Source organism: Balaenoptera borealis (assembly GCF_965194805.1).
Source record: "Balaenoptera borealis genome assembly, chromosome: 1".
In the NCBI taxonomy this organism is placed as follows: domain Eukaryota; kingdom Metazoa; phylum Chordata; class Mammalia; order Artiodactyla; family Balaenopteridae; genus Balaenoptera; species Balaenoptera borealis.
The window spans coordinates 134,666,442-135,819,874 of record NC_138860.1 but is presented as its reverse complement, the minus strand read 5'-3'; the positions used below and the strand labels follow the sequence as shown (position 1 = coordinate 135,819,874).

At 38.5% G+C, this 1,153,433-nt stretch overlaps 5 protein-coding genes and 5 long non-coding RNA genes across 25 annotated transcripts; 3 read left to right on the top strand and 7 right to left on the bottom strand.

Moving 5' to 3' along the window:
• Positions 1–197,518: 197,518 nt before the first annotated feature.
• DIRAS3 (DIRAS family GTPase 3) lies at positions 197,519–230,081 on the bottom strand. 3 transcript variants are annotated; one of them, XM_082359269.1, is made up of 5 exons: positions 229,244–230,081; positions 224,865–225,045; positions 223,424–223,726; positions 204,768–204,855; positions 197,519–198,955 (listed from the first exon to the last, which is right to left on the bottom strand). In XM_082359269.1, the coding sequence occupies exon 5, from the start codon at positions 198,888–198,890 to the stop codon at positions 198,189–198,191; it is 702 nt and encodes a 233-aa protein (XP_082215395.1). In that variant the 5' UTR covers positions 198,891–198,955; positions 204,768–204,855; positions 223,424–223,726; positions 224,865–225,045; positions 229,244–230,081; the 3' UTR covers positions 197,519–198,188. The 3 variants fall into 3 exon arrangements, with proteins under 3 accessions (XP_082215395.1, XP_082215396.1, XP_082215394.1); XM_082359270.1 differs by lacking the exon at positions 204,768–204,855; XM_082359268.1 differs by lacking the exons at positions 204,768–204,855; positions 223,424–223,726; positions 224,865–225,045; positions 229,244–230,081 and adding an exon at positions 199,714–200,049.
• Positions 230,082–252,953: 22,872 nt separating this feature from the next.
• WLS (Wnt ligand secretion mediator) lies at positions 252,954–359,306 on the bottom strand. Of its 6 annotated transcripts, none has more exons than XM_082358027.1 (13): positions 358,944–359,305; positions 322,075–322,347; positions 293,745–293,869; positions 287,813–287,974; positions 285,952–286,088; positions 282,830–282,998; positions 280,592–280,689; positions 280,164–280,227; positions 278,118–278,261; positions 276,822–276,905; positions 270,178–270,331; positions 254,078–254,242; positions 252,954–253,801 (listed from the first exon to the last, which is right to left on the bottom strand). In XM_082358027.1, exons 1-12 carry the CDS (start codon positions 359,047–359,049, stop codon positions 254,091–254,093), a joined length of 1,668 nt encoding a protein of 555 aa, XP_082214153.1. In that variant the 5' UTR covers positions 359,050–359,305; the 3' UTR covers positions 252,954–253,801; positions 254,078–254,090. The 6 variants fall into 6 exon arrangements, with proteins under 6 accessions (XP_082214153.1, XP_082214158.1, XP_082214156.1 ...); XM_082358032.1 differs by lacking the exon at positions 358,944–359,305 and adding an exon at positions 358,163–358,303; XM_082358030.1 differs by lacking the exon at positions 322,075–322,347 and having other exon boundaries at positions 358,944–359,306.
• On the bottom strand, positions 323,597–356,080 carry LOC309613435. Its single transcript, XR_014235723.1, has 3 exons — positions 355,942–356,080; positions 333,197–333,229; positions 323,597–331,847 (listed from the first exon to the last, which is right to left on the bottom strand). It is a non-coding gene; the product is annotated as an uncharacterized lncRNA (long non-coding RNA).
• Positions 359,307–364,213: 4,907 nt separating the features above from the next.
• Positions 364,214–412,345, bottom strand: LOC309613405. The gene is made up of 6 exons (XR_014235706.1): positions 412,265–412,345; positions 400,110–400,273; positions 399,111–399,260; positions 381,291–384,939; positions 374,591–379,118; positions 364,214–374,353 (listed from the first exon to the last, which is right to left on the bottom strand). It is a non-coding gene; the product is annotated as an uncharacterized lncRNA (long non-coding RNA).
• Positions 399,251–599,256, top strand: LOC309613562. Its single transcript, XR_014235788.1, has 2 exons — positions 399,251–399,571; positions 599,222–599,256. It is a non-coding gene; the product is annotated as an uncharacterized lncRNA (long non-coding RNA).
• Positions 412,985–518,501, top strand: LOC309613273 (uncharacterized protein). Of its 4 annotated transcripts, XM_082359908.1 has the most exons (8): positions 412,985–413,085; positions 413,454–413,507; positions 431,711–431,832; positions 482,298–482,416; positions 488,101–488,197; positions 507,738–507,933; positions 515,482–515,524; positions 516,836–518,501. In XM_082359908.1, the coding sequence occupies exons 5-8, from the start codon at positions 488,139–488,141 to the stop codon at positions 516,838–516,840; spliced, it is 303 nt and encodes a 100-aa protein (XP_082216034.1). In that variant the 5' UTR covers positions 412,985–413,085; positions 413,454–413,507; positions 431,711–431,832; positions 482,298–482,416; positions 488,101–488,138; the 3' UTR covers positions 516,841–518,501. The 4 variants fall into 4 exon arrangements, 3 of the variants coding, with proteins under 3 accessions (XP_082216034.1, XP_082216032.1, XP_082216033.1); XR_014235620.1 differs by lacking the exons at positions 412,985–413,085; positions 413,454–413,507; positions 515,482–515,524; positions 516,836–518,501 and adding exons at positions 424,491–425,701; positions 428,395–428,517 and having other exon boundaries at positions 507,738–507,910; XM_082359906.1 differs by lacking the exons at positions 412,985–413,085; positions 413,454–413,507; positions 488,101–488,197; positions 515,482–515,524; positions 516,836–518,501 and adding exons at positions 424,491–425,701; positions 428,395–428,517 and having other exon boundaries at positions 507,738–507,910.
• RPE65 (retinoid isomerohydrolase RPE65) lies at positions 535,898–562,463 on the bottom strand. Its single transcript, XM_082360036.1, has 15 exons — positions 562,371–562,463; positions 557,324–557,404; positions 555,696–555,778; positions 553,877–554,027; positions 552,279–552,386; positions 552,034–552,175; positions 547,968–548,115; positions 546,671–546,752; positions 546,300–546,432; positions 546,050–546,189; positions 544,959–545,088; positions 538,111–538,225; positions 537,919–538,013; positions 537,693–537,804; positions 535,898–536,397 (listed from the first exon to the last, which is right to left on the bottom strand). Exons 2-15 carry the CDS (start codon positions 557,377–557,379, stop codon positions 536,246–536,248), a joined length of 1,647 nt encoding a protein of 548 aa, XP_082216162.1. The 5' UTR covers positions 557,380–557,404; positions 562,371–562,463; the 3' UTR covers positions 535,898–536,245.
• DEPDC1 (DEP domain containing 1) lies at positions 556,239–616,276 on the bottom strand. Of its 6 annotated transcripts, none has more exons than XR_014234763.1 (16): positions 615,985–616,276; positions 613,945–614,210; positions 610,755–610,911; positions 610,206–610,324; positions 609,657–609,787; positions 608,359–608,406; positions 605,646–605,786; positions 603,476–604,327; positions 602,858–603,030; positions 600,805–600,981; positions 593,177–593,362; positions 592,310–592,486; positions 589,359–589,468; positions 562,371–562,463; positions 557,324–557,404; positions 556,239–556,983 (listed from the first exon to the last, which is right to left on the bottom strand). XR_014234763.1 is itself a non-coding variant. In XM_082356720.1 (13 exons), exons 1-12 carry the CDS (start codon positions 616,150–616,152, stop codon positions 592,346–592,348), a joined length of 2,559 nt encoding a protein of 852 aa, XP_082212846.1. In that variant the 5' UTR covers positions 616,153–616,276; the 3' UTR covers positions 588,603–589,468; positions 592,310–592,345. The 6 variants fall into 6 exon arrangements, 3 of the variants coding, with proteins under 3 accessions (XP_082212846.1, XP_082212845.1, XP_082212847.1); XR_014234764.1 differs by lacking the exon at positions 589,359–589,468 and adding an exon at positions 582,158–582,276; XR_014234765.1 differs by lacking the exons at positions 556,239–556,983; positions 557,324–557,404; positions 562,371–562,463 and adding an exon at positions 588,603–588,981.
• A 38-nt stretch (positions 616,277–616,314) lies between these two features.
• Positions 616,315–976,851, top strand: LOC309613441. The gene is made up of 3 exons (XR_014235724.1): positions 616,315–616,409; positions 617,793–621,823; positions 976,717–976,851. It is a non-coding gene; the product is annotated as an uncharacterized lncRNA (long non-coding RNA).
• Positions 637,715–648,262, bottom strand: LOC309613506. Its single transcript, XR_014235765.1, has 2 exons — positions 639,960–648,262; positions 637,715–639,635 (listed from the first exon to the last, which is right to left on the bottom strand). It is a non-coding gene; the product is annotated as an uncharacterized lncRNA (long non-coding RNA).
• Positions 976,852–1,153,433: the final 176,582 nt, after the last annotated feature.

The window sequence follows — 1,153,433 nt, the reverse complement described above, 5'->3', positions numbered from 1 at the left end:
TACTATGTCTGTTTGGTTTACTGTTGTGTCCTCAGCTATAGTAACTTTGCCTGATGTATTCTAATGCTCATTAAATACTGAATGAATGAATGAATGAAAGCTAGACCAGAGCCAGATCATGGGAGGCTTTGAATGCCCAGCAAGGAAACTGAACAAGTTTTGCTGAGAGCAGAGGCTCTACTCCAAGACTAGAATGACATAAGTAAAATTCTATTCATTTGCAATTTGAGGGCATTGTGGGGTGCAATGCTGGTGACTTCACTCAAGTTCCTCTCCGTGTAAATCTGCCCAAGCTCTTGGTAGATTAGGTCACATTTTTTGGAATCTGCTTGGAACTTAGGAACCTGGCAGTCATAATGAATCTTGCCTTTGACCCTGCCTCTTAATCTGATTGGTTCTAAGCCCTTTACAAATATTAATTATGTCTCACAATAGAGTTGCCACCCTGACCTTTTTTCTTAGGCTGCTATCACTGAGACCAGTATTCAGCACTTCTGTCCCATAATAGCATGCTTATTCCTCCTTCCTAAAAGAGAAAGGTTAGGGTACTATCTTTACCAACATCCTTAAATTAATTAGTTAGTGTCCTAACGATAAGCTTGACAAGTAACTTTCTTAAACTTCACATGATAATCGTAAAAGCCTCTCCACTGGTCTTTCTGACTTGTCTTTAAGACAGTCCGCTGGAGGCAGGATAAAAATATTAGAAATTATAGCTACACTTATTTTGTGTTTTTTCCTTTTGTTAGTACAATAGTTCAGGGATAAATATATAAATAAAAACACATATATTGGGCTGCATACTCAAAATCTTTACTGATGAAGTGCACAATAAAAATGTTTAGAGATCACAGATCTAGTCTCTCTCCCAATCCACCCTAAGTGAGGCCAGATTACTCTTCCTAGAAGGCACCTCTAATTGTGCTCCTTTCCTCTGCCAATACAAACAAATAAACAACAGCAAAACCCAAAACCCCCAAACCTTCTATGGCTTCAATATAAGAAAACAATTTTTATAGTAGGTGACAGTTGAAAAGAACGAAGCTTTTCTATGCAGAGACGCATTCAGTCCACAACTGTTAATAAGCCCTCACATCTGTACAACACATTGTAATTTTAAATGCACTGAATTTTGCCTACAGGCCTTCTGATTTCAGAAGAACATGGGTCTGCTCTCAGCCAAGATTTGTGTATATTTAGTTCTACTCTATGAAGCCTGTTAGGCCCAGTTAGAGACTGGAACCAGAACAATAACTGCAAGGCCATGACTATTTCCTGAGACTCCATCAGTGAGTGTTAACAGACTGAATTACTGAAGAGATGATGGAAATAATGAACTTTAGACATGCTAAGTATACAGAAATAGCAACTGAGTAAAAACCAAGCCCAGCACACTGTGTGTGTGTGTGTGTGTGTGTGTGTGTGTGTGTGCACGTGTGTGCGAGTGCATAGGAGGGGGGACAAGGATTACCAACACACCAGATGTGTGAATGAAGAAGGCTATTGTAGAAGAGGAACTTCTGGCCCTGGCTAGATACCACCTGACACCAAGTGGATTAGAAATGAACTGTCCAGTTGAGCCTTTCCTGAATTCCTAACATACAAGCTCATGAACAGAGTAAAATGGTTCAGTTGTTAAGTTAGGGCACAGGAGAGCTGAGAGTTGTAGACATCATTTGAGTACCTGGATCCAACTCTGCCTGAAGCAGAACTACCCCTGAATTTTGCAGTGAGCCAGTACATTCCTTTTAGTTTGTTTATGCTAGTACATGTTGAGTTTCTGTCATTTCCAGTCAGGAGAATTGTGAATAATACAGTGACACTCTGGCTTTTAACTCAGGTGCAGAAGCTTCAGGTAATCGTAATTCTCAGTTCTTGACTTACTCTCATCATTAATCGTTCAAGGGCCTTCTCTTACTTGACTGATTGATTGAATTTTCATTCATACCCTTTTTACCCTACTCCTATTCCCATTCCCTTCCTATTCACAGGCAAACATTCTAATTCTGTTGTGTATCTTTTTATTTGTATGTGTCCTTATAAAATATATATTATTTTTTGTACTTGTATTTTACTGTGGTATATTAATGGTATTGTATACTCTTTTATATATGAATAATACTTATGAGTTTTTCCAATTAAATGTTATGATGGGCCATAGTTTTCTCCAAAAATGCATCTCCTGTTATAAATTTCCCCTCTAAGAATTATACATTCTAATTATGTCCATTGTTACTGACAGTTATTTTTGTCTTCTTGGAATTAAAAAAAAAACTCTTTTATTCTCTGTCTTCTTTCTCAACCCTGTCCCCTTCCATACACACTTATTTTTTAATAATAAATGTTTTGGTTATAAGGATGCAATATCTGCTCATCTCTTTGAGAGTATTAATGATTTGTTTTGAGTTTTTTCTATTATTTTCATTGTCTCTGTTGTTTCTTTTCTCTTTAAAACAATTTCTATTTCCTTTTTAAAATCTGTGTCTTTCGTGTTGGCAGCCTTCCTCAAATGACTACTGATCCTTGGCTGATTCTGATTGGAACATCTGTGTGTGTGTGTGTGTGTGTGTGTGTGTGTGTGTGTGTGTGTGTGTGTGCAGGGCTTGTTGCATAGGGGGAGTAGGTAATGTAGTGTAGATCTGGCTCTTTTGTCTGCCTACAACCTCTATTGGTTTCTGTAGGCCCCTTTTCTTGGGCTAGTCAGATACACCAGAAAGGATCAGACACTGCACTTGTGGGTGGGGAAGGTTTAAGCCTGGCTGCCATCATTCTAGGAGCCTGGAAGTTTCATCATGTTTTTTTTTTGTTTTTTTGTTTTGTTTTATTTTTTAAATCTAGATTTTCAGTTGACCTTGTTTTTTGAGTACCCTGTCCTCAACTGTGACTCATGTCATACTTTCTGGATGCCTGATCATTTATTCATTCAACAAATCTTTATCCAGTACCCCCTTAGCACTTTGTGCCAGGCATAATCCTAGGTGTCTGGGATCCACCAGTAATCAAATCAGATGAAAATCCTGCCCTCATGGAGCTTACATTCTAATAGAAATAACATCTCCAGTCTTCTGTCAGAGTAGGGGTGGGGATGGGGCGGCTGCAAAAGGAAGTGGGGGGATTTGGAGGTCTAAGTGCTCCTTATAAAGACTTTCAGCCAGTCCTCCTATTTTCAGTCCCATTTTTACATCCCTATCTTCGAAAGTGCTCAGTGACTCCAATTCTGAGCCTTTCTGGGTTTTGGTGGAATGGACCAGCTTTATGTTCACATCCTCCACCCTTCACAGACATTCAGATTTCCACTTTCTTGGTTCTGCTAAGCCGGTTGCCTTGTCACTTGTTCATCTACTTTCTATTTCTTGTCTGCTTTAGTCTTCTCTCCCATTTTCCTTTTTCTTGTGACTTGTACCTTTTTGTTTTTCATTGAATATTATTTTAGAGGGGATTTTGGGAAGGAATAGAGATAATTCTGTGTTTGACTAACTTTGTTTAGTCACATACTAGCAACTCTTCTCAGCTCTTCTCTACAGGCACAAAATTGCTTGCTTGACAGGTAAAAATGGTGCTACCCTGGATGGTGGCAGTATCAGGTTTAGATTTTCTGATAGTCACATCTCTGTGAAGCTGTATTGCTTGAATTTAGAATGAGATCACACACTGTTTCTAGGCCTCTATTATCATGGCTCATTTTCTTTCTCTTTTTCTCTTGGCCCTTAGAACATGTCTCATTTAACTTTCTTATTCCTTGAATCATATTTTTCTTTTCTTTTATTTCTAATTTTTTTTAAAGATTTTTTTTGATGTGGACCATTTTTTTAAAAAGTCTTTATTGAATTTGTTACAATATTCCTTCTGTTTTATGTTTTGTTTTTTTTGTTTTGTTTTGGCCGTGAGGCATGTGGGATCTTAGCTCCTGGACCAGGGATCGAACCTGCAACCCCTGCATTGGAAGGTGAAGTCTTAACCACTGGACCACCAGGGAAGTCCCTTATCTTTGACTATCACCTTTTCCTTGCTTTGATACCCATGGTGAGGAAGTACTTCAGACTACATTCCTAGTTATCACATATATGTATTGTTATACAGTAAAATAGTATTTTTTTAAAGTTGGAAGGAAGTAATAGGAAGACTAGTAGCTAACATTTATGAAGTTCTTACTGTGTGCAAGACACTGTCCTAAGAGTTTTACGTGCATTATCTTATGAAATTCTACTATTCTCCTATGAGATAGATATTACTATCAGCTCCACTTTATGGATGAGATACTGGATTCTATCACCTTATTTTATAAATGCAACACTAAGAGATTCCGCAACATTGTAAATCAACAATACTCCAATTAAAATTAATTAAAAAGAAGACTAAGAGAGATTAAAAACTTGCCTCAAGTCTTAACAGCAAATGAGTGAAGTTTTTAAATATTCATGAAATGAATCTGGTTTCTTTATAATCAAAGTCACAGGTACTCCTTATTAGGAATTTGAAGTGGGGTTTTGGTGCCCCAAACCTCTAAGGCTCCCTGCTGAGGGAACTACATATCAATAACCAATTAGAAAACAAAGAACCAGATTTATCTAATAAAAGAGCAGGGATGTCTGGTTAGCTGTGATGGAGGGTTGGGTATAGAAACCAACAAGGGGTTTCCTGGTCCCGCAAGTGGAGACTGGCTGAGTCTAGAAGGGCGAGGCCAGTGCAGCAGGTTCTAATTCACTCACCTAACCCGCTGTGCAGGAGAGAAAGGCTGGCTGCCTCACCCTCACATTGTGGACCAAAAACCTGGGCAGAGAGCACAAGTATTGCTCGGCCTACCTCCAATGGGGACAGCTGTGTCCAGGGTGTGATTGCCGCCGTGCAAGGGCACACGACGTAGACGAGAATGCTGGTAACAGATCAGGCAGCCATTTAGAAGTGGCCTGATGTGAATTAGCCTCCAACCTTTTGCATTAGCACCTGCTGGTTTCCTCCTTTGGGACAACTGTGAAATGGCCTGGAAGTGTGGGTGGGGATGTTCTTTCTTCTGAGCCAGGAAAAAGCATTCTCTTTGCTGTGGGTTGAGGTGGAAATGTGGGAAGAAGAAAAAAATAGTTTCTCTTCTCAATGTTTCTGTTTAGTGGAGATAAAAATGCCGCTATTTTAAACATCACTTGTAGCTAGTTTTTCTGTTTTATCCTTTATATCAGTGCTAGCTGCAACCCAATGGGTTTCTTGACCCACTAATGGGTTGGGACCCTCAAATTGAAAACATTGTTTCGGGAGGTTTGTTAACACAATTTTGGAAGAAAGAACGACTTTTATTTGTCGAACACTTCAGTGAGCCCTTTGGTTACGCATAAAACAGGAATTAGAGACTAGAATGGAAATGAGTGGCTGACAAAGACGTAGTTTGGTACAACTGTGAAAGATAATTCAATTAAGATATGAGTAGATATGGTTAGAGAGATTATTAACACCTAATGTCAAACGTCTTTTCTTGTGCTGATTTGCCATTTGTCTTAGTCCAGGCTGCTATACTAGAATAACATGTACTGGGTGGCGTAAACAACAAACATTTATTTCTCACAGTTCTAGAGGCTGAAAGTCTGAGATTAGGGTGCCAGCATGGTTGGGTTCTTGGTAAAGTCCCTCTTCCTGGTTTACAGAGAGCCATCTTCTCTTTGTATCCTCACATGACAGAGAGAGAAAGGACTGTCTTCCTCTTCCTATAAGGGCACTAATCCTATCATGGGGGCTCCATCCTATGACCTAATTATCTTCTAAAGGCCCACTTCCTAATACCATCACATTGGGTGTTAGGATTTAACATATAAATTTTGGAAAGACAAAAATATTCAGTCCAGAGCACCATCTGTATATCCTCTTCGGTGAAGTGGCAACAGCATTTTAAATAAAACAGGTGCTAAAGGAAAGTGGGATATTTTTATTAACAATGGTAGTAATATTGGTCACAATAAGTTTCAATCTTTCTTTTTTTTTTTTAAAACTCCTGTGCATAAAACTCTGTGCTAGGCACCAGAGATACAAAGGTTAACCAAACAGATCTGGCTCTTTCTCTCATGGAACTTATACTCATGAGGTGGGTGAGGAATTGGAAAATTTTTTTTTAAAAACAAATACACAAATGTGTGATTACAAAAATGATGTGCCCTAAAAGAAAAAAGAAAAAAACCAAGATGTCATAAAAAAGAATACTGGAGACTTAATTTACATTGAGAGTCAAGTCAAGTATTTCCAATTTGTAGTTGAAAAATGAATGGGTGATATTCAAGTACATTGGGGCCAAGAGCAACTAAGCCCATGAGAACAGCATGTGGGAAAGTCCTGAGGCAAGGAAAGAGCTGAGGATGTTGTATAACTCCAAAAGCAGGCAAGTGCAGCAGGGATACAGAACAACAGCAGAAGAGTAATGTGAGATGAGTTTAGCAACGTAGGCAGGACCCAGATAAGAAGCACGAAAATCAGTTAGGAGGCTACTATATAGTTCAAGCAAGAGATGGTGGTTTGAATCAGCATTGTAACCAAGGGAATGGAGAGAGAAGTAGATAGTTTGAAGTATATTTTGGAGATAGGATTGATGAGACATGGTGAGGGACTGTATGTTGGGGGGCAGAGAGGACAGGTAAGGAGGAAGGAGGTGTCAAAAATAACTTGCAGGTTGATGGAGGTGACTTTACCAAGACGGTGAAAACAAGAGGAGGACTTGATTTGCATGGGGGGGTGGTAGGCAGTGGATGGTGGTCATGTTCCTTTTAGATGCATGTGAATTCTGAAGACTGGTGTGTGTCTACAAAAAGAATAAGCCTATTTAATAGCATAGCACATGCAAGAAACCTACAACTGAGTCTGAAAGAGTTGAGGCTAAAAGAGAACAACTCAAGTTCAAAACACATCCTCACCCTTCCCCTTGCTTTTGAGATTTTTTCATGGAGATTTTTAAAAAGTGTGGGCAGGTGTCCACCAGATGGCAATATTTCTTTATAAAAGCCCAGATTTAGAAACCATACCTTCGCCACCACTACATCAAGGTAGATTCTTGGTGGGGCACAGAGCCAGAGTCTAGTCCAAATCATTGAAAGTGGAGCCCCGCCTGCTGACTTCTAGTAATGTGCACAGGCAGTGGCAGTTTTATGAGCAAGATCCTTCTGAGGCCTCTTAAAAGGAGACAAAGACGTGTGTGTGTGTGTGTGTGTGTGTGTGTGTGTGTGTGTGTGTGTGTGTGTGTGCGCGCGCGCGCCCGTCTGGGCTAACTGGGACCAGGTGCTTCGTATCATAAACAGTCCCTTAATCCGAAGTGCTAGCACATGAGTAACATTGGAAGCCTCACATCACCTCTCCCAGCCTCTTTCTTCATCTGTAGAATGATGAACATATTAGTACCAACCTCACTAGGTTAGGGCGAGTATGAGATTAGATAATGCATGCCTACAAGGTGCCTAGCACAGTCCTGGTACAAATAATTATCATATTATCCCCACAGTGACCCTTACCCCCTCTCTCCCTCCCTCGAGGCTCTACCCTTTGCCAGCCTCGGTCATGGGCAGGCTTCCAGGCATGAACTCACAAGGGAAGCACGTGAGTCCCAGCAAGATGGTAGACTCCCTTCCAGGTCCTCTTAAGCTTTGCCTCATGGCAGGTGCTCCTCTTTGATAATCCTTCCTCCCCACTGCATTTACAGGAAGATAGAGTCCTTCTGTAATTGACTTGTCTGATTGGACAGGCAAGCCACAAAGATGGAGAGGGAGGAAGCGCCTGAATGGAACACAAATGCCAGAAAATCAGCCCTTTCCTAACACGCTGCATTGAATTCAATTACTCTCTGTTTAGCTGCTTTTCCTAATCTACTGAAACATGTACAATTGCTATCAGAGGACTTATAATTATATATTCCCAGCCTGCCAGGTGGGATAGGTCCAAGCACTCGTTTTGTTTGGAGGCTGACACAATATGAATGCAGCTCCGATTTGTCTTGGGAGGAAGCCAGCACGATGCTAGTGCCTGTGGTTCTGCTACAGGGAATATTTCTTCGGCAGGGGTCAGCCGGCACCCACCCCCCACTCCCCCACTGTATTTATCTTCCTCCTTCTCTTCTAGCTCAGCCTGCCAGATGCTTCACTTTCCCTTAGAAAAGCCTAAAATATTTGTGTGCTTTAAAAACATGTTTTCAGACATGCTACCAATTATTATTATTATTATCCAGTAACATTGCTTTATAGGTGTTTGTCAGCTTCTTTTGATTTCTTGTGGGGTTTTTGAGGGACAGGTAATGACGGTGTAGTGAGAAGAGGATAGGAAATATACCTTTGTGGAGGGAAGGAAGAGATTTTTTTGGTCTCTAACTTGTATTGCAGGTAGCAAAACCAATTTTTATGTTTTCAGTCCATGTAAAAGGCTGCTAAATGAGCAGAGTGTCAAAGCGTGGCCACGTGGAACTCAGGTGCTCCTACTTCCTTACACTTATACAGCATAGCTCAGTTTACAAGGCACAGTATTTCACTGGCCTCTTAGGTTAATCTTATATTGTAGGCATGGGTTATTTCTAACGTTTATTCAACTGATATTCAGAAAGATTAGGCAACTTGATTCATTAAATGAATATTTATTGAGAGCGTACTATATGCCAGGCAATGTTGTAAGCAGTGAGCAAAAGGCCCCACCCTCACACAGTTTTCATTCTAATGGGGAACATACATGTAGATAAAATATATAATATGCCAGATAGTGATGAGTGGCATGGAGGAAATCCAGTGGGGAATCAGGCAGGGAGTTGTGTGTGGGTGTGTGTTTGGGGGTGGTGGTGTTGCAATTTTAAATTTGGTAGTGAGATGGTGTTTTGTTAAAGACCTGAAATGGTGAGGGAGGAAACCATGTGAAAACCTAGAGGAAAGAACCTTCTGGAAGGAGACGAGCAATTGCAAAACTTGGAGGAAGAAATCCTGCTAGAGCAGAGTGGATAAATGAGATAGAGCCAGGGGATAAGGTTTGGAGAGGTTAGAAGGAAGATTGTGTGAGGACTTATGGACCATCACAAGATTTTGAGGAGGGGTGCATGATCTGATCTCGATTTTTAAAGGATTACTCAATGCATTGTGCTGAAATTAGAATGTAGGGGGGCAAGAGTAGAAATGAGCCAGCCAATTAGGGGGCTATTACAATAGTTCAGAGACGAGGTTGGCTCGGACCAGGGTGGTGGTGGAGGTATCAGAAGTGGTCAGCTCTGGAGCCAATAGGGTTTGCCAATGGATTAGCTGTGGGGTATAAGAGAAAGACAGGAGTCCAAGGCGACACCACGGTTTGTGGGAGGATGGCGTTTCCACTGCCTGAAATGGAGAAGACTATGGGCAGGCTTGGCAGAGGGAAGATGAGGAATTAGATTTAGACCTGATAGATTTGAACCTGTAATTAGACATCTCAATGGAGATATTGAGACATCAGTTAGATATATAAGTCTGGGGTCCAATGTAGAGGTTCTGGCTGGAGAAATAAATATATCAGTCTTCAGTGTACAGATATTATTTAAAATCTTGAGATTAGATGGACTCACCAAGGGAATGAGTGTAGACAGAGTAGGAGTCTGAGGACTGAACCCTGGGGCTTGCCAGCATTTGAGGGCTGGGGTGATGAAGGATCTAGCAAAGGAGAAGGAACAGCTAGTGAGGAAGGACAAAAACCACAAGGACATGATCTTCTCGAAGCCAAGTGAAGAAAATGCTTCACAGAGAGGGAGTGATCAATTGTGTCAAAAGCTGCTGACAGTTCATGTGAAATGAGGACTAAGAATGGGCCATTGGATTTAGCCAAGCAGTAGGTCTCCCGAGTTATCCTCTCTCATAGCAGTCTCTTTTCTCCATTGAAAAAAAAAAATATATATGGTAATGCCTGCCTGTTTCACTGGATAGTAACTCCTGTGAAAGCTGGCACATATTAAGAACTCATCGTGAAATTTATCTTTCTTTGGGTTTTTGTTTTGCCACAAAGCATCCATTCCTCCTTTCTTGCCTTCCTAATAGCGTCCCAAATCTCTTTGGGTAATTCTCTCTCTCCTGTTGTGTGTAGCCTTGATAGGATGGCAAATTCAGGCACTTGTCTCCTACTTTGGAGGCCAAAATGGGCAGAAGCTGGCCAGGACCCCTACACCAGGGGGCAGGCTCCGTCCATCAGAGGCTCCTAAGTTTACCCAATGCAAGAGAAAGTGTTAAGTACCAGTATCTCTGTCCTAACCAGGCCCCTCCTGGTGGGAGACTGTTGCTATGGTTCCTGTTTCGTAGGCCTCATGCTCCTCTGGGTCCTGCTTCTCCAGACTCTCTTTAGTGCTCTGAGCTCCCAATACCCTCCCTTAAGTAAATCTCCAATTGTTTAAGTTAACCAGAGCCAGTTCCTGTTCCTTTTAATAAAAAGTTGTAACATTTAAGCACAAATAAATATTTGTTGAATAAATGAAAAAGCCTGGTTTTCATTTCACAAATGGAAAGTCTGAAGTTCAAAGAAGTTTAGCCTCTTGTTTAAGACCTCACAGCTTCCATCTGTCACCGATTCTTTGATGCACCCTTTTCACATTCTCAGATCTCTGCAATCAGGATGCATTTTACAATTGATGGTGTCTTGTAGTTAATGCGCAGTATTTTTGTTTCTATTGATATATAAAATAATGCTGTGTCTTACATCAGTTTTGAGTCAATGAAATATAGTACTAAGTTTTGGAGTTAGGATTCAAACATATCTCAAAAGTCTATACACCTTTGCTTCCCGAGAAGTTTACTATCTAGTTGGAAGAAAAAAAGTGGAAAAAGAAATATCTCCCTAAAGCTGGAGAGAGGATCTAACCAAGGTTTCCGGGCTATATGAACTCTGAGGGGTTGGGCAGGGGAGTCTCTGGGTGGGCATCTAAATTGATCCTGAAAGAATAAGGAAGATCTTGGGAGTTTGGGACTAGCAGATGCAAACTATTATATATAGAATGGATAAACAACAAGGTCCTGCTGTATAGCACAGGGAACTATATTCAGTATCCTGTAATAAACTATAATGGAAAAGAATATGAAAAAGCACATATATATGTATATATACATATATATGAATCACTGTATATATTCATATATATATATATATATATGAATCACTTTGCTGTACATCAGAAACTAACACAACATTGTAAATCAACTATACTTCAATAAAAAATAAATTTAAAAAAAAGAAAGATCTTGGTCGATGGAAAGGTGGGAAGAGAGGAGAGATGAGAGGCTATACTCTAGATGCTGGCGACAAAGCAGACACTTAAACGCATGTCTGAGGCACGAGGCTGAGGTTAGTGAGGATGGCTGCTCAGTGTCTCCTCCTCACTGCCTTCTCTTTCTCTAGAGTAAATGATTCTTCCAATTCTCCCTGCGTTTCCTATCACAATTCTTTTCTGCTGCAATCTTTTTCTGGCAGGCTTCTCCTTCCCACCTTCTGTCCTTTCCTCCCACTCAGTTCCACTCGTATCTGGTAGACAGAATCCCCCTGGGAACCATGAACAGGGGAGATGGTATCCTACGAGGAAGGGCAACAGTGCATGAGGGCATATATATATATATATATATATATATATATATATATATATATATATATATATGTGTGTGTGTGTGTGTGTGTGTGTGTGTATATATATACATATATACATATGTATATATACATGCACATATGACAAAATGTCAGATGGTATAAGAGCAATGAAGAAAAAACATTAAAAGGGTTAGAGAACCGAGGATGTTGGGGTGGGAATTGCTAATTCAAATAGAATGGCCAGGGAAGTCCTCTTTGATAAGGTGACACATCAACAGGGACCTGAAAGGAGGAAGGTGGAAAGTGTACCAGGGTGAGGGCACAGCACATGCAAACATGTGGAGGGGGGATCACTGTTTACAGAATAGCACGTCTACAGCAGAGTAGGTGCGGGGCAATGCAGCAGCAGATGCAGGTAGGGAGGTGATGCCTGGCCAGATTCTGCAGGCTTTATCAGTGTTGTTAAGGGTTTGGGGTTTTATTCCACGTGGATGGAAAGCCTTTGGGAAGATCTGAACAGAGGAGAGAGAATGGGAGATAGATGGGGCACGATCATGGAGAAGCTGGAATGCTGCTTTAAGAAGTTTGAATGTGATTCTCTAATATCCCTGCGATGTTCATTTCTGAATCTTTAAAAAGAGTATGAAATCTACTCTAATGAATAAATATGATTTTTTTCTGTGGAACCCAGAGAGGCCCCCCCACCTAGAACAGGTGTAATGATGTGATAGTTTGTTTTGACAGAAACAGGCTACAGAAGGTTACACTCCCTCCACTCTGCCTTTGGTTGTCAAGGAGATACCTCTGGAAACCTCTTCTCTTATATCTAAATGTCACCATGTAGCACTTAGATTTTTCATGTTCTCCTTTTATTATGTTATTGTAAAGTTCACCATGTAATTTTGTGCAGGAGTTAACAATTTCATCACCGATGCATCTATTCATTGCAAATTCCCTATTCTTCTTGTTAGTCCTTCTCCATCCTTCTGAGGCTGGTTTCCCAGAGGGGGCTGTGCCTGAAAGATAATCATGTCTCCAGGAGGTCCTGAGATCAGACAGGCTAAAAGAGGCAGGTTCATTCTGAGACGTTGATGGTAAAGTGGCAAATTGATGGATTCAGCTACAAAAAAATGGTGCTGGGTTGTTTTCAGCAGAGTGCGTTATTTCAACTGCTTATTAATCAGGGTAGATGCCGCTGTGTTCATCTTATAGAGAAGGAAATTGAGACTCAGTGGTAAAGAGACTTAACCAGGTAGCTGGTAGCCTTGCAACTAACATCTCCTAGTTCAGTGTGATTTCTACAACCCTGCACTTTTTCAAAGACAGGAGCCGGAGGTGATAGATTAATTAGTTCATCCGTTATTCATTCACACATTGTGATTGAGCGCCTTCTGTGAGCCGCGCACTGTTCGAGGCCCTGGGAGCACGGAGGTGAATGAGTCAGACCACAGCCTACGCACGTCCCTCCTGTGCCTACGCAGACATTACTCCTGGCCGTCGGCTGGATGTAGATGCAGAATCCGTTATTGATCAGAGTTGGCCCTTTAGATGAAAATCTGTTTGCTCTCCCTGGCTCAGGCGGACGTGATTCAGAGTCTGAGAGAGCTGACTCCTAATCAGTTCTCCCTATGAGAGGAAATTGAGGTTTTTCAATAAGTTCCAGACTAAAAGACATGCAGAGACGGATCTGGAGATTAAGACGGCCACGGATATTGTTGGCCAGGGATCAGACTCTCCCAAAGTGTTGTTTCATAAACTGTTTAACAATTCTGCTGAGTGGAATGTGTTTCTCCCAGCTTATTCAAATTGCACATCTTAAAGCATTACATCTCTGTGCTGTGATGCTCAATCAAGAGTAATGACGCATCCTGCTATCGCTTCCTTTCAGCACAGAGAGGAAACAGGTTGATGTCTTTGGACCTAGCACATCATTTACCCACAGTAGCAATGCTTTCCTCTTGCTTCAGGAGGTCTTGAGGGCTTCCATCTGCTAGCAATTGGCTTTTAACAAATCTTTTTAACCAAGGAGAGTTTAGAGTTTCTATATCAAAATATCTTCCTGAAAGCTCTGTCAGTAACCAACATATTTAAAGAAGAGTTACACTATCTATATTACTATCTGCACATCTTAATTATTCAAGCCTTCTAGAGCACACCCAAATTGGACAAAAGAGGAGATTAATGAAATGTATTATGATGTTTAGACAGATCAAATAAAAATGTGTCAGATACAAATAGCTCACAATGCATTATCTGATTTTGTCCTCAGCCTTTGCTTTTTCATCTGAAACGTCTGGATATATGTATTATCAAGCGAGGCTTGTCTGTCTGCTGTGCTGTTTCTTGAGTGGCCCCTTTAGTGGTTTAATATAGAGCTAAGAAGCAGCCATTGTTCTGGGTTTTGGGCATATCTGAATTTTGTCAATCCAGCAAACCTGCTACTTGGGGAAATTGATTTGGGGTGAAGGTGACAATTGATTTGCATAAGAGCCCAAGGTGTTTGGAAGACAAGAGGCCAAGGTTCCAAATTCTGCTCCCTGAGGTCTGGTTGGGTAGAGCTGCTGAAGAAGGGTGGGTAGAGGGCTCCCATTAACCCAGGACAGGGAAGGGCTATGAGATTCCTAAAATAAAATCAACATTATGGAGAGGAGACGTCTAGGCTGATGACCTGGGACCAAGACCTTAAAGTTTGTGACATAGGGCTAGGTCTTACACAGTGCATCAAATGGCTCTTCTGGACCAACTATCCTAGCACAGTGAAAAGAATATAGGAGAGAATTCCTGAGAGCAAGGGTGTCATTGGAAAGACCCGTAACTTCAGAGTTAAAATAAGGGGGCAGGCATGGGAAGGAATGGGCAGAACCAGCCCCCATGGAGACACTGGGTAGAAGACATGGCAGCTCTGGACACATCTGTCCACTTGTTTCAACTTGGTATGGAGGGGCAGGTCTGAATGTTGTTGCTTTGTCTAAGCTCCTGGGAGATCACTGGACTAGTCAGAGTTGAGAATATCCCTAGATATCACTTCTTGCTAATAGGGCATGAGGGTGTATTCAAGTAAAAAAGACAGGTGATGTGACCATATCTGTACTCTGAATTTGTGGGATAGGACATACTAGTTGCAGTGTGTGTGTGTGTGTGTGTGTGTGTGTGTGTGTGTGTGTTTTGGGGGATTCAACTGGGATTTCACAACTCTTTGGACACCCCGTATCTGCATCACAAACTGATCACCCTCCCCTAGAAATGGAGCCGCCTAGTGACTGAGATAAGGGCCACCACTCTTATCATGGAAAAGGCGCTGCTGACCAGGAGGATTCCAGGAGACTGCGCTGAGCACAGCCTAGAAGGAGCCCTAGGGAAAGCTCTAAAACCCCTGGGTAAATAGAGAGTGGTGGGCAGGATATTTAGGGAAGAAGAAAAGACAAGAACAGCAAACTAGACTGGTAGAAGATGTAGCTGTAACTTCAATCTCCAAGACAATATGTGGAGGGTGATTATTGAGGATTCCCGCTCAAACTCAATTTCTAAATATCATGAAATCTCTCCTTGGTGGAAGAGCACGCAAAATCTGATGTTGTAGGTCCTGGGTGTGAAAGGATCCCTGCCACTCCAAGTCTGGACATCTCCAGAGATACAGGCTAAAGCCGAGGCCATGCAGGAATGAGGACACGCAGGTCACGATGGAACCCTGAGGTACTGAAACACCCCAAGAGGGTGTCTGAAGGAATGGACTTAGAGCCCTGGGAGGAAAACATTTGAACTTTGTTCAATGGGACATACTTCTGAAATAATGGTAAAAATAATAGGTTTTTAAATATATATATATAATTTAGAACTTTTCATAAGCCAGTCCTTGCTCTAAGGGTTAAGGTTAGGGTCATTCAATTAATTAATTAAATGTAATTCATTTAATCCTCATAATTATCCTCTGAGGCAGGTCTTAGTGTTATGTTTTCTCATCTCCCTTCGCTCCAGGCTCACTTATGCTCCACGTGGCGCCCAGGCCGGGCCAGACCTGCTCCTCACTGAAAGTCTTTGCTCTTCTCTTCCTCCCTACGTGCCCACATGCCCCGTTCCCTGACTTTCCTCAGGTCTTTTCTCCCATGTCTCCTTCTCAGTGAGTCTTCTCTTGCTACATTTTAAACTTGACATTCTCTCTCCTCTTCCCTGCTAGAATTCTCTCCACAGCACTTATTACCCTGCAAGATATATATATGATAAACACACACTTATATGCCTTACTTATAAACACACACTTATATGCCTTACTTATTTTCTGTCTTCTCCATCAGGATCCTAAAGGCATTTTTGGCTGCTCCTTTTTCACTGTTGAATCTAGAGGCCATATTAAAACACAATTAACGATTTCTTCTGCACAGGTACCCACAGATGCAGGCAGGAGCACTGGGGCAGGCTTCTGGAGGGTCCATGCTCTGCCATGCTCATCCTTTTAGTCACTAGATTCTGGGAAGTCCAGAGGGTCTTGGGGTAGAGGTTGAGGCAGACACGAAGTTGGGGCTGAGGGTGGGTGAATTTCTTAATAACAAGTGACACTGTACATGTGTATTCTGGCTGAATCCCCAGTGCCTAGAATTACGCTGGCATATAGTAAGTGCTCAATAAATACTGGTTAAATGAATGAACTCCCATTTTATGGATGAGGAAGCTAAGTCACAGAGAATTGGGGAACATGTGCTAAGGCACAGCTATTAGATCAATGGAATAGGATAGAAAGCCCAGAGATAAACCCATGCATCTATGGTCACCTTATTTTTGATAAAGGAGGTAAGAATATACAACGGAGAAAAGACAGTCTCTTCAATAACTGGTGCTGGGAAAACTGGACAGCTACTTGTAAAAGAATGAAATTAGAACACTCCCTAACACCATACACAAAAATAAACTAAAAATGGATTAAAGACCTAAATGTAAGATCAGACACTGTAAAACTCTTAGAGGAAGACATAGGCAGAACACTCTATGACATAAATCACAGCAAGATCCTTTTTGACCGACCTCCTAGAGAAATGGAAATAAAAACAAAAATAAACAAATGGGACCTAATGAAACTTAAAAACTTTGCACAGCAAAGGAAACCATAAACAAGACAAAAAGACAACCCTCAGAATGGGAGAAAATATTTGCAAGTGAAGAAACTGACAAAGGATTAATCTCCAAAATTTACAAGCAGCTTATGCAGCTCAATATCAAAAAAACAAACAACCCAATCCAAAAATGGGCAGAAGACCTAAATATACATTTCTCTAAAGAAGATACACAGATTGCCAACAAACACATGAAAGGATGCTCAACATCACTAATTATTAGAGAAATGCAAATCAAAACTAAAATGAGGTATCACCTCACACCAGTCAGAATGGCCATCATCAAAAAATCTACAAATAATAAATGCTGGAGAGGGTGTGGAGAAAAGGGAACCCTGTTGCACTGTTGATGGGAATGTAAATTGATACAGCCACTATGGAGAACAGTATGGAGGTTCCTTAAAAAACTAAAATTAGAACTTCCATACAGCCCAGCAAACGTACTACTGGGCATAGACCCTGAGAAAACCATAATTCAAAAAGAGTCATGTACCACAGTGTTCATTGCAACACTATTTACAATAGCCAGGACATGGAAGTAACCTAAGTGTCCATCGACAGATGAATGGATAAAGAAGATGTGGCACATATATACAATGGAATATTACTCAGCCATAAAAAGAAACGAAATTGAGTTATTTGTAGTGAGGTGGATGGACCTAGAGTTTGTCATACAGAGTGAAGTAAGTCAGAAACAGAAAAACAAATACCGTATGTTAACACATATATATGGAATCTAAAAAAAAAAAAATGGTCATGAAGAACCTAGGGGCAGGACAGGAATAAAGACACAGACCTACTAGAGAATGGACTTGAGGACATGGGGAGGGGGAAGGGTAAGCTGGGACAAAGTGAGAGAGTGGCATAGACTTATATATACTACCACATGTAAAATAGATAGCTAGTGGGAAGCAGCCACATAGCACAGGGAGATCAGCTCGGTGCTTTGTGACCACCTAGAGGGGTGGGATAGGGAAGGTGGGAGGGAGACACAAGAGGGAGGAGATATGGGTATATAAGTATATGTACAGCTGATTCACTTTGTTATAAAGCAGAAACTAACACAGCATTGTAAAGCAATTATACTCCAATAAAGATGTTAAAAAAAAAAAAAAGACGCAGCTATTAGGTGACAGAGCTGGGCATGGGTCCAGTCCCTGCCCCAGTCTGGCCCCAGAGTGTATGCTCTGAACTGTTAGGCTCTACCTTTGCAGGACGGTTTCTGTGAAAAGAGGGAAAGACACGAGGCTACCATTCCTGTACCTGACACATCATCCTTATCATATTCTTAAGGACCCTTAAGGGTCCTTAAATTCCTCTTAGAACAAGTTGGGGATATGCATAAATGCCATAAAATACATTTCTAAAAAATTGAAAATAAAATTAAGTCAAGTTTTTGATTTTTCTCTTCCTCCCATGACTGAGTAGCTACTAGGAGAATCCAGCTACAAAACAGGGAGTAGGCATCATTTTAAAACATTACTTCTAATAGATAATATCTATGGGATATCTCATGTAGCTGTCAGAATAACAGCCCTCCAAAAATGTCCATACTCTGACCACCAGAACCTGTGAATATTACCTTACATGGCAAAAGAGACTTTGCATATGTACTTAATTAAGCTAAGGACCTTGCGATGGGGAGTTATCCTGGTTGCTCTGGGTGGGCCCAATCTAACTGCAAGTGTCCTTAGAAGTGGAGAACCTTCTCCAATTGTGGTCAGAGAGAGACATTCAATGATGGAAATAGGGTTAGGGAGACACAACACTGCTGGCTTTGAAGATGGAAGAAGGGGCCACAAGTCACGGAATGTGGACAGCCTCTAGAAGCTGCAGAAAGCAAGGAAATGTATTCTCCCCTAGAGCTTACAGAAAGGAAAGTAGCCCTGCCTGGACCTTGGTTTTAGCCCAGAGAGACCTGTGCAGGACTTCTGACTTACAGGACGGTGTGGGGTTTTTTTTTTTCAGTTTTACATATATATTTTTTATTTTTCAGATTCTTTCCCATTACAGTTTATTACAAGATATTGAATGTAGTTCCCTGTGCTATACAGTAGGTCCTTGTTGTTTATCTATTTTATTTTATTTTATTTTTTTAGTCCTAATCTTATTTTTTAAATTTTATTTATTTTTTTATACAGTAGGTTCTTATTAGTCATCAATTTTATACACATCAGTGTATACATGTCAATCCCAATTGCACAATTCATCACACCATCACCCCCAGCCCCCCGCTGCTTTCCTCCCTTGGTGTCCATACGTTTGTTCTCTACATCTGTGTCTCAATTTCTGCCCTGCAAACTGGTTCATCTGTACCATTTTTCTAGGTTCCACATATATGCGTTAATATACGATATTTGTTTTTCTCTTTCTGACTTACTTCACTCTGTATGACAGTCTCTAGATCCATCCACATCTCAACAAATGACCCAATTTCGTTCCTTTTTATGGCTGAGTAATATTCCATTGTATATATGTACCACATCTTCTTTATCCATTTGTCTGTCGATGGGCATTTAGGTTGCTTCCATGACCTGGCTACTGTAAACAGAGCCATTGCTACGGTCCAGGCAAGAGACTGTGGTGGCTTAGACTAGGGTGGTGAAAGTAGAAGTAAAGAGAGGTGTGTAAAAAAAAAAAAAAAAAAAAAAAGAGAGGTGTGTGAACAAATCCAGAACACATTTTGAACTTATGACTGATAAGACTTGCTGGTGGATTGGATTTATAGAATTAGGCAAAGAAAGTGACTTTTGGTTTTTTGGCTTGATCCACTGGGTGTTGGTGATACCATTTATTTTGATGAGGGCACTCAAAATTATCCACTGTGCTTTCTTAGTTTATGAGGTATCTGGGGTAATTTGCACTGGTATGAATAGTGCAAGACTGCTATGCTTTATAAGACTATTCCTAAGCTAAAATAGAAAATTAAAAAAAAGAATAAAACAGTATTTAGTCAAAATACTCTAAGTGGGACAAATTTAAAGTTTTTAAACTATAAATAAACTATAAAACAAAATTTAAAAATAAGGCTATTTCTAGTTTGCATAATTTTATAGTACTTTTTTTGGATAGGATTCCCACCAAAGAAATTTCCCCTTTCTCCCGAAACCTGTCATGGGCTAGGAAACCAAACACAAATGTTCATTAAAATCGCATGTAAAGGGACTTCCCTGGTGGCGCAGTGGTTAAAAATCCACCTGCCAATGCAGGGGACACGGGTTCGAGCCCTGGTCCGGGAAGATCCCACATGCCGTGGAGCAAATAAGCCCGTGCGCCACAACTACTGAGTCTGCGCTCTAGAGCCCATGAGCCACAACCACTGAGCCCACGTGCCACAACTACTGAAGCCTGCGTGCCTAGAGCCCGTGTTCCACAACAAGAGAAGCCACCGCTCGCCACTAGAGAAAGCCTGCGCACAGCAACGAAGACCCAATGCAGCCAAAAATAAATAAATAAATAAAATTTATTCTTAAAAAAAAAATTGCATGTAAAATAAGAGTAAACAGGGTCTGTTATACATCACTTTGCTCTACACCAGAAACTAACACAATATAGAAAATCAACTATACTTCAGTTTAAGAAGTTTCAAAAAGAGTAAACAGGGTCTGAATGAGGAGATGAAAAGTTTCCTATGAGTAAAAGATAAGCATTTTTTCCACGGGCTTTATGACAATGATTAAGATTGCTCAGAAGCCTTGTTTGCTTACTTATGGAGCCAAAGAGACTACTGAATAAGACTACTCTGGATAGATAAGGAGTTACTGACTTCAGTTTTGATATGTTTATAAGTTGCCTGTCTGCCTTTCCCAGATGTCTTCTCTACCACCAGCTGAAAACTTGATCTCTGTGAGTAGGTTTGGTCCAACCATTGTGTCACACTTGCTGCTAGTTCAAAGCTGCTTATCTGGCCCAGTTTTAGTTACTGCATTTCTACCCTGTTATTATGACCTGATCTCCCACATGTACCTTGTTTCTGTATCTGTGCCTTTGCCTTATTTCCCTGAGTGCATGCCTTGATAACACGGTCTACGTAGAACTGTGACTGTAATTTTTCCTTTTCAGTTCTCATTCATGTTGGAGCAGGCATTCTATTCCTGAACCAAGGAAACAGACTCTACTACATCTCTTACTACTAGCTAGCATGTTCTGAACATTTATTATGCGCCAAGCATTGTGATAAACACATTACACACATGATCACACAAATCTGACAGCTATCCAATGAGTTACATTATTTTTTTTTAATGATGAAGCTGAAGCACAGAGAGAATATATAACTTTTTCTACTTCACACAGCTAGTTAGTGGACGATGGAGTGAGGATTAGGACCCAGAGTAACTGAAAAGTCCCTGACCCTCATCACTATCCTGTAACTGCCCACTGTAGACCGATACACAAACTCAAGCCCCCTAGCTTGCTTGATCTGGGAATAACTTCCCTTCCTGTGTCCCTTCTGCCCCTTAGTTGCTGTCTCTCTAAGGGGACGTTAGATGGCCAGAAGCCAATTCTATGGGGGAAATTTGTATTTTTATTTAGCTCCAGACTTTATTGATACTGAGACAGCAGTTAATAGAGAAACAGCTCACTGGTTAGCTGGCCCTATAAAGTAGGTGCTATTGTTATGTTAGATGGCCAGAAGCCAATTCTATGGGGGAAATTTGTATTTTTATTCAGCTCCAGACTTTATAGATACTGAGACAGCAGTTAATAGAGAGACAGCTCACTGGTTAGCCGGCCCTATAAAGTAGGTGCTATTGTTACTATTTTTGAAAAGATAAAGGTACAGATCTTGTAATTTGCTCAAGATCATGTAGGTATTTTATGCTGTGTCCTAGATTTCAACCCATGTCTGACTGATTTCAGTGTGTCCTCTTACTTAATTTCTGGGAACTGTCTCCTAAGTGAATCTAGTTTGGTGCTCACAGGTTTCCTATTATATATGCAGCATTGTGTTTCTATTTTATTTCCTTGTAAATAAATGTCCCTATTTGAGTTTTTATGGTAATGGAAATTTTTTTAATGCAGTTTTCATCCTCTTGTCCACTCCCTTGAAATAGTAAAATTGATAAGTTGTTTTTGTTCATCTCATTTTGGAACACAGTTAATCTTTTTCTTATTTTGGATTTGTGCTTTTGAATGCTTATTTTGTCTGATTCTTGCCTTGGAATATTTTTTAATCTGAATATATTACTGTCTTAGGAAAGGGAAGCTTTTTCTTAATAAAACTGAGTAATGTAATTTCTATGATAACAATTGCTTAATTATTCCAAAATAAACACAATATATCATGTGTAATGCATCACTGAACAAATTTACCACATGAGTGTTTGAAACCAAGAGAAAAATTTATAAAGGCCAATTTTATGGAAAACCTGAAAGGGTTTTGGAAATTTAAAGAAAAAAAGAAATCCTTTGGCCACATTCCGAGTTGACCTGTAGCTGAAAGAGCCAGCTTCAGAGACGTTAGAGGCTAAGGGGAAGCTTTAGATTCTGAACTTAACTCTACATGCATTTTTCAGACCCCTCCTGTGTAATTAGCCAGGTTTTGTGCTGGGTGTGCAGAAAGTAGTAAGACACAACCCTTCAACTCAGAGTCTAGTAGAGGGTAGGTGGCCATGACAAACAATACAACAACAATAACAACAACAACAACAATAATAGCAATATAGTATGATAAGTGTGCCAACAAAAGCATCTACAATTTGTATCCTGCTCCCTGGTGCTACCTCAGGCTTTTATGGATATATTTTCTAGTATCCTTTGACTTTGATTACTTTTTTGTAAAATGAAAATCAAAGACTTACTTTTAAGCCGTTAAACTTAGATTAACTGGAAAGGACCATTTTTGTTAATTGATTTTTTGGATTGGCAAGAAATCGAATTTTCATCTTGTTACCTATTCCGTTCACTTTAATTTTTTTACATCTCCAAAACATTTTTGTTGAGTCACTTCTACAGTAGTTCCCAAATTTAGTTATGTATAAGAACCTCTTCAGAGACCTGTTAAAAATAGACTCCTGGGACCCCAACCTCATCAGTGAGGTTTGGATTCATCAGGCCAAGACTAGGGCCCAGGAATCTGCCTTTTAAACAAACTGCCCAGGTAATTGTGACTCTGGTGGTTTGGGGGAGGACACAGCTCTGTATGTCACAGTGTCACGGTAGTCTGCCAGTCCTGGGGCCAGTTTGCTCTTACTCTGATCCACTCTGCTCTGCATCCTGGAGAGCAGGCTGGTTTCCCAAGCTCCTGTCAAGTGGTTTCCAGCTGGTTCTGGCCAAGGGAGGCACTGGTGGGGACTGCAGGACAGGAGGAAGGAAGAAGCCTCTGAGTGCCTCCTGTGGAGTCTTTGGGAGAGGCTAAATGACCTCTATGGCTCTAGTGTCTGCCAAACAAGAACAAGCCCACAATGAGCATTCCAGCTTCTACATGTATTCCTGGCTTCCAGGACCCAGTACTCCAGCCCCAGACTCTGGACGTCAAGGTCAGCTATCGATTCTGTTAACTTCTGAGTTGCCTCACTATAGCTGATGCTGTCAATGCTCTGTCTACATCTCTGAGAATCCACTTACCATTTTAGTCAGCCAGGCTGACTTCCAAAGGTAAGCTCCTGCCTGTATCTTTGTTGGAGAGCTACCCCCAAGCAGCTGACACCCACTTGGTGTGTAGAGCAGGCTGTAAGTGCCTAAGAATTAACATTTCCTCAGGAGATAGCCCTTAACCAAGGACTGACTAGTGTAAATACCCCAGCTCCCTTACCCCTTCGTGAGGATAATTCTGAGATGTGTATTTTGTGCTATTTTCTGGAGTGTCCATGTGGAATTAAGCTCCAGCTGCCCACTTTGGTATCTGGCTAAATAGATGCCCTTGTGGGCAAGTTGCCTTGCCTTCCTTTCCTGTAGCACTTCTCCCCATCTACCCATATTCCTTGCATTTGCTGATAAATTGCCTGCATTTTAATCTTGTCTCAGAGTCTGCTTCTTGGAAACCCAAACTAAGATGCTCACTGTCTCTGGTTGGCTTCTCAGCTTCTTCTGTCACTCATGCATCGAATTCCTGGCATTACAGTCTTTTTGTCTGAAACTGCTAGAGGGACTTTTCTTATCCTGGTTAGATGAAACTAGGTACTAGTTACCACAACTATTCAGATGAACAAGCATGATCTTTATCCCCAAGTGGCTCACCTGCTAAAAGGGAAGACAAACAAGCTTATAGAACAGCAACGTGTGAAGAGAGGTTGGAGACAAGATGGCAGAACAGAAGGACATGAGCTCGCCTTATCTCACAAAAACATCAAAATCACAACTAACTGCTGAACAACGATCAACAAAAAAGACTGGAACCTACCTAAAAAGATATTCTACATTCAAAGACAAAGAAGAAGCCACAATGAGTCAGTAGGAGGAGTGCATTCATGATATATTCAAATCCCATAACCACCAAGTGGGTGATCCACACACTGGAAAATAATTATATTGCAGACATTCTCCCACAGGAGTGAGAGTTCTAGCCCCACATCAGGCTCCCTAGTCTGGGGGTCTGGAATCAGGAGCAGGAGCCCCCAGAGCATTTGGCTTTGAAGGCCAGTGGGGCTTGATTGCAAGAACTCCACAGGACTGGGGGAAACAGAAACTCCACTCTTGGAGAGCACATACAGGTCTCGTGCACACCAGGACCCAGGGAAAAAGCAGTGACTTTGTAGAAGCCTGGACCAGACCCACCTGCTGGTCTTAGAGGGTCTCCTGCGGAGGTGGGGAGAGGCTATGGCTCACTGTTGGGACAAGGACACTGGTGGTGGAGGTACCAGGGAGTACTCATTGGCATGAGCTCTCCTGGAGGCTGCCATTTTGACACCAAGACCTGGCCCCACCAAACAGCCTGTAGGCTCCAGTGCTAAGATGCCTCAGGCCAGTACCAATCAGGAACACAGCCCCACCAATCAGCAGGCAGGCTGCCTAAAGTCTTCCTAAACCCACAGCTGCCTCTAAACACACCACTTGACACAGCCCTGCCCACCAGAGGGACAAGACCCAGCTCCACCCATCAGAGGGCAGGCACCAGTCCCTCCCACAAGGAAGCCTGCACAAGCCTCTGAACCAGCCTCACCCACCAGGGGGGCAGACACCAGAAGCAAGAGGAACTACAATCCTACAGCCTGCGAAGTGGAGACCGCAACAGAAAGTTAGACAAACTGAGACAGCAGAGGAATATGTTCCAGATGAAGGAACAAGATAAAACCCCGGAAGAACAACTAAGTGAAGTGGAGATAGGGGATCTACCCAAAAAAGAATTCAGAGTAATGACAGTAAAGATGATCCAAGATCTCAGAAAAAGAATAGGGGGCTTCCCTGGTGGTGCAGTGGTTGAGAATCTGCCTGCTAATGCAGGGGACATGGGTTCGAGCCCTGGTCTGGGAAGATCCCACATGCCACGTAGCAACTAGGCCTGTGAGCCACAACTACTGAGCCTGCGCGTCTGGAGCCTGTGCTCCGCAACAAGAGAGGCCACGATAGTGAGAGGCCCGCACACCGTGATGAAGAGTGGCCCCCGCTTGCCGCAACTAGAGAAAGCCCTAGCACAGAAACGAAGACCCAACATAGCAATCAATCAATCAATCAATCAATCAATAAATCTTTAAAAAAAAAAAGAAAAAGAAAAAGAATAGAGGCACAGACCAAGAAGACCCAAGAAATGTTTAACAAAGAGCTAGAGGATATAAAGAACAAAAACACAGAGTTGAACAATAAGTAAACTGAAATGAAAAATACACTCGAAGGAGTCAATAGCAGAAAAAATGAGGCAGAAAAATGCATAAGTGAGCTGGAAGGCAGAGTGGTGGAAATCACTGCTGTGAAACAGGGTAAAGAAAAAAGAATGAAAAGAAATGAGGACAGTCTTAGAGACCTCTGGGACAACAGTCAATGCACCAACATTCACATTATAGGGGTCCCAGAAAGAGAAGAAAGAGAGAAAAAGGGCCTGAGAAAATATTTGAAGAGATAATAGCTGAAAACTTCCCTAACATGGGAAGGGAAATAGTAACCCAAGTTCAGGAAGTGCAGAGAATCCTATACAGGATAAAACCAAGGAGGAACATGCCAAGACACATATTAATCAAATTGATAAAAATTAAAGGCAAAGAGAAAATATTAAAAGCAACAAGGGAAAAGCAACAAATAACATACAAGGGAATCCCCATAAGGTTATCAGCTTATTTTTCATCAGAAACTCTGCAGGTCAGAAGGGAGTGGCACAATATATTTAAAGTGCTGGAAGGGAAAAACCTACAACCAAGAATACTCTACCCAGCAAGGCTCGCATTCAGATTTGACAGAGAAATCAAAAGCTTTACAGACAAGCAAAAGCTAAGAGAATTCAGCACCACCAAACCAGCTTTACAACAAATTCTAAAGGAACTTCTCTAGGTGGACAAGAAAAGGTCCCAACTAGAAAGAAGAAAATTACAAATGGGAAAGCTCATCGGTAGAGGCAAACATACAGTAAAGGTAGGAAATAATCTACATACAAATATGATATCAAAACCAGCAATCATGAGAAGAGGAGAGTACAAATGAAGGATATTGGAAATGCATTTGAAATTAAGAGACCAGCAACTTAAAACAATCTTTTTTATATATAGACTGCTATATCAAAACCACATGGTAACTGTGAAACAAAAATCTACCCTAGATATACATACAAAAAAGAAAAATCCAAACACAACACTAAAAATAGTGATCAAATTATAAGAGAAGAGAATAAAAGAGGAAGGGAAGAATAAAGTCCTACAAAAACAAATCCAAAGCAATTAACAAAATGGCAATAAGAACATACATATTGGTAATTACCTTAAACAGAATAAATGCTCCAACCAAAAGACACAGACTGGCTGAATGGATACAAAAACAAGACCCGTACATATGCTGTCTACAACAAGCCCACTTTGGATCTAGGGACACATACAGACTGAAAGTGAGGGGATGGAAAAATGTATTCCATGCAAATGCAAATCAAAAGAAGCTAGAGTAGCAATAGTCATATCATACAAAATAGACTTTAAAATAAAGACTGTTACAAGAGGCAAAGAAGGACACTACATAATGATCAAGGGATCAATCCAAGAAGAAGATATAACCATTGTAATTATATATGCACCCAACATAGGAGCACCTCAATATATAAGGCAAATACTAACAGCCATAAAAGGAGAAATCAACAATAACACAATAATAGTGGGGGCACCCACAATGGAATATTAGTCAGCCATAAAAAAAGAATGAAATAATGCCATTTGCAGCAACATGAAAGGACCTAGAGATTATCAAACTAAGTGAAGTAAGTCAGACAAAGACAAATATCATATGATATCACTTATACGTGGAATCTAAAAAAAATGATAAAAATGAATTTACTTACAAAACAGAAACAGACTCACAGACTTAGAAAACAAACTTATGGGTACCAAAAGAGAAAGGTGTGGGGGGGATAAATTAGGAGTTTGGGATTAACATATACACACTACTGTATAAAACAGATAATCAAAAAGGACCTACTGCATAGCACAGGGAGCTCTACTCAATATTCTGTAATAACCTATATGGGGAAAGAATCTGAAAAAGAATGGATATATGTATATGTATAACTGAATCACTTTGCTCTACACCTGAAACTAACACAACATTGTAAGTCAGCTATACTCCAAAGAAAAAAAGTAAAGAAAAGAAGAGCAGCATGTGATGAATGCAGCAACTCACAAATGTGCACAGTTCAGAGGAGAGAGATTATTTGGAGGACTGGGCTAGCAGCTGGGTGAGATCAGGGAAAACTTCACAGGGGAGTTGACAGTTAAGCTGGATTTTGAAGATGAAGTTTTTAAGTGGCTAAGGGGAGGAGCAAGTGGCATTTCAGACATAGGAACAGTGCTTGCAAAGTTACAGAGGAGTAAAACATCCTCCACATTTAGGGACTCATAAGCCATTTTCCTGGAACCTAATGTGAGGGCTGGGGAGATGCAGGATATGTGATCAGAAGGGGCACAGTGGCACAGGAAAGCTGTGTGTATCATGCTCCAGAGTTTATGCTTGTAGGCCTGAGACAAGTATTAGAGAGTTTAAGGTGTAGGAGGGACATGTAGGGTTTTCCCTTTAGCGATATGACTCTGGGGCTCTGTAGAGGATGAACAGTTTGCTCAGGCCTTATTGAGCACAATATAATTAACCTAACTAGATTTCCCTTTGATGAGCATGGTTCTTGCAATGCCTCATGCATTTCAGACTTTCAGGGATGAAATACACAGATAATATAAACATATTCCTTCAGTGCCTCCATTTATTGAATGCTTTCTCTGTGCCAGGACTATTCTAGGCATAGGAGATTGAATGGTAAATAAGACAGGCAATTTCCTGCCCTCAGGGGCTACAATACATATGGGCACAGAGGTGACGTGGTCTAATTCCCCTAAAGCTGTTTTTGGGACACTTAATACTCTCTCTCTCTCTTTTTTTTTTCTTTTTTTTTGAGATTTAATAAAGTCATTATTTTTTAATTGAAATACAATTGACATAAAATATTATGTTAGTTTCAGGTATACAAAACAGTGATTCAACATTTAAATACATTACAAAATGACCACCATGATAAGTCTAGTAACCATCTGTCCCCATACAAAGTTACTACAATACTGTTGACTATATTACCTGTGATGTGCAATATATCCCCTTGACTTATTTACAGGCATACCTCAAAGATATTGCAGGTTTGGTTATATACCACTACAATAAAGCAAATATTGCAATAGAGCAAGTCACACAAATTTTTTGGTTTCCCAGGACATATAAAAGTTATGTTTACACTATGCTGTAGTTAAGGGTGCAACATATCTTAATCAAAAAATACTTTATCACTAAAAAATGCTAACCATCAACTGACAACGCAGGGTTGCCACATACCTTCAAGTTGTAAAAATGCAGTATCTGCAAAGCACAATAAAATGAAGCACAGTAAAACAAGGTATGCCTGTATTGCATGACTGGAAGTTTGTACCTCTTAACCCCCTTTACCTATTTCAAGCATTTTTCCCAGGACCCTCCCCTCTGGCAACCACCAGTTTATTCTCTGTATCTATAGGTCTGCTTATATTTTGCTTTGTTTATTCATTTATTTTGTTTTTTAGACTCCACATATGAGTGAAATAGCATGGCATTTGTCTGACATACTTCACTTAGCATAATACCCTCTAGATCCATCCATGTTATTGCAAATGGCAAGACTTCACTTTTTTTAATGGCTGGGTCACATTCCATTATATATAGAGGTATGTAGTATATACACCACACCTTTATCCATTTATCTATTGACAGACACTTAGGCTGCTTCCATATCTTGACTATTGTAAATAATGCTATGATGAACACAGTGCTTATATCTCTCCAAATTAATGTTTTAGTTTTCTTTAGATAGATACCCAGAAGTGGAATTGCTGGATCATTTGGTAGTACTATTTTTAATTTTTTGAGGAACCTCCATACAGTTTTTCATAGTGGCTGTAACAATTTACATTCCTACTAACAGTGTACAAGGGCTCCTTTTCTTCTACGGCCTTGCCAACACTTGCTATTTGTTGTCTTTTTGATAAGAGCCATTCTGATAGGTGTGAGGTGATATCTTACTATGGTTTTGATTTGCATTACCCTGATAATTAGTGAGATGGAACATTTTTTCATGTGTCTGTTGGTCATCTGAATGTCTTCTTTGGAAAAATGTCTATTCAAGCTCTCTGCCAATTTTTTAATCAGATTGTTTTTGACACTGAATTGGGTGAGTTCTTCATATATTTTTAATATTAACCCCTTATCAGATATATTATTTGCAAATATCTTCTCCTGTTAAGTAGGCTGCCTTTTCATTTTGTTGATGGTTTCCTTCACTGTGCAAGAGCTTTTGGTTTGATGTAGTTCCATTTTTTAATTTTTGCTTTTGTTTCCCTTGCCTGGGGAGACAGATTGAAAAAGCATGTTGCTGAGACTGAAGTTAAAGAGTTTACTGCCTATGTTTTCTTCCGTGAGTATTGTGGTTTCAGATCTTACATTTAAGTCTTTAATCCATTTTGAGTTTATTTTTGAATATGGGGTGAGAAAGTGGTCCAGTTTCCTTCTTTTACATGTAGCATTCCAGTTTTTCCAACACAGTTTATTGAAGAGGCTGTCTTTTCCCCATAGTTTATTCTTGCCTATTTTGTCATAGATTAATTAACCATATAAGCTTGGGTTTATTTCTGGGCTTCTATCCTATTCCATTGATCTATGTGTCTGTTTTGTGCCAGTACCATCCTGTTTCGATAATTATAGCTCTGTACTACAGTTTGGAATTAGGGCATGTGATACCTCCAACTTTATTTTCTTTCTCAAGATTGCTTTGGCTATTTGAGGTCTTTTGTGGTGGTTCCATCCTAATTTTAGGATTATTTCTTCTAATTTTATGAAAAATGCAATTGGTATTTTGACAGGGATTCCACTGAATCTGTAGATTGCCTTAAGTAGCATGTACATTTAAAAAATACCAATTCTTCCAATCCATGAGCATAGTATACCTTTCCATTTGTTTGTGTCATCTTCAATTTCTTTCATGAATGTCTTATAGTTTTCAGAGTACAGGTCTTTCATACTTCCTTGGTTAGATTTATTCTTAGGTATTTTATTCTTCTTCATGCAATTGTAAATGGGATTGTTTCCCTGATTTCTCTTTCTGATAGTTTGTTATTAGTGTATAGAAACGCAGTAGATTTCTGTATGTTAATTTCCATATGTGCAACTTTACTGAATTCATTTATTAGTTCTAATAGACTTTGGTGGAGACTTTAGCATTTTCTATATATAGTATCATTTCATCTGCAAACAGTGACAATTTTACCTCTTCCCTTCCAATTTGGATGCCTTTTCTTGTCAGATTGCTGTGGCTAGGATTTCCAATATCATGTTGAATAAAACCTGCAAGAGTTGGCATCCTTGTCTTGTTACTGATCTCAGAGGAAATGCTTTCAGCTTTTCGCTATGAGTATGATATTGGCTGTGTATTTGTCATATACAGCTTTTATTACATTGAGGTATGTTCTCTCCATACCCACTTTGTTGAGTTTTTTTTTTTTTATCATAAATGGATGTTGAATTTTGTCAAAAGCTTTTTCTACATCTATTGAGATGATCATAGGGTTTGTATTCTTCATTTTGTTAATGTGGTGTATCACATTGATTAAATTGTGAATACTGAACCATCCTTGAATCCCTGGGATAAATCTCACTTGATCATGGTGTATAATCCTTTCAATGTATTGTTGAATTTGGTTTGCTAATATTTTGTTGAAGATTTTTGCCTCTATGTTCACCAATGATTTTGGCCTGTAGTTTTTTTCATGTGGTTTCTTTGTTTGGTATTGATATCAGGTGATGCTGGCCTCATAGAATGAGTTTGGAAGCATTCCTTCCTTTTCAATTTTTTGGAATAGGTTGAGAAGAATAGGTGTTAATTCTTCTTTAAATACTTGGTAAAATTCACCTGTGAAGCCATCTGTCCTGAACTTTTGTTTGAAGGGAGTTTTGTGATTACTGATTTAATTTCATTACGGGTAATTGATCTTTTCATATTTTCTATTTCTTTCTTCCTGATTTCTTCTTCAGTCTTGGAAGATTGTATGTTTCTAGAAATTCATCCATTTCTTCTAGGTTGTCTAATTTTTGGTACAAAATAGTTCATGGTAATCTTTTACGATCCTTTGATTTCTGTGGTGCTGGTTGTAACTTCTGTTTCATTTCTGATTTTATTTATTTGGGTCCTTTCTTTTTTTTTGATGAGTCTGGTTAAAAGTTTGTCAGTTTTGTTTATCTTTTCAAAGCAGCAGCTCTTCGTTTCATTAATCTTTTCTATTGTTTTTTGGCCTGTATTTTATTTATTTATGCTCTGATCTTTATTTCCCTCCTTCTACTAATGCTTTTTCCCCTAGTTCCTTTAGGTGTAAGGTTAGATTGTTTGAGATTTTCTTATTTCCTGAGCTATCCCTGTATTGCTATAAACTTCTTTTTAGAACTTCTTTTGTTACATCTCATAGATTTTGGAACATTGTGTTTCCATTTTCATTTGTCTCAAAATATTTTTTTAATTTCTTCTTTTATTTCTTCTATGACTCATTGGTTGTTTAGTATCATATTGTTTAGACTTCGTATGTTTGTGTTTTTTCCAGTTTTTTCTTGTAGTTTATTTTTACTTTCATACCCTTGTGGTCAGAAAAGATGCTTGCAAGGAGCTTCAAGATGGTGGAAGAGTAAGACCTGGAGATCACCATCCTCCCCACAAATACATCAAAAAGTATCTACACGTGGAATAACTCCTACAAAACACCTACTGAACACTGGCAGAAGACCTCAGACCTCCCAAAAGGCAAGAAACTCCCCACGTACCTGGGTAGGGCAAAAGAAAAAAAGAAAAAACAGAGACAAAGAATAGGGACGGGACCTGCACCAGTGGGAGGGAGCTGTGAAGGAGGAAAGGTTTCCACACACTAGGGGCCCCTTTGCGGGCGGAGACTGCAGGTGGCGGAGGCAGGAAGCTTCGGAGCCACAGAGAAGAGCGCAGCAACAGGGGTGCGGAGGGCAAAGTGGAGAGATTCCTGCACAGAGGATCGGTGCCAACCAGCACTCACCAGCCTGAAAGGCTTGTCTGCTCACCCGCTGGGGTGGGCGGGGGCTGGGAGCTGAGGCTCGGGCTTCGGAGGTCAGATCGCAGGGAGAGGACTGGGGTTGGCGGCGTGAACACAGCCTGAAGGGGCTAGTGCGCCACAGCTAGCCGGGAGGGAGTCTGGGAAAAAGTCTGGAGCTGCCAAAGAGACAAGAGACTTTTTCTTGCCTCTTTGTTTCCTGGTGCGCGAGGAGAGGGGATTCAGAGTGCCTCTTAAAGGAGCTCCAGAGAAGGGCACGAGCAGTGGCTATCAGCGCGGACCCCAGAGACGGGCATGGGATGCTAAGGCAGCTGCTGCCACCACCAAGAAGCCTGTGTGCAAGCACAGGTCACTCTCCACACCGCCCCTCCCAGGAGCCTGTGCAGCCCACCACTGCCAGGGTCCCGTGATCCAGGGACAACTTCCCCGGGAGAATGCATGGCACGCCTCAGGCTGTCGCAACGTCATGCCAGCCTGTGCCGCTGTAGGCTCACCCCGCATCCATACCCTTCCCTCCCCCTGGCCTGCATGAGCCAGAGCCCCCGAATCAGCTGCTCCTTGAACCCCGTCCTGTCTGAGTGAAGAAGAGACGCCCTCAGGCAACCTACAGGCAGAGGCGGGTCCATATCCAAAGCTGAAACCCAGGAGCTGTGCGAACAAAGAAAAGAAAGGGAAATCTCTCCCAGCAGCCTCAGGAGCAGTGGATTAAATCTCCACAATCAACTTGATGTACCTGCATCTGTGGAATAACTGAATAGACAACGAATCATCCCAAATTGAGGAGGTGGACTTTGGGAGCAACGATAAATATATTTTTTCCCCTTTTTCTCTTTTTGTGAGTGTGTATGTGTATGCTTCTGTGTGATTTTGTCTGTATAGCTTTGCTTTTACCATTTGTCCTAGGGTTCTGTCTGTCCGGTTTTTTTGTTTTTTTTTACTTAAAAATTTTTTTTCTTAATAATTATTTTTTATTTTAATAACTTTATTTTATTTCATCTTCTTCTTTCTTTCTTTCTTTCTTTTTTTTCCCCCTTTTTTTCTGAGCGGTGTGGAGGACAGGCTCTTGGTGCTCCAGCCAGGCATCAGGGCTGTGCCACTGAGGTGGGAGAGCCAAGTTCAGGACACTGGTCCACAGGAGACCTCCCAGCTCCACGTAATTTCAAACGGCAAATATCTCCCAGAGATCTCCATCTCAACGCCAAGACCCAGCTCCACTCAGCGACCAGCAAGCTAGAGTGCAGGACACCCTATGCCAAACAACTAGCAAGACAGGAACACAACCCCATCCATTAGCACAGAGGCTGCCTAAAATCATAATAAGGCCACAGACACCCCAAAACACACCACCAGACGTGGACCTGCCCACCAGAAAGACAAGATCCAGCCTCATCCACCAGAACACAGGCCCTAGTCCCTTCCACCAGGAAGCCTACACAGCCCACTGAACCAATCTTAGCCACTGGGGACAGATACCAAAAACAACAGAAACTACGAACCTGTAGCCTGCAAAAAGGAGACCCCAAACACAGTAAGTTAAGCAAAATGAGAAGACAGAGAAACACACAGCAGATGAAGGGGCAAGGCAAAAACCCACCAGACCTAACAAATGAAGAGGAAATAGGCAGTCTACCTGAAAAAGAATTCAGAATAATGATAGTAAAGATGATCCAAAATCTTGGAAATAGAATGGAGAAAATACAAGAAATGTTTAACAAGGACCTAGAAGAACTAAAGAGCAAACAAACAGAGATGAACAACACAATAAATGAAATTAAAAATTCGCTAGAAGGGATCAATACCAGAATAACTGAGGCAGAAGAACAGATAAGTAACCTGGAAGATAAAATAGTGGAAATAACTACTGCAGAGCTGAATAAAGAAAAAAGAATGAAAAGAACTGAGGACAGTCTCAGAGACTTCTGGGACAACATTGAATGCACCAACATTCTAATTATAGGGGTCCCAGAAGAAGAAGAGAAAAAGAAAGGGACTGAGAAAATATTTGAAGAGATTATAGTTGAAAACTTCCCTAATATGGGAAATGAAATAGTTAATCAAGTCCAGGAAGCACAGAGAGTCCCATATAGGATAAATCCAAGGAGAAACACACCAAGACACATATTAATCAAACTGTAAAAAATTAAATATAAAGAAAACATATTAAAAGCAGCAAGGGAAAAAAAACAAATAACACACTAGGGAATCCCCATCAGGTTAACAGCTAATCTTTCAGCAGAAACTCTGCAAGCCAGAAGGGAGTGGCAGGACATATTTAAAGTGATGAAAGAGAAAAACCTACAACCAAGATTACTCTACCCAGCAAGGATCTCATTCAGATTTGACGGAGAAATTAAAAGCTTTACAGACAAGCAAAAGCTAAGAAAATTCAGCACCACCAAACCAGCTTTACAACAAATGCTAAAGGAACTTCTCTAGGCAGGAAACACAAGAGAAGGAAAAGACCTACAATAATAAACACAAAACAATTAAGAAAATGGTAATAGGTACATACATATCAATAATTACCTTAAATGTAAATGGATTAAATGCTCCAACCAAAAGACACAGGCTTGCTGAATGGATACAAAAACAAGACCCATCTATATGCTGTCTACAAGAGACCCACTTCAGACCTAGGGACACATACAGACTGAAAGTGAGGGGATGGAAAAAGATATTCCATGCAAATGGAAGTCAAAAGAAAGCTGGAGGAGCAATTCTCATATCAGACAAAATAGACTTTAAAACAAAGACTATTACAAGAGACAAAGAAGAACACTACATAATGATCAAGGGATCAATCCAAGAAGAAGATATAACAATTGTAAATATTTATGCACCCCACATAGGAGCACCTCAATACATAAGGCAAATACTAACAGCCATAAAAGGGGAAATCGACAGTAACACAATCATAGTAGGGGACTTTAACACCCTACTTTGACCAATGGACAGATCATCCAAAATGAAAATAAATAAGGAAACACAAGCTTTAAATGATACATTAAGCAAGATGGACTTAATTGATATTTATAGGACATTCCATCCAAAAACAACAGAATACACATTCTTCCCAAGTGCTCATGGAACATTCTCCAGGATAGATCATATCTTGGGTCACAAATCAAGCCTTGGTAAATTTAAGAAAATTGAAATCATATCAAGTATCTTTTCTGACCACAACACTATGAGACTAGATATCAATTACAAGAAAAGATCTGTAAGAAATACAAACACATGGAGGCTAAAGAACACACTACTTAATAACCAAGAAATCACTGAAGAAATCAAAGAGGAAAGCAAAAAATACCTAGAAACAAATGACAATGAAAACACGACGACCCAAAACTTATGGGATGCATCAAAAGCAGTTCTAAGAGGGAATTATATAGCAATACAATCCTACCTTAAGAAACAAGAAACATCTCAAATAAACAACCTAACCTTACACCTAAAGCAATTAGAGAAAGAAGAACAAAAAAACCCCAAAGTTAGTAGAAGGAAAGGAATCATAAAGATCAGAGCAGAAATAAATGAAAAAGAAATGAAGGAAATGATAGCAAGGATCAATAAAACTAAAAGCTGGTTCTTTGAGAAGATAAACCATTAACCAGACTCATCAAGAAAAAAAGGGAGAAGACTCAAATCAATAGATTTAGAAATGAAAAAGGAGACGTAACAACTGACACTGAAGAAATACAAAGGATCATGAGAGATTACTACAAGCAACTCTATGCCAGTAAAATGGACAACCTGGAAGAAATGGACAAATTCTTAGAAATGCACAACCTTCCGAGACTGAACCAGGAAGAAATAGAAAATATGAACAGACCAGTCACAAGCACTGAAATTGAAACTGTGATTAAAAATCTTCCAAGAAACAAAAGCCCAGGACCAGATGGCTTCATAGGCGAATTCTATCAAACATTTAGAGAAGAGCTAACACCTAACCTTCTCAAACTCTTCCAAAATATAGCAGAAGGAGGAACACTCCCAAACTCATTCTACGAGGCCACCATCACTCTGGTACCAAAACCAGACAAAGATGTCACAAAGAAAGAAAACTACAGGCCAATATCACTGATGAACATAGATGCAAAAATCCTCAACAGAATACTAGCAAAGAGAATCCAACAGCACATTAAAAGGATCATACACCGTGATCAAGTGGGGTTTATCCCAGGAATGCAAGGATTCTTCAATATACGCAAATCAATCAACGTGATACACCATATTAACAAACTGAAGGAGAAAAACCATATGATCATCTCAACAGATGCAGAGAAAGCTTTTGGCAAAATTCAACACCCATTTATGATAAAATCCCTCCAGAAAGTAGGCATAGAGAGAACTTTCCTCAACATAATAAAGGCCATATATGACAAACGCACAGCCAACATCGTCCTCAATGGTGAAAAACTGAAACCATTTCCACTAAGATCAGGAACAAGACAAGGTTGCCCACTCTCACCACTATTATTCAACATAGTTTTGGAAGTGTTAGCCACAGCAATCAGAGAAGAAAAAGAAATAAAAGGAATCCAAATGGGAAAAGAAGAAGGAAAGCTGTCACTGTTTGCAGATGACATGATACTATACATAGAGAATCCTAAAGATGCTACCAGAAAACTACTAGAGCTAATCAATGAATTTGGTAAAGTAGCAGGATACAAAATTAATGCACAGAAATCTCGTGCATTCCTATACACTAGTGATGAAAAATCTGAAAGTGAAATTAAGAAAACACTCCCATTTACCACTGCAACATAAAGAATAAAATATCTAGGAATAAACCTACCTAAGGAAACAAAAGACCTGTATGCAGAAAATTATAAGACACTGATGAAAGAAATTAAAGATGATACAAATAGATGGAGAGATATACCATGTTCTTGGATTGGAAGAATCAACATTGTGAAAATGACTCGACTACCCAAAGCAATCTACAGATTCAATGCAATCCCTATCAAACTACCAATGGCATTTTTCACAGAACTAGAACAAAAAATTTCACAATTTGTATGGAAACACAAAAGACCCCAAATAGCCAAAGCAATCTTGAGAAAGAAAAACGGAGCTGGAGGAATCAGGCTCCCTGACTTCAAACTATACTACAAAACTACAGTAATCAAGACAGTATGGTACTGGCACAAAAACAGAAATATAGATCAATGGAACAGGATAGAAAGCCCAGAGATAAACCCACACACATATGGTCACCTTATCTTTGATAAAGGAGGCAAGAATATACAGTGGAGAAAAGACAGCCTCTTCAATAAGTGGTGCTGGGAAAACTGGACAGCTACATGTAAAAGAATGAAGTTAGAACACTCCCTAACACCATACACAAAAATAAACTCAAAACGGATTAAAGACCTAAATGTAAGGCCAGACACCATCAAACTCTTTGAGGAAAACATAGGCAGAATACTCTATGACATAAATCACAGCAAGATCCTTTTTGACCCACCTCCTAGAGTAATGGAAATAAAAACAAATATAAACAAACGGGACCTAGTGAAACTTAAAAGCTTTTGCACAGCAAAGGAAACCATAAACAAGATGAAAAGCCAACCCTCAGAATGGGAGAAAATATTTGCAAATGAAGCAACTGACAAAGGATTAATCTCCAAAACATACAAGCAACTCATGCAGGTCAATATCAAAAAACAAACAACCCAATCCAAAAATGGGCAGAAGACCTAAATAGACATTTCTCCAAAGAAGATATACAGATTGCCAACAAACACATGAAAGAATGCTCAACATCATTAATCATTAGAGAAGTGCAAATCAAAACTACAATGAGATATTATCTCACACTGGTCAGAATGGCCATCATCAAAAAATCTACAAACAATAAATGCTGCAGAGGGTGTAGAGAAAAGGGAACCCTGTTGCACTGTTGTTGGGAATGTAAATTGATAGCCAATATGGAGAACAGTATGGAGGTTCCTTAAAAAACTACAAATAGAACTACCATACGACCCAGCAATCCCACTACTGGGCATATACCCTGAGAAAACAATAATTCAAAAAAAGTCATGTAACAAAATGTTTATTGCAGCTCTACTTACAGTAGCCAGGAAATGGAAGCAACCTAAGTGTCCGTCAACAGATGAATGGATAAAGAAGATATGGCACATATATACAATGGAATATTACTCAGCCATAAAAAAGAATGAAACTGACTTATTTGTAGTGAGGTGGATGGACCTAGAGACTGTCATACGGTGTGAAGTAAGTCAGAAAGAGAAAAACAAATACCATATGCTAACACATATATATGGAATCTAAAAAAAAAAAAAAAAGGTTCTGAAGAACCTAGGGGCAGGACAGGAATAAAGATGCAGATGTAGAGAATGGACTTGAGGACACGGGGAGGGGGAAGGGTAAGCTGGGATGAAGTGAGAGAGTGGCATGGACATATATATACACTACCAAATGTAAAATAGCTAGCTAGTGGGAAGCAGCCGCATAGCCCAGGGAGATCAGCTCGGTGCTTTGTGACCACCTAGAGGGGTGCGATAGGGAGAGTGGGAGGGAGGAGGATGCAAAAGGGAAGAGATATGGGGACATATGTATAACTGATTCTCTTTGTTATAAAGCAGAAACTGACACACCATTGTAAACAATTATACTCTAATAAAGATGTTAAAAAATAAAAAAAAAGAAAAGAAAAGATGCTTGGTATGATGTTAATCTTCTTGAATTTACTGAGACTTGTTTTGTGGCCTAGCATGTGGTCTATTCTGGAGAATGTTCCTTGTGCATTTGAATATATATATATATATATATATATATATATATATATATACTGCTATTTTTTAATGAAATGTTCTGTATATATCTAATTTCATTTGGTCTAATGTGTCATCTGAGGCCAGAGTTTCCTTATTGATTTTCTGTCTGGATGATCTGTCCATTGATGTAAATGGGGTGTTAAAGCCCCCTACTGTTATTGTATTACTGTCAATTTCTCCCTTTATGTTTATAATATTTTTTTTATGTATTTAGGTGCGCCTATGTTGTGTACATATAAATTTACAAGTGTTATACCTTCATGTTGGATTGATTCATTTATCATTATGTAATGCTCACCTTTGTCTCCTGTTAAACTCTTTGTTCTATGGTCTATTTTGTCCCATATAAGTATTGCTATCCCAGACTTTTTGTTTGTTTACATTTGCATGGAAAATCTTTTAAAAACCCCTCATTTTCAGTCTGTGTGTCTTTAGAACTGAACTGAGTCTTTCATAGGCAGCATGTATATGGGTCTTGTTTTTTTTTTTTTATCCATTTGGCTATCCTATGTCTTTTGATTGGAGCATTTAGTCCATTTACATTTAAAGTAATTATTGATAGATATGTACTTATTACCATTTTGTTAATTGTTTTCTGGTTGTTTTCGTAGTTCTTCTCTGTTCCTTTCTTCTTCTCTTGCTCTCTTCCCTTGTGATTTGATGCTTATCTTTAGTGTTATGTTTGGATTCCTTTCTCTTGATTTTTGTGTATCTTTTATAGGTTTTTGGTTTGTGGAGTCCATGGGGTTCATATACAACAATCTATATCTATATCTATGTTTTTTAAGTTGATTATTCTTAAGTTACAACTCATTCTAACAGCCCTACATTTTTACTCTCTCCACCTGCATTTTACTTTTTTCACATTATATATCTTTTTATTTTGTGTATCCCTTAACTACTTATTGTAGACATAGATGATTTTATTACTTGTCTCTCTTAACATTCCTACTAGCTTTATATGTAGTGATCTACTACATTTACTCTATGTTTGCCTTTACCTTTACCTAGACTTTTCCTTTCATAATTTTCTTATTTCTAGTTGTGGTCTTTTCTTTTCTGGTTAGAGATGTACCTTTAATATTTCTGGTAAGGCTGGTTTGGTAGTGATGAACTCTTTAGCTTTTGCTTGTCTGTAACACTCTTTATCTTTCCTTCAAATCTGAATGATAACCTTGCCAGGTAGAGTATTCTTGGTTGTAGGTTTTTTCCTTTCATCCCTTTGACTATATCATGCCACTCCTTTTTTGCTGAAAAGTCAGCTGATCATCTTTTGGGAGTTCCCTTTTATGTAACTAGTTGCTTTTCTCTTGCTGCTTTTAAGATTCTCTCTTTATTTTTAGTTTTTGACGTTTTAATTATGTCTTTTTGTGGACCTTTTTGGGTTCATCTTGTTTGGGACTTTGTGCTTCCTGGACATGGACATCTATTTCCTTCCCCAGGGGTGAGAAAAGTTTTCAGCTATTATTTATTTCTTTTTAATAAGTCCTCTACCCCTTTCTTTCTCTCTTCTCCTTCTGGGACCCATCACTATAATGTGAATGTTATTATGCTTTATGTTGTCCCAGAGTTCTCTTAAACTATCCTCTTTTTTCTTAATTCTTTTTTCTTTTTTCTGTTCAGCTTGGGTGGTTTCCAGTACTCTGTGTTCTAGAGTGCTTATTTGTTCTCCTGTATCATCTAATCTATTGTTGATTCTCTCTGAAATAGTATTTTTCATTTCAATTATTACATTCTTCAGCTTTGGTTGTTTCTTTTTAATATTTTCTCTTTGTTGAAATTCTCACTGTATTTGTCCATTCTTCTCCTGAGTTTGCTGTGCATTTTTATGATCATCATGTTAAACTCTTTATTGGGTAGATTGCTTACCTCTGTTTCATTTAGTTTTTTTCTGAGGTTTTGTCTTGTTCCTTCATTTGGAACATATTTTCCTGTGTCCTCATTTTGCTTAATTCTCTATGCTCATTTCTATGCATTGGGGAAGTTGGTTACGTTTCCCAGTCTTGGAGAAGTGGCCTTATGTAGGGGACATCCTATGGAGCCCAGCAACATGCTCCTTCTGTTGTAGTGCAGTCAACTATTGTGGGCATGCTGGTAGGTGGGGCTGGCTCCTGGCCCAGTAGCTTAGAGGCTGTGCCTTGGCTTGGTGGTTTGCAATGCCTGGTGACGTGCAACTGCTGTGGGCCTGGCTGTGTGTGGGGTAGGTCCCTGGCTCTAATAGCTTAGAAGGAGGATTCCAAAATGGCTCTTGCCAGTGCCAGTGTCAGCATGGTAAGATGAGATCCCCAAAATGGCTGCTGCCTGCATTTCTGTTCTCAGGGTGAGTCCCATCTGCCTCTTGCCTCCTGGTGGATCTCTAAGATCAGCAAGTGGGTCTATCCAGGAATGTTTCAAAGCACTGCCTCTGTGCTGGGACTCAGAGCTTGTGAAATTTTGCATGTGCCCTTTAAGAGTGGACTCTGTTTCCTATAGCCCTCTGGTTCTCCTGAACATAAGCCTTGCTGGTTTTCTAAGCCAGACATTCTGGTTGCTCATCTTCCTAATGCAGGACCCCTAGCCTGGGGAGTCTGACGTGGGGTTCAAGGCCTTTGCTCCTTGGGGAGGACCTCCGTGATTATATAACAATATCCCTCCTCTTGTTCGTAGGTCACCAACCTGGAGATATGGGTCCTGACTAGTCCACATCTCCACCCCCCTACCCATCTCATTATGGCTCCTTCTTTATATCTTTTGTTGTGGAAATTTTTTTCTGCTAGTCTTCAGGTCATTCTCATAGATAGTTGCTCTGTAAGTAGTTGTAATTTTGGTGTGCCTGTGGGAAGAGGTAAGTTCGGGGTCTTCCTATTCTGCTGTCTTAATCACTTATTAGTCTCCTGAAATATTCTGTTGAGAAAAAAAAAGTTCTTTGGTAAAATAATTGAGAAATGTTCCATATTTTATCTCCTATTAAAAATTAGTAAAAATAAAATTTGCTAATTAAAGGCTCTGAGAAGTCTTACAGTAAAGAATCTGATCCCTAATTAATTGTTCTGAGTTAGCCATCTGTTATTTTTACCTGTTCAGTATGTGTTCTCATTTCTGGGAACAGTACCCTAATTTTGTTCTGGGGAACTATTCCTCTTGCTTGGATACAGTGCTGGAGTGCTATTAATCAGATTGTTCTGCCCTGGCCAATGTATGGACATATGGCCCAAGAAAAGCCAATCAGATGCTTTCTCTCTGGAATTTGTATCTTGAGTAGAGCAATGCAGTAATTAAATATAGTTGAAGTTCATTTATCCCAGTGGCGGTGTCCTGCTTCCTGGATCTTTCAAATTGCTGTTTTTCTTGTGCTTTTAATATTTGGTTATTCAGCTTTCCCTTGTATGATTGTTCATGTTGTGCACTGTATAAGGGCACTATGTCTAAGAGAAGGAAAGCATTCACCTTATGGATTTATTTTAACTCCTGTGAGAATGGGGGTGGATTATGGAGAGTCTGGGACTTCTGGCTGCATCTTGAAGCACAGGAAAGCTCTCAATATAACAAACTTGCACTGGCATCCAGGAATGTACATTCACTTTGGAGACCTGTATGTCCATTTGTTGATGCCTGCACATGCACAACAGGTCTTATTCCTATGCAACTCTGGGTATTCCCTGAGATTGCTTCTCTCATTCCCCTACTGCCTTCAGATGCACTGACACATCTGAGAGACTACCCATCTAAATGCAGTCCCCTTGGCTGGGGAGTAGTCCTGAGGGCATAGAGTGTGCCTACTGCCAGGGTGTGTATGCTCCGGCATCAGGATGTGGCTGAGCAGCTAGAAATATGAGCACATACATGTGTGCATGCCATTACCACTTCTGCTTGCCAGGGCCCTTGCAAACTTCCTTTAGAAGGGTCTGGAAAACCAATGGTATGTGTCTGTATTAGTCTGTTTGAGCTGATAGAACAAAATACCACAGACTGGGTAGCTTATAAACAACATAAATATATTTATCACAGTTCTGGAGGATTGAAGTCCAAGGTCAGGGTGCTAGCATGGCTGGGTCCTGGTGAAAGTCCTCTTCCAAGTTGCAGACTGCCAACTTTTCTCTGTGCCCTCACATGGTAGAAGAAATGAGGGATTTCTGTGAGGCCTTTTTAATAAGGGCACAAATACCATTTATGAGAACTCCATCCTTATGACCTAATCATCTCCCAGAGGACTCACTTCCTAATAGCATTAGGATTTCAATATGTGAATTTTGTGGGGCACAAGCATTCAGACTATAGCAGTGTCCAAGCAAGAGGCTTTAATTTTACTTTATTTTGAGTGGACATATATATTTGGGCCAATTTGAAAAATAAGTTTGATTGATAGAATCCTCTCCTTCCTTTTACCTACTCACTCCTTTCCCTTCCCCTACTCTTCTCCTTCCTTTACCGATGAGACAGTTACATGCCTGGTTTCTACTTTCCCTGGGTGGTATGGTGTTTATTTGTACAATAATAAACTAACAGCAATTTTTTTTATTGGAAGCAGCATCTTTTTTCATTTGTACTAATTGCAGCCTTGTCTCTGAGCTGCCCCATATCCTTCTAAAATACGTCAGCCAGAGTCAGGCAAGGTTGCTCATATCTGAACCTTAGGTAATACATCCCATGCCATATTTTAATACTCCTCTAGTTCCTCAAAACCTTTGCTTTCCTGGTCCCTAGCACAAGGCTAGGAAGGAAGAGACCTAATTTTATTGATGAGAAACTGAAGGCTCATTAAAATGAATAAGAGGCAGGATTTCCAGAAATGCAGAGTAAAGAAGATGACAAATTTCATCCCTCAAAAACAACTGGAAACAATGATCCCCAACAACCACTGCAGGGCTCTGAAAGTTGACAAAAGCAAATAGCAAATTGATAAACATTTATTCATGAGACGCTGCTGAACTTTGGGTAAGAATAACGGGAGTCTGTAGCTTGCTTGCCTGGGACTGATCCATACCCCTGCCCCGGATCTGTTGGAACAAAAGTGTTGCTACGGCTGGGCTGCCTGTGAAAACCTGCAGCTTAGCTGCCAGAGGGGACTGACTTGATTTGGGGTGGAGGACACTGTCCGTAAAATTAGAAAACTCATTGGAAAACAAATAGGAAACACCTATAGCCTTGCCTGCCTGAGGTTGTGGCCAGAAATCCAACAGAGAGACCTTGGAAATTAGACAAGCCCTCTACATATCACTGGGTGACTGAGAGGATATGCACACACAAGAAGTCCTGGGGGTGCCTAGTGGAAAGTGAAAGCTGGGACAGCCTTGAAACCAACCTGCATACACATAATGACAATAATAGCACCAAGAACGAAGAAGGCACTGGAGCTATACTGGAACAAAGCTGCTATATTTTACCAGGATTAAGCCAGCATTAACATGACATAAATTGTAATAAGATGTACATTGTAATCCCTAGAGCAATCATTAAGAAAATAATTCAAAAACTAGAGTTAAGAAGTGAATTGATTTGAACAGCATCGCCTAACCAGCTAGTGGGAGTGACGAGACACTTCACCTATCTGCCTTAGCTTCTTCATATGTCAGTTCAGGATATTAATACCAGCCACACATCCTCACTGTTAGGCTCTGACCTCCCATCTTACATCTGACTTAGTTCTTTGGAGCACCCAGTATACTGCAGGCTACTTGTGTAATGAGCAGGACAGACCCCGCCCCATATCCTCTGCTTTAGCTCCTCTCTGAAGTACCTAGTTAATAGTACCTGATGTACATTTCCTGAGTCGTTTTACAGATACTAAAACCCCCACCAAATGGGAGCTGTAAACTCCTTAATGACCATGAGCACGTAGCCCCCAGGCCTCCTGGAGCCCAAGGATTGATAGTGTTAACCCCTGTGACACCGCCCTGTTATCTCACCATCAACCAATCAGAGAACTGTGCATGAGCTACTCACATACCCTGTGACTCCTCTCCCTCACCTGGCCTTTAAAATTGCTTTCATGAAACCCATCGGGAGTTCAGGTTTTTTGAGCATTAGCTGTCCCGGACTCCTTGTCTGGTGCCTTACAATAAACGCCGCACTTTCCATCACCATAAGCCGGTGTCAGTAGATGACTTTACTGCATGCCAGCCAGCAGACCTAAGTTTGGTTCAGTAACACTTGGCCTCTAGCCAAAATTAGAAAATCTGCTGTGGCTGGGCTGTTCATTCTCAATTGTCCCCCTCCCCAAGCAGGCCATGGACTTGGCTGTCCCTCCCTGAGGCTGAAGGGCTCAGCAGTGACGTCAGAGAAGTCAGGGTGCTTTGGGGCAACTTGAATACCATAGGATTTTCCATCCTCTTTTAGTGCAGTACAACCTAAGGGAGGCCTTGCATTGTATTTCAGTGCATTGACTGTTGCCTCCTGCATTTCCTGTGGTTCCTGTTATTCCAGGAGATGAATTTTACTACTGTTCCCTCCACCCCATACACATACACACTGTCCCCCCTCCCCACATCCTCCATTCTCCACCTCCAAAGCTCACATTTTATGTTCCACCATATCAAACTCTCTTCCGCAGCACCTTTCTTCTCCACTAGCAGGACAGTACTTGGGATTTATCATACTTTGCTTGCACTAAGTCTCTGATGCCAAAAACCCTGGCTTTTCATTCATTATTATCTTGAATCTAGACCAGTGTTTCTAAGATTTTATCATGTATAGGAATCATCCGGGGTACTTGTTAAGATGCAGATTTTGGCTTAGTGGGTCTAGGGAGGAGCCCGAGATTCTGCATTTCTAATGTCTACTGAAGAAAAACACACAATCTAAAAGCTGTGAGTTAAGTTTTATTCTGGGACCTTATTGAGGACTTTAGCCTGGGAGCATAGCCTCTCAGATAGCTTTGAAGAACTGTTCTGAAGAGGTAAGGGAGGAACCAAGATTTACAGAAGTTTTTTTGCTGGGGAAAAAAAACCAAACATGTGGTCAAACATCAAAAGATTAAAGCTAATCATAAAAACCAGACATCTCAAGTTAATGATTTTAGTGCTCTTCTATGTACAGAAAGATGCAAGAATCCAGGCTCATTGAAATTATTCCTTAGATATGCATCTTAACTGTCTAGGGCCAGTATCCACAGCACATAACATTTCCTGTGTTTCTCTACCCTGAATTCCCCTCTGGGTGCACCATGGTGGAGGAGGGCAGCTGCAGTGGCTGATGGCTTGATTCTTGTTTTCTGGAATGGTAGGCAACATTCCCTGTCCACATGAACATGGTGCCAGGACATGGGGATCCTGCTGTTCAGTGGACCATACTTTGAGTAGCTGAGTTCCAGACTAGAGCACAGCTGTATTCAAACACCCTCCTTAGAGCACATATTGACGTGGTATTATTTAAGGGTACTGAAAAATAAGAAATGAAAAATAAAATTTAAAAGTATTACAAGAAAAACTTTAGGGCTTCCCTGGTGGCGCAGTGGTTAAGCACTGCGCCTGCATTGGCAGGCAGACATGGGTTCGAGTCCTGGTCCGGGAAGATCCCACATGCCGCAGAGCAACTAAGCTCGTGTGCCACAACTACTGAGCCTGCACTTTAGAGCCCGCAAGCCACAACTACTGAGCCCATGTGCCACAACTACTGAAGCCCACGTGCCTAGAGCCCATGCACCACAACAAGAGAAGCCACCGCACTGAGAAGCCCGTGCACCACAACAAAGAGTAGTCCCCGCTCGCCGCAACTAGGGAAAGCCTGCACGCAGCAACGAAGACCCAATGCAGCCAAAAATAAATAAATTAAATAAAATAAATAAATTTATATAAAAAAAAAGAAAAACTTTGAATCAGGGTTATTGACTTCAGAATGTAAATTTTAAAAAAACTTTCAATACTAGTATGTTTTGTCGTGTTTTGTCTGGGTTCTACTATCATCCCTGGCTCCTCCTGTCTCTCTTTCAACAGAGTTTAATATTAGACAGATTTCTCTTGAAGCCCTTCCAAAGGAGTGTATTGATTGAGATAACAAAAATAACTTACCGTATTCATCCACCCAGCCATCTGCGCAACCATCTGTTTAATCCTCCACCCCACCATCTCTTCATTCATCCAATGGTTCCTAGAATCTACTATGGCACGCAGATGCTGTGAAGGATGTAGGTGTTAATGAGACAGTTTTTGCCCCCAAGAAATTTCATCTCTGGTGGAGATGACACAATTCTTGAGGTGAATTCTCAAAGATAGAATTGAAGTAAAGCCTTAAATATTGTCAGAGTGATAGTTAAGGGCTTGGCTGTAAACTTGAGTCATTCATGATCAGACCATTCAACAATATAAACAGTATTTTCTACAATATAGACAAAATAGAATTTTATTTTCTGGTAAATATAACTTTTCTGATTTTCTCCTGCCTCTTTTCACAAAGGATCAATTTGAATTAAAAAAGAAATTCCGAAGTCTACCTTCTTTGTTTTCAGAAAGATGTATCCTTTTCTTTAGCACAGGCAAAAATGAGGGGAATCAGCAGGGGTGTCTTTAAGGAGGTAGTTATTACCTGTATAGAGGGTAGTGTTTGTTGATTTATTTGACTCAGGAAGCTTTTTAGAGACTGCAAAAACTCTGAGGTGCTTCCACTTTGGAGTACAGAGTAGAAGTGCAAAACTTTAGAAGGGACGTTTTAAAGTTCATATTACCCTCCTGGATAGGTTAAGTCAAACATCCTATTATAGGTACATCCAAGATTTCTCCTTTTAGTCTCTCCCTCCCAGAAAAATCAGTATATGTTAGCAGTGCCTCTACTAGTATTTCCACTAAGGCCAATGAATCTTAAAAATTCATACACATTTGATGATGATGACCAATACCTCCTGTTTTATTAATACCACTACCCACAGGTCAGCTTCCCCACCACTCTTATCTTCCTTTCCTTCACACACACTCTCTCATTTGTTACAAGCTCATGAAAACTGAAGGACTTAGCTCTGCAAGTGACTTTGCAGGGACAGAGCAGATGTAAACCTACTTTAGAGCATTCACATGGGGCAGAAGAGGAGACCATACACTCATTGAGGGAGATTCACTAGACCTTGCCCCTCTGCTCTGCCTGGCCAGTCCCTTTTCGTGCATCCCCCGCTTTTCCCACTGCTGACCCAGTTCTCTCAGTGCCTTGCCTAATTCCTCCATGGGGAGAGCTGTTTGTTTGCGTGGTCAGGGTCCAGGACATCTGACTGGGCCATGGTGACTAGTGGGTGAGGTTACTATACCTTAAAATGCATGAACCTCTTCTCTTACTCTCCTACTTCTCACAGCTCTAGATGAGTAAGTGAATTCTAGATAATTCGGTTGGCTCACTCTCTCTTCAACTTCTTTCCTGCCCGTGTTCAGCCAAAATGATATCAAGATGGAAATGTAGGGCAGGAGGTCCCAGGTCCCACTGTAACCTTTATTAAGGCCTTGCACTTGGGTTTTAAGCTTGGGAACAACAATTAATAAAGTGGTACTTTGGTTTTTACTTATTATTCCTTTTTTAGATGGCTCCCTCAGGAACTCTAGTGGAAGGGGGGAGATGTGTGGAGCAGGATTTGGGCATTCCTGAGTCGCTGGCCATAAAATCATTAATATCTCACTTTAACTCCCTGCTGCTACTGGGGCTAGAAAGTAGTATAGTGTATTGGTTAGGGTTCAGTGCAGGAAAGAGAAGCCACTTCAGCTATTTATTCAAGAAGGGATTTAATGAAGGAAATTAGGTGCTAGTAAAAGTCACTGGGAGGATAGGGGGAGCAAAATTCTTCTTACAGAACAGCAGGACCAATCCCTGGATACTTACCACCTCTGAGGCCACCCCCAGAAATTTTGAGTGGAAAATCTCCCCACCCTGGAGCCAGGACCCTGCATTGCATGATCTGAGAGGCACTTCCAAGGATCAGGAAGCCAAAGTCAAGCGACTACCCACCCCCCTGCCTCTCATACAGACACTGGGACCCTGCTATAGCAAAATCTCCCGTCTCTGAGATAGTGTTTGCCAGAAGAAAAGCAGTCTGAAAGGGGCGAGGAGAAGGCCTTTGCCCCATTTCTGCCTTCTATATTTTGCACAAGTGCCTCTAATTGGTGAGGCATAATTTGTGTCCACACCCTAGCTGCAAAGGAGTCTGGAAATGCAGGCTTCCAACTTCTGCAGTACAGACAGGCCTGGCAGCAGGAGGGAGGAAAGCAGGCTGAACAGGGAGTCAGTCCATCAGTTCATCACAGGGAGCAAATGAAGTGTAGTGTGGTGTTACGGACTGAACGTTGGTGGCCCCCCCAAATTCATGTGTTGAAATCCTAACCCCCGAAATGATGGCATTAGGAGGTAGGGCCTTTGGGAGGTGATTTGGTCATGAGGGTGGCGCTCTCATGAATAGGACGAGTGCCCTTATAAGAAGATACGAGACAGCTTCCTTCCTCTCTCTGCTTTCTGCCATGTGAAGATATGAGAAGACAACAGTCTGCCATCCAGAAGAGACTTCTCACCCGAACCCAACCGTGCAGGTGCTCTGATCTTGGACTTCCAGTCTCCAGAACTGTGAGAAATAAATTTCTTTTGTTTATAAGCCACCCAGTCTATGGTATTTTGTTACAGCAACCCAAACAGATTAAGATATGGGGGTGTGTTACTTAAAAACATGCTTTAAGTATTACATGCTCAAGGTTCTCCTGGAAAAAAAATGAAAAGTATAAGGAACATAATAAACATCAGATATTGGTTGCAAGTAGGAGAAACCCTTTAGAGGGTTTCTAACTGAAAGTAACAGAAAAACGCTTGTGAAAAGAACACTGCAGTAGCTCCTGGAATAATGAGAAGGTTTTTAAAAGGACAAGGTCAGCTGTCTTGGTTCTTAATGGTTTCCCGATTCCTGTTTCAGGCTCCTGTGAGATTTTGCCATTCATCTTCTCTTCTTGAGATTGGGTGGATGCTGGGCCATTTTTCAAGATCAAGAATATGGAAAAAATGACTCCTTAGATCCTGCCACCCTTGATTCTTCAGTTTTGTATCATCAATTATATAATGCTCTGATGTTTAATAATTTTGATCCTTCAGAGGGTTGTATACTTTGCAACTTCAAAAATTATGCTTAAACAAGGTTAAAGGTTTAAAAGCCAACCAAACTAAAATAATATAGAAGTCTGGGATGGGTGGGGAAGATGGTCAGGTGGTTGGTTGAAAATAAGAGTCAGGGGCAGAGTGATATGCTTGGGAACAATTAGCACTGATGTTGTGGTTGGAGTCTGTTGAGGCTGAAGGGGATGTTAGCTCATATTCCTCTTCCTTTGAATTAAGAACTAAGAGAGAAATAAATAAAGATGTCAGTAGATGGCGAGCAATGTTCTGTTTCATTACTAACAAGACTGGCCTGGTGAACACGGTGAACGCGGCTTAGATCTGCTGCCGCAATTGGGTTTCCTAAAACTCTCCCATCTGATTTGAAATGACTAAGTCCGTACAGTTAAGCTTAGCATATGGAGGAAAGCAAGGCTTTTGCTTTCCACACAGAGGCTGGTACAAAAAGAGAGAGGACAGGCCACATGGGAACCATGGGCTTCAACATCTTAACCTCTCCCTAATAAAGGACTGTATAAAAATGGGTGTCAGATTTTTGTCACTCTTCAATTACATACATCAATTCTCCTTCCATGGGAAGAAAAGGTTCCTTTCACAAGGGGTTTTCCAATACTGTTTCTTCCCTGAATAGAAAGATGTTTATCCAGAAACATGAGGCTAGGGGAGTAAAGTTTTCTCTAATAGAACTGAAATAATGGATGTGAGAAACTTGGGAGAACAAGAATAAAAGAGGACCAAAATAAAGAGTCTAGAGAATTCTCCAAAATCACATGATTTAAAAAAAAAGTTAGACCAGCCTAAGAAACAGTGAGAATGGTCAGAGGAACAGGTGAAAAAACAGAAAAAACTGATGCTCAAGAAATCAAGGGAAGGAAGAATTTGGGAAGTAGATGGTTGGTCACTGGTGGAAAATATGAGTAAGTTGAGGACTGAAATGGATTTTTAAAAATTGAAGTATAGTTGATTTACAATGTTGTGTAATTTCTGCTGTACAGCAAAGTGACTCAGTTATATACATATACACATTCTTTTTTACATTCTTTTCCATTACGGTTTATCCCAGGATATTGAACATAGTTCCCTGTGCTATACAGTAGGACTTTGTTGTTTATCCATTCTACATGTAATAGTTTGCATCTACTAACCCCAAACTCCCAGTCCATCCCTCCCCCACCCCCCCGAAATGGATTTTTTTAACGTAATTTATTGAGGTGAAATTCACATAACATAAAATTAACTATTTTACAGTGAATAATTCAGTGGCATTTAGTACATTCACAGTGTTGTGAGACCATCATCTCTATCTAGTTCTGAAACACTTCCATTACTTTAAAGTAAAACCCTGTATGCATTAAGTGGCTTCTCCCCATCCCCCTTCCCCATGCCCTGGTGACCACCAATCTGTATTCTATTTCTGTAGATTTAACTATTCTGAATATTTCATATAAATGGAATCATACAACACGTGCCCTTTTATATCAGCCTTCTTTCACTTAGCATAATGTTTTCAAGGTTCATCAACATTGTAGCATTTATCAGTACTTCATTCTTTTTATATGGCTGAATAATATTCCCTATGATTTTTTATCCATTCATCCATTGATGGAGGTTTGGGCTGTTTCTATCTATTGGCTATTGTGAATAGTGTTGCTATGGATATGCACGTATATGTACTTTTTTAGAGTATACCTGTAGGAGTGGAATAGTGGGGTTACATGACAATTCTATGTCTAATTTTTTGAGGAACTACCAAATTGTTTTCTGAAAACTTACTTCCGATTTAGCAATTTGATATTAATTGTTGATCCTAGCTAGAAGAGTTTCAGGAGAATAATGACTGGAAAACAGATGGTAAGGGATTAAGAAATAAATGAGTTTAAAAAATTTAAAATTTTTAACAGCTTTATTGATGTATACTTGACATATGCTAAACTGCACGTATTAAAAGCACAGGTTTTATTTAGCCTTGGGGAAGAGTATAGGCACTTCTTCCTCTGAGATAGAAGTAGACTAAGGGTGGTTTCTATAAACAGATAAGTTAGAAGTGGAGGGGAGAGGTAGTAAGGGTTTTGACATCTGATGGTCTCATTTCTCAGTAAGAGTTATCTGATTGAAATGAGAATGGTAGTGTGGGAGTTGAGGTGTTAAGGAGATGTGACAGAGTCAATTAGATGCTTACCCCAAATCCATTCTCCTCTTCCTCCTTAGTAATAGAGTCTTGATTTTGTTTAGGTAAGTGACATAGATAGCTAAAAGACTTCATTTCCCAGTTTCTCTTACAAATAAATGTGATTGTGTGACTATAGTGTTTACATATATATGTATGTGTGTGTATACATATATTATATGGAACTTCTAGGAAGACTTCTTAAAGGGAGATAACTCAGCTTTGAGGGGAACCCTTTTGCTCTTCTGGCCTTTCACTTTCCGGCTGTTTAGGACATGATGACTGGTGCTCCAGCAGCCATTTTTGTCATGAGGTGATCTTCAGGATAGAGCCATCTGCTGAGGATGGCAGAGCAGAAAGATAGATAGCTAGGTTCTGATGACTTTGTGGTGGTGTCTCCATAGATAGAGATTGCCAATCTCTGATTTTCTTTTACCTAGTTAAGAAATAAACTTAGATCTAGTTTAGGCCACTGTTATTTTGTGTTTCAGTTATATGTACCTAAATACAATCCTAACTGAAACAGGAGCTTATTAAAGCTTTAGTACATTCTCTATGGTGAGTGGGAAAGGGATTCATGAGCTGAGGCCTCAGTGGAGGGAGTCATCAATCTTTTCTCTACTATAGGCAGCCTGGAAGCAGAAGCGGAGGCACAGACTTGATGAATTCTCCAAGACTTGGGAGCCATTCTAGCAGAGGCAGCTAAACAATAGTCCAGTGAAGAACTGATGGTGCAGTTATTGGGTGTGCAGCCTTTGACCTTGGGATCCAGGTTGAAAAGGAAAGTGAAGGCAGATGAGGACTGACGACTTGAGGGTGCTGGATTCTTGAAGAGGACTTTGGGATGGTTTTATGGCTCTACAGGTAGAGGCTCAAGAAGCTGTGACCAGACAGTGGGCTTTCTAAATCTTGTATTTCTGAGGTGGGAATCAAGAGAATGGTAATGCTAAGGCCTGGGTGTGGCCATGGGAGCGAGGAGATTACTGTAATAGGATGGAAATGAAATTATTGGCACGAAGAAGGGCCAGAAAATGTAGGCTTTGTTTGAAAGGGGGTGGGAGTGACTCTGATCATGGAAGTGACCCAGTAGGATATCAATTTGAAGTCTGCTAAGATAACTGAAACCAAGAGGAACAGCAGTTTTAGCTCCTGTCTTAAAACAGGCAGGTCACATTGAAAATTTCTGGAAAGAACTCCAGGTGGGCTGATGGGTGCTTTAAACAGGGCAGCTAGAGACACGAGAAGAATGCAGGAACAACCAGCGCAACCAAAATACATTGCAAACATCTCCAGTTAAGTGAAAGGAGCTGAGGGATGTCTGGCCAAAGATCCCTGAGGTGGGCAGTGACTTCTGGAAAGGCATCAACAAATTAGACATATTTTCTGTTCAGACATCTTCTGAACATGAACAACACTTCAATCAGTGGCATTCAGGGAGGATCATTTCTGTTAAAATAAGTGATTCTTCTCTAGCTCTCAGGGATATGATGTTGAAGGAAAGAACAGACCAGGGACAGGAATGTTGTGTATGATTTTAGAGAAATCATTGTGATTTTGTATTGATTTGTACCAGAGAAATAAAGTGTAGTTTAATGAAACACATAATGTTCTCAGCCAGGGTAGCACATCAGCCTGGAAATGAGGGGGAAATGGTTGGTAGATTGAATTCTACAGATGATGGCAGTGCTTTTAGAGCAGAGGCTATTAACCTTTCCAACATGGAGTTACCCTCTCCTCAGGACAGCAGGAGGCAGCGGGGCATGGTGGTAAGGCTGAGTTCCATGATTAGACTCCCTAATTCTGAATCCCTGCTTTTTGAGATAGTCACCAGGTGTCCTCGGGCAAGTTATTTAACCTCTGCGTGTTTCAATTCCCCTATTTTAAAAATTCGCCTTCTTGTCATTTTAACCATCCACACTGTAACCCTCCCCAGAGGTCAGCAATATCACTGTTTTTGGTGTATACCTCTGAAGATATTCTATGTACTTAACAGTCCACAGGTGTATTCATTTTCTCTCTTTTTTACAAAAATGGAAAAGCACTTTTCTGTACCCTTTTCCAAAAAAAAACTAACAATACTTTCTTAGAGCTCATTCCAAGCGTTACACAAAGAGCCTCCTCAACTGTATTAAAACAGCTTTCACATTCGTTATCGTATTTGGAAATGACTGGTTTACTCTTTCCTTGTTGTGCGACAAGAAGCAGGGTTAATAAACTTGCCTGCTGACACACAGTGCGAAAGTTTCGGAGCTTGAGCCAGGACACAAGACTTCCAACACCACGTCCATTGTTCATTTCTTAGATCAGCCTACCTGTGAAATTGATCTGAGACGCAATGCTTTCTCTATAACAAGTCCATCTGGATGTTTGCGTTTAGTGGCACCGTTACCCTAGCCCAGTGTCTAACTAAATATAGTTGTTCTATAAATGTTTGCTGAGTGGAATAGGATTGGTTAATTCCTAACCCTGGATGATGATTCACATTTTTATCATTAGTCCCTCATGTTTCCTAGGAGATATATCCTTAGCATATGTGCTAACGGAAATACTGGGCATGGGTGCAAATACAAAATGTCCTGGTCCCAGCCAAGTGCAAATTGTTTAGCAAGTTGGAAACATATGCACTATCCTACAGCTATCACACCAGTGAATCAGCTAGCACCCCTCCTGGCCCACAAGGCCTCCATTCTATGAGTTCTACTTCTCAGAAACAGTGTCTTTAATCTCCAGTTCTGTCTTCCTGTGCTTCCTGTATTTATTGAGCAGAAAGATGAACTGGGTAAATTGTGCACTGCTTAGAAAAATGTGCTTGTTTCCTTGGAAAATGATTACAGAAATTCACCTAGCTGTGTGTTTGTGCAAATGTGTGTATTAAGAAGGGGTGACACTCCCCTGTTTAGCGTGAACATATGCTCCCACGTGAAGACGGAAGCAAAAGCCCACGATTCTGAGAGTCCTACATCGCCCAGTTGTCTACGTGGGATGGCTGAGGGAGGCATCCATTAGGCAGCACTTAGTTAGGCTCTCTGCTTAGGCAGCTTTTATTTATTTTTACTGATAATTGAGGTATACAGTGCACATAGGAAAACCAGGTAGACGAAGCTTGAGTACCCTATTTGAGCCATGGGTTGCCTAATTTCCAATCAGTTGGGGATTTTCTAGTAGTCTTTTTTTTTTTTTTTTTGATAAATTTATGTATTTATTTTTGGCTGCATTGGGTCCTCGTTTCTGCACGTGGGCTTTCTCTAGTTGTGGTCAGCGGGGGCTACTCTTCGTTGTGGTGCGTGGGCTTCTCATTGTGCTGGCTTCTCTTGTTGCGGAGCACAGGCTCTAGGTCGTGGGCTTCAGTAGTTGTGGCACGTGGGCTCAGTAGTTGTGGCTCACGGGCTTAGTTGCTCTGCGGCATGTGGGATCTTCCTGGACCAGGGCTCAAACCCGTGTCCCCTGCATTGGCAGGCAGATTCTTAACCACTGCACCGCCAGGGAAGTCCTCTAGTAGTCTTTTTATTATTAATTTCTAACTTAATTCCAGGGGACATACTTTGAATAATTTCAATACTTCAAAATTAGTTGAGGTTTGGTTTATGATCTAGCTTATGAACAATTTTGATAATCCTCACAGCCACACTATGAGAGAGGTATTGTCATCCCTCCATTTTACAGATAAGGAAACTGGCACTGGAGAGGCTAAAAAAACTTACTCAAGGTTGACTTGAAATTTGAATGCAGGCATCCTGGCTCTTAAGTCCATCCTCTTAACCACCATGTTATAATGCCTCCACCCACAAGAGGAAAAAAAGGCAGACTCTATAAAATGTCCAATATCTGATATCTTATGATATTTGTTCCAGATGACAGCCTGTACTTAGCACAGGTGAAACACAATGAACTTGTTTTCAGGGTCTTATGATGGGAGCTGGTTATGCAAACTTATCAGTGGGAGGGATGGGTCCATTGGTCCAAGGATCCTCATGGGAAGGAATTCAGTATAAGAGGAGAGGCTACTGAAAGAGGCATGCTTGGGTTGTGGACAAAGGATCATTACTGGGTGTGAAATATGATAGGAGTTATCCTACTCACACTTCCTTCCGTTGGTTCTACCCTTTGCACCAGGTCTTTTTGCCCAAGACCTGGAAAGGGGAGTGGAAACAAGAATAGAATTACTTTGTAGGTGAGAAGTATTTCCCCATTTGGCCACATCACAAAGGGTGAGAACCATGGAAGACTGGTCAGGGAGCCACACCTCCCAGATCACCTCCCATGAGCCACAACATAGGCCCCAGGGTTCCTCAAGGTCACTGGTAGCCATGTGAAGGAGACATCAATCTAGATTCCATTTGCACACCCCACAAGAACAAGGGTGCCCAAGCAGCAGTGGAGGAGAATCACAGTGACCCAGAGACCTGGGGTCTGAGCAGGCAGAGGTGTCTGCTGGAGTTTTCTCAGCTCAGAAATCACAGGCAGAGCCAGAGGCCTACAGCTTGGTTACATGCCCCGACCTCCCCTCTAGGCTGCGAAGGCCTGAGAAATATGGTGTGTATGTTGCATTTCTATGGCAAGCAGAGCACCCAACTGTCCCCAAAGGTAGAAGGATAAAAGCAACATTGTGTTTGTAAAACACATGGAAGATTTTTTATGCTTTTCAACACAAATTTATAATATATTGTAACTGAATTGTAATATAAGATAACAGTGCTGTAAACTCACCTAATTATCAAAATTCACTCCTACTTGCTACTGGAAGGACAACTTAGAGGGTGATTGATACTAATGTACTTAACTGTTTTTATGTTTTTAGTCTTTGACCTAGCTCACTGAGCATGAGAGTGTTCTTGTCATGGTACCAGATAAAGAAATTCTTTGAATGCTTTTAAATACAATTTACATGGAAAGCTTTCAAGTCACCATTTGATTCCTTCTATTTTTTTTTTTTTTAGGTTCTTTACTCTAAAGAGAGTTCATAAAGCACTCTCACATAAAATATCTCAACTGATCTTCAGAACAACCTTAGGTAAGGCAGCTTCTATTATCCTCACTTTTCTTTTGGAGAAATTGAGACCCAAAGAGGCATAATGGCATGTCCAGGGTCACAAGTAGGAGAAGTAGAAGAACTGGATCTGAGCTCCATTCTTTGGAATTTAAGTCCACAGTTTTTTCACTTCATCTCATGTTCTCTACCTGACCATCCATCCATCCATCCACCCACCCACCCACCAATTAATCATTAATTCATTCAATGAAAATATCTGAGTGCCTCTCACGAGCCGGGCGTTGTACTAGGTGCTATGGCAAATAGAAATATGAGGCAGCCACAGATCCTGTTCTCAAGGAATTTCTAATACACTAGAGATACCAGCTATGGAGCTGAGTAATTCCAAACTGAGGCAGAAAGTGGTAAGTACAAGAGAATCAAAATGTTCTACAGGAGTTCTGATGCAGGAGGGATAACTTAGAGCTGGTAGACAGAGGAATAAGAGATGGAACATGACATGACATATTTGGAAGGAGGCCATAGTATGGGAATGCTATGTGTAGAGAAAAACCTTTTGAAATTGATTGGCTATGAGAACAGTCCAAGGAGAACCTGAAATCACTTAGGGGAGCAAATACAGAGAAAAGAGAGAGAGAACATATCTAAGAGGGAACAGAAGTGGAAGAGTTCCAACCAGTGAAATGATCTTTTATTTATTTGTTTGTTTGTTTATTTATTTATTTATGGCTGTGTTGGGTCTTTTTTGCTATGCATGAGCTTTCTCTAGTTGCAGTGAGCAGGGGCTACTCTTCATTGCGGTGCACGGGCTTCTCATTGCGGTGGCTTCTCTTGTTGTGGAGCACAGGCTCTAGGCGCGCGGGCTTCAGGAGTTGTGGCACGCAGGCTCAGTAGTTGTGGCTCACAGGCTTAGCTGCTCTGCAGCATGTGGGATCTTCCTGGACCAGGACTTGAACCCGTGTCCCCTGCACTGGCAGGCGGATTCCTAACCACTGTGCCACCAGGGAAGCCCTGAAATGATCTTTTTAAAAGAATGTATATAGTATGGAAGCAACCTAATTGTCCATCAACAGATGAATGGATAAAGAAGATGTGAGATATACATATATACACACACATACACACAATGGAATACTACTCAACCACAAAAAAGAAGGAAATGTTGCCATTTGCAGCAACATGGATGGACTTGGAGGGTATTTTGCCAAATGAAATAGGTCAGACAGAGAAAAACAAATACTGCATGATATCACTTATATGTGGAATCTAAAAAATACAACAAACTAGTGAATATAACAAAAAAGAAACAGACTTACAGATATGGAGAACAAACTAGTGGTTACCAGTGGGGAGAGAGAAGGGAGGAGGGGCAATACAAGGGTAGGGGATTGAGTGGTACAAACTATTAGATATAAAATAAGCTCCAAGGCTATATTGTACAACATGGGGAATATAGCCAATATTTTATAATAACTGTAAATGGAGTATAACATTTAAAAAGTGTGAATCACAATATTGTACACCTGTAACTTATATAATGTTGTACAGCAACTATACTTCAACTAAAAAACAAATAAAAATTTAAAAGGGATAAGAAAAAGAATGTGTATAGATTTGAAAGTTCTGAGCCAAAGAAAAAGAGCCTGAAAAGTGGCCACTAACATCTAGGTGGTATAGAGAAATAGTACTTCTAAACTCAGGGAGCATTTTCTGCTCAGTCTGCATATTTGGAGTATCTCATGGGCAAGGGCAACATAAAAATCTGATATAGGTGCTTCCAGAGCAGGTTTGGATAGAATCTAAATCAACAAATATAGCAGTTAGGACAGCTAAGAAAATTGGAAATCTGAGATTTTGGAAATGAGTCTATTAGGAGTGTTAGGGGTAGCAGTTTGGTAGGCAAAGTGAATGAGGTTTAGAAGTTGGGATCACGAAGGGATTCTCAGTGTCTAGATGTGATCTGCATATTTAATATGAAATGTGTACGTTATATAGCATTTTCTCTTAAATATACATTTTAGTATGATTTTGTGACAGCTATTTGCCCTGTATATCTAATATTTCCTATAGTGGTAAGAAAAGAAATTAGGGAAATATACCAATGAGAAATTATTATTAGGCCAGGAAACTAACTGCCTCGAGGAATTAATCTAAAAATTGTCTGGATAAAGGTATTATGTACATGTTATCTCATCAAAGGGCCTGAGTTATACTGACTAGTTCAGGCATTAGGTGCAAGTGACCCCAAAAGGACCAAATGATAATACTTCCAACCATTCAATTCACCCAAGGGAGAAAATGTGGCTAAATTTGTGTTTTCCTAGACTATAAAGAACCCATGAAAGGAGGGACCCTTTTCGATCATCTCTGCATTCCCTATGCCGAGCACTACACCTAGAAGGTAGAGCTGTTTCCCTGAACACATGCACACAACTTCATCTGTCAGCACCTCATATATTCCTTGTAGTTCTTCAAAGACTACATAGATGGTGGGGTGTTTAAGAGATATAGACATTAAGTGCCATAGGAATTCAGACTAGGAGAAATCCCTTCTGTGGGGAGGCCCCGAAAGGCTTCTTAGACAAGGTAGGACCTAGTGAGATTTACATTGGCAAGGAGAAACAAGGGGGATATTCCTTAACACTTCAGTGCCCAGAGGACAGCTGGGACTTTGGCAGGAACCCAGAGAGATGGAGCTAGAGAAACAGAGCTTTGGACGGAATAGCCTTGCGTCAGAATTGTATTGATAGTCTGCAAGGAATCTGAGACCACTTGCCTCCGAATAGAAATGAAAATTTGAGCATGGAGAGATTCCCTAATGGAGAGGAAGAGAAGAAAGGCAGGGAGTAGGCACAGATCTCTGGGTAAAACCTCCCTCAGGGGATGAGAAGTCCACTAAGTCAAATTCAGCAAAAGGTGAATGGGATAAAGCCCTCATACAGGTCAGAGCAGCTCCTGGTAAAGGAGGTAAAAAGGAAGCAGGGTTTCAAGCGAGCAGGGAGGAAAAGTTGATAGGCTTGATTTGGAATGTCTGGTCTTCCTACTTGCAAAGCTGAAGTTAAAAAAAAAAAAAAAAGTATGTTAGAGGAAGCAACTGGAGATAAAAAGAAATAAACAGATCTCCAGTAAGGCGCTGCACACTTCTAGAGCCTGCGGCTCTTCGCTTTCCTCCCCGTTTCCCTGAGCAACGATTCACCGCGGGAGTCCTCAGTGTAATTTCCTTGTCGGGGCGGCGCCAATTTACCAAGCTCTAACATCAGCCCTTCCCCCATCCTCGGCCCTTGCCTCATTAGTGCTGTGAGAAAAATTAATTTATTGAGCGGCATTTTCTTTGTGGTTGCCGGTTAAATTCTTCCAGGGCTAAAATGTCCATGCGTTTCGGAGAAGAAGCTGAGAAAGACCGTCTCTGAAGTCGCACTAAACACTTGTCTGAAACAAAAATGTGACTCTCCTTCACTCTTTGCCTTCCCCACTTCTGGCCCCCATCCCACATTCAGCAGGGCCTGGGGATCTTCCCTGAAGAAGAGGAAAACAGGTTTTCTGGAAGAAGCGACCTGCTAGTCGGCAAAGCACCATTACTAAGCTTGAAGACCGAGGTTTGCAGATTTCCCACGATGCTGCGCCTCAGAGGCTTGAGAAAGCACGTGTGCTGTGTCATGTTGACCCAGGAAGCCGACTGCAGTGATCACTGCATGAATGGAAAAGGAAGGGACTTTTAAAGGACTTCCCAGAAGCCAGGGTAGGTAACATAGGCCTTCCACAGCAACGCCAGAGCTGACGCAAGAAGACATGCCTGGGTAACAGGCAGTTATTAAATCTCTGTGGCTAGAGATGACAAAAATACTACCAGTGACATGTGTTTGAATACTTACTGTGGGACAGGCACTGAATGCTTTACGTATATTCACTCATCTAAAACTTACAACTGTATGAGTTGGGCACTGTCATTAAGACAATTTTATGCAAAAAGAGGAAAAAAAAAAAGGAAATAATGCAGATAAAGCAGTCCACTTTTTTTTGGTCATGGCCACGTGGGATCTCAGTTCCCCGACCAGGGATCGAACTCTTGACCCCTGCAGTGGAAGCCCGGAGCCCTAACCACTGGACCTCCAGGGAACTCCCAAAGTAGTCCACTTTGACCACCACATACCAGTGCCCTTGGAGTTCCAGATGTTTCTCTATGAATTTACATATAGGCATTTGATGGCTATTTAGAATTTGCCCATTTTTTTTCCTTTGTAAACAGCATGGCATTGCAAATCGTTCTTCAAGGTAGAGACCAGGAAGTGGAATTGCTGGTGGGAGGGAACGTAAATTAAAAACAAATTTATTAGCTACTCCAAATTGTCCTCCAAGAAGGCTTTTTCAATTTATTTCCTCACCAATCGTGTGCAAGAATACACCTTTTGCTATTCCTCAGAAAGACCTGCTGTTATCAATCTTTTTACATTTTGTGCCAATCTTGTGTGAAAAATGATGCCTTGTTATTATTTAATTTGTTTTCCCTTGATTAGTAGTGAGGCTGTGCATCTTTTCTCATTGGCTATTTGTCTTTCTTCTACAAATTAGCTCCTCATGTCTTCATTTGCTTTTATTTGGGGCTATTTGTCTTTGTTTTGTTGATTTATTAGACTTCTTTACATAGTCCACATTTCTGTTTCTTATATATATGATAGATATTTCCTCCCAGTCTATACTTTCTTATATTTGTAGTCTGTGGGATCTTCTGCCACTTAAAAGTCGGATGTATTCAAAGGTATTTGCCTTTCTTGCTTTGGCATGTTGTGCCTTTGTGTATTCTGCTGTGTTTTATACTTTTATGCTTTTACTTTCATGGTCAGCTCTTTAAAACATCTGAAACATATTAAACACAGGTGGAAGGTTCTCTCTTCTTTACCCTAGACGCAGAACATCTGAAGAGAATTCTAATTATATAGCTACACCCAAACCCAGGAGAGGTAAGCAGCAGTGTCCATCATCTCATCTGGGGATGTGCTGGCAGGTGCTGGAACTTTGCAAGAGAGTGTTACCGAAGGCATAAATCGACATCCCCAAACAGCTTAGGGAATCAAATTCTTCAAAATTGTTTTTTTCAACGTGGACTCTGAATGGAGTGTTTTCCAGAATACATCAGTACTCTGGGTTATTAATAGGATCTTCATAACTATCACAGGAGGAGAGGTTTTTGTGGTCACACCTGATTGGGAGAGGCTTGGTTAAACAGTGTTAAATGGGTTTCTTTGGGGACGGCTCACTTAGTAAACATTTATATTGATCAGAGGCTGCAAGTTGTCATCAGATGGAAGTTTACAGTGTTTTGAAAAATCTAAGGGATCATTTAGTTCAGAGCCAATATTCTCAATCTTGGCTACATTTTCGAATAGCCAAGGGAGCATTAAACAAACATGGGTGGATCTGAATCTTGCAGGCCCAGAGATTGGATTTGACTGGTGCAGGGTGCAGTTTGGGCACGGGAATTTTTAAAAGCTCCCTTGGGGATTCTAATGTGCAGCCCAGGCGGTGAACCACTGATTCGTCCAATGGCTTCATTTAATAGTCAGGGGAACAAACATTTGAAGGGTGGTGAAGTTTCACAAGCTAGTTTGGGGAATAGCTGGGACCAGACACAGATGTTTGGAACCCTAGGCCTGGCCTTTCCCTCTACACTACACTACCAACACAGCATTAGGTGTGTAGGGTCCAACGTGGAGCACACATTACAGGCATCAGCTTTGGTGTATATCATATGCTTCCTTAGAGTGCCGTTGCTTCTGAACGTCCTCAGTTTCCTTATCTATAAAAGGGGCGTAATAATACCCCTTCTTCCTCACCTCAGACTTAGTCTGAGAATTGAATGAGCTAATGCATACTACCTCATTCCAAAGTGTTTTGAAACATGTACATTGTACAAATGAGAGTGATGCAAGTAGGCAGGTAAAGGCAGATAGTAGTGCCTGACGCAGTACCCAGTTCATGAAAGGGATTCGGGAGCTGTTGGTTAACAGTGATTGATGGTAGAAATAAAAAGCAGCTGCTTACAGAACAGTTCCTTCACAAACACACCTGGAATCCCTCAGGTCTCAGGCAAGTTGTCAGCATTACCTCCCTCAGGGAACCCTTGATTAAAGTTACCATATTTCCAGCCCCAGGCTGTCAGAACATAAATTTCATATAATTAACATTCACATGCATATGCATGAACATTTGTATAATTTTGCATGCTGTGTTCAATAATCTCTGACTTAATAAAGTAGTGTACCCTGTGGTGGTCATGCTGGGGGTGTCTTTTTCCCTGGGCTCTCCCCTAATATAGAGGATAATTGTCAGGGTCCAGAGAGACAGGACAAATGGAGGGAGCTAAAGAGAAGTTGCAGGCAAAGGAGGAGGCATCCAGGTGCCTGAAAGAGAGACCTCACTCTTGCTACAACGAAGCAGTTGCTCTGTGGCTTGCCTAGAGCATCATGAAACTGTCATGCTTTCCTGAAGAGGCTTTGGAAACATTTAAGGTTCGGCAGGAATCTGGAAAACCAGCCTGCAGGAGGCCATGTGCCTGGGAGACCCGCTACCTGCTTAGCCACAGAAGGAACTAGAGATGGAGGAGTCTGATGGTGGCATAAACATCACCACAGGCTTTCCCTTCAGCTGTAGCCCCTGACTCACAACCGCAGTTTGTGCCATTCATAATTAATTCAAAATATTACACAGTAGATGCTGGAACACAAGGGTGAACATACAGACCCCACCCCTGTATTTGTGGAGAATACACTGCATAGAGGATATGGACAAAAAGCAAGTTAATGAAAAAAGAATCTAATTTTGCAGCATTATGAAGGAAGGGCTGGAAAGGGATGGATGGATGGGGTGGGGGTAGGCATCTGTTTTACTGAGGATGGTCAGAGGCTGATGGGTGAGAAAGGAGCATTTCAAACAGAGGGAACAGCATGCATAAAGGACACAGGGGTGACAAACTTGGCATGTTCAAGGAAGTCGAGGAAGACCAGCGTGGCTGGAGGATAGAGTGAGGAGGAACATGGCAGATGAACAGATGCAGATGGGGATACAGGCAGGGGCCAGATCACGCTAGCCATGGATAGGTGTGATACATCTGTTCTCCCAGTGAGGGATTCTGCTGCTGGTATTAGAATCACAAACAGATGCTACCTCAGTTGTTTGCGGCTTGGCTAAAATCTATAATTAGTTATATAGGTTCATACTTGTCCTTTCCTTGGGGGTGAGTGCCTTTCAAATGGTCACAATCTGTATAGACAAGTTTATATCAAAAAGGAAAAAAATAGTAGCAATAGGAATCATATAACGTATAACAGTTTTTGGTTTGCAGATGCCTTTTACATTTGTTTCCTTATTAAATCTTCAGACCAAACCCATAAAATGTTGAGTATATCCCCGTACAAGAGAGGAAGAAATAGTGTCAGAGAAGTAACTTCCCCCAATCACACAGCTGCAGCTTGTAATACTTATTTATAAGTTATTATTATATTATAAATAGCAGGGCTGAGGCTGAATCCACATGTTGTGCCCCCCAGGCCAGTGCTCTTTCTACCATGTATATCGTGGTTCCTTCCCTCATATCTTTTCTGAAAGTGATTGTGATATTGAGCTAGATTTCTTCCAAGATGCTTGTTGACCCTGTAAGTTTGCAATAATAACAATATTTATTGATGGCCAGGCTTTTTGCATGTTTTTCCTTATTTAATCCTCATAACAGTTATACAAAGTATGTATTATTTTCTGCTTTTGATGTGCCACTGAGGTAGGAGAGTGTTAACTAACTTGTCTAATATGATACAGAAAATGATAGAATCCAGGACAGTTTTCATTCCAACATCCATGCCAAATAGCTCCACTAGCTACTTCCCTGTGATTCTAGGAGTCGTGAAACTTGAGCTTTGGCCTGGCATGTTCTTAAGTTTGTCCAAATAATTTAATTTCTCTGCATCTTGGACTCCTAGTCTGTAAATAGGATGGTGAGCAGATTTCGTCTCAACTGGCAAACTCCAGTCCATCGGTTGTGGCTGCCAAGAGCTCTGTTTTGACAAGGATTTTTCTATTGTATCTGAGCTCAGCAGGAAGAGTGCAGTGATTATTTTGTGACGGCTTCCAGGGACAAGAGATAGGGTCAGTGTCTTTAATGACCATGACCTAGACTATTTGTAAAAGAGTCCTACTCTAAGCTCTGATGATCAAGAGCTCTTCTTAACTTACTTCACCTGGCACTGAGTTTAATGTTACCCAGGAATTCTACATGACCTGAACCAGGCTACCCTTTACTTTTCTACATGATTTATTCTGTACATCTTGTATTCTTAACAAGACTAAAGGATGTGAAACACAGTCATTTACTTCTTTTGCATACTACACAGTGGGCCTAGGACAGGGCTAAGCACATGGTAGTTGTTTTCTAAATGCAGATTTTTATCTTGCATAATTAATTATGCCTCAATTATGAAGAGGCAAAGCAATGCAGCTGTATGTTTACATTTGTCTTCAATACCTTAGTAACTCCTGGAACCCCTTTGCAGAGTAGAAAGATACATTTTAAAGATAAGGAAATAGCTCACTGACATGTAGGTATAAGGAACTAAAATATAAATTGTTTAACAATAGATAAAAGGGGCAAATGAGAGAGAATTCAGTCTGAGGCTTCAGACCAATGGGATATTTGCTTCCCCTAGACTGGAGTTTGCTTCTGAATGGATTATGCTGGTATGAAGGATCAAAATAATTTATAAGCTGTTGGTGATCATCGTTAATGGGGATAAATAGTAGTTGTGGCAATTTCTAATTTACCACTTTTATTTATGAGGGCTTGTGCACATGTGAGGACACATATACACCCCAGGCAGCCCTCTATACCAAACACTCCCCATGCTGTCTTTCTTCTGTTCATTTGTGCACATAAATCCTGTCATCTGCAATGCCTTTCATGTTGTCACTGCATGTCTTACTCAACCTCATGTCCCAGCTTAAATACCTAACTCTTTGAAGCACTCTTGATTTTTCCAGCTAGGTGCAAACTTTTCCTCTTGTGAACTCCCTATCACTGTAGTTGGACTTCACTGTGGTACTTTCTTTTTGAATTAGTGGGAATTGCAAAACAATCAGTCTTTCCTACTAGACTGTGAAAACAGTACCTTAAGGCCAGATAACATGTGTTATTTATCTTCGTGTATCTCCCAGTGTAACCTGTCTCACACTCTGATGTAAACAAGCCTTGTTAATAGTCTGCAAAGAGGGACTATTTATCAGGCCTGCCAGTCTGCACACCCAATATTGATGTGAGGCTCCAGGAGAGTTGAATATAGGGGTTTGGGGCTCCTGAGAGGTTCTAAGATAAAGATGGATGAATCGCAGTCACAGAGACGGGAGGTGACGTCAATAGAGCGAATGCAGTCACTTGCTCACGGAGAGACTGTGAGGATTAGTAAGAAGTGAAGCAGGCTAAGGACCAAACCTTGGGCAAACAACACTTAAAGAGAGCAAAGAAAAAGAGGAGCCTCTGAGAGGGAATAACTGAGATGCAGAAGGAGAATCAGGATAGAGTGGAGCCATAGGAGCCGCAGGATGTGGTGAACGGTGTCAAAATTCAGAAAGCTCGAATAAGATGATGTTTAAAAAGTGTCCATTGGATTTAAAAATGGAGAAGATATGATGACCTTTGCAAAAAAAGATCCTGTGAAGGTGTGACTAAGTCGACCAACTGTTCCCATTGCTTGGGACTGAGGGGGCTCCCAGGACGTGGGACGTGCAGTGCTAAAGCCAGGAGGGTTCTAGGCAAACCAGGATGAGTTAGTCACTGTAGGTGAGGCAAAAAAAAAAAAAAAAAAAAAAAATCAAACTCCGGGACTGACGGGTGACTGTGAGTGCAGTAGTAGCCACAGAAGTGGAGTTGGTTCTTTTAACTGCATGTGAAAGGGTGGAAAGAGATCTAGGCTGGATATGTGAAATAAGACAGAGATAGACAAATACTTTATGATCTGACTTATACATGAAATATAAATATAAAAATTAAAATTAAAAAAACCCACATAAGACCTTACACCTGTTAGAATGTCTGTCATCAAAAGCAAGAGATAACATGATGGAGAGGCTATGGAGAAAAGGGAACCCTCATGCATTGTGGGTGGGAACGTAAATTGGTGCAGCCACTACGGAAAACAGTATGGAGATTCCGCAAAATATTAGAAGTAGAACTACCATATGATCCAGCAATCTCACTTTGGGGTACATATCTGAAGGAGATGAAATCACTGTCTTGAAGAGATATTTGCACTCTCATGTTCACTGAAACATTATTCACAATAGCCAACATATGGAAACAATCTAAGTGTCCATCTAGGAGTGAATGGATAAAGAAGATGTGATACATATACATACACACACAATGGGATATTATTCAGCCCTAAGAAAGAAGGAATTCCTGTCATTTGAGACAACATGGATGGACCTTGAGGGCATTATGTTAAGTGAAATAAGTCAGATAGAGAAAGACAAATAGTGTATGATCTCACTTATATGTGGTATCTAAAAACACTAGCCTCATAGAAACAGAGAATGATGATTTCCAGGGCCTCAAGAGTGGAGTAAAAGGGGAGATGTTGTCAAAGGGTATAAACTTTCATCTATAAGATGAATAAGTTCTGGAGATCTAATGTACAGCATGGTAACTACAGTTAACAATACTATATTGTATACTTAAAAGCTGCCAAAAAAGTAGAGCTTTAATGGTCTCACTGTAACAAAAATAATTGTAATTTTGAGAGGTGAAGGATGTGTTAACTAACCTTATGTGGTAAATATTTCTCAATACATACATGTATAAAATCATAACATTGTACACCTTAAACTTACAAAATGTTATATGTCAATTATATTGCAATAAAACTGGGGAAAAAAAACACAAAGGCAAAAAATTGAAAATTAAGAAAATTAAAAAATCCAAACTCTTAGAAGAGATCAGATTTGTGCACATTTGTGGTTACCAGAGGTGGGGGATGGGAAAGGGGGAATTGCAGGAAGGCGCTCAAAATGTACAAAATAAGTACGAGGAATGTAATGTACAGCATGGTGATTGCTGTACGGTATATATGAAAGTTGTTAAAAGTGTAGTTCCTAGGAGTTCTCATCATGAAAAAAAATTTTTTTTTCCTTTTCTGTCTTTTTTTGTATCTATATGAGATGATAGTTGTTAATTAAACTTATTGTGGTAATCATTTCACAACATATGTAAGTCAAATCATTACACTATACACGTTAAACTTATAAAGTGCTGTATGTCAACTATATTTCAATAAAACTGGACAAACATCTAGGTTGGAGAATAGAGACTTAGAGGTTTTCAGAGCCCAGGAGAGAGCGGAAGCCCAAGCGAGGCTGAGGTCAGGGGAAGAACAATGCCTAAAGAGGGAAATGTGAGGGCTGAAGGCCAAGGAGAGGATCCTCGATAAAGCAACATTTAAGTGATAGGAGAAAGGAAAAACGTTCCACCTGGTTAATCCTTTCACTCCTCAAATCATGGGGCCACGACAGCACGTGGCACGGATACATATTTGTCCGATGAATATACCTATGCAGTTGCACACATGGTTCTACGGGACCACATGTAAGTATGGGTGCACCAGGCATGTGTCATACACACTTTATATGTGAGAACGGTCAGAGCATGGGTAGAGAAATGCGCATTGGAGGTGGCTTGGGTAGGTGCTGGCAATCAGGGGAGGCACAGTGTTGCCTGAGAATGGTCTCCCCTTAAGTGCTCTATGATTCTGCCCTCTGGGGACCTTTAAAAAAATCAGAGTGTCAGAGTCTTCTTGGGAACAAGAACAGTGACTCCACAGGGTCAGTGACTCATCTCGGCTTCCTTAGTCATGGAGGGGATCTTGGGAAGACAGTGTGGCCCAGTGGGCGTTGTCCTGAGTGCCAATGACCACACAGGAGGCTGGCTTGTGCCCTGGCTTTCCCCAGCCACTGGCCCTTCCTTTCCTCTCACTCTGGGACATTTATATTCATATTAATTAGCATTATTTGTATTCATTAGCCTTATATTAATCAGTGTGTTTTGGTTGCAAGTTACAGAAGATCCCAACAGGCTTAAACTATAGGGAAATTTAGGGTGGCACTAGGGTTGGTTAATGGAGAAATGTAACAATCTAAGTTTCTATTCGTCCATCCTCGCCTGGCTGTCTTTGTGTTTTCCAAGATAGCTTGCTACCACAGCATGGCTTAATGGAGGAAGAGGTACTATTTCTGTTCATGTGTCTCTCCCTCTCTACGTTTTTATTTTCAATAGACTTTTTTAGAGCAATTTTAGGTTCACAGCAAAGTTGAATGGAAAGTAGAAAGTTCCCGTATACCTCCTTCCCCCATAAAGGCACAGCCTCCCTCTCCATCAACATCCCACTCCACAGGGGTACATTTGTTACAACTGATGAACCTACACTGACACATCATAATCATCCAGAGTCTGGAGTTTACATTAGGGTTCACTCTTGGCGTTGTACTTTCTATAGGTTTGGAAGGATGAATAATGGCATGCATCCACCACTGTAGTATCGAAAGGAGTAGCTTGACTGGCCTAAAAATTCTCTGTGCTCCACTTATTCATCCTTGACTCCCCTCTGACCTCTGGCAATAACTTTTTACTGTCTCCATAATTTTGCCTTTTCTAGAATGTCATGATTGGAATGTCGTACAGTATGTAAACTTTTCAGATATGTGTCTTTTTTTTTAATACCTCTTTGCTGGAGTATAATTGCTTCACAATGCGGTGTTACTTTCTGTTGTACGACAAAGTGAATCAGCCATATGCATACATATGTCCCCATATCCCCTCCCTCTTGAGCCTCCCTCCCATCCTCCCTATCCCACCCCTCTAGGTGGTTGCAAAGCACCGAGCTGATCTCCCTGTGCTATGCTGCTGCTTCCCACTAGGTAGCTATTTTACATTTGGTAGTGTATATATGTCGATGCTACTCTCACTTCACCCCAGCTTCCCCCTTCCCAACATGACCGGATACCTCCTGCAGACTCCGGCGCATATCTCACTGGGCAGAACCAAGTCAGATGGCTGCCTGTAACAAATCCACTGGGGGATGGTCAGACGAATCACGTAATCACAATTTTGGTGATGATGAAATGGTGGATTGGCCTCCCCTACTGCCTCACAAGTAATATCTGTGAAGACTGCCCTTGGTATGTTCTTCCTTTATTTAAAAAAAATTTTGAAATAATAAACTCTGAATACTGAAAGACTAGTATTAATAAAAAGTGTAAATAGAAGGCACACCTATTCCAGAAGTGCTTTAGGCACTGCTGTACCAAGGTGTGTTTATAATTATTTTTTAACCTGTCTTTATTTAAGTCTCTGCTGAAGTGTTACCTTCTCTGAAAATCGTACTCTGACTACTTAAAAATCATACCCTCTATGACTCTTTGAACACTTATTCTCCTTCATTTTTGTTTAAAGCACTTCTTTCCATATGATACAACATTATGTATTTTTATTTGTTATCTATCTACCCTCTAGTCTGAGGGAAGGGAATGTGTTTTGTTGCTGCTGATTCTCCAGAACCTCAAGCAGTGTCTGACACATACTAGATGCTCAATAAATATATGTTGAGAGGGAAATGGGGATCAGGAATGACAAACTAATTAGGATTTTCCTTCTGATGCAAGGAAGGGATTAAACACCAGAATAAAATGTAACCCCTGTTTGCCAGGAGAATGGGAAAATAACTGTTGAGTGGAAAATTATCTTTGTGAGTCAGAATGAGATAGTTGCCTATGTTTGGAGCTTCCTGGCTCTAAATAGCCTGTGACCCTCCACCTTAAAGGGGATTAAAATAACTCGGCATCAAGGGAACCATCTCCTTCATGCTCCAATCCATGCAAACTCTCCTTCAAAGTATCTGGCCCATGAGGCTGCCATTTAATTTTATTTTTTTTTTGTCTTATCTAATTTGAGGTCTTTTCCAATCTGTCATAAAGTTGGCAAGAAGGAGCCAAGGCCATGACTCAGACATACCTTATCAATGAGTATGTTCTGGCAAAAGCAACAGATAGATTTTCCTGCCTGTGTTTCCTATGCTAAAGCACCCATTCAAATGAGAGAGTATATTGAGTGCTTAGTACTATTATCAGCAGCAAAAATAATAATTATTATTCCTTACACTGATTTACCACCATATACTTTTCAAAGAGATTCCATCTCTATTCTCTCACTTGTTGATTGTAACAATTGGCAAAGTAATAAGGTAATCAGGGCAGATTTTTTTTTTTTTTTAATTTAAAGATGAAGAATCAAATACTTCTTCCCTCCCTCCAAAGTGACTTGTCTACACAGTTAATAAGTGACAGAGCTTGGATATGAACTCAGGTTTTCTGACACCATGTCCATTCTTTCCACAATACCCATATTGACAATTTCTTCTTCTCTGACCCATGCTAAACAATGAAATTATTTATTTTGCATTTGGATTGAATTCGGCAAACATTTGCAAACAAGTCTATAACTCAACCATAAGGAAGGAGATCTCTCCAGTGCTTGAAGTATTTATCCCTAAATAAGTCACCAAATTTGATTCTTTCTTAAGCATTTGCTGTATGCCAAGACTAGGGCTTGGCTCTGTGGATACACAAAGAGCAGAAGAAAGTTGACATAGGATGACTTTTGACTTCTTTTCCCACCTCTGGGCTGCCATAGTGCTTCATTTTAACCTTATTTTATCTGCTTAAACCTGTGGGGTGTTGATGGAGCTATAGAGTATGGGATAAATTCCAGGTCTGCTGTCCCTTAGGAATGCCCCTGTTTATAGCCATTCTGTTGCCTTGGAGCTACTCACTGCCTTCTGGCATTTCTGAGACCCCTCCTGGGATGTCCTTAACTTGTTTAGTGTCTTGGATCCTGCCTGTTGGCACAATACACACTGATTGAAAAAAAATGTTCCCATAACTTTCCCCTACATACTACTGTAATTCAGAGGGTTAATGTGGGAAGAAATTGTGAGGGGTAATCAAATTGGAAGGCAAAGGATACATGGCAAACTTCATTTACCTAGAACTTTACATAAGATTGAAAAAATACCAATTGTCCCTGCAAAGTGTAAAGGGCTGATGGAGATTTGGGGGGAAGATAAAGACCGCCTCAAACTACCTGTAACTCTCTAAATAAAGCCCTGTGCTTTCTGCAACCTAAATGAAACTGAGATGCCAGAAATGCATTGGTATAATATAGCAAAAGAAATGAAATACTTAGGGGAGATAGGAATCCTGGAGTGGATCTGTTATGCATGCCTCATTCATTTCCCCCACAATGGCCATCAAAAGATCTCAGAAGATACTTCTTTCCACAGGACATTAAGATGAAATTTCTGTGTCTGGAAGTATGGCAAACTAGATGTTCTGGCTGACCCTCCTACCAAAACTAATTGAAACATCTGAATAAAATATTAAAAAAAAAAGTGAATAGAGAATACTTGGAGTCCAAGACCAAAGTGAATAAAAAGGAGCAGACTATTGATACATACGAAATAGATTAATCTCAGCACCTTTATGCTGAGTGAAAGAAGCCAGGCAAAAAACAGTACATACGGCACGATTTCATTTCTATAAAAGTCTCGGAACTTCAAATGAATGTACAGTGATAGAAAGTAAGCCTATAGTGATAGTTGACAGTGCAGCGATAGAAAGTGGTTGCCTGGGGATGAGGGTAGATGGAGGGATGTGCTACAAAGGGGCAGGAGGAAACTTTTGGGGGGGATGGAGATGTCCATTATCTTGATTATAGGGATGGCTTCATGAGTGTAAACTGCTAAAATTGATCAAATACGTGCAGTTTATGGTACTTCAATTATGCAGCAATAAGGTTGTAAAAACAAAACAAAACAGAAACAACTAACTGACAAAAAACAAAGTGATACCAGGAACTCAAACTTAAACTTCAGCTGTGAGGTGGGTCTTTACTCTGAGGACATACACTCAACTCTAGTGATCTTGATTTTCCCTTTCACGGTTTCACAGGGTGATGGGAAATGGAGAAAAAGCTCAAACTGGTGAGTAGAGTAGGAGAGCACCTGTACAAAGCTGAACTGCAAAGTCCTACACCTTTAATGTAGGGGTGACCAAAAAAGAAACCAGCCTCTCACTGTCTGGCCACTCAGGGGATAATGGTTTTTTATGTCTCCGTATAGTTATTTTATCTTGATAGCAAACACCAGTTTTCTGGATCAGGGATCAGACCAATATTTACGTATAGCCAATAAAGTGCTGGCTTCCCAGCCTCCATTTTCCCTCTTGGGGGGATGTGATAAGAGCAGGTGTTCACCCTGCATGTACAAAGGGGTCTATCCTACAGGAGAGGAGCCCTGAAATTATGACTCTCCAAGTTTATATAGGAATTGCTGCACAGTGGCCATCCTCCCCCCTGTAGAGAGGGAGGGAAATATTTGCTCTCTGATGTAAACAGATCCTCTCTGGAAAGAAAGGGGGAAGTCCCTAGTTCTTCAAAACCCTTTGAAATTTGGACAAATAGCTCCACGGGAGATAAACTTGCAGATTTCTCCAGGGTTATACACCATCTTTAACTAATGCTTGCCATTCACTTATTCTTTGCCAAACATATTTGCTCATATACAAACATGAAAATAGTCACCTGCTTCCTGACCAAGGACAGATGAGGAAACTGCCTAGTGTGAGCTTAGATGCATATTAGAAGGGGGGAAATATCTGCTTGAACATTCAAGCACAATATGGCCTCATTTAGACTGAGTTCCCATCACCTGGATGGTAATACTAAATTAAATTAGATATGTAATTGATGATTTAACACTGATGAGGTATAGCTGAAGACAGAACTGGAAAATAAATCTAAAGAAATCAACCAGTATGCAGCAAGGAAAGACAAAAAGATGAAAAATACAAAAAAAAAGTTAATAGATATGGAAAGGAGAGTGAAACAATTTATCATGAGTCTAACTGGAGTCCCAAAGGGAGAAAAGAGAGATAATGGAGAGACAATTTTTGAAGAATAATGGCTCCAGAATTGATGAAAAACTCTAATCCTCCAGTTTCAAAAGGCCAATGAATTCCAAGCAGGTTAAGTTAAAAGACATACACTCCTAGGTACATCATAGTGTGTATTAAATCAACAAGTGAGAAAGACATATTATCCTCAAAAAAACACTTAGAGTACTAGACCAAGGAGTCAAATGATTTTGAAAAATTGAGATATATTTCACATGCCATAAAATTCACCCCTTTAAAGTGTACAATTCAGTGATTTTAAGTATCTTCACAAAGTTGTATAACCATTAGCAGTTCCTAGTTCCAGAACATTTTCATCAGCCCCAGAAGAAATCTCATACCCATTAACAGTCACTCTTCCTTCCACTCCCTTCCTCAGCTCCTGGCATCCGACAATCTAATTTCTGTCTCTATGGATTTACTTTTTTTTGACATTTTACATAAATGGAACCATACAATATGTGGCCTTTCATGTCTGGCTTCTTTCACTTAGCATCATGTTTTCAAGGTTCATCTATGTTGTAGCATGTATCAGTACTGGTTTTTTTTTTTTTTTGGTCTCTGAATAATATTCCACTGAATGGATACACCATATTTTGTTTATCCATTCATCAGTTGATGAACATTTGGGTTGTTTCCACTTTTTGGCTGTTATAAATAATACTGATATGAACACTCATGTACAAGTTTTTGTGTGAACATGTTTTCACTTCTCTTGGTACATACATAGGAGTAGCATTGCTGGGCCATATGGTAGCTATGTTTAGCTTTTTAATGCACTGCCAAACTTCTTTCCAAAAGTGGCTGCACCATTTTACATTCCCCCAGCGCTGTACGAGGTTTCCAATTTTTCTACATCCTCACCAACACTTGTTATGGTCCATGTTTTTGATTATAGCTGTTGTAATGAGTGTGAAGGGGTATTCCATTGTTATTGTGATTAGCATCTCCCTAATGAGTAACGACACTGAGTATGTTTTTATATGTTTACTGTCCATTTATATATCTCCTTTGGAGAAATGGCTATTAAATTCTTTGCTCATTTTCAAAACTGGATTGTCTTTGTATCATTGAGTTATGAGAGTTCTTTATATATTCTTGATACTAGATTCTTATTAGATACATGGTTTGCAAATATTTTCTCCCATTCCTTGGGATGTCTTTTCACTTCCTTGATAGTATCCAGATATTTTTTTTTGGAACCATGGAATACCAAGTTCAAAAAGAATTTTTTTAACTGTTTCTGTGTTGTCCTGGTTTGCTTGTGCCCTCTTTTCTTCAGCCTTCAGTTGGTATATTTGGCAAATTTAAGCCAAAGCTTACCTTGGTGCATAGTGACATACCACAGTGTTGGTAATCCTGAGCTGGTCCTTTCTTCCTCAACTCATTGCCTTATATAGACACATAAGGAATACAGAATGACTGCCCCTAGCTGACGGCAATTTAAGAGTGGTTAGTGAGAGAAAACAAGTAGAAGTTTGGGTATATTTGTGTAGCACATGTGCACATTGCATGTTGCACATGTATGCATGTGTGCACATGTATGTGCCCATACGTTTAGATGCAGAGTTATTGGGACATGTTGGTGTAATGACTGGTGGTCTTCCCTGGGATGGTGATCAGTACTGGGTGTATGTGGATGATTGCCTTGTGGTTCAATTTATTATTATATTTTAATTCACTTCACTGGGTAAATGGGAGAGAGAATAGAGTTGATCCTTTCATTTCTCTCCAAACAAACAGATTGAGAAATTCTCCTATTTCCTCATACAGCCTCTCCTTTCGATCCCTTCCCCCACCCCCCATCCTATGGACCACTGAGTCTTGGCCAGCTGGGTATCTCCCACCCAACCATGTCTTCCTGCTGTTTCCATCACCACTCCCCACTCATTTTCTTGCTGCAGTCACTTAATATTCCATTTCCACCTCTGCATTCATTGCTGCCCCAGCGTCCTTCCCAAAAAGCCTGCATCTTGTCATTTATGCCCTGAGAACCCAACAAAAGGGTTTAAGTCTTTTTCCTCTTTATGAATATTTGTCCTCAGTAAAGTCTGTTAAAAGAAAACGTTAGTGAACATGTCACTTATTTGCACAAAAATCTTCATTGGCTCCCTTTGCTGATGTCTGAAAATCCTGGCACGGCATCCAAAGTGCCTTCTGAATTTTGCGTAATCAACACTTCCTGCTCCATTCCCCACCATTGTCTTTTCCTCTCATATCCTGTAGTCGTCTACAACACAGCCACCCTGCATTACTCTGTCCCTTGTCACCCATGGCACCTCCATGTCTCTGGGCCTTTATTCATTTAATCTCTCTTCTAAGAATGTTTTTGATTTATTTTTTAAGCTAATTGGAATTCTTCTTATCCTTCCAGGAACACTCCAGCATCTTTCTTCTCTGCAGACCTCCCTGAACACCTATTGGGGCCCCTCTCTCTTTGTTCCTGCTGTGTTTTGTTTACTTCTCTCTGACAACTGTTACTCTCCTCCTGGCTCCTTCCTAGAAGGCTGGGATTTTGCCTAATTTGAATGTCTCCTTCGGGGCCTGGTTCAACTGATATTCAATAAATATTTGTTGAATTGAGCTAAACTTTTCTGTGCAAGCTCAATAGTTGGTTATATCACCAAGGGAGAAAAATTAGGAGAGGAAGTGGGTATAATAATTCCATAGAATTATGTTCTCTTGATTCCCCAGAATTTTAAAATATTTCAGATCCCACCAAGCTGAAACCCCTTCCACATGTGGCCCTTGCTCTGTCCGTTTCTTTCTTCCCTTTCCTCCCAGTCTCTGGCTTGCTGCCACCTAATCTACATGACCAAGTGGGTGTGGGATCAGCCTCCTTCCCCCTCTGGTTTGTTTGATAGGCCCACAAAGAAGGAGGGAAGAAGGTGAGCCTCCCTGGGACTGTCTCCGTGGTGACCTGGAATGTCTTAGATGGTCATCCAGCTGCAGGCAGGTGAAGGAATGGGAGAGTGAAGCAGGTTTTCCAGCCCCCTTTTCCCTCTTTTTCTGTAGTGAAATTCACATGTGATACTGTGAGAGGAGATAACTCAGAGCAAGGGGTTCCTCCTCTGGAATTCAGGATACTACTCTAGCATTTCATCTGTCCCTGCAGTCTCTGACAGTTGCTCACTGCTCTCCAGAACTGATTGCCTTTGGGGTAAAATCTAAGGTTCAGCCAAAGGTTGTGAAGCAAGATCATAAAACTCTTATGCATCAAACCGTCCATCCTGCTGAGGTAGTTCATTTGCAAGGACACCAAAAGGATGTTATACTAGATAACCTAGATAGGGCCTGCACTTAGCACAGGCTTCTGGGGATGGTTTTCCCTTCCTTGCACATAGTAATGATCATCTCCATCCTTATGCTGGGGTGTGGTATCTGCCCTCCTTAGCCTCTATTCTCTTGCTGTCTGGCCACTTGGCCCTTCCTTATTATAACTTCTTATAACCGCTGTATGAAGACTCAACCTTTCTGGACAGCTTTGAAAACAGATCTCCCCGTCCATTCCGCCTGCCCCTGTACATACTCCCCAAGCTCCTCCCCATCACACAGGCTTAGAGAATGTAGCATCTACCTGCACTGTCCAACATGGTACCCACACGCCAGAGGTCATTATTTAAACTTAAATTCACTAAAGTTAAAAATTCATACTAGCCACATTCCAAGTGCTCAGGTGCCACATGTGGCTAGTGGCTACATGTTGGTCAGTGCAGATTTAGAGCATTTCCATCATCACAGAAAATTCTATTTGAATATACTGTCACTATGAGAAGCTTGTCTTTCTAGGACTTGTTTATGACCTTTTATCTTAGTAAAATGATTTTTCATTTTAGTTTTTTTCAATAGCTTTTAAAAATAGAAGTATAGTTAATTACACTGCTGTGTTAGCTTCAGGTATAGAGCAAAATGATTCAGTTTTATATATATATATATATATATATATATATATATATATATATATATATTCTTTTTCAGATTCTTTTCCATTATAGGTTATTACAAGACATTGAATATAGTTCCCTGTGCTATGCAGTAAGTCCTTGTTAGTTTTCTGTTTTATACATAGTAGTTAGTCCCAAACTCCTAATTTATCTCGCCTGATTGTAGCTTTTCCTGCTCATCTACTAGTTTCTTCAGAGTGTCATTTCCTAAATTGGGACTTGGTTTCTCCAGGATGGGTATAAAAATGGAGACGATAGCCACTACTGTGCAGGGCCAGCTACCATGTCTGGCACTTTCTATATGTACTCTTGATCCTCACAACAACCTCATAGGTTAAGTATTTTTGTTTCTATTCACAGATGCAGAAATTGAAGCTCAGAGAGGTAAAATGTGCTTAAGACTACACATCCAGTAGGGAGCTGGGATTCAAACCCAGGTCTGTCTGGCTTCAAAGTGATCTCTGATATATATCTCAGTGCCTCTTCAGCATGAAAGACTCTTTGAAATAAGGACTTGCTCCAGCAAGGACTTGGGAGATTTAGTACACAATCACTGTTCTCAGAGGTCTTTCAGTCTAGCTGAGAAGACAAACAACCTCATTGCTACTGTCATCACACTGCAAACATTTGTCCAACACTTTGTAATTTACAAAGGGCATTCTCAGGATTTCAATATCCCAAGAGGTGTTGTAGAGCTGGGCTTATTAAGGGAAACATAGGCATACTCAACCGGATGATGGAAATGCTGAAGAAGGAGCAATTAATTGTGATTGACCGGCAGACACAGAGAGGGTGTCCCAGGAGCTGAGTCCTGATGGATGAGGTGGATTTCTACAGGTGGAAGGCAGCACTGGCAGGGACAGCCACATGATGAATGGTAGGCACCCAAGCTGCAGCCTCATCCCCCTCTGATCTGTCCTCCTCCTGGCAGCCACAGTGAGCTTTCTAAAACACGAGGCTGTCATTTCGTAGCTTAAAGGTTTCAGTGGCTCCCACGGCCCTGGGATATAGTCCCAAGGCCCTGGGACGGTTTGGGAGGCTGCGCAGTCTGGACACAGCCTTGTGCCCACTATTCTCACCTCACACCTACCAAGCCCTCTCTCACCTTGGGGCTTTTATTTCCACTGTTCTCCTTAACGTTGAGTATCCTTCCCTTTACTGCCCTCCTGCTTTTCTGGCCGATGCTTCTTTATTCCTTCAGGATCCAGTTAGCTGCCTCCTTGGTGTTCTGTGGGTGTCCCGTGCTTGCCTCTGTCTTAACTGCTTCCCCCTCCATTGGAATTGCCTCATTTGTGTGACTCCCTGCATCACCCCAGACGATAAACAACTCAAGGGCAAGGGCTGTGTCTTGTTCATTATGTACAGAGCATTTAGCATATAGTAAGTGATCAATAAATATTTGATGGGTGAATAAATGAAGCAGTTCCCACTTAGTAAGGACACTTAGCTGCCTTTAGGATAACACTGTTCCCTGGTGAGTGTATAAGAAAGACCCTAAAGTAACCAGGATGCTGATGGTTCATGACTCATGGGATTTAACTACAAATCAGTTTTATTTATGTCTCCCAATGTCTCCATACATTTATTCATTAGGCCTTGTTCTTTCCCTGCCTCTGGATAAAAATGTGGGCAGACTCATGATTTTTCTAGTTATCCTTAGGTTAAACAATCCATCTCCATTTAGTAGTTAGGAAATCAGCAGCCAAGTCCTAGCTTCCCCAGTGACTTGCTAATCTGGTCCCCTCCATTTAATTCTATTACCTTCTATGATAAACCCCCATTATCTTTCACCTGGAGTGCTGCAGTAACCTCTAACTGCTCTGACTTTCTAAAGGACAGGTGAAGTTCTTTCCACAAAAGTTTTCGATGGCTTCCAGTTGTTTTCTGAATCAAATCCAAATTCTTAAACTGGTATTCAGATCTCCATGACCAAGCTCCAGCCCATTCTTCCAGTTTATTTCCCATCAACTTCATACAAACTGTGCTGTCACCACTGTCTCAGTGCTTCCTGAACATACCTTTACTCATGCTATTCCATCGACCTGGATGCCTTGACCCCCCTTTTTGCCTAAGAAGACTAACTCTATCTTCCAGGATATGGTTCTAATGCCCCCTTCTCTCAGAGGCCTTCCTCAGTTCCTCATAGAAATTACTAAATTATTCTTCAGTAATCCTGTAGCTGCAGTAGGGCTTTAAACGAGTCCAATGCATGTCACTTCGATTTAACATATAATTGTTAAAAGCCTGATTTTATAGGATGCATCAGCTGTTGGATATTGCAATGCAGGGGTTTTATGGGGTGTGGGTTGGACAGGAAATGAAGATCTGTGGATTGGTGAATTGTGAAGGCCTGCAAAAGAGATGGGAAGTGATCCTCCCTTTTTGTGGGGTGGTGAAGAGTATTCTGGGTAGAGATAGTTGGGGGACAAATACAGGGGACAGAAGATGATAATTGGCTAAGAAAGCCTCTATTTCCTTTTCTTGAAGTCCACAGATAGTCTGGACCCCTGGGTTCCAATAACACACTCAGTTGAGGACGTGTCCCTGACAGCATGATGGTTTGCTAGCTGAAAACTGGGAATTCAACTCCAGGCCTGTATCTCATAGGTGAAGTGAAGGGCACTCTGAAGATCAGAAATTTGGCAGCCTGGGGAAGGGGCTTGCCAAGTGTCTTAATCTGTTTCCTGACAATGTCTTTAGATTATTTTAGGGTGATAACATTTTATAACAAAACTGTGTGCCAAGATTGCTTCCAAGATGTACTGCAGGGGGAGGGGGAGTGGGGAGTGTAAAGGAGCCCTGCCTGGCTCAGTGTAATAGATGGTCCCAGCCACCTTACAAAACTAGCAAAATGGGGCTTGCACTAGTGTCTTTATGGGGTTCCAGAAGAAGTAAGTGCAATTTATCACCAGGTTGCACAGCACTTACTTCATCCCATGTTGTGCTTTATAATATTAGTTCTGTGTAGATTTGATGCCCCATTAGACTCTATGCTCTTCAAGGACAAGCACCCTGTAAGATCCACTGTGGTGTTGTAAAAAAAAAAAAAAAAAAAAAAAAACAGAAACCTTAATTAAACAGAGTCAGGTGACCAGAAGGGGGCGCTCTCAGGCTCTGTGACAATAGCAGAGCCCAACAAGAAGATTAAAGACCCCTCTTCTCTCCTGCCAAGGACTCAGCTAGTGAAAATCCATGGACTCTTTTTTTCCTATAGCCTTCCCAGTTTCCTTCCTCTATAATAGCATTCTCCTTCCCTTGCCTGTGGGGACTTGCACATGACTACCCAAGGTTGCAGACTCCAAATTGTAATTCTCTGCTGATCCTGAATCAACCTATCTTTGATGGAGAAATATCTGGTAGTCTATTTGTTTTAGGTCAATTTTGGTGGCCTGTACAGCGACCAGAGAAGACCCCTGATGGCTCTGGGGCTGGTGAGCAAACAGGTGCAGTACCCACAATTGAGCCCATTGTCACTCACTGCTTTTCTCTCCCACCCTGGAATTTGAAGATACATCTTTCTCCTGGATCCAAGCTCATGCCCTCTTTGCATTTGAAGCTCTCCAGGGTTTATTCAGAATCTATTTTAAGGTTTCATCTTTCTGGTTAAGACCGTGTTTTGTATGTGAGTATTCACTTGACACGTTGGTCTGATTCTGAGATCAAACTAATTCAACTGAAGCTGGATGAGAAGCCATTGGCCCATTCCTTTGGGAACAGGAGCCACTTCATTGAAACTGTGCCAGTTCAGCTGGCAGCCCATTCCTCTGGAAAATGGGTTACTCTCTGGAAATTGGCTGAAAAGCATTTGGCCTGGCTCCTCTGAGACCTAGCTGTTTCCTTAGAACTGGCTTGTACTAGCTTGCAAGCTGTTTAAATTGAGCTGTTTGAACGGTTTGAAAATTATTCTTTTACGCTAGAGAACACCCACTGGGAAATGGAATCCTAGTTATCTAAATATTTTGAGGGCAACCCCCCAACAGGGACTCCAGCTGATTTTATGTTTAAAAACCACAGTCCTTCCTCATGTGCATTTCTAACTAAATGAACCAACCTGACCAAAGGCAATTTAGAATATCAATGGCCATTGTGGGGAACTTTTAAAATCCCCAAACTCAATTTTCTTAAAACTAAGTTGGATTACAATAGCTCAGAAATTTCCAGAACTGAGTGGAATGCCTATTCTGATTAGTATTTTGAAGCTTCTAAATGTTATCAGGAGGCTAAAGCTACCTACCTGAAAAATAAGATTTTAAGATTAACTGAGGCAAACAAATGATTAAAGAAAGGTAAGATGGCTCTCAAAGCCTCAGGCTCTTCTTCCCTGGCTTCTTTGCCACAGGCTTCACCTACAGCACCATCTTGTCTCTGTCTCCTTTGGCTTCTAATGGCCAGACTCTGCCTTCAGCATTATCTTCCTCCTTTGCTTCTGTACCACCTACACTTCTTCTGTACCCTCATCTCTCATACTAATTCTCCCATCAAACTTTCCCTTTTCTCTTAAACTCTCCCCACCCCCTTTTCCTGTGAACGTGTCAGAACCTGTCCCTTTAAGCATTCTGAGGATCAGAGGCTATACCCTTAATTTCTTATATTCTCTGGACTAAACCTGAACTGCAAGCTGTAATCAAAAGTTTTCCCAAAGTTAGCTAAAGATCCTCACGGATTTGCTGAGGAATTTAATGTAGTAATTCAAACTTATCAACCTGGTTTCTCTGCATTTTATCAGCTAGTTCATATGCTTGTTGGTAAAGGCCAGGCCAGTATTGGATGAAAACCGCTAATTGGGAAAATCCTGAAGGATCTCTAGAATTCCAACCGGGAGACAAGCCTGCTAACTTATATGATCAGACTCAAGCAATTGCTAGGTGACTTCATCACGCAATACCTAGGGCTTTTCCGAAGCCTAATGACTGGAACAAAATTCAAGCTTGCACACAAAAATCTGATGAACGTGTTCATGACTATTACAGATGACTTCAGATTATTTCTAAAGAAAATTCTTGTCTTCCTTTAGATGCTGATTCTACCTGGGCAGCTTTTAACTCTATGTTTATTAATGGGCTGTACTGGGACCTTTCCCTTCTCGTATAAAGGACCAGGATGGAATGGGAAACTATGTCTCCTTCAGATTTAGTTAATCTGGAAAACCAGCTCTCTCACACTCTAGATTAGTCACCAGAAAGGAAGACCGCCAAAATTCTTAATCTTCACCTCCAGCAAATGAAGGCTTCAAAACCAAAAACAAAACCCTCCTAGTTTCTGCTATTATTGCAAAGAGCCAAGACATTGGAAAATAGATTGTTACAAATTTAAGCACTTTAAGTGCCTTCAGCCTCTAACCAGCCTTTCCAGTGTCCTCCCAATGCTCAATGATGGAGCTCTAAGAAACTGCAGGGGCTCTGCCCAATCCTCCCTCTTAATCAGCTTGGAGAAACATTTCTCCAGATTGGGTATGAATCTATTCCAGTCCTAATTAATACTGGAGACACACTCTTGGTGCTCAATCCCACTACTATAAAGCAGCAAGCCCCTGCCTTGGATTACTAAAAGAGTGTAAATAGTGGGGATCTCCAGTGAACCCCAAAAGGTTCCTGTTTCTCAATATATTCCATTTTGATTAGGCCCTTTGAAAGATACATACTCTTTTCACCTTAGTTCCTCTGCTCCTACCCAGTTGTTAGGTTGAGACTTCTTAGTGAACTATCGTGTCAGAATTTCTTCCTCTCAAAAGGGGGAAATAATTCTAGAATTTGACAGTAGTCATCAGAGTAACCAACCAGCTCACTTAAATGACCCTTTGACATCTTTTATTTGTTCTGTCTCTGATAGTGCTAGAGGTGATTCTGGAAACACTGATCATCTGTCCCTATTGATTCAATTGCCATCTTCCTTATGGGCAAAATCTCCAACGGATATTGGCAAAACTCACAGCACACCTCCCATCAAAATTCAAATAGATGTCTCAAGATCTCTTCCCAGAATTAATGAATACCCTATAAGTAAAGAACCCCTTCAAGGCATAAAGCCCATAATGGAAAATGACAAGGCTCAAGGCCTCATTATTTCTTGTACTAGCTCCTGTAACACTCCCATTTTACTGGTGAGAAAACCTAAGGACTGAGGGTGGAGGTTTGTTCATGACCCCTGAGCAATAAACACATTGTTATTCCTCAACACCCTGTTGTTTCTAACCCTTATGTAATACATTACTAACCTCCAGTCCCACTGGAAGCAAATTCTTTACTGTAATTGATTCATGCAGGGAATTCTTTAGTTCCAGTTGATGAAGTTAGCCAAATACCTTCTTGCCTTCTCTTGGGAAGAAAAACAATTCACCTGGACGGTAAGGCCTCAGGATTTTACTGAGAGTCCTTCTTATTTCTCGCAAATCCTAAAGGCTCATCTGAATGATATAAAGTTCTCTGAAGGTTCTACTTTGTTGCAATATGTGGATGATTTGCTTCTTTACTCTCCTTAAGCTTCCTCAAAGGAAGAAAACATCCATTTGCTAAAGCTCTTAGCCTTAAAGGGACATAAGATTGTCAAAGAAAAATTATAGTTTGCCCAAACCCAAGTTTGATATTTAGGGCATCTGATATCAAAACAAGGGCTACACCTAGATCCAGATGGTCTTCATGGTGTTCTAAGTTTCCCAAAACCCAACACTAAGTGCTGACTGCAAAGTTTTCTCCAGCTAGCTGGTTATTGCCAAAATTGGATCCAAAATTTCTCTCTGATGGCCAAACCTCTGTATGTTTTACCAAACAATAATAACCCTGACCCAATTTTATGGGAAGAACATAGCTTTTAAGGCCTAAAAGGACAGTTTGATGAACCCACTTATTCTTAAGCATCCCAATTATCAGATTCCCTTTTTCCTTTTTCTATATAAAAAAGAAGGAAATGCTCTTGTAGTAGTCACCCCAAATCACAGGACCACCATCAACCCACAGGGTATTATAGCCAGAAACTGAGGCACAGAGATTCCCTCCTTGCCTTAGAGCCATTGTCCTTTTGGTTAAGGCCACTAAGAAAATTGTTGTGGTATCCCAGTTAACCATTTTTGTACCTCATGCGGTAGAAGCTTTCCTGAATTCTTATCACACTCAACATTTCTTAGTCAGCTGCCTTACCTCCTATGAAGTCCTTTTGCTAACTGCTCCTCACATAACTCTTTTATGTTATAATAACCTTAACCCTGCTACTCTTCTTCCCTCCATCACGACGAAGTCCTTCATGACTGCTTGATGCTGGTGGATCACCTCTTACTCCTTGTGACGATCTATAAGAAATTCCTCCATGTAATACTGAGTTCTCATGGTTCATCGATGGTTCTTTTTTAAAAGGTGCCAGTGGCAAATATTGTTCTGGGTTTGCTATTGCTACTCCTTTTGAGGTTATTGAGGCAACATCTTTACCTAAGGCTAATACAGGCTGAATTATATGCTCTTACATAATCTTATACTTTAGCCAAGGATAAAACTGCCATTATTTTTACTGATAGCAGATATGCTTTCAAAGTATCTCATGATTTTGGAATGTTGTAGAAGCAAAGTGGGTTCCTTACTTCTAGCAGAAATAAAATTTAAAATGGCCCCTATATTCAGAAATTATTGGATGTGATACTCTTACTTGCTGCTTTAGCTTTTATTAAGATTCTGGGGCATTATAAACTTGACTCTATGGAAGCTAAGGGAAATTGCCTTGTGGACATTGCTGCAAGGAATGCTGCCCTTAAAGAGACCAACAGCAGCCAAACCTCTGTCATGGTTCAAAGGGATATTTCCCCAAATGATAACTTGGAAAAATTAGCTAGAGAAGCCCAACAATTGGCGTCAGAAAAGGAAAAACAAAATTGGAAATTCAACAATTGTTGGTTTGATAAAAAGAGAAAGCTGTGATTTGGACCAAATAACAACACAGTCCTGTCTGAGATTCTAAAAGTCCCTCTCCTCACCACTGTATATGCATTAAACCATTGGTCTACTGACAAAATGATAGTATTCATGATCAATATTGGTTTGGAAACATTAGCAAGGCTGCAAAAAGTGCCTACATCATTTGTCCCGTTTGCTTGAAGTACAACCAGGGAAGCCTGTTTTACTGCCTCTGGACATTTTTAACTGTCTAATGGATCATTTAAGGTCTGGCAAGTAGATTTCATACAACTTCCTTTGTCTCATGTATATAAATGCTTTAGTCATGGTCTGTATGTTTTCACACTGGACTGAAGTCTTTTCTTGTAGACAGGCTACTGCCTCTTCTGAGGCTAAAGCTCTTTTGGAAAAGATTATTCCTACCCGGGGAACTCCTCTCAAACTTCATAATGATCAAGGGACCCATTTTACTAGCCAGGCACTTTGACAAGTCCGTGATGTTTGGATGGTTTTACAACACTTTCACTGTGCTTACCATCCTCAATCCTCTGGTTTAGTTAAATGTACTAATAGCATTATTAGGACTCAACTGGCAAACTTTGTAGAGGTCCTCCAAATACCTCGGCCAAAAGGATTGCCAGCAGTCCATTTAAATCTCAGAGTCACCTCTTTCAGAACTCATAAACTCTCACCCTTTAGATGGTCACAGGAAGCCCAATGCACTTGACTTCTGTGTCTTTTGACCCACAACTGATAAAAGGAGTTACTCCAATATTGCAAAGGCCTAATCGCTTCTATTAAAAATAACTGTGTTTTGGTAGAGCAATATTTTCACTGTGTGCTCCTAGAAGACAAAGGTCTTAAGCATCACACCTTGTAATCTGGAGATTTCATCTATGGGAAAGAGACACCTCCCAAAGAATTCTCTTCCACCTCACTGAAGAGGCCCCTATCAGGCACTGCTAACCAACGTTTGTGCTGCCAAACTCCAAGGATGAGACTCTTGGATTCACACGACACACATAAGAAAGCACCAAACACTGACTGGATCCTTCATATCATCTGGTGACCTGAAAATAAAGATTTCCCAGAATGGAAGCAGGTGACATCTGATGAGACAGCTTTCCCAAGATATCTGAATCAGGCCTGTTGGAAGGTTGTTGCCAAACCTTTGATGATGATATAATGTTTCAGATGATCTCCGGTGTCTATGATCTTGATAACATATGGACTTCAGATAAAAAGTGCCCGAGAGTTCTCACTCCTACTTCGCCTTGTTACTCAAATGTGACCTCAATAGGTTTCCAATCTGTGAAATTTCCCTCTGAAGTGAGACACTAGTCCCAGGAAAGGTCCTTCCTGGCACTGGGGGACAAAAGCCACTGAAACTAGAAAACCCAACTCTTGATCAGTAATGCTTTCAGAGAAAGATCTTGATCAAAAGAGGGAAATGTAAAAAAAATAATAAACAGAAACCTCAATTAAATAGAGTTGGGAGACACAAAGGGGGAGCTCTCAGGTCCTGGAATGATAGCAGAGCCCAACAAGAAGATCAAAGACCCCTCTTCGTTCCCGGCAGCAAGTCATCCAATGAAAAGCCATGGTCTCTTTGTTTTCTTCCCTTGCCTCGGGGACTTGCATGTGGTTTGCCGTGATTGCAGACTCTGAATTGTATTTCCCTGCTGATCCCAAGTCAACCCATCATTGCTGAAGCAATATCTAGCAGTCTATTTGTTTTAGGTCAACAGTGTTCACAAAAAGAATGCTTTTTACACTCCCTTGTGGTGTTTGTTTATTGAATGGTGGCTGCTTTGTTCTGGCTTCCCTGCTGTTCAAGGTTGGTTCACTCAGTTGCCTGAAGCTGAGGTCTATTTATGACAAGGCTACAAGTTCAAATCACGTTTGGGTAGATTGGCATCATGCTGTTACTTGACCCTTCAGGAAAAAGCTTAGTCAGCAATCAGTGATCAAATAGTGTGATAGGGACAGGGATGTTGAGTTATATCAAGAAAAGTTTTGGGCTTCCCTGGTGGCACAGTGGTTAAGAATCCGCCTGCCAATGCAGGGGACATGGGTTCGGGCCCTGGTCCGGGAAGAACCCACATGCCTGGAAGCAACTGAGCCAGCGCGCCACAGCTGCTGAGCCTGCGCTCTGGATCCCGCGTGCCACAACTACTGAGCCCGTATGCCACAACTACTGAGCCCGCACGCTGAGAGCCTGTGCTCCGCAACAAGAGAGGCCACTGCGGTGAGAAGCCCGTGCACCACAACAAAGAGTGGCCCCCACTTGCCGCAACTAGAGAAAGCCCATATTGCAGCCAAAAATAAATAAATAAAATAAATAAATAAATAAATAAAAAAAGAAAAGTTTTACATTCAGGGACTGGATAGTCAAGTGTAAAATATGCAATGAGTGTATAAATAGAATTTTCTATGCTTCAATGTGTGTTTTTATAATACCACATAGCTCACACACGATTGATTTAAAAAAAGAGAGAGGGGCTTCCCTGGTGGCGCAGTGGTTGAGAGTCTGCCTGCCGATGCAGGGGACGCGGGTTCGAGCCCTGGTCTGGGAGGATCCCGCGTGCCGCGGAGCGGCTGGGCCCGTGAGCCACGATTGCTGAGTCTGCGCGTCTGGAGCCTGTGCTCCACGGCAAGACAGACCGCGACAGTGAGAGGCCTGCGCACCGCGATGAAGAGTGGCCCCCGCTTGCCGCGACTAGAGGAAGCCCTCGCACGGTAGCGGGGACCCAGCACAGCCATAAATAAATAAATTAATTAAAAAAATAATAATAAATAAATAAATTAAAAAAAAAATAAAAAAAGAGAGAGAGAATGTGTCTATGTAATGTTCAAATTGTGCTGATTCTTATGTAATTTTCCTAGTCAATGGGAGCTGGATTAGTGGTAGTAGAATTATAACTACAGTAGGAAAGAAAAAGCCCTCAGCTTGGCTGCTGATCTGAAGAAGCCCTCTCAGCATATTTTGGGAAAATTAAATATGAGCATCTGCACCTGGGACTTGCTTCCTGGAGTACGCACCGCAGCCTTGCACATTTCCGGGCAGGTTACCTGTCCTCCTGTACCCACTTTAATGGCAGTGTAACTGCATTGTTTTTGTGCCTGAAAGCTAGCATTTTCATTCTTGTTCTGTGCATTTTTAATACCCCTTTAGTCAGTACAATGCTTTGCACATGTGATATACTTGATGAATAAATGGAAAATGAGAGACTGGACTCTGAACTTGACATCTCTATTGTATTCCAGGTAAAAGATCCTCACCAGAATAGTCATTATTTGAATACATTATCAGTAACATCATGCTCAATTCTTTTGATATGCTAAACAAGGAGGCCACTTGTTAGAAAAGACAAGTTTGTTCTTATATGCCAAGGAAAGACACGGAAGGATCTGAATTTAGTCCACTTGTGCTCTGTCAGCTCTATTTTTCCAGGCCCCTGGAGACTGGTCTTTCTTGACCACTTCTCTAAAACCTAGTACTCCCACAATCTCTACCTGCTACTCTACTTCACTGCTACACACTTTATACCAAAATTATAACATTTATTTATTTACCTGTTTATTGTCTCCACTGGAATGTGAGCTTAGTGTTACAGCCCAGCTCTTAGAATAATGCTGATGCATAGTAGGTGTTCAGTAAATACTTGTTTAATGAATGAATATATTCAGATTTTACCCTCTGGTACAAACACTTGGGAGAATGATTTGGCATTGCCTTGCACAAATGAACACATGCACAGCTTGTCAATCAACAGTCTTACTCCTAGGTATATACCTGTGGTAAAGCCTTTCATTTCTTTCCCAATATTCATTCTCTTCTTACACCATGGAAGTAGAATTTCTAGCTGGTCGTATGCCTTCCCAGAATAAAGACTTTATTTCTCACCCTCCATTGCAGCTAGGCATGGCCACATAATTTCTTTCCAGTGGGATATAAGTAGAAATATTTGTGACATTTTCCAGGAAACTTCCTTAATGTGTGATTTGTGTGCTTCGTACCTGCTTTTTCATTCTTCCTTCATCTCACTGGCTGAAATACAGAATGCCATCATCTTGGACTGTGGGAATGAGAGCCACACGCTAGGAATGGCAGCACTATGAGCTAGAAGGAACCTGGGTCTCTGCGGACTTAGGAGAGCAGAACTACAATACTAGTCATGCACCACATCCACCCAGACTTCACTTAAGTAAGAAATACGTTTCTGGGCTTCCCTGGTGGCGCAGTGGTTGAGAATCTGCCTGCTAATGCAGGGGACACGGGTTCGAGCCCTGGTCTGGGAGGATCCCACATGCCGCGGGGCAGCTGGGTCCGTGAGCCACAATTACTGAGCCTGCGCGTCTGGAGCCTGTGCTCCGCAACAAGAGAGGCCGCGATAGTGAAGAGGCCCACGCAGCGCGATGAAGAGTGGCCCCCGCTCGCCGCAACTAGAGAAAGCCCTCGCACAGAAACGAAGACCCAACATAGCAATCAATCAATCAATCAATCAATCAATAAATCTTTAAAAAAAAAAAAAAGAAATACGTTTCTATCTGGTTTAATCCATTGCTATTTTGGGTTTCTATCACTCATGGCTGAAACCAAGCCTAACTGAAACAATACTTGGAGAAAATCTTGCACGTGTACAAGAACATCCATAGCACAATTTTTCAGTATAGAAAGAAGCAGGTAAATGCCTAAATCCATCAAAAATTGTATGGATAAATTTTTTTTCTGTAAAGCCATAAAATATACTTTGCAGTAATGAAAGTGATTAAACAACTATACAGCGTCAATACTGAATCTCCAAAACACATTATTAAGCATAATAAAATGACTCAGAAGAATGCATACAGTATGACATGAAGTATAATATAAAGTTTAAAAATATATGCTTTAGGGATACTGTATACACATAGAAAGTACAAGCTTAAGAGAAAAAGGGAATGATTAACACAAAGTTCAGGAGGGTGACCATCTGCATGGAGAAGGGGAAGTCCATCAGGCTGGGGCACACAGAGGACTTAAGAGGTACTGGAATTTCTTTGAAACTCTGGGAGGGTACATGGCATGTGTGTTTTCTTACTAAACTAGACAAATACACATATGTACTCTTGTGAATGTAGGATATATTTCTTAATAATTATAAAAAAGATTCTACTCTGTCCTCCAATGATGCCTATTGTCTTTTGCTTGTTCACCTTACCTCTGTTATAACAGTCTTAAAACACCTAGGAAAACTATTAAAGATTTAAGCAGATATATTCATAGCAAACATTCAATTCACTGGTTGATGATGACAGTAGTAAAGAGGAAAGTCTGAAAAGCAAATGAATGCCTACATGCAGTGAGTTAACTTTTTCATTTAACATGAGTATCTATCAATTACAACTTAATCAAACTCTAGCTTTCTTTAACTTAATGCTAAAATCTCTTCCTAATAGAAAACAGAAATTTACTAGTTCAGCAAATATTTATTAAGTGTCCACTGTGTGTTTTTACACTGTAATTGGCACTGCAGATACCACTATGAGCAATATGGACATATATGTACAACGAATCTAAAGTGCTTGACATGGTGCCTTCAGTGTCATCAGCAACAGTAACAATGATATTACTATTAACGTTACTACTACTTATTAACCTGAAAGCCTTAAAGCTCTGAGGCAGTTTAGCATCAAAATCTCATTGAAGCAGCCTCTCCCACCTTCAAAGATTTATCTCTGTAACACTGTGTTAGCCAGATTAAGCTTGTTTAATTATACAAAATCACCCCCGACCAAGAACTTTAGTGGCTTTAAGCAAGAGTCTATTTCTTGTTCATATCTATCTTGCTTGAGTCTGGGCTGCTTTTCAGTGCAATTTTCCTCCATGTGCAGGCTCAGAATTTCAGGTGTTTTGTGTATGTGATACTGGATGTCAAGACTTGCTCTCACAATCACTGCTGCAGAGGAAGTGTAGCTTGAGAGTCTTCAATCATCTTTGTTGGCTAAAGCAAATTATATGACTCCTTCTAACTTCAAGAAGGACAATTTTCCTGTGGGTTTGGAAGGAGTGGGTACCAAATACCTGAAAATGGTGGCATGGCCATAGGTAGTCGAACGAAAGTAAACACTACAAGGTGTTCTCATGTACCACCTCCTCCACCTCTGTGTAAGTTCCAAGCAACCCTACAAAGAACTTATTATTATTTCAATTCTCTAGATGAGAAAGCACATCTCGCTTGCCTAAGATGGCTTTTGCTATAAGGGGCAGAGAAAGAAATCAAGTCCTGCGCTTGACAATAGCAGTGTTTTATTGTCCCTTTCACAACTCACATAGAAGAGTGAATCGTGAACATAATTCATGCTCTGCTTTTAAGCTCCCAAACATTAACATAATAAGAGTCATACATCTTATGCCTGGAGATGTTCATTATTCAGAGAAATCATCATCAGCTACAATTGGCTACACCATACATATTGCGTACTTCAATATATAGAGGAACATTATTCAACTGATTTATCAGTGCTACTCTCCTCCCAAATTCTTCTTTTAAAAGTTTTTAAATGCTGACATTGCAACCTGCTTTAATAACATCCATGGTACTGTCCCTCCTGGTTCAACTATTCACTAATGGACAACTATTAGTAGGGGTAGCAGGCTGAATAATGGCCCCCACAAAGATGTCCATGTTCTAATACCCAGGAACCTACGAAAAACGGATTCTGCAGATGTGATTAAGCATCTTAACTTGGGGAGATTATTCTGGATTATCTGGGTAGGTCCAATGTAATTACAATGGTCCCTATAAGAGAGAGGAAGGAGGGCCACAGTGAGAAAAAGGAGATGTAATGACAGAATACATTTTAGAGATGGAGGAAGGGCCCATGAGTCAAGGAGTAGAGGCAGCCTTTCAAAGATGGAAAAGTCAAGGAAATTGATTCTCCCCTGGAGCCTCCAAAAGGAATACAGTCCTACCACCACCTTGATTTAGATCCATAAGACTTATTTCAAACTACAAACCTCCAGAACTCTCAGAAATTCGTGGTGTTTTTAGCCACTAAGTTTGTGGTAATTTGATATAGCAGCAATAGGAAACTAATACGGTAGGCAAACAGAAATGCAGCATCCCGGAGTTACGCTTCATTCATGGCTCTCCTTAGGAGATCACTTATTTCTTCTCCCCATACTGGTCTCCTTTAAAACTTTCTTATTTGTTCCCTTTCATGACTGATGAATTCTCCTCTATACTTCATATTACCTATTAAAACACAGAACTTGGGGATTAAAAAATACTTTCAACTCATGTTAGAAGTAACAGTAGGATGCCTCCTCTAACCTGGTTTGGAAGAAGATAGGGTATAAAATTTAAGTTAGAGGAAGAAACAAGGTAAAAAAAAAGTCACACGGGCTTGGGAATCAGATCTGAGCTTGATTACAAGCACTACCAGGCAAGGGCAGTGTGTGCTCAGGTGCTGTGGACTGAATGCATTCCTCCCAAATTCATATGTTGAAGCCCTAATCCCCTTTGTGATGGTATTTGAAGGTGGTGCCATCGGGAGGTAATTTGGGTTAGATGAGGGTCATGATGGTGGGCTCTCATGGCAGTATAAATGTCCTTATAAAAAAGGAAGAAAAATGAGATCTCTCTCTCTCTGCCATGTGAGGACAAAGCAAGAAGATGGCCATCTGCAAACCAGAAAGAAGGCTCTCACTGACACTGAATCGCCAGGCACCTGGATCTTGGACTTTCCAGGCCTCCAGAACTGTGAGAAATAAATTTTGTTTAAGCCCCCAGTCTATAGTATTTAGTTATAGCAGCCCAAACTGAATAAGACATTGATTGGGCAAGTTACTTAACCTGAGTACATATTAGTTTTTTTATATGTAAAATTGAAAATAGTGCCTTTGTTCTCAAAAGGCTGTGTGAGAATTAAATGTTGCATAGAGTAACATAGCACTCATATATAGAAAAAAATAGCACATTGCCTGGGGGTTATGGGCAAAATTGTGTCCCACTCCCTGCCCCACGCCACATTCACATGTTGAAGTGCCAACCCCCAATACCTCAAAATATGACTGTGTTTGGAGATAGGGTCTTAAAGAAGTAATTAAGGTAAAATGAGATCAGCAGTGTGGGACCTAACCCAATATGATTGGTGTCCTTATTAATAGAGAAGATTAGGACACAGAGGTACAGAAGGAAGGCCATGTAAAGACACAGGGAGAAGACAAATACCTATAAGCCAAGGAGAGAGGCTTCAGAAGAGACTGAACCTGCTGACACTATGATCTTGGACTTCTGGCCTCCAGAATTGTAAAATAAATTTCTGTTGTTTAAGCCACCCACACTGTGATACTTTGTTATAGCAGCCTTAACAATATTTCCAGTATATCTGGAATCTGAAAAGGACTGAGATAAAATGTTGACTATTAATTTTAATTATTCTGATGGTAGACTTCACTTCCACTCCATCGCAACCATTCACTTTTGTATTGGGTTGGCCAAAAAAGTTCGTTTGGGATTCTCCATAAGATGTTACGGAAAATCCCAAAAGAACTTTTTTGGCCAACCAATACTTGTCACTGTTTGAAACCATTTTACCTCCAAAATCTTAAATTATGGGAATTCCTTTCTCTAATCACAAAATGTAGCCCTCTATCCCCTTTTAACTACTAGTCGTATAGTTTGTCCTCATTGAGGACTCAACCTCTCCACAAGATGGGAAGATCCAAGATGTCAGCATCCACCTGGATCCATCTTCTTCCCTACCCAGTTTGGACCCAATGGTCAAGGAAAACTTGTATTTTTACCAATTCTTCTGTATAACTCATTCTCTTTACCCCTTGCAATTGGTCCCCAACTTAAGAGATATCCAACCATTTGCTTTTTTTTGACAATCTGTTCCCAAATTGTCAGATAATGCTTAAGAAAATCTTACTACCATGTATCTTGATGCCACATCTGTTTATGGAGTGTTGAATACACAACACTGTTCTAGGTTTAGCTGTCACAAAGGACAGTTGTGAAAGGACAACCATCCTTTGTGACAGCTATTCTCACTTTATAACTAAGAATAATCTCTATGTTTAATAACTACCTACTAAGAAAAGTCCATAAAACTGGAACAAATAAACCTAAAATTTGTACAGATTCACAAAAGACCCCAAATAGCCAAAGCAATCTTAAGAAAGAACTATATTACAAACTAGAGTAATCAAAATAGTATGGTACTGGCACAAAAACAGACACATTGATCAATGGAACAGCATAGAGGACCCAGAAGTAAACCCATGCTTAGATGGTCAATTAATTTACAACAAAGGAGCCAAGAATATATGGGAAAAGACAGATTCTTCGATAAATAGTGTTGGGAAAACTGGACAGCTACATTCAAAAGAATGAAACTGGACCACATTCTTACACTATGTACAAAAATAAACTCAAAATGGATTAAAGACGTTAAGTATAAGACCGGAAACCATAAAACTTCCAGAAGATAACATAGGCATTAAGCTCTTTGTCATCAGTCTTAGCAATATTTTTTTGAACATGTCTCCTCAGGCAAGGGAAACAAAAGAAAAAAAATGGGAGTATATCAAAATTATAAAGCTTTTGCACAGTGAAGAAAATCATCAACAAAACAAAAAGTCAACCTACTGAATGGGAGAAGATATTTGCAAATGATATATCCAATAAGGGGTTAATATCCAAAATACATAAAGAACTCACACAATTCAACATCAAAAATACAAACAATCTGATTTAAAAAATGGCAGAGGAGGGCTTCCCTGGTGGCGCAGTGGTTGAGAATCTGCCTGCCAATGCAGGGGACACGGGTTCGAGCCTTGGTCTGGGAAGATCCCACATGCCACGGAGCAACTGGGCCCGTGAGCCACAGTTACTGAGCCTGCGCGTCTGGAGCCTGTGCTCTGCAACAAGAAAGGCCGCAATAGTGAGAGGCCCGCGCACCGTGATGAAGAGTGGCCCCCGCTTGCCACAACTAGAAGAAAGCCCTGGCACAGAAACGAAGACCCAACGCAGCCATAAATAAATAAATAAATAAATAAATAAATTTTAAAAAAAATAAAAAATAAATAAAATGGGAGGAGTCATTGTATGCATTTCATAGAGTTATTAAAAAAAAACATGGCAGAGGACCTGAATAGACATATTTCCAAAGAAGACAAATAGATGACCAACAGATACATGAAAAATGCTCGACATCACTAATCATCGAGGAAATGCAAATCAAAACCACAATGAGATATCACTTCACAGCTGTCAGAATGGCTATTATCAAAAAGACAAAAAATTACAAGTGTTGGCGAGGATGTGACGGAAAAGGAACCCTTGTACACTGTTGGTGGGAATGTAAATTTGTGCAGCCACTATGGAAAATGGTATGGAGGTTCCTCAAAAAACTGAAAGTAGAAGTACCATATGAATCCCACTACTGGGCATATAACCTGAGAAAACCATAATTCAAAAAGAGTCATGTACCACAATGTTCACTGCAGCACTATTTACAATAGCCAGGACATGGAAACAACCGAAATATCCATCGATAGATGAATGGATAAAGAAGATGTGACACATATATACAATGGAATATTACTCAACCATACAAAGGAACGAAACTGAGTTATTTGTAGCATGGTGGATGGACACAGAGTCTGTCATACAGAGTGAAGTAAGTCAGAAAGAGAAAAACAAATACCGTATGCTAACATATATATATGGAATCTTGAAAAATGGTACTGATGAACCTAGTGGTAGGGCAGGAATAAAGATGCAGACGTTGAGAACGGACTTGAGGACACGGGGGGAATGGGAGGCTGGGATGTAGTGAGAGAGTAGCACTGACATATATACACTACTAAATGTAAAATAGATAGCTAGTGGGAAGCTGCTACATAGCACAGGGAGATCAGGTCAGTGCTTTGTGACGACCTAGAGGGGTGTGGTAGGGAGGGTGGGAGGGAGGCTCAAGAAGGAGTGGATATGGGGATATATGTATATGTATAGCTGATTCATTTTGTTGTACAGCAGAAACTAACACAACATTGTAAAGCAATTATACTCCAATAAAGATGTATTTTTTAAAAAAAGAAGTACGATATGATCCAGCAATTCTACCTCTGAGTATTTGTCTGAAGCAAACAAAAACACTAGTTTGAAAAGATATGTACACCCCTATATCCATTGCAGCATTATTTACAATACAAGTAATGGAAGCAACCTAACTGTCCTTTGATAGATGAATGGACAAAGAAGATGTGTTTTACACACACACACACACACACACACACACACACACACAAAATGGAATGGAATATTACTCAGCCATTAAAAAAGAATGAAGTCTTGCCATTTGTGACAACACTGATGGACTTAGGAGATATTATGCTAAGTGAAATAAGTCAGAGAAAGTACTGATGACTTCACTTACATGTGGAATCTAACAAATGAAACAAACAAACAAACAAAACAAAATACAGACAGACATAGATACAGAGAACAAGCAAGTGGTTGCCAAAAGGGAGGGGGGTGGGAGTGTGGGGGAAATAGGTGAAAGGGATTAAGAGTTTCAAGCCTCCGGTTATATGATAAACAAATCATGGGAATGTAATGTACAGCACAGGGAATATAGTCAGTAACATTGTAATAACTTTATATGGTTTTAGATGGTTATTAGAATTATCGTGGCGATCAATTTATAGTGTATATAAATGTCAAACCACTATGTTGTATACCTGAAACTAATATCGTATTGCATGTCAACAAAACTTCAATTAAAAAGGAAAGAAAAGTCTGTAGAAGGCCAAATACTAGTGTGAATTGGTAACCTAACTATGTTAGGATCAATATATCTGTGATTCTCTTGATCTTTCCCTCCTCTTGTTACCTCATGGTTATAAGATGGCTGCTGATGTTGCAGAATTTATTTCCATGTTCACAGCAATAAGAAGGGGAAATCTTTTACCTGACACCATCTCTTTTATTGTCTCACCAACTCAGTCTACCCTTAAATGTTAGGGTTTCTCCTGGCTCCATTCTTGGTTCTCTTCTATTCTTGCCACACACATCACTCCATGTATGATCTCATCCCATGTCTTCTATGACCTGCCACACCATGCTGATGACAGAGCAATCTCTATATCTGGCCTTATCCTCTTTCCTGAGCTCCAGCTCCTAAACTGCAATTGGATACCCACCAACTGTTTTTTCATATTTTCGATTAATGGCATTGCCATCCTCCTATCCTCCTATGCTAGACCCTTCCATGGTCCCTCATCAGCTCCCTGGTTCTCTCTGCCTCCCCTCCACCTCTCACCAATATCTAATAAGCAACAAATCCTGTCAGATCGCCCTCAGATAACACAGTCTCTTCTCTACTCCTATTGCTCTGCTTTAGCAGAGGTCCATATCATTTCGTCTCCCCGGAAGCCTTCCCTTGTGCCCACATGTGGTCAGGTGCTCCCTGGAGGCAGCCTCACCAGAGTGGCTGAGAGTACAGAGTTAGAGCCCAAGTTCACATCCTGGCTGTGCCACTCACCAGCCACATGACCTTGGGCAAGCTGTTTAACCTCTCTGGGCCTGAGTTTTCTCATCTGAGAAATGGAGATAATAATATTACTTACCTTTTAGGGCTATCATCATACAAATAAATAAATTAATGCATGCAAAGTATTTTGAAGATTGCCTGGCTCAAACCCTATAAGTGTTGTTACTATCATTAAAAATCAGATATATGTATAAAGTGCTTAGCAGTGCTGAGCTCATGGGGAGAGCTCCGTAAATGTTAAGTGCCATTATTTTTGTCTGTGCTCTGTCTTTCTAACGCTGAGTTCAGGGTCCGGTTGAAGCACTTCTCACTGTGTTTTATAATTTCTCTCTTAACATCTGTCTCCTTCACTAGACTGTGTACGTCCCCTAAGCAAAACACAGATAGTGTTTTAGTTATCTGTGTGTGCAGCATTTAGCACAGTGCCTGGTACAAAGAAGAACACCAAAGTGTGTTTTCAAGTGGGTAAGAAAGAAAGGCAACAAACAGTCCAGTAGTTCCCAATGGTGTACAGGTTCCTTTGATCTAATTCTGCCCTTCCTTCAGGCCTCGGATACTCCCCACCTGGAACTCCTCCTAAAGTCCTGCCCTGACAGAGCTGGACGCTCCTCCCCTGTGTTTCCACACACACAGTGCCTAAGTCCTCCTATTGTTTTTTTAATTATCTGTTTACTCATTGACACCCTTGATAGATCGTCACCTCCTGCAGGGCATGAAAAGAGTCTTATTCAACACTAAAAGCCCAGCCAGCGCACAGCATATTAACTGACACCTGGTACTCAATATATTATCTGTTGAATAATGCATGCATGAATTAATTCTTGCAACAATGCTATGAGAGAGATACTAATATCATTCCTTTTAATATTTGAGGAAACTCAGAATTAGTGAGATGAAATACCTTCCCAAAGGCATAGAAACAGAAAATTACGTTGAAGACATACGAAATATGGATATTAAATTTGTAAGCAAATATGTGTAGCTGCATTAGACAAAGTCCCAAAGTTAACAGTGGCTTAAGCAAGGTAGACGTTTATCTCTGATGTAAGTCTGAGCTGGAATGGCAGCTCTGCCCCACAAAATCAGCAGGGAGCTTGCTACCTTCCATTCCATGGCTCTGCCATTCCTGGGATGCTGTCCTGTTTGCGTGGTCCAAGATGGCTCACGCTGTGCCTGCAGTTCAGGCAATGGGGAGAACTAGGACGGGGAGAGCCTCTGTCCTTAAAGGATACCATCTTGAACTTGCAAAGTTCACCGTCACTTTTGCAGACATGGCCATATCTAACTACTAAGGTGCCTGGGCTATGTGGTCTTTCTACTGAGCAGTCAAGGGCCCAACTTAAAACTCCATTCCTTTGAAGGACAGAAATGATGTTGGTAACCATGGATATTCAAGCTCCCCTTTTCCGGGGTAGGGAGGAGATGATGGAAGAGAAAGGGAATGATACTAGAGATCTACTTCTTCTTTAAGGTAGCATAACTTATTTTCAACATGTCAATGGCATGAAAAAAATAGAGGAGAGGGTACTGCTCTAGATTAAAAGAAAGTCAAGAGACATACAACTAAACGATATGTGTGGCCCTTTTTATAGAGTCTCATTTGAATAAAACAACCATAAAAAGAACAATTGGGGAATTTGAAAATAGCCTGATACTATAAATATGATAACCAACTATGCGTTATGATGTCATACTTTGAGTAGTACAATAGTATTTTGGTTATTTTTTTTTTTTTAGAGATGTATATTCAAGCAGGTAGGCACGAAATGACATGATGTCTGGGGTTTGCTTTAAACTACTTCAGCCAGAGAAGGGGGGGGGGGAGATGAAACCATGTGACAAAGCCTTGATAATTACTTAATTATCTTACTTTGGGGTATATTAGAAATTTTTCAGAGTGAGAAAATTAAAACAAAAACAAAAAATAACCCCCTTGCCCACTAGCACAGCCCCATCACTGGAGATATTTCAGTCCAAAAATGGAGGTAATAAACAAAGGCGCTGTTTCTTTGAAAGTTCCAGGTCCTTGCAGAGCTCAGGGCATGGCAGGTAACATCAATACGTGTGTCCTTATGACTAAGCCTCTCTCCAAATGCTCCCCTGGGGACTCAGGTTCTTCTTGCAGATTACACCAGCATTGACGTTTTAGAAAAGAAAAATAGCACCACGAAGTACTTAGTATGCTGGACCTGCCACTGACTCACACGGAGAGAGAATTAGGAACATGCTGCTGCAGCCTGGGCCTCTCTCTGGGAGCTGCTCCCTCCCTTCCTCCTTAGAATATGGAAATTATCTAAAATCCGGAAGAAAAATCATATCATCTGAGGGAAAATTTGACCCACAGCAGGTCACAACTGCTGAGTTTATTCTTTCCAAAAGGATAGGTAGAAGTAATACTTATTTGTCTCTGTGCTGTGCCACAATCAGCCAGGGTGTAAAGATGACATTTGTTGCCACTCTGTTTTGTGGGACCAGTGCTGGGAAACTTCAGGGCAGGCAGGGCAAAGAGGGTAACAATTTACATGCTGAAAAGGTCACCTGTAAGTGGCTCTCAGCCTCAGCAGCAGGGCTGATTTTCTCCTCATCACAGTGTTATTGGCTTTCAGAAAAAATTAGAACAAAGCAGCACTCTATCCTCTGTGTTGGTGATAAAAAGTTCCTTATACAGGCAGTGTCAGAGATACACTAGGACAGAATGCTTATGATGAATTAAGTGAATGCAGTTGCTCACGCATAGCAACCTATATACACCCATGTGAAGCCTGCAATATGTGTGCAAATCCGTGCATTAAATTTATTTCAACAGGCATGTCTTGAATACTAACTTGTGTGGGATACTGCCCCAAACACTGAGAAGGTAGAGCTGACCCTTACCCTCCGGGAACTGAATATCATTATTCTTTGAAGGTCAATGTCACAGAATACCATAAAATTCAAGTTTACTTTTTCCCTAAGGGACACACTGTGCCCTGCCCCCCACCCAGTTCTGCTTGCTGCCATATACTACATCCCCTACTAATATACACATATTAACAGGTGATCCTGGCCAAGGTCAAAGGATCATCTGGAAGATTTCCCAAAACGGCTTTAACAGAAGACCAGGTCTATGATCTGCTTCCTAAAAACTGTGTTCTGTTGATCTAATATAACACACTATTCCTTCTCTTAGAGACACACACTTCTCATTAGCACATCCATCTCTCCCAGACTTTGCGATAAAGAAACCTATTTGACCTAGTGTTTCCCAGACTTACTTAACCTCAGAAACTGTTCATCAAATAACTCTTCTATACGTGTTTCATGGAACACACTTGGGGAAATGTCAATCCAGAGGCATCTTAAGCAGTTAGAATTGTTGACACTGGTCTGAAACTAAACAGAATAAGAACGTGCCCAAGTGGGAACTTCTGTTTCAGCTTTGACTTTTGACTTATTTAAAGCTAAAATCTAAGAGACTGAAACTCTTCTAGGACCTTTTTTTTTTAAATTTAATTAATTAATTAATTAATTTTATACAGTGGGTTCTTATTAGTTATCTATTTTATACATATTAGAGTATACATGTCAATCCCAATCTCCCAGTTCATCCCACCACTCCCCCCCACCCCCCCTTTCCCCCCTTGTTGTCCATACGTTTGTTCTCTACATCTGTGTCTCTATTTCTGCCCTGCAAACCAGTTCATCTGTACCATTTTTCTAGATTCCACATATATGCATTAATATACGATATTTTTCTCTTTCTGACTTACTTCACTCTGTATGACAGTCTCTATGTCCATCCATATCTCTACAAATGACCCAATTTCATTCCTTTTTATGGCTGAGTAATATGCCTTTGTATATATGTAGCAGATCTTCTTTATCCATTCATCTGTCAGTGGGCATTTAGGTCGTGTCCATGACCTGGCTATTGTAAATAGTGCTGCAATGAACACTGGGGTGCACGTGCCTTTTTGAATTATGGTTTTCTCTGGGTATATGCCCAGTAGTGGGATTGCTGGGTCATATGGTAATTGTATTTTTAGCTGTTTAAGAAACCTCCATACTGTTCTCCATAGTGGCTGTATCAATTTACATTCCCACCAACAGTGCAAGAGGGTTCCCTTTTCTCCACACCCTCTCCAGCATCTGTTGTTTGTAAATATTTGGTGATGCCCATTCTAACTGGTGTGAGGTGATACCTCATTGTAGTTTTGATTTGCATTTCTCTAATAATTAGTGATGTTGAGCAGCTTTTCATGTGCCTCTTGGCCATCTTTATGTCTTCTTTGGAGAAATGTCTATTTAGGTCTTCTGCCCATTTTTGGATTGGGTTTCTTTGATATTGAGCTCCATGAGCTGTTTATATATTTTGGAGATTAATCCTTTGTCCGTTGATTCGTTTGCAAATATTTTCTCCCATTCTGAGGGTTGTCTTTTTGTCTTGCTTATAGTTTCCTTTGCTGTGCAAAAGCTTTTAAGTTTCATTAGGTCCCATTTGTTTATTTTTGTTTTTATTTCCATTACTCTAGGAGGTGGGTCAAAAAAGATCTTTCTGTGATTTATGTCAAAGAGTATTCTTCCTATGTTTTCCTCTAAGAGTTTGATGGTGTCTGGCCTTACATTTACGTCTTTAATCCATTTTGAGTTTATTTTTGTGTATGGTGTTAGGGAGGGTTCTAATTTCATTTTTTACATGTAGCTGTCAGTTTTCCCAGCACCGCTTACTGAAGAGACTGCCTTTTCTCCATTGTATATCCCTGCCTCCTTTGTCATAGGTTACTTGACCATAGGTGCACGGGTTTATCTCTGGGCTTTCTATCCTATTCCATTGATCTGTATTTCTGTTTTTGTGCCAGTACCATATTGTCTTGATTACTGTAGCTTTGTAGTATAGTCTGAAGTCAGGGAGTCTGATTCCTCCAGCTCCGTTTTTTTCCCCTCAAGATTGTTTTGGCTATTTGGGGTCTTCTGTATCTCCATACAAATTTTAAGATTTTTTTGTGCTACTTCTGTAAAAAATGCCATTGGTAATTTGATAGGGAGTGCATTGAATCTGTAGATTTCTTTGGGTAGTATAGTCATTTTCACAATATTTATTCTTCCAATCCAAGAACATGGCATATCTCTCCATCTGTTGGTATCATCTTTAATTTCTTTCATCAGTGTCTTATAGTTTTCTGCATACATGTCTTTTGTCTCTCTAGGTATGTTTATTCCTAGGTATTTTATTCTTTTTGTTGCAATGGTAAATGGAAGTGTTTCCTTAAGTTCTCTTTCAGAGTTTTCATCATTAGTGTATAGGAATGCAAGAGATTTCTGTGCATTAATTTTGTATTCTGCTACTTTACCAAATTCATTGATTAGCTCTAGTAGTTTTCTGGTGGCATCTTTAGGATTTTCTATGTATAGTATCATGTCATCTGCAAACAGTGACAGTTTTACTTCTTCTTTTCCAATTTGTATTCCTTTTATTACTTTTTCTTCTCTGATTGCCGGGGCTAGGACTTCCAAAACTATGTTGAATAATAGTGGTGAGAATGGACATCCTTGTCTTGTTCCTGATCTTAGAGGAAATGCTTTCAGTTTTTCACCATTGAGAATGATGTTTGCTGTGGGTTTGTCATATATGGTCTTTATTATGTTGAAGTAAGTTCCCTCTATGCCCACTTTCTGGAGAGTTTTTATCATAAATGGGTGTTGAATTTTGTCAAAAGCTTTTTCTGCATCTATTGAGATGATCATGTGGTTTTTACTCTTCAATTTGTTAATATGGTGTATCACATTGACTGATTTGCATGTATTGAAGAATCCTTGCATCCCTGGGATAAATCCCACTTGATCATGGTGTATGATCCTTTTAATGTGTTGTTGGATTCTGTTTGCTAGTATTTTGTTGAGGATTTTTGCATCTGTATTCATCAGTGATATTGGTCTGTAATTTTCTTTTTTTGTAGTATCTCTGTCTGGTTTTGGTAACAGTGTGATGGGGGCCTCGTAGAATGAGTTTGAGAGTGTTCCTTCCTCTGCAAATTTCTGGAAGAGTTTGAGAAGGATGAGTGTTAGCTCTTCTCTAAATGTTTGATAGAATTCACCTGTGAAGCCATCTGGCCCTGGACTTTTGTTTGTTGGAAGATTTTTAATCACAGTTTCAATTTCATTACTTGTGACTGGTCTGTTCATATTTTCTATTTCTTCCTGGTTCAGCCTTGGAAGGTTGCATTTTTTTAAGAATTTGTCCATTTCTTCCAGGTTGTCCACTTTATTGGCATAGAGTTGCTTGCAGTAGTCTCTTAGGATGCTTTGTATTTCTGCAGTGTCCATTCTCCTTTTTCATTTCTGAGTTTATTGATTTGAGTCCTCTCCCTCATTTTCTTGATGAGCCTGGCTAATGGTTTATCAGTTTTGTTTATATTCTCAAAGAATCAGCTTTTAGTTTTATTGATCTTTGTTATTGTTTCCTTTGTTTCTACTTCATTTATTTCTGCTCTGATCTTTATGATTTCTTTCCTTCTACTAACTTTGGATTTTGTTCTTCTTTCTCTAGTTCCTTTAGGTGTAAGGTTAGATTGTTTATTTGAGATTTTTCTTGTTTCTTGAGGTAGGATTGTATTGCTATAAACTTCCCTCTTGGAACTGCTTTTGCTGCTACCCATTGGTTTTGGATCGTCATGATTTTGTTGTCATTTGTCTGTAGGTATTTTTTGATTTCCTCTTTGATTTCTTCAGTGATCTCTTGGTTATTTAGTAACGTATTGTTTAGTCTCCATGTGTTTGCGTTTTTTTATGTTTTTTTTCCCCTGTAATTGATTTCTAATCTCATAGCGTTGTGATCGGAAAAGGTGCTTGATATGATTTCAATTTTCTTAAATTTACCAAGGCTTGATTTGTGATCCAAGATGTGATCTCTCCTGGAGAATGTTCCATGTGCTCTTGAGAAGAAAGTGTAATCTGCTGTAGGAAAGAATGTCTTACAAATATCAATTGAATCTATCTGGTCTATTTTGTCATTTAAAGCTTGTGTTTCTTTATTAATTTTCTGTCTGGATGATCTGTCCATTGGTGTAAGTGAGGTGTTAAAGTCCCCCACTATTATTGTGTTGCTGTCGATTTCCTCTTTTATGGCTGTTAGCATTTGCCTTGTGTATTGAGGTGCTCCTGTGTTGGGTGCATATATATTTATAATTGTTATATGTCTTCTTGGATTGACCCCTTGATCAGTATGTAGTATCGTTCCTTGTCTCTTATAACATTCTTTATTTTAACATCATTTTGTCTGATATGAGTATTGCTACTCCAGGTTTCTTTTGATTTCCGTTTGCATGGGATCTCTTTTTCCATCCCCTCACTTTCAGTCTGTATGTGTCCCTAGGTCTGAAGTGGGTCTTTTGTAGACAGCATATATATGGATCTTGTTTTTGTATCCATTCAGTGAGCCTGTGTCCTTTGGCTGGAGCGTTTAATCCATTCACATTTAAGTTAACTATCGATATGTATGTTCCTATTACAATTTTCTTAATTATTTTGGGTTTGTTTTTGTAGGTTCTTTTCTTCCCTTGTGTTTCCCACTTAGAGAAGTTCCTTTAGCATTTGTTGTAGAGCTGGTTTGGTGGTGCTGAATTCTCTTAGCTTTTGCTTGTCTGTAAAGCTTTTGGTTTCTCCGTCAAATCTGAATGAGGCCCTTGCTGGGTAGAGTAATCTTGGTTGTAGGTTTTTCCCTTTCATCACTTTAAATATATCATGCCACTCCCTTCTGGCTTATAGAGTTTCTGCTGAGAAATCAGCTGTTAAGCTTATGCGGATTCCCTTGTATGTTATTTGTCATTTTTCCCTTGTTGCTTTTAATAATTTTTCTTTGCCTTTAATTTTTGTCAGTTTGATTACTATGTGTCTTGGTGTGTTTCTCCTTGGGTTTATCCTGCCTGGGACTCTGTGCTTCTTGGACTTGGGTGGCTATTTCCTTTCCCATGTTAGGAAAGTTTTCAACTATAACCTCTTCAAATATTTTCTTGGGTCCTTTCTCTCTCTCTTCTCCTTCTGGGACCCCCTATAATGTGCATATTGGTGCGTTTAATGTTGTCCCAGAGGTCTCTTAGGCTGTCTTCATTTCTTTTCATTCTTTTTTCTTTAATCTGTTCTGTGGCAGTGAATCCCACCATTCTGTCTTCCAGGTCACTTATCCGTTCTTCTGCCTCAGTTATTCTGCTATTGATTCCTTCTAGTATATATTTTCATTTCAGTTACTGTATTGTTCATCTCTGTTTGTTGGTTCTTTAATTCTTCTAGGTCTTTGTTAAAAATTTCTTGCATCTTCTCGATCTTTGCCTCCATTCTTTTTCCAAGGTCCTGGATCATCTTCACTATCATTATTCTGAACTCTTTTCCTGGATGGTTGCTTATCTCCACTTCATTTAGTTGTTTTTCTGGAGTTTTATCTTGTTCCTTTGTCTGGTACATAGTCCTCTGCCTTTTCATTTTGTCTATCTTTCTGTGAATGTGGTTTTCATTCCACAGCAGCAGGATTGTAGTTCTGTAGCTGTTCTGTAGACAGCTTCTGCTGTCTGCCCTCTCTTCTAAGACCTTTTTAACAGGCTTCTTGTTAATTACATATTTTCAAGTTAAAGACAATCTTATTCTTGGCTTACCTGAAGCACTCTTTCAAACTGAACTGAATGTTATTGAAAGCTGAGAAACATGCCAAGCGGGACCACTGCATAGCACCATTCCTTGGTGGTGGGGGAGGCAGTGCAGTGGTTGTGCTCACTCTTCACGTGGTCACAATGTGAATGTGCTCCCTGGGTTTGTGTGACACAGACCACCTGAAGAAGTCCTGCATTTGGGAAGACTGTGATTGTGAGTGCAGGGAATCTGATTTATTCACCTTTGCACCCCTGGTGTGTAATGCAGTGTCTGGTAAATAGTAGGTACTTGATAAATGAATGAATAGATGAATGACTCGTCTAACTTCAGGTACCAGGTTCACTCAGTATTTGTTCTTCAGGGAAACCAAGAGGCAAACTTAAGTAAAGACAGGCTATAGTTGACAACCAGCAATCACAGTAGTCATCACTTGCAATGCAGGCCTGAGGCAGGAATCGAGCTCCCAACAGAAACGTACAAGCCAAGTGTACTCCTCTAGCCTAATCCTAAAGTTAATCTTAACTTTTCAGATGAAGGGGTTCAGTCAAGGAGGATATGCAGAGCTGGTTCCATGGAACAAAGCTCATGACCAGTGCAGGGATGACATTCCAGCTAACTCTAACTAAGAAATTAAGAGAATGGGGATGGGGCAGAGGAAGGAGGGGAGATCAAAAGCTGCAGAGACCCTGAGAGGAAACTTCTGACCATTTGAACATGGGTCTCTCTTCAGAGTAATATTTCCTGCAAGGTTCAGAGGGGTAGAAAGAGAAACACAAATTGTTTTTATCTTTGAACATCCAACCAAGGTACTGAGGCATCATGCTGGTTAGTGACTTGAAAAACTAAACTTGATTCTGCTAGAGTCACAATATCACAGTTGAGGTGTACCAGTGATGTATGATGTGTACTTTAGAGACCATTTATTACAATCTTCTTTTTATGATGAAGAAGTTGAGACCAAATAAATGAAGTGGGTTTTTTAGACCTCTGTCTAACAGTTCATGGCCTCACTAGGACTAGAAAACTTCTCCTAGTTTCACTTTTTCCTTAGCTTTCTGCTCATATGACATCACCTCATCATATAGGGATGTCAAAAATTCCAGCTACAAAGCCCTGATGGTGATGATGCTAGGAAGATTGCAGTCAGATAATACATTTATACAAGGCTGAGGGATTTAGACAGTGGGTTGAGAGTGGGAAACCACTGAAACTTCTAAGCATGGAAATAACATGATTCATTTTTCTAAAAAGTTTAAGAGTGGGAAAAGCTATATAATGCAAACACTAACCACAAGAAAGCAGAGTGGCTATAGCAACATAAGGGAATTGTAAGTGGAGTAGATTTACCAGATTCAAACCCAGAGCGTCTGGTATGCCACTCCAGTATTGGAGTTGTTAAGGGAAATAATTCAATATAAAATTTCGTGCCAACCCAGTGAATCCTAAGCATTAAACCAGACTGTGATGCATATCACAGGCAATCTGTTAAGGAAATTGCCAAGAGAAAGAAATCTCACTCTTTTATATAGCCAAGCAGATACAATTCACTACATACATGTTTAATTGTCTTTACCAAAAGGAAAAATAAAACTTCCATAATTATGAGAAACAAAAAGTTACATCATGGCGCCAAGCATACGCTTAAACTCCCAAAGATGCAGACACCACCCTCCTTGATGTTCAGAGATGGCCCTGAGGCCTCCAAGGAAGACATTCTTGGGATGCAAAACTGGCAAGTGACTTATTTAACTTTTAGAAAGATTTGCATACATCTCAAAGAAACAGAGAAAGCGTTTACAATAGTATCAAATTTTTCTAAAGAAAATGTTAAATTGAGAGGAAGGGGGAAACTTCTCTTTTTCTGTTGCCTAGAGGGAAATTTTTTAAATTTAAGTAGTTTTTGAAATTTTGTTTACTCTTACAGAGTTTCTTCTCTTGGATTTTATCACAGTTCCAAGATCTTTTATGGTGCTGTATTAGTTTCTTAAGGCTGCCTTCACAAAGTGCCACAAACTGGGTGGCTTAAAACAATAAAAATCTATTCAGTCACAGTAACTCTGGAGGCTAGAAGTCCAAAATCAAGGTGTTGTCAGGGCCATACTCCCTTTGAAGTTTCTAGGGGAGGATCCTTCCTGGCCTCTTCTAGCTCTGAGTAGCCCTAGGCTTTCTTTAGCTTGTGGCAGAGTAACTCCAGTCTCCACTTCTGTCTTCTTGTGACCGTCTTCCCTCTGTGTCTATGTCTTCTTCTCTCTTAGAAGGACGCCAGACATACTGTATTAGGGCCCACTGTAATCCAGTATGACCTCATTTTAACTTGATCACTTCTGCAAAAATGCTATTTCCTAATAACATCACATCCACACGTACTAAAGATTAGGACTTCGATGTACCTTTGTAGGGGACACAGTTCAGCCCATAACGGGGGCCAATATGTTCGTGCCTAATGAGGCCCGGGGAATGTAGAATGGTGTCTTGTTCTCCCCGCAAGCCACTGAAACTTCATCACCCCCTTCAGATTCAGCAACACTCTTCCATGCCATGCTTGGGACACAGGGATTTTTCTGGGAAAATCTAGGGTCCAGAAGGCACCACTCATTTTGCAGGTGTCTCCTCTTCACCTCTGTAGCATTCCAAGCAGCACAGGCAGTGGCCCTCTCCTCTGTGGCTCTGACACATCGTCTGGGACTCCCTTTATTCTAAGATCCACAGACTTCTCTTCCCTCATCCTCCTCTTCTGTTCAGCCTGGCATGTCTCTGGAGGATAGACTTCTCCCTCCGTGACCCCCCATGACAAATGGACTATCCTAGGGAGACATTTTGAGGGTTGTCTTGCCTTCGGTCCTGCCAGAATCCTCCCCCTTCCCCAGAGGCAACTGTCACAGAGTTTGCTACCTGCTTCAACATCAGGATACAGAGGGAGTTATCCACGATAGATTAAGACATCAAAACTGCACCCCAGTTGCAAAAGAATTGAGGTATTGAGTAAAAAGAGACTGCCCTCTGTTAACAAAAAGTTAAAAAAAAAAACAATAGCAAAAGGGTAATTGATCTCTCTCACATAGAGATACACTCTTTTCTTCTTGCCCCTAATCACTATGAGTTGATATTGCCTTTGGATATACAGTATGGAGAACTGGTTAATTCACCATTTCTCCCCCACCACTTCCTTTCTTCCTCTTCATGAGGAACATTATTTCTGTGTTTTTTCTGCCATTTGCTGCTTACAAACCAGTTTCCTTCATCACCAGCCACCTCCTTCTCACACAAACACGTACATCTCCTTTACAAGATCCTTTTCTGTCTCTTACCTCATTATATCATGAAATGCTCTCTCTCCGGACTTGTCATGAGTGCAAAAATGGCCCTAATTACAAATGATGGGCATAAGGATACTCTAATGATACACTTATAACTAAAGAGAAAAGAGAGCCATAAGTGTTCCGGGAAAATGAAGACATTATAATAACGGTGCCATCACTTGCAAAGTCCTTCAAAGTCCTCAGAAGTCTCCTTCAGAATCTCCCAGAAAGTTTCTGTCTACCTCTCTATCCTTCTCTAATCATGCCTGTCCCACTTCAAGTAGCATTGTACAAGATAAGTAAATTCAAGTATTCCTCCATACCATTTGATCTCTGGGAAGGACTTCAGAGATATTTTGTACTGAGGAAATTAAGACTTAGAGAAGAAAAGTTACTTGCTGAAGAACACGTGGCTTGCAGATGAAGGGTAATAGGAATATGCCACCCCAAAATATACCACCTTGGCATAAGGATTATTCTGAGCTGAAGGCAATTGAGGAGAAGCAGAAACAAGAAAAGCTCTCTGCCTTTCCCCTATCTGCCTAAAAGCAGGACATAAATTTACAAGGTATCCCTCCTCCCCTCTAAATCAGAGGGACAAAGGTTAATTCCCAGAGCTGACCTAAGATCCTTAATAAGAGAAAAGGCACCGATACAACAAATCTTACTCTTTTTTAATGCCTTTCCTAATGGCCTTCCCGTAACTGGCATTCCCTACACATTTCTTTCTTTTGTCTTTAGCTGAAGACGGTATTTAAGCTGAGGTTGTAAGCTATCTCAGAGAGTTTATTCATTTCCCCCTGGGTATCTCCTATGTAGACATGAGAGATACAGACAAAGTACATATGTCAATAAACTTCTGTTTGATTTTCTCCTGTTAATCTATCTTTTATTACAGGGGTCTCAACCAAGAACTCAGAAGGGTAGAGAGAAAATTATTTTTCCTCCTCTACACCAATGATAGGAGATTTGAACTGGACCTTCTTCCTCTCCTCAGACTGCTCATTCTAGCACCTCATGTTGCCTTCTCATACCCCAGTGCTTAAGTTTTATGTCTGATTTACTAACACTGGTGGCCAATAGGGTCCATTCATTCATTCAGTTAATATTCACTGAGTCCCTACTGTGTGCCAGACACACAGTGCTTAACGTAGTTAAGCACTGGCAAAGCAGAGGTGAACAAGGCAGGCACAGTGCCTGTTCTTGCTGAGCTTACAGTCTTTTGAGAAAGGCACGCACACAAAAAAGCAAATAACTAATTAAATACAATGTCTCCTATGAGAGTTGATAGGTTTATAATGGGAGCACTCAGTAGTGCTTACTGGGGACAAGGCCTCCCAAAATGAAATTTAATATTTTTAGTAAGGCAGCATTTTAGCCAGACTCAGAGTTAAATGATATTTGTTGGCTACTCTACAAACAATGCAAAACTGTATTCTGAGTTGCAAAGAAGTAACTTAGAAAATGTTGGAACACAGTTTATCTTACAAGGTAAAAATGAGACTTGTTTCCTAATATGTTCCCTACAAGGATTTGACCACAGGCATGACACAAAAGAAGAGCTACAATGCTGATGATGACCTGAAATTCTCAAGAGAATAAGCCATCTACATGTCCTCAAGCATTTATACACACAAACACAGATTAGCAACAGAGCAGGCATTCAAAAAGTATTTTTAAATCAATGAATGGAGAAATTTCCATAAAATTTTAAATCTCAATAGGCAGAAAGAACAATGAGAGAAATTCCTATCCTATCCTAACTTAATTCTCACTGAAAAGGAAAAACCAATTGTTACAGTGCATCATTTTCAGATTATACATTGCAAATGTATAGAAATACAATTGATTTTTGTACATTATCTTTTATGCTGCACTCTTGGTGAACTTGCTAATTAGTTCTAACAGTTTTAGTCATTCTGTAAAATTTTCTATACACAAAATCTCATCATCTGCAAAGAGAGATTATTTTACTTCTTCCTTTTCAATAAGCATGCTTACATTTTTTTCCCTTGCCTATGGTGTGGTTAGAACCTCCAGTACAATGTTGGATAGAAGTGATGAGAGCACGCGTCTTTGTCCTATTCCTGATCTTAGGGAGAAAGCACCCAGTCTTTCACTATTAAGTGTGTTATTAGGTGTGAGGTTTTGTAGCTGCTCTTTATCAGGTTGAAGAAATTACCATCTATACCCAGATTGTTCAGTATATCTTTGAATCTAAGATGTGTTTCCTGTGGCAACATATAATTGGAGCATTTTTTTTTTAAATTCAGTCTGACAATCTCTGTCTTTTGATTGGAATGCTTATCCATTCACACAATGCTATTGATATGGTTAGATTTACGTATGCCATTTTACTTTTTGTTTTGTCTATGTCTCATATCTTTTGTATCACTGTTCTTCCTTTGCTTCTTTCTTTTGAAAGAACTGAGTGAATATTTTCTAATATAGCATTTAAATTTCTAATATATCATTTAAATTTTTTTAATGACATTTTTTACTGTATTTTTTTAAATTTATTTCCTTAGTGGTTGCTCTAGAGCTTATCATACATGTCTTAACTTATCAGAATCAGCTTTATATTTATACTAAATTAATTTTGTGAGATACAGAATGTTACTCCTATATAGCTCTATTCCCTTTTCCCCCTTTTTGTGGAATTATTTTTATACCTATTACATCTATTAATGCTGTAAGCCCAATAATACATTGTTATAATTATTTACATAACTTTATGTCTTTTTTTTTTTTAAGTGAGAGAACAAAGGAGAACAAGTATACCATTGACCCTTGAACAACATGGGTTTGAACTGCACAGGCCCACTTATATGTGGGTTTTTTTCAATAAAAAAACCTACTACAGGACTACATGATACAGTACTACATGATATAGTTGGTTGGATCTGCTGATACAGAGGGCCAACTGTAAAGTTGTATGCAGATTTTCAACTGTTACCCAATGCTAGAGCTGGATGAATCTTAGGAACTAGGAAGCAGTCTCTAAGAGAAAGATGAGCCACTTGTCCTGATGGCTTCCTCCTTCCTTCCCCTCCTCCTTCTCCTCATCTTCCTCTCCCTTCCTTTCCTCCTTCCTTCTCTCCCGACCATGTGAAAACAGAGGCGGAGATTGGAATTCTGCTGCCATAAACCCAGGAATGCCACGGAACGCCTACAACCACCAGAAGCTAGAAGGGGCAAGAAAAGATTCTTTCCTAGTACCTTCAGAGAGAGCACAGCCCTGCTGACACCTTGGGTTTGTACTTCTAGTTCCAAAACTGTGAAAGAATAAATTCCTGTTGTTTTCACAGCCACCCAGTTTGTAGTAATTGTTTTACAGTAATTTTTGTACTGAAATGAGCACAGGCTGGGTGCTTAAAACTTCTCTGAGCCTCAGTTTCTTCCTCTATGAAATGGGGATAAAAGCAGACACATATAACAGAGTTCCCTGAAGCCCCTCTTTCAATCAACGTGAGTTCACTTTCAGAAGATTCAGAGGGAAGAGGTGCTCACGGCTACCCTGCCCACGTCTCTCAGCTACAGTCAGGGCCCTGGGAACAGCCAGCAACTCCCAAGAAAATTAGCGCTGGTCTGTTGGTGTGAGCATTTTCCTCTTTTCACTGCCTTGGCTCCCTCTGGCTCTTTCTTTCCAGACAGAGAAAATCATCTGGGGGCACCGATTGCTCCTGGAAGCCAGACCAGTTTGAGCTGGTGATAAATGGATTTGCTGTCCACAGGAGCGCTGCTGCCTGACGTCAGAGACGGTGGGCACTAATTAAGGGGCTACTGTGTTTACAGGAAGATGGGGAAATAAATGTCAAGACTGCAGTACTCCAGCTGCTGTTTCACAGGGTCGAGGCCAACTCTAGCACCTTTCATCTGAGAAGGTGGCGGGTCCCAAGGCTCAGGGCCACCCAGGTTCCTCACGTGGCCATGGCAAGCAAGATCTGGTACCCGAGGGGTCTCTCTCGCGCTCTCAGCCCCTCATCTTTTCCCGGCTGGGACTCTCTTGAAGGAGGGGGAGAAAAAGAAGGAGAAAAATTCTGTCCAGTTAATTGAAACATTTATAAAGAAACCACGTTTCCAGTCTCTAGCCCGGCTGCTCATGATCTCCCGCAATCCTGCTGTTGGTATTTGGAACTGATAAATCAGTCTTTCTAAACAGGTCCTAAGAGGCTGCTTGGATTTGGAAGGACAGGAAATTAAAGAGCCTTGGGAGGGGGGCTGACAGCCTGTGCTCCCACACACGGCCCCCATGCCAGACAGTGGCTATGGCAGGAGAAAGCAAATGAAGGAGCAGAGCGGGGGAGTGAGGGGGAGGTTTGGCATTCACATCACCGCCCAAGATCCAGAAAGACCCCCAGGCCAGGACTGACAGCTGCGGCAAGGCATTGATTGCCCAGAGTGCCTAGTCTACAGTTGGCTGCAAATCAAAACCTCATGCCTTCTGCCAGACACTCAGCCAGGAGTTTAATTAGTGAGAAAGGGTGAAAGGACTGAAACCCCACCCTGTCATCCTGACCTATAGTTCCTAACTCTGGAAGCCTTTTGTAGCATGGAGCCCCCAGATATCCCACACAGAGCCCCAGGTTCAAAGGAAAATGGGAAAGGGGGAAGTGGAAAGGGTGCCAGCAGCAGTATGGGAGGTGGTACCCCCGGCCAAAAGCAGTTCCCAACAGGGCACGGTCCTGGGAAAGGGGTTCTGATTAAGAAAACAGTCTGGTAGCCTATTTGGATTCAGCTGAATTAAACTAAAAAATTGCAGAAATGCTTCCAAAAATGTTTCCGTTTTTCCACGTAGGAGGACTAACAGCTCAGCAAGAACTAAAATGATAACCGTTATAGGTGCCATTTATTAAGTGCCACTACTTGCCTGCAAGTCTGCATACATTTGGTATATTTCTTACAATAACCCTGCAATGTAGGTGGGATCATTCCCTCCGGATAGATGAGGAAACTGAGGCTCAGAGATACTAATTAAGGTGCCCAAGATCACACAATGCGGAAGGACATGGGAGAGCCAGGAATCAAATTTGGCCCGATTCCATGGTCCATGATGGTTCTCCTCTCCTGGGGTTCTAGTTATCTACTACTGCATAACAAGCCACCCCCAAAGTCAATGGAGTGAAACAACAACAGTTTTATCATGTTCATGATTCTGTGTGTAGGGATTTAGGCTGGACACAGTTAGGGATGGCTCATCTCTGCTCCACAATGACTGGGGTCTCAGCTGGAGTAGCCCCAAGAGCTGGAGGTAGCTCTACTGGGGCCATCTATCTGGGGTCTCAATTCTAACTTTCCACTAGTTTCCTTGTTTTTTTCCTCCATATCACATCCACTGATGTCCAAAATAGTTTCTTTCCTCTCACATCTAGTGCTTGGATTTGGATGGCTGGAACAGCATCTCCGTCCCTCCACCCAGCCTCCCTCTGTGGCTGGCTTGGGCTTCCGCAAAGCAGGGTGGTCTCAGGATAGTCAGAGTTCTTACATGGTGACTGGTTTCTCCAAGACCGACAGGAAGAGACAGAAATCAGAAGTTGCTGGTGTTATAGGTATTAAGCCCAGAAACTGGAGCAGTATGACTTTTGCCGTATTACATCGGCCACGTGAATCACAGAGCCTGTCCGGATTCACGACTAGCTCATTAGATCCTCTGCTCCTTACCAGCCACCGTGCCACAGAGAAGCTCCTTCCTTTAAATTACACTGTTTTGGATGATAATGATAATGCCTCAATTCTGTTTAGCCTTTTAGATTTACAAAGAGCTTCCAACTGGATCTTATTTGAGCCTCATAAAGGCAGAGCAGGTTGTACCATCCTGATTTGAAGAAAACCAAGATTTCAAAAAGCAAAAAACCTCACCCAAAGTATACGGTGGGTAAACTCCCAGCCCACCCTACCCCATGCAGCCTCCCAGATTACAGCTGAGACCTTTTTCTGCCATGCCCTCTGCACTGTTAATGCACGCTAATTTGTCATGTATTATTATTCTGCAGCTCAAAAAATTTCTAGAGGGCTTTCAAAATAATAGGTCTATTAATATAATATCAGGCTAGAAATAGTAACTCCCTTTTACCGAATTTAATGATGAAGAAAGGTATGTGTTTTACCTTAAATGAAGTTAAATGTTTCTTTCTTTCTTTGTTTTTTATTGAGGTGAAATTCACAAAACATAAAATTAACCATTTTAAAGTCTACAGTTCAGTAGCATTTAGTACATTCATAATGTTGTACAACCTCTATCTAGCTCCAAAACATTTTCATCACTCCCAAAGGCCCTGTGTTTTATAATATAAAATTTATATGATAATTTCACCTTACACTTGGAATCAAAATGCTTTGTAGGTAATTATATGTAGGTAATGCTAGGTTTTATTAAAGTGAAAAATGCTCTGTCTTTGGACACAGAGTGACCTGGATTTAAATCACAGCGCTTCAATATTCTAGCCATGTGGGTTTCAGAAAGGTGTTTAGCGGAGCCTGTTTCCTCATTCCTCATAAAAGGGAATAATGATATCTACTTAGAAGGGAAATTGTGAGGACCGGTGAGATAATGGATTTCAAGCACCTCTTACAGGGCATGGTTCTTAGTGGTTGCCTAAATGATGGTAGTTGTTATTCACAGTATTAATAACCAGAAAAGAGTTACAGGACCTTAGGAAAACCATCACAACTCTCTGGGTCTCAGACTCCAGGATGGAAACTGAAAGTGAGTTTATGTGATTCCTAAGCTCTGATATTTAAGATGGTAAAATAAAAGATCTATCCTCCTTCCCCCTCTTTAAAAGGTCTCCTACCACTTTCCTTCTCCCCCCTCCTCTTACACACACACACACATCAAATTTCTCATCTTCTTTATCAGAAAAACTTAACTTTTAGCAGCTGTATTGAGATATACTTGCTGTGCAATAAACTGCACATATTTTAAGTGTACGATTTGATGTTTTGACATAGGCGTACACGCATGAAATCTTCATTATGACCAAGATGCTGATGTATTATCACCCCAAAAGTTTCCTGTTGCTCCTTTGTAGTCATCTCTCCCATCTTCCCCAACCCCCTAACTATGTGGTATTTGAGATGTCCCTGTATTTGGCAATCTTGTTATCCCCCATGTGTAGACACACAGATTCCCTTGGGGCACAGACTATGGATGCTTTGCTCATTATTATATCCCCCGCAAACTGGTGGAATACAGGAAAACAGGAGCTGCTCAACAAATATTTGTTATATGAATGAATAACCTCTTTGTCCCTTTACTCCTGATGCAGTGATACTGAAGCTTTTATTCTCTGAGCGCTGTTGTGATTGATGCCAAGACAGAAGAGAGCTCTGGGGGCTGGAGTGTCTGGGAGCATTTCACAGAGGAAGAAAATTGCTTTGAGCCTCTGATGATGAAAAGGGCTTGTTGAGGAAGGCAGAGCTAATGGCTTGAGCACAGGCCAGGAAGCAATCTGGGAAAGATGAGAGAGTATGGAATGGATCGGAGGCAATGTGGCAACTGACATGACTGACAAGTGACAAGGATTAGGCTCCCTGGAGCTGTAGGAAACCTGAGACTTTGTGAAATAGGAAAACAAAAGTAAAGGCAAAGCAGGAGCTGCTAGTACCTTGGCTGAGAATCATGCAAAGTTAGAACTGGCATAGATATTCAAGGTTAGACAAATACCGTCATAATGCAGATGAAAAAGATGAATTACAAAGAAGTGAAATAAATTTCTCCAGCTCTCATAGTAGAATAGTGGGAGAACCAGGCATAATCCAAGTTTCTTAGTCTTTGCCTGCTTTGTCCATTCATCTTTTAATGTTTATAATTTTTAATAATAAATTAATAAATAATTAATTTATTGAGCTCCTACAATATGCAAGCAAGCACTGTGCTAGGCACTGGGATCATAGAGGGGTGAAAAATATCAGTGGCCTCATAGCCTAGTGGAAAAGACAAAACAGGTCAGAGAGATGCAGTGTAAGAAGCATTTGACCTACCGGTTATGGCTTTGTAGATGGAGGAAGGGTCTGAGAGCTAAGGAATGTGGGCAGCTTCTAAAAGTTGGAAAAGACAAGAAAACATTCTCTCCTAGATCCTCCAGAAGAGAATGCAGACTGCTGACACTTTGATTCAGCCCAATGAGACCCACTTCTAACTTCTGAACTACACAACTGTAAGATGAAGTCCAAGATCAAGGTATCTGGCAGGTTTGGTTTCCCCTGGCCTCTCGCCTTGGCTTTCAGATGGCCACCTTCTTGTCGTGTGCTCACATTGCCCTGCCCCTGTGCGTACATCTCTGGTGTTTGTGTGTCCAAATTTGTTCTTCTTATAAGGACATCTGTCAGATTGGATTAGGGCCCATCCCATTGGCCTTATTTTAATTTAATCACCTGTGTAGTTTTAAGCCACCAAGTTTGTGGTAATTTGTTATAGCAGCAATAGGAAACGAATACAACCTTTTTCTAGCTAGAAAGCTTTAGAGTTAGTTAAATCCTCTGGACAAGTTTCTTTATCTAATAATCATGGTACTTAACCCTTTGCTTATTGTGAGGAACAGGTAAAGAAGCAGAAATAAAGTCACTAGAGCAACGTCTGGTGTTATGGACAGGACTGTTTCCCTCCACCCCCAGTGCCTCCAAATTCATATGTTGAAGCCATAATTCCCTACCTCAGAATGTCACTGTATTTGGAGATAGAGCCTTTAAAGAGGTGATTAAGGCCAGGAGAAACCAAACCTGCCAGATACCTTGATCTTGGACTTCCAGCCTCCAGAACTGTGAGAAAATAAATGGTGGTTTAAGCCATCCGTCTGTGGTACTTTGTTACGCAGCCCAAGCAAACTAATACACCACCCAGGTCTGCCCCCGGGCTGGGATACTTGGGCTTTGATCTGCACCTGTTTCAGATGTCCATCTTCTGATACACAGATTTCTCAAGATGTGCTGCTTATAAGGGGACTCATTTTGAGAGACACATTTGGGGTTGCTGGGCTGCAGAGAGACTGAGGGTACTTCAGCCATCCATTCATCCATCTTCTCCTCTCTGGCTACATCCAGAGCATATAAAAAAAAACCATCTGGCAGATGAGGGCCCCCGGCAGGCGGTTACCATGGTGAGGCAGAGTGGAGCCGGGAGACTGGGGAGTGTGTGTTGCTGTCTGACACTTGAGCCCAGGGAAATGTCAGCCTGGCTCGTGTTCATTTTGGACAATATTTTTATCTACCTTTTTTTCCCGGCGAAGTTGTTTAAAAAACTTTTGTAGGTCCAGTTCTGATCACTTGGTGTTTTCACCTACAGATAAAAAGCTCTTTGAGAACAAGGACTGAGTGTTTTCCCATTTTATTCCCTCTTTCTGGCCTTTCCCCTTTCCTCCCACACCCCTCACATTCCCTATAGCATTTAAACCTGTGTCTGTCACTGACTTGATACTCAAAAAGTATTTGTCGAGTTGAGTTGAATTAATTAAACTTTGGAGAAACTCTATTTTCCTGTTTGCTTCTGATTTTAAAAAGCACTGACAATATCATAGGGAGTTCATTCAAGTGGCAGGCTCTGATATTCGGTTTATAGCTGCAGCAGGATTGAGACATGTGAGCAGAGGGGCTGGTGCCAGGAATTTGGTGCAGAGACACGGCTTGAGAGCAAGGGTTCTGGACTTGGTTGGACCTGGGTTTGCAGCCAACTCCTTGTGTGACTTGGGATCAGAGACTTCACTTCTCTGGACTTTTTCACTGTCCTCAAATTGGGAGACCTAATCATACCTGCTTCATGGGGTTCTTCTGAGGCTTAACAGAGAGTGCACAGGTAGAGCCCTGCATCTGGCACTCAGCTAACAGCTGTTATTCTAACACAGTTGCAGGTTTGCACTGGGGCTTTGTCCTCAACTCCGTAAGTTTGGGCTCTATTTTTTTCCTGATCTCTAACATTCCAGGAAATGTTCTCTCTCACTAAGGTCATGTCTGGGGGCAGGTTTGGACGGACCACAGACCTGCATCTCCTCCCAAGCCATCCATAGGTTCCCTTCAATAGTCACAGGGTGTCTGAGGCTTCCAGAGGCAGAGGCGTCTGGGGAGTGTGCAAGACTGAGCCTGGACAGGTTTCCAAGGGCAGGGACCTGACAGCCAGGGGGGAACTGGCTCAGACCAGCCTCGTTCAGACTCAGGAGGCTACAGACCCCAGTGTTCAAGGGTGTGGAAGGTAGCTTCATTGACATGCAGTGCCAGGTTCTGGAAGGAACCACCCAGAGAGCCAACAGCAGTTAGAGTTGTGGAGATAGCTGGCTTTGTCCCTCTGCGAGCTCAGTCTGGTTTCTCTCTCCTTCCTTCCCTTCCAAATCAAGCACCCCCTTTTTGGTTTACGCAGAAGCTGAGAGGTGGGGTCTGCTGGACTCTTTCATCCTCTGGCAGCTCACCAGCTCCAAGCCTCAGAGCCCCAAGTGGAAGCTTCCTTCTCCCTCCCACCCCTGCACCACCCCCCCCCCCCACCTAGTCATGCTCCAGGTCACAGATGGGCTCTTGAGGTGGCTCTACACACCACAGGAGGGAGCCATCTGTTAAGGGGTTTACTGGGTGCTTAAATCCATCCAATGGCAAAATCTGCCAGCATTTATTGCGTACTTACTACGTGTCAGGCATCTTGCCAGGTGACTCACATTCTTTAGTCATTTAATGTCCCAACAACCCTAGGAAGCACGTTTTTCATCCTTGTTACTGTGATTGAGGACACAAGTCCTCAAACTTAAGGGACATGCTTAAGGTTTCATAGCAAAGCCAGGATTTGAATCTGATATATCAATGTAGCTTCAAAGTGTGTGCTCCTGGGCGTGGAGAGGCGGAACTAGGGGAGCAGGGGTACAGAGACAGAGTGCCACAGTCTGAAACCTGATCCACCACTCAACACCTCGACAAACTTGGGAAAGTTCATTGATCTCTCTGTACCTCAGCTTCCCCAACTGTAAACTTGGGGATAATCATGGTACCCCCCTCACAGAGTTAAAGGATCGAATGGGTTCCTATGTGTAAAGAGCTTAGGTCAATGCCCGCACACAGTAAGCCCACTATGTATGTTTGCTATTATAATTAAGCATGGCATCAGGGTGGCCTCTGTGTCTTGGTGACCTCTCTGGAAATCTGCCTGAAATCTCTACATCAGAGAGAGGCGGGAGCATCCTCAGATGTACCTGCCCCAATAATCCTGGCCAGGACCCCACAAACCTTCAGAAAGGGGATAAATTGGCTAGGGTATGGGGAGACCTGCCATTTCCCCGCTCCCCGTGTTGGCCTTTTCCCTCATGCATGCTTAATTTTGGCAAAATTAATGATGAGAAGGAGCTGAATTCCACAGACCTGGATTTGCATTCTGGCCCCACCTCTTACTAGTTGTGTGACTTTAGACAAATTAAAAAACCCTATCATGCCTCAGTTTCTTCATCTATAAAGTAGAAACTGGTTGAATGGAGGGAAACAAGAGGGAAAAGGACCTGATGGGGGAAAGCCCCAAGCCCAGAGTCACTGCCTTCCTAGTGGATCTGCCCACTGTTCCTTAAGAGAACAACTCCTTAGTACCTGCAAGGATTGAACATCTTTGAGTGATTCCTCAACTTCCTTGGGTTCTAAACATTCTGGTCAAATTCAAGGTTCAGTGTTCGGCATCACTAGTTATAAAGGATATGGAAATCAAAGCCACAATGAGATATCACCACATACCTGTCAGAATGGCTATTACAAAAAAGATAAGAAATAACAAGTGTTGGCGAGGATGTGGAGAAAAGGAAACCCTTGTGCACTGTTGGTGGGAATGTAAATTGGTGCAGCCACTGTGGAAAATAGTATGAAGGTTCCTCAAAAAATTAAAAATAAAACTGCTGCATGATCCAGCAAATTTGATTCTGGGTATATATCTGAAGGAAAGAAAAACACTAACGTAAAAAATATATATTCCCCCATGTTCACTGCAGCATTATTTATAATAGCCAACACATGGAAATGACTTAAGTGTCCAGTGATGGATGAACGGATAAAGAAAATATGAGACACAGATACATAATATTATTCAGCCATAAAAAAAAAGAAGGAAATCCTGCCGTTTGTGACAACATGGGTGGACCTTGAAGGCATTATGCTAAGTGAAATAAGTCAGACAGAGAAAGACAAGTACTGTATGATCTCACTTTTATGTGGAATATAAAGAAAGAAAAACAGAACAAAACCAAACTCACAGATACAGAGAACAGACTAGTGGTTGCCTGGGGCATGGAGTCTGGGGTGGGTAAAATGGGTGAAGACTGTCAAAAGGTACAAACTTTCAGATATAAAGTAAATTAGTCCTGGGGATGTAATGTACAAAATGGTGACTATAGTTAATATCACTATATTGTATATTTGAAAGCTGCTAAGAGTGTAAATCTTTAAAACACGAAAAATTCAAGGTTCAGAAGAATTGGTGGTTCTAGCTTTAGATTTGTCATAGGTGCTAAACCAGAAAGTTGCTTATTAGATGTGTGGTGATGGGGCATTCCTGGCCCCTGTGGCTCAATCCTCTTTAATTAATTAATTAATTAGTTTTATTGAAGTACAGCTGACATATAATATTGGTTTCAGGTGTACAACATAGTGTACAATTCAATTATATACATTATGAAATGATCTTCATAAGCCATCTGTCACCATACAAAGTTATTACAATATTGTTGACCATATTCCCAATGAGGTACATTATATACCCTTGACTTATTTACAGGCATACTCAAAGATATTGCAGGTTATGACTACAGACCACTACAATAAAGCAAATATTGCAATAAAACAAGTCACACAAATTTTTTGGTTTTCCCAGTGCATATAAAAATTATGTTTACACTATGCCTTAATCTATTAAGTGTACAATAGCATTACGTCTAAAAAAACAATCTACATACCTTAATTTAAAAATACTTCATAGCTAAAACATGCTAAACATCAACTAACAATGCAGGGTTGCCACATACCTTCAATTTGTAAAAACACAATATCTACAAAGTGCAATAAAATGAAGTAAAATAAAATGGGGTATGCTTGAATTATATAACTGGAGGTTTGTACCTCTTAATCCCCTTTATCTGTTTCATACATTTTCCCATGGCCCTCACCTTGGTCACCAGTTTGTTCTTTGTACCTATAAGTCTGTTTCTGTTTTGTTGTGATTGTTAATTTGCTTTTTTTGATTCCACATATATAAGTGAAATAGCATGGTATTTGTCTGACATACTTCACTTAGTATAACACCCTCTAGATTCATGCATGTTATTGCAAATGGCAAGATTTCATTGCAAATGGCAAGCTATTATTCCACTGTGTGGAATGGAATATTTATTTTCTTTATCCACTCATCTATTGATGGACACTTAGGTTGCTTCCATATTTTGACTATTGGCTATTGTTAATAATGCTGTAATGAACATAAGGGTGCATATATCATTATGAATTAATGTTTGGATTTTCTTTGGTTAGATACTCAGGAGTGGACTTGCTGGACTGTGTGGTAGTTCTAATTTTTCAAGGAAACTCCATATTGTTTTTTTTTTTTTAATCTTGACTTCTTGATTTATTAGATTATTATATGGTAGAAACAACTTTTTTTTTAACCTCTTTATTGAAGTATAACTGCTTTACAATGCTTTGTTAGTTTCTGCTTTATAACAAAGTGAATCAGCTATATGTATACATATATCCCCATATCCTCTCCCTCTTGCGCCTCCCTCCCACCCTCCCTATCCCACCCCTCTAGGTGGTCACAAAGCACCGAGATGATCTCCCTGTGCTATGCGGCTGCTTCCCACTAGCTATCTAGTTTACATTTGGTAGTGTATATATGTCCATGCCACTCTCTCACTTCGTCCCAGCTTACCCTTCCCCCTCCCCATATCCTCAAGTCCATTCTCTACGTCTGCATCTTTATTCCTGTTCTGCCCCTAGGTTCTTCAGAACTTTTTTTTTTTTTTAGATTCCATATATATGTGTTAGCATATGGTATTTGTTTTTCTCTTTCTGACTTACTTCACTCTGTATGACAGTCTCTAGGTGCATCCACCTCACTACAAAGAACTCAATTTCGTTTCTTTTTATGGCTGAGTAATATTCCATTGTATATATGTGTCACATCTTCTTTATCCACTTATCCGTCAATGGACACTTAGGTTGCTTCTATGTCCTGGCTATTGTAAATAGTGTTGTAATGAACACTGTGGTACATGACTCTTTTTGAATTATGGTTTTCTTAGGGTATATGCCCAGTAATGGGATTGCTGGGTCATATGGTAATTCTATTTTTAGTTTTTTAAGGAACCTCCATACTATTCTCCATAGTGGCTGTATCAATTTACATTCTCACCAACAGTGCAAGAGGGTTCCCTTTTCTCCACACCCTCTCCAGCATTTATTATTTGTAGATTTTTTGATGATGGCCATCCTGACCGGTGTGAGATGATACCTCATTGTAGTTTTGATTTGCATGTCTCTAATGATTAGTGATGTTGAGCATCCTTTCATGTGTTTATTGGCAATCTGTATATCTTCTTTGGAGAAATGTCTATTTAGGTCTTCTGCCCATTTTTGGATTGGGTTGTTTGTTTTTTGATATTGAGCTGCATAAGCTGCTTGTATATTTTGGAGATTAATCCTTTGTCAGTTGCTTCGTTTGCAAATATTTTCTCCATATTGTTTTAATAGTAGCTGCAACAATTAAAATTCCTACTAACAGTGTACAAGGGCTCCTTTTCCTCCACAACCTCACCAACACTTGTTACTTACTGTGTTTCGATAATAGCCATTCTGACAGGTGTGAAGTGATATTACGGTTTTGATTTTCATTTCCCTGATAACTGAGCATTTTTTTCATGTATCTGTTGGCCATCTGTATGTCTTCTTTGGAAAAATGTTTACTTAGCTCCCCTGCCCATTTTTTAATCAGATTGCTTGTTTTTTTATATTGAGTTGTATGAGTTCTTCATGTATTTTGGATATTAACCCCTTACTGGATATATCATTTGTAAATATCCCATTTAGTAGGTTATCTTTTCATTTTGTTGATAGTTTCCTTCACTGTGCAAAAGCTTTTTAGTTTGATGTGGTCCCATTTGCTTATTTTTGCTTTGGGTGCGCTTGCTTGAGCAGACAAATCCAAAAAGATATTGCTAAGACTGATGTCAAAGAGTTTACTGCCTATGTTTGCTTCTAGGAGTTTTTATGGTTTTAGGTCTATATTTAAGTATTTAATCCATTTGGAGTTTATTTTTGAATATGGTGTAAGAAAGTGGACCAGCTTCATTTTTTTTTTTTTTTTTTTGCATGTAGCTGTCCAGTTTTCCCAATACCATTTATTGAAAAGGCTGTCTTTGCCCCACTTATATTCTTGCCTCCTTTGTCATAGATTAATTGATCATAGAAGCATGGGTTTATTTCTGGACTCTATATTCTGTTCCATTGATCAACGTGTCTATTTTTGTGCCAGTACCGTACTATTTTAATTATTATATCTTTGTAGTATAGTTTGAAATCAGGGCGCATGATACCTCCAGCTTTGTTCTTTCTCAAGATAGTTTTGGCTATTGGGGTCTTTTGCGAGTCCATACAAATTTTGAGATCATTTGTTCTGGGTCTGTGAAAAATGCCATTGGTGTTTTGATAGGGATTGCATTGAATCAGATTGTTTTGGGTTGTGTCAACATTTTAACAACATTAATTCTACCAATCCATAAACACAGTATATCTTTCCATTTGTTTGTGTTGTCTTCTATTTCTTTTATCAACATATTAATAATTTTCAGAGTACAGGTCTTTCACCTCCTTGGCTAGATTTACTCCTAGGTATTTTATTCTTTTTGATGCAATTGTAAATGGGATTATTTTCTTAATTTCTCTGATAGTTCATTATTAATGTATAGAAAAGCAACAGATTTTTATAGTAATTTTGTATCTGTCAACTTTATTGAATTCACTTATTAGTTCTAAATTTATTTATTTTATTTATTTATTTTTGGCTGTGTTGGGTCTTCGTTGCTGTGTGCGGGCTTTCTCTAGTTGCGGCGAGCGGGGGCTACTCTTCATTGCGGTGCGCAGGCTTCTCATTGTGGTGGCTTCTCTTGTTGTGGAGCACGGGCTCTAGGCGCATGGGCTTCAGTAGTTGTGGCACTTGGGCTCAGTAGTTGTGGCTCACGGGCTCTAGAGCGCAGGCTCAGTAGCTGTGGCGCACGAGCTTAGTTGCTCTGCGGCATGTGGGATCTTCCCGGACCAGGGCTCGAACCCGTGTCCCCTGCATTGGCAGGCGGATTCTTAACCACTGCGCCACCAGGGAAGCCCCACTTATTAGTTCTAATCATTGTTTTTTCAGTGAAGTCTTTAGGGTTTTCTACACATGATACCATGTCATCTGCAATTAGTTTTACTTTTTATTTTCCAATTTAGATGCCTTTTATTTCTTTTTCTTGTCTGATGGCTGTGGCTAGGACTTCCAATACTATGTTGAATAACAGTGACAAGAGTGGCCATCCTTGTCTTCTTCCTGATTTTAGAGGAAAAGCTTTCAGCTTTTCATCATCAAGCATAATGTTAGTTGTGGATTTGTCATATATAGCCTTTATTATGTTAAGGTATGTTCCCTATATACCGACTTTGTTGAGCATTTTATAAAAAATGGATGTTGGACTTTATGATCATGTAATTTTTATCTCTCATCTTGTTAGTGTGGTGTATCATGTTAATTGATTTGTGGATATTGAATCATCCTTGCATCCCTGAGATAAATCTTTCTTGATCATGGTGTATGACCCTTTTTAATGTATTGTTGAATTCGGTTTGTTGGTATTTTGTTGAGGATTTTTGCATCTATGTTTGTCAGGGATACTGGCCTGTAATTTTCTTTTTTTCTAGTGTTTTTGTCTGGTTTTGGTATCAGGGTAATCCTGGACGTATAGAACTATAAAATTTATTGGAATAGTTTCAGGGGGATAGGTATTAACTCTTCTTTAAATGTGTGGTAGAATTCACCATTGAAACCATCTGCTTCTAGACTTTAGTTTTTTGGGAGTATTTTTGATTAATGATTCAATTTCACTACTAGTAATAGGTCTGTTCATATTTTCTATTTCTTCCTGCCTCACTTTTGGAAGATTGTATATTTCTAGGAATTTATTCATTTCTTCTAGGTTGTCCAATTTTTGGTATATAATTGTTCATAGTAATCTCTTATGATCCTTTGACTTCTGTACGTTGGTTGTAACTTTTCCTCTTTCATTTCTGATTTTATTTGGGTCCTCGTTTTTTCTTGGTGAGTCTGGCTAAAGGTTTATCAATTTCATTTATCTTTTCAAAGAACCAACTTTTAGTTTCATTGATCTTTTCTGATTTTTTTGTCTCTATTTCATTTATTTTCACTTTGATCTTTATTATTTCCTTCCTTCTACTAACCTTGGACTTTGTTCTTTTAGGAGTAATGTTAGATTATTTATTTGAGATTATTCTTGTTTCTTGAGATAGGCCTGTATCACTATAAACTTCCCTCTTAGAACTGCTTTTGCTGTGTCCCATAGATTTTTGGTACATTGTGTTTCCATTTTTATTTGTCTCAAAGTATTTTTTAAAAATTTCTTCTTTGATTTCTTCAATGACCCACTTGGTGTTTAGTACCATATTGTTTAGCCTCCACGTGTTTGTGTTTTTTCCATTTTTCTTCTTGCAATTGATTTCTAGTCTCATACCATTGTGGTCAGAAAAGATGCCTGCTATGATTTTAGTCTTCTTAAATTTATTAAGACTTGTTTTGTGGCCTAGCATGTGATCTATCCTGGAGAATGTTCCATATGTACTTGAAAATAATGTGTATCCTGCTATCTTGGGATGGAATGTCCTTAGATATCTATTAAGTCTATCTGGTCTAAATGTTAAGGATAATGTTTCCTTACTGATTTTTTGTCTGGTTGATTTATCCATTGATGTAAGTAGGGTATTAATGTCCCCTATTATTATTGTTACTATTTCTCCCTTTATGTCTGTTAATAGTTTCTTTATGTACTGAGGAGCTTCTATGTTGGGCACATATTTATAAGTGTTATGTTCTCTTGTTAGATTGATCCCTTTATCATTATGTAGTGTCCTTCTTTCCTCTTGTTACAGTCTTTGTTTTAAAGTCTATTTTGTCTGATGTAAGTATTGCTACTCCAGCTCTTTTTATTCCACTTGCATGGCATATCTTTTTCCATCCCTTCATTTTCAGTCTGTGAGTGTCTTTAGATCTGAACTGAGTCTTTTTTAGAGGGCATATATATGTGCCTCGTTTTTTTAAATATCCATTCAGCCATCCTCTATCTTTTGATTGGAGCATTTAGTCCACTTAAAGTAATTATTGATAGGTATGTACTTATTGCCATTTTGTTAATTGTTTTCTGGTTGTTTTGTAGCTCTATGCTTCTTTCTCTTTTCTCTTATGATTTAATGCTTATCTTTAGTGTTATGGTTGGCTTACTTTATTTTTTGTGTATCCATTATAGGTTTGTGGCTTGTGGTTACCATGGAATTCATATAATGACCTGTGTAAAAGCTATTTTAAGTTGATGATCTCTGAATTTGAACACATTCTAAAAGCCCCATGTTTTTACTACTTCCTTTTTATACTTTTTATATTTTTACTTTTTATATTTTTGATGTCATATTTTACATTTTAAAAATTTGCATATCCCTTAAAGTACTTATTGTAGATATAGATGATTTTACCACTATTGTTTCTTAAGCTTCATACTAGCTTTAAAGGGGTTGATCCACTCCCTTTACTATATATTTGCCTTTACAATGATATATTTTTCTTTCATATTTTCTTAATTCTGGTTGTGACCCTTCCTTTTCTGCTTAGAGAAGTCCCTTTAACATTTCTTATAAGGACTGTTTAGTGGTGATGAACTCCTTTAGATTTTGCTTTTCCATAAAACTCTCTATCTCCCCTTCAGTTATGAATAATAACCTTGCCAGGTAGAGTATTCTTGATTATAGTTTTTTTCCTTTCACTTTGAATATATTGTCCTACTTTCTTTCGGCCTGCAATGTTTTCACTGAAAAGTCAGCTGATAGTTTTGTGGAGTTCCTTTGTATGTAACTAGTTTTCCTCCTGCTGCTTTTAAGATTCTCTCTTTAATTTTTGCCATTTTAATTATAAGGTGCCTTGGTGTAGCTCTCTTTGGGTTCATCTAGTTTGGTACTCTCTATGCTTCCTGGAGTAGGATGTCTGTTTCATTTCCCAGGTTAGGAAAGTTTTTCACCTATTATTTCTTCAAATAAGTTTTGCCCCTTTGTCTCTCTATTCTCTTTCTGTGACCCCTAAAATGTGAATGTTAGTATGCTTCATGTTGTCCCAGAAGTCTCTTAAAACTGTCTTCATTTCTTTTTATTCTTTGTTCTTTTTTCTGTTCATCTTCAGTGATTTCCACTACACCATCTTACAGTTTGCTGATCCATTCTTCTACATCATCGAATCTACCATTGATTCCCTCTAGGGTATTTTTTATTTCAGTTATTATATTCTTTTAGCTCTAATTGTTTTTTTAATATTTTTCTAAATCTTTGTTAAAGTTCTTATTTGTTCTTCCATTCTTTACCTGAGTTCTGTGAGCATCTTTGTGATCATTACCTTGAACTCTTTATTCAGTAGATTGCTTATGCCCACTTCATTTAGTTCTTTTTCCAAGGTTTTGTCTTGTTCTTTCATTTGGAACATATTCCTCTGTCTCCTCATTTTGCCTAATTCTCTGTGTTTACTTCTTTGTATAAGGTAGGTCCATTATACATCCTGATCTTGGAGAAGTGATCTTATGTAGATGTTTTATGGTGCCCAGCAGCATGGTCCCCTCTGGCTCCCAGAGCTAGAAGCTTCAGGGGTGTTCCCTTTGTGGGTTAGGTGTGCCTTTGTATTGTGGCAGGGTTGGCTACTGTGGGTATGCTTGTGGGTGGGGCAGGCCTGGGTGCTAATAGGCTAGAGGGAGGATTACTAAGTGACTTTCATTAGTGACAGTGTCAGCACGGTAGAACAAGATCACAGAAATTTCTGCCATCAGTGTCTCAATCCCCACAGGGAGTCCCAGCTGCCTCCTGCTTCTCCAGGAGGATCTCCAAGATCAGCAGGTGGGTCTGATCCCAGCATTTTCAAACTGCTGTCTCTGTGCTGGGATTGGGGTGACTGAATTTTTTGCTCATGCCCTTTAAGAGCAGAGTCTTGGTTTCCTACAGCCATCTGGCTCTCCTAAACAGAAACCCCACTGGTTTTCAAAGCCAGACACTTTGAAGGCTCATCTTCCTGGTGCAGGACCCCCAGGATGGGGAGACCCATGTGGGGATCAGACTCCTCACTCCTCAGGGAGGACTTCCATGGCTATGATTTTTCTCAGGCTTGTGGGTCTCCAAGCAAGGGGTGTGCATCCAGACTAGATTGCATCTCTGCCCCTTCTACTCATTTTGTTGTGGCTCCTTCTTTATATCTTTAGTTGTGGAAAGTCTTTTCTGCTAGTCTTTGGGTCATTCTCAGAGATAGTTGCTCTGTAATTAGTTGTAATTTTGGTGTGCCCATGGGAGGAGGTGAGCTCAGTATCATCCTACTCTGCCATCTTGATCCAGACGTCTTTAATTCTCCTTAAGTCTTAACTAAGCAAAGAAAGAAAAGTGTCAAAGGGCCCCAAGCTAAATGACAGGGTCCTGATCCCCTGGGCTCCATGCTCCCCTGTGGCAGTTGTGGGAAAGGCCTCTGCCTTCATCCAAGTCAACCATGAGCAGCCCTTCAGAAGAGCTCAGCAGCTGACATGGATATAGAGAAGAATGGGGGAGAGGGCTGGGGAGGGCTGGTGCCTGCCCGCTCACAGCCGCTGCTAGCTGCACTCATCCAGACTGAGTTTTAACATCATCTTTTCACTGGACTCTAGGTTCCCTGGAAGGATACTAGCCTTGTCTGGCTTCTTGTGACTTATGTCCCTAGTTCTTGGCACAGTGCCTGGCACATGACTGAGGCTCAACTGATATTTGTAGAATGATAACTGAGTGAATGTTAGCTACTGTTTTTGTTGTTGTTATTACTGATATAAAGAGTCCTTTACTGTGGTATAAATTTATGCTTACAGAGCTTGTGATCTGTTCAAGAGATAGCTTCACATATGGAAGCCTCAGGTTCCCATATTTCCAACTGGATAAAGTTGTCCCAAACTCTGTTCTATGAAGCACAAGTATGTTATAATGTTACAAGACAAAGATCTGCCAAATAAAGATTATTAGGTCAAATAAGCTTAGAAAGTGCTATAACCATATTTCTTTCCTCTCAGTTCTCACAAAATATGTTAGTTGATAAAAGGCTCTCTCTTTAACTGATTGCCCATGGAACCATATTCTCATATAACACTCACAGATATCTCTTGGTATATAATAATTTGGAAACTGCTGAATTACACTATGAGCTTTTTGAAGGCAGGAGCCATGTCTTGAAAATATTGGCATTACCTAGCAACGCCATACGCATAAACATTGGTCAGTAAGTGCACATTGATAAACTGTTCTAGCAATCTTCTCCCTATTTTTGTTCTTATTTTTTTTACATTTATTTTTGAAAGAGCAAAGGCTTAATTGCAGCTTAATGTAATTGCCTATAAATCATAATGAATTTATTTCCCTCTTTGCCAAGATTAAACCATGGCAATTTGTAATGATTTATTTACAAGTATAATGGAATCACAGGATCGATTCTAATTCAGGTTCTGTCACTCTCTAGCTCTGTGGTCTCAAGCAAGTTACTAATTTTTAGATGGTCTAAGAGCCCTTGATGACTACCTATCAAACCTCATTCTTCCACAGTCTTCTACATGTACAAAATGGCATCACCATCAACCTTTCCGCTCAAGCCAGAAACCTAGGTGCCATTTTGAATTCCTTATTCACATTTCCATCCAATCCACTAGCAATTCCTATTGATTCTACCATTGAAATACATTATATCTCAAGGTTATCCAAGTTCTTCCACCTCCACTGTCACCTGGATGGGACCATCAACCATTCTCTCTTACCATAACTCATAACCAACTCAATGGTTGCTTGCTACTTTTTTATTCCCTGTGCCTATAATCTATCACAGTATCAGCCAGAGTGATCTTCTTAGAATGTAAATTAGATTATGGTACTCCTCTGCTTAAAACCTTTCAACCTTTCCATTGCATTCAGAAAATAATCCAAACTCCTTATCATGGTCAATGTATCTTTGCTAACCTTTGCTGCTACTTCTTATCTTTCTTCCCTTTGCTCTCTGAAATCCTGATATGAGTTGCCTTTCATTTTCCCAGACAATCTAAGCTTCTGTCACCTCAGAATGCTTACATATAATAGTTATTCAACCTACAAAAGAGGTCTGTCCACTTCACATACAGGGTTCTTTCTTACACTTTCAGTTTCAGGTTATAAATGGTACCCAGCAAGACCTAGCCCAACTCCCACCACCTATCCATGGTAGGTCACTTCTCCCCTACTTTTTCTCTTTCTGTGCCTTGTTCATTTCCTTTAGAGGAGCACTTGTCACCATTTGGCATTGTTTTTTGTGGGGTGTGTGTGTGTGTTTGTGTGTCCCCAGTGGAATATAACCTCAATGATCCAAAGACCACGTCTATTCTTTGTATCCCCAATGCCCGGCAGAATGACTGCAAATACACAAGAGGTGCCCAGTTTAAAATAAAAAAGCCTTCATTTCCTCAACTTGACAAACATGAATATTACTTACCTTTGATTGAGCCTTACCACATACATTTAAACTTGCTCTAAGGAATGTATTCATACAAAAAAAATTTTTTTGTTGCGTCTCTACCACGTGCAAAGCATTGTGCTAATAAGTGTGACACATCTAGAAGGAGAAGCCAGTCCTACAGTGGAGAGAGGGGCTTGAGCTTTGGGGTCAGGAAGATCTGGATACTAACAACTTCTCTTAATCCTCACATTTCTGGTTGAATGTGAGGGTTAGGAGGAGGGTTTTGTTTTGTTAAAACAAAAACTAAACCATTATCCTAGCTGCCCTACTTACCTGCCTCAACAGTCCCCGACTCTCATATCTTAGCATTTATCACTACAGGCAATGGTCTGTGTACCCTTCTTTGTTTTCCTCTAGACTCCTGGGGACCATTTCTGTCACGCTCACTTTTATCATCTCATCTCCCCCCACCCCTGCGACAGTATTGCAAAGCCTAAAACGTCATGTGCTGCCTTGAAATCTTCGAGCCCCGTAGCACCCCAAAGGCCTAACTGTGAGTTCCACTGCTTTCACCAGGCCTATCTCTTATCAGCGGAGTCAGCTGCACCCCACCCAGTCCTCAACCTGACGGGTCTCAGCTTCCTGACAGCCCACAGGATTATTCGAACAGTCCAATCACATCCTCCCACAGGAACCAGCAGTCACCTCACCCTTTTCTTGTTTGTTACAAATACAAAACTTGCCCCCCCCCACAGTCCCTGCTGGTTCACTCTGCTCCCCTGGGGGCATTCTGCACCCTCCGTGTGGTCCTGCAGGGCTACAGTGTCCTCCTTCCCTGGGCTGTTGAGCTTACTTGTCTAATAAACTCCTATAGATCTCAGCTTCCGGTGCTGTATGTTTGGATACCCTCCAAACCCTAGGCCAAGATTCCCTCCCTCATTGATGGGGTGAAGAAAGGTTATAAAACACCCCCCCACACACACCAAGAGGTATGATCATGCCCTACACAAAATGGGCTATACATTTTTCTCTATCTTAAATGGGCATCAAAATATACTTTGGAGTTTTAAAAAATATTGCCTCTGGGCTCCACTCCAGGTCCAAGGAATGAGAATAATAGGGGTGAGGCCCAAATGTGTATATTTGTGTAAAGTGCCATTACTGAATCCGGTGGCTAGCCAAGACTGAGCGCCACTGTGATGGTTGTGCAGTAGCCACCTGTTGACTCTCTGACGGATGGGACCGTTGTGCCCTTCCTGGTGACACGGCTCAAAGGACAACCCTATCATTCTGGAGGGAGCGTCTGACAGAGACTCCTGCTCAGGGATAACAAACACTTAGCAACAGCTTTCAAAACCCTCCCGAGCCCTTGGTGACACTGCAAATTGACCATGGCACTCTTCCTGTTGAGCCTGTCCTCCAGCTCAGAATCCTTATCAGCTTCCACCATTTGATGAATGCTATCAAGAGAGATGAAACCTATAGTTTTTCCTCTGCCCAGCCATCCCCGATTTGTGCTCTGTGATGACAGGAACTCTGTCACCTGTGACTATTCCTGCAGCCCTCACCTCTGCAATTCCACTCCTAGTACCAGGGCATCTCACTGGAGTAGAAGCCTTCTCTCAGCTCTTACTGCTAGCCTGCCCAAGAGACAACTCTCCAGGGCATTTTTTGATTGGCTCAGGCCATTGGCCAAACCTCTACCTTACCCTTAATGTCTTCTTTTATGGGGTCTTAACATGTCATACTATCTTTATATTCCTCTGTGCTGGCTCAGATCTCTGGGTTTGATCCACATGGAAATAAGAAAAAAAAAAAAAAAGAATTATCTGGTACAGTAGAGAGGACTCAGGATTTGAAATCAAGATGGGATTTGGTAACTCATCCTTATTGAGCTGTGTGACTGTAGGCAAATCATCTCTGTACTTCAGTTTTCTCATCTGCAAAGTGAGAATAACAATAATATCTGTCCTTCCACCACTGTATAATGTTACATATTAATGTAACATATAATGTTATAAGGTAGCATAAACGAACAACATTTGAAAAGTTATAACTCCAAGGTGTTTAATAGCAGCTTGTGGCTATTTCTTGCCTCTGCAAGAAAAATCTCTCTCTTTTCTCCAGGGTGGCTGAATAAATAGGGCAGCTTTTCCAGGGAAGCAGTCACAGCACACATTCCATTATGCGAATGTACATTCAATCAGAATGTAAAACGCGAGCCATCAGTCTTGAGGTGTTAATGAGCTGCCACTTAAAAAGACCAGGGAAGCAAATTAAGTGTATGTGCATAAAGCATCAGAATTGCCAACTCTCTACCTGACCAAAGGCTGAGCTGCTAAGATCCTTGTCCTCTGCTTCTCCTCCATCAATTTCTAGAAGCTCCAGCTGGTGCATTGGGTCCATATGAATAAGACCGCTGGACTTCCTCCATCCCCTCCTGGACCCATCTCTCCAGACCCTGGCTAAGCAAAGGGAGTTGCATACATCCTGAACTTTATTTCATCAGCAGTGGGACGGGTGGGCTGGTCACAAAGAAGGCAGGATGCCTACTCCATTCTCACTGGAAAACATGCCTTAAAAACTTCCTGATAAGTGTCTCTGTTGCTATACAAAATAAAGTTTTGAAAAAAAAAAAGAATGCTCCCTGGAATATTATAAACAACATTCGAAGAGTCAAAATAACAAGAATGAATCATAAAATAATAAAATTAGAAAACAGATGATGTTATATAGAATATCTACTATGTGCCAGACACTGTGCCAACCGCTATGTCTATTTAGTCTTTTTAAAATTTAATTTCAAATTAAAAAATATGTAGACGGTTTTCAAAGTTAATTATTTCTACAAGGCTTATTAAAGGTAAATCAGCCAGCCTGCCATACTCATCACACTCCAACAATCGTTCCCACTACCCAGAGATGACTGCTGTGAACCCTTCTAGCAGTTTCTTTGCTTATTTATCTCTGCATTTCTTAATAACATGCTTCCATGACTACTTCTCCATTTTAGGCATTATGTCTTCACTTCTTGCTATGGAAGACAAGGATTCAGTTCTCTTATCCCTCCTAAAAAACACACACAAACACACATACACACACATCCCCCATAAACTTCATTTCCCCCATCCTCTTAAGATATTTGTATCATAATATCTGGTGGCATCAAAATGACCAGGTGAATTTTATTCATAGTTGAACAATGAACTAGTTGAACAAAGGTATTCACTCTTCTTGCACACTTTTTTTTTTTTTTTTTTTTGGTTTGTTATCTGCAAGTTCTTCTTCTGAGCTTTTCTCTTTTGCTACCATATTTTTAGATTTCCAAAAGCTCTGTTTCATGAATATTCCTTGTAATAATAAGAAGCTGTTCTTATGCTGTGGTTGCAATAGAGTCTCCCCTCTGTCTGAGGATATTAATGATAGCTATTTTTCTCTTTTAAGTTCCTTGTCCCTACATTGTTTCTCTTTCCTACAAATTCCCTTTTTATTGGTATTTGTGAGTTTGAGTCTCCAATATTCAGGTTAGAGGTTTTCTTCAAGTGTCTTCAGCCAACTCTGAGCTGTCAGCACATTTTTAAGAGCAGGATACTAAGAAAGCGATATGGAGACTGGAAGGTGCACGAGCAGAGCTGGTGGATGGATAGAATTCATGGCAGGCGGGTCTGAATAAAAAATGGCAGTACCTCCATCTCTTCTCTCGTGGTGTGGGCAGGTTACTTAAAGAAGGCTCTTCTAATCTCTAGCCTGGAGACTACAAGCCTGACGGCCAGCCTTCTCAGAACCTAAGGGGGAAGGTGGTAAGGGGGTCTTGGAATTCAATATGTGGATTTTCATTAAAATCCCCCATTTTCAGTACCTTATACCTGCCCACCATCTAGATGTCCCCCAATCCAGAATCCCTTTGGCTCACTCTTGCCAGAAAGTCAATTTCTGTCTTCTACTTCTAGGGCAGGGGCAGCTATCAGCTTAGAGAAGTAAGAGAGGGGGTCTAAGGGTTTAACTGTGTTAAGGAGATTTTCAACCAGTCTTCTGGTTTTTAGCCACTACGCACACCCCTCAACTCCTAAGCCCCCCGCCCCGTCACACACACACCACCACAGCACACACACACAAACACAGCACACACACACCACCACAGCACACACACACTTTCATGGATCCCTGATGTTGCTGATTCTCAAGTCACTCTGCAGCTCTGCGTGCCTGTCGGCTTGCTTCTGCACTCTCCCGTGGACAGGTTAGGGTTCAATGTCTGAGGTCATCTGCTCATTCAGTTTTCCTCGATCCTTTTGTTTTCCAGCTTCCAAGTTTTTTGTTGCTTTTTTTCCTCTCCTGTTTTCTTTATACCTTTAAAAGAAAATCCCCTTATTATCTTTTGAATGCGGCTGAGGGATCCAGGGAAAGCCACATGTGTTCAATCTACCATCGTCAACCAGAAGAGAGGAAACATCAATGCAAAAAGATGGAGAGCACGTAGGACTTGTATGTCCTGACAAGCTGATGCTGCCACAGATTCAGAGCCAAAAGTAGAACTCGGGTTTCTTATATCGTCTTAGTCCTAAATGCAATTCCACAAAATAGTCCTAGTATCCAAATTTATTAATAAAGAACAAGTAATAGTAAGAATCAACATTTTTAACTACCTAGTAGGGCCACAGGTCTGTTAGGGCTGCCATAATGAAATACCACAGCCTGTGAGGCTTAAGCAACAGAAATTTTCTCACAGTTCTGGAGGCTGGGAGTCCAAAATGGAGGCATTAGCAAGTTCAGTTTCTCCCGAGGACTCTCTCCTTGACTTGCAGGTGGCCGCCTTCTAGCTGTTTCCTCACATGGCCTTTCCTCTGTGTGTGTGTGTACCCTGGTGTCTTTCCTCCTTTTTATATACACCAGTCATATTGGATTAGGGTCCCACCCATATGAACTTGTTTAATCTGAATCACCTCTTTAAAGACTCTATTTCCAAATACAGTCACATTCTGAGGTAGAGACTTATTCACGTCAACATATGAATTGGGGGGAGGGGTGTAATTCTGTCCATAATACCAGACATTGCTCTAATAACTTATTTCTATTCCTTCACTTATTCCTCACAATAGCCAAGGGTTACATATTATTCTTATTATTATTACATATTGAAAAACTGTTGTTCAGAGAATTTAAGTAACTAACGCTAAGGTTCTATAGCTAAAAAGGGGTTGTATTAATTTCTTATTGCTGCTATAACAAATTACCACAAACTTGGTGGCTTAAAGCTACACAGGTTTACTATTTTACAGTTGTGTATTTCAGAAATTTGAAACGGGTGCCACTGGGTTGAAATCTGGGTGTAGGCAGGCTGCATTCTTTTCTGGAGGATCTAGGAGAGAATGTTTCCTCGACAAGTTGCTATAATGACCTTCTGGGTCAGTGTAGGTGCAGTTTACTGAAATGGAGACTTCTAGAGGAATAATAATAGGTAATACTTAAATAGATCTTATTTTATACCAATTTCACCCTAAGTATATAAACTCATTCAATCTTCACAACAACCCAGTGAGGCAAGTAGTATTAACATCCCCTTTTTATCAGTAGAAATGGGGAGGTACAAAAAGGTCAAATAACTTGCCCAAGATCTCCCAGCCAGTAGTAAGTGGATTTTGAATGCATAATGTCCAATTCCAGAGTCTGTGCTCTTAACCACTGCACAATACCACCTATGGAAGAGCAGACCTGGGGAGAAAGATCAAATCTCTTCCCATATCTTCAGGTCCTTCAGAGTACATGCTTGACGACTTTTTTTTTTGTTTTTTTTTGGCTGCATTGGGTCTTAGTTGCAGCATGTGGGATCTTTCATCACGGCGCATGGGCTGCTCTCTAGTTGTGGCGCACAGGCTCTAGGGTGATTGGGCTCAGTAGTTGTGGTTCACGGGCTCCAGAGCACGTGCGCTCAGTAGTTGCGGTGCGGGCTTAGTTGCCCCGCAGCATGTGGGATCTTAGTTCCCTGACCAGGGATCGAACCTGCGTCCCCTGCATTGGAAGGCAGATTCTTAACCACTGGACCACCAGGGAAGTCCCAGGCTTGATGACTTTAACACTCCCCTGAAGATAGCCTCAAGTCCCATTTCCTATGATACTTCCATTGTATTCACAGGGCACCCCCCCCCCACCGCCCCCCCCACCCCATCCTTGAATCAATCAACTGTATGCTTTATATGCTCTTGGACCCAAGGTGCTAGACACTGCTGGAGAAGTCCACAGAGCTTGTGGAATTGCTAATTACAGTCATGGCACCTTGGTCCACAGACCCCTCAACAGCAAGTCATCCCTTTGTGTTTCTGGAGCGAGTTTTCTGTCCCACTTCCCACATGACCCTCTCTAATTTCACTCTGCTCAAGTTCCTCTGCTCTGTCTCTTACTCTGGACACTCAGTAGAGAACCCTGGACCCTATTTAACCAAGAAAATACAAGCATTAGGTTGACATGTCCTCATCCTTTGGAACCCCTGCCTATAAACTGATCCATATTCCCACCTATCCTAGCCTCTTTCATTCTCAAATTTTTGGAAAATACATCTTTCTTCCCAATTAAGGTCAATCCATCCCTCATGTTGTGCTCAGGATCCGGCCTCCTCAGGGACCACCTTCTGGGATCATCCTAACACTCTCCTAACCTTTCCACTTCTCTGACTTGTCCTGCACCTTACCAGCATTTAAAGGTGCTCGATGTTATGTTAAACATGCATTGTGTCACTCCTATCACAGCTCGTGCTTAGCTGGTATCATATATAGGAGAACAGTGCACTATGGTAAACTTGAACCACAAACATTTCAGTTCTTTGGGGTATGAGGCAGTTTTAAACTATATCTTTACGATCATTTCTACCATAATTAAAAGTTGCTGATTTCTTGTCCGGTGCCAGAACAATTATTCAAGTCAAATCTTTTAGACAATATCCAACCATATTTCTTTCTAAGAATAAATTTCATAAGCATAAGGAGGAAAAAGCCAGAGGCACACCTGCCTTTGAGCTTCGATCTACTCTGATGTTGTACTCCACCCCCCACCCGCCTGCAGTGTCTAGTCAAATGGACGTGTGCCGGGGATGAAACACAGAGGAAGAACAAAGCTAATTCTATCTGGGAGTGATGGAGGGAAAGGGCCGCTCTCATGTTTCTTAAGGAGTACACATCCGTTCCTTCATTTGCTTAGTCACTCAGAAAGGGTTATTGAATTTCTGCTCTGAGTCAGGCATGAAGCAAAACAAAAGCTAACCCTGTTTTTAATACCTGCTGGGGATGTTATGTCTTTAACAATAATCATTACGCAGGTCCACAGTCCCTTAGTCACAGTTCCAAAGTCCAAAGAACTTCAAAAATAGAAATTTTTTTGGAAGTTTGCAATGCTTGTTTGATAGCAAACCTGTTGAGACTGATCTGAAGCCATTTATAGACTTTTTTCCAATTATTTAAATGTATGCCATGTATTCAGATATATCACTGGAGAATATTAATATGTTTAATTTATAATGTGCTGCCTCAGACCTGATGGGGGCATTATGAATACGAAAATTCTCAATTCTGAAATGCTTCTGGCTGCAAGAGTTTCTATATTTGGATTACACGCCTGTATAAAGAGAGGGGCTGGTGTGGAAACAAAACATTTACTGAGTACCTCACTGAGTATCAAATACCATGCAGACCACTTTATAGGCGTCATCTCACTTAAACCTCAGGACAGCTCAGGAGACAAGCATTGCAACCTCCATCTTACCGATCAGGACCCTGGGCCTCCACTGGGTTAACTGACTTGCACGAAGAAGGGGCTTAGCCAGGATTCAAGCTCTTATCTGTTGATATATGCCTGCTTATATATGTATCAAACCACCCAGGAGCGACTGAGAGTTAAAATTTGTATCTGAACCTGGTTGATCACTAACTCACACTGTGTCATAAAAGACACATGAAAAAAGAGCCACAAAGCCATATAGGCTCATATGTTTAAAAAATGTTCTAGAGGGGTGTGTGGAGGAGGCAGACATGTGTTGTTTCAGGGGTTTAGGAATCTGAGGAGGTGGAATTTGAGCTGATGCTTAAGGAGTCGGCAACCGTTTTGCTCGTAAGCTAGTAAGCATGTTTTGTCTTCTCTGCTTGATGGAAAACAGACTCCTGGAATGGGTTCTGGCATCTGTTTTGGCATGAGCTTTCTCCCCCAGGATTCCTCCCTACTGTGCTCCGGGAGAGGAGACCGAGCTGGGGCTCACGGCTATGCACAGGCCTCTCCCTTTGGGGTCAGGAGCGGGCCTCCGGGCTTAGGGCCTGCACGTCAGCCCGGTGGCACAGGATTTGAAGCTCAGCATCCAGGCCGCCTGCCAAAGAGGTGATCCTGGTGATCTCGTAAAATATATTTTACTTGAGCAAGCAGCTTACTTTTGTCCTGAGCGGTTGTACATCAAACTCCTTTCATATGTCTTGAACAATGAAAAGGGTTTGTCTTAGCTTTTCGGGGCTTTTAAGGGCCTAGTTTTCTTTTCTTTTCTTTTTTTTTTTAAACATCTTTATTGGAGTGTAATTGCTTTACAATGGTGTGTTAGTTTCTGCTGTATAACAAAGTGAATCAGCTATACATATACATATATACCCATATCCCTTCCCTCTTGCATCTCCCTCCCTCCCACCCTCCCTATCCCACCCCTCTAGGTGGACACAAAGCACCGAGCTGATCTCCCTGTGCTTTGCGGCTGCTTCCCACTAGCTATCTATTTTACGTTTGGTAGTGTATATATGTCCATGCCACTCTCTCACTTCGTCCCAGCTTCCCCTTCCCCCTCCCCGTGTCCTCAAGTCCATTCTCTATGTCTGCGTCTTTATTCCTGTCCTGCCCCTAGGTTCTTCAGAATCTTTTTTTTTTTTTTTTTAGATTCCATATATATGTGTTAGCATAAGGTATTTGTTTTTCTCTTTCTGACTTACTTCACTCTGTATGACAGACTCTAAGTCCATCCACCTCACTACAAATAACTCAATTTCGTTTCTTTTTATGGGCCTAGTTTTCTATGGGACTTCCAGAATGCTGCTGGCCTTTGCCTCCCTGGGGCATCAAACAAGCGTCCATTGCAAGCTTCTCTGGTGGCACATCAGTTTTTCACCTGGAAGGAGCCTGCAGATGTGAAGGTTAGGCTCAGAATCTGGTCTGGCGGAATCCTGTCAGCACATCTGTGTTGGGGTGGAGGCGGTGGAGACTCAGAGAAAGGAAATTGTCTTCCTACCAGGCCTGAGGTGCTTAATGAGAAACGGAACAAACAGAAAAACTACGACCAGGTAGGACTCAGGCCATAATCACAGTGGAGAATTGGAAAAGGGTCTTCTAGCAGTGCAGTTCTACACTGGGGACATTCCCAACCAGGGCTGAACAGGCTAAAGTGGGGGATGCTGGGCTATTCTATTCTGTGACCGTTTTATCCTCTCTGTCCGATGAGGGTAAGGACGATGAACTAGATAATCATTGAAGTCCCTTCTAAACCCATAATTCTTCGTGTCTGTAATTCTGTTTTTAATTTCACACTTAAAATATTTAAGTTATAAAGTCAAGCCAGCATACATATATATTCAGATAATATACATTCAGACACAAATTTTAACTCTCAGTCACTCCTGGGCGGTTTGATACATATATCATCAAGCGTATATCAACAGATAAGAGCTTAAATCCTGGGTAAGTCCCTTCCTTATGCAAGCTATTTAACACAGTGGAGGCCCAGGGCCCTGGTCTGTAAGATGGGGATTGCAATGCCTGTCTCCCTGAGCTGTCCTGAGGTTTAAGTGAGATGATGCCTATAAAGTGGTTTGCATGGAACATATATATAATATTATAATATATATATATATATATATATATATATATTTTTTTTTTTTTTTTTTTTTTTTTTTTTTTAAAGTGAGAGGAGGCAGAGAGAGGTAACTGGGGAGAGGGTTTTATCAGAGGATCACCAAGTACTGTGCTGTGACAGGAGAATCAGAGTGTGAGGGGTTAAAGTGAGTCATGAGCCCTGCTCTGAACTGACCACTCCGGGCAGCAGCCTAATCTCTAATGAATCTAATAAGCCCACCCTGCGACAGCAGGTGCATCTGCCAGGCTAGGGCAGAGTCAGCCTTAGGTTTTGGCTGCCAGTCTAAGGATAATTATCACCTAGCCAATGAGAGACGGGCTCACTGTGTGCACCTGTAATGGGAAAAGCACCAGGCCGTCTAGCTTCAGAGCCGACACGGAGTGGAGACTCATTCCACCTCTGGCTTCTCCTTGTCTCACTCCAGGTGTGTTCTGTCCAGCAGTACATGCTGGTTAATAACGACGTCTCAGAGCCACCATGGTGACTTCGTGGTTTAGCACTCTCTCTTTGGGCCCGAGGCTTTGTCAATAGACCATGCGCTTTCAAAACTGGGGGTAGCATGGATGGGATATCAAATTGGAAGGTGACTCTAAAAGCATGAGAGTCTGTATTACTGCATTAAAATTTCTTTGAAAAATCATAAAACTATGTAAAATACAGCATGTTAATTTAACTGCAGGGTCTGAGTAACGTTTGATCTGATCACTGAAGCAGCCTGTGTATAAGGAAGCTTTTAAGATGCATCTACTCCTTTCCCAAACATATAGGGATCACCTCCATGTGCCAGGGCAGTGCTAGAAGCAGGGATTGCCAAACTGAGCTGGATTTGCCCTCTGTCTCCCCTTAATGCTATAAGCCCCTTGAGGGCAGACATGTAAAGAGATAATTGTAATATAATGTGATACAATGTGGTGGGTCCTTTGACAGGTAGGGACAAAGGGTGCTGGAAACACATCAAAGAAACAATAGATATATTTAGTGAAACGTGTATATATATGTGTACGTGTACATAACACACAAGCCTTCCCATAGTGAAGGTAAGGATGCATCTAAGACTTGAAGGATAAGTACATACTTACTAGATGACAAGTGTGGGAATGAAATTCTATAATTTCAGGGGAAGGTGCAGAATTGCCAAGTCACAGGATAGTTGTGGTGGTGGCATGTACAGAGGAGAGGTTCCTTTATTCGGCAAATGGTTATTCATCACTGCTATATACCGGGAGCTGTGAGAAGGCTGATTCCCAGGAGTGGGGAACAAGAAATAGTCCTAATTCGAAAAGATACATGCACTCCAACATTCAGAGTACATTATTTACAATTGCCAAGATATGGAAACAACCTAAGTGTCCATCAACAGATACATGGATAAAGAAGATGTTGTGTATATGTGTGTGTGTGTGTGTGTGTGTGTGTGTGTATATATGTACTTATATATACATAGATATATGTGTGTGTATATATATATACACACACAGAATACTACTCAGCCATAAAAAGAACAAAATTTTGTCACTTGCAGCAACATGGATGGACTTGGAGGGCATTATGCTAAGTGAAATAAGTCAGACAGAGAAAGACAAATATTGCATGATATCACGTATATGTGGGCTCTAAAAAATACAACAAACTAGTGAATATAACAAAAAAAGAAGCAGACTCACAGACACAGAGAACAAACCAGTGGTTAAGAGTGGGCGGGGGGGCAATATAGGGGTGGGGAAGTGGAAGGTACAAACTATTGGGTGTAAGATAGGATCAAGGATGTATTGTACAACACAGGGAACATAGCCAATATTTTGTAATAGCTGTAAATGGAAAGTAACCTTTCAAAATTGTACAAAAATTAAAAAAAAAGAGAAGACATAGTCCTGGCCCTGACAGATTCTACATTTTGGTTGGGGAGCTAGACCAAAAATAAGTAAACACATTTTTTAAAATGCAAAGTGTAGTCAAGTAAGTAAACAAACAGATAATATGGATATCAATCAATGCCATGAAGGAAACTTAAAAAGAGCTGAGATAGAATCGTGGGGGAGATACATGGGACAGGATGTCAGCTCCTAGAGTAGGTGAAGTTTAAGTGGAGACCAGAAAGTTGAGGGGACTCCACCATGAGAAGCATGGTCAGACAACATCCAGGCAGAAAGCACAGCATGAATGAGGGCTCCAGGGAGGAAAGACGTCTTTGAAGACCTGGGAGATGACTACTATGACCAAGGCAACGAACGAGGTCAAGAGAGAGGAGGAGAGTGGCACCAGCGAGGCTGAAGGGAAGAATTCCAGCACTGCTACCCTCCGCCCACCACCTGATCTTGTCTCTTCCAGCTCTCAACGCTTCTCCAGTGCTTTCCACACACTTACAACAAATCCAGAGTCCAATCAGGCCCCCTTGACCTCTCCTGACCTCACTTTCTACTACTCTCCTCCTTGCTTGCTGCCCTCCTGGCGCACTGTCCCTCTTGGTTTTGCTTGAACTCTCCAAGCATGTTCCCATAGCAGGGATTGGGCGCCCGCTTCTCCTTCTGCTGGAGGTGCTCTGCCCCCAGTCATTACCGAGATTCACTCTCTCGGTTCATTCTTGTCTCTCCTCAAATATCACCTCATCAGAGAGACCTGACCTGACCACCCTAGACAGAGTATAGATACACCCCATCCCCTGACACTGACTCCTTTGCTCTGCTTTGTTTTCTATAATACTTCACTATCACCACCAGGTATCTTAGCATGTATTTCCTTGTTTATATGTTCATTTTCAGTGTCTTCTACTGAAGATAAATTTCATGAACTGTACATGTTAGACCAGGGCTGACTTAGGAGCATTGGACCTATGCAGTTGAACAGGGCTGCATGCCCAGAGGGACACGGTGCTTGGTTTATGTCCCTGCTGCTGCTGCCTTGAAATTCTTCACAATTTTACCTTTGAACTTGTGTGCAGTACATACAGTCTAAAGTTACAGTGGGGTATGCACAGAGGAGAGGATGAGCAGAGGAGATACTCTGGGCAATAGCATGCACACACACAGCTGTGATCCAGCAGCCACGCCCACATGCACAGTCGGCCTGGCCGTTTGATGTGCACGCACACACCGCGGGGCTGTCCAGGGTGCTTTGCGGCCTTGGGTCTAGGGCCAGGATGAGGCTCAGATCACCAACAGTCACAGCGACAACAGCAGCAAAAGTAGCAATAGCCATGGATGTAGGAGGGAGCAACTCCAGAACCCCTGGTGGGAGGCGGGCTTGCCCATCCATCCCGGGAGCTTGTTCTTAAGGCTTTGCACAAATATTAACTTTCCATTCTAAGTGCTGGACAAAAATTGCTTGTGCTCAGACAGTAAACTTTGTCAGCAAATAATTACAAAACAAAAGCACATACATTGAAATTGCAATAAAGCATATCAGGGAGTCATTACAATTCTTCACAGTTTGGAATCCCTGATTTTTGAAAGCTGCTGCAGTATTACAAAGTAAATATTCACAAACTTAGAAATAGAAATTAAATGTAAAGACGTTGCTTTCAATAGAAAAGGACACCATTTTCAAACGAAATTTCAGATGAACTAATTATTAACAAGGAAGATAATTTTTAAATGAATGTTTCTAACTGAAGAAACAGTGATAGAATGCAGAAACAGGCATTTAGAATTATATACAAATCATGAAGTCACTTTCATTTCCTTAAGCAATATCCATGAACTAAAGAAAGTCAAAGGAAACATTAAAATACTATTGTATAAATTTGTATTTAAAATTAAATGTAGACTTACCTGAAACTCATTTGTATGAAGTTAAATCTTTTCAGAAAAATTATCCCACAAAAATCATCAGCTCTAAATGCAATACAATTTATATTTTAAAATAATTTGCCTGAAATTTATCCCTATTTGTCACAGCCTATGAAATACTCTTAACAGCTTATTAATAGGTGCATCAGCAGAAAGACCCTTCTCAAAATTAAACTTTTTCAAACATTATTTGCAATCTTGCATTTGCCGAGAGTGATTGATGTTTCTTTAATTTTATTTATTGAAATGAAGTTGCTCAAAGTATTACATTCTGATGACCTAATAAATTAATTTGCAGAAAAAGTGATCCAGAATAAATCTTATGATCAAACTATTATATTAATGTTATTTATTGTATTATATAAATTTATGACACCAGAAATACTTTTTTCAATATATATGTTTTTACTCATATATCAACATTACTGCAGTTACATTTTATAAACAATAAAATATTTTTAAAGGAAAAAGTTTTAAAATTTACCTTTAACATTTTTTTTTCCTGCTTTTTGAATAAGGGCCCACCATTCTTATTTTGCATTGGGCTTCACAAGTTATGTAGCCAGCTTTGAATCTGGATCCTAGCAGAAAGCAGAATGCAACTGCAGTGGTTCAAGGGACTTTAATTAAGGGAATACTTACAGAATGAGAAGAGTTAACCAGAAAAGAATACTGAAGCATCCATAGACCAGCAATGGTAGGAAGATGTTACCACACTTAGAGCTGTAGGAACAAGAAGAGAGAAAAGCATTACAGATTCCAGTGAGAGCTGGGGCCATGGAGGAGTGATTACCTAGTAGGAGCTCATGGCCCAGAAGGATGAAGTCATTCCTAGAATCCATGGACCAAAGTCCTGGGAGTGAGCGGAAGAAATATCTTGACTTCTCTCACCTCTCAACTTCCAATTTCCTGCTATACCTTCCATTGGCCAAACCCTTACCAAAAGCTAGAAAGCCAGGCAGCCTGGGTTGTGAGGTCTGTAAGGAAGCAGACTCCTGGAACACAGAGGAGGGCAGAGAAAGCACTGCTCTGTGTCTGTATATGTGTGTTTTGCATACAGAGGATGAGGATTTAGTCTGTTAAATCCACTGCTATATCCCAAACACCTAAAATAGTGCGTGGCACACAGTGAGTGTTCAAAAAATACCTGTTGAATGAACAGAAGAACAGACAACTTAACATCTGCTTTTAGCGCTAAATAGTAGTAGCTTCCCGTAGATCATCATTCCTTTTTTTTCTCGTGAATGCTTTCCCCAAGAAAGTGCCTCATTCTATGAGGCAGGATTCTCAGGAAGAACCTCTGAAAACTCAGCTGTCAGGAGCCCACTGGGTACGCAGCTACCTCATAGGGAAAGAAGCCCAGTGGGCCCAGCTCTCCTCTATATGGACTCCTATGGCCAAGGCAATGCCCTTACAGTGAACCCAGCGCTGATATCTCAACCATGGCTGATTGGGCCAGATCTGTATGTGACCATGTAGCAAGGAATCCTCTGCCTCCGAGGGTCCTGGCAGGATATCTGCCCAACAAGGGCACTCCATACTGAGAGACGTCAGTCAAACCCTCCTTTTGGGGAAGTATGCCTGCTGAGTGAGCAAAGAGAAGGCAAATCTTTTCTTACTCTTGCAGGCCCTACACGAAGGACTAGAAATTGGGCAGAAAAAGACACCAGCATTTGTGAGAACCTACAACGTGCCAGACATTTTGCGTGAGAAGCTACAACTGCCATGTTGTATCCATGATGTGGCCAGTGTGAGGACCAAAAGCCAACAGGATATGCACAGCTGAGTAAAAGGATGAGAAGAACCGTGCTGATGTTATTATTGAGCTGCTGAACCAATACTAGCAATCAACTAGCTGAACACATTTATTGTCATATGAAAAAAAAAAACCCCTATATTTGTTTCAACTAATGTTAGTTGGGTATTCTGTTAATAGCAGCATTCCTAATGGATATGCTGGTAACTGTCCCAAGATATGACCCTTTTCTCTCCTCTTCTTTTTCTTCTGCTTTTATCTACCATTGGCATTCATGGGCGCTTACTCACTTCATTGGGAGTTCTCTCAGCTGATGAATTTGTGGGACTCTTGGATGGAATTCCATCTTCTCTAATATTGTAGGGTTGGAGGACACATGTATTAAATGTTTAAGGCTATTTTACATTTGGTGGGAAGCAGCCGCATAACACCGGGAGATCAGCTCGGTGCTTTGTGACCACCTAGAGGGGTGGGATAAGGAGGGTGGGAGGGAGACGCAAGAGGGAGGAGACATGGGGATATATGTATATGTATAGCTGATTCACTTTGTTATAAAGCAGAAACTAACACACCATTGTAAAGCAATTATACTCCAATAAAGATGTTAAAAAAAATGTTTAAGGCTATGTGAAAGTTTTATGACTCTATTTTGCTGCATTGAAATCATCTTTGTGTTATAATTCTTGAATCAGTAACACAGTTTTAGGGGTGTGTGTGTGTGTGTGCTAATTCCTGGAACAGATGGTATTTAGCCTACTGTTTTACCTCTGGATTTATGAGGCACAATGCAGTGGGAAATGTGCAGACTAAATTTTAACAGCAGGGCAAGTTGAGATGGGAATATAAAGCACATAAGCAATCAACATGACACTTTTAAACGGGTTTTGTGAATGTGCGGTTGTTTTAAATTATCCTCGGAAGCAGGAGATAAAGTGAGAGAGTAGACAAGCAATGAAGGCTGAGGAATGAGGAAGCTGTCTCCTGATGAAAGAAGCTGATGGCCATGCTTTGTCTCCGCTGGGCAAAGAAGGTTAGCTATAACATCGAACCATATGAAATTGCTGATATTTGACTTTTTTTTTTACTTATTTTATCTAAGATTATTACAGCCTCAATTACCAACAACCTAATTTTCAAAAAAAAGTAAAGAGGAATAATTTTTTACAACTACTTACATACTATTACATAAGAAACACGTTTTCTGAAGAAAAAAGAAAATGCACATATACATGATATATTCATACTTGCTCTTTTTGATTCTTAAAATTTTCATCTCTCTGCTTACATTATCCACCTATTCTTACATGCTGTCTATTTTATCCATTAGACACCTTACCGTGTAAATCATAGTTGTTTTAAATTCCCAGTCTGATAACTCCAACATCCTTGCCATATCTGAGCCTGGTTCTAATGTTTGCTTTGTCTCTTCAAACTGTGTTTTCTGACTTTTAGTGTGCCTTGTAATTTTTTTCTTGATAGCTGGCCATGATACATTGGGTAAAAGGAACTGCTGTAATAGACCTTTAGTAATGTGATGGAAAGGTGTGGTTGGAGGGGAAGTGTTGTATAATCCTATGCTGAGGTCTCAGTCTTTTAGTGAGACTGTGCCTCTAGATTGTGAGCTTAGCATTTGCTTCTCAGTGCCCCTTGCCCCATACTTTAGGTGAGACAGGGTGGCTAGAGCGGGCTGGAGTTGGGTATTTCCTTTCCCCCAGGTCGGTTTGGCTTTGAAAAAAAACTGAATAGTTTAGGCTCTGGTAAAATGGTTTCTCTTGAGGGCAAGCCTTATTAAGAACAGAATTCTTTGACATATTTCAAAATGGTTCCTTTTCCCCTCCCCTTGCTGGAAGCACAGAGGGATTTTTCTCCAGTCTTCAATGTGAAAACCTGGTTGAGATCCTGGAGGTAAAACTCACAAAAGTTTGGGGACCTCCTATGACTGGGTTTCCCTGGGGGTTCTCTCTCTCAGGCTTGTCTACACTGAACCTCCAGTGATTCATCAATTACAGTTTCAGTTTCCCTACCCTGGCACTGGTTCCCACAGAGGATTCTTCCACGAAGTTTCTGCTCCAGTAAATTATGATTCTCTGTATCTGCCTATTTCTCCAGTTTGGGGGGCAGCGGTTTGCCCTGTGACCTCACATCTCTGATGGATCCAAGAAGAGTGGAGTTTTCAGTCTGTTTAGCTTTTTACTTGTTGGGTTGGAGTGGCAATTTCTAAGCTCATTTTATGCTGAATTGGAAACTGGAAATCTACATGCTCTTTCATAACCTAATTTTTTCCTTTACTATATATTATGAATATATTTGATATCAGTAAATATGTTTTCAACAGTTTGATATATATTTCATTATATGGATAGATTACAATTGATTTGAGAACTGGTAAACCTAATGGTTAAAAGCATAGTTTCTGGAGTTATTCAGCCTACATTCATATTCACCTCTACTACTATAAGTGGGTGACTGTGAGCTAGTTAGTTCACCTCCCTATGTCTCACTTTCTTCATCTGCAAAATAGAGATAATACTAGTACCTATGCCATAGGGTTCTTGGGAGGATTGGATGAGTTACTATATACATAGAGCTCCTGGAACAGTGCCTGGCACGTAGTACCTCTGTGAAGATGTTAGACATTAACTCCTCTTCTGCTGTTGGATATTTTAGTTATTTTCAATTTTTCACTATGATAAATAATTCTGAAATGTCTCTACTTAGATCAAAATCTTCTTATACATCCTTAATTATATTCTCAGCAAATGTATCAATTAAGACTGTTTTGACTGCAACTGACAAAAAAAAAAAAATCCAACCTGAGCTAATTTAAGCAAAATAGATAATAAATGGACAGTTAGATAATTTAATAAATAAAAGTAGCAGCTCGTATAACTGTAAAATCCAGGGCTAGAGCTGGTGCTGCTTGATTCGGGTACTGAATCATTTCTAGCAGGACCCGGTGCATTTCCACTTCTCTAACTTGCTTCTTCCATACTAGACTTACTCTCAGGCTTCACATGGTGACAAAACAGCCCCAAGCCAATTCTTCCTGTATTCCAGTCCAGCGAAAAGGGGGAAAGTTTCTTTCTCAGAACTGGATAAAAATCCTAGGCTCATAAGGACCATACTGAGTCGTGAGTCCACCCTTGAATCTGTGACTGGGGCTGGATGGGTGGAAAGCACTGAATGGCTTAGCCCTGGAGCTAGAGAGATACCAGCTCAACCCAAGTTGTGTGAAATGATAATGGAAAAAGAGTGGCTTCATAAAGGAATTTAACATACTAAAGACAACAACAACAAACAAAGAAAGGGGAAAGCATGCTGGGTGGCCAAAAATTTAAAAGATGCCTTTTTCTGTTTAGTTTCTTAGATGAGTATTTCCCTGTGAAAGAGATAGGATATTTTAAAGACTTTTGATACATTTTGCCTATTTCTTCAAAAAGTTTATACTAATCTGCTCCTTTGCTAACAGTATAAAAGATGAACCATTTTCTGGCACTATAGCTAACACTGGTGTTATCATAAGAAAATTATATTTCTCAATCTGACAGGCCAAAATTAAGTATATCATTTCAATTTGCATTTCTCTGCAAACTGAATTACATATGATTAGTGTGTTATATTTTTATGTTTATTGACAATGTACATTTATTCTGCTGTAAAGTATGGCATTTCATTAACCCTGAGACACTACTGATTGTAAAACATAACTTTATTTTATGTACCACCAAGAAAATTTTCAAATATACCCTCTGCTGCTAAACTATATCACAAATACTTCTTGTTATCATTTGAAATAGCTACTCTGACTTCAGAGGTGTTAAAATATAGAAAACGTGCATCCTAGAATCAGTGAAATATGGTACCTACTAACATTCTCCTCTTTTTCTATTACATAGTCTTCTTCTACTTATTGAATTTGTTGGTGATTTATTGTAGCTATTTTTTCCTGTTTATCATTCCAATTATAATTTTAATTATAGTGTTTTAAAAAATATATTTAAGTTACTATTATTATGAATAGAATCTATCAACCTGGGCCTGGCTCAGGTCTCAGGTGAGGGCCTGCAAGACACATCATCTTTTTAGAGTTACATTTTCTCACCTGTAAAATGATGACTTCAGACCAAATTATTCTAAAATTTCTTGCTGTGTCAACATTCTCGGGGGCTACTGATGAGTAATAAAATTAACTGATAGAGTTTATCTCCTTTTTTGGTCTTGCCTATCCTTAGTCAGTAGAAAGAAACATTAAAAGGCAAGGACCAAGCGAAGGAGCCAGAGAAACATGTTGCTCATATAATCTTTAAACTCAGTAGTTAACCCTTGAGGGCATGAACATCGTGAAATAATACTGGACACAGTAACAGAGCCGGCAGCTGTTCTCAGGCAACAGGAAAAATCTAATTTAAGGAGCCAGAGAAACATGTTGCTCATATAATCTTTAAACTCAGTAGTTAACCCTTGAGGGCATGAACATCGTGAAATAATACTGGACACAGTAACAGAGCCGGCAGCTGTTCTCAGGCAACAGGAAAAATCTAATTTAATGTTGGCCTCTCATTAGCAGCTCTTTTTACCCCAGATATTCAATTTGGTCCTGAGTAGGCACCTAAATGTAACTACTGCCTTGTAAGAAAAGAATCTGAAAGAAGGAACAGGGAACACCGTAGCAGCACAATAACTGTTGTTTATTCACCAAATGAATATTTATCAATCACATATTTTTTCAGCACTCAGTGTTCCAGACATTAGAATTGGACCTGTGTATAGCTCAGGCATCTACTTCCTTTCCAGGAGGGTGATATAGAAACAAACATTCATGCAATGGATTATTTAGGTACTGTGATAGTAATCTTAATTAGATATTGCGGGGATACGGGAGAACGCATTTAATTCTGCAAGGATACCCAAGAGAGGCATAGAATCGCTCAGCCTGGTTCCATATTGAAAGCAGAAGGTGGAAGAATATGCCCACAGAGGGAAGAGCAAGAACAGAGGTACAGAGGCTTGACACAGCCTGGAGGGGCTGCGGGCCAAAAATGTTGGTGTGAGGGGGCAAGATGCAGGTCACAGAGGTGGTAGGCACAGGAAAAATATGAAAGGTACTTTAAACCATCTTAAAAAATAGGTTGGAATTTACCCTGTGGTGAGGGCTGTGGGAAGGTTGAAAGCAGTGGGGTGGTGTGGGCAGATTTACATTTTAGTACGTTCATTCTATCAACTGTGTGCAACCTGGATGATGTGAGAGGCTTTGAGAGTGGATGCAAGGAGACCAGTCAGGAGACAGCTGCGGTGGTCCAGGGGAGAACTAAGTCAAAGTAGCCATAGGAAAGTGAAGAAAGTGGCGCGTCTGTGAGATGGTGACTTTGTTTTCTATTGCTGTGGTACAAAATAGCACAACCTTAGCAGCTGGAAAAAAAAAGCACCGTTTTACTAGCTCACAATTCTGCCGGTCAGAAGTCTGGGAGTGATGTGGGCGTGTTCACTGGACAGGGTCACACGAAGCTGAAATCACATGTCAGCCAGGGCTGCAGTTCTCACCTGGGCCTCAGGGTCCATCTCCATCCTCATTCAGGTTGTTGGCAGAATTTATTTCCTTTCATTTGTACGACTGAGGTTCTAGTTTTCCCGCTAGCTGTCCGATGGTAGCTACTGTTAGCTCCCCGAGAACATCCTTCTCCATCTGCAGCTCACAACACAGATGTTTGTTTTCTTTAAGTCATCCAGATTGCGTCTCTGACTTCCCTTTCTATGACCATCCTGAATAAATTCTGTTTTCAAATGACTTATGTGTTTGGATTGGGTAAACGCAGACAACCTGCTCTTCTTAATTGATTTTAGTTATTTATTTATTTTTGGCTGTGTTGGGTCTTCGTTTCTGTGCGAGGGCTTTCTCCAGCTGCGGCAAGCGGGGGCCACTCTTCATCGCGGTGCGCAGGCCTCTCACTGTCGCGGCCTCTCTTGTTGCGGAGCACAGGCTCCAGACGCGCAGGCTCAGTAGTTGTGGCTCACGGGCCCAGCCGCTCCGCGGCATGTGGGATCCTCCCAGACCAGGGCTCGAACCCATGTCCCCTGCACCAGCAGGCAAACTCTCAACCACTGCGCCACCAGGGAAGCCCCAACCTGATCTTCTTAGTCAACTGTGCCATATTACTAACCATCGCCATTACTAACGGCAAGAGTAAAATTCATCATATTCACAGCCCCAGGGATTATGCATGATGCGTACATGGCAGGAAATCTTGGGACCGTCTTAGAATTCTGCCTACCACAGATTATACAAAACAACAACAGCAAAACCTAGACTAGGTACAAATTGCTTCCCAATTGCCTGGGGGAACTGGGAAGAGGAAAAGACTACGTGGTTTGTGTGACTGGGTGGTGTAGTTCACGAAGGTGGGGAGCACAAAAGGACAAAAGGCCTAGGGTTCCACTTTGGACTTGCTGAGGTTGACGTGTCTGTAGGCTTTGCAGGTGGTGCAGGAGACTGTAGCGTATGAATTATGGGAGAGTAGTTGGAAGGAAATATAAGATTTTTAGTCATTAATAGAAGATGCCAGGAAAGACGTGAAACTGGATGAACTTGGTTTTATTTTAATTGTGTCAACTTCTATGAACTCCTAGATTATAAATTCTTGGAGGGCCGAGCCCATGTGTTTTCATTTCCGTATATTGGGTTCCTTCCATACAGTGTGTACTCAAAAATGTAATGGATGGATGAGACTACGCAGCATACCAAGCACTATAGAGTTTATTGAATCCTCAAAACAATCCCACAGAATTAAGTATTTTTCTTATATAGAAGAGGAAATTGGGGAGCAGAGAAACTTTTAAAAATCCTTGATCACACAAATGGTCAACAGGAGAGATGAACTATAAATCCTGGACATCTGACTTCAGAGTCTAAGGTCTTAAACACTAAAGGATACAGCTCTCTCCTTAACCTCCCCCCCCCCCCCACACCCCATCTTGCTGAAGAGAAAGATCTCCTAACTGGCAGAAATAAAAAACCTAGTGGAAGAAAATGGCATTTGACCCTTTACACGTGAGCTGGACTTTGGCAGCAGAAATGGGGGAACCTGGGCAGGGTTGCCAGATTTATCAAATGACAGTATAGGATGCACAATTACATTTGAATTTCAGGTAAAGAGCAACAATATTTTTTTAGTCTTCACTGTATAATTTGCTCCAATTAGGCCAGGATTTTCACTCTCCCATGTAACTTTTTGCCTACATACTTCATAGCTCATGCTATTCATCTCTATGGGACACACTACCCTTTCTTTTTGCCAACTTTAAAGGAAAAACCCATCCTTCAAGGTTTATCCATATTAACCATCACTTGTTCAGCATTCTCCCACCTACAAAATGCATTTACATAGAGGACCTTGTTCGATTTACGAATTAGCCTTGCAAATAAGCAGGGTATGTGTTAGTATTAACCCCTTTGTGCAAATGAGAAAAGTGGGCTTAGACCCAAGTTACACACATCATTCAACCACATAACTGGGACTTCAGGGTCTCGTGACAGAAATTTTTATTCTTTTTTCACTAATGCCTACCGAGTCCAATCAGGCCTTCCATTTTGACTCTCTTTCTTCTTGGCCTCTCAATTTGGCTCCTGACTTAAAGTTTACTCTTATTGTTCAAAATGTGTAAGGCTCATTTTTCCAACAATGTTTAAATTCTCTTAAGACAGGAGTCTGCCTTGTATAACTTTTGCCTCTTCCCCTCTTCATAGATACCCCAGACACACTGATGAACTTTCCAAAAAGCCTGTGGAATGGTCTTAAAAAATGTCTGAGCAATCTGCAAACTTCTGTGAATTCTTGGCAGGGTGAGTTGCCAGTACTCGTGACTAAAATTATTTTTTGTTTTTCGTAGAAAGTCAGAAATTGCCTGCTTCCAAAATGTAGTCGAATATTCTTCCTTGATATCTCCAGGTTAATGGTTTCTTCCGGGTAGACATTCCCATTCACTAAAGTATGTCCAGGGCAAATAGCCAAGGACTAGACTGATTTATCTAATAGTAATTCATCCTTCCATCGTTATTCAACAACACAGCACTTAATGACACCAGCAATGTGCTAGGCATTGTGTCAGGCAGTGGGGATGAAAGATGAGAGAGATATGGTCCTCCTGCTCAAGGAATTCAGTCTATTAGAGGTGATTCAACTTCACACAAATGCCAGAATACAAAGCATAACAGATAAATGTTGTGGGAGTTCAGAGATGGGAGATATTTACCTCCAGCTTGAAAGAATAAGAAAGTATAACTTCAAGTTTTAACCTTGATTCTGCTTTAAAATTCATAGAGCCAGTCGTGATATATTAATTATGCGGATTGTAGCCTCAGAATAATTACTGTGATTATCTCAAGAATTTTAAAAAGGACTAAATGTTAATGTGAAAAAAATGACAAACTCAAGAAGAGGCATTAGAGGAAGCTGTTAAGTACAACGGGAAAGGTTAAGAGCACCCACTCCCTCCCATCTTTAGCTCCTTCTCTGCTCCTGTAAGAAGCAGCATGACTCACTTGCTCCCTTTTGTAATCATTATTCTTTTGCTCGTGGCAATCTTATGGAATTAATCTCTCTCCTTTTTCCTCTTCTCCCCCCCCCTCCTCTCCTCCTAACCTTACAGGCATGTCTGTCTTCCGTGCCTTATTTATCCTAGTATCCTTTAGCAACCACCTTTCCTATTTTCTGGAACTTTTCCTTTGTATCATTCATTCACCATTCACAGCTGCCAGGACAAACTGGTATTTGTAATTATAATTTGGTAATTGGTGTTCAATGAATGAGTTTTGGATTGAATACGTAAGCTATACAATAATACGACTACCTTGCTTTGGAATATCACTTTCTTTTTTAATGGTTTCTTGTGTCTCATTTTTTCTAGTTTTGAGAAGTAATTGACATACAGCAAGTACTGTATAAGTTTAAGGTGTACAGCAAAATGATTTGACTTACATATACTGTGAAATGATTAGCACAACAATTTAGTTACTATCCATCATCTCATACAGATACAAAAAAGAAAGAAAAAATATTTTCCCTTATGATGAGAACTTTTAAGATTTACTCTTTTAACAACTTTCCTGTATACCATACAGCAGTGTTAACTGTAGTCATTATGTTGTACATTACATTCCTAGTACTTATTTATCTTACAACTGCCAGTCTATTGATTATCTCTTTTTAATACAGACTTAGAACTCAACCACCTCAAAATTAAACAGATGTCCAGTGTTTCTCAAGATCCTTAAATTAAATCTATTGAGATCCCTGACCTAGCTCCTCAAGTAGCCAGCTCAAACCTTCCCATGCCTGGCAGGCAGACATAACCCTGACCTCCCCCCTCCTCCAATGGGTGTTGATGACATGGAGGATAGCCCATCCAACTGCCACTGTTCTTAATACACGTATTGTCAGTAATCAGACTGTTTCAGAGGAGAGTTGCCAATTATTTTGGAAAATAGGCATTGTCCTACTTGGTCTTATTACAGATCTATTACTATTCCAAATACCCTGAAGGAGGAGATGCTCTAGCCATTCCTGAACAGGTTCCTTTACACTTAGACATCCTCCAACTGTTCTTACAAGGACCTTCTTGCATTTATTTTGCCTCATTATTGCACTAAATAGGCCAGGCCACCAGGCTCTAGACATATTAGAACTATTAACTGAACATAAATCTCTCCCGGATAACAAAGTGTACCCAACACAAGCAAAGAGTAGCCTCAGTAAAATTTATAATTATTACAATGATAATAAAAATAAAATAGGGGTCTCTCAAACAAGCCCCCATTAAGACCCCATTCCAAATGTTTGGTACAGGAGACTGAGGGATTTAGGATTCTCTAATCATCTGATTTGGGGAAAGTCCACCAGGGTCAAGCCTTACTCCAACAAGTCATTAAATCATTATTTGTTCCTAATGCCATTTCCAATATTGCTACTGCTCTTCCAGATACCATGCCAACCATTGCTTCACTTAAGGCCTTCTCTCCCCTCCATCAATGGAAGCCCTTTACCCCATTAGGGACCTCACAGTTCTTGGATACCATGACCATCCCCTGTGGACACATCCCATATACTTCACTGGAGTTATATTGGTCTCCACGTAATTTTCAATTTTTATAGCCCTCTTTGATATTGGACCCCAGGTCACCTTACTGCTCGTTAACCCTTCAAATTTTAAAAAGGGGAAATCCTTAAGTATCAGCAGTGTCACTGGGCATTGAGTCCATGGAGTTCAAATATCTCTCACCTTTACCACAGGCACCATTAAACTTGAAAACTCTGCAAAGTGGTTACCCCAATGAAATCACCCAATCCTACCATAGGTATAGATTCTCTAACTAAAAGAGATTCACATTGGTTTAGGCCCAAATCCATTGCCCTTACAATTGACCATACTAAGTGGACCCCAGTGGATCTACCACACTCTATTAAAATTGTAAACACCTTACAATATTACATTAAATAACATATGAAGGAATTAAGACCCATTGTTCATAATTTGGTTGCAGAAGGAGTCCTTATTCTCACCATTTCTCCCTTTACTAGCTCTATTTGGCCTGTCTGTAAGCCAAGTAAAAATGAATGGTTGGCATGATATATCCAACGTCCTTAAAGGAAAAAACCTACAACTTAAAGTAATCTACTAGATCATTTAGAATAGGAGAAATAAAGAATTTCTCAGACAAGCAAAAACTAAAAGAGTTCAGCAACATTAAACCTACCCTAAAAGAAATACTGAAAGATCTTCTCTAAATAGAAAAGAAGCAAGAATCTATAGGAAAGGGAAAATCACAATAGGAAAGGCAAATATATAAGAGGATTCAAGATCACTTAAATAAGCCAGTACATAGATTAAAAGACAAAAAAATTTTGTAAAAGCAATTAAAACTACAATTAATAGCAAAATGATATGCATGAAGATGTAACTAGAGCATCAAAAATCACAAGATGTAGGGGAGGGAAGTATGAAAATGTAGATCTTTTAGAATGTGTTTGAACTTGTATGACTATCCACTTAAAGCAAGTAGGTATAGTTATGGGTCAACATACTTGAAATCCTGGTAGCCACAAAAGGAAAACCACAAAAGAAAAAACAAAAAGTAGAAGAAATGAACGAAGAACTATGAAAACAACTAGAAAACAAGGTTTAATATGGCAGTAAGTATTGATACAAACATATCAATAATTACTTTAAATGTCAATGGACTAAATGCTCCAATCAAAAGATACAGAGTGGCAGATAGGATAAAAAAAACAAGAACCTACAACATGCCACCTAAAAGAGACTCGCTTCAGGGCAAAAGACACACACAGACTAAAAGTAAGGGAATGAAAAAATGTATTTCATGCAGATGGGACTGACAAGAAAGTGAGGATAGCAATACTCATATCAGACAAAATAGACTTTAAAACCAAGCTCATAAAGACAGACAAAGATGGACATTATATAATGATAAAGGGATAAGTATAAGAAAAGGATATCACACTTGTTAACATATATGCATCCAATACAGGAACACCTAAATATATAAAACAAATACTAACAGACATAAAGGGAGAAATTGACAGGAATACAATAATAGCAGGAGACTTTAGCACCCCACTGAGATCATCCCAATAGAAAAATCAATGAGGCAACAGAGGTCCTAAATGACACAATAAACCGGTTGGACTTAACTGATATCTATAGAACACTACATCCAAAAAACAAAAAACAAAACCGAGAATACACATTCTTTTCAAGTGTGCATGGAACACTCTGTAGGATAGACCACATACTAGGTCATAAACCAAGCCTCAACAAGTTTAAGAGGATAGAAATTATTTCAAGCATCTTTTCTGACCACAATGGTATGAAACTAGAAATCAACCACAGAAAGAAAAACAGGAAAAGAATGAACACATGGAGACTCAACAACGTGCTACTAAAAAAACAATGGGTCAACAATGAAATCAAAGAAGAAATCAGAAAATACCTTGAGACAAATGAAAATAAAAAACACAACCTTACAAAATCTATGGGATGCAGCAAAAGCAGTTCTAAGAGCGAAGTTCACAGTGATACAGGCCTTCCACAAGAAACAAAAACAATCTCAAATGAACAACCTAACCTATCACCTAAAAGAATTAGAAAAAGAAGAACAAACAAAACCCAAAGTCAGCAGAAGGGAGGAAATAATAAATATCAGAGAGGAAATAAAATAGAGATTAAAAAAAAGACTAGAAAAGATCAATAAAACCAAGAGCTGGTGTTTTGAAAAGGTAAACAAAATCTACAAACCTCTAGCTGGGCTCACCAAGAGGAAAAGAAAAAGGACCCAAATAAACAAGGTAAGAAATGAAAGAAGAGAAATAACAACTGACACCACAGAAACACAAAAAATCATAAGAGAATACTATAAACAGTTTTATGCTAATAAATTGGACAATGTAGAAGAAATGGACAAGTTTCTAGAAACACAGCCTGCCAAAACTGAGTCAAGAAGAAACAGATAATTTGGACAGCCCATCACTAGAAGTGAAATAGAATCTGTAATTTTAAAAACTCCCTAATATTTGCAAATGATGTGACTGACAAGGGATTAATTTCCAAAATATATGAACAGCTCATACAACTCAATAACAAAAAAAACCCAAACAAACAACCCAATCAAAAAATGGGCAGAAGACCTAAACATACACTTTTCAAAGAAGACATACAAATGGCCAAGAGGCACATGAAAAGATGTTCAACATCGCTAATTATTAGAGAAATGCAAATCAAAACCACAAGGAGGTATCACCTCACATCAGTCAGAATGGCCATCATCAAAAAGTCTACAAATAATAAATGCTAAAGATGGTGTGGAGAAAAGGGAACCCACCTACACTGTTGGTGGGAATGTATACTGGTGCAGCCACTATGGAGAACAGTATGGAGGTTCCTTAAAAAACTAAAAATAGAGCTACCACATGATTCAGCAATCCCTCTCCCAAGCATGTATCTGGAAGACAAAAACTGTAATCCAAAAAGATACATGCACCCTACTGTTCACAGCAGCACTATTTACAATAGTTAAGACATGGAAGCAACCTAAATGTCCATCGACAGATGATTGGCTTAAGAAGATGTGATTTTTGGGGAGGGGGAAGGGTAAACTGAGATGAAGTGAGAGAGTGGCATGGACTTATATATATTACCAAATGTAAAATAGATAGCTAGTGGGAAGCAGCTCCATAGCATAGGGAGATCAGCTCGGTGCTTTGTGACCACCTAGAGGGGTGGGATAGGGAGGGTGAGAGGGAGACGCAAGAGGGAGGAGATATGGGGATATATGTATATGTATAGCTGATTCACTTTGTTATAAAGCAGAAACTAACATACCATTGTAAAGCAATTATACTCCAATAAAGATGTTTAAAAAAAAGATGTTATTTATATATATATATATAATGCAATATTACTCAGCCATAAAAAAGAATGAAATAATGCCATTTGCAGCAACATGGATGGACTTAGAGATTATCATACTAAGTGAAGTTAAGTCAGAGAAAGACAAATATCATATGATATCACTTATATGTGGAATCTAAAAAATGATACAAATTAACTTATTTAGAAACAAGAAATAGACTCACAGACATAGAAAACAAACTTATGGTTACCAAGGGGGAAGGGGCGGGGAGGGATAAATTAGAAGTTTGGGATTAATAGATACACACTACTATTTATGAAATAGATAAGCAGCAAGGACCTACTATATAGCACAGGGAACTATATTCAATATCTTGTAATAACTTATAATGGAAAAGAATCTGAAAATATATACATATATATATATATAACTGAATCACTTTGCTGTACACCTGAAACTAACACAACATTGTAAATCAACTCTACAGCAATAAAAAAAAAAAACTCCTTCCAGAAAAAAGAAGTCAAAATGGCTTAACAACTTAAATATAATACATGACACTATAAATCTCCTAGAAGAGAACATAGGCAAAACATTCTCTGACATAAATCGTAGTAATATTTTCTTAGGTCAGTCTCCCAAGGCAAAAGAAATAAAAGCAAAAATAGACAAATGAGATCTAATGAAACTTATAAGCTTTGCACAGCAAAGGAAACCATCAACAAAATGAAAAGACAACCTACAGAATGGGAGAAAATATTTGCAAACAATGCAACCGACAGGGGGTTAATATCCAAAATACCTAAACAGCTCACACAACTCAATATCGAAAAAAACGACCCAATCAAAAAATGGGCAGAAGACCTTAATAGACATTTCTCCAAAGAAGACATACAAATGGCCAACAGGCACATGAAAGATGCTCAACATCGCTAATTATTAGAGAAATGCAAATCAAAACCACAATGAGGTATCACCTCACACCAGTCAGAATGGCCACCATCAAAATGTCTACAAATAATAAATGCTGGAGTGAGTGTGGAGAAAAGGGAGCCTTCCTACAGTGTTGGTGGGAATGTAAATTGGTGCAGCCACTGTGGGAAACAGTGTGGAGGTTCCTTAAAAAACTAAAAATAGAGCTACCATATGATCCAGTAATCCCCTCCTGGGTATGTCTGGAAAAGATGAAAACTCTAATTTGAAAATATACACGCACCCCAATGTTAACAGCAGCACTATTTACAGTAGCCAGGACATGGAAACAATCCAAGTGCCCATTAACAGAAGATTGGCTTAAGAAGATATGTATGTATGTATATGTATGTATATACATGTATGTACACACACACACACACACACACACACACACACACACACACACACATATACACTGGAATATTACTCAGCCATAAAAAAAGAATGAAATAGTGCCATTTACAGCAACATGGATGGACTTAGAGAATATTATACCTACTGAAGTAAGTCAGACAGAAAGATAAATATTATGTGCTATCACTTATATGTGGAATATTAAAAATAATACAAATGAATCTATATACAAAACTGAAAGAGACTCACAGACATAGAAAACAAACTTATGGTTACCAAAGGGAAAAGGGAAGAGGGGAGGAATAAATCAGGAGTATGAGATTAACAGATATGAGCTATGATGCATAAAATAGATAAGCAACAAGGATTTACTATATAGCACAGGGAGCTATTTTCAATATCTTGTAATAACTTGTAATGGAAAATAATCTGGAAAAATATGTATACATATAACTGAATCACTATGCTGTATACCTGAAACTAATACAATATTGTAAATCAACTATACTTGAAAAAAACGAATGGTGCTCGCAGTCAACTATTGCCATCTACGTGATGGTACCCCCTAATTAAGCACACTTTGCTAAATATTATTAAAATTACTGATTCCATTCACTCTGTCACAGTAAAGTTCTTCGTAGCTGTTGATCTAGATAATATTTTATTTTGTCCCCATTTCTCCAACACCACAGCCACAATTTATAGTTACTTTTGAGGAGTCCCAATATACATTCACTAGTTTACCTATGGGATATGTTAATAGACCACCATTGCTCATAATTTATGCAGACAGAATCTTTAAGGTTTACTTTGTCCTCAGGCACTCTGCTATGGAATTACACTGACAAGTTCTACAGAGGGAAGAAATTCATGAAGTTATTACAAAAGACATTAGAACTGTTGTCTAGACTTTAACTACAACTGGATCATTGCACCTAAAAATGTCCAGGGGGGACTTCCCTGGTGGTCCAGTGGTAAAGAATCTGCCTTACAATGGAGGGAACACGGGTTCAATCCCTGGTCAGGGAACTAAGATCCCACATGCCGCGGGGCAACAAAGCCTGCGTGCTGCAAACTACAGAGCCCACGCGCTCTGGAGCCTATGTGCCACAACTAGAGAAGAGAAAACCCGCACACCACAGCTATATAGAAGCCCGCGCACCACAATGAAGAGCCCGTGCGCCGCAACGAAAGATCCCGCAACTAAGACCCGGCGCAGCCAAAAATAAATAAAATAAATAAGTAAATAATAAATAAATCTTTAAAAAAAAGATCCAGGGGTCCACCACCTCAAATTTCGGGGTATAACTTGGTCTGCAGAAGGTCAATTCATATTGCAAAATTGCATATTTGCAAACGATTTTTGGTGCTCTCCACTCCACTACTCTGAGGCCCAACACCTATTTGACATAATTGGCCTCTGGTAACAACATATTTCCCATTTACAAATTTTATTAAAACCTATTTATGCTCACTAGAAAATTAGTTCAATTCAAATGGGGCCACTGCAACAATAGGACCTTGAGGCTACCCAAAATGTCATCTGTGATATGTGGAATAATGGTCCCCCAAGGATGTCCATGTCCTAATCCCAAGAACCTGTGAATGTATTAGGTTATATGATAAAAGGGAATTATTGTTCGCAGATGTAATCAAGGTAGCAATTCAGCTGTCTTTAAAATAGGGAGATTAACTTTAATTACTCAAGTGGGCCCAATATAATCACAGAGGTCCTTAAAAGTGGAAGAGGGAGTCAGAAGATAGGGTCAGAAAAAGATGGCAAAAACAGTACTATGTTGCTGGATTTGAAGATGTAGGATAGGAAGGAGGAAATAAACCAAACCACAAATTCTATTCTATTTCTACAGTCTCTGGACCACACATGATGTCACACGACTCCCTATGGACTTCTGGAGCAAATAGGTCCCCTCAACAGCCAAAAGATATTCCTCTTGAAATACAACTCTTAGTGGCCTATTGGGTCCTTCTTGGTCCAGAGCTACCATGGTCCTTGACTCTGTGATCCTTTGGAATCAACTGCTCATTCTACCTGGGGCCATGGAAATGACATCCCACAAGCTTAGTACAGCCCATCATAGCCTCCTTTTCACAATAGAAATGGCACTTGTAGGACAGGCCCTCAGACATACCCAAACTACAAGAGGATGTGGCTTCCCTTGCCACAGTCCATAGATCTAGGAGAGGGCACCCCTCTTCCAGCCCTGTTGACAACTTGGGGGCCCTCTAGGATAAACTGAGTTCAGCAAAAAGGGAGTCCATTAATTCATGAATGGCAGCACCACCATCACACGTAATAGAGCCAACATGATAGCTGCCATTTCCCATCCCCTTACTGGGACATTCCTGTTATAGGATGGGGTCCAACTGTTGGCCCAACTCACAGATCTGATTATAATTACCTTGGATACTGGAGGATGCCCTCAATAAATATAAGCCCATTGTTCACATTTTTAAGGATTCCTGTGTAGTAATTAATGGTCTTGTTTTTTGGTTTAGTCAATAGGCTCAAACAGACTTGATATTCAGGATCCTGGAACTGGGATTCTATTACTCCAGCTCAGTGCCAAATGCCTTAGGCTCCTTTCTGCCCTTGCTGTCACCCCTACTTGTTTGGGGCAGTCAATCAGTCCACAGCTTCCCAATAACAAGTTACTCCATAACTCCTAGAGGGAAAGGAATACTGATCCTCAGTCATATTTGTAATAATTTCTCAAGCGTAAAACTTTGCCTCAAGACTTTGGGGCTAGTCCAGGACCCACCCCAGGAGCCTCCACACCAGCCACACTAGGGTTCTTACAGCCACTATCCACAATCAATCCCAGTCAACAGCACAATCACCTCGGGAACGACCACCTCAGCCCAGCAGACAATGCATCCTAGATGGTGACCTCGGCACAACCAATAATCCCAGGCTCAACACTGGTACTCCAGGGTATCCTGCTAACACAATTTCATGCTGAAACCTGCCAAATAAAGATTCTGCTCCCTGATCCTCTCTCTTGTCCCAAATCTAACCGTGGCTCTTCCACACACCTGTATCCCCTATAACTTCCCAACTTCCTTTCCTTTCTTGCTTTCTGACTGGCTCCTCAAATTTCAATCTATGCAATGCAGTCCTACCTAGATTAATCCTGTTCCCAACCTGACGGCCACCTCACCAGGCCTATTATGGACTGTTTAATATAGATCACATCCACCCAAATTATGTAAGTCTCTACAACTCCATATCCTCTCCTGTACAATGTAAGGACACCCTGCAAGAAGCTAATGATTACTGCCAGGCCCTGCCCTGCCTAGACATACCCAAGCCCTGATGAATGGCACTATATAGGGACCTACCTTTGCCCTAACCCACTGCAACAAGGAACTCCCACTAGATTATTTAGATTTTGCTTGACGCACTCTTTTCCCTCTTTATGGAGTTGCTTCTTGGTGGAAGCTAGCACCCTGTAAATTAGCTGACCTACTGCACTGGTGCCCTACAATGTATCTCTCCCCTGAGATACTTAACACCTGAATTGGGATCCCAATCTCCACTATCCCTACACAAAAGCCTAAAACTCTACTCCCTACCATGCTTAACAGTTGAGACCTGGCTACAATAACTACTCCTATGACCGCCCGCACATCATTTCCCACCATGACCCCTACAACCACATAACAGCTCTGATTTCCTCTCATTCAACCACCTTCATTTCACTCTTCACTATTCCCTTGTCATCAGCTCCACTCCCTACTTTCCTGGACCTGATGGACAATATATAGGTAACACTATCAGAGCATGTCACCTGGAGCTAAACCTCCATCAATGTGAGGCCTGCTTTCAGGCACCCGAGCCTAGACAACCACTATACAACTAATTGCTGCCCTTTTATAGACCTGCAGTATTCATCTTAGCTGCCTGTCATCCTCTCCAGTCACCCTCCAGCTCAGGACTCCCTCAGCCTCATCAGGTGCTTCTGTATTAACCTTCCCTCCATGGACTCCTTACCTTTCTGCCTCCTTGACCAATCAGGATTACATACGGCTGTGTCTCCCCAACCCCCTGTTGGGATTATTTGGTCCTCACATGTCTGCTTTGATACAAATTTGCCCACCAGAATCTCCACCCGGTAAGACCCCTGGGCTACTAGTTCTCCTGTGGCACTATTCCTCCTCCACGGGGTCCTATACTCTACTCTTCCACCCCACCCCTTCCCAGCTAGGTGACTTGGCCTGTGTCCTACCCAGGTCACTCTATTTCCAACTAGAGAATTCACTTCTCTCATGGAGCCTTCCCTCAAAGGGGCCACCTTTTAGCTATTATATTGGACCTCATCCCAATCTTTGGTGCAACAGGCATAAATTTAGGTATTTTCAATTTTGTAACACAGTCAAAACTCAGAGAGGACACACAAATGCTACAACTCCTGGAAGACCACATATATCAAACAGCCCCAGCCCTAGATGCCATTAATGAGGGACAAAGCTCTCTGGTTGCTATGGTAGTTGGTAATAGATTGGCATTAGACTACCTACTGGCATCTCAAGGAGAGTGTGCCTTGAAGGGACGCTCCTATTTCATGTGGGTCAATAACACAGGAAAGAGCTACAGGAGAGTTCAACAAATAAAACAGCAAACCAAAATAGACAATATTATTACTAAAATACTCGAAGAGATTCCCTGTACTCCACTGATTTCTTCTCCTGGCTATCTCCTTTTGCTGACTCCCCACTATCATTCAAGGAGCTATCATAACAATTGCTGGCCTTAATATTTTGTGTTGGCTTTGTAAATTTAGTCTCTGCTGAGTACACGTTTATTTACAGGAAAACTAGGAGGCTGCTGTATTAATCCAAATATCTCAGTTGAATTACAAAGAACATAGGAAAGAAACTTGGTCCCCCAATTGACATTTGATTTAGTGCCAGTAAACTCTAAGTCTCATCTCCTGTCTGTGTCTGTCAACTCCTGTCCAGTAAGGTTCACACTGTTCCACTCCCGTCCCTAAAGCTTATGTGTGCTCTTACTGCCTCTTTCAAACTTCATGGCAGTGAGTGGGCTCTCCTCCCACTGGCAGGACTTTCCTCTCTATAAAATGCTCATGCGCTCTACTTAATGCACTGTGGTGTCCTAAATGGGAAGGAAATCCAAAAGGGAGGGGATATATGTATAAGTATGGCTGATTCATTTTGCTGTGCAGTAGAAGCTAACTCAACATTGTAAAGCAACTATACTCCAATAAAAATTAATTTTAAAAAATGCTCATGTGCTCTCTACACTCTCACTTCTGGATCTTTTCCACCAGACCCATCCCCCTTGCTCCTCACCTTGGGGCTTTCCTATCTGTGTGAGTCATAACTCTTTCTTTCTCCGAACATACTCTTAAGGGATTTGACATCTGAAGCTGACCTTGGGAGGGGGGGCTTCCCCATTCTATGATAGAGTTGCTATGACATATATTATTGCAATTATTTTGCTGATGAGCAAACCGAGGAACTTTGAAGTCATTCTACATGATTAGACTCTACCCAAGAGTTAACACTAATATGATCATGTCATTGAAGCCAAATGGTTTACCATAAACTTGAACCTACAAATCTTTTTTAAAAATGTATTTTATTGAAGTGTAGTTGATTTACAATGTGTGTCAGTTTCTGCTGTACAGCAAAGTGATTCACTTATACATACATATATTTTCACATTCTTTTCTATTATGGTTTATTATAGGATATTGAATATAGTTCCCTGTGCTATACACTAGGACCTTGTTGTTTATCCATTCTATATACAATAGTTTGCATCTGCTAATCCAAAGCTCCCAATCCATCCCTCCCCCCACTCCCCCTCAAGCCTACAAATCTTTTGGTGTGTGGTAGGATGGCAGCCAGAAGATTTCTCTACCTGAAAATGATATCTTATATTTGTGACAAAAATTAAGAGGGAAGCTTCTAAGCCACCTAGAAGTGGAGTGGATAGGGCTGGGGCTCCTATGCTAGGAAGGAGAGGGCCTCCCAGGAAGTCATTCCCGTTCCTGCTTACTGTGTGGCCAGATTCTTGTGAGCAATTTGTGTGACCATGTACCTCATGGGAGAAAATGCTTCGGCTTTCTTAATCCCCACCAATGATTTCTTGGGTGATCACAGTAAGACCACAGGCTCAGAAAACTCAGGCCATAATGATATCCTGGAATATATGGGTTACCAGACTTAGCAGAAGAACCATAGTGCTTAATATCTGTTGATGCAATATTCCCTAAAATGCATTAATCTGCTTTTCTTCCAAGAGAAGGTCAGTATGCTGAACATGATTGATAGTCTCTCTGTACAAAGAAACCATGGTACAGTTTTTGCTTCAACTGTGATCTTAGAGGAGCCTAAGATGATAAATGGGGTGTATATGGGCCAGTATATACCATGAAATAGTAAAATAATAATGGATCTCCTGTCTTGAGTATGTGCCAGGTAATCTATACACATTATCTCATAATCCTTACAACATGTGTGTGAGGTAGTCACTATCGCCATCCCCATTTTACAGAAAAGGAAAGGGGCACATTTCAAGGTCACTTAGCTAGCAAAAGACAGAGCTAGTTTTCAAGTCCATGTCACTCTCTGTATCTAAAATCATAACCACTGTCTCTCCTTCTTAAGATAGGCAAAATGATGCTCTCCCAGCCCCCCACCCCTGGCAAAAGGTGTCCACATCTTAACCTTTAGAACCTGTGAATATGTTACCTTACAAGGCAAAAGGGGTTTTGCAGATGTGGTCAAGGAAAGAATCTTGGGATGGGGAGATTGTTTTCAGGATTATCTGAATGTACCTAATGTAATCACAGGGGTCTTTATAGGACGGAGGCAGAGGATCAGAGTCAGAGAAGATGCGACTATGGAAGCAGAAGTTGGAGAGATAAGGCCATGAGCCAAGGAATTAGGGCAGCCTCTAGAGGCTGGAAGAGTCAAAGAATTGATTCTCCCCTAGAGCCTCCAGAAGAAACACAGCCCTGCTGACACCTTGATCTTAGCCCTGTAGACCCATTTCAAACTTCTGACCTCCAGAACTGTAAATAATAAATTTGTGTTGTTTTAAGCTTTTAGATTTCTGGTAATTTGTTACAGCAGCAATAGGAAACTAATACAAAGTCCCATTGTACTTTAACTATACTCTCTGATATCACTATTTACCATGTATTATATAAATATATATATATTCCCTACCAAAATAGTTCCTCTATACCTAACAAATCTTAAGTTTTTTCAGTGCCTATATTATACTAGGCACTTTAAAAATAAAGACATTTAATTTTCCTAACAACCTGTGGTAGCGATAGCTTTCTATACAAAATGTGTTTTCCTGCCATAGTGCAGAGTTGTTTCTAGAAATTGGTTGTCCAACCAGAGACTACATTTCCTATAATATTTCATATATCTAGGTATGGCCACATGACTAGTTTTTGCCAGTGAAATCTGAGCAGAGGTGATGTGGTTAGGAAGCATGTATACCTTCCTCACTCTTCCTTTCCCTGCTACAGAGACCTGGAAAACTGTGTGTTAATAGGGGGACCATAAAGTAGAAGCAGCCTTGGTCCCTTTTCACCATTGCAATCTTTTAAGAGGAGGAAATAAACAGCTAGTGTGTAATCCACTGAGAATTGGGGATTTATCTTTTATATCAGTTAGTGTTCCTTAAACCATACTGCACCCCTATTAAGTGTACATAATTAACCTCATGCTTAATGGCAGTGAAATTAGAGCTCAGAATGATGAAATAATTTGACCAAGGTAACAAGTTTGAAAGTGGCAGAGGAATAATTCTGACTCCAAAGACCATTGTATTTCCACAACGCTACAAAGTGTCATATATAAAACTGTTGTTCAATTGTCCGTTGAACAAATCCGTTTTTTAAAAAAGTCTCTGAATCACAGATTTTAGGTCTAGAGGCACTTTAGAGATTATCTTCCTTAAGTCTCTTACAGTACTTCAAAGACGAGAAAAAGGGGCCTAAAGATGCAAGTGACTGGCCCATGTGAGGGACCAGAACCCAAGCCTCCTTTTCTTCACCCAAATGGTCCTGTATGTCAACTTGCTTTTTAGTTAGAAATGGTTTTCAAACATTTTTATATAATATCACCCATGATCACTGAAGGTAGAGTTTCCTCTTTGGGATTAAAAAATATATTTTTTTTTCAAAAAACCTCTAAAGCTGTTGCACAGCATGATATATATTTTTAGAACGTATATAGAATACTTTACATATGTGTATATATACATACACACACACACATTGTTGTAATTTTAGTCTCTTATTCTATTGAGACTAAGTTATCCTCATGCTATAAAAATAAAAGTGGCAGAGCACTGAACAGATGGAGAGTTAAAAGAATGAGTTGAGGATTCCACATCTTGGCAGTCTGAAAATATGTTCTACTATAGTAAACATATTTTTAGCAAACAAATAATGGCAACCCACATGTTGATCTCTCACTAAAACTCTCTAGTTTGGCTTATTTGTTCTCTAAGTATAGCTGAACTTCTTTGCAATAAATGATGACTTCCCCCACTTTTCAAGCCTGGGAATGAATTTAAGATTGCCAGAGAACAGGGTAAAATTGTAAAACTACAATTATGATTTTGCACTGGGTGAAATTTTTCTCGTGAGATCAAAACATGCGTACGAGATGGACCACTTTGATTTCTGCTACTGAAATGATTTTTAAATTTAACATGGAAATTCTAGTATGGAGTGATTTCTCCAAAAAGTCATAATTTCTTTCATAATGACAGCTCTAGGAAAGGGAGGTCTGAAAACCTAAATATACAATATGTCATGAGATAACAGCAGACCCACTGTATTTGTGGTTCTCCATGATAAATTTTGATTTCAACTCAGCATATTAGCATCAAGGAATCTCAGTGCTGGAATAGAACCGAGCATAGAACTATTCCATAGTTCTACGGCATAGAACAAAGGGTCTCTCCAACTTCTATTACCTGAAAATTACCTTAAAGCTATATCTGCACACTAAATATGCTGTTCGTTTCTTAGTAGCTTTTCTGTAATTAAACTTTCAAACTAAAAGTCAATTTAAAAAAATTATTAGCTTTCTTGAGGTGTAACCTACATAAAATTCACTCATGTAAATTCAATAATTTTTAGTGAATTTACTGAGTTGTACAACCATAACCATGATGAACTTTTAGAACACTTTCATAACCTCAAAAGGATCCCTCCTGCCCACTCTCACTCCTGGCTCCCATTCTCAGCCCTAAACAAACAATAGTCTACTTTCTGTCTCTTACAGGTTTGCCTTTTCAGAACGTGATATATAAATGGAATTCCACAATATGTGGTCTTCTGTATCTGGCTTCTTATGTTCCCTTGGAAGTCAGTCAGTCTGTCCAACTAAAACTTTGGCGCAGGTCACTCCTGGGACTCCCCGAGGGAGCTGGAAGGGCAAGCCACAGGTGACACCTCGGCACAACTTGATTCTTGATTGTGATCAGCTCGCCACACTGCATCAGATCCTTCTGCATAGTGCAGAGAAAGAAACAACAGATCTTGATCCTTCCCCATGTTCATTTATAGAAGCCTTGTTATGACTTCTTTTACAAAGTCAAATTCGACCATGTTCTCAGCGCTCCACCAGGGCCATGGCCATTGCAGAGGGGCTGATCCCCAGTGCTTTAACACCATATGGTCAGTAAGAGGGACTGACTGAATGTATGAAGGGCAGGGACTCAATGAAAGTTTATGACCTGCACTTACTGGGGACTCCTCCTTCAGGAGGAATAATTGCAGTTATGGATTGGGAACTGAGTTCAATGCATTACCCACACCTCTGACATGTGTTAGGCGCACTCAGAGCTGGTCACTATAGTTGCGGCATCCCTGGCCATCCAAAGGCATCACAGAGTTGATAATGGTCAGTGTGAGGTGGCTGACCACCACTTGTCCCTGTAAGAAGCTGGGACACACTGGCTGCTCAGGGTCACGGAACTAGCTAACGTGCCAGAATCCCCTTCCTTATCAGAATTAACCAGATGAATCGCTCCATCAACTTAGAATGTTCAGTGGGGAGCCATCAATCTTGTCTGTCTGGGCTGGCCAAGGATCCCCCTGTTGAATCAAATTAAGTCACAGGTGCCACTGCTGGGGGTGCCCTTCTTCAATTCCCTTACGTTTAAGCTTTGCAACCATACTGCCCCTAGAACTCAGAGACTGGTTTCCCAGAAGCTGCCCTAAGTGTCGTGGGAATTACATTGTCACATAGCCTAATTTGCATTGCTTTATCTCTACCTTGATCAAGGATGAAAGTTAAAACATTCTTGATAAATAATTCTGTTTCTTCTGTCTGTACATGAATTTCACCTCTAGCAGTGCAATACAAATATCCCCCAGCTGTCCCTCGAACCATGGCTTCGGTTCTGAAGACCAACAAAACAGAACTCTGGAAACTGTGCCGCAACGAACACTGGGGTGCATAGAAGCAACCTAAATGTCCATTGACAGATGAATGGATAAAGAAGATGTAGTACATCTATACAACAGAATGTTGCTCAGCCATTAAAAAGTGAAATAATGCCATTTGCAGCCACATGGATGGACATGGAGATTATCATACTAAGTGAAGTGAGACAGAGAAAGACAAATATCATACAATATCGCTTATATGTGGAATCTAAACAAGAAAAATGATACAAATGAACTTATTTACAAAACAGAAACAGACTCAGTCTTAGAACAAACTTATGGGTACCAGGGGGGAAGGGTGGGGGGATAGACTGGGAGTTTGGGATTGACATGTACACACATCTATTCATAATAGATAACCAACAAGGACCTACTGTAAAAAAAAAAAAAAAAAAAAAAGAAAACACACACACACACACACACACACACACACACACACACACACACAGAGGGACGTCCCTGGTGGTCCAGTGGTTAAGACTCTGCGCTTCAAATGCAGGGGGCGCAGGATTCGATCCCTGATCAGGGAACTAGAATCCCACATGCTGTGTGCTGTGACCAAAAAAACCCCAAAAAACCAAACAAACAAAACCCCACATAGAACTGTGGTCCTATTTCCTTATTCATGGCTGTGGTCTCCAAGCGGCTTGGAATGGCTTTGAATACTTTGCTTTTTTTTTTTAAAACAATAAACACTCTAGGCCCGTGGGACACTCAGCTGAGCACATCAAGGGTGTTCCAAGAGGCAAGCGGCAGGGACAAGCAGCGTGATGTTTCTGAGGTTCATCCATGGTGCAGCATGTATCAGTACTTCATTTTCATTGTATGTATGTACACAGTTTGATTATCCATTCACCAACAGGCATCTTGCTTATTCCTTCACTATTTGATGGGCATCAGGATTGTTCCCTCATTTTGGCTACTATGAATAAAGCTGCTATGAACATTCACGTGCAAGTCTGTATGTATGTTTCATTTTTCTTGGATATATACCTGGAAGTGGAATTGCTGGGTCATATGGTAAATTTATGTTTAACATTTTAAAAAACTGCCAAACTTTTTTCCAGAGTGGTTGTGCCATTTAAAATTCCCACCATCAACGTACGCCAGTTTCTCCACATCTTCCCCCAGCATTTGGTGTTATCACCTTTTTAAATTTAGCAATTTTGGTAGGAGTGTGTGATATCTCATTATGGCTTCAATTTGTATTTCCCCGATGGCTAATGACGCAGAACATCTTTTCATGTGATTATTTGCCATCTGTAGATCTTCTTTGATAAATGTCTGTTCGTGTCTTTTGCCCATTTTCTAATTGGAATTTTTTACATGTTGAGTTTTCAGAGTTTCTTATATATTCTTCATAGGAATACTTTGTCCAATAGGTGATTTACAATTACTTTCTTCCAGCCTGTATATCTGTCTCTTCATCTTTTTAATAGAGTTGTTCACAAAGCAAAAATTTTTAATTTTCATTTTCATGGTGATGAAAATATTTTAATTGTTCCTGTTATAGATCATGCATTTACTGTGAAGCCTAAGAACTCTTCACCTGGTCCTAGGTTCCAAAGATTTTCTCCTATGTTTCTTTCTGAATGTTTTGTAGTTTTGTATTTTCCATTCAAGTCCATTATTCATTTTGCATTAATTTTTGCATGAGGTATGGGGTTTAGGTTGTTTTTTTGCCTGTAGATGTATGTTAATCAGCTCAGGTTGCCATAACAAAATATCATAGACTGGGAGGCTTCAACAACAGAAGTTTCTTTTCTCACGGTTCTGGAGGCTGGAAGCATGAGATCAGGATTGGGTTCTTGGTGAAGGCCCTCTCTCCCTGGCTTGCGGAGAGCTCCTTTCTTGCTGTGTTCTCACATAGAGGAAGGAGCGGGAAGAGAGGAAGAGACCCTAGATCTCTCCCTCTTCCTCTTCTAATATGGATTAGGACCCTATCCTTATGATCTCATTTAACCTTAAATACCTCCTAAAAGCCCTATCTTCCAAATATAGTCACCTTTGGGTTAGAGCTTCAACATATGAATTTGTGGGAGAGTGGGACAGACACTATTCATTCACAACATCCTATCTCTCCAGCACCATTTGTTGAAAAGGCTATTCTTGAATTGCTTGTGCACCTTTGTCAAAAATCAGTTGGGCGTTATGTTACAGGTCAGTTTCTGTGCTCTCTGTTCTGCCCCCTTGATCTGTGTGCCTCTCTCTGCCAATACCATACTGCCTTGATTACTGTAACTATGTATTAAGCCTTAACATTGAAAAGTCTTTATTCTTTATTCCTACTTTATTCCTCTTTTAAAAAATTATTTTGGCCATTCTAGCACATTTCCTTTTCCATATAAATTCTGGAATAATCTTGTCTATGTCTACCAAACCATGCTAGTGTTTTTTATAGAAATTGCACTAAGTCTATAGATCAATTGACTCTTATGGACTGGCTAAATACATACACAGGCCTAGAGAGAACATGGAAGGGTGTGCAGAAGCAGTGCCAAAGGGGCAGGTGGCCTAGGATGGGTTAGTGTGCATTTATCAGTGGCAATTCTGCTTTTGGCTGAAGGCAATTGGAGCTCTGTGCCCACCCTTGTTTCTAGATCCTACTGTGGGTTCCTGCCAGAGTCCCCGACAAACCAATCACAAGGCTAGACAACTACCATTGACCTTAGGCTGCCAAGTTTCATGAAAGCAACACACAGAGAACAAGCCTGGGGAAACGGACCCTCTCTATTATTAGCCATGATTTAGACCTAGTCCCTCTGTGGAACCCTTGGTCCCAATGAACAGAGCTGGGAAAATGTTCAGGACTCTTTGCCCCTTTAGCTTTAAGTCTAGGCTAGGAACTGCTTCAGAGACAGAGGAAGCCTCCCTTTTCCCTGAGCCCCTCTATTGGTGCCCTTGTGGCATCTACTTGACCTTCCCAGGGCACCGATACCCCTTCCTTAGCCCCACAGGAGAAGAGAGTTCCAAAGCCAAATCTAGAAGGCAAAAAGGGAAAAGTCAGAGACACCATGGCATTTGGATTCCAGCATTGTTTCTTGTTTTGTTTTTTAATCGTTTTCCTTATCACCCTGGAAGCTCTGCCCCAGCCCTGTGGCTTTATGTCCCAGGGCCTTGACCCCAATCAGTGCTCCAGGGTTCCATGGAGGTGGAGCTGGGGCCATGGCGGGAGGGTAGCCTCGGTCTCTCCTCAGAGGCTGCCTTTCCCCAGGCTCTTCCTAACTGCACAGCTAAATCTGTTTGCCCGTATTGGTGGAGAAATTGAGTTTCATAAATCATCATGCAGTTCACGTGGGCGCTAACATCAGATAAACTGCCTGACAGCCTAGCTGTAACAAATCATTGCTTGTTGCTATGCTGCTCCTTAGAGCTCAGAGAGAAAGATACCATGGTGCAATAACAACCGGTTATGTGTCCCAGGGGCAGCCAGAGCCGTGGCTTTCGCCTTTCAGTGCCTTTGCTCATGTTGCTGCCTTCGTTTCAGGGAGACCCCTCTATCCATCACCAAACCCAGCTCAGCCGCCTTCTGTGGGGTCTCCCTGCCCCCCCCCCCGCCACTGCTCCCGCAGCAAAAGCGTATGAATCATCCCCCTCCCGTTGCACTAACAGTCCTCTTCTATTATTGTTCTTCTAGCATGATTGGTTTTGTTCCTTATGATAGTAAGCTGTGGGCAGTGGGGAGCCAGGGAATGTTTCTGAGCCGGGCAGAACCCTAACCAGATTTGTGCTTCAATCAGATGACTGCTGGTAATGGAGCATGAGATAGCTGGGAGAAAAATCCGAGGCTGAGTCACTGGGGAGGTAGTTCTGACAATGTGAGGGATGATGGGGGTGGATCCAGCGTGGGGGGCAGTCAGAATAGAGAACATTGACTTTAATTCCAATGTGTTGGTACGTTTTACCTGAAACATGTGATTTAGATCTCTCAATCAGCAAAACCTGGCAGGGACTGCTGCAGATAGATTACGGGAGATCAGGCATGTACCGCACCTCGTCCGAAGCCTGGCACTTGATCAGTAGCTGTTGCCCCCCTCCTCCCACTGCAGCAGTCACTTCTGGGCTCTCATCTTTGGGGGGTGGGGGGGGGGTGAAGTGTGATGTGGAAGCAAACCAGGGCAGAGGACTCATCGGTTACAGGTGAAAAAGACTGACCTAAATGGAGGCGGATGGATGGCCTACTCACTCTTGCAGCTCAGTGTTGTAATACATCTACTCATCCAAGATTTGAGTTTCAAACATGAACAAGAGTCCGAGTGTCTACACTAAAGAAGGTTGTTGAAATTCACAGAGCAGAGAAGCTCTTTAAGAGACAAGATTCATGATGGTCTTTTCACAAGGAAGCAGAAGATTTATTACAAGCACAGGTTCTAATGTACGTTGTGCCCGATACCCTCCCTCCTTAGCACAGGGAAGAGGAGAGACGCCAAGGGCGTTCATCTGGGTGCTCCCCATAAGCACCTCCCGTGTCCCTTGTTCATGGCTGCTTGAAGACAGGAAAGGCTGGAATTAAGTCACACTGACCACCAGCCACTGGTTTATGCTCTCAGAATCTTTGCTTTTTTACATCTTATAGTTTGGAAGTCACCACACTTTTTCTTGTCTACCCTACAGGGTTTTGTTAAGATTGAGGCAAGGGAAAGGGAGCTACGACCTGGTGTCACGTATCTACCCTAAGCCCACGCGTCGGCTACAGAGTTCTTTTAGAAACACTAACCTGAGTCTGTGGCTTAAGCCTTAAAACAGCCTCCTACTGCCCTTACAAAAGTCCACAGTCTTTAGCAGGTCCCAGGATGCTCTGGCCCTACTCACCTGTCACCTTCGGCTTGTACCGTGCCCACCTCTGTTCTTGGTACTCAGCTGCATTGGCCTTTTCAGTTCCCTTAAAGATACCACACTCTTCCCAAAGTTCTAGGCCTTTGAACATACTGTCCCCCTGCCTGGAAAATTCTTGCTCCACATCTTCACTTGGTTAACTCTCATCCTTCTTTTAGGATTCATATTAAATGAACTTCAGTCATTCAAATCACAAATACACCCTTACATACGAACCTTCAATATGCAAACTTTCAAAGATACGAACTCGCATCCCAACAGCGTCAGGCATGAGTGAACTTGCAGCTTGCCCTCCGTCTCCTATTGCTGACGATCCTTCAGCTCTACCATCTCCCACCCCCTCTCCCTCCTCCAGTCAGTAACTCTTCTTGCCTGTTCACTTGATGCCAGCCCCTGTATGCCAGCTGTTGTACTGTACTACTGTACTTACTGTACTGTAAGATAAAAAACAAACACAAAAAATAAAACATTTTTAATGTATTGTTTGTGTGAAAAGTATTATTAGCTTATTACAGTACAGTACTATATAGCTGATTGTGTTAGTTGGGTACCTAGGCTAACTTTGTTGGACTTATGAACAAATTGGGCTTATAAGCACTCTCTTAGAATGGAACTCGTTCTTATGTAGGGGACTTACTGTATTTGAGTACCTACTGTGTGCCAGGCCCTGTTTTAGATGATGGGGACAGTAGTGAATAGAAAGGCAGAGCCCTGGGTCCCATGAATCATATTCTAGCACTGGGGAGACAGAGTAAACAAGCAAACAATGAATGAACAGGATGATTTTGATGGTTGCTAAAAGACAATAAAGGGATGGAGGAACTCCAGGTTCTCTGTATACACTGATTGGTTCACCTCTTAGTGACCTGAGCTGTGACACGGATAAGAAGGATACACGAGAGAGGCAGCAGCAAGTGCAAAGGTCCTGAGGCAGGACAAGCTTTATAAAGTCAAGAGGCAGGGGGGAAGGCTTGTTCCTAGGGCCAGTGATGGAGATTGAAAAGTATACCATAGGTCATAGAGGTAGGTGGGGCAGATCATCTAGGGCATTATGGGTACAGGGCTCAGATTTTAAGTATAAATGGAAGTCACTGGGGCATTTTAAATTATGTTTACATTTTTAAAAGATTACCCTGGATGCTATGGAGAATGAGTAGTAGAGATGACAGAGAGAAGGCATGGAAGGAGAACCTTTGGAGAACCCTGCAGGAGGCAAGGTGGACATGTCAGTGGTTCAGACAAGGGTAGTATTGGTGGAATTCAATAAAATTGGGGTTTATTTTAGAATAAGAGCCTGTAGATCTTGTTCATGGACTAGATGGTGGGGGTGAAGAAAACAGAAGTGACGATACAGAAAGTAAGGAGAAATACCCCTGGGGAGAAATGAAGATTTCAGTGTCTGCTACACTCAGTTACCTTCATACAGAAGACTTCCCTGATCTCCAGTCCTGGTTTGAGCCTTTTATTGGTTGCTCCTAGAGCAATGTATAGTTCTCATCGGTAACACTCCTAACTTTTATCATTTGTATTTGTTCAAAAAATTCCTCCACTAGACCTGAGGGGAGGAACCCACCTGTCTTATTTAACCTTGTTTCTCCAATGCTTTGCACAGTGCCTGGTAGTTTATAATGTAATGTATTGATATTAACAACACTTAAAGAGCAGTTTCACTGTGCCAGATACTATTCTGAGTACTTCACATGTATTAACTCATTTGATTTTCACAACAATCCCCTGAAATGGATACTATCACATCCATTTGACAGATAGGTAAACTGAGGCACAGAGAGAGTAAACTTGCCTAGGTCACACAGCTAGCAAATGCCAATAAATGAATAAAGTTATTATAAACAACACAGGATTTATGCTGCATGCCAGCACAGTGAGGTATGCTTGTGTTCCCTTCATCAGTTTGAGGCCAGTGAGACATACAGACCTGTTTACTGGGCCAATCATGGGAAGCAGAGTCAGCAGGGTTTGGACCATCTGGAGGCTAACTGAGGAAGGCTCTATTGTGGAGACAGCATAGTACAGTGGTTGAGAGCACTCACTTCGGGGCCAGGCCAGCTTGGTTTGAAACACACCTCTGCAACTTACTGTGTGACACCTGCGCTGAATTACTTACAGCCTCTGTGCCTCAATTCCCCCATCTGTAGACCCTGGCACCCTTAATAGTACCTGTCGTCATTTGGACCAGATGTGATAATATTTATAGAGCACTTAGCATAGTGTAGCTGTTATGGGAAGGAACTATAGTTTGCCTATAGGAAATGTCAAAACACGAGGGTTCTCTGCTCCCCCAATCTTCCCCAATAGGGCATTCATCCTGGATTAAGATGTTAGGATCAAAGAATCATTGGGGTTAACGTTGACAATAACCTAATTAATCCCCTCTTTCTCATCATACAGATAAACAAACTGGGGCATGCTATGAGGATAAGTGGGATGAAATATGACAAAACCCTGGGAGTCCCTTGGAGAAATACGAGGCCTTCTGTATGTTAGAGGTTTAAAGAAGATTAGACATGTAATATACAGAGCTAGAAATATCCGGCATCATTATGATTGAAAAAAAGTTCTTCCCAATCATTTCTAAGACAACTTCTCAATTTTCTGTGATTTGAGGGTCAAAGAGCAGGGATTATTAGAGTGTTCACTTACGTTCTAAGTTTATTCTCCCATCAATCAAAAAAAAAAAGCTTGGGCATCTTTGATTTTCTTTTCCTTTTACTCCTTCATTCAGTCCTCTGGTGGAGGTGTTAATGAAAAGTGAAATGGTCAAATCCCATCTCATCAGAAGGAGACAGAACAGGGCTAAAAATTCACAGTAATCAGGCCCTAAATCATCAGGACTGCCTACGTTAAAGCTGACTTAAAAGTAAGGTGTCTGTTTCATTAGGTCCCATTTGTTTATTTGTGTTCTTATTTCCATTTCTCTAGGAGCTGGGTCAAAAAGGATTTTGCTGTGATTTATGTCATAGAGTGTTCTGCCTATGTTTTCCCCTAAGAGTTTTATAGTGTCTGGCCTTACACTTAGGTCTTTAATCTGGCCATCATCAAAAAATCTACAAACAATAAATGCTGGAGAGGGTGTGGAGAAAAGGGAACACTCTTGCACTGTTGGTGGGAATGTAAATTGATACAGCCACTATGGAGAACAGTATGGAGGTTCCTTAAAAAACTACAAATAGAACTACCATATGACCCAGCAATCCCACTACTGGGCATATACCCTGAGAAAACCATAATTCAAAAAGAGTCATGTACCAAAATGTTCATTGCAGCTCTATTTACAATAGCCAGGACATGGAAGCAACCTAAGTGTCCATCATCGGATGAATGGATAAAGAAGATGTGGCACATATATACAATGGAATATTACTCAGCCATAAAAAGAAATGAAATGGAGGTATTTGTAATGAGGTGGATGGAGTTAGAGTCTGTCATACAGAGTGAAGTAAGTCAGAAAGAGAAAAACAAATACAGTATGCTAACACATATATATGGAATCTAAGGAAAAAAAAAAAAAAAGGCCATGAAGAACCTAGTGGCAAGATGGGAATAAAGACACAGACCTACTAAAGAATGGACTTGAGGATATGGGGAGGGGGAGGGGGTGAGATGTGACAGGATGAGAGAGTGTCATGGACATATATACACTACCAAATGTAAAATAGATAGCTAGTGGGAAGCAGCCGCATAGCACAGGGAGATCAGCACGGTGCTTTGTGACTGCCTGGGGGGGTGGGATAGGGAGGGTGGGAGGGAGGGAGATGCGGGAGGGAGGAGATATGGGAACGTGTGTATATCTGTAGCTGATTCACTTTGTTATAAAGCAGAAACTAACACACCATTGTGAAGCAATTATACTTCAATAAAGATGTTCTAAAAAAAAAAATCCATTGGAGGAAAAAAAAAAAAAAAGTAAGGTGTCTGAAAAGCCAATCCTCCCATTTCTTTAAAGAGCTTTATCCAAGTTGCATTCCTTTCTGTCAGGCAATGAGCTCAATGACGTCAATTTCATTTCTACTCCCATGACATAAACAGTTCCTTGTCAAATGCCCCGGCCACTGCACAAACCTGGCTTCAAGAAAGAACTCTCCTGATCTGACACATGATCCAAGTCAAAATATTTGAAATCCAATTTAAAACTGTGGTCTGGCATAATTGACACAATTCAGGGCCAGATATTTTAAAAGCTGATGCAGAATGTACAATCCACTGGCAGAACATTTGCCCAGGGCTGGTGGATATGCAAATTGTTGCAGTCTTTCCAAAAAGCAATTTAGAAATACAGATCAAGAACCTTAAAAATGCTCAGACCCCTTAACCCAGTAATTTCACTCGTAGGAATTAAACCTGAGGAAATATTCAGAGACAAGGGGTAAGGTTAACGTACAAGGTTGTTCCCTGCAGTACTATTTGCAAGTACAAAAGCAAAATAGGAATCAAAGAAAATATCCAACAATAGCAAATTACTTAAATTATGCCATATTTCAATCAACCAAATACATGGTTGTTTAAAGAAATGTTTAATAGAAGGGGAAAAACATTCGCAATTTGACCATGGAGGTGGGGTGGGGGAAGGGAACCCCGGGATTCAAAACGACAAGCAATACAATTCCAATTTTGTCAATCAATTCTATCTATTTATCCATCCATCCATCATCTCTCAATCTACCTAGAGGATATATGCCTAGAAAAATCCCTGGAAGTAAATAAATATGTTAATGGTAATTACCTTGGAATACTAGTCTCATGGGTGTTTTTCATCTTTACACTTTTCTGTATGTTCTAAATTTCCTATAGTGAGCACGTGTTACTTTAAATGTGAAAGGGAGTTATAAGGAATATCAACTGCAGAAACAAGCTAACCCTATGTCTTCTTTCAAAGAAGAGGATCAAAGAATCACTGGGAATCACTGGGGTCCTAATTCTATATTCCCCTGCCTTCATTCTCCCTCCTTCAACTCTTCTGCTATACCTTCTGCCATGTCACTTTTTCTAAACCATTCTTTTTATTACATAATCCCTTGCTTTAAAGATTCTCTGGCTCTTCACTGCAAATATATATATATATTATGTGTGTGTATATATACACAATAGCTCCTAAACTTGGCCTTCCAGGTCTTCGGAAATCTTGTAACAGTATACGATCTGTGTACTTTTACTAGCACTTTTCCTCCCTCAAATCCTCATCCAACAGATGTTTATGAAGCGCCAACTCTGTGCCAGGTTGGCTCCATGCCTCCCCCCTTCACCTCCCATTACGCTCCATATATTGCCTCTGCCCCGGACCAGTCTCGTATGCGCCCACCTGCAAGTTTCTGCTCCTTGGCACACTCCACTGTGGAAGACCCAGTGCACTTGCAAACATCCTCTTCTTATTGAACCAGGTTCGTTTCTCATTTCCCCGACGTGCAGCAAGTCAAACGCTGAGACTCTGAGGTTTGCAGCAGAGGAAGGGTTTATTCACGAGACAGCCAAACAAGAGAACAACTCTCAAACCAACCTCCCCTAAAAATGCGAGGCTGGGGGTATTTATGGGATAAAGCTGAGGCGTGCAGAGCGTGGGGAAAGGTGATTGGAGATAAAAAGGTGACGTAATCATCCTTCTGCGCAGGCGTAACTAAGCTACAACCTTCTTCATAGGATGCACGTTCATGAAATGGAGGCATTAGCACGTTCTGAAGGTGGAGTTTTGGGCCCTATGACGTCAAAAGGCCACGAGCAAACACCCGTGCAAGCCCAAGTTGGAGGGTTGGTGGTCCTAACAGTCTTAATTGGCTTGAGCTTAAATTGGACACAGCTGACTCCAAGTTCCTGAAAACAACTTGGGCAAACTTCTTTATTTTTTAGGCTACGTGACACTTGGAGGACATGCAAGTTTTTTTGTAGCAACAATTAAAGTGAGCTTGCTCAGTGAAGACAGGTTACAAGTTTAATGGACCTAAGTGATGATTACCCTTGGTTTCACTCTCAGAGACTTTAACTGATCCCCCCCCCAACGGGAGCACATGTTCTAGGGATTTAGGCAAGTGCCTTAATTCCGGCTTGCTTCAGCTTTCCCATTTGAATAACGAGAACTGTAGTAATAACATGTGCCCTATACATTTATTGTGAAGATCAAAAGACCTAATACGTGTCAAAGGCTTAGAACAGTGCCGAGCATAATGTAAGAGCTAAGAAATGTTCCTTATTCGTGTTAGAGGCTGTAAATTCCTTAAAAGTAGGATCCTAATTTCATTCCACTTAGTAACTCCCACAGGACCTGCCATCTTGTTTTTGACTCCTATTGGATACTCAATGAATATTTGTTGAGTGAATGTATGACTGAATGACAGTTATGTGAGCCTTTACTGACCATACCCCTCACCCTCTGGGCACCCTGTGACTATAAATCGTATCCACATCATTCATGTGGTCAGTATCAATGCCAACACAGGCAGAGCCTATGCAGTAGCTGTTTAACTCGGCACCGTGTTTCTTCCGCTCCTAAAGCATTGAGGTGGGGTAAATGCCTTATACTCTACTCCCAGGTTTCTACACTACTCAGATTTTTCCATGGCAAGTTGCAGAATAGCTACCTAATATTTTCCAATCTTACTAATTTTCCTGGCCACAGCTGAAGAAAATTGCATTAAGACTTTCGCTTTAAGCCCACACATTGTACTGTCGCAAATGAACGTCAGGAACTGTGAGTGGACTGCACGGGGACCACCTACACAATTCATGTCCAAGTTAGAGAAAAATAAACAAATGCAGGCAAAATATAACCAATTCATTTGCATAACCACCATCGTGTACTAGGTCCTGCGATAACATTTTCATGCAGTATCCTGCTGAAAAATTTTAAAGGTACTTAGAAGCTGTATGACCACAGTCAAATCAATTTGTCCCTCTAAACCTTGGCTACTTTCCCCAGGCCACCTCTTTTCTGCCCAGATACCTCTCCTATCCTCTGACCCACCTGTCATCTGTCTACTAGAAAACTCTACTTTGCATGTGCAAAATGGAGTTAATTATTTCCTGCACCAAATCCACTCTTCCTCCCCACCACCCACTCAGCTGCCTAAGGCAGAAACCTGGGGGACACCCTCCCTACCTTCTTCTCCCCTCACACATAACTCATCACAAAATTGTTGCAACTCTACCATGCTGCCCTTGTTCTCCAGATTTACTGCCACGACTTCAGTTCAGCCCACTTTCATGTCTCATCTGCTTTATGGCAACAACCTCCTGGCTGGGCCCTCACACCATCCCCTCTCAGCCTTTCTAATCTAGTTTCCTCATTAGAGCCCATGATCTTTCCAAAATAAAAGTGACCTTGTCACTCTCCGGCTTTTAAGCCCTCAGTGGCTCTCCATGAACTCCATCAGATGCCATCTGGCCCCTGCTTCTCTCCCAAGCTTTATCTCCAATCCATCAGTTCCTCTACTGCATACTTTGGACTTTGTACATGACACAAGAGGTTCTCAAAATAAGATTTGAGGACCCATGGGGTGCCCAAGGCCCTTTCAAGGGGTCTGAGGTCAAAGCTATTTTCATAATAATGCTAAGACAATATTTGCTTTATTCACTTTCATTCTCTCATGAGTATTCAGTGACGTTTTCCCAACACTACATAATGGGCCATACTCCAACAGACTGAATGCAAAAGCAGGTACAAGGAGCCAGCTGTCTTCTATCAAGCCCAACAAGAGATTTGTAAAAATGTCATTATGTTAGCTTCTCGCTAAATTTTTTTTCTTATCAAAATACTTTATTTCTACTGACCTTTTCACATATAAGGTATCTACTTCTTTTTTTTTTTGAATTTTTGAATTTTAGTTTATTTTTTTATACAGCATGTTCTTATTAGTTATCCATTGTATACATATTAGTGTATATATGTCAATCCCAATCTCCCAATTCATCACTAAATTTTTTGTTTTGGAAAATGCATTTAATATTCATAAAAGATAGGTTATTGATGTTAGTACCTAATCGGCTTATTATTATTTTAAGTTAATAAACACATTTAAAAATTTTTAGTTTTAACTCAGTGTTTTACAGTAAATATCCATAGATATGGCCCACATAAGAAAAATCTTTTGAGGGTCCTGAATAGTTTTTAACACTATAAAGGGGTCCCAACACCAGAAAGTTTGAGAACTACTGCGCTAGCCCAGTGGAACCACACAGAGTATTCCAAAGTGTCATGTTCTCTCTCTCCTTCTCCTTCAGGTTTCTTTTAATGACTCTCTTTGGCAGGGATACCTTCCCCAGTCACATAACTCTCCCCTGCCCCCCCTTGGCCTTCCAATACTTCTGCACATTTTAGTCCTCAGCTTGAGAGCCATACCTCAGGGAAAGACTCCTTTCAGCTCCCCAGAGCAGCTCCAGGGCTAACTTTTACTGAAGGCTTCTTATATGCCAAGCATAGTAATCATTGCTTTACCTGCATTTTCTCTTCCTCAGAGTTAGGCTGGGGCAGGGAAAAGAAAGCTCAGGGAGGGGGAAAATATAATCAGTTCCAGTCTAGAGCTAAGGAAAGTTAGGCTCAGAGAGGTTTAGAAACCACTCGGGTCACACAGCGAGTGAATGGCACGGTTGATTTGAATCCACTCTCTTTCCACTCTGTCAGTCGTTCTTGTACTTGAGGGTGGTAAATCTTCAACAGCTGGTTCTCCAGAGGGACCAAGCCCTGATCTGTAGTGTTTGGCAATTTCCAGGGTGTAAATACACCTATGGTAGCCAATTTCCAGCTACCAACGTGACATCACTGAACCCAGGGTTGGGAAGGGCCATGCAGTAGCTCATGTCATAGAGTATTCCCACCGTACAAATATAGTCAACGTAAAAAACCCAAGAGCACAGATAATAGTAACCTGTAGTAAAATAATTAGGAATGATGATGTTGAATTTGGGGTATTTTGAGTTTGAGTATATTTGTTTTAAATATGATTAAACATAATTTATTTAATTGTGGCTTTATATAATCTAATTTTTCACAATGGCCGTATTTAGCAACCAGCTCACAAAATTCCTGAATATTTAACGATTGGCTCTGGTACCTTAGAATTAACTGTTCAGCGTTTGACAATTTCAGATGCTCAGGCTCTACTCCACAATTACTAATTCCCCAGGGTGGGACCAGGCTTTTGCATTTTTACCAAGCCCCCCAGCTATCACCAAGCCCAGAGAGAGTCATTTGTACAATCTTCCTTTCATTCAAGTATTCAACCCACACATTGAATGCTGAAGGGCCTGTGTTGTGCCAGACACTGTTTCAAGGTGCCAGGAAGATCACACTGAATAAAACAAAATCTCTGCTACTGATGTTTAAGTGGAGGAGACTGCGCATAAATGCAGAAGCAGATGGACTACTCTGGTGGTCCAGTGGTTAGGACTCGGCGCTTCCACTGCAGCGGGCACGGGTTCGATCCCTGGTCGGGGAACTGAGATCCTGCATGCTGCATGGCGCGGCCAAAAATAAAGTGAAATAAAATAACACAGAAGCAGAAATTATACACTATATGTGAGGATAGCAATAACTCTTTGAAGAAAATAGGGTAGGAAATGGAAAGCAGTGCAAGTGCAGTGAGTGGTGAAAGGTCTGAGGCAAGAGCAAGCGGGGTGGGCTTGAGGAACAGCAAGGGGGGCAGGCTGGGTGGCACATCTGAGCAAGAGGTGCGTGAAAGGAAGTGAGATCCAAGGAAGGCAGGGCTGAGCACGGAGGGCCTCGGGTTGGGGGGTCAGGCTGAGGGGCTCCAGCCTTCACTAGAGCTCCCATCCCAGCACTTGCACCAGCCCTTTCAGCAGACCTAGTGTTCTCTCTGCTGTATTCTAAGTGCCTGCCCAGTTGTCCACATTCCTACCAGACTGCGTCCTCCTTTAGAGCATGGACAGTCTATTTCCCAGAGTTTGGTGCAGCGTCTCATACATCATGCAAACTTCACAGATATTTGTGCTAGAGAAAAAATAATAGCAACAAACCAGCATTTATCTGACTCAACTTTGACCAGCCCAAATCCCTGGGATTGAAAAACATCAGTGGCAAGACTGTAGGCTTTGGCATCAGAGGGGCTTGAGTTTGACTCTAACTCTTGGACACAAGTTAATTTACTACTGTCCAGTTTCCTCCTCTGTAGGAAAACTGGTATGTACTGCAGAGGAGAAGCACGTGCAATCATGTTTTTTGTCCCATGCTTAACAAAGTGTCCTGGCCATGTTATCTAAAAAACTCCTCTGACAGTCTTGAAATCCTCATCCTGTGTTATTTTTCTTCATAACATTTATCACTGAGGTTATATTATATAATATTTATGTATCTGTTCATTGTCTCCTCCCTCTACTCTCCACCCCACTAGAATGTATGTTCCATCTGGGCAAGGGCTCAGTCTGCTGCATTCATCTCTATATCCTCAGCATCTAAAAAAGTCCCTAGTACCTAATAGGCCCCAAGTAAATATTTGATGGGTGGGGATTGATGGATGGATGGATAGGGATGGATGGAGATGGATGGGATGGATGGATGGATGAAGTTTGATGATTCGATAAATGGATGGATGGTTAGATGGATGGAGAGCTCAATAAAAGTTGGTTGTTATTAATAACTTAATATTTTTTCAAATATCTCCCTTTGGATTAGGGGCCCCATTGGGTGGCTCACTTGTACCTGCTTGGGTCTTGAACTTGCTTCCTTTTCATCCGTGGCACCTGCCATGGCCTCCTCAAGCTCCTGGCCTCTCATCATGTTATCAGTTCCAAGACATTGTGGTGACACCATCCTCCCCAATGTGTTCTGGGGAGGTAAGAAGTCTACTTGAGAATTTTATTTCTTATTCTGCCAGGAAATCTTTCGGTCTGTTACTAGGATCTGACATCCCAGAAGCTTCCCTACTTCATACCTGATGAAGCCAACCTCAGAATGACAAGTTTCCCGGCAACAATGGGGTAATTGCACTTCAAAGCATATATTTAGCTCTTGTTTTCGATCTGCACAGAAAAGTTGGTTGATGACTCTGACTTAAGAACAAAATCCTACCTTCAGATTTGTTTGACTTGTGCTCTCCCTTGGGAGAGTGAACTTGGGAATAGAACATGAGGCTATGCTCTTGGTTATGGTGGTTAGGAGATCAGGGCTTTTGGAATCGGGCAAATCTAGGCTTGAATCCTGGTTCTGCCCCTTACTAGCTCTGTGCCTTGGGAAGATACTTAACCTCTCTAAGCCTCAATTTCCTTTATAAAATGTGACTTCCTCCATTAATATGTATTTATTCAGCACCTATTAAGTTCCAGGCATTGTGCTAGACTTTAGAGGTACACCAGTGAGCAAAAGCCACTCATGGCCTCATGCTCATAGTCTTATCCTCTATCTGCTTGCAAAACCATTAAACGAGTAACAATGCAAAGGGGAAAGACGAGGTGTGATGGGAACTTACAATGGGGAAATAACCCAGTCTGGACAATCAGAGAAGGTTTAACTGAGGCAGTGAGGGTTAAACTGAGTTAGGCGAAGAAGGGATGTGGGTGAGTGGGCTGCAAGGAAAGAGGAAAAAGTTTGATGTTGAGCTACGGTTTAGGATTAGAGATGAAGATTCTGTTTCCATAAGAGGTTTGGTAAGATTCTAGGAATAGGTCATGCTACTTTGGGGACCAGGTGACAAAGTACACAGTATCTGAGACAAGGCAATTATCCCAACTTCTGCATGAAATTCTGACATTTTCGAGCATTGGGAACAGCATCACGTGAACTTGGCTTTGGACCTTGCTATTGGGAGACTGAGTAGCTCTGGAAGAACATGGTAGATGCCAAGTGGGACTGCAGTTAGTTGAACAATTTGTATATAATTGTAACTCAAGGGGCTCTCAGAAATTCTTGGTGGGAATGGAGGTGGTGAACGCTATATAACCAAGTGAGGGTGAGAATACAATCTTTTATATGAGGTGTTTTCTCATGAGTTTGAGATAATTAAAGAGGGAACACATGTCACTAGTACAGTCATAAACAGAAGCAAAAATTCTAGCACCTCAACTAGTATTTGATAATAAACTGGTCATCCAGAATATGAATATGTTAACACTTTTATTTATTTATTTAAATTTCATTGAAGTAGAGTTGATGTACAGTAGTATATAAATTACAGGTATACAATATTATGATTCACAGTTTTTAAAGGTTATACTCCATTTATAGTTATTACAAAATATTGGCAATATTCCCCATGTTGTACAATATATCCTTGTACCTTATTTTATACCTAATAGTTTGTACCTCTTAACCCCCTACCCCTATACTGCCCCTTCCCCCTTCCCTCTCCCTGCTGGCAATCACTAATTTGTTCTCTGTATCTGTGAGTCTGCTTCTTTTTTTGTTATATTCACTAATTTGTTGATTTTTTAGATTCCATATATAAGTGATATCATACAGTATATGTCGTTCTCTGTCTTACTTATTTCACTTAGCATAATGCCCTCCAAGCCCATCCATGTTGCTGCAAATGGCAAAATTTCTTTTCTTTTTTTGGCCATGCCAAGCAGCTTGCGGGATCTTAGTTTCCTGACGAGGGACTGAACCCGGGCCATGGCAGTGAAAGTGCTGAGTCCTAACCACTGGACTGCCAGGGAACTCCCCAAATTTTCATTCTTTTTATATCTGAGTAATATTCCATTATGTTTATATGTATATATATCACCTCTTCTTTATCCATTCATCTGTTGATGGACACTTAGGTTGCTTCCATACCTTGGCTATTGTAAATAATAATGCTATTAATATTGGGGTGCATATTTCTTTTCCAATTAGTGTTTTCATTTTCTTCAGATATATACCCAGGAATAGAATTGCTGGATCATATGGTAGTTCTATTTTTAGTACTTTGAGGAACCTCCATACTGTTCTTCATAGTGGCTGCACCAATTTACATTCCTACCAACAGTGTATTAGGGTCCCCTTTTCTCCACATCCACTCCAACATTTGTTATTTGCAGATTTTTTCTTTTTTGATGATAGCCATTCTGACAGAAGTGAGGTGATATCTCATTATGCTTTGGACTTGCATTTCTCTGATGATTAGTGATGCTGAGCATCTTTTCATGTGCCTGTTGGCTATCTGCATGCCTTCTTTGGAAAAATGTCTTATTCAGTTCTTCTGCCCATTTTTACTTGGATTTTTTTTTGATATTGAGGTGTATGAGCTGTTTACATATTTTGGATATTAACCCCTTATTGGACATATCATTTGCAAGTACTTTCTTCCATTCAGTAGGTGGTCTTTTTGTTTTATCGATGGTTTGCTTTGCTGTGCAAGAACTTTAAGTTTAATTAGTTCTCATTTGTTTGTTTTTGCTTTTGTTTCCTTTACCTAAGGAGACAGAGCCAAAAAAATATTGCTGTGATTTATATTAAAGAGTGTTCAGCCTATCTTTTCTTCTAGGAGTTTTATGGTTTCTGGTCTTACATTTAGGTCTTTAATCAATTTTGAGTTTATTTTTTATATAGTATGAAAAAATGTTCTAATTTCATTCTTTTACATGTAGCTGTCCAGTTTTCCCAGCACCACTTATTAAAGAGACAGCCTTTTCTCCCTTGTATATTCTTGCCTCCTTTGTCATAGATTAATTGACCATAGTGCATGAGTTTATTTCTGGGCTCTCTATAGATTTGTTCCATTGATCTATGTGTCTGTATTTGTGCCAACAATTTCTAATTAATTGTCATTGTTTAAAAATTGTGAGATTCCCCAAAGGATCGGAAAAAATTTGTAACACTGGGTCCACATCTCCCAATAGAACTGAGTAGAGGTAGCTCCCTATGGATGGGCATAATCTTCCTGCATACCATCAACTAGACTCCCTACTTGCCCGCTGTGGACCTTGAGTATGAGATCCTCTCATTTCCAAGATGAAAAGAACTGCAGTCCGCAGAAGTTTCCAAAGGCTGCCAGCTAGTTAAGAATAGCAGAGCTGATATCATAGTTAGTATCTTAAGGAGTCCTTCTACCAGCAGGATAGGAGGCATTTTTCACTCAGGTGGGCATTTTCAAGCAATAATTCCAAACGTGTGATAAACTGCCTTGTCCTCAAACAGCCTGGCCTGATAGCACTGCTTAATTCACATTTAAATTACACTGGGAACAAATACATTTCACAATGTTCAGCTCCAGGTTGCAGAGAAAAACACACTAATAGAGCTCTGCAATTACGAGTAATTTTTCTCTGAATCCCTCTCTTTCTCTCCCACTCTGGATTAATGACTGCCTTCACAAAGAGTCCACATGAGCTTTCAGAGCCAAAGGAGTAAACAGGAGGACATGCATTAACGTGGAGGGCCGGTTACCTCCCACGCCTGAGTATAGAGCTTTTAGAAATGGAATTTTTTAGATGATGTGCGTCTCCTACAAATATCAGGTGAACATAATCTCTGAGGCAGTGGATGTTGGGTAGAACAACATTCGCATTAGTCATGGAATAAATATCCAGAAGTAAAGAGGGAAAGAAACAACAATCCAATTCAACCGAGCAGTGGAGCACTTACTATGTGCCTGGCATTTGTGTACAATGCTTTCACAGGTTTTAGTTTATTCCCTTTGCACAACTCACAAGGCTGTGAGCAGCAAAAAATAAAAAATAAAAAATAAAATAATAAGGAAGGAAAGACAGTATTGAACCCACATTTTTTGATTCTGGGTTCATCTTAGTGATGTCAGGAGGATCTGGGGAAGAATTCCAGCTCCAGTGATCCCAGTGTGTGACCTTAGGTTAATTATTTAACCGTTCTGAGCTTCATCTGTTCCTTGTCTGTTAAATGCCATATGCTATGTGCACAATACACATAGTTTTTTTTTTTTTCTTTCAATTAGACTGTGTGGTTCCTCACTGGGGTTACTAATATTGAATATAATTTAAAAAGCACTGGGAGCTGGTGTTAGAAAATTTGGATTCTAGTTCCCACTCTTTCCTTTCCTGCTGAGACTCATAAGGAAATTATCTGGATTTTTCAATAATTAGAAAAACAACATTGCATATGGCAATATAATTCAAACTGTATTAAAGGTTATAAAATGAAAAGTGGGTCTTCCCTCCCCATTAAACAGCCAGTGCCTTCCTCAGAGGCGATGCCTATTAACAGTTACTTGAATATCCTTCTAGAAGAGTTTTCTATTATGCATATACAACCACATACACACACACTCTAACCCTCAAATGGGAGCAAATTTAAAACGAGACTTGGAGATATGGTGTGTTGGCCCATATCACCTCATTATTTTAATGTAGCTAGGCCCATACTGATAGTCAGGTAGGTAATTTCCAGTCTTCTGTTGATAATAGCGATAGCTAATATTTATGGATTGCTTGGAATGTGCCAGGCACTATTCTAAGTACTTTATATGTATTAACTCATTTAATACAACCATCCTGGATAGAAACTATTATTATCATCCATTTCACATCTGAGGAAAACGATGCCCAGAGGACTTGCCCCACAGACACACAGCAAGTGGGAGAGGTAGAATGAACAATGCTGTAACACATCTTTGCATAGTTTTGTGGACATTTGTCAGCATATCTGGCAAATGATGGCTCTTAAGAACAGCAGCAGTGTAATCAATTTGCATTTTTGAAAGATCAATATAATAGCAGGGTGGAGAATGGACTCGTCTTATAACACCTGTCACACTCTGCTGTGCATTTTTTCCCGTCTCCCTTGTTAGAATATGAGCTTCTTGAAGGCGGGGACTCTGAACCCCAGGGCTTAGCACTGGGCCAGGATATTGCTGACCCTTAATAACATTTGTGAATAATTAGTATTGAAAAATAAGGAAGGCTTCAATGGGACTGGTATTTGGTATTTGGGCTGGGTTTTGAAGGGTGAATAAAATTTTGATAGGCAGAAAATGAAAGAAAATGTTTCTTCTTTGTGTGAAGAAACAACAAAGGAATGACTACATAGGATGTTTGAGGGAACAGAAAACTGTCCAGGCTGTTTGGGGAAAGGGTACGTGGTGTGATGTGCTCACAGAGGTGACTGGAAAGGAAATTTGGAGGCAGACATGGGGGATTCTAATGCTATGCTAAGTTTCTGAGATCTTTTCTAGGCCACGTCCATTACCCTGAAGGACAAAACAGATGAACATCTATGAATGCACCCACATAGACCCGCAATACTGGTGTCAAATAGTTACATTTTTTGAATCTCAGTTTATAAAATTGTATTTATGTCCATACCAGGTTTCTTTCCTCCACGTTTTCACTTCGCGACATCAAACGGATGGCAGGTTTTTCAGCATCAGTAGCCTGAAAAAACATCATATCAGTGCAGTGGGCATATTGTCAGTTTTCATTTATTTTAATCCTCACCAACTCCCTGAATTCACTCTCTTACGTATTTATTTTTCCAAGTTCTGGGCCTGTGGGTCCAGGTTTATAGATGTAGCTTATAGATGTACTATTCACATTCATTTATATGCAGACATACCTCGCAGTGGATTTTGTTACATTTCTGTTAATCTTGAATTTCATGAAGTTACATAGACATCTGACAACATATATTATTCTAACTACATGCTAACGTTTTTCGGCACTTGATTGTTGATCCTAGCAAGTGTATGTAATAAAATTCAAATTAGAAATGAGTTCTGCTAGCCACTCTTACTACGTATCAGCACTGCCCGACAGGAATATAATGTGAGCCAAAGATCAGCCACAAATACAATTTGAAAATTTCCAGTAGCCACATTTAAAAAAGTAAAAAGAAATACCAAATTAGTATGTTTCATTTAACCCACTATATCTAAAATATTATCTCAACATGTAATAAATATTAAAAATTATGAGATACTCTACCTTCGTTCTTTTTGTAATAATGTGTGATATATTTACCATACATCTCACTTTGGTCTAGCCATAGTTCAAGTGCAGAAGTTACGTAAGGCTAGAGGCTACTGTACTGTATAGTGCAAAAATAGAAGCTATAGGTTCCAGCTCCTTTGAATAACACTATTAGCTCGAAGAATGGTTAGAATGGCTTATATCTTCCCTGCTCCAAGCAGTAATAATGTAAAGCTTCTTTCTTGCTTGTAATTATTTTTGGGAGAGCCCTACTAAGTCTCTAGGCATAAAAGATTCCAACCATGTAATCCCTTCAGGGAAAAGTTTTCTAACACCTCGCATAAAATGCTCTCTTCCCTGTTTCTAAACCACCCTGAGCATTTTGTAATTGTCAATTTGCTTCTTTGCCTACCTTCTGGATTCTAGGGAGGCTCTCAGAAAGCTTCCTTTTCCACATCTGTATAGCACAAATAGAGAACAGAAAAGTCAATGCACTTGTCCTTGGACTAGTCATCTTAGAAAGGAAGTACATCATGGTGGTTAAGAGCACCGACTCTGGAGCAGAACACCTGGCTTTAAATGTTGGCTCTGTCACTTACTGGTTTTGTAACATTTATCTGTCTTCAAAATGGGCATAACAGTATCTACTTCACTGAATTGTTGTGAGGATTAAATAATATAATGTAGAAAGATTATATAAATATTTGCTCTAATGTAATCTAGAAACATTGGCATGTAGATAGACTGTACATATATTTGCTATAATTTAAAATATTTTTTACTAAGCATTACCTGCAACATTAAATCTCCTCCTTCCCCTTTCTAAAGGGTAGTATTTGCCACTTAGTAATCCCTTTGCTCATCTACAAAGAACAATGAATGCATATATTTTTTCAAGGAAAATTCACCTGGAAAATAGCCAAGATAGAGTGTTTTCTTTTAGAAATGGAATTACTCCATTTGGGATGTTAGCTAAGAAATATTTTTTAAAAATAGACTACATTAAAAAGCAATATGGAAGAACTACTTAGGTATTTTCTAGTGGTTGAGAATAACTGCTTTGAAAGTGAATAGGAAAAATTTTAAATAACTATTTAAAAGGATCCACTGAATGAATTTTCTGAGCTCAAAACTCTGACTCTACTACTATGAGATAGATGTTTATGATTCCTTCTCAATGATGTACTTCTCCCCTAAAAATCAAGTTATAAGAAGCCATTTTAAAAAAACACATTTAAATTGTTCAATAAATACTTATCCAATAAGGGATATTTTATGGGGAAAACCCCCACCAGACTAAAAGCCTCCCCCCTTCCCCTTAACTGAAAAAAAAACCCAAAAACTTGAAAACAAGAACATGTATAGATATGGATTCCCTCACTCAAAAAATTATGTTCAAATATAAAATGAGTCTTTAAAAAAACTCTCTTAAGGAGAAGTTTCTCAGATTTCAAATCCCACCTGTTTCTCCCCTTACCTTCCATCCCACTCCCCATTCCCTGTATCCAATACTTGTTGAGGAAAGACTTTTGAGGCAGCCAAAGGCTGAGGTTTGCTTTTCACCACCCCACCTACCTCCAAGACAGCAGCAGAATGAACAAGCAACCTCTTCAAAGATGCCTGGAGTTCTGGATGTCAGTCCAGGAGTGGTGATGGATACAGACCAGCTCTGCATTGCGGGGACCCATGAACCAGCACCCCCGCTCCCCCGCCACTGGCTAATTTCAAGAGGGCAGGGGCATCAGTGTGAAAAATTCTTATTAGAAATCTTCTCCAGATGTGACTGGCAATGGGTAATGGATAATGCAATGGGTGATTTTTGTTGTTGTTCAGTGAAAAAGAAATTATTACAGCTGATTGCATGCAGGAAAAGCTTTATTAAGTCACGGAACTGTTACAATTTTTTTAAACTGAAGTGTAGAATACTCAAACATTTTTAAATGACTTAGGAAACAATTGGCATATATTTAGTAAGCAAGTTCCACTATCACAATTTTCTCTGCTCCCACACTCAATGCTCAACTATAGAACATTCATTTATTTATCATGTTTAGTATCTCTGTCTCACAGTCATCTGTCAGAGATTTTGTTGCAAAAACATCTCTCTTAACAATTAAATACACAATGGGAAGATATGATCAGACATTTACAGGACTTGAAATGTTTAAGAGTAATACACAATAATAGGATTACAAGAAGGGCAGTGACATCTTTCAATTCATTTTGCTATTTCCATTCTCTTTCTTAAACATTAATCTCTAAAGTCCGTCCAAGTCCCATCCTTTAAAATGCATCCTGTTCCTTTTTCCTCTCCTCCTCCAATGTCCATATTTTAACAATTCGAGTTCTCTTGCCTGGGGAAAAGAAAAGTTACTAACTCACAAGGGACATTTATTGACATTTAATTGTTACAACCCAAACCACAGCACAAAAGTCAGTCATGTACAGGTGACAGAGCACAATGGGGTCGGTCCATGTTTTCAGCACACTGAAGGAGAAGAGGGTCGGGCTCCTTAAGGCTCAGGGTTCACATGATGATGCACTTGCCCAGCAGCTTCTCGGCGGTCTTGGGGATCTGGGATTTCTTCTGGGGAGGCTGGGCGCCGGCGGCGGCGGCGGCGGCGGCGGGCTTCTTCTCGAAGTTGATCAGCATCTGGAACAGCTCCTGCACATTGATATTCATCTTGGCGGAGGTCTCCAAGAAGGCGCAATTCCACTCCGACGCGTAGGCGGCACCTTCCTTCTCGCTCACCTCCCGGTGGCTCTCATCGCACTTGTTGCCCACCAGGATGATGGGGCACTTTTGCGGGTTGTTGCCTTTGAGTTGGCGGATCAGCTCATAGAGGGGCTTCAGCTCCTCCAGGGTTTGCTTCTTGGTGACGGAGTAGACCAGGATGAAGGCGTGACCCCTGGCAATGGCGAGGCGCTGCAGGCCCCGGTAGCGGCGGCCGCCGGTGGTGTCGGTGATGTGCAGCGCGCCCGCCTTGTGGCTGCAGCCCAGCGCCTGGCGGTAGGTATCTTCGATGGTCGGCAGATACGCCTCACGGAAGTTGCCGCGCACCCACCTCTGCACCAGCGCGCTCTTGCCCACGCCGGCCGAGCCGAGCACCACCACGCGGAAATCTCTGCTCCTCCTCTGGGGCAGGCAGGTACGGATGACGATCACGGTAGGCAGAGGCCGCAGCCGCTTCATCAGCCGTTCCTTGAGGCCAAAGCAGGAGTTGCCCATGGTTGGGTATTGGCGGGGAGATGCGTGCACACCTTCTCTGGCACTCGGCCAGCAGTGAGGGAAGCCTAGGCAGGAAGAGAGAAAGAGAGGAAGAGTGAGCGATGGGAGTCTAACCCGGAATGGTGTCTTGTCGCAGCGCCTGCCTGGCCCGCCGCTCCCTGGGGACTGGGGGCGGGGGAGGTGGGAGGGGTGTCTGCCTCATCTCGCTCCCTAACCCCACCCTCCTCCCCCCCTTCCCTCCTCCCTCCTCTGCGGCGAGCCCGCCACCCACCCCACGCACCTACGGAAGGCAATGCTGGCGGGGAGGAGGGCAGGCTCGCCCCGCACCTCTTCCAATGATACCTTACTGTTACTTTCGCGGTGGCTACGCACCCATTTTTATTTCATTTTTATTTTTCACGCCACATTACTCCACTCTAGAGAATGCCGCAGTAATGGACAGCTTGCCAACCCTTAAAACACGCACGTCTGAGCGATGTTACCAAACATATTTTCCCCAAATAAGCCCTTGTTGTCTTCCCTCCTTCGGTATGAAAAACTGTGCGCGTCTCTGACATGGATCGATCACTGCGGGCAAGGTTAGGTTGCTGCAGACATCGCGATCCAGGGTGTGGTCACGGGGGCAGCGAGGGGCGCCCAGGGAGCCCACAGAGTCCAGGATTCGTGGCGCTAACAGAGACCCCTTACCTGCAGCAACTGTCCCCAGGTACCCGCTTCCCTGACAACGCACCCACCGGTTTCCACCCCACGATAACCCAGGCTGGTTCGCCCGCTACGCCGCGCGTTCATGTGCCCGAAAAAAAAGGCGGAAGATAGCTTTTACCTCTTTCCGAGGCGGGAACCTCGCGGCAAATTCACTCCTTGCCGGGGTGGGCTTTGGCCGCGGTCGCAGCCGCGGCAAGTAATTGCGTAACCAAGCTCCGAGCTGCAGCTGGCAACCAGCGCGCTCGGAGGCTCGGGGCGAAATGCTCCAACGGGGGGACTGAGGCTGGTTAGCCAGAGCCAGGGGGCGCAGGCTGGGAGACTCCACTTGCATGGCTCACGGAGGGGGGATTGGGCTATGAGGGGCTGACCGAGCCCAGACGCGCCCCCCACGCAGTCCCCCCGGCGTCCCCCACACGGGTACCCACAGCCCGGGCGGGGGCGGGGGTGGGAGGCGGTCCTGCGTTCACAGGCGCCCGCCCATTGAGGGGGCTCTGCTTACAGCGCTGGCGATGCAGGCATTTCTCACCTACTGCATTCCTCACCACTTCTGTGCTTTTGCCCCCTGCGGGGTTAGCCTTTCCCAAGCCTCGCCACCTTCTTTTCACTGCGGAATGGCCAGTTAGAATTCTTCCCACTACTGGTGCCAGACACTTCACCGCATCTCGTCCACTTCACTTAGTAAACATTTGTCCAGCGCAAAACCCAGTTTCTGTCTTTGTAGGGGAAGACCAACAGAAGTCTCTTCTGTTACACGAGACTTCGGAACGTGCCCCCTGATAGGATTTCCTGTTGTATAGACATGTGCTGTGTTTAAGGGTTGAGGGGTATCCTCTGCACCCAGCGACATTAAGCAGCTATCACATCCATCATCACTATGTGTACAATACGTCTCATTTAGTCATCATCACAAAAACCTCATAAGAGAATCGAGACTGGTATGTGGGCAGCCTTCTAGGAGCAGAGAGCGACCCCTGGCTGACAGCCAATAAGAAAACATGGACCGCAGCGCTAGCAACCGGATTTTCCCAACAACCTAAATGAACTTGAAAGCAGATTCTTCTCTACAAACTGCGCATAAGATCAGACCGCCAACACTTTGATTTTAGGCTTAATTAAGCAGAGAATCCAGTTGAGCCCATCCAGACTTCCTACTTACAGAATTGTGGGTTCTGCGGTTGGGAGTCGTTTTAAGCCACAAAATTTGTGGTAGTTTGTTACACAGCAAAAGAAAACTAATGCAGCAGGTAAAGTTACTTGTTCAAGGCTACAGGGCTCATAAATGATGAACCTAGGCCCAAACCTAGTTCTCTTCACTCCAAGTCTTTTTTTTCTGGTATTATCATTCTGTGTCTTTAAGCTGATACACTATATTTTACTCACTAGTGAAAACATGTTTATAGCTTTTCTTTCTTACCCAAAAGCTCATGCGTGTTAGGTAGAGATCAAGAGCACACGTTTTAGAGGCAGAAAACTAGGTTTAGAATGTTTGTGGGTTTTTTCCCTTTTCCTTCTTTTGAGTACATCTTAATATGCCTTTGAGCTGTGGGGTCCTGGAGAAATTACTTTTCTGTAGAAGGGGAACTGATACCTGTGAGAAAGAATTGTGGGGAGGATTCAAGGAGCTACTGCCTGAAGACTAATTAGAAGGCATATAGAATGCAATAGGTAACATAAATGACAGCTATTGACCTTCACATAGTAATACAGAAGTCTGTATACACATAATCCTGTAGTCTTTGAGCATTGTAAGAGTGACTTTTTTGGAAGTGGCAATGATCTTTTTAGTTAATCCAAAGAAGAGCAGATTTCAGTCTGGAAAACATAGCAGGTTTGGGGGTAAATAAGTTGATAGAAGAACCTGGGTCAGGGAGGAAGTAGGGTGAGAATTCTAAGCATTAATGAAATCTTTGCACATTCCTCCTAAACCACAAGAATCACTCTGTCTGTTGAAATTAGGGCAACTAAAAAGTCTTTAGAAATGAGAAAAACTAGAAAAGAGGCTCCAGAAACTGAAACTGACAGGCATCGGTTTACCCCAGAGCAGGCTACTTGGTGCTTGACAAGTTGTCCTCTATATTGGGGGGTAGTTTTAATTATTAGTGAAGTTTTCTTAGTTTACCTGTCACTCCACCCACTGATTCTAGTTTCATCTTCTGGAGTCTGGAACTGCATTGATCAATCTGCTCCCTTGGATAACTTTATATCCTTTCAGCCATTTGAAGACAGTCATGTCCCATCACTAAGTCATTCATAACATTGGAAGTGGCCTGAGGACCATCTAGCCAAGCCCTTCGTTTTGGTGATGAGGAAACTGAACCTCAGAGGCCACGTCATGCCCCGACTCCTGACCAAGCTTACTCTTCTCTCCCTCAACCTCATCTTCTGTTTGAAAACAACTGTTCCTTGTGGGGTATGGGTGTCTTTTTCTCCACTGCTTTTTAGATTTTTCCAATTTTTATAATGCACATTTGTTTTTTACAGTAAAAAAACACACAAAAAACTAAAAATACATGTTTTAAACATAAAAAAGCAAAAGAAAAGAGGCTCCTGAAAACACTGATATGGAAGATGAATGAAGGTGCCTCTGGAGGCAAGACATTTAAAACAAAGAAACACCCAAAAAGAAGATGAGAAGCAGAAGGTGGAGGTGGAGGAGGAGGAGGAGAGGAGGAGGAAGAAGAAGAAGGAAAAAAGCTAGGGGGTGTGGAAATATATATTCCAAAGCTAAAGCCTTCACATGCCAGAGAGATGAAATTAAGAGATTATAAATAGAACTCACAAGGAATGATGAAAATTTGAAACCATAGCTTCTACATCCAAACTGAGTCTTGCACCTCAAAAGCCAGTATAAAATATCTCACCTTAAGAGCCCTAGCCCAGGAAACCAGCACTGTGGTGGGCCAGAAGTGTCAAAGGAATGGGCCATTGAGTAGAGTTCCCTGTGCTTTACAGTAGGTTCTCGTTAGTTATCTATTTTATATATAGTAGTGGATATATGTCAATCTCAATCTTCCAATACATCCCACCCCCTCTTCCCCCTTGCTACATGTATAACTGATGCACTTTGCCATACAGCAGAAAGTAACACTACATTGTAAAGCAACTGTACTCCAATAAAAATAAATTAAAAAAAAAAAAAGGAATGGGCCAGACCAGAGTTCTGGAGCAAATATTGGCTAGTTAGGATCCACAGTTTGGAGATATATCAGGGAGAAAAGACAATTAATTGAAACTAACACTGAGATGAAACAGATGTTGGAATTATCTGACAAAGACTTTAAAGCAGCCATCATAAGAATACTTCAACAGGCACTTACAAATTTTCTTGAAACAAATAAAAAAATAAAAACATTCAGCAAAGACCTAAATAGACATTTCTCCAAAGAAGACTTACAGATGGCCAAGGGGCACATGAAAAGATGCTCAACATCGCTAATTATTAGAGAAATGCAAATCAAAACTACAATGAGATATCACCTCACACCAGTCAGATTGGCCATCATCAAAAAGTCTACAAACAGTAAATGCTGGAGAGGGTGTGGAGAATAGGGCACCCTCCTACACTGTTGGTGGGAATGTAAATTGGTACAGCCACTGTGGAGAACAGTATGGAGGTTCCTTAAGAAACTAAAAATAGAGCTAGCGTATGATCCAGCAATGCCACTCCTGGGCTTATATCTGGAGAAAAACATAGTTTGAAAGGATACATGCACTCCAGTGTTCATTGCAGCACTGTTTACAGTAGCCAAGACATGGAAGTAACCTAAATGTCCATCAACAGATGAATGGATAAGGAAGATATGCTACATATATACAATGGAATATTACTCAGCCATTAAAAAGAAAGAAAGAATGCCATTTGCAGCAACGTGGATGTACCTGGAGATTATCATACTAAGTGAAGTAAGTCAGACAGAGAAAGACAAATAACATATGATATCGCTTATATGTGGAATCTTAAAAAAAAATGATACTAAATGAACTTATTTACAAAACAGAAACAGACTCACAGACTTAGAGAATGAACTTATGGTTACCGAGGGGAAGGGTGGGGTGGGGAGGGATAGACTGGGAGTTTGGGATTGACATGTACACACTGCTATATTTAAAACAGACAACCAGGGACTTCCCTGGTGGCACAGTGGTTAAGAATCCGTCTGCCAACGCAGGGGACACGGGTTCGATCCCTGGTCCGGGAAGATCCCACTTACGTGGAACAACTAAGCCTGTGTGCCACAACTACTGAGCCTGCACTCTAGAGCCCATGAGCCACAACTACTGAGCCTGCATGCCACAACTACTGAAGCCCATGCACCTTGTGCCTGCACTCCACAACAAGAGAAGCCACTGCAATGAGAAGCCCGCACACCACAACAAAGAGTAGCCCCCGCTTTCTGCAACTAGAGAAAGCCCGCATGCAGCAATTGAGACCCAACACAGCCTAAAACAAATAAATAAATAAATATTTTTAAAAATAAAAAATAAAATAGATAACCAATAAGGACCTACTGTATAGCATAGGGAACTCTGCTCAATACTCTGTAATAACCTAAATGGGAAAAGAATTTGAAAAAGAATAGATACATGTATATGTATAATTGAGTCACTTTGCTGTAAACCTGAAACTATCACAACATTGTTAATCAACTATACTCCAATATAAAATAAAATTTAAAAAAACGTTCAGCAAAGAAATAAAATGTATAAAAAGGATCTAAATGGAAATTATGGAACTGAAAAATACAATAATAGAAATTTTTAAAATTTTCTGAATGGTCTTGATAGTATCATGGAGATGACATTGGATGAATCAGTGAACTTGAGGGAGGATAAAGAAATAAAATTTACTCAATATAAACAATAGAGAGAAAATAGACTGGGGAAAAAAATGAACAGAGTCTCAAGGACCTGTGGTACAGTAACCAAAATCCCAACATTTGTATCATCAGAGTCCCAGAAGGAGAGGAAAAGAAATCTAAATGAGTATGGGAAGAAATTATGGCTGAAAATCTCCCAAATTTGGTGAAAGACATAAACTTACAGTTCCAAGAAGCTGAGCAAACCCCACCAGGATAATTCCAAGGAAATCCATGCCAAGACACATAATTGAATTCTGAAAACTGAACACAAAGAAAAATTCTTGAAAGCAGCTAGAAATAAACAATGTATTACCTGTCAGAGGAACATTATTTCAGACGATGGCAGATATCTCATCTGAAACCGCAGATGCCAAAGGAAATGGCATGACATTTTTCAAGTGCTGAAAGAAAAGAACTGTCAACTGCAAATTCTATATTCAACAAAATGGTCCTTCATGAAAAAAGACATGTTCAGATGAAGAAACACTAAGAGAATTGGTTGCTAACAAACCTACCCTTAAAGAGTGGCTAAAGGAAGTTTTATAAACAGAAAAGAAAAGATAATTTGGAACTTCATAAAGGAAAGTAGAATATCAAGATAGGTAAAAGAAAAAGTAGAGGTAAATATGATAGACAATCCTTCTTCTCATAAGTTTTTACAATCACGATGATCAAAACAAAAATTATAACACCTGATACTCAAGGCAATGATATTAAAAATTGGGGAAGGCAAAGGGACCTGAATAGAAGTAAGGTTTTCATACTTCACTCAAATGGTAATAGATTATGATGTCATATGTGCATATTATAATACCCAAAGCAATAACTTTCTATACAAAGAGATATACTCAAACACACTAAAAATAAATCAAAATAGAATCCTATAAAACATTACAGTAACCCACAGGAAGGTGATAAAAGAGAAACAGAGGAAAACCAGGAAACAAATAATAAAATTGCATACTTAAGTTCATATATATCAAGAATCACCTTAAATGTAAATGGTGTAAATACACCAATTAAAAAGGCAGATTGGCAGGGTGGATAAAACAAACAAACAAACAAACAAAAGAAACACAAGCCAACTGTATGGTGTTTGAAGTAAGAAGAAATTCACTTCACATTCAATGACATAGGTAGGTTGAAAATAGAAGGATGATTTTATATAGTAAAACAGAATATATGGAAACCAGAATAAAAAAACACAGTATTATTTACAATCACTCTATAGAAAAGTTAATACTTTGTGTATAATTTACAAAACACATAAATAGTCTGAATGCTGAAAATTATAAAACGCTAATAAAAGAAATCAAAGAAGACCCAAATAGATGGAGAGACACAGTGTGTTCATGGATTAGGAGACAACTTAGTAAAGATGTCAATTCTCTCCAAACTGATCTATAGGTTTAATGAAATTCTTGTCAAAATCCCAGCAAGGATTTTGTAGGCATAAACAAGTTTATCCTAAAATTTATATGAAAAGGCATAGTATCTAGAATAGCTAAAACACTCTTGAGAAAGAGGAATAAAGTGAAAAGAATCACTCTTCTTGATATTAAGGCTTACGATATGGCTACAATAATCATGGAAGTGTCATATTGGTGGAGGGATAGACATATAGATCAATGGAACAGAACAGAGAACCCAGGAGTAGGCCTACACAAATACAACCAACTGATTTTCGATAAAGGTGCAAAAGCAATTCAATGCAGGAAGGATTGTTGTTGTCCTTTCAACAAATGGTGCTAGAGCAATTGGATATCCATAGACAAGAACAAACAAGCAAACAAAAAAGTCAACTTAAATCTCACACCTTATATAAAAATTATCTTAAAATGGATAATGGACTTAAACATAACATGTAAAAATACAAAATTGTGTTTTTGAAAAGAATATCTTCAGGATTTAAGTCTAAGGAAAGAGTTCTTAGACTTGATGCCATTAGCACAGTCCATAAAAGGAAAATTTGATGAATAAAAGGAAAATTAAAAACCTTTATTCTGTGAAAGACCTTGTAAAACTAATGGAAAGGGAAGGAATACACTGGGAGCTATATTTGCAGGCCACATTTCTGGCAAACGACTAGTATGCCAGAAATATAGAACTCTCAAAACTCAATAATACAAAGTCCAATTAGAAAATGGGCAAAAGACATGAATAGACATTTCACTGAAGAAGACATACAAAGAACAAAAAACCATATGAAAAGTTTTTTAACATCATAAGCCACTAGAGGAATGCAAATTAAAAGCACAATGAGACAGTGGAATATTATTCAGCCATTAAAAAGAATGAAATAATGCCATTTGCAGCAACCTGGATGGACCTGGAGATTATCATACTAAGTGAAGTAAGTCAGACAGAGAAAGACAAATATCATATGATATCGCTTATACATGGAATCTTAAAAAAAATGATACAGATGTATTTATTTACAAAACAGAAATAGACTCACAGACATAGAAAACAAACTTATGGCTTCCAAAGGGGAAAGGGGAGGGACGGATAAATTGGGAATTTTGAATTAACAGGTACACACTACTACATATAAAGTAGATAAACAACAAGGACATACTGTATAGCACAGGGATCTATATTCAATATCTTGTAATAACCTATAATAGAAGAGAATTTGAAAAAGAATATATATGATATATATACATTAGTTATATATATATATTCATTTGTTATAAAATTAATGATGCAACTAAACATACAACCCAGCGTACATACCTACTACTACTAAACATACATACCCAGAGCTCTGGGTATTTATCCCAGAGAAATGAACTTATGTTCACACAAAGTGCACACAACTTTATGTGTGAATTTTGTACACAAATATTTACAGCAGCTTAAATCATAGTAGTAAAATACTGAAAACAACCCAGCCATCCTTTAGCAGGTGAATGGTTAACCTATGGTACATCCATATCATGGAATACTACTCCAAAAAAAAAAAGAGAGAGCAAGAGAGAGAGAATTATTGATACAGGCTACAATTTGAATGAATCTCAAGAGAATTATGGTGAGTGAAAAACAAACCAGTCACCAAAGGTTGTATACACTATGATTCCATTTATGAAACATTCTTGAAATAAAATTACAGAAACGGTGCTAGTAATAGGGCTTAGAGATGAGGGAAGGGGTATGGAAGGAAGGTGGGTATGCTTGTAAAAGGGCAACAGGAGAGATTCTCATGGTGATGGAACTGTACTGTATCTTGACTGTTGTAGATATGCAAACCTATACATTTGATAAAATTCCATAGCATTAACTGCATACACAGATGAGTACAAGTAAAACGGGAAATCTGAATAAGAGCAGTGGATTGTATCAATGTTAACATCCTGGTTGTGATATTGACTACAGTTTTGCAAGATATTACCATCGAGGGAGACTAAGTTACTCAGGCTCTCTCTGTATTATTGCTTACAATTGCATGTCAGTCTTCAGTTATCTCAAAGTAAAATCATTAATTTTAAAAAATGAGGCATTTGTTACAGTGGAGGATTACTGGACTGAATGTCAATATTATGACATAGTATGAGTGTGTTTCGTGTTTGGTAATTGCAATCATTGTTGCTTTTTTTGTGGTCATCCATGAACAATGCTTGGTGTCAGTCTATTTATCTCTTGTAAAAATAAAATACAGTGTGTGTGTGTGAAAAAAAAAAAAAAAACAAAAAAAACCTGAAGTCCAGCTAAATTTAGTAACTTACCTAAAAGAAAACTTAACTTTACATTAGTGTGATTTTATTACAAATCATTAAATTACAAATATACAAAAAAAAAAAAAAAGAGGCATTTGCAAAAAAGCCAAAAACAACACATCTCTTGTGGCTCCCTGTTGCCTACAGAATTAAAGTTCAAACTATTTATCTTCAGATTTCCAGCTCCCTGCAAACAGATCCCAGATTCCCTTTCAAATCTTACCTTCCACAAGTCTGCACACACTGGCTTAATAACTGGATATTCCTGGGAGTTCCTGCGTCTGCTTCTCCATTCAGTTCATCCTCCAACCCCATTCCCTCATCCACATGCCCCAATCCTGCCCTCCTTCTAGGTTCACCTCCAAATGGCACATCCAGCTGGAGGGAATCCCTCCCTCTGAGTTCCCACGCACCTTTTCACCTTGTATTATAGCTTTGTATAAACTTGTTTTATACTCCACAAAGCTATGAGCTTTTCTCAGATGGAACTGAGATTCATTTATCTCTGATTCCCTCACAGATGTTAGTAAGCACCGGCATGTAGCTCTCAGAGGTGACCAGGATGGTGTGGGGTAATGTAGCTTCCATCAAGAGGGGTAGAAGTCACTGTAGGAGTTCCCAGCTCTGGAGCCAGCTGGCTTCTCTCCAGCTGTGGTTCCACCACCTGTTTATAATTTGGCCTTTAATTCTATCCTTAATATCCTCAACTGATAATAAAGAAATACATGGCAAGTGCTGACATGTTAAAAGCACCTTCCTCAATACCTGGCAACAAGTAGACACTCAAAATGCAGCTGGAGTTTGGAGACCTGGTCTCCAGTTCCTGTTTGCTCACATACCGCTTTTTTGGACTTAGACAAATAACTTGTTTTCCTTTTATATTCAGTTTCTTCATCTGTAAAAAGGGGTCAAAAGTACCCCTGTTTGAAGTAAGATTGACTTATGTGTGTAAAATTCAAGCAGGGTATTGCTTGTGGAATGTGAATAAGCTAACATCCATTTGAGTCTTTGCTATGAGCCTAATATATTACATGTGTTTATTCATTTGGAACTTTATTATGAGTCCATGAAGTGGAACTAATACTGTCTCCATTTTACAAATGAGGAGACTAGGCATAGAGAGATTAACTGCATGGTAGAGGCTAGGAATTCTGGCTACCTCTCGGACTTGTGTATTTCACACCATGCTGCCTCTCTAGCAGAGACAGGTGGTGATGTTTAGGACCCTCACAATCATAATTTGGGGAATCTGTTTTCTTTCCATTTCTTTCTGAGTTCTTCCCCTCTTTTAAGCTCTGTAGACAACTAATGGCAGTTGTGTTCCCCATCCTTCACCAGAAAATAGTATCTTCTTTACAGTTTTGATTTCCAAGATCAGTGTTGCTTCAGACTCTCTTCCTTTATCCCTGCAAGGATCTTCTCCCATTCCTATGACTTCTATTCCCAGCCTGACTGCTTTCTCCTAGCACCCTGATGCTATAAACAGCTCCTTGTTCATAGAGACATTAGCTCCTACCTCATAAAGAAAGGAGGACATCAGATAAAACTCCAGCAGCCCCTAGCCCACACATACCCTGCAGCATTTTCTCTTTTCTCCATCCAAGGCTGATGCCTTCTTCTGAGCCCTGGAGTGCTTTTCAACCTGAGGTCCTAGGATCACCTGAATTGGCATCAACTGGGATGCTTGTTAAAAATACTCAACCCAACTTACAAGATGCTACATGTCAAATTTTTTCAATTAAAAAAAAATACACAACCCACATCTACAGAATGAGAATCTATGGGTGATACCTGGGGGTCTGCATTTTAACAAGGCCCTCAGGTGATTCTGATACAGAAGAAAGCTTGAAATTACTTCTTTAGCACCTTGCTTGATCCATCATCCCATCTCTAATCTAACAGAATGAGTGAAGGGGGGTCAAAAGGTAAAAAGGAAGAAGAGATAACAACAAGAAAAAAGAAACACAGAGGAAAAGCAAAACTGGAGGGGAAAATTTTGAGTATGATTTTGAATATGTTGAATTAGAGATGCCTGTGGGACACACAGGAGACTATTTCTAGTACTCAGTTGGAACTATTGAATAGAACTCCAGGGAAAGATGGATATAAATCCACTATATTTAAAATGGATTTCCTGTAAATACATACATACATATATATATATATATATATATATATATATATATATATATATATATATATGGTTGGATCTTCTTTATCTACTCTGTCTCTGTATTTTAATTGGTATATTTAGACAATTCATATTTAATATGATTATCAGTGGTTAGACAGATATCATGATTATATTTCCTGAAACAAGAACTGGAAACCATGGTTTGCAATGGATTTCTGTGCTTCTCCCAGATTCAAGAGAGAACATTTTAATACCAAAGTGTTGACATTCTTGGGATATTTCAGTATTTTAGGCAATTTTCTTAACTTCTCTATCCTCAGTCTCCTCATCTGTAACATTGGGATAATAGTAGTATCCTACTCTATAGAGTTCTTGTGAGTAAATAATGAGTATTTCATGAGTAGATAAATACAAAATGCTTGGGACAGTGTCTGGACATAGTAATAACTCAGTAAATGTTAGCTATTCCCACTTATGGGGACAATAGGGCTAAATATTTAAAAAAATAAAAGGTGTACAGGTTGGAAAGGAAGAAATAAAACTGTCTTTGTTTGAGGGTTACATGATTGTCTATGTACAAAATCCCAAAGAACTGACAAAATAAAAAACCCACCTGAAATGGGTAAATGACTACAGCAAGGTCACAAGATACAAGGTAAATGTACAAATTCAACTGCTTTCCTTCATACCAACAATGAACACTGGAATTTGAAATTATTGACACAGTACCATTTACATTAGCATCAAAAACCTTGAAATACTTAGGTATAAATCTATCTAAATATATATAAGATCTATATGCATAGAAATAAAAAACTCTAATGAAAAAAGTCAAAAAAGATCTAAATAAATGAAGAGATATTCTGTGTTCGTGGATTAGAAGACTCAATATTGTTAAGTTGTCAGTTCTGCCCAACTTGATTTATAGATGCAATATGATCCAAATTAAAATCTGAGCAGCAATTTTTTGGATATCAAACAAACTAAAGATTATATGGAAAGGCAAAAAAAACAAACAAACAAAAAACAAAACTAAATAGCCAACACAATACTGAAGAAGATAAACAAAGTTGAAGGACTGCAATTACCCAACTTCAAGACTTACTGTAAAGCTATAGTGATCAACATGGCATGGTATCTGTGTATTCTGCTATTGTTGGATAAAGTATTTTATAAATGTCAATTAAGTCTAGTTGATTAATGGTGCTGTGTCAGTTCAACTGTGTTATTACTCAGTTTTTGCCTGCTGGATCTATTAATTACTGAAGGGGTATTCAAGTCTCCAAATCCATAATAATGGATTTGTCTATTTCTCCTTGCTGTTCTATTAGTTTTTGTGTCGTGTGTTTTGATGTTCTGTTGTTAGGTACATACACATTAAGGATTGCTATGTTTTCTTGGAGAATTGACTCCTTTATCATTATGTAATGACCCTCTTTATCCCTGATGATTTCCCTTGTTCTGCAGTCTAATTTGTCTGAAATTAATAGAGTTATTTCAGCTTTCTCTTGATTAGTGTTACTATAGAATATCTTTCTCCATCCCTTTACTTTTTTTTTTTCATCCCTTTACTTTTAACCTATCTGTGTCTTTATATTTAAAATGGATTTCTTGTAAATATATATATAGAGAGAGAGAGAGAGTTGGATCTTCTTCTTTATCTACTCTAACAGTCTCTGTATTTTAATTGGTATATTTAGACAATTCATATTTAATGTGATTATTGGTATATTTGGTTTAATATCTACCATGTTTGTAGCTGTTTTATATTCATTGTACTTGTTCTTTGTTTATTTTTTCCCTCTTTTTCTGCCTTCTCTGGTTTTAACTGAGCATTTTATATAATTCCATTTTCTTTCCTCTTAGCATATCAATTTATAATATACATTTATAACAAATTTAAGTCCACTTTCAAATAACACTTCAGATGAAAGGCAGGTGACCTATAATATTCCCAATGAATCCCTCTCATCCGTTATAAATTTATTTCATTCATTTCACTCATCCATATGCTATAATCACCTAATGCATTGTTACTATTATCACTTTGAAGTTATCTATTAGATCAATTAATAAAAAAAAATTTTATTTTACTTTTATTTATTCCATATCTAATGCTCTTCTAGTCTTTATTTAAAACTGAAATCTGAGGAAAAGCTTTAGAGAACATGCTGTCTGGAGAGAACCTTGAAGGGAGAAGAGGCTATTGGGGAAAAGACGGACAGAAGAATGATGCCAAAAGGGCACAGAGCCAAGAAAGCATCTATGGATGAAATAGTAGTTGAATTGGAATCCCTCCTAGAAATCATCTGTGGTTTAATTACCTCATTTCCTAGGTGAGTAATCTGCCCAAGTTTACACAGCTAGAAAGTTGCAGAACTGGGATTCAAACCCAGGAAGAGTGACTTCAGCACCTATTCTAACCACAGAAGGACGTAAGGACCTGCTCAAGGTGTCTCAGCAAATCAGACACAGCCAGGACAAGATCTTAGTCCCTGTCTCCCAGACCCTCACCTTCCATTCTCCCACAGGTACGCATCCTGAAACACAATTAATACTCAGAAATACTATGGGGATTTTAGAGAGTTAACATAGTTTTCTGGGGTTAACATAGTTTTCTGGGGTCAAGGTTAACACAGTTTTCTGGGGTCAAGGTTAAAAAAGGAATCAGAAATGACATATCCTCAGGAGGCAGAGAGGATTTGTAGAGTTTCACTCATTACAGATTTGAATAAGCTGCCAGCATAGTCTTCTTTTTTTTTTTTACTTTCTTTTTTTATTTTTTAACATCTTTATTGGAGTATAATTGCTTTACATTGTTGTGTTAGTTTCTACTGTATAACAAAGTGAATCAGCTATACGTATACATATATCCCCATATCCCCTCCCTCTAGCATCTCCCTCCCACCCTCCCTATCCCACTCCTTCAGGTGGTCACAAAGCAGTCTTCTTAATGAAACGAGCCAGAATCCTTTGGAAACTTTCCTAGACAATCAGGTCTATGTAAGTGAATACCTATACCCTAGACCCAAGGGCATGCCACCAACCAAATGAAGTCTCCTTGAGGAGGGGGTTGGTGGGAAGAGAGTGTCAGACACCACAATGGGACTGGTAGAGGAGGTCTTTCCTTCTTTCTTGGAGTATTACAGGTAAAAGATTATGTATTCACATAACAACAAGGATAGGTGTTAAAAACATAGTGCTCACTGTAAAAAAGTAAGAAAGTGGGATTACATAATTACATAATTATATAAATTAAAGATATATGCCCACAAAACAATATTATACATTTTGCAGGAACACACACATACAAGATACATATTAACACATTAGAATAGCTGCATATGGGAGGCAAGGAAAGACAGTGAGCTATACAGGACATATACATATATACATACACATATATATATTACATATTTACATTTCTTATACATACTTGATTTATATAAGGATATATATAATTTTATCTCCTATATAAATCGTGTGTGCACGTGTATATTACAACCCTGAACAATGATAAGGTGCTTGAGGGCAGCATCTGTAAATGACTCATTTTAGAAACTCTCACACTTCCTGGTTTATAGTAGGCAAACAAATATTTCTGAATGAATGGCTTCATTTTCAACTTCCCCAATGTTCTGAGCAGTACCTGCCAGACAGAGCAAAGACCTTTCTTCCCAACACCTCCCTTGCCCCTGCTCCCCGTTCTCTCTGAGCCACTAAGTTCTATTAAAGTAGCAGGAAAGAGCTGCCTACAAAGAGAGGACTAATTATTAAAGAATGAAAATAATTATCCCCATTAAAGACAAGAAGCACATTTTATGCCCCTTTTAAGTAAAAAAGTTTAGTTTTTCAGCGTATTCCCCTTTGATTTTTTCCACATGCACAGTATTTCCACTGTAAAATACTCATTGCCTAAACAAAAGCATTCTTTGTACAAGTCAATAAAGAGAAATAAGTTTTCACCCCATTGTGTTATTTCAGCAGGACTCTGAATGTTATTTTTTTTGTGGAACACAATGGTATATACTCCTTGTTTCACTGTTTTCAAACAAAATCATATTTCTGCCAGTTAAATTGAATTTGGCAAGACTGAATTTTTAAAAGGATTTTAAAATATTATAACAGTTTTAGATTCCCAGAATTATCACAAAGATAGTAAAGAGAGTTCCCATATACCCCACAGCCAGTTTCCCCTATTATTAACATCTTACATTTGTATGGTACATTTGTCTCAATAAATGAACTGATATTGATACATGATTATTAACTCAAGTTCATTTGTTATTAAGATAGCCTCATTTTCTTTCCTAATGTCCTTTCTGTGTCTCAGGATCCCAGCCAGTTTACCACATTATATTTAGTTATCTCCTTAGTTTCCTCTTGGTTGTGAGTTTCTCAGACTTACCCTGTTTTTGATGACCTTGATAGTTTTGAGGATTATCGGTCAGATATTTTGAAGAAAGTCTCCCAAGTGGGGCTTGTCTGATGTTTTTCTCATAATTAGACTGGGGTAATGTTTTGGGAGGAGGACCACAGAGGTACAGTATCATTCCCATCATACCACATCAAGGGATACACCATCAACATGACTCATCACTGTTGATATTATCCTTGATCACCTGGTTGAGGTGGTGTTTGTCAGGTTTATTCACTGTAAAGTTATTCTTTTTCTTCCTTTCCATCCTATACTTACAAGCCTGCTTTTAAATGTTAAGACTAATTAATGAAATTCCAGAGGCTGGTCTTAAAAATGAAGTCTTTACAATTAGCAAAAGGATTCTTAGAAAAGAGCGAGAAGAGGTTTCCCTTCCACTGTACCAGCTGTGGGAGAGCTGTTTCCTTCTGACACATGAAGAGTGCATGAAGAATCTGATTTGATAAAGCTTTAAATTGACAAGACTCACAAGAATGTTACTTTTGTTTTCCTGCACAATATGGAGATGTGAATATGTGTAACTTTCCAATTGGTTCTGCTCTTTGCTAATGTACATTTGCCCTTGGCAACATAATGTGAGAATACTGTAACATATCATAGAAATAACGTAGGAATCAAATGCAGAGATTAACAAAGGACTATGAGAATATTGGAAAAAAGAACAATTTCAACCAGGCAACTTGAGGACAGTTTCATGAAGGGTAGGACATGTGAGTATGATTTTAAGAGATAGAGGAGGCTGAAGGAACATCACATGCACTAACACAGAAAAGGAAAGGACGAGGCACAGGAAATGGAGAGCTCTAATATGTGAGCACACAGGATGAGCAGAACTTTTATACTAGGCTAAAGAGTTTGCACTTTATTCTATGAGAATAGGTGTGGGGGACATTGAGATTTTGGGGTAAGGACAGTAATATGATCATGTCTGAGTTTTAGAAAAGTAACTGGCAACTGTCTAAAGGAAATTGGAAGGATAAAAACTTAGAGAAAAACAGGAGTTATAAGGGCTTCCCTGGTGGCGCAGTGGTTAAGAATCCACCTGCCAATGCAGGGGACACGGGTTCGAGCCCTGGTCCGGGAAGATCCCGCATGCCATGGAGCAACTAAGCCCGTGAGCCACAACTACTGAGCCCGTGCTCTAGAGCCTGTGAGCCACAACTATTGAGCCCACATGTCACAACTACTGAAACCTGCACACCTAGAGCCCGTGCTCCACAACAAGAGAAGCCATCACAATGAGAAGCCCACGTACTGCAACGAAGAGTAGCCCCCGCTCGCCGCAACTAGAGAAAGCTCATGCACAGCAGCAAAGACCCAATGCAGACAAAAATAAATTAATTAATTAATTTTTTTTTTAAAAAGGAGAGGAGCTTCAAGATGGCGGAAGAGTAAGACGTGGAGATCACCTTCCTCCCCACAAATACATCAGAAATACATCTACATGTGGAACAACTCCTACAGAACACCTACTGAACGCTGGCAGAAGACCTCAGACTTCCCAAAAGGCAAGAAACTCCTCACGTACCTGGGTAGGGCAAAAGAAAAAAGAAATAACAGAGACAAAAGAATAGGGATGGGACCTGCACCAGTGGGAGGGAGCTGTGAAGGAGGAAAGGTTTCCACACACAAGGAAGGCCCTTCGCGGGCGGAGACTGCGGGTGGCGGAGGGGGGAAGCTTCAGAGCCACGGAGGAGAGCGCAGCCACAGGGGTGCGGAGGGCAAAGCAGAGAGATTCCCGCACAGAAGATCAGTGCCAACCAGCACTCACCAGCCCGAGAGGCTTGTCTGCTCACCCGCCGGGGCAGGCGGGGGCTGGGAGCTGAGGCTTCGGAGGTCGGATCCCAGGGAGAGGACTGGGGTTGTCGGCGTGAACACAGCCTGAAGGGGCTAGTGCACCACAGCTGGCTGGGAGGGAGTTCGGGAAAAAGTCTGGACCTGCCTAAGAGGCAAGAGACTTTCTCTTGCCTCTTTGTTTCCTGGTGCGCGAGGACAGGGGATTCAGAGCGCCGCTTAAACGAGCTCCAGAGACGGGCGCGAGCCGCGGCTATCAGCGCGGACCCCAGAGACAGGCATGAGACGCTAAGGCTGCTGTTGCAGCCACCAAGAAGCCTGTGTGCGAGCACAGGTCACTCTCCACACCGCCCCTCCCGGGAGCCTGAGCAGCCCGCCACTGCCAGGGTCCCGTGATCCAGTGACAACTTCCCCGGGAGAACGCACGGCGCGCCTCAGGCTGGTGCAATGTCACACCGGCCTCTGCCGCCGCAGGCTCGCCCCGCATCCGTACCCCTTCCTCCCTCCAGCCTGAGTGAGCCAGAGCCCCTGAATCAGCTGCTCCTTTAACCCCGTCCTGTGTGAGTGAAGAACAGATGCCCTCAGGCAACCTACACGCAGAGGCGGGGCCACATCCAAAGCTGAACCCCGGGAGCTGTGCGAACAAAGAAGAGAAAGGGAAATTTTTCCCAGCAGCCTCAGGAGCAGTGGATTAAAGTCCACAATCAACTTGATGTACCCTGCATCCGTGGAATACCTGAAAAGACAACAAATCATCCCAAATTGAGGAGGTGGACTTTGGGAGCAAAGATATATATATATTTTTCCCTTTTTCTCTTTTTGTGAGTGTGTATGTGTATGCTTCTGTGTGTGATTTTGTCTGTATAGCTTTGCTTTAATCATTTGTCCTAGGGTTCTGTCTGTCTGTTTTTTGGGGTTTTTTTTAATTACTTTTTAAAAAATTTTTCTTAATAATTATTTTTTATTTTAATAACTTTATTTTATTTTATTTTATTTTATCTTCTTCTTTCTTTCTTTCTTTCTTTCTTTCTTTCTTTCTTTCTTTCTTTCTTTCTTTCTTTTTTTCCTCCCTTTTATTCTAAGCCATGTGGATGAAAGGGTCTTGGTGCTCCAGCCAGGCATCAGGACTGTGCCTCTGAGGTGGGAGAGCCAAGTTCAGGACACTGGTCCACAGGAGACCTCCCAGCTCCACGTAATTTCAAATGGCGAAAATCTCCCACAGATCTCCAGCTCAAGACCCAGCTCCACTCAAGGACCAGCAAGCTACAGTGCAGGACACCCTACGCCAAACAACTAGCAAGACAAGAACACAACCCCACCCATTAGCACAGAGGCTGCCTAAAATCATAATAAGGCCACAGACACCCCAAAACACACCACCAGACGTGGACCTGCCCACCAGAAAGACAAGATCCAGCCTCATCCACCAGAACACAGGCACTAGTCCCTTCCACCAGGAAGCCTACACAGCCCACTGAACCAATCTTAGCCACTGGGGACAGATACCAAAAACAACAGAAACTACGAACCTGTAGCCTGCAAAAAGGAGACCCCAAACACAGTAAGTTAAGCAAAATGAGAAGACAGAGAAACACACAGCAGATGAAGGGGCAAGGCAAAAACCCACCAGACCTAACAAATGAAGAGGAAATAGGCAGTCTACCTGAAAAAGAATTCAGAATAATGATAGTAAAGATGATCCAAAATCTTGGAAATAGAATGGAGAAAATACAAGAAATGTTTAACAAGGACCTAGAAGAACTAAAGAGCAAACAAACAGAGATGAACAACACAATAAATGAAATTAAAAATTCGCTAGAAGGGATCAATACCAGAATAACTGAGGCAGAAGAACAGATAAGTGACCTGGAAGATAAAATAGTGGAAATAACTACTGCAGAGCTGAATAAAGAAAAAAAGAATGAAAAGAATTGAGGAGACTCTCAGAGACTTCTGGGACAACATTAAACACACCAACATTTGAATTATAGGGGTCCCAGAAGAAGAAGAGAAAAAGAAAGGGACTGAGAAAATATTTGAAGAGATTATAGTTGAAAACTTCCCTAATATGGGAAAGGAAATAGTTAATCAAGTCCAGGAAGCACAGAGAGTCCCATACAGGATAAACCCAAGGAGAAAAACGCCAAGACACATATTAATCAAACTTTCAAAAATTAAATACAAAGAATAAATATTAAAAGCAGCAAGGGAAAAACAACAAGTAACACATAAGGGAATCCCCATCAGGTTAACAGCTGATCTTTCAGCAGAAACTCTGCAAGCCAGAAGGGAGTGGCAGGACATATTTAAAGTGATGAAAGAGAAAAACCTACAACCAAGATTACTCTACCCAGCAAGGATCTCATTCAGATTTGGTGGAGAAATTAAAAGCTTTACAGACAAGCAAAAGCTAAGAGAATTCAGCACCACCAAACCAGCTTTACAACAAATGCTAAAGGAACTTCTCTAGGCAGGAAACACAAGAGAAGGAAAAGACCTACAATAATAAACACAAAACAATTAAGAAAATGGTAATAGGAACATACATATCGATAATTACCTTAAATGTAAATGGATTAAATGCTCCCACCAAAAGACATAGACTGGCTGAATAGATACAAAAACAAGACCCATATATATGCTGTCTACAAGAGACCCACTTCAGACCTAGGGACACATACAGAATGAAAGTGAAGGGATGGAAAAAGATATTCCATGCAAATGGAAATCAAAAGAAAGCTGGAGTAGCAATTCTCATATCAGACAAAATAGACTGTAAAATAAAGACTATTACAAGAGACAAAGAAGGACACTACATAATGATCAAGGGATTGATCCAAGAAGAAGATATAAGAATTGTAAATATTTATGCACCCAACATAGGAGCACCTCAGTACGTAAGGCAAATACTAACAACCATAAAAGGGGAAATTGACAGTAACACAATCATAGTAGGGGACTTTAACACCCCACTTTCACCAATGGACAGATCATCCACAACGAAAAGAAATAAGGAAATACAAGCTTTAAATGATACATTAAACAAGATGGACTTAATTGATATTTATAGGACATTCCATCCAAAAACAACGAATACACATTCTTCTCAAGTGCTCATGGAACATTCTGCTGGATAGATCATATCTTGGGTCACAAATCAAGGCTTGGTAAATTTAAGAAAACTGAAATCATATCAAGTATCCTTTCTGACCACAATGCTATGAGACTAGATATCAATTACAGGAAAAATTCTGTAAAAAATACAAACACATGGAGGCTAAACAATACACTACTTAATAACCAAGAGATCACTGAAGATATCAAAGAGGAAATCAAAAAATACCTAGAAACAAATGACAATGAAAACACGATGACCCAAAACTTATGGGATGCAGCAAAAGCAGTTCTAAGAGGGAAGTTTATAGCAATACAATCCTACATTAAGAAACAAGAAACATCTCAAATAAACAACCTAACCTTACACCTAAAGCAATTAGAGAAAGAAGAACAAAAAATCCACAAAGTTAGCAGAAGGAAAGAAATCATAAAGATCAGATCAGAAATAAATGAAAAAGAAATGAAGGAAATGATAGCAAAGATCAATAAAACTAAAAGCTGGTTCTTTGAGAACATAAACAAATAGAAAAACCATTAACCAGACTCATCAAGAAAAAAAGGGAGAAGACTCAAATCAATAGATTTAGAAATGAAAAAGGAGAAGTAACAACTGACACTGCAGAAATACAAAGGATCATGAGAGATTACTACAAGCAACTCTATGCCAATAAAATGGACAACCTGGAAGAAATGGACAAATTCTTAGAAATGCACAACCTTCCGAGACTGAACCAGGAAGAAATAGAAAATATGAACAGACCAATCACAAGCACTGAAATTGAAACTGTAATTAAAAATCTTCCAACAAACAAAAGCCCAGGACAAATGGCTTCACAGGCGAATTCTATCAAACATTTAGAGAAGTGCTAACACCTATCCTTCTCAAACTCTTCCAAAATATAGCAGAGAGAGGAACACTCCCAAACTCATTCTACGAGGCCACCATCACCCTGATACCAAAACCAGACAAAGATGTCACAAAGAAAGAAAACTACAGGCCAATATCACTGATGAACATAGATGCAAAAATCCTCAACAAAATACTAGCAAAGAGAATCCAACAGCACATTAAAAGGATCATACACCATGATCAAGTTGGGTTTATCCCAGGAATGCAAGGATTCTTCAATATACGCAAATCAATCAATGTGATACACCATATTAACAAAATGAAGGAGAAAAACCATATGATCATCTCAATAGATGCAGAGAAAGCTTTTGACAAAATTCAACACCCATTTATGATAAAAACCCTCCAGAAAGTAGGCACAGAGGGAACTTTCCTCAACATAATAAAGGCCATATATGACAAACCCACAGCCAACATTGTCCTCAATGGTGAAAAACTGAAACCATTTCCACTAAGATCAGGAACAAGACAAGGTTGCCCACTCTCACCACTATTATTCAACATAGTTTTGGAAGTATTAGCCACAGCAATCAGAGAAGAAAAAGAAATAAAAGGAATCCAAATGGGAAAAGAAGAAGTAAAGCTGTCACTGTTTGCAGATGACATGATACTATACATAGAGAATCCTAAAGATGCTACCAGAAAACTACTAGAGCTAATCAATGAATCTGGTAAAGTAGCAGGATACAAAATTAATGCACAGAAATCTCTTGCATTCCTATACACTAATGATGAAAAATCTGAAAGTGAAATTAAGAAAACACTCCCATTTACCATTGCAACAAAAAGAATAAAATACCTAGGAATAAACCTATTTAAGGAGACAAAAGACCTGTATGCAGAAAATTATAAGACACTGATGAAAGAAATTAAAGATGATACAAGTAGATGGAGAGATATACCATGTTCTTGGATTGGAAGAATCAACATTGTGAAAATGACTCTACTACCCAAAGCAATCTACAGATTCAATGCAATCCCTATCAAACTACCACTGGCATTTTTCACAGAACTAGAACAAAAAATTTCACAATTTGTATGGAAACACAAAAGACCCCGAATAGCCAAAGCAATCTTGAGAAAGAAAAACGGAGCTGGAGGAATCAGGCTCCCTGACTTCAGACTATACTACAAAGCTACAGTAATCAAGACAATATGGTACTGGCACAAAAACAGAAATATAGATCAATGGAACAGGATAGAAAGCCCAGAAATAAACCCACACACATATGGTCACCTTATCTTTGATAAAGGAGGCAAGCATATACAGTGGAGAAAAGACAGCCTCTTCAATAAGTGGTGCTGGGAAAAACTGGACAGCTACATGTAAAAGAATGAAATTAGAACACTCCCTAACACCATACACAAAAATAAACTCAAAATGGATTAGACCTAAATGAAAGGCCAGACACTATCAAACTCTTAAAGGAAAATATAGGCAGAACACTCTATGACATAAATCACAGCAAGATCCTTTTTGACCCACCTCCTAGAGAAATGGAAATAAAAACAAAAATAAACAAACGGGACCTAATGAAACTTAAAAGCTTTTGCACAGCAAAGGAAACCATAAACAAGACCAAAAGACAACCCTCAGAATGGGAGAAAATATTTGCAAATGAAGCAACTGACAAAGGATTAATCTCCAAAATTTACAAGCAGCTCGTGCAGCTCAATATCAAAAAACAGACAACCCAATCGAAAAATGGGCAGAAGACCTAAATAGTCATTTCTCCAAAGAAGATATACAGATTGCCAACAAACACATGAAAGAATGCTCAACATTACTAATTATTAGAGAAATGCAAATCAAAACTACAATGAGATATCATCTTACACTGGTCAGAATGGCCATCATCAAAAAAATCTATAAACAATAAATGCTGGAGAAGGTGTGGAGAAAAGAGAACCCTCTTGCACTGTTGGTGGGAATGTAAATTGATACAGCCACTATGGAGAACAGTATAGAGGTTCCTTAAAAAACTAAAAATAGAACTACCATACGACCCAGCAATCCCACTACTGGGCATATACCCGAGAAAACCATAATTCAAAAAGAGTCATGTACCAAAATGTTCATTGCAGCTCTATTTACAATAGCCAGGACATGGAAGCAACCTAAGTGTCCATCAACAGATGAATGGATAAAGAAGATGTCACACATATATACAGTGGAATATTACTCAGCCATAAAAAGAAACGAAATTGAGTTATTTGTAGTGAGGTGGATGGACCTAGAGGCTGTCATACAGAGTGAAGTAAGTCAGAAAGAGAAAAACAAATACCGTATGCTAGCACATATATTTGGAATCTAAAAAAAAAAAAAAAATGGTCATGAAGAACCTAGGCGCAAGATGGGAATAAAGATACAGACCTACTAGAGAGTGGACTTGAGGACACGGTGAGGGGGAAGGGTAAGCTGGAACAAAGTGAGAGAGTGGCATGGACATATATACACTACCAAACGTAAAATAGATAGCTAGTGGGAAGCAGCTGCATAGCACAGGGAGATCAGCTCTGTGCTTTGTGACCACCTAGAGGGGTGGGATAGGGAGGGTGGGAGGGAGGGAGACGCAAGAGGGAAGAGATATGAGGACATATGTATATGTATAACTTATTCACTTGGTTATAAAGCAGAAACTAACACACCACTGTAAAGCAATTATACTCCAATAAAGATGTTAAAAAAAAATAGTAGGTGGAAAAAATTTTTTTAAAAAAAGGAGTTATAAGATTTAGGATAGAAATTTTTAAATGTGATACTGTAAATAGAGAAAAGTGGAAATCTTTTGGAGGCAGAATAGACAAGATTTGGACCAATACTGTAGTTAACAGTAGCAGAGACCGGCAGGATGCTTACCAAAGCCATCTCTTCTTCCTAGGCACACAGCTGGACTCCATCCCCGGCCTCCATTCTATTAGCTGGCACCACGTGACTGAGTTCCAGGTGGACAGAAGGTTACGGATGAAAGTCAGGGATGACACTTCCAGGCCCATCTCACTCTCTCTCTTTCTCTTTTTCCTTCCCCATCATACTGGAATGGAGTAAACTCCCAAGTTCCCAACTCTGAGAGCCATGCATTGTAGCTGGTAGAACCACTGGGTAGACGGAGCTGTGTTTCCTGAATCACTGCTTCGAAAAGAATGATCCAACCTGCTAGACCTTGAGACAAGTGAGAAGTAAACTGCTTTCTTGTTGAGCAGTTTGACATGACAGTTTGACATGACATGCTTGGGCCTGTCTGCAATCACAGCATTGCTTAGACTACCCTAACCAAATTAGAAATTGGTACTTTGAAGTGCGTGCTTCCGTAACAGAAGACTAAAGCATGTGACACTGACTGTGTGAGGAAACAGGTATTGGAGACGGGCAGGCTGGGGAGTCCTGTTTTGCTATGGCAAAATATTTGATAAAACTGTTGCCTGAGTCACCGTGCAAGGGATTGCGGTGTGCACTGGTGAACCTTCACAGGAAGCCTGAAGGCATCAGTGGCTCCTGAACCCCTGATTTAAGGGGCTGAGGGGCAGTCCTTGGGCTGGAGTGAAGCCTGAACTGCATACATACAGTACTTTATATCAGATGTTGAAAATGCCAATTGTCTTCACCCAAGAATGGGGTGCAGAAGGCGGCAGAATTATGAGGGCCTAAAGCCCTCCCTGCTGCCCACACGCCTGTGGAGGCGGTCTTCTCGGCTTTCCCCCCTCACAGAGCTAACCTCAGAAATGCCTCACCTGGACCTTACCTTCAAGGGCAACTTGCCCACGAGTTGGGAGGTGGCAGATGGGTGCTGAAAGAGGAAAACAGTCCCGCTTCTAACACTCCACAGGTCTGGGGGACCCAGAAACACTTTCAGCTAGGAGGTGTGCACTATTCTGTTTGGGGTCCTAGAATAGTTAAGCAGGAGTGATGGCTGGAGACACCAAGTAACCTATTCAGGGTCATTTAGCTGCTTCTCCATTTAAATGGTTTGCCAGCATGATGCACCAAATTAGAAGCAGAATTTAGACTTTCCTAGAACTCATGAAATCTAAGAGGAGAGCAGAAACGGATGTTACGGTGGCCGTACTGTGGACGATCTGATCCAACTCTCATTTACAGGGGCCCAAACAGAGAAGAAGAGGAAGAGCCCGCTCTCCCACAGGACCTACTGTGTGCCTGGCACCCTGCAGAAAGCTTCCCACATATTAACTCATTTCATCCTCACAACAGCACTACAAGATAAGTACTATCATCTCCATTTTGCAGATAAAAAAACAGGCGCAGAGTGGACAAGTGACTTCAGAGAGGGCGAGTAACTTACCTAAAGTCGTACATCTAATAAGTGACGGAGCCAGGATTCAAATCCATGCAGTCCGGCTCTAGAGTCTGTGCTTGCAGCCGCTGTACTACACCAGCTCTGAAACTAGTGAGGATCTACCGGATCTGCATTTCCAGGCAGCTCGCTGAAGCCTTCGTGCTCACATGCACTGTCTTCCTGCTGCCTGTTGGACAGAGCTCCAGATCATGCACTGATCTGACATGGACCAAACATGGTCAGGCCCAGCCTCATCTCTCCCAGCTTCTCTCCATAACGGTGCCTCAGCCTCCTACACCCTGCACCCCTGCCCTCTCCACATCTGTGAACAGCTCTGTGGCAGAGTGGGGAGCATATCCTGACGAGTCAGTTCTGGGTTTGAGTTCTGGCTCTGCAGTTTATTGTCTCTAGAATAACCTTGGGCAGATATATAATAGTATCTACCAACTAGGATTATCATGAGGATTCAATGAAATAATGTAGATGAAGTGTTTCCTATAGTGCCTGGCACATGATATATACTTTAACAGCAGGAAAAAAATTATTGATGTGAAATTCCATTATTCCCAGCTTCAAACGTCTCATAGATGGCTGTTCATACCCATAAATGGTTGACAAGTCCCTTGCAGACTGTGCATTCTGATTTAAGGTATGGAAAATAGGGTCAGTTAAATAGCCGTTAGAGTGAGCAGGAAAGAGCACGCACAGGGGCTGGGAATGGTCAGTGAACCCTTCTGGTGGAAGCTGCATTGAATTCAGCCTTGAAGGCGGAATTGATTCATCTAAGTAGAAATGAGTGGGGAAAGTATGCAACAATGCTTAAAAGCAAGAAGCACACAGTATTTTGCAGTAGTGACTTTTGTTCGGTTAATATAGGCACCACCCAGGGGATCAGTGGGAGATATGTTTGAAAAGGTAGCTTGGGGAACCATTATAAGGGTCTTGAAATCCAGGCAAGAGAATATGAGATTTCTCACTCCCTCCTTCCCTTTCTCGTATGACAACAATGGCAACAGCAAAGACAAAACCTCACAGAGGAAAACAGCCCAGACACCAATCCGTGCTCTCCGATTAAAATTTAAAACCCAAATCTCAGCATCCCACGTGTAGACGAGGGAGGTTGTGGCCATACAGAAGGGTTTTGGCAAGTGTGTTCCTCTTACAATAAAGCCCTCCGAGGGCTGCATGCACTCAGGATGAATCATAGCAATTTGCAGCTTTGTGTTGTTGGAAACATTTCAGTTCTATGAACCAGTCAGTGCTCAAAGAGTTCTGTCCTCATCTGGTCCAAGATTAAGACAAAAGACTCACTGGGACCAGAGGAGGTGTAAGTTAGATATGAACCAGCAAGAGCCTCATAGGCCAGGACAGAGTGTGCTTGAATGCCAGCAGGGCCCAAAGTCTTGAGTCAGGCAAGAAGCCTTCTTCTAAGGTGTTTGATCTTTGTTGAACTTCCTTCTTCAAAATCTTCAGGTTACATTGTGTGTGTAGCTTTCCTTCCATGAGTTCAACTTTATTTTTTATTAGCAGTTATTAACCATAGATAATTTCTCACTTTTGTTTCATCAATGTCACTTATAAATTGTCACATCAACTATTATGTTATTGTAACTGATAGTATAAACAAATAATTCCGTAAGATTAGTCTGATTAGGGCATTGCTGAATTTTTTTTTAAATTATTGAAATGTACCTCACTAAATAAGAATGTACAAATCATAAGCATACAACTTGATATAATCCATCATCATAACCAATAGGACATTTTTAGCACTTCCAGAAGCCAAGCTCAGGTCCCCTTTCCAAAACTACTTTCTCCCTATTTAGTTACTACACAGACTTCCAAAGCTATAGTTAAGTTTTGCTTGTTTTTGACCTTATATAAGTGGAGTCATACAGTATATATTCTTCTGTGTTGGATTTCTGTTCTCAAAATAATGTTCATGAGATTTGCTCATGTTTTATGTTTCCATGGTTTTTTTCATCATAATTGCTGAAGAGTATTTCACTGAATGAGTACACCACAATTTCTATTATGAATGGGCTTTTGGGTTGCTTCCAGTTTGGGACTGTTTCAAATAATGCTGCAATGAACATTCTCGTAAATGTCTTGGTACACATATGCTTGCACTTCTGTTGGGTATATGCCTAGTAGTGGAGTTGCTGGTCACAGGGTAGGTGTGTTTCAGTTTGTATTTCCTTGATTACTAATAAGGTTGAGCACCTTTTGTAGATATATCAGCTATTTGGATATCCTCTTTTGTAAAGAAGATATATTGAATTATCTGTATTACTTACTGATTTATAAAAAGTTTTTCACGTATTTTGGACATAAGTCCTTTGTCAATCATGTGTCACAAGTATCTTCTCCTACTTAGTGGCTTACTTTTTCACTCGTTTAGTGATGTCATCCGATAAACAAAAGTTCTTAATTTAATGTAGTACAATTTATCAATATTTCCTTTATTGTTGGTATGTGTGTCATTTAATAAATACTTTTCTCTATCTTCACATCATGAAGATATTTTCTTATTTTATCTTAAAGAAATTTCACATTTAGAGCTACCATCAATTGAGAATTGATTTTTATGTATGCTGTGACATAATAATCAAGTTTCTTTTCTTTTTTCCATACAGTTACCCAATAGACAAAACATTGACTGAACTGTCCTTTCCCCAACTTATATGATCAAATGTCCAAATATGTGTGGACCTGTTTGAGGACTTTTTTCTTAGTCTGTTTGTCTACCTTTACACAAATACCACACGGTCTTAATTACTATAGCATTATAATAAGTATTGATATCTTGTGTATAAGTTCTTTGACCTTACTCTTTCATAGTATCCCTTTTTATTTCCATATATATCTTAGAAGCAGCTCGTAAGTTTTTTTTCTTTTTTTTAATTGGAGTATAATTGCTGTACAATGCTGTGTTAGTTTCTGCTGTACAGTGAAGTGGATCAGCTATATATATACGTATATTCCCTCCCTCTTGTACCTCCCTCCCCCCATCCCACCCACCTAGGTCATCACAGAGCACCGAGCTGAGCACCCTGTGATTTTTATCAGGATTATAAACCATGGAGTTTATGTCTTACAGGGTTTTCCAATCCATAAACATGAGATATTTCTCTACTTATATAGGTCTTCATTAATTTCTCTCAATATTGTGTTATTTTTGTGCAGAAATCTTGCACATATTTTGTAAGATTTATTCATAGGTATTTGGTGTTTTGTTGCTACTATAAATGGTATCTGCTTAAAATTTGTATTTTCTAATTTTTGTGCTTTAATTGATTTTGTACCTTGACCTTGTATCCACAAACTTTGCTAAACTCACTTATTTCCGATAATTTAATTGTAAATGAATTTTTTCTGCATACAACACTATTTGTAAACAATAATAATTTTTTTAAACAATAATAGTTTTATTTCTCACTTTACATTCATTATATCTTTTGTTTATTTTCTGTTCTTGTTGTATTGCTAGGATTTTCTGTAAAATGCTGCATGGAAGTGGTGATGCTGGGTATACTTGTCTTATCCTTAGTCGCAGAGAGAATGCTTTCAACATTGCACCATTTAGTATAACATTGTGTTTTTTTTAGCAACCCATTATGAAACTAAGGAAATTCTTTCCTATTTCTAATTTTTAAGAAGTTTTTTTCTCATGAATAGATGTTGAATTTAATTAAATATTTCTTCATCTATTGAAATGTCCAAAAGATTTATAGCTTTCTTAATGTTAATATGGTGAATTACACTGCCTGTTTTTTTCCAATGTTAAACTAGTCTTGCATTCCTAGAAAATATCCAACTTGATTTTGATGAATTGCTGGATTGAGTTTGCTAATATTTTCTTGAGGGTATTCGCACCTAAGTTCATGAATAATATTGGCCTATGATTTTTGATATCAAGGTTATGGTTTCAAGGTTATAGGACCTCATAAAACAAATTGGAAGCTTTTCCTCTTTATCCTCTGAGATAGTTTTTGTGAAATTAGAATTATTCTTTCTTAAATGTTTGGTACAATTCACCAGTGAAGCCCAACTTTTCTTTCTGGGAAAGAAACTTGGAATTAAATTTTAAAAAATATTTATAGGACTAATTCATATATTCTATATCTTCTTGGGTCAGTTTCAGTAAGTAATGACTTTTAAGGAATTTATCCATGTCATGTAAAATTTCAAGTTGATTGGCAAAAATTATTTATATTATTCTCTTGTTAATTTTGTAGCATCCGTTGAGTTTAAGCAAACTGCCCTTCTAGCACATAGCACAGTGTCTATCAGCTGGTAGCATTCAATAAATTACTTGAGGAATGAATTAATAAATTTGAGTGAAACAGAAACACATGAAGACACAATGACCAAATACTACTTACTGTCACATTAAGCTGGGAAGCACACAGTTGAAGAAGACCCTTGTGCATGCCGGGAGGCTGTATATTTGAGGCCTTAGTCAGTGGTTCCCAAACCTATCAGACACAACACCATCATTGTAAATATACATTTGTAACTCCCCCCTTTGATATCTTGAAAAGAAATTCACAAATAGTCTAAATTTTTAGAAAATAATACAATATCCTCTTGAATAGAAAATCAATAAATGAAAAGTAATTTATAATAAAAGGAGTGTGTATTTCAACCTGGAGATGTTTAGGCGTGATTACACTAGAGACATGTTGAAGTTGGCAGATGCTTGCTCCTAGTTATAATGAGCAAATTTGGATGTATGAGAAGTAAGACAATACTCAAATAATGTTTATTGTTGACACTTTTTCTTTATATTGAACATTTTGAGATAAACACTAAATGAGCATATTTGTATGTGTATATATATAAGTAGTATCAATATGAATGTGACAGCTACAAGTGTAAACTGATATAGTATATTGCATTGTTGACTCAGATACCAGAAGTGCTGTTGTTGATGATGGAATATTTCCAAGTGGTGAACAATTCTTGGTAAAGTTCCGAAACAAAGTTCAATCTTCTCTTGATTTACATGGGAGTTGCATCCCTGGAAAATTCAGTATATGTCAAAACCATGTAAAATATCCTTTTAAACATATGTAAAATGGAGTTAGGTGTTAGGCTCTGGTAACCATAGAGATTTTTACCTACATATATTTCCAATGGGGCATTTGTCATTTGTGTGGGGCTGTCTCCCTCACTGTAGGACTTTAGTGGATTTGTCCCTCACCCAGTTTATCCCAATAGCAACCCCCCCAATTATTGCAATAATCAATCCCCTCCCACAATAAATTTTCCGACAACCCCTGCCCCCGCCAGGAAGTACTGTCATCCTTGCTGAGGACCTGAACCTTGTTCCCCTGAAGTAGAGCTGCCTCCTCGCCCCAACTCTCCCTCCCAAACTCTGTGAAAGCACCACACAGACACTGGAGGATACAGCAAGCCCCTTAGAAGGATTCCAAACTTGCATCACTGAATCATCTTTATATTTATCTTTATTATTATTCTTAAAATTTCTTACCATCTTCCCAAAAGGATGTTTTGGTGAGTGGCAAAGAGGTATACTCATAAACAGGGGGAAAAAATTTGGTGGGGTGAAGAATGAGAGGAAAACAGGCAGGCAGAATGAAGCTGGGGGTGAACCTAGTGCCTAAAGCACACACTCTCAGGGCTTGTACATTTGCTAAACGTAAGAGGTAGCCTGGGTTGTCAAGTTAAAGAGGGGCACTGGATCAGTTACACAATTCCACTGTCCAGGAGATAAAAACAAGGTAAGAACATGGACTCTGGAGCTGGACTGCTTCGATTCAACTTGGCTCCATGCTTACTAGTTTTGGGACCTCGAGTAAATCTCTGTGTGCTTCAGTCCCCTTGCCCATCAACAGGATAATAATAATGCCTGGAATACCTACCACATGGACTATTGGGAGGATGAGATAAGTTGATATTCATAAAGTACCTAAAACAGTACACAGTAGTTACTTGTACATGTTATACAAGCATTTGCCAAACAAACAAGCTAAAACAGTTGCTCAGAGAAAACACAGCTTTTCCTAGCAGTTTCTCTCACTGAGTGATGTGAGATTGAATTACTTAGCTCGGATGCTCAGGGGAAACTCAACATTCATCAATCCCAACCTGCTTGTGCTACAGTGCAGGAAACTGTTAGCAGAGAGTGGAAATCTAGTGGCCGAACTCATGTAGCTAAGGTAGTGGAAGAGCCAGGTCACCGGCTCCAGTCTGCTGCTCTTCCCAACACTCCATGGCTGCAGCTGGCCCAGGGAGAGGATGCAGAGAATGGGCCTGTGATCTCTGCACCCAGCGTGTCTGCAGGTTCCAAAATCCCGCCTTCCCCCAACTGTCCTCTTAGTCTCCAGACTCCCACTTGTCCCTAAGTACAGAGAGCAAAGAATGAAACAAATCAAGTGTGAGTGACCCATAAACTCAAACACTCAAGGCACATGCACGTTCAAAGTGGATTTCCTTTGAATAAATCTCCAACTTTGGGGAGGAGGAGGAATGGATAGGTAGAGGGTAAAGGTTCTGGCAAGAATTTAAAATGAAATTGTCTAAGTTGGCAAAGTTCCACCACTTTCCACCGAGACTGCACAGAAAGTTACCTAAGGGTCTCCAAGCCTCCTTTTCCTCATCTGTAACGTGAGGATGATAATCACTGCTCATGGGATTGCTGTGAAGATTAAATGAAATAACGTAAATTGCCCAGCACCATGCCTGGCACAGGGTCAGGAGCCGATAAATATTATCAGGCATCAGCAACCTACCGGAAGAGAGAGATTTTTCCTTCACGCTCCGAAGAAAGGAGGCCACATGTTATTCCACCCCAGAAAGATTTTATTTCGGTGTTTTCCTCCTCCATGAACCCAGTTATCTCGTGGAGGGGAATGGGGGGCGGGGCGGTGTCTGGAAAGAAAGCACCTGAAAGCCCAGTCCCTCTAGGCGCATGAGAAGCAATGCAAGGCAGCACGGATGTGGGCTGGAACCCAACTCGATCACTCACTGCAGTGAGTTCCTGAGCATGTTCTCTTCCCCCTCTGACCCTTAGACGAACATTTGTTCATTGCCCAGAATACAACACACGTCAGCGTTTGCCATTACTAAAGTGCTTGTTCCTAAATGAGGAACTTTGAAAAATCGTACAAGAGATCTAGAAAGGCAGTGAATTGGGGATGAATCTCCCACTGGTGACAGTTCAGAAAGACTGGCAACAAGGGACTTTGCAAAATGCATGCTGACACGCTCTCCTTCTTTGCCAAGGAACGTTATGAAACTCTACAGTTCAGTCATAGTGAGAAATACTGGAAAACTAAAAAAAAAAATGTTATACCCTTAAAAATTCAATAACTCAATAGCGCCACTCTACTCAAACCTGTCATTGGACGGAAATGACGTGTCTTATTGCAGATTTTAATTTTCAAAGGGACTTTGACTTGTCCGTGTATGGGTGGCAGCTGCTGGGAGCTGCAGGCTCTCCGTGCACACACAAGGGTGCAGGTGGCCAGACGTCTTTTGTCTGGGAAGCAAGAAGAGGCGAAGTGCGTCCACCAGGAGCCAGCTACGTGCCTCTAGTATTTCACTCAACACCCCCCGGCCCTGTGTTAGGGCATCCTTTTCTCCCCTCTGGCATTCTTGCCAGTCCGCAAAACAGGAATCTCTGCCCTCTTTGGGGTACTGGAGAGCTAGCTCACACCCATCTTTCTCCCTCTCCTTCATTTCTTCCCAGGGGAGGGAAAGACTTCTCTTTCTGGTGAGATTGGAGAAGCGTCCTGAAACGTGGGCTCTCTTTGTTAGGCTGGCTGTGTGCTGGATGGAGAGTGTTCTCACTGCTTCTGCTTTCCTGTAGGAACAACAGTTGGATCCCAGTCCCCAGTCTAGGGGGCCACGTCTTTCTCCAGAATTCATGGGTTCGAGGCAAGCTGCACGCTCTCGTGTCTGAGCTGTAGCCCCAACTCTGCCCACGTGCAGGTCCAGACTTGGTCAGGGTTGTGCCACTTTGAAGGTCATTTGGTTGTAGGTCCAGTTGAAGTGCTCCAACATGACCACCAATAAAGCTGCTATTTTCATCTCTATCTGACTATAAGTATGACTATTTTTTTTAATTGTTCCAGTACCAGATAAGTCCTACTACCCAGAAGAGCTAGAAGGGGGCTTGAAAGGGATATGGCTCAAGTCTCTATCGTACAGGTAAGAAGCTGCGAACTGAATGCCCTCCTGCTGGCTGGCCCTCCGAGACCCCACCGAGGCTAGCAGCGTAATGAAGTATGTTGCCCAAGACTGCTGGGTTGCCTGGCCTGGCCCTGCTGCATTAAGCACCGCCTGAGCCCTGCGGCACTGCGTACGCCTGCTCTGCACCGGACCCTACTACACCTCATCATCGTTCACATAGACTCCTCGCCTCAAACTGTTCTGTGCTCGTTTCCACTCACTCAGAAGCACCTGAGTCTTCGTTCTCCTCGCCCTGCTCAGACCCCTCTGCTTTGCTGGGGCGCTGTCACCAGGGTCTCGGGATGTCTTCCTGTTCTGGATCTGACCCCCGTGGACTGGAGCCTGCATATAGGTCTCCTGCCCCCTCGCCCAGTGTTGTTTCTGCCCACACCAGGTGGGTACACGTTGTGAATTATAGCTGGACTTCTCTTAACAGTGGACTCTATTAAATAGAACAATAGTTTTATCTCATTGTGTGATTCAGAGATGGTTGCCAGGGAAACCACTGGGAATATGTTTAATTTGTAAATCCTATAATTGCCCTAAATTAGAGAAATTCATGCTCTCGCTTCAAAGGCATTTGGACTGAGCTGGCTGGGAAGCAGGTGAGGAGAGAATGATCACAGGTTGGCTCCCATGGCAATCTGTTCACACTCCTTATGAAGTGTTTTTTCCATCGCTTTGCCAAAAAGGCTATGGGGATTAGAGAGGAGGCCAGAGGGAACACCATGGTGTCCTTCTACTGGACCCGGAAATCCAGAAAACCCAAGAGGGCAGTCTCTCCCTTCTTATGAATTCAGGTGGTCATAGCAGAGGGACTGAGGGTTACACCGATAGTGATGGAGAGAGGTTAAGGAACGTCTGCAAAGACTTTTTATTTTAAAATGGATTCAGAATCCTAACACTGTAATTCAGAGGGGACTGCTAACTCCAAACGGGGAGGATCAAGCTACTTGGAAAATTTTATCACCAGCAAAAAGCAGGGTGGTCTAAATGTAAGATCATGGTGTTAGTTTGGAGGAGGGCCCAGCATCAGCTCTGCCAAGCCTTTTCTCGATCCACGTTCATTTTCAGAGGGTCACCCACACTCTGCTCTTGCACATTTGCAATGATGAGGAACTCACTCTTTCCCAAGACAGCCGATTTTACTTTTAAACAGCCCCGATTGTTAGGAAATCTGCCTTCTAGTGTGTCAAAAAATGGGATGCGGGGTGGGTGGCACTTTCCCTGATTGATGCAGTCGACTGGCTAAGTTCCCAGAGGCTTGTTTATAAGTTGAGACATATCCTTCCTCTGTCCTATATGCTCATCATCAACAAGCCACACTGGCTCTGGGGCCCAGGCCCATCCATTCAGTTGGGGACGCCTACCTTCAGATGGAGGGGAGCAGCAGTGGCGAAAAAACAGAATGTTCCTTGATACAACGCTTGATTAAGATCAAAGAGAAGAGCCACTGTCTCTAGGGCCCCGGGATGTTTATTTCATTGCGATAAAAAACCAAAATCAAAGCACAGACCCTGTTGCCCAGCGTAAATGTCATATGAAACTCTTCTTTATACAATATCAGCATCAACAGAGGATGACTCGGTGGTTCAGATGTCGCTAAGTCTGGGGGCGGGTGTGGGGAGTCGCTGTGCTCTCTTTTGGAAACACCATAGTTCCGTGGATGCGGCTGAAGGTCACATTAGCTCATGGCTGCTACATCCCAGTGGTGATTCATGTTGGAGTCTGCAATCAGTGAGAACCCCCAGACTGCTTCTCCTTTCCTGGTGCAACATTACATGGCCCCCAAATGAAGCTCCACTGGGACCGTGGATGTCCAGGGCTCCTAGCTCCTTGTCTGCTTCTGTTGTCAAGTTTATGAGCTCATCTTCAGCATTGGAAAATTCAGGATCGTAGGGGTGGCAGCCTCCTGTCTCTGGCTCTTTGGCACCTCTCCTGGTCTTTAAGGTCCCAGGAGGTCACTGCCTGTGGATAATTGATCTCACTGGCATGGTCCCGTTCTCCTCAGCTCTAACTTATCCAGACCAGTATGTTTAATGAAACTAAATGTCTAATGCACCCTTTATCAATGTCTAGTCTCTCTTTCCAATTCCTTGACAGAAAAGTTGGAGGAAAGGCAGGGGCTGAGGAGTCCTGCTCCTTCTCTGATCTACTGAAGCATCATAATTAGTTTATCTGATAATATATATATATATATATATATTATCCATGTGAGAGGTAATAGTTTAGGATTTTGGAAAAAGACTTCCAACCTGAATGTTTATATTTTGTGTAGCCCTTTCACATTGTTTAGTATTGCTTGTTTTTGTGCTACTTAATTGTTTTAACGAAGAGTTCCCGGGTCTATACAAATGGACACATTCAGTTCAGTCACTTTTATGGAGAATCTAGTCTTATGTGCCACAAAGCCATAATCAAGGTCTGCCTCATTGGAGAGAAAGATTCCAGGAAGAAATAAATGGTCATGAGTGGCAACTTTGCAAATTTCAAGCTATGAAACGATGGCAGACTTCACTGTCAAAGGGGCCCTGGGCTCTCCAGAAAGTCCAAATCCCAGACAAGAAAGGATCCTAGTTTTCTCTCTGAATTCTGCTCAAGAATTACTAAGAAACTAGCTACCATATAAAACTGGAAAATTATACTTATTAGAATGTGGAGGGTGTGGGTAACCTCAGTCTTAGAGCAAGGAGTCTGACTTAGGAAGCAGGGGTGGGAAGGCAGGACTGGATTCTGAGGCTACATCTACGGGAAACCTTTTAGTACTATACACTGAAAGTCAGAGGAACACACAAAGACGTTCAGTAGGAAAGTGGGAAAAGGATTATTCTATAAATCGTGTGTGTGTGTGTGTGTGTGTGTGTGTGTGTGTGTAGCTTTACACTTCATAGCTCTGCATCTTTGGTCAACTCACTTTACTTCTCAGATTCTCAGTTTCTTCATCTTTTAAAAGGGGGCTTAAACAGGGGTCATAATGTACCAGGATTTTCTTGAGAACCAAATGAAGTCATGGAGGATATTAGAAATGCCCACCACTGTCTCCCTGCTCCCTCTAAGGCAGTACACTCACCTCTCCTGCCCTGCTTTGTGTTCTGTGATCTACCCCCAGCCCCCAACTCCCTTCTCTACTGGGGTTGATTAGAATGAGGTGAGCAGCTACACCAAAGAGTGGTGAGCTGGCCTCAAAGAAATCCATCAACATGCTGAACGGAGTCACTTGGAACACCTTTCTCTTTTGAGATTTTTCACTGAGAACTGAATTTTTAATTTCATTTAATTTTGATTAATTTAAATTCAAATAGCCACATGGAGCTAGTGGCTATCATACTGAACAGTGCAGGCTTATAGATTTATTCTCTGGAGAGGGTAAAACAGAAACCAAAGAGCTGAAAAAAAAATTGAAGAGATTTTCTTATCATGGGAAAAATTCGCACACCAAAGATGCTGCAGATTCAGAGAAAGGCCAAAGAAATACAAAGGAAACAAATGGTATTGCCTAAAGGTGTTTGGGAGGTAGAGATGACTGTGAAGACCAGATAGTTTCTATCCTGACCATCTACACCAAAATTCCCTGTTAATAGAATCCAACAGTGAAGTGTTCAAAAGCATTTCTGGCACTATGGAGAACTACATGCTATGTAGTCTCCACTGCTATGAAATGAACACAACCTGATAAAACATACCTTTTATTTCATTCCCAGGCTTGCGAGAAGGGATGTATGACTCTTCCACACCCACACTCACCCTTTCCCAAAGATCTGAACTCACAGTGATAAGTGATAAGTATGGGAGAAAGGTAGTGCTGCCCTGCTGGCAAATGCTGATATTAAAACCAAAAATCAAAGCTAAGTAACAAGGTGAAGAGATTAAGTCTGGGATTCTATAGGGGGGCTAAAGTATAAGCTGGGTAACACTGACTCTCTGACTCTCAGCAAATGCCAATACAATTCTGCTATGGAGAAAAGCTTCCTCGTTTAGGGTTTCTAGGATTTCCACAGATTAAGATCAACAAAATATAAGCTCTTAATAAAATTTAAGAAACCAAAACATAAGAAGTCAAACCACTTTGGGCCAGAGGCAGCAGAAACAAAGTACACCAGATTTAGATCTTCAAGGACTTTAAATATTAAAATAATCATATATAAATATGAAATAACTATGTATGAAATCCACAATCATTTTGCAAAATGATTTGGTACTGCATAGTGAAGTTGAAAATTTGCTAACTCTATGACCTATCAATTCCATTCCTAAATACATACCTGGAGAGACTCTTGCACACGTGCACTGGGAGACCTGTAACGAGAATGTGAAAATGAATGAACTACAGCTATTTGCATCAACTCAAAAGAATCTCACAAACATAGCTTTGAATTTTAAAAAAATGTAGCTCACCTAGGGTATGATCTTTTTCTAACATTCCAAAACGAGCAAGATGAAACAATACATCGTATAAACATTCATAAGAATGTGATAGGGACTTCCTTGGTGGTGCAGTGGTTAAGAATCTGCCTGCCAGTGCAGGGGACACGGGTTTGAGCCCTGGTCAGGGAAGATCCCACATGCCGTGGAGCAACTAAGCCCGTGCGCCACAACTACTGAGCCTGCGCACCCTAGAGCCTGTGCTCCGTAACAAGAGAAGCCACCACAACGAGAAGCCCACGCACCGCAACGAAGAGTAGCCCCCGCTCGCCGCAACTAGAGAAAGCCTGCGTGCAGCAACGAAGACCCAACGCAGCCAAAAATAAACAAAAATTAAAATTAAAAAAAAAAAGAATGTGATAAAATGTGAAAATAAGGCAATGGAACAGTAAACAACCAAAGCCACACATGACCTTCTCTATCTAAGTGGTGATTTGCCATTGGGTTCACCTCCCTGAAAATAACTGGGGGAACCCCCTCCTTGCTGGGGGTTGTGTCCCAGTGAGTAAACTCACTCTTCTGAGGAGGCCAGCCGAGGACCTGGTGGGAGGTAGTGGCGTTGCCCACGCAGCAGCCTTTGACTGAGGCTGGGACCCTTGCCTCTATCCACATGATGCTAGCTCAGTTCTCATTTGGGGGTGATTCAACCCTCCTTAGAGAGCCTTTGAATCATGCAGGGGAAAGTTCCTGGTTGTCACAGGGACTTGGGAACCAAAAGGCCAGCAGTGGCCCTGGTGAGACATACCAGTTCTCCCATCTTCGGAGCCCTCTGCGTCTCTCTGTTTCGTCTGTATATGTGATGTTCACTCCTGCCCAGCTGGTAACTGCTGGCCTCTGGGAAGCAAGCAAGTCTCCGCCCAGACCCCTCAGGACAGAGGGCTGCTGGTCCTAACTTCAGAATCTTTAGGGCTGCAGATGCTCTGTCCTCACTCCTTTCCTGCTTGGGAGCAGTAAGTCGTCCTCGCAGTAAGATTTGGTTAAATTCGGTTGAAGGGGACAATTACAGACCACTTGCTCGCTGGTCTGTCTGCCCAGGAGCAGAAAACTGGCTTGCTCCAGTTCTAGCTGCATTCTCAGAACAGCTCTGTGTTCTGGGCTCTGTCGTCCTGTGCAAAGCTGAGCAGCGCCCTCCCTGGGACACCCTGGGAACGTACACGACTGGCTGCTCTGAGAAAATGCCTTGCCGTGAGGAGAAAACACCCATGGCTGTGGCTTTAGAGGATCAGACCACTGCCAGCTTGTAGGAGTGACTTTATGAACACTGGATGGAGGGCCCCTCTAGAAGAAGGCAGCCCCATGCCAGGGTGCATAGCTTGATGAGTGAGAACCTGCTCCCTTGCCCAGGTGCTCTTGTGCAGTGCACATGCTGTACCACTGTACCTAGTGGTCAAACCCTCTTGCTCCCTATTAGTCTGGTGACCCAGACTTGGCTTCATTCAGGAGGAGCCTGCCTTTCTGTGACTGCTTCGTGGCTGCCTGAACTGGACTCCAGTTCTAAAGAGATGGGTCCAGGTGTCCAGCCCCCATGGCCTGACAATCAAGGCCTTCTACACTCTGCTTCCAATTTGCTTTTCCATCCACAACACATCAGACTTTCTTCTAGGCAGGCTACTCCAGTCACTGTCTTCCAAAAAATGCTTGTGAAATTTCATCTTCACACTCTCACACTCTTCCTTTATCCTGCCCTGTTATCCACCCACTTGAAGACTCAGCTCATTTTCGCTTCTCTGATAAGCCGTCCCGAATTGCCCCAGCTCAGAAACCACTGAAAAGCACCCACTGTACTTCCCTTCCCATTGGTCACTGACTGCACAGTTCATGTACTGAGAGCCTAGCTCCCCAAAAAAGATCATAAGTTTTTCAAAGGTAGGAAGTTTTGATGAGACTTATGCTCCCCAACTTAAGAAACTTGCTGGAGGGTATTATGCTTAGTGAAATAAGTCAGACAGAGAAAGACAGTACTGTATATTTTCAATTCCATGTAGAATCCAAAAAAAAAAATAAAACAAATGAACAAATATAACAAAACAGAAACAGACTCACAGTGGTTACCAGTAGGAAAAGGGATGGAAGGAGGGGTGAGATGAGAGTAGGGGTTTAAGAGGCACAAACTACTATGTCTAAAATAAGCTACAAGGATATATTGTACAGCACAGGGAATATAGCCAATATTTTATAATAACTAAAAATGGAGTATAATCTATAAAAATACTGAATCACTCTGTGGTACACCTGAAACTAATATAATAAGTCAACTATACTTCAATAAAAAAAATAAATTAAATAAATAAGAATCTCACTGAGCAGTTACCATGGTAACAAATAGCTTCTCCTATTCTCTCAGATCAAAACAAACAAACAAACAAACCATTGAAGAGCAAGGAATTCGGCTCCCTGCCTGGACCCGTAATGAGAACATCAGAACAAGATTGAGGCCAAATCCGTGAACCTGGTTTAATAAGTTGCCCATGAGCTCGGCCTGGGCTACTTTGGTCCCATCTCACAGAAAGTGCTTCGTTCTGGAGATACTGGCCCGCCTGTAGCTCACACCCCTGAATGCCAGAGCGGGAAGCACTCACTCTTCATGAGTTCTTGGAGGCCACATGGGCTGAAGCTCCCATAACAAGAAAAGCAACTGTGCATCACAGGTGGAGGACTCACCTAGATGTTGGCCCAGTCAGATGTATGAGCTTAAGAAAGAGATGCTTTGGATGGTTTTCAAACTCTTTGGTGAGTTTGCAGCAATCTCAGACCACTTAAAAACTCAAATCCACCACAACTCAGCACAGCATGTTTCAGAAAATCCCTGGAAACGGGCATCTTTGCTGAGTTTCCCTAGTAACACCATCATTCCGCAGGTATGACTGAGCCCCTCTGCGATCCAGGCACAGCTCTAGGTTCTGGACATACAGCTGGGAACAAAACAGATGGAACTCTCTGCTCTCACGAGCTTCCACTCCAGCTCAGGGCCCAGCTCACTTTTCACAGGATCCGAGCCCTTGAGCAGGTGTTAAGGCTGTGACGGGGAGGTCACAGGAGCCCCTGGGGTAGGGACCACAGCACACACCTTTCAGAAATATCTTCTCAAACCCCACTGTTCAAAGTGTGGTCTGTGGACCAGCAGCATCCCCGCGACCTGGGAGCCTGGTAGAAACGCAGGATCTCAGGCTCCTCCCGAGATCTTCTGAGTGGGAAACTGCACCTGACTAAGCTCCCAGGTGAACCATGTGCAGGTGAAGGTTTGGAAAGCACTGCGATAGAACATGCCCCACACAGAAAAGAGTAGATGGTCAAATAAGTTTGAGGAAGAGCCTACCCGTCCCTCCCTCACAGACTCAGAAAGCTGGCATGCGAAAGGTGCAGATGTCCTCAGAAAAGGAACTTGTTTAAAATGCCAATGTTCCTCAAACTCACTTGACAGCCCAACAATGATTCAGCACCTGTAAACATTCGACGGAACTAGTGTCCTGTGAAACCTACCTTGGGAAAAACCGTGATGGCTCTCTGACAGTCACAGTTTCAACTTACTTGGTTTAAACAATTCCAGATGGAATGAGCCCATAGCACGATAACTGGCAGCTCTGCTGAGGCACAGATTTGAATCATGCCTACTGCTGGGGCTCTGGGCAAAAGTCTCAGCTCTGGGGAGCTTTTAGGAGGGTTGTGGGGGGGGACCCGGGGATTGCTCCTTCACGTGGCTGGGTTGGTCTCTGCTTATGACTGAGTCCGTGACAAAGCTCATGGGGTAATAAAAACACTGCATCTCAATGAATACCACCACTGCATGAGAGGTAAGCCTTCGAGATAATTTAAATTGCTGGTTAACATGCATTGTGAGGATGTACGTAGGAAACACTGCATTCTAGATGGAACATGTCATTTGGAGAAACCCAGGAGCCAATATAAGCATTCCTTATTTGTCATTTAGGGAACTGGAAAAGGGTCTGGGCTACACATACTCACAGGTGTCAAGAATCCGTAGCGATGACGATGATGATAACAGCTAACATTTATGGAGAGTTTCTGGCACGCCAAGCACTGTCCTAACCCACGTTTCCTTACAACGCAATGAGATACACAGTGTGAATCATTTTACACACTAGGAAACTGAGGCGCAGAGCTGGTTCCTCACTTCAACCCCTTTTACTCTGAATGCAACTTCTGAGATCTAGGTGACAGGACCAAACCAGCCAGAGAATGAAGTGGTCCCTGGGTCCCCTCTATCCTCCTAGCCAGCCCCCAAGAGCTGAGAGCCTTGCCCAGAGCACCAGCCTGGCAGTGGCCATGACTCAAATTTGTGCCTCAGCAAAACTTCCAGTTACCACGCTATGGTCTCCTTCCTACTGAAATAGTGTAAACCAAGAAAGTCGAATCCCCTTTGGGAGAATGTCTCTCCTGTCTGCAGTTTGGGGGTGCCACTTCAGGTGTGAGGTAGCCCTAAGTGGGCAGGTGCAGACCGGAGCAGCCTCAGTAGCGGGCCAGGGCTGGGATTCTGCGTTCCTATCATGCCCCAGGTGGTGCCAGTGCTGCTGGGGCAGACCTGGAAGGCAGGACAGAAGGTGGGACTCAGCCTGCGTCTGTAAGGCCTGGGCTCTACCCGCTCTGGCCCCCAGCTGCTGCGGGGCCTCTGGCACGCCTCTTCCCCTGGGCCTTAGTCCCTTCTCTTTAGTGTTCAGAATAATGACACCCCTCCTCCCCGTCCCCACATGAAGCTGCTGAAAGTTTCTCACCGAGTGTGTGTGACAGTCCCCGGCACCTCCTGTTTCAACTCACTGACTGCTTCTCACGAGGTCCTCTCCGGGGCTCCCTTGGGCTTGTGGTTGCTCCAGGCTGGCAGATCTGGATCACATGAGAGCTGGCTCAATCACCCCTCTCCCACGGACATGCAGATCTGCTGCTTCCAAATCACACGAGAGAACCCCAGAGATGAGGATAAAACCCCTATTGTGTGTTCAGACAAAACCCATGGATAAATCATCTTTGCTTCTTGGGGTGACACTTAGAAGTCCCTGGGACCTAGAAGTCAGTCGCTCAGTTTATGGTGTTTTCCTCACTTTGGGACATAGTATAGGGTGGTGGTAATGGAGTCATCCAGGCACAGCCTTGAGAGTTGGCTGTGTGACCCAGAACAAATGACTTAACCTCTCTGAGTTTTAGCTTGCTCATCTGTAAGTGACGTGAATAAAGTACCTATGTCATGGGGCTGCTGTGAGGTGTTGGCACATCTTCAGTGCTTCCTAAAGAGTAGCTCTCATAATGTTGTTATTTAGACATTGGTTACAAGAGGGGATTCTGGGGTATACAATAACAGAATACTTCTTAAATTTGCCTTTTAAAAACATCAAATTTCTGAAGAGATTTTTTTAAAAATAAAATTTAAAAATATGTCCTCTCCCTATAAGAGAGACATTTTATATGAGGTTGGGCACACATGACAAAAAAATTAACAAGTAGAAATCTAGGGTTTGCAAAATTTGAGGACTTCCTCGCTCCTCCTGTGCCCCACTGCTCTGGACCCTTTCCCTCCTGGCAGCAGCCGCTGGCATTTTAGTGCAGCTCTCCCTGGAGACTGGGGGAGCTCCACCTCCCAGGTCAGTAGGTGCCAGCTCTCCCCTGGAGCTGACCTGAAGCCCTCTTGCTGTATGCTGTCCCTTTGCCCCAGAAATCTAGGCCAAGCAGGAAAGAACTCTGAGTTTCATCACTAACTTCCAGGTTGCCTCCTGCCCTTAGTGCTGAACTGGAGAAGGACTCACTGGGACCTCAAGACAGAAGCCTGGAGCAGCAGGTTAGAGATTCCACCCCTCCAGTGGCTTCCCTGACCCTCCCATCTGAGGGTCCGCTTAGGGGATGGAGGAAGACAGGGAGAACACTTGGCAGGACCCTGCTGTGAGCATGCCCTCGCCATGTGTTAATCTGCCCACAGTTGCATGGGCTAAGGGACTGGCCCGAGGCCACACAGGGGCTGAGATGGATGAGTGGCTGAGCCAAAGGAGCAGGTGGGTGTTTGCCTTTCCACCTCGTAATGCCGACGCCTGCACAGTATTTGGGACAGGAGGAGAAGCGTATCTGCCAGAAATGTCAGTAAAGGCAGTGAATGGAGGGGTTAAGAACAGGCTCTAGAAGCAGAATGAATTAAACCTGGCTCAGTTATTTCCCAGCTGTCTGACCTCAGGGAAATCATTTAACCTCCATGTGCACCAGTTTCTTCAGCTTTAAAACGATGGAAATAGTCATACCTACCTCTTAGGACTGACTTGAGGATGGAAATGAATTGATAAATATCAAGGAATTAAAATGCTACCTGGCACATGCGTAGCATGGGATCTATAAATGTTAGATATTATCATTGTTGTTATTGAATTAAATCCCATGAAGGTAGGGATATTTGTCTGTTTTGGTTACTGGTCTGCTTTGGAACAGTGCCTGGCACTTCATAGGTGCTTCGTATATACTTTGGGGGTAAATAAATATCATTATTACAATCAGTTAAAACTCTTTTGTAATGCAGACATTATTTATTTTGACCAGCAGAGGGCAGCAAGTAGCTATGACTGACAGTCATTCTGGACAAGGGGGTTTTTAAATGTTCATTTTGAAGGCTAACAGGACTGCCCCCTCCTGAGCCAGCTGGTGGGTTGAAAGGATGCTGTTGCACCTGTATGAGTGGCCCCACCCCTCCCACTTACCTTTATGCAGTTAGATGATTGGCAGAAATTCCAACTCATGACAAACCTTGGCTCGATATTCTCACAGGGTCAACTTATTTTCAACTTCTTTCTTCCTGTCCTTCCTCCTTCCCTCTCTCCCTCCCTTCTTTCCCTCCTCCCTTCTCTTTCTCTAATTATGTCTCTCTCTCTCTCTCTCTCTCTCTGTCTCACACACACACACACACACACACTCACTCCAATGCATCAAGCTAGTATACTGTACACATTCCCAAATTCTATCTGAACTACTGCACCTTGTACTCCAAACCATTAAGTCTAGAGTGGATATTCTTCCCAATCAATTAGTGTTGCTAGATATAGTATAATAGAAAGAACATCTGATAGATTAAAAACTAGACCCAGAGAGGTACTGTAACTTGGCCAAAGACACACAGCAATTAGTTGCAAAGTTAGAGTATAAACCAGGGCATTCTGCTCTGTCCATCCCACCAGGTCATCCCTCACCTCCCCTTCTACCCACAGAGAAGACTCAAGCGGTCCCCATTTATTGATCCAATCAATGTGGTCATCAACTTCTGACCCCAGATGCTATTCCCGAGCTCTGCAATGGAGGAGCTGACTGCTTCCCAGGGCACCCCCCCGGGAGGTCCAGGCACAGGGGGCAGTCAGCAACCACTGCCTACTTGTCCCTCAACAAACTCGGCCCCTGCCCACAGCTCTCAAGTTTCCTCCATGATCCAGTGCAAGTCCATCTTCCCCAGTGACAGGGCCCACACCGGCAAAGTCAAGGTGAGGACCTGGGTGGCACCTGGGTAGCGGAGCACAGAGAGCTCTACTTCTCACAGGCAGCTTCTAGCGTGCCTGGCGGCTGGAACAGTTCCCACACTTCAGCCTCAAGGCTGTCCCAGAGTCTCAGCTCACGGGTGGCCCACTGCTACAGCCTCCCCAGTTTGCTTAAGATAGTGCCTTTCCCAATCATTATCCAAAAAAACTTTAGAAAAAAGTATTTGAGATTCCTACTGAAAAACAAATTCCATACGAATTAATGAATTAAAGAAAGAAAACTTAAAAAGAAAATTGAGAAAACTAGAAAAAAATATGGTTGACCTGTTCTATTATCTCAGATTAGAGAGATTTCCTTCAGCATTACAGCAAAGGTAGAAAACATAAAGGAAAAGATTTACAGAATTGATTATATACAATTAAAAAGCTCCATGCCCCCAAGAAACATCAAAAACAAAATCAAAAGCAAGTAACAATTGGGAAAAGCTTGGCTACATGTATGAGAGACAAAGGATGAATATCCTAAACCAGAATATCAGAGGAAAACGGATGAAGAATCTGAACTGACAACCTAAAAATATAAACTCACAGGAATACAGAACATGTTCAATTCTCACTGGTCATGAAATATATGTAAAATGCAACTTTTTTTGCATCTTAAAGTGGCAAATGTCAAAATTGCATAGTGTCAGTGAAGATGTGAAGCCACAGGCCCCCATTCTGCTGGTGGCACATTTCTGAGGGCCACGGTAAGCTTACAGGTGTCCATCATGAACGTTTTTTTCCATAGTCTTTATCACCATCACTGTGTTTATTTATTACTTATTCTCCCTCACCGCTTCCCCCTACCAGGTCAATATGCACCTTGGTGACAGGGACACTGCTTACTTGTCTGTCCCAAGTACTTAGAACAGCACTAGCCCATAACTAGGGTGCTCAACATACACCTAATGAATGAATGATTGAACTTTTGCCCCAGTAATTCTACTCTTAGGAACTGATCCTAAGGCAACCATCAGAGATCTACAACAAGATTTATATCCAAGGATGTTCATTTCAGCATATAATAGTCAAATTTTGCAAATCATTTAAATGTCCAAAATGGGGGCTTAATAAACAAATGACACATCCTTATTAGAGACTACAATAATAAAAGTCATTAAAATCATGTTGTAGATGATATAATGATATGGAGTTTCTAGATATAGTGTATTGTGAAGAAGGCAGGTTACATAATACTGTTTTCTAGAGAATTTCTGGAGAAATTCTCCAGAAATCTTTTGTATATAATACCATTGTAATATATATATAATACATATGTTATATATATACACATATATTTGATATATACACACATACATGATATATGCACGCATATATAAACATAGGAAATATGATCTATGCATATATATACACACATGCATACATGCATATAAAAACTTGTGTAAGAACACTGACATTTTAAGTATTTATGTCTAATACTTGATGTGATCAATGAAAAGTTTGCCTTTTTTTCTTGACTCATGCATCTTTCCAAGGGCCTGTTTTGCTTCGGGGAATCAGGTAAGAACACACCGTAGCACCCGTATTACTCAAGCTGACTCTGGTTCCAGGTAGCTAACAGCTCAGGGGTGACCCTGCACCAACAGGGGGCGGGTGCTGGCTAGGCCCCGCCTCCTTGCTCAGCGGGGCTGCCGCTCACCCTTCTAGGGAGCAGGAAGCCCGAAGCCCGAAGAAGCCTGAGTGAACAGCGCAGTGGTGACCGCTCCGAGCTTTCCCTTTTCTCAGCATAAGTTCCGCGCTCCCTCTCAGTGTCTCCTCGGACCGCCTTACGAACCTGCACACGAATCCTTGTCTCAGCAGTTGCCTTTCGGGGGACCAGGCTAAGCCACACAAATGTGATTTAACACTCCTGCCCATTCCTAGGAACAGCTCCCTTTGTGAAGCATTTCACAAACAAAGGAAGAGTCTCTTTAAAACGGATTCGCAGTTCGCAGTGAGTCTTGACCGGCTTCTGGCCTTTTCGTGCTGGCCGTGCAGTTTCCATCCGGTCAGCATATGAGGAACGTCCGCCAAGCACGTGCTATGGAAAGATCTCATGTATTGGCCGCTCCTGTCTTTGGCTCACTTTCAGTCTCTCAGTGTCCCTGAACTGAGAAGAGTTCATCATGGGAGTGAAGACCATCCTGACCTTGACTCATCCCCCTGGAAAGAGTTGCTGGGTAGAGCAGCCACCTGAGGGAGCTCAGAGCTTCAGAGGAGCTCAGAAGAACAGTGAGAAGGATCGGAGGGGCCTCCGAATCAATAAATGCAGGGGATCTATTTACACTAGCACCCCCCCAGGCTGCGATGCCAGCGCATCTGCCCACAGCGGATCTGGATCAAGTGCCCTGCGTTGCTGTAAGATGTCATTAACACATAGCCTCCTTTACCGTTCTTAGAATCAGGGCTGGTGAGGACTTCAGAGATCACCTAGTTCAAGGGGGATGGGGTGTAGGCAACTGCCCTAAGGGTCCCAGAGCAAAGTCATATGCAAAGCTATGACAAGAACTCACTAAAAAGCAATAATTATCATGGAGCAGCTGCATATTCCCCCATTCCAAGGTCTGACTTTTGTTCTAAGAATTTGCTCAGTGGTATCTGTCATCCTCCCTTTGGCCGGAAGAGGGCAGACACTTGCCATCGATGGAAGTGGAGAGGAAGCAGATTATTTTTTTAGGCTGGAATAACATCTCCCAATAAGGTCATTCTGCTCTAATGAGAGTTGCAGCTCAAAACAAAATTCTTGACTCTTCTGCTGCAAATATGCCACTGAAGAGGCAGGTTCAGAGACTGAAGATCTCTTCTTAGTTCCAACTTTGTCATTTCACTTCTCTGAACCTCACTCCTTTATTATGTAGTCACTATGTGACTATGAAGAGGAGATATTAAAGGAAAAATACATAAATTATAAAGTTCCATATTACAAAACACATGCACATGAAAAAAGGAGTTTAACAGTAATGGTGGGTGTGTGTGTGTGTGTGTGTGTGTGTGTGTGTGTGCAGAGAGCTGGACAAAGGAGAGATCCAGGCTGAGGGAGGAAATTCCCCAGCAGTTGAAACCAACCCATTTTGCACTTAGGTCTTAACTACTTTTATTTACATTTCTAACTGTGCTTATTTAAAAGTTAAAGATGTGCTTTACCTATTGAATCTGTGTGTGGGAAAAAGTGAAATTCACAGATACACTTGTAAAGTCCTACAATTTAGTTGAAAAATATTGCTGAATACAAAGGCGGGTATTGGCGATACAGGCATACCTTGGAGATACTGCGGGTTTGGCTCCAGACCACTGTGATAAAGTGAATACCACAATAAAAGGAGTCACATGGAGTTTTTGGTTTCCCAATGCACATAAAAGTTATGTTTACACCATACTATAGTCTATTCAGTGTGCAGTAGCATCATGTCTAAAAAACAATGGACATACCTCAATTAAAAAATACTTTATTGCTAAAAAATGCTAACCACCATCTGACAACAGAGGGTCGCCATAAAACTTCAATTTGTAAAAATTGCAGTATCTGCAAAGTGCAATAAAACAAGGTATGCCTGTATTAATTTTTAAAACTCTTAAGTGTTTTAGTGGTTACATGTTCATGAGAAGCAAAAAGGTAAGAAGTGGATAATTTTTCAAATCTAGTGCCATTTTCTTAGGATGTCGAGCCCTAGTAGAGGTATTATTTTCACACTAATCTGTGCCAGCTGGAGCAATGCTGCAGTCTGAGTATCAAATTCTAGAACAATGAGGAACTAGAAGGCAGTTAATAGGCGAACAGTCATGAGGCAAGGGTCCAGAAACCACACCTGGAGGAGGAACTGAGGAATCAAGACGTGAGCCTGGAGGAGAGCAGTCCTGGGTGGGACAGGACCTGTGGGAGGAACTGCAGTCAGAACAAAAAGGCCAAAGTCGCAAAGGGGGCCTGCTCTCAATACTGAAGGGTCTTAACCACTGGAGCTAAGTGCATGATCATAGAGACAGGAAGCTCTGGACACTGGGGTGGTTCAAGGAGTGCCCGGAAGAGCCCTCTGATGTCAGGAGAAAAGAAACGCACCACTGACACTGTCTCAGAAACCAAGTCATCCCTGTAGCGAAATGTGACAGGAGAGAGCAAGCAGCTGAAGTCAGAATGGTTCCCGTAGCACAAAAGTACGAGAGGACCTTGAAATACAGGGAGTGAGGCATAGGCTCATGGAAGTCAGGCTACACCCACACATTAAGCCTAATCAACTGCACTAACGTATCCTGATGCTGAATGGCAGTGAAAGGAGCAGGGTCTGATTGAATCAAGGGAAGAAGGGCATCCCCAGCAGTCAGAGAGAATGGGGTGGGCTGAGGTGCGTTCACCGGCTCACCCACCAATGCTCCCCAGCTGGACTCCCGCACTGCGCTAAGCACTCTTCAGGGAGCTGTGTGTATTTTCTTTGGAGGTCCAGGGATGATCCCTCAGGCTTCATCATGGTTGAGATGTTATTTCTTTCAAGGGCTCTTATTTCTCTGTGCTTTTATCCCCTGTGCACCAAAACCCTCCCATTTCCTCTTTTAGCCTCCATGGCTACCCAACAATAGCAAGGAAGAACACGTCCTTGATGATGGAGACACAAGGCGTGTCGAACGCTTCACTGTGAGACTGCATGGGAATTGTCATCCATTGAGACTCCCCGATGTGACCAGGCAGCCTCTCAAAGCTGGATCAGTTTGAAAGAGTTGACAAAATAGAGTTTCTAGAACTGCCAAGATGGGGATGAGACCCAAGACCAACCTCCCTTCTGACACTTCTGTAGAGCTTCTCAAGGTACCTGCCGGAACCCCGAGGGGTCTGACTTCCAAAGGCTTCACCAGCTCTTAGATATCAGAATTGAGACATCATCTCAGTTCTGAGAAATGATTAGAACTACCGAGAGGTCGTGAGAGAAACCACTTATTTCATTTTTATGGACGTCTTCTTCCCCTAAGGGGAAAATGTAGGACTAACACCTCGTGAACCCAACGGCTTAACCAACAGAAAACTGATTGTTTTCTACGGGAAATAGCAATTGTACCTTACTTGTTTGATGAATATAATCGTAAATTCTCTTATTGTTCAAAGGCAGATAGTTGGGGAATTTTATACTTCTTCTCCATAATATTCTTCAAAACTACTTTAAAAATTTAAGATAATTTGTAAAATGCATACATGGCCAATAATTAACTTTTGCTCTAGGTTGATAGTCCTTAATAAAGGCTTTTTCTCACCTCTTGAAGGGTTTCTTGAAGTTTCCAACTGATTGAAAACAATTGTGTTCAACCTGCATTGTTGAAACCGAGAACTTCTTCAGCAGAACTCCAGGCTCATTTCATGTTCGTGGAGAAAACAGAACACACAGAGGGACAGGCTGCAACTTCTCTCCTTTTGACCTAAAGTTTCTCCTCTAACATCCATCGGTTATTTCTCTCCTGTCTCTGGATAGAAGTGACCTTTCACTCTTTCAAAGCTAACTCATCAGCTTGTGTCCTTTATCCCAAGTCTCTGACCTTCCTTGGGGCTTATGTTACTTCATCATTGTCTTGACTTCATGGCTGACTCTCACCTCTCAGAGTTTACAAGCTCAGTCCCATTCTCTCCCCAGACTCTGTTTCCTCCTGGACCACCGTCCTACCTCTTTCCTTCCCATCATGAGAACTCTAATGTCTGCCCTTGCCATGAGGTCCCACATGTCCAAACCACCAAATCCAACAGGCCTTATTCAATCTTTAAATGCTGTTGAATCTCTCAGGGTATTGAACTTTTTTCCCTTGGGTCTGGTTCTTTCTTTGGCTTCTTTGACACCTTGCGTTCCTGTGAGTCATCTACCTCAGTTTCTTCCTCTCACCTCTTGAATGGGCTGTGCCCGGTTCATCACTCACAGCTATCTGACGCTTTGCTGTTCTGCCAAGCTGAACTTCATTCTCAATGATGATGGCTGCAAAGTCTCCTGCCCTGACTGGTCCGCTTCTTCTCTTATTTCCAACTGCTAGCTTGTCAATTCCTCCAGAAGATGGCTTTTAAAACCCAAAACTCCAAACTCCTCATCTGGCCCACTGTAATTCATCTTTTCTGATTGTGTGCCCAGCTCAAAATGGATTCTCCATTCTTTAGAAACTGATGTCAATCCACAGGGTACGCTGCTCGCAGCCACTTGACTTGGCTTCCTGATCACAGGTGATCTGCACAGGGGCAGACACCTGCCTGAGACTGAGCCGCTCACGCACCCTCCCCTAGTTTTGAAGCGAGAGAGACAAAGACTTGGACTAGTCAATGGTATTGTTTTAGGGGAAAGGTCCATGAATTCCTGGTGCTGGGTGCTCTCGGAAAGTTCTACTAAAGTCCCTCTTTTAGTTAAGCTTGCTAGACTTGGCTTCTAGTACTTACAGACCCTTAGGTAATAGATTCACTGATACTTCCTCTCCAAAAATCCCTAATTCTGTCAAGGGCCCTAACGTTCCCTCACCTAGGAGGGCTTGAACTTTGACTCTGCTCTTGCTTTTCATGAGGTCCACATTCAGAATGCTCAGACCTTGCTGGTTTTATCTCCAAAATTAATCCCCTCTTCTCCATGTCCTCTACTGTTGCCCTGGTTCCAGGCTTTGTGATCTTTTTTGCTGGGCTTGTCCAGCCTTTCTGTTGCTCCAGCAGTAACTCTGATCATATCACTTTTCTGCCTAAAACTCTAGGCTCAGTCTGATAGCTCTTCCCACAGCATTAAGGACCCTTCTCATTCTGGCTCACAGATGCATGGGGCCCATCTTCTGCTATATCCACTCCTTTTATGTGCCAGTCAGGCCTGATGACCAGCCTTGTCCAAACATTCTCTATTCTTCACTTCCTCTATGAGTTTTTACTGTTGTTCCCTTTGTCCTTCAGCCCTCGTAAAATCTTACTTCTTCTTCTTTAAGGCCTATCTCAGGCCTTTTCCCCATCTCCTTAGGAGAAACTCTCCCTCCATCCTCTGGGGCAGATTACTTGTTGTGTTTTAAGTTCATCTTCCCTTCCAGACTGTGAGGCATGGGCTACATTTAATTCCTGGCATCACAGTGGTCGATCAGAAGTGGATGTTGACTGCATTGGATTAAACATCATCAAATGTTTACCAGGACAGGAAAAGGCCTGAGAGAAAAGCCAAAGCCATAGTATTTCCTCCCATCACTGTTTTCCATGGATTTAGCCAAAATCAGGGAAAAGAAAGGATGGAGAAGGAGTGCCGAGTAGGTGAATTAAATGGATTGTGCCCCAAACCTCCAGGCATCAATGTCTGAAAAACAGGACACTCACAAAATTGTCTTTAAAATCCAGAAAGAACATAGTTACACAGCTTCAGAGTTTAAAATGCATTTCCATACACATTAACTGACTTAATTTGCACTGCCACCCCATGAAGCAGTTAAAGTTTATGAATGCCAGTTTGTAGGTGAGGGAACAGCCAGGTCAGGTGGCTTCAACAAGGTCATGCTATGTAATAAATGTTGGGCCTCTGCTAGGAAACTCTGCCTTCTAATCTCAGATCCAGTATTCTTTCTCTCTGCTGCACCATGTTGTCTCTCCAATGGCAGAGTTAAAATACAATGAAACAGGCTATCTGGGGAAGTGGGCATAGGTAGGAGGGTCATAATTTACTTCTAAATCATGTACATTTCCCCCCCACCCTTTCTGTCACACATGCCAGCCTAGGTAGGTTAATCATCCAGTGAAGAAAATGTTACCCTATTTCCAGAAATATATAACACCCCCAAACACTTTGATTTGATGGCAAAATATTTTAATTTTTCATAGAGCTGTTTCCCCCCTACCTCATAGATGCAACACGGAAAAGAATCTGCATGCACGTGTTCTGGCTGAGCATGAGGGCGAGATGTGCATATACATATATGCATATACATACAGGTTTATTTAAATGATCGGATCTACACTTTCGGAGGCTGTTTGAAGCATCTTATCAAAAGAAAACACATTTTAAGCAAGAGGTTAAAAAAGCTTTTCAGACCCAGAGGCCATTTAATACGATAAATCCTACTTGGGTAGTTTAGCAAACATTTTTTAAAACCCACATCCAACAGACTGGTTAGTATTGAATATACAGATTTGGTTTCAAAGCTGAAATGCCCCTGGTGTAACAGACCTTCTCATGAAATTCAGTTATTTTATATTATGCCATAAAAAATAAGGGCACATATCTATTGACAACTTAAATATTAACTCGATAGGCTACTTGGTGATATAAATAGGGGGAAAAAAAAGTGGTCATGGACTAGGAGAAAGAAGACTATGACACCAGCCCATCTCGGACAGCAAAGAATGTTAAACTCTATCCTAGAATCTAAAACAGGAAAAAAAAGAATCAAATATTCCACTCCATATAGACCCCATCTGGCCCAAACCATCCCCCAAGGAGTGCACCCCCAACACATGAGGTTTACTAACCACCTCCTACAGCTGTTACTATGTCACTAATTAACAATGATCACAGAACATGTGTCATACCAGAGGGTTTGTTATCATACACAATGCATTAGTGGCTGCAGGAATCTTCCTCCAAGAGTTACCATCAGAAGGCAAGCTGACAAACATCCACACTGCTGGTCCAAGTAAACCACAGCTAAGAGACAGAGCATTCATTTGCACGTGGAGCTCTCTGGCACGCTCCCCACTCTAGTTAGAGGGGCTGGGGCGTGGGGGACAGTCCCAGCCGGGTGCTGCAGCCTCCTACTCCTGGGCCTCCTTGCGGGTCAACTTGTAGATCTCGGTGGGTCCATCCACGTGGGTGATAGTGGTGGTGAGCTGGAGTTCTTCCCCACTGTGGACACCCAGATCGCCTGAAACAGGGTTTTTGGTGTTAGATGTGATCAAGGAGAAAGCTGGGATTCGTCTCAGTAACAACCGCCCAACGCCAGAGCTCTTTCACATTCTGAGCTTAGAGAAAAAACCAGGGCACAGACACCTAAAACTAGGGCTGACTCCCACCCTTTGCACTCGGACTTGCCAGTAATTTCTTAGCATTTCCATCTCCCAGAGAAGACATTTTAATGATAGATGAGTCAGCTTACTGCCTACATTATTCGTAATAATTATTAACATTTAATAGAGCTTACTTTGTGCCTGACGCTATTCTTGATGCTTTATACGTGATGGTTGAAATTTGTCAAATGCGTCTTCTGCATCTATTGACACGACCATGCGGTTTTTGCCGTATTTAATCCTCACGAGAGCCCTCCGAGGCAGGAACTCTGGTCTTGCCAGCTTTACAGGTGAGGAAGCTGGGAAGGGGGGTCAGGAAGAGGAGCAGACACACGATGGAGCCTGGAGCCGGGAACTAGGCCAAGGAAGGTAGGTCTGACTCCAAAATCGCATACACATTCGCTGTGAATAATTTACAAAGCAGCTACGGCCATGTGAAGGTAAAGAAGACCTGCCTATATTTACCAACAGATTGGACAGGGCACTACGTGTAATGCTTTTAGGAATAATTAGGGGTTTTCTCCTCCAGGAAAAAAGCATAAGAAACGTGCTCTGAATTTTCTGTTGCCCCCAGGATTCTACACAACATCAGTGTTCTGGAGTCATCACCAGTGGACAAAGGTATTCCTCTGCTAAAATGGAATAATGTGGCCTCTTCTCAACTAGCAGGAGAAAAATAAGTTTCTGTGTTAAACCCTTAAAGTCTGCTACCTGACGTAAGACCATCAAGTGAATATATAGTTGGCAAAGGGAAAACGAAAAACACCAAGACCCAATGGTTCTCAATTAAGACTGTATATGGGGTGCACACGTACAGGCATATTTGCAGAGAGGGGTGCTGGAGAACAAAAGGTTAAGGTTATGTCTGGGATTTTTCTTTTACTTACATTGTACACATATGATTTCATAGTTTCTGGAATTGAAATTTTTCCTACTTCAAAGCATGGAATTAAACACACAAGCGCTGTTTTCAATTGGGATTCCATACTATTACTTAGAAGAAAGCTCTGGCCCAACTAATATCTTGTCACTAGTTTAGGAATTGCTAGGCGTCCATTAATCTGATGGCCTTAGGACCCTAGGGGTCACCCAACTCACTGGCCCTGCAGGCTGCTTGGCTGATGCCCTTCATGTGTGCCACGGGGTATTCGTTTTTCACTGTAGACCCTCAGCAGCTGTGCAACTAAATCAGTCTTATGAAATGCTGGAATTGCAGCTCTCTACCCAGGAGAATCTTTAGTCCCAGAAGCAGGGTCATTGGCTGTTGCAGAGACTGTTAATAGCAATTTGGGGCTGTCCTAGCAAGTGTCCTATCCAAGGACAGGGGGCAGAGCAGGTACCAAAGGGGTATCAGCCCAGACTCCAATGCTACGGCCCTCGGCATGCACCAATAGGGTGGAAAGGCTGCTTAAAGGCTTTACACAGAGCTGCCTGGGGCCACGTGGAACCATTAATTATACAATGAGCGAGTTTTCCCAGGTCAGTAACTTACATTCTCGCTGCTGCAAATTCTAGTCCTCTCCTCAGTCAAGAACGGGCTTAAGCCTCAGATTTCTTGGTCAAAGCTAGTTCTGGATTTGCATATCTGGGTGAGCCAACCAAAACTTCAAAGCCGATTTCCTGATCTGCATGTCTGAGAGTCATCAAAATTTCAAAGAGAGTCCTGAGCACCCCAGTAGACCCATTAGTACCTCCAAGTGTTTACCTAATGAATCCCTTTCACTGAAGACTTCATAGAAATAGACACTAGATTGTAATTCTACTCAGGTTTTGAACCAAAGGCACCAATTATTTAAGCTTAAAATGTGATTCCAATTAGCAGGTCCTGGAAAATGTGTATAACGGTACAGATCACATCACGTGAAAAAACAGCCAAAATTACTTGGGCTTTTTAATTTTAACAGGTACATATATTATAGTGCTTGTCCTATGTCTGACTCCACTCTAAACACTTTACAAATATTTATGCATTTAATCCTCATTACCAGCCCTTTGAGAGAGGTACTATTTCATCATTTCCATTCTTTTGAAGAAGAAACTGAGGCACAGAGAGGTCAAGTAACTTTCCCAAGACCCAAGTTGATAAATAGTGATGTGGGGTTGAAACCGGAGCAATGAGGTTCCTCAACCTTAGGTTATGCTGACTCTGTGTAAATATTCAAGTTTCCAACACCCATTGAGACTGCCGGTGAAGTACAAATCCACATGCAATACGTTACTGTCATAGATATATATATATATATATATATATATACAGCAATTTGGATGAATTGTTCAGCATATTAATTTTGCATTTGCATCTGATGAAAGGAAGTTTATAGCACACAACATCAGTGCACTGATAGTAAGGAGAGCTATTATTTATAAGTATTTACCATATGCACTTTTAGGGGCTTAGTGTGCCCTGTATTTCCTAATAAGATGTGAAGACACCAAGGCTCAAATAGGCAATGAATTTCTCTAATGTGACCAGGCTTGCTCCCAGCAGAGCCGGAATGAGGACCTGGATCAATGAGACTCTGGCTAGGAAAATCCATGATTCATGTGTGGTTTCATTGTACCTTGAAGACCAACATTTTCCCCTTAGGGAACGGATGGGAAAATGACAGTGACATAGCAGGAGTAGGTATCCCGCCATTTGTCTCCAAACTCCACAGACTTCCTCTTCTGCCAAGGTCTCACTCCATCTGCTACCCTCCCTCTCTCAGCTCCAGTGCACAAACATGTTCAAAGTCTCTTCCCTTCCAAGACAACAAAACAAAACAAACCCTTCTGAAAATGTGATATGTTTCTTATTAGGGGGTAGGGGCAGAATAAATGGAAAAGAATAAATTATGAAAGGAAAAGATTTCTTCAGTTTGCAGTAAGTCTCTTTTCCTACTTATGATGTCAGTTCATCTCAGCTAATTAACAATAAGATGAAGGCTTGTTTCTAACCATTGTGAAATGAGACCAATCTCTGCCATGGGATTTAATCTCAAAGGACTATCAATAGATCCACATCTATGGTATGACATCCACAGATATGCAGCTGCTGCTTGATTTTAACTGCTGGAATGCATACTGGGGATGCAGAAAGCTACATAAACTGCACTCTAATGATATAATGATGAGCACAGCTTCCTAAGACTGGCAGCATTTTAATGACAATTATTTGTGTAAATATGGCTACTTTAGTCAAAGAAGGGAAACTTCTAATTTAATTCCAAGGCTGTTTCACAGAATTTGGGAGAGATCCACATTCTTCTAATATTAATAAGGGCTACCTAATTCTGTCCTCACAACCACTAAGGCAAATTAATAACCTCATTACCCAGATGTGGAAGTCAGAAAGCTCTCACACTATGAGTTTGTATTTATTTCTTGAGGTCATACACAGTATACATTGGAGCCAGGATTCCAAACCATCTGTGTCTACCTCCAAAGATTATGTTCTTTCTATAACACTCCTGACCTTTCTGTGGAATTTTTTACAGTCCCACAACAAACCTCTTCCCATTTTCACCTTCAAAGCTGAGCTCAAATGATAACTCTCTGTAATGATATCCCTGGTTCATGGCAAAATGAGAAAATCAAGGAGAGCGTATTGTTTGTAAAGCTAAATTATTTCCATGCCAAGGACTGTTGTTTACTCTACAATTATATCCTTTCTACATTTTGGGTGTTAACAAAATACTGGATGGTAGGTTTTCTAAATATTTAAAAATAAAAAAAATTTTTTTTAAAGAATGTAAATCACCAGCACAGTATCTGCTATGTAATAAGTGATCATTAAAAACACCCACCAATACTTCCTCACATGGGCCGGTCCAGCTCCTCCCTGCTCTGCTCTGCTCTACACGGCTCATCTAGCCCAGCACCCCAGCACTGGAATTCCCCACTGGGGTTTAGGGACAAACACTCAGCTAGAAAACACGTGTGCTTTGGGATGACTCAGCCTTTGTGATCCCTTCTGGGGGATAAGGCAGAGTGGCCTTGGTAGGAAGGGTTCAGGGATCTCTCAATCCCTTTCAACGATCAGATTGGTTTATACCAGGCTTGAAGTGAGCCGTTTCCCATCTACCTCCAAGGTACCTCCAGACACTCAGTGCCAGGCACCTCTAAGGAGGGGAACAATAAATCCCAGACATTTTGCATGAAATCTTAGCGTCGTAGTTTGAATTGTACCTCCCCGCCAATCCATTTGTTGAAGTCCTAATTCCCAGTACCTCAGAATGTGACTGTATTTGGACACAGGGTCTTTAAAGAGGTGATTAAGTTAAAATGAAGTCATTAGGGTGAACCCTGATCCAATATAACCATAATATCTCCTTCTGAGAAAAAAAGAGATGAGGATACAGACATGCACAGAGGGAAGACCATGTGAAGACACAGGCTATCAAGACCCACTTCAGAATCTGAGTCCAGCCCTGGAGGGAAGACCGATTCCATCGCTACACACAGACATCAAGGGGAAGCCAGCCTGGCCATGGGTAGGTGCGTGTCACTTAACACACAAGCAGGGGAAAGATCTGCAACAAAAGGCAGCCACTGTCAAAGCCTCATGACTCAAACCAAACATTTACTGAGGCAACAAAAGCCAAAGCCACCTTTCCTGTGAAACAAGCAGCAGGAGACCTCAGAAGCCTCCAGAAGCAAAACTGACACTGAACGGTAGCTACCAAGACACAGGGCCTGGGGTTGCTGCTGTGGCTTCCAGCAGAAAGAATGTATCAGACAGAAGACATTTAGTGGGAATAGAAATAGAAAGGAACCTGTTGGCACTTAGAGTGTCTCCTGTTCCCTCTGTCATAGTCATCCAGTCAGGAATTCCATTTCTCATTTTTTTCTAAAACCTTCTGATAAGAATTTTATAAACGAAATAACACAAAAATGAAAGCTAGTATCAATAACTGACTTCATAAGCAACCCCAACTTTTTTTCCCTACATGAACTGGTGACTGAGGGGATGTGGACAGTGTGTCCTGTGTGCAGGGCATCAATGGTGTACCCCTGAGAGATGAAGTCTTTGCTCCAGGCTAAGGGTTAACATCAGCCTGTGTTGCAGTTTGTTTCTGCCTGGGAAGACATCCAGAATGATTCGCAGATTGATTATGCAAACAGGTAAAAGGAAAAGCTTTAATGAAAAGGCATCAGGAGCACGGCAGAAAATGTGAATGGTCCTTGAAAGAGAAGGTCTAAAGTATCTTTGCTAAATTAAAAAAAAAAAGTATATGTATATCTATATATGTATACACATATATACATATATACACATAAAATGATTATATGTAAACAGATACATATGTATACATTGATAGTCTCTCTCTATATTTTTAACACATTAAAAACTATTCAGTTTTATTAATTAACGTATATTAAGTACACACATAGTCTAAATAAAGCCTTTCAAAATCCACTGTATGATTCTCAATCAAAATACAGATTACACGCATTCAAAAACATTCCTGTTAAAAAAAAAAAAAAAAAAAAAAAACATTCCTGTTCTTCTGATATAAGAATCTGAGAATTGGGATCTCTATGGTTTACAAAACTAAGGGTAATCGTTTAGTAAACATGGACGGAAATTAATTTTACGACCATATATATATATAGACTGACTTGAATGTGTTTACACCAACGCTGCAGCTATGGTGGATCAACCGACAGTTAGGAACCTGGAGCACCATGCCCTTGCGGCACCACTCAGCCGCTGACAACATGAAAACATTCTGGCTTGGACACCCTGGCTGGAGTTGTCCCGCCACGTCCCACGTTTCAGAAGGCAGAGGAGGAAGTCTTGTCTCCTAGATCAGACTACTAGCTCTGTGAGAGCAAGCATGAGTCTTTGTCACTCATCCTCTCAAACCCAGCACAATGCGAAGCAGTGAGGCGCTCACTGGTTCATTTTTAAGGCTCATTTTCCGAGCCACGCGATAAACAGAATCATGTGAGAGAAAATATTCTTTGGAAACTGACCCTTTCTCAAATCTGCTGCCTGCTTTGTTTCTCTCTGTCCATTCCTTGACCAAAAGGGAGAAGCAAAAGTCTGTGCTCTCTGCTTTCATTTCCTTCCTATCCACTCCCCCTCCACACACACACACACACACACACATTTCTCGGCATCTCTCTCCATGTCCCAAACAAAACAACACTTCTCAATGGTTCTTTCTCTTTCCGTAGCCCCTCTGGCCTCTGCTGCATCACAAACTGCTTGCCAAGTTCCTGGAAATGAGCTTTCTCCAGAGCTCCACTCAGGATCCATCTCACGAAGGCAAGAAGAGCCACACATCTAGGATTCATTCTCCATAGCAAGAGATCCAAATTCTTGGCTCTGGACCTTAAAAGCTAGAGTGGGGAGGGAGTCCAAGCCATTTAAAAATAAAAACTTTCCACAAGAAAAGAAAAGGAGCATGGGAAGGCTGAGAAAGGAGGAGGAATTCCATCCAGAGAGTCGGAGAATTTAAAAATACAGTGTAGGGCGGTGTGGGAAGACGAGGAGTTTGCGTCTCCTCACAACTTGGGCACCGGCAGGATGCTGGTGGGGGACCTCGAAGCCCAAGGTGACAGGAGGAACCCCCAAGCGAACTGGTAGGACGTGGGGGGACTGAGGAAGGAGGAGAAGTGGAGGCCAGATAGGACCAGTGCCCTTGAGGGGTGACTGAGAGGGGGAAGGGGTTTAGCCTTGGAAGCTTGGATCAGGGGGAGCACGCCCAGCGCATCCCCTGCCCAATCGTCCAGAGAAGTCTGCCTGACTCTTGGGCCAGGTCCTACACCCTCAGAGGCCCACTCCAGGCTGCGTGGGTCTTGGGGGCAAAGGAGGGAGACCGGGAGGAGATCAGGAGAGGCGGGCAGGTGGGGGCCTCCAGGACCAGAGTGGAAGAGGAGCACAGGGCGTTGGCCCCACCCACTCGAGCCCAGGAAACCTACTGAGCTCCCAGGTGGGGTCCCCAGTGCTCTGAGACCAGAGGCGGGAAGCACGCCTGGGCCCCTTCTGTTCCATTGAGCCTAAGCCCCACCCCCAACACCCCCAGGGCCTTTTTCAGTCCTGTGGGTCCTAAGCATAGGGCCCACCCACTGCCCAAACTCCACCCCTGCTTAGGCCTCACCCTCCATAGCCAAGGCCTTTTCTACCTTTTCTTCTTTTCTCCTCCTCTTTTTTACTATTGTGGTTCTGTTTTGCCTTCCAGTTGTTGTTTCATCTCTATTTTTATTTTTACGTTCTTTCTAACATATCTGTTAATTTCTTAGTATAATTTTATTTTTTACTTTGTTATTATTCTCCCCATTTTTTTTTTGGCTGCTCTGGGCAGCTTGTGGGATCTTGGTTCACGAGCTGGGGGTCTGGCCGAAGATCCTGCGGTGGGAGCTCTGAGTCTGAACCACTGGACTAACAGAGAACCTCAGACTCCAGGGAATATTCATCAGAGTGAGGTCTCCCAGAGGTCCTCATCTCAGCACCAAGACCGAGCTCTACCCAACAGCCTACAAACTTCAGTGTTGGAAGCCTCAGGCCAAACAACCAGTAAGACAGGAACACAATCCCACTCATCAAAAAAAAAAAAAAAAAAAATGAGACAGCAAAAAATATGTCACAGATGAAGGAGCAAGGTAAAAACCTATAAGACCAAATAAATGAAGAGGAAATAGGCAATCTACCTGAAAAAGAATTCAGAGTAATGATAATAAAGATGATCCAGAATCTCAGAAATAGAATGGAGGCACAGTTTGAGAAAATACAAGAAATGTTTAAGAAAGATCTAGAAGAACTAAAGAACAAACAAACACAGATGAACAACACAATAACTGAAATGAAAAATACACTAGAAGGAACCAGTAACAGAATATAACTGAGGCACAGGAACGAATAAGTGAGCTGGAAGACAGAAGGGTGGAAATACCTGCCGAGGAGCAGAATAAAGAAAAAAGAAAGAAAAGAATTGAAGACAATCTCAGAGACTGCTGGGACAACACTAAACGCACCAACATTCAAATTATAGGGGCCCCAGAAGAAGAAGAGAAAAAGAACGGGTCTGAGGAAATATTTGAAGAGATTATAGTGGAAAACTTCCCTAACATGGGAAAGGAAATAGTCACCCAAGTCCAAGAAGCACAGAGAGTCCCATCCAAGATAAACCCCAAGAGAAACACATCAAACCACATATTTATCAAACTAACAAAAATTAAATTCAAAGAAAAAATATTAAAAGCAGCAAGAGAAAAACAAAAAATAACATACAAAGGAAATCCCATAAGGTTATCAGCTGACTTTTCAGCAGAAACTCTACAGGCCATAAGGGAGTGGCAGGATATACTTTAAGTGATGAAAGAGAAAAACCTACAACCAAGATTACTCTACCCAGCAAGGATCTCATTCAGATTCGATGGAGAAATCAAAAGCTTTTCAGACAAGCCAAAGCTAAGAGAATTCAAAACCACCAAACCAGCTTTACAACAAATGCTAAAGAAACTTCTCTAGGCAGGAAACACAAGAGAAGAAAAAGACCCACAAAAACAAACCCAAAACAATTAAGAAAATGGTAATAGGAACATACATATCGATAATAACCTTGAACATAAATGGATTAAATGCCCCAGCCAAAAGACACAGACTGGCTAAATGGATACAAAAACAAGACCCATATATATGCCTGTCTACAAGAGACCCACTTCAGACCTAGGGACACATACAGACTGAAAGTGAAGGGATGGAAAAAGATATTCCATGCAAATGGAAATCACAAGAAAGCTGGAGTAGCAATATGCATATCAGATAAAATAGACTTTAAAATAAAGACTGTTACAAGAGATAAGGAAGGACACTACATAATGATCAAGGGATCAATCCAAGAAGAAGATATAACAATTATAAATGTTTAGGCACCTAACATAGGGTGCATAAACCCACCTCAAGACATAAGGCCAATGTTAACAACCATGAAAGGGGAAATTGACAGTAACACAATAATAGTAGGGCACTTTAACACCCTACTTACACCAATGGACAGATCATCCAAACAGAAAATAAATAAGGAAACACAAGCTTTAGATGACACAATAGACCAGATAGATTTAATTGATATTTATAGAACATTCCACCCGAAAGTTGCAGAATACACTTTCTTCTCAAGTAGACACAGAACATTCTCCAGGATAGATCACCTCTTGGGTCACAAATCAAGCCTCGATAAATTTAAGAAAATTGAAATCATCAAGCATCTTTTCTGACCACAACGCTATGACACTGGAAATCAATTACAGGAAAAAAACTGTAAAAACCACAAATACATGGAGGCTAAACAGTGAGATACTAAAAAACCAAGAGATCACTGAGGAAATCAAAGAAGAAATTAAAAAATACACAGAAACAAATGACAATGAAAACATGATGACCCAAAACCTATGGAACACAAAAGCAGTTCGAAGAGGGAGGTTTATAGCAATTCAATCTCACCTCAAGAAACAAGAAAAAACTCAGATAAACTATCTAACCCTAGACCTAAAGCAATTAGAGAAAGAAGAACAAAAATACCCCAAAGTTAGCAGAAGGAAAGAAATCATAAAGATCAGATCAGAAATAAAAGAAAAAGAAATGAAGGAAACGATAGCAAGTCAATAAAATTAAAAGCTGGTACTTTGAGAAGATAAACAAAATTGATAAACCCTTAGCCAGACTCATCAAGAAAAAAGGGGAGAGGGCGCAAATCAATAAAATTAGAAATGAAAAAGGAGAAATCACAACTGACACCACAGAAATACAAAGGATTATAAGACACTACTACAAACTATATGCCAATAAAATGGACAACCATGAAGAAATGGACAAATTCTTGGAAAGGTACAATTTTCCAAGACTGAACCAGGAAGAATTAGAAAATATAAACAGACCTATCACAAGTAATGAAATTGAAACTGTAATTAAAACTCCTCCAACAAACAAAAATCCAGGACCAGATGGCTTCACAGGCAAATTCTATCAAACACTTAGAGAAGAGCTAACACTGATTCTTCTCAAACTCTTCCAAAAAATTGCAGGGGGAGGAACACTCCCAAATTCATCTACAAAGCTACCATCACTCTGATACCAAAACCAGAAAAAGATATTACAAAAAAAGAAAATTATAGACCCATATCACTGATGAACATAGACGCAAAAATCCTGAACAAAATACTAGCAAACAGAATCCAGCAACACATTAAAAGGGTCATACACCATGATCAAGTGGGATTTATCCCAGGGATGCAAGGATTCTTCAATATATGCAAATCAATCAATGTGATACACCATATTAACAAATTGAAGAATAAAAACTATATGATCACCTCAATAGATGCAGAAAAAGCCTTTGACAAAATTCAACACCCATTTATGATAAAAACTCTCCAGAAAATGGGCACAGAGGGAACCTAACTCAACATAATAAAGGCCACATATTACAAAGCCACAGCAAACATCATACTCAGTGGTGAAAAACTGAAAGCATTTCTATTAAGATCTGGAACAAGACAAGGATGTCCACTCTCACCACTCTTATTCAACATAGTTTTGGAAGACCTAGCCACAGCAATCAGAGAAGAAAAAGAAATAAAAGGAATACAAATGGGAAAAGAAGAAATAAAACTGTCACTGTTTGCAGATGACATGACACTATACATAGAAAATCCTAAAGATGCCACCAGAAAACTACTAGAACTAATCAATGAATTTGGTAAGGTTGCAGGATACAAAATTAATGCACAGAAATCTCTGGTATTCCTATACACTAACAACAAAAAATCAGAAAGAGAAATTAAGGAAACAATCCCATTTACCATTACAACAAAAAGAATAAAATACCTAGGAATAAACCTGCCTAAGGAGGCGAAAGACTTGTACTCAGACAACAATAAAACACTGATGAAAGAAATCAAAGATGACATAAACAGATGGAGAAATACACCATGTTCTTGGATTGGAAGAATCAATATTGTCAAAATGACTACACTACCCAAAGCAATCTAGAGATTCAATGCAATCCCTATCAAATTACCAATGGCATTCTTCAGAGAATTAGAACAAAAAATTTTACAGTTTGGAAACACAAAAGACCCCGAATAGCCAAAGCAATCTTGAGAAAGAAAAACGGAGCTGGAGGAATCAGGCTCCCTGACTTCAAATTATACTACAAAGCTACAGTAATCAAGACAGTACGGTACTGGCATAAAAACAAAAATATAGATCAATGGTACAGGATAGAAAGCCCAGAGATAAACCCATGCACATATGGCCACCTAATTTACAACAAGGGAGGCAAGAATATACAATGGAGAAAAGGCAGCCTCTTCAATAAGTGGTGCTGGGAAAACTGGACAGCTACATGTAAAAGAATGAAATTAGAACACTCCCTAACACCATACACAAAAATAAACTCCAAATGGATTAAAGACCTAAATGTAAGACCAGACACTATAAAACTCTTAGAGGAAAACACAGGAAAAACACTCTTTGACATAAACCACAGCAAGATCTTTTTTCACCCACCTCCTAGAGTAATGAAAATAAAAACAAAAATAAACAAATGGGACCTAATTCAACTTAAAAGCTTTTGCACAGCAAAGGAAACCATAAACAAAGTGAAAAGCCAACCCTCAGAATGGGAGAAAATATTTGCAAATGAAACAACGGACAAAGGATCAATCTCCAAACTATACAAACAGCTCATGGAGCTCAATATCAAAAAAACAAACAATCCAATTTAAAAATGCACGGAAGACCTAAATAGACATTTCACCAAAGAAGACATACAGATGGCCAAGAGGCAAATGAAAAGATGCTCAACATCACTAATTATTAGAGAAATGCAAATCCAAACTACAATGAGTTTTCACCTCACACCAGTCATAATGGCCATCATCAAAAAATCTAGAAACAGTAAATGCTGGAAAGGGTGTAGTGTAAAGGGAACCCTCCTGCACTGTTGGTGGGAATGTAAATTGATACAGTCACTACGGAGAACAGTATGGAGGTTCCTTAAAAAACTAAAAATAGAACTACCATATGACCCAGCAATCCCACTACTGGGCATATACCCTGAGAAAACCATAATTCAAAAAGAGTCATGTACCACAGTGTTCATTGCAGCACTATTTACAATACCCAGGACATGGAAGCAACCTAAATGTCCATCGACAGATGAATGGATAAAGAAGATGTGGCACACATATACAATGGAATATTACTCAGCCATAAAAAGGAACAAAACTGAGTTATTTGTAGTGAGGTGGATGGACCTAGAGTCTGTCATACAGAGTGAAGTAAGTCAGGAAGAGAAAAACAAATACCATATGCTAACGCATCTATATGGAATCTAAAAAAAACAACAACATAAAAATGGTACTGATGAACTTAGTGGCAGGGCAGTAACAAAGACGTAGACATAGAGAATGGACTTGAGGACACGGAGGGGAGGGGGAAGCCTTGGCGAAGTGAGAGTAGCATGGACATATATACACTACCAAATGTGAAATAGTTAGCTAGTGGGAAGCAGCAGCATAGCACAGGGAGAGCAGCTCGGTGCTTTGTTATGACCTAGAGCGGTGGGATAGGGAGGGTGGGAGGGAGGCTCAAGACGGAGGGAATATGGGGATGTATGTATGCACGTGGCTGATTCACTTTGTTGTGCAACAGAGGCTAGCACAGTATTGTGAAGCAGTTATACTCCAATAAAGATATTTTTTAAAAAATACAGTGTATCCCTCTGAGAGTTCATTTTCTAGGTTTCCATGTAATATTCCAAATTAGCTTTTTCCAAGGAGCTTCAAAATCTTGACAAACGCTCCATAATTCCTACGATACATTGTGTGATCTGGCGGCGGATGAAGAGATGAAAAGGGAAGAGAGCAGAGAAGGAAAATGATCGGAGAACCCAACTTGGAAGAGCCCTTTCCAAATGCACAGGGCACAGCACCAGCCAGGTAAGCTAAGGGCACAACAAGCTGCTAGGGGCTTACAGGCTTCTGCAAAGTCACAGTGGGTCATGTCACCACTGCAGGGCTGCTAAATCGTGTGACTAAAAATTGTGTTTATGATCAGAACAGGGTCCCAAAAGAGTCTGCCTGCTAGATTGCTTGAATGTTTTTCAACAAGGGCCCTATTGGCATTTTGGGCAGGATAACTCTTTACTATAAGGGACTGTTTTGCTCCTTGTAGGACATTTAGCATCCCTAGAATCTGGCCACTAAATGCCAGTGGCACGTCCCAGTCATAAATGACAATCCAGTACAGCCATGGACATTTCCAAACACCTCTTTGCAAGGGATTCAGTGGATATGACCTCCTGTTGAGAATAGCTTTTGAGCTTTCTGTGAAATTACAGATCTGTGTGTTGTGTAGACTTCAAAAACAACAACAAATCTGCTGGGGAACAAATCAAGTTCTATTGTCAACGGCAAGGTTTGAAGCCTAGGAGGGTCGCTGCTGTGCTGTGTAAGACGTCCTCGTGGGAGCTGCCTAACACTTGGCTCGCAGCTCAAGCATCTGACCCCACAGGGTGGCAGGCAGTCATCCTGCCTCGGCAGGCCTGGCCACAGCTCCGGCCTCCCATGTGCCTGAAAGTGCTGGGCTTGGGCGAATTCTCACCAGTGTTTAGAAATCCCTTACGTGTGACGGAATCACCCCCTGGGCTGCCACTTTATGAAAGGAGGTGCTCTTCTGCCCCTTCCTTGCTAACGGGAATGAAGAGAACCATAGAATTTTACGGTCCCAAAAGATTTTAAGAGAACACGTACAGGTGGGAGAAGTGGTGCACAGAGAGGGAAGCAGTTCGCCACCAGTCACACAGCAAAAACAACCAGAATAGTGTACGTCCATAAAGTGCTGTAGCACGCAGTCAGTACTCAATAACTGTTACCCGCTAGGATTATTATTCCAACATCCCAGGAAGTCCAGCCATTGCTTTAGGTGGTATATCCCTGGAAGGCAGGAACTCCACCTACTAGGTTCCTGCTTAACACTCTCAAGTCAAGGACAAGTCCATATGGTTTCTGTCAAAGTCCAAGAGGATGGCCATGAAATGAAATCAAGATTCTTGTTCACAAGCCCAGAATCCCTTCCTTTGGCATTATGGAGGGCCACTAAGAGACCACATGCTCCCGTTACCATGCATACAGTAAAACACAGAGTGCTGGCAGTGGAAAGGAAGTTGAAGGCTACCTGGCTCACAAGCTTTGTAGAAGGGAAGTCAATCAAACCAAGAGCTGGGCAGGTGGGAAGGTGAGCCAAAGGTCTTTGTTCTTGCCCAGGACCCATGGCCAGAGATGGACTTGATAGTGTGACAGGAAGTCATGGAGTAGAAAGAAAGAGAGGCCTGGTGTCTAGGATGCTTTTGTACAGAAGAGGCAGGTGTAATACTGGGGACAGATGGTGGCTGAGACCATTCCACGACCCTTGACCCTCAGCACAGATGCCCTCCTATCCCTGCTCCATCCCTCATGTCATCTCAAGGTGACCTACCTCAAGATCACTGGCCCATCTGTGAAATAAGAAAGCTAATCTAGAACTCTTATTTCTAAAGCATTAATGCACTCAACATTTTCAAAGCACCCTTAAGAACCGATCCTGGCCCTTAAGGAGTTAAGCGTTCCAGCAGGAGAGAGAAGGCACAGGCAAACTCATCTACTACACCTACACAGTGAGTGTCACGTGACAAGTGTAGTCATGTTCCCCCAGGCCTGCTCTTCAGAACACTAGTTCCAAATGACACCATGCCTAGAAAAAGGGTTCCAGGGCCAAATGATTTAATAATTTGGAAGTGGGACTACCCTGGTGGTCCAGTGGTTAAGACTCTGTGCTCCCAATGCAGGGGGACTGGGTTTGATCCCTGGTCAGGGAACTAGATCCTGCATGCCACAACTAGGAGCCCGCATACCACAACTAAAGATCCCGTATACCACAACTGCAGATCCGTGTGCCGCAATTAAGACCCAGTGCAGCCAAATAAATAAATAATTTTAAAAAATAATAATTTGGAAGTGCTGTTACCCCCACCCATTTTAGAAGACATAGTACAAATTAATGTGCTAAAGGCATTAAGATATCTTGCAGTAAAATCATATTAATGCTGATTCAAAACCCAATGATTCTCAAACTCATTTGACTACTAAAGCCTACCAACATCCCATGGCAACAATATTCTATCGAATGTAATTTGCCCGACTCCAAGTGGGGTGATCAGGAATGGGTTTGAAGGAGGAGAAAACATTTTGAATGGACCCAAAAGACGAGTAGGGTTTTATCAGGCCCAGATGGAGGGGGGATATGAATCCATCAACTCAGCAGACACTTGCTGAGCACTTCCTATGAGCAAGGCCAACCCTTGGTGCCACGCAGACACGCAGACCTTAAAGCCCTGATCTCTGCTTCAGGGCAGAGTGAAGGGCACTGGCTCTGATTTGACAAAAAGCATCTTTTGTTGGGGGAATAGGAGGCACATGGCCAGGGTAAAGCAGGCATGAAAAAGGGAAGAAAGAATAAGGGTGGAGCCAAACAATGTAGGCCTAAGTATGCAAAGAAAAAGGAGCTCTCAGACGTGTTGTTTACCAGGTCACCTCTTCCATGTTAACAGCACCGGCCCAGGCAGTAATGTTCCCTCTGCCATGGCTGGTAGAAAAACCCCAGGCAAGCCTCTCCCTTCTCCGGGTCTCAGTTTCCTCATCTATAAAATGACTAGACTGACTAAGTTCTCCAAGGCTCCTTGCAGCAGCACCAAAGACAGCACATACTAGCACTTCAGGGGAGGAAGGCTATGGGGACAGGAGAATAGCTACCGGTTTGGATGTCTCAACAGGCTTGCAGGAGAATGAGCAGGGGAAAAACGAAGCTAGCTCCACTTCAACTCAGGGCCTAGTCCCCATCCACCCAATATCTCAGCTTGTGGTTCTCAAACTAGAAGAATAAGTGTAGCACACTTTCCAACAGTCAATTTTGTTCAAAAAATTGAAGAAAGTAAATTTAATGTTTGTCCTAAGACTGGGAGATACTGTAGACTAGAATGCAATATTCCCAATGTATTTTAAAGATTTTTTTTAAATGAGGACTTATAGAAATACCTGCCCTATGCTGGCGTTTTGTCTTACGGCCCCAGAGTCCCTGGAGGTGTTCATTCACACTTGGAGGGAACGTTCGACTGGGGAACCCAGAGTCTTTGCTATCTAAGTCTTGTAGAGACAGAAGCCTACTTATCCTGATTAAAGCTATGCCAAAGAGGCTGGAACTCACCATTGGACTGGTCTTCCCCATAGTTTTTATGGGACGGTGCATACAAGAACATCAAAGCAAAGACATACAGGTTCCACATGCCATAGATGCCTGTAAAAAAGGCACTGTTCACTTGGACCGTGACGCCGCCCCACTTCCAATGGCCTTCAGTCACCTACAGGATAAAGAAGTGACATCCAGTTGGAACCAAGAAGAAACAACTCCAACATAGGAACCAACTAACACAAACACCAAGTCTCTTCCCTATATGGGAAAGTGAAGGGCCCTGTAAGATTCCACCTTTTAATCCGAATCATACTAGTCTGAATTAAGGTTAATTGAGGGCTTACTATGTGTCAGGCACACAGTCAGTGGTTCTCCTCTTGGCTGCACATCAGCATCACCTGGGTAGTGTCTCTTCCTAAAACAGCAGCACATCATTATCCCTAATTTAATGAAACGGCATTTGAGTCTTAACGCTTAACTACAATTATAGTTCCTCCTCTGCTACCTGTCTTCCCAGCTGGATGTAAACTCCCTGCAGGCAGAGACCAGTTCTGGGTTGTTTTCTGCCGTATCTTCAGCACCTGATATACCACAGGGTTGGTTAAATAAACAAATGGGTCCTCGGAGTGAGTAGTTTTCCGGAGTGGGGCAGTATGGAGAAGCCGAAGGACACAGGCTGGAAGTCAGAGACCTGGATTCAAGTCCAGGCTCTACCACTCATTCTCTGTTTAATGTAAGAGAAGTAAGATTAAGACTCTAAACTTCAGTTTTCTGAAGTGCAAAACAAAAACTTGCAGGGTTACTAAGGAGAATTAAGTAAAAATATTTCTAGAAATCTCCTGGCACACAGCAAACACTCAAAAAATCTTATTTTATAATGTCACCCTATGTAAGTCACTCACGAAGGTAACTATGAAGCTTTCATATGCTTTACAATTTGGCAAGAATATTCTGAGGCTGGTTTTGTCTATGTTAATGACTTGGTAATTGTTTTAAGGGCTGATGACATATGGCTTGCACTAACAACTGTCAAGAAAGCTGCTGAGCAAAGGAACTAATAATTTGTGCCAGCTCTGAGATCAATGAAATGATTTTGACCACTTCTGCTTGCTACAGGAAATCTTAAATGGGAGTAAAAGAAAATATTGGACAGATGTTCCTGTGATGAGGCTGGGTTATATAAACCATATCTAGGAGCCCCTCCTTCTAGGAGCTAAAGTGTAAGATGGCAAGCTACCTCTAAATGTTAATGACTTAAACAAGCAGGTTGATTTCGCCTCCTGTTTATGAGGCAGTGGGTCTATGTTCATTTGGTACCCTCTGTATAACCCATGACCCACAGGGGCCCCAGGCAGAATAAAGCTATAAGGACAGGTATTTCCTTCTGAAAGACCTGGAGTGTCAGTTAACTAGGTTAATGGATTATAGACTTGCCAGTTTTAGTTTGGCCTTGTTAATACATAATTTTTCATTTTTGTGATTCATAAACAAACCACCACCACTAACTCTTATTTACTTTGGGAAATAATTCACTTTATATGACATGCTCAGGAAAGTTTTTTGGCAAAGAAGGATTTCATAACCATCAATGATTTTAGAAAAATGTACCAGCATTCAAGCTATTTAGGACTGCTTCTTAGAAACGTCTCCAAATGTCACTCTTCTTACTTTTAAGTACAGAATATCCTATCTTTATAAAAATTACAATACTTAGAGCATACTTAAGATGATTTTTAATGTATATAATGGAAGGGGAGAAGTAGCCTTAAGACAGTTTTTGGAAATCCATGTACCTGCTATCATAACAAAGGGAACTCTTCTTTATGTGATCAAGGAGGGGAAATGAGGCTGGGAGAGCTAAAGGTACTGTGGAGTAAGGCAGTTCTTATTTTCTTCTACTCTGTTAAGGCAGTGGGCCCCTCAGCTAGGGGAAGGGCCTGCAGGAGAGCCTACTTCCCATAATATAAGCTGGGAATACTCAGTATTGACAAATTTGCTGAAATTGATTCTTGCTGGGACTGGCATAACTGATCTATCTAAGGAAACACCCCCCTGCATGGCTGGTACACAATGGCGCTCTGCAGACAGATATTTGTTGAATCAACATGGGCAAAAGCACAGGGACGCGTGCAAGAATGCCAGCACAAATACAGGGAGGTAGAAAGGGGGTATAGAAAGAGTCACTTTTAGGAAATATCTGACTAAGAAGTAAAAAGAAAATATTGCAGTCCATAGTAAACCATAATAATTACACTTAAAAGTAAAAGGAGTAGTCAATGACCTAATGAGTAGTCAATAGGTCAAATCATTTAAATAGTGCTCTCTACTATATTCCTTTATTATCACTTAAAACAAATCGTTAACGTAGATATTCACAAAGCTAAGACTTTTAGAAATAATAACAAGGATAATGATAGTTAACGTTTATTCAGTGCTAATGATGTGCCAGGCACTATACTAAGAACTGTACGTGGAAGATATCATTTAGTCTTAATAACAATCCTATGAGGTAGGCAGGTAATATCTCCACTCAACTGACGGGTAAACTGTGACACAGAGTATCTTGCCCAAGATTGCTCAGCCAGAAAGTTGTGCCTCTGACCCACCAAAAAGGTGGGTGTTCCTAACCATTATACAACACAAGAGTAGGAATATTATCTTAAATAGGATGAGTCTCTTAGTTAGAGAGACTAAGAGGCAACTATTATGTCAGGTCAAATTTCCTTTGAAATTCACTTAATTGAGCACAATGCACATATTTATACAGTATGTGTGTATATATATATATACACACACAGGTTTTTATATTCAAATCTGTAATTATATGAACTATGTATCCCAGATGTAGTAATGTTCGGTATATAACAAACTAGATATATATGCAAAATACAGTTTTACAGTAGAAACACTGAAGTGACATGCTTATACTATGAGGGACGCACTGGAACCAGGACTGGCTGAGGACACAGTAGATTCATGCCCCCATCTCACGCTTGCTTTGGGACACCTGCACTTGTTTAAAATGGAGTTGCAGAATTACCCACACTATTTGATTTGTAATGTCTAAATGCATTACTTCCTGCTGAGGGCAAGGAGTTGAATTTGCATAAACGGACTGTATACATAATGTCACTCTACTGTTTGGAGACCCCATTGTGCTTTCCCCTCTTCTCTCCCAATTATTCATGCCTGAGACATCCTGAGCTCCGAGTACATTCCCACCAATATGTACCACAATGAGCAGCCTCAACAGAGCAGGCCTTGTAAATCCAAAATCTTATTAATGGCAAGGCAAAGAGGTGACAGTCACCCCCTTTAAACTTCCAGAGAGAAAAATCAGGTAGCCCCAACCAAAAAAAAAAAAAAAAAAAAAGAAAAGAATCTCCCCTCTGCCTGAAGTCTTATTTCTAAAAGTCCCCGTTTTTCCTGATTTCACATTTGAACAATTTACTTTTGTGTGAAACCACCCAATTATACCCCTGTAGCCAAGTGAAGGTCAAATCCCTTTACACCCAGTAGTCTTGACAACCAACATTCCACTTTACAACGAGATTTCCAAATCCCAGACACAGGCTCTCTTACTGGAAACATTTCCTCTGTAAGTAACAGAATGAAGTGATCACATACAAAAAAAAGAACTGGGGAAGGCTCTCTGGGAGTTTGCTGCATGTGGCTCGACCTGAATGTCAGGCACCTGGAATCCCCTTAGTGAAGGTCAGTGACCGTCTTTCCTGCATTGCACTTCTGTTCCCTACTGCCTGCCACCCCTAAATGGAATGCCTCTTTCTTTTCCAGAGGGAAGGGGCTAAAATACCAGACTGTGACGTGCCATCACTTGGTTGCTATGACTGAGGCCATTTAAATGGCAGGCATTAAAAGACTGCACCTCAGTACCCAACTACAAAGCCTCAAGGTCACTGCATTCCACAGCTTCCGTCGGCCTTTCATTCCTGGCCTCAGAGCTTCAATATCCTGGCGAGATCCCCTCGCATTATATTTCATGGGGCTTAAATGCAAGCTCTCCCAGCAAGCCTGAGAGTATAATGGGAGTTTTAATACATTCCTTGTACCTAAGGCTGGGATCTATTTCAGAAAGTTACCCAATAGGTTTTCTTTCAGGTGAGCTCATTGCTGAGACATTCCAAAATGACATTAAAAAATAAATCCTGTGATGACTGTATTAACACAGTACCTGGGACACTGAGAGTTATGCCTGAAAACGTCTTAGATATCTATAAATAAACCTTAAAAAAAAAAAAAAAACCCAGCAGGAGGACTCTAAGGAGCTAATGGAATCCAACAGACCTCATCGCTACCCCCTTAGAGTTGAAACCCACTCCAGGCCAACTGTCGCAGCAGATATAAAAAGCCAGCCACAGGCTGCAGCCGTGTTAGAAAATACTGGGCAGTAGAATATTAATCTTTTTCTCCGAAGAAAAGCCTGCGACTTGGAAGGTTGGCCTCCTTTGCTTCAGAAAGGTGTACTAATGAAACATGTACAAGATTAAATCTGGGCAACATGTAGCCAGCTTCAAGATCAGCCAAAAATCCCTCTTGCCTTCAGATGGGAGAGACGCTCTGCAGAAACAAGAGAGTAAGTGGGATGGGATGGGGCCATGGGGGAATGACTTCAGCTTTCTAAAGTAGCAGAAGCACGTTGTTAGGAGCAAAGGGGTCCTTTCTTTCTGCCTCCCTGAGGACGTATCTTGGCATTACATTTTATTCCTCAGCCCATCTTCCTCGAGGTTCTGTTTCTCCAAGGAGTGTGTCCTGCTCTCGCAGCCTTGCAGAACTGGCTGTATTAAGCGTCACAGTGCATTACTGAGGGACCGGAGGACCGGAAGGCATTTTGGGCACATGAGGGACTCAGCCAAGGGACAAGTCTGGCCTCACACACCCTTGTTTGAGCCTCAGCTGGTTGAATAAAAAACTCATTCAGAATCTGAAATATTTTTACTGCATTTGGAGTGGAGGGTGAAGTTTCCAAGGTTTTATAAACAAACAGTCTGATACAAACACAGCGTTGTTATAGGTCAAAGCAGAGGTGGTGAACAGAACCTCTGAAGATGTGTACGTATATTTGTTTTATTTTTTTCTATTCACATCAGCCTTCAGCAGCAGCACTAACACTGCCCAGTGGGTGTAGCCAACAGGGCTCTAGGGATTAGAGGTACCCTTGGGTATCCTTGGATAGAATTCAAGGGGTCCATGAACTAGAGTGGGGAAAAAATTATGTCTTTATTTTCACCAGTCTCTAACTGAAAGTTACCATTTCTTTCAATTATGAATGTAAAAAACAAATCCCCATAATATTAGCAATACCTGTAATTTTGTCACCGATAGAAATCATATTTTCATATCAATTATACTTATATATCTGAAATCTCTGTAATATGTATAACTGCAAATATACATCACCTGTCTATCTCTGTATCTATATGATTCCCTTTGAAATCCAAAGTATTTTGTTCATTTTAAAACATTCAAAGAAGAGGCCTTTGGATGTTTGGAAGGCCATGGCCTTCACCTAAGGTTACCTAAGGGGTCCAGGACACAAAAAAGCTTAGGAGCCCCTCTCCTAAAAGGAAGTTTGCTAGCAGAATGGGGCAAGTCTTGTCCTAAGGCTCTATCTGCACTACTAACATTCTCACTTTTAATCAAATATAGGGATGACAGAGCAGCTGGCAAAGAAAATCGAAAGACTGGATTCTGGTTTCTAACTCACTGTATGTCCTTTGGTACAACACTCACCCTGCTGCTATTCATAAGAGCGCAGCTACTCACGCTCACAGCTTGCCAGGCCCTCTGCAAATCACTTTGCAAGCATTACTTCATATGATCCTTACAGCCGCCTTCTTCAGGTGGTGCTATTATTATATCCATTTTACGGATAAGAAAATTAAACCTTAGAAGTGTTCAGTAATCCATCCACAGTCCCACCCAGTTGGAAAACAGCATAAATGAGAAATGTCTCTAAGGCCATTAGACTTCATATTCTAGCAAACTGGCATAGCAATTCCTATCCTACTTACCCATCAGATTTTTGTGACGCTCAAAAGCATGATAGGTACGTAATATGTATGATTTAAACAGTACTTTCCACTTTCCAAAGCAAGTTACCAATATTTAAAAATCATTATCATTACCATTATTGAGATTTTCAAGTAGAGCAAAATGTTGAGCTTTGGAAATAACCAGCAGAAAGATAAAGCTCTATCAAGGGGAATTTTGAATTACATTTCATGTTTAAGTGGCAATAGAATTGTTACAAAGAATGGCTGATGGACTGTAAAAGGATCTATGTTAATGCTAGATAAGGATCAAATCAAATTAATACTTGCTTGTTGGTAATCTGCTAAGGGGCTTGAAAAGTTATTCTCTTAAGTAAATGAAACAAGTGCCCTTCAGTCTAGCTGCAGGCTTTTAATTTATTTAGCAACTTTTCTCTCCTACGGGGCTGTACTGAAAGAAAAATTCAGTCTACCTCTGGCCAGGTGATAACAAGTCCCAGATTAGAGCAGCCTAAAAGCAATGGCTTGATCAGCTGCCCAGCATAACAGCTTCTCCGCTCCTTTCACAGTAGCTCTATAGAATTTTCTGTGCAAAGCAGAGGCACCTTTTCAGGACATTCTCATCCTGACCTCTCAGGGTCAACTTACCTGACTAACGATGAAGAAGATGACAGTCATGGCAGCACAAGCCAAGGTGATAAGCATGAGGAACTTGAACCTGAAAATCAGCCCCTATTAGGAAAGAGAAAGAGCAGTTTAACATTCTACCAGCTACCACCAATCCTTTTCTCAATATGTAAGTGTATCAAAAGCTAATTTTAAAGAAATCTGTAAAACCAAATCCCTAAGAGTAACAGTGAAATAATTTCACAAAGTAACATTTCTCCTGCAGAGGTGAATATGACTGGAAAATTTACTGGGCCAAATTATTTCCAACGTTCTTATCTGTCATGAAACAGTGATACCAGAGCCTGGGAAATTATATTCACAGCACGTCATGAGGCTGCTAATTTCCCTGCTAAGCTAGTTATGCTTCTCTGCAAGGGTTCAAAGTTACCAAATCCAAGTTTTCTGCGGTTGTAATAAAACTCTGCTCCAGTGAACAAAGAGAAATGTGCATATTAATCAACATGAAGTGGATTTGGTTGAATTTTCTCATGTGTCACTCCAGCTCTAGACACAGGCAAAGCTTCTGAAAGTGCCCCTGCTTCCCGAGAGGAATTGAGGGAACCTGTGTTTCAGGGAGAGACGTCTCTTATTCAGGGGCTCTTATTTCCGCTGCATATAAAAACCCTGTGGTTCTGCAGTTTCTGTTTCTCTTTGCACAGAGGAATTAGGCCCATGTCTCCCAGGACAGCCACTTAGGCATGAGCCTAAGGGATCCTTGAAAAGTTAAGAATGTGTTGCCTGCATTAGAGATGTGAGGCTGTCAGTGTGTTTCCCTTGAATAGGGACATGATCTATAAACAGAGTGAGCACCTGCTGGATATTTTAGGGGAAAGTTGGTTAATTGAAGTCTGGAAATCAGATCACCTGGGCTGAACCCCACTCTCAAGGCTGATTCTCAGCAAGAGAACTTGAAATAAAGCCTCACTCCAAGCCAAATCCCAATTCTACCATAGTCAGGTCTCCTATCTAGTACACACCCACATTCCATTCCAAAGCTGAAGAACCTGCTGAACAAGTTTACTGCTTACTGGGGATAGAAAGACATTTATACCACAGAAAACTCCAAGATCTAGATAAGCCAGACAGCTAGATGCCTCCTCAGAGTAGGATTTAGCCTCTTATTTTGCCTAGAGGTTCTACATTACATGAGACTCTCTCACTGTGTATTTGGAATAAAGGCTTCCATCTCCCCTACATCTCCAGGGGGGGGTGGTGTTCACATCCAGCAGGAGACAGTGAGCACCAGCTCCTGAATGAGCCCAGAGATGTGCTCACCTCATAGTGCAGCCGCCGGACTTTGCTCATGGCTGACAGGCTGGACTGCTTCCCGCTGATGTTCCGAAACACCTGAAAGACCACGAAGCACAGAAACAGGAAGTACAGGCAGAGGCAGATGCCAGCCACAATGATGAAGGCCATCTGACGGCGATCAGTCAAGGGAACGGCCAGCTCATCGCCAAGGACTCAAGTACTTCCCTCCCCATCTCTGTGGGCGATACTCTTTGTCTCCAAATATTGAGGCAGTTCTCGGGAGGATAAAAAATCTTAAAACCTGGCGTTCTCATACCAACAACAGAGAGGTTTTCTGACACAAAAGTACCAGTGAGGAATGTTCCAAATTGCTTTCTAAGCTGAGTAAGAAGAGGAATGGAGCCTTGCTTTTAGAAATGCAGACTCTAGGGTCCACCCTAGACCTACTGAATCAGAATCTGCCTTTTAACAAGGTCCCAAGGAGAGCCATAGGCACAGTAAATTTGAAAAGCACTAAAATATTGGATGTTGGTCGTAAAATATTGATCAAGTGGAAAGTTGCATTAAAATCAGCACAAGACTTAAAATACAGGTGCCTAGGTCTCACTGCAGATCTACAGAATCAGATTTTCCAAGGGCTGGGAAACCAAGTACAACCATTGTTGGGAACCATTGGGCTAGTCCCTGGATTTTTATAAGGAGATTGAGCTACCCTGGAATCTGGAGGGGATGGAGTGGGGTTGGGTGCAATAGTAGCAGCTGCTGCTACAAGGGATACTGGGCCTGAGACTGCAGGTCTTCAAGTAAAACCAGGGATGAAGTTCTGTCGCCATCTTCTCTCACCACGAGAAAAATCTTGTCAAATGGAACGAGGAGCAGAAGAACACATGGCCAAAGTGGGAGCTGAGGGTGGGAGCAATATACTCTGAGGCCGATCTTCAAAGCTTAATCTGAGAACCAACCAGGTTTGGGGTAGAGTGAGCTGGCTTGGGAGGCAGGTGACCGGACTCCAACTTTTTTCTGCTACAACTCCATGCCAAGTTGCATATTTTAAAACATTTTAACAAGTGTGAACTCAGCATTTATATTTCATTAAATAATATATTTAATGCGGTTTCTCTTTCTTTCCTAAAATCAATGGTACCCTTGGATGGAGAAAAGAGTTGTTTGCTGCAAGACTTGACAATTTATTTGCCTCCTTAGACCTCTATCACATCTATAGAATGAAGGGGTTGAGGCAGACTTAACATTATAAATATTCTTGGTGTCGTGCAGCTCACATTTGAGGGGGCGCGGCGCGGAAAGGGGGAGCTCAACTCTCTCGTCTTTAAAGCAATGATACTATTGATCATGGCCAAACAAAGCATATTCACCAGCACATGACAAGATATTATCTAACAAGAAAGAATACAACTCAAGCCCCCTCTCCAGAGGACAGTCTTTTTCTCCTGAAGCACTTAACATATTGTTGAGGAAGATAAAATATTTAAATCCAGCATCCTAAAAGGGATAAGCTAAGACTGTCGCTTCTGCTTCATAAAGATGACTCAGACACTTTATGCCAACCAACCAGAAGCCTGGGCGACTCCTCTGGAACTAATCCCCTTAGCCTCATCTCCACTTGGTCTTGGAAATGAATAGCAGCAGCATGGGATGCCAGCACACCAAAGTCACTGTGAGAAGCCCTGCACACAGACGACTTCAGAAACAGGCTCTCCCACAGGGGCCCAGAGATGAACCTCCGTGGCTCCAGGGAAAAGCTAGTCATGCTTCGGTCTGCAGTAAACAAGTGTATAATAGATCATTTAGACAGGCAGCAGTAAGACCAGCTACTCTGATCCTTCTGCCGTGGGGATGTGCTGTTACCTCCTCATTTGGCCTGCTCTCACCCAGGCTTGAAAGCAAGCATTAATTCTCTTTATTTGCCTTAATTGTGCTGTTATCATTGGTCTGAAGATCAAAGCCCTGGCTGAGCACATATGGAGAGCATCAGCGGGACTTAGAAAATGATCTTGGGGACCAGGCGGCTATGGGACGAAATAAAACCCTGAGCCCATCAAGAAAGGATACAGCCAGCTCTGTTCCAACATCTGTAGTCCAGATACTGTAGAAGGGATTCGTGAGTTGTACCCCTCTACAAAGAGAAACGAGATGGAAAGGCAAGAAACAATTAATACAGAGGCAAAGGGGAACTTTCCTTCTTACATACTCTCAGCTTTTCAGCCAGAGGGGCAGAGACTGTATTTAGACTAAGTCACAGAGGACTTAAAAGAGAAACGGAGTTTGAAGAATACAATCAGCTCAAATATTTTGTATCTATAAAGAGCTCTGTCTCTGATTTAATCCCAGTGCTTATCTGAGGATGTGACCATGTCCAGTGCTTTCATCCTACAGGCTCCCGACCACCCCCTCTCCTTTTCAGATACTTTTTCAAAAGAGCTGGGAGTGGACCTGGTGACATGTATTTCAGCCCAGGGTCCCACGAGCCCCCTGCTCACCTCTCACACATGTCAAATATGAAGAGGCAGAAAGAGCCAACAGCAATTGGTCCGACTTGCTTCCAATACCCTGCTATGTGATTCCGCTCGTGCTGATCCTGAGGAAAACCAAGTTGAAAAACGAGATAAAGGTGTGGGAGAGCAAAGCAATTCTATAGGTGACTCAGTCATCCAACAATCCCTGCTGACCACCTGTTGTGTATCAAGCATCGTGCTAGACCAGCATACGAGCCCATCCATGAGGGTTCTCATCCTGTTCTCATAAGAACAGGATGCTACAGGAGGCAACACAAAGAAAGGCCTTGTACCTGTCAGGGAGGAAGATATTTTCCTCTACCCTTCCAGGTTCTTCTGGCTGGTCTAAGAATTAAAGTGACATGAGACAGATTAACAAGGTGAAAATCAAACAAAAGTTTAATAACATGGGAGAGTCCCAGGAAAACTGAGTAACTTGCCAAAATGGCCAAAACCCTCACCTCCCTTTTCTTTTGATAGCGATAAATGGGTGGAAATTTTACTTAGAGAAAAATGCACCCATTCCATAATTCCTTATTCCTTCATGATATAGATAAGAAACATAGTGTTCACAAATGGAAAACATTTCTCTAAGTTGTACATAGCTTTTTGTTTTTTTTAAAAAAATTTCATCATAGAGCCTTATCGACTCTTTCTTGACATCTTACATAAATTATCTAAATAATAGATCCACACTTTGCTTAGCTTTTATAAATACTTTGACCTAATCACCAGACCGACCCTCACCTCTTAAGTACTATCTTCAGCTAAAGACAAAAGAGGATGTTGGGGGTAGTGGTTTGGGACTTCAAAGGGGAGGAAGGCAATTCACATGGAGATGGAAAAGCAAATGTTTGGTAAATAAATGTTTGCTGGGCCCTGCAGATGCAATGAGATGGAGTAAACTGATTTTTAAGGCCCTGCCTAGAGTTTTCCCCACCACACCCAGCCCATATTCTTGCAGATATCTCTGGTGATAGCTCTATTCAGGGAACAGGTCCTCTATCAAAATTCTTTTAGGCAGTTAGGTGGAAGGTCCAAGTTTCTTCCTGAGTCTTTTGAACCTTGATTGTTTCAGCTAGAAATAATTCACACACCAAAGAGATATTTTGGTTTTGAGTGGCAAATTTTGCTCCCCTACATACCTTAGATAGTGGAAGTTCTGTGATCCACAAAATAACTCATTCAGAATTAAATTCCTATGTGACTTGTCACTTGTGTTTTTTCAGGTGGGGTAGTTCCCAGAGGACAAAATAAAGACTTAAATGCATTAAAATACGTCAAGTGTAAGCGGTCTCTTATGGTTAGGAAACTAGAAATAAAGTCTATCTTCATTAAAAAGAATGATTCCTCTTGATAGATATACAAAGATGCTAAGAGACAGAAAATGAAGGAATGTAAAGTGAGAAAACAGGGAAAGGTAAAAGACATGTCGTAGCATCCAGGCTAGGCAATCCACCCAGACTGGCTGTCCTGCTGCTGCATCTGAGTCCCCTCAACTCCCATCCCTGCTGCCGAGGGCTGAAGGACCCCTCACGCCCACCCCAGCTGTAAGGAAAAGCCTCTCTCTCCTCTCACTGCTCTTGTGGAAGGGCTGCAAGCCTTCAGAAGCAATGATCAAACCATAATGGAATTTAAAAACAGGCCGCTCTACTATGAGGCCCATATGCCTGACACAAGGACCAAGCTCCAGCTGGCCTATCCTCCTAGCCACAACGTGATGACTGCACCATTCTTATTTTTATCCATGGTACCTTCAATCCCTCTTGAAATATGATTTGGTGTGTGTGTGCAAACTGAGACCAGGGAGGTCAGTATTTCAGGGTAATAGGGGTTACTAGGCCACCTGGACAAATTGCCAGCTGCAAAGAGCCCGGCCCACATTCTCTGGCGGTTACCTTGGTCCTAGGGACAAGCAGAGCTGAAGCCAAAGGACAAGAAAGAGTGATAATCATTAATGTTTGTGCATTTACTTTCTGCTAAATACTTATCCACGTTACCTCATTTAAACCTCACGAGAAACCTATACATTAACCTTTAAAACCCATTTTATAGTTGAGGAACCTGAGATTCAGAGTGATCAAGTCACTTGCCAGCTAGTTTATAAGTGGTAATGCAGGAACTTGAACCACGAGTCTGACTCCAGGGCTCTTGAGCTCACTACTCCTGTAACCACTAGTTTATTCTGCCTCACCCCCTGCCTCTTCCCCAGGGTGCTCTTACCATCATGTGCTCACCACAGAAGATGATCCAGAAGGAGAGAAGCATTGCATAGAAGATGCCCTGTCGGATATCGCCAAACAATAGCATCCAGGTCCAGTCAAACCCAATGGAAAACCATTCCACTGGGATATTGATAAAAGTCATGGAAATCCCAAGGGCAAAGATGACTCTGATGGTGAGAAAATATCAGGAAAACTACTTTGTTCATCTGGGAGGCAAAACATTTTCGATTTAAAAATCAAAACCCAGTTTTGGGAACTGAGATGTTACATATTGGGACTGAAGCCATATGATCAGTTTCTTTGCTCTCATAATGAGTTTTTACACGGAGATGCTAAATGTCTTCTTTCATTGGCACCACTGCAGAATGAAGGAGTGTTACATTAATCTTTCTACACAGTAACTGAACCTAACCTCCTGAATGCTCTGAACTTTATCTTGGTGCCACCTCAGATCAAGAGTTTCCTATAGTGTTTTCACCCTCCCTTGCCTTCTTAAACAGACCTCACTGAATATAATTATCTGCTCTTACCTATTCAGGTTATCATTAACCTGATCATTAAGAACTCATTATTATGATATCCTCAGCAACCAGAAAGTATACAAGCATATTTGTTTCAATAATACATGACTCCAAACAATATGAAATACAAATTATTTTAGCTGCTTGTTTCATTTTTATTTTGCTTTTCTCCTATGATTTCCACTTCTCTATCAAAATATCATTCATTTTGTTACTGACTTATTCACACTTTCATTCATACCCATGATATGTTTATTAAGCACAAATCATGTACCAGGCATTTTGTTAGGGACATACATACCTAAATGAATAGGACCAGTTCTTTCCTTCAAGGAGGAATATTCAGTGGCTGAGCCAGACAAAGTGTGATAAGTAATGTGACAGAAGTGTGCACAGGCTGCTACCAGGACTTCTCACTTTGATAGAGACAGAAATTGAACTGAGTTGTGAGTCAAGATTAGGGAGGTGGAAGGGCATTCCAAGCAGAGGGAAGAGCCTGGAGGGAAGCACGGAAGTCTAGAACAGCCTGAAGCATTTGGGGATCTGTATGTGGCACATATCAGGAAATGACAGGACATGATACCAGAGAAACAAAAAAGGCTGAGCTGGTAAAGAAACTTGCATACCTCATTAGAGAATTTGAAAATTATCTTGAAAGGACTGAGGATCCAATAAGAAGGTTAAGCAATGGAGTGACATCATTCCATTCATTCATTCAACAAATTTATATTTATTGAGCTCCTACTATGTGCCAGTCACTATTCTAAATGCTGGGGATATAGTAGTAAACAAAGTAGGCAAGAATTCTGCTCTAGTGATGCTTGTATTCAGATGGGGTGAGCAGAGGGGTATGGGAGGAATGATAATAAATAAATAGAGAATGAGTATTATGAAGAAGTATAATAAAGCAAGATAGGTGAATGGAGAGAGATCAGGTGCAATTTAAATAAGGTAGATGGGAAAAAAACCTTTAAGACAGAAATTATATCAGGTCCTGAAGGAAATGAGGCATTGAGCCACAATGATACCTGGGAAGGAGCACTTCAGATGAAGAGAACAGCAAGTGCAAAGGCTCTACGGTGGGCACATGCTGGGCATGTCTGAGAACCATCAAGGTGGATGGTAGGTGGTGCAGAGAATAGGAGATAAAATTAGAGGTGGTGAAGAGCCGGGATCATCGAGGGTTTATAGGCCAGAGCAAAGGAAATGAAAAGCCAATAGAGAGCTTTGAGCAGAGCAGTGACGTCATCCAATTTCTACTTAAAAGGGAACAGTCTGGCTGCTGTATGAATAGATTTCAAGAAGGAAAATGATGGAAACAATAGGAGCATCTTATAGCAAATAAGAGGCTATTTCCTATAATCCAGGTTAGAAATGAGAAATCATGGTGAGTTAGATTAGGGTGGTAGGAATGGAAATGGTGAGATTTCCTGGTGTGTTGGAAGAGGCATGTAAAAAAAGAGAAGTAAAGGATGCCTCCTGCATGTCTGCTCAGCTGCTTCTGAGCAGCTGAAAGGATAGAGTTGCCAATTCCTAAGACCAGGAGGCCCCGAAGAGGAGCAAGTTTGAAGTGAGAGGAAAACAAGTGTTCTTCATATGTGTTACATTTCTGTGTAAATGAAGATGTTAAGTAAACAGGTAGAATATTTGGGTCTAGATTTGGGAGAAGCTGAGGTTGACCATGTAAATGTAGAGTCATCAGAGTGTAGATGATTTTTAAGACCACAAGACTAGATGGAGATCACCCAGGGAAAGCAGCGTAGCTAAGAAAAAGAAGACGTCCAAAGACCGAGCCCTGGTTCCAAAGTTTAAGAGGTCGGAAAAATCGTTGGAAGCAGCCATGGGGACTGAGTGGTCAGCAAAGGAGAATAACAATGAGAATGTGGAGGAGGCTCTATGAAGAAAAAGGGAGTGATCAGTTATGCCAAATGCTAACGACAAGTCAAGAAAAGCGAGGACTGAGAAATGAGCATTGGATTTGGAATGTGGAGGTCATTGGTGATTCTGTTGAGCAATTTTAATAAGGGGTCGAAGGAGCTCAAGAAAAAGCAGGAGGAGAAGATATATAGACAAGATTTTTGAGGAGTTTTGCTGTAAAAAGGAGCAGAAAATTGGTGTGGTGGCTTCAGGGGGAAGTACAAAGAGTTTTGACTAAGAATGGGAGAAGGCAGAGCGTGTCTGTGTATTAGTGGGAATAATCCAGCAGAAAGGAAAAAGTCAATAATGTGGGAGAGAAAGGGGCTATGTCTACAGAAACATCATCCTTCTGGCAGTGAGAGGGGTTGGGATCAGTTAGCAGCAAGGCAGTTCGTCCACTGTAATAGAGAGAAGTATCTGATGCAGAACATGGGAATGAAGAGCAAAGATACAACAGAGAGCTGGAAATATGAGAGCAGTAGAACCCCTAGGATTTAATAATAATTTGCACATGAAAGCTGAAGGAGAAAAAGGAGTCCAGGCTGATGTGCGGTCAAATCACCAGCCCAAGTATTCATAACACACTGACCACTTGAACTAGGCCCCCAGCAAAACCAGGTCCATGGCAGGCAAATCACAGGATGCCAGTGTTCCTTAAGGGTGCTCCAAAATCAGCTCTTACTTTTCCAGAAGCACTGGAGGTCGAGACATCATGGTGATCCTCCTCCAGTACCACACCATAATGATGAAGATGCTGGGTGTAAGGAAGGTCTTCATGGCAAACCACACCTTGGTGAAGCCTCCATTTTGGTGAATTCCCTAGATAGAGACCAATCATAATTTTGAAGGTCAATATATCTTAGTGTTATTTGCTACCAGCAGATGCATTCTGGGGAGAGGTAAATGGAGATCTTTTTTGCTGAACTTTCAAGATCAAGAGAGCTAACATTCACAGCATATACTGTTCTAATACTACCTCCCTGGGCCCCTCCTCAGGCATTGTAGAAATATAAATCAAAAGGCATAAAGATAGACTCACTCTATCCTAAGGGAATGATTAAGAACATGATCAAAGATTTGTCTGTAAGGTTTTCATTGAAAAATTGGAGCTATCTTAGATTCCCAAAATGTTGGCATTGGTAAAACGTGTTAAGGTAAATCTGTACTGTGGAATGCTAAGCAGTACTACAAAGTATATTTATACTGTATTCACAATACACCATTAATTTTTTTTTGGTCACAAACTCTTTATGAACTCAGAGAAATGTATTATATTATCAACATCTTGAATACATATGTAACTTTACACATACCCTGGCCATTCATTGGTAAATCAATCCCAGATCTCAACACAAATATTTTCCATCACGTTTTTAATAATATGTGGGCGTTCAGTAATATGTGGGTGTCTAGTTAATACACTCATTAGACAAATATTGAGTGCCTACATTGTGCCAACAGTTGGAATACAGTTGTAATGTGATTTGTTTCTATTAATACAGTATTGTTAATGATAACAACTTTTTTTTTTTAATTTGTCAGAGCGGCTTTCAGGTTATTCCCATAAAATTTCATTATACCTTACTTGTGTTACAATATCCTTCCTTTAGTGGAGAGAAAGGGGTGGAATGGATGTCATTGCCACAGGAGTTGCATATAAACACATTCTCTCTTCAAGAAATGAAAAAGATTTTGTGGGTGCCTACTGACATAGTATGCCCATGAAAGTTGGTATATACGTAAGCACCAGCCACCGTATTTCACAGTGAAGAAACTCTTAAAAACCACTGTAGCAAAGTGCTTTTAGTATTTGCTAATGAAGATACAGAAACACTGAAATTCTGGGTTTCATGTAGAATAATCCCAAATTAAGACATTTTAAATATTCTCAAAATTTCTTCCAAGGAAAGATACATACAATTAATTTTAAAAAGCAAGGAACGAAAGAGTCAGTTGAGTATGATGGCCTTTTTTTTGTGAGGGAAGGATTATATACGTATATACACAGAGAAAAAAATTGAGGAGATACAGCATAACCTCAAAGTGGTTATTTCTCTAGATGGCAGGATGTTACAGGTAATGTTTATGTTCTACTCTGTGCTTATTTGTGCTTCTAATTTTCTAGAGTAAATATGTATTTGTTTTTTAGATGTAAAAAAATCTAAATTAGATATAAAAAGTCATGCTGCACATTCTATTTTTTCCCCTACTAAAGAGATAAAATGGAAAGAACCTAAATCACGACTGCTCCCTTTAACATTTGTGCTTGCAAGGTGAAACATGTTAAAAATAAAATTACTTTTATCTTGGTGTTATTCACTATATAATCATGATCATCATAATAAAATCTTAAATGGACACAATAATTGCATTACTTTCCATTTCCATGGGTTTGTTATTCTTCTTACTTCTTAATGAAATAGTTGAGACATGGAGAATTCAAGAGTGAGATGGAGCGTCTTTCCAATACACATGCTCACAACCAGTGTTCTTAGCCAGTGCTCTGATGTGACAGGCTGCCTGGATCAATCAGATTCACTTACCACCAGCCGGATATCCTTAATCTCTCCAATCCCAACGTTGATTTTCTTCTTCTCATTCACAGGCAGCCGGATGTTTAGAAGGTAATACTTATGAGCCACAGACCCAATTTCCATGAAAGGAAGGACGTCACATTCATAGTAACGGCCCTCATGTTCTGCGGTCTGGAAGAAGAGTGGAGGGTTTGAGGCATGGTCACTATTTCCAATAGACTATGTCTGAATTGTCTTGCCTTTGCCTCACATCACCAATTCTAAAAAGCTAATGCTTAAAGGTATACCTCAGAGGTACAGATAATAGGGTACACTGGAGGCATGGCATCTACAAGCTGCCCCCTCCCCCAAAATAAAACCCAGGGACTTCCCTGGTGGTACAGTGGTTAAGAAGAATCCACCTGCCAATGCAGGGGACATGGGTTCAAGCCCTGGTCCAGGAAGATCCCACATGCCACAGAGCACCTAAGCCCATGAGCCACAACTACTGAGCCTGCGCTCTAGAGCCCACGAGCCACATCTACTGAACCCACGAGCCACAACTACTGAAGCCCGTGTGCCTAGAGCCCGTGCTCCGCAACAAGAGAAGCCACCGCAGTGAGAAGCACACGCACCACAACGAAGAGTAGCCCCCACTCACTGCAACTAGAGAAAGCCCGCACACAGCAACGAAGACCCAACACAGCCAAAAAGAAATAAATACATTTATAAAAAGATAATAATAAAACCCAGCCACATTCGAGATAGAACCAGAAATTTTAGGTAACAAGCAGAAATTTCTTCTATTTCGACACCTTTCTCAGCTCTTCAGTCCTCATTAGAGCCTCACGTCAGACTAACCTGGTCTACCAGGGCTACAGTTTTATTTGCAGCGTACCGTCGGAGACCTATAAGGCTCTGTGGAACAGTCAACTCAAATGTTCAGGAGGAAGCCCTTGCTAATGTTCATCACTTTCTTGGATGATGACTACTTATTTACATGGTTTTGGCCTGCAGGAGAAGCTACAAGAAGCTGAAAATATCTACTTATTATTGATTTGACCAAAAAAAGAAGCTACCCAAGGAGCCCTTGGAATTTGGGGAAGACACAGAGGGATGAAAGGAAACAATGAGATTAGCTTGCTAGAGATGACCACTCGCAATTCTCTGCCTCTAAAGCTTTCTAACTGCCCAAGAGACAAGATGGCAGAGGGAGCAGAAATTAAATAAACAAAAATTTAGCCAGTTTCTAGAAAAGCCTCTTGGACTTCCTGCCAAGCAATTTAAGAGGTAACAGCCAGCACATGGCAGTGGGAGATTGGCAAGTAGTACAACTTGCTTTTGAAAACTAAATTCTGCTCTACCTTCGCAGGACACATGGCTATGAGTCCCAGCTGAGGAGTGGGGGAAGTGGGTACGTATGGACACGTATAGGCAGGAGCTTCAGCAACCGAGGACTCTTCCCTGATAAAGCAGATGAGTGTCTTGTCTTCACTGCTGGATTCGTATGCCAGCTTCAATATTTGCTTGATACCTCCTGATGAAGTGATGGGGGACTGATTTGGTGTTCCTAAGCCTGAATTCTCAGGGCCTCCAAAATTTTTGTAAATCTTCAGAGTAAAAAGTCCAGTGGAGAAATCAAAAGGAAGATACCAAGGAGTCTGTTTCTTCTGTGATCTTGGGGCGGGGGATGGGGGGTGGGGAGGGGGGCTCTTTACTGGACAGTCAGAGCTTAGAGTGCAATAAACAGACCTTTGTACAGGAATGGAAGACACACATGACATAAGTAGAGGTAGAGCAGGCAAATATCTGGCTTACGCACTTCCATTTTTCCCTTTCCCATTCATGGCAGACATCACTAATCAATCATGATAATTTTTCATCCTCTAAGGTCTAAGGGGCTCTTATCAGAACTACCAGTTGATTAGACACGGCATGTAAGATTTTAAAAATTCTTCTGTAGAAATGATCCTTCTTTCCCAAACCTCAGCTGCAGGTTGGATGAGTCTTCCTGTATAGATCTGTCTTCCTCTCCCCTCTGCTCCTTTCTCTTATACTTACAAATCAAGGCTATTATTAGGACTCTGCAGAACTACTGAAAATACAATGCAGGCTCTAATTCAGCCTCAGATGAAGCTGCACTCAGGAGGCTGATTACCTGCTATGGTAACAGCAAGAGGTGGGTTTTCTGATGTGTTTCCAGTCAGGGTCTTATTTATAGAAATTGAGAGTTTGAAGGAAACAAAACTTATTTAGTCTAATGCCACTGGCTTGATTATGTGGCTCACCCAAGGTCCAAAACTCATGGCAGAATTGGGTTGAGGACGTGGGTCTCCCAAGTCCAGCCTCCAGCTCTGATGCAGAGGAGGACGCGTGAGTGCAGTAGGAAGAAAGGAATGCTGTTTTGCCTCAGACATGCCTGAAGGCAGGCATTGTGCTGGGATAAGGAGGGCGCTGAACTTCAAGCCAGGAGGCTGAAATTCTAGTCCTGACCTCACCCCTTGCTGGGTACCTGGGGAAGGTCATCCACCTCATTTGGCCTCACTTTCTTCCTAAGTAAAGCGAGAAAAACATAATTCAAAAAGAGTCATGTACCAAAATGTTCATTGCAGCTCTATTTACAATAGCCAGGACATGGAAGCAACCTAAGTGTCCATCATCGAATGAATGGATAAAGAAGATGTGGCACATATACACAATGGAATACAACTCAGCCATAAAAAGAAACGAGATGGAGTTATTTGTAGTGAGGTGGATGGAGTTAGAGTCTGTCATACAGAGTGAAGTAAGTCAGAAAGAGAAAAACAAATACAGTATGCTAACACATATATATGGAATCTAAGGAAAAGAAAAACAAAGGTCATGAAGAACCTAGTGGCAAGACGGGAATAAAGACACAGACCTACTAGAGAATGGACTTGAGGATATGGGGAGGGGGAAGGGTAAGACAAAGAGAGAGAGTGGCATGGACATATATACACTACCAAACGTAAAATAGATAGCTAGTGGGAAGCAGCCGCATAGCACAGGGACATCAGCTCTGTGCTTTGTGACCACCTAGAGGGGTGGGATAGGGAGGGCGGGAGGGAGGGAGATGCAAGAGGGAAGGGATATAGGGACATATGTATATGTATAACTGATTCACTTTGTTATAAAGCGGAAACTAATACACCATTGTAAAGCAATTATACTCCAATAAAGATGTTAAAAATAAATTAATTAATTAATTTTAAAAAAAATTATATGATCTCTGGGGTTCCTTCTAATGCCCCGTCATGGGTCTCTGTGTGTTCTCCACTTCCCTGTCCTTACAGAGAGGGTAACACCACCACATGAGACAAATTTACCTAAGTCCAACAAATGAGAGAGACACACAGGGTCCTGGGATCCTGGCCTGGCCTACCTGTCTCAGAGACAAATTCACTGTATCCTGCTGGGGACTTTTCCTTATTCACTGAGGTTCTGCCTCTGCCAGTATTTAGGGCATTTAGGAAGAAAGATTTCCTTCTCTCTCTTCCTCCCTCCTTTTCCTTTCCCCCACGCCCCTCCGCCTTCCCCCAAATCCAGCATAAGCCTGGCTAATTAGGACAAATTACAGCAGGTGGCAACTTGACTTTTATTTTTTTTAACTTCACAATCCACCAGGGACTAAAAAGCTTTAAAGCAATTTCTCATTTAATCTTCAAACTCAAGTCTAAATTTCACTGCAATCAAAAAGCATAGATTTGATGATTCATTTCCTTCACACTTTTCAAGGTTTAATATCTTTCTTGAAAGGCATCAGCACACCCTAAAGATAATTAAGCAACTGTCATTAAGAAGCAGTTACAGTCTTCTTAACCGCCTCCCCCTGACTCTGCTTCTCAGTGCCCTCTAAGTGTATACGTAAGGTGAGAAATGACTTTTCCCTTTTCTGAGGTTGAAATTCCATATCCAAAAGCTTTATATCCTTTAGCTTAGACAGCCAACCAGTCTTAACTCTGAATGATGAGGTCAACTTTTAATTAATTTCCTCCACTGCATACAAAGATCTAGAAATATTACATATTTCTCTCCTGCTACCTCCAATTTCTCTTGACCATTCGTTTTTACCTATAGATTGCCCCCAAAGGCCTACCCAAAACAATTCCAGATGGCTTTTGGGTGGGGGGAACCCTATATTTGACCATTCAGCAAAGGGTCTACTGAAGTGATTTTCAAACTTTATCAAGCTTAAGAGAAGGAATTGAAATCCTGTTAAAACACAGATTCCTTGGTCCTACATGCTGAGATTTTGATTCATAGGTTTGGGGTGTGCCCTGGGAATCTGCATTTCCTACAAGCCACCAGGTGATGCTGACGCTGTTAGTCCTTAGACCACACTTTCCATAGCTCTTGTATAGGGAACCTGGGGAGGGAGAATTAACAAACACCAGGTGCCCCAAAAGATGCTTATGTGTAGGGTGCATGGTTTGCCCATGAGAGTTTTAATTTATACCTTTTGTCCTGTTGGCCCGACTAGTGAAACGTGTCCCAGACTTGATTTTAAGTGATAAGGTTCATTATCTCATCTGGTCCTTATAAAAATTCCCAGGGCAGGTATTATTATCCCATTCTGCAAAGGAGAAACTGAAGCTTGGACAGATGAAGCAAGCTTGCCTGAGGTCATGCAGTCAGTAAGTGAAACAGCCTGGAAGTGAAGCCAACTATGTTTTGCTCCAAATCCAGGCCTTTAACTAATGTTCATGAACCTGCCCGGCCCCATCTTACTCCTCTTCGGGGCAGGATGGACAGGGCAGGGGCATGGTACTCAGAGGTTTCAACCTGCCATTCTTACCATTCCACAGGGAGCCCCAACTTTCCAGTTATAGGCAAAAGTGAAGTTAGGAAAGGCCAATGTTAGGAGAAGAGAGGAACTAAATCAGTCAACAGAGCGAGTACTACAAAGTAGCCCAAATCCTTCAGCAACTGACCTGAAGATGTCAAGTGACAAATGACATAATCAGGAATGTGCTTCAGTGCAGTTTGGCCTCTCATGCGTTTCATGCAAAGAAAACAAGACTATTTATGTCTGTGAAGGGACATCAGAGATCACCTAGCTGGTGGTGCTCCTTGTCAACACTCTTGAGGAATGTGAGTAACCATGAGTAACAGTTACTACAGCTCCATTGCAACTTCACAGAGACTTTCAAGGGGGTGAAGGGGGTGGTGAGTGGGGAGGAGGACAGAATCTTGGGGAGGCATGTGTGAGGGCAGCATGTGGCACTGGAAAAGGGCCCCTCACTAATTCTGATTTGGTCCTTATACAGACAAATCCCACTATCCTCTGAGAGTCACTGAGTCCATGCCTGTATTTTAATTCCTGGAGAATCTAACGCCTTTGTCCAAGAGAAAGTGTCTCCCTACTCTCAGTGAAGGATAGTGGCTTTCCTCCCCTTGGTGGTTAAATGAGTCTTCCTGGAAGAACCAAAGAAAGGAGAGTCCTAAAAGTATGTAAGAGAACTGAGAGGTCTCAAAGGAAACTAGATTTCTCCCTCAGGTCCTCTTTTTCTCTGTGGTGTTTGTTCCCTGGGATTGTTAGTCTTCACACCCGCACACTGACTTTGGCAACAGAGATGCCGATGAAACAGAGAAGCAGACGAATGTATTGAACCAATATGAACAGATTTGTACACCTAAAATTAACTTAGCAATGATCTTCAAACACTTTCTGTTAATATCCAAAGAACCAAGAATTTACTTTTATGGAGGTATTTCAGAGAAACAACTAAATCACTTCAAACAGACATTCCTTCTTCTGTTCTTTCCTCCTTTGCAGGGACATGAAATATCTACATTGCCCTCTTCTAGGACAAAGGACGGTGACTACTAACCTTTGTGGGTCATGCATGCTTAGGAACAAGAAATGTGTCTGAGCAAATGTTCCCACATACCTGGAAACCAAATAAAAAACCCCATCAACTGAGACTTCAAGGTACCCTACCTTGGGTGAGGTGAAGGTACATTTGAGTTTCCGGGGCACTCTCTCATGGGCCATTTCAGTCCACTCAGCAAACATATCATCTCGGTAAGCCAGGGAAACGTCCATGGAAACTTCTGCATTTTCTCCTGCAAGAGAAAGGATGCACAATTCAGAAACAGCTTCTGGGAAGATACTTTGGAAACAGTTTAAAAATTCTTATAGGCTCTACCATGGAAACCAATAAGACAAAAGAGACGTATCAGTTCCTATCAAATGCCAAACCTGACTCTCCAAACCTGAGGACTTAAAAGTCATAGGATGACTGTCTAAGCTGGACGTTGGGTCCCCTCCCATAACCAACTGCTCTGCCAAGGAGTCAAAGAGCATCCACTTAAATTCCTCCAGAGATGGGGTCTCACTCTCTCTGAGGCAGTTCAAACGATCAGATTCCAACTCATGGTCAGCATTCATCCTCCTTAACTTGCACCACTGGTCCTAGGTCTGCCTGTAGGAGTCCCACAGCAGATGAGGTCCTTTTTCCACAAAAGTTCCTTAGGTACTTGAAACCTGCAACTCATCTGCCTGTGTTTCCTCTCCTCTCTGATAAAAATGACCAACTTTTTCAGCCACCCCTCAGAGACATGATTTAAGTACCTTGGGTGCTTTCTTCAGGACACGCTCTAGTCTGAAAGCATCCTTTTTAAAATTACCCCCAAGAAGCTCTCAAATATAGGCTCTGCTGCTTCTCAAAACCCCTTCTTCAGAGTATGGACAAAGTTAATATAAGAGGTAAAAGGTTTTTCCAAATTAAAGACTTATACACAGACAGGAATATAATAATAAGTTCATAATTGTGCAAAGGAACGTTCACATACACTTCCATATCAATAAGGACCATGAATGGGTTTAACTCACCATAGAACTCATTAAGGAGATTAGAGTAATAAAAACTGCCTCTATCCATTTTGTCTGTTTTATACTCTGTTGAGCAAGTTCAAGAACAGACGAGTCTTAATGGAGGAAAAAAAGCATAGACTACATTTCCAAAATGACCTTGGTGAGCCAGCTCCCACTGGGGTTATGAGACTGGGCTCAGTTCTAGGCTCTGGAACCTGAATATCAGGTCACAAGGGAAACATAAGAATAACTGCCATCTGGAAAATTAGGGCTGTTCTTTCCACTGACCCGGTGTGGCTTGAAGACAATTTGACAGTGTGGTGAATCCCTGGTTCTCTGAGGAAATCTAGGAAGAGAAGGAAATAATGCAGGAAAGAAGGAATTTGAGGCCATTCTGATATAGACCAAACCTTCATGAACATCAGCACCCGCTCCTTTATTAGTATCATTTAAACCCTCAGTCACTAATAATGAACCATCAGAAAGAGAAAGTAAAAAAAAAAATCCCATTTAAAATCACATCAAAAAGAATAAAATACCTAGGAATAAACTTAACCAAGAAGATATAAGACCTATACTCTGCAAACTATGAAATACTGATGAAGGAAACTGAAGATAATACAAAGAAGTGGAAAGATCTCTCATGCTCTTGTATCGGAATAATTAATATTGTTAGAATGGCCACGCTACCCAGAGCTATCTACAGATTTAATCCAGTCCCTATGAAAATACCCATGACTTTTTTCACAGAACTAAAACAAATAATCCTAAAATTTATATGGAACCACAAAAGACCCAGAATTGCCAAAGCAATCTTGAGAAAAAAAGAATAAAGCTGGAGGTGTCACCTTCCCAGATTTCAGACTATACTACAAAGCTACAGTAATCAAAACAGCATGGTACTGGCACAAAAACAGACACATAGATCAATGGAACAGAATAGTGAGCCCAGAAATAAACCCATACACCTGTGGTCAATTAATCGATGAGAAAGGAAGCAAGAATATACAATGGAGAAAAGATAGTCACTTTAATAAGTAGTGCTGGGGAAACTGGACAGCTACATGTAAAAGAATGAGATTACAACATTTCCTCACACCGTATACAAAAATAAACTCAAAATTGATTAAAGACCTAAATGTAGAACATGATACCATAAAGAAGATAACATAGGCAGAACACTCTTTGACATAAATCACAGCAATTTTTTTTTGGATCTGTCCCCTAAGGCAAAAGAAATAAAAGCAAAAATAAACAAATGGGACCTAATTAAACTTAAAAGTTTTTGCATGCAAAGGAAAGCAATGATAAAACAAAAAGACAGCCTACAGAATGGGAGAAAATATGTGCAACTGATGCAACTGACAAGGGATTAATATCCAAAATATACAAACAGCTCATACAACTCAATATCAAAAAAACAAACAATCCAGTCAAAAAATGGGCAGAAGACTTGAATAGACATTTTTCCAAAGAAGATATACAGATGGCCAACAGGCACATGAAAAGATGCTCAACATCTCTAATATTAGAGAAATGCAAGTCAAAGCACAGTGAGATATTACCTCACACCCATCAGAATGACTACCATCAAAAAGTCTACAGGGGGCTTCCCTGGTGGCGCAGTGGTTAAGAATCTGCCTGCCAATGCAGAGGACACGGGTTCGAGCCCTGGTCTGGGAAGATCCCACATGCCGCGGAGCAACTAGGCCCGTGAGCCACAACTACTGAGCCTGCGCGTGTAGAGCCTGTGCTCCACAACAAGAGAGGCCACGACAATGAGAAGCCCGCACAGCACGATGAAGAGTAGCCCCCGCTCGCCGCAACTAGAGAAAGCCTGCGCACAGAAACAAAGACCCAACACAGCCAAAAAAAAAAAAAGAAAAAAAAAAGTCTACAAAATACAAGTGTTGGTGAGGATGTAGAGAAAAAAGAACTCTGTACACTGTTGGTGGGAATGTAAATTGGTGCAGCCACTACAGAAAACAGTATGGAGGTTCCTCAAAAAACTAAAAATAGAACTACCATACGATCCAGCAATTCCACTCCTGGGTATATATCCAGAAAAAATGAAAACACTAATTCAAAAAGATACATGCACCCTAATGTTCATAGCAGCACTATTTTCAGTAGCCAAGATATGGAAGCAATCCAAGTGTCCACCGACAGACAAATGGATAAAGAAGATGTGGTATAAATACATATATATAAATATAGATATATAAATACACACACACACACACACATAAGCACACACAATGGAATATTACTCAGCCATAAAAAAGAATGAAGTTCTGCCATTAGCAGCTATGTGAATGGACCTAAAGAATATTATGCTTTGCTTATGTCAGAGAAAAATAAATACTATATGATATCACTTATATGTGGAATCTAAAAAATAATACAAACGAATGTATATAGCAAAACAGAAACAGATATAGAAAACAAACTAGTGGTTACCTGCAGGGAGAGGGAAGGGGTGAGTGGCATGTAAGGGGTATGAGATTAAGAGATACAAACTGCTATGTATAAAATAGAAAAACAAGGATATATTGTATAGCATAGGGGATTATAGCCATTATTTTATAATAACTGTTAATAGAGTATAATCTGTAAAAAAAAAAAAATTTAAAAAAACCCTGAATCTCTATGCTGTATATCTGAAACTAATATAATACTGTAAATTAACTATACTTCAATGAAAAAATAACTAGAGATAATAAATCTCAGTCAAACATGGTGAATTGGCTACTTATGTTTTCCTCCTCTCACTCCTGAAACTCCACAAAAAAACCAACCAAACAAACAAAAATACAGTAAAAGAACACAAAGGATATTAAATCACAAGGGCAAAAAAATGGTAGTGACATGAGCAAACCAGAGACTGCAACAATTTTTTCGAAGATGAAAAACAGATGGAGTAGGATTTCCTGACAGCCACAGAGATGGGCACAGCCGAAACTCCACAGAAGGGATACTTTGGAAAAGTGAGCCAACATGTCCAATAGACCCCCAAGCCACTTAGAACTGGAAAGCACCAGGTGTTGCATAAGACAGAAGAGGAAAGATGTTGACAACAGGGTAGCGGAGACCCCCAAGACACTTAGAACTGGAAAGCACCAGGTGTTGCATAAGACAGAAGAGGAAAGATGTTGACAACAGGGTAGCGGAGTCAAAGTCTGTACACAGAATCGCTGGAACCCCAGTTCTCATCCATCTTCCCATCTCCACATAGTCCAGGAGACTCTGGACTTGAGGACACCAGGCTGTGCAGAGACCCAGGGCTGAGAATGGATAAGAGTCTGTATAAGAAACTGTGGGACGTCTGGCTTGGCAGAAGCAATGCTCAGAGTTTGTATATCCTCTTGGTTAAGAACCAGAATGGCTACAACTGTTTGTCACTTGGCAGCCTCAGTGGTCCAAAGAAAGAACTGAGCAGAGCTCCCATCTGTGAGTTGCATATTAGGCACCAGGGTACCTCCTTTTCATTTCTAACATTGTGATTAGGAATTGGGACTTTCAACTCTGTCGAAAGGGCACTTCCAGAACCACAGAACTCAACAGTATAAATCTGAAAGGTATAAAGGAAGTTATCAATTCTCATATTGCGCTCCTTGGAGGACCAGGGTTCAGAGCAGCACTGGCCTTAGACACAACACAGCAGGAGGGGCCCTGAATCTGGGTGCCACACTTTTAAAGGGTCCCGCTCTGTCTGGCCCTTTTCCAGCTGTTCTCTTCCTCTCCAGATGAGAAGACCCTGAAGTGAAGGGGACATGTCCATCAAGAGCCTATCCCCTCCCCCAATTTTTAGAACATGGTCCAGGAACTCAGGACCCCAGAATACATACCCAGACAGCTCTCAGCCTACTTCCACATCGTGGGACTTGGGGGGACCTCTCCCTCAGACCTGGCCTCCCAGAGGGAACTACACAACTACTTGTGTACCCTTGGGCTCAGGATTGCTCAAAGGGCTGCTGTTTGGAGGAGGATATGGACAGAGATTGAGCTTGGAGCGTGGGGTGTCCACACAGAAACACACTCTTTGTATGGGACGGAGCCAGGGTTGGGAAGAAAAGACATCTAGAAGCCCACACTCCCTGGTCCATCACATTTTTGGCACAGAATTCCAAGGCATCCAAGAATCTTAAATTCACATCCAGACTTCCAGTGCATTACAAAAGTAAATTTGTTACAATTGGATGATAAGACTTATTTGGCTTAACAATTTGCTAAGCCAAGTTCATCACTTTAAAATATTTAGACATGTGGCAGCCATGCCTTCATAGGTACTCTTACCTTGCGCCCCACAAATGTTAGGAGTGGGCCTGGTACAGAGCAGGTGATTCAGGGAGAGAAAGGGCCAGACAGACTGGCCTCCTGGCCTGCTCCCTGCTTTAAAAGTTATTGCCACCTGTTGGGAATCCCCAGACTGTTTTAAAATATGCTGTTAAAAACAAAGAAAAATTTTAAACACTGTTTTCATGTACAATTACTCTGTGTTAGGCCCTCGTGACTTCCGTGCTTTCATTTAAATGACCTCATGGAACAACTTATAAAGTGGGCATGGATATTTCCTTTTGATTAGTGAGTAAACCGAGGTTCTCAGATAGGAAGTGACTTGCCTGAAGTTGTATTATTGTTGGTAACATGAGAAAGAGAAGTATTTTGAAACTGTCTTAAAAGATAACCATCTTTTTTGTATGGCTTAAAGAAAACTGGGTAACTTGTGATGAAAGAAGCCCCTCAAACTAGTCACAAAATATGAATAGGTAGGTCTTTAATAAAAGCAAGTCTCCGCGTGTACACTGTCCCCTTCGGCCCTCACACCCATCCTATAAAGAAGAGGTTAGTTATATAAATTGTCCAAGAGTACGTGGCTAGTAATTGCAGAGCTGGGCCTTAAACCTCAGTCCGGATCACCCCAGACCCCACCACCCTCTGTTACCTTTGATGGTAGAAACAGAATTCAAAAGAAACTTAACAGTTGCATCAAACACACTGCGTGCAGAGACCACTCAACTCTGACCAAACACAACTTTCTACAGGAGAGAAATACAGCATTACTTCAGAAAACTGACTGGAGGAGAGTGATGCGACGCCCCCAGTGTGGAGTTGGAAGCCTGGGGACGCTTGTGCTCATGTTGTGGATCTGGCCCTAACCAGGTGTGTAGTCAGGGACAGGAGTGAGCCCCGTGGACTGGGGGCAGCTGCTTTCAGCTCCAGCCATCATCGTAAGGCAGCACAGGTCCTCCGACCAGACCTGCTGCTTCTTTCAAGAGAAGCCAGAAACTCAGATGGCTATACAACATCTCTCAATCTTTAAATGTCAATAACCAATTTGCTAAAAATAAAAGGAAACAAAACCTCTGCGCAGGTCAGCTAGTGAGACATCAGGCAAGCCGTGTCATTCTTTGGGGGGACACTTATCATACTCCCCCCACACCACCGTTCTTTTCTTTCCATTTCAGCATTAGGCAAAGTTCTTTCTAAAGCTTTCTATTTTGGTTCATGAACTTTACCACATGCTCTGCCTAATCCTCACACATCACCTCCTTCCTTCCTTTGCCATCTGGGGGCAGGTGTTATCATTCCTGTTTGTGAGGCAGAGAAGCCAAGACTCGGAAAGCTTTACCCCTAGAAACATCAGACGCTCAAGCTTCTAGAGTGTCATGGCGTATAGTTCTTACAGAAACCACAGGGAGAATGGCCGGTTCAAGTGGCCCTCGAGCCTTCGCTGGCTTGACTCTGTGATCTCCCCTACCCACCCTGCCATGAACATTCAGGTTCCTTACCCTGTTGGAATAGGACTTGCCTCCTAGGATTCTGTGATCATTAAATTAGTTACTACATAAAAAATCCTTAGAATAGTGCAGAAAGCATGAAGGGTTAGCTACTGTTTTTATCATTTTATTAGGGAAGTGAAAGTCAGTCTTATACTTACTTTAATTCAAAATAATTACCGGGTTTCAGGGACATGGAACCTCCCACTATGAACCCGTATCCAAACCTGGAACACAAAACTCAGAAAAAGGAAAACACTGGGCAGAGAAACGCAGCAAAGCTCTGAAGTCAGCCACCAGAATCACTTTCTCTTCTGTCTCCAATGGACTCGGAAACAAAGTTCAGCTTTAATGACTATGTTGCATGTAATAAAACACTGGTCTCATGACACCCCTCTCCTCCCCACAGAGATAATGAAAGTAAAGCATCCAATTTGAACTCCCTGGGAGAATGGCAGCAAGGCCAAGGCTACCTCTGGCACCTGGAGAACCTTCCCTATAAAACAAGGACGCTGGTTATACCAGTTCCATGGGGTAAAGTTGTGAAGTATCAGCATAGGGCATTTATAGATTTGAAATGCATGGTTTTCCGCACCTAAACGAGACTAGCAGCTTTGCTATCCTGTGGGTTGTCGGAACCTCGCGTTTCTCAAATGGCTTTGGAGACACATTTTGGTTGCAGGGAAAATCCATTCTCAATACCGGGAAGGGAGGTGTGGAAAGACACACTGGGTATTTCCATCCTGTTATGGGAGCAGTGCTCTGATGTGAGGAACCTGCACTCCAGGGTTCCGGAGGAGCAGATCCAGGCTGCAGAGTATCATTACAAGCAGAAAGATCTGTGCCTTTCCATATTGGGAAGTATAGACCAATCATATCCTTAAGAAGCATTTATCTCCGTATGAGTTAAAACGCCCTGCCCTTCATGAGAAAAGTGTTTGCCAATCAGTTTTCTGAAGACAAGTGGAAGGCCAGAGAGGTGAGCAAGTCCTTAGCATAAGCCAAAAATGGTGGGGGGGACACATAGCTAGGAAAACAGTGTGAGCACCTCAAGAAACCTAGGGCAGCTGCTTAATGTAAGAATGGCCCCTGGGAGGAGGGGCTGAAGTGATGAAAGATGAGCTTTCCTTGAGGAAAAAGAAAGAAAGTAATCAAAATGCTTCTTACTTACACTTTTAGAAACAGGTATTTGCCAGCCAGGATAGTACAAAGAGTTTGGAGGCCAAACAGATCTGCTTTTCAATTTAATCTTTATGTCTTCCTAGCTAAGAGACCTGAAATGTCTTAGTTTCCACCTCTGCAATATAGAAATAGTGGGACCTACTTCCCAAGGCTGTTGACAGGACCACTTGGCATATAGGTACTTAAAAATACTCACTCCCTTTCCATCCAGTCCTAGGATGGTTATGTTATATTATTGATCATTTAACTGGAAATAAAGGGGAAAAGGGGGAGGACAAGTTACATTAAGAGTTAATAAAGAATTATTTTATGGTTGTCAAAAGCTTTTCAGTTCCCTGAGAAACCTTGATTTCCCTGGGCCCTTGTTCTGGGAAAAAATTAAAGAGATTTCAAAATGCTCACATGCATTCCCACGTTACATAGGGGAGCTGCCAGTCACCAGGTTTGTTTGGGTAACCTCAGAAGGAGGCCGCACAGACCAGCCTCCTCCCAGCCTCCTGCAGACATATAATCTGGGGTTATTTATGCCAGCATTCCTACCCTGATCAAAAACTCCCTGACCTGGCTTGTATTTTCTTGACGTTTTCAATTAAGGAAATAACAAAACCAACCCTGTCCTATATCCATGGTTAGGTCTGGCAAAAATGGACTCAGCTAATTATAAATTTGGTCTCAGCTGTTTTCTTAAGATGCCCTACAGGCCTGGGTGTAAGCAGTTATAAAATGAATGAGTACAATTATTTTGCAAACCAGCCTAACAGTTTAGTTCACACCACCTCTCTCATTTTTCCCCCATCACGTCAAGCATTTGCGTTGTGGAGAAATATTTTCCACATGTAGGAAGACATTTTTCTAAGCATCATCAGAATGATCCCTTGCTATATTCTGAAGCAGTATCTCCTAATTGAAGTAAGCTGTCTATGAAACATGACTAGGGCATGGGGGAATGTTCCTCACATCAGGCCCTTTGCAGTTAGAAAACATCCACTCACGCTTATTGCGCCCTACTGGACTGCTTAAAGGCTATACATTTGGAAAAGTATCTGGGGCATCGAATGTTTTGTAAACAAATGAATCTGCAGGACCACAGAATATAGAAAAAATACATCCTGGTGTTCACTGGGTTGTAGAGTAGCTCTTTCCCCTTCCAACTCAGCTCACTTGCCCTGAGGGGTCTCATCTGCTCTTGGGACACCAGCCACCTCTCAAGTTCAGATTCCCCTCCTAAGTTTCAAATCTGCACGCTCACTACCCACTGGATGGCTTTATTTCTGTGGTTCAGAAAAGAAAGCCAAACCACCAAATCTGGTCAATTCTCTCAGCTCATCAAGTCTTGCAGATTTACCCCCGTCTCTCTCCTCACCACCACTCCCCGTGTTCAAGGCCACCATCATCTCTGGTCTAGATGACGCAAACACATGCCCCATGCCTGTGTTTCACACTGTAGCCAGATAGATGATTTCTGAGATACTTTCAATGTCTTTACATTACCCTCAGTCTAATGTTGAAACTCCTTGAATGGCATAAGAGACTAAGATCTGACTCTTGGTTAGCATCCCAGGGTCTCATCTTGCAAACCCTTCCCTATTCCTGCCCCCCCAGACTAGTCACCTTAGCCCGCCATCCTGCCTCCAGCCTGGAAGATGGGTAAGAGTTCAGGCTCTGGAGAGACGCAGCCTGGAATCACGGCCCACCTTGGCCACTCGGTGGCCAAGTAGGCAAGGTGTGCAACAGTAGGCAAGCCACTGAACTTCTCTCTCTATAAAAGGGGGATAACAATATGCCCATCTCCTATGGCTGTGAGGACTAAATGTGTTCATCACTCAGCACAGCCCTGGCATACAGTAAGCACTCAGTAAATGCTGACTGCTTTTTAAAGTCTGCTACTCAAGGTTACCTACACTTACTGCACTTGGGGTTCCTGCTTGCACACCAGGTTTTTACTAGGTGTCCCCTTTGAGAGGATGAATTACAAAAGAGCTTCTTTGCCTCTGGGCTGCAGACAGTACTCTGCAGATAGTGCCTGGCATTCCCACTCATGCCAGAACAACTCCTCCTCATCTTCTAGAATTCTACAGATTCATTCCCACCTTCCCTCACCCACTAAAACGGATGAAGTGCCCCTCCCTCTTGCTCGCACAGTACCCTGTGTGTCCAGCACTGTAACACGTATCCTACTGCAGTTCAACTACCTGACTACGTACCTGTATCTCTTTCCCTACCCACCTCTCACTTAGACTGAGAGGTTCCTGAAAGCCAGGGACTACCTCAGTCACAGCTATATCACCCATGTCTTTACAAAACAGAGAGTCATTAAATATTTGCCAAATTAATGAATATCATTCTTCTTTCTCCAAATATTCCTACAATCCAAAATTCCCTCCATCACTCCATCACCTCTATAACAAACGTGCGTAGTCTATAGTTTGCTCTGTTTTGGTGGCATTCACTTTCTTTTCCCCACTGCCTGCTTCCCTTCTCCCACACCCCCCCTCCCACACACACACACACTCAGAAAAAAGGATGTTCCTCAAATTTGGCCAAGGGTCCCATCAAGAAGCAACATGCCTGTTCCCGGGACCGGGTGGAAGGGGAGGGAGCCTGAGGGAGGCACCGTCTCCTTCCTCCCGCTCCATCTGAATTATAATATGGGGTTGCAGGAGTGTTCTGCTTGAGACGACTAGTAGGGGTAAAGGAGGAGAAAGGATGTAGCCGCAGGGACTAGAAACCAAATAGTTCTCTGACCTGTTCTAGAGTTTAAGGTTTAAGTAAAGCAATAAAAAGATGGGTCTTTGAGGTGTGTATCATGCCTGCCCAGGTCTACAGGGATAAGAGAATAGATGGAACTACTGGCAAGAGACTTCAGAGAAGAAAAACTGTACAGCACCCATTTGGGTATAACACGTCAGGTCTCTGGTAATCTACTCAAGCCTATTTTTCCAGGACAGAAAAGAAGCCCATCAGGAACTCATAACAGGAAGTCATAACAGCTGGTGTGGCCACCAAGATGGAATAATATACCTCTGAAACCTCTAATTCTAAATGGACCATCCAATCCAATTCATTTTTTCCTCCACCAAATATGTTTAAGCACCTACTAGTTTCTATGCACAATAGTGGGGATGAAAAAGACATACGAGGCAAAGTCATTGCCCTCGATTGTTCACAGTAAGGTGGGGATGGCAGGCATATACATAAATAAGTATTATCTCATGTGGGTAGTACATCTAAAGTAGTTATATACAGTCAGTCCTCTATATACAGATGCAGAAGCTGCAGACATACAAGGCTGACTGTACTGCACCATTTTATATAAAGGACTTGGGCGTCCATGAATTTTGATATTCAGGTGGATCCTGTAACCAATCCCCCAGGGATATCGAGGGATGACTGTAGTGAGCACAAAGATGTCAAGAGTGCTAGGTAGGGGGACAAGAAATGCAGCATAGAACACACGATCTTCTAGATTATCTCATCTAGAAGAGATGATGTTTAACTGTGAATCACAGGATGAGTAAGAGTTCACTAGGTAAGGAAGCAGGAGAAGAAATTATAGGCAGAGGGAGCCGCATGCCTAAAGAGTCATGGAAGCAAAAAATAGGACAGTGTAGTCAGAGAAATCAACTAATTCAATACAGCAGGGAATGGGAAAAGGAGTGGAGAAAACAGACAAGGTTGAGAGGAGGAAGGATTTTCTGACAAAGAGAAGAAACATGCTCTGAACGCTGCATTTTATTTATTTATTTATTTTAATATTTTACTTATTTATTTATTTTTTGGCTGGGTTGAGTCTTCGTTGCTGCGCGCAGACTTTCTCTAGTTGTGGCGAGTGGGGGCTACTCTTCATTGCCGTGCGCGGGCTTCTCATTGCGGTGGCTTCTCTTGTTGCGGAGCACGGGCTCTAGGCGTGTGGGCTTCAGTAGTTGTGGCTCGTGGGCTCTAGAGCGCAGGCTCAGTAGTTGTGGCGCACGGGCTTACTTGCTCCGCGGCATGAGGGAACTTCCCGGACCAGGGATCAAACCTGTGTCCCCTGCATTGGCAGGCGGATTCTTAACCACTGTGCCACCAGAGAAGTCCCAGCATTTTCTTTAGAAGGATGTTTAAGCAAAGAGATCTGGCAGCTGTGTGAAAGGCAGAGTGGGATAAGGTGGGGGAAGAGGTAGAGAGACCTAGAAGAAACTGCGGCCCGCTGCGCTTACACAGTTTTCAGCATGTTTAAGATTATTTCATCTCATAGTAAAGATCACCAGAAGGACCTTCCCCATTTTCCAAGGAATTTGAACTCAACAATGAACCAATCTTTTCCTAAAAAAGCTAGAGAAATCAGAACCATCCAAGCTGGCAAGTGTTAAAACACTGGAGAGCAAATGTGGCAACACTGCTCTTTCCTATTTGACCATAATCAACATAAATGTGGAGTGAAAACAAACTTGACAGCCAAGGGAGGGAAACACACAGTGGGTTTCTTTGCTTTCTCCCCAGGACACCATCAGTGCACAGAGCATCTGGAATAATAGCCAATGTGATGGTTACGAAAATCTACCTGCCTCTCCCTCTCTCTCTGTCTCTCTCTGTCTCTCTCTCTCTCTCTCTGAATGCAATTAGAGAAGAGAGCCTCATTCACACTGAATCTAAAAATAGACGATGGCGGAGTTCACAGACTGACAGCTGCATTCTCATACAGTAACCAGGAGAGGAAAGGGATGGCTAATTTAACTTAACAACTCCCAAAACAAACAGTGCAGAAGAAGTCCAGGATAAAGAGAAAACACAAAGGTCACTTCTTCAAAGGGCTGGAAGAGGAATGGGGTCACTCTGTGGCAGTTTATTAGTCCTCCTCAAATCCAGATGAAACCAGTGAAGTAGTGTGCCCAGATCTGCCCAGAGTCCTTCAGACAGGAGCTCTGGCAGATGAAACGGCTGAAGAAATGCAATCAAGATCAAGGCAGGAGGGCCAGGACTTGTCTTCTTAACTTTTTCCTACATCACCTGGATACCTTAAAAGCTAAGAAACTCACTCCATTTTCTAGATAAATGAGCTCTTCCCCTCTGCCCCGCCCTACCATCACCATGTCTAAATCACACTCTGCCTAGCCTGAGGCAGGGGAAAAAAAAAAAAAAAAGTTATCCAGGAAATTAACATGGATCATTAAGGGAAAGAAACCAGGTGTCTCAAAGGAGTTCACCCTTTCTTTTTTCCTCTCCTCAGTCCCAAAACGTTTTGTTCCCCAGTCTGCCCTGCCCAGGGAGGGGATTATGGTTGGGCTTCAAAAGAAACAAGGGAATGCTTGTGGGCAGGAAGCAGATTCTCTCTGCAGCTCTCCCACAGATCCGTGCTGGCTCTCAGGGCGGCTGCCAGCCAGCTAAATGTCAGATCGCTGCACCCCGCATTCCCGAGCCACACCACCTCCATTGCCCCGGTGACTAAGCTGTTTCAACAGCTGTGTCACTGCTGGAGTCGGGCCAGTGTTATTTGCACAGAGTATGTGCTTCGTGCGGCTTAGGTGGGGAATTATTGCAGACGGGACTGGGGTGCTATTTGCAGAGCAGGTCCTCCCCTTGATCATCAGCAAGGGCATCCCCTGACCTCCGGGCAGCAACGGGACAATGTTGGGCTCCTGCTCAGGCTTCCAGGAGACGGTTGGACTCATAACACCACAAAGAGGGTGGAGAAGGTGTGTGTGTCTGTGAGACAGAGAGAAGAAGTGTAACCAAAAACCAGGACCCTGGGTTGGGCCCCGAAGACCTCAACGGCCCCTCCCTCAGTAAAAGCCACCAGTACTAAAAGGAGGTTCCTTCTTCTGCCCTTCCTCTCCAGCCGTCTCCCTCAGTCTCTCCTTTGAAAGCCTCTTTCCTTTCATGTAATGTTGGCACCCCCTTCATCTCTGTAGGTCTCTCTAGGCACCTCTCCGCAAACTTGCCTCTGAATGACACTAGGCCTGGGCAACGTCCCCTTGCGTGCCTTGTGCCCGTGCCTCTTGTGTTCCCTCAGCCCCTGGCCTCCCCCTCTCCCACTGCATCGCCTACCGTCGTTTATGTTTATCTCGCTCCTGAAGCAAGCTGGGCCCGTGGACTCTCGTTCGTGCCCTCCCACCCGCTACAGTCTAGCCTCTTTTCCAGCAAGGCAGGCACAGCAGGCATCCCTCACTAACTGCTGAACGAAGCAACCCAACGCCCTTCCAGCGAGGGCTGATGGGACCCAGGCAAAGGCATTGCACTTGTGGCCTTTCTTATCTGGGGGCAGGACCAGTTTCCACTTGTAGTCAATTCGACGCTGCACCCAACCAGGAGCCCTATTAGCCTGCTCTCCCTCCTAAGTTGTTCTCACAACAGCAATCGGGCTACATTTTCTGACATTAAAGAGATCCCAGAAATGTGTTTTCTTAACCGTAATTCAAAAAGAGTCATGTACCACAATGTTCATTGCAGCTCTGTGTACAATAGCCAGAACATGGAAGCAACCTAAGCGTCCACTGACAGATGAATGGATAAAGAAGATGTGGCACATATATACAATGGAATATTACTCAGCCATACAAAGAAACGAAATTGAGTTATTTGTGGTGAGGTGGATGGACCTAGAGTCTGTCATACAGAAGTAAGTCCGAAAGAGAAAAACAAATACCGTATGCTAACACATATATATGGAATCTAAAAAAAAAAAAAAAAAAGGTTCTGAAGAACCTAGGGGTAGGACACGAATAAAGACGCAGACGTAGAGAATGGACTTGAGGACACGGGGAGGGGGAAGAGTAAGCTGGGACAAAGTGAGAGAGTGGCATGTACATATATACACTACCAAAGGTAAAATAGATAGCTAGTGGGAAGCAACCGCATAGCACAGGGAGATCAGCTCGGTGCTTTGTGACCACCTAGAGGGGCGGCATAGGGAGGGTGGGAGGGAGATGCAAGAAGGAGGAGATATGGGGATGTATGTATATGTATAGCTGATTCACTGTGCTGTAAAGCAGAAACTAACACACCACTGTAAAGCAATACTCCAATAAAGATGTTAAAAAAATAATAATAAAGGATATTCTAAAGACATAAAAAAATAAAAAATAAATAAAATAAAAATTAAAAAAAGAAATGTGTTTTCTTATAAAGGAGGTCTTGTATTTTAAAAAGAAATAAAACAATGATTCTCTAAAGCTCACATTTTTGAGTGCCTATTACGTGCAGACATTTTCAGCTGCACATAGATGCCAGCCAGATATAAAAGATCACCTGCAATCTCAAAACGAGGAAACTGGGAAGGAGGCAAACTGTGAACCAGGTCTGCCCACCTCCACCACTCCAGGCCTTTCCTATCATGTCATGAGTTCGGGGACGAGACCTGTTTCTTGCTCTAGAAAAGCCACTAATTAGCTGTACGATTGGAGTAAGTCACTGTACACATTATATTTTTTCATTAAATACTGAAGTTGAACGTATGATGACTAAGGTCCTTCTAGTTCTAACATCTCATGAATGCAGAAAACTAAACCACTAGCTGCTTAACTGCCTTCTACCTTTGAGGCACTGCAGTAAAAACAAAGAACAGTAAAACAATTCCTGCCCTCAGGGCACTTATAATGGAGTTGGAGCAACCAGGGATAAAAACTTGATTTTGACTAACATGAGTTAAACAGAAACAAATACAAAAATACCAGAGTCCATGGCAGTCCTTGAGAAATAACAAAGTCATAACTATAAAAGGACAAAAGTGCATTTCAACAATGGTTTCTCTCCCCCCCAAAAAAATACTTTTGTGTTGCTGGCAGGAAAAGCCAGCTACCAGAAGGGATCCCGTCTGTTTCACGGGAAAGCTTTGTTTCCGACAAGTTTCGTAAAGGAAAAAGTAGGCTAGAACAAGCTTTTTATTTCCAACCCACCTTTTCTTCGTTCCCATGAATGAGGAGGGGATAAGAATGACAGCAGGCAGCCAGGGAGAAAAATAATATGGCTGGTGGGTCCTGACCTCTTGGATTCCTGCCGACAGAGAAGCCCGAGAGGCAACATTTAATTGTGAAAAAACCAGCCTTGCTTGCCTCTTATCTTTCTCCTCTGTGACTTAAAACCCACAATTACTGGCAACCCCTAGATTCCGAGTCACTCAGCTGGTGGTGGCAGCAATGGCTGTGTCTGTAGCTGAAAAGAAAAAGGGGAGTTCGATTTTACCTGCCTCGGAAGCCAGCCTCATGCGAACACAGCCCTAACCCAGCTTTACGACTTCTCCCATTAAAAAGTTCACAGATGCCCTCCTGTCGGGAAGACCACCATGCGAGAAGTCCAGATGGAAAAAAAAAGAAATTCAATTTCCAGCTGCTGTATAATTCAAAGGACAAGCTATGAGTCTCAAATCCTGAATTCCACATTTCATTTCAGCCCTAAATATGTGATTTTCAATTCCTTTTCTCAAGGATCAAACTCCAAATTTCTTAGCCCGGTCATCAAGGCAACTCACCGACTGGCCCCTCTATCTTTCAGGAGCTTATCTTTTCTCTCCAATCTAGAATTCTTCTAACAAGTAAATTTACTGTCCTTTGCATACAACACGTCATTTCACAGTATTTCACGGTGGAAAAATATGGGTCTTAGTCCTGCCTTTCTCAGCTGCAAACCAGATGACCTTGGAGAAGTCACATACCTTCTATAATCTCAGTTTGCAGACCTCTAAAAGGTTGTCACCCACATACCTCCGCTCCCATCTTGACTTATTACTCTATTCCCAAACATTTTAATTTACATATTCATATGTTTACAGTCAAATAAGATTAAATCATCCCTTGTGGACATATTCTCCTAAGGATGCTGAGAATTTCCCATAACTTCTATTTTAGGGTGTTCTCCAATTGCTTAAGTGGTGATCAACATGCAATTTGGCACTCATGGGGTCTACCTATACCATGAAGTTGGAACTCTTACCTTGAGATTCATAAATCTCTAAATTCCACAGACGACCTTCAGGTCTTCTGTTGAAGTATGAATACAAAATATCTGAATGGAGCTTATGCACATTTTTCTCCCAAGGTCAAGGTCCTTGATCCAAAGTTAAGAACCACTGTCCTGAAGTAATGAAAGGCCTAAGGCCATCATCCACCCAGGTCCTTGTTCTGCACATTTGACCCTGCTGCCTCCCTTTCTGGGCTACTATATTCTCTCCGGAACTCACATTTCTTCTCTCTGCTCAAGTCCAAGAATAATAACTCACCTTTACTGAGCATTTACTCTGTACACTTACTATGTAAAAGCCTCACATGTATTTTATTCTAGTTTCATCCTTAAAACAATCCTAATAAGGGTGGTACTACTATTATATCTATTCTATTGATAAAATAAATGAAGTATAAGGAAGTTCACAAACTTACCAAAAGTGTCATATAATTTGTAAGTGATAGGTCGGGGATTTGGCCCAAAAACTCTGGCTTCCCAGAACAAAATAAGGCTGCCCTTGGATTGTTTCTTTGCCATCAGATAGTAGAGTCACAAATTCCAACATCTCCTTTAAGACTCCACCCTTCAAGACTCAGTTAAAAAACTATCTTCGCAGTTAGTTCATCATTTCCCCTTCTGTGTTCGTGGAATATTCTGGGCACTTAGCACTGAACACATTAGTGTGATATTCTTGTTTCTTTCTCTCTGAACTAGACAGTGAGCGCCTAATTCTTTTGAGTACATCTCAAGTATTTACTGTGCCTGGGGCTGTGCTAGGGACCCAAAGATGAACAAGATACAGTCCTTGCCCTCAAAATTCAGTCTTTCAGGACAGAGAGAAGTAAACAAAGAAGGGTCATGATGGTTTTTGAAACTGTATTATGAAGGATAAAGACTTACCTTCATACTTTAATTCCTGAGTAAAAAATGCCAGCACATAGTAGAAGCCCAATAAATAAGCAATAAATGAATGCAGGACATTGGGAAGGGGGCCTCAGAAGCTGGACTGTTAAATTTAAAAGATCTACCATCCCTTTATGAAAACTCTTTGAGGTTATTTATATACTGACTCACCTAAAAACTGTTTCCTGTGTTGGTGTCTATGATACATTTTTTAATGTCAGACTAAAAATACACTTCCAGTACACCAACCCTGTCTGCCTACCCAAGGACTAGAAATGAACACAAGGTAACACGTAACAAAATAAAAGACAAGAAAACTCATTCATTTCAACACTAAGTTCACCCACTAACAAAGGGGCATCCATCCCCACTCAGCAGCATCTTCTAAAATGGTTACACTTCAGGGTCTTTGAAGTAGCTGATTCACAAAGCTGAAGGGATACTCATGAGATTTTTATAGAGCCAAAGAATCTTAAGTGAGTCATGGACTCTTCAGCAAAAGAGATGTAGAGTGGACGGAACCTTAGGAGTCATCTCGTATGATTTCCCATTCAGATCAGGAAGTCTCTCCAGAGCACTATGGATGGATTCACACCATAGACTCAGTGGGATCAAGGCACTAGAGTTCCAAGATTGCTTTCACTTATAACCCCTCTATTTCTCAGCTGGGAAACTTTGGACAAATCATTTAGCTTCTCTCATCCTCAGTTTCCTCTGATTTTAAAAGGGAGAAGAACTATTGAGATGATCAAATGAAATAAAGTCTTAATCAGAGATGATTTGCTTGCAAGTAACAGGATTTTATGCACACTAGCTTAAGCAGAAATTAGCTGGAAGGATACAAAAGTATCTCAAGAAACTCAGGACACAAAGTGCTGACAAGCTTGAGGAACCAGAACCAGGAAGAGAAAACTGTCAGAGAGAGATTCATCATTTGCAGTTGATCATAATTATACCCCATGGTCCTTTGTCTCCACTTTTCTCTTTGCATCTGATTTTCCCAATCTGCCAAACAACTTTTCTCTCCAACATCTCCAACACCTCCTGCCCAGGTAGCCCCCAGGACTTTTCAGTTTAAATGCCAATGAAGGTGGGCCTAGAAATAGTGAATCCCCATTTGTTATAAGAGAGAATCTGATTGTTCCCCCTTGGGGCAAGGGCCCATCCTAATCCAATCAGTTGTGGCTGGGGGACTGATCATGTGGCCAGGTGCCCACTCAGCAGGCACGGTGGAAGCCCACACTCAGAGAGGAGAGACACAAGTTCTGCAGGAAAATGACATGAGGACAAAGCAAATGGCTGGCAACACAGACACCCCTAGCATTTTTTGCACCCCTAGTACAAAAGTACTTTGTAAAGAAATCACCACCAAATGCAAGTTATCACTTGGGGTCATCATTATGATTCCCTCCTCAACCAGCTTCTGGTTGATTACTACCAATGACAGGCTGCTCACTGCTTGAAGAGACAGCCTTTCCATTGCTGAACAACTTCAACTATTAAAGCTCTTTTCTACGTTGACAGTAACTTTTTAGAAGATACTAAATTTAAATGTTTACAATCTTCCCCCAACCCTTACCTTTAGAGAATACATAATCTTGCTTGTTAGGTCAGGCCTGGGCTTTCCTTTGTGGTCATAATATGAATAACCAGTAAGGCAGGAAAGATAGATTCTTTGGACAATTACTTTAGGAAACAACCTAAACCAGAACAATTAAAAAACCAGAACCTCTTCTTCCTTTTTAAAGAATTACTACTACCTCTCCTACTAATACCATTAGCTCTAACTTACTAAAGCAAAAGAGGAACTGGAACCATTTCTAGCATCAGTGTGTAGACAGTAGGTAGATGTTGAAGAAAGTGGTTTTTTCCATTGTAGAATCCCTGGCACTTTTGCAAGTAGAATTCTGCTTTGCTTAACAAAGGATTTTCTTTCCCTACCTAACTTTCTTTTGCTTTGAAAAGCATCATCCAGAAAATAATTTTACTTCATATTTTCTTAGGTTACCCAAAATAAAGGTATGATTCCCCATAAAATAACCTCATATTAGCTATGTGGTGATTGACTGGCATTTAAATATTGACAAAAATACCCCAAATTAGAAGAGGAGGTAAAAGCACAAAAACACCTTATATATAGTGGAGCGCCAACAAGGAATCTGCTGCTGCTGGTGGCTTTGCTGTTCCCATTTTTCATTGATGTCACCAGGCTTTTATTTTAGTAACCAGGATATACTTGTTACGGATGCAAAGAGAATCTCCTCATTTATATTCTAAACTCAGAGCAGGAAATGAGACACGTGGGTGATCTGCAGCTGTGGCACTATAAACAGGACCAGCCTACCTCCTAGTCTAGATTCTAGACTGCACTACATTTCCTGAACTTGGGAGATTTAAAAAAAAACAACATAGAGAATACACCATTTTAGAAAGACCAGCACAACTTCTGTCCATGAATCTTAGAGGCCACTGTTTGGTAGAAGGCTCACTGCCCTGTATATGGTAGCTACTTGTTGCTAGGTACCATCCACCTGCCTACGTGGCTGATATACACCAGGAGATCCTGCTCTGTCTCCAGCCAGCTGTGCTACAGTGGGCAAGTACTGTAGGGTTTCCTCATCTAGTAAACTAAAGGACTTAGTCCTTTAACATTTTTGGGCCAAACACCCATTTGAAAACCTGACAAAAGCCACAAACCCTTTTACTCCCAAAATGCACATAAGTAAATATGACTAAAATTTCACACAGTATCAGGGGCTCATGTGGCCCTTGAACCCTATCCATAGACTCCTGGTTGAAGATAATTAGACCAGCAGCACTCTCACCAATCTTCTGACGCTCAGAGTCTGCAATCACACAGTGGATGTCTAGTAACAATTACTGCAAATTATTCAACACCATAGATGAGTGTTTTGCTAAGACTAAAGACCAATCCAAAACGATCTAGCTTCCAATGTTAAACTGACTGGTAAGTCAATGAATGGAAGGAAGCGGGAGGGACTGGATATAGCAAACTATAAACATTAATAAAAAATCTTGGGAAGGTTTTGAAAGAGCCCAACTCTGTTTCTCAACTGGATTTTTACATTTGGAAATACATAACACAAAACCACTGAGCCAGATATAGAGATCCAGACAGCTTTATAGTGATGCCGTCCAAGTCACGTGCTTACACCCATCACACCCAAATAAAACAACGCCAAAGGTTCCCACGCTCCTGCCAATGTAAACACGTTCACAATGGTTAATTCCAAAGTTGTGCCTGAAGATTCCCGCACAGGGAAAGATAATCCATCAATGAGAGTAAACAAACATGATGTCCTTAACATTCACTATCCTGGGTTAATCAACAAAACATGGTCTTCTCCCATGATTTTAGTTTCTTTCTGTTTCAAGTCAGTAGATAAGACTGAGTCATGCTTGTAAGTTCTAGGTTCTAGCCTTGGTTTGAAGGGCAAACACGACTCCATAAGAAAAAGGACTGGCCGTGTAAATCCATCTCGAATAGTGACAACCTCTTTACCTTTACCCACCACCTCAAACCCCACTCCATTTAGGTCTGCCACAGCTTTCTGGTGTGTTTTGAGCTTTTTCAGCTTATCTTTTTTTAAGGGGGAGGGGAGAGAGGAGAGGAAAATTTTGAGGTTTTTACTTCTGCTCACTTTGACTCTGGGGCAGGTAAAGAAATTTAAAAGGTAACTTAAAAAATCTTGGTGTCACCAGCCTGTAATAACAACTGTCCAATCAGAAATGTTTCTTATAAATAGAGACTGTAACATGGTCATGAATCAAAGAAGGTCTCTTTTAGGGGAGGTGGGGGAATGGGAGTGGGAGGGTAGAATTAGATTTCTTCTCAGTGACTTACTTCAATATAGTTTGTTAAAGAGGATTATCTGATGAAGCATGGAATTCCAGTTATGTGAATACCATATTACCAATGGTCTGTTCCATCACAGTAGTTGTAGTTTTATGGTGTACAGAATCCTCTGCCCCATTAAGCTCTCTTTGTGGACTCTTCCCAAGAAGCATCTCAAAATATAATAGAATTAAGAACCATGACTCTTGCTGATGGTCAACAATAAGATCACAAAAGGATTCCATCTTTCTTCCTTCTATAAATTCGCCCCTAATCATTTTAGATAACATGACAGTTTACTTTTTACAGTCAGTAGATTGTTCCTTTATTCTAACTGTCTTCATGTGGTGTCTAACTAACATTCTATAATAGATACACAAATGGAAGCACACAATCATTTCATAAAAAGTTAGGCAATTTCCTCCCAGGACACTCAGCCATCTAACTTGAAAAATGACTGGGCAATAATATCATTCTACTTTTTTCTTTTACTAGAAATGTTTTACAGAAATGTTTTCAGTTCGAGAAAAGAAAAATCACTTGTTATATAAATAATTCCATCGTTACATGTAGTCATTTGCAAGAATGAAACAAGCAAGTAAGACAATACTCAATTATAGCGTACAGCACGGGGTTCGAGGCAAAACATAATGACTTCATTACCTAAGAACAGAATAAACGCTCTGGCTTTCCCCATCCCACACCATTTATCAGTATTTCTTCAGCCTAAGGGATTTTTAGACCCCTGAAATCCTAGATTTACTACTCAAGACAGATCAATCCATCTTGAGGCTTTCTGCCAAAGAATTTCAGTGCTTCTATTTCAACAGTAGATTTGAAAGCTGGGTAGAGACATGTCAAAAAAACCCTCCTTCTTTGATCTCTCCACCCAAGTTCCTCAAAAGAAGCCCCATGGAGAGTCTGAGGTTATCCTAAGTATGTGACTTGCAGTTGTAATCAGTAGAGCGACATTCCATTACAAGTGGGTACCATTTTAGCCAACCCAAACCTGTATTTCACAAATACATACATAAATTAAGTGACTGATAAAACACTTTAAAAAGAATGACATACACCCACTCTAGAGGATATTTTCAAATAACAGAATTTGCTGTTACAGAACAATCTAAGCCCATCACATAGATAAGCATTCATTTTTCTCAATGATCAACCATCCAGACACCAGCTGTTTAGGTTGACTTTTTTCTGACACTTTTTAGTCCACTCACACTCCCTCCATTTTCTAACTCTCCAGAGCAAAAACTGAAGTTCTCTCTTTCAATTCTATAGAAGCACCCCCACGTTTGTGCCCTGACAAACACGTTAATTCAATGCCTCTGAAATGTTTAGGTAAAAGTCAGCGGTGACCCAAACATAGATTTCAACAGACAGGTCTTCTCAGAATTTGTACAGTCATCCCTCGTTATCCAAGGGGATTGTTTCCAGGACCACCCTCCACCCCCAACCCTCAGCAAATACCAAAATCTATGGATGCTCAAGTCACCTATACAAAGTACCATAGTACAGTAGGCCCTCGGTATCCAAGGATGAGATACGGAGGGCCACCTGTAATTGGCATTTACTGAAAAGTCCACTTTCTAAGCATCTAGAACTAGATTCTATTCAACTGGCTTTCCCTTCCCAGATCCTGCAGACTATAGTTTTAAAACTATCACCATTTACAAGTTGAACTGGCTACTACTTTTCATACTTATTATTGAATGACAACTGTAGGTTTTTTAAATGTTTATGTTTAAAAAATGAGAGTAGGGATTCTGTTCAGAATTGCTTTTTCAAGTATGGATTACTTTTATTGAATAATAAACATGGAATATCATCTTTCTCAACAATCAAATAAAATATACACATTCTCTAAACACTTTTATTACTATAAATTACCCTATAATATCATCATTTCCCTCCGAAAAACATCAGTCTGATGAAATCTTGAAGTTGATGAAACAATGACCAGTTTTTAAAGTGAATGTCAATGCTTATTCAGTTTCTGACGGATTGTCAAGATCTCAAATCCTAGCCAAAATCTGTATCATCTTAAATTGAAAGTTTAAAAGGAATAAACAGGGCTTCCCTGGTGGCGCAGTGGTTAAGAATCCGCCTGCCAATGCAGGAGACACGGGTTCGAGCCCTGGTCCGGGAAGATCCCACATGCCGCGGAGCAACTAAGCCCCGTGCGCCACATCTACTGAGCCTGCGCACTAGAGCCCGTGAGCCACAACTACTGAGCCCACATGCCACAACTACTGAGCCCACACGCCTACAGCTGGTGCTCTACAACAAGAGAAGACACCGCAACGAGAAGCCTGCACACCGCAATGAAGAGTAGCCCCCGCTTGCCGCAACTAGAGAAAGCCCGCGCGAAGCAACGAAGACCCAACTCACCCAAAATAAATAAGTTTTTAAAATAAATAAATAAATTTAAAAATGGAATAAAATTTAGCACCAAATGACTGTCCTTTAAAATATATAGTCCTTAGATTATTTTATCTGCTCAAAGACCCTTCAAAGATACATGAAAACTCTGAATACATATATATATATATATATACACATATATATATAATCCTAACTTTAATTTCATAGTCCAAATGTGAAATCTCTTATTACTTGAAATCTGAAACTCATTTCACAGACTGTCTAGGAAAGTTTAAAGAAAAAACAGGATTGGTCCTGACTTTTCCTTCCATTTGAGGTAATATTGCTAGAGCTGAATCTCTGATAAACAGAAAGCCATCCACATATAACAGGATCTTGTTCACCACACTTATCTTTTTTCTTCTGCCCCATCTCTTGCTGTCAGAAAGGCATCCAAACAATGATAAAATATAAAAAGTGAACTGGCAGTTGCACATACTCTTTAATATAAGGATCAGGGGAAAACCCAGACCTGCCATGTCTTATAAATATTATTATAATTAAAATATATGTATGTGTGTATGTGTCTGTATCAATCAACAAAGACATACCATTCCTCTTTAATCAATGCCCTCCTTAGTGCCCATAAGCAAAAGGAGAATACATTTAAGGAAAAAATATTCTCATAAACCCAAAATGTAACATTTTCATATTAAAGTCAACAGCCCCCACCCAGAGCTACTGCTCAAAATAAGCATTTTTTGATCTGGTTTTCTTGATGACTCTATGGTTTCAGTTATTTTATACATTTATTGAAGGAACTGTTAGCTGTTCATCTTGTTAAATTTTTAGTGTGGGGGGCTTCCCTGGTGGCGCAGTGGTTAAGAATCTGCCTACCAATGCAGGGGACACGGGTTCGATCCCTGGTCCAGGAAGATCCCACATGCCACGGAGCAACGAAGCCTGTGTGCCACAAGTACTGAGCCCACATGTCGCAACTACTGAAGCCCGCACACCTAGAGCCCCTGCTCCACAACAAGAGAAGCCACCGCAATGAGAAGCCAGTGCACCGCAACGAAGAGTAGCCCCCGCTGGGAAAAAATTTTTTAGTGTGCCTCTATTAAGTGCAGACCCTCACGTTATAAGAAATTAAAGTATGTTTCTAAGATAAAGAATCTTTAGTCCACTCTTTTTCTAGATGAAGATAAAATATATTTTGGAACCTGAAGATGTACTTGGGAAAAAAAAACATAAGATGCATTCACATTTCATTTACATATAGCAATGTTTTAGTTAAAGCCTTACCAACATAGGCATTTTTGATATTTAGAATTAATATTTGATGGGAAGCAATTCATCTGTGAAGTTATTAAGATATGTAATAGGTTCTGACCACCAATAAGGATGGGGCGTGAAATTTCCCACACATCCAACAATTCCGACGCCAGCAGGGTGTCCTACAATTCAACTTAATTCTGACACTATCTACCCAGAGATATCATCAGATCCCACAGGTTAAGGGCTCAGTCGCACAAAACTGCCCCTCTCTTCAGATGCTAATCACAAGCCCAGGTTGTTACCTGCACTTCTGACCTACTGGCTACAGATTGGAGGATACCACGATCCCCTCCTTAGACTTCAGATGCCAGCCGCCAAGTCCAGGTTGTTACCTGTACTTCTAACCTAGTAGCTACGAATCAGAGGTTCCCACGACCCCCTTCTCAGGTTTGATTAATTTGCTAGAGCTGCTCACAGAACTCAGAAACCCATTTATTCACTAGATTATAGGTTTATTACAAAAGATATTAAAGTAGATACAAATCAACGTCCAGATACATAGGGCAAGATCCCTAACAAAGGAGCTTCTGTCCTCATGGAGTTTGGGGTCCAGTATGGTGCCACGTGGAAGCATTCTGATTCCCCAACCTGGAAGCTCTCCTTCTGGGTTTTTATGGAGGCTTCATCATATAGGCTTGATTGATCAACTCATTGGTCCTCAATGATCTCCATTTCCCGATATTCATGCCCTATATAATCTCCCTCAAGTGTGGGCTGGACTTACTCGTTCACTTCTAACCAGTAGAATACAGTAGAAGAGATGAGATGTCACTTCTAAGACTGAGTGGCTTCTGTCTTAGGCACCTGAGTTTTCTCTCTCTCTCTCTCATCTCTTTCTCTCTCTCTCTCTCTCTCTGCCTCTCTCTCATCACTAGCCCTTACTGGGGGGTGGGGGGGACCTATTGTAAGACAGCTCCATGGCAAGGCCCATGTGGTGATGGAACAAGGCCTACCAACGACCACACGAGTGACCACATGAAGCAGATCTCCCCCAGTCGAGCCTTCAAGCCTTCTCATGAGACTGCAGACCAGACCAACAGCTTGACTGCAACCTCAAAAGAGAAGCTCAGCCAGAGATTCCCAAGTTAAGCTGTACCCAGATCCCTGACCCAGAGAAATAGGGAGATAATACATGCTTATTGATTTATGCTGCTAAATTTCAGGATAATTTGTTATACCCAGCACTAATACAGTCAATACAGAACAATTATTTAATTTCTATTACAGGGTAAATCATTTCCTTTATACTTGGAGCTAGGAGTCTGGGAACATTATTCCTGAAATATACAACAAGCAACCAGATAACAGAGTACTCTGTCCTTGACCTTCAAACCAAAACATAAATAAGCCAGTTAATCTACCCATGTCAGCCTACCATGGCTCCTCTAACTGTTGTAATTCTCCTTTTCTTGAATACATTCTTAGAATTAGGAATATGAAAACCCAAACCTCAAGATATATACATTAGTTTTAGTCTCAGTTTTTAACCTCATAGCAAAGTTTCCTTCCCGAATCTCACACATTATATGGCATATTCCTCTCTTTATAGCACTTATCTTTCCTTATGGTATGTTTAAGTATCTTTCTCCCAACCACTTCTTCCCTAGTGCTTTGATCAATCTTGTATCTTCAGTACCTACTGCTTAACACATGGTTGAGACTTAATAAAGCTTGAATGAACAAATATGTTAACACAAGCAATGAATGAGTAAGCAAGTCAACAGGCAAGAGAATAGGGATGTGGGAAGTACCACTTGAATGCTGTTATGAAGGTCCAGATGTGCCCATCAGCCATTACTTCTATCTAAAGTGCTCTTCCACTTGCACCCACCCTCATCCCAACTCCTTGTCAGGGTTTTCACTATTTAACACTCGCCTCAAAGATGTGTCTGCTCACCTCTACACACACACACACACACACACACACACGTGTGTGTGTGCGCACCAAGGCAGCCTTCCCTTTCTCTGCTCTGAAGCCTTTTCTTTATGTTCCCACAGCTCCTGGGTATACCTTGGTCACAGCACCTAGCACACTATACTGTAATGACTGGTTATTTGCCTTTCATTTCCACTTAACTATAAGCCCCTTGAAGGACAGTGTCTTCACATGCAACCACATGTCCAGCCATCAATTTGGTATGTGGCCGTAGTGGGTACTCAAAAACAGTTTGAAATAATGGGTAAGAGACTGAAGGAATTAGGGGTAGGGTGGAAACTCTACATTCTGAAAAATTATCTCAGCATAATCTGTTCCAGATAAAATGTCAATCAGGAATATATACTGCTCCAACTCCTAAACAGAGTAAAATCAATATGATTGTGTATCAAGATAATTGTTGATACAGGAAAATTAGAATTAGAAAAAGTGCTTTAATCCATGGACAGGCCCTAGGCAGAGCTGTCTTCAAGACACCTTTTTCTCTTTCACTCTCACCCCGATCCTGCTTCAGTAAAAAATGTTCTCTTCCCTCTCAATTTTCAGATTCCCTATACTGTCCTCAGATGCCACAAGTGGATCTTCCTCTCCAAAATCACCCAATAATCTCCTCCTCACAAAATGTTTATATGCCTCATGCCCTCGGAGTCTTGAATCACAATTGAGTAAGCTAGAAAAATAACCCGGTTTGTGGGAAAATGGGTGCTCGTGGGTTGCTGTTCCCATTTTGACAGGTATATTTTTCTAAGGCAATGGCTTCACTCAAAGCCCAGCCAGACAAGACATTTGGAAAGATGGGACCTTTCAGAAACCCTCAAATCAGTCCACTAGGATGAGCTCCCTCTCGGCACTAGAGAGGTGATGAAACTTGGTTAGGGCAGGGCTCTGGCTGCCTGACTTTGAATTCCAGCTCCTCCACTCTCTAGCCTTCTGACTTTGGGCAGTCTCACTGATGCCTGAGTTTTCTATGTGTAAAATGAAATAAGACTTACCTCTAGGAATTAAATGGGTTAATTCAGGTAGAGTACTCAGAAAAGTGTCTAGTAAGTAGAAAGCAGTCGATAATTGTCACTAGTAATACTATTATTTTACTGTTATTATAACTGGCTCTGAAAAGCCTGAAGAGAGAAATTCTCCAGGATAGGAGAGGGATGGGGAGAAAGCACTTACTGATTTGGTTGTTCAGCTTGAATGCAATGTCCAGCTGCAGGATAAACAGCATGAACTGGAACCAAGGACTCATCTCCATGGAGGGGAGGGGAATGTGAACAGAAAACACAATGTCATTGGCTTCGATTTCCCTTGGAATCGCTTCCTCAATGTCTCGGATCTTGTCACACTGGTTGGGTCCCCAAGGCATTAACCATTTTGTCTTGTGATGGTTTTTACGGACATCCACACATTTCACTGACATGTAGGACACTGCCGTTGTGGGTCCTGGAGCTGAAAAGAGAATATTTTCCTGTTTTAGAAGAATCATCCATGCAAGTGCCTATTTCTGTCTAATATTCTTTCCACTACTGTCCTCCCTCCATTTTTCACACCACCTTCCATAACTTGAGGTCATTAATACCAAGAGATCTCCCAGATCCAGGTGAGGATCCTTCAGTGACCTCCAGAGGCATCAAAAAGCATCCCCAAGAGCCTTCCCACTGTTTTCAGTGACTGTTATTTATTGAAAGAATACATTTGTTCTCTTCAGTTTTGTTCAGTTACCTCCTCATTCCAAACAAATGTCACAAAAATCAACTGTACTTCACTTTCCACCTGCCTGAGGGCTTGGAGACCTCTGGGGCTTCACAGAACACAGTGTCTGAAGTCAGAAGACCTGGGTCTGAAGCCTGGTTGAATGACTTACTCTCAGATAATTTTGGGTAAATTGGTTAAATCTATAGTAGCTTCAGGATCCTCATCTGAGAAATAAGATGGTTGGCTTCTAAAATTCAACCAAGACGGCTGGTTTCTAAGATTCTTCTTAACTCTGAAATTCTACAACACTGCTTTTGATTGAGAGAAAGAATTTTTCTGACTTTGGGCCCCCATTTAATGTACCTATCAGAGGATGGAACCCAAACACTGACTGACACTTCAAGGGTATACTAAAATACGATACATGCATTTCAAGAGGGATCATCAAATTTGAAATATATAACATTAACAACACAATTTTGTGATTATAAAATGGGCACATAATTATAACAGAAAATTTGCAAAATACAGAAATGTTGAAGTTCAAAACAACATTTACCCAAAATCCCACTAAAGAGAAGTAACCACCGTTGGAAAAATATCAAAGTATTATCTGTCTTTTCTATGAGTGTGTAACTAGATACAAATTTATAGAGGAATTAATTTGTATAACTTTAAAATACATACTAATATTAACACATATTGTTACAAAATAGGGTCATACCTATTTGTAGCTTCTTTTTAATCACTTAGCAAAGTAGAGTAGAACAGTGGTAAATAAAACAAGCTGTGAAGCCAACTTGCCTGGCTCTCTCATTTCTGGTTGTGTCACCATGAATCCAAGCTAGCAAAGTTTGGGGTGAATTTCTAAACCTGTCTGTGTATTAGTGTTGTTATCTCTTAAATGGCAACAATAATAGCTTGAATGCCGTATCCAGCTGCAGGATAAACAGCATGAACTGGAACCAAGGACTCATCTCCATGGAGGGGAGGGGACTGTGGACAGAAGACACAATGTCATTGGCTTCGATTTCCCTTGGAATCACTTCCTCGATGTCTCAGATCTTGTCACACTCTCTGAGTCGTATACATTAAACAAATTAACATATGAAAAGTATTCAGAACAGTGCTTGAAAGTACATGAAAAAATATAAAATTAATTTTAGCTATCATATTACAAATATTTTCTGTATAATTAAAATTTTTCAACTAGTGGTTGCAAAGTAATCACACGATACACCCTTTTAATTTACCTATAACCCCCCACCCCTTGTTTTGTAAAGGTTGTCTATAAATAAGAATAATTCTTTGCCTAATATGTTTTGTTAGTGATTTACCTCAACTTTTCCCTCTGCTGTCTCAATTTGTTTACGGCATATTTTAATACAGAGAAATCCCAGATTTCATATACAATCACACTTGTATGTTTTTCCCATTCTTCTGTGTATAGAAAGACTTTCTAATCTCCAAATTCAATAAACTTTTACCTTCTAGTCATCTTTAACAATTTCATTTTTTAAATATTTAAATAGTTGATCCACCTGGAATTTATTTTGTTATAAGGGATGAGGTGAGAATCTAGTTTCATTTTTCTAAATATTTAAATTATTCTTTACTGAACAAACTCTCCTTTTTTGTTGCTTTATGACATCACCTTTATCTTATGTATACAAATAGGTATTTCTGGACAATCTAGTCTATTTCCATGTATTGGACTGTAAATTCATGGCCCAACACAACATGGTTTTAAGTCATATAAACTGATGGTTTATATCAATATCTGATAGAGTAAAACCCCTCCCCCATGCCATTTCATGTTTATATTTTTTGCTGGGATCTGACTGAAATTACATTACATCTATAAATGAATGTGGACAGAGTCGGCATCCTTTCCTGACATTTAGTTTTCCCACCCAAGAACAGTGATCACTTCTCTATTAACTGCAGTCCATTTTAATATCTCTTTGAAAATTTTCATAGTTTTCTTCATGTAGATCCTTCTTCTACAATATATTCTTCAATCTATTTATAAAACTTTTCTCTGAAAGTAGTGGAAGGAAAACATAAATCTGGTTTATGTGCACAGTTTAAATATGTTTAATTTTGTACATATGATACTTGACATACAGTGCTTTCAGACCCTTTATGAACAGAAATCATCTCTTACTTGACAGAGATCAAAGAGCAGCTAGAGGAATATGTAAAGCAAGAGGAAAAGTCACTTATGATATGAGTGTGTATTATTAATACTTTGCCCTACTTCTAGTGCTCAAATACACATTTTTCTATCCCTAAATATCAATCCTAACAGTAAATTTTGAGTAGTAAAACGTTATGTTCCCAGAAAGTTGGGACGGTGCCTACTAAAACTTACCAGAGAACACAGCACTGCTAAACTCTAGCTGAAAGTTCTTCAATGCAGTATCCTCAATACCACAACACAGAGCCACCACTAATCCATGCCAGGGAAGTTTTTCTTTAAAACTCAAAACTGTATCATGAATACATTTTACACCTAATCCATCTAAAATCAGACATCTCACTTATTATTAGAAATATGAACCAATCAAACTTTAGTTATCCTGACTCTGCTAAATAGCCCACCAACATTACAAAGACCAAATGGCACATTTAACTAAACTTCTTTTAATGTGGTTGGAGAATAAACAGGGAGACAAAAGTCATGAATTCTATTTTTGGCTAACATACTCAAACTGACTATTTGCTGCAGAAAATAGTTACTACATTTTAAAACTTCTATTCTTCCAAAATGAACCTAACCTTTTTTCATTTCTTTATTTTTTCCTTTTGAAAAACAAGTCTCTCCCTCCTTAGACCAAAATGAAAAATAACTATCTGAGTTCCTAGTTAACCTCCAAAACCACATTCCAAACTTAATAACAGAGAAGCTGAACACTTTACAGGCACAAAGGCTGCATTTTTAATGGACACGGTGAACGCCTGCCTTTGTAGCAGCCTGAATTATTTTCATTCTTTCATTAGTCTAGTGTTTCTTACATAAAGAAAAAAATCCCAGGAATACTAATATTTTCATAAATATCATGGCAATGAACGTGGGAAGCCACAAGTGCATCTCAAGCTATACTATAAGAATCACAAGTATTTTTCTTCACTTGAATAAATCTAGTCTAAAAAACCTTTTGTATAACTTTAAAAACCTGAAGATAATTCAACATTTTCCATTTCTAATAGTGCTCAAAAGGCGAAACCCTTGTATCATTTGAGAAAGTAAACAGACATTCTGATATTCAAACATGGACAGTTAATGTTCCCTGAATATGTTTACAGTTCAAGACAACTTCCTACTCCAGCTAAAAGTGAATTTCCAGGTGTTTCTTATGTAGAAAGCATATCAAAGTAAGCCAAAAACAAAGTCTATAACTCTTAGCTGATTGCCTACTATAGAAGGTGTTTTCATCAGCTATAGCCAACAATGTGACTACGTAGATCACAAAGCAGTGTCTAAAATCAAAAGAACTTTGATTTCTGTCTTTAAATTTTCAAAAAGTGTGAGGGATTTTATTGTAAGAGAAAAGAATGAAATGGGAGAAGCTGAAATTATCTGTAACCTTTGAACAAGCCACAGTCAACTAACCAACAGTTATACATAAGGAAGGCCTCAGTCACCAGCGTGGTTCTAGGGATTAATAGTTTGTGTACTTAAGAAGGAACTAGATGGATTCAGGTCAACAAACTGAGTCATGTTTGCTCAGGTGAAAGCTAAAAATAACCACTCCTCAGTATTCCTAGGATAGTAATGTAATATCACCCAGCTGCTTCGGCACATATTATAAATGTCTCCTCTACCCATTCGTAAGACTTAGTTGAAAACAAGTGGCCCAAAACTACTTCTACATCAGTACAATTTCATAGACAGAGCAGTTTGGCCCAAAATGAACATGCCCAGGCACTATGGACTGGTTAGTTTATGGTAGGTTAACACAACTTTTGGAGTAGGCACAGAAGTTATAAAACACAAGCTACTCTTTGAAAATACCACCCCATTTTGAGGCCAGTTCTCTACCGTGTCAAACATAGGCCATTTTTTTCCCTTTTTTTATCTGTATTTCAACACAGTATTTTTGGCCTCCGTCTCTCCACAATAGCAGAGAACTGTGAAATCTGACACTACACAACATTTAAAGTGATGTGAAATCAATAAGACTTCTAATTCGAGGCTGTGAAAAACAGCACAAACACAACGTGAAGCCTCTTTAAAAATTCAGTGACCCTTCAGTGACATACATCACTAAGGCTCATACTGCATTCACCAAAAATGTCTTGAATACCTACTATGCACAAAGCACTGTTAGGTGCTTGAGGGAACCTAACAGACACCAGCCACGTGGAATGTAAAAATAATGGGGAAAACAGACAATACATAAATAATTACAGGAAAAAGTAATTATAGCTGTGGTAATACTATATTTACCCTGACATTACCTGAGAAAGGGCCATAGTCAGATATTTGAAAGGCAGGAGAAATGAATTCACTAGAATGAGGCAAAAATTCCAGTCATCATTACAATGCAACCTTGAATAAAAATGTAAGTGAACAATGACTAAACCTGTACTTCTTTTGGAAGAATATCCATTGACTCCAGTCAGCTTCCTGTTATGGCATCTCAAATGGCTGTCCAGTTTACAAATTACTATCTGGCCAACCACTACCGCTATCATGCTCAAAGTTGAGTCAACATCAAATCATTAGCCCCTACTCCCGCCAGAACCTTTAATTAGAGAGTTGGACAGAGACACAAGACTTGGTTGCCTCCTAGAAAAGTTAAAATAAAATTACAACAACATGCTGACATGACACATGGTCTCCGTTTAAGCCAACACAGACTATTTATTTCTTTGCTTTATTACAAGTAAAGAAGACTCCTGTAGCAGTTATCTAGGAGTATTACTATTATGCGGGCACTGTGCAACCTAAAGATAGAGACAAATGACAGTCCCAGATCCTGAGTTGCTCACAGTCGAGTGTGGGAGGGTGAGAAGTTGGCAGAGAAGTCCATCCTGATTGAAACGTGCCCTTACAGATGTTGCACAGGAGGCATTATTCGTGAAGGGGGCTGGGACAGCTGCCTGCCCGAGGCCTGGACTTAGACTTCAAAGAGAGCAGGTGTTAGTTAGCCAGGTGGAAAAGGGGACAGGAGCAGGGAAGGCACTGAAGAAGAGCATGTGCTGGGTCAGAGGCTATCTAGAAAACCACAATACAGTCGTCCCTCTGTATCCGTGCAGGATTGCTTCCACGGCCCCTATGGATACCAGATTCTGAGGATGCTCAAGTCCCTTCTATAAAATGGCACAATATAGTCAGCCCTCCTGATCAGCAGATCGATCCCTGGCTGGGTGATCTGAGGATACCGAAGGCCAATTGTACAGTCTGTGTTTGAGCATCAAATTTAAGAAGAGATCATTTACTAGGTGAAAATGCTGCACAGCCCTAGCCTTGTTACAGCCCTTTGCTTTCTCTACCAGGGGTCTAGTTCTCTAGGGGCCTTGGCTTTTGTTCCCAACAGGCTCAGCTTCACTTTGTACAGCGACATGAAGAGACCCACAGATAACAAAGAACTTTTATTTGGGGGAATCTTTCCTTCTAAGACACTGTTGGCACCTTATAGGTAGCCACAAGGCCAGACATGAGCAACACGGTGCCCCGGAAGGAAGGGAGAAGGCAATGGGGTCTCCAAAGAGCCTGTGCAGTCTCCATTATCAGCATAGCCTTCACCTAAATGAGAGGAAGACTGTCTTCCTTGCAACCGAAATGTTATTTCAGGATTAATGTGCTTTGGGCTCCAAGGGGAAGGAATGTGGAAAACAGACCAATTAAAAGGGTAATTCATGTTTACAAGCATTAATAACCAGAACCTCTCTAATTGAAAAAGTAACGATTTTAATTAAAAATAGTCAAACATTTCAGAAATATTTTAGAGAATTTTATTTTTATAATAGCATCTTAGCTAACAAAAATGAAAAAACAAAACTATACACACTGATTTAAAAACACAATCATTGGGCTTCCCTGGTGGCGCAGTGGTTGAGAATCTGTCTGCCAATGCAGGCGACACGGGTTCGAGCCCTGGTCTGGGAAGATACCACATGCCGCGGAGCAACCGGGCCCGTGAGCCGCAATTACTGAGCCTGCGCGTCTGGAGCCTGTGCTCTGCAACAAAAGAGGCCGCGATAGTGAGAGGCCTGCGCACCGTGATGAAGAGTGGCCCCCGCTTGCCACAACTAGAGAAAGCCCTCGCACAGAAACAAAGACCCAACACAGCCAAAAATAAATAAATTAATTAATTAAAAAAAAAAAAAAAAACAATCATTTCATGATGTATGTAAGTCAAATCATTATCCTGTACCCCTTAAACTTATACAGTGCTGTATGTCAACTATATCTCAATAAAACTGGAAGAAAAACATTTTTAAAAAATAAAAACACACCCTTACAATTAATGAAATGAAACAAAGCTGAGTAGACTCCCATTAATTATATGATCTAATAATGAATATATAATAACGGACAGAATAACCCAACCAGTATAAGACTGTCCCTAGAAAAAAATGCTGTAACAGTACTTATTCAAAATTTGTTTTAATGTCAAACATAAATGAATAGTTAGATCTGTAATTTAACATCTTGAAAGTTAAATCACTTGCTTCCTGTCTTCATAGATTTTACGGTCTGGGAAATCTTTGCTGTCTGATTTGATCCCATTTAACTATAAGATTTCTACACATTTTGTACCCTACTGTATTCCAGGAAAATTGTTTTAATTGTCTGAATGAAAGAAATTGTATTAATACTTCATATAAAAGTTTACAAAATATCCAAGCTGTAAGCAACTATCCCTGAGACCAGGTCATTTTCTCTTCTGGAATGAAATGTGATATATAATGTTATAAATTTGGGGACTTAACATTTAAATCTGGAGAAATTTTTAAACTGTTATGAAATATATGCAATAAGTCTGATCCAGGTAAACTATAGAGCTGTTTAAACAAAGTACATTATTTATATTCTTACAATTATTTACTTTCTTGAAAGTGTTATTTTTCTTTGTTGTAGAAAATGGTGCACTTGTATAAGAGTTCATTACTCTTATTTTTGATTATTTTGCTTTTGCTAATTAATAAAAATTTAAGGTGTTATTTCCTTTAATTTCATTCCTATTTCTTAAAATAACTTATTAAGCTGTATATATAGGTGTAAAAAATATGTGACAGAATTATATTTAGAAGAGAGACGTATTAAAATATTAAAGTGAAAATAAATAAATAAATAAATAAAAACACAGACAACTGCTAGCAGATACTTTCTACTGACTCAAGAGGGAGGTTGATTTAACTCTTGAAATCTGGTCTTACTTCAAAATCTGCTGTCATGATCTCCGACCTGTATAAACATGAATAATTGGTTTATTTATTTTTTACAATTTAATTTGTTTATTTGTTCTCTACCTTGTTCCCTAAAAGATTTTGGATACTAGGAAGTGAATATTAGACTTTATTTTTTAAAAAGAGTTGAGGCTGATTTAAAAGCATGGAATTAATGTTTGGGGCACTAAGAATTACTTGGCCTATGTCTGTATCTATGAAAGTAGAGAATAAAAGCAATAGCTGGATAATGTAAGCCCCACAGTTTTCACCTGAACTACAAAGCTAAATGGCTCAATATCCATTTCACTTTGTAATATAAAGAAAACTTCCATTGCCTGGCTATGAACGGTATGTATAAGATGTTCATCATGGATGGTATGTATAAGATGTTCATAAAAGATTATATACTCAAATTGGTTCTAAGCTTTGCCTATCTGAATATCTACGCTTGCCTAAATGAGAATTTATATGAAATGCATTGGGCCTTTTAAGGCCCTTGGACAATTCCAGGGTTTGCTTAGAAATTTTTGATTCCCTCCCAAGGAAGGGCATGGGGAAAAGAGGGGCAGAGGAACATAGGTGGCCACAGAAACCAAGGAGACCAGATGAATACCTGTTATTTATACAACTACAAGTTTTATTCAAACCACCCCCCCCAAACACTCATTTAACATAAAGGAATCTTCGGCTAAATTTAAAAATTAGCTTTTAAATGTATTAAATTGAATTCCCTCAGAGATTGCACCTGCCTTTCTTAAGCTCAGAAACCTTCTACCTTAATTCCAGTTAAAAGGATACATGTGGGATATACTATACAACTGAAGTAGCCAGATCATGTTATCTGGTTGAGTTGGGAGGTTTTAGACAACTAGCAATTCCTTGACCAATTCTACTTACTGTTCCCTCCAGGTCAGTTCCTAAAAAGATTTCTTAGTATCTACCACAGCATGTACCTAAGTTTTAGAATGTCTCATAATAATGACCACTTCAAAACTTTTCAGCTAAAGAAAGTGTAAATACTTGTGTTAAACTGAGTGCTTCAGAATTAACTGACTCAGTCTGTTAATTCCTTTACATAAATTGCTCTGAAGTTGTAATGGTCAGACACTCACTCTACCTCTGCCATTGACTTTGAAGATAAAATTCTCCTATATTTCAACCATACCAATTAAATCTTACGAGATTACTAACTAAAATATTATTTCACAATTCAATCTCAGTCACTAGAGAACCAAAAGTGGGTGTGCAGGGCCAAGATCTGGAGAAGTAATTTTCAGAATTATCCTAGCTATGCCCCAGTGGGCATAACGGGGTACACTAAGTGACGTGTAATTCATTCTTGCCAGCCGTTTTCAGTAAGTAGTAGTTAATTATGCTAACATCTGTTCTAAGAAAGCTAAATTTTTAAACACAGCAGAACATTCCTCTACACTAACCTACCACCACCAAAACACACAAACACACACACACCCCACATAGCAGAGATGAATGCAAAGTAATTTGTACTGTACACACACAAGTCCAACACGTATTTTAAAACAGTTCCCTACAACATAAACTTATGAATAAATGACAGAAATTTTGACAGGAAAGGTTCAGAAATTGTAGCAAACACTTGTGTAATTCATTCCTTCCTTAAAAAATATTGAAAAATAGTGTATGTTTACATCTTAGGCTGATGAGGATTTTAAATGCTTAGCCTGCAACCTCAATTGTTCTGGAGCCAAAGATGCAACAGCTTTGAGGAATAGAAGAATTACTCTACATTTGTCAGAATCTACACAGCAAACATGAAGCGCCACTTGGCTTCCATTACTTGTCTGGCTTGGATCCCGTGGAATTGAGGAGCACTGGAACCAAGAGGAAAAAAATTACTGTGCTTTGGGACACAGAGCCAAATTCTTACATAGTATTTGAAATGCTGTGGTAAACATGAAGTTACTTTAGGCTCAAGATTAGTGCCAGTTTTTTTTCCCTCTTTTTGAAAAAATAATAAAATGCACATAAAGAGCCCTGCCAGAGTTTTAGCACATAAAATCCGCCAACCATTAGACATGCTAATTGGGGGAGCAATCCTGAGTTCAGATTAAAAACACTGACCCTCACCTTTGGTGTCTGGCAACGAACAGAGATTAAATTAAGAAGCTTGACAGGTACATCCAATATTTCTAACCTCTAGCTCTGAAAAATACCTACAATTACTGTTTCTCCATCACTTCAAAAATACTCAAAACCCTAGAAACTACACATGAAGTGAACACAAAAGTCCTCCACAGAGAAAGCAAACGGCTCATCTGTTGACACTATTGCTCATCGCTCAGCAAACCAGTCATCTGGGCTGAATTTCTGACTTTGTGCCAGTGCGTCAAAATCAGCCACCATTCAGCCAAAAGGCTGTGGAATGCAGCCAAGACCACCTATGGAAAGTGAATTATAGCATCTTATAATTTACTACCTTGGCTATGATCTCAGAAACCCAGCATGGAGGGTGAACAAGCTTTTGTGTGGAAAATCTCTCAGATCCCCTGTAGAGGCCCCCAAAGCTGCTCTTGGCAGCTCCGTGGGTAGGGGAGACACAAAGGTGGCCACCTGGCTCTATGAACCAGCAAGCTCACCACTGACACAACTTTGGAGTGAAACTTTAGGGTTAGAAGACCCCCAAATTAAATCTCCTAGGAGAAATAGCTGCTTTGTTCTGAAGTACCTATTACATTCTACAATAATTTCACATGTTTATTACCTATCATTTATTATTATCAGACATGTATTATTTATAAATTACAGATATTCTACTTTTATCAATATTATCAATGTTAACAATAAACATGAACACTAACTAATATGTGAACTGCACGTTGCATTTTACAAAGCACTTTCAGACACCTGGATAATCTAATCCTCATAGGAAACAGGTGAAGTTGTTATTATAATGGTCCGCACTGCATATGCAGAAGATTGGTGGCTTTGTCCCACCAGTAAGTGGCAGAGCTGGGACTTGAACCCCAGTCTCACTTCACATCTGCTGCTCTTTCCAATACACTACATTGCCTCAATTGCCAGTTTACTTATTAGCCTTCACCTGTTTACTATGAGGGTTTGCAGCCAATATTAAAATTGTGGGAGCATGTTTAGATACCACTCTTCAGCATTATTTCCTGGAAACTGAGGTTCACAAAGGTAGGACTTAACAGTTATTTACCCTATACCAGCACTGCCTTGAAGGGATCAAGTCCTGCATGATGGAAAGAAAATAGGAGACAAAATGAGATAAAATAGTCACATCTTAGACTTAAGCGTATATAATTAATGGCTGCAAATTTGAAGATTTTATAACAAAATCTATATTCCTAAGAACATATATAGGGAAATTTTTGGCCATTTCATTAACATCCCCTACACAAGTCACTTGCTTTTAAAGGCATCAAATCCTACTTTTGAGATCAAATCTACAAAACAGCTCAGGCAGAAACCTGGGCAAAAGAATCTCCTGCGGCATTATGATCTATTTACCTAGCAGCTCTAAATGAGATTTTCTCCGTGGTCCAATGAATTACATACGAAAGTTCACAAAAGAGTAGCAAAGAAAAGCAATGGAAGACTTCTGGTGTTGAAGGAACTGTGGAGCACAGGATGGTATCAGAAGTCTTGAGATGACACACGGAGCTTCTGAATGGTGACGGGCAAATGCAATTGTGACTGAAGGGAAGAGCTAGTTAGGAGGAAGAATTTGTGGGCCCTGTTGGTTAACGCGGGACATGAGTGAGAGAGAGAAGTCAAGGATGTCCAAGTTCCTTGCATGGGCAGCAGATGGATGGCAATGTCATTTGCTAGGAGAGGAATCAAAGGAAAATGAGTGATATGTCATATGACAGGCAGAATATAAAGAAGCTGGGGGTGTAGAGCTCGTTAAATTAAAGAGCTCAGTCTGTATGATGCAGGGGGTGTTACAGATAAAAGGTCAAATACATGAATGACTAATATTTGGAAGAGGAGTTAGATTTATTCTAGGTGGTTCCAATGTTGCAAGTTCTAAGGAAGGAAATCTGAGAGCAACAGAAATCAGATGGTCCGAAGTTAACCTGACCAGCTGAAGACAATGAGTTGCTCATACCTGTGTGAGTACAAATGCTCCTGCTAGAAACACTTGGTAAGTGCAAAGAGTGCAGAGGACATTTGAGCACTGGATGGGGATGGAAAGACAGCCTTTAGGGCCTTCTCCATCATTCTATTCTATGAGCACTCTTCAGACATTTAGAGCTTCAACTCTGGGCCACAAATTGGTCTGCTATCCTGAATTACTACAAGTTTTAGGATAAGAACCTTGGCAGAATGAAGTATCCTAGGAATCAGGATTGTGGCGTTCTAGTACTGGATATGCCACTAAGCAGGCAAAGTATTCAACCAATCTTGGGCCCCAGTTCTCTCAACTGTAAAGGGCAGTATTTTAACTGCTGGACACTCCTAACTTAGAAATTCTTCGACTCTAAAGGGAATTTATATGTTCTATGTTATGGTGAAAGTCGTTCTTTTAAGGTTGAAAAATACCCTTTTAAATTAGGATCAATGCATATGCCAACACTACAGGCTGCCATGCCTTGCCCATCTAGCCCTTCTCCCCTCATTTTCCTCGTATTTTCACATCTGTTAGAGGAAAAGACTGTAATCTCCTACTCTTCTCTGTTGCTTATTGAGGCTGAAATGGGCTCTGGGTGTTTTCTATCTTCCAACAGCTGCTGACATCAACAAATTATTCCAGAAAGCAAAGGCAAGCTAGAGCCAACTGTATATGTAAAATTTCATACTGATATATTCAGCACGATGAAATATACCCCTGTAATACATACTATGGGAAGGTGGTCCAACCTAATCATAATGAAAACGTTTAGGGAAAAAAACCCAAAACTCCATTCCAGCTTCCAGCCAATGGCCCATACACTTGCAGTATAACAACACAAAGACATTCCAATACAATGAAATAATCTGGAGTATGTCCAACCTCTATTTTTCAGGTTGATAGAAATAGGCTCAACAGAGCTGAGTCTATTATTCAGAAGAAATGGAAGTCATGGCAAACACTGCCCTAAGCCAAAAGATCATGGACAAAATTTGCTAACGAGACATCAATCCACAACATTCATTCAGATTTTCATTTAAACTGCTGGGTTCTTAATATATTTCAAAATTTACCCAAATCACCCTCTATGAAAAAAATGTTCCATAAGAGAAAATGACAATTACAGTGCAGCAAGGGAAATGCTTTCACTGAAAGGGTTCTTTAGGTTGCTGTAGGCATCTACAAAAACAGAACAAGAGAAATTAAAAGCAAGGGCTCTAGACTCAGAAAAACTTGGGATCAAATCTAACTCTGTTTCTTACTAGCAATTTAGTTGGGCAATTTTCATGGTCTTACAAAATGCCGGTTTCTCCTTTGTAAAAGTTTACTATGAGTACCCACCTCGTAAGTTTGTTGTAAAGATAAAATAATTAGTAAAAAGAGCCTATCACAGTACCTTGCACATAGTGAGGCCTTAATGAATGTTAACTACTGATAATAAGAAAGCTGCTAGCAGATGGAGAAGAATAATCTGGTGGGAGATGGTGACATGCTCCTTGCTCTCTATCCTGTCTCCCCCTCCCTCCCCCCAGGGATGTGTTTATCTAAACATTCAAGGAACAAGAAGGTCTGAAGCTTGGGTCATTAAAAACAGAGGTTCTCAGCAATTGGAGATGATTCTATCAGAATTTTAACTTGAACATCTAAGATGTCTTTCCCTAAGAAACATCCCAGGGATATCCTAAGCAGCCTGTTGTTTGAACACAGAATTAGCTCTTAATTTTCTCCTCAGTGAAATGGGCTTAATAACATCTTTTTTCACAGGTATTTCCATAAATTATTAGAAAATAACTATAGCCAAAAGTATTAATGTGGGTCTTCCCTACTCCATCTCCTCCTCCCTGCAGATAGAGAGAATGCTGGTTTTGCTTGCTCTGTTGCAGGCCCTCACCAGCCCCCAGCAAGGGTTCAACTTATTGCTAAATGGATTCTTTGAGTTTTCATGATACACAATCAAGAGAAAAGGGACAAGTGGAAGAGATGGGCTTGGGGGGAAATTTTACCAGAGGAGGTTTTAGGGTATTTTGGAAGAGAGAAGTCAGAAGCATTGAAGAAAAGGGGGATTTCCAGAAGTAGTGTTACAGATTATATGTCTTCTTTACCGTGTTTCACAGTATGAATAGAGAACTGAAGTTATTATACGACTTTAAATTCATTTTGGGGGGATTGCCCATTTCTTTGACAGAATCACTACTTCAGGATGGCTCTATTAGGCTAGTCATGTCTTTACATGGGGGCAACACAAACAAAACAGATTAACAGGTGCAAAAAACGTCATCTAAACCTTTGGCAGGACTTATTTAATCAGCACATGACACTGGGAAGATGGAAAGGATTGACATTTTAGAAAGGCAGGTTAGGATTATGGGGCTGACCATATGAGGTTACAGCTACACCTACACTATATCATCATCATTTTATTTCAATATTTTGTTCAAAGCCTGGGCTCTTTACAATCAGAGAGCTGCACATGCCTATTCCCTCTTAATACTCCTGGCTACCCTGCCCCCATCCCTCTACCCCAGGGTTTCTCAACCCCGGCACTGTTGACATTTGGGGCTGGATAAATGTGGAGGCTCTTCTGGGCACTACAGGGTATCTGGCAGCAGCCCTGGCTTCTATTCACTAGTTGCCAGGAGCATCTTCTCTCCTCCTCCCGAATGTAGTGCAAATCAAAAATGTCTCTAGACATTGCCAAATATCCCCTGGGGGGCAAAATTACTCCTGGTTGAGAACCCCGGCTTTATCCCAATCACTTGGGCTTCGGAGAAAAATTCATACCCCACTAAGCCAATTTGCGACACTCCCTTTTCAGAGTTTGCAACTATGGGGATTCCAAGCTCTGAATAATCCATAACCATCACAGTTGCCTGCATGCTGGACTGGCTGCATCAGGCATCAGGTTGTCATCTACAAATTATAAATGATTATAACAGCTACCAATCGTTGGGTATTTCATATGTGCCAGGAAGCAGGCTAGGGGATTTAACTGGATTGATTTTCATTCTTATACAGCAGTAAGTGGTAGATATCATTATCTCCATTTAGAGATGAGTAAAATGAGGCTCTGAAAATGTAAATAACTCAACCAAGGTCACAGCCAATAAAGGGTTGAGCTGGGGTCTGAACCTAAATCCATCTGAGTCCAGAGTCTCTCTCCGTCTCAGGTCACCCTATTTCTCCTAATGAGAAAAACCAGTGCAGACATATATGAGAAGTACATTTGGCGTAAGTTACATGAGTTAAAATGGGGAGGCCAGCACATAGACTGTTGTAGAACTCGGTGCTCTCTGAACTAAGCTGATCACCAGTAATAGAGGCGTGTTTGTTTTAAGGACACTAACAAGTTGATTTTTGAATTATGGATTTTCTACTGAAGACATGAAAATGGTGGTTTCCTCTAAGTAGAAACAACAAGCAGTAGCTGGTTGCCATGGTAGCAGAGGTAAACTTAATCTTGCCTGGGAATACAATCACCAGACAGGGACAGCAAGATTCTGGTAAGGAATCTTACCAGACAACGGTGTTTTCACCTGGAAAAGGGAAAGTCAGAGAGAAATGATAGTCATCTTCAATTATTTGAAAGGCCACCATCTAACAAAAGGGAAGCAGCACATATTCTAGATTATTCCAAAAGGAAAATACAGGATTCATGAGTGGAAAATACAATGTGGTAATGGAAACCAGTTTTCCATTGAATTATAAGAAAGAACATTTAACCATCATAGTGTTTCAACTAGATTGAAAAATTAAACAATTTTAATTGTCTATTGAGCAACCGTCACTGGAATGGAAAAAATGCTGCCAGGGAGGTAGTCTGTGTTGGGGAGACCCCAGCGTGGGTGAGGTTAGACTAGACAAATTCCCAGGACCCTTACAAAACAAGAATCTCTGTTTCTCTAAAGAATTGGGAAATTGTGGATTCCTGCTGAAAACAGACAAATGGAGGGTGGGAAAGGTGGGGATCTCCATTGGGCGAAAAAACACCAGCAGTAGTTCATCGCCATAATAGGAGAGGTAGACTCCCATCTTGCCTGGGAAGAAAATATCATTTAGGTGGTACCAGATAAGAGGGAAAGACCTTGCGGGGGATTTTTTTCTCTTCTGAATAGATGACCAAGGGGTAGGGCAGTAGGGTTTTAAAAAAAGGACCAAGAATCAAGCAGCTCTTTCTTTTGTCTTCCAACCCTAAGACACTGTGATGCCTCTTTCTTGGAATTTACAGCCAGCTGTCACTATCTGATTTAAAAAATCCATTCAATTTTTTAAAGAAAATAGACAAACATCCAGGTAAGGAATAGCTAGAATAACAGTTGACAGCTTTCTTCTAAACACTAATATTGTCTTTGGTTTCACTATCCTTGACTTGCCCTCAACCAACAATTCATTATAAAACAACTCACCACCAGATTCAGGGAATGGATAGGACAGGGCTAACTAACCTCAACCTTTCCTCTTGGAAAACCCACCACATTGTAAATTTGCTGGACCTGTCTTCGAAAATAAAATTGTTACAAAGTCAACTTCTGCTAAGGCACACAACCTCCCTTGTAAAAGGGAGGAGGTGCTAAAATAATAACAGGTTTTCAAAAAAAAAAACCATACTGATTCATCTTACCATATTATATATGAATAATACATTAAGAGAATTTTCCCTATCTCTTCATCTCTAGGGCACTCAAAGCATTTACATTCTCATTATTTTACACCCATTAAGTGGGTACCAAAGATTATTATCCTCCTTTGATTTCTAAGAAAACAACTACAGAAAGGTTACACAAGTAAGCTGTCCAAGTTGCTCAGGAAATTGAGATGTTTGGAGTTGTCCACTCAGTGCTTGTTTTAGGGACTTAGTACTACAAAGTGACTGAATCCTAACTCACCAAAACCCCCACGTCTTACCTATCTCTTCCCCATTTCTCACACACGCATGAAATTTTCATCAACTAAGCACAAAGCTGCCACCATGCAGATCTTGGACAAGGGTATCCTATCAGACCAGCACCACGTCTGCAAGAAGCCTGTCACCACACCTGAATTGGTTTTCCAACCAGAATCAACCCACTACTTTATCAAGTGAAGTTGATTCTGCCTGGCCATGTCTGGGAAATTTTTAACCCCTCGATTAGCTATTAACAATTGGTTTCACTCAGACGAGACAAAGGACAAAATAATAGTGGTTTAAAAAAAAATGCCTCCACCATTCTGATTACAAAGGAGGCATGATTAACGAAGTTCCCTTTGTGTCCAAGCTCCATTCTGAGAGCCAGAGAAAGAGATTTCCACCCCCCTTTTTTGATTGCTGAGTCTCTTCCTACTTGTCTCATCACCCACACAATCTGTTCATAGCCCAAAGAGACAATCCCGCCAGTCTGTGGAGAGTTCCTAAAACATTTATGTCGTGAAAGCAGACAGGATGAACAGGACCTCATCTCACAAAGGATGATGGGACATTCAGCAAAAGAGTTCACAAAGGGAAATACAGACGGAAGGCCCTAGGCTGAATGGATTTGCCCACAATGTCTAACACAATGCCCGTCCTTATGGATATTTGTAAACCTTCTGGTCAATTTACAACCACCCCCAGGTTTTGTCCCCAAAACTCCACCACTTTTGAAACTTACAGTTTTTAAAGAAAATACAATTATCGAGTTAAAGAAGTCCAAATCAGTGCTTTAAGGATCGTTCAGTCTCTCTAGACCTTTAAACATGAAAACAGCAAGTGAAACAAAGATTCTAGTTCCAGCTCAACCATGTTAGTGGGCCAATATAATGCATATAAAACACTTAGCACATTGCCTAGCACATAGTAAGTGCTCAATTAATATTACCTAATATTTTTACCACACCATGCTCTGTTTTATTAATGATATTTTTATATATGTCCTGCCTGTCTACTCAGCTAAAACGGTGCCACCTCATTTGTCTTTGGTACATTACAAAAGATAAGTGCCTTGCCTTCATACACATCCTCTTATTTACCGATTTACAGATCTATGGTAGGGTACAGACAAGATACTAAAAGCAAACCTAGTCTCATAGCTGGTGAGAAATAGGTTCCCTGAGATCTCAACTCATGAACTTCATGCTTTCTCTCCATGACACAACAGATGAGCAGATTATCATGATTTGTGCCTCTTTATGTTCCCTAGAATTTAACAAAGTGCTAAGATATACCTTAATCACCATCTAAACAAATTTCTAATCTGCCGGTAACCTAAAGACTCTTACTTTAATGCCTTTAACAAAAAGAAAAGAAATGGGTGGAAAAAGCCAACGTATTTGGCTTTGAGAAAGACATGCCTCTGTCTTTATTTGCCAAGGGAAAGCATTACCAGGTCTACTCAGCAAATAATCAAAGGCAAGAAGAAGCATGAGAGATTAAATGATATGTCTAAGGAGGCAAATGGGGCTAGAGCCAGATCTCTTGATACTCTGCTCATAGTTTTTTCTATTAAGCTTGCTCTTAATTCAGTGCCTTGAATGACGTGAATCTCGTCTTGAATTATGTACATCAAATTGTGCTTCCAATGACCACCCACACTGCGAAGGCCCAGGTCAAACTCCCTAATTCTTCAAAAAAATCTTTATATCTGATCTAAAAAATACTTAGAGCACTTAGTCCATTTCACCCACTTTGACCTTGACAACAGACTATCTTATTTTATCGCTCTTATCTCTCTAATCAAAGTTAAGTTGCCCAAAGGCAAGATCCATGTGTGCATCCCTTCTGGAGCCCATGACTAACCCAGCTCAGGGATTGTAGTAACATGTGCCAGCTCAACCTTTGTTCTGCCTCACAGATTTCTGGATGCCCCAAAGAAACCTCGAGTCATCATAACACCTACTCAAGTTGCCCAACCATCCCCCCAAACATTAGCCTGCTTGGGCAGTCATTAAGCTTCTCCTGTGGTGCCGTCAAGAACCTCATTTTAGCTGCTGGGACATCCTCTTGCCATCCATTTCACACACACATCTAGCTCAGCAGGAGTACATGTTGCAATGAGCTTTGCTTCAAAGCCAACAGCCTGGCCAAGTTCCAAGAATTGTCACTAGTGATCTTCACCAGCCAGTTGGTGCTCCAACCGTGATACAACACACACACACACACACACACACACACACACACACACACACACCATTTCAACTACTGCTATAGTTGGAAGAGCTGTGCCTAACAGAAGTTGGTTCCATACCTAATTTTATTTTTTAATTGTTACCAAAGACCTAAGATGAGCAAACTCTCCAAATACACCTTCTACGATATAGCAGCAGTCTCCATTGGCCTATCTTTAAACCAAAGGCATAGTAAGTAAATCAGTCTGGGGTCTTTTGGTTGCAAAAGAAAGGAAACCCTGCACAAAGCTGCTTGAGCAAAAATTAAATTAATCAATTAACAAGGTGAAGATGAAAAATGTCCAGAGACAGCATGGTCTTTAGATAGTGGTTGTTTTGAGAAATCAAATTATATCAACAGACCTCATCTCTCTGCAGTCACTGAATTCTATCATATTTTACTAGTTTCATTTTCAGACTTCATTGGAAGGGCTCCAGCAGTTCCAGGCTCATATTATCTGGGTTCAGGTTCAGTAATAAACAGAGAAGACATCTCTTCCTGGTAGCTTCCACAACAAATCTCAGACTTCATTCTGATTAGACTAAATTGAGCCACGTGTCCCATGTGGCTTGGTCACATGTCCATAACTGGAGTCAGAGATGAAGATTCTCTTAAAGCTCATGGTCTGAGAGTGGGAAAGGGGAGGTACCACAAAGGAAATGCAGGATCCTGCTATCAACAGAATTAGGCTGAATCATCCTCCTCCGGAAGTCTTCCCTCTTTCCCTAATCTCTAACAAGTTGTATTACAAGGATGATCAACTTTGAAAATAGTATACTAAAGGAAGGAAACAACCAGGCAAGTCACAAAAGAGTATAAGTAGCCAATAAGTATATGAAAATAGGTTCACCCTCACTAGTAATCAAAGAAATGTAAATTAAAATAAAAAAATATTCTTGGCACATTAGCAAAATTTTTAAAAATAAAATTAATGCCCAGTACTGGCCAAGGTGCAGGGATATGGACACTCCCAGGATTGACTTATGAGGTATATGTGATGGTTATCATTGATCTCGAAGGGCAAGATGGAGATTATCAAAATCTTTAAAAATGGGCATGATTTTTGACCTCAGATAAATTCACAGAAGTGAAATTGCTAAGAAAATAATTAAGGGTATGAATAAAAATTTAACTACAAGGGAGGTTTTCCCAGTATTGCTATTATATAGCCCCAAACTGGAAATAACATCAATGTCCAACAGTAGGAGATTAGGTAAACCAATTATGGTAATCCATTCTATGGGCTATCATACCAACACCAAAAATGGCTTTTCAATGCATATTTGTTGGCATGACTTTAAGGGAGAAAGGCATACCATGGAAGAGTTACTAAGTGAGTGACCATACCACAGCACCATTTACTAGCTAAAATTAGTAAATTAATTTCACTCTCATCTCTAGGTGCTCCCTGGCTCCTTCTTTAAGATTTTCCATAGGGTTCTAAAGACCCAGATCTGCCCAGGGAAAGGTCAAAATATCTGGACACCTTCAACAGGCTAAAATTTGTTGTTCCTTCAAAGAGATATTTTTGACATATTTGCTTAACAATTGTTTAAGGGAGCAGGTGAGTGTTACATGGGGAAATTAAAGGTGATGGACCACAGGTGACATGTACTTGTCCTAGAAGATAGCTCAGAAAGTAATGTTTGCTTAATATACAGCAACTTCTGTAAGACATAATTCTCTATATTAAAAAACTAAGCTTTTTACTACTCTTTATCCTATATCATCATGTAGCAATTAATCTTCAAATCCTCAGAGTAACTCCACCACAAATAAATCTTACCAAATCAACCCTTCTCAAACAAACTAATCACAAACACAGCTATTCTCCATTTCAGTTTCCATAACTTTAAAATGTGAATATTCCTGGTGGACTGACCTGTCTCAGAGTGCTGTTATTAAGATCAAATGAGATCATTTCTATGAACGTGCTTTGAAGAAGGATAAAAGCACTATACAAATATGAGGTATTAGGAGTATGAAGTCATCACCTAGGTTTAACATGCACTTAACAAAGCATCTCTGAGTCTGTGTCTAGTCTTTGGCTCTGCCATAGCCTTCACGTTCTTTTCCTGTAGTCATTTCTGAAAACCAGACGTTGGCCTGCAGAGTTTCCCTGCAACAAAAGGATAGGGCCCTCTCTACTTTCAAATTGGAATAGTGATTATAAAAGCATGGTGTTTCTAGCTGTTGAAACTTAGGTAATTAAATAATAGGGAGAAATGTCAAAGATAATCCAAAAAGCAGACAGACATGCCTGGTTTAGACTGGAGCCTGAAATGGAAAGAGGCAGCAGCATAAATGAGTAGAGGGGTTAAGGGTTTTCATATTATTTCATTCAAGCCACGGCAATTAAAAATCCTAAAAGATGTAAACTTTTGAGAGTGGGAATTATTTGAGAATTAGCACCTAATACTAAGAGTAATATTAGTACTACTAAGTACTCTTAGTGCAATATTTTATAGCACTCCAAATATCTTCCCAAAGGAAAGCATTGCTTTAAAAAAAAAAAAAAAAAAAAGAGTTGTTTCTTGGTAGGGCTGTGCCTCTATACTATGGACTTTTATAGGGTTTTTTCCTACAGTCTTTTTCCCATTGTGAAGAATGGTAAAAGTTTAAATGAAACATGGATGGGTCAATAATAAGCCCACTGAAGTTCTTAAATTCCCTTCTTTTTAAGCCTCCACCCCAATTACATCCCTCCCTTGAGGATATTTACAATCCTCTATGACACATGCTCTGTACCTTCTTGGTTCAAGGAAAACACACCTACAGCATTTCAAATTAACTACTGACCCTTACTCTCACACTATAAACAAACCCTTTTCAAAATCTCAATTGCATTGTGTCCACATTGATTAAAGCTTGAAGCCTGGTGACCTCATGTGGTGTTAACTTCTCCCATGCACCAACAGCATTCTGCCTTTCTACTCAATTACCCCCTTTGGTGCCAGAGGATCGCTACCCAATGAACATACACAATGGACTTCTGCTTCATTACACTAACCAACAGCAGGATAGAAATAAGCAGAAGAGGAATAAACAAGCTAATTTATCATGAGGACAGAGCAAGCTTTCACCAGTCTCGCCATGGAAAACTTCAGTGGTTAACAGGAATATCAATAGTCTGGGGGTGATGTTTATGATCTTACAGATTGCAGACAGAGCCAAATAGACGCTGGTGATTAAAGAATTTTGCAGATTAGCAGGTGTGAACACATGCACACAAAAACCATGCCTTAAAACTCTGGGCTCCTACATAAAACCTACTGAATAATTATTTGGGAAAGCACAACCCAGGGCTTTGGATAATGTGGACTGACACCCTGGTAATTTGCCCCAAGTGTTCGACCTAACTGTGGGGTCCCTCTTATTCATCTTTGACGAGGTGGTCAGGAGGGACCCAGCCTCTTTGTGAGAGGGGTCTGGATACCCCCCTCCCTTCATTAGGCATGGCAAGGGCACAGTGGCTGATTGAATTAACAACTTTGGAGGGCTTCGGTCCCAGTTCCCAGACATTAGCACCATCATCCAGAACAAATTAAAAGTCTCACAGCAATTAAGCAGATTTTGAAAATGAATTTCCCATGGTTCAATGGTTCAACAAGCAATCTTGAGTTAAGTATGAGAGAAGAGTTTTAGAAGGAGAGGAGGAACTGACTGCTGAATTTCCAAAGAAAACACATAATTGGTAGAGGCATAAACAATAAACGTCTGAGCCTCTGCTAACTAGGCTTTTACATAAAGTTGGAAATAGTCACAGAAGTATGAAAAAATAAAAAATTAACACGGAATTGTATTAAAATGGTGCGTTTTAGGAGGATTCTTTTCCTTTTTTCTTTGCTTTTAATTCCTTTAACATCATTGTGTTCTTGCTTAAAAACAAATAAAATTAGGAGGGGACAAAAATGCATGTTTCTAGTCACTAGATTATAATGTCACACAAGCAATCTAAACCCGACTCTAGAACCACCTACATCTCCCTTAACCATTGTATCCAGGTTCGGAGCAGGCAGAAAACCTTTTATGTCAGCTCCCAAAGGACTCTGGGTGATTTAACACTGGGAAATCATTCTTGGGTTAAAAGAATAAGACTAATAATAAAATAACATGTAGCATATTCTATGTGGTTACAATTTGCAAGTTACTATACACATACCTTTCATTTCACAGATTATTTCATTTAATCCTCACAGCAATGTCACAAGCGCTACTACTCCCATTTTACCCAAGAGGTAGATGAGGAAACTCTGGCTCTAAGTTTAAATAATTTGTTCAAGGCCACATAGCCACCAAGGGGTAGAGCCAGGATTTCTATCCAGTCCTCCTTCTGAACGCAACGCTCTTGCTTACATTTAGAATAGCAAACTTCCATTTCCGCTGTGGTTTTACCTAGCCTTTAGAGCAGTGGATAGGTTCATAGCGCGCGCGCGCACACACACACACACACACACACATCACTATTTTAGAGGGAAGGCCTGCATGATGATGTGATGACCCAGCCGAGGAGGAATTCCTGTCGCCTCTTTCAAGCCCATTTTCTCTCCATCACCACCGCCTCCTCTCCCCTGACTCTTGTGTCAGCTCTGTGTCCCCTCCCCAATACTTCCACCTCTAGCTGGAAGGTCTGGCTAAGAGAAGTCCAAGTCCAGCTTTTGTGTAGCTTTCTCCTTGGTTTTCGCTTCCTTCCCTTTCAGTGTACGTCTGCTGCTTAAATCTCTGTTCCCACCTTCCCACCTGGCTCCACTGGCAAGTCAGCAGGCCCAGGCTCCTCTTTGCCTGCAGGCACCTATTCCACACAGCATGTTTCAGTACAGTTCAGGAACCTGGAAGGATGTGCGGATGAATTCATTCCCACCCACCAGATCAACAAGCTGAACACAATGGAATGCAGAGGTGGTTATTTGAATGTCTTATGCTTTCTTGTCAAGGGCAGTTAGAAAAGCTGACATCACAAATACATTACTGATCTCTAAGAAGAACCATAAATACATCTGCAAAATTCTTAGAAGGGAAACTGTGAAAGATGAATTTTCCATCTTTAAAAGTTTATAGAAAATTAAGCAAATTATGTGATCTTCTTAAAGAAGCTCCGAAAGAACAGCTCTCAGGGAGCAGAAGAAACACACTTACTTCTTAAAGATAATAAATCACAAAATTCCATTATGGTTCCACATTCCCATTTGAATATTCAAGATTCATGTACTAGGGTGCGTTCCTTTTTCTCAGCAAACTTTATCAGCTAGTATGGATAACCACAATCAATTTTCTGCCTTTATGGTCAAATAAAGACCCAACACATAAATCAGACCTAGCAGTCAGTAATCACTGTAACACTAGGCATAGGTAATGAAACACTCCCCTAGCAGTCAGGAAACTTGGTTCAAATCTTCTCTCATTGCAATTTCTCTGCGCTTTAGTTTCTATTATACAACAAAACAAGAAAAGGTCCCTTCCCAAAACTCCTCAAACTTACAATTTTATAAATCTAAGCATATAAACCATGAAGGTGACATAATCTTTTAAGTTCAAGTAAGTAATAAGAAACCTGTCCTCATTTAAATTATAAAAGAATAGCCCAGAATAGAGTGTTAGAAATTTTAGGGCTGACCTTAAAGTTGAAGCATTTTAGCTACCCCTGCAACAGGTCCAAAATGCAAGGCATTTATCTATTTCTTCAAAAAGTATTACTAAGCACCTACACTGCACTACCCTGTGGTAACCACTGGAGATAAAGATGAGCACATTAGACCATCCTTGCTCTCATGTAGCTTATAGTCTTACAGGGATTATATTTTAACTTTATTTTTCTTTATAATTCCTTATAATACAGCACAATAATTCTAGCTAAAGTTTCAGAAGTAGTTAATATTTTATAAGAAAAAGATCATTTCTTTCCTTGAAGCTTGACTTTCAAAGGTCTTTGTCATTTATATTATATCTAGAAGCAAAAACATTTCCCAGTGGATGATGACTTCAATTTTATAATGTAAAACAGAACAACTGGGATTTGCTATGCAGCAAGTATGGATGGAATCTCTCTTCCACATATTGAGTGGTATTCATTTAAAAGTCAAGCTACCTGGGCTATATATGCTATAAAGAGCCGTGACTACTGGCAAGCATTTTAAAAGGCAAAATTTAAGATTCAAATTAAACCTTGGTGAAAACTATCACTTAGTGGATCAAAAAGTAAGTTAACTGCTCTAATTCACCAAATGTGTGGATGACATGCTTCTTGAACTGCTGGCTTGCATGGATTATGCTTAATGGGAAGGCTATCAAGCAGGGTTGCTGGGTTTCTAATTTTATGTAATTCACTAACAGGCAGAAATAAGCTGCCATGAGCCTAACTAGACATGGGATGACTCAAAAAAATCCTTAAAAAGTTAATTAGTGACGACTTCTAATTCAGGGAAATGTCTAACATATATTGATGGATCTAGCACATATGCACAGGTAACTTATGTTCTCTCATTTAAACCCATAACCTCCTGTGAGGGAAAAATGTTTAGACGAGGAAACTGAGGCTGGCTCATAGAATGTAAATGGTTTGTCCAAGTTTGATAACAAACCGGATCACACCCATTGATCAACCCAAAAACCGCATGCCAGCAGTTAGAAATCTGCTCACTTTAAATCAGTAAGTCTATCACTGAACAGAAACATCATATGGAAAACCTTGAGCCAACACCATGTAGTTTTGCAGTGTGACAATTTCCTAGGAATCTTATAAGAAGCCCAAGTCATTAAAGGCAACTTCCAAATTCCTGTAGCATCACTGCTTCGCTGGGAGAGCTACTCTAACGTGAGATGCACAGAGAGTTGGCGGCTTCCCTGGACAGAGCTGGTATCAGTACCTAACCACATCCTGACCTGGAAATGTTGTCTTCTCAAATATATACTAGTGCTGATTTTGTTCAAATCCCAAACCTACTGCCTCTCCCGAACTATATTTTCTCTCCTTGTCTTTTTTAACAGGTAGGTGGGGTAGAGAAGTGACATGAGAGAAATTCTCCCGATCTCTAGAAAAAAATAAGATGCTAACTGAAAGGGGACCTTAGCATACTTTTAGTTTAAAAATCTTAGGCATCTACAAATTATTCTGTTTCTTTCTCTTTCATCAACTATTATCCAGAAACACCACGTTCTCATAGAGCATAACTCTGTCCCGTTTGGGCATGTTCAAAGAACGATGCCGGCCGAGGATTTAATACAGGCTGGCTCATGGACATGCAAACACTGTACAGTTAGGAGACTGGGTGACTGAACGGATGTCCAAGGCCCTGGAGTTGCCTGTCACAAGCCCCTCCCCAACCCACCCACTGCCACCTCACAATTCGGAAGAAGCTGATCCCTTCTAAGTACAGATGTGTTCTTTAAGTGACAGCAAGACCCCTGGTGCAGTCTTTCCAAAGCCTCAGTAAAAATCTTATCTACAACTTCCTTTTGCCCAGGCACGCAGGGGCTGAAGTCAGAGCCCATTTCACACACGCCAGAACTAGCTCAACAGAGCAGAGCAAAGAAAGGAATGTGGGGATGTGTCTTTTCTACATTTGAGGCATTCCGTTCTCAGGCGAGTTCTAACCTAAATGAGAGCAGATAAAATATATAAGAACCCGGAGTAAAAGGAACAGAAAAAAGACTTGATCTGCCTTGAGAGAGGGCTGGGTTTCACAGATACGGAGCCCAACTTTTTGGCTGGGATCACCTGAAGGCAAGCATGTTAAAGAGAGAATTAAAAGAAAAAAGAATTCATTACAGCTAAATCAGAGGACGCAGAAAAACAGTGCTTTGTGACTCTGCTTAGTTTCAGCAAAAATAAAAGAAGTAGAAGAATCTACCCTGTAATACTGGCACTTCTGAAATCACAAAAATATGCTTGTCAGACACAACTGCATAAGGCCTTCAACATTTTAAGCCCTGTTTTGGCAATTTGAATTTTCTACTTGCAATTCCCTTCAGAGTGCAGAAATGGCAGACACAAAGGATGAGCAACTTTGTTGTTTCTTTTGTACGTAAAATAGACCCAGAAAATACAGGGCATGTCACTTCCCCTAAACTCACTACAACTTCAGAATTATGCCTGCCACAAACATCCCCTGAAAGCACAAAAGTTAGTCACAGACATTTAGACAAGGAAGCTTTAGACTGATGAAGTCTTTAAACATGAGGATGTCACTTTTGGTTGGATTGGTAAGGACCATAGCGCACAGTTTTGTTTTGTTTTAAGTTTTAAATTTACATTTTCTCAAGCAGGAGAAAGGGGATGTACCACCCGCTCAGCAAACAAGGAAGAAATTTAGCTTTATTTTTGTTTTTTATTATTATGTGGTGTTCTTTCGAATCCACATAGAACAGCTTAACACTCCATATAATCTTACTGCTTCATCAGAAATTAGCTAAGAACATTAAGTACACAAAGGCAAGCAGAAGACAGTAAAGTTATTGCTACTTTATTTTCAAGTAACAGGAAAGTCAATAGAGCTTTAAGAACCACAAGTTGGGAATTTTCTGCACATTAACTCTACGACGGAAATCAGATGATCTTCATGCTGAAACGCAGAAAGAGATATATGCTTGGAGTGCTGACTGGCATTAGAACCTGAGTCTAAACCAAGGCTCTGCCTCTAACTGTGTAAACTGAGCCCCTTCCCTTTCTTGGGACTCCGATTCCTCCTCAAAGGAGGTAGGACAAGACGGTCTCCAAGGCCCTTTCATCTTTACAATTTAATAGCAACAAGCTCCACGGCTTCCATTAAGGCCAGATACCACCAAAGGGGACAGACACAGCGGATCCAAAAAGCTGCACTCATGGCAAGTGATAAGATCGCAAAGCTTTAGAGTGGAATCAATTAACATACCCCAGCCTATAATGTAACGATGCCACTGGAGGGGGAAGGGGTGCTACTGCTAGGTGTGAAATGACTTGCCTATATCCAGAGACCCCAGAGCCCGGGGCATGCTCCCTTTCTCTTCCTGTGTCCTCATGTGACCTACTACACGTCTACATCTCTCTGCTGCCGGTGAGTTTCTGTGGCAAATTGTCCCAACTGCTGTAGACTTAGAAAATGGCATAACCAAGCTCTATTAAAATTGCCTATAAAGCAAAAGTAATTAACCTGGAGCAAAATGTGTATGCTTTAGGACAATGATTTAGACTCATGTTCTTTTTTGCTAGTTATCTGCAACAATATTAATATCTACCATTTGGGGAAGGCTCATTCTGAGACATACAGTTATAATGGGAATTCATGTTAGAAAGCAGGTTGACCTCTCTGTGCACCTTCAAACGCAAAATGAGTAATGCTTTGGGTCATTCCACTTCCCTCTGCCTAAATAGATCCATGAATCTGGAGGTGTTTGACAAAGTGGTGGTGACTCAAGAAAGAAAAAGAATAGAAAATAGACGACGTCAAGGCTAAATTCTTCCAGATCTAAGAGCAGAGAGGTACAGAGAGAGAAAAGTAGGAGGAACGGATAAGGGTTAAGCAGATGGTTTCAGCAAAATGTCCTCTGGGAAGCAGATCTCTGGTGGGCCTGGCTCAGTGAGAAACCCAAAGGGTGCCTTATCCTCATGATAGTGGATTCCTCACTACAGTCATACATGAAATAGGAGGCCTCTGCCCCACATCACAGTTGAGGGTGGGAGCCAAGGAGCTTTTGTGACTTACTTGCGATCACGGAGACCACAGATCGTCTGCAGAGTTACAGCCAAGTTCCTCTCCACTACATGATGCTGCCCCGAGACCAGGCACTCTCTCCCTGGGAGGGTCTCAGTCCAAAACTAAAAGCAGCAGATAACTGGCCCCCAACCAGCTCTCATGAGCTTAACCTCCTTAATCTGGGGCTTGAAAAAAAAAAAAACTGAACCAATCATTTACAGACCGGTTACCTTCTTCATAAAGAAAAATCATAATGCCTTGCCAAAACAAATGTAATAACTTGGCATCTTCTTTCAATTTCTTCTGCTTTCTTGGAAATGTGTATTTATGGATAAAGCCTCTTAGTTAACCCAGGGAATTAACTAGAAGATTAAGAAGGCCCTATAATTCCTGTGGGCCAGTGAAGAAAGAATACCCTTTACCAGGGAATATTAAAAGAATAGAGTAGAAAAGAAAAAGAGGGAGCAGAAATTGCACTTGAAGGCCCAGGATTTAAACAGGCAAGGAGGGAGAAACACTAGCTTAGCTTGGGAGGAGTGGGTGGCATAGGAAGTAGATTCTGGAAATCCAGGCATAAGCTATTTCCCAAAGAGACGTTCTCATATGTTTACAGGGGCCTTAATTTTCCTTTCCTGAATCCATATTCTACTCCTATCTCCCTTCTCCACACCCACATTCCCCTCTCTTGTATTTAACAGCTATATTCAGGACCTATTGTGTATGCTAAGTCTAGCTGGCATTCAGGTTGAAGCAACTCTTTGACAAGTTTTCAATTACAACTCTCAGTTACGCTTTGCAGTGTGTAATAATTTCTTTTGGTTGAGGGGGGGAGCTGGGGTGTAATTTCCTCAGGTTCAGCCCTCTTCAGCACGGCCTGCAAGCACTGGCCAACATTTACAATAGCTGGTGAAAGAGGTTAATATATTTTAGGAATTGGGATCATTTGTATGGGAAGTAACTAGGTCAGTGAATAGTACCCAGGCAGTGATGGGAGTATGTGGTCTGGGAAAGGGGTAGAAGCAGAAAAAGCCAGTCTGAGCTTTCATCTTCTATTGAATCTGTGTAGAATGTTTCATCACACTTGACTCTTTGTTTCCCATAGAAATTGAAGGAACAATAGGAGGAGAGTGGCATTAGACTTGAGAGCATGGCTTGATTCAGTTCAGGATCATGGGCTTGAATGCCAGCCCTCTTATTTACCATCTCTGTTAACTCCGAAAAGTTCCTTAAGTGAGCCTCACATTCATCTGAAAACTGGAGAAAGTACCTGCTCCTCTAGGTTGTTATGTTCATTAAGTGATTCAATACATGTAAAATGTTTTCCATAGTCACCCAATAAATCTTAAAAAAAGCAGCAAATCATAATTAGCCAAATCCCTCACTACTGGTCAGATGACGCTCTGATTATTGCTTTTGCTCCTCTACAAAATTTAATTATGGGTGGAACATGGTAGGGTGGGAGGGATGGAGGGGAGGGAGAGGTAGTGCTAAAGGGCTAAAGAACCTTAGGATTTCTGTATTCTAAAACATATGAGTTGCTCTTTTCTGTTATTTATCAATTCTTTTTGATTAGTCCTATTATGAAAAGGGAAAAATGCAAAACATTTCATCATCAAGTTTGAGAACTTCAGTGCGTCAAGTTCCTCCTCTCCACTCCCATCCAGGCACTTTTTCTGGGAACCATCCACATCTGGCACACTTGTCTATTCTATTGTGCCACCGTTACAACACCTCAGAGAAAACAGAAGACAAATGAAATAGACATGATCTTTTCACGTCTTGATGCTCTCTGTCTCCCTTCATCTCTTACAGTTGCTATCAAAACTGAGGGCAGTAAATCTCTCAATAGAGAAAATCCATCAGCATTTTTTCCAATAGGACATGTACCTATTCATGGTGTCAGCATGGAAGACTCCGGTTTGAAATGCCCTAATTATTATGCATGGGTGTATATATAAACAAAAATTATCCTTTGGGGAAACTGAATTTTCAACTTTCAGTAAGAGGCTCTTCTTTCAACTGCTCTCTCTGCCAATCCACACCCTCTAAAAAACCTCTCCAACCTCAGTTAATTTCTTCTCTTCTCTTCCTTTGAAAAAGTCCAGACTTACATAACTGTATAAATATGTTAAAACCACTAACTAGAGAAAATAAAGTTGAGTAATCTTCCTTAAGGTAGAACTCAAACACTTTGTGGCTAATGAACTTGGCTGCTCAGCCAGTTTGATTATTCATAGAATTATGGGGACTGGTTAGAACCTGTAAGAAATTGGTTGGACTGGCATATATAGACTTCTCAGAAGTTGTCCTCCCTTAGCTGGGTCAAGGCTCTGCTTTATTCAGTACAGCTGGACTCCATTTCACCTATCATCAGATTTGATACTTTTTCTTTTAACATGTTACCTGTTGGTTAGAAATGAGAAATTAGTTGCATCTGCAGTGTTACTTATCATGTCTCTCTACATTCAAACCATTTCTATTCAGCCCTAGAAGTCAAGGCTTTGGGAAGTGGGGTCAGGAGCACCTAATGGTTGATAATTCTGGATTGACTGGAATCCAATCCGAGTTTTGACCCTGACTAGCTAGGTAATCTTGAGCAATTTTTCTAGACCTTTCTGTACCTCAGTTTACTTATATGTAAAATGGGTACAACAGTACCAATGTGGCAAGGCTTTGCGTGAATCAAATTAAACAAAGTCTGGCACACAGTACATATTTAACACATGTTTAGCATTATTTATATTGTTATATTAATATGTTTATGTTAAGATAAAATATTAATATAACTATTTGATGACATAATTAACAGGGCTTCTCATTTCACATGTTCTCAAATTCCCAGTAGATGAGTGAGAATTATCATGATATTAAAAACCTTATCATAAGAAATCTTTTGCTAGTGAACTTGGATTAAGAGGGACTCTTTTCTACCTCTGGCTCCCCAGGGTTACTCAGGCTTCAAGTCCCCTCTTTCCTAAGCCCTAGTCATCATTGTAGCACTATGCTGGGTACACATTAGGCTCTAATCAATATTTTGCACATTAGGTAGGTAACATACATGAGCTCTAAGCTAAGGACTTTCACACAATTCCAAATTCTAAACCTCCATAGAAACACCTTTATGAGGAAGATAAGGTAAGAATCTTTCCTCAGTCTACATGGATTAAAAAAAAAAATTTTTTTAAGGCTGCATTATTGCAAAATGTCAACTAGCTAGGAAAGGCTTTGAGTCTAGATCTGGGTTCCAGGCAGGGGACTTGAAAACCTTACAAAGCCACGCTATTATCTCAAGGAGATGTTTCTCACTTTGAACAGGGAAAAGGGAAAGTTCCAATAGAAGGCTAGACAGGCTGTACTGAATGATTAGATGAAAGCATGATTAGAGATTGTTAGCACTAGCATGACTTTGTTGCAATAACCAAGTAGATAGCTTAGATAGTTTTTTAAAAGTCAAATAATGTAATTTCAATTACAAAATATTTCCCACTCTTTACAAAAGAATTTTTGAGGTTGCACAGTACTTCTACAAGCCATATTAGATACTCTGACAGTTAACAAAGAAAAAAATGACATGGTTTAGTCAGATATGAAATTTTACAAAATAAGAATCAAATACAGAAAAATGTGGAGTAACATCAACCAAAAGCAAGTTCATTAGTTCTTTTTTCACCAGATACCCAAACACTGCAGGATTGCCAAGTATTGCACTATTAATATATGTTAAAATGTAATAAATACCACAACAAGTTTAAAACTTAATGTGTTGGGAAGCAAACACTTATATACGCTGCATAACTGTAATTTTATTAAATTTCTTAAAATCCTGCCCCTTTCAAATAAGTGACAGTGGCAGAAACAAAAACTCTTCATATGAATGGACCACAATCAAAACCATCCATAGTTTCCATTCAAACAATAATAGCACAATAATATGGGCTATATCATTGAAAAGCAGTAGATAAGTCCATGCTAAAATTGAGAAAACTGATTATACATGTGTGCATATGTATGTGTATTATACATGTATACACACATATAATATTCTCAGCAATAAAAAACAAGAAAAGGCTGCTCACATACTAAGCCTTTGAAAGAAAGCAATCCTTCCTAAAAAAATAATAATGGGCAATTTGTTGATACTTATTTGGGTTTAAGTTTGGAATATTCTAATTTATGGGTATGCTTAAAACAATGCAATAATTTTCTATTCATCCAATCCTGATCTTTATACTCTTACCAGTTTTAGAACAGGTGGGAAGGGTGACCTGCTTTTCCAACCATTATATCTCCCAGACATGACTAATTTGAAGCTGAGCAAATTGCACATAATAGGCCAGGGAATCAAGTTCATGATTTTTAGTCGGCTGCACTCTTGTTTCAGCGCACATGGTCTCCTTCCCCTCCCCCCTTCTACCACCCCTGCAGCTGCTTCTCCGTGAACTAAACTCACCAAACGTAAAATCAAAGGAAAATTATTTTTTAAATTTTCTGCAGGCTTATTTTTAAGGAGGCTAAAGATTAAACTGTATCTCTAAAAATATTTTCTTTTCCTTCAGGGGTTCTTAAATTTTTAAATGAATTCTAAATACAAAATAAGTTAGCCACTTAAGAAACCTTCTGAATACATAAGAAAACAATCAGATGCATGATTTTATAATGACTCAAAGTTTTTACAAAAGCATGGCATAATTCAGTGAATTCTTAAGTACCCCAAATTCTACCACATAAGATATTGCTTTCCAGAGACTTCTTGAAAAATCCCATTAAAGGCTTAGCAGTATACAGACCCTGGCACAAAACAAGCACAAAAACAAACAAACAAACAAAACCTTGGTTCTAAGAAGGCTGTTGGAGCAGGGGAGGATTTAAGCTGACTAAACCAAAACCCAATCCCTCTTATTTCCTTTTTACCTAGTGTTTAAATTTTTCCCCATCAATTCTAGAAGGCTACAACCAAACACCAGTCTGAATGCCACATAAAACTTAAGCACTGAAAAATTCATACAATTTCACAACCGAAAGGAATCTTAAACTCATCAACCTACCAATGAGGAGACTGAAGCCTGTTGGTTAACTGAAAAAGTGCCTGTCACCTTGGGTGCGTGGTTTGTCATTATTGTTTGGGGGTGGTGGTTGATTGTTTTTGTTTTGCGTCTGCGTGCGTGGAGTACTTACACCCTTACAATCAGGAGCTTTGCCATTCGGATCCTCCCCTTTCTAGGCTGTCATGTTTCCTTTCATCTAGGACAACAGTGATCAAAAAGGAACATTATATACCAAGGCCAATTCAAAGTGAAGATTTCACTTTCTCACTTGGCCTCTGCAGATGAATTAGAAAGACACTGCACACCCAAGACACCGGACTTCCTACGGATCAATAGGGTTGAGCAGTGAAGAAGTTCTGTTCTCACTGGGGAGGGTGGAAGAGGAGGTTTCTGGACTTTACTTAGACTTTCCAGCCTACACACTTCTCCTTCAGCCACTGATTCCACTCACTTTCTTGAAGTTCCATCCTTTGCTTAGTTTCACCTGCTTTCCAGTTTAGGGAAGTTTGGTGGGAAAACATATCACTTACCTTTTGTTGATATTTATTTCCCATGTTTGGGTCTTATAGCATACCTAAGTTCTTAGATTTGTTTAACAACAACAACAAAAAAATTACTCTATCTCTATAACTGGTTGAGGTAAAGGCTAAGCCACTATTCAAGTGTTACGGTGAAATGGATCTGATCTTTTCAGCCTTCAGGCCGGAACTAGGGACATAGCCTTGGCAACTGAGAAAGGAGGAGAGGCAAGAGGTAAACGTAGACAACAATTTCCCCCAAGAAGTGTTATACAGAGACGGTTTTCTTTTTCAAGCAAAGATGGAATTAAATCAGTTGATTTATTGAGGGGAATCTAGACCTATCACTAACTTTTTGAGATTGTTATCAGATACGGTCACAAATCAACTTCTCGGGGGGAAAAACAACCCTTGGCACCACTTACTCCAAACAAACCCCTCTTTGAACATACAACTGTTCTGATCCTATGGCAACTCCAATGTCCAGCAGCCACTCACCAGTGCCCTTGGACCTTCTCCACAGTACTAAGATTCCAGAAATTATGCTAGTTCCAGAAGTGCCCTAAGAAACCTACAACAGTGGATAATGGGCTAGATCAACTTTAGAAAAAGAAACACACACCAACAAATACCAGGGAACTATGTGTAATGGTTCACTGCTTGTGCAAAAACCTCAAAGAGGATGAAGGTCAGACAGGGATAATAGGCCAATTTAATTCTGAAAGCACAAGGTGCAAGAAATTTTAATTATGGTCTGCCACTGAAATCACACAAGATCCAATGGCATCTAACTGCAACTGCTCATCAAGGGAGACAAGAGGTGTAATTGTAACCGCTGCATAATCACCGTGAGGGCACAGAGAAGGCTGCCTTCAGCTCCCAGTAGAGAATGTATTAAGAGCCTCGAAAAATCCAATACAGGGAAACATGGAGATTGCACGTAGCTAAACAGGAGCTCCTAACGGGAGGGGTGGGGGGAGGGTTCCAGGAATAAAAAGATTAAGCTGTTTGACCCAAATTGAGGATATGAGCTTGGAAAACTCTGAACCTCCTTCTGCTTTGTGGATACACACACAGCGAAAGGCACGATGTCCTCCAGAAATTTCTCTCCTTGGTGAAGCTTCACCCACTCTCCTTTGTTTCAACAATTAGCTTGGATGTTACGGTGATTTACAGAACCAGACTCCCTTTCATTTGCTCCCATCAAACCCAAGTCTGGAGACAAAACGCCACGCACAGGACTCGAGGTGCCCAAGCCTGTGCAGCTCTCACGACCACGACGACACCCGCGCCGCGCGGGCTCCGGAAAAGGGACGCGCGCAGAAAGCCCCTCCGTAGACTCTCCACTCCGCAAAGTTTTACAGATCTGCGAAATACGGAAGCCAAGCCTCTCATCCGCACCCGTGGCGAAGTTGGCGCTGAAGTTTGCGCCGGGACGTCCTAAATCTCGAGGGTAAGGGGAAATCGAGTGTGCGGAGAGGCGGGAGGATAGATGGAGACACGGCGAGAAGAAGGGAGTATTTTTGAGTGGAAGGTCCGTGAAACCATCTTCTTCACCCGGAAGCGTGTTTGGCTCGAGAGGTCCGGGCGATGCACATCAGGGGAGGTCTCCCAGGGGGGGAGCTGTCACCTGCGGGGGGCTGCGGCGGGGGCGCAGGCCGCCCTCCTAGGCGCCAAGGCAGGACCCGGGGCTCCAGACTCACCGGCTCTCGGAGCTCTAAGAAGTGGGGGAGGGGAGATTCGCGAGAGGGCGGGAGGCCAAAAGCAACACCTTTCTGATACGCCTTTCCCCTCCGACCTCTCCAACTTCCCGCAGCGCCATCCAAGGACTTTCTCCCACCGTACCTCACCCCATCCAGGCTCCGGGCCAAGGCTCGGACCTTGCGGACGGCCACGGCGGGGCGTGGGATGGGAGTGCGACGAGGAAGCCGAGGGCACGAAGGTCAGGACCCAAAATGCAAACTCTCAGCCCCCAGCTGAGACAACCCAAAGCGTTTACACATGCAGAGATCACAGCCCTGTAACAGGGGTCTCTGGGTTTGCGCCGGGCGCAGTTCTCCGACTCTTCAGTTGTTCCTAATAAAGTCGATTACGTTGCCCTCCGGGAGCTGATTGGGAGGGAAGCGAGAGGAAAAGGGGGGGAACGCGGGAAAAAGCGGGGGGAGCGGCAATCAACTTTGTAACCCAGCGCTTCCTCGCGCGATCCGTCGCCATGCTTAAGATTCCCACCCCCGTTACCCCCCTCCTTCCTTTCAAGTGGATACTGAAACTAGGCCAAAACTTTTCCCCCTCCTTTTCTCTTAGCCACTAGACTGGATTGTGCCCCACGGAGCCCCATGGAGCTCTGCTTTCTTAAGCACAATAGCCGGACTAATTAGATCATAGAAGCAAGGCAGTGATACTGTAACAAGTAGCCGAAGAGGCAAAGAGGGAAGGGGCCCGAAAAGAGAGAAAGGGGGAAAAGTTTGCAGCTCTCGCACTTACCAATCAAGCCTCCCACCAGAAAGGCGATGATTTGGAACAGGAGCAGAATCCCACCAACAATGCACAGCTTCTTGGTGCTCATGTTTTCTATAATTGCCCCAGCCATTTTTGCGCCCCCCTTTTTCTTTTCTCCTTGAAATAAATGTTTTAGGGTGTGCTTTTTGCTCCCTTTCCTCTCACGCTCCCTTCTCCCTCGCCTCCTTTCTGGGCGCTGCAAAACTTCAGGGGTGCGGGAGCGCGGCGAGGATGGGACCGGGACGGAAGGCGCCCGCACGGATTCCCCCGGCACAGCCGGCTCGGGCTCCCCCAATGCCAGGAGCTGTGATTGTGGCCGCTCCGCCGCCTGTGGACGCTTAAAGGCGCAGGGAAGCGGATCACATGACGCCGCCTCCCTCCCTTTCTTCCTCCCTCCCTCTCGCGCTTCCTCCCTCCCTCCCTCCCTCCCGCCCTTCCACTCCCCCTTGCCCTTCAGTGCGGGGCTCCGAGCTCTGGCGGGTGCTGGTGGCCCGCTCCCGGGTCTGGAAGGCAACCTGTCCCGCCAGGGGCTCGTGTCGTTTGGGGGTTGATGTTGTTGTTTAGTGGGTTCCCCCTACTCCGCTTCCCACACGTTTCCTCTTCTGGTGCGAGATTTAAATCCCCCGTGGGCAGCTCGGCAGACCTTTAACTTACGCGTTGACTTTAGGAAATGGTCCCCACCCCCAACTGCTAGAACTCTCTTTAGGAAAGAGGAGGAGAATTTTTTAAAGGGACCCAATAGATGCTTAAGTCAAAGCACGGAGATGCGGAATAAAGTCTCAGCTGGGCTTCCTTCTGCCTGATCCCAGCCTCGTTATTGGGCAAATACCCAGCTAAATCCCCCCCACTGCACCCCTTGGGGAACCCTGCGCTCCAGCCAGATCAGGCCACTGTTCATTACCACATTATCCCCCGACTCCATAGGTTTCCAGAGCCTTAACCCTGGCTCTTGCCTTGAAAGAAAATATATTCTACCCCATCGGAGTTTTAAACCTCATTTAAAAACCAGCTCGCCTGAAAAATCTTTCTTACTTTCGAAACCACCTCCTTTTAATATCTCCGGGCGTTAAGCCCCTACAATTCCTGTGTTTACGTTCTTACCTTCTATCGCAAGGACTTGTGTGTACACGTTTGTCTCCACCATTTAGCTGTAAACTCCTGGGGGATAGGGACCGAGTGCTCTTCATCTTTGTACCCCCTGTGGTGCTTAACAAAATTCTAGCTCTAGTAGGTCCTCTGTAAAGTTTTGTGGAATGAATAAATAAGTGAATGTGAAAGCAAGCCCACGGTGTGCATTTCAAAAGCCTGAGACCTTATTTGCCTTAGAGGGAACACATATTAAGTTACAATGTTTGTCCTCTCTTTGTAAGGATATATTTATATTTATGCTTAACTTCCAGGGGGAAAGGTAAGTGGGACTCTAGAGATTTCCTGCTCCAGCAAGTCTAAATTCCTGGGCCTGGCTGGCTGTTCCATGTTACATAAACTAGCCACTTGGCCAGTATAACTCACATTGCCCGACAGACCCTTGGTTTGGTAACACCCTATTCGCACACATACACAGCTGCCACCACCCACCACCCCTTACATACCTGGTTTCTTGTCCCTCGCCTCCACCTACACCCTCCTCATGCCAAGGGAATATCCCAAGTCCTGTCTCCTCCTCTACTCTGTTCCTGATTTCTCGGTGCCCTTATAGAAGATGCCATGCAGGATACACTTAATAGAAGTGTTAGATTCTAATCTCCAACTAGACTAGGAACTCCTTAAGGACAGGTGCCAAACCATACATATATAAAATTCCATCTCCTTGGAGTCTAACAGTTTTTAACAGTTCTGGGGATACAGTTGCTATTTATTTATTCTTTCCTTTAACCAATAGGCACATATTGCGCCCTTAACTTGTCCCAAGCTTTCTTTTCTAAGTACTTGAGGATAGCAAGATGTGAAGACACTTGCCCTTGACCTGGAGGAGCCCCAGACTAGCTGTTATTCACTGACTAGTGATTAACCATCTTTACTTTAAAGAACAGCAGATCAAATGGCAAATGGTCAGAAATAGACAGAACTGTTGTGAACAATAGCGGTCAACACTTTGGTACCCAAACATAGATAGACCAGCGTGGGTTATTTTTGCATTCCTTCTTTACCTTTTCAGAATCTTACATCATTATTTTTTCCCTGTCAGTATTGGTTCCAGAGCATCATAAAAAGAAGTAAGAATGTCCTTCTCACCTTACTGCTAGTTAACTCCACATTCTGTGTTCTCATCTCAACAAGCTGGCAACTTCCACACATTTAAATAATAATGCCTTAGGGTTAGAATTCCTTTTTTTAATATCAAGGGATATTTCTAAAGTAAGGTTGACAGGATTCAATATCAAGATTTACTCTCCATTTGATATAACATTTCACTATTTAAGAAGAAAGAAATGGGTGTCGCATGCACTTCAAGTTTGAATTGGATCCATAAGATATTCTTGGCTAGTTGCATTGGTTTATTCATTTAAGATTAATGAGTCCTCAACTCATTTTTCTATCAACTGCTACAACACACCCCATCCCCTGTAGCTCCCAAATGCATCTCTGCAAAGTAACTGGCTTAACTCCTTATGTTCCAGTGTCCACATCTGGAAACCAGAGGCTTGGGATAAAATACTGGTTCCCCACAAATATGATCCCCTATTTTGAACAGGCACTTATATAACCATTTTTATTAAAAAGAGATATATCTAATTGCTAATAAATGCTTCTAGCTTGCCTGAGATTACCAATATTGCCAAACTGAGTGTAGGGCAGACAACATGCAATATTCATCACCGTGAACTGCTTTTAAAAATTCACAATGTCTATTATGTCTTTATGAATATTAAAAGTGACTATCGGATCCGTATTTCCCAAGGGAATAACACAGATGAGTAGAAAAGAGCATGAGTGTTTGAGTCCCCTGGATCTGGGGTGTAGCCTAGAGCCCAGCTCTGCCTCTTGCTGTGTGTGATCACCATAAACCATTACACAGTCATTTACCCACTCTGAGGCTCAGGTTTCTCATCTGTAAAATGGAGATCATAATAGCACCTACCTCATGGTATTCTTGCAAGATATGATGATGATGATGATGATAACGATGATTATATTTAGGAACCCTTAGAAGAAAACAAAAACCTTGTGTTTAAAGACTAGTAAAACTGATCACTAATTGGTTCTTTCTCAGCTCTAAGATTTTATCATGTTATAATTATTTTTGGAAGCATATTTTAGGAGCAGTCTGGGTGATTAACTATTTGACAAAAGGGCTAATAAGGCCAACATCTGGTATTGAACTCTGAACAACACTCAGTGAACCTTAAATATAGATATTCTATTCTAAAAACTGCACCCAATCACCAGTAAAACACTTTTCTGGAGTCATTAGGTACATTGTCCAAAAGACAGATAATCCAAGGATGCAATCCAACTCTGCCAACTGAAGCTGATCATTCCAACTCCATGTCACTAGACTTTAAGTTGGGGATCCTGATTTATCCATTGATTTATTTGAAGGGTTTGGCATATGGAAGGTCATAAAGATTGCAGTGCATATTTATTGAATGGATGAATGAATGAATGAACCAACGTATGAATAAATGAATATCTCACCGAAGGTGGATTCACTGCAATTCCTCCCCCTCTCCCAACCCCCATTCCTGTATAGCGTTCACTGACTAAATGCCTTTCTGGCACATTTTCCTGTGCTGAAGTTTGCACATCTATCTATATATGTGCTGTGTTGTCACCCGTGGCTGGCAAGCTCCTTAAAAACAAGGAGATATGACCTGAGCCTTTGTGTCTCTCACAGCCCCAGCACAGCAACTTGCACAGAGCGAGGCTCAGTTCCTCAAGTTGAGAAAGCCCCCTTTGGAAGCCAAGGGTGGCATATCATTATTATCATCGCAGTAAATGTAACATAGAAATACAAAAGAGTTGCACCTACCTACTCAAACACGTAATTTACTTCTCAGAGGGACCTAACAAGAGTAATAGTCTCACTCTGAGGCTTCTCATTCTCATAAATAGCTTTTATCCATAAATGGCATCCCCGCAGCTCCTCCGTTGTTGGTATTTTCTCACAGTTAGTGCCTGTGAATGTGAGCAGGCATTTTGGGTTCACACTCTATTATTCAGTGTCACTTTTCTCCCTCTCTCTGTCTCTCTCCCTGAATGTATATATATATATATATATATATATATATATTCAGTTTTTTTTAAAATGCTTATTTTTTTTCCACACGGAACCACCCTTCCCTTCTTTCTCTGAGTCCCATTGTCTTGTTTCATGTATACACACAAGACCTTTCCCAGCCCCTCCCTTCACAGGCTAACCTTGGGTAGGAACTATGTAGAACCCAGAGCTTGGAAGACCAGTATTTCAACCTGATCTTTAGATGAATTTGTTTAATTAATAAATATCCCACCACTCCTCCCTTTTTACACATCAGCACCTGCCCTGAAGTTCTCCATTTCACTTTTTCTTTTACATTCCGCATACATTTCAGACATTAGGCTTATTCATGCCCAACTTTAAGTCTTACTAATTGTGTAAATAAACTTGAGAAAATTACTTACCTTTTTGATATTTATTTTTCTTATTTCTTAAAAAATTTTAAAAAAAAGGTGGTACTATAACCTCATAGTTTGTGGTGAGCATTAAGTAAAATAATGTTACAAAGTGCCTAGCACAGAGCCTGGCACAAAGTGGGCACTCAACAAACATTTTGCATGCTATAAAGGAGGAGATTTCTGTTCCCAGATAGAAAAAAACAAACAAAAAAACCCCAAAGAACTATGAAACACCTAATTATTGTCTCTTATGAAATTGTCTCTTTGAAGTTGCAACCCGGAAGGGCAGGTAAGAAACTTTATAGGTTTCCAGAGGCCTCTGGTGGGAGGCAGCTGACAACTTGAAGTAGCCAGCCAGCACCCTGCTGCTTCCCAGGCTTGAGAGAAGCTTCGGCAGAGAGCAGACATGCCTCCAGTGTTTAAACCTCAGAGGTCACACATGCTGGGTTCCTGGAGCAGAGGTGGAGGAAAGGGCTTTTTCTCTTAGCCTGTTTTCGTAGCCTGTATAAGCCTAATGGGGTCTGAGCTGACTGCTTCCGCCACTCCCCATCCTCTCATGACTGCCCTCCCTCCCCACCTCACCGTGTACTCTGTCATGCTCACAAGCTCCTTTCCATCTGCTCCTCCCCACCGAGAGTGGCAGTGGGAGGAGGACCTGGAGGGCGATCCTATGATGTGTGGGCAACACGCAACCCCGTGGCACAGAGTCAGCGCACAAATTTTGCTGAATGAATGAATGAATGACAAATGAACATGTCCCAGTCCCTGACTGTCCGGGGGTTCAACAAGGCCCCCCACAGGTGGCCAATGGCAAGAAGAGGGGCTCAGACTTTTAACGTCAGCCCTAGACCATCTGGGGTGAGAATAGGCCCTGACTTGGACCAAAGCCCAGTCCTTACCCCATGTTAATTGTAAATTAGCTCAGAATCATCGCTAAGCAGCTCAGCATGAAGGACAACCTCCAATAAAAACAGCTTCAGGCACCTATGTGTAATGTGGGAAAGTAAAGGTTGTATGAGAATAAAATACGTGAAAGTCAAGGAACTTCATATTTCTACTTCCCACTAGCCAAAGGAAACTGCGATGACTGGGAATGAGGGAGGGCAGGTAATGCCCCAAATGTCAGATACATGGCAGCAAATAGCCCCTAATAATAACACCAATAATTATAACAGCAACAACAACAAGAACTTATATTGCTTCCTATGTACCGAGCACTCCGTGAAATGCTTTACATATGTTATCACCATTAATGCACGTGACAACTTTTGAGGTAGGTACTATTTTTATCATTTTTAAAAGGGGAGAAAGCCAGTTCAGAGAAGTTAATGAACATTCCCTTGGCCACAGAGCTAGTAACGTGGGGAATTAAGATTCTAAAGTAGATGCAACACTCCATTCATTCAATCACCGAATATGTACTGAACTCCTCTAAGTGCCAGGGGCTGATCTAGACCCTGGGGAAGAGCAGTGAGCCCAACACAGGCCTTGCCCTCATGCAGCCTACTTTAGAAAGCTCACTTCAGAGCCTAGGTTCTTACCTCCTTTATGTCAGCCATGCCCTTTGAACTTATCAAAGAAAGAACCCCATAAGGCTGTGGAAGTGAGTAGAAATCATGTTGTCATTGGGCTGAGGGGCCTAACTCCTGCTTTCCCATGTTTTCCTCAGGAGACAATCATTCAGAAACCCCTTTTCCTGCCAATTCTGAGACAGGCCCTGTTTTAGTGTTTTTCAGCTACTACTTAGTTCATACACTCAACTCTGTTTTTTTCTTCACCACCTTACTCTCACTCAGGTCAAACTCCCTCCAATAAAGCCTTAAATCTTTGCAATTCTTTCCTTGCTTGGATCTGCCACTAAGGCTTTTCCAAGTTGAAGATCAATTTTCAAGTCAAATGACTCATGGAAGAAATTGTTAAGCATGATTTCACAGTGTTTTGAGAACATCCTTGAAGAATATACATTAGGAAAAGACATTCAATGCACAAAATTAATTTTGGCTTAGCTAAGCTGCAGATTGAGTCCTAAAACATTTTTGTTTGATATTGTGTTGTCTCTACACAAAGTTTCAAGTTGCTTCATAAATATTATTCATCTTACTGTATCATTTATATGGGTAAAAATTCCTACTTCTGATATATGTCTTACCTTTCTAGGAAATCTGATACCTGAAGCCTGAATGATTTGATGATACTTTTTTTTCATTTATTTCATAAAGATTTATTATACCTTTACCATCTGCCAAGTGTCTGGCAAGTGCTGGGATACAAATACAAGAAGGACAGATATACTCTTACTCTCGTAAAGTTTATAATCTCAGGTGTGTCCAAGGATCTTGGTGATGCAATGGCTCTATTAGCCAAGATAGTAAGCCCTAAAGAATCACTGGTGTAAGACGCATGGAAGACACTCTGACCTGAGAAAGAGAAAGGGAATGTGCTCTGAGAGGGGGTGTGTCTTCCTTGGCTGGATGTACGAGGTCCTCCACACTCTGGCTCCATTTAACCTTCACAGAGTCAGCATAGTGTAGTAGTGAAGAGCATGGATCTGGGGCCAGATTACCTGGGATCTGAATCCTTGCTTTGCCAATTACTGGTTGTGTGCCTGGGCCAGTTAGGGTAATTGTTTTGTCACTCAGTACCTTCACCTGTAAAATGGGAATAATAATACCCTACCCAAGTATGATCATTACTCAGATTAAATGGGATAATTTGTGTAAAGTATTTAAAACTGCCTGATTTTAAGTTCAATGGATTTGTTAAAAATAAATAAACAAATAAATTTTTTCCTTTTCTATGACTCCCACAACTGTACCTTGGATTCTGTTCACTTTAACATCTTGATATATCCCCAAAGCACCACGTGTTGTTGGATATATATCCATTAATAATTATTATTACTATTATTATCATCATTATTAATATATGGGATATCTCCTATATGCCATGTGCTGTTTGTATAATTATTGGAGGCAGTGTGAGAAGCAAGGATAAAGATCAAACGGATGTGGGTGGAATTCCTTGGGCAAGTAACATGACCTCTTAGAGCCTCAGCTAAGTCACCTGTAAAGTAGAGATGATCACATCTCCACAAAAGCTGTGGAGAAGATTGAATACATTCAATGTATAGAGAGCTTAGTAAAGTACCAGGCATTTGATAAGCACTCAATAATGAGGAACTAGAGGAAGAGTGGGAGGAAGAAGAGGAGAATAATCTTAGAGGTGGCTGACATTTTTTAGTTGGAAAACAGGTTCAGTGCTCTCAACCCTTGCCTTCCCATCCTTCCCTGTTCAGGGACTCTTCCTTCCCCCGTGCTTTGTTCCCATCAACTCCAATTCCTTGTAATCCTTCTTGAAAACTCTCTCATGGAACAACCCTGCTCTTATGGAGCTGTGGAGCTGTCTGTTGGAAAGAATGGGATACTAAGCCTCTAGGACTGCTTGCTGAAACTCTATTTTTCCAGTATCACAGATATACTTGGAGATACTTTTTGATTCTCCTGCCTCATAAGCAGATACAGTATCTCCTTTGGATGAACCCTCAAATAGCTATGTCTATTATGTCCCTTCACACATGCTACCTGATATTGTAGTTCTTTGGGCACTTGTCATATCTACTCTATTAAGTCACACATTTTTTTAAGGTAAAAGGACTGTGTTTTACTCAGAAGACTTTTTATTTAATTCTATTAGAAACCCAGGCTCTGTAGTGATTCTCCCAGATCTTTCTTCCTGATCTTTGCCTCTTCACCTCCCTCTCAAAACAGTTGTTCTATTTTACTGGGGAAGTTGGGGGAAGGAGCCATCAGGTATAAACATTCTTAGCCTCCAAACTCATCAATATTTTCCAATGCCTGATCTCCAAAGAAGCAACGAACCCCCTCTTGGGCAAAGCATACAACTTTACTGATGCATATCCACCTTTACTTATGCTCTTAGGCCTATTTTAGAGAGCTGGCCAGCACAGCCTAAGGGTTAAGAGTGTGGGTTCTGTTTAGCCCCTGCGGCCAGGGTGAGAATAAGGATTAAATGAATTAGCCTGTGGAAAGCACCTCCTAGATAGAGTACTTAGCACATGGTATACAATCAATAATTGTTAGCTATTATTATTAATTACCTTCCATCACCTTCTACAACTTGCTTCTTTAATGATCTTTTTTCCTACCTTTCTTCAATCTTACTCTCAAATCTCCATCCTAAAATATATCCTTCGCATTCTCCTTAATCCATTATCTTCACTGGCTTCTTTCTTTTGGCTGTGAATCAAATTTCTGGAAAGAACGGTTCATATTTATAACCTCATTTCCCATTCCCTCCCTGACTTACTGCAGACGATCTAGATTCCAGACCCAATATTCCACTGACTCTACTCTTCTCTAATCTGACAAAGATCACCAGTGACCTCTTTGGTCTTCATCCTACTTGATGCCTCTGAAATTTAACCCTCCTTTTGGAAAAGCTCTCCCTACCTCAGCTTTAATAACTTTGCTTTCTCAATTCTCTTCCTATTTCTCTAACATCCCCTTCGCTCTCTTTCACCAGCTCCATTTCCTCTGCCCACTCCTTGAATGATAATATCCCTGAGTATTCTTTCCTTTACCTCATCTCTTCCCATAGAATCTGTGGGCAAATCTGGATCTTCAGCCCTGACCTCTTGACTGAACTACAGACTCATAGAGTCTATAGATGTCACTTCCTAGACATCTCTGCCTACATGCATCTCCAAACCAAACAGGTGTCTTCCTTATCTCACTTAATAGCCCAACTTTCCAACCAATTACCCAAGTTACATGTCTCAAGGCAATCCTTGATTCATTACCCCCACATCCAATCAGTTATCCAGACCAGATTCTTCTGTCTTCCTTATTCATAATGAGCTACCTTTTCGTCTCCATCCTCCCCACTTCTCTGCAACTCCAGACCCTCATTATCTCTCCAAACTGGGACTACTGAAGACCTTCCTTATCAGTTCTCCAATCTCTGGTTTCTTACTCTAGATAATCCAGTCTGCACACAGTTTCCAAGTATGATCGTTATAAAACACAGATCTGTTTTGCTCACTTTCTGAATATAATTCTGTGGTATCTTCCCACTGCCTACAAATAAAGCCTACTTTTTAAGCCCTTGTCTAGCAAAATTCCACTGAGTACTCTAAGATCTAGTTCTTTTGTACTACCTTTTGTTCCCAGACTCACCAAGGCACTTCTTTGTACCTCACTGTGTATAATTCACAGTCTAGCTTATGTCTTTCTCCTTGTGACATAATTATTGGGATAGACTAGTTGACCCCTAAGGCAATGTCACCAAGCTATGATTTTGTGGTATTTTTCCTGTTGCATTGTCTGTTTAAAAGTGCTGGCTATCCAGAGACCCAATGGAAACCTAGAAATTATCCTAGACTTCTCATTTGTAAATGTAGTCAACAGATACTGACAATATTACCTGCCAGGCATCATAAATAATGCATCATTATAATAACACAAAATACTCATATCATACTTACTACATAACAGACCCTGTTTGAAGTGAGATAGATAGTTAGGGAGATGATAGATAGATAGATAGATAGATAGATAGATAGATAGATAGATAGATAGATAGGTAGAATGTGTAAATATATAACACTTAGAACTGCTAGAGTATAATACAAATATATACCTCAAATAGTTGTAGTGAGGATTAAGTGTTCTAAGTGTACTCTTATACATATCCCTTAGAACATTTTATCCTCACAACAACCATTTGAGATGCATGCTATTATTCTATTTTAGACACTGGGGAAACTTTGGTTTAGAGAGGATTAGTAATTTGCCCAGGGTCACACAGTTAATAAACACTGGAGCTGGGCTGTGAACCCAATCAGTATAGCACCAAAGTCCTTGCACTTAATAGATGCTCTCTTCTGCCTTTGATTCAAATAGCAGAGATAGTAGCATACCTTAAGGTTTTCTATGTACCAGGCACTGCTCTGAATATATTACATGTATTACTTCATTCAGTCCTTACAACACCCTCTGTGAGGTAGGTGTCATTTTTCTCCTTGATTACCTATACAGATAAACTTAAAGAAAACTGAATAAAAGTTCAAACTGGAAACCCATTAAAAACCTTGAAATGAATACTCAGTGCAAAAGAGTATACTTTTACTCTTTTAAAGGCTTGTTTCAGAATTCCTTGGAATTTTCTATTTCTCAGATCATTTAACACAAACTTTTAGGTACCTTTCCAGTATGAGAGTGAGGGTCTCTTTTATTCAGTCAACCATCTACATATTAAGCAAACATTTATTGAATACCTACTGTATGAAAGACACTAAATACTCCAGAGAATGTTTCTTCTCTTCAGAAAATAAAAATCTAGAAAATGAAAAGATCATTAAAGCCAACAAGTACAATGAAGTATAACAGGTAGAATTACAAAGAGGTTAAGAAAACAGACTCTAGGGACTTCCCTGGTGGTCCACTGATTAAGACTCCATGCTTCCACCACAGGGGGCACAGGTTCTGTCCCTGGTCAGGGAACTAAAATCCCGGATGCCTTGCAGTGTGGCCAGAAAAAACAAAACAAAACAAAAAAAAAACACAGACTCTAGAACAAGATAGAGCTTGTTCAAAGCCTGGCTTTGCCACATACCTCCTGTGTGATCTTAGGAAATTCACTTAAATTACTTATGCCTACATCATATGATTGCTATCAAGATTTTAAGTTTTACTATATGTAAAGAACTTTGATCACTGCCTGGAACATGGCAACACTAAGTAAAGGGCAGCTGTAGCTAGTAGTAGTAGCAGTAGTTGTTGTTTTAATGGAATTACCATATAAGGAAACATGGGCATTGAGAAGCAAGAACAAAGAGTGAGTAAAGGAGTTCATATAAGTCTTTAGAGAAAAAGATAACTCTAGATGAGTTTTTAAAAATGAGCAGGTGTTCTCCAAGTAGGCAAAATATATAGATAGATAGATAGGCAATATTAAAATCAGAGAACAGTAACTCCTAAAGCTCATACAAAAGAGGTAGTAAAATGTGTCATTGTGTCTCCACCATATTGCTTTGGAGACCTATAGCCATGGGAAATAGGAACATAACAAGGGTGGAGACGTGATGTTCTCATTATGATTATAGATCTTTAAAAGCTATCATTTGAAACCATGTTTATTATTGGACTGGGAATAATAACACTTCTTCTGTGTTTGTATAGCACCAATTCTGTACAATTTTAAGATACTATCTGAGTAATCTTCACAACCTTGGAGGTCTGGCCAATTATAATTATCACCATTTTCCATACAGGAAAGCAGAAGTACAAGGTAGGGAAGGCAGAAATCCAGGGTTGCACAAAAAGTTACTGATGGACCTAGAAATGGGACTCTAAATTGCAGCTCACTGAAGTGTCCAAAATAACAAGATCATGCTAATTCCACACTCTCCCCCCATTCCTCTTCTTGTCATGGAAAAATAGAGCAAAATGTTGTAGCTGAAAAGGCTAAGGTGGAGCTAAAGATAATCAGATAGAGTGATGAGCTCTGCAGAAAATCCTGGATAAATTATGATACAGGTTTCCGATGATGAGTAGGACTGATGTGTTTGGGATAAGTTAGGTTGTCTGCCAGAAGGAAACTTTGTTTTTTTAATTTGGATTGATGTATATATAACTTACATACAGTAAACTACATAAATCATAGGTATACGCATTGATGAATTTCTACAAATGAATACTGTATTTGTTTGCTAGAGATGCCATAACAAAATACCACAGACTGTGTGACTTAAGTAACAAATTTATTTTCTCACAGTTCTGGAGGCTGTAAATATAACATTAAAGTGCTGGCAGAGTTGCATTTCTCTGAGACGTCTCTCCTGGCTTGAATATGGCCACTCTCTTACTGTCTCTTCATATGATCTTTGCTCTGTGTGTTTGTACCCCTGATGTCCCCTCCTCTTCTCATAAAAACATCAGTCATATTGGATTAGGGCCCCTCCCAAACGTCTCTTTTAACTTAATCACCTCTTTAAAGACCTTATCTTCAAATATAGTTACATTCTTAGGTACTGGGGGGTGGGACTTTAACATATGGCTTTGAAGGAGGACATAATTCAGCTGTAGAAAATACATATATAAGATACTGCCTAGATCAAGGTATAGAACATTTCCTTAATCTCAAAAGGTTCTTCTGTGCTCTCTTCCAGTCAATCAATCCAACAATGCTAATCCCTTTTCATCTTTATCACCATTGATGTTTTTTCCTGTTTCAGAACTTCATAATATGGGTTTGTTATCTTTTTGACTGCTGTTTTTCCCCCCAAATGATGTCTGTGAGATCCATTCATGTTATTGCATGTAGCAGTATCTTATTTCATTTTATTGTGTAAATATGTTCCAATTTATGCAATATTTGAGTTGCTTCCAGTTTTTGACTGTTATGATAAAGCTGCTGTAAGCATTCTCATATATGTCTTTTGGTGGACATAATCATTCCTTTCTGCTAGGTATATAGCAAAAGTGGAATTGCTAGGTTATAGATATATGGGTGTATTCAATGTTAATAGATACTGTAGAATAATTTTCCAAAGTAGGTGTGCCAACATATACTGGCAATGTAAGCTCCAGTTGTTCCACATCTTCATAAACACTTAGCATTATCAGCTCTTTAATTTTAGCCTTTCTGGTGGGATTGAGTATATCTTTGGAGTTTTAATTTGTATTTCCCTGCTGACTAATGCTGTTGACTTTTGGTCATTTGATATCCTTTTTTGTGAAATGTCTGTTCAAGTCTTCTTTCCATTTTTAAATTGGTTGATTTTTGCAGTTCTTTGTATATTCTTGATACAGACCCTTCTTCAGGATTTGTATTGCAGATATCATCTCTTGGTCTATGGCTTGTCTTTTCTCTTTTTAAATGGTATGTTTTCATGAATAGACATTCTTAATGTTAATTCTTAACATTCTTAGGTTCAATGTTTCAATCTTTCCTTTTACAGTTTGTCTTGATGTTCCATTTTTAGAAACCTTGTCTAACTCCAAGGTCATGAAGATATTCTCCTGTGTTTTCTCCTAGAAGCTCGATTGTTTTATTTTCATGTAAAAGATTATGATTCACCTGAAATTAATTTTTCTGTATGTCTAGCCAATTGATCCAGCACCACTTCTATCCCACTGAATTGCAGTAGTTGCTATGCAGCTAATCAGGTAAACATATTTGTGCAGGTCTTCTTCTGGGATCTGTATTCTCTGCCATTTGTCTATTTATCTCAATTTGTGGTAACACTAGACCATTTTAATTATTAAAGCTTTATGCTAAAACTTGATATACATTAAGTTTACCAGATTAGTTCTTCTTCAAAATTGCCTTGGCTCTCCTAAGTTCTCTGAACTTCAAATAAATTTTAGAATCATCTTGTCAATTTCCACAATAGAACTTGCTGGGTTTTGACGAGTATTGCATTGAACCAATTTGGCAAGAATTGACATCTTATTATACTAAGTTTTCCAATCAATAATCATGGGGTCTCTTCTAATGATTTGAGTCTTCTTTAGATTCTCTCAGTCATATTTTCATTTTAAGGGAAGAGGTCTTACACTTCTTTTGTTAGCTCTATTCCTAAATATCGGATTTTTTGGTGCTATTATAAATGGTAATTTAAAAATTTTTATTTTCTAGTTTGGTATCTATTTCTATATTGACCTTCTATACAGTGACCTTGCAAAATTAAGTTATTTTTATAATTTATTTGTAGATTCTTTTGAATTTTTACATGAACAATCATGTCATGTACAAATAATGACAATTTTACTTCTTCCTTTCCAAACATTACAACTTTATTTTGTTTTCTTACCTTATAGTTACGGCCAATTCCTTCAGTACAATGTAAAATTGAAAAGTCACCACTATTGTTTGATATTTATTTTGGAAATGCTAGCCAGTGCAACTGGACAAGAGAATTAAAAAAGAAGCAAAAAGGAAACAAACTTACAATAATTTGTAATTGATATAATTATAAACCTAAAAATTACAAACAATTCAAATAAAAATTATTTAGAGCAATAAAAATTCATTAATATGGTTAATCACAAATTTAATATAAAAGACAGTTACTTTACCTTAATGATTAACTATCAGAAAGTAGAATTAAAGGAAAGTCTCATTCACAATTACTATGAAATATTGAGATTCTAGGAATTAATATAACAAAAAAGGCACAGAAATTAAAAATTCCTCTGAGGTACCTAAAAGAAGAGTTAAATAAATGAAAAGATATCCTTAATTTGGATAGAGGAGTCAATATTTAAAAAGACACCAGTTATCTTTGAATCAATCAAAAATATGAACAAGGTTTTGGATTTTTTTTTTTAAGCTTTAACTAAATGATGCTAAAATTCATGTGAAAAATGTACATGTAAGAAAAAATTCTAAAAGAGAAAAATCATGAGGAGAGTAACAAGTAAAGTATTTAAAACTGTATTTCCCTGACCTTAGATTAGACACACAGATCAATGAGACAGAAGAGAGAATTCATAAATAAACTTGAATAATTTTCAGAATTTAATAAGTGATAAAAGCCAACTTTAATAAATTAGGAAAATATGAATTGTTGAATAAATAATGTTGGTGAGAATGGCTGAACATTTGAAGTACATAAAGCTGAATATTCTTCTTCTCCTTCTATATTAAAATGTGAAAAAAGAAACTTAAATGTGAAAAAAGAAACCATAAAATACCTGGATGAGAACTTGAGATAATAGTAATATATAAACGATTTTGGCATGGGAAAGGCCTTTCTAAAGCATTTTTCAAACCTCTCAAGCTGGGCTTCCCTGGTGGCGCAGTGGTTGGGAATCTGTCTGCCAATGCAGGGGACACGGGTTCGAGCCCTGGTCTGGGAAGATCCCACATGCCGTGGAGCAACTAGGCCCGTGAGCCACAACTACTGAGCCTGCGCGTCTGGAGCCTGTGCTCCGCAACGAGAGGCCACAGCCAATAAATAAATAAATAATAAAAGTGTAAAAAAAAAAAAAAAAAAAATGTTATTAAACCTCTCAAGCTATTCAAGAACATTTAATATCCAAATTTATATCTTCATATTTTAAGTTTTTATCAATTTTAAGACTATGCAATAAAAAAGGGCAAAAATATAGACAAGGACAAATTGGAAAAAATATTTGTAATACATATGAAAAAGCATCCTTAATATACAAGAAATTCTCACAAATAAGTAAATAAAAGATAAATAACCCAAGAGAAAAAATGGGCAAGGGAGTTCATGGAAAAAAATCTTAATAGACAATTAACACATGAAAAGATACCCAACCATATTCATATTTTAAATTGTACAAATTAAAACAAGAATAAATTGTCACTTTTTTCTATTCAATTAAAAATTAAAAGATTAGGTCAGTTCAAGGCTAAAGGGAAATTGAAATTTCTATGTATTGCTGATAGTATAAATTATTATAAACCATTTTAGGAAATTTATCAACATTTTTCCAGATTACTAATGAGCATATCCTTTGACCTCCATGTTGAAATTTATCCTACTCATATACTTGCAAAGGTTTTTGAAGATATATGTACAGGAATTTCACAATTTTGTTGTAGTATTACTTTTAATAGTGTTATGGGCTGAGTTGTGTCTCCCCAAAATTCATAGGTAGAAACCTTAACCCCCAGATCCCCTGAATGTGACTGTATTTGGAGATACGACTTTTAAAGAGGTGACTAGGTTAAGATGAGGCTGTTAGGGTGGCCCTACTCCAATCTGACTGGTGTCCCTATAAGAAGAAGAGATTAGGACTCAGAGAGATGGAGATGCACAGAGGAAAGACCGCAAGAAGACAGAGGGAGGAAACAGCTGTGTATGACACAAGGAGAGAGGCCTCAGAAGAAATCAACCCTTCAAACACCTTAATCTTGGGATTCTGGCCTCCAGAACTGTGAGAAAATGCATTCCTCTTGTTTAAGACCCCCAGTCTGAGGTATTGTATTATGGTAACCCTAGCAAACTAATACAAACAGTAAAAGTGAAACCTTTTCAACGGCTGTAAAAGGAAGAAAATGTTACCAGTAGTTATCTCCAGAAAGTGGGATTACAGAGTAGGAAGGATAGAAGGCAGGGAAATTTTGTTTTACCTGTACCTCTCTATTCTGTTAATATTTAAAATATTGAGCCTATATTACTATTGTAATAAAATAGTTAATTTTAAAAAGCAATGGAGGACTTCCCTGGTGGCACAGTGGTTAAGAATCTGCCTGCCAATTCAGGGAACGTGGGTTCAAGCTCTGGTCTGGGAAGATCCCTTATGCTGCAGAGCAGCTAAGCCCGTGTGCCACAACTACTGAGCCTGCATGCCACAACTACTGAAGCCCACGCACCCTAGAGCCCATGCTTCGCAACAAGAGAAGCCATTGAAATGAGAAGCCCGCGCACCGCAACAAAGAGTAGTCCCGGCTTGTCGCAACTAGAGAAAGCCTGCACACAGCAACGAAGACCCAGCGCAGCCAAAAATAAATAAATAAATAAATTTGAAAAAATAAAAAATAAAAATAAAAAGCAATGGAAAATTTTTGTCAATTGTGCATGTGTGTGAGAATCTTTGAAGTCCCAGAAAAATGCTAAGAAATCTCCTTTGTGAGCATAAAAATTTCTCTTGTTTTATTTATTCTTGATTTGCTATTTCTTCATGATTTAGCTTTAAAAATAAATGTAATTCATTTTGACTCTTTTGTCTGGTTCAATTGCCAGTAATTCAGCCGTATTGTTTTCTATGGTTTTTCTTTCATAAATCTTTGGATTTATTTCATCTTCTTTCGAAACCTGAGAAATCATAATTTTGTTCACTCAAGAATGGCATCAGGGTATTTAGAAAAATCCCTCAGCTTAAAGTTGAGTTCTTTATTTTTCAAGAAGATATCAACCAACCTACTGTAACATGAAACAAGTAATAACCATGCTGTTTTAATAACCCTCTCTTTTAATTACAATCTAGGCCAAAAGGGTTAGGGATAAATGTATGGTAGATAGCACTGTTACTGGGCAATATTCCACTCTAAATACAAGTCCATAGCTTTACTTCAAATCCCCTTAGAAACATGATTCTCAGATAACTAAGGGAATACATAAATGGTATAGTCACTAATTATTAGCTGGCCTTAAATGTTAAGTATAACTTTATTGCCAAGATTTGTTTTCTTTATTTTAGGAGAATATTATTGAAGTCTAAGTAACTATCTCACTCTGGTTAAAAACATGGCAATATGAATTAGTAAATAAATGGAAAATGTGAAGTTTAATTAACCCACCTGAAAATTGTTCAGATGTTCTTTAAGCAGAGTGATTACAGAGTAGGAGTGGATGAGATACACTAGCTGAATGGCAGGAACATCCCTGGGGCTTAACTCCCCAAGCCTTCTCACAATTGGCTTGCATCATCTACAGCCTTCACTGATGTTATAATCCAATTGAATAAGCATTATTTTATGGACCTCCTATGGGTCTGAAGCTTTTGTTAGGCCCTGTGAGAGCAACGAAAGAAGTAGATGAAATCTGAAAGAGCCAAGGTGCCATGGAGAACATTAGGAATCAGGTACCAGCAGTAGCTTTTGCCTGCCTTGAGCAGAGGGAAGGCCATCCTTACTGCAGCTCTTAGTCTCAGGAGTAGGAATTGCAGAGTAAAAGGATGAGTGGAAAAACCACGTGATTTGATGGAAATTATACACACTATTACCTTAAAGGTCCATGTTTAAAATGCATTAATTATGTATAGCTTACTCATTTGGTCATTCATTTTGTTCAACAAATATATATTTGGTGCCTATTATATGCCAGGCATTATGCCAGACGCTGGAAATATAATGGTATAGAACATGGCCCTCCTGACTTTCAGGAGCTCACAGATAAACGGTATTGACAAAAAGTAAACTAATGACTAGCTAGATCTCCCAAATCTTAAAAGATAGCTGGAGAAGTCCTAGATTCATGTGCAAACAGGGACTTTTCTTTATCCACAACGGATTCTTGGTCCACTGTTGAAAAACTTAAGCTTCTTTGTGTTTACAAAAACACTTAGCACAAGGTTAAGAGAAAGGGGAAGAGAGTGGGCCCCCCCTGTATTTGAATCCCAATTCTGCAGCTTCCTAGGTATGTGAACTTGATTTAGGTTTTAGAGCATCTAAGATGCTCCAGTTTCTTTATCTGGGGATATCAAACTGAGGATAACAATAGTGCCTAACTCACAGAGTGGTTATAAGGATTAAATTAGCTCTACATGTGAAGTTTAATAGTGCCTGGCTCATAGTAAGCTCTACGTTGTGTTTACATGTAGGTATTTCAGATTTAAAGACATATTACTCGTTTCAACCTTCAAGAAGAAAACTAAAATAAATTAATTAAATTTAATAAATGTTTAGGCATCATTACAATCTAGAATTATGCCATCTAACTAGTTACAGTTCAATTTTATTCATATATGCAAGAGGGGATAGAAATACATTTTAATATGTTTGGCATGACATGGGGAAAAGTTTTCAATAGTTAAGTCCCTAGGTACCATAAAGATTATACATCATCTGTGAGCACAGAAGAAGACTATCTATTATCAGGCACTGTAAAAGTGCTTTTCTTTGCCTACATTACTGATCCACAATGTCTTAGTAACAAATATAAAATTCAAAAAGTTCTGAAAACCAGACTATAATGAGGTTATTTATAATTAGTGTTTATCCCACTTAATATGAGTATATTCATATATTTTACTGAAGAAATGTTAATATGTATGATAGATTTGAGTATTTTACAGAAATAATTCACTTACTTCATTCTGAAATGTATTTCCCTAACTCTGGACTTGGCCATGTGGCTTGCTTTGGCCAGTGGAATGGAGTGAAGGTGATGAGAGCAGGGGCTTTAAATCTGCTTGTGAGGTTTGAATTTGGTTTGCCTCTGACCTTCCTACGATTCACCATGAAAAAGCCTGCCCCAGGAAATTGCTGATCCAAGAAGAATGAGAAGAAATGCAAAAGAGCCTCCCCAAGCTACCTTCTAGAGCAAACCCAGCCAATCCTAGCTGAGCTCAGGTGACCCACAAGCTGAAGTAGTCATGCCAACTGACCCACAGACCTATAAATAAAAAACATATACATACGATTGTTTTTGTAAGCCATTGAGTTTTGGTGTGTTTTATTATGAGGAATTATTGAGGCAGTAGCTGACTAACACAACATGTTTGATTTTGGAGTGCTACCCCAGACTCTAGTGGGGGTATTGCATAATATATGGTATGTTCACCATATTTCCTTTGTAAACATACTATCTAAATTCTGAAACACATTAGGCCTTAGGGTTTTGGATAAGAAACTGTAGTTTTGTATTTTGTACAATCATTACAACATTCCAATGAGATGTTCCCATTTTACAGATGAGGAAACTGAGTGTCAGGTGGGTTATATAACTTGTTGAAAGTTTTACCACTAGTAATTGGCAGAGGCAAGATTTGACTCCAAGATTCTGACACAGATCTGTATTCTTAAATATCAGGCTGTTCTGCTTTTCATAGATGGAATTCATTTCTAGTAAAAAATGCAACACATACACAAAAATGATTTATTTGCAGTCATACCTATTATCTTTACTGCTAAAAAATTTCCAATAACTCCTAACCTCAATTTGGGAAAAAATCATAAACATCTGAATTTGCTGAGATAGTCAATAGAAGCTTTTTTTTCCTAAGACATTGAAACTTTAGAAGGGATACTGGTTTGAAATAATCATTTTAATGGTGGGAACACATTAAATTGCTGAAAGCTAACATGTTTTAACTGTTCCTTGTCTAATGTTGCTGTGGATTGACTGCTAATATTCAGAGGTCATCTTTGTCATGGAGGCAAATATGTATTTCAGGTTTATTAATCAATTTCATAAATTAAACCAAGCAAGACCATTGTGATATTTCCTTTTGGGAAATTTTCATTGACTATTAGAGCTCCTCTGACTAATGTTAGTCATTAGTCAATCTTTTTTAGAAATTATCTGGTTGCTAAATATAAAAAATAAATTATATTAACAGTTATATTACTGTCAGAAATGTAAAACTTTACTTTGTTTAAGGCAAATGTGCCTAAGCCTTTGTTTCATTTCCTGGTCAGAATAAGGTACCTGACTCTTCTTTAGGTGAAACTAAAGTTCATAAAATAAGCATAAAGCAAAATTAAACAAAATTATAAATTTTAGCTTCTACTAGAGGTGATTCAGGCTCTTTGTAGGTTGAATAATTTGGCTTTTGTTACCTCCCTGAGACTTATTACGTAAGAGAAATATTCAATTTTGTGAGAGTACACTGACTTCAGAATTGTGGTATCTTGCCAACAAAGATTCCATCAAAAAAATTCTAAGATTAATTGAACAGTAGAGGACAACAGCAAAGTCAACAACTATTAATTCTTACTTTTCACATTTATTTGAAACTTTGAAAAGCAGTGGAATCAACATTTTAGAACAGAAGAGTATTCTAATGATAAAAATTGACTATAATATTTTATTCACTTTTCTAATTTAAAAAGTAACACCAATTTGGTAGTATATGTGAGTCAAAATTTTTTTGAAGAAAAAAGAAATCAATTGATCACCCACAATCTCAAATCTAAAATACAGCAAGTGAATATTTCAGTGTATTGTAGAAAAGTATCAATAGAATAATCTGATAGTTTGGAGTAATTCAAACTTTATTCTTCATTTATATAAGCTATGCTTAGACTTGATGGATATAGTGGCTTAAATAATTGTTTTGATTCAGTCATAATAGAAATGATTGAGTTCTCTGAATTTCTTGTTTTCCTCATAATTTTGTTTCTATATGTCTATATATCTGATTTCAATATGCACAACTGACAGAGAAGTAATTTCTGAATTAACTGATTTCCCCATGCTGTCTTTTCTTTGTGTCCTATAAATGGAAGCAAAATTATCAGAGGCCAGGAAATGGGTAGGGTTTCCAATCTTTGGTTGAAAAGCTGGAAAATCTTAGTTTTATTAGTCACTAGCTTAAAATGTTTCAAAAGAGATAAAGAAAGAAGGAAAACAGATATACCAATTCACAAATTGCTGTCTTCAAACACTTTGGGGTTGAGATATATATATATCTCAATATATTTATATATATATAAAATCTCTATTTAGAGCTTTTCAGATTTAAACAGAAAATGTAGATTCAGGAATATCTTCAAGGGAATGGCAAGGATTAGGAGTATGCACTTGCTTGTATTCTTGGTTGAAAATGGCTCTTGGGAAGAAAGACACACATGCTGCTATGTCTATGAGCAAAAAGGGTTAATGCATTCCTGACACCACTGATTTTGTTTATTGGGTTTCTTTGCAGGGAGGGGAGCAGTGGAGGAGGTTGATTCATTTGTTTGCTTATTTTATAAGCGACCCCAAACTATGTTTAAAACAGGACCAAAACACAAGGGCAAGTCTATGCAAGTCAGTCAACCTGTAAATGACATTTGTTTGGGGAGTTGAAAAACATATCTGCCTTTGATTTAAACCTTTCTGCCCAAACAAAGTAAAGATGCTTTAAGTTTACTCTACTCTCCTCAAGAATGAGTTGATTTTCAAACTGACATTTGCTTCTTTAATGAAAAGGTCCCTGTTAGCACTGGTTCAGGTATTAATCAGAAGAAAGGCCAGCCTTAAACCACCACTTTTAGCCTGAATTAATGGTACCTGCTGGCTATCACCCCTACCTGTTAGGCTTCCTCAATCCATTCCCTTGTTGCCAGCATAGTAATGGCCCAGAGAATCTTCATATGAAGTTTAGACCTAAAAAAGGAAGTAATAGAAGTCACAACAAAAACAAAAATAAAAGGACTAGCCCCTCTGATCTAGTTCTGAGATTACGAATAATGTTACAGAACTACTGCCTATTCATTAAGAAGAATCTTTTAATTAATGCTAAAAATATCCAGGGCACTTCAAACCTATAACCTGGGGCTTGCTAAGTCCCTAAAGAATTATGAATATTAGATTTTGGTCTAATATTTTTGTTGTTCTGTCCTGTTTCTCAAAATATTTTTATCAATTAGAACTTGTGGGTTTTTCAACACAAATTTTAATGGTATATGAACATGTTTACTCTTTTTAATATCAGAAATCACTTGAATCAAGAAAGAAGGTAGTGTAGCCCATTGACAGCAGGGCCTTAAACCTCTCTTCCACAAAGGCTTAGAGTTACAACAGCATTCATATACGGCATCTCACTAATTTTCTCAACCTGGTAAGATTAATTGTCCCTGGTCACCATGAAGAAATTTAGGCTCAGAGAGCTAAGTGACTTGTTACAAGGCACATGTATGGTAAATAGTGGCACAAGGCCTTGAACTGAGCTCTCTGCCTTTCCGCACACACTATCTCTTGGACAGACAGAATGAACAAGAATACAGTTCTGGGCTGTCATTCTGAATGGTCAGAAAATCACACAAAAAACTCATGCTCTTCCTCTCCCTTTGCCCCTACACTTAATATTTTCCACCAGGTGAATGTGGCTGTGGAAGCCAGTCTTTGGGGAGGAAGGAAGGCAGTGTCCTTAGGGATAATATCAGCTTGGATGGAGTGCTGGGTTATGGAGATGGAGGGAGGAATTGATGCCAAGCAACCAGTCCTGGTGTTGGCAAGATGACAACTGCAGGTGTGCCCACCTCTTATACTGGCTCTTTACTTCTCTGTGGCCTGAACCCAGGTGCCTCCGAAGTTTCCTAACCAAAGAATCACCCCACTTTGCAGTGACTGGGCATGGTTCTGCTGATCTACTTGCCTTTTTCCTTTGATCCTACTTAAAAAATATTGCTGGGAGTCTCATCACTTTGGGAATAGACACAAGAACCTTTGAAAATCTACCTGAGAAGATCTCTGCACAAATTGTTAACAGCGGTCATGCCTGGGAAGATTTTTACTTTTAACCACTTCTGTGATACTTTAATTCTTATGACTGTATATTAATTTGCATTAAATAACACAACCAAATATCTTAAAATCTATATAAGCTCTATCAACTATGCAATGAAAAAAAATCAGTATTTCTGCTTTTTGACATTTCTTATAAAAGCTCTCATTGACATCTTACACTACTACTTTCTTTTTTACAACTTTATGTGACAAAGCACTTTTAAAGGCAGCACAGGACTTCCCTGGTGGTGCAGTGGTTAAGAATCCGCCTGCCAATGCAGGGGACACGGGTTCGAGCCCTGGTCTGGGAAGATCCCACATGCCATGGAGCAACTAAGCCCGTGAGCCACAACTACTGAGCCTGTGCTCTAGAGCCCACGAGCCACAACTACTGAAGCCCGGGCACCTGGAGCCCGTGCTCCGCAACAAGAGAAGCCACAGCAATGAGAAGCCCACGCACTGCAACGAAGAGTAGCCCCCGCTCACCGCAACTAGAGAAAGCCAGCGCGCAACAACGAAGACCCAACGCAGCCAAAAATAAATAAATTAATTAATTAATTTAACAAAAAAGAGTACTAGAAGCATTAAAAAGAAAAAAAAAGTGCATGTATTTTAAAAAATAATAAAAATAAAATACAGGCAGCACAGGGTGATAACAACGGTTTACCATCTGAAGTCAACTAACACCAATTTGTGTCCTGGCTCCCTCAATAATTTGCTGTGTGACCTTAGCTAAATCATTCAACCTCTCTGAATCTTGGTTTCCTATAATAGAAGTTGACTAAATAATACCTACAAGTTCTCCCTAATCATTCATGGATAGATTAAATCATTATTTCTTCTGTGTAGCATGATTGCTAGCCGTCCCTTAGTGCCCATTCTCTTTGTCCCTTATTAGAACTCTCAGCTACAAAAGCTATTTCCCAGTCTCCCTTGTAGTCAATGGGATATGAGCAGAAGTAATGTTTGCGACTTCTGGGTTGTACCTTTAGAAGCAAAAAGCATGTCTTTCCCTTGAACCTTTCCCTCTTCCTGCTTGCCGAAAGCTGATTGAGGAGATGTGTTGGCAATCCACCTTCAAGCACGAGGAGAGAGCACCATCAGGAATGATGGAGATAGAAGGAATTCAGACCTTTCACACTATGAAGCTGCCTTATTATCATTTATTGTTAAAATGTTCTACGAGAAATACACTTCTATCTTGTTTAAACTACTTTTGATAAATTGGGCTTTTGTTTTAGTAACTAAAGTTGGAATTTGGAATTACAAGGGAAAACCAGCTTTATTCTATCTTCCCCAAGTATGTTTCAATTGGCCTTTCTTTAATTCCCTAGTTCAACTGTTTCTCCTCTTTTTAGTGGCACTGATTGTGGATTTTAACAAACATGTTGTCACATGGTAGGAAATTGCCATCATAAACTCTAAGCATATCCTAGTTATGATTGATAGCTTGCTCGTATGGTTGCTTGGTGGCCTGGTAATTATTTGTGTATATGTTTTATCAAACACACAAGATTGATAGTTCTTTGAGTGAAGGACCTGTGTCTTGTTTCTCTTTTTATCCATTATAGCATCCTGCACAGAGCCTGGCATACTGCAAATGTACAATGAGTAAATGCATGGTCAATGCTCTTGTGAGGAAGAGATGGTGCATCTAGTTATGTAAGGTAAGAACACTGACCTCTGGCTTTTCTAGACCTTATGAGTGGGGTCGATGCCACCTAGCAAGTCACCTAGGTTGGTGGCTGCAGCATTTGGTCCTGAGATGGGCATACGACAGGGCTACGTCAATCAGAAGCAATTATTCCAGGATTTTTGTTTAAAGTGCAGTAAAGAAAAACTCTCATTCTTTTGGGGTTGTATCTTGGAGCTGCCAGCAGACATTTTGCTCCCAGAAGTGGAGAGTCTTCCTAAGAACAGAGCTCACCCAGTGGAAGGAACAGCAGAGAGAAAGGGCAAGGCCAAATCCTGATGATATTGTCTCAGCCTCTGGATGAAGCCCTACCCATGAGTTTTTCAGTTATGTGAGCCAATACATTACTGTTTTTTGTTTAGTACACTTACAGTTCATCCTGACTAATAAATAACACATGGATTCTAGCACTAGCTCATTAGTCTTGGGGAAACATTTTACCTCTCTGGGCCACACTTCTGAATATTGAGAGAGTTGGATTTGATGATTTCTAAGGCCCTTTCCAGCTCTAATTTCCAAGATTCTTTCTTCATGTGTATAGGAATCAGTTAGGTGATGCCAGTTGCTACAGCAGATAGACACCAGCATGTCACTCAGTGACATAATACAAAAGATGTTTATTTCTTACTCATATACAGTCCAAAACAGACATCTGATAGGCAGGTGGCTCTCCTCCAAGTGAAGATTTGGCACTTCCTTTATCTTGCGATTCTGTTATCTTCAAACTACGGCATCCCAGGTCACCATGCTTATTATCACTAAGCCAGGGGAATAGAAAAGAAAACAAAGATTGTATGCTATGGAGGGATGGAAAGTTATTGAGCAGATCTAAAATTTGCACATATCACTTTTGTTCACATTCTATTAGCTAAAACATAATCACATTTAATTGCAAACAAGACTGAAAAATGTTTCAGGGAGAAGAGAAAATAGATTTGGTGAATATCAACTCAGTCTCTGCCACAATAAGCCCTTGATCCATGATTAGTAGCTGGGTTCTGTATCCCTGTCTCTGATTCAAGTTGGTTAACTATACATGCTCCTTCTTATACCTTAGTAACTGGTCCTGTTGGCCCTGAAAAGGAATATAATTAAAAGAATACACTGGGTCTAGACATTAGCAAGTTGAATAGGTTAAAGTTTATTTAGCTTGTGGAAAATACTAAAAGGAACACCTTAGGTTTGATTCTGTTTCTAGGCTTGGTTCCTTCACAGTGGTTAGAGAGAGGGAAGGTTGGACGTTCAGGCTTTGCTTGTATTTGAAGGGGGAAAAGGGAAATAATAGTACCAATCATACATTCATCCAATAAAGTTTTATTGCACGTCTCCACTCTGTTGGGAAGCAGCACATTTAAAAACTATGGATGGTGCTGGCACTTGGTACAACAAGGAAAGAGTGAATGCTCAAGGAGCTCTCGCCGCCAAAATACCATCACACGCGCCCGCTCGTGGCCTCCTTGCTGGCTTCATGCTTCTCGCCCAGGCAGTGGGGTGTCTATGGAAGGGAATTTCTATCTCAGTGCTTCGTACTTCCTTGAAATGAGAAATTTATCTAATTTGGTTCTTTTCAACTTGTTTAAGAATTATTTTCCACTATCATGAAACAAGCTAGGACCCACATTTAAAAGAAATATTCTCTACCACATACGCAAAATTCAAGAAGCCATATACAAAAATCCCTGACCTTGACCCTTCATCCCCTCATCCCTCACTTAACTGTCTTTATCATATGCACTACCATATTTATACTTCCAATTGGGTCTCTGTGGCTTAAGGCAACATCTGATTTTTTCCAGGTTATAACCTTAGCTCCCTTTCCTGCATAATGCGTTCTTTCATTATGAAACCCTCTCTGGGCTATGTGATTCTGAGTTCACACCTTTTACATAGCATTCCTCTCCAGACACAATCTGAACTCTCATCTTGGAGGGCAGCTCCTGCTCAGATTGCCAGTATCACTGGGGTAAGTTCCACACATTTTCTACTTCACTCTAGCAGCTTTTATCACTTGTCCAGCATGATAGTATTTGTATTTTTGTCTGCCCATCACATTCACTCTCCCCACTTCTTCTGGTAACGGAATCCTACAAAGGAGTAATCAAATGACCAAATAAGCTTTATGGTCATAATGGACCACAATCCACAATCTACTTTTTTAACCTCTTCAAAGTCACATGGGAGAAGAGATAGGAAAGACTGTTATTTCCTTTCTGAATATCCCAATCAGTTGTATGCTTCCTCCATTTAAAGCAAAAAACATAAGTGGAAATATACAACACAACAGATTTGTTTTACTAGAGAAATGTTCACAGTGTTCTTTTTTTTTTTTGGTTGCATTGGGTCTTCGTTGCTGTGCGCAGGGTTTCTCTAGTTGTGGTGAGTGGGGGCTACTCTTCGTTGCAGTGTGCAGGCTTCTCATTGCAGTGGCTTCTATTGTTGCGGAGCATGGGCCCTAGAGCTTGCAGGGTTCAGTAGTTGTGGCACGTGGGCTCAGTAGTTGTGGCGCATGGGCTTAGTTGCTTCATGGCATGTGGGATCTTCCCGGACCAGGGCTCGAACCCGTGTCCCCTGCATTGGCAGGCAGATTCTTAACCACTGCGCCACCAGGGAAGTCCTGTTCACAGTGTTCTATGTGCATGCTATGACTTCAGAGCAAATAATACTCAACTAGTTCTTTTTTTTTTTTCCTACAAAAAGCCCACATAAAGTTCACAACATTTTCAATGAGGTAAACTGTCTTTGTTCCCTGGGTACTATTGATTGAACAAGGCAAACTTGAATGCGCTTGATGTGAAGAAGGCCAAGTGCTTTGGACTTGGCAATATCTCTGCCTAACAAAGGTACACAGAGAGGAAGAGACAGTGGAACCCAGACTATGTCCTGAATGATGTTGAACATCCCATTCTTGAAAGTACAGGATTAGAGTCAACAGTGACTGATTGCACAGCTCCCCAGCCACACCTTCTTGTTATTTTTATTGGAACAAATTCTCATTACCAAAGACAATCTGCAACTGACTATTCATTACAATCTTAAAGAACCTTATTAATACAGTTAATGTTCCCTACTTCTACTGAAGAAATAATATATTTATATATAGAGAGAGAGAGAGAGAAAGAAGATATGATAGGTATTACCTAGACTAAGTTATATATCCCTTGGGTTACCCAGGACAGTCCTGGTTTATACCTATTGTTCTGGCATAATTGTTAACAATGCCCATTTCAATTTCAGAAGTGTTCCAACATGGTCACTCTAACGACGTTAGATCCAAACAAGATCTTATGTAAGACAGAGGATAATTAAATGTTGAAATGAGGTGGGACTATCAGAAAAGGTTATGTAATTTTCTTTGCTGGAAGCTTCTCAAATTTATTATGCAACTGAATGTTCTGAGAAAATGTATCATATCAAAGGGCTAGGCAATGAATTTTGTTTCTGATGCTGTCAGAAGCAAATTTCAAAATACGTTCCGGGTAAACTGATGGTCACAGGGATAAAAAGTCATGTTAACTATGTCCAGAAGTTCCTAATTTATGCTTGGATTTTCTTAATATTTAGCCTAATGTCTTTAATGACATCTTAGCTATGTTCTTGATTTTTGTTTACATTTATTTTCTCAAACCATAGGCAGATGTCAGTGTCTACTCAGTGTCTCTAAAATAGTCTCTGGGGACTTCCCTGGTGGCACAGTGGTTAAGAATCTGCCTGCCAATGCACGGGACATGGGTTCGAGCCCTGGTCAGGGAAGATCCCACAGGTCACGGGGCAACTAAGCTTGTGCACCACAACTACTGAGCCTGCGCTCTACAGCCTGCAAGCCACAACTACTGAGCCCACGTGCTGCAACTACTGAAGCCCGCGCGCCTAGAGCCTGGGCTCCGCAGCAAGAGAAGCCACCTCAATGAGAAGCCCATGCACCGCAACGAAGAGTAGCCCCCGCTCACCACAACTAGAGAAAGCCCGTGTGCAGCAACTAAGACCCACTGCAGCCAAAAATAAAATAAAATAGTCTCTGAGTCATTCCCAGTTACCTATCATATTGTCAGCACCCCCCAAGAATAAGTCACAGAGGACATGCAAGCAAAGCATGCCAGGGGTTGAAAACTTAAAATGGGATTCTGTCAGTGCCAATAGACTTCTGATCCAATAGCTTTTTGCTAAAGCTGTCTTCATAGGTTTCAGGGTAATATCTAGCTCATACATCCTATTTCTTGGTGTTCCAGTTCATCTCTATTGCTTCATTACACGTTCCTGCCTCCTTTGTTTTTGTGTGTAGACTGATAACAGTTCCCCAACAGCCATTCTCTCTTTCCCTAGGGTAATAGTGCTTTCCTCCTCCACTCCACATTTTTTGCTGGCAACATGGCTGCCAACTAGAGACTAAGCACATTTGCCAGCCCCCGGGAACCCCAGCATGGCCATCGTACTAAGACTGATTTTGAATATAAGCAGATGGTATGCATATAGTTTCTACACTGTTCACTTTAAGGAAACTTTTTGCCCTGGACTTGTTCTCTTTCCCTTTCCTGAAAACTGGAATCAACATATGCCAGCCACCCAGCTTTGACAATGCAGATAATGACCGTGCCGCCCTAGGGCCTTGCTACCCCTAGTGTGGTCTTTGGGCTGGCAACATCAGCATCACCTGGGTGCCTTTTAGAAATGCATAATCTTGGGCCCTATCCTAGTCCCACTGAACCAGAATCTGCATCTTAGCAAGCTCCTCAGGTGGTTTGAATGCACATTAACATTTGAGAAGTACTGCCTCAGTAGCGGATGACGGATCAACATCCATGGGAAAAAAATCTAAATGTCAGTTATTTTGTTGAGCAAATCTGTCTACTGGCCTGGTCTGCCCACCTGTAGACTACTATGAGAGAGCACAATCAAATTGTATCTTCTTTAAAGCCACTGAATTTTGGGGTCTTTTTTTGACCTCTACTCTAACTTATATTTTTTATTCCTCATAATAGCAAACCTACTTTTTAAACCTCTGCTAGAGTCTTGTGGAGAAAGAGATGAGAAAGGATATTTCCTTTCTGAATATTCTATAGTACTTCCTCCGCCCTTCAGGAAAGTACCTAAATTTAACTCAATCTATGTTGATTTATCTGGCACTGGGAGAGTGGGGAGTGCTCTTACCCCATCCTCCTGAGTATCACTGCACATTCCAATGATCATTTTCGGTCTCCTTGAGGATGCTGAGTTAAGAAGCTCCATATAAATATTAAATGAACTGAATACACAATGTCTCCGGAGATGGTTTCGTCTTTTTTTTTTCCAGAAGACCCAAATCCTAACTAGCAGCATTAATCAAATAGACCACATTTATTTTAAAGTACATTAGGGCATGCATGTTTTCCTTTTAATATATAGACTCTTACCCACTATTTAACAACCACCATTCCTCCTTACTTCTTTCCTTCCATCTCTGGTTTGGTAAATATATTCTCTAGACTTGTCATTCCCGTGCTTCAATCCAACTAATATTTACTTAATATCTTCAAAGTGCTAGGCATTATATTAAATGCTAGAAAAATAGTTGTGAATAAGATAAAACAGATCTTGCCATGTATAACTCACAGGCTAATTGGGCAGAAGACCAATGAACAAGTAGTTACACAGCTGAAGAATGTTAAGAAATGAAAAGTACTTAAAATACTTCCAATAATGTTCATTGACTGAATAAATGAAGAAATAAATTAACCGTTAACACCTTCTCTCCAAGCCTCCATGGAGACAGGGGGCACAGTTCCTTTATTTTCCTTCCCTGCCTCTCTCGCTGCTTTCGGTTCCTATTGGTCTTTATTCTTGTGCAAGAGAAACTGGATAATTAACCAGCTAAAAATAAGGGCTTACAGTTAACGCACATGGAAGATGACTGGAAAAGAACTTGGCAAAATGAAAATAGTTGCATTTGGTGGTAAGACTGTGGCTTATTTTATTCTTTTCCTTGTCATTAAAATATCGATTGTGCAATACATTAAAATTGAAAATAAAAAGGGCATGTTTGTGTGTGTGTTACGCTTCTTTTTCACTTTATAAGGGAAGTGAGGTTGCATTTCCTGTGCAATACCAATATCTTATTGCGGTCCACTGGGACTGACTAATGTCATTTTCCTTCCTTTTTGCCTTATGCAAACAAGCCACTGTGACATCCAGTTTCTGGTATTTGGTCTATAGAAGGTCCAGATTTCCATTTCTGTATTGTTAAATAACTCTGAGTTTTAAATATTTAAATATCTTCACTTAGTCCTCACACCTGATAGTCTTCTCTGGGGTACCAATCAAAGGTCAAGGCCCTTTTCACAACATCACTGATCTGCCTTGAAAATCCACGGACAGTGGATAGATCAGCTAATGGAGTGGTAATTGAAGAAATAAAGAGGAAGTTGCTCAGGATGGGAGATAACAGGTGAAACAAACAAAACAAACTACTATTGGATAGGGCACTTCTGAGGCTGGGGTTCTGCCCAGGGAAAACCATGCTGTTGATCTATTGCTGCATAAAGAGTCACCCCAAAAGTGAGTGGCTTCCAACAAGAGCCACATTTTTGCCCACAATTCTCCAAATTGGCCAGGATTTGGCTGGACAGCTCTTCTCTGCCCCATGTGGTCTTGGCTGGGTGGCTCCCCTGGATTGGAGGATCTCAGATGGCTTCACGCACATGACTGGAGCTCCAGCTCGAGCGGGTGGCTCGAATGGCCGGGAATGACTGGGCTTGTTTCTCTCCTTATGGCCTCTCTGTCTAGCAGGGTAGATGGACTCCTTTATATGGTGTCTCAGAGGGCTCCCAAGAGAGTGAAAATACAAGTCTCAACATTTCACAAAGCTTGGTGCAATATTACTTCCGTTCCATTCTTTTGGACAAAGCAAGTCACAAGGTCATCCCAGATTTAAGAGAAAGGAAAATAAACTGCACTTCTAGAGGAGAGGCCCAGCAGACATATAAGAATAGGAGGTGTTGCTAGTGGCCATCTTTGCATATAATCTACCACACACTCTGTGTCACCCTCAGTAATATCCACTGAGCATCCACAGCTGTCACAAAGATTACAGTGTAGAGGGGAGATTAATGCCACAAATGGTATGAAGGTAGGAAACATGAAGTTACCCTACTCATCTTTAAGATTACAATTACAACAACTATTACAACTAAAAGACCTAAAATGTGTTAACCTTACAAGTTAATATCACATAAAATCATTCAATACATCAATCTGCAAGGTTGGTACCATTTCTTAACTTAAAACTGAAAAAAAACAAAGCTTTATTCTTTGTCATATCTTCTCCTTTAGCCTATAGTTTATTTGAAACTTACACATGTATTTATACATTTCTTTATTCAGTTTATCTAACTTGTTTTGGTCCACTGTATGTATTCTTAGAAGGTGTCCTATTCTGTGAGGCGAATACATAGATAAACAAATAGTTTGCTACATAAATATGTCATTATTTATCTATCTTAAATCAGGTTCAGGGAAGTTTAGTGACTTGATCAATATTACACCTTTCATGCAAGACAGAACCTAACCTGGTGCTTAACTTTTCTGGATCTGAAAGAGCTAAAATAATAAAATCCTAACTGTATTCTCCATTTTAGCTTTCCTTAAACTCCTGGGTTACGCCAGGCACACATGATTGTTTAACACAGAGAAAATTGAATATAGCAAATAATTTTATAAAGTAATATCTTATTCCAACTTGACTTTACTTGAATTAAATTCAGTAAATAATTATTAAGTGATTATTCCATGCCAGGTACTGATCTGGGTGCTTGGAGCTCTTCAGTGAACAAAACATATTTCTGCCTGTAAGGAACTTACTTTCTAAAAATGGCATCTTATAAACAGAAAAAACACATCATTTCATTGTGGGAAAAAGGATTTGCAAAATGAGATTGTGCAGGACATTGAGCAGGAGCTTATAAAGATGACTTTATGGTAGCAACTTCTGTTTTTTTCTTTTTGAAGTTTTTGTCAAAAGGAATTGAACTCTGGCATTCTCTCCTTGAGGGAGGAATCTGTGTGAGTTTTACCTCTGGCAATATCTCTCTCAGCCTTGAACTCCTCTGGGCATTCAAATTATAGCAATAATTTTTACATAGATTCACAATTCATAATCTAAAGATTTCTTCATATCCCCTACTCCTCTCCTTTGAGGCAGTCTGAGAAGATAGACCTCGATGTTTCATGGACGACCTTTCATTTTATTCTTACCCTCACAACTGAACACAGATATAGGCTGAAGTTAAATAAACATCCATTTGAAGCCATAGATCTGCCACTTAGGGGATATCTTCTATCATCTCACAACTTTATTCATCACTGTTTTTCACCCATTCTAAAATTAGAAGGGCAAATGCAATAAACTGTTCATATAACAGAACAAACAAAAATTGTTGCCATCCTGGAGGCGCCTCCATTTGAAAGTTCAAATTCTTGCTCATTGGGTGATGTAAAGAAGTCTAAAATTAGCTCAGAACAGTCATTTTTAGGAGTATCAATGTGCAATGTATACAATTTCATACACTGAAAGGATATAAATATGGAAATTTGAGAACAACCTTTATGAGAACAGCAAAAAAGGCCAGACAGATACTGTAAAGTGACATGTAACAATGCAGGGAAGTGTAGGACAAAAGCCAAATAAGTGACATGAGGACTAAACTGATGGATGGGACAGGAAACAGGGTGTTTTGATTCAGATGATGTACTAGGTGCTTGAAAACACTGTCTTATTTAATCTTCCCTACAACACAGTTTTACTGACTGGAATGTTGATGGAAACACAAGAGTAGTTAAGAAACTTGCTTATGGACACATAATTAGAAAAAAATAAAGCCAGTTTGTCTAACTTTAAAGCTCAAACAATTAACATTTGAATTGATTAACAATTCAAAATGCACTGAATTCACCTGAACTGAACATTTTCCAGGTCTTTCTAGCTTTTGCATAAGGCTTTGATGATACTACAAAGGAACTTATTTGGAATTAGAAATACCTGAGTTTGAACCTGGATTCTGCCATTTCCTACTGACAGCACTTGGAGCAAGTCAGTTTCATTTCTTTAAAATAGAAAGATGATACCTACCACATATGGACCCTGAGGGCTTAAGTAAGATACCTCAGTGAACAGAACTCACAAAGTTTACCTGGTGAAGAGAAGGCTCCACTGGATGAATACAAGGTGAACATGGCATGATTGTTATTCCCACTCCACCTGAGGCTGGAAACAATAGTTATCCTAGTCTGGTTCTTACATGTTCACAGGCTCAAGAAGGAGCTTGAAATAGTTTTCTAAATGAGATTTGGGAATTCTTTGTGGATTTCAATTACCCATCCTCTTGCTGGACCTCATTAGCACACGTAATTGAAAACTGACTCTGTATATAATAGGGACAACCGGAATCTCCGGCTTGGAGGCAGTTACTTTGCTGTTACTCATTCCCCGTTCTCTCAAAACACACCGGCAGCCACCCCTCAAACACACAACCTCAGAAGCTGGCGAGAAAGAACCAAAATTCTTCCATTACTACATTTCCTGTGAAGTCAGCCTACATGGAGGCTTTTGTTTCATACCATAGTTTTGTAATATGTGGATAAACAATGACAGTACAAAAGGTCTTACAGACTTTCCTTAGGGCATGCATTCTTAACAGAGGACAGTATTATTGGCAAGGAGGTGAAAATTGGTTATAGAGGGCGAGGAAAACCAGATCAGATACTACAATGGTCTGTGGCCCTTCTCAGTACATAAAAGATATACGGTATACCTGTGGTATTAAAAGTTCATGGGGAGGGGGTGATTAGGGGAAAAAAAAGATTGAGAAACACTGCCTTAGAGAGAGCATAAAGTTCTCTAGCTCAGGTTTTTATTCCAGGAAGAAGACAGGAGACAGGACTGTTCTTGGTGTTCTATGCTATGACGGCGATTTCAGGTGTTCCAGTTCATCATGATAGTGGTTTTAAGAGCAGGGCTCTGAGGCAGGCTGCTTGGTTTGAAGCAGAGTTCAACCATTTATAGCTGTGTGATCTGCGCTAATTAACTAACCTTTCTCTCTCTCTCTTTTTTTTTTATTTGTAAAATGAGTATTGTAATACCTGACACTTAAGGTTGTATGAGGGATACAAGACCCAGCCTATATTTATAAAAAGAGGCAGCAGAAGCCACTCCCACCTTTGTGACCTTTAATCCACATCCTCTAGATGGCCAAATCCAGGCAACGTACTTTTTTTAACTTAGAGAATTTTGAAAAATATAGAATATATAGAAATAGAACATAGAAAAGAACAGATGTAATATGTATTCCCACACATGAAAAGTTAATTTATGCTAGCATTTTGTCATATTTGCTTTAGTCTTTTTCTATGTATAAAAATTTTCAATTACACAAGTAATACTTATACACATGTTCCCTTTTGTCCTCTCTTTACCTCCAGGTCTACCATTGTGAAGCAAAACTTTTATAAATGCCTACTGCCTGCCAGGTACAGTTTCCTTAGAGGTATTCTTTCTGAATGGGTAGCCTAAGAGACTAGCCATCCTGCAAAGCATAAATCTCTACCCAGACAAGGTAAATGTCTTCATTCAAGTTAAGACCCAAATGACATTTTCTCCATGAACTGAAACAATATTTCTTGGGCACCTACTATGTGGGAGAAGTTTCTGAATTGGGAGCAGAACTGTAGCAGATGTCAGCTTTTCAAAATGAAAATCTGGGTGGTTGGAATGAGTGGATTAAATTGGTCTCCATGCTTGAGGTGGCATTCCAGATGTTTCTCACAAATGGTAATGAATAAACCTCTCCCCTTATTAATAACAAACCCAATGGTGGCATTTGCAGATGACTCAGTCCTTTTGTCTTTAGCGTGTAGGTCTCAGCAAAGGAAGATGTGAGCTGCTGAGTTAGGATCAGACCTGGGAACCCCACTGGTTTGCACCCTGGCCCAGTGTCCTGGCAGTGGAGAATTCTGCAGTCACAAATGCCTAGGAGGCAAAGGAGTGAAAGTCTTGAGTCCTGAGTGAGGCAGCCCTAGGAAGCTGGCATTGCCTGGGTTCCTCGGGCACAAGGCTGTGACCCAAGGGACTGGAATCTTCAGGAGATAGCAGAGGGCCACCTGTCCTCAGGTGAGGTTATCTACTCATCCAATGGAGCCAAGGAGACAATCTGCTTAGATAGCAAGGGTTGCAAGATAATGGCCACTGGCCAAAATGGCAAGTTGTCTCCTGGGGGTAACTCTTGGACTTGGAATTTGACTAAGAGGAGGGAACATTATGTGGTGCTCATGTAGAGCTCTGGAAAACAGAGCAGTGGAGGCACCCACACAGCTTCAATTATGGCCCAAACATTTTTTTTCTTTCTTTCTCTCTCTTTACTTTAAAAGTGAAAATAAACGTTTTAAATGTTTGGGTATAATCCACTAAACTGTAATTATTAATATTAATAATGATAATAACAATGCTATCTATCACATACTGAGTGCTTCTCAAAGGTCAGGCCCAGTATCAAGCTACTCTCACAACAGCACTGAGAATCAGGAGGCGGTATCTCCATGTTACAAGTCAGACCTAGTTTCATTCACTCACTCACTCCCTCACCAACCAGAGAACATTTACTGAGCCTTTTCTGTGTGGTAGGCCTTGTGCTGGTGCCTCAGAGAGTTTACCATCTACCACAACTAACAAGTGGAGACACAATAACTAAAAGTCATTTTAATTTGCTCACTTGAAACTGGTAGAGGAAAGGGTGGTCCCTAAACCAGACAGGAAACGCTGTGCAGTACTGGCCTTTCAGCACATGTCAAAAGAAAACAAAAAAAGTCTCATTAAATTTGCTTCTACTTCCAAACTAATCCTGGGGTGGGGTGGGGAGGGAATGGGATGGAGAATATACAAAGGTAAATGGACCACGTGCAGAGGAGAAGAAAACTCCAGCCTAGTGCTTCTCCCCTTTTCTCCAGCGCTATTTCCCAGATTGCTGTCTTAGTGCTTTGCGCTAACCTATCTTAGAACAGTACTTGTAAAGCACTTACTTGTCTGTCTCCAATAGACTGTAAATAAATTGTAATCAGACTCCTTATGGGCATAGGTTATCTTATTTATCTTTTTTCCCCCATACCTGGAGCACTTTTAAAAGCTCATTTAATTTGATTAAAATGAACAGATGAATGAATGAATAGATGCCTGGGTTTCTCTTGGGTGATTCTCCTGCGTGCATAAGCATGGACAAACAGATTCACACAAATTCACAAATATTCCCAGAGTGATGGGGACACTGTTTCGTTACCAAAGCCCTCCCTTTGCTGGCCCAGCCGTCTTGTGTGGCCACCTCTTCCATCCCCATTCCTCTCTCAAGGCCAGTGCTACCAGCTCAATCCCTTCTCACCACCAGCACCATTGAAACCTCCCTCTGTCAGCTGACACAGGAAACAGTGAACCACCTGACAAGATAATCTAACAGTAGGCCTAGAACAAGACTTGGGCAGCTTCTAGAAGTCCTGGTGTTTTGACTCTGTATGACCCTAGAAGGGATTTTGCCCAGCATTTTTTTTTCAGGCTTTTTGAGTTTCCAAATCATCACATTTAATACTCTCTATAGCCATACCCTCTAAATTTGAATGTCAGTTAATAATACCTGTGTTTGTCTAGCGTGAAGCCATCTTTTTCACTTCTCATTTTACTTTACAATATTCATGATGTGGAAAACAGGACTGGTGAGGGTTATTATCTGTATTTTACAGATTAAGACTCTAAGGCTTAGAAATTAAGCAACCATCCCCAAACAACAGTGAGATTGACTCTAGATTGGGACAAGTATCCAGGTCTCCAGATAATTAGTCTAGTGTTTTTTGTTATTCTAGTTTGAATACGCAAAGCCCAATAGAAAGGAGAAAGTCTTATTTGGGGAAATTTTCACCGGAGTGGGACAGAGAGTGGCAGACTCAGATAGGATCCAGATGTGAAGACTGCTATGCTCCTCAGTCTTCACAGGTATGTTCAGGTGGGTGTGAGGGAGCAGAGGAACTAAATTTGCAGTGTGTCTTTCATGTCCTAGACATTCTGCTAGGTGCTTAAATGAGGTAGCTCATCTACCCATCATGAAAACGAATGTTTCCACATAGGTGCTATGATTCTCATTTGCTAAGGAGGAAGCTAAGGTTGAGAATGGGCGGGAACTTGCCCAAGACTAATAGTTAAGAAATGACCACCTGAGGAACTATTCAGATTTGTAATGCTGGGGTCATTAGATAAGTTTTCTTTCTTCCTTCCTACTGATATTTATTACATACACAAGATACTGTCCTCAGTAGTACTGGGAATTCAAAGATAGGGTAGACACAGTTTTTGTCTTTAAAACCATATATTGGGGCTTCCCTGGTGGCACAGTGGTTGAGAATCTTCCTGCCAATGCAGGGGACACAGGTTCGAGCCCTGGTCCGGGAAGATCCCACATGCCGCAGAGCAACTAGGCCCATGAGCCACAATTACTGAGCCTGCGCATCTGGAGCCTGTGCTCCGTAACAAGAGAGGCCGCGACAGTGAGAGGCCCGTGCACCGCGATGAAGAGTGGCCCCCGCTTGCCGCAACTAGAGAAAGCCCTCGCACAGAAACGAAGACTCAACACAGCCAAAAATTAATTAATTAATTAATTAAAACCATATATTAGAATATGAGAGAGTGGGACTTCCCTGGTGTTCCAGTGGTAAAGAATCCGCCTTCCAATGCAGGGGACGTGGGTTCGATCCCTGGTCGGGGAATTAAGAACCCACTTGCCACAGGGCAACTAAGCCCACGTGTCACAACTACTGAGCTCGAGCGCCTCAACTAGAGAGCCTGCGTGCTCTGGAGCCCGTGCCACAACTAGAGAGAAGCCCGCGCACCCCAACGAAAATATCCTGCATGCCTCAACGAAGATCCGGCATGCCGCAACTAAAACCCGATGCAGCCAAATAAATAAATAAATATTTTTTAAAAAAGAATATGAGAGAGTAATATAAACACATACATCATTATGATGTCAGCAGAAATGCTCTAAAATAAGTATAAGCAAATTTCTTGGAAAGTCAGAAGGTGAGAACACTTTCTATAATGCAGCGTTTGAGCTGGGTCTTAAAGGGTGAGTATTATTTCACTAGGAAGAGATGATCTGTCAGGGAGGAAAAACTTTTCTTCTATCCTCTTATGTTCAGTAGTTGGAGGCCTGTGAATTAAACTGTGAATTAAAAAGAAAGTTTAGCATGAGAAAGGACAGATTTTCATTCACATAGGTATATATGAGAGTTCACAGAAAAATGTGACTCAAAACCAATAAGCCTTTTTTATGACTTAACCATGGATGCAAAAGGCGACCCCCAAAAGGGTGCAGAAGATGCAGACCCCATGATTTAAATTCATCCCCAAAGATAGCCAAAGAGAAAGAAAGTAAAGACTCTCATTGCCACAGGCAGTCTCAGTACTAGCAAGGCGATAAGGAAAGACAGATAAACCCTCCGAGAGCTGGCAGTGGTCAGTACGGTGCCAGCTGTACCGCAGGTTCCTGCATTTCTGTTCAGCTGACTACGAATTCCTGGGGCCCCCAGACTGACGGTTGGCTGCCTGCACATGCAGGTCCAACAATCTGCACTCCCTGGCAGATGAAAACTCTCAGAGCAAACACGCTCTCACTAAACACCAGCCAAGCTCTCAGGACACAAAATGAGACAAATAGGACATAGTAGCGACCCATGTGAAGGAAAGGATCTATAGTCAAGAGTAGTCGAAATTGAGAGTCATCCAAGAGTCATAATGCCCCAAAACTAGTTCCTTCAAGTGTTTTCTTCTGCCAGCCTAAAGTTAGAAAGAAAGAACAAAGAGAAGCTCTTACTCTTGTTCAACTGGACTCCAGGCAGAAATCCAGCAGACAGACTAGTAAGGAAAGCTTACCCTTGCCAGCTTCATCAGTGGTCCTGAGGTCTCAGCTTCAGTCTCTGGAGCAAGCTGGAAGTCCCAACCATCCCATCCTCGTTGCCAAACTGTCAGGGAGGATAAACTTTTTTTCTACCCTCTTAAGTCACTGGGAGTACACAAATTAAACTGACAAAAGAAAGATTAGCAAGAGATGGGCTTCCCTGGTGGCACAGTGGTTGAGAATCTGCCTGCCAATGCAGGGGACACGGGTGCGAGCCCTGGTCTGGGAAGATCCCACATGCCACGGAGCAACTGGGCCCGTGAGCCACAATTACTGAGCCTGCGCGTCTGGAGCCTGTGCTCCGCAACAAGAGAGGCCGCGATGGTGAGAGGCCCGCGCACCGCGATGAAGAGTGGTCCCCACTTGCCGCAACTAGAGAAAGCCCTCGCACAGAAACGAAGACTCAACACAGTCATAAATAAATAAATAAAAGAACGTGAATTTCAAAAAAAAAAAAAAAGAAAGAAAGATTAGCAAGAGAAAGGACGGATTTTTATCCACCAAAGTACAATGCACATGGGAGTTCACACAAAAAAAATGTAACTCAAGGAGATAGTTAAAATTTGAGGCTTATGTACTATTTTAATACAGGAAGGGGAGGAGGGGAAGGGCACTTATTGGAAAACAAATGACTTTAAGGAAAGATAAATAAGCCCTTAGGAGAATAGATAGGAGATATGACAGTCTGCTTAGGTGTGGTGCTGATTTCTATTTGCCAGTGATGACAGTCAGATTTTCCTGGTTGCTCCCAGAAAGCGAATTTATGGCAGTTGAGTTCTCTTGAGTTCTTTTGGGAGGCTCTGCTCTTAGGCAGATAAGAGCGTTAAGGAAAAAAGACTTTTCAAATGCCATCAGCTCAACATTATGTTTTATGCTACGGCAGAGTATTCTGGGCCCCTTCAATGCAGAGAAAGGTGATAATGTCTTAATACTTATTACTGCTTTGTGAAAAATAAGCCAAGAATACATCTTACCTTAAAAGAAGCAGGATGTTTTGACAATACTTTTGACTCCCTGGCATTTGGAGACCCGAAAAGGCTGATCATTAATTTCATAGTTTTTTCTTCTCCTTCTCCTGTTCATCACTTTATCATCATCATCTTGCTCACTCTTCCCTGAGCCTGAGGTCAGAGGTGAACTGAGTGTGAGGAATAGACATAAAGGTCCTTCAGTTTGCAAATGATGATTGGCACATTATTTGATTTTTATGTTAAAAATCTAAAAGCTTAGTGTTTTTTTTAGGTCATAAAACAGGAGTAAGTACTAAATGTCTATGGCATTACAAATATTTATGTTCTCATCTTTTGAGCCATGGGGAAATGTCTTTTTGTCTTCCAGAGATTCTGACCTAAAGGTAACATGTCCAAGCAGAGTGATAGAGCCATTGAAAACACAATTCTGAAAGGGATGTATCTAAGGCTTATAATCTAGATAGGTTTATAAAATACAAATAGGTGGTTGGATGTAAGAATGAATTCCTGGGTTCTCACATCCAGGAAGGAGCCATGGTCTTGGCTTGCAAATCTCAGGCTCTAAAGTAGAATGATGAATTTTCTAAGAAAAAAACACAGGTTTAGATTTAACTATTGGAAAATGAGGGCAGCAACACATCAAAAGGGGACCCCTGAAGTGAGAAGCATTAAAGATAAATTTTTTTCTGGAATTATAAGAGCCTTGGATTTTGACATGTTTTGCAACTGACACCCAATGAGCCCTCAGGGTATGAAAACAGTACCTTTTAAAAAAAAAATCTTAGACTAATTTGGAGAAAAGAAAAAGGTATAATTATTAGATTAAAAATTTTTTAGATTTAATAAATTCCAAATAACCTAATCTAGTAAACATTCTTAAAATTCTTGCTTCAAAGAAGAATAATCATTATAAGTATGACAATTGATATTTTCATGATTTCTGAAAGCCTTTGCATGGATATTTCATTTAAAAACAATAATATCAACTTAGCATTTTCACTGACGATTTGTATATTGGCAAGTCTTGAAAGAAATAGGCCAGTGCTTGAAAACAGGTTTTGCGAGTTAATTTTTTCCTGATGACAGTGTTTAAATATAAATTTTTAATGCAAGTCCTTTCTTGTAAGAGTGTAAAGTAAAGCAAACAACAAAGATATTTCACAATAAAGTGAAAATTAAAAATGAAATAAAAATACACAGTAGGACGACTGATAGCCTCTAAGGAGCATTGGCGGAAATTTGAAGACAGCCCTCTTTCTTTAGAATGTACTTAGGAAGGCCACAGAGCAGACAGCTTGCAGGAGAAGCCTGGGCTGGATATCAAGGTCCATGCCCTTTCCACTGGGCGCCCTTGTATAAGGCATAAACTGCCCAACATCATGTGTCCACCCTGCAGAATAACATGAAAATACGCTGCCATTTGTGTACACACACACACACACACACACACACACACACACACACACACATGCATAGACTGTCTCTGAGAAGATATATTGATACAAGGAATTGGTAACATTGGGTGTCTGTGGGGAGAACTGGGTGAGGGTAAGAAGCAGGCATGTTTCCTTGAATATCTGTTGGTGCTCTCTGACTAGTATATTATTGTATGCATGCATTACTTATTAAAAATTAAAAAAAATTAAAGGAGTTTTTATTTTGAAGTAGAGGATAAAGTAAATGCACAAATGAGTCAAAAAACACAGGTATCCTGTTGAGTAATAAGAGTGCTTTGGCATTAAGAGCAAAGTGGTCACCTCTGTTTGGGAGGATCAGGAAAGTCTTTCTAAGGGAAGTGTTGTTGGTCATATGCCTCGGCGGCCTGGATAAAATTTCCATTAACAGACAGTGAGGGTCCTGAAGGAGGCATTTCACAGGAAGGAGAATGGTGAGAACAAAGGCCAGAGGTTGGCAAGGGGACCAACGCCCTGGAGAACTCAGTAGGCCTATTTGTGGCATAGTAGGTCTGTGCAGGGAGGGGTGGTGGATAGAGGTGGCAGAAGTCTGGAATCAAAATGTGGAAGATCTTAGTTTCTAGGCTGGGGTATACAAAGTCTGCATAATAGATAAAAAAAAAAGAAAGATTTGTAGCTGGAGATGACATCAGACCTCTCCTATAACAAGAGTTTATATATAATAGTTTTTCTTGGAAAAAGGAAATTAACAATATAAGTGCTTATTAGATTAGCAAATACTGGCAATATATCTGAGGTTGTAGTCATTTAAAACCTTTTTTTTTCCCCATTTTTCTACACTAAGTAGAAACCTTATTGAATTTTAATGGCACTAGAACCTTAAAAGTTTTAATCCCAACTCTGCTAAGTAAGAAAACTGCAACAACAATAAAAAAGATTAAGAAAGGGACCAAAAAGCACCCAAATAGTGACCAAAAAATTGAAATCAGAAAATCAGTTCAGATTTTCAGTGAGTATGAGGCAGATGAAAATAGACTTCTAATTCTGAGATTATGCATTTCTGTATTATAGGAGTTTCTCGTTTTTAACTCTTAAACATATTAATTTAAAATTTTGTGTGCATAAATGCTTTTCATAGGTTATTTTCAGAAAATGAACTGTGGATATCATATACAGATTCTGAAGGAATGGAAATGTATTTAAATTAAAATGAGAAGCTTAAATTGGATAGATGTGAATGAAATGTTTCATAGAAGGTATCCATAGAAACCACTTAAAATAAAGAGAAATGTTAATTCTCTTTGTAAATTGAGCTCCCAGAATCAAAATGAGAGTGAGGCATTTAGTGTAGGTGCAAATACACTTTGGCTTTATCTACGTGAAACACACTAATGGACAATTATATTTTTTTGGCCATGGTCTCAGCTGATAATCACAATCAATTTATGGCCATACTGCATCATGGTTCAACCACACTTCCGAGAGTGGTTCGAGACCCGCGGGTGCTCTCCAGTCCTTTAAAAAAAAAAAAAATTTATGGCCATATAGTTCATGGGATTCAGTTAGTAAAATAGCTAAGTTACATTGACCCAACTTGTTGATTTAATCAAGTGTGTGACCAGAGAACCATCTCTGTGGTATCCCAACCTTTCAGCAGTCTTTGACTACACAAGACATTAAACTTTAACTACCACTGTATAGTGATTATATATGCCAACTGGGGACGCCATTAAAAATAATTTGTGAAAGAATAAATTTTCCTATGCCAACTTCCGAAAAAAGTCTTCATTTTCCACATTCTATTCTAGGCCTGCGTGAAAGCAGACATGTTTTATGTTGCTGCAGTCACAAAGTTTGGAACTCAAAGCTCTGCTTCTGTTTTTTAATATATAAAATGTAAACATTTTCTGGTTACATTTCTTCTTAATTTCTTAATTTTCCTTTGTCACAATCACAAATGATGTCACTGAGTTGATGATCACTTCAGAAAAGCTAACTTCATTATTACTAACCATAATAATTCATTATTGCTCACTGTACTTTTTTCCTACTCCTCCCCGTTATAGGTAGTTCTGTGATGAACTACTTTTGACTTCACTCACTTCATAATCCAGCTGATGTACTCTAGACCTCCTGTTTGTAATGGCCTTAGACATTCTCAAACATTTTGGCTGCAGAACATCTTTATACTCTTAAGAATTATTGAGGAGCAAAAGAGATTTTTTTTAATGTTTATTTTTTATTTATTTATTTTTCTTACTAGTCATCCATTTCATACACATCAGTGTATACATGTCAATCCCAACCTCCTAATTCATCACACCACTACCCCCACCCCCGCTGCTTCTGCCCCTTGTTGTCCATACGTTTTTTCTCTACTTCTGTGTCTCGATTTCTGCTCTGCAAACCGGTTCATCTGTACCATTTTCTAGGTTCCACATATATGCATTAACATACGATATTTGTTTTTCTCTTTCTGACTAACTTCACTCTGTATGACAGTGTCTAGATGCATCCACGTCTCTACAAATGAACCAATTTCGTTCCTTTTTATGGCTGAGTAATATTCCATTGTACATATGTACCACATCTTCTTTATCCATTTGTCTGTCGATGGGCATTTAGGTTGCTTCCATGACCTGGATATTGTAAATAGTGCTGCAATGAACATTGGGGTGCATGTGTCTTTCTGAATTATGGTTTTCTCTGGGTATATGCCCAGTAGTGGGATTGCTGGGTCATATGGTAATTCTATTTTTAGTTTTTTAATGAACCTCCATACTGTTTTACATAGTGGCTGTATCAATTTACATTCCCACCAACAGTGCAAGAGGGTTCCCTTTTCTCCACACCTTCTCCAGCATTTGTTGTTTCTAGATTTTCTGATGATGCCCATTCTAACTGGTGTGAGGTGATACCTCATTGTAGTTTTGATTTGCATTTCTCTAATAATTAGTGATGTTGAGCAGCTCTTCATGTGTCTCTTGGCCATCTGTATGTCTTCTTTGGAGAAATGTCTATTTAGATCTTCTGCCCATTTTTGGATTGAGTTGTTTGTTTCTTTAATATTGAGCTGAATGAGCTGTTTATGTATTTTGGAGATTAATCCTTTGTCCGTTGATTCGTTTGCAAATATTTTCTCCCATTCTGAGGGTTGTCTTTTTGTCTTGTTTGTAGTTTCCTTTGCTTTGCAAAAGCTTTTAAGTTTCATTAGGTCCTATTTGTTTATTTTTGTTTTTATTTCCATTACTCTAGGAGGTGGATCAAAGAAGATCTTGCTGTGATTTATGTCAGAGTGTTCTTCCTATGTTTTCCTCTAAGAGTTTTATAGTGTCCAGTCTTACATTTACGTCTCTAATCCATTTTGAGTTTATTTTTGTGTATGGTGTTACGGAGTGTTCTAATTTCACTCTTTTACATATAGCTGTTCCCTTTTCCCAGCGCCACTTATTGAAGAGCCTGTCTTTTCTCCACTATATATCCTTGCCCCCTTTGTCATAGATTAGTTGACCATAGGTGCATGGGTTTATCCCTGGGCTTTCTATCCTGTTCCATTGATCTACATTTCTGTTTTTGTGCCAGTACCATACTGTCTTGATTACTGTAGCTTTGTAGTATAGTCTGAAGTCAGGGAGTCTGATTCCTCCAGCTCTGTTTTTTTCCCTCAAGACTGTTTTCACTATTAGGGGTCTTTTGTGTCTCCATACAAATTTTAAGATTTTTTGTGCTAGTTCTGTAAAAAATGCCATTGTAATTTGATAGGGATTGCATTGAATCTGTAGATTGCTTTGGGTAGTAGAGTCATTTTCACAATATTGATTCTTCCAATCCAAGAACATGGTATATCTCTCCATCTGTTGGTATCAACTTTAATTTCTTTCATCAGTGTCTTATAGTTTTCTGCATACAGGTCTTTTGTCTCCCTAGGTAGGTTTATTCCTAGATATTCTATTCTTTTTGTTGCAGTGGTAAATGAGAATGTTTCCTTAATTTCTCTTTCAGATTTTTCATCATTATTGTATAGGAATGCAAGAGATTTCTGTGCATTAATTTTGTATCCTGCAACTTTACCAAATTCATTGATTAGCTCTAGTAGTTTTCTGGTGGCATCTTTAGGATTCTCTATGTATAGTATCATGTCATCTGCAAACAGTGACAGTTTTACTTCTTCTTTTCCAATTTGTATTCCCTTTATTTCTTTTTCTTCTCTGATTGCCATGGCTAGGACGTCGAAAACTATGTTGAATAATAGTGATGAGAGTGGACATCCTTGTCTTGTTCCTGATCTTAGAGGAAATGCTTTCATTTTTTCACCATTGGGAATGATGTTTGCTGTGGGTTTGTCATATATGGCCTTTATTATGTTGAAGTAGGTTCCCTCTATGCCCACTTTATGGAGAGTTTTTATCATAAATGGGTGTTGAATTTTGTTTTTTCTGCATGTATTGAGACGATCATATGGTTTTTATTCTTCAGTTTGTTAATATGGTGTATCACATTGATTGATTTGTGTATATTGAAGAATCTGTGCATCCCTGGGATAAATCCCACTTGATCATGGTGTATGATCCTTTTAATGTGTTGTTGGATTCTGTTTGCTAGTTTTTGTTGAGGACTTTTGCACCTATATTCATCAGTGATATGGGTCTGTAATTTTCTTTTTTTGTAATATCTTTGTCCGGTTTTCGTATCAGGGTGATGGTGGCCTCATAGAATGAGTTTGGGAGTGTTCCTTCCTCTGCAATTTTTTGGAAGAGTTTGAGAAGGATGGGTGTTAGCTCTTCTCTAAATGTTTGATAGAATTCACCTGTGAAGCCATCTGGTCCTGGACTTTTGTTTGTTGGAAGATTTTTAATCACAGTTTCAATTTCATTACTTGTGATTGGTCTGTTCATATTTTCTATTTCTTCCTGGTTCAGTCTGGGAAGGTTATACCTTTCTAAGAATTTTTCCATTTCTTCCACGTTGTCCATTTTATTGGCATAGAGTTAGTCTCTTAGGATGCTTTGTATTGCTGCCGTGCCTGTTGTAACTTCTGTTTCATTTCTAAGTTTATTGATTTGAGTCCTATCCCTCTTTTTCTTGGTGAGTCTGGCTAATGGTTTATCAATTTTGTTTATATTATCAAAGAACCAGATTTTAGTTTTATTGATCTTTGCTATTGTTTTCTTTGTTTCTATTTCATTTATTTCTGCTCTGATCTTTATGATTTCTTTCCTTCTGCTAACTTTGGGTTTCGTTTGTTCTCCTTTCTCTAGTTCCTTTAGGTGTAAGTTTAGATTGTTTATTTGAGATTTTTCTTGTTTCTTGAGGTAGGCTTGTATGGCTATAAACTTCCCTCTTAGAACTGCTTTTGCTGCATCCCAGAGGCTTTGGATCATCGTGTTTTCATTGTCATTTTTCTCTAGGTGTTTTTTGATTTCCTCTCTGATTTCTTCAGTGATCTCTTGGTTATTTAGTAACGTATTATTTAGCCTCCATGTGTTTTGTGTTTTTTATGTTTTTTTCCCTGTAATTGATTTCTAATCTCATAGCGTTGAGGTCAGAAACGATGTTTGATATGATTTCAATTTTCTTAAATTTACTGAGACTTGATTTGTGACCCAAGATGTGATCTATCCTGGAGAATGTTCCATGTGCACCTGAGAAGAAAGTGTAATCTGCTGTTTTGGGATGGAATGTCCTATAAATATCAATTAAATCTATCTGGTCTGTTGTGTCATTTAAAGCTTGTGTTTCCTTATTAATTTTCTGGTTGGATGATCTGTCCATTGGTGTAAGTGAGGTGTTAAAGTCCCCCACTATTATTGTGTTACTGTCAATTTCCTCTTTTAGAGCTGTTAGCAGTTGCCTTATGTATTGAGGTGCTCCTATGTTGGGTGCATATATATTTATAATTGTTATATCTTCTTCTTGGATTGATCCCTTGATCATCACGTAGTGTCCTTCCTTGTCTCTTGTAACATTCTTTATTTTAAAGTCTATTTTATCTGATATGAGTATTGCTACTCCAGCTTTCTTTTGATTTCCATTGGCATGGAGTATCTTTTTCCATCCCCTCACTTTCAGTCTGTATGGGTCCCTAGGTCTGAAGTGGGTCTCTTGTAGACAGCATATATATGGGTCTTGTTTTTGTATCCATTCAGCAAGCCTGTGTCTTTTGGTTGGAGCATTTAATCCATTCACGTTTAAGGTAGTTATCGATATGTATGTTCCTATGACCATTTTCTTAATTTTGGGGGGTTTGTTTTTGTAGGTCCTTTTCTTCTCTTGTGTTTCCCACTTATAGAAGTTCCTTTAGCATTTGTTGTAGAGCTGGATTGGTGGTGCTGAATTCTCTTAGCTTTTGCTTGTCTGTAAAGCTTTTGATTTCTCCGTCAAATCTGAATGAGATCTTTGCTGGGTAGAGTAATCTTGGTTGTAGGTTCTTCCCTTTCATCACTTTAAGTATATCATGTCACTCCCTTCTGGCTTGTAGAGTTTCTGCTGAGAAATCAGCTGTTAACCTTATGGGAGTTCCCTTGTATGTTATTTGTCATTTTTCCCTTGCTGCTTTCAATAATTTTTCTTTGTCTTTAATTTTTGCCAGTTTGATTACTATGTGTCTCGGTGTGTTTCTCCTTGGGTTTATCCTGTATGGGACTCTCTGCACTTCCTGGACTTGGGTGGCTATTTCCTTTCCCATGTTAGGGAAGTTTTCGACTATAATCTCTTCAAATATTTTCTCGGGTCCTTTCTCTCTTCTCCTTCTGGGACCCCTATAATGCGAATGCTGTTGCATTTAATGTTGTCCCAGAGATCTCTTAGGCTGTCTTCATTTCTTTTCATTCTTTTTTCTTTATTCTGTTCTGTGGCAGTGAATTCCACCATTCTGTCTTCCAGGTCACTTATCCATTCTTCTGCCTCAGTTATTCTGCTATTGATTCCTTCTGGTGTATTTTTCATTTCAGTTATTGTATTGTTCATCTCTGTTTGTTTGTTGTGTAATTCTTCTAGATCTTTGTTAAGCATTTCTTGCATCTTCTCGATCTTTGCATCCATTCTTTTTCCAAGGTCCTGGATTATCTTCACTATCATTATTCTGAATTCTTTTTCTGGAATGTTGCCTATCTCCACTTCATTTAGTTGTTTTTCTGGAGTTTTATCTTGTTCCTTCATCTGGTACATAGCCCTCTGCCTTTTCACCTTGTCTATCTTTCTGTGAATGTGGTTTTTGTTCCACAGGCTGCAGGATTGTAGTTTTTCTTGCTTCTGCTGTCTGCCCTCTGGTAGATTGAGATTTTTTAATGTGGATTATATCAACCATATTTACCATATGAGAAGGTAAATTGAGATATTTAAAAAATATTTATTTTAAAATAACGAATTCATTATATGTTAACATAAATAACTTAATTTTTATGGAAAAATATATTTCCCCATGTTAAAAAAAAATTAGTGAGAAGAGTGACATTGTTTAACATTTTGCAAATCTCCTTAATGTCTGTGTCAATGGAAGACAGCTGGATTCTCATATCTACTTCTGCTTTCCATCTGTTGCAGTATCTCACTTCATGTAGCCTCTGGAAAACTGAGTAAAAAAGGCGTGAACATCTTAGTAATATCATGAAAATAGTTTTGACCTGAATGGGTATTGGTTATCCCCAGGGGCTTCAACCACACTTTGAAATACTACTGTACACACCATGGTAAATATGCAAAATTATTACCTGGCTGAAGGGTTGGAAGTCCTTCCCAGACTTCCCAGAGAAGAGTCTTTATTGTATTTTGCTGTTCAAAGAAATTGATAACAGTGATTTTTTACTGTCAAATTCCCTTCCTATTTACCTCCTCTGCAGTTCAGGAAATACTCACTAGGTGCTAATGAATTAAGTTTCAAATTTACCAGTAATTAATATAACTTTCCTCATTACCATCGAAGTATTTTAGAGCTAGAAATGCTAAAAGAGAAACCCGCAACATCATCTGGTCAAATATGAGATGGGGACCACTGGTTGTATGCAAAAAACATTTTAGGTAATACACAGCCAAACATTAAGTAACATTGAGTAAGGGAGTGAGAAAGTTGTCTCTTGTTGGTTTCTCTTTCCACGTGGTTACAATGCGGCCACGTCTTAGCTTGATTGTTAGTATGTCTTCCATATAACTTAACCAACTTGCAGTGTCTTTAACCAGCTTGCATATTTTCCAATTTAACATAAGGTTAGCCTAAGAAGTCTTAGCGCCTTAGGCAAGCAACAGTATCTAGCTAGAATTTAACGGTATATTTTTTATCATCTTATTTTTATTACTACCATCTACTTAGAGCACGACATTTCGGTTTTTAATTTAATAACGTTTAATTTTAAAACATTTGGATTTAAAGAAAAAAGTTATTAAATAATAGTATGAATGGTATGAGTAATAAAGTGCATGATGGAGGTTTGGGGAAAAACTGATTTAATTCTGTCCTCAATTTACAGTTAGGGAAATCAAAGCATGGAGAAAACCGACTTGCTTGAGATGGCCACAGTCAGAGACTTTAACTCTGGCCTCCTTACTCTCAATCAAGAGCTCTTTTTGCTACAGCATGATGAGTGCTGATGTCTGACATTTAACATTTCAGTGTTAGAGCCTGCCCTGAAGTCAGACAAATCCAGGTTAAAACCCCTGCGCCATCCTGGGCTAGCTGTGTAATCTTAGACAGACTTCTTAGCTTCTATCTCCTCGGTTTCTTCACTTATGAAGTCAACATAATCCCCATTTCACATTAACATTTTGCCTATCTTAAATGAGATAATATTTTAAGTGGTTTGAAATGGCTCCTGGCACTCAATAGGCAGAGTTATTTTTATTAGCTGAAGTTACTGTTAGTGAACTGCAGAGCATTTGGAGCAAAAGAATCTTCATAGCCAGGGCTTGGCTCCAGTGTGTGTGAACTGCATCTGCCACTTGGATCCTTACTTAATTAAAGGCTGGAAATCATTGCATTTCTCTGAAGGAGGCTAACACGCCTTTGGTTGCAGGAAGTGAAGGTTAAACGCGTTAACTGGGAAACTTATGGAACCAAGGGTTAAAATAGCCTTGAAGCCAAAACCAAAGAATTCTGGCCTCTGGTGTGTGATGCAAAGCCAAGCATGTTTGCCTTTGTGAGCCCAGGAATGCTTCTGGTGAGCCTTGTTTGTTGTGGAAACTGACATGATCAAAGTGGGGAGAATTAAAACGATCTATCAGAATAATAGTCAAGGCTGTATATGAACTCCCCAGACAGAGCATTGAACCTGAAGTCTCCCACTGAGGACAGACAAGCCAGCTGACAGAAGCTGGGAAGAAAAGAAATGCATCTCTCTAAGGCAGACGAGTGCAGCTGGGAGATAAAGACCCTGGGTGAGGAACTCTAGATGAGAGTTCAGATTTAGCAGACGGAAAGGTGAAATGGAATGCTGACCTTGTGGTCTTTAGGATTCTTGCAACACCAAGGTTGTGGTTTTCAGGTGTCAGTTTTTGGAGTGGAGTTACTAAGTGAAGCAGGCACTTTTAGTAGTAAAGCATTTGGGGGCGGGGAAACTGTGCCAATTGCGATAAGATCCTGTGCCAATTGCACTGGAATGTTCTAAGGCATGATGTCATGCTTCTTCCCATATTAATTTCCAAATGTTGAAAAATTCTCATTATGATTAAGTAGACTTAAGGGTCCCTAAGTGGCTGGCATGATTTTGGATTGTTTGCTCACTTAGTCCTTCATCCCAGGATGAAGATTAGTAAAACTCTTTGATGTTCTAGCAAGTATGAAATGACATTGGAGCCCCAACTGTTGCTAAATCCTTATCAAGGCATACAAAGAATCATAAAACAGACAGATTGGAAAAGATTTTAAGGAAATCCAGTCTTACTCACATATTTTAGAGATGGGGAAACTGAGGCCCAGAGAAAGGAAATGACTTGCTCAACACTACACAGAGTCTTCTGCTTTGCAGGCCAATGCTTGCCTGCTGCCATGCCAAAGAATCCCCAGCAAATAGACTATGGCCTAGAATAATGCCCACAGGGGGAGAGTCACCTTCCCGGTGTCCGTAATTCGAAATGCTGCAGGGATATCACTCTGTTTTCATTTTTGAAAATTATACTAACACTCCTGCTTTTTGTTTTGTTTTTCCTTTGTGTATATTGGCTTATCTTTTTATCTCTGTCCCTCCCTGGGGATACGTCACCAGGACTCTCCTGGACAGAGGTAGGTAAATGCAGAATGAGGTTTTTATAAAGATCACGAATACACCCAATACTGAGCCCAATGAGAGAACTGAATAATAATCATACCTTATGCTGAGCGCTTTGCAAATCACAAAACGCGTTTTAATCTCTTCTTCCGTTAATCCCTACACAGTCATTAGGGAGGCAGAGCAGTTATTATTATCATCTGTCTTATGGATGCATTAAGTGAGACAGAGGGAGCCCAGCGACTTGCCCCACACCACACAGCCCCAGAGCGGCTGAGCAGAGCCCGGCGGGGGATTCAGCCCCTCAGGACCCTCAGTTCAGGCACCTCTTACGGCGGCATGCAGAGGCCCAGACTCATGGATTCCCCAGGGTACATTCTCTGAACTCTCGACTTGGTGGGAGTTTCAGGAAATTCTGCAAAAAGGCAGCGGGAGGGTTTAGGAGGATCGGAGAGAAATACTCAGAAGGTGCGGGGGAGGGGAAGGCAGTCTGGCAATCTTGCATTTAAAAAGGTAAAGAATTAGCGAAAGGGTTCAGTCGGCCGACCTCAGAGATGAAATCCTTCTCCTTTCTCGGGGCTCCCAGAAACTGCTTCTTCGAAGAAAACGTCTGAGGCTTGAATTTCATGTTACCTGCCTTGCTGGAGCAGCCCTGCCCCTGGGCGCGGCGGGGTTTGGGCTCCCTTGGCTTCCAGGCCCGGGCGCCATTCGGCGCGAGATGGGGGAGAGCCCGCAGGCCTCCTGCCGAGAAGCCCGGGGATGGGAGGGGGAAGTCGGCCTCGCATCAAAGCAATCAGAGAAACCCCGGGGGGCTATTGGCCTGCTTCTCTCCTCCGACGCGGCTTTGCCCCAACTAATTTCCTGCCCGGGCCCTAACCCAGGTCCCGCCCTTTCCCACCCTTCCCAGCTTCACTCCGTACCAAGCATCACTAAAGTAGGGAAACAGGAAAAGAAAGCTGGGCCCTGCGGGTTTCTGTTTGTCTTTGCAAACCACTTATGGAGCGAGAAGTGGGGACCACAAATGGGGACCCCTGAGGAATGACCCCCTCCCCAGCCCCCTCTCCAGTTGAGTTACCAAATGAGGCCAATTCATTCTCTGGAATGTAGCAGCCGGGGCAATGATGATTGCTACTGACAGGGAAGCTTTCATGTAGCAATATCCCCGGCCACCGGCTGTGCGGCAAAGAGAAAGAACTCTCTGGAATTCACAACATCCCCCCTCCAATTCATCCCCAGCCACCCCGCTGTGTGTGAATGGGTTGTGCTGGGGGTTCGTAGCTCTGATGCGGGGGATTTGCCGATTCCTTTGAGCCCCCTGAGGAGAGGTGATATGGAGAGCAGATAATCAGCATGCAGCGCTGAGACGAGGTAATGAATTGGCTCGCCTGGGCCTGGCTTCACTATTTGTACACTTTTAGGCACCTCGGAAACTGGGTTTGCAGACAAAACCTGTGCCGAGGGGCCCTCAACCCCCGACCTTTTGTGGGCCTGGATGGCTGCCGCCGCTCCCGCTCGCTGAAGGCGGGGGCCTTGTCTCCGAAAGGAGGAGCCGGAGGCGAAGGGAAAGGAGCCTGGGTTCTAAGCGGGCCAGGCCTGCGCGGTACCTCTCCCGCCTCAGTCCCACGCTCGCCCCAATGAAGTCGAGCTTTAACTCGGTTTTCATTCTCCTGCATTGCAGTTTTCAGTCTAAGCCCACTGCTTCTGCGAGTAAAATGCTGTTTATTTTTCCCTCGTAGCTCCACGTTCATCTCTGGCAAGAACATGTGTTCAAGGCATTGTGACCGTCCAACGTGAGTTACGATTTGCTGGATGTGGGGTCTGTCTGTCTCTGTCCGCTTCAGCGTCTCCCACCGTGCTAAAAGATAATGCTAGTGCCTGCCTAAAAAAGTAACAGCTGACATTTATTGAGCACTTACTACGTGTCAGGCACTTAGAGTTTATACGCATGATCATAGTCAATCCTCAAAGCAATCTCTGAAGGAGATGCCAGTCTCCGGTTTCCTTTTACAAGGAGGAAAAAAAGGCTTTGGAGTTCCTAACCGGCTTGGGGCCACGGACTGGGGGCGCTAACTAGTAGGCAGGTGGAGTCAGATTCCCTCTGCACAGCCTCTGGGTCCCACAAACCTCGTCTTCGTTTAGACGCTCACTGCTTCTCATCAGGTGCGTCTGCCACAGAGTTTCCCGCTTCCAAGCATGCAGACCGCAGCCCCCTCCACCCTGCAGCCGGGGGGAATCTCCCTGAGACACCCCAGTGGGCCATCCCCTTGCTTAGACTCCTCAAAGGTTCCCCATAGTATCTAGAAGAAAGTTCAAACTCCTCAGCTTAGCACACAAGCTCCTTTATGACGGGCACCTGGAAAGAATTAAAGACAGACGGAGGGGATAATCCTAATCCGCTCTTGGGGGAGTTTGCTAGATGGGGCTGTGAAGGGAACCAGCGCCTCTTTTCCTCAGACTCTGGAGTCCACTTGTGGGCCTGGCTCCCTGAGGGCTCTTCCCACTCTGACCCTGCCCCCCATCTTGTCTTTCTTGGCAGTTGCCACTCTTGACTTGCCTTCCTGGGTCCCTCTTCTTTCATTCAGGACTGAAGGCGTTGGATGTAGATTTTTGCTCCTGGTTCCACTATTGAAGGGAATTCAAGATGAACACTTTGGTTTTAAGGGTTTTTGTTGCCAGAAACCACGGGGTACTAGACAAAAATTATGACAAAGTGTCAACCAATCTGCATGTTCATACCTTGCATGTCCGGAAATTACCTTTTATACGCTACAGTTGGGTTTTCCCCCATCCGCTGATGAGCGAACCTTCAGGCTCTCCCACGGGCCCTGCGAACCGGTCACTGTTCAGTTTTAGCAGCAGCAGCATTGTTTTCCTAGCAGTGTTATTACAGTTATTTAAGGATTTCATCATAAGGTGTCCCTATTTTATAAAAACACACATAAAACTGAAATATTCAACATTCTATCAACTAATACTTATTGAGAGGCTGTTATAAGTGTGTGGGGAACTGTGGTGAACAGGACAGTTAAGGGCCCTGCATTATGCTGAGAAAGACAACAAACAAACAAATATACAAACAAATAAATATTCAAGAGCATGGTTAGCAACATAAGGAAATAAACCAGGGTGATGTGATAGAGAAGTGGTAGGGAAGGAACTGCTTTAGATTAGTTAGAGGAGGAAAGGCTTTCTAAGCAGGTGAGATTTGAGCTGAGATTTGAATGGTAAGAAGGATCCATCCATAAGAATGATTGGAAGTAGAGCATTCAGGCAAGGGCCAGGGACAGAGGTGGGGAGAAGCTTGCCTTCTCTGAAGACACAATAAGGCTGCTAGAAGGGCTGAGGTATTTGGATGAGCAGGGGATGGGGTGGGATGTTATGCAGGAGATGTGAGCTAACAGATCTTTAAGATCTTGTAGGCCAATGGCTTTCAAACTCTTTTAATGTGACCCACAGTAAGAAATACATTTTATATTACAGTCCACTATACACACACAAACACACACACACACTCCTGAAAGAGAAGTTCTTTCAATAAACTTTGACATTCTCTATTTTATTTTAAAATGCTGATCCTTACCCAGTACATTGGTTTCACAACCTAGTAATGACTTGGTTTGGAAAGCTCTGTCCTAGATTATAGTAAGGAGTTTGGATTTTATTCTCAGTATAATTGGAAACCTTTGGAAAAGTTGTAAGCAGGAGAGTAACATTTAATTCACATTTTGAAAACTGACTTTGCTGTCTAGAGAGCAAGTTTGTATGAAGGTGGGTGAGAGTAACAGCAGGGAGACCAGTTAGGAAGCTGTTGTATTTTATCTAGAGGAAGAAATAATGTTGGCTTGGTAGCTGAAGAGACTGAGAAAAGTGGATGAATACTATAAAATTTGGAGGTAATGCCAACATTGGATGTGGCATGTGAAGAAGAGAAATGAGGCAAGGATGACTCCAAGAGTTGTTTGGTTGTTTATTTTTAGCAATGAGTGGTACAGACCTTTGCTGAAATGAAAAATTGGGGGATGACTACATTTTGGGGAATGGGGATATTGTTTTGGGTATTTCAAGTTTAGGATATCTATACCTCCTATACCTCTTTTTTTTTTAAGATTTTTTTTTTTGATGTGGACCATTTTTAAAGTCTTTATTGAATTTGTTACAATATTGCTTCTGTTTTATGTTTTGGTTTTTTGGCCGCGAGGCATGTGGGATCTTAGCTCCCAGACCAGGGATCGAACCTGCACCCCCTGCATTGGAAGGCGAAGTCTTAACCACTGGACAGCCAGGGAAGTTCCTATACCTCCTATACATCTTATTGGAGATGTTAGACATATCAGTAAGGGTGTTTTGGTGAAAGATCAGAGTTGGCGATGAAGCTTTAAGAGGCAGTGGCACATGGATATTATTTAAAGCCGTGGGACTACAGGTATTTACCTGGAGAGAATGTGTGGCTAGAGAAGAGCAGTAGGCTTCCTACTTCCCCCTTTCTGGATCACACCAACGTTAATAGGTCTAGCAGAGGAGTATTTCCATTCTGAAAATGATGCTTCTTGTAACAAAGTGGAATATGAAAAATCATTAGATATACTGAGTCTCAAGTACTCATCCATTGGATTTGAGGTGGACAACTGTGTTTAATTACAGAAGAAAAACTAAATCTAAGAATATGTAAGACATGCTGGTGGTAGATCATCTAAAGTGTAATTAGGAGTTTTATAATACATTTAACTTCCTGGGGGTAGAACACCTCTCACATTGTTTGTGTGACTTCCTGCCGAACTTTTACCCAGATAACTTTAGTGCCTGTTGTTTTTTAGGAATTCTTTACAGAAGTGGGGGACTGTTTATGTCATAGAATTTATTCTTTGCCTCTCTCTAGTTAAATCAGTTGTTCTTATTTCCTCACATCTCTGTTAGATGTTCTAGCTGAAGGAGTTTATACTCTCATTCAATCTAACTTTTCTTTCTGGGGCTGGAACACACCTATTTTTACCTTCCTTTGTAAGAAGACTCTACCCTTGGTCTTCCATCTCTCCCTCTCTTCCAGTCAGATAGGGTGTCAGGATACCTTAATTGTGGAAGCCATTCCAAGAAAAAGAAGACTCTTCACTTTCTTCTTTTCTTCCCTTCCCTTTTCCTTCCTTCCTCCCTCCCTCCTTTCCTCCTTCCCATCCTTCCTTCCTTCTTTTTTTTTTCTCTTTCTCAAGGGCAGTGGTTTTTCAATTAAGTTAAAGCCCAAAAATAAAAAATAAACAATGGAATAATGGCGCCATTTTCTTCTCTTTGTATGAACCTCATCAGCAACTTCATGAAATCCAAGGGTTCCATTACTGAAATGGATTCATTTCCTCTTTGAGGAGACTTCAGGTAGAGGAATCACTATAATCTGTGAGCCAGCTGTTTACTCAGAGAAGGCAAATTAAGATTATTCCCTGTGACAGAGTCACTGATAGGATTTACCCTAGAGATATAATGGAGAGCCAGAGAGCTTACACAGATTGCCTCTTAAAAAGAATCACATTTCATTAGTTGATCAGAAAATATGGTATACTTAATGATTTAAATAATTTATTAAAAAGATGCTGGTGTGATTTTTTTTCAAAAGGCAATGTAGTTTAAATAATGTTCACTTTGGAATCAGAAAACTTGAGTTTAATCTCTGCGTTACCTCTTACCAGCTATAAGCCTGACATAAGAGCAAGTAATGTCACTTCTCTGAGCCTCAGATTCTTCATCTATTAGTTGGGCAAAAAAATTTCCCTATAGGTTTGTTGCAAAGATTAAGTAGAAATAACGCGCAGAGCACCTAGTACCTGGGAGTACTTGTCATTACCATTAGTAGGCTCTTAAAATAAGACAAATAGTTATTATGATTATATATTTGCCTACTTTTAGTGACAAAGATTAAGGCCTGGGTTAAATATGGCCTCCAACTCTGTAAATGCTGATGAGAATTCTGGCTGATATTGAAATAGAGCATGACATGTATTTAAGGGCTAAGTGAAATGGGTTTTGTAATATATGGTCATACTTTGGATGACTTCTCAGAAATTCAAGTCTGTTATGTACCTAAGGAAATGAAAAAGCCAAAAAATTCTGGCACCTGGCTTAACGGCCTGGATTCTTTTGGGTCAATATAGTTTGTCCTCTTTGTTCTTTTTTTTTTTTTAATAATTTTTTATAGGTTTTTTTAAATAAACTTATTTATTTTATTTATTTATTTTTGACTGTGTTGGGTCTTCATTGCTGCACACAGGCTTTCTCTAGTTGCAGCGAACAGGGGCTACTCTTCGTTGTGGGGCGTGGCCTTCTCATTGTGGTGGCTTCTCTTGTTACAGAGCACAGGCTCTAGGCACGCAGGGTTCAGTGGTTGTGGCTCACAGGCTCAGTAGTTGTGGCTCACGGGGTCTAGAGCGCAGGCTCAGTAGTTGTGGTGCATGGGCTTAGTTGCTGCACGGCATGTGGGATCTTCCCGGACCAGAGCTTAAACCCGTGTCCCCTGCAATGGTAGGCAGATTCTTAAGCACTGCACCACCAGGGAAGCCCTGTCCTCTTTGTTCTTATTTAATAGAAGTTAGGTCCTGACCATAGCTCATTTCTATGTTACTTCATCACTGGGGTGCCTCCTTGAGTTTTTAGAGCACAGAACACAGAGGATAAACATAACCAAGACATCATATTTATGAAAATGGGAGTCTGCATAACTAAAATTGAGTTTCATCCATTCATTCTTTCATTCACTCCATAAGTATTTCCCAAGCTTTGTGTACTGGGAACACATATGTACAGACACTGTATTGTGACAATGACAAGACAGACAAAACTCTGCCCTCAAGTAGAGTTAGACCATAAATAAATATACAAATAAATAATTACAGGTTGTGATAAGTGTGATGAAGTAAGTAAGCATGGTGCTGTGACAGAGACTAATAGCAGTAGTTAGAGAAGGCTTCTCATAGGAGACAATGTTTAAGATGAGACCAAAAAGCCAGCCAAGTGAAGGGTCAAGAGAGAAGCTTTCCAGACAGAGGCGACAGCAAGAGTACCGAGGTGGGACAGAGCTGGAAAAATTTTAAGAACTTCTAGAAAGCCAGCATGACTGGTGTATAAGAAAGGAAAGACGGGGAGAGAAAGGCAGGAACCACATCACACAAGCCTTTAGGTGTCTGAAGATTTCTTAAGTCTATGGGAAGTCACTGAGGACTTTGAAATAGGGGTATGACATGAGCTGGTTTACATTTTCCAAAAAAATTACTGTAGAGAGGGCAGATGGGAGAGGGGCAAGAGTGGGTGCAGTGGGCCACCTGTGAGGTGGCATAGATAAAAATGGAGGGTAGCTTAAAACAGAGAGGAGTAGAGTTTCAGGATATATTTGGGAAGCAGAGCCAATAGGACTTGCTGATAGATTGTGAAGAGTGAGGAAAGGGAACAACCATGGTTTCCGGCTTTAGCAACTATTTGGGTGGTTCTGTCATTTTCTTCCCTTTCAAAGGGAAGACTTCAATATGATCAGCTTAGGAGTTGGGTAAAGAGGGAATCACATGTTCCATTTGGGAAATGTTAAGTGTGGGATGTCAACAAGACAGGCAAGGAGATATGCCAAAATGTCAGCTGGATATGGAGGCAAGTCTAGAGCTTAGAGGAGACTGCTAAGCTGGAGAGAGACGTTTGAGAGTCTCCGGAAGTTCATTTGTATTTGAATCTAAGGAGATGGATAAAATCATATAGAGAGAGGAAGAAGAAAGAGCCCAAGATTTGCCTTTGGGACTCCAAAATTAAGATGATTGTAGAGGAAAATGAATTAGCGAGGAAACCAAAAAGCCATGACCTTGAGGTAGGAGGAAGATCGTAAGTGATGACTGTAGGAAAAAAAGAAACCTAGGAGAGGCAAGTGTTGTAGGAATGAAGTAGTCAACTGTGTTGAAATCCATTTGTAACCCCTACATTTCTTTATATGATAAACAACACCGCCCATCGGGGCAAGGTTGATCTTGGCTAAATCTCTTATGAGTGTCAGATGGACAATTTATTTAACCTTTTTTTTTAAAAAAAGTAAATATAGGAACTTCATTATTTTTTAAAATTTCAGGTTTATTGAGGTGTAATTGACTTATTTAAGCTTTCTGAGTATTAATTTCCTCATTTGTAAAATAGGGCAATACATGCATTTCATAGGCATTTGTAAACATCGAATAAGCTAATTTATAAAAACTATTCACAGAACACTAGGTATACAGAGCTCAATAAATAGAAGCTATTATTATGAAATAACATTATGTTTAGAAATCAGAAGACCCACATTCTAGTGATTTTAGTGTAGATCCTGCATTTAGCAGTTGTTTCCTTGGGCAATAATAGTTATTTGAATTTCAATTTTCTCACCAGTGAAATGGGGAAATAATTTCTGTCCTGCCCTTCCTTCTCATAGTGCTGTCCAAAGGATATGAGAATGCTCTATAAGCCATTCAGTGCTGAGGAGATATGAAGAATTTCTCATTGTCCAGTAGAATTTCTATTTATCTAGCTTTCAAATCAATCAAGTGTTTATACTTTAGGAGTGCTGGGAATAGGCTTGAGGGAGGCAAGTGACAATACTGGAAAATGCAGCTTTTAGCTAGACCCAGACTTATCAGATTTAAAATTCATCTCTGCAGTACTCTGTTTCCCTTACTTTCTTCTGAAGGGATCTACATGAATCAAGATATTAATGCAAGGAGAAGCAACTGATTCCTGAGGACATGGGCTATCTTCCCAGGATACCTAATCCACTGTAGATGCTAAAAATTTAGCCTTTGATGGATTGAGAATGCATGCCCACATAATCCACGGGCAGGGGAATGCTTCCCGTCCAAATTGTGATGATGTATCCTCAGTTCTCCATGACTCAGGAAGAGGCAGATTGAATGGGAAAAGGGAACTGAGGAAGAAGAAAACCTGAGGGAAATAGAATGATGCATGAAGAGGAAGAGAAACTCTTAGAAATGAGAAGAGGAAACACCACCCTCAAATTAAATTTGTTGGCATGAAAAGATGCTGGAGGGAAGGGGTGTTGGAGGGAAGGGATGCTGCCTCTGGACCAATCAAAAGACATTTGCTAATGAAGAAACTAAAGCTCGAGGGGTAAAATGACTAACTCAAGGTTACTTATAAGAGCTGACACTTTAGCAATCACTGGTGATTTTTCTATGGTGTTTAAAAAATAACAACAAAATCTTGATGCTGTCTTTGACATCTCTCCCTCTGTCTCTCACACTCAAATTCATTCATAAACAACTTCTTTTGAACCTATTTTAAAATATATACAGAACCTGACCACCCCTCATCATCTGTACCACTACCATCCTAAGCAAGCCACCCTCATCTCTCTCCTGAATTAGTGAATGGTCTCATGCTTTCCCCTCGCCCCCCAGCAGAGTGATCTCTGTAAAAACTTAAAATCATACTACCTCTCTGTTCAACACATTCACTGGCTTCCCATCTTAGAGTAAAATTCAAAGAGCTAACCATCACCTAGGAAGCCCTGAATAAACCTACCTCCCTCATGCTTCTTTCATTTCATATCCCACCACTACGCCCACGCCCACCTCACTCCATCCAGCCACAATATCTCTGATATTCCTTTGACAAAAGTAGCATGCTCCTACCTTGGGACCTTTGTACTTGGTGATTCCCTCCATCTGAAACACTCTTCCCTCAGATATCCACATGGCTCACTTCTCACTCCTTCAGGTCTACTCCAGGGTCAGCTTATCAGACCACCTCCCAACCAGCTTCCTTAATTAGTGCACACACACTCAGCCCTCCAGTTCTCTACTTCAGTGGTGCCCAACCTTTTTGGCACAAGGGACTGGTTTCGTGGAAGACAATTTTTCCATGGACTGGCGGGGAGGGGCGGGGAGGACGGTTTCGGGATGATTCAAGTGCATTACATTTATTGTGCACTTTATTTCTATTATTATTACATTGTAATAAATAATGAAATAATTATGCAGCTCACCATAATGCAGAATCAATGGGAGCCCAGAGCTTGTTTTCACTTGCCGCTCACTGATGGGGTTTTGATGTGAGTCTGCAAGCAATTGGTTTATTATGGTCTCTGTGCAGTCAAACCTCTCTGCTAATGATAATCTGTATTTGCAGACGCTCCCCAGAGCTAGCATCACGGCCTCAGCTCCACCTCAGGTCATCGGGCATTAGATTCTCATAAGGAGCATGCAACCTAGATCCCTCGCATGCGCAGTTCACAGTAGGGTTTGCGCTCCTATGAGAATCTAATGCCGCCACTGATCTGACAGGAGGTGGAGCTCAGGCAATAATGCCAGCGATGGGGAGCGGCTGTAAATACAGATGAAGCTTTGCTCGCACCCGCCGCTCACCTCCTGCTGTGTGGCCTGGTTCCCCAGGGGTTGGGGACCCCTGTTCTACGTCACTGTATTTCCTTCTAGCATTGTCACCTTTGTACATGTTTCATATTTAATTGTTATCTGTCTCCATTCACTAGAATATAAGTTCTATGAGGAAAGAGATTTGTTGGTTTTTTCAATCCTTGATTTCTAAGTCTGGCATGGGTGTTAGGCACTTGAACAAATGTTGAATGAATGAATCAAACCCTGTGACTTAGAGCAAAGGAGCAAAGATATTAGGAATTTTTAAAAGACATGGAGATAACTCAATCCTGTCATTTATCGGCCATCAGCTTTTAGGCACATTATGAGACTCAGTTTCTCCCTGCCTTTTACATGTGGCTGGTACCTGACTGCATTCCTTGTAGAGTTTTGAGGGTTAAAGGAGACATTGAATTTAACTGCAGTCAGGACAAGGGAATTAACATTTATTGAGTACCATCTAAGAGCTGGACCCTATACACAATATCATTCTCATAACACTCTTATAAGGCAGGTATCATTTTCCCATTTAACTGGGATCAATCTGCAGCTCAGAGAGTTCACTTCTTAAACAGGAAGTGGTGGAGTTATGGTTTTCATCCAGGGCCTTATGGCCCTTACATTCATGTCCTTTTCACCATGGGCCCACCTTCAAATGTTGGTTGTTATTTTCAGGACAGCATCAGGAGCCAAATGTGGAAGCCAGTGTTACATATTGAGTTGTCATCAAATCTTGATAAAATGGGAAAGAAGGGATTTAGCAAGTGAAATTTGTTTCCTTGTCCTTAAATCTTGCAAAGAAAACTGCCACTGATTCTCCTGAAAGAGCTCTAGCCAGCCTGCAGGGCCAGTAATGGCCTCCTCAGTCTCTGCCTGACCATTCAAAGCCACTCTGGAGCTTTGGGGGGGCTACCTTCACCTCCGTTCTTCAGCAGATATGGGGTCTGCTGTTTACTGAAGAAATTCTCTCCACTTTGCAGGCTTCTTTCATATGCCAAAACATGGAGGGAGAAGAGGCAGGCCAAAGCAAAATCCTGGCTTTCTTCTTTTTCAGCTCTTTCTAGTCCTTTCTAACGCATGTTGTGATCAATGCCTAAGGCTCAGGGAATTTGATTTTTAGCTTTTCTACTTCCTAAATACATTCTCAGTGAGTGAGGTGTTCTCCCCTTCATGGTTTCTGGGTCATTTGGGTCCAGATGGGTCACTTGGCTCAAAGAGATGCTGCTGATTCTGATAGAAAGCTCCATGAATGTGGGTCTCTATATCACTAGTCTATATCATCACTATCACTATTTTCATTTCAGTTGTACTAGTAAGGAAAAGTGCTTTTTTAACACAATAAATTGCTTTAGCCAGCAATTAAACCAGCAACTTCCCATTTGTTTCTCAGCTTAGGTGGGGTGGCAAGTCTAGTCAGGTAAATAGGTTTCTTAGAACGATAGTTCTCACACTTTTCGCATTCAAGGTATTTTTAGCAGCTCAATTTGAAGGATTAAAAGACTCATCTGACAACAGTAAACAAGTCAGCAGTCATTACTGATCAGTCTGAACTACAAAAAATAATGTTGCATCAGATTTTAGTATTTTTTTCAGCATTCCCTTGATCTCACAGCACCACTGTTGATGTTTGATAGAAATATCAACTATCATGACTACTCTTTCTTATATACACAGAAGACAATGTTCTCAAGTGTTCCATTAAACACTTCTTTCTTTGTCACATGCTTGAATCTGTGATACAATCCTTCCCGGTTCACAGCAAGTTTTGCTCTGCCCTACACCATGTTGCAAAACCCACTGGAATGCAATGCTTAATCTGACAGGCATTGTCAAATAGAGTATCTTTAGTGATAGCCAAAACATATTGGAATATTGATCAAAAATTAGTAACACATCCAAATTTTTTGATACATATGTGTTCTGCATCACATATTTGTAAAACTTTGGTCTGGACAAATGCCATCCAAGATTCTGACTTTCTCTGTTCTCTTTTATTTTTCTCTTTTACGTATAACTGTATTTAACTTCTACTTTTGCTAAGATGGTTTGTGGGGTTTTGGTTTTTTTGTTCCCTAAATACCAACTTCCTTTTCTCTAGGTCCAGTGAGGTCACAAAACACTAATGTCTAAATATAACTCTGGTTCTCAATAAAGGAATCTAATATGGAGAAATTACATTAGTGAAAAAAATTGAGTTTGATCTCAGCCACTTGGTAATTGGGTAGTATTGGTCTGAACTTACATTCCTTCCTCTCTATTTTACGTAGAGATAATAATGTTACCTACCTATGAAGATTGGCTGAGATAATATATGGAGTATATGTGGTACAGCGCTTAGTTAATATTAATTCCCTTTTCTTTATGGCCCTCTCCTCTTCTATGTGTCTGCAGTCTGAAGGACTTGGGTCAGTTCTAAAGGATGGATGAGTTGAAACTGACAGCCAACCAGTAAGCAAGAGTTAGGCTGACCTCCTGAAGTGGTGAAAAGATGCCTATTAACTCTATTCTTCATAAGATGTTTAAACATAGCCCCCTCTTTTTATAAACCTGGGATTTTATTTTTTTCAAGAAAATCTCAGTAATTCCACTCTCTCTTGACCTGGGTTCTCCTAATCCTGGGCAGCAGATCTGAGGAACAAGGAGAGCATGGTAGGGAAAGTGGGGGAAGAGCCAATAAAAAGGTGCATTATCAAGCTGGCCATATGTGGTATCAAGTGACAGTGTTACCTGATTCATGGGACCTTCTTCTAAGAGACTATAAAAACAATTACTTCTCAAGTCAGTCCTTCCAAGAAAAGAAGGAAGGAGAATTTATCCATTAGCTCCCATTTCTCATTAGTCAAATGTTTGCTCCCTAGGACATTAATTCTTTGATACTTCTGAGCTGAGCATACGTGGTCCCATGTCATCTTATCCCTCAGTATCATCTGAAACAAGAGGCAAGATGTGCTTTGAATAGACATGTGGCAAATGCTGTTAGGTTGTGGCCACATGAAATGAGTTAGTGTCCAGCCAGACTGTGTCAATACAGTGACTGTTGGTTCTGGAACAAGTGTGGCAATGACAGAAACAGCTGAGATCAAGAGAATCTGAAGCAACCATAAGTGGTATATGATACAATTCACCCCCTTGCACTAGTCACCTCAACTCGTGCTCTCATTATATCTGGCTACCATTCTGAAATAAGAGACCTCTCTCTCTTTTCTTTTTCTTTCTTTTCTCTTGGTGGAAACAACATGCTGTCAGCTTCAACTGATTCCAAGGGTATAATAAATATAATCTCCCTTCTTCACCAGCTATTCTAGAATTTCCTCCCCTTCAGTTGCTTGCCTGCTGGAGTGACCTCATTTCTGAGGGTATGTATCCATAGTGGCCTTGCCTTTGTCAGCCTGTGGTTGCTACAATTGATCACTTGCCAGGTATAAAACCGCCAAGAGATACCTCGGTGAATTCCTGGGTTGCTGACACATCCCTTTTTATCCCTATTGTATAGCAGCAATTCTGGATTTCTTCTCATGATAACAGGGATCAATTACCCTGACAAGACATTAATACCTTTTTTTGCCTGATGTTTCTTGGTATAAGGAGCTCAAAATGAACAGGTAGGTCACACCTTCAAGTTAAGTAGGAATTTTTCTGTGTCATTTGATAGATGCATGCTCCCATTCCATTCTACCTATCTGATCCCCAGGAAACACAATCTCTAATCTCGTAGAACCGAAGATCAGAAAGTGCAAATTCTGTGAGTTTTAGAAATTATGGTGAAAGAACCCAGTTCTATTTTGACCCTGTGCTTCCCAGACGCATTTATTTTTGCTATTTAGGATAAAGCATCACTGTGTATCTACCATTTATCAGAACTTACCCTGCATCCTAGAGGACAGCAATCAATCCTGAGTTGGTGCCTTAGCTTAACCTTCAACATGGCTTTCCAATGTTCTTCTAGACAGATGCTCTTGGTGAGGGGTGTACTTTGAAGACCAGTGGTTCCTGTGGTTGTACATCCATTGTAGCTCTTCCTTTGGCATAAATAAGGATCTTGCTCCAAGGAAATGTTGTATGGAACATGATGCTGATAGATCAGGCATTCTGTGAGCTGGTTGGATGGTGGTGCTGAGGGAAGCGCAAGGAAAGGAAAACTAACATTGTTAGCAGATTTCTATGCCAGTGAGACAAAAATCACTGCCCTTTTCATGGTAGAAGTGGCCCACTGTAATTGACCTACTGCTAAAATTGAGGTTGCCTCAAGGGATGGTGCCATACTGATGGCTCAGATTTGGTCTCTTCTCCTGGAAAACTGGATGGATATTCACCATGGCAGTAGCTGTATCAGTCTTGATTAGAGGAAGTACATGCTGTTAGACCCATTTAGTGTCTTTATTCCTCCATATGGCCATTCTGTTGATTGGCCCATTTCATGAGGTTTTAGGTTGCTAAGGAAAGGAGAAAAATAACATCTATAGAGTCATTCTGTACCCTTAACTATTGAAAGCTTCCTCTGAAAGGAATACTTTCTGATGAGCATTACTGTGAGACACAAGGATCTGCACACTTTGTGCCTACTTTTATAGATTTGCTTACATACCTCTTCCCCAGAACTACTTGTTTTAAACCTTCCAGTGTTATTTGTTCTAAGCCCCTCAACAACTAGCCAAGTCATGCAACCATTAACCAGGAGCCTAAGTACCTCAAGCTACATCTCCCTCCATTAGCACTGGATGGCCAAGCGTACTGCTAGCAGATCTGCCCACTGGGAAGATTTCTCCTCACCATTGTTCTCTAGAAATACCCCTGAATGGAATTATAATGGCGGTTGTCCATTTTCAGTCAGCACCAACATATTGTGCCAACCCATCTGTGAACTAAGCCCAAGTTCTTTCCTCTTCTGACAGTTGGTTGTAGGGTATCCCCCATGAGCTATAGGTTTGGGTTTTAGAAGAGGCACTGATACAATAGGGACAGATGATGTGGAAGTCTGAGCTGTTTATGCAATGTACTTGTGCCTTCTCGAATCACTTAAGCCCAAACTCTAATGTACCATTTCTGTACATTAATGGATTGCAACACAATCCGTTATGTAGAATAATGGATTGTGTTGCACCTGCTTGAATTTATGACACAGTGAATTAAACAATATCCAGGATATAATGGGCAGCTCTGTTCACATAGTGCTTGATAGCAGTACTCAGTCCCTCCTAGGGTCCAGTAGAATGCCAGCTGTTGATTTTCAAACAGAAAGTTGTTCTCCGCTGTAAAAGCCATGGCCTTACTCTCAAGCTCTAGGAGACGATGTAACAACTCTCCTATTGAAATAACTCTCCTATTGAAATTGCTTGGTCCTCCACTCAGCATTCTCATCTGCCACTGTTACTTTTAGTTTGTAGCTGAGTGGGCAGGCGGGTTCCCAGCCTCAACTTGCTGCAAACCCCTCTCTTGCTCTGGGTTCTATGTGAAATTGGCAGTCTTATAGTTCATCTGATAAATGAGACAAAGCAATGTTCCTGAGTGCAGTGTGTGCTGCCTCCAAAACCCAAAGAGGCCAACTTAGTGCTGGGAGGTGTAACTCTGTCATAATGGTAGGAGGTGCAAGATGCATAAATTGTTCTTATATTAGAGATGTGCTGTCCAATAGAGTAGCCACTAACCATGTGACTATTTTAATTTAAATGAATTAAAATTTTAAGAATATGTAAAAATTCAGTGTCCCAGTTTCACTAGCCACATTTTGAGTGCTCAATACCTAGATGTAGCTAGTGGCTATTCTATTTGGCAGCACAGATACAGAAAATTTCTGTGATGGCAGAAATTTCTATTGGATAGCATTGCCTTTGAGGCTATGCTCCTACACGGCAGGTTAAAATTTGAACACAGGTCTATATGGTGCTAAAGCCCATGGTTTTTCTACTTCAGCAAGTTGCAGAGGGTCTGGGTCTAAGCAGATGCTTTCCTGCTATTGTGTTCAAGGGCAATGTGAGCTCTCCAATTAGATTTTTGTGCAACTAAGTAAGTTTTGGTTCATGCAAAAATTCTCTTTGCATTCAACAAATGAAAAAGGCATTTTATCTAAAGGCCAGGTCTGCTGTGGCATCTCTCTGTATCTGACCTCTCTTTCTGGGCTACAGTAGACTCAGAAAGCAGTTTTCTTTTTAAAGAAAGTTTTCATTCAGCTCAGAAATATTATGCATTTTCAAAGAAATGGGGCTGACTAGACTTCTGTGACAGCAGAATCTCTAAATGCTGTAGTTCTGCATTTCCATCTGTACTCTGTGAAAGACGAGGATCATTGTCCCCACAGAACGTAGCTAAATGGCATCTGGAGCATGAATGGACAGGAAAAACACTCTCTTCCCTCTAACAACACCACTTATGGCAGACAGGCAGGGTTCTCTTCTGAATGTGGTAAAGAGATGCTGTTATGGTAAGACTAATTATTATACATTAGTTAAAATCCCATTTAGGGAGTGTTATATTGCTGCTATTTTATTTTATTTTGAATTTTATTTTATTTATTTTTTTAAACAGTAGGTTCTTATTAGTTATCTATTTTATACATATTAGTGTATATATGTCAAACCCAATCTCCCAGTTCATCCCACCCCCACCACCCCCACCCACCACTTTCCCTCCTTGGTGTCCATAGGTTTGTTCTCTACATCTGTGTCTCTATTTCTGCCCTGCAAACTGGTTCATCTGTACGATTTTTCTAGGTTCCACATATATGCGTTAATATACGATATTTGTTTTTCTCTTCCTGACTTACTTCACTCTGTATGACAGTCTCTAGATCCATTTACATCTCTGCAAATGACCCAATTTTGTTCCTTTTTATGGGTGAGTAATATTCCATTATATATATGCACCACATCTTCTTTATTCGTTCGTCTGTCGATGGGCATTTAGGTTGCTTCCAGGACCTGGATATTGTAAATAGTGCTGCAATGAACATTGGGGTGCATGTGTCTTTTTGAATTATGGTTTTCTCTGGGTATATGCCCAGTAGTGGGATTGCTGGGTCATATGGTAATTCTATTTTTAGTTTTTTAAGGAACCTCCATACTGTTCTCCATAGTGGCTGTATCAATTTACATTCCCACCAACAGTGCAGGAAGGTTCCCTTTTCTCTACACCCTCTCCAGCATTTGTTGTTTGTAGATTTTCTGATGATGCCCATTCTAACTGGTGTGAGGTGATACTACATTGTAGTTTTGATTTGCACTTCTCTAATAATTAGTGATGTTGAGCAGCTTTTCATGTGCCTCTTGGCCATCTGAATGTCTTCTTTGGAGAAATGTCTATTTAGGTCTTCTGCCCATTTTTTGATTGGGTTGTTTGTTTTTTTAATATTGAGTGGCATGAGCTGTTTATATATTTTGGAGATTAATCCTTTGTCCGCTGATTCGTTTGCAAATATTTTCTCCCATTCTGAGGATTGTCTTTTTGTCTTGTTTGTAGTTTCCTTTGCTTTGCAAAAGCTTTTAAGTTTCATTAGGTCCTATTTGTTTATTTTTGTTTTTATTTCCATCACTCTAGGAGGTGGATCAAAGAAGATCTTGCTGTGATTTATGTCAGAGTGTTCTTCCTATGTTTTCCTCTAAGAGTTTTATAGTGTTCAGTCTTACATTTAGGTCTCTAATCCACTTTGAGTTTATTTTTGTGTGTGGTGTTAGGGAGTGTTCTAATTTCATTCTTTTACATGTAGCTGTCCACTTTTCCCAGCACCACTTATTGAAGAGACTGTCTTTTCTCCATTGTATATCCTTGCCTCCTTTGTCATAGATTAGTTGACCATAGGTGTGTGGGTTTATCTCTGGGCTTTCTATCCTGTTCCATTGATCTATATTTCTGTTTTTGTGCCAGTACCATACTGTCTTGATTACTGTAGCTTTGTAGTATAGTCTGAAGTCAGGGAGTCTGATTCCTCCAGCTCTGTTTTTTTCCCTCAAGACTGCTTTCACTATTCGGGTTCTTTTGTGTCTCCATACAAATTTTAAGATTTTTTGTGTTAGTTCTGTAAAAAATGCCATTGGTAATTTGATAGGGATTGCATTGAATCTCTAGATTGCTTTGGGTAGTAGAGTCATTTTCACAATATTGATTCTTCCAATCCAAGAACATGGTATATCTCTCCATCTGTTGGTATCATCTTTAATTTCTTTCATCAGTGTCTTATAGTTTTCTGCATACAGGTCTTTTGTCTCCCTAGGTAGGTTTATTCCTAGGTATTTTATTCTTTTTGTTGCAGTGGTAAATGGGAGTGTTTCCTTAATTTCTCTTTCAGATTTTTCATCATTAGTGTATAGGAATGCAAGAGATTTCTGTGCATTAATTTTGTATCCTGAAACTTTACCAAATTCATTGATTAGCTCTAGTAGTTTTCTGGTGGCATCTTTAGGATTCTCTATGTATAGTATCATATCATCTGGAAACAGTGACAGTTTTACTTCTTCTTTTCCAATTTGTATTCCTTTTATTTCTTTTTCTTCTCTGATTGCCATGGCTAGGACTTCCAGAACTATGTTGAATAATAGTGGTGAGAGTGGACAACCTTGTCTTGTTCCTGATCTTAGAGGAAATGCTTTCAGTTTTTCACCATGAGAATGATGTTTGCTGTGGGTTTGTCATATATGGCCTTTATTATGTTGAAGTAGGTTCCCTCTATGCCCACTTTATGGAGAGTTTTTGTCAAAAATGGTTGTTGAATTTTGTCAAAAGCTTTTTCTGCATCTATTGAGATGATCATATGGTTTTATTCTTCAGTTTATTAATATGGTGTATCACATTGATTGATTTGCATATATTGAAGAATCTGTGCATCCCTGGGATAAATCCCACTTGATCATGGTATATGATCCTTTTAATGTGTTGTTGGATTCTGTTTGCTGGTATTTTGTTGAGGATTTTTGCATCTATATTCATCAGTGATATTGGTCTGTAATTTTCTTTTTTTGTAGTATCTTTATCTGGTTTTGGTATCAGGGTGATGGTGGCCTCATAGAATGAGTTTGGGAGTGTTCCTTCCTCTGCAATTTTTTGGAAGAGTTTGAGAAGGATGGGTGTTAGCTCTTCTCTAAATGTTTGATAGAATTCACCTGTGAAGCCATCTGGTCCTGGACTTTTTTGTTTGTTGGAAGATTTTTAATCAGAGTTTCAATTTCACTATTTGTGATTGGTCTGTTCATATTTTCTATTTCTTCCTGGTTCAGTCTGGGAAGGTTATACCTTTCTAAGAATTTTTCCATTTCTTCCAGGTTGTCCATTTTATTGGCGTAGAGTTGCTTGTAGTAGTCTCTTAGGATGCTTTGTATTGCTGCCATGCTGTTGTAACTTCTCCTTTTTCATTTCTAATTTTGTTGATTTGAGTCCTCTCCCTCTTTTTCTTGATGAGTCTGGCGAATGGTTTATCAATTTTGTTTATCTTCTCAAAGAACCAGCTTTTAGTTTTATTGATCTTTGCTATTGTTTTCTTTGTTTCTATTTCATTTATTTCTGCTCTGTTCTTTATGATTTCTTTCCTTCTGCTAACTTTGGGTTTTGTTTGTTCTTCTTTCTCTAGTTCCTTTAGGTGTAACGTTAGATTGTTTATTTGAGATTTTTCTTGTTTCTTGATGTAGGCCGACTCTGGGAGAGCTCACCCTAAGGACTACTTCCCAGAACTTCTGCTATCAGTGTCCTTGCCGTCACGGTGAGCCACAGCCACCCGCCGCCTCTGCAGGAGACCCTCCAACACTAGCAGGTAGGTCTGGTTCAGTCTTCTATGGGGTCACCACTCCTTCCCCTGGGTTCTGATGCACACACTGCTTTGTGTGTGCCCTCTAAGAGTGGAGTCTCCATTTCCCCCAGTCCTGTCGAAGTCCTGTAATCAAATCCCACTAGGCTTCAAAGTCTGATTCTCTAGGAATTCTTCCTCCCGTTGCCGGACCCCCAGGTTGGGAATCCTGACGTGAGGCTCAGAATCTTCACTCCAGTGGGTGGACTTCTGTGGTATAAGTGTTCTCCAGTTTGTGAGTCACCCACCCAGCAGTTATGGGATTTGATTTTATTGTGATTGCGCCCCTCCTGCCATCTCATTGTGGTTTCTCCTTTGTCTTTGGATGTGGGGTATCTTTTTTTTTTTTTAATTTTAATTTTAATTTTTTTAAATTAATTTATTTATTTTTGGCTGTGTTGGGTCTTCGTTTCTGTGCGAGGGCTTTCTCTAGTTGCGGCGAGCGGGGGCCACTCTTCATTGCTGTGCATGGGCCTCTCACTGTCGTGGCCTCTCTTGTTGCGGAGCACAGGTTCCAGACACACAGGCTCAGTAGTTGTGGCTCACAGGCCCAGTTGCTCCGCAGCATGTGGGATCTTCCCAGACCAGGGCTCGAACCCGTGTCCCCGGCATTGGCAGGCGGATTCTCAACCACGGCACCGCCGGGGAAGCCCGGATGTGGGGTATCTTTTTTGTGAGTTCCAGTGTCTTCCTTTCGATGATTGTTCAGCAGTTAGTTGTGATTCCAGTGCTCTCTCAAGAGGGAGTGAGTTATTGCAGCTATTTTAAAAGACGTTTGCTAGCCCCCCAAGTTGCGGGGGGAGATTAATTAGTGCCAATGGAAGGATCTCCAATATAAAAACAAATTAAGCCTCCTCATCCAGCCTTGCCTGGGTGTCATTGAGTTGCTGCTTCCTTTGTGACAGAGAGTGTTTGGTCTGATCTATTCTAATTGGAGAGAAAGGATGGAATGCACGTTTGCTAAAGGGCATCTGATGTGCCAGACACGATGATAGGTACTTTAAAAGAAGAAGGAATCTTTGAACTAGGATTTCCCATTGTTCCCACTGAACCCACTGGAGAACATTGCTAAACTGAGGCATTTGAGCCCTAAGACTATGTTTGTGACATAAATTGTATCATCTGTTTTGGGTGACCCCTCCCAAGTCATTCCTGATGATTTACTTCCATTATATTCAAACAGGCAAAAGGAAACAAGAATTAAAAAGCACACTCCAACCTGCTGTATAAAAATAAATAATAAATAAAATAAAATAAGATTAGGACTAAAAAAATAAAACAGATAAGCAACAAGGACCTACTGTATAGCACAGGTAACTATATTAAATATCTTGTAATAAACTGTAATGGGAAAGAATATGAAAAATAAAAAATATATATGTAAAAATAAATAAATAAATAAATAAATAAAGTAGGTCCCCCACCCCTTAAAAAAAAAAACAACACACTCCAGTTGTTTCTTTTAAACTCTTCCATGAATACTAAAGACATTTGCTTCAGGATTCCTGGCTTGAAGGATATTTTTAAAATATGGCAGGTCCAATTCCTACCTGAAATAGTGTTATTAACTTTTATCCTTTGTCCAGTCCCACTGCCTATAATATTTCATCATCCTTCCCATCTCATACTTTGAAGTCGTAGCCCAGATTTTCTGAGATAGACCTCATTTCATATACTGTAGCTATTGTCAGGTAAGACAAATTACTACATATGTACTTAAATGTATTTTGATTTTATAAATCTTTGTGAGATTCATCATGTAAATAAATTCACAAATAAAAGAAAATCTTATGGCATGTACCTAATTTTAGTTTCAGAAAATATATGCAACTATCACCCAAATCTTGACCTATTCCATATATTTTAATTGGTTTTTGTAACCATGTAACTTTAGACCATTTATGTAACCTCACTGAGACTCAGGTTTTTTGTTTTTTGTTTTCAGCTCTAAAAAAGGATAATAAGATTCACTTCATAGGGTTCTTCTATGAGGATCAAATGAGATGATGTATAAAAGCATTAGTGTGGGACTTCCCTGGTGGCACAGTGGTTAAGAGTCTGCCTGCCAGTGCAGGGGACATGGGTTCGAGCCCTGGTCCGGGAGGATCCCACATGCCATGGGGCAACTAAGCCCGTGCACCACAACTACTGAGCCTGTGCTCTAGAGCCCATGAGCCACAACTACTGAAGCCCACACTCCGCAACTACTGAAGCCTGCATGCCACAACTACTGAAGTCTGTGTGCCTAAAGCCCATGCTCTGCAACAAGAGAAGCCACTGCGATGAGAAGCCCGTGCACCGCAATGAAGAGTAGGCCCCGCTTACCACAACTAGAGAAAGCCCGTGCGCAGCAATGAAGACCTAATGCAGCCAAAAATAAATAAATAAAATAAATAAATAAAATAAATAAATTTATGAAAAAAAAGACTTACTAGATTTCAAAACTGTTTAATTGTTCTCTGCCTTTTGAAAATAAAACATGAAGACTTTCTATCTTGATGTGTTAAATTCCTGTTGGTAATTTAAAGCATGAGATCACACCAATTAGGTTTCGACCCCAGCTCTCTTACTAATTATCTACAGAGATTTGGACACGTAATGTAGTCTCCCTGGTCTCAGTGTACTTAGCTGCAAAATCGGGAGACTGAATCAGATGGTTTTTTAAGACTCTTTCGCTCTCCTCTAACATTCTGAGATTTGGTGATATATTTTTATATCAGTGTGTTTATGTCTTTGTATAATGTTTTATTTCCATGCAATGATGTTAGAAAATACTTATGTTTGACTCTAGTTCAAATTCTTTCCATGAACATTTACTATAATAAAAACACTAAATTCACTTAGAAAATAAATTTGGAGTTAGGGTCAGTGTTCAACAGAGTAAAGTGGTTCCCAGAGCATCAATAAATAGATGGGATAGGGACATCAGCTGTAGAGATTGCTAGTGGCAACTTAGTTTCCTCACGGGCTCTAGGAGCGTGGGCTTCAGTAGTTGTGGCGCTCGGGCTTAGTTGCTCCGCGGCATGTGGAATCTTCCTGACCAGGGCTCGAACCCGTGTCCCCTGCATTAGGCAGGTGGATTCTTAACCACTGCACCACCAGGGAAGCCCTGAAATCTAGTAAGTCGTTAAATTACATAGTTGCATAAAGGAAACTTTTATTTTTGATAGACATTTTGCTCTTTTAACTGATGAGATGATAAGAGTCTATCAGAGAAGTGCCTGCTGCCCATGGATGAATGGATTGGTTTGTTACAGCAGTCAGGATGGGGTTCTTTCTTTAAGAACTAGTAGGCCATTTTTCTTGGATTCCATAATTTAAAATTTAGATCAAGTCAGAAATCTGACAGTGTATATAGTTCTTTGCTTTTAGGTAGCAACATTTCTCAGTTCTACAAATAGAGTTGCTTTGCAGTGTATGTTCTTTTCCTTAGTCTGATCTAAGTACTGCCATTTCCCTTCTCTTCTTCCTCTTTTGTATACAACCCAATACCTCACTTACTTGGATTTGACATTAGGGATTCCATATGAATGAATTTTCCAGACAAATGAAGTTTATCTGCATTATCAAAATTTAATAATTTGACAAGGAAATTTGTCTAGACTGTATCACGTACTTATCTACTACCTTAAAAAGAGCTGTGGTATCATCCCTTTAATACAGAGCTTAGTAATTGAGAGCAGAGGTCTGGAGCCAGACTGCTTAGGTTTAAGACCTGGCTCTGACTCTTACCAGCTGCGTGACCTGAGGCACATTACTTAGTTCTTAATTGCTCTGTGTCTTAGTTTCCTCATTTGTAAAATGAGAATAATATTTAGTACATTTATCTTGAAGTAGTTGTGAAGATTAAAAGTTGATATATGTAAGGCACTTAAAGCAGTGTCTTGTATATAATAAGTACTAGTATATGTTAGCTCAAAGCATCACAGTCTACATTGTGAAGGAGTGTGAGAGATGGTGGATATTAATTAATAGAGAACACAAATACAATTACTGACTTATGATAAGTGAAGGGAAAGTACTAAGTGCTATCAAAGTGTTAACAGAGGAACCAGAGTTAGCCTGGCAATGTATTACAGAATTCTTTATATTTTAGTTTTTCCGACCGATATATAAGTTTTTTGAAAGCATGAAGCATGTCTTAATTTTCTTTATGTAACTGTCAGTAAGCAGAGTACCTAGTGCATAGCAGGGACTCAAGACTACTTTGGAAAGAGAGATTAAAGGAAAGAAAGAAAAAAAATCTTGACTCTACAGGTATCATCATGAGAATATAAAGATGTTGGAGGTGACTATTCCGCAGAGGGTAGAGAATTAAGCTCCTTGGTGACCCCGCATCCACAGAGGTGCAGCACCTTTTGCATAGAGGTCACCATCCCAGTGATTCTGGGCCTCTGCAGCTTAATGAGGATGTATCCATTTATGCATTAATGCTCATTCACTTTGTTCAGAGCAGTCCCTCAGGTCTTCCCGGAGGACTGGTTTGCTTACTTTATACAGGACTCTTAGAATATGCTGACATGTTTGATAATCAGGGAGTCTTGGTTGGGGGAGTGCTTATCTTGGGGAAAGGCAGCAAGCTATGTTTGAAGGCAGGCTTTCCTCCTCTCTTGGGAGTTAAACAGTTTGAAAACAGGCTGCCTTCAGCCTTGCCTGGAATCCAGGGTGAAGGAGAAATACAAGGATGCCATATCAAAGGGGCCCTGCTGTTCTCCTGGCTGGAGGGTGAATTCATTGCACAGGTTGTCCGGTCTGAAAATGCTGCCCTTTTTAGAGGAGAGGAGAAAAGGGAGGAGCAGGTGGCCAGGTGCTTTGCCCCAGGTCACACAGTGGCCAAGCTTGGAGACCTCAGACCCATATGCTCCCAGTCTGACACCCTACACCTTAACAAATGGGAATTTGAAGAGTATGAAACAACTTTAAAAAATCTGTAAATGAATAAGGAGAGAGAAGGAGGAGACTGTATTGTTTGAACCTCCCATTTTAAATTGCGTTAACCTGGATGAAAGCCTATTTCAAAATAATGCAATCAAAATAGTTAAAAATGACAGTAATACCAGCAAACACGTATATGTTATGTATTATTTGCTAGCCATCATTCTGAGAGTTTTATATGTATAAGTTCACTTAATTCCCATAACAACACTATGACCTAGGATAATAATAAGGATTATTATCCCTATTTTACAGATAAGGAAACTGAGGCATGAGAGGTTAAGCAACTTGACCCAGGTCACACAATTAGTAAGTTGAAGAGTTAAGGTAAAGATTAGTTAGACATTAAAGGAGAACAGTGTCACTATTGAATACCTGCTCTGCTAGGCACTTTCCACCTTTGTCAGGGTGCACTTCTCTGTCCCTTTAATCTGCTCCCATTCTCATCCATGGTAGAGACAGACCTTTTAACATTATTATACATCAAAGATATGCTAAGAGAGGCCATCAGGATCAGCAAGAGAGTCCTGTTTCATTTCAGGAGCTCCACTCACAAGGCTCCTGGAATAGGGCTCATCCCAGACTCAGATGGGAGGGACAGACCCTAACCTTGGTTGGGACCAAGGACAGAGGATAGAAAAGAAAAAGGAAGTAAAGAGGAAATAGAGAAGGCAAACTCTGTGTGGACTGAAATACAACCTGTTGGGAAGAGTAGCAAAATAATTTTCAGAGTCCTCTGGATTCCAAGTGTGTTTGTGACCCAACTGCAAGAAAACTGGACTCTTTCTGGTCATGTTTGATATCTGCATGCCGTTCCAGGTGTTGTATTTCAGAAAGGCAATACTTTATCTCGTCCAACTGTCAAAATAGCCCTCTGAGTTAAATATTATATTCCCACTTATATAAATAAGTAGGCTGAGATCTAGATAGCTTACCCAATGTCAGACAGCTAGTACAAAGCGGAGAGGGCCTGAGACCCCAGCCTACAGTTTTGAAACTGATACACTTTCCCTTACCCTAGATGCTGGTTAAATATCCAACTGAGCCCATAAATGCTTCTCTTTTCCTCATAAGTTAGCTGAGTTAGGTACTAGTTGTGCAAGTCTTTTTCAATCCCTCTTGTGCATCTCAGCCCCTCCTCCCAGGGCCTCAGGGCCCTGATGCTGTCCTAAAGGAGGCCAGTAAAACCAGAGCCACACTGGAAAGTCAGAAGAGGGCAGATGATTGGGGTGTGCCAGGGCATGTCAGTGGAGGAACACAGTAGTGTCATGGGCTCCAGCGCCCTTTTCATCGCCCAGGTCCTCAATAACATCCCAAAATAGAAAGCATCAAACAGCCCAGGCCTTGGCTTTGAGTTGCCACCAAGCCAGGTGGCCAGCTCAGGAAGCATTAGCACATTTTTCTCTTCTAGGAATAAAAGAAGCACAACTGTGTCCTTGAGTCTGTTAAACAATGTTAACTAGAGGGAGGGGTCAGGAGAGGGGTACGTGTGGTGGTTTCTGGGCAGGAGATGAGAGAAACCACGCGGCTCATTTGCCCGGCACTAATGGATCTGCAATGAGGAGCCTTGATGCCAAGGGGACTGATGTCTTGAAATGAGAAGAACTGAGAACAAGGGAAGTCCATTAGTGTCATGTTTGTGTTTTTCCTTCTCTGAAGCTGGATTTTAGGCTCACAGGGAGAAAAGACCAACGATTTCCATCCTCAAGAGCTTTGCCCGTTAGTGTCAAATTATCCCAGGAGGGAGAAGGCAAAAAAACCCAGCAATGTAAACAGAGGATTTGGAAGCTTGCGAGGGAGCCTCTCTCCTCTGCCCGAGCCATAGCTCTGACCTCTTAGGAAGATGATTAGTATTTGAGAATTGGGGCAGGGGTTTGTTTCTTCACCCTCTACACCTGCAGGCTCTTAGCAGAGATGGCCTTACCTCTATGGGGTCTGAATCAAGTCCCACTAGCTACAAAGTCGTAGTCATCAAAATTGCAATGTACCTTAGCTCTGATCAATCATTAATTTCACCAAAACAAAATAGTTTTGATCTACAGAAATAAAAAGTATCAAAATAAAGTAATGAAAGTAAAATAAAAACAATATCTCGTATTTATAAGCACTTACTTTGAGCCAGGTAGTTTTAAGTGCTTTACAAGCTCTAACTCTTTCACTCTTACAGTAGTGCCAAGAGGCAGCATCTGTTTATATCTCCATTTTCAATCAAGAACACTGAGGCCCAGTGGAGTAAGTATTTCATCATCTACTACCACTTAAAAAACTACTCCAACACTATTATTACACTTATTTCATGCTTTTTGGGGTCATGAAACTAGACAGGGCACAGCAGAGTCAGCTCTGCTTTGCTCCAAGATGTCTAGAACCACAGCTGGGATGAGTTGAATGTCTGGGGGCTGGTAAGGCATCTCTCATGCAGCATGGCCTCCCCACAGGCCAGCTTGAGTTTCCTCATTGCATGGTGGCCTCAGGGTAGTTGGCTTCTTGCATGGTGCCCCATGGCTCCAAGAGCAAGTGTTCCAAGAGGCCTGAGCCGAAGCTGCAAGGCTTCTTATGGCACAGCCTCAGAACCCACAGAAGGTGACTTCCACCGCTAAGACGAGCCAAGATTCAAGGAGAAGGGAATAGGAGGGACATCAAAGAACTGAGAATCATTTTAAATATGCCACTGTAAATAATCAAGTCATATAGCCAGTAGGTTGGAAGACAGCATTACTCAGACACTCTTAACCACTAAGCCAAGTTTAGCTATCTGGTGATTGAATTTATGTATCATTGAGATAGATCCAGTGGACGATGGCTATTCTGATGTTCATTTGTAATTCAGTTATTTGGCACACAGGATCACATTTTCTCCCAAAGCTGTGATGTTTCTTTCTTCTCTCCCTTCCTTAAACATTTCTTAACACCAACTTTGTGCCAGGCATTACCCTAGGTGTTAGGAATACAAAGCCAATAAACTACTGTCCTATTTTTAAGTGTATCGTGGGCTAACAAGGAGGGATGAACATCTCTTAGTTACTGTTCAATGTGATTAGCATTGCATGATAGGAACTAATATGGAAACTGAGGAAGAAACACCTAACTGTACCTTAGGGGTCTGGGAAGGCTTTTTAAAGGAGATAAGGTTTGATTATATCTTAGAGGATTAGGAGGAGCTTACCAGGTATTATGGACTGAATTTTTGTGTCTCTCCCACCCAAAATTCAAATGTTGAAGCCCTAACCCTAGTGTGACTATATTTGGAGATAGGGCTTTTACTAAAGTAACTGAGGTTAGATGAAGTCATAAGGGTGGGGCCCTGGTCTGAAAGGATTAGTGTCCTTACAAGAAGAGACACCAGAGAGCTAGCTCCCTCACCCTCCTCCTCTTGCCTCCCACCCCAGCAAACCAAGGTAAAGCCATGTGAGGACAAACAAGAAGGCAGCCTTCTGCGAGTCAGGAATAGAGTCCTCACTGGAAACTGAATCAGCCAGAACCTTGACTTTGGACTTCCAGAAAATGTGAGAAAATAAATTTGTGTCATTTAAACTACCCAGTCTATGGTATTTTCTATGGCAGCCTGAGCTGATTAAGCCAGCTAAAAGGAGAGGAAGAATGTTCCAAGGAGAAGCAACAGCATATTTCATTGAAAGGCGAATTAAAAGAACATGGCATATTTAGGGAACCAATAGTAAGTAGTTCATCAAGCCTGAAGTATAGTATTTGTGGGTAAACAGTGGGAAACAGACCAGAAAGGTACAAAAATCTGGGTGTTTGACCTTCTTGAATTGCTGAATTAACCAGCCCTGTGGCTGCCTGACCTCTGGATTTCTCCTTATGTGAGATGTTTCCATATTCTTTGAACCACCATGACATGTTTTCTGTTCTTTGTTTTCAAGGGCATTGAATCATTTAGGCAGAATTTTGGCTACATTTTACAAAATCCTAAAATAATCGTGATTTAAACAATATAGAATTGTAATTCTCTCTTGATAAAAATGTACTGATGTTGGCAACCCAGGGTAGACTCTCCATAGTGGCAAAGGCCTTGTGTTTCCTTCATCATGTTGTTATACAATTCTAGATAGACAATGTTATGAGGACTGGCTATCATGTTGCTATTCCAACCAGGAAGACAGGAGGATACAGATCACATGTCTTCCCTTTTTATGGACATAGAAACCACATTCGACACTTCTATTTGTGTGCCATTGGTCAGAACTTAATCACATGGGAACACCTATGTGGAGGCATGAAATGTTGACTTTACTTTGGATGGTTATGCTTCCAGATAACAATCTGTGGGCTTATTGCTAAAGAAGAGGAGTAGGGATGTTGAGGTACGCTTACTAGTCTCTACCACTTAGAGACTCCCCACAATTCCCCTAGATGAAAGGTGGTGAGTGGAGTGGAAATGGATTCTCAGAGGGGATTTTGTGGGTTACTGTGAGGATAATTCTGGTGTGATTGGACTTTTGCCATGGTTTCTGACATGCAATCAGTTTCCTGCTGGAACAATACGTATTCTGGCCCAATGTACCTAAGATGACTTTCCTGGAGTTTTATAGGATTTTCCTGCAGCTATCCTTGTTGAGAAGGAAGAGACACAAGACAGAGAGAATATTCTTATCAGTAGGATATATGTTCTTGTTATTTCATAGTATTTCACAGTCTGTAAAGTGCTTCAGTATCATATAGCCCATCTGGATAAAAAGACAAAAGCCATACTAAAGAGTCATTCTACAGCTTTTGCACAGCAAAAGAAACCATCAACAAAGTGAAAAGACAACCTACAGAATGGGAAAGAATATTTGCAAACCATGTATCTGATAAAGGGTTAATATCCAAAATATATAAAGAAATGTATAATACAACTCAAAAGCAAAATACAAAAACAAACAACCCCAAATAACCCAATTAAAAAAATGGGCAAATGACCTGAATAGACATTTCTTCAAAGAAGATATGTGAAAGGTCAATAGGTACATGAAAGGATGCTCAACATCACTAGTTATTAGGGGAATGCAAATCAAAACCACAATGAGATATCACCTCATGCCTGTTAGAATTTCCATAATCAAAAAGACGGGAGATAACAAATGCAGGTGTGGATGTGGAGAAAAGGAACCCCTTGTGCACTGTGGGAGGGATTGTAAATTGGTACAGCCACTATGGAGAACAGTATGGAGGAGCCTCAAAAAATTAAAAATAGAACTACCATATATTTCAGCAATTCCACTTCTGGGAATATATCCAAAGGAAATAAAAACATTAACTCAAAAAGATATCTGCACCCCATGTTCATAGCAGCATTATTTACAATAGCCAAGACATGGAAACAACCTAAGTGTCCATCAATGGATGAATGGATAAAGAAGTTGTGAGATATATGTGTGTGAGTGTATATATATAATTCAGCCATTAAAAAATGGGAAATTCTACTATTTGCAATAACATGGATGGACCTTGAAGAGAAATAAGTCAGACAGGGAAAGACAAATACTGCATATCTCATTATAGGTGGGATATATAAGCAAACTCATAGAAAAAGATATCATATTTGTGGTTACCAGAGGGGGAGGGTGCAGGAGGGGGAATTGGAGGAAGGTGGTCAAAAAGTATAAACTTCCAGTTATAAGATAAATAAGTACTAGGGATGTAATGTACAACATGATGACCATAGTTAACACTGCTGTATGATATAGGAAAGTTGTTAAGAGAGTTGATTCTAAGAGTTTTCATCACAAGAAGAAAAATTTTTTCCTTTTTTATTTTTTCTTTCTTTTTATTGCATCTCTATGAGAAGATGGATCTTAGCTGAACCTATTGTGGTAATTATTTCACAATATATGTAAATCAAACCATCATGCTATATGCCTTAAACTTATACAGTGATATGTGTCAATTATTTCTCAGTAAAACTGGAAAAAAATTAGCCATTCTAGTTTGTAGAGGAATTCTGGTTTTAGCTACTGGAATCTTGTTTGCAGTACTCAGGTAGAATACGCCAAGTTCAGATATTTAATAAATTCTAGAGAGCATCCAACTCAGGGCTGGAAGGAGATGATTCAAGGACTGAATCTGTCTGGGAGACTGAGCACTTACACATTTTACAAAAGCGGTATGGTAGGATTGTTTATAAGCAACGAGAATGTGTGCTTATCAATGGGGTTCTGACTGTCACTTTCTTTTCTCCTTCTCCTTAAGGAACAGGTGAACATCCTCAGATGGTGTATTTAGTTTCCTGGAGCTGCCATAACAAAGTACCATAAACCAGGTGGCTTCAACAACAAAAATTTAGGGTAGAGGTAGAGAACCAAAAAGTTGGTAGGGTTGATTCCTTCTGAGGGCTGTGAGAGAGAATCTGTCCCAGGCCTCTCTCTCCTAGCTTCTGGAGGGTTGCTGGAAATCTTTGGCTTGTAGATGGCATTCTCACTATGTCTTTACATCTCCTTCCTTCTACGCATGCCTGTCTTTGTGTCCAAATTTTCCTTCTTTTATAAAGACACCAGTTGTATTGAATCATATAAGGACACCCTAATGACCTCATGTTAACTTGATTACTTCTGTGAAGACCTTATTTCCAAATAAGGTCACATTCTCAGGTACTGAGGTATTGGGGGTTCGTACCAACATATCTTTTTTGTGTGTGTGGGAAGGGGACACAATTCAACCCCTAACCGATAGGTATTGCTGAGGAAAGACCTTTGATTTTGATACCGTTTGATTTATCATCTTCTGGCTTCCTTTAATTTTCCTATGATGCCCCACATTCTTTTTCCCCAAGTTACTCTGTGCTAGTTTTTCAGGGTACTTAGTAGTAATTGTTTATGTTATTACTCAGAATTCACATTAAGTATTCAAAATTTGTCATCAATATTGCTGAGGAGACCAGATCCCCCAAAACCTGCTGCAAAATGCCGGCTGCCTGATTTACTTTTTACTGTGGGAGTGGTTTCAGTGTATTTCATCTTTGCTTCCCTCATTTAATCTCAACATTTTAGATGTCTCCTCATCCCCCTTCCCACCCCTCACATCTATGTTAATTTTTCTTTTCTCTATTTGCTGCAGTGAAGGGAAACTTTTAGAGAGAAAAGTTATTTTCTGCCTGGAATCTAATCTCTTCCTCCCTAAGCATACACCTTCTGTGTAACTTTTTTTTTTTTGCTGAGACACACAGCAGGAGGGATTAGTTCCCTGACCAGGGATCGAACCCATGTGCCCCCTGCAGTGGAAGCGCGTAGTCCTAACCACTGGACCGCCAGGGAAGTCCCTGTGTAACATCTTTAAATATAGCCTCAGTGTGCTCAGGGGCAGTTTCTATTCGCTACTTCTTTCCCAATAGAGTGTACTCATACATCCCTGCCTTACTTTGAAATAGTCAGTGATGTTTCCTGCCGCATACAACATCCCTCAGCCCATCCACAGCCCCCGAATCAGGAGACTAGTGCTTGGCTATTCTTTGAGCAGAAGTGACCACTGATTGGGCCACCCCAAGCTAGTCCTCGGCTTGTTTGGAGATTACCTTGTATGGAGGGCTCCTGTGTTACGGAGGCCGTGGTGGATTGCTAAATCACTCAGACTGGTTCACTTTAGGATTCCATCTAGATTGTGCAGTGAGTACAAACCAGACAGGTGGAGAGAAACAGAGATGCAGTGAGAAAGTCTGAAGAACTTGTCTGGTCCCCAGAGAGTCTCAAGTCCTGGTGGCCTCTTATTTCTGCTCCAGATAGTATATAAGTCCTGGAAATAAACTCCGTCCCTTTTTAAAGGTGGTCCTTGCAACCAACACACACACACACACACCTCCCCCAAATCTAACTGATTTCTAACCATTATTATTATTTTTTTAAACTTAATTTTTTCCTTACAACAATCTCTTGAGGTTTGAAGACTTTAAGGGATTTGCCTAATGTCACACAGCTATTGAATGGTGAAGCTGGGACTTGAGCCTGATTGTTCTGATAATAAATGCCATATGCTTTCTACTTTAAAGTACTACATAACTATTAGTGAAAATATGCTTAGAAGCAAAGCGCAAGGATGACGTTATCTGTTAGAGGGCCGTGGTAGTGGGCATGAAATAGCAATCACAATTCTTAGGGGTTTCCTTCCTTTTACCTCACTAATGTCATTGGATCTTCAAAGCAAACCTGTAAAGTAGAGACAGGAGAGGCAACTTTATCTTCAGTTTTAAATGATAAAATTGAGCTCCTGGAAGTTAATCAACTTGACCAAGGCCACAAAACCAGGAAATAGTAGGGGCGGTGATTAGGATTATGTCTTTTTTAATACCCAGCCCAGTGAGTGGCACATATTTGACATTCATAAGTGTTTCTAAGAAAGAAAAAAATAAAGGAAGGAGTGAAAGTTGGGAAGGAGGAAGGAGGAGGAAGGGCGAAGGAGAGTCTGTTTTTATAACCTCAAACTATAGTCAATACGCAGAGAGCAAAGATTCTGTGCTGTTCACCAACGCTTCAACCTAGAACATCACCCAAGCCATGCTCAGCAGTCTCCAAGCTTTTTTCTTGGAATGTCTGTGTTGGGGATACCTAAGGCCTCAATAATTTTTGTCCTCAGTGAGTCATCCTTTCCTCCATCTGTTTATTTAACAAGTCTAACCACAGCCACTGTTGCTGATTACATACTGGAAATGACCTAACAATGTTTTATTTAATGCTCTCCAATCATTTCCATCTGGTCTGTGGGTGGCTGCACAGTCATTATTCATCAATGAAACTTTACAGACATAAACACATATGTATGTATATAATAAAACCTTAATAATTTACACTAATTGGAGGGAAGGCCTACTATCTGAATTAACAAATAGTATGAAATGCTATTTTATTACTTCAAGCTCATGATGTAATTAACCACCTAATGAGCATGTGGCATGGTGGAAAGAGCACTGTAATGGGAGTCATTAAGGAGAGAGATGAGATGAACAGAGCAGACACATAGTCTAGGTCACACAAGATGCAACACTGGAGCATGGAGGCCACAGTTCAGGGTCTGGCTCTTAGATTTGTAGGTCCAGAAATGTGAAAATATTGGTATTGCTAGAAATGATCCACTCAACAAGGCTAGAAGACACATCCCACACAACAAGTAAATGAATCATGCTAAACAAATTCATATGTGACCTAAACTTAATGTTGGTTTGTTAATTTTGCTTGAAAACCATCCTTCAGGTGGACCAAATATATATGCTGGCTGATTAGAGCATTATATCCCATGTAGGAAAGTCCTCATGATGAACCAATTTTGATTCATTAGGTTGCATTCTGTTGCAAGTAACAGAAACTACAGTTCAAAATACGTGATTTATAGATAACATATGTATAACTGAGTCACTTTGCTGTACAGTAGTAATTAACACAACATTGTAATTCAACTATACTTCAATAAAAATAAATTAAAAAAAGAAACAAAATAGGTGAAATGAGTGCGAGGATTTGGTAGTTTCTACAATTGGAAATCCAAAGTAGAATGAGACCTGGCGTTGAACTGATTTAAGCACTCACTGTATTATCAAGTTCTGGTTTTAGTTGTTTGTTCTCTGTGTGTGTGTGTGCTCCCGCTCATGTGCCTTATCTCTGCCCCCTGCAATGCTGTATTCATTCTAAGGCTGGTTTCTTTTATGGTAGCAAAATGGATGCATTGGCTTTACATCTGCATACACATGGCCCAAAATTGAATGGGACCAAGAGCTGGTCGGGAGGAAGATAAAGGGAGAGGAGAGGGGAGGAGAGAAGAGGAAACACAGAAACAAAGGAAAGAGTTCTCTGGATGAAAATAACAGCCACTGTCATCCAATTCATGGCATCGCCTCTCTTGGACAGAGATGGAAGCAACATGGCCAATTTATGTTCTTTCATTGCCCTTTTGTAGTTCCCATGCAGGCCAGGCCTTCTCTTCCATTGTTATCTTTCTTTAGGAAGATTAAAATAAAATTCATTAGGCCATAGCTCTTTTGCCCTCTTAAGTTGTATTCTAGTTACACTTTCCTAAGACTTCATCCCAGTTATTTTGACTAGACCTTGAAAATATACATGTTTATGAGGCTCTTAGGATGGTGGACTTTTTCCAGTTTTGTGTTGATTCCAACTGGTTTCCCTCTCTTAGAGGGTTACTAGTCAATGGGTTCTGGGGACATTAAATCCATTTAGTAGGCCCTTTACATGGGGCAACCACTGAAATAAAGGTGAACGTAATACAACATGCATACATTATTTTATCTAATCCACAGAAGGTATTTGCCCCCTAGGTTAAGGATCTGGCCCAACAGCCCACAGCCTCTAAAAGGTGGATCTTTTCTTCCCACATGTACTCCAGTTTTCTGAGGAGTAAAGATATTAATCACAGTTCTGCCATTATCTGTGTGTGTGGCCTAGGTTTCTTCATCTTTAAAATGACAGGGGAAGATTAGATGATCTTTGAGATTGTGTCTGATTTTAAGATGTTATTATATGATGTATGGAACTATGGTCTTTCTTAGTCTGCTTTTCCTGAGTAGATAAACTCAGATATAATTAGCAATGTATAGTATACAGATAAATGTGGCAAAGGGACTTGAAAACTCTTTATTCCTTTTTACTGTTTAAATATTGCTCTTGAAAATATCCTAAAAAGCCAAAAGATGAGCTCCAGCCCCACTGTGGTGGAATGTGGGTGTCAGAATCAGGGACTGACTTAACCCTGGGGATATGCTGGCTCTTTCCTCATTAAGAATCATGTCCTTTCTTTCTTTGATGCCTCTTATGTCTTTGATGGATCAGGGAAATCTCTATAGCATCTGAGTAGTCCCTGAGATGAAGAACAGTGAATGATCTTTCATTCTTTTATGACATATATGTTTGTCTCAATAACAACAAAAAAGAGGTATGAATATTCTCAACAGGAAAGAGAACTAAGCAAATTCACCAGGCATGGTTAGATTTACACTGGGTAGCAATGGTTGTTTTTTGTTTCTTTTTATAGTACTCTCTACTTGGATTGCCAGAGATGATGTACGGCCGTGTCTAGTTAGCCTCCAACCCAGCGTGCAGCGTAAGCTGAAGACAGTTTAAATACATTCAGGGAGTGTATATAAGTCCATGCCACTCTCTCACTTCGTCCCAGCTTACCCTTCCCACTCCCCGTGTCCTCAAGTCCATTCTCTACGTCTGCGTCTTTATTCCTGTACACTACCAAATGTAAAATAGATAGCTAGTGGGAAGCAGCCACATAGCACGGGGAGATCAGCTCGGTGCTTTGTGACCACCTAGAGGGGTGGGATAGGGAGGGTGGGAGGGAGATGCAAGAGGGAGGAGATATGGGGATATAGGTATATGTATAGCTGATTCACTTCGTTATACAGCAGAAACTAACACACCACTGTAAAGCAATTATACTCCAATAAAGATGATAAAATAAATAAATAAATACATTCAGGGAAATTTTTAAAATGCTACTTACATGTGTGAACCAGTTGGCTTAATTAAGAAAGTGGTACTGATTTTCCTTCTCTGTCTGTCGTCTCTGCTACAAAACTGATACAGTAGTGCAGTGAACCAAACTTGGGAGTCAGTCCAGGGTTAGAATCTCAGGTTTGCCACTTGCTAGTTGTGTGACCTTTCATCTCAGATATTACTGTTGTTTGCTTTCCATCTCTAGAAGTTTTATATGGATCTTTTTTATATCCTTCATTTCTCGTCATGCTTATGCTTTCCTCTACTTTCTTGAACATATGGAGCATATTTATAGAAGTCGTTTTAACATCCTTGTCTATTAATTGTATCATCTGTGGCATTTCTGTATCTGTTTCTATTGACTGATTCCCCGTGCCGCCTCCCCAGGTTTTAGGGCATATTTTCCTGCATTTTTGAATGCCTGTTAATTTTTTGTTGGGTGGGAGACATTGTGAATTTTATGTGATTGGGCACAGATTTTTTTCTCTAATCCTTAAATATCTTTTAGGACTTGTTTTGGGGGATGCAGTTGAGTTACTTGGAAACAAATTGATTCTTTTTTTTTTTTTTTCATTTTTGGCTGTGTTGGGTCTTCGTTTCTGTGCGAGGGCTTTCTCTAGTTGTGGCAAGCGGGGGCCACTCTTCATCCCGGTGCGCGGGCCTCTCACCATCGCGGCCTCTCTTGTTGCGGAGCACAGGCTCCAGACGCGCAGGCTCAGTAGTTGTGGCTCACGGGCCTAGTTGCTCCGCGGCATGTGGGATCTTCCCAGACCAGGGCTCGAACCCGTGTGCCCTGCATTGGCAGGCACACTGTCAACCACTGCGCCACCAGGGAAGCCCCCAACAAATTGATTCTTTTGACTTGCTTTTAATTTTTGTTAGGCAGGTCCAGAGTATCCTTTAGTGTAGGCCTGGTTTAGTCCCACTACTAACATGATACCTTTTGAGTAGGTATATATCAGGAGATCTTTTTACTCTAGCTACAGGAACATAAAATATTCCCAACCCTGGGTGAGCTCCAGGAATGCTCCTTTCTGATGGTTCTCTCCTTGCACTGGTAGTTTCTTGCACACAGATGCTGACTAGTTCTCAGCTAAAGACATAAGGTAAACCTTCTGCATGTCTCTGGAGCTCCCTTCTGTGTGACTCTTTCCTCTCTAGTACTCTGCCCCAGAAAGTTTAGCTGCTTTGGCCTCCCAGACTCTAGACGCTGTGTTCTGTTTGGCTGGGTTCTGTTTGGTTCCTGTTCCCTTTGGTATTAGCCAGGAAACTTTATGCAGACAGTGAGTTGGGGCACCCTAGGTAGGGCTCACCTCTTTTCTCGTAGGAATCACTGTCCCGCTGTGCCACTTGCTGAATGTCTATAAACTAGCTTTTTATAGCTTTTGTTCAGTTTCTTAGCTGTTTAAGGTGGGAATGTGAATCTAGTCCCTGTTACTCCATCATGGCTGGAAGCAGAAGTCCACGTCTCCTGCTTTATCAATACAGCTCCACTGCTCGCCAGCTGTGTGGGCCTCAGCAACTTACATAACCTCTCAATCCTCAATTCCTTTAGCTGTAAAGCAGAAACGGTAGTAATAGCTCTTTATAGTGTTGTTGTGCAAATTAAGTAAAATAATCCATATGATGTACTTAGTATATTTCTTGGCGTATACCAGCTAGATATAAAATTCTAGCAACGATGATGATATTGGTGCTCAGCAGGCATCTGCTTAAGCTGAACTCAAAACCACAAGTCCCTCTATGCCACAAGTTTTATGTCTACAAAATGACCGGGATCTGTTTTTATTGCTGAGTCTGATCTGGGATTTATGAGGCTCTTTAGAGTAGTCCTTGGTAAACTGTGGTCCATGGGCCAAATCTGGCCCTCTGCCTGTGTTTTGTGAATAAAGTTTCAATGAAACACAGTCATGGCAGTTTGTTTACGTATTGTCTGTGGCTGCTTTTGAGCTACAACATCTGCATTGAGTAGTCATGTCAAGAGATCAGATGGCCTACAAAGCCTAAAATATTTACTGTATGGTCCTTTACAGAAAAAGTGTACCAACCCCTCTCTACAGGTTGGGACAGACAAGTTCAAAAGACATCAGCAGATTCCTGCCTCTTTAAATCCCTGTGCCTGGCTCAGAATGATAGGGTTGGGGAAGGGGGCTGCATGTATCAAGACCTACAAGTGGCTTCTCTGGAAGGGCTTGGAGTCCATGAGATTCAACCTAGGCCACGCCTTCTGTGGGTCTCCACTCATCCTGACTGGCTTGCCCTTCTCCATGTCAGACACCTGCTCCTTGCTCCTAGCCAGGAATTCCTGGAGTGCTGAGAGTATGGAAATGTCACAGACCAGTTAAAGGTCACAACAAAATGTAAGAAATAATGTGGGTTTGCTCCTTTTATTTTGGCTTATTAAGAATATTTTTTATTTTATAAAAGAAAGGACATTTAATCCCTAGTGATAGTTCCCGTATGGGGTAAATTTAGCTTTATGAAAAACTCATGAGAGTATCCTTATTTTTCTCTTTTTCTGCTGATCAGCTACCACTTTGCCCACAGACAGATGTTTGGGAATAACTGCTCCATGTATTCCTTTTAGCTCCTGGGCCATCTCCCTCTGGAGTTCCTGACATGTCAGTTTAGTGTCTGGCTCTGGGCTTCTTGTACTCTATAGTTTAAATCCTCCTATTACACCCTCCTGTGGTACTGTACTTCTACATCGGTAGTACCCACTAAACTGGTAACAAGTGCTCAATGTTTGTTTTACTCACTACTTCACAAGGAGTAACTTGATCACTGTCATATGCAGAGTAGCTTTCAGGTGTCTTCAATGTTTATTGAATGGGTTTCATTTTAATTTGGGGCTGACTTTCCTCTGGAAACTTTCTCTTATTAGATGTAGCCTTCTTGGCCTCTTACACCCTTTCTCCTCCTGTGAACTCAGGGACCAGCAGGCTTCTCAAACAGTTTCCTGACCCATCCCCATGGTGGAGAAGAAGAAATGAGGACTCCTGGGGAGTCTAGGGGTATAGATCTAAGCTGCCCACCACATACAGGAAATTTCTTTGAAGTCTCATGTTTCGATTTGAAAATGTGTACAAATATTATATTCTGCTTCATAATATATTCATTTGTTTAGTAGGAAGGGTTTTGTTTTTAGTTACTTAACAACATGCAAAGATGATCAATATCACTAATCACTAGGGGAATGCAAATCGGCACATTACATAAATGTAACAACCACAGTGAGATACCACTTCACGCTCATTAGGATGGCTTTTAAATATATAAAAAAATATAAGAATGTAAAACGGTGCAGTTGATATGGAAAACAGCATGGCAGTTGCTTAAAAAATTAAACACGGATTACAATATGACCCAGCAATTCCACTTCTGGGTATATACCCAAAAGAATTGAAAGCGGGGACTCAAACAGATATTTGTACACTGTTGTTCACATTATTCATAATAGCCAAAAAGATAAAAACAATCCAAATATCCATTGATGGATAAATGAATACAAAATATTTTATATATATATATGTATGTATACATACACAAGGGAATATTTCTCAATCTTAAAAAGGAAGGAAATTCTGATTCGTGCTACAACACGGATGAGCATTGAGAACATTAAGCTAAGTGAAATAAGAAATAAGCCAGATACAAAAGGACAAATATTGTATGATTCCACTTATATGAGGTGTCTAGAATCGTTAAATTCATAGAGATAGAAGGTAGAATGGTGGTTACTAGGGGCAGGGGAGGGAAGAATGCGGGTTGTGATCTGATGGGTACAGCGTTTCAGCTTGGGATGATAAGAGGCCTCTGAAGATGGATGGCAGTGGGTGGTGGATTGGGAAAGTACATAATACCACAGAACTGTACACTCAAAAATGGTCGATTTTATGTTATGTATGTTTTACCACAATAAAAAAAGGATCAACAGTGATAAAGGTTCATTTTAGAAAATTTAGAAACTACAGAGGGGTATAAAGAGGAAAATATTAATCACTTGCATTTTTATCACTAGAGATAAATCCTAAGAGCTTGGTACATATTGATCTTGTCCTTTTTATGCATGTGTACCCATTTTTAATGACTATGAAATCATGCTGTTTTGTATTTTTATAATCAGGGGTGGGAATTAACATTATTAAGCAACTCTATGTGCCACTTTCACTTACTTTATTTCATTCCATTCATCAAAAAAAATTGTGAAATCAATAGGTTTTCTATCTCCATTCTGTAGATGAGGAAACTTAGAAAAGTTCCTCAGATTTATACCAATGGAAAGAACAGGATTTAAAGCAAGTCTGTGTGTTCACGAAGCCCACATTATTTCCAGGATTCTGCACTGCCTATAGCATGGAAGACAAAACAAGGAGTTCAGAGGCCTGGTTTACACTCATTTTATAACAAAGGGAACTGAGGAGCGAAGAAATCAAAGTGAGTTGCTCACACATTTGGACATTACAAGCCCAAGTCCCAAATTTTCACAAGTATTTCGTGAGGCATGAGATATGGTTTCCAAGAGAGGCAGCATCTGATTCTCCAAATGGCACCCTGGTGTTGGCCTGGGTCACCTGTAGCACTTTACAGGGGCATCTACCATGTGATAGATGGGCTGGAAAGATGTCAGCTGTCCTTGGAATCCTAGTCCCTCCTCTAGGCTTGTACAAGAGTGCTGGAGATTTTGCTTCCTCTTCTCCTTTTATAGCCCCATAAGACTCCACCCTGAAGCCTTAGCTGTAGCTAGGCTGGACTGTTCTGTTTGTTTTGGTCCAAAGTCCCTAAGGCAAGGCCTTCCTGGAGGTGGAGATGGAGGTGGAGATGGGGAGTGGCCAAGCAACCATGTGGCAATCCTGCCAGCTAGTGGCCACACAGAGTATGGGCCTAAACCCAAGACACTGCCACCTAGGGACTCAGCCAGGTTGACTCAGTCAGAGGGCGTGGGCTTCACCCCTTGGCTTTATGCATGATGGAAGATAAGAAAGCCTAGAAAGATGAAGTGATATGTCCAAGGTGTTGGTAGAGTTGGGATTAGAATTCTGTCTCTCTTGGATCCCAGTTCATCTGAGACATTTATTAAGCACATTCAGCAGCAGTGACAAAACGGGCTACTATATGCAAGATTATTTCTGTTTTTCACAGCAATTCTCCAGTGAAGATACTTCTTTTATGACTATTTTATTGATGATAAACTTAGGCCAGAGAGATTACTTGTCCAAGGCCACACAGCTATTTGGTAATGAAATTAGGATCCACCAACAATGAGGTGGGTTCCCCAAGGTCAAATCATCAAGACCCCACAATATATTAGTAGATACAGGTTATTTTGGTCTCTGTCACACTTTCTTCCAAATACTAGATAGAAAATAAATTCTTTTTGATAATACATACAGAAAAAAATTATTGTTTCGACCATAACTAAAATCAGCATAAATTGGAAAAACAAAAGCCATCATGGGAGAACTGGTGGTATTAGAGATGAACCTTGAGGTACTGATAGGGATTCAAAAGGCAAGTGATCTGATAATAAAAGGCATCCAGCAAGTGTGAACTGCATGAGAAAAAGTATGGGAACAGTCTGGGAAACAGCAAATAATCCATTTTGACCAGAATCAGATATAGACTGTAATTTGGGGAGCTAGGATATATGAGCTAGTTTGGGGCCCTATTGCAAAGGGCTTGGAAGATGAACTTGTTTCTTTGTCTTGGGTAACTGGAAGTGATAGAAAGTTTTGTTGAACAGGATCATGGCATGTGTGAAGCTACACCTTAGGAAGTTTGTTTTTCTTTTTTGAAAGCTGCATATGGGATAGATTATAAAATGGCATAGTCCAAAAGGAAAGGAAGGGATGGGTAATATGTCATGTGAAGAGATGTGCTGATATATATGCATGTCTAGGAAAGGAGAAGGCTAACATGTGATATCCTGTTTGTTAAGAGTAATAAAAATAGCAAAGTTTACAAAATATGCCTTTATTGACAGTATATATAAAATAGACAAAAATATCAATGCCCATATAAAATTATTATTTAAAAAATTGGTGTGGTGGGAGTGGTGATGGAGATTATGGAGGAAATGAAGGGCCCCTACCCCAAGCTACCCTTTGACACTGCCACTGACTATAATTGACCACCTATAAGGGAGGTCAATTCTTCAACCCCTTGAAATCTCTCTCCAGAACTGTGATCCACTAGTTTCCTGGGATTTGACTAATTCTAGTCCTTTAGGATGTGGGTCAAAAGGGGGAGAGAAAAGATTACAAAAGATTCTGACTGAGTAGGTCTGAGGTATGGCTCAGGCATCTGTATTTTGAAAAAATTCTCACCACTGGCATAGACAAAAGACAAAAAAGAATTAATAAATTTGGGAAGCACCCATAATTTGGAGTTGAGATTAATAAATCAATCCAGCAAAAGAAGGAGAGAAGATGAGGTCAGCGGGGTAGAAAGAGAGCCAGGAGCATGCATTGTCACCAAAATCAAGCAAGCAGACTTTTAAAACCAAAAGTTTAGTTAACAATATGTAATACTGGGGACAAGGCAAAGAGAATAAGACCTGAAGAGAGCCCACTGCATTTAGTAATAAGGAATCACTGGTAGTCTTAAAAAGAGCTGATTCAAATGAATGGTAAGTTAAGTAATATTCCAAGGAGTACTTATTCCATGTGACGTTAACAGGTGTTCTGCAGAAAAATGGTTCTATGGTCAAGTGTGCTGGAAAATATTTGATTAAATTAAGTGTCCATTATTTGGCTACTCTGAACTTTTGGTTTGCAGATATGCATTGCCCTGTGGAAATAATTCTGAATAGCTATCAACTTTTTAAGGAACTGGTGTGTTCTATACAACAGAATTTTGGAAATGTTACACTAAAGATTTTGACTTTGCTTGGTTTTTACATTTTCATGATGGAAGAGATCTGAATATATTTGTAGAAAGAAAAGGATTTAAAAAGGAGCGTGAAGATGCAGAGAAAAGTAATCTTTTATAAGGATTTAAGATAAAATGTGATGAAAACACTCTTTGTTAAAAGTGGAACAGGATATGAATTTCCCTTTAGATAATGAGCTGTTTCTTAAAAAGATAAAATATATGGGAATATACTTAACAGGAATTTTTCAAAAGCTGTGTGATGAGAGATAGAAAACACTGTTCAAAGACACATAAGTAAATTCAAATGAATGGTGTCTTAGTATGTTATGGCTGCCATAACAAAATACCATAGATTAGGTGGCTTAAATAACAGAAATTATTTTTACTCACAGGAGACTAAAAGTTCAAGATCAAGGTGCTAGTAGCTCTGGGTTCCTCTGAGGCCCCTCTCCTTATTTTGCAGATGGCCATCTTCTCACGGTGTCCTCACCTGGCCTTTCTCTGTGCCTGAGTATCTGTGGTGTCTCTCTCTCTTCTTCTAAGGACACTATTCCTGTTGGTTTAGGGTTCCTCTCTTGTTATCTCATTCAACCTTAATTACTTCCTCAAAGGCACTGTCTCCAAATACAGTTGCATGAGGGCGGGGGTGGGGTTAGGGCTTAATTATATGAATTCGGTGGGGGGGGACACAATTCAGTTCATGACAAATGGGAAATGTTTTTTGTTCTGGTAAGGATGCTTCAACATTACTGATGTGATCCCAATAAAGATCTTAATAAGCTTCTCATGGGATTGGACAAATTGGTCCTAAAGTTCATGGAAAAGTAAACACAGAATAGCTGGGAAAGAATGAAAAGGGAAACTTCTGAATAGAGCCTAGCCCTAACAGATATTAAAAATACAATGAAGCCTCTATAATTAAAACAGTATAGAACTGGCACATGAATCGACAGATAATGGAAAAGAATAGAAAGTCTAGAAATGATCCAACTATTTAAAAATATCTAATATATGATATGATAAAAGTAGTATCTCAAACTACTGGGGCAAATATAGTTCTTTTTAAAAAGTAAATTTATTTATTTGTTTTTGGTTGCGTTGGGTCTTTGTTGCTGTGCACGGGCTTTCTAGTTGTGGCGAGTGGGGGCTACTCTTCGTTGTGGTGCATGAGCTTCTCACTGTGATGGCTTCTCTTCTGTTGCAGAGCACAGGCTCTAGGTGCACGGGCTTTAGTAGTTGTGGCACGTGGGCTCAGTAGTTGTGGCACACGGGCTTAGTTGCTCCGTGGCATGTGGGATCTTCCTGGACCAGGGCTCGAACCCGTGTCCCCTGCATTGGTAGGTGGATTCTTAACCACTGTGCCACCAGGGAAGTCCCACAAATATAGTTTTTTAAATAAATAGCTATAATTGGCACAATTAGATAGCTTTGGAAAAAAGATAAAATTAGAACCATTCTTTACAACATACACAAGAATAAATCCCAAATCAATCAGAGCTTTAAACATAAAACCGAAACCAAAATATGTAATAAAGAATAAATATGAATGAACTTTACTACACCTGAGTATAGAGAAAAAATTTCTAACTCTTACTAAAAATACAGTGCAATAAAAGAAAATATTGATTAATTTAACTAAAAATGAAAGAAAGAAGAAAAGAAAGAAAAATTTTGCATGACAAAAATTTACTCTACGAATATTAGAAGAAAAATGACAAACTGAGATAAGGTGTTTTAAAAATGTATCACAGATAGGGACTTCCCTGGTGGCACAGTGGTTAAGAATCTGCCTGCCAATGCAGGGGACACGGGTTAGAGTGCTGGTCCAGGAAGATCCCAAGTGCCGTGGAGAAACTAAGCCCATGAGCCACAACTACTGAGCCTGTACTCTAGAGCACACGAGCCACAACTACTGAGCCCGCATGCCACGTGCCTAGAGCCTGTGCTCTGCAACAAGAGAAGCCACTGCAATGAGAAGCCCTCGCACCACAAAGAAGAGTAGTCCCTGCTTGCTGCAACTAGAGAAAGCCCGCGCACAGCAACAAAGACCCAACGCAGCCATAAATAAATAAATAAATAATCGTAAAAAAACAAAAAAAAATCATTATTAAAAAATATATATATATATCGCAAAGGGCTAATATCTTTATTTTACAAGGAACATTTTAAAATTAAGGATAAAAAACCAAAAATCTATAGAAAAAATGGGGGAAAGACATGCAAAGACAATTCACACACAAAAGGTATAAAATGGTGTTCAACTTCAGTCATAACAAGAGAAATGCAAATAAAAACTGCGCTGAGATGCTGTTTCGCACCCATTGTATTGGCCAAAATTCCAAAGCTTGGAAGTTCACCCTGTCAACAAGGCTATGGGGAGATAATACCCTCACACATTGCTTGTGGGAATGAAAAGTTGTACAAGTCATAAGGGGAAGAATCTGGCAACATTTAACAAAACTGCATATTCATTAACCTTTGACCCAGCAGTTCTACTTCTAGAAATCGTCCCTGAAGGTGCATATGCACAAGGTTATTCGTTACAGCACTATTTGTAATTACAAAGTATTGGAAACTACCTACATGTCCAAGCTTTGGAGTTAGTTGAATAAACTATTGCACATTATAGGCAATGGAGTCCTGTGCAGCTGTAACAAAGAATGAGGATGGCCTCTAAGAACAGATATGTAGTGACTTCCAAAAGACATTAAACAAAGTCCAAGACAGCATTTAGAGTATGCTATTTTTCATGCAAGATGGAAGGGAAAACATACACTTACCTGCTATTTCAATAAGAAATAGAAAGAATGACTCAGAAAACAACAGATTGTTTACCTACGCGGGCTTGTGGGGGTAGGGACTGATGGATTAAAAGAACTGTAGGAGGGATCGACCCTTCTCTGAGTATACCTTTTTGTATGGTTTTGACTTCTGAAAGCATTTTAATGCTCTACAAATTTGAAAAATAAAATAATTATTAAAAAGGAGGGCTAAATCTGAAAGCAATTGAAAAAAAAAATCTAATTTTAAGTGACTAATCTCGAAGCAGGAGGATAAGAGAAAGGAATGGAAAGGAACACAAAAGGAGGACGAGAAGGAGGAAAAAGGAAGACACAAGTTAATTAATGAACACAGTATTTGACTCTACACCATTAGTTGTGGCCAGAACAGGGTGTGTAGAGTTGTGTGTTTTGGGGTGGTGCAGTAGGGGAGGTGAGAGTTGGAAATAAATCTTTAACTCTTTTCAGTAGTTTTGTTTATTGTATTGTGTTTTTAGTAGTATTGGCAAAATTCTGAAACCATTTTAGATGTATCATAGGACTGAGCAAATGCATACATAGTATGCTGTTGGGAACCGGAATTCTTTCTGTGGAGCATGGACATACAAAAACGGAATACAGAAGAGAAAGAAAGAACTCCGTAGGCATGAATTGGAATTGGAAGAATCAGTGTGAACACTTGATTTCTTTAAAAAAAAAAATGTGTGTGTGAGTGCATGCCTATGTATTTTTATTTTTAAATATTTATGTATATATGAACATTTGCATGCATGTGTATGCACAGATTTTCTATCTCTGGTTGAAAGAGCCAAGAAGCAAAGATCCCTCTCCCCCAACAGTAGGAGTGAACGTACATTATCACCCAGATCTTGATCTCTAATACCATTCCCCGCTAAAAGGAAGTAGGACTCTTTAAAAAAATGGCTGGTTTCTAGAACTGGAGCCAGGTAGGTACAAGATGGACCTGGAACATCTTGTTATACCAGATAGTAAGAAATGCTGGGGAAAAAAGATGTCACAAAGACATGGGAGCTAGCTTTGCAGGGCTCCCACTGGCCAAATCTGGGACAATCTAAGTAGCAAAATAAAGTTCAATAACGAAATCTAAACCATTGAAAAGCATATTAATTCATGAGTCCATACTGATGATAGATAAATGGGGGAGAAGAAAGGGCTCTTGCATACAGCGGAATGCCAAGGACTGACTGTTCTGGAGTGAAAAAATCACAAATTTTGCAACCATCACAGTGAAGATTGGATTAGCCAAGCATAATCAATCCATGCTAAATCTAGAGAGAAATTTTGCTTTGGAACAGGATATTTGTATGGTCTTAAGTGTCTTCTCACAGATTGCTAATTAGTTGCAGGGAGGAACAAAAAACAATAAATAGTGGAGAAGTTGGACAACACCTTGACCAGATGATCAAAGCTAGTATTTCCAGTGAGGGGCAGACAGAAGTCATGGAGCTCCAAATGTGATACCCTGAGAAGGACATAACATCACCTGTGCATTTGCTGGTGGAGAAAGAATTTAATCACGTGGAAACATCAGACAATCATAAAATGAGAAATTTTCTGTTTTTAAAAAAGGGAAGTGGGACTGTATCCTTCAAAAATGTTAATGTCTTAAAAAACACAGACAAACTGTGGAACTATTCCAGACAAAAGGAGGCTGAAGAGATATGACAGCTAAATACCTTCCTGACCCTAGACTGGATGCTGTATTGGAGGGAAAAATGCTATAAAGAACATTAGTAGATCAGTTGGTAATATTGGAATATGGACAGTAGATTATATAATTGATTATTTGAGAGACTATCCCTATTTTAAGGAAATAACACATTGAAGTATTTAGGGGTAAAGGGCCATGATGGACAACCATATATAACAGAGTAAAATGTTAAAAAATGGATAGATCTGGACAAAGTATATGGCATATGGGTATTCATTTGTACTATTTTTATTTTTTCAATTTTTTGTAAGTTTGAAATTATTTCCAAATAAAAAGTCAATGTAAAAATGGCACAATTTATAAGAACATTAAGAATAACTGATAAGGATCTAAAGCATAAAATTATTTAGCAGGTAGGACAAATGGATGCAAATTATTGATATTATGGCAGTTAGACAAAGCCTTCTAGAAAACATATGCTTGATTTACTAAGTAGACAAACAGAAAACAAGCTTGTAGTGTTATACAACAGTTGTTTAAAAGCAACTAAATGTCTTCCTAGTCTGTTTCTGAAGCCATGGGGAAAGCTATAAATATTTCAAAATAAATCAACTTGAAAAAACAAAAAGTTCTCATTCTTCAAAACAAATAGCACTGCTTATTCAATCAGTTATAATGTAGCATTCATTTGGCAAAGGTAAACAAGACTAATTCAAAGATAAACAACAAAGCTAATTTCTTAGATGACTAGCAAGTCTAATGGAAATTATTTTCAACCAAGAAATACCTAAGAAACCCACAACTAGTTGTCTTATTAAATGAGAAGTGATAATTAATGCTTAGTGTCAAAGGACAAACATCCTCCAACTGCTGTTTGCATGACATTATCTTTGACAAGGTATTTTTTCCCTTTTAGTTGTTTATTTTGAGTAATTGTTCATCATATCAGATACCTTTTGTGTGCTTCTTATCTGTCTCTGAGGCCTTTGACTACTTGTTTCAGCCCCAGGCACTGAGCAACCAGCTGTGCATGAACTGGGACCAATTCCTCAGAACAACCTGACATCACTTTGCCTTGTGCCCTCTCTGCGTATCCCTCATGTCTGTTCTGTAGACACTGGAGTGAGACCCCTAAGACATGCTCAGGGTCCACATACACGCAACTCAGACGTAAGGAGGGAATTAATACCCCACTGGGTAAAACTTTAACAATGGATGATTGAGCCAGTCTGGATGGACTGTTCTATGAAGCAACTTTTTATATGGCCTCTTAGAGGAAGGTACGATAAGATCTAGGAGTCAGTTGTGTTTAATAGCAAGAGGCGACTGGTTCAGTAATACAACTTCTTGGACTGACTCTCACTTTTTCCCTGCCTCCTTTTCCTTTTCCCTCATTCTTGCTCCCTGGGATTGCATTCTATAATAAAGTAGTAGCAGATAAGCTTTGCCTCAGGCTCTGCTTTTTGGGGAGTGCAGGTTAATAGTTATTAGTTGCTCAACGAATACTGGAAAGTATGGGAAAATCCTACGTACTTGGTTTGTATTTTTATTTTGAGGCTTAGCACCCTCTAGTGGAAACTATTTTTCACATTCAATCTTACCAAGACAACCCCCAAAGGGTTTTTGTGTGTGTGTGTGTACTGTTTAGCATTCCCAGGCAGGAATAGGTCTGGCTGATACAACAGGAAATAAAGAGGGTGGCCGTCCTGCTTTTGTCCATTCTAGGTGCCGGAGTCTACATATTTCTATTGATACCTGGAGGAATATCAATACTTTAATAATGGAAAAAGTAAGATTGACTGAACTCACATCATATGATGTGCATTAAACATAAACAGAAAAAATTCAATTCTGATTATTTTACAGCAAGACATCTGATGGACCTTCCAGAGAATCTTCACCAAAAATAGATTTTCTTGGATGTGCCTTATGTTGCTTTTGTCCCATGTGGTCTATGTTCGTGTAACGAGCCAGTTGTTACTGAAAGCCCATAGTCTTCACCTCTGCCACTGCTCAGAGGTGATTTTAAGTACCCCTTCTTTATAAGTGAAGCTTTGATTTTCTCAGATGTCCACCACATCCTGCCTGCTGTTAATCTCAGAAATCATGTTCACCTAAACGAGATAGTTACATTTTGTTTTCACTACCCTGTGTCCCCTTATGCTTTTTGTGGCAGTGGTACATGATTTTGTTGTGGGATATGTAACTCTCCTCCATTTTCATTCATGAACTTCTTTTTGAATATGACTTAAGCCTCAGGCTACAGGATCCAATTAGCATACTTCATCACCCTAAGCAATTGTATTGGTTCAAGGTTGGGCATATGCCCAGATCAAGGCCATAAAGGCTAAAGAGATTAGATTTTGAATTTTTGTTCAACTTTTTGGGAAGAGAATTTCCTCTTACACTGAACTAGTCTTGTGATGGTGTGAGCCTGAAGTTGTACAGGAGCCATCATGGAAAGTCTGAGAATGTAGCCAGTCGGGAGGAAGTACAGTCGAGAGATGAATCCTGGTGATATCATCCGATTCTTAAATGAGGCCACTGGTGAAGCCAGCCTCTCTAATAGATTTTACAATTAGGTGAAGCAGTATCTTCTCTTCTTTGTTTGTCAGATTGAATTGGGCTTCTTAATAACTTGTGACTAAAAGATTCCTAATTGGTAAACTGTTTAATTCTGAATTCACAGCCTTGTCCTTCAACCTGATTCTCTTTTGGTATTTATTATTTTAGTCACTGCCATTATCATTCATCCAGTGTGCTAGCTAGAAACCTAGGAGACATCTTGACACCCTTCTCTTTCTCAAGCCCCATATCTAATCTACCGGTGAGTTTTGGATGTTTTGCCATTTAAATTTTTTTTTTAATCTATCTACTTCTCTTTGTTCAAGATAGCCTCATCTTTCACCTGGGCTATTAAAACAAAACAAAACTCCTAAATATCTCTTAATATCTCCTCATGCATCCTTCAATCTGTTCTCCATTCTTCATCCGGAGGGATTTTTTTCAAAGTACAAATCCTAACATATCATCCTCCACCCATCCCAGTCCTTTGATTAAAACCCTACTGTTGGGCTTCCCTGGTGGCGCAGTGGTTGAGAATCTGCCTGCCAATGCAGGGAACACGGGTTTGAGCCCTGGTCTGGGAGGATCCCACATGCTGCGGAGCAACTGGGCCCGTGAGCCACAGCTACTGAGCCTGCGTGTCTGGAGCCTGTGCTCTGCAACAAGAGAGGCCGTGACAGTGAGAGGCCCGCGCACCGCGATGAAGAGTGGCCCTCGCTCGCCGCAACTAGAGAAAGCCCTCGCACAGAAACGAAGACCCAACACAGCCAAAAATAAATAAATAAATTAATTAATTAAAAAAAAAAAAACCCTACTGTTACTTTTAGGACAATGAAAACTCCTGTGAGAAGATCTGGCTCTTAACCACCTGGTCTAGTCTCATCTTAAATCCTTATGCCAGTCACTAAGGGCCACTGTACATGTTAATTCTTCTGCCTGGAATGTTCTTCCCTCCCCTTTTCAGATCTTAACTCTGAGCCATTTCCTCAAATAAACCTCCCTTTTAAGTTCAACAATACTATTCTAGCCTCTCATACCACTATGTGCTTGATTCGAGATTTATTCCAAATTAAGGGTGATTCCTCTTTCTTGACCACATTTTTATTCTTTAAACAAGAATGAGATGCTGAGACAGAAACCAGTCAAAAATATTCACACATTCTTTTGTCAACTATTAAAAGCAGTGACCAAACTATACTTAGCTATTACCTGCACTGAAGGTAAATTTTTTTGTCTGAAGGTGGTCCTGATCCCAGAGTGGGTGTTGATAGGACAGACATGTAGCTGAAAGGTGAGAGGAAGCAGTGAGGTGGGAGGAGGTGAATGTGAAAAACGATTGATGTAGAGCAGATGCACCAGGTGTCCTAGTTCTTCGTTATAACCTGCTGAATGGGAAGAGGTTGTGACTGATCTTATTAACTCTGGCTTAGAGCAAAATCTTTATAATTTCACTCTAATGTCCAAGTGTGAAGCCCACATCATCATCCCAGAATAGACTTAATGGATCTTGTGGCAGCTAATGGAGTGTGTTGTCCACATCTCCCTTGAAGTGAGAACAAGCTGCAAAGAGAATAGTTAGCTGACAGCCTCCAGATGCTGTAACTCTGGGATCCTCTGAAGTGTCCATGACAAGGAGGTTACATGCTCCCTGGGCTGCTCAAATCCAATAACCGAGCAAGGCAGGTATACTAGAGCCGGGCCGTTCCTGGCCAACATAGGGCTCCTCTAATGGACAAACTTTGCTCTACAATGCCCCACTGGCCTGGTCAAGCCTTTCTGAGGTCTGCACTGCGGTCTGGGGCCTCTGCCTACCCAATCCTCCTTCCTTCTTCTCTCCTTTCACAAGCGTCAGGTGAACATCATGGTCTGAAGTTTTTCCCTATCCACTCCTGCTCCTTCGCCCTTATTCTTCATAATTGTTTCCGCCGATTAATTATATGTATATCTAATTCTATCTTGGCATTTGCTTCCTGAAGGATCTGAAATAACACATACATTCAGTTGGGAGAATTCCAGTGAGAAAGGGTCTGGAGTGTTTTCCTTTCTCCTTTTGCCATATCTGGAGGAAAGGAAGTAGAAGAAATGTTGAGGGAGAAGATACTTTCTTGATCACTAGGATTTGGTGATGGTTAATTGGCTGCACACTCCTGAGTCGATCATCACCTTTGATTTAGTTCATTCCAAATCTCCTGATGAGGGAGACTCACAGATCTGGATGGTGATGGACTTGTCTCTGAGCAGCTGCCTAGGCATCTGCGTGGTGTCTGTGAAGTATTTGGCTGCACCTTTCACCTGACAGTCATCTAACCTACAACTGTGATGAATGTGGTCCATTTGGCAAATGCCTTTCCTTCCCTTCCTGTTCATCTTTTGATGTCCCTGTCTTCCTGATCTTGACCTCTGTGGGTATGGCTGTGATCCTATTATTCACGCCTCTCAGGAAACATGGTGTTTCCCCTGCCTTACTTTGTCCAATACCTATCCCTTCTTCCTAAAATTCCTTTCATCAAGTTCTCGTTGCAAGCCCTGAGGCTCAGCAGATAAGCAATTGGCAAGTAAGGTGCCGGTCTCCTCTTCCTGTAGTCTCACTGTAACACAGCTGTCTGTCTCATGGAGCTCCCCCAAATCAGGAGTGAGGGAGCAAGTGTTCATGCAACAAACTAAAGCACCCAGGAACTTGGATCTGACCCCGAAAAGACTCTTCCTATTCTTCAGCTCATTTTTGTTTTTATATTTCTTCCTCTAGCAAGGGCATAAGGTCTGGGAAGATGAGCCATTCTAGTTTGCTCAGATTTTTTTTTTTTTTTTTTTTTTTGGTCTCATATGGTAAGTTCTTCATTGAGCTTAGTCTAAGGCATTTTGAAGTGGGTATGAGGAGAGCAGGAAAGGAAAGTAAAATGGGTATCTTAAGTGGCTATCACAGGTTAAACGTATATCTCTAAACGTATATCTTGCAAATCAGTTATAGTGCCAACCTTATTGAGTTATGAGAATTAAGATAATTCACGTAGGGTATTTAGAATGGTGCCTGGACATGTTAAACAATGAATAATATTAGCTATTATTTTGCATTGATTAAAAATTTAGGTGAAAAGAGAAAACAATTTTATTATGTAAAAATCTTACAATGCATATTTCTTGATGTGCCCAACAAAAACTTGAGAATTTGTATGCATACTTATTTTGTTCAAAATGGCAAAAGAAAGCATTATGTTGTTTTTATAATTAAAAAATCATAAAATTCTGATTTACTGGGAAATCCTTGTTTATTTGTAGGTAGAGGTGTGATAAAATGAAGTGCATGACGTTTTATAATAGCAGGGACAAGATCCAGAGAAGAGGGCACTGGGGTAAACTTCCTTCAATGTCATCTGCTTATTTATTTATTTATTTATTTATTTATTTGGCTGCATTGGGTCTTTGTTGCTGCTTGTGGGCTTTCTCTAGTTGTGGCGAGCAGGGGCTACTCTTTGTTGCAGTGCACGGGCTTCTCATTGAGGTGGCTTCTCTTGTTGTGAAGCACGGGCTCTAGGTATGTGGCTTCAGTAGTTGTGGCACACAGGCTAAGTAGTTGTGGTGCACGGGCTTAGTTGCTCTGTGGCACGTAGGATCTTCCCGGACCAGGGATCGAACCCGTGTCCCCTGCGTTGACAGGTGGATTCCCAACCACTGCGCCACCAGGGACATCCCCTCATCTGCTTTTTAATGCTATGCTTCCCCTTGGAATGTCTCCTCAGCCTGTACACTGGAGTGTCCCTAGCTCAGAAGTAAATGACTTTCACTGTGTGAAAATAACGAAGTTTTTGCCACACGTAGTACCCTCTGAAAGAGTAAGTTTTATTCTGTCTGTTATGATCTGTATCACCATGTGTATGTTATTTAGCAGTCTGTTATTGTCTTAACTACTCAGCTACCTCATCGCATCATGGGTGTATTGTTTGAATTGGGCCACTGTGACTCACTGGGTTATATCTCCCAGCCCTTTATACTATTACTATGTCCAAATGCTGGAGCACATTTTTTTCTCAATTATCATAATGATGTGAGTTTTAAAAATGAGTGATCATTGAAAATAATTTTAGAACAGTTCCATTTGTTGAATGCTGCCAGTATTTGTACTTCTAGATAAGTAATCTTTTACAGCAGGGGTGAGCAAACTACAGCCTACCACCTGCTTTTATAAGTAAAGTTTTATTGGAACATAGCTCTTTTGTTTATGCATTATCTGTGACTGCATTTGTACTCTAATGGCAGAGTTTAGTAGCCGTGATACCAACTATATGGCCCTCAAGTCTCAAATATTTCCTATCTAGTCCTTTACAGAGAAAGCTTGTCCACTTCTGTTCTTCAGTGTGATTATTTCTGTAGAAGAATGTCCATGGCTAGGATACACAGGTGGCTTCTCAGACCTTCTCTTAGAGACAGATCTTTGATGACTTATGAAGAGGAGGGAGGGGGGATATAATTATTTTCTAGATTACTCCAATTGTGTTATATAAACAGAGAGAATGAGCAACAATCAATGCTGCTGCTGGAGAATCTACTATCCCCTGTCCCATGGTCCCATTACAAGTTCATTCTTAGGCATGTGGCCTTTAAGACACAGCTTCCTCTTTCTTTTGGGATTATATTAATGTGTCACTATCAATTTGAATAGGAAGGAAGAGAAGGGTGGTCAGATTTCCCGTTTCATCTATATTTTCCCTCAAGTTGGCAGGCTTTCTTCTCAGCTTTCTTCTCAGCAATTATCCATGCTCCTTTAGTATTAATAATCTACATAGCAGGGGGCAGTTTTTGAAGTCTACCTAAATTTTACAGTTGCTACTGCTCATATTTCCTTCAGAGTTTCTTTACCAATTGATTGAGTGTAGCAGGCGTTCTCACTGTCTCCTTCATGTGTCTCCTTCTCTATTTCATATCTTCCTTTTGTCTCTCTTGGGCATTGTTTTGTAATTTGTTTTTAATCTCTACTTTCCAGTTCACTAAATCTCTCCACTGCTGAATCTAATCTGTTGCTTTTTTATTTTAATTATTTCCATTTCTAGAATTTTTATTTGGTTCTGTTTTATATCCAGTTGGCCAATTCTAATACTCTCTTGTGCCTTTTCAATATTTTCAAGTTACTTTTTTATTTTTTGAAACATATTAAACATACTTATTTAATATTTTGGGTCTGATTATTTCCATATCTATTCTTTATTGTCTTAACCTGCTGTTTGTTCTGTATGCTAGCTTTCACTCATCATGATTTGCTTCCTTTTCAGTATGATAATTTTGACTGTGAACTTACATACCTTAGAACTCTATCTCTGAGAATTTTCTTTGAGTCTATGCCCAAAATTAATTTCTCTGGAGCAGAGTTGATTTTTCTGCCAGGTTTCTGGGAACACTGTTGACCAAGGGTCACTCAAATTATCTTTGGTTTAGGGTTTTAAATACATGGGCAGCGTGGCTTTTGGCCCTCAAACCATGAGAATGCAGATCTGGTGAGGAATTTCTTTGGAGACATTTATTTTTCTTTTTTCTTTTTATTTCTTTCTTATCAGACAAAGCTAAGGCTGAGAAAGGTGGTATCTCCATGACTCTCTTTTAGGGAGAGGTTGTTTCTAGTTCACTCATTGAGAGTATTGCCCTTGGTGGTCCTGACTCTTATGAAAGGGGTCTTTGATCCAACCTCCCATTTTGCTTAGCTTCTGGCTCTGTCTCCTGTTCACTGCCAGTGGCCCATTAAAATTCAGATTTTAGACCATCAGAACTCAGTAAGTGCCTCCAAGGAAAAGTTTGGCTCTGGCACTTATGTGATTTTTTGTGCATTGTTGAACTTTGAATAATTCTATTCCTTCCCACTAGCTGAGTTATACATTCAAAATTTTGTTGCATTAAGAAAAATCTTTCCTAGCATTTTCTGGTGTGCTGTTCTAGAAGGGATTTCACTTAATGTTTATATAGCCATATTTTCAGAAATATCCATTCATTTAAAAAAGACTTTTTATTTATTCTCATATGTTTATGTCTCTCACCCTTCCTCCACAACATCTCTTGCATTTTTCCTTTAATCCTCTTTTTTTCCATTCTCACCCTCTACACCTTAGACTATTGCAAGGACCTCCAATATGGATTCCCGCACTCCCCATCTCATTTTCCAATTCATCCTGCATGTGCTAGCCAGAAATATACTTACACAAATGAAATGCAAAATGGTCAGCAACAGCATTTTGTATCAGCATCTTGGAAAAGAGCTCAGAAAAAATATTACCAGCAATCCAAGGAAAGGAGGCTATATTGTCGGAGGAAACCTGTAAGTAAATAAATATATATATGACAATCAGATAAGCACTTTGCAAGGTGCAAGAGGCAGGTCCAAGAGGCTGTCTCTGGGAGCAGAGAGGAAGGAGAGGTCAAAGCTGACTGGATAGAGGATGGGACGCTAAAGGGCTTTACAGAAAAGATGGTGTCTTACTCCAGTCTTGAAGTAGCTGTTATCCAGGTGAAAAGAGGGTAAGAGGAGGTATTCTGGAAGCAGAAACAATATGTGTGAAGACACCACATATGGTTTACTTGGAGACAAGAAATTTGAGTAAGGTATAGAACGAAGGACATCCCAATGGTAGAGATGTAGTCGCAATTTAGATTTCCGTTCTGCAGAAATATATAAGAAGAACGCCTCTCCAGTTCTTTCCTACATTTTATTATAGTTCACCAACCCAACAGGTTAGCAGAGAGGTAGTATTATGTTTTAGACATTCGAAGTTGCTTTATTAGTTACCTAGTTCATGCCATATCTGAGGTTTAAATTTCTTCCACTACGTTTTTCCAAATGAGTTTTGAGTCCCTTCGTGAATGCTTTTACGTGCAGATAGTGTGGGGCAGTTGTTAAGACCAGACTCAGGAATCAGATTGCCTGGGTTCAAATCCTAGCTCACTACTATGGCAGGCCATGGCCAGACCAGCTGCACTGAAGAATCAAGTGGGCACACTGGCCATGCAAGAGCCAAAACAGGGAGATAACTGGATTAGGTAACAGTGGCTCAACCAGAAATTCTGACTCTGGAACCACAACACTAGGGTCTAAATGATGTGGTTCTCTCCCAGACTAAAAAGAAATGAAGGGTAAGTACAGTGTTGCAGATTCTTCCAACCTGGAGGATCTCCACAGCACATGAGCTGCTGAAACTACTCCACTTTAGGTATGCTTGAAAAATAAAGTTGTCACGAGAGAGATTTATCTCTTTCCCATCTTGCTCTTCTGTGTATCTTTTGCGTTGCTTACTAGTTGAAGCAATAGTAAAACCGCAGGAAATTTAATCTTAGCTCACCCAGAGTTATCAGTTTTGCCGATCTGAACCTAGACCAACATTTGCATAGCTTAATCACTTACAAGCTATGATTTGCTCATCTGTAAAATAGGACTGATTTGAGGATTATGAGCTAATAATTGCAAAGTCCTTGACAGTGGCTGGTTCATGGGGAGTATGAGCTAAGGTTGGTATTATTAAGTCACTGTTTCACATGTTACCCACTTCATTTTTGCCAATTCTTTCTTATCCAGAATCAGATGGTCATACCTGTAAACTCTACATCTTGTTTTGTTTTTTTTTCAAATATTTTGTAGAATGAGCCAAATTTCTCCTTCACAGCTATTCTCTTTTCATGTTACATTTATACCATTCAACTTGCCTATCCAAAATCTGCTCCCTTGGTCTTTCCCATCTTAGTTCATGGCCCTCCATCTTTCTGTTTGATTAGAGTCAGTATCGACTCCCTTCTTTTTCTGACAACCCAAATCTAATCTGTAACATCTTCCTGCTACACCTCATCTAAGCCACTGCAGTGTCTCTCCTGGTTTACTGCAGTAGCCTCCTAATTGGTCTCCCTATTTCTGTTCTTATCCCCATTTAATTTATACTCAATACAGCAGCCAAAGTAATCTGATAAAATAAAAATTTGGTCCAGTCTGTTAATCCTTTGTTCAAACCCTCAAATGACTTTCCTCCTCACTCAAAGTAAATGACAAAGTTCTCTTAATATGAGATATGAGACCCTATATAATTTGAACTCCTTTATCTCTTATCTCATCTTCTACTACTCTCCTTCTTGCTCACCTACATACACACTGACTTCCCCAATATGGTATTTGTACTATGGTGTGAATTTCTGGGTCCAAATGCATGACTTTACATTATCTGTATGCAAATACCTTTTGCTTAGATGTGGCTTTTCAGTATCATCTTCAATTCTGGTGCTCTTATCCAGCTAATGGCCATTCCAAGTGCATGTTGTGTTTACATTTGATCAACATGTCGATTATGTCCTCATTCATTTAAGTCATTAATAAAATGTTAGATCAGATTAGCAAACAAAGACTTTGGATTCACTACTAGAGACCTTTAGATAAGACTATTAAGACTGTTCATCCAGTTGCAAATACATATATTTCTGCACCCTACATTTCTCACACTTATTCCTTATTAAGATGAGGAAACTCAGAAAGGATAAATGAATTGCTCAAGGACCCATGACTAGTAAGCAGCAGACGTGGATCTAGACTGCTGGTCCAAGGACTTTCCCAATATTACATAATACTTTAGCATTTTTGTATTTCCTACAACACCAAGCACAGTGTTTTTCAAGTCCTCAATAAACGTATGTTTATTGCTGGTTAATATGCCTTGCTTTCACTGTCCTGCAAAGTAAGTCCTTCATTTAGACCTGTGGTTCTCAACCCATGACAATTTTGCCTTCAGGGGACTTTTGCAAAGGCCTGGAGACATTTTTTTTTTTATTGAAGTATAATTGATTTACAATGTTGTGTTAGTTTCTGGTGTACAGCAAAGTGATTCATATATATATATATATATGTATATATATATGTTTGTATATGCTAAACTACTATTTTATCCCTCCCCCACCCCCTTTCCCCTTTGGTAACCATAAGTTTGTTTTCTGTCTGTGAGTCTATTTCTGTTTTGTAAATAAGTTCAGTTGTGTCATACTTTAGATTCCACATATAAGTGATATCATATGGTATTTGTCTTTCTCTGTCTGACTTACTTCAGTTAGTATGATAATCTCTAGGTCCATCTATGTTGCTTCAAATGGCATGATTTCATTCTTTTTTTTTATGGCTAAGGAATATTCCATTTTATATACACACACACACACACACCACATCTTTATTCATCTGTTGATGGACATTTAGGTTGCTTCCATGTCTTGGCTATTATAAATAGTGCTGCTATGAACATTGGGGTGCATGTATCTTTTCAAATTAGAGTTTTTTCCAGATACATGCCCAGGAGTGAGATTGCTGGATCATATGGTAACTCTATTTTTAGTTTTTTAAGGAACCTCCATACTGTTATCCATAGAGGCTGCACCAATTTACATTCCCACCAACAGTGTACGAGGGTTCCCTTTTCTCCACATCCTCTCCAGCATTTGTTATTTGTAGACTTCTTAATGATGGCCATTCTGACCGGTGTGAGGTTGTACCTCATTGTAGTTTTGATTTGCATTTCTCTGATAATTAGCGATGTTGAGCATCTTTTCTTGTGCCTATTGGCCATCTGTATGTCTTCTTTGGAGAAATGTCTATTTAGGTCTTCTGCCCGTTTTTTGATTGGCTTGTTTGGTTTCCTTGTTATTGAGTTGTATGAGTTGTTTGTACATTTTGGAAATTAAGCCCTTTTTGGTCGCATCGTTTGCAAATATTTTTCTCCCATTCCGTTGGTTGTCTTTTCATTTTGTTTCTGGTTTCCTTTGCTGTGGAAAAGCTTACAAATTTGATTAGGTCTCATTTGTTTATTTCTATTTCCTTGAGAGACTGACCTAAGAGACATTGCTATGATTTATGTCAGAGAATGTTTTGCCTATGTTCTCTTCTAGGAGTTTTATGGTGTCATGAGTCTTTAGCCATTTTGAGTTTATTTTTGTGTATAGTGTGAGAGAGTGTTCTAACTTCACTGATGTACATGCAGCTGTCCAGCTTTCCCAACACCACTTGCTGAAGAGACTGTCTTTCCTCCATTGTATATTCTTGCCTCCTTCTTGAGACTTATTTGATTGTCGCGAATGGGACATGCTACTAGCATCTAGTGGGTAGAGGCCAGGGATATGCTAAGCATCCTACAATACACAAAACAACCTCTTACAACCAAGAATTATCTGGTCCCAAATGTGCTGAGATTGAGAAACCCTGATTTAGAAATTAGCTTATTGATTTATAAGCAGTTAAGAGAAGGTCTGAAAGGGCACCAAAGCCAGCTGATTGTTTTTTCTCTCTGGTTTCCTTGTTAATAGACCCAACTTTTAAATAAAACAAAAGAACTCTTGAACTAAAAAAAAAAAAACAGACATGCAAATAAAACCTTGAAGCCCAGCTCCTTTTAGTACCTGAGGTCCTTGTACTTGCACTGAGAGGTGATGGCCAAGTAACAGCCGCCCTCCTCAGCTGGGATAAAGAAGGTTGTACTCATTACATATTCATGTTTTCAATGGCATTCTTCACTTAAGAGATTCAGGGCACATCATGAATTAAAGCAGTGAATTCCCCAGAAACAACAGTAATTAAACCTCAAAATCAAAACAGCATAAAAAAGCAGGCCTCATTTTTCCATCCTATCTGAAACACGGAGAAAAATCATATAGCTTCATGAGGCCGGGTGGGGAATGGGATTTATCAAGAAGGCAGACCACACACCTTCACTTATGCTTTCTTCTTATTGTTTCTTGCTGCTAGTTCTAAACATGAGCCAGAGACAGAGCTACCAGGAAGCAAATAGCTGGTTGGTAGTGGCAGTGTCATCACTTACGTGGTATGTGTTTTATCTTCCATGAAGAAGCAGTGGAATTCTGGAAGAGCAGGAGGGTTAGAATTTAAGGAGTCAGAAATCCACCCTCTTAACCTAGGCAACCTTGGCCGTCTCCTTTTCTACTCCATACTTAATACTTGAACAACCTCATAGTTTAACTCCCACATATTTGCTGAGTACTTCCACGTCTATATTTTTCAGTCCAGGTACTGTGCTGAATGGTTTGCATGCCTTATTTCTTTAAAATCTTTCAGCAGTCCTGTGTACTCTTATTCACATTTTCTAATTTATGAAATTAAGATTTAGAGAAGTAATTTGTCCAAGATCATATGTATAGAGGGTGAGAATGTTGGGACTTGAGCCCAAGTCTTTTGTTCCCCCTTCATCCTCAATTACATTGTTTGGTTCACGTTCCCATTGTTTCCCAGCTGGATTATTGTCCCAGTTTCCTAACTAGACTTCCTTTCATGCCATCCTACACTCTGCCACCAGGATAATCTTTGTTATATTATACTTAATATTCCCCTAATTAGTCTAACTAAATGATTTATGGTTCCTTGAGTATATCAGCTTCCATGTCCTCACTATGTTGTTTCCCTAACTGATATTTATTCTCCTTAAAAATTCAGCCTTATTGAGTAGAAAGGTAGCCATACCTTTTAAAAAACATAGACTTAAGTTACTTGCCTTATTAACATATGTTAAAAAAGAGAGGAAAAAAAAGTTAAACTTTTTGAGTAATCCTCATGTTTGTGAAATAATTTTCCATCCACAGTATTGGAATACTTTCTTTACTTTTGTCAATTATATCATTTACATGGATTTCATTAGGCCTGACCGGCTTATCATTGGATGATAATGAAGTTCACCACTTTTCTCTTTCCCTCATCTCTAAAATGTCAACCTTTTAATTTTTTTACAGTATTCTGAAGGCACCTCAAATCATATTTCATTCATCTCCTTTACTGTGAGAATTAAACACATACTCAGAGTACGCCTGTTTGTGGGCGTATCAATTGGTACCTCTCTCTGTTTTCTCATTAATTGGTGTAAGTTCACTGACCAATTTGGGCCAATCCCTCAGGAGGTGCTACGTTCAGGGAAGTACAGACCTTCTGACTCTGTTTTACTTGTCTGTCTTGAAGAACATAAGTGGGAATGGAGATTATATTTTATGGCAACTCATGAAGATCCCCAGCTACCTCCTGTAGTGCCCAGTAACTCTGCCCTCATTTATGCCATCCCATCCCTATACTCTCTCAGTCTCCTCCCCCAACTCCTCTTGCTCCCGCACCCTTCCTCTCCACCCACCAGCTCTATCAGTTTGCAGCTCTCTCTGCTCTCCTCCAGATAACCACCCAGTTAGCTTTTGTTTTTTCTCCACCTTCCACATTCTGGGGATTCCATTACACGAAAACTGAGTATTAGTCTGGCAGTATCCTGAGAACAGCGGGGAGAGGGGACAAAATGGGCAAAACCAGGTCACTTATACTTTAATAGTTTAATTACAATTTTTTTGTAGGGTAGGGGCCACGCTTCCACTTGTAATCATGATTTTGGTGAAGTGAGGAACCTTAGAGATCTGATAGTCCACTTTTCTAACTACATAGATGAAGAAACAACAGCTACCCGAATAGGTGTGACTTACCCTTGATCACACGGCTGGCCAATGCCATAGTTAAGCCAGACCTTCTACTCAGAGATCAGGATATGTCCTAGTATTCAGTGTTGTTTAAACTCCTCACTCAGTGCTAAGTGCAATGCCTCTTGGAAGATCTGTACAGGGTGAATGTGGGAACAACAACAACAAAAAATGTGATTTAATGATTACAGTTAAAGTAGAGTATCCTTCTCCCCACCACACCATGAAGATGAACTGAATGGAATAGCAAAATAAGATTGGCTGGCCAGTCTGCTTATGCTATTTTAGTTATGATGTTTCATTGTGGATTACCTGGGAGTCTTGTATTTTATTTCAATGATATAATGAATCTTTAAAATGAAGGTAAATATATCCCACCCCACCCCAAATGGCCTTTTAAGTTTTTATTGGCTGTGCTTTGATAGTAATAAAAATAGTAATGACAATACAAATAGCTACCACTACACATTACATACTATGTGCCAGTCCTCCCACTAAACATTTAATTTCTCTTATTTAATTTAATCTTCAGAATAACTCTGTAAAAAAACAAGTGTGTATATCTACCTTACAAATTAGGAAACAGAGGATCAGAGGAATAAGATAACTTATCATCACTTAGTAAATAGTAGAGTCATAGTGTAAACCCAAGCCCTCTGGTCTCCAAGAAGCTATGCTTTTACTCACTGCCCTATAAGGCAGAAGGTGACAGCACCTATCTCATTCTGCATTATGTTATATGTAGTTCTTTCATTCAAGGGGCTTTTATTACTATACACTGGGACAGGTGGTAGGAACACAAAGTCCAAGAAAATATTTTCTGCTTTTAAGGAGACTCTACTTTAGTGGGGAAAATAGACAAGCAAATCAACAATTATAGTAAAGAGTAAGAAAGGGTTTTCCTTGAGCTATAAATGTGATACTCAGAGTGCCATGGGGGACAGCAAAACGAGTGGGAGTGGGGATGGTCAGGGAACGCTTGCAGGTCTAGCGGGCCTTTGAGGTGAATGTTTAAGGAGGAATAGACGTCAGTTAGGGAAACAGTATGTCTGAGGACATGGAACAGATGAACTCAAAAAGTGGTGAGTAATTCATTTAGACTGGAGAGAGCAGACCGTTCAAGGCTCTGCAGAAGGAGCTGGAGAGGTGGGCTGTGGCCAGGTCCTGCAGGGCGTTTGAATCATGTTGAGTGGTTTGGAATTGATCCTGAGCACCATGAGAAACTGCTGTGGAATTTTTATCAGAGAAATGACTTAATCAGAGATGGTTTAGGGAGTGTACTTGTACTTGGGTGGGGCTGGGGAGGGTAGAAAGGCAGGGTGGGGCATTGGGTGGGGGGATGGGAGATTATGGACAGGGCATTAGAGGGGAAGCTGCTGTGACCCAGGTACAAAGGGAGCAGGGTGGACTGAGGCACCTGTGAGGGAAAATGGAAAGGAGGAAACGTGTTCCCCAGATTTGAAACAGGTCCTTTGACTGCCATGGGGACCAACTAGCTGGTAGACTTATTTGCTCCGTTGACATTTGACTCTGACCCTTCCTCAGGGAGACTTTACTGAGACTTTACTGGCTGTGTTGTCTTTTGAAAAAGAAGCGGAAGAAAGACCAAATGTGAAATGAATCACAAAGAGATATGACCAAGAAAGAGACTCAACCAAGGGACCTGAGGGAGGTCAAGAAGGAAGAGATGTTTCGTTTCTCTTTTCACCTTGAGCCTTGCGTCCTTTTTCCCTCTCTGGTCTTTCTCATGTCTTCTCACTTATTTTTCCTCTGCCTCTGGACTTTAGCACGCAGTGCACCGTGGCTAAAGGTCTCAGGAGAGCCCAGAGCTAAACATTAAGCAGTGCTGAAGCTAGAGTGCAGTTTAACTCTAGAATGTGGTCATTGCTAAACTGAGGCTTTTGGAAAAGAACTGTTTCTTGATTCAAACACACTGCATGGGGGAGGGGTGGATCAGGGGAGCTCAGCTTTTGCTTCCACAGTGTTCCTTGAAAAAGCTTAAGTACTGCTTGTGAACAGTATCTACGTTTTTCCATTGATATGTAGCTATTAGTTTGAACCCAGGCCTATGAAGTCGCTGTGATGCTAATGACCTTTTGTTTGTAAAAGATCTCAAGATTCTCAAATTATGCAATCCCCATTGCCAAAAAGCTTTCAGGTGGCCTTTTGAGCAAAATAAAGAAAAATGGCACATAAATTCACACCCATTTTTCCAATGTAAATGCCATTTTATTAAAAATGGAGTCTATAGAAGGGCAATCATAATTTAAATTAATGTGTCTTCAAATAATACTTGTTATTGCCAATTATTTTTCCATATAATATAAAATCTCTGGGTTCATAAATAATAGTCTTTCCCTATTCAGGAAAAGCCATGCTCAGCAATGTGTTATTCATGACTTAATTATTCTATAGATGCTTCATTCATATGCATGCAGATATATCTGGCAGCACTGCATTTTAATGAAGATGCTGAAAGGCAGCAGGCTATAATTTCTAACAGAGAATTCTGTCAGGACTGAACAATAGCAGCTCCTCGAGAGGACTAGGAAATAGCGTAGCCCAGAAAGAAAATTAAAAACCCATTTAAATATTTTAATTATAATCTTCATTAGTGAAATCTTGAAATCCTTTTGCACATCCAGAGCTTCTATAGTTTAGGAGCTATTTTGGTTGGAGGACAATAATTTTGAGGAAGGGGAATATTTTCAAGATTCCATGGTTTGAGATACAACCAGTCCCTAGGGAGCACAGGACTGGGCCTCTGTCCCATCCCCTGCGCCCCCTTACCCTGAGTTTTTTTAATTGAATTAGTGGGGTCAAAATGACCAGTTAAGTCAACCTTGCAAGGTACAATGAGAGGAAGAAGGGGGGGAGATTAATTTCAGGATTTTTACACCATACACATATATACATATATATATACATATAGTGTAAGATTTTAGCACGGCAAAATACACCTCAAATTTCCATCCCTTGACCCTCCAGAAAGTTCGGCTTGACTAGAAGCAACTAAGACCTATTTTGACTGTAGAGATGGCCACAATTTTGTTATGGTTTCTCTCTTTCTCATCTTGCTAGAGAGGAAGAAATGTCAGAAAAATGATAGAATTCTCAAAAGCATGTGATATCAGCTAAGTAAATCACGATACAGATCATAATTCTACTTGTTCTGTTACAGAATAAAAGCCAAATAGAACCTGTCACTACCATGTTCAGATATTTTAGGAGAGCTGTGAATATGCAAGTGATAGGGCATTTTAGGCATCTAGGAAGGTGTGGCGTTTTCTGGAAGGGTAATGAACAAGAGACACAGCTGTCCGCGCACTACCCTGGGTTTCCTCCTACTCCATTGAAATGCTGTTGTTCTGGTCATCAGTGTTCCTTGTGTCTTCAAATCCAGTGCACACTCTTCTGTCTTCCTCGAATTCCCCCCTCAGTAGAATTCAACAAAGATGGCAACTTCCTTTCTACAAACATGCTTCTCTCGGAACTCTTTTTTTTTTTTTTAAAGTTTAATTTTTATTTATTTATTTATTTACGGCTGTGTTGGGTCTTCGTTTCTGTGCGAGGGCTTTCTCTAGTTGTGGCAAGTCGGGGCCACTCTTCATCGCGGTGCGCAGGCCTCCCATTATCGCGGCCTCTCCTGTTGCGGAGCACAGGCTCCAGACGGGCAGGCTCAGTAATTGTGGCTCACGGGCCTAGTTGCTCCGTGGCATGTGGTATCTTCCCAGACCAGGGCTCGAACCCGTGTGCCCTGCATTGGCAGGCAGATTCTCAACCACTGCACCACCAGGGAAGCCCTCTCTCGGAACTCTTGAGACACTGTACGCTCCTGCTTTTCAGACTTCTTGTCCTTTCCTTCTTTTTTCTTTGTTCAATGTTGACCTTTGATAAGTAGAATTTAAAAATTTTTGCATACTTGAATTTTCAATCGTTTTATATGTTTTACATCTTTCATTAAGGAATTCCTTACAGCGAAAATTTCTATTTGCTTGTCACATTTTGAGGTAGAGATCCAACGTTTTTGTATTCTATATGTATGACCATTTGTCCCAGAATTACTCATTGAAGAGATCTCCTTTCACCAAGAATCTGCAAAGCCAGCTCTGTCATCTATCAAATACTTGTATAAATATAGGGCTATGTATTAGTTGTCTATTGTTCTGTGTATTAGTTGTCTATTGCTGCATAACAAATTACCACAAAATTTTCAGGTTAAAACAACACCCACTTATTATCTCACAGCTCTGTAGATCTGAAGTCTAGGCAGGCTTGGCTGGGTTCAAAGCCGAAATCAAAGAGTTGGCTGCGCTGGGCTCTTATCTGGAGGTTTTGGAGAATAATCTGCTTTCAGACTCATTCAAGTTGTTGGCAGAATTCAGTTCTGAGGCTATAAGAGTAAGGTCCCCATTTCCTTGGCTGTTAGCCTGGGGTCACTCTCAGCAGCTCAAGGCCACCCACATTCCTTGGCCTGTGCCCCCTCCATCTTCAAAGTCAGCAATTCCATGTCAAATTCTTCTCGGCCTTCCAATCCCTGAGTTTCTCTTCTTCCACCAACCAGAGAAAATTCTTTACTTTTAAAGGCTCATTTGATTAGACCAGGCCTACCTAGATAATCTTTATTTATTCATGTAATGTAATGTAATCATGCGAAGGACATTTCATATTCTACCTCAGTCCAAGGGGAGTCATTCGTAGAATTCTGCCTACACAATCTGTTTGTAGCCTTTCTAACCTCTATCATTGGCTTATTCCTGTGTCAATATCTACACTGTCTAATCATGTTCCATCAAGAACCCTGCTGATATTGAAACCGTGCCCTTCAGATTGAGACTTGAACCCAGCCAAAATCCTGATTGGGACTTGAACCCACACAGCTGGGACTCAAACCTGGCCAAAATCCAAACTGGGACTTGAACCCCCGTGCTGGGACTCAAGCCCAGCCAAAACCCTGATTGGGACTTGAACCCACACAGCTAGGATTCAAACCCAGTCAAAACTGTCTTCCAATTGAGGTCTTCCAACTGAGGTCACACACCTGGTTTCAGGACTTAATGAAGCTCAGGTTCTTGATGTCTCATCGCAGAAAGAATTCAGTGAGAGACAAAGTGAAAGGTAAGAAGTGGATTTATTTAGAGAGAAACACTCTCCACAGACAGAGTATGGGCCATCTCAGAAGGTGAGAAAGGCACCAGGGTATGGGGGTGTCAGTTTTTATAGGGGTGGGTAATTTCATAGGCTAATGAGTGGGAGGAGTATTCCAGCTATTTCAGGAAGGGGTGGGGATTTCCAGGAATTGGGCCACTGCCCACTTTTTGATCCTTATGGTTGGCCTCGGAACTGTCATGGTGCCTATGGGTGTGTCATTTAGCTTACTGATGTGTTACAGTGAGCGTATACTGAGGCTCAAGGTCTAGTGGAAGTCGACTTGTCCGCCATCTTGGACCCATTTGGTTCTAATCAGTTTATGTCATGTCCTCCGGCTATGTAATTCTCTTAAAGGTTGGGCCCTGCCCCCTTCCCTCCTCTTTCAATATTTTAATTGGAATTTCATTGGATCTATAGTTCAATGTTTTTGATATTGAATCTTTTTATTAAAAAAAATATGATGTATCTCCTCATTCATAAGTCTTGCATATCTTTTCCTTTTTCACATGTCATAATGAAATGTTACAATGACCTTTGGCCCAAAGCAAAAATTTTGAATGTGAGGTGGGACTTCTGGAAAGGTTGAGTGAGGCGGTAGGCAAACCCTCTCCCTAAAAAGCAAATATAAAATCAGACAAAGCTGTTAAAAACAGCCACTCCAGGATTTTGGAAATTGACCAAAGGCGTCTATCTAATTGAGAAGCATTCATTCAAGAAAAACTAAGCATCATTAAGAATACTGGGGGCTTCCCTGGTGGCGCAGTGGTTGAGAGTCTGCCTGCCAATGCAGGGGACACGGGTTCGAGCCCTGGTCTGGGAAGATCCCACATGCTGCGGAGCAACTAGGCCAGTGAGCCACAACTACTGAGTCTGCGCGTCTGGAGCCTGTGCTCCGCAACGAGAGGCCGCGACAGTGAGAGGCCCGCACACCGCGATGAAGAGTGGCCCCCGCTTGCCGCAACTAGAGGGAGCCCTCGCACAGAAACGAAGACCCAACACAGCCATAAATAAATAAAAATAAAAATAAAAATTATTAAAAAAAAAAAAAGAATACTGGGAGTCTGTGGCATTTTATCCTGGGGCTTCTGCCATTCCCCACCCAGCTCTGCTGTTCAGTACTTTTATAAGGGCCGGGCAAGCTGTGAGGAATCGCAGCCTCCTTACTAGAGGGGACTGATTTGCTCTGGAGAGAAGCACAAATACACAAAGGCATTGTCAAAAATGATAACAGGAAAATCCAGGGATAATAGCAAACAATTTAAGAAGGCTGCCTGAGGTGTCAATACTGCTTGGGCAAGCGAGAGATTGACAGACCAGCTAGAAAATTAAAAGGGAAATCCAGAGATCAAGAGAGTGATAGGGACTTCCCTGGTGGCGCACTGCTTGAGAATCTGCCTGCCGATGCAGGGGACACGGGTTCGAGCCCTGGTCTGGGAAGATCCCACATGCCGCGGAGCAACTAGGCCCGTGAGCCACAACTACTGAGCCTGCGCGTCTGGAGCCTGTGCCCCGCAACGAGAAGCCGCGATAGTGCGAGGCTCGCGCACCGCGATGAAGAGTGGTCCCTGCTCTCTGCAACTAGAGAGAAGCCCTCGCACAGAAACGAACACCCAACACAGCCAAAAATAAATAAATAAATAAATAAATAAATTAAAAAAAAAAAAAAAAAAAGAGAGTGATAGAGGGGTTCAGAAGTGTCCACTTAGCCCTGGTGATTTGGAAGCAGATATATGCATGCTCAATGATGTGCACTCACAGAGGAAAGACCAGATAGGGCCCTGGCTATCTACTTGTCCCTGATGAATGTGAAGTCTTGAGTATGTAGAAAGAATAACCTAGAGCAGACTGTAAACTGCCTGAACTTTGATGACATTCCTTAAACACACACAGCTTCACAGCAAAGGGTGGAAACCTTACTGGTTCAAGATGTTTATGTACAACCTCTAATCAATCGTTGGCTGACCATTAAGTTAGGCTGACCCCTAGGGAGTCAGGCTTAAAAATAAAACAAAAATATATTAAAAAAAAAACAAAAAAATACCCTGAACAAAGGCATCAGTGGCTGCACAGTGCCGGGAAGACAGACTCTACAGAGTTAATCCAGGCAAGCCATTACAGGAACAAAAAAAGCAGCAACAGCAACTACCCCGGAGGGGATAAGAATCCAGAGTTGCTGCAATATATTATCTAAAAACTTCCAATTTAAAAAATTACATGCAAAAAAAAAAGCTTAGGAAGGTATGACCATACATAAACAGGAAGAAAAGCGAAGGGATTTCTGGACATGTCACCCCAAAATATGCCACCTTGACATATTGATTATTTTGAGTTGAAATCACTTGAAAAACAGCAGGTGAAATTAAGGTACTTGATTACCCTTTTTATTCCCGAAAGCAGAAGTTAAAACTCCCATGTGAGAGCTGCCCTCCCTATGCCAGGAGGAAAGTAACCTTCTTATCACCAGAAATGAGAGTCAAGGCCAGGAAACTTCTGTACTAACAGACCTTGTTAAAATAACTCTTATCTTCCTTTGGTCTCTTCATATTAGTTATGTTTCCCCTACAGCGTTTGCCTCCCCTACCGTTTCTGGCGGTGACGATGGGATAGTACTGGCTGGGTCACTGCTTATCACTCTGGGGCTGAAGCTGAGAGATCCTGGGACATTTGACAAACGCTGGAAGTTGGTAAGAGTTCTTACTATGTCACTCCCTCCCAAATCTCCACCTGTAGGGTCTGGGTGGGAGGGTGAGAGTGATAAGAGTCTACCCTTGTCTTTTTCCCTTTTCAAGTTCAGACTGGCAGGGAAAACCATTGGTGTGAACTAGTTTTCTGTGTATGGCACCTCTAATGTTTTCTGTTTGGAGTACTCTTGTTTTCTGTTGATCTCCTGCCTCCCAGAGATAGTTTTCCTTTGTCTCTGTTTCTATGTCATTTGTCATAAAGAGGAGATTCATAGGGTAAAACAGAGGTATAGGTCTGACAAGGCTGTTGTTTGAGCTGGCCTCACAGTCTGACTAGTTTATAGCTCTCACTACATCAGTGTCTGTTTAGACAAACTTTGCTGTGGGTCACAGATAAAAACAACAACAACAACTGGATCAGATTCTCTCTTCATGTTGTTTTATGTCCTGAGAGCTTGGCTTTGTGACCAGTGAGAATATTCTCTCTGGTCTTTGCCAGTCGGGGGACACAGGTTGTTGGGTTTGCCTCAAGTGACCTGCCCACAGGCTGGGAACCCAAGACAAGAAGTGACATGCAGCAGTCTCTTTGTCCAACCATGACAGCTTTCAGGGGAGTTTGTCTTAATAAAGGATCCCAGTCCCTAAGGGACCTTTGTCTCCCTAGTGCTGGGAAAGCCCCTTCCTAGTATTGCCTACCCTGTGTCACAAACTAGTAGGTCTGCGACTAGAGGAATCTCAAATTCTTGTGTGAGACTGGAGTCACAATTTTCACAAACGCTATTCTTACCTCCCGTGACAATGAAGAGCTCTGCTTTCTTAGGCTAACTCTGGGAGTGAACTTCTTGGATCTTGCGGTCTGCATCTTCTAGACCTGCTTTGGGGATGTGTCTTGTGTCTGTGCCTAGAAAATTACCTCTGGTCTTTCCATAAAAAGGTTTATTGGATCGAGTTGCTACTGAAATAAACATACCCTTGAAGATCCTATTTGTCAATAACCAGATGATGGATCCTTTGAATTGGAATAACTTCTTTATTCAAAAAAATTTTACAGAGCTCTCATCCTAAACAAATATCCCATTGGTTTCTACGGGAAGATCAAATTAAAAAGAGGACACAACGGATTTTAACGGCTAGCCTTAGAGACTCCCTTAAAAAGATTAAAGAACACAAAACAGATTTAAAAACAAAAGTTAAAATCCACACCCACTATAAATCATCCTTCTCTACCCACCTATACTCCCTTTATCCCCATCTTCCTGTCCCTGACCCTTCAGAAGATCTATTGGATCTGTGGACCCCTGCCTCAAACCCCTCTCCTCAAAATCTGGCCCCATTTCCTCAGCAAATTCCTTCAACTTTCCCCCCAAACTGCTCCAACTTCCCCCCCAGATCCCTTAAACACCCAGCTACCTGCTTTAAGTTGCCTTTCCCTGCAAGATTTACAGGAAGCACTGTAGCCTGATCTTCAGGCCTGGAATACACAGGTTATTTGTATAAACACTGATAGCCAGGAAATAAATCTGGCACAGGCTCCAGGAGCTCACAGCCAGGATCACTTTGCAGTACTTTACAACCCCTCTTACTTCCCTGGGCCCTGTAATCAAACTCAGTCATCTCTAGGCCTTCCTGTGCAATGTCCCATGAAGATGCATCCTGGACCTCCACAGCAAAGAATTCGGCTTCCCTGGACAGCACCAGATCTTTTAAATTCCAAAGCCTTTTTGCCACCACTTTCAGAAGATTCAACCAAATTTAGAGAAGAGTTAGAAAGATTAGTGACCTTTCACAGCCCCACTCTAGGGACTTGGACTGGCTATTAAAGGACATTCTTCCACCCTTGATTATACTGTAATTATCAGGCTAGATGGCCTCAGGGGGGAAATCCTCCCCCAACCCTTCCCCAGAGGAAACAGGTGACCAGAATCTCCCAGGCCCTCCTGCAAATAACAGGAAAAGGCTCAGCCAGGCCAACATTCAGGGCCTGATGTGGGGATAATGGAGGCCTCCCTCTAAGGTAAATTGGTCTCAGGTTGAATTATGTGCTCAGAGAAAGAGGAACATCCTAAAACGTTGGTGGAACGCTTTATATAGACTTTGCAAAGGCACACTGCAGTAAACTCTGGAGTCTAGAACATCTTTTAATTTCTGCCTTGGTTGGAAATCTTCTCTCTGATACAGAGAGATGAATCCAAAATAGTGTCATTGGCTGGGCAGTTCGGTTTCTTAACATTATTATAGAAGCAACTACATAGTTCTTTGAAAATAACACTCAGGAAAACAAGACAGAAATGAAACTAAAATGAACAGACCTTGATGGGCACATTGAGCCTTTACAAAAACAAAAATGATGACTCTAAGGGTAACTCAAAGTCCACTCATTTTTCTCACCAACCACATAGCCTTCCCTGTATTTGCAGATACTGTGAGAAGCCAGGACATTGGAAGGACAATTATCCTTAACTTAAAAGAAAAAAAGCTCAAATAACTTTTCCCTAAGCCCCAGCACCATCAGAAGATTCATTTCTTCCTTCCTTTGGGACAATACTCCATCAACTGACAGGGTCAGCCAATCCTCAGTCACACTGCAGAACCCACTATTAAACTTAAAATAGAGGATTCGAAGCTGGACTTCTTAATTGACACTGGTGTGAGTCTCTCTAGCATCTGCTCAGAGGATTTAATACTACCTGTCACCTCTGATTCTATTCTAGGTGTCAGAGACCCTGGACAGCCTGTTCCATTGTCCACATCTCAGGCCACCCCAATATCCTTAGGCTCTCAACTCCCATTATACTTTTCTAATTTCTGACTCCTCACCAGCAAATCTTTTAGGTAGAGATTTGTTATGTAACTTTAATGCCACCATACAATGTAATAAGAAAGGCAGGGTTTTTTCCCCCTGCCCTCAGACTAAACCTCAAGCTTCCTACTTTCCCTAAGGAGATCTCATCTCAATTTAAATCCTCTGAAGAGGAGGCAACCTTAAAATTGTCCCAACTAGTCTCTGGGCTTCACATGCAAATGAGGTTGGATTGCTGTGGAGCACAGAGCTTGTGCAGAGCCAGGAAAAGGAACAAACCTTTCCCATCGGTGGCCCGGTAACCCCTCTCAGGAGATGCAGAGTGAGGGATTAAACCTATAATAGACTCTTTTTTGTATCAGGGTGTCCTTATCTTTACTTCCTCACCCTATAACGCCCCAATCTTGCCAGTAAAGAAAGAAGGGAAATTTGATTTGCATAAGATCTAAGAGCCTCAAACTCCTCTGTAATTCCTCCGCCCCATAGTCCTAATCTGGGTACCATTCTCACCTCAGTTCTTGCTGATGAAGCCTGGTTTACAGTAATTGATGTCTGCTCAGGTTTCTTTTTGGTTCCATTGCATTCTGACCCACGATTTCTTTTTGCATTTACATTTACAGGAAGATGATTGACATGGACTTCCATACCTCAGGGATAGTGTGGGTCTCCCTTAATACTTTTCCCAGTCCTTAAAGCTGATTTAGATTCTGTAGCCTTGACCAAGGTTCCACTCTTATTCAATATGGTGATGACCTTTCACTCCGTACCCAGACTGAACAGGGTGCTCTTATAGACGCCCTCATTCTCCTAAAGGCACTGGCTGAAGGAGGCCATAAAGCCTCCCAGTCTAAACTTCAATGGGTGCAAATAACCTTTACCTACGTAGGACAGGAAATATCTCAGGGCACTCAAAAGCTCTCTCGAAAATGCCTTGAATCAATTTCGTTCATCCCCTTTCCCAAAACAAGAAAAGCAGCTGCATAAATTTCTAGGGGCAGCTAGCTACTGCCGCCAAGGGATTCATCACTTTTCTGCCCTTGTTAAACCCCTATATGCTCTCCTCCAGATACTACCTCAGAGTATATTTCCTGGCCCCTAGAGGCATTAACTTCCTCTGAAGCCTTAAAATTAACATTGTCCACACCCCCGGCTCTTCGCTTATTTAATTTTGACAAACCTTTTCACCGATATTGCCATGAAAAAATAATGGGATTGCTGCAGGACAACCTTTAACCTCTCATACGTCCTAAAGAATATTTCTCATGTCAGCTGGACCTTGTGGCAGGGGGGATGCCCCATGCCTGCATGTTGTAGCCTCAGCTGCTGCCCTAAACGACAAAGCCAGTACCCTTACAGTACATGCCTAATGTAAGAATAAGCATATTCCCCATACTCTCTTACAAGTTTGTAAGACATAGCATCTCTCTACATGGTGGCAGACCACCTATGAATAAGCCCTATTTGCAATCCCTCCGTCATCCTACATTGTTCTAGCACTTTAAATCTGGCTACTCTACCACCCCCCGGCTGACAGAGAGCCTCAGTCCATTCCACGTGATTGCCTTGCAACTACATATATAAATGGTCTCAAAGCAACGAGAAGACCTCTTAGATGCCCCCTTTAGACAGCCCAGACTTACTTCTATTTTGTGATGGCTCTTGTAGATACAATTTCTGGGAAAACATAATAACTGTTTCCCCACATGAAATGCTTGAGGTGTACCCTTTGCCACTGTAAAATCAGCCTGGGCTGCTTACGGATCTTACTAGAGCTTGCATGCTGACAAGAGGAAAAAAATGCTCCTATTTACTGACTGCAGATATGCTTTTCAAGTCTGCCATGCTGTTGGCACAATCTAGAAATCCCACAGATTCTTAAACCCTGCTGGTACTCCTATTACCAATGGCTGCCCTGTGAGAGGCTATTCACCTCCATTGTCCAGTCTGTATTAAGGAGACTGATACTATTGTACATCTCTAGGGAATGATAGGGCTGACAAAGCTGCTAAATACACAGCCTAAAACGGATCCCCACCCTTTCCCCACCCAATTTATAAACCTGCCTTTATCCGTGGCTGATATTATTATCAGACAAGTACTCCTCAGTCTGAAAAAAGACAAATGAATACAAAAAGGTGCCAAACAATTGTCAGACACATTTTACATTGGGCCAAACAGACTTCATGTGGCCCCCTTTCTTCTGACCTTTTGGCTTGCACGGATCTCCCATAAAATGGGACATATGTGCAGATGGGGGATAGTCAAAGAACTAAAAGATACTTGTTTCTGCTCTGGCGTTCATAAAATTTCTGACTCAGTTATTTCCCAGTGCACTACTTGTAATCTCACCAAATTTTAGAAGCCAACATACCTTAGGAAGTCTTCCAAGGTCCACACGCCCCTTGTATTACTCCAAATGGATTTAAAGGTTTAGGCTATTCCCACTGTGTGGTAATTGTCTGTATGTTCAGTGGGATAGACTGAATGCTATCCATTAGATGTGCTGATGCCACTTTACCACTTTACAATAGTGGTAAAGAAGTTAATAACAGATTATTTTTTGTTTCGGCATTCCTTTACGAATTGAATCAGATCAAGCAATTAGTTTTACAGCAGAAATAAACCACTCACTTGCAAAAACTTTGGCATACTCATCAGAATTTCCTACCTGATGACTGAGGATGCTCAGTCATCAAGGCAAGTGGAATGTAAAAATCAAGACATAAAAAGGACTTTAGGAAAAGTCTGTCAAGAAACTGGACTTAAACATTACCCACTGTCCTTATAAAAATCTGGAATACTCTAAATAATAGACATGGATTAACCCATTTTGAAATAATGTTTGGTTGCCCTTTGCCTTCTGGCATCTCTAACCTTCCATTTCCAGATTGAGTGAATGTTATGGAGACTTAAGAGAACAATTTGATGTTAAGACTAGCTACATATAAGAACTGCCTGGTACACCTGGAGCACATCATCAACAGGTAAGAAAGCATGGCCTCCACCAACTAACTAGCCTCACCATCCTTTCCATCAGGAGATCGGGGGTATATCAAGGCTTCTAAAAGAGAGCACACACTGTCACCTCATTGGGAAGGACTTTATGAAGTATTCCTAACCACCTACACTGCCATCAAAATAGAAGAATTTTGATGAATTCACATGAGTGACACCAAACTAGACCCAGATCAGCAGTCCCAGGACCAGTGGAGGACCATTCTTACAAATGACCTTAAAGTAATGATTTCTAGCATCAATTTGCAAGCTCTGGAAGCAGATGACATCATGAATTAGACAGCTTTTCCCAAGAACATGGATTAAAAAACTCCATTTCCACCTATTTGCTTCCCCTACTAAGTTTCCAACTCCACAAAAAAACAAAACAAACACACAAAAACAACCCTCTTCCTTTTAATGAAGCCTCCCCTTTCTTTGGCCATTATATTAAGGGTTGACTGAGATTACTTGTCCCAATCTGTCCTATTCTCCCTCTGATCCTCCACTAGGGCCTTTCTTTCAAACTGTATCTCATTCTTATTAACCCTTACTATTTTCTCAATAGGTCAGGGACAGACCTGACACTCCTTTACATTGTTTTTCCAAACCTTAGCCACATTAGCTAACCAGTCTAATTACTCGTTATGTCAACATCTAGATCATGCAAAAGAACCTGACCTAATTTTTGTTCTTACCAGTGTGAACACCTGGTAGAACAGTTCTAGAAAATGGGTGTATGGTATCCACAACCAAGTAAACAACATCACCTACTTCTCCTTCTGATGAGTTCATTGGACATGAAAACAATCTCTATAGACTCTCAAGGACCATCCTTTACTCAGATGAAGTCATTAGAAGGGAATTTTTCCCTTTGCACTGAAAACAGTCATGGTGCTTGACCCTTCCTAGGTGACATACAAAGGCAATGCTTCAATCAGACTCTGTGGTTTGATTCCACAAAGGTGACATGCTCAAGCTTCACACAAAGGTTATAGATGGTCCTAGCACTTATGGTACAAACACTTGCCAAATCATCAGATATTGCGGCTAGGTCACAAGACACCTTTGTGCAATCTTGGGTAGCTCAGCCACTCAGCTGCTTCCCTAATTAGGATGCTCAATGCCAAAGATTACATATGGGGTAGTCTTTGTAGACCGAAGTAGACCAAAATTCTGGACTAGGTTGGCCACGTGACAAAACCAAGCCTCATAACTACCAAAGCTGAACTGCAGCTCTCCTATATTAGATATTTTGCAACCTGTTCCATTCCTGCAGACTGATGGGGACCTATGGAAGATGGAGTTGTGCAGATGCCAATATGACAGGTGACAAAACACAACAAACTCCACCCTAGTGGGTCAAAAGTTCCACTCTGACCTTAACCATGAGCATTGCTGGTCTTTTTGGTTTATGCAATGACAAGGTATTTGAAGGATTCCCATCTAGATAGTCGGGACAATGTGGATTTGGATACCTGATGCCTTCTGTCACCAGGTACTTTACCTTAAATAAAATTACAAACTTAGGCACCTTTGTTCTTAAAAGAGTGCCACATATTCATACTAAATGTACTAGGCAGGAAGTCATAGAAAACCCACTTGTGTATCACAATTCTAAATTCTTTTCAGTATTGAGATCCCTTTGCCCAGGCTTTGGAACTCATGAGCTGGAAAAGGCAGTTTGAAATCTTTTCATAGTGATAGAACAAGAGTTCAGCATTAATGTGCGAATACTGGAAGCACTTCAATTGGAGTTAATACTTTAGCTTCTGTTTAACTCCCAAATCTTTGTGCTCTGGACACACTGATAGCCCAACAAGGAGGAGCTTGTGTGATCATCTGTGGAGAATGTGGTTTCTATGTAAATCACTTGAAACAAATAATGTCTAATCTACATTATTGTCCTTTTAAAGGACAAGATAAACACTCTCCATCAGATAAATCATCAGATAAATGAGTATCAACCTTTTTTTTTTAAATTGTACTGACCTATTCCCAGGGATGGGAGACTAGTTTAATGGGATATGGGGAAACATACTTACATTTTTTTTTTCTTTTCTGTTTATTTATTAGTGTTTTATCTATGTTATTCTCTTCCTTTGAAGATCTTTTGCCAATCAGCTAGTAACCTGTTCCTTCTCTCCTCAGCCTCCAACTCAGCTTTTCATATGTGAAAGTTCTGGGGAATTTCCAAATTGGGGAGATGAAGGGGTTAAGGACATGCTACCCAAAATAAGCTGCCCTGATATATTGATTATTTTGAGTTAAAGGCACTTAAACAGTGGGTGCAAGAAAGGCACTCTGATTCTCCTTTTTCTTCCTGAAAGCAGAAGTTAAAACTCCAGTGTGAGATCTGCCCTCCCTGTGCCAGGAGGAAAGAAACATTCTTATCACCAGAAATGGGAGTCAAGGCCAGGAGAATTCTGTACTAACAGACGTTGTTAAAATAACTCTTATCTTCCTTTAGCTTCTTCATTTATTTTAGTTATGTTTCCACAATTGCCACTCTTTATTCAATCCAGTATGTAAGCATTCAGGTTTTGCCACTTCTTTGGGTCCTTCATTTCCTTATGAAGGCTTCCATGTCATATAAAACTAACCTTAAATAAATGTGTATGCTTTTCTCCTGTTAATATGTCTTTTGTCAATTTAATTCTCAGGAGCAGCCAGAGACTTTAAGAGAGTAGAGGTAAGGTTTTTGCCTCCTCTACAAAAGCAATAAATAGAAACAATCTCTGAGGGGGTCAGATATTGGACTTAGCAGAGGAAGGCTTCAAAGCAATTACTGTAAACATGTTAAATAAAGGAAACAATAGTTAAAGAAGTAAAGGAGGTATAACAAGGACTCATTAAGTAGAGACTATCAGTAAAGAGATAAAGATTATTTGAAAAATCAAATAGATATTCCAGAGTTGAAAGTACAATAATTAAAATGAAAAAAATTACTAGAGAGGCTCAATAGATCTCAGATGGCAGAATCAAATGAATCAATGAAATTGAAGCTGGATCAAAAATTATAAATTACAGAAAGAAAAATGAACAGTCTCAGAGACCTGAGGAACATCATCAGGTGATCCAACACAGGTGTTCCAGAAGTACAGGAGAGAGAAAAAAGGGAAGAAAAAATATTCAACAAATTGTGCCTGATAATAACTAAAATATATATAGTCAAAGGCATCTGTATTACTCTGCTCAGGCTGCCATAACAAAATATCATAGACTGCATGGCTTAAACAACAGACATTTATTTCTCACGATTTTGGAGAATGAGAAGCCCAAGATCAAGGTGCTGGCAGATTCAGTTCCTGGTGAAAGCCTTTTTTCTGGCTTACAGATGGTGGCCTTCTTCCTGTGACTTCATGTGGCAGAGAGAAAGAGAGCTCTGATCTTTTTTCCTCTTCCTCTAAGGACAAAAATTCCATCAAGGAGACCTCATCCCCATGACCTCATCTAAACCTAATTACCTCACTAAGGCCCCTACCTCCAAATGCAATCATATTGAGGGTTAGAGGTTCAACATATGAACTTTGCAGGGAGACAAACATTCAGTCCATCACAGTACCCTACAGATGAATTTAAATGGTGCACTAGAAAATATTTAATACAGGGGACTTCCCTGGTGGTCCAGTGGGTAAGACTCTGCGCTCCCAATGCAGGGGGTCCAGGTTCGATCCCTGGTTGGGGAACTAGATCTTGCACACATGTGCAGCTAAGAGTCTGCATGCCACAACAAAAAGATCCCGCATGCTGCAACGAAGATCCCACGTACCTCAACTAAGACCTGGCACAGCCTAAATAAATAAATAAAAATGAAAATCTAAAAAAAGGAAAATATTTAATACAATACAGGCAATAAAGGAAGAACAGAAAAAAAATGAGATATGTAGATAAATAAATCCAAATAAAATTTCAACAAATAAGTTGAAAGCAAAAGCATGGAAAAAACATATTATTAGAATAGCTAAAATACAAAAACTGAGAACACCAGTTTCTGGTAAGGATTCAGCAGGAACTCTCATACATTGCTGGTGGGAATGTAAAATGATGCAGAGACTTTGGATGACAGTTTGGCAATTTCTTATAAAACCAAACATAATCTTACCATATGATCCAGCTATTGTGCTCCTAGGTATTCACCCAACTTATTTGAAGACTATGTCCACATAAAACCTGCACATGGATGTTTATATTAGCTTTATTTATAATAACCAAAATCTGGAAGCAACCAAAATGTCCTTCAGTAGGTGAAGAGATAAACTGTGGTACATCCACAGAACAGAATGTTATATTCAGTGATAAAAAGATATGAAGCCATAAAAAAGACATGATGAATTTTAAATGCGTATTGGTAAGTGAAATGAGCCAGTTAGAAAGGCTACATACTCTATGATTCTAATTATATGACAATCTGGAAAAGGCAAAACTACCGAGACAGTAAAAAGGTCAGTAATTTTCAGGGTTTTGCATGAGGCTGTGGTGGAGTTTGGGGGAGATTCAGTAGGTGAAGCACAGGGAGTTTTTAAGGATGTGGAAAGGATTCTGTATGATAATATAATTGTGGTTATGTGACATTATGTGTTTGTCAAAACTTCAGAACAAAAAGGACAAAAATGTAAAAAAATCAATTAGGAGATTGGAGGAGTCTCAGGATTGAATGCTGTATGTGACGGAACAATCAAACTGTGTGTATTACAAATGTATGAAGCAACCTCACTGAAGGGGGTGGGGGTAGGAGGTACTAACCTAAGTAACTTTGGAAATGAGTGGAGTCTGTAAAACTAATGACAAAAGAAACTGTGCATAAGCACTGTCACTAGTTGATAAAGTTATTACCCACGGGCATATAGCTTAACAGTTCTGATACCGCTATTCTGGAATTGAACAGTTAAGTAAATTGATGTCAGATGATGGGAATCAGATGTTAGATGATGTCAGAAGATGTCTCACTGTTGCACTGAAAAGTTAGAGATATGCAAAGGGAGGAGGCTAGAATTATTCAAGTGGAAATGGGTTAGAGTTTGAGATGTCAGTATGAACTCAGGTTTAGCTTAATATCAGTAGAGATGTTTACACATAGCAATGTGTATATACACAGGTTAGTATATACACATATATTTCCTTGTTCTGTCAGCTGAGCAGGCCCAGAAGCAATAACACTCCAGTAGAAATGAGCACACCTAGTCCCCAGATCTTGGTTTCTAAAACTATTCTCCAATCAAAGGAACCAGGGTTCCTTGGAGAACTGGCTGATTCTAGAACTGGGACAGGAAATACACAAAATGAGCCTGGAGCATCTTATGGTGCCAGAAAGTAAGAAAGTGCTCAAAAAAACTAACCAACCAACCAATCTACACGTACAATGTTGGGGATATGTCTGGGGCACAGGAAGCAAATTAAAGAGCTCCCAGTGGCCAAAGCTGGAAGAGTTTGAGGAACAAAATGAATAAAGTACTATTGGATCATAACCCTAACTGTAAAATAAGTATCCATGAGTCTATAATGATATAAATAAATGATTGAATCAATAATAAATGGGGGAGAAGAGACCAATCTCCCATGCAGAAGAATTACAAATCATTTATGTAGATACTCTTCCCTCAAAAATGTGGAACGTAATTCCCCAATCCTTAGGTTTGGGCTGTGTATAGTGACTTCCTTCCAGAGAGTGTAGTGTGGAAAGGAGAAAAAAAAGAGTACATATATAGTGGAGAAAGCTGACAAACACTACCTTGATCAGTGGATCAAGGTCAACACCAACAGTGATGTCCCACTGATAATATGTATCCTTGATAAAATGTGGTGAAAGTGGCACTTTACCTTTGTGGTTTTCCTCTGCAAAACCCATAACCCCGGTCTAATCATAAGAAAAACATAAGTCAAACCCCAATAGAGGGACATTATGCAAAATACCTGACCAGTACTCCTCAAATAATGTCAAGGTTACCACAAACAAGGCAAATCTAAGAAACTGTCACAGTCAAGAGGAGCTTAAGTAAACACGATGAGTAAACATAATGTGTCATCCTGGATGGGATCCTGTATCATGAGAAGGACACTGGAGAAAAACTGAGGAAATCTGATTAAAGAATGGACTTTAATTAATAATAATGTATTAATGTTGGTTCATTAATTTTAATAAATGTACCTTAATAATGTAGGATATTATTAACATCCTACATGTTAATAATAGGGGGAAATGGATGTGAGTTACACAGTAGCTCTGTACTATCTTGGTAATTTTTCTATAAATCTAAAACATTAAAAATAGTTGATTTAAAAAATATATATGTACCTGTGTGAGTGTATGCAAGCAGTAAACTTAAAAAAGATATAGCAGCTATAATAATATCAGGGGAAATAGAATTTAAGATAAGAATATTTATAATAGATAAACAAAATGTGTTATGTCCACATAATGGAATAGTATTCAACAATAAAAAGGTATGAACTACTGATACCTGCTACAACGTGGATGAACCTCAAAAACATTATGCTTTGAAAAGAGCCAGATGCAAAAGACCTCTTGTTCTATGATACTATTTATATGAAACATCCAGAAAAGGCAAATCTATAGAGACTAAATAGATTAGCGGTTGCCTAGGGCTGGAAGTGAGAAAGTTGTTTGGCTGCAAATAGGCCTGAGGAAACTTTTGGGAGTGATGGAAATGTTCTAAAATAGGAGTGTTGTGATGGCTCTGTAAATTTAAATTTATGGAAAATCATTGAATTTTACATTTAATATGGGAAAATTTGGGGGGAAGTATATTTTCTGATTGTGAATTATGTGTCAATAAAACTGTTTAAAGCATTAAACAATTTTTTTTTTACTCCCTAGAAGAGCTAATGATTAATAGCATACCCAGCAAACAAATATCCTAATGATTTTTAAAATCATTAAAAATACATATCTCCAATGATCCAATAGCTTAATATGAACATTTCACAGAAAAGGCAACTGCTTCCTGAAAAAATTGAAGAGGGTGCTCAGTTTATATAAATAAGTTTATTTCCTGACTTTCCATTCAGATTGTTTGTTCTTCAAGGACAGGACTATTGCTCTCAGAGAATAAACTTAGATATACAATTAATATAATTATTATTGTTTTTTCAATTAATTATTTTTTGACTTCAAAGATTTATCCAACACTTGATAAAAGACCAAATGCTATAATTTATTGGGCTTCAATTGTTAATTATTAATTTAATTAATTATTAATTAATTTGGGGGGGGACTTCAAAGATTTATGTAACACTTGATTAAAAACCAAATGCTATAATTTATTGGGCTAAATCAGTGTAGCCCAAGATGAGGTGAAGTTTCAGATGCCCTCTAAAAGGAAGTGTTGCGAACTATATTATTGTTCAAAATATTTATTCCCTCCCCATGACCTCATGGGAAGAATTCTCTTCCCTAACTCAATTGATGCTGGGCTTGATACTCTATGATTTGCTTTGGCCTCAGCTGAGCAGAATGTACTTCTAAACTCCTGACCTTGGGCTTGGCTATGTGATTTGCTGTGGCCAATGGGAGTTAACAGATGTGATGTAAGCGGAGGCTTAAAGTGTGATTACAAGGTTGAACTTGCCATCTTGTTGCTTCTGCTATTGCCATGAGAACTTCTCCAGGGAAGGCCCAGGTTCTAGGTTCTTCCTTATCAGCCACAGGGGGCCCTGGCCTTTGCTGAGAACCTGGTGTGGTACATAGCAGCTAGACAACCTCCGGGATACCTGGAATTCTGTATCTTTTGGCTTCCCTAAAGGCAACCCCAGGGTCAGTGGGTCCTTCCCAGTGCTGGATCCATCAACCAGCCCACAGATCCATCAGAGAAGCAAACCTCAAGAACAGTGAAGCCTGTATAAAGAGGTAATTTCACACACAGGGGTGATTCTGTGGTGGCTGGTAAATCCCCCAATGGGATCTGTGAGCCTGAACTGAGTCATGAGAAAGTTAAAATCATCACCATCATCATTAGTGATGTGAGGATGGTGGGAAAGAAGGGAGCCATTGCATGTTACTCTTTTTTTCCCAGCACTTTATGATGGGTCCTGTCTTCAGACCTTTGCACACACTCCCCCTTTCCATCCTGTCTCTCTTTCACCTGGGGAAATCCTTTACCACCTTTGAGATTCAACTCAGATGTCCCCTCTTCTGAGAAGCCTTCCTTGACCCCCTTAGCCTTAATGCAGCACACTCTCCTTTATACTCCTTGGGGCTTGGCACCCATCTTGGGTTTTTGTCTTCCTCATATTGTATTATGATCATATACCTCACTGTCCTCAGCCTTAGATGAGGACTATCTTCAGGGGCTGAGCTGAACTGCTGATTCATCTCTATGCTCCTAGTATCATGTACAGTGACTGGCATGGACAAAGCTTTTAATAAATATTTCATTAATGAATAAGGAATGTCTGAAAGAAGAATGAAGAGAGGCCAGGCTCCAAAGGAAACTTTGAAGTTTCCTCTTACCTCATCTCTGCATCCCCTAGTTGGTCTGGGTTGCCAAACCCCTTTGTGGGACTAGGTGCTGTTTCCAACCCAGTTTTAAAAAATGTTTTTATTATAGGTTGAAACTTGCAATGTTGAAAGTGATCTTTCAAGATCATGGCCTTCAAGCCTAGAATTAAATTGCAAATATGTGTCTCTGGTTGTTAGCAATGAAAAAAAGGTTGAATGGGGAGATCTTTCCATGGAAAGGACATTTGATATTGTTACAAAGAGTAGTCTTTATAACATTGCAAGGGGATATCAAGGTTTTTCAAATGTTTTACAAGGAGGCTGGGGAAGAGGGTGACCTTTAAGTCTCACCAATTCTGTCTCTATGGTTCTACTTATTGATTTGCAAAGAGACCACACTGCATTGTTCTTAGCCAAGATAAGCACTCTAAAAAATGCCTTGATGCATATCCTGCCTCCCATATTTGTGAACTTAAGTTCATTTCATACTTCTTTCTTCTCTCTGAGCAAAAAATTTACCAAGATAAACAGATATATGGTATATCCTGAAACCTCCTGCAATGCACGTCTTTCACAAATTTGACCTCCCTTTCTCCTGGCATACAAACCTCTTTCTAGAAATATGCTTATTTTACCTGTGACTGTTCCCTGGAAAGCAGTTCTGTCCCCAATTCAACCCGGTTCCCAGATATCCTTGGAAAATTCTTATTATTTTGTACCTGATTGAGTTGGACTGGTTTGTTTGTTTTAGCATATAGAGTTTTATCGGGGGGGGGGGGAGGAGTGTTAAAATTTGGCTTCCCTTAGTGCACCTATTTAGGATGAGTCCACTCTTCCTCCATGCTCTTGCATAAAAACTTAATGCAATGTATTACAGACCCTTGTGTACATGACTGTTCCTTCCATCTCCTTGAAGGTAGAGACCAGGTATGGTTCCCCTCCTTATCCCCAGCACCTAGCCCTGGGCCTGACACCTTGAAGGCACTTGGTAAATGTCCTTTGAATGAATGGAAGAACAGGTGAACAGTAAGTTAATGGAAGGCTGTGATTTTTAACTTTTACCATTGGAAGCCCAGCATGGCTATGTTAGCACCTGTAGCACCAGTGTTAGTAGAAGGATAAGAAGGTGGGGATGTTTGGGTAGTGTTTGAGAATTAATGGTGGCAAGGAAGATCTCTCAGATGAGGAAAGGGATGGAAGCAAGTAGAAGACAGTTAAATGGGGCAGGAGAATAGAAAAGAGGAATAGCAGAAGAATCCCCATCTGTCTGACTCAGTTCTTCCTTTTTCCCTCCTCTCAGCTCCAGGCCACTGAACACTTTTGAGTTTCTCTTTGTAGTCCTTCCCCACTTGCTCCATTTCTGGTCAGAAGAACTGCAGTTCAGGATGGGGAATTCTAAGCAGGTGAAGAACAGCAACTAAATAGCCAAGCAATTTAAAGTTGTGTTAAAATGCCAGGCTGCATTAAAATGTCCACAAGGGGTAGACCTTCTAAATGACTAATCACCTTTCACCCAATAAAATGCAGTATGCTCTGGTGGAAACAGCCCATGAGCAGCCTGGTGTTCCATTTTTCCAGCATCTGCCCGGGTTGCTGCTGGGTTGATTCATTGGGTTGGCTGGGTTAGGCTAAGGTTAAGCCAAGAAGATCTTTTCAAAGTAAGTGGCATTTGCGGCCAACTACTATATGTTTCCAAAGAACAGATGATGTTGACAAAGAGATGTGACCTTAAAGGTACGTGACCCCAAAGACAGGTGACCTTGGTCTTTTGCCTGATTCTAAAAAAAATAGTCAAGAAAATGTCTGATCAAGGGTCATGTTTAAAGAAAAATTACAATTTGCCAAATCCTGTTTTTAAAACATCAGTTTCTTAAGAAACAAGGAATAAACACTGATTGTAATGCAGGTGTATTTTTGTTTAATTATGAAAACATTTTTAGGATCTCTCAAATGCCCTCCAGAATCTGGCAACTAATATTTAAGGTATACATGTTTAAGTGAAATAGTGAAATAAGAAACTTGCCTGCTGGGAAAAATGAGAAATTTTGAGCTCTTCATTTGGGTTCATGGTGATACCATCTGTATCTCTGTACCCAAGTGCTTGGCATGTGGTGGGAGTTCATAAACATTTGGTGCATGAACAGAGAAACTGAAAGCCAATTGTATTATGTAATCCTGCTCTGCTGGTTGGTTATAGCTAATAGGACATCAGCATTTGTATTTCTTTTGCTATAAAAGTAGGTAAAGTGAGACCTAATAAAAGTGTTAGGCAGACTTATTTTAAACCACCTAGTCTCAAGGCTTGTCATTAACAATACATCTGTTTTATTAGAAATACTTATATGTGCATGTGTGTGCCTGTGTGTGTGTGTATGTGTTTGCAGAAAAAGCTTCCAATGTAACAAAAGCAGTTTTCTAAAAATTGACCATTCTATCTTTTGTAATCAGTAACTCATGCAGTCGTAGTCATTGCAAATGGGCAAACAGCTCCAAGATTCTGTAAGGTTGCAGTGATTTGAACTAAATTAGTAATGGTGTCATTCTGTATTTTTCCCGATTGCCAAGTCATATGATTTTTTTATTGCACAAAATGAAAAAGCGGAAAGAAATGAAAACTCAGAGTTGTCTCTATGAATACATTTCTAGAGTATTTTCAGTGTGAGGATGTGTTAAAGACAGAATTCTAAGATGGCCCCCATGATTTCCACCCTCTGAGGTTATGCCTATGATTAGGTTACATGGCAAAAGAGATTTTACTTAAGTTACTCATCAGTTGACCTTAAGATAAGGAGACTATTCAGGTGGGCCTAACCTAATCATTTGAACCCTTTGAAAGCAATTTTTTCTCTGGCTAGTTGGAAAAGCAGAGGTCAGAGATTTAAAGCATGAGAAGAATTCAGCATAGCATTGCTGGCTGGAAGATGGAGGGAGCCACAAGCTGAAGAATGTGAGTGACCTCTAGGAGTTGAGAGTGAGTCCCAGCCAGCAGCCAGCAAGTGTATGGAGACCTCAGTCCTACAATCAGAAAGAACTGGATTCTGCCAGCAACCTTAATGAACTTGGAAGAAAATTCTTATTCAGAGCCTCCAGTTTGGCCAGTGCCTTGATTCAGCCTTTGAGATCCCAAGCAGAGGACCTAGGTAAGATATGCCAAACTTCTGACTCACAGAAACTGTCAGATACAGGCTTTCCTCGGACATATTATAGGTTTGGTTCCAGACCACTGCAATAAAGCGAATATCGCAATAAAGCAAGTCACACAGATTTTTTGTTTCTCATTGCATATAAAAGTTATGTTTATACTATACTGTGGCCCATTAAGAGTGCAGTAACATGTGTAAAAAACAATGTACATATCTAAACTAAAATATAATGCTGTTGGGAAAATGGCGCCGATAGAGTCACTTGACGCCTGGTTGGCACAAATCTTCATTTTGTATAAAACACAGTATCTGTGAAGTGCAGTAAAGTGAAGCACGATAAAACAAGATATATCTGTAATAAGTATGGGTTGTTTACAGTTGCTAAGTTTGTGGTAATTTGTTGTGTAGCAATAGAAGACTAATACAGATTTTGGTATTTAGAAGTGGGGTACTGCCCACAGTAACAACTACCTAGTGTGAAAGTAGCTTTGGAATTAGGAAGTGGCTGGAGGCTAGAAGAATTTTGAGGAACATGATAAAAGACACCCAAACTACCTTAAACACATTGTTTGCAGAAATATGGACATTAAAGATTCAGCTGGTGAAAACTCAGAAAGAAGTGAGAAGCATTATAGAGAAAACTTAGATTTTCTTTGAGAAAGCCTAAATCACCATGAACAGACTGTTCTTAGAAATTTGGACTTTAAGAACAATGCTGGTGAGGACTCAGAAGGAGGTGGGAAACATGTTATTGGAACAGGAGGAGGGAGAATCCTTGTTGTGTGGTGGCAGAAACCTTAGAAAAATTGTGACCTGCAGTTATGTCAAAAGCAGAATGTGTAAATGACAAGCTTAGATATACATCTCAGGAGTTTTCCAAGCAAAGTGTTAAAGGTGCTGGTTTGTCTCTCCTTACTGCTTATACTAAAATGTGAAAAAAAAAAAAGAAAGAATTTTAGGGAAAATCTGGTAAACATAAAGAGATGAGGACTGGATAATCTTGAAAATTCTCAGGCTTTTCAGATGGTAAAAGATGCTAAATGTCAGAAATGACTTCTGAAAGCATAACATAGAGGAAAGAAGGACTCCGTGTCTATACAGGTCTTTACTAAAACAACAGAAAGACCAACAGGTCAAAGTATTCAATCATACAAAAGCCTGTTCTAAGAGATTAAGAGTGTGATGCATAAATCCCATTAATCAAACCAGAGGGTCTCTCAGAAGCTTAGGGGTGTATCCCTTAGCCATCTCTGCAGAAGGCAAAGATAGAGGGGAGAACTTCTCCAAAAGATATGTGGGTATGACTCTTGTCTAATGGAGCAAAACCCTGTGAAATTAATGCAAGGACAATAGAATGGGTTGAATAGTTTCCCCCCCAAATTCATGTCTACCTGGAACCTCTGAATGTAACCTTATTTGCAAATAGGGTGTATAGACATATAATCAAGTTAAGATGAGGTCATACTGGATTAGAGGGGGCCCTAATCTGTTGACTGATGTCCTTATAAGAAGAGGGAAATTTGGATAGTATTCTAAGTATTCTGGCAGTATTCTAAGATGGCCTCTTGATCTCTGTCCTCTCGTGTTACTCTCTGATTATATGATTTTACGTAAGAAAAGGGATTTTACAGATGTAATTAAAGTTACTAATTGGTTGTCCCTGAGAGAGCAAGGGTAGGACTTCCCTGGTGGTCCAGTGGGTAAGACTCCGCGCTCCCAATGCAGGGGCCCCGGGTTTGATCCCTGGTCAGGGAACTAGATCCCACATGCATGCCGCAACTAAGAGTTCGCATGCCGCAACTAAGAAGTCCTCATGCTGAAACTATGAGCCCTCATGCCGCAACTAAAAAAGATCCCCCATGCCACAAGGAAGATCCCGCCTGCTGCAACGAAGACCTGGCGCAACCAAAATAAATAAATAAAATAAATATTTATGAGAGCGAGGTAGACTTGTTCTAATCACATGAACCCTTTAACTCAAGAGAGTTTTTCTCTCGTTGGAAAAGCAGAAGTCAGAATTCAGCATGTCATTGCTGGCTTGAAGACGGAGGGAGCCACAAGCTGAGGAATGTGAGCAAGAGTGACACCCGGTCAACAGCCCCCAGTGAGAGAATGGAGACTTTAGCGCCACAATCACAAGACCTGGATTCTGCCAGTAACAGGAATGGCCTTGGAGCATACTCTTCCCGCCGAATCTCCTGAGGAGAGCTCAGCTCAGCTGACCTCTTGATTTTAGTCAACCTTTGAGACCCTCAGCAAAGGGCCCAGTTCAAGTGCATTGGACACCTGACTCCTGGAAACTGTGAGATAATAAATTTGTGTTATTTACAATTGTAAATTTGTGGTAATTCGTTATGCAGCAATAGAAAACCAATGTGTGTGTGTGTGTGTGTGCGTGCGTGTGTGTGTGTATTCTCTTAAGCAAAAGAGATCACATTTTTACCAAACAATATAGAATCAGTCTAGCCAGAGGTTTATAGAACAATTTGGTAGGTCAGTGATGAAATGAATTTTATGGTACACATATGATTCTAATAATTTTTTAAAAGCCCTTAATAAAAAGAGATAGCTCTAGGTTTAAGCTTCTTATTGCTTTATGCTTCTGGGAGATTCTGTGAGGAATATACCTGGGTAGTAAGTACTCTCAGAGAGTTGAGATCTCAATCAAACCAAATCATTCCAATAAATTACTGAGAATCTTGCATGCATCACTAGACACTGAGCTCAGCACTGGGGATTGAATGGTAAATATTTCTTGCCCTCCAGGGGGTTTATGTTGGATAGGTGTAACAGTCAAGTAACTATATAATCACAATATAATGTGTTAACTACTATAATTGGGTACTACAGGAGCACATATGAAGATGACCTAATCCAAACATGAGAGAGGGATGGTGACGGTCTTCAGTACTTGTGGCTCACGGGCTTTAGAGCATAGGCCCAGTAGTTGTGGCACACGGGCTTTGTTGCTCCGCGGCATGTGGGATCTTCCCGGACCAGGGCTCGAACCCGTGTCCCCTGCATTGGCAGGCGGATTCTTAACCACTGCGCCACAAGGGAAGCCCTAGTGGGAAAAATCATTAGAAGTATTACGCATAGCAGGGATGTTATCAAACTTTCCCTTCAGAAAAATCTATTTGCAGTGTGGAGGTGAATTGTAGGGAAAAGATCAAATTGCAGGGACATCAGACCAAATTCTCCCAGGTTAGATATACCTGAACTGAGTGATGGTGGGAATGAAGAGGATTATATGGACTTGAGAGGTAATAGGGGTAAGAGCAACATGTGTGTGTTTGCACCTGGACTGTGAGGAAGGAGAAGAACACAGGTTAATGTCCAGTTATTTGGCTTGTGAGGCTGGGTAACTAGTTGCATCCGTCAAAAAGATGGGCACCGAGAGGAAGAGCAGTTTTGGGGAGGAGCTGAGCTCAGTTTTGGACTTGTTGAGTGTGAGATATACGTGGGACACCAAGGGGAAATGTTAAGCAGGAAGTTGCCGATATTGTTCTACAAGTCAGGAGAAAAATCTGGTCTAGATAGAGGTTTGGACAAGTAGGTGCAATGAAATTACTGTTGGGAAAGGGATTGAAACTGTCAGCAAGAGAGTGGTTGCAATGATAAAATCTAGGCTATTTATCTGGAAAATGGGGATAACAACTTATCTGTATAAGGTATTCAGGCTGGAGGTTTGGCAAACTCTAATACATAAATGTATGGATGTTATAAGAGCAAAGGATACATTTTAAGCAAAGGATGCCCAGATAGCTCACCTAATATATGTGAAGTAAGTGTAGCATCTCGTTTCCCTAGTTCTTCACAGAACTGCCTACTTTGGTGGTGATGGTGTTTCACCTGTCTAGGATGAGATCCTGCCAGGTTGCAGGAAGCCCTGAGGGGAAGCTTACCAAGTCTCTTATATTCCATAATATGTCACACCCAAACTCTAGTATAATTACTTTATAAGGCTGAAAAAACTTCCTTTGGCAAGTCCCATTACCTGTATCTAAACAACATAGGTTCCAGGTATAATCCCTTACTAAGCCATAGTGCCATCCTGCTACATTGTCCTAGGTTTTAGAGTGATGGCTGTGCATCTCTTGTGTGCAGTTACATTGTAATGATGAGCAGTGTATATGTATTCAGTTCGAGACCTAGAGAGGGCTCAGAATGGGAGGCTTGACTAAGGCCCTTTACACCTAGTCCACAGAGTAGTCCTGAGAATTAAATGATGTAAGGCACGAAAATGCTTAATACAGTGCTTGGAATAAACTACGAACTCAATAAATGCTAGTCACTGTTGTTAATTGCTATTACTTACTTGTTATTGTAATTACTACTGCTGTAGCAACTATATTATTGAAGAAGTGGTGAAGACAAGAGGGGCTGCTATTGAGAGGAATCAGAGGGTATCTGGAAGTCATGATGAAGTTGAAGAAATAATACTGTGGCAGTAATTGAATGAGAGAGATGGAAGGAAGTCTGCAGTGAATGGAGAGTTTGAATTTAAGCCTTAAGAGATGGAAAAGGAGCATATGTAGCAATCCAGGATGGACGTGGGAGTGAGTGATGTGAGATGAGAGATGGGGGAGGGAGATGTGAGGTGAAGGTCATTAGCGGTCAGGAGGTCAAAGAAGTCACAGACGGAGGAATCCAGGGGGTCATCCCTGTGATTATGGGGACTCCTGGGGTGGATGACAGCATGCCTTGGATTAGAGGAGGCAAGTGTGAGTAAGCGCTAACATCTTTAATAAAAGAAGGAAATACCTGAATTTGGTTGGTAGGATTCCCATGCCTGAGATTGTCTCTGGATCCTGTGGTTCTAGCAGAGCTCTTACATGTACTGTTGATATCGTTGACAGAGTTCTCTTTATCCCCTGACTTCTATTGAGCCAGTTACCGGAGAGCTGCTGGGAGAGCGTATTTAGGCCTGAACTGGCTGTTTGGAATACATATGATGTACTATCCCCATTCCTCGAGTCCAGGCAAACTGCCCTGGTTCCAGGAAGAAAGACCCCTTAAGAGCTACTTGACCGAACATCACGAAATCTGTTCTCATTCTAATTTAGAATGCAGAGACTTGTGTGGTGACTCATACATTTGAAAAGCTCAAATTAAGTAGTGGTGATCTCAACCGTGATTCACTGATGAAAACTGGAAAGTGATTCATCTCCTTTATGTGCTTGTCCTTGCGAGTCAGGAGGCTTAGAGGTCTTTCTTCCAAAGAACACACACCACACTCAAGGAAAGACACTGGGCCCTCCTATGGTGGTATTTTAGTAATTACACAGAGTCATTCACTACATTTTCTTACAAGGCCATTTTCTTTAGTTCATTTTATTTCCATACATAATCTGGACGCTACTTTTGTGCTGTAACGACTCATTGCTAATAAATTAGGGAAGGCAATGGTGCTTTCAGGCTAAAGGTGGGGGAACGTATAGGAAACCACTGGTGCAGATTCTAACTTTGTAACCTGTAGAGCTATTGTATCTTCCTCAGTATCTATTTGTTATCAAGTAGTAACTTTTTTCGTAGGAGAATAACTAGGCTTAAATGACTAATAAGATCCTAAGAGGAAATACTAATTAAAAATACTTAAAAGTGGAGATGAATTCTACTGTAGCAAATAAACATAGAGATTAATGACTCTTGTATACCAGTAATAGTACTTTATGGAATTAAAACTGATACCCAAAAGATTTATCTGAAAATGAAAGGCCATAAAATTTGACCACAATAAGTATTTATTTGTGCACCTACTATGTGCCCAACCACTCTGCTGACTACCCAGGACTAGGTAGGAACTCTTCCTACGAGCTTCCCTAGCACCTTGTACTAACACTCACTGTTGCTTTTATAAATGATCAGTTCCAGTGCCATCTGGTATATCTAACCTCCTCACAGTCTGTAATGCTTATAGCTAACATTTATACTGAATTTATTTTGTGCCAGGTTCTGGGTGTAAGCACTAAACATGTATTAACTTATTTAATCTTTACAGCAACCCTAGGAGATAAGTACTTATTACTATCATTATCCCTATTTTTATATACAAAGAAACTGAAGCACAGAGACATTAAATAAATAGCCCAAGAAATTTTTCCCAAACTAGGAGTGAAAGGAAACTTTCATAACCTGATAATAGACATCCTCAAAAAACGAAAAGAAAAAATACCACAAATATAATTCTTAATAGTGAAATGCTGAAAACATTCCCATTAAGATGAGGAACAAGACAAGGACGGTCATTATCAACATACTTTATTCAACTTGGGACTGAAGGTATTGGTCGGAAAACTACAACATAATAGGGACTTCCCTGGTGGTCCAGTGGTTAAGAATCCGCCTGCCAATGCAGGGGACACGGGTTTGAGCCCTGGTCTGGGAAGATCCCACATGCTGTGAAGCAACTAAGCCCTTGCACCATAGATACTGAGCCCGGGTGCCTGGAGCCTGTGCTCCTCAACAAGAGAAGCCACATCAATGAGAAGCCTGCACACTGCAATGAAGAGTGGCCCCCACTCGCCGCAACTAGAGAAAGCCCCTGAACAGCAACAGAGACCCAACACAGTCAAAAATAAATAAATAAAATACATAAATTTTTTTAAAAGTACAGCATAATAAAGACTGGAAATACAGCAAAAGCTGGAAAAAAAATTGCCCAAGGTCACAGAGCATAAGATGGAGGAGCTAGGGTTCAAACTCACGTAGACTTGCTGGAGTCTATATTCCTTATCACTCTCCTGTGTGGCTCTCTGTTAAGTCTCTTTCTTGCCCATCGTTGCATCCCTAGTACTGGGTATCATGTCTGGCCACTCAGCTTCCTTGTTTGCTCCCCTTTGATCTATTCTCTGCACAGCCACCAGAGTAATATTTAAGAACCATTCGATCAAATTACTATCCTTGTCAAAACCCCCAGTGACTCTCCATCTCACAGAATAAAATCCAAACTCCTATGAGGTGTGATGCAATCTGGCTACTGACTACACAACCTCATCTTTACCATTTCCTGCCTTATTCACTCCCATCCACCTACAACATTCTTCTTGCTGCCCCTACAATACAGCAATTCCTTCCTGCCTCTGAAACTAGAAAATTGCTCTTTTCTCTGCCAGTGAGATTCTTTCCCTGGCACTTCTTTTGCCTCACTTGATATCTCTTCTGAAATACCATCTTCTCGAAGGGGCCTTTTCTGACCACCCTACCTATTAGAGTCCACCCACTCCCAGTCATTGACTTGCTCTTTCCCCACTCTTAATCGTTATCCAAAATGTTACACAACAATGCCACTTTCATGATGGCAGGCAATTTATTGTCTTATTCACTATTGTATCTTGAACGCCAAGAAGAAGTACCTGTTTCCTAGTACGCATTCAGTACATATTTGGTGAATGAACATCTGTCTAGTAATAGATATAAAATTTTTTGAGTGAGTGAATAAATGCATGCAGTCTTGTAGATGAAACACATAATTTTAATACAATGTGAAAATGTTTATGAGTGCACATAAGAGAGATTCCTAGTATTTCTGGAAAGAATGGTGCCGAGCTGAGTCTTGACAAAACAGTAGGAATTACTTAGGCTTAGAATGGGTGAAAAGGGCCTTCCAATCAAAGGAAACAAGATGCACAATGATTTGGAGGTGTGAAACAAATATTATGCACTACATAGGGTAATTACAAGTAGTTGGGGTACTCTAGAGCCATAAAGTATAAAGAAACAAAAATAATCCTGGAAATACAAGCAGGGGCTTCTTCATCTCTCTTCAACATTGAAATAAAAATGTAAAAAAACACAATCAACCAAACAAAATCATCTTGTATTTATAAATTAATGAATGTATTAACATGTAATATATTAATGTATAATGTAGTAATATATTTTAAAAAGCTATTATTAGTTCTCACGCTTTTTTTTTTTTTTTTAAAGCCAGATACTCAGAATTACTGACAGCATCCAGACAAAGAAAGAAAAAGGACATCTGAGACACAAGGGCACTAATTACAAACTGCTAGTACATGAGCAACTCAGGTTACTCCTGGATGATGAACACTTTCTGGAGCTGTCACCCTTAGCAAGCCGTGACTTACCTATGACACTACCTAGAATGCAGGCAACTTCACTGGTGAGATGTCTCTTGCCCCAATTATTATTTCACTGAGAAGAGAAGCAAGTCTTTATTTTCTTGTTGGTTGTTGATTTCTCTACTAGAGTAAGCTTCTTCAGGGCAGGGACTTTACATATTTTGTTTATCACTGCATCCCCAGCACCTAAAATTAAATGAACATTTGTTGAATGAACATATGGATATCCAAGTGGAGGTGCCTAGGAGTCATTTGCACACATGGGTACAGAGACGGTTCATTGGACTAGAGGGTAAATAAAGATTGTGCGTGTTGAAATGGTCCCCAACATTGCCAGTGGCTTTGTGGATTAATTTTATATGTGAACCTTAAAATTACAGATAAAGGAGGCAGAAGTTAAATAAAAAGAAGACCTGGACTAAAAGTCAAAGAGCTCAGTGAATGAGGGAGAGTAGCTAGGATGTCTGTAGATGACATCAATAATTTGGGATAGAGAGTGGTATAGATGGATATCAAAGTGGTAAGTGATTCAGCCTGAGTATGGAAAAGTAACAATGCACAAAAGGATATGGGAGAACCTGGACTCTGTGGTATTTGGAGTGAGAAAATAAGCAGCCTTAAGAGGACTTAGGGGAAGACAAGTTCCCATGGGGGATTCAGGTTTCTGGTAAGACTAGAAAGGTGAAGGAACATCCTGTAACTAGGTTGGGAATATAAAAGGATTGTTGCAATGAAATCAAGAGTTTTGTAGAGCACTGAGAAGTAGGACAGCTATGGAAAGAAGAATCAGAGGTGAGGAAGAGTATAGGATAGTATAGAAAGGATAGCACATAAGGGAATAGTGGATTACAGAGCCTTGCTTTTTGGCCAGTTACCAAAGATGGCAGAGATGAAGGGCACAGTGGCATTGTTCTTGAGTGAGGGACCATTCTTAACCTGCAACCATCTCCCGAAGTGTTAATTCATTCTACAGGTATTTATTGAGGATTTGCCAGCTGTGTTCTAGTCAATGTTAATACACAGGAGAGTAAAATGACTCTAGCTCTTTTTCTAGTGGACGCTATAGTGTAGCAGAATAGATGAATTTAAACAGATATTAATGTAATAGCAAATATCATAGATCCAATGAAGGGCATATGTAGAACGTAATGAGAATTTAAAATAAGGGAATCTACCTTAATCTAGAGATTCAGGGAAACTTAATCCTAAAATATGAGTAGTGACACATCAGATTATAAGAGTAGACAAGGGGGGACTTCCTTGATGGCACAGTGGCGCCTGCCAGTGCAGGGGACACGAGTTCGAGCCCTGGTCCAGGAAGATCCCACATGCTGTGGAGCAACTAAGCCCATGCGCCACAACTACTGAGCCTATGCTGTAAAGCCCGTGAGCCACAAGTACTGAAGCCCACGCACCTAGAGCCGTCCTCCGCAACAAGAGAAGCCACCCCAATGAGAAGCCCACGCACCGCAACAAAGAGTAGCCCCTGCTCGCTGCAACTAGAGAAAGCCCGTGTGCAGAAATGAAGACCCAACACAGCCATAAATAAATAAATAAAAATTAAAAAAAAACAATAGACAAGGGAAAAGTCTCTGAGGCAAGGTGGAACTGCCTGGTACAGTAATACATAGTGTTCTGTAAAATTTAGTACTCAGTAAAGCTTCAGTACTCTGTCATGTTTTATAACGTGGAAGAGTGTTTCATGTCATATGTGGCATTGGGTAAAGTCCTTAGTACAAGCATTTAAAGTGCTTTCAGGTGCTGTTGTCAGATATACATTCTCAATAGGTTGGCTTTGACATTTTCCTTCAACACCATAGGTATGTCTTTCCTACTGATATAGGAAATTGAAAGAATTGTTTAACCTCTGATTGAATTTAATCAGCAGTCTACTGACTACAAAATGTTGTACAAGATACAAAGATGGTCACGAGCTCAATGAAATTACAATGTTATTGAGAACGCTATGTATTAAAATAATGAGAGAAACATGATCATACAATATAACAATATAGTAGAGATTACAAAACAGTGCACAACAAACAAAGGACATAAACAAGAGATACTCTGGAGTCTTTGGATGGAGATAATACTTTCTCCTGGAGTTGTCTGAGAATCCTTCATGATGGAGTTGAAGCTTGAGATAGTCTTTGAAATATCTCAGAAGAAAGGCCATAGCCAGATATTTTGATCTTGAAGTAATCCTCTTAGAGTTTGTATTATTTAGGATCATTTTGGTTGCAACTAATGGAAAATATAACCCAAAGTGGCTTTAATGATAAAGGAAATATGTTAGCTAACAAAACTAAAAATTCCACTAGTAATGATGAGATCAAACGTAGTTTGATCAAGGACATGGATATATTTCTTTTCAATTATCTTGGCCCTCATCTTCTTTATCCTCAGACTGTTTTCCTTCATGGTTGCCTGATGGCTGCCCTCAGCAATAAGGGCTACATGCCTCTTTGTTCACACCAGGGACAGAGAGGGAGTCTTTTCCACAAGGGTCCTGAGCTTTGCTCTGATAAGGTCATCTTACGTCCTTTCGCGATGGCCATGGGAATACTCTGTACTGGTTGTCTTTGGTTTGGGTCACATACCCATTCTTGAACCAAGCAGCAAGGGAGGGAGGATTAAAAACTACATCTTAAAAATAACTGAAGGGAGTGGATAAATTGGGAGATTGGGATTGACATATATACACTACTATATATAAAATAGGTAACTAATAAGGACCTACTGTATAGCACGGGGAACTCTACTCAATACTCTGTAATGACCTATATGGGAAAAGAATCTAAAAAAGAGTGGATATATGTATATGTATAACTGATTCACTTTGCTGTACAGCAGAAACTAAGACAACAGTGTAAATCAACTATACAATAAAAATTAAGAAAAAAATACTGAAGCTGGTTGACCATGTGACAATTGAGTTCATTGTGAAATGACCAGTAATTCCAAGCAACAGCAATCTACAAACCAGTATTTTTGAACACTGGCTACTTGTCCAGGCCTTTGCTGCTCTGTTATTCTCAGATTCATTTCTATTCAATAGATATGTATTGCATGCCTGTCATGGCATTGTGCTAAGTGCTGAGGGATATGATATCAGGAATGAATCAGTTCTTATCCCCATCCACCAAAGTATATTGTATGGGTGGGGGAGGGCAATGAAGTGTTACGATAAGAGTAAAGACCATGAAGAGCAGGGTGCTGTGGGGGAGAGGAGGTGCTAGAGGGAACCATTCTCAGAAAAAGTACTAGGGATAGGGGAGAAACATTTTAAACATGTATAATAAAATTTCCTGCTTAATATTAGTGTGGATTTTTCCTCCTTAAAACAGAAGCAAAAAGTATACTGACATATTAAGGATTCATGTAACAAAATATATTTTGCCTTGAAATAATTTCTGATTTAGAGTTAGCTTTATTCTTCTAGTTAATACAAGCCAATCAGAAGTATATTTCAATTGAGTGTTGCCAAATTTTATTCCTTTAGTCAGAGTAGGGGAGGAAAAATAACTTTCCCTTTACCTTTCTGAATTCTTGGCTGAGACTCCTGTAATAAAATACAAACTAACAAGAGAAAAACAAACAAGTTTATTAGCATGTTTACTTCATGTACCCATGGGAGACACCCAGGAAAAATGAGTAACTCCCTGAGGAGGCTTAGAATTCAGAGTTAAGTACCATCTGAATAGGGAAAGGGTCAGGGAGATATAGGCCTCTTAGGGGAGAGTAAATGATTTAGAGGAAAGATGAATGGACCTTCAGAAGAATAGCTAGGAGGTATGATAGATTGTGGCAAAGTTTGTCTTGGTGGGGTGTTGACTTCTGGTCTCCTCTCCTGTGATCAGAGTCCCTTTCCCTGGTTGATGAAAGTTCCTGGGAGGGGCATTAGAACAGGGGAGTTCCTTTAGGAGGATCTGTCTTTAGGCAGATAAGAGGAGTTCAAAGAAAGATTCTCCCTGCATTTGCTGTTTTTCAAGTACCTACAGCTCACAATAATCAAAGCCAAAGTGGCATATTCTGTTACTCTTCATTAGTTAATGAAAAATAATCCTTCTCCCCCCTTTCTAATATACTATCGCTGGAGAGACCGGTATCACCAAAGAAATGTCTTTGCCTCTGGTGTTACGTTTGTGAAACAACCCCACTTCTCTTGCTCCTGCTGGGCTTGGGAAGATGCCTGCAAACAACTAAGCCATTGTGCTTTCAGGTTCTGTGAACACTACGTCACTCTGAGGGGAATAATACCCTCAGACCCATGGACAATTCCACCCCAGGGCCAGGACTGGGAAAATAGGGTTACATGCAGCTGAGTCTGTTTATTTCTTTCTGATAATCCTATATCAGCTTGTGCTGTGTTGCAAACAATCCCAAACTTGGTGGCTTAAAACAATAATTATTTATTTGCTTACTCTTCTGTATGTTAGCAATTTGGTCTGAGTGGTCTCCCTCACACGTGTGTTGTCACCTAGCAATCATATATAGCCTCACTTACTTGTTTGGCAGTTAACTGTCATCAGGGGTAATGAATATTGCCAGGCTTGTTCACATGGTGGTGGTGATAGGGTTCCTAAAAGTAGCAAGAGAGAGCAAGCCCCCAAAACCCAAGCACCTTTCAGGCCTCTAGTTGCATTGTGTTTACTAAAATCCCATTGGTCACAGGAAGGAACATGACCAAGCCCAGATTTAGAGGGTGGAGAAATACTCCATCTCAATGGGAAAAACTGCACAGTCGTTTCGCAAAAGGGTGTGGATAATGGGATAGGGAGAATTTCTTGCCAATTTTTACCACACATCTACCACACACCCAACAAATAGTCTCTCTGTTTTTTAAGAGTATAGTGTATAAGTATGCTTAACTTAAAGCCAGAGAATGGAGTAGAAGGAACTTATTCAGGTTGCCTGAAAAATCACTGTCAGCCCAGATGCTTTTCTGCAACAGGTGTTAATGGCTGAGCCAACTTTATATTATTTTGAGGGAGAAAAGGTGAACGTAGAGGGAGAGAATAGATAACAGCATTTGTGGATGAACACCAACATTTTTCTTGTTTTAAGATTCAACTAATTATACATTATCCTACAGGAACTGGAAAGATATATGGAGTCTGGTGTATGTTAGTAGCAAATGATGCAACAGGGAAAGATGTATCACTATACCCAATTATGGTGAAGAAACAACTGTGAGCACAAGATATGCAATCAAGAACCACCTTGCAATTGTGTACCTCATTGATAGTGGAGGAGCATTCTTGCTACTATGTAAGTGATAATCAGAATGATGAACTATTAGTCATTTGGTTTCTGTATAGATTCATATCAGTTATTATCATTGGACAGTGTTGATGATCTTCACTCATGGCAGGAGGTTCATAACCTTTGATTTCTGGAACATTGATGATATTCTCTCTCAGCTATGCTAATTCCTAGCTATGAAAGTAATTAAGGGGATTAATTTCTTTAACTCTGGGGTCTTTTTTCTTCAATAATATGACTGAGCTAACTAATGATAATGTAGTAATGTTTCACCTATTTGGAATTCTGCAATCAGTTTCAATAAATACTTTCTGAGTACTTGATTTGGGATAGGTATTTTGCTGGGGGCTGGGGATATAATGCTGAATAAGGTAAGCATGTTTGGAGCTTTTATTTTGGTAGAAAAGATATAGATTAATTAACTAATAATAAATATGTTAGCTATTTCAGTTAAATCAGCTGTGGGATCATGTACTAGGATATCTAACTTAGTCTAGGAATCAGAGATGTCCTTCCTGAAGAACTGATACTTTAGCTAAAATTGAGGGATGGATAGGAGTTAACTGGGTGGAGATGAGGACAAGGTGTAGGGGATAGAGATGAGCTTTACAGGTTAATGAAAAAGTATGTGGACAGACCCGTAGGTAGAAGAGAGCATATATATTTGACAAACTGAGAGTAGTCCACTGTAGCTGGATCAGAGAGAGCAAGGGAAAATGATGGCTGATGAGGCTGGAGGGTCTGGTGTGGCCAGATTGTTAAAAAATCAGTGAGATTGATAGGAAAGGTATTATCTTTTTTTGAAGATTGTCATATATATAGGAAGTGTAGACCTCAAAAAGTACGAAAAATCTCTGGCTGGACTCTGTATATCCCCTAGAGCAAGAAAAGTGTTCAAACTCTGTTTTTCATGGATTTGCTTCATTATACAGATAGCTGCCTAGTTTCTCATATTTCCCTAAACAAAACACGTGAATCGTTTTCAGTGTTTTGGTATTATAAGCAATGGTCCAATATACATATTTCTTGCAGAAATAGGTTGAATATTTTTGTAGAATAATTCCTAGAAGTGGAAGTGCTAGGTTAAGGTGTATGTGCATTTCAGATTTTATTAGAAGTAGATGCTTCACAAAAGTGGATATTCAAATGACCAGTATGCATATGAAAAGGTGCTTAATATTATTATTCATCTGGGAAATGCAAATTAAAGCCACAAGGAGATATCATCAACCCCCCAAGAGAAAGCCTAAAATTAAAAAGACTGACAACAACCACTGTTAGGAAGGATATTGTGCAACTGGAACTCTCATACATTGCTCGTGGGAGTGCAGATTAATATAGCACTTTGGAAGACTGCTTGGAAATATCTATTAAAGCTAAAGACATTCTATTGCTCAGTAATCCCAAGATGAGTATATATGGCCACCAAAAGACACATGCAAGAATGTTCACAATAGGGGCTTCCCTGGTGGCGCAGTGGTTGAGAATCTGCCTGCTAATGCAGGGCACACGGGTTCGAGCCCTGGTCTGGGAGGATCCCACATGCCACAGAGCAGCTGGGCCCGTGAGCCACAACTACTGAGCCTGTGCATCTGGAGCCTGTGCTCCGCAACAGGGGGTCCACGACAGTGAGAGGCCCGCGCACCGTGGTGAAGAATGGCCCCCGCTTGCCGCAACTAGAGAAAGCCCTTGCACAGAAACGAAGACCCAACACAGCCAAAAATAAATAAATAAATAAATATTAAAAAAAAAAAAAAAGAATCCGCCTGCCAATGCAGGGTACACGGGTTCGAGCCCTGGTCCGGGAAGATCCCACATGCCGTGGAGCAACTAAGCCTGTGCGCCACAACTACTGAGCCTGCGCTCTACAGCCTGCAAGCCACAACTACTGAGTCCGCGTGCTACAACTACTGAAGCCCGTGCACCTAGAGCCCATGCTCCGCAGCAAGAGAAGCCACCGCAATGAGAAGCCTGTGCACCACAACGCTCGTCGCAACTAGAGAAAGCCAGCGCACAGCAATGAAGACCCTACCCAGCCAAAAATAAATAAATTAATTAATTTTTAAAAATTTCTATTCACTTCTTCTGCCCATTTTTAAATCAGGTTGTTTGTTTTTTTGATGTTGAGTTGTATGAGCTCAGTTGTATGAGCAATACATTTATATGTATTGGATATTAATCCCTTATAGGTCATATCATTTGCAAACATTTTCTCCCATTCAGTAAGTTGTCTTTTTGTTTTGTTGATGCTTGTCTTTGCTGTGCAAAGGACCTTTTAATTAGGTCCCATTTGTTTATTTTTGCTTTTATTTCCTTTGCTTTAGGAGACAGATCCAAAAAAAAGTATTTTTAAGCAAAGGAAAAAGTGTAAGTACTTAGTCAGTTTTCCTTATGTTTATGACTGCTCCCATTTTTAAAAACTCTTGTCAGTAATATTTTGAAAGTATTTTAATATTTTAAAATTTAGAATAAAAATTTTTACCTTAGTTATAGTTTTAGAATGCTGAGTAGAAAATTTAAAGATGTATGACATAAGGTTAATCGTTTGTTTCAACTTACAAATTTTTGAATAGAAACTGATTCTTATTTTTAAAGTCTTAACTGAAGGCTTCTGAGGAACTTGTTACTTTATATCTGTTTGGTTCTCATCTCAGGCAGACATTTTTCCCATGGTGGTAGACTGATACATAGAACATAGTGTTAATACCTTCAATGAACATACCACAGGTAACTACACAATTTTTAACTATGTAGGATTAAAAAAAATACATATTTAATAAATTATTTAGATAACATTTTAGGTTCTATTTATAAAATTGCTACTTACAAATCATTTTAAATATTTGAATTTGTCTTTCCTTTGAAAACTCGTGTGTTTTCATTATAAAATTATCATAGTGACTGAAAAAAAAAATCAAAATTCTAAAAAATGAAAACAATCACCATATAATACTGATAAAACATTATTATTTTTCTGATACATTCCTTTCTACTATTCTTTTTGTATACATATGTTTACATAATTATAATCAGGGTATGCACGTGATCTTTGTAAGTTGTGTGTTTAACTTTACATCAACATCATCTGGATTTTCCTCATTTGCTATGTTATCTCCATAGTCATCAACAATGGCTTCATAATATTAAATTTTATAGATGTATTATAATTTGCTCAGTCATTTATCTTTTGTTGGAAATTTAGGTTATTCCTAATATTTCATTATAATAAAGTCATTTGATATGTTTTTATTCTCTGTGATCTAAATTTTAAAATTTTTATTGAAAATACTGACATATGATATGTTAGTCTCAAGTGTGCTACATAGTGATTTGACATTTGCACACATTATGAAATGTTGACACATTTTTTTAAAGGCTAGATTACTTAGTGAAATTATTGAATAAAAGGGTTATTAATTTCCTTATTTCTTTTGATATATTTTTACAAATTGTTTCCAGAAAGTTTATACCAATTTATACTCTCACCTATTCCACCAGAAATGTATGAGGGGACCAATTTCACTACGTTCTTACCAAGGCTGGGTATTATCATGTCTTAAAAGTTTTATTTTATTGTTTTATAAGATGAATTGTTCAGACATTGGCATAGAAGATAAATATAACAATATAATCTTAAGGCCTGAAAAATAATGACTTTTGTTTACTTCTCTCATTTAGTTTAGGTAGCAGTGGTGTGTGGTTCTTGTGTAGCAGGAGTTGCCTACATTCCTAGCCTAACCTGAGGAATGTATAATTGTAAACACAACTGAGTCTATGTTCCTAGCTGGGCCAGCTTTAGTAAAAGCTGCTACAGAAGAACATATCTCTGTTGAAGACCTGGGAGGAGCCATTCTGCATTCTTGGTAGGAAAAGAGATGAACAAATTAGATGTTCTCAAAAGGTACTATTCAAAACACAGGTAAACGGCAGGCTAGTTTCATGGAGACTGAGTAGTTATAATTTGAGCATTATAAAGATGGATCAATTCTTCTGACCAATTCATGCTGAGCATTATGCAGTGACCAACCATAACTCGGTGGCCTACCCTGGTTTAGGAATGTGACCCTGAGTTTCTCAAACAAAATCCAAAAGATTGAAATCATACAAAGAACAGACCAAGAATCTAAGTAGTCATCCCAAGATGTTACAAAAATAACAACAAATTAAAAACATAGTAAGCAGGAGAAAGAAAATAAATAATAAAAGCAGAAAACACTGAAATGGAGAAAAAGTATATAATAAAATGGACAGAGTAAAAAACTGTCTCTTTGAAAAGACTAGTAAAACTGATAAGTGTCAGATGAAAATTATGAAGACAAAAAGTGAGAAGTTATAAAAAAGTGAGAAGGAATGAAAAAGGGGACATTAAAAAGAACCATAAAAGTGCATTATGAACAAATTTTTGTTAGAACATTTGAAAATTTAAATGAAATAGACAGATTTCTAGGAAAATAAAACTTACCAAAAGTGAGAGAAGACATACAAACCAAGGAATTATATAACTGCTAAAAAAATTTAATGCATAATTAAACAGCTTTCCATAGACAAAACTTCAAACAGCATTACCAATGAGTTTTTCAAAATATATAAAGAAAGAAATAATGCATCTTACACAGCTTTTCTAGAAAATAGGGGCAAAAAGAACACTTACCAACTTTTTTTGTGACACCTATATAAGCTTATACCTGACAAGAACTTAAAAAAAGAAAACTCAGGCCCATCTTTTTAAATCCAAGTAAAAGTCTTAATAAGAAGTGAGACCTTAGGCGAGTCTCATAACCTCTTTGTGCCTCAGCTTTCTCATCTGTGAAATAGGTATTGGGGAAGGATAACATGATATAATACACTTACTAAATAAACCATTGGGACACCAAATCCAGAAATTTATAAAAAGAATAATAAAATATAACCAACTTGGGTTTATTTCTAATAATGCAAATTTAGAAAATCAGTTTTATTCATCACATCAACAAAATATAGAAGACACATCATATGTTGATAAACACCAAAAAAATCACTTTAATAGTCAACATCTATTCATAATAAAAACTCTTGGGAAATATGAAATAGAAGGAGACATCCTTAATCTGATAAAGTGCATTTATAAAACAAACAGACAAAAAAACTGTTAAAATATTTTAAAATACTTTGCTTATATCAGGCAAATTCATTTTCTCCAGGGAAGCTCATTGTTTAGTGCTTGAGTTAAAAATTTTCATGGTTATTAAGAGGCAAATTATACAGATCATATATCATCATCACAGATATTTAACGAATATTTACTGGGTATGTTTAAATGTGCTGGTCACATCATGAATTTTGAGTTTCTAGAGAGGTGAGAGAACAACTTGTTTAATACATCGTTTTTTTAAAAAATATGTATATATTTTATTTTTGTCTGCATTGGATCTTAGTTGCAGCACGTGGGATCTTTTGTTGCGGCGCGCGGGCTTCTCTCTTGTCGTGGCACAGGCTCAACAGCTGTGGCGCGCAGGCTTAGTTGCCCCCGAGGCATGTGGGATTTTAGTGCCCCGACCAGGGACCGAACCCGCATTCCCTGCATTGGAAGGCAGATTCTTAACCACTGGACCACCACGGAAGTCCCTACATCCAGTTTTATTATCTAAGTATTTTATTAGTTTGTTATTTTGGAGTGACATCAGAGAGTGTTGGATCAGGAATTAATAGTTTCCCCTGGTCAGGTGTTCTTGGAAATAATTGAAACAAATGATAAACTGCAAACAAATTTTCAGATGACTATATGAATTGCCCCAACTAAGCCAAGATGGTAACATTACCAGATATTGAACTCTTATTATGTGCCAGGACTTGTTCTAAATGTTTTATATATATTACTTTATTTAAAAATCAGAATAATCGTATGAAGTTGATACCATAATCACCCTCATTTTATGGGTGAGACCAAGGCACAGAATAGTTAAGTAACTTGCAAAGTCAGTACTAGTGAGTGTTGAAACTGGAGTTTAACCCTGGACAACCTGGCTTCAGAGACTGTGCTCTTAACCAGTATAATGTAGTACAGCGGTCCCCAACCTTTTTGGCACCAGGGACTTGTTTCGTGGAAGACAATTTTTCCACAGACCAGGGTTGCGGGGGATGGTCCAGGTGGTAATGTGAACGATGGGGAGCAGATGAAGCTTCGCTTGCTCGCCCGCTGCTCACCTCCTGCTGTGCTCCTAACAGGTTCCTAACAAGCCAGGGACCAGTATGGGGGGGGCACTGTCGGGGGGTTGGGGACTCCTGATGTAATAGTTGTAGCAGCAGCAGCAGCATCAGAGGTAGAATTAGTAGAGTGGTAGCAGCAGTTTAATATTGAGGAGCAGCAGAGCTGGTGGTTGAGAGTGACAACTCTGGAGCCAGACTGCCTTGGTCCAAGCCCTAGCTTTGCTCCTAACAAAGTGAGACCTTAGGCAAGTCTCATAACCTCTTTGTGCCTCAGCTTTCTCATCTGTGAAATAGGTATTGGGGAAGGATTGCATGACATTATACACTTACTCAGAATAGAGCCTGGCATGATAAGTGCTCAATGTGTTACTGTTAATATTTATATTATTGTATCTGTTCTGTACCCTTAAAAGAATAAGGAAGACCTGAACAAGAAATCCTTTTTTTTTCCCTTCACTCATCTTTAAAATCCTATCACATGATACTTTCTTAGTTTAGCATGCTTCTCTTCCTCCTCATCCTAGGATGCTTTTTTCAGGGAAATATGATTTGCTGGCTCCTGGAGATTTATGCCTCACCTGTCCAGGTATATTATACATTTCTCCAGAGTATGGTCAGCAACACATTGGAAATATTGGGGTTGGCAGATGATGAGACAAGTCAGTCTTGGTGTAGCCAGAATATGGAAACTAGACATGTATCCAGGGGGGCAGGCAGATCCACCTTGGGGGTGTAAAGTGGGTGTTTTCTCCACTGGTTAGAACCAGTTGGCCATCCACATGGACAGTTATGAAAGTCAGGGCAAGACTCAGGCAAAGAGAGTGGCTTCAGGACTGTGCTTTGATCCTTGAGAAGAAAGGGTGGAGGTAGAAAGAGGAGATATTGGTGAAAGCAGCTAATTGACTTGCTGAGACCGCGTTTCTTTGCTTACAAAAAAGCCAATTAAAAATTCAGTTCCGGTAAAAAAAAAAAAAAAATTCAATTCCTCAGTTATGCTGTCACCTGTAAAACCCATGAACAATTCCCAGGAATTAAAAATAGAATCTGGGGACTTCCCTGGTGGCGCAGTGGTTAAGAATCCGCCTGCCAACGCAGGGGACACGGGTTCACGCCCTGGTGCGGGAAGATCCCACATGCCGCGGAGCGACTATGTGCGTGAGCCACAGCTACTGAGCCTGCGCTCTAGAGCCCATGCTCCGCAACAAGAGAAGCCACTGCAGTGAGAAGCCTGCGCACCACAACGAAGAGTAGCTCCTGCTCTCAGCAACTAGAGAAACCCCGCGCGCAGCAAAGAAGACACAACACAGCCAAAAATAAATAAATAAATAAAATAGAATTTGGGTAATAAGATAAAGTCTAACCGTTTTTTTTTTCTTTTCCTTTGTGCTTCATCCAGTTTCATTTGCTTATAGGGTGCCATGTGCGGAGGCCTAGCCCCCAGCTCTTCAGACCAGAGTTCCTAGTACTAAACAGCTGAGCCAGCACCTCCGCTCAGGGGTCTGTGCCGAGTCTCCATGCAGGCCACCTCCACCCAAGCTGGCGGCGGCGGGCCGTGTGCAGAGACGCCGCGCCCCCCCGCCCGGCACCCGAGATCTGCAGCGAGTGCCGCGAGCTGCGCAGCAGGGCCAGACCCGTGAGAGCCCCGCCCCCGCCCTGCCGGGAAACCCCTATAAAGCAGCCCCGCCCATGGCCTGTCCGGGAGAGCCTGTGCTCTAGAGCGCAACTCTCACCTCTCCATTCTTTGATCAACAAAGCAAACTTTCCTTTGCTTCTGAACAAAACTTGGTTTCGTTCTTTTGGCTCAGACAACGCGGGGCTGGACTCTTGTTGGGGCCCAACTTGGGAGGGTGGGTAAAAATGCTGGGCACATTTAAAGTGCTCAACAGTCCTATGTGGCCAGTGATTATAGCATCAGACAACATGGTATAGAACATTTCCACCTTCACTGGTCCAGACAGTACTTGGAACATAGTGGTTGCTCAATAATATTAGTTGAGCGAAAGGGTTGAGTAAACAAAGAATATTTATTTGCCTTGCCTACTTCACAGAGTTTTTTGAGAATCAAACCTCTTTTCAAATGGTGAGTGATCTGGGCATACTGAAGAATCTTCCTCTCCACGGTGGCTTCCAAACAACAAATACTTCAGCGGAGGACCTTTTGTTCTATGGAGGCAGAATGAATTTTACTGTTTGTCGTGTTTTAGGAATGGTGTTTCCTCATGGCCACTGTTTGTGCAGTTAAACAAACCTTCCCTTTTGATTACAGGAAACAGGGTGAACTTGACATAACTGTATGGCCCTGTTTGTTCTTGTTCCTTTTTCTCTTCAACCTTTTGATTCTCACTCCAAAACCCCTTTGGGATCACTCTTACGAACATTTTGTGAAGCGAGTCTGTGTTGGGGAAGCAATGTGAAGTAAGTGTGTGTGTGTGTGTGTGTGTGTGTGTGGTGGTTGTGAGCAGAGCTGGCAGTCAACATATTTGTAATCCACTTGCAGTGGTTTCCCAAGCAACCTCTGTGGATGACAAAAAAGCTGCTTTCAATAACAGGAGTAAAAGTGACTTGACTTCTTCTTTGTGATTTGGTTTTGTTTATTATGTTTTTAAAACTTCACTGCTAATTGGTCTATTTAATTACTCTCAAAACGAACAGTTACATTATTTGAATCAGTGCCTTACACTTGAATCCGTCTCCTCAGTTTACCAAAGATGTTTATATATGTCATCTCACTTGTCTTAGAATAATCTTGGAGGGCTGTTAGGGCAGGTATAATTCTTGCAACTTTGTGGACAAACTTCAGGGCATTTTACGTGAGTGTTTTGCTTCAGGTTACATAGCTTATGAGAAGCAAAATAGGGCTAGAACCCAGGGCTTCTGATACTCCTTTACACTCTGCAGCTTAGTTTACTATGAAGGGGGATGAACGCATGTGTAGGTAGTAGTAGATATAGACACTAACTTGAGCCTATTTCAGTTTCCTCTAATAACCTTTAAACTGGGTTGTGTTTTTGCCATTCTTTTATCTTTCCTTAATTTAGATGCAATGAAGAATGGTAGGAAAGGATGGACTTTGAAGTCAGATAGTTTTGAGTTCTGATGTCTCCTCCACTACTTACTAATTGAGTACATTTGGGCAAGTTACTTTTTCTGAACTTTGGTTTACTCATTACAAAGCAAATAAGCAAATTAGCAAATCAGGAACATTAGCTACCTTACCAGTATACTATGACTTAGCAAGCTTTTTATAAATACAGCAGTCATTCTCTCCCTTTCAGAATTAAAAAGTGAATGACAGATCTCACATAAAGTTTAGGCAGTCCACGTGCTGTCAAAAGATCTACTTATTAAGAATCTACTATGTGTCCCAAAATGTGCCATGCAAGGATCCTCAGAATGCAGAGCCTGTGTTCCTGTCCTTTGAGGCTCTGAGTACACTCTATCAGTTAGTGAACAAATACTGTTTATTGAGAACTTAAGTACAGCAGTATGTCAAGAATGATATGAAGAATGGTAAGATGTAGCATTTCCCTTCAAGGTACTTATGTTCTAGAGAAGGAAACAAGGTACTTACCCTTGTTGTTCCATTTTATAGATGAAAGTTTTAAATAAACTGTCAAAGTTCACAAAGATAATATATGGAAGAATGTGGATTCTGGTCCAGATCCATCTGACTCGAAAACCCTTTTTGCTGCTTGAGAGAACATCTGAGAAAACCTCCCCAAAACCTACCCCTCTACAAACACTCTAACCATGACAACCAACATTTACTTGGTACTCCTCTAGTTTCAGACACTGCTCTTAACACTTTACATGCTTACTCTTGTTTCATCCTCACAGTAAACATGTGAAATAGGGGCTTTCATTAACCCCTTTTTACCAATGGGGCACCAGACTTAGCTCAGAAATGGCAGAGCCAGGATTCAAACCCAAGTCTATCACCAAACCTAACTCTTCACCACTCGCTAGAGGAGAACCTGCCCTAGTCTTCCTGCCCATCATCCACATATGGAGAAACAGCTCTCCCAAATTCTAGTGCACTGACACTTTGTGTGATTAATGACTTCTCTCATTCATATTTCAGCATATTATTCCTTCAGATAACCAACAAAAGCTATTTGTAGCTACTAGGTAGGAGATTTAAATTATTTAGCTGTTCAAAGTATCCAACACAAAGCCAGTATTTTAAAAAAATATACGTGATGAAAATCTTGATCCCCGAGGCAATATTTATTTCCTACACATGCTTCAGTTATGTGGAAACGTTTTTCTTTATTCTATGGAAATGGGAATTTTCAGTGATGATTTATAGCTATAAGACACTCTACTATAAAATTTCATCTACAGTTTTTCTGTTAAAAATCAATCTTCTAGTAATAGCTTCAACCATAATGAAAAAGAGAGTAGGCTGAATTTGGCCTGATACTATACTAATAATTTGATTCATATGGTCATATCAACAATGATTTCTCACATGCTAGCAGATCAAAACCAAAATCCTTACACAGGGCCCTCTGAATTGGTCCAAACATATCCATTACTTTTCCCTGTCATGAGCCCTGTTTATCCTTCCCAATATCCTCAAAAGGATATTGACCCTGGGTTTCCTTGCTTATAAAAATGCCAATTAAAAATTCAGTTCCGTATACTCACATTTCAATAGGCACAAGTAGCTAGTGCAAACTGCATTGAGCAATGCAGATATAGGACGTTTCCATCATTGCAGAAAGTTTTATTGGACACCGCTGCTCTGCAGCAGAATTTCTTAACCTTCATGATTTCAAACAGTATTTCTATAGAACAGTTTTTTAATAACTTAGATTTTGTAACATCACCTTTACTAATTTGAAGTGAAATAGGTGATATAACCCAATTGTACACATAATTTTAAAGCTATATAATAACATCACACTATTCATATATATATATATATATATATATATATATATATATATATATATATGAATGAGAAAGTGTGAAAAAACAAAGTTTGATAAAATAATATGTATTTCGGTAGGAAATATAAGGGAACAACTCCATTAGAACACATGAGTGCCTAGAGGCTTGCACCTTTATGCAGAATCACCACAAATGCAACAGCTGCAAATATAAACTCACACAGCTTTGCTGTATTGGCAACTCAGAGTGGTTTTGCCATCAGTGACATAATCATATGAAATTGTCAACTATCAAAATCTCAAACCAATAAAGGATAATTTTCCCTCTTTACACATGGTCATGTATTCCTGGCAATTTCTGTGTATATTAAAATCAAGGAAAATATAGTAGATTTAAATGTAAAATTGAGTCATGTTCTAGGCTCTAATAATTATGAACAAATTTTTCACTCTTCTAAATGTCTAGCATGATATTTGAAGTTACAAAGAGTACAGAGTTCTTCTTTGATCAGTAGTCCCCTAGATTACAGGAAAATTGACATCTCTGGATTGGCTTAAAATGTTATCGGTGTGTTCCTTTTTCCATCTTCCTGATGACTCAATGTGCCTTATATATTTCCAAAATTCCCCTATGGTTGTTTCACCCCCATGGAGACCTCCTGCTCTAGAGTTTTTTGGTCTCTGATTGCAATGGCTGTTTAGACAATGGTTGCTTGGTTCAGATGAAAGATGTGGCTGTAAAAGTTCTGCAATAGTTCTGTCATGAAGCCTGTAGCTATAACCACAATGAGATAGGGCTAGCATTATAGTGAAAGTTATTTTGCTTCTTAGGATTTTTAAACCCTAACCTTTTATTTTCTTAGGTGCTACTGATAGTGGTCTAACACCACTTTCTTAGGAACCTAGGATTCCTTCATACAATGAAAATATACTGAAATACAGATTATTAGCGACTCTCATGATAAGAGAATAGCAAATGGATACTGAGTCTATGTTTAGAGACTGATGTGGACAACTTTGTAAACACCTTATACATTTGGTCTTTGGAAATAGTCAAATGGATATTTAAGGTCAAGAAACTTACATTTAAAATTTCATGTGAGATATTCATTCATAGATACAAATACCAGTTTGGTCTTTATTCATTTGTTCATTTATTCACTCACCCAATGAATATTTAAGTCCTTATTAAGTACCAGGCACAGTGCTAGCTACTGAGACACAAATATAAATAAAACAAGGATTCTACTCTTAAGGAGTTTAGAGTCTAGTGGGTAACAATTAATTATGAAACAATTATGGTAAGTGACTTAGAAGAAAGGTACATGGGGCATATGGGAACAAAGAGAAGAATCATGTATTAAGAGGACATATGTTCCCGGAAACATACCATGGGGCCTGGCATTTCAGGCCATTTCTCTCTTTCTCCTCCATAAAAAACATCCAGCTTAAATCTCATGTTATCGGATTTTACCATCTATTATTTCTCCTAATGTAATTATTTAAGCATTTTCTAGGTTGTTACCCTTCATCTGTTGAACATTTAGCTATTGGATCATTCTCTTCCCATTCAATGCCACTTTTGTCATAATTCTTGGGAATTTCAACATTCATTTAGATGATTGTACCTGTGCTCTGGTATCATAGGTTGTTTGACTCCTCTCCTTTACACTTCCTTGGTCACTCATTCCCAGGTCCTATTCTTAATCTTGTTATACCCCTTACTGCAAACTGTCTATAATCTCAATTTCACACACTCTATTTTGCAACCATTGCCTTCTATTTTCTCTAACTCCCAAAATAGTTTGGCCTGACATGACCACTGACCCTATCCTAATGATCATTTTTTATCTTCCTGTCTCACTCTGCTTAAATTCCATGTCTATTCATTATAATAAGTTTTTTGCATAAGTACTAAACTTCCTCAGCCTATCCAAAGTATATGTGCCCCAGATTCCATTTTTTTCTTGCCTGTTCAAGGACATTGCCCCAGAAATATCCCACTGTTTCTACCAAATCATCATGTTCCCCTCTCTACCAGATCATTCTTAACAGCATATAAATAAGCCATAATTTCTTCAATTAAAAAGAGCTTTTTGGATCCAAATTTCTCCCAGTCGCCCCCACTATCATCTCACTGCTCTCCTTCCCTTTATGGAAAAACTTGTTGAAGGTGTTTCCTATGCTTTATATTTCCAATTTTCCCCCTCATTCATTCTTGCACCTATACCAGTCAAGTATCTTTTCCCACCAATCTGCAGAAACTACTCTTAACAAAGTCAGCCAATGACTTCCACATTGCTAAGTTAAATGAGGAGATGAGGTCAATTCTCAATCCTTCTCTAACTTGACCTCTCCTAATATTTAACACAGATGGTCACCCACTTGTTCTTAAAACACTTTGCTTCTATAACACCCACCTTGACTGTTTTTCTTGTATATTTCTGTCTACACTTTTAAAATTTTCATTGTTAATCCCTTCTCATCTCCCTGACTTCTAAATGTTGGAGCACCCCAGAGCTCAGTCTTTGAAACTCTTTATTTCCCTTTCTCTATCCTTTGCCTTGTTGATCTTACTTAATTTCATGGCTTTACATACCGTATATGTGGTAATGACTCTCAAATATTTGTCTGCAGACCTGACTTCTCCTCAACTCCAGAAACTTATAACCAGCAGCTTACTTGATATGTCACGTGGATTGCTATAGACATCTCAAACTTAACATTTCAAAAACCGTTTCTGATATTTGTCACTAAACCATCTCCTCATACTGACTTTTTCATTAATGGTAATTCTATCCTTCCAGGTGCTCAGGACAAAAATTTTGGTGTTATCTTTGACTCTTTACTGTTTCCCCTCAACCAAATCTGTCAGCGAATTGTGTTGGCCCTATCCTCACAATATATCCAGAATTCCACTTCTCATCACCTTCATCACTTCCTTAGTCCAAACCTCCATCCTTTCTCGCTTGGATTATTGCAGTAGCTTCTTAACAGCCTCCTTATCTCTGGCTTGTTCCACTGCAGTCTAGTCTCTGAATAGCTACCCAAAAGATGATGTTAAATTGTAAACCAGATCACCTTACACCTCTGTTTAACTCTCCAATGGCTTGCAATCTGAAAGTCCACATGATCTCACCAACCTCCCACTTCCCTAGACCTCTCTGCTTTCATCTTCATACTTCACTAGTTCACTCCATTGTAGATTCTTTCCTCAGGCATGACTCAAATTTCACGTAATTAAGACTTTGCCTAGCCATCCTATCTAAAGTTTTAATCCCCTCCCAATATTTCATATACCTCCTTCCTACTTTATTTATTCTCCTTAACACTAACCACTGTCAAACATACATATTTTTACTTACTTACATTGTTCATTTCTGCTCAATCACTAGAACATGAGCTCCACGATGTCAGGGATACTTGCTTATTTTGTTTCACCACTGTGCTTGGAATAGAGAGCCTGGCATACAGCTGATTATCAGTAAATACTGAAAATATTATTTAATTCTAAATCAATATAGAATAACCCCTATGCTCTCCTAATGTATGCATCCTATACAGAATTATCAAAGCTAGAAGGAACCATAAAGATAATATGGTCCAGTCCCTCTCATTTTGAGGACACTGGAGAGAGAGAGGTGAGGAGGCTTTCACAATCCTATGGATAGCAATAGAGCCTTGCCAAAGCTCTTTCATCACATGTCTTATAGTAACTTTTATCTTCAACATTTACGTTGTCAAGGATTACTTATAACGTCATGTAAAACTCTAGCTATTTATACCATAAAGTTAATTTACTAATATTTTTCTTAAATGTTAAGCTTATTAGTGCAAGTGAACTCCCCTGAAGTCAGAAAAAAATAAATGTCTCCGTTTGACACATCTCTCTTACATGATGTTTAAACACATTTCTAGTTTGAGGCATTATGGTTCTACCATTTAATTTTTAAGGCCACAAAATTTAATATCTTAGTGACTATTTACTATTGGACTGTTTGTGATATTGTGGTTTATATACTTTGAATATACCTGTTATCTAAAGGCTAACATAAAAAATATTCACAAGCACCACTTTCTTAGAACAAAGCAAGATTTTCCTGCTGTTCCTCTTGGTAACAGAGTTATTGTTTATAATCCTAATGTAAGTAGGTTTTATCTCAGTAAAAACTAGTTTTCTCACAAATAGATTTGTAAATTAGTGTACCCACTGTCTCAGAAATAATGGGTTCCTGTCACCAGGGGGTTGAAAAAGAGATTAGATAATCCCTTCCCTAAAATGTGAAAAAGATTTATACCAGATAAAGGCTGGCCTGGATGACTTCTCAAGTTCTTTCAATTTTAAGATTCTGTTATTCTAAAAGGATGCCAAGTATTATGTATTCTCTATTTTATAAAATATATGATGGGAAGTGGACACAATGACACGTACAATTTTTAAATGACTAAGCTTTCGTCAAAGCGAGCTTTGAAATACGAGTGAATAACAATTATTAATAAATATTTCTAGGAATATTATTAGAATATATATAAATGTATATATGTATATATTATACACAAGTTTCTTTTTTTTAATTAATTAATTAATTTTTGGCTGTGTTGGGTCTTTGTTGTTGTGCACGGGCTTTCTCTAGTTGTGGTGAGCAGGGGCTACTCTTTGTTGCGGTGCGCGGGCTTCTTATTGTCATGGCTTCTCTTGTTGCAGAGTATGGGCTCTAGGCGCGCGGGCTTCAGTAGCTGTGGCACGTGGGCTCAGTAGTTGTGGCTTATGGGCTCTAGAGCTCAGGCTCAGTAGTTGTGGCGCATGGGCTTAGTTGCTCCGCGGCATGTGGGATCTTCCCGGGCCAGGGCTCGAACCCGTGTCCCTTGCATTGGCAGGCAGATTCTTAACCACTGTGCCACCAGGGAAGCCCCGATACACAAGTTTCTTATCAGCTATATTTTTTTGCAAATGTTTTCTCCCTTTCTGTAGGTTGTCTTTTCACTTTCTTGATGGAGTTCTTTGAAGCACAGATTTTTAAAATTTCCATAGGGGACTTCCCTGGCGGTCCAGTGGTTAAGACTCCCCGCTTCGACTGTAGGGGGTGCAGGTTTGATCTCTGGTTGGGGAACTAAGATCCTGCATGCCTCCCTGCATGGCCAAAAAAAAAAAAATCTGTAAAGTCTAATTTATCTACCTTTTTCTTTTGTTGTTTATGCTTTTGGTATCACATCTAAGAAACCACTGCCTAAACCAAGGTTTTGGAGATTTACACTTATGATTTCTTCTAGGAGTTTTGAAGTTTTAGCCCTTACATGTAATTCTGTGATCAATTTTGAGGTAATTTTTACATATGATGTGAGGTCTAGCTTCATTCTTTGGCATGTGTATATCCAGTTTTCCCAGCATCATTTGTTGAAAATACTATTCTCTCCCTATTGAATTATCTTGCTACCCTTGTTGAAAATCATTTGACCAAATGTGAGAGTTAATTTTTGGACTCTTGACCCTGTTAATTTGATCTATGTCTCCATCCTTATGGTGGTACCACACTGTCTTAATTACAACAGCTTTGTAGTGGGTTTTGAAGTGGGAATGTATGAATCCTTCAATTTTATTCTTCCTTTTAAGATCATTTTGGCTATTTTTGGTCTTTGCATGTCCTTAGGAATTTTAGGATCAGCTCATCAACTTCTGCTTAAAGACAGCTGGAGTTTTGATGTAAGTTGCATTGAATCTGTAGGTCTTTTTGGGTAGTAATGCCGTTTTGACAATATTAAATCTTCCAATGCAAGAAAATGGGATTTTTTCCATTTATTTGAGAATTCTTTAATTTCTTTCAATGGTGTTTTGTAGTTTCAGTGTACAAGCCTTGAAACATTTTATTAAGTTTATTTCTAAATATTTTATTTTTTGATACTATTGTAAATGGAATTGCTATCTTAATTTTATTTTCAGGTTGTTCATTGCTAGTATATAGAATACAACTAATTTTTGTATATTGATCTTGTATCCTGCAACTTTGCTGAACTTGTTTATTAGTTCTAATAGGTTTTTTAAAGTGAATTCCTTAGAATTTTTTACATACAAATCATGTCATCTGTAAATAGTTTTCCTTCTTTTCCAATTGTATACATTCTATTTCTTTTCTTTGCCTAATTGCTGTGGCTAGAACCTCCAGTACACTGTTGAATAGTAGTGGGGAGAGCAGACATCCTGTTCCTAATCTTGGGGAGAAAATTCAATCTTTCATCATAAAGTATAATGTTAACTGTGTTTTTTTCATAGATATTCTTTATCAGGATGAAGAAGTTCCCTTCTATTTGTGATTTTTTCTTCATTTTTTAAAATGAACGATTGTTGAATGTTTTCAAAACGCTTTGTCTGCATCTATTGAGATGATCATGTGGCTTTGTCTGCTGTTCCATTAATATGGTGCATTATATTAATTTTTGGATATTAAGCTAATTCTTGAATTCCTAGGAGAAATCCCACTTGGTCATGGTGTAGAGTCCTGTTTATGTATTGTTGAATTTGGTTTGTTAGTATTTTATTGAGGATTTTTCATGTAAGTTCATAAGTGATATTGGTCTGTGGTTTTCTTGTGATTTTTTTGTCTGATATTGTTATCAGGGTAAATTTGGCCTCATAGAATGAGTTGGGAAGTATTTCCTCTATGTCCACTTTTGGAAAAAGTTTGCAAATAATTGGTATTAATTCTTCTTTAAATGTTTGATACAATTCATGAGTGAAGCAGTGTGGGCCTGGATATTTCTTTGGGGAAGTTTTAAAATTACTATCCAATCTCTTTACTTCTTATTGGTATATTCAGATTTTCTATTTGTTTTTGAGTCAATTTTTGTTGCTATTGTCTTTCTAGAAATTTGTCTATTCCATCTAGGTTGCCTAATTTATTGGCATAGAGTTGTTCATAGAATTCCCTTATGCATTATAAATTTACCCCTTTTATCATTATAAAATGTCTTTATCTCTAGTAACAATTTTTGTCTTAAAGTCTATTTCTTCTGATATTAGTATAGCCATTTCAGTTCTCTTTTGGTTACTTTTTGCATAGTATATCTTTGTCCATCCCTTTTTTTTTTTAACCTATTTATGCCTTTGAATCTAAAATGTGTTGCTTGTAGATAACATATAATTAGATCATTAAAAAAAATACATCCTGCCAATCCCTGCCTTATGATTGGCATGCTTAATCCATTTATATTTAATGTAATTGCTGATAAGATATGATTTTTGTCTGACATTTTGCCATTTGCTTTCTGTATCTTTCGTCTTTTTTGTTCTTTCTTCCTCCACTCTTGTGTTCTTTTTTGTTAAATATTTCTAGTGTATATTTTAATATTTAGTACATTTTTAAGTTACCTTATTAGTGGTTGCCCTGGTGATTACACTTAACATCTTAATTTAAAAGCACTGGATGTTTATCAGCATTCTAGCTTGTTTTTTGGAACATACATCTCATGATATGTGTCAATAAAAATGGTTCTATCCTTGTATAAGATTGAGAATTGTTTTATACTCTCTCCCATGTAGGATATCATAAAATACTTTATTTTAAAAAAAAATTGATTAATTAATTAATTAATTTTTGTTTGTGTTGGGTCTTCATTGCTGCATGCAGGCTTTCTCTAGTTGTGGCAAGCAGGGGCTACTCTTCGTTGCGGTGCATGGGCTTCTCATTGCGGTGGCTTCTCTTGTTGTGGAGCATGGGCACTAGGCTCGCAGGCTTCAGTAGTTGTGGCGCACGGGCTTAGTTGCTCTGTGGCATGTGGGATATTCCAGGACCAGGGCTCGAACCCGTGTCCCCTGCACTGGCAGGCGGACTTAACCACTGCGCCACCAGGGAAGTCCCATAAAATACTTTAAATATTAAAGAAAAATCATGTAGCAAAGAAAGCTGTTAAGTTTGTTGAAACCCCAAATTAAAAATATTAACTACCATTTGTTAAGTAGCTACTTGTCTTAGGCACTATGTTAGGTACTTAATATCTCCCCCAAATCATTCAAAGTCAGGTCTAGTACTATTTCCTATTATACCACTGAAATAATAACTCATAACCAGTCATGGTTATGAAGAATATTTGAGTCTCTTCTACATTTCACATCAGCTTAGCCTTCATATCTAGGTTTTTAAGTACTTTTTCAACTCTCTTTATAATAGCTTCAGTAATAATGTATTGCTTCTTGGATTAGTTGATCATTAATACAAATGCACTATTCACATAATTCCCTAACACTTAGCGGTGTTTCTTCTTTTAGTGTGGTAGATTCTTTGATCCTGAATTCTTAGTCCTATGTCTCAATGCAAGGGTTGCTCTTGTAAATGGGAGATACCCCTGTGCTCCCTTTCTGGAAGGAGATGAAGATATGTATATGGATGAATCCAAGTTAAAGAAACTTGAGAAACAGCAAGTTTTGAGATTTTTGTTGGTAGCTTCTTAAACTTATTTTATCATCCATCTAGTATAATATTATGAACATATTAGAACAAGAAATGTCCACAAACAGACTAATCATACAAATATTGGATATGATAGTTTCATCTTTCTTCTTTTTCTTAAATAAGTAAAGCTCTTTGATGTAAATTTAATGTTGGAACTGATATAAAATGACTTGTTTTGAGGATGAATTTATGAACTTATTTAAGTCAACCCTGTAGACTATGTCCTATGAGGTTAGAGATTTATCTACTAAGTTAAAAACCAGAGACTTGAACAGAGATTCTCTAACATTCTAGCTTCACAAAGCCTTTAATGTAGGAGTAACTTTTTTATGGAACTCTAAAAGAATTATGTAACATCTCTGCTTATGACATAGTTAAGTCCAAGTGACATAATATATACATTTGTTCTAATAGCCTAGTACCTTTTGGACATGGCAGAACTTCTCAAAGTTTGGAATCAGATTGGACACAGTCATTATTATTTTGTGTTCCACATTAATTTTTGCGTGGTACTTATATTTCCACAGTAACCAATGGAAGACTAGTTTTTTAAAATGTCATCAAAAGGAATGTAGTGATCTAATGTTGAAATTGTGAACTACCTCAAGGTAGTAGTTCACAGTGCCCAACAGATACAGATGATGTTTGGAATCAGATTTTCATCCTGTGTGGAAAGTTGGCCAAGTTATTTAACTTTATTGAGCTTCACTTTCCTCATCTGCAAAATAGAATTATCAAATCTATACATAAAGACTAATTGACTAATTAGTGGAATCCCTGGCATAATATATACTTGTTACTTGGTTACTATTATTCAAGAAGCATTTGGCCCACTAATCAATAGTGGGAATTACTGAACAATCAAAGATTTTATTTGCATCCAGGCTTGATGACTAAGTAGTATGATAGTGGTTGTATTTGAAATAAATTTTAAATTAGTAGAAATATTTTAGAAAGTATCAGAAACCAAATTTTTAGTGGAAGAAATGATAGGTTTAGATTTCAGTTTAAGTTTTGCTACTATTAGAAAAGTAACTGGTCCTCCCTTTCCTCATCTTTAAAATGGTGAATATAGTATCATGGTGGGTATAGTATTAGGAGCAATTTCCACTTTTCTGTAAAAGTAAAAGGCACTCAATGAGTAAAGTTTCCTTTTCTCCTGTCTTTCAGAGATTGTTTTTCCACTGAGACTGAATTGTACCAGATTTGGCATTCCCTAGGGGATCCTTTAGGGGATATTTTCTCTTAATCCTAGTCGGAAGGTAGGCTGGCTTTGCTGTCTGTTGATCTTTTCTGGTTTAGCATGTAGTATAGGAACTCTATCTAGATTATCTGCCATGAGGCAGTTATCAGTTACTAATTACTTTTTGATATTGTCAAATATGTTATTATCCTTTCTCCTTGGCTATGACAAATGTAAGGTGCCCCAAATGGAAAAAAGTTGACTTCAAACAGCTTATTTTAAAAATAACTACTTATTAACAGGTTTATTTATCTTAATTCAATTGAATTTTCCCCTTAAAACAGATTTATTTGTTTATGGATGGGACATGATTCTCTAGATTCCCCTAGATGAATACCTCTGATTCTTAGAAACCAGGTTACTTAATTTTTTCAATCTGAATTTCCAAGTTAATCCTTCTTGCCTGACTTAAATCTCCCTTATTCTAATGTAAGTTTTTAAAGCTCATATTCCATCTTTGCAATTGAAAATAGCTCCTAAGCCTTCTTGGTATAATATTAGCAATGATTATATAGACAATTCCAATTTTGGTGAAATGGTATTGTCAGAATGTTTTAGTCAGATGTGCCTCTCTCCCTTCTTAACACTGTGGTGATCTCCACAGAGCCCAGGGCTCAAAATGGGATCCTGCAACAGGAGAAGTGGGCACACCAAATTGCCAGACTTGCTTACGGAAAAGGAATGGGAAGGAGGCAGGGACTGATTGGCAAGTGTAGGAAGTGACGGTTTTGGGAATTCTCTAAAATTTAAAGACTTAAATAAGTATAAAACTTAGTAATTATTCAGTAATTTATTTTCTTCATTTTTAAAAGAAATGGATAAATAGCCTTCTTTGTGGAACTATGTTCATGCGCCATGTCTAGAGACAAAAACAACAGACTGATGTTTATCTATAGTCACATATTCCACATTATTTTCTGGCATTTTTCTTTTTATTTTTTGAGATATCTAGCTCTACCTAGGAATTATCCACAAAGAAATAATGATTACATTAAAAATCCACAGGGGGAAAAATGATGGAAAAGACCAGTAGTTGAGCTTAGATGAGCTGTGTATGATTTTACTTTATAATTTCCACTTTCTTGTAATTTTAGATTTTCTTTGAAAAGTATGCTTTAATGAGTATTTATAATTTTAAAAAACGAGTTTGCATTTTATCTAAATAAAGAAATCAAATGGATGCATCAAGTACACTAGTCAGTCTGTTCCTTCAAGCTGTTTTTACTTAGTCAAACACAATGCTGATCATCTTAAATACAATGATATGTAATACTTTTGAGCATAAAATAGATGCCAGGACTAAGATATAGAATAAACATTTTTGTCAATCTTCATTTTTTTGCAATATGTAGCTCAGAAGAGAATAATTTTAAAAACAAAAGTGCTTAAAATATATTAATATTGGAAAGTTAATGACAATATTTCTCTTTTTTCACTTTCAGGTGATTGATTGCACAGTGCTTAAATATAATTAAGCAGACGAGGCAACAAAGTATAACCCCCCCACACACACATTATTACCCCATACTCTGATTTTAAATAGAAATTATATTTGTAAGTATTTTATGCTCTGTTTTTCAAAAAAATTACAGTCACTACTATATGTAATTGCTTGGATGTTATGTAAGCTTTTAATAGATAACTTAATCTCTGAGAAATTATTTGGTTGAGAGCCCTCAGTAGATTAGAGATAGGTTTCCTCATTGTAAAATCAGAAATAGTAGTAATTGCTATTTAGTATATTAAACAGAAATGTTAAAGTTTATAAAACTTGAGAATCTTTGAACAATTACATATATATATGCATACAATTACAATGATTGTCTTAGATGATAGTCCCTGGTTTGAGAAAAAGTTTGGTTTGACATTTAATAATTAAGCCTTTTTGCAAGATACTGTTTTGACTTGGCAAAGCCACATACAAATCAGGTGTAGAGGACTGGCTTTTTTTTTTTTTTTTTTTTGAGGACTGGCTTTTAAGTGTTAAAAAATAATTGGGGCAGATAGGTACCTAAAATACACTTTTACAATAGGAATAAAAGTTTAATAAATCCACATTCATTTGCTCTTTGATTGTAAATATATAAAGAGATTTTAGTTATGATGTGTCTGTCTCACAGAGGAAGTATGATTACCTAAATATGCACTTTTTTTAAAAGGAATTGCTTACTCAACTCTGTGCATTCTGTAAAACACTGCAAAATTGTGTGCATCTGCAAGTTAAAAGTCATATACAGCAGGCTAAAACTGAACAGAATTTGACTGCAGACCTATGTTTTTCTGGGTTTTGTCACCAGAAACATTTTAGGCTAGAATGTGCTCAGGATTTTTTGAACAGTCCATGAAAGGTGACAGGGATGTTAATCTCCACTTCAGCCCTGGCAACTTCACTCAAGTCCTTGGCATTCAGAATTAGGAGATAAGCGGGCTTTTGACCTGCCCCAGGGCTCACCACCACACTCAGAACTACACCTGTTAATCAGAAGTTAAGGCAATGTCGAATTAAAAAAAAAAAAAAAAAGCCCATAGCAATAGATTAAGTGTCACTGAAATAATACAGGAAGCAAGGAAGCATTACATTGACAAATAAAGAAAACCAGATGACTTGATATCTTGTTCTGACTCTTCTACCACCTGGCTGTGTGGCAACCCTGAAAGCGATTTAAAATTTTTCATGTTCCCTGGACTATAAGCTCTAAGAAGGGAGCGACCCTATCTGTCTTGCCCACTGTTGCATCCCAATAGTCTACTACAATGATTAGAACATAGTAAGTATTCATTAAATTCTTATTTAATGAATGTTTCTGTGTTTTTATCTGTATCATACGATTTAACACCTGTTCTACCTACGGCAAAAAAAGAATGTTGTGACAATCAAGTGAAAAATGTATATTAAAAGACTCTGGGAATTCCCTGGTGGTTCAGTTGTTGGGACTCTGCGCTTTCACTGCTGAGGAAGCGGGTTCAATCTCTGGTCGGGTAACTAGGATCCCGCAAGCTGAGTGGTGTGGCCAAAAAGAAAAAGACTTTGAAAACAGTAAGGTATATTATTTCTATAATTTCCAAGACCTAGCTGGAAGCTTACTTCCTTCAAACAAAATAAGAAAAAACTTTTTGCGGTTTTGATTGGAAAGGCTGTATATGTAAAATCACTTAGCGTAAAAACGGCTCTACAATTCTTTATTTTATTCATTTCTCTGTGGTTTTCCATATTTTAATCCCAGAGAGGATAACCTACCTCCTTGTCCCGGAAAATCAATAGTTAACTAAGACTGACTCTTTGTAACTGAGTTGCTGTTTTATAGGCTGTTGCTCTGGATCCCTTTCTAGCCCCAGCTTACTAAAAGGAAAAACCAAAACTAGAAGCACAAAGCCTCATCCTCATTCTCTTGGATCTGTTAGAATACTCAATTTCCCTCCTTAGAACTCTATCCCTTTTCAGAAATGTATCTAGGTCAGGAAAGGCAAAAACCTAGGCCGCATGCTGCTCCTTCTTCCTCCTCTCCTTCATCTAGAGCAGACATTGATGTTCCATCATGACGCCAGATGGTGCTTTAGCATTTTTCCAACAGTACCAAATGAAACCTGACCATAAGATAAAACTTATTTTCAAATAAGTTTAAATTCTTTAGTGCTGTCTCCTTCAACAGTATAAAGGATTATTTCTGAACATTAGGGAATAATCAACATAACTCATCTCCTAATTAACTAACTATATGAACTGCAATGAAAAGAGAGTGTTCAGACACATCTATTACTTTCATTACCGTCATCTTCCTCCAAGGCATCTGGGTGAGAAACAAAGATGGGTTCTGAGGGGTATGAATCAGGTTCTTGCCATACCCAAGTTTCTTTAGTTTTGACATTCAGCTTACAGAGCTGCTTGTAAGAAAGAAAAGTCAATCAATCAGTCAGTCAATCAGTCAATATGCTCTACTTGACGAGCATGTGACTCAAAGTACTGTTCGAATATTAGGAAGATGGATTAATTACCCTGTCTGGAACAAAGTGATTCAAGCCAAGTCCATATGCGTATGTGTAAGGTTTCCCACCATACTTCTGGTAGTTGATTTGAGGAAATTCAAATGCTGCAAAATAGAGCACGTGCTTAGGAAAACTCGTTAATCTCTTTGAATGGAACATTTTGTCCTCTGTCATGTGAGGTTTTTTCCTAAATCATCTCACCTTGGCGAGGCCCTGAAAAGAGAACTTCAGGTTCCAGCCAGATGGTCTCGTCACTGCACAGAATTGCAGTGGCAGTTGTGTTGGGGAGTGTGACTAAATTCTTGCCTGTGTCAGCCTAAGAAAGAGGATAACAGAAACCTCAGTGAGCAGGAAAGAAAAATCAAGCAGCCATAAATATAGTCTTCCCAAGTTTTGTCTCCTGAGTTCTTCATTTCTTAAGTCAACATGTAGGGAGAGGCAGTGCAGAAAACTCTAGAAAGGGGAGCCCAGGAACATGACTGGGAAAGCTGTCTGTGTCCACGTCAGTCACTGGCTGTGTGTCACTGGGAAAGTCACACAACTTCATAGGCCCTCAGTCTTCTCATCAGTGAAATGAGACTGACCTCGAAGAAAATTTACAGCTCTGAGGATGGGCTCTGGAAAAAGAAGTATTTTTCTGCAGAACAACAAAGACTTCAACCTCTAGGTATCCATACAGTGTTTGTCTCCTTTATAGTTAGGCTATATTTTTATTTTATTTGAAAACAAAATCATACTCATATGTTGTCAAAAAAGAAAACAAATTGAAAAACTACTGACCAGATGTTTTCTAAGATCTCTTGTCACCTACATTGCTCCCATGTGATTTTTCAGATTATTTTATGAAAGGAATGAATATCATGAGCTCTTTCAAAGAACATATTCATTTAGTAATACCTGCATCAAATACTTAAATACATGTTTTGTGTTAGACTCTATTCTAGGCATTTGGGATATTTCAGAGAACAGAGTCCCTGTCATCATGAAGTTTACATTCTAATTTGGGAACATAAACAATATAAATATAATTAATAGATAAAGTGTTTAGTACATCATGAATGTGAGGAGAAAAAATAGAGCAGAGTAAGGGGGATCAGAAGTGTGCAGAGTAGGTGAGTTGTAATTTTAGTAGGTGGTCAGGGTGGGCCTCATTGAAAAGGTGACATTTGGGAAAAAACTTGTAGGAGATGAAGGAAGCTAGCAATGCAGATATCTGGGGAAGAGCATTTGAGCAGAGAGAACAAACTACAAAGGCCTGAGGTAGGAGTACGCCAAAGGTCCTTAAAGAACATTAAAGAGACCAGTGTGGCTGCACTGACTGAGCTCGGGGGAGAAGAGCAGGAGAGGAGAGTGAAGGGGTAGAGACTGATAGGTCATTGTGAGGTCTTGGTCTTTTTCTGTGAGCGAGAGATAGGAAGTCATTGGAGGGTTCTGAGCAGAGCAGTGGCAGGCTCTGATTTATTTTTAAAAGAATCACCCTGACTGCTCTGTCGAGATCACTTTTGCAGCTCAATATTAAAAAAACAAACAACCCAATCCAAAAATGGGCAGAAGACCTAAATAGACATTTCTCCAAAGAAGACATACAGATGGCCAAGAAGCACATGAAAAGCTGCTCAACATCACTAATTATTAGAGAAATGCAAATCAAAACTACAATGAGGTATCACCTCACACCAGTTAGAATGGGCATCATCAGAAAATCTACAAACAACAAATCCTGGAGAGGGTGTGGAGAAAAGGGAACCCTCTTGTACTGTTGGTAGGAATGTAAATTGATACAGCCACTTTGGAGAACAGTATGGAGGTTCCTTAAAAAACTAAAAATAGAATTACCATATGACTCAGCAATCCCACTACTGGGCATTTACCCAGAGAAAACCATAATTCAAAAAGACACATACACCCCAATGTTCATTGCAGCACTATTTACAATAGCCAGGTCATGGAAGCAACCTAAATGCCCATCGACAGACAAATGGATAAAGAAGAAGTGGTACATATATACAATGGAGTATTACTCAGCCATAAAAAGGTATGAGATTGGGTCATTTGTAGAGATGTGGATGGATCTAGAGACTGTCATACAGAGTGAAGTAAGTCAGAAAGAGAGAAACAAATATCGTATATTAATGCATATATGTGGAAGCTAGAAAATGGTACAGATGAACCAGTTTGCAGGGCAGAAATTGAGACACAGATGTAGAGAACAAACGTATGGACACCAAGCAGCAAACCACCAAACCACCAAAGCAGTGGGGGGTGGGGGTGGTGGTGTGATGAATTGGGCGATTGGGATTGACATGTATACACTGATGTGTATGAAATGGATGACTAATAAGAACCTGCTGTATAAAATATATATATATATGTGAGAGATACAAAAATAAATAAATAAATAAAATACATGTAAATTAAAAAAAAAAAAAAAAGAGTAGGGGAGATGCAAGAGTGAAATCAGGGAAACCAGTTTGTCTTGTAGTAGTCCAGTCAAAAGAAAACAATGGTTCAGACTAGGCTAGTAGCATTGAAGTCAGTGAGGAGTGTAAGGTAGAGCCAAGAGGATTTCCTGATAGATAAGATATGGGGTGGGGAAGAGGCATGAAACTGAGAAAGGAGTCAAGAAGGGCTCCAAGGTTTTTGGCCTGAATAATTAAAAGTTGGAGTTGTCACAACAAAGATGGGGATTACTGAAGGTAATTTTTGGTAGGGGAAGAGGAGAAGTTTAGGTTTTGTCTATTAAACTTGAAGTGTTTATTGGACATCAAAATAAAGACATGGCATTGGCAGTAGCGTATAAGAACCTTGAGTTAAAAGGAAAGTTGGAAATGAAATTCTAGGCTGCTTTAAAGCATGAGTCTTTACAAAGGGAGTGAGTGTACAGATAGAAGATAGAACAAAGGGCTGAGTTCTGGTGCCCTCCAACATTAAAGGGTCTTCAAGAGAGGAATGAGGGGATAGGTGGTGGGGGCAAGAAGAGTTAAGAGAAGGATTTTGTAAGAGGGCAAAATAATAGCATGATATGCATGATTTAATGAAAACGGGAGGAGAGTGAGATATATGAGAGAGGGGGAGAATTGTAGAGTGTTGTCCTGGAGAGGGTGAAGAAGGATGGGAAAGACTAGTTCTGAATAGGATGATGGAAAATTCAGCATGAGTACAGATGCTGGTGGGTGGGTAGATGTGGTGGCAGGAGTCTACGTTCTTTACTGATCTCTTTCATTTGTTTCGGTAAAATAGGAACCAGAGCCATCAGTTGAGTATGAGTGTGGAGGTGGGAGGTGTTAGAAGGTTGAAGAGAGGAGGGTGTGAAATATTTAACTAGGAAAGTGAAGTTGGGAAATGTAGCAGTAAGGTTTGTGGTCATGTACTTAAAAATGGGCCAATTAACACAATTGTGTGTTTTTAGCACTTAATTTCAGCCTTAGAGGTACAAGCATGGAGTGGGTGGAGGGTTGAATTTAACTAGGATTATGATTTTGACAAATAAATTCTATAAAGTAAGAAAGAGGCAAGAGAAATGAAGATCTACTCAAGGGGGTGATTACAATGATTGACCATGAAATTGTTATTGAATAAGGAGGGAAGGTAAGTCCTCAAGGGAGTGAGAGATGGTGAGAAGGTAATAGGTTCAATAGACTGGAGGTTCCTGGTGGGAACTGCATTAGGGCAAGTAATTTTAAAAGATAAGAGGTGGTAGTCAGAATGTGTCATGCATGAAACCAAGGTTATGGTAGAAGCACAGTCAAAGGTAATGGCAAGGTCAGTTGCATGAGTGTGGGGAGTGAGTGGCTGAGATAGAATGGAAGACAGAATCAGTGGAAAACATCATGGAACTGAGAGGCCAGTTGTTGGAAGAGTCACCTATGATGTGTATATTGAAATAACTGAGAGTCAGGAGTAGATCAGGGGAGTGTGACACTGAGCCAGAAGGGAGAAGGAGTGGTGGTTAATCGGTGAGAATAATAATGAGGGGTGTATATATGTAAATGTAGACATACCACTTGGCTATATACTTAGCTGAAGTGAGATTTGAAATTGGAAGATTTTAAGGGTGGGTGGAAGGAGCAATGGTCTGGAAGCAGCGAAGTGGAATAAGTGTATCACAACCCCAGGCCCGGTGGTACAAGCGCTGTAAGAGGAGAAACTGCTACCCCTGGAAATTGCTGCTGAAGAGACCAGTGTCCTAGAGGGAATGTCAGATTTTTTGGTAAAAGAAGAAGGTGGAAGGAACCTTCTGAGCAGAGGATAGATCGAATTTTTCTGGTATGTACAATGAACTAAAAGGAAATAGTGAAAGATTTTCAGGATTGGGAAGAGATGGGAGGTGAGGATGGGTCTTGTGAGATTCTGTGAAGTGGGGCCTCGAGGCACTTCGTGGTGATTTTGGGAAGGAGAGAGCGGCATGTGTGCATACATACATATTTATACATGTATACAGTAAGTTCAAATGTTGATGTCGAACATATTACTTATGCGACTGTAACTTTAATGATTTTACTCTGTCATATCTTATTTTTTTCCACCATTAAATTAGGGTTTTTAATGTAAGAGATCTGTAACATTATCTTTGCTTTCCAAACTAGCTCCTTATTTTCACTCTTCCCCCTCACTATTTTTTTAACAGATGCATTTATCCCCTGACCCAGCAATTTCACTTCTGAGAGTCTATCCTATTGCTATATCTGCACATATATAAAATAACATACATACAAAGTTATTCCTTGTGACATTATCTGCAACAGCCAAAGAATGGAAACAACTCTGTTGCCCAGCAGTGAGGGACTTGGGTATGTTCACAAAAAAGGATACCATGCAGTTGAAGAAAGCAAATCTTCAATATATATTTTAAAATGAAAAGAAGCAAGGAACAAAAATGTGGATATAGAAAGTGACTTTTTGTGTAAAAATGGGAAATAATAATTATATATATTTATATTTTCTTATATTTGCATAAACAAAGGAAAAGGAAAGACATTAAAAGTTACACACAGAAGTGAAGGGGAATGGTATGGAATGGAGGCAGATAGAGGTTGGAGTGACACTTCCAGTGTGTACCATTTTAGATCATTTTGATTTTTTGACCATTTAAATTCACTGCCTATTCAAAAATAATAAAGGTATATTTTAAAGATATCACTGTTATCTTAATCACTAAACTGGAAACTTCACTCATACTCTTTCCTCTCCTTCCTTCAATCTGTTTATCTATTTCTCTAATTTATGACTCATTTTTCTCTTCATTGCCAAACTTTTAAAAGTGCAGGCTATAGTGATTGCTCCCACATTCTCATCAATTGCTCACCTTTATTGCCTTGAAACCTGATTTCTGCCTTGCTCCCTACTCCCCTGGAGATCACTAAATCTGGTTTTTGGCTCTTCATCTTCAGTCTTTTCAACTTGTCTATATATAGCAGTGGGCACCAGTGAAAACCTTCTCTTACCTTATCATGTGGCATTATCCTCTCTTAGCTGTAACTAGGGCCCTTTGGTGACTTTTTTCTCTTTCTTTCTCTGACTCCTCTTTTCTTACCACTTTCTGCACATGGGTGTTTCCCCAACTGTTGTGCTTGGCCATCTTTTCTTTTCTTTCAGCATTTTATGGCTATCAAGTTCCTCATTTTTAAAATAAACAAATTTGTATGTTTCTTTTAAAACACTTACTCTAAAGTATGAATTTTTCCTGCTAGCAATCTTATCTATCTTCATATATTTAATCATCATTTCAATACCAATAACTATCAGCTCTTTTCTTCTGGCCCTACTTTGTGTCTCAAGGACCTGCACTTCCATATGAAAGCCTACAAGACGTCTTCACAAAAATGTTGTTGATGCTGATTTTGTTATTGATGATGATTATAATGAATATTATTTAACACTTTCTTTGTGTGAGGGACTATATTCAGTGATTGACATATGTCACCTCGTTTATTGATCACAAAAATCCTGTATGGTGGATATAGATAAAGAAAAAGGGATTTAAAAAGGTTAAATGTCTTGCTGCAAATCACACAGCTAGAAAGCTGGAAGCCCTGGTCAACCTGGGTCTGTCTTGAAGTCAGCCCTTTTACTAATTCACCCCCCTTCCTCATAGTTCTACAATTCACGTTTATCTCCAAACCTGCTCTGCCTATCACATTTCCTATTTCCAAAGGTATCAACACTCTAGACACATAGGCTTAAAGGATCTCCATGGTCTTTTGCATGTCTAAGACTTAATTCATTCTACCATCCAATCAAATGTAAGATCCTTTTAATTCTACCTGTAGGAACTCTCACTTTTGTCTGTTTGTCTGTTCCTACTACCACTACATTTTTCTATCACCTGAGTGATTTTCACTGTCTCCAATCCCAGGTCCCTATCATCATCCTTTCTTCACTTCCAATACTACTTACACACAACACAGCCTTATTTTAGAAAATCAAAGCTGCAAATAACCTTAGTTATTATTTAGTCCAATTTATTTAGGTTTCTGAGCAGGCAACCGAACTGTAGGGGAGCTTGCTCACTGAGTGACTTGCTCAGGGAAGCCGGACATTTAGTAGCAGGGACAACTAGAGTAGTCAGTACGCTTGATACCCAGTCCACCAGCTCTGAACATGGCTTTCTTCTGTTCAAAACCTTGACTATCTCCCCATCACCTGTCAAATAAAGCACAAACCTTTTGGCCTGAAAGCCTTCAAAGACTGCCAACCTACTTTTTTTTTTAAGTTTTTTGCCCACTTATTCCACTGTTTTTGCTTATGTTCTAACCAGTTGGATTGCAATCAGTTTTAAAGGATTTTGTAAATAGAAGAACAACAGGTGTAGAGTCAAAACCTGGTTTTCGTTTTGACTCCGCCACAGTTGGATTTTGCTAAGTCATGTGACTCTTCTGAGCTTCAGTTTCCTTGTTTATAAAATGAGGGAAGTGGAATTAGTTAATTTTTAAAGTTCCTTCCAGCTCTGAAATTTCAAGACTTTATGTATAAACACACAGCAGGAGAAAAAATGCTGAGCGAGATGAAACATTCTGGTTATATCTGAAATCTATGTAGAGGGTGGTTACCTTGTCAGTATTCAAAGGAAGTACGTATCTCCTAACTTCAGGCTGGGGAGCCTTTCTGGCATTTCTTTTCACCTCTTCCCAGTTCTCACGTAAATTGGCTAAATATAAGTAATTATAAACAAATTCAAATCTGCAAAAATAAGAAGTCAAACATGAGGACAGCCAGTTACAAATAATTTAGAGACATGCTTCATGCCTTTTAAAAGCACAAGTGCCTACCTATTCTTCAGACCCCAACCCAGAACCTGCTAAAGACTCAGGAATACTGGAGCCATTTCTCCTGCCCACTCTGGGTGGAGAAAAGAATCCTGCTCATGGATATGTTTACATAACAACAGCCTTTGAAACTTTCTGCTCTATTTCTCTATCACCATTCTGTCTGTGTCTTCAGGGGCTACTGTCTTTTTTAGTGACCTGCTGGGTTTTTTTTGTTTTTTGTTTTTTAACTTATTTATTTTTGGCTGTGTTGGGTCTTCGTTTCTGTGCGAGGGCTTTCTCCAGTTGCGGAGAGCGGGGGCCACTCTTCATCGCGGTGTGTGGGCCTCTCACTATCGCGGCCTCTCTTTTTGCGGAGCACAGGCTCTAGATGAGCAGGCTCAGTAGCTGTGGCTCACGGGCCTAGTTGCTCCGCGGCATGTGGGATCTTCCCAGACTAAGGCTCGAACCCGTGTCCCCTGCATTGGCAGGCAGATTCTCAACCACTGCGCCACCAGGGAAGCCCTGACCTGCTGTTTTGAAGAAAGCATATCTCTTTTTCCCAAACCCAGACTAGGTGGAGTTCTAGGCTCCCCAAAGGATCTTGTTAAGTTTGAGTGAAATTAAGCTTAAGTTTACTCATCAAGTCACAGAATCTTTTATTTTCGGGTCTGGTTCACGGACCTGATCAGTTTTCAATCATTAACCATAGTTTTGAGGTTCAGTTAGTGTTTCTGATTATCTAAACTCCTTTTCAATCATATTTTGTGACTTAAGCATTCTTCTTGCTTTTTTAGATGTTATTCAGATTAAATATTGAGAGCGGCATCTCCAAAAAAACCCCTAATTTCCAGGAACAACTAGAGATGTAACATTTATCCAATGTCCTTTCTTACCCTTTCCAGCAACAGAGATCCACAATCAGAAACTCACTGTCTTCATAGGTATTGATGTGATGGAAGAGGTTAAAAGGAGATGTCCTGTATTTATTATTGATATACTTTTTTCTTTTTCTGTCAGCAATATGAAGCCAAACCTTGAAAAGTGAAGAGAATATTTTGATGCACTTAAAAAGAAAAAAAAGTGTGCATTATGAAAGACATATTCTTCAGAACCATAAAGCTGACGAATAAATGTAAGACTTACCCCCATGGTTTCATTGGACTCAAAACAATCCATGTAGTTGGCTCCCCAAAGACTCCATGAAGAAAGAAACTTGAACAGGTTAATTTTGACTGGTGTCTCCACAAAAACAATATAGTTGGGAGTCAAACCAAAACTGTTCAGAAACAGAAATAAACTTGTGAGTGGGAAGGGTTGATTCTCAAACCACAGAGAAATATGTACACATGAGGTTTGCTCAGTTATATGAATCAACAGTGCCTACATGAAATTAACTACATTTAAATTTAGGTTTCTGCAAGAAAATGTCATGATCAGGATTGGTATCAAAGGTAGGCAAAGCAGATCTTTAAACCTGAGTTTTCCTGAAGATTCATAGCAGGCCTTCAAGTTACCTATGGACGTAAGATGGCTTGAATCGGTCACTGCAGGGGAATTGTACAACGATCTCTGACTTGCTTATTGGATCTTCCTTGTCTGAAATAAAGTGGTTTCAAAAGACTGTGGAACAGCCTCTTTTTTTTTTTTTTTTTTTTAAATACAAAGCATTTAGAACAGCTTATGCAAGCAAAGAAATACATTTTCAGATCTTGATTTTTTAAAGAGTTTATTTCCATTTTCTCAGTCACTGGCATTTCTTAGAGAAATTTCATGCAGAGCTGCAATCTCCCAGGAAAATCCAAATAGCAGCAGATTTGGAAAGTACACTCAAACAATGTGTGGCAGACAGAGTACAGTGGAGTCACATCTTACATCTGGAGGTGGGTTCTAAGTCAAGGGAGTAAGGCAAAATTTTAGTATGGTCAAAGTGCCTTTTACAATCTCTGAAGTTATCTATAAAGTTATGGCATATGTGGTTTTGGGTCCATAGCCCTTTACAATAATTCTTAGGCACATTAAAGTTTATTTACTACTAAGGCAGTGTCTTCAAACCTTAGTGTATATAAGAACCACATAAAAAGCTTCTGAAAATACTGACTATGGGCTCACCCCTAGAATTACTCATTCAGTCTACCTCAGGTGGGGCTCAGGATTTGTATTTCTAACAGGTTCCCAGGTGATGCTGCTGGCCCAGGGTCTATACTTCAAGAATCATACTAAGCAGTAATAAATAAAAATCCATATATACTCAAATAATTCTATTATCAAGATCATTATCAAATTTCTGGCAATGAATGGAGGATGAATGGAGAATTCTAAAGAGTACTCTCTTCTGTTTTAATATTCTTTCTCTATAGTATATGAGTTAAAAGGTTATGTTTGTAGTTTTGGGAATTAAATACACACAAAATACTTACTACACTTTCATATACATGTGTGTACTCTATTACACATACACATATTTGTTTAAAATCTTAATTTTGTCTGGCACATGGATAAGTGCTCAATAAATATTTGCTGGATTCGAATCTAAATCTTATATGATCAAAGTCACATATACACTACATCTTTGAAACACTGTAGAATAGAACATGGCAACTTATTTTTGAAGATGTCATTTCCGGCTATGGTGCTCTTTGGCATTGGTCCCCTGTTAGGGTAAGGGTGAGGGGCAGTTGTCCTAAAATCTGAGAGTAATTTAACTGTCCATATAGTGCTATCCTGATATTTCTGATCTGACACCCTGTATTTCCAGTAACTTTCTCATATTATAGATACTTGTTTTAAGAAGAGTCAAAGTGGTAAACTGACCTGCTTGTAGTGGAGGGATCTTTACAATATTGTAGGCAATTGAAAAATTTTTCCCAAAGCAATTACCAATATTGTAAACAGTCCCATCATTTTCAACGTGGGGGTGAGCAGTGGCTCCATTGACTGAGACATAGTTGCAAAGATCAACCTATGGAAGGAGAACAAACATCACCCATGTTAAGAGAAAGATCGTATTACACCTTTGGTTCCTCAGTCTGACCTCACCGTTACCACTTGCACCCTCACCCTAAGTGTGCTTTCTCTCTCTTTCCATCTCTCTGGGTCTTACCCTCTTTTAAGTCTGTAGAAGTCCCATCTTTAGTGCTGAGCTCTCCTCTGACCCCCATGTTGACCCCTCATGCCTCTGAAATCTTCAAGTTCTCCCTGATTGAGCTCTCCAATTGATGTAGGCCATACATTCCTCTGGTTGGTTACTTTCCTTTTGCACATGCAGTTTGTCTTCAAACAGTGACGAATTTGAATCCTGGAACTTCTTTACATTCCCCTTATTGAATTACATTGAATTGTATGCTGATAGTCAATAATTTTCATTTTATAAAAATGGCAATTTTTTATGATACAACCTAAATACCAAATCCAGTGTCTTACATACAGAATGAATTTGGAACTGAAAGGAACTTCAGGATTCATCTAGTATAGAAAGTCTTAACCTAAACCGACTTCAGGGGAACCATGAATTCCTGGAATTAATGGAAACTTTTTGAAGACAGGATTCAGTGCTTTAATTCATTTTGGATTCTCATAAAAAATTCAAAACCACTAATCTACCACAAACCTCTCAGTTTACATAAGGAGAACTTGAGGTGTCAGAGAGATCAAATGACTTATCTAAGGATGTAGAGCACTAGAATTTCTACCTGGAACCTGCTCAATAAAGATTTATTGAATGAATAATCGATGGAGTATATATTTGTCTAACCAAAATTCTTTCTATGTGATTAGGAGAGTATGTTTTAAAGCATAGGGAGTTTTTAGCACCCTCATTTAAATAAAAGGCAAGACATTCATTCAGTCATTCAGTCATTCATCAAATATTCCTTGAGCTTCTATTATATGCCAGGTGCTGTGTCAGGGTCTAGGAAAACAGAGATGGCCCTTGCTTTCAAGAACTTCAGTCTAGATTTGCACTGTCCACTATGGTAGTCACATATAGCAATTTAAATGTAAGTTAACCATAATTAGATAGCGCTTCAAATTCAGTTCCTCAGTCACATTAGCCACATCCAAGTGCTCAATAGCACTTGGACAATGAAAATATAGAACATTTCCATCGCTGTAGAAAGTTCCATTTAATAGCACTGTATTAGACCAATAAGCTGGTATACAGTGCAGTAGGTGCAAAATGATATCTGTAAAGAAAGGCCATCTAACCCAGACTAGGGGAGTAGGCAGGGCTTCCCAAGGGCAATGACTCCAACACATGTTTGAAAGATGAGTAAAATTTACCAGATGGAGAAGGATGACGGTGTGTTCTAGGGAGTAGGAACCCTAATGTAAAGGCATAGAGTTGCAAAAAGTGAATGCTGCTTGGGGATTACTAGTCATTCAGCATGGCTGCGGTGATACACACACATGGAGGAGGAGAAATAAAAATGGGCCAGCCACAAAGGTCTGTGTTTTTAACTTTATCTTGGAAACTATGGGTGCACTAGTTGGAATAACACATTTATACTTGCATTTTAGAAAAAAAAATTGCTTCTACTGAATTAAAGAGGCTGTATTTAAGGGAATCAGGCTGGAGGCAAAGGAACTTGTTAGGAGTCTATTTCAGTAATAGTAAACAAACAAAAAAACACTCAAAATTTTAAAACTACATTTTAATACGAAGTCAGGGTATAGTGCTGCTCACAATGAAACCTGACTCCTAATAAAGTCTATTCTGGAGCCATACCATGAACTTCACACTTCCAATTAAATTACTATGGTAATCGGATTCACTGCCAAAGTCAAATGGATGGTTTAGAAACTCAGCTTCAGTATTTCTCTAAATGATCTACACACACACTCATATGTGGTTTCAAACATACATCTAAACTAAGAAAGAGCTATCGAGAATATGTTAAGCCTTAGTAAATAGTCTGTTGGGGATTACAAATCAGCATGTGATATTGAGACCCATTGTTGGGACTCCTTTTCCTTTCTATTCCTACTACACCGAATATCTAGTTCTGGTCTTCAATTCCACCTAACTGGTCTCCTAGCTATCCCTTATCTCTTTTGTCCTCCCATAGAGCTTACACGTGGCTTCCAGATTAAATAACCTAAAGTACAGCTCTGCTTATACCACTTCCCTGAACAAAAACTTTCAGTAGCTTCCCATCAGCTAAACGACTTATTCCAAATTTTTGTCCATTATTCAAACTTTTAGTTTCACCCTACCCTGTGTTTCACTATTCCCCTTGACATGGCATGCTTTAGATCACTAGTTCTCACCTGGGAGTGCTATTGCCCCCTAGGGGGAGAGTTGGAAATGTTGGGGAGAATTTGGAGTTTGTACAATGATTGAGGACATGTCTGGTGTTTAGTAGGTGGGATCAGGGATACCAAACCTCTGCAGTGGGTGGGACAGTCCCCACAATGATGAAGTACCACCGGCCCAATGCCACTGCCACCTCCATTGAGAAATACTGCAAATCTAGCCAAATAAATTATTCTTTATCCTCCAGTTTCCCACCTCTATACAGTTGATCATGGTACTCCCTGTATATGAAATGTTCTTTCTCCAAATTCAATGAAGTTGTGCCTTCCCTTTAACTTCTAACTCAAATGCAAGACTTTTTTTTTTTTTTAAAACATCTTTATTGAAGTATAATTGCTTCACAATGGTGTGTTAGTTTCTGCTTTATAACAAAGTGAATCAGCTACAGATATACACACGTTCCCATATCTCCTCCCTCCCGCATCTCCCTCCCTCCCACCCTCCCCATCCCACCCCCCCCAGGCGGTCACAAAGCACCGTGCTGATCTCCCTGTGCTATGCGGCTGCTTCCCACTAGCTATCTATTTTACATTTGGTAGTGTCTATATGTCCATGACACTCTCTCATCCTGTCACATCTCACCCCTCCCCCTCCCCATATCCTCAAGTCCATTCTTTAGTAGGTCTGTGTCTTTATTCCCATCTTGCCACTAGGTTAGAGTCTGTCATACAGAGTGAAGTAAGTCAGAAAGAGAAAAACAAATACAGTCTGCTAACACATATATATGGAATCTAAGGAAAAAAAAAAAAAGCAAGACTTTTAAACCTTCCTTGATCTGCCCCACTTCACATCCACCAACTACTGCCAGAAGTAATCTTTCTTTGTCCTTTCATAGAAGGCTTTCCTTCTGTGAAAAGAGTCATCACATTCTGTGTCCTATTATAGTTAAGTAATGTATTTATTTGATTTCTCCACCTAGGTGTTAAGCTTTCTGAAGACAAGAACAATGCCTTGCAAATAGTTACATCTTAATAAATATTGGTTGAAAATGTAGATTTATCTTATCGAATGTTGCACCGAGATTGCCTAAGTTCTCATCAAAATTTGTCACTTTCTAATACTGCTGACATGTTTCTCTATGCTTTTCCATTTAAGATATAGCTTTATTTCTAACAAGAAGTGTCTATAAGAAGGGGCAGGTTAGTGCAACACAATTTCCTAGAACAATGAATGGTAGGATTTTCAATATTAAATGTGCCAGTTCCATGCTAGTCTATAAAAACCATGAAGAGCAGGGACCATGTTGTCTTACTCATTGGTATATCTTTTGCATCTAGCATAAGTTCTGGTACATGGAAGGGACTCAATAAATATTTGTGTCACAAATAAATATGTTAGGCATTTTATACGGTTTTCCTCCAATCCACATAATAAATGTTTGAAATTTCACAGATGGAGAAACAAAGTTTGCCCTATGTCACATTGCTAGTAGTTGATGACAAAGCAGGGATTTGAAACTTAATCTATCTGGCTCTCATATTCTTCAAACCCAAATGCACAGCTGACTTAAGTCTAAGTTGCAAATTCTAAATTCCTGAGCGATATCGCCTGAGCACTGTGTCCTACCTGCTTAATTGTCTCCAAGGTCTCGGGATTAATCTTTGTAATGAAGTTGGTCTCTGTGCAGGCATAGTAATCTTCCCCCACTGGGTAGATATTAACAAGGGCATTGTCAGTAACCTCCACTCCTCGAAAGTAAGAAAAAAACCTGCAGAAGCAAATGGATTTTTCAGTCCAGTAACTTTCAAGCCATGAGAGAAAAAGGGCTAATGTAAAACGTCTTTAATAACATGCAGTTGGGTTTCAGTAACCTGGAAAATATATTCTTGCAGGGGTCTGGGAAAGCACAGGTGCCAAATTCTGTTATGACGATCCTTTTCTCAGTCATTGCCCGTACGTAAGCATCAGTGCGGATGAACCTGAAGGACATTGAGACACGGGAAAGGGTCACAGACAAGGGCAATTAGTGTAGTCCATGGGGAGCTTAGAATATGGTCATTCTATGTGCCCTTCTAAAGTCAGAATCATAAATCCACAACATGAAGAATGAAGAGTCTCGTAACTTTCTTGGGGTGACTGAAGGAGAAAGAGACAATGTGCCACGAGCTTAAATTTATGTCTTATAAACTTCACAGTGACATATGAGGAAATCAAGGTTCAGAGAAATTAAGTGATCGGCATATGTGGCCAGAGCCAGAAAACATGCCTTTTCCATATCACACTATGCAGCCCCATGGGTAGTTCACATTGGACCTCTGACTTCCTGTAGCCTATAATTCACCAATCTACACTGAGCGGGGAAGTATAGAACATGTTATGCTGAATTATATTCCTTTCAATCTTCCTCATGTTCCTCTTGTGTTTTTCTTCAATTAAAAAATTTATTTTGCTACTTTTAAAAGTAGATATTCTTGAATCCGGTCTTTTGCACAGGCAGACCTCCTGAACCATATCTCCCAGACTAGATGGCATACGTTGCCTAGGATTTCTCATGTGGAGAGCCAATTAAAATCTGATTTTGCACTTTCATGAAAAGGAAAAAGTACCAAGGTCTTTAGAAGGCATATAAAGGCTTTGCCTGACCTCCAAAATATGCTTTCATAACTAAATTTTTGCTTGACCTGATCTGTTTCTCTTCTATTACAGTCCAAGTTATCCTGACTACTTCAAGACTCCATTTATTCTTTCTTTTGATGTCTCTTCAGAATGCCTGAAATCTGTGGTGATCAACAAAGCTGCTAACAGGCCTGAATATTAAGGCATAAGACAAACTATTTATTGTGGTGTTAATGAATCTTTGTAATGAAATTGGAGTGATGGCTTAGGGCTTCAAGCCTTTTAGCAACAATCTTCTGTTTTTACAAAACTTCTCTTTCCTGTATTACTATGACGTATTTGGTCCTTGCCTCCTTTGTGACACCCCTCCCTCCTTCCCATTGGCCGTTCTCATTATAAAAAAGGAAAGACATCAAGAGACCCATGGTTTAATAAAAATAAAAATAACTATTATTATTATTAAATGCTTCCTATCGGCTAGGTACCATGTTCTCATTTAATCCTTGTAATAAACCCTGAAGTAAATTCTCATTTCTCCCATTTTTATAGATGACAAAACAAAGAATTAGAGATTAACATCTTGCCAAAGGGCACCCACCTAGGCAAATGGTATGTAGTAGGGGATATAGGATTTGAAGCCAGGCATGTCAGACCCCAAAGCCCTAGTTCTTAGCTGCTTCTTTATCCTGTAGTACATCTCCGAGGTGTCCATACAGACTCACCGGCCCAGGAGGATTCTGAGCGGAGGCGAGTATAAAAGTCTCCTCTTGGGTTCAGGAGGTTGAAAAGTACATGGAGGGAGGAGCTGAGATAGGTCCGGCCCCTAGGAGGAGTGGGCCCTAGTGTTCTTTACCTTCTGTGGTATGTGACGTGTCCTTCTTTAAAGTCAAACTTGTGCAGGAGAGCTTGCCCATCAAACAGGTGGTAAAATGGCTCAGATCCAACTTCAAAGAGTCCTGGCCCACATCGAAGGAGACTGCCGGTCAGCCAGAGGGGGATCCTGCCTGTGATGAAGGTAAGACTCAGAACATTGCTTCTTACCCCTGCCCTTCTCACACAGGTAAGGAGCAATGATTATCTAAGCAGCCCGATTGGGCAGCCTCTTACTTCTAAAGCTGGCAGTCATTTCCATTCCCAGCTCTCACGGGGGGTAGCTCTCAGGAAATCCCTGCTGGCCTACTCTCCTTTCACTAGGAGACCAAGTGGTAGGAAATGTGGCAACATCTCAGAGTTTAGATAAAGGGTTGGAAGGAGACAGGGAAAAGTATCTCAAATGGAATGGGATTCCCCATCTAACAGATTTCCCCAGCTACCAATACACTTGCCTTTTTACTGTCTCACTTTTAAGAAAAATTTCAAATTTCTTGATCTATAGGAGGGATGGATTAGAAGCAGGGATCTAGATACTAAACAAAGATGTGTCTACAGAACAAATCATTTAAATGAAACAACAAGAATACTGGCTTCTTAAAATATAGAGCTATATTCCTTTGAGAATATGGGCTACTGTCCAGATAAAGGTCAACCTCCTGTAGCACAAAGTGCAAAGGGCTGTCAGAGACCTGAATTCTGGTTCAGGATTTGCTATGTGCCATCTCTAGGCCTCCGTGTCCTTCTCTGCAAAATGAGGGGCACACAAGAAAGGCCTTAAGTCTGTTCAGTCTAAACAGTTAGGTTTGTGCCCTTTGATCCTTTGAAATGTGCAGCGTTTGGCAGTGTTTGTATAATCCTTGCCATTAAAAAAAAAAACAAACGTATTATTTCATATAGCTCAATTTCAGCAGCCCACTTTATAAGGATTTATATTTCTGACAAAAATTTGAAAAGAAGGCATGGCTTAACTAAAAGGCACAGCATTAATTTGATTGCTAGAACCTAGATTGTTAGCATGAGAATCTAGTTGAGAAAGAGCACTGGGCTCATCCCTTCTATTTTGCATAAGAGACAATTGGGAGGAAAGAGACCTGCCCAGGCTTTGGACCTTCCTATAACACCATGTCTAAGCAAGGATGCTATGTGGGTCATGTGGTGACTTTGGATAATGATAACAGTAGTAATAATAACAACCATCTATTGATAACTTTGTGCTGGATACTGTGTGAGTCTTTCTATTTACATTATCTCATTTAATCTTCACAACATCTCGATGAGGTAAAATTTGGTTTATGGTAGGTGAATGAATTGAGACTCAGAAAGTTTAAGTAACTTGTTGAAGGATTCACAGATAGTAAAATAATAGAGCTACGATTAGCACCTACATCTGCCTGACTCCAGAACCAAGACTTCTGATATAATGGGCATGAAACCTACCACCCTTTATTGTCATATTCCCAGATGCTTGTCACCAGGCCTTCATTTATTCTGCAACTGATAGAACAGACATTTACAGGACATTTTCTATGTGCCAGGCACTGAGCTCGGCACTGACAGTTTAAAGATGACAAAGGTGTAGTCCCAGTTGTTAAGGAATTCCAGTTAGGTAGCATTTTTCTATATTAGAGAAGTAAAGAAAAGAGGAAATGGGTTCTTAGTATAAAAAGCCCAAACGTCCAGATTCCTCTCTCTGTAGCCCACAGGGGGAGCCTGTACTGAGAGGTGCCAATGAATAAGGAGACAGAGAAGACAGATTGAGACAGAAAAGAGAAGATGGCTTCAAGATAGGTGAGACCAACCTGTAACATGAGCTGTGAGCGGTGAGGATAGTTCCTCCACAGTTTCAAACAGTTTCTTGTAACCACCAGCAGGATGTTCGACTCTGAAATGGTGGAATAATGAGGAGGAAGCCCATGTGGAATCTCAGGAAGTCCATGGAGACAGAGGCAGAGCTCCAGGAGAAAAGATGCTCTCTGCTCAATGGTGGTGCATACTGCCAGTCTAGCCTGGGCTGGTAGCACACAGTGTTTTGGTGTGGTGTGGTGGTAGAAATGTATCAGGGTGGCAAAGGGGCCCAGGTCAGTGCTCCTCCTTTGATGAAGGAGAAAATGACCTCCCTTTTAATGCCACAGTGGACTTGCCCTCTGCAGTTTTCCCATATTTCTGAAGACAAGTCAACAAATCCCGCCATTGTCACTTCTCTTCCTGACCGAGTCCTTCCCACAGAATTAGCCTGCCCTGTCCGCATCATTTATTCTCTTGCCTCACAGACAGTCTCATTCCTCTCCCTCTTATGCACTGAGAGACCACAGGTTTGGGGGTCAGTTTGTCATCCTTTGTTATTCACCCATATTATATCATCACTTCTTCCCATCATCTCATTTCATCACCAATCTCCAAGAGCTACAGTACATTTTAAATATAGTCAGACAAGGAGATTTAGGTCTTATATTTTTGATTATTTTCTCCCTTCTCACTTTGGCTCCATTTTATAACTTCTTAGAGTGAGAGCTCTGACCAGACTGCCTAATTATGATAGTTATTTTTTATTAAGCACTTACCATGTGCCACATACTATAAAAAGGACTTTGTATGCTATTCGTTCATTTAAATCTCACAATACCATAATGGGTTAAGTACTACTCATTCTATATATGGAAAAGCCAAGACTTCAAAAAGTAATTTGCCCCAAATCACGCAGCTAGGAAATGGCTGGGCAAGAAGTGGAACCCAGGTCTGCCTCATTGAAATCTTCATGCTCACTACTACTTCCAAGGCCCATTCCAAGCCACACAAATCCCACTGTAATTTAGACCTGAATTCTAGATATTTGCTTCAATATATAAATAGGAAGAAACTCCCCGACCATTACCCAAGGCCTTCCCTAAAAGGGTCATCAATCCTCTTCAGGAGCTCTTGAAATAGACCCTTTACCATCAACACACTAAGGAATTAAAAAAATAATCTCCCAGAGATACTTACTGGCTGGACATTTTCTCTCAGTGGAGGATTGAGAGTTCTGGCACCGGTTGTGGAATGAGGAGGCAAGTCCTCAGCCAGGGGCCTTTATATGCCTTCTAAATCCACCTAAAAATAGTTATGGCTTTGGGAACCCTTTCTCACCCCTTCAGCTGAGAGAGGGTGAATAGAAGTGGCTTTCAGTGCTCAGATACTCCTGATGCTTGAGCATTAATTTGGGCTGGCCGCTCCCTTAATTGTTTTTTGGCTATTTTCCAGAGACCTCAATCCTTCCCAAAGAGAATGAGAAGTGGATTAGAAAGAAAGGAGTTGTGTGGGAGTGGCTAGCATCAGGCCTGTGCTGATCCGTGTCACCCCACTGGAACCTGGCAACATTCTCTGGTGCCCACCTCCCTCTTCCACTTCTGTGCCCTCATCTTTACCCCCATTCATTTATTCATTCACTTACTTATTTTTAAAAATATCTATTACACATTGTCTATGGAGCAGGCATGGATGAGCCATCTCTGTCTTCACACATCTTGCAACTCTGCAAGAATAACAAGAAACTAACAAACTATTCAATACAATTTTATAAGTGCTATGATTGGAGAAGTATGGAGTGTTATGGAAGCATACTGTAGCACTTCTAACTCTCTCTGGTCACCTTATCAGCTCCATTCAGGGCCCAATTCTGACCAGGCTGAGGACTTCAGCTACGTTCTTTTGATTTGCTGCAGATGAACCCCTTTCATATCTTTGCTTGTTACTAATGCTTTCCTGATCTCCACATCACCTTCCTGTTCATTGGTATGTGTGCTGCACTCAGATAGTAAATAGCACTATTTCATTCATATTTCCACACTCCTTTATTTAGCCTCAATTGTTTGCCAGCACAGACATGGTACTGACCAAAGGAGTCCCCCGGAAACAGACAAGATATTTACTATACCAGCTGGCAACCTTAACATTTTTTTAGAAACTCACCATGATCAAGTGGGCTTTATCCCAGGAATGCAAGGACTCTTCACTATACACAAATCAATCAATATGATAAACCATATTAACAAATTGAAGACGAAAAACCATATGATCATCTCAATAGATGCAGAAAAAGCTTTTGACAAAATTCAACACCAATTTACGATAAAACCCCCCAGAAAGTAGGCATAGAGGGAACTTACCTCAACACGATAAAGGCCATATATTGCAAACCCACAGCCAACATCGTTCTCAATGGTGAAAAACTGAAACCATTTCCACTAAGATCAGGAACAAGACAAGGTTGCCCACTCTCACCACTATTATTCAACATAGTTTTGGAACTCATAGCCACAGCAATCAGAGAAGAAGAAGAAATAAAAGGAATCCAAATTGGAAAAGAAGAAGTAAAACTGTCACTGTTTGCAGATGACATGATACCATACATAGAGAATCCTAAAGATGTTACCAGAAAACTACTAGAGCTAATCAATGAATTTGGTAAAGTTGCAGGATACAAAATTAATGCACAGAAATCTCTTGCATTCCTATACACTAATTATGAAAAATCTGAAAGAGAAATTAAGGAAACACTCCCATTTACCACTGCAACAAAAAGAATAAAATACCTAAGAATAAATCTACCTAAGGAGACAAAAGATCTGTATGCAGAAAACTATAAGACACTGATGAAAGAAATTAAAGATGATACAAACAGATGGAGAGATATGCCATGTCCTTGGATTGGAATAATCAACATTGTGAAAATGACTATACTACCTAAAGCAATCTACAGATTCAATGCAATCCCTATCAAATTACCACTGGCATTTATCACAGAACTAGAACAAAAAATATCACAATTTGTATGGAAACACAAAAGACCCCGAATAGCCAAAGGAATCTTGAGAAAGAAAAACGGAGCTGGAGGAATCAGACTCCCTGACTTCAGACTCTACTACAAACCTACAGTAATCAAGACAGTATGGTACTGGCACAAAAACAGAAATATAGGTCAATGGAACAGCGTAGAAAGCCCAGAGATAAATCCATGTACATATGGTCACCTTATCTTTGATAAAGGAGGCAAGAATATACAATGGAGTAGACAGCCTCTTCAATAAGTGGTGCTGCAAAAACTGGACAGCTACATGTAAAAGAATGAAATTAGAACAATCCCTAACACCATACACAAAAATAAACTCAAAATGGATTAAAGACCTAAATGTAAGGCCAGACACTATAAAACTTTTAGAGGAAAACATAGGCAGAACACTCTATGACATAAATCACAGTAAGATCCTTTTTGACCCACCTCCTAGAGAAATGAAAATAAAAACAAAAATAAACAAATGGGACCTAATGAAACTTAAAAGCTTTTGCACAGCTAAGGAAACCATAAGCAAGATGAAAAGACAACCCTCAGAATGGGAGAAAATATTTGCAAATGAAACAATGGACAAAGTATTAATCTCCAAAATATACAAGCAGCTCATGTAGCTCAATATCAAAAAAACAAACAACCCAATCCAAAAATGGGCAGAAGACCTAAATAGACATTTCTCCAAAGAAGATATACAGATCACCAACAAACACATGAAAGGATGCTTAACACCACTAATCATTAGAGAAATGCAAATCAAAACTACAATGAGGTACCACCTCACACCGGTCAGAATGGCCATTATCAAAAAATCTACAAACAATAATGCTGGAGAGGGTGTGGAGAAAAGGGAACCCTCTTGCACTGTTGGTGGGAATGTAAATTGATACAGCCACTATGGAGAACAGTATGGAGGTTCCCTAAAAAACTAAAAATAGAACTACCATATGACCCAGCAATCCCACTACTGTGCATATACCCTGAGAAAATCATAATTGAAAAAGAGTCACGTACCACAATGTTCATTGCAGCTCTCTTTACAATAACCAGGACATGGAAGCAACCTAAGTGTCCATCGACAGATGAATGGATAAAGAAGATGTGGCACTACAATGGAATATTACTCAGCCATAAAAAGAAATGAAATTGAGTTATTTGTAGTGAGGTGATGGACTTAGAGACTGTCATACAGAGTAACCTAAGCCAGAAAGAGAAAAACAAATACTGTATGCTAACACATATATATGGAATCTAAAAAAAAAAAGAAAAAAAAAAGGTTCTGAAAAACCTAGGGGCAGGGCAGGAATAAAGACGCAGACCTACTAGAGAATGGACTTGAGGACACGGAGAGGGGGAAGGGGAAGCTGGGACAAAGTGAGGGAGTGGCATGGCCATATATACACTACCAAACATAAAATAGATAGCTAGTGGGAAGCAGCCACCTAGCACAGGGAGATCTGCTCGATACTTTGGGATCATCTAGAGGGGTGGGATAGGGAGGGTAGGAGGGAGACACAAGAGGGAGAGGATATGCAGATATATGTATATGTATAGCTGATTCACTTTGTTATACAGCAGAAACTAACACACCATTGTACAGCAATTATACTCCAATAAAGATGTTAAAAAAAAGAAATATTAAAAAAAAACTGATATAAAAAAATTAATAAGTGGTTATGGCTAGTCACCCTCAAGCTCTGCAACAAACCTATAAAACAATTAATCTGAGCACTCCTCAAGATAGATGACAAAACCTTACTGTCCCAGCATGCCTTGCAGTGAGGATTCAGGAATGTGACCTGGGCTCCATCAATAAGAGGCAGGGCCAGAGCTCCTAGTGGTAGCACCCAGTGCTTAGCATCAGTGTTGTCTCCACTCATCCAAGGCAGCCATTCCACAGTGAAGCCTGGAGCATTATCACTGGCCTGGTGATCTCCAGGTCTCATTCTTTAGTCATCCCAGAGATTCTGTTAGCTACCTAATATTTAAAAATTTTGTTTGCCGCTTTGATTAACTAGAGTTGATTTCACTGTTTACAGCTAAGAGCTCTGTCTCTAGAAAATGATGGTAATATAGGATACTGTGGTATCACATATAATGAACATCTATATTGGTATATGGAGGTCCGGGAAGGATTTTTGAGGCCGTATCTAAGCTGAGCTAGGAAGAATATGTAAATGTTAGCCAGTAAAAGTGTAGGGAGAAGAGTGTTCAGGCACGGCTTGGGGGAATTTACAAAAGTCTGGAAGCGAGCATGATTTGGGGAAATGGCAAGAGATGAAGCTAGACTAGAGATAATCATAGGCCAGATTTTGCAGAGCCTTGTGAACTATGTAAAGAAATTGATACCCATATCACGAGAACAGAGGGAATCACTGAAATACTTTATCCAGAAGAGTGACATGATCTGATTTGCCTTTTATTAAGACCACTCTAATTACATTGTGGACAATATGTAGGAATGGGAGATTTGGGCAAGATAAATTAGAGAGAGACCAAACAAATGAAGGTAGTTGATGTAGGGGGATGGGTTGGGGATGGAAATGATATTCAAGAGATATTTCAGAGGAAGACTGATCAGACTTTGTGATTCGTGAAGGTATGGAGAAATAAAAGGCAGGACAAGGATTACGAGTAGGTTTCTGGCTTGAATTATGGTACAGTTCTTTGGGATAGTGCAGTCTGTGTGTGTGTGTGTGTGATGTGTCAGCGATGCAGAGAGAATAAATTCTGATTTAGATATATGTTTATTAAAGAAAGATCACTGGGGGTTGTATACTTTGAAAGCTTTACAGGGAAGTGTGATGAGTTGTAATCTGAAGGATAGGCAGGGTGTGGAGAAGGCAGAGAAGATGGAGAGGACACTCCTGGTGAAGGGAACAGAGGGAGAGAAGGCAGTTTGGGAGGCACATGTTAGAAGGATTTTCTGTCTTCTGTACCACTTGTGCTGGATTTCATTTTCTCAGAAGGAGTCTCATCTCCTTGAGTACAGCCATGTGCCACGCTGTGATACCTGTACACTGGCAGTCCACTGAAGAGAAATTCCAGGAATACCAGGACCCAGCTGCTCTTCTTCCTGTACATCTCCCATTACAAGGGGCCAAAGGAGAAGGCTTTGCGGTAGCCAGGTGCCAGAAAACTACACTACGCTATACTACACTACTGCACAACATTATGCCCTGAGGGACAGGGCATTAACAAACTGCATTTAATACTGAATATCACTTCCAGGGAGATTAAAGTCAATCTTACCGGTGCCCACAACTGCACCAAATGCCTTTCTTAGGTATTCCTGTGCTGCCTTTGGTAGTCTGGGGCTGTAGCCACATTATTTTAAAACAGGAACTGATTTTAGTGATTTTTGCATTTTATTTTGCACCTTTGGTAGGCTTTATTTTTCAACCTGCCTCAATTGTAGGAGGCAGCTGCTTGACGGCTATTTGTTTTAAACATACAATTATTTTGGGAAGGCTTACAGACTCATGGATCGTGTGAATTGTCAAGTTACCATGTGTGATTAAAGTCAGAATGAAAACTAATTACTATCCACTGAACCTCACTAGACCCCAAGGTCTTCAGGTATAAACGAAGCAAAATAAGCAAAAGCACTTTTTAGCTAAGTACTGTATGTTAAGTATTAAGTAATACTTACCAATGCTGATTCTCAGGGAGTTTGATTTCATGTCTAATCTTCCAGCTTATACCTCCTACCTCAGGGTAACTTATTTCCTCTGTTCTCCGGTCCCTGTGAAGTTAGAGAACAGCTGGGTTATGTACACTACAAAGCCCCAAATGTAGACTTCTCTTTCAGGTCTTAATTGTATCCTTTTGTCATTTCCATGTGATACACTGGACCACCAATGGATTGTTATTTTTTCTTTCATCCTCTCCTCTTATTCTCCACCTTAATTTTTTGCTATTTGGTAAAATCAAATCATCATGTTTGATTTCTGTGTTTTCCAAAGAAACTGTTTCATTTTGATATATTTTGGTACTTTTACCAAAATAATATTCCATGAGTTGAAACAATAAATCAACTTTCTTCAAGCAGAGATTTCTAAATAAGAATTGATCCCACATTTCTTTGAAGAAACCATTTTTGAAGGTAAAATAAAAGCTACCTTTTCATCTTGGTATTAGGCAGACCATGAGGTCATCATGAGGCGTCTGGATTATATTCTGAGAGCAATGAGAAGATATTAAAGGATTTTAAGCAGGGCAATGACTGAGGTGATCTAATATATGTTATTTGGGGGAAAATCACTCTCCCTGGTATTTGAAGAATAGATTATAAGTGTCTGGCATGGAAGCAGATAAAGCAGTAGTTCAGATGAGGTATGATGGTTCTTAAACTAGAGTGGAACAATGAAGATGGAAAAAAGTGAATGGATTTGAGATCTGTTTTGTAAGTAGGAATATAGGACTCATGTGATATAACTGATATGTCTAGGATGAAAGAAAATGGGGTAATGGGGTATATCATTTATTTATTGCAAATATTGCAGCATAAAAATTAACACCAAACCTCAGCGTCATACAACATTAAGGTAGATTTGCTGATATTGGCTGGACTTGCTCTTGTAATTGGACTTTGCCTGCCTGTCAGCTGATCCAGGTCTCAGCTGAGATGAGTGGGGTAACTTGGCTTTACTACACAGGTCTCCTCTCCAGTAGGGTGACCTGGGCATATTCTCCTGGCAATGGCAGAGATGAAAGAGAGCAAGTAGAAACATGAAAAGCTGCCTAAGGCCAAGGCTCAGAACAAATACACTGTCACTTCTACCATCTTCCATTAGGTCAATCCAACAAGTCATGAGTCCAGTCCATGCATCAAGGGGTGTGAAAATAGCCTCTGCCTTTTTAGTCATTAGTGAGAACTGCAGTGTCACATGGCAAAGGCCACAGACATAGAAAAGGATGAAAAACCCAGGCCATTTTTGTAGCATGGCACATGGGAGAACCAAGTTGGATTTCTAGGTTTTTGCTTGAGCAGCTGAATGAATATTACACTATTCTTTACGACTAAAGGAGGAAAGGTTGAGTGGGAATGGGTATATCAAGAATTCACAGTGAAATCTGAGATGCTATAAAACGTTCGTCTTCTCCATGGGGCTTACTTGTCTATCCTTCTTCCCTCCTGTAGCACCCCCTGATCCTCCTTACCCTGAAGGAACTTGTTCAGTAGAAATAGGATTCAAACCAAAGCAGTCGGATTCTAAGGTCTGTACTGTTATAAGTATTACTTCCATCCACAAATGGAAGTTTCGGTAAATGTTATTTTCTCGATTTCATTACACGCTCAGTGATATTTTAGTGCTCCTTGTAGACAGATGCTCCTGGAAGCTTCTCAGCTGACTTGCCCCTACTCTGTGCCTTCAACCATTCCCCAACCATACTGTCAGAGTCATTCCTCTTAAAGGAAAATCAGATCATGTCCCTTCTATACTTAGAATCGTTGAAGAGGTCTGCATTACCACTGGATAAAGTCCAAGCACTTTAGCACAGCTATATAAGATCTCACACACCTGACCCCTGCCTACTTCTGTGTCAACATCTGCCACTCTCCCCTTTCATCTGTGCTCCAGCAGTACCAAGCTGTTCACTGCTTCTTGTCAACTGTTTCATGCTTCCCTTTCTTCACACAGGCTAGCTCCTTTGCTTGGAACTCCCTTCTTTCCCTTGTCCACCTGGTAAATTCCCAGTTCCTATCACAACCCTGATAGAGCATCGCTTTTCTGTGATGCCTCAGACAGGATGCTCTCTTTTGTACTTTTTCTGAAACTCACATATAAGTCTATTTTTGTATATATCACATCATGTCGTTTCATTTGTTAGCATGTCTGTCTTCCACTTTTGATTGTGAGCTTCTTGCTTATTGTAGAGAGAGAGAACTAAATCACCCTAGCACAATGGCATTTGGCTAAATCATTCAACACCTGTCACGATGGAAACTGGCAGCCACCAAGCTGCTCCCCCAGGGTGAAAACCAATAGACTATCAAAAGCTCTGCACTTACTTCTGCACCCCCAAAAATGACATGTGAGGCAACTCACCCTGCCCCTCTTTTCTCCTCCCCTATCACCAGAACTTAGTCGGCCCTTGCATAATTCAAAAAGGTCATAGAGAAGGAGGGATATATGTATATATATCCTCCTGACCATGCACATTCTGCCTCTCTCTCTCCTACAGGGGACACCAGAGTGCCCTCTTGCTGGTGGGTCCTGCCCCTCACTCAGGGAATCCCCCTTGCTTTGTATATGCCTGTGTGAGTAATAATTTAAATTGTTTGTGGTCTCTGGTTTGAGTGTGGAGTATTTTGACATCTGATATCTTAAAAACTTAGGGTCCGGCAGCAGCCTACTGTGACACTTATGCATCATTATGCTCAGGGCATCAGTATAAGAACTCAATAAAACCTGTTTCTTCAACCAAGTCAATAGAGGCCACTAGAAGAACTGCCTTAATGAACTGAACACAAGAATAATCTAAAAATTGTATTTATAAATGAGTGCTTAAGGATTTGGGTTTGTTTTTTCGAAAGAATTTGAAATATTTTACTTTTACTTGAAAATCTTGATTATACTCATTTTAATTAATCAGCTCTTGATTCACAGAAAAAAAAAAGGCACACAAAAGAAGGTTCTGGGCCAGCCTCATTGCCTCAGCTATTGAAGGCCTCAGTACACTTTTAAGTTCTCAGGTTCTGCCAGTTGGTATAAATGCAAAAAAAAAAAAAGAAAAAAGAAAAGCAACTGAATCTTTTAGAATAGACTTTCCCCCCCCACCCCTCTCTGGGCCAGAGAACTGGTTTATTAGACAAAAGAACCTCACATGTGGATTAGGAAGACTTATCCTCTTAACTTCAGGCACATGGACATCAGAAAAAGGAGCTATTCTAATAGCATTAGGAATTCTGGCTGTGCTGATCCAGTTTATGGAATTAATGGATTGCTTATGAGTTATTCTCAGACAATGGGAGAATAGGTTTCCTAACAAGAGAAAGTTGTTAGTAATATTCGACCGAATGTCCACACTTAACTCTATTCCTTTACTTATCAGAGTGTATTATTTGTTTTTATGTTTGTTTCCCCACTTAGCATCTTGAGGACAGTGCCCCTGTTTATTTGTCACTTTGTCGTAAAGCCCAGCACTTAGTAAGTAGTGATTAAACATTTTATGCTATTGCATATGGTACTGTTTTATTAACATGAACTTCTGCTTGTTGATGTTAGTGTATAGAAATAAATTTGATTTTTGTATATTGATCTTGTATCCTGCAATCTTTCTAAACTCATTAATAGTCCTAGTAGGTTTTTAAAATTAGCCATGTTTTCTACATAAAGATCATGTTGCTATGAATAAAGAGAGTTTTACTTCTTCATTTCCAATCTAGATGCCTTTTATTTCTTTTATTGTCTTGCCTTATTGCACTGCTAGAACTTCAGGACAATGCTGAATAGAAGTGGCGAGAAAGGATATCCTTGTCTTGTTCCTGATCTTAAGGAGAAAGTATTGAGTCTTTCACTACAAAGGATGATGTTAACTGTAGGCTTTTTCAGACATCCTTCATCAGGTTGAGAAAATTTCCTACTTGTTGAAGGCTTTAAATCAGGAATGGATGTTAGATTATGTCAAATGCTTTTTTTGTATCCATTAAGATGATCATATGGATATTGTTTATTAGTTTGTTAATATGGTGAATTACATTGATTTATTTAGAATATTAAACCAATTTTGCATTTTGGGGATAAACCAGAAACATATTTTATCAACTTTTAGATTCTATTTGCTAAAATTTTAAGAGTTTTTGCCTTTGTGTTCATGTAGGATATTGGTCTGTAGTGGTTTTTTTTTTTTTTTTTTTTTCTTGTAATGCTTTTGTCTGGTTTTGATACCAAGGTAATGATGGATTCAAAGTATAAATTGGAAATTGTTATCAGCTCAACTTTATTGGAAGACTTTGTACAGATTTACTATTATTTCTTCCTTAAATGTTTGGTAGAGTTCACCAGTGAAGCCATTTGAGCCTAGAGCTTTGTTTTTTTGAAAGAGTTTTAACTACAAATTCTATTTCTTTAGTTGATATATGACTCTAGGTTATCTATTTCATTTGAGATATTCATTTCATGAGATATGTTAATTTGTGCCTTTTAAGAATATGTTCATTTCACCTAGGTTAGTGAATACAGTGGCATACAGTTGTTCATAATAATTCCATATTATCTCTTTAGTATCTATAGAATTTGTAGTTATGTTGCATCTCCCATTTCTAGTATTGTGTATTTGCACCTTTTTTCCTTTTTTTTGTTTTACTGGTAGGTCTAGTTAGAGGTTTATCAGATTCATTGATCTTCTCAAAGAAATATCTTTTTATCTTCAACCTATTTGTGTCTTTATGTTTAAACTGCAGTTCTTGCTGGTCAAATATGATTTGATTTTGCTCTTTTATCCAATCTGACAGTATGTGCCTTTTAATTGGGCTATGTAGACTATATACTTTAAAAAGAAATTGAAGTATAGTTGATTTACAATATTGTATTAGTTTGAGGTTTATTATTTTTTTTGGCAGATTGTATTCCATTATAGGTATTCCAAGATATTGGATACAATTCCCTGTGCTATACAGTAAATCATTGTTGCTTATCTATTTTATGTATAGTAGTTTACACCTGCTAATCCTATACTACTAATTTGTCCCTCCTCTCCCTCTCCACTTTGGTCGCCATACATTTGTTTTCTATGTTTGTGAGTCTGTTTCTGTTCTGTATATAGATTCATTTGTATCATTTTTTTTAGATTCCATATATGTGATATCATATAGTATTTGGTAGACCATTTACATTTTTTAAAAATTTAATTTAAATTATTTTTGGCTGTGTTGGGTCTTCGTTGCTGCGTGTGGGTTTTCTCTAGTTGCACCGAGTGGGGTCTATTCTTCGTTGCGGTACATGGGCTTCACATTGCGGTGGCTTCTCTTGCTGTGGAGCACGGGCTCTAGGTGCGCAGGCTTCAGTAGTTGTGGCACGCGGGCTCTAGAGTGCAGGCTCAGTAGTTATGGTGCATGGACTTAGTTGCTCCGCAGCATGTGGAATCTTCCCAGACCAGGGCTCGAACCTGTGTCCCCTGCATTGGCAGGCAGATTCTTAACCACTGTGCCACCAGGGAAGCCACCAGACCATTTACATTTAATGTAAATATTGATGTGGTTAAATGTGAGTCTATCATCTTATTTGTCTTTTGTTCACCTCTTCTGTGCTTTGTTCTCCTTTTTCTCCCTTTTTTCTGCCTTCTTTTGAATTAAATCAAGTTTTTTTGTTGTTGTTAATCCCATCTAGTTTATTTTTCATATCAGACATTGTAGTTTTCATCTCTAGAATTTCTATTTGGTTCTTTTTTATATTTCCCATACCTTTGCTTAACTTTCTGTATGTTTTAATGTACCTGTCTGCTAATTACAACATATGTCTCAGTTCTGGGTTGGTGCCAATTGACTGATTTTTGTCTTAATTATGGGTTATATTTTTCTGCATCTTTGCATGCGTGGTAATTTTTGATTGGATGCCATTTTATTTATTTTTTCTCATGTCTTTTTCTGTGGTTGACTGCTAGTTTCATGATGTTGTAGTCATAAAAGATGCTTGAAATAATTTATATACTCTGAAATTTGTTGAAGCTTGTTTCGTGCCCTAGTATGTGATCATTCCTAGAGAATGTTCCATGTGCATTTGAAAAGAATGTGTATTCTGCTTTTTTGGATGTAATGTCCTGAGAAATATCAATTATGTCTAACTGTTCTATTGTGTCATTTAGGATCTCTGTTGCCTCATTGATTTTCTGTCCATTGATGTGAGTGGGGTGTTAAAGTCTCCTACTACTATTGTATTCCTATCAATTTCTCCCTTTATGTCTGTTAGTATTTGTTTTATGTATTTGGGTGCTCCTATATTGGGTGCATATATGTTGACCAGTGTAGTATCCTCTTCTTGTATTGATCCTTTTACCATTATATAGTGTCCTTCTTTATCTTGCTTTATGACCTTTGTTTTAATGTCTATTTTGTCTGATACGAGTATTGTGACCCCCACTTTCTTGTCATTTCCGTTTGCATGAAATATCTTTTTCCATTCCCTTTATTTCAATCTATGTGTGCCCTTTGCCTTAAAGTGGGTCTCTTGTAGGTGACATATTGTAGGCTCTTAGTTTTTAATTTCTTTATACAATCTGCCACTCTATGTCTTTTGATTGGAGCATTTAGTCTGTTGACATTTAAGGTAATTATTGATGGATATGTATTTATTGCCATTTTAAACCTTGTTTTCCAGTTGATTTTGTGTTTCTTTCTTTTTCTTTTTGTGGTTTGATGATTTTCTCTTTTATTATGCTTGTGTTCTCTTCTTTTTGGTTTTTGTGAATCTATTGTATGTTTTTGATTTGTGGTCACCCTGTTTTTCAAGTATGTTAACCCATTACTATATCTACTTGTTTTAGACTAAGAGTCATATAGGCTCAAACACATTCTAAAAAAAAAAAAATCTACATTTTCTTACTCTCCTCCCCCTCATTTTATAACTTTGATTTCCTCTTTTACATCCTCATGTTTATCCTTTTTCTGTTCATTTTGGTTATCATCACTTTCAAGAAATTTTTTTGATAAAAAAGAAAATCCGTATACTGGCTTACTTAAGTGATTTACTTTCCAACTGTGATTTTCTCTTTCCTATAGATTCTTGCTTCTTTTCTATTTTGAGAAGGTCTTTTAATATTTTTTTTAGGATAGGTTTAGTATTGCTGTATTCCTTTAGTTTTTGCTTGTCTGAGAAATTCTTTATCTCTCCTTCTACTATAAATGATACTCTTGCTGGGTAGAGTATCCTAGGTTGCAAATTTTTCCCTTTCAGGACTTTGAATGTATCTTGCCACTCCCTTCTGTGGGTGCCAGACATTTTAAATTTTACTTCATTGCTTGCTAGGTTTATTTGTATTCCTTTAAATATTATTGAGCTTTATTCTGTGACTCATTGTTTTTGGAAACAGTTTGGTTTTTGAGTTTTGTCTTTAAGATTTGTTAGCTTGGATTGAAGCAGTGCTCAGTGTAAGACCAATTTTCCTCAACACTGTATTATGCAGTATTACTGTCCAAGACTGAGTTCAAGACTCTTTTGATTATTCTACCAAATTCTCCATGAATCATGAGACTATCTAGTTTGGGTGGTGGGAGTAGGTACTATATTCTCATCTCTGTGTGGGTGACTAGCACTGTGACCTCTAATCTACTCAGGTGATTCTCTTGGCCTTGGGTAATCTCCTCACACAGAAGCACTAATAAGTATTTCAGTTGAATATTCAAGGGGAACACTCTGCAGAGCTTCAGAATTCTCTCTCTGTAGATTTTCTCTTTTACAGGACTCCTTCATATGAACTCTAGTCACCTTGTTTTCCTCAATTCTCAGCTCCATCTCCTTAACTTGGAATCTTCTAGGCTCTATCTAGATTCACTTTCTGGGCATCACAGCCTAGAATCCTTTCATAGCATTAAGCTGGTGCAATTGGATGGCTTACCTTGTCTAGTGGTCACTGTTTTTTTATTGATGATGTCCCGTATCGTGAACAGTGTTGTTTCTTTTAAAAATTATTTCAGATAGGAGGGTTAATCTGGTCCTTAGTACTTAATTTTGTTTGGGAGCTAAAGTTCACTGATTGATAAATATACATTTTTTTTGAAATAAATTTCAGAGAACTGCCTGAGCGACATACAGAACAGTGATGGGGAGCTTCTGTTGTGCATTTTTAGAAGTGGGAAAATGAGATTATGGAGTTTCATGACTGAAGGCATTACATATGATATGGTGGTATTGGAAGTCAAATAATGCAGGAGGCAAGAAACTTAAGAAAGACTTTTCTGTTAAGACATAAGATACAAATAGTGTCATGTACTGTTGTATATATGGCAGTGAATAAAATGACAAAGTCCCTTCCTTCATTAAACTTCATCCCAGTTTGCATGAGATCAAGTTTTGAGTACCTAATGTAGTATTTTTATATTCATTTAATTGAGATGCTTTATTTAATTAGGGTAGATGATGTAATCCAAAAAATACACAACATGTGATATGTTACCTCATAGCCTTATGCTTCCTTTGTTATAGCACTTGTTACGCTATAATTGGCAATTTATTCATCTCTTCCTCTAACCAGTCTGTGAGCATCTCTATATCAGGATTAGGGTGTTTCATTTAGTCTTTTAACCCCATTGTGTACACAATGCAGAGCACATAGCAGGTACTAATGAGTGAATAAATGAATGGATAAATGAACAGTGCAAATTTTCTGTACTAGGGTTGATTGTCAAGGGGGTTATTTTGGATAAATGGGCCTTCTGCCCACTGCCCTAATACCCATCAGTCAAAATGGCCAACACATTTATTCTCAAGCACAACTGAGGTTGGTATGTAATAATAACAATAGGTTAAGTGCTCAGTACATTTTTTCTAAAGTTTTAATACTAATCTTCTATGACAACTTCAAGTTTTTTTGCCTTCAAATTTAAACAAATGAACAGCAGTACTCCCTAAATTCAAAGAAATGAGAAGCTAGTCATGTATCCACTTGAGTATTACTCAGTACTTACTTCACAATATGACAAATGCAGTTCTGTGATCGTCAATGTAAAGAGAAAAAAAAAAAAAGAGGCAGCAGACAATTGTGGCTCATGTCCACAGCAGCAGGATCTTTGTATGTGTCTCTAGGATCTAGAACAATGCCTAGAAATGAATGAAGAGATGAATGAACAACATCTCATCCTTCTCAAGGTTAATTCACTATCAGCAAAATGACTCTGGGAGCATAACTGAAAAAAAGAAATAGGTGACTTCATTTTCAAATATCTATATCTGATAAGGATGGCATTGTTATGGTTTATGAAGAGAATTTCCATTTCTCAAAGGGTTTCTTCTAAAGCTGCCTCTTCAAAAAAGCAGATATTTTCTAATCAAATGGCCTTGGCCCACTGCAGAAAATGGGCGAGCAGATTGCTTTTTAGAATATTTGTGGAATATAAGGCTTTAGCTCAAGCCAAGCTATTCAAGCCATGATTCAATACCCTGAATTCCAATCAAGTTTGTAAAATGAGATGTCAGATTGAAAACCTCTGTCAGGTTTTAACTTGCTTCTCAGAAGATACTTCTATGTAATCAGCAGAAGAATAAAAGGGCACACAGGGGAAGAGAAGAAAAAAAACCATGCACAAAGATAATGTGGTAAAGTTGTGCATAAGTTATAGGGCTTTAATGATATTTTATAATTAAAAATTTGGCCAAACATTTGATAAGACATCAAATATAATTATGAAAAGGTGAAATATCAGAAAAGAATCCACTGAAGATGCCCAAATCAGACTTGTTGAGTTATTTATTTCCAGACTCTGCTTATCTCGCATACCAAAAAAAAAAAAAAAAAAAGCTGAGTGGGAAAAAAAGGAGATTAGTAGATTCTAATTGCTTACCATGCAAGCTCTGTCGATTAGTTTGCAACTGCTGATAACAGCACAAAAATGTGCACTAGAGCTGTGAGATACTCCATGAGACTGCTACAATGTCTTTTCCTGGCATTAATTGTAAATGCAGAAATTCACATTTAATCAGATTTGCAAGTAATTTTTTCCCACATAAATTCCTCATAATCGTTCTTTAGCTAAGTTAATCATGTCTGTCCAGGTTGTGTGCAGTTGAGGCAATTATTCAAAGAATCTTGGTCTTAAAAAATCACTTTGACCTGTAATGTTCATATTTCTGAATGAACACTTTCAATTTTTGCCTGAATTATCTACTGTTGAGTCAAATTTCTGTTTTATTTTTTTTGCATGAGGACACATTTTTGAGTGCCTAATGTATTATTTTTTGCATTCATTAATTAGAGATGTTATATTTAATTAGGAATTTCTTTTAACAACTGGATTTAGAAAGGTTCCAACTGCACTGAAATTAAATTTTAACTGTTACATTCAAAAGATCTATCTTAGATTATTATGGCTGTGATACTCCTAACTAGAAGATTCTAGGTTTGAAAGAATCAGTAAAGTTAACATTTGAAATAGAGTAAAAGAAGAAATGGGGCACCATTTCTTCTCTGAAGGGCATTAAGTGAATTTCTCTATTTTGGAATGGGTGACAACTACTCCAACCAATCATTGGACCACTGGACCCTTTCAGAGGTTCTTGGAAGAGAAGAGGTGAAGAGAAAAGGGAGGGACTAGGAGTTCTTTCTTCCTTTCTCCTCCATATCCAAACTTGGATTAAGTGGAAAACATTAGCTGTATTTACAGAAACAAATAGCTTTATTAGTCATTATTGAATTAACCATCAGTATAGTAAAGCTATAATAAATTCAATAAACATTTCAGTCATCTAATGACTTGTCATATTTTATTTGACTAAACTGACTCTAGAATCCAAGACACTAGTCTTTAAAAAGCTTAGAGAATATCTAGTACAAGCTTCCCATTTTACATGTTAGGAAATTAAAACTCAAAAAGATTAATTATTTAACCTATTAGTAAAAGCCCAAGAATTCATTGCTTTTATTCTCAATTAGGTCAGAATTGAAATGGCCTTGGTATAGGATATAGCAACTAGATTTGAGATATTTAAAGCACATTTTTTTTTCCATATCTATCAGTCTTAGTCTTTTCTCCCCACCAGAGAATGTTTACTTCCAATAGCCCATGTATGGCCCAAATGGATACCAGATAGTACTTCTCTACATCACTTTTAATTATCATGGGTGGAGGCTCCAGATCTTGTCTCCCAATTAGGCTATACCCAGTATGAATGATGAGACTAAGTTCCCAGGCAAAGTTTACTTCTTGCCATGGAAAACAATTTTCATGAACCCAGATTTCAGGATTCAGTCAAGCCAATTAGAATTAGACTATAATCATGCTAGATTAAACTAATCATTCTAATTAAAATCATGCTAGATAAAAGATAAGGCAGCATTTACCAAACCTACATAGTCGTAAGAATCACCTGGAGTACTTGTTAGAAATACAGATTCCCTCTCTGCAGATTCAGACTCATTAGGTCTGATGTGATAGATTAGGCAACGTTGGAAAACACTAGAATAGGGTCTGTGGGCTAGCACAGGCAAGGCATGTACAATAGAGCTTAGATGGCTGTACCAAGGGAGAAAAAACTTAAGAGGAAGATCAGAGATAGTTCAGACATAGAGGCAGATGTCTTTGGTCGTATCAGTTAGAGTGTGCTTAAAAGTTGAGGTCATTGAGTGACATTAGTGGCTCTGAGGAAAGGCTGAATGCTCTAGAATTACCTATCTGATGCTTCCTCTAGAACTGCATAATTAGTTGAAGTTTATTTTGTTATGTTAAATTAAAAGTCCCCATGGTTCTTGATATCCCCAGTGTCTGGCATCACTGTCACTTGATAAAGATTGCTGGAATTAAAACAAAATAGATTCCATAGGGATATGGAGAAAACTTATACAGAGGAATTTTTTCTATTAAAGGTGATTTTAAAATCTGCCTTTTTAAAATCATTGGCTGAGATTGTAAATGTACAAATATCTCTTTAACAATGGTGGGACAACTTCATTCTCCTGAGTGCTCTAGCCTTTGAATCATGTGGAAAAGGAATGGAAAGGTGTTTATGCCCTCAGATGACCTGGAGAGCTGTTCAATTCTGGCTTAATTCTCATCACCACATGGTTTATCCTCTAAGAAGTTTTCTTTCCTGGTGGAAAGGATCTTGTAAATTATTTTTCTCTTTGTGCCTGTGTTTTCTCATTGTAATATACCAATAATAACTACCTCAACAAGTTCTTGTGAGAAGAAAATGAATTGTTAATGTAATGTGCTCAGAACAGTGTCTGGCAACAAGTGCTTAATAAATGTGAGTTATTATTATTATTGTCTCTTCAGAAGGAGAGTAGTTATGATGCTGGGGGTAAGAAAGAAAAGAATCATTGAACTATGTGGAAGATTGAGGACAATGATGACCCCAATTTCTCTCCCTTTTCCATGCCCTCTGCAACGTGTCTTTGCAACTCCTCCTATCAAGAGATGGAATCTATTTTCCCACTCTTTGGGTCTGGGCCGATCTGTGACTTCCTTAGACCAACAGAATGCAGTAGAAGGGAAGGTATGCCAGTTCCAGGCCTAACCCTCTAGAAGCACTGTGCAATTCCATGCTGTGTCTTGGGCCTTTACTCTGCCATGAGAAAAAGCCCAGGCTAGCCTGCTGGAAGGTGAGAGGCTGCATGAAATGGAGATAAGTCATCTCAGCTAAGGCCATTCTAGATCAGGTAAGATCAGAAAAACTGTCCTTTTGAGCCCAGTTGGAATTATTGAACTGCAGAACTGGAGCTAAATAAATGGTTGTCGTTTTAAGCTTTTAGATTTTGAGGGTGGTTGTTTAATGCAAAAATAACTACTTGATATCTTATAATTAAAGATGAGGGACAGATGTCAAGTGATACATGTTGGCTTATTTGCTACTCTAAGCCAACTACTAGCAGCTGGTTAATACTATAAAACATATTATCATAGAATTTTAAACTTGGTATAGACTTTAAAGATATCTTGGTATAAACTCCTTAGTTTACAAATGAAGAAACTGTAACTCAAAGAGGTAAAGTGATTTGTAAAAGGTCATATAAGTAATTGTAAAGCTAGATTTGCAAAATGCTAGGAGAATAATAAAAAAGAATGAGGACAAATGCATATCGATTTTGGAAGCAAAGTAAAGGAAAGTGCTCAGGAACTTCTTACGAAAGAGAAGAGAATGTGACCATGGAAAGCTTAGGAGAGCAGTTCTGCATGATTGAGGTGTTTTGCATCATTACCAGTAGATATGTGCCTATCAAGTCTCTCCACCCAAATAGTCTCAGTGTTGGATGAGAATGAACTCACCCTCTAAGCATTTGTGGGCATAACCAGAGGCTCCTGGCTTGGAGGACCAAATTTCCTTGAAGTTTGTAAAATATTCATATACCCTATCACATAGTATAGATTGTTTATATAAATACATATTTTTCTCCTCCAAAATTTCATGACAAACTGACTCTGCAGAAAGATGAGTCCTATTTGTCTTTGGTTATGCCCTGGCATATGACCTCTCCTGTTGGAAAAGCACATTAGATTAAGGTGGTCAAGCAAAAAAAAAAACAAAAAACAAAAAACTATATACTGTTGATACAGTAAAGGATAAAAATTCACAAGGCCTCTGGTTCTCTCTTTGGGGTATCTCATTGTTAAGTCCTCTCTATTTCACCCCTCTATAAATATTTATTGAGCACCTTCTATGTTCCAGATACTGTTTTAGGTCTTGGAGATTTTTTAAAACAAAGATATACTATTCCAATTGTGGCTCAAGCCAAAAACATTAGCTTTCTTATAGCATAACCAAGGACACAAGAGGCATCGCCATAGAAGGTGCAAAAGAAGCAGCTCTCATGATAGATCTCATGATCTATCCAAAGGTAGCCAAAAGCAAGAAAGACTTAGACAAACAAACCCTGAGAACTGGCAATGGTAAGACAACAGCTGTGAATGCAGTGCAACCCACATTTCTGTCTTTTCATCCACTTACTCTTGGCCCCCACCCCACCTCCCTGACAGGTGGCTGCCTGCAGTTGCAGGTATGACAACCTGCATGCCCTGGCAGGAGGAAAGCCAAACTCTCAGGACACAGAACTAGACAAAGAAGAAAGCAATAGCTGTCCCTGGGAGGGAAAGGATCAATAATCAGTCCCTCAGAACCAAATTCACATGAGTAAAAATCCAAATAACTAATTTCTACAAATGTTTTTCACTTGTTAATCTAAATTTGGAAAAGATAAGACAAAGAGACATTTACCACCCTCATTTGATTGGACCTTGCAGATAGAAATCTGGGAGGCTGACTTTGGTAAGAATTTTTACATTCGGCCAGCTTTGTCAGGGGTCCAGGATTTCAGCTGCAGTCTCCAGAGCAAGTGGGGTGTCCCAGCTAGCCCATTCTCATTGCCAGAAGTCTAGGGGAGGAAAAAGGTCTTTTCCTCTATCCACTTTAAGTTCCTTGGCTGAGGCTCTGATAATCAGGCCAAAGACAGATTAACAAGTGAAAAACAAAGAGAAGTTTATCAATGTGCATTGTGAATGTACACGTGAGAGCACCCAAAGATGAGCAACCCAAAATGTGGTTAGAATCTGGGTTTTTATACCATCTTAGGTAAGATAAAGGGATAAAGGGCTTCTGAGAGAGGCTAGTTAGGGGAAGGCGGCCAGAAAAATATGGTAAACAAGAGTTGTTTAATAAAGTTTGTTAACCAGTTTTTTTGGTGCCTTCTCCATTGATAAGAGTTAAAAGAGTCCTCCTCTTTCTGGTATAGGAAAATAAGACATCTTACTTATAAATGTAAGTTTCCTTCATAAATGTAAATTTCCTTTGCAAAAGGGAATCTTGTGCCCTGGTTTTAGAGCTTTTCCTGGGTGTTCAGGTTCTACTGGCTTTTAGCTCAAAGAAGCATATTTTGGGGTGGTTACTCTGGTACCATTCAAGATAGAGCAGCAATAAACCAAAAACTCCTGCTCTCAAGGGGTATATTAATTTCCTGCTGTTAATTACCACACACTTAGTGACTAAAACAACACAAACTTATTATCTTATGTTTCTGGAGGTCGGAAGTCTAAATTGGTTTTACAGAGTTGCTTTCCTTCCGAAGCCTCTAGGAGAGAATGTTTCCTTGACTTTTCCAGCTTTCATTTTTATTTATTTATTTATTGACTAAAACAAGTTGTAGATTTTACTTCAATATTTCTTTTTTAAAAAAATTTTGTTGGAGTATAGTTGATTTACAATGTTGTGTTAGTTTCAGGTGTAGATCAAAGTGAATCAGTTATACATATATCTACTCTTTTTTAGATTCTTTTCCCATATAGGCCATTACAGAGTACTGAGTAGAGTTCCCTGTGCTACACAGTAGATCCTTATTAGTTATCTATTTTATATATAGTAGTGTGTATATGTCAATCCCAATCTCCCAATTTATTCCTCTCCGCCTTTACCCCCTGGTAACCATAAGTTTGTATTCTACATCTGTAACTCTATTTCTGTTTTGTAAATAAGTTCATTTGTACCCTTTTTTTAGATTCCATATAGAAGTGATATCATGTGATATTTCTCTTTCTCTGTCTGACTTACTTCACTCAGTATGACAATCTCTAGGTCCATCCATGTTGCTGCAAATGGCATTACTTTGTTCTTTTTTATGGCCGAGTAATATTACATTGTATATATGTACCACATCTTCTTCATCCATTTATCTGCTGATGGACATTTAGGTTACTTCCATGTCCTGGCTATTGTCAATAGCATTGCAATGAACACTGGGGTGCATGAATCTTTTTGAATTATGGTTTTCTCCAGATATATGCCCAGGAGTGGGATTGCTGGATCATATGGTAGCTCTATTTTTAGTTTTTTAAGGAACCTCTATACTGTTCTCCAGAAAGGCTGTACAAATTTACATTCCCACCAACATTCCCTTTTCTCCACACCCTTTCCAGCATTTATGTTTGTAGATTTTTCTGATGATGGCCATTCTGGCCAGTGTGAGGTGATACCTCATTGTAGTTTTGTTTTGCATTTCTCTAATAATTAGTGATGTTGAGCATCTTTTCATGTGTTTTTTGACCATCTGTATGTCTTCTTTGTAGAAATGTCTATCTAGAACTTCTGCCCATTTTTTGATTGCATTGCCTGTTTTTTTTTGATATTGAGCTGCATGAGCTGTTTGTATCTTTTGGTGATTAATCCCTTGTTGGTTGCTTCATTTGCAAATATTTTCTCCCATTCTGAGGGCTGTCTTTTCATTTTGTTTATGGTTTCCTTTGCTGTGCAAAAGCTTTTAAGTTTAATTAGGTCCCATTTGTTTATTTTTGTTTTTATTTTCATTACTCTAGGAGGTGGATCGAAAAAGATCTTGCTGCGATTTGTCAAAGGGTTTTCTGCATATGTTTTCATCTAAGAGTTTTACATTTAGGTCCTTAGTCCATTTTGAGTTTATTTTTGTGTATGGTGTTACAGAGTGTTCTAATTTGATTTGTTTACATTTAGCTATCCAGTTTTCCCAGCACCACTTATTGAAGACACTTTCTTTTCTCCATTGTATAGTCTTGCCCCCTTTGTCATAGATTAGGTGACCACAGGTGTGTGCGTTTATCTATGGACTTTCTATCCTGTTCCATTGATCAATATTTCTGTTTTTGTGCCAGTATCATACTTTTTTGATGACTGTAGCTTTGTAGTATAGTCTGAAGTCAGGGAGCCTGATTCCTTCATCTCCCTTTTTCTTTCTCTAGATTGCTTTGGCTATTAGGGGTCTTTTGTGTTTCCATACAAATTGTAAAAGTTTTTGTTCTAATTCTGTGAAAACTGCCATTGCTAATTTAATAGGGATTGCATTGAATCTGTAGATTGCTTTGGGTAGTCATTTTCACAATATTGATTCTTCCAATCCAAGAACATGGTATATCTCCCCATCTGTTTGTGTCATCTTTTATTTCTTTCATCAGTATCTTATAGTTTTCTGAGTACAGGTCTTTCACCTCCTTCAGTAGGTTTATTCCTAGGCATTTTATTCTTTTTGATGTGATGGTAAATGGGATTGTTTCCTTAATTTCTCTTTCTGATCTTTCATTCTTAGTGTACAGGAATGTAAGAGATTTCTGTGTGTTAATTTTGTATCCTGCAACTTTACCAAATACATTGATGAACTCTAGTAGTTTTCTGGTAGCATCTTTAGGATTTTCTATGTATAGTATCATGTCATCTGCAAACAGTGACAGTTTTACTTCTTTTCCAATTTGGATTCCTTTTATTTCATTTTCTTCTCTGAAAGTTATTCTGGGACCATTCAAGATGATAGAGCAGCAATAAACCAAAAACTTCTGCTCTCAAGGAGCATATTAATTTCCTGCTGTTAATTACCACATACTTAGTGACTAAAGAACAGAAACTTATTGTCTTATGTTTCTGGAGGTCAGAAGTCTAAACTAGTTTCACAGAGTTGCTTTTCTTCTGAAGCCTCTAGCAGAGAACGTTTCCTTGACGTTTCCAGCTTTTAGAGGCCACCTATACTCATTGGCTTGTGGCTTCTTCCTGTATCTTGAAGCCAGCAGCACAGCATTTTCTCTGTCTTCTGCTTCCATCTTCGCATCTCTCTGTCTCTGATCTTCCTACCTTTTTTTATAAGGACCTTTGTGATTATATTGGGTTTACACAGATGATCCAGATAATCCAGGGTAATCCCTCTATCCCAAGATCCTTATTTCGATCACATTTGCAAAGTATATATATATATTTTTATCATATAAGGCATTATAATCTCAGGTTTTGGCATTAGGACATGAACTTATCTGGGGGCCTGTTATTCAACCTAACACAAGAAGTCACATTTTAGTAAAGTTCACCTTTATAGAATAAAGTCCAAGTTCTTGAATGTGTGTTAGATAAATTTTTATGATGTTCAGGAAGGATACAAGATGGCAAAGTAGAAGGACTTGAGCTTACCTCCTCTCATGAAAATACTTAAATAACAAATAACAGCTGAACAACCATCAACAAAAAAGACTGGAACCTACCAAAAAAGATATTCTACATCCAAAGACAAAGAAGAAGTCACAATGAGATGGTAGGAGGGGCGTTTTTGTGATGTAATCAAATCCCATACCTGCTGAGTGGGCGACCCACAAAGTGGAAAAGAATTATATTGCAGAGTTTCTCCCACAGGAGTGAGAGTTCTGAGCCCCACGTCAGGCTCTCCAGCTGGGGGCCTGATATTGGGAGGAGGAGCCCCCAGAGCATTTGGTTTTGAAGGCCAGCAGGGCTTGAGTGCAGAAGCTCCACAGGACTGGCGGAAACAAAGACCCCATACTTGGAGGGTGCACACAAGGTTTCATGTGTACTGGGACCTACGGCAAAGCAGTGACTCCATAGGAGCCTGGGCCAGACCTACCTCTGGGTCTTGGAGAGTCCCCTGGGGAGGTGAGGGTCAGCTCTGACTCACTGTTGGGGCAAGGACACTGGTGGTGGAGTCCCCTGGGAATATTCATCAGCATGAGCTCTCCTGGAGGTGGCCATTTTGGCACTGAGACCTGGCCCTACCCAACTGCCTGCAGGTTCCAGTGTTGGGACGTCTCAGGCCAAACAACCAATAGGGTGGGAACACAGCCCCACCCATCAGCAGACAGGCTGCTTAATGTGTCCTGAGCCTACAGCCGCCTCTAAACACACCCCCTGACACAGCCCTGCCCACCAGAGAGACAAGACCCAGCTCCAACCACCAGTGGGCAGGCACCGGTCCCTCCCACCAGGAAGCCTGCACAAGCCCCTGGACCAACCTCACCCACCAGAGGGCAGACAGCAGAAGCAATCCTACAGCCTGTGGAACAGAGACCACAAAGACAGAAAGTTAGACAAAATGAGATGGCACAGAAATATGTTCCAGATGTAGGAACAAGATAAAACCCCAGAAGAACAACTAAGTGAAGTGGAGGTAGGCAATTCACCTGAAAAAGAATTCAGAGTAATGATAGTAAAGATGATCCAAGATCTTGGAAAAAGAATGGAGGCACAGACCTAGAAGATACAAAAAAAATGTTTAACAAAGAGCTAGAAGACTTAAAGAACAAACATAGAGAGATGAACAATACAGTAACTGAAATGAAAAATACACTAGAAGGAATCAATAGCAGAATAAATGAGGCAGAACGAATTAAGTGAGCTGGAAGACAGATTGGTGGAAATCACTGCCACAGAACAAAGGGGAAAAAAAAATGAAAGTTTTACGATGTTCTTCCCAGCAGTATCTCCCCGCCTCAAATACATAGCTCAGTGATCCTGACCTGCTTCTATTACCCCTCCCTCAAGAACACATCTGCTATATCTCACCCCCTGTGATTTGCCTCTGTCTACACTACCCTAACCCTCCCATACCCTGTCCCTACATCCATTAACCCTCTGCCTGGCAAAACCCTCATCCAATACATCACCTTACCTGTGAAATGGTGCCCCTTCCATTTACTCGCAACAGACCTTTTACCTGCCTCTACTGTGGACTTGATCACACTATATTAGAACTACCTGTTTATGTGTTGTCTTGTTCCATTAGTTGAAAGCTCCTTGAGAGTAGGGAGTGTAGCATTCATTTTTTCTAGCCTCATCACTCAGCATAGTACTTGGCACACAATAAGAGCTTAAGAAATGTCAAATAAATGAGTATTACTGAAATTGTTTAACTATAATAATTATGAGAGGAAGGAGGGAGGGAAAAATTGAAGGAGTTTTTATCTTGAGTTGTTAAGAAAGTTTGGTAAAGAGCAGCTTTCTTTGCTAAGCCTAGAAAAGGAATAGCAGACAGGGGAAAGATGAGATATACACGACTCACAGGCAGTGATGATAACAAGAGCCGGAGGCACTGAAGCTTCAGGGCTGCTCCTCTCGGTTGGGGTGCTTTTGATGTGTGCCTGCTTTGATCTCTGCTGTGCAGCTATGGCCCAGGATGTTCTGGAATGAAGAAAAACTACTTACTGTTTCCTGTTTCCAAGATCCAGGGTGTGTTAGAAAATAAGCACTTGGGGAAGGGGTTGGTTTTTCTGGTGACAAAATAAAATCATTTCCCAAAGGTAAACAGTCTCTCCCACATGGTTGAGAGCTGAAGCAGATGAAAAGAGGATGCACAGACAGGACATTGCAGTGTGCAGAAGAGAAAAGCTGAATGCAACATAAAAGCAGAGACAAGATAAAATAGAAAAATGCAAAAGGGCAGCAGCACATGGGTGAGGTCAGCTAAGCTGTACTAGTAATGGACACAATGGGACACTGGACCACACATGGACGGATTTTGCCAGCCTCTTGGACAACACATGGGAACACATGTAATGACAATCCAGCACCTTATACTAAGGAAAAGGACAACACAGCTAGCAGATCATGACAGGGGGCAAAGAGACACAGAAATACACTGCTACCTCTCTGTGTATGGGAGGCCAAATAGAACTCCCATTTGTGTAGTTTATTTTTAGAAGCATAACTTCTGTTATGAATTATGCCCAAGTTAAATCATCCTTATTAAATTTGTCTGAGGGCTTCCCTGGTGGCGCAGTGATTAAGAATCCGCCTGCCAATGCAGTGGACACGGGTTTGAGCCCTGGTCCGGGAAGATCCCACATGCCGTGGAGCAACTAAGCCCGTGAGCCACAACTACTGAGCCCGTGTGCTGCAACTACTGAAGCCCATGCGCCTAGAGCCCGTGCTCTGCAACAAGAGAAGCCATCGCAGTGAGAAGCCCACACACCACAACGAAGACCCAACACAGCCAAAAATAAATAAATAAATAAATAAATTTATTTAAAAAAAAATTTGTCTGAGATGTGGATTCAGTTATTCTCAAAAACTGATTTTTGAAATAGAGCTTTCATTTTAGAAACTTTCTAAATTTGTATAATAGTCAGATTCTATTCACCATCTCAAACTAACCTAGTGTAAATGTTTGGCAACTTTAATCTCCCCAGGTTGGTAGAGAGAGAAATGAGATATTATGAACTCTCAAAAAAAAAAAAAAAAAAAAGAGCAGGTGCAATAAAGTTTGATCTAAGTATTGCTAGAAAGAAAATCAAGCATTATAATGCCACACATATTAAACAGTTTAGGGATAAAAATACCTAAGCAAATACCTAATGGACTTGATTAAAAAAGGAAGCAATTTCCAGAATATGTGTATTTTAGGGTTAATTGTCAGAGCCCCCAAATCCGGGTATTCGATGAGATACATAAGTGGAAGTCAAAGTCATTAAAGTTCTTCTACAAAGGCCTAAATTACATGATTTAACACACCAGAAAGCAGAGACCTTGTCTGCTTTATTCCCCACTAGAAGAGTTCCTGCACACTGTGGATACTCAACAAATATTTGATGGAACAAGAATAAGCATAGAGAAACTGAAGCACTGAATCTATAAAATTTGTGCTTGTGAACGAGGATAACAGCTGGCATGAAAATCATGATTTTCCAAAGACCTGTGAGCCTCTGAGGGTTGGGCTTCTGTAGTTTAGTCCTAGGAGAGAGTTAATACTAATAGTTACATTTTTTTGGAGTTAATATTAGTAGTTAAATTTTTTTGAGTTCCATCCTATACCAGATATTGAGCTAGACAACTTAGATACATTGTTCCTAATCCTCAGAATAACTTCCCAAGTTACATAATATTACCTGTTTTATAGATGGGGATATAGGCTGTGAAAAGTTAAACAACTTTCCCAAAGTTACATAGCTATTAAACGGCAGAGCAGTAACTCAAATCCACATCTGACTGCTAATCAATGTGTTTTACTTATATCAAACTGTCTCTAAAAATGTATATATTTTGAAAAATTTTATTCCTTGTAATAAAATTAGTGCATGTTCATGAGAATAAATTTGGAAAATACAGAAATGTATAGGAGAAAAAAAAAGTCAGCCATGATACCTTCACTCTTTTGTAAACATATGGCAATACAATTGATTCTCATTATTTGCAGTGATGTTTCTATAAAGTTGCCACAAGCACTGAAATAGCAAATCCTGAACCGTTGCTCCTAGGGGAATTACAGGGTTGGGTTCCTTCGAGCCTTTGGTCATAACATTTTCAGGAACTGACTAATCTATAACCTTGTTTTATGTATGTTTCTGTTCAAAAACACATTATTTAATATGTATTGTTGATTCATTAACATTTAACTCACAGCCAACAGCACTGTTACTCATGCCTGAGTGAAGCTTATCTAACACATACATTTGCTTGTCAGGTACATCACCACCTTGTTATGCTTATGCTTAGGAATAAAAGGCAGCACTTCAGCACTATGCTTGGGGTTCAATTTAAACAGTGAAATCACCTACAAAATGCACAAAAATAAGAAAAACATGGCACTACATAGACTGCAAAGAGGACACTTGTTCATAGCATGAGAGCTAAAACAAGAAGGTAGAGCCTCATCTTGCTCAACCTCAGCTGGAAACATGCGTGTCAGGTGATTCAAATCATAGTCTACTACGTAATCACAGAGCTAGCAGTTGAATAATATGTCAGCCTCTGCTTCCTGAGAGGAGAGATCTTAGGCAGTTCATTCTATTCTTATCAATTTTGAAGAAAATTGTATACAGGTTCCCTTGAAAGTATATATCAATATTACAATTTCAGAGAAAGTTTATTCAAAATCTGAATTGCTCAGGTAAGCCTTCTCCTTTCTGTCTTGTTTCATTTAGAAGCAAAGATTTTTGGAGGTGGGCATGAGGAGACCGAATTATCGTTTTTCTTTTTTTTTTTTAGCTGTGCCTTGCAGCATGTGGGATCTTAGCTCCCCAGCCAGGGATCAAACTCGTGCCCACTGCATTGGGAGGGTGGCGTCTTAACCACTGGAACGCCAGGGAAGTCCCTATGATTCATTTTTAATACAAGGATAATCTCAGACATTTTCCTTTTCCAAATGTTTATATTTATTACTGTTTTATTTTGGAAAAAGCAATGTTGTACATGATAGAAATTAAAACAGTTCCAAGGGTATACACATTAAAAAAATAAGACTCCTTCATATCCTCAAAATTCAGCAATCACTGTTTATCATTTCTTGTAAATACCTTGCAGAAATACTCTATGCAGCTTCTAACATATATCTACATTTAAATTTTAAAAGACGTAAGAATGAAAAGACATACAGGACAGGATGCATAATAAGCATCCCAGTAAGATTGTTCCTTCAAACTCCACTTTATCCAAAAAGGTAATGATATATTTTATAACTCTTAAATGCACTGTGTACAAAGGCAATAAATGGTCTTGAGATTTTTGTTTTGTTTTAATTTTAAGGGAAAGGGAACTATTATCAATTGGAGGCATATTGTATGCACATTTGTGCTAGGCACTTTATACATTTTATCTATTTTGAGCTCTCAAAGATGTCATGAAGGAAGTATTATCCCCATTTTACTAATAAAAAACCTGCATCTCAGAGAAGTATAAACACAATTAGAACTCAGTTCTGCCTGATTCCAATACCCACACTCATTCCATATATATTCTAGATCTTACACCTTATGTTTAATATTTGAATTATAAATATGGATATGACAGTTGATATTAGCTCAGTGCTTTAAAAATCCCTAATGAGGATCTGTAGCTATAAGTTCACCCTTCTGCAGTCTGTGATTAATACTATTTGGTACTTGACATTATAAAGCCATAAATATTCAGTAGAGTCAAATCCCTTTTAAAGAGAACATCAGAGACTAAAAAGAACTACAACAGAGGAGGCCTGCAGATGGCACTGCTGCCCATAAGTCATCCAAATCTAACTTACTAATAGGTTTTTTAAAAAATAAATACACAGTCATTTTAGGAATTATATAACACTGATTCCAAAAGTTAAACTTCCACCGACATCTGTGATTTATAAATTGTGTAATTCCTTCTAATTTATGATTTGATTTTGAAATTTAATTTTCTGTTTAATGAACTTAATAGCAATGCTTAATAGCCCTACAGCCTAGCAATAGGTGGAATATAAATCTGAGTGGAGGGGATACATGAATATTAAGCTGGGGAAGAGAAAGACATTTGGACTCTTTGCTTGAGCATAAAGTACTGCCTGACAAATCAGGTCACTTAATTGTGAGGAGACAGGTTGAAACTGCTAAATCTAAAGATGGATGCAGTCTTTAGAACTTCCAAGATATAAATCAGAAAGCTGATCAAAACCCATAAATACAAAAGTCTGAGACACTGTACATAATGAATAAGAATGTAGGTCTTTTCACTGTATTTTTAGCTTCACCATGAACTTTTAAGAAAAATTATTGCTAATGTCTAGTCCTAGTCAATCATATAAGCTTTAGAAGACAAAAAGAGAGCCACTTTCTTTTGAGTTGTTGAGACACAGAATACTCCAAGATTTCACTGGATTTTATGTGGTTGATAAGATTATAGGTGATTTAAACTTTTTCATTTCCAAATCATCTATAATAAACAGACATTACTTTTTAATAAATCAACAAATAATAAAGTAAAAAATAATCCCCAAACATCAATTCTCATAACCTCTCTCATAGTAACACAATCCCTTTTCTAGTTTGTTCGTTTTAATGCTAGGGATCCTCTGCAGTGAATATGAGGTGTTCTCCATAGAACCCCTCAGTGCTCAGTCATTCATTGCCCAGCTGTCAGGAATATTGGCTGCACTCCTTTTTAGGAACTGTGCTTGGCTGAAGGGAACTGCTTCACCCAAGGTTACACTTCCTCCCGAATCAACCCATATTCAGTGACTGGTTTACATGAAGGTACAAAGGCCCAGCTCCTTTTCTCGATTGCGGACAACTCTGAAGGCCCATCCCAGCTCCACAGCCTGTTCACTGGATCAGTTGAGGCCTCTGTTACAATTCTGTGGCAGTTCAACTTTTTCTTTTGCCCCATCCCCTGCAGCACTTTAAGTACTGCTCCTAAGTGTACCACCCAGTACACAAACATTTGTCTCAATATTATGGGTAACACGACCTAAGGGAGAACTAAGACTAGTCTTAGGAAGCTGACTAAAATAGAATTTTGGATCTGGATCAATCAATGGCTGGCTTGTAATGAGGAGACTATCGCTGGTGGTTGGTAGAGTACTGACAGTCCCTGCCAAAATTTTTATTAGTAGTGAATTGGCACCAATTCTCAGCCAAGAAAACAAATCTAAAACAATATCACTTAATTGTCTTCTGGTTTTCAGTTTTTTTAAAAGAAGTCTATAATTCTTATTTTTGTTCCTCTGTATAAACTGTTTTTTCTCTGAATGCTTTTAAGAATCTCCTCTTTATCACTAGTTTTCAGCAACTTGATTATGTGTGCCTTGGTGCAGATTTATGGTTTTTTTTGCTGGGGGTTACTTGAGCTTCTGTGGGTTTATGGTCTTTGTCACATTTAGAAAAACTTCAGTCATTATTTTTGGTCAATAACTTTTATGCCCTCCCTTTTTCTTTCTTCTCTCATTTCTCATTTTCTTCTCTCATAGACTCCAATCCACATGTTACTCGGTTCATATTTTCACATAGCTCACTGAGGCTCTGGCTCTGTTCTTTGTCTTTTTCAGTTTTGTTTCCTTTGTACTTTATTTTGGGTAGTTCTTACTGCTGTTTTCAAGTTCATGAATCTTTTCTTCTGCTGTGTCTAATTGGCTCTTAATTTCATTCCATGTATTTTTCATTTTGGGTATTGTATTTTTAACCTCCAGAATTTCTCTTTGAATCTTTTTTGTATCTTTCATTTCTATCACTATATCCCTGATTTTCTTTATATCCTAGAATATATTTATAATGTTTATAATAACTGTTAAAGTGCCTCTAATTTCATTATCTGTCATTTCTGGGTATGTTTCTATTGATCACTTTTCCCCCTGGTTATGGATTATATATTTTTTTCTGTTTCTTTGCATGTCTGGTAATTTTTGATTGGATGCTGGACATTGTGATTTTTACACTGTTAAGTGCTGGATTTTGTTGTATTTCTTTAAAGTATTGAACTTTCTTCTGGCACACAGGAAGTACTTGAAGAGCAATTTGAACATTTTCAGGATGTTTTTAAAATTTATTAGGGTGAATTTATAGCAGTTTTTATTCTAGGGCTAATTTGGCCCCACTACTGAAGCACAACTCTTCTGAAGATGCTACCCAATGTCCCAAGTACTAGAAGCTCTCTATATTTTGGCTGATGGGAATATGAATTATTCCCAGATCCATGAGGTACAGAGATTGTTTGGTTTACTGCTTTCCAGTCCGTTCTCATTCTTTCCTTGGCTAGTTTTTTTTTTTTTTTTTTAGTACTCAACTGACTTACTTCACCATGCCCCATGCCAATTAGTACTCCACAAAACCTTTAGACTACTGCAGATCTCTGAAGGGTTTTTTTCTTTTGCTCTTCTTTTTTTTTTTTTTTTTTAATATCTCTCTCAGTCATCCTGAACTCTTATCTCTAGCTCCTTAATGCAGTGAGACACTGGGCTTTATTTTGGCTGCCCCTCCCTGCACTGTGGCCTGGTAACTGCCTGTAGGCAGTAATCTGGGGACAATCATAGGACTTACCTCCTTTGTTTTCCTTTTCTCGGGAATCAGTATTTTATTACCTGTAGTTCGATGCCTAGAAACAGTTGTTGCATATACTTTGGTTTTCTAGTTGCATATGGAAGGGTAAGTTAGAGACCAACTAATGATACAAAAATTGTTTTTACAATGAGCAAAAGTCAAAACTATTTTCAAATGTCTTATACATTCTGCGTTTCCTCAGTACACATTCTGAGAGGTTTTCAGGAGAGATAAGAACAACTATTCTGTACATTTTCCCCCCCAGTTCTTAGAAAATAAGATTCTTAGTTAACACAAAAGCTAATTCTGAGTTAACAAAAGATTCTTAGTTGCTATACTTTATTGTATTTAGAACTATTAAATTTATTCCAGTGAACTGACTTTATTTCTTTAAATTTAGAGCTTAATATTAAAACCAGCAATCCTTTATTTCTCTCCTAGAAGTTTCATTTCAACAATAACACCACATGCATACACATATACACACATGTGCTTTACCTTCAAAATCAAAGGGAGATATATCTTTGGGAGAGGTACACAGGCTGCCAGGATATAAAATTCTGGATCTATTTTTAATTCTTCCAAAGATGGGGTAAAAAATATCACCACTGATAGAATAGAAAAGAAAATATATTGTGAGATATGAGTACAGAGATTTGGAAGGGAAGGAGTTTTAATCAGCAGAAATCTTATTAAACTCATTATCAGAGGAAAGGACTTAGAAATTGAGCTTGGGCTTGCTAAGATCAAGATTTAAACATATTGCCGCTTTAAATTATCTTAACAACCCAGTTAGATACATGTTATTATTCATATTTTATGGATGAGGAAACTCAGAGTTTACATTTTCCAAGGACAGAAGCTAGTCAGTAGGAAATTCCTTGTATTGATACTTTCCACTACTGAGTGCTAGATAACTAGACAGTATATGAGAAGGGTGGATCATTAAATGACAACAATTAGCAGAAGCTGTTGGGAATGGTTGGTGGCAATAACTTCTGGGACCAGAACTACAATTCCTTGTGTGTTGCCACAGATTTACTATTTCACACCCTCTCCCTTCAAACTTGCAATGTCTTCCCCACCATGCTTTACTCTCAAGGGTTGACTCTGATTCTTATTTCCTGAGAAGGCAAAAGCAATTAGAAGATACTTTTTATAAGCACTCAACATCAAATCAACCCATCAATATTTGAAATTAAAGACTCTGCCCTTTTTTTCTGATACAACGGTATCTGTCCATGCTCCAGCCAAAGGTTAATAAGCCTTCTATTTGTGTAATGTGTCCTTATTGCTTTCACATATTCAAGGATATTGCTTTTGAAGATATTAATGCTTTCCTTCCTCATCAAATTTTCTCATTATATTAGACCAGGTATTTTCAACCAGTATGTACAATCAGAAGCTGTGTTTCATGACTAGAAAATAGTTTAATAAGACTCACCAATTGTTTACAATTTTGTTTTGGTTCCTTTCTGCGCAAAGCAATTGAGAGGACTGTACTTTTGCTAAGATCTCTTCTAGTGTTATCATTCTAGGTGTTTCTAGTATTAATTTCTAACATTTAATAGAGTGCCTATTCTATGCTAGACACTGTGCTATAAACTTCTCACGAATTATTCTATTTAATACAACAATCCTAAAGGACAGGTACTATTATAATCTTTATCGTACAGATAAGAAAACTGGAATTTAGAGAAGTTAAATAACCTGTCTGGGGTTACACAGTAAACAGCACGGTAGGATTCAAATCTGACTTCAGAGTTCACATTATTAAAGTGTTACATCATGTATTTTGTAACCTCAGTTGCATGCACACTAATGGAGATCAAAGTTTACTATGTCTTTATAATATTTATATATTTAATATCAATCAATAAATACAAAATTAAATTGTTATAAAACCCACAATAGTTTTTATCTCAATATGCAACATAATTCACATTATTACACACCTTTAAACAGGAAAACTTTTAGTATACAAACACCTTGGGAAGAATTCTAATTCGCTTCAATATTTTTATAGCTAAGGTTTCTGGGCAAAAGATATAGTTATTTTCTGTCCATATTTTTAATAAAAATATTAATTTCAAATGGAACATTGTCATTTTACAGTATGATATTACACTGAAAAAACAAAACAGTCATTGAACAATAAGTGTCTATTACATCCCAGGCATTATGTATATCTTTACACTTACCAAATAGATATTAAATAATCTTCAGAAAAAAGTGGAAGAAAAGCTGCTTCAAGTTTGTATGAAGTTAGTCAAGCAGAAATTTTTAGAACCTTCTATTAAGATGACAGGGATTTACACTTGTCATTTTCTTCCAATGAAATAATAAAGCCAGTGGGACACCAGCTTGACATTTTATTTATAAAAAGTATTTAGGGCACTGATTCTCAAAGGTGGCTGAATACTGGAATCACCTAGAGAGTTTAAAAAATACTGAGGCCGATATGCCGTCCCTTAAAATTTTGATTTAATCAGTATAAGGTAGGGCCTTAACATGTATTATTTTAAAACTCTCCAGGTGATTCAAATATGCAACAATTTGAAAAACACTAGCTTAGGGAACTGTTCCACATTTAAAAAGGCTAGTCTTCAGTTGAATGAATTCTCATGACTTTATTTCAGGGGGTGTATTGTTTTTTTAAGTATCTGGTAGGTATATCTCCCTTGATTAGAAAGCAAATACTTTAGGGAAGAGGTTTTCTGTTTTATTCATCATTTTCTCTCCACATCTTGAAGAATGAAAGGCACATAGAAGTTGCTAAATAAATATATTTTAAATGAATACATGATTGCCTTATACTTCTTTCATATCTTTATATTCTAGTAGATTCATGAAGATAAGAATGCAAAAGATATTTATTGAAAAAATTAATGACTGAAGCAGTTAGGGTAAATGTTTAAGGCAAACCAAAGTCTTATAATATATATTCATATTTTAAAAACACATACATATATAAATAGATCAAAAGTAGCAAAAGAATATATGAGTGCAATATTTAGCAGTTGAAAATTAATTCATTGAATTTTCAAATATTCTTCACATTCTTACACTTAGAAACAAGTAATCCTAAACAACTAGTTCTTTAAGCTAACATCCATAAGCACATGCAGATAACTTGTTGTTTTTTTTAAAGAATTACAGCTTAATCTTGATGAGCAAATGTCAGTTTTCAAAATTCAAGTAAATGAAACTTTAGCACACATCATGATAGCTTTTCCAGATAGTTGTATAAAAAACAAAAGATTATTTCTGATTAAAATATTTGGTATCACCTATTGTCACTTGCTCTCCATTGAGATTCACTAGTTTCTCAGCAGTTTCACATTGATAAAAACTATTTTGGCACTCCCTTACATAATGTTTTATTTAGAAAAACCTTATTTATAAATAGACTTCCTTTTTAGTAGCTGAATAGATATGGCTTCACTTACCAAAGTTCCACAAGTATTACATAATTTTCAATTCAATTAGTATCTTAAACTACGAAACTTTGGTTTTCTTAAAATTAGCATTGGTTGCTTGATTGTAGGTTTGTCACCAAAAAGTGCTGCTTCACTTTCAGAGGTTGGAAATCTTTTCTGATATATCAAGGGATATTCCTTCTGAAACTTAAAAACGAGGTGAGGAATTAGAGGGTATTTAACATTATTATCTGAAGCCACTGGTCAACATTTTATAAGGATTCAGTGCCTTTCTCAAAGATGTATTACAGAGATCAGTATCCTTTCACTTTATCCTGGCTTCTCCCTCTACTTTCTCACACATGAAAGGTACCCTGTAATATTTCTTAGATTCCAGTTAGCATTAACATTCTAGGATTCTCTTCTGCTGTTAATTCTCCTAAATTCCAGATGTTCTTCCTTCTCATTGGTAAAGCCTATGAAGGTCACAAGGATCTAGTTAGTATATTTCATACTTCTTTGAGTGTCTCAGACCAGGAATTGGACCTGCCAGAATCATGTGGCTACAGGGTTTTGATGTAGAGCTAAAAATTCTAAATGGTAATGATAAGTCACTAAAAGTTATGTATTATAATCCTAAGTTTATAATTATTTTCCCAGGGTAATACATGCTTTAAATATAAAACACTGGAAGTAAAGGAGAGTATCTGTTATTATGGTTATTATGAAAATTTCAGGACAGAGTAAAACCAGGCAGGTAGTCATACATAGTCTACATATATGATATTTAAAATTCAAAATATTAAAACGAGAAATTAGATTCTAAATGTCATTAAATAACAATCAGCAATAGCATATTAGAAAATATTTACGATTGAAACTTGTTCATTCTCTTACCTGTTTTAGTTTTTTCCTTTTCTCCTTTACAGGCAAACTCTTATTTTTAATAATATTCTCTAAAAGTTCTGCAACTGCAGCTTGAGAGGTAGAAACTTTTTGTTCATCAAACTCTTGAGCACTAATTTGTTTACAGTATGAATACGTTGGCAAAGGAGCAATCACTCCATCTCCAGGATTTTTAATCTGTAATGAACAAAATGATACATATAGTCAAATCTATTAATTCTGGTCATGTTCCTATTTGGTAAAGGGTTCTTCTGATGGGTTTTAATACCTATTATTTTGCCACCAAACATTCAACACTTTAAGAAAACTGTATTATGCTGCAGAGTAGCAATAAGTCAGTAGGGTCTCAATCCCAGCCCTACAACCTACTAGCTTTATAACCACCAGCAAGTTATTTAAACTGGTCTTGCTCTGTCTCCTCATCTGTAAAATGTGAATGTACATGAGATAATGTATATAAAATGCTTAGCACAAAAGTTTTAAACAAAGGTAAAGGTAGCTATCATCATTACTCCCAATAACCATGGATTTTATTCTTTTAACTACAAAACACTAACAAAGTGATATTTTAATTCATCTCAAAACATTAACGTTTTGAAATGGTAATAAAGTGTTCATCTACTATTTTTGAGATGTAAGAGCATGGGCAGGGCCCATAACATCTGTAGACAAGGTGATTAGGAACCAAGATGGCGGAGTAGAAGGACGTGCTCTCACTCCCTCTTGAGAGAACACCAGAATCACAGCTAGTTGCTGGACAATCATCAACAGGAAGACACTGGAATTCACCAAAAAAGATACTGCACATTCAAAGAAAAAGGAGAAGCCACAATGAGATGGTAGGAGGGGTGCAATCACAGTAAAAACAAATCCCATAACTGCTGGGTGGGTGACTCACAGACTGGAGAACACTTATACCACAGAAGTCCACCCACTGGAGTGAAGGTTCTGAGCCCCATGTCAGGTTCCCAACCTGGGGGTCCGGCAATGGGAGGAGGAATTCCTAGAGAATCAGACTTTGAAGGCTAGTGGGATTTGATTGCAGGGATTTGACAGGACTGGGGGAAACAGAGACTCCACTCTTGGAGGGCACACACAAAGTAGTGTGCACACTGGGACGCAGGGGAAGGAGCAGTGACCTGAGGGGAGACTGAACCAGACCTACCTGCTAGTGTTGGAGGGTCTCCGGCAGAGGTGGGCGGTGGCTGTGGCTCACCGTGTGGACAAGGACACTGGCAGCAGAAGTTCTGGGAAGTACTCCTTGGTGTGAGCCCTCCCAGAGTCCGCCATTAGCCCCACCAAAGAGCTCAGGTAGGCTCCAGTGTTGGGTCTCCTCAGGCCAAACAACCAACAGGGAAGGAACCCAGCCCCACCCATCAGGAGTAAGTGGATTAAAGTTTTACTGAGCTCTGCCCACCAGAGCAACAGTCAGCTCTACCCACCACCAGTCCCTCCCATCAGGAAACTTGCACAAGCCTCTTAGATAGCCTCATCCACCAGAGGGCAGAAAGCAGAAGCAAGAAAAACTACAATCCTGCAACCTGTGGAACAAAAACCACATTCACAGAAAGATAGACAAGATGAAAAGGCAGAGGGCTATGTACCAGATGAAGGAACAAGATAAAACCCCAGAAAAACAACTAAATGAAGTGGAGATAGGCAACCTTCCAGAAAAAGAATTCAGAATAATGATAGTGAAGATGATCCAGGACCTCGGAAAAAGAATGGAGGCAAAAATGGAGAAGATGCAAGAAATGTTTAACAAAGACCTAGAAGAATTAAAGAACAAACAAACAGAGATGAACAATACAATAGCCGAAATGAAAACTACACTAGAAGGAATCAATAGCAGAATAACTGAGGCAGAAGAACGGATAAGTGACCTGGAAGACAGAATGGTGGAATTCACTGCTGTGGAACAGAATAAAGAAAAAAGAATGAAAAAAAAAATGAAGACAGCCTAAGAGACCTCTGGGACAACATTAAACGCAACAACATTCAAATTATAGGGGTCCCAGAAGGAGAAGAGAGAGAGAAAGGACCAGAGAAAATACTTGAAGAGATTATAGTCGAGAACTTCCCTAACATGGGAAAGGAAATAGCCACCCAAGTCCAGGAAGCACAGCGAGTCCCATACAGGATAAACCCAAGGAGAAACATGCCGAGACACATAGTAATCAAACTGGCAAAAATTAAAGACAAAGAAAAATTACTGAAAGCAGCAAGGGAAAAATGACAAATAACATACAAGAGAACTTCCATAAGGTTAACAGCTGATTTCTCAGCAGAAACTCTACAAGCCAGAAGGAAGTGGCATGATATACTTAAAGGATGAAAGCGAAGAACCTACAACCAAGATTACTCTACCTGGCAAGGATCTCATTCAGATTCGATGGAGAAATCAAAAGCTTTACAGACAAGCAAAAGCTAAGAGAATTCAGCATCACCAAACCAGCTCTACAACAAATGCTAAAGGAACTTCTCTAAGTGGGAAACACAAGAGAGGAAAAGGACCTACAAAAACAAACCCCCCAAAATTAAGAAAATGGTCATAGGAACATACATATCGATAACTACCTTAAACGTGAATGGATTAAATGCTCCAACCAAAAGACACAGGCTTGCTGAATGGATACAAAAACAAGACCCATATATATGCTGTCTACAAGAGACCCACTTCAGACCTAGCGACACATACAGACTGAAAGTGAGGGGATGGAAAAAGATATTCCATGCCAATGGAAATCAAAAGAAAGCTGGAGTAGCAATACTCATATCAGATAAAATAGACTTTAAAATAAAAAATGTTACAAGAGACAAGGAAGGACATTACATAATGATCAAGGGATCAATCCAAGAAGAAGATATAACAATTATAAATATATATGCACCCAACATAGGAGCACCTCAATACATAAGGCAACTGCTAACAGCTCTAAAAGAGGAAATCGACAGTAACACAATAATAGTGGGGGACCTTAACACCCCACTTACACCAATGGACAGATCATCCAAAATGAAAACAAAGAAGGAAACAGCAGCTTTAAATGACACAATAGACCAGATAGATTTAATTGATATTTATAGGACATTCTATCCAGAAACAGCAGATTAGACTTTCTTCTCAAGTGCGCACGGAACATTCTCCAGGATAGATCACATCTTAGGTCACAAATCAAGCCACAGTAAATTTAAGAAAACTGAAATCATATCAAGCATCTTTTCTGACCACAACGCTATGAGGTTAGAAATGAATTACAGGGAATAAAAACGTAAAAAACACAAAAACATGGAGGCTAAACAATACGTTACTAAATAACCAAGAGATCACTGAAGAAATCAAAGAGGAAATCAAAAAATACCTAGAGATAAATGACAAAGAAAACATGACAATCCAAAACCTATGGGATGCAGCAAAAGTAGTTCTAAGAGGGAAGCTTATAGCTATACAAGCCTACCACAAGAAACAAGAAAAATCTCAAATAAACAATCTAACCTTACACCTAAAGAAACTAGAGAAAGAAGAACAAACAAAACCCAAAGTTAGCAGAAGGAAAGAAATCATAAAGATCAGAGCAGAAATAAATGAAATAGAAACAAAGAAAACAATAGCAAGGATCAATAATACTAAAAGCTGGTTCTTTGAGAAGATAAACAAAATTGATAAACCATTAGCCAGACTCCTCAAGAAAAAGAGGGAGAGGCCTCAAATCAATAAAATTAGAAATGAAAAAGGAGAAGTTACAACAGACACCGCAGAAATACAAAGCATCCTAAGAGACTACTACAAGCAACTCTATGCCAATAAAATGGACAACGTGGAAGAAATGGACAAATTCTTAGAAAGGTATAACCTTCCCAGACTGAACCAGGAAAATATAGAAAATATGAACAGACCAATCACAAGTAATGAAATTGAAACTGTGATTAAAAATCTTCCAACAAACAAAAAAGTCCAGGACCAGATGGCTTCACAGGTGAATTCTATCAAACATTTAGAGAAGAGCTAACACCCATCCTTCTCAAACTCTTCCAAAAAATTGCAGAGGAAGGAACACTCCCAAAATCATTCTATGAGGCCACCATCACCCCGATACCAAAACCAGACAAAGATACTACAAAAAAAGAAAATTACAGACCAATATCACTGATGAATATAGATGCAAAAATCCTCAACAAAATACTAGCAAACAGAATCCAACAACACATTAAAAGGATCATACACCATGATCAAGTGGGATTTATCCCAGGGATGCAAGGATTCTTCAATACATGCAAGTCAATCAATGTGATATACCATATTAACAAATTGAAGAAGAAAAACCATATGATCATCTCAGTAGATGCAGAAAAAGCTTTTGACAAAATTCAACACCCATTTATGATAAAAACTCTCTAGAAAGTGGGCATAGAGGGAACCTTCCTCAACATAATAAAGGCCACATATGACAAACCCACAGCAAACATCATTCTCAATGGTGAAAAACTGAAAGCATTTCCTCTAAGATCAGGAACAAGACTAGGATTGTCCACTCTCGCCACTATTATTCAACATAGTTTTGGAAGTCCTAGCCACAGCAATCAGAAAAGGAAAAGAAATAAAGGGAATGGAAATTGGAAAAGAAGAAGTAAAACTGTCACTGTTTGCAGATGACATGATACTATACCTAGAGAATCCTAAAGATGCTACCAGAAAACTACTAGAGCTAATCAATGAATTTGGTAAAGTTGCAGGATACAAAATTAATGCACAGAAATCTCTTGCATTCCTATACACTAATGATGAAAAATCTGAAAGAGAAATTAAGGAAACACTCCCATTTACCATTGCAACATAAAGAATAAAATACCTAGGAATAAACCTACCTAGGGAGATAAAAGACCTGTATGCAGAAAACTATAAGACACTGATGAAAGAAATTAAAGATGATACCAACAGATGGAGAGATATACCATGTTCTTGGATTGGAAGAATCAATATTGTGAAAATGACTATACTACCCAAAGCAATCTACAGATTCAGTGTAATCCCTATCAAATTACCAATGGCATTTTTTACAGAACTAGAACAAAAAAATCTTAAAATTTCTTTGGAGACACAAAAGACCCTGAATAGCCAAAGCAGTCTTGAGGGAAAAAACGGAGCTGGAGGGAAAAAAACAGAGTAAACGCTGAAGTCAGACTCCCTGACTTCAGAGTATACTACAAAGCTACAGTAATCAAGACAATATGTACTGGCACAAAAACAGAAACATAGATCAATGGAACAAGGTAGAAAGCCCAGAGATAAACCCACGCACTTATGGTCAACTAATCTATGACAAAGGAGGCAAGGATATGCAATGGAGAAAAGACAGTCAATAAGTCTTCAATAAGTGGTGCTGGGAAAACTGGGCAGCTACATGTAAAAGAATGAAATTAGAATACTCCCTAACACCATATACAAAAATAAACTCAGAATGGATTAGAGACCTAAATGTAAGACTGGACACTATAAAACTCTTAGAGGAAAACATGGGAAGAACACTCTGGCATAAATCACAGCAAGATCTTTTTTGATCCACCTCCTAGAGTAATGGAAATAAAAACAAAAATAAACAAATGGGACCTAATGAAACTTCAAAGTTTTTGCACAGCAAAGGAAACTGTAAACAAGTCGAAAAGACAACCCTCAGAATGGGTGAAAATATTTGCAAACTAATCAACAGACAAAGGATTAATCTCCAAAGTATATAAACAGCTCATGCAGCTCAATATTAAAAAAACAAACAACCCGGGGCTTCCCTGGTGGCGCAGTGGTTGAGAGTCTGCCTGCCAGTGCTGGGGACATGGGTTCGAGCCCTGTTCCAGGAGGATCCCACATGCTGCGGAGCAAATGGGCCCGTGAGCCACAATTGCTGAGCCTGCGCGTCTGGAGCCTGTGCTCCGCAACAAGAGAGGCTGCGATGGTAAGAGGCCCACGCACCGTGATGAAGAGTGGCCCCCGCTTGCCGCAACTGGAGAAAGCCCTCTCACAGAAACTAAGACCCAACACAGCCATAAATAAATAAATAAACAATTAAAAAAAAAAAGATCTCAGTCCTAACATTTCTCCTTTAAAAAAAAAAAACAAAAAAACAAACAACCCAATCCAAAAATGGGCAGAAGACCTAAATAGACATTTCTCCAAAGAAGACATACAGACGGCCAAGAAGCACATGAAAAGCTGCTCAACATCACTAATTATTAGAGAAATGCAAAACAAAACTACAATGAGGTATCACCTCACAACAGTTAGAATGGGCATCATCAGAAAATCTACGAACAACAAGTGCTGGAGAGGGTGTGGAGAAAAGGGAACCCTTTTGCACTGTTGGTGGGAATGTAAATTGATACAGCCACTATGGAGAACAGTATGGAGGTTCCTTAAAAAACTAAAAATTGAATTACCATATGATCCAGCAATCCCACTACTGGGCATATACCCAGAGAGAACCATAATTCAAAAAGACACATGCACCCCAATGTTCATTGCAGCACTATTTACAATAGCCAGGTCATGGAAGCAACATAAATGCCCATCGACAGATGAATGGATAAAGAAGATGTGGTATATATATACAATGGAACATTACTCAGCCATAAAAAGGAATGAAATTGGGTCATTTGTAGAGACGTGGATGGATCTAGAGACTGTTATACAGAGTGAAGTAAGTCAGAAAGAGAAAAACAAATATCGTATGTTAGCGCATATATGTGGAACCTAGAAAAATGGTACAGATGAACCGGTTTGCAGGGCAGAAGTTGAGACACAGATGTAGAGAAGAAACGTCTGGACACCAAGGGGGGAAAGCAGTGGGGGGTGGTGGTGGTGGTGTGATGAATTGGGCGATTGGGATTGACATGTATACACTGATGTGTATAAAATTGATCACTAATAAGGACTTGCTGTATAAAAAAATAAATTAAAAAAAAATCTGCAGACAAGAGAAAGAATTGTAGGGGACAGTTATAATTACAGTAAGTCATGGCAATATTAGAATAGTATGTATAGGAAGAAACATGAATATACGCGTTGGGCAGCCAAGGACTGAATATAGCAGACATCTGTTGTTTTTGGCTGCTTAGATTCCTTCTCTCCTTATAAACGTTCCTTCCCATTCTACTCCAACTATCCTTACCTTTTGTGAAGAACAGATTCTTCTCTAATCTATGTAGAGCCACTCAGAGAATGGGCCCTCTCTTCAACCCACTCACCCTCAACTACCTAAAGAATGTGCATTTAATCTAGATTTGGCCACTCTGAGTCCATACCAATAACTTTTCAAATTGGAGGTGAGGAATGGCTTTTTTTCCCTTTGGATTGCAAATGTAAGTCTATGACTCAAGAGCTTCAATCAGCCATATCCAATCATGTGAAGGAGCCATTTTTCAAATATAGGACCAAAATGGAAATACGGGATGAAGGGATGGAAACAGTCCTATTGCTATTTGAATCTCCATATTCTGTCTACATTCCAGACTTTTGGAGGTTCTTTATGTGAGCTGATAAAGTCTCCCTTTCTGATTAGGCTAGTTTGAGATGAGTTTGCCACTTGCAAGTGACTAATGCAGAGAATTTTAAGACTTAGAATACATACATGGCCCTTTCTTAAGTAGTCAAGATGTTTCTCCACTGCAGTCTGTAGGTAAGAGGGTACTTGAAGAATTTCCTGTTGATGATCCATCAAGAAAGAAACTAATCGTGCAGCAAGAAGCTCATCAAGATCTACTTCTTCAGCACAGCGTAACACACACCGAGAAAAAGTATGTATCATCTAGAAACATTAAAAGATGTGAATTTAAAAACTTAAGGTTTTATATAAATTAGAATATCAGTAATTCCTAGGTAGTATTATGCTAAAGGATTGAGATAAACTGATAAGCAGACTTCAGCTTAAAAAATGAGGACAATAACTTATTACATTAGAAAGAATAAAATGCCAATTTTTTAATAGTACTTGTTAAGTATTTCCTTAATATAAATTCCAAATGATTACAGAAGGCTTAGCTTTTTCTTCAATTTTGTCACAATTTTATCACTAAACACCATAGGTTCCATTAATACCATATAAATATGGTGCTTAAAGACTGTTAGAGAACAGTGACTTATTAAATTAATCCCATAAAAGCACAGACTAAGAGAATATATAACATATAAACACAAGTGGTTACAAGGATGGCACCATTTATCTTCTGAAACTGGAAAACAGTTTTTAATGCTATTCTATTAGTCTTTAAAAACAATTAATACACTGTATTTTTCAATTCCATCACGACAATCTTCAAATCCTGGGGTAAATTTTGTGTTTCAAAACTAATTTACTCTCATTCATATCCATATAACCCACCAAATATAAGACACACACACGCACACATAAACACTCACACACCTCATTCTAAAATAATTTGAATATCAGAATTGTATTTTAAGTATTTCGCACATAATAGATGGTGAGCGCATTTATTGAACTGAAATATTTTTGGTCTTATTCCTACATGCCTGGCAGGTTTTCCTATCTTCTTCCAATGCTCAGTCCTCAGCTTTTATTCTTTTTTTTCTCAGCTTTGTAGAACTCATTTACTCCCATAGTCTCAACTACCACTTTTCCAAAAAATATACTTTCTGCCCCAATATTTCTTCACCAGGTTCATGTTTCCAACATTCTGTCTGTAGGATAAATTTCACTTGGATGTTCTATAACCTCAATCTCAAAAAGTGTAAAATCAAAATTACCTCCTTCCTACTCATATCTCTTTAAATATCTTTTCCTACAAACTTCCCTATGCTTTTTAATGGTGCCACAATTACTTAAGAATAATTCTTCCTCTTTATATTAGGTATGTCATTCTATTAAAAAACTGTCCTTAATAAGTGGAAGAACGGAGCTTAGCTACAGATTCCTTGCTACAAGAACATTTTGTAAATTGAAGGTGCGCTCTGAGGAAGTGGCAGCTCTTTATAGAAAGACAGAGAGAGAGACAGAGAGAGAGAGGGAGAGAAAGAGATAAAGAGAGGGAGGGAAAGAGGTATTAGAGATACTATTTCAAGAGTTCATTTCCAGTCAATATCTGCATATAAATGCCTCTTCCCTCATCTTCATATGGAGCCTAAGACTGCTTCACAGTACCTCTACCAACTTCCTGCCCACAATGACAAGCTATCCTAATTCACATAACACATTAAATACAACTTTCCCACTACTACAATATCTGAAACACTTTGACTTACTACACATGAATTTCCCATTAATTCTTTATTTCACAGGGTTATAGTGCCCTTCGGCTTTCAACAGTGCCTATATCTCCTCTTCCTTCCCCACCAAACAGAATTGGCACAAGGCAATATAATATGGTCTGACAGTTAACCACTATGAAGTGATATAGCGTGAGTGAAGAGGCAAAGTCCTTAGGTAAAGATCAAGATGTGAAAGTATAAAAGACTGGGCACAAAGGATTAATGCACCAGTATTCTGCTGCTAGGAAAGGTTAGACTTTCAAGAGCCTTTTTAACTAAAGAATCTAGGATTTCAAGACCATGACATCACTTGAGTAGTATGCTTAGATGGTTTGGTCTTCTTTCTTTCTTTTTTTTTTCGGGGGGGGGCGCAGTTTATGAACTGGACTTATTCTTTCTTTAAGAAATCAACTTACCAGTGATCTTGTACCCATTGCATCATGAAGTTGGGGCATATCAACATTTTGACTCATTCGCGAAATCATGCGCATTAAAAGTTGAAGCCGTCTACGATTTGGTGGGGGAAGTAACAAACAACACAACTGTAGTGCATCGATGGCAACCCTCTCTAAATGAGGTTGTAGCAAACCTAGAAGGCAAATTATCCCCCAGAAAAAAATCATCAATGACACTAGCTGCTTTCATACTACCAGCATATAGTTATATAAAGAAGGCAAAATAATATTTTAATATTTCATTTCTTTTGACTATTCCCAGAAATTTCCACATTCTTTAAAAGCATGGTAAGATACTCATTATTTTCTTCATAACCCATTGGATTATGAAGGATTGAAAATCCTTCACTTATTACAAATAAAGTGACTCAGAATAAGTGCAATTTAAGAGAAAGAAAAGGAGTGCTTTAGGTAAGTAGAATAAATCTTGGTTATGCCATGACAAGTCTTTTACAATATGAAACTTCCCTTCTGGAGGGAAAAAATAAAGCAATTTCAGAGAAGAAAAGCCAGGTAAGTGAAACAGGGTTAGTAAACACTAAAAGTTAATATTACATGCGTGGAAAGCATCAACCTTACTTTGTGTGCCAGTCAACATAGAGGAAGCTGGAGGTAAAGAGTTTTCTGAAAGTTCTATTGTACTTTTGCAGAGTCTTTTATTGACTGTGGTACTAGACTCTCCGAGTTCACCTTCCATAGCTGTTTGCACACTTGTGCTGCCTTGTCCAAGATTTGGTTTCATGATAATTTCAGCCACTGGCATATTAATATAACTATTCCTTCTTGTACTACTTCTTAAAAGTAAACTCTGAGATCTACAAAGCTGTTTTGACTTGCACTTTCCATTACATAACTCCTCTTGGTCTTGAACGGTCAAAGTAGAGGTTCTTTTAAAACCAACACAGAGTGGCTTTTGAATACTTTCCTCTGAATGAAGATTCATTAGGGATTCCTGTTTGGTCTCAGACTCTAAAAATTGTTTATTATTTTGTCCTTTTATGTTCAGAACAGATTGATGGAAGACACTGGAGACCTCTTTACTTGAACTCCCTGGTAAATCTACAATTCCTTCTAATGAATAGCACCTTGGTTTGATGCTAGAGGATAGAACATGCATACTACTTAAGCTTATTAAATTATGACAACTTCCTCCCATTATGTCATTAACACTGGCTCTTCTGTTTTTTAAATTAACTAGCTGCATTTTCTTAGCATAGTTTTCTTGAAATCCTTGATCACTTATCTGCAGTCTCTCAGTAGTATCTGATTCTTCTTTGTTTTTGTCTTTATGAAGCAGACTGAGAAGAAGACACTCAGTTGATTTGAAGGAATTCAGACTGTTTAAGTGAAGGATTTTTGAAGACTGTGGATCATCTTGGATTTTATGTATCCCACTGGGTCTATCTGAAACTGTGACGTAGCCACAAACAACTACCAGGAAATGAAACAAAAATTAAGATGCAACTGTATGACAGTGGACAAAAATAAAACAAAAACAAGAGTAACGTTAAAAAAACAAAGCATCACTATAGTACATATTGTTAGTATAGTACAAATAGCAGTTGCTTAATTCAGAAGCCACTTAAATAGGACACATGCAACATTCAGTTACAAAGTGCAAGACTCGAGGTTTTCCAACTTGTGATGAAAATAACTTTAAAATTTATTTCAACAATCTAATTAAATGGATTCAGTCAAATACATGAAAAAATATCTACTTTCAGTCTACAAGTATTAGAAAGTTCTTAATTATAAGACAACTGTAGTTTAATAAAACGTATATATAGTTTTTATTTCTGGTACCTGGTATAGAGCTCCTAAAACCTAGGGAATTTCCAGAGTGACAGGAGTCTTTTGTTATTCACAATGAGCCTATTAGAGCTAGCCTCAGCTTATGCTAATGAGGTGACTTAGGCCTAGCCCTTCTTGGGGAAGGTTGGAACTTTTAGCCTTACCTCAGACCTCCCTGGAGGGGGTGGTGGGGTAGTGGTGGTTGGTGGAGGTCAGACTTAGTCAACAATGAGCAGTGATTTAATCAACCATGCCTATGTAATGAAACCTCAGTTAAAACTCTGAAACAACACGGCTATGGGAGCTTACCGGTTGGTGAATACATGGACACGCTTGGGGGGATGACATTCCTGGAGAGAACATAGAGGCTCTGCACAACCCTTACCCCCATTCCTTGCCCTATATATCTCTTCCATTTGGCTGTTCCTGACTTGTATCCTTTATAATAAACTGGTAATCATTAAGTAAAGCACTTTCCAGAGTTCTGTGAGCTGTTACAGTGAATTATTAAACTTCAGGGGGTTGTGGGAACCCCTAACTTGGTAGTTAGCCAGGCAGAAATGTCAGTAAACCTGAGGACCTCATTTGCAGCTGGTGCATGAAATGAGGGCAGCGTTGTGGAACTAAGCCCTTGATCTCTGGGGTCTGAGCTAGCACTGGGTAGTTAGTATCAGAGCTGAAAGACTTTGTCCTCAACTTTTTGGGGTCCGGGTTAACTCTGGGTAGTTAGTGTCAGAAATGAACTGAATTGTAAGACACCCTATTGGTGTGGAGAATTGGTGTTGGAATGGTGTATTTGAATTACTGGAAAACAACAACAACCAGAGTATTCCTGAAGTTTAAAATAATTTATAGCCTGCCACCTTCATATTTACCTATACTTTTAGATCTTTTAAATTATGGGTGACTTGGAAACTAATAAAATAAATTTAAATAATAAATAAAAATCTATACATACCCAAAATGTTCACAAATAATTCATAATATTCAAAGGTAAGTAGAGGTTCAGGGAGATCTAGAAAATAATCTGCAATTGTTCTGAATACATCTCGTTCAAATCCAACATAAGTTGGATTATTCATATCATTACTTCTTGGCCCTAAGTAGAGGCAAAAAATTAAAAAAAAGGTGAAATATATTTTATTTTAAATACAATTTTTAAAGATACTTATAAAAAGCATAAAACATATACTTATTTCATGAAGGAGTTATGTTTAACAAATTCTGTCACAATTTAAAAATTTAAAGGGTTGCGCATATCTCATTCCTTCTCACCATCTTTTCATTAGAAATCACTGCAACTATTAGCATTTTGTTTAATTTTAATATTTATATGACTGAAAAATTGTATATAAAGCAAAATTTGAAATATATTTTAAAAGCATCAGGACAGTTTATTTTAATGGGATTTTATCACAATTCATTTTATAAAGCAAAGATTATTTGGATTATGCAAATAATTCTTTCAAATTGACTTTTGTAAATTTACATTTTTGTGATTAAATTTTGCCTGACGTGAAGCATACCCTGAATGAGTTTAAATAATATCTTTACATCACTGTTCCATTAGCTTAACATTATTGAAATAATCATGTCTACTCATTAGTATTTTCCTTAGAAATAAATTCTGATCTTATGTTACAGGTGAGGAAACTGAAGCTCAGAGCAACTTGCTCAAGGTAAAAGAGGTTTGGTGGCAAAGCTAAAATTAGAACTTAGAGCAGTATAAAGTGAGAGCAAGTCACAGGATCTTGAGGTTTAATAGCATTTAAAGTGTGGTCCATGGACTACATATCAGAATCATCCAGTGCACCTATTAAAAGTATAATCTCCTCTAGATAGATTATCTAGATAATCTATTATCTAGATAGATATTCTGGACTATCTCTAGATAGTCCAGAATCTATCAGAATTCCTATGGAGCTAGGAATTACTGATCTAGAAATGTTTGCTTCTGGTTCACTAATTAAGTAGTTTCCTAACACTGAGCTGGGCATCTTGCTATAAGAATCTTCTGAGACGTGATTTAAAAAAAAAAAAAAAAAAAAAAATTCCTGACATACTGAATCGACTGAATCTGAATATTTGCTGAGTTTCTCTAGTGACTGTGATATGCACTCAGATTTGAGAGTTACTATCTTATCTTTCAAGTTAACACACATACACACACTTAGTAGCTTAAAGGCTAATAAGGATTTTATGTGGAACAAAATAAATAGACAATTTTTCTGAGGAGGATTTAAGAAATATTCTTAATATGTAGAATAAAAAATTTGATAATCATTAAAAGTTTTCTAAGATAGAAAATACTTTACTGGAATTAAAAACACAGAATTTACAGTTAGAGAACCTAGGTTTGAATACATAGCTCCTTATGTATCAGAAAAAAAGACTTTCTAAGCCTTAGTTTTCTCTTCTAGAAAAAAAATTAAGAATAGTATACTGATCTTTGATTCCTGTATGTCACAGGATTACGGTGGGGGATTAAATAACAAACAAGTTAAGTAAAAGTCTTAATACTGCCTCTGGCTAGACATATTGTTGTTAAACTGGAATTTAGTAAGCTATATCTTGGTATCATTTATGTATAACGTGGACTGAGAAGAAGAAGAAACAAATGCCTAAAGATGGGGCATCAGAGAAATCCCTGGAAGTATGCTATCTGAGTTGCTAATCATGAGCCAAGGTATGAGAAGGACAGTTAGGTAGCGAGAAGGTAGAAAGAGAATCTCAAAAATCTTTAGCTTCTGATCAAGATCTTTACCTTGATTTGATAAATTTTTTCTATAACTAATATTATTTACTTTATTGCTATTTATCCTGTTATTTTGTCATATTGACACCCAGTGGACAACAAGGGAATATATACTTATCCTGAACATTAATAAAATACTAATTTTATAAAAACTAGAAAAATACTTTTGTAGCAAAATTATTAAAATATAATTTAGCTTTTGATGATTTAGAAGCATACACCTCTGCACATTTTAAAAATTGATTTTCGAGAGCAGTTAGGGTTTTGTACTTGAACTAGGGTCTTAAATTATAAAAATCACTTATCACTGATCACTATGGAAAAAGCTTGAAGAATGAAATGCTAAAAAATGATCTGATTAGTGACAGACCATTTTTTTTCATAAACATAAAAGTCCCATTAATATACCCTATGGAGTAGAAGCATGTCATGAAACACCAAATGTTGAAGCGTGTACAACAGCAAGGGGACTGAAGTGGGTTTTATAAGACTTCATTTCTGATTGAAACTTTCAACTTACAAGCTGCTTTACTTAGAAGTTGCTATTTGAACTCTCTGGACTCACTAAGGCAATTGATGTAAATTATACCTAAAAATCCTCTGAGATCCTCTAGCCTATGATTTTATGATTTATGAGAACTGAGTCATAAATGACGGGCTTGGATTATAAAATCACTATCTGCATAGAAAAAGTTAAGGGCTCTATAACACACTCCACATGCAAAGAGATGTAATCAGTTCTACTAGATCTTCATTTAAACATCAACAGAAATAATATAATTTAATTTTATCAGGACTTTATAAATTATTAAAAATAATTCCTTGGTTCTTATTAAATATTATCAATATAATACACACACACACACACACACACACACACACACACACACACACACACACAGTTTGTTTAACTTACAATTTGCTAGGCACTTCATGGCAGATAATACCCAGTGAGGAAGGTCATCTACACAAAAAATAGTGTTCAGTCATACAGTTATGATGATAGTATATTTAAAACTTCACACTTATTATATTATATAATTATACATATATATATATATATATATATGTATGTGTACCAGCAGGATTAAAAATGATTACATATTTAATAAGACATAGGGCCAAGACAGTATTTTACAATACAAGTTTAAAAAGTTAGCTATACTATTTGAATATTACTGATTTGAGTGAGACCTATGATTGAAACAAGCTATATTTGAATATTAAGGTACTTTCACAGTGAGGCTTGCTTAAAATCTTTCAATTGCCACTATGTGAAACATGACACATAAGTGTAGCAGTTTTTTGACACAAACACAAAAACCACACATACATTTGACTTGAAAAGTTAATAGTTATAAAGAATAGAAAGCTTAGATGGAGAGCATATAATCAAGTTATTTTAGGTAATGAAAGATGGGACTGGTCCCAAGCTACAGGCATGCACAACATAGTTCTTAAGTTTTAACATTTACTTTTTTGCTCCTACAATTAAACCCTCAAAGTTCTTGCCCACAAAAAGAAACTCAAAGTAATGCATGTCAATTAATTCTACAGACAGCAATTGATTATAAAAAAATGAGCCAACATTTTCAGTAAATTTATTAATACATTTCCTATAAGCTTTCCAATACATCTGGCTTAAATTATTTCCCCAATTTTCCTATCTTATATCTGAAATCAGTACATTATATAAACATATATATAATACAAAGCCAGTGTTCTTTAGAATACTGTTCTTGAGAGTTTTGACTTATTTTATAGTGTGTTATTTTGGTTTTGCATGTATGTCTTGACCCCTTTAAATTTGTATGTAACTTCTCATGTAAGCTCCAGGAAGGCATGGACCGTTTTTCTCTTGTTCATCACTAATCTTTAGCACAGTGCCTGGTACATTGTTGGTCCTCAATAAAATGTGATTAATGAATAGTTTTAATCATACTTGCATATCTTTTGGATGCTTAACCCTGTCATTAAAAAAAGAAATCATTCAGGAATCCACCTTAAGAGCTAAAATAAGTGTGAATAATATTTATTTAAAAATTAGTCCACTATGATTACTAAAGCGCCTCTGATAAAAAACAGTAGTCTCCCTGATGTTCTCTCAACTGAAGTATTCTACTTTCTACATTTTGGTCTCTCTTTATCCCCACCATAGCTGCAAGCTTTGTTAGCATGTTTAAAATGATTCCAACTTCTTTTATTGATACCAACCTGATTTGTCTTGCAGTATAACTACTCCATGCTTACTTGTATTGGTCATGTTGTACATTATATACTGAGGAATTACTTGTTTGGGATTTATGACTTCTTCTAGGGATGACACGCCTAAAATTGTTTGCAGGCTAAATAGGAGAAAGAATACAAACTTTTTTTCCTCCATAAAATAAGTGGAATAGAATATAAATATGAAAGAGTTTGAATGGAAAACAAACAAAGCTTTTGGAATATTTTTCTTAAATCAACCTCTAAGATTTATTTTAGTATCTACTTTAAAGTATCTTAATAACCTTTGCAGGATTCCAATATAGACCCCAAACTAGAGCTACAACTTTGAGTCAAAGAAAAAGCAAATCATACTGAAAACATTCTACTTCTATTGTACCAGAACTATCGCAAGAATATTTATTAAGAAACATATACAGGTTAAATTCTAAGCTTTGTGAATTAATCTGTTCTTCCTCAACTGAATATCTTGATGAAAATATCAAATTAACATTCTAAACACCTCAGGAACTTGGTTACAGCTTAGTTATAGCTTACTAGATCAGAATAACATATCTCCAAACTTCTTCAACATCTTTCTGGCTTATTTCTCTTTTATCAACTGAGTTTTCTTGATCTTCATTGATTATTTCACAGTTCATTTTCTCTGCATTTTCCTGAAAAAAGAATTACTTTGGTTTAATATGGTATGCTCACATTTTGGAGATAATGAACTGACACCACTTCTAATATTTAGTAATTCTATTAGTATCAGCCCATTGTGGAGCTGTAAGGTGTCACTTGAAGAAATAATGCAATATATGGTAATAGAGCTTTTGGTTTTGCAGCTGCCTCCACTACCCTCAAATTAATTTAAAACAAAACATGCTTAAATTATACAAATACTATTTCAAGTATGTCTCACTACCATTTTTATTATCGTTTCTGTGAGTTCCAAACAAATTTACACATACATTTTTAGAACATAATATAGTTAAGAGATTCCAAGTGTTGGCTTCAAATCTTAATCATTCACTTTTAATGATTCTATTATTAAGCACGCAGTAATTATATTTAAACTAGTAACTAGTAAAAAGGCTATTTTACCTGAGAGAAATGTAATCCATGCTTTTTAGGAGTTCTCCGAGATAAGTTTCGTAATTTAAAAATACTATCTTTATCTTTGGAAAAGTTCTCTATTCTGTTTTTTCTCAATTCTGGATGCCTTCGTGGAAGAGTTTTAAGTGGAGAATTTGCAGGAAATCTGTTTTAAGAATAATATGCTATTAAATAATGTGAGATCGTAAACAAACTTTTAGTGCCCATTTATCTTAAAAATAACTCAAAAAACTGGATTTATTTACATTATCAAGGAATGAATCTTCTACATAAATTAATTTTCCCATTAAACCTTTTAAAAAATTTTAATAGTTTCCTGCTTTCTTTAGTAAACTGTATGTATTTTAACTTTATTCCTGTATAAATCAGGGTTATTATTAGGATCAATTCTTTTGGAGAGGTATCACTTACATAATAAATGGTTCTAGAATGTTACATTTTCTAAATTTCTCTCATTAGTTATCTAATTTGTATATATTTTCTACCCTTTGTAATTGTTCAATTTCCAGAACTCTTGCTCCTTTTGATTATAATGCTTTTCCTCCCTTCAATTTAATATAAAATATTTCAAAGATACAAAAAAGTACAGAATATAAAACAACATCCACATAGGTAACCATCAACCAATGCAACTATTAACATTTTATCAAGACTTCATTATCTTTCTTTAAATTAAAAAATTTTTTTAAATTTATTATTATTTTTCAAATTTACTTTATTTATTTATTTATTTATGGCTACGTTGGGTCTTCGTTGCTGCGCATGGGCCTTCTCTAGTTGTGGCGAGCGGGGGCTACTCTTTGTTGCGGTGCACAGGCTTCTCATTGCAGTGGCTTCTCTTGTTGTAGAGCACAGGCTCTAGGCACGTGGGCTTTAGTAGTTGCGGCGTGTGGGCTCAGTAGTTGTGGCTCGTGGGCTCTAGAGCGCAGGCTCAGTAGTTGTGGCACACGGGCTTGGTTGCTCCGCGGCATGTGGGATCTTCCTGGACCAGGGCTTGAACCCGTGTCCCCTGCACTGGCAGGTGGATTCTTAACCACTGCACCACCAGGGAAGCCCCATTATCTTTTTTTTAAGTGAAAGAAATTCTTTGCTAATTCTATTTCTCTCTTCCTAAGGGAAATCATTAACCTATAGTTAGTGTATTTCCTTCTTGTTCATGTTTTCATACTTTAAATAAATATACATAAACAATATCTCTATGGTATCTTTTAACATACATCAAGTTTATGCATAAGTTTTTAGTCACCTCAGAAGTTTTTTTCTTTTTCCTCTGTCCTAAAAATAGTTTCTTATATTCTTTCAGAAGATTTTTATTTTCATATTTAGGTATTTAATTCATGTATAACTCACACCAAGTTTCTTTATATGTAAGGGTTTATATTCTCAGCACTTAATGGTCTTAATTTAAATTTAATTAAGCCCAGATAATCAGGTAAGGCAATTCTCCCCTCATTGTTCCTCAAAATTGACTTGGACCTTTACATTATCAAATGAACTCTAAAATCTGCTTGTTAAATCCTACAAAAAATTATGTAGGGGTTTTGAATGAAAATGCACTGAATTTATACATCAATTTGGGAAGAAGTGACTTATTTATGACACTAAGTCTTCTCACTCATGAACAGAATATCCTTCTCCACTTATTACTTTAAGTACAATTTGATAATTTTCTCCAGTAAGGTCTTACACATTTTTGTTATACTTTTTTTAACTACGTCATAGTTTTGTTACCACTATAAAAGCACTAGAGGTAGACAGACTAGTTGAAGAGTTATGCAGAATTCCAGGTAAGAGAGAATAGTAGTCTAACGAAAAGAACATTCATGAAGAGAAGTAGACAGATCAGAGAATACTGAGGCAGCACGATAGACACGGTTTGATAATTACATCATATGTAAAAGGGAGAAGGGAAAGAATGAAGGCAACTACAGGGAAGACTGTGCCATTCATTCAGATATGGATATAAGAGGTCAGAATTTAGGTTAAGAGATGGTAGTGATTTTCCATATACTATGTTTGTAGTGCCTGTTTAATAGGCAAAAGCGGTCCTAAAGCTCAGAAGAGGTATTTGGGTTGGAGGTTTGAAAGTCATAAGAAAAGTAAGTGGAGACATGGTATGAGATTGCCCAGCGAGAGAGGTGAAGGGTAGACAAGCCTAGGACCTTGAGGACAGTAAAAGCTAAAGGATGAGCAGCAGCAAAGGAACTCAAAAGGTGACTGACGAGTAGTGGAGAGAGGAAAGATTTGTAGGGTGTTATACAAGATATTCATATGCTTGTTATTGCAGTTTACTTGTATGATATAAGTCATCTTTGACACATAGGCAAGAATCAATTTCTACAACATTTCATTTGAAAAGCACTAATTTTGTAGAGTAAAAAAACATGGGTATTAGAATCCAAAGACCTAATTTAAGGGATATATAACCAAGAACTCCGGGTGCAAGAGAGAAAAATCAATTATGCTGGCCCGAGGGTGTCAGAAAGTCCCCACAGAGGCTACAATACAGCTGACATGAAAAGAAACGTGTTTACTAGTCTGATGAATGTGTACATGAACATATTTCAGACCGAGGGAATAAAATTTGTTGAAGCATGGTCTCAGGCTCTTCACCTGTAAGAAGGAGTTAATAGCTTCCTTGCTGAGCTATTCTAGGGATTAAATAAAGAAAACATGTAACTCATAAAGTAGGGCTTCTGGTACATGGTAAATTCTTAATAAATATTCTCTTCAACCTGTGGTATATTTCTTTTGTTAGTTATTATATAAAGTTTGCTATTATTTATTTCATCACATGTGTTCTTAGATTATATAGACTACACGTCACTTGAAGGTAAGGACCTGTGAGAACTTGTCTTGTAATTCTTAAATCTATGAAACTAAAGGTTGATAATGTTCTGTCCTTGACATGTTATAGAGCTTTCAGAATATGTAAAAGTGACACTATCTCATTCTTTCCTCCCAACTCCTTATTTTATTATAAGTTTGAATTGTTCAGCAATAACCTTTAACTAACTTTAACTTTTAAATGGTTTTAATTGGACTAAGAGCAGTAAGTTTTCTACAGAAAATATTACTTCCCCTGAAGAGGCTGCTGTTTTAGTAAAAGTATATTAGAAGTGGAGTGAAACTTCATTGTTAAGTAATTCAGTTTTGCAGTTATTTCTTTGTTTAGTACCTGAATAGCTGACTGTTGTCATCAAGATTTTCTGATCCCCATTTGCCTTTGATATCTTCAATGACATGGTTCTTAAGAAATTTTCTCAATAGCTGGATAGTCTGTTGCCTTGTAACTTCAGGACCAAAATTGCTATTATTTCTTAATAGGTCATAAAGCCAGTCTACCGCTTCTCCTGCTGTAAAACAATTGCCAATTTTTTTAAAGTGTTGCCTGTGTTTCCTTAGAGGCATTCCCGCTCGAAAAGATGTGGTAACTTCATTCCACTGCAAATGGAAAGAAAAAAAAATTTTTTTAATTAGACAAAGAAAATTCTCTCATTCGCATCTTGTTAAATCATTAAAATTCATGAAGAAATCACTTGTCTTATTTGTGCTAAAGAAAATTTTACATCTCATACTGATTTCTTTTTATTAATTCTAGTGTTGTAATAATATTTTTATGTAATAGTTTTTGACTAAAAGCACTTCACTGGCTGGTTGGCTTATTTAGGAAACCTAGGAATAATGGAGAACTACAATGAACCCGCCTTTAGTCCTCAACAGAGAAAGCATTTATTCCTGCTTCTTCCTGTTTCTTTAACCTCAACTAATATTAATAATATGATAGTAGCATTTGTGTCATACACTATGCATTACACTCATTATTTCACTTTAATTCTCACAATTCTATGAATAGGTACTATTACTATCCTATTTTCAGATAAGGAATATGAAGCACAGAGATATTTAATTATTTGACCAAGGTCGCACAGCTAAAACCCAGGCATTGGACTGACTCTAGAACCTGCACTCATAACTAACTATGCAGGCCAAACAAAACTCTTGGCAGGCAATAGTTTTACTGGTGAAATACCTTTAGTATTAAAGTATTAAAGTATTACTATACCTTTAGTATATTTACTAGTGAAGATCCCAATAATTAACATAGAACAGATGTGGTAAATTAAGTTTTAAGTCTACTGTTTGTTTAATGACGCTGTGATATATCTACATTTTCAAAAGATACTCACACTTTCCAAAACTGTTTTCAAATTACCCAAACTTTTGGGTTCGTGGCAGGTCTAAGAGGAGTGGTATAGAATAAACATATAACTTTTTAATTAAAAAATCCTACATTAGAGGTTAAGAAATCTGATTTGTAACCCCAACTATGCTACTACTCGCTATGCTACCACTTATCTAACCTATGTGGTCCCAACATCACAACGCAGAATTTAAGGGCTGAAAACACAATAACTGTATTCTTTTCTTTCCACACTTCCACATTTCATATATTATTCAAGAAACTTATATTGAGCTGCAATTTATCCAGAGAATAAGTTGTTTGTTATTCTACAGATCACAGCACACTTTCACATACAGTATGTCTACTCTGGGACATCTCTTAGCCTGGGCATGTATCATTAGCTCTAGTTTACCAAGGTGGAAACTGACGCTCACAGAAGTGACTCTCCTAATGTCACAAAACCAGTGGCACAGTATCCTCTTGGATTGATGATCCAAATACACAAGACACTCTATGCAAGTACAAATCCAGTGACTACCAACAGTGGTTCCCGATGGGTACTTAAAATATTCTTAGTTATGAAATAGCTGTTACTGAGTGGCATTCAGTCGGTACATCCTGCATTAAATTCTACAGGACCGGCAAAACGAAGCTGTCACAAACAATCGGGCTTGCCTCCAGTCTGACCCTACAAAGCACTGGAACTCAAAACTCTTCTCGAATCCTTATGCGGGTAGAAAATCAGGCGTGGGGAGCCACTAAACTCAGAATATTCCAGGGGACGCCGACAGCACCAAGAACAGGAGTCGCTTAAGAAGCTGAGTCCGATGCGCCCACCCGGGGAGCCCGGAGCAAAGGAGGGGAACAGGCGTGTCCTGCAAGGGCCCGAGATACCCGTGAACTCCCCTCATTCTCTTCAGCCGCCCAAGAGGTTCTGGGACCTATCCCTCCGCCCGAGGGAAAACTACAAACGTTTTAACGTAAAAGAGACCATTACCCCGGCTGGCCAGTCTCGTTCACGCGCGGTCTTACCAGCCTGGTGGCCCGATAAGGCCCGGGAGGCACACCCTGATTCTCCATTCCGCCCACCGGGCCCGAAGGTCTGTCAGCGCCCGGTGCCCGGCATGGCGGCGGAAGGCGACACTCAGCCCCCGAGACGCCGGCAGCAACACAACCCCGCACAACCGTCGGCCCCGCCATCGATTTGAATACCTCAGAGCGCTGCGCTGATTGGCTGCGCCGTTGGGTCACGTGACGCGCCGCCCTGACCCCGCCGCCGTCGGCGTGGGCTGTGGACTCTCAAGGCTTTCGCGCGGGGCCGTGGGGCTTGCGCCGGCTGGTCTACTCCCGGGCGGGGCCGGAGAGACAGGCGCCCGGCCTCACCTGGCTCCCCTGTAGCTGTTTCTCCCTCTTGCGGTCGTTGGCGAGGCGGAGTCATGTTTCCACATTCAGAACGGGTGAGGCGGTTTAGTCCCCCACAGCATGGTTTGGAGCCCAGCCTTTGGGTTAAAGGAATTTGAAATTTGCAAAGAAAAAACGAACAGACAAGCCTTTTCTTCCTGGCCTTAGAGGATCTCAGGCAGTGGTTAGCATGTGAAACAAACCTGGGGCGTACTTTTCACCTGACGGATCCCTTGGTTTTGCTTCTGGGAAGCTTCCTGGGTGTATGTTGCAGTGCTGTCCCCTTCGTAGATTTTAGCAGGGGCCACAGTTCCATTCTCCCCAGTGCTAAAATGTAGGTTAACATCCCCGCCCCCCGTTCCACCTCCCCACCGGTTAATTCGGTAGTAAAATGGAGCTTAAGTAGTTTTCCGTAAGTGCACACAATAAGGGGCTTGGGACAGGTGATGCAAAACTTGCCAAATTGCTTCCCTTAAGAAAATCTACTGCCATATCAAACAAGAATTCTGGGGCTTCCCTCGTGGCGCAGTGGTTGAGAATCTGCCTGCCAATGCAGGGGACACGGGTTCGAGCCCTGGTCTGGGAAGATCCCACATGCCACGGAGCAACTAGCCCGTGAGCCACAATTACTGAGCCTGCGCATCTGGAGCCTGTGCTCCGCAACAGGAGAGGCCGCGATAGTGAGAGGCCCGCGCACCGCGATGAAGAGTGGCCCCCGCTTGCCGCAACTAGAGAAAGCCCTCGCACAGAAACGAAGACCCAACACAGCCAAAAATAAATAAATAAATTAATTAATTAATAAAAAAAAAAAATTTAACAAAGAATTCTGGCTATGTTTAAATCACCATTATACATTTGAGGGAATTTTAGAAATCTGCATCAAACGTCATTTTTCAAATGAAAAAGCTAAGTTTCCCAGCGTTGAAGAACTTGCCCCAAATCTCAGGTCCTGTTGGCTGACCTCATACTTCGTAGTTTTAATAAACGTTCCATCTCCAGTCGGAAACTATTTGGTGGTGGGAGTCCCTTAGTTCAGAGACTGAGAGGTTACCTGAGGGATTTGAAGCTGTGGAAGAATTAATTTGGAAATTAAACAGCAATTTGAAAGGATAGGCTTTAGTAAAAAGGAGAGGTAAGAGAAAATCTTTTAGGGTGGAGTAGTATAATGGCGTGCAGAGTTTACCTTACCTATTGAATTTAGGATTATTTCGTTGGAGATACATATATTTTCTGAACAGGACCTAAAATTCTTCTAGGAATTTTCAAAAAGCTCTTGGTGAACAGGAACAATCAACTCAGTTTTGCATTTGTGTTATGGAAAAGAAGTACAGTGATAGATGTTACAAAATAGTGTTAACCCTTTTTTTAAAATCTGGCTTTATGACACATTGTTCTAGGGTTTTCTTTTCTCTTTTCTTTTGTTTCCTATTTCCCTTTAGAATGAAATGAAGATGAGAATGTGGAAGCCAAAATTTATCTTGCATTTTTGCCCAGCTCCCTAGTTGAACATTATCTGATATACAGCCTTTGGTATGAGTAGCCACAGCCTAATATTACCTGTGTTTCCAAGACATAATCTGACAGGGGATACTATTAATGGCACAAAATTAATTTAAAATTATAAAGTTTCATGTGAAACATTTTAAAAGGTAACAATAAAAGTAAATCCAAACTTTTCATAAGAGAATGGTTGGAGGAGTTCTGAAAAGGTGTGCAATAAGATGTAGGCGTCATGTCTAGAGAAGACCTCTGAGACTATCTTTTAGTTGCTTCCATATTGTTTATGGGCTCACTCTGCATCATCCACCTTCTCTCCAACCATTTCTTTAGATAAGAAAATATCTAAAAGTTGAGGTTTTGTCAAATGTGGGTGGTTTGGCTTTCCTTAAGGTGACTTTACACATCTCTGCTCTTAGGAACTATTTATTGATTTCACAGCTTGATTCTTAGAAGTAATTTCATTTCTCTCATTACCAAGGTTTTAGGAGTCATTTTATCATCTTTTTCCTCAGTCTTCTACATCAGGATGTCTCAGGTGGGTTATAAACTACCTGCATTTGGATTACCTGGGATACCTGTTAAAATGCAGATTCCTTGGATTCCCCAAACAGTTTTGGGGGGGTGTATGTGTGTGGGTGGGCATAGTAGGGTGGTACAGGGTACATTCTTAGGAATAGAGGAGTCTTGAGTCTCTGTATATTTCATGGAGCTGATCTGCTAAAATGCCCGCAGACTGCCCAGCTGTGGACTTATATGTGAAAGAAATAAGGGCCTCTGTTAATTTACTCTTGTGGCTGAACCTAATCCTAATTGACAGAATGAATATCTCAAAGTAAAATGAAATGAATGCATCACCTCTTAAATATGATGAGACATAAAATATGATGAAACAAAATTTTTCCACCTTGAACAGAGATTATCTATCTTGGTAAGCTTTCTCCACTCTGCCTTGCAGTTTAATTTTTTTCCCACTAGAATGAAGATTCTATGGCAGAGACTGTGTAGTTTGTTCACTGCTCTATCTCCAGCTGCTAAACAGTACGTAGTAGGAATTTAGTAAATATCTGGTGAATGGATGAGTTTCTTATCACTAAAAAGAAAGCTTATCTATAGGTGATGTAATTCAGTTATCTTTCCTAGGAAACTTTTTATGAAATCTTTCTGCATATTTGTCAGATTTATTTATCCTTGAAATTTAGCCATTCTACCATGCTGTGTTTAGTTGTGAGTCTGATTACATGAATATTGACTAATATTTGGTCTGATCTGAGAAAATTTCCTCTTCTTTTATATTGTTCCAGTCTGTTCACCTCCTTGCTTCTGCAACTAGTATTATTGACTATTGATTATTTTATGATTATTGATTATTTTATTTCCTGGAGCTATCTTATTTTTCTAAAGTCCTTCCTTCCATAATTTTCATTTTATTATTTTTTTCCCTTAAGTTCTGAGAGAATTCTTCCAACTGAGCTTTAAATTCACTGGTCCAATTTCTTTTACTCTCTTATGTTTTATGGTAACTCACTATATGCTCACAAAGGACCCTCTTCTTTGAACTGCTGGTTTTTTCATTGCATACATTAATTTTCTTTAATTTATGTATTCTTATAAGAGACTTTAAAAAAATTTTACCATCAGTAACTGAGATGAGTCCCTGTGAAGACTGGATAAGTCCATGAAAGTATTTAAAAATAACTACTTTTTACTTTCAGCCATTCATTTCTCAATTCCTGTATCCTCAGGTATGCAGACAGATGCTATAGTTTAGGGTTGGAAGTATGGTTGACATTCATCATTTTGTCTGGCAGCTGACTCTTATTTCTTTTGAGAATAGTTTACTTCCTCATTTGGAGCACTACTTCTCCCACGGTAGCATGTATTCTGAATGAACTCTTCCATATTCCTTGCTCTCAGGAATGAGCAATATGTCCAACTGGGTCATAGCATTCTGCTCCCCTGACTCAATGAGGTAGTCACGTGACCAAGCTGAGTTAAGCAGAGTCCTATGAGATTTTTTTCAAACTGGGTCAAGAGGGAAGAGCCTTCTCTTTCTGGTGACTGAACTGAGAAGATATGAGCCAGGAGCCAATGGTGACTATAATTACAACTGAATAGAGACTTCTGGTCTGGTAAAATGCACTGATGCCAAAAAAGAAACAGAAAGGAGAGCTAGAGAGTGCTAGTTTTAGTCTTTCTGAGGCTAGTTATATCCCTATGATTTGATTATATGATTCATAATTTTTTCTTTCAGTTTGTTTACATATTTGTCACCATCTAAATGTTGCCAAACCAAACTTGAGTCCACTCGCCTGTGTGCAGTAAAGCCAGTCTACTGACACTGGGTTGTCGTGAAGGAAAGTGCAGTGTTTATTGCAGGTGCCAAACAAGGAGTGTGGACAGCTAATGCTCAAAACCCCCTAACTCTCCAGTGACGGGTTTCAGGGAAGCAGTTTTAAAGGCCAGGTGAGGGTGGGGAGTCGCAGGGTGAGTGATCAGCTCATGCACAATTCTCTAATTGGTTGATGGTGAGGTAACAGTGTGGTGTCACAGAGGTTAATATCATCAAGCCTCAGGCTCCAGCTGATCTGGGGGCTCTGTGCTCATGATCATCAAGTAGTTAACTTCCATTTGGTGGGAGTTTTAGTATCTGTAAAACGACTCAGGAATGTGCATCAGACACTGTTACCCATGTTCTTCAGGGAGGAACTAAAAATTCTGTGACTGATATATGGCAGATTAACTGTTTAAATTGTTACCAGTTCTCCTGGCCCAACTAATATTTTTGTCACTACATGTTCACATTCTTTCAATCATTAATTCTTGAGCCAGGCTTTTGTGACTCAGGGGGAGTCCTGGGAAACTACGGCTTTTCTACAAACAGGAGGCAGGCAGAGGACATGGGGTTGGAAGGGGGGGTCCTGTCCCGGGAAGTACCCACAGGGTCCTGCTCAGTTACATAAAGATCTCCAGTAAAAGAGAATTTTTCAAGAATACTAATGGTGTTGATATTTCTTAGGGAGGATGCCACTTAACTCCTTGGTAAGGTTTTATGTCATTCCACTATGTTACAGAACTCTATATAGTAACAGAAGCCATATGACTACATTGGGGAGATTATCCGGATTGCTTACAGTTGGGTGCTGGTCTTCCTGAGGAGCTTCTCAGGTGTTTGACAACTAAGCTATTTCTATGACCTATAGTGTTTTGTCTTTTGGGGGTAGTTTTACTTCCTGAGACCTCTAATCTCCTACCTAGTACAGAGTAGATGGAAGTCCCTAACTTATTTTTCCAAAGCCTCTAGTAAAGCTTGTGGTTTCAAATGCACGATCCAAGTCTACTGAGGTTTGAGAGGAGAAGGAGGAGGATGTGGACCTATAGTTAGGCTGCCGTATTCCATATTTTTCTGTGTTGTGTTTGGGTGTGATGGAATAATTTACAGGAAAGAAACATTTGGGGTTGAAAAGACTGTGAAGGATTCAGTTATGTGATTTTTTTTCCCCTATGCAAAATTGTATTAACGAGCTTCCAAGAGAGTCCCTAATGATTCATGCTTCCTGGTATTTAAGTCCTTGTGTCATCCCATTACAAACCAAGTATGGCCAACCTGTGTAACCAATAGGATATTGCAGAAATGACAATGTGACTCTTGACACTAGATCAGAAAAGAAATTCCTGCTCCAGTCTTGCTATCTCTTGGATCTTTTGCTTTGGAGGAAGTCAGTTGCCATATTCTGAGGCCATTCAGGCAGTCATTTGGAGAGGTCCCTGTGGAGAGGAGCTGAAGCCCTCTATTTAACAATCAGCACCGTTGAGCCACCAGAGTGGATCCTCCAGCCCCAGTCAAGGCTTTGGACAACAAGCCTCGGGCAACATCTTGACTGCAGTCTTATGAGAGTCCCTGAGCCAGAGCTACTAAGCCATATATGGACTCCTGACCTACAGAAACTGTTCAAAACAATAAATGTTCATTGTTTTAAGCAGTTAAGTTTTGGGAGAATTGTTACACAGCAATCAATACATGATTAATATAAAGATCCTCATTGTTCTTAAGAAATCAACTGGATAAATGGTAGTAGAGTTTATTCTGATGGAAAAGATTAGGGGAAGAACAAATACAAACCAAGATTTCTGCATTGGACTTGTTAATTATGAGATACCAAGTAGAAATTCAAGTGCAGATGTCAAATATGCAGTTGGACATAAGATTCTTGAGTTTTAGAGAGAGGTCAGAGTTACAGAATGCAATTTGAGAGGCATCTGTATATAGATTCTATTTAAAATTATAGGAAGAGGTGTAGATAGAGAAGAGAATAGAGCTCATCACTGAGTCACTCCTGACATTGAGGAGAGGAAGAAGAGCTAGCAAAGAAGTCAGAAAAGGCACAGTCATTGAGATAGGAAAAGAAACTAGCCTGTGTGTTAAGGAAGCCAAGAGAATAAACTCTCCAGAAGGGAGTGATCCACACTGTCCAGTGACCTGAGAGATTGAGCAGGATGATAGCAGAGAAGTTGTCTGTGGGAGTTGGAGACACAGAGATCAGCAGCACCTTCATGAGAGCAGTCTTAGGGTAGTGGGGGAAGAATGAAGGACAATTGGAGTGACTTGACAAGAGAATGGGAGTGAGGAAGTTAAGACAGACATCACTAACAGGTTCATGAAGTTTTGCAGTGAAGAGGAGGTGAGAAATGTGAAGGTAGCTGGGAGAGGATATGAGGGCAAGAGGGGGGTTTCTATCTGATGTATTTATAATTAAAAAATTTAAGATACAGGATACAAGGCTATGTTTGTAAGCTGATGAGAATAATTAAGCTCAAGAAAATAATTGATGATGCAGGAAAGGGATAATTGTGGGAGCAAACCCCATGAGAAACTGAGGGGGAATGGAATAGAAGTGGATATGCTGGCCTTTGATGGGAGCGGGAAATACTTCCTCCCTTCTATTAAGAAGGCAATTTAGGCTTTTTCCTTAGTAATACAGAGAGTGTGGGAAGTGAAAACATGTCAGAAAAACTGTCTTGCCATCTCAACTCCTACTCTATATAATTAACTGAAGGAATTAATCTCTGATACAGATTTTGATTGACCATTCGTTCGACAAGCATATATTGAACTCCAACAAAGTAGAAGTTACTTAGGCAAAGTGATAGAATATCTTTCTCTAGGAGATTGAAACCTACTTCAGAAATGGTCATGCAATTAAGCAATTAAAATGCAAGAATTTAAGGTTGATAATCGAGATGTGTTCAAAGTGCCTTGGATCATAGAAGGAAGAAGGACCCAAACCTGTTCAGGGGAGACAGGGAAGGCTTCTTAGCCAAGACTTAATGGAAACTATAAGGAAAAGCAGGAATTTGCAATTGAGCTGGTTAACAATAGCCATAATAAAAATAGCAGTGATGATTCTGAGACACCTCATTCATGTATGGGAGAACACAGTAAAAAGGTGATGGTGAATCCTTTTCTACATTTCTTCCTGTGGTTTACGTGAATGCTTTCACATATTTGCATATTAACTGTTTAGTGGACTGTCCTTGCAATTCTCTTTTTAGCAGCACGTAAGTGTACTGATTAAGGCTTGATGGCTCCTAAACCACAACAGATTTTAGAAGTCTTCAGAGATAAGGAATTGAACATTTCCTTAAAAACTAATATCAATATCTAATAGCTTTCAAGGGGAAATTCTGCATTTTAGAATTTAAGCTAATCTCTGTGAAAATTGTATCTTAAGTATCGTGTGTGTGAATGCGCATGTGTGTATATAAAATTGAAATTCAGATTAAAAATTCTTGGATGTATATGGGGTATACTAGCTAAGCAGAATTTTCTATTTAATCAGAATACTATTGGTTTCAATATTATTGTTGAACATCTTTCCAAAATAAACCACTTTCCTTTGATGTCTTGTTAATGCTTAAAAATGTATATTAAAATTATATGGAAAAATTTTTAAGTAATTTTCAATTTTGTTTTGGTTAGGGTTTTACTATACTTGAATGTTACAGTGTTTAGTTCCCCTCCCTGGGTTTTTTCTCTTTGAATAATTCTAATTTGTGTTTGTGTGTGTGTGTGTGTGTATGTGTTTGTTTAGTGCATGAAAATAGGCAATACAGTTTTATAAATTATATTCTGCCATTAATGCAGAACTTTAGTTTTTTCCTTACAGCCATTCACATGAAGTAGTTTTCTCTTACGTCTTCTTTTATTCTATCTACTTTTTTCCCCTTCATCCTTTGTCTCATCTGATGGAGAGGTAGCAGTAAGGAAGGAGGCTACAGGGAACTCTAGTCTTCATATCATATGTCATTTTATAGACTTCTACTTTTCTTTGAACTTTAGTGCTAATTCTTTATTCTCTTTTAACTCTGCTTAGTCAGGGCTTTTAATATCCTGTAGGGAGTAAAAATTAATAATGAATTTTAGTCAGTGTATGTGGAAAATGCTAATGTAATATACAACCATCAAATATCTGGGTTCCCCTTTGTTTAATGGAATTTTTGTGTTTTTCAATTAAAAGTGATTCACTAATAATCAATTGGTCTTTAGCTGTACAATTATACATGTTTAAGGTATGAATGTATGTATGTATGTATGAATTCCCAAATCAGAAAAAATCCTTTGGTGGACTGCTCCATAACTATATTATGTACATGGGAAATCTGGTAAACTCAGGGTATGACAAAAACATTGGTAGAAGGCAATTTATAGAGGAGGGGCAGTTTGTGAATTTTTTGGTCATTAAAGACTGCATGAAGACTATAAATGACTCTGCCTTGAAGGAACTTCATAGAACAAGGAACATTATCTCCTAGTGTAGTGGACATTTATTGATTGATTACATAAGATCTCTTCCCCTTACCCACCTTCCTTATAATACCCAGATTTTTCTTAGGCCATCCACCCCTTTGGTACAGGGCCCATAAGTTCAGAGAGATAGACTACTGCCAGCTCAGGGGATCCCTAAATTGCCTTAAACTAATAAGAACATTCAGTTCTCCTGGATGCAGTTAGTGTTGGTTGGATTTAAGCCAATGAGTATGTTGAATTTGCCATGTTCTACAAAAATTCTTCCAGCTCCTATAGGAGGGTTTTGAAGTCAGGTAGGTACACAGCTGAAGATGGCTAGCAACTACAAAACATCTGGCAGATACCATAAGGAAGGGGGGAAAATCCCCAAATATAATTTTACAAAGTTGGATCATGAAAATCAGGAAGTTGTGCTAGAATTATAGTAATAACTGTTTAGAAAGTCATCTTGCATTTTCAACTATAGCAATAATCATTAGTGGCATGTTCAAGGGGTTTAATTTATGAGCGTCAAAGATCTACACATTAAAAATAGCCCTTCCTTTAAACTTAATTTTTCTCTGTTCAGATCATTGAATTAAAGGACTGTTATTTCCTCAGAGTACCTATATTTGGGGACTAATTTAGGAATTCAACCCAAATAAAAAATTATTCTAGGGGAAAAATTAATTCCTGGTTCTAACTGAAAGTGAATCATAAATGAATTTTTAAAATACAATCCACTCATAAGTTTAGAATTTATCGTATCTATGAGAGGTTTGGTAGTGTATTAGAAAGAACTGGGAGATTGGGATTGACATATATACACTACATGTATAAAATAGATAAGTAATGAGAACCTACTGAATAGCACAGGGAACTCTACTTGGTGCTCTGTGGTGACCTAAATGGGAAGGAAATCCAAAAAAGAGGGGATATATGTATATATATAGCTGATTCACTTCTCTGTACAGCAGAAACTAACACAGTATTGTAAAGCAACTATACCCCAATTAAAAAAAAAAAAAGAACTCTGCTCTAGGAAGGAGTCAAAGAATATTGATTCTAATGTAGCTCTACCATTAATTAGCTATGTAACTTCCCCAAGTCACCTCCCTGGTTCTTTATTTTCTTGTCTGTAAAATAGAGAAGTTGAAGTAGATTTCTTAGATTCATTCAGTTCCAGCAAACTTATAATAAATTTATCAAACGCCAGAACACACATTTATTTAACAGTGATTTTAATACGGAGTTTTAAAAATGGGTTTTGAAAAACATTTTTGTGGGTTTAATATTGTTCTTCTGGATCATTAAATATTATTCATAAAAGTAATTTTACCTTAGGGCATTTAATTTAATACATTAGTTAAGATCATTCTAATAATGGTAGCAAGATGATAACTAAATAAGATAGTGTATTAGAGATAATTTCAAATGCATTTTTTACTGATTCTAAATGATTTTAAATTAGTTCATTTATTTTTCAACTATTCTACTGATGTATTGATTTAAGAGGACTTTTGTTATTTCCCCAAATAGTTTTATTGCTTTATAATTTTAATTTGATAATTAATTTGCTAATTTGCTAATTTGATAGCATTTGTTAGAAATTTTAAACCAAATAATTAATATTTATGTATATATTAGCATATTATATATGTATTATATAATTAATATGTATATAATAATGTATATAATAATATGTATTATATGTATATGTGTATATAATATGTATATATACATATATAATGTGTATATAATAATATACATATACATATAATAATATGTATGTGGACTGCATAGGAAAGTCATGAAACCTAACTTTGGGTCCTGTGTGAGAAGGAAACACCTGAGCTAATCTTGACAAATAAATTGGAATTAGCCAGGTGAAGAAAGGAATGAAGGAAGTCTCATGAGAAGGAGTGCTTATACAGAGTCGTGGAGGTTTGTTAGTATGGAATATTTGGGGAATTGCAAATAATTTTTATATGACTAGGGTATATAGTACAAGGAAATGAAGAGTGAGATGAAGCTGGAGAGGTAAGCAGTCCTCATGATGGGTCAAGATCATGAGCATGCTTATATGCTGTGTGAGGATTTCATATTATACCACTCCCCAATCTATTCCTGATTAACCTTGCTTCTGACTTTTGAAGTCATTTTCCTGTAGACAGTCACACTGCATTTGGAATCTTTATATTTAGTTTTGTCTTCCTATAGGTTATCATTTATAAAGCACCCACTTACTTTTCCACCATATAGTTTTTATCTCGCCTTGTATTGTAACTATCTTATGTATTATATCTACACAGATTTTAAAACTCAGTGTTATAATTCTTGCTTTCAAATATCAAATATATTTTAAAGAACTACAGGGGATAAGAATAGTCTATTATGTTTACCCATATATTTACCATTTCTGTTGCTCTTTCTTCATTCTCAATGCTGCAGGCATCTTTTGGGTATTATTTCTCTTCTGTCTGAAGAAGTTCCTTTAACAATTCTTTTGGAACAGATCTGCTGGCAAGAAATTCTCTTAGTTTATTTACCTTGATCTGAGACTATGTCTCTTTTACGTTCATTCCTAAAAGATATTTTCTCTGGATATGGAATTCTGGGTTAAAAATTATTTTCTTTCAGCATTTTTTAAATGTTCCATTTCCTTCTGGCCTCCATGAGACAGCTGTTAATTTGAATAAATGTTTCCTTATCCGTAATGCATTATTTCTCTCTGGCTGCTTTCATGATATTTTCTTTGTCTGTAGTTTTCAGCAGTTTGATTATGATGAGTCTGGGCATGGATTTTTTTGTGTTTATTCTGTTTGGGTTTACTGAGTTTCTTGAACTTTCAGGTTTGTGCATTTCCCTGCACATTTGGGTAGTTTTCAACCATTATTTCTTCAAAAAAAAATATAAATATATATATGTTTTATTAATGTACTCTTTCTCCACTCTGGGACTCAGATGACACAAATATCAGACCTTTTATTATTGTACCACAGTTTCCTGAGGTTCCATTTAATTTTTTCAATCGTTTTTCTGTTTTTCAGATTACATAGTTTCTATTGCTCTATCTTCAAATTCACTAATCTTTTTCCTTTGTCATCTCCATGGATCCCATTCAGTAAGTTTTTAAGTTTGTTATTGTATTTTTAGTTCTAAAATTACTATTTGGTGATTCTTTATAATTGCTGTTTTATTTCAAGATTTTCTACCATTCCATTTATTTCAAGGTATTTGACCTTGTTGGAATGTTTTTATAAAAATTGTTTTAAATCTTTGTCAGATAATTACAGAATCTGCCATTACAGCATTGGCATTTATTGATTTTCTTTCCCTGTGAGAGATTTCTTGGTAACCCCAAGTAATTTGGGGTTATATCTAGGACATTTTGAATATTATGTTATGAGACTCTGGGTCTTGTTTAAATCCTATGAAAAATATTGATATTTTTGTTTTAGCTGGCAGTTGGCCAAGTTGGGTTCAGACCACAAATTATAACCAGCTTTCTGCAGAATGTGGTTTCAAGGTCAGTTCTGTTTTCAAAGTTTTTATAGTGCAAAGGGTCCTTTTTGTGTGTGTACCACTCACAGTGGCCAGTATGGGATCTGGGCAGTGGTCTAAATCCTGGTTCACCTCTCAGAGTTGTTGGTGTGCTGTTTAAGGTGAAATACGCACATGTGTAGCTAGGGTTGAGCACTGTAGTTCATAAAGAATTTGTGGTGTCACTTTCCCACAATCCTTAGTCTGCAGTATTTCCTGTACTTACCTGTTTCTTGGGGCTCCCCTTTTTGGTCCTCTGGCCAGAAATATGTCTTTATTTACTCCACTCTCATACTTCCTATGACTCTATCATAGGAAGGAATTCTAAATATGACATTTGATGCAAAGTAGCAAGAAGACAAAGGTGGGTGGGTGGGCAGGAGTTGCCTTACCCTCTTTGGACCACAGCTCATCTACAGGAGATGAAAGTTCCCCTCACTTAGCGTTTTAGGCTCCCATACCTCTCATTGCCACCTTTGCCGTGGTCACTGAGCCACCATTGGCTTGCTTGGATCTGGGGCATGAGAGAATGGAGAAAAAGGAAGAAAAATAGAGCTGTTGCTCTCTCTTTGAGTGTTAGGGGACGCCTTTCTCATTTCTTGAGCCAGAACTGCAGGAATTCTCTTGGCATTCGCTGTTCTTGACCAAATTCCATCTCTGAATTTCAGGCTGAATTGAGTCCAGACACGGGATACCAGAGTAAAATAAAAGTTAAAACTCACTGTCAGTTTAGTGGCACTCTGATTTCTGTTTTTTCTTTCCCAGTCTGCTTGCTACAATTTAATTCTTAGAATCCTCAACTAGCTGCCCTATGCATTCTGTTCAGGTTTTATAGCTGTATTTGGTACAGTAGTGAATTATTAATAAATAATTGGTTAATTATGGATGAGAGGTTATCATAACTTCTCAATTTAGGAATTTTTCAATGAAATACTTTTTAGAAATAATCTGTTTTCTTTTATTAGGGGAAATTTAATTCCTCTCTTGTAAAAATCTTCTTTTAGATATTAAACTAAATTGTCTTTTGTTATCCTGAAAGAAATAATGTTCTTCACATTATTGTTTACTCCACAAAGTATTTGCTACAGGTTTAGTATGTTACTGATTTTCAAAAAATTATGTTTTATGTGTCTCTTCAGTCTGATTACTATTTCTAAGTGCACAGTGTTTGTAGATCTTAATGTGTTCTAATAATTCAAAATGAAACAAAGGCCTAAGTGTTTCTGAAGAAACAGTCAAAATGTTAAACTATGTAAAACCAACCACCATAGTACAAAATATCCCATCAATCAAATCGTCTCAACCATTTCAATAGCATTTGTTCTTTGAAAACTTAAGATGCAATAAATGAAATTTTGTGTTACTATACTTGATTTCCTTTTCATTAAAATATTAGGTTCATTATTATAACTTAAAAAATAAATTTAAAATGAAATTCTTGTATAAGTGGTCATAGGAGTAAAGATCATTCTTTAATCTTTTATTAAATGAAAGGATTTATAATTAGAAAACCACTTCTCAGGACACATATTAACTACTGAGTATAGAGGAGGAAAAAGTGTTTACTTGTATCAAAATTACTAGAACTCTAATTTATTTCTGGGTTGTCCCTTTATAAAACATATGTAAGTTGCAATTACAAGCAATTGCAAGGGGATTGTATTGTAGTTGGTACTTTAAAGCTCGTGGACATTTAATATTGTTCTATCTCAACTGCATATCAGAGACTTTAGTCTTACTGGAATTTAGTCATTACAAGGAATTCTAAATATAGGAAACATGGTGTCATGAACACTGTAAAATGAACTACAGGACTCTGAGAATCAGGCTAGGGCAGGAATGAGTCTAGTTTATCTGCCTTCTCTTTTTTTTTTTTTAATTAATTAATTAATTTTTAAAAATTTTTGGCTGTGTTTGGTTTTTGTTTCTGTGCGAGGGCTTTCTCTAGTTCCGGCAAGCGGGGGCCACTCTTCATCGCGGTGCGCGGGCCTCTCACTATCGCGGCCTCTCGTTGCGGAGCACAGCCTCCAGACGCGCAGGCTCAGTAATTGTGGCTCACGGGCCTAGTCGCTCCGCGGCATGTGGGATCTTCCCAGACCAGGGCTTGAACCCGTGTCCCCTGCATTGGTAGGCAGATTCTCAACCACTGCACCACCACGGAGGCCCTATCTGCCTTCTCTTGTCATCATCATGAGACTATAATTAGGTTGGATGCCTACTTCCTCAAATCCTAAGCTTCTAATAGGCATTCATTTCCTAGGGACCATGATGCTTTCAATCATAGCCTTAATGTTAATATTAATTCTCTCTAAGATTCTCCAGAAGTACCTATCAAGAAATGACAAACTTTTTTTTAGACTACATATTCTTGACTCTTTGGTAAGTAATCATTCCTATGTAAGCTTTCATACATTGCTTAAGTAAATATTTATTGACTGCCTACTGTGTTCTGGGACTTTGCTAGATATGCTATATTAGTCAGTAAAACATAGTTTCAGTCACACTTATTTGAAATCTAGCAGGAAATAAAGTTTAACTGGTGTTGTGGCAGAAGCATAAGATATTATAGGAGTACATAAGAGGAACATCAAACTCAAAGAAGGCTTAGGATAACACTCAAGGCCAAGAACAAATCAGCCAAGTGAAGAGATGATTGAAGCTGTCTTTGATTTTTGAGTAACTTTGCACAAGGAGATCTCCTGACACCTGTAGCCTGTAAATAGTGATGCTTTATTATTCCAATTCAATATTATTTTGTATCTCCTAAAGAATCAGTACCTAGAAAAGTTTATATACTTTTTCTCTACTCTAAATGATGCCATGAACCTAATTAATATATAATCCTGATCAGACACAAATGAATAAAACAATGTTTGATCATAAAGAAGTGTTATCATGCATAATTACCAGTTACTAATAAATAATTCTATATGGGTAAAGCATCATAAACCAAGCATTCTATAATGATTCTTGATGAAATCTGTCAGCAGCTTTCCTTTACTGTTTTCTCACCTGACAGTGGATTCATGTATCTATTTGCTTGTCTTGCAGTTTTGTTTCCAGAGGCCTTCCATTCTTTCTTATCCCTTATGATAAGGGATAAGAAATGTCCTTTGTGAAATGTCTATCCCATTTTTGTTAGATTCATTACCTAGTTTATCCTCAGTTTTCCAGAAAAATCAGCATGGCTTTAAAGTATAGTATATGTTAATTTAATGTCTCTGCTACCTTGTTCTCAGATGTCTTTTGCTTTTTTTTCTCCTCTTATCACTGGAAGTTTCATTTCTGAGTTTATTCCTTCAAGTTAGTGTTTTAATATTTTCCTACAGCATAGTGAGATAAAAACAAATAATCTTGTTTGGCTGGACAAGATGGATGATTGAATAAAATTAAAGGAGAATAGACTGTAGAATCCAAAGCCTTCAGGAGAGAAAGAGCATGACTTAAAGGTTATGGTGGCAATGAGTATTTCTATCTTTATGGACAAGAGGGCTTTGAGAGGTCAAGATAATTTATTTCCAGGTTATTTTCAAGTGAACTCCACACCTCTGGGAGAGTGACAGCACATGGGGACTTAGATACTCTGATGGAGAACCTGGGTATTACAACATGTACAAGTAGATGGGCTTCTACTAAGTGAAGTGCGTAGAGAAGAATAATTGAAGTTGCTTAGGTTGTGCTTGAATGGCCACAGTCTTGAGGATGTGATGAGCTTGAGTGTTGGGATATGCTTATTGGATTGCACATTCAATGAAGGAGTTGGCTGACATATTGTGGCTCTTCAGTAAATGTTGTGGACTGAGTCAAGGAACATGGCATGCTGCAATACCAAGCTTTGTCTCTTTAGAGAGAGCTAGGTTTACTCTTATGTGAAATAAAATAAAAGTTGTACCTGTGGAGGTTCTTTATGTGTATTTGTGGTTAGGTGGGTGGTTTGGGGCAGTGTTGGAGAGAGAAATACACTTGGATAGCACTTGGTCCCTATGAGCATGGCCAGTTTTACAGAAACTGAGATTTGTCTACTCTGAAATCAAGGAGCCTACAGGAGTCACAGAGCTGAATTTATGTTGTTTTTATTACTATGATACCATCTATTAATATAAAGCAAAAAGTAAGAATACCCTATGATTAATAGTCTAAAACAAAAAATGAGATGACTAGCTTTTCACTTAAAGCAATTTCTAGTCTGTTATGCAATTACTCAGTTGCTTAGTTTCAAGACTTTATTATCTCCTTAAATCATAATTAGTATAGAAAATTTGATATATTTCTGCTTCCTAATCACTGCTTATCCAAGCACTCACAATCTTTTATAATCCAATTTTGTACTACTATCATATTTGTTCTATAAATGGGAAGTATTAGATTTTCTGTTTTGGTGAGAGTATCTTATTATGGTAGTTGAATAATGCAACATTGAGTTAAGCCAAAGAATTAGAATCTTAATATATATCAATATTAAGAAATATACACATTTTTGAAAATCTTAATGACAGAAAAATTAAAGAATAAAAAATGATCTTAACATTTATAAATTCAATATCCTAGAGCATATTTTATATTTGAAACTTTTCATTACAAGGGTTTTAGGAGCATTTTCTATCTTGATCATATGAAATATAGCAAGGATAACCCAGAGATTTACAACTTCCCAGTACATTGCTCTCACTTAGTTCAGTTTAAAAGACAGATGCATAGCTCTAAGAAAAGAATGCTAAGATCTGGTACGTGTCTTCAAAGAGTTTACACTTTAACTGCGAAAATGGATAATTTCAATACAATGCTGTGATAGGTGCTTTAATAAGGGCATGCACAGTGTGCTGTAGGTGCACGTAAGAGAGACTTAAACTTATCTGGAATATGCTGTCTTCTCTAGGAAGCTTCCTGCCTTTTGAAAGAGAGCACAGTTTTGGGGAGTCTTGTATATGTACTCTGTAGAAGCTGCAATAATAGTAAGAGATGACTGGTGTACTCTGGGATAAGAGTGCCTATACTGGAAGGCTGGGTGACTTGGAAAGCACTGGCAGATGCCTTCACGCCAGAGAAGTAACTCAAAGATAGGGCACTGTGATTACAATTGAGGGACTGCAGTGCTAACAACCTAGTGATTTAGCATCTCTGGAATGTTCCTGTTGAGGTAGGATCCCTTGTGGGGTTAGTGGACTATGTGTCACTGTCTCCTCTTCACCTTTCCTCCCACCACACCAGTCACCAAAAGACAGGGGAAAGCAAATCTGGGACAATGAACTGGGAGTAAAACCCTAAAAAAGAGTAGAGATGATATATGAATCAACTAAGTGTTGCTTAAGCTGCGAGATGCTTGTAATTCATTTTACCTCTGCCTGTTGTAGAGGAACTCCCTAGATACAGGGAAAAGAGGTTTGGAGAAAATGAGGAGCTCCTGCCAGAGCAGCAAAGGAAAAAGACCTGTTGATGTTGGGTCCTCTAACCTGCAAAGTTTACCTCACTGGGTGTCTGGAGATGGCATTGAAAAGTGGCCAGCATGGTGTGCTCACAGTTGGCCTGGAATTCTAGGCAGGGTGGACTTGTGTGTTTGGAAGGTTGTACCGTGGCCCAGCTCTAATCAGGTGTTAGGTAAAGTTGGAAAGAGGGACGTGGGCTTCTTAGGGCCAGAGTGGAGACATTTGTTTCCATTTCTTTCTTTCATGAGGCTTTATCTCTTGCAGGGATTTTTCCTGAAACCAGGAGGTTTTGATTCCCTATAAACAAAACTAACTTCCTGGAAATGCTATTGTGCATCCTGAAAAATGTGATTCTGAAAGTATTGGCCAGTTGTTGCTGGTGGTGAGAGATGGCATTGTGGAATATCCTAGATGTAAAACGTTCAATCAGGTTATTGGAGAGGTTAACAAATTACATGGGGGCACACACTTAGTTTGATTTGGTGCTAACAGGAAGGTGAAACTTCACTTTGATATATACCTTAAAACCTTTTCTACTTTTGTACCTTTAACTTGAGTGAAAATTTTTGTAACTATAAATAAGCACATGATAAAATAAACCACACAAGAAGGACAGAATATTTCTAGGGTGAGGGAGATTGCTGATGAGTTAGAGAAAGTTTCTTAAAGAAAGTGAGTTCTTTCTTGAAGGAGGTCATAGAAGCAGATTGGTATTTGTGTTATAATTTGCACTGAACCTTGCATTTAACCTTATCAAAGGCTTTTCACATTTATCATCCTATATTGTCTAGACAAAAATTCTGTAGCAGTTATCATACCAATTGGACTAATAAAGAAACTAAGCCATAAAGAAGTCAAGTATTACCTAAGGATACATTTTGTTTACTGAATATCTGAGACTTGCACTCAAACTTCCTGTGTTCTGATCTGTGTTGTTTCCATAGGATATAGTCTCTTTCCTATTTGTTAAGCTGTTAAAAGTAGAGTGGTTATTAAACAAAAACTGATTATGACATTTCTGAATTAGTCTTAGAAGTTATCATCAAAGATCAGGTCAACTTGGGCAGATAAAATACACTAATGTAATAGTAACCTTTCAAAGTTCTGCTCATGAGACTTCATACAGACAATTTTTTCTTTTGATTAGCAGTCTAAGTGATGTGTCAAGGTTTGGGCCCCTACTCCTTTTGTCGTGCTGGGCCTGGAAATGGAACTGGGTGTGATGTTCTCATCCTGGATCTCATTACTGAGGCCAGGAAATGTTAGAGAGGCATTGGGCTGTTGGCATTAGCTCTAGGCTGCTTTCTCAAAATGGAGGGAGCTTGGCTCACCACTAATTCTTCCTCGTGTGGTCATTGCCTTTAACAAGCTACTACTCAAGAGCTAATTAAGAATGGCTTGTGTGCCCAGCAGCCCAGCAGAGTACTGTCACATTTCACACATTATCATCATTCTGATTGTTTTGTTTGTAGGATTTCAAACTCTGAAATCTCTCTTTGATCACAGCCTCCTCTTCCCCCTTCCCCTACCTTCCAGTATTGTTGCTTCTCCTGGGCTTGTACTTCATCTATGTCTTTTAACCTTGCTCTAGATATTTTAATTGTTAGATAACAGGGCTCCTGATTTTGGAAAATAAAGGCAAAAGATACAATTTTAGCTCTCAAGGAGCTCACAGTCTAGTAGGATAGGCAAAAAAGGAGTCAGATAATGACAATACCATGTGGCAAATTTTGTCAGAGATTTATATTACTTTTCTATTGCTATGTAGCAAATTATCCCAGACCTTAATGGCTTAAAGCAACTATCTGGAAATTTCTGTGGGTCAGGAGCTAGCTTAATGGGTCCTCTGACTCAGGGTCCCTAACAAGGCTGGAACAAGGTTGGGCTGTAGTCATCATAAGGTTTGTCAGGAGTGGGTCTGCTTCCAGGCACACTCATGTGGTTGTTGGCAGGATTCAGTTTCTGGTGAGTTGTTGGACTGAGGGCCTCAGTTCTTTGCTGCTATTACCAGGAGGCCACCTTTGCTTTCTCACCAGGAGTGCCTCTCTATAAGACAGCCCATAGTACACCAGCTAACTTCATCAGAGTAAGCAAGTGAGAGGACAAGAGAGGGAGTGCAAGCAAGATAGGAGTCATAGTTTTCATAATTTAATCTTGGAAGTCACATTCATCACTTTTGCCCTGTTCTGTTTGTTAGAAGCAAGTCACTAGGTTGAGCCCATACTCAAGGGAAAGAGATTACCCAAAGGCAGGAGGTGGGGATCATTGGGGACCATTTTAGAAACTACCTGCAACACCCAGAATAAAATATCTGTCAAAAAGTCCATGAACTTTTCCTTGTAGAAGATAAGAATATATTTTTCAGGCCAGAAAGTGGCTTCAAATTAATTATTGAATTGACAAGTTATCTCACATCTCTTTAGATTCAGAGTGTACTAGATTGGATGCGGCTCAAAGGGCTAAAAAAACTGAAGCATGTTGAGGTGACAAGGATTTATCATTTATTGAAAGGCTATGTGCAAAAAATTGTGTTGTGTGCCTTCATACTTTCATTTAATCTTCAAAAAAATGTTGCATGAAGCAGAGAGTTAGCCTAGGGGGTAGAGCTGCTGTTTGGGTTGTGCCCTGCATAAGTCCCAGGTCATTACCAACAGTGTGCACAGCATGTGTTGGAGTGTGCATCTAGTGGCCATGTTTAGTAGTTACATCCTTGTGTCTGAAGTCAGCACTTCCTTACTAGTGTTGTTACTTTGTCAAGTTAATTAAGGTCTCTAAATCTTAGTTTCCTCATCTCCAAGATAAGGAGTTATTAAGTTACTCTCAAGATTGCTCTGAGGATTAAATGAGATCATCATCAACATCATCATCACTTACTTAACACTTACTAGGATTCAAGCACTCCTCTTAGTGTTTTGAATATACTGACTTTCACAGTAACTCCATAAAGAAGGTATCTTTATGGTCTCATTTTTACGGATGAGGAAGCTAAGTCATGGAGAGGTTAAGTAATTTGCCTAAGGTCACAGAGCTAGGAAATGGTCCAGCTCCATAGTCTGTGCTTTTGATTCCTGCACTGTATGCTTCTCAGTGTGGAGTTAAGACTGTAGCACAGTGGCCAGCACTTAGCACATACTCAATATTAGCTCTTATTTTACCTCCATTTTGCTAATGGGAAATCAAAGACTCATAAGTGGTTAATAACTTACCTAAAGAGTAACCCAACTCTTAAATGGGAGACCCATGATTTTAATTCATATATGGCTGGATTCAAGGCTCATGGTGTTATTCGTTGTGCTTTGTTTTATTCAATATAATTATGCCAACTCTGAAGTGGTCCTTGTCTAAAGGAAAAACTACCTGGTTAGCTCCTCAGGGCATTGCTATATTATAGTGCAGCACAAACACTGATGTGTATAAGGATGATTCTAGACCATCAAGAAAAGGATAAATTTTATATAATATACCTACTGTAAGAAGGACAGGAAGTATATATTTTAGAAGGTTTCTATCAGATTCATTAAAATAGAATCAATTTGATACTATAGTGGGTAAGCTTTAGCTATCTGGAAAATTGATCTATGTTGCATACCATATTCCTGAGCAGTGTCAGTTAAATGACGTATGACTGTATAAAAGAAGAGGGATAGTGAATGCAATAGCTTTGGATATTTAGCTATGAAATGGACCTTAACAGTCTTAGTTCAGTTTCCTGCATCTTACTGGAAATATGTTCTGTAACCCATAAAATGAATTATGTTAAAAGAATGTGATCCACAAATTATACTTCTATTTTTAAAAATGTATATATACTTATCCATTAGCTGTAGCTTTCCATATAGGTATACATATATAGAAGTTATTAATCATGTACTTATCCTGTGCTGCTATCAAGGAATACAGAATGGAATTGGTAGATGAAGTGTTATTTTCTTAAAGAAAACAAGCATTTTACCTGTGAAGACATAGCAACCACCAGCAAAGTTGGTGCTATGATAAATTCATGTTCTCCATCCTAAATTGGCTCTCAACACTGATTGGGAAGAAAAAAACTTTTATATTTCTGTAATCATCTCACTGCCCTCATCTTACAAAGTATCTAATTTAACCTTACTTATTTTTATTCATTTTCTGTCTTTTCTACTTTGTTTTTCAGAGTTCCCCTTCCTTCTTACTTCATGTGTCTCTAAATGATAACATGTACTTTCATACAGTTAAAAATGTTCAGAAGGCAGTTTAATGAATTCAGTTAAGCAAGTGGACATTGGAGTCAGAACTACTTTTATTTAGATGCTTGTTCTGTTGTTTACTAGCTGGGAAACTGGGGCAAGTTCCTCAAATTCTCTAAATTTTCATTTTACTTCCATGTAAAATAAGCACAATAGTGGTACCTTAGGTACATTAGGATGTCCTAAGGATTAAATTATGTAGCTCTGATAGAACTCTCAGTATAGTGCCTGGCAGGTGGTAAGAGGTCAATAAATGTTAATTATTATTGTAAATACTATTATTTTTGTTAATATATTTTGGTTAATATTATTTATTGGTGATATTATTTTTAAGTGCTAAGAGCTTCCAACGCTGTGCCTTCAGTTCAGATACCTTTTCTGGGATTCAGGCCTGCCTGTGCCCTACATCTAGCTTTCAACAAAACATCTGCTTAACTCAGTTTTTATTGCTGATAGCTTTACTTAAGACTTGGGCCAAACTCTGGGGAGAGCAAAGCCATTCACTTTGCCTAATGTAATTGTGAATAGACTCTTTCACATTCCAGGCACTTTTCAGTTATTAGGACAGTCCTATTTCAGCATTTAGCATCCAGTCTTGTATATTTTAAGACTTCTGTCTGAAACTCGGTTCAAAGCTTTCTCTTCTCTTCAAAGCATAGGTAGGACTATCTGTGTCTTTAGCAGCTTGGAGCAGTTTCTCCATCTGCCTCCTCCTTCTAGGTGCTAGCTTCTCTGTTAGGTTCTGGTAGAGCGCAAGGAGAGGGAAAAGGCAAACCTCTCCTTATTGAACTGCAGATGAAAGCAGTTACTTGTTAATTGATGAGAGGTGCCTGGCTCACATTGGTCATTTCTGGCATGGGACCCAGGAGGGTCCTGTTCAGATTTCCTGCTGAGTCCCTGATATGGGAGATCTAGCTCTGACTTGGTATTTTCCACCTCCTGTACTCTTAGCTCCTGGCTTCTCCCACAACACCTTCCTGCTTAGGTTCCTCTTGGGAGAAGTTCTTTCAAGATAGCTCAAACCCAGCTATCTTCTGAAATGTTCACTCGCCTCAACCTTAACAGTAAGTGAAGTTTCACTTTTTCCTCTATTTTAGCCCTGTCTTCTTTTTCTTTTCCCAGCTCATGGTGACCCAGGGGCAGATTAGTGAGTCTGCTGGTTACACAGTATACAACTGGGGGACAAAATACTTTTCTCCTTTTCTGGCAGAAATCCTACTATTGAATAAGTGATTCTCATGAAGCTCCCCATTTCCAGTGGATTTTGGAAGGATAAGCATTCCTATAGGCTCATGCTGAAAAAGGAAGAAAGTAGTCTTTCCTCTTGGGCACTGCTTCCGAAAAGGCAATTCGTTTTCTTACCACCAGTCTTCTATGTGTTTTGACTGTCAGAGTTATGGGCATTAGATATGGAAGAGAAGATGCTTGGATTCTGCCTCTCGTTAGACCTTGAAGATGTGTCTGGCCCCAACTCCTAGTGATCTCTGAACTTAGAATGCAAGAACTTTGCACGTTTTGCATGTAATTTTGAGTCTTTGCAGCAATTCCTAGAAAACAGGACAAAATCTCATATGGACCTGAGTTACACTCGACTAAAAATTAATACCAGAGATCTGGGATCATTATACTCCTGATTTTGTATCTCCAGGGTCTATATGCAAAATAATAGGATTTAATAAATATTTGTTGAATGAATTGAAAGACAAACATAATACACAGAAAACCTGATCCTAAACTCTGTAACACAGAACAGCTAGAGAAGACACAGTCCTGGAAATAGGCACCCAGAGAAATTGCTAACGTCACCTTTTTTTTTTTTTTTTTTTTTTTTTTTTAAATTTATTTATTTATTTATTTTTGGCTGTGTTGGGTCTTCGTTTCTGTGTGAGGGCTTTCTGTAGTTGCGGCGAGCGGGGGCCACTCTTCATCGTGGTGCGCGGGCCTCTCACTATCGTGGCCTCTCTTGTTGCGGAGCACAGGCTCCAGATGCGCAGGCTCAGTAGTTGTGGCTCACGGGCCCAGTTGTTCCGTGGCATGTGGGATCTTCCCCGACCAGGGCTTGAACCCGTGTACCCTGCATTGGCAGGCAGATTCTCAACCACTGCGCCACCAAGGAAGCCCTAACGTCACCTTTATACTTTAAAACACCTAAGTTCTTAAATTGGTCCCTTTGATACCATTGTATTTATTGTGTAGATTTCTATACTTTTATGCTTTGGTTTCACTTTCCATTTATTAGTTAAATAATTACTTTATGAGAACTGTGGGAATAAATTTAAAACTTTACTGTATTTCTACAGAGTTCTGCTGTAATGTAATGACTATGAAATGATCTCAAATTTACTTAGGATTATTAAAAGGCACTGTCCAAGAAATATTTTTATTTTTGTTCATTCTTTTCCAAATCACATTAAAATAGTCCCCTTGGCACTTAAGTGATTTTGTAAGACTTTTAAGCTCACTTTAAAATGCCAGATTATTTTCCTAGCTTTTAAAATTTCTTTTTTGAAAACTTGATTTCCAAGCAAAGTATTCAAGAGAAAATTAAATCTAAATTTAGTCCATTAGAGAAATATGAATAAAACTTGATATAAAGTATTAAATGACGTGTTTTATAATTTCTTACAAATTTTGGGAGTATTACTGGGTTTCCAAGTAGATTTACCTGGGAGATCAACCATGAACCATCATGAGTTACATTTGCTTGATCACTTGGTATGAGCAGATCAACACATATCTTTGTTAAAAACACAAAAATAATCATAAGGTGCCATTCCAATGCATTTCAACAATGTTTAGAAAAGGCAAGAAGATGTAATCTTTTTAAGAAGTCCTGTTCAAAAAATTGCTAGGAATTTATAGAGATTGCTAAAGAAAAAACTTGCATACTCAACCTATTGCTTGGATATTTCAGGTATCTATGGGGAATGGGCTTTGTAAGACAAGTTACGAAGGAAATTTTTTCCTCACTGGTAAAGGATAGTTGTGTACTAGGAGTCCATGTATAACAAGGCTGTAATCTTGCTGTGCTTCCATTTCATCTAGGTTAGCAACTGAAGAGCAAACATTATAGTCTAGATGCTAAGAATTCAGAAGGGCAAAAGCAATTTTTATAACCTTAAGTTGATTATTCATACTAACAGTACTACTTATACTAGTACTGATAATGTTAATAAGAATAATTATGAACAGTTATAGAGCACTCTATAGTTTAAGAACTGTATATACTTAAATTATATCTTTTGGGAGACATTATTGTCATCAGCCTCATATTAGAGATGAGGACACTAAAGGCAAGTGCATGGTCCATTGCCAACAGTAGTTAAATAGGAGCCTGCAAGTTGTACCCAGCCTTCTTGATTCCAGAGCATTTACCCTTTACACATCACCCATTTTTCTAAAATAAAGTCCTAGTCTTGCTTGTGAGAGGATGCAGAGGCAGGTTTAGCATGAATTAAAGGAAGCATAGTTTCAGGATCCCTTACTTTGCCTGGGCTCATTCCAAAGTCTAGGGAGAGGCCCTAAAAATGTTCATATATTTGTGTAAAATTTTGCAATATTTTTTAAAGTAATATTTTAAAATATCTATAGTCAGTCTGTCCACTGCATCTTCACCTTTATCTTACTTCCCCTTGTACTGAGTTGGCATTCAAGTAGCTGTGGGCAATTTTGGGATCTGGCTTAGAGGAAATTGATTTGGTAATACACTTGAATACTGAGATTTATTTATGTGGTTTGCAGTTGCTCCCTCATATAGTTAAAACACTGCTAGCTATGTTGATGCAGAGATGATTTTTAGGAATATTACTATAGCCTGTTGTGTTCACTCAATTAGGATTGAGACATAAAACTGCATCATAGGCAGTTGTTTATCATATGAATTTGTCCTACAGCCTCAGCACCTAAAGTATGTGGGGAGAGACAAAGTTAGAAATGTTCAGAGCCAGAAGCTAATTTGTGGAAAATTCTTCCATACATCGGATGAGTAAAGTATAAGCAGAGAAATGGGTACTCATTAAACCTAGTCAAAATAGTCTTCTTCTTGATAGAGGTTTTCCCAAATATGACAACAATCCTAAAATTTTACATCTTGTTACCAATGACAATTTTTGAGCCTGAAAGTTAATTTAGTAAAGGAAGTTAATTGATAGAAATATGTCATTTTTCTCATTTTATGTTTTTGGTATTACAATTTAATAAAATTTGTAATTTTTAAATTTATTTTATCATTTCAAATAAATACCTTCCTAGATGCTTTTGTATTTATAATTTTATATTATTTTTTTAAAAGAGGCCCTTTTCTCCTAAATTGTGAAAGATTAAGGCCTCATAAAGCCTATATCCTCCGCTGAAGTACGTGTGCTCAGCAAATATTTGTTGAATGAGTAAAGCATCTTCAGGAACTGGTTTTGATGCCAAGGTGACTTGATATTCTGAAGTTCTCACCTTAAGTAGTTGTGGGTGGAGTTTCTGTTCAAGCCTGGGAGAAAGACCCTGTACTTTATTTATTTTATTTCTGTTTGAAATGGAAGCAATTTATTTTATTTTTTTAAAATTTAAAAAAATTTTTATACAATTTTAAAGGTTACTTTCCATTTACAGTTATTACAAAATATTGACTCTATGCCCCATTTTGTACAGTACGTCCTTGAGCCTGTCTTACACCAAGTAGTTTGTCCCTCCCACTCCTCCACCCTATGAAGCACCTCCCCCCCTCCACTGGTGACCACAAGTTTGTTCCCTATATCTGTCAGTCTGCTTCTTTTTTGTTATATTCATTAATTTGTTGTATTTTTAGATTCTACATATAAGTGATATCACACAATATTTGTCTTTCTCTGTCTGACTTATCTCACTTAGCATTTTGCCCTCCAAGTCCATCCATGTTGATGCAAATGGAGAATTTTTTTCTTTTTATGGCTGAGTAGTATTTCATTGTGAATAAATACCACAGCTTCTTAATCTATGTATCTGTTGATGGACACTTAGGTTGTTTCCATATCTTGGCAATTGTAAATAATGCTGCTATGAACACTGGGGTGCATGTATCTTTTCAAATTAGTGTTTTTGTTTTTGTTTTTTTTGGATATATACCCAGGAGTGGAATTGCTGGGTCATATGGTAGTTCTATTTTTAGTTTTTTAAGGAACCTCCATAATGTTCTCCATAGTGGTTGGTTGTATCAATTTACATTCCCACCAACAGTGCAGGAGGGTTCCCTTTTCTCCACACCCTTTCCAGCATTTATTGTTTCTAGATTTTCTGATAATGGCCATTCTGACTGGTGTGAGGTGATACCTCATTGTAGTTTTGATTTGCATTTCTCTAATAATTAGTGATGTTGAGCATCTTTTCATGTGCCTGTTGGCCATCTGTATGTCTTCCTTGGTCTATTTGGTCTTCTGCCCATTTTTTAATTGAATTGTTTGTTGTTTTGATATTGAGCTCTGTGAGCTGTTTGTATATTTTGGAGATTAATCCTTTGTCTGTTGTTTCATTTGCAAATATGTTCTCCCATTCTGAGAGTTGACTTTTTGTCTTGTTTATGGTTTCTTTTGCTGTGCAAAAGCTTTGAAGTTGAATGAGGTCCCATTTGTTTATTTTTGTTTTTATTTCCATTAGTCTAGGAGGTGGGTCAAAAAAGATCTTGCTGTGGTTTATGTCGAAGAGTGTTTTTCCTATGTTTTCCTCTAAGGGTTTTATAGTGTCTGGTCTTATATTTAAGTCTTTAATCCATTTGGAGTTTATTTTTGTGTATGGTGTTAGGTAGTGTTCTAATTTCATTCTTTTACATGTAGCTGTCCAGTTTTCCCAGCACCACTTATTGAAGAGGCTGTCTTTTCTCCATTGTATGCTCTTGCCTCCTTTGACATAAATTAGGTGACCATATGTGCGTGGGTTTATCTCTGGGCTTTCTATCCTGTACCATTGATCTATATTTCTGTTTTTGTGCCACTACCATACTGTCCTGATGACTGTATCTTTGTGGTATAGTTTGAAGTCGGGGAGCCTGCTTCCTCCAGCTCTGTTTATCTTTCACAAGATTGCTTTGGCTATTCTGGGTCTTTTGTGTTTCCTTACGAACTGTTAAAGTTTTTGTTCTAATTCTGTGAGGAATGCCATTGGTAGTTTGATAGGGATTGCATTGAATCTGTAGATTGCTTTGGATAGTATAGTCATTTTCACAATATTGATTCTTCCAATCCAAGAACATGGTATATTTCTCCATCTGTTTATGACATCTTTGATTTCTTTCATCAGTGTTTTATAGTTTCCTGAGTCAAGTCTTTCACCTCCTTAGGTAAGTTTATTCCTAGGTATTTTATTCTTTCTGTTGCAGTGGTAAATGGGATTGTTTCCTTAATTTCTCTTTCTGATTTTTCGTTGTTAGTATATAGGAATGCCAGAGATTTTTGTGCATTAATTTTGTATCCTGCAACCTTACCAAATTCATTGATTGGTTCTAGTAGTTTTCTGGTGGCATCTTTAGGATTTTCTATGTATAGTATCAATGTCATCTGCAAACAGTGACAGTTTTACTTCTTCTTTTCCCATTTGTATTCCTTTAATTTCTTTTTCTTCTCTGATTGTTGTGGCTAGGACTTCCAAAACTATGTTGAATAAGAGTGGTGAAAGTGGACATCCTTGTCTTGTTCCTGATCTTAGAGGACATGCTTTCAGTTTTTCATCATTGAGTATGATGTTTGCTGTGGGTTTGTCATATATGACCTTTATTATGTTGAGGTAGGTTCCCTCTATGCCCATTTTCTGGAGAGTTTTTATAATAAATGGGTGTTGAATTTTGTCAAAATATTTTTCTGCATCTGTTGAGATGATCATATGGTTTTTATTCCTTAATTTGTTAATATGGTGTATCACATTGATTGATTTGCACATATTGAAGAATCCTTGCATCCCTGGGATAAATCCCATTTGATCATGGTGTATGATCCTTTTAATATGTTGTTGGATTCTGTTTGCTATTATTTTGTTGAGGATTTTTGCATCTATTTTCATCAGTGATACTGGTCTATAATTTTCTTTTTTCGTGATATCTTTTTCTTGTTTTTGTATCAGGGTGATTGTGGCTTTGTAGAATGATTTTGGGAGTGTTTCTCCCTCTGCAATTTTTGGGAAGAGTTTGAGAAGGATCCGTGTTAGCTCTTCTCTAAATATTTGATAGAATTCGCCTGTGAAGCCATCTGGTCCTGGACTTTTGTTTGTTGGAAGATTTTTAAGTACAGTTTCTACTTCATTACTTGTGATAAGTCTGTTTATATTTTCTAATTCTTCCTGGTTCAGTCTTGGAAGATTGTACCTTTCCAAGAATTTGTCCATTCCTTCGTGGTTGTCCTTTTTATTGGCATATAGCTGTTTATAGTAGTCTCTTATAATCCTTTGTAATTCTGTGGTGTCAGTTGTGATTCCTCCTTTGTCATTTCTAATAATATTGATTTGCGTCTTCTCCCTTTTTGTTGATGAGTCTGGGTAAGGATTTATCAATTTTGTTTATCTTCTCAAAGAACCAGCTTTTAGTTTTTTTTGATCTTTGCTATTGTTTTCTTCATTTCTATTTCATTTATTTCTGCTCTGATCTTTATGATTTCTTTCCTTCTACTGACTTCAGGTTTTCTTTGTTCTTCTTTCTCTAGTTACTTTAGGTGTAGGATTAGATTTTTTATTTGAGATTCTTCTTGTTTCTTGAGGTGAGATTGAATTGCTATAAGCTTCCCTCTTAGAACTACTTTTGCTGTGTCCCATAGGTTTTTGGTCGTCGTGTTTTTGTTGTCATTTGTTTCTATGTATTTTTTAATTTCTTCTTTGATTTTTTCAGTGATCTCTTGGTTATTTAGTAGTGCACTGTTTAGCCTCCATGTATTTGTGTTTTTTACAGGTTTTTTTCCTATAACTGATTTCCAATCTCATAGCGTTGTACTCAGAAAAGATGCTTGATATGATTGCAATTTTCTTAAATTTTCCGAGGCTTGATTTGGAACTAAGATGTGATCAATCCTGGAGAATGTTCCATGTGCACTTGAGAAGAAAGTGTATTCTGCCACTCTCGGGTACAATGTTCTATAAATATCAATTAAATCTATCTGGCCTATTGTGTCATTTAAAGCTTGTGTTTCCTTATTTATTTTCTGTTTGGATGAACTTTCCATTGGTGTAAGTTGGGTGTTAAAGTCCCCAACTGGTATTGTGTTACTGTCGATTTCCCCTTTCATGGTTGTTAGCATTTGCCTTATGTATTGAGGGGCTCCTATGTTGGGTGCATAAACATTTATAATTGTTATATCTTCTTCTTGGATTGATCCCTTGATCATTATGTAGTGTCCTTCCTTATCTCTTGTAGCAGTCTTTATTTTAAAGTATATGTTATCTGATGTGAGTATTGCTATTCCAGCTTTCTTTTGATTTCCATTTGCATAGAATATCTTTTTCCATCCCTTACTTTCAGTCTGTATGTGTCCCTAGGTTTGAAGTCATTCTCTGGTAGACAGCATATATATGGGTTTTGTTTTTGTATCCATTCAGCTACTGTGTATCTTTTGGTTGGGGCATTTAATCTATTTACATTCAAGGTTATTATCAATATGTATGTTCCTATTACCATTTTCTTAATTGTTTTGGGTTTGTTTTTGTGGGTCTTTTTCTTCTCTTGTGTTTCCTGCCTAGAGAAGTTTCTTTAGCATTTGTTGTAAAGCTGGTTTGGTGGTGCTGAGTTCTCTTAGCTTTTGCTTGTCTGAATAGCTTTTGTCTTCTCTGTCGAATCTGAATGAGATCCTTGCTGGGTAGAGTAATCTTGTTTATAGGTTTTTCTGTTTCATCACCTTAAGTATGTCCTGCCACTCCCTTCTGGCCTACAGAGTTGCTGCTGAAAAACAGCTGATAACCTTATGGGGAATCCTTTGTATGTAATTTTTTTTTCCTTGTTGCTTTTATTATTTTTTCTTTGAATTTAATTTTTGTTAGTTTGATTAATATGTGTCTTGGTGTGTTTCTCCTAGGGTTTATCCTGTATGGGACTCTGCGCTTCCTGGACTTGGGTGACCATTTCCTTTCCCATGTTAGGGAAGTTATCCACTACAAAATCTTCAAATATTTTCTCAGACCCTTTCTTTTTCTCTTCTTTTGGGACCCCTATAATTTGAATGTTGATGAGTTTAGTGTTGTCCCAGAGGTCTCTGAGATTGTCTTCAATTCTTTTCATTCTGTTTTCTTTATTCTGCTCCTCGGCAGTTATTTCCAGCATTTTCTTTTCCAGCTCAGTTATTCGTTCTTCTGCCTCAGTTTTTCTGTTATTGATTCCTTCTAGTGCATTTTTCATTTCAGTTATTGTGTTGTTCATCTCTGTTTGTTTGTTCTTTAGTTCTTATAGATCTCTGTTAAACATTTCTTGTATTTTCTCAATCCTTTCCTCCATTCTATTTCCTAGATTCTGGATCATCTTTACTGTCATTAATCTGAATTCTTTTTCAGGTAGGTTGCCTATTTCCTCTTTATTTATTTGGTCTTGTCGGTTTTTACCTTGCTTCTCCATCTGTGACATATTGTTTTGCCATCTCTTTTTTTTTTTGATGAGTGGGATTGTGTTCCTGTCTTACTGATTGTTTGGCCTGAGGCTTCCAACACTGGAGTTTATAGGCTGTTGGGTAGAGCTGGGTCTTGCTGCTGAGATGAGGACCTCCGGGTGAATATTCCCTGGGGTCTGAGGTTCTGTTAGTCCAGTGGTTCGGACTTGAAGCTCCCACCTCAGGAGCTTTGGCCCAACCCCTGGCTCATGAACCAAGATCCCTCAATGTACGTGGGGTGGCAAGAAGAAAAAGAAAAAGGAGAACAATAAGAAAGTAAAAATTAAAATTAGACCAGGAAAATAACTGATATGTTGGAAGAACATAAAAATAAAAATATAGATGAAACAACAACCAGAAGGTAAAACAGAACCACAATAGTAAAAAAGAGGAGGAGAAAAAAAAAAAAGGTGGAAAAAGGCCTTGGCTCTGGAGAGCGTAGCCTAAGCAGGTGTGAGTTTTGGGCTGTGGGCAAGGCCTATGCTTAGGACCCACAGGGCTGGAAAAGTCCCAGGGGAGATGGTGTGGGGGGTGAGGCTTAGGTTCAACAGAACAGAAGGGGGCCAGGTGTGCCTCCTGCCTCTAGTCTCAGAGGGTGGAGGACCCCACCTGGTTGCCCAGCAGGCTTCCTGGGCTCAAGTGGGTGGGGCAAATGCCCTCTGCTCCTCTCCTGTTCCTCTGGTACTGGAGGTCCCCTGCCACCTGCCTTTCCTGATCTCCCCGGCCTACTTCCTATGCCCCCAGGACCAACGTGTCCCGGAGGTGGCCTTGGAGGGTGGGGGACTGTCCTGGGACCTCAGCAGGCTCCCTGAGCCTGAGTGGGTGGGGCAACTGCCCTCCGCTCCTCTCCTGCTCCTCCTGTTTTGGGGGACCCCTCCCACCTGCCTCTCCTGATCTCCCCGGCCTCCCTCCTATGTCCCCAGGACCAATCTGGCTCAGAGGGGACCTCTGAGGATGTAGCACCCGGCCCGAGAGCCTGGCAGACTTCCCCGGCTGATTGGGCAGGGGAAATGCTGGGTTTGCTCCCCCCTAGTCTGAGCCTCTGAGGGTCCTTCCAGGCATGGGAATCCCTCCGCCATCTCAGCCACCCCTCCAGGGCTCTGGTCCTGTCTGACCTGCGCTTCTCCTCCCCCCTCAGTCCCCACATGTCCTACCAGTTTGCTTGGGGGTTCTTCCTGTCTTTTTGGGCGTCGGGGTCCCCCACCAGCTTCTGGAAGGCACCCTAGTTGTGGGGAGATGTGAACTCTGTGTCTTCCCACACTGCCATCTTGACTCCTCTCTGATACTGGAATTTTTATTGCCTGCTTAAGATATAAATTGTATTTCCTCCAAAGCTCTGAAATAACAGCTCAATAAATAACTACTAATATTGCGGTTTAGGCTTTTTAGTTAAGCATCTTTAACTTTCACTGGCATAATATTCAAATAATGCATGATGCAGTGAGCCTTTTTGGTTGCAAAACTGGAAGCCCTCTGGTAATTTAAGCAACATTTCAAATGAATTTAATTTTAACTCAGACTCTGTGAAACTAAGAATTATCTTTACTAATATCTAAAAATAATCACAGATTTGTTATACCTTTAATCTTCCTTTGGTTTCTTTATTGTTAATGAACATTGTTATTTCCAAGTCTAGGTTTTTTATTTATTATTTCCTTACAAACAGTTATGCTGAATTCTCAATACTACACAATAAGAGGAGACCTTCAATCATAAAGACTTCAGTGTATAGTCCAGAAGTTGACAAACGTTTTCATTTAAGGGCCAGAGAGTAAATATTTTAGGTGTTAGAGGCCACATATAGTCTGTCACATATTCTCCTCCTCTCCATTTTCCTTCTCTTCTTCCTTCTCCTCCTTTTGCTCCTTGTCCTCTTCTTCCTTCTTCTTTGTAACCTATGCTTAGCTCATGGGCCATACAAAAACAGGCTGCAGGCTGTGTTTGGCCCGAGCTGTAGTTTTTCGACCTATGATTATAATCCCAAAAGGAAATGAAAGGAGATTTAATGTTCTTTCTTCATCCTCTTGTGATTGAATCATATGATCAGATTGTGTTATAGAAAGAGGGTTAAATATGCACAGCAATGGGAGTAAGGGAGAACAAACTGACAAATAACTTCAGAATTAATGGTAAAGAATATATTTATAAGCATCTATGTTATCACAGATGCTAAATACGTATGTTTTTTGCTTAATTTCTAAAACATACTGATAGGTTTTATAATACCTATTTTATAAATGAGAAAACAGACATGAAGAGGTAACATTACTAAGTAACGAACTATTTGTTGAGTCTCAAACTCAGGTTTGTTGGGCGCATAAAGCCCATCTTTGTGATATATCACATTGTGATCTTCCATAGAACAGAGTGAGGAATACTGTACATCTCAACATGGATTTGTAAACATTTTTAAAACTTCATTCTGAAAACATTTTATGAAATTACTCAGGTGTTAAAAGAATTTTACAGGTACTTATTAAAGTCAGTAAGTGCAAATAAGTTTGGACTGCATATAAATAACTCTTTAACAATAACATACTGTTCTTTCACACTGTATGGTTTGAAAAGTTCTGAAGTTCTTGTCCTAATAAATTGAAGTAATATTATACATTGCCTAAAATGTTCAGTATACACTGTTTCCTCATCCATATTGGTATACTTATAATCACAATGTATTCATGAAACATGCAAGACAAATGTACTATTGTTCCCCTCTTTTTCTGAGGCACTGGAACATAAAGGAAGGAACTGAAATGAACTTGCTTAGTCAATGAGGGAACTAAGACTGCTGTTGAAATTATACATACCCTTAAGCTAATGGATATCTTACTAGATTGCCTCTTGTGTGTTGCTTTATGTTTTACGGAGAGCATTTTCCTTCTTTCTAATGAATATACAGCTGGACCGACTTTTCTCAAATTAGCTTATCATCAAGGCTATTATTCCATAAATGTGCATCAGATGCTACTTAAATCTAGCTTGATTACACATGCTCCCTACAGTTTTATTCAGTTGCTTAACTCTAAACATTATGCCATCAACCCATTTAATTTAGCCATCTCCAAAAGTTTTACTTAAATTGTTTAATATTGTGGGAATTAAATAACTCATTACTCAAACCATAAAAGGGAGGTCATAACACAATAAAAGTGTTGCCCTCTGAATACCAAGCTTCTTCTCCTAAGTCTCCAACATAGTAATAAAGTATTGTTATCAACTCTTAACATAACTTTGTGAGATATAGTAGCAATCACATTATATCTGGACTTTATAGATGAAGAACTCATAGTGGTGTATTGATTTGCATTAGATGTAAAAACTCAAAAACGTTTCATGGTTTAATGGTCTTTCACAGAACAAGAATATCTTAGTTTGTTCAGGCTGCCGTAAAAGAATACCATAAGCTGGGTGGCTGAAACAGGAAGAATGTCTCACAGTTCTGGAGGCTGGGAAATCCAAGATCATGGCATTAGCAGATTCAGTGTCTGGTAAGAGTCTGCTTCCTGGTTCATAGACAGCTGCCTTTTTGCTGTGTCTTCATATAGCAGAAGGGGCAAGGGAGCTCCCTAGGGGTTCTTTTATAAGGTCACTAATCCCATTTATGAGTGCTCAACCCTCTCTCCTAATACCATCATATTGGGGCTAGGGTTTGAACATATGAATCTGGGGGAGTATAACCATTCAGTCCATTGCAAAGAGTATATTATCTTACTTTTTATTTATGAACTTGCCTTGGTGTGCTTGAGGCATTATATAAAATATATAATATTCCACATGAAGTTTATATCTTATGGGAAGAAATACATAAATATAAGTTATACCTTTGCAGTCCAATATTGTAGCCACTGGATATGTATGGCTATTTAAATTTAAATTAATTAAAATGATGTACAATTTAAAATTCAGTTCCTGAGTCACACAGGCACATTTCAAGTGCTCAGTAGGCACTTGTGTCTAGTGGCTACCATACTGAACAATGGCTACAATATAGAACATTTCCATCATTGCAGAAAGTTAAATTTGATTGTACTATTATAGAAAGAGAGACTAAAATTTTTGCATAGCACTTTAGTAGATACTTTATTGATTACTTTTACTTTGTATATGTTTTAAATTTATTTTAGGAATCTTGTAAAAAACAAATATGATGAGGTCAAAAAAATTTACCAAAGACAAAGAAATGGAGATATAAGGAAGGAAGGAAGAAGAAAACTGTGTAGGGAACTATCTGTGATGGAGTAGCAATTGATAACAAAGCTTAACTCTGAGTTTCTTATCAGCCAGGGCAAAGAGGGAAAAACAATGATCAATATCAGTATTTTAAAGGAAACGAAAAACATATTCATAGATTCATAAGGAAGATTTAAATTAACTGCCTCATAATGTAACTTAAATGGAACTGAAATAAAATTTACAAAGTGTGTACTCTGTGTTTTAGAACTTATAAATAGATAAAACTAGAAAAATAAATGTATAAATTAATGATAATTCAACAATAAAAAAGTATTTTTGGACATTTACTAACATAAAATTGCAACTTGGAAGTATTACCACTAAGACACTGGTTCTTCTGAGTGTGGTATCTTTGTAATACCTGTTTTTTTTTTTCTTCTCCCATCCTCTCTCCTCCAAAATAGGGCAGAAGATGAAAAGACATTAAATGAAAAGACTTACTTACAGTGTTGTGTAGATGATGCCTAATGCCAGGACTGCTGTTGTGCATTCCTATTTGAGAATCTCAAAATGGATAGGAGGAGCAAGAAGTATGATACATAGATTTAGAAGTAAAGTTTCATATTGTTCTTACTATAAAAAGCCTTAATTGAGAATAGGATATACATTATTGTAAGTAACACTATTCTGGAAAACCGTTTTAGTTTACAGAAGGAAGCTTTTACTAATTTAATTTCTCTCCTGTGAAGACTCAATTCTTCCATTTTTTTTCTATTATACCTATTATTAAACCTTCCTTTCTACTTGGTACTAATGTAATACTAACACTAAATATATGCACATGGATCCCATTGTCATAAACTCTGAACCAGAAAATTCTCATTTACCAGTTAAGAAATTATATACTAGTTCATCATAAAACTATTTTTTCCTCCTTGGTCTTGAATCCTATGATAAATTTATCATTAAAGGTCTTTGGGGGTAAGAAGCACAAGTAGCATAATAGAAAATTAAATCGAGAGCAACTTTAAAAGAAGTGCATCATTGTTTCTCCACTTACTGTTCTTTATGATGGCCTTCAGTGAAAGTGAATGAAATAATGAGAAAGCACAGGTCTGCAAATAGATAGTAGTTGGTGAATGGATGGGGCAAAGGGAAAATAGAGAATGTAGTGGTTCAGGATTGCTGCTTTTAATGCTTTGTCTTAATACATGGATAAAATTTTAGGAATCTTAAAAAAATTGAGAAACTAACATATTCCTTAGTGCACATCTCTTATATAACAGCTCTGAAAGCTGGGCTTTTGAAGAGCAAGGAAATTAAAAAAAAAAAAAAAAAAGAAAAAGAAAATTAGGTTACTATTTTCCAAAATTGGTATCATAACCTGAAGGGAAATATCAATAATCCCTTTTAAATAAAAGGACTGGGATGGTTGGGCTGCCTGCAGAAGCTTTCTTGGATTCAGACTAGCACAGAGGGGAATCACATGAGATACAGTTGAAAGAGGAATTACACAGATGTGCTGTATTTTAAGAAAACAGTCAGAAGGTGAGGCAGATTGAAAGAGAGAGGAGGGATCACCAATACCTCTGGTGTATGATATTGGCAATATTCTGTTTTTAATTTGGTGGTTACTTCATGGATGTCCATTTTATTCTATTTCTTAATTTATAATATGTTACATGCATGTATTAAGTATCTTTTGCTGCATAGCAAATTATTTCAAAAATTAGTGACTTTAAAAATAATAAGTATTTATTTTCCTCACAGTTTCTCTGAGTTGGGAATTCATGAACAGTTTAGCTAGCTTGAAGTTTCTCATGAAGTTTGCAGTCAAGTTGTCAGCTGGGGATGTAGGCATCTAAAGGCTTAAATGGAACTAGAAAATTGGCTTTCAAGGTAACCCACTCAAATGGCTGGAAAATAGGTGCTGGTTGTTGGTGGGAGGCCTCAGTTTCTTCCGATGTGAGCTTCCTCACAGGCTGCTTGCATGTCCTCACAACATGGTGGTTGGCTTCCCTCATGCTGAGTAATTCAAAGATCACATGGCAAAAGCAAAAGTGCTTTTTTTGTTGTATGTTATTTTATTTTATTATTTTTTTAACACATCTTTATTGGAGTATAATTGCTTCACAATACTCTGTTAGTTTCTGTTGTACAACAAAGTGAATCAGCCATATGCATAAATATATCCCCTCCCTCTTGAACCTCCCTCGCACCCTCCCTATCCCACCCCTCTAGGTGGTCACAAAGCACCGAGCTGATCTCACTGTGCTATGCTGCTGCTTCCCACTAGCTAACTATTTTACATTTGGTAGTGTATATATGTCGATGCTACTATCACTTTGCTCCAGCTTCCCCTCCCCCTCTGTGTCCTCAAGTCCATTCTTTATGTCTACGTCTTTATTCCTGCCCTGCCACTAGGTTCATCAGTACCATTTTTTTTTTTTTTTTTTTAGATTCCATATATATGCGTTAGCATACGGTATTTGTTTTTTTTTCTGACTTAATTCACTCTGTATGACAGACTCGAGGTCCATCCACCTCACTACAAATAACTCAATTTCGTTTCTTTTTATAGCTGAGTAATATTCCATTGTATATATGTACCACATCTTCTTTATCCATTCATCTGTCGATGGACACTTATGTTGCTTCCATATCCTGGCTATTGTAAATAGTGCTGCAGTGAACACTGTGGGACATGTCTCTTTTTGAATTATGGTTTTCTCTGGGTATATGCCCAGTAGTGGGATTGCTGGGTCATATGGTAGTTCTATTTTTAGTTTTTTAAGGAACCTCCATAATGTTCTCCATAGTGATTGTATCAGTTTACATTCCCACCAGCAGTTCAGGAAGGTTCCCTTTTCTCCACACCCTTTCCAGCATTTATTGTTTCTAGACTTTTTGATAATGGCCATTCTGACTAGTGTGAGGTGATACCTCATTGTAGTTTTGATTTGCGTTTCTCTAATAATTAGTGATGTTGAGCATCTTTTCATGTGCCTCTTGGTCATCTGTATGTTTTCTTTGGTGAAGTGTCTATTTAGGTCTTCTGCCCATTTCTTAATTGAATTGTTTGTTGTTTTGATATTGACCTCCATGAGCTGTTTGTATATTTTGGAGATTAATCCTTTGTCCGTTGTTTCATTTGCAAATATTTTCTCCCATTCTGAGGGTTGTCTTTTTGTCTTGTTTATGGTTTCCTTTGCTGTGCAAAAGCTTTGAAGTTGAATGAGGTCCCATTTGTTTATTTTTGTTTTTATTTCCATTAGTCTAGGAGGTGGGTCAAAAAAGATCTTGCTGTGGTTTATGTCGAAGAGTGTTTTTCCTGTGTTTTCCTCTAAGGGTTTTATAGTGTCTGGTCTTACATTTAAGTCTTTAATCCATTTGGAGTTTATTTTTGTGTATGGTGTTAGGTAGTGTTCTAATTTCATTTTTTTACATGTAGCTGTCCAGTTTTCCCAGCACCACTTATTGAAGAGGCTGTCTTTTCTCCATTGTATGCTCTTGCCTCCTTTGACATAAATTAGGTGACCATATGTGTGTGGGTTTATCTCTGGGCTTTCTATCCTGTACCATTGATCTATATTTCTGTTTTTGTGCCACTACCATACTGTCCTGATGACTGTATCTTTGTGGTATAGTTTGAAGTCGGGGAGCCTGCTTCCTCCAGCTCTGTTTATCTTTCACAAGATTGCTTTGGCTATTCTGGGTCTTTTGTGTTTCCTTACGAACTGTTAAAGTTTTTGTTCTAATTCTGTGAGGAATGCCATTGGTAGTTTGATAGGGATTGCATTGAATCTGTAGATTGCTTTGGATAGTATAGTCATTTTCACAATATTGATTCTTCCAATCCAAGAACATGGTATATTTCTCCATCTGTTTATGACATCTTTGATTTCTTTCATCAGTGTTTTATAGTTTCCTGAGTCAAGTCTTTCACCTCCTTAGGTAAGTTTATTCCTAGGTATTTTATTCTTTCTGTTGCAGTGGTAAATGGGATTGTTTCCTTAATTTCTCTTTCTGATTTTTCGTTGTTAGTATATAGGAATGCCAGAGATTTTTGTGCATTAATTTTGTATCCTGCAACCTTACCAAATTCATTGATTGGTTCTAGTAGTTTTCTGGTGGCATCTTTAGGATTTTCTATGTATAGTATCAATGTCATCTGCAAACAGTGACAGTTTTACTTCTTCTTTTCCCATTTGTATTCCTTTAATTTCTTTTTCTTCTCTGATTGTTGTGGCTAGGACTTCCAAAACTATGTTGAATAAGAGTGGTGAAAGTGGACATCCTTGTCTTGTTCCTGATCTTAGAGGACATGCTTTCAGTTTTTCATCATTGAGTATGATGTTTGCTGTGGGTTTGTCATATATGGCCTTTATTATGTTGAGGTAGGTTCCCTCTATGCCCATTTTCTGGAGAGTTTTTACAATAAATGGGTGTTGAATTTTGCCAAAATATTTTTCTGCATCTGTTGAGATGATCATATGGTTTTTATTCCTTAATTTGTTAATATGGTGTATCACATTGATTGATTTGCACGTATTGAAGAATCCTTGCATCCCTGGGATAAATCCCATTTGATCATGGTGTATGATCCTTTTAATATGTTGTTGAATTCTGTTTGCTAGTATTTTGTTCATAATTTTTGCATCTGTGTTCATCAGTGATACTGGTCTATAATTTTTTTTGTGTGATATCTTTTTCTTGTTTTTGTATCAGGATGATGGTGGCTTTGTAGAATGAATTTGGGAGTGTTTCTCCCTCTGCAATTTTTGGGAAGAGTTTGAGAAGGATGGGTGGTAGCTCTTCTCTAAATGTTTGACAGAATTCGCCTGTGAAGCCATCTGGTCCTGGACTTTTGTTTGTTGGAAGGTTTTTAATTACAGTTTCAATTTCTTTACTTGTGATAGGCCTGTTTATATTTTCTGATTCTTCCTGGTTCAGTCTTGGAAAATTGTACCTTTCCAAGAATTTACCCATTTCTTCGTGGTTGTCCATTTTATTAGTATATAGTTGTTTGTAGTAGTGTCTTGTAATCCATTGTATTTCTGTGGTTTCAGTTGTGATTTCTCCTTTTTCATTTCTAATTTTATTGATTTGCGTCCTCTCTCTTTTTTTCTTGCTGAGTCTGGCTAATGGTTTATCAATTTTGTTTATCTTCTCAAAGAACCAGCTTTTAGTTTTTTTGATCTTTGCTATTGTTTTCTTTGTTTCTATTTCATTTATTTCTGCTCTGATCTTTATGATTTCTTTCCTTCTACTGACTTTGGGTTTTCTTTGTTCTTCCTTCTCTAGTTGTTTTAGGTATAGGGTTAGATTTTTTACTTGAGATTTTTCTTGTTTCTTGAGGTGAGATTGAGTTGCTATAAACTTCCCTCTTAGAACTGCTTTTGCTGAGTCCCATAGGTTTTAGGTCTTTGTGTTTTTGTTGTTATCTGTTTCTATGAATTGTTTTATTTCTTCCTTGATTTCTTCATTGATCTCTTGGTTATTTAGTAGTGTACTGTTTAGCCTCCATGTATTTGTGTTTTTTACAGTTTTTTTCCTGTAATTGATTTCCAGTCTCATAGCATTTTGGTCAGAAAAGATGCTTGATAAAATTTCAATTTTATTTAATTTTCCACGACTTGATTTGTGACCCAAGATGTGATCTATCCTGGAGAATGGTTCGTGTGCACTTGAGAAGAAAGTGTATTCTGCCACTCTCAGGTGTAATGTTCTATAAATATCAGTTAAATCTATCTGGTCTTTTGTGTCATTTAAAGCTTGTGTTTCCTAATTTGTTTTCTGTTTGGATGATCTTTTTATTGGTGTAAGTGGGGTGTTAAAGTCCTCTACTATTATTGTGTTACTATTGATTTCCCTTTTCATGACATTTGCTTTATGTATTGAGGTGCTCATATGTTGGGTGTATAAAGATTTATAATTGTTATATCTTCTTCTTGGATTGATCCCTTGATCATTATATAGCGTCTTTCCTTATCTCTTTTAACAGTCTTTATTTTAAAGTCTATTTTATCTGATATGAGTATTGCTACTCCAGCTTTCTTTGGATTTCCATTTGCATGGAATATCTTTTTCCATCCCTTCACTTTCAGTCTGTATGTGTCCCTAGGTCTGAAGTGGGTCTCTTGTAGACAGCATATATATGGGTTTTGTTTTTGTATGCATTCAGCCAGTGTGTGTCTTTTGGTTCGGGCATTTAATCCATTTACATTCAAGGTTATTATCAATATGTGTGTTCTTATTACCATTTTCTTAATTTTTTTGTTTTTGTTTTTGTGTTTTGGGTTTGTTTGGGGTTTATTTTTGTGTGTCTTTTTCTTCTCTTGTGTTCCCACCTAGAGAAGTTTCTTTAGCATTTGCTGTAAAGCTGGTTTGGTGGTGCTGAATTCTCTTAGCTTTTGCTTGTCTGAAAAGGTTTTGATTTCTCTGTCGAGTCTGAATGAGATCCTTGCTGAGTAGAGTGATCTTGGCTATAGGTTTTCCTCTTTCATCACTTTAAGTATATCCTGCCACTCCCTTCTGGCCTGCAGAGTTGCTGCTGAAAAATCAGTTGATACCTTATGGCAAATCCTTTGTATGTTAATTTTTGTTTTTCCCTTGCTGGTTGTAATATTTTTTCTTTGAATTTAATTTTTGGTTGTTTGATTAATATGTGTCTTGGTGTGTTTCTCCTACAGTTTATCCTGTATGGGACTCTCTGTGCTTCCTGGACTTGGGTGACTATTTCCTTTCCCATGTAAGGGAAGTTTTCCACTACAAAATCTTCAGATATTTTCTGAGACCCTTTCTTTTTCTCTTCTTCTTTTGGGACCCCTATAATTTGAATGTTGGTGCAATTACTGTTGTCCCAGAGGTCTCTGAGATTGTCTTCAATTCTTTTCCTTCTTTTTTCTTTATTCTGCTCCTCGGCAGTTATTTCCACCATTTTGTCTTCCAGCTCGGTTATTCGTTCTTCTGCCTCAGTTATTCTGTTATTGATTCCTTCTAGTGTATTTTTCATTTCAGTTATTGTGTTGCTCATCTCTGTTTGTTTGTTCTTTAGTTCTTCTAGATCTTTGTTAAACATTTCTTGTATTTTCTCAGTCTATGTCTCCATTCTATTTCCTAGTTTATGGATCACCTTTACTATCATTGCTCTGAATTCTTTTTCAGGTAGATTGCCTATTTCCTCTTCATTTAGTTAGTGTTGTTGGCTTTTATATTGGTCCTTCATCTGTGCCATATTTTTTTGCCCTCTCATTTTATTTATTTATTTATTTGGTGAGTGGGATTGTGTTCCTGTCTCACTGGTTGTTTGGCCTTAGGCTTCCATCACTGGAGTCTGTAGGCTGTTGGGTAGAGCTGGCTCTTGGTACCAAGATGAGGACCTCTGGAAGACCTCACTCTGATGAATATTCCCTGGTTTCTGTGTTTCTCTGTTAGTCCAGTAGTTTGGAGTTGCGGCTCCTACTGCAGGAGCTTCAGCCCAACCCCCTGCTCATGTACCAAGATCCTGCAAACTGTGTGGGGTGGCAGAAATAAAAATAACATAAAAAGAGAGCAGTAACAAAGAGTAAAAATAAAATTAGACTAAGAAAGTAACAGATATGTTAGAAAGATTATTACAGTAAAAATATAGATGAAACAACAGCCAGAGAGTAAAACATAACCACAATAGTAAAAAAGAGGAGAAGAAAAAAAAAAAAAGGTGGAAAAGGCCTTGGTTGTGGAGGGCAGTACTTAGGCAGTGGGTGGTTTGGGCGGTGTGCAGGGCCTATGCTTAGGACCCACAGGGCTGGAAAAGGTCCGGGGGGGTGTGGGGTGTGGGGCTTAGGCACAACAGAACAGAAGGGGCCCAGGCATGCCTCTGGTCTCAGAGGGCAGGGGATCCTGCCTGGGAGCCCAGTAGGTTTCCCTGCCTGAGTGGGTGGGGCAGCCGCCCTCTGCTCCTCTCCTGCTCCTCTGGTTCTGGAGAGCCCCTCCTGTCTGCCTCCCCTATTCTCCCCCAGCCTCCCTCCTACACCCCCAGGACCTACATGGCCCAGAGTGGGCTTCTGAGGGTGTAGGACCCGGCTGAAGAGCAGGGCAGACTTCCCAGGCGATTGGACAGGGGAAGCGCTCAGCGCACTACCCCCTGGTCTGAGCCCCCGAGCGTCCCTCCAGGCATGGCAACCCCTCACCCCCCTCAGCCTCCCCTCAGGGGTGCCTGTCCTGTCCAGCCTCCACTTCTCCTCCCCTCTTAGTCCCCCCACATCCTACCGGTTTGCTTGGAGGTTCCTCCCATCTTCTTGGGCATCAAGGTCCCCCACCAGCGTCTGGCAGGTGCCCTAGTTGTGAGGAGATGCGAACTCCACTTCTTCCCATGCTACCATCTTGACTCCGCACCAACAATGCTTTTTATGACCTAGTCTTGAGAGCTACATAGTATCTCTTATGCCATACCCTATTTGGTTGTGAGTCAACAAGTCCAATCCACATTCAAAGGAAGAGAAATTAGATTCTTTTGATAGGATGAGAAACGAAGCATTTTCAAACATTTCAAAATCATCATACTGTTTTTTGAAGGCTTCAAATATTATATAACAATTTTTAAAAATCCGTGAGCTCAGATCTTAAGAAGAACTAGAATAAAATGATCCCTCCAATGAAGATCACATGTGACTTATAACATAAGAGAATAGAAACTGTTGAAAACACAGTGAGAATGGTAGAAGCAAGAAAAATGTGTTGGAAACGAATAATTAAAAATAATTTGTGGTAAATTGAATAATGGCCCCAAATATATCCAGATTCTAATCCCTGTAACCTTTGAATATTACTTATATGACAAAAGTGACTTTGCAAATATGATTTAAGTATTTTGAGATGGGGAGATTATCCTGATGCTCCCTGAATGTAATCACAAATGTTTTTAAAGGAGGAAGACAGAGGGAGATTTGACTACAGAGACAGAAAAGGAGAAGGTGATGTAATAACAAAGCAGAGATAGACTTAAAGATGATATGTTGTTGAGTTTGAAGATGGAAGAAGTGACTATGGCCCAAAGAATGCAAGGAATGCAGGTCTAGAATCTGGAAAAGGCAAGAAAACAGATTGTCTCTTAAAACTTCCAGTGGGATCACAACTACACCCACACTTTGGTTTTGGCCCAGTGAAACCCATTTCAGACTTCTGACCCCTTGAACTATAAGAGAACAAGTTTGTATTGTTTTAAGCCACTAAGTTTGTGATAATTTATTACAGCAGCCATAGGAAAATAATATAGGATTGGAGAGAAATTTATATGCATGGAAGAGAGACAAAGGAGATTCCAGTTACCCATAATTATTTTGACTGAAGAACAGAACTAAAAAGATTGAAAAATATAGCTCAAGAAGTCTTCTAAAATGAAAAGGTTGAAATCAATAAATTTAAAAAGTCATACCATATCCCAAGGGAAATTGTTACAGAACAATCCTTATCAGGATTTTAATCATTCTGACAGTCTGTGCATTCTAATCGGCATGTTTAGACTCTTTATATTTCATGTAATTTTCAATATATTTGGACTTAAGTCTGCTTTCTGCTTTTTATTTCCTATCTGTGTTCTTTTTCTTCATTTCTGTCTTTATTTAGATTGTGTATTTTAATAAATATTCTATTTTGTCTCCATTAGTACGTTATGAGCTATATACTTTTTTGTAGCTGATTTAGACTTTAAAATATGCATCTTTAATTTATCACATTTTTCTTCAAGTAATATTAGACCACTTTATAAATAGTGTAAAAACTTTACAACAGTGTACTTCCATTCCGCCTCCCATGATTTGTGCTATTTTTATCATATATTTTACTTCTACATAGGGCATAACTTCCATAATGTGTTGATATAATTTTTTTTTTTTAAATCACATACTTGTGTGTATGTGTGCAGGTATAGAGCCCTACCCTTTTTTTTTTTTTAAGATTGATTGATTGATTGATTGATTGCTATGTTGGGTCTTCGTTTCTGTGCGAGGGCTTTCTGTAGTTGTGGCAAGCGGGGGCCACTCTTCATCACGGTGCGCGGGCCCCTCACTATTGTGGCCTCTCTTGTTGTGGAGCACAGGCTCCAGACGCGCAGGCTCAGTAGTTGTGGCTCACGGGCCTAGTTGCTCCGCGGCATGTGGGATCTTCCCAGACCAGGGCGCGAACCCGTGTGCCCTGCATTAGCAGGCAGATTCTCAACCACTGCGCCACCAGGGAAGCCTGATATAATTTTTGATTACAATTATCTTACACATTTTTAATGAAGAAAAAAGTCTTTTATATTTTCTTTCACATTTAATGTATGCCAATGATAAACACAAAATATTTTGTGTATGCACACAAAGAGATTAAGTTATTTAAGTACAAAATATATTGAGCTGGCCACAGATTTCACCATAACATCCAATACTGGAATTTTGTTATTCTAGACTTATATATCTGCCCAAATATTCTTCAAATATAAATGGAACAAATATTTTTGAACTTACAAAAACAAGAAACTATAAAAATTATCAGTGATATTTGAAAAAAGTTTCAGAAACTTCATTAAATGGAGAATTTGACATTAGAAATAAAGTGGATAAGTTAAATAGCTTAGAGGACTGGAAGATAAATCTGAAGAAATTAAAGAATGAAACCAAAAGAGACTAAGAAATGGTAGATAGTAAAGAGAAATTAAGAAATATGGTGACTAGATTGAGAAGGTCTGATTGTATCTAATCAGAGTTCTAATTTTTTAAAACAAAAGAAAAATCTTTAAAGCGGCCAAAGAGAAAAAGAATGATTACTTACAAAAAAATTGTAGCTGGCTTGAAAACTAATTTCTCAGTTGCAGCAAGGGAACCCATAAGGCAGTGGAATAAAATGTTTAAAGATTGGAGAGAAAATAATCGTCATAATGGAATTTTCAGGCATACAAAAAATGTGAGAGAGAGAGAAGACTTACCGTTATCAAGCTCTCACTAAAGAACCTTTGAAAGATATGTCAGTTATAAGAAAAATAATGACAAGGTGGTTTGAAATAATGAGAGAAGAAAATGATAACCATGTGAGTAAATGTATTAACATCTAAGGTTATAAAAAGATGAAATTATAGAACATTTAAAAAAAGGACTAAGCTTCTGGACAATAGAATGGAAGTCAAAAGAAAATGATTTTAATTAAGGTTTTTTAAAAATTTTGTTGAGGTATAGTTGATTTATAATGTGTTAATTTCTGCTGTATAGCAAAGTGATTCAGTTATAAATATATATACATTCTTTTTCATGTTCTTTTCCATTATGCTTTATCACAAGATATTGAATATAGTTCCCTGTTCTATACAGTAGGACTTTGTGGTTTATCCATTCTATATAAAATAGCTGTGCATGTTATTTCTTATTAATAACAATATTTCTTGTTGACACTTAGGGAAAAAAGAATAAGACATAACATGTGTTTAACAATTACATAAAAAAAAAAAACAATTACATAAATCAGGCCTGTGCTGGGCACTTTAAATGAATATAATGAATTAGCTAATATTTTTTTTTTTTTTTTTTTTTGGCTGTGTTGGGTCTTCGCCTCCGTGCGAGGGCCTTCTGTAGTTGCGGCAAGTGGCAGCCACTCTTCATCGCGGTGCGCGGGCCTCTCACTATCGCGGCCTCTCTTGTTGCGGAGCACAGGCTCCAGACGCGCAGGCTCAGCAGTTGTGGCTCACGGGCCCAGTCGCTCCGCGGCATGTGGGATCCTCCCAGACCAGGGCTCGAACCCGTGTCCCCTGCATCGGCAGGCAGACTCTCAACCACTGCGCCACCAGGGAAGCCCTGAATTAGCTAATATTTATTGAGTGCTTACTAAATGCCAGGCAGAAGACCTAAATAGACATTTCTCCAAAGAAGACATACAGATGGCCAAAAAACACATGAAAAATGCTCAACATCACTAATTATTAGAGAAATGCAAATCAAAACTATTGATAGAGTGAGGTGTCACCTCACACCGGTCAGAATGGCCATCATCAAAAAATCTACAAGCAATAAATGCTGGACAGGGTGTGGAGAAAAGGGAATCCTCTTACACTATTGGTGGGAACGTAAATTGATACAGCCACTATGGAGAACAGTATGGAGGTTCCTTAAAGAACTAAGAATAGAACTACCATATGACCCAGCAATCCCACTACTGGGCATGTACCCAGAGAAAAACATAATTCAAAAAGATACATGCACCCCAATGTTCATTGCAGCACTATTTACATTAGCCAGGACATGGAAGCAACCTAAATGTCCATTAACAGAGGAATGGATAAAGAAGATGTGGTACATATATACAAGGGAATATTACTCCACCATAAAAAGGAACGGAATTGTGTCATTTGCAGAGACGTGGATGGACCTAGAGTCTGTCATACAGAGTGAAGTAAGTCAGAAAGAGAAAAACAAATATCATATATTAACACATATATGTGGAATCTAGAAAAATGGTAAAGATGATCTTATTTGCAAAGCAGAAATAGAGACGCAGATGTAGAGAACAAATGTATGGATACCAAGGGGGAAAGGCGGCAGGGGGGGATGAATTGGGAGATTGGGATTGACATATATATACTACTATGTATAAAATAGATAACTAATGAGAACCTACTGAATAGCACAGGGAACTCTACTTGGTGCTCTGTGGTGACCTAAATGGGAAGGAAATCCAAAAAAGAGGGGATATATGTATAAGTATGGCTGATTCACTTTGCTATACAGCAGAAACTGACACAGCAGTGTAATGCAACTATACTCCAATTAAAAAAAAAAAAAATTCATAGCAGACAAAATATCTGGGTGAGAACTTAAAGAATCATAGCCGAATCACAAAGATAGAAATAGATTAGGTAACAAACATATGCTGTGGATAAGATTCCTGGAGTACACACTACACATTGCGCACTCTGGGAGCATGAGGAAGTAGAATCTGACCCTGCATGTGGTGTAAGATGATGTCGTGAAACAGCACAGCACAAAATCAGTTAACTTGTATTTACTCAACCCTAACTATGCTCAAGGCATCATACTTGATACTATGGCATATAGTCAATTTTTCTATATGCAAGTACACACACATACATACTAGCAATAAAAAAATAACAGTAAATTGACTGGAAATTTGTTAAACTTATATGGAGACAATAATTCTTCTCCCACAGCCTTTTGGGAGGTGGAGAGTGAGGGTTAAATGGAAAGCAAAATACTTAAGAGCTCCAGAAAAACTTGGGTTTGATTTCCTGCTCTGCTGCTTATGAGATAATCTTAGGCAGGTAATTTACCTTTTATTAAGCCTCAATATCCACATCTGGTAGGAAGGGATAATAATAGTGGCTTCACATGATTGTTGAGAGGGTTAAATAAGATGAACTGTATAAAAGTGTTTAACACAATGCCTGGCATTTAGTAAGCACTCAATAAATGTTAGTTGAGGTTTTAAACTTATATGCTTTTTTCCTTAAATTCTAGATTTTGTTAAAATTTCTAAATTTCTAAAGTTACTATTAAAATGAATAAAGTGGAGTGATTAACTTAACTTCAAAACAGGGAAAAAGTGGAATGAGTGAAAACTCAAAAATTGAAGAAAACAATTCAATCAGTTTGAAGGAACATAAGAAAGAAGAAATAAAATCACATAGAAAAATTAAAAAATTACAAAACAATAAATGTAAATGGATTCAGTTACTTAGGTAAAAGACAAAAATTTTCAAACTAGGGTTAAAAAAAGATTAGGAGAAGTTATAGTAGGCAAATGCAAAGTAAAAGGAAGCTAGTTTAACTCTTGTTAATATACTGTCTATATTGAACAATCAGGATTTATGGAGTTTAATCATGAAACCAACTTTACTTTTGTCATCACCTATTTTTTTTTTAAACATGCTCAGTGATTTGAAGTGGATTAATCCTTTCCCTTCTACTTAGTGAGAATTCTAGGCCCTTTAATTTTTATATTTACTCTTAGAAAATAAATTCAAAATTATATTAAGTTGCAAAGCAGATTCCCTTCCAAACATTAATGAACACTTTCATATTCATTTAAATATTTAGTTGTAATTGAATAATTTTGTGAAAACTGTATTGGAGTTGGAAAAGTAAGGGTATATAAAAATTTTTATTTGATTTTATCATAAATTGGTTCTTTAGGCTCGACTGATATTCAGACCAGTGTTTCTCTTGTGGGGCCCTGTCATGGCTTCTGTGGAAACTTACTTGCTTTGCCCATTGAACTACAACTTTCTTAGTGGGCAGTGGTTCTTCAGATGATGCCCTTTCATCATGTGCCCCTGACAATACTTTCCACATTTCCTTTCTATTAGGGTCATCTTATCCTAGCAATAAGCTCTCTTGACTAGGGACCCTTAAAAATGATCCCATACTAACATTCTAACCATGAATTTCATGTCTTATCCCTGGGATTCAAGTACTGATAACCTTGTAAGAGACAAGTTACTAAAGCTTCTGCAAACTCCTTTATTAGACATTAAGTTCCTCTCAGGCAGCTCTGAAACAGAAGCATAGTGACATGCTAGCTTGTCTTCAATAGTTTTGGCTGATCAGGAGACAATGAGCCCACATAGATTTAGATTTTATTATTTACAGCATAGCAGGCAGCATACATTCCACATTCACATCAGTTTCCCTTTTCCTCCAAGTCCCAGAAAGTGATCTGGAAGTAGATCTAGGTGGATTCTGCACCCACAGTGGATCTGTGTCAAAGCTGAGGAGTACTGATCTTATAAAATCTTATAAGGGGCTGATGGTAAGTCTACCCATCCTCCTTGCTAGAGGTTATTTTTCTTACCCTGTACTATAAACAAATCTCTCTGGGGAGAAGAGGGAGACATCTATATTACCTTGTAATATCTCCATGAGAGGAGATATCTATATCTTATTATACATTAATGTAAAAAAATATGCTCGAGAGTGAGTCATTGTTTCTATCCTGCCAAGGCCCCTTGCAGATATTCATGACAAAATAGTCGTGGAACAAATGGACTGTTAATGCCTAGACACCTAGGAACATGAAAGATACATGGAGAATTGTTTCTAATGTTGTTTTTCTGCCTGTGGTGATAGTGGGAGGGTTGACTCCTAGCAGTACAATGAATGACTTCAAAATCATCCTTGTTAAATCCTACCTATTGGTTACTTTTGATATATTTGATCCTTATTGTGAGCAAATAATTTTTAAATATGTGAACCAGTTGTCAGATCCATCATTTGAAAATCTAGACTTGATGTACTCGTTACTTTGGAATTTCATGTGTATTGTATGTTGATGCCACATCAAAAAGCTTTCATATAAACTGCCTGCTACTTAAATGGCAGACAAGGTGGAATTTACAACAAGGCCTTACGAGGGAAAAATAACCGGTGTGCCTTGAGAAAAATTTCTCTTCCTTATGAAAATATTAAATTCTAAACTTGCATGCACCTAATATCTAGTTTTAAATATACATGAAAACAATTGGCACAGCTACGAGAGAACTGACAAATATACCATTCTACTGGGAAATACTAACACTTTTTAACTCATTTTGTGAGGCTAGTAAGGCCTTGATACCAAAACAAAATGAGGGGAAAAAAAAAGGAAAAAATATTATAGACCCAGTTCACACAGAAACACACAAAACATAAATATTAGTGAATATAATTCATTAAAAGCTAATGCATTATTATGAGATTAGATTTATTCTAGGAATAAGCATTGGTTCAGATTTAGAAAAATCAATGTATTTCATGCTAATAATTTAAAAGACAAGAATGATACAATCATCTCAAGAAGAATATAATGGAAAATTGTAACGCTAAAGCAATATTAAAAAAAAACCTCTTAGAAAGCAAATTATAGAAGAGAACTTCCTAGGCTGATAAAGATATACACAAAAATTCATGTGAAACATCACTCCTAAGAGTATATCCTCAAAAATCAGAAAGAAGACTTGGATTCCTCATATCACCTCTTTAATTCAACATTTTCCTAGTTACCAGCCTTTTCAATAAGTCAATTAAAAGAATAACATCTGGGAATTACCTGGTGGTCCAGTGGTTAGGACTCAGCACTCTCACTGCTGAGATCCCAGGTTCAATCCCTGGTTGGGGAACTAAAAATCCCATAAGCCTTGTGGTGTGGCCAAAAAAAAAGAAATTTGGAATACATAGAAAAAACAAAATTATTTTCAGCCAATGTAATTGTCTACTTGAAAAACCAAAAGGAACCTACGGATAAAGTATTAAAATTAATGAGAGTTTTTCAAGGCTGTAATATATAATATTGATATTGAAGTCAATTTTATTTTTATATCCCATCAAAACTAATCTTACGTAATTTAAGAAGATATCACTTGCAAAAGCAACACGATGTCTTTTGAATATAACAAAAAGTTGGATTACTATGGAGAAAACCAGAACACCTTATTGAAATACATTATTAAATAGGACCTAAATATATAAAAAGATATACCATGTTCATGGGTTGAAGACTCAGTTTTGTAAAGAAATTTCAATATGGTGTTCCAAAATGACAAGTGTCCTGACTAGGAGAGCTAACTACAACACTCAGTTCCTTAAGGCCTATAAAGATGAGTCCTCTAAATGTCTCTGGTAATTATAATAAAACACTAATAGTAAATTCAGGTATTAAAAAATACAAAATGTATTTTGTACTGATAATCATAACAAAAGGACAATGAGTTAGGAATTGTAAGCTATGCAAAATTAGAAGAACACATCATTTTGGGAAAGATACCAAATTTCAAAAAATTAAAACCAAATGACAGAAACTTTAAAAATTGATGTTGTGACATGTAAATCTTCACATTAGAATGGGCTCAATCTAATGACCATGGCATTTTTGAATTATTTATACATTAGCTACCAGGTCTTATGTCGCAACCAGATTCTGCAACCTGGATTTTTATGAAGGAATGAAAATAATTCAGAAATCTTAGGAAACTTTCAATATAAATAAAGCAATAACTCTGAAAAGTATGAGAATAATAAAGAAATAATTTATATCTGTGCCGTTGATGTTTTAGATCAAGTTAGGCATATCTTGCAAAGCTGAGTTTATAATCTTTGAGTCTGTGCATGTTTGTTGTTTAAAGGAAAGTATTTGGAGACCCAGCTATAATAACAGCAGTTTAAATTGCTTTATAAAGGAATTTATTGAGTGTGGTTACTATTTAAATTATTGAGACAAATTGGTTTTCAAAATTTGTCTAATGGAGATGTGAATCCAATACATCAAGCAGTAAGCAAAGTACAAATAACAGTGAATATGTCTCTCCACATGTATAATTAGTTCTCACAACTAAAGAATTGATCAGTAGAGTAGTGTCGCAGAGGTGCCCTGCCTAGATCCCCTCTACAGGACCAAAATTCTCCTTCCCCCAGCTGTTGTGAGTACTGTCTGATGACGGTTCAGTTAGTCCCTCTCTAAGAATTATCCTTTGCAGAAGGGGGTTGTCTTGCCCAAGGTTATGCCCCTCCCTGGGGACAGCCTGCATCCAGTGGTTGATGTGGGGGCACAAAGTCTCAGATCTCACTGTGGGACAGCACTGAAGGGCCATCCTGGCTCCACAGCTCCTTGTAGGATGTGCTGAGGCCTCTGCTGCGGCAGCGTCACCCAGTTACAGGTGTTGTTCCAGGCAAACACTCCTCAGTTGCTCTTCTGTGTGCAAATCTCTGTTCAGAATCTATTTCACAGAGAACCCTAAGTGGGGGTGATTTCTTTTTGATCTCCATAAACAAACATCTACTAAATTGAAAACTGTATGACAGTTGTTGAGTTATTGAGATAGGCATTGGAGATAGAAAAACATATTTTCTGATGTAAGTTTTTAACTTCTATGGGTAGGCAGGGCATATGTGTTAAACACTGCTAAGCAGTATACATATTGTCCGGGTCAAATGTGTGAAGCAGAGAGCACATATTATAGGAATTTAGGGCAGGGAGAGACCTGTCTTCTTTGGCTGAGCTGTAAAAGAAAAGGTTGAAATAAATGGAAAGGAGATGGGATTATGCCTGGTGCAGTGCAAGGCACTTTGTTCATGGCTCTTTTGTAACCAGTAGCAGGTGGCACCATGATTTATCTATTCACATATCTCTTTTTTCAACTAGAGTGTGAACTCCTCATTGATAGGTCCATATTTTTAAATCCACAGAAAATAGAATGTTTATTAATTCAACAAGTATTCACGCAGCATTGATCAGTCTGATAGTGTGCCAGGAGCTGTACATTAGTGTATAAACGAAGTATTGTCTCTGCCTTCAAGGAGCATACAGCCCAGACAGGAAGATCATTAATAGAGACTTCAATAGACAACTTATATTTTGACAGGTAGTATTCATTAAATAATTCTTTATTGCCAAGTGCCATTTATGTGCCAGGCACAGTTCTATGATGAAATAATCAACAAAGTGCCATGGGAGCACACAGCAGGGACCCTCAACCCACGTGGAGAACATATGTTTTAAGGAAGGCTTCCTGGATGAGGTGATGTTCAAGTGTGACCTTGGGTAAGGGGACACTTTTCTCTGTGGGTTGTGCTCTGAGAAGGACTCAGCTGAGAGCTGTCAGCTGTCTATGCCCCTAGTGGCTGGCAAAATGAAAGCCTCCATCCTGCAGGCAGGGCTGGGCTACACACAGCTGTAGCCACCTTGGTGATCTGGGTAGAGCAGCGGCTCTCAAGCTTGAGGGTGCATTGAAATCACCTGGAGGACTTTTTCAAATAGATTGCTGGGCCCCACCCCCAGATTATCTGATTTAATAGGTCTTGAGAGAGGCCTAACATTTGCATATCTAACATGTTCCCAGGTGATGCTGCAGCTGCTGCCACAGGATCCACACTTTGAGAACCACTGATGCAGAGAAGGCTGTATTTGAAATGCCACTCCAGGGCATTCATTCAGAGTAGATAAAGTTTGATAATATGTACTGAATGAATGGCACCAAGTTCAAGTATCCTACTTCCAATTGAGGGAGAAAGTACACTATTACAATGCAATGCAGTAAGCTCTAAGATGTTAGTTGCAAAGTATTAGCAGTGTTGCAGAAGAAAAGGGCCAATTTTTCCTTCATTCGTCATGAGAATCTTGACAGACAAGTGAGCTGATCTCACCTTCTGGCTGAGTGAACTAATTGGGAGTAAACTTTTATCTTTAGATCTTAGTTTCCTCAAGAGTAAAATGGGGATGTTAATAATGATATCAGAGGGTTGTTGTTAGGATCAACTAGGATAATTCATGCAAAAGTACTTCAAATATAAGGTAATATTAAACAATCTAGCTTTTGTTCTTTGCTTGATTATCTTTCTAGAGTTCTTTATTTATGTATATATGACTTGCATTATTTCAGTAAAGTCACTGATACTTTTATGGGCCTTCAAATATTTTCTTTTGTTTTACTGATTAGGCACAAGGAAACAGGAAGCCACTATTAACATTCTAACTTAAACAGTTTCCTTTTTCATATTAATTTTGCCTTAATTACAAAAAATTGGATAAGTTGCAGATTTTTTAATGAAAGACAGAAATGCTATGCTAATGATATAAGAATGAATATGGATTTGGTTAGAACTTTTATTTGGGGATTTAAATTTCATCTCTGACTGGAACTATTCCTTTTTTAAAAATAAATTTAATCTCTTTTGCCACAGGATGGTAGTGTTGCTTCTCTTGTTAAGCCCCCAAAATAGATTTCAGATGCCAGTTAAAATCATAAAAAATTATATTTCTCCAAGAAGATCTAACAATAAAACATTAGTTTCATAAAGAAAAAAGACTCCTACACATTTATGTTATTTTTAAAGAGCAGGAAACCTCAATGCCAGTGTTTCCTGAGGAGAATTGCCATTTCTTCCTTAGGAAACAGATCTTTGCATGTCAGGAATATTCTCATTATCTCTCTTCTTAAGTGAATCTTGTTTTAGGCATTGTCTTTCAAATTACTGCCCCTTTTACTTGGGTTGACCAGTATAATTTGTTTCCTTCTAAGTTGATGTAGATATTTATTTTGAAGAAGAGAATTTTTTTTTTTTTAAGAAGAGAAATTTTAAATGGCACTTATATTGATTGTAATCTACATTATCTTTTATAGCAGATTTAGGATTAGAAGCCAACTTGGAAATTGTCTAGTGTGACCCTCTATTTGCATGCAGTAATTTCTTCTGCATCTCCAGAACAGATGGCCATGCAGTTTCTCAAGTGCCTCTAAGGATGCCCTTCAAGGCAGCCTCTATTCATTGGAGGACTCCTAGAAAAGGAACTTGTTTGCTTTATGCTCAACAGAATGCGGTGTTGCTTGGAAGCTGTGAAGCTTCTGTTTGCTTGAATTCAAGACCATTTCATTTGTCTAGAGGCAACCATCTTGTTGAGAGAATGAGTCATAGGATAAAATTATGAAATGTAGTTTGCTGCATACCATAGTCAGTCACAGTCTGTCCACAGATAAAATATTGAAGAAATATAACAAGCTACAGTACATTTTGTACTCTGAGAGATCTGGGTTTAACATGTCAGAAATTATTTATTTTCCTCATGACCATCATGGATTTACTAAAATATTCAATTAGGATTTTTGGTTGCCCTGTTCCCAGAAGTACAGTTTCCATTAACATTAAAATTTACAATCAGCAGGTTTAGTGGAGGAAATAAATTCCTTTGTCACCTTGCCAAATGAGGTAGTGGTATGTGAGAAAGCACACATGTCTCAGCAGGGCCTTGGCTATTTTCTCAGGGGACACTTTTCTCCTCACCCAGTAATCCAGTGACTCTGTAACCTATTGAAGGTAAGATGGTAAGAGAGAGGTTTGTGGAAAGATTTAGACTAAGTTTACAAGGATCTGAATGGCAGGGGTGTCACCAGGGGTCCTAAATGCATTCCTCAGGTTTGTAGATTTAGGAATGTCCTCTTATCTGTTCAGCAAGGGACTGATTATGCTCTTTGAAGCCCGCTACACTAACTGATTGGAGAAGAGAGTGAGATATAAACACGAGGTGCTTCATTATTACATTTCCCATGAGAAGTGCACCTGACAGTGGTTGTAGCCCATGCTCTACTATTTCAGTAGGTTTTATAATATCAGCTCCCCGAGGGTCACTGTGCCAGGTATAGATGAATCAAAGCCTCATAGGATATGCTACTTTGGCAGATGGCTATTCACTTCTACTTTGTATTCATGCTTGTTGGTTATAGTTTCAGAGAATTATGTTTTTAACCTTGACTTCAAATTCTTACTTGAGTCCTGAAGCCACCTATTTATGACAACTATGTAGACTTTTATGATTGTAAATTTTGTGATGTCTAAATCTAGAAATCAAATATGAATCATATATTTTTCAAATGCATGCCATTTGTAATTATTTTCTTGTTACTACATAGCATTTTGATCAAGAAAGGGAGGAAAAACATTTTAATTTCTTCATATTTTGATTAGATATGGCAGACACTGTGATTAAATAAGATGTAAAGGGTGAAAAAATGAAATAGTAATGTGAGAATCCAGAGTTAAATAACAATTAATTTAGCCTTCAAATTAAAAGCCAAGTAAAGATTCACATAATGTACCTCTTCTATAAAGAATCAGTGTTGACCTTTTTTCACTTGATGAAGGACATCTACCTTATATATGTTTGTTCACTCAAAAAATTATGAAATGCTTACTAAATGCCAAGGATTGTGTTAGGCATGAAGGAGACAAAGATAAATAAGACATAGTTTCTATCTCAAGATGCTTGCAACCTAGTAGGAGACGCTAACAACTAAACAGGCAGTTCAAAGTAGGATATAAAGAAGTACAAGGTGCTACTGATACACATGAAAGTGTTCCTAACCCAGCTCTCTGTTATGTTTCTCAATAATGGAGGGAAAGCATATTTTAGTCAATATGTTTTTATACTTTTCTATAGTCTTCCTTTTGTTCTAAATGATTAAAGATAAAATAAATACTTGTCCATAGAGATGAGATGCACTTATTATGTATGTTAGCATATCAGTGTAATCAAGGTTTTAATTTTGGAAGTTATGGTCCCCAAAGGGAGACAATTTATTTTTTACCATTGGGATGGTAAAGATGTAGCAATAACCTCCCCAATTTTTAATGTCTCCCCCAAACCATCCCACATTAAACATACAATCTGCATAAAAACAATATTCTTGGAATGTGGTTACAGCTTCAGGCAAGTCCCTCAGAACCTATTCTCTGCTCACCACACACACACGAACTCATCCAACCAGAGTGCGGCTCCAAAGCTCCTCATATTCAGAAATCCAGCATCTGCTACTATATGGAAGTCTATTTATGATATAAAGCAGGAGTCACTGCAGCAAAAGTAGAATATATGCCATTTCTGTATGATATATAAAGTTATTGTCCAAGATGTTAGAGTCGCAATTGTAACATTCCTTACTTAAACTACAGCATTTTAATGTCCTTAATATGAACTAACAGAACATACTCTGTTGCACTTTCCAAAACTTCAGAGAACAAAACCACTGGGGCAGTATGGATCCTTCTTTAGCAAACTGCAGAGAATCTGTGCTCAAAATCCTTATCTTAGGGATTGCCTTGAACTAGTCAGATCTTATCAATCACTTGACTAGCATAAAGGCATTCAATAAAATTTCATGTACCCATTAACCCACTCAAATGGCACTTGTTGAGCTCCTGTTATATGTTGGGTACTGTTGTAGATTTGGGGGTTCCATTAAAAAGTAACATGTTAAAAAAAAATAACATGTCATCCCTATCTCCAGGGAGTTCACACTATGTCATGGGAGGTAGACTTAGTAATGATCTATCATGTGAGAAGTATTAAATTATTTCTTGAACATGGTGCCACAAAAACACTAGAGAAGAAGGATGAATATTGTCTTTTATGGGTAGAGAAAAGCTCTAGAGAGAGGCGGTCACACTTGTGCTGATTCTTGAAGAATGAATAGGCATTTTCTAGGTGGTGAGAGTGAAGACATTTTGAGTGGAGAAAATATTATGAGATATATTACATATGATTCATTAATCTATTCATTTTAATTTCTATGTTTTAGAAAGTTAGATGACCAGAAATCTCAGTGCTTACAGTGTCCTGTCTTAGCTTCCTGCAAAAAAGTCTTCACTGGATTGGCTTAAAATTATGGTCACAGATTTTCCTAAGAAATGGCTTTATGAAGAATATGGCTGCATTATTTGTAAAATGTTTTTGATTGGTATCATATGTTCATGTTGATTTTTCAATCTGAGTATTATTTAACAAACATTTTCTTCATACTCTCCATAAGTAATTATCTTTTCTTGGTCTTAAACTCTTCTAACCTTTTACCATCTTCCTTAATTGAGATATATGCACTTTCTCTTTTATCTCACTTCTTTGCAATGTACAAAGAAGCAAAGGAAACTGAGTAACAGGTACCAAGGCCAAATCATACTTCAGCTAAATGCTTGGGAGCACTGGACTCTTCCACAGCCACTGAGTATACATTCTGAGCTGTTTCTATACATTTGCATCCTCAACTTGAGACTGAAAATCCTGGGTGGAATATCCAATTACCTGAACCTGGGTCATTTGTCTCAAGAAACCCTGGCTGCTCTTTACCTTCTCTAGTGGATACATGGCCCTTTACCCTTCACATAAAATAGGATTTTCCCCAACATTAAAAAAGTGCCTTAGATGTTGAGCAGTAAAATACAACAGTCCACATCATGATCACTCTGTGGACCTTGGTACCATTATCTACTCCCTTCTTGAAATCTTTTCTTTACCTGACTTCTAGAATCTTTTACTTCCAGATACTTCTAGATACTCCCCTGCTTTTCTAATCTTGATGTCTCTCTATTACCAATAGGTTAGGTACAAAATAATTAACATGAAATGTAATGCCCTTCATAATAATGCTCTTTGGATTTGGGACATTACACTCCCCTTTCTGTTCCAGCTCCCCATTGGAGAACCCTTGGTTCTTGTACTTGTAATTCCCTCAGTATATCCTTCACTTGAAAACATCCTGAAAAGCCTTTCTTCCTCTTTGTCTTTGGATTTGTCCTTCAAGGTTCAGATTAATTGTGTGAAACCCTCCAGGATTATCTCTGAGCAAAATTAATCTCTTCCTTCTCTGCCTTCCCTTAGTACTTTACCTAGTTAGTTTATGACTCTCTCTTCCAAATAGATTCTTCAAAGGGAGACCATGTCATATTTTAATTCAGCAAAATGCTAGCTGAATGACTTTTGAGTCATCTTAAATCCTTTTTGGACATATCTGGATATAAATTGTATGGTAATAAAAATAATGTTGTAGTAATAATAATAATAATGTTGCTGTTTATATAATAATAATGTTGCAGTAATAATGTTGCTGTTTTTCCCTATCATCCAGGTGTTCAGTTATCAAAGGACCATTGTTTTCATTTACCATGCATAATTAAAACACTCTTGAAGTATCTTTCACCCAAAGATCTGGACACACTTCAATAAAAAAACCTGGAGTCTTCTGTTGTGCTGAGGAGAGCACTGTGGTGAAATAGAAGAGCATCTTTGTATTGTGCTCCTGTTATTTTCTAGGACAGAATAATACCTGTGCTGCCAATAGCCTAATGTGATTTCTGGCATAAAGTTTCGTAGTGCCTTTTCAAAACCATCAAAGCAAAATCCTAGATGGGCAGCACTCTAGTAGCTGCTATAAAAGCCCTTAAATTGCCACTCATACATAACTTTCAGTATTGTGCTGACATGTGCTGGCCATGGTTTGCCTTTTTCTAGACTGTGTTGTAAGCTGTAGATGAACAGATGTTCTTTTCACCATTCTGAGATACTCCACCACCTACACTATTCCTGCATCTGAAGTAGCAGGCAAGACTAGACCAACCATAGCACAAACATTCATGCTAAGTAGGTGAATGCCATTTCATACTTAACCAGGTTCTCTATCAAATATTTCCTAAACCCAGGGGAGCTATTTTCTGATGATTGTTAATCATTCCTAAACAATAAATTGCTAAGTAGTTTTGAATGATATACCACATTCAGTATATAATGTTCACTGATGAATGGAAAATATCTATGAACAGGGAGATTAATGCACCACCCACAAAGAAAACTGTATGGTAACAACCAGTAAGCCAGTGGCAATGAACTTTAAGAATTCAATTGTTCTAAATCTTAGGCATTAACATCAGGCTCTAAGGTAATGGTACACTTATATTTACACCTGTGGATGACGTACATTCCTGAAAAGTCACTTATAAAACACATTTCTGTGATTCATATGTTTGTCCTGAGTTCTGGTTTTAGAAATACAGACCAGTATAGCATATAAGCTCTGCAGGAAGAAAGGGAGAGAGATGGTAAGAAAAAAAAAAGAGATCTAGCAAAACAAACAAACAAAAAAGTTAAGGATGACAGACTCCAACCAGCAAACCTAGAGGCAGACGTGAACTCTATTAGCTTGCTTTGGCAGTGGTAAAAGAGCCCAAGATGAAAGAACGGCTGTCCAGCCATGACAGCTGGCAGAGTTTGCGTTCTAGCTCTGGCATTAGAATTCCTTGCTGCTTAATTCTGCAAGTTCAAATTTTTAGAGAAAATATTCCATTTAATGGTATACCCTGATGAAGAGATTTATACAATAGCTCTAAGCACTTTTGTTTCATAGATAGCCAATGGTTTCTAACAAGTTAATGGTAATGATCAGCAAGGCATTGGTTATCCTTTGAGACAAACTTTTGAGATACTTTGTAAAACTGAAATTACTCTGTGTGTGTGTGTGTGTGTGTGTGTGTGTGTGTGTGTGTGTGTGTATAGTTTGTCAGGAAAAAATTGTGAAAGACTAAAATAGGCAAAAAAAGATTTTGGGGGTCTCCTGTCTTGTGTATCCTTCTGGATTATCTCTGCCTTTCATTTTCTTTGAGCTATTTTACAATTCTTAGCATTGCGTGATGCAAATAGTAAATGATTCTTGTCCATAGAAATGGAAATTGTGTCCCGCTGGAAATTCAGTTGATTATTGCTCTGTGGGCATTAACCAGTTTTACATCTGTTAAGCAAATTCATTTCAGCATTCTTTATGGTCTACATATGCGCGGTTCCTTCAATTCCCTTTTGTGCCATTTGTAACATTTTATTCATTCCCTCATTTAATGAGTTAAATAAAATCTTGGGCCCATGTGCTCATTTTATATTTACATGTGTTTTACTTCTTAAAAATTATCTTTAACTGTTTATACTTATGATCTTACTAAAATAGTTTAATGTGGCAGGATGATTCTTCCTCTGTCCCTTCTTCCCTCTCCCTTTCTTCCTTCCTTCTTTAACAAGTATTAATTGGTTGCATACATTTTGCCAGGCATTTTAAGAGGCACTGAGTATGCAAAATCCAACCTGAATCTGCCTGTAATTTTTACATTTTTTATTATGATCTATAATGGCTTTCACAGGCACAAATAAAACTATATGAGATAATGAGAATAATAAGGCCTATGAGTTTATATAGGTTCATATTTGGGTTTTACCTCTTTCCTACTGTGTGACGTTTGGTAAGTTACTTAATTTTTCTGAACTTCATTTTTCTCATTTAATGATGGATTATGCTAATAACAACCAGGCAGAGTGGTTGTTGAAAAAAGTAAGATTTTATATATATAACTGCTAGGTACTTAGATGGTATCTGGTTCTTGGTAGGGACTCTGTGATTCAGTGAATGTTAAATCCCTTCTGTATGCCATGTCTTCAACCTTCTTTTTCAATCTTTTTTTCCCCCCCATTGTCTCCAACACGTTTTTATTACCATTTCTCTTTTATTGGTGCTGGAATGACTAGGCTGATCTTAATAAACAAGAATCTAGAACCAAAGTCTCGATTCAGTACCTAGTTCATGAAAATGAGTCATGAAAACCTAAAACAAGGAATAAACTCACAACCAGGAAAACCTCTAAATGCTGAAAACCACGCTTATGGTTAAGGGACTATTAGTGTAAAAAAAAGTGATTACAAGAATGACCCCATTGCAGAAAGCATAATATTAGTCCACCTGGATAATTACAGATCAAAATTTGTGAAAGCCACATTTGCCCTGTCAAATTCTTAAAAATGAATGCTTCGCTTCCTGTTTTCATGGGCCCACAGCAGCATTTTTTTACCCAATTCATGCTAAATGTCCCTCTATTATTTTCCCCTCCAGCTCTGCTTGTCACTTCTCCTTTAGCAGCTGGACATGATTGCATCTTTCCCTTACAATCTTTTACTAGGTAGTTTAGATTTTTAAGTTATTTACAATCCAAATGATATTTAATGGAATACTCATGATGCAACTTCCAGTTGTCACTTTTCTATTACTGCAGTGAGTCTGAAGGATGGCGAAGATGCAAATGCCTATTTCTTGTGAGTCTAATCTAAGCTCCCTGTGTCCTGATATATCTTATCATTTTGTTTGGTAATTAGACTTCTCTGATGATGCTATAAAATGAGTCTCAGTTGTGAAGGGAAAAGTCATTATTTATCATTAGATGGTGGGGAATATGCTCATTTTTCATTTACCTGGGCAGCAAAGACAGAGAGATACAATTTCAACTTGGAAGCCTGTGCTTGATGTGATTCTAGGATGGAACAAATAACCATGAAATTAATCTGAGAATGTTCAATCATTCTCTTGCCAGGACTTGGCTGGCATCATCTTGGTATATGAAGTATAGCTTTCCAGGCTCTCATCTTCCTCCTGAGCATGAGCAAAGCAGGGGAAGATTTGTCCCTATTACATATCATCCTATAAAGGGTGAGGTTTGAGACCAAAAGGAAACAAATTAATGAGAGGGGAAATACCTTTTGAAGCCAAGGGACTATAAATAGTACAGTTCTGTCAGTATTGTATTCATGAAGCAAGGCTGTTACCTAATGCAAGTTGGAGAATAACTTGTGTAAGTATAGTCCCAGAGAAAGAAAAAACAAGACTTATACATTTTATATCATAAGGAAAATGAAAATGAATAAATGTTGGATATGGTCACTGGTTTCCAAGAGAGGACAGTCTCACTTTGTGTTCACTCATTCATTTAATACTTACGAAGCTCCAACTAAATTCCAGACACTCTACTGAGAAGTAAACAGTGTTCTGAAGTTTGGTAGGTTTAGAGAAAAACTTGAGTGTATTCTAAGAAGGTTAACTCATGAATTATATATTTTATGTATATTAACCTCTTTAGTTATTTTGTTGAATTTTGTGTTTTCCTCTAAGTTTTGAGATATATTTATTTCTTCTTTAAGGAAGATGATTGATTAAATCACCAAGTAGCCAATCTACTGTTGCTGCAGAATTTACTATCATTGTTTGTAAATGATATAAATACTGTCTTTGATAACATCAGGAAGCCTTAAAGATCAGACAGATACTTCTGTGCAAGCTGTGAAGTGATTAGTGTCTTCTTTAGAGGTACACAGAAATCCCCCAGAATGTTGTCCTTGCTTATCCAAGGTTAAAAGAGGAGGAACTGTGATGATCTGCCTCTGAAGAAAACTCTGGATTGCCACAGAGAAGAAAAGTCAGTAATTACTACTTTACTCCTTGTTGCAATGGTTTATCATGCTTGTTGATATTAAGTAGGTCATCAGTATTTTGTGTCATTTAAATGGGTGAATACATATCAAGTGCCTGGAATAAGGTCTGGGTCTTGGTAAAAAGGCAGCGACCTTATCATTACTTGCAATTATACACCCCCATAATCTCAATTTCATGCATCCCACTTTCTGGTCAGTACTTCATCTCTTTCTGGGTTACTCCATATAATTCTCCAAATTTAACAATCTTTCAGCCTTACTGGGACCTACAATCCTTTGATCCTACCACCTTTTCCACTGTCCCTCACCCTTTCATAATGTCACGTTCCTAGATAAAAAGGAAAGTGACATGATTCATGACAGTCATCCTCCTGCACATACAGTTATTTCTCTTGCCTTTTTAATACTCTGCCATATACCTCTTTTTTCTTTTTTTGTATTGAAGTATAGTTGATTTACAATATTATACTAGTTTCAGGTGTACAATATAGTGATATTTTTATAGATTATACTCCATTTAAAGTTATTACAAAATAATGGCTATATTTCCCTGTGATGTACAATATATTCTTGTTACTTATTTCTTTTATACCTAGTAGTTTGTATCTCTTAATCCCATACCTCTACCTCACCCCTCCCCCTTCCCTTTCCCCACTGTTAACTACTAGTTTGTTCTCTATATCTGTGAGTCTGTTTCTGTTTTGTTATATACATTTGTTTATTTTATTTTTTAGATTCCACATATAAGTGATAACGTGAATATTCATCTTTCTCTGTCTGACTTATTTCACTTAGCATAATACTCCCTAGGTTCATCCACATTGTTGCAAATGACAGAATTTCATTCTTTTTTATGGCTAATATTCCATTGAATATATATACCAATCTTCTTTTATCCATTCATCTGTTAATGGACACTTAGGCTGCTTCCATATCTTGGCTATTGTAAATAATGCTGCTGTGAACATTGGGGTACATGTATCTTTTGAATTAATATTTTGAATTAATTAATCTTTTTTGATATATACCCAGCAATGGAGTTGCTGGATCTCTGGTAGTTTTATTTTTCATTTTTTGAGTAACCTCCATACTGCTTTCTATAGTGGGTGCACCACTTTACAATCCCATCACAGTGTACTAGGGTTCCCTTTTCTCCATGTCCTCACCAACATTTGTTATTTGTAGGCTTTTTGATAATAGCCATTTTGCAGATGTGAGGTGATATCTTATTGTGGTTTTAATTTGAATTTCTCTGATGATTAACAATGTTGAGCATCTTTTCATGTGCCTGTTGGCCATGTGATATCTTCTTTGGAAAAATGTCTATTCAGATCTTCCACCCATATTTTAATTGGGTTTTTTTTTTTGATATTGAGTTGTATGAGCTGTTTGTATATTTTTCATATTAACCCCTTATTGGTCATATCATTTGCAAGTGTTTTCTCCCATTCAGTAGGTTGTCTTTTCGTTTTGTCAGTGGTTTCCTTTACTTTGCAAAGGCTTTTAAGTTTGATTAGGTCCCATTTGTTTATTTTTGCTTTTATTTCTTTTGCCTTAGGAGACAGATCCCCAAAAATACTGCTATGATATATGGCAAAGAGCATTCTGCCTATGTTCTCTTCTAAGAGTTTTATGGTTTCAGGGCTTAAATTTAGGTCTTTAATCTATTTTGAGTTTATTTTTGTATATGGTGTGAGGAAATATTCTAATCTCATTCTTCTACATGTAGCTGTCTGATTTTCCCATCACCACTTATTGAAGAGACTGTTTTTTCTCCATTGTGTATTGTTACCTCCTTTGTTGTAGATTAATTGACCATAAATGCATGGGTTTATTTCTGGGCTCTGTATTTTGTTCCATTGATCTACATGTCTGTTTTTGTGCCAGTACCATGCTGTTTTGATTACTGTAGCTTTGTAGTATAGTCTGAAATCTGGGAAGATGATACCTCCAGCTTTATTCTTTTTTCTCAAGATTGCTTTGACAATTCTGGGTCTTTTGTGGTTCCATATAAATTTTAGGATTGTTTGTTTTAGTTCTTTGAAAAATGTCCTGGGTATCTTGATAGGGATTGCATTAAATCTGTAGATTGCTTTGGGTAGTATGGACATTTTAACAATATTAACTCTTCAAATCTAAGAGTGTGAGATACCTTTTCATTTCTTTGTATTGTTTTCAAATTCTTTCATCAATATTTTATAGTGTTCAGAGTACGGGTCTTTCATCTCCTTGGCTAAGTTTATTCTGAGGTATTTTATACTTTTTGATGCAATTGTAAATTGAATTGTTTCCTTAATTTCTCTTTCTGATAGTTCATTATTAGTATATAGAAAAGCAACTGATTTCTGTATATTAATCTTGTATTCTGCAACTTTATTCATTTATTAGTTCTAATAGGTTTTTGGTGGAGACTTTAGGATTTTTGATATATAGTGTCATGTCATCTACAAATAGTGACAGTTTTACTTCTTCACTTCCGATTTGGATACCTTTTATTTCTTTTTCTTGGCTGATCGGTGTAGCTAGGACTTCCAATACTATGTTAAATAGAAGTGGTGAGACTGGGCATCCTTATCTTGCTCCTGATTTTAGAGGAAAAGCTTTTAGCTTTTTACCATTGAGTATGATGTTAGTTGTGGGTTTTGTCATTAATGGTCTTTATTATTTTGAGATATGTTCCCTCTATACCACCTTTGACGAGAGTTTTTATCATGAATGGATGTTGAATTTTGTCAGACGCTTTTCTGTATCTATTGAGATGATCATGTGATTTTTATCTTTCCTTCCCTTTGTTAATGTGGTGTATCACATTGATTGATTTGTGAGTATTGAACCATCCTTGCCTGCCTGGAATAAATCCCACTTGATCATGGTGTATGATCCTTTTTATGTATTGTTGAATTCAATTTGCTAATATTTTGTTGAGGATTTCTATAGTCATTAGAGGTATTGGCCTGTAATTTTCCTTTTTTTAACAGTGTCTTTGTCTGGTTTTGGTATCAGGGTAATGGTGGCCTCAGAGAATGAATTTGGGAGTGTTCCATTCTCTTCAATTTTTTGAAATAGTTTGAGAAGGATAGGTATTAGCTCTTCTTTATGCCATATACTTTTGTGAAACTCGAGTACTTGTTAAATTTAGCATAGGTTTGTTTGCTCCTTTGTAGATGAACAAGGCAGGAAAAAAAATCAAAAGAACCTGGGTGACTGCTTTCACTTGGAATTTATTACATGAACTTTATAAAATAAATTTATTTATTTATTTTTGGCTGTGTTAGGTCTTTGTTGCTGTGTGTGGGCTCTTCTCTAGTTGCAGCGAGTGGGGGCTACTCTTCGTTGCGGTGTGCAGGCTTCTCATTGTGGTGGCTTCTCTTGTTGCGGAGCATGGGCTCTAGAGTGCGCGGGCTTCAGTAGTTGTGACGCGTGGGCTCAGTAGTTGTGGCTCGCAGGCTCTAGAGCACAGGCTCAGTAGTTGTGGCGCACGGGCTTAGTTGCTCCGCGGCATGTGGAATCTTCCTGGACCAGGGCTCGAACCTGTGTCCCCTGCATTGGCAGGCAGATTCTTAACCACTGTGCCACCAGGGAAGTCCATATTATATGAACTTTTATTGCTGCTTGTCAATCACAATACTTTTCCATCCACTTTCCCTCTTCCTTAAAGTATTCATACCTTCTTCTCTTTCCTCAAATCTCCAAACCTTCTTCAACAATCTTCACTCTCAGCTATTGACTTTCAGAACATGGCTTTCATAGTCTCCCACAGTCAGTTCTAACTACCTGCCACCGTTTCTTTACTGCTGCCTGTTATTATGGATGAACTGTCCCACTTTTATCTAAGGATGGCATCTATATTTGTAAGCTATATTCCATTATTTTTTCCAAAATAAGGAGGACATGTTTTCAGCAATTCTCTCCTCCTTCTTCTATACTAATGATTTCCTTCTCTTTATTGGGTCATTCCTATCAATGTAAAAATATTCCAGTTTTGTCCCATTTTTACAAGAAATTCTTGACCTCACCTCTCTTGCTTTTGCAGCAAAACTCCCAACAAGAGTTTAATATTCTTATATTCTTTTTTTTTAAATTAATTAATTAATTAAATTAATTTTTTTGGCTGCATTGGGTCTTCGTTGCTGTGCACGGGCTTTCTCTAGTTGTGGCGAGTGGGGGCTACTCTTCATTGTGTGGTGTGGGCTTCTCATTGTGGTGGCTTGTCTTGTTGCAGAGCATGGGTTCTAGGCGCATGGGCTTCAGAAGTTGTGGTGCACAAGCTTAGTTGCTCTGCGGCATGTGGGATCTTCCTGGACCAGGGCTCAAACCCTTGTCGTCTGCACTGGCAGGCAAATTCTTAACCAATGAGTCACCAGGGAAGTCCCTATTCTTATATTCTTTACTCTTTGTCTATAGTGAAGCCACTTCAGTTAGATTTTGCTCCTAATGACTTTACCAAAACTGTTCTTGCTGAGATCCCAATGACCCTCAAATTGCTGACAATTCTGTCTTCATTTTACTTGAACCATTAGCTGCACTTGATAGACTTGAATCATCCTTTCTTCCTTCAGATACTTTCTTTACTTCTTGCTGTCAGCACCACTTGTTCTTGGTTTTTCTATTACCTCCTTGGCTACTTCTTTTAAATTTCCTATGCCAGATCCTTGTTCTTCTCCTCCTTGACCTCTTAAATTTGTTGTGTTCTAGAGCTCAGTTCTTGATCCTTCTTTCTTGTTTATCTATACCAGCAATTAGCAAACTAAGGCCCATGGCCTAAATCCAACCTGTGCCTGTTTTGATAAATAAAGTTGTTTTGAAATACAACCATGCTCATTTGTTTATGTTTTATTTGTGGCTACTTTTGAGTTGCATAGATAGAGTTGAGTAGTTGTGACAGAAACCAAATGGCCCTCAACACCTAAAGTATTCACTCTATGGCCTTTTTCAGGAAAAGCATGCTAATACCTAATCTACATTTACTCTTTTCCCCTCCATGAATACATTCAGATGCATGGTTCAGATACTATATACTGATATCTCTTCAACTTGTATTTCTAGACCAGACTCCCTCAAACCCCCAGAATTATAAATCTAATTGCTGGTAAGGCATACACTTGGATGTCTAATAGTAGAAATAGTAAATATGTTTGATTTTAACATGTTCAGAATAGAACTTCTTATCTTTATCTCCAGATCTGTTTCATCTACAGTTGTCTTTGTCTCAGTTAATGTCAACTTTGTCTTTCTAGATGCCTAGGCCAAAACCTTGAAGTTTATTTGCCTTTCATATTCTGTGTTCTATTTGTCTGGAAATCCTAATGGCTCTACCTTCAAAATATATCCAGAATCCGACCACTTCTCCTGTTGGACCACCAGTCCCATATACTTACATGATGACTGGTATAAGTCATCATAATCTCTTTCCTAAATTATTGTAACTGCCTCCTATTTGATTTTTATGGTTCTGTCCTTGCTGCCTCCCCTATTTGGGCTATTTGCAATATGGAAGCAAGGGTATTCTTTTAAAAGCGTAATCCAAATACTGTAATTTCTCTGCTCATAATCCTCCAATAGTCCTTATTTGATTCAAAATAAAAGCCAAAGTCCTTAAAATGGCCAAACAAGTCCTATAAGACCTTGCCTCATGCTACTGCTCCAAAATTATATACTACTCTCTTTTGCTCCTTCAGCTTTAGCCATGCTGAGCTAGCTCCTTGTTCTTACTTGAATATTCTAGGCATACTCTTTTTCAGAGCTTTTGTCCTACCTTTTCCCTATACTAGGAAAGCTTGCTTCCTCAGATATTTACAAGGGTTGGCCACAAAATATCACTTTTTAAATAAGAACTAATCAACTACCCTATTTAAAATTTTACATCCTCCTCCTTCCCAGCATTCCCCATCACCCTTATTCTGCTTTATTTTTCACCATAGATCTTATCACCTTCCAATATACTATAAATATATAATTTAGTTAATTATTTTTTCTATCTTACCACTCATCCCTAGAACATGAGCTCCATGAAGAATAGGCTTTTCTGGTCTGTATCTTTCTTTTAATATTAAATCTTCAAAACCTATAATAGTGCTTGGAACATAGTGGATGCTCAATAAATATTATTGCCTACACAAATGATAGTGTTAGCTATGTTATTATTTATGTTGTCAAAAGAAATATAAAGAATATTTTTGATGTATTAAGTAGGCATAGTATTTGAATTTTAAATGCATTTTCTGTAGCAAGGATAGACATTTCTGGGTTGATTCACTTGAGGAATGAGGATTATTAATGTGTTGGCATTTGAAGGCTTCAAATATTTCTATTAAGATTCTATGAAACTGAAATCATAGGTTGCATTAATATATCAATCTAGATAAAAGTTAAATTGGAAGAATGAACACTGAACTAGTAAGTAAACACTTTGTGTCCCTTCATTTTATTCTCCACAATACTGTCAAAATGATGTTTCTAAAACACATAACTGCCTCTGTCATGTCCCTGATAGAAAGTCCTTTTGTTACTCATAGTTACCTAGAATAGAAGATAACATTCCTCAAGGCCTAATGTTTACTTGTATTTCAAGTTTTAACACTTCACCTTTGTTTCAACTGTATCATCCCACTTGTAGTTTCTGGGACACTCTGTAGTCTTTCATACATTAAAACAATTCTTTCTGGAAATTCTAGCTTCCTTTTCTTATCAGTAGCGTTGTATAAGGCTCATCTCAAATACTTTTTCCTAGACACAGTCTTTCATCTGCTCAGTAGTTAGTCCTTGGCTTTCCTAATACCTTATATCTCTAGTTACACTTACCACATTACAACATTTTATTGTGTGTTTTCTTTCCCAATAGACTTTGAGTTCATTGAGACCTAGACTAATCAATAATCTATTTTTTCACCTTTTAAAATTTGAGATTTATTTAGATTTATAGAAGAGTTGCAACTTCTGTAAAGTTGCAACTTCTGCAACTTCTAACTTCATCCAGCTTCCTCTTGTATTAAAATCTTACATAACCATCGAACATTTACCAAAACTAAGAAATTAATCTTGGTAAAATATTATTAACTACATGATTCATTTGGATTTCATCAGTTGTTTCTCTGATGTTCCTTTTCTCTTCCAGGGTCTAATCCAGTATTTAGTTTTCATGTTTTCTTATTCCTTCAATATTGAGAGTTCTTCAGTCTTTCTTTAAATGTCTGTAATGATCTTGGCACTTTTGAAAAGTACTGGCCAGTTATTTTGCAGAATATCTATCAATCTGGGTTTGTCTGATGTTTTCTCATGATTAGGTTCGGGTTATGCATTATTGGGAAGACCTTAAGCTGTAGGTTGTTCCTTTATGTTGTGCCTCAGAAAGGGCTTCTTTTCCTACTCTTCTTTCTCTTCTTTCCCTCTCCCAGGATTCTTCTGCGGTTAGCCAAAGCTTGTTAGCTTAGCTATAGGGGGTATTTTATATTTAAATTAAGCCTCATTCTTAGGCATTCTTGTTGGTTCTTGGAGGTAAGGACTTCTCAGTTCTACTACCCATTATTTAAGAGTAGATTTTCCCCCTCTCTGTCCCTTCCTCTAGCTGCAATGAGTTTTTACCACTGTCCTGAGGGTGGCAATGTTTGCTGCCCTACTCCTCACAGACTAAGGTTATTGTTTCATAAATGACATAGGAGAGAAGGGTCTGTGTAGAATTTCTTGCCCCTTCAGCATGGCTGCTGTTTCCCTCTCCTGGGTTTGAACCACAACAGAAACTTCTTTGGGATCCTTCTGATCTACTCTGTGAGTGTTCCATAGTATTCATAGAGAAAGAGCCTGGAAAAGAGTACAGACTCCCTCAGTTTCTGCAGTCTCTGTGGACATCACACTGTTCCCTAGTTTCACACACAGCTTTCATTTACCTGTCAATTATTCTAGGTAAACTATTTTTATTGGTGTCTGGTTGCATTTACCCAAGTTAAGTGCTCACATTTCTTCTCTTCCAATAGGTGCCTATATCTCCAGATTTTGGGTCATTTGTTTGTTCTGAAAACTTATCTCAGTTGGATTGGGAAAAAAGTTATAAATTTGAAGTTAACACAATTTTTTTCATTATAATGATGGAAGGAATACTCTCTTCAATTCTCTAAGTCACAGAGTGGAAGCTAGAATTCTCTTCACAACTGAATTTTATATTGCTAGTGCCTTACAGAGTACTCGGCACATATCAGACATTCAATAATTAAAATATTTAATACATGCAATATGCATGTATGCCTATCCCCATAATTGACTAGGACAGCAGGAATAGCAGCAGAATGAGTTAGTACATCATGATACTGTATATCACCTCCATCATTAAGAGTATGTTACTAAATTTTAATTTTTCCTTCTACAGTTCTTTTCTATTACCTACAGAAGGAGCCTAGATTAGATTTAAGAATATCATGTACTTTTTAAGTTTTGTGATAAAAGAACTGAGATATATTTTATATACAAAGCAAAGCATATTTTCCTTGTGTGGTGTGCAATATTTTGAAATATTAATTACAGTTTTTTCCCTATGGATTTTTTTGAATTCCACAGACATTTACCCAACCTAAACAGCTAAGGAATTCTGCTTTCTCTACTTTGGAAAGGAAAAACACAAAGTAAAAATAACAACGAATCAAACACTTGTCTGAAATTCAGACTCTTGGTAAAACCAGCATACACAGAAAAATATGTTATCAATGAGAGCCAGTATTTCCCCCGCCTGGAGACTGGGAAAGTTTTCTTATATTGAGGGGCATAATAGAGCTTAGATGCTGGTGGATCACTGTGAAGTAGCCTTGTGCCCTACTCACCTCAACCCTGGACTGAGATCTAAGATTGGGCTGGTATAACAGGCAGACAAGAGAAGCTTTATCTCTGGGTACAGTGCAAGGAGCTAACAAAATCTTATAATGCGCATTATCTAGCAGATAGGGGGCACAGTATAGTTGAAAGAGTTGCTTGGTGGTTTAACAGGAATACTTAGGTAGCCCCTTTGAATTTCTTATTGCTCCAGAGTAGTGAAGAAACTTTGGAGAGGACAGAGAAGCCACCGAGAGAAAGTAAACAGGACCTGAAGAAGCTTTGTGAGCTTGACATGGAGGAGAGCTGCAGAAATCCATGTGTACTGATGACTGAAGAGTAGGCAGGAATATCTCATGGGATGCCGTTGTGCGTTTTTGATGGCATTGAAGGATCAGATACACCTCTTCACTAGTTCCTTCCTATGCTGCCATGCTATAGAAATGCTCTGAATGTAGATGTAGTATTAGAGATAGGGTGGGGAGGCCTCAAATTATCTGAAAACATAGGTGCCTACACATGGTGGAATGGGTGCCCAAAGTATAATTTAAGACTTGTTATATAGAAGTAATGCTGTATTGCTGGCACATTTCAATTTTGAACTGAAATTTGTCATTGCTGTGTGTTTAAAAACTTGTTTATTAAAATAGAATATTTGCAGTAGGCATCAATAAGCTTTTAAATGTAATGCCATTTAAAAATATTCTCTCTTGGGCTTCCCTGGTGGCTCAGTGGTTAAGAATCTGCCTGCCAATGCGGGGGACATGGGTTCGATCTCTGGTCCGGGAAGATCCCACATGCCGCGGAGCAACTAAGCCCGTGCGCCAGAACTACTGAGCCTGTGCTTTAGAGCCCGTGAGCCACAACTACTGAGCCCAAGTGCCACAACTTCTGAGGCCTGCATGCCTAGAGCCCATGCTCCACAGCAAGAGAACCCACTACAATGAGAAGCCCGTGCACCGCAACAAAGAGTAGCCCCTGCTCGCCACAACTAGAGAAAAGCCCGCGTGCAGCAACGAAGACCCAGTGCAGCCAAAAATAAAATAAATAAAGTAAATAAATTTATAATAAGTAAATAAATAAAATATTCTCTTGGGCCCATTAATATATAAGTGGGTTTTAATTTGAAAGTAAAGTGACTTCTCTTATGAAGTATATTTTAGTTTACATTCTGGTTCCAGACACCCCAATTACTCAACAGCACTTTACCATGATAGCCTTGGATCAACCTAAATCAAAATACAAGTTAGAGTAAGATGTACAGATGAACTGTATATAAAACATACAGTAGCATGTGATAATTCTGTCCCTGTAGTCAGACATTTCTGGCTTGAAATTTAGCAATCACTTATCAGCTGTGAGACCTTGTGCAAGTCACTTCTCTCTAACTTTCAGTTTCTCATCTATCAATGTGGATAGTAATAGTACTAATCTCATGGGGTTCTTGCAAAGACTAAGTGTGATAATACATGTAAAGCTCCAGCATACAAACAAGAAGTATTCAATAAATACTAGCCATTATTATGTTTCAAAAGGAACGCACATGATCAAGTGTACTGAATCATGGGCCAACCAAATGTTTCCATGATACAGTCAGGCTTGGTTAGAAGATATTTTTCTTTCCTTGTGTTTGTTTTCTTTTTCTCCTTTTTCATTACACTTTCCTCTTTTTTGCTCCTTCCTTTCTCTTTTCTTCCCTCCTTCCTTTCCTTGCTTCCTTCCCTACTTTCCTCACTCCCTGCTTTTAAACTTTATTATGGAAGAATTTATACACAAAAGTAGATAGACTGATATAATGACCCCCACATATCTGTCATCTAGCTTCTACAGTTGTCTGTCTTTTGTCAGTCTTTAGCCTCTTCAAGTTTATTTCTCCCCATTTATACCATGTCTCTTTCTTTATCTTCACTGGTATATAAATATGTCTTTATAAATTTTCTGTATTCTTTTGGCCCCATTCAGCAGAGTGATCCATTTGTTGACTGTAATAGATTTAGGTAACATTCTAACCATATATGGTCTATAAAAATCTAGCATATTCACTGTTGTTAGTGTAAAAAAAATAATTTACCTCTCCAACTTCTCAACCCATTGACAAATCATGCTGGTTCCAATTAGCTTCATCAAGCATATGAAATGCCAAAAGGTGAACATTTGTGATACTTAGTGTATGTTAGTGATAAGACAAAGCAATTTTACAAGTATATTTGTGACTTTCTGAGATTAGATCATTTAAAATTTAACTTCAGTTTTTTAATTGCTATTTTACTTCAATATCCATGTAACATAAATTTTTAAAACTCTTGCAAATTAGTACTTCATGTACAATTATGAACATGACAGGTGTACCTATAACTTATGCCAAACAAGTATGATAAGAAGCCAGAAGATAAAATTTAAAAAGAAACACTAATAAGCATCTCCCTAAAGTAATAAATTATTAATATTTTTACACTTGAAGTAACTATTACAAAAGTACATGTTTTCATTTAAAAATGTAATTTCTCAAAATATTAAAATAAGACATTTTAATATCTTAATTCATTTATCTATCTATTAATACAATTTATTGAATAGAACTATGTGTCAGGTACTCTGCTAAGCATAGAAAAATAGAAATAAACAAGATACATTCTGTGGTCAAGGAGCAATAGTTAAGGGTGTAAGTAGATGAAGAATGAGGAAGAGTTTGTCAAGTGAAAGGCATTCCACTTAGTAGGCATGGTATGGGCAAAGGCTTGGAGAAATAAAAATTGTTGTAATTTTTGGAAACGATAAGTAAATAGTTGAGGGCAGGAACCATGTCTAGTTGTTCACCACTGTATCCTTAGCACATAATATTGTAGCTGTTCCATAAATATATCATGAATTGATTAATCGATAAATACAGTAGTAGATAAAGTTGAAAACTTCTTATGAATGGCTTTATAGGCCATTTCATTTTATAGTCCAATGTTCACTGAAATATATTTTATAGGATAGTAACTGTTTGGAAAATTAAGAGATATTGTGGTCAAAGAAAAAACAACTAAGAGATACTGATCGCACAGATTTAGAACAATATTCTTTACTGAAATATTTCTCAGACTTTAGTATGCTAATGTTGACTGTGATCATTAAGAGAGATTTTGATTAAACTGCTTCCCAAACTTCTCTACCTGAGACACTCCTACCCACTCACGCAAACCCTGTCCATAAGACTATACTTGATACCATGTGCCTTGGGAAAGTCTACTCTACTTTCTACTGAGATCCATTCAAGAGTTTTAGGTAGGGAGCTACTCTATGGTCATAGTTTTTTAGAAAACTCCCTTTGTATGTGAAGGAAGCAGAATGAAGAGAATTTAGTAGTTAAATTGATGTGTACATACTATAGAAATTTCCAGGTTTTCTTTCATGGTGGCTAAGATGGACATGCCAATAAAAAAGGATACGGATTATAGAATGAGTAGGAGTTTTGGAGAGAAGTATAACACAGTCAGTTTTAGGCAACTATGTTTAAAGTTCAAGTGGACAGCCAAGATTATTCAGTTTATATAATAGTTAGATTTATTTGTTTGGATCTCAGAAGAGACTAGGGATCATAGTGAAAGCTCTGGGAATGGCTTTTGTAGGGTTGCTCAGAATGTATTTCCTTTCTCCTCCATAGCCATTTAGATATTTGAAGTCAGCTATCACGACATCCCTAACCCTTTCTTCTCCAGGCCAAATAAACTCAGTTGCCTCTCACAAACCTTGCCTGAAATAATATCTGAACCATTTTACTCATGCAGTTCTTTCCTCTAAATGCACTGTAAATCATCAATGTTTCACTTAGGATGCAGTACCTTACTGAACCTTATACTTCTAAAATGTCACATATTATTATATTATTGAATGTGTTTTCCTATACTTTTATAACCTTCGCCTCCAAACTGGCTCTAAGCCATTTACTACTTCCTTCTACCCAACCCTTAAGCAGCCATGCCCCTTGAATTATAACCCCTCCCCAGTGAATGATCACCACATGAGATCTTTCCAGTGTCTGCCTCTGGAATCCTTACTTTGCCTTGTTTGGCTTAAGTGTTGAGCCTTCCTATGGTAATTACTTCTTGTTCTCCATCTGTTCTTGTGCACTCAAGTTTCAGACTTGTTCCTCGTTTCTAAGCAGTCTCACTCAAGATGTTGATTCTGGGTTATATTATGCTGGGTCTGCAGCAAATATCCCATTTCATGTACCCCTACTTCTGACCTTAGTTTTTGTGTAGCTATCCAGGATCCTTCACTTTGAACCAACCAGCATCTAAGATTCATCCAGAAGACAGTAAACATGATAATATGCCAGTTTCCTTGAAAGCTGGAGCCATGTCTTATTCTTTGTATTCCCAGTGTCTAGCACAGTGCCTGACACCAATGATATTCAGTGCCTGAATGGATGGGTGGGTAGGTGGTTGAAAGAAGCAGCTCTGCTTCTGGCTGTATTTTAACATAATGTTTTACACTTCTACATAAAGTTTTGCTTGAGAAAATAGTTCTGGCACTAAAACTACTGGAAAACTAGTGATCTACTAGGAAATGCCGTGATTAACTGATTTAATTTTCTTTCTTATGACTAAAGAAGGAGAGATAATTGCAGGAGTATTTAGGCATTTTATACTTTTTTTTTTTTTTAATAAATTTATTTATTTATTTATTTATGGCTGTGTTGGGTCTTCGTTTCTGTGCGAGGGCTTTCTCTAGTTGAGGCAAGTGGGGGCCGCTCTTCATCGCGGTGCGCGGGCCTCTCACTGTCGCAGCCTCTCTTGTTGCGGAGCACAGGCTCCAGACGCGCAGGCTCAGTAGCCGTGGCTCACGGGCCCAGCCGCTCCTTGGCATGTGGGATCTTCCCAGACCAGGGCTCGAACCCGTGTCCCCTGCATTGGCAGGCAGATTCTCAACCACTGCACCACCAGGGAAGCCCTATACTTTTTTTTTTTAAAGAACCTACTATATGAAAGCATGGAGATGGCATTTTCCGTTTAATTTTTATGTTACTCTCTGAGGTACATTTTATTATTCTCATTTTACAGATGAGAAAACTGAAGTTTAGAGAGCTTACATGGTTGAAAGCTGATGAGCAGTGAGGGTGGGATTCAACCCTAGGTTTTTTGACTCTGATTCAATTTTTCTTTCTTATACTCGAGAGCATGTTCTCAGTATCTTTAGTGAGTACTACGTCACATAGAGTTATTATTTCCTTTTATTTTTATGTTTTCTTAACTTGAAGGGCAGAAAATGAAAAACCGCAAAATATCTGAGAATTTACTTTGCAAGAACGTTGATTATTTCTTAGTAATTGGATGCTCTAATTATTTTCTTGGAGAAAAAGTTTTAAGGTCAAGCATGTTTTTTGGTTCCAGTGCTGATATACTAAGAAAGTACAATTCTAGAGTGACTCAGAAACAATTATCTGTTTATTGCTGTCATTTTGTAATCTAGAGGAGAGACAGTGCTGACACATAAAGGTAGAAGAAGATGCATTTTGTTGAAATACTTCAGATTGGGGATAGAGAAATTGAAGAGTTGTTGATTGATAGGACTTGGGTAAATCTATTATAGCACGACTGTGAAATATTACCATATAAAATTTCATAGTAGAGTTGGTTTGAGTAAACTCTTGCCTGGCTAAATTGGACTTTTTGTTTAGGCAGTGGATTCTAAATGAACTAATGGTTCATTCTTACACTTAAGATTATTTACTAGGTCTAGGGAGAAAAGGAAGTGTTACCACTCTCCAATTCTTCAACTACAATAGACTTATAATAAAAGTCTGCTGTTTATTATCTATTATCTATTGGGTGCTCTGGGTCATATTTCTACCTTGTTCTCCCTAGAACCCTAGGAGAGAAGTTTACATTTTACTGGAGAGAAAATTGAGGCTCAGAGAGATTAAGTAACTTAACCAGGATTCCCCATTTGAAGCTGGGATTTGAAACAAGATCTGACTGAATGTACCCATTTGATCTCCATTCTGTACTGTTTATTGAGCATTAATCATTTTTTGAACATGGAGCTCTACCTCTCCAAAATTATCTTCTTCAAGAATGCTAATGGCTACATTACTGACAAAAATAATTTTTTCTTTAGCAAAGAGCATAAAGTAAGCATACATTTCTTTCAATTAAGTAAACTTTCTACCTCATTACTGTAGGGTCTCTATGCAATATTTATTACTGTTATATGTTGGGGTTATATAAAGTAGTTTTTGTTTGTATGTGTAGAAAAGCAAAGGTGGCTGAGGAAGTTCTAGATTGCTCAGTGAGTTTTGCTGAAAAAACCTTTATAACGGGGGCAAATATTTTTCCTGAGATGTCCCTTGGTAAACTTCCTGAAGGCCTCCCTTTTCTGGGTGATGTGTTCACTTTGACCACTTCCTTTTTGGATTTCTGTTATATTTTTCTTCTGTGATTCCCATGTGGTATCTCTTATTGGTTTGTGTCTCTTGGCCCTTTAAAGATCAAGTAGATTAGGATAGAGATGAAGGGATGCTTTAGGAGAGAGATGGTATGGGTAAAAAGAAGGGTGCCTCTCTTGTCTTTCTTGTGTTCATGGGAGGATATAATCAGACTGAGCCTGGTCTTACCTCTCAGAGATATGACTATCATTTGCATAGTTGATCTGATGGGAGTTAGGATATGTATCAGGAACTGAATTTTGGGAGGCAAGTTTATTTAGGGATTTTAAGACTTAGAGCAGTTTCTGGTGGTTGATATCTTATGTGGAGAGAAAAATATTCCTGATTTGGGAGACATCTTGATTATGGCCTCTAACTGATGGGATGATAGGAAGAGGGATTATTTTCTGGGGTTCAGTCAGGAGATGTATGCAGTAAGATCACCTGGAAAACCACCATCTACTTGGAGCAATCTGGCTTTGGGAGGTATAGGGAGTCATTTCTCCATTTCCCTATTTAGGGAAAATCTGCTCAAAGAGCTTCAAAGAGCATTGGCTAGAGGCAGAGTGTCTGGCACTGGGAAGGGATCTCATTGCGTGTTGCTGGGGAGTGGGAATGTACTGCTTTAGAGCCTGGTTAGGCTTACTCCTGGTATGGATTGGAATTGCCAACTACTGGTTAGTGGGATGGCTTCTGTTCTATTTGGTTCTCTTTATTTGTTTGTACATATGTCTGTCCATCTGTCATCTACCATTTGTCAACCATCTATCCATGCCTGATATATATTTCTAGAAGAAACAAGAAATAGAGAAATGTTGGGGTTCATATTATATCAAGAATGTATTCCCTTGGGCTGAGTGGAGGGAAAAAAATTAGCAGATTTACAGGGAACTCCACTTCACTGTACAGTAGAAACTAACACAACATTGTAAAACAACTATACCCCCCCCCCAAATAAAATTAGCAGATTTATTGCAAACCCAAAGATGAAGCAAGCAATTTTAAGAAGGATTTCACCCAGGACACTTTGGATCTCAGAGCTGTTTGCTTCCAGACAAAGGGAAAACACAATCAGCTGATTAAAGGCTCAGAATTTGGTGTAAGAATTAAAGCTACTGCTTAAGGTTTTGAGGGAGAATATCAGAAACTCAAAGTGGAAGTGCATTAGCTTAAATAAGTTTTAAATTTTGCAATAAAATAAGGAACTGTGAGAGGATTAACAAGGGAAGGAAGACATTCAATTCAACAAATAATGCTAATTCTTATATCTATTTCTTATTTTATTTGCTTCTTTTTGTGAACTGCCTTAACACTAGGCCATATAATTCTGGTTGACTGATAATTGCAGAGCCCCTTCCTTCTTTGTGATGAGGCCAAGGGTGAGAGAGGGAGTTGAAGGTGGGTGTCGGGGGTCTAGACTGGTCAATAGACACTCTTCTTCTCTCATGATTGGTCCATGGATGTATATGTGCCTTAGACAAGGGCAACTGGTATCCTTTTCTGATAGGGTTACTGAAAAAAAGTCCCTTTGCTTCTAAAATCACAGGTGCCAAGGGGCACGTTTGTTGACATATGGAGAGAGTTTGCCTGAGAACTGGCCAATACAGGAGAAAGATGAGCTGAAAAATGAAAGAGAGAGAGGGAGAGAGGGAGAGAGAGAGAAAGAGAGAGAAGAGGGAAGAGGGAAGAGAGAAGAAGCATGAATTGAAAACTGCTAGACTCAGCTATGCCTGAAGTTAGCATCCCTTGGGCTTCCCAATTGCATAGATTGTTTTACTTATGAGAGTTTGCATTCAGTTTTTGTTACTTGCAAACATAAAAAAGCTGAGAGAAAATGCAGAAGCAAATTAAGAAACAGATTGGAACTTTTAAAACCCAGCTGAGCATTCATAAAAGAAATGGGGTGAGCACAGAGGAAGTACGTCTAGCAGTAGAAAGGAGTGGCAGAAAAGTATGTGCATGCTACTGTTTAAAGTACATAGTCCTGAGTAATTTTAAGGTAGAGAAAAGAGTTTAGGAGGAGAGCACATGGCTGAGTACACATCAGTTTTCTCTGGGCCCATGAATGTACTGGCTTATGAAGCATCAACAGTAGCAAGTACAATTAAAACATCTTTTGAGGAAAATCTACAACCAGGACAAATATAGGAGCAAAGGGTGAATCTGCTGGTCTCAAAAGTTACAGGCACCTCCTCTAGAGGAGGTGGTAGAGGCAGCAGCTATACAGGCAGAAAAAGGCCAGATGGGACAAGAAGGCCCTGGGAACTTACCAGAGTCATTGAATATAAACTAAAGAGTAGGAGGCTTGGATGGTGGAGATGATGCAAAGCCACAGATTTTACTTGGAGGATTTCTTGTTATAAATACAGGTTCCCTTCCTCACAGGAAAGAATAGCATCTTGAGACCACACTGAATTTAGCAATGGCCGGTATGAATCAAAAAGATATGGAGAGGGAATTCCCTGGTGGTCCAGTGGTTAGGACTCTGTGCTTTCACTGCTGAGGGTCTGCGTTCAGTCCGTGGTTGGGGAACTAAAATCCCACAAGCTGTGTGGTGTGGCAAAAAAAAAAAAAAAAAAAAAGAAAAAGAATGGATATTATTATAAAAAATTTAAAAATGATATGGAAATGGGGATCCAGAGGGGTTGGATATAGGGAGAGGTTGCTCAAAGGAAGAAGAGGATTTCAGGAAAGACCTTAAGACAACAGAATCCACCATTATATCTTTCTAAATTTTATTAGAGATTAAGGATATTCCAGATACCATTCTTGAAAAATAGAGTCAATCAATATATAAGGCACTGGGACAACGGTTTTAAACTTTTGCTAAAAGAGCAGCAGAACGCTTTTTATGAAAAGTGTTAGGCAAAATTCTGATACATAAACCAATAAAATATTGAGTAAAATATTGGGCATCTGCCTGCTCAGTGTCCCACTCTGTGGCCCTTCTTGAGAACACTGGGGCCCCAATGCACACAGTATGAAAATCAGTGGTCTACACCAAAGGAATTTTTTGCTTAGTCCAGTTCTCTAGGGTAGGAAAATACTCATTGATTTAGGGCCATAGCCCTAGCTTTTAGTAAATACCATATATTTTCTAGGTCTGTATGATCTATATTTCGAAGATCTACATTTCGGCATGATTTTTATTTCCAGAACCCTGCCGAAGTGGCTGAAGCCAGCAGGTAGCTCCTTGTGGATTTGGAGATTGAGATTCTGTCACTTCTTGTCTATTTCTGTCAATGTCTATTTAGCCAAGAAGGAAGTGCTTTGTAAACCAGCAAAGAGTTATAGAAACATAGTGGATCATTGTTTATTTTGATAGTGCTTCTCTCAGAGATGGTGCACAATGCTTATGACCTTTCCCCTCTAACCACATAAACCTTCCACCCTCTACATACACACACTACAGATTTCTATTCATCTTTCAAGTTTCACTGTGAGTAACATTTCTTCCAGGAAGCCTCCCATGTCTTTTTCTTTTCTTTTCCTTTTTTTTTTAGATTTTATTTATTATTTATTTATTTAACTTATTTTTGGCTGCGTCAGGTCTTAGTTGTGGCACACAGGATCTTCACTGAGACATGCGGGATCTTTTGTTGTGGTACACGGGCTTCTCTCTAGTTGCGGTGTGTGGGTTTTCTCTTCTCTACTTGTGGCACATAGGCTCCAGGGCATGTAAACTCTGTAGTTGTGACACGCAAGTTCCAGAGCGTGTGGGCTCTGTAGTTTGCAGCACGCAGGCTCTCTAGTTGAGGCTCCTGAGCTCAGTAGTTGTGGCACGCGGGCTTAGTTGCCCCGTGGCATGTGGGATCTTAGTTCCCTGACCGGGGATCGAACCCGCGTCCCCTGTGTTTTATACCACTGGACCACCAGGGGAGTCCCCCATGTCTTCTTCTGTCCCTCTTTTCCCCAGACTGGTAGGATTTTTCACACTATCCTGCAGTTGTTTGTCTACTGCTGTTAAATTGTGAACTCTATAAGAGAAGGGACTGAATTTTTTTATCTCTATATTTCTTCTGCTTAACATAGAACCTATTCAATTGTAGATATTATAAATGAATTTTATATTTTATGAAAACATAAAAATATTTTTTTTCATAAATTAATAGATAGTGAAAAAAGAGATGAGGTAGAAGGAGGAAGGGGCAGAGACATTTTATAATTCATCAAGTATTGAGAACTTGCACCTTATTTGATATTAACACAGAGTCTTAAGGAAATTGGATAATCTGTTCCTCTAGACCAGCATTAGAACCAGCTGATGATCATGACACCTGTATGTAGACACAAAGGTCTCAAGTCCTAGCCAAATGTGAATTCCCACTTCTTAGACATTTAGAGCTGAAATGAACTGTAAAAACCATTCTGGTGTCTGTGTCTTGTTAAGTTATAGCTGATATTTGTATATTTAATTTTTTTAAGTTTCTGATACTTAGAGTTGTCTTTTTCTGTTTGTTTGTTTCTTTTTTTTTTTTTTTTAATTAATTAATTTATTTATTTATGGCTGTGTTGGGTCTCCGCTTCCGTGCGAGGGCTCTCTCCAGTTGTGGCAAGCGGGGGCCACTCTTCATCGCGGTGCGCGGGCCTCTCACTGTCGCGGCCTCTCTTTTTGCGGAGCACAGGCTCCAGACGCGCACGCTCAGTAGTTGTGGCTCACGGGCCTAGCCGCTCCGCGGCATGTGGGATCTTCCCAGACCGGGGCGTGAACCCGTGTCCCCTGCATTGGCAGGCGGATTCCTAACCACTGCGCCACCAGGGAAGCCCTGTTTGTTTGTTTCTTGATCCTGATTGTTCCATTCTACTGTGAGTTCTCATAGGACAGAAGTTGTCAGTTTTCCTTAATATCCCTCCCCTCAGTGTCCAGCCCAGGGCAGGAGGATTTACTAATTGCTTAACACAGCAGGGTTCCCCACAACCATATTTGTAAGAGTAAAGGTTATGAGACACTAGGAACAAGCATCTTAGTATTTAGATAGTTAAGTTTTATATTTATATAAAGACTCTCAAGTATGCATATGTATACAAACACACCACCATTACCACCACCACTACCACGGGCACAGCACCTGGGCTTATATGTCTGGGCAGTGTATGTCCTACATCTGAGAATAAAATTAATCAAGCAACTCCATAGCTGAGGCATACTGAGAGTAATAAAGCATTTTGCAGTTAGAAGTAGCACTCTCTAAATGCCATAATAGCATAGTCCCAATCTATGGAAAATAATGCCTAAGTGACATCAGTGATGAAGTTGCTTTCCTAGCTTTGATAGCTGAGGTTGTAGCTAGTGTGAGAATAGAGAAAATGTCTGGATGCAGCAGTGAAGATGGATACAGAACTGATATGAAATTTAGTGAATTCAAGTGACTGATTTGAGTCTCACATCTTCAGATCCTTTGGAGCAGAAAACATGCAGAATTTCAAGGGCTTTGTATTAGTCAGGGTTCTCCGGAGAAATAGAATATATACACTATTATATATATTTTTTTCTAGAAATAGTGCCCATTGATAGGATTAGAAGAGAACACAGGTAAATATTTACATGATTTCAGGTTAAGGAAGGTTTCTCTACGTATAGCAGCTCATGAAGAAGCAATACAAGAAAAGCACATTGACAATGAAAAAATTAAAATCTGGGCCAAATGTTAAAAAAATTAAAAAAAGTAAAGCTAACAAAAATAGAAAATATATATAGTATTTTTCCATTTACACATATATCTATGTTTTGGCTATTGTGAATAATGGTATAATAAACTTGGGGCTGCAGATATCTCTTCTAGATAGTAATATTATTTTCTTTGTATATATACCAAGAAGTGGGATTGCTGGATTATATGGTAGCTCTACTTTTAATTTTTTGAGGACTCTCCATATTGTTTTCCTTAGTGTCTGCACCTATTTACATTACCACCAACAGTGCACAAGGATTCTCTTTTCTTCACATCCTTGGGAACACTTTTATCTTTTTAATGATAGCCATTTTAACAGGTGTGAAGTGATATCTCAGTGTGGTTTTGATTTGCATTTTCCTGATGATCAGTGATGTTGAGCATCTTTTCACGTGCCTGGTGGCCATTTGTATGTCATCCTTATAAATACCTATTTAGGTCCTTTGCCCATTTTATTTTATTTTTTAAAATTTTATTGAAGTATAATTCATTTACAATGTTGTGTTAGTTTCTGCTGTACAGAAAAGTGACTCAGTTGTACATATATATATTTTCATATTCTTTGCATTATGGTTTGTCACAGGATATTGAATAGAGTTCCCTGTGCTATGCAGTAGGACCTTGTTGTTTATCCATCCTATATATAATAGTTTGCATCTGCTAATCCAAAACTTTCAATCCTTCCCTCCCCCAGCCTCCCTCCCCCTTGGCAACCACAAGTCTGTTTTCTATGTTTGTGAGTCTGTTTCTGTTTTATAGATATGTTCATTTGTGTTGTATTTTAGATTCCACATATAAGTGATATCATATGGTATTTATCTTTCTCTTTCTGACTTACTTTGCTTAGTATGATAATCTCTAGGTCCATCCATGTTGCTGCAAATGTCATTATTTCATTCTTTTTAGTGGCTGAGTAATATTCCATTGTATATGTATACCACATCTGTATCCATTCATCTGTCGATGTACATTTAGGTTGTTTCCATGTCTTGGCTATCACAAAAGGTGCTGCTATGAACATAGGGGTGCATGTATCTTTCCAAATTATAGTTTTGTCTGGGTATATGCCCAAGAGTGGGATTGCTGGATCCTATGGCAATTGTATTTTTAGTTTTTTGAGGAACCTCTGTACTGTTTTCCATAGTGACTGCACCAATTTACATTCCCACCAACAGTGTAAGAGGGTTCCCTTTTCTCCACACCCTCTCCAGCACTTATTATTTGTAGACTTTTTAATGATGGCCATTCTGACTGGTGTGAAGTGGTACCTCATTGTGGTTTTGATTTGCATTTCTCTAATGATTAGTGGTGATGAGCATTTTTTCATGTGCCTATTGGCCATCTGTATGTCTTCTTTGGAGAAATGTCTATTTAGGTCTTCTGCACATTTTTTGATTGGGTTGGTTTGTGTTTTGGATATTGAGCTGTATGAGCTGTTTGTATATTTTGGAAATTAAGCCCTTGTCGGTTCCATCATTTGCAAATATTTTCTCCCAGTCTGTAGGTTGTCTTTTTGTTTTGTTTATGGTTTCTTTGCTATGCAAAAGCTTATAAGTTTGATTAGATCCCATTTGTTTATCTTTGCTTTTATTTCTATTGCCTCAGGAGACTGACCTAAAAAAACATTGGTATGATGTATGTCAGAGAATGTTCTGCCTATGTTCTCTTCTAGAAGTTTTATGGTATTTTGTCTTATATTTAAGTCTTTAAGCCATTTTGAGTTTATTTTTGTATATGGTGGTGAGGGTGTGTTTTAACTTCATTAATTTACATGTGGCTGTCCAACTTTCCCAGCACCACTTGCTGAAGAGACTGTCATCTCCCCATTGTATATTCTTGCCTCCTTTTTCAAAAATTAATTGTCCATAGGTGTGTGGGTTTATTTCTGGGCTCTCTAGTCTGTTCCATTGATCCCTATGTCTGTTTTTGTGCCAATACTACACTGTTTTGATTACTGTAGCTTTGTAGTATTGTCTGAAGTCTAGGAGTGTAATGCCTCCTGCTTTGTTCTTTCTCCTAGGGATTGCTTTGGCAATTCTGGATATTTTATGGTTCCAAATAAATTTTAGGATTATTTGTTCTAGTTCTGTAAAAAATGTCATGGGTAATGTGATAGGGATTGCATTAAATCTGTAGATTCCTTTGGGTTGTACGGCCATTTTAGCAATATTAATTCTTCCAATCCAACAGCATGGGATATCTTTCCATTTCTTTAAATGATCTTCAGTTTCCTTTATTAATGTATTGTAGTTCTCAGCATATAAGTCTTTCACCTCATTGATGAGGTTTATTCCTAAGCATTTTATTTATTTATTTATTTTTGATGAGATTTTAAAAGGGATTGTTTGTTTACATTCCCTTTCTGATATTTCACTGTTAGCGTAAAAAAATGCAACCAATTTCTGTATGTTAATCTTTCATCCTGCTACCTTTCTAAATTTGTTTATCAGTTCTAGTAGTTTTTGTGTGAAGTCTTTAGTGTTTTCTATATATAGTGTCATGTCATCTGCGTACAATGACAATTTTTCTCTTCTCTACCAGTTTGAATACTCTTTATTTCTTTTTCTTGTCTGATTGCTGTGGCTAGGACTTCCAGTACTATGTTGAAGAGAAGTGGTGAGAGTGGGCATCCTTGTCTTGTTCCAATTTTAGCAGGATGGCTTTCAGCATTTCACCAATGAGTATTATATTGGCTGTGGGTTTGTCATAAATAGCTTTTATTACGTTGAGATATGTTCCCTTTATACCCACTTTTGTAAGGGTTTTTTATCATGAATGGATGTTGAATTTTATCAAATGCTTTTTCTGCATCTATTGAGATGATCATGTGGTTTTTGTCTTTTGCTGATGTGGTGTATCACATTGATTGATTTGCTATGTTAAACCATCCTTGTGACCCTGGGATGAATCCAAGTTGGTTGTGGTGTATGATCTTTTTTACGTGTTGTTGGATTTCATTTGCTAATATTTTGTTGAGAATTTTTGCATCTATATTCATTAAAGATATGGACCTGTAATTTTCTTTTTTGGTAGTGTCTTTGTCTGGTTTTGGTAGCAGGGTGATGGAGGCTTCATAGAATGTCTTTGGGAGTGTTCCTTCCTCTTCAGTCTTTGGAAGAGTTTGAGAAGGATCAGTATAAGTTCTCCTTTGTATGTTTGGTAGAATTTGCCTATGAAGCCGTCTGGTCCTGGAGTTTTGTTTGCAGGGAATTTTTAAAATTACAGATTCTAGTTTACTTCTAGTGATTGGTCTATTCAAATTATTTCTTCTTGATTCAATTTTGTTGGGCTGTATGTTTCTAGAAACTTGTCCATTTCTTCTAGGTTGTTGAATTTGTTTGCATATAATTGTTCATAGCATTCTCTTAATGGTTTTTTGTATTTCTGTGATATCAGTTGTGATTTCTCCTCTTTCATTCTTATTTTGTTTATTTGGGTCTTCTCTCTTTTCTTCTTGGTGAGCCTGGCCAAAGGTTTGTCAATTTTGTTTACCCTTGCAAAGAACCAGCTCTTGGTTTTATTGATTTTTTTCTATTGTCTTTTTAATCTCTATTTTATTTATTTCCTCTCTGATCTCTGTTATATCCTTCCTTTTGGTGACTTTAGATTTTGTTTGTTCTTCTTTTTCTAATTCTTTTAGGTGTTGGGTTAGGTTGTCTATTTGAGATTTTTCTTGTTCCTTGAAGAAGGCCTGTATTGCTATGAACGTCCCTTCAAGAACAGCTTTTGCTGCATCCCATAGATTATGTATGGTTGTGTTTTCATTGTCATTTGCCTCAAGGTATTTTTTAATTTCTTTGATTTTCATTGTTGACCCATTGGTTTTTTAGTAGCATGTTGTTTAGTCTCCATGTAATTGTTTTTCTCTAGTTTCTTTTTCTGTGGTTGATTTCTAGTTTCATGCCATTGTGGTCAGAAAAGATGCTTGAAATAACTTCTATATTCTTATATTTCTTGAGGCTTGTTTTGTGGTCAATCCTAGAGAATGTTCCATGTGCACTTGAAAAGGTGTGTTCTGCTGTTTTTGGATGTAATGTCCCGAAAACATCAAGTAGGTCTGACTGTTCTATTGCATCATTTAGGATCTCTGTTGCCTTATTGATTTTTTGTCTCAAAGATCTGTCCCTTGAAGTGAGTGTGGTGTTAAAGTCTACTACTATTATTGTATTCTCGTCAATTTCTCCCTTTATGTCTTGTTAGTATTTGTTTTATGTATTTGGGTGCTCCTATATTGGGTGCCATATAGATTGATGGGTGTAATAGCCTCTCCTTGTATAGATCCCTTTATCGTTATATAGTGTCTTTCTTTATCTTCCTTTATAGCCTTTGTTTTAAAGTCTGTTTTGTCTGATATGAATATTGTGACCCCTGCTTTCTTGTCATTTCCATTTTCGTGAAATATATTTTTCCATCCCCTTACTTTCAATCTATGTATGTCCTCTACCCTAAAGTGGGTCTCTTGTAGGCAGCATATTATAGGCTCTGTTTTTTTTTTTTTTTTTATCCAATCTGCCACTCTGTGTCTTTTTTTTTTTCCGTATGGCACGGCGTGCACAGCATGGCATGCAGTGCACGGCATGTGGAATCTTAGTTCCCCCACCAGGGATTGGACCCACACCCACTGCAGTGGAAGCACAGAGTCTTAACCACTGGACCACCAGAGAAGTCCCATGCCACTCTGTGTCTTTTGATTGGAGAATTTAGTCCATTGACATTTAAACTTTGTATTTCCCATACATTAAACTTTGTTTTCCCATTGGTTTTATATTTCATCTTTTATCTTTGTCCCTCTCTTTTTCTTTTTGTGTTTCCTTTTTTGGTTTGATGATTTTCTTTTGTATTATGCTTATGGTCTCTCTCTTTCTTTTTTTTTTTTTTTGTGGACCTATTGTATGTTTTTGATTTGTGGTTGCTGGTTTCCCTATATCTACTTGCTTTAGACTGATAGTCATATAAGCTCAAACACATTCTAGAAAAAAAAAATTCTGCATTTTCTTACTCTCCTCCCCCACATTTTATAATTTTGATGTCCTCTTTTACATCTTCATGTTTATCCTTTTGCTGTTCATTGTGGTTATTATTGCTTTACAGAAAATTTTTGATTTTTAAAAAAAATCTGTGTTCTGGTTTATTTAAGTGATTTACTTTCCAATTGTGACTTCCTCTTTTCTATAGATTTTTACTTCTTTTCTATTTATAGAAGACCTTTCAATATTTCCTTTAGGATAGGTTTAGTATTGCTGTATTCTTTTAGTTTTTGCTTGTCTGAGAAATTCTTTATCTCTCCTTCTATTCTAAATGATAATCTTGCTGGGTAGAGTATCCTAGGTTGCAGATTTTTCCCTTTCAGGACTTTGAATATATCTTGCCGCTCCCTTCTGGCCTGCAGTTCTGTAGAGAAATCAGGTGATAGACTTATGGGTGTTCCCTTGTAACTAAGTCTTTGTTTTTCTCTTTCTGCCTTCAGAATCCTCTCTTTATCTCTAACTTCTGCCCTTTTAATTATAATATGTCTTGGTGTAGGTCTGTTTGCATTTATCTTGTTTGGGACTCTCTGTGCTTCCTGTACCTGAATATCTATTTCCTCCTTTAGGTTTAGAAAATTATCGGCCATAATTTCTTCAAATACATTTGCAATCCCATTTTCTCTTTCCTTTCCTTCTGAGATCCCTATTATGCACAGATTGGCACACTTTATATTATCCCCTAGGTCTCTTATATTGCATTCTTTTTTTTTTTGTTCATTTGGGTTTCTGTTCGCTGTTCTAATTGGGTGATTTCCATTATTGTATCTTCCAGATCACTTATTCATTCTTCTGCATTATTCATTCTGCTATTCATTGCCTTTAGTTCAGCTTTCATCTCTGCAAATGAATTTTCTAACTTTTCTTGGCTCCTCCTTATAGTTTCTAGTTCCTTTTACAGTAATCTGCATTTCTGTCAATAGCCTTTCTTAAGTCCTTCAGTATTTTCATTATCTCCTTTTTGAACTTGGTGTCTATTAGACTGAAGAGGTCTGTTTCATTGTTTGTTCTTTCAGGGGAGTTCTCTTGATCTATAAACTGGGAGTGGTTCCTCTGCTTCTTCATTTTACTTATATTTCTCTTGCTCTATGAGCTTAGGAGAAGCAATTATATACTGTGGTCTTGGAGGGCTATTTTTATGTGGGAGCATCCCTGTGTAACCTGCCAGGGTTTATTATTTTTTGATGCAAGGGCTGTTTTTAGTATGGATGCTTACAGCCTCTTTCCTCAGTGTATGCTGGCTGTATACCCTTGATAGGAGGTGTGACTGGTGTTGTGGGGACCATAGCCTGCATTGGATATTGGGTGGGGCCTTCTCTTTGCTCTGTGGTTGTCACTGCCCTGTCAAGGGCAGGGTCTGCTCCCTAGTTGTTGGAATAGAAGCCCCCAGATCCGTTTCTGAGCTGTGCTGTGAGGTAGGCAGGATTCGAGTACTCTCACTGGGAGAGGACTCACTAAGTATTCCTCTGCCAGAGCTGTTCACCCATGAGTGTTGTTTCACTTTTCACCCATTGTGTGGACTCACAAAGTACACTGTTTCTGTTTTTTATTTATTTATTTATTTATTTATTTGTTTGTTTGTTTGTTTTTGGCTGTGTTGGGTCTTCGTTTCTGTGCGAGGGCTTTCTCTAGTTGTGGCCAGCGGGGGCCACTCTTTATTGTGGTGCACGGGCCTCTCACTATCGCGGCCTCTCTTGTTGCAGGGCACAGGCTCCAGACGCGCAGGCTCAGTAGTTGTGGCTCACGGGCCTAGTTGCTCCACAGCATGTGGGATCTTCCCAGACCAGGGCTCGAACCCGTGTCCCCTGCATTGGCAGGCAGATTCTTAACCACTGTGCCACCAGGGAAGCCCCAAGTACACTGTTTCTGGCACTACCCTTGGCCCCTCCTTATCTGTGGGAATGCCAGCAGTTGGCCCTGGTGTCCCTCAGGCATTGTTTTCACAAGGCCACCAGCACAGATCTACCACAGTAGTTGCACATCTGGAACCATTGTGGGACCGATGGAGGCAGCTCAGACCCTGGCCCAGGCTAGCCCTTGTGTGCCTGCACCCACAAAGCCCACAGCTGCTAAGGCCAGACTCGTCCCAGCCACAGAAGCACCTGTTGTTCGTTCAGATGTCCTGCAGGTGCCGAATTTACAAAGCCAGCAGCAGAGGTGTAAATCCGTGACTCACACAGCCATGGGGAGAGATTTCAGCCCTACTTCCTAACTCATGCGGCCCCTGGGGCTCAGCTGCAGTTTCAGCCGTGCCACTGTACGTGGGCAACCTGCTGGCATTTGCTCCCGGGGCCTGCGGAGGAGGTGGTTGGGGCAGGAGCCCCCCATGGTGGGCCTGGGGTGCAGGAGCCTGCCCAACCCTTGCTCATTTTTTTTTTGATTGGGCTGTTTGTATTTTGCTGTTGAATTGTATGAATTACTTTTATATTTTGGATCTTAACCTCTAATGAGATATATGGTTGGCAAATATTTTTTTCCATAGGTTGCCTTTTCATTTTGTTAATTGTTTCCTTTACTGAGCAGCTTCTTAGTTTGATGTTATTCTACTTGTTTATTTTTGCTTTTGTTGCCTGTGCTTTTGATGTCATATCAAAAAAAAAAATCATTGTCAAGATTGATGTCAAGGAGCTTTTTCCCTGTTTTCTTCAAGGAATTTTACAGTTTTAGGTTTTACATATAAGTCCTTAGTCCATTTTGAGTTAATTATTGTGAGAGTATAAGATAGGGTCAGATTTTATTCTTTTGTACGTGATTATCCAGTTTTCCCAGCACCATTTATTGGAGGAACTATCTTTTCCCCATTGTGTGTTCTTGGCACCTGTGTCTAAGATTAGTTGATCATATATTTTTGTAGGTTTATTTCTTAGCTCTTGATTCTGTTCATTGGTCTGTGTGTCCATTTTTATGCCAATACCATGCTGTTTTGAGAAAGGTAGCTTTATAATTTAGTTTGAAATCAGGAACCATGATTCCTCCAGCTTTGTTCTTCTTATGCAGAATTGCTAAATCTCAAGGTCTTTTCTGGTTCCACACCAATTTTAGGATTGTTAGGATTGTTTTTTCTATTTCCCTGAAAAAAGTCATTGGAATTTTGACATAGATTGCATTGAATCTTTAGAAGACTTTGTCTAGTATGTATGTTTCAACAATATGAATTCTTCCCATCCATGAACATAGATAACTTTCCATTTATTTGCATCTTCTCCAATTTCTTTCATCAGAGTCTTAAAGTTTTGAGTGTACAGATCTTTCATCTCCTTGGTTTAATTTATTTGTAAGTATTTTATTCTTTTGATGCTATTGTAAATGGGATTGTTTTCTTAATTTCACTCTCAGATATTCCATTGTTAGTGTATAGAAATGCAACTGATATCTGTATGTTGATTTTGTATGCTGTAACTTTACTAAATTTGTTTACTAGTTCTAACAGTTTTTGGCAGAGTCTTCAGAAATTTCTATATATAAGATCATATCATCTTCAAAGAAAGACAAATTTACTTCTTTTCCAGTTTGAATTCCTTTTATTTTCTTTTTCTTGCCTAATTTCTCTGGCTTGATTTGTAGTACTATGTTGACTCTAACTGATGAGAGTTTGGCACTCTTGTCGTGTTCCTGATCTTAGAGGAAAAGCTTTCTGCTTTTTACCATTGAGTATATTATGTTAGCTCTGGGTTTGTTATATATGGCCTTTATTATGTTTAGGTACATTCCTTCTATACCAAATTTCTGAGAGTTTATGTCACAAATGGGTGTTGAATTTTGTCACATGCTTTTTCTGCATCTATTGAAAGGATCATATAGTTTTTATATTTCATTCTACTGATGTAGTGTTTGATTGGCATATGTTGAACCATCCTTGCATCACAGGGATAAATCCCACTTGATTGTGGTGTATGATCCTTTTAATGTGCTGTTGAATTCAGTTTGTTAGTATTTTGTTGAGAATTTTTGCATCTCTCTCTCTTTTTTTAAACATCTGTTATTTAATCAATACCCTCAGAACAATTCCATGTAGTTGAGAGTTGCAAAATCAACTCTGGTTTCTATACAGCAGTATTCCTCCATGTGTTGGAACAGTCTTTTCCTCCTGGAATATATTTCCACCCAAGGTTAACAGATAGGGATTCAGTGGTCAAACATATTTGTTTAATCCCACGTTTATTTAATCCCACATTCCTCCAAATCAAGCAGAACTGCCCAGAGCATTTTCTTTAGCAACGTGCTCTCTTGGGGATTCAGTGGCATAAAATAATCTGGATTTGGGAACTTCCCTGTTGGTCCAGTGGTTAAGACTCCGTGCTTCCACTGAAGGGGGCACAGGTTTGATCTCTGGTTGGAGAACTAAGATCCTGCGTGCTGCGCAGTGTGGCCAAAAAAAATTTGGATTTTAAGGGAAAGCTCCAGCCATCCCAGAACTCTAAACTTTATGCTCAGCAGCCTGGAGTCAAGCTCCCCAGTGTTTGAGTTGTTAGGGCAGCCGTCTTTCCAGAAAGGACCTACCAGGGCAGCCATGCCTAATGACCCCATTGTGGAATTTTTGTTGTTGTAACAATTGTTGTCATTGTCAAGTTCCAGCATAGAAGGAGGGTCTATGTGAAATTTGGGCAGCTAGCGAGGCAAGTGTACAGAACATTGTTAAGTTTTACGCCTGGTTGTCAACATTTTAAAATTCCTGTTTGAAGAGTTCTCAGCCTTATGGGTCTGACTCCTCAAGGATTCGCTGGTCCAATGCACCCAAAGGAGCAGTTTGAGGAAGCAGGGCCTCCTCAGAAACATTTGTGGACCAGTGTGGGGGTTGGCGTCCAGCTCTGGTGCAGGACTGGTTCTGTGAGGGTGACTGTGGCCAAGTTGTTTCTGCTTGTGCTCAGCTGGCCTGCAGCTGCCACAGCAGATTTCTCCTGAGGTCAGGCCTTCGGCATCATTCCTAAACTGTCCTTGAACTTGTCCTCTGCCATTCCCAATATCTTTGAAATAAACTTCTCTTCTATTTAATCAGCCAGGATCAGCTTCTGATTCTTGCAGCAAGAAAGTCTGACACATAGAAATTGAAATAATAATAGTAGTAATATAGTAGTAGTAGTAGTAATAATAATAATGATAATAATAATAAAAGGAAAACTTTATTGCGCATCTGGTATATGCCAGGCACTATATTATATGCTAGATATGCATTATTTCATTTTCTCCTTTTTTTTTTAACATCTTTATTGGAGTATAATTTCTTTATAATGGTGAGTTAGTTTCTGCTTTATAACAAAGTGAATCAGCTAAACATATACATATATCCCCATATCTCCTCGCTCTTGCATCTCCCTCCCATCCTCCCTATCCCACTCCTCTAGGTGGTCACAAAGCACCAAGCTGATCTCCCTGTGCTATGCGGCTGCTTCCCACTAGCTATCTGTTTTACATTTGGTAGTGTATATATGTCCATGCCACTCTCTCACTTTGTCCCAGCTTACCCTTCCCCGTCCCCGTGTCCTGAAGTCCATTCTCTATGTGTCCTCAAGTCCATTCTCTATATATGCGTCTTTGTACCTGTCCTGCCCCTAGGTTCTTCAGAACCATTGTTTTTTCCTTTTTTTTTTTTTAGATTCCATATATATGTGTTAGCATATGGTATTTGTTTTTCTATTTCTGACTTACTTCACTCTGTATGGCAGTCTCTAGGTCCATCCACCTCACTACAAATAACTCAACTTCGTTTCTTTTTATGGCTGAGTAATATTCCATTGTATATATGTACCACATCTTCTTTATCCATTCATCTGTCGATGGACACTTAGGTTGCTTCCATGTCCTGGCTATTGTAAATAGAGCTGCAATGAACATTGTGGTACATGACTCTTTCTGAATTATGGTTTTCTCAGGGTATATGCCCAGTAGTGGGATTGCTGGGTCATATGGTAGTTCTATTTTTAGTTTTTTAAGGAACCTCCATACTGTTCTCCATAGTAGTTGTATCAATTTGCAGTCTCACCAACAGTGCAAGAGGGTTCCCTTTTCTCCACACCCTCTCCAGCATTTGTTTGTAGATTTTTCAATGATGGCCATTCTGACTGGTGAGGTAATACCTCATTGTAGTTTTGATTTGCATTTCCCTAATAATTAGTGATGTTGAGCATCCTTTCATGTGTTTGTTGGCAATCTGTATATCTTCTTTGGAGAAATGTCTATGTAGGCCTTCTGTGCATTTTTGGATTGGGTTGTTTGTTTTTTTGATATTGAGCTGCATGAGCTGCTTGTAAATTTTGGAGATTAATCCTTTGTCAGTTGCTTCATTTGCAAATATTTTCTCGCATTCTGAGGGTTGTCTTTTCGTCTTGTGTATGTTTTCCTTTGCTGTTCAAAAGCTTTTAAGTTTCATTAGGTTCCATTTGTTTATTTTCGTTTTTATTTCCATTTCTCTAAGAGGTGGCTCAAAAAGGATCTTGCTGTGATTTATGTCATAGTCATTTCATCCTTTTAACGATCCTACACGTTTGGTATATTTTTACTTCTTTGTTTGGTTTTGATTTTTAGTAGCAGAGGTAACCAAAGCTTAGAGATTTCCAAATTTGTCCAAGGTCACAAATTAGGGATTTATGTACATGAAACTTGAAAGGCAGCAGAAAATAAGTCCAAAGTACAAAAGAATGTTTTAGGCTTTTTTATGGGAAAATTTAGAACATGCACAAAAAGGAGGTCACTTCAGATCTAGAGACACTTGCAGACAGAAAGTGAGGGGATGGGAAAAGGTTTTTCATGCAAATGGAAATCAGAAGAAAGCCAGAGTAGCAATACTTATATCAGACTATAAAATAGACTTTAAAATAAAGACTGTTACAATAGACAAAGAAGGACACTGCAAAATGATCAAGGGATCAATCCAAGAACAAGATATAACAATTGTAAATATATATGCACCCAACATAGAGGCACCTCAATATATAAGGCAAATATTGACAGACATAAAAAGAGAAATCAACAATAACACAGTAATAGTAGGGGAATTTAACACTCCACTAACATCAGTGGACAGATCATCCAGACAGAAAATCAATAAGGAAGCACAAGCCTTAAACAACACATTAGATCAAATGGACTTAATTGATATTTATAGAACATTCCACCAAGTATTATCTCTTTATATAATAAAGATGTTTTTAAAATATCACATCTGTGCCAAATAAATTTTAGTCTATTGTTTACATTTTAATGATATTTTGACATACGTTTTAAATTTTACATAGCTTAAAAACTTACTATAATTTTTAATTAATGTGGTCCTATATATATAGTCAACTTGAACTCCAAACCCTTAAACCTGACAGCATTCCAGAAAACTCAGTATAGCTAGCTCCTTTGTACTTAAACTAATATTATAAAGCATATTAAACTAAGAGTATAAAGTATATTATACTCTTATGTATATTGATGATTTGTTGAAACTGGGGTGATGACTGCACAGAAGTTTGTTACACCATTCTTTCCTTTTGTGCATCTCTATTCATTAGGGATATTGGCCTTAAGTTTTCTTTTCCTATTGTGTCCTTACCTGGCTTTGGTATCAAGGTAATGCTGGCCTTGTAAAATGGGTTTGGGAGTGTTTTCTCTTTTTCAACTTTTTGAAAGAGTTTGAGATGGATTGGCATTAATTCTTCTTTAAAAGTTTGGTAGAATACACCAGGGAAGCCATCAGGTTCTGGGATTTTATTTGTTGGGAGGTTTCTAATTGTTGATTCAACCTCCTTACTCATTATTGGCTTGTGCAGATTTTCTATTGATTCAGTCTTTGTAGTTTGTATGTGTTTAGGATTTATCCATGTCTTGTATTCTGTCCAGTTTGTTGGCATATAAATATTCACAGTAGTCTCTTATGATCCTTTGTATTTCTGTGGTATGAGTTGTAATGTCTCCTCTTTCATTTGTAATTTTATTTGTGTCCTCTGTCTTTTTTTCTTTGTAAGCCTAGCTTACAAAGAAAGCTACAAAGATAGGTTTACAAAGATAGGTTTGTAAATTCTATCTTTTCAAAAATCCAACTCTTAAGTTTTATTGATCTTTTCTATGGTTACTATTCTCTATTTCATTTATTTCTGCTCTGAATTCTGTTACCTCTTTCCTCTGCTAACGTTGGGCTTAGTTTGTCCTTTTGCTAGTTGCTTGAGGTGTAAAGTTAGGTTGTTTGAGATTTTTTTTTCTCTCTTCATGTCGGTATTTATCACTATAATCTTCCCTCTTTTAGAACTGCTTTTATTGCATCCCAGAAGTTTTGATATGTTGTGTTTCCATTTTTGTTTGTTTTTGATTTATTTTTTGACCCATTGGTTGTTCAGGAGTGTGTTATTTAATTTCCACTCACTTGTGAATTTTCCAGTTTTTCTCCCATTATTGATACCTGGTTTCATACTATTGTTGTACAGATACTTAGTATGATTTCAGTCTTTTTAAAATTTGGTAAGACTTGTTTTGTGACCAGCATATGTTCTGTCCTGGAGAATGTCCCATGTGTGCTTGAGAAGAATGTGTATTCTGTTGCTTTTGGATGGAATGTTCTATTTATGTCTGTTAGGTCCATTTGGCCTAAACTATAGTTCAAGTCCAATGTTTTCTTATTGATTTTCTGTGTGGATGATCTTTCCATTGTTTAAAGTGGAGTACTGAAATTCCATGCTATTATTGTTTTGCTGTTTACTTCTCTTTTCAGATCTGTTACTGTTTGTTTAATATATTTAGGTACTCCAATGTTGGGTGCATATATATTCACAGTTGTATCCTCTTGATGAATTGACCCCTTTGTCACTGTAAATAACCTTCTTTGTCTCTTTTGATGGTGTTTGATTTAAAGCCTATTTTTTTCTGATATAAGTATAGCCATCCCTGCTCTCTTTTGGTTTCCATTTGCATAGAATATCCTTTTCTGTCCTTTCACTTTGAGCCTTTGTGTGTCATTAAATCTGAAGTGGGTCTCTTAGGCAGCATGTACTTGGGTCTTGTTTTTTTATCCATCCAGACACTCTATGCCTTTTGATTGGAGAATTTATCCATTTACATTTAAAGTAATTATTGATAGATAAGAATTTACAAATGCCATCTTATTGTTTTCTGGCTATTGTATAGTTCCTCTGTTCCTTTCCTTCTGTCTTGCTGGCTTCCTCTGTTATTTGAAGATTTGCTTATTTGCTCTAGTGGTATGCTTTGATTTCTTTCTCTTTATCTTATGTATATCTACCATAGGTTTTTGCCGTGTGGTTACCCTCAGGCTTACATAAAACTTCTTATAAACATGATAGTCTATTTTAAGCTTTAACAACTTCGATTGCATACAAAAACTCTACCCATTTACCACCGCCCCCACATTTTATATTTTTGATGTCACAAATTTCATCTTTTTAAATTGTATATCATCAACTCTGAGGAAGAAAACAATAGCTCCCTGCCCCTTGCCACCCTCCAGCATTCAAACTTTAAATCTCAGGGAGATCCTCTGGTGTTGGTTGTGGCAAAAGCCCACCTCTTGGAGTAATCACAGTAGTCAGGGAATAGGATCTCATCTGGAGGATAACTGGGTTCCATGCTGATTCCTGCAGTTAGGGGCAGGCAAAGATATTTTGCATGTCAGCTCCATCAGAACCACATGGGAAATGAGAGAGACAGTTCTCAGAAAGGGAGATACAGGCCAGGCAAAAAGACCAGGTGGCCGCTACAGATATACAATGTCATATGTACACACAAAAATGTACAGCCTAACTGGCAATCAAAGAAATGCAAAATAAAGAAGGTGGAATGTTTTTCACTCATTGAGTTGACAAATAATAGAGGAATGATAATACTAAATGATGGAGGGAAATAAGAACTCTTTGATCTTCTGTTTTATAGGTATTTTTCTCAAGAAAAGAATCATGTTATAAAATATTATTTAATATAATGAAAAAATTTAATTGTTATATGAAAAAAGCAGGGCATTGACCGTTCAACAAGGCCCCATTTTTATAAAATTATTTTATAAAAATAGTATGTATATATATTTACAGTTTGGTACAGTTTTGCCTCTTGGTTATAGAATTATGAGTGGTTTTAATTTTCTTCATGCTTTTATACATACCCAAATTATCTTCAGTGAATGTGTATAATTTTATTTATTTTTAATTTTAATTTTGATATATTAAAATATAGTACACTACAAAGAATAGTATAAAAAATACTTATGTACCCATAACCCAAATTAGTAATTATTATCATGTTGCTATACTTGCTTCAATTCTTATTTTAATAGAAGAAATAGTCCCTTTTATCCACCATCATCAGCACCATTCCTTCTACTTTTCCAGAACTAACAACTGTGATTAATTTGATGTTTAAACTGCCAATCCACTTCTATACCTTTGTATAAATTGCTTTATTGTATTCATTTTATAATTGGAAAAATAACATATCAATATGCTGCTGGTACAAACAAGCTCCCAAGATTTCAATCAAAGATTGAAATTTGATTGATTTCAATCAAATCTTACATCAAAAAAGGTTTATTTCTTGACACTGCTTGATTCCCATATTTGTACAGGTGTTGTTTTTCTAATTTTTATGTTTCTTCTTTTTTTTTCCAAAGAGAATTCAGGAAGGTGGGTATTAAATACATAGGCTCAAATGATTACCCTTTACCATAAGCTGCTTATTTGACCATGTTGCTTTTTAAAAATAGTGTGATATATCTTCACATTCCAGCTCCTTTGGTACTGATACACTCACGTGAATGTGCCAAGAGCAGGTAAAAAACCCTTCAATGGGCAGTAACAGCTGTCTGCCAAATTTGTTTAGATCAGCTTTTGTTCAAGGGCTCCTATATGCCGTTTCCCTTGCATCTCAGTTCCCAGTATTCTCCCCAGGCTGCCCTTGTTTGACTCTCTATTTTGGATAAGCTTATTTGGTTCAGTTTCACACACCATATTCCATAGACATCCTACAGCCTCATTATATTTGGGTGGGGCCACAGCAGATGCTCAGTTACTATTTGTTGAAAGCACTTGAAAGGCATGGTTCTCGTTCTCCATGCCAACTATATAAGACAGATTGGCCAGACCTGCTTCCCACATGGCCTCCCAGTTGTGGGAGGAAGGGATGTGGCTCAACTCAATCCTGAGCTCACATTTAGTTAAATATTATATTACTATTTAAAATTATTTACACAACACCCTGTACTTTAACAAAGATCTCATTTTACCTGGGAAAATAGCAGGCACACAGGGAGCAGAGTTCTCTGTATGGTGGAATGGGTGTACTCTTGTTTCCCCTCTGGATAGAGTAATGACTTTTAAAACCAGAATGACTACCATGCTTATAAGCGCTCTCGGTTTGGTGTGTTTGAAGAGGGAATCTCTGTATGTCCAGATTTGGAGGTGTCCATTTTTGGCTCAGGTCATACTATCCTTCATTCCAGAGTGTGACAGAACTCAGCATCACTGCAGTATCTGGAGCCCTCAGCTTCCCACTGTACCCCCCCCGCCCCCCATCTCAAGGGAGTGTGCTTCTAAGTCCTGCTGGATTTTGACTAGGTTTCTTTACTTCTCTCAGAACTGTATTGTAAACACTTTCATTCTGTTTGGCTGACAGCTTTACTTCTCTCCTCTTTTCCCACCCAACTCCCCATCTTCTTGTTCTACTTATTGCCAACCAAGACTATATTCCTACCACATTTCAGCAAGTAAAATAGTGGTTTTCCTGAATTCTCATCAAGGGAAAAGGAATGTTGCAACTAAATACTTTGTGACTCTAATTGAAAATTATTCAAAAAAGTTGTTTTCAAAATCTGTTATTGGCCACTTCTTAAACATTATTTTCTGAATTTCAGCATTTCAACCTTAGGTTGGTGAACTGCTTTTCTGCAGCCTAAAGTGGATGAATTTATGGGGAAAAAATAAGCTAATGCAGTCTCTCTGTGGTGTGACAAGCGACTGTGATAATGTATGCAGTTTCCCATAATGCCAGAAAGGCACAGAAAATTACTGCAGCTGTTCCATCGATGGTGGTTTTGTTTTTCCTAATTAGTAGCTTCTTTTGTATTCTCACCAGAACACATATGACTCTCATGAACTTTTTTGTTTTCATATTCCTCGAGCTGTGAGGTATTACAGGTACATGTGAATTTATTTTTACTGTGGCACAAGCTCTGGGTAAATTAACACACATTTTAAAAGAGTGGTAGGAACAAAATGGATGAGTTCTGTGGTATCCAAGTTTAGCCCTGGCCTTGCCCAGATTAGAAGATTTAATCAAAACATAATAGCCTTTTGAGTATTTTTCACAGAAACATAAGTCTGAACCAAAAGAAAGAAGTACAAAAGAATCCTCGATTTTGTTACTTGGACTTGGTTGTCTGAAGCAAACTGATCCACGAGGAAGAAACTCAGTATATTTCTGAGTCATATGGGTTCCACGTAGCCCTGGTGGCCAAAGGGGCATCCTATGAAACATGGATGCACCATGATGAGATTCTGGTTTGAGGTCTGTGTGAAGTTCTGTTAGTGGCTTCTTCCCACTGCAAATCTCATTAATTATTTGGATCTAAGAGAAATAAGCCCTTGGAATAATGTAACACAAATTTTCTCTTAAGAGCATGTTTGAAAATTAAAAGTGCATCTGTGCTTGAGAGACTTAATTATTCCCAATTCAGACTTTGACACCATTATATCAAATCTTGATTCTGCCCTTAGGTGAATCAGTAGGTCCTACTTTGTAGCTCTGAAAGCTGGGATTTACTCTAAATCAATTTGTAGATACTGAGAGCGCGTGAGTAATAGGATGGCTGTCCAGTGTAAATTTAGGGGTGATTTTTATAAAATCACGATTTGTAAAGCCATCAAAAACTGAACTATCTGCTTTACAAATATAAGCTCACTATCATGTGTATAACTAATATTCTGAAGTCAGAATTAGCTAATTTTGATTTAGACACAGTAATATAAGTTTCTTGTTATCCCTCTGACTCAAATATGTTTCTTTCATCTATAAAGAAAGAAAAATAGTATTTACCTCTTGGAGAAATGGTTAAGAACTAGGCTCTAGCATGAGGTAGATAAAGCTATGTTTGAATCCCAGTCTTGCAATTTGCCAGCTGCTTGACTTGGGGCCAATTACTTAAACTCGGTAGGGTTCAGTTTCTCATTTACAAAATGGGGATATCAATACTACGCACCACAGAGAGTAGTTATTAGCACGAGATAAGGTAAACTATGTAATGTATAGTTTAAGTTATTAAACTATACATAAGCATCAGCACAGTGCTTGGCCCACATTAAAGGCTCAGAAATTTTAGCTCTTTCATGAAGATGAAATGTAATAACAAATTAAAATCATCTTGTATTTTGTCTGACATTAATGGGCACTCAGAAACATCAAGTCCTTTTCTCTTTTTTCTTTTTGCCCTCATTCTGGGGGGTGGGGAGATGTGTGAGAGGTGGGGGTGGAGTTGGCAGAATGTGGCCATAAAAGTGACAGGATATTTCAATGAAAGTTTATTTTAGCTTTTGAAAACTGTTAAGTAACCCTTGTCAACTCCCACCTGCCACCCACTACGTATCCAAGCTAAACATGATATCTAAGGGCTGGGTGTCATGTAGCTCTGCCTCATCTTTCCTGTAATAACATTGGTCTGTGTGAGGACATTTACTTCACCTCATCCCTCCTGTTGGTTGGGTACAGGAGTAAGTAAAAACTGATGTTGCTTTTAGATCAGGTTATTTCTGAGAATCTGTAGGCCACTCCTCATCCCTCTTCCCCTACTCATCTGTAACCCTCCCTCGTGCTTTCCAATTTGTCTCCTTTTTCCTTTACTTCTCTTAGCATTCGGTCAAAGAGAATTCCAGGTAAACTTTAGATCTTGCCCTGTTATGTTGGGATCAAGGGAATATAAGATTTCATCTGAGTAATGTTGAAGGAAGCATGGGTTGCCTAATGTATTATTTTTACAACATTAAATCTTTTGCTATTTTTAAAAAGTTATAGCATTATTTGACCAAAAAAGACAACATTTTAGTTTCACCACAGTTTTTTACTCACAATAGTTTTCTATGTGGCTCTTATGGATGGATGAATGACTTCATGTATGAAGTTCTGAATAGATTTTAAATTACTTGTTTTTCAAATGATTATGGAATGGATTACAATCTTTGGTTTTCTACACTGACATTGCAAGATGAAATAATTAGCTGGAACTTTTTCTTGAGTAACTGAGGAAATGAAGTAAGGCATAATAATTAAGATGATGGAGACCACTTTAATTGGGATACTCTAATTACTTCTCTCAATTTAAATATATAAAAAAAGTGAGACATTTAGGATTTCTTTTTCTGTTGGGAAATTGTTACCCTATTGCTACTATAACAAATGATCACAAACATAGTGGCTTAAAACAACACAGATTTACTCTCTTATAGTTTTAGAGGTCAGAAGTCTAAAATGGGTCCACCAGGCTATGCTCCTTTTGGAGGCTCTTGGGGAAGATGTGTTTCCTTGCTTTTTCCAGCTTCTAGAGGCTACCTACATTCTTAGGCTTTGTGGCCCCTTCCTCCATCTTCAAACCAAGCAGCATAACATCTTCTCTCCTCTCTGATCTCTGCTTCTGTTGTTTCTATCTCTCTTTCTCTTCTGCTTCTCTCTTTGCCTTGTAAGGACCTTTGTGATTACATTAGGCCCAACTGGGTAATCTAGGATAATCTCCCCATCTCAAGATCCTTAATCAAATTTGCCAAGTCCATTTTACCATGTAAGGTAACATATTAAGTTCTGGGAATTAGGAGATAGACATCTTTGGTGGACCATTATTCAGCCTATCAAAGCCAACATCAGAACTCTGAACTATTTGTGATAAAAGAGGAAAAAAAAGTTGGTGAAAGTTTCTAAGAATCAAAGTCAAAAAAGGCAATCAAAGATTGAAAAATGGGCATGATGAGAACTGACGGATGAATAACAGCAATAAATAACATGTCATAATGCAGCAGCACATGTTTCAGATATATAGCAAGGATGACCACCCAAAGATATTTTTGTAGCTTACCAACAGCATAACAAAGGGAATAGAAGACAGGTAACAGAGTGTGAGATGGATGGGGTCAAGAAAGCCCTGTCAGAAAGGTGACGATTTAGAGAGTGTATTGCCATTGCTGTGAGAGGAGCAGAGTGGTACTTTTCTAGTCTCAAATTTCATTGGTGGCCAGCTAGTTGACCTCAATGAGACATAAAGAACTCAGGTATTATTGTAAAAAATACTGTATTGAGATTCGTCTATTTTTTAAGCAAATTCAAAAAAAATCTTCTGAAATGGGAATTTAGAAAGTGAAATAGTCTGATGTAGGTTAAAAACTTAATTTTTATTCAGAAACTATGATTTATATGAATAAAGCCTACTTTAAATGTACACTAATTTATTGTCCGAGAGATATATATTAGAAAACCATAAGTTTTCCTTTGATAATAAACCAGAAAGATGAATTTCCTGCTCCTATTTTCACCTGCCCCTATCCTCTCCCCATCTTATATAAAACAACATGCCTCTCTCTGTTCCCACTGCTGGCCTCAGTTCAGGCCTTTGTTTCCTGTCTCCTGGACTATTCCAGTAGCCTAACCAGTCCCACAATTTTTTTTCCCTCCTTCTATAATCTACTTCATGTTATGCTGTTAAATTAATTGATTATACCACTCCTTGCTTAAAAACCTTTAATTTATTGCTGGTGAATAAATTTTACACCCTTTGACCTGACATTTAAACCCCTCTGAAATCAGGTGGCCTGGTTTGAACAAGGGATGTGGTACAGTGGAAAGAGGTGAGGAGTTGGCATACCTCGGCTCCCGCCCAGCTCCACAACTTACAGAACTGTGGACTTGGGCAAAACAATGAACTTCCACAAGCCATAGCTACTTCATCTTTAAATTGGAGAGTATCTAAATGCCTGGATTAAAAGGTTGTTATGGGAATCATATTTTTAAAATAATGAATATGAAAGCACTTTAAGTGGAAAGCAAAATATTATCATTATTCCTTTTTGTTATTTTTCTTTTCATCTTGTCCTCTGTTGAATATCCCTGTGCACCCTCCACTCTGAAGTTTAATATCTTTACAAATAGTGCACATTTTTCCATTTGCCTTTGTGTATTAGTTTCCTATTGCTGCTGTAACAAATAGCTACAAACTAGTGCTTTAACACAACACAAATTTACTATTTTATAATTCTAGAGGTCAGAGATATAAAACAGGTCTCAGGAGGCTAAAATCAAGGTGTTGCAGAGCTGCATTCTTTCTGGAGGTACTAGGGGGGATCTATTTACTTGCCTTTTCCAGCTTCTAGAGGCTGCATCACTCTGACCTCTGCTTCTGTCCTCACATCTCCTTCTCTGACTCACATTCCTGCCTTCCTCTTATAAAGAACACTTGTGACACTTAGAGTCTACTTGGATAATCAGGATAATCTCCTCATCTCAAAACTTCACAAATTTAATCCCCTCTTCAAAGTCCCGTTTGCCACATTAAGGTAACATGGTCATAGATTCTTGGGATAAAGACATGGGCACCTTTTCAGGGACCCTTTTCTGCCTACCACACTTGGCTTGTACTCTCTTTCCACCTTGGGTTGCTACTTTTCCTAACACATGCACACATTATGTGTGTTTGTATCCTTTCTGCCATAAAATCTTTCCCAATTACTCCCAACAGGAAATAATCTCTTCCCTCAGTAAACTCCCTGTGTTAAGAGAGACATTTTTAATGTGTCCACAGCTTTTCTCCACCAGTCTTCAACTGAATACTTTGAGTACTGTCTTCTTAGCTTCTCTTCACTTCTCAACTCTGTGAAGAAGGAAAGGGTAAAAGCCACATGGGGCAGGTTCGTAAGAGAAGACAGTTGAGTCAGGTGATGAGCTGCACTTCCCAGGGTTCTGCTTGTAGTTAGGCCTGGTAGTGGTGTGTCAGAATACTGGTGCTGCAGAGGGACCTTAGTGAGGGGAATCTGGTAGAATCCAAAGGCTGAAATAAAAGACCTCATTCTTCTAGAGTAGGAGAGGCAGAGCCTCCCAATGTCCATCACAGTGCTGTACTAGCAGAAAAAAGGCATTTTAATGAGTTGGCTACAAACAGCTATTTGAACCCTCATTAAGTGTTTCTGAGAAAGGGCAAAGAAGAAAAAAAAAATGTGACTAGCAGTTATGTGTTTCTCTGGGAAACTTTGCCTAGAGATCTGGATGCTTGGCTTCCATTATGAACTTGATTCTCGAGGGCCATGGGAGGTTTAGGGTAAAACTCTAATCAACTGGTTCAAAGTCTTGAGCTTAGAAAAATAATAAATATTTTCTATTCTATCTCATTGGACTGGAAGGGTGGAAGCATAGCATGTATCTCTGAGACATAAAAGTGTATAAAACACGTTATTTATATTTTGTTTTTAAAATTACAAATAATTTTTTAAGCTAAATACTGATATTTTTAGCATTAGAATTTAAGGTTAATGTAATTGACTTATATTACAATTTAGCAATAGAGAGGTGTTAGCAGAACTTTTTCTTCTTTAAAAAAATATTTCTTCAAAAAGATTTTAATCATAGTTAACAGGTTGGATTTTTTTTCTAAATGGAGAAAATATTTAATTAAAGAAACTGGATGTCTTTATCTGATGGTAACTATATAGACAATACAATACTTACTGACACTAAGACTTTTAAGAAGTGATATGGACAAGGACAGATGTCGCAAAGCTTAAAAATAAAACGCAAAAACCCTCAAATAATATAATAAAACAGGTTATAAGCTGATCAGAATTCATCAGTAATGGAGTTTAATTCCATGGTACTGTACTGTTATCTGTCAAACATTCTTACAATTAAGAGAAAATATCTCCCAGCGTTTCCATGGTGCTAGAGCATTCCAATAGAACAGTCAGCCCACACAGGGCCAAGAAGCTATAAAATATTAATTCAGTACAAGTATGCATCCAACAATCTTAACATTTATTACAGGTTACAGTAATTTTGCCCTAAGAAGTGAATCAGTTAAAATGAACACTGCCAAATAGTGCAGAATAGGGCAAACCTTCCCACTTTCTTAAAAGGCATTTTTTTTTAGCTTAAGATAATAAGGACTGTATGCATGATAGAGAGCTCTCCACAATCACCATTTATATATAATGGGAGATGAAGAACAATGAAGGTTGAATGACACCCATTAGTAATGTAGCTATGGTATGCTGCATGTATGGGGCAGGGAGGGAGATTTTGAGGGCACAGGGAAATAAGTTTTGGTTTTTTAGAACTCATCTGTTCAGGAATCAGAGAACTGCTGAATTTTGAGGTGGAAGAAAAAAGCTGTCTGTTCTAACCAATTTCAGAGGAAGACAACATCCAAAAGGGAAGAAGGGAGCCCAGATCCTTTTTGACCAATCCTAACAGTGGCTCATAGGGGAGCCAGAAATAACACCATTCAGACAAGAATCTCACTGCACACTGAACAAACTAAAAATGTCATTTCTATTTCCAGTTAGAGGAATGGCTTCGTATAAGGTTTTGGTAAATTAAGCTATTCCTGTATTAGGACAGGAGTATTCATAACTTGTAAATGAGAGATTTCTTTCACTGTTTATTTTCCCCAAAAAATTCTCTTTATTTTTAAAAGATATTTATCATAATAAGAGGCTGAGATTTGGAGTTATTTGTGGAATTTATAAAAGGTCTAACAACATTTATCGTATATGATTTCAGCTGTCTTTGAGGTGACTCATTTTGGCATTAGTCATGTCATTAACTGTCATTGCTGGCATTTTTGTCTGAAATGCTATAGAGAAGAAAGTCCAGTGTTGTAGCTTTAATAGCACAAATGCCTTATATGCAAAGTATCTTGGAAAGGCAGGAAGATAAGCCAAAATTTTCTCACCCTCTTATCAGTGATTGATTTTCCAGTGTTTCTAAAGTCACTGATTTTTTCAGTTTTTCAGATACTCATGGCTGGTGTCTGTAGGTGTTGCCATTTGACTAGTGGAGAAAATATGGGTACTTACATATATGTCTTAAATGAGGAACTAGACATTTCAAACAATGAAGTAAAACTTCCCTTTTTTATGATTAAAAATGGCTACTCCCAATGGAAAAATGAGTACAAAGAATGAATAGGTAATCACAGCAATTTAGTAACAAAAGTAATATAATAATTATAAACAAAACTAACATTTATCAGGTTTTTAAAAATTTATTTCATTTGTCTTCATAAAAACTCAAGGGGTAGATTCTATTATTATTATTCCTGTTTTTCAGAGAATTTTCTAACTTGTTTAAGATGAAACAACTCTACCTAGTCAGGGACCTTCTGATTTTAGAGCCCACGTTTTCACAACTAAAAAGTCCACACTGATAAGAAAGAAAAGAAAAGAAAGAAAAAAGGGAATAATGGCCTACTCTTTTTAGTTGTCTGGCAGCTTTTGATTTTACTGTGATTTTTTTTAAAGGTTAATTCTCAACATTAGTGAAGGCTGGAGGAAACCTGAACTCACACTATTTGTGGGACTATATATTGACAATATCTAAGCTGCTTGTCAAAGCTCAAGAATGGGCACATGACACAAACCGATCTAGAGTAAGATTTAGGATTTTTGTTTGAGGTTTGGGGAAGATGTGCTCTTTCACTGAACCTAAAAGAGGAAAAATGTGTTCCCAGGAGTTGTTGGCAGCCATTTGGTATGTAAGTGAGAAGGAGGCTCTTGTCAGTGTAGGCAGAGCAGAAGACAAAAAGAAGCAGGATGTAATGTTGTTGAGCTACTGGAGGAAACCGATTTTGTGACCTGAATTATCTCTGGACTCTATGAGATCCATTAAAAAGCCTTTATTATTTACGACATTTAAATAATAATTTAAATGTTGATTGGTTTTTTATTGTCATTAATAGCACCTGAAGCCATCATAATTGATACACATATCAAAAGCCTTAACATTTTGAATTTGACCAAGCAATTCCAAAGCAAATTTTTTTCAAATAATGATATAGAGAATGTAGCACTTTGTTTTAAAAAATAAAACAGTATTAAAAACACCTGAAACTAACACAACATTGTAAATCAGCTATACCACAAGAAAAATTTTTTAAAAAGAGCAAATAGAAAAAAAACTTAATATACAATATGTAATTTTATTCTTTCTAGGTAAATATGGGGATGCAGGGTTTCTAAAAGCACCATCCTGGCATTGTGTCTAATGTATACAACAAATAATTCTGGCTGTGGCAAAAATGCAGCAAAGTATTGATTGTAATTCATGGTGTTTTCTTCTACAATGAAAGAAGATAAAATTTCTTTGAAGGAAAAAAAAAAAACAGTATTAAAAAATAAATTATTTTAAATAACAATATGGGGGGAACAAAACTAAATTTCTAACAATGGGAGATTGCTTGATTAAATTTGGTATACCCATAAAATAAAATAGCTGATGATAAACTATTACAATACTGAAGGCAGTTTCCTACCATGGAAATATTTACAATATATTTATGTGAAAAAAGAATTAAAAGCATATATATAATATTAATCTGTTAAACAATATATATAAAATATATAAAATATATTTTATATTAAGCTAATTTAATTAAATATATATTATACTAAGCACATACAAACACATGTGTGCATGTACACACATGTTAAGCTGGTATAAAACTCGCAAAAATATTTCTGATTGTTAGAATATTATGGATGATTTTAATCTCTTTTTTTCTTATTTGTATTTTTCAATTTTGAAGGTGTATATTTTTATCAAAAATATAAAGGCTATTTATAAATGGCTAGAATTTATCTCAACTTGGTGTACACAATGTTTGAGCCCTTAACAAGTGTTTGTAATATTTCTATGCATACTTCTATTCATGAAAGCCTATTGCCACTTTCAGTGAAACTCTCAGAGCCTGCTGTTTTCAGAAGCAGAGACATTCTCACTGCATCAAGATTCAAGGTTGTAGTCAGAGCAAATCCTCTAACCTCCCCCTGGCTCCTCTGCTCATCTTTAAGAGATGCTGTGATTTTTTTTTCTTTTTCCCTGGGGCTTACAAGTTCTACAATTTTATTTATTGTTTTTCTTCTCCTAGATTCTGTGACCTTATTCACATCTTTAGGGTGTGATTTCTTTTTTTTTCTCTCCCATCTTTACCATGGGACTGACTTCACAAGCTTCCTATGAGCACCTTTAAGTTTTCCCCTACTTTATACAATTATTCTTTTGTTTATGCCTTCATTTATTATTTTACTTTTCTATTCACTTACTTTTTCACATATTAAGCCATGCGCATGAAAGAATCCATCCATTCACCTATTCTTCCATCCATCCATCCCCCACCATCTTTTTCCCTTAGTAGTTTTCATATGGGTCAGATACTGGTGGGCACAGCAGAATCCATAGAGAGAAAATATATATGGCATTGTTCATCCTTTTCTTATCCACTATTGACTAGGGATATCTGAAAGAATGGTTGGTATTGAGGAATAGGAAAGAGAGGGCTCAGTAATTAGGTGAGGGTCACCTAATATAAAGGCAGAAGGGAGCACAAGTGACTAATTTCTGACTAGATTTTGCCTACAGACTTGCCTTTTCCTCTTCCTCTTCCCAGAATTCAGATAGGATGGGCTCTCCAAGCTTTCTCCTTAGCTAAGGATATCTGTCATTCAATCCTTGACAGCCTCTGTCTTAGATACCCAATTTCATTTTTCATTCTCCCTGAATCTTAGTGCAAGAGGGAAAAGAACCTATTTAGACTTTGTATATATGCCCATGTATCCACTAGAATGTTTACTCCATGAAGCAGGGATTTTTGTTCATTTAACTCATCTCTCTATTCTGTATAAGTATTAATTGGATGTTGAATAAATGAATGCTTTGAATTTTACTCTCTTAAATCAGAAAAGTAAACTTTTCCCTGATACTTGTGCTCTGCTCTTGCCTTTTCTTCACTTGTTGCAGTATATTTGGCCTTTGGTGACTGAAGAATAGGGTACATTCTACAGCAGTAGAGTTAGGATCAGCTATGTACAGACAGCATATATGTGTGGAATCCTCTCACATCATACAGGGCCGTACATTGTTCAGTCTTGCAGCTCTCCTTTAGATGATACATGTTTAGCTTCTATGGTCTGTGCATATATAGTGATACATTAATAGATGAAACCAATAAATTTAGTTATGTTTTAACTGACTTCTAAAAAATTATTAAATTCAGTTGAGATGGTTAGTCCTATAACCCAGTGTACACATAATTTTAGGTAGGCCAGCCCAACGTTTGCTCTATGAATCAGTTATGTGAAAGTTGAAGCTGTTATACTGCAGTTGGGGCTACATATAGTGCAATTTTGGACTATTAGCCATCACTTACATAGATATATAAATGTGAGTATTTGTGCCTATTCTCAAAAAAGGGATTCCTCAGGGAGTTGGAAAGTCCTCTTGAGAGGTTTGATAATTCTTTGTTTACCCTAAGCTCTTCCCAAGGGAGTAGGAGAATCATTATGGATAAAATCAGCATACTGGGTTTCAGGTGAGCTAATGCTGTATAGCTAAAGGGTGGCTGCATGCTGGTGCTCCTCCAGGGATAAGATGCAGATTACTTAAAGATTTCATTTCTAGAGCTCTACCTTTTTGTGGGCTTCCTCTCAACCTGCAATTGGGAACTCTTAAAATTCTTCACCAACACATTCTTAAACTCACAGTTCCCATTAAATCTTTTTAAAATGTGAATTTGCTTTATTATTTCTTTTAAAGTAAATTTGAAACTAAAATTTTTATTACTGGAATAATTCATAAGCATTAAGAAAATTTACAAAATACAGGAAGTCATTAAAAAAAAAACTATCCAGAGACAAACAACCATTTATATTTTGATGTATTTAAGTCTTTTTCAATGAATATATATATTATTTTACAAAAATAGGATAATTTATTAAGACTTCTGAACATTGTAAAACAAAAAATGTTGCTCACCATCCAGTTCTACAAGGATTAAGTCAGTAGCCATTGCAGTCGCTGACCAACAGTACACCCAAGAGGAATTCAGGATGAAAAACAGGATGAGGTACTCTGTGCTTTGGAAAAATATGCCTCTTAGATAGTTACATGTATATTTCAGGAAGAATCTTAACGAACGCGGATTCTTGCATCTTCCCATACATAGAAGAGCACCAAAATCGTTAACCAAGATATCTGTTGCTTGTGACTAACAGTAACCTTTTACCGAGATGTATGCTTGACTGCATGTATTCCGTAGCCAAAATCTCATGTATATATACTGTACTGGCTTCCCCCCCTACATCTTTGGAGGAGTTCTCTCAGAGGCACGGAGAAGCTGTTTCCCGGGCTATGGTCCTCAGTAAGCCCCTGGATAAAACTCAACTCACAGCTCTTACACTGTGTGTTTTTCTTTTAGTCGACAATATCTTAAAACAGAATATTCAAAATTTAAAACCAGGTAGCCAACATGGATTATTCTGTTGGTTTTAACAATGTACAATATATATTGAGCAGTTTTACATGTCAGTAACTATTCTCCTACATTATTATATGTAAAGGTTGTATAATACACCATTATATTTATGTATCAGAATTTATTTAACTAATTTTCCATTGCTGTACATTAATTTTTGGATATTCTAAACCAACATAATAGATATATCTTTGTATTTAACCATGATTATTTCCTTGGGATATATTTTAAGATCTGATATTCTGGAACAAATGTGTATATACTTTTAAGGCTTTAATATTTAGTCCAATTTTTCCATAAATATTTAAATAATTTATTGCTTCATACACTGTGCCTAACTAAACTTGTTTTTCTGTACAACCTCAGTGCAACTAGTCTATCCCTCTTCCTCCATTATGTAACAGCTACATGACTTAAAGAGAATTCACCCCACCTTGGACACCAAGAATGGGCCCTGAATGCTTTAAGTCAATCATCAAACCGTTGTCACCCTTGCTGTGATGGTTTAGCCATGGGTTTAGCCATGGGCACTTAACTAATCCAATTGGAAGGTGCTATTTCCCTGGCCATGGTTAGTTACGGATTGGACACATGACCTAAATTTATTTAATCAGAATGAATGCCAGGACCAGGACTGAGTTGGTTAATAGAAGAAATACTCTCTTTTTTTCTGAATGGTGTTGTGCAAAGCCAACTCTTATAGTCATTTTGCCTCATGAGGGTAGCCATCTTTAGCACAATGTTGATAAATAGACCAAATCCAAAGAATTGAAGGGAATTAGAGCTTGACTACTGATTAAACCATGCCTGAAGGCAAACTTCTCTCTGGAGTTTAAAATTTTTGAAGGGTCACTAATTTTCCAATGTTTTTAAGTTGTTTTGAATCAATTTTCTGTTATTTGCTACCAAAATCATTTGAACTAATACATCTATTTTATATCTACTAATAGTAGTATCTACTAATAATAGTAGTAAAAATAATAGTATCTACTAATATTGTACTATTTTTTAAATAAGATATCTCTACTCATATACAGACAAAAAAAAGTTTATTGCTGTTTTAGTTTATTTGATTATATGCAAGGCTGAGAATTTTTTCATATATTTATTCATCATTTTTATTCCTTCTTTATGAATAGCTTCATATTCTGTGCTCATTTTTTAAAATTATGTTTTCACGTGTTTCTTCTTGCAGGAAAAAGAGGACAAAACTTCTAGTCACACCCATTGAAATATTTTCCATATTGGTTATTTGTTTTTAAATTTTGAATATTCTGTTTTAGGATACCCAGAAGTCTTAAGTTTTTATGTATTTAAATCTGTCACTTTGTCTTTTAGATTCTGCTTTTACTCGTATTCCTAAAGAATCCTTCTCCACTCTAAAATCAGAGAGATATTTACTTACATTTTTCTAGTTCTGTTTTTTTGTGCTTGTCTTCACACTTAAATCTTTCATTAAATTGAAAAATATTTTGGTGTATGATGTATGGTAGGGTTAAACTTTACTTTCTTCCAAATAATGACAGCAACTAAATAGTTGAGACAAATAATCTTCAAATATAAGAGTACCAATACATTATTTGTTGTTTCATTTTCCTTAAATTTATTCCATGGAAGGTAGGAAAAATTTTTCTCATTGATTTGTTATTCAAGGTGTGATATTTAAAAATCCATTTTTTATAAGCAACTTTTAATCTAAATTGTCTTTATTTTTGGCCTGCCTAGGGGTATTGGTGCTATGACTAAGATTAGATGTTTCTATGCCTGCAGATTACTTTTTTTTTTCTTTTTAAAGAAAGGAGCTTACCTTTATCTTTCAAGTCCTGATAAAAAAGGCCTCACAACTGGCTGACTGTGTCCTATAAATACATTTCACCAACACTTTGTAGTGTGTATTCAAATAGGAAGTGGAGAACCAGGAACTGAAAAAAAATAGTCACCCTAAATCTGCTGTTCAGAGATTAACACCCACAAAAAGGACCATGACAGTTCTTTACTTTTTCTTTGAATTGCAATCTTTTATGTTCTGACCTCATAGAGAAGGGAAAAAGAAATTCAAAAAGCCTTGTGGAGACTTTTCGGGTGAAAAGTTTTTAGAGGACTCTGGTGCAAAGCAGTTTAATGAGGTGAAAAAGATTTAGGCCATCTCTGAAGACCCGCAGTGAAAACACGAACGTGACAATAATTTAGAGGTTGGGAGCCTTTTAGAAGATTTATATAAGGGACCCCAGGGCTGATACTGTCCCATTACTGCAGGACTATCTTTGTCTAAGTGGACCAAACAGATACTGCTTCTGCTTTGGATCTGTATCCCTGTGTGGTAAGTGGACTCCACTGTGTGTTCTTCAGAGTTTAAGGATCTTTATGGAAATGATAGTTCAATTTAAATTTGAGAAAGTAAATAAGACTGGTCAAAAGTTACGCTGGGACACTTGAAAGCTTTTTATACATATTTATAATGTGGGCCTCTAATGTGTATATGATATTGAGAAATAGAACTGGGAACAAAGAGTAGTGACTACACCAAACAATTTTGCCTTCTAAATATCATTTGCATCCATCCACCTATTCATTTATAGGACTACTGCTTCAGTTTAGTCCAGGGCTCAGTAAACTTTTTCTGTAAAGGGCCAGATACTAAATATTTTAGGCTTTGTAGGCCATATGGTTTCTGTCATAATTACCCAACTCTTGCTGTTACAGCATGAGTACAACTATAGACAATGTGTAAATAAATTGTTGTGGCTGTTTTCCGATAGAACTTTTTTGACAAAAAGAGGTGGTGAGCCAGATTAGGCTTGTGGGTTATGGTTTTCTGACTCCTAATTTAGAACATCTCTCATCTGAGTTGTAATGACTTCTCTTTCTTGTGATCAGTTCACTTCAGTTCCATAAATATTTATTGTTTTAGGCATTCACAATAGAAGGATAAAGAAGGCAAGTTTCCTTTCCTTAAAGAACCAACAGCCCAGAGGAAACACAGATGTGAAAGCCCCATAACATTAATGTAATGAGGTAGGGTTGCTCTCTGCATTGTTGCCAGAATGGGCTTTCTGTAAAAGATGATCATTTTCCTTTTCTGCTAAAATACATTTAGTGGTATCTTATATTTAGCATCATCACAAGTTTTCAATGAGGCATGTAGGTCTTTCATTGTTATCTGGCTATCTGGCTTATAACCATCTTCCTAGACTCATCTTTTTAACTTTCTACTTCTACACCTTAAGTTCTAACTACAATAAATCTTAGTACCAGCTGTGGCAACACCACATACCATTCTGCCCTTTCATATTCTGTGCCTTTGCATGTGCTGTCCTGGAATGACTTCTCTCCATCCTCCCACATCCAACAAAAGGAACACTTTTCTATTTAAGCTGTCCAAGGATTATAGCAGGCTGCCTTGTTAGGTGAAGAAGGGGGTGTGATGGTGAGTTCTTTCTCTCTAGAAGTATCTAGGCAGGGATTGGCTAAACACTTGGCGAATTTATCAGATATTGTTGGAGCCATGCCCAGATTAACAGGCCTTGTATCCATATTCTGGCTACTACAGGTGTTGGTTGTTAATGGCACATACCTGCATCCTTATTCTGAGGATTTCCCTAACCTAATGGGAGTAATCTTGCCTGGACATGGCAGGGAGGTTATGCCCTTCCCTTCTTCCTTCGTCTCCCACTGCGCCAACCTTGCAGCCAATGACTTTCTGAAGTGGGGTGTAAACAGCCTAGTAATCTTGCCTCTGGGTGGGACAAACTCTCTGGTATAATTCTTGCACCAGAGCTTCCCAGTGGATCAGGCTGAGACTAGAATTCTTTTTTTTTTTTGCTGGACCTTTTTTTTTTTAACTTTTATTTTACGTTGGAGTATAGTTGACTAACTATGTTGCGTTAGTTTCAGGTGTACAGCAAAGTGATTCAGTTATACATATATATGTATGTATTCTTTTTCAAATTCTTTTCTCACTTAGGTGGTTACATAATATTGAGCAGAGTTCCCTGTGCTATACAATAGGTCCTTGTTGGTTATCTATTTTAAGTAAGCAGTGTGTACACGTCAATCCCAAACTCCCTGACTATCCCTCCTCCCACCCTTCCTCTCGGTAACCATGTTTGTTCTCTACCTCTGTGAATCTGTTTCTGTTTTGTAAGTAAGTTCATTTGTATCAACTTTTTAAAGATTCCACATGTAAGTGACATCATACGATATTTCTCCTTCTGTGTCTGACTTGCTTCACTCAGTATGACAATCTCTAGGTCCATCCATGTTGCTGCAAATGGCATTATTTCATTCTTTTTAATGTCTGTGTAATATTCCATTGTATATATGTGCCACATCTTTATCCATTCATCTGTCGATGGACATTTAGGTTGCTTCCATGTCTTGGCTATTGTAAATAGTGCTGCAATGACATTGGGGTGCATGTATCCTTTCGGACCATGTTTTTCTCTGGATATATGCCCAGGAGTGGGATTGCTGGATCATACGGTAGCTCTATTTTTAGTTTTTTAAGGAACCTCCATACTGTTCTCCACAGTGGCTGTACCAATTTACATTCCCACCAACAGTGTAAGAGGGTTCCCTTCTCTCCACACCCTCTCCAGCATTTATTATTTGTGGATTTTTTGATGATAGCCATTCTGACTAGTGTGGGGTGATATCTCATTGTAGTTTTGATTTATATTTCTCTAATAATTAGTGATTTTGAACATTTTGTCATGTGCCTCTTGGCCATCTGTATGTCTTCTTTGGAGAAATGTCTGTTTAGATCTTCTGCCCATTTTTTGATTGGGTTGTTTGTTCTTATGATATTAAGCTGCATGAGTCGTTTGTAAATTTTGGAGATTAATTCCTTGTCGGTCACATCGTTTGCAAATATTTTCTCCCATTCTGTAGGTTGTCTTTTCATTTTGCTTATGGTCTCCTTTGCTGTGCAAAAGCTTTTGAGTTCAATTAGGTCCCATTTTTTTTTTGTAGTTTGTTTTTATTTCCATTACTCTGAAAGACAGATTGAAAAAGATATTGCTGCGATTTATGTCAGAGAGTGTTCTGCCTATGTTTTCCTCTAAGAGTTTTATAGTGTCCATTCTTACATTTAGGTCTTTAAGCCATTTTGAGTTTATTTTTTGTGTATGGTGTTAGGGAGTGTTCTAATTTCATTTTTTTTACATGTAGCTGTCCAGTTTTCCCAGCACCATTTATTGAAGAGACTGTCTTTCCTCCATTGTATAGTCTTGCCTTCTTTGTCATAGATTAATTGACCATAGGTGTGTAGGTTTATTTCTGGGCTTTCTATCTTGTTCTTTTGATCTGTATTTCTGTTTTTGTGCCAATTCCATACTGTTTTTATGACTATAGCTTTGTAGTATAGTCTGAAGTCAGGGAGCCTGATTCCTGCTCCGTTTTTCTTTCTCAAGATTGCTTTGGCTATTTGGAGTCTTTTGTGTCTCCATACAAATTTTAACATTTTTTTGTTCTGGTTCTGTGAAAAATGCCATTGGTAAGTTGATAGGGATTGCACTGAATCTGTAGATTACCTTGGGTAGTATAGTCATTTTGACAATATTGATTCTTCCAATCCAAGAACATGGTATATCTTTCCATTTGTTTGTGTCATCTTCGATTTCTTTCATCAGCATCATATGGTTTTCAGAGTACAGGTCTTTTTTCTCCTTAGGTACATTTATTCCTAGGTATTTTATTCTTTTTGATGTGATGGTAAATGGGATTGTTTCCTTAATTTCTCTTTCTGATCTTTTGTTGTTATTGTACAGAAATGCAACAGATTTCTGTGTGTTAATTTTGTATCCTGCATTAAATTCATTGATGAGCTCTAGTAGTTTTCTGGTAGTGTCTTTAGGATTTTCTATGTATAGTATCATGTCATTTGCAAACAGTGACAGTTTTACTTCTTCTTTTCCAATTTGGATTCCTTTTTATTCTTTTTCTTCTCTGCTTGCCATGGCTAGGACTTCCAAAACTACGTTGAATAAAAATGGTGAGAGTGGACATCCTTGTCTTTTTCCTGGTCATAGAGGAAATGCTTTCAGCTTTTCACCGTGAGTATGATGTTAGCTATAGGTTTGTTGTATATGGTCTTTATTATGTTTAGGTATGTTCCCTCTATGCCCACTTTCTGGAGAGTTATCATAAATGGGTGTTGAATTTTGTCAGAAGCTTTTTCTGCATCTATTTAGATGATCATATGGTTTTTATTCAATTTGTTGATGTGGTGTATCACACTGTGAGGCTAGAATTCTGAAACCACATCTATGTTAACTGAGTATTTCCTCCTTGCCAAAGAATCCTTTGAAAGATAGTGAGATTAAATGACTTTTAAGATCTTTTATTAATCTACATGATTCTGAGTGTAAAAGGACATTTTCATACTCTAACTCTATATCAGTTGTCCTCCCTCTGTCACTTACTGTGTTACCTTAAGCCACCTTTGCAGTCTCTCTAATTCTTAATTTTCTCACTAGTAAAATTGGGATAATAATAGTATCTACCTTGAAGCATTGTGAGAATTAAAAGATGTAATGAATATAATTTTAGCACAGCATATGGCACTTAAAAGATAGTCAATAACATTAGCTATATATACATATATATATATAAATATATATATATATAATATATATATATATATATATATATATATATATATATATATATATATATATATATATATATATACACTTTTTTCTTTTAATTTCTTTTGGACACACCGTGTGGCATGTGGGATCTTAATTCTCTGGCCAGGGATCGAACCTGCGCCCCTTGCAGTGGAAACACTGGAAGCGTTGAGTCTTAACCATTGCACCGCCAGGGACGTCCCTAGATATTTTTATTATTGTTATCATAAACATTATTATGTTTTCCCAAAAGATAAAATATGAAGGCAGTATTTTTTATGTGTTTTAAGGCAATAAGAAAATCGCCTGAGTAAAATAATGGGAACTGTGAAAAATCCATATACTTGTTGATCATATTTGATTTCTCCATTAAGGATGGCTTTGTCTATGTACTTTTAGCCTAAAACACAGTAGGTGACTATTAACTGTTTATTGATGAATATAAAGACATGTTGGAATGAAAAAAGGTTTGAATTTCTCACAAATCTGGAGGCTGAAAGTCCAGGATAAGGGTGCCAGCATGGTCATGTCTGGTGAGGACTCTTTTCCTGGCTTGCAGATGACCACCTTCTTGCTGTGCCCTCACATAAGAGAGAGAGAAAGAGCAAGCTCTCTGATGTCTCTTCTCATAAGATTACTAATCACATCATGAGGGCCCCACCCTAATACGTAATTACCTCCCAAATACCATCACAGTGTGAGTTCGAGCTTCAAGGTATGAATTTGGGGGGAACACAAACATTTTGACCATAGCATATTTAAGCAATACTTCCTGTGCAGCAACGTAGCACTGTTGTTACCTTGTAACATAATCTAATCAAAGGAGTGACATTCTATTGGTTAGAAGCACAGTTGTAAGGTTAACACTCAAGGGGAGGGAATTAAACAAGTGCATGTCTCACTGGGCCCCCTTAGAGTGTGTCCACTATAGCGATGTGGACATACTCTTCCATCAAGAGGTGGGGTCCATATGTTTGTTCCCCTTGAATATGAATCCTTCTTTGTGACTTGCTTCTAATCACCTTAGAATGCAATAGAAATGATGATATTCTGAAGTTAAGTCATAGAGGTTGATAAGGCCTCTCTCTGTTTCTCCTTATGTTTTCCTCTCAGGACATGTGCCTTTGGAGTCATGAACTGCTGTGAAAGAAGTCCTGTGACCTTGAAGCTACCATTTGGAGAGACTTCATGGAGAGGCCATTGGAGAGGAGAAGCTGCTAGCCAACAGCAGGCATCAAATGCCTGACATGTAAGCATGCCAGACTTTAGATGATTTCAGTCCCCTGTCTTTGAGTCTTCCATCTGAGACCTAAGCCATCATAAAGTGTAGACAAGTTATCTCTATTGTGCCCTATTTGAATTCTTCACCTATAAAACCATGAACAAAATAAGTGGTTTGTTTCTTGCCACTAAGTTTGGGGGTAATTTGTTATGTGGTCATAGTAACTGGAACAACAGTGAAGAAAAATAATTTAAAACTAGCTACTCTACTATATATAATGGCTTCCAACCTCATAACCAAGACTCTCCATAAGAAGACTCCTGCTGGCCATTTATCTTTTAGTTTCTGTCTTTCTACCCTGTTGTAGAGACGAGTCTACTTCCTTTCAATTAGAATGCCTTGAAGAGATCCTGCCACTTCCTACTAAGTTCAGGCCCAAATTTTCAGCCTCTCTGAAAGGAAAAACAGCATCCTGAAGAAGAAACACGTTCTGGATATTTATAATTATCACCAGCAATGAACACATAGCCATTGACATTTCATGAGGAGCACTTAAGCACCTCAATATCTCACACATTCCTATGCCATTATGGGTTCTTTCCTTATTTTGCCCAGCCAAATTATGTGTTAAACTGTCTTACCCTAAAACAAAGATCTAGTCTTGTCTTGGAGGTGAATCAAATCCTTAATATCTAGAAAATGAGAAAAGCTATTTACTGCTTTAAGAATAGCATTTTTTTCCTCATGTCTCAAAAATTTGAAGTTCAAATCTCAAACTAAAGACACAATAATTTCTATTGTATTCCAGAGGATGGATTTGGAATAGATCAAGGAATCATCTCACTTTAAGGCAAGTGGCCTTTTATAAAAAAATTTTTTTAATCTATCTGATGGTTTGGTAACAGGGAGAGGTGGGATATGTTCAGAAGAGACCTACCTTATTATATATCAAGAAAATAAATTCCTAATAGTTCTGAATGTGGCACTACCCCCAAATTAAGAGGAAGTTGTGATTTGTCTTGTAATAAATAAGAACTATGAAATGCAGCAGACAATCCATATTCTTCAACTAAATTACTCTTGAAATGCATTTGCCATTGGCAAAGAGTTAAACTTAAAATATGGTTTCCCAGGAATTTTTCTTCATGTTTTTTAGAAGTGGATTGTCACCTTGTCATCTGTCTCTTAGACCACTTTTCTTGAGTAGTTTCTGAAACCACAGAAAGTATTGTTTAAATTGTTTGTCCTTGTTTATCTTACTCTCAAAACAGGACCCCAGGGGTAGTTGGGAAGACAGAGAAGAAAAAAACCCAACGTATCTTATATTCTGTTAAATCACTGGGTCATCTGTTTTTGGCAACAGTAATACCATGTGGTCGGTTGAAAATGGGTTTAATAAATATCCTACGTGACACTAGCTGCCCAGCCAGATTTACTCAGGGGACTAATGCTCAGAGTTTGAGAACCTTTGCAGGACTCATTAATATACATTTGGTGGAGGGACGCCTGGTGACTTCAGTATGTCCATAGGGAATTTGCGTATTATAGAGTTGAGGGGCTGTCTTCAGGGAATTACAGTCTGGTCCTGTTCTTCAATATTGGCTTTCTTTAAGGTCACTGCCAAAGAGGACCTTTTCATGCTTGCCAACCTCCTTTGCTTTTGCAGAGTGTGAACCATTTTGATTAAATACACCTCTCTGTTTCAGAGAGACCTTTGCTCTTCCTTGTTAGGAAAACTACAATCCTCTTCTGAAGATTGTTGGTTCTATCATTTGTCAAAAAAATGAGATTCTGACTGGTTCAAATACAGTAGTTCTTGCAGCGAGGGTGGAGTTGTGACTTGCATTACAATAAATAGCATTGAATATGCTTGCTGCAGATAATTTCTAGCAAAGAATCAGTAAATTTTATCTTATCAATCCGTTTGTGAATTTTACCTACAGTGTTTTTACAAGTGGAGGGCGGTGGTGGGAGTGGTCAGGAGGATAGCATCCTTTCCATTTCCTGACACAGTAGATTTTTGACTAATCTGAAGATCCTGAGAGACAGGTTTAAGATTTTTCCAAATAGAGAAGCTGTTTTAGCAAATTAGATAAAATTAATCAGCCCTTCACAGGAAATATTTCTTATTAAGAAGAAAAGCTCACTCATTTTGGTCACTTGGCAATAAACTTTCTCCTTTGTAGGAGAAAAGTCTGGTGTAATTCTAGGGCTTTATTTTTCCTGCCTTCCTCCTTCTTGTGTAGTCATTTTTTACTCAAGCTTCAGTATGCCATGTATAGTCATCTCTTCATTTCTGCCTTCCCTAATTTCTCCAGAGGGTTAGTTGCTTCTTCCAGAATTCTTACATGTTCCCAGAGATGGGACCAATCTCCATTACAGTGGTTAACACAGTTTATTGTAATTATCTCTTTATTGTGCTTGTTTTTCTCAATAAATTTGAACCTAAATGTCAAGGACTATGTCTTTTTTTCACATTTCTATAGTTAGCACCTACATAATGGTATGTGGTTCTGAAATGTTTCTTATAAGAAAATAAGTCCTTCAGTGTAAAAGACTCTGACAGATTATTTGCCTCCTGACACAGAAGTTTCTCCTGTAAGCTTCTACCCCTTTACAGTGAATTTCCATGCCCAAGTGTGATTTATTTCATTTTTTTTCTCAGTGTGGTTAGATTTTTTTTTTCCTGTGTGTGTTGTTGTTTTCTTATTCAAATATAATTAACCAGCAGCACAATTAACATTAATATCAAGATGAATAATTAGGATATTCATTAATATCAAAATGAACATCACTTACTAATGATGTTCAGTGATCCAATTGCCACTCCACCTTTATTTTTGTTCCTAGTGGACCTTGTATTTATAATGTAAATACTGTAGATACTGCAAACTCCATCAAGAGGAGGACACTGGAAGAGGAGGCAGGTGCTCTTAAATGCCTGACACAGAAAGGAAGGAATAAGCTAAGGTTGCACATTTTCTTTGGACATTGCATAGTACATTATATTATCACCAATATCACAGACATAAAGTGTTGATCGTGTCAAGAAATAATGCAGCAACTAGGCCCATCCCCAGAGGGGTTCTGATTCAATAGATATGGGGTGGAGCCAGATAATTTGCATTTCAAGCAAGTTCCTGGGTGATGCTGACGCTGTGGGTCTAGAAACACAATGGTTTGGATCAGTGCCTGCTTCTCAAACTTGAAAGTTCATATGAATCATCTAGGATCTTGTAAAAGTGCAGATTAAGTATATGTGGGGTGGGGCCTGAGATTTAAAATTTCAAATAAATTCCCAGGTGACATGAATGCTGTTAGTGGACCACACTTTGATTAGCAAGGGTTTAGAGTAGAATTCAGTAGTTCCCACATTTGTTTTGTATCTGACTCACTTGATATTATGGACTGAATGTTTGTTTCCCCCCAAATATGAATGTTAAAATCCTGATCCCCAAAATGATGGTATTAAGAGGTGGGTCTTCTAGAGGTCATGAAGGTAGAGCTCTCATGATTGAGATTAGTGACCTTAGGAAAGAGACTTCAGAAAGCTCTCTTGCTCCTTCCACCATGTGAGGACACAGCAAGAAGGCAATGGCCTATGAACCAGGAAGTGGGTCTCTCCAGACACTGAATCTGTTGGTGCCTTGATCTTGGATTTCTCCAGTCTCAGAACTGTGAGAAATAAATTGTTTAAGCCAAAGAAAGAAAGAGAGAAAGAAAGAAAGAAAGAAAGAAAGAAAGAAAGAAAGAAGCAAGTATATTGTGTTATCTAGTATTTAGCAAAGCATTTCATTAAATTCTGTAGACAGTTCTTCAGTAATCAGGTGTTTAAAAGAATTTAAGTCTTTATAAAAAATGTCAGACATTTTTCACCTCTTATTCTTTCTCTGTTGCTCCAAATATTGGTCTAAAATACAGAGTAATATAATATTTTTGAAAGGGTTGATGAGGTTTAGGGTAAATCTCTTGCTAAATCCTGCCTTTTGTATTTCTTTATGAAAACGATGCTATTTTCATAAGAATTCATCTTTATTTTCATTTTGGTTTAAGCTGCTGTAGGACTTCCCTGTTCATGGTTTATTTTGGTTAGGTTTTATTCCATTTCTTAGTAGTTTTCTATAGCATTTATTATCTGTTACACATATGATATTTACAGTGTACCTGAATCAATAAACACTGATTGTCCCAATTTTGTTGAAGACTTACTTTATACATGTAGGCCTATTCTCAACAACTAGACTAAACTCCTTCTGAGACCAGGGATACAGCTTACATTTGTTTATATTCTAGGCAGTGCTTAATATAATGCTTGCCCAAAGCAAACGTTCAATAAATATTTATTGATTTATTTATTTACCTCACCGTCTAAATGGTATTTTAAGTCAGAAATGCTGTTTTAAACGTTATGCTGTATTTCTTTTTAAAAAGAAGCATTTAAGATTGACTTTTCATATGAGTCCATATAATGTAATCTTACGTGGGGGCCATGTAATGTTTAAGAGGACAGTCTCTCTGTCCAGCTACTTGGGTTTGAATCCTAGCTTTACTATTTGCTGCTGCAAATACTTTGCTAAACAAATGATTTACCTCTCATTTCTTCAGTTTCCTCATCTATAAAGTGCAGATAGTAATACTACTGACTCATGGAACTGTGAGGATTAAATGAGTTAAAATATATGTAATGTACTCAGAAAAGGGCTTGATATAGAAATAAGTGCTATATAGGCTGTATCTGTATTTATATGTGAAAAGAGTTCTGCAATTTCATAGGATTATAGAACACTGAAAGTGAAAGGAACTTTTCAAACCAGAGTGTGAAGAAAATGAGAACATGGTCAGAAGACCTGGCTTTGAACTCTAGTTGTGACATTTCTGAATTGACTTCATTTGTGAAACAAACATGGTAATAACTTCATTACTGACCTTAAGGGTGATTTGGGGACTAGATAGAAAAATATGTTCAAGATCTCACTGTAAGTGGTAAAGCACAGTTAGCATGTTAGTTTCATTACTACTAACAAATGAAGAAACTGTAGTTCACACTATGGCCTTGGGAAAGTTATTTCAGTGCCTGTTTTCACATCTGTAAAGTATGGATAATAATAGAACCTAGCTCACATAATGATTATAAGGATGAAATGAGTTAATACATGTAAAAGGTAGAGCAAAGTGCCTCTAAATAATATGTGGTAAAAGCATTAGTTACTTATTATTATTTTTATAAAGATAGAGGAATGCGGACATTTTAAATTTATTTATTTATTTATTTATTTTTGGCTGTGTTGGGTCTTCGTTTCTGTGCGAGGGCTTTCTCTAGTTGCGGCAAGTGGGGGCCACTCTTCATCGCGGTGCGCGGGCCTATCGTTATCGCGGTCTCTCTTGTTGTGGAGCACAGGCTCCAGATGCGCAGGCTCAATAGTTGTGGCTCACGGGCCTAGTTGCTCCGCGGCATGTGGGATCTTCCCAGACCAGGGCTCGAACCCGTGTCCCCTGCATTGGCAGGCAGAGTCTCAACCACTGCGCCACCAGGGAAGCCCTACTTATTATTTTTATACTCATCCAATAAATATTTGTGATTCAGTAATAATCTATGCTTGTTTATAATGATATCTGGGAGTATTGTTAAAAATACTGACCCCTCAAAAGGACAGTTTCTTTAATAAATGGTGTTAAGAAAATGGACAGCAACATGCAAAAGAATGAAAGTGGACAACTGTCTTTTACCATACACCTATATTAACTCAAAACGAATTAAAGACTTGAATGTAAGACCTGAAACCTTAAACATCCTAGAAGAAAACATAGGTGGTGAGCTCCTTGACGTCAGTCTTAGTGATGTTTTTTCAGATCTGACGCCCAAAGCAAGGGAGACAAAAGCAAAAATAAACAAATGGGAGTACGTCAAACTAAAAAGCTTCTGCACAGTGAAGGAAGGAAGCCATCAACAAAATGAGAAGGCAACCTACTGAATGGGAGAAGACATGTGCAAATCATATATCTGATAAAGGGTTAATATCCAAAGTATATAAAGAACTCATGCATATCATTAACACCAAATATCCCCAAACAATCTGTTTAAAAACTGGGCAGAGGATCTGAATAAACATTTTCCCAGAAAAGACATACAGATGGCCAACAGGCACGTGACAAGCTGCACAGCATTACTAATTATCAGGAAAATGCAAATTGAAACCACAGTGAGATACCACCTCATACCTGTCAGGATAACTATTATAAAAAAGACAAGAAATAACCAGTGTTGGTAAGGATGTGGAGAAAGGGGAGCCCTCATATACTGTTGGTGGGAATATAAATTGGTGCAGCCACTATGGAAAATAGTACAGACGTTCCTCAAAACATTTAGAAATAGAACTACCATATGATCCAGCAATTCCACTCCTGGATATTTTTTGGAAGAAAACAAAAACACTAATTCAAAAAGGTATATGCACCCCTATGTTTATTGCAGTATTATTTACAACAGCCAAGCTATGGAAGAAACCTAAGTGTTCATTGACAGATGAATAGTTAAAAAAGATATATTATATATGCAATGGCATACTACTCAGCCATAAAAAAGAATGAAATCTTGCCATTTGTGACAACATGGATGGACCTTGAGGATATTATGCTAAGTGAAATAAGTCAGACAGAGAAAGACAGATACTGCATGATTTGCCTTTTATGTGGAATCTAAAAACAAACAAACAAGCAAAACTAAACACAACCCAGACTTACATATACAGAGAAGAGATTGGTGGTTGCCAGAGGAGAGGGAGGTTAGTGGGAGTTAGTTGGGGGGGGGGGGCAGGTAGGGTGACAAGTACAAACTTCCAGTTATAAAATAAATGTCATGGGGTTGTAAAGTACAACATGGAGAATAATGTCAATATATTGTATTAACTTTGTATGGTGACAAATAGTAACTAGACTTCTTATGGTGATCATTTATCAATGTATACGAACGTTGAATCACTATGTTGCACACCTGAAGCTAATATAATATTGTATGTCAATTTATACCTCAATAAAAAATACACTTATTGTAGGAAAAAAAATACCTCTTCTGCTAAAGGTTTTGATTGGCAGTTTTAGGATAGGTCTTGAGAGGATAGATAAGGAACATATCTTTCAGAAAATTCTCAGCTCAGTTTTCCTATATTGACATACATAATGCTTTAAATTCCTTATATCGGCACTGAAAGCTATTATGGGTTGTGTTAGTTTTGTCTTATATGTGCTTTTCTAGTGATTCTATGTAAATGAAAACAACAAAGGACATTCACTATACAGAGAAAGACATATAAATATAAGTTTAGCATATATCATACTTGGGTTTTGTTTTGTTTTTCTACTAAGGGAGTATCTTTTAGTTTTGCACAATGTAATTTGCTTATACAGGAAAGAACTGTGTAGCATATAAACAGTTAAGGCAATTGTTTTTCAGTTCAAGGTGGTTTCCTGTTTTATGCTCAATGTATGTTTACAAGGACTAGTCTTGCTTGAACAGTCTAAACTCTAAACAATAATTTTCTAGGTGCTAGGAGCTACTGGTTAGGAGAGATTTCTTTATGAGTGGCATGGGAGTTTACTTTATATCTTTAATAAGAACAATGAGGCTAATTCTTCTTTTCGAAAAGGTCTAATTTAAGGCTGTTCTTTTACTTGCCCTCGCAACATCATATCATTCTTATTCTTAACACAAAGAATTTGGCGGAATTCATGATTAGCTTTCAAATCATAGAAACCTGAATGTAGAAGTTATGTCTGCTTTAAACATTACCTTGGTAGAATTATTTGCAGGTGGTTTAGCAGTCCAATGTTCTTTGATTCATCTTTGTATTCTTGGCATAATGTGAGTCTCTGGTACCTACTAAATCCCCCATAAATATTTGATGACTAGTAATGGCTTATATTGTGCCAGACATTATGCTAAGTATTTTATTTGTATTAGCTCTTTTAATCTTCACCTGATGAGGTGTTATTACCCTTATTTTACAAAGGAGGAAACTGAGGTACAGCTAGCTTGAGTAACTTTCTCAACTTCTAAGAGCTAGTGAGTGACAGAGATGCTGGGTCTTTTTTATTCTGGAGACTAGCTCTAAAAATGCCTTCATTAACTTATAAATGAGAGATGGATGAGTAAATGTTACCAAGTCAAGTTTTGATTTCTTGGTGATATTATTCCAGGTTAACCCTACTTGGCTCTGCTGAATCTGTTAATTGAATATATCTGCTCTAATTATTGATTCTATTTGCTTTGTATTGATGTATCATGTCTCTTCTACTAAATTATAAATGATTCTAGTGCAGGGACAATGACTTTAGTTATTTTATCCCCTTACTGTGCCTAGTGTGGTGGACTCACCATAGGTATTTGCTAAAAATTAGACTACACAGGCAACTGACTAGAATATACAAAAATTAAGAAGCAGATAAACAGCAGGTAACAGGCCTCAGTGCTGTCTATTTAAAAGGTTATAGGGATAACTAATCATTCTTCAATTTCTTTGGTAAAACCTGATACAGCTTAAAAATTTCTTTTCAGCTTTTCCAGGTATCATTGACAAATAAAATTGTATATATTTATAGCATACAGTGTGATCATTTGGTGTATGTATGCTCTGTGAAATGATTACCACAGTCAGGTTAGTTAACACATCCATCACCTCACATAGTTACCTTTTTTGCATGTGTGGTGAGAATGCTTAAGATGTACTGTATTAGCAGATTTCAAATGCACAATATATTATTAACTATAATCACCATGCTGTGCCTTAGATCCCCAGAACTTATACATCTTGTAACTGAAGGCTTGTACCCTTTGACCAGCAGTTTCCCATATCCCTCATGCCCTAGCCCCTGGTAACTATCATTCTGTGTTTCTATAAGTTTGACCTTTTTTTTTTAAGTTTCTACATATAAGTGAGATCATCCAGTATTTGTCTTTCCCTGTCTGGCTGATTTCATTTAGCATAATGTTCTCTCGTTTACTCATGTTTTTTCAAATGGCAGAATTTCCTTCTTTCCCAATGGATGAGTAATATTCATATATATACTCAATACATGCAGTGTATTGAGTATATATATGTGTGTGTGTTGTGTGTATGTATATATATGTATAAATGGATGTATATGTATATATATCACATATATATCCATTTATCAGATGATGGACACTTACGTTGGTTCAATATCTTGGCTATTGTGAAAAATGCTTCAGTGCACATGGGATTGCAGACATCTTCTTGAGATACTGATTTGTTCCCTTGGATATATATACCCAGAAGTGGGATTGCTGGATCATATGGTAGATCTATTTTTAAATTTTCAAGGAACTTCTGTACTGTTTTCTATAATGACTGTACCAATTTACCTTCCACCAACAGTGCACAAGGGTTCCCTTTCTCCACACCCTCAACACCACTTGTTGTCTCCTGTCTTTTTGGTAGAAGCTATCCTAACAGGTGTAAGGTGACATTTTATTACGGTTTTGATTTGTATTTCCCTGATGATTAGTGATGTCCAGGACATTTTCATATACCTCTTGGCCATTTGTATGTCTTTTTTGGAAAAATGTCTGCTGAATTCTTTTGCCCATTTTTAATTGGGTTATTATTATTTTTTTTTAACTATTGAGTTGTATGAGTTCTTTACACATTGATTCAATATACTGAGGCTCAGTGCTGGGGTGAGGATTCAATGGAAAAGTACACTGTAAATGGTAAAGATCTAAATATAGCCTGATTGTCATTAGGGTATAACACAGACCAGCTGCTTGAGGACTCTTTCTGTATGCTTCACTGCTGTCCTGCAATGGCTCCAACCCTGTTTATGGGGTTAAAGCATGAACTTTGGAGTAGTTGCTATTATTTCCTTTACCTGAAAAACTGCTTACATGTAAGACCAGTTGTACCTCAACCTTAACTTCTGTGAAGTTGCCATGACTTGTCCTCTGTAAATGGCAGTTTATTATTCCCTTGTGGACCACCACTATGCACCCCGTCTCACAGACCCACCCTTGTACTCCACACTCCTGTGAAAATATGTTTCATGTAATTCCTTAAATCTTAGATGTTCTCTCTTGTCGCTGGATCTTTATATATGCTACTTCTCTGACTAGAACATTATACTCTGCCTCTTAACGATTGTCTCATTATTCTTTAGTCTCTTGGACAACCTGCCTTAACCCTATCATACACCTAATCACAATTACTTGTTTAAGTTTCTGATTTTCTCTGATAGACTGTAAGCTCAATAAAGGCAAGGGCCCATTTTTCTTGTTCACTGCTATATCCTCAGTGCCTGTCAAAATGGCACGTTATGGTTACTTAAATACTTATTTGAGGAATTAGTGTATTTGACTTAGTATGGAGTCTTTTGGAAAAATTATCTGATCTGATATGAGTTTTATGTTTATGGGGCTATAAGAAAGTAATAAGATATATCATATACACACATGCATGTATGGGCATATGTGTATTTTTATACACATATACAAACACATATTGTGTGTATGTACACATATCTCTTATCAATTGCAAAAAGGATGGCTCTACTCGCCTAATGCTAAATGCTCTCAGTTTGAAATTGTTCTATAATCCAAGAAAGAGAGAATAGGTAGTGTGAGGCTAGGGAGACATTCCTGAAACGTGCTCCATAGAACATATAGGAAATGCCCAGAAAATAGGGTTATTTTGGAGTAGACTGCTGTTACATGCTAGAGACAGTTTTCTCCCAAATGAACCAAACAGTCAGATAAGATATAGAAAAATTTGATATATTTCACATTCAATTTCACTTTTTATATCAAGATAGCTTTAAAAACAGAATAAAGCTGCTGTCCCTTTCTTGAAGAATACGTGAGAAGACATTGAGTGTTAAGCATTAGTTTGCTAATGGCCACCTTCAGTTATCAAAAAATGGCTTGGGAGTGACTTCACCAAAACTCAGCCAGACAGCAGCACAGACTAGGGAGAGATGAACTTGCAGACTCACCAAGCACAGGGTTTCTTTGCAGCATATGCTCTATTGAAATAAATATTGTAGAATTGTGTTTTTTTGAAGATTGGAAAATTTTATAGAAATTGTATTAAGAAGAAAAGTTTCTGACTGAGGAAAGATATTTGAGTATGTTGACACCATGTCTCTGAGTGTTTATGTAAACAGTAATGTCAGGCATATTCCTCCCACGAGTCCACCAAATCACAAACTCAAGATTATTGCATTTGCTTACTTACTACCTGACATAGATGCTGTAGAGAACTGATATAGGTCATAGCACAATCCTGTCAGCAGCATGCTTAGTACAAGATTTTGGGTGAAAATTTAAGATATGAAACAAATATATGGCATATTTTATATATTTATATAATGAAAAATTGAATCTGGAGTTTGCATATAAGTAGCAAAGGTTTCACAGAATTCCTGTTCTCATTATCTACCAAATTAACCAATCAGAGTTGGAAGGAAAAACTCTGAGGGAGAAAAGAACAGTAATTTCAAACCCAGTGATCTGTGTCCTTAATGTCACAGTTTCCTGTGTTCCTGGGTCATTATCCACTTTTGGTGGGTGCCTTCATTATTTTTTCTTTAACAATTTGTTTTCTCCCCCATTAAAATGGATCTTCTGTTATGATCTCCATTCTATTTCTTTCCTCTTCTGTGATGCAACATTTTGGCTCCTATTCAAAGGTTTTGTTTTGTTTTGATTTATAGAAAGAAATTCACTTTCAGATGCTGGAGGCAGGAAGGCAAATGAGGAACTAGAGTGCTCACTAATGTTTGTATTCTGTTTTTCTTCCTGGATCCCCTATTTTCCTATCCCCCTTGCACTTAAGTGTTAGTACTGGCCAATGGAATACAGAGTGATGAATGCCATCTCTAGGCTGGTCCCTAAAATTTATGAAGTCCCTCCACTATTACTTTCATTATCCTGGTCTGGTGGCTAGTCCAAAGCAGTACTGTCCAATACAAATATAAAGTGAGTACATATGTAATTAAAAAATTTTCAAGAACCACATTAAAAACAGTAAAAAGGAATGGGTAAAACTGATTCACTGATATATTTATTTAACACAATATATCAAATATATTATAATTTCAAAATGTAATCAATATAAAAACTATTAGATAGCTTTTTTCTTTTTTTATACTGTACCTTTATTTTTTCTTATTTTTATTATTTATCTATTTGGCCACGCCACACAGCTTGTGGGGTCTTAGTTCCCCTACCAGGGTTTGAACCCTGGCCCTTGGCAATGAAAGCAGAGTCCTAACCATTGGACTGCTATTGAATTCCCCTATACTGTACCTGAAAATCCAATGTTTATTTTATAATTATAGCTCATCTCAATCCAGACTAAATCCCCATTTCAAGTGCTCAATGGCCACAAAGGGATAGTGGCTGCTCTTTTATTAGGACATTTCTGGGGGTGACCTGGAGAGAATGACATAGCCATTAGATGGGAAAAAAACCTGGGTTACTGAATGACTGTGGAGAAGTGTCATATACCGCTGATCTACATCGTCATGTGAGTAAGAAAGAAACCTTTGTTAAGACATTGAGATTTCTGGGTTTGTTTGTTGTCAGCTAATGTACTGTGTAAGATTAGATTACTGTGCAGCAAACATTCACTACCTTGCCCCTTGTCTTCTCTTGAAACTCTCTGAGAGGAATATACTTTCCTGCCTAATTGATGTTGTGGTTGGCCATGTGATTTCCTTTGGCCAATGGAATGTTGACAGGAAAAAACTTTGCTGGCTCTAAGTCTAGGCCTTAAAACTTTTGTGTGATTCTAATGAACATTTTTTGAGATTTTTTTTCTCTCCCATTAAAAAACAAAAATAAATGTGAACCAGAGGAGCCACTGGCCCCAGAAGAATGAGGAACACATCGAGCAGTCATGAACTGAACCTGTGATTGGCAGTTAAGCTGAGTCTACACTAGAACCGTTGAACATCAACTAGTCTGCTTATTGTTGTATGCAGCTGTGTTTTGGGGTAGCTTGTTGTATGGCATTATTGTGACAGTAGCTGACTGACTGAACTACCCTAATAGAATTTCATTTCCCACGGAAGAATCTCCAGCCCTTCACCAGTCCATAGTCCTCCCTTCCTGTGGTACTTTTACTATGCTGCATCTCCTCTGCTGTCCTTTCTTCCCTTTTACAAGCCCCTAACCCATATCCTTCTGTGTTAGCATTCAGTGTTGGTCTGATTTTGTTTTATAATTATTTACACCTATAACTCAGAGATTAGCAACTTAAGATCTTATAACTTAAGATCTGAATATACAGTCAGCCAACAACTTTTTAAAAAAACTCTTGATATGTTCCAGGCACTGTTATAGTCTACAAGGACAAAACAATGAACAAGAACTGTTCTCATGATACTTACATTTTTTTGGGAGGGGGTCATAGACAATACACAAATAAAATACATGGAGATATAATATTCATATAAAGAAAAATGAAGAGGAATTAGAGGTTGGAGATAGGGGGCAGTTATTGCTATAGAAATAATTTCATAAATCCCTTATTCTATACCCTGAAGAAATATAAACCCTTTCTAAGATCTTTGCCCATTACTAGGGGCTTATGTTCTTATTCTTCTCTGTGCCTTCCACCTGCTTTCACTGGATTAGTTGAATTTAAGGATGAATTTTGTCATTTTGTTTGTGTCTGTTCTACCTCTCATTAACTGAGTTAATTAAATTATTATCACACAAACCATTCACACAAAAGGGGTGTGTGTGTGTGTGTGAAAGACCTTATTCAAGGTGTTGAAAATATGAAAGTATTTTCATCATGGTAACACAGTTTAAAATTCAATATTAGCTATTCCTGATCCTAAAAGTAACAAAGCTATACCCTAGTCTCCTGTCATGTTTTGTTTTGCTTATATTTTTCTGTACTCTTTTGTTCTGATCTCTGAATTTTTTGTTTTGTTTTATTTTATTTTATTCAGAAGAGCAATTTAGCTAGCACTCTCATTTCCTTGGTTACAACAACACAGGCCCCCAGAGTCTCAATTTTCTACTAAATAGCTTACAAAGTTATTTTACTACATTTGAAAACACTGAGGTTTAGAGGCATTGCATTATATGCTTAAGGTCACACAGCTAGAACATGGTGGGACTGAGATTTTGTTCTAGTCTGTCTGAATTTAAAACTCATGTTTGCAAAGTGAAAACAAATTTCATGGTCACATTTAGGTGAGCAAACACCTAACTTATTTATTTTTTTGATAAACTTATTTGCTGCCTATCATCTGCCTATAGAAAGTAACTTAATCTAGTACCCTTCATGTAAGGTCATTTATACCATGATATGAACTCAGTGAAATAAGAATTTATGCACAGACATATCAGTAAAGTCTAATTCCAGGGGGTTATGCATTGTTGGACGTCAGGGGGAGACATGTCTTATTTGTGGCTATCCTCTGTCCATTGCTGGCATCCATTGAGTTATAAGTTATTTAGCCCAGTCATGAGGCAATGGCCCCTTTCTTTGACATTATCTACTGTTTATGTCCTTTGTCTTTCCATGGTCACTGATAGAGTGTGCCACACTGTACGCTCTGACCTGGCTGTTTACCATATTCTTGAGCCTGTCCCAGTCAGCCTGCTCTCTCTCAGTCACTTTCATGCCCTCTGAGAAGGAAGTAAATATATGCTTCTTCCCAAAATAATATATGGGGTACTTCAAGACTCCATTCAGGCCCATCTAATTATACATCTTTCTCAGGCATTGCCTGGTAGGTATCGCCCCCCAAACATGTCCACATGTTTAACCCCCAGAACCTGTAATTTACCTTACATGACACAAAATGTACTTTGCACATGTGATGAAGTTAAGGGATCTTGAGATGGAAGTTTATATTGAATTATCCAGTTGGGCCAAATGTAATCACAGAGGTCCTTAAAAGTGGAAAACCTTTCCCAACTGAGGTCAGAGTGAGATGTGACTATGAAAGGACAGTCGTAGAGATGAAACAATGCTAGCTTTGAAGATGGAGGGAAGGAGTCATAAGCCAAAGAATGAAGCTGGTCTATAGACTCTGGAAAAGGTTCTCTCCCAGAACCTCCAGAAAGAGATATAGCCTTGCTAAGACCTTTATTTTATCCCAGTGAGAACTGTGTTGGATTTCTAACCCACAGAACTGCAAGACAATAAATGTATGTTGTTTTAAGCCACTAAATCTGTGGTAATTTGCTTCAGTAGTGAAAGAAAACTAATATACTTGGTAATATACTGGACCAAGACTTTTCTGTGAGGCATGCCAACTCTCAGAGTTCCAAGATTCTCCTGAATTTTTCTGAGGATTCTAAGATCCCTCACTCTGGGAATCATCCTGAAGAGGGGCAGGATCCCAGCACTTTCCCCTACTCACAACACTGGACAAATTTCCCTGTATTCTTCACTAATGAAAAAACATCTCCCTGCTTCCCCCAGTTAATTGAACTTTTCAGTGGTTCTTACAAGACCATGCAGTTTTTCTAACACTGTCATTTATGGTACAAAATTTATGTCCTATGTTCTTCATGCTTTTAGCGTTTTTTTAATTCAAATACTGCTTTCTATGAAGAAGTCTATTTACAATCCAAAGCCTTGGCATTCAGGACTATTGATTCTATACAGAGTTTCAAGAACATATTTTATAAGTTGAAAAGTTAAACAATAATTCTTTATTTTGCTCTGCAGTTTCACAAAGCAACCCAACTTACTGCCTATGGAGAAAATTCAAATGTTGCCTGAATAAAGGCAAGGATGGGTTGTCTTACAGTGTTCATAGAATTCCTTGTTTATCCTTTTAATTTCCATTAGGTCAGTAGTAATGACTCCTCTTTAATTTCTGATATTGGTAACTTGTATTCTCTCTGTCTCTCTCTGTCTCTGTCTAGCTCTTGTTAGTCTGGCTACGGGTTATCAATTTTTTGATATATTAAAAAATCACCTTTGGAGTTCCTTGATTTTCTTTATTATTTTCCTATTTTAAATTTCATTGATTTGTATTCTGATTTTTATTATATCTTTTCTTCTGCTTGCTTTAGGCTTAAATTGCTATTCTTCCTTTAATTTCCTAATGTTCAAGCATAGGTTATTGATTTTAGACCTTTATTGTTTTCTAAAATATGTATTTAATGCTATAAATTTCCCTCTACGTATTGCTTTCACTGCCTCCCACAAAACGTGATAAATTTTGTATTCATTTTCATTTAGTTCAAAGTATTTAAAAATTTCCCTTAAGATTTCTTTCTTGACTCATGTGTCATTAAAAGTTTGTTCTTCAATTTTCAAATATTTGGAGACTGTCCCAATATCTTTCTGTTACTGAGTTCAATTCTACTGTGGTCTGCAAACATACTTTCCATGATTTCTATTCCTTAAAGCTGTGTCTTAGGGCCTAGAATATGGTCTATCTTGGTGAATGTTCCATGTGAGCTCAAAAAGAATGTGTATTCTGATGTTGTTGGATGGAGTATTTTATAAATGTGATTTAGATCAATTTGATTGATAGAGCTATTCAGGTTAAATGTATCCTTACTGATTTTATGTTGGCTTGATCTATCAATTACTTAAATCTATCAAGTCTCCAACTGCAAGAGTGGATTTGTCTATTTCTTCTTGCAATTCTGTCAGCTTTTGTTCCTATATTTCAACACTCTTTTTGGTTGAATACACATTTAGAATCGGTATGTCTTGTAGAATCGATCCCTTTAATGGTACATAATGTCCTTTTTGTCCATGATAACTTTCCTTATTCTGAAATCAGCTTTGTCTGAAATTGATATAGCTATTCCAACTTTCTTTTGATTAGAGTTACCATGGTATATCTTTCTCTATCCCTTTATTTTATAGACTTATCTGTGTCTTTACATCTAAAGTGAGTTGCTTACAGACAACATATAGTTTGTTGTTGTTTTTTTAATCCACTCTGACAATCTCTAACTTTTAATTGGTGTATATAGACCATTCACATTTAAAGTAATTTTTGAAATATTTGGATTAATATCAACCATATTTATAACTGTATATATTCATTGCCAGAGCCTTCTTTTTCTACCTCTCATTTTAATTGAGCATTTTATATTATTCCATTTTTATATCCTCTCTTAGTGTGTCAGTTGTACTTCTTAAAACTTTTTTAATGGCTGCTTTAGAGTTTACAATATGTATTTTATAAATAATCTAAGCCCTCCTTCAAATAACCCTATTCCGCTTTATGAATAGTAAGGTACCTTAGAGTACTCCTGATTCCTCTCTTCTGTACCTTGTGACATTGCTGTCATTCATTTATATTCTATAATCACTCAATACATTATTATTATTGTTTTTATTTTAAATAAACAGTTATTGTTTGGATCAACTAAGAATAAGAAAAATAAAAGATTTAATTTATTCATTTATCCCTCTCTGATTCTCTTCCTTTCTTTATATAGATCTGAGTTTCTAACATAACGTTTTCTTCTCCCTGAAGAACTTCTTTTAATATTTCTTGCAGTTGCTGGCATTGAATTCCTTCAATTTTTATCTGTCTGATTAAGTATTTTTTGTTAACCTTTGAAGGATAATTTTGCTGTATATAGAATTCTGGGTTGGTGGAGTTTTTTCCCCGAGTATTTAAATATTTCACTCCACTCTCTTCTTGGTTCTGTGGTTTCTGATGAAAAGTCCACTAAAATTTTGATCTTCTACAGGTAAAGTGCTTTTCCCTCTCTGGCTTCTTTTGATATTTTTTTCCCTTTGTCTTTGGTGTTCTGCAGTTTGAATATGATAGAGTTTTTTTTTTTTTTTCTCTTCTATTTTTTCTGTTTAATGTTTTCTGAGCTTCCTGGATCTGTGGTTTGGTGTTTACCATTAAGTTTGGAAAGTTCTTTGAGTAGAGTATTTTCCACTACTCTTAGAGGAAAACATAAGAAGAACATTCTCTGACATAAATCGCAGGAATATCTTTTTTGATCCACTTCCTAGAGTAATGACAATAAAAACAAAAATAAACGAGTGGGACCTAATTAAACTTAAAAGCTTCTGCACAGCAAAGGAAACCATAAACAAAATGAAAAGACAACCCACAGAATGGGAGAAAATATTTGCAAATGAAGAGACTGACAGAGGATTAATCTTCAAAATATACAAACAGCTCATGCAGCTCTATGTCAAAAAAACAAATAACCCAATCAAAAAATGGGCATAAGATCTAAATAGACATTTCTCCAAAGAAGACAAACAGATAGCCAAAAAGCACATAAAAAGATGCTCAACATCACTAATTATCAGAGACATGCAAATCAAAACTACAATGAGGTATCATCTCACACAGGTCAGAATGGCCATCATCAAAAAGTCTACAAACAATAAATGCTGGAGAGGGTATGGAGAAAAGGGAGCCCTCCTAGTCTGTTGGTGGGAATGTAAATTGGTACAACCATTATAGAGAACAGTATGGAGGTTCCTTAAAAAACTAAAAATAGATTTACCGTATGATCCAGGAATCCCACTCCTGGGCATATATCTAGAGAAAACTCTAATTTGAAAAGATACATGCGCCCCAGTGTTCATAGCAGCATTACTTACAATAAAGAAGACACGGAAGCAACCTAAATGTCTGTCGACAGATGAATGGATAAAGAAGATATGGTGTATATATATACAATGGAATATTACTCAGCCATAAAAAGAATAAAATAATGCCATTTTCAGCAACATGGATGGACATAGAGATTATCATACTAAGTGAAGTAAGTCAGACAGAAAAACACAAATATTGTATGAAATCACTTATATGTTGAATCTAAAAAAAATGATAAAAATGAACTTATTTACAAAACAGAAATAGAGTCACAGATGTAGAAAACAAACTTATGGTTATCATGGGGGAAAGGGAGGGGAGGGATAAATTGGGAGATTGGGATTGACATATACACACTACTATATATAAAATAGATAACTAATAAGGACCTACTGTATAGCACAGGGAACTGTACTCAGTACTCTGTAATGACCTATATTGGAAAAGAATCTAAAAATGAGTGGATATATGTATATGTATAACTGATTCACTTTGCTTTAGAACAGAAACTAACACAACATCATAAATCAACTATACTCCAATAAAAATTAAAAAAAAAAAAAGTTACAGGACAGAGACATGGGTCCATTAAAAGACTGAGACTTAATTAAAAAATTATAAAACACTCCCCTCTCCCATGCATTATCACCACACCAACAGAGTTCCTATAGATTACAGCTGAAAAAGCTGGAAGGCACAGATTTTCTCTGAGGAGGTATTTAGGGAAGGTCAAAGTCAAGAGGGGAGCCAAAACAAAACGCTAGAGGAAATTGAAGTCCCTGGCACTTATAGCTTCAGAAAACGTTAAACAAAGCCCAACTCCTAGCCGAATAAACATAAATCTTCAAATAAGAGGCCTAATGACCTCAGTTCCTGTGGTAAGTAAAATAACGCACCCCCCTCCCAAAAGATGTCCAAGTCTTAATTCAGAACCTGTGACAAGGAAAAGGGGAAATAAGGTTGCAAGTGGAATTAACATTGTCAGTAGCTGATCTTGAGATGGAGACATTATCCTGGATTTCCCAGGTAGGCCCAATATAATTATAAGGCTAAGTGAAAGAGGAGAGCAGAGTGAGAGAACCAGAGAGATGGCAGTTTGTAAGGATTCAGCCAAATGTTGCTGGCTTTGATGATGGAGTACATAATGGGGCCACTAGCCAAGGAATGCAGGTGGCCACTGGAAGCTAGAAAATACTTCTGACTTTCCCCAAGAACCTCCAGAAAGGAACGCCAACACCTTGATTTTAGCCCAGGGAGACATATTTTGGACTTCTGACCTCCAGAATCGTAAGACAAATTTGTATCATTTTAAGTCACTAAGTTTGTGATACTTTGTTACAGCAGCAATAGAAAATTAATGTAATTCCTCTTACCCAATGCAATATGTCCTGCTTTCAACAAAAAATTCAAAGGCACAGCACAGGGAAAAAAAAAAAAAAATTCACAGCCTGAAGAGACAAAGCAACCATTAGATTCAGATATATTGGAATTATCAGGCAGAGAATTTTAAATAGCTATGTTTACTATGTTAAGGGCTCTAAGGAAAAGTAGACAACATCCAAACACAGATGAGTAATTCAATCAGAGAGATGGAAATTCTAAGAAAGGATCAAAAGGAAATGCTAGAAATCCAAAACACCGTAACAGAAATGAAGAATATCTTTGGTGTGATTGCTAGTAGACTTAACATAGCTGATGAAAGAATCAGTGAATTTGCAAGTAGGTCAACAGAAACTTTCCAAACTGAAATACAAAGAGAAATAAGAATGAAAAAGAACAGTTCATAAAATAAACGTGAGACAATTTCAAAAGATGTAACGTATATGTAATTGAAGTAACAGAAGGGAAAGAAACTGAGTAGAAGAAATATTTGAGGTAGTATTTTCTACCTCAAAATCTTTAATCCATTTTGAGTTTATTTCTGTGTATGGTTCTGGACTTTTGTTTGTTGGAAATTTTAAAATCATTATTTCAATTTCAGTATTTGTGAATGGTCTCTTCATATTTTCTATTTATTCCTGGTTCAGTCTTGGAAAGTTGTACCTTTCTAAGAATTTGTCCATTTCTTCTATGTTGTCCATCTTATTGGCATATTGTTGTTTGTAGTAGTCTCTTATGATCCTTTGTATTTCTGTGGTGTCAGTTGTAACTTCTCCTTTTTCATTTTTAATGTTATTGATTTGAGCCCTTTCCCTTTTTATCTTGGTGAGTTGGCCTGTGACTTCATAAGGGTTTCTTCTTGTATAGATTCCTTATCACCTTATCTGAGATAGGAAGGCTACAGGGCGCTGGAGGGTAATTTTATTTTCCCCCTGGAGGATAGGCTTTTGTTATGGAGAGGACTCTGGGCTTGTTTCACAGGGATTACCCTTTTTCTTCCCCTGCTAGACACCTGAGGGGATCTTTCTTGGATCTTCACCTTGAGAATCTGGTGGGTTTCCTGGAGGTAAAGTCCATAAAAGTTTGGATGCCCACCTGAGACCATAGCCCCTGGGAATTTCTCATGCTCGCATTTCTCCATACTCATCCTCCAGAAATTTTTCAAAATTACCATTTCAGTGTTCCTACCAGTATATTGCTGCAGTGGCTTCTGCTTCAGGTAAGGAAGTCTTGGCTGTGACTCTCTGGATTTTCTTGTTTCTCCAGATTCAGGGGGGTAGTTTGCTCTGTAAATTCACTTCTCTGATGGGTCCAAGAAAAGTCATTGAGTTGGCTTGTCTAGATATTTCTTGTTGTAAGGATGACAGCAACAACTTCCAAGCTCTTTACATGTCAGAGCTGAAACTGGAAGTCTCCTGTACCTTTTAAACTCTATTCACCTTTACCTTTATTTTCACTTAGGTTTCTCCTCACAGGAATACCTCCTGAATTTGTCATCATTATAATTCCCCTCCTCAGCAACTGAGACTCCAGTAACACTTTCATTCTCTGCTTGTAACCTCTGACCTCATCACCCAGCTACTAACTTTCCTTATATCTTCTTCCAATTATGGGTCATATATTTCTTGAAATGCTTCTAATTTCTCTATTCTAAGAGCCTCCTATAGACCTCTGTTCAGTTTTTTTACAAATTGTTCAGTTGATTTTCCTATACCCATCTAACTGTTGTTCTCTTCTGGTTAAGTGTAATCATGATTCATTTTGCCTTCTTTCTTTTCTTAAAAAATTATTTATTTATTTATTTACTTATTTATTTATTTATTTATTTGAAGTATAGTTGATTTACAATGTTGTGTTAGTTTCAGGTGTACAGCAAAGCAATTCAGTTTTATTATATATATATATATTTTTTAATTTTGTTTTCAGATTCTTTTCCATTATAGGTTATTACAAGATATTGGGTATAGTTCCCTGTGCTATACACTGGGTCCTTGCCTTCGCCTTTCTTACCTTCAATTCCCAGGATGATTTAAAACAATGCAAATTTATGCTCCCTAACCCGAACTGAGTCTTTAGAACTACTTTCAATCCTTTTACTTATCTTTGGTTCACTCCCTCTCCCGCTGCATCACTAAGTATTACAAGTATGTACCTCTTTCCTTAACCCCTCTTGTTCTCAATCTTAACAGATAACATATAACTCCTTTTAACAAAAATTGAGACCATCAGTCAAAATCTTCTTCAACTTCTCTTTTTCTCTGTTATTGACTCAGAAATGGCATAGGAACTAAGTAATTGATGAGGAAGAATAAGATATGGTCCCTGCATTAAAGGAGCTTAAAAAACTTACGTGCTCAAGTACAAAATGAGTGTTATATGCAGCAAGTCTTAAAGTTTGTACTGATAACAAAAATTTTAAAACTTTAAATGTATTATTTTCTTTTATGCATAAAACCACTTGGAAGGTGAGTATAATTATTACCCTCAGTACATAAATGAGTGAACTGAGAGTTGAGATGTAATGTAATTTGATAGAGGTGCTGAGTGAATAAGTGGTAGAATCAGGGCTACAATCATGTCTGACATAATAGACTCTCCTATAAACCTAAGTATAGTATTTTGCTAATAGTGTGTTGACTCTGTTCTATGCCCCCTCTCTGGGTTATCCCAAACCTCTGGAGGAATGCAAAAGCAGTCAAGCATTCCCAGCAGTGGGCTACAGATATTTCCTTGAACCTTATTCATAGCCTCAGTAAAGTATACATCTCTCTTTTCCCAGCCCTGGATTCCTGATTTCTAGAGTTTCTTTCCAAGCAGAAAAGTGAAAATGGATGGGTGAGACATAGCTGTATAATAATGTGGTTTATTACTAACCCTGCCTCTGACCAGTAGCAGGAGAAACAAAATGTCAGCAGTATCTGAAAACTTCCTCAAGCAAACAGGCTAAAATCATCCTTTTTTTTCTTATATAAGTCATATTCTTTCATTTGTTGGCATTCTTTTGTCAGTAGTACAAACTCTTTCACGTACCTTCTCATGGCTGGAGCCTACTTAGCTGTGTGAGGTCCTCCCACTTTTTATTTTTATTTCAAGTGCATGTATTTTTTCTTATTTTATTCTTATTATCAAAAAATGAGGTTCCCCTTTCACAGATATCTGAAAGGGGAATATACTCAGTGTAGCTTTGACTGATATCGTTATATCCATCTAATTAGAATCCCATCATGTTCGTGGCTACTCTCACTCCTGTGGTTAAAACTTCCAGAATCAAACAGAATTTTTAAATGCAGAAATTATCCAGTTTGTTGTCATTCCTATTATTGAAATAAATTGCTATCCCCAAACTGCAAGCCTGCAAGATTTCTTTGTTTTCCACTTTAAGCAAAACATATTTTGAGTAGAAACTGCCTGAGATAGTTTCTGTGGAATGACTACTATAGGAAATCTAATTTTGGAGGAATGAAGGAAGCAAGGTCTTATGTAAACTCCATGAATTCCCAAAACAACTTTTAAAATAGCAGTTTTTAACCAGAGGAACACTGTCTGCTCAGAGAAAGTTCTTGAATGTACACTAGCCAACTGGTGTCAAAACTAGATTGTTTTGTACCAATTCTCTCCCATATGAAATTGTTTTGTGCAATACGAATGGGCTCAATAGTTTGTTGGTTGTAATGAGAGGCAAAGCCTGGAGAAACACACTCTTAAGATGGGGTGAGGGATAGAAGGACTGATTGTTTTGAAATGGGCAGCACATATTATAAAGAACACCAAACAGCTCCTCAGAGCACCCTGGGTGCATGTTTTGCTTCAGGTTACTTTACTGTGGGGTACAGTCTAAGCAATCTAATGTCTCAATTTCAGGAGCTCCTGAACAGTGCATATTTTGCTCTGGCAAGTCTGTACATAGTGTGTGTGTGTGTGTGTGTGTGTGTGCCATTCTTATTCTTTTTGATTTGTGAGGCTTGGCAACATGTGACACAACAGGAAGACTTCAAATATATAATCATTCTGGCTTTCAGGGTCTTATACTTAGACCAAAGCGGATAGCTCTTTGGTCTAAGCCCTTAGACCAAATTTGATAGCTCTTTGCTGAGAAAGATGGTAGGTCCCCAAGGTACAATTTTCCTGACATGGTTGACAGTGTATTACTAGAATGTTTGGCTTGGTGTTCCTTCATATGGGCACAGTTATCTTTCATGAAAGTTAGCACAGGAATAAAGAAACGGGTTGGGAGTATGTGGTGTGGAATTAAATGGTTCAAGTTAATTAGGGATAGGAGCTAGCTTAAACAGAAAAGTGAATATTCTTGAATGGCATTTAATTCTTGAGACTTAACCTGAACTAGATGCATAATTTGCCTAATTTACATTCATGAATTAGCAGAAGAGATCTAGTAGAATATAGGATTTAGAACCAGAGAAGCCTGAGCTGGAATACCAATTCTTCTATTTATCAGTAAAAATACTTTGAACAAAGTAAGCAATCTTTTTGAGCACCAGCATCCTCATCTGTGGCAGAGGAAAGGATAATGAATAATTTCCTGAATTTTGGCATGGAATATTATAATATATGCAAAGTTCCAAGTGCCTATCTCACAGTAGGCATTTAGAAATATTATATTTCTCCTACTGCCAGAAAAAATAGGGTTATATGTGGTATTGTTTTGTTTTTTGCATTTCAGTTTTAAGGCTCTTAAGGCTATGGCATTTTAAGGAAATTGAATGTTTAACATTCAGTTCTCTAGGAGGATGTCTGAATAGTCAAGTTAATGGCACACACCTAAATTTGAATCTTCTAACACATCCTCCAAAAACTATAAAAATCAAGTAGATCAGGGATCAGCAAACTTATTTTGTAAAGGAACAGATACAAAATATTTTAGGCTTTGTGAGCCACAGAATCTCTGTTATAACTAATTTATTCTGCTATTGTATTATGAAAGCAGTCATAAAAAATGCATAAGTAAAAAAAGCATGACTTTATTTCAAAAACAGGTGGTGTACCAGATTTGGCCTGGGAGCCATAGTTTACTGACTCCTGAAGTAGAAGAACAAATATAACCACACAAATCCCATACCTTTAGTATAATTATAAGTCAGAGAAATTACATACTTTAAAATGCCCACAAGTAAAAAAATAAACATCATTTTCAGTGGAGCTATTTCTTGGATCTCCACCACAAACCTTTGCAGAAAGCAAGATGGGTACAGAAAAATTGTGGAAGAAAGAAGAGGGAAATGAAGGGCCTAGAACTGAACTAAAATCAACAGGAAAAAGGGAAAGTCAATCTATGTAAGGAAATACTGAAAAAAGAGTCCTGCTAATTTTGAGCACTGAGTGTAAGAAAGATGCTTACTTAAAGGTGAGGGAGACCTGTAAGGAGGCAATTGGAAAGGCAACATTTGTGAAGAGGAGAGTAAAAAGAACAGAAGAAGCACATTTTGGAAACTTCACGGCGAAGAGAAAAAGAGCAAGAGGGGGAAATTTATCATCCTGTAAGATAAAATAAAATTTAAAATAATCAAAGGATATCACCCTTTACTACCACCCCTCAAAAAAGAACCATCTATTAAAGAAACTATGTTGTAACACTGACAGAAAAGTGCTCTTGAACTAGCAATCTTTTAAACTATCCCAAACTTTCAGCCTGTTCACAGAAATGCAAAAGTAGAAGCAGTTTTACATATAAAAAGGTACTATAAGAAAAAAAATAGAACACATGAATGCTAATACAAATTTTTCAGATGAAGAAAATCCCACTCCCCCACCCCTAATTAACCAGGAAGCAGAAGATAACTGTAATACATAATTCCATACTGAAGCATATATCATCAAACAAGCACATGAAGAAATAGCTCATATCAGATATTTTTAAATTTAGTACAAAAATGAACATAAAACAATAAGAAGAGATAAGAATGGATTGAATTCAGGAAAATATAAGAAATGACAAAATCATATAAGAAATAAAGACCAAGTTACAAGAGGCCCAGAAGGAATAGATTTGAATAAAAACTAAGATACTCTAAATAAATTCAGAAAACAACAATAAAAAAGTAAAAAGAGTCAGAGATAAAGTACTTAAATTAATACTGTCAAAGAAGATACAACATAGTAATGTCTGGAATCCCTGAAGATGAAAAATTAAACATGGAAACAGAACTAATATGTAAAATTCTAATAGAAGAAAAATTTTCTGAAATAAAATATACATATGTATATATAATATTTATTTATTTATTAAAAGGACCTACCTGGGAAAATTGTCCCGGAATTACCAACACTGATATGTATTCAAGTAAAACTACAAGTTATAAGGAGAAAATTCTCAGGGCCTCTAGAAAAGCAGCATGTAAATCAAGCTATCAGAGGAGCAGCATTTTCAAGAAACTCAAAGAAATAAAACGTGAATCAAGGATTTTATATCCATATGAGTTGTCCTTTAAATATCATGGCCATGTAAAAATAGTTGTAAACTTGCAATAACTCAAATAATATTGTATCCTTGAGCCCTTCTTGGGCCAAACTATTAAAGAGTGTACTTCATCCAACCAAGAAATGACTAGAGAAATTTAGCAACAGAAGCTTTTTAATTTAAAATATAAGATTAGGGCTTCCCTGGTGGTGCAGTGGTTAAGAATCTGCCTGCTATTGCAGGGGACACGGGTTTGAGCCCTGGTCTAGGAAGATCCCACATGCTGTGGCGCAACTAAGCCCATGAGCCACAACTACTGAGCCCACGCTCTAGAGCCTGCAAGCCATAACTACTGAACCCACGTGCCACAACTACTGAAGCCCGCACGCCTAGAGCCCATGCTCCGCAACAAGAGAAGCCTGCGCACCACAATGAAGAGTAGCCCCCACTCGCCACAACTAGAGAAAGCCCGCACATGGCAATGAAGACCCAACACAGCCAAAAATAAAAATAAATAAATTTATTAAAAAAATAAATAAAATATAAGATTAATAAAGATGAGGATGGGTAGAAAAATAATGTATAAATATATGCTCTTAGAAAGTAGAAATAATGCAGCTAAAATAGGAGTAGGGAGAAATAATGAGAAAGTAGAATAAGCTCATTGATTATTATATAAGCAATATTTGAGAGTCAAAAGAGTGGTATTAGATAGTAAAAGATTAAATAAGAAAGTAGGATTATAAAGAAATTTTAACAGTTGTATAAGTGCAAAAGTAACCAATACAATCAAAATGTAAATCTTTCTAAATACCAAAGAAACAAAATTAAAAACGAGAATAAACATATAATGTAGGTAAACAAACACGGAAAATAAACATAGTACATGTAATATTTATATTAAAATTTATCAGTTATATCAATAAATGTGAATGGGCTTAACCAAATAAAAAGAAAGAGATTTTAAATTTGGCTCACAAAATACGTCTAACTATGTGTTTTATACAAGAGACAAATCTAAAAGTGATTTATAAAGGGTGGCATATAGGAAGGGCAAAGATATCCAGGTAAATGAAAGCAATAAAAAAAAAAAATAGATTTGCAATCCTGATGTCAAATAAAGTTTAACGGAATAAAAGTATTGAACTTGAAAAAAGAATAGTTGTATATTCGAAAAGTCATAAATCATAATGAAGATATAACAATTAATAATTAGGCAAAGCAAGAAACACACTGATAAGAGCAAACTTTAAGATACCAATCTCAGTACAAGACAGGTCAAGTAACAAAAATAAGTAAGATAAAGAAAACCTGACAAAGTAATAAGTTAGAAGTTTTGAAAATATATTTACTAGTATTAATACTAGAGAATAAAACTTCTCAAGCCTATGTTGGATATTTATAAAAGTCAATTATATATTAGGTCACAAAGAGAATATCAGAAAGTTTAGTAAATTAACTCTGGTCATAATGAAATAAACTAAAACTCAATAACAAAAATATCTTTTCATCTAAATATTAAAAATACTTCTATCAAACAACTCTTGGGTGAAAAGGGAAATGCAAACAAATTATAATATTTAAAAAAATCTGTGATGAAAATACTACATATCAGAATCTATGTGTCACATGAAAGGAGTGAGCTGAGAAAAATATTACAGCCTTGAAAACATATAAAAATAAAAGAATGAAAATAGATGTATTAAAGTCTCAACTCAAAAAGCTCTACAAAGAATAAAAAAAATAAATGAAAACTTAAGAAAGGAAACTATAAAGATAAAAGCAGAAATTAATGATTTAGCAATTTGAGACTCAGTATATCTAATTAATAAATGAATTTTGGCTTTGGAGAAGAATTAACAAAATAGACAAACCACTAGTTAATCCCAAAAAACATGGGAGAAATCACAAGTAATGCAAACTAAGAAATGACAAGGGAAAAGTAGTCATGGAAACAGAAGAAATTGTTTCAGAAGAAAAAGAAGAAAGAAGGAAAGAAAAAAAAGAATAGAAGAAAACAGAAGTCATGGAAACAGAAACAATCAAAAGAGACTATATTGCTAACCTCTATGCAAATACATTTGAAGATCTAGATGAAATTCATGATTTCCTAGGGGAATACAGTTTACTTGTTTAATCGAACCCATTAGAGATATAAAGTTTAAACAGACCAATTTTCACAGAAGAAATATCAAAAGTTATCAATAAACAACTTCAGAAGGGAATTCTATCAAATATTTAAAGTCTAGATAGATAGTCCTAATGCTCTATAAATTGTTCCAGAACAAAGGAAATCAAGGGAAATATCCAAACACTTTTTATAAAGCAAATACAACCTTAAGAGCTAAAACTGGTAAAGATAGTACAAAGAAATTACTGACCAATGTAATGTACAAGCATCACTGCAAAAAATTGCTAAATAAATATCAGCAATCAAAATCCAACACTACAAGAAGAAAATAAAACACTCATGACCCAGTAGGATTTATTCTAGGAATGCATAGTTGGTTTAATATTTGAAAATCTACCAATGCAATATACTGTACTAAGAGCTGTAAGGAGAAAAATAGAATTAATGAATACTTTCTTAACACACACACATACATGTGTGTATATATATATATATATATGTGTGTATATATATACACACACATATATATATATATATATATATATATATATACACACACACACCTCATGGTCATAGAGGCAGTATGCCTATCATATTCACTAATATTTAACATTATACTGGAGGTATTAGCAAATGAAATTAGACAAGAGAAAACATTTAGAGTTATAAGAATTGGAAAAGAAGTAAAACTATCTCTATGTGCAGATGATACAATAGTATATAGTATACCTGGGAAATACCAAAGGGTCAGTGATAAGACCTAAACAATAAAAGAATTCAGTAAGATAGCAGGCATAGAATTAACATACAGGAATGAATGACTTCACATTCACAAATGATAAACTGGGTACTTCCTTAACTATGCCTTGAAATCTAGATTCAGTAAAAACAATTAGTACATTTGACTACACAAATAGAAAAGATTTGTATGACAAAGTCAAATGACAAAATGATGTGTTTGCAAGTTATATCTCAGGTAAAAGAGAATTATTTCTAACTTACAAAGAACTTTAAAAAATTGAAATGAAAAAGACCTTATGTAAAGTTGGCAGGAGACATGAACAAACAACCAATATTGAAATGGTCCTTTAATATAAGAAAATATATTTATCCTCACTTAAAATAGGAAATTGAAATTAAAGTAGTATTTCTTACCTATCATATTGGTAACAATTTATCACTTTCTGGGCTACAGAAACTCACCAGTACAGTATAATTTATTCGTTTCACATCTTTCAGGGATTACTGTTCTTTGTTGCCTGGTGTCCCATGTCCTGAAAGCCATTTCTTCTTGTATTTTCTCTGTTTATTTCAGTGGGTGGGGAGGTAAATCTAGTCCCTGTTACTACATCTTCCAGAAGTGGAAGACTCTGATTTGAGAGACAGCTTATCGCTTGACCTGGAGATTTTTACAAATCAGCAGATGTCTTGAGGGGAAAAATTAAATGGAGAATGTCAAGCTCACTTTTAAAAGAAGTGATTTAAAAGAAAAGATTTCTCTTTTCTCCAGGATCTTGGCACTTAACGTCCTAGCTGTCTTGGTTGCTTGCTAATGGTTTTAAACAGTTGTTTGTTTATTTATCCAGTATTGCAGTTCTTCTTAGTAGGAGGTTGGTCTGATAAAAGCTTTTTCTTTATAGCCAGAGGCAAAAGACTCAGCCAATAACTCTTTCTAATATGGCTCCTCCCCCATCCTTTCTAGTCTCTTCATTTAGAGCTTTGATACTCTATGTATTTTATTGTCTTTTCCACATATACTATTTTGTATATTCTCTGTGTTGAATTCTTTATTTTTAAATGCCCATTCTTTTGTATGAATTCTATCTTTAGCTGGTAAACCTGTCCATTAAGTTTTAAATTTCAGTTAAAATATTTTATTTCCAGGATGTTTGTTTTGTCCTTTATCAAATCTTCCTGGATCATGTTTGATAGTCTTTTATTTCTTTTGTTATTCTTTAGTCTCTTTTGGTTCTTGAAACATATTTTATACTTTGTGTCTGATAATCCTAATATCTTCAGATTTTTGTTTTTTCTATAGAATTCTCATTCCTAATGATTTATTTCCTTGGTGTTCTGTGATTTTCATCTATTGTTAGATAATTTCTATGAAACTCCATCTGTGGCAGTTCCTGGTTTTAATGTGCACTATGTCACAGGTCATTTTCATTTTCTTTTGCCTGGTGCTGGTTGCATGACCAACCTGGGCCTCTTCAAAACTATACTATTGATTTCTTGGGAAAAGGGAAGGCTTACAGGTAGTGAGTTCAAACTGTAATACTCTATGAGTGCTGGTTAGGAACTTTAGGGGAGATTTTCTGCCCTGTACCCAAACTTTCCTTACTTTCTATCTCTGTGTTTTGGTTTTTTTTTTTTAGTTTACCACCTAGTGAGCTCTCTTTTCTAGGGTTTTTGCTTCATTGGGGGTTTCTGGTCTGACCTCTCGCAATGACTGGCACCAAACTTTTCTCTTGTTCTTGATAGGTATAAGCGGCTGCCCTGTTGATACCCAGGCTCCTGTGTACTCAGGATTGTAAGATATCCCAACCCCCTGAGAAAATGAAGACCACAGAGCTCACCTATATTTAGGAATCATGCTCTTTTGACATTTTGGACCTCAGATGGTTTCCCTTTATTTCCATTTCATTCATTGTTAAAAATGTTATTTAAATTTAAACAGTCATTGTTAATAAAAAATTTTTTTTTGTACTGGAAAGGTTTTTACACACATCTAGTCTACCATCTAGTCTCCAATATTGCTAGAAATGAAGTCTCTTCAACCTATGTATCATACTGCAATCCAGGTTTATACTCAACTGCAAATATTATCAAATCTCTCATATGTTCAAAGCATTTGATTCTTTCTGAATGTCTTCTATATCAAGGGCACACTCCTTTTCAAGTCACCTGATTTGACTTCCTTCATGATTTGATCCTTGCTTAGCATTTTAGCTTGAACTTATATAACTCTTCCTTCCTGTCCTTTTTTTCTATTAAAATACTTGCATTTCTCCCCGTACAACATCATTTATCATGACTAGGTGCCTTTGTCTGTTTAACTCTCAGACAGAGATTTAGTTTTAGTTTTTATTGATTTGCTGAACCCATCTCTCAGGATTGAAGTGATGCTTTGATATAACATCTCATAGGAAGCATCCTTTGATGCTTTCCTTCATATTCATCATATTCCATCTGTCCTCTGACTGTATCCTGTCTTTAAGTTGTAGCACTTATCATATGGATAACAAATTGAGGTCAAAGACTTTCTTTTTGTCTTCCATATTCCCAGTACCTATTATGTTACCTACCACATGTTAAGTCCAATAAATGTTGAATGAATGAATACACTTGTTAAAAATCTCATTACATGATCCAGCAGCTTTAATTGTTATATATATTTTGTCACCAGTTTTTACAGAGAGTGTGTAAAGAATGTTATTTTATACTGTAGTTTTTTTGGCGTTGTTTTGTATTTTCACAAAACATTTTCCCACATATGATCACATTTTGTGCTTGAAAAAATCCTCTGAAAATTAAGTAACTCCTCCAAAGTTTAAAAAAGTGCAACATTGTCTAGACTACAAAGAGGGTTTTAAAAAAATTCCAAAACCAGATTTAGCCCTGCCCACATCTGCCAGTCCATGAGAATCATATAATCTAAAGTCACTGTTAAAGATGTCAAGATGGTAACGTGTGATTCTGTTGGTTGCTGACTTGATGAATATTTCTAGCAAGATGGTAACATGTGAGTCTGTTTGTTGCTGACTTGATGAATATTTCTAAATATTTCAATCCATTCCAATTATCTTCATTGTACCTTTTATCTTATTTTACAGTTGCAAAAAGTTTCAATCAAATCAAAATTAGGTTTTCTTAGTTTTTCTGTGGTGCAGTTTGAATGCTAACAAAATCAATTTGGTATTGATATTTTTCTCCTGGATGACTGTCATTTTCTCAGTGCTTTGATGACATCAAAATATATTTGATAATAAAGCTTTTCTCATGATATTTATGGAGAGAAGTTCAAAATTTTTTTAATATATCATTAAAAGGCTGAGGATATAAGTCCATTTTATTAGGTAAAAGATGTGTATTTTGGACATTACTTAAAGACATAGGAGCTAAATGAAGTGGGGTGCTTGATCTCCTTGTGATCTAGTTATAGTGGTGAAAAATGAGATATATGAAAGCAAGGAATTTAGATAGGGAATATAATAAACACAGAGATCAGAGTCGACCCAAGTTTATCTCAGAAATAGAGTAGCAAAGATGTTTGAGCTCATGACTGAGCTCAGAACTGCTCACTTGTTTTTTATTGAAGTGAAATTCAAATAACATACAATTAACCTTTCTAAAGTATACAATTCATTGTCATTTAGTGCGCTCACAGTGTTGTGAAACCACCACCTCTCTAGTTTCTAAACATTTTCATCACATAAGAATATCCCTACCTTATACTCCATAAGTAATCACTCTCTATTTTCCCCTACTCTCATCTCTGGCACCACTAATTGATTTCTGTCTCTATGGATTTTCCTATTCATGGCACTTCTCATCAAAGGACTCATACATGTGACCTTTTACATCTTGCTTTTTTCAGCATAATGTTTTTGAGGTTCATTCAAGTTGTAGTATATATCAGTATTTGATTCCTTTTTATGACTGAATAATATTACATTGTATAATACACCACAATTTGCTTATCCATTCATCTGTTGACAAACATGTAGGTTGTTTCCACCTTTTGACTATTGTAAATAGTGTTGCCCTGAACACTCAGGAACAAGTGTTTGCTTGAGTACCCATTTTCAGTTCTTTGGGGTATATACCTAGGAGTGGAATTGCTGAGTCATATTGTAATTCTATGTTTAATCTTTTGAGGAAACACAAAACTATTTTCCAAAGTTGCGGCAACATTTTACATTCTCATTAGGAATGTGTGAAGGTCCCTATTTCTTCACATCCTCACCAACACTTGTTAGTTTCTGTATGTATGTATGTATGTATGTATGAACTTAACAGCCTTCCTAGTGGGTGTGAAGTAATATACCATTGTGGTTTTGATTTGAATTTCCTTAATGGCCAATCATATCAAACATCTTTTTATATGCTTGTTAGCCATTTCTATATCTTCTTTAGAGAAATGTCTATTCAAGTAGTTTGCATATTATTTAATTGGGTTGTTTGTCTTTTTGTTGTTTAAGTGTTCTTTATACATTCTTGATACTAAACCCTTATCAGATATATGATTTACAAATATTTTCTCTCATTCTGTAGGTCATCTTTCTACTTTCTTGATATGTATGAATGGATATGAATGTCCTTTGATGGACCTAAGTTTTTATTTTTAAGAAGCTTAATTTATCTATCTTTTAATGTATCTACCATCTTTTGTTGCATGTGCTTTTGGTGTCAAATCTCAGAATTCATTGCCAAATCCAAAGTCATGAAGATTTATCCCTGTTTTCTTGCTAATAGTTTTATAGTTTTAGCTCTTACATTTAAGTCTTTGATCCATTTTGAGTTAATTTTTGTATAAGGTATGAAGTGGGGGGTCCAGATTCACTATTTTGCATGTGGTTATCCAGCTTTACCAGCATAATTTATGGAAGAGACTGTTCTTTCCCTATTGGGTCGTCTTGGCACCCTTGTCAAAATTAATTGTCTATGTATATATGGGTTTATTTCTAGACTCTCAGTTCTATTCCATTAGTCTGTAAGTATATCCCTGTGCCAGTACTATATTGTACAGTTGATGTTTTGTTTACTTTTGGTACATAAGTACCTCCCCAAAGCAAGAGAGCCTTTCACTTCTTCCTACTATCAAATGACAGAAAAGGGGCATAATAGAGTATCCCCACCTTTCCTAACTCTAATGCCTGCCAAATATCTGTGACAAGAGATGGAAAAGATGGGTGATCACATTCATAAAATCAAACTGGGGTATGATGGTAAAAAAAGAAAGTAGACTTTATAGTCCAACATACTTAGACTGGAGTCCTAGTTACCAGCTGTAACATCTTAAGCATGCAATTTTAACATCTTGAACCTTAGTCTGTGATTCTGTTAAATGTGGATAGAAATACCTACCCTGTAGTATTTTTGTAATGAGTAGGCATAATATATGTAAATTTCTCCTAGTTCAGTGCCAGACACAAAATAGTTTTAGAAAAAAATAAAAGCTATTAATAATAGCCTGAACATTGAAAAATGGTCTTCTGCAGACCTTAGAAAAGCAACCCATCTTACCCAATTCAAATTATGCTTCCTAGGAAAATGGCTTCTTACTTGCTAACCATTAAATTTTGGCTTTGAGTGTCAGGAGTCAGCTTCTTTTCATTCAGATACCAGCAGTTTGTGTGTGTGTGTGTGTGTGTGTGTGTGTGTGTAAATCTCTATGAGTGTATATCCACTCTGCTTCTGTTTTACATGCACAGTCTGTAATCCTTGGTTCAGGCACTGTCTTTTATTACTGTGCTGTGTAAGTGTGCCTGAGGTCTGTAAAAGAGTATGCTGCATATCAATAAAAAGTAAAGAAGTAATCCATTACTGGCAGTTGAATGGGGGTCTTCTGACTACCATTCCCAGACTATCCAGTTCTCAGATTTGTAACCAAGCCACTTTCTTAATATAATTGGATTGTAGGTAAAAGAATTTAGAGCTAATTTTATTTCTTTGAAAGTATTATTTTATTTCCATTGCTCCTCTGGTACCAGATACATTGTTAATAGGATATGGTCTCATTAGAGAGCCAGAGAATTGCATATAGTGTGACCTGGGTTCAGGTCCACATGCCACCACTCACTGGCTTTATATTCTTCTAGAGTCACTTCACCTCTTCAAACCTCAGTTTCTCATTTGTAAAAGGAAGAGTAATTGCCTCATAGGGCAGATTGTAAGAATAAAATGCAATAATTGAAGTGAAAGTGATTTTCAAACATAAAGCATCATACACATGTGAATTCTCATTATCATTAACATTTAGTACTATTTATGAAATTGTGAAATCTTAAATTAGAAAGGCAACTTATAGGCCACTTTGCCAATTACACACCACTGTATTTGCCTCTCTAGCAAGGCTTATATACTGCTTTGTAGAGTGATAATATTTATTCCTTGCAATGGATGCTTGAACACGGTACCATTGTAGTGTGAAGTGGTATATCCAATTAAAAATATGAACCATTCAAAACAAGCCACACTCTCCTCAGTGGTCTGCATAAATGACGTTTTTACTTTTGGAGGCAGTTAAAAAGCCTTTGGTGAATCCAAGAAAGACCTGCTTCTTTGGAGTCTGCTTCCTTGATAGTCCAGTTCCAAGCCCTCTGTGAGTGTAGAGAGGATGCTGATTGGTGCTAATGGTAACTTGGCCAACTTCCCACTCCTTGTGCTTCCATTCTCCTGCTTAGCTGAGACAGACTTCTGTAATTTGAACACAGGGAATATGGAGGCAGGACATCTTTAAAAAAGAACCATAAATACTATAATGATAACTATTAAGAGCTTGTTAAGCTCATTACTCTGTAACAGTGGTGGCTTTAGATATTCTGTACAACTCTCTAATTTATAAAAGTTTGAGGTCAACAGGAAGGTGTTATTTGTAAATCTAATTTATTTATTTTATTCCCCCATCTCTAATAAACGTCATCATCTTTGATGTAGTAGTAGGTTATGTGTGTATTTTTCCAAAGTATTATTAAAGACTGTATCAGAAAGTAAGCAATTCCAAGATTGCCATTGGTAGAGGAAAGACAAATCATGTTTGCTTTTCTAAATCCTTGATGATAAATAATGTAAATATGAAACAATAACATCTAGTAACAGGAGTAAATAAGTTTTGATGATGTCTTTCTATGTTGGACAGCTGTGTGTTTGCACACAGTATTCACTCTCTATTCTTCTAGTAACACCACCATAATTTCTTTGGAGGATCATTTTTCCTTTATTCTTAGTTCATGCACTACATTTATTACTTCAACAATAATTTATTTTAAATTAAATTTTTAATCTCGAGATAATTATAGATTTACATGTAGTTATAAGAAGTAATACAGAGAGGTCCCATAAATGCTTTACCCAGTTTCTCCCAATGATAATGTTTTGCAAAACCACAGATAGATGTCTTTTGGCTGTGTCTTCACACGGCAGAGAGAAGAGAGGAAGCAAGCTCTCTCCTGTCTCTTCTTATAAAGTTATTAAGCCCATCATGAAAGCTCCACTCTCCTGACCTAACTACTTCCCAAAAGCCTCATCTAAAAATGCCATAATGTTAGGGATTAGGGTTTCAACATGTGAATTTTGGGAGAGACAAATAGTCCATAGCAGCTAATCTAGTTCCTTTGCCTTGCTACATTAATTTTAGAATAGTCTTATTGGTATCTACAGAAATCTTGCTGGGAGTTTGACAAGAATTATGTTAAACTTGTATATCAATTTGGGGAGAATTGATATCTTTACCATATTAAGTCTTCCAATTCATGAGCATGCTATATCTCTCTAATGAAATAAATCTTTGATTTCTCTTATTAGTATATTGTGTAGAATCATGTTAATTCTTCTTTAAATGTTTAGTAGAATTCTCCAGTGAAAACATTTGGGTCCAGCGATTCCTTTTTTTGGAATTGTTAAGTTATGAATTTGTTTTTCTTAATAGTTTTAGGGCTATTCGAATTATCTATTACATTTTGGGTGAGTTGTGGTAGTTTGTGTTTTTTGAGGAATTGATACATTCATTTCATCTAAGTCATCAAACTTATGGGTGTAGAGTTGTTTGTAGTATTTCCTTATTATTCTTTTGATATCTTCAGGGTCAGTAGTGATCTTGTCTGTTTTATTCCTGATATTAATAATTTATATCTTTCTTCTGTTAGTATTGCAACAGCCTTGTCAATTTTATCAGTCTTTTCAAAGAACCAGCTTTTGTTTCACTGACTTTATTGATTTCTGCTTTTTATTATTTCTTCCCTTCTGTTTGCATTTGGCTTATTTTGCTCTTCCTTTTTTAAGTTTTTGAGATGGGAGCTTAGATTGTTGATTTGGGATTTTCCCTCTTTTCAAATATAAGCATTTAGTGTTATAAATTTCCCACTCCATTGTAGCACTTATCACATTGCATTACAATTGACTGATTTTAGTACTTTAGTTGTGTCTCACAAAATTGTTAGGAAGTATTTTCATTTTCATTCATTTCAACGTATTTAAATTTTTTTTTCCTTGAGAGTTCCTCTTTTACTCATGGATTATTTAGAGTTAGCATGGATTTGGAGATTTTCTGCATCTTTGTGTTATTGATTTCTCATTTGATTCCATTGTGGTCAGAGAACACTGTTTAATTTCAATTCTTTTAAATTTGTTAAGGTTTGTTTATAATCCAGAATATGGCCTATCATGGTGTATGTTTTGTTGGTCCTTGAAAGAATGTATAGTCTGCTGTTGTTGAATGGAATATTTTATAAATATAAATTAGATCAAGTGATGGTAGTGACAACTTCTAAATTATTTATATGTCAGACTGAAATTGACTAGTCTTTTACATTCCTGGTGTTTTTTCCATTTTGCAACTTATTTTAACATGTAGCTATTCAGGGATATCAACTGAATGCCCGAGACATTTACTGAGTTTGTTTACCTCAGTAGCATCTGAAATCCAATGTTTGTCTTCTCAGTTTTATAAGACTTCTGAAAGTTTACCTCAATTTCTCAGGCTTTTAGCTTCTAGCAAATAACTTGAGAAAAACAGTGCCAAATATAGATCTTACTACCTTCTTGCCCTTGTCACCTTTATGGGATCTTGGCCACTGAAGTCTCTTGGAAACTCTCTGGTATGCACATTTGTGTGTGTGTGTGTGTGTGTGTGTGTGTGTGTGTGAAAACATTATGTTGTTGAATCAAAGTTTCTTCAGTTTTCCTACTTACTTAGTAGTAGAGCTGGTTTGATACAAGATAATCTGCTCTAGCCAGAATTGGAACCCTCAACATTTATTTACTGAGTACCTATTATCTGTCAGGTACTCTTCTAGAATCTCTATTCTAGATTCTCTCCCTTAATGGAGCTTACATTCAAGTGGACCAGTCAGTGCAAGTAGGGCATATCACTAAAGCTCAGTCAATCAGAATAGTGTCTCATTGGTAAGTGGTTTCTTTAGTGATATGCTTTATGAAAAAAACCAACCCAATTAGAGGGTCTTGAAGGGACTGTTTAAAAGAAATGTTATTTCTTCAGGACATGGAGTTAAAAGAATGTAAGCCTGAAGATGCTGTGTTGCAAGAGAGGAAAGAGACAATTTTTTTAATAGCAAAGGCATGAAGTCAACATAAGGAAAAGCAGGCCCAAGAGATGGAGAGAATGACCATACTCATAAAATTTTTCAAATTTCTAGCACTACTTCTGGGTATATCAGCCATGTGAGGTATACTGGTTTTGCTTAAGCCCATCTAATTTGGGTGTTTTTTCTCTTAAAACTTCATAAACACACTTTTTAGCTAGCAAATTCAATGGATACTTTTTGGTACTTATTTTATTTGACTTCTTTTTGCTTTGGCTTTGTTTGACTTTCTCTTTTCTTGAATATTCCTTTTCCTTTGGCTTTTGTGGTATCACTGTCTATTGTTATTCTAAAGTTCATTCTAGTTTTCCTCAGACTCCTTCCCAGGTTTTTTATCTCCTCTCTATTTAGCACTTGCATCACTCATGTTTATATCCTTGCTCCTAGGTTCCATTTTATCTAAATGAATGTCTTTGTATATGTTAATGAAATTAACATCAACTAGAATGTTAGTTTTGATTCATTGATTCTACCTCTTAAGTATCTTTTATTTCCATCCCTTGATTAGAGTTAACCCTGCTTCTCTATATTAATTTAGGCTCTCATAAATTTTCACTTGTGTTAATTAACAATAGCCTTCCAGTCTCATCATTTTCTAAGTAGCCACCAGCATGGTACAGCTTCATTGCAAAGTGGACCATGTCATTTCCTTACATTACACATAAGGTAAAGTCAGTAGTGCCCAGGATGTGGTCCTAGCTGACGTCTTTGTCCTTTCAGCCTTTGTTGATCTTCCTTTCCACCCTTTGCTCTTGTCAGAGAAAATTGCTTGGAGTCCCATTAAAATAGTTATGCTTTCTTATGCTTTGGTTTCATTGCACCTGCTATTCCCTATAAAATGTATTTTTCTGTCTGCCAGTCTGCTGAACTCATGGTTGTACTTCAAATCACAGCTCAAATTATAAACTCCTCCTTGAAACTTTTTCCAAACTATCTCAGGCAAAATCAGGTACTTCACTCCACTTACATTATAGACCTATTGCATTACAACATTTATCACATTACATTGTAATTGACCGTAGTTCTGCCTCTTTCCTAAAGAGAAATTTTAATTCATCTAAAAAGAAATTTTAATTCAGCTTTGGATTTCCAGAATCTTCAACAGTATCTGACAGACTGTAGACACTCAATAATCTAAGTGGATGCATTAGATAATTGGGCAAATCTTATTATTTTTATATTCTAGTTAAGTAGGTTGTGATATAGTTTAACTTACTTTTTTCACTTACAACTTTATTTATGGACCATTACTATGTTTCTCATTTTTTTAATCCTGAAAATATCTTCAGAAACATTAAGGAAATATAAAACTATATGATTATACCATCCATTGAATACTTAATATAATATTGATATAAAGCTAATCACAATCCCAATCATATGAAAGGGATTTGTTACACTCATTTTTTAGAGATGGGTAAATTAAAGTGAAGAGAGTTCAGAAAATTGCCTAACAGAATAAAGAAAAATGAATGAAAAGAGTTGAGGACAGTCTCAGAGACCTCTGGGACAACATCAAACGCACCAACATTCGAATTATAGGGGTCCCGGAAGAAGAAGAGACAGGGAAAGGGACTGAGAAAATATTTGAAGAGATTATAGTTGAAAACATCCCTAACATGGGAAAAGAAATAGTCAAGTCCAGGGAGCACAGAAAGTTCCATACAGGATAAACACAAGGAGAAAAACGCCAAGACACATATTAATCAAGCTAACAAAAATTAAATACAAAGAAAAAATATTAAAAGCAGCAGGGAAAAGCAACAAATAACCTACAAGGGAATCCCCATAAAGTTATCAGCTGATTTTTCAGCAGAAACTTTGCAGGCCAGAAGGGAATGGCAGGACATATTTAAAGTGATGAAAGGGAAAAACCTACAACCAAAATTACATTTCAGCAAGGATCTCATTCAGAATAGACGGAAAAATCAAAAGCTTTACAGACAAGCAAAAGCTAAGAGAATTCAGCACCACCAAACCAGCAGTACAACAAATGCTAAAGGAACTTTTCTAGGCGGGAAACACAAGAAAAGAAAAAGACCTAAAGACCAAACCCAAAACAATTAAGAAAATGGTAATAGGAACATAAAATTACCTTAAATGTAAATGGATTAAATGCTTCAACCAAAAGACACAGGCTAGCTAAATGGATACAAAAACAAGACCTGTATATATGCTGTCTACAATAGACCCACTTCAGACCTAGAGACACATACAGACAGAAAGTGAGGTGATGGAAAATGGTATTCCATGCAAATGGGAATCAAAAGAAAGCTGGGGTAGCAATACTCATATCAGCTAAGATAGACTTTAAAATAAAGACTATTACAAGAGACAAGGAAGGACACTACATAATGATCAAGGGATCAATCCAAGAAGAAGATATAACAATTGTAAATATCTATGCACCCAACATAGGAGCACCTCAATACATAAGGCAAATGCTAACAGCCATAACAGCCATAAAAGGAGAAATCGACAGTAACAATAATAGAGGGGGACTTTAACACCCCACTTACACCAATAAACAGATCATCCAAACAGAAAATAAATAAGGAAACACAAAACTTTAAATGACACAATAGACCAAATAGACTTTATTGATTTTTATAGGACATTCCACCCGAAAGTGGCAGAATACACTTTCTTCTCTAGTGCTCATGGAACATTCTCTAGGATAGATCATATCATGGATCACAAATCAAGCCTCAGTAAATTTAAGAAAATTGAAATCGTATCAAGCATCTTTTCTGACCACAATGCTATGAGATTAAAAATCAATTACAGGAAAAAAAAACTGTAAAAATACTAACACATGGAGGTTAAACAATGCACTTCTAAATAACCAAGAGATCACTGAGGAAATCAAAAAATACCTAGAAACAAATGACAATGAAAACACGATGACCCAAAACCTATGGGACGCAGCAAAAGAACTTCTAAGAGGGAAGTTTATAGCAATACAATCCTACCTCAAGAAACAAGAAAAACCTCATATAAACAACCTAACATTACACGTAAAGCAACTAGAGAAAGAAGAACAAACAAAACCCAAAGTTAGTAGAAGGAAAGTCGTCATAAAGATCAGAGCAGAAGTAAATGAAATAGAAATGAAGAAAACAATAGCAAAGATCAATAAAACAAAAAGCTGGCTCTTTGAGAAGATAAACAAAATTGATAAACCTTTAGCCAGACTCATCAAGAAAAAAGAGAGAGTACTCAAATCAGTAAAATTAGAAATGAAAAAGCAGAAGTTACAACTGACACCATAGAAATACAAAGGATCATGAAAGAGTACTACAAGCAACTATATGCCAATAAAATGGACAATCTGGATGAAATGGACAAATTCTTAGAAAAGTACAACCTTCCAAGACTGAACCAAGAAGAAATAGAAAATATGAACAGACCAATCACAAGTAACGAAATCGAAACCGTAATTAAAAATCTTCCAGCAAACAAAAGTCCAGGGACCAGATGGCTTCACAGGTGAATTCTATCAAACATTTAGAGAAGAACTAACACCTATCCTTTCAAACTCTTCCAAAAAATTGCAGAGAGTGGAACACTCCCAAACTCATTCTACCAGGCTACCAGCATCCTGATACCAAAACACGACAAAGATATCACAAAAAAAGAAAATTACAGGCCAATATCACTGATGAACACAGATGCAAAATTCCTCAACAAAATAATAGCAAACAGAATCCAACAACACATTAAAAACATCATACACCATGATCAAGTGAGGTTTATTCCAGGGATGCAAGCATTCTTCCATATACACAAATCAATCAATGTGATACACCATATTAATAAATTAAAGAATAAAAACCATATGATCACCTCATTAGATGCAGAAAAAGCTTTTGACAAAATTCAACACCCATTTATGATAAAAACTCTCCAGAAAGTGGGCGTAGAGGGAACCTACCTCAACATAATAAAGGCCATATATGACAAACCCACAGCAAACATTATTCTCAATGGTGAAAAACTGAAAGCATTTCCTCTAAGATCAGGAACAAGAGAAGGGTGTCCACTCTCGCCACTATTATTCAACATAGTTTTGAAAGTCCTAGCCATGGCAATCAGAGAAGAAAAAGAAATAAAAGGAATCCAAATTGGAAAAGAAGAAGTAAAACTGTCACTGTTTGCAGGTGACATGATACTATATATAGAAAATCCTAAAGATGCCACCAGAAAACTACTAGAGCTAATCAATGAATTTGGTAAGGTTGCAGGATACAAAATTAAGACACAGAAATCTCTTGCATTCCTATACACTAACAACGAAAGGGCAGAAAGAGAAATTAAGGAAACAATCCCATTTACCATTGCAACAAAAAGAACAAAATTCCTAGGAATAAACCTACCTAAGGAGACAAAAGACCTGTGGTTAGAAAACTATAAAACACTGATGAAAGAAATTAAAGATGATGTAAACAGATGGAGAGATATACCATGTTCTTGGATTGGAAGAATCAGTATTGTGAAAATGACTATACTAAACAAAGCAATCTACAGATTCCATGCCATCCCTATCAAATTACCAATGGCATTTTTCACAGAACTATAACAAAAATTTTTACAATTTGTATGGAAACACAAAAGATCCTGAATAGCCAAAGCAATCTTGAGAAAGAAATATGGAGCTGGAGGAATCAGATTCCCTAACTTCAGACTATACTACAAAGCTACAGTAATCAAGACAGTATAGCACTGGCACAAAAACAGAAATATAGATTAATAGAACAGGATAGAAAGCCCAGAGATAAACCCATGCACCTATGGTCACCTAATCTATGACAAAGGAGGCAAAATGGAGAATACACAATGGAGAAAAGACAATGGATTTACAATGGAGAAAAGACTGCCTCTTCAATAAGTGGTGCTGGGAAAACTGGACAGCTACATGTAAAAGAATCAAATTAGAATACTCCCTAACTCTATACACAAAAATAAACTCCAAATGGATTAAAGACCTAAATGTAAGACCAGACACTATAAAGCTCATAGAGGAAAACATAGGCAGAACACTCTCTGACATAAATCACAGCAACGTCTTTTTTGACCCACCTCCTAGAGCAACGAAAATTAAAACAAAAATAAACAAATGTGATCTAATTAAACTTAAATGCTTTTGCATAGCAAAGAAAACCATAAACAAGATGAAAAGACAAACCTCAGAATGGGGGAAAATATTTGCAAATGAAGCAACTGACAAAGGATTAATCTTCAAAATATACAAGCCGCTCATACAGCTCAATATCAAAAAAACAAACAACCCAATGAAAAATAGGCAGCAGACCTAAGTGGACATTTCTCCAAAGAAGACATACAGATGGTCAACAAACACATGAAAAGGTGCCCAACATCACTAATTATTAGAGAAATGCAAATCAAAACTACAATGAGGTATCACCTCACATTGGTCAAAATGGCCATCATCAAAAAATCTACAGACAATAAATGCTGGAGAGGGTGTGGAGAAAAGGGAACCCTCTTGCACTGTTGGTGGGAATGTAAATTGATACAGCCACTATGGAGAACAGTATGGAGGTTCCTTAAAAAAACAAAAATAGAACTACCACATGGCCCAACAATCCCACTACTGGTCATATACTCAGAGAAGACCATCATTCAAAAAAAACACATGCACCCCAATGTTCACAGCACCACTATTTACAATAGTCCGGATATGGAAGCAACCTAAATGTCCATCAACAGAGGAATGGATAAATAAGATGTGCTACATATATACAATGGAATATTACTCAGCCATAAAATGGAATGAAATTGGGTCATTTGTAGAAACGTGGATGGACCTAGAGAGTAGCATACAGAGTGAAGTAAGTCAGAAAGAGAAAAGCAAATATTGTATAATAATGTATATATGTGGAATCTATAAAAATGGTATAGATGATCTTATCTGCAAAACAGAAATAGAGACAGAGACAGAGAGAACAAATATACGGATACCAAGGGGGAAAGGGGTGGGGTGAGAGGAATTGGGAGACTGGGATTGAGACATATACATTATTGATACTATGTTAAAATAGACAACTGATAGGAACATACTGTATAGCACAGGGAACTCTACCTAATGCACTGTGGTAACCTAAATGGGAGGGAAGTCCAAAAGGGAGGGCATATCTATATGTGTATGCCTGATTCATTTTTTTGTTCAGGGGAGGCTAACACAACATTGTAAAGCAACCAAACTCCAATAAAAATTAAAATATTCTCTGGAAAAAATTTGTTTAAAAACTTTAATACTTTCCTAGTGATGACTAAGAGCCTGAGGTAAAAGATACAGTGAAGAATATTTAAAAACAATCATGACATTAGAGTGGAATAAAGCAATATTAATAATTACTTTATTATTTTACATAAGTTTTTAATATACATAAATAAGGTAATTAGTTTATTATAATTATTATAAGTAGACATTTGACTACCTTCCTTGCATCCCTAAGTATTTGTATGTTCAAATTGACTGAAAAAAATCTTTAATTGGATCTTCTTCTGGAAAAGTGGGGAATTGCCTTATTTCATGATCACCTTATATTTGGTAATGTATGATATCTTGAACTTGCCCAAATAAATTTATTTTCAACATTTTCCAAAAAAAAATTGCCTAGGGATATAAGACTAGTAAATTTTGGAAATGAGATAAGAACTTAAGTTTTTCTAACTCTGAAATATTTACTTTTTCACTACAACACAATTTGTTTTTCAGGACCAAGGGGACAAGTATACATCATCATGCTTATCCTTCTAAAATGTTAAGCATTTTTGAAGGATAGTATAATGAGCCCAAAATTTTATCATAGGGCCGATTTTCAGCACCATTGCTAAATGCCAGGAAAAATCCTTATGCATTTCCTCACCTGCTTCAAATCTTTCCTCAGGTGTCTTCTTATTCAGGCAACCTTGTTTGATCCCTTTTATAAACTTAACTGCTACCCAGCTCCCAGCCCTTTCACCATGCTGTCTTTTTTTCCAAAGCGCTTATTATCTTCTAACTTAATAACAAATCAATTTATTATTTATATTATTACTTTCTGTTTTGGATCCACTTGAATTTAGATTCCACGAGAGAAAAAAAAATGTCTATTTTGTTTACTAATGAAAACAGAATCAATAAGAGGGTTTTGGATGTATTAGGTGATGGTTTAGATATAAGTGAGAGAAATAGACTAGACATATATAAAGTGAATTGAGAATGAATAAGTAAATGAATGAATAAAAAGACATGCAATGCCAAGAGTCAAAGTTGACAGGATGTAGCTACCACTTTTCGAAGAAAAACTCAGTTAATGGAGCATTTGAGAAGCTTTTCTATCCAGAGCTGTTTGACAGTAATGCTTGCCAAATACAAATAGGTTCTTACAAATTTAGGATCTTTGTGAACAAACAAAATATAAACAAAATGTTTACCTCGTTCCTACCCGTGACTACCAATTGAGGAAAGACAAAGCCAAAACAAAACTCCCAATTGAATTAAGCAGTGGTGGATTGTGAGATTGGCAGTACTTTTATGTGCAGGCTTGATCCTTTCCTCAGTTTCTTCTCAAGAAATGAAAGAAAATAAGGAAGGCAAGGTGATAGCATAGCTTAATGTTTCTTTCTGATGAGATGATTTAGGGCAGTTATCAGAAATGGCGTTTGAGTTGCTAGAATTAGATAGGGCTCAGGTGAGGACTCAGAATGGCTCGGGATAATTGATAGACAAAGAGAGTGAGAAGACTAAATTGGTTGTAGTCCCATCAGGTATTTTTATTTTGTGGTTTTTTTTAATATTTGGGAGAAACAGAAAGAATATTTATGAAAAGGAGTAAATCACAATATCTTTCCTAGAAGTTTAATATATCTGGAATTGATTTTAGCATATGGTCTGAGGTAGGATCCAATCTCATTTCTTCCCCATGTGATTGACCCATATATATTTTCTATGTATTTAATGTACATATACACATATGTGTGTGTATATATATATACACACACACATTCTGTATTTCTAACATACACGTGTGTGTGTGTGTGTGTGTGTGTGTGTATACCTTCTGTGTCTTTTTTGTGTGTGTGTGAGTTGTTCTTTACTTTTCCTTCCTTGTACTATCCTTTTAAGTTTTGGTATTAAATTTAGTATGAGTTATTTGTATCTATGTTCATGAGCAAGATTGGTCTTTATTTTCCTCTCTTGTTCTGTCCTTTTAAGGTTTTGGAATCAAATTAACCTAGGCTCATAACATGAAATGCAACTGTTTCCTCTTTTACCCTATAATCTGGAATATTTTGTGCGATAATAGATTTGTTTGTTGACTGTTTTATAAAATATATTCAAACTTGCAAACAAGGTCATTTGGGCCTGTAATTTTGTGAAAAGATTTTGACATACTGACTCAACTGTTTCATGGTTGTCATTAATCCTAGTTGGGCTTTCTATTTCTTTTCAAATGAGTTTTTGTTGCATTTTTAAAGGAATGTATCTATTTCATCTAAGTTTTCAAACTGTTTTCATAAAGTTGATCAGAGTATTTGCTCATCTTTTAAATATCTGCTGAATGTGTAATGTCTCTTTTTCATTTACAATATTGCTTATTTTGCTTTCTCTCTCACTTTTGATTAATGAATTGTAGCAGAGACCTGTCAATTTTGACAGTTTTTAAAGATCCAACGTATGTACTTTTTAAGGATCACTATTTTGCTCTCTTTAAAGGTATTTTTTTTCTTTTACCTTAGATTTTTTTTTAACTTTTCAAGATGGATGTTTTGCTATTTAATTTTTAGTTAGTCTTTTCTAAGTTTTAAGCTTTTATATATTTCATTCTAAGAACAGTTTTGGCTGTACCATTACAGGTTTTGAATTGTAGTATTTCTCACTAGTTTGAAGTCCTAAATATTTTCTAATTATCATTATGACGCTTTAACTCATGGATTTAAAAGTGTTTATTAATTTCCAAACTCATGATATTTTATTATTTGATGTTTTGTTATTGATTTTAAGTTAATTGTATTGTGATGCATATAATCCTAAATCTTTTAAATACATTTAGGCTTGACTTTTTGCATAGCATGCGATCAATTTTCATCAGTGTTCCATTGTGGTTGAGAATAATGTATATTTCTTTGGTGTTAGTTTGCAGTGTTCTATGTATTGCCATTAGATCAATTTATTAATTATTTCATTTAAATGAACTCATTTTTTTCTGCTTAAGCTATCAATTACTGAGAATGCTATACTAATCTATGCTAATCTACTATAATGGTAGATTTCTCAATTTCTTTTTAGTTCTCAAATTTATACCTTATATATTTAGGGTTTTGTATATATATATGATTTTTATGTCTTCATGATGAATTAAACCCATTATTATTATACAGCGCATGCTGTCTCTTGCAGTGTTTTTTCTCTTAAATGTGTTTATTTCAGCTGTAGTTATATATACCAGTTTTATCTGGTTTACCATTTGCATGATAGAATTTTTCCATTTTTTCTTTTACCTTTTAATATTCTAATGTTTCAGATTTATGCAGTATTTAGTTGTACTTTTAAAATTCAACATGACAAAGTTTCTTTTTCAAGTTAACAATTTAGTCTATTGATTTTTTTTTTATTGAGGTATACTTTCTATAGAATAAATGAAACAGATCTTAAGTATGCCACATTTAACATAATTACAGATTTACTTAGATTTAAATTCACCATCTTTGTGATTTCTATTGTTACTCCTTGTTCTATTTTTTCTTCTCTCTTTTTTTGCCTTCTTTTGATTCACTGCTCTTTTTGGTCTATCATTTCATTTTCCTCTTCAGTTGTTTGAATTTATATATTCTGTTAATGCTCTTCATGGTTATCTGAGAAATTATAATATGCACCCATATCTTATCAAAGTTAAAAACATTTACCCACAGCTCATATTCAAAATATTTGATACCAGCACACTATGAGCTCTGATAATTTTAAATGGATATTGAAGAGTTGGAACTGATAGCAGCCAAAACATCTGATTATCAGCTCTACCTATCAGCCTACTATTGATATAATATACACACACCTTAGAATACTGTATCTCCATTCATCCTTTCCCAACTTATATGCCATTGTTGTCATATATTTTAGTGTGTTATTTTAAAATATTATGTTTTATTCTTTTTGTATGTCAAAATATGTTTAGAATTATTAAAATATTTACAATTCTTTTTGCTGTTCATTACTTCTTGAAATTCACACCTCCTTTGAAATCACATTTCTTCTGTCTAAAATATGTTGTTTATAATTTCTTTTAGTGAAAGTTCATTGGTGGAACACTTAAAATTTTATTTTCCTGATATCATTACATTCTCTCCATTTATGAAAGTAACTTTACTATAATACTCTAGAATAAGAGTTATTTTCTCTCTTTATAATGAAAATATCATCCACTGTCTTGCTTCCACTGTTGCTGAAGCTAAGTCAGCCATCTGTCTAATTGATTCTCCTTTGAATACAATCTACCTTTTCTTTCTGTCTGACTTTAAGATCCTTTAACATTCTACAGTTTCAACATTCTTCTTACTTGGATTTTTGGGGTTCTTGAGTTTGTGATATTATGTTTCCTTAGTTCCAAGCCATTATCTATTCAAATATTGTCTTTGCCCTGTTCTCACTCATCTTTCCTATGGAACTCCAGTAGGTTAGCTTTTCCCACTTAAAAAAATTTTTTTTATTTTAGCTTTTCCTACTTTGTCATTCACATCTCTTGATACTTATTTGTCTTTCTGTGCTATATTCTGAATAATTTCTTCAATGCTATCATTCAGTTTACTGATTATCTCTTTTGCTCTGTCTAATTTGCTTTTAGGTATTTCCATTTATTTTTTATTATATTTTAGTTTCTGGAAGTTCTTTTTAGTCCCTTTTCAAATAATTTGGTTCTTAACTCATTCATAATATCAAACCTCTATTTTAGTTCTTTGAATGTATTAAACATGGGTGGTCAATATATTGTTTCTGCTAAATTTAGTATTTAAATTCTGTGTGGATCTGATTCTGTTATGTTTTTTCTGCTTGGTTTTACCTCATGATGTGTTTTTTGTCCTTGGCTGTTTACTAACTCTTGATAATTAGGTATACTTTTCCTGTGGACACTCTCTAAGATCTTGCATAAAAGAGAGTTGGTCTAGGTAGAATTGTTGTTTGCTTCTGGCAGGTATCTAGAGGCCTTACCTGATTAAGACTACTCCCAGCAAATTCTCAGCTTGAGGCTTTTCTGACCACCAATGTAGTATGAACTCAATTCACAAACAATATGAGGTCTAGTTTTTGGTTATAATTTCTCAGGGAAGATAGTTTTTTATTCACTGACACAAAGTTTTGAGATCATCAATTTTTTTGTGTGTGTGGTCCATCAGAACAGGGATGGTAGAGTATTGCCCTTTGGTGCTTACTTTTTATAGTGGCGTGATCTATTGGAATCTCCACCTTGAGTGAGCCCTAGAATTTTTATTCCTATTCTTCAAACTTCATAAGGCTGAACAACAAAGGCTTGATCTCCCTGGTTTTATAAATACTCTCAAGCAAAAACTATTTTAAATAATTACTACTTAATAACTATAATAAATAACTATTTTAAATACTAAAATTATTATTATTTTAAATAATTTAAATATCTTACCTTTCTAGATTCCTGTCTTCACCTTGTTTTTCACCCAAATAACCCATATGTTTTGTTAGTTTATGGATAAATTTAGGACGAGTTAAAAAGACTTCCCATCTATCACTATAAGTTGATTTAAACAAGATAGTCTGTCCAGGTCACTAGTACACCATATTCCTAAAATGGAAATCCAATGCCTTTTCTTTTCAATCATTTTATAAACATTTTTTGGCCATTTCTTATGTGCCGGTCATTATGGAAAGAGCTTGAGATACAGAGTTCAGTAAGTTGTAGGCCCTAACTTCAAGTTAATCACAGTCTAGAGGGGGGAAGAACTCACATAAACAAAATATTATAACATGAAAAATGATGAAAGATCAGAACATTATGATGTCAGAGAACAGATGCAGGGACCAATCCTGTTTCAGCCTAAAGCAGGTGGTGTGAGAGAATGAGCTTTGAAGGAGTAATGTCTGAGGAATATAAGCAGAATGTGAGATTCATGAGGGCAGGTCCCTAATCTGACTTGGTCAATATTGTATTTTTTATGTCTAGAACTGGTACTTACTAAATATTTGTTGAATTAACAAATGTTTGAATAAGATGTAATTAAAATCTGGCTAACTTTTCTCGCACTTGCCTGAAGGAATCATGACTATTGATGAATCACACCATGTCTTTATTTTTCCTACTTTTCTCTAATTTATACTTCCCCAAGTTAAAAATCATGTGTACCTTCATCATGTCTTTCTTAAGTATACAAGAATAGAAGAAGAGGGGAAGTGGTTCTGGAATTCAGAGGGTATAAGGCCTGTGACAGAACAAGTTATTAGTCCATATTTTTCTTTATTTAATATTTTCATTTATCCTCAGCCTCTTTTTAAAATACAAGGGAAAAAAAAACAAAATAAAATAAAATACAAGGGAAGAGTTCACTCTGACTCTGAATTTACATTTAAATAGTTATGTTATAATGAAAAGAGCTTTGGACACAGATCTTGATTTGAATCTTAGCTCTACATCTTGTTAGCTATATAAACTCTAAGCCTTGTTTCCCTTATTTATAAAATAGAGTTATGGGGAATTCCCTGGGGGTCCAGTGGTTAGGACTCCACGCTTTCACTGCTGAGGGCCCAGGTTCAATCCCTGGTCAGGGAACTAAGATCCTGCAAGCTGTGTAGCGTGGCCAAAAAAACAAAAAAAAACCACACAAAAAAACAACAAAACTTTAAAATAGAGTTCATGTTTGCAGTATTGCAACTCTTAGAAATAATTGTATTATATATAAAATATGTAAATAAGTATAAATAATATATACAAATAAATTATATGTAATATATATACATAAGCTTATTAATATATGGAACATTGTTATTTTTATTAGCATTATTGTTATTCTTGTAATATATCTGATGATTTTCATAGCTGAACTTTTCCCTACCTTTCCTCTACTTACCTCCAATTAAATAATTGGAGATTGTTAAATTAAATATTAAATAATAAATATAAAAATTTTATAGGACAGTATGCTTTTGGAGGTTGTCTGTTGGGAGTTTTGGTGAGTAGATCGTGTAATTTTGGGTTATAATGTTGACTCAAATCTTGGTATCTCTTCAGTCCTAATCTGGACAAATAGCAACAAATTCACTTCATTAGTTGCACGGAGTGGTGAAAGTTGTAAATGGTAAGAAGAATTTTGGCACATGAAGTTTGATTATATTTAAATCTACATTATAAATCCCCCAATAAATTTTTTTTTGTAAAACATATTATTTTATATTCCCATTTTATATTTTATATAACCACAGAATATAATATACAATGGGTTATATTCTCTGTCCCATCCTAGTTCATGTGCATTTATTTCCAAAGATTAAGTAGAATAATAAAAATAAAGATCATGCAAGGAGTAGAATAACATTTCCTTTCTTTTTGATATATTATAAAAAGAAACACAAAATTTTGATTCAGAACCTCATGGATGTATGTTTGTTAATACAAGAAACTCAAAGGGTCAGGAAATATGTACTAGAGTTGATGCACATTAATGATATCAATTTTCTTTTAAAATGTATGTCTAGACTTTTTTTTTCTGGAGTACCAAAATTATGAGTATCAGAAGACTAGAGAACTGTGGAAATATAAACTCTGACTTTGTACAGGTACTTTTTTGGTTGGCTATTCTAACAATTAATTTTCTTCTTTCTTTTAAGTGCCTTCTTCAGTTTGGAACATACTCTCAAATTTTGAAATTAGCAGAGGCATATTGAAAGGTTAGGAAGTTAGCAAGGCAGTAGTGGGGTTTATGTTCTCATTTCATGTGAGTGAAATTAGTCAATAATGTTTGACTGGATTTATATAAAGTTTAATAATCTTTCTTGTATTGTCTGGTACCGTCTTGGTATTTTTCTCTTGAGATTGGCAAGGTCAAAATTCAGGTACTCAGAAAGGGAAAAAAAAATTAAGGGAAATTTTACGGACATTATCTTAAGAGAGTGCTGATTTCCACATGGTATAATTCAACTTAAGCTGTTCTGATTTTTAGAATAGGTGTCTCAGTTTATCCCTTCCTTATTGTGGGTGTAACACTATCAAATGCTCCCTCTGTTATCAATGGTTGGAAAGAATTTGAAAATCAAAATAGTTAAAATGCAAAAGAATCTTTTCTTATTGGAGATAGAACTTTAATCTCTCCAGAGATAGGTTCTTTCTGATAAAAACTGAATCAATACAACTATAATTTCAATTAAAATATAATTTGTGTTCTTGAGAACTTTAGGCATTCTGCGGAGAAGTTTTGTTTTTTTTTTTTTAAATAAGGCACCTACTCTCTAGAAATCGAGGAAGAAAGTTACCATATTTAAGATAACAGATATTTATTGAGTGTCTATTTTAGGTTAAACATTCTATTACATCTGCAGGAGATACAAAATTAAGAAAGACATTTTTCTTGACTTCAAATATCTTTCAATTTATTGGGTAATTGGGCAAATGTAATGATCTATCACATAAGGTACAGAATTAGCTCTAAGGGCTTTTGGATGATGGAAAGATTGTATCTCCTTAGAGGTAGAAGAATAAAGAAAGAGATCACAAACCTGTGGACTTTAGAGGTAAGCTTTAAGGGCAAATAAAATTTTGGCAGCTGAGGATATGAAATGTTACAGGAATTACAGTCTAGGCTAACAGCATAAGATGACAAGAGGCAAGGAATTCTGGGCATATTTAGAGAACAGTGAGTATCATCGGCTTAATACATAGAGAATATATTTTAAAAAATTTTTATTGGAGTATAGTTGCTTTACAATGTTGTGTTAGTTTCTGCTGTACAGCAAAGTGAATCAGTCATGGAGAATATTGAGAAGCTGAAAACGTGGGCTTCATCTGGTAGATCGAGAAATTTAGGCTATATTAGCTGTCAGTAGGAAAACCTGCAGAGATTTTTACCAGGATAATGTCATCATCCAAACTATTCTTTAGGAATAATTCTTTAGCATCATGTTCAAAGACCTAGAGGATGCGATAGCATAGTGTACACTGAGAATCACAAAGACTTTGACACAATTGGAGTGAAGCAGGCATTCGGGGGAATGTAGAAGGTGAGGCTAGAGAGGAGGCAAGAACCTTAGGTTCTAGGAAGTATTAAATTGATCTTAATAGTGAGAATGAATCAAGAACGATCCTTAACTAGAGGTATAACATTAAGAACATTCTAGAAGTTTGGAAGTGGAACCATTTCTCCCTCATCTTGTGCTTCTTCCTGAAGGGACTATTCTTCCTTCTCTTTTGATTCCTCTTCTCAATATCATTTTTCTTCTTTTTTAGTTCCAGGAAGATCTACTGTCAGAGAATCTGTCCTTTCTCATTTCTCTGTGCCCAACACATTCAAAGACCTCATATTTGAGGACACGAAGACACAATAAGGAAATAGCCTGAGATGATTCTAACTTTCACAAGAGAGATTTCATGGCATGGAGGAGAGAGTTGAAACTATTTCAGTGGGTGAGACTGCCAAGGGAGAGAATGCAAACAGAGGAGAAAAGAAAGTCAAGGACAGAGCCTTGGGGAATGCTTATTTTTATATGATGAGAGGAGGACAAAGAGCCTGAGAAGGAGAAAGGACAGATCAGAAAAATAGGAGCAGAACCAGAGACAAAGAAAGTAATTGAATAGGAGAGAGAAGAGAGTTGCCAGTGGAGTGGTGTGAACAGGATTGACAGCATAGAGACAGTAATAAAGAAGACCACTTAGGTAAAGCAGGTGAATTAAGAGTAGATTTAGCACTGCTACTAAAGTGAGGGTGGTAAACAGATTCTAGATTACAGCAAGTTAAGGCAGGGAGAGGATTGAGACTGAAGAGGGTAAGAATCAAAGATGGATGGATAGAGAAAACACAGAAATGAGAATGTTATTAAGAACACAATGGGAGACAGCCTTGGAAGAGAGGACAGAGACCAGAAAGAAATGAGGGGGACAACCAAGACAGAGAGATTTTAGGTGGAGAAGGGGAGGTTGAAGGTGTTCAGTGTGACACATGTAGCATAGTGGTTAAGAGTGCTGTCCCTGGGAGCAGACCCTAGCTCTGCCTCTAACTTTGAGACCTTATATATGTCACTTGAGCTAACCTCATCTCCCTTCTAACTCTCCTCTCAAGTAGGAATAATGACAGTACTTACAGAGTTGGAATGAAGACTAAATGAGTTAAAACTTAGAGCAGTAGTTGCCCATGATCATTACTTATTATCGGGGGGACAGTATGGGTGGTATTTTCTGTGGAGTTTCTGGTAAAAACATCATGGCAAGTGAAGGCTTAGAGGTAGAGCCAGGGAATGAGGACCTTTGACATGGTTGATCATGTGCTCTAAGTGAGTAAGGGGCCAGATGGAATCACTGAGCATCACTGAGATAGACTTTGAGAATATGGGAAGAGGAGGGAAGGGACTGGAGCCTAAGTGAGAAAAAAGAGTCTTAAACCTTATACAAGTACATATATAAAAAGAAATGTAAAAAATGGGGAACAAATCATCTGCAAGAGTAAATCTTGAATTTTCGTAAGTCAGGTAGGCAGAGTACTGCCATCCTGTAAATTACAGGTGGTACTGGGCTTGTTCATGGGAAGCTTCTCAGATTTCTTGCATACTGGATATTCTTCTGAAGAGAGCTGAATAAATTAACAGAGAAAACCAGGTAACTGCTGGCTTATCATTGTAGTATAACATGAGACTCCTCCTTCCCCTAAAGTACAGAAGAAGGGATTATTGAGCCTCAGTGTTGGAGGGTGCTTGAAAAGTTGTTCAATAGAACCAACAAGCAGGCACTCAAATCCTGTACCACTGGAGCAGGTGATTGTTTGGTTGTTTGTTGTTTGTTTTTTAGTCTCTGTTTGAAACTATGCACCAACAATAGAGAACTAACTGATCATTAGAAGGAAATGCTTAAAACTTTCCTTTTTGTGGTCAAACTAGGTCATAGCTCTACCATTTGGCACTCAATAGAATATGTGTAATGTCATTTCCATTGCCAATTTGTTAGATATTTGAACACAGCTATTTTGTTCTTTCTGAATCTTTACAATGGGAGGGAGGTGGTGTGGTGAAACAGGTTCAGCTTACTCCATCACTCCTTCCCTGAGATGTTTTTGAGTTCCTGTGTTGCTTTGGCTACTTCAAGCCTCAGTTTTTCAGTGTTCCGGAAAGGTTGTCCCTAGGAAGGAAAGGATAAAGGTAGTGCACAGGTCGTATTTGATCAATGTGAAGGGGAGGAGGACTAGAATCTAAATTTGTGTTATTTGATGTAAAACTTGCCTGCTGACCAAGCGGACACAGAGGGTAAACAGAAAGTTCATATGAAAGTCTCAGTTATCTTATGAGTGAAATGGGGGTGACATTACCTCTTCAGGTTGTAGTAAGGATTAAATGAGCCTATAGCCAGAGACTGACATCTTAGAGGTACTCATTAAAGAGTACCTATCATGGTTATTATCATTGTTATCAAATGGTGTCACCAATAATTGTAATCCAATCTATTGTTTTGTGTGTGCGTTGGGTAAAATTTAATTCTTTTCTAAGTTATCAGTATGGAGAACATGTACATATAAATTCTTTACACATTTTATGGAACCACTTAATTGGAACTGTAATATTTTTCATTTAAAATGGAGATTATTTAAAAAGTGAATATGATGTATCATCAGGCTTCTTGTTGATCTTTGTGTTCAGAATTTAAATACATGGGATAGATCACATTGCAGTTTATATTGATATGCAGAAGGAAATGGCAATTCTGTATTCATGACAGCCTATTTAAAATGGGCATGAAGGAGTCTCTTATAACAAGGTTATGTTGTATTGATTTGCCTTTCAAGTATTTATTTATTTATTATATGTGCCATTTCTGAAAAATGAAAAGTGCAACAAAAATTCATGGTTATCTCCAGGTTCCAGGGGGCAGGATAGATGCGAGAGTGTATTTATGGGGTATTTATTTCCTAATATATGCAATGGAGTTGATTCCAAATGATTTGACCTAGAAACAGAGTGTAAATCTCTATAGGCACAAGTAGAGTTAAGGTTTGCACTAAATCTTTGGTAAAATACCCCAAAGTAAGTTATGAAATATTCCTTTCCATGTATCAAATTAAATATAACCTTACTGGGAAGCCAGTGATGAAACAGGACCCCTGGACCACTTTGTATTTATCACAGCATCCATCACCAACTTATATTTGATTTATGGAAGAAATATCTTATTTCTGCCACTATCATGTACATTCTTTAAAGACAATATCTTTGGCCTTTAATGCCTTGCATATAAATGAAGCTATGGGGTAAGGAACTACCCCCCATTTATCCAGCTCCTCCTATGTGCCTGGCACTGTTCTGGTCAGTTCAATAATAGTTAACATTTATGTAGTACTTAGTGTGGGATAGGTATTGTGTCCCAAATGCTTTATATACATTATGGATTTAAGTCTTCAAATAGCCATATGACTAGATATCATCTCCATTTTCCAGTTGAGGAAACTCAGATTCTGAGAGATTAAGTAACTTGCCAAGAGTTAGCCAGTTCATAATTGGTGAATTCAGGCTAAGAACCCAAGTTTGTTTGATTGAAAAGCCCATCTTCCTTCCATTAATAATTTTTAACACATTTTGATCCAGGACCGAATGCATAAATGAGAATTTGGGGAATATATCATTTTTCTGAATCTAAGACCATTGCTGAAACATAAAAATTCTCACTTACATCAGAGAGAGACCAAACCAAGAATATAATGCTCATTCATTCATTCAGTAAATTACTTATTGCAATTTACTTCATGCCAAGCATTTCAGTAGGAAATGAAGACATAGAGATAAAAGATTGTCCCTGATCCCCATTGCCTTAGGGTCTTTAGGGGATTCAGACAATTAAAAAAAAAAAAGTCTAATATGCAGCTACTATAGAAACTTTCACAGCATAGGGGTGCAGGGAGGTTACTAAAGACTTTCCAGAGTGGCTGATAGCCCAGCTGAGTCTTAGAGAACAGGAGCACTGAACCAAGAGAAGAGAGAAGGTAGAAGAAAAGAAAAACAAATAAAAACCTTTGTTTTAAACCTCTCAATTCAGTCAAAAGCTGTTTTCAACTCATTCACTTGCAACCTATGGCAGTAGCTTAATGTGAGAAAACTCTTGTCAGTGGAGATATGTGTGTGTGTGTGTGTGTGTGTGTGTGTGTGTATGGAGCAAGAGAAAGAGAGAGAGAGGAGGGGGCTAAGGGGAGAAGAGAGGAGAGGGGAAGAGAGGAAGAGAGACAGACAGTGAGAGAGAGAGAGAGAGAACAAGTGAGAGCCTCCTGAAATTTCACCACAGTTTGCAGTTTGGCACTGTCTTTTTATATGGTTTGGGAAATTATACCCTTTCTCAGGAATTGATTGTCATTTTTGATTTTCTGTAAAGGAGGTTGACAGTTGAAAGACTGCTGAACTTTTCTGAGATTCTGCACTGTCACTTGCTTCCTTTCTCCTGCATTCCTTTCCTTTCCTAGACTGACACCGTCAGTCACTGCAAAGGGTGATGCTGATTTCCTTAATAGCCAGATTGGGATGTGAACACAAAGGCTGTACTGAATCAGAGAGGGTGGGAAGAAATGAGCAGCTAGTTAAACAGCAACCATAATTGCATTTACTCCCAGACTCTTGGTAAAACCAGAGTAGCTGGGGAGAAATACCGGAATTGCTGGAAGTGCTACAAGAGTGAATTACAGGTGGAGGGCTCTAAACTTTATGCAGACTTCAAAGCTGGCAGTTGTCAATCATTTCAATCATAGTGCAGTTAGCAAGGGGACCCTTTCCTTTGGAACGTTATATGTACTCTTCCCCCCCCTCCACACACACTCACTAGTGTAGAGTTTAACATACAATGCGAACTCAAGAAATGTATGCTCTATAAATGTTACACCTAAGGGAAGAATGATAATGCGGGTGGGAAAATGGGAGCATTATTTTCCACCTCCTTCCTCTGGTTCATTCCCCTCTTAGTCCAGCACTGCCACAGATTTTCTTGTTTTTACTTTTTCCATGCCCGGGCTTTTTTTAGTACTCTCATGACAGACTAAGTATTGTTTTCTTATAGTTCTATTCTTGTTGACTTGCATATAGTCTAATGCAAACCTTATCCTTTTAGGATACTGCAGTCCCTCTTCTTTCCCACCCCCTCAGCCGTCTTCCTTTTCTATATATACCCCTTCAATTTTAAGCAGTTTTCCTACCTTGTCATAGTCCCATGTAGAGACACATTAACTGCAGCATCTGTGTGGATGCTTTTCTCTATTGTGAGGCTTTGGATTGCATGGAATTCTCTCTCCAAGACAATGATTTCCCTGTTTAAGATTTAAGAATTGAGAACATTTATCTCCTTCACTACAGTTTTATTTTTTCTCGCTCCCCTTCCTTGAATCCATCCTAATGGGTGTTTGCTGATGGTTTGGTGCAACTGTAAAATAGAAGGAGAAAGTTGGTTAAATCATTCTTCCTGTTAGGCATTCCCAAATCTTTCTTGCTAGAAAAATACTTGTTTAAAAAAGGAGAAAAAAACACCACTGGAGAAATATCTTAGATCTGGGATGCTATTAATTTTGAAGACATCTAATTTCAGGCAAATGAAAATGTCTATATTTTTCATACCTCAGTCACAGCCTACATCAGGTTATATGTCAATTATTAGTGTAAATTTTTATCTTTCTTATTAAATAGTGTGTACTTCAAGGACAGAAGTTTCTTCTGTTTATTCCTCTTTATGTCCCTAGCATCTAGCATAATGCCTGGCATGTAGCAGGCCCTGCATAAAGATTCTTGCATGTATCTTTCATCACTGTTATCTCCTAGGAGTAGCAGAGTTTTAATTTTCCCAGTGAATATTATATAAAATTCATACCATTCAGATTCAAGTCATACTTTGTTGATTTGCACTCTTGTGTCACAATTTAAGCAACTGTTCTACACATCCAAATGCCCTTTTACATTGTGAATATATTTTGCACAAACACATATTAGAACATTAAATTATGCAGCCAACTTGAGAGAATGCTTCTGAAAATATGAACATATGTGATTTAAAAACAGAAAGGTAAAAATTAGCATCTCAAAATAAAAGTTCCAAGGGAACTTAACGGATTTAAGAGGATGGGCTGTGCTGTATGGTATCATATAAAATGTTAAGAAGAAAGTCAATCTTTCACCCAGGTGTTTAATTATTAAGTCAAATGTTTAGATGCTATACTGTCCTCACCCAGATTTCTATTATTTAACAAAAGCTAAAGCCTTCTAAGCCGGTACAGATGGATTGACTAGCTATTCTGATCGTAATCAACCATAAAAGGAAACAAAATGCCCAAATGTATTTCTGTCCATTGATTCATCTGGGGCAGAGTAGAAGATGAAAAATGTACGAACTGCTATCAAGCACAAATACAAAGGTACTATCCCTGAAACAGAAGTAAGAAACCTGGATGAGAACCCCCAAATACAATTTTCGTGAAGACAACAGAAATGCTGCAGTCTGAGGGGGAGGAATTCAAATTGAAATGAGCTAGCAGGGGAGCTGTGCCATGGAAACTCCTCAGCTGCTGCCTGCAAGAGATCTTCAAAAGCCCTAAAAAGGAAGAAAAAGCATCTTCTGTATGAATAGGATGAAAAAAAGGGGGAGAAAAATTTAGAAGCTGGTTTGTTGATAGGCATGCATGTTTCCAAGCTTACTCCAACCAGGGAAAGGAAAGGGATTGAAAAAAATGAATTCTGGATGAAGGGCTTTTGGGGGATGACTAAAAGATCTAGATGTTAGGGTATTCTTTGGTCTAGACTAAGGTTATATTGTCAGCTTCTTAATACATATTGCTTGAAGTGGTTCTCTCTAGGTGTCTTCCATGGTTTTACATCTTATAGGAAAAGTTAGATGCTATCTGGCCTCTTCATATTTCCTTAGAGTTTTGTCTACATGACATAGAAAAAATCACACACAAATTTAAAAGTAAACCCGAATAATTTTCTACACTGTGCTGATAATAAAGATGCGCTAAGAAGGTAATTGGATGGGTTATTTGGAATTCGTGATGGCAGGAATAGGTTAGGGAAGAGAATAAAGTTGGTGGGGAAAGCGTGGGTAATGGAGGTAAGCCTTTTTATATTCATTAAATATTTATTGAGGGTCTACTGTAAGTCAGGCATTGTTGTGGCTTCTAGGTAAATAGTAGAGAATAAAAGAGAGAAGGTCCCTGTCCCCATGGCACCCATAGATTTGTAAGGGAGAAAATCATTAACAGTGGCACAATGAATCTATGATTTCATTTTGCCATCGGATACTAAAGAAAAAATATTGAGAGAGAAAGAGGTTACGGTGTTTGAGGAACTAAAAAGTGTACTAGTCCTATTTTTGAAAATTACGTGTGTTTTTACCATGGAAAAGTTACTTAATCTCTCTGAGCCTCAGTTTTCTCAGTTGTAACGTAGATTTAAAAAGAGCTACTAAATAATGTGGTGTGAATAAAGTGAAATGAGATGGGTAAAGTGTCTAACACAGACCCACTTTGGATCTTTCACATAAATAAGAATTAACTAGAAAACGCTTTTATTCTAGTTATATCACCAACAACCTAATCTACATTTTCTTCTCCTCCCTAAGTGTCAAAGAACGTGACCCCAGACTTAGGGAGGTATAGATTACTGAAAATTGACCATCAAGGTCAAATCCTGTCCTTTCAGGCAAGGATCCTGTTCTGTAATGGCCAATTAGGTACAGATATGACTTATATATAAAAATGTAGCCAAAATCTCTCTCCTAATTACTCTATTTTATTATCAGCGAACAGTCCATCCCTTATTTTTTTGAAGTGGTAGAAAGGACCTGAGCTCTTTATTTTTGGACTAGTGTTCTGATTAATCTGTTGTTAGCCTATACATTTCATCTTTTAAACACCCTTCAGGAAATTGGGTATTGGGCATTCGGGAAGCCCTGAAATCCAGGGTGGTCTGGCATAAAGAGGAGTGTTAACATTTCAGGCTAACAGTTAGCACAGTGGCATGAACATAACTGAACACTGCTTTGAAGATTCAGAGTCCTGCAATGCCCTTGGGTCAACGTGCTAATGACTCATAACTCAGCATGTTAGGAGCTGAAAGTGAATGGGACCCAAGCCCAGGATCACACCTCAGAAGTTGATTTCTTTAAAATGGAATTCTTGTATGTCCTTATTTTAAATATTTTGCCTTTTTCTCTTAAAGGAATGAGTTTTGTTTCATCAAGTAATCTGGAAAATGTATTTCTGGTTATTTCAAATTTTAAGAATTGAATTCAGGAGGATCTTAGCATTTAAAGAACAAGTTGTTGATGTGTAGATACATTTCCTCTATCCCTGCTTCAGTGCCACATATTTTAATGGCATATACTATAGACTCAGAGTGAATTTTTCCCAACCTGGAAGACATCCTTAGTTCAGGTGGTATAATACATATCCCAATTAGGGAGGCAATGAGTGACAAATCTTATAATACATCATCTAAGAGAAGCTTTTGAAAATACTGCTTCCTGGGCTCTATCTCAGATATACAGAATGAGAAATTCTAGGGGTGGAGCCCCCAAATCCATAATTTAACAAAATCTCTCCAGGTGATTCTGGTGAATGAGGTCTGTGGATATGCCTTTGAGTACTAGCTGAGAGCAAGTGGAGAGTGGTGTGTGTATTTTGGGCTAATGTGAATCCCTTTTTTGCCCACAGGCACATTTCTGACAGTCATTATAGGTGTAATCAGTGATTCTGCTGATTGCAGTTGTTCCTCTCTCTCTAGTTATGCCCCAGATGTGTTGTAATTCAAAATGAAGCTCCATTTCAAGTATTGGGAGGGAAGGTATCGTTGCTCACAAGAACAGAATCCTTGCTCACTTATAAATATTCTCTCTCTTTCTCTTTTTGGAAGTATTCTACTGAGAAAATACTGAAAATAAGGTGCATATATGTGTGTATTTATGTGCATATATGAGTGTGTATTTTTTCCTAGAATAATAACAGCCTTAATGAGAAGCCCTTTCATTAGGATTATAGCATAAGGGACTATAAAAACATTCTTAGGTAAATTGCCATTTTGTAAACTTCTCAGTTTGAATTATTCAGCTGTGGTTACTATGGGACCACGAGCCTTGTTCACTTTGCAGAGGAAAATTCTAATGGTCCCCCAGTGTCCCCAGACTGTGGAAGAGCTCATTAAAGGAAAAGTACTGCTCTCCCTGCTAAAGACACATGAGCCAACTGTAGAATGTCCACATCAGGGTGTTAGGTGTACCTTTCGTTTGTCAGAGCTTGCACTTTCAGATGGGGGTTGTCCTTTGAAGTGTTAAGATGCCTCCTTGCTGGAAATAGTTATCATGCTTAGGTAGGTCCACTCTGTCCCAGGGATCTGATATTTTGGCATAATGAAACTCGCTTGGTCTTCTTTTTGGATAAGGTGAGTGAAATAATGATTTATTTACCATTTACTTATTTAACACTTAATATTTTCTCCTTATACTCCTAATGGTTTATGTATATAATTTCATGTAATTCTCCTAATGATTCTAAGGGAGGATTACTCCATGTTACAAAGGAGGAAACAGATTCAGAGTAGTTGGGTAAACTACCCAACTAGGTAAAAGAGCCTGGATTTGAACCAAGTTCTAACTCTAAATCCTAGACTTCATCTCTAAGTTAGAATGCACAGTGTAGGCTCAGTGGTATAGAGCCTTTGATTGCTACTTATTATTCTTCAAGAACCAGGGATATAGTAACTGCTGTCCCAGCTGAGGAGAAATTTTGAACAAACTGTATTCAGCAAAGCCCACTGTCTCATCCCAGAGCTGGAGCCAGGAATTTGTGCCTCATTAGGTGACCATAGCTCTGCCTTCCTTCATTTGAATTTATGAGGTTCTGTGATACTGAAAGGGAAATGGGTTTGTGGTCCCCTATTCTCCCACCCCTACAAGGTGAATTGGATAGGGAGCAAGTGAAATTGGGCCCGTCTGTTGGGCAAATGTTGACCTTGGAAGCAGGCAGTGGTCAGAAGTTGGTAGGGAAAACATGGGGCAGTCTGGGATTATCCTATTAGCTCAATCACAAATATTGAGTTGAACTTTGCAGGTTTACAAAGGAAACTAGTGAAACATTAATGCAGCAATAGATCAATGACTTCTTTATATTCATTTGTAAAATAAAAATATTTTATTGACCGCTGAAAAAAAATTCTAGGTCCAAGATGGAGCCGCTCCTGCCCAGGGTGCCACACCAGCAAACTGAAACTTAGATAACTTTTGTGTCCCTATACATGCTTCACTTGACCAGAAATGCAGTATATCCAGTTAGCCAATTCCCAAATGCCAAGCTAACTCTGGACTCTGTACTTATTTCCTTGTTCCTTGATCTTTCTAAATATGTGAAACCCTAGCCAATCGACCTCCAAGTACTTTTTCCTTGTTTCCTGCTTGCCTCTTTCTATAAAATCTTGCAGCCCTTTTCCCTTATAGTAGCTCCCCCTTTTCCTCAGGGAATATGTTTCAAAACCCCCAATGGATGCCCAAAACTGTGATAGTATTGAACCCTGTATATACTGTATTTTCCTATACATACCTATGATAAAGTTTAATTTATAAATTAGGCACAGTAAGAGATTAACAACAATAACTAATTATAAAATAGAAAAATTATAACAATATTCTGTGATATAAGTTATGTGAATGTGGTCTCTCTTAAAATATCTTATTGTACAAATGTAATGCCTTTTCCATCTTAACTAAGCACTGAACATGTGCTGTGGTGTTACCTTTTACAGTTTGAGGTGTGACAGCAAAACTAGAACAGGTTCTTTTTCCTTCTTCATAATATCATGCATAGAAGATTCTTTCTGACTGTAGATCTTCATAGTCTCAACATACACTCTTTTTCTTTCCTTATTAAGTTGAGAACTTTCACCTTTTCTTTTAAAGAAGGCACTTTATGGCTTCTCTTTGGCATATCCAAATGGCCAACATCACTACTCTTGTGCTTTGGGGCTATTACTGTGTAAAATAAATGTTTCTTGAAGACAAGCGCTGTGATACTGTGACAGTTGATCTGATAATCAAGAGGGTTACTAAGTGACTAAGGGTAGGATCCACTGGACAAGGGGATGATTTACTTCCCAGGCGGGATGGAGCCAGACAAGATGAAATTTCATCATGCTACTCAGGATGACACACAATTTAAAACTTATGAATTGTTTACTTCTGGAATTTTCCATTTAATATTTTTGGACCATGGGTAACTGAAACCACAGTAAGTGAAACCGCAGATAAGGAGGGACTACTGTACTTTGTAGTTCTCCGAACTGTTGAGATTAGAGACTGCTTCCTTTGTGAAGTATTAAAGTTTGTTTGTATCACCTAAATTGTCTTCTTTAATCATTTTAACATGGTTTCACACATGATGAGAGTAAGTTGAGGGCCAGGGATATAATACTTACCTGAGGAGTTCAAAGACCTAGAGGATACACCGACAGGGAATGGAACCCTGGTCTCCTGACGGCAAGAACAGACTTTCCACACTGGATCCTGCCCCCTCTCTTGTCAGGGGTCAATCTGCTTGATGTTATGTGCTGAATAGCAGCCTTTGGCTGGGTGGAGGGAGAACTGGTTGTGGAGAGGTGGACATTGGAAAAGAACAGGAGATAGGAGGGTGTAGGTGAAGATTAAAAGAGCAAGGCGAGGAGATCCAGGTGACAGGCAAATTGTACCTACTTACAATTGTGTCCAAAATTGCTTAATGTTGGGGTGATACTCTTGATTTCCAGGAGGTATGAAGTCTCAGTAAATGAAGCAAATTGCATTCCTTAGAAGAAACCTGGAAGTATTATAACATTTTTTTCCCCCTCTGGGTTTCATTGCCTCAACTTTCACATTGCATATGCAAAAACAGCTGCTTAATAAGCCTGGAAGGTTCTTCTCCAAATTATCCTTGAGTCTGTGAACTGCTTTTAACTTTTATCCCAAGTGTCAGTTCCTGACAAGGTTTCCTCCCAAATATTAGAGGCAATGTCTCTCCACAAGAGGCACTGAAAATGGCTGGTGTCCTCAAAGCACATATCAGCTTCCAAGGGAAAAATGACAAGGTGACAGGTAAACAAGAGATTGAACTCATCTGTGGTACTTGAAGATGGTCTTGGAGACTAAGTCTAAAATTTTGGTGTGCATAAAATTGCTTAATGAAATTGTTAGAAGTGTGTATCCCTGGGACCCACCTTCTGACCTAGAGTTTTTAGTTCAAAAGCCTGGGCTTAGAAATCTGCCTGCTTAACAAGGGCCCAGGTGATTTGGCTCTAAGGAGCTCCTAGACTGCACTTTGAGAAATTCTCATTTCGAGTCTTGCTATTTAAAGTGTGGCCCTGACCCTCAGCATGGGCATCACCTGGGAGTTGACAAAAATGCAGAATCTGAGGTCTTACCCCCAACCTTCCAAATCAGAATCTGTATTTTTTTTTAACAACAGAAATTTATTCTGTCACAGTTCTGGAGGCTGGAAGTCCAAGATTAAGGTGTCAGCAGGTTTGGTTTCTTCTGAGGCCTCTCTCCTTAGCTTTCAGTTGGTGCCTTCATGCTGTGTCCTCACATGTTCTTTACTCTGTGTGACGGTAACCTTGGTGCCTCTCTTTGTGCCCAAATTTCCTCTTCTTATAAGGATACCAGTCAGATTGGATTAGGGCCCACCCTAGGGACTTCATTTGAACTTAATTGCCTCTTTAAAGGCTCCGTCACCAAATCCAGTTCAACATAATAATTTTGGGAGAACATAGTTCAGCTCATAGCAGAAGGTATGGAGACCATTAATAATCCTGCTTATATACAACTCTGTCATTGAGGAGAACCCTGAAAATAAGTTCAAAAACTCAGATCTAATGGGGACCTGAACTCCCTAAATCCATTCTTTATCTTGTGTCCTCCGTTTTGGTAATTGGCAGTATCTTTGCCTTAGTTTGCCCAAGTTAGACATCATGGAACCTGGTGCTCCCTCTCACTTGCCATCACGATTAATTAGTCATCCTACCATATTTATCTCTGCTATCTTTCTAATGCAATGATTTTTTTCCCCCTTTTCATCTTCCACTACTCTGGTCCCTACTCCTCATCTCTTATCACACTAGGCATAAGCCTCACCATATGTCGTTCTCCTGCTTAAAATCATTCATGGTTTGCATTGCCCTAAGAAGAAAATGCCATCTCCCTGGGATGGCCTACAAGCTACTTATGATCTAGCAAACGCTTCTCTTGCCAGCTCCATCTCCCCCTTCTGCCCCCCATTACAGTTCTTCACAACAGCTCTGTTCTCTAGCCATACTGGATTTTTTTCTAGCTTCTCTAATGTGCCACGTTATGTCTGATGACTGAGCCTTTGCAAAAGTTATAGTTCCCTCTACCTGAGACTCATTTTTCTTTTCTTTCTTTCTTTTTTGTTCCCTCTGCCCAATTTTTATTATCTTTCAAATCTCAGCCCATATGTCATTTTCTCTCTAAAGCCTTGTTTACTTCAGTTGTCTACATAGGTGGCTTTCTTCAGTGCCCCTAATACGTTTTCATCACAATTACCTGTTCGTTTCCTTCAATGGACTGAAAACTCATGGAGATTAGGGACTGTGTTTTACTTACAATGGCATTTCTGAAACCTGTCCAGTGTGTGACAAATAGCCAGGGCTCATACATACTTGTTGAATGTATTAATGAGGAGTCATTGTTTATATGAGTCTTAAAACCCCGGGGACTGGAGCACCTGAATGCAAGTAGAAATGATTACCATAATGTGACATTCTCAGGGAGTAACTTCTAATGGGAAACAGGTGTTGGAGAGAAGTACTTGGTCTTCTCTGAAGAAGTTAAAAAAATTTAGCCCTGTAAGCGTGTGGTTTTTGAAGTTTAAGTGTACTTATGGGGACAAAGGGACAGACTCTGAAACAGGGATGGACACTCTGCCCCCATACCCGTATGCCATCCCTCAAATATCTCAGTCTTCTGTGAATCTCTAAAGTCAACCTGCCGCCCAGAATCACTGTGAATCCAGCCTGGCCCTCCCTCCCGATGAGGTGGCACAGAGAACATTTTATCAAGCTTGTTTTATCAGTCCTCCATAGCAACTCAGGGGAAAGAGCAGGCTAGTAGCAATCCTTGCTCTTTCCTGGACTCTCTTTTTAGAACTGTTGTGGTAACTGGGTCTCAGAGAATAGTTACCAAGTCATACTCGTTACTCGATATTGGTTCAATATCTGTTTTCCTGACATAGCTGTAAATTCCATAAAGTCAGAGATCAAATCTATCTTGTTTACCACAGATTAACCAGCTCTTAATAGAGTACTCAATAAATACTAACTGATTTTGAAGACTTTTGCTTAGACAATTAGGGGATTGTGACGCCATTAACTAGGACCAGGAATAAAGAAGTGCACATCTGACAAGGGAAGGGAAAGCATGGAGGCAGTCAAATCACAGTGCAGATCCAGAGCCTAAGAAATACACTGGCATTAGAAATACATAGGTTTATTGTCATGGAATATTGCTGGTCTTTAAAGCTTTGGGAAAATATGAAAGTATACAGGGAGAACATATTTCACCTATGTACATAACAATTATAATATTAACTAATATGTATTAAACACTTACCATATGCTATGCACTGTTTTAAGTGCTTAAAAAATATCCACCTCCTTAATTCTTACAAAAACTTGCAGTTACTGTAAGAATTCGTTTTAACACATGGCGAAACTGAGCCAAAAATGAGGTTAAGGAACTTGTCCAAGTTCACACAGCTTTTAAGTGGCTGAGACAAGCTTTAGACCTAGCCAGCCTGGTTCATGAGCCAAGACGCCTGAAGTAAGAAGAGGGAGGATGGTGGTTTATCCTGTTTCTTCCCATCTTATTTTAGTAAGTGTTGATGAAAAAAGTTATTTTCTATGAAATATCAAGGTAAATTTTAGCATTTGATATCTTGTCCTAAGAGTATTGTGCATTTATTCTAATGTGCAAGTCTGTAGACTGGCAATGGCTTTGCCTAAACTGTTCCAGGTATTGAAATGGCCCATAGATAGCACGATAGCAAAAGAGTTTCTTTTAAAGCACCTTGAATTATTCTTGGCAGCTTATCCTCCAAAAAGGAAGGAGCATCAGAAAGATGAACTGAAATATGCTTTGCATTGCTATGCCAGCTGTCTGTCAGAGTCCAAAATAGCTGAGACTTTCCAGAAACTGTAAAACCATCTTACAGGTCCAATCACACTTTTAGCTTATCTGATTTTCTTAAAAAGAAAGTAGCTTAATTCATTCAATATTAAAAAAATATTTTTTTAAAAATAGTACTATCTTCTATTTTGAATGAGTTGGCACTAATGTAGGCTAAGGGGATTGCATCCCACTAGACCAGATCATGGAACTGCTTAAGAGCACCCATTATCATATGTAAGTCACAACTGACATGTGCTTTTATTTTATCTGTATTTTCATGTTATATTTTGATATACTTTTTGATAGCATATTAGGTGTTTTCTGTTCCCAGTAAAGCAATAAATACACTGAATTGAACACTTTCTTGTATGTATAGTTGAAAAATATGTATTTTTTTATTTTTTTCCTTTCAAGGGAAAAAATACGTATTTTTTATAGTAAATCTGCTTATCAAAATTTTAAAGAAACAGTTTTGCTGAATTGCAGCTTCATGTAGGTATCTCTGCTTCTCAATAACTGCTTTAAGGGGAAAAAAATCTCCAAATTCCAAAAGACGACGGGCATTTTAAAATAAGATTCACAGAATCTGATTTCTGAGGGTGTGCCTGGTGAAACAGACCAGCATGATCACCAGCTTTGCACCTCATTAGGAGATTTTAGAACCCTGCACCAAGGCAACTCCAGCCAGCTGACTCTCCAGTGAAGTCATGAATTTTAAAGCATCTTCAAATATAGATTCTATTAAAATTAGGTTTGATCTTTGGTTTGGCTTTTTGGTTAGCAGAGTCTACCCAGCAGTCAGTTTTATCTGCATCATTGGATGCTTGTTTAAAGATTTCATTGTTCATCTTTGTGTGTTTGTGTGTGTGTGTGCGTGTGTGAGAGAGAGAGAGAGAGAGAGAGAGAGAGAGGAGAGAGAGAACCAGAAGTCTTAACAATAAAGTGTTGAAGCTGAGAGCAAAAGTCCGTCTCTATATTTTCTCACTCCTGCCTCATTTTGCAGTTTTCTTTGTTAATACTTAGGACAGCAGAGGGATGACCACCTGAAGAACTCCCTCCCTTAAACATGGTGATATGAATGTCCCTGCAATAGCTATGGCTAATACTGCAAGATTCCCACTGTGTTTTTACTAAGCTCAGCTTGCCCTTTCCTGGGGCCATGGAGAGAAGCCCATTTATTCACTTGAGCATTCTGGATATTGTTGACTTTTTCTTTGACTGTGCCTCAGGCTGTTGTAGTGGCAAAGGCTTTTAACAGGAGGGTTAACTGCCTGAATGTCAGAAAGCTTTAACATCCACATGCTTTACCAGCAAATAAATTCATGTGTTTTTGTACTTTCAAGTGGGTCTGAGAGCAGGTCACACATTAATAGGTTATGTGTTGGAATGGAGATGGTGGGATGGGGCTTTGAGGAACATTTCTGGCCCTTGCTGCTGTCCCTACATTTGTGTATTGGCAATTGTATCCTGACTAGGGATTATGGTGATAGAGGATGGGTTGGAGCTCACAGAGCAACCTTGATAATTATATATTTATTCTATCTTATAGTCTACATACTTCAAAGTCCAGCTTTAAATCCATCAAACATACGTTATCAGGATGGAAATTGCTGGATCCATCAGAACTTAACTATTTTGGCCTCCAGACTCTTCCTGGTGATTAGAAATGAGGCTTAGCTGCCAGGTTTCTTTTGTTGATTGCCTCAATGTCCTCAACTGAAAAATAAAGATAAAAATAGTATTTTCCTTAGAGGGTTATTGTGGGAATACAAGGACTAATGCATGTAAAAGACTTAGATCAGTGTCTGGCACAGAGTACGTCTTGCTTAAATGTTCCCTCTTATCATCACATTCATCAACAGTCATGACTCCATCTTGCTGCTGTATGCAGTGGTATTGGTCTGTTGGCCCAGTTTCTACACCTTTTTCTCTTCCGCCAAATGAGGACACAGTGAGAAGGTGGCCATCTGCAACCCAAGAAAGAGCTGAATTGGCTAGCACCTTGCTCTTGGATTTCCCAGATTCCAGAACCGTGAGGACTAACTTCCTGTTATTTAAGCTCGCCAGTCTATGATAATTTATTCTGGCAGCTTGAACTGACTAATATAGAGGTAATTTGTCTGAAGTTAAACAGCTATGAAGTGGAGAAGCCAGAACTCAAAGCTGGGTCTGCCCTTAACCGCTCTGCTGCATGGCTGCCCGAAAAGCTGCCCCTTTTCTGATCAAGGCTGAAATCTCTGCTGGGGCTCTTGCTTCTGCAGTCTGGCTTTTAGCATCTGATAAAACTTGCACTATTTCTTTCTTTCTTGCATTTTCAAGTTTACTGTCAGTTGTCTCCCTCCTTCCTTAGATATACATGCTCTAATTTCATTTTAAATTGTATTGCAGTCCTTTGTCTCCTTGTCAGCTCCCTTAGTTGCCAAAATCAATGCATTCTGTTCAGTTGCTATGCTTAGTGATCTCATTTTAATGTTAGGGGACAATTTGAGCTCTTTTAGGGGACAATTTTTCTCTTGGTTTACTAACATGACAGCATTCTCTTCGGATAGTCCTCCTTTTCTGTTTCTTCTCGGTCCTCTTTGTTCATCAGGCTTAAATGTTAGTGTTTCCCAGGATTCAGTCCTTAGAAGATACTCTCTTTCTACAGCCTCAGCCTGGGAGATCTCATTTACTCTCACATCACCATGTTGCTTATGGCTCCAGAATCCATATATGTGGTCCAGACTAGTGTGCAGAGCATGCCTTGCTACCTCCATTCAGCGTTTTTTTGTTTTTTTTTTCAAATATCAGAGCCTCAGAGAGAACTGTTCTAATTACGCAATCGAAAGTGACACCCCAGCCCACTGCCTAACCCTACAATTTCCTTCTTCATTTAAAAAAAATGTATCACCACCTGCCTTTATATTCTGTATTCATTTATTTGTTTTTTTTTTTCCCCTACTAAATGAATGCCTCAGAAGGAGGGGTCCAATATAGTGATTAAAAACATAGAATCCAGAGCAGATTGCCTCAGCTTGAATTCCAACTTTGCCACTTACTATGAATCTGACAAGTTACTAAACTTCGTGCCTCAGTTTCCACGTTTATAAAACGAGGATAAAATTAAGAGCACCATTCAACATCATTTAATGAATGCTTCCTATATCCCAAGTTCTGTTCTAGACATCGGGGATGTAGCACCAGACAGAAACCTGCAGGCAAAAATCTCTGCCTCATGGAGCTTATATTCCAATGAGGAGAGACAGACAATAAGCGAGTTAAATAAGCAAACCATACAGTTTGTCAACCAGTAGCAAGGCTGTGAAGAAAAATTAAACAGGAAGGGGGATGGAGAGTAAAGGTGTGGTGTTCAGTTTAAATCAGGGTGGTCAGAGGAGGCATCTTTATAAAGGAGACTATGAGCAAAGGCCTGAAGCAGGTTAGGGTATTGGCCATATGAATACCTGGGAGAAGAGCTTCCAGGGCTCCAGATTGATCCACTGCTTCCCTTCCTGTTCTCACACTGTCCCCTGCCACCACTGAATTATACTTTGGTCTTTCTGAACTATGAATGTTTCACACTTCTGTATTCTTGCTTACTGTGCTCCTTCAGTTTGTAATCTCCATCTTCCTTTATTTTTTTCTGGAAAATACCTATGCATTTGTAAAATAAGGATGAAGACAATTGTACCTACCTCAAAAGTGGTTGTGAAGGCTATTTCATATGTTTAAAGCACATAATAGAGTGGTTGACCCATAATATGTGAAATAGAAACGTCAATTCTTAATATTACTGAAATACAAATATGAGTCATGTAATCCTCATTATTACGGCTGCTTGCCTAACCCCTGCTCATCCTTTAGGTCCTAGCTTCCCTCAGCCCCTTAGTCTAGTGTGATGCTTTCCTTATGTAATCCTTTTGCTTTCTCTAATACTGCATTTAGCACAGAGAATTGCAGTTTCCTATTTTGGCTGCATTCCAATTTAGACTTTAAGCGACTTGAGAATGGAGACTGTGTCTGGTTAACTGTTGTATCCCCAGTACTAAGTCTCTGACTGGCACATAGTAAGAACTCAATAAATGAGTTATTATTATAAATAGTAAATATTTATTAATTATATATTATATTAATAAATGATAAATATGAACAAAAATTATTAACTAGGTAAATTGTATTCTATTGAAAAAGTTATCGAAAAACCTACCATAAGGAAAGCTTGTCTGAAAGGATTTGATTTCTCAAGGCTTCAGTGAAATCTGGAAATTCTTCAATATGGCTTCTTTCCCTTCTGTCCTCCCACAGAAAGTATACTTTTCCACACCAATTTCTGTCCCGAGTATCTATTATTGTCAATAATGTATGTCTTGAGGGATTTACTTTGTGTTAATCAGAATTGGTCAGGTTATGCCGAAGGAACAAATAATCTCCCAATTCTAGAGGCTTACCATAACAAGGTTTTATTCCTTGCTCCTTCAGTGACCCGAACTGACAGAAGCTCCACAAACTTGTGACTGCCATATCAGGAGTAAGTGGCCTCCCTGGCCATCATAATATAGGAAGAGAGAGCCTGGAGAATTCTCATGGGCTTTTCACTGCTCAGCCTGAAACAGAGAGATGTGTGTCTCTTCTGCTCCTTTTCATTGGCTGTAATAAGTCACGTGGTTCTACTCCCTTTGAGGCTCAGAAGTGCAGTCTTTATGCCCAGAGGGGCAGGAGAACTGGCTATTGAACATTAATAGTATTTACCTCATATATTAATCCATGACCAACAACTGGGGTGAGTTTTCTGCTTATAGCTCTGCAGTTGGCCAGATTAGATAACCAACTTGGTACAGTGTCTTCTCTTAACCTTGGGGATGATCATTTCAGATGTGATTTCGTCAAAAGAACTGACTTGTCTCTAGGTAGACAAGTTTTTATCTATGTGTCAAGTATCATTTTGCCTATGAAGCTCCATCTTAAATTTTATGCCAACTGACCTGTAATCGTTGTTGAAATTCCCTGAAATGTGAGCATCTAAAGGGTAGAAACTAAGTCCTAATCATCTTCGTATTTTGACATCTAACAATACTTGATGTTAAAAATAAAGCACAGCTTTTTGAGTGAATAAATAACTAAATGCCCTATATGAAAATAGTTACTTATTATCTTAATCACTCACTTTTATTGACCCACATCACTCCATTTTTCGGAGGGGAAAAGGGGCAGTGTGTCACAGTGGCTAGGAACAATGACTCAGAAGAGAAGGAGATGTGGATTTGATGCCTGGCTCTGCTACTTACAGCTGAAAGCCTGTGGGCAAGTTAGTAAAGCTCTATAAGACACATCTGTAAAATTCAATCCATAGTGTTCCCACGAGGTTCTTTTGAAGATTTACTGAGATAATCCCTATAAAGTGCTGAGTATAGCATCTGGCATCTAAAAGGCTTCAGTTGATGTAGCAATTATTATTGTTCTCTAACTGAACTGTTGCCAGTTCTTTCCCAAGACTTAGGCAGGATAGTAAATAAACATGAATAATGTTTATTGAACAATCATGTGCTAAACATTGCATATTTTATCTACATTTAATCCTTACAGTAACCTTATGTTGCTCTTATTATTTCTCCTTAGAGAAACTGAGCCCTAGAGTAGGTAAAAACCTATCCAAGGTCATGCAGCTGGTAAGTGGTAGAGCTGAGAACTGGACCCAGAACCACTGAACCACTTTGTCCTAACTACTTACTTAAAACTACATGGGTGATCTTCGGTTGCCATTCTGTGGAGATGCTTTCATCTTTATTAAAGCTTGTTCTGTTTGCTTGGCTAACAGAAATAATTAAGCTAGTTATTAAACTGAGCCATTAAGACAAGTTCATCATGTTTTTGTTCCAACTTGCCAACATACTTGTACATGACAGGAAATACTCAGCTTTATTGTCACTCACTAGATAACCGAAATTTAACCACAACAACTATAAAAGTACTAGTAGTAATACTGGGTTACTGAGATTCTGTGTAACTAAGTTCTGTTATCCGTGTTTAGTGCCTATGTTTCACTCTGGGTACATTCTTAGTCCCAATTTACAGAGTGGTAAACTGCAACACAGAAGGATTGACTTCTCCATATTACCCGCTGAGCTGGTTGCGAAGCAAGATTACTCCAAAACTCCAAAGCTCCCAGGCATGGTAAATTACTTTACCACTATACCTCACATCCCAGAGAATGGATTGTGACCGCTTAATCGCAAGGTGGCAAATGAGATGATCACACTTTTATGATTTGTTTACAGAAGCTCAGTCCTGGAGTGGATAATAACTTGACCAATATCATACAGTTATTAAGCTGTCGAGCTAAGAATTGGTCCATATGAATGCAAAACCTATGCTCATTCCACCATACTGTCATGCCTCTCATTTACACAATGTGCTTTAAAAACATCACTTAGCTTAAAGGCAGGGAGCAGGAAGAAAAGGAGAAGAACACTATATTAAGAACTGTATTGAATCTGAATTTGTGGGCACGAGGTTCTATGTTAAATGGCGATTTCCTCAGAAATAACTGATCATAAGGTCATTGATTGAATTTGATAAAATTAAAAGTGTACTTAATTATAGTAGAATAATAGTAATATGGAATGAAATGCACATACAGAATTAAAAATAACAATTATGTTTATTTTAAAAGCCTTAGGAAAAGATCCCATGTCTTTGGGGATGTGCTTTTATTCTGCTTTGGATCCCCAGCCACTAAGTTACATTAGGAGACTTGCTTGGTAAGGTGATAAAAGTAAGATAATATGGAAAAGTTCAAGTACTTTGCACATATGCATCTACAAAAATGCAGTAAGTCTTGAATGCAGCTGGCAGAAGTCTCCACAAGCATTATCATTATAAAATCACACATAATAAATAAATAAATAACCAGATGAGGAGCAACCCAGCAGCTAACTCTGCTTTAGTTAAGAAAGATTTGAAAGGAGTTTTAAGAGAGAATAAGATCACAAGATCCATGTAGCTTGAAATAAAAACAATTCCAGCAGCTTACATACTTGAGAACTTCCTAGGTGCTGCACATGTTGGTCACTCTACTAGTTTGGTTGGAGCCACTACAAGTTTGTTGTTTTGCAGAATTACGCTTCTTTACTTCTCTAGCAGGTTGGCATGACTATGTGGAAGGTATTTTCCACTGCAGGACTGCAGAACTCAAGGTCTGAGGAAGTTATTTGGAAATTGTAACCTTTCCACCTGGAGGAGATAAGAATATGTACATCCTGAGGTCAGGCTGAATCCAAAGAGAGCCAGCAAAGGGGCTGAACGATGCACATTCTGACTTCTTTTCTCAGTCTCTAGTTAGAGAAGTCAGGGTTTCTTCTTATGGAAAAAGTAAGTGAGGTGGGTGCAGAGAATAGCAGATACATCTGTAGTAAATCCAATAATGGAATTCACAGACATCTGGGCAGAGGTGATAAAATATCCTAATTCTTTGCCACTAAAGGTTTGGACTATGACTCAGGCCTGGTGTATAAGAAAGGTGGTTGAAACCATTGTGACATGTACTCTCTAGTTTCAAGCTGACATTTTCTTATCAGATTTTCCTGATTATCGTTGCTATCATGGTGATCAACTTCAGGAACATTGCAGGCACAGTCAAGTATAGCACTGAGTAGCAAGGCAGGCAGGGTAGGTGTCTGGAAATCTTGGCTGCTAGGATATAGGGCAAGGTGAGGAGACCATGGTTTTAGATAGACATAGGAAGGCCAGTCCAGGAGGCAGAATGTCATTGTAAAGGTATTGCAGTAGCGAACAGTTCAGTACTGCCTCTCCAAGGCACTGCCATAGTCTCTTGTACTTTTTTCATTCATTCATTCATTCATTCATTCAATCATTTATTCATAGACCTAGTATATGCCAGATATTATTCTAGGTTCTGGGAATATATCAATAAACTAAAGAGTGAAAAATTTCTGATTTTATGGTGCTGCCTCACTCTTTGTCTTATTACCCTCCATCAGCTGTTAAGCTCATTTAGGGTAGAAATTGTACTTTTTCATTGGCAAGTCCCTATCACTAGCACTGTGCCTGGGAATCTGTTTGGACTATGTACACTCAATAAGTGTTTGTTGAATGAATTTTGAATTTGCCAGCATTGGCTAATGATACATCCTGAAAGATGGACAAAGCAAGTAAAAGAGATTCCTGTAGTGTTCTGTTTTGTACCACAATACCTATGGCTTTCTATAGTATTTATTTGTTTCATGTTGTCAAAGTGTGGATGACATTCATATATCCAAGGAGGTAGATAGGAAATTGACATTAAGAAAATTTGCCAATAGGAGTACAATCTATAGAGGACACAAAATGGGAAGCATGATCCATTCCGCCTTAGCGCAGAGGTTTAGATGGCTTAATAGAAAAGGTGGCACTTAAGTTTTGCAAACTAAGATGATATTTCCAAAATTAAGAACAAAAAAGACAATCTTTTATGTTAGAACTAGTTGGAAGAGTAAAACGAAGATCCATAGTATGGTTCTCTCCAGATGGAGATCTTTGGGTAATTTATAGATGCACAGACTACATGTCTGTGTTTGTGGGATTGTGTGTATGTGTTTATTCCTGTCTGGTTTAGACTTCCGAAAAAGGTAATATCAGTTTCTTTGGCTGATTTATATTTGTTATCTTCTAATGGCTTCCCTGAAGTTTCAGAAGTGCCCATGTTAAAGAGAAGGCATTTGACATGAGGGGAGAAAATCAGCTGAGCTTGCTAACCAGATCCTCCTCTTCCCCTGAGCCTTCAGAACTGATGTTTTCTGGTTATGGAGAAATTGGGCATCCTGCCACCATGGCGGTGCCTGGACTGTGTATAACAGGAAGCTTCATCAGACTGTCCTCAGTTTCTTGAGAGGGAACCCTATTAGGCTGTGTTTATCAGTCATTTCGTGCTCTTCTTGTCATTACTATCCTGTTCTTTAGCAGCAGCACCCCTAGAAAAATACGGTGTGTGTGTGAGTAGTGTGTACGTGTAAAAACAAAACTGCCTGAATCGTCTTTTAGAAGAGATATCCTCCCAATGTAGTGAAAATAGAAAAGAAAGAGACTGAGCACTCAGCCCCTAAAATACACACACACGCGCACACACACACACACTACAATAGTGTTTTCAGTTCACAAACCAGATCTGTGCCAAACCCAGAAAGAAGACCAGTGTCAATTATTTAAACCGTTTAGTTGACCTAAGTAGCACATGCTCTTGTGAGCCTCCTGAGAGAGAATTTTTTCCCATAATTATTTGATTATCTTCTGAGGAATAATTTATTTCCTGGTACATTGGAATATACACTGGAAGGAAATATTCTCTTGTTTTCTTTTTCTCTCTCCCATACTCATTTCTAATACATATATATGAGGCATATGTTAAACAACCCTATCATATGTTCCCCAGCTCTTATGTACTCAGAGTTGAGTGGACAATATTTCTCTCTTACCTGATATTTCTGGTAAATATTCTGGAAGAGGTGTGTGCCCTCTGGTTAATACCTCCTATTTATTATCTTTCTTTCATTTTACTCTTTATTTATATAGCTCTTTCTTCCTAACCTCACTCATCACTAGATTATATATTTCATATAGTCTTAGTCTTACAGCATTAAGGTTTTTTTTTTCTTTTACGTCTTTACCTAAATCACAGCTGTTTTATTGCTTTTTCTCCACTTAGAGATTTAGAGTTCCTTGAAAAGAGTATTAATTAAAGTTTCTCTTCTAGCTGTTAATTTTTTAGCACTCTAGGTTTTCAAGAGATGGAGGCATCTTGGCCATTTTGTTGTTGTTGGCATTAAGAGCTCTTAGGGAAGTGGCCTCTGACCACCTTGTCAAAACACTTTCCCGCTAGTATCATCCACTTACCCTCAACTCTAGCTACTCTCTTCCACAATTCACTGTTTCCATGTCTTAATTGCTTTTCATCTCTTCACTTTTGTCTGTGCTGGTCCTTCCTTTTGCAGTGCCCTTCCTATCTTCTCTGCAAAATCCAAAGCTTCTCATTCTTTAAGACCCTTGTCTTCAGAGTTTTGCTTGACCCCTTCCTCTGAAAGTTCACAGAATTTTATTTGTATCTTATTGATAGGACTGATTAATTGATAGAACTGATGAATCTGTTAATTATCTAGTGATAAGCTGCTGAGGGCAGAAACAGTGCCACATTTAACTTCATATCTTTTTACAATGCTTAATATGTAGTAGGTCCTCAATATTAATTCTTGAATAATCGCTATTTTTGTATGATTATTTTAGCTACAAATTCTCTTTATAAATAGCTAATGAATTCTTCAGTCTTTGAGCACTCTCTGTATACTATGCTGTAGGCATCACATTCTTGGATCATAATGTCAGTAAAACAGTGTTTTTTTGTTTGTTTGTTATCTTTACATCTAAACTGATAGGACAGACTAGGGCCTGCGCTAAGGCAAATGGAAAACTTTCCTATGCTAATTTTTTTTCTCAAATATTGGCCACCTCCCCTTCCCCCGATCTGCTTGCTTCTCTTCACTCTCCAGTACCTCCAGGTAGTTGTTTTTTAAATATATTTTGCGCAGAATTTATGGTTGTTATTGGCAGGAAGTTTGGTTTTAAGGATATACTCAGCTATTTCCAGAAGCTGAAACCTATAGGATTATTTTTAAAGCAATCACTTTACTATTCTTTATACTATTAGATATGACCAATAGTAACTCCTTTGTAGCAAAAAATATTTACTCAAGTAAGTAAGTTCTGATACTTTGTAAAATCAATCTTTTTTTTTTTTTAATGGCCACATGCCTTTACCATTGTGCATGCATTGTTTGTTAGTTTCAATTGAGATTTGCTTGATTCTTGACTTATTCTTTTTTAAATGTGTCATATGTCCTAAATGTCGTTTGCTCAATTCTTCTGTAATGCACATCAGATAAAATTAATAGACTCTGTAACATCCTTATTTCTCCATTAAATTTTGGCCTAAATTATCCTTTACCAATAGCTCAAGCACCTAAACTTACTTCATTTTCCTGTTCTAACATACATTTCACTTTTTAAATGTAAGCATTTAAGGCTACAAATTTCTCAGTTATGTGTTACTTGCATTTCATAGGTTTCAATATGTCATATCTTCATTTTTGTTCAATTCTTATACATTTAAATTTTCTTTATGATTTTTCCTTTGATTCATAGATTATTTAAAATTGTGCCTTGAATTCCAACATAGACAGATTTTTAATTGTTTAAATTAACTTCTAATATATCTTTGCTGTATCAGCAGACAATTTGTATGATACTGATTCTTTGATACTTGCTTTAAGCCCCTTGGTAAGAGGTCACTTTTTGTAGATATTCAGGTGCACTTAGAAATATTTGCACTTTCTAGCTGATGGGCATAGAAACAAGAATTGTGGCCAATAAATCAAAGTTGCTAACTGTGTTGTTAAATATTCTGTATTTTCACTTACTTTTTTCGTTAGTCTTTTCTATTGAGATAGTTGTGTTGATATCTCACTTTGATGATAGATTTATTCATATTTTCCTACAATTCACTAAAATGTATTTACAAAGTTTGAGGCTTTTTTATTATATTTAATATTATATCTTGTAAATTGAATAATTTACTTTTATGTAATAATTTGTTCGACCCATAGCAGCACTTTCCTTAAAATCTATTTTGCTTGACAATATTACATTGTTGTGTCCTTTGTTTAGTGTTTCTAGTATCTTCCCACCTTTGAACTTCTATTTTTGTCCTTATATTCTTGGTAGTTCTCTTAAACAGCATAAGAGTTTTTAAAAATTAAATTTTGTTGTCTGTTTCTTTTAAATGGCAACTTTAGCTCTTTTCTACTTGCTGTGAGTATTCATTTATTTGAACCTGTTTCTAGCATCTTTCTTTTTGTTTTCATATGTCCAGCTTTTCTTATGCTTGTTTCTCTTTTCTTTCTGTTTTTTCCATTTTTGTCATTGATTAAGTTTTGTGGTTATTCTTGTTTGTTTGTTTTCCTATTCCATTTCTCCCCACTTTAAATGTACGGGAATTATATACCCTATTACTGTTTTTTAGTAGTTAACATCAAAACTTTTTGGTGCATACTTACCTAACAAATTCAGTGATTAGTATTTTAGCTCCTTCTCCAAATAATCCAAGGGCCTAAAACACTTTAATGACCCCATCCTAATTACTATATATTATTTTGTGTTTGAGATTTACATACATGCTTATATGTATTTTTGCTAACCATTCCTTCAAGTTTATAAACTTCTTTGCTTACCATTTCTTCTCATACATTCTTCGTGGGATAATTTTATTTAATAATGAAATGCATCCTTTAGAATTATTTTAGCACATGAGTGTTGGTTGAAAACACTTTGTTTTCTTAATTAACTGCTGGATTTATTTTCCCTCTTCCTTGAAAAATAATGATGGTTTTCTGGGTACAAAAGTGACACTAGATAGTTATTTTCTCTCAGCAATTTGAATATATAATTTTGCTTTCTTTAGTTTTCCATTGTTGCTATTAAGAAGCATGGTATTGGCCCAATTGTCTCTTCTTTCTAGCTGCACTGTCTTTTGTTTTCAGTTCTTTTTATATTTTCTCTTTGTTTTGGTTTTCTGCAGTTTCAATAGTGTTTCTAGGTGTTGTCTTCTCTTTGCTTATTCTACATGGTATAAACTGTGCTTCCTATACCATGAATTCATGCCTTCTTTCAATTTTAGAAAATTCTAAGCCATTATTTCTCCATATATGGTCTTTTCTCTTTTTTCTCTATTCTTTCTTTCTGGGACTTCAGTTAGCTTCATGTTAGATTTTTCATTCTGTCTTCTATATCTCTTGATCTTTCTTTTATATTTTCTATCTCCTGTCTCTCTGTATTGCATCCTGGGTAATTCCTTCAGTTCTGTTGCTTTCTTATTTTCTCTTCATCTATAGATAGTATGCTCTTCAACCCCACCCATTACATTTAAAAAATTTTAACTACTATATATTTTTCTTTTCTGAAAGTTCTAGTTATTATTTTGTAAATATACCTAATTATTTGGGATAATCTCTTATTACTTACTCATTGTTTTTATTCCATTCTTTATTTCTAAATATCTCATACATAGTTATTAAATATTGTATGTCTGTTTAAGATCTAAATTTGATGGTTATTGTTTGATGAGCAGTCTCTTAATGTCATTTTCATATGTATTTTGTGCTTTCTGATTTTGAGCCCATTCTTAGCTGACCTTAAACTGTGATGAATATGGAAACTAAAATTGATAATTACTTCGTTTAATATTTGCTTTATTCAACAACAGGGACCTTCTGTCCTTGAACTTCTCAGCTTCTTTCCATTGTCCATAGTCCCCATGACTTAAGTTAAGCTCCATCAACTTGCTACTGTCTCAAAGCTCAGTCTTCCAATACATGGCAGTTGTTCTCATGACCACTATGCATTTTGTATGTAGTTAGTACTCATTGCTATTGTTTCACCTCATATTTCTTGAAGTGTTTTTGCTTGGGAATTTTTCTTACTTCTCCTAAACCTGGAATGCATGGAAGTTACATTTTATGCATGATCTTATTGTTTTGAACTGGGAGGGCCATTCAGAGTATTTAGTCCACCATACTGACCTAGTCTCTTACTCTTCTTTCGTATTTGGAATTTCTTATATTATTTTTAAGATATGTAATATATACATACTTTATAGTCTATATCTGATAGTTTAAGTTTAGAATTTTTTCAGATCTAATTTTATTGTTTTTTGTTTCTACTGGCTCTTCCTCGTGTTGTTTTATTTCTTGTCACTTAGATCATTTTAGACTATAATCATAGTCCTTAGAACTTTCTTCCTGGTAACTCTTTGAGATCTGTGATGGAAATGCATTCCTCTACAGAAGATTTGTGTTTGCTTATTTCAGGTACCTGGAAATACTACAAATGTGAAAGCATTTATAATCAAATTCTCAGGTTGAGGTTTTTCAGACCATCATAGTGTGATCTCAGCCTGTAAAGCCAAGTGAAGATTAGTTTGAGGTTCCAAATTATCCAGGGAGATTTTTATCCCCATCCATTCAGTGCCAAATTCAAGCAAAGCAATGTTCTTTGCAAGACCCTGGGAAGAGGGAGAAGGGTCTTTTCTAGTTTTCCTTTCCCTGGAATCCCTAGTTTACATGGGGTCCTTGGATTACACGGGGTGGTCTTCTGTTAGACTCTATGTTATTGATTGGCCCCAACTTTTGTCTTCCCTTCTCTGTGTTCATAAAAAACAAAACTCAAGTTCACTAGTTCAGCTTAGCTATTTTCACTTCTTTTTTGGTTATTTCTGAGTATTTCGTACTTGCTAGTCCACTGATACATCAAGAGTTTCAAAATATTATTTATGCTTCATTTTCGGTCATATACAGTGGTAGGGTCAGTCAGGGTATATAGCTGCCAAAGTGCCAGAAACAGAAGTCAACCTATTCATTTGGAAAATTAGATTTTTACCCCAAATAGAGTGAGTCAGTATTTTTAATTTAATTTACTTGCTTGGTTGGCCAAGGAATTTAAAAAGCTATCCGATCAGTTTTCAAATGACAAGAGACCATGCAAATGCTAAATAAACAAACAAATAAATAAACCTTTGGGTTCAGTTTTGATCATCTTAAGAGAATGTAGAAATATCATTATGTATGACAAGGTACTGAGTCTGCTTAGCAAAGTTTATTTCACAAAGTAAAAATGATTTGGTGTGAAGGGAAAGCTTATGTGTTAAGTAGGTCATTAAATATGAGTATATACAGAGAAAGCTATGTCACTTCTTTCTTTGGAGTTTTTGTTACACTTGAGCTTGATATTTAACATTTATAGAACAGTTTTGGACATTATTCTTTGCTGAAGCTGTGGGAAGGATGATATGAATAACTGTGTACACACAGATGTAGTGTGTGTGCTTGCGTAGTATATATAAAGAGCGTACCACTTTATTCTTCTTGAAGAATAATTTGTTGAGGTTCTATTATATGGAGGGTTTGGCAGTATAAGGGGTGAACCCCTAATGGGCCTGCTCTTGGGAAACTGACACATTTTCTAGGGAACACAGGACATGTGCTCTTCCCCAAGCTCCTGCCTTCACACCTGCAGTATCCTCATGCATATGCTTGACTTTCTTATTTTCCTATGGTTTAACACCTCCACCTATTGCCTATCCAAACCTTCTGTTTAAGGACATTGTCCTTTTAACTCTCCTGTCTCTCCTGCACTATCAGTTTCTCTCCTTTACCTTGTTCATTCTATGTGATGATATTAAAGTTGTTGTTTTTATCTGTGTTTTTTCTCTTTAGCTATAATATAACTTTTCAGGTCTCCATTCACAGGAATATTTCTTAAAGAGTGCTCTAAACTCTATTTACAAGTCTTATCTTACTCTGTCCAAAATTCATTCAGGTTTTTGCACCCACTGTTAACAAAATTACTCTCTTAAGGTCAAACATCACCTCCATGTTGTTGAATACAATTATTGACTCTCAGTCTTCTTACTTGACCAGTTTGAAGCAGTTGAACAGTTGTTCATTCCTTCTCTCTTGAAACATTTTTTCCACTTTGTTTCTAGTGCAACACACTTTGCATTTCTTCTATCTCAATAACTACTTTTGCTCAGTTTCCTCTGCTGGTCATTCTTTGGAGTGTCCCAAGGTTCAGTCCCTCCTCTCTTTGTACATTAACTTGGGGATGTCACAGAGTATCACTTATTTGAATGTCATCTATCTGCTAATAACTCCCAGATTTAAAGCTCCAGCCTGATCCTCTCACGTTAACTCTAGACTCTTTGTCTAACAGCCACCACAACACCTCCAAAGGATATTTACCCATCATATCAAACTTGAGATGCCCAATACTGATATTCCTCTTTAAACTTCTTCCAACTAAGTCTTCTCCAACTCAGTAAATTGCAATTCTGTTCATCAGATGGCAACCCTGTTCTTCTAGTTGTTTAGGGAAAAGAAACAAACTGAGCTTGAAGTCATTACTAACTTCTCCCTTCCTCTCATAACCCACATCTAACCGGTAAGGAAGTCATGGGTCAAAATCTGTTTACTTTTTTTTATCATCCCTTCTGATACCAGATACATGCTACCATCAATTTTTTACCTGCATTATTACAATAGCCTTTTAATTGGTCTTTCTGGTTCTACCTATAATCCATTCTCAACACAGAGCCAAATTGATTTTTTAAAACATAAATCAGATCACATCACTTCTCCACTCTGCTCCAATGGATTTCCATTTGACTCAGAAAGAAAGAAAAATAAAGTCCTTAAAATGGCCTACAGGCTTTGCATGATCTAGTTCCCATTACTTCCCCAACTTCATCTCCTTTTTTCTCCCTTTCTATCATACATTGTTTCTAGCCATATCAACCAACCTCTTTGCTTCCCAGCACACGCAGGCTCTTCTCCCAACTCAGTTTCTGTTGTTTCTCTTGCCTGGAACAGGCTTCCCTTGATTTCCCTTGTTACTAACTCCCTTGTCTCCTTTAGGTCTTTATTAAAAGTGATCTTTCTTACTGAAGCATTTCCTAACCACCTGCTTTAAAACTGCAATTTGCATTTCCTTTCTCTCTTCCCTGATTCATTTCTCTCCTTAGCATTATATCCTTTATAATTTACTAATTTATTTTGTATATTGGCTGTCTCTTACCACTGAAATATGAGCCCTATGAGAGCAGGAATTTTTATCTGTTTTGTTCAGTACTGGATCCTCAATGCGTGGAACTATGAATGGTGTAAATGAATAAATTATTACTTACCTCTTAAATCGCACATCCCTCTCAATGATTACTCTTCAGTGTCCATCTAACTTATATCTTAGGGCCTTTGTAAATGTTTTTTACTTAGAATAATTTCTCCAAATCTCCCTGCTACCTTTCCCATCTCAGGTCACTTCCTCTAAGAGGCAACTTTTAAAATTACTGAGCTGGATAGACCCTTTGAAAGGAGAAAGATGGAATAAGGCAGGATGGAGTTCAGAATAAGAATGAAATGTTTATACAGGTGTGAGAAATAAAACTTTAATTGCTGACTGAGTGAATTCTATTTGCTAGGCACTTGGTTAACCATATTTATACTGTATTGTGGCCTTGAAAATTGTAATAACAGCATCAGGGAGTAGGTACTATATTATCCTCATTTCATAACTGGAGAAACTAGAGATGTAAAATAACTTGCTTACTTGTCAGGTAAGGGGGAGATGGGATTCAAACCCACGTCTGTCTGCCTTTAGAATCAACATTGCAATGACTGCCCAGTATACAGGCATACCTCATTTTAATGTTCTTCACTTTATTGTGCTTTGCAGATACTGTGTTTTTGTTGTTTTTTTTTTATAAATTGAAGGTTGTAACAACCCTGGATAGAGCAAGTCTATCGGCACCAATTTTCCAACAGCATTTGCTTACTTCATGTCTCTGTATCACATTATGGTAATTCTCACAATCGTTCAAACTTTTTCCTTATTATTATATTTGTTATGGTGATCTGTGATCAATTATCTTTGATGTTACTATTATAATCGCTTTGAGGCACCACAAACCTTGCCCATATAAGATGGCAAATTTAATTGGTAAATGTTGTGTGTGATCTGACTACTCCACCAACCACTCTTTTGCATGTCTCTCTCCTTTTCCTCTGGCCTCCTTATTCCCTGAGACACAACCATATTTAAATTAGGCCAATTAATCACCCTGCAATGGTTTCTAAGGGTTCAACTGAAAGGAAGAGTTGCATGTCTCACACTTCATTATTATTAGTAGTATTTTTTGTGGATTGCCATACAAGGATGTATTTTCTTGAATTTTACCCACCCATTAGATATGTTGATGAGATATGTTGTTTTATATTTTAGTTCTATGTTTTAGTTCTAGCCTAGGCATAAAACCCCTGCAACTCTCAGGAGTATCTCTGAGAATTTTTAAAATATATTTTATTTATTGTCTTTTTCGTTGTTTATGAAATATAGTGATGTACAATATTATGTTAGTTTCAGGTGTACTACATAATGATATGACGTTTGAATGCATTGTGAAAGCACCACAATAAGTCTAGTAACTATTTGTTCACATACAAAGTTATTACAATATTGTTGATCATATTTCTTAGGCCATATATTATATCCCCATGACATTTATTGTATAATTGGAGGTTTTTTACATCTTAATCCTGTTCACATCCATTTTTGCTCACACCCTCCATGTCCCTTCCTCTGGCAACCACAAGTTAGTTTTCTGTATCTATGAGTCTGTTTTCATTTTGTTTCATTTGTTAGTTTGTTTTGTTTTGTTTTTTAGATTCCACATATAAGTGAGAATATGCAGTATATGTCTTTCTCTATCTGACTTATTTCATTTAGCATATTACTATCCAGATGCATCCACGTTGTAATAAATGGCAAGATAGTCAATTGTGTGTATCTGTGTGTGTATATATATATGAATAAAACACAAGTTTATCCATTCATCTATCAATGGACATTTAAGTTGCTTGCATATCTTGGCTATTGTGAATAATATTGCAATGAATATTGAAGTACTGTATCTTTTTGAATTAGTGTTTTTATTTTTTTCAGGTAAATACCAACAAATGAAATTGCTATTGCAATTATATGGCAGTTCTAGTTTTAATTTTTGAGGAACCTCCATTCTGTTTTCCATAGATGGTTGAACCAATTTATAATCCCACCAACAGTGCACGAAGATTCCCTTTTCTCCACATCCTTGTCAACATGTGTTAGTTGTTGTCTTTTTGATGATAGCCATTCTGACAGGTGTGTAGTGATGTCTCATGACTTTGATCTGCATTTCCTTGATGATTAATGATGTTGAGCATCTTTTCATGTGTCTGTTGGCCATCTGTATGTCTTCTTTGGAGAAATATCTGTTCAGGTCTTCTGTCCATTTTTTAATCAGATTGCTTTTTTTTTGACATTCAGTTGTATGAATTCTTTGTATATTTGAGATATTAATCTCTTATCAAATAAATTGTTTACGAATATCTTCTCCCATTCAGTAGGAAGCCTCTTCATTTTGCTGAATTTCCTTTGCTGTACAAAAGCTATTTAGTTTGATGTAATTCCATTTGTTTATTTTTGCTTTTGTTTCCCTTGCCTGAGGAAACATATCCAAAAAAAATATTGCTAAGTCCAATGTCAAAGAATTTACTGCCTCTGTCTTCTTTTACGAGTTTTATGATTTCAGGTTTTACATTTAAGTCTTTAGTCCATTTTGAGTTTATTTTGTATATGGTGAGAGAAAGTGGTCCAGTTACCTACTTTTGCATGTAGCTGTCCAGTTTTCCCAACACCATTCATTGAAGATTGTCTTTTCCCCATTGTATATTTTTGCTTCCTTTGTTGTAGATTTAACTGACCTTAAAAGTGTGGGTTTTTTTCTGGGCTATTCTGTTCCTTTGATCTACATGTCTGTTTTTGTGCCAGCACCTGTTTTTGTGCCAACACCATACTGTTTTGAATACTGTAGCTTTGTAGTATAGTTTAAAACTAGGGAGTGTGATACCTTCAGCTTTGTTCTTTTTCTCAAGATTCTTTTGAGTATTTGGGTCTTTCGTGCTTCAGTACAAATTTTAGAATTATTTGTTCCAGTTCTGTGACAAAATGCCATTGGTATTTTGATAGGGGTTCCAAAGAATCTGTAAATTTCCTTGGGTAGTATTGTCATTTTAACATTAATTTTCTAATCCATGAGCACAGTGTAGCTTTTCATTTGTGTCATCTTCAATTTCTTTCATCAGTGTCTTATAGTTTTCTGAGTATAAGTCTTTTACCTTCTTGGTTAGTTTTATTCCTAGAAATTTTAGTCTTTTTGGTGTAATTGTAAAAAGGACTGTTTTCTTAATTTCTCTTTTTGATATTTTTTTATTTGTGTATAGAAATGCAACATATTTCTTTATGTTAATTTTTTATCCTGCAACTTTCCTAAATTCATTTATTAACTCTAATGGTTTTTTTGGTGGTGTCTTTAGAAGTTTCTGTATAAAATATCATGTCTTATGCAAATAGTAATATTTTATTTCTTCTTTTCCAATTTGGATTTCTTTTATTTCTTTCTCTTGTCTGATTGCTGTGGCTCAGACTTCCAATACTATGTTGATTAAAACTGGCAAGAGTGAGAATCCTTGTATTGTTCCTCTACTTAGAGGAAATGCTTTCAGCTATTCGTTGTGGAGTATAAAGTTGGCTGTAGGTTTGTCATATATGGACTTTATTATATTGAGGTAAGTTCCCTGTATACCTGTGTTGTTGCATATTATAGGGGTCCCAGAAGGGAAGGAGGGAGAGAAAGGGGCAGAGAATATATTTGAAGACATAATAGTTGAAAACTTTCCCAACTGGGGAAAGGAAACATCCAGGTCCAGGAAGCACTGAGAGTCCCAAACAAGATGAACCCAAAGAGGTCCACACTAAAACACATTATAGTTAAAATGACAAAAATTAAAGATAGAAAATCTTAAAAGCAGCAAGAGAAAAGCAAGTAGTTACATACAAGGGAACTTCAATAAGACTATAATCTGATTTTTCAGCAGAAACTTTGCAGAACAGAAGGGAGTGGCATGATATATTCAAAGTGATGAATGTAAATGAGCTACAACCAAGAATACTCTACCCAGCAAGACTATTATTCAGATTTGAAGGACAAATAAAGAATTTTACAGACAAGCAAAAGCTGCAAGATTTCAGCGCCACTAAACCAGCTTTACAATAAATGTTGAAGTGACTTCTCTAAATGGAAAAGACCACAACTAAAAATATGAAAATTATAAAAGGAAAAATCTCACTGGTAAAAGCAAACATATAGTTAAGGTATCAGATAAACTACATATAAAGCTGGTAGGAAGGTTAAAAGACAAACGTAGTAAAATCATTTATATTCACAAAAAGTGGATATACAATACAAAAGATGTAAAATATAATGTCAAAACATTAAATATGATAGGGTGGGGAAGTAAAAATGCAAGATTGTTAGAATGTATTCAAACTTGAGATCATCGACTTAAAATAATCACATATATTCATATAAGTTGTTATATATGAACCTCATGGTAACCACAACTCCAAAACCTATTATAGATACATGCACAAAAAAGAGAAAGGAATCCAAAGGTAGCATTAAAGATAGTCATCAAATCACAAAGGAAGAGAGCAAGAGAAGAAGAAAGGAACAAAATGAAATACAAAAACAACCAGAAAACAATTAACAAAATGGCAGTAAGTATATGTCTATCAATAATTACTTTAAATGTAAATGGACTAAATGCTCCAGTCAAAAGACATAGGTTGGCTCAACAGATAAAAAAACCAAGACCCATATATATGCTGCCTACAAGAAACTCACTTCAGATCTGAAGACACACACTATCTGAAAATGAGGGGATAAAAAAAGGTATTCCACACAAATGGAAATGAAGCAAAAAAGCTGAGGTAGCAATTCTTATAGACTTTCAAAGAAAGACTGTAATAAAAGACAATTAAGGACATTAAATAATGATAAAGAGATAATGCCAACAAGAAGATATAGCAGTGGTAAGTATATATGCACCCAATATAGGAAAACCTAAACATATAAAGCAAATATTAACAAACATAAAGGGAGAAATTGATAGTGACACAATAATATTAGGGACTTTAACACCCACTTAACATCAGTGGGTAGATCATGCAGACAGAAAATCAGTAAGGAAACCCTGGCCTTAAACAACACGTTAGAGCAGATGGATTTATACATATGTATACGTGGATATATATACAGAACATTCCATCTCAAAACACAAGAATACACATTCTTTTCAAGTGCACATGGAACATTCTCCAGAATACATCACATACTAGGCCACAAAATAAATCTCAATAAATTTAGGAAGATTTAAATCATATTAAGCATCTTTTCCTACCACAAGTGTATGAGACTAGAAATCAACTACAGGGAAAAAACTGCAAAAATGCAAAAATGTGTTTATTAACAAAATTGATAAACCTTCACTCACTCTCATCAAGAAAAAAAGAGAGGGTCCAAATAAATAAAATAAGAAATGAAAGAGGAGAATTTACAACTGACTCCACAGAAAAACAAGGGACCATAAGAGATTACCACAAACAATAATACACCAATAAAATGGAGAAACAAGAAGAAACAGATAAAACTCCTTGAACTATACAATTTCCCAAGACTGATCAGGAAGAAATACAAAATATGAACAGACCAATTATCAGTAATTAAATTGAATCAGTAACAAAAACTCCCAACAAACAAAAGTCAAGAACCAGATGGCTTCACAGGTGAATTCTACAAAACATTTTTTTTTGCCATGCTGCACAGCTTGCAGGATCCTAGTTCTCTGGCCAGGGATTGAACCCAGGCCCTCAGCAGTGAAAGCACGGAGTCCTAACTACTGGACAACCAGGGAATTTCCGTACAAAACATTTAAAGAAGAGTTAACACCTACCCTTCTCAAACTATTCCAAAAAAATTGAAGAGGAAGAAATGCTTCTGAACTCATTCTGGAAGGCCAGCATCACCCTGATACTAGAACTAGACAAAGACACCAGAAAAAAAGAAAATTACAGGCCAATATCACTGATAAACATACATGTGAAAATTCTCAACAAAGTACTAGCAAACTGAATTAAACAATACATTGAAAGGATCATACACCATGATTAAGTGGGATTTATCCCAGTGATGCAAGGGTGGTTCACTATTCACAGATCAATCAGTGTGATACACCACATTAACATATTGAAAAGTAAAAATCATACGATCGTCTCAAGAAATGCAAAAAAACCCAAAAAAGTTTTGACAAAATTCAACATCCAATGTGGATGTTTAACTGTTAAAATTCTCACAGTGTTCCTGCATGTTTTCCCTGAGTTCACTGAGTTTCATTCATTACCTTGAGTTCTTTATTGGGTAGGATTGCTTATTGCCACTTTGTTTAGTTCTTTTTGTGAGGTTTCGTCTTGGTCCTTCATTTGGAATGTATTCCTGTGTCTACTCATTTTGCCTAATTCCCTGCAGTTATTTCTATGTATTAGGAGGGTTGGTTACATTTCCTGATCTTGGCAAAGTGGCCTTATGTAGGAGACGCCCTATGGGACCCAGCAGCACATTCTCCTTTGGTCACCAGAGCCATATACTCAAGGGGTGCTCCATATGTAGGCTGCATGGGCCCTTCCGTCCTGATGGGGCTGACTACTGCAGGTGTGCTGGTAGATGGGGCTGGCCCTGGTCTCGGTGACTGCTGGGCGCTGACTCAAGGGATGGCTGCTGGCTCACTGGTGGGCAGGGTTAGATCCCAGAGTGGCTCTCTGTGGGGCCTGGGGGTTGCCAGGCCAGGTGGCAGCCCACTGGTGGGCAGGGCCATGTCCCAGAGAAGCTGGATGCAGGGTCCTGGGGTGCCTGGGGCTCATGCCAGCCCACTGGTGAGGGGGTCTTTCTCTGGGCAGCTGGTTGTGGGGCTGGGGCAGCCTGGGGCTGGTGCTGATCTGCTGTTGGGTATGGTCAGGTCCCCACACAGCTGGCTGCATGACCGGGAGATTCCCAAGACTGGCCCTGGCCTGCCCCCCCACCCCCCCGCCAAAACACACACACACAGTAATAGGCCATAGGGAGGGCTCCAAAATAGCACTCGCCAGCACCAGTGTCCTCGTTGTAGAACAAGCTCCCCAAAATGGCTGCTGCCAGCATCTGTGTCCCCAGAGGAAGTCCCAGTTGCCTCCTGACTCTCTGTTGACCACTATCAGCCAAGTGGATCTGACCTAGGCTCCTTTCAAATTACTGCCTCTGCTGGGTCTCGTAGCCTGTGAGATTTTGTGTGAACCCGTTAAGAGCAGAGTATCTATTTTCTCCAGCCCTCTGATTTTCCCATACTCAAGCCCTGCTGGCCTTCAAAGTCAGTCATTCTGGGAACTTGTCTTTTTGGTATAGGACCGCCAGGCTGGGGAGCCCGATGTGGGGTTCAGACTCCTTGTTCCATGGGGAGAATGTCTGCAATTGTGATTTTTCTCCCATTTGTGGGTCGCCTACCCAGTGGTGTGTGTCTTAACCATACCGCATTTCTGCGCCTCCTAGCCATCGCATTGTAGTTCCTTCTTTATATCTTTAGTTGTGGAAATCTTTTCTGCTAGTCTTCAGGTCATTTTCATAGATCGTTGCTCTGTAGATAGTCACGATTTTGGTGTGGCTATGGGAGGAGTTGAGCTCAGGGTCTTCCTACATCTCCATCTGAGCCACACCTCCACATGTCTCACACTTTAAGTCAAAAGCTAGAAATGATTAAGCTTAGTGAGGAAGGCAGGTTGAAAGCCTAGATATGTCAAAAGCTAGGCCTTTTGCGCCAAATAGTTAGCCAACTTGTGAAAGAAAAGGCAAAGTTCTTTAAGGAGCTTAAAAGTGCTACTCCAGTGAACACGCAAATGGTAGGAAAGTGAAATAGCTTTATTGCTTTTATGGAGAAAATTTTAGTGGTCTAGATAGAAGATCAAACCAGTCACAACATCCCCTTAAGCCAAAGCTCCATCCAAAACAAGGCCTTAAGTCTCTTCAATTCTGTGAAGGCCGAGAGAGTTGAGGAGCTGCAGAAGAAAAGTCTGAAGTTAGTAGAGGTTGGTTCATGAGGTTTAAGAAAAGAGCTGTCTCCGTAACATAACAGTGCGAGGTGAAGCAGTAAGTGCTGATGTAGAAGCCGCAGTAAGTTATCCAGAAGATCTAGCTAAGATAATTAATGAGAGTGACTACACTAAGCAACAGATTTTCCATGTATATAAAACCTTATATTGGAAGAAGATGTCATCTGGACTTTTATAGCTGGAGAGGAAAAGTCAATTCTTGTCTTCAAAGTTTCAAAGGACAGTCTGACTCTCTTGTTAGGGGCTAATGCAGCTGGTAACTTTAAGTTGAAGCTGATGCTCATTTACCATTCTGAAAATACGAGGGGTCTTAAGAATTATGCTAAGTCTACACTCATTCTGCAGCCATGGATCAAGGAGTAATTTTGACTTTCAAATCTTACTATTTAAGAAATACATTTTGTAAGGTTTTAACTGCCATAGATAGTGATTTCTCTGATGAATCAGGGCAAAGTAAATTGAAAAACCTCTGGAAAGGATTCATCTTTCTAGATGCCATTAAGAACATTCATGATTCATGGGGAGAGGTCAAAATATCAACATTCACAGGAGTTTGAAGGAAGTTGATTTCAGTCCTCATAGATGACTTTGAGGGGTTCAAGACAAGTGGAGGAAGTAACTGAAGATGTGGTGGAAATAGTAAGAGAATTAGAATTAGAAGTGGAGCGTAAAGATGTGACTGAATTGTTGCAATCTCATGATAAAATTTAATGGATGAGGAGTTGCTTCTATTAATGGATAAGCAAAGAAAGTGGTTTCTTGAGATGGAATCTACTCTTGGTGAAGATGCTATGAAGACTGTTGAAATGACACAGAGGATTTAGAATATTACACAAATTTCGTTGATAAAGCAGTGGCAGAGTTTGAGAGGATTGAGTATGCCTGTATTTTCATCATCGCAGGGGGCCTTGGCACAGGGAGATGATTTGCTAAACACTTGTTAAATGAATAGCTAAATCAGTTTGTAGATGTTTGGGAGAAGGACAGCATTTTTCCATCAGTAATTTTTAAAATGCTTACTCTACATGAGTATAAGATTAAAAAACAAAGACAAGAGTGAAAGGCTTTGAGACATATAAAACATCTTTGGCAATCATTCTATAATATCTCTATCAAGTCCCAGCCCTGGCATGCTGTTAGACCCCCTAGATTGCAGTCTCACAGGAACAAGATTGTAGATTCTTACTTTCATGGCTTTCTACCCACAGGGCAGCAATATTCTTTCTTACTCTATAAAATGAGCATAGCTAACTATTTGTGACAAGAGGCTGAAGAAAGCAACAGCACCTACAGAATGGAGGAAAAAGTGCTGTGGATTTTTAACTCACAGGGTTCTGTTGGTGTTTAGACACCTTCCTCCACCCTTATCATTAATGGATGTGATCCACAGAGGAGATGCTGCAGGATGAAGAAGCCCGCTCTCCCTAGAAAAGATAAAATTAGCCACAGGGCTCAGATTGCTTAATCAACCATCTGAAGTTTGCGCAGACTGACTTTCTCTTTTCTTTTTTTAAATGATTTTTTTTACTTTGCTAGACCAATTAACTTGGTGGTTGGAGTGAACTTAACCCAGAGATACCAGTGATTCAGCCATTGATGCTGAGCCTGAGAACAGAGTCAGCCAGTAAGGTTCCATCTTCTTAGGGAGACTGCCAAGAAAGAAAGAGTTCTGAATGCAAACAGTGGACTTGACTAACAAACAAACAAAAACAAAATAAAGAACACAGTTTCTTTATCTTGCACCAGTGTGCCCTTTTAAGAATTTAGTTCTTATTCTTAAAAAAGCTGATTTCTTACACAATCTGTACCACGGACAACCCTTTCCCTTTCTTCACTTTCACCTTTGGAAAGCCTGCTAATATGCCGTTCTGACTGCCTGGTGATCCTAATCTTCCTCCTGTTCCCTCTGCAGCCCCAGAAAAGGAGCAGACTACTAGACAAATAGCAGGGTGATTTAAATCTGCATGGTTTTCTATACCCCTGGGAGCAGGCTATTTCCTGCTGTGAATCTGGCAGCCAACCTTTTAAAAAAAAAAATATTTTTTTAACCAAACCATCTGGCAGCCTCAGTTCTCTGGTAATAATTGTGCTACTTACTCCATCTGTACTTATAAGATAACTAGTTGTCTTCACAAATTAAGCCAGTTCCATCTGTTTCCCTACCGTATAAATGAGTACAGGGGCTTCACATCCCTCCTGGAACATGGACAACATGAAGCATGGAGAGTCATGGAAGGGAGAGGAGGGGTTTCTCTTCCTACTGCAAGAGAAGTGCTGGCTTCTCAGAGCCCAGCATTTTCTATCCTGGGTTAGCAAGGGTGCAGGGAGTCCATAATGGGTGCTCTGTCTTGTTTACACCCAGGCTGCTAGAATTCAGAAAAGTCATAGTTCCTTCAAAGGATTGGCTGTGAGTAGGCTCTGTGGGAGCAGAGTGCAATTGCTCAGTTAAGAACCGAGGCAGAGAAAAATGCTGATGCAGTGACCATTCTGTTTTCTGTAATATCGCAGTTGAGAAAAGGAGAGAGATTAAGAAATAAGACCAATGGGACCTCACCAAGTTGTTCTGTCCCCTTGCTACTTTCAATCTGGACCCATGGAACAAAAGCCTAAATTGTGGCATAACATCCTAGGACCTATAAGAGTTAATACAGTTTCCTAAAGTGACTAACAGAGAGCAGTTTTACACGTTTTGAGAATCAGGCTCAATATTTGATATAGCACATCATCTTTCTGCCACCAAAATTCACAGGCTGGAGACTCCCCAGGGAAATTTCCCTTGTGTTCCTAGAAGGGTATGAGAGCTGGTCGAGATCTCCCCAGTGTTAAAGGATAATTTCTAAGAAATAAAGTCAAGCCATGACTCTATCACAAATATGAAATGAATGCATGTGAATGATTTTATTTAATTCATTAATTAATGAAGAAACCAGTAAGGTGTTACAACTGATTCAATGGAGAACCCAAGAGCAGGAATATTTATAGGCATTTAGGATGCTTAATGAATTTGCTTAATAAACACAAAAATGATTTCTGAAGTAGGGGAGGAAAAATCATTGCATCTGTACCAGTCAAAATCCATTTGCATATATATGGACAATTATCATTTGTGTTATCAGTTATCTACAATTTACAGAATTATGAAATAGCTCAAAGACAATGAAAGGCACAGGGACCTTATAAAATTAGGTAATGAGAAAAGTTTTCCATTGAAGACACCCAGTAATATTTTTTTGTCCATTTCAAAGGTATTTATACCTGCTTTGAGGGTAAGAATTGTGAAGTACTGACTGGGGCCTGAGCTGTAGAGTCAAAAACCTAAGTTTGGCTTCTTGCTCTGTCACCTACCAGATTTTTTATTTTTAAAAATTAAATTTGTTAATTCTTAAAACATTTCTCTGGGCCTCTGAATCTTCATCTATAAAATGGGATTGACTACAATATTTACCTCACAAGGGTGTCAAAATCATCATTTATACTATAGCTTCCTGTGAAGTAAGGTGTAGGAAGTGCTTTCCCATACAAATGTTATCAGTAACAGTAATTAACATTGTTTTGAATTCTTACTGTATTATGCACCAGATATTATGTCAAATACTGTCCATAGGTTGTTACCTCATTTAACTTTCACTTCAACTCTATGCAATTCTTACTATTATTATTATTATCATATTGCAGATGACAAAATTAAGCTAAAAGAGGTAAATTACCACCCAGTGTCACAGAGTGGCCGAGCAGGAATTCGAAGGCCGAAAGCCTGAGCCAAAGTCTGTGATCTTAACTCTACTACCCATAACAGGGCTATATGTATATTGAAAAGGACTTTGGGGCTGTTCACTGTCTCTCTCTCTCTCTTTTTTTTTAGTATGTATGTATGTATTTATTTATTTATTTTGGGTTTGCCTTTTTTTAAAATAATTTTTATTGGAGTATAGTTGATTTACAATGTTGTGTTAATTTCAGGTGTATAGCAAAGTGAATCGGTTATACATATACATATATCCACTCTTTTTTAGATTCTTTGCAAATGTTTCTTTGGAGATTTGAGATAACTGCCCATCTGGGGATCTGGTTGGAAGGGAGGATCTTTGCTGAAGGAGTGGGTAGAGAAAGATGACCTCTGGAATTTCACTTTAGATATATTAACACATACCTAGGAAGGTCCTCACGTTGGTTTGTCCACAACTCAGTGCCTCCTTCTCTTCCCATTTTAGACAGTGGACTCCAAGCAGGAAAGGGAGGAAGGTGGCATATTTTGCTTGAGGCATACCATAGATTAAAATTTTGGAATGAATATTTCTACTTTTCCTCACTTAATATTATGGAGTTTCCTGAGAGTTGAAGACTGTTTCTACCCTCCTACTTGAGAAACTCATAACGACTATGTCATTGTAACAGAGCTATTTTATAGCATTGATGATGTCATTGATATTTATATCAGACATTGATTGATTTGTTCTAATATTAACAATCTGTGTTCATGTGCTTTGATATATATGGCTTTCTTTAAAAAAATTTTTTCTGTACTCACAGATAGAATCATATAAAAATGATGAGGAAAATTTATTATAACTGTTAACATGTATTTCTGACAAAAGACCACACAAAACAAAAGATAGATGTACATGGGTGTATTTAGCAAAATTCAATGACTTCAGTTTTCATTGACATGTATTTTTTGGTGAGGTGAATATTTATAAATGCTTTTACATGTGAAAACTGAGTTTTGTTTTGTTTTGTTTTAAAAATAATAGTGATTAGATTTGGCTAAAGACAAGGTAAAATAGAATGTTTCTTTCTAGGGTTTATTTTGTGTGTTCCTCCAGACACTAAATTTGATAGAATTCCTTTTTTGTCTGTCATTTATATCAAATGATCTACTTGTAGAATTGGAGAGCCAGTCTGCTCTCATCCTCCATCACCTATTTTATAGACAGGTAACCAAAGCCTAGGTTATTTTATGAGTAACATTATTGAAAGGGTAAAGATGGGTTAATTGCTCAGGCTCTGTAAACCTTTCATCATTGTCATGAAATCTCTGTCAACAAAAAATGATTTATGCATTTTTGAAGCTAGGCATTTCTCTTCCTTTACATCTCTGAAAAGGAGAATCATAGACATTTATTAACTTCTAATGTATTTGATTTCAATTGTTTGATTTATTTTCAATATTGGTTATCTAGTTTAGGCATGTTAATTGTATAACCATCAGTCCCTTCCTCTCTTTTTCTGTGAATGTGGTTCTGAAAATGTACAGAATAGCATCACAGTTGAACTCTTTAGGAACATTCCAAGCACTCTAGAGAGTTTTCAAAGTATCATCCATCTCCACCTAAATACTTCAAGCCCAAGGAAATGAATACTTCAGTAACATTTCCACATTCTAATGTGTGGTTAGCTGACTGAAGCTAGGGTAGCAGGAAGACAGTTTAGAGACGTTTGGCTAAGGGGGAAGTGGCTGCTTTTCAGACTGAATGCTAATACACCAGTATTTCTTTCTAAATTAAAGTCTTTTGTGGCACTTGCATGAATATATGTTAGGGGAAAATCAGCTACTTTTGAAATCCTGGGTCAAGTAGAAAAGACCCTGATTCTTTCCCAAACCATAGCAATGCAGTTGTCTAAACTGAGTGATGCCGGTCAGAATGGCCATCATCAAAAAATATACAAACAGTAAATGCTGGAGAGGGTGTGGAGAAAAGGGAACCCTCTTGCACTGTTGGTGGGAATGTAAATTGATACAGCCACTATGGAGAACAGTATGAAGGTTCCTTAAAAAACTAAAAATAGAACTACCATATGACCCAGCAATCCCACTACTGGGCATATACACTGAGAAAACCATAATTCAAAAAGAGTCATGTACCAAAATGTTCATTGCAGCTCTATTTACTATAGCCAGGACATGGAAGCAACCTAAGTGTCCATTGACAGATGGATGGATAAAGAAGATGTCACACATATATACAGTGGAATATTACTCAGCCATAAAAAGGAATGAAACTGAGTTATCTGTAGTGAGGTGGATGGACCTAGAGACTGTCATACAGAATGAAGTAAGTCAGAAAGAGAAAAACAAATACCGTATGCTAACACATATATATGGAATCTAAGAAAAAAAGAAAGAAAGAAAAAAAAATGGTCAGAAAAACCTAGGGGCAAGACGGGAATAAAGATGCAGACCTACTAGAGAATGGACTTGAGGATATGGGGAGGGGGAAGGGTAAGCTGGGACAAAGTGAGAGAGTGGCATGGACATATATACACTACCAAACGTAAAATAGATAGCTAGTGGGAAGCAGCCACATAACAGTGGGAGATCAGCTCGGTGCTTTGTGACCACCTAGAGGGGTGGGATAGGGAGAGTGGGAGGGAGGGAGATGCAAGAGGGAAGAGATATGGGAACATATGTATATGTATAACTGATTCACTTTGTTATAAAGCAGAAACTAACACACCATTGTAAAGCAATTATACTCTAAAAAAGATGTTAAAAAAAATAAATAAACTGAATGATGAATTCCTGCAAGAAGAGTAATTTGGCTACTTCCAACCTATTGCTACGTAGTAAAGGGTTTGCAAAGTCCTGGAAGTAAACTACAGTCATTTTATAGAAAGAATGACTCCTGGACTTGAACATCAGTGTATGCACATGTGTAGAAACAAACCCAGGGCTAAATCAGTAGCTGGAAAGCTTTTCATCCCATCAGAATTCACTCTGAACTCTCACAAGTCCTTCTAGATGGGCTTGTTTAAGTATTTCATCATTGCCATGAAATCTCTGTCAGATCTAGATTTTTCTCTCTTGCTCACGTACCACACTCTCTCTTCACGTTTCTCGGTCTCTATGAGATTGCTCATGTCTCTGTAGTGTATATTTTTAACCTCGGTTTGTCCTTTACTGATGCTATCGGTCTTCATTATTGTAGCAAGTGGATTAGAAACTCTTTAGCATCATTCATTTTTGTTGTTCAGAGCCAAGAACACTGGATTTGAGGTCACATGAGTTGAGTGTGACCTGTTCTCTTCTGCTCACCAGCTGTAGGACCTTGGACAAGTTATTTGACTTGACATCTGTGAGTTTCACCTTGCTCATCTACAAAACGGAGCTAAGTGTGCTTACCTCACAATCATGAGGATTGACCGATAATGCTGTGCTTCAGTGAGTGCCTGCTTTTGACAGACACTGTGCAAGATGCTTCACACAGATTTTCCAGCCTTGAAGCAGCTCTCCAAGGCAGGTTATTTTATCACCACTTTATGTATGAGGAAACTGGGACCCATAGAATTTCCTCCAGCTACTGAGTGCCTGGACAGGATTCTAACCCAGGTATCTGCTCCCACAAAGGGGTTGTCTCCTGGAATCTGCTAGTGCTGCACTTGGTTTCAAGTCTTGCCTGTAATCTATCCCTCTAGTTCATGACAACCTGAACCACGCATGAACTTTCTTCACTGGTTGGATGTTGCCCTTTGGATTGTCTGTTTGCAGTTCTAGCCTTTAGAGCCAAGTTATGATATTACCTTTTCCGGGCTTTTCGTACATTCTAAGTGGTAATTAAGAGCATAGACTTTGGAACTCGGTAGCCTAGATTCAAATCCCAGCTTTCCAGCTATGTGACCTTGAGCAAGTTACTTAACTTCTGTATGTCTCAGTTTTCTTATATGTAAATGGAGACAATAGTACCTATGTCAGTGTTTGTTGGGAAGATTAAGTAAGTTGTTTTATGGAAAGCACTTAGAATATTGTCTGGAATGTGGTAAGCACTATATCAGTGTTGGCTATAAAATTGTCCCAGGGTGCCCTGCTTTTTTTTAAGCCCACTTGCAGTATAATACATAACTTTAGTTTCTTCTCCTAACCTTCAGTTTCCTAACCTTTAATTTGGGAACTGCTATAAACTGTAACCTTTGCTTGGGAATTTATGAAGCATATTTGTAAATTTAATTCTCTGAGAATTCCTGATGAAAAGGAGTCTAATTTTGTTTAAACCAATGTTTCTCAAATTATTTTTCCACTTCCCCCTCCTGTTTTTTAGGAGAATACCCAATACCCACACAGTGTTGGCGATGCTTGTCTAGTTGGATCTGCCTTCTTTTTTTAAGAGACCATCTGAAGAAAGTACTTAGGAAACTTTGTCTTAAATATGTACTGTATAGAAATTTTATCCTTGTAGCTAATTAAATTACCAGAAGGCTACTTGCTTAGCTTACCTTGATCCAGACTATTCAGAATCACCAACACCATGTTGCATTTTAATATTGTGAACTCTACTTATACTGAAGATAGAGATTAGAAATAGTCGTTTGCAATTCATTTGGGCTACTGTGGTACACTGTGTTGAGAATTTTATGTTTCATGTGGATTAGGGTCTTCTATATACAGTCACCTATGATGAATTTTACTTTGGAACTCTGCTGGGAATAAATTTGTTTCCCTTGAAGAACCAATATTTTCCTCCTTTCTGATGAGAATCTTTTCATGGCAAATTCCAAGAAGCACAAAGATATATTTGAAGCCTAAGCAGGGCAATTTTATGTTTGACAATTTTATATTCTTCTTTTCCATGGTCCTAGTTTTCTATTTCCATTTAAATATTTGATTGCACTGTCTTTTATTATAAGCCACCTCAAGTTCTTTGTGGAAAGATGTAGGTATATAGTAAATATAAATACATTAAATAAGAATCACTTTAAAAGGGAAACATTTGCCATCAAAGGAAGCAATTGTGATATAAGTTCCTGTGAGAGTTAGGTGCAGAGTGTTAAGCAGCTCAGAAGAATTCAGCTGTGGGAATGGGTGAAGGACAGGAACATCAGAGAGGATCTAACTTGTGAGATGCATCATGAAGACAAAGGCAAAGGCAATGGTCTTACTAAGAGAATAATACTTCTAAAGGCAAAGGAGCAAGCAAGTGTGTCTGCAATGTATTTCGGGATTGGTTGGTAGTGTACCAGATCTGAAACATAGGGTTGTTGGGAGTAATGAAGCAGGAATGTTGAGTAGCGCCTTGTATTGAGCAGTTCCGTCTCATTGCCACAGTGATTAGTAATATGTCCTCAGAGTCATGGTGGCTCCTTCTTTGAAGACCCCCCTCCCCTGACCTTTGATGGTATTTCTATGTCTGATAAAGTCTATGTATCTGCAATAATAGTGGTTTATAATCATCACGGACCAACATAGGGATTATAGATATATTGGATGAGGATTTACATATTATAGAACAATGAGAGTCATAAGTAACCTGGGATTGTATGAAGTATAAAGTGTTCTGGGAAGAAATGACGTTATAATGGAAGGTTTTTTTTTTGGAGGAGTGGTTTTTATCTGATGCTGTTCTATCTGATTCTATTATACACTGTTTTACCACAACCCATCAAGAAAGTTATTGTATATTGAGGAGTTAATTGTGCCATTTTGTGCATATATTATCTACTTAATAACAAAGGAAGATATAGCCTTCTTTCTTTATTAGTTGAATGTATCTTCCACAAGCTGCTGCTTCATTGTATTTTATTATATCACTGTGGCCAGGATGATTCACAGAGAACTCTGAACTTTTCCACTGCATGTTGCAGTGAAAAGACATCTTTGCAACTCTGCTAAAAGATGACAGCTCCACTGTAGAGACAGGGTGGATTATCTCCAGTTCTCTTTTTTTCTTTTTTCTTTTTCCTCTTGTCAGGAACAGTATGCTATTTGGGGTCCCCTATCCATGTCACATGCATTCCCTTATACCAATTCTTAGTTTTTCTACAAGGATATTTTCTGAATTATTATATCTGACAACTTCTCTAAGTTGCCATTATTACTTTAAAAAAATCATAGGATGTATGGTAAGAGAAAAAAAAAGATGAGTCTGATCCATAAGAGCTTTGCTTGTACAAAGTCAATTCATTGGTGAAAAATAATTAATCTCCTGTTATGTGACATAGGGTTTAAGAATTCTTTGATGTTTTCTCTGAAATTTTTATTTTTTAACCCAACATTCAGTGCTGAGAAGATATAAGATACATTGTAAGCCTCCCTATATATCCTGAGAAGAGTGTTGGTATTATCTTTAAAAAATTTCTAGTCCCCTAGGATAAAAATCTCAATGTCCTCAAGATATCTTCTTACATGTGACCTAAGACCTTTTACCAACGCTGGTAGCTTCTGGCGATGGAGATATTTCTCTCATTAGTCATAGCAGAACTCCTGATCTAGTTAGAAATCTTTGTGAAAGTATTATTTGCATTCTGCCTTTAGAAAACATAGCATTTGGGGGCTATTTTATGTTTGTGTCAATTTTTTTTTTTGTCTTACTGATTTTTATTCATTTGAAGGTAATAACCTCCCAAGTTTCACTTTTCCTCCACACATTTTATATGTGTGTTCAGATAGGGAAGTTTGATTGGAGGCAAGGGAACTAGATTTAAAGCTCTCAGGACATTATGGAAAAATTCTAAATAATACAAGTCCTGTGTTTCACAATATATTCAATGGATGAAATATATTGTATTATTAGGACAGATATTTTGTGGCTAGATGATAGTTAATGTCTGATAATTCACTGAAGTATGATTTGGCTTCTGATTATTTTTACTCCCATTCTCTGATTTTTTTCTTGGATTGTTGGACTCACATGTACCTGAAATTCACTAAAGATTGGGGCCACCATATCAGATTCTTTGGAATAGCTGACTATAACATAACCTTTTGCTAATTAAATATCTCCTCATTTTACCAAGCTAGGCCTTTGGCTGAGAGATAGTGAAGTAGAAGGTTATATAGTGAGGAATTAGAAAGGTTAAGGTAGACTTACACCTAACCATATCAATATTAACATTAAGTGTAAATGGTCTCAAACCACATCTTGAAGGTAGAGATTGTCAGATTGGATAAACATCTCTGTTGCCTACAAAATACTCACTGTAAGTAGAAAAACACAAATAGTTTAAAAGTAAAATGATGATTAAAATATACCATGATAACACTAATTAAAAGAATGCTTATTTGGCTATATTAATATAAGACAAAATAGATTTTAGAGAAAGAATATTACCAGGGGCAAAGAATGTCATTTCATAATAATATAGGGATCATTTCATCAATAGGACCTAACAATTCTAAAGATTTATGCAACAATCCTAAACATTCAAATAATGGAGCAAAAACTGACAGAACTATGAAGCGACATAGACAAATCTACAGTTATACTTAAATATTTTAATACCACTCTCTCAATAATCAATGGAGCAAGTGTACAAAAATATCAGTAAGGATATACAAGATCTGTACAACATTATCAACCAATTGGACCTAATTGCCAGTTATAGAACACTTCACCTAGCAAGAGAACAAAATACATATTTTTTTTCAAAGTGCACATGGAACATTTACCAATATAGACCATATTCTCAGCATAAAGCAAGTCTGTATAAATTTTAAAATGATCAAGTCATACAAAGTATATTCTCCGGCCACAGTGGAATTAAACTAGAAATCAGTAATGTAAAGATATCTTGAAACTCTCCAAATATTTGGAAATTAAATAACAAACTCCTAAATATCCCATGGATTAAATGAGTAATCGAAAGGAAAATTTGAAAATATCTTGAAAGGAATGGAAATAAAATACAATATATCAAAATTTGTGGATGCCACTAAAGCAAAATTTAAAGAAATTTATAGCACTAAATGTCTATATTAGAAAAAAAACAAAGAACTAATCAATGATCTCAGCTTTTACCTTAAAAAACCAAAAATGGAAGAGCAAAGGAAACCTAAATCAAGTAGATGACAAAAACTAATAAATATCAGAGCAGAAATCAGTGAAATAGAAAAAAGAAGTCAATAGAGGAAATCAATGAACCCAAAAGCTAGTTCTTCAAGAAGATTAATAAAATTAATAACTCTCTAGCCAAATTTGTGAGGAAAAGAAGGGCCAAGACAAAAATCACCAGCACCATGAATGAGAGAGTTGATAGTACTACATAGTCTAGAGATATTAAAAGGGTAATAAGGAAGTGAATGTTAAGAAAAACTTAATGCCAATAAGTTCACCAACTTAGATGATATGGACAAATCCCTTAAAATGTACAATCTATCAAAACTCACTGAAGAAGAAATAAATAATCATCTAATATTTATTTTAAACATTGAATTTTTAGTTAAAAATTCACTCACAAAGAAAGCTGCAGACCCAGATTGCTTTGCTGGTGAATTCTATCAAACATTTGAGGAAAAATAATATAAATTCTTCACAAACTCTTTGAAAAAACAGAAAAGGAGGAAATAAATCTCACCTCATTATTTGAGGCCAACATTATAACTAAAAGTAAAAATACTAATACTAAAACCAAAGATATTGATTGTTACAACAATAACAACAATATATAACCCTAATGAGCATAGATGCAAGACTCTTTTAAAAACTTTAGCAAATATAATTCACCAGTATATACAAAGGATAATATTTCTGAACAAGTGGGATTTTTCCCAAAAATATATGGTTGGTTTAGTGTTAAAAAAATCAATCACTGCAAGTCAGTATATTCAAATAAAAAAAAATAAAATTCATAGTATTATCCCAATAGATGCAAGGAAAGCATCTGACAAGATTCAAAAGCCATTAATAAAACAAAACAAAACAAAATAAAAACTCAGAAAATGAGGTATAGAAAGGTAGTTATTTTACCTGTAAAACAGGCATCTAGGAAAAACCTATAGCCAACATCATCATGAAAGATTGGAGTCTTTCTCCTATGAGTCAAGGATATCCCCTTTCACCACTTGTATTTAACCTTATCGGTGACATTAGCCAGTGCATGAAGGCAACACGGAAAGTAAAAGGCATCTAGAATGGTAAAGAAGTAAAACTATCTTTATTTGCAGATGATATGATAATCTTTGCCAAAAAACTGAAGGAATCTACAAAAATGCTACCAGAACTAACTGTATTTAGAACATTCACAGGATATAGGATCAATATACAAAGATCAATTATATGTTTATATAGTAACAGCAAACAATTGGAAATTCAAATAAAAATACAATTTATTATAACATTAAATAATATGAAATACTTTGGGGTGAATTTAATGACATATGTTTAAGACCTCCACAATGAAAACCATGAAACAATCCTGAGAGAAATTCAAGATGACCTAAATAATGGAGGGATATACTATGTTAATGAATTAGAAGACATAATGTTTCTAAGATGTCAGTTCTATCTTAATTCATCTGTAGATTCAATGCAGCCCTAATCAAAATCTCAGCAGGCTTTTTTTTGTGTGTGTGTGTGTAAAAATTGACAAGCTGAGTCTGTAAGTCATATGAAAATGTAAAAGGAAGGCCTAGAATTGCCAAAACAACTTTGATAAAGAAAAACAAAGGTGGAGGTCATATACTAATTGCTTTCAAAACTTATTATAAAGCTACAGCAAACAAGGAAGTGTGGTGTTACAAATGGTAGACCTGTAGGTCAACAGAATAGAATAGAGTCTAGAGACCGACAAAACATAAAATGTCAGTTGATTTTTGATAAAGATGCCAAGGTAATTCATGGATTTGTTGAAAAGACTCAACAGATGATGGCAGAACTATTGGATATCCATGTGCAAACAAATAAATCTCAACCCTTTCTATACACTATACATAAAAATTAACTTGAAATGCATTATAGATGTAAAAGTAAGAGTTAATATTACACAATTTTTAGAAGGAACCATAGGAGAAAAATTTTGTATCCTTCGGTTAGGCTTAGGTTAGGATTTCTTGGGATACCAACTGCACAATGCATAAGAAAATGATGTTATATTGGACATCTTGAAAATTAAAAACTTTGCTTTTCAAAAGATATTGTTAAGAATCTGAAAAGGTAAGCCCCTTTCTGAGAGAAAATGTTTACATAACATATATCTGATAAAGGATTTGTAATCAGAATATATAAACAATTCTTACAACTCAGTAAAAACAATAAAACCAGAAAATTTAGACATTTCACGAAGGGAGATATAAGAATGACAAGTAGCACAGGAGAAATCCTCAACATCTTTAGTTATTATATAAATGTTAATTGAAACCATGATGAGTTATCACCACCACACACTAGAATGACTAAAAGGAAAAAGACAGAATTAAGTATTGGCAAAAATATGAAGCAACTGGAAATCTCCATACATTGTTGTTTGTAATTCAAACTTGTATAACCACTTTGGAAAAACGTTTGATAATTTCTTATACAGTTAAACATACACGTACTGTAGGACCCATTAACTCTACTCAAAAATAATTACCCAAGAAAAATGAAGATCTAAGTGCACATGCACACTTGTTCATAGCAGCTGTATCCATAACAGCCATAAACTGAAAAACATCCAAAGGTCCATCAACTGGTGAATGGACCACACATAAATTGTGGTCATACCTGTAAAGGAATGATCATGACCATTCTTTACAAGGAATTTGGTGATGAGAGTCCCACAGTTGATCCTGTAACTCATTCATATCAGGCTGATCATTTGTCTTGAGTGTGATTCACTTGGCATTCCTTATGGTTCTAAGATGGTTTACATAGCTTGAGGCATAACACGCTAAGGTCCAAAACAAGAGAGGGAGGGGTGGTGAGGTGAATGGTGCAAAACGGTTTTTCCTATGTGGGTCTTTATTTTATCCTGGACCAATGTTATTTCTAGAAGCTTCCAGCACACTTTCACTAGTGTAGAAAACTACGATTTGTCTGACTAGCTTTACTAATCATGATTCTTCTCTTGGATCTGGGGCAAAGGTCCACCATCCCTTAACACAGGAATGGATCTAGCTTTTGTAGAGCCTAAAGTTTCTTTAAGGACAGGAATACAAAATTCCAAACACTAACTTGCTAGGGCCCCTATTAAGGCCTCAGAAGCAGCCATGCAAGTGAGGGGGCCCTGAAGCTTCATCATAAACCAATCTACCTTTGAGTACTTGCCGCCCACCCACTAAACAAATTCAGGGCTTTGTTCATAAGGGTCAGATGGCTGTTACACAGTCAATCAGTAGTTTCTGCCACAATTTCCTTCTTAAGGAGTTTTGGAATCTTGGACAATTCTCTAAGGGTATGATGATGGAATTTATGGGAACTGTAAACTGATAGGTAGGGTCATTACTGTTTAAGTGTCCTTTACCAGTTAGACGAGAAGTGATGATAAATGCCAGCCCCTTTGTAGGCCTGAAAGAAGCAGCAGCATATGATAGGGCATAGTCAGGGCTTTGTTTAGAGTTTCCTCTTCACCATTTTTAGTTCCATGAACTTAAGCAAGTTATTTAATATTTCTGGGCTTTTATTATCTACTGTATAATAGGGGTAGTGGTAGATAGATAAAAGCTAGATTTGAAATAAATCTGCTCACTATTTCCCTGGCAGGTAGTGTTTTCTCCTGAGGAAGTTATCCTAGGCATCTTGGAAGGAATATTATGTCTGTGTTTTGATGCCTGCTTTCAGTTCATTAAATGGGCCTTTTTTTCTTTTTCTTTTCCATCTTCCCTAGGCCGTTGCTACAGATGAGGTTTTTTTTTTTTTTTTTTTTTTTTTTTCAAGTGACCACTTAATTCCAAAAAGCCAAGTTACAGATTGTTGGGTAGGTGGTGAGAAGCAGTATATTTTTCTTTCAAGTGCTTATTTAGAGTGATTGTTAACATGTATCCTTAGTGATTAAGTCATTAAGCAAGAACACAATTTGTGAAATAATGTTTTCTCAAGCTACTCGTTTTTTTTAAGCATGGCACAGGAAACATCAACTCATAGCTTTTATTCTGACTGATCTGAATTCCTATTAGCAAACACTTCATAAATAATTCAAAAGGAAAACAATGGTTAACTCATGTTATATTTTTCTTTCATAAATAATGCTTTCAAACCATCAAGTCGTGTCTTCACAGCAGCTTGTGAAATGGAGACTTGCCCACTCTTTGGTTAAATCTGATCAGTGCATTCAGAGAAGATATGTAATTATTATATAATAAGTAGGATAGGTGCCTCTATTTATTGGGTACCTTCTGTATGTCAGGCACTATTTTTGGTACTTTACATACCTTATTTTATTGAATTTTTACAACCCTGTAAAATAAGTATATTTCTCCCACTTTACAAATGAGGAAACTGAAACTGAATAAAATGTTGAGTAACCATCCTCAGGTCATGCAGTTAAAAAAAAAAAAAAAAAAAGCAAGAGCTCAAAGTCATCTCTGTCTGATTCCAGACCACTGCCCTCAATCACCAGCCCTATGGCTCCATCACAACTATACCACACTGCCACTTGACAAATGAGCACCACCTGGAAGACAGAAGGTTGGAGTTTTGGGCCATCTCTCTGACACTAATTTTTATGCGTTCAGAGTGGAATATTCATGCCTTACTCCCACCACTCACTCTTTTTCTCCTATGGGGATTCTTACTGAGAGGTCTTGACAGTAGAAATAATTGCCACATTGTAAACAAATAAATATTTTCAATAGGTAGCCAAGTCCTCAGGATCCTCAAGATTCAGGGTCTTTAATCGCAAGACTCAGCCATGGGGTTCCCAGCATAATCTCCTTCCTGACCCCCACCCTGAACCGGACAGTCTTTCTCACATGTCAGATCCTAATAGAAGTCCTGAGGTAATTCACCCAAATGACAGCATGGTCCAAATGCCAGATCTTTACTGTGTGCTTGCTGCATGAAAGAGGAAAAAAGCGAGAGGAGATAGAAAAATGGCCCACTGAATGCCTGGTAAGGAGTAGGGGACAGGATAAGGTGTGAGTAGACTCCTAGAGTAGAGAATCTTTGCCTCTTAATGGTCCATGTGACAACAAGTAAAAGTGGAAGGATCTCAATTGCTTTAGCCCCCATGGCACAGTATTCTCATTGTCCTACTGAACTGTGGCTCAAAAATATATTTGGCTTAGATCATTGCAGGAGAATGATAGTATGTCATTATTATTTAAGCCAAGAAACAGTATGGTGGAATGGAACAAGTTTTCCATTGTTTTCATTCCAGGCCTCACTATAGACTTGCTTTGTTGCTTGGGGCAAGTTATTTAGAATCTCTGAGCCTCATTTTCCTCACTTATAAAATAACAATTACAATATTTATCCCTTAGAGATATTATGAGATTGAAATATTTATGAAGTAAATATTGCCAGGCATATATAAATATAACCTTTATTATTATTGATATTTTAAGAATAATAATATTCTTATTATTATATGTGTCCATGAATCCTTAGAATAATGGTTTTTAACTTACAAAATCACCACCACAACTAATATTTACTGAATTCATACTCAATTCCAGGCAGTTCAGGTGTGAACTATTGTTATACCCATTTTATACATAGAAGTCTTACAGAGGATGTTAATCACTTACAGTCACCTAGCTAATAAGCAGTAGGAAGTCAAGTTCTTGTGTTATTCTACACCAGTTTCACGAGTTACTGCTTATACTTGGATTGTTGCAAACATGAGAATCTTATTTTCAAAGTAATATGACCTTAATAAGACCTTATTTTCAAAGTTAATATGATTTCATTATTTCTGCTTTAAAAAATCTCTAATGTTTCTCTATTGCTCTCAGGATAGAGTATACACACTTTGGCATAGTGTTTGACATAGTATCAGCACAGCCTTCCTCTCCAACCACATCTCCTAGCAGTTTCCCCCACCTCATCTCCACCCACTACAGCCACGTTAATCTTCTCACCGTTTCCTGAACATGACCAACCCTGTGCCGGATTCCACACCTTGCTCTTTGCTTACTCTGCCTGGAATGTCCTTACAGCCCTCTATGCACCCTCCATCCACTCTTGAATTTATACTCCTCACTTAAGACGTGGTCAAAAGTTATCTTCCATGTGAAAGCTTGTTTGACTCCCCCATGCAGTATTAACTATGTTCTCTTCTGTGCTTACACTTAGCATTTTTCATGTTGTATCATAAACATCTGTTTTGCGTTTGCTCTTCTAGCTAGAATATGAGTCTCTCAAGAGGGAGGCTCTTGACTTATTCTGTTCTATAACCTCAGTACCTATAGTTGACAGTGAGTAGGCAACCCGTAAATGTTGGCTGATTGAAAAAAATGAAATATACTGATTGATCTCTTCTCCTCAGCCCATCTCTGTGTTGATGAGTAGTGCTGAGTCCAATGAATGAGTGGTTTGGTAGTGACAGAACTCATATGGGAAGCCAAGGTGCCGTTGAATCCAGCCCTACGTGTCTTCTGTGCCACACACTGGTCTAGTTGTGACAAGGCAGAATTTTAACAACACTTTTGACAAGCAGTCAACCCTGGAGGAACACATCTTTCTTCAGTAGCTTAACCTTAATGGTTGACTTTTCTTGTTCTCAGTGAGGTTCCCTTAGCACTGGAAGTATAGTGAAGCAGGTTCACATAAAGGAAAATGTGAAATCTGTGCTGACATTTATCTGCATTTTAGCAAGGCATTTGACATATGCTCATGATAGGCTGATGCACCAGATGGAGAGATACTAGCTGGATAAAATTAGCATTCAGTGGATTAGTAGCTGGTTGAAGAGTTGTACTAAATATCTATACAATGGGATTCCTGCTCCCAGAATTCATTCTTTCCTCTTCTCATTCTTTCTGGGTCTACTGAAGCACAGTCCAAGTTCTATTTTCTCCCAACAGCCAACCTTGACTATTTTGATCTGTGATCACAAAATAATTTAAAAATAATTTGAAGCCCTTTTTGTTTCTTTTATGTGTGTTTGTTTTATGATCTCCAAAGCTCTTTAGAACAGAGTCAGTATCTCATTATTTTCTCTTCCATAGAACTTACCTAGGTCTGGCATGATGGTAAGACCATAGGACCTACAGTTAGACACTTGGGTCAAATCTCTGCTCTGTCATGAATTAACCATGTTATCATAAGCCTTTGTTTCATCCCTCATGTACAAAATGGGGACAAGGACATCTTTGACCCCCAAAATATAATCATTCTTCATGTCTTAGCTTACGATCACTTCCTCGGGGTAGCCTTTCTTGAAGCTTCAGACTATGTTAGCTCCCTATTAAAATGCTCTCATAACACTATGTTTTTTCTTAAAATAAATTACAGTACTTAATTTTATAGATAATTATTTGTTAAAAGTCTTATTCATGAAACTGTGATCTCTATGAGGTCAAGGACCATGTTTGTGCTTTATACTTCTGTATTTGCATTACCCAGCTGAAAACATGGACCACAAAAGACACTTAGTAAATGTTTCTTGGATAAATGAACCACCTTTAGCACTGCTTTCATGGTCTTGGCTGCCTCAGCAGTCCCATTTGGAGCCATCTTCCTCCTCACTCTCCAAGTGCCAACCACAGTGGTCTTTTATTAGTTCCTTAAAGGTTGCATGCTTTTTCTCTCTTTGGCTTTTTCTCCTGTGCTCCTCGCACTGCAGTCTTTGCCCAGCAAATACCTATCAATACTTTTCTTTCAGGTCTGGCCTTAAACACCTCTTCCTCAACAAAGCCTTCTGTGCACACCTTTCCACCTATCCCCACTCTGGGCCGACTATGTTAGGACCCCATTACAACTCTGTTTCCTCATTGCTCTTATAATAATTGTAATTATTTATTTAATGTAAAGTCCTAGATACACGGTAAGCTTCAGGAAATTAGACTGTATGTACTGCTGTGTGAGTCCCCGAGGTTCCAGCACTTTGCCTCGCACATATGTACTGATAAATATTTGTTGCCCAAGGAATTAGGAACTTTAACTGCAGGCAAGAAGACTAGGGAAAAGAGACAGGGAAGTGAACAGGGTGGCAGAGTGTGGTGGCAGAGACTGAAAGCTGCTCACCAAAATCCATTTTCTCTTCTTGAGCACAAGGCTAGAGTACATGTTAAATCTCCCGTGCAGCTGGATGTGACCATGTGACTGTGTTTTAGCAAAAGTAATATGTGCCCTGTGCTTTTCCAGATCTGACCCATACAGAATTCATAATCATGCTTTTTCATGCTTTTTCTCCCTTCTGGATGGCTGGACTTGAGATGGCTCTCATGATCTTGGTAGCCAAGTGTTGAAGATTTCAGAGGCTCCATTAGCCTGGGTCCCTAAGTGTCTACACTGTCTTGCTGATCAGGAACACCTGCCTTGGACTGTCACATGCGTGGGAAATAAATCCCCTTCTGGATATTTCTTTCATCTTGTGTTTGAGCCATTCTACATTTTGGAGTGTATCTGTTGCAACTGTTAGTGCTATGCTAACCAGTAAAATAGCAACTATAACATATTGGAAGGACCATTTTATGGCAGAGGGAGCAGACTTATTCTATGAAGTAGGTTGAATGTGTACTAAGGCAGTTGCCCTCGAACTGTGAGTGGCAGCTTCACCATCCCCGGGGGTCTTGTTAAAAATGCAAATTCCCAGGCCCCAGCCCAAACCTACAGAATCAGAAACCCTGGGGAGGGGCCTGTTTTAACAAGCCCTTCAGATGATTCCGATACCTATTAATTTGGAGAAGCACTGCACTCTGAATACAGAGGGGCTTACCCCTTAGAAGCTTTTTGTCTTGGGACCAATTATTTAATTAGTCTATGAGTTGTAATTTTTTTCAATAAAATGTTAGAAATATTTACTTCGTGGCATTGTTTTGGGAGTTTGAATGAATGTTTTTAATAAAGTACCTAGCACAGATTAGATTCTCAAACCATGTCTGTTCTCTTCCTTTCGTTTCTGTGCTGCTCCATGTAACACTGGGCCATGGTGAGGATTCTAGGAAACAGAGGACCAGGAATGAATAGAACATCACAAATGTAGAGTGTGGAAGTTACGATGTCCTGGGCTACTATGCCAAGCTCAAGGGAAGAGGAACAGTGTGTGACAGATAGAAGTGCTAGTGAGCTCTGCTTGTCAGGTTAAGTTGACCTGTTCAGTGTTTAATATCATGCTTTAACCTGATAATTTCTGAGCATTATTTTCAGCTGCTAACCTCTTTTTTTTCTTGTGAACTACACATATAAAGGGCTTAGAATCGTTCTTAATACCTATTAAGCACTCAGTATGTGGGAGCTATTCACTATTAGACTAAATTCCATGAAGTCATGGATTTTTATTTTATTGACTGTGGTCTCCTCAGCACATAACACCATGCCCCATACACGGCATGTGCTCAATAAGTATATGCTGAATGAACAAATGAAATAGCATCTGTTATGTAACTTGCACAGTTTTACACATAAAGCCTTCTTTTTTCCTCCTCTTCTCCCTCCCCACTGTGGCTTTAGTTTAGAACTGTGCTATGGAAACCTCCCTGACCTTTAGCCCACTGAGCCCCAAAGTTTATGTGTATATCTGTCACAGGGGAGGTTATTAAAATGCAGATTTTGAGGTCTGGAGTGGGGCCTAAAATTCTGCATTTCTGACAAGCTCCCATGTGATAGTGGTGCAACTGTTGTTTGCGCCCAATTCATCCCCACCTCTTAGGACACCTGAAATTCCATCACTATCACTATTGTTTCAAAAGGCTTAATAATCCTCTTTGGTTTGCAGAGTTCTCTAGGAAAGACATTGCTTTTGAGTGGTATTGGTCCAGTGTATTTTGAGTAAATGAACTTCCACTTATTTTTTGAAGGCCTTTTATATTTTGAGAGCATTTTAGCTTTTTATTACAGAAAACTTCAAATGTAGAAGAAAGTGAAGAGAACAGAATAACAAACTCCTACATACCCACATACCAACTCAACAATTATTAACTTATGGCCAGTCTTGTTTATCTGTAACTCCTCCCACGGCTAGATATTTTGAAGATAATCCATGTATCATTTTATTCATAAGTAGTTCATTATCTCTAAAAAAGAAGAAGTCTTAAAAATATAGCAACAATGTCATTCTCACACCCCCTGATTTCATCATTTCTTAATTTCATCAAATATGTATTCAGTGTTCAAATTTTCCAAATTGTCCTTTTTTGTTGTTCTTTTTTCAGCAGTTGATTTGTTTGTTTAAATCAGGGTTCAAATAAGGGCTGTACATTGAATTGGTTATGTCCCTTAAGGATATATTATTCTATAGATCCTTCCCTCTTTTTTGTTCCTTAAAAATTTATTTGGTGAAATGATGATATCATTAGTTCTGTAGACTTTCCCACATTCTAGATTTGATGATTGGATTGTCATGATGTCCTATAAAATATTACTTTGTCCTCTGTATTTCCTGTAATTAGGTAGTTAGATCTAGAGGCTTGATATGCTTCAGGTTCTATTTTTTGGCAAGAATGCCTCATAGATTCTCTTGGAGGGCGTTTTTAAAATTGAAAGACTGCTGGATACCTGTGAGTTGGAGGAGGGGAGGATTCATTAAGTGTCTAAGACTGGAAGCTTTTGGCTACACAGACTTTAGAAACCCTGATTTTCCCTAATGTGGATGAAGACGGTACCTTGTCTGAGATCCCTGACTCAGAGAACTCTACTTGGAAATGCTTGTAAGGTCACCTCTACTGGCTTCTCAAGAAAGTGGTGTGAGTCATGGCACAGAACTATCTTGGATTCAAAAGAAGAATAGAAGCAAGTTTTTAGAATAAATTCAATGTTTAGAACTTAAAAATTATGAAAGCAATTAAGCTCGGTTTTGACCCAGATGATAATAAAAAGTGCTACCCTTTTTTATGCAGGTTACAGAGTGATTGCTTTGTGCCAGAGGTTAAATAACTAGGACATGCAGTTAAGTGTCAGAGGTGGGAGTTGAAGCCTAGGAGTCAGTGGGCACAACCACTGTACTATACTACCTGCTGAGGAATTATGTCACTCCTCTGCTAGAATCATTTAGTGTATGTCATTGAAAATGTCAAAATGTGTTAATCTGTTTAAGGCTCTTTACCTGTGGACCTTCTTATCTTGACAGCTTCCTCTCCAGACATTACCCCGTTCCCCTCCTGCCCCTCCTTAGAAACGCAAACAACACCTCATCCGGTTTTACTGAAATTCTTTCATTTCTTTGAACGCACTATACTTTTACACTTCTTGGCTTTTGCACGTGCAGTTTCCTCTCCCTCAAATAGCCTCTCCTCCTCTGTGCTTCCCTCCAATATAACCTCATCATACTAATGCTTACTTATCCTGCTGGTTCCAGGTTCAGCTTTCTTCTTTTCAGGAGTCTTCTGTGACCCTTCCCTCTAGGTTAGCAGCTCCTATGAGCCCTTGTAAAACCTGTGTTTCTGCTGTGGGAACACTCAGTGCACCACATTCCCATTCTGTGTCTTACAATAAGACCAGAAGATCTGCAAGACAAGAGGCCACTTCCACCTCATTCACTGCTCTATCCTAGGCACACCATTAGTTGCCTGCCACATATTAGATACTTGACATGGTCTGAATGACAGACAATCAGGCTCGCACCCTTAGATAGAAAGAACTGCTCCAGTGGACACTCAAACACGCTTCTCAGATCATGCCCTGTTCCTTCCACTGAACGTCATAAAATGAGGTCCTAAGATCCTTGCCCATCACTGTGCTCTTCCCTGACACACTTAAACCTTTTGGTGAGCTGATCAATTTCTCCTCAAACTCTGTCCAACAGGTAGGTGAGACAGAGGAAGCACATAGGATCTTCATTCCACAAGTACCAAAACCCCCAATGGCTGAGAATTTTTAAATAAGGCATCTTTGTACATGGGCCTGCATTTTATAAAGCCCCATTAAGAGGCATGGGGGCAGCAATCTGTGGTGATCATTCATCACCCTGCCCACACAGCAATTTTAAGTTACTTTGAGGCAGTGTTTTCTTTCATCTACAAACTGATAGTTCACCAGGGGGCTGGCAGGCTGACTAATATATGTAGCGTTGTTGGTGGCTGCTTAGAAACCCCATTTCCCAGAATCATGTAAATTGTATTATTTTGACTCCCACTGACGAGATGTGACTTCTGTTAACTTTTCTTGCCAAACTCTCTTCTTCTCCCTTTGTCAAGTTCTCAAAGCACTTCTCAGTAGGACTCAGAAAATTACTGAGGATGTTGTTAAAGCGTATGTATTTTTATGTATAATGCAACCCATAAATAGCATGTATATTGCAGGAAGAAACCTAGCCTCCCTTTTCCTTTTCTGTTTAAAATTATATATGAAATATTTAAATATGAGAGGGTATTTTGTCATTGTTGGTGTTATAATCTAGCTACCAAGAACTTCCTGACACAACATTCACTAACTGTGCTACTGGAATACTGCTGCAGATGAAGATGGTTGGTTTTCTGTATGTTTGTTTGGTTTTTAATTTATTTTTGATTGAGGTAATATTGGTTTATACCATTATATAAGTTTCATGTATACAACATTATATTTCCACTTCTGTATAAACTACAGCATGTCACCACCACAATTCTAGTTTCCATTCATCACTGTATGGTTGATCCCCTTTACCCATTTTTCCTTCCCCCCACTTCCCTTCTGGTAGCCACTACTATATTCTCTGTATCTACATGTTTGTTTTTGGTTTGGTTTGTTCACTTATTTTTGTTGTTTGTTTCTTATATTACACATATAGTGAAATAATATGGCATTTCTCTTCCTCTGACTCATTTCACTTGCCATAATACCCTCAAGGTCCATCCATATTGTCACAAATGGCAAGATTTCATCTTTTTTATGGGGCTGAGTAGTATTCTACTATATATAATATATATAATGTATATTATATCTTATAATATATAATATATTATGTAATATATATTATATATTACATAATATATTATATATTGTATGTTTATATATATATAATGCCACGTCTTCTTTATCCATTCATCCATTGGTGGTCACTTAGGTTGTTTCTGTATCTTGGCTATTGTAAACAATGCTGCGATGAACATAGTGGTGCATATATCTTTTTGAGTTAGTGTTTTCGTATTCATATTCTTTGGATAAATACCCAGAAGTGGGATAGCTGGATCATATGATAGTGCTGTTCTTAATTTTTTGAGGAATATCCATACTGTTTTCCACAGTGGCTGCACCAATTTACATTCCCACCAACAGTGCATGAGGGTTCCTTTTTCTCCACATCCTCATCAACACTTGTTCTTTCTTGTCTTTTTGATAATAGCCTTTCTAACAGGCCTGAGGTGATGTCTCATTGTGATTTTGATATGCATTTTCCTAATAATTAGTGATGTTGGATGTGAAGATGGCTGTTGATGCCTTGCTAGACATCTTCGCCTGAAATGACTGGCTTTCCAGAAATCAAGTCCTTCCTCAAAGGGTGTAGATAAGAGGTGCTATGCTTTTCATGATCAATGAATCTATTATACAATTCCAAAATGATCATTGATTGGATTAATTGGTTTGATTCCAAATTTCAACTCTCTGGTTGAATAGTTAGCTTCTCAAGGACAGAAACAATGTTTTACTCATATTTGTGTCCCCTTTAGTGCATAGAGCTGTTCCATGTATAAAACAAGTATTCAATATATGTTGAATTTAATTGCGTATTCATTTCTCTGAATTGTGAAGAATTCATCCTTATTAGAAAGCATTAAAACATAAATACTTTTTAAGGTAGAGCATGCAATTAAATAGATATGATCCAAGCTTTTTAGATATTAAAATATTCAGCATCAGCACCTCAATAAAAAGTTCTGTTAAACATTTAAGGAGTACAGCAATGACTGTGATATAATATCTGAATGCCAATAGATCACAGTTATGGTGGTAGACATGCAAACAAATGATAAGTTACTTTTATTTTATAACGAAGTGGTTAGCTACTCTGAAGGCCTTCTGGACATTTTTAAAATTATCAGAGGATGAGGGTTGGCTGCTATTGAGGATGCTTATGAGATTGTGATATAGATTCTTATTTTTAAAGCAGCTATTCCAAAATTCAAGACCATTCTAGTCTGCTTGGCATAGGACTATCACCCTGCAGAATGCAGGAGAGAAGAGAGTTCCTGCATTTGAAATAAGACCACCTTTCTGCAGGGTATCTCACCTTACCAGCAGTAAGAAAGGAGAGGCCCAGAACTCTTCTCGCTCTGAGAAGTATCCTCCCTATCTTGTCCTTCTCTTCCCTACGTACTCGTCACTTCTCCATCACTATCTGCCATGAGACAGCTAAGACTAATCTCCTCATGCCCTTTATGATACCCAATTCAATTAGTCATCCCAAGAAAACCACACTCATATCTCATACCCAGGACTCTAACCCCGAGTGACGTTTCTGACTCATTTTTGAACCCTCCCCGTCTTCTAAGCTTCTCTGACTCCCGAAACTCTCCCCATGCTCCCTGGACCTCAACACTGATCCTCAGCAAGTCTTTAAACTCAACTGGTTTGTGAGCTTCCTATTTACTCTCTTGCTCTAGCAGAAATCTGTCTCTCCTCAGGTGTTTCCCCAACGTGTCTCTCAATCATAGCCTGTTTTATCTCTCAAACCCTTCCTACCATAGGCCCTGAAAGTAGGGTAGATGGTATCCTTATTTCTCTTATTTCCCAACATACCATTGTCCCTTTATCCACCATAAAAGCACCAAGCTTTGATTCTGATATCATCAGACTATGCCACCCATCATTCTACTTTGCTCTAGTCATCCACCACCCCCTGGGTCACTTCTTACTTCTCAAGGATTTTAGCTTCTGGCTCATTGTCATTGTCCAATACTAACCCTGTCTTAATTGTTAATGATTTCAATACACATAGTGATGATTGTTCCAACACTGTGGATTTTCAGTCCCTTGAATCTTTTCCTGCAATGGTTTTATCCTATCTTACCTTGCACACTACCATGCTCATACCCTATACCTTGTCATTACCAATAACTGCACCCCCTGTATAACTGTAAATTTATATACTGTCTAAGCACCATCACCTTCCATCTTGATGGCTGACTATCTTTTGTCAACCACAACTGTAATAACCCTTCATACACACTGGAACGTTCAGTCTTTCAATCTTACATCTTTGTTCCTCACCACTCTCAGGGCTTCTCCACTAGGTCCTAATCTTGACTCTGTTGTTGACTTCTTGGAACACCTTGTATTAATTACTTTAGTTCTCTATGCATCAAATTTTTTCATCTGTAAATTAAAGAAGTTGCTATAAGTAATAATGGTAATAATAATATGGTCAAATTTTATTGCATGCTTACCATGTTTTAAGCAATGTTTTAAACACTTTTTATTTATTAACTCATTCAACCTTTACAACAACTGTTTAAGGTAGGTGCTGTTATTAGTTCTCTTCTGCAGATGAGAAAACTGAGGCAGAGAGTGGATAAATAGCTTGCATAACATAAGTAAGCTATTTTCTGACTTACGAGGTAATGGCTCATAAGTATGTGGATTTCTTAAGGAAAAAATCTCATTTGAAGGCAGTTTTCAAAATAATTTGTTTTATTGTTGTTATTTTACCTTTCAGTAACTATAAGAAAGTAGACAAACAAAAAAAAAAAAAAAAAAGAAAGTAGACAAAATTTGTTCTCTTTTCTAGACTTTGACTACTTTCAGATATTATGAAATGTAGTGGATATGCCTTATATTCTAGGTAAAGAAGAAGCTGTCCAATGTAACATGGTGTTGATAGGCAGATGGGAGAGGGTGAGGACTGGAAAGATTTTTTTCTGTCTTAAAATAAGTGATGATAAATATGTAATATCTATTCACGTTCAACTTGGAGGCCTGCAAGGGTCAGTGATACAGTTTGGGTAAGCATGGTTTTCTCTCTGCTTATAAACAAAACAAAACATATGTGGCATATAAAAGAAGCAAGGTCTACAACTGAACTTTGGAGTGAATAGTCTGCATTTAGTGTCCTCTTTATCATCCTCAGGATAGCAAGCCAGCATATTTGGGGCCTAATTAAGAACGCACTTGAGCCAGAAAGTGCACCACACTATTTTCTTGGAGTTTAGAGTTAAACCAAAGGGGAAAACATCCGAATGTGAGGTGACCTGATTGGTAGGTGAGGGTGTTCTTTCTAAGGATCTCCTTCCTTCTCCTGTCTTTTCCCTACTTTTTCCCCATTTAATATTTAATATTTCAATATTATGTCAATGAGTATTCATACCAGAGAATAATACAATTTATAAAAAAAAGCTAACATGGGTCATGGTGATCTTCCTATGTGAAGATCTACCTATGTGAAGTATTTTGTTTAAGATTATATGTACCTTTGTTCAGATTTCTTGTAATTGCCATCTGTCACTCAATTTATTTTTTTTTTTAAATTTAATTTAATTTTATTTTTTATACAACAGGTTCTTATTAGTTATCTATTTTATACATATTAGTGTATATATGTCAATCCCAATCTCCCAATTCATCACACCACCACCACCACTCAGTTTATTCTTAAAAACAAAAACTTTATAACTCCTTCTAGTCTTGCTTATTTAAAAATATAGAGGGACATATTGAATTTGAGGATTGCTTCTTTAAGGATTACTATGCTCTGACAAACTTACACCTTTATTCAATTTAGGGCCTAGGGTTATATCCATGTTTGTTGTACCTAAGTGGAGTTTCTGAGTTTTGTACTGCTTAAGATTTTCATAAATATTTTTTTTCATGAAGGTAAAAAAATTACAGTAGAGACAATATTCCACAGGGCTTCTTTTTCCTAGAATCCTAAGGGTTCCTATTTCTTAAGGAGTTGATAGGTGGACTTCAAGGTTCTGTGAACTTTTGGAAATTATTTGTCAAATTGTTGCCTATATGACCTTATTTTAGAGTTGAGAGTGTATAGCTTTTGTCAGATTCTCAAGTGGATCTATAACTCAGTAAAAAACATTTTTGGACAATCTCAATTAAAGGCATCATCATCTTCCCAGTGACCAAAGCTGAAACCCCACCACCATCAGTTATTTGTGTCTCTTCACTCAGCTCCCCATTTAATCAACCCCTGAAGTGACTCTAGTTTTCAACATTTGTCTGTGCCAACACATTTGAAGGGTGCACTCATTTGCATAAGTAACAATGGCTCCTAACAAAAGTAATTCTTAATTAGGTATAAGTGGAGCAAGCCTTCTTAAAACGTGTATCTCATGGAGAAGAGGCTAAGCATGTATAATTTACTTCTAAAAATATCCCAGTTTATTGTGATTTGTCTTTCTGAGGTTATGAACTAGATAGTCAAAAAGCATAGGTCTCACTGATTCATGAATCTATATATAATCTCAGTTCTCTTCCTCCATTTTCACTGCCATTATCGCAGTTTGGGCCTTCATGATTTCATGCTGAGATGATTATAATTTCCTCCTATCTGGTTTCTCTGCCTTCAGTTTCTTCCCTCTCCATTCTATTTGCCATAGGTAACTAGAATGATCCTTCTATTAGGTTGAACCAAAGGAAATTGCTATTTCACTATTTTTGACTAGCAAAAAAAAAAAGACAGTTTCGTATGGTTCAACATAATATAACATAGATACAATTGTGTCATTCCATAGTTTACGATCTTTTCATGGTTCTCTATTGTATTTATGAAAAAGTTCAAAGTCCTCAGAGTGACATACAGGAGCATGCTCTGTTAACAACAGACCTTGAACTTGACTGCCTGACCAGGATTTGAAAATTCAAATGCCTACAGGAATCAAATGAATAGAGTAAATGTTTGACATGACTTAGAGCAAGACCTAGGAATGGTGCACATGAGGTGTGGTAATTGTAAGGCAGCATGTCTTCTATGAAGGAGCTTCTCCAGTAGATTGCTTCAATGGTTCCATATTTCTCATCTTCCAGAAAAAGCTGGAAATCTAGAATTTTATTAGAAATATTTTGATTTTTCAATATTAATAGCAAACATGCATATAGCATACATTATGGGCTAGGCATTATTTTAAGTTCTTTTCAATGTGGCCAGCTAATTCAAAATTTTAATAATCATTGTACAGTTAAGACATAACACATCTATGAAAAAAATCTGATCTGGAAAATTCCAGTTCCTGGCTTCTTCCAAACAATTCTGCCAACATATCAAACTATCCCAAATCTCAGAACAAATAAGTCATATATAAACCTCACAGCTTTTGCTCCTGTGGTGTCCTCTACATTGAATTCATTTTTCCTGCTTTCCTCACTTTAGCTGAGATCAGCAACTTTCTATTCATTGGATAAATTCATGGGTTTGTCAAACTTTTCTGATTTCCTTTCTAGCCTTAATTGTTTCCTCTTTCCTTCCATCGTTCTACTTTTCCCCCCATTTGTTCCTCAGTACACAGCTCACATAATAATAGGCATTCAAAACTGTTTGCTAAACGAGTGAACGACTATTCTAGAGAATTACATTCTAAAGCCTATTTATTTTTTTAAATTTTTGTTTATATTGGAGTATAGTTGATTAACAATGTTGTATTAGTTTCAGGTGTACAGCAAAATGACTCAGTTATACATACACATGTATCTATTCTTTTTCCAATTCTTTTCCCATTTAGGTTATTATAGAATACTGAGCAGAGTTCCTCATGCTATACAGTAGGTCCTTGTTGGTTATCTATTTTAAATATAGCAGTGTGTACATGTCAATCCCAAACTCCCAATCTATTGCTCCCCCCACCCTTCCACCCCTGGTAACCATAGGTTCATTCTTTAAGTCTGTGAGTCTGTTTGTGTTTTGTAAATAAGTTCATTTGTATCATTTTTTTTTTTTTTTAGATTCCACATATAAGTGATATCACATGATATTTGCCTTTCTCACTTCACTTAGTATGATAATCTTCAGGTCCATCCATGTTGCTGCAAATGGCATTATTTCATTCTTTTTAATGGCTAAGTAACATTCCATTGTATAAATGTACCCCATCTTCTTTATACATTCCTCTGTTGATGGACATTTAGGTTGTTTCCATATCTTGGCTGTTGTAAACAGCACTGCAGTGAACATTGGGGTGCATATATTCTTTCCAACCATGTTTTTCTCCAGATATATGTCCTGGAGTGGGATTGCTGGATCATATGGTAGCTCTATTTTTAGTTTTTTAAGGAACCTCCATACTGTTCTCCATAGTGGCTGTATCAATTTACATTCCCACCAACAGTGTAGGAGGGTTTCCTTCTCTCCACACCCTCTCCAGCATTTATTATTTGTGGATTATTTGACGATAGCCATTCTGACTGGTGTGGGGTGATATCTCATTGCAGTTTTGATTTACATTTCTCTAATAATTAGTGATGTTGAGCATTTTATCATGTGCCTCTTAGCCATCTGTACGTCTTCTTTGGAGAAATGTCTGTTTAGGTCTTCTGCCCATTTTTTGATTGGGTTGTTTGTTTTTATGATATTAAGCCACATGAGCTGTTTGTAAATTTTGGAGATTAATGTCTTGTCCATCGCATCATTTGCAAATATTTTCTCCCATTCTGTGGGTTGTCTTTTCATTTTGTTTGTGGTTTCCTTTGCTGTGCAAAAGCTTTTGAATTTAATTAGGTCCCTTTTGTTTATTTTTGTTTTTATTTCCATTAATCTAGGAGATGGCTCAAAAAAGATACTGCTGAGATTTATGTCAGAGAGTGTTCTGCCTATGTTTTCCTCTAAGAGTTTTATCGTGTCCAGTCTTACATTTAGGTCTTAAATCCATTTTTTTTTTCTTATTGTTTTTTTTTTTTTTTAATTTTTTAAAACATCTTTATTGGAGTATAATTGCTTTACAATGGTGTGTTAGTTTCTGCTTTATAACAAAGTGAATCAGTTATACATATACATATGTTCCCATATCTCTTCCCTCTTGCATCTCCCTCCCTCCCACCCTCCCTATCCCACACCTCTAGGTGGTCACAAAGCACAGAGCTGATCTCCCTGTGCTATGCGGCTGCTTCCCACTAGCTATCTATTTTACATTTGGTAGTGTATATATGTCCATGCCACTCTCTCTCTTTGTCACATCTTACCCTTCTGCCTCCCCATATCCTCAAATCCATTCTCTAGTAGGTCTGTGTCTTTATTCCCATCCTGCCACTAGGTTCTTCATCACCTTTTTTTTTTTCCCTTAGATTCCATATATATGTGTTAGCATACTGTATTTGTTTTTCTCTTTCTGACTTACTTCACTCTGTATGACAGACTCTAACTCCATCCACCTCACTACAAATAACTCCAGTTCGTTTCTTTTTATGGCTGAGTAATATTCCATTGTATATATGTGCCACATCTTCTTTATCCATTCATCCCATGATGGACACTTAGGTTGCTTCCATGTCCTGGCTATTGTAAATGGAGCTGCAGTGAACATTTTGGTACATGACTCTTTTTGAATTATGGTTTCCTCAGGGTATGTGGCCAGTAGTGGTATTGCTGGGTTGTATGGTAGCTCTATTTTTAGTTTTTTAAGGAACCTCCATACTGTTCTCCATAGTGGCTGTATCAATTTACATTCCCACCAACAGTGCAAGAGTGTTCCCTTTTCTCCACACCCTCTCCAGCATTTATTGTGTCTAGATTTTTTGATGATGGCCATTCTGACTGGTGTGAGATGATATCTCATTGTAGTTTTGATTTGCATTTCTCTAATGATTAATGATGTTGAGCATTCTTTCATGTGTTTGTTGGCCATCTGTATATCTTCTTTGGAGAAATGTCTCTTTAGGTCTTCTGCCCATTTTTGGATTGGGTTGTTTGTTTTTTTATTATTGAGCTGCATGAGCTGCTTGTAAATCTTGGAGATTAATCCTTTGTCAGTTGCTCCATTTGCAAATATTTTCTCCCATTCTGAGGGTTGTCTTTTGGTCTTGTTTATGGTTTCCTTTGCTGTGCAAAAGCTTTGAAGTTTCATTAGGTCCAATTTGTTTATTTTTGTTTTTATTTCCATTTCTCTAGGAGCTGGGTCAAAAAGGATCTTGCTGTGATTTATGTCATAGAGTGTTCTGCCTATGTTTTCTCTAAGAGTTTGATAGTGTCTGGCCTTACATTTAGGTCTTTAATCCATTTTGAGTTTATTTTTGTGTATGGTGTTAGGGAGTGGTCTAATTTCATACTTTTACATGTACCTGTCCAGTTTTCCCAGCACCGCTTATTGAAGAGGCTGTCTTTTCTCCACTGTATATGCTTGCCTCCTTTATCAAAGATAAGGTGACCATATGTGCATGGGTTTATCTCTGGGCTTTCTATCCTGTTCCATTGATCTATGTTTCTGTTTTTGTGCCAGTACCAAACTGTCTTGATTACTGTAGCTTTGTAGTATAGTCTGAAGTCAGGGAGCCTGATTCCTCCAGCTCCATTTTTCGTTCTCAAGATTGCTTTGGCTATTCGGGGTCTTTTGTGTTTCCATACAAATTGTGAAATTTTTTGTTCTAGTTCTGTGAAAAATGCCAGTGGTAGTTTGATAGGGATTGCACTGAATCTGTAGATTGCTTTGGGTAGTAGAGTCATTTTCACAATGTTGATTCTTCCAATCCAAGAACATGGTATATCTCTCCATCTATTTGTATCATCTTTAATTTCTTTCATCAATGTCTTGTAATTTTCTGCATACAGGTCTTTTGCCTCCTTAGGTAGGTTTATTCCTATGTATTTTATTCTTTTTGTTGCAGTGGTAAATGGGATTGTTTCCTTAATCTCTCTTTCTGATCTTTTGTTGTTAGTGCCTAAGAATGCAAGAAATTTGTATATTAATTTTATATCCTGCAACTTTAATGAATCCATGGATGAGCTCTAGTAGTTTTCTGGTAGCATCTTTAGGATTTTCTATGTGTAGTATCATGTCATCTGCAAACAGTGACAGTTTTACTTCTTCTTTTCCAATTTTGATTCCCTTTATTTCTTTTCCTTTTCTGATTGCCGTGGCTAGGACTTCCAAAACTATGTTGAATAAAAGTGGCTAGAGTGGGCAACCTTGTCTTGTTCCTGATCTTAGTGGAAATGGTTTCAGTTTTTCACCATTGAGAACGATGTTGGCTGTGGGTTTGTCATAATGGCCTTTATTATGTTGAGGAAATTTAATCCATTTTGAGTTTATTTTTGTGTATGGTGTTAAAGAGTGTTCTAATTTCATTTTTTTACATGTAGCTATCCAGTTTTCCCAGCACCATTTATTGATGAGACTGTGTTTTCTGCTTTGTATATTCTTGCCTCCTTTGTCATAGACTAATTGACCATAGGTGTGTGAATTTATTTCTGGGCTTTCTATCCTGTTCTATTGATCTATATTTCTGTTTTTTGTGTCAGTACCATACTGTTTTTTTTTTTTTTAATTTTTTTATTATTTATTTATTTATTTTGTTGTTGTTGTTGTTGAGGTATAGTTTTTAACAATGTTGTGTTAGTTTCTACTGTACAGCGAAGTGGAGTTCCCTGTGCTATACAGCATGTTCTTCTTAGTTATCTGTTTTATACATATTAATGTATATATGTCAATCCCAATCTCCCAGTTCATCCCACCGTTACCCCACCCCCCAGTACCATACTGTTTTGATGACTGTAGCTTTGTAGTATAATCTGCAATCACAGAACCTGATTCCTCTAGCTCCGTTTTTCTTTCTCAAGACTGCTTTGGCTGTTTGGGATCCTCTGTGTCTCTATACAAATTTTAAGATTTTTTGTTCTAGTTTTGTGAAAAATGCCATTGGCAATTTGATAGGGATTGCACTGAATCTGTAGATTGCCTTGGGTAGTATAGTCATTTTGACAAAATTGATTCTTCCAATCCAAGAACATGGTATATCTTGCCACCTGTTTGTGTCACCTTTGATTTCTTTCACCAGTGTCTTATAGTTTTCAGAGTACAGGTCTTTTGCCTCCTTAGGTTAGGTTTATTCCTATGTATTTTATCCTTTTTGTTGCAATGGTAAATAGGATTGTTTCCTTAATCTCTCTTTCTGATCTTTTGTTGTTAGTGCATAGGAATGCAAGAAATTTGTGTATTAATTTTATATCCTGCAACTTTACTGAATCCATGGATGAGCTCTAGTAGTTTTCTGGTAGCATCTTTAGGATTTTCTATGTATAGTATCATGTCATCTGCAAACAGTGACAGTTTTACTTCTTCTTTTCCAGTTTGGATTCCCTTTATTTCTTTTCCTTTTCTGATTGCCATGGCTAGGACTTCCAAAACTATGTTGAATAAAAGTGGCGAGAGTGGACATCCTTGTCTTGTTCCTGATCTTAGATGAAATGCTTTCAACTTTTCATCATTGAGTATGAAGTTAACTGTAGGTTTGTCATGTATGGCCTTTATTATGTTGAGGTATGTTCCCTCTGCGCCCACTTTCTGGAGAGATTTTACCTTAAATGGATGTTGAATTTTGTCAAAAGCTTTTCTGCATCTATTGAGATGATCAGATGGTTTTTATTCTTCAGTTTGTTGATGTGGTGTATCACACTGATTGATTTGTGGATATTGAAGAATCCTTGCATACCTGGGATAAATCCCACTTGATCATGGTGTATGACCCTTTTAAGGTATTGTTGGATTCAGATTGCTAGTATTTTGTTGAGTATTTTTGTATCTATGTTCATCAGTGATATTGGCCTGTAATTTTGTGTGTGTGTGTGTGTGTGTGCTATCCTTGGTTTTGGTATCAAGGTGATGGTGGCCTCATAGAATAAGTTTGGGAGTATTCCTTCCTCTGCAATTTTTTGGAAGAGTTTCAGAGGGATAGGTGTTAACTCTTCTCTAAATGTTTGATAGAATTTGCCTGTGAAGCCATCTGGTCCTGGACTTTTTTTGTTGGGTGTTTTTAAATCGCAGTTTCAATTTCAGTACTTGTGATTGGTCTGTTCATATTTTCTATTTCTTCCTGGTTCAGTCTTCGAAGTTTGTACCTTTCTAAGAATTTGTCCATTTCTTCTAGCGTGTCCATTTTATTGGCATATAGTTGCTTGTAGTAGTCTCTTATGATCCTTTTAATTGATATTTTTAGAGTATTCCGTCCAAAAGCAGCAGAATGCACATTCTTCTCAAGTGTGCATGGAACATTCTCCAGGATTGATCGCATGCTGGGCCACAACATGAGCCTCAGTAAACTGAAGAAAATTGAAATCATGTCAAGCATCTTTTCTGACCATAACGCTATGAGATTAGAAATCAAATACAAGAAAAAAAAAAGTATAAAAAACACAAATATGTGGAGGCTAAACAATATGCAACTAAACAACCAATGGATCACTGAAGAAACCAAAGAGGAAATCAAAAAATACCTAGAGACAACTGAAAATGAAAGCAAGATGGTCTAAAACCTATGGCATGTGGTAAGAGCAGTTCTAAGAGGGAAGTTTATAGCAATACAATTTTATCTCAGGAAACAAGAAAAATCATAAACAAACAATCTAACCTGACACCTAAAGCAGCTAGAGAAAGAAGAACAAACAAAACCCAAAGTTAGTAAAAGGAAAGAAATCATAAAGATCAGGGCGGAAATAAATGAAATAGAAATGAAGAAAACAATAGAAAAGATCAATGAAACTAAAAGCTATTTTTTTGAAAAGATAAACAAAATTGATAAACTTTTAGCCAGACTCATCAAGAAAAAAGGGAGAGGGCTCAAATCAGTAAAATTAGAAATGAAAGTGGTAAAGCCCATTTATTTTTTGACAAACATGTTTAGCCATGTATTATGCCAGACAGTGTTTTAAAAGAGTCTAAAATGCTTTTGTTAAAACTAGAAATAATACATTGTAAAGTTTTCAGATTTGTACTTTCCCAAAGCATCAGTTGTGATACAATTTCATCATTTGCCTAAACCCTTTGCAAGGATCTCATTCCTTGGAGCCTCTATCAGCAACTCAAAGAATATGAGATTTTGTTACATCTTGAAAATGGCAGTTAGGTAGCAAGATGCAATTTCTGAAAGCTAATCTTTTCCAAAAGCTCAACTAGCCTTGTTTGGCAGCTTCCACTAGCTATATAGAAAAACAGGGAGAGTGAATTGTAATCAAGTTGCTTACTGAATGCTACATGACAGTCTAGTGGTAGAGTTTAAGAAGGCATTTTCTGCTTTGTTTAAAACACACACACACACACACACACATACATACACGCCCATGCATGCATGCGTGCATGCATGCAAACACACAAAAAAAAGGTAGAATGAGAGAAAAATAAGGCAAAGAGCAAACAGTGGTAGAGACATCACAAGAACTAGGAATGGGTTACTAAAAACAAAGACACATTTTTCTTATCAGTGTCTGAAATCACATTTCCAAGTTTCCAGATTGCTATACCTCAAGTGGTAATGAAGTCACTCTAGCTATGAATTAATTTCTATTGCTGAATAGCAACTTATCACAGATCTAGTGATGACACATATTTCTTTAATGACACACATATTTATTATCTCACAGTTTCCAGGGTCAGGAATCTGCATGTGGTTTATCTGGGTCTTCTGCTCAGGATCTCACAAAGCTATAACAAAGGTGCTTGCTGGGCTGCATTATCATCTGGAGGCTAGGCAGGGGTGGAATCCACCTCCAAGCTTGTTCAGGTTATTGGCAGAATTCATTTCTTTGCATCTGTATGACTGAGGGCCCTAGCATTTTGCTGACTGTTGGCTTGGAGGCTGTGTTCAGATCCTAGAGGCCATCGACAGTTCCTGTCACATGGGCCTCTCCAGTGTGGCCACTCACTTCATGGAGCCCCCAAGGAGAGTTTTTCTCCCTAGAAAGGGCTCAGTCCCCCTTCCAGGGGCTTAGGCCTGGCTAGCTCTGCCCCGTCCAGGGTAATTTCCCTTTTGATTAACGGAAAATCAACTGAATTGAGACTGAATTGAGAACTGAATTGCATTCAGAAAATCCCTTTGCTTTGCCATATTCTATTGGCTGGAAGCAAGTCACAGGTTGTTATGGGCTGAATTGTATCCCCTCTCCCTTCGCCCCCCCCTCCAAAATTTATGTGTTGAATTCTTTAACCTCCAGTACCTCAGAATATGACTGTATTTGGAGACAGGACCTTTAAAGAGATAATTAAGGTTAAATGAGGTCATTGGGGGGGGCCCTAATCCAGTATGACTGATAACCTTAGAAGAGGAGATTAGAACACAGACACATAGAGGAAAGACTATTAAAGACAGAGAGAGAAGACAGCCATCTACAATGCAAGGAGGAGGCCTCAGAAGAAATCAACTTTCGATCAATACCTTGATCTCAGACTTATAATCTCCAGAAGTATGAAAAAATTATGTTGTTTAAGCCACCCAGTCTGTTTTTTTTGTTTTTTGTTTTTGTTTTTGTTTTTTTTTAATGACAGCTCTATCAAATGAATACAAAGGTCCCACCCAAAGTCAAAGAGCAGTGGTGGGGGTAGGGTGGGGGTCAGGGTACATACTGGGAATGAACACCAGGGGGCAGAAATCGTGAGAGCCATCCTAGGATCTACCCTCTACAAGCTGCAACCCCAAATAGCTTAATCTGGGGGAAAAGGGATCGCGTAGACATTATACAACAATTTTAGGATCTCCTTTACTTTCTGGAACATGGAGGATTACACTTCTCTATCCCTTTAAAGCCAATGAATGTGAGCAAAGGTGTCTAGTATCACTTCCAGGATGAACCATTTAATGCTGGTGTTCAGTTCTCTAGCCCTTATTTCCCCTGCTGGTACAAACCTCAAGACTTCTTGGTAGCATCTTAACATTGGTGAATCACCAACTTGGGTCCCTGAATATTTATCATGAACAGAACTCCACCTACCAACCTACGCTAAAAATGTACAATGAGCAAGAAATAAAACTATGTTAATATTAAGCCACTGACATTTTGGGGTTGTTTATCATAACATCATAATCTAGCATAACCTAGTAGATAATTGAGATGAAGTAAAGTTTTACACTGTTAATGAATTTGGGGAGTTAAAATAACTAAACAGTGAAAACCAAAGTATTTGCACAAACTTGTGCAAAGCTAGGAGTGAGGTGCCCATTTCTTTTATACCCTGTGAACTGTTGTCAGAAGGCTATATGATACTAATTGACACTAATGAAAAAGTAACCTGGAGTTCAGATGAAAAATAAGTCCTGCCTCCCCAGAAGATTCCTCTGATCAACAGTCTATGTAAGTAAACTTATCCTCTGAGTCATCAACTTCTATGATAGAGCTTCATCTAACTCTCTAATATTGTAGTAGAAGGAAACTATATAAGACAGACTTAGAAAATTCTCCAAAGCTTTGAAATGAGTAATCCTCAAGGTGAATTAAAATTCTGTACAATACTGCCTCAAGCTTGCTTTTCATTTCCCTCTCTGTCTCTCTTTTATTCCCAATCCTCTTGCATCTTTTTTCATTTTTCTACAGTGGTTCTGGTCTAAATGGAACCCTGGAAAAATGATTGTTTATTTATCCTGGTTTGAGATCAAGAAGAAATAAAATTAAGGAGAACCTGCAAAGGTGTGTTTTTGTATAACTGTGAAGAAGAGTTGCAGTGAGACATAGCTAAAACAAAGGTGCGAGCTGGGAAAAAGCTCTTGTAATTAAGATTAATTTCTGATTCCTAACTAGCCTTCATGAATGGAGGCAGACAGGTCTAGTCTATGGAGTTATCTTTGCCTTTCTGTACAGTGCTATCCTCAGATAAATGCTTTCAGGTAGTAATACTTTAGCTCAGATAAAAGGAAGGGTGGCTACCCTGTCTAATGGGAGGGAAGTCATGCAATTTATCCACTTTTGGCAAGTGACATCATAATATGTCAAATTCTGTAGCCTACCCCCTTTGTGAGAAGCAGTTCACTTTCTCTTCCTAGTCCATCATGCTTACTGAAGCGTTCCTTGGAAATTGCAAAGCCACCTGGAAAATATCAGCCTTTTTTGGTGAGGAGACTATGAGAAAAAAGAGACATCTGGGGAAGCTTGGAGAAGAAAGAATAGGTTAGATAGCATGCTACTTAAAAAAAGATGTGTTACCTCTGTTAACATTTCTCATATATACATACATATATTTATATAAAATATATAAAAGCTTATTATAGTTTATTCTATATATTATTATATGTAGTACATATAGTTTATAATTATATACCAACGATCATATATATATAATCAATTAGCAGAGAGTCAGACCAGTAAGTTTTCTGGTTAAGTTGGAGATAAAAGCGGAGCCTGGGGAAAATAAGACTTTTGATTTTTGAATGTTAACATTTTGCTACCATTCTTGAATTTTTAAAAATTCCTTAAATTACTTTAATTAGAAGTATTTAACACCTACTGTGAAATGAGTTTGATTATGTCTAGACAAGCACAGAATTTTTAATTTGTGCTTCTTTGTTACCCCACAGATGTGTCTATTTTCCCACTTTGAAAAGAAAAATGTTCTGAAAGCATACAGTCCATTTCCTGAACATTTACAAGAAGCAGAGTATTATACTTCATTTGAGCATATTTATATTCCTGAAGTTCGGGTAAACAAATAAAAGGGTTAAGTGAAACCAGGAAGAAGGCAAAAAAAAGAGCAATGAGATTACCTCTGTATGTGATGAATCTACACATTTGAGGGTCTCTGTGTGTGTATATGTGTGGGCTACTCTTGGTTTATGTAATATAACAGAAAAATGAAATAAATGGAAATTACCAAAAAATGACTTGGAAATTTAAAACTAGCTTTTAAATGCTTGATTAACTAACTGTTAAGACAATTGATTAATGTTAGCTTTAGTAATTTTAAAGCATTCTTTTAGATAAACTGCCTTTCAAACTTTGAGCTATGAACTATTTTTATTTAGGAAGTCATGTGAAGCGTAATTCATGATGTTTTTTCCAATCTTCTCAGGTTTAATGCCTTATGTATGAAAGAGAATAAAGTGATTTTGATAGTATTAATACTAAGTTTTATGGTAATGCCCAAACATGGCTGCAACCATTCTCCTTACTGAGTCCTTTGTGCCTTTTTCCCACTCTCATTGGCAATCCATTTCTATAAGTCCTTTTGATTGTTAACATTTGATTTATTTCTCATATTTATCTATATCCTTCCACCCCCCCCCATGCTTCCCCTTTTCTATAATCTCATCCCTACCCCACTGTACTAACCCCATAAATAATCTCCATGTCTTTGCTCTTGCCCACCTCTAATACATTTCCCATGTTTTGGTAGAATATTGTTCGTAAGACAAATCTGATGGTGTCACTCTCCCACTTGGAATACTTCAGAGGCGTCTCATCATCCTCAACATGAAAAGCAAGATGCATAACATGGCTTACAAGTTCCTTCGGGATCTGGTTTCTGCTGATCTTCCTTGTACCCCCAGATCCACACCCCAGTCTCATACCTCTTCATGCTCTCCATCATGCAGCCTCCTTGGCTGACTTTCTCTTCTATGGACATCTCATTCTCCCTCCTGTCTTTGGAGCCTTTGCACTTGCCGTTCCATATGTCTAAAGTGTTCTTCTCTTTTTCTGCTTAACTGTTAACTGTTTCATGCCTACACATCCTTCAAGCCTCATCTTAAATGTCAATTTCACAGGGAAGACTTTTCATAGATCCCAGACTAGACCTATTGTATACTTGTGTGACACCCCGTACTTTTTCTTTACAGTGTTTTCCACAGGTTGTAAATATAAATTGTGCTTTTATGAACTTTCATAGTCACAAAGTGCAAATGTGTACAAAGATGTGATTTCATTTTGTCCAACAGGATTTAGCTCCTGGGATTCTATTTCATTCATAGTGTCACAAGTCACTTTTAGATTTTTTTTCAGTCTCTTTTAGATAAGTACTATTCTTTCAGTTCACGAGCTTTCTGTCCCTCAGCTCCTTCCCTTCTCTTAGGAGGATATGAGTTCCTGGACCTGAGAAGGAATGGGGTACCTCGTTCATAATGGTTCTCTATTCTCTGACCTGTGCTGGTATCTACCTGCTCTTCTTTGTTCCTTCCTGTGCTGGCATTTCCTACTACTATACCTGATCCTGCCATGACCTCAGATTGCCACATTCATGCCCTATGTGTCATCCTAATTTTTACCCCAGAAGCCTCCTGACTACATCTGATCCTGTTGTGGCTTCTGATTGCCATATTCATGACCTATGTCTAATCCTAATTTTCATCCCAGAGGCCTGATGACCTATTTTTAGGACTCCATTTTCTCTTGGTTGCAGGGGATAGAGGTTGCTTTCAAATTCAGTTGTTTTTCTATACCCCACTGGGGTCTTCCGTGCTCTCTGAGGCTGCCTTCAGGCTCAGCTACCTAGGACAACTCACTCAACCACAGCTAGAGCAGGGCTGTGGTGTCATGGTAGAATTTTGTTTATAAGGCTTATAAGCCTTGCCTTCTTCTCAGAATGCAGTAGGTGAGGTGAGGCCCTGCTGTAGTCCAGCTTATCTACGAATTTGTCTGAGAAGGAGGCTGCGCCAGGGGTCCTTTCTCAGCAATCCACACCAACCACGGGCTTACTGTCTTGTTTTCTCTCCCAGTTTTGAAGCTCCTACTCAAGACGAAAACTGCATCTTCCCTGATTGCCTGTCTAATATAAAGCTATGGATAAACTTTGCACCCACCTCTTTAAGGTTTTGCCTCCTTTTGATATTTGGAGTCAAGTTTTTATCTTGAACTTCTTTTCATTGGTTTTCAAGACATTTGTTCCTGCAGTGAGATTAAAAAACCCATTCAGAAACTCAATTGACCTTTTTGCTAAAGCTGATTCACACTCTCCCAGGGCAACAAGGATGATTTTGAGAAGAAACACTTGGTTATTTTTCAAAATATTATCTTTCTACGTGTGATTGATTTTCGTAACTTCCACAGAATTGTAAACTCTCCAAGGTCAAGAGTCAGGTTTTCATATATCATTATATCCCTTAGCCCACATTAGAGATCTTTATTAATAAATATTATTAAAGAAATAAATATATAAATAAGAATCTTAACAAAGGGAAACAAACTGATACTTCACTATTGATAGGTTGGGTCCAATCTTCCAAGCAGAAATCTCATAAGCTCTGCTAGAGTAGGTAGTCTGACCTGGGGTCTACCTGTTTCTGACATCTTCCCTAATATTAGGATCTTACCTCATCCTGGGCCTGTCCTGAACAGGTAAAGGCCACAGTCTTCTTTTGTCGCCAGATACATTGAGAGAGGAAAGAGATAAGAACATGTGTGACAGCCAGAAAAAGCTTACAATCCAGAGAAACGGTGCAGAAGAGAGAGAATACCAGAGACAGGGCTGAGCTTTTCAGGTGAGAAAATGTCACTGGTCACTTTGTTGCAGTGGTTGTGTCGATGAAAGAGGAAAAGAATCACTCTCATTAATTTCATACTTTAATGTACAGTGACCTGTCATTGTAAATACCTCCCAACTGGTGACTTGGAGTCTGACTAATATCCCTTTTCTTTAGGTAGAAGAGGAAAGAGAGAATGTGGAGAGCTCACCCAGCTTTTTACCTGTTGTACTCTTTTCATTAAACCATTGTAGGAAAGATAGTCTAAACTGGCCCAAAGAGCAACTAATCCTTTCACTGTGTGTGACAGCAAACAAATATTGGGTCATGGCCAGCTGGTGGAAGCATATAGTTTGGGGAGCTGGAATCCAAACATAAAATATGATTCCATCTTCTTTTTCCTATTATTGGCTTTTACAGTGAGAGGAAGTTTCCATTTTAGAGGTCAAATCCCTCTTTGCTTTATTTTGACCACATTTCAGATTTCACAAAGAAAAACATTTTAGAGGAAAATAAAACTAAACTGTCTTGAGCCTTGTGATGTAGCACAGTTAGAAAGAGGTTTGGAAAAATAACCAAAGAAACATTGAGGAGGTTTCTTAAGACAACCGTGAAATGTAAAAGGCCTAAAATTCTATTTAGATTATAATTTCAGAGCTACAAACAGTCACTGAAGTAATTTTGTTCATCATGCATAGTAATCACTTCATTAAGTGATTTGCTTAAGGTCAAACTAATTCAGTGCAACGTCCTAGGCAGAGTTTTTGTCTTTGACTCCCAGCTAAGCCAGTCAGATCTCTATTCAGGTAAAGTGAATATAAACACAGGAATGGAAGGGGAAGGAAAGCTGGAGCCAAGGTATCTGATTGATGTGGCCTAAAGAAGGTCCATGTCCAAATCTGCCTTGACTGGCCCCTGTCCTTCTAGAGGACTCTTTTATTCCCTGCTAGAATCCATGAGCTCTCTATCCAGTACTCTTCTAACAAATTCCTTTGGTTAAGTGAACCAGAGGCCATTTCTGTTGCTTCAAAGAACTCAAAAAGACTCACTAAGTATATTTTTTGGTGTTTTTGTACTGCTTAAGATTTCTCAAAGTCCTTTGCATGCTAGTGTACATTTTCAAAAGGAGGTACAACATACATGTGGTGATTTTTATATTTATTTGACCATTCTCAAGGAGCATTATTTGGGATTTCTTTCTTTTTTTTGGCAGAACACACTCTGGAAAACACTGTAATACACCATTGCTGCATTGCTGTCCCGTAAGGCACTGCCTTAGCCCTAGAGCTAATTTTCAACCTATTTAGCAGAGCTTCAAAAGCCTTTCCTATTTACTAAATAAGGATGCTGTATTTATGGTATGATAGTGTGGCCTCTGTGTCTTACTACTGCAGTAGTTAGAACACTGGTAACAATTTTACTTGAGACATTCTAGTTTAATTCTGTGGGTAGGGTTCCATGATTTCTATGATTTCTTTTTTATTGTTTTACTGACTCAAGTATATTCCAAAAGGATTTTATGCCTCAGTTTCCCTAGAAGTAAAATAGAAAAGAATGATACTTACCTGATATCTCCCTGAGCACTGGCAGGTTGAATTAAGTAATGCCTACAATGTGGCCTGAATTCTGCAGAGACAAGATTTCTGAAACACCAACAATAAATGTTTGTTATAGAAAAAACTGCACAGTGCTTTTCATGTATTTTAATCCATTGTTTAGGTAATTGCATAACAAGTCTGTTAAATCCTTCTGAGAAAAGATAAAAATACAAGTCAGAGCAGTTCACAGTGAGTTCTGTACATGTTTAAGAAAGTCAGACCTTGTCACAGGGCTGTTACTTCCCACTATTCCTGGGGGTGGAGACATGGGTTACTCTACAATCAGTGCAGGATGCATTTAATAAAGCAGCATTATGGGTCATGTCCATGGCATGTCATATCTCCACTTCATGGCTGATTGGGAAATACATATATAAGTTGTCCCTTGTCTTTGGTCAATACTCTGTCCTTTCATTTTGCCACAGTTATTCCAACCTGAGGCAAGATAGTTGGGGAAAAAGTATGATAATTTTTAGTAGGAGCCAATGATGTATTTTACTAATTTATCTCCAGAAAATCTCCCACATTCAGCCCTCTCAATTGAACAAATATGGTATTGAATATTTAAAAGACAAACGCCATGGCTTCTTTCCTTGGTCTTCACAGAGAGTTTTTACAAATGGAGGAAAGCTCTCAGTGAAGTGAATCTGTTGTTTTTCTGGTATCTGTGGTGCTCAGCAAAGGGCCCACAAGTGGGGGCTTGATGAACGGAACCTAACAAAGATTGAAGCAGTAATAGGCGAGCAGCTTGTCTGCAAGAGGAAAGGGGCGTTGAGGAAGACACCACTGAGCCTTGAAGGAGGGCGGTGGTTGGAGATTGCTGACAAAGGTGAATGTAAACTCCTGAGTTCTCTTCCTCAGTGGGAATCTTAGCCACTCTTGGACAGAAGGGTACAGCAGAAGCAGATAATTGGGTCATCCCTTAGATCAGGTTTCAAAATCTGCTATTATCTGTTGCTTCTCTGACTGGGGACTCCTGGCTGGAATCACAGTTAATCAGAAACACTTCTCAATAGAAAAGAATGCTTTTAATTTCAACCAGGATATATTAATTAGTGACATTTAGATGGAACTTGCTTCCGTCTTCTTTCAAAACTACATTTCCAAATGTACCTCTCTTTTGAAGTGAGGTGCTATTTCATGGTATTTGTTCATTAATTCATTTATTCAGTAAGTACTTACTGGGCACTATTTCATGCAGCGTTGTCCTATCTTCTGGTGATATAATGCTGTCCAGGACACATTCTCTGCCCTAGGGTATCTCATATACTAGCTGTAAATTTAGACAGTAAACAGGTGATTTTAACTGTATTTCAGAATTGAAATTTGCTAAGAATAGAGCTTAAATGTTTTCACCAAAAAAAGGGTAAATATCTGAGGTGATGGATATTAGTTAACTCAGTGGGAATCCTTTCACATTGTATACACACACACACACACACACCAAATCGTCATGTTGTATACCTTAAATATCTTACAATTTTATTGGTCAATTCTACCTTAATAAAGTGAAAAAAATAAAATAAAATGCAACTAAAAAACAGGTGATTTTAGTACAGTGAGATATGCATTTGATAAAGTTATGGAACCTTAGTGGAAGGAAGGAATATGTAAACTAGTTTAAAGCATACTAGATGATGCGTTCCAGAGGAGAGCTGAGCTAAGAATTAAAAGATGAATAGGAATTAGGTAGGTGAAGAAAGAAAAAAAATGAAGAGAACCTTCTCTCTCTCACAGCCCTAGATATGCAACTTTTACTAGCCAGAAGTTTTGAACATTTAATAAGTGATCCATGATATACATGTATCTTTTTTATTTCTTATAACAACCTTCTGAAGAAAGTACTATTATTATTCCCATTTGAAAGGTGAAGTAGAGTCTCATAGAGGTTAAGTTGTTTACTCAAGTCACGCAGTAAATAAATAAGTAAAGGAATCTAGATTCAAACCCAGGTTGGTCTGACCACAGAACCTTAGTTTTTCCCCATGGTGTATATTGGGTCTTGTGTCTCCCAAACTGGCCATCTTTAGTTGGACATGGGATAGAATTGTGATACAAGGCCACCAATTGATTGACTGGGTGGGATGCAGTCAGATTATCTATCATGTGCATGCTACAAAAGAAAGACATAGATACCGCAATGGGTTAATGGTTAGCATTGGAACTGAAAGCTGTGATATAGTGGCCAGGAGTGGCCAGGATGGAAAATGTATAAAATGCACAAATGGAGGGATTTTATTTAAGAGAGTGAAGAATGGGCGGTTTGCAAAGAGAGGAGCAAAGAGGAGTCTTCTGAGAGATGGAGAGAAGAGACTTGGTAGCTGCATCTTCAGTCGCAGTGTGTATGGGGCCATTATATTTTGTTTTCTGCCCTTTGACACCCAGGAGAGTGTTAATGACATCTTTACAATCCATAAATATAAGTCAGTCTCTGTTTCTCGCAGCCAAAAAGTTCCAACTGAAACACATCTTATGTGCCAGGCATTGTGCATATAATGTCTCTAGTCTCCCCAAACCCCTTCAAGTTCAGCAAGTATTATGTTGAGTTGTTTTTTTTTTTAATTGTTTCTAGCTAACAAGAACTTGTAGAGAGAAGCCAAGAAACTTTTTCAAAAATAAATAGTTGGTAAATTCTGGAGCTAGAATTTGAACCAAGACACTCTTACTCCAAGGACTATTTCATACTCTACACAAAATCACAGATCACATTGTTAGTACTTAAATATACCAGAGTTCTTGTTATATCCCTGCCAATAAATCACTGTGTGATATGGGGCATTTACATAAAATCTTTGGGCCTCATTTTTATCATATGTAAAATGATAGAGTTTGGTCAAATCAATGTAAAGAAATAAATACACATATATTTAAAAATTCTATAAACATTTTTATAATACTTGGTATTATAAAATACTAGGGCTCTCTGTACAAGCTCTCTGTGCTAGAGCTTGCTATTTTAGCAAGTAGGTCATCGATACCATATGAAATATGATGTTAAAACTGTGTGACTTTTTGCATGTTTTAACCTTTCTGAGCATTTATTATTATATTTTGAAAGGAAAAATAACAATGCATAAGTTACAAGATAGTTGAAAGGATTAAATAAAATAATGTAAGTGAAGCTGTTGATCGAAATGCCTGAAATGTTGCATTTCTATTCTTCCTGCTTTGGCCCTCTCTTCTCACTACTTTCTTTTCTTCCTTCCCTCTTTCTCATACTCCTTCCTTCCAAGAGTGCTTTATATGAAAATTCAGGGCTTATATTTCAAGAATACTTTTTAAAGGGAAATGAGAGACATGTTCCAAAAAGTTTAATGGTGAGAGCCACAGGGAGGAGTAGGAGGGCAGGAATTCCTGTCCACTGTCATTGTTTCTCCAGAGCACTGCCAGGGGATGGAAGAGTTGAGCTAACATGTTGCCTCTAATCTCCATTATCATTGCTTCTGGAACTGATACAAGGAACAGATGTGGTTCAGAGAGAAAGTGTGCATTTGGCTTTGGAAAGCCTTGGAGCTTTTAACAACCCCTTAAGAATGTTTGATTAACCTTAAGAAGAAACCCAGGGGACTTCAAAAGACCTGTTCTGTGTCATTTTGCCCATAAAAATGTTTTGGAAGCGGAGCGATGAGTTTGGAGGGAGTAGGAAAGGGAGGGTATAAGTATAGTGTCAAAGTGCTTCATATTAAAGGTATCAATGTCAGATCAGAACTAGAGGGCTTCCTGACATGATTCCCAAGTTGTCAGGTTGGTTATTAAGGACTATGAGAAGATAATGAGAATGGCTGGCACTTTTAGGAACAAGTGACTGAAATCTTCTCCCATTGGTCCATTTAGAATAGAGCCTATCTAGAGTCAGCCTGCTAGGGCTGGAAGTTTCTTAAGCAGGGCTGTTGCATTGTACAGCTCAAGGGGCATCATTTGCATTGTAATCTATGTGAATGTTAATCCTGGGGTTGTGCAGTTGTGCAGTGCAAAGCCCGACATAGAGGTATTTAATCCAGTGCCTCATTTGTAGGTAAAAGAGCTTTGAGACTCTGAAAGGGCAAGTCCCAGGCCAAGGTCATGTAGGCAGTTGCAGAATTGAATCAGAAGCCAAAATTCTGTACTTCAGTTTAGTGATCTTTCAACTCAACTTGTGACTCCCAGACTATGGGGTGCAATTCTCTAAGGACCATGGAATTGTCATGAGTACAAGGAGGGGTGTGTGTGTATGTGTGTGTGTGTTTGTCAATATATGCTAAAAGTACAGTTATTATCATGCACTAAGCTTTTATAATTTTTGGCATGAATAAAAGGATTCCTCGTTTAAGATTAAGTTGGCAAGTACTGCTTAAATCACTTTGCCTGTCAATCAAACTGCTAATGTATATTGGTCAGGTTTTTTTGCTAAAAAGAGAACATAATACTTTTGAAACATGAGACCTTCAGATATACCTATCAGATCCAATGAGAATATTTTACTTTAACTTGAAAATACATCACAGTGAGATAAGACATATTTGTGGAAAATGCTCCAGATTCAACTCTAACTCTGTAACTATGTGACCTTTGACAAGTCACTTATCCTCTCTCATTTACTTAATAGGCAATTATTGAATGCTCACCAGGTTCTAGGAATTTTCCTGGTGTGATGAAACAGATAAAAGAATCGTTTCTAACTGTAAGAATTTCACATTCTAATGAGAGAGAGAGAGCGAGATGAGAAACAATTGCCTTATATCACAATAAGTTCTGCCATCATTTTTTAAAAACGTATGAAACATTTTATAAATGTATATTATTTACTTACTCATAGGTAAACTCTGAGGCCTTTATGTGAATCCTTATGGACTCATTGAGGGCAGTTTTCTGGGTACTCCCATTTTTGAGAGAGGAGGCTCAGAGCTGGAAAGTTTTTCTCAAAGACACACAGTGGGAGCTGGGATTTGAAGCCTGGGTCTGATGACGGCATACCTTGTGTATGTTTCAGAAAATTCTCTCTGGAAGCCAGAGTGGACTGGGACCCAAGAAGGGGACATGGGAGGAGCCTGGACTGTGATCTAGGAGAGAGGAGATGGAGCGATATAGATGGAGAGGAGCGGGAGAAACCGACAACTATTGATACTTAGCTGGGAAGGAGAATGCTGAGTGAAGGGAGGGTTGAAGCCCGGAAGGAAGTTGATGCCAGTGTCTTGGTTCCTGGTTGGGTTCCTGGTTAGGTGGTTAGAAGATTTGTTTTTCAGATCATCAGTACAGTCTTTCTCACTCCAAGGTGCATCTTCACTCCACTGAACTTCCTCAATGTCCTGGAGATTCTGTGTCCTCCAAGTTCCAGGCTGACCCCTACTGGGGGGGGGGGAATACTTAGAGACAATGCTCTAATGAGACTACTAGGGGGCACAATTATTGGGGGGGGGGGTCTTTCCCAGAGCCAAATAGTTTAGGAGGTCTAACATCAGTGTGGCTCAAGTTATCATAAAAATATGTTTTAAATTTTATAATGAACTTCAGGTGCAGAGGTTTAAGCAATGATATTTCCAGTTTGCAGCATTTGATCATCCTTGGTTTGTGCAAGATCCTTGTCTTATTTCATAAATTTATTCTTGTTCCTTCACCCAATTTTCTTTTTGTTTTGACAATCATTTAAAAATACTTCATGTGTACTCTTAGATTTGTATGTGTTCTTGCAAGTTATGTATTTTTTTAAAAAATTTTATTGGAGTATAGTTGATTAACAGTGTTGTATTAGTTTCAGGTGTAAAGCATAGTGATTCAGTTATACATATACATATATTCATGCTTTTTCAGATTATTTTCCCATATAGGTTATTACAGAATATTGAGTAGAGTTCCCTGTGCTATACAGTAGGTCCTTGTTGGTTATCTATTTTATATAACTGTTGACAATGGGAGCCTATAGGAGTGAAATCTACCCTAGATCTGGAAAGGGAAGTGAGTGTTAGGATATTCTTCCCAGAGGATCCCATCCAGAAACTGAATTGTGAAGCAAAATTCACCCCTGGAAAGTGAAGAAAGAGGAAAAGGAAGACTTTCCAGACAGAAGGAGTGCCGTGTTCAAAGGCAGGGCAAGATGAAACACTATGTGCTGTCTGGCTCTCCATTTTCTTAACCTCAATTCCTTTGAACCTGAAATTGCTAAGGAGAAACAAACTGGAAATCTATGAGCTAATTTACATATTTCAAGAAACTTAAATAAAACCACAAAATCTCCAACTTAAGGACTGCTGAGGCTAAAATATCAAATTGCTTAGCCTTTGATTTAAATTATATCAACTAAGTCAATCTCTCTGGGTATTTCATGCCAATCAGAAGTATCATGTGAGAATGCTATATGGAATTGATTTGTCATAATGGAAAAGATAAACATTGTTACTTAATAAATATAATTTTGTAGACAAAGTTTTTTCAACTATAGGATGAATAGAGGAAGATGTAATTAAATACATGGGGTCCTAGAGTACTCTAATATGCTTTTGGGAAACAGGACATTCATTGATGTGCCCAGCTGATAGATATTGCTCAAGAGCCACATGTTGAACTAATAAATACCGTAAACAGATATCTAGGTTGTAGGCTATATAGCTTGGGGAGTCCTTTAATTCCTTTGTTGTTCATTAGCTTTCAAATCCAAGTTTAATTTACTCCTTCCCCCCTTTGAGATTCATGAATCAAGAAGCAGATGGTAAACATACGTATCAAAATGTCTGGATTGCCATCTTTCTCCTAAAACAATTACATTTACAATTAAGTCAATAAGAACTCAAGGTACCAAACTAGGATACTAGGCTTTTGCCTAGAATAAGGATAGTAGAATATCCTTACTAAGATAAGGCTTCTATCTATTCTGAATTGTAATTCAGTTTAGTGACAACTTGCTTAGAGTATGAATACTTAAGAAGTTCAGGATACAAGTCCTGACTTAAAGGGATTTGTGAGTAAATTAGGTACAAATAAATACAGATAAAACATTTCAAGAAGAGAAACTAGATAGTCATGGTGCACCATTCCTCCCCACCCACCTCCAATTTCCCAGTTCCCTTCCAACAGATGCATTCTTCAGTCATGGCCATAACTCCACCAACACATCACTTTGCCATCTATATTACAGTCTCTATATAATACTTGGTTTTCTTATCTATAAAATAAGAATATCAATGTAATAGTAAGTTTGCAAATTAAGGTGGCTAAAAAATATTTTGAACTGCCTTTCTTCCTAATAGTTTTACAGATGCCATCATCTCACATGATCCAACAACCATGCCTGCAACTTTAATGTGTTTACCTTGTCCCTAGTAAGAGAATCAAAATCATATAAAGCCACTGCATTCAGTAGTTATGATATCCTGAAGTCCTTTTAAAGACCTTCATCTTCATGACCCACAAACTGCAGGTGATGCTAATTCTCCTTTAGACATATCATACTCCCAACTAAACTCCTCACTGTTTTACAACCTATAAATTAAATGGTAGTTATCAATACCAGTAATATACCAAATATATAATAGTGGAAAAAGAGAAGATTAAGATAGTAATGATTACCTTAATTATTGTTGTGTTTCAAACAAAGAAGAGATAGAAGACCAGTATCTTTCATTTCCACACGTTATGTGTTCCTTTAATCTTCAGACAACACCTCAGCTAAACAGTGATTCTACTTTAGGAGATGTGATCTTCATTCCTGTGAGGTTTGAATCCTTGGTAGTCTTACCAATATGAAATTGAGGTTATTTTCCATTAACCTGCTCCATTGGATATGATGATACAAAGAGTTGTCCAGGAAACCTCCAAATTCTAGGGGTCTACCCATACTCTTTGCAAGCACTCTTTGAATATAGTGGAAGCCAATTACCTCTTTAGACTTAGTGTCAACAATTTGGCCAATACTGGTCCTATTACCCAATAGTTCCATCAGTGGCCCAAAAAGCTAGAAAGGTCCACATGACAATCTCAACTGCAATTTAGTCTAAGAATTACTGTGCACCTAATTGGATGTGTCATTCTCTTGGAAACAAAAACTATAGGCCAGCACAGTTCAGAGCTTTTGGGATGGGAAACAAAATTTGAAAGTGATTGATTCTCAGGTCTATATAATTTGGTCATGGAAGAATCAGCACCATTTATGGGTCATTGGTTCAAGGCATATGCCTCTAAAATACACAGCAACTCACAGGTTGATGTCTTATAGCTGTCACTGTAGGAAAGTTTTAAATAGGTCTTTCCACCATTCAGTAAAGCTAACTGTTTTTTGCATGAGAGGCTACCTAATAATTCCAGTTATCCCAAGGGCATCAGCCCATTGCCTCCCTTCTTTCATTGTGAAGTTATGTCCTTTGATTATAGACGATGTTGTGTCTTCAGAGTATTTAACAAATTCATGGATGGTGGTGTTCTCAGAAGCATGATAGGTGGGGAAAGAAAGTCCAGGATAAGTGTCTGTTCCAGTGGCAGATGGAGTAGTGGGTATGGTGTTGGAAGAAATTTGATGTAACTGAGGTAGCACAAGCTAGCTGCAGATCCCTCTGACTGTAGGTACCAAATTGGGATGGTGGCAAAGGGCTGCTCTCTATCATTGCAAAGTTGTTTATCTAGTTGTAATGATACTCAGGTTAGCCAAGGTGAGGTACCCATGTAAATCTCCTGTTTCTTCCAGTATCAAATTTTAACCCTAAATTAAGTTCTAGTTTTGTTTATGGATTTCTACTGGTGTTTTTTTGAGGAAGGAGTAGGAGTCACCAAATGTAATAATAAAAAGAAGTTTCTCATCTCTAGGGAACAATACATGTTTTCTGAGGAGAAAAAAAGTTACAGTAAATCCCATTTTTCTAGTTTTAGTTCTGAATTACAGTGATGATGCATATTCCTTGAGTTGTCAGAAAGGAACTGTTTGGAAGCCTTTAGAGGCTAATTTTAGTTTGGGTGGGAAACTATGGAAATCAGATTATAGGACTCAACAAAGGAATGAAGAAATAAAGATATAGGTATGATAACCTTTAGGGAAGTCTGTCAGTGGAAAGGAGCAAAATAGGGTCTTATCGAGCAGAGAAGGAGGCTCAGGTTAAGGCCCTTAAAAATGAAAAATGAAGGATTACATTTGGAGTCAGGGGTCAAATGGCTGGAAAAAGAGGCATGGATCAGGAATCATGAGTCCCAGTCTCAGTTCGTGGTTACCTACGTGAACTTGGGCAATTTGTTGGGTGTCTCTCTGCCTCAGACTGCTCGTTTGACAATGATAAATTAGCTCCTTTCCCCAAAGTTCACCAAAATAATTGCATCTGATTTGGTCTCATACAAGTTTTCTGTGTAACGGAAGGAAGAAGGGGTTATTACTTTTGTTGAGGATCACGTTGTCCTTGATAACTCCTGGAATTCTGGCCACTTAGGATTAAAATGTATAAATAACTATGAAAAACATCTCTTTGGCTTAGAAGGTATATAATTGGTGGCCTTTCACAAACCTTAGCTAACATCCTACACAGAAAACATCCTACTGCTGCCAGCCTTGCAAAGACAGCACCGTGTGGCCGAACAAAATGCATCCTGTTCTGCGTCATGCATCATCAACAAAATTGCCACTTAAGCCCTGACTCCAGAATCTTTATTGTTGGTTCTAATTTATGAAGCAAACATCAGAACACAGCTTGATTTTTCAAATGCCAAGATGAGTTGGCAGTTGCTAAAGTCTTGTTTTGACTTGCAAATCGATTGTATTTGAGCTTAAAGCTATGAGGGATCCACAAATAGGAGACACCAATGTTCTGTGGAAATTCCTTGATTTATTGTTCTAGCTTTTAAACTTTTGGAAATGGTGTTTGAGTTAGGAAAAGATAGGGATTGGGGAGTAGTCTTGCAAAATTAATTTTTATTAGCTTAACATTTGAATAAATAAATAAATAGTGCTAGCACCCAAGTGTACATTTAATGTTCAGGATAGGAGGCTACTGTAGGGCTAGGCGCTATTAGTTGTCTGGAGGACTAAGAACATGTTTAGGTCAAACTGACTGGCATTACTCGAGAGGGAAATTATCAGGGCCTCCTGTAGATTGTGTTGAGAGAAAGCAGATACCTATAAATCGTTTCAGAAGGGGTTGGTTGAGACAATCAATTCATCTTCCAAGTGTTCACAAAAATCTAAAGTGAGGTCTCGGAAACAATTTAGGTAAAGAAGGGAAGGACTTTTTAAGAGTAGGGCTCTCAGAATCTAGGGATAAGGGCTGCCTGAGGAAAGGCTTAAAGTTGGATTCCAGGTACCACACTACCTCCTTATCTGGTCATTCAGGGCCTTCTATAACCTTGCCTCATCTCATTTCCCAACCTAATAACTCATGTTTTCTTTCATGTGGATATCATGCTTATCAATATAACAATATATAGAATTCCTACAGTCTCTACTATATATAGCCTGCAAGGGCATTCCAAGTACTACCTCAATCAATTTCTATAAGAAATCTACAATGTGGATATTATTATCTAAATCCATTATTATCCAAATGAGGAAAACTCAGGCACAGGAAGGATAATTCATTGACCGAAAGTCACACAGCATGTCCATGGAATGGCCAGGATTAAAAATTAAGCCTGAATCCCTAGATTACAAATGGAGGATAAAAGTATTATAATACTAGTAGTGCTCTAGGAAACTGAAAGAATAAGGCAGCCCTACTTACTAGCATAATACAATAGTTTCAACACTGGTAGCGAGACTCCCCTTACCTCTCACATCAGCATGAGCAATATATGTGGCAACAGGGAGCCAACTTCCCAGCAGTGGGTTATATGCAATAATGTTAGTAGCAAGGCCAGTGAGGTCGAGTAAAAAAGAATAACAGGAAACAAAAAATCCAAGACCAACACACAATGGTCATGCCAGGACCAGTTCACATCGTTGCTTAATACAGTAAGGGAGCAGAATACAGTAGTTTAAAGCACTTTATGGTACCAAGTAGGAAGAATGTCTCTAGTGACTGCAGAGGAAACCATTTATCACTATGCTAGACAGAGCAATAGTTCCTCTAAGATGTCCATGTCCTAATCCCCAGAATGCATGAATATGTTATTTTATATAGTAAAAGAGAATTGGCAGATGTGATTAAGAGTCTCAAGATAGGGAGATTTTTATGAACTATCCAGGTGGACCCAATGTAATCAACAGGGTCCTTAATAAGAAGGAAGGTGATATATCAATGAAAGCAGAATTGAGAGAGAGACAGAGACAGAGAGGAGAGAGGGAGAGAGAGGAGAGATTTGAAGAGCTGGCTTTAAAGATGGAGGAAGGGGGCATGAGCCAGGAAATTCAGGTAGCCTCTGGAAGCTGGCAAAGGCACGGGTATGAATTCTCCCCTTCAGAGGAAGACAGCACCACGAACACCTTGATTTTAAGCCAGTGAGACCTATTTCAGACTTGTGAGCTCCGTAAACATAAGAAAACAGATTTGTATTGTTTTAAGCCACTAAGCTAATGGTAATTTGTTGCTGCAGCAACATAGGACACTAATACAGTGGCCAACAAAAAGACTTTGAGAGACTCCCTGAGAAGAGAATATTTGTATGTGGGGTCACTATAGAGTTAAACAATGATTGGGTGTTGAGTGAAGGGAGAATGAGGCAAACAATTAATAAAAAGAGAAATCCCTGTGCCTGTTTCCTCTAGAGTGACAGAAGTGAGGTGTTGGTTCTTTGTTTGTTTTACATTCTCCTAATTCCTGAGAGAGCAGTTGTTGCCGGGGGAATTACTCAAGTGTACCCTACAATTAGAAGAATTCAAAGGAATGGCTTCCTGTGGGTGTATCTGATGTGTCAGAGGAAAGGTTTCCCTGTGTGGCTCAGGCATGGAGCCTGACATGATAGCTGCAATGCCTGCGGCTTCCACATGTCAACATGGATATGTTTCAGAAGCAGTATTGATCTTAGGAGACAGAGAAGGTTTCCCTGAGTTAGTGCTAGGAGGAAGCCTGAAGGATTAATAGAAGAAACTAGGTCAAGTGCAAGGGTCTAGGTAAAAAGGATATTACGACAGAGGATGGAAAATGCAAAGCTCAGAGCAAGAACGTGCATGTGTGAGGCTCTGCAAGTCAGTATTCTTGCTTAGTGTGGCTTGAGGTGCTGAGCATGAAGAAGGAGGTGATGGTTAGCAACTAGAGATAAGACTGAAGGTGAAGTAGGTGTCTGGATGTGGAGAGCAGCTAGCCGCTGAAGCCTTTATGCTTGAAGGCTCATTTCTGCTAGACGGTAAGTTTCATGAAGGCAGTGACCATGTTGGTCTCATTTATCGCTGGATTCTTAGTGTATGGCACAGTTCTTGAAACAGAGTGGAGCTTGGTAAATATTTAAAGAATGGAAGAAAAGGGTGGAAGGAGAAAGAGAAGGAGTGAGGAAAGGGACAAAGGGAAGGAGGAAAGAGATGGGGGAGAGAGAGGGAAGCAAGGAAGGAACAGGGCAAGGACAGATGTCACCAAAGGAAGCCCTGGAAGAGTGGTAGGTATATTAGTTATATCAATTGGAAGCACTTTCTGCTTGCTTTTGTCTCTGCCCTATATTTTAATGGCTCAGTTTTATTAATCTGCTTTGTACAGAGAGCAGTGAATGTAGACAGTATCCCAGTTTACAGTCCTAGCAAATTTTGTGGCCTATGAAGGAGATACTGACCTTATTTCTCAGTGTTCTAGTACAAACAGCAATATCTCTGAAAAGTGTGTTGATTTACCTGCTCACTCTTCCCCACCCTTTAAAACTTCAATATTTTCACTAATGCTGATGGCATTAACCATGATGGACACAAAAGGACAAAACAATGGACAGGGCCAGGTAGAAAAGACTCTGGTAGATACATAATAGGCTCAGCTCGGATCCCATCTAATCTCTCTTCCAGGGAAGGGACAAGGTCTAGTTCTGCACCTTCACCAGGAAAGCTATAAAATGTGTGATTGTCCCCAAATGTGGAGCAGATGTGAGACTAGTAAGTTTCTGGGTTTGGTGTCTTCTTTGGAGGACTTTTGTTAATACTGACACATACTATATGGCTGGCCTTAGGTGTATTTCTGAGATACTTGTCCTATTATAATGCCTGTATGAATGAATGAATGAATGAATAAAATGAATAGGATTCTAGAAACCTGAAACCTGAAATTAGATGCTTAAGTCACCATAATACAGGGAAAGGTTAACTCAGAAGGCTTGGGTTGCTAAAATTCTGCACATTCACAAGAAAAGCCTGTTTCTAGGATTGGGCCTTGGCTGGCCCATGGGAACTGAGAGCTCTGAACCCTTGAAATGTCTGCCTGGTGAGTTTTTTTGTATGTTTGAGCAGACCTTGGGGCATGCTGTAAGAGTTTGACCAGAGAGGTTTTTTTTTGTTTTTTGTTTTTTGTTTTTTTTTACGGTCACACCTTTTATTCACTGTCAGTGAAAAAAAAATACACCACACAGCACAGGGTCGAACACCGAGGACATTCACTGCAGGCATAGCCTGGAGAAGCACATCTGAAGGGGACAGGGGGCCACGCTGGAGAATGAGCTGGGAGGCCCCTCTTCTGGACCAGAGAGTTTAACAATGTGATTTACTGTGTCAAAACTACAATAAGGTATCATCTCACACCGGTCAGAATGGCCATCATCAAAAGGTCTACAAACAATAAATGCTGGAGAGGGTGTGGAGAAAAGGGAACCCTCTTGAACTGTTGGTGGGAATGTAAATTGATACAGCCACTATGGAGAACAGTATGGAGGTTCCTTAAAAAATTAAAAATAGAACTACCATATGACCCAGCAATCCCACTACTGGGCATATACCCTGAGAAAACCATAATTCAAAAAGAGTCATGTACCTAGAGAATGGACTTGAGGATACGGGGAGGGGGAAGGGTAAGCCGGGGAGAATTGAGAGAGTGGCATTGACATATATACACTACCAAACGTAAAATAGGTAGCTAGTGGGAAGCAGCCGCATAGCACAGAGAGATCAGCTCGGTGCTTAGTGTCCACCTAGAGGGGTGGGATAGGGAGGGTAGGATAGGGAGGGTGGGAGGGAGACGCAAGAGGGAGGAGATATATGTATATGTATAGCTGATTCACTTTGTTCTACAGCAGAAACTAACACAACAATGTAAAGCAATTATACTCCAATAAAGATGTTAAGAGAAAAAAATTAAAATTAAACAAACAAACAATGTGACTTACCGTGAACATCTTTTTTCCTTTGGGGTTCTGGAGTCCGAGTAGTTGAGCTAGTTGTGCAGGTGGTACCTGCTTAAGTGACTGACTAACCTAACCCCCAATAAAAACCCTGAACTCAAGGCTGGCTGAGTTTCCCTGGTTGGCAACACTGCACTTGTATTGCCATGCATCATTGCTGGGAGACTTAAGTGCCTCTTGCTGTGACTACTAGAAGGCAACCCTTGGAAGCTTGTGCCTGGGTTCTCCCAGACTTCACCCCATGTGCCTTTTCTCTTTTCTGGTTTTATCTGTCTCCTTTCACTGTAATAAACCATAACCCTGAATGTATCGGCTTCTCGGTCCTGTGACTCCTCCTAGTGAATTACTGAACCTGCAGGTAGTCTTGCAGACCCCTGACACAGTCCTTTCAGGAGATAGCTCTCTTTGTTTAGGAGAAAGTCTTGAAAGTCATTTGGTATACAAAAGAGACACTGAGTATATGAGTATAAAGACAACAGAAAGCCTTACTAACTACATAAGAAAATGGAAGGAATGTGTTCCTGAGAGAGGGAAAGAAGAGGAAAGGAAGAGAAGTGAGTGATAGAAAAAAAGAGGGGGAAGGCAAATGCCAGTAAAATAGCATGAGGGTGATGTACTCCCTGGGATGAAGTGGCCATGGAAAAAAATATTCTGATGGGAAAGCCAAAGGAAAATTTAAGCCCAGGGAAGTCTAACCTGCAATTGAAAATATTTCCTTTATTAAAATGTTACCCCTTTCTTGATGTCCTCAGATACTCAACAAGGTCAACTCTACTCATTAATGAATGGGATTTTTGTAAAAATTGAGTGAAGTTTTTTGTCTGGAGTGATAGAGTTCAAAATAAAGACAGTAGGTAGGACAATAAAATGTTTAAAACTGATCAAATTGTCAGTGCAGTCCTGAGATCATTATTATTCCTTTTCCTCAATAATTCATTAAAAAGAATCAGGGCTTTTGATTTTCAAGTGGCATGGAATGAGGAGGGGCTTAAATTGATCTCATCTCATTGTCAAGAATTACGTAGAGCCTAAATTATATCTAAGTCACATCTATATCACAAACAATTGACTGGTCTAACTGCCTGTGAAGAAAAAAGGGGTATTGAAAATTATTATCTCCTTGACAGGCAACTTCCTTGTTTGAATTTCCTATATAAATTGGCCAGTCAAGTTCCCTAGGAACCAGATTCTGTGTCTGAGACTTGCTTGCAGAAGGTTTATTAAGGAGTGCTGTCAGCAAAATTTTGTGTTTCCTCACTTAAGTGGGGAGAGGACAGGGAAAGCAGGATTGGGAAGAAAGAGGATATGAACTGGGTACCGTGGCAACAGTGGTCCCAGCCAGTCCCACAGGATGCTGTGGAGCTAGAAGGCCCTTCAGAGATGTCCTGAACAGAGGTGAGAAACCAAGTCTTTGTATCCTTACATAGATCATTGGGTCTCGGCTGTCTAGAGGGAGGAAGAATACCCTTGTGCAAGCCAGCTTCTTGGCAAAGGGCAGCTCCTGGGGAGAGGCTCATTTGTGAGCTTCAGTGGACAAGCACCCCCTGCAACTGTGATCATGAGTGCCTCCATCTTGAAGAGGAGGATCTGGGTTCAAAGCTTAGCAAGTTTATGAGTCCTGCTATGTACCTGTGACTGCTATTGTTGAGGCTAAAGAAATTGTTGAGCCACACTGCCTGCTGTAATGACGCTCATAGCCCAATAGGGGGAGATAGATATGTAAAAACAAAGACAAATAAATCACAGCAATTAAAAAATGGCGTACATGCTAATAGAAGGATGTGTGGAAGGCACAGAAGTAAAGGAAAGGTGGAATACCACTTGATTCAGCAGTACTGCTCCTAGATATCTACCTACGGAAAATGAAGAAAACATATGTCCTCGCAAATAATCTAACGTGAATGTTTGTTCATAGCAGCATCATTCACAATAGACAAAGTGGATTAGGCTAAATGTCTCTCAACTGGTGAATGAATAAAATTTGGTGTTTCCATGCAATGGAAAATTATTCATCAATAAAAATAATGAACATGCGATAACTCAAATGAATCTCAAAAAAGATGTTATGCTGGGTGAAAGAAACCAGACACAAAAGAACACATATTGTATGATTCCATTTATAGAAAATGTCCAGAAAAGGGAAATCTTTTGGAGATAGAAAGTAGATTAGTGGTTGCCTAGGGCTGAAGGTAGGAATGGGGAAGGACTGTAAATGGGCATGAAGTTTCTTTCTTGAGTGATGGAAATATTCTAAAATTAGATTGTGATGATGCCTGTATAACTCTGTAAATATACTAAAAGTCACTGAATTGTACATTTAAAACAGGTGATGTTATGTTATATAAATCATTTCTCATTGAAGTTGTTAATAAAAATGAGAGTTATTTTAAAATATGTGGGAGAGACTCAGCTAGACTGGCGTGAGGAGAGACAGAGAAACTACGAGAGAATTAATACCACCTGAGAAAAGTTTTTCAGATTAAATATATTGATACTTTTCTTCTGTGTAGAGATTCCAGGAAACGATATTTCAGGTAGAAGAAAAACATATGCAAAAGTATAAAGGCATATGCAGTTCAGGAAATGTTTGGGGTATTTTCTTCGAGTGTGAAGGGTGGAAGGTATGAAGAGCAGTTGGTAAGAAGTCAGAAATTTCTTATTTTAAGGCCTTTGCACAAACCTGTTTCTATACTTCAATGCTCTTCCACTGTTTCTGTTTGTTTCTTTTAATGTGTGGCTCATCCTTCAATCCTTAGCTTACAAATAACCCTTTCCATGATGTCTTCCCGGATCACTTTATCTCAAAAGGTTCTGCTCTCTGCCTATTATTGGTCTCTATCAAAAAACACTACTTATTCATTTATTTTTGCTTATAGCTTTTCAGTGCCTCATCAGGCAGTAAGTGGGGACTATGTCTGTTTTACTCACTGAAACTAGGACACTAAAAATTGGACCCTAATTTTTCTACTTTTTAACTGTATGACCTTGGTACATCTTCCTGGACCCACTGACTTTCAGCTTTTCCTTCTGTAAAAGCTGGTAGATTTAACATCTTCTATCAGTTGGTCTTACTGTAAAGATTAAGTGTTATAGTAGATGTAAAAATGCTTTGTAAATGTTAAATCTCTCTGAAAATTTATTGAATTATTATGACTGAATAATGAATAATGACTTTCCCTTCGTCTCTTTGGACTTGACTATGATTCACCATAGCTTGCCTGTCTGGATTTGCAACTCTCTGCTCTTCCTAAATTTTGCCGATAAAATAACTGGATATTTTATTTTTGAGGTTGACAGATGGAATGCTTGAAAGGCAATGCTACTCTCACAGAGTTCCATACCTTTTTTTGAAAAGCTAACAGTTTTTTTTTGTTTAATTAACCATGGGTCAGCACCTGGCCATCTAGCACCTTTCAATAGCAAGAGCAGCCACTTTGAATATTTTGAATTCATTAAGAAAGTTGAGGCTTCCATTTGCACACTATTTAAGAATTACACAGGCTTTTAAAATTACATTAAAAATGGTTTCATTTTAGGGAATGCTTTTGGTTTTTTAACTATAGCCTTTTATAAATTTAGTTCAGAAGGAATGTGGGTATTTTTTCAATTAGTATTTTAAAGCAGATACTATGTTTTTAACTTTTTACTAACTTCTGTCCCTTAGGGCAAAGTGCTTCTCTCTGATCCTGGGTAGAGTCTAGTCTGGAGCGTGTCTTCCCATCCTTCTGCCTTCTTGTTTTCTCATCAGTACATAGCTAAAAGAATACTTACTGCTAAATATTATATAGAAAGAATTTTCATAAATTTTATACAACTTTAACCACAAACATTAATATTTCACCGTCTCTACTCTCCTCACGTCCAGTAAAGGTAATGAATACAGCTCAGGACCTACTGGATTAAGGGTGATTGTGGAACATCTGAACAGGGATGTTTAGTAAGCAGTTGAATATTTAGGATTTATACTCTCTGACAATCAGGAGAGTGTAGGAAAACATTTGAGGATCATTGGTTTATGAGGAGCACAAGCTATGTATATGGCTGGCCTGATTACTCACTGGGAATGTAGAGCATATGGAAGAATATGACTATAATGTAACAGATAGACACAGATATAAATCTAGGTATGTCTATATGTAGACGTAAAAAACAGAGAAAAAATAAGGGGGTCAATCAAAGAGGATGATGAAATGTTTGGTTTTCAGGCCTCTGCCATGTACATTTATGGACTGATCTCATTAAAACCCATAGCTTTGACCACCACTTACACACTGATACCTGAGCTCTGGTGGCAGTGACACGATCCTGTTACCAAATGCAAGCTCATGTCCCGATACACAGTAAGGCCAAACAAACCAAAACGTTGGAGTTTGGATCTGAGGAAGGTTTATTGCAGGGTCATGCAAGGAGATGGGTGGCTTGAGTCCAAAAAACCCCCGAACTCCTCAAAGCACTTTTAAAGGCAAAGCGAGGGAGGGGCTTGGTTATTTGTTGCAAACTTCTTGGTGTCGGAATCCTTTGTTCTTGTAGCTGTCCACATAGGTCGGGTCATGATGTTCCTGTAATCCTCCAACAAAACAAATATTATTCTCTGTTCTGCAACTTTTTCTCTCTGTGTGAATGGACTCTTAAAGGTCAGAGCCCTGAGAATAGGCTGGCTATCCTATATATTTCAAGCTATAGGCAACATTCTTTTACAAAATGTGCAGAACTGGTATGAATGAGCACGGGAACAGACAGATGTAATATGGAGTCAGATTTGTTCTTCCCTATTATAATCCCCGTTATACTTACAGAATAAAGAGGTGGCCTAATGAAATAAAGTGACTACACCCAAGTAATATAGGGAAACAGTGAAATGACATCTTTCCATTTCTTTTTATTTTCACTGTCCATCCCCTACACAATATGTTTAGGTTATAAGTTACTTAGTCATAACTAGGTTACTGCAGTAGCCTTTTATCTGTGACCATTCTCCAGAAAGCTATTAGATTACTGTTTCTAAACAACGGTTTTTATTCTGTTGTTTCCTTGCTCAAACACATTCACTTGCTTTCCATTCCCTACAGAATCAAGTCCAAAATCTCTAGCTTGGCATTCACGACCCCTTAGTAAGACACCAACTAGCATTTGTAACCTTTTTTTCAGTTGATTTAGCAGACATTAAGCACCTCTTATTTAATACTGTTGACTAGTAGCTGTAGAGAGCTGTATAAAGAAGTTATATTTCTACCCTCACAGATCTTTAAAAAAGTTGAAAATATTGACATTGAACAAATATTGTGATATTGTCCTTATCACAATGAGGATGAAACAAATTCATCCTCATTGTGATAAGTATTAGGAAAGAGGAAATATAAGGTGATAGAGCATACATATCCTGAGGATCTAATCTGGAGGGTAGGAAATTCTCTGTATTGTCATCATTTTTAAGGGCTAGTTGTCTCTTCAGTAGGAGTTAGCCAGACCACAATGAAGAGAATGATGGTTTGGGGTCAAAGTTCAGACGACTAAATTTTAGAGAACAAAGTTGAGACAGAAAAAGTCAAAGAAGCTGAGGCTTGAGATAGAAGCAGTACTAGGAGCCAGGAGGGCCTTGTAAACCAGGGTTAGAGTTTGGAATTTTAGAGCAATGGAAAGTCACTGCAGAGATTTAAGCTTTGTAGGCAATTGATCAAAATGGCTTCTAAAATGATACTTTGTAGTGTGGAAAGCTGGAAGGAGGCTCTCTGGAGGCCTGATTGTTAAGATTTTTAAGGAATCTGATTCTTTGTTACCCATCATTACATTTTTGGAAATAGAAATGGAAAGAAATTAAATGGATTTTTAAAATCTATTTTGAAAGAGAATTGGCAGGATTCTGTTATTGATTGTGTGTGTGTTCCTTGTTGTACTTTGATCATTTACATTTCCTTGCTTGATCTCATACTTTTTATGCTGGCTAGAGAGAGATTTCCAGCAGAGCTAAGAAAATGGACTAAATGATTTATGCTTTTTTATTTTTCTTCCTACTTTCATATTTGGGGTCTAGGTTGATAATCTTGATTTATCAGAATATCACTCTGATAGGCTGAGTTCGAAAGGAAGGTAGGTCTCCATATACGCCATATACACTCCCAGGCATTAATCAATTTAAAAAATTCCATTTTGTGGTTTTCAAAAGGTACCTTCACCAGTATTTTACACATTTACAGTTTAATTTCAGGGGACATCAGATTAGAGCATAGGCAATCTGCTCCACCCCACTGTTAACAGAAACAATGCAAAACTGGCATTTCAGGGATACCAGGTTAACGGTTTTGTAAGAAAAATGGCTGTAAAACAAAGAAGGATGAGTACATCTAGACATGATAAACACCTACTTTAGCTAAGTGATCTTTCATTTTGTTGTTCATGAATATATTTCATATTATATACTGTTCAGATATTAACATGAAAGATCCATAATCTATGTGTACTAATGATGCATGGAAACTATTAAGGTTTCTCATGAGCACAGGAAATACTATCAGCACCCTTCACCATGAAAAATTACATTTCCATTCTCAGAAGTGTTACACCTTACAATAGATACATCTGACACGTACTTGAATGGGTTAAAGTGTTGGATCAAGTTCAGCAGGTAGTATCCTTGTGCCTGCTCTGAATTCTGTGGGATTATGCAGAAACATTCGGCTTTCTTTTTCATATTTGCTCTGCAGTTCATTGACTTTTTGTACAGCAGAAGGAGCTATTTAGAATGTGAGTGGCCCTGAGCCTACCTCTGAGAAATTATCTGCATACTAATATGAGTCTCTTTTCAGGAAAAAAAAATAACCTTGACCTTTTGAATCATACCTATTGCGGAAGGCTATGGATCATGAATTGCTAACCAATTCATATTAATAAACCGTGTGCCGACAAAAATCATATTCATTTGCATAAGCTTCTTCTCTCTGTACCCCATGAAATTAACATTGCTTAATGGCTGGAAATAAGATCACCTTTGGCTGTACCAGTTATACTCTCATCTTGAAAGGAAAAGATAAAGGGGTCTTGACTCAGTAAGCAGAAAACTGCTTTAAATTACAAGTACTTTCATTAGACAACCAGTGTGAGCCCGTGACAAAAGCAGTGTCATCTCTAGATGAGTGTAGGATTCTAGGGCAAATCATAGAATAAAAAGCCTTTTTCTACTTAGTTCCTTGACCATCATTTCATTCAATGAATTTTTTATTGAACGCCTACTTATGTGCTAGTTATTGCAGTAGTTCCCAGGCCCTGCCTTCAAAGGCATCACAGTTTATAGTGTGAAAGCAGTACCCAACTTTGTCCTAGAGGCTTTGGGAAAATTGTCACAGAGAAGGTGACATTCATGTTGGGCTATGACGAATGAGTAGGAATTCTCAGGTTTAGAAGGAGAAGAACAGTGTAGGCAGAAGAATGCATGTGCTATGAAAGTATTTTGAAGAAAGAGCAAGAAGTTAAGTGATGCAGAGCTGGCTACATACTTTTCAAAGCTCAGTTGCAAAATGAAAATGTGCCGTTGTTTGATTTAAAGAAAATAAGTAAAAAAAATGTTACTAAAGGTTTCTTCCACAGTTTTTCTCTTGACTTGCGGTTGTTTGATTTAAAGAAAATAAGGAAAAAAAATGTTACTAAAGGTTTCTTCCACAGTTTTTCTCTTGACTTGTCATGGTGTTTTTTATTTGCTACTTAATGTTGTCCTAAGTAAAACAATTTAAAATTTTAACTATTATCGTGAATTTTTCCATTCATCTTTATATTGTGCAATGCCAGTTTTAAATGCAAGTATTTAACTCATATGTGGAATCACCAAAAGTACACAATTCTTTCAAAGAAAATACATGCATCTATATTTTGTTCTTATCACGACAATGGAAATGCCACAGAAAACTAACTCAGCTATTTTACATCTTGATCTATGCATATTCTACCACTACTCTCAACCTTCAGCTTACTGAGCAGTAAAAGGGAATAAAAGGAAACTATAGGTTTTCCTGTCTCTTCTTTCTACATGATCATGTTCAGTAGGTAGCTTGTTAATATAGGGAAATAACATGCATAAGAAAGGATATGATAGGATTTCTTGATTGTTTGTGCTTTTTAGAATGCCACTGCCTTCTTTTTGCATTTAAAGTGAATGCTTGTTCAAAGTGTCGTGTCGACTCTCAAGGCTATCATAAACCCACTTACTTAGTTTTAGTTGTAACACGCATACCTTGTATTTGCTTTGAGTCCTACTGAACTCCCACACATTTTGGGTTCTCTGGAATTCTGTGCTCATGGGAGCATCACAAATGCTATTTGTGGAGACAGCAGCAAAGAACTGCAGACATGCATACTGTGTGTACCCCCTCTGCTCATGCACATGTTCTGTTGTTCTGTTGGCCTTCACTTATAAAACAGATGTCCAAAGATAGAATTATTAGGAATTTCAAGGAGGCAACAACAGAGCATTAAACCAAAAGAGGGGCCCCTCTGAGGACAGGACCCTGTGCCAATGCAAAGTTTGAACAACCATAAAGCTGGCTATGATGTGATAGCTATAGGGTGCATGGAATAGAAAGAGATTATGTTGGAAATTCATTTGGGCCCAGATTATAAATTACCATATATGCAAAGTTATGAATTTTGGAATTGATACTGTTTCATATAAGGAACCAAAACATTTGTATGTATAGCAGTACTATATCATATTTAGGTTTACAAAACTAACCCTGGAGGCAGTGTGCAAAATGTACTGGGACGGTGGCAGAGATGTTGGGGGACTGAATGCTGCCAGTGGCAGAAAGACTGTGAGATGAAGGACATGGATGACAGTTCTGAGAGAGAGAGAATCCTTAAAATTTGGTTACTGAATTTAGGAAATGAGGAAGGGGGGGAGGAATGTGAACAAAACTGATTTCTGAAGTAAGCTTAGCTCTAACCTTTCAGCCTGCAAATCACACCTTTCAGCTCCAAGTCTCCTAAATTATAATCGGTAAATGTGCAGCATTATATGTATTTCCCTCCTTTTAAAGTCTTGAAAAATTGGTGACAAGTTCTTAGATTATATAGCAGATCTCATTTATTGACAACCCCCTATGCTCTGCTCATGTGTTGTAACTGAGCTCATTGGAACCTTTTAAAATGGGTGGATCAAGAATGCTACTGTGAAGGGGGGAAAGTGGCAGGGGGTGGGAGGGGGTGGTGGTGGGATGAACTGGGAGACTGGGATTGACATGTATACACTAATATGTATAAAATAGATAACTAATAACCTGCTGTATAAAAAAATAAATGAAATAAAAGAAAAATAAAATAAAATGGGTGGATCAAGAATGCTATTGTGAAGGGGCTTCCCTGGTGGCGCAGTGGTTGAGAATCTGCCTGCCAATGCAGGGGACACGGGTTCGAGCCCTGGTCTGGGAAGATCCCACATGCCGCGGAGCAACTGGGCCCGTGAGCCACAACTACTGAGCCTGCGCATCTGGAGCCTGTGCTCCGCAACAAGAGAGGCCGCGATAGTGAGAGGCCCGCGCACCGCGATGAAGAGTGGCCCCCACTTGCCGCAACTAGAGAAAAGCCCTCGCACAGAAACGAAGACCCAACACAGCCAAAACTAAATATAAAAATAAATTAAAAAAAAAAAAAGAAAAGAATGCTATTGTGAAGGAGGAAAGTGGTGGTGGTGGTAGTGGGATGAATTGGGAGATTGGGATTGACATGTATACACTAATATGTATAAAATAGATAACTAGTAAGAACCTGCTGTATAAAAAATAAATAAAATAAAATTCAAAAATTCAAAAAAAAATGCTATTGTGACTCTGAGCTTTTAATAGGTGGAATACATATTTTGAACACCAAGCATAATGACCTGGCCATATTCCAAAAACCAGAAAATATACTATGTATGCAAAGCAAGACTTGAAATCCCATTGTTTCATATAGTTTACTGATAATTAGGAATTCAATTATCAAGACATTTCAAATAAGAAAATCCATTTCATATTTGAGTCAGTGATTAAGAATGAGAAATATGAATGATGTTGCCCTTCCAGCTGCCAGGATCAGCTCTCTCCTAGCTGGAATAGGTGAGATGTGTTAATTACTCAGTTGGTAGTTTACTTCAAAGAAGGTGTTAATTGAAAAGGGTGATGTACTCAACTTTTCATTTTATTAGCCAAGATGCTTTCCTGGGACTTTCTTTGTTGCTGCTTTTTAGTTGAAAGCATTCTTTAAAATGTTATCTTTTATTGTACAGATATTTTTATTAACTTTTAAAAATATTGGCAGTATATCTCCTGTAAGGACGATGATTTTCAACCCTGGTTGCATATTAGAATCACCTGGGGAGGTGCATCACAATGTACTTTTGTCCCTACCTAGGCCAATTAAATCAGAATTCCTGGGATAGAGTCCCAGGCATCTGTGTTTTTTAAAAAGCTTCCCAGGAGATTCTAAAGCATAACCTGGGTTAAAAACAACTATGATGGTTTTTTCAGATTCTCAGGGACACAATTTTCATCCCAGTTCAAAGCATATGAAAGAAATAAAAGAGGGGAAAAATTGTTTCAATCAATTAGATGTGGAAGTAATTCAACCAGTAAAGAAAACAAAGGTTTTTTGTTGTTGTTGTTATTTCCTTTGTGTGTGTGTGTGTGTGTGTGTGTGTGTGTGTGTGTGTGTGTGTTTCCAAATAAAAGAATTAACAAACGTGTTTCTTTAATAATGGTTTGGTTGATCTGGTCAAAGATAACAATAATATTTTAAAGGGCATTAATCACCTGATATCTCAATTTCATTATATTCCTATTAAAACATGGCGTTTTATTTCTATTCTATTTTCTTTGCATAGAACCTTACTTAATTGTCTTTAGGAATATTAGTTTAGAACATATTCTCCAAAACCTTATATTCTCCTTTTATTATTATTGAGCTGTTTCTAGAATTCTCCTTATTGTTCAGATACATTTTAAAAGGCATAAACATGGAAATTACTATTTTCCTAAGGATGATTTTAACAGTATAGTAGTCAGGTATTGCTGCAGTAATACTACATGACTAGCAACTTCCCCAGATCTCTGTAGCTTATATCAACAAATTTTTATTTTTCTCACTCATGGACCTGTGAGTCATATGCAGTTCTGCTGATCTTGGCTGAGTTAGGCTGGGCTTGGCTCTAGGCTGCAGGTCAGGTCTGGGTCTGCTTCACATGTCTCCTTTAGTGGCTAAATCAGGGGCAGAGGAGAGCTGGGACATGCTCCTCAGAGAGCCAATCACAGGGGTCAGGAGAGAAAGTGGAAACACATGATGCCTCTTAAGCCCTCAGAAACTGACACAGTGTCCCTTCTGCCCTCATCCATCTGCAAAGAAATTTGCTTGGCTAGGCCTGACATCAGGGAAATATACCCCAACTACAGGGAGACCTTGCAGAGTCACATGGTAAAGAGTTTGATGTGTAATTTTATTAAAGAATTGGGAACAGTAATCCAATCCACCCCAAACACATGGTTTGCCCTTAAGAAGTTATTTAGATGTATCAAAGGTAATTTCAAATGAATGTGAAACATAGAGTCCAAAAGGTGATTTTTCTGGGGTAATGGGCTGTGATCATGCCTGGAATATCAGTAAAGTTGAGAGTAGGGTAGACAACTTAAAGAAGGCGTTAGAGGCACAGATCCACTGGTGCCTCAAAACCCAGTTCTGCCATACATTTCAGTGATGTTAAAGCAGTTTCCTTAGTCTTTCTGGATCCATTTTCCTCAACTGTAAAAAATACCTAAGAATACTTACCCTACTTATGAGGAAAATCTAAGACAATGTACCTGAACCCACTTGGCAAAACTTAAAATACAATAAAAAAAGAAGTTTGATATAATTATCAGTTTTACTTAGTTATTTCAAAGTTCCAATTTGAAATTACTTGTAATTATATAATTGAGAGTGCCATATTTTTCCTCAGGCTTCTTTCAAGTATGACAGATGAAGAAGTTCTGACAAGGTCACAAAAACTCCATGATCCCTAAAGCAGAGGTTACAAACTTGTGGCCCATGGGTTTGGTTTGGCATGCACAATATTTTGCAAACATCTTTCTTTATTGCAAATGTTAAGAAATTATGAAGTTCCTCATTAAAATAAAAATTTCCGGCTTCTTTTGAAATATCAGAATATTAAGCCCCCTTAGCCTACTTTCCCACGTGACAACAATCTTCCATAGCCACATAGCAGCTACTTCTTTAGGGGTATGTGCTTTCCAGTTTCCCACATTTCTTATCACTTCCTACTGTTTTATACCCACCCACTTAATTTAATTATTTCCATTGTCTTCTTGACCTTTTAAACAGGGCTAATATTAAATATGTTTAGGTACTAGAGCCAATCAATCAGAAAGGACACCAGTTAGTATAGGGTGCTGAAGCAGGGTCCTGGGGCACATCTCCTTGTGATGCCAGATAGTAACCCTTTAGGTGGTTATGTGGGAAGATTCAGGGGTTCCTGGGGTTGGGGCTCTGGTGGCTGTGGTGATGAGAGCACTCTAGGGGCTCAGAGTAGGAGTCTTTATTAAACCCTAAGAAAGTATTTTAACATTTTAATGACAGGCATGCCTCTATTTTACATAGCTCTGAATATCAGTCCTATTGTAAAATTTTCATTTCTATCCTAGAAGGCAAGGATATGGATTAGGAATAGGAATTATTGAGAACCTAAGTTCAGAAAACTTGACTAAGGTCCTTGGGAGTAAGGCTAGAGTACAGAAGATCAAAAAGAATAGTTGCTTATTCTGAAAAAGCTATTTGTCTCTCCTATTATGCCAATGTTATTCTGTTGTCTGTCTTAGGATAGTCCTTCAGTCATTCATTAGGTGAGCTTCTTCTTGGATCTGAGAACTCCTTGGCTTTCCTATGACTGGTTCATCTCAGCCTAGCTCCTCTTGCTGTTAGGAGTTTGGGTGATGTCAGTGAGAAGCAGATGCTTGGGAAACTGCTGGACAGCTTTTCATCTTTTAGAAATAAGATAGCACTGATTTATGGTGTCTCTTAATGAAATATAATGGGTTTAGCATTGAAAGTTATAGCTCCTTTATGAAGGTCTCTATAAAATAGCCATTTTTGGTTTATAAGGTTTTTAATCTCATCATCCTCAAAAAAGGTAAGTATGGTATTTCAGTTATGATAGAATATTTTTTCCCATGATCATCTTGAAGATTTTGTGCTTGTAGCAGGAGAAATGAGTTTTTAAAAATTGTCAATTTTATGATTCTTCCAATAGCATATTTCTCTGAGTTTCCATTTTTAGATAGAGTAGAATGTGTCATTTAGACAGAATAGTCCATTTTATGGTGAAAAAATCTGATGTTACAGTGAAAAAGAGCAATAATTCAATACCACACCATGATGTGCACCAGAGAAGATGGAATAGGACAGTTTGGAGAACCTCGAGCTATACCTGTAGTAAATTCTTACTTCATATGCCTCAAACCTGGCACCAAACACTGTCAATTCATTTTCTTTAGAACTGTGCAGCCTCAGGGCACTGAACTCAGTTTTTGTAGGAGGAAAGTGATTTGCAATATTTCTCTGGGACCCCCTGCAAATATAAAGTTTGGGATATTTTCTTGAAAATTAAAGAAGCTGTATGATGCAATCTGCATTGATTTAAAGTCTCCATGAGATCAAGGAAATTAGCTGGCATATTAAACCAGCTAATTAAACTCCAGATTTTTAAAAAATAGTGATAGTGGGTTTTGCGAAAGTACAACAGGTAATGGCAAAGATTTCCTGATGGTTTATTTTCTCTGCCAGCACAACTTCTCTACATGTAATTGTATCTGGGGTGATTCTCCATATTTCAAAACAGTCTCCATGCCAGCTTGGGAATGTAAAATGAATAAATAACCCTACAAATTTGTGAATACATTATTATTTTCTCTTTTTCTTTCTTTTCTCTTTCTCTGACCCTTGCCTTTTCCCTTTCCCACTTTCCCTGAAAGCCTTTGTTTTTTTTCCTCATTTACTTCTTACCATTTCTTAACCTCCTCTGGTTTTTACTGAACAAAATCTGAAGCAATTGGAAATGAAGTTCCAGGACCATGCAGGGGAAGTAAAGTGAAAGAATACCCATCAATGTGGAATGTCTTATCCAGGTTATCTCATCCCCTTTTACAAACTTACATGATAGGTATTCTTATTGCTTTCCTTTTACCACTTGAAGAAATTGAGGCCAAAGGACTTTAAGTTAAAAGGCTTGACCCTAATATTTGTATCCAGGTCTATTTTACATTAAATCTTCCACCTTGATTTTCCCTACCACCATGTTGAAAAAGAATTGGATGAAAAAACAATCTTCATTCTCTCCTGTGATTTTCTTTCCATTCTTTTGATGTACATTCCTCTCCTCTTTTCATTTGACCTTCCTTAACTTCTAGGTTGAGTAGCATAGAAAAGTAAATCTTATGATTAGTAGGATGACAAGGAGCTTGAATTTAGGTATAGAGTGAATGAGCAATGGGGAGTTATAATATTTTATTTTAGAGAGCAAAGAACAGACCGTGGGTAGACAAATCTATTCCCAAGGTAAGTTTAGAATTAGTTGGATCAACCTACTGGTGAGCACCTACCATGAGCAAAATATCCTATTGAGAATACAGAGATAAAAAGATGATCAATACAGAGTTTGTCTCTTCAGGGAGTTTATTCAAATTGGCAAACACATATGGATATCCTAGTCTATAATACAGATGAACTAAAATAGATGCTGTAGTTGAGATACAATTAATGGGTAAGGAAACACAGAGGACAAAGAAAATTCATTTTCATCAGAGTTAATTGGGGCCCATTTGTCTGCATTTAAAAATTTTCCTTGAAAGATAAGGAATTTGATGGGAGGAGAAGATGGATATTAACATCCCCAACTGAGAATATACCGTGATATAGAAGATAGGAGAAGTTGTTTTGGTCTGGCTAGATCGTAGTAGGGTTCTTGAAGGACATAATAGAAGATAATACTGAAAAAATAGATTGATATTAGATTCTGAAGAACCATTTAAAAAGTCTGGACTTTAACCAAGAGGCAATTAGGAATTATTGAAATGTTTTTAAGTTAGAAAATAACATGATTTGACCTGTGCCAAAATAATTCTGACAGTGTATGAAGGATGTACTAGGGAGAATCTGTGGGCAGAGAGATGTGTTAAGAAGCAACTGCAATAGTGCAGGTGAGAGAAGAGAGATGATCCATTAGTTATTTATTGCTGTATAACATATTACCCCTAAACTTATGATTTAAAGCAATAAACATTTATTATCTCAAAGTTTCTTTGGGTCAGGAATCCCAGGATGGCTTACTTGGGTGCCTCTAGTTAATTCAGTCTAATGAGGCTGAAATCAAGTTGTTGGCCCTGGTTGGAGTCATCTCAAGGCTTGACCCAGGGACAGTCCACTTCTAAGCTTATTCATGTGACTATTTGCAGGCCTCAGGTCCTTGGTGGCTGTGGTCTGGAAACATCAGTTCCTTGACGCATGACATTCCATAGGGAAACACACACATGGCTACTAACTTCCCTTAGAATTAAAAAAGCAAGAGAGGGTGCCCAAGGCAGAAGCCTCAGCCTTTTTGTAATATAATATTGGAAGTGACAACTCAACAATTTTGCCATGTTTTGTTTATTAGAAGCAAGTCACTGAGTCCAGCTCATATTCAAGAGGAGGGGGTTACAAAAAGATATAGCCTTGATGTTGGATTTACAGTCTGCTACTGCTATTCCTGCAGTTAGGCAGAAAGTTCTTTCTTGAAGAGGATCAGGTGACACATCTCCAGCTTTACCAAACCTTCTGTGCTATGGGGTGAAATACATGTTATAAGACAGCATGGTTAGCTGAACTCAAGATTAGCCTACATGTAAAAATATTGCCAATTAGAATAATACTTAACATTTTTTTAAAAAGCTGATTGTGTGTCACAATGCTATGGTCTATAACATAACCACTTATTCTTCAATAAAGCTTTATGAGGATATCTTATTATCATTTCCATCACATAGATGAAAGATTTAGACAAGTAAAATTACTCCCTCAAAGTCGTACGAGGTGGCAGAGCCAGGAATAAAATCTAGGCCTCTTGACTCTAGAACTCATAACTTAATTACTAATCTGTATTCCATGTTGATTAACAGATGGTGTCAAACTTAAAGCATTTCTTAAATGATGTGCTACAGGATCTTGCTCATGTATCGGTACTCTTGGGTAACACTTTCCATGACTTGCTGAAGGCATGGTAGACTAGCTTGTCAGATCTATAAGTGACAAAAAGCTGGGAAGGATAAAAAAAATACTTTGGACACAAGAATCAAAGGCATTCCTAGACTACAGTGATGTTCAAAATAATCAAGATGAAATTTAGAAAGGATACACATTAAATTTTACACTTAGGTTCAACATTTTCCTGCACAAATTCTGCATGAGAGAAATCTAACTTAAGGGCAATTCATGTTGGAAAAAAAAAAAGCCTTAGGGAATTTAGCTGACTCTTAAGACAGCTCAGCAAAAAGGAAGAAGATTAAGCCTGACTATCAGCTAGACCTGGATTCTATTTCCAACACTTAACGCTTGGCCAGATACTTTGACTCTCTGAGACTGAGTTTAGCTATCTAAAATGGGGATAGTAATAATATTTGCCTTAATTCAGAGACTTCTTAAGCACGTTTTGTGGAAAAAAAAAACACACACACAAGTAAAAAGAGCTTTATAAACTATTATATAGAAGATAGATAAAAAACCTTCGCCCCTGGCTCTGGAAAATTTGTCTTCCACAAAACCGGTCCCTAGTGCCAAAATGGTTGGGGACTGTTGGATTAGTACATAGAGCAATATGAATGGATCTCAGTGACATAGTGCTGAGCGAAAAAAGCAAGGTATTATATTTAATAAATACTTTTTAATGTGAATTTAAAACAAAACATGTGCACAAACACCAATACAAGTTTTGCAAGAGCCCATAAAAAGAAAAAAGATATATATTAAATACATTAGTATGCTTCCATAGGGGGAAGGGAATGAGAATGGAAGATGAGGAAAAAAGGCAATGAGATGAATCAGCAAGTGAGCAAGTGAGACCTAAAGGAGCAGCACTGAGTGGGCCGATGGTGCTAATATGTCATGATTAACTTAATTGACACCCAAAGTCTTCTCATTTCCAGGATAAGTAGGACTCTTTGAGCAGCTCATCATGTGTCACAGTTTACAGGACCCATAGCACGCCGGATCATCTCTTCTGAATCATTTCACTCTCTCTCCTGTTTATCTACTATCCAGACACATTTTCCAGAATTCCTACAGCCATGTATGGAACAATAATTCCTAAGAGTCTAAGTTATATCCTTGGGAACTTAGGAGATTCTAAATTTGAAGATAAGAATTCAATTGTATTCTGTATTCTGTATTTACTAAGGCAGGGGAATGGTTACTAAAAATGTTAATCAAAAAATTCAGTTAGCTAGATGCTGTGAACTTTCCAGTTGACTGATATTTTATGGTATGTGACTTAAATAAAGTTACAGAGCACACTCAACAATCATGAGCAGCAGTAAAAATGAGTCATGTAGTGACCCAGAACACTGAATATTGATTTCTTAGAAGACAGTGTAGTGAAGTGGTTAAAAGCAGTGTTTCTGGATTCAGCCTACTAGTGTCTGAATTCTGTTTCTTCTACTTGCTGACCATGTGACTGTTATGCTTATATAACCTCACAAAGCCTCAGTACCTTTATTGTTAAAAAAGGGATAACATCGTAGCTTATAGGTTTGCTGTAAGGATTAAGTGAAATATTTCATGTAAAGCACCTAGAATAGTGCTTAGTATCCAATACATACTCAATAAATGTTAGCTTTTCCTATCTCAAAGTAGCTCATTCTTTTCTCTGACAGTATTCAGTCTCCACTCCCATACCAAGTGCTGTGTTTGATGCTGAGAGAAAAGAAGACCAAGAACTAGATTTTTTCTTTGACAGTCTAATAATCTAGTGGATACGATTAATACATGCACAAACTCCTGCTGTACAATTTATTAAGAACTCAATATGTACAAGACGCTGGACATAATGTATTAATTCTGTGTGAAGGTGTCAGAAAAACCTTTTAGAAGTGGTGACCCTTGGAGTTAGGACATTCAGACTGTTAAAAGTCTACTATGTGACAGAGCTTTGTTTTAAAGGCAAGGAACATAACACTAAACATAGTTCCTTAATAACATCTCAATTTAGTGAGAAAGGTAGACATACAGTGATACAAATTATAATATATGGTCAATGTTTTTATAAAAGTATGAGTAAAATATTATAGGATGTCATGTCATGTCATGTCATGGCAGGCGTCTCCAGAGATGAGGTAATATGTTAGCTGCATATGAAACAATGAGCAGGAATATGGCAAATAGAGAAAAGAAAGGAGAGACTTGCAGGCAGAAGAAACAACGCCTGTAAAAGAATCATCAAGATAAGATCTGTACAGGAGCAGAACTACCATGAAGCACATGAAGTTTAGGTTTCAGGGCCTCTTATTTGAGTGTGCCCCTTCTATTGCTCCATGTGTTCTTCTCTAAGATGGTAGGAATCAGCAGAAAAATGGGATATTAGAGGCATGGAACTCTGCTCCCGATGATGGTCCTGGGGCTATAGGTGGGGCCAGCAGGCTGCCAGCACTACCTCTACCTTTGCCTGATCTCCATCAGCACCCTGCCCCCAGAGTACCTCATCAATCATCCCAACCCTATCTTAGATTCTCAAGAATAAGGATTTGAATAGGATGCTGCTCTGCGTCCTGCTTAAGGCCATTATGATTCAGATTATAGCAACCTAGACCCCCCAATTCCCAGGATCATCATGGTAGGACAGTATGGGGGTGGGGGCATGGTGCTGAGGTCAGTGAGGAGCTGTCTGGGCTGTGCTGGACCAGGGGAGAGCAAAGGCTGGAGTTCTCACTGGGTTTGTTACTGAGCCAGAAATGGCATCTTAGCAGAACCATAAAGAAAGTTACAGATGAAATGGAAATAAATATTTCTAAACTACCAATAATAAAAAACAAATATAGATCAACTGGCTAGAAGAAATTCAGAATAACATTACTATTCTACAGAAAATATTAAAAATTATTGCATATGAAGAGACAATCAAGAAATTTGCAACCTCAAAATTTAGAAGAAGATATTAAAGAAGTATGTCAGGACCCTAGATAATAAAATACTAATTTTCTGGATTGTTTTTTATATTTATGGTATTTGTCAGCTTTCTAAAATGTATAATTTACCATGAATTTATGTTTATAATTTTATAATTTTTTTCTTAACAAAGATGCCCCAGCCCCAAATTTATATAAACATCTGGCCTCACAAAAACTAGATACCTTCCTGATTTATGGTGCTAAGAATGAGAGGTGAAATATTTTTCCATTGCAATTTCCCCCTTCTCTTCATGTAATTTCTAACCAAGAGAGCTGTATGAAGGACAATAGCCAAAAGTATTAATGTATGTATGAGCACACAGATACAGACAATTTATTAATAGCTGGACAAAGTATGATAACTTCCAGTGCAGTACTTTAATACTTTCTTGCAAAATGTGGTTTGGGAAATATTGTATAAGCTAGGGATAAAGCCTTCTGCTGTTTTCCCTTGAATTTGTTATGGTTGTATCCATATACCAGGGCCCAACTTAACTTACCCACTCAAGTTAAGTGGGATATGAAGGCTGAGTAGAAAGAGAATAACTATTACATCTAATGAATTCACTCACCCAATAAATATGGCCCAACCACTGTCCTAGACTCTGATTAATCCAAATTGTCAGCTTCTCTTCCCTTGGCCAGTGGTGTTGAATGAAGGAAGATGGATAGAGGCAGACAGTCCTTGTTCAGTTAAGGGCACTTGTGAAGAGCCCTGTATTATAAACCTGATTTTATACTGTTTACAATTGGGAGTAACTGTAGGTTTTTAAAAGATCGATTTATTTTTGTGGAAAATAATTTTGGAATGAGTGGATAAATGAATGGAAGTGAGAGAGACAATTCAGAGACATAGTGCCACATTTCAGATGAAAGATGATAAAGACCTGGGCAGTGACAATGGCAGAGGGAATGGAGAAGAGTCTGGATTTCAAAGACCTTCCCAAGGGATGTTTGAAGGTAATAGATGACTAGTTCGATTCAGAGACTGAAGAATTAAGAGAGGTTTAGGTTTTCTTTTAGGCTTCTAGTTTTGGAGAATAGATAACTTCTAACATTGTTTGGAGAGAATGATAATCCAGAAGAGTAGGTTTTATAGGAAAAACAATGAGCTCAGTAGCCAGACAGAAATATGGATCTTGAGCTTCGGTGAGATGTCAGGGCTAGAAATAAAGATGTGGGTGTTGTCAACATATGGGTGGTGGTTGAAGCCATGAAAGGAGAAGATTTATAAAGAGAAGAGTAAAGAACAAAAAAAGAAATTTCTGGGAAGGAAAAGAAAAAAAGTACGATTAAAGAGGGAAAGTAAATAAAGCCAATGAGTAAAAATAAGAGGGAGCTGTCACAGAAGTTGAAACCCCAAAAATTGGGTAACCTGAAGGCTAAGGGAGGAGAGAATTTCAAGAGGTAGAGGATGGCCAACTTGAAGAGTTGAATATGATCAATATTCAATATTGAGATAGAATATGATCAATTTTGCTTTTAGAAATTGAACTAAATGGAAGAAAAACTTGAGGCAGGAAGCTATCATAATACTCTCAGAGAACGGGAGACCTCAACCAAGCAATAGTAGTGGGAATGAGAAGAGAAAAAAAAGAGGCATTTAGAAGTTGCTTTGGCAGAAACTGATGGTGGCTGGATGTGAAGAGTGGAAGAGGCAAGAGTCACAACTGATTTTGAGGTTTCTATCTTGATGAATGTTGTGCTGTTAGCTGAGATGGAGAGAACCTGGTTTGGGGAAATTTGCGGGGAGGTAATGAGTTTTGTTTTGAATTTGTTTAATGTGACATGCCTGAAGACACTCAGGTAGAGATGTCCTGAGTGGGTCTAGGACTTGGGAGGGAATTTTGGGAGGAAGTTTTAGTTGAGAGTGGGAAGAGTATAGGTCCTAGGTTAAACCACGATAGAGACTGAGATTGCATAGGAAGAGCACACCAGTATGTGAGAAATATGCTTAGGACAGTAAACTGTCAGATGTGTGAGAAAAGTGGAGCCAATACATAGTCCTAAATTAAAAAAATTACTCCATGCAACCAAAAAAAATTACCAAATGCCTTCATAGAAGGTAACCAGCAACATCATAGTGAAGCAGTAAATTCACACTAAGCATTTGGCTTGGGATGTGTGATGATTATTAATAACATGTAAACTAGATGGGAAGAGAAGAAAGCACATGGACTTGAGTGTTCCAATGTATAACTGATTCACTTTGCTGTACGCCAGTAACTAACACAATATTGTAAATCAACTATACCCCAATAAAAATTAATGAAAAAAATAAATTAAAAAAAAAGAGTGTTCTAGAGTTGGATTCAAATCCTGGCCCTTCTAGTTACATGTTGTGGGACTTTGCACAGAGTAGGCACTCAGTAACGCTAACTTCTCCCATCTCTCCATCTATCATCCTTGTCTTTCTTCCCCCTCTCCCTCCCTTTCCTATGTGGGTTCAATCGTTTGAAATGAACCCTTCTTTGGCTTTAAAAATCCTCAATTGAAACACAAGGATTCAATTATGTACTGTACTGATAAGGAATGATATCTTAGGGGATGTAACCGTAAGTTAAAACAGCTGTACTGATACCCATGTAAGCAGCACTTATTTGAGAACATCAATTGAGCAGGTTCTCTTCCTAAGATGAGTCACCTACACACAAGGGAATAACTTAAAAGAGAAAGAGGAGAGAAGGAGGAGGGGAGAGAGAGAGAGAGGTGTGTGTAAAAATGTTAATTATTTACAGGGTAAATAATTTCTAATTTTTTTTCAAAATAAAGACAATTAAGAAATAATATGTCCATAGACGTATTATAGAATCATTGAAGGAGCTGGTGGTAAGGATTTTAGAGGTTATGGAATATGTTATTTTCTCTTTTATTTTCTTTTGCAGCAGAATCTTCCTCTCACAAATGAAATCTTATACAAATAACAGAGTTATTAACAAAGTTAACTGTTTCTCAGATTGATGCAGGGGTAGGAGACCCTGAATCCTGCTTTCTCAGTCTCTCCTAGACCCCTGCTTCAGTTGGTCCCTGAGGTGCCACTGTGAAACTCGAAGTCTCTATAGAAGACATTTTCTAATCATGGCTCTAGTCCAACTGCCTCATTTAATGAAGGGGAGACTGAGTAAAATGGTGAGGATAAGTAGCTTGCTGTAGGTCCTGATGGTAGTGTGGCAGTTTTGTCTTGATTTCTCCTCCAAGGCTTTTGTGGGAGGGACGTTTTAAAGCCTGCATTTTGAGCAAATCACCATCTTCCCACTTTATTTTTGCATCCAGTGTTCCATAAAAATAAGATTCAGAATGTTACTCCAACCCTTTCATCTCCAAGCAGAATCCCAGGAGGTTGACAGCCTCATGAGAAAACACACAAAGCTTTTCACTGGGGGGACTGCCAAACTTGATTAAATCGGAGTGGTAGTTGGCCAGGGGGATAGAACTGAATGAGTAGATTCCTTGAGGGCAGCCAAGAAACAGAAGTCTCCCACATGGCAATTGGGTACAGAATCCCACTGGGACTAAAATTCATGTCTGGGAGCCAGGACATAATGAGCACACATTCATCTCTCGTGCTCAGATGAATAGGCCATTCTGGTGCTTTCTGAAGACCATGTAGGAATGTATATGAGAGGAAAACTGAGAAGGCTGAGCTCTGTCATGGCCAGGAGACATCGAAGACAATTAGCGGGCACTGGGGAGGGTGTCTGCTAGTTTTAGGAAGAGGAAAATGTAATCAATGCCTTCTTCTGAGTTAGTTTTAACTCAGTTGTAACTTTATCCCAGTGGAATATTCAACTGATTTAAAATTATTTTCATGAGCATTTTCTGAGTCCCTACTATGTCCAAAAAGTTGTGTGGTGAGCTTTGGATGATCAAAATAAGTTCTTTCCCTCAAGAATTATATGTCCAAAGGAAGTGAAATCACTATCTCAAAGATATCTCCCCTCCCATGTTCATTGCAGCATTATTCACAAAAGCCAATATGTGGAAACATGTCTTGTGTCCATCGACAGATGAATGGACAAAGAAAACTATATATACATACACACACACACTGGAATATTCTTCAGCCATAAAAGAAGGAAATCTTGACATTTGACAACATGAATAAGCCTTGAGGCATTATGCTAAGTGTAGTAAGTCAGACGGAGAAAGACAAATACTGTATGATCTCATTTATATATGAGCTCTAAAAATGCTGAAGTTGTAGAAACAGAGAGTAGAATGGTATCTTCCAGGAGCTGAGAGGTGGGGGAAATAGGGAGATGGGAGTCAAAGGGTACACATTTTCAGTTATAGGAAGGATAAGCTCTGATGATCTAAGTTACAGTGTGGTGACTATAGATAACAATACCATATTGTTTACTTGCAAGTTGCTATGAGAGTGGTGCTTTAATGTCCACACCATAACAATAACAACAAAATGATAATTATGTGAGGTGAAAAATTTATTAAATTAACCTTATTGTGGTAAATATTTTACAATATATACCTGTATCAAATCATCACATTGTACACCTTAAACTTACATATATGTCAGTTATATCTCAATAATAGAATTAAATACAATGAGAGAAACAGACATGTGTAATTTAACTGAAATAATGGCTTATACATCTTTTGTCTTCATAGTCTAGTAAGATGCTTAACTTATAGTATATCTACTTACTGAATGTATTGATAGTCCATCTGTATATGAAAAGGATTTGAAGCAGTTACAAAATGCTTAATAAGTGTATGAATAAAATGGAAAATCAGGACCAGAGCAGAAAGAATAATATGATTTTAGTCTGCAGAGGAGAATTGCAGCAAATTGGTTCAAGTTATGGCTCCCCCACTTATTACCTGTGTGAACATTTGTAAGTTATTTAAGTCTCCTCATCTGTAAAATGATGATAATAGTATCTACCTCATGGGTTATTGTGAGGATTAAATGACATAATATGTGCTAAAATTAATAACTGGTCAATAAAGTTTAGATATTATTTTGCTTTGCTTTCTGGGAAGATTCTTCCATATTATCTTCCCATTATTTTATGAAGTTTTAAATTGCTATTGCATCTTGATGGTATTGTTTAACTTCCAAGTGCTCCTTTTGATTTTATAAGTGTTCCTTTTACTTTTTTTGTAACTTACTTCTCTAATGCAATTATAATGTCTCTGATTATAGTAAGGGTCTTTGTTCATAATTAATTTTAGTTTTCTTCTGTCTGCATAGGTTCTGATTCTTCTAGGTTGTTACTTTTATCAGTGTTTTTTGTTCTAATTATTATCACTAAAATTAGAGTATTGACTTTCAAAAATGTTTGACTATGACTCTCAATAAAGAGTAATTTTTATATCAGGACCCACTACACAGCACACACATACACACAAACATACAAACACAGACACAGATACACATATTTACATACCATCTGGAATTTAAAATTCATATAATAATACTTACTATGTGAACTATCAGACAAATGATAACCTATGATTTAAAAACCCTGAGGTGAGGGCTCTAAGTGCACAGGTAGGCATTATTGACTGCGTTTCACTGAATTGGTCTGACTGGGCCATTCAGGAGATGATACTTCAATGTTAATATCATTAAGTCTTTCCTCTTAGTCTGGGCAAATTCCTAGGGAGGTTGCTACCAATTTCCTGTCAGCAGGGTAAAGGCACCAGCATGTCTGTCAGCACTGGGAGCTGTGTCAGGAAAAGGTGCTCGGCCTCAGCATCAAAATACATGTTCATTTCCTCTTTTCAGTACAATATATCAAGCCATGGGTGCGATTTTTTAAATGCCAGACTCCTACCTTGCTACCCCATTAGGATGGGGTGACTCAGGTAGAAAGCAAAGGAAACATTTTGGGATCACTGAGCTTTCTACTCCCCAACCAGAGACTTGAGAGTGAGAATCTCTATTGGTTGGGGCAGATGGAGATAACTTTTTCTCCAAACAGTGAAGAAGTGGGTGAATTTGACCAGGAGGTAATGTAGCCACTTCATTGCCCTCCCATAAAGAGTGGCAAACATTGATAATGTGTTAATGAGAAAGAAGAAAAAGAAAAAATATCTCAGTCAATGCAGGCTTCTATACTACAGCTTTGGGCTTTTCCTCACAATCTTTTTCTGGGTAGAGCAGACAACCATATCCCATTTAAGAGGTACTTTCTGGTTTCATTATGCTTTTCTTTTTCTTCACCACACTCACAGTTGTCCAAGTACCTTATGCAATTTCAGTGAATTGTTGCTCAGCATAGATCAGTACCAGTTCCGGTACTGACAATTTCTCAAAGTGTGTACCCCTATAAAGCCACCTTGTGAACAGTTCCATACAAGCTCATTTAAGGCTCCCTTGGAACTTCAGTACTCTGTAGGGATGGCACCTAATCGATTTTCTACAGCAAACTGACCCCCTCAGACCTTGAGCAAGCATCCAAGCTTGCTATAAGACAGTGAAACGGGAGCCCTTAGGATAAATGGTTGTGGCTGGGGGAAAAGGTTCAGAGGTGCTGACCTGAAATGGAAAATTCTGACTAATTCATCTTCCCCAATAGTATGTTAGCATGGAAACATGGAAACTCTCATAGTGGTGAGATAACCAAAATGTCTGAATTCCATCCTTTGCTGAAAACTCCAGAGCCTTTAATTCACATTTTTGTGATATTTTCCCCTAAAGTTAGAGAATCCCACTACATATACTGATTATATTTTTAAAGAAGATGTATGTATTTTTTCCATTACAAGAAGAGTATATACTTATAAAAAGAAAATGTAAAGCCCAAAAGAAGCAGGGAAATTACTGTCCTGCCACATTTTTAATCCACGGAAATAATCACTTTTTATGTGTGTATTTTGATTTTTTTCCCAAATATAAATGTTTGAATATTTGAAAAAATACAGTTGTAATCCTATCACTTCTAGAATTTAGTTTCTTGCTTCCCCCGCCCCTGCACACTTATCATAAGATAAAAACATTTTTGAGATATTGCAGATTAATTATAAATATAATATTTAATTATATCTCAATATGTTATTGAGTAGACGATTTAATTATCTTTTACTGTGGGATAGTTAAGTTATTTCCAACTTAGAATAAAATCATGGTAGCATTTCATAGTAGTGGGGAATAAAAAGACTCCCCAACACCATCCACTCAAAATGGATAACTGTAAGTTAAAGCCCACTTCTTACCTTAATCCTAAATAAATTCCAGATAGATTAACGATTTAATATTTTAAATGGTATCATAAAAAGGCAAGAAATATACAAGGGTGAATATTTATATAATTTTGGTGTGAAGGGTCTTTCTAAGCAAGAAAACAAAGCAGAAACCACAAGGAAAATAATTGGTAGATTTTAAGGAAAAATAGCAAACAAAGCTACCTAAAATAATTTAGAAATCAATAATAAAACAAAAAAGGTATATGTATAGCTGATTCACTTTGTTATAAAGCAGAAACTAACACACCACTGTAAAGCAATTATACTCCAATAAAGACGTTAAAAAAAAGGTATAAAAATGGTTTAAATTTGATATGTAGATGATTCACTATAGAAAAAATGACGATCACTTAAAGTATTCACATATGCTAGTAATAAAAGATACATTGAACGTAAATTAAAATAATGATATATCATTTCCCCTATTATACTTACAGTTTATTTTTTTTAATTTAATTTAATTTTTTTATTTTTTTATACAGCAGGTTCTTATTAGTTATCTATTTGATGAACCGGTTTGCAAGGCAGAAATAGAGACACAGTTGTAGAGAACAAACGTATGGACACCAAGGCGGGAAAATGGGTGGATGGTGGTGGTGGGATGAATTGGGAGATTGGGATTGACATATATACAGTAATATGTATACTTACAGTTTAAAATGGTTAAAACACCTTGTGTTGTCATGGCTCTGGGAAAATAGGTACTTCTAAACACAGAGTGGAATTGTAAGTTGGTACAACTTCCCTGGAAGACATTTTGACAATATATATCGAAGACCCTAAATATTGAGTACTTTTAAGAAATTCTTGGAATTTATTCTAAGGATTAAATGTGTTCATAGATGTGTATACATAGATATTCATCTCAGTGTTCTGTATTATCATGAATAATGGACAGCAACCTAAATGTCCAACAGCACTATATTATTAAAACATTTTGGCATGACCATACAATAGAAAGCCATGTGGTTCCTAAACAAAGTGATATAAATTTATATATAGTGTTAAGAAGTTGAGGACAATCGTTATCTATTAAAGAGAAAAAGCATTACTGAAGAAAATGTATGATATTCTATCTTTGTATGTATTTATGTTTCTGATTACTTGGGGGAAAATCTGGAAGAATAGGCAAGAAAATGTTAACAGCGGTTATTTCTGGGGAGTGAGATTTTAGCTGGTATAAATTTATGTACCTCCCCCAATCTATATTTCCTATTTTTTTTGTCCTATTAGAATGTACTTTTCTGAATAATAAAAACATATAAATGATGTTTTGATATATACTTAAGCCCATATGTCCTTAAGTATATTTATTATTTTTTCTTTTAGGATAAATGACCTTCTCCTTAGAAGTGGGAAGGTCACTTCAAAGGATGTGAATAATTTTGAAACTCCTGATATAGCTTGCAAATTGCCCTGTATCAACATAACACCTTCATGGACATTAACATAAAAGTGCCATTTTCACCATACTCTTATCATCATTGGCAAAATGATTACTAGTAAGAGTACATTTTTAAATTTTAGATATTTGTTAATCAGTTGACTTTTCACTGTTGGAGTTTTTTCTTTGATGGCATATTTTAAAAACGATAACAAGAGCTTATATTGTAAGCAATGCATTTTCGGATAATCATAAAAGCGAATTCACTTTTTACAGGCCACAAAAATACTAACAAATTATGATGACTTTTCTCGCTTTTTTAGCTAAGAGAACACAGTGGTAGGCAAATTCACTGATACTGATCATTTTCTTATTGTCTGTCTTTTGCAGTTCAGTTGTGCCCTTTGGAGGACCTTACGCCTTTTCCCTCTTCATTCCAAAGAACAAGTCAATATTAAGGTAAAGGATATTTTATTGAATCCTATTTCTAATAGATGATGCTTTCACTGTACTAAGCAAAGGAGTTTAACATTCTGGACCCTGGCAGCAATTGTCTGTTGGTTTTTTACTTTCTTTCTTTCCTCTTTGAATCATTTTCATACAGCTAATGGCGAATATGGACTCAATCTTGAGAAGGACTTATATGAGTTGCCTAACAACTCTAAGCGCTGGAACAAATGTTCTTTTTCTTTCTTTCTCTCCCTCCCTTCCTCCTTTCCTTTTTTTCCTTCCTTCCCTTGCTCTATTTCCCTCTCTCCATCTCTCCCTCTCCCCTGTCTTGTATATGCTGCTTCTCATTGACGACCTTGCTCTTCCTTGTTCTAGCCTTTCCTCACCATTCTCCTTGGAATATACAGAGGATCAAGTTTGAAGTTAGGCTTATGCAGAAAGGAGCTAGGAAAGCTACTAGGCTTTATTTGGTTTACATCACATTGGTAAAACACATTTTTTTCTGATGTCTACATTGGCTCATCAGGGGACTACATTTGGATTATAAGCAAAAGGTTCAAAGTCCTATAGAGCGTGCATTTACCTAGCTTTGTCCTCTGGGCAGTATAGTTCATAGGAACATTGGGAATATTGGGTTATGCTATTATAGTAGGGAATGCTAGCTGCTCACGAAGAGCAATACTCGTCTCTTCTTCTTGGGCACAAAGTTGAACTATATTTCCCAGCTTCCTTTACAGTGAGCTGTGGTCATGTATTGAGTTGGAGCCAAAGCAATGTGAGTGGAAGTGATTAGTGTAACTCCTAGGCCATGCCATTAAAACCTCCTACATGTGCTTCATGAATTTTCTGCCTCTAACTGGAATGGACACATCACCCATGGAGACCTCGAGATTCATGAGTTAACAACTGTATAGGCTGTCAGTTGGATAAAGAGTGTTTATCAATGCAAGGATACTCTCACCTGATATAGGATCTTATACCAAGGCAAAGATCCTGTTGATGTTGCTAACATGCTGCTAGGATGGCTCTTGAAAGTCTGGAGAAGGCAATGGCCTGCACTAAGTGGGGTAGAAAGGCTCCATGGTGGAAAAGGATATCCAAAGTTTCAAAGAAGTATGCATACTGGAGTGACTATAGGGTTGGAAGGTCCACCAGCCAACTGTGGTGGGTGGGAAAGTCTAGAGTAAAGAATTACACAGGTTAGAGGATCACCAGCATCACTGAGAAACTCAGTGGTGGCTGTCCTCTGTAGGCCAAGACTGACACCAGGAGAAGCTGTTAAAGAACTAGCTTGCCTAATAACAATGGGGATGATAGGACCTCAGAATAATAAAGACCAGGTGCAGACACTCAGTCATGAGAAACAAAGTGAGTACAATTATCATAATGGTCAGAATAACATAGAAAGGAGCTTGACCTGCAAAGAGCTGTCATGATGATTAATAGAACGTGGCATCCCTAAGGGAAAATAAATGGGCAGCCAATAAGGGAGTTGCTAACTTTATTCAAACAAAAGAAATCAAGGGTGGGTGATGAGGAAGGTGATGATAACCTCCCCATTAGAAGACACAATCCGTTGCATGGTTTCTGGACATGAGACTTTTTTTAAACCTGTAACTCGATGACTGAAGGAGATACTGAATCTCTAGGAAGAAGGACCCTGCAGTACCACAGTAATTGTACACAGCAATGATTTTCTCTGTTCTTCTTCAATGGTATCTACAGTCATTTACCTAGCTATCCATATGCTGAGACAAAGGGTAATATCCAGCCATTTCAAGAACAACTGAACATAGAATCCGAACTGACATCGATGTCTAGGGGCCCAATGCCATCAGAGCCCCCTTGCGTAAGAGTGGGAGCATATGGTGTCCAGGTAAAAATGGAATTCTGGTCCAGGACCTGTTCACAGAGGATCCACTGGTTTCACAGATCCACATAATGGTTAATTCTCTGTCCCCAAATGTTTAACTGGAATGGACCTACTTGGTAGTTGGCAGAACTCCCATATTAGTTCCTTGGCCAGTGGAGTAAGAGCTATTCTATGGGGGAAATCCAAATGGAAAGCTCTGGAAATCCTTCACTCCAGGAAAGATAATAACAACACAAAACAACAATAGCCTTATCTTGAAGGGAAATGGTAGAAATAGTATCTACCTTAATGCACTTAAGGTTTACAGGTTTGGTGATCCCATTATATTCACCAATTAATTCACCATTCTCACCATGCAAAAAAACAGGTCCTGGAGGATGATAGTGAACTATCATAAATTTAAACAAGTACTAGTCCCAATTGCAGCTGCTGTACCAGATGTGATATCTTTGCAAGAGTACATTAATGCTGCCTCAGGACATGGTATGTGTCCACTGATGTTGCAAATGCATTTTTTTCCATTTTTATCAGGAAGAAGGACTGCAAGCAGTTTGCGTTCACATGGGATGGACAACTCATGATTTTGCCCCATGGCTGTGACAACTCTCTGGGCCTGTCATAATATAATCCAAAGGGACCTGGATTGTCTGAACAGAATATCATTTTAGTTAGCTGAATCAGAATCATCATATATATAAGACCAGATAAGAAAGACATGGCAAGTATATTAGAAACACTCCTCTATGTAAGAAGAGGCTGGAAGAGAAATCTTACGAAGTTTTAGTGTCTTGACAAATCAGTAAAGTTTTTAGAGGTTCAGTATTCTGGGGCATGCCAGAATAACCCCTCTACATTATGGGACAAATTTATTTTATTTTGGACTTTCCACTACTAAGAAGGAAGCACAACACTTGGTAAATACTCTGCATTCTGGAAGCACATATTCTACACATATGGCTCTGACCCATTTGCCAAGCGATTAGAAAGACTATTAGCTATTAATGAGCCTAGAGCAGTAAAGCTCTTCAGCAGATACAGGCTACATTGGGGATATATATCCGGATAGTTCCTATAGTGTTATAAATATCTGTGATTGGAAAAAAGGTGCTATGTGGAGTTCATGGCAAACTGCAGTAGAAAAATCACAACATAACCCTCCAGTGTTCTGAAGCAAGGTCAAGCCATCTGCAGCAGTGAACTGCATACCAGTCAATAAACTGCTCGTGCCATGCTACTGGGCCCTGATAAAGCAGAGCTCCTGACATGAGCCATTAAGCAAGCATATGAACTGAACTGCTCATCACAGGCTTGGTTCTGTCAGATCCACTAAATCATATGGTTAGACAGGTCCAGCCATGGATAGGGTCACTTTGAGGAGTGCCATGCAAGAGCCCAGGCGTCACATTGGAATAGAGGACTAAGAAAGACTGTCCAGAGTTGGCCAGCTCACTGATTGAGTGGGAACATTTTCCAGTCATCCTTCAAGACCTTGTTCTCTAAGAATTCTATCATGAAATGAGCAGTACATTGCCCTGCAAATGTTCATGAATTACTGTCAAACTTCTAGTATTCAAACGAGTAAGATCATTTTTCTGCAAGTGCCTTGAGACTGATATTTTGAATAACTGTATACATCAAAAGATTAATTCTCAGTTAGATCCCAGAGCTTTCATAAATGCTAGAGTGATGCTGGTACTTATCTTGTTTATTATCTCTTTCCCCCAGTAGAATGCAAACTCAACGAGAGTAGTAATTTTTGTCTGTTCTGATCACTGCTATATCCATCCCTAGAACGTAGGACTGTGCGTGACATACAGCAGTTGCTCAATAAATATTTTGGGGAATAAATGAATGATACATAGGAGTCTAGTACAGTATACTATTTCTGTTCTCTTTCGTTAATGGGGGCACATTAGTGCAGTGAACTTGGAATGAAATAGAATGGATACTCAAGTTATAGAGACAGGAGATGTGGGGAAGCCACTTTATGAAGGTGTTGACTATTTCTTTATATCCTCCCTTGAGGGGATATTAGCAGCCCTAATTAACCATACACCCAGCTCTAAGCCATTCATCTTAATAAAAGGAAAAATCAAAAGTAGGAAAATGCTGGTCTCTAGGGGCATTTTAAAGTTTTCCATTTGACGAAGGACTACAGGTACAGAGGACGTCCTACTGGCTTGGGGGCTGCCCAGACTTGCTAAATTCTGGGTATTGCGAAATTCTCTCTTACCCTTGCTTCTTCTTTCCCTTATGTCTTTATCTTCCTTAAACTAGAATGGCCTTGCCCTCAGAGTGATAGATACTGTGGGTCAAGGTTCAGGGTAGATAAATGTAAATTTATAGTTTGGTCAGTATTTGAGCACGCCAAAAATGGCATGTGGATTTAATTCAACCCACGAGCAAATACAGTGCAGAATGGGAAAAAGAAAATTATTTTTTATGTCTAACAGCATGCCTAAAGGCAAAATCATTTATTGTGATGGTGAGACTATGAATGTCTTAAAGAATAGGGAGTTAATAATGATGCCTCTGTACTCTTGGAATCAGACTTGAATTCACTAGTTCCTGGGGATTCCAGCAGCTACTTCTCAGCAATATTCAGATTGAATTCATATCAGCATCAAAATAAGAAAAAGTATACCTGTCAATTTATTCTTACAAATTGTCACATATCTACTTTCTATCTTAGGGAATTTATCACCTAAAACTCTCATTTGACATAGCGAATCCCTGCCACGGCATGGTAGTAAAAGCCTATTTAGGTGAGAATTTTTAGTTAATAATTGCATTCTAGTCCCAAGTGAAAAAAATAACAAAATAATAAATTGACACAAGTTCTTGATAACCTCTTCAGTGTACTTACATAAACTTCTGTACTGTTCCATTAGAATATAATCACTTGAAATTCATTTTCTGTTGAGGGTTCATTGCAAATGATAAAATTATTCCTAAGTACTATGACTAGAGTGAACTAAAATGAATTTTTGAAGCTTCAGTGTCTAAAATAAATATTTTTTTTCAAATCTGTCAAAATGCCAGGGGTTCGTAGCATGACTCTTGAGGGAGTCTATCTAGCAAAAAAACCCTGACTTTCTGCATCCTTTAAGTTTTAACTGAATGTACTGAATACCTTGAAGGAAGTGCGGTTTGCTGTAAACTGCATTCCGTTCCGTCCCATTTCCGGCTGTCTTTGCTTACTGAATGACCTGCTGCCAACAGCTACAGCTATAACAGTAGCTGCTACTAACTGATGGCAGTCAATTAAGTCAGGAACTTAATGAGGTTATATATATAATATAATGTATTCCTCATAAATTCTGCTGTGGATGCAACTATGAACAGTTGGTATGAGTATTGCCATGTTAAAGGTCAAGGAACTAAGGCTCAATGAATTTAAATAATTGTATCCCCAATACTATGTAGTCAGTAACTGTGATTGGCACATATTCAAAACCAGATTTGTCCAACAACAAAGCCCATGCTCACTACCATTATGCTGGGCTGCTTGTTACCATCGTGGTGACATTTTCTGACATCCATATCATTGTTTAATGTTTACCTGAAACTATCTGGAAAGGTGGTAGAAAGGAAGCCGATCACTTTCCTGCCTTATTTTTTTAAAAACAAATTCTATTCTATGAACTAAATGGTTTTTAAAAGGTACAAACAATAAAAGGAAACATTTATTTAAGATATACTACATACAAAGAACTATATTTACTTGAAAGACAGCACAGCATATTAGAAAGACTAGGTCTAGATGTGTCTTGGGAGGTATATAGGCCTGAGTTTCAATGACAGGTTTATTGAAACCTGTCATTTATGTGTTTATTGAAACAGGTTTATTGAAACCTGTCATTTATGTGCTGTGAGCCCTTGGTTGATATTCTGGTTACTTGCCTATTTGCTCTTAGATCCATTCCTTGTGCTTCCCCTGTTCTATTCTGTATTGCAGGTCACTGGCTTAAGCAAATTGCATTTCACATGCTCTTTTGCCAATTGGATTCTAGCTAGGATCAACTAATGGAGGGCATGGGGAGAAGCCTGGAATTGAGAGAGAATCCGGATAATTTCTCTCGCGCTCTCCCTGCTTTAGGCAGAACCTTGGCTGTAGTTCCATCTTTTTTCATATTTCCCAGTTATTGAAGGATATTGGTTCTAGCTTACACTGGGCTACCCTAGCACTTGGGCTCTGGTAACATCACCCACACTTTGTCCTGCTAGTCCTAGATCTGGTGGTGGCTTCCCTCTATTCCTGCTCTGGGTTGCCTCACTGCTCCTATTTGCCCTTTCAGCATCCCTAACCCCTTGGTGAGTAGTTCTGCATGTTAAATATCCTTTATTGAACAACTTAATGTGGGTTCTGTTTTATTAACTTAACCTGACGTACATAGTATAACCAAATACTCAACTTCACTGAGACTGTTTCCTTTTTTATAAAGTAAGGATGATAATAACTACAGTTGACCCTTGAACAACGTGGGGGATAGAGGTGCTGATCCCCACACAGTCAAAAGACACATACTGCTACTCTGTCTCAAAAACAAAGGAATTGATGAACGATTCACCCAAGGGCCGGAAGCTGAAACAGTTTGGATAGAATTAGGACTCAAACCCTAGTTCTTTTGATTCCACATATTGTGATCTCCAATGAAGCACAAACTTTCCCCCACACTTAGTTAATTTAAAGATTTGTAAAATGAAAATACAGGTACTATATTTATTGAAAAAATCCACATGTATGTGTACCGGTGCAGTTCAAGTCCATGTTAATCAAGGGTCAACTATACTTGCAAGTTACATAAATTCTCTGTGCCTCGGTCTCTTCATCTATGAAATGTGGATAAAAACACTACTTAACTCAGAAATAAGCTAACTACTCTAAGAAAGAAGCCATCCAAATTCTACAGCTTACCCTAACAGATGAGCAGTCCAATGCAGATCTAGGCAATATAGGGTGGAGATGGGGGTGGGGGTGGGTCTCTAGTTCACACAGTCATTCAGGGGCTCAAGCTGATGGCAACTTGGGTATCTTCAGCACATGGCTTCCAAGGTTGCCTTGGGGGTCATGTCCATTCCACTAACCGGAAAAAATGAAAGGATCGTGTGAGTAATTCTTATGGCCTGAGCCTGGATGAGGTTTGTATCACCTCCACCCACAATCCATGATTACATCTCCATTACACTCCCTCATCTAATAGCTAGGGAGACTGGGGAATGCAGTCTTGATAACTGGCAAGAAGGAAAAGGAAATGATTTTGGTGATCAGCTAGCAATTTCTGCTGCAGCTTCGTAGGGTCTTGGGAGGATTAAATTAGTTAATACCCTAGACTGTTTAGAACAGTGCCTAGCACAAAACTAGCATTATGTAAGTATAAGATGTTACTGTTTTTATTAGTATTAAAGAGATAATGTTTATAAAGAGCCTAGCAAATAGTCTGACACATATAAAATACTGGAGAAATATATTGTATCACTATCATCATCATCATTATCATCATCATCATTGACATAACCATCATCTGAGAACTGAGATCGCAATATAAAATTTGGCTTTACCACTATCTTGGATAAGAATTTTCTTTTTAATTCACAGTTTTCCATCTGTGAAACAGAAATGTCAGTATTTTTATTGGTGAAGATGAGGATAATGATTTAACCACCCTAAATTATAGAGTAGCTAGGAACGTTAAATGAATTTAGATATGAAGTTACCTACTGCAATATTTAATCCATGATATATACTCAGAAATTATTAAGTCTCATCTCCCTCCATAGATTCCAAGGATAAAAGGAAGATGAGAGAAACCCAAAGATCAATCAAAATAGTTATTATATATAAAGCTAGATATAATCTGTAGGGAAAGAAGAAATATATCACACAATATTCTAGGTACTTTGCCCTTCATGGAAGATACATTTTTATGGTGAAGCAAATGATAAACAAGTAAACAAATATATATGTGTATATGTATATTTGTGTGTCACACATATGTGTCCGGATAGTGAGAAGTGCTACCAAAAATCCCAAAAGGCAGAGAAAATGTTTATAAAGTAATGGTGATGGGGGGACAGGTACTTCCATAGGGTACTTAGTCCTAGTTAGGGATCACTGTAAAGAGTCATTTGAGCAGAGATATGAAGTCTGTGACAGAGTTGGTAATGAGGGGAAAGGAATGTGAAGTGTGGCCTTCCATAATCTCATGGCCTGAGGATCAAAACTGGAATATAAATGTGGTGGGATGTCCTGATTTTAACTTTTAGACCACCAGTGCTCTTTGTCAGGAAATCTTTCCCATGATTGGAGATGGGAAAAGAAGCCTGATGAGGGACCCATTTCTAAGTCCTAACTCAAAGGCCTGGTCAAAGGTAGGGATCATTCCTGGGATTAGAGAGAGAACAGCGCTGGCAGATTCCACCCCAGGTTAGTCCCTTGGCAAGAGTCTTCCCAGTACTTGGGGAATGGCAAAGCTGAGTCAACTGAACATGCTTGGTGTGGCCAGCACAGAAAATTTGAACCAAGGTTGTCAAAGAAAAAGGTTGCATATGGGGAGGGGTGTTCTAGAAATCTGCCTATATATTGAGCAGAAAAACATTATGTCTTAGATCCCCCAAGTGACCTGATCCAGTCGGAATTTTATATGAAGTGTGAGGATCATGGAGGAAAGAATGACAATGACAATAGAACTTATATGGTGTAGTGGTAAGTCATGGACCAAGAATGGACTGTGTCTTCACCCCAACTCTATTACTGGTTTACTTGGTGATATTCTGTTTCTTGATTTGCAAATACTTCCCGATCCACAGGACTGGCCTCTGGTAATGTGAAATTCAATTCAACAGATATTTGTTGACTTTTATTATGTGCCAGGTATATGTCTGGGGGTGCAGCAAGGAGATTACGCTTCATTAAAGGAGTCAGACAATAAAAAAATGTGAGTAGCATGGATAGTGTGTTAGATGATGGTAAGTATTATGGAAAAAAATAAGTAGGGAGTGTGGGGAAAGGATCAGATTTTAAATAAGGTGATCAAGGAAGGCCTCAATGAAAACATGAAATATAGGTAAAGACTCTAAAAAAATAAGGAAGCAAACTGTTGGCTTTCTGGGGATAGGTCATTCCAACAGAGGAAGCAGAAAGAGCAAATGTCCTGGTGCAGGAATGTACCTCGGGTGTTTACAGAATAACAGAAAACCAGCATGTGAGTGAAAGAGAGAGAGGGTAGGGGATGATTCAGAAAAGTAATGGAGAAGGGGGTGGTGGAACAAACCAAAGGATGGAATCAGATCTCTAGGGTCTTGGAGGCCACACTGTAAGGACTTTGGCTTTTAGTCAGAATGAAATGCAAAGCCATTCAAGTGTTTTGAAAAGATGAGTAATATTACCTGATTTATGTTCTAACATGATGCCTATAGTTGCTGTTCATTGATAGAATGAAATAGGGCAAGGGCAGGAGAAAAGAACCCTATTAGGAGAGTACAGCTTCTGCTTGCTTCTTTCTGTGCCCTTAGCCTCTCCTTGGTGGTGATATACTTCCTTCCCAACCCTTCTTCCATTGCTCTCAAACTTAAAATTCTCTCATGTTCTCTTTCGAATCTCTTAATATCCTCAGGAAAAGAGATACTAAATTCATTCACTTTGAGATGCAAATGATTTATAAGCAGAGCATCTAGTTTAAACAGAAGGAATGGTGCTCTAATTGTAGAATTTCAGGCATAAGTGGGCATGTATTTTATTTGGGTAAGTGGGTCTTTTGAAAATAACTAAAATTACTTTATACAGATACCCAGATACTTTGTATCTGGGTGTGTAATAAGGCCAGCCTTAGTTCAACTCTTTTGTAATAGAAGCCAAGTTATACAAACAGAAATAAAAATATAAGGCCAGACTTGCTAATAATTCTCATAGGATGACAGGATGGTATATTCACATACCCAATCCTAACCCAATCACTCACTAATCATTATAGATTCCATATCTTTTATCTGTCTTCCATTTGTCTCCCCCTCCCATTTTATTGTTAAGACTTTCATCTTTGACTTGAGAATTGACCTAGTTTCCTAATTTGTTTACAACATTTCAGGCTTAATCCCTTTTCCCCTACCCAATCCAATGTCTACACCAGAGTGATCTTCCTAAAATGCAAACAATGTTATTTACCTTTCTAAGACTCTTTAGTTGTTCTCTGGTGCACTCACTTTAGGACAATCCAACCTCCTTGGTCAGACATATGAGGTCCTTTAGGAACCAGTCTCTTCCTCCCTCTTCAACTAATCCCCTGACCATTCCACCTTCATCTCAGCACCCAGCCCCCACCAGACACGTTTTCTGCTCCCTCCACATTCCATGCTGTCCCTTTCTTCTGGGACTTGGTACTTTTCTTCTTCTCTTCCTGGTAAAAAGTTTTATATTTTTAACCTCCCTACTTTCCCTTCAACTTTGAACAGCTAACTTCTATTTGCCCTTCAGGTTTTAGTATAGATGTTCCCTCCTCTGAAAATCCTTCCCTGATGCCTGTGACTTAAATACACCTCCCAAGGTTTCCATAGCAATCTTCTCTAGAGCTTTTGCCTTAAAAAGCAAGGAATTTTCTGTTATTTCCTGGTTTGTCCTCCACATCAGATTTTGAGCTCTTAAGGGCAGTGACCTTGCTTTATCTGTGTGTTTATGATGTCTGAGAGAGCACTTAATATATAATGGAAACTCAATAGATGATTGAGTGCATAAATGAAAGATATATACGGAACTTCTTATAAAAGTTCAAAACATGAAACAAGGTATTAGTGGTCTCCAAACAAACTAGTTGCCTGGGAGAAATACAACATACTTCTGATACTGAGGCCAAAGGAAGGTTTCTCTCTTGAGTCCTCATAGAAAAAGCACTAATAGTACAAAAGGCTTAGATACTATGTAAAAAAAAGTAAATAAATCTCTTGTCAGTCGCATCATTTGCAAATACTTTCTCCCATTCTGTAGGTTGTCTTTTCATTTTGTTTATTGGTTTCCTTTGCTATGTGAAAGTTTTTAAGTTTAATTAGGTCCCATTTGTTTATTTTTGTTTTTGTTTCCATTACTGTAGGAGGCGGATCCAAAAAGATGTTGCTGCGATTTATGTAAAAGAGTGTCCCGCCTGTGTTTTCCTCTGGGAGTTTTTATAGTATCTGGTTTTGCATTTAGGTCTTTAACCCATTTTGAGTTTCTTTTTGTGTACGGTGTTAGAGAGTGTTCTAATTCATTCTTTTGCATGTTGCTGTCCAGTTTTCCCAGCACCACTTATTGAAGAGACTGTCTTTTCTCCATTGTATATTCTTGCCTCCTTTGTCGTAGATTAATTGACCATACGTGCATGGATTTATTTCTGGGCTTTCTATCCTGTTCCATTGATCTATATTTCTGTTTTTGTGCCAGTACCTTACTGTTTTGATTACTGTTTTGATTTGAGGCTTTGTAGCATAGTCTGGAGTCAGAGAACCTGATTCCTCCAGCTCCATTTTTCTTTCTCAAGATTGCTTTGGCTATTCAGGATCTTTTGTGTTTTCATACAAATTTTAAAATTTTTGTTCTAGTTCTCTGAAAAATGTCATTGGTAATTTGATAGGGATTGCATGGAATCTGTAGATTACCTTGGGTACTGTGGTCATTTTGACAATATTGATTCTTCCAATCCAAGAATATGGTATATCTTTCCATCTGTGTCATCTTTGATTTCTTTCATCAGCCTCTTATAGTTTTCAGAGTACAGGTCTTTTGCCACCTTAGGTAGGTTTACTCCTAGGTATTTTATTCTTTTTGATGTGATGGTAAATGGGATTGTTTCCTTAACTTCTCTTTCTGATCTTTCATTGTTAGTGTATAAGAATGCAAGAGATTTCCATGTATTAATTTTGTATCCAGTAAATTAAAATATACAAACAGCTCATACAGCTCAGTATCAAAAAACAAACAACCCAATCAAAAAATGGGCAGAAGATCTAAATAGATATTTCTCCGACGAAGACATACAGATAGCCAAAAGGCACATGAAAAGATGCTCAACATTGCTAATTATTAGAGAAATGCAAATCAAAACTGCAATGAGATACCACCTCACACTGGTCAGAATGACCATCATCAGAGAAGTCTACCAATAATAAATACTGGAGAGGGTGTGGAGAAAAAGGAACCCTCCTACACTGTTGGTAGGAATGTAAATTGGTATAGCCACTGTGGAGAACATTATGGAGGTTCCTTAAAAAACTAAAAATAGAGCTACCATATGATCCTGCAATCCCACTCCTGGGCATATATCCAGAGAAAACCATAATTCGAAAAGATACATGCTCCCCAGTGTTCATAACAGCACTATTTACAATACCCAAGACATGGAAGCAAAGTAAATGTCCATCAACAGATGAATGAATAAAGAAGATGTGAGATATATATATATATATATATATATATATATATATATATATATATACACACACAATGGACTATTACTTAGTCATAAAAAGGAGTGAAATAATGTCGTTTGCAGCAACATGGATAGACCTAGAGATAACCATACTAAGTGAAGTAAGCCAGACAGAGAAAGGTAAATATCATATGATATCGCTTATATGTGTAATCTATAAAAAAAAAAAAAAAAAAAAAAGATACAAATGAACTTCTTTCCAAAACAGAAAGAGACTCACAGACATAGAAGACAAACTTATGGTTACCAAAGCGGAAAAGCGGGTGGTGGTGAGAGGGATAAATTAGGAGGTTGGGATTAACATATACACACTAGTATAAATAAAATAGATAACCAGGATCTAATATATAGCACAGGGAACTATACTCAATATTTTATAATAACCTGTAGGGGAAGAGAATCTGTACATTATATTGTATATGTAAAAATAATACAATGTTATATCATTATATCTCAATAAAAGATAGTTAAAATGTTAATAAATAGGAGAGTGAACTGAACAATGCATTTGGAGTCATTTAACAGATGTGAATTTTAACCCAAATTGTGCTTTAAATGGCTGTGTAAATTTGGGTAAGGCACATTATGCCTCTAGGTCTATTAAATGAGATGTTTCGATTAGATGTTCCCTAAATTTCATTTCATTTTTACTGTCTTAAGTTATGTGACCCTGATTTGTACAAGAAACCTCAATCTTTCTACAAGTCTTCTAGCCAGGCCGTACCGAACTGATGCCTTGGGCAATGTGTACTTCTCTGAGCCCCAAAGACGGGTGAGTACTGACATTATCAGTGCTTCGATCCCCTCTTTGGGATCAGGCAGCTTGGGGTCCAGGATAAAATAAAAGAAAATGCATGTATTTCAACCACCAAAATTTTTACTCCTCCCATGTAATCCACTACCATGGAAGTTAGGTAACGTCTCAGTCCAAGCTTGCTCAGAGAGAGCTGCTAAAAGATATTATCAGCTTCAATAATGACAACATTTCCTATATCTTCTCATCATCACAGTAACCCTCACACAAAGGAGAGGTCCACTGAGATTTCAGGTGCCACATGGGCTGGGTTCCAAGTTTAGAAGGCTTGTCAATTCAAAATTATACATGGAAGATTCCAGGGTATTTTACATTCTCTTGGGGCTAGTGGGAACAGAAATCAAAGGGAGGGAAAAGAAAAAAGTGAAAGTCAGTATGCAAACTAATTGCCATTTAAATCTATTTGGCCTTGAAGACATGAGATAACAGGGAGAAAATGGATTTAAATTTTTTATGCTATTTACTCTCATTTCTACCATGAAGTTGGTCCCTAAGTGCAGAACTCTAACTAATTAAATATACTAATTGAACATATTGCATCTACAGCAACAGGTTCAATGATCTAAAGTATACCATTCTTTAAGAGGTAGGAAGTGTGGTATACTTAATGATGGTGAATTGTTTCAACTTGACCTTCTGAAACAAAACTTTCTACGTCATATCTCTATTATCAACTCTGGCCTCAGTTACTTTAGGAATTTCTTTCTCCTGCATTTAGTTCAACAGATTTGGAGAGTTCTTAGAACAAATTTAGACATGAGGATTTCCAGATCAAGGAAAAGTTGTTTTTCATTAGATATTTCATGTCTATCAAAAGCAGATCATGGCAATTAAATTATTTCCTCACCCCAAACACTGATTTGATGAGGATACTAAATTATTATGGATGATTGAATCTACTGAATAATATAGAAAATCTAATTTAGCAATCTAGGGATTGGTAGTTGTCTAACCTAGTGAGTTACTCAGGTGACAAGACAAATCTTAATGTGTGTATTATAATCTATCTTAGTAACATTGACCTTAGATTTTATTGAGATGGCAAAATAAAAGTGATCTAATCAAATAATAGTAACATTGTAGTGAATTACCTCATATCTGTGCTCCAGAGAGAAGGAGACGAAAGAAAGAAGAAAGAAAGAGGAAGGAGAGTGCCTGTATCAGGAAAGCAAAAACCTTCCCAGAGGTTTTGGCATCAATTCTCGGAAGAAACAATCTCTGAGCATGAGGTGGGAGTGTGCGTAGGGGAGGCATCAGGAGACATGGGTGCCATTCCCACACATCAGGACCCACTCTGGATCTGTAAACATTGGTTCTGGGCTTCTCATATTCTACCTGTATTAACACTAGGCTGGTTTTATGGAATGAATCAGAGACATTTCCATGTTCATTCATGGCCTGGAATAGTTCCTATAGTATCCGATTCACCTGTTCTTTAAATGCTGACTTCAACGCATCTTTCAAACTGTGTGTTCCTGGTACCATTATTAAGTTATTACAAGAGAATATTTGGTACAGTGAGTAAAAACAGGGAGGAGACACATGAGCCATCTAACTCTGGTGGTCCTGCAAACCCTGGTTCCAGCTGTGTCTGAGGTCAGAAAGCAAAACTATGTCCAGAAAACTCACATGGAGATTTAAATGGTAATTGGAGATTATATAATTTATGGTTGGACTAGATGTAGGATGTGACAGAGAGAAAATAGTCAGGAATTACTCCAAGATTTTTGACCTGAGCAAATAGAATGGAATTACCATCAACTGCTATGAAAAAGACTATAGGAGAGACAGTGTGTATTAATACCAGGCTGGTCTTGTGAGATGAATTGTGCATCTTTCCATGTCCATCCATGGCCTGGAATAAGTGCAGAACCATCAGATTTGTATCTTCTTTATGTTCCCTCTAACTTGGATTTTAAAACCTGTCCCTGGTACCCGTTATAGAGGACAAACCTCTCTTGGAGATATAGAAACAACCAAACCACTTGAAGTAAGGGACTTCCATCTCAAGAAAAACATTCAAGTACAAGTCTTTGATGAGGAATTTAAGAATAATGACAAAGCTACTACTGTGAAAATCCAACAAATCTTCTCTCTTAAAGTAAACCTCAGTTTTATAAATTCTCCAAAAGAAACATAAAAGTTTGCAGACATTTTTGCATCCAAAAAGAAAACAATTTGGTTCTGTGGAATTTGGCTAGAGCCTATTCCAGAAGTAAAGTGTTGGAAGTCCTTAGAGTACACTATTTAAATAGATTACAGTGTCCACGGAAATTGTGCAATGCGGTGGTCCTGACCTGATCATTCTACTTTGATTTAGAAGAGCTGTGGATAAAATGAATTGGGAAGCTGTGCATGTGGTAATTGTAATAAAGTGTCCACTGTGGATACCTTACTTAAAATCTTGTGAATAAAAGGGTGAATGGGTAAAAAGCTTTTTAAAAAATCATTTCCAAAACTTTCTATAAGATTTCCATTCACTCATCTCTTTGTCCAGAACCATGTGACATGGACACCCTAGCTAAAAGGAAGACTGGGATTTATGTATTTATTTTTTTGTAAGATGGGAACATTGATGCTCTCAACAGATGAATCTCTTAGTCACAAAGAAGAGAATGGATAATTTGGTAGGCAACTAGCACTTGTAGTGTCTGTCACATATACCACTTTCTTACATTATATAAATGAACTGGGTCAACCATTTGTTTTCTTTGCAAAAAACATTTAGATACCAGTGAAGAATTCTAGTTAGTATTTCAGTTGTTCAATGATGATACATTTCTATATATAATACACTTTGTCATGATGAGAGGCAATAGAGACAGATATCTGGGTTTTTGTTTCTCTGTTTTCCTTTTAATACAGAATGGACTATGAGAACTTTCTGAAATCCCCTTAGAATTAATGTCTTATCCTACATTTTTATTTTACCAGTTCACTCATTGGGAGTGACTCATGGTGTACCAACTCAAAGAGTCATGTATTTAAGCACATTGTTTATTAATATAAAATGGAGCATGCATCTTAGTGACCAAAATTACCTTTATTCAAGGTACCCTTAAATATGGCAATGTACTTAAAACAGTAGTTTGATTTTGTTAGGCTCTCAATCATGACTCTTCCCTTTTCCACCCTCACCAGGAACTGGGATGCCTGGGAAGCCAAATTAGAAATAAGCTGGACCTGAATGGTACAGTCCATGTGGAGACCACAGAATGGTCATTATTTCAGTTTGACAGTTTGATGAGGAAAATGCATATTTTCCATATGTCTCTCTCTCTCTCTCTCTCTCTCTGTCTCTCCTCTTCCCTCTCACTCTCCTTTTCTCTGTTCCTTCCTCTCTTTCCATTGGGAGGATAAGCTCTGACCAGTGACATTTTCTATTCTCTGGTCTTTCATTTCTAAAAACACAAGCTAATCAACATCTTATATCTAGTTACAAAATTTCTTTATTATAAACATTTTCAGGTTTTCATACTTGTTTCTTTTTAAATGGATTTCTTCCTTTTTAGGGGAATTCACTTGACTCCTTGCCAACCTGAAGAAAACATCCCAACCTGTCAGCATCAGAGCTGCAATCATATCTTATTTTTTGGAAAATCTTATATTATTTCCCGGGAGAATGAGTAATGCCATCTATCTACTTTTTCTTTCACTATATTACCTTAGGTTCAGAAAATGCCATTTTTTTTATCCTGTCTTTTTGATTCCAGGTGGTTTCCTGATTGTAGTCCTGCTACCTTGTATTCCCTGCTAAAAATAATAATGTATTCTTTGGAAACCATCTAATGTTTAATCTTAGAAAAGACCCACTAATGAACTGAAGATTGACATAGTAATTGTTATTCCAATGGAAAAACATTTGGGGGTGAGGGGTATAAGTTTCTCTTGTTTCATTTCAATAGTAGCAATCAAATTTCTGATTAAAATTAGTCACTCAATTGCTTTCTAAATGATTCTGGTGACTTCATTAATCTGCAGTGAGCTACCTCTGTAATATTTAATATCCTGACAAGCTATGTATTATCAAGTCTGAGTCAAATTTCAGGCAGCCCTATGATATTTCTGGACACTAGAAATCCATTGCTTCTCTTTTCTGATGAGGGCATATTTTCAGACACAGTTCATGTCCTAAATAGACTGAATACTTGTCTAACATTGTAAACTCCCAGAGGGCAGACACCAATGGCAGCTACAGTGCATTTCAGCTCACTTGAAGGAATACTAAAAGGAAGTGACAAAGCTGCTTATCAACTCCCTCAGTCACTTGGCTGGATCTCCTTGGTTTTGAGGGTGGAGAGATTATTCTCAGAGGTTAGTAGGATGTCTGTTATCTCTGAGGTGAGATTTGCCCTCTTGTAGGCATCATGTCTCTTCAAAACAATTTTATTGTAACATGTCCAGAAGTTGCTTTTCTCACATAACCCTGTCCCTGGTGGATTCCATCTATGATTCCGTCATGCTCCTAATCTTTATTTCTAGTCCCATTCCTTGTGATTCAGACTTAACCATCCAACTGATTTCTACACATCACTTGAATAATTAAGAATCAGGGCCAACTAACGTGTTCAAAAGTCAACTCATTATCTTTACTTCAAAATATGCTTATCGTCCAGGGATTCTAGTTATCTGTGTCAGCAAGTTGAACATTCTTTCTCAAATCCCTTCTTTCTTTGCCTCCCACATTCAACCAATGACTGAGTCTTAATCCTTCCATCTTTTTAACATTTCTCTGTCCTCTCCTTTACTTCATTCCTGACACTTCTTTTACTCAGGTCATCATCATACAAGGTGGATCTGATGACTGCATCCTAAGCACCACTTTCCCCTTCCTAGTAGTGACCTAAATCTTGTCCATATGTGCAATTCACCTCTATATGGGTAATTCAGGGAGAGCTGATCCAATTCCCAGATTCAGGGGTAGGTCTGGTCAATCCAATGGTAATTCTGTATATACACCTTACCCCAGTAATTGGTCCAGGAACCTAGGTTTTCACATTCTGGGACAAAAGATTGGATCAAGAGTACATGATTCATTTTGCCAAAGAGATGCAAGGAGATTATTTCTGGGATATTGCAGTGATGATATAAAGCCTGGATTCATTTACCATCATGAGGGAAGCCAGCCAGAGGATGAAGCATAGCCAAGGGAAGAGCAGAAAAATGGATCTGGAGACACTACATTAAGCCATATTTGAAGCTCACCCTATTTTACTACTTTCATTACATGAGCCAATAAGTTTACATATTGATTAACTAAATTTAGTTAGGAATTTCTCTCATATGAAACATACAAATTCTAACTGATACATCTTGTCTTGCCAGTTATCATGATGGCCTGGCAACTCATTTCTCTATCTATGGCATATACCCCTCCAGTTGACCACACACTCTCCTAACAGGGTGATCTTTCACAAAACCCCACAGATCTATTCATGTGCTCTCTACTTAATCCCCTACCATGGTAACTTATTATCTTCAGAATAAATTAAACCTCATCAGCATGACACACAAGGTATCACATTATTGGATTTTTTTCCTGCCTCCCCAGCCTCATATCTCATTTCTTCTCAATGTGAATTCTATACACAACTCTGCTTAAATAATTTTGGCTCTTAGAATAGAAAGTCTTTATCACTTACCTCTTTGTCTTTGTACATGCTGCTTCCTCATCTTAGAATTCAGCTAATTCTAGTCTATTCTGTAGCCAGCTACTTTGAACCTACAGTATACCCAAATGTATGCAATGTGCTGGAAAATCTCCTCCCCTTTTTGTTTACCTGGTGGGGTTCTGCCATAAAACTTGTCTGCCCCTCAGAAGAATTTGTGCTTTCTCTCTTGTTTCATACCTCTCTTCCTGTTGGCACTTATCACACTCTGTTTCAATAGTTTGCTACAATTGGTCTCTCCTTAGTTCCTCCCTTGAAGATAAGAGCTATTTTTAAATTAATCTCCATATTCCTAATTCAAGCATAGAGGTTGGATTAATGACTTATTCACAGACTTAAGTAAGCAGAAAGCCAGATTATTCAAATTGGGAGGTACATTAGACATCAGCTAATCCTAAAGTTTGATGAGGGAGGTGACCTACTGCCTGATGAAAGTTGGCAAATGATACTTGATACCCATGTAAGAGAGTTCATAGAGTCACTGAAGAGTACATGCAGATGCAGAGGGCATCCATATTCCAGTTCAGCAGATCATTGTCAGTGGAAAAATGGGGCCCATGTTGCCAACACTTCTGATGTTTGTTCAAGAAAAAAAAAGAAAGAAACCTCTGTGCAGGCCAGTACTGTAGGTGGATCTCGCATCTGTGAGCTAGACATACCCATGGCCTGAGAGTCACCCTCCTTGGATTTATTCCAACTCCTTCATTTGACAGATGAGGAACCAAAACCAGGACCAAAACAAAGTTTTCCCTAAGAGATCCCTCAATCCAGGGTATATCCTCTTCTATATTTTCTCATGGGACCCTGTACCCTTAACTCATGTTTTATAGCAGTCTGTCTATCTCCCTCTTCCATCACAGCACGTGTTCTCTGATCACAGAGAGTGCCCTTGTCTTTCATCATTCACAGGACCAGGTGCTGAGTAAGTGCTCAGTAGATACTCCTTGAATGAACATTGAATGGAAATCATGCTCCTGGCAGATAGCCTTTGACTCTTGACATCACCAGCACCTTTAACATGTAGATTTGTAGATTTACCTCATGGGACATTTAATAAAGCTTTCTGTGCTGAGACCTTGGAAATGGGGAGTGGGATGGAAAGTAGTCACTAAAATACTGGGAGAGTTATGTAGCTCAAATCTCTACTACAAGGCATAAATATCAAGTAGATGAACAATGTGTTATATTAGATAAAGAGGAAGGAGCATTAGTTATGGAGGGAAGTGTGGAAAGATTCCTAAACGAGTGACCAAGGATATGTAGGATTTTGATAGGAAGGGAATTAGCTATTGGCCTGGGGAGTTGGTTTGCAGTCTCCAGTGAGCCCTGGTATGCACTCATAGTGTCTTGCTGCTTTCACTTTTTCCTCCGTAAGCATCTCTGTACTGGTTAATCTTGATGAAGGGTCCCTCTTCAAGGTTTAGAGCAAGACCTTAAAGAAAAGCATCCTCCAGATAGAACCATTTTATTTCCAGTCTGTGATTCTGGACATGGGAGAATGCAGTCAATACAAATAAAACATAAAAACACAAATAAAACAAATGAATAAAACACCACCAACAAAATGAAAGTCCTGGAGATTCTAGGTGAGTTTTTTTTAAATAAATTTATTTATTTATTTATTTATTTATTTTTGGCTGTGTTAGGTCTTCGTTTCTGTGTGAGGGCTTTCTCTAGTTGTGACGAGTGGGGGCCACTCTTCTTCGCGGTGCGCGGGCCTCTCACTGTCGCGGCCTCTCTTGTTGTGGAGCACAGGCTCTAGACGCGCAGGCTCAGTAGTTGTGGCTCACGGGCCTAGTTGCTCCGCAGCATGTGGGATCTTCCCAGACCAGGGCTCGAACCCGTGTGCCCTGCATTGGCAGGCAGATTCTCAACCACTGCGCCACCAGGGAAGCCCCCTCTAGGTGAGTTTTAAACTCTCTTGCTGATTATCTTTAGCCCAGTCAAATTCCACCTCAAGGTGAATCCTAGAAAGCCATAAAAAGAGGCTGCTCCTCTCTGGAGGAATAAATTCTTGTCGTGAAATGGAGAATTCTACCTGTCTTGAACTCTGAGGAAACTGGCTCTAGTTGCACATTACCAAAAACAGTAAGATGTGATGCCATTCTTAGAGAAATTGTGAAGCCAGCTGGTTTTTCATGCAGTAATAACTGGATACCATTATTATGCACCTATTAATAACTGGATACTATTATTATGCACCTATTGTGTGTCAGGCTGTTTCTATCATTATCACTATTTTATCTAACAAGCTTTCAGAATAGGTGTTCTTGTTTTCCATTTACAGATGAAGAAACAAGACTCAGAGGGTTTGAGACGCTTATTAAGTGCCGCATAGCTAGAATGTGGAGGAGTTGCAATATGAGTCCAACTGTAAATGACTTTTTAAAACTGGAGTTCTTTTGATATCACCTGGTGTAGGGGGAGGTGTTTAAAGAGGCCAGATCAAAACCTCAGGGTTTGAAATGGTTCTGTCGTTTATTAAAAGTGAAACTCTGCTCGTGACACTTATTTTCTCTGATCCTACTACCTGAAATGGGGATAATAATAACCCTTTTGCTGCCCACTTTATTCTGCTCTTTGTTTTTTGGTTTTTTTTTAACATCTTTATTGGAGTATAATTGCTTTACAGTGGTGTGTTAGTTTCTGCTGTATAACAAAGTGAATCAGCTATAAATATACATATATCCCCATATCCCCTCCTTCTTGCGTCTCCCTCCCACCCACCCTATCCCACCCCTCTAGGTGGACACAAAGCACCGAGCTGATCTCCCTTTGCTATGCGGCTGCTTCCCACTAGCTATCTATTTTACATTTGGTAGTGTATATATGGCCATGCCACTCTCTTACTTCATCCCAGCTTACCCTTCCCCTCCCTGTGTCCTCAAGTCCATTTTCTACATCTGCATCGTTTATTCCTGTCCTGCCCCTAGGTTCTTCAGAAGCTTTTTTTTTTTTTTTACATTCCATATAAATATGTTAGCATACGGTACTTGTTTTTCTCTTTCTGACTTACTTCACTCTGTATGACAGACTCTAATTCCATCCACCTCATTACAAATACCTCCATTTCATTTCTTTTTATGGCTGAGTAATATTCCATTGTATATATGTGCCACATCTTCTTTATCCATTCATCTGTCGATGGACACTTAGGTTGCTTCCATGTCCTGGCTATTGTAAATAGAGCTGCAATGAACATTGTGGTACATGACTCTTCTTGAATTATGGTTTTCTCAGGGTATATGTCCACTAATGGGGTCATATGGTAGCTCTATTTTTAGTTTTTTAGGGAACCTCCATACTGTTCTCCATAGTGGCTGTATCAATTTACATTCCCACCAACAGTGCAAGAGGGTTGCCTTTTCTCCACACCCTCTCCAGCATTTACTGTTTGTAGATTTTTTGATGATGGCCATTCTGACTGGTGTGAGGTAATACCTCACTGTAGTTTTAATTTGCATTTCTCTAATGATTAGTGATGTTGAGCATCCTTTCATGTGTTTGTTGGGAATCTGTGTATCTTCTTTGGAGAAATGTCTATGTCTTCTGCCCATTTTTAGATTGAGTTGTTTGTTTTTTTGATATTGAGCTGCATGAGCTGTTTGTATATTTTGGAGATTAATCCTTGTTTAAGTTGCTTCCTTTGCAAATATTTTCTCACATTCTGAGGGTTGTCTTTTTGTCTTGTCAATGGTTTCCTTTGCTGTGCAAAAGCTTTTAAGTCTCATTAGATCCCATTTGTTTATTTTTGTTTACATTTTTATTTCTCTAAGAGGTGGGTCAAAAAGGATCTTGCTGTGATTTATGTCATAGAGTGTTCTGCCTATGTTTTCCTTTAAGACTTTGATAGTGTCTGGCCTTACATTTAGGTCTTTAATTCATTTTGAGTTTATTTTTTTGCATGGTGTTAGGGAGTGTTCTAATTTCATTCTTTTACATGTAGCTGTCCAGTTTCCCCAGCACCACTTATTCAAGAGGCTGTCTTTTCTCCATTGTATACTCTTGCCTCCTTTACGAAAGATAAGGTGACTATATGTGTGTGGGCTTATCTCTGGGCTTTCTATCCTGTTCCATTGATCTATATTTCTGTTTTTGTGCCAGTACCATACTGTCTTGATTACTGTAGCTTTGTAGTATAGTCTGAAGCCAGGGAGCCTGATTCCTCCAGCCCCATTTTTCGTTCTCAAGATTGCTTTGGCTATTCGGGGTCTTCTGTGTTTCCATACAAATTGTGAAATTTTTTGTCCTAGTTCTGTGAAAAATGCATTGGTACTTTGACAGGGATTGCATTGAATCTGTCGATTGCTTTGGGTAGTATAGTCAGTTTCACAATGTTGATTCTTCCAATCCAAGAACATGGTATACCTCTCCATCTGTTTTTATCATCTTTAATTTCTTTCATCACTGTCTTATAGTTTCCTGCATACAGGTCTTTTGTCTCCTTAGGTAAGTTTATTCCTAGGTATTTTATTCTTTTTGTTGCAATGGTCAATGGGAGTGTTTCCTTAATTTCTCTTTCAGATTTTTCATCATTAGTGTATAGGAATACAAGAGATTTCTGTGCATTAATTTTGTATCCTGCTACTTTACCAAATTCATTGATTAGCTCTAGTAGTTTTCTGGTGGCATCTTATGATTCTATATGTATAGTATCATGTCGTCTGCAAACAGTGACAATTTTACTTCTTCTTTTCTGATTTGGATTCCTTTTATTTCTTTTTCTTCTCTGATTGCTGTGGCTAAAACTTCCAAAACTATGTTGAATAATAGTGGTGAGAGTGGGCAACCTTGTCTTGTTCCTGATCTTAGTGGAAATGGTTTCAGTTTTTCACCACTGAGAACGATGTTGGCTGTGGGTTTGTCATATATGGCCTTTATTATGTTGAGGTAAGTTCCCTCTGTGCCTACTTTCTGGAGGGTTTTTATCATAAATGGGTGTTGAATTTTTGTGAAAGCTTTTTCTGAATCTATTGAGATGATCATGTGGTTTTCCTCCTTCAGTTTGTTAATATGGTGTATCACATTGATTGATTTGCATATATTGAAGAATCCTTGCATTGCTGGGATAAACCCCACTTGATCATGATGTATGATCCTTTTAATGTGCTGTTGGATTCCGTTTTGCTAATATTTTGTTGAGGAATTTTTGCATCTATGTTCATCTGAGACATTGGCCTGTAGTTTTTTTTGTGTGTGTGTGTGACATCTTTGGTTTTGGTATCAGGGTGATGATGGCCCCGTAGAATGAGTTTGGGAGTGTTCCTCCCTCTGCTATATTTTGGAAGAGTTTGAGAAGGATAGGTGTTAGCTCTTCTCTAAATGTTTGATAGAATTGGCCTGTGAAGCCATCTGTTTCTGGGTTTTTGTTTGTTAGAAGATTTTTAATCACAGTTTCAATTTCAGTGCTTATGATTGGTCTGTTTATATTTTCTATATCTTCCTGGTTCAGTCTCGGAAGGTTGTGCTCTTCTAAGAATTGCTTCCAGGTTGTCCATTTTATTGGCATATAGTTGCTTGTAGCAATCTCTCATGATCCTTTGTATTTCTGCAGTGTCAGTTTTTACTTCTCCTTTTTCATTTCTAATTCTATTGATTTGAATCTTCTCCCTTTTTTTCTTGGTGAGTCTGGCTAATAGTATATCAATTTTCTTTATCTTCTCAAAGAACCAGCTTTTAGTTTTATTTATCTTTGCTATTGTTTCCTTCATTTCTTTTTCATTTATTTCTGAGCTGTTATGTACGATTTCTTTCCTTCTGCTATCTTTGGGGTTGTTTTGTTCTTCTTTCTCTAAATGCTTTAGATATAACGTTAGGTTTTTTATTTGAGATGTTCCTTGTTTCTTGAGGTAGGATTGTATTGCTATAAACTTCCCTCTTAGAACTGTTTTTGCTGCATCCCATAGGTTTTGAGTCGTCGTGTTTTCATTGTCATTTGTTTCTCGGTATTTTTTGATTTCCTCTTTGATTTCTTCAGTGATCTCTTGGTTATTTAGTAGTGTATTGTTTAGCCATCATGTGTTTGTATTTTTTACAGATTTTTTCCTGTAATTGATATCTAGTCTCATAGCATTGTGGTCAGAAAAGATACTTGACACGATTTCAATTTTCTTAAATTTACCAAGGCTTGATTTGTGACCGAAGATATGATCTATCCTGCAGAATGTTCCCTGAGCACTTGAGAAGAAAGTGTATTCTGTTGTTTTTGGATGGAATGTCCTATAAATACCAATTAAGTCCATCTTGTTTAATGTATCATTTAAAGCTCATGTTTCCTTATTTATTTTCATTTTGGATGATCTGTCCATTGGTGAAAGTGGGGTGTTAAAGTCCCCTATTATTATTGTGTTACTGTCGATATCCCCTTTTATGGCTGTTAGCATTTTCTTTATGTATTGAGATGTTCCTATGTTGGGTGCAGAAATATTTAAATTGTTATATCTTCTTCTTGGATTGATCCCTTGATCATTATGTAGTGTCCTTCTTTGTCTCTTGTAATAGTCTGTATTTTAAAGTCTATTTTGTCTGATATGAGAATTGCTACTCCAGCTTTCTTTTGATCCCCATTTGCATGGAATATCTTTTTCCATCCCCTCACTTTCAGTCTGTATGTGTCCCTAGGTCTGAAGTGGGTCTCTTGTATACAGCAATATATATGGGTCTTGTTTTCTGTATCCATTCATCCAGTCTATGTCTTTTGGTAGGAGCATTTAATCCATTTACATTTAAGGTAGTTATCAATATGTACGTTCCTAGTACCATTTTCTTAATTGTTTTGAGTTTGTTATTGTAGGTCTTTTCCTTCTTTTGTATTTCCTGCCTAGAGAAGTTCCTTTAGCATTTGTTGTAAAGCTGGTTTGGTGGTGCTCAATTCTCTCAGCTTTTGCTTCTCTGTAAAGGTTTTAATTTCTCTGTCGAATCTGAATGAGATCCTTGCTGGGTAGAGTAATCTTGGTTGTAGGTTTTTCCCTTTCATCGTTTTAAATATGTCCTACCACTCCCTTCTGGCTTGCAGAGTTTCTGCTGAAAGATCAGCTGTTAACCTTATGGGGATTCCCTTGTATGTTATTTGTTGTTTTTCCCTTGCTGCTTTTAATATTTTTTCTTTGTATTTAATTTTTGATAGTTTGATTAATATGTGTCTTGGTGTGTTTCTCCTTGGATTTATCCTGTGTGTGACTCTGTGCTTCCTGGACCTGATTAACTATTTCCTTTCCCATATTAGGAAAGTTTTCAACTATAATCTCTTCAAATATTTTCTCAGTCCCTTTCTTTTTCTCTTCTTCTTCTGAGCCCCCTATAATTCGAACGTTGGTGCATTTAATGTTATCCCAGAGGTCTCTAAGACTGTCCTCTATTCTTCTCATTCTCTTTTCTTTATTGTGCTCTGCAGTAATTATTTCCACTATTTTACCGTCCAGGTCACTTATCCATTCTTCTGCCTCAGTTGTTCTGCTATTGATTCCTTCTAGAGAATTTTTAATTTCATTTATTGTGTTCATCATTGTTTGTTTGCTCTTTAGTTCTTCTAGGTCCTTGTTAAATGTTTCTTTTATTTTCTCCATTCTATTTCCAAGATTTTGGATCATCTTTACTATCATTAGTCTCAATTCTTTTTCAGGTAGACTGCCTATTTCCTCTTCATTTGTTTGTTCTGGTGAGTTTTTACCTTGCTCCTTCATCTGCTGGGTAGTTCTCTGTCCTCTCATTTTGCTTAACTTACTGTGTTTGGCCTCTCCTTTTCGCAGGCTGCACATTCGTAGTTCCCCTTGTTTTTGGTGTCTGTCCCCAGTGGGTAAGGTTGGTTCAGTGGGTTGTGTAGGCTTCCTGGTGGAGGGGACTGGTGCCTGTGTTCTGGTGGGTGGGTGAGGCTGGGTCTTGTTTTTCTGGTGGGCAGGATCGTGTCCAGTGGTGTGTTTTGGGGTGTCTGATTTTGGGCAGCCTCTCAGCTAATGGGTGGGGTTGTGGCTTTTGCCATTTGATATTATGTGGGGCTGGGAGGTCTCTGGTGGACCAATGTCCTGAACTCTGCTCTCCCACCTTAGAAGCTCAGGCCTGACATGCAGCCAGAGCACCAAGACCCTGTCAGCCACACGGCTGTTGATTGTTCCAGTGAGGCGTCAGTCTGGACAGATGATGACTGTAGATCACTCCCTTCTGCCTAGTGCTTTGACACTATGTAAGCTGGGTCCCCTGGAACAGTCTGAGGTGGTCTGCCTCTTTCTTCAGTCTCTCCTTTCCCTCTGTGTACAGGGACCAATTTGGGAACCAACAATTATGATTACAAACTAAGTCAAATTATACATATATTTGGATGAGAAATCTGTGTATCTAGAAAGGAAGTCTTCATTTCAATCTCATGCCATTGTTACTGACCCTTTGGAGTCAGGCCCCAACAAGGGTCCTCCTGACTGATGTCTTGCTCACCAATATAATGAGACCAAGTTTGGTTCAGAAGCAAAGGAAAGCGTTATTCTAGGATCCAAGAATGGAGAATTTCAAGCTCCAGCCTTAGAGTATACCATTCTCCCTGACAGGCCAGCAGTGGGGCTGCTTTATAGGATGCTCGTCAGCTGGCAGAGTTCTCTCCTGGTGGGCTCAGTTCTCGTGATGTGGGCACAGCTGTGCTGCTCACACCCCAGATTATAGTGCCGGGCAGGTGCAACCCTGCTTTTTGTTGTGCTCAAATAAGATCATAGAGTATCAGATTAAGAACATAAATATTAATCATTAAGTTGCTTGTGGGAATAAACCTGGTGAGAATCATCAGAACCATTCTCAGTCATTTCCTTTTGAAGGTGAGGACCTGACGTTTTTGCAATAGTTTGGTATAATGTGATGGTTAAGAGCACAGCCTTCAGAATCAGATATATTTAGGTTCCAATCCTGGCTTTACCACTTCTATTAGGTGTGATAGGCAGAATAATGACTCTTCAAAGATATGCATATGCTAATGCCCAAGACCTGGACTGTGTTAGGTTACATGGCAAAGGATTTTTAAGTTGCAGGTGGACTTATGGTTGCTAACTGGCTGATCTTAAAATGGGAACATTATCCCAGATTAACCAGGTAGGAGCAATGTAATCATAAGCGTCCTTATAAGTGGAACCCTTTTTTTTTTTTTTTAAAGCAAAAAACAAAAAATAATTTTATTCCATAGAATTCTTAGACTATACAAAAGTTGGGGAAAACTAATAAACAGAGTTGCAAATCAAAGAAAGATAAACTAACTGAATTCACATACACACAACTTCGAAATTAGTAACTAATACAAAGTTAAACTTAACAATTGTATTTATCGATAAAATGGAAAAAAATAAATTTTACATATTTATGTGATCCAACACCATTCACACTTAAAATATATAATGCCCATAAGTTGTAGGGAAACTTTCATTGGTGAATTAAGCAAAACAGATTTTTGTACAGCATATTTCTGAAAGACAAAGGAACAGCTATAATTAGGCTATAGTCATATTAAAGTATGACTATCTGATATTCCACAAACCTACATTTCAACTAGAATTGCAAAACCACATTATGAAGATCAGGACTCTCTTCCTATTCCATTCCCAACGGTCTCCAAACCAGCCTGTTGTTTACTCTGGTTATTGGTTCATCCATAACGGTATTCTAGACTGGTTTCAAATCCCAGCTCTGCCTAAGTGGAACCCTTATATGGGTCCTTCCAATTCTAAGATGTAAGTAGAAAGCAGAGGAAAAGATGTGACCATGAAAGCAGAGGTCAGAATGATGAGATTGTTGGTTTTGAAGGTTGAGGAACAGGGCCATGAGCCTGGGTACGTAGGCAGTCTCAAAAATGTAGAAAAGGCAAGGAAATGGGTTCCTAGAGCTTCCAGAAAGAAATGCAGCAGTTCTATTGACTCCTTCATTTTAGCCCTGTGAAACTTGGATTTCTCACCCCAAGAACTGTAAGAAAATAAATTAGTGTTGTTTTAAGCTACTGAATTCATGGTCATTTGTGATAGCAGCCATAAAAACTAATATACTACCTGTGTGACCTTGGACAAATTAGCAAACCTCTTTGAGCCTTACCTGTATGACACAGTAAGTAACCAACCAGTAAAGGTAGCTTTACTAGTATGATTAATATCACATATATAATACTAATAGACTAACAGTAGTTTTAATAGGGTGTAGGACCCTGTCTTTATCATAATTAGGGTCAACCTTGATTTTCCTGTTTACACGGTACTATCAACCCTAAGAAGCTCTGGGCAGAGAAATCTCGCTGACTCACTGCAAGAATAACTTAACACCCACTGCACATTGCCACGTTAACTGACTGAGGTTTCTGCCGGAAATATCTGTTGCCTGGTTAAGGGAGTATTCCCTGCTTTGGAAGCCTAGGCAACTGCATATGTGAAAGTTTCTGGTTTCCTGGGATTGCAGATTAAATGTCAGGGAAGATAGAAATGCTGTAAAAGGATTCCAAGAAGCAGTACAATGAATTAGATAAGGGGAGAGATCCTTATTTGGCTCAGAAAGACCTTTCATAGAAGACATTAATGGATAAGCCTTAGATGATTGCATCTACCTCATCCAAAGTTTCCTATGTATCATAATGAAATAGGAAGTTGTGCTGGATGGAAGCCATGTGCTTCTTCTCTCCTGTGTAAGATCAGGAATCTGAAGAGCCTAGTTCTGATTGACAAGTTACTTAACTTCTCATTGAGATTCTATTTCCTCTTCAGTACCATGGCACACATAGAGTAATAAAAAGCACTGTGAAATTTAAACATGATAATGATAGCTGTTGTTTATTGATTGCTTACTATATGCAAGGAATAATTCTAAGTACATTATATTTCACTTGTCTTTACAGAAACACTGCAATACTTTCTATTTTTACAGATAAGAAAACTGAGGCATAGGGAGATTTCATTTCCCAAGGTCATACAGCTAGTAAGCAGTGAAAGCACTTAACCAACATGCTCAAATGCCTCCCTAAGATTTGGTGTGTGGTGTGATAATGGCTCAATAAATATGAGCAGTTGTTAATATACAGTTGACCCTTGAACAACATGGGTTTGAACTACATGGGTCCACTTATCTGCAGATATTTTTCAGTAGTAAATACTAGAGTATTACATGATCTGAGGTTAGTTGAATCTGCAGATGGGAACTGCGGATGTGGAGGAACCATGTATATGGAGGGTTGACTGTAAGTTATACAGCAGGGATTTTCTAGCATGGACGGTTGGTGCCACAACCCCCGCTTTGTTCAAAATTCAACTGTGTATTTATCTTGTGGTGTAGTTGTTAGGATTAAATAGGAAGTCTTTAAAAAATTTTTTTAAATAACACTTAAATAGATTCTATAATTGAAATGCTGTTGTTTCTTCCCCTTTCTTGTACTCCTGGCTTGCCTGGTTTTTTGTAACAGCCTCCTAACTCTTCTTCCAGCATGTTCCCTGACCTCACAATGCTGGAGGATGGCATTCCCTGACTGAAAGCAAATATGCAATACAGTTGAATCCTATATAGTACATCAAAAGCCTTTCAACATGATGTGATTAATGCCAATCTTCCAATTCTGTCTGGATCCCCATGTCCACAAATCAAGGCTCTGTCAGAATACTTGCTAGTTTCTAGTTATGTCACATTACTCTTTAGTTGGGCACATTATACATGTTATGCCCAGATTACCCTTACTCCCTCTTCCTGCCAGATGAGCTCATGCCCACCTTCAAAACTTAGTGCCTGGACTGATGCAACATGTTTAATGAGCATTATATACATGGTGTAAAGTGCCTGGTCTGTAAATACCATCTTTGCAAAAAGGAAACATCTCAACTTTTGTTCACTGTTCTTATTTAGTTTGCTGAATCATCCAAATACCCTCACTCCACCACTTGTCCCTTGCTTTATTCATGCAAGCCCCCTTGGCCATTTCCTATACGTATCATCTTTATTCTCCTGCTTGGTACATAATTCAGGATCTTGTAACTCCAGGGTTCAGCTTACTTCACAACTCCATCATTGTTCCCCTTATGGACAACCATCCTGGTAACAGCTTTCCAGGCTTTCCCTGGCCTCAGGACCTTCCCTTACCAAATGCAGAAGGTTAGGACCCAGAATCTAGGATCACCTTCTTCTTTGAAGAAGCCTTTGCTGACCTCTCAAAGTATAGTTGTGTTCTCTTCTCCTAGCTCCTACAGAGCTGATTCACTTCTTTATTATGGTGTCTCTCTTGTTGGAGTAACTATTATAGACTGATTTTTTTAAAATCCAGAGTAGGCTAGACCTCTGGAAAGCAGGTATAATGTTTTAGTTATTCCTGTTTCAGGCCTTGGCACTTAGTCTTGAGTGAACCACTTAACCTTCTTTTAACCTCACTTTCCTAAACTGAAAAAAGGGTATAATAATTAATATTCTGAAGATTTATGAGGATTAGGTATAGTGTATAAAAGGGGTCCAGCACAGTGTCTCGATATTTGGTAGCAAATATTTCTATTGCAATTCATAGAGAAAATGAACAATTTGCTCGAGTGGAAATGAAGAAAATGAACTGTGTTAGGTTTTGCCTTCTCCAACTCATATAAGAACCACAACCGATTCAACGTTAGCTATGGTATTAGCCCTAACTGTCAGGTTAAGGGGTGAGTGTTCAGGGTTATAAATTTGTCTTTTTGCCATTGCATCCGGTGTCTGGTGTATCTGAAAGAATAGATCGTGGGCACCTATTAATTCATCAATGTTTAGCCTTTGCCAGCCCATCTTTGTGGTGGTGGTTATTCTCTCTGCTGGCTGATTGGCTCTCCAGGCTTCCCACCAACCCAGCCTATGTTCTTACCTGCACCCCAGTTGATATCTGATCTGGACATTGCCAACTTTCTTCTCTGAGGGCCAGATATGATCCATTCTGAGTCTTGGCTAAGGTCCCCCAAAAGCCTGTTTGCTCTACCCCTTGAACACCATCAATTGGGCTACTGCCTGGGGAGAACACAACCCTGCAGCCTATTTTGGTCCCTCAATCCTGGCTTTCTCTCACTACTCACCTGTTGGCACTTCCGAGGTTCCAGAATTTCTTGCAACTCAGAGTTCACATGAGTTATATGAAGGCATGACACATGTTTTTGCAAGGATAGAAAGACTAATGACACATAGCTAGATTCTGATGTTCTATTCCTTCCTCCCAAACCAGTTTATTAATTCTAGTGATGCATTTATTGGCAAAGATTCTCCCTTCACTTTAATAAGCTTTATTTTTCTGTGCTCAGAGACCATCACTACATCTTGCAAGAAGGGAAGTTGTTTGAGCAAACTCCTTAGATTGCTTGGTTGCTTCAAATATCTTTAAAAAAATTCAGAGAGGAAAATATTTTTCTCTGAGACCTAGATATTGATACAGGCTATTAATTTGAAAATAACTCATAGCAAGTATTGTTCATTAATACTGTCTTTAAAGTCCACTTAGTACCTAAATTCCTAATGTTAAAAGAGCTTTTGTGGCACAGAAAAATTTCTAAAAGAGCCTTTATGTAGTGGAAAGGGGTGTAACTTTAAATTAAAGCAGTGAGTGTTCACCCAGTCCCACCTTACCTTTCTTTCTAAAACTTTTCTTTGAATGAAGGAGAGGAATTCATCTTTTGGCATACTTTTCAGTGCATAGATTGCCTCTTTCTACTGTACCTAATAGCAAACCTCAAGTTAGGGACCAGATCTCATCTGTAGAAATTCCATTCCTCCTTCATTTGTAAGTCAGTTGAGAATTCAAAGTAAGTTTTTCCTTTAAGCACTGAATTTCCAAAAGACCTTAAAAGGTACCTCCTAGAAAGTTTTCCTAGTGAATTAAATTGTGAACTGGACTATGTGACTTATCATTGCATAAACTTTTCAGCCTGTGTCCCTCTTGATAAGAACAGAGAGAAACTATGAATCATCAAAAAAAAAAGTGCCCGCAGAATTAAGTAGCCAAGTATAAGGATAAGGATGGGTAATAATGTGGATCCTATAATGAATTTATAAGACTATGTTAGGGAACTCTTCATCTATCTATTGGTCTTTTCACTCTTATTCTGGGCTTTGGATATTATTGGATGTTCTTTTCCATCCGAAACTCCTTATTTGGATTTTAAATTGATATTATCACTCTTTACTTTTAAACTAGTTTATCTTCCTTGATACCCTTGATTCCCTGTGTCAGGGAAGATTATCTTCAACTCTTCCCTTTCCCATGCTTTATAGTCAGTCAACAAATCCTGCCAGGTTTGCATTTGAAACATTTCTCTAGTTCACGCACACTACTACCACTGCAAGACACAAAGACTCTTCCAATTACATTGCCAGTATTCTAGTTCAGGGGTCAACAAACAGCTTCCCACAGGCTATATCCAGCCTGCCAACTATTTTGGTTAATTTAAATTTTATTGGAGCACATCCATGTTCATTTGTTTATGTATTATCTGAGATTGCTTTGGTGCTATAATGGCAGAAGTGAGTAGTTTCAAAGCCTAAAATATTTACTATCTGGCCCTTTTCAGAAAATGTTTGCTGATCTCTCTTCTAGTTCATGCTCTATTCATCTCTCACCTGGGTAATTGTGAACAGCCTTCTACTTGGTTTCCTTGCAGTTAGTCACTCTAACACCAGTCCATCCACCATGTTGATACCAAAATCCCTTTCTATCTCAAATCCTAGCAAATTCCTTCTATTCCTTCAAGGCTCAGTTTATTTATAACCATTCTTTTACAAGTTTAGGCACTGGAGAAACAATGGTGAGCAAGATAAATCAGATTCATGCCCTCACAGCTTTTGTTCTTTATTCTAGAAGAACAGATAGGCAAAGTGTGAACTGTGCTGTAACAGGTATGCTAATCTAGACAAATTGGCTAGATTTAAATACTTGTTTCATTCCATATCAACTGTGCGACCATGAGAAATTTACTAACATTTAGCCTCAGTTTTCATATCTCTACTCTGATTTTGGTGATCAAATGAGATAATTCATGTTGGGCATGTGGCCTTGTATCTGGCACATATTCAATACTTTTAAATAACAATTATGGCGAAAGTATAGCTCTTGGGAAATATTAAGCAGAAATGTTTAAGCTAGTCTTGAATGTCAGGGATTGGCTGTTATAACTAATGTTTATACTGAGATCTCAAGGCTACGTTATCAATAGGAAGAGGAACAATTTCTGGGCACAGGGAATGTACCTTATAAAGAACTGGAGGGGGAGGAGTTCAAGATGGCAGTGTAGGAAGAACCTGAACTTACCTCCTCCCATGGACACAACAAATTTACATCTACATATGGAATAATGTTCCTCTGAAAAGAACCTGAGAACTAGATAATAACACCCCCCCACAAAAGACAAAAGAGATGTATTGAAAAGAGTAGAAGAGGCAGAGACATGGCCTCATCCAGGACCCTACCCCAGATGCAGTGACTCCACAATTAGGAGGGATCTCCAAATACAGATCTCTCCCCTGAGGAGTGAAGGGATTGTTCCTCACATAAGGCACCTCCACCCTGGTAGCTAGCACCAGAAAGACAAATCCCCAAAATGTCTGATTTGAAAATCAGTGGAGATTAAGACCAGGCGAATCATAGAACTGTAGGGAATGGAGATCCCACTCTTGAAGGGCTCATATGAAAACCCAATCTTCCTTAGATTCAGCACAAAAAGAGCAGATTGAAAAACACCTAGACTGTAAGTGAGAGAGACCCAATTACTAATTTTAAAGCAGTTTCTGGAGAGGCAGGAACCTGCGGGGACTTTATCCAGGGACAGAAGCTCTGGAAGATGCCATTTTTGTAATCTAATCCTAAATTGCTGGTGACAGAGCTGATTGGCACCATTTTTGGTGCCCACTCTCTAGCCTGCCAGCACTGGAGGGCATGCTCTGCCCACCCCACACTGTAATCAGGTTGGACAAGCACCCTGTGCCACACCGACCCTGCACAGCGTTGAGCTGCAACTGGGCTGAGTGCCCTGAACCCTGGCCATCCCATATAGAGACCCAACTGCAACAAGACCAGTTGAGTGTCCCTAGCTCCACTCTTCCTGCACTGGAGATGAACTGTACCCAGGCTGGACAGTGCCCTGAACACTGCCACACCAACAGAGATCAAGCTACAACTGGCACGGGCAAGCAACTTGGCCCCCCACCCTCCCTGCACAGTGGCCAAGCCACAACTGAGCCAGATGAGTGCCCTGAGCCCTGCTAACCCTATGTAGAAGCCACAGCCCTATCACAGCTGGTGGATGCATGCAACCCACATGAGGGACACCCATAAAGTGCCTGGCTTTGGTGGCCAGGAGAGATTGTGATTCTAGGCCACACCGAACAGCTCCTAAAGAAGACCACTCCTTCAAGACTGAGGTAGGTAGCCATTTTGCCTAAGACATACAGACAAACACATAAAGGTAGGCAAAATGAGAGAGAGGAATATGTTCCAAACCAAAGAACAAGGCAAACCCCCAGAAAACTACCTTAATGAAATGGATATAAGCAACTTACGTGATAAAAAGTTCAAAGTAATGGTCATAAATATGCTTACCAATCTCAGGAGAAGAATGGATGAACACAGTGAGAACTTCAGCAAAGAGACAGCACCAAACAGAAGTTATCAGTGAACTAAAAAATACACTAGAGGGTTTCAACAGCAAAATGGATGAAATAAAAGCATGAATCAGCAAACTGGAAGACAAAGCAGTGGAAAGCACCTAGACAGAGCAGAAAAATGAAAAAAAAAATTAAAAGAAGTGAGGACACCTAAAAAGCCCACCTCTGGGACAATATCGAGTGGAATAATATTCTCAATATAGGGATCCCAAAAGGAGAAGAGAGAGAGAAAGGGTCAGAAAAATTATTTGAATAAATAATGGCTAAAAACTTCCCTCATCTGGAGAAGGAAACCACCATCCAGACCCAAGAATCCCAGAGAGGTCCAAATAAGATGAACCTAAAGAGAACCACACTGAGACACACTATAATTAAAATGATAAAAGTTAAGGGTAAAGAGAGAATCTTAAAAGTAGCAAGAGTAAAGCAACTTAATACATACAAGGGAAACCTCATAAAGCTATGAGCAGATTCTTCAACAGAAACCTTATGGGCCAGAAGAGAGTGGCATGACATATTCAAAGTTTTGAAAGGAAAAAACTGACAACCAAGAATTCTCTACCCTGAAAGGTTATTGTTCAGATTTGAAGGAAAGACCAAGAGTTTTTCAGATAGCAAAAGTTAAAGGAGTCCATCATCACCAAACCAGCCTTAAAAGAAATGTTGGGCTTCCCTGGTGGCGCAGTGGTTGAGAATCTGCCTGCCAATGCAGGGCACACGGGTTTGAGCCCTGATCTGGGAAGATCCCACGTGCCGCGGAGCAACTGGGCCCGTGAGCCACAATTACTGAGCCTGCACGTCTGGAGCCTGTGCTCCACAACAAGAGAGGCCACAATAGTGAGAGGCCCACGCACCGCGATGAAGAGTGGCCACCGCTTGCCACAACTTGAGAAAGCCCTCACACAGAAATGAAGACCCAACACAGCCATAAATAAATAAAAATTAAAAAAAAAAGAAATGTTAAAGGGCCTTCTCTAAACCAAAAAAAGGGCACTAGTTAATAATACGAAAACATATGAAAGTAAGGATTCACCAGAAAAGGTAAAAAATAATAAAGGTAGTAGATCAGTCACTTATAAGGAAAGTATGAAGGGTAAAAGACAAAGGTTGTAAAATTAATAAAAAATACAATAATTAATTAAAGAATACATAAAATAGAAAGATGTAAAAAGTGTTACCAAAAATATGAAACATGGAAGAGGGGAGGAAAATTATGAAGCTTTGGAATGTGTTCAAAATTAAGTCACTGCCAACCTAAGAGAGACTTATATACATAGGATGTTATATGTAAACCTTATGGTGACCACAAAAAACCCAAACTTATAGTAAATATACAAAAGAAACTAAGAAAGGAATCTAAACACAATGCAAAAGAAAACAAACTACAAACAAAGAGAGAGAAGAAAAATGAAAGCGAGAGGAACTATAAAAACAGCCAGAAAACAATTAATAAAATGGCATTAAGTACATACCTACCAATAATTACTTTAAATGTAAACAGACTAAAATCTCTAATTAAAAGACATAGGGTGGCTGAATAGAAAAAAGAAGACCCTTCTATATGCTGCCTATAAAAGACTCACTTCAAAACTAAAGGCACTCACAGACTAAAAGTAAAGGGATGGAAAAAAAAGTAAAGTGATGCAAATGGAAAAGAAAATAAAGCTGGATTAGCAATACTTGTATCAGTAAAATAGACTTTTAAACAAAAACTGTAACAAAAGACAAAGATGAGCATTACCTAATGATAAAGAGGTCAATCGAACAAAAGATATAACATTTGTAAACATTTATACACCCAACATAGGAGCACGTATATAAATAGGTATTAAATACAAAACAAATATTAACAGATATAAAGGGAGAAATAGACAGCAATACAATAATAATAGGGAAATTTAATACCCCACTTACATCAATGGATAGATCATCCAGACGGAAACTCAGTAAGGAGACATTGGCCTTAAATGACACATTAGACAAGATGGACTTAACAGTTATTAAAAGGACATTCCATTTAAAAAGAGCACTTTTCAGGTGCACATGTAACATTCGTCAAGGTAGATCACATGTTAGGCCACAAAACAAGTATCAATAAATTTAAGAAGATTGAAATCATATCAAGCATCTTTTCCAACCACAACAGTATAAGACTAGAAATCAACTATAAGAAGAAAACTGGAAAAAACACAAAAACGTGGAAACTAAACAACATGCTCTAAACAACGAATGGGTCAATAAAGAAATGAAAAAGGAAATTAAAAAAATACTTTGAGCCAAATGAATATGGAAACACAATATGCCAAAATCTTTGGGACCCAGCAAAAGGCATTCTAAGAGGGAAGTTCTCAGTAATACAGGCCTACATCAAGAAACAAACAAAAAAAGCCTGGAACAATCTAACTTTATACTTAAAGGAAGAAGAAAAAGAATAAACAAAGCACAAAGTTAGTAGAAGAAAATAAAGGTCAGAGTGGAAATAGAGTCTAAAAGAACAATAGAAAAGATCAATGAAACTAAGAGCTGGTTCTTTGAAGAGATAAGCAAAATCAACAAACCTTTAGAAATCAACAAACTCATTAAGAAAAAAGAGAGAGCCCAAACAAATAAAATCAGAAATGAATGAAGAGAAATAATCACCAATACCACAAAGATACAAAGAATCATAAGAGAATACTACAAACAATTATATGCCAACAAATCAGACAACCTAATGAAATGGATACATTCCTAGAAGCATACAATCTTCCAAGATTGAATCCTGAAGAAATAGAAAATCTGAATAGACTGATTACTAGTAACAAAATTGAATCAGAAAACTCCCAACAAACAGAAGTCCTGGTCCAGATGGCTTCACAGGTGAATTCTACCAAACATTTAAAGAAGAGTTAAATGCCTATCTTTCTCTAATTATTCCAAAAATTTGAAGAGGAAGGAACACTTTCACATTCACTTTATGAGACCAGTATTACCCTGATACCAAAACCAAAGACACTACCAAAAAAGAAAACTACAGGCCAGTATTCCTGATTAACATGGATACAAAAATCCTCAACAAAATATTAGTAAACCAAATTCAACTATACATTCAAAGGATCATATACCATGATCAAATGGGATTTATTCCAAGGATGCAAGGATGGTTTAATATCCACAAATCAATCAACCTGATACACCATATTAACAAAATAAAGGACAAAAATGATATGATCATCTCCATAGATGCAGAAAATCATTTGACAAAGTTCAACATACATTTATGATATAAACTATCAACAAAGGGGTATAAAGGGAATGTACCTCAACATAATTAAAAGCCATATATTACTAACCCACAGCTAACATCATACTCAATAGTGAAGGGCTGAAATCTTCTCCTATAAGATCAGGAACAAGACAAGGTTGCCCATTCTCACAACTTTTATTTAACATAGTATTGGAAGTGCTAGCCAGAGCACATAGGCAAGAAAAAGAAGTAAAAGGCATACAAATTGGAAAGGAAGAGGTAAATCTGTCACTATTTGCAGATTGCATGAAACTATATAAAGAAAGCTGTAAGACTCCAGAAAAAAAACCCAACTATTATAACTAAGAAACAAATTCAGTAAAGTTGAAGGGTACAAAGTTAAAATACAGAAATCTTTTGCAAAATATCAGAAAGAGAAATTAAGAAAACAATCTCATTTACAATTTCATCAAAAAGAATAAAGTACCTATGAAGAAATTTAACCAAGGAGATGAAAGACCTGTACTCTGAAAACTATGACATTGATAAAAGAAACTGAAGACAACACAAATAAATAAAAAGATATACCATGCTCATGCATTAGAAGAATTAACATTGATAAAATGTTCATATTACCTAATGCAATCTACAAATTCAATACAATCTTTATCAAAATACCAGTGGCATTTTTCACAGAACTAGAACAAATAATCCTAAAATTTTCATGGAACCACAAAAGAACCCAAATAACCAAAGCAATCTAGAGAAAGAAGAAGAAAGCTGAATGTATCATGCTCCCTGATTTCAAACTATACTGTAAAGCTATAGAAATCAAAACTGTATGGTACTGGCACAAAAAATAGAAATCCCAGAAATAAACCCACATTTATATAATCAATTAATCTACTACAAAGGAGGCAAAAATATACAATGGGGAAAAGACAGTCTTTTCAATAAATGATGTTAGGAAACCTGGAAAGCTACGTGCAAAAGAATGAAACTGGAACACTTTCTTACACTATATACAAATATAAACTCAAAATGGATTAAAGACTTAAATATAAGACCAGAAACTATAAAACTTCTAGAAGAAAACATAGGCATTAAATTCTTTGACATTGGTCTTAGTTTTTGTTTTTTTTTTTCTCTTTTTGATATGTATCCTTAGGCAAGGACAACAAAAGCAAAAATAACAAATGGGACTGTGTCAAACTAAAAAACTTTTGCATGGTGAAGGAAATCACTGACAAAACAAAAAGGCAACCTGTGGAATGTAAGAAAATATTTGCAAATGATATGTCTGATAAGGGGTTAATATCAAAATATATAAAGAACTCATATAACTCAATATAAAAAAACCCAAACAATTCAATTAAAATGGACAGAGGTCCTGAATAGACTTTATTCCAAAAAAGACATAGAGATGGCCAACAGGCATATGAAAAGATGCTCAGCATCACTAATCATCAGGGAAATGCAAGTCAAAACCACACTGAGATATCACCTTGTGCCCATTAGAGTGGCTGTTATCCAAAAAGCAAGAAATAGCAAGTGTTGGAGAAGATGTGGAGAAACGGGAACTCTTATACACTGTTAATGGGAATGTAAATTGGTGCAACCACCATGGAAAACAGCATAGAAGTTCCTCAAAAGATTAAAAATGTAAATACCATATGATCCAGCAATTCTACTTTGGAGTATATGTCTGAAGAAAATGAAAACCTGAATTGGAGAGGATATATGCACCCCTATGTTCACTGTAGAATTATTTACAATAGCCAAGATATGGAAGCAACCTAAGTGTCCATCGATAGATGAATGGATAAAGAAGATGGGGTATATATGTGTGCATGTATATATATATATGTGTATGTGTGTGTGTGTGTGTGTGTGTGTGTATGTGTGTGTGTTTATAATGGAATATTACTCAGCCATCTCAGCCATAAAAAGAATGAAATCATTCTGTTTGCAACAATGCAGGTGGATCTAAAGGGTATTATGCTAAGTGAAATAAGTCAGAGAAAGAAAAATATCAATACCATATGATTTAACTTATAAATAGAATCTAAAAACAAAACAAACAAGGAAAGCAAAGCAGAAACAGACTCTTAGATATAGAAAACAAACTGGTGGTTGCCAGAGGGGATGCGGGTGGGGGATGGGCAAAATAGATGAAAGTGATAAAGAGGTACAAACTTCCAGTTATAAAATAAATAAATACGTCATGGGGATATAATTCACAGCATAGGGAATATAGTCAAAATATTGTAATAACCTTGTATGGTGACAGATGGTAACTAGACTTATCGTGGTGATCATTTTGTAATGTATAAAAATATTGAGTCACTATGTTGTACACCTGAAACTACAATTAAAAAACTAGAGAGGGAAAATTTCCTAATTCCATAAATGCTAAATTATTGTTGTCATGTCTGTGTTCCCCAAAGTACTTTGTTTATACTGCTAATATAGCTATCATCACAACATATTAGAGTTGTATTTTTGAGGGTAGAAGCTATACTTACATTTTATATTTCCAGCACTTAGAAGTGGCCTGACACACTACACAAGTGATCGAAAAAGATTGTTTCATGGGAAGTAGCATAACTGAGCCAAACAGCATGATCTTTGGGGAAAAAAAAATATCTATGCTTAATCCTCTTTCTACCATTAAAGTGGTAGATGACCTTGGACCTATTAAATCTCTTTTCTGATTCCCAACTTAGCTCTCAAGTGTGGACAGAAATACCTGCCACAACTTAGCTCTCAAGTGTGGACAGAAATACCTGCCACATAGTCTTGTAGTGTTTAATTAGAGGACGTGAGTAAAACTCTTGTGTCTGTGTGTAGTTGGTGTTTGATAAATGACAGTTGTTATTGATAATGAAGCTTTTTATTAATTTTGACCCAGGGTATTAGCACAGATCTTTTAGAGGTAGATGAACTGAACAGCTGAGAGACACGGGTTAACTTCACAAATATTTAGTCTGTGCAAGCCCAGAATTCTATCCAAGTTTCATGCCTACTTCTTTTCATTTCATGCAATGAATATTTATTGAGTGTCTACTATGCGATGGGTGCTGGGCAAGATGCCAGGAAATTTGCACTGAATAAGACATGCCCAGCCTCTGCCCTCTTGGAGCATACAATCTAACACAATGTGATTTTCAGGCATATCATGTATTTTATTCTGGACTATTTTTTTCCCCCAAATAATCTTATTGGAGACACTTTCCATTCCCATACATAGGTTTCTATTTTGCTTTACCACCTCCTTCTTATTTTTCTTTACATCTGATAATCTGATAATCAATTAATTAATAAATATTTATCGTTTGGTTAATATATGTTCTGGAAAAGGAGGTAATGATTAAAGAAAATAACATATTATAAGTTAAATAAGATCGATAATGGCTACTCTTGACTTTCTTTCTACCGTGACCCAGACATTTTATATTGGTTTGGCCAAAAGGTTCATTCGGGTTTTTCTGCAAGATGTTACAGAAAAACCTGAACGAACTTTTTGGCCAACCCAGCATAAGATGTCTGGATTCTGTAACATCTTATGGAGAAACCCAAACCAACTTTTTTGGCCAACCCAATATTATATGTAGTCCTCAGGACAAATCTTGCAAGTTAGGAATTACTAAATTCATTTTTCAAATGGAAAACTAAGACTCGGAGAGGTTAAGTTATCTAGCCAAGCTCATTCACTTGGTAAGAGGCTACTCTGAGATGCTAGTATAGACCCACCTGACATTAAAGCCCATGCATTTTTCCATGATGCAATACCTTTTGTAGGAGGCAAAATAATGCACACCCCCCCACACCAAATCTCCACATCCTAATTCCCAGAACTTGTAAATATGTTACGTTCCATAGCAAAGGAGAATGAATTTTTCAGATGGAACTATCCTGGATTATCTGGGTAGGCTGGTGTAATCACAAAGTCCTTAAAAGTGCATGGGGAAGACAGAAGAGTAGGTCAGAGTAATGCGATATGAGAAAGACTCAGCCCACCTTTGTTGGCTTTGAAGATGGAGAGGGGCCATAAGCCAAAGAAGGCAGGAAGCTTCTAGAAGTTAGACAAGGCAAGGAAACAGATTCTTTTCCATGTCCTCCTGAAAAGAATACTGTGCTCCTGTTGCCTTGATTTTAGCCATTGAAATCCATGTCAGACTTCTGGTCGATAGATAATATAAGATAATAAATTTATATTGTTTAAGCCACTAAACAATATTGCTGTTATGACAGCAATAGAAAACTAATACACTACCTCTCTAGGTGTAAAATGATTTTTAAATGTGTGCAAGGAAATAATAAAGGGCTATATTTTATCATCCTACCAGAAAGAACTTTAGAGCAAGATGCATTCAGTGTCAATTTTGGTATATGAGTAAGAATTCAGGTAGAAGTTAAGTATTGTAGGGGTGAATTTAAATCAGGGCTTATTAAAATAGAATGTGATTACATATTATGGCTTGGAATTATGACTGAAAGGAGGGAAGAAAAGGATGGAGGAAAGAAAGAAAAGAAAAAGGAAAGGAAAAGGAAGGAAAAACTTTTAGATTATGTTCTATTAAAAAAGAAAGAGCAGATTTAAATATTTTAGTTTTTCAATTGTCAAGAAAGAAGCAGCCTGAATACAAAAAATAATCAAGCAGGAAACATCTTTTATCATTCCTTTCAGTTCTCAATCTTCGCATTAGAGTAATCCAATGGGGAAGTTTTTTCTTTTCTCTATGCCTTATCTGAGCAATCATCTCAGCTTTTTTAAAAAAAAATAAATAATACAAATAGGCTTCATGGAGAGCTTATATTCATTCACGAAAATAATAGACAAACTGAATTATTTATGAAGCCAATTATTTTTACAAAGACAGTGAATGACAAGTAATGGTTAAGGAGTGCTTTGATGGTAATTTAATTTATAAAAAATTGTGAAGAAGTCTGTGCCAGCTTTTAACATTTAACAGTAAATCTGCAGTGGATTAATAGAAACTCTTAAAAAGAGACCCATCTGGTTGTGACTTTGATCAAACTGGGAAGGATATAGGTAAATCCATAATACCTAGGGTCTCATGTAGGTAATATGACCCTAGGTATTTTGTAGTTTCCAGTGGGAATTTGGTGTGTAAAAATCATGCATAGCCTAGAAATTTCAGGCAGAGGCTCAAATCCTTTTCCTTGGAAAAGATGAAGTGCTGCCAAACAGCAAGAGTTGATAAGGTAGAAAAGAGGTGAATTTCTGTTGGTGTCTTGCTATTGGATCACAACAGGCAAAGGCAGAGGAATGTTTCCCATGGGCTGGTTCTGGCCCACAGTAGCCATGTTAACACACATGTGCACTCTAGATCAAAGGAATTTATGATGAATTCCTTTTTCTCTTTCCTTTTCTTTACTAAAACAAACAAAATTCAAAATACTTAATAATTGTTCTCAAAATATACATGTTATGTATACGACCATTCACTGCTTAAATAATGCCAGATGAGGGGTTGAAGGTAATAGAGCATTTTCATGTTCAGGGAATGCATTTCTTGCCCTTTCGAACTTTTGCCTGCAAACCAATGTAAAGATGTGTGATGATATCAACATTATTCTGAATTATACTCTAGGAGAGAAGCTGAGTCCCAAAGGCTAAGAGCTAGAAGTCCTGACGTAAGATCACTAAACTCTTTAGGTTTACCTATTTTTCCAGAATTCCAAGGAGATATAATTTCTTCTCAGGTGAAACATTCCTTAGGCTGTCTATTCTTTGTTAGACACAACTTTCTGAGTTTAAGCTATGATTACATTTTTGTGATAACATCTTTTTTTTTTTTTTTTACTCTTCATATCAATTGAAAACTGTGATTGGGTGCTAGATTTTGTTTTTTGAACCCAAAGTAAAACAAGCACAGGGGGAAAGGAACTAACAGTACAAAAGTATATTCAGTGAAAAGTAAATTTCCACCATTCCAGATCACTAGTCCACTTTCTAGTAGCAACCACTATTACCAGTTTCTTAATCAGCCTCCAAGAAGTACGGTGCTTCTACAGGAAGCACACATCTCTTTCTTTCACACATTATTTCACATTGGGCAGTATGCTGTATTCTGAACCTTGATTTTCTCATTTATAATGCACTTCAGAGATAGTTTGATATCTGCACCTACAGATTTTACCTAGTATTTATCAGCAGGGGAAAGTTATTCTGTTGAAAAGATATAATCTATTTAACTGACATCTTATTGATGCGCATTTATATTATTTCCAGGCCTCAACATTCACAAACAATTCTGCAGTGAGTGAACATATTTGAACATGTGTTTCTGCACACATGAGTATATCTGTGGAATACATTCCTAGAAGTAGATGAGCATGACTAAGGGGAACATGTGTTTAAACTGTTAATAGAGATTTCTATCTTGTTCTTCAAGGAGAATGTACCAATTTACATCCTTGCCAATGGTATCTGAGAGTCTTGTTTCACCATTGTGTCTCTAACATGTTATTAACAATCTTGCTGATTATTACTAATGTGACAGGGGTAGAGAAGCGACTCATTGCTTTAATATGTATTTGCTTAATTAGACATTCAGTCAACAAATACTTTTCAACAAACATATTTTTCAATAAAAAAAAATTATGAGAGAGATTGTTCCAGGTATCTATTGCCATGAACAAACTATCCCAAAACTTAGTAGCTTAAAACTTTTTATTCCTATTTTATCTCCTAATTCTGTGGTTTGGGAATTCTGACAGAACATTATGGGAACAACTTGTCTGTGTTTCATGGTATCTGAGGCCTCAGCTGGGTTGAGTCTAATGGCTAGAGTCTGGAATAGTGAGTTAGCCAGAAATTGTTCTCTCTCTTTCTCTCTTCTCTCTCATCTTTCTTCTTTCTTCCCTCTCCCTCTGCCTGTCTGTCTGTTCTGTTTCTTTCTCTCTTTCTCTCTCCCTCTTCTTCTCTGTGTACAAAAAGCTCTTCATTTGGCCAGCTTGGGCTTTTATACAAGACTGAAACAAACAAACAAAAAAGCCTAGTCATTAGGAACTCTTTCAGTTGTGCCTCACAGACGATCTCTTTTAAAGACATACATTAAAAAAAAAAATCCCTGTAATTGTGTCAATTTCAAGATTTGTGAAACATTTTATTTATTGTATGAGGTCTTAAAATATGATTAGTTACTACAGGCATACCTCAGAGATATTGTGGGTTCAGTTCCAGACCATCACAATAAAGTGAATACCACAATTAAACAAGTCACACAAATTTTTGGTTTCCCATATAAAAGTTCTGTTTATACTCTACTGTAGTCTATTAAGTGTTCAATAGCATTATGTCTAAAAAAACAATGTATATACCTTAATTAAAAGTACTTTATTGCTAAAAAAAATGCTAACCATCATCGGAGCCTTCAGTGATTCACAATCTTTTTGCTAGTGGAGGGTTTGAAATATTGTGAGAATTACCAAAATGTGACACAGAGACTTGAAGTGAGCAAATGTTGTTGGAAAAATGACACCAATATACTTGTCTAATGCAGGGTTGCCACGAATCTTCAATTTGTAAAAAATGCAATATCTGAGAAGACAATAAAATAAAGCAAAATAAAACAAGGTATACTTGTATAGAAGACTATGACAGTTCACAAATGCAATCCTTTGTTATCCACTGAGGTTGTAATAAATTGAAGTGACAAGTTTTTCCCAGTTTCTACTGGGGTCTTCTTTCCCCAAACTCTACATATCCGTTAGTAATAGAGAAAGTTATTTTTTGATGAAATGCAAGCAACAGTTTATATGAAACTTGAATTAAAAGTGAAATTTTTTCAGCAGATGCTAATATTTTACTTTCCAACAAACCCATTTCTTATCTTCATTGGACTTGTGTTCTGATAGGATCACAGAGAGTAGTGAAATCATTACACAAAATACAATTACAAACTGTGCTGAATGCTATGAAATGTATTTCGATTCTTTTCCCATATAGGTTATTACAGAGTATTGAGTAGAGTTCCCTGTGCTATACAGTAGGTCCTTATTAGTTATTTATTTTATATATAGTAGTGTGTATATGTCAATCCCAATCTCCCAATTTATCCTTCCACCCGCCCTATCCCCCAGGTAACCATAAGTTTGTTTTTTAAGAGGTTCCTTAAAAAACTAAAAATAGAGCTACCATATGATCCAGCAATCCCATTCCTGGGCATATATCCAGAGAAAACCATAATTCAAAAAGATACTTGCACCCCAGTGTTCATTGCAGCACTATTTACAATAGCTGGGACATAGAAGCTACCTAAATGTCCACCAACAGAGGAATGAATAAAGACATGGTACATATATACAATGGAATATTACTCAGCCATAAAAAAGAACAAAATAATACCATTTGCAGCAATATGGATGGACCTAGAGATTGTCATACTGAGTGAAGTAAGTCACAGAGAAAGACAAATATCATATGATATAGCTTATATGTGTCATCTAAAAAAATGGTACAAATGAACTTATTTACAAAACAGAAATAGAGTCACAGATGTAAAAAGCAATCTCATGGGCCATATTAAGGATTTGGTTTTTTATCCTGAGATCAGTTGGTAGTAAATAACTAGAAGATGCCTCTTAACTCCAGGCTCTAAGTTCATTGCTGTGTCTACTTCCAGCCCCCAGACTTTCTACAAATTAAGCAGGAGACTGGAAAGAGGGGGAGAGAGACATTGTTCCAGGAGCTTGGACCCTGGATGGAGTCTGAAAAGTCTAGGATTTTGAAGGAAAAGATCTGAGACCTGAAAGTTTTCACTTTCAAATAGTGACTATATTAGGAGTTATTGCAAGAAAGAGGAACAACTCTATGTTTTTCTAGAAGGAAGGGATTTAATGTAAGAAACTAGTTGCTTACAAAATGAGGGTTTAAAGAAGTAGAAGTCAGGAGTTCTCCTACTGGACTACTGATTTCAAGATCCAACAAGTTGCAAACCAGATGTTTGCTGCTACGCCCATAGTCACAACTACCTCACATCCATGCAGATGGTGACTAGACACTAAAACAAAGAGTCCAGCTACCTTGAGCAGTGAGATGTTTTGGAACTTGAGAATGGCCTCCAACTCCTTCCCATCGGCCAAATCTTGAATGAGTGCATCTTGTTGAAAATGGATGCTGAGAGCCAATAGATAATATCAGTATATTAACCAAGCCTAACTTTCCTGAGAAATAGTGACAAATAAGCCAGGGATGAGAAATGAAGAATGAGCTATAGCAAACTCTCAGTGATCTCCAGCAATAATTGATGGCTCTGTTCCAAGGAGATAAAAATTCAAAATGTCTGATACTGTGTTGGCCATTATATATATACTTCTTGGATGAGTGTGCACAATAGACAGTGTTTTGTTTTCCTAATCTGTTTATGGAGAAGTTGAAAAAAATTACAAAGGGTAAATATAGTGGTCAAAATGTTTCACTCACAGTTCACTAAAAGGTGAACTTTTATGTGTAAGATTTTTTTTACAGGTGAAAGTATGTTATGTGTGATAGTTCTTTCAATTATGACCAGAGCTGTGATTCATTATCATACTAAAAGTAATGTATCTAACTGCCTTCCTTGGTTTAAAAAAATAGTGTAAATTGCCTGCAACTGGGTATGTCATAGTGGAGAAAACATGGTACATGGTAATTAGCATTTAAAAATGTGTGTTCCAGTTCTTGCCACTTCCTTGGAAAGGTTACAACTTCTTGGTATCTCAGTTTCCTCATATGCAAAGTTAGGAGCTTGAGATTAAAAAATTTCTCAAGGTCCTTCTGCTTTAGAATTTGACTTTGTTATTTTATAATGTTATAAATGGACTAGAGTTGTATGCAGGCATAACCACACTGACACTCAAAAAGATGATGAGTCAAATGACTTAAATGCTCTTCTGTTCATTTTGAGGTCTAGAGATTGCTTAGAAACTTTGATCTATCCTTCTCTTGTTGCTTTAAAGAAAACAAGCCTTCATGGGGCTGCTTTTCTCTCCACATCTCTCTCCACAGTTTCCGTTTTGTTCCTGAGGTAAAAAAACAATCAGCACAATGTACCTATTTTTCAAGATGAAAGTTTGCAGTCATGGAACATCCCTTTAAATCAGCCTATGTGACCTTCCACAATGAGCAGAATGTCCAATAATTCGGCATCCATAGCACACTGTGTTTAAAATCTGCCACTGGTAGTTTGCAAATACCATGGGAGCCGCTGGGGGCCAGGTCCTCGTTGGAGACAGTGTAACCATTTTGACCTAGAGAGGACTCCATCCACCTGCATCCATTCAGTTCTCAGAAGCCTCTTGTGCTGCTGCCAAACATGCAGACTCTTCTCAGAGATGGGAGACTTCTTATTTGAAAACCAATTTCATAAACAATAAAATTTCACATTTTTTCATTCTTACCAATTGCAATTGCTTGAGATTGATGCTCGGTTTTCACGGGCTGCTTTTTGAAATGTGAAGAACAAAAGCCTCCCAGGCTTTGCCGGAGGTGCCAGCTGTGGCTTGCTGTGAGGACTTGTATAATGCTTCTTGTTCCATAAAAGAAAATGGGAAATTTGAATTTGTATTGGGCATTTTCCCCTTCCAGCTGCAGAGTTATCTTATTTTTCTTCCTAATTCAAAGTTATTTTACTTATGCTGATGCTTATTCCATCCTTATTTGGCCATTGGAGCAATTTATTGAATGCCATCTTTCTAGAAAGATCTCAGTCTCTCCAGAATTAACAGTCAGAAGCTGCCCCATAAATCCACCAAACGAAAGCATCAAGACTCCTGATTATATCAAGCTTACCCTATAAGAGGAAGATATGGACCCAGAATGTCTACCAATATTCTTAATTCCCTTCAAAGAAACTAATTGGCTATCCTAGTTTTCTCCTTGACATAGCATTACTGAAGTAAGGAAGCACAAGAGGATTCAGGGACAGACTTAGAAGGATTGAAGAGAGAGTGCTTCAATTAAAGGGGGAGTAAAAATGATAGGAGGGAGCGGTAATCAGAGAGGCCACAGGACAAAGAGAGTTCCCTGTAGCAAGGTCTGAAAGGATGCATGCTTTCCCTTCAAGTTCCTCCTCATACCTCCTCCTAACTCAATCTATATTTTGCTCAGTACTTCTACCATTCCCCTTCTCAGATGTTTAAAGTTGTATACCATTGATAATCTTAACTTTAAAAATGATTCAAAAGTAGAAGAAGAACCATGTAGACTGATGTTTACTGAAAATATTTGCTAGAGCTTGTTAATTTATTGAGCCCATGCTCCATACACACTATACCAGAAGCTGGGATACAAAGATAAAGTCTGACTGGAAGAAGCTCACCCTGTAGTAGGCAAGAGAACAGGGTATTTCAGTAGAATAAGTGCTAAATTTGAGGGAGATATCAGGTGTTAGGGAATAAGGAATGGTTGGCTTAAAGAATAAATTAAAGGTGACATTTGTGCTGAATATTTAAAGGAGTAGTGGTGGTTTATCAAGAGGTCAAATGCATAACAAAGGGAAGAGGTGATAAGGTCAGAGGTAGAGAATTCTACTTGGGGAAATAACATACGCAAAACTATGAAGAAACACATCCTTAGAAAACTATTATCAGTTTGGCATGGTAGGATATCCAGTTGAAGTGATGAGTGATGGTTATAAGATGTTATAGATAAAGTAAATACATATCAGAACAGTGGAATTTTCCCTCATTGCTTCAATAACTATACTGTATTTCTTTTTCTATTTGAAGGCTTTCTCTTTCATCTTCCACTTATTCTGCTTATCAAATCATTGATACAATCATTAGGTTCTTAGAACTCCTCATGTTTAACTTTCGTTTTCAAGTCGATCTTCAAAACCTTGGTTTCTTAAGGTGAGGGCAGTGATGATACCTGCTTTTTAGGGAAATACAATATGTGTAATTGTGACAGGCTGTGAGGAGAAAGGCCTAGGGTGAGTGGGGGTAAGGTGGGGTGGGTGTTGAGAAACAGTGGCTCAAAAACTGCCAGAATTCTTCATGGAGATTGTGGAGCTGCCTAAAACGAGTGTAGGAACTAATAGGAAAACAAACTGAGATCTTCTCTTTTTACTGGAATGATGATATTCTGCAATTGGAGCTGTAGAGACAAAATAGGAAAAGTATGTGAGGATTGACTGTTGGTGGATTTGTGGACTAAAGCATAAGTTCATGCCTTCATGGAAACAGGGACCGGGACAAATGGGGTAGGATTAGGGCCAGAGGAATGGGTAAGGCTTAAGGAGAGGTTGAAGCTCAGGAGGAGATAAAGGTTGAGGTAAAGCTCAAAGTTGGTTAAGAGCTCAGAATGGGAGTAAAGAATTGGAATAATAGTCAGGGATGTGTGTCTCCTATCTTGGTAGTAATGTGGCTATTGTGATGAATCCATATCAAAATTGCTACCTCCAAACATTGCATTGGAATGTTCTTCTTTTAGCCAAGAAATACCAGTGCTGAGGCAGGGGACAGTGTTGGGATCAGAGAGGACTTTCTGCCTAGAATCAAAATTCAGTATATGTTTTCTGTGGGAAAAGTATACATCTGTTACCCAAGAAATCTGGCAAAAGAAAGAATTTAGCATTTGTACTAAAGCCCTAGGAAACTAAAGGAGGTAGATCCCAAATTTCCATCCCAAGAAAGCATAAGTATTTTCAGGTTAGGTGATTAGTTTTACAGTCTGTGGATCATCAGGAATTCTCAATGTCTGAATACAATCTACATACTGTGTCGATAAATGTGGTCTATTGCATTTCTGTTGATCATACTTCTTAATATAAATGTATGTTAAGAGTGCTTAGATAACAGTTCAGATATTCTCAGGAGTTCTGCAAATGATGAGGTGGAATGCCGTCTCCACTTATTCATGAAAATACTTGCATAGAGAATCCATGAAGAATTTCATTGTTGAAAATGCTGTATAATTTTAGTTCCATCGTGAGAAAAGTATACCATGTTGATATGGTTGTGAGAAGACAAGCATTTTGTATAAGCAGAAAATCATGCAATAAGAGTTGCAAAAAATTTATGTTTTAGCACTAAGAGATTTAGCAGAGTTCAAGCGTAATGGGTCAGTAATAGAAAATCTAAAGAGCAGTTAGCACAATGGGTTACAAGAGGGTAACAGAGTTCTGGGCAGGACTGCTCGTAACCCAGCAGGGTAAGAAAATATCTGAGATTAAGGGAAGGAAACCTGGGCAGAAATCTGAAAGCTGTTGGCATGGTTGTTGACCATATTTAAGACTCAAAGATAATAAAATTGAAGCCATAAGCCAAGTCATTGCAGAGAAGAGCAAGACAAGAGGAAGGAGGAACTCCAATGCTTTCCTGCAAAATTGCTATGATTCTAGCTTGATTTTAATGGCTCTGAGAGCAACTGAGATGTAGTATGGAGCTTTGTACCCTAAACTATTCACTCCTTTATGCAGCCTTCTTGGAGGATCCATTCAACAAAGAGAACCAACCTCAGGCAGGTTCTCCTTGGATACTCCTCCAGGTACATCCATGGGTAACATGGAGGCAAGGCAAATGATCCCTTGGTCATAAGGCTGTGAATGGCCAGTCAAATGGGCAAGGTGGCCTGTGGCATGGAGAGAAACTAGAGAGAATGGACACCTTGATTCTTACTGCAACCTGTCAATGATGGATGAGCACGACGCATGGAGAATTTTCATTTAAAATTTCACAGAGAACATAATGTGCGGCAATTCACATTTTATCTATTTTTGAAATGTTATTCCATCACATATTTATAAGGAGGAAAAATATTTAAAATGTAGTAAACAGTGAAAGCATGACAGGCTCTTGAAGATGTAAACCAGTCTCATATAGCATTAACTCTTAAACGCTAACACTGAAAATGCCTGGCCAGAAAGTACTTCATCACCTGGAGGATTTTAAGCTCAGCATCTCCACTGACATTTTGCCTTGATTAGGGCTCCTGCCAATAGATTTGATCAATGTTCTGCTTGCCTAGTGGAACCTCCTCCTAAATTCTCATTTGCAGCTGTCACTTTGCAGGGACTTGCAAACTCTCAGATCATTAAAGTGTGATGCCACGTGACTCAGATTTGACAGACAATCGCTTACTAAAAATATCTGTCCCGATCAGTGCTGATGTTCTGAAGGGATATTTTCAGCTTCTTTTCTCTCTTCCTCTCTGTGATGACACTGTACCTGGTGAGTTGAAAGCAGCAGAGAAATAGCATTATTAAAGGCAGCAGGTTATTGCGGTTCACATCCTGCCAATGGGGCTTTGGGTCAGAAGCAGGAACCTATGCAGCCCTCTGACACTCTGAGGTCTGCTGATCCTTGTAGCCCATGGACATGTCATTGTACACTCCCATGCTTCTCGGACAGTCATGACTCTTCTCTCCAAATGGCCCTTAATTAGAACTGCTGTCACTGTTGCTTGGTTGGGTAGGTTTGATCTGACTTTATTTGAGGCCATTATAATCTCTCTTGGTTCATGCTCAATTGGTGTGCCAGAGATTAAGGCCTTGCATGATTTCTCAAACTGACAAGTAGTGATGGTTATGGGCTGGGAAAGCTATTCACATTCTGAGAAATGGATCTCAAAAGATATCATCACAAGGTGAATCTGTGGTCTCTTCAACTCCTCTAGCACATATGTTCAGAGTTTTTAAACAGGGTAACACAGTAAGGTAGAAACTCACCTTTTAAAGTGCATTTTTTGTGAGTTCTATTTACATGGTCTGCCCACTCTGGGCTTTGGAATTTTAACTGCAATTGCCATTGGGATTTATCCCTTCCAGTGTATATCTTTTACTATTCCTGAAGGGATTGCTTTACAAATGTTCTTGACATTTCTGTTGAAAAATACCTCTTTCCAAACTGAGTACCACCTCAGTAAAGACTCCCCAGCTGAATAGAAATAAGTTGTTATTTTTCCCTTTGTCATATTTTCAGAGTCTTCCTTTTAATTCAAATCTAGAAAACCAATGTTGTGCTGTTTAAAATTTTCACCCACATTATACGCATGTTATATTTGCTGACAGTTGGTTTTACCAAATACTTTATTGTAATTGAACACAATGAAAATGTGATTGTTATTTTTTTTCTTTATGCCTATGACTTCTCCAGTACTCGAATTGGATTAAACAATGAGGTCTATCAATAAGCTAAGGCCCACAGACTACCAGGTCCCACAGATTTCTGAGCTAATGGAGGCAGGGACAGAGAACATTAATGGTATCCATTTCACAGTATGATTGGGTTTGGATTAAAGGTTTGTTTTTAACTGACCCACTATCTGATGGGTTGGAGGTAAGGCCTGTGAATAACCTCTTGAGTTAAAGAATCCTGCTTATACTCTCTCTCTTCTGGCTCAGGTCATAGTGTAATTTTAAATTGGATTCTTTGCCCAGCACTCCGCATGAACTGGAACACTTGCTGAAATCTCGTGTCTTTTTTTTTTTTTTTTAATTGAATGAAGGATTCTTTAAATTCTGTAGTGCTTTACAATTTTCAAAAGTTTCACACACATGATTTTATATAATCCCATAATAACTGTTTTTTCCCCCACCCCTATCTTGCCCCTCCTCCCTTCCCTCTCCCCAGTGGTAACCACTAGTTTGTTCTCTGTATCTGTGAGTCTGCTTCTTTTTTGTTTTATTCACTAGTTTGTTGTATTTTTTAGATTTCACATGTAAGTTATATCATACATTATTTTTTTCTTTTTTATGGCTGAGTAGTAGTCCATGATACATACACACACACACACATATGTATATATACATAAATATATATGTATGTGTGCATATATATATATATATATATCTCACATCTTTTTTATCCATTCATCTGTTGATGGACCCTTAGGTTGCTTCCATATCTTGGCAATTGTAAGTAGTGCTGCTATGAACATTGAGTGCATATATCTTTTCAGATTAGTGTTTTTGTTTTTTGCAGATATATACTCATGGGTGGAGTTGCTGGGTCATATGGTAATTCTACTTTTAGATTTTTGAGACACCTCCATTCTGTTTTCACAGTGGCTGCCTTAATTTACATGTCTTTGCATGGGAACTCTGACCCTTCTGTGTATTCTGTCTACTCCTTCCCTTCAGGATCTGTATTTTGCTCTTGATTACTCTGTGACTAGCTGGAATCCTTCCACAAATAGTCTGGAAGTTCTCTTCTCAATATTTTCTGAGGAAATTAAGTTCCTCTAACTCTCTCCTGCCATTGATGAAGGTCCAACCACTCCCATGTTTGTGAAGTTGCTGTTCCTTCACAGCCTGTTTTCCCTAATGCATCCAATAATCTGTAGTGGCTAAGGCTGCATCTAGTCCTAGAGTCCTCTGCTTCCCATTGGCTAGTTGTGCTAAGCTCCTAGGAGACTTCACACTCACTCAAGCCTTCTCTCACTATAATCCATTACTGGTAAGTAACATCAACAAGTGCTATAGGATTTGGGAAAAAGGAAAGGGTAATTTAGTAACACTGTAAAGGCTGTTCAACATTTTTCTGCAGAGCTGAATTAAAATCGCGATGTATTTTTTTTTTTTTTGCTCGTTTATCAAAGTTTTTAATTCTTTTCTAAGTAATGCATGTATATTCATTTTATTTTATTTTTTAAGTTTTTAATTGAAGTATAGTTGATTTACAATGTCATGTTAGTTTCAGGTGTACAGCACAGTGATTCAGTTTTCAGATTCTTTTCCCTTACAGATTATTATAAAATATTGAGTATAGTTCCCTGTGCTATACAGTAGGTTCTTGCTGTTTATTTTATATGCAGTAGTGTGTATATGTTAATCCCAAACTCCTAATTTATCTCCATCCCCCGCCCCGGTTTTCCTCTTTGGTAACAGTAAGGTTTGTTTTCAATGTCTGTTAGTCTACTTCTGTTTTGTAAGTTCATTTGTATCATTTTTTTTAGATTCCACATATAAGTGATATCATATCATATTTATCTTTCTCTGTCTGGCTTACTTCACTTAGTATGATAATCTCTAGGCCCATCCATGTTGCTGCAAATGACATTATTTCGTTCTTTTTTATAGCTGAGTAATATTCCATTGTATATATACATACACCACATCTTCTTTATCCATTCATCTGTTGATGGACCTTTAGGTTGTTTCCATGTCTTGGCTATTGTAAATAGTGCTGCAATGAACATTGGGATGCATGTATCTTTTTGTATTATAGTTTTCTCTAGATATATGCCCAGGAGTGGGATTGCAGGATCATATGGTAACCCTATTTTTAGTTTTTAAGGAACCTCCATGCTGTATATTATTAAAATATCAGTTAATAATTGAAGGCTTATAATGGAAAGTCAGGAGCTTCTTTCCCCAATTTTCCTTTGCCTGATTTTCATTCCACAGGGACAATCTCTTTAAGGGTATTTAACTGTTCTGGTATTTAATAGTATATTTTAAAAATAATGTTTTTCTTGAGTTATTGTTTCAGCTTTTGACATTATCTTTGCATTTCAAACTTATGGAGGATGAGGCTCACCATCCTCACTCCTCTTGCCCTACAGCCATGCAAGTTTCCTTCTAGCCATCCTCTGAATATACTATATCACAATTTAGAATGAATAAAAATGTAGTATTTATATTATTCTGACTACTGATTCTGTTCATAGATATGCAGCTATGAACAAAATGTACTATGATTACATTTTCTTTCCTTAACTTTTAATTTTTCCTGGAGTTATTAATTGTCCTATTTTTTATTTGCTCAGTTTTCTATTTATATATCACTACTTAATCTGCAAACTCTCCAACACAGCTATTAAACTCCTCTCAATACTGTAAAATAGTTGAGCAATCCATTGTTTTATATATATTGTGGTGATATCTCCCTGGGAGCCCTCTCTTCTCCTCTTCCAATATGGACCATTTTCTTTCTGTATTTGTTGCACAGCTGTCACCCCAAGGTTTCCTTTCACCCTCTTTCCATGATTACCCTAACTTATCTCCTATTTCCAGGAGTCTATATTTTCATCTTTCTTGGTTTGCTCCAGTTTAGGACAACATATCTGTGGCACAGAGATTCTAAGATTACTGCAATGATCCCCATATCCTGGTATACATGTCTCTATGTGGGGGGACCTAGTGAATTATTTCTAGATAATAGAACATGGCAGGGGTGATGAGTTGTTGGTTCCATGATTGTATTACATAAGATTGTAACGCTTGTCTTGCAAGAAAGCTCTCTCCTTTACTGGCTTTAAAAAAGACAACCTGCCATATTGTGAGCTGTACTATGAGAGAGCCACATGGAAAAGAACTGAAGCAGCTTATGGCTGACAGTCAGCAAGAAATTGAGGTCCTCAGTCTGGCATCGTGCAAGGAGCTGAATGCTGCCAACAAACAAGTGAGCTTGGAAGGAAACCCTTCCCTAGCTAAACCTTTAGGTGAGAACCCAGTTTTAGGTGGCTACCTTGGTCGTAGCTTTGCAAAGGACACAGCTAAGTCATGCCCTCAGATTCCTGACACACAGAACATATGAGATAATAAATGTGTGTAGTTTTAAGCCACTACTTTTTGATACTATTATGCTATAGCAATAGGAACTGAATATAGGTTTTGGTACCTGGAAATGTTATAGCAAATACTTAAAGATGTGGGATCAACCTTGCAACTAGGCAGTGGATGATGCCTAGTAGAGTTTTAAGGAGAATAATAGAGAAAGCTTAAATTGCCTTGATGGACAGTAGAAATCTAGACTTTAAGGAGGATGCTGTCAGTGGGGACTCAAAGGTAGTGAGTAGCATGTTGTTGGAAACTGGATGAAGGGGCATTCCTATTAGGAAGGGCAGAAATCTTAGTGAAGTTCTCACCCACAGTTACGTGCAGAGCAGAATATGTAAGAGATAAATGTATTTTGTGAAGGAGATTGCCAACCAAAGTTTTGAAGGTTTAGCCTAGTTTCTTCTTGTTGTTTATGGTAAAATGTAAGGAGAGAGACATATAAGGGAAGAACTGTTAAACAAGAAGGAATCGAAAATTGATGATTTTGAAAAATTTTAGCCTCTCCAGATGGCAAAATACAGGAAAATTAGGAGATGTCTTCTGAGTACTATCAGAGAAGTGTATGGTTTAGAGAAAAGCCAAGACTATGACTGTACAACCTTTTGTTACAACTTCAGAAATATCAGGGGATTAGAGTAGTGTTCAGTCACACAGGGAACCATTGAAAGAGATTAAGAGTATGTTTTGTGGAATCTCTCAAACCTTGGGGCCTCTAGGAAGATTAAAGTTGTTGTCCCTCAGCAATTTTAGCAGGAGCCCAAGATAGACAAAAATTTATCTCAGAAAAAGTTGCTTTTGCCTAATGGAATGAACCATGGAAGAGCCACAAGTTTTTGAGAAAGTTATTCAGCAAAAGCACTGCCAGCTTGAATTGAAAGGTATAGTGATTGTGTAAAATGAAAGAAGGCTGTCAGTCCCCAAAATTAATGTCAGGAAGCAGGCTGATATTACTACTCAGCAGCAAACATATATTATTCTTGATCACTCAGAGGGTAGAACCAAGAACACAGAGGGTAGAGCCCAGAGTCAGGGGAAATTATTCCTAGATCTTGAAAGCTAATCAAAGAACTCCCAATATTTGCACAACTGGATTTTAGAATTTCAGTGGATCAGTGATACTTCTACACCTTTCATTTTTCCTGTTTTTGAATGGAAATATCTATAGCTGATATCTTACACCTGTCCTACCTTTGTATGCTGGTTGTATATGGAACAGATAACTTGTCTCTTTAGTTTTATAGTTCAGTGCATCAGAGAACTTAATTATTATAGATGATAAAATTCTGGACTTTGAAAAGATGCTGTAATGGGATGAGACTTTTGGAGACCTTGGGAGGGGCTGAATTTTTTTTTTTTTTTTAATTTATTTATTTATTATTTATGGCTGTGTTGGGTCTTCATTTCTGTGCGAGGGTTTTCTCTAGTTGTGGCAAGTGGGGGCCACTCTTCATCGCGGTGTGCGGGTCTCTCATTATCGTGGCCTCTTGTTGCGGAGCACAGGCTCCAGACGAACAGGCTCAGTAATTGTGGCTCACGGACCCAGTCGCTCCGCGACTATATTATATTACATAAAATTGTAATGCCTGCCTTGGTAGGAGACTGTATCCTTTGCTAACTTTAAAGAAAAGAGCTGTCTGTTGTGAGCTGACCCATGAAGAAAGGTCTGTGATAATGAACTGAGGGCAGCTTCTGGCCAAAGGTCAATAAGAAACTAAGGCCCTCAGTCTGGTATCTTGCAAGAAATTGAATGCTGCCAACAAAAATGTGAGCTTGGAAGTAGATCCATCTCCAGCAAGCCTCCAGAGGAGAAACCGTTTAGTCTTGGCCAAGACCTTGATTGCAGCCATGCAGAGGACCCAGCTAAGCTATGCCTCGACTGCTGACTCACAAATTGTGGGATAATAAATTATGTTGTTTAAAGCCACTAAGTTTGTAGTAGTATATTTATGCAGCAAAAATTAACTAACGCATTTTCTTTCTATACCACCCTGAGAAAGGGAGCACATCTCATCTGTATGCAAGTGCTTTTCTTCTACCCTCACCCTTGACTGATAATTTTGTTCTGTATAAAATTGCAGATTGTAAATAAATTTTTTTTTTTACTCAGAATTTTGAAAGCTACATTGTCTTCTAACCCATAATACTGCTATTTAGAAATCTGATGTGTTACAATTTTTGAACCCCTGTATTTGACCTGTGTTGATGGGCATTGGGTGGCTTCTGCCAATTTGAAAATGGTATCCATCAATTCTGGGAAATTGCTTGAGATTTTTAATGCTAATTTCTTCTGTTTTTTTTCCAGTTTTCTTTTTTGGACTTCCTATTAACAACACTCTTGAATTGATGTTCTAAATTTCTTATTTTTTTCTCTATTATTTCCCAAGACTTTTAATCTTTTTATTTTCTTGGACATTTTCTGGCATCTATGAAACATTGTATTTCTATCATACTTTTAATTCCCAAGTATTATCTCTTTTTCCTTTTCTTTTTTACAGCATTTTTATTTGTTTGATTGTTTTCATGTCTTAAGACCACTGATTTCTGTTGTTGAAGTTGTCTTTTGTTTTCTGAATTGCCTGTATTACCTCTAAGCTACTTGCTTGTTTGTTTAGGTCTCTGTCTTTCATGTTAGAGCCATTCCTTAAACATCTCGTACTATTTGGCTGTCCACTCATATTTCACAGTGAGGCACTAAAAGAAAGGATAAAAACTGTGTATAGTAGTGGGCAGGTGCTTGTATTCTTTTGGGTTTCACTGTAGGGTGATATGTTTCTCCAAAATCAATATCTGTGGATCTTTTCTCTTGGCCTATTTTGTTTTCCAAGATAGAAACCCTATAGAAGTCTCCTATTTGGGGGGTCATAAGCCCATCTGCTCACATTCAGAGGTCTGAGTGAGTGAAGGAGAGTCAGATTCTATTATTTATGTCAATATGGTTTCTTAGTCTTGGCCTCAGCTGTGCCTGCTGTTCCCAAGTTCTTCTGCTAGAACAGAGAAGCAGTATTTGGCTACCCAGTATATTTTGAGACAATTTCTGATAACATGTATGGAAAATAAGTTTGGATAAGCAAAAATGATTGCCAGAGGATAATTTGTTATCATTTGAATGGCATTCAAGTTCCTCTGCTTCCCAACAGGTGTGAAGTGACACATAAGTTTGCTATGAATGGGTTACAGGTATGTGAGCTACCCAACCACCTCAGCCCTTGGAGAGCCACCAGGCCACCGGCCATGAGCACATAGTGCATTTACCCCTGTGAAACATATACACATGATGATTTCCTATATGTGTCATTACATGACAAACATTGGAAAGCACCATCCTCTACAATCTCACCCAATCTACATTTCTAGTCTTACTTCTCACAACTTCCCAGAATAAACTTTCCTTTTCTAGTCAATAACTGGAAAATCCCATTGCCATCCTTTTTTCCCCTCCTCTCTCACTTTTTGCTTACTCACCTGGTCTGCTCACCTGTATTTTCCACTTATTTACCCTTAAGTCTAATCTCAAGTTTCAGCCACTATATAAAGCATTCCTAGATTATTCTAGCTGTTTGTGATGTTTTTTCCTCTGGATTCTCATAGCATTAATTTTTCATAATACTCGTTTCCTTTTTCTTTATCTATTTTATATTGCACTTATATTCATATATATTTTCTGTCCAACTAGATCGTGAGCTTACTAGAGGATCAAACCCTGTCTTATTCATTGTTTTGACCCCTTTACTGTACTATCTCATTCCCTCAACAATCTTTGTTGGAATGTATGAATGAGTGAATGAATGAATCAATCAATAAAAATTAATGCAGCTAATACACTATCACACTCTCTGGCAACTTGTATTGCTAAACTTTAAGGTCAAATCTCTTCACAAATCCAAGTGAAGCTTCTATGGGAACATGCTTGGTAGTGATTTTTTTAAATTTTTATTTTGTTGGAATAGTAATGTACTGTCTAGATATGGGGTGTGATTTGCCCTTTAGTGAAACTTCTATCAGCAGCACAAGTGTTTTTTCTTTCACTGTCCTCAGAATATAAAAATCAACATGATTCTGTCAACTGTGTTTATAATTTCTTTAGAAACACTTTTTATTTCTTCTAAAGTGATATATAAGAAAAGGAAAACCATAGAATTAAACAGAACATAAATCTGCCATGCAGAATTTCACCTTTTGTTTTCTCCTTCATCAGTTAGATTTGCATGTATAATGCATTTTGAAAATACCAACCCACTTATATTTTCCTCTGAAGCTAGCCTAAGGGGTTGCTGCTGTTGTTTTCCACAAGATAGCAACTTTATTAGCTCTTTCTCCAAACTTGTCCATTTGAACGTGTTTATTTGCTTCGTTTCTTAATTTACAGAGTGTTACATTTCTCTTTTTCCCCTACTTTCTAACATCTGTCCTCATCTGGCTCTGACCTTTGACCTGTGTGCTGGTAAGGGAGAGGGGTAAGTTCTGTACTCATTCTTTCACTACAAGTCATTTATTAAAGTAATTCAAGGTTCTTAGAAAAGTAGGACGTTAGGGTTAAAAGCCCTAAGTGTGAATTTTAATTCTACCAGTCTTCAGTCAGTAACCTCTGGCAAATTATGGCCTCTCTCTGGGCATTTTCTTTCATCAGAAAGTGAATAGGTTGGACTAAACTAGTGGTTTTCAAATTAAAATCCTTAATGAGCCAAGAAAGCAGGAAGTTATATCCCAGACCAGGGGAATAGAAAAGACCAAGCCACACACACATCCGCAAAACAGTTGTTCTAGCTAAAGCTACAGTGGGGAAATCAGGCTGGCAACAGGATGAAATCGCATCATTACATCCCATACCCACATCCCTAATGTACAGAAGAGTAAAAGAGTTACCACCGAGAGGAAAAGTCATTTAAATTTGTGGTGAGATATTGCTTTACAGTTTGGCAGTAGAAGTCATCAAAGAACGTGATATGATCTGGTCAACTTTCAGTTTTGTTTTATACATTGGAAATCTTTGCAAAAGTTTATTTAAAATAAGTATTTCATGGCTAAAAACTAAAGTTTATAAACTGCTGGACTATCTAATGCTATGGTTCCTTTCAACTCTAGATGTTGTGCTTGACTCACCAGGCAATGCAATAATGACTGGTCCAATGGGGTCTGTATTTGGTGATTTCTGGTTGAAAGTGTCAGAAGGGCATTGGAGGGTGTAAATTAAGGGACAGTATATGACAGCACTGATCCTCTGCACTATAAGTTCTGTGATGGTCTCACATGCTTTCTCATCTCTGACCTCATCTGATCATAACAAGTGTTCTTTCAAGTCACTGAGGATAAAATTCCCTTGGTTACGGGAATGGCGTTTATAGTCATTAAATCTGGGCTTAAGTCCTGGTTTTGTAACTTAATAACTGTGATGCCTTGGGCAAGTTCTTTTACCTCCTTAATGCTCTAATTTTTTCATTTATAAGGTGGGACCAATAATATCTTCTTTAATTGGTTAGCATTAAATTGAAACCATATAATTAATATCAAGTCTTAATATAGTGCTTGGTAAATAATCCACAAATGTACCTATTGTTTTTGTTGGTGGTGGTGTTACAACCCTCTTTAGAGTCAGCCGGAAGAATACTTCTGCAAAGCCCTCTTTGACTACCTTTGCTGTACACTTAGGTGTTTGTTTTCCTGTGTTTCTACTTCACTAGTCCAAGTCCCATTAAATAACTATGTTTTTGTATTCTAGTTTCATACTTGAAGCTCCCTGAGGGAAGGCTGTATGTGTTTTCATTCATGTATTTCAGTGCCTAATACAGTATCTGTATTACATTAATGCTCAATAGTTTTTGAATGAATGAATGAATCCTCAAAAGAAGTTTACATTTTGTGAACTGAAATTTGTCTTTAGTCAGTTTTTACTTTGTGTTTCATCCACAGTTGCATCTGAGGCAGCAGAGACATTGTTGTTAAAAATAGCTTTTAGCAGCTTAATATGCTATAAGCCACAAGGAAGATAACTCTGAAGCTGAATCATGTACAAGCACAAATTTCACTGAAAAATTTGTTCAATTCAAGGACATAATTTCTTTCTATTTTTTGGATATACAAAGATGTAGATGCAGCACTAAAATAGCTGTTTATATTAAAAATAATCATTCTTTTAGACCTAACTAAATCCCACCTCTCCTGAAAGGACTTTCTTGTCTAAGCTGACCCAAACAGATTTCCTGTCCTCCTATCCCTCTGTCCCTCCCTTGTTTATATTCATCTTTCATGTATATTTATTGTGCATTTACCCACAGGATGCCAGGCATTATGACAGGTGCTAGATATTAAGTCATACACTCAAGATAGACATTATCTCTTGCCCTTGTGGAACTCACCTTCTACTGGAGGATCAGATGAGAGTCTTCATGTGGGTTAGATTGAACTGTGACAGACAACCATGTAGATAGACCATTATGCTCACTGGGGTTGTTGGTGTGTTCTGGGAAGGCCAGGTTCCTAACTGGAAGAGAATATTTGTGGACACTGAGAAAGATGTCCATCCTGTGGTTTACATAGTATCCTAAAGACCTGAGAGACAGAACATGAGTCTGGCCAGCGTTGGGGCACAGGCATATAGAAGGAGAGATAACTGTAAGGGAAAATCACGTGAGGAAAATGGCCTCTTGGACAGGATCTTCCCTGTGCCCCCATATCCTCCCTTTGTTAAAGATCTTAAACAGCAAGGCCTGGGTGCAACTGTGTGAGGCTGGTGGTCTTCTGAAACTCTCCTCTCCAGTGTTCAGTGTTCTGAGAAGGGACAGGGCAGTGGTATAAGTCGAGCACCATATCACTTGGTCTCCAGAATCAGAGGAGATTTGCTGCTTGCTGGCACAGGAGAAGAGCGCCAGAGACCAGCAGTTCTGAGAAAGCCTGCAGGGGGCCAGCTATAGCCACTTGTCAGGAGTGAGCCAAGAGGGACCATGGAAGCAGCAGCCATTGGAACAGAAGGGCCACAAAACCACTAGCAGCAACTCTGATTATTTGTGGAGAATTACATCTCTCCCCAGGCCCAGAGATTCCTGGTGAGGCTGATTAGGGAGAGAGATTCTGGAAAAGGCAAGACTTCCTATTAGTCCAGAGAGTGAGGTCCCAGACCATTGTGATTCGGAGTATTGCTATAATTTTCACACAATTACACTTGGTGGCAAGCGACACAAAGTGAGTCTCACTATTTACTATTGACTTACAATAGTAAATGCATAATTGCAGTAAAATGTAAGTGCAACAACACCTAATATTTGATGAATGCTTATGATATGGAAGACACTTTTGTAAGCATAGTACATGAATTATTTCATTTAATACTTCAAACATGTGAAGTAGGTACTGTTATGTCCAATTTACAAATGAGGAGCTTGAGACTCAGGGATGTTAAATAACATGCCCAAGGTCACACAGGTGGGTTGTGGAAGAACTAGGATGGGAACCTAAGTGGTCTGATCACAGGGCGTATGCTTATGTCTTATGTATTCACCACTTCTTTGATTATTATGTCTATAAAGCCTTGTCTCCTGACCAGATATAAGTTCTTTAAGGACTGAGTGCCTTGTGCTCATTTTATAGCAACCTCAAAGGCACTGGGCATGGGGTGCCCCTCTGGGCAAGACTTTCAATAGGAAACTTGTACTGTGTAACCCTAATGTGCTACCTGCCATCCTCCCTCTTCACCCCCTAGCTACTCTTACTCATGCATCTCAGACATCTGGTGATTACGTTGCCTAGCACTTCTTCAAACTACTTGTCTTGGGTAATTATCTACCCAGCTTCATCCCAATTGTCTCATGTTCTAATGTGTTCCTTCTTTCCCTCCAAGAAGGTTCTATTTCTTTACTACAACAGATGTGGTTCAAGTGAATGGAGGAAAGTGATTCAATTAAGATAATTCAAGTGAGCCTGAAATCATTCAACAATCATTTATTGAATGTTTCTTTTGTTTCAAGCACTATTATGGATAATGGGTAAGACACAGTTTCTACCTTAATAACTTCATAAACTAGTCTAGGAGAGGCAGCATTTGTAGTAAGAACTATAAAATTAGGCAGAATGGATTAAGTATACAACTTGGGGTATGGCAGGAGAATTCAGAAAAGGGAGAAATTACTTTGGATGTGGGATACCAAGGCTACATGAAAGTAGCATTTGGTATGGTCCTTGAAGAGTTGAAATAGAAAATGTTTATGTCTTGTCTTAAGGGTAGGGTCATTCCAATATGGAAGTCCTTTTACTCTTCCCAGGATTCCTTTAATTTTTTAAATGAATGTCTTTTAACTTAAATGGATCCCTAATGGGTGAAACTGCTGCCAGTAAGAAAAGGTAGTGAGCTCTATGTACATGCTGTTACTATCTGCATTTATTGATGAGGATATTAAAGCTCAGAAGTTAAATAACTTAACCAATGTTCCAAGCTAACAGATGGGTAAGCTGGGAGGAAGATTCAGACCTGCTGGTTGTAGAACTGGACTTTCGTCTGCCTATTTTGAAGTCTATACTATGAAGAATTACTTAAAAATAAGGGGAAGGAAAAAAAAAAAACTTTATTGGAGAGGAAGAGTTCTATGCTCAATTAAGACTGGAAAATGACACTAAAGTTAAGAGATACCATTACTATATGTGTTCTCAGAGTTTTACCGTTAAAACACATTAAGAATCTCCAAGAAGGGGGTATAGACTGCATTATTTCTCCAACTGGACCGTGAAACTGGATATTTGTGAAGCATCTCTGGGATGAGTGTTCATCAAATGTATCTTGGAGAGTGCTGCATTGTAGCCCAGAAGACTGAGCAGAGTTTCAGGTGATATGGAGGAAGAGGGATATGGGGAGGTGGCTATTTAGGACCCAGGAACCTTCCTTGTTCTACTTGAAGCATAGCATGTAGGCACTCACTTTCTTCAGTTTCAAGTCAGGGCAACCTTGGCTGAGCACATCTTAGGAGCTCAATCAATACTTAGAGAATTGACTTGAATTAGAGAATACAACACTTCCTCCCATTTCAGTAGAGGCTCTACCAATAACAGAACTATTCGGAGAGAGTAGCTGTGTAAAGAGCTGCCCTGGCAACAGTTTTGATTTGGCTTCTCTGGAGGCAGCAGACAGTCATGTCGTGGGGATCTTCCCTCTCTGCACAATCCAATAGAAAATTTCAGAGTTTCTCTTCCTACTCAGGATCATCCCCTCTCCTTACACCCAGCCCCAAACTGTGACTTAAAGCCTTATGGTTTGTTTTCATAGTGTTTCAAATGGAGACTCTTTTGCAGCCCTCTTTTAATCAAACATTTATATGGTGGTTCACTTTGAAGACAAAATATTGTACTTTAAATTCACCCTGAGATAATTACAACATCATGGTCTTTATTTGAGCTGCAAAACCCATAGTGTTTTCGTGGAAAATGAAGCCACCAAAAATTTGAGTCTGTATAATTTCCTGAATTATCAGATGGAGAGAAAATAGGATTTTAAGAACAAAGAGAGAAGATATCTGATCTATATGACTCAAATTTTATCCAGTTGCCCTTTCAGTTTTAAAGGAATGGTGGCTTTTTATTTCACAAGATATGTGGTAGAGAAGAATAACGATATCTTCATTTACATGGCGCTTTTAGCTTATTAAAAGTTTTTTTTGATATCCATGATCTCACTAGACTTTACTGTTACTACAATCCTGTAAAGAAAAAAGGTCAATTAATGATTGACCTCCATGTTGTAGAGGAGAAAACTACCACCTGAGAGGATAGTGACTCTTAATTCCCACAACCTTATTTAACTTATTCAAACATATCTTTTGTGCCACTAATATGTGCTAAGCACTGTACTAGAATATGGGAATCCGAGGATGAAGATGAATAAGATACTGTACCTATCCTCAAAGTTCAAGCCGTCCAGGAAGAAAGACCAACATGAAAATGATAAATTGGCATGTGTGGTGATAAGGTCTGTTCACAGAGCTGAAAGAGCATCTGCTTTCTTAGTGAGACATGATAGACAAGTGTCGAGAGTGATTCAGAGCAATCGTTCTCAAACTTCAGTGTGCACCCAAATCACTGCAGAGTATTGGGTCCCTCTTCGAGAGCTCCTGACTTGATAGTTCTGGGGTGGAGAATTTGCTTTTCAACACATGGTGCTGATGCTGCTGGTCTGAGGACCACACTTTAAAACCATTGATATAAGGACTGATTGATGCAGGCCCTGGGAAGTGTGGCAGAAATTGGATCATTAAAGGACAAGGAAAGACTCTCAATTAAGACTCAGCAAGAAGGCTGTCAAATTGTTTTAACAACCCAGTGAGATGGGAAATTATACATTTTTAATGGGATAAATTAATGTCTCGTCAATGTTGCTACCAAGGCTTGGGAAGATGAGAAGGGAAGTAGAAAATTGTAAATATGGGTGGATCCTTGTTTAAGACTGACCTAGGAGTGGAAAAATTATAGGTGCTGGTAGCATGGTTTTTGGACATGAGGTCTCATTTGGGTAGGAGGGAAATGAAGATAGGTTAAGGGTGACAGGCCCACCACAGTTTTCATACTGTGAAGCAATGGGACTAATTCTTAAAGTTGCATATTATGGAGGTTTCTTGAGAGGAAGAGGCAGGCTTTGTGCCCACCACCATTGCCTCAAACAGAGCAGCTGTGTTTTTATTTATGTTGAATCTACTGGAATTCCTTGTGATAATTTATTTCCATAAAAGGTTCTATAACCAAATGGAATTTGGTCACAATTGAACTACTATAAAAGAAAGAGGTCAAGGGTTTGGGGGTCTTGATGGGTTTTGCTGAAATGGGGATTTTTTTTTGTAGTTCCAGTCACAGCTTGTGCTCCTTCTGGTTGCCAAGGTAAACTTTCCTTTGTGTAACAGTGATTCTGGAATAATGTTTTCACAGAGAAAACCCAAGTGAGACAGAAACACAGCTGTCTGCTAGTGAAAAGGTTATACACAATTACTCCCAAGGGCCCTGGGAAGACAAGAAATGTGTAACTCTTTTAGCTGTATACTGTGTCCAGGGGTCATTTGCTTATTGGGAACATAGGGTAATTAGTAAATTTTCAGGCCCTTTTGGCATTTGTCTTATTGATCTCCTGATATTTTATAAATGTTTTCATTCATGTAATGCTATTTGCTCTCCTTATATAACCCTTTCTGGTGTGCTTCTATAGACAGTATTTGGGGAAAGATGAGACAATTATATACAAAGATATTTATATATTAATTCACTCAGCAAAACAAGGAAGAAGTGGAGGCAATATATAAGCCATGTCGTAATTTAAGCCAGTATTTCCGAAATATGTCTGGATAACAAATAAAATTCTTGTTAAAAATAAAATGACTAGATTTGAAATTACTGAATCAAAATTTTTAGTGGAGCATCTTGAATCTGTATTTTTAACATGTTCCCAGGTGATTCATATGCAGTCAACTCATTGTTGGGTATTTAAAAATCATAGCTTGAGGCCATCAAAGCACCTATATGATATATTCAACCAGGGCCAGTCTACAATGTAAGAAGTTATGCATAACCTGTGGGGCAACCTAACCTTATTGCCCACTACTCTTCACAGCTACCATGTTTATTTGCCTCTATGAGTCTTGTTTCCCGACACATATTATGTTCAAAATAAATATTCTCTAATGATCCTCTGGGGAATAGGCAGCAAAAACTGAAAAGTATATAACTTAGAGAACTACCCTCAGGGAAAAATGTAAACGAATTCCAGACTTATAAATGTTGCCTGATTCTTAAGTATTTAAGAATTGGGTTTCATCATTTGGTGCCACTGAAATAATGCAGTGCTACAGCATATGCAGATAATATGGGAAGAAGGACTAATTTAATTACATTATCTTTTTAGATCCTCAAAACAATTTTGCATTGTAGCATTATTACCCCTCATATATAGTTGGGGGAACTGAGGCTGTGCAAAAATAACTACCTCATTATCATACAGCTAATAAATGATAATGTCAGGACTAAAACCCAGATCTTTGTGGTTTCAAAGCCTGTGTTTTTTCGCTCTGTCACGTAATGCCTATGCAGTTTATCTGCTACCATTAACACTGATGAATACCAAGATGCGTTCTGAGGAAAGAACCGTGTATTTGGGATTGCTTGACTAAGGCTCCTAGGAAGGAGGGCTATTGTGTGCATGGAAGCTATGGTACACTGAGGATAAGAGCATGTGCTCTAGATTCAAGCTTAAATTTAAATACCCCCAATAAATATTTGTGTGACCTTAGGCAAGTTAGTTTAGGATCAGGAAGCCTCAGTTTTCTCATCAGTAAAATGGACATAATTATTCTATCTACTCGGAGGGTTGTCATAAGAATTGCATGCTATATTGTATGTAAAGTACTCAACACAGGGACTGGAGAGTAGTAAGTATTGAATACATTGAACAAGTTGGAGTCATTATAATCCCCAGGTGGTCACACAGCCCCACCTGATCCAAGTCCAGTACACTGAAAGATCATATTGTGGTTTCTTTTTATTAAAGTATTTTTTAAATAAAACAAGAGCTTGCACTAATTGTATTAATGAAATCATTTTTTCAGTGTAATTCTACTTCCATATAATTAAATGATTCTTGATAAACAGGATTTTTAACTATATAATTAAAATAGATTGACTTTGTACTGTCATAAAGCAGAGTTTTGTAATGGGAAGGGCTTGGATTTTGAATTCATACAGGATTGGGTCCAGATGTCTCTACCATCATTCTCTAGTTGTGTGAACTTGGACAGTTCCTCTGAGACTCAGTTCCCATCTATAAAATGAAGATAATAATGTCTATGTCAAATGGTTACTGTGAGGATTAAATGTTGAAAGGATCTAACAACATATAAAATAGCTGGCAGTTAATAAAAGTATATTTAAGAATGTTTTCAGCAGCAAGTAACATAAACCCAACACACACACACACTCAAGTGGTTTAAACAGATAGGGTTCTGTCTTTTTCTGATAGTAAAATCTCAGAAAGAGATAATTATTGACATTGGATGAGATGCTCAGTAATGATGACATAAATCCTCTGTTCTTTTCACTGTTCTTAGAACATTTCCTTTCATCCTAAAGCTGTTACCTCATGATCACAAGATGACTTTCACAACTCTGATTTCAGTTTCAAGAGGGAAAAAGAAAAAAAAAAAAAGAATTAAAAAGTCTTCTCTTTGGGAAGCTTGGGCTTTGTGTTCAGAAATAGAATCCTCCCCTGCCAGAGTACCCTTTTATAGATCATTGGCCAGAACTGGGTTCAATGAATGGCCATGGGTAATAAAATTATCATTATTCAACACCTGGGCTAGAGCAAGTAAGGGTCTAGTATATATGACATAAAAGGATGTCAACTGGATCCCTGAAACAGTAGGGTTCTATCAGTCAACTAGAAAGAGATGAGGTGGGCAAAGGAGATGCTGGGTAACCATAGAAAGTATCTGCCACCAGAGTCATTCAACAAAGCCTAAATTTACTCTCCCCTTACCTAATAAAAATGAATAAATGTACAAATAGAAAGTCCTTGGCTAGTTTAGGAGTCCTGATATTTAGTTTATGAAAATATGACTTCTGAACGCAAATATACTGTAGGATCCAAAAAGTTGCCCTTAAAAAGAGTTAAACTTTCAAGAAATAACCTTATTCATTTGGATCAGATTTTTTAGCATGGATTCCAAAGAATGGATTTTAATCTAAATATTGGAGGAGACTAATAGTGACCATTTGGCTACTTTCAAAGAATGGTGGTCTTAGCTAAACACTTAGGTAACAGGACTATCTGGGAAGGTAAATTTGCACTGGACCTTTTCCCAGAATTGCATTAGTCGGGCACTGTCAATGGAGGAGGAAAGACCTGGACATATAGCTAAGTGACAAGAACTGCCTCTTCTCATGTGAGAAGATATGACATAAAAAGTCTGGACACTATTTCATTATAGGTATATCCCAAGCCAAAATCTGACTCCTACTTTCATTTCTAGCCTCAGATCTCAGCACTCCCCCCTGTACCACCTCTCCCTCTGCACCACAGCTCCTTGACTCTCCTGACACGATCAAATAGTCTAGGTCTCCCTGTTACAAATTGCCTGAGTGCCTGGTACTTTCCTTTGGAATACATGCAACACTTATAAATAAGTGACTGGCTACTTGTGTAATTATGATTTACTGTCTCTCACCCAGAAGAATATAAGCTCCTTGAGGTGCTACATCCTCAGCATCAGAAAATGTTTGGTACGTGGTAAGCAATCCATAAATATTTATTTTTGAACATGTATATTTAGGATGTATCAATTAAGAAGGTTATCTGAAAATCCAAATATACTGATTGGGAAGGAGGGAGTGAATTTTCACTTCATAAAATAATTTCCCAGAGGAGCCCTTTAAACATGGAGCTTCTTTCAGGCATTTAAAATAGGATATGATTTACCAGAATTTGATTCATATTACTTTTCAGGAACACACACACACACACACACACACACACACCTAGTACAAAGCCATATGCTACAAACATATCCTCTAAATTCCTCATTTTCAGGCATGATCTAAAACCAATTATGAAAAAAAATTGAAAAAGAAGGGGAAAAAACAAACTAGTTCTAGAATACCAGCCCCATGATTAGCAGGATAAAATAATGATGAGAAAGATCAGATGCCTACTACGGAAATTAGGATAGGAGTATGTGGCCCTAAATAAATCATCTCCCACCCTTTCTCCTAATAGTGGGTTTGATTTTGAGTCAGTTCTTGGGCATGAATCTGCTCTGTGGAGGACTAGAATAATTGTTCCTCTCGAAACAAGCCATGTGGGCTGCTGGCCGAGTGCATTAGTGTCAGTGGGGGATAGGTGGTGGGGTGGTGATGGAATACCAAGACCTGGGTAATAATAATGATGAAGGCAGCTACCTTTGCTGTGAGCTACAAGTCCCTGTGTGCTCATCGTGTACCACACACTGTGCTATGCACTGGACTTGGATCATCTCTTTTAAACCTTGAACTCCTATCTGCCACTTACTTCATAATTTTCAGAAAGTCATTTAAACTCTTATAATTCAGGTACTGAAACAAATGATGCCTGCTTTAACTTTCTCCCAAAATAAGGCTCAAAGGAGATCATGGATGTGAATACACCCTGTCACCTGCGAAGCATTATAGAAATATAAGACATTTAACCATGCCTTATATTTGTATTTACTTAAATATTTTCGTAGTTATATATGTTTTGTGTATATATATAATATATTTTATATTTTGATATATATTTGTATTTATTTTGTTTCAACAAACGTTTAATTAGATCTATGCTTGGGATGTAATGGTAGCTGAGAGGCCGTCTAATTCATGAAGCCTTGAGATAAAAAGAAGTCTTCTTGGAGAGAGTACAAATTTGCCTTTTAAAGGATGAAGAAGAGTTGCCCAAGTGAAGTGGGACAGAGGAGTCCAGGACATGCCAGACAGAGGCAACACAATGAGCAAAACTAAAAAGGCATCCAACAGTTGACACTGGGAAGAAAATCAGTTTAGTATTACTAGATGTAGAATGTGTAGGAGTGTCAGACAATGAGGCTGGAGAATTACACAAGAGCCAGCTTTTCTAGGGCATTCCAAGCCCTACTAACGTGTTTGATCTGTATTTTTGGAGAACAAATGAACTGCTTTAAGCAGAAAGATGACATGGTCATATTTGTATTTTAAAAGGATCAGTCTGGAGGTATCATGAAGGATAGATTTAAGGAGAACCAAACTGGAAAGGGAAAATTAAGTTAGGAGGCTAAAACAGTAATTCTAGCCTGATGACAAGGCCTTAACTGGAGTAATAGTTGTTGGTAGGAGAGGAGAGAATGGATTCCCTAAATATATGTGTATGGGGGAGGAGTTTCACATTGGAAAATCTGCTTATTGATTAAATATGGCAATAAAGAAGAAAAAAGTAAAAGTCCATGGTGAATCCAAGATCCATAAATCTTTTTCTGGATGAATGGATGGATAGATGGATAATTGGGGTATGTAAGTGCTGAAAGAGTTTGATTTGATTCTGGACCTCATGAGGTGCCAGAGATTTGATTTTGATTTTAATCCTATAAGTCTAATTAATCAGCCACTCAAACACCGAAATCCCCTTAATTCTACCATGTACCAAACACTATGCTCTGTTGGGATGCAAAACTGAATGATACTGGCCATTCGCTTTAAAAGGTTTACATTCTTGGTAGGGAAACAAGACTTACAGATAATAATCTAAGGCATCCTGGAGGCAAATGATGTGTGCAGAAGATCAATGGTTCAAGTTCTCAATGTGAAAGAGACAGGGTAGAGTAGCATCGATGGCTTCCTGTTTCAGGTGCAAACTTTATTTGGGCCTTGAAGGAGGACAACACAGGTCAAAGGAGAAGGGAAGGAATTAATAGTAGAGAGAATGGAAGCAGTTGAAGGGTAAGGTGATTGGCAGAGCTGTGTCTGAAGATTGTAAGTAGGCTAGTGTGTTTGGAGAAACCCTCCCTCTTGTCTAGTCGCGTGTGGGACGTTTTTAAAGTTGCCATTGCCTGAGAAAATCCAAAGACTCTGCAAAAGCCCCACCTGGTTTCTGAGGGTGGTCAGAGGCCACTCAGTAGACTTCCCGTTTGAAAACAATGGCCAGAATGAGGGAATATTTGCTTTTGGCAGTGAGCACAGTCATGATGTGCCTTGTATTGCCTTAGAGAAGAGCTAATTTCCCCTGCTCTGTGTTCTGAGGAAAATATCCCCACTCTTGACAGATGTTCTAATTCAACAATTAGCAGTGACTATGACATGCAAAAATTACCAGTTGCTAAAGCCTCACTTAGCCAAATGGGAGACATGGAGTATTTTTATACCCGGCAGCCTTGGGCTGTGTAGCTTGAAGCACACACTTCCAGCATTTCTCTAACTTATGAGTTTCACCACTAACTGTAATTTATTTTTAAATATTCTAAAAATGTGCCCATCGCAACAGTTTCTGGGTGGTGGGAGGAGAAAAGAAAAGGATGCAATGCTGTATGAAATGGCATCCACTAAACAGCTTCCTTTCCAGCCTTTTGTACCATTATATCACAGGAAAGACTGGCAATGCTTCAGCCAAAGGGCAGCTTAGTTATGAGAGCCCTAATGGGACATTTCTGCTCCAGCAAATGATTAGTCCTTTCCTTGCCACTCAGGTATTCTGGGTAAAATTAAAACAGGAGATTTAATTGGTTTCGATGGTCCTAGCTCCTCTCTCTGCATTTTTTTCCTTCTCGTATCAATAATAGTATACTTCTTCCATTTGTCCATTTTACACCACATCTCCATTTTTTGCCCCAACAAAGTCTTCTCAGAAAAAATTCAATCTCAGTATATTGAAATAACTACAGGGCCTCAGGATTAGAAAATCAATGATAACTGTGATTTCCAAACCTTTTGTACTAAACCTGTTTTAGGGAAATAAATACATATACACCTATATTTACATGCATACAAATGAGCAGACAGTCACAATATAAGTGTATTAATAAAATAAAAGCACAGCATACATTTAAGTAAATATTAATAACTAATTATGTTGGATACAAATAGTCTTAATAATTCCAATAATTTTAACCAACTTGTTGTCAAATCTGATTTGAATGTCAACCTTTACTTTTTGGTGTGGTTAATGAAGACCTCATACCAGGGATAGAAGTCTTAATTGAACCATTTCCCTGTAGTGAGATACTACATAAATTATTTGTATTGTCTTCACTCTGCAGTTCCTCTGAGGGGATTATTATATACCAGAAGTGTATTTTGTGAGGGTTAGCTTGTTTAATATCCGACACTCTGCTCTGTAAAACTACTTTATGTAAGTGATAATATGTAGCAATATCTCAAAAACAATCCCACAATTCAGGTGCCACTGCCAACCTCTCCACCTGTGAAGTCCCACTCTTCCGACAGGAATTTCTTTCACTGGTGTACGTACTCTAGCCAAGAGGCTGGTCTCAATCTGGATATTAAATATTAGTATTTTTTAATCTACAGTTATCTTTATATTAAAAAATAAAAGTTCTAAATTAATTTCCCATCCCTTAGTTGTTCATCCTGAACATTCCACTTTGGAGGCTGTAAATGGACCTGGGTGGATGAGCTCCTCTGTCTTCTCTAGAAGTCATCTACACTCCTGGCTTCCTGAATGGTCTGTATTAGTTGTGAGACATCAGAGAGAGGCAGTGTGTAATGGGAGCAAATTCTTAGTGGTCAGAAACATGGTTTCTAGGAGGTGAAGGTTATACACAGTCCAGTTCAAGTTCTTCAAATCCACATTTGCAGGTGACCCTGTGTACAGCCCAGGAATGTATGGCTGGCCTGATTTGACCTCATAGGGGCTATCTTCTAAAGGTTAGTGGGGCTCTCTTTCTGACTTGGTCCCAAATTCCCTCCTAACAATCTCTCTCTCTCTCTCAAATGATGTGACTCTCTTACCGCTTTCTGGCAATCAAGCTGTCTGCTGTTCTCTTCTGCTTACCATTCAGGGCAGCCATAGTACTTCCAAATAGGGCATGTCTTGCTCCCCACATCCAGCTCCTTACATATTCCTGTGGATTCTATTCTACAGTCTCTCTCACATTTGTCTGCTGCTCTCTGTCTTCACTGTTAACACCCTCATTCAGTCCTCATTATCTCTTGCCTGGACTGGAATTACAGCCTCTCATCAACACCCCTGCCACCTGTCTCCCCTCACTCAAATCTCTTCTCCACATTACTGCCACCTCCAAATGTTGCTCTTTTTTGTCAGAAATTTCCAATGGCTCCTCTGCTGTCTGTACCATTAATTAACCCACTCAGGATGGCATTCCCTTTTACAACTCTATGTGCCCGATCTGCCTTTTCTGACTCCCTGCATTCTTCTGCAATTCTTTATTTTCCAGACAAATTAATTCTTCTTCTACTTCATTAACAAATCCCACATTTTCACTTCTTTGTGCCATTGTTACCAGTTTCCTCTGCCTGAAAAATAATCCTCCCCCTTCATATTTTAATCCTTTCATTCAACCGCGACTTTTTATGCACTACTAAGATTTTCAGAGGCTCTCACCTGTAAAATGTCCACCTGTTTTTTCAGGCCCATGTCATATACAACTTCCTCCACTAAGTCTTTTTTGCCTTCACAAAGCAATGCCATTTCTATGTCTTCTAAACTTTCTCAGTATTTTATTTGGCTTTTCTTATGGCACTGTTTTTTGGTTTAGTCTTACACTTTGGCTAAAACCACATAACAAATAGCTAGTCTATACCAAGCACTGTGATAGGTCATATGAGATTGTATTTAATACTCTCTATACCCTTACTAGGTCCATAATATTATCCCCCTTTTAAAGAGTGGGATAATGCCCAAGGTCAAATCGCTAGTGAGTTTTAGAGTCAGGAGTCAGCCAAGCCTGTTCTCTTTCCTGATTATATGATGGCTTGATTATAATCATCATTGTACTTTTTCATCACCAATAATACACCACAAACTCCTTGAAGACATGGGCTCTGTCTTATTAACCTCAGTGCTAGACACACCATATTTATTAAGAACTAAATTGATTGAGTTTCATTCAGTTGAACTGTAGCTGAGGGACCTTGGGGAAGGGAGTAAGTCAAAGGAGTAAGTGGTCTCAACATGCCTTTAGATTGGCCAACCCCACTAGTGTGAGCCTTTCCACACACAGGTCAGGAAAGGGCCTAAATAATTCAGTCAGCCTTAGTCCACATAGGTCTTCATCTTCTAGCTTTCTAGAAGTCACTGCTGCCTAACTCCTGGCTGCCACAGTTTGCTGTAGCTTTAAATATTCACTGCGTTAATGCTGATTACTGAATAAAGTGGCAATTAAGTTTTCATGGCATAATTTCTATGTTTCACTGGAACAGTGCTAATAGTACATTTTGTCTTTCCCTTGAAAGAACCCACCTGTTTTTTGGGGGAGACGGCAGCAGGCCGGTGCTGAGGGCTGCTCTGTGGAGTGCTGGTGTTAGTTACGGGATTCAATCCCTACATCTAGAGCCACAGAAGGTTTGAACCATGGAGAGGGGAAAGATGTGAACCTTCCTTCAACTCTGCCCTGACCAGAGTTAAATGTTTTTAGACTCAAAGGAAACCTTCATCTATGTCCTTTGCCACTTTGTATTTCCTGGTATTTCAAAAGGCCAACTGGAGCCATATTTTATGGGCTGGCTCCCTTCCTCACCAACAGGCAAGACCACAAGACTTCTCTAAGATTGTACCTGTGCCACAAGGAATTTCTGTGTCTTGTCTGAACAGCTACACTTGAGGTCTCAACCTTCATTTCCCAGGCAGTTTCTTAACTGTTAGCCTGTTTTCTCACATCTGCTTCCATCCCTTTGGGACTAAATCTTCATTTCCCCAGCCCACTACTACTATTCAGGGAGCTGACTTCTGCTCCTTTCTGCCCTGGCTTTAGGTCCCACAGCCCAGGGCCAGCCCCAGCTCCTAGACTCCAGCCCAGTTCAAGGTCCTGAACACACCCTTCTAGCAAGCCCTGCTGTGAGATGAGCTGGGAGCTGAGGGGCAAGCAGGCTGGGACGGAGCCGAAAAAGGGAAAAGGAAGGGCTACAGCTGGAGGGACTAGCTCAGCTACAGAGATGGCCACTGAAGAGGAAGGCCCTCAAGCCAAATTTTACTTTCATAGAAGCCTGGGGGAGGGAGCCACCATCATGGCCCAAATGGTTCTATCTGGTGGGCAGGGCATGGAGATTAGAACCCTAGTTAGTGGCCGTATGCAATGTTTGACTGGTAGCAGCTTTGTTGATCTGAGTGGTTTACATTATTTGGAGAAGTCTACTCTAGCCAAAGGTGAGTTAGGCATAATGCAAAGGCTTTGGAACTAAAAGGAGTTGGGTTCTAATTCCTGCCAGTCCCTAACTAGCTCTGTGAGTTTGGGCAGCTTAATTAATCTCTGTGAGCCTTGGGTTTCTCACATAAAATTGGGGACATAATAATTATCTTGTAAAGCTGTAATGAGATTTAAATATGGTAATACATGTCAAATACCCCACATAGGAGCTGACAATAAAAGATATTTATTCATATTAGATGGGAGGGTTGAGACCTCAGGAAAAGTGTAAGGATACAGACAGATAGTAGATAGCAACTTGTGTCCAGGGTCTCAGCAGTGGAAATGAAGTGCAAATCAAGAAGCAAGGTCAAAAGATCAGGAATGCAGATGGGCACACTGAGCCAGAGCCAGGGGAAAACAGCGTCAGGGCTCCCTGGTGCACTTGACTCACACAAGATAAATTTTAGCCCTCACCAGCTGGTCAGAGGCTATTTGTGTCCTCCCTGCCTTCATCAGGTCTGGTCCAGTAATTGGGCAGGGGACCTTTTGTGCCTATAAATGAACAGGCAGGGGCACTGCAGAGCAGGCCAACTGCTCAGGTAGATGACGAGAGCAGCTGCCTGAGAAATAATGGGAAGGGCACTGCCAGCAGTCCCGCCTACCTCACCTCTGCCAGGAGCTGGTGCAGCCACCTGGAATCCTGTCCCTGGAGCCAGGGACACAGGTCGCAATGACACTGTACTTGGTTCTTATGTTAGAGGACCTGAGTAGGGCAGAAGATTACTGGTGTTCAGAAACAGCTTGGAACAGAGTAGGGTCATCCCCCAAGGCGGAAGCAGATTAGAAGTCAGGTACTGAGATAAGCCCACTGACAACATCTGGCTGGCCCTTCTCTGTTGCTTTTGCTGGCTCTTGGCTAATTTCCCTGCACCTGACTTTCTGAGCTACTGTCACAGTCATGATAGATGCGTATGTGTGTGTGCACACACACGTGTGTAAAAATAAGACAAGAGTGAGCATTGGAAAATCAGTGGGTATGGTAATCAAGTTGCCTACATATTTTAAGGGCCCCATGATTTCAGTCTTTCTTCTTATATTAAATCACTGTCTCTATAAACATCTCTACCTCAAACTTTAAACTCTGTGAGGGCAGGGAAATTCCCAGTGTCTACCTAGCACAGAGTAAGTGTCTGAGAAGTACTAATTGAATGGAACATCTGTATTTTAGTTCCTGTATGAGACACTTTAATATATGATTTCTAATTTTTGTCACAACCCTGTAAAGCATCATAAACCTAATTTTATAAATGACAAAACTGAGATACATAGAAAGTCCGTACAAAATTTGTAAGTGGCAGAGTCGGGAAATAACCTTTACTCTAGCTCATGTATCATATAACATGTCTATGTTTATGATTTGGAAACATGCTTATTCATCACTGTAGCTTTAAAGTAGGAGGGAGACCACTTAGGAATTCTGGGGTCAAATGGAGATAATGAAGTGTTGGAGAAGGGAGGAACAGGAGTCTGACATTTCCAGAGTGACAGTTAACGTTAGCACGCTTGGCCTGGTGTAGTATTGGCCTGATTTAGCAAATAAAAATACAGGATTCCCAGGTAAATTTGAATCTCAGATAAACAACAGATAATTTTTCAGTGTGAGTGTGTCTCAAAAATTGCATGGGACATACTTAAACTAAAAAATAATTTGTTGTCTATCTAAAATTTAAATTTAATTGCACATCCTGTATTGTATCTCCCAAGCCTACTCTGGTTTGATCTATAGGACAGTTCCAAGAGACACTGGTTAAGATCGACAGGAAGGGAGTTCCGGTTAAGGAGGTCATCTACGGGTGGAACAAGTTTGTGTGATTGTGTCTCCTTTCAGTCATTCAACAGACATTAGGGGGCCATTGTCTCATGCAAGGTATTGTGAGGAAGGGAGAAGTGTGTGGGCGCCAGTTAATACTCCTTCAGTTCTTTGAGCCCAGTAGAGGAGCCCAGGAATATACATCAGTTACTGCGATATTAGTCTACGGGAGGCATGTGACACATTCCTGGAGGAGATTTGGCATGACCTGGGCGCAGGGAAGGCTTCTTAGGGAAGAATTTACTACAGTTAGGCGTGACCCAGTTTCATTAAGCTGCTCCACAATCTAAGCTCCATGATCCTGCTGAAATGATATCCCCAAGTGCAAGTCTGTGTACATCCCCACCCTTGCTTAAAATCTTTTATTGGCCCCCATAACCTTTTAAATTAAATGACCAAACACTTCTGTTGAGATAAAAGTCCCTGTCTGACAGAGAGTCTGTGTACTGGCCCAGCCTCATCTTCACTTTGCCTTGGCTGTGAAGAAATGTCCTGCAGGATCAGACATGCTGTCCTTGTCCCCTCAAGCTGCTCATCTTCCTGATACGGCTTCAGCTTCACCTCACCTGCCTAACTCCTACTCTCTTATATGTGGCTACTAGGTGTGAAGCACTTTCTATATGGCCAACTCTTTATTAGATAGTTAAATTATTTAATCCTCCAAGACTCTGTTGCAGAGTCACACCTTACTGAAGCACACCTCTCCCTGACTGCAATCTTATGGGCTCCTCCTATTGGCTTTCCTTTGTCAACACACCTGCACCAAGTGTGGTCATTGTCAGTTTGCTGTCTTTACTACAATGTGAGCTTTTTGAACAGAAAGGTAGCGTGTTACTTTTGTCTATAATCTTCAGGATCTAACACCATGCCAGACAGGTAAGAAGGACCCAGACATTTGCTGTATGAATGAGTACATATTTCAAGGCAGGCATCCCCAACGCCCGGGCCACAGACCGATACGGGTCTGTGGCCTGTTAGGAAGCAGGCCGCACAGCAGGAGGTGAGCAGTGGACAAGCGAGCGAAGCTTCGTCAGCTGCCCCCCATTGCTCCCCATCTCCCACATTACCGCCTGAACCATCCCCCATCCCGCCCGGCCTCGCCTATGGAAAAATTGTCTTCCACAAAACCGGTCCCTGGTGTCAAAAAGGTTGGGGACCGCTGTTTTAAGGGAATTAGAAACTCCTTGTAATAATAACATTGCTACTAATAGTAGCTTTCCTTTACTGAGCCTGTGTTAAGTGTTTTATATACATGATTTTATTTAATACTTTCAGCGACTATATGAGGTATAACTTTTTATAATTGCCATTTCACAGATGAGGAAACAGAGATTAAAAATGTTAGTTAACTTGCCCAAGCTGGTGGTGGAGCTGGCATTCAAACCCAGGTGTGACTGACTACAGAGCCCATGGTCTTAATCACTAGGCAGTCCTGCCTCTCAAATGTCCCTTAAGACTGTCATCATCTTCCCTTAGTCCCTTACTCTTTCCCTAGTGGGTTAAACGCACTTGTCACATCTGACTACTCAGGAAAACCCAGCTGGGCCAAAGAAAACATCTCCGTGGGAGAACCAAGGCTTGTGCAAATATCCAGACTGTGAGGAAGGCCTGCGGTTTTTTCGTCTGTGCCCTGTTTGTAATAAATAAGCCACAGCAGCATGCTTAGATCGTTAGCAGAGATAGATGGAGCCAGCCAAGCCATTGCTCTACACTTGACAGAATGGAAATGCTACTTCTCCATTTGTGGAGCAGGGTGGTGAAGGAATTCCCCAGCCTTTACGTGCTTTAAGAGGATGATTGCATATGGGAGGAGAAATAGGAGGTAGGAGATGACTCCAAAGGGATTTATTGGGAGACTCATTACAGGAGAAGGCAAATGAAGGGGCTGGCTAGTGCTGTACCTGAATAGTAGAGTCTAGTTTGTACTTGACTGTGTACAAATCCCTGCCCCCCTGGGACCTCAGTGTCCTCTATAAAGTGGGGTTGGGGGTGGTCGCATTATATTAGGACTTTCCACAGTATGTCCTGATATATACTAGTTCCGTGTGTGTTAAAAGGCATTATATGGTGAAAGTCACTTTATATTTAAAACAAAAAGTGAAATACTGTTTAAAAAAGGTTTTTTGTTTGTTATTTACTGCAGGATTTCTCAGGACCTTTATATGCTAATGTAAATAACCAGTCTCCCAGTGGTCACATACTTGGTGGCATTTCCTAAACTTGATTATCACCAAACCACATTTTCAAAGAGCTATCATGTGATAGAGTTTCCAGGACCAAGCTCAGGGGAGCGCTATACTAGATGGTATCTGGGGGTCACTTACCAGAAGGAGAGCTGCGCTACCATTTACGTTAGCTAGGGAACACCTTGGGCAGGGTGGCAGAGCTGGTTTATCTTCTAGAGGGAGAGAGGATACACACAAATGTACTTTCTTGGTTTAAAGGTTCTGTGCCCAGCTGTGTACCCAAAACTTCCCCACGTATTTCGCGCCTAACCTCCTGTGAGAGGCAAATTGAACTTTACAGTATTCTTTGAAAGATGGAGTTTATGCCTGTATTGGACCACACATTTAATATAAATTTTATATAAATGGTCTCATTTAATTTTCACAAAATACCCCAGCGCAATGGTTGTGCATATTTTGTAGGAGATAACATTCACAACCCTGCCTGAAATATACATATCATTGTTCCTATTTGACAGATAATTAAACTGAGGTCCAGGGAGCTTAAGTACTAGAATAGCTAATAAGTATTGGAACCAGGATACAAACCCAAGTCTCTTTCTATTGAAGTGACAAGGAAAATTTCAGTTCTTTCCCAGTTTTTTGATTTGTTTTCAATCAGGCTGACCTAGATAAATAGTCAATATATGAATGAAAGCCTTGGTGCCAATTCAGGATTCTACTTTAGTACCTTCTTTGTCAGCTGAAGAACAAGTAAAGTTACTAAAATTTATGAACATTTACATCAGTTAACCATTTCTGCATAATAAACCACCCCAAAACATAGAAGCTTAAAACATGGACCATTTTATTTGCTCACAGTACTTCCCTTGATCTCATCCGAGGTCACTCACATGGCAGCAGTCATCTGTTAGCTTAACCAGGACTGGACAGTCTAACACAGCCTCGTTTTCATATCTGGTGGTTAGCGCTGGCTCCCAGTAGGAGCCTCTGTATCCAATGGCAAACATGGGATTCTTCAAATGGTGGTGGCAGTGTGCTGAGGCTTCTTGAGAATCAGGCTTAGGGACACTCACACCATCAATTCCCCCACATTTTGCTACTCAAAGCAGGTCATAAAGCCAGCCCAGAACCAAGGGCGGGAAATGGACCCTGATTCTTGATGGGAGAAGCAGCAAAGTCAACTGCAGAAGGGCCTGTGGGCAGGGATTATTGTAGCCATCTTTGCAAACACTCGACCACAGTTTTAGTGGATATTTCTTTGAAAACCTGTTCAGGCAATGCCTCCTTTTCTGAACATCTGCCTCACTTTTAGTGGGATAGGGCTCCCTAATAAGAGCTGATTAGACAAAAGATAGACCCTTACCCAAGAAGGAGTTAATTCATTGCCAAGTTGAGTCAGTAGATTCTTTTCCTAAGAATTTTAAATTGCAAAAAGAGATACAAGTTAGCAATGCTGGAATCAAAAGCAATTCTGTGCAGCCATTTCTTCTCAATATTCATGAAGAAGCAGAGATATACCATTCATTAATTCATTTAAATATATTAACAGCACACTCATTGCATGCTTGGCACTGTGATAGGCACTGGGCCCACTCGACTGGGAAAGAACAATGAAAGCGTATCCACAGGGATAACGGAAAAAACATTACCTGTTTCCAAAGAGACAGTGGCTCTGGCTCCAGAACCTGGAGATCCCTGGTTATACATCTTGCCCTTATCTGCTCTAAGTAGCCTCTAGAACTGTGCAATAAAAACCGTTACTTTCCTTAAGCTGGTAGAAATGAGTTCTGTCACTTGCATCTAAATGAGTCTGAATATAGTATTCTACTGAGAGAAGCTGCCAGTTACTTTCTGTATTGGCAGAGAGAATATAACATTGGAACAAATTGTCTACTATTCTGGGACTTTAAAGAATTAGTACCTGGGTGACGTGGTCATTTGGATTTGGTGACAGCAGGACCTCAAGATGTCAAGTAGATTTTTCTTTATTTTTATACAGCAAGACACTTCCAAATATAGTAAATCTCTGACTTGCTTACTGGGCAAGAATTGACTCAGGAGGAAATAAGCCTACCTTTCTGATAATAATTATTTATTCAACTTTCCACTGATAATGTTTTGAGTCCCAGGCACCATTCTAGGAACTTAAGAAACATCAACCAACCCAGCTGACAAAGGTTTTCGCCCTTACAGAGCTTACAGGCCAGCATGTTGTTCCCAAGTTATGAAAAGTGAGAAACACGTAGAGATCATTTTGGTATGTTTAGAATTAGGTATTTTCTAAAATAAGTATTTTCTAGAATAGGTATTTTTCTCATTGAGAAATCTAATGGCCAATAATATATCAATAAACATTGCTGAATGTGTAAGTGCAATAGAAGGTGAAAAACAAGGGCAACAGAAATATTAAAAACTCAGTAGTGTTGATGTAATTGTTTCTGTGAAATAATTCACTGACTTACTCTCTTGCAAGATTGACTCTGTGGTGAAGTGCTGAGCTGTATTCTGCACTGGAATAGAACTGGTAAGGTTGGGGATAATATATACCATAGCTGGATTTGGGGCATTGTAGCTCATCTAATGTATGACTGTAAAGAATCTGATTTCATTCTCATTAGTCCTGGGCAGTATTTGTTTCTCCTCTGGCAGTTATCATTGTTGAGACAGGTTTAAATCATTTGTATTGCCTATCTTGTGCATAAACCTTGTGAAAAGAAATCTGTTTAGTTTTTAAAAGTACTATTAAAAATGAAGAATCAAATCTTTTCTGAGTTGTTTTACTTGGAAGAAGCTTCGACTTTTTAAAAAATGTAGCTCCTTTTACAATAATCAAATGGCTGGGTTTGATTCTTGATTCTGGGAGTTCAAACATTAATGTCTTTTCCAAATATTCTACATAGGTTCATGTAAGAATATTTATTAAATCAATTGTCATAAGAAACTCTCCAGGATATTGCAGACACTTCAACAGAAGGATAAGGGAAACAGATAGATGGATATAGATGAATGGATGGATGGATGGATGGATGGATGGATGGATAGATAGAGATAGATATAGATAGATAGAAGATAGGTAGATATGGATAGATATATAGATAGACGCATATATATGTATATATATATATATATATATATACATACATACATATTTATATACTTATATATATGGCTTCTGATGTTGCTGTATTTGCAGCCTGAGGAATCATTTTCTTCATGGTGGACCCTTTGAAGGCTTAATCGAAACAGTTGATGATGTACCTATGCTTGTTTCTGTGTGCTTTTGCTCAGCCCACAGAAACATGTCTGTACAATTAGTCCAGTCTATCAGAAGATATCATGATATCACATACCAGCTGTTCAGAAGAGATGTGATATAGCATAGAAACTTAGAGTCAGGTCTTGAAGGTAAACAGATGGTTTCAGATCCAAGCTTGGTCACTTACTGGCTACAAGACCCCAAACAAATTGCCTATCATCTCTAAATGTTGTGTTTCCTTATCTGTTATGTGGTCACTCTAATAACATCTAGTTTATAAGTTTATTGTAAGAAATTAATAAAGTAATACAAAGCACAATGGCATAGGGTAAGGCCCTGTTATTGCTAGTGTAAGATGATAGAACAATAATGGGGGTAAGGGAATATGAGTTAGTGGAACACAAATTTGTGGAATCTTAAGGCAGAAAAGGACCTTTTCAGATCTTCCAAGTTTTCTATTTCATGGACTGGGAATCAGAGGCCCAAAGAGGTTAACCTAGGGTCACCAAGCAAGGTGGGTGGTAGAATTAAGAGTTACACACTGGTCTAGAGTCAGAGATAAGATACTTTTCAACTGGTCTATTCTTTTTTTTTTTTTTTTAAATATTTATTTATTTATTTATTTTTGGCTGTGTTGGGTCTTCGTTTCTGTGCGAGGGCTTTCTCTAGTTGCGGCGAGCGGGGGCCACTCTTCATTGCGGTGCGCGGGCCTCTCACTATCACGGCCTCTCTTGTTGCGGAGCACAGGCTCCAGACGCGCAGGCTCAGTAGTTGTGGCACACGGGCCTAGTTGCTCCGCGGCATGTGGGATCTTCCCAGACCAGGACTCGAACCCGTGTCCCCTGCATTGGCAGGCAGACTCTCAACCACTGCGCCACCAGGGAAGCCCCCAACTGGTCTATTCTTTTATTTTTCCTCTCATAACAAGAAGGATATATTTGTGATCATTATAGTCAGATTACCTGAGTGACTTTTGCAGTAACTTCAATCCAGGGAACTACCTGAAGCTCCACCACTTAAATGTGGCTTTTTCAAGAAGTGGGAACTTCTGTATCATCAGGATGAAAGGGAGCACAGTGCTTAAAGAACAGACTCTATCCCTGACCCTATTAACCCTATGTGTATGCTTTCAAAAGGAAATTCTCTTGGGCAGATGAGAAGTTGGCACGCTGAAAGGTGATACAAAATTTCCATGCTCAGTCGTCAGGACTTGAGCAGGCTCGTCTGCGATGCAGCCCACGCCATCCAGAGCCTTCCTCCAGCCTCCCAGCTCCGTGCATTACTCATGGCTCTGAGCAACAGAGCAGGGCAGTGCTTATTGTTCAGGGTACGAATTCATCATGTGAAGGGGCTGTTCTGAATGGAAACCTACCCCCTTCTATCCTCCCATATCTCTCCCCCTCAAGATGCCTCACAGACTCTGAGGAGATTGGGAAGCAGTAGAGGGAGGGGCAGTTAGCACTGCATTGTGTGGACCCCTGAGGCTTCTTGCTGGACCAGGATGCTGAGTTCCCTTTTCTTAGCATCTGCACCTTATAAATAGATCCTTTAAAAAGTATGTGTGTAGCTTCCCAGGTGATTCTCTCTTGAAAACCTGGAGAGAGGTGGAGGCATGAAGAATCCATCCCATTTTGAGATAGCAGCTCAGAAATGCAATAGAGATCAGCTGTTTAGTTCCTGGACATGTCCTCCCATGATCTCTAATGAGGAAATGTTTGTTTAATCTCTTTTAGATTGCTGGGCCATGCTGTTTTCAGCGGGAAGGTCAAACAAAGAAAATACTTTTATAATAAGGTAAAAGTTAATTGCATATAATTAAGTTCTATAAAGTTAGCACCCATAATTCATTAGTTACTTTTAAATTAAAAGTCTTTAACGTTTTATATATGCCTGTTGGATGAAATGGCAGAAGGCTATTTTACTAACTATGATTCAAATAGCTGGGGGATGATTTTAGCCTTCTGGGCCCCAAGTTTCCAATCTAGGTTCTTGGAGTTCTGAGGAAAACAACCAAAACAGGTTTTTGCCTCTGATGTTCCTGGAATTACACTACTTGGTCTTAATACTTACCTTGAGGAATATTAATGAATTTAAATTGCAAAGGCCAAATGATGCTACTTAATGTTAATCATAATATTCTAACTAAATTGAAATATGAAGGAGCACAAAATATTTGAATTTGAGCCCTGATCCCCTACCCACATTGGCTAGCATTATTTGAAACAGGTTAGCTGTGAATGGCCCTACATGGATTTCTTGGTTTTGTTTTTTTTTTCCTTTGTTCCTCAGTTCCCCTAATTACTTAGAATATCTGAAGTAAGGCATTTTCATTTGGGACCAGTTATAGCCTTTGTGAATAAGACTGTAGTCTGGAAAAGATGTATTTTCCTACTAATATAAAATAAAAGAAAATTCTGGTAACTTGGTATCTTTAAATCTCAAGCCTGGATATTCTTGTTGGTGCTGTGGATCACGGAGTAGCTAGGGAGACAAAGCACTCCCACTTCTCTGGATAATCATCAGCAACCTCTTCTCCGTTTTGTTACATACGTTGCCATGGTGTTGCAAGGTTGTGGCCTAGATAAAGCATTGGAATACTGGGGCTCTTAGAAAAGCTTTGAGAAATATCCTCTCTCTCCATCAGGCTTAGATTAGCCAGGGTCCTTGTCTAATTTCCATGATCTGATGTATGCAATACCAATGGTATCAATAAAAATTTCTAAAACCTCCTAAATGATTTCAGCTCTCTTTTACATTTCTGAACATCCCTGAAGTGCCTTGATTACTGTCTTTCTTTTTACCTCTCTTTTCTCCCTTTACCTCTCCCTTTCTCCCTCTCACCTTTCCCTCTTTAACACATGTTTATTGAGTGCCACATATAGTACTATACTATAGGAGAATGGTTCCTGGTAACACAACCCTGAAACACATGTATTATTTTTCTTTTCTTACACAAATTGCATCTGAATGTCAGGGGGTTTGAGTGCCATGATCAAAGTCACACTGCCAGGACATTTGCCAGAGCCAGGTTTCAAGCCAGGTTCTATGACTTCACAGCCCCTGCACTTTTCATTCTCCCTGCCTACCTTGTGGGCCTAAGGTGGTCTATCACTACAGCTGCTCCTTAAGCTTTACCAGTAGTTGACTTGTCACTAATCTGTAGATCCCAGGATCTTCTTACTGGCGAGAAAATTAATAGTAAAACCTAAAGAAAACAAGTATCTGCAGTGGTTGAGGGGATCCTATAAGAATCAGAAAATTCCAATGATCTAAAAATTTTCTACATATATGTAAAAATTATTTAATGTAATATATATGTATATGTGTGTATATATATGTATATATGTGTAGATATTTATATATAATATGTGTGTGTGTGTATATATATATATATATACACACACACACATATATATATATATATATACCATTCATTCAATAAAGATTTTTAATACTGAAGCATCTTGGTCACACCCTATCACATAATCTTGAGTCTTGAAAGAAACCAAGTCCATCTAAGTTTTGAAGATAGTAATTCAGAAAGCCCAGTCACATAGTTATATTATAAAATATTTTTAAAGCAACAAAATAGTTTTCCCTAACCTTTTCAAAGACATTTGGCAAGAGCAATGATGACTGGCAGACCATATTCTCTTTGGCATATGGGGCAAGAAAAAAAAACAGTTTCATGTTATGTGTAACTGCAGTCTTCATCTTGAAGGAGGAGAGGGTAGGACCAGCATAGGTTGATGTCTCATTAGGAGCCTATGTTTTTGTTATGCATATTCATACATGATCTTGTTCAATGTTGACATTCTACAAATGAGGAAGCAAAGGATAAAACAGATACTCTTAGGTGAATAATTGACAAATTTTTGAAAACTCAGCGAATTTTCATCCTGATCTCTATCTAGGTCTGTATCACTATTCTTCTATACTCCCCACATGCAGAATATACTACTGTTTCCACTTTTCTTTTTATCCAAAAACTGAGCTCAAGTATCACTTCCTCCAGGAAGCCTTCCAAGACTAGCCCAGATCATACTGATCTATCTTCCTCTCTTTAGAATTCCTATAGGACTACTTCTCAGAATTATAAATGTAGTTCATCTCATACTGCCTTAAGTTGGTCTCTTTCATTAGGATATGCCTTACCTCGCTATGTAGCTTGACTTTTCTGAGTTCCCTGAGAAGCAGACCTATACCTTCTTCTTTTTTTTCCCTGTTACAGCTGAAGACAGCTGGTTACATACATACTTATCAAATGTTACTTATCAAATGTCTTTGAACACAGATTAGTCATGTTCCCAGAATACCCAAGAAGGACTGGACATTGGCAAAAATTCAGATTCTTGTTGCTGTAGCCCTTCTTTGTAACTTACTAGGGTAGAAAGGGAGCCCAGGAATCTGAAGTTTAAGCATTTTCCCTGAATGATCTTATGCAAATGGTTTGGGGATCATACTTCAGTATCCACTGCTGGAAGGCAGTGGTTACCAAAGTGGACAAGACTGGAATAACCTGGGATGCATGAAAATAATATAGATTTGCAACTCTCAGCCCAAACCAATGGAATCAGAATTTTTTGGAATGGGCAGGGGAGGGGACCTGAGAATCTGTATTTTTTGAAATTTCTGCAGGCGATTTTGAAATGACCAGTCTTCCTATTTTTTTTTTTTTTCCTGCTGCAAAAAGCTTTACTGTTTCCATTCGGTCCATGGTTTGGGAGAGAGCTGGTTAAAAAGTTGCTTAGTGGCAGCTGGAAGAGGCTCGGGGAGAAGCCCTGACACCAGGGGGATGCAGAGGGGCTCCTCAAAGGCCGCTGGGCTCTGGGGGCTCCTAGCTGTGCTTGGGGTTGAGTCTTTCTAAGAGATACTCACAAATCCAGACTGGGGTCTGGCCAGCCCGTGGGGGTTAGTCAGGTGACTGCTCATCTTCTGGACAAGTTTCCCCCACTCATCTAGGAAGCAGATCTCCAGGAAGTCACAGAGATGGGGGTCTGTGCAGGCAGAACCCAGGGCATGCAGATCCAGAAGAGCCTGGTGAGGTTCTCCTCCAGGACTATGGTCATTTCTATAGCATCCAGGGTCTTACCCCAATCATCTTGGGACACTTCCTGGAAGAGGGCACATCTTCAAGAGATGCTCAACGCCCTTCAGAGCCACATGCTTGTGGTCAAAGTAGAAGCCCTGAGAGAGGTAGGTGCAGGAGGCCTGCAGATGCAGGTGGGCCAAGTGGTTGATGGCAGCCTCTACCTTGATGGAATAATTCTGACGAATCTGGGAGCTCACGGTTGGTCTATAATAAGGAACTAACCACAAAAAATGGTGTTGGCTGGCTCCGGAGGTTGGAGGATACTCAGAGACCAGAAGAAGGGGTGTCCCCCAGTATGTAGCCTCCAAACACCAAACCCCACTGAAGCAAGAGGCAGTTCCGCAGGACCCCCATGTGCACTCTGAATATCCAGTCCTATTACCACCATTTGGGAAGTTCTTTCAACTACTCTCCCATCCAGTTTCATTAGCATCAGACTCTTGGTTCTACGTCCGCAATCTCGACACCTTCTGCCAGGCCTCTGGCTATATCCCATCACTCTTCTCTCTCTAAGCGGTAAGAAAATGCCTAAAGCAAGACTGCCATTTTGAAAAAAGTCTCCCCTAGGAGACAAGCACATTTCAAGTACCATTCTGAGCTAAACTCTTGATTTCAGCAATAAATCTCTTCTAAAATTATGAAGAAACATGGCTTAATGAAGCTATTGAAAATTCCATAAAATTTATCCTACATGACTAAGATGTTGCAGCTTTTTGTATGCAGTTTAACCCACATGGAAAATGTTAAATCACCATATTAACAACACAATCCAGCAGTTAAATAGCATGACAGTTACCATGGAAATGTGCCAAACACAGGTGGGTTGGCAGTGTGTGTAGGGGGTATTGGAGGGAGGAATGTATTGTAGGTTACTTGAGAACTGCTATGCCCCATTTTTGTATTTAAATTATTCATACTCTCAACCAATTTAAAGAGATGCAGCTGAGCTTTTAAAAGTAAGACCTCCTATCTCTCTACCTGGTTACTCCTTCGGTGGAAACATGGTTATTTCTCCCTTCAGCTAGAATCATTGATTTTTCATGCATAGTTTTCTGAATGTAATAATATTAATACTAATACTGACAACCATCAAAAATGTAAAATCTGGGACTTCCCTGGTGGCGCAGTGGTTAAGAGTCCGCCTGCCAGTGCAGGGGACACGGGATCGAGCCCTGGTCCGGGAAGATCCCACATGCCGCAGAGCAACTAAGCCCGTGCGCCACAACTACTGAGCCTGAGTGCCACAACTACTGAAGCCCGTGCACCTAGAGCCCGTGCTCTGCAACAAGAGAAGCCACCGCAATGAGAAGCCCGGGAACCGCAACAAAGAATAGCCCGTGCACAGCAACAAAGACCCAAGGCAGCCAAAAATAAACATAAATAAATAAATAAATAATTTTTTTAAAAATGTAAAATCTAAATACATTCCATATCCTGCAAGGCCCTAGATGGATGGATCCCTGCCTAACTCTCTGATGTCATTTTGTACCAACACTTCCCCGTTTACCTTGTTCTAGGCACACTGGCCTGTCTGTCCGTCAAATATGGCAAGTCAATTTCTCCATATCGGGGGTTGTTCCAAGCTGAATTGTACTACCCTGCAAATTCATGTGTTGAAGTGCTAATCCCCCGTGCCTAAGAATGTGACTGTATTTGGAGATAGGGTCTTTAAAGAGCTAATTAAGTTAAAATGAGGTCATTAGGGTGGGCCCTTATACAATATGATTCATGTCTCTATAAAAGAAGGAGATTAAGACACAAAACACAGACACAAAAAGGGAAGATCATGTGAAGATACATGCTATGGACAAGCCAAGGAGAGAGGTGTAAGAAGACAACCCTGACAATGCCTTGATCTTGGACTTTTGGCCTCCAGAATAGTGAGAAAACACATTGCTGTTGTTTAAGCCACCCAGTCTCTGGTACTTTGTTATGTCAGCCCTAGTCAGCTAATACATGGGTGTTTGTACTTATTTCTTTTTGTGCATGAAATGTTCTGACCCCAGAGTTTCAAAGGGCTAGATGTTTCTTTGACATTCAAGTCTCATCTCAGATGGTCATCTCCTCAGAAATACCATGATTATCCTAAATTTTGCCCTTTCCCCAATCATTTACTGAAGTGGAAACTGGAGAGGAGAATGGAGCTAAACTGTCAATCAGGACAATGTGATCCCTTGCAACACTGTTTAGTTCAAATAATCCAGTCCTAAGTCAATTAACCCATGCCACTGTTGTAGCCATAGGAGTTTGTTCACTGGCAATCCAATCAGTCACAGCATAGGACTTCTGTCATAATTATGGGATGTGACCACAAGGGAAGCCTGCCTTGGCACTCCTGGTAGCCTTTTTGTGACCATAAGTACCACCTGAAGATGACACAGACATACAAAAGATAACAGGCAGAGAGAGACATACATACAAAGCCAGGTCTTGAATAACCATGCTTGAATCCTACTCTATCATCAGACCTTGTTACCAATAAAGCCCTTTTACTATTTAAGCCAGCTTTATTTGGGTTTCCTGTTCCTTGCAATGGAAAGCATACTGACAGATGCAATTACTATCCCATTATTGTATTTTAGCTTCCCATTTTCTATGGAAATGTCCTGTACAAATATTGGAAATTGCCCTGTACAATTATTTCCTTGCTAGTTTTCTGCTCTTTCTGACAGCAGATACCCTTTCGTGTTCTCTGCATTTTCAACATGTGGAACAGCCTGGTACCTAATTAATGTACACCGAATATATGTGTAATAAATAGTATTATATTAAGTATGCCAGATACTATGCTAGGTGCTTTATGTGTATTATTAGTTTCCTCCCTTACCCACTAGAATGTGAGCTTTATGAAAATGGAGACGTGCTTTGTTCATTGCTGTATTCTCTGGACCTAAAACAGTATCTGATATAGAGGAGGCACTACTGAATACTTGCTTTTGTTTTGTTTTTTTGATTGGAGTATAGTTGCTTTACAATGTTGTGTTAATATCTGCTGTACAGCAAAGTGAATCAGCTATACATATACATATATCCCCTCCTTTTTGGATTTCCTTCCCATTTAGGTCACCACAGAGCACTGAGTAGAGTTCCCTGTGCTACATAGTAGGTTCTCATTAGTTATCTATTTCAGCGGTTCCCAACCTTTTTGGCATCAGGGACCAGTTTTGTGGAAGACAGTTTTTTCACGGACAGGGAGTGGGGATGGTCCAGGTGGTAATGCGAGCGATGGGGAGCAGCAGATGAAGCTTCACTTGCTCTCCCGCTGCTCACCTCCTGCTGTGCCTCCTATTTACTAACAGGCCACGGACCACTACTGGTCCGTGGCCTGGGGCTTGGGGACCCCTGATCTATTTTATACATAGTAGCATATGTATATCAGTCCCAATCTCCCAATTCATCCCACACCCCCTTCCCCCTACTTGGTGTCCATACGTTTGTTCTCTGTCTGTGTCTCTGTTTTTGCTTTGCAAATAGGTTCATCTGTACCATTTTTCTATTAATGGATTCCATATATATGCGTTAATATACAATATTTGTTTTTCTCTTTTTGACTTACTTCACTCTGTATGACAGTCTCTAGGTCCATCCACCTCACTGCAAATAACTCAATTTTGTTTCTTTTTATGGCTGAGTAATATTCCATTGTATATATGTGCCACATCTTGTTTATCCATTCATCTGTCGATGGACACTTAGGTTGCTTCCATGTCCTGGCTATTGTAAATGGTGCTGCAATGAACATTGGGGTGCATGTGTCTTTTTGAATTATGGTTTTCTCTGGACATATGCCCAGGAGCGGGATTGCTGGGTCATATGATTTTTCTATTTTTAATTTCTTAAGGAAACTCCATACTGTTCTCTATAGTGGCTGTATCAATTTATATTCCCACCAACAGTGTAAGAGGGTTCCCTTTTCTCCACACCCTCTCCAGCATTTGTTGTTTGTAGATTTTCTGATGATGCCCATTCTAACTGGTGTGAGGTGATACCTCATTGTAGTTTTAATCTGCATTTCTCTAATAATTAGTGATTTTGAGCAGCTTTTCATGTGCTTCTTGGCCATCTGTATGTCTTCTTTGGAGAAATGTCTATTTAGGTCTTCTGCCCATTTTTGGATTGGGTTGTTTGTTTTTTTGATACTGAGCTGCATGAGCCATTTGTATATTTTGGAGACTAATCCTTTGTCAGTTGCTTTGTTTGCAAATATTTTCTCCCATTCTTAGGGTGTCTTTTTGTCTTGTTTATGGTTTCCTTTGCTGTGCAGAACATTTTAAGTTTAATTGGGTCCCTTTTGTTTATTTTTGCTATTATTTTCATTTCTCTAGGAGGTGGGTCAAAAAAGATCTTGCTGTGATTTATGTCATAAAGTGTTCTGCCTATGTTTTCCTCTAAGAGTTTTATCGTGTCTGGCGTTACATTTAGGTCTTTAATCCATTTTGGGTTTATTTTTGTGTATGGTGTTAGGGAGTATTCTAATTTCATTCTTTTACATGTAGCTGTCCAGTTTTCCCAGCACCACTTATTGAAGAGACTGTCTTTTCTCCATTTTATATTCTCGCCTCCTTTGTCATAGATTAGGTGACCATAGGTGAGTGGGTGTATCTCTGGGCTTTCTATACTGTTCCATTGATCTATATTTCTGGTTTTGTGCCAGCACCATACTGTCCTCATGACTGTAGCTTTGTAGTGTAGTCTGAAGTCAGGGAGCCTAATTCCTCCAGCTCCGTTTTTCTTTCTCAAGATTGCTTTGGCTATTCGGGGTCTTTTGTGTTTCCATACAAATTATAAAATTGTTTGTTCTAATTCTGTGAAAAATGCCATTGGTAATTTGATAGGGATTGCATTGAATCTGTAGATTGCTTTGGGCAGTATAGTCATTTTCACAATATTGAGTCTTCCAGTCCAAGAACATGGTATATCTCTCCATCAGTTTGTGTCATCTTCTGATTTTTTCATCAGTATCTTATAGTTTTCTGAGTACAGGTCTTTTGCCTCCTTAGGTAGGTTTACTCCTAGGTATTTTTTTCTTTCTGTTGCAGTGGTCAATGGGAGTGTTTCCTTAATTTCTTTTTCTGATTTTTCATTGTTAGTGTATAGGAATGCAAGAGATTTCTGTGTATTAATTTGTATCCTGCTACTTTACCAAATTCATTGATTAGCTCTAGTAGTTTTCTGGTGGCATCTTTAGGATTTTCTATGTCTAGTATCATGTCATCTGCAAACAGTGACAATTTTACTTCTTCTTTTCCAATTTGAATTCCTTTTATTTCTTTTTCTTCTCTGATTGCCATGGCTAGAACTTCCAAAACTATGTTGAATAATAGTGGTGAGAGTGGACATCTTTGTCTTGTTCCTGATCTTAGAGGAAATGTTTTCAGTTTTTCACCATTGAGAATGATGTTTGCTGTGGGTTTGTCATATATGGCCTCTATTATGTTGAGATAGGTTCCCTCTATGCCCACATTCTGGAGAGTTTTTATCATAACTGGATGTTGAATTTGTCAAAAGCTTTTTCTGCATCTATTGAAATGATCATATGGTTTTTATTCTTTAATTTGTTAATATGCTGTATCACATTCATTGATTTGCATATATTGAAGAATTCTTGCAGCCCTGGGATAAATCCCACTTGATAAGGGTGCATGATCCTTTTAATGTGTTGTTGGATTCAGATTGCTAGTATTTTGTTGAGGATTTTTACACCTATGTTCATCAGTGATATTAGTCTGTAATTGTCTTTTTTTGTGATATCTCTGTTTTTAGTATCAGGGTGATGGTGACCTCGTAGAATGAGTTTGGGAGTGTTCCTTCCTCTGCAATTTTTTGGAAGATTTTGAGAAGGATGGGTGTTAACTGTTCTCTAAATGTTTGATAGAATTTGCCTGTGAATCCATCTGGTCCTGGACTTTTGTTTGTTGGAAGATCTTTAATCACAGTTTCTATTTCATTGCATGTGATTGGTCTCTTCATATTTTCTATTTCTTCCTGGTTCAGTCTTGGAAGTTTGTACCTTTCTAAGAGTTTGTCCATTTCTTCAGGTTTTCCATTTTATTGGCACAGAGTTGCTTGTAGTAGTCTATTATGATCCTTTGTATTTCTGCAGTGTCAGTTGTGATTTCTCGTTTTTCATTTCTAATTTTATTGATTTGAGTCCTCTGCCTTTTTTTCTTGATTAGTCTGGCTATACGTTTATCAATTTGGTTTATCTTCTCAAAGAACCAGCTTTTCGTTTCATTGATCTTTGCTGTTGTTTTTTAATTTCTATTTCATTTATTTCTGCTCTGATTTTTATGATTTCTTTCCTTCTACTAGCTTTGAGTTTTATTTGTTCTTCTTTCTCTAGTTGCTTTAGGTGTAAAATTAGGTTGTTTATTTGAGGTTTCTCTTGTTTCTTGAGCTAGAATTGTATTGCTATAAACATCCCTCTTAGAACTGCTTTTACTGCATCCCATAGGTTTTGGGTTGTTGTGTTTTCATTGTCATTTGTTTCTAGGTATTTTTTAAATTTCCTCTTTGATTTCTTCAGTGATATCTTGGTTATTTAGTAGCATATTGTTTAGCCTCCATGTGTTTATGTTTTTTACAGTTGTCTTTTTTTCTTAATTGGTTTCTAATCTCATAGTGTTGTGGTCAGAAAAGATGCCTGATACAATTTCAATTTTCTTAAATTTACCGAGGCTTGATTTGTGACCCATGATCTGATCTATCCTGGAGAATGTTCCATGTGCACTTGAGAAGAAAGTGTATTCTTCTGCTTTCAGATGGAATTCCTATAAATATCAATTAAGTCTATCTGGTCTAATGTGTCATTTAAAGCTTTTGTTTCCTTATTAATTTTTTGTCTGGATGATTTGTCCATTGGTATAAGTGGGATGTTAAAGTGCCCCACTGTATTGTGTTACTTTTGATTTCCCCTTTTATGGCTGTTAGCGTTTGCCTTATATATTGAGGTGTTCCTATGTTGTGTGCATAAATGTTTACAATTGTTATATCTTCTTCTTGGATTGATCCCTTGATCATTATGTAGTGTCCTTCTTTGTCTCTTGTAACAGTCTTTATTTTCAAGTCTATTTTGTCTGAGATGAGTATTGCTACTCCAGCTTTCTTTTGATTTCCATTTGCATGGAATATCTTTTTCTACCCCCTCACTTTCAGTCTGTATGTGTCCTTAGGTCTGAAGTGGGTTTCTTGTGTACAGCATATATACAGGTCTGGTTTTTGTATCCATTCAGCCAGTCTATCTTTTGCTTGGAGCATTTAATCCATTTACATTTAAGGTAATTATCTATATGTATGTTCCTATTACCATTTTCTTAATAGTTTTGGGATTGTTTTTGTAGGTGTTTTGCTTCTCTTGTGTTTCCCATCTAGAGAAGTTCCTTTAGCATTTGTTGTAAAACTGGTTTGGTGGTGCTGAATTCTCTTAACTTTTGCTTATCTGTAAAGGTTTTTAATTTCTTCATCATATCTGAATGAGATCCTTGCTGGGTAGAATAATCTTGGTTGTAGTTTTTTCCCTTTCATCACTTTATATATATCCTGCCACTCCCTTCTGGCCTGCAGAGTTTCTGCTGAAAAATCAGGTGATAACCTTATGGCGATTCCCTTGTATGTTATTTGTTGCTTTTCCCTTGCCCCTTTTTAATACTTTTTCTTTGAATTTAATTTTTGTTAGTTTGATTAATATGTGTCTCGGTGTGTTTCTCCTTGGGTTTATCCTATATGGTACTCCCTGCGCTTCCTGGACTTGGGTGGCTGTTTCCTTTCCCATGTTAAGGAAGTTTTTGACTATCATCTCTTCAATATTTTTTCAGACTCTTTCTCTTTCTCTTCTTGTTCTGGGACCCCTATAATTCGAATGTTGGTTCATTTAATGTTGTCCCAGAGGTCTCTGAGACTGCCTTCATTTCTTTTCATTCTTTTTTCTTTATTTGCCTCTCAGCAGTTACTTCCTCCATTCTGTCTTCCAGGTCACTTATTCATTCATCTGCCTCAATTATTCTGTTGTTGATTCCTTTTAGTGTATTTTTCATTTCAGTTATTGTGTTGTTCATCACTGTTTGTTTGTTCTTTAGTTCTTCTAGGTCCTTGTTAAATATTTCTTGTATTTTCTCGATCCGTGCCTCCATTCTATTTCTGAGATTTTGGATCTTCTTTACCATTGTTACTCTGAATTCCTTTTCAGGTAGATTGCTTATTTCCTCTTCATTTATTTGGTCTTGTAGGTTTTTACCTTGCTCCTTTGTCTGTAACATATTTCTCTGACATCTCATTTTTGTTGATGTGTGGGGCTGTGTTCCTGTCTTGCTGGTTGTTTGGCCTGAGGCGTCCAGCACTGGAGCTTGCAGGCAGTTGGGTGGAGCCGGATTGGTGCCGAGATGAGAACCTCTGGGAGAGCTCATACCAATTAATATTCCTTGGGGCCTGAAGTTCTCTGGTAGTCCAGTGGCTCGGATTCAGTTCTCCCACCACAGAGGCTTAGACCCAACCCCCAGCCCAGTTGCTCAGGGATTTTTCTTGTCCCCTTAGGTGTCCAAGGTCCTCCACTAGTGTCATGTAATGTTGTGAGTGCTCTGTGAGAATTGTTCCAATGTGTTCTTGATGTACTTGTGAGGAGATATGAACTCCTATTCCACTGTCTTGACTCTTCTGCAACTGCATTCTTATATACAGCAAAAAGTTAAAGTCAGTGTTCATATAATTGACCCTAGAGGCTTCCATGAGAGGCCCCACCCCCAACTGTGACCAATACTTGATTTTGAATGAATGGATTTTACTGAATTCTTTTAACAATCCTGTGACACAAGTACCCTCCTTATTCCCATTTCACAGATGAGTAGGGAGCTCATTAAATATGAGAGCTGGAAAACAAGGCTAGTCTTTTGGACTCCAAAGCTCACAACACTGTAATGCCTCATGACCAAAAAGCTTACAGATTAAAACAACAATAAAATTGATACTGCACTTATTAAAGAAGGCTTTCCACCTGGACACAGTTGAATTAATTACTCGCACCAGTTTGGTCAACTCCTTGTGGCCCATTTCTGAGTCTGCATCATAATCACTTGTGTAGATTATTAAAAATAACAATGCCTGGATCCATTTCAGAACTACTTAATCAGATTCCTAGGGGTGAGGGGTAGGGAGATACAGAGCTCAGGTTAAGGTGGTTTACAAAACACTACAGGTTATTCTGATGCACAATAAGGGCTGAGAATCACTGTTGAATTATGAAATAGTTTATTCTGCTAGTGAGACAACTGTGCTGAGAACTGCTAGGGAACGACTGAGAAAGAAGCTTTCTGAGGTCACCTCCACGTGCTTTTCACCTTTGAATTGTCAATGCCTAGTCCAATGTCAGGTCAATAGTAGCAATACTACTACTCTTAGTATTCCAAATAATGATAAATACTGACATAAACTGATTTCTCTGAACTAGGCTCTGTATTAAATTATACCTATTTTCTTGTTTAATCCCAAACAATCTAAAGAGGTATGTACCAAAATTATCTTCTGCATTTTTCAGATGAGAAAACTGAGGGTCAGCCATGCTGTTTTTTGCCCTGGGTCCCATATTAAATATGTGAAGTAGGTTTTCTCCTTATTCTAACTCTAATCTTAACATCCACAAAATATTCCTTCTCAGAGATAATCAGTTAATGCTTTGTGAAGGAAGCAACTGGCAATAAGGAAAGAAAGAAGGAAGGGTGGAAGGATGCAAGGAAGAAAGAGGGGAACAAAGGGAGGGGAACAAAGGAATGGAAGAGGGAGGAAAGGGGGAATTCCGGTGCTATGAAAGTAGAAATACAAGTCAGCTCTGAAGTCATCTCAGACCTGCCTTTTCTTCAAAAGGTTAGGCTGTTTCTTGTCACCTGCCAGTGAAGTCTCAGAACTTTGTCACCTGTGGGGTTGCTGGCTTCCAGAACTTGCTGAAACACCACTTTTCCCTCTCTCCCCAAGGAGAAGTGCCAACATGGAAGGGTTAAGTTCAAGTGCATTAGTAGGGCATCGTGCTTGGGGACTAGAAATTTTGGCGTGTTGAGCAAAGAGATTAAAAAATTCAGTTTTCTACAGTGAGTCTCTTTTTGGGGTGGCTTCTATCTATGAATTATTTCTTTCTCTTGCCTTCTCTGAGATTTGCATGGAAGTATGATGAAATATTACTTTACTACCATATACTTAATTTAAAAAATGAAGCCTAGGTTATTTGGTAAGGTTTGGGGGAAAGGGAGGAAAACTCAGCCAATTGCCCCAGGTTTTAGGGAGAAAATCTGTTTTTGGATTTATCTTCTATTATCTCTTCTCACCACTGTAATGGTAATATTTAGAGGGCAAGTTAGGGTGTGGGCCTGGGGTAAGGTTCCAAGGAGGCCATGGTTTACTTTTGGTCTAGGACACTTGGATATGCCTACTATAAGTCAAAGTTGTCTCCATTTGTCTACTGGTACAGCTTGACCATGATGGAATTCCCACACGGGGTCAGGGACCAGTGTCCTTCAGGGTAAAAAAATGTGCACGTTTGCCTAGAGTGTCCCTTCTACATATTTTATTTTAGAATCTGTATTAGCAAAATACAGGTAGTCAAAAAATGCATGAGCTTGGGTCCTTGTCAAATATCATCTTCTCATGACTAACTGAGCCACCTCCTACTCTTCTGAGAGCCTGCAGTGAAGAGAGTCGTATCTAATTTCAGGAGTGTCCATCACCAGTGATTAACAAAGTCCCCAGTGGCTCAACAACAATTTCTTTTGTAAGGGAGACAGTGGCTTTCCAGGCAGAACTTTACCTGCTTGAATAAGCAAAGCTTTCGTAAGCCCCAAGTCTCTCATCCTGTGAAAAATGCTGCTTGCATTTTCCTTCAATGAGAAACCAGAGCAGAGAGCACAGCCTTCAGAATCAGACACACTCAGGTTTTATTCATGACAAAGTTATTTAACATGGCCATGGATAAAAGTTACCTAACACCTGTAAATCTCATTTCCTTATCTGTATATTAGGGATAATAATAACTCCATAGGCATTTTCTGATGATGAAATGTAACAATCAAGGCACAAACTAAGTAGCAATGAATGGATGCTATTATTCATTAGAAAATTTTATGAAATCAGATATGAAACCCAAGAACTGGGTCTGAAGTTTTTAATGTTGTGTTGTGCTTCCTCCTCCAAATCCTGCACCTTTGGCCTCAATGGGCTTAACATCTTGCACATTGAGTTCTCCAGGATGCAGACTCTGAGATGCAGTTTAGTGCACTTAAGTTCAGACTGGAGGGTCCTTGGGACCAGTCTCTGTGAAAGGGAAGGAAGGGAGCAGGCTTGAGCAAAGGGAGAAGCCGGGCTGTGATGCAGGCCAAGCAGCTTCAGCTGACGCCTCAGGAAGCTCTAGACTAGACTGGTGCCAGAGTTGTCATGCATTGGGCCAAAATGACCAGGCCTTTATATCTCTGCCTTAACAGTCACTGGATGTGCCTGCCTTTGGGAGGAGTTGATCTTGGGCGAGGTGGCTCTCTGCAGCTGAGGCAATCCTTGAAGGGACTGAGAGCTGGAATGTCTGCCTGTAGCACTCCCTATAGCTTAGCAACAAGGACTCTTTGAAAAGGAATGGGGGTGGACCATCCCCATGTCCACCAAACCACATCCCTGCCATACTGGTGCATAATGATAGCTTTTGGTTTTCTATGTGCTAAGCAATGTTAGACATATATTCATATTTCTTACTGTCTGTCTGTCTAGTTTTTTTAAAGTGTATTCTTTTTTTAAATTTATTTTTAATTTTATTTTTTGACCACACCATGCAGCATGTGTGATCTTAGTTCCCCTACCAGGGATTGAACCCGTGACCCCTGCAGTGGAAGTGTGGAGTCTTAACCATTGGACCACCTGGGAAGTCCCTGTCTGCCTATTTATCTGTCTGTCTGTCTATCTATCTATCTATCTGTCTATCGATTGACCTATCTAAACTGAGGCACAAATTTAAATAAAATGCCCCAAATCAACCACCCAGTGAGCAATAAGAGTGACTGTTGAAACCAGATGATCTAGCTGCAGTGCTCACACTCTTAAACACTGCTATCTAGTAACTAGATAGATAACTAAACACTAGATAATCTATCTAATAGTGACCTGGGTCTCCAAAGAGATCTACTGGTCTTGTCAGATACACTTGTGTATCTCTAGTACAGTGGTTCTGAAACTGCAGTCCCCACACCAGCAACATCAACATCACTGGAAATTTATTAGAAATGCAAATCCCCTGACCTTACCTAGACCCAGATTCAGAAACTCTGGGAATGGGGTCTGAAATCTGTGTTTTAACAAGTCCTTTAGGGGATTCTGATGCACCCTCAAGCTTGAGAACCATTGCAGTAGTGTATAGGTACCACCGAAAAAAAGGACCTACCATCTTTCCTAACTGTTCAGTCTTCCTGTCAGGTATACCCGAGTGGCCCATCCCTCTCCCATGGAACTTTGCCCCCTCCTGGCCATTGGCTCCCAGCTGTGAGTACCTTCCCCTGCTAGGTTTCACATTTAGAATAGAGTTCTTCCTTGTATAATGTTGCCATCATCCCCTCTCAGCCTCAAGGATAGTATTTAATTGGTTTTCTAATTTACAATCTGATGTTATTCCAAGACAACATAGTTGGCAACCCAAACCAAGTATGCTGATTTTATTGGCAGGTCAAAGAGCCCACAATTCAAATCTCAGGCCCATGGCTTACTAACAGCATGCCCTTGACCAAGTTCCAATTCATCTGTAAATTGCAATGGTTTTATCTACAAAAATGGGAATAAAAATACCTGTCTCACAGGCTTGCTCTGCATAATTATTTAGATCATTTATTTAGATAGCTGCCTAGGTGCTGACACATAGAGTATGCTCCATAAGAGACTTATCTAAAATTTATCTGTATGCCCTTTTCCCTCTCCTCTCTCAGCTACCTTTGAAAGACCAGCTAAACTTAAGAATCAATACCACATATTGGTATCTTCATGCCAGGTAGAGCATCCTACCCATCCATCCTTCTTTCTCTCCCTAAGAAAAGAATTTATTGAAATATTTTACATTTTTTTCTAAAAAACTCCCCTGCAGAGTGACAGAAATATATTAGTTACTCCAGTGAATTAGTTAAATCTGAACAATATATGTATATGTGTACATACACACTCTCACCACACACACACACACACAAACACATACATGCACATATACACACCTAAGTTGTTGTAACAAACCTTTACATTATCATATTATGAGTCTGAGATCAACCTTATGAGATAATATAGACTCCTTTATTTTAATGATGATAAACTATTATAAATAGTGGTTAACTATCTTGCCAGATATCTCATATAGTTAATAAGGGGCAGAACAAGAACTGAAGCTCAGAATCCCAATATAGCCTTCTTTAGATTATAAAGCCCTCCAAAGAATTCTGATTAGCAATTAAGGTAATTTTTTTAACTGAGAAATATGTTTAGGTGTTGGTGATAGATAAGGACAGTATCCAGATAATGGCATTCACCATTTCTAATCAGAACATTACCAACATTTGCTCTGTGGATTGCAGTAGAGAATCCTGCAGAGAAAAATTTATGTGATCAGCAGGGTCCAAGAAGGTTGTAATGTGGAGGAAGCCCAGAATTTATTAAAATACCAAGGGATTATTATTTAAACCTAAACTAAGGAACCTGTGAATGGAGAGAAGAATGAATATCTCCTGGAGTGAGGCCCATTAACGTGCTGGGAAGAGCTAACTGTGGAATAGGACACAGCTAGTAACTAAGGGCTTTCTACAGGTTAACCCTAAGGACCCAGCCAGTCTCCACAGGAGCCTGGATCCGCTGAAGTTCTGGCTGAGCTACTGGTCCTTGGGAGTCAATTCACGTGGAGCAACCATAGCAGTGGTTCTCAACTTGGGCTACATCTGGGGAGATTTAAGCCACACCTGGCTCACTTAAATCAGAATCACTGGGGTGGAACCCAGATACTAATATTTTTTAAAGCTCTCCATAGGATGATAATGTATAGCTAAGGTCAAGGGCCACTGTTCTGGAAACTAAAATATTTCCCTCTCTTTTTTTTCTCTTTCATTCCTTTTATTTTTTTATCTTCGTTTCTCCCTCCTTCCCTTCTTCTCATTCTTCTTTTAATTTTTTCAGAAAAACATGATTAAGGACTTATTACATGAGAAGCCATGTACTATAAAGATATATAAGATGTGGTTCCTGTCCCTGTATTATTTTTATGCAGCAGTGTAACAAATGAATGCAAATGTAGAGGTTTAAAACAATACCCATTTATTAGCTAACAGTTCTGTAGTTCAGAAGCCTGGCACAGCATGAATGGCTTCATTGCTCAGGATACCACAAGGCTGAAATGGAACTGTTAGGCATATTTAATTCTTATCTGAAGGCTCTGGGAAAAAATCCACTTCTGAGCTCATTTACATTTTTGGCTGAATTCAGCTCCTTGGGGTTGTAGCACTGAAGTTCCATTTTCCTTGCTGGCTGTCAGTTAGGAGTCTCTCAGCACCTAGAGGCCATTCACATTCCTCACCACTTGGTGTCCTCCATCTTCAAGCCAGCAAGGTGCATTGAATCTTTCTCATGCTTTGAATCTATGATTTTCTCTTCTGTGACCAACTGGAGAAAATGCTTAGCTTTTAAAGGATTTGCATGATTAAGTCAGGACCACATGGATGATTTCCCTAACTTAAAGCTAATTGATTTGGGACCTTAATTACATCTGCAAAATGCCCTTCATAGCAACACCTAGATTAGTATTTGATTGAATAAATGGGAAGAGGTTAGTGTGCACACTGGACAAGAATTTGAGGGGGCCTCTTAGAATTATGCCTACTACATTCCCAAGGAGTTCACATGTAAGGAAGCAGATTTAGTACTCCATGTAAAGCAATACACGATGATAACAGATATAAGGAATACTAACAAATTGTTGAAAGAGTGACTAACTCCGGGGGATATGTACAGAGGGTCAGAGTAGGCTTCCTAGAGGAGGTATACCTGAGCCCATTCACACATTGGACAATTACTTATTGAGCACACACTGAACCTAGTTTTGAGAAATGACTAATTATTTTCCAGATGAACAGGAGTATGAGTGAACTTTCCAGAAAGGAAACACCCTATAAAAAGAGCACATGTCCAGCAAGTGACAGAAGGAGAATTATTTAAGGGAGGAGATGCTGTTCAGTCCTTCTAGAACATAAAGTGTTCAGGGGAAGCGATTAGAGAGGAGGCCAGAGTGAGGCAGGGGTCTGAGTTATGAAACCCTGTGACACAAATTTTACTTTATTCATTGGTGATAGGGAACCACTAAGGGCTTTCCCCCAATTTTGTTGAGGCATATTTAAAGTACAATAAATTGCACATATTTAAAGCATACAATTTGATGAATTTTGACATATTTAAACACCCGTGAAATCATTACCACAATCAAGAAAACAAACATTTTCCATCACTTCAATAGTTTTCTCATGCCCTTTTACAACCCGTCTCTCCCCTGAACTCTGCCCCAGGCAACCTCTGACTTGGTTTCTGTCACTATACATTAGTTCCCATTTTCTAGAATTTTATATAAATGGATTCATATAGTATGTACTCATTTGTGCTTGGCTTCTTTCACTCAGCATAATGATTTTGAGGTGAGGTTCATCTATGTTGTTGCAATTACCAATAGGTCATTTCTTTTTGTTGCTAAGTACTATTCCATTGTAGTATATGAATATATACCACAGTCTTTTATCTATTTTCCCGTTGATAGACATTTGTGTTGTTTTCTGGTTTTGGCTACTAAATAAATTATTGAAATAATTTTAATAAAACAGCTATGAACATTCATGTTCTAGTCTGTGTAGATATGTTTTCATTTCTCTTAAGTAGATATTTAGGAACAGAATGTCTGTGCATAACTTTTTTTTAAAATTGTTTTACATTTAACTTTTTAAGAAAAATTTCCAGAGTGCTTGTACCATTTTGTAGCAGTATATGAAAATTTTAGATGCTCTATAATCTCATTAACACTGGTATTTTCAATCTTTAAATTTCATCAAAGCAAATGGGTGTGTATGGTATCTCATTGCATTATTAATTTGCATTTCTGTGATACCTAGTAATGTTGATCTCCTTTTCATATGCTTATTGGCCATGTGTATACAGTTGGCCCTCCATATCCTCAGTTCCTTATACATGGATTCAACCAACCATGGATGAAAAATATTTTATTTATTCCAGAAAGTTCCAAAAAGCAAAACTTGAACTTGCCATGTGCCAGCAACTATTTACATAGAATTTACATTGTATTAGGTATTATAAGTAATCTAGAGATGATTTAAGTATATGGGAGAATATTCATAGGTTATATGCAAATACTAATCCATTTTACTTATGATACTTGGGCATTGGTGATTTTTGGTATTCTCAGGGGTCCTTGTACTAATGCCTTGTGGCTACCAAGGGATGACTGTACTTTCTTTCGTGAAGTCTCTGTTCAAATATTTTGCTTAATTTTAATGAAGTTGTTTGTCTTCTTATTGAGCTATAAATGTTCTTGATAGATTCTAAATACAAATCCTTTATTTGATATATGGGTTGTTAATAGTTCACTAGTCAATGGCTTACAGTTTCACTTTCTTTATGATGTTTTGAAGTGCAAAACTCTAGTTTATCATTTTTTTATATTTTGTGCTTTTTGTCTTATATCTGACAAACCATTGCCTAACCCAAGGTCACAAAGACTTTCTACTGTGTTTTCTTCTAATAGTTGTATTGTTTTAGATTTTAAAGTTAGGACTATGATCCATTTTGAGTTACTTTTTTGTATATGGTATAAGATAAAGGTCAATGTTTGTTTGTTTGTTTGTTTAAATATAAATATCTAATTGATCCAGGATGATTTGTTAAAAAGACTTTCATTCCTCAATGAATTGCTTTGGTAACTGTTGAAAATCAATTAACCATATATGTGGGCCACAGAAGAGTTTTAAGTAGGAGAAAGATGATGATCCATGCACTTGAAAAAAATCTGGATATTCATTCCTTTTTCATTAATTTGCTCCATAAGTATTTCTGAAAATTCTACAGTACAGCAAACGTTGTGCCAGGAACTGAGTCTTGCTTGTGCTTCTGTCTTCAAAGCTAGAACAGAGTCTAGTAAATAATAGGCCCTTAGAAGTGTTTAACAAAAAAGAAAGACAAATAAGATAGAGCCTCTGCCCTCAGGGTCCTTAGAGTCTAGAATAAAAGATCCTTGGTGAGAGTGAGTGAATCTGCAGGCAAGGAGATGACTGACAGTGAGGGCAGCTCTCCTCTAGATAAAGAAAAGATTGGAAGGCAATGAGCTAGGGTGGTGGTAGTGAAAAGAAATAGTGAGTTCGAGAAATATAGAGAATGGTAACCGATGAGAGTGAGTTTAAGGCGCTTCCCGGGTTTGCAGCTTCGAGGATACAAAAAGTGGAACAGATTTAGTAGGGACAGAAGCAGGGAGCCATGCATCTGTCTGAGTGCCCTTGGGTAGAGAAGGGAGTACAACCTGACTCCTGCCTTCAAAGAATTTATAGCCCAGTAAAAATGGAGACCAGTGCAGAGAAAGTATGATGTGTGTGGAAAGAAAGGCATCAACAAGAGATGATGGGAAAGCAAAGAGGAGACTCTGTGGAGAAAGCGGTATTTGAGTAGAACCTCAGAGGAAGATGAAGATTTCTATTGTTTGAAATGATCAGCGAACATTTCAGACAGAGGGAATAATATGCGTGAAAGCAGGAGGGTGTGTTTTGCAGGTCAGTGAGTTGTGTGTTGTGAATAAAGCAGGGAAATGTGGGTAAGGGATGGACTGGAGGGTTGAGTGAGGTTGGAGGCTAGAAAGAAAGGTTGATGTGTGATTTCATGTTCCTGGGTATATCATACCTATTGTTTCACCAGGTCCTGTGTTAGAATCATCTGACAGTTTAGCAAGATGTGGTCCCTGCCTCCAAGAAACTCATTCTCCAGTGAATAAAAGGACCTGATAAGTCATTATAAAGAGGCTGAGCCAACACTGTCCTCAATGGTGAAAAACTGAAACCATTTCCACTAAGATCAGGAACAAGACAGGGTTGCCCACTCTCACCACTATTATTCAACATAGCTTTGGAAGTGTTAGCCACAGCAATCAGAGAAGAAAAAGAAATAAAAGGAATCCAAATCGGAAAAGAAGAAGTAAAGCTGTCACTGTTTGCAGATGACATGATACTATACATAGAGAATCCTAAAGATGCTACCAGAAAACTCCTAGAGCTAATCAATGAATTTGGTAAAGTAGCAGGATACAAAATTAATGCACAGAAATCTCTTGCATTTCTATACACTAATGACGAAAAATCTGAAAGTGAAATTAAGAAAACACTCCCGTTTACCATTGCAACAAAAGGAATAAAATATCTAGGAATAAACCTACCTAAGGAGACAAAAGACCTGTATGCAGAAAATTATAAGACACTGATGAAAGAAATTAAAGATGATACAAATAGATGGAAAGATATACCATGTTCCTGGATTGGAAGAATCAACATTGTGAAAATGACTCTACTACCCAAAGCAATCTACAGATTCAATGCAATCCCTATCAAACTACCACTGGCATTTTTCACAGAACTAGAACAAAAAATATCACAATTTGTATGGAAACACAAAAGACCCCGAATAGCCAAAGCAATCTTGAGAACGAAAAATGGAGCTGGGAGAATCAGGCTCCCTGACTTCAGACTATATTACAAAGCTACAGTAATCAAGACAGTTTGGTACTGGCACAAAAACAGAAATATTGATCAATGGAACAGGATAGAAAGCCCAGAGATAAACCCACGCACATATGGTCACCTTATCTTTGATAAAGGAGGCAAGCATATACAGTGGAGAAAAGACAGCCTCTTCAATAAGTGGTGCTGGGAAAATTGGACAGATACATGTAAAAGTATGAAATTAGAACACTCCCTGACACTATGCACAAAAATAAACTCAAAATGGATTAAAGACCTAAGTGTAAGACCAGACACTATCAAACTCTTAGAGGAAAACATAGGCAGAAAACTCTATGACATACATCACAGCAAGATTCTTTTTGACCCAGCTCCCAGAGAAATGGAAATAAGAACACAAATAAACAAATGGGACCTAATGAAACTTAAAAGCTTTTGCACAGCAAAGGAAACCATAAACAAGACCAAAAGACAACCATCAGAATGGGAGAAAATATTTGCAAATGAAGCAACTGACAAAGGATTAATCTCCAAGATTTATAAGCAGCTCATGCAGCTCAATAACAAAAAAACGAGCAACCCAATCGAAAAATGGGCAGAAGACCTAAATAGACATTTCTCCAAAGAAGATATACAGATGGCCTACAGACACATGAAAGAATGCTCAACATCATTAATCATTAGAGAAATACAAATCAAAACTACAATGAGATATCATCTCACACTGGTCAGAATGGCCATCATCAAAAAATCTAGAAACAATAAATGCTGGAGAGGGTGTGGAGGAAAGGGAACTCTCTTGCACTGTTGGTGGGAATGTAAATTGATACAGCCACTATGGAGAACAGTATGGAGGTTCCTTAAAAAACTACAAATAGAACTACCATACGACCCAGCAATCCCACTACTGGGCATATACCCTGAGAAAACCATAGTTCAAAAAGAGTCATGTACCAAAATGTTCATTGCAGCTCTATTTACAATAGCCAGGACATGGAAGCAACCTAAATGTCCATCGACAGATGAACGGATAAAGAAGATGTGGCACATATATACAATGGAATATTACTCAGCCATAAAAAGAAATGAAATGGAGGTATTTGTAATGAGGTGGATGGAGTTAGAGTCTGTCATACAGAGTGAAGTAAGTCAGAAAGAGAAAAACAAATACAGTATGCTAACACATATATACAGAATCTAAGGGAAAAAAAAGCCATGAAGAACCTAGTGGCAAGACGGGAATAAAGACACAGACCTACTAGAGAATGGACTTGAGGATATGGGGAGGGGGTGGGGTGAGATGTAACAGGGTGAGAGAGTGTCATGGACATATATACATTACCAAATGTAAAATAGATAGCTAGTGGGAAGCAGCCGCATAGCACAGGGAGATCAGCTCGGTGCTTTGTGACCACCTAGAGGGGTGGGATGGGGAGGGTGGGAGGGAGGGAGATGCAAGAGGGAAGAGATATGGGAACATATTGTATATGTATAACTGATTAACTTTGTTATAAAGCAGAAGCTAACACACCATTGTAAGGCAATTATACCTCAATAAAGATGTTTAAAAAAAAAATAAATAAAAAATAAAGAGGCTGAAATGTGCAACAAGGATATATCTAAAGTGGAAGGCACAAATAAAGAGTAACTCACTGAGGGAGGTTTCTGGAGGGTGTGAGGTGGAGCATTGTTTAAAGAAGGATTTGCAAACAGAGGCAGAGGCATGAGCTGAAATGTGGAAGCAAGTGTGCTCAGGCTCCGTGCACCTCTCTTGTCTCTTTCCTCCTTGCTTCTAGCTAGGGGAAATCTGAGTTTGGGGCTTAAGGTGGAAATGGAGACATTGCTTTGGCTCCCAGTCCAGTCTTCATTGGGTCAATTTAATCTACCAGCACCAGAGAGTCCTTATTGCAGTATCAGATGCTGACGCGTCTTTCACGATGAAGCGGTATTTTATGTCTCTTCTAGGCATTGATCCTTGTATAAATCTGCCTCAGAAATCTTATATGAGGAAGTAGAGATTACAAGGCAGGATTCAGGTTTTCCTGCATTCCCAGCCCTAATAATTTGGAGTGCAGGACTTAGTTCTGCTCAGAGCAGACAAGGCTTTGATTGGAAATGCTAAATTTCCAGAGGCTTCTACAAAGTTATTTGTTGTTTTCTTGGCTCAGTGGGCCCTTCTTATCACCTGTCTCAGAGCTCTGAAGCATCTTGCATTTTGATGGTAAGAAGCCTCAGAGGGGACAATACAGGTGTTTGGAATTTCAATTGATTCAGCACCACTGGGAACATGACGTACTAGAAATGACAATCTCTCCATTTCCACCTGCCAGAAACTCAGGGACCAGTGGCAGGCAGCCTCTCCCCAACTCATGAATATGATGAATAGCTTTGTGCTCACCAGGCGGTTATCTTCTTAGTGTAATTCAGGCTGAGAAGATACTTTCTAAATGGAAAGCTTGAGTTTCAACTCAGAAAGCACTTAAGCATATTGGAATCTCCATGTAAATAATTTATTTGTTTTATTTTCAGTTGAGTCTGAGGAATTGTTCTGATTGCATAGTCAGTGGTGATTGCAAAGGGCCAGCATTGCAGGTTGGGTTTCCTGGGAAGCAGATGCTGAGACAGAGTGTATTAGCCAGTTGGGGCGGCCATAACAAAATATTGTAGACTGGCTGGTTTAAACAACAGAAATTTATTTTCTCACAGTTCTGGAGGCTAGAAAGCTGAGATCAGGATGCCAGCATGGTCAGGTTCTTGTAAGGATTCCCGTCTAGGCTTGCAAATGTCCACCTTCTCACTGTGTGCTCACATGACTATTCTTCTGTGTGTACACATAAAGATACACACACACACACACACACACACACACACACACACACAGATCTTTCTCTTCCTATTAGGCCACCAATCTTATAGAATTAGGATTCCACCATTATGACCCCTTTTAACCTTAATTACTTCCTAAAAGCTCTGTCTTCAAATATAATCACATTAGGGGTTAGGACTTCAATATATAGATTTTGGGGAGGTGGGGGAACACAGTTCAGTTCATAGTGCCGGATTACTAATCAGGAGATTATTAGGGAAAGCTTGGACTACTACTTCTAGAAGGGAAGAAAAAGAAGCAGAGTTGAATAGAAGGAGAAGGTGGGCTGTTAAACAGTCTCACAAAAGATGTCAGCTGACCCTACAGGGAGCTCAGAAGCTGGGGAAGGTCTTTCAGAGCTGTGCCGAGTTGAAGTCTTTTTATTACTGTGTTAAACAGTGATTGGATATGGACTGACCCTACTGAGAGTTTTCTTATTCTCTCCTTGTTGATCTGTATATATTTTGAGGATGTGTGGATAGATTTCTAGGCAGCTTGGCATTATTCCCTGGGAATGTGGTAAGCCTTTTTCAGATTCTTGCTGTACATGATGGCTTTGATGACTCATTCCTAAGGAAGAAAAACAAAACAAAACAAAACAACAAGGAGAATCCAGACAAAAGGAATTTGCTTCTGAAGTCAGCCTAATGATAAGACACTCAAAAGCTCCTAGTCTCAGGTGAAAATGAAGAAAATACCAGCATCAAAAATGTGCATAACAATGGGTGACTCTATTTCCAACAAACCTACTCGTCTTTCTTTATTTTTTTTAAACCTAGACTGGCTGGCTCAGTCGGCTAAGTTGACCATTTTGGTTCCTCACTTGTATCTAGAAAATATTTACCATTTCTCTACCCTCATATATTTACCATTATAAACCTTTAGGGCTTTAGCACTCCCTAATCTCACAGAATTAAGTCTTCTCATTATGATCTTCTTAGCATACTGTGCTGTGTCCTTTGCAGCAATCTCGACAGGTGTAATTACCTGATTAATGATTGTTTCTCTGTTAGAGTGTTAGTCCTATGAAGCTAGGGAATCATGCTTGTCTTATTCACCATTGTATTATCACCATCTAGCACACCTCTTGGCACATAGTGTTCAAACATCATTCACTGAATAAATAAATGGATGAGTCAATGAATGTTAACAAGGCAAATGTATCAACCAGACCTTTTGGGGTCATTTAGTATCTTTGATCTGAAGTCCCCAGTGTTTTCTACATTCTTAAATGGATCGCATTTAATAAGTCATTTTAAAAACTAATTGCTCAAGTTATACACTGTCATACTTTTTCCTCAGACCATTGCTTTGGGGAAAATATATCAAAATGTATCTTCCTGACATACATCAACAGCAATCTGTAATTATGAAAAAGTCAGTGATTAAGATTTATCCTTCATGGTGCCTGACTTGTTAGGATGTTCTCACAGGGAAATGCACACATCTATTCATATCCCTTTACTGAAAAACAATCCCTTATCATGGAAAGTCTTCCTCTCTGAATGGAACAACATGGAGAATACTTACCTCGCTGGTCAGAGTACCAGAGTTCACCTTGCTTTTCACTGAGTTCACAGCTAGATCCCTCTAGCATCCAACATTCATTTTCTATTTCAAAAAAAATTTTAATGCCCTCAATAACTAATTTAAGGTAGTGCAAAGAGGCTTTATTATTAATTACTCTTGAAAAAACTAGGTGATGTTTGTCTTGGCCAGGTGGGAGAGACTGATGCTAGGTAATGTAAATCTTTTATGTTCTGTGTTAATGTTGGTTCTGAAGTTAGCAAGGAATATCCAGTTTTTGGAATACCTGTCTTGAGTTTTAAGGAAGCTATTGCCAATGTGTGGCATGGCCTCTTATATTTCTGTACTTGTCCCCATGGGAGATGTCATCATTAACAATACTTATTTTCTATTAAACCTAATATTTTTTCAGAAACCCATTCAAAATAGTATTTTAGGCAGCCACTATCACTTACCGTGTTGATATGTGAGGTGAAATCTCTTCTACTCTCACTCAAAGACAAGGCATGGTTTAATTGGGCAAAACTCTAACTTAGGAACACACCAGAAAAATGAATGATGGATTCAAGGGATAGTGTAAATACATGGTTGGATGGATCAAACATGTTTATATACATTCCAGTTACCAGGAATTTCATGCACATTTTTTCATTTGATATTCATAAAATGCCTGTGGAATAGGCAAATCAGACATTTTCTTTCTATTTAATAGATTAAGAAGGCAAGATTGAGAGAAATTTAGGGACTTATTTGGGATCAGAAACCTAATAAATAAAAAAAAAGTGTGTCCTCTGATTCCAAATTATTTTTATTTAGAAATTATTTCTATAGAATTATTTTATAATTAGAATTTTTTATTACTATAATTATATAGTTATTATTCTTTATAATTAGAATTATTTTCATTTTCTATAGTTTCTTTCTAATGACCTAATTGATTGATGTATAAAGAGTAAAGGCAGAAAATTCATAAGGCTAAAAACTATACTGTGGCAAGCTTCCTTTTCCCCGATACGAGACCAATTAAAGAAATCAGGGATAAAACTTGATTCTTGTATGAACTTTACTCAAGACATCTGAAAAGGTCTTCTGACTCAGGGAGAAACTGGTTGTTTTCCAGTGCTGTTGTCAAAATACTGGCTGATTATTATCCTTCTGGCAAACAAGCTGTTTAAAAACCATTGTGGGGTGCTCATGTGAAGCCCCATCACTAAACAGGAAAGCAGAGAATATTATTATGCATACTTAGCATAGGCACAGTTACTCTGGAAAGGAAGACAACATTGAGAATCCAATTCTGGCTGTCCTTTTGTATTTTCCACCAATAATACCTCCCCTGTGACCACTCTCAAAGTCTTCTAGACAATTTCAATACCAGTGGGTCTGTCTCTTTGACTTGTTTTTGAGGCTACTTGGATAGCCTGAATTTTACCAGTGTAAAAAATAATTGTATAGAAGCCAGGTGCTGAGAAATAGGGGTTAGGGTATGAAGGTTTCTACAATAAACTTGTATGTGTGTTAATGTTTAGAAATGAATGACCTAAAAACAAGGCATGAAGTTTACTAAACCTAGAGGGCCTTCCAAATTTATAAGCAATAATTTAAAAACTTAGGTTGGAAAAAATTAAAACAAAACCATTCAAGAATAACAAAAATTAAAATTCTTTAATAATACAGAACTATATGTATCCATTACTCAAACCAACTATACAATTAAAGTCAAGGTCATTATGTTAGCTACCTTGAGCAATCAAAGAAATCCAGACCATTGGGTGTGAAAAGCAAATATTGGTTGTACTTAGGTTGAGCCCTGAGTAACATTCCAAATTAATTATTTTCTTTTGTCTATTTATCTTTGTTGTAATGAAACTATAAAGAAAGAGTACCTAGCCCAATGTCTATTGGATAGACTCATTTCATGTGGCTGCTATTATTAAAAGCAGATCAATGGTCTATCACCAAATAGCCAAGCACTAATACCTTATACCCAAGGAAAATAAATTCATTATGGTTAATTTTATGGTCTTTGTCCTCCGTAGTTTGCAACAATATGCAGTATTTCTTTTCTGTTTTATTTGCATATGCTGCATAACGATTTTTTGTTTTCTGGAATTTTTATCACATGTCATACCGTCATTATTACACAGTGGTATTTCAAAACTTAGAATAAATGAAAACTCCCTAAATGTGGTTAAAGAATCTGTGTGGTAAAATGACATGAATTCTGAATTTGACTCAATGATTCTTCTTTAGACTCTGATCATGTACCAGACTGAACCAGGCATTATTGCACAGGGGAACATGTATGTACTTTGAAATCAGAGATAGTTATTGAAATTAAAAATCAGTAGTTTGGATTGTCAAATTTGATTCACAAGAATCAGGTATAATACTCAGTACTGAGCTTTACTAGTAATTAAAAGTGTATGGGTGACAGTGTAACACAGGCAATGCATTTTCCTTTGGAAAGGTTTGAGATGACCATTGCCACTCCCTAGGTCCACTAGGACCTATTCTGATTTTGATTAAACATGGGATGTTCTAAGCAACGCATGCAGGCCATTGCTTGTTACAGAAGGAGCCGTTTTGGTTATGGAGCATGTCCTTTTTAAAACTTCAATATAGCTTACATGACATTTTCCAGTGGGCCATGTCCCATATATCTATGAATTCATAAGGTATGTACAATAAGCAACATAGACAGACCAGATATATTTTGTTAAAAGCATTTCAAATACAAGGACTTTCTCTGTTATCTTTCTGCTAGTAAGTTTGCAAGGGGCTTTGACCAGTGCAGCTTGTTCTTTGCCAGGTGTCCCTGGTAAAGAAAAAAGTATTTCACAGATATCATAGGCTTACTGCTAACCCTTTATTTCTCACATGAGTTCAAATCATTACATTACTACTTGGTTACTGAGTGTGATTATTCTGGGAGACCTTGGTCAATTTCCACTATATAGGTTTTTTAAGACAGAGGACATTCACTGTTCAGAATATTATTTTTCCTTCTTTCTTAGGTAAGCAATGAGGATAATAAAATGTAACTGTTAGGTATTGTTCTCAAGGATCTCACACCAAGCAGTGTATGTACCTTTCCAAGAAATATACATTTCACTTCATTACAACAAATGAAACAAGAAATGCTTTCACAGTTTCTGTAAGAATTCTGTTTTTTTTTTTTTAAAGTACCAGCTCACAGTTTTAATGCTACAACTAATGAACAAGAAAACTATCTAAAGTAAAGTAAAAGTGTTATGTTTCAATACTACCACTGCCAATTATGTCTGACCCTGGGCGTGGGTTACCAGTGGCAAACAATAGGAGAAAGATGTGGCATCCATACAAGTAGGTGAGAAGAAATCTGCTAAAAATTTAATGGATTGCTGAAAGCCAAGTGCAGGCTGGTGTTATAGTATAGAATCACTGGGAGGCCTAGATACAAAGGGAGTTGTCATTCACTCATAGATTAGGGGCAAGCCAGGAGTCCAGAGCAAGCTTCTCTCAGTGGTGGTGTGTGGGAGAGCATCTGCCATCACTCCCACCACTGCAGGAAAGGCATGACACCTTATTCCCTGATTAGACTCTTTTCTCAAATGGGCAAGAGCTTTCTTTTTTTTCCCCCAATTGAAATATAGTTGATTTACACTGTTGTGTTAGTTTCAGGTATACAGCATAGTGATTCAGTATTTTTGTAGATTGTATTCTGTCACAGGTTATTACAAAATAATGGTTATAATTCCCTGTCTATACAGTATATCCTGGTTGCTTATCTATTTTATTCATAGTAGCTTGTATTTGTTAATCCCATACCCCTAATTTGTCCCTCCCCTCTTCCTTCTCCCCTTAGGGAAGGGCATCAAACCCTATCACCACCAAGGCTCAGGTAAAGACCCATTGTGCTGAAAGAAGTAGAGGGAAGCACCATCTACTCACGGGGAAGGGGAAGTCAAGAGTCCTCTGCCCAAAATGCTACAAAATTATTAGACATCTCCTACCACAGGGGGAGGAGCAAAAAATTTTCACCTGTACATGACCCACCACAGACACTAGGCAGAGTTTGGCTGCCACATAGAAGAGGGCCATGAGCACTGAGGAAGCCCCACCCCCAAAGCACAGACACACAGAGCCTACCTACACTGAGCTGGGCCAGGCAACAAAGAACCTCACTATCACCAGCATAGGAATCACTGAGGAACAGGGACAGTACTCAGATACAGAGAAAGGTCAAAAGTGTGAAGAGAAACCCAGCTATGTGGTGTAAGCATACTGGGATGGTAGAAAGCTGAGGGTGGAGCACAAACATTGAGATAAAACTTCAGAGAAAATTTAAGTTTATGGTGTCCTGAGGGTAACCATAGCTACAACAAAGCCCAGCTTCACTCCTGACTGGATTGACTCAACCCTTAATACTAATAACCTAACCAAAAAAAGAGCCATGCCCATTTTCAAGCATAAATGCTAATTTTTACCTCAGTCTCCACTGTTAAATATGTTATATGCTTCGTATATAATAATATGTCTCACATTTAATATAAAAAAAGTACAAGACACAGGTATGAGCACACCCCCACCCCCAACTAATTGTCAAGAGAAAAAGCAATTAATATAAACAGACTTAATTATGACTCAGATGCTGGAACTATCAGACAGCGACTTTAAAACAACTATGTTTGATATCTTAAAACATCTACTTGAAAATTTGATGATTTGCATCAAGAGAGGGGGAATTTCAACAGGGAGATAAAACTATAAAAGAATCAAATGGAAATGCTAGAAATAAAAAGCATGGTATACATGATAAAGAATTCATTTGCCAGGCTCGTGAATACACTTAACGCAGCTGAAGTAAGAAACAGTGAATCTGAAGATAGATGAAGAGTATATACTGAAATTGAATCACAAAGAGAAAAGCAGTAGGGGAAAAAAGATATCCAACAGCTCTGGAATAATACCGAATAGCTTAATACACATGTAATTGAGGTCCCAGACAAATTAGAGAGAACATAGCAGAAGAAATATTTGAAGAGAAGACAGCCAAGAATTTTCCCAAAATAATAAAAGTAATAAAACTGCAGATTCAGGATGCTTAGAGAAACACAAAAAGATATATAAAAAATAAAGCATACCTGATAGAGCATATTTACACTTATGGTAACTAAAGAAGAAAAGAAAACACTGAAATTAGACATAGACAAAAAGATATACTACACACATTGAAAAAAATATGGATAATAAGAGACTATTAATAACAATTTCACCATAAATTATGCAAGAGAGGAAAGAGAAGTGACATCTTTAAGGTAAAATTTTCCAACTCTTAATTTTATACCAAGTGAAAACATCTCAGAAATGAAGGTGAGGGCTTCCCTGCTGGCGCAGTGGTTGAGAGTCTGCCTGCCGATGCAGGGGACATGGGTTCGAGCCGTGGTCCAGGAAGATCCCACATGCCGCAGAGCAACTAAGCCCGTGCACCACAACTACTGAGCCTGCGCGTCTGGAGCCGTGCTCCGCAATGAGAGGCCGCAACAGTGAGAGGCCCGTACACCGCGATGAAGAGTGGCCCCTGCTCGCCGCAACTGGAGAAAACCCTCACACAGAAACGAAGACCCAACACAGCCAAAAATAAATAAATAAATTAATTAATTAAAAAAAAAAAAAGAAATGAAGGTGAATAAAGAGTTTTCCTTCAGAAAAAAAAAAAAAGAAAATGAGAGAATTCTTCGCTAAGACCGAAGACCTATGATATAAAAATGTTAAAGGAAGTTTCTTAGGCAAGAGAAGAGATCAGAAACTTGTATCTACAAAGAAATGAAAAGCTTAAAAATGGTAAGAGTTAAGATAAATGCAAAATTTATCATTTTCCTTATTTTGAATCAATCTAAAATATAACTGACCATTACAAGCAAAATTTTTAATATATTATTGGACTGTAACATATTTAAAATTAAACTGTATGTCAATGGTAACAGAAATGGGAAGAGGGAAAAAAATGAAACGTTTTCTTTTAAGGTTCTTACACTATACATGAAGTAGTGAAATATTATTTGAAGGTAGCCTGAGATAAATTAAAGATGTGTGTTATAAACTTTAGGGCAACCTCTAAAAATTAAAAAGAAAATAATATTGCTAATAAGCTAATAGTGAAGATGAATACAATCTTAGAAATACTCAAATCAAATCCAAAAGCAGGCAACAGAAGTAAAAAATAATAATTTAAAAAAATAGAGAACAGATAGAACAAAGAGAAAACATCCAATAAGATACTAGATTTAACTCTAACACTACAAATACAGTAAATATAAAAGGATCAATTATTCAAATTAAAAGATAGAGGTTATCAGATGGAATAAAAAGCATGACCACACTATATGCTATCTACAAAAATACTCACTACAAATATAAATATGTTGACAAAAGTAAAATAGGATAGAAAAAGAGATATGTAAACACTAACTAAAAGAAAGAAAGAGTGGTTGTATTAATATCAGACAAAGTAGATTTCAATACAAGGGATAGTACCACCAGGCGTAAAAGGAGGACATAATGATAAAGGAATTAATTCACAAAAAAGACATAACAATCCTAAATATTTATGCACCTAACAATTAACTTCAAAATATGGAAATGAAAACTGATAGAACTGAAAGCATAAATAGGCAAATTCACAGTTTTAGTTGAGAGACTTCTGTGCTCCTCTCTCAGTAATCCATAGAACAAATAGAAAATCAGTGAAGATATAGAAGGCCTTTACAATATTACAAACCAACATGACTTAATTGACATTTTAAAAAAACTTCACCCAAAATAAAAGAATATGCATTTGCATTATTTCTATGCCTCCTATAAGCAGATCCCAAGATGGGATTAGACATTAAAGAGATTTACTGGTGAGACTCAGTCTAAGGAAAAAAAAAAAAATAGAACCAAATTTTCAGTTATAAGATAGATAAGTCCTGGGGATGTTATATACATCATGGTAACTATAGTTAACAATACTATTGTATATTTGTAAGTTGAAAAAAAAAAAAAAGATTTATTGGTGAGACTTCATTTAGGAGTCTTCAAGCAGCCCACGGGCAGTATGACTTAGCATGAGTGTAGTGGTGAATTCAGTGGGTAGCAGCTGGGGCCATCCAACAACTATCCTTCCCCAAGCAGGAGATCTGAGTGCCACGTTTTCATGGATGCCAAGCACATGTTTTATGCTCCACAGCATATACTTCACACAGCTTTGGAGAACAGCTCCTCCAGGGTTCCTATGACCCTCTCTTTCCGAGGAGAAACTTAGAAAAGGAAGGTTAAACTAGTGGGATAAACTATAGGCATTAATGGTGGAGAAATACAAATAAAGTTGATAGTTTAGTCATTAGTATTGTACCAATGTTGATCTTTTTTGAATTGTAGATCTTTTTAAAATGGTGTAGTTGATTTACAGTATTATATTTAAAGTATACAGCATAATGACTCAATATTTTTACAGTTTACACTCTATTAAAGTAATTACAAGATAATGGCTATAATTCCCTATGCTATTCTATATATCCTTGTTGCTTATCTACTTTATACATAGGAGTTTGTGTCTCTTAATCCTGTACACCTAACGTGCCCTTCCATCCTATACCAATGTTGATTTATTAATTTTGATAAATGTACCTGTGATATTGTGATATAATAAGAAATATATATTTGGTCTTTTTTCCTGGTACCTAGCACAGAACTCTTAAAATCTTTCTAATTTCCTAAGTGATAGGGGTGAAAGGAGCATCAATTATTTTATATATATATCTCCCCTTTTAACCATACCTGGTATATGTCAATGAGGTGACTTTTAGTGGACCCCTAAATAGAATCAAGATGGGGACTGGTTGCCAGAGAAGGCAACCATGTGATTATAGGGTTGAAACTTTCAGCCCCACCCCTGACCTCCAGGGAAGGTTGAGGGGCTAGAGATTGAGTTAATCACCAATGACCAAAGATTTTATCAATCACACCCACACAATGGAACCTCCACAAAAACTCTATAAACAATGGGATTTGGAGAGTTTCTGGGTTGGTGAACATATCCATGTGCCAGGAGGGTGGTCCTTCCCAAACTCCATGAAGACAGAAGCTGCTATACTTGGGACCATTTTAGACTTCATCTATGTACCTCTTCATCTAGCTGTTTATTTGTATCCCTTATAACAGCAGTCCCCAACCTTTTTGGCACCAGGGACCAGTTTTGTGGAAGACAATTTTTCAACAGATGGGGGTGGGGGATGGTTCTGGCGGTAATGCAAGCGATGGGGAGCAGTAGATGAAGTTTTGCTCGCTTGCCCGCTGCTCACCTCCTGCTGTGCAGCCCGGTGCCTAACAGGCCACAGACCACAGACCAAAACTGGTCCACAGTCCAGGGGTTGGGGACCCCTGCCTTATAATATACTTTATAATAAACCAGTAACAACAAGTGAAATGTTTCCCTGGGTTCTGTGAGTTGATGTAGCAAATTGTTGAACCTGAGGAGGGGGTTATGGGAACCATCAATTGGTAGCCAAGGCAGGCAGAAGTGTGGGCAATCTGGAGACCCACTACTTGCGATTGGCATCTGAAATTGGGGGCATTTTTATGGGACTGACCCTTAACCAGTGGGGTCTGTGCTACTCCAGGTAGTTAGTGTCAGAATTGAATTGTAGGACACCCAGTTGGTGTCTGCAGAGAACTGGAGAACTGCTTAGTGTGGGAATCCCATATATTTAGTGTCAAAACGGTTTTGTGGGTAAGAAACAGATCATAATACTAGTATTACCATAAATATGTCAGATGTTAACCCTAAGGGAGATGGGTGAATGATACACAAGGATTCTCTGCTCTACTTCTGCAAAATTATTTCAAAATAAAAAGTGAAAAGAAAAGGAGAAAAGAAAAGAAAAAAGAAAAGAAATGACCCGATTTTCTCCTGCTAATTAGTCAATTTCCCTGCCAGTATTGTGAGTCCTCTTCTTGCCTGTTGGTCTTTGGACACAAGAAGTCCAAAGAGCCCTGATGGTAGCCATAGCTTGTGGTTTAATGGAACTCTTGTTGAATCCCTTTAATGACCATTTAGTCAGAAAGACCAAGAAATAAAAATGAAAGAGAAAGAGAGAGAGAGGGAGAATGTGTGTGTGTGTGAGAGAGAGAAGAGATCCAAATTACAAATCACAAATGAAAGAGGGGGCATTACCACAGATCCTATATAAACATTATGATGATAATAAGGAAATATTTTGAACAACTTTATGTCCATACATTTTTACAAAGTTGGTGAACTGAATGACTTCTTTGAAAGACATGAACTACCAAAGATCACTCAAAAAGAAATAGATACCCTAAACTGTCAATCTAATATTGTTATCACATTGAGGAAGTTCCCTTTAATTTCTAGTTTGCTGAGAATTTTTATTATGAAGGGTGTTGGATTTTTTTCTTATGTTTCTTCTGTGTCTATTTAGATGATCATGTGGTTGTTGAATAAGTGTAACAGAAACAGACTCACAGACCTAGAGAATGAACTTCTGGTTACCGGGGGAAAGGGTGGGGGGAGGGATAGATTGGGAGTTTGGGATTGACATGTACACAGTGCTATGTTTAAAATAGGTAAACAACAAGGACCTACTGTATAGCACAGGGAACTCTGCTTATTATTCTGTAATAACCTAAATGGGAAAAGAATTTGAAAAAGAATAGATACCTGTATGTGTATAACTGAATCACTTAGCTGTACACCTGAAACTAACACAGCATTGTTAATCAACTAGACTTCAATATAAAATAAACTTTTTTTTAAAGTAAAAAAATAAAATAAAATAAAATCACCTGGGCTGCTTATTAAAATGCAGATGCCTGAGTCATTTCCCCCAGAAACTCTACTTCACTAAACCTGAGTTGGGGCCTGGGGATATGAAAAAAATTAAATAAATAAATAAATAAATAAATATAGCTATTATTTTCATCAGTATAGGCCCATTTTCCAAAGTCCCACAATTAGATATAGATACTAGGATCACAACATGTGGTTCAAAAATAATAGCTATTTTTGTTAATTTGGGATCAATGTTGAGATTTGGTTACTTGTTTCTTGCCCATATTGATCTATGCCTGCTTAGGTTCTGAAGAGATTCAACATAGGGACAATAAATCCCAATATATTTTTATTGTTTCTGATCAGGTCTCCTCTCCTATTTACCTGGTGTAATTTTTAAAGGGTGAGCTTGAAACAAACACTTTAGAAAGAAGTACCATGGTTAACACTTCATCTTTTCCTTAAAGTCTAAAGTCACACTTCAGCAAACAATTTCACCCTTCCTTCCTCCTGGATCCCACAATGGCCTCTTTTCAGAGGTGCTTCTCAAGTGGAAATTGCATTGCTAGTTTCAACACTGAAAATAAAAATTTTAAGGGGGAGGGTTTTCTTCTTTTAATTACAGCTTTTTAAAATTTGTTTAACCTCTTTATTGGAGTATAATTGCTTTACAATGGTGTGTTAGTTTCTGCTGTATGACAAAGTGAATCAGCTATACATATACATATATCCCCATATCTCCTCCCTCTTGCATCTCCCTCCCACCCTCCCTATCCCACCCCTTTAGGTGGACACAAAGCACCGAGCTGATCTCCCTGTGCTCTGTGGCTGCTTCCCACTAGCTATCTATTTTACATTTGGTAGTATATATATGTCCATGCCATCTCTCACTTCATCCCAGCTTACCTGTCCCCATCCCTGTGTCCTCAAGTCCATTTTCTACTTCTGCGTCTTTATTCCTGCCCTGCCACTACGTTCCTCAGAACCTTTTGGGGTTTTTTTTAGATTCCATATATATGTGTTAGCATATGATATTTGTTTTACTCTTTCTGACTTACTGCACTCTGTATGACAGTCTCTAGGTCCATCCACCTCACTACAAATAACTCAATTTCGTTTCTTTTTATGGCTGAGTAATATTCCATTGTATATATGTGCCACATCTTCTTTATCCATTCATCTGATGGACACTTAGGTTGCTTCCATGTCCTGCCTATTGTAAACAGTGCTGCAGTGAACATTGTGGTACATGTCTCTTTTTGAATTATGGTTTTCTCAGGGTATATGCCCAGTAGTGGGATTACTCAGTCATACGGTAGTCCTATTTTTAGTTTTTTAAGGAACCTCCATACTGTTCTCCATAGTGGCTGTATCAATTTACATTCCCACCAACAGTGTATGAGGGTTCCCTTTTCTCCACACCCTCTCCAGCATCTATTGTTTGTAGATTTTTTGATGATGGCCATTCTGACCAGTGTAAGGTGATACCTCATTGCAGTTTTGATTTGCATTTCTTTAATGATTAATGATGTTGAGCATCCATTCATGTGTTTGTTGGCAATCTGTATATCTTCTTTGGAGAAATGTCTATTTAGGTCTTCTGCCCATTTTTGGATTGGGTTGTTTGTTTTTTTGACTGAGCTGAATGAGCTGCTTGTATATTTTGGAGATTAATCCTTTGTCAGTGGCTTCGTTTGCAAATGTTTTGTCCCATTCTGAGGGTTGTCTTTTCGTCTTGTTTATGGTTTCCTTTGCTGTCCTAAAGTTTTTAGGTTTCATTAGGCCCCATTTGTTTCTTTTTGTTTTTATATTCATTTCTCTAGGAGGTGGGTCAAAAAGGATCTTGTTGTGATTTATGTCATAGAGTGTTCTGCTTATGTTTTCCTCTAAGAGTTGTATAGTGTCTGGCCTTACATTTAGGTCTTTAATCCATTTTGAGTTTATTTTTGTATGTGGTGTGAGGGAGTATTCTAATTTCATTCTTTTACATGTAGCCGTCCAATTTTCCCAGAACCAATTATTGAAGAGGCTATCTTTTCTCCACTGTATATGCTTGCCTCCTTTATCAAAGATAAGGTGACCATATGTGTGTGGGTTTATCTCTGGGCTTTCTATCCTGTTCCATTGATCTATATTTCTGTTTTTGTGCCAGTACCATACTGTCTTCATTACTGTAGCTTTTTAGTATAGTCTGAAGTCCAGGAGTCTGATTACTCCAGCTCTGTTTTTCTTTCTCAAGATTGCTTTGGCTATTTGGGAACTTTTGTGTTTCCATACAAATTGTGAAATTTTCTGTTCTAGTTCTGTGAAAAATGCCATTGATAGTTTGATAGGGATTGCATTGGATCTGTACATTGCTTTGGGTAGTATAGTCATTTTCACAATGTTGATTCTTCCAATCCAAGAACATGGTATATCTCTCCATCTGTTTGTATCTTCTTTAATTTCTTTCATCAGTGTCTTATAGTTTTCTGCATACAGGTCTTTTGTCTCCTTAGGTAGGTTTATTCCTAGGTATTTTATTCTTTTTTGTTGCAATGGTCAATGGGGGTGTTTCCTTAATTTCTCTTTCAGATTTTTCATCATTAATGTATAGGAATGCAAGAGATTTCTGTGCATTAATTTTGTATCCTGCTACTTTACCAAATTCATTAATTAGCTCTAATAGTTTTCTGGTAGCATCTTTAGGATTCTCTATGTATAGTATCATGTCATCAGCAAACAGTGACAGATTGATTTCTTTTCCAATTTGGATTCCTATTATTTCTTTTTATTCTCTGATTGCTGTGGCTAAAACTTCCAAAATTATGTTGAATAATAGTGGTGAGAGTGGGCAACCTTGTCTTGATCTTAGTGGAAATGGTTTCAGTTTTTCACCATTGAGAATGATGTTGGCTGTGGGTTTGTCATATATGGCCTTTATTATGTTGATGTAAGTTCCCTCTTTGCCTACTTTCTGGCGGGTTTTTATCATTAATGGATGTTGAATTTTGTCGAAAGCTTTTGCTGCATCTATTGAGATGATCATATGGTTTTCCCCTTCAGTTTCTTAATATGGTGTGTCACATTGATTGATTTGCATATATTAAAGAATCCTTGCTTTCTTGGGATAAACCCCACTTGATCATGGTGTATGATCCTTTTAATGTGCTGTTGGATTCTGTTTGCTAGTATTTTGTTGGGGATTTTTGCATCTATGTTCATCAGTGATATTGGCCTGTAGTTTTCTTTTTTTGTGACATCTTTGTCTGGTTTTGGTGTCAGGGTGATGGTGACCTCGTAGAATGAGTTTGGTCTTGTTCCTCCCTCTGCTATATTTTGGAAGAGTTTGAGAAGGATAGGTGTTAGCTCTTCTCTAAATGTTTGATAGAGTTTGCCTGTGAAGCCATCTGGTCCTGGGCTTTTGTCTGTTGGAAGATTTTTAATCACAGTTTCAATTTCAGTGCTTCTGATTGGTCTGTTTATATTTTCTATTTCTTCCTGGTTCAGTTTCAGAAGGCTGTGCTTTTCTAAGAATTTGTCCATTTCTTCCAGGTTGTCCATTTTATTGGCATAGAGTTGCTTGTAGTAATCTCTCATGATCCTTTGTATTTCTGCAGTGTCAGTTTTTACTTCTCCTTTTTCATTTCTAATTCTGTTGATTTGAGTCTTCTCCCTTTTTTTCTTGATGACTCTGGCTAATGGTATATCAATTTTGTTTATCTTCTCAAAGAACCAGCTTTTAGTTTTATTGATCTTTGCTATCATTTCCTTCATTTCTTTTTCATTTATTTCTGATCTGATCTTTATGATTTCTTTCCTTCGCTAACTTTGGGGTTGTTTTGTTCTTCTTTCTCTAAATGCTTTAGGTATAACGTTAGGTTTTTTATTTGAGATGTTTCTTGTTTCTTGAGGTAGGATTGTATTGCTATAAACTTCCCTCTTAGAACTGTTTTTGCTGCATCCCATAGGTTTTGAGTCATCGTGTTTTCATTGTCATTTGTTTCTCGGTATTTTTTGATTTCCTCTTTGATTTCTTCAGTGATCTCTTGGTTATTTAGTAGTGTATTGTTTAGCCATCATGTGTTTGTATTTTTTACAGATTTTTTCCTGTAATTGATATCTAGTCTCATAGCATTGTGGTCAGAAAAGATACTTGACACGATTTCAATTTTCTTAAATTTACCAAGGCTTGATTTGTGACCGAAGATATGATCTATCCTGCAGAATGTTCCCTGAGCACTTGAGAAGAAAGTGTATTCTGTTGTTTTTGGATGGAATGTCCTATAAATACCAATTAAGTCCATCTTGTTTAATGTATCATTTAAAGCTCGTGTTTCCTTATTTGTTTTCATTTTGGATGATCTGTCCATTGGTGAAAGTGGGGTGTTAAAGTCCCCTATTATTATTGTGTTACTGTTGATATCCCCTTTTATGGCTGTTAGCATTTTCTTTATGTATTGAGGTGTTCCTATGTTGGGTGCAGAAATATTTAAATTGTTATATCTTCTTCTTGGATTGATCCCTTGGTCATTATGTAGTGTCCTTCTTTGTCTCTTGTAATAGTCTGTATTTTAAAGTCTATTTTGTCTGATATGAGAATTGCTACTCCAGCTTTCTTTTGATCCCCATTTGCATGGAATATCTTTTTCCATCCCCTCACTTTCAGTCTGTATGTGTCCCTAGGTCTGAAGTGGGTCTCTTGTATACAGCATATATATGGGTCTTGTTTTTTGTATCCATTCATCCAGTCTATGTCTTTTGGTAGGAGCATTTAATCCATTTACATTTAAGGTAGTTATCAATATGTACGTTCCTAGTACCATTTTCTTAATTGTTTTGAGTTTGTTATTGTAGGTCTTTTCCTTCTCTTGTATTTCCTGCCTAGAGAAGTTCCTTTAGCATTTGTTGTAAGGCTGGTTTGGTGGTGCTGAATTCTCTTAGCTTTTGCTCTGTCTGTAAAAGTTTTAATTTCTCCATCGAATCTGAATGAGATCCTTGCTGGATAGAGTAATCTTGGTTGTAAGTTTTTCCCTTTCATCACTTTAAATATGTCCTGCCACTCCCTTCTGGCTTGCAGAGTTTCTGCTGAAAGATCAGCTGTTAACCTTATGGGGATTACCTTGTATGTTATTTGTTGCTTTTCCCTTGCTGCTTTTAATATTTTTTCTTTGTGTTTTAATTTTTGATAGTTTGATTAATATGTGTCTTGTTGTGTTTCTCCTTGGATTTATCTTGTGTGGGACTCTCTGCACTTCCTGGATTGACTATTTCCTTTCCCATATTAGCAAGTTTTCAACTATAATCTCTTCAAATATTTTCTCAGTCCCTTTTTTTTTCTCTTCTTGTTCTGGGACCCCTATAATTTGAATGTTGTGCGTTTAATGTTGTCCCAGTGGTCTCTGAGACTGTCCTCAATTCTTTTCATTCTGTTTTCTTTATTCTGCTCTGTGGTAGTTATTTCCACTATTTTATCTTCCAGGTCACTTATCTGTTCTTCTGCCACAGTTATACTGCTATTGATTCCTTCTAGAGAATTTTTAATATCATTTATTGTGTTGTTCATCATTGTTTGCTCTTTAGTTCTTCTAAGTCCTTGTTAAACATTTCTTTTATTTTCCCCATTCTATTTTCAAGATTTTGGATCATCTTTACTATCATTACTCTGAATTCTTTTCAGGTAGACTGCCTATTTCCTCTTCATTTGTTTGGTCCAGTGGGTTTTTACCTTGCTCCTTCATCTGCTGTGTATTTCTGTCTTCTCATTTTGCTTAACTTACTGTGTTTGGGGTCTCCTTTTCGCAGGTTGCACGTTTGTAGTTCCCTTTGGTTTTGGAGTGTTCTCCCAGTGGGTAAGGTTGGTTCAGTAGGTTGTGTAGGCTTCCTGGTGGAGGGGACTGGTGCCTGTGTTCTGGTGGATGAGTCTGGATCTTGTTTTTCTGGTGGGCAGGACCACATCCAGTGGTGTATTTTGGAGTGTCTGTGAACTTGTTATGGTTTCAGGCTGTCTCTCTGATAATGGGTGGCATTGTGTTCCTGTCTTCCTAGTTGTTTGACATAGGGTGTCCAGCACTGTAAATTGCTGGTCTTTGAATGGAGCTGGGTCTTAGCATTGGGATGGAGATCTCTAGATGAGCTTTCGCCATTTGATATTACGTGGAGCTGAGAGGTCTTTGGTGGACCAATGTCATGAACTTGGCTCTCCCACCTCAGAGGCTAAGGCCTGACACCTGGCCAGAGCACCAAGACCCTGTCAGCCACATTGCTCTGAGGAAAAGGGAGAAAGAAAGAAAGAAAGAAAGGAAGGAAGGAAGGAAGGAAGGAAGGAAGGAAGGGAGGGAGGGAGGAAGGAGGAAGGAAAATAAAATAAAGTTATTAAAATTTTTTAACGTTATTAAAAATTAAAAAATTAAAAAGTAATAAAAAAGAAGTAAAGAGAGCAGCCAAACCAAAAAACAAATCAGTGATAACAAGCACTAAAAACTATACTAAAAGAAAAAAAAAAAAAAAAACAATGGGCAGACAGAACCCTAGGACAATTGGCAAAAGCAAAGCTATTCAGACAAAATCACACAAAGAAACATACATGTACACACTCACAAAAAGAGAAAGAGGAAAAAATATATATATATTTATATATAAATAAATAAATAAATATATATATATATATATCAGGTATTTCAGAGATGCAGGGTACATCAAGTTGATCGTGGAGATTTAATGCACTGCTCTTAGGCCTGCTGGGAGAGATTTCCCTTTCTCTTCTTTGTTTGCACAGCTCCTGGGGTTCAGCTTTGGATTTGGCCCCACCTCTGAGTGTAGGCCACCTGAGGGTGTCTGTTCTTTGCTCAGACAGGATGGCATTAAAGTAGCAGCTGACTAGAGGGCTCTGGCTCACTCAGGCCAGGGGGAGGGAGGGGTACAGAATGCAGGGCGAGCCTCCGGCTGCAGAGGCCGTTGTGATGTTGCAACAGCCTGAGGTGTGCCATGTGTTCTCCCGGGGAAGTTGTCCCTGGATCACAGGATTCTGGCAGTGGCGGGCTGCACAGGCTCTCGGGAGGGGAGGTGTGGCTAGTGACCTGTGCTTTCACACAGGCTTCTTGGTGGCTGCAGCAGTAGCTTTAGCGTCTCATGCCCATCTCTGGTGTCGTGCTGATAGCTGCGGCTCACGCCCGTCCCTGGAGCTCGTTTAGGCGGTGCTCTGAATCCCTTCTCCTCAGACCCTGAAACAATGGTCTCTTGACTCTTAAGCAGCTCCAGACTTTTTCCCAGACTCCCTCCCAGCTAGCCGTGGCACACTAGCCCCCTTCAGGCTGTGTTCACGCAGCCAACCCCAGTCCTCTCCCTGGGATCTGACCTCCGGAGCCAGAGCCTCAGCTCCCAGCCCCCGCCCATCCCAGCGAGTGAGCAGACAAGCCTCTCAGGCTGGTGAGTGCTGGTCGGCACTGATCCTCTGTGCGGGAATCTCTCCGTTTTGCCCTCTGCACCCTGTTGCTGTGCTCTCCTCCGTGGCTCTGAAGTTCCTCCCCCCTCCGCCACCCGCAGTCTCTGCCAGTGAAGGGGCTTCCTAGTGTGTGGAAACCTTTCCTCCTTCACAGCTTCCTCCCATCCCTATTCTTTTGTCTCTGTTTTTCCTTTTTTCTTTTGCCCTACCCAGCTACGTGGGGAGTTTCTTGCCTTTTGGGAAGTCTGAGGTCTTCTGCCAGCGTTCAGTAGGTGTTTTGTACAAGTTGTTCCACATGCAGGTGTAGTTTTGATGTATTTGTGGGGAGGAAGGTGATCGCCATGTCTTACTCCTCTGCCATCTTGAAGGCGCAGTCCAATTACAGCTTTTAACAAGCGCTTTACTCTACATGTTGGTCTCCTTCACTATATTGAAGTTCGTGAGGCCAAGATCATGTTTTATGTTTATACTTTATTATTTTTTGTTTGTTTTCACAAGCTCTACTACAGGCTTTGCACAAGGTTGTTTTTTATTAAATATTGAATGAGTAAGTGAATAAGTAAATGTTCTACCCTAGGGCATTATGTCATGTTGACCCATTTTTTCACTCTTGGTAGGAGTAGATTTTGTTCTCTGAAGAGACTAGAATATTTGTGTGAGTCAGACAGGTCATAAATGATTGCCAGTAATAACATAAACCACAAAGAAAGTACCTGGTATGATTTAGAGGCAAATAGAGTTGTTAGATGGAAAAGGAGCAGGTGATTTATTTAAAATGCACATGTGTTTGTCTAGAGGGAAAACAGAACAGAACTTTACTTTTTTCTAAGAGTAGCATCTAGAAACTTATTTGGACACACTGGGCGGCAATAAGTTGGCTAATAATTGTGTTATTCCTGATGCTGGTTTAGGAAGATAAATACATTTTGGGAATCCCAAGTTTCCTGTTACCCTGGCAACCACAGGTAGAGCACTACAGTGATGGGATTGACTCACTAAATCCTTTTCTAAATCCTCTCAAAGATTTAATGTTGTTAGCTTATCAAGTATATGTCTCAAACTCTTGCTCTTCTAAAAGACTTAGAAAAACCCTTTGATTGGGATCCAAAATTATTTCTCTGTATCACTGATGAACTTTTATTAAGCTTGATCTTTTGAAAACTCATCAAACTAAAATTCGAGCTTCTTTTACAATGGCAATTGAATATCTCCCCAGGAGATTTCAGCCAAAGGGAGGCTCACCTAGCTTTAGTGTTTTTACTCAGTATTTACAGAATACTTTAAGACAAATATGTCTGTTGTTGAATAATAAGCAAACAAACATAACAGGACATTTAGTTTTCTTCTGAACTTTGCATATTTACTAATATCCAAATGACCCTTCTAAATTTTTCCTACTCTTCATACTGTGTAGCCATTGAGCAAATGCATCAGCTTTTTCCTTAGGACTAAAAGCATGCATTTTCAGTCCCATGATATGTTACCACACATTGATAAATAAAAGTAACAATGACCACAATATAATGCAACACCAAATAGTATTAATTATATATTTCCATGGAATCTTGCAGCCTAAAGAGAACTTCAGTATCACTCATCTTAAACTTCAGGACAACTGAAATGGATGTTACTATCTTCTTTGTATAGATGAGAAAAGTGAAACACAGAGAATCCAAGTGATTTTTCCCAAAATAATACAAGTAAAAAAGCTAGAATTTAATACCCCATTTGCTGAGACTTCTGTTGCATCAATTTAATTCTCCCATTCATGAAAACTAAGATTTTGTCTTGGTTGAGATGGCAGGTATATACAAGGAAGAGCAAAGAATGCTGGAAAAGTACCTAGGGATCAGATAATAAAAGTCTTGGAGTATTTTAAAGAGGTTGAATTCCATTCTGTAAATTTTAGGGAAACTTTGAAAGTCATTAAGCAGGAGAGGAATATAATTAAATTTATATTTTAGAATAATAACTCTGGAGTTATTAATGAAAAGATATTTAAGTGGTGCAAGACAATAGACAGAGAGGTCAGTTTGGATGTTATTCCTAATGAAGTGGTCCACCTAACTCACAATTACTAAGTGAAATAAACACATGGGACATGGGTAGAGTAGGAAGGTACCTACTAATGAGCCAGGCACTATGCTGGATGCTTTGGAAATACTATCTTTAACCCTCCAAAAAATATCCCTATTATGCACTACTGTTTTTATGGCCTAGAGAAATTATATAATATATTCAATTTCTCACAGCCAGTAAATGGCATAACCAGGATTTAAAATTAGGGTTTATCTGGTTCCAAATCTCTTAATTTTTCATCAACATAATTCAGGTGAAATGAGATGGCGAGGAAGGAACATAATCAGTCCCTATTTAGGAAACAAACATTTGACTGGATTAGAATACTAGTGATTGAAGGAGGGAAGAGTCCAGAATACTTCCTAGTTTTATGGTTTGAATGCCTGGATGAATTATTGTACCATTAAGAGAAATGAGAAATTGGGGATGAAAAGCAGATTTGGTGGAAAGATAAAAATCTTCCTTGTGACTTCAAAACTGTTTTACATTAGGATCACATGAGATGCTCTTAAAATCAGTTTTAACTGCCTGATTTTCACACTAAATGTAATCATGAGGGCAAGGATCAATGTATCTGAATGCACAATTACATCTAACAGCTTAGTTCTTGGCATATAATAGGTATGTAAAAAATAAATAAAATTTCTGAATCAGAAGGAACTCTGAAGCCTATAATATTTGTCTTAGGTTGAATCAGTCAGGGTTTGCCTAAGAAAACAGAAACCACACTAATTGTTTCAAGTAAGAAGGGATTTAACATAGGGAGTTAGAGTCATACAACCTTTGGAAGTTCTGGAGGAATGAAGGCGTTAGAACAATTATTGGGTTTTTTGGTTTGGTTTTTTTTTCAGGGAAATTCAGAAGAGAAAGAATTACAGAGAAGATGTTGTTAATAATCTCAACTCCCTGCAAAGTCTAGGTGGGGTATTTTAAGGACAGCTGGAACCTGCTAGCAAAATTCCACATTTGCCATCTCTCTAATCCATTTATTTGTCCATTGTTACTACTGGAAAACAATGGCTTCTTCTTTTCTTCCACCTTTCAAATATCAAATAAGTTCCCCAAGATTATCCAAGAAATGTAGTTTCTAGGCTTTTACCCAGTGTAGTAAAATGGAGAACTTTGAAAGGTGGTGTGATATCGTCATCAAATGACATCTGGCAGATACGTCATGTGCTTTTTCCTCAGGCTCTTTTAAAGATATAAGGCACTACTATTTCTGCCTCCTTTCCCCTCCAATGTGCAAAATTTATAGGCTACCTTTCTTTTCTCTTCTCCCTGCCTCACAAATACACGTTTTCATGTACTTTTGTTCAATGTAAATATTTTATATAATATACTGATGATTCTTCCCATTTAATTCAGCTGTGTTTAATATCTTCCAGTGTGATTCCAAATCAGTGTTACTGTCACAGATTATGCTCTTTTAGAGAATGGGTATGACTGCTTTATTGTACTTTTGTTTATTTATATGACATTTGGATTGTTTACAGGTTTGACTATTATGAATAAATACCTGCTATGAGAATTCTTACACAAGTGTTTTGTTGCACATGTATTCATTTCTCTTGGATAAATATTTAGGAATAGAATTTCTGGGTCAGAGGGTAATTATATGGGATTTTTTCCAAAATTATTGTCCCATTTTATATTTACATCAGGATTATGTGAGATACCTGGGTGCTCCAGACCTTCACAGCTAGTTTCTTTTATATTTTAATCATTCTAATGTGTGAGTAGTGATATCGAGCTTCTTTTATGCACTTAATGGTTATTCACCTATGTTTCTTTTTAATGGATGTTTCAAGAATTAAACTATTTTTTAAATTGGGTTAGTTTTCTTTTTAGTGACGTAGGAATTCTTTATATAGTCTGGATACAAGTCCTTTGATACGTAACACACACACACACACACACACACACACAGTGACTTGACTGTTGTATCCCAGTCTATAATTTGCCTACTCTTTTTCCTAATATTGCCTTTTTATGAGCAGACATTTTAATTTTTTAAGTAAGCGTAATTTATAAGTTTTTTAATGGTTTCTTCTTTCTGTGCCCTATCTAAATTTGTCTCATGAAATATTCATGAAAATATTCTCTTATGTTTTCACCTACAAAGTTTATAGTTTTAGCTTCTATACTTAGGTTTATGAAATAAAGCTTTAGTTTATATTTTCTCAGTAGTCTTATTGCTATCTGTTGAAAGGACTTTCCACATTGGATTGCTTTGACAAATTTGTTCAAAAAAATAAATTGATCATATAAATGTGGGTCTAATTCTATTTTATTCCCTTAATGGATTTGTCTATCTTTGTGACAGTATTAAACTGTCTTATTTACCACAGCTTTACAAAAAGTCTTGAAATTACATAGACCAAGTATTCGTCCTTTTTTTTTCTCTTTTCAAGGTTGTGTTTACTATTCTAGGCCCTGTGAATTTCCATTTAAATTTAGACTTACCTTATTAATTTCTACAAAAAACGCTGTTGAGGATTTGCTGGGGATTGTATTGAATCAATGAATCAATATGGGGAGAATTTATAGTTTACTGAAATATAAATTATCAAGTCTTTTGGTCCATGAACATGTTTTCACTCTACATTTATATAGATTTTTTATCATGTGTCTCACAATGTTTAGTATATGTCAATGTAGAGGTTTTGCATTCTTTCAGAAAAATAAACCAAACCATACTTTTTGTTTTTGCTATTATAATTGTTATCTTTAAAGATTTTATTTTACATTTGTTGTTAATATAATTAAAATGATTTTTTGTATGTTGACATTGGGTCATAGAAGCTTGCCAAAGTCACTTATTAGTTTTAGTATTTTTTCTTTGTAGATTCATTGGGATTTTTATGGACACCATCATGTTTTTCTATTTGAGTGTTTTATCTCTGCCTTTTCAATCTATAGGACTTTTAATTATTTTTCTGGTTTTACTGCACTGCAGTAAGAATCTGCAGTACAATGTTAAATAAAAGGGATGAGAAAGAATATTTTTCAGTTATTCCTGATCTTAGGAAGACTATATTTAATTATTTTGTGTTTTATCAGTTCTGATGTGAGCTTTATCATTTTTTTTGTATCAGGTTGAAGAAAATTCTATTCTTATTTTTCTGAGAGTTTTCTGAGACTGTCCTCAATTCTTTTCATTCTTTTTTCTTTATTCTGCCCCCTGGAAGTTATTTCCACCATTTTATCTTCCAACTCACTTATCTGTTCTTCTGCCTGTTATTCTGTTATTGATTCCTTCTAGAGTATTTTTAATTTCAGTAATTGTGTTGTTCATCACCGTTTGTTTGCTCTTTAGTTCTTCTAGATCCTTGTTAAATGTTACTTGTATTTTCTCCATTCTGTTTCCAAGATTTTGGATCATCTTTACTATCATTACTCTGACTTCTTTTTCAGGTAGGTTGCCTATTTCATCTTCATTTATTTGGTCTTGTAGGTTTTTACCTTGCTCCTTCATCTGTAACATGTTTTTTTGTCATATCCTTTTTTTGTTTGTTTTGATGGGTGGTGCTGTATTCCTGTCTTACTGGTTGTTTGTCCTGAGATATCCAGCACTGGAGTTTGCAGGCAGTTGGATAGAGCTGGATCTTGGTGCTGAGGTGAGGACCTCCAGGAGGCCTCACTCCAATTGATATTCCCTGGGGTCTGAGGTTCCCTGTTAGTCCAGCAGTTTGGACTCGGAGCTCCCACCACAGGAGCTTGGGCCCGACCTCCGGCCTGGGAACCAAGATCCCACAAGCTTCGTGGTGTGGTAAAAAAGAAAAAAAACAAAAGGAAGAAAGAAAGAAAAAAAGGAGCAGTACAATATCAAAGAATAAAAAACAAAATAAAGTTAGAAAGATAAAAAATATATTAGGAAAAATAAAACTGTAATTGAAACAACTGCAACAAAACCACACCAGAAAAAAGAAAAAAAAAAGTGGCGGGGGAACAAGCCAAAAGGAGTGAGTGTTCACTAACAAAGTATAAAGAATAAAATAAAACTAGAAAAATAAAAGATTTATTAGGAAAAATAAAAATATAAAAACATCAAGAACAATGAATCAACAAGGTAAAACAGAACCCCAATCTAAAAGAGGGAAAAAGAAAAAAAAAAAAAAGCCTTGGCTTTGGGGGTGGAGTTTAGGCAGGGGTGGAACTTAGGCAGGGGTGGGGTTTAGGGTGGGGCGGGACTAGGTGGGTTGGGGGTGACGTTTGAGCATGGAGTGGGGCCTAGGTAGGGTGACGTTCAAGGGTGGGGCAGGGCCTCTACTTAGGACCTGCGTGGAAGGGGAGAGGCAGCATGTGGAAAGGAGGGCCTCTGGAGTGTGGCATTCTAGAGTTTGGAGGTAGGGCTCTGAGTGAGGGTGTGTGGGTGTGGTTTAGGCCCAGTGCATTGGAATGGGTCTCCGAGTGTAGAGGTAGGGCCCTAGGTGGGGGTGTAGGGGTGGGGCTTGGGCTCCACATGGCCTGAGGGAGGCTCCAAGGGCAGAGGATTAGGCCCGGGAGCCCAACAGGCTTCCCGGTGCCAAAGTGGACAGGGAAAGCACTGGCCCCACTCCCTTCTGTTCCGTCACGCCTCTCCGCCACCATCTCCCCCACGGTCTCCCCCATCGCCGCTGGACCCTTAACCGTGGGTGGGCCCCACTGAGTGCAGTACCTTCATTTTAAAGGATATTTTTGTAGGGTATTTTATTCTTGGTTGGCAATTACATATATATTTTTTCTTTTAGCAATTTAAAAGCAGCATTCCATTGTTCTCTGCCTTTATTTCTGACTGGAGTTCAGCAGTCAATCTTATGTTTTTTTTTTTTACATCATATATCATTTTTTTGTGGATACTTTTAAAATTCTCTTTTTATGTTTGGCTTTCAGCAATTTCCCTATGGTTTACCATAATGTGGTGTTTGCTCTGTTTATCCTGCTTGGATTCAGTGAGCTGCTTATATCTTTGGTTTGATATTCTTCATTGAAATGTAAGTTTTACTGACCATTATTTCTTCAAATATTTTTTGTTTTGCAATCTAAGTCTCTTCATAGATTATGTAGTAATCCATGTCTCTTCTGTCAATTCTGGACCAATCTCCAGATTGCTCTGGAAGATAAATCTGTCTCTTCAAGTCCATGCATGTTAACCTGCTTGCCATTGCTCTGTTAAGTTTCTCAGCTTTTTTCCCCTCTCTGTGCTTCATTTTAAATCATTTATATTCTATTGTCTTTAAGTATTACATTACATCCCTGTATCTTAATTTTTTATACTGTGTAGTTTGTACCTTTTAATCCCCTTCACCTATTTTACCCCTTCCTCTACCCCCTCCTTTCTGCTAGCCACTAGTTTGTTCTCTGTATTGGAGTCTGTTTCTGTTTTGTTATATTTGTTTGTTTTGTGTTTTAGATTCCATAGGTCAGTGAAAACATACAGTATTTGTCTTTCTTTGCCTGACGTTTCACTTAGCGCAGTGTGGCAGTTACAATGGTCACAGTCCCAATCACCAGATCTTATTTTGAGATGTCTTTCTTTTCCTCCTAGAATATTAAAAACTTATTCATTTCCATTTAACCTTTGGCACCCATTTTCTGGCACCAGTACTGAACTGATTATAGGCTCTGTTTACTGATGTCTTCCTTACAAACTTTGAGCAGACATTTTCAGTTTTGTGCTGTGGTAACTAACAGTTGACAGTTTTGCTATGGAATTGCTTACACCTGAGAAACCTGTGTCCTTGGGAAGATACCCATAGTCTTCACATTTGTTCCATCTGAATAATCATCTTCAGTGGATTCCAGAAGTAAAGCTACTGTTGATTTTTTGGAAGCTTATTTCCCCAAGGACCTAGTGAAGCCCATGACCTCTTCCTTGTACTAATCAAGTCACTTGTTCCTTATTTTTGGAATGTTTTAAGTCTTTCTTTCTGCTAACTGACTCTGTTTCTGCAAGAGTGAAATTTGCTTCTGGTGTTTGAATTTTTCTCTACTCTCCCCCTACATATCTTTTATGAAGGTTTGATTGTGTTTGTAATAGCTTAACTGACTTCTTAGACTTGTCTTTTCATTTCTCTAGCACATGTTACATGAGCACTTTTACCTGGAACCAAAAACTTTATTTCATTTCATCTTCCCTTTTCCTTCTGCCCAGATGTTTGATTTTCTATACACTTTTCCTGATTTTGTCTTCTGGTTTGTCCTATAATGAGATATATGAAGTTAATGAATTCTTGGAATAACCAAAGCAACCAGTGAAAAATAAATCTTGTCAGTGTTAGCTTTCTGACCTGGATAATTTCACCCATTGGACCAATATTTTGTCCAGGCCTGAACTCAACCTGCTGTCTTTCTTATATCCACTTTAATCTGTTTTATTTTAGCTTTGTCTACCCTCAGAGTCATAATTCCAAAGTTTAGGGGCATAGTTTCTCAGAACACACTCAGTGTCTACATGCCACTCACAGTGGGTGTCACCTTAAAGCTCACTAGCAATTCTTAAAGTCTGTGTTCTTATGACACTTTCTGATCTTTTCATCTCAAACCTATGTAATTTGTAATATTCTAATTTAGCTGTTGAGGGAGAGGTAGTATTTTTATATGCTTACTGTGAAATCTCCAACTGCAGCTTTAAGAGGGTACTTCTCAATAGCTTCCTGGAACCTGATACTTTCTGGGCAGCCTGTTTGCTAGTTATGCATTTGCCATTTTCTTTCGTTGGTTACTTTGGGCCCTATTCTCCTTTCCTGTTAATAAAAACATCTCCCTTTTTTCTAACACCCTCTTTAAGAATAACCAAATCTGGGTGATTGACCTTTTCCTCTTCACATATTAGTTTCTCTTAATCTTTAAGATCTCATCTTCTTTTTCATCTATGAATAATCTGTTCCACAAGATCTTTATCATTTCTCTTCAAGAAATGTATTTTTTCTTCTAGCTTATTGGTTTGTCTTCATTTTTTTCCCTTTCATTTACTCATTTACATTCCTTTGCTTTGATTCTAATCAAAAGTCTGAAGAACATTTTTAACTATACCAGTTCTTATTTTCTAGGCAAATGTGAGTCTTAGAAATGAAGTTCACTTAAATACTGTTTGGTCCATTGGATTTACCATAGTTTCTTTGATTTGTTTTTCTGCATTAACCGAATAAAATATTTGCTTTAAAATTAGGAACCCCATTCATTTTTCATTTGTTCATGAAAAAATATCTTTCACTCTTTTGGGAATGTGCCACTTTGGTTGTCTGAAATTAAGTTCAGAATTTGTGTAATGGGCAAAATCCATTACAAGTTGTGGTCATGGGCTGGTGAGTGATTCTTAAATTTGGTGAAGTTGTTACGGCTCTACCTACCAAGGCTTGACACTAAAGATTTAAAGCTAGAAATTCAAAAGGGTTCTACACCAGGGAGGCTCTCATCTGCTTTTAGAGTTTTAGGTCCAGATCTTGTGGCCAGATATCTGACTGAGAATCAGAGTAAAGGAAGCAATTATTTTTTCACAATCCTTCCTGGAAAGCAAGCCTTTTAAGGGGTAGGGTGGGGGTGGGGATAAGAAGGAAGACTGTTTTTTCATTACTCTATATATTTTCTAAAAACTCAAACCTAGAAAAAATTTACAAGAGTATTACAAAGAACATGCATATACACGTATCCTTCATGTAGTTTCACTCATTATTGATATTTTGCCGCATTTGTTTTTTCCTTTCTCTCTCTCTCCCCCACCCACATACACATACACACACACACACACACCCTTATATGCACCTATATAATATATGCATTGTTTTATTTGAGGAACCATTGGAGAAAAAAATTGTAAAAATCGTGACCTTTCGCTCATAAAAACTGTAGCATAGATAATGTATTTCCTTTTTACATAGTTGCAGTGAAATCACCAAATTCAGGAAATTTAGCATCTGATACTGTTCCTAATATACAGTCTATACTCAGAATTTTGTAATTACAGCAATATTATCCTTTAAAGAAATATTTTTACCAGTACAAATCCTTTCCAAGATCAAGCGCTATATTAAGTTGCCATATCTCTAATGTCCTTTAATCTGACAAATATGCTCGGCTTACTTATTTTATAACATTGACATTTTTGAAAAGTAGAATGTCCCTCAACTTTGACTTGTCTGATATTTCCTCATGCATGTTTCCTCATCCTCATTTTGTGATTTCATTCTTATTCTGGCTTTGTCTAAAATACCAAGCTAAGCAGTACTCTGTTGCTCAAGCTCCACTCTAATTAGCCAGTACACTATGGTCCCTACAGCTGGCATGTGCTAAGATCTGCACCTGCATCCTACTCTTTATGAAAACAACACTTACCTGAACAATGTACGAATCTTACAGTGACCAAGGTTAAAATCCTATATTTCTACTGAAGCCTGAAGCTTAAAGCTACTTACTCAAGCCATTTGAGTTTAAAACCATCTGCCTAATTGTAAACAATCATCTGCCTAACACAGTATAAGCTGCCATGAACCATTAAGAAGTACCTAGATGGACTATGCTTACTAATGTGCCACAAAAGCCTAAAGTCACCTACTCTAGCCAGGTTAAAAGCATCACTCTTTCTGTGTTACCTGTGTCTTCAAGTGTAATCATTTGCTTATTTCCCAAGAATCCCAGTCCATTTATACATAGTGCCTTTCCTCAGTGGCATCTCAATATATGGTTGCTACATTGAATTGGATTGCACTGTATTAGACTGATGTTTGAGTGTGTGAACCTAAAGCAAGATATCCTTTTGCATCATAAAAGCATAATTGTCTCCTAGTGTGGTAAAAAGTTACCTCCCTTTTCAATGAGATTATCCACCCACATAGACAAAGTCAAATTTTACATGTCAGCAAGGCTTAACTGCAAGTTCAGTTAAACAAAAAATTGAACATCCAAAGAGATACACTCCTTAAGTGATAGGCTGAGCCTCAAGGGCACTCATCAGACCCTGGATTTTGACATCCATAAAAAAAGAATGCAGGCCCACAGAGTACAGTTGTGTGGTTGTTGCTGTTGACGGAAGGAGACCCTGCAGAATCAGAAAAGAGAAATGGAAATAATGAACAAATCAACCCAGAGAGCAGGCGCTGACATGTGGCTTCATATCAGATAGGACACTTCCTTCACTGTGTGACAAGAAAATTGAGGACAGAACTCCCAGCAACATTACACAAAAACAAAATCTCAAAAAAGGAACACAGAGAGGCATAAAATGATAGATGAAAGGGCTCTAAGAGGTGGCCTGACCAAACAATTTGAAAACTACTGTGGTTGAAGGCTGTGTAGCGCTTTACTCCTGGCTTCTGTTGGCCTCTGGTGACTTCACCTCAGCTGGCTTTTGCATTGAGTGAAGTTTGCAATGCAGAGTTCTTTTTGGTGGACCGAAAAGGATCTTTCGGTTTCAGTGTGGATTTGAAGAGCCCTAGATTTCTAACCATGAAAAAAGGGAAAATCTAGGACCAGGAAACCTATTTTAGCACATCATAATGCTGTATTTTATAACCACAGGATTTTGCAGAAAGGATATTAGCCAGAGGTTCTCAAAGTTTGATCTGGGAGCTTCTGGAAGTGCCTGAGACCTTTTAAGGAAGTGTTTAAGTGCAGGTAAATCTGTTTTCATAATAATGCTAAGATGTTATTCACCTTTTTCACTCTTATTCTCTTTTGAGTATACGGTGGGATCTTCCAGAGGCTACCTGAAGTGTGATGACATCTTCCTTTTGAAAGCTAATAGGATGTGTACTTATGTATTTTAAATGTTCTAAGGTAGTATATTTAGGGTATAAATATATACTTTTTCAGGGATTAACTCAGTTCGTTCTCAGTGATATTACTTTGCTAACACTGGTTATTACCTTTAGTAATCTTACTAACCTTATTATCATCTAAAAATAATTATTTTGAAATTCCAGGATAAACTATAATATTTTATAAAAAATGCAAAAGGCAAGTTTTAGAATTCCAAAATAATGACCTATTAGACGATAACTAGGTTAGAGAGCTTATGGGAGGTAAACTTGCTCTTACAGCTGTGACAACAAGCTGTCCTAGTAGTAGCTTTTCACCATCAAACACTTATAATTTTTTTAAAAAATGCCAATTTCACTTAAGAATGTCCTTAATGAAGTACAGATCTTCCTCAAATTACAATGGGGTTACATCCCAATAAACCCTTCATAAGTTGAAAACATCATAAGTCAAAAATGCATTTAATACACCTAACACACCTAACATCATAGCTTAGCCTATCCTACTTTTAATATGCTCAGAAATTAGCCTACAGTTTGGTAAAATCATCTAACACAAAGCCTATTTTATAATAAAGTGTTGAATATCTCATGTAATGTATTAAATACTGTACTGAAAGTGAAAAACAGAATGGTTGCGTGGGTACAGGATGGCTGTAAGTATACCCTTGTGATCACATGGCTGACTGTGAGCTTCGGCCAACTGCTACTGCCCAGCATCACTAGCCCAGAAAAGATCAAAATTAAAAATTAAAAGTACGGTTTCAACTGAATTGAATGTGTATTGTTTTCACATCATCGTAAAGTTGAAAAATTGTAAGTTGAACCATCATAAGTGAGGAATTCATCTGTAGTAAAATATTATTGAGTTTATTAACTATTGACCCTTGAGTACTTGCTTTTTTTTTTTTTTTTGGCTGTGTTGGGTCTTCGTTTCTGTGCGAGGGCTTTCTCTAGTTGCGGCGAGCGGGGGCCACTCTTCATTGCGGTGCACGGGCCTCTCACTATCACGGCCTCTCCCGTTGCGGAGCACAGGCTCCAGATGTGCAGGCTCAGTAGTTGTGGTGCATGGGCTTAGTTGCTCCGCGGCATGTGGGATCTTCCCGGACCGGGACACGAACCCGTGTCCCCTGCATTGGCAGGTGGATTCTTAACCACTGCGCCACCAGGGAAGCCCCGAGTACTTGCTTTTTAATATATTGTATAACAAAATGGGAACTGCACATGAAGCAGTTCTGCATACTGAAGTACAGTGGTTGCCTCAAGGAAAAGCGCTTGTGTGATTGAATAATGAACTAATTGCTTTATTTTCATGGAACAACAGACAGACTAACTATGGTTATTCAGACTTTGGTATTTGGCAAGCATTTTATCAAAAATGGACAATGTGGACCTGTCATTTTAAGAAAAATAACTGCCAGTATTTGTTGCCAATGTTAAAATTTGAGCTTTCTAGCAAAAATTAGAAATTTGGTAAACTCTTATTCAGCAGTGTGAGCTTGACAATTTCACAGTACTTAAAAGAACTTTACTGCTGAGCTCAGTGATGATATTAACAAATGTGATCTATTGATGGTATTGTCTAAAGAAATGCATTTGCATATGGAAGGTCTACATAAATCATTGAACCGATATTTTCTAAATGATCCATGCATGATGTTACAAAATCATGTATAAGTAAAAGATTCACTCAGATTATAGGTAGATTAATAGAATTTAAGGCAACAGAATTCACTGACATGATTTCAAATTCCACATTGCAAATAACTGTGAAAAAACTACCACTTGTGTTTTGGTATACTATCATATAAGAATATTTATAATTATCTGAAAATGCTATTGAAATGCTCCTCTTTCCAATACAGAGCTTTGTGAAGCTGGATTTTCTTCATATAGTTCAACTAAAACCATGTAGTGTAATTGATAGGATGTTGAAGCTGATATAAGAATCTAGTTAACTTCTATTAAGCCAAACATTAAAGAGGTTTGCAAAAATATAAAACAACACCATTATTCTCACTAATTTTTTGTTTTGTTTTGTTTTAGAAAGTTTGTTATTTATGTTATCAAGTAGTAATTTTATTTTTATTTTTAATTTAATTAATATTTGCTTTTTATCTCTAATACAGTAAATATAGATAGATATGACCAAAATAATCAAAAGCTCTTTGGGATCCTCAGTAATTTTTACAGTATAAAGGGATAATGAGACAAAAAAAGTTGAAAACAGCTGACACAAGCTATTTCTCATTCAGATAATAACAAAATTATTAGGTGCTTTTTATGTGTTAGGAGTTGTTCTAGGTGCCAGTGTCAGAGAAAAAAGACAGAACATACATTTAAGATTCATATTGTTAATTGTTAAATGTAGTAAAGAAAAGATTTTGAAACGCATTTTACCTTATTTCTGTAGCACCAATGTGAACTACATATTTATTGAGTGCCTACAATGTGTAGGTGATTTATGTATATCATTTCTTATTTTTACAAGATCTCCATAAAATATCCCCATTTCAAAGATGAGGAAGTTGAGACCTAAAGAAATAAAATGATATGATCATGAATGCATAGCTACTTATTGGCAAAGCCATGAATCAAAAACAGATCTGCCTATTTCTGAAATGCAGACTGCTTCCCGTATACAAAACTTGTACTTTATAGGAGATACTTAAGTAGGAGTCTGATGGCCCAGTAGGTGAGATGCTATGTAAAATTTTCATGGAACAGAGGTGGTTGAACTAATTAGCATTTAGGTATTAACTAAACTAGAGATATTATGATTCAAAGATTCACATTTATTCTGTTAATATGGCGGTTAATGCAGGAAAGAGTTGTGGTTGAGTTCACAGGCAGTCTTCTACAAAAGCCAGTGTTTCAGATTAAGTCTGAAGGCAACCTGCTGGAGAATTTTTTTTTTGGTTGGTGGAGGTCAGTCTTTTGTTCTATTCACGCCTTCAACCAGTTGGATGATGCCCAACCACATTATGAAGGAAAATCTGCTTTACTCAAAGTTCACCAATCTAAATGCAAATATCATTCTGAAAACACCCTCACAAAAACATCCAGAATAATGTTTGACCACATATCTGGGCAATGTGGCCCAGCCATTTTGCCACATAAAATTAACTGTCACAGCCAGTTGGGTTTCACTAATTTTCTCTATTTTTTCCCCGATTTCAGCTTCATGGATTTCTGCCCTTCTCCTTATTATTTTTTCTTCTGCTTGCTAAGGGTTTTTCTTTTTCTGGTTTCTTAAGGTGAAAAAGTAAACTATTGATTATGAGACCTTTCTTCTTTTATATTACTAATAGTTAAAATTATACATTTCCCTCTAAGAACTGCTTTAGCTGCATCCTACAAATTTTGATATATTATATTCTCATTTTCTTTCAATTCAAAAATGTTCCTGTTTCTCTTGAAAACTCCTCTTGCTCTTAGTTTAATTTTGAAGTATTTGAGGATTTTGTTCACATCTTTTTTGCAATTTATTGCTAGTTCAATTACATTTTGGCCAGAGAACAAACTTTTTTTTATTTCAATTCTTTTTAGTTTATTAAGATTTGTTTTATGACCAAGGATGTGGTCTATCTTGTTAATTGTCCTGTGTGCATTGGAAAGGCATGGGAATTCTGCTATTGTTAAATGGATAGTTCTATAAATTTCAATAAGATCTAGTTGGTTGATGTTTTTATTGCATGTCATCTGTATCCATGCTGATTTTCTATCTACTTGTTCTATTGATCAGTGAAATTCACTATAATTGTGAATTGGTCCATTTCACCTTTTAGTTCTATAAGCTTTGCTTCATGTATTTTGGATCTTTGTTGTGAGATGCATATATATTTAGGGTTATTATATCTTGTTGGTGAATTAACCCTTTTATCATTAAGTGATATCCTTCTTTATTCTTGGTAATTCTCCTTGTGCTGACATATAATTTGTCTGATATTATCATGACTCTTCTAGTTTTCTTTTGATTAGTATTTTATGAGAATCATTTTTCATCCTTTTAATTTTATCCTACCTAAATCATTATATTAAAAGTGACTTTCTTGTATATATCTTATAACTGGACCTTGTTTTGCTTAATCCATTTTGACAGTCTATCTTTTACTTGGTGTGTTTAGATCATTTACACGTAATGTAATTACTGATATGCTTGAATTTATGTCTAGCATTTTATTATTTATTTTTATTTTGTTTTTATTCTGTTGTTTTTTCCCTTCCCTGCCTTCTTTTAAGTTATTTGACTTCTTTTTAGTATTGCTTTTTCTTCTCTAATTTTTTACTATATTTTGTGTTCAGTTTTTTTAGTGATCTCTCTAGGGATTGTAATATACATATTAACTTTACAGTTATGTACACTTTACATAGAATTAATATTTTATCACTTTAAATGGAATTTAGAAAACTTGTACCATACAGTCCCTTTACCTTATCCCATTTATTGTAGTTGGCATATATATTACACTACACACATTTCAAAACTCACCAATGTTATAATTTTTAAATATAACTGTTATACATATTTTACAAAACTTAAGATAAAATATTTTAGTACAGTTAATGAGGTATTTACCATTTCTGCTGTTTTTCCTTCATTTCTGAAATTCTTTCCACCTAAAGTTTTCTTCTCATTGAAGAACTTTCTTTAATATTTCTTTCAGAGTAAGTCTTTTGATAACAGATTCTCCTTGTTTTCCTTCATCTGAAAATGTCTTTATTTCACCTTCAATCCTGAGGGATATTTTCTTTTGATATAGAATTTGGGGTTGACAATTATTTTATTTCATCACTTGACAAATGTCTTATTGTCTTCTGGCCTCCATGGTTTCAGATGAGAAATCCACTGTATTTGAATCATTATTCCCCTATAGATAAAAATGTCATTTTTCTTTGGCTAATTTCAAGATTTTTTCTTTGTCTTTGGTTTTCACCAGTTTGATAATCGTGTCTAAGTGTGAACTTCCATGAGTTTACCTTTTTTTTTTTTTTTTTTTTTTTAATGCTATTCTTGTCTGCTTACATTCTTTTTATGTATGTATGTATGTATGTATGTATGTATGGCTGTGTTGGGTCTTCGTTTCTGTGCGAGGGCCTTCTCTAGTTGTGGCAAGCGGGGGCCACTCTTCATCGCGGTGCACGGGCCTCTCACCATCACGGCCTCTCGTTGCCGAGCACAGGCTCCAGACGCGCAGGCTCAGCAATTGTGGCTCACGGGCCGAGTTGCTCCACGGCATGTGGGATCTTCCCAGACCAGGGCTCGAACCCGTGTCCCCTGCATTGGCAGGCAGATTCTCAACCACTGCGCCACCAGGGAAGCCCCATGAGTTTACCTTTTAAGGGCATTTTGTAAACTGCATTTAATCTGTAAGTTTCTTCCAGCCATTATTTCTTCAAAAAAAATTTTTTTTGGCACCAGACTCGCTTCTTCTGGAGCCTCAATAATATAAATAGTAAATCTTTTATGTTGTCTCACAGGTCAGTGTCAAATTAATGTTTCAAAGTATCAGGGAATCCTTGTGGGTTACAAGACAAGATAAAGCTTTATAGACAAAATAGACCAGAACTGATCCATGATAAATCAAAAGGAAATATACTGAGAGAGATGGAGAAGATATTATTGGTGATTGGAAAACCCTGAAACCACACTGTGAGACTAAAATTGATGATTCCTATAATTCTTTATAAATCATACTTCTATTTTAAAAAGGTATCTCCAGATAAGCATACTATACCCTAAGTCATAAGGCCAATCATGACAAGGGTGAAGATGTTGGCCTACTCCACAAAACTGGGAGATAAGCAAATATATCCTTGGCATCTCTTGCCTACCTTCTCTCTTTGTCTGCCCCTCGGCCATCCTCTATCTTGTGTGCTTACCTGCCTGCCAAAGATCCAGGGCACATCTTTATCTCAGGTTGCTTGTGAATTTGGGGCAGCAAGCTGAAAAGTTGAAATACAGCTGTCTGTGAAAAACTCAATGTGATACTCTTTTCAGGAAGATTTGCTTTTAAAGTAGTAATTAGCTTATTAAAATAATTACTATTGGTAGAATATCATAACAAGCAAATGTGTAGTAACTTAAGATAGAGGCAGATCTTTCTTCTACAATATGTGGGTAAAAACCTAGTCTGCTCATGTATTACATAGAGCTGACCCATTGATATTAGTAATCAATATCTCCCCTTCAAGAAACATTTTTAAAACTATGCAAAAATTTTATGTGCCCAGAAGAGAATGCAATTAAATAATTACATATATATAATATTTTCTTGAGGAATGTTCAGTGGGTCAAAATCCATCTCTAATAACCAAGGCAGAAGAGTAGAATGGAGTGAAATAGGTTTATCTCAAAATAAACATGACATTAATGGGGAAGTTCCTCAATGTCATGTGTGCATTAAATTGAGAGCTGATTCAGGAGAATGTAGTTCTTTGATTCCAACTCACAAAGAAAACATCTTCTAGTTAAAGGTATTTTAAGCTTGCATTTTAGAAGAAGTTGTCATATGAAAACTAGTTAAAGACAGCTGAAGAAACAGAGAAAATGATTCTGAAGTAGTATAAAAATCTAAGTAAATTCAACCATAAATAATAGAATTAAAATAAAGGAATTTGAGGAGATAAAAACTTAGCAGTTAAACAGGACGGGATAACATTGCGTCTTGCATCCATGGCAAGTAGCCAAGATTTTATTCTTTAGGCCAGCCAGTCTTAAACACTGATTTTATTTCAGCTGCCTAAAAATAAACTGGGTATTTTGATAAATACACATTGGAATCATACTTAAGGGAGAATTAGGTTCTAAAGACAACTTTAAAAGGCAAAAATAATGTATTATCAAATAACTTCATAAAATCTCTTAAATTGTCTCTGAATTGGAGTATACATGATATGTGGGCACCTTATATATTAATTTTTATGAATGCTAAATGCATCAAAGATGGAATAACAAAAAAGGAGAATTGATATGAAGATGACTGAGCATTCAAACCTTTCTACCATTAGGATAATTATCCATCTATATTAGTGAATACAAACTAGGTTTAAGTATTGGTTCTGGCCCAGTCTTTTGCCTCTTTTCTTCTGGAACTCCAATTATTTGTGTGTTAGTCCTTATTAACATAACTCCTATTTCTCTTTAGCTTTTTTTAGATTTTCAATCCTCTCATCTCTCAGTGCTTTAGTCTAGATATATCCTTCTAGACTACTTTCTAGTATACTGATTCTTTTTTTATTTAAGTCTACTCTTCTCTTAGGGCCATCAATTAAGTTTTTACTTTCAGTCATTATATTTTTCAATACTAAATTTCTGTTTGTTCTTTTATATAGGTTCTAGTCCTCTGCTTAAATTCTCCACTTTCTATTTTAATTATTTGAGCATATTTATCACATTTATCTTAATGTCTAGGTTTGAACATTTAATTACGTGTGTCTCTGGTGGGTCTGTTTTTATATTTGCTGTTTTTCTTGGCTTTTGATTAAATATTTTTATATGTTTAATTATGTTTTACTGAATGTCAGACATTAAACATAAAAATCATAAAAATAATTTGAGACTGGATTTTTTTTCTCTAAAAAGAATTTTTTAATTTTGTTTCTAGCCTGCATCTAGGCTAAAGACAATAGCAATACCAGATTATCTTAATACAATAAAGGCCTGACAGGATTTGAAGCTGAGATTTAGTTCTTTTCATGGCTGTCACACCTTCTCATATGTTTAACCATTGGGAGTCATAATAGAAAGCCAGGTAGATATCAGGGTCCTTCTTGCTTGGTGAGTCCTGAATCCAGTTTTGGTTCTCCTAGCCCCTTCAGTCTGCCAGAAACTCTGCATACCTTCTCAAAATCTCCAACAGTACTTTTAGAATTAGTAAATTCCTCAACAGAAAAAAGTAGTACTAATTGCCAATCTTACCTCTTTTGCTTTCCTTCCTCTCCCAGATTCTTGTTGTTGGTAACTTTTCAATTTCTTCCAATTTTTTAAGGCTGATTTGCCTGACTTTTATAATTGTTATCCATAAGAAAGTTTGTCTGAAATAACCCAGTCAACCATTGCTGGATTTGGAACTCAGTTTAAAATTTTATATGTTTACTCTAACGAATGGGGTTTGTGAAGAAGTAGAAAGTAGGGAATAAGGGGATAAACCAAGAGATTAACACAACAGTGTAAAGGTATAGGGAAAAGATAATGAGGATCTAAAGCAGGATTGTAATGGTAAGGATACGGAAGATCTGAAGGGTTTTAGAAACATTTCAGAAGTAACGTTGGCATCCCAAGTAAAAGCCTGAGGTCTTTCCAGAGCTCCTTCTTTTTGGGTTTTGAACTACTGATTGTTTGGATGTGGCCATAAAAGGTATTGACACTAGGTTCTGCTTTAGATGACACTGGATGATGGTCTTATTAACAGAGAGAGGAAATACGGGAGGATAAATAATATTGGGTAAGGAATTGGAAAGAAATAAATTCAGCTTTGGACATACTGCAATTTGAGGTGTCTTGAGCACATACAAATAATGATAGGGAGAATTCTAAAGATTTCCACCCTCCCAAGATTCTTGTCTCCTGATGATTCCATCAAACACTAGTCTATATACTGTTGTGAAGGGACTGTGCAGGTATAACTAAGGTTACTATCAGAGATTAAGACAGAGTGTTTAACCCAGATTATTTAAGTGAGCCCAATATATCGCACAAGCCCTTAAAATCAGAAGAAGAAGGCAGAAGAATCGGTCAAAGAGATGCAACAGAAAAGGACATGAGAGAGCTTCCAAGTGTGAGAAGGATTCTTGGTGCCATTGCTGGCTCTGAGATGTAAGTACCCATGTGCATGGATTGGAGTGAGGTTTCTAGGAGCGAAAGGGAATCCCCAGCTAACAGACAGCAAAGAAGGAGGACTCAGCTGTACAACCATAAGGAACTGGATTCTGCCACCAATCTGAAGGAACTTGCAAGTGGAATCTTCCCCAGAGCTTCCAGAGAGGAACAGCCTGCCAAACACTTTATTTCAGTTTTGTGAGACCCAAAGTAGAGGAAACAAATGAACCATGCTGTACCCAAAACTGACCCATGGAAACTGTGAGATGATAAACGATTGCTGTTTTAAACAGCAATAATAAGTTTGCAATGATAAGTTTGCAATAATTTGTTACAATAGCAATAGAAAACATATACATTACACACACATACATACACCTACAAACACATCTCAAACTCAGGGTAGAAGTACAAGAAGAGGGTGTACTATAGAGTTCTATAGTTCTATTGAGTGAGAGAAGTAGATCAATAATATACACTTGGGAAATAAAAGAAAATGTTTAAAGGGTAAATAGCACAAGAGGATCCCAAAGAAATAGAAAACCATAAGATGTGTTATAGAAGCGAAGAACAGAGAAAATCTTAAGAATGAAGGAATGAACAGCAATACAGCACTGTAAGATGCCACAGAAGGGAAGAATTCTTGACAAGGAATGTTACTATACTATACCTCTTTTTTGCTATATTATTTTGTAAATGGCTGCTTTTTTCCTTATTCTTATAAGATCACCCTATTAGATTGTGGTATGAGTTGTGTCACATACCATCTTTCACACTCTTCAAAAGTGCTAAGAAGATCAGAACCAAAAATGGAGTCCATCTCTAGGAAATATAAGGCTTTGATGTCAGTTGGGGTCCTCCAAAAAGCAGGGGCCAAAATAGAATTAACCAGTGAAAGAGATTTATTAGGAGCAATGCCTGTGAAGATAAAGGGAAGGGGAAGGAGTAGGCAGGGAGATTCTTCAGACCCTGATGCAGGTCTGGACCCTGGGAAAGGAGAGAGGAGAGAAAAGAGGGTTGAGTAGTAAGAGCCTCAGGCTGTGAGGAAGTTCTGAGGAAGTCTCAGTCCGGGCAAAGGGAAGCACAGAATAAAGATTACTCATCAGAGGAATGTCATATTGGCACAAATGGTGCACTTCCTGTATCCCCTCCAAGTTTAGTCATTAGCTTTGAGCAACTCAGGGTGAGTGTGGGCTTGGAGAGAACACTGTAGTGCATCCAAAGATGTGGCAGCTGGAAGCTATCTGCCAACTATGCTCTTCACAGCAGATTCTCTTAAAGGCATGTCTGGGCAGCCCTACCCAGGGCCACCACAAACCATACAGCATGCATTTACTGCATAAATATTTCTTAAGAATTACTCCCCTACCTTGTTTCACTTTCCTTATCTTGTTATTTTGTGGATATGTATTTGTATAAGAGTGCTTCAAAATATTACTGTAATAAAGCAGATTATAAAATACTTTCACCTGGAAGACTAAACTAAAAAGTAAGAATCTAAAAATAAATGCTGGACTATATTAGAAATAGAGTGGATATTGTTCTGCTTTATTGGATAGTTTATTAAACCCCTTAACTTTTGATTATACTTGTTTTTATCCAAGTCTAATATTTTCAGAGTCAGCGTGTTACTTTATTCACATGATCTCAGACATTGAGGAAGGCCAACACGTGTTTCCTTCCCTTTGCACCTATTGCCTGATGCCTGAAGTTACACAACCAGATTAGCGATATAGTCTTGCACACTTCATGTTTTCTCTTGCCTCCCCCTGGAGTACCCTCCGATTGTTCCTTCTCTGCTTTTACCACCTATCTTTCAAGAATTAGTTCAGGCATCATCATCTCTAGGAAGCGCCTCCACATACCCTTTCTCTGCATCTGTAATTCCTCAACTATATATCTGTCATATCACTTATCCCACAGTGCTATCATGATTGTTTGAGATCCTTGGGCAGAGACCTTCCTTGTGTTTTATCATTATTCCTTACAATTAGCACTTCGCATGGAATAAAATAGGTACACAGTATGTGTTTGTTAAGTGAAAAACTTAAATTCCACTAAAATATATATAACTACAGGTGTGTTTAGCACTTCACATAGTCATTTCCACTTGAAGATGATTAAAAGATAGAAGTAGGTTTTGACTGGGGTAGGGAATAGTCTGGGGGCCAGTGATAGGGACAATGCTACTGAAGAAGGTTTTTAAAAAGCCATCCTCTAAGATAATAGAAAGTGTTCAGAATTGGAAACCTGATACTAAGTTACTTACGCAAAAGAAACTCACAATTTTTCACAAAGCTGGCCCAGGGATAGGCTCATTTTAATTTCAATATGCTGCCTAAGCCCAAGTGAATTGATTTGGTAAACTAAGTTTTTTCAGCCATCAGAAAAGGTAAATGACATTCAGACATCTGCTTGAAGGAAAAAAAATTTTCTCTTGGTCTCCTACAGATGTGTCTTTAAGAATGGCACATTAGTTAAAATCCAGGCGCAAATAAATGAATATCAAATGTGAAGTGGCATTTAAAGGTTTATCTCATTGCCAGTTCTCTTTTAGACCTGGCTTGATTTCTTTCAACAGCAGACCCTCTGGGACTCTACTAATTTGCATGGTTGTCTTGGTGGTTTCTCCTCTGGAACATTTACTGACCTTCTGAGAATATTCCTAACTCCTCTTGTTTCTGTAGTCTCTGTCTCCAGGACTCTGTTCAGGTGGAATGAGAGCTAGGCTTGAAGGATGATATATCTCTGCCTTATGTAATACTGCACTTAGCCATTGGCATAATCATTATGTTCTAAAAATTAATGATGAGGATTATGACATGCTAGAGATTTTATAAATACACTTATTCTGAGTGATATTTGTGAATATACCTTTTTTCTCTTATAATGAGCTTAAGATACTTAACTGTGGAAAACTTATTGTAAGAGGGAAAAGCAGACTACCTTTCTTTACGCTTTGCAGACCTTACCCCTCTGCTTAAAACCTTTGCACTGCAAAATGAATGAACTTTAAATGTTATCATGGTCTGTAAGATCTTACGTGATCTGGATGTAATCTGTCTTTATGACTTCTGCTCTTCACATTCTTCCCTTGTTCCCTGGCCCCAGTAGACTTCCCTTTGATACCCAGACCCATCTGGGCCCTTCCTGCCATAGGAACTTTATATATGATGATGGTCCCTATCTTCCCTGGTCTTCATGTACCTGTTTCCTTTCCATTCAATCTCAGTTTAAATGTCATCTTCGTAGAAAGGCCTACTTTGGCCATCATAGATAAAGCATACCCTTCCCCCACTATCTATTCCATTATTCTATTTTATTTGCTCTAAAACACTCTGAAGTTACCTCAGTCTGTTGACACTGAAGGGGAGAATATGCCACTCCAAAATATGCCATTTTGGCATATTGATTATTTTGAATTAAATTTACTTGAGAAATAGCTGGTGCAAGAAGGACATTCTGATTCTCTTTTATCCCCTTGAAAGCAGCAAGTAAATCTTCCATGTGATAGGTACCGTCCCTGTACCAGGAGGTAAAGAGATATCCTTATTACTAGAGATAGGGAATTTAGGACCAAGAAGGCCATATAAACAAATCTTGTTACTTCTTCACTCATTTACTACCCCAAGCCCAAACCTCTTTATCTTGTCAATTCTTCACAAATTGTTTCTTTGTCTAAAAGGTCTAAAAGCTTCCTGCTTTGGTCACTTCTTGCAGTCTCATATTTTTATGGGATCCCTGTATGTGTGAAATTAAATTTGTTTTTCTTCTGTTAATCTGTCTTATGTCAATTTAATTATTAGACTGACCAAAGAAACTAGATGGGAAGAAGGGAAAAATTTTCTGCCCCTACAGCTCCGTGAGGGCATGGGCTTCATTGGTTTGTTTGTGGAAAAGCAGACAACTTGGTGGCAAATATCAACAGGCTTATATATGATGCTCACCTTCAAGTCCAGGTCTTTGAAAGTGCCAAGATTAGCTTTGATTGAACAGTCTTTGATGAAATGACCACTTCTGAATCAAATATTGAGGTCAGGAGGGTGAAACACAAATGAATCAAGCTTGGATTACATGCCTTCTGCATGCAAAGAGTAGAACAAACTCTGATAGCAAAGACCAAGAATGTGAACAAGAGTGATTTTCCAGAGAAAATGAGGGTATTGTTTTTGAAAAAAAAAGAGAAAGAGAGAGGAATAAAGACTTAGAAGTTGAAAGCAACAGCTGCCCACTACAAGAAATAGAAATTGATATCATTACTTTAAAGGGCTACAAGGCATTCCTTAGTGTAGACGAATCCTAATTTAGTTAACTAATTCCCCGTGGATGGACATTTTTAGGTTGCTTGCAAAATGTGATGAACACCATTGTGCATACATCTGATTATATCAGGATAATTCCTAAAAGTGAAATTGCTGGGCTCTAGTGTACACATTAAATGTTTGATTTAGAAAAGTACTATTAAATGAAAATAAGTTTCATTGTGGAAACTCATTCCTCTTGTTATAACAGTACTGTCCAATACAAATATAATGTCAGCCACATATGTAGTATAAATTTTCTAATAGCCATTTTAAAAAAGTAAAAAAGAAATATGTAAACTTAATTTTTAAAATGTGTATTACTTAACCCAATATATCAATAAGACTGTCATTTCAACATGTAATCAGTATAAAAATTTATTCATGAGACATTTTACATTTATTCCTCATACTAAGTCTTTGCGATCCAGTGTGCATTTTATACTTACAAAACATCTCAATTAGAGCTAATACTCAGTGGCCACGTAAAATTAGTAACTACCTCATTGGAGAGAACAGCTCTAGAGTGTTCTAGTTCTAGTAAGCACATAGAAAGTTTTACACACCTACGTGCTCTGAGACTAGTTTCTGGATGATTATTTAAAGCTAGCTCTAACTGAACCTAGTACAGATCACCCATTAATAAGACTGTCCATCTGGTGAACTACAGTTATCTGGCAACAGAGTGGTCAATTCTGTAATGATCACAGAGAATTCATCAGCCTTTGGGGAGTCTGGATGAAATATGCTTTTAGACTATACAAATCTTTTTACTCTGATTTCAGGAAAAGGTCTAATATGTACTCAGTGCTTGCTTAGAGCTGTGTTCTGTATTCATTTGTTCCTCACAGGATGTGAATTAGATTCAATTGCTACACCCATTTTGCAGATTAAAAAACTGAAGCCCAAAGAAATTAGTTTCACAGCTAGCAACTGGTGGAACTGGAATTTAAACCTCTGACTTCTAACTCCAATGTCCATATCCACTAGCTCTATTTCGTTTTATTCTCACTGTACCATACATGCTGATACAACAGCCTTTGACTAATAGTTAATTTCTTGTGCACACTGACACAGCGAGTCAGTGCCCTAAAATTTTAGATGTTAATAGTCTAGTCATCAAAGTTATATTCCCTTTTGAAAATTAGTATTTAGGAATTTAACTTACCTATTGATGTCATGAAATGGCTAACAGGTCAGTCCCAAGACCCTGGTCAACTCTGCTTATGCAAAAAAATTAACATATAAAAGAGGTTATCTAAAGTTAAAGACCAAATCCTGAATCCTGGAGATTCCATGTGACCCAACCTGAATAGCCAGATTCTCCCCCTTTTTATGGTCTCTTCATCTCATCTTTCAGATGATTCTATATAGTCCTTTAGGAAAAAATTGCTCTGGGAAAATAAGAAAGCATCCATCATTTTAATGTTACAGGTAGAAAAGTAGCACAGGACCAGAACAGAAATCATTTAATTGTTCTTGAATGCTTGGGAGATACCACTAAGCTTCCAAAAAGTGCCTGGGAGAGTATGTGATAAACATGTTGTTGGAGTGTGCATTATCTTATTCCAATTCCCAAATCTAGCTGGAGACACAATATTCGGACCAAAAAAAAAAAAAAAAAAAACAATCAACAGCCTGAAAATATAAAGGTTTTCATTTTCTTTGCTATTAGTGATTTTGAGGCTTCAATTAGAAATCTCTCTGCTCGCTCTATTTACAATAGCCAGGACATGGAAGCAACCTAAGTGTCCATCATCGGATGAATGGATAAAGAAGATGTGACACCTATATACAATGGAATATTACTCTGCCATAAAAAGAAACAAAATGGAGTTATTTGTAGTGAGGTGGATGGAGTTAGGGTCTGTCATACAGAGTGAAGTAAGTCAGAAAGAGAAAAACAAATACAGTATGCTAACGCATATATATGGAATCTAAGGGAAAAAAAAGAAAAGGTCATAAAGAACCTAGTGGCAAGACGGGAATAAAGACACAGACCTACTAGAGAATGGACTTGAGGATATGGGGAGGGGGAAGGGTAAGATGTGACAGGGTGAGAGAGTGGCATGGACATATATACACTAACAAACGTAAAATAGATATCTAGTGGGAAGCAACCGCATAGCACAGGGAGATCAGCTCTGTGCTTTGTGACCACCTAGAGGTGTGGGATAGGGAGGGCGGGAGGGAGGGAGATGCAAGAGGGAAGAGATATGGGAACATATGTATATGTATAACTGATTCACTTTGTTATAAAGCAGAAACGAACACACCATTGTAAAGCAATTATACTCCAATGAAGATGTTAAAAAAAAAAAAAAAGAAATCTCTCTGCTTAAAACAGATTTGACCTTGACAAATGCACAACTTTCTCATTGGTCAAATGAACATATCACCTAAATTTGAAAACATGCTTGGGTACTTATTAATTGTCCACTTAATAAAATTTGGAGGCTTGTCTTTGTAATGGAAGTGTTAAATTTAATTAAATAAGGTGGCTATTAGACTAAGGTGGTTCTAATGCCTTAACAGCCTAGTAAGTAAACCAAAGCCTTTACCTGCAAATGCCTCAAGGTCGAGAAAGCGAAACTTAAGGACAACCAATCACAAACAGCCAACTAGGCTTTACCAAATAAGGAAGTGGTTTAAACTGTTAACCAATCAAAAACTTTCCTTACTTTGCTTCTGTGTCTTCTCTATAAAAGTTTTGTCATTAGTTCCTGGTTGGTGGAGTGCTCCTAACCACTCCAGTGCTCAAATAAACTCTTAAAATGTTAATATGCCTTAGTTTATTTTTTAATAGAAGCATAGAGAGAACCCATGAAATTATCTCCTGAAGCACTTAAGTAGGGGGCATTTACAAGATCTTCAGCAAATGTGTTTATGTGTCTGTCAGCTTGTGGTACTAGAGTGGGGCAATAGAAAAAAAAAAAAAAGTATTTTTCCTGCTCAGAAGCTGGAAGAGGAGCATTGCTATGCACAGTATTTACAAAGCCAGACAGTGATCACCACATTCAAAGACAGTTTATGGTAAGTAAATGCAAGGTTGAGCCGAGAGAGACTTAAGAATTTAGAAGTTTTAAGTTGCAGACAAAATAGCTCTTTCTTTCAAGGGAATGTTTTGTTGAAATGCTTGAAATATATTCACCAGAAGTAAAAAGATGGTCTAATAGACTTTTATGGGATCTCAGAAGTGTTGCTCAGGGAAGGAAGATCTGTCCTTCTTCAGCCTGCTTTGGAGTCCTAACAGCATGGCAGAGATGGGGGGGCAGGTAAACCTGCCTGAGACCAGGGTCTGTGTTCCTCTGGTTTGTCACTGTATTCTTAAGGTGTGGCACTGGCAAAGCATTATGTAAATGATGCTGAATAAATGAGATACTTTGTCTCATTGATCAGAAGTTTCTCTCATCAATCAGTTGTGGTTTGGCCACACAGCTGGCCTTAAGTGGACCTCTTGGTAGGCTACTATAAAGGAAATTTAGGGAGGTTCAAAGCAGATGACCTTAATGTCATTTTTAATCTTGAGAGACTACGATTTTAAGATCTTTCAAAGACTTGTGATTTGATGGGCATGATGGACCAAAATGCTTAGTTCCTTAGTCCTCGGAGCACCACCCCTCTGACGGAATTTGAAGAGAACATTTACAAGAAGGACTGCTCTATCCCTTCAGATACGGGCTGGAGCACAGGGTTTGTCTGACACAAACTGAAAATCAGAGCCTCCAAACAATTTTGGAAAATAATTGTCATTATATGAGGATCAGAAATGACCTCATCAAAGTGTTGAAGGACTTCTCTCAAGGCCTGTAAGCTCCATGGAAACCATCTGAGTCTGGGGGAAGCATGTGGGGGGCTCCTTTTCTGGCTCCTCTGAGACCCTCGCTCTCTCACCACAGACATGGAGATAATGACACTTGCCACCTTGCCTTCATTAGTATAAGAGCTTTAATGATTTGATTTACTCCTGTAAAAGGTACTGCATAAACGCAAATGATCACCGAGAATGATAATTAACAGTCTTCAGCTACAAACCTCTCCCACCTAAAGTCCATATATCAGAGAATGAGAAATGTAGATGCTGTCCCCTCTTTGTGCTAAATATGGTGACAGGCATTTGTAAAAGCTGTGCCTTTCTCTGGTTCCATAGCCTAAGTATTTTTGCTGACTGAGGGAGATACTGATATAATTTATCTTTCATAAGAGTTCAATGCTAGGGTGGCAAGGTGCTGCATTCAATATGGGGGGTGAGGGGGAGGGTGGGAGCAGGGAAGCTATTTCCAGGTGGGAAAACATGAAGTCCCCAAACCCTAAGTGTATTTAATAGAGAGAGATTTATCATGATTTGTACCCTGCCAGCATTGTACACAAATAGCTTTACAAGATGAGAAAAGTACCGAAACAGGGCCTGAACATCTCAGGTTTAAAAATGTAGCTCAGCCCATGCACATTGTTTTGCATGGCCCTGACCAAGTATCAGATGCTGCTTATTGACACCATTGATTATTTCCATGAAACCAACAATCTGATTAAATAGCAAAAGCTTCAAGCCTCTTGATTTAAATCTGGAAGGAAGAGGAAAGTTTCGTTCCTAGAAATGTAGTTCATTTGACCATTAAAGTAAATCTGCCTATTCTGTTATATTATAAAAAACAAAATAAGCTAAGATGAAGGATGAGGGTGGTCAAGTTTCATTCCTTTAGCAGGTTGACTCTTTTTTTTTTTTTAAAAAAGATACATTTCATGAGGTTTTGATTTTTACAATGTGAGCTGCAGCACAATCTTTATTTATCCTATTAATTGGTGTATTCTTTTAATAACCCTGTTACTGATGAACATGTGGCAAAGCCCCCTCCTCGGCACAGTACTTAAATACAGCATCAATTATGAATAAGGAATCTTTGTTGTTAGCTTAGGCCTCTTATCTTTCTTGGTTTGCTTGGGACTGTTATTTTTACCTTCTTTGGAGATTTCTTTTGACTTCTTGCAGTGTCACAACGTGATCTAATCTTAAATGCTTGCCTTCTCTTTGCAGCCCATTCTAGCTTTATAGCTTGGGTCTTTCATCTATTTCTTGGTCCAAGATCAGGTTTTTCATTCATTCATAGATAATTTACTTCTACTGGTTATTTGAGTTTTTCAAGCTCAAAATGCCAATTGAAGTGAAAAGTTCAGAAAAAAGAAGAGACTCAAGTACTTTGGAGTCTAAGACATTTAAGGTTCCTCCCAGGGGGTTAACTCTTCAATTCAAGGTGAGAAGATTTGCAAAGTTAGAAAGGCTGGTAAATTCATGAATTAACTTCCGAAGTCACATGTAATTTGCTTTTTTTTTTTTTTTAAACATCTTTATTGGAGTATAATTGCTTTACAATGGTGTGTCAGTCTCTGCTTTATAACAAAGTGAGTCAGCCATACATATACATATGTTCCCATATCTCTTCCCTCTTGCATCTCCCTCCCTCCCACCCTCCCTATCCCACCCCTCTAGGTGGTCACAAACCACCGAGCTGATCTCCCTGTGCTATGCGGCTGCTTCCCACTAGCTATCTATTTTACGTTTGGTAGTGTCATAATTTGCTTTTTAAGAAGAAGAAGAGCATTAGTAATTTGGGTTCAAAATAGAATATATACAATGAGAGAATTCAGTCCTGAACTTTTTCTTGTATTTTTCCATGCAAATAGGGCAGTTGGTGTGGAAAATAGGAGAAATTGACCCTGCAGTCAGCTAATGGTAAAGCTTAACATATAAGAGATAATATTTTAAGAGCATATTTTAAAGCAGTCTAACCCCAGTAACAGTATTAGAGTCATTTGAACCCTCAACAAACTTTCAAAATTTGCGGCTTTGTTTTGGTTTCCTTCTCTCTTTCCATTCTTTACTTCTTATTTTCATTCTGCTGCTACCTTTGCTTCACCCATATTTTAACTGTTCAAACCTCAGCTGGCAACCTAACATCCCATTATGCCCCCTCTTTCCCCATACCATTCAAAATTACTTTCTTTTAAGGTAATTTCAGCTAGGTGTTAGGAGAAAAATAATCTGAATAAATTTCCCTTTACCAGGCTATTTGTGAAAAATGTACACAGGAGAGAAAAAATTTTTAAAGCAACAATATTCTAAAAGTGATGTGATGGCTATTTACTGGTTTCACCCACTCTGAGCAACAGATTCTTGACTTTAATGGTTAGATAGGGTCTCCCCAATGAAACAATTTATATGTAACAGAAACAGCAAATAAATTCATCTTATTAGGCTAATTCAGGTTGATAGTGCTGCCTGAAGCACTGTGTTAAGAAAGTTTACAAAGCAAAGTCAAGGTGCAGTAAGAAAGAACAGTTCAAATAATTAGAGCTTTCTTCCATAGATGAGGGACGTGAGAATGGTAGTCCTAAGGCCAAACATTTACCACTCCTAATACATTGAACTATACTAATGGAACCTGTGCTTTAAAGCAGTTGAAACAGTTAAATGAAATAATTCTTAGAAAGTACTTAGCATGATGGTCCTCAACTCTAGCTGAGATTTTGATTTAGTATGTCTGAAGGGATTAAAACAACACAGCAACAACAGCAACAGTAACAACAATAGCAAATGACCAGATGAAAATGACTTTCCACTGGGATTGAGACCCACTGGCTTTACCCATAGTAGGCCATCAATATATATTAGCTGTTATTATTATTATTAAAGTGGAGAAGCATTTCCCAAAAGTTGTGCTATGAACACCAGAGCATTAAATGATGTATGAAAATGAAAATTGCAATTATATGTGTGTGGAAATGCTGCATAGTCTGTCCCCTCCTTTAAAACTAAAAGGCACTTACTTATTTAAAAAGTTGAGAAGTCCTTTAGTAAATAAATTTATTTTCCAAATTTTTGTGAATTCATACCTCTATCCTTAACCATCTATTGACATTCATTGAAAGTAGAATTTGGAAGAATATATTCTGAGTACAGTTCTTAAACGTTTAACTTAAACAGGAGTACACAAAACAAACTACACATAATATATAATTGTGTTCTGTATAATTTCCTATTTTGCACTATTAAGTAACTGTTCCTCTGACCAGATCAATTGCAGTAACATGAAACATCATGAAGTCATTGCTGCTATAAAAAGGCAACAGAAAACCTCTTTTTTTGACTGAACCCAATTTTCTTTTCTTTTTTGTTCCATATTTCTAGCATAGCTTGTCCTATGCTCGTATGCTTATTTATTTTTGAAATTAATTTTTATTAGAGTATAGTTGATTTACAGTGTTGTGTTTCTGCTGTACAGCAAAGTGAATCAGTTATACATATACGTATATCCACTCTTTTGTAGATTCTTTTCCCATATAGGTCATTACAGAGTACTGAGTAGAGTTCCCTGTGCTATACAGTAGGTTGTTATTAGTTATCTATTTTATATATAGTAGTATGTATATGTCAATCCCAATCTCCCAATTAATTAATCCCTCCCCAACTCCCTTTCCCTCTTGGTAACCAAAAGTTTGTTTTCTACATCCGTGACTCTATTTCTATTTTGTAAATAAGTTCATTTGTACCATTTCTTTTTACATATAAGTGATATCATGTGATATCTGTCTAACTTACTTCACTCAGTATGGCACTCTGTAGGTCCATCCATGTCACAGCAAGGAGCTAGAAGATTTTTTTAAATCCCAATTTTCTATGCCTCTGGACAGCATATCTCCTTAGAAGAGTTGCCTATATTTGCTGTGTTATGGACTGAATTGTGTCTCCACAAAAATCCTGTGTTGAAGCCCTAATCCCCAGTATCTCAGGATGTGACTGTATTTAGAGATAGGACCTCTAACGAAGTGATTAAGTATAAGTTCATTAGAGTGGGCCCTAATCCAATCTGACAGATGGCCTTATAAGAAGAGGAAATTTGGGTACAAAGAGATACCAGGTGTAATGCACAGAGGAAAGACACTGTGGAACACAGTGAAAAGGCACCTATTTGCAAGCCAAGCAGAGAGGTCTCAGAAGAAACCAAACATACCGACACCTTGATCTTGGGCTTCCAGCCTCCAGAACTCTGAGAAAATAAGCTTCTATTGTTTAAGCCACTCAGTCTCTGGTATTTTATTATGGCAGCCCTAGCAAACATGCTGCCTCCAATTTGTCTACCTTGTCTTCTCTTGAATCTGCTCCATTTAGGTGTTTGATCTCACCATTTTTCCCAAACAGCACATCTGAGGGCACCACAGCATTTGACACAGTTGATTACTCCCTCCTTTTTGGAAAGTTTTTTCCACTTGGCTTCTAGGGCATCACACTCTCCTGGTTTTCCTCCTATATCACTGTCACTGTCATTGACCAACCTTCTCACTCTTCATTCTGGTTTTCCCTCATCTCCCTGACCTCTTGCTCCCCGGGACTCCCTATTCCTCTTCCTTCTATTTTTTTTACCCAGAACTATCATTATCAAACACCTACCTTATATATTTATCATCACTGTCTGATTCCCTCCCTGGGAATGTGCGAGATTTTTGTTTCTTTTAGCCACTGATATATCATCAACATCTAGGACAGTGCCTGGCACATACTAAGTAGGTTTAACAAATGCTTTTTGAATAAATAAATTGGATACAACCAATTAATTCACTTAGGAAAATGGTCTATTTCTTTCCTCATTGTCATTTTCTGAGGAACTCTTGTTGTGTTCCACTCTGTTTGGAAGCAGTAGAGGTTCATTTCTGCAGCACTTTAGTAAATTCTAGCATTGTCTAGTGGTCAAGGGTATAGGCTCCAAACCTGGACTCTGCCTTTACTGGTTGTGATAACACAGGCACATTTAGCCTGTTGCCTCAAATTTAACCAAAAGCTAATGATTATTTCACCCTATAGGAGATGAAGGGAGAGAATGCATGTAAGGTACTTAATACAGTGCTTGGCACCTCGTACAAGTTCAGTGTTATCTTCCATCATGATCAGAATTTCTACAGCAGAATTTCTACAGTAGAGCTACATACTTCCTTGAATGCAGAAACCTTGGATTCTATACTTTCATCTTTACCAGTTGCTAATGCTGTAATCTGCATAGCAAAGCTACTCAGAAATGCTCCCCACTAATGTAGAAGCACAGCCCTAACTAGCTACATAGGTGTTAGGAGACAGCAGCCTTGCAAGAGTTAACAGGACTTTCTGGGTGGAAGAACACTAGCACTCGTGTTTTTTTCTGTTCAAGGCGTCACATACTGCCCAAAGTGTCTCTTATAATTCTGTGCAAAAAGACTGAAAAAATCTGAGATCCTCTTCAAATGTAAGAGTTATGAGTCAATAAAATGTGGGGGTTTTTTTGATATGGAAATGCAGCATAAAATAGTTAGATAAGCAGAGCACCTAACATAGAAATTTTGAGAGTGTCTATATCTCTATTCAATTGAGGAAGTGAGTGGTGTAGGTAGGAAAGGGGCTGTTTTAAGTTCACACTATGAAAGGGACTTTAAAGAATCCTTTATTTGTTGTATTATCTTCTATTTGCGACACAAAGCAAAGGGGTTAGTTCACAAGGCTATGAGCCAGAGAGCTTGGAGTATCCTGAGGGAAAAGGCTTCAACATTAAACACAGACAAGAGAACCCAAACACAGGGTGTTAACACATGCAGGAAGTCTGCATTTGACAGAGGGCTTTGGAGGGAGAAAATCTTCTTAGCAACGCTGATAATAAATATGCAGTTGAGAATGAACATTAAGGGTTAGAATAAGGAAAGGCTGAACATTTTGTAAAATTTAAGAAGGGAATTAGAGGCAAACAGAAAAGCTAGTGTAAAGCAGAGCCCAGTTAGAATAACAAGTGGATTACTGTGGTTGGAACATAGTGTAGGGGTGAGATTTTCAAAGCATTTTTATTTATAAGGTTATTTTTAGATTGTTGCAGAGTTACCGGATCTCCCCAGCCCCTTAAACTAAAAGTAAACTGCAGTTTTTCTTTGCTGGGTGTTGCATGAGGTACTGTGGTCACTGAAATGTAAAATTCTAGCAAGGAAATGGAATAAAGTTGAAAGAGGGGTTTAAGCTCAGCCTTGGAAAGCAGTGTAGAGTACCACCTAAAAGACGGACCTTGAGTTCAGGTGACTAGGTTCAAATTTCAATTCTGTGACTTGCTAATTGGGTGATCTTGGGCAAGTTAATTAATGTTTTTGAGCCTATATTCTAATTTATATAATGTGGGGATAATATTATCTTCCTCACAAGATGATTATGATGATTAAATGAAATCATGTATAGAAAGCATTTTGCACAGTGCCTGCCTTGTTGTTAGTGTTTGGTAAAGATAAATGATGCCATTGATTTTGACAATGGAAATGATTTAAAAGGGCCTAGGAGGGAGATCTTACGAAGTTTTCAGTATAAAAAAATGGACATAACAAACCCACATTTACATAGATAAACACATCACAATCCCTAGATTATATTGGGGAAAAAGGAGAACATCACAGCTTCACAAGAGAGAAAGTACTGGATATTGGACCTTCTTAACGTAACTGGAGCTAAGAGGAGTAAGGACACGTAATCAACTTTCTCCCTCTGTGCTGTGGACCTAGCTCACTTGAGTATGCTTTGCTGTCATCAGCTGGCCAGCTAATGTCAGAAGATCAATGATAAGCTCAGTAAACTCAGATAAGCTTGATTCGGAACCTTAGAGTGCCACATCATTCTTTTACTGAAGTGAGCCCAATAACAGAGAAGTGACCTTTTTGGATTGTCAATGACAGAAAAAAAAATATGCATACTTAAAAAAAAATCCTTTTGGGCTTTAAGAGAAGGTATTTTTCTTGCGGCGGTATTCCACAGTTCAGTGGGGCTAGTCAGATCTTATACTAGAAAGGATGTACACATGGTGTCTGAGGAACATGCCTGCTGCTCTTTGTTCTAAATTTCCCCACGCTGCCATTCAGGACCATGCTCCCCATGGAAATGTTACATAAGGCCCTCCTTTATCCTGAATTGTTTATTAAAACCATTTTGAAATGAAGATTTTTATCTATGCTACCATCATCCACGTCGATAAAATATTTTCCTGCTGATCCTCTCAAGCTCTAAAGCATGCCCTGACTCCTGAGATGATTACATTTTATGCTGGCTTATGGCATAAACTTTCAAAACCACTAGGTGAGTTGTCTTTGTAGTACAACTCATTTCTTGATTGATGTACAGTGTCTGACATGGCTTTGTTCTCCTGGCTTCCCATTGGTTATCAGATTATAGATAAGGAGAAAAGAAAAGAGTGTAACAATCAGAGCAACCCTGGGATCGCTAATGATATTAGAGGTTACCTTCTCTTTAAGAGAGCATTTGTTATTTTAAAATGATTGGATCATCCAAATATGTCCTGCTGGGCAAGTCAACTCAACTACAGACTGGGGCTTTGGAAAGCTTTCTTCCTGATCCCAGAGTTCATCTCATTCTTGGCTGCAGGAAATCTATGCCCTGAGAAATTAGATGTCTGGAATGATCTTTAATCTCAGCAGAAAGCTTTTTTGTTGTTGAAATGCTGCCCAATTGTGAGGAAAGACACAATTTTCCTTATAGTGCAGAGAAAGAAAAAAAAATTTTTTTTTTTATTTCAAGGAAGGTACTTAATGCTGGCCTATTACTTTGCAAAACCGAGATAATACTTTCCTCTTGTTCTGAGAAAACTTCAGCTGTTTTGTTTTCCTTTCTTCCAAAGTGGAAGAAAATTGACATATTGAGACGTTCTTTGGAAAGCACATAGGACATTTAGATTTGGCTTGCAGTCTGTAGATACTTGGCCTATCAAAAGATCCGGAAATACGCTTTGATGAATCAATGAATTTTCCTGTTTTGAAAACTTCTCTGAATCCATTATTATGTAAAACAAATAAAATTGGTTTTTCTTTCAAATATGCTTTCTAATATCCACTGTGCTTCAGTACTAGTTAGAATTGCAACTTCCTATGTGCATAAACTGTTTTTCTAACACAAATGGCTACCCTCTCCTATTCTCTATGGTGCAGTGGCTCTGTGTGACAAGGTTAAATACTTTGTGTTTAAAAGATCTTTACTGAATCCCAGCTGTGGGCTTTTAATCCTAATGGAGGACACGGACAGATCTTACATACTTGTCTCATGCACCAATTACTTGGTGAAGGAAGTTGGCATGCAGATGTGACCTCTAAGAAGGAAACCTCAGACAAACGATAGCAAACTATATTGAAATAGGCAGAGGCTGAGGTCACCATAGAGAAAACATACAGTCTGTAATTCAAATGGCCAAGGCAGATTGTTGAAAACACAAATCATCAGGCTGAAAAGCATTCTGCTTAGCAGTAAAATTTGAGTTATCCTTCCATCCCTTCAGACTCTTCTCATCCTATTCAGCCCTACTGCACCAGGCTTAGGGGCTCCAGTCCCAGTTTGTAGCTCACCCATTCCCATTGTGTTGCTAGCAGGTAAGGCTGTTCATGCAGAAATCACTGATGACCGTGGGAATGACTTTACTTTGTTAGAAGCAGACCCAGAAGGCTGTGGCTCCGTCAGATGTCAGAGGCTGATGTACTCGTCTGATTAGCCACGGTGGGACAAGTGTTCGGCTGCTCCCTCTGGTCAAGCTCACCAACAGTGCAAAAACCCCGCGGCTGGAATTGTCATAACTTCTACCTTGTAACCAAAGGTTGCCCAGAGCTGGTGAGCACGCAGGCTTGACAGAGAGCTGTGGGTAGGAGAGCAGGGGGCCAGCACGTGGCTATTTCAGAACAGCAGCTCTAGCTGAGGAGAGAGAAGGGCAAGACCTAAGATAAAGTGAGCTTGGAGAAAGCATCTCCAGGAAGAAGAGGCTTCCCTTGGGTCTCCTGGTTCCCCTGGGATCAGATTCCTGTGCTAACCATATGCTCTGTTAATGCTTCTGCCCTGTGTCTGGCTGTAAATGACTCATTTATTGAATGCCTGTGTACCAGGCACTATTCATTTAAAGTCTATTCTGTCAGGTATTAGTATTGTATCCTTCATGTTTTACAGATAAAGAAAATGAGGCTTCAGGAGATTAATTTGCCCCAGTTTAAACAGTTAGTGCATTTGTATTAGGATTCAAAGTCAGGTGTACCCAACTTTTGTGTTTTTAACACAATACACAGCTTCCCCATTTCCTCTCCACTCTTTGCTGGTCTCTTTTCTACCCTGGAAAGTCTCAGGTTTGATTGTCAAGTTAGTATCCTAGAGCAGAATTCTGCCCAGAGCATCCTTACTGAAGGGGTTGTCTAGACAGGCAGGTCATCAGGACAGGGATACCCACTGGTACTAGTACTAATTGACGGACCACAAGGTTCCAGTGCAAAAGGGGCAAGGCTGGGTGGACCTTGCAGAAACCCAGTTTAAAAGAAGAACTTTCGGCAAACAAATAGCATCGACTACACGACACCGACCAAGCTCAAATTATTCTCACGCATAAAGTCTAATGAAAAACAGAGGCATAGAGATTGATTCCGTTTTGTTTTGTTTTGTTTTGTTTCCTACTTGAGTTGGACCCACTGCTGGATCTGTATTAGGTCTAGGCACATGCTCGCTTTTATGATTTACTTATTCCATTCTGTAATAGACCTTAATTTACTGATGTTTAATGAAGATACACATTCCCAGACTGATAGGTCTTAGGCCAAGACATTGATGCCACATAACCCTATTATGCTATTCCTAACAAGAAATACAGAATTTTTCTGATTCCCTCAAATCAGCAATGAGGAAAGCCTAAGAAGAGGAGCGAGGGAGAAGACTGAATGATGTTGCTTTAGCTGAGAAGAGCTGGCATATTTGAAATCAGTCTCCAGCCATGAATCCCCAGCCTGCGGTCCCTTCTGCCTACAGTACCACCGCTTTGAGACTTCTAAGGGACAGACTCTATGCCTAGGATAGTGAGACTCAGGGCTTTTGAATTTAAAAACAAACTGGTTGATTTTGATTAGCAGCATTCTTTTGGCTTTGCTGAGGACAAGCTGTTGATGGAGAGGTGGACTTAAAGAAGTTTAGGATATGATCCCTAACTCAAGAAGCACAAGGGCAGGGGTGGTGACAGAAGGGAGAATGTGTGAGATGGCACAGTGCTCAATACAGGTACTGGTAAAAAGCTGAGTGCCAGAGTTGCGGGATGGACATTCAGACGAAGGCGAAATCTTGCCGTCTTACATGCCATATTCCAACCACGATAGTAGCTCATAGTTGTGAGTACAATTTTGAGAGGCTCTATGAATAATTTCTTTTCTTTTCTTTTTTGCTCAGTGGCCTGTAGTCAGTCTGTCTGGCTTTGACACCCACCTTCACTACTTAGTAGTTGCGGGATGGTGTCCAAGTTTCTTTCTGTGTCTGTGCCTCCGTCTCCTTATCCATTAAACAGCAACACTGGTACTAGTAATAAATACATCATTGTATGAAACGTGAGGAGTAAATGAAATAATTCGTATGAAGCACTCAACACAGAGCTTGGCACATGGAAGAGTCAGTAAATAATACTATGGCAGAAAGTGTTGATTGTCTGCTTAATATCCATTCTCTCCTTCCCTGCTGACAAACTCCAACTGAGTTGAGTGGCATTTTCCCTAGACGAATGCTCACTCTCCAGCCTCCCTTGAACCAGAGGTAGCCACATGGTGCTATTCTGGTCAATTTGTTGTAGGTGGAAGTCTCCGTGAAGTTTCTGGGAAAGGTTTCACTTCCCTATTCAAAGGGAACATAAGCTGACATGTGCCTGACATAACCCCTTCCCCAGTTTTTCTTCCTTGAATATGGATCTAATGTCAGGAGTCAAAGCCACAATTTGTGACAGAAGCAACAAGCAAAGGGAAATTTCAAGAGAATTGAAGATATGCCAGCCCAAACCCTGTCAACCTACAAAACCAACACCAGCAGGAACCCATATCCAGGTTTCTTTTTGTGTGAGAAAAATGCCCCCTAATATTTATTTTTATTGTTTTAAATTGACTCTATCAGAAGGTCTTCCGTTATTTGAAGGTGAAAGCATTTTTAACAGAGTTACGTATCACCATTTTTTTTTTTTTTACTTAAACCTAGGGATAATTTTAATCTTTGTAAAAACCCAGGAAGGTAAGGTATTGTTATTCTGAGTTTTCTTCAGATGAGACTTAAATTGAGGCTTAATAATAAAAAGTAACATTTTAATATTAAAAATAATTAACAATGATAATACTACAAATAATGAATTATAATAAGGTAATAAAATGTTAATGTAATAATAGCTGACAGTTTTTGAGTGCTTATTATGTGCCACTTGCATTTTATTTGTTTAATCCTCATACCTCTATAAGGCAGGTATTTTTATCACCGCCATTTTACAGATGAGAAAACTGAGGCACATAAAGGTTAAAAAACTTGCCCAAAGTCACAGAACTGAGATTCAGATTCAGAGCTTTCGGACCACCAAGCTTATGTGCCTAATTATTTAACTAATTCTACCTGCCTTCCTGCAGTTCCCAAACGTTTTCTGTCTTCTCCAGGTCTTTTTGTACATGCTGTTCATTGTGGCTGGAACAGTTTTCTCTCCACTACCTTTTCTTGGCTAAATATCATTGATGTTTCCTACCTCAGCTTAAATATATCTTCTTGGAAGCCTTCCGCAACACTCCCTCCCCTCTATGTGATTCCATTTTCTCTTGTGTTCACGGCTGTCACAGAACTTAGTCCACTCTTTTGCATGTTCTATTTATAAATCTTGCTCGCCTCTCAGAGATCGTCTTTCAGGACATTGGCTCTATGCTCTGTTCACCAACATTGTCCTAGGATTTGTCTTATAAAGACATTCAATTAAAGGTGTCAGAGTTAACTGATGCTTTGTTCTCATTGGATGCTTCAGGGGAGGAATGGTGCCTGAGGAGGTAAGAACAAAGCAGATTTAGGGAAAGGAGGAATGATGGACTCGATTCTAGGGGACCCAACAGGACTTGCATGCAGGCCAGTTCATGCAGTGCCAGTGAAATTATGCTTGCTATTTTAGCATTTACTGCAATCAGCCCTAGGAAGGCTACTAAGTCCACAGCGAAAAAAAAAAAAAAGGAAGGAAGAAAAAAAATGCTCTGAAAAGGTGGCAATGTGTGTCTCTGGAAGGCAAGCCTAGACATGTGGTGGGAGTTAAAGAAATGCAGAATTACAAAAAGAATCCCTCCCACGGATGTCTAAAAATGACGTTCCTAGCAGCTTTAGGTATCACAGTTGTTCAGGCAGAAAACTATTTGATTAACTCACTGGCATTATCTCCGAGGTGTGGGTGTCTTGGAAATCTGCATGCACAATATTTCCTTAAGATAAGCTACTGGGCATTGTTGTATATAGGCTTCATTGCTGCTCTTCAGCTCACTCTGTATATGGCTGAAGTCATGCACTTTAAACATTGTCCCTCCCAAGGTTAAGATAGGTGTGCTCTGGTCATTTTTGTGCCTGGCCTTTGGGAACGAGATAATGAGATTTGACGTTGACATGAAATAGAATTTCTGAATGTACCAGAATGGGCAACATACCCAACCCCACCCCCTTCATTCTCTCTACACTGCTTTCCCTTGAAGGTTTTCAGGTAGCTCCTTTCTCATCTGCATTTTTCCTTTTGTTTTAGATATTTGGTGAATCAGACTTGGTTCATCTAGGTGGCAGAGTTAGTCATAGTGTGATATTGAAGTCTGCAGAGGCCACATACAGAAGGATCACCAGAAATAATGGAATGAGTACGTGGGTTACTCAGTAATCCCTACTCTGACCCGAACCTAACCCTGGGTCGGAACTCTTTAATCGATTTCCATGGTTAGAGAAGAGAGCTTTCCACCCCAAGTTTAAGAAGCCCAAGCAACAAGAAACCTGACTTCCCAAATGTGACCTTACTTAAGTCCATTGATTTATAAATGATTCAGTTTCTCTGTTTGATTTAGTAGTAATGATAAATGATATTTTAAATCATAGGAATACCTAACAGTTTTATTTGTTTGTCAAATTTCAATCAATCTTAGGGGGTGCCAGGAGCAATTTGTTGATAATGACTCTGAAACTATGTATTGGTTGGTAGGAAATTATACTCTAATCCAGGGGTTGGCCAATTTTTTTTGTACAGGGCCAAATAGTAAATATTTTAGGCTTTGAAGGCCATACGATCTGTGTTGCAACAACTCAACTCTGCCATTGCAGCCCAAAAGCAGTCAAGGCAGTACATAGAGAAACGGGCGTGACTGTGTTCCAATGAAACTTTATTTATATAAACAGGAGGCAGAATTTGGCTCACTGCAGGGCCATAGCTTGATGACACCTGCAATTAACAATTTCTTTAGTGGACAGAGGGAGACATTGATAGAGATTGGTGACACAGAAGCCATGCATTTCCCATTGCTGTTATAGAGATTTGCAGCATTCAGACCTTTTCATTTTTAAAGTCTTATTGGTTCCTCCCAAGAAACGCATGAGGCAGCTCAGCAGCAGAAACTTTTAGGTCAGTGGTGCATTCTGGTTAAAAGCACAAGCTTTAGAGAGAGAATGGTGTTGGAATCGAGCTCTGTACTTAAAAGCTGTATGAACTTGAGCAGACTATTACCCTCTTAGTACCTCTGTGCCTAATCTGTTAATAAATGATAATAATAGTATCTACCTCAAGTATAAAGGGCCCTTCAATCAATGTTTGTGATAAATGCAATTATTATTATGATCTTCCCTATCTATAAACCGGGGCTAACCACATGGTACTTACAAGTATTAAATGAAATAGCATATGTAGAGCTTATATAGCACAATGCTTAGTGCATAGTAATGCTTAATAAATGTTAACTAGTATTCATATTTCCATTTTACTGATAAAGGAAGTTTAAAATGATAAAATAGTTCTGCCAAATCTTTATAGTAAATAATAACAGAAGTGGGACTAAAACCTAGTCCTTTGGACTCCAGAGATTATGTTATGCCCACTAAAAATGAGGAGATGTACATTAAACCTCCCTGGAAAGGTACAAAGTGAAACTCAAATGGAAACATTTTTCATTAGAAGTGATAAGATATAGACAAGCCCTCACTTTCCATTAGTTGCATTTATTGATTTGTTTATTTTTAGTCATATTTTGTCACATACTTCTCTATAAAATACCTTGATTTGAGGTATATTTTTCTTATTTGCCAGTCAGGAGGCAACTTGGCCCTGGGAATAGAGCGCAGGCTTGAGAGCTGTTAGGGAGAAGAGATTTTATATTGTCTTTTCTACGAGATATATTTCATCCTTTATAAAACAGACCCGATTGCCTAAATGCCCATGTTTTATTCCATGTTGGTACCATAATCTTAACCTTATCCCAGTGGAGAAAAATAGTGGACATATACACCAAAGTGGGGGGAGGCTAGAGACCTCTAACTTGTGTGCTTGTGTGGCTCAGAAAGATGATCTGAGTCAATTAGCTTAATTTCCACTCCTGTTCTTTCTCCCATGGAGAATGTCAGAGCAGTGAAGGGCTTCAGAGAGGAGATGGCACTTGGAAAGTCATGAAGGGTGAATAGAAATTCAGCAAGAGCAGAAGGGGACAGACATTATAGGCAGAAAGTACAGGCTAAGCAAAGGAGGGTTGACTGCAAAGGGAAGAGAGATCCTGAAGAGAGCTGCCAGGAGGCTTTTGAGACTGTTGCTTGGTAACCACCTAGCACAGTTTGGTGACTGTAGCTGAATCATTCAAATAACTCTTGGCTGCCCAATCCCTTTCTCCACCCCCATAAGTGTGAACACAGAGTGGAATCTAATTCTAAGTCAGCAGCTGATACAGACATCAGTGATAGGGGGAGTAAGTTATCTCAGGGACATCTCTTCTTAAGTTGTGGGTAAGTTCTTGCCTTCTCTCCTAGGGACACCCATAGCCTCCCTTACCCATGTTCAAGTTGGCCCCTGGACTAGTGAGCTGTGGCTGACTTGAAAGAAACTCACCTTTGTAAACACAGTTCCATGAATTATACCTAACTCTAGAAGAAGAAATCAAACTTAAAACAGAAGGGAGATGAGGAGGAAGAGTCCCCAGGGGAAGGTGCAGATGAGCGTTTTCATGTACTAAAAAAAAACGTAAACACTTTCAAAAGATGGCACTTTCAGCACGGGCAGGCAATGAAGGAAGAAATTTGTCAAGATCCCATGTGTTTTCCTGATGATGCTTCTCCTCCCTCAGTGAATAAATTGATAAAATATCAAGAGCTGTTCTGGAGGTAACGAGCACACAAGAATTTACAGTAGGGGTTGTTCACTGCAGCAGTTGACTGTCTATTTGATTCTAGCCCAGACAGTCTCCTAGTCGCCTGCAGAGAAGGGTGGAGATTCTTCTGGTCATGACTCATGAGGCCGGCGGCCAGAGGAAGGGGGGAGACCAGCGTGGAGAGCTCAGGCTTGAGTGGGCCCGTGCACCCTTGCAGGCCGGGGACTCGTGGGAGATGCCTGCCCCACGTTTGCCTCCATTTGCTTTTTACTTCTCTCCTCCTTTCTCTTTCCATCCCCACAAACACATGCACACGTTGGAGGGAAGAGGCTATTTCCGGCTTGCTAGCAAAGACAGAAATCACACCCAAACACAGAAGAGCTAGGAGAGGATACTGCTGAGGGAGTGAGCCACATTTTTGAATAGCTGAGTTGAAGACCTTTCAGAAGGAAGGAGACCTTTTGTGACATTTGGTTCTTCCCTTGTGATTGACTTGTTTTGCTTCAATGGCTAAAATTCTTCTGAATTTCTATCAGCAGTTCCACGACAGTTTTGGAAAGAATGACAGAATGGCTCCATTAAACAGAAAATTCCTGCTCGACAAGCCACTTGAATGTTTAACATGTATTTCTTTAACTTCTTGGAAGAATGGCGTTACCCGGCTAATGCCTGGGGGTCTGGTCATGTTCTATTCTTTTTTGATTCATATATTGGGAAGGAAATGAGTCACACTTGATTAAGGGGTTGATACCACCTACTCATGCAAATTATGTGTGTGGACGGGGGCAGGATGAAGCAGAATGCCATAGGGTGGGCAACGTTCCTTCCTGTGCTTGAGTGTTGACTTTGCAGACCGCAACTCCCAGCATCTCCATCCATGAGCTGTTCTGTGACCAACTCTGCAGAGAAGCAGTGTGTGTGTGTGTGTGTGTGTGTGTACCGAAACAGCTTTGGTTCATCACAAAATGTCAAACTATTATATTTATATGGTCCTTATTGCCTCTATGGAAGAGACTGTTTGAAAGCCAAATGAGACTGCCAGGCACACATTATGGTAATAACAATAATGGTTATTTATTATTTGTTTTGTGTTTGGTAGTGTGCTAGGTGCATCTCCTCATTTAATCCTCCCGATATTCCGCAAGTAGATATTTATAACCTCTACTATAATAAGCTCAGGAAGGTTAAATGAGTAAACTCAGCCTCAGATCTGCTTATCTCTAAAATTTGTGTTATTATAAAATAGCATCCTCAATCTGACTTTGGAATTGCACTGTGAAACCCACCATGTTTCAAAAACATTTTTATAAAATGTAAGGCAGTGAGATAGAATATTTTATTCATAATGCACTGCAAAGCCAGAAATTTAAAATGATTCAATATCTGTACTACTCAATTTAGCACATAATTTAATACTCTCACAAATTGTTCTTTTTTTTTTTTTTTTTTTATGAAGACCAATCCTTGAGGGCAGATTTTTTTTTTATACTTTTAAAATGTAAACATACATATAGAGTCGGTATTTTGAACATGATTCAAAATTTCTGTCTCTGTTTTACTTCAACTGCATTTTTTTCTTTTCACCTTTTGACTTCCTTCATCCACTTCTCCCACCTTCCACCCCCTGCCTCTGGCAATCACTAATCTATTCTCTGTACCTATGATCTTGGTGTTTTGTTTTGTTTTAGATTCCACATATAAGAGATATCATATAATATTTGTCCTTCTCTGTCTGACTTATTTCACTTAGCATAATGCCCTAGAGGTCCATCCATGTTGTTGCAAATGGCAAAGATTTCATTCTTTTTCATGGCTGAATAATCCATTATGTATCTACGTGTGTGTGTATATATATATATATACATATATCTTTATCCATTTTTTTAATCCATTCATCCATGGATGGACACAGACTGTTTCCTTATCTTGGCTGTTGTAAATAATGCTGCAATGAATATGGGGGGTTGGTGCATATATCTTTTTGAGTTACTGCTTTTTTTTTTTTTTGATAAATACCCAAAAGTGAATTGCTGGATCATATGGTAGTTCTGTTTTTTTGTTGTTTTTTTTTGACTACATGACATGCAAGATCTTAGTTCCCCAACCAGGGATCAAACCCGTGCCCCCTGCAGTGGAAGCACAGAGTCCTAACCACTGGACCACCAGGGACTTCCCTGGTAGTTCTATTTTAATTTCTGGGGGAACCTCCAAACTTTCTTTGTATCCTCTTCTGGACCTAACATAAGATAAGAAATCCAATTACAGTAAAGACAATAGAGCAGATGAGACATTAACATGTGTGTGCCCAGCACAAGGAGAGATATTTTTACATGGTTCCTGTGGAATCACATTTTATGTGAGGATTCGATTATAAAGTCAGCACACATGGTGATTATTTGTTAGTCTTTTACCCAGTATCAAGTTGTCTTTCTTTTCTTTTAATTTATTTTTTGAAGTATAGTTGATTTACAATGTTGTGTTAATTTCTGCGGTACAGCAAAGTGATTCAGTTATAGATATATAGATAATTTCTTTTTCTAGAAACATACAGCCCACCAAAACTGAATCAAGTTGCCTTTCTAGTATAATCCCTCATTTTCCAGCCATGTGGAATTTGGATGGGACTGGTCTCATCACAGCTCCAAAGTGGGTCCTGATTGAATTAAACTAATCAGTGAATTCCATCCCCTTGGCTACAGTTATTGATTCAGGGATGTCATATGACCCACACAAAAACAACCAGGACACAATTCCTGAGCTTTGATTTGAGCCATGAGAAAATTTGAATTCCTATTTTTGTAGCTTCAAGAGCCTTTTGAGGACGAAGAAGGAAGGACCTTCATATGAACCTGCCTAACATTGAAAATGCAGAGCTATGAAATGATGAGAAAGACTTGTGTCTCAGGAATATTGTTTGAGTCCTGAGTCACCCCTAATCTAGGAGTAGGAACCAATTTTCTTATTGCTTAAGGAGTTTGAGTTGGTTTTTCTGTTCCTTACAACATGAATCCTACCTGATTCTCCAGGAAAGGCAAAAAGAAATCTCATATGTTATTACTTTATAAATAGTTATGAGGCAGGAGATAGATGGGCTCCAGGCAGGCCAGACATTTACAACTAGCCTCCTGTTCATATTTCTTGAGGCAGGGGATAGAGGGGCTCCAGGTTAAACATTTACAGCCAGTCTCCTGTTTATACTTCAAGATAGAAATACAACAGGGACAGGGTAAATCTCTGAACCTGGTCTCCTGTGGACACTTTAAGATAACAGTAATGGCAGGGGCAGAGATGGGCTAAGCACTGCTTTGGTAAAAGATCAAGAGGTCACATATTTCTCATGCTTGGGGTCAGGGAGACCTCGACTGCATGTGCACAGAAAGGCTCCTCAGGGGTCAAAAGGGAGGGGACGCCAGACCATAATAAGTTGTGGTAACTCCCTCAAAGGCCCTTGCACTGGAATCCATCTTGGCTAAAGGATGTGCACACACCTAAGGGAGGGCCCTGAGGCAAATCAGCCATGGGGTCAAAGCAAGACGATTGGTCAGAGGAAAACGAAAACCCGGAAGACTGCCCCCTTATAAATGATTTAAACTTCCCAAAGGTGCTACTTCTCTTTCAGCTCGCCCATGCATCTGGTGGCACGTCCTCTGCTTTTCTAATAAACACCCTACTTTCCTCTTTACCTACTGTCTCCTTGTCAAAAAACATTTTTTCAAGGCAGACAAGAACTGGGACCCAGACTTCGTCTGCTGGCCCTAATGGTCTAGTGGTTGAGATTTGGTGCTCTCACTGCCGTGACCAGGATTCGATCCCGGTCTAGCTCCCAGCTGCTGCTCACTGTTGTCTCTCCAAAATCAGTCATCGAATCTCATAGTAGGGCCAAAACAACCAATTTTTGTTGTTGTTGTTTATCATGGAAACAGATTGCTGTTTCTTGAGTTGGGCAGGTAATGAAGTGATTGGCTTTCATTTAAGGGTCACATTAGGAAAAATATATTTCTTTTAACTCTAGAGTAACACTGTGCTGTTAGATGCTCAAAATGTGCAAGGCAAGTGGAAACTGGGTTAATCCCAGGAAACAGCAGTTTTTTGTGCTTGCTCTAGGACATTTGCTCACTGAGTGGATGTTAGGTAACATCACTGTCTTAGTCAGCTCGGGCTGCTATAACAAGAATACCATAGACTGGGTGGCTTGAGCAACAAACATTTATTTCTCACAGTTCTGGAGACTGAGAAGTCTGAGATCAGGGTGATGGCATGGTCAGGTTCTAGTTCCAGCCTTCTTCCTGGTTTCCACATGGTGAAGAGAGAGGACTCAGGACTCTTTATCCCCTTATAAGGCCTTCAATTCCACTATGGGGGCTCCACCCCCATGATCTCATCCAAACCTAATTACCTCCCAAAGTCCCCCACCTCCAAATATAATCACATTGGGGATTAAGACTTCAACATATGGATTTGGGAAGGCGACAAACATTCAGTCCATAGCAATCACCCAAACTATTTAAAATCCTTCCCCACGGCAACTCCGCCAAGTACTTGTACTTGAAATCACATAAGAAAAAGAAATATATCCAGAATATGACTCCACAGAATTATCTAATTTTATCTTCACAGCATTACTTTAAGGAAGAAATCAGTATTTCAATATTCTGCATATGAGGGCATTGAGACTCAAGGAAATTTAGTTTTCTTTCAGCATTGTAAAGATGATAACTAAAGCCAGGATTTACAGCCAAGCCTGTCAGACACAAGCTACATGATACAGGAGATCAATAAACTCTTTTTTGATTAATTGAAAATCTTATTAGATTTCAATTTAATGAAAGTTATAAATATGGTGGCAAATTGCTACCTCTCAGGAATCAATGAGCCTGTTTAAAAATGTGGTATTTAGAAGTCTTGGCCTATCCCCTTGACTGAGTTTTTTTCGAACTGTACTTCAGTTTTAGAATCATGGCAGTCTTTAAATTACAGAATACATGGGGATCATGTAGTGGCATGTCCCTCGAGTAGTTCTTTATGGCTAAAGAATGATAATTGCTTTTGAAGCAAAGAAGTCACACAGTGCAATACGGCAGAAAATAGTTATTGGAATTAAGGAAATAATAGGTATTCCTTGAATTCTTCAAATTTGTATCACTTTGATAGAGCCCATAGAGTTGAGTTTATGTTGCATTTAAGTGACTCCAGTAAAGAAGGATGAAATATCACTTGTTTTTATAAGTCAAAAGGGAAACTACTTGGCAAAAATTACAGTTCAGTGCCCTAGTTTTTGACAGCCTGTTGGGGAAAATGTCATACTGCAATGCCAGGGAAATTGCCAATTTCCCACAAAGGAAAGCATTTTTTTTGTAACTAAGGAAGTTTAGTGTGCAGTAGGATATGAAGACTTGAAAGCACTTGAAGCTTCTCTAGAAATGGCTGAGCTGTGCTTACCCCTCTCTGTGTCCACATCAATCAAATGCAGTTTTTGTCAAAGTTGCTTTACTTTGCTCCCTAACTTATCATGACTTCTGTTGAGATTTGGTTATGGGGATGGGGCTTGGAAATAAAATAACAACAGTGGTTTTAGAGGTTTTCTTCTTTTTCATTTTTTAATATATTGATTAAAATAAATTAAGCTTCAGCTAATTTATCAACCCTTATAATGAATTCATCAGACCTCTGAAAACATAGAGAAGCACAAAATTCTTGCTACCTGTTTGTATTAAGCTTTGGCATTTAGTATTCCATGGTTTATCATGGCAACCATTCTTTGTATTACCCTTCTTTTTTAGTGTTGGGAAGAAGGAACCAGGAAGAAAAGCAATTAACTTACAGTTTCCTGAATTGTGTTAATACAGGTAGTCTTTGTACAGTCTTTAGATTTTGTTTTCACTGAAAAGATAAGAAGTAGTAACTCATTTAAGGCAGAGTGTCTAGACCCACATACATCTGAATTTTGGCCTGTAATTTTCTTTAAAGTAGCAAGAATTAAGAAGCATTTTGAGGGCAGCTATTTATGCATATGTTGAAGTAATCTTCAGTGGTTTTTGTTCTTTTTTTAAAAAATTTGTTTATGTCATCATCATCCCAAAGTGGGAGGACAGGTTTTATTATTCACATCTCCTAACCCCCAGTGTGATGTCTGCCTCATTACATTGTATTGTCCCTGGGGTAGGGAATAATTTTGTTGCCCAAAGAAATATACAGACTAAAATATATGAAAAAAACTGTCTTGTAATTTAAAAGTAAGGATTCACATACAGTTGAATAACTCAACACTATGAAGGGTTTGCTAAAAGAAAAAATAAGTAAGAGACAGCACTTGAATTCAGGAAATTTTACTTTACAGGATAAACTCCATAAAATGCATCTGACATCCTCCTTCATCTAACTGCTTCCTACTTTTCTAGCTCATTTCCTGTCATTCACCATCTTACACTGAGTATTCCAACAACACTAAACTGTTTGAATTTCCTAGATACGTCATGCTGGAAGTAAAAAAGAAACAGGTGGTTTATCAGAGACTAGGATTTGGGATTGTCCTGCAAAAGCTAGAACCATGGTATGGGCTGCCAGGTGGGACCTGATGACAGTCTGCTCCTTGGGAGTTGAACCAGAGAAAGCACAGCTGCTGCTGGAAATGCCATCATGCAGAGTGAGAAATATATAAATCTCTTGCCTTCTCCTCTATTCTTGCCCTTGCCCACCAGTGACTTCCATTGCCCACACCAACCAGATGTCAGTTGCCAAGGGGAGCCTGGGAAAGTTAGTTCCCTGAGATGCAAAGCAGATCAGGGAGGAGGTAGGGAATGGATCTCAGAGCAAACATGCAAATGAAATTTACAACCTGTCTTAAGTTGAGCTTACCCAGAAGTACCCTAAAATGAGGACTTTCATTCAAGCAGTTTCTTTGGGAGGTGAATCCAGGATATAAAACAGAAGTGGAAAAATGATGTGTGGGAGGTAAGGAAGCTGATACAAGGAAAATTAATAAGCAAGTTATCACTGTGGGAAACTGGGGCTCAATCATGTTGGGAATCTCTGAGAAATTGCGTAGAAAATGCCTAAGAATCCCACCTGAGGGATGAGGAAGCTGGGATATGTATGCACCAACTCTCTTCCCTCATTGCTTGAGAACTGCTCTTGCGAGGGCATAGGCCATTATCTTGGTTGTACTTCCAGCCTGCCCTGAGCATGGGGTGAACATTCTCAAAGAAAGATGATCAGAGAATGTCCAGAGGCAGAAAAATCACAAGTGCTTGCAGTAAGAACCTGTCAGCAGATAAAGGAATGATGAGGGTCAAGCGGCAATGAGAGCACCTGCTACATGCTCAGGACTGAATTAGGTGCTTCCTTTCTGTGTGTCTTTTGTACTTTCTTCATATGTCTATCATTGTGTTTATTACATAGCTGTTTCTAATCTATTCTTTTCTTCCTTAAACCAGAGCTATTTCTTATTCTTTATCTAGTCTCCACCAATCAGCCACAGAACTCCTTACATATATAAAATATTAAATTGATGTTTTTAATCCTATCAGACCTAACTCATTCCTTTTTATAACAAATAATATGAAATAACCCATTTAATGTCCTGAAATTTAAATAATAAAACCTATTTACACACATTTTTAAAAAATATCAATATTATATCCTAACTCTAATAAAAAGAAAAAAATCAGAAGAAACCAATTTATCATAAAATAGCATGTGTATCATTAGTAAAGGATAAGGTATGAATACACTAGAAGGCATAATAAGTGGTTAGACACTTGCATTTACTTATGAAAACTACATGAAAAACAGAAAACTTTTGAATATTATTTATATTTTTATCTTTGTTAATTGAAATATAAGCTAATATATAGACTCAGTGTATATATACGTAGACATAATGTGGATGCAGCAACTAAAAGTGCATAGTGACACGGAAGTGTTGTATGCAAACTTAAATTTCATAAGATTATTTCAATTTATGATGCGCTTTTCCAAAAAAGTGAACAAGTCTTGATTTACTAAGAAAGTACTTTTTGCTGATTAGCATAATGGCATTTCTGAAAAATTCTGTGTAGTTAAAACAGAGAAAATGTGTGTATATATGTGTGTTTGTATTTTCGTGCAAAATAGAGTTAGGACATAAGCTCAGATATTATATAGAGATTATTCATCTACATGAATCTCCCACAGGATATTTGATAGTTGCCGGATGTGAGTTACTTATCTAATGTGCAGGACCGGCCTGTGCATTGAAGTATATATAGCATCCCTGGTCATTCCTATACCCTAAATTCTAAGGGGTCCTCTAATTATTGTGACAATGAAAAAATACTCTCAAATTTCTAAAACACCCCTTTGAAAGTGAGACTTGCCCTTTGAGAACTACTTTGTTAAATGTTTGTTGACTGCATCTGCTTCTCAAGCAGATAGGCCCCAAATAGTGGATTAGTTATGGATGGGTGAATAGGAAGTTGAAATTACCTAGGAATATAAAAAGTGGAAATTCATCAACATATCAAAATCACTTTCTGAGTATAAAGATGGTTGATGGCTGTTTGGAAATATATATTTTTAAATGTGGCTATTTATTGGTATATTTAAAACTGTCCTCCAGAAGAAAATATAATGAACTTGGCCTTTCAGCTCAGCATTTTAATAATGGCTTGGAAAAAGATACAGGAGCCATGTTTATCAGATTTGGAGATAACACAAAGTTGGAAAACATAGTTAATGTGATGGGTGATACCCATGGTAAAACAATGAGTTAAGACAAGTACAATGATATTCATACTCTGGTCCCAGAATATGGTTGCATCAGTACGAAACAAAGGCATAGGCTCTCTTATACACATCAGCTCATTACTATCTTAATAAGTAGAGAGACACTGGTTTCACCTGTTTCCATGTGATCTTTAACTACAACAGATGTCTAATATTTAACACAGACAAGGTTATAATCCCACTATACTAGACTTGTTTATGGTAATATGTTTAAGTCTGAGTGGTGCCCTTTCAGAGGAGCACCTAAAAACTTAAAAAAAATAATAATGCAAGATCTGAAAACTCCTCCATTTGAAGAATGATGAACAGAATTGGGGATATTCAGAGTGGAAAAGAAAATATTTAGCGGAGACATGGTTTACACATGAGTGAATTAAGACTCAGAGGTTAAGTAATTTGTGCAAGGTAATAAAACTAATACATTTACTATATCAAACATGCATTGCTAAGTGATGGACTATGGATCATTTGCAGTGTTCATAATAAGCACATGTATTGGCAATATAAACAACGGCCAAATTTTAGTAGCTTACTAATTCAGTGACTTATTAAAGTTTATTTACACACATCTAAATTGTCCCATCTTTGATCTTTTTAAGTGATTTTCTTTCCTACATGGGGTGAGTCTAGAACTCAGGCTTCCTCCATTTTGTCGTTGCTCTTTCCTCTAAGTTCTCAGGATCCTCCACATTTAGTCAGCCAGTAGGAAAGAGAGAGCATGTGTGGTAGCACAACTGCTTCTTAAAAACTGCCTGGGAGGTGACATACACATATTCCATTAGCCAGAAGAACTCACATGACCAAACTTGGAATCAAGGGAGGGAGAAGAGAGCAAGGACTCAGGGGGAAGCTGAGAAACATAGACCTGAATTAGGCAGCTGTCTCCCAAATATTGCTGACTATGGAAAGAGAGAATGAATTTGTTGGAGGAGCCACTAACATTTTCAGCTAGCATCAGCAAAATAAACTTTTCCACTTATTTTACAATTGAGGACACCAAAGCTTATAAATATTTAAGAACCTTTCCCAAGGTCTCATAGCTTTTAAGTGGGTACTGAATTTTTTGTCTAATTTTAAAGTCTAAGTTTGTCTTTACACTATTCTAAACCATCTCTAGTGAGAGATAGACCTTCCTATTACTACATTTTGCTTTCTTCCCCAAATGAGCTCAATTTTCCTATTTTTACTTACTTTTCTGATCAGCCAATGGGATCTTGACTAGTTCTAACTTTTCTTGAATCAAGCGTTACATCTCCTTTCTAGACAAATTATTCTGTTAGTCACCCAGAGGCATGCCACCAATAATCTTTCTTCTGGGAGTGGTTAAAACAGATACATCCAAAACATACACACACATACATTCACACACACACACACATTCACACACACACACACACACAGCTGCTTACACATACACACACTCACAGTCATTCATACACTCATACTGACACACACACTCACACTCACATATACACGCACAAGCTCCTTCTCTGACCTTTTCTAACTCATACATTTTTCTCCTTTGGGGGATTAAACTACTCCTGGCTCCCCTTTGCTGGTATTTAAATAAAGTCTACATAAAATACTGAAGTCATTTTCTTCCTGGCTTTGCTCAGTCTCCATAGCAACCTGCTTAGCAACAGACTTCTTTAAAAAGGAATCTCAAAAAAGCTGCACAGGACCATATTTCTTACAATTGTACTAAAAATTGGAAAAAAATTAAAATAAGAACTCTCATCACAACTTACACTAACTTTCCTCTCAATAATTCTCTGGTCTGTTGACCTGCTTCTGCTCCTGCCCTGTACTGTCCATTCTCCACAGTGCAGTCAGAGCCACCTCCAAACACAGTTCAGTTTGTATCATTTTCCTTCCAAAATGTTTCTTTCCAAGAGTTCTGTTCTCATTCTGATACAGCCCAAATTTTGATGAGGGCTCACAAAGCCTTACGAAGTCCCCCCAGTCTCTGGGACGTGTTCCTCATTGCTCCCACAGTCCTTTCTTGTTGTCACTCCCATCTGCCAAGCTCATTGCCCCTTCAAGGCCTTTACATCTGCTGTTCTCTCTGCCTGGGCTGCTCTGCCCTGAGATTTTTACATGATTCATACCTTTTTATACTCACCATCTGAATTAATCTGCATGTTTTTAAATAGAAATGACATCATCTTTTTCAATAAGTGATGCTGGGAAAACTGGACAGCTACATGTAAAAGAATGAAATTAGAATACTCCCTACCACCATACACAAAAATAAACTAAAAATGGATTAAAGACCTAAATGTAAGACTAGACACTATAAAACTCTTAGAGGAAAACATAGGAAGAACATTCTTTGACGTAAATCACAGCAGGATCTTTCTTGACCCACCTCCTAGAGAAATGGAAATAAAACCAAAAATAAACAAATGGGACCTAATGAAACTTAAAAGCTTTTGCACAGCAAAAGAAACTATAAACAAGACAAAAAGACAACCCTCAGAATGGGAGAAAATATTTGCAAACGAATCAACAGACAAAGGATCAATCTCCAAAATATATAAACTGCTTAAGAAGCTCAATATTAAAAAAAAAAAAAAAAAAACCCAAGCAAAAAATGGGTAGAAGACCTAAATAGATATTTCTCCAAAGAAGACATACAGATGGCCAAGAGGCACATGAAAAGCTGCTCAACATCACTAATTGCTAGAGAAATGCAAATCAAAACTACAATGAGGTATCACCTCACACCAGTTAGAATGGGCATCATCAGAAAATCTACAAACAACAAATGCTGGAGAGGGTGTGGAGAAAAGGGAGCCCTCTTGCACTGTTGGTGGGAATGTAAATTGGTACAGCCACTATGGAGAACAGTATGGAGGTTCCTTAAAAAACTAAAAATAGAATTACCATATGATTCAGCAATCCCACTCCTGGGCATATACCCAGAGAACACCATAATTCAAAAAGAGACATGTACCACAGTGTTCATTGCAGCACTATTTACAATAGCCAGGTCATGGAAGTAACCTAAATGCCCATCGACTGACGAATGGATAAAGAAGATGTTGTACATATATACAATGGAATATTACTCAGCCATAAAAAGGAATGAAATTGGGTCATTTTTAGAGACGTGGATGAACCTAGAGACTGTCATACTGAGTGAAGTAAGTCAGAAAGAGAGAAACAAATACTGTATATTAATGCATATATGTGTAATCTAGAAAAATGGTACAGATGAACTGGTTTGCAGGGCAGAAATAGAGACATAGATGTAGAGAACAAACGTATGGACACCAACGGGGGAAAGCGGGAGGAGATGGTGGTGGTGGGATGAACTGGGAGATTGGGATTGACATGTATACACTAATATGTATAAAATAGATAACTAATAAGAACCTGCTGTATAAAAAATAAATAAATTAAATTAAATTTTAAAAAAAGAATTGACCATCATCTGAAAATACAACCTTTATTTGTTTATGCACTTATTATGCATGTGATTTCCACGAGGGGAGGGGCTTTGTCTTCTTCACAACCTTATTCCGACCACTTAGCGCAGGGTTGGCAATGAGTAATCACTCACTGTTGAATAAAATCAACAACTAATGACCAATGTTTGTTTAGTGCCTCCCACATATCAGGCTTTCTCGAGGAATGTATTTGTTTGTTTGTTGTTTCAGAGTGTAGATAAAATGACTGAAGTTTCTAGAGAATAGGGCCCAGTGTCTATGTCCATCCTGAAAGTAAATGCTTATGCATTAGGGACATTCCACTCCAGATTTAGATTAAGAGCAGAACTGGGATTGTGTCAGGCGGCCCAAACTGGCCATAATTAGTCTGCAGAGGTGGAAAAGGACTGTCCATGTAATTTTGCTCACTGCATTCATCTAGACTCTAAGATCATGCATAAAACATGTTTGCTTTAACTTTACGCAAAGTTCAGTATGCTGGAGTTTGAGGGAAATTCATCTTTCAGACAGGTGGTTTCCAAGATTATAAAATTGAGCACAGGTGACTAAAGGGGTTTGCTTAAGAGGGGAGGAAGGATTCTTTAGTATTTTTTACGCCTGCCCCTCTCCTCCTTTCCCAGAAATGGTGCTTGATAAAGAACATTGATTAAGTGGGTACTCTACGGATGATGCAGATTATTCCAGAGGAAATAAATGCAGTGTATAAGTTAATCAAAAGAATTTCCCCCGCATTGACTTTACCCCTTAGCTCTTTAATTAGCTATTCAAGAGCAGCACTCCTATACGTGTCTAAAAATAGACAGAAGCTTCCTCAGGAGAAAAGTAAGGCAACCTGTTTTCTCTGCATTTCAGTAGTGGTTCAGATTTGCACTTTAATTTCATAAGACTGATAAAAAGTTTGTATATTTTTTTTCTTTTAAAAGTGTACATCTGTAACAGAAAAGGCATACCCAGAGGTTTTACTCACGTAAAAGCATAGTATTACATTACGCTTGCATAGAACTTTGTAGTTTGCAAAGCTCTTTAATATAGATACTGTGACTTTTCTTCCTCAGATACAAGTAGGTGATGTTAACATTAAAAAACAGTTGTGGAGGCATCTTGATCCCATTGGCACTTAAACTGGCAGCCCCTCCCATCCTGGTGTTTCTGGGAGTCCCAAGGAGATGTTTGACCTTGTCTCACAATGTTGTGTGTCAGCTACTGCTACCATAAGAAGCCCTTTATTTTCTTTCTCATCTGTACTAGATTCTTTTGTTAATGTTCTCTGTTCTCCAGATTACTTTAAAAATACCCACTAGTGCCTCTGTGAGAATGCTAACATCCTTGCTGACCCTTGAGGTGCCAGAGGAGTGCTGTGATCTCCTTGGAAGTGGAGAGAATGCTTTGCTTTAACCTATTTTATGCTACATTTTCTCCCCTAATTCTTCCACCTTCAGGGACACTTATGCCAAATATATAGATTCTTTGATCAGGCCCCCCCATCAACTCACAAATTATGCTCCGATTAACCCTAGCACTGGATCTAATTGAGGCCCAAGTGGAAGTCTGCTATACAGTATTTCATTAGGTTTCCATGACAACTCTATGAGATATTTAGGGTAAGGCGTTTAGGTGAGGTTTATTATTGGTTCCATTTTATGTATTAGAAACTAAAATACAAGGAATTTGATTCATTTTTTAAAGTTTTAAAAAATAATTATAAAGAATTGTCAGGTTAAAATAGGAATGAGATACCTTTCTACTTACCTTCCCCCACATCCTTTTTGTTATTTCTTTGTCTAAGATCAAAATCTCCTTTTTTAAGCTCCTCATGGAAAGACTTTCTTTTTTTCCCAGATTTATTGACGAATAATTGACAAGTACACAGGTAATTTCTAATTCTCTTTAAATGAGAAAAGCTGCCCAGGAAGGAATGAATTTTCTGTGAGTGGAGGTTTGGAAGCAGAGACTGGAAGGTACAGTGTAGTGGTCAGATACCAGATGGAGAATATGGACTCGATACATCTCTAAAATCCCTTTCCAATCCTTTTGTGGTCAATAATCCCACAGCTAAAACTGAAATCAAGTGAACAACAATGTGACTCTGCTAAAGGAAAGGGAGAAGGTCTGGACTTTTATTAAAAGAGGGGTTAGGAGAACACAAAGCAAAATGGTTGATGAAATCTGAGAGAAAACTCAGAAGAAAGGCAGAGGGAGGAAGTTTTCAGTTTAGGCAAGAGCAGCAGGGTCTGGAAAGAGTTTGTGGATTACTAAATCCATTCAAGTTCAAAGACAGAGAGCTGGTGACCTGACATGAGGTCTTCTATAGCTGTAGGAGTTTGAAGAGGGGGCAGGGATACTGCCAGTGGGCGGGAGATGGGTGGGATCAAAGTCTTGAGTTAAGAAGCAGCTTAGCCCCAAAGAGGCATCTCAGAACCCTCTTGCATTTGGTTTCAGCTCCATGTCCACACCTGCGAGCAGCATTCCCCAACAGACACCAGGGTGATAGTGCTGGTAGTGGTAGAACAGACATCTCTGCTACATAAGAACCAATCAGGGGAAACCAGTCTCACAGGAAAGAAAAACTAATGACAATTGTGGGCCATCCAGAAATCTCTTCTCTGCCTTAGTTTTGAGTAAACATAACTCAAAAAGTTCTGGGACAAAGAATAGTGACTTGACCATTGACATAGGCCATTGGCCTATGTCAGAACTATCTGTTACTCTGTTACTTTCTATATATCTATTTAATTGGTCCTTCCCCACAGATTACTGTTCATTGATCTTACTAAAGGTTTTCCAGCATCTGGGTTTTCTGTATACTTGTTTTCCCTAGGACACTGGAGCTCATTGCCTTGTGCGTGTGAGTTGGTAGGGAGTTACTTAGTTGCACATCATCTTTCTCCTGAAGTGACCTTTTTCTTAGCTTTGACCCATGGACCATAAACACTTACACTGCTAGGCTCTTGAACCATTAGGACGTGATGCTCTGTCTGGCATTCCATACAGATGGCTTTGCCTCATTTATCTCAGCATTGGAAACTGAGCATTCTAATACAAACACCCTTATGCATGATGTAATATTTATTTTAAAATTGTATATCTTTTTTGCAATAAATAATAAATAAGTGAGCTCAGACAGCTTTAATAATCTAGTTAAGGCTTGCATCAGAAAAGAAAAGCAATTTTTATTTCCAGATGGGTAAATTGAGACAGGTTAAATGTTTTCTCCTGGTAACAGCAAAAAATAACAGAGTTGGGAGTATAACTCTGCAACCCTGGTTCCCAGTTCCCTGTTCTCATCAATAAAACACAGTCAACACCGTGCTCTCTTGCTCTGATTGCTATATTTACATGCCCCAATTCTCCCATTAAATCTAAATTGTATTTGTATTTAAATCTAAATTGTATTTAGCATTTCCAGCAGAAAGCTTTAATTTTTAAATTATTTCTAAGAGCTCTGAGGAGAGGTTATTGGCATTCTATCTTGAGAGCACAGGAGAAAAGGTAGTACAAAAGTTAAGTGACAAACCACAGGACACAAACAGACTGCTATTGCCAGAATAGACAGAGATTCATAGAAATTCATTCCCTCTACTTTTGAGTATGAAAATTTTCTTAGTGAAGTGTTTAAAACAATCCTAAAATCAAAATATGACAAAATATAGAGAAAAACTAAGTATCCATTTGCCCACTAAGCTTACTCTTTAACTTAATACCTTGAATAGTTAATTATCTTTATCTAATTCCTATGTTTTCCAAACCCTGTTTGGCTCTACCAACAGGCTAACATGCATAGTGACTATAATGTGTTGAATAACTCCAGGAAAAACAGTAAAGATTTGAGCTTACACAGTCTTGCTATATTTATATGTGCTAACTATTGACATCCATATACTCTTAATTGCTGAGTACACATGAGATCACTATTTACTGTGAAAGACACTGGATAGGATTGAAAGGAAAACATCATGATAAAATTGCCCAGTAATTCAAAATATTAGCATGTGACTAGGAGACTGAAAATACCACCAATACATTCAGAAATTTCTGTTCCAACGCAGAGTGTGAGTGAAGATAAGATAAAATTCAGATTTTAATGCAAGAAAGTAAATAAGATTATAGATTTCACCAGGACTTGGTAAATGAAATTCTCAATTAGAGTAGAACAATTAAGGGATAGAATTTGTACAAAATGTAGAAGGAAAGATGGGAAAAGTCTTTTACGTGGGTACATATCCTATACAAGATATAATAATTTCAGAGATTTAAGCAGGGAGTGATGTAATCTTCATAGAACTGCATGACGTATGATTAGAGGGTGGAAAACAGGAGTCAAAAACCAATTTGGAGGTTTTCCAGTGATGTAGATGAGAAATAATAGATGTTTAAACTAAGGAAGATACCATCTTTGAGAGATAATTAGGAGGAAGAATTGAGAATGTGAGACTTCAAAGAGTCTACCCTAGAACAATGGGTGGATAGTGGCTTCATTTACCAGGATAGAGAATGTGAGAAGTGAAAAAAAAGACTTTGAGAAGACATTGAGATTTAGAAATTTTCTTTGATATCATTGTGAGACATTCAATTTAAAATGACCATCAGTCAATAGGAAAATTATGCCTGAACCTCAATCAGCAGGTCTGGGAAGAGATACTCATAGTCCTGAGGTTTTTGTTGTACAAAATAACCTGGAGATACTGTTCCATGTGGGAAGAGACTCATGGATTGAACCTTGGAAATTCCACATGTAATCAACTAGTCACATCTTTGTGATTAGTGTTTTAAAGAACTAAATATAGCACTAAACATAGGTATATGCCAAGAACTTAGGAGCAGAAAAGGAAATTGAGTTGACCCTTGAACAATGCAGGGGTTGGGGCACTAACCTCTGCTTAGTCGAAAATCTACATGTAATTCATAGTTGGTCCTCTGAGTACACTGTACCTCATCCCTGGATTCAACCAGCCTCAGATTCTGTAGTACTGTAGTATTTACTTTGGAAAAAAGTCCATGTATAAGTGGACCTACCCAGTTCAAACCTGTGTTGTTCAACTGTATTTTGTTCTGCAGTCTGTTCTGGTAAATTAGGGATGTTTTCCTTAATCTTGGAGGATGTCTTCTAAAAGAGAAAGAAGACTTAACCTATGTAGCTTCAAAGGCTTAATCCAGAAAAATGAAATAAGGAACAACTGTCTAATAAATTGAACTGTGCCAAATAAGACAGTTTGGTTCGGCAGAAAAAACTTTCTAGACACTAAAGCTGTGTCTGACATACATGCAACACCCAGTGAACATTTGTTGAATGAATAAGACTGATCACTTTGCTGAGAGTTGTAAATAATGATGTAATATTGAATGAGGAGTTCCCTAAAATTGATTTCTGTCCAGTCTTATGTATCTAATATTTTACATTGAATAGTTCTTTGGTCCATTTTTTTGAGACCTTTAAATGTAAAGACTTATCTGAAGATAAGACTTCCCTGTAGATATAGCTCCATAAAATTAGCTTATCACCCTTTCCTGAGAAAATAGTATATATAAATGTGCTGGGGTCTACTTTGTCAAACATAATCTGTAAATCTAATAAGACATTTGCTCAGAACTATCACTTTGCCAATATCTTTACTTTGAACATGGTTGGCTTCCTAAATATTTTTTAAAGACTTTATTTTTTAGAGCAATTTTAGGTTTACAGTAAAATTGAGAGAAAAATACAGAGATTTTCCATTTACCCCCTGCCCTCACACATGCATAGCCTCCTCCATTATCAACACCACTCACCAGAACGGTGCATTTTTTTACCAAGGGTGAACCTACATTGACTCATTATAATCACCCAGAGTCCATAGTTACCTTAGGGTTCACTCTTGGTATTGTACATTCTATGGGTTTGGGCAAATGTATAATGACATACAGCTATCATTATAATATCATACTGCCCTGAAAATCCTCTGTGCCCTGATTGTTCATCTCTCACCCCTGCCTCACCCCTGGCAACCACTGATCTTTTTACTGTCTCCATAGTTTTGCTTCTTTCAGAATGTCACATAGTTGGAATCATACAATATGTAGCCGTCTCAGATTGGCTTCTTTCACTTAGAAATAGGCATTTAAAGTTTCTCCATGTCTTTCCATGGCTTGATAGCTCATTTCTTTTTAGGGCTGAATAATATTTTATTGTCTGGATATAGAACAGATTATTTATTTATTTACCTGTTGGAGGACAATCTTGGTTGCTTCTACATTCTGGCAGTCATGAATAACTGCTGTAAACATCTGTGTGCAGTTTTTTTGTGTAGACATAAGTCTGCAATTCCTCTGAGTAAATACCAAGGAGTGTGAATGCTGGAACATGTGGTAGGAACGTTTAGTTTTGTAAGAAGCTGTCATACTGACTTCCAAAGTGGTTGTACCATTTTGCATTCCCACCAGCAGTGGAGGTTTTTTTCAGTATTTTAAGATTTTGTTCTTCTTTCATTTAAGTTTCTCCTTTACTATTGTTGTATCCATGTAAAATTATAGTGATGAACATGGCTAAAACATTCATTAATTAGCCCATCTCCCTGGATTTGGGCAGAATAGTGATTAAATAATTTTGGATTAATGGGGTAATAAAAATATACATTACAGCAAGTTTGTGACTTCTTAGTTTTATAATTTGTCAGTTTTGTGCACATTTAAAAGTGTGAAGTACATGGAAGCATGTATTTTCTTTGCTTCATGACCTCATCTCTAACCTCTATGGTTTAATTTTTTTTTAAAAAGGTACTAGATTACTTCTATATACAACTTAAAACATATGTGTACAATATCTCCTAATATTAACCTGTATGTATCATTCCAAAATTTGTTTCATTTTATCTTCCTTTTTTCTTACTGATGATCCAATGTATATTTTCTTATTTTATTTTTTATGAAAATGCATTCACATTTTAGATTCTATATATTTTTCTTTATTAAGTTTTCAACATCACTAAAATGCTTCTGAACTTGAATGGTGTTTATCATTCTCAAAAAACATGTTGCCTTGTATTCCACCTCTGGGTTCTCTGAGAGCCAGTATTAATATGTAAAACACATTTTTTTTATTGCTTTACAGAACTTTCTTTATCTTTAAAACATGGTACAACCTTATTATGCTTCCCTGATGCAATTAGGACAGAATATGTGAAAAATGTCAACACGAATAACAGTTGAATGTTTGACACTGAACATGTGCTATAGTCATTTTAGGGGCAAGTCTAAATTGGAAACTCTAGTTAGATAAAGGTCAGCTTTCCTAAATAGATGAGTAAATGTAGAGAAGCAATAGCTTCTTCCATAATATTTATACTATAGTTAACATATGTAAGCTATTTTTTCTTTGAGTTCTATGTGAAACTTTGTAGTTCAATATCCTACCTAACATACTAATGCAAAAACAGAAATAGCATATATCTCATTTGAATATGCATAGCACAAAGTATAAAGGGGCCTCCATCCCTATCATTCAGTTTGATGGTGGGAATACATGCCTTTTTGTTCTGTCCAAACCGATCCAAATACTGATCAACTAGTTATTACCAAGTATTTACTTTGTTCTTGGAATTTGCATATTTGTGTTGAAAGTCTGATGCCATCAATTAGGATTATAAGGTAATTGGTCCAGACAAAGGTACTAAAGAGATAATCAGTCCAGATTTGATTTAACATATATTTAACACATGTGTATTAATCATTTCCTATATACTACATATGTGAAGAAAGAAAATTAGTATGTTAGTGCAACCCAAAGTATTAGCTGTGGGTAAGAGATGGTTTTAGGTAGCATGTTGAGGTAGTATTAAATGACAGTGGATCATACACTGGGCAAGCTCTTTTCACTTCTCTTCCAAACCTTCTGATTATCATCAAAGAGAATATTCAGTTTGATGCCCCCATATCTTTAGCTCTTCTCTAGACAAATTCTCTCTCTCTCTCTCTCATGAAATCGAGGGGCATCAATCTAAGAGCGCAAGGTGGAGAACAATATTAGAATTTAATAATATGATTTTTATTTTTGTCATTTTTATTTTTGGGCTTCCTCTCTTATTAGAGTAAGTGATATTTTTTTAAAAGATAAGTCAATTTAAGTGAAAAAGCAAAAAGTTCAAGTTGAAGGAACATTAACAATACATGTGATATACCGTTGCAGCAAAGCTGGTAGATGGTTACACAAATGCCTGGAGATGGTAAGCACTGGAAAGTTATATCCTATGTTCTTGAGCATCACCATTTAGATTATTTTTTTGTGGGGCAAACGTCTATTCCTGAATGTTACATATATTATGCCGCTAATCTAAATGCTCTGCTTTACACTACTGGTTATATGGGGACAAAGATCATTGCCATCCTGTTAGTTTATTTTAAGGTTTATATGAAAAGACAAAATTAAGAAAAAAAAAAAACTGAGAGCTAGTCACTGCCTCTACTGCATTTTTCATCAAACATGAGAGCTGAATGTGCCCCATGAACTTGTTCTACGATGCACAGCACTATGGTTGTGCATTTTAAAACAGTGAACTTTGTGTCTTGTTTGGTTATAAAATTACTAAGTCACCACACTTTGGGCACTTAAAGAGGGTAGATATGGCAACTTTGGATAGTACAGTATGGTACAGGTTATATATACTACAGGTACGTATCATTTCAGGTTATGAATGTGCTTCTGAATCAGGAACTGGCAAAAAAAATAAGCAATTAACAAATCAGGTACTGACTGTGGTTTTCTGCTCCCCATAATCAGAAAGAATAGTGGCCTTTTGTTTGTTTATTACTATTATTCCTTTATTATGAAGAGAATGAATGGCAGAAATGAGAATCAGACTTGGAAACCATGATTGCTAGAGCATGGTTTTTTTCACTCATAGCAACAGCATGAATACCCCCAGACAAATGCCACAATCAGACTACAAGAAACAAGAGAAATCCTGGACTAACAGTTAGGAAACTAAGCTGTGTGACCTTTGGCAACTCATTTAACTTGTTGGAGCCTCAATTTCCTCAATTGTCAAATAGAAAAGTTAATATTTTCCTTGTTTGTCTTACAGATTTGCTGTGAGGCTTAAAGAAAATGCTGTATATGAAAGAGATATGAAATTCTGAACTGCCATGCAAATGTAAGGCATTATTATCCTTATATATTACCTCTTACACTCTTTTGTGATGTTGATCATTTTCTCTACCCTGCTCCTTAGCCCATGATCTTTCATATGTGTTTCTGTGTGTCTATGCTTCCTATTTCCTGATGGATGCAGAAGCTTGAGAGGCTGCCATGAAGTCATTGGTATTTGGCAGAGAGATCTCTCCTGTCCATCTCTTTGCTGGGACTGCCTCCGAGGGACTCTGCTGGATTTACTGCCTTGGGCAGGGCTCCGTTAACATCATCTGTTCTCCTGTTTTCATGAAATAAGAGAAGCTTAAGTTCGAGACAGAGAAGAGTCAAGATCCCAGAGGCATTTGGTGAGCACTTCTTCCTTGCCCTGGACCCTGGTGACATATGGATAAAACTAGGGGTAATGGTAATTTGCAAAAAATTTCAACTTTCCTGATCCAACTCAAATTTCATATTCCCTCTGAAGCCTTTTCTGATCGCCCCAGGCAGAAAAATAGATCCTAGATCTTGTGTTCTCATTGCACTTTGATAAAACCTCCATTATGACACACACTATGATATATTGTACCAATTTCATATTTTTAAGCTTCTCTTTTGCAGCTGATCTTCTAGAGAGAAGAAATCTGTCTTATTTATTTCTATCACCTCAGTACCTACTCTGTGTCTGCTGTATAATAAGTAGTCACATTTTGGGGGGAATAAAAGAGTGGGAAAGAAGGAAGAAAAGATTAAAGAGAGGGAAAGAAGGAGGGAGAAAGAAGAATAAGTGAATTTTCTTTATTCTCTGGAATGGATGATTTTTTTTGCAGCATCCCTAAATCTAGAGCTGTAATTTAAACCTAGGTTTTAGTCCTAGATTATTTAGCAAGGATATATTATTTTCCTAGGTGGTGAGATACCTGTGATAACTGTTGGTCAAAAGGTTTGTTTCTTCCTTAGAATCCATTTTGACTACAGGTTTTTTTCTTTGCTTTTAATACCCCCCCAATTTTTTTTCTTACGTAAGTGCTGTGTATGTGACATGGTAAACATATATAAATGGTATTCTCAAAATGTTTTAATCAGTTTTTCTTTTGCCTATGAGATTATTTTTGTTTTCTAGCTCCAAAATGCCAAAAGAAAAAACGTAGTGCATTTTTTAAAAGTCTAGACAATTTTGCCTTTTGATTTGAGATCTGGGCACTCATCTTATTCTTGTACTGCAATTAGAATCAAGCAAATCATTAAGCATGTCTAAGAGGACATCCTATGTGAATTTAAATAGCTTATATTTTTAGTTCACTTTTCCCAATTTTAAGCCACTGCACCACACATAAAGAGGCCTATCTAGGTCAAGTGTTTACCTAACAAATTTCTTGCTATATTTTCTACTGAGATAATCCTGTATGATTATGAAAGAAAAAAAGAAGGAAGGCAGAAAAAGAGGGAGGCAGGGAGAGAAGAAGACAGAAGAAAATGGGGAAGAAACTTTTTACTTAGATTTTTACAACATCTACAGTAAATGTTTTGGAGACAAGGCCATGATACTGGTAGAAAAACAATCAGAATGGAGAAAATCCTGCACAGATGTAAAAAAAATCTAAGAATATTTGTCTTTCTGCTATTCTCTAAGAATCTTTAAGGAATAGCCCTATTTATTATTTTTTCTTTATTATACAGCATTCAATATCAGCAATCTCCATTGCATTTGATGTTTAAAAGTTGCTTATTTTCCTCTTGAGATTTTAGTACAGGCTCATTAGAAGTGATCTTATCAACACTGAGTGATGGTCTTCAGAAGAGAGCTAGCATTGTATAAATACTGATATTTCATTGAGATCAGAAACCATGTATTTTTCAGCTTTTTATCTTAGGGCTTTGTAAAGTGGCTGGTATGTAGGAGACATAAAAAAGCATTTGAAGAAAATGCATAAATGATTGAATGACATATGAATGACAAAATCAAATTTAAAACAAAACAAAATAAAACAATAGCCTAAGTATTTAATTTAGTTGGAAATCACAAATGTTTACTGTGTGCCTGTCATGGTTTACACACTGAATCCAACACTGTAAATTATATAAAATTAGTAAGTTTCTGATCTTCAAAGAACAGTTTTAATATCAGTTACATGTTCTATCATGACAGAATCAGCATCAGTTTTTGCTTAATTGATATAATTGTGACATTATGCATTGGTTACTAAGAATGCCATGATTACCCTCACTAACTAGTTTTCTGACTTTTATCCAGTTTGCAGAAACTCATAGAGGAAAAAAATCTTCATGTGATGTGTAAAACTTTGTACCAGGACAACTTAACATTCTTTCATTGTTACTAGTAGAGTTTCGTATGTTTAGGCTTATCTTTTGCAGCTGGTCCTATGGAGCTTGAAGTAATTTCATTTTAGTTTGAAAATAGTTCATTTTTTAGTCCCTGACTGGTGAGGAACCAGATATCATGGTGCTCAAATAGGATAATGAGCCAAATTGAAAGTAACATGCAAGCTTTCATTCACTTATCTGTGACAGAGCAAGCAAGAGGCAAAAAGTAGCCCTGGCTCCTCAGTGTTCCATTTCTTTCTGTGGGACGCACCAGGCAAGTCAGGTGGATTAGCCCAGGCAGGGGAATCTTCTTACTGTGGAGGAGCCTGGACAGAAGGTCACTGCCTTTTTATAGACCTGTGTGCGTGGTAGTGGCGGGGGGTGCTGGTAAGGGATGGGAGTGGAAAGGTACTAAGTTAAGTGGAGAAAAGTACCTCCGCCAAGGCCCTCAATAAGGAGGCCTCTGAACTGAATGGAGGTGCCTGGATTAGGAGTACAGATATGTATATGAGCATGTCTGGCTGGCCCAGGGATGGGGGGGGCTTGAGTCCTGGAGTTATAGTCAAGTCCGGGCTGCAATGCACAGGCTATGCACCAAGTCTGGTGTGGGGAAGGCAGCTTCCTCCCATGAGGCCTGCAAGGAAAAGCTTTGTAATTGCCTATGGTTGGGCCAGAAAGATCACACATAGGATTTGGCCTGGCACCAACTCCTCACTTCCCCACCATCTTCCCTCTGCTCCACAGCACTGGGGAAGCATCCACACTAGCCCCCTCCTGTTCGTGTCACTCTGCCTGGAATTCTACAGCATCTGGCTCAAAAATATCATTCCTTTCCATGCATTTACTATCTTTCAGACACTTGATCTCATGGTCAATTACCCTCTGCCTCTATTAACCTTCATTTCCACTTCTAATCAGCCGTGTGCCACAAATAACAGAATAAAGTGCTATCCCTGAGTTCCCTCGGTACTGTCCAAAATTAAACTATCCTCATCTGTCGTCTTTTGCATTGCTTCCTCTCAAGCACAAAAATTGTTTTCCGTGCATATTGATATTTTAGAATACTGTTTTCCTAAAGTATTAAATGAGTCCCCTTATGGCCAAATGGTATTTTTTGTTGCCAACCCAGCTACCTGAATTATTTTACTTCTATTGTCGACATCTCTCGCCCCGACCCACCCCTCTCTTTGCATTCCAGTACCGAGCCCTACATTATCCTCACATTTTACTTTCTCTGCTCTGTTCCTGCTTCTATACTACAGTGTTTGCTGGAGCCATAAAGTTTGGCTTACTAGAGGTTTGTTCTGTCCAACTACAACTTGGCCGTGGATATTTGCTTGGCAACTGTCTGTTCATCCCTCATTGGATTTCTGGCTCCCTCTCTTCAGTGGCATATCCAGCCTTTAGTCTTCTATCACTTTTCTTTCCCTCACCTCTCCTTACAGCTGTCAACTTTCTCTATTCCTTCAGTGAGATGTGAGCTCACCATCTACATCCTTAGTACCCCTTGTATATTGTATATCCTTTATAATTCCCCTATAAGAGAAAAACTGCAATAATGTAGTGTAGCATAATGGTAAAGGACATGGAAGAAAATATAAGACACTATATTCACATCTAAATTAAAATCTAATATGATGAAGTAACAGGATCTGGACTTCTACTCAAGTAAAAAACAACTTTGAAAAAGACCTTGAAAAAAAAAAAAAGAGAGACAACTATATGGAAAAATTGTTTTTAATACACCGGAATTAAGTTACAAAAGATTACCCATGAAAGACAAGAAACAAATGAGATAAGCCCTATGATTTCCTAAGCTTAGTGCCTTGAGAGAATTTCAGGCTCCAGCTGAGGGAGAGGGAATTCAGGTAAAAACCAGCTGACTCTCTGAGTTGAAAAGATAAGTAGTTAGTTCAAGAAAACCAACAGGCTTGACAGAGTACCAGAGAGCTGCATGAAGAAAAACCCTTGAAATTTACAGAAGATCCCTCTCAATCATGAAGTGATCAGTGCATGCATGTGAAAAAACAACTTGAGGCTGGAGAAAAAAGGGAACATTGCCTCTATACTCATGCAGGGCTGGGAGTAGTACCTTTTTCCACCAGCCTAAATGGAAAAACTTACAGGGCATTGGTAGAGAAGTCAAGAAGGTCTTTCTTTAATAGTGAGGAATAATTAACAAAATATAAAGGGAAGATTCAAAAGAATCAAATTGTTTTTAAGTAACTAAGCTATATTTCACAATAAAGCTCAAGGATGTTTATGAGGACAAAAATATCTTGCACATAAAAAGGTAAAATTCACAATGTATGCACCCAATCAAATATTATCAGGTATGAAAGAAAGCAAGAAAACATGACCCACAATGAGAATAATCAAAAATTGAAATGAACCCAAAATAGACACAGATATTAGAATTAGTAGACAAAGAACGCTAAGATAATTATTATAACTATACTCCATATGTTCAAAAAGTTAAGTAGAGACATGGAAGATATAAAAAAGACCAAAGTCAAAAGAATGCCAAAGTAAATGAAAAGAGCATCAGTGGGCTGTTGAGACAACTTCAAGCAGCACAATATGCAAATGCAGAGTTCCTAAAGCGAAGATAAGGGAGGTAAGTCTACAGATGCAAGCTCAATGAATCTCCAAAACAAGAACCATGAGGAAAACTAAACCAAGGCATATCATGATCAAATTCCTCAAAACTTGCAATGACAAGAAAATTGTAAGATCAGCCAGAGGAAAAAAAGACACATTTCATACCAAGGAGCAAATTTAAGGATGACAGCAGATTTCTCCTTGAAAATAGTGCATGTGAAAAAAATATAGCAACATCTTGAAAGTATGGAAATTAAAAAAAAAAGTCAATCTAGAATTCTGTACCCAGCAAAAATATATTTTAAACATGAAGATGAAATAAATGCACCTTCAGACATACAAAAGCTGAAGGAATTCATTACCAGCTGACTCACAGCACAAGAAATATTAACGGAAGTCCTTTGGGCAAAACAAAAATAATACAAGTTAAAAATCTGGATCTACATAAATGAATGAGCAGCACTGGGAAGGGTAACCATGTGGGTAAATATATGACTGTTTTCATATTAAATCTCTTTAAAGGATATTAACTGTTGAAGCAAAAGTAATAACAATGCATTGTGGGTTTTATTACATATCTGTAAGTAAAATGTGTGGCAACAATAGCACTTAGGCCAGAAAGAGAGAAATAAGAGTATATTATTCTTAGATTTTTATAATATGCATGAAGTAGTATAATATCACTTGGAGTGTACTGTAATAAATTAAGGATGTATACTCTAAATTGTAATGCACTCACTAAAATATTTTTTAAAAGTTACAGCTAATAAGATAATAAGAGAAATAAAAAGGAACCTTAAAAAATGCCCAGCGACTCGAGAAGAACACAGAAGAAAGGAACAGGGAGAAATGGGACAAATAGAAAACAAATAGCAAGATGATGAACTTAGCTATCTCAGAAATCACATTGAATGTAAATGATTTAAATACCCCAGTTTAGAGATAAAGATTATTTCAATGGTTAAAAAAAAAGCCAGACCCAACTATATACTATTAGAAACTCACTTAAAATTAAAATTTAGCACAAATAAAGTTCCAGACTCAGATGATTTCACCAATAAATTATAACAAATATTTAAGGAAAAAAATAATATCAGTTCAATAGCAACTTTTTTGGAAAATTGAAAGAAATACTTTCAAACTCATTGATGCTAAGGTCAGTGATAGATGTTATTGCTGTACATATAAGGGATTGATCAAATCTACCTGGGATGATTAGGAAACCTTAAATTTTCTTCCAGTAAAACCTTGTTGGTTTTACATTTCTTTTCATTGACAGTACAATGCTATACCTTCAAATAATGCCTAATATCTTTCCTGTTAGTACTATAAGAAGTATATTGTAACCAAAGACAATGACTAGCAAAGGAATGCATGTTAAAATGCATCATGAACAGAGTATCAGCTGTGAATGCATTAAATATCTATAAAATAATTCTAAAATCTTGATTTATTTATCATTTTCTGAGAAACCTTTTAAAGGTTATTGTAAAAATGAAGCGATTTTTCTTGATAGAAATTTTGTATATCATTTCTTTAATGCAAGCTACTCCAATTACCATTTAGCTAATGAATCCTTCAAATTTCATTTGCATAATTGGTGCCAATTTTGACAAGGGGAATTTATCCTGCTGTGATAAAAGCATCATCGGACTCACCAATAGAGTGATGATTATTTAGTTTGAAATCAGCATGGACATGCCACTGAACAGACAGCGAGAAACACTGGCTTGTCATTCTAGGTTTCTAAAGTCTTAGCTTTCTTTCTCATTACAGGGCCTGGGACTCAAAGCATGATTGACTATACTGATGTTATAACTAGTGATGAACCTTTCATTTGACTGGCATCTTCAGATGTACTAAAAGCCCTGGTCTTCAAAATGAACTACCTTTTTTTCAAATGTGAGGGCATTTTTATACATTATTATCTATATAGTGGTGACTCTCAATTCTCTATTTCTAGAGCTCCAACTTTGCTCCTGAGCTCCATGGCCATGTATTAAATTGCCCACTAGATACCTTCACCTGAGTGCCTTGTATTATGCTGGCTCTGTGCTAAACGTTTATCATACATTATCTTATCCTTACAACAGTCTGGGAAAAGAGATATTGTCATCTTTATTTAGAGATGACAAAAGTCAGGATCACAAGTAAATTCCCAAGGTCATGCTGCTAACAGGGGAAGGACATAGGATTCAAATTGAATAACTCTGAGTCCAAAGCTATTTTATACTGCCTCCAAGCTTATATTACATCTTAGACCTAATCTGACTTAAAATTGAGTTCCTAGACCAAATAGTATTAAGTTTGAGATCCTACCTTTTAAAAAAGTACTCCATATTGATGAATAGCACAGAATTCCTTCAGTCAAACAAGTGTGCCTCTGCCTTCCTCCAGCCCAGTAGTGGTTAATAACAGCAGCCAGATTGCAAAGGCTGTGTTTGGGGATTTTCTTTAAGTAGAATGTAGCCTGATTACTTGGGGAAATAAAGCAGTGATAGATGAAGCAAATTACCAGACAAAATTAATCTAAAAATGATCATTCTCTCAGACCCGAGTATACTTGACAATTAGTACAGACCCCTACATTACAACTAAGGCGATTCAAGATGATTACCCAGGTATGAAAAATTGATTCAGACCATCTAGTCTTTGGTATTTTGATCTGCTTTGTGTAAATACAACCAGATTCCCATATTTTATAGAATTCACAAGTCCATGAACTATTACTGAGTTTGATTATTATGGTGAGGAATCAGAGGATAAAGCCAAACTAATATTTCTTGTTTCTTATTAAGTATTATGAAACCCAGTTTCCTCCTGAAATTGCTGTGTGGATTAAATGTGATATGACAAAATCAGTGAAAGCAGTGTTTCCTGTATAACACAATTAATCACATGTTTCTATAAAGCAGAGGTTCACTAATTGTTTTTTTTTGTTGATTTAGATAAGTTAATATGAGAGTCCTAGCCACTACAGGATGGAAAATAGCCATTATTAAAAAGTGGAGGAATATGTAACAAAAAAAAGAAAAAGAAAAAGAAAAAGAAGCAGGAACTTACTAGAAATCAGAGCTCCAGTAGTCAGGGGAATTTCAGGAATTTGACATTTATTAAGTAATGATGATGGTCTGGGAAGAGTGTGAAAAATGCTTAATATGCTTTGTTACATCTATCCAGAAGGATTTACTGAGTGCCTACTGGGCTGTTCCAGGCATGATGCTAGTTAAGAAGCCTGTGATATCAGTGCTATTTTGTCCTTTTTTCCCCCTTGCAAATAAACTGAACATTGGAATTCTAAATAACTTGCCCAGGATTGTATAGTCTGTGTCAGTCAAAACTTAAACCTGGGCTTATTTGACTCCAAAGCACATGTTCTCAAAACCTGTGCAATTCTATCTTCTACATTCATGAAAGTTTCTCTTACCAGACAGTGAACTTAGCGTAAAACACATGGCTTCCAGAAGGGAAAAAAATTGGGGTTTAAATTCTGGTCCCATGTGTCATTAACTTACAATCATTGGCAAGTCCAGCCTCATAGCCCACAGTTTCTTAACTAGTTTAATGAGAAATAAAACTCCCAGTTTATCTGGTTTGCAGTGATGATTACAGGAAACAATGTATGCAAATTGTGTGGCATATTATCTTGTACTCAGAAAAAAATAAACATTATTATATTATTTTAGAAGATTGGTGACTTCTTCATTTTTTATTCTCAGCATCTAGCACAATGTCTATTATGTTATAGATACTTAAGAAATGCATGTAGACTCAATAAGGAATAAAGGAGTGAATAGATGCATATAAAGCATCCAAAAGGCTATATACCTCTCACAATAGTTTTCTCATTCAAAGTCAAGATATGCTTATCTGTTCTTGCTTATCTGTTTGCTTCTGAATGATTCCTGCTTTGAGGTAATATTAATAATGCTTCACCTTGTATTTTTAAAAATATGTCATGCCAGAGCATGTAGCAGGAACTGAGTAAGCACAAATTACATACAAACTAGGACAAGAGAAAATAATCCATTAATCCAGAGTGTGAAATAACTCTGTTATTGGATCAAAATTACCAGAGATGATTGAAGGGCTTCTGATTTTATAAAATAATGCATAGAAAAACATACTTTTAAAAAATTTCTCAGCCCTTCCCAACTTGATATATAGATTCAATGCATTCCCAAACGAAATCCCATCAGGTTATTTTGTGGATATCAACAAACTAATTCTAAAGTGGAGGCAAAGACCCAGAATAGCCAACACAATATTGAAGAAGGACTGATAACACTTGATTTTAAGATTTACTATAAAGCTGCAGTAATCGAGACAGTGTGCTGTTGGTGAGAGAATACACAAATATCGATAGATCAAAAGAACAGAATAGAGAGTTCAGAGATAGACCCACTTAAAAATTGTTAACTGATCTTCGACAAAGGATCAAAGGTAATGCAATGGAGCAAAGATAGTCTTTTTAACAAATGGTGCTGGAACAGCTGAACATCCAAATGCAAAAAAAAAAAAAAAAATGAATCTAGACACAGACCTTTCACAAAAATTAACTCAAAATGGACCGCATACCTAAATGTAAACTGAAAAACTATAAAACACCTAGAAGATAACAGAGGAGAAAACCTAGATGACCTTGGGTATGGTGATGCCTTTTTAGATACAACATCAAAGTCATGATTCATAAAAGAAATGATTAATACACTGGACTTCATTAAACTTAAAAACTTCTGTTCAGTGAAAGACAGTATCAAGAGCATGAGAAGACAAGCCACAGGCTGGAAGAAAAGGTTTGCAAAAGACATTATCTGATTTAGGACTGTTATCCAAAATATACGAAGAACTCTCAACAACGAGATACTACTACACACCTATTAGAATTGCCAAAATCTGGAATACTGACAACAGCAAATGCTAACGAGGGTATGAAGTGACAGGAATTCTCATTCATTGCTGGTGGGAATGAAAAGTGGAGCAGCCACTTTAGAAGACAGTTTGGTCATTTCTTACAAACCGAACAAACTCTTACCGTAGGATCCAGCAATCACACTCCTTGACATTTACCCAAAGGAGTTGAAAACCCATGTCCACACAGAAACCTGAACATCAATGTATATAACAGCTTAATTCATAATTGCCAGAACTTGGAAGCAACCAAGATGTCCTTCAGTAGATGAATGGATAAATAAACTGTGACCCTCCAGACAATGAAATGTTATTCAGCGCTAAAAATAATGAGCTATCAAGTCATGGACATACATGGAGGAAACTTAAATGCATATTGGTAAATGAAAGAAGCCAATCTGAGAAAGTTACATACTTATGATTCCAACTATATGACATTCTGGAAAAAAAAACAAAACAAACTATGGAGACAGTAAAAAGATCAATGGTTGCCAGAGGTTGAAGGGGAAGGGGAGAATGAATAGGAAGATCACAGAGATTTTTTAGGGCAGGGAAAATACTCTGAATGATACCATAATGATGAAATACATGTCATTACACTTTTGATCAAACCCATAGAATGTACAACAACAAGAGTGAACCATAAGGTAAACTGTGGACTTTGGGATTATAATGTGTCAATATAGGTTGATCAATTGCAACAAATGTACCATTCTGGTAGGGGATGTTGATAGAGAGGCTATGCATGTGTCGGGGTAAGGGGGTATATAGGAAATCTCTGTGTTTTCCCCTAAATTATCCTTGAATTTAAAACTACTCAAAAAAAGTATTTTTAAAAAATGTATTAAAAACTTCTAATACATAAACATGTTTGGAGCTGTGCTTGAAATGGATTCTCTAACGCAGAGATGAAACAGAAGTTTGCACTGTAGCCAAGGTATGATTAAAAACAAAAGTATTCAGATAAGCACAGAATTGTTTTAATACAAACAGGCACAGAATTATGCATGGAGGAATTGAAACTAAAAAATACTATTATTTTAGGAAATGGTATTTAAATTTAACTGACATATTATTGGGAAATATTTGTATATTGCCTTTACTGTAAAATATGAGAACAAAGATAATGAGACTGATTTTATTTTATGGTCTATGGAATTGGTGATATTATTTTATATTGCTGACATGGGTTTTTGAAAACTAAGTAACAGAAAAAAGTTTAAAATATCTAACTTATGTTCTATTGCTTTTATTGCAGGGCTTAACAAATTGTGGTAGATTGTTGTTCAAAATATTCACTCTCTCCTCTCCATGGTTTATATGTACCAGACCCTTTGCTTTGGGCTCTGCCATGTGGCTTTCTTTGCCAGTTCCATACCTGTGTCTTAAGATTAGGGTTGCCAGATATAGCAAATAAAAATACAGGATGTCCAGTTAAATTTGAAATTCAGATAAGCAATAATTTAACTTAGTATAAGGATGTCCCAAATATTGCATGAGATGTACGTACTTATGCTAAAAAATACTTGTTGCTGGGACTTCCCTGGCGGTCCAGTGGTTAAGACACCGCCTTCCAAAGCAGGCGGTGCGGGTTCGATCCCTGGTCGGGGAACTAAGATCCCACATGCCTCGCAGCCAAAAAACCAAAACATAAAACAGAAGCAGTGTTGTAATTAATTCAATAAGGACTTTAAAAATGGTCCACATAAAAAAAAAAAAAATACTTGTTGCTTATCTGAATTTCAAATTTAACTGGGAACCCTGTATTTTACTTGGCAGCTCTACTCAAAAGCCGTTGAATGATTTTGCTTGTCCTCTTGCCACTGCCATGGAGAGGATATATGTGCCCTGGCAAGCCCACTTGATTCCAGGAGGTGGAGAAGAGGTTCATAGATCAGATCTATTCTTAACCTGTGAATGAGAGCTGCTCAACTGAAATTTATCTAGATCAACTGATTCTTCACCCACCCATTCAAACTACGGATGTGTAAGCAAAATAAATACTTACTGTTGTTTGTCATTGAAATTTTTGTGGTAATTTTTTATATAGCAATAGCTGACAGACACACAGATTTTCAGAAAATAAAAGGAGTAAAGAACACATTGGCATAATTATCAAAAAACACAGAATCAATAACTTTTGTGACTTTTTTCTAAGTTGATCAAAGGTTTCATGGCGATATACTCTATAGTAGATATTTTAATTTATACCCAGATAAAATTTGTTCATTCAGTAACACAGAACAGTGTACCATCTCTGTGAGATTTACAAATTATTGTTGATTGATTACTGGACTGAATCTTTTCCAGATCACACCTTTCTTGTTCTTACCTGTTTTCTACCACACATAGACCAACTGTTAACACTTACGAGTCTCATTCACTTATCATTTTATTCAGTGGATATTTACTTAGTGCCTTGTTATTACTTCTTGACAAATTATTTCAAAATTTAGTGGCTTAAGACAACATTTATCATCTCATAGTTTTTGTGAGTTAGGAATCTGGGAATGGGCTGGCAGAGTCCTTTTCTTCAGGGTTTCTCACAAGCTACAGTGAACATGTTGGATAGATTGTATTCATCAAAAGACTCAACTAGGGAAAGATTCTGTTTCTAAGGTTATTCACTTAGCTGTTGGTAAGATTCAGTTCCATATGCGCTGTTGGACTGAGAGCTTCAGATTGTCAGTGGCTATTGGTCAGAGACTTCCCTCAGTTCCTTGCCACATGGGCCTATCCAACATGGCAGCTTATTTTATCAAAGTATGTAAGCCAAGAAAGAAATGAAAAGAGAGAAGACCAGCAAGATGGAAGTCAAACTGTATTATAAACTAGTCACATAAGTGACATCACATCAATTTTGCCATATTCTATTCATTGGAAGCAAGGTACTAGGTCCAATCCCCACTCAGGGGAGGGCATCACACAAGAGTATGACTCCTGGGAAGCGGGCATCATTGGGATCTGTGGTAGGCTGAAAAATGCGCTCCCCCAAAGATATCTGTGTCCTAATTTCTAGAACTTGTGAATGTTACCTTATGTGGCAAAATAAGAATTTTTGCAGATGTGATTAAGGATCCTGAAATGGGGTGATTGTCCTGGATTATCTGGGTGAACCCTATAAACAATACATATATCCTTATAAAGGGAGCCAGAGAGAAATTTATACATAGAAAGGAAAAGAGGATATGAAGATGGAGCATAGAGTGATCTGAAGATGCTGACCTTCAGAATTGGGGTAATGCAGCCACAAGCCAAGGAATATCAACAGTCAACCAAAGCTGGAAGAAGCAAGGAATGCATTCTTCCCTAGAGCCTCCAGAGGGGTACAGCACTGCTGACTTGATTTTGGCCCAGTGATACTGATTCTGGACTTGTGGCCTCCAGAACTGTGAAATAATAGTTTTCTGTTGTTTTAAGCCACCAGTCTGTGGTCATTTGTTACAGATGCCACAGAAAACTAATATGGGGTCATGTCAGAAGCTGCTTACCATAGTGCCATTATATATATCAGGGTATTGTTCAGGAGCCTTTCAGTCTTTCATATTCAGCTAACAGAAAGTCATACTTAAACTAGCCTAAACAAGAAACAGTTGTTTCAATTACTATCCACACTTAAGACTAAAATAATGTCATATATTTTCCTTCATGGTTACTTTTATACTTAGGCAGAATAAGAATCGTTGCCAAAATGTGGTGGCAAGATGATTGACAGTAGCTCCCGCTTTGCATCCTATTCTCATAAATCTGAGCCGAAAGAGTAATTCTTTCCTCCAGATATACCCCCATAAACCCAAGAGTAATTCTCATTGATCATGATTGTGTCATATGCCATCGATGAAACAAATCTGTGTTCAGAGGTATGTGATGGTCTGATTTTCCGGGCTGGTTCCTATATCTCCACTGGGCATGATGTTAGCTCTACAAAACTCATGGATTAAGAGGACAGGAGTGATTTCTTAACAAAAATTAGAAACTGTTATTAGAAGAAGGATGAATGTATCCAAATAAGTGAAAGGGAAAAAAGGAGTTTATATTTCAGTCAATCCTAGTGAGAAGTAGTATGAAAAAAATCAATCAATCTCTGTGTTTGAGGAATTTAGAGTGTTATGTTGGGTGCAAAACAATAAAGGCATAAATCTACTGTGTCTCAAGTAATTACTTTCTCAGAAACCAAGACTAAGCAATGTCATAAATACAGATAGCAGACATACACACTTTTACATATATATATATACACATTCTGCTTTAAGCAAGTACCTCGTTGACCTTCCTGGTACTCCCTGGAAATATCACGCTATTCTACATCTCAGCACCTTTGAGATATAGTGTAATGTACTGTTTAAAAACATGGGTTGTGTGATCATACTATCTTGGTTTAAATCATGGCACAACCATTTTCTAGTTCTATGATATTTGGTAAATTACTTAGCCTATCTGAGATTTAGCGTTCTTGTTTTTACAATTGAAATAAGATTACCTACTGCATAAGATTTTTCTAAATCAGGATTTAATGAGCAAGCACATGCTTAGCATTTTAGTAAAATGTCCAGCGGTTACTCCATAAATATTATTTATCATTATCTTTCAGCTTTCCTGGGTCTAGAATATTCTTTCTCTGTTTTCTCCCCTGTCAGTGAACTTCTTTATAATAAAGGAGTAGAGTAAGTCTGCTCTTCTTTGAAGTCTTGTTTCATAACTTTTCTTACACATTGTCTACAGCAATCCATGGTAACATCTTCTCTTGGTCTTACTGCTATTACCACATCACCACATAATCATGTGAACATACACTTTAGCACTTCTTTCTCTTGCTAAATGTTAAGAGCTCTGTTTGACTTATACTGGGCCTTCAATAGGAGTTTATTGAAATTTACATGAAATATTATCTTAGGGAGCATGGTGAAGCCTTTGACCTCATTGCAAATCCCTGGAAATCAGAACATTTTTACTCCTTTGACTGTAGCAGAAGTTCACATAATGGTTTCCACAGTCTAATTAATCTATGTATTTTTTTTAACATCTTCATCGGAGTATAATAGCTTTACAACGTTGTGTTAGTTTCTGCTGTATAACAAAGTGAATCAACTATATGTATACATATATCTTCATATACCCTCCCTCTTGAGCCTCTCTCCCACCCTCCCTATCCCACCCCTCTAGGTGGTCACAAACCACCGAGGTGATATCTCTGTGCTATGCGGCTGCTTCCCACTAGCTATCTATTTTACATTTGGTAGTGTATATATGTCCATGCCACTCTCTCACTTCGTCCCAGCTTACCCTTCCCCCTCCCCGTGTCCTCAGGTCCATTCTCTACATCTGCGTCTTTATTCCTGTCCTGTCCCTAGGTTCTTCAGAACCTTTTTTTTTTTTTTTAGATTCCATATATATGTATTAGCATACGGTATTTGTTTTTCTCTTTCTGACTTGCTTCACTCTGTATGACAGACTCTAGATCCATCCACCTCACTACAAATACCTCCATTTCATTTCTTTTTATGGCTGAGTAATATTCCATTGTATATATGTGCCACATCTTCTTTATCCATTCATCTGTCGATGGACACTTAGGTTGCTTCCATGCCCTGGCTATTGTAAATAGTGCTGCAGTGAACATTGTGGTACAGCCTCATTGCCTTTTAATCTTTAACATTTTGTGACATGCCAATATAAAGGTCTTATTTTGGTTTCATTTATTTTTATTCCTGATTTTTATGGCTGCCATAGCTGAAAAAGATTTACAAATCCAAATGGTAGGAGGGCATCATAAAGTGCAGTTTAAAAAATTATTCCACAAGATTTTTAAGTTTATTCACCACTTATGGACAGTTTATATCAAGTTACATCTTGTAAATTTCCTTCTTCTCTGATTCAATTGGTTGTTTTTCAACCTAACTATAAAACACTGTGCTTTTACATTTTTAAAAAAGTGTTCCAAACCCCCTCGCCGCCGAATACTATTTGTGAGAATTTTAAGAAGGTTAAAAGACTATGTTTCTGAGTTTTTAGAGTCTGCAAATATGAGCGTTTTTATGGGTGATATACAGCATTTTTGGCAGCAACACTAGAGAAGGATGGAAATAATTCTAAGCATCTATTTTCCAGATACTCTCTCCACAGCAAGGATTTCTTTCAAAAAGCAATTATTTTCTTGCTTATTGTTGAAATATCCCTTTTAGCTTGAAGGGATGAATTAAAAGAGTTTACTTATTTAAAGATCTGATAAGTAGCAGCTACCTGACAGCTACTTGTCATACCAGAAAAAAAATCAGCAAATTTGGAACTGTTTTCTTTTTTAAAACAAAAACACATAATTTACCTTTAAGGACAACAGCTCAACTCTTTTTACTATATTGCCAAAAGATTTTATAGCCAGTTCTCATTTTATTACATAATATTGTACAGATTTTATTTTTAAATCTTTATTTTTTTTAACACAGTTAACCATATGATATCCCATAAAATGCAAAATGTTTTATGTTCAAACACAAACCATCCAATGAGAACACTACTGTCGACACTTCTGTTGTGTGAAGTGTTCATTCTTTTCTGAGATTATTTTCTGATAATAAGCTTAGGTAGAGTGAGGACTGAATAAGGCAGAGATTGAGTATGGCAAGATAAAGAAGAGGTTGGCCCATTTACTGAATATTAGAAATTTAGTTTCTTCCTCATATTTATATTAAAAATAAATATGATGTACTGTATTTTCTCCCTGTTTCCAATGGATCATCTTACATATTCCTGGGTTTGCAGCTCCGACTTTGGAGATTAGTGCAGAGACTGCAGACTTTGAATGTAATCTATGTAGGAAAATCAGCAAATGCTGGAGTGGTGAGAAAAGGCTAGTCCATTGGGTTGGGGTCAGGGGGAAGTAGCTTTTAGTGGCTTGTAAAGATTATAGAATATTTCCATTGTTTCAGAAAGCTGGTCTGGAATGAGACCTCTTAGAAGGCTTAGGACAAGCAGAGCTTTTCTTTGTTGCCACTGGTACAACATCCTAAAATTCTGAAGAAAAAAAGCCCACTTTATTTTAGTCTATAATATCATAAAAGGAATAATTGTCCTTCCTCAATTAGTCAAATAAAATTAGAACTCCAAGCATAATAATACTAGCTATTTATTGAGAACTAACTTTGTGTCAAGCATTGTACTGTTTCTGAGGATTATTTCATTTAATTCTCAAAAGAAATCTGTGAAAAAAGTTTTCATAGAGGTAAAGTAAATAACCCATGGTTATAGGACTGATAAGTAGTAAAGCTGTGGTATGAGTCTAAGCAGTCAGAAATGGTGCCATGTTTCTGGTGATGTCACACATTCTGTGTGGCAAGGACACAAGTGGTGTGAGGAGACACAGGTGCACACCTTGAGTACAAAATTTAGGGGAAAAGAGGATGTCAGAAAACTTGGTAATCAAGATAAATAATCTTTTAATGCACTAATTTTTAAAAATCAAAATGAATGCAAAAAATCCATGGTGAGCACAATGTCAAAATTTTAAATAAAGACAGGATCACTATTTCTGATTTTTCCTTTTGCCTGAGGTTCCAGTATGGTTCCGTATGACACTTTATTTAAAATTGTGATATTTCAGCATTATGGATTTTTTTGCATTAGTTTTTTTTAGCAGTCCCTTCATAAATTCTTCGAATCACTTCTTTTGACCCTTGCTGGAACCGTGACTTATACAACTAATTAATCAGAATCTCTGAGGGTGTGGAACAGGAAACTAAATCTTTTGAGAGCTCCCTAGGTTAGATTTTGTAAATACTGACCCATGGTTCTTTCTCCTGCTTTGTTTTCTGGTGGTGTAACCAGGTAAAGTAACCAGTTGGGCACAATGATTTCATTACACTAGACTTTTGCAATAACATGACCTGTCTTGCCATCTGTCTTGAACACAGAATTATTGGGGGGCACATAGTAAACACTCATTAAAATGTAGCAATATTTTTTATTAGAAGACTTTTTTTCCCCTCTCCTTGATAAATTTTTCTTGAGAGATGAGGAAGTTGGTGTAGTATAATTAAGACCTGAAACATTGTACTGGGCCTTCTAACATTGCAGAAAATGAAGGCAGCCACAACAAGTGATTAATAAGCAAAAACATTATGTTCTATAAAAGAATAGTACCATCTAGAGTTGCCTTCGACCACACACCTTTCACCACTTTCTGTTCAATGTTATATTCCCAGGTCTCACTCTTTACAGAGCACCTCAGTTTCTAGGAGGCACTCTGTACACAGAGGAAAAGAAAAAGAGAAAGGCATGGATTTCTGATACAAACAGAAGTGGATTCAATCTTGGGCAAGACACTTGATCTCCCTGAAAGCTCAATTTCCCCACAGAAAAAGCAATGATTATCTGAGTATTTTTATATTTCATTGTGCCTTATGGGGTTATATTTTCCTAACCCTTAGTTTATAGAGCTTGGTTAGTTATATAATTTTTAGAAATAAAACATAACCTTTGCTCGGTTATTGCTAACAAGACACTGTATTTTTTTAGCTAATGAGGATAGAATCCTAATGAGAAAAGGAAAACTAAACAAAGAAGGGCAATTTAATTTGAGCTTCTCCTAAGGATATTAATCCAGCCTCCATCCTAATATGTGGGTACACGACATGATTAAAAGCATATCTAGTAGGCACATTATTAATGTTCAATATCAGTCACCCTACCTTTTGGTATACATTTGTTGAGAAATTTACAGTCACCTTATAACAAACAAGATACCAAGGAATCAATTCCTACACATTTGTGGAACCCAAATATACAATATATCTTATTCAGTCTTTTGTCTTTCTGACTTACCCTAATATGTTTAATGAAATCACTAAATAAGTAAATAAACTATTCTCAATCCCACATTATTCAGATACTTTATTTTGAAGTATACAAGCAACTATCTTAGTGGCATGATTATATAAGTCAGTTATGCTTGAAGAAACCACAGTTTTAGCTGACCCATAATATAACCGTGTTATATATAATTCCATGATCAAGATTTGCTTCAGTTACTTGTTGCTGCCATAAAAAAGCACTAAAAAGTTAGTGATGTAAAAATATTTTATTATTTTTCATAGTTCTGTGTGTTGACTGGGCTAAATTGGGTATTTTTTCCTGCACTGTACAGGCTGAATGAGGTCACATTCAATGGGGAAGTCCACTGGGGCTGAAGTGGCCAAAGTTGCATCTTATCCACCACAGTGTTTCTACATGTAGCCTCTTGATATATACTAGTCTAATGACTGTCCCCAAGAGGCAAAAAGCAGATGTCAGTCTTCTTAACACTTGGGCCAAGAATGTAATTTCAGCTGCATTCAAGCAAATCACGAGACCAGACCGGTTTCCAGAAGAGAGGAAATAGACTCCACCTCTTGATGGGAAGAGTGGCATGTGTGTACAAGTGTGGAAGAAATGTTGATAACCGTTTTCAGAGGCCATCTGTCTCTGTAGTCTGCCACAGCAATTCACACCCCCCAATCTGCAAAACACCTTCACCTCTCCCCAGTCACATCCCATTATCAAATCAGCTCCAAGTCAAGCATCCTGTTACCTTAATCAAACTCATATGTGGATAAAGCTCCTCAGGGGCAGTTATTCAGATGTAAGAACTTTGGTGCTATTTCCAACATAAAATATATGGCATTGGCATTGTGACTGAGTAGTTGGCAGAGGCCTGAATGGTGAAGAAGATTGTTAACGAAGGAAGACCAGAAAACTGGGAAAATTGCTATGAAAGACTGGAGAAAGTGTAGGGTATGTTAAGTATTGGCAGAAAAATTAAGATTATTGTCTGAAGTTACTTAGAAGAAGTACCTAATGAACTCTGTATGGCTTGGAAGCTTTCCAGGCAACATTTTGAAAACATTTTTTAAGCTATGTCTAACATGTAAAGATAGGTCCCAGGGAATGCGTTCGTCAAAGGGCTGTTTACAAAGATGACAGGATCAGCATGCATCTTTCAGGCTCAGATTATATAACAGCATACTGTTGCAAAAACTCTGCTGCAGATGTTGCTTCATGGCAAAGAGTAACTGTAAATTATATAGTTAAACTCTGTACAATAACATTAGATAAAAGGCACTTTATGTGTGTTACTCAATTAACACTCAAAACAATGCTACTGTAGGTACTACGGTAAACTGTTTAAAGAAATAATGGGGAAAATGAGTCTAAGAGAGTTTAATAAAATACCAAAGTTTATGAAGCTAGGAAGTCACAGAGCCATGACTCTAACTTTATTCATTTTCATCCAGCTCCAAAGCCCATATGTATTTTCCATTTGATGAACTGTTCCTTTATTTATCCTCACAAGTGCATGATGACAAAACTTTTGGGAAGGATTTGATTTTTATCACTAACATCTAAGCATTCCTCTCATTGGAAATTGCTAATAGAGATAGGGAACAGATTTTCCACCATTTGCTTCAAAGAATTGAGATTATAGATGGTAGCGATAGTTTCATTCCATATGCATCAAATCACTGATGTCTGGAAATGTACTTATTGTTTGTTTTTTTAAGTCAGAAAGTAAAGTTTGAATATCTAAACTAAATAAGAAGACCTTGACCCAGTCAGCATAGCTGGTTGGTTTTACCAGTTGTAGTGGTAGTAAAAATCAGTGGCATTCTAAACACAGAGGACTGAAAAGAAGAATCAAGTAGAGTTTTAGAAAAGTAGTTCTAAGTTTATGAAAATAAAATCAATTAGTTGGAGAAGAAATGTGCAGTGAAAGAATCAGCACTTCTATTCTCATAAATAAAGTGTGCAAAAGTCTCTTACTGCTGAGGAGAAGAGAGTTGCTATACTTCACACCACAGAACTTCATAGAACTGCTGAACTTCAAACAGACTAGCTACAGACATCTATGAAAACTCAGGAAAACAGTGATTCTTCCAGGGTCACCACAGAGGCTGGAATAAAGATGAAAGGAGTTTACACCCACCAGTTTGACCTAGTTGCAGCTTTAAAATAGGCTCAACAGTCCACTCGTCCATTCGTTCTTTTTATCATGCATGGGTACTGCAGTTCCTACTATGTGCAGCGAGTATTGAGGTAAGCACTGGGGATACAATGGTGAGCAAGACACACCTGGTTTCTGCTTTCATAGAGCTCAGAGTATAAGGGAGCATAAAAGGAGGACAAGTGAGCAGGCATTTTTAATACAGTGAAACAGGTCAAGTGCTGTGTTACATGAGCCATAGAGGGAGAAGGGATATATGTCAGGGAAGGCTTCGTGGAAGAAATCACACATATGGTGGAACTGAGTAATGAATGGTAGATTGCCAGATTAAGAAGACTTGGGAAGCCAGTTATAGACAAGGAAATGGCTTGTGTGAAGACTTAGTAGTGAAAAAAAGCAAGATAGATTGGAGGAATGGAATGAATTATAAGCTGGTGGAGCCCAAGTGTAAAGGAGGGAGTAGCCAGAGATGATGCTGGAGTATTGGGCCAGAACATAGTCTGGCAAGTCTTGTGAGACTTGTCTAGGCAATGAGAAGGAGTTTGCACAATGGGAAGTACTGAGGGGAAGAGAAATGTTCAGATTATTTCTGGCTGCTGTTTAGAAAATCAATTAGGGTCGGCAAGATAAAATGTAGTGAGACTAGTATGGTAGCTATTGTATTATAGAATCAACAGGATTTGATGATTGGCTGTAGAGTTGATGAGGAGGAGGAGTCAAGAAGGCCTTCCCAAGTCACTGGATTAGCCAAGGGTGTGGATGGCAATACTATTCGGTGCATAGGAAATCCAGGAGGAGGAGCAGGCTTGGGGATTAAGGACAGGGTGATGCAATTAGTTCAGTTTGAGGCAAGAAAAGGTATGTGTGGGTTTACTGAGAACCACTATAATAAGAGTTCAGTATGCTTTACTGTTTCTTTTGAATCGCAGTTTAGCTTTTAAATAAATGTTCTCAAATGTTTGATTTTTAAAATGTTATCAGCATTATTTCTATTTCTGCTACTATAGACTGTCCCCAACTTATGATGGTTAAACTGAACAATTTTTTGACTTTACAATGGTACAAAGGTGATACACATTCAGTAGAAACCATACCTTGAATTTTGAATTTCAATCTTTTCCTAGGCTAGCAATATGCAGTACAATACTCCCTTGTGATGCTGGGCGGCTGCAGCTCCCTCAGCCTTATGACCACGATGGTAAACAACTGATTTCTGCTTAGAAGTGTAATGTTTTTCACTTTCTGTACAATATCCAATAAATTACATGAGATATTCACCATTTTATTATAAAATAGACTTTGTGTTAGATGATTTTGCCCAACTGTAGGCTAATGTAAGTGTTGTGAGCACCTTTAAGCTAGGCGAAGCTAAGCTATGATGTTTGGTAGGTTGGCTGTGTTAAATCCATTTTCAACTTATGATATTTTCAACTTATGATGGTTTTATCAGGGTGTAACCCCATCCTAAGTTGCGGAAGATCTGTACTATTACCATGACCATAATCTGCAGTTTTGAACAGCTCCAAAGTGCTAGGCTTTGTACTAATGAATTATATTATTTAAATCTTCATAGTCATCCGATGAGGTAGGCACTATGAGAAAACTGAGGTTTAGCAAGATTACCTAACTTACCTAATGTCACACAGGTAGTACCTAGTAGAGGAAGAACTTGAATCCTGTTTGTTGCCAAACGCTGTGTTCACGAGCGTGTTATATTGAACGTAATGGCTAACTTTACAGTGAGAAGAAGAAAAATCCATTCACGAAAAAAAGAGATATTGATATTGTCTCTGTTAAGTTCCAAATGCCATTTCTACAGAGATAAACATAACATCAAGCCTACCTTAAAGAGCACACATTTTAGTGAAAGAGGCAGAAAGCAAACATATACTATTTCATGCAGTCTGTAAAAATTGCTTTGAAGGAAGTAGGTCAGTGGCAGTGAAGAAACAATGAACAAGAGGCTTACATCAGAGTGGAATAAGGGAAGGTCAAGTAAGTGAAGTAAGTAAAGTCAGGGAAGTCTGCTAAAAAGTTGCGAATGTCACAGAAACAATGTAGAGCATAGGACATTGTATGATCTGACAGAATTTCAGAATAGCGGGATCACAGTGTGAAATGGAAATGGTAAGGGATATAGCTGAAGATAATCAGAAGTCAGATAATTAAAAGATTGAGTGCCAGGGTAAGGTGTTTCGATTTTAGCTTAGAATTAAATCATTGAAAAACTTTGGAGTAGAGGAATGACATTATTAGATTTACATTTCTAAACAGATCATTCCAGAAGCCAAATAGATTTGTAAGAAACCTGGCATAGAGACCATGTTCACAGAGTTTGCAAACTAGCTCAGAAGTTGGCCCCAGAAGTACTTAGCCACAATGATGGAAAAAAAACAAAACACAAACACAGCAAACAGAACTTTGAAAGGGAATGCCTTTAAAAGCGGCAAGAATCCTCCAGCTCCTCATAGCCCTCACGACTCTGGATTTTCTTAGAGCTGTCTGCTTCACTTATGTATATTACCATCCGGTCCCTTAATTAACAACCTTTATGATAGTAAGATATGAAATGATGAAGACCTAAACTAAGACTGACTTTTAGGATTAATGCAGAGTAAACAGGTTACAGAGAGGTTAAAGAGATCAAACACAGAAATTGAAGTCCATGGAATTGGAGGCAGGGAATATAATTCGTGAATCGCCACAAATGATAAAAAGACAACTTCAAGGTAGTTGAGTTCACCCTCTGAGGCTTTGCAGTCTGGTGAGAGAAGCAGAGCAGGGGAGGAAGTGTGGGAAACATGGACTTTAAAGGGTGGACTTAGGAAGGGTAGTTCATAAAGGATACTTTGAGGGTAGGCCAGAGTGCAATCTCTGGCTGTCTTTGCCCTTCTCAAGCCTGTGCCATTTGACTGGGAATAATGATTAAGAAAAAGAAGAAATTAGAAAAAAAAAAAAAGGAAATGGCTCCACATATACAAGTAATGTTCATAGATTCATAGAGTTGCAGTCAGCTCATTCCAACCTCCATCTTCTCAGAGGTAAGTAGGAGAGCCGGTAAGCCCAGACTAATGCATGTGAGCTAAAAATGGGGGTCTTCTTAAACCTGATTTGTATAGATTTACGTTCATATTTATTTAGTGGAAGTGGGGAAAATCTCATTTTTAAAAATAGTTATTTAAATCACACAAGATATCTATTAATTGATTCTTATTGTTTAAAAAAAATCCAAATACTTTAGAAGTACAAAGAGCAAAAAATGAATCCCTCCTTACATTCCTGACCCCCAGGATTCCTATGCTTTCTTCATACATTGGCATATGTTATAGTTCACAGTTTAGTATACATTTTTCCAGAGATTTCCCATTACTTTTATATGAAAATGTGCAGATTATTTCCTATTTGAATTCCATTCTGTACACTAAATTTCCATATTGTGTAGTGAAGAATTAACCTTACCCAAAGAGAAGTCTGGGCTTTGCCCTTGATTACTGGGAAGAGAGCTCTAGGACCCTGTAATATTCTGCCTGACAGGAATGCCTTTGTGTCTATGGGGGTTTTGGCCACTGGACAATCTAACAGTGTGATTTATGATGAGGACTTTGAGCTGCAACATACCAATTCCAACTTCCAGAAGAACTGATGACTAAAGATATTAGCCTAACTTCTAGGAGGGGCTTGAGAGTAAAAGTCAACCATGCAGGCAGTATGTGATAAAGCCCCAATAAAAACTCTGGACACTGAAAGCGAGCTTCCCTGGCAGGCAATACTCTGTGCAGATTGTCTACAATGTGACCAGGCTGTCCATGACTTGGTGGAGAGAGGACAACTGGAAGCTCCATGTTTGGACTCCTTGTGGACTCTACTCTATGTGTCTTGTCTCTTGGCTGATTTTAATCTGTATCCTTTTCCTTCAACAACTTGTAATGTGAGTGTAACAGTTTTCAATGAGTTCCCTTACTCCTTTTAGCTAATTATTGCAACTAAGGGTGGTATGGGGAACCCCATGAACTTGCAACTGGTGTCAGAAATGAGGATGGTTTGTAGGGACCTGTGCCCTCAAACCTCACAGTTTAGATAACTCTGGGTACATGTAAATATGGGTCTGCTTGATACCTAAAAGGTTAAACCTTTTAGATATATAAAGGGTTTTATTTTCTTTTCCAAAAATTTCTTCACTACCTATGTATTTTCCTTTTCATTTTGAATTGAAGAATTAACTTGTCAGAATCATCTGAGAATATAGGCTTGGGATAGCTTTGAATTTACAGATTAACATGAGAATTTTATATATTTATAATATTTAGTTTTTCCATTTGTGAATTTTATATGTCTACTTAAGTCTTCTTTTATGTTTATTAGTAAAAGTTACCTCTTTGTTTGAATAGGTAGTGGTTATATTAGGTATATTCCTAAATGTTTTATAGTTTTGGTGCTAATTCAAGTAATATTTTCTCCTTTTTTATTATTTATTTCTATTGTATAAAGTAGTGATTTTTTGTATGTAGATCTTTTTATCCAGTAATATTACTAAAGCCAATTATTAATTTTATGAACGTTTCAAATAATTTCTCCTGGATTTCCTTGATAGAGAATTATATCATTTGTAAATTCTGACAGTTTGTCTTTTTTAAATATGTAAAGTTTTAATTTATTTTTCTAAATCTACTGCTTTGCCTAGAATCTCCAGTAAGATATTGACTAATGACAGTAGTAGTTGGTATCTACAATTTGTTCCTGAGTTCAGTGTAACTTTTAAAACTACTTACCCTTAAGTATAAGTTTTGCTGGGAAGTTCTGGTATACACATGTTGTCAAATAAGTTTCCTTCTATTTCTAACTTGCTAAGATGTTTTTAAACAAAAATCATATCAAATGCTTTCTACATCTATCAGGATGATCAAAATTGTTTTTTCTTAATCTACTAATGTAGTGAATTATAATATATGATTTTCCTAATGCTAAACCCTCCTTGTATTTCTTAGAAAGAAATCCTTTTTGATTAGAATAAATTTATTCCTTCTCCAGTTTTGTTATTAGGACTTATGCTTCCTTTGTGGAATTATCTTGGAATCTTTTTATCATTTTACGTATTCTGAAAACTTAATAATGTTGGCACATGTTGGTACTCTGCTTCTCTTTGGAATATAATAGCTATGGAATATTGAAATATGTATTTTTTGATCACATATATCTGCCTACAGAATATATATATATATATGTATATAAATATATATGTATGTATATGTCGCTCCCTCTCTCTATGTGGACATTGAGAGAGGTGGATAAAGACAATTAAAACTAACCTGCATGGTTCTGGGAAGAGCAAGTAATTTTCTAAGAACAGAAATGACTGACTAGCCCCTGCATGAGTACAAAATATTCAAGTAATAAATGACTGATGGTGATTTACAAAATCTAAGGTTAGCTAAAACCTAAGGTTAGTCAACATGACATCAGTGTGTCTCTGTTAAACTGTAGCTCCTGAGATGTTATCTCCAGGAACCAGGGCACAGGATTGGGAATAAAAGTGAAAACCATTGCTGCTACACTGACTCTGACTCCTTACTCAAGAAGGTTGAGCGTTACAATTGGAGTGGCTAAGAAATTGCCCAGGTAGAATGAGGTTTGGTGTTAATGATTTGGAGCCTTCAAGTGTCATACTCCTTGACCCCAGGTCCTATACCATACTGTACCTATATTTTAACATCTCCTCTCTCCCCACAACACACGGCGCTTCCTAAGTAAATGACATTTAAGAAGTTATCGCCTGAACTGGGAATCATCCTTAACTACTACCTTTCCTTCATCCCCACATTTCACTGATCCAGTTTTTGCAATTCTATCTCTTTAATCTCTTGGAAATCCCTTTACTCTGCATTAAGCCTATAGTCGTCCTTCGTTTAGATCTTCATCATTTCACTTCTTACTGTCACAGAGGTTGTTAATTAAGGGAACAGATACAAGTCAGGGATAGAGTTAAAAATTATAACAGAAACAATTGAGTCCTAAAATTTGCTAGGAATTGCCTATAAAATTTTGTGATTCCAATAATTTTATAGGCAGAAATTTGGCTATCTTTTCTCCTTTTTCTATAGTTATCATTCAGTTCAGTTTTTTGAAGTGTTCTTGAGTTAAGTTTTAAAAATTATACATTATATTTCTAGGCTTCCAATGATTACCTTCGATTTTGAAGCTGATATTTTGACGATTTTTTCTAAGAATAATAATGTCTAGAGTTAATATTTATACTCTCTCTTTGATCAAAATCCAATCCGAGGACCTTTGCAGTTTCACTTATCACCAAGTTCCTCTTCCATCTGCCCCTCCCCAATTTTTCATGTAATGATTGTATTGGATTTTTGATCCACATATTATTTCTGATATTGCATATCAACATTTATTTAAACTTTACTATTTTTACATTTCTTCACTCAGCATTCTTTCTTAAATTTCAGTGTTTTTCTTGATTTCACATTTCACTTTCCTGCAGAACGTCCTTTAATTGTCTTCACATGTCATAACTTGCTCTTCCTGACCAAAATATTGGCTAAGTGTAAAATTATATTTTCAAAGGTATTTTCCAATTTTTTTCTATAGAAAACGCAAGATCCATTCTACAATATAGGCACCACCCAGATCCCTAATGCAAATCTTTTTCTTTTTCTTTTGTGAGTAACTTAGTGATTTTGAAAATTTTAGCAGTTTTTCTTTATTCTTGAAGTTCTTAGGTAAATCAGGATATGTGTACGTTCCTTTCTTTTTAAATTTATGCTGTTTGTCACTCAGAGGACAATTTTAATCTAAGACCATATGTCTTTATCTCAGTGGGAAGGTCTTCTATTATTTCTTTTCATCAATTATCTCTATTGTTTGATTTGGAACTCCTTTTAGACAGATATTAGATATCCTGCATTGATCTCTCTGAGTCTTAATTTGTTTGCACTTTTAATTTCTTTGTCTTTTTACTTTTTAAAAAATCTCTTTGACTTAATTTTACATGTCATTAAATTGTTCTTTAGCCATTTCTCTTCTCTATTTCACCATTCTGATTTTTCTCTAATTGCAGCTACTCTTTTCATTTTAGTAATTTTTATAGTGCAGATTCTTAATATTTGTTATTGCAAGAGCTCCTCTGTTTTTTGGAGAATGTTAATTAAATAATTTTTTTAAATCCCCCTTTATTTTTGGAATTTCTCATATTTTTCCAAAGTTAACTGTTCTTTGCTTACAATGTTATGGAATGATTAATGTATGTAAAAAATCTCTCATTTTAAACATGAAGTAAAAGTGTCCACTGTTTATTCATTGACAATCATAGAGACTAGATGAAGAATGCAGATACAGCATCATCATCAATTCTTTCTGCATCATATCTGCTAACATTTACAGAAAAATATGTTTAAAATATATTAAATACAGAATATCTTGTTTACCTTGTTCATTCTCTTTCAGTTCACTGCCTTTCTCCAGAAGTCTGGTGATCCGTGGTTTGCCGATCTGAGTTAGGAACGAAGGACTGGGCAGATTAGTCAGGGTACTGAGAAACAGTTCCTTTCCACGTATGCCAGTCTCTGTCACCAATAGCCCTCTCTCTGACTGGCTGAGGGGGCTGCGAGGTTTGTATCTTTGTGGAGGATGCAACAAGTAAGCTTTACTTCAGGATGTGTTGGGGAAAATACAGACAGAAGAACTAGTCATCTTGCCCCATGCTTCCACCAATTACCAGAATAAAAATGTTTGACTTGGCTTGGAAGCACTGTAAATCATTTCGTTTCTGTCAGGAACCACCTTTCTTTGCTTTCCACTCTTCCCCCGTCCCTTTACCCCAACTTCAACTTAGGTTGCAAACTGGCGTTAGCTCAAGCTTTGCTCTGCTTTTTCTCTCAGACCCCCAGGCCCACTCTAGGAGCCTCAGAAATGTCCCTGCTGCTCCTTGTTCAGTCAGAGCAAGGGAAGAGAAAGAACTCAGCATTCCAAAAATATAGTCCTGCTTAGGTAAAATCTCCAGGGTCCTCTCTGGCTCTTTGTACAATCTGATTCTGAGTTTTGAGAATCATTAAAATTGCTTGAATTTACATTCCAGCTTTTCTTCATATTTTGGAGGCTGTGGTGTTCTTAATTTTGTCTCTGGCCAATCAGTTATGTCTGCAATTCACCTTTCAGGTGGTTCTCAAAATTTCTGTTCTGCTGAAGTCACTCTATCTTATTTTCCATTACATTTTGTACTTATTATATTTAAAACATATTTTTCTGTAATTTTTAAAGGATTTGGTGCAGAAGGTAGATTTGATGATGATGCCATATCTGCATTCCTCACCTTGTCTCTATTATTATCAATTAATAAAGAGTGGATACTTTTACTTCATGTTGAAAATGAGAGATCTTTTATATGCGTTAATCATTCATAACTGTAAAATTCATAATTATTTCCCAATTCATACCTTTTCTGCCATTCATAGGTAATGTTAGTCATTGTATTAGTCTGAGTTCTCCAGAGAAACAGAACCAGTAAGATATGTGTATATATAGAGAGAGATTTATTTTAAAGAATTAGCTCACACAATTGCAGTGGCTGACAAGTCCAAAATCTGCAGGGCAGGCCAGCAAGCTGGAGACCCAGAAAAGAGTTAATGTTTCAGCTTGAGTCTAAACGTAGTCTGGAGGTAGTATTCAGTCTTCCCGGCGGGAGCTTCAGTCTTTTTCTTTTATGGCCTTTAGCTAATTTGATGAGGCCCACCCACATTCTGGAGAATAATCTGTTTTACTCAAAGTCTGCTAATTTAAACATAATCTCATCTAAAAAATACCTGCACAGAAACCTCCAGACTGGTGTTTGACCAAATTTCTGAGTACTGTGGTCCAGCCAAGTTTGCACATATCATCACCATCATACATGTTCATTAACATATGAATTATAGTTACATGTGTATCATTACAAAGCCTTACTCAAAATACATTTTAAAAGTTCACAAATACTTCTTGAATTTAAAATTAGATTTTTTAAAAAGATCATTTATTCCTAGCAGAGATTCCCATGTCATGCATTACTCAATTTCAGAATTTCAACTGTTTATAATGATTGAGTTTAACCAGTCCTCAGTGGACCAAAGATTGCTGTAAAATTCTCAGCAGAGATCATTAGTACTGTAGAGGAGGTTACTGCTGTTTATTGCTGTTGCTTTTAAATTTTTATTCAAAAACAAGTCATCTTTGGTGGATGAGTTAGCATTTTTGTTCCCACCCTTTACGACCTCCTTATCTTACAACTTTGTGTCAGTACATTTTGCTATGGACCTTCCAGGAGAGTAGATAGAGACTGTATCTCCTCTTTGTTGATATTCAGCTTGGCTCTGTGCCTTGTTTTGAGTAATTAAATGTGCACAGGTGTGCAAGCAGAAAGTATAGTTGCATGGTTTGACTTATTCTATTGAGCTTCTATGGTTCCATATGAGGACAGAATTCACTGAATAACAAGTTTTAGAATGAGAAACATGTGGAACAGACCTAAACTGGACTTATAATTAGAAATAGAGCCATACCAAGTGTCCCACAGACCTATGAATAAGGAAACTTATTAACTTCCTAAGCCACTGAAATTCTGGGTTTGTTTCTTATACAATTATTTTACAGCAGGAGCAGACTAATACTGTAGGAAAAAAAAGACCAATTTACATGTCACTGTTACTTGAATTAACTGGTATTATATTTTATCCATTCATCCCACAAATATTGATTGAGCGACTACTACATGCCTGGGATCACTCTGGGCAGTATTAGTACTTTTCTACTGCCAGCGATATTTCTTTGCTTTTCTTATATAGGACACAAGAAACCTGCCTTGCTGGCTTCCTATTTAATTTAGATCCAGGTAGAGCTGCTGTTGAAGAAAAAAACCCTTCACATTATTTTTCAAAATAATCAGTGTCAGTCACCATGTGTCTTGAAGGAAAAAAGTCAGACACAAAATATGATGTTCTCTGATTAACAAAGTAACAATGGATTTTAAATGTCTTATATACAAATGAAGTTACAGATTGTGAGTGGAACACTGCAGGATAGACTGCAGTGACAAATGACTGTAAAATCTCAGTGTTCTGCAACAGCAAAGATTCATCTATCACTAATGCTATGTGTCCATCATGGAGTGGTGTATGGCTCTTCTTCATGGCGTATTCCCTCTGGGCCCTCTGCAATATCCAATGTATAAAGCATTGTTGACTCATAACAAAGAGAAAGTGTGAGCTGGTGCTTAAAATTTCTGCTTGAAATGGAATTCAGTCATTTCTATTCTCACTTACTGGCTGATTCTGTCATCAACTGGTCATGAAATTATAATTGTCCTCCAGGGAGGGGCAGCAAACAATTATGAATCATAATATACTTGTTGCATGCAAGCAACTAGAATATATAGCTTCAGAATTATTGGTTACATTTCATAAGAGAGGCCTTTAAACTTTTAAAGTGACTAATTTTAAAGGAAATTCTTCAAAAATAGGCAAGGAGTTTTATGATGAGGAGATAGAGAACAGGTATAAATCTGACACAGATCTTACTCTAGCAAGAAATAGAGTGTGTATTTGTGATAACACTAAGTCAAATGCCTTGCAAGCATTCCAAAATTTTATCTTTATCAATGAGCAGTAAATGACTTTAGAGTTCAGAAGTTTGCTTCCTGCAATGTACCTGAGTCCACAATCTTTTATCCTCTCCCGATTTTCATTAACATTTGCTAATAAGATCCCTTATAGCCTCTGGTATCAACATGATTTTTATTAGATATAACTGAATCAAAGAGTATGGAGCTTATAGGTTTTCTACTTTGACATTAAAGCTTATAGAGCTTATATTTTTCTATCTTCTCAATAAAGCAAGTAGCAAAATCCCTGGCATAAATTAGGACTAAGAAAACCCTCCTTCTCTGTCTACAAAAACATACTTCCACCTGCCCTTAAGGATCATTTAACCTTTATTAAACCTAAAAGTAATGTTCACCATTTATAAAGCACTTTTTGAAAATTCAATTAATTCTCATCACAATCCTATGAAATATGTATTACTACATTCCCTTCTTTATGGATGAATATATTGGGACTACAGGAAGTTAAATAATTTTTGAAACATCACATACCTCAGCAAGTATTTGCTAAAGAGACCTTTGTTCAAAATCCCATACTTCTTCCAGCACGTTTTTTTATAATGCCTATAATTTGCTTTAAAACACTTCAACATAGTTAACGTGTGCCAGTTATTTTTAGCTCTAGGGGCAATTAGACAGTACCATGCTATCAGGACTTTAGAGTCCAGAGGTCTTCAGCTAGCAGTATGATAAAGGGCCACATTCCAGAGACAGCAGAGAAACTCATCCTCTGCTATCAACACCTAATCCACAACTGATACTTTACTAAGTGGACAGTAGATATAAAAATGGGGTTTTACTGATGAAATTAATGTTGTTATTATCATCATTTATTTTATTTATTTATTTATTTAACATCTTTATTGGAGTATAATTGCTTTACAACGGTGTGTTAGTTTCTGCTTTATAACAAAGTAAATCAGCTATACATATACATATATCCCCATGTCTCCTCCCTCTTGCGTCTCCCTCCCACACTCCCTATCCCACCCCTCTAGGTGGTCACAAAGCACTGAGCTGATCTCCCTGTGCTATGGGGCTGCTTCCCACTAGCTATCTATTTTACATTTGGTAGTATATATAAGTCCATGCCACTCTCTCACTTCCTCCCAGCTTACCCTTCCCCCTCCCTGTGTCCTTAAGTCCGTTCTCTACGTCTGCGTCTTTATTCCTGTCCTGCCACTACGTTCCTCAGAACCTTTTTTTTTTTCTTTTTAGATTCCATATATATGTGTTAGCATATGGCATTTGTTTTTCTCTTTCTGACTTACTTCACTCTGTATGACAGACCCTAGGTCCATCCACCTCACTACAAATAACTCAATTTCGTTTCTTCTTATGGCTGAGTAATATTCCATTGTATCCATCATTTATTTTTAAAAGGAGACTTGTTTGAAAAATTGAAAACATTCAAGATATGTGGTTTGGCTTATCCATCTTTGCTTGTTATTTGCTCCTCTCAGAGACAATATCCATGCTTTTGATCCCCTAATTGGTCATGTGTCCAGTTATTGGTTTTGGAAGAATGCCTGGATTGCATGACGCCAGTTAGATGGATTCCCTGTCTCAGGAATTTTGCCGTGTCCTCATCAAAACCACTTCGTGGTGGACTCACCTAGAGGACACAGAACTGGGGATTCTTAAAGTGTAGAAAGCAGATTGTATGAACCCCTTCTGTACCAGCTTCCCTAATAAGTGTCCATGTAGGGGACAGAACTGAGGACTAATTCATGACTTGCTTTCTTTATAACCCGGCAGCCATGTTATGGGGAGTAAGAAACACCAGCCAGCTCTGACTTTACCGGCAGCTCCTTTTATCTATGACCAAATTGGTACAGGCCAGTTCTCAATTACACTACGTATCTTCTCATGAATGCCATGCAGCAGCCTTTCTTGAATGCTGGTCTTTGTCACCCGAGATTACCTGTGTGTTAATATTGAGGACAGTGACATTGTGACTAGAGCATGATTTTTTTCAAGGCCTTGAAATGCTTTGAGCTCCATAAATAGTTGTATAAGCTAGAAATTAACTCCTTGAGAATGTTTCTTCAGATGCTTTAGAGTCCCCTGATTCTTTCTATAAAGCTATGTAGAATGAGAGATTCTACTGCTATTTTAAAAATTAATGTTCTTTATATGCAGCAAGCACACAGACAAAATATTGATACTTAGTAATAAAAAAACCTCTTAGCAATTATACAAAGCCCATCTTTAGACAGCTTTACAAATATCAGCTAATTAAATTTTACTAAACATAATTTATCTATAAGATAATAAACATATGGTGAAAATAAGAAAAACAAAGCATAGTCATAGAAAATTACACCCAAATCAAATGCTAATTGATCGAAATTACTTTTTCTCCTTATAGGGTACATGCCCCCACCATCTTCAATATTTTTTTTATTAATTCATGAAAGTTGGATAAATTTATCCTGAATTTCACATCTTTACTATGCCTTAGATATTGCCTTCAATTATCATAACCGTCATTTCAAGGGAAAAGACTTCTTTAACGGTTATAGTAAGATACAATTTTGAATAAAAAATCAAGTTGCATTGTTATTGAAATCAGGCATAAAAAGTAATTTTCCTTTGGTTTTCCACCTTAGATGCTTTGATGCTCTGATTACCACCAATTTTTGTCTTTCTTGCTATGCTTTCCAAACCGGTACTATTATCATGATGGTGAATCTTTGTTGATGGCAGAAATACTCAATTTTGCAACGCCAATCAAATTTAAAATTTTTTATACAACTTCACAACTTCTCTCTCCCTGTTTACTTCTCTCTCTTTCTGGTCATCCTTCCCACAGTGTCAGTAATCTGTAGAACAGTGAGGTTTGGCTTTCGGGGTAGAGATAAAAGACTTATTAAGCTTACAGTTTAGGAGGATTTGAAAGAGTTCTTTCTGTTGACCATTCAGAGCACCACCAGCTCAGGCTCTCTTCTGAACACTGCAAGCTCACAAGGTTAGAAAATGTTTTTCATCCCATAATTTGTGAGCCGATTGCTAGTTAGGGAATTTCAGAACTTGTCTCTAGTAAGCTGACAAAAAAAAAAAAAATCATAACATATTAAAGGGGGTCCCACACCTGCAGAGAAAGGACAACCAAAAGATCAGATGGCTGACAAAATATAGCTGCTGGAGGAGAAAAACTTCAACTTGAATAGAAAAGTAATACAAACACAAGACTATTCAGATTAAATACAGAAATTACTTTTTGGAAATAAAAAATTCACCATTAAAACATGATTTCCAACTAAACGATTTGATAAGTAAAGTGAAGAAATTGTGACCATTGTTGAGACCTGAATTAGTATCCAAAAGATCAAATAGAAGAAGGAAAGAAAAGTTCAGAGCAAATATTTTAAAGTGCAGATATGGATGGAAAAGAGGTTCTGAGGATAGATCCAGGATATAACATGCCAATAATAGAACTTCCAGAAAAAGTGAAAGGAACAGATGTAGGGGTTACACTAATTTAACAACCATCTAACACAAATATCCCCAGGCTAAAGAAAGACCAGATTTTATCATTTTAAAAGATGCACTGAGTTGCTGGTATGAGTGATGAAAAAAAAGGACGTGTACCTAGGCATTAAAATTTCTAAATTTAAAGATAAAGAAAAAAAAATCTCTTAACATTTCAAACAGAAAGATCAAACTGCCTGCAAAAATAAAATATGCTAGAAGATGGTGGAATAATACATAAATAAATAAATAATACATAAATAAATAATAAATGAGTCAGAAATAAAAATTAAAACATTTGAAACCCATATCTGACCAAGGTATTAATACATAAGGCCAAAATAGATAGATAGATGGATAGATAGATAGATACAGATACTTAAGAATTCAGACTATGTGTTCCCTTACATAGGGTAATATATAATTTATCATTCCAATTGAGAGTGAAAAGTGCCACTATTAATAATTATTCTACAATTACAGGCATAAACTAGGACTTGCTAGGAAAGCTGGAGGGGAATATAATTTATCATCCTAACTGAAAGTGAAAAATGGCATTATCAATACTTCCACCAAAACAAGTAGGACTTCCTAGGAAAATAAGGATGAATTGTCACTACCCATATACCACATTTGAGAAACATTCTGAAGAACTTGATCCATTAAAAAAAAAAAAAAAAAAGAATCAGGAGATAAAGCATAGAACTCAGGATGGGAAAAATGAATCAGGAGGAAACAAGTGGTGAGCAATAAAACTAACAGTTAAATTTAAATAAACAGTGACAGATCCTTTGACAATGAATGTTATGTTTAACATTGCAAGAATGCAATGTTAAATGAAGTTCCTGAAATATAGGAAGCATATTCAAGATAAATTCTAATAATAGTACAGAAATAAGAGTAATAATATGTCAAAAAGATTTGGAGTAAGAATAGGAAAAAGAGGAGAAGTAAAGTATTTTTATCACTTATCTGTAGGGGAAGAGAGTATGAGAGTATAGTAGAAGTAGTCTTATACTCTTAGTTTTAAGTGAGTAGAGGAGAAGTAGTACAGTCGAGTGCCCAGAATTAGCCAAAGTTGGGGTTAAGGGCACAGTCCTTAAGTCAAGACTTCCAAGTCTGTCTGGTTTCTGACACCAGCCAAGTCACAAGTTTAGGGTTCTCAAGGGCCATCCTCTCTTCAGACCAGCTTGATACAAATTTGGGGGTCTCCACAGAATTCCTCAGAATCAGTAATTTGCCAAAACTCACAGAATTGAGGAAAGCATTATCCTTATAACTGCAGTTTTATTATAGCAAAAGGGTACAAATCAGAACCAACCAAAGGAAGAGATATATAGGGCAGAATGGGGGACTGAGAGGATTCCAAACATGAAGATTCCACGTCCTCAGGGATGTGTTAACCTCCTAGCATTGATGTGTAACAGTATATGCATCCCAGGAAGCTCATCTGAGTTTGGTATCTAAAGTTTTTACTGAGGCTTCATCATGTTGGCATGATTGATTGCATTACTGCCCACTTGGTTGAATTCAATCTCCATTACCACTACTGTTCCCTGGAGGTCAGGCTGATCGCATGTTACTCAAAGTCCCAAGCCTCTAATCAATCACATGGTTGGTCTTTCTGACATGGCCAGCCCCTATCCTTAGTATAAATTACCTAGTGGCCCACCATGAATCATCTCATTAGCATAAATGATCAAGTGTTGTCAGAGGGGCCAACCATGAATAACAAAGTAACTTCTATTACTTGAGAAATCATCAGGGTCTAGATGTTACCCCAAAGGAACCGGGGACAAGGGCCACACCTCTCTTTGGGCTGAGACCAAAGTTTTTATTATACAGAATCGTTTCTGTGGAGGAATTATTTGGTAACATTTTCAGTTTATATTATAGAGGTTATGTACCTGAAAAAGAAATGGAAATATATAGCACAACTTATAAATTGTACAGGGAGAAAAAATGAATGAAATTGCTGAGCTAACGCCCCAAAAATAAATTTAAAAGATGAACTATTGGTGAATGGATAAAAATGGAAGTGATGTTTACAACTCGCAAATAATTCCCTTGAAAGGGAAGGTCCTGTCCACTCATTTGTTCCTTTCTCCATCCAATTAGCTGGAATGTCGATGTGATAGAAGATAGAGAACTATTTTAGAATACAACATGGAATCTGTGAATTGAGAAGATAGAAGCCCTGGACTTAGTAGCATTTAGCCACAAATTCAACTGTGGATCACCTATCTGGATATTTGTGAGATGGGAATAACTGTGTATTATATATTACCCATATCCTATCTAGTACAGCTTGGAAAAGGGATACTAAGAAATTGCTATAAGTAGATAACCATAATGGCAATAATAATATCAGATAAGATGGCATTTAATATTAAAAGCACAAAAATGGCTAAAATAAGTCGTTGTGTAATAATGAGACCCAATATGATGACATAATAGTCATAAATGTGTATACTCCAAACAATACAGCACCTAATTACATAGGCATAACTGTTAAAAAATATAAGAATAAAGTGAAAAAAAGATAGAATTGTGAATTTATATTCAGACTTCAAAATACCTCTCCAAAATTAAAATGATTCAGTCGACAAAATCTTTAAAAATAAAGACTATGAAGACTTTAATGATGTGATCAATAAGCTTGATTTAATAAACATAAAATATTATAATCATTTAATAAAGAATATCTAGAATTTTATTTAGTATGTGTCTGCATAAAAATGTCCTAAGATTTTTTAAAAGTCAGGATTTTTTAAGGGTGGATTTTCTGATTATGAGCCAATCAAATTAGAACTAAAAATCTTAGCAACTTGAAAGACACTAATAAGTAACTTAGATTAACAAGGAAAAATCAGAAGTGAAATTAAAATTATCTATAAAACAAGGAACAGGAGAACATCTTGTATCGAAACATAGGACACAGAAAGAGCAATTCACATGGAAAAATGTATAGCCTTGAGTGACTACATTTTCAAGAAATGAAAAATAAAGGAACTTGGTACATCCTAGGGAACTAGACATGCAAAGCAAACAAAAATAAGGAGATGAAACTAAGAGGCAAAATTTTCACATTAATATAATGGAAAAGATAGAGAAAAGGATTTTTTAAAAAACTAAAGACTGGTACTACGAGAAAAATAATTACATTGGTTAACTTATGAATATACTATGAGCTTGGAAACTTAGAAGAAATCCTATATTAACAGGGATCAAACGTGGTTGATTGTTTCCATGGCAGAATGTTTTCAATTCTATTTAAATTTCTCCAGGTTTTCACTGTGGTAACTAATTTTTAAAAAATTAACAATAGGCAAAAACCATCTGAAAGCTGAATTCAAACTGTATGTCACCAGTTTGCAACTTGTTGTGTATAAGATTCCTTAAGGTTGCATTCCCAATTTTTAGCATATATATCAAGTATGTTAGGTAAAATATCACAACATTGTCATATAAAAATAATCAGCCTCTCTTTGAGCCTAACATTTTTATTCTCAGTATACTTCTGTTAATATTACTCAGAGCTCAGTATTCCATTTTTAATTTCAAGGAGAGTGGCATTGCATTGACTTCAAGAGTGAGAGAAATGAAATAAAATAAAATTTCTTCCTAAAAAAGATGATAGTTTCATAAAGATGAAAGGGATAAACAAGGAAAGGTTTACTTAGTGATTGTCAGTTCTAAACCCCCAAATTATACTTTTCAACCACTTTGTGGGATTTGCAAGTCATGGTCTTGCAAATGTACATGTACATGTCATGAGATGTTCAATAGTTTGATTGAACTATTCTTTCCCTCTTTAACCAAAAATTATTACAGAAACCCAGAAATCAATGTTCTGGTTTATTTCAGCCAGGTAGGATAGAGTTAGGGTTTACTTCACATGGCTTTCAAGGCAATGACACTCATCTTTCTCATGAATTCCAGGGGAAATTCAGAATTGCCAAGAATTACACCATAGCAGATTATTTAGGGATGTGGATTAGTCACACAAATCTTCTTGAATCAGTTCTGTAAAGATGATAAATGTCTAAAACCATGGTGCCAAAAGGAAGAAAAGGACAAGGTACAATCTATGAACAAAA

Coding starts and splice junctions, on each gene's coding strand:
- DIRAS3 (XM_082359269.1), bottom strand. CDS start 198,890: ATGGGCAACTCCTGCTTTGGCCTCAAGGAACGGCTGATGAAGCGGCTG.
- WLS (XM_082358027.1), bottom strand. CDS start 359,049: ATGGCTGGGGCAATTATAGAAAACATGAGCACCAAGAAGCTGTGCATT. Junction 282,999..285,951: donor CCTCCAGTGCTTCTGGAAAA/GTAAGAGCTGAT, acceptor TCTCACCATCAG/AGTCATCTTTGCCCTTGGGA. Junction 276,906..278,117: donor TCCGGCGGCTGCACTATGAG/GTGAGCACATCT, acceptor CTTTCCTAATAG/GGGCTGATTTTCAGGTTCAA.
- LOC309613273 (XM_082359906.1), top strand. CDS start 428,420: ATGAATGGACAGGAAAAACACTCTCTTCCCTCTAACAACACCACTTAT. Junction 431,833..482,297: donor AGACCCTCCAACACTAGCAG/GTAGGTCTGGTT, acceptor TTTCCCCTACAG/CGTTTGCCTCCCCTACCGTT. Junction 482,417..507,737: donor TTGACAAACGCTGGAAGTTG/GTAAGAGTTCTT, acceptor TTTTTTTTAAAG/CCAGATACTCAGAATTACTG.
- RPE65 (XM_082360036.1), bottom strand. CDS start 557,379: ATGGCTCATCCATGCCTGCTCCATAGACAATGTGTAATAGATATTTTT. Junction 546,190..546,299: donor AGTCCAATGAAACCATGGGG/GTAAGTCTTACA, acceptor TCACTTTTCAAG/GTTTGGCTTCATATTGCTGA. Junction 545,089..546,049: donor GATCTCTGTTGCTGGAAAGG/GTAAGAAAGGAC, acceptor TTATTTTTGCAG/ATTTGAATTTGTTTATAATT.
- DEPDC1 (XM_082356720.1), bottom strand. CDS start 616,152: ATGGCGGGGCCGACGGTTGTGCGGGGTTGTGTTGCTGCCGGCGTCTCG. Junction 610,325..610,754: donor ATGGATTACATTTCTCTCAG/GTAAAATAGCCT, acceptor TTCTTTTTTCAG/GAAAATGCAGAGAAAATGAA. Junction 608,407..609,656: donor TATACTGCAAGACAAATCAG/GTTGGTATCAAT, acceptor TTTTTTGTGTAG/ATGACCTTCCTCACTGGGTA.